This window comes from Nycticebus coucang, chromosome 18, assembly GCF_027406575.1.
Source record: "Nycticebus coucang isolate mNycCou1 chromosome 18, mNycCou1.pri, whole genome shotgun sequence".
In the NCBI taxonomy this organism is placed as follows: Eukaryota; Metazoa; Chordata; class Mammalia; order Primates; family Lorisidae; genus Nycticebus; species Nycticebus coucang.
The window spans coordinates 62,865,738-63,984,210 of NC_069797.1; the positions used below are offsets into that span (position 1 = coordinate 62,865,738).

The following is a 1,118,473-nucleotide window of genomic DNA, read 5'->3' on the forward strand; positions in this document are numbered from 1 at the left end:
TTAAGCGATTCTCTTGCCTCAGCCTCCCAAGTAGCTGGGACTACAGGCACCCGCCACAACGCCCAGCTATTTTTAGAGATGAGCTCTCGCACACATGAGCTCAAGCAGTCTGTCCGCCTCAGCCTCCCAGAGTGCTAGGATTATAGGTGTGAGCCACTGTAGTGGGCTAATCACTATTAATATGGTTTTTTCTGCTTGCGTGTTTTAATAGTGTGAATAACCTGTGCCTAGTCTCTCTTTTTTTTTTTTTTTTGCAGTTTTTGGCTGGGGCTGGGTTTGAGCCCACCACTCCAGTATATGGGGCTGGTGCCCTACTTCTTTGGGCCACAGGCACTGTCCTAAATTTTGACCTTTTTAAAGGGCAGAGCTGAGTCTGTTAGAACTTAGCTCAGAACTTAGTTCATGGGTACTTGGCAAGTATAGCTGCCTGGCTGATTACAGAACAAGCCACATACAGCCCTTACTCACTAGCACAGAACTTTCTGCAGTGATATTTTTACATCTTTGTTATCCCTTGAAGTAATCACAAGAAACATGTGATATGTATCTAATCCTGAGAAACTGAGTATTTAATATAAGTAGCCTATGCCCGTGTAGCTAGCTAGTGTCTGCCATGTAGCAGTGCTGCTTCCCAGGTTATTAGTCTTGCTTGTACCTCTCAGTGTCTGCACTGAAGGTCAGCAGTTAACACTGGTTTGCAACTGGTGTGCCGTGAGAGGATCTTAGGTTTGCTTTGGAAAATTTTAAAGACCATTTATTAAATTATTTTTGAAAGAAGTTCAAAGCACAGTACGTATATTACTGTTTTTACTTTTTTCTTTTTTTGACCAACATAATTTAAGTGTGCTGCAAAAGTTTAACTACCGGTTCAAGTGTGCTGTGAGAATAAAAAGGCTGAAAAATACTGGTTTAGAGAGAAGTAGGTACACCCTAAAAATCCAAGGGACTGACTCAAAGAATGAGCCCAACAGTGCAAAACAGCTCTGAGGTATGGTTTCTAAAACATAAGCACAGAGCCTTCCCTCTTTTTTATTTTCTCCTGTCTCAACAATAAGAACTATGGCGTCATAGGTAGTGTTATATTTTCATGTTTTTAGAATATCTATAAATATGCAGTGTATTTTCATAATTAAAAGCAATTTTGGTAGTTATTAAAATAAATTTAACATGTTTTGTGTTGCTGCCTTGTGCCAGACATTGAGGATAAGAAAGATAAGCACTGGGGCTCAACGCACGTAGCGCAGGGGTTACAGCGCCAGCCATATACACCAAGGCTGGTGGGTTCAAACCCAGCCCGGGCCAGCTAAACAACGACAACTGCCACAAAAAATAGCCAGGCATTCTGGTGGGCACCTGTAGTTCCAGCTACTTGGGAGCCTGAGGCAAGAGAATCACCTAAGCCCAAGAGCTGGAGGTTGCTGGGAGCTGACGCCACAGCACTCTACTGAGGGTGACAAAATAAAACTCTGTCTCAAAAAAAAAAAAAAAATACCAGTACATAGTGGAACCTCAGTAGTGTGTGGTGAACCAATAGTGAAAGATGTAATATCTGTCCTAGCAGTCACCATGTGGTAGGAGCAGGCAGACAGGCACAGCTGTGTTCCTGGAGTGGAGAAGGTGCCAAGCCAGCTCAGAGATAGTGTGCAGAAGTTCTCCTGGTGGCATCCGGCAAGGCTTTGTTTGAAGGAAAAGTAGGATTTTTATAAGTAGAAAAGGACAAGCACATTGGTTAGAAATTCACTGTTTTATAAACTTAATATTAGCCATAACCACAGCCAAAAAAGGATATAAATCAAAAAGGAGTTTATCCAAAATGAAATATGTTGTGACTAATAAATGTGATTTCTTGAATGAATGCTATTTTTTGCCATTTGCTATTTTAACTGCTACACAAGAAAGAGAGTAGACATAGTCCAGTTTATAATCTAATTATTCTGTTTTCTGTGCCTATTTCAGTGACCCAGGACTCTTTGTTTACTGTTGTGATTTTTCTTCCACAGCTGTAGACCTAGTTCAGGTAAGTGCAATGGCTCCTATCAGTAATTTTCATTGGTTAAAGGGAAAGGGGGTCTCCTAAAAATAAAGGTCTCTGCCTATATTCTCATTGTTGTATTGGGGTCTGCAAATAAAAGAATTGCTGATGCAAGCATACTTCATTTTTTTGTACTTGACACTTGTTGCATTTTTCTTTTTTTTTGTAGAGACAGAGTCTCACTGTACCACCCTCGGTAGAGTGCCGTGGCGTCACACGGCTCACAGCAACCTCTAACTCTTGGGCTTACGCGATTCTCTTGCCTCAGCCTCCCAAGCAGCTGGGACTACAGGCGCCCGCCACAATGCCCAGCTATTTTTTGGTTGCAGTTTGGCCGGGGCTGGGTTTGAACCCGCCACCCTCAGCATATGGGGCCGGCGCCCCACTCACTGAGCCACAGGCGCCACCCAACACACTTGTTGCATTTTTTACAAATTAAAGATTTGTGGCAACACCATGTTGGGTGTTGTGTTTTTTTTGTTTGTTTTTTTTTTGTTTGTTTGTTTCTTTGAGACAGTCTCAAGCTGTCACCTTGGGTAGAGTGCCATGGCATCATCATAGTTCACAGCAACCTCCAACTCTTGGGCTCAAGCCATCGTCTTGCCTCGGTTTTTCTATTTTTAGTAGAGACGGGGTCTGTCTCTTGCTCAGGCTGGGCTCAAACTTCTGAGCTCAAGCTATCCACCCGCCTTGGCCTCCCAGAGTGCTGGGATTACAGGTGTGAGCCACTGTGCCCAGCCAGTTTTTTTGTTGTTTTTTTTTTTTAAACACAGTCTTGGTCTCTTGCCAAGGCTAGAGTGTAGTGGTACCATCATAGCTCACTGCAACCTCAGACTCCTGGGCTCAAGAGATCCTCTTACCTCAGACTCCTGAATAGCTGGGACTACAGGTGCATGCCACAATGCCTGGCCAATTTTTATATTTTTGGCAGAGATGGGGTCTCCCTCTTGCTCAGGCTGGTGTCAAACTCCTGAGCTCAAGCAGTCCCGCCTCAGCCTCCAGAGTGCTAAGATTACAGGCAAGAGCCTGACCTGGATAGAACATTAAACCAGCTACAGTGTTCCCTTAAGCCAAAGCCGAATCCTAAACTAGGACCCTAACTCTCTTCACTTCAGAGAGAGAGGTGAGGAAGTTGCAGCAGAAAAGTTTGAAGCTAGTGGCTGGGCACAGTGGCAGGCACCTGTAATCCTAGCACTCTAGGAGGCCAAGGCGGGTGGATCCCTTGAACTCATGAGTTCGAGACCAGCCAGAGCAAGAGCAAGACCCTGTCTCTACTAAAAAAATAGAAAAACTGAGGCAAGAGGATTGCTTGAGCCTAAGAGTTGGAGGTTGCTGTGAGCAATGATGTTGCCATGGCACTCTACCCAGGGCAACAGCTTGAGACTCTGTCTCAAAAAAAAAAAAAAAAAAAAAAAAAGAGGGGCTGGGCATGGCGATTCATGCCTTTAAATCCTAGCACTTGGGAGGCTGAGGTGAGTGGATTGCCTGAGCCAGAGTGAGACCTTGTCTCTAAAAGTAGCCGGGTGTTGGGGTGGGCACCTGTAGTCTCCGCAACTAGGGAGGCTGAGGCAAGAGGATCACTTGAGCCTAAAAGTTTGAGCTTGCTGTGAGCTGTGACACCCCAACACTCTACTGAGGGCAACAAAGTGAGACTCTGTCTCAAAAAAAAAAAAAAAAAAGAAAGAAAGAAAGAAAAAATGTAAAGAGAGCCTGGAGAAAAGCTTATCTTGCTTTAGCTTTAAATGTAACTGCTGCTACTGTCCACGGAAGGATATATTCCTAATCATTATGGCACATGTCTGCTATCATCAGTTATCTTAGTTAGATCTGGGTAACGTACTTCAGCTTCTCCAGCATTTGCTATTTCATCTCATACTTTATGTTATAGAAAATGCTTTCCTGGGCAGCACCTGTGGCTCAGTGAGTGGGGCACCGGCCCCATATACCGAGGGTGGCAGGTTCAAACCTGGCCAAACTGCAACAACAAAAAAAAAAATAGCCGGGCGTCATGGCAGGCACCTGTGGTCCCAGCGACTCGGGAGGCTGAAGCAAGAGAATTGCCTAAGTCCAGGAGTTGGAGGCTGCTGTGAGCTGTGACGCCATGGCACTCTACTGAGGGCAACAAAGTGAAACTGTCTCTAAAAAAAGAAAATGCTTCTTTCCTTAAACTTCACAAACCAACCTCTGCTAGCTTCAAACTTACAGAGCACAGCTCACAGCAACCTCAAACTCTTGAGCATAAATAGGCACTGTCACAACACCCGGTTATTTTTTAGAGACAGGGTCTTGCTCTTGCTCAGGCTTGTTTCAAACTCCTGAGCTCAAGCAATTCATCTGCCTTAGCCTGGCACAGTGTTGCCATGGCACTCTACCTCTAGGCTTGAGCCTCCTCGCCTAGCCTCTGTTAACATTTTTTTTTTTTTTTAATTTTTTTGTAGAGACAGAGTCTCACTGTACTGCCCTTGGGTAGAGTGCTGTGGCCTCACACAGCTCACAGCAACCTCCAACTCCTGGGCTTACGCAATTTTCTTGCCTCAGCCTCCCGAGTAGCTGGGACTACAGGCGCTCTGTTAACATTTTTAACCCAGTTGTCTCTTTACCTATCTGTAGACAAATTCAGAATATGATCCTTCTCGGTGTTTTGCGTTTGTTCACGATCTGTGTGATGAAGAGAAGAGTTACCCAGTGCCCACGGACAGCCTTGATATCATCATTCTCATATTTGTTCTTTCAGCAATTGTTCCAGACAAGTAAGTTTTAGGTCCCTTGACCAGTTGGAATGACAAAAACAAAGATTTGGATATGGTCCTTGGTATTAGAGTTGGACTCAAAATAAAAAAGGGTTTATTAATGTTTTAATAGAAAGATGACATACCATCCACTGTGTGAGCATCCCAATCATTTTCCTAAATCTTAAAGTCCAACCTCTGTTTCCACCTCTAAATGTCTGCTTGCTAACTATAGTAGGTTTTGTTTTGTTTTTGAGACAGAGCCTCAAGCTGTCGCCCTGGGTAGAGTGCTGTGGCATCACAGCTCACAGAAACCTCCAACTCCTGGGCTCAAGCAAGTCTCCTGCCTCTGCCTCCCAAGTAGCTGGGACTACAGGTGCCAAGCCTGTAGTAGTTTTATTATGGTTTAATAGTCACGAAGAATGGGGAAGAAGCCTTTGAGTGAAGATAGGCCAGGGAGTTGGCAGGTACATGTATAGCAACGGGTGCAAACCGAACACCCAAAATCATGGGATTAGGATAGCTTCGTAGAGACTTCAGAAAGCTACTCAGTCTCTGAACATCAGAGATGTTAGAGTACCATGAAAAGATGGTAAAGTAAATTAGTGTGAAAGGTCAAGGAAAGCTGGTGTCAGAAAGCCGGAAGATCAAATGACTAAAGACTATAAAGCCCAGGGAGTGAGATCCTGGTGTGTCCTGGGAGTCCATGGGCCCAGAACTGCCTCCACCGGGCAAGATCTTTGAGTGACTTTCCTTCTCTAGCCCACCTTTCCTCTAGGATAGCATTGACATCATCTGACCTGACGAAGATGTTAAGAGTGTGAATTAAAATCGTATGAAGGACAGCCCAAAGGGCCTGGCATGGTACTAAACTTTCATAACAGCAGTTCAAATGATGCAAATTTTTTAAAAAATTACTGTGGGTTAAAACAAAACATTAAAAACTTGTTGTTCAGGCCCGGTGCTATGGCTCATGCCTGTAATTCTAGCACTCGGAGGCCGAGGCAGGTGGATTGGCCTGAGCTTACAGGTTTGAGACCAGCCTGAGCAAGAGTGAGACCTTGCCTCTAAAAATAGTTGGGTATGTGGCAGGCACCTGTAGTCCCAGCTACTCAGGAGGCTGAGGCAAATGAATCACTTGAGCCCAAGAGTTTGAGGTTGCTGTGAGCTGTGTGTGTCTCAGCACACACACACTAGGGAGGATGACAAAGTGAGTCTCCATCTCAAAAAAAAAAAAACAAAAAAAAATGTTATTCAAAATGTAAATAGACTTTGAAATGTTTTTTCTAAGTTTGTAGCATTTATACTTCTGAAATGATGAACATTTATCCCTGCACCAAGAATTTGGAGAACCCTTCATATGGAAGTGCAGATGTGAATGTATGCCCCTCTTTCTGTAGTACTTATTGTATTACCATGTAAATTGTAAGTTCTTTTTGGAGATAGAATCTCAATCTGTTGCCTTGGGTTGAGTGCCATGGCAACATCATGGCTCACAGCAACCTCCAACTCTTGGGCTCAAGCCATCCTCTTGCCTCAGTTTTTTCTATTTTTAGTAGAGGCAGGGTCTCACTCTGGCTCAGGCTGGTCTCAAACTCATGAGCTCAGCAATACACCCACCTTGGCCTCCCAGAATGCTAGGATTATAGGCATGAGCCACCGCGCCTGGCAAATTGTTAAGTTCTTGAGGACAAGTCTTCATGAAGTTTCTGCAAGGAAAGAGCTCAGGTCATGTGTGGCAGGCAGATGTGTCATCTAGTGGTTCTCTCACAGTGATTGGGAATCTGCTCAGAGAGCCACCACAGCACAGGGCAGGAAAGGCTCTCCCAGGAGAAAGTGAGCCAGCTAGAAGGTGTGGAACTTTTCCCCACCCTGAAGCCCTACAGCAGAAGCAGGTTGTCCAGATCTAACTCGAGCAAGGGCAGAGGAGCTGAGATTCTAGGGTTGTTTGTCAATTAGGAAAGAAGTCAGCTGGCTTTGGTGGTATGCTACAGAAAAAGGGAACCCTGTTCTTAAGAAGACCTGATTGTCATTCCTGCTGCCCCACAGGATGCAGAAGGTTATCAACACGCTGAGCAGGCTTCTGAAGCCTGGAGGGATGATGCTTCTGCGAGATTATGGCCGCTATGACATGGCTCAGCTTCGGTTTAAAAAAGGTATTTTGATATAATAAAACTATGGTTTTGCCATCAGAATAGTGACTCTCAAATTTGAGCTCCATTTATAAAGCTATTTAAAATAGGCCAAAAGTTGTATATTTTTGAAGAAAACGTAAGAGGCTATATAGTCTAGATACAGAGGTCTTTTTAACCAAGATAGCTACTTATGGAAGAGCTATTTTTAGAAAGACATTTGAAAGACATAAATAGTTTTAAATGTGGTATGACAAAAGATGCCATTAAAAGCTCAAAAGACATGACAGATTGAGAAGGAATATTTTCAGTGCATTTTAACAGACTTAATATCTATGTTCTTCAAAGGGCTGTCATGAAATTGATAAGAAAAAGATCAGTGACCCACCCAAAAAACAGGCAAGGAATATTTAGAGTCTTTTCACAGAAGAGCATATCTAACCAGTAAACTAAACTACAAGGAAATGAAAATAATGAGATAATGTTTCTTATTGCTGGCCAATTCAGAGAAAAGGGTACACCTTCATTACTGGTAGAAATGTGAATTTTTACAGCCCTTTATAAAGCACCCATACTGTATTCAATCCAGTAGTTTTTGGAAAGTGTTCAAGAACAAGCACATAATATATGTATATAAGCAAAATCTTGGGAACAAAATGCCTCAGAATAAGGATGTTGTACTTGTCACCTGAGGTAGACCCCATATGGCTGGGCTTGGAGGGATTTCTATTCTGTATTACTGAGAAATTAGTCGCAGATGAGTATTTTCAGCTTGATCCTGTGTACTGAGAAATTAGTCACAGATGAGTATTTTCAGCTTGATCCTGTGTACAGTGGTCTCTGGGGGGAAAAGATACACAAATGTGTGATGATATTGGTACTCAGAGATGTGGAAGGATTACATGCCAGGTTGTTAAGGTAAACTTAGGAGGTTAAACAGCAGAGGAGAAGGTGTGTGATTTTGAAAACCAGCTCTCAGCTAAAAAATGAAAAAAAGGGCTTGGCACCTGTAGCACAGTGGTTATAGCACCAGCCACATACACCAAAGGTGGTGAGTTCAAACCCATCTCGGGCCAGCTAAACAACAATGACAACTGCAACCAAAAATAGCCAGGCATTGTGGCGGACGCCTGTAGTCTCAGCTACTTGGGAGGCTGATGCAAGAGAATCGCTTGAGCCCAAGAGCTGTGACACTGCGGCACTCTACTGAGGGTGACATAGTGAGACTATCTCAAATAATAATAATAAAAATAAAACGAAGGGAAGGAGTATCCACAAAACAAACCAGCCGTGAGTTGTCATATTTATAGCTGTGTGTGTAGACACATGGAGAGACATGCAAAAGGACGGTGACCACAGTGGAAACTGATTTTTACCATATCATTCCACAGGTCAGTGTCTGTCTGGAAATTTCTATGTGAGAGGTGATGGTACCAGAGTTTACTTCTTCACACAAGGTATGAAACACTCATCTGGACCTGCTCATTGGTCCCCAGACAGCCCCAGCTTGTGTGTACTGTTAGTCTCTGCTTTGCTCTTCCTATCACTTTGTCCAAAATGGGAAACGTGGCTATTTTACAAGACTCAGCTCTAGGCCAGCCTGTTTCACACTCTCTGCTGGGCTGTGTCTAGGTGCACCTGCTCCAGGGCAAGTCATTTCCCCAGGTTTCAGGTATAAGCTGGAACTGCTGTCCTCTGCCCCTCGCCCTGTGTGCCAGCTTCACCTCCAGTAGCGCCTTATGAATGCTTCACTCCTTTGAGCCTTTGGTTAAAATGAAACCTCTTCCCTTAAAAAATTGCTTTGACACACATATATGTAGATATTTGTATATACTTTTAAAGTGTTTACAGAACACTGAAGGCCAAATACAAGCCAAAAGTTTTAAAACAATAACTGACATATCTTTTGCCTTCTTAAAAATGATTCCCCTAGGGCCTGGCTTGGTGGCTCACCTATAATCCTAGCACTCTGGGAGGCCCAGGCAGGTGGATTGCCTGAGCATACCAGTTCGGGACCAGCCTGAGCAAGAGCAAGACCCCATCTCTAAAAAAGTAGCCGGGCATTGTGGTGGGCACCTGTAGTCCCAGCTACTCGGGAGGCTGATTCAAGAGAATTGTTTTAGCCCAAGAATTGGAGGTTGCTATGAGCCGTGATGGCACAGTACCCTACCAGGGGCAACAAAGTAAGACTCTGTCTCTAAATAAATAAAATAAAAATGCTTCTCCTCAGCTGACTCCTGGAAAAGACTTGTCTCTGGGCTCCAGTCTGCCCTTCTCAAAGGGGTTCGGTTTCCCCGACCAAACATGAGCCTGTTACCAAGCCCACTGCATATATAGCTGAACAGCTCTGTTCATGCCACTTAAAATACATAAAGACAGCCTTAAAATACATAAGGGCCCTGGTTAACCTGGAATGTCATAGACAAAAATGCCTTCTGGGGGGGATATCTTTTTTCCAAACTAGATGAACTGGACACACTTTTCACTACTGCTGGACTGGAAAAGGTTCAGAACCTGGTGGACCGCCGATTGCAAGTGAACAGAGGGAAACAACTGACAATGTACCGAGTGTGGATTCAGTGCAAATACCGCAAGCCTCTTCTGTCCAGCACCACCTGAGAGATACTGCTACTGACACAACATGGGCTCATTATGTTGAGGGAGTCTGTTGTTTGATTTTTGAGACAGTTTCACTCTTGTCTAGGCTGGCGGGCTATGATGCACTGATAGCCCACTATAACCAAATTCTTGGGTTCAAGTGATCCGTTTCCCTCAGCCCTCCAAGTAGCTGGGACTTAGAGGCATGTGACCATAGCTGGCTAATTTATTTTTTAAATCTTTTATGAAAACAAGTTCTAACTATGTTGCCCAGGCTGGTCTTAAACTCCTGACCTCAAGCCATCCTCCCACCTTGGCCTCCCAAAGTGCTAGATTACAGGCATGAGCCTCCATACCCAGACTAGAGGCTGGGTGAAGTGGCTCACACCTGTAATTCTAGCACTCTGGGAGGCAGAGGCAGGTGGATTGTTGAGCTCAGGAGTTCAAGACCAGCCTGAGCAAAAAGCAAGACCCCATTTCTACTAAAAATAGAAAAACTGAGGAAAGAGGATCACTTGAGCCCAAGATTTGAGGTTGCTGTGAGCTATGACACCACGGCACTCTACCCAGGGTGACAGCTTGAGACTGTCTCAAAAAAAAAAGAAAGAAAAGAATTATCTGTATTATCTACAGTGTGCCCCATGGCAGTACAGACTTGTAGTACCAACTACTTCATAGGCCAAGTACCAGCTACTCCCATGAGCCCAGGAGTTCAAGTTCAGTTTGAACAATATAGTGAACCTGTATCTCTTAAAAATACAGTAATATAAATAAAGAGAAAAGGATATCTGTAAAGTGTCTTGTTGATATTGGACAGTTCAGAAAGTCAGAGTCAAACCTTGAACCTAAGAATATTGCTTTTTATCAGAATTTTAACAATTCTGCTTTGTATTTGTGAAGCCCTTTTAATGTATACTTTCCCAAGTTCCTTTTGAGATCTCAGTCTGTCTTGCCATTTTGTAACTAATAACTGAAATGTTATTCATGGGAATTAGGAATTTCAAAAATACCATTTGGAAATAGTATCTAAAGAAAAAATTTTCCATAAAAAGAACTAAAAATAAGAATTTATTGTCATGCAAAAAAGTTGTAGATGATGTGTTGTTATTTGTAAGTTGTATTAAGCTGTTTGGGAGTTTAAATTACGTGGGTTGGGCAGTTATCATTGATAAATGTAAAAATAAGTAAAGGGGCTGGGCGGGGTGACTCACGCCTGTAATCCTAGCACTCTAGGAGGCCGAGGCCAGTGGATTGCCTGAGCTTACAGGTTTGAGACCAGCCTGAGCCAGAACAAGACCTTGTCTCTAAAAATAGCTAGGCGTTGTGGTGGGCACCTGTAGTCCCAGCTACTTGGGAGGCTGAGGCAAGAGTTTAAGGTTGCTGTGAGCTGTGATTCTAAGGCACTCTAACAAGGACACAGTGAGACTCAGTCTCAACCACCACAACAAAAAAAATAAAATAAAGAATAGATATCTTACTTTAAATGAGCCACCAAACACATCCTTTGGCATCTGTAAAGCATTTCAAAGCAATAACTATGTTTATTCTACCTTTCTGGCTTGGGCTTTGGGGTTGGAAAGAGAAGATGAGGCTTCTCTTGCTACTGTGCCCTTTATTCCCTGCCATCTGCTAAGCTCTCTGGCTTTTTGTCTGTCAGGCCAACTTGAACTCTATAAGGGACTTTGTGTAACGTTTCAGCCACAGAATCACTAATGGTGGGCAGAGGACAATTCCACACGTATGACCTCAGTGCCACTCAAAAAATCCATACTGTCTGGACTGTCAGTCTGACTCCAAATGGTGTCTTTTGATATACTCAGTGCAAGAATGTACTGTGCTGGGCTGAAAGGTAGCTCCAGGTGTGAAGCTGCTCAGGAAGTTGTGTGGTTTAGATGGCAACTCTTAATAGAGAAGTGTTTCTGAAACTGACTTGGCTCCCCAAGTAGTGCTAAATTGGCTGAGAAGATAAATTCGATGTTCTTTGAAAAATGAGGAACACTTTAATTTGAGACAGGTGCACTGAAGCTATCAGGGTGAAGCCATGTTCCTGAAAGCCACGCCCAGAGTCAGCCTTGACCGTGATCACCTGGAGAACATGGGTTTTACACCTTGAAAGGGATTCCTCTCCTGTTTTTCATGGTTCTTCTGGAGCCTGACCTCTTTTAATGCTGTAACATCTATGCTTTGCCGTAGTTCTACTATCTCCCTTCATGTAAGATCACACTCTCTTGGGCTCTGGTTGAAATTAGGGCCTTGGAGAACTTAGTAGGAAAAGAAAAATCTAAGGTACTGAGACAGGCCAGGCACGGTGGCTCATGTCCATGATCCCAGCACTCTGGGAGGCTGAGGCGGGTATTGAGTTTAGGAGTTCGAGACCACCTGAGTAAGAGTGAGACATCCCACACACACACTAAAATAGAAAAACTAGCCAGGCATAGTGGCGCATACTTGTAGTCCCAGCTACTCAGGAGGCTGAGGCAAGAGAATGACTCAAGCCCAGGCAGGAGTTTGATGTTGCTCTGAGCTATGATGTCACAGCACTCTACCTAGGGTGACAGAGTAAGACTCAGTCTCAACAAAAAAATGAAAACTAGGCTGGGTGCAGTGGTTCATGCCTCTAAACCTAGCTCTCTGGGAGACTGAGGTGGGTGGATCACCCAGATTGTCTGGAGACCAGCCTGAACAAAAGCAAGACTGTCTAATAAAGACAGAAAAACTAGCTGGGGGTTGTGGTGAGTCCCAGCTGCTTGGGAGGCTGAGGCAAGAGGATGGCTTGAGTTTGAGGTTGCTGTGAGCTCCAATGATGCCTTAGCATTCTAGCCAGGGTGACAGAGTGAGACTCTGCCTCCAGAAAAAAAAATATGTATATATATACTAAGACATCCTACTTTCGTGTAATCGATTCCTATCTTTGCTTAAAGACATTAGTAGGAGTCGGGAGTTCTTTCGTGGCTTAAAAGATGAGCTCAGGACAAACAGTTTCTTTCACTCTGTTACAAAGGCCTGTTCTCTGGTTTGTGGCTGCAGCTGCTATTTTCAGAGCCCGGCTGCACTGATGCATTGCAGATTTTTATATGCTGCTTCATTTGGTCTACAGGTTACGATTTGGAAACCCTGGTCGAGAGGTGGAGGAAGTACTGACAGTAAATTTTCCCAGGTAAAAACGCTGAAATGGTGCCTCATGGCTGCCTCATTTTATTTCAGTCCATTTCTGGGATCAAAATTAGATATCGCCCCCTTGGCTAAAGTTGGTGGAACACATTGCGTGACCAAATTTCAGGACAAATAGCCACAGTCTGATTGGTTCCCTGCGCCACCGCGGGATCCTGAGACACAGTAGCTTTGACCAAAGAATCCAGCTTGGCATCTTCACCCTGAGGTGACCCCCAAACTGCATACACTTACTCGCTCTCCACCTTCCTTTCCGAGTTTGGATTTCACCATTAAAATGTAAAATGTCTCTAGAAGGAGCCATACGTCCAACATTTATCAGCAATAGCTGGTTAGAGAAACACTTCCAAGGAGGTAAGCAGAATAAGGAGAGCCCTGAGGGATCACCTCTCCACAAGCCCCCACACCATCTTCAGCCTTGCTTCCCAGTGCCCTTCAATATTTATTGGGCAATTAAGGCTCAATGGAGCTCACTAAATTATGAGTTTCTTGGGAGGACTTTGCATTCTAAACATTTAGCAAGTAGCAAAGCACATGGTCCATGGTCAATACACAGTAAACAAGGACTGACTGACTTCTTCCCGGCCAGGCCAGCTCCTTCCCCACAAAGACACCCCTGAAACAGAGTTCGTATTTTGCTTGTTTTTCTTTTTTGAGATAGAGTCTCACTCTGTGGCCCTGGCTAGAGTGCTGTGTTGTCATAGCTCACAGCAACCTCAAACTCCTGGGCTCAAGTGATCCTCTTGCCTCAGCCTCCCAAGTAACTGAGACTATAGGCACCTGCCACAATGCCTGGCTAGTTTCTCTATTTTTAATAGAAATGGGGTCTTGCTCTTGTTCAGGCTGGTCTTGAACTCCTGAACTCAAGCAATCCACCTGTCTTGGCCTCCTAGAGTGCTAGGATTATAGGTGTGAGCCACTGCATCTGGCCACACAGTTTGTATTTAATTTTGGAAGAATATTGTACAGGACTAGGGCTGCAAATACCAACAGCTCAAGTTAAACAAAAGAGCAACAGAGGGCAGAAGGGCACAGGGTACCTTATGGACCCCAGGGCAGAAATGCAGAGGAGCTCCAGAAGAGCCCGGGGAAGTGTGTTTGGTGACTATAACCAAGCTCTTGGCATTCGATGTCTCTGTAAAGTGGGTGTGCAGCATGGGAGTGTGTATGTGCATGCAGGCACTCTTGCATGGAGATGAGCAGCTCCCACAGTGGTTTAGAGGCCAGAGTCCCCAAAAGGCCTCCTAAGTCCATGGTTTCCTAGATTTCAGCTGGTTTTAGTTCATCTTCCCAAATATTGACATCTAAGTATCACCATTATTTAATTATTTTATTTTATTTTTTTAAAAAAACAGTCCCATGCTGTTGCCCAGGTTAGAGTGCCATTGTGTCAGCCTAGCTCACAGCAACTTCAGATTCCTGGGTTCAAGCAATCCTCCAGCCTCAGCCTCCCCAGTAGCTGGGACTATAGGCTCCTGCTACACGCCTGGGTAATTTTTCTCTTTAGTAAAGACGGGATCTCTCCTCTTGTTCGGCTGCTTTCAAGCTCCTGACCTCAAGCAATCCTCCCACAATGCTAGGATTACAGACGTGAGCCACTGCACTTGGCCCTGAAGAGGGTTTCAAAAGCCCTCCTGGGGCCATCTTCCAGGCAGAGAGTAGAGTCAGTGAAAGCCTGAGAACCATGAAGACTCCCCATGTTGTCCACTGCGTCACAAAGGTAAATTATGGTACCATCTTGTAATACGTGTATCTGCCTTCAGCACATTTATTTAATAGAGTGTTACCCAAGTGCATGTAGACCAGAAAGTGAGTAGGAATGATTACCTGCTTCCTATTGACCCTCCTGTTCAGCATCTGGATTCTTAGGTCAGGAAAGGGGTATTAAAACTATGAAGCCATCCCAAGTCACAAGAATCTGGCTTATATAAGCAGGATTATTGATCTGTGATCTGAAACATAACTGACAAGCCAAGGGGATCTCCCTGGGAAAGGAAGCTGCTTCAGACACTGAATTTAGATTAGCAGTTGATTGTTCAGAATATACCAGAGCCTGGAGAGTTGGGTGGTGCCAGGAGATGTTTCTTTCGAGCTGTAGTGGTCCTGAGATCCCCTGTCCACAACAACCAAGCAACTGCTGAGCAGATCTGACTAACACAGGCTGGCATCTATTTAGACCTTAAGATTCTTTTAAAAGCTTTTCACATATTTAATCCCTATAGTGCCCCCTGTGAAATATAATAATCTTCATTTTACAGATGAAGGAATCTGAAGTTCAAAGAGGATGATTTACCTCTTGACTACTAGTCAAGACTACTAGTGTTAATCATGAGGTAATTAGTCAGATTAGGGAGGGGTAGTTTAATATAAATGACATCTGACATAATATAGGGGTTTTTACATTCTGGCTCCAAACATTTGTGCCAGCAGGGAAAATATTACACCTGCTCAGATATTAACCCTGCTCCCTGCTGGGGCTCAGGTGGGGAGGGATGGGGGAGAAAGCACTGTCCCTACTCCCCACCCCAAACCTCCCACAGAAAAGAAAACGGTGCAACTGTCAGAAGTGTAATAGAACCATCAAAAGTACATGAAATCAGCTACAAAGTTAAGTCCATTTTGCAACATTGTCCAAATTGCAACATTCTCATCAAAATAGAAAATTGAGGCTGGGCACTTTAGCCTGTAATCCTAGCACTCTGGGAGGCCAAGGCTGGAAGATCCCTTGAGCTCAGATGTTCAAGACCAGCCTGAGCAAGAGTGAGACCACATCTCTACTAAAAATAGAAAGAATTAGCTAGGTGTGAGCCCAGGAATTGGAGGTCGCTGCAACCTAGGTTTATAACACAGCACTCTAGCCTGGGCAACAGAGTGAGACTCTGTCTCAAAAAAAGAAAACTGAAACCACCCCCTACACTTTTACCCTGGGGCTGCTGTGAGGCTCAACTCAGCCTGGGTAAAGGGTGACTTACATTCTGGTACCTCATTCTCTCCAGGGGCTCTGGAGGCTCCAGGCCAGCTTCTGCACTCCGGCCTGTGCTTGGTTTCATGCTATGCTGTACTGTCCCTGTCTTGATTTTTTTTTTTTTTTTTTTTTTTATGGGACAGAGTCTCACTGTTACCCTGGGTAGAGTGCCGTGATGTCAACAGTTCACAGCAATCTCAAACTCCTGGGCTCAAGTGATCCTGCCTCAGCCTCCTGAGTACCTGGGACCATAGGCACCTGCAATAGTGCCCAGGTAGTTTTTCTATCTTTAGTAGAGACGGGGTCTCACTCTTGCTCAGGCTGGTCTCCAAATCCTGCATGAGCTCACGCAATCCACCTGCCTTGGCTTCCGAGAGTGGCTTGGATTACAGCCATGAGCCACCCCACTGGGCCGTTTGAAATTCTTAATTTTTTTTTTTTAAGAGTCAGCGTTTCACTGTATTGCCCAGGCTGGATTCCAACACCTGGGCTCAAGTCCGCCTCAGCCTCCTAAGTAGCTGGAACCATGGCTTCCAAACTCTCATGATTTTTTAACAAGGGGCCCAGCACATGACACAGCCAGTCCTGCTGCTCTTTTCTTGCTCCTTCCTCTCTTCTCTGAATTTTTTTTTTTTTTGAGACAGAGTCTCACTTTGTCACCCTCAGTAGAGTGCCATGACATCACAGCTCACAGCAACCTCCAGCTCTTGGGCTTAGGCAATTCTCCTGCCTCAGCCTCCCGAGTAGCTGGGACTACAGGCTCCTGCCACAACACCCGACTATTTTTTTGTTGCAGTTTGGCCGGGGCTGGGTTTGAACTCACCACCTTCGGTATATGGGGCCGGCACCTTACTCACTGAGCCACAGGCGCCACCTTTTTTTTTTTTTGAGACAGCCTTAAGCTGTCACCCTGGGTAGAGTGCTATGGCATCACAGCTCACAGCAACTTCCAACACCTGGGCTCAAGCGATTCTCCTGCCTCCGCCTCCCAAGTAGCTGGGACTACAGGTGTCCGCCACAATGCCTGGCTATTTTTTGGTTGCAGCCGTCATTGTTTGGCGGGCCGGGGCTGGATTCGAACCTGACAGCTCAGGTGCATGTGGCTGGCGCTTTAGCCACTTGAGCCACAGGTGCCAAGCCTCTCTGAATTTTTTTTTTTAAAGCAATAATTGTTCCTCAGATAAACCTCATTGGCTAGATACTACCACTATGCAAAGCTATTCTCTGGACTTTTTTGACAGTTATTTTTCCCTTCCCCATCACACCTGCTAACTCGGGGTCACAGGATGGAATGCTCTGGGTGGTGCCTTCTTACCTGCCCAGGGCAGGCCCCCACTGCCTTCCTCCCCTTCCTTTCTGGGCCCCTCTCTCCTGCTGCCCACAGGTGGGCCTTCCAGGCAGGCCAAGCCCAGACCTCTCGGGACTTGTCCCTCTTGAGAGTGCTTCCCCCCTCCTGCCTGCCTCAGTCCCAACACCTCGCGGGCATCGGCTTCCTTACTATTCTCAGATGTTTATTTACTGTCTGCCTCCTGCCTGTAGACTGTACCTCGCTTACAGCCGTATCCTCAGTACCTAGAATAGTGCTGGCATGTAGGAGGTGCTCAACAAATATTTATTTGGGTCCTCAAACTGCAGCCCACGGGCCACATGAGGCAGTGTGATTGTATTTGTTCTCGTTTTGTTTTTTTACTTCAAAATAAGATATGTGCAGTGTGCATAGGAATTTGTTCATAGTTTTTTTTTTTTAACTACAGTCAGGCCCTCCAACGGTCTGGGGGACAGTGAACTGGCCCCCTGTTTAAAAAGTTTGAGGACCCCTGATATAGAATTCTGTCCGCCAAGAAATAGTGGGGCTGGAGATGGAAGCCCAAACTTGTGGAAAGGAGATGCTCCCCAAATGCTGCTCAGAAGCCAGGTGTACCTGAGAGAGGGCCAGAAGGAGAGCAGGCAGGGAGCAAGGTTGCCCAGCTGCCAGAGGAAGGAGGTTGGGTCAGGACAGTTTAAAGTACAGAAACACTTCGAGGCCCCACAAGACTGCAAAAGAGTGAATGAGCTGATCCACTTTGAATCTCTAAATGCCACCAATACATGGATAATTCCCAAATCTATGTCACGAGCTAAGGCTCTCTCTTGAGCCTTGAACTAGTTTATCCAAATAACCTCCGATACTCCTCTCTCTCCCTAGAAGGTCCTCGGGCACCTCAAACCCAGTCTGTCCAAAACAACCCAAGAGGACAGGCTGGGGCTGGAATCCTGGAATCACTGTGTGTTCTTGGTGTGCTAAAGTCCTTTCATTCTGTTTTCCTCAACTGGAAATCAGCAGTAGGGGTCCCCACAATGCGGTTCTCACACCTTGCGGGTAACAGTGTTGAATGCTAACCTCTGGAGCTGTTCTTTATTCACAGGCTTATTCGTTTAAGACACGCTGCATTACATGCTACGTATTTAGCGGTTACACTGACGGCATGTTCCATGGCAAGTTCAGCCTGGAGAGAATGAACATGTGTTCGTGAGTCTTGATAATAAGATTTGTCCCAGAAAGCACTAATCTGCATTTCCTCCCTTCTATCTCAAAAGAACAGTGAGGGGAGGTGGCTGGCTTTCAATGAATTTCAGCTTTTGCCCTTAAGCAGTGTCACCTGCTCCATCAGGTCCATGATACTGTTAGGGGTCCTGGAAATTGTTTTAATTACCTTTAAGATTAGCAGAAAATGCATATAATAGTAATGACCATTATGACCATGAATCCAGACCAGATTCTGTTCCATCTCCCCACCCTTTGTCTAGGTGAGTGGACCAGGGTGTGCAGGTGCCATGAGCAAAACCAATCGGAGCCTCTTCTCAGGCCTTGGATGGAGAGGGCAGCCCTGCTCTGGGCGGCAGGATCTGGACTGTGAGAACTCAGGGGTGTGGACTGCCAGGAAGGCCAAGGAGAGGGCAACCTCTGGGGACCCAGGATGTGGGCAGGGCAGGCATAGGGAAAGCAGCCCTAGTCCAGAAAAAATCTCGGCCCTCCAGGAGGCAAAGGCAGGTGCTTGGAGGCCCATGGGTCCTACTGAGTTAAGATGCTTTTGTGTGACTACAAAGAGTTTTAAGGGAGGAAGTAACTGGATCTAGTTTACATTTTTATAAGTTAGCCTGGACTGGGTGTGGTGGCTCACACTTGTAATCCTAGCACTCTGGGAGGCCAAGGCAGGTGGATTGTTTGAGCTCAGGAGTTTGAGACAAGCCCCAGCAAAAGCAAGACCCTGTTTCTACTAGAAATAGAAATAACTGGGCGGCGCCTGTGGCTCAAGGAGTAGGGCGCCGGTCCCATATGCCGGAGGTGGCGGGTTCAAACCCAGCCCCAGCCAAAAATCACAAAAAAAAAAAAAGAAATAACTAGCCAGGTGTCATGGTAGGCACCAGTAGTCCCAGCTTCTTGGTAGGCTGAAGCAAGAGGATTGCTTGAGTCTAAGAGTTTGAGGTTGTTGTGAGCTATGATGACACCACAGCACTCTACCCAGGGCAACAGAGTGAGACTCTGTCTCAGGGAAAAAAAAAAAGAGCATGGCAGAAAAGATATTGTGGGGGTGGGGCAAGAGTGGGGAGCAGGTTTGGAGGTCCCTACAGGACCCAGACAAGGCTGCAGTGTGGCCAGGCCCCAGGGGCTGGAGGGGAAAGGATGGCCTCTAGGACAGAGGGCAGGTGAGGGTGGTGCTAACCACTCCTGAGATGGGGGAAGGAGAGAAGACATGCAGACTTCTGTTCAGACACTGACACACCCATGGCATGTCCAAGTGGAAGTGCTGAGAAGGCAGCAGGTAGCTGCATCTGGAGTGGGGGACCCAGGGCAGGGTTGGACACCTTGGAAGCTGCACATGTAGGTGGCAACCGTGTAGAGCTGGGGTTTAAAGCCACAAGTCTAGATGAGTCCATGGGGACCAATGCTCGAGATCCCCTCTCTTCCAGGGCAGAGGAGGATCCTTGAGATTTGGTAATGGAAATGACTTCTGACTTTGACCAGAACTGTCTGGGTGGAGGGAAGGTTCTGGAGGTTAAATTGGGATGGGTCAAAGAGTAAACAGCATAATCATTAGTGCCTGGCCTCATCTTTGGCTAGACTCTGGATTCAAAAATAACTACGAAGGACTGTGTTACCCAGGCCAGAGTGCCATGGTGTCATCCTAGCTCATGGCAACCTCAAACTCCTGGGTTCAAGCAATTCTTTTGCCTCAGCTTCCTGAGCAGCTGAGACTACAGGCACCCAACACAATGCCCAGAGAGTTTTTCTATTTTTATTTTTTTTTGAAACAGAGTCTCACTTTGTCACCCTGGGTAGAGTGCAATGTCATCACAGCTCACAGCAACCTCAAACTCTTGGGTTCAAGCATCCTCCTGCCTCAGCCTCTAGAGTAGCTTGGACTACAGGCATGTGCCACTACACTTAGCTGATTTTTCTATTTTTAGTGGAGATGGGGTCTCACTCTTGCTCAGGCTGGTCTTGAAACTCCTGAGGTCACCCACCTCGGCCTCACAGAGTGCTAGGATTACAGGTATGAACCACCGAGCCAGATTCAGTCAAGACTGCCTCATAAAGAAAAAAAAACGGTGAGTGTGCACATGGTGGCTCACATCTGTAATCCTAGCACTCTGGGAAGGCCAAGGTGGGTGGCCTGCTTGAACTCAGGAGTTTGAGACCAGCCTGAGCAAGAGTGAGCCCTGTCTGTACTAAAAATAGGAAAACTAGCCAGGTGTCATGAAGGGCACCTGTAGTTCCAGCTACTGGGGAGGTTGAAGCAAGAGGATCACTTGAGTTTAAGAGTTTGAGGTTGCTGTGAGCTATGATCCCAGGGTACTCTACCCAGGTTGACAGCGTAAGATGAGACTCTGTCTCAAAAAACTAAAAACAAACACTACTCGGGAGGCTGAGGCAAGAGAATCACTTAAGCCCAGGAGTTGGAGGTTGCTGTGAGCTGTGGGAGGCCACGGCACTCTACCGAGGGCCATGGGGTGAGACTCTGTCTCTACAAAAAAAAAAAAAACTAAAAACAAACAAACAAACAAAAAATGACAGATCTGAATGAAGACAGTTCTTTAGGGAAGGAGAGAATTAAGTCCTTACACACTTCTTGGACTCAGTTTCTCAATCTGTAACATGAGGAAATAGAACTGGGAGATCTCAAAGGACCCTGCAACCCTCCAAACTACTGCTCAGGGTTCCTTTATGAAGTGCTGGGAAGTCTATTCTAAATAGTCTTACTCTGTGCTGTTTAAGAATTAAGGATAGGTAGTAAAAACCAGACAGTTGCCTAGGTGGTTCCTAAATGAGGGTTAAAAACCAATAAATACAGAGACACTTAAATGGCAGATTTCTAGAAGCTTCAGGCCACCGCTGGGGGAGCATGGAGGTGGCCCAGAAGTTTGTGGGCTCTAGATGCCTTGACAAGGTGCTCTTTGGGTCAGCATAGTATGAGGCCCCTTTGAGAGTAAATTGTGCTCTGTCCTGGCTCTCCCTGAAATTCACATCACACAGCGTGAAATGTAACAGCATATTAATGTGATTAACACCGAGTAAACCTCCATGTGTGAGCAAATAGAACATGAAGTGGGTTCAGGAATTTAAAAATATCCACTATTAAAGACAGCCCCAGGGCTGCAGTGGCATCTGATGACAATCCATGGGCTGCCACTGTAATCTAATACTCCCATGGTCCTCCCCTCAGGCAAAGCTCATTTGTAGGTTCCTATACTAATGCTCTTTCCATATCTCTCAAAGGGATTATCACCGCTACCCATTTTATAGATGAAGAAACTAAGCCTCCTCTACAACCGTTTCTAATATCATTGAGGGCAGGGATTGTGCATGAGTCATCATGGATGCCCTAGTGACTGGCAGAGTGCCAGGGAAGGGGGGAGGCAGGGAGGGAGGGTAGGAAGGCAGGCTGTGTAGCTCCTGAGAGTAAGCTTAGCTAGTCAAGAGCACAGTACTACACGTCCATGGCCTGCAGAGCACCAGACTCTGTACTGACTGCTGTACACAGATGGTCTTACTTTGTCTTGATAACAACCTGTGGAGGTTGGTGTTATTAACCTCAAGAGGAAGCCGAGGGTAGAGAGGTTAAATAACTTGCTAAAAGTCACACAGCAGAGTCAAGATTCAAGCTCAGATTTGTTTGAACTGAAGCTGTGCTCTTGACTGGCTGGCTGTATAGTCTTTGTAGAGCAGACATGGACTTCTGGAATTCGTGCAGCCACTTCACTTAAAAGTGGGCACGGTGCTGAGCCCAGGTAATAGGGCACTTGACAACTGTCAGGATCTGTTGACTGAATGACTGACAGTCTGAATGAATGAATGAGTGGAAAAGTGACTTCCTGTCTTGTGGGGTCTTTTTCTTCAAATGGAAGATTTCCCCGCAGCCTTTGAATGCTCAATCTAATTAAGGCAAAAAGGCGTCAGAGAATTACTGGGCCTTTCCTTTATTAACTGTCAAGTCCAATCTGTAGGCTGTTTACGTGCCAAGGTCAGAGATCAGTCTTTAGCTGCTCTCCTCTCATTCATCTGGCCAAGCTTGGAACATAAAGTTTATTGATGCAAAACTGATTGGCAGGCAGGGCTAACGAGGTGGCAGGAACAGGGAATATCAGGAGTTCTAAGCCACTGCCAGTTCGGCCCTGCTCCTTCCCTTGCTGTGCTGACTTCCCTGTGCTCTAGGTTGCTGGGTCAGACCTTTCACCACTAAAATCCAGATGAGTATCAAGTGGTGTCTGGCCCTCGGTTCTCATGGAGTTGAGTCCATCAAGATGGGGACAGGAAGGAGTCCTTACTCCTGATTTCCTTTATTAAATAATCCCTGTTTGAGCCTCCTTCAGAGAGATCTGGGGGTCATGAAGAGGAAAGTAATTGTTACACCTCAGTTTGGAGCCCACCCATCACTAAGCAGCCACCAGTCTCGGAGGAGTTCCTGACAGTGCCTCCTCTGTGTCCTTTCCTCTGAGAGGGGTGGGGAAGGACCCATGGTCACATGCCTGGCTCTACTTGCAGTGTCCTCAGGATAAAAAGCAGGTGGGCAGTAAGTTCCAGAAGAGAGAGATGGACCCAGGGGTTGTGGTTCATGCCAGTCAGGGTGGGGAAAGGGCTGGGGATGGTGGATCATGCCTGTAATCCCAGGTAGGGCTTTGGGGAGGCCCAGGCAGGAGGATTGTTTAAGACCAGAAGTTCAAGACCAGCCTGGGCAACATGAGAGCCCATCTCTACAAAAAATAAAAATAATAGCTGGGAGTGGTGGTACATGTCTGTAGTACTAGGCTGAGGCAGAGAAGATCATTCAAGATTGTAGTGAGCTATGATCACACCACTGCATGCCAGCCTGAGCCACAGGATGAGACTTTTTTTTATTATTTATTTGTTTATTTATTGAGACAGAGTCTCACTTTGCCATCCTGGGTAGAGTGCCATGGTGGCATCATAGCTCACAGGAAACTCAAATTCTAAGGCTTAAGTGATCCTCTTGTGAGCCTCCCAAGTAGCTGAGATACAGGTGTGCCTGCCACACACTGGGCTATTTTTAGAGACAGGGGTCTTGTTCTTGTTCAGGCTGGTCTCAAAGTCCTGAACTCAAGCAATCCACCTGTCTTGGCTAAGACTGTCTCTTAAAAAAAATGTGGGCACACTGGCTTACACATGTAATCCTAGCACTCTGGGAGGCTGAGGCAGGTGGATCATTTGAGCTCAGGAGTTTAAGACCAGCCTGAACAAGAGCAAGACGCTGTTACTACTAAACACAGAAAAAACTAGCCAGGTGCTGGCAGGCGCCTATAGTCCCAGCTACTCGGGAAGCTGAGGCAGGAGGATCACTCAAGCCCAGGAGTCTGAGGTTGCTATGAGCTAGGCTGACCCTATGAAGTACTCTAGCCTGGAAGACAGAGCGGGACTCTGTCTCAAAAAAAAAGAGGCAGGGCATGGTGGCTCAGGCCTATAATTCTAGCACTCTGGGAGGACAAGGGAGGTCATGGGTTGAGCTCAGGAGTTTGAGACCAGCCATGGCAAGAGCAAGGCACTGTCACTACTAAATATAGAAAAACTAGCCAGGTGTTGGCAGACACCTGTAGGCCCAGCTACTCAGGAGGCTGAGGCAAAAGGGTCACTCAAATCCCGGATTTGAGGTCACTGTGAGGTATGATGATGCCATGGCACTCTACCCAGGGCAATAGAGTGGGACATTGCCTTAAAACAAAACAAAAAAGGTGTAAAGATGTTGAAAGGACTCAAATATTATTCTACAAAGTATTGTGACTATAGGTCACTTGAAATGCCTTATAAATTGGAAATAGTAGCTTCTCACAGCAGATAGTTGTCTGTAGATCCCCAACTCACACCCCATGAAGTAAAACAGTCCACTTAAGAAGCAAAATACAAAATACAACAAACAAAATAATAAGAAGAAGAAAGGAAGAAAAAAGTAAAAAGAAAAAAAAGCAAAAAATAACAAAATTAAGCTAAACTCTCACTGTTCTCATTTTATTTCCTTGGGAAAAAGTCCAGGTTCGAGGTTTAGTCTGAGCAGGGAATGTCTCTCCTGGTATGTTTCTAGAAGGGGATGTGGGCTGCTGTGGGAAGGAGTCCCCTTTCTCTTTTTTTTGAGACAGAGTATTGCTTTGTCGCCCTCGGTAGAGTGCCGTGGTGTTAAGCTCACAGCAACCTCAAATTCTTGGGTTTAAGCAATTCTCTTGCCTCAGCCTCCCTAGTAGCTGGGACTACAGGCGCCTGCCACAACACCCAACTATTTTTTGTTGTTGTTGTTCTTGTTGTTGCAGTTGACATTGTTGTTTATTTTTTTTGGCCGGGGCTGGGTTTGAACCCACCACCTCCGGTATATGGGGCTGGCGCCCTACTCCTTGAGCCACAGGCGCCGCCGCCATTGTTGTTTAGCTGGCCCGGGCCTGGTTTGAACCCACTAGCCTCAGAGTATGTGGCCAGCACCGTAACCACTGTGCTATGTGCGCCGAGCCCCTCTTTCTTATTTGTGGCAGGGCTGGCTCCAGATGCAGATCCAGAGATGTCCACTGCAGAGCAGGGCAGTACCCTCTCCAAACTCTACCCTTTAACTTGGGTGGTTACTTCATCTTTCAAGGCTATGAATGATGAGGATGACCATGACCCCCCAAATGATTACCTTAGGCTGTAGGCTAGGGAGGTGATTTAGGAAGGATCCCAGATACACTAACCACTAACCATAAACCAATGTGATAAATGGTATATTTACAGTAGAAATAAAGCATTTACTTCTTTTTTTTTGTAGAGACAGAGTCTCACTGTACCGCCCTTGGGTAGAGTGCCGTGGCGTCACACGGCTCACAGCAACCTCCAACTCCTGGGCTGAAGCGATTCTCTTGCCTCAGCCTCCGGAGTAGCTGGGACTACAGGCGCCCGCCACAACGCCCGGCTATTTTTTGGTTGCAGTTTGGCCAGGGCCGGGTTTGAACCCGCCACCCTCGGCATATGGGGCCGGTGCCCTACTCACTGAGCCACAGGCGCCGCCCTAAAGCATTTACTTCTAAAATGCTTTATGCTAGGTGCACAAAAAAGAGAGTTAAGAAAGGCTTCAGTGGGTCTCAAAGAAGTTTCCAGACCATCAATAGCAGCCTCACCAGGCAAATTGTTGGAAATGCAAATGTCAGGCCCCACCCTAGACTTGCTGAGTCAGAAATTCTGGGATTGGAGCCCAGAATTTGTGTTTGTTCTTTTTTTTTCTCAGAGACAGAATCTCACTTCATCGCCCTCAGTAAAGTGCTATGGCGTCACAGCTCACAGCAACCTCCAACTCCTGGGCTTAGGCAATTCTCCTGCCTAACCTTCCCGAGTAGCGAGGGCCACAGGTGCCTGCCACAACGTCTGGCTATTTTTTGCTGCAGTTTGGCTGGGGCGGGCTCGAACCCACTACCCTCCATATCTGGGGCCAGCGCCCTACCCACTGAACCACAGGTGCCACCCCAGCAATTTGTGTTTGAACAAGCCTTCTGGTGATTCTGATGCAAGCTAAAGTTTGAGAATCACACACAGGTTGGCAAACTACCCTGCAACCAGGAGCCTGTTTTTGCAAATAAAGTTTTATTGGAACTCAGAACTCATTTGGTCTAATTCCTAACCAGCAGAGGTGATAGTTGCCACAGAGACGTTATGGCCTGCAAAGCCTGCTTCTGCCAAATGACTCGATCTGCCATGCTAGGAAGAACCATCTGCTAGATTTTTTTTTTTTTTTTTAAGGGAATAGAGCTGGCTTGAACTCCTGGGTTCAAGTGAACCTCCTGCCTCAGCCACTCAAGTAGCTAGGACTTTAGGCATGTATCACCTTGCTTGGCTCCTATCTTAATGTCCCCCACAGCTGCCTGTCTCAAAAAAAAAATAAATAAATAGGCTCAGCGCCTGTGGCTCAAGCAGCTAAGGCGCCAGCTACATACACCTGAGCTGGTGGGTTTGAATCCAGCCCAGGCCCGCCAAACAACGATGGCTGCCTAGACAAGGGAGCCTACTTTCTGGGAAGGTCAAAGCTCATTACAGTGTGCAAGGCCTCAGCCCAGTGCTGGGTGTATAGCATTAGGTAGTCTGTCTTCCTGTTTTCCTTTCAATCTCCCATCTTCCTCATCTAGGAATATTCAAAACTATTTGAAACCCATAGCCCTTGTATTTCTTCAGGTAGTTTTTAGAGTTGTTCCCATCTACATTGCACGATTCAAGGCCACTCTTTAATCACACCCATCCATCTGCAAGCCCCTCACCAGTGATGCCCCTCTTCCTACTCTGTGTGCACAGGGTCCAGGACCCTGTTCTCCATGGTCTATGTCAGTGTATCTGAAGACCTCCTGGGTTCAAGCTGGGACTCCTCTCGCCTCGGCCTCTTGGAGTGCGAAGATTACAGGTATGAGCCACTGTGCCTGGCCTGAAGTTTTTTCTGAGAGACTAATATGGAGGATTCAGTAGCTTAGAGAAGGGGCTTATTAGATTAAAGTGGAGTTTATTCTTTTTTGCCCCTATGTTACACTTAAGCTGGGAAGAAGGCACGGAATGCAGGGAAAGGACAATTATTTAAAAGAAATAACACTGGGAGGGAGTTGAGGTTGCTCTCCAGCAGAAAGGGAAGATTGTTCTACTGTCAGTAGGCTAAGGGGAAGAATGTGTGACTTGATAAATAAAACTGTGTGAAGGAGACTTGCTTAAGAGCTTCTGAACCACGCTGGGCAGGAGGAAGATAGGAAAGCACAAATAGAAATAGGAGACTGACAGAGAATCTTATAAAGGCCAAGATCTGTTTTTATTTATTTATTTTATTGAGACAGAGCCTCAAGCTGTCGCCCTGGGTAGAGTACTGTGACATCACATCTCACAGCAACCTCCAACTCCCGCTTACGCAATTCTCTTGCCTCAGCCTACCAAGTAGCTGGGACGACAGGCACCCGCCACAACGCCCAGCTATTTTTTGGTTGCAGCCATCATTGTTGTTTGGCGGGCCCAGGCTGGATTCGAACCCGCCAGCTCAGGTGTATGTAGCTGGCGCCTTAGCCGCTGAGCCTATTTATTTATTTTTTTTGAGACAGAGTCTCATACTGTTGCCTAGGCTAGTGTGACATGGTGTCAGGCCAGCTCTCAGCAACCTCTAACTACTGGCTTCTGGCAATCCTCCTGCCTCTGCCTCCTGAGTATCTGGGAGTACAGGCACCTGCCACCATTCTCAGCTAGTTTTTCTTTTTTTTTTGAGACAGAGCCTCAAGTTGTCGCCCTGGGTAGAGTGTTGTGACATTGCAGCTCACAGCAATGTCCAACTCCTGGGCTCAAGCGATTCGCTTGCCTCAGCCTCCCAAGTAGCTGGAACTACAGCCGCCTGCCACAATGCCTGGCTATTTTTTGGTTGCAGCCGTCATTGTTGTTTGGCGGACCTAGGCTGGATTCGAACCTGCCAGCTCAGGTGTTTGTGGCTGGCGCCGAGCCCTCAGCTAGTTTTTCTATTTTTAGGAGACTTGGGGACTCACTCTTGCTCCAGCTTGAACTCCTGAGCTGAAGGGATCCTCCCTCCTCGGCATTCCAGAGTGCTGGGATTACAGGCATGAGCCACTTTGCCTACACCAAGATCTGGTTTTATTGGTTTTTGTTAGTCCTTAGTGCACTTTCCTAGCAACCACTTTCCATTTTGTTAGAATTGGGGAGAACAGAGGAAATAACGCTGATGAAAAGCCTACACTATGTCAGGCATGGTTGCATGGCATTTCCCAGTATTATTTTAGTTCTGATGTATGCCCTTTATGGATTAGGGATATGATGGCCACTTTTTGAGATGGTGAACCTGTAGCCGGGCGTTGTGGCAGGCGCCTGTAGTCCCAGCTACTCGGGAGGCTGAGGCAAGAGAATCGCTTAAGCCCAGGAGTTGGAGGTTGCTGTGAGCTGTGTGAGGCCACGGCACTCTACCGAGGGCCATAAAGTGAGACTGTGTCTCTACAAAAAAAAAAAAAAAAGAGATAGTGAACCTGAGATGTGAAGGCAGGGATGGAACCCAGGTCCGTCAGACCACACACTCCCTACAACTCGTGTTCTATACTGGCCCTCCTTTCGTTTATTTATTTTTTCTTTTAGAGACAGTCTCATTTTATCGCCTTCAGTAGAGTGCTGTGGCGTCACAGCTCACAGAATCGCTTAGGCGATTCTCTTGCCTCAGCCTCTCGAATAGCTGGGACTACAGGCGCCCACCACAATGCCCGGCTATTTTTTGTTGCAGTTTGGCCAGGGCTGGGTTCAAACCTGCCACCCTTGGTATTTGGGGCCGGTGCCCTACCCACTGAGGCACAGGTGCCACCCATATAATTCCTATTTCTTCATACCATGAGAAACCCTTTCTTGGGGGTGGAGAAAGAAGAACACAAAAAGGTTAGGTGATTGGGCGGTGCCTGTGGCTCAAAGGAGCAGGGCGCTAGCCCCATGTGGCAGAGGTGGCAGGTTCAAACCCAGCCCCAGCCAAAAACTGCAAAAAAAAAAGGTTAGATGACTTTTACATTTTATTTTCTTCCCCTCCTTTCCCAAATGTAACATTTTCATTAAGAAGACAAGTTCTTTCTCTGCTATGAAGAAAATAGTACCACTAATTGACTCAGTACATTGGCAGCCTGGTTTCCAAAATTAAACTGTGCTGCCAAATCATTTTAATGACAAATGTATAAATCCTTGGCAGAAATACATAGTATGACTTTATGTTTGGGGACCATTAATTCAGGGATTACTATGTGAGGCACATATACTACCTCATTTAATCCTCCAACAATTCTCTGAGGTAGTAAGGCTATTTTATGGATAAAGAAATGGAGACTAAGAGACGTTAAATATTTTGCTTCAGGCTACAACACTGGTAAAAAGCACGGCCAAGATTAAAGCCCAGGACTTTTAGTAGCAGTCTGTGCTCCCAACCCCCACAATGCAGCTGCCTTTAGAAAGGACTAGAGGAGCAGCAATGCAGTAACGCACATTAAGCGCTTTGAGCGCTGCCAGCCCGCTCAGTACATATGCCACCATCTTTTTGATGAAGATGGTGGATGTTATGGAACACTCAAGAAAATGCTAGACAATTTTTAGTGTAGTACAGATGAAAGAGCAAAAGAGGGTTAAACTATTCTGGTTTTGCAATGTCTTCCTTAGCATACCTTTCCCAGGAGGTATCCTAAAACCAACCAACAAAAAACCAAGTGGTTGTTCCAAAATCAAATGATAGCAAAGCACCAAATATCTGAATCATCCTCTTGGAGACTGATACATGCATCTTACATATTATAGGTTCTAAGAAGTATTGCAATAAAGGATGGCACTTCAACCCTGAGCTCCCCGCAAGTTGCTTGACCAAGGTAACCTTTACTCCCTTTAAAGCACTATTAATGTATCAAAACTTGCAGAGCACACCTTGGGAACCATGGAAACTAGTCTGTTGTACGTCCAGGCAGCTCTTGGTCCTGTGGCTATGAACACGAATCTGGAGGCCTTGTCATACACACTCCTGAAGGCAGAAAGGACCAGATGACCAGCATGAACATCTTTTAGTTCAGTCATGTTTGAATTCCCCACAGCTGATGGGAACTTGGACTTTACATGGGGCACGTCACCATTTGTCATTCTATGACATGTTGAGTCTTCCAAAGGTGCTATGTTTAAACATGCTGATTCATGAACCCCAGGTTCTATCACATTATAGAAAGGAACCATTGACAATAGAATTTGACAATATTCTTCTTTCTCTGGGAAAGGGTAAACCCTATTATCTTCGTTTACTGTTGAGTAAATTTCCATTTATATGATGCTTATAATTAGAAGCACCCAATCTCTGATGTCAGCAAATGCATTAAATTCCTATGAGCAATTCCTTTTGGGATGGGCATTACATCTACAGTAGGCTGTGATATGGTATAAGGTCTTTGACATACACAGAAAAACAAAGTACGAAATGTGAAATTAAAAATCTCATCTCTCAGCCAGGCGTGGTAGCTCTTGCCTATAATTCCAGCCCTCTGGGAGGCTGAGGCAGGTGGATTGCTTGAGCTCACAGGTTCCAAGACTAGCCTGAGCAAGGGTGAGACCCCATCTCTAAAAATAGCTGTGCGTTGTGGCAGGCGCCTATAGTCCCAGCTATTTGGAAGGCTGAAGCAAGAGAAACACTTGAGCCCAAGAGTTTGAGGTTGCTGTGAGCTGTGACATGCCATGACACTCTACCGAGGATGACAAAGTGAGATTCTGTCTCAAAAAAAAATCTCATCACTCAGGCTGGGCTCAGTGGCTCACACCTGTAATCCTAGCACTCTGGGAGGATGAGGCCAGGGGATTGCTTGAGCTCACAGGTTTGAGACCAGCCTAGGCAAAAGTGAGACCCCCATCTCTAAACATAGCTGGGCATTGTGGCGGGTGCCTGTAGTCCCAGCTACTTGGGAGGCTGAAGCAAGAGAATTACTTGAGTCCAAGAGTTTGAGGTTGTTGTGAGCTATGATGCCATGGCACTCTAGGGAGGGTGACAAAGTCAGATTCTGCCTCAAAAAAAAAAGTAAAAATCTCATCTCTTAACAGAAAATTTGAAGAAATCAGAGAATAGCATAGTAATAATCACTAGAGACAAATGGTAAAGTAAGAAATAAAACATGGGCTTGGCGCCTGTAGCACAATGGTTATGGCGCCAGCCACATACACCAAGGGTGGCAGGTTAGAACCTGGCCCTGGCCAGCTAAAACAACGTTGACAACTTCAGCAAAAAATACCCAGGTGTTGTGGTGGGCTCCTGTACTCCCAGCTACTTGGGAGGTGGAGGCAAGAGAATTGCTTAAGCCCAAGAGTTTGAAGTTGCTGTGAGCTGTGATGCCATAGCACTCTACCCAAGGAAACATAGTGAGACTCTGTCTAAAAAAAAAAAATAAATAATAATAATAATTAAATAAATAAATAAAACATGAACTATTAGATTTGCCAATGATAAAAGTTTGGAACAATATTTAAAAAACTCATCTCTCCATATTCCAATGTTAATTTTAAAAAATTACTTTAAAAAATGGACTCATAGGGGGCAGTGCCTGTGGCTCAAAGGAGTAGAATGCTGGCCCCATATGCCAGAGGTGGTGGGTTCAAACCTAGCCCTGGCCAAAAACTACAAAAAAAAAAAAAAATGGACTCAGGCTCCATGTGGTGGCTCTTGCCTGTAATTCTAGCGCTTTGGGAGGCTGAGGCACGTGGATTGCTTTAGCTCAAAAGATCAAGACCAGCCTGAGCAAAAGCAAGACCCGTTTCTACTAAAAATAGAAAAACTAGCTGGGTGCTATGATGGGTGCTTATATTAGTCCTAGCTACTTGGGAGGCAGAAGCAAGAGGATTGCTTGAACCCAAGAGTTTGAGGTTGCTGTGAGCTATGACACTATGGTACTCTACCAAGGATGACAAAGTGAGACTATGGCTCAAAAAAAAAGGGGGGGCGGGCTCATAGACCCAGAAGGGACTTTAGAAATCCTGTAGCATAGATCCCTCCTTCACAGATGAGGTTGGTAAAGCTTGAAAAGGTTAAACAGACCCCTGCAGCTTGTTTGTGGAAAGCTGGGCTGGAAGTCAGCTCTGAACTCTCTGTCCAGTGCTTTCTCATAAACTCTTCTCTCCTGATTTAAGACACTGCAGCCATTTTAAGGAGTTTCTTTCTTGATCTTGATCTTTGGCTATAATGAAAGAGCTTGCTTCATTTGCTTTTCTTCTGTGCAGTGGAAGGCACACCATCTGCTCTTTGGTTTTTCTCCCCCAGCCCTGTTATGCAGTAGAGGCTGGTCCTCCACCTTACCCTTTTTTCCTACACTCTTCCCCTCTCCTTCAAAGCACTGTTCTCTTTGGAAATATGCATGTCCAACTAACCAAGCAGTCTGTACACAGGAGGAAGATGGCTCTTGGTTTAATTGAATTTTTTTCCAAAGTGCTTGAATTTGCCCCAAAGGTTTGCAAGGTTGGAGACCTAACAAAAATAAACTGCCATCCTTTGTCCTTTGGGCTTGTCTATGTTTTGTTAACACGTATGGAAGAATTAGTAAGTAATAAGAGAAAGAAGGGCAGAAACTCTGCTTGGAGTACTTGCCTACCCCTGGAAAAGTTCAAGGCTGTTATTCAAGGTTTGAATTTTTCCCTTGTGATTCACTTGTAGTCCCTAAGTCATCTTCATACATTTGATCAAGGAAGCATCAGAGGAAAGTAAGTTGAGTAGTTGCATTTAAGTCAGAGTCCCCGCTCATGGGACTCAGTGAAGAACGTGACTTCTGCTTTGGCGCTGGGTGATGAGAGTAAGAGCCCTCTCCTACGCTGGAAGTCCTCCCTTGCCCACAAGAACTCACCCTTTCATATTTCTCATTCCTCAATAGACACTCCATGAGGGGCAGGCCTGTTTTTGTTTTTGTGGGTTTTTTTGTTTCATTTGAGCACTTACCCTGAGGACCTCCCCACCACCACCACCCATGTACCCAAGAGGGCCATGTTTTTAATCTGAGGTTGAAATGGAACCTCCCCCTGGGTGCCCAGGGACAGTCCCTTGGGGGCAGCGGCCCTCCTTCCGGAGGGCAGCATCCTGGTGGGGGTGGGGGTTCAGCTTTGATCCCAGGGCACATTTTGTCCCTGGAGACGCCCTGCCAACCAGGTACGTAGAGGGAAAGTGAAGCTAGCTCTCCGGGTCACCAAGTGGGAGTCTGGGAATGGGACGGCTGCTTTGGAGAGTGGCGGCCGAAGGAACCCAGGAACACCGGTGGGCACAGCGAACTAACTGGGCGTCTCTGGGAAGTTCGGGCGGGGTCCGCCGGCTCCCGAGTTTCTTCCTCTAGAATCCATCCCTGGGCAGAGCATACCCACTTCTCACCCAAACTCGCGGAGACCAGGGATTAGGCGGGCGCAAGGCCCGGCTCGGGCAGCCAGGCCCCTCCAGCGCGGGTCCGCCACCCGGAGAGCAGCCCTACTGTCCCGGTCGGGGCTGCCACGGGGCGGGGGCTGGTTACACAAAGACTGTAGCGGAGGCTCCGGGACGCGGGCCCGGGACGGTCGAGGGGCACCCCCGGGCCGCCCGACCTCCCCTAGCCTCTAGGCCAGCCAGCCGCCGCCGCCAGTCGCCCGCCCTCAGCCGCCCTGCGAGGCGCGGCCTCCTCCTGCAGCGCGGGGTCCCCTGGTTAACCCCTGCCCGCCAGCCCGGCCGCTGATTGGAGGAGGCGGGGCGCCGGGGTAGCGGGGAGCCCCCCACCTTCCTCGTCCCCTCCCCCTACTCCCCCACTGTCGGCGCTTCCCCCACCCCCCCAGGACCCCCCCCTGCCTCCCAGCCGTGCAAATCTCGCGAGGAAACACGCGGTTTCACTAGTGTGTTTACACCGATCACTACTAATCCGGACCGAACCGATCCGGATTAAGGGGCCGGAGGCGGGTCCTGGGTACCGGCGGTTCCGACTCCCCCCGCGCACTCCTCGCGGCACCCGAGTGGCCCCTACCCGAGCGGGCCCCCACCTCCCGGCCGGGTCTGGGCCCTCCTGCGCCTCCCTTGGCCTTTGTCCGGCGCCAGGAGGCCGGTCCCGCGCCCCCCGTGGCCGCCCGGGCCCGGGCCCGCATCGGGCGCCTGGCTCTGTACGCGAGCCCGGGGATCTGCGGCCTCCGTGGCCCCCCTCCCCCGCCCGCCCTCTCGTGGAGCCCGGCGCCGGCGGCGGCTGCCCGGGCGGGGGGTTGCGGCGCTCAGGAGAGGCCCCGGCTCCGCCCCGGGCCTGCCCAGGGGGAGAGCGGAGCGGCCCGCAGCCGGGTCGGGTCGGGGCCCCTCCCGGGAGGAGCGTGGAGCGGCGGCGGCGGCGGCAGGTGAGAGGCTGAGCCCCAGGCGGGGGAGGGCTCCGGGCCTGGGGCATTAACCGTCCCGGGGTCCCCTTTGGCCTGAGGAGCCTGAGACCCAGGCCCACCTTGAGGCCCGCGCCGGACCGCAGCTCCTCAGCGCTGAGGCGGGAGGGGCTTCCTGAGGTCTGCGGGTCGCCTAGGGGCCGGGCCGAAGATGGGGGAGGCCCAGGCGGCCCCGGCCTTGGAGTGGGGCCGGCAACCGGCGGAAAGAGGGGGGCGCCCCGGTAGCTGGAGGCCCCGGCAGCCTCCTGGGCTCTCCCGAGAGCTGGCCCTCCCTTCCTCCGTGACAGGTGGGCCTGGAGTTGGGGAAAGTTTGGAGCCGGCGAGGGGCGCCGGGGCCAGGGCCCATCGTTCCTGATTCCTGGCTGTAGGCTACAGGGAGGATCCCCGTCCAAGGCCCCGCTGGAATGAGACAGAGTGGATATTTCCTTAACATGAGTTGACATTAAATGGAATAACCGCTGGGGCGTCATTTTCTGGGCCAGGCCTGGGGATGAAGGTTTGGGAAATGTTCCGAGAGACCTTGGGGTTTGGGAGAGACTGCAACCTCTGCCATTCCGACCTCGATTAGGGCAGGGCGAGAAGCGAGGAAGGCCACTCACTCACTTAGGAGAAACTCAATCTCGTTTTTTCTTCCTTTTTCTTTTTTAAAAGATGCTTTTCAACCCTTCTGAGAATTTCCTAATTCCCGTTCTAACCTGCACTTGTAAGTGTGGGTGAAACTTTAATTTGTCACCCTTTCATTCCCCTTTGCCCCAGGCTCTCAGTCCAGGAAGGGAAATGAAACTGGAGGACTTGACTTGTAAGGGCTGTTACTGGAGATTGTAGAGTTGTTAGATTGCAGAGAATGTTTGATTCATGTTTTCGCTGAACTTTAAAATCATGCCAATCATTCCAATAGCTACTTAATAATATGTTTGAAGGGGTTCTATGCAATGATATATGCTCCTTTTCCTCTTTTAATATTAAAGAGAGGCTTCCCGTGGATCGTGCAAGAGTTGATCTCTTGCAGAGGATGGACATATTTGCTGAAAGTAGCCTGTGCATTAATTGGTCATGTAAGGAGTTTAAAAATGGTGTCCTCCTGCCCCTCCCTGCTTGGAAGGACTGCTGAAAGCAGATGTCCAGAGAAACCTACTGCTCCAGGGAGTGGTCAGAAAAAGATTTTGTAAAGGGATTGTTATGGAGCTATATTAGTTTTCTGAGTGAATGAGGTAGATGGGTTTTACCATGGGTTTTTTTTATTAAATTTAAAATAATTAACATCTTTTTTCATGAGCTACTGTGAGCTCTTCAGAGAAAGGAGCTATAATAATAATACTTAAAGTTATTTGTAGTTCTGATTCATGCCATATTCTTTTGAAATTATTATTAACAGTTCATATTTTTAATTTAAGAACTAGTTCCAGTGTGTTTGGGAAAGAAATATTGGAAAGGACTTACCTAAATTAAAAGGATGAGAGGAGGAATTTTCTTTTTGCAAGCTAGCCCTTGTTTTGTTTTTTCTTCCTCTGTAACTTTTTTTTTTTTTTTGAGACAGAGCCTCAAACTGTTGCCCTGGGTAGAGTGCCATGGCATTACAGCTCACAGCAACCTCCAACTCCTGGGCTTAAGTGATTCTCTACCTCAGCCTCCTGAGTAGCTGGGACGACAGGCACCCGCCACAACGCCCAGCTATTTTTTGGTTGCAGCCATCATTGTTGTTTGGTGGGCCCAGGCTGGATTCAAACCCACTAGCTCAGGTGTATGTGGCTGGCGCCTTAGCTGCTTGAGCCACAGGCGCTGAACCTTCCTCTCTAACTTTTACAAAGATTATATGAAGAGTGTGAGAGTTTTTCTTTTTCTTGCTGTTAAATCAGAAGTAGGTAAGAATAAGTGACTCTCATATAAGAGGACTTCTGAGCCACTTTATAACTTTAAATGTATTACTATTTGATGCAGCTCATTGTTATTTTATCACTTGTATACTGTATGTACTTGAGGTTTACCTGTATGTGACCATTCAGTAAAATTATTACTGTGAATTTTGTTAGAAATAAAATTGGTTCCTCACATTTTAGTTTTGAGGGTTTCACAGACTACTTTTTCTTTTTCAGTAGAAATGATGGAAGAATTGCATAGCCTGGACCCACGACGGCAGGAATTATTAGAGGCCAGGTTTACTGGAGTTGGTGTTAGTAAGGTGAGTAAACTAATGATAATGACCACTATTCATGGTCAAATTTAAACATTTTTTAAAAATGAAGAATAGGGCGGCACCTGTGGCTCAGTGAATAGAGCACCAGCCTCATATACCGAAGGTGGCGGGTTCAAACCTGGCCCCGGCTGATCTGCAACAAAAAAATAGCAGAGCATTGTGGCAGGCACCTCCCAGCTACTTGGGAGGCTGAGGCAAGAGAATCGCCTAAGCCCAGGAACTGGAGGTTGCTGTGAGCTGTGTGATGCCACGACACTCTACCGAGGGCGATAAAGTCAGACTCTGTCTCTACAAAAAAAAAAAAAAAAAGAAGAAGAAGAATTTGGGTGGACCATTCTGATAGATTGCAAGGGAGAAGATTTGGCTAATGGTTCTTATCATTCTGGTAATCATTTAACAGTACATTTGAAGGTGTTCTATACCCATATAGAACTTCATAGTTTATATTACAGGAGAAAGTTTGTACTTTCTCTTTTCTGATATAGGAGAGGTTTCTCCCGAGTCCTGTTGCAAGAATACTGAGAAGATATATATTTAGATTCTATGCCATATTTTGTTAAAACTTCTCAGTCACTCAGAAAGAAACTGTTACTTTTTTTTTTTTTTTTTTTGTAGAGACAGAGTCTCACTGTACCGCCCTTGGGTAGAGTGCTGTGGCGTCACACGGCTCACAGCAACCTCTAACTCTTGGGCTTACGCGATTGTCTTGCCTCAGCCTCCCGAGCAGCTGGGACTACAGGCGCCCGCCATAACACCCGGCTATTTTTTTGTTGCAGTTTGGCTGGGGCTGGGTTTGAACCCGCCACCCTCGGCATATGGGGCCGGCGCCCTACTCAGAAACTGTTACTTTTAAACCATTGCATAGCTTCATTACACTGGACTTTTTGGGTAGTTACATGGTAGAGTATTGAAAAATCTTCTTCGGCAAAGTCTTGTTGATTCTCCAAATTTGCAGCTCAGCAGATTATTGTGGTTGCGCCCCTAGACTGCTTTCTCACACCACCTATTTTCCCTTCTTGTTTACTGTTTGTATTTTTGTTGTGGGAGTGTAGAATAAAATCAAGTCCCCATTAATGGGCAGGTATGAAGTTAAGTAATGTATGGCTTCCTATGCAGATTTATGATACCCAGCTAGTCCTGCCTTTTACTCTTCTAGGATGATTTTGGAACAGTATGTAAAACAGTTAAGATTTTAGTACAGGCTTGGCGCCTGTAGCTCAAGTGGCTAGAACGCCAGCCACATACACAGGAGCTGTCAGGTTCGAATCCAGCTCGGACCTGCCAAACAGCAATGACAACTATAACCAAAATATAGGCGGGTGTTGTGGCGGCCACCTGTAGTCCCAGCTACTTGGGAGGCTGAGGCAAGAGTATCGCTTAAGCCCAAGAGTTTGAGGTTGCTGTGAGCTATGACGCCATGGCACGCTACCCAGGGCGTCAGTTTGAGACTCTCAAAAAAAAAAAAGATTTTAATACCATATGTAAAGTATATTTATGATGTTTTATTTAAAAGCTTCACCAACCCAAGATTGTTACATTGCTTGGGCTTGAGATGTATGAACATGAAAATTTTTTTGTTTGTGTGCTACTAAACATTTTACATTTTTGATCTTTAAGTAATAGGGTGTGTTTTCTTTCTGTGCTTATGATATCCTAGATGTTAGCCTTGGTTAGTAGCTTCTTCGAGGTGGTGTATGTTAAGGTTTAGTTGGAAAAACTGGCTTCTTTGATGGGTCTCAGAATTTTGGTGAGTTGGGATAACTTAACGGTGTTTTTCATTCAACAGATAATTGAGTGCCTTCTGTACGCTAGGCATTGCACAAGGTGTTGGGAATAGTGTCTCAGCACAGTGCCTCCAAAGGTGCAGTGTGGGGGGAGAGAGACAGATGATACTGTGATGAGAGCTGTAATAGAGCTGGGACAAGGTGCTGTGGCAAGGTGCTGTGGGAACACAGGATTTGTAACACATTCATTCTTAATTTCTTTGGCCACTTTAATTAAATGATTGACTTATGATTGACTTTTGTGGCACTTTTGAGTGACTGCTCCAGGGCATTGTTATGTATTGAAGTTTACACATCCAAGTGTAAATTCTTTGATCTAAATGAAGTAGCTTTAAATAGAAGTGAGCAATACATTTGAGTATTAAATTGATCTCTGGTTCGTTTGATTACCTAATTATGACCTCTGGTGTGTCTTTTAACTTGAGGATTTAGCATAAAGCTAACATTTAGGTCTGTCTGTTCATATGGTCCCCCACTGAGTAAGTTTGTATTCAAATTGTATGTAGTTTAAACTCTGTCAAATTATGTGTAGTTTAACCCCACTGGTCTTTGTTGTTAGTATATTTTCCTTTCATTCTGTTTTTGGGTTCATAATGGCTAATAATCATATATTCTTTTGATGGAGTACGGAATGAGTGATGGCAGTCAGTGGCATTCTGAATTTTGTTGCTTAGACCCAACTTAAAGTCATGTAACCAAAAGGTGTCAGAAAACATCAATACAGTAACCTATTTAATAGGAAGTGCTACCTACCTGAACATAGAAGCAAGCTCAGATGGGCATGGTGGCTCATACCTGTGTAATCCTAGCACTCTGGGAGGTTGAGGCGGGTGGATTGCTTGAGCTCACGAGTTCAAGACCAGCCTGAGCAAGAGCGAGACTCCATCTCTACTAAATAGTAATAACAAGGTGGGCATGGTGTTGAATGCCTGTAGTCCCAGCTACTGGGGAGGCTGGGGCAAGAGGATCACTTGAGCCCAAGGGTTTGAGGTTGCCATGAGCTATGATGATGCCACGGCACTCTAGCCTGGGTGATAGAGACTCTTCTCCAAATAAATAAATAAAAATAGAAGTTCTTCAAACAAAGAAGTTCATTTGCACCCTTCATTCTTAATTATATGTTATTTTGATGTTTCTAGTTGTGATAACTATATTGATGACAATAAAATGTTATTGAGGACTAGCAAGGGAATATTTTTTTTTCTACAGCAAAAAAAAACTTGAAGAAAAAAAGGAAATGAGTAAATTATTCTGTAATTTACAGAGCCGGAAAAAGAAAATCTTTATTTTGTAGGATTTCTTTTTTTTTTTTTTTTTTTTTGTAGAGACAGAGTCTCACTTTATGGCCCTCAGTAGAGTGCCGTGGCCTCACACAGCTCACAGCAACCTCCAACTCCTGGGCTTAAGCGATTCTCTTGCCTCAGCCTCCCGAGCAGCTGGGACTACAGGCGCCTGCCACAACGCCCGGCTATTTTTTGGTTGCAGTTTGGCTGGGGCTGGGTTTGAACCCACCACCCTCGGCATATGGGGCCGGCGCCTTACCGACTGAGCCACAGGCGCCGCCTATTTTGTAGGATTTCTTTTGCCAGCAGGACCATCAGTTGGAAATGGAAGTGGAGAGGGAGCAGTGATACTGGGAGAAAGGGTGCTTTTGGAAAAACTCTTCCTCCTGGCTCTGAATTCTCATTATGGATCATTTCCCAATGAGGATATCACTGTGTTGCTGACAGCTTTCAGTTTTCAAAGATCAGGAGAGATTTTAGCCCCTACAGCTCCAAATGGGAGAGCAGAGCCACTTCCCTGTGATGGTGCCATCTAGTGGGACTGATGCAGCCTCGTGGACTGTCTCTTGAGTTTCCCCTAACCGTTCATAACATTTTCAGCACTTTTTGATGTCCATAGAAGGAAGAAAGTCAGTGCCACTGTGGTTTCTTTCCTAGTGGACAAGAGTGTTATAAGTAGCTGCAGTCTTTGCACTTTCTGGTTCTTGCAGATCTTCTATCATATTATTCAAGTTTTTTACACCTGCAGATTAGACAGACATCACAGAACTTAGGCTAAAACAAAATGGCCAAATCTTTACATGTAATACTTAACATTTAAGCTGCTCATTACTTAAATTTAGTTCTTTTATTTTTAATTTCTAATTTTTTTGCATAGTGGAAATTTTTCTTACATAGTGTTTTTATGCATGTATGCATTTAATTTCTCTTTCTGTTATATATTTGCTCAATAAGTCATTTGTTTGGGGGGCTTTAGGATGCACTATTTGGTTTTCATTAGATTGATGTTTTCTATCATTGCTCAAGATTGGAAAAAGTAGCCTAATGTGTACTGAGAAGTCTATAGTGGGCTTATTCTAGTCTAGCTGCCAGTTTTTCTTCTTCTTTTTTTTTTTTGAGACAGAGTCTGACTCTGTCACCCTGGGTTGAGTGCTGTAGTGTCATAGCTCACAGCAACCTCAAACTCTTGGGCTCAAGTGATCCTCTTGCCCCAACTTCCTGAGTAGCTGTGACTACAGGCAGCTGCCACAAGGCCTGGCTAATTTTTACAGATGGGGTCTCGCTCTTGCTCAGCCTGGTCTTGAACACTAAGCTCAAGCAATCTACTGGCCTCAGATTCCCAGAGTGCTGGAATTACAGGCGTGAGCCACCATTCCCAGCCTTTTTGCTTCTTTTCTTGAGATAAATTCATACCCTGTTGCCCAGGTTAGAGTGCCATGGCATCAGCATAGCTCACAGCAACCAACCTCAAACTTCTGGGTTCAGGTAATCCTGCCTCAGCCTTCAGAGTAGCTTCAACTATAGACACCCACCATGACAGTGGGCTAATTTTTCTATTTTTGGTAGAGTTAGGGTCTCATTCTTGCTCAGGCTGGAGTACATTTGTGCAGGCATAGCTCACTATAACCTCAAACTCTTAGACGAGCTGCTACTTTTTAGGAGGACCTGAACTATCCTCTTAGCAGGTTTTTTTTTTTTTTTTTTTGAGACAGAATCTCAAGCTGTTGCCTTGGATAGAGTGGTGTGGCATTATAGCTCATAGCAACCTCTAACTCTTGGGCTCAAGCAATCCTCTTGCCTCCGTTTTTCTATTTTTATTAGAAACGGGCTCGCTTTTTTGCTCCGTCTGGTCTCGAACTCGTGAGCTCAAGTAGTCCACCTGCCTCGGCCTCCCAGAGTGCTAGGATTACAGATGTGAACTCTTAGTTTTGAGGTTAAATTACTTTATTTCTTGTTGACCTGATATGTGAGCTCTTCTGCTTTTTCTTTCTTTCTTTTTTTTGAGACAGTCTTTTTTTTTGGTTGTAGTTGTTATTGTTGTTTGGCAGGCCTGGGCTAGACTTGAACCCGCCAGCTCTGGTGTATGTGGCTGGTGCCTTAGCCGCTTGAACTACAGGCGCTGAGCCTGAGACAGGGTCTTAAGCTGTCACCCTCGGTAAAGGGTACAGTGCCATGGCCTGATAGCTCACAGCAACCTCTAACTCTTGGGCTCAAGTGATTCTCTTGTCTCAGCCTCCCAAGTAGCTGGGATTACAGGTGCCTGCCACAGTGCCCGGCTACTTTTAGAGACGAGGTCTTGCGCTGGCCGAGGCTGGTCTTGAACCTGTCAGCTCAGGCAATCCACCCGCCTTGGCCTCCCAAATGCTGGGATTATGGGCATGAGCCACCAAGCCCGGCCTCTTCTGCTGCTTTTTAAAATCTGTTTCTTTAAGCATTGGACAATTCACTTCTGGTAATGTGAAACTGACTATATCTTAAGTTCATGTTTTCAATAAGGAACTTTTTTTTGCATTGTATGTTCCCCGCTCTGCTCACTTTTGGTTGCAGTTTGGCTGGGGCTGGGTTTGAACTTGCCACCCTTGATATATGGGGCCAGCACCCTGTTCTCTGAATCACAAGCGTCGCCCAACTTTATTTATTTTTGAGGTAGTGTCTCACTCTTTTGCCCAGGCTGATGTGCAGTTGTATGATCATAGGTCACTGCATCCCCAGGCTTCTGGGCTGATGCAGTCCTCCTGCCCTAGCCTCCTGAGTAGCTGGAATTACAAGTGTGTGCCACCATGCCCGGCTACTTTTTTTATATTTTGTGGAGATGAGCTCTCTCTTGTTGCTCAGACTGGTCATAAATTCCTGGCTTCAAGTGATCCTGCCACCTCAGTCTCCCAAAGTGCTAGGATTATAGATGTGACCCACCACACCCCACAGGATAGATTTTATTTTTAGAGCACTTTTATTTCAGGTTTGTAGCAAATTGAGCAGATAGAGAGTTCCCATGTACTTCTTACCTAGTTCTCCTTGTTATTAACGTTTTGCATTATTACTGTGGTAGATTTCCTAAAACTTGCTGAACTAATATTGATTGATCACTATTGTTTTTTTTAGAGACAGTACCACTTTTGTTGCCCAGGCTGGAAGGCAGTGGTCCAGTCACAGCTAATTTCAACCTCAAAATCCTGGGCTGAAATGGTCTTCTTGCCTCAGCCTTCCTGAATAGCTGGGAACACAGATGTGCATTACCATACTTGGCTAATTTTATATATATGTATATTTTATTTTATTTTGTTTTGTTTTGTTTACTTACTCTTGAATCTTTTGAGACAAGAGTCTTACTTTGTTGCCCTTGGTAGAGTGCCGGGCATCACAGCTCATAGCACCCTCAAACTCCTGGGCTTAGCCACTGTGCCCAGCTGTTAATTTTATATTTTTTAAATTTCTTTTTAGTTTTTAATATTTTTATTATTTTTACACAGTCAGGGTCTCACTATGTTGCCAAGGCTAGTCTTAAACTGCTGGCCTTATGTGATCCTCTTTCCTTGGCCTCCCAAAGCTGGGTTTATAGGCATGAGTCACTGTGCCTGGCTTGATACATATTTTTTTTTTTTTTTTGAGATACTCATTATGTCACCCTCGGTAGAGTGCTCTGGCATCACAGCTCACATCAACCTCAAACTCTTGGACTTAAGCAATTCTCTTGCCTCAGCCTCCCAAGTAGCTGGGATTACAGGCGCCTGCCACAATGCCTGGCTATTTTTTGTTGCAGTTGTCATTGTTTAGCTGGCCTGAGCCAGGTTCAAACCTGCCAGCCTTGATGTATGTGGCTGGGGCTGTAACCACTGTGCTTTGGGCACCAAGCCCATACTTTACTTTCTTTTTTTTTTTTTTTGAGACAGTCTGCCTTTGTTGCTCTGAGTAGAGTACCATACTTCTAGGGTTACACTCTTGGCTCAGACTGGTCTTGAATTCTTGAGCTCAAAAGATCCTCTCACCTTAGCCTCCCAGTGCTAGGATTATAGGCATGCGCCACTGCACCCAGCCCTGATCCATTCTTACTAACTAAAGTCCAAAGTTTGCATTAGGGTTCACTCTTAGTTTCATGGGTTTTAATGCAAAAAATGTCAGTTGTCTACCATTTGTATATAGTATACATTTAAGGATCCCCAGATTACTATCATTGTAATTTATTTTATTTATTTATTTTGAGACGAGGAAACTATTTTGTGTTCTTGTGGCTACAGTGCAGTGATGTTATCATAGCTCACTGTGACCTCAAACTGTAGCCTTAAGCCTCTTGCCTCAGCCTCCCAAGTAGCTCAGACTGTAGGTGTGTTCCATTACACCCAGCAGAAATAATTTTCTTGGGTGCTAGGCTTATGTCTGTGGGTTCTTCTCTTTTTGCAGATTTTTATATAGTAATTTCTTACTTCATTTTTTTATAGTCAATAATATAAAACTAGTTAACACTTATAAAGTGTGCATGAACTCTTCTGTCACAGTAAAGTTTCCCCCTTGTGATAGTCAGCTCTTGTTTGCTTCCTTCCTTCCTGTATGTGGTTGTCATTGTTCTTGTTCCTGGCCTTTAGAGTCCTTTATTTTTTATGTTTTATTTTTTTTGAGACAGAGTCTCAAGCTTGTCACCCTGGGTAGAATGCCGTGGCGTCACAGCTCACAGCAACCTCAAACTCATGGGCTTAAGTAATTCTCTTGCTTCAGCCTCCTAAGTAGCAGGGACTACCACAACACCCAGCTATTTTGTTGTTGTTGTTGTAGTTGTCATTGTTGTTTAGCAGGCCTGGGCAGGGTCGAATCCTCCAGCCCTGGTGTATGTGGCCGGCACTCTAACCATTTAGCTATAGGCATTGCCCAAGAGTCCTTTATTTTCTTTCTTATTCTCTGTTTACTTTTAGTTAAATATTAAATTGATCTCTTACATTTTATTTTTACAAAAAGACAGGAGAAGGAAAAAAAGTATATTATCAGTCATTTATTATTTCAACCCCAAGTCTAGGGATAATGTGGCTTAGTCAGCCCTATTCTTTCTCATTACCTTGTGTGTTTCCCTCATCTATAAGGAGACTTGACTCTTAAATTTTAGGCATATCTTTATCATTCCTGGAATACTTGGTGATTTTGGCCCGCAGAACAGTTCAGTTTTCCATCTCTCCTTTCTGTTTGGCCTTTTAGACTAGGGTGGGGCTACAGAACTTCTGTTGTAGGATCATTTATCCAGGTGGCTGCCTGATCCTAGTTTTTTCTTTTCTTTTTCTTTTCTTTCTTTCTTTCATTTTTTTTTTCTGTATCCCATAGGTTTTATTTTATTTTTTTTATTAAGTCATATATACATAGATCTTGAATACATTTATGCCTTTGTGGGATTCAATGTGTTGATTATTTGTACAAATTGGAGTGCTTACATCCTACTAATTAACATAGCTTTCACCTCATTTACTTAATCACAGTGTTAAGACATTTGTGTTCTATTCTTGATAGATTTGACTTGTACCCTTGGAATATGCTCCATAGATGTGGTCCCACCATTAACCCTTCCTCTATCGAACCCCCTTCCTTGCTTCCCATCTCGCACCCCTTCCCTCCTTCATCCTGGGCTATAGTTGTGATTCATCTTTCATATGAAAGTGTGAGTGATTATAATTGGTTTCATAGTAGTACTGAGTACATTAGATATTTTTTCCCATTCCTGAGATACTTTACTAAGAAGAACATTTTCCAGCTCCATCCATGTAAACATAAAAGAGGTAAAGTCTCCATCTTTTTTAATGCTGCATAGTATTCCATGGTATAAAAATATACCACATTAATCCATTCATGGATCGATGGGCACTTGGGCTTCTTCCATAACTTGGCAATTATGAACTGAGCTGCAATGAACAATCTGTTGTAAATGTCTTTGTTATAAAGTGATTTTTGGGCTTGGCGCTTATAGCTCAAACACCTAAGGCACCAGCCACATACACCAGAGATGGTGGGTTTGAATCCAGCCCAGGACTGCCAAACAACAATGACAATTACAACCAAAAAATAGCCAGGTATTGTGGCAGGCACCTGTAATCCCAGCTACTTGGAAGGCTGAGGCAAAAGAATCGTTAAAGCCCAAGAGTTTGAGATTACTGTGAGCTGTGAGGCCACAGCATTCTATCGAGGGCGACATAGTTAAGACTCTGTCTCAAAAAAAAAAAAAAAAAATAGCGGTTGTGTGTAGTCGCAGCTACTAGGGAGGCTGAGGCAAGAGAATCACTTGAGCCCAAGACTTAGAGGTTGCTGTGAACTATGACTCCATGGTATTCTACCAAGGGTGAACTCTGTCTCAATTTAAAAAAAAAAAAAAAAAAGTAGTGATGTTAAAATGTAAACCCTCAGGAACAAAGGCTGTATAGAACAGAATTCTTTTGGTAGTAAGCCCTTCATTACATATATAAGGTTTTGGAAATATGAGTTTCACAGAATAAAGTAATGGTGGTGGAAAATGCTACAGGAGCAAGAAAAGTATCTTATTCTGCCCATTAATTATACTCTGAAGACAGCAGCAAGGAAAATAGAGATAGCCCATTTGTCTAAAAATATATTTTTTTTTTTTTTTTTTGAGAAAGATCCTCAAGCTGTCACCTTGGGTAGAGTGCTGTGGCATCACAGCTCACAGCAACCTCTAACTCCCAGGCTTACGTGATTCTCCTGTTTCTGCCTCCCAAGCTGGGACTACAGGTGCCCCCCACAACGCCCAGCTACTTTTTGGTTGCAGCCGTCATTGTTGTTTAGTGGGCATGGGCTGGATTCAAACATGCCAGCTCAGGTGTATGTGGCTGGCGCCTTAGCCGCTTGAGCCACAGGCACCGAGCCTGTTTAAAAATATTCTCAAAGAAAGTTTGTCTTTCCTAATCCTAATCAGGTGAGGGAGATAAAGGAGTTGATCATTAAACTTCACTTGTTTTTTTATGTATTGTGGTAAAATATAAAATCTATATTGTCATTCATTTTCATTTCATTTAATGGGCATTAAATACATACATTCACATTGTTTTACAACCATCAGCGACCATCTACCTGCAGTTTTTCATCTTCCGAAACTGAAACTTTGTACTTGTTAATTCCCCATTTCCCACTCTCTTCCCAGCCCCTCACAACCACTATTGTATTTCTTTTTCTTCTTTTCTTTTTTTTGAGCAGTATGTCACCTTATGTAGAATGCCGTGGCATCACAGCTCACAGCAACCTCAAACTCTTGGGCTTACGCATTCTCTTGCCTCAGCCTCCCAAGTAGCTGGGACTACAGGCGCCTGCCACAACGCCTGGCTATTTCTTTGTTGTAGCTGTCATTGTTGTTTGGTAGGCCAGGGCTGGGTTCAAACCTGCCAACTCTGGTGTATGTGGCTGGCACCCTAGCCACTGAGCTATACATCCACGTTATGGTCTATATCAAAATTTCCCTTTTTTTAAAGGGTGAATGGTATTCCATAATTATGCATATACCATTATACATCTTGTTCATCTGTTCATTTGTTGATAGACACTTGGGTTTGTAACTGTTATTTACAATAGCTGAAAGGATCCACCTTGGCTCTACAACTGTGTCTTAAAGAGTCCTTACTTTCAATTTCCTTGGATTCCCTGGTTGTAATTTTGGGAATTTACATAGCCAGAAGTAGAACAGCCAAATCATATTAAACTACACTGTTTTGTTGAAGCTTGAGCTCCCCTCAAGCCTTAATCATTGATAAGAGACAGCCAAAAATGCTGGTCCTTTTTCTTTTTTCTTTTTTGAGACGAGGTCTCACTTTGTTGCCCTTGGTAGGGTGCTGTGGCATCACAGCTCACAGCAGCCTCCAGCTCTTGGGCTTAGGTGATTCTCTTGCCTCAGCCTCCCGAGTAGCTGGGACTACCGGTGCCTGCCACAATGCCCGGCTATATTTTTGTTGCAGTTTGGCCTGGGCTGGGTTCCAACCACCTTACTCACTGAGCCACAGGCGCCAACCTACGCCTGGCTATTTTTTTTAGGGGCAGGGTCTCGCTGTTGCTCAGGCTGGTTTCCAACCTGAGAGCTCAGAGAATCTACCCAGCTTAGTCTCCCAGAGTGCTGGGATTATAAAGTAAGCTACTATGCCCGGCCGCTCCTTTTTCTTTTACATCACATTCTGCAAAAGCCTTAGGAGTCTTAGAAATTCTGTTAACATTTGCATATATACTAGTATAATGTGCAAATTGCAACTTTAAAACAAAAAGAGAGGTAAGGTTTCACTGTGTTTTCTAGACTGGTCTCAAACTCTTGGTCTCGAGTGATGAGTGATCCTCCCTCCTTCGGGCTCCCTAAGTTCTGAATAGTTGCAATTTGAGCCACTGATCATGCCTCGAATTGCAGCTATTTCAAATAGTATTATTGGCCTAGTAAGTTGGCCCAGTAAATAAAAATTAAGCCATCATGTAACTTGCTGAGTTGTATAGCATAGCTTTTTATTTTTTTATTTTATTTTTTTTTTTTTTGGGAAAACACTTTCAAATTATTTGTCCAATAAGGAGTTAACATCTAACATATATAAGAAACTCATACACTCAAAGGCAAAGAAAACAAATAACTAGATTGAAAAATGGGTGTCTTAGGCATAGCTTTTTATTTTAATCAAAGCATATATTAATTTTAGAATAACAGCAAATGATTATCCAAATTTGCTCAAATTCGATTGAGTATTGAATTTTATTTTATAGTTGAGTATACCTGGGCTCAGTGGTCTACCCTAGTAGTCCCAGCTATTTGGGAGACTGAGGCAGGATGATCATTTGAGCCCAAGAGTTCTCAGTCAGCCTGGGCAACATAGTGAGACCCTGTCTCTGAAAATAAAAGAATAGCATTATTAAAGATTAAGTCCTGTGAAGACTGTTAATGTTGCCCACATAAAGATAACGAGGTGCTAGCATCTGTTATAATGGATATGATCTGTAAGACTGATAACTTTGCTTCTACAAAGAATAAATATGAGACCGTTATCCCATAAATGTCTGCCAGAGGCAGTGTTCATTTAGTTCTGGTTTTGCTTAACTCCAGAGGACTACTAAGGATTCATTGTGAAATTAAAATATAATATGAAGGGTTGGCTCAACTCAGGAGATGGTACCTCCAGTTCAGAATATCTTTTGTTACTAACTTCAGCAACCATATTTAATGTTCATCGAACTAATTTATCCAGTCTTCATTATATTAACAATTGACCGGCTAGACTAAGACACAGGTATTCCATCAGTTTCTTTTGAAAAGCCATTTGGCTTGCTTTTATCTGGGTAAGATGAAGGAAAAGAGACATAATAGCTATATTGAAATCTTAACATTGCGTTTAACCAACTTTTATCAGGCCTCTATTGTGTTTAAATGTCATGGGGGATTGAAAAAACCACCTAGATGTGATATATATACTCTCAAGGCCCTCATAGTCAGGCAAACATGGACTTAGATGTCTGTAGCACACAGTTGAGGATGGGTATGGTGACAAGGAAGCATTATGAACCCAAAAGAAGGGAGTGTGATTTGTTTATTGTATGTTGCTGAAAATACAGAGTTAAGATTACTATAGATAGGCTCAGAGTCCCTAGCACAGTGCTTACAGTGTCAGCCACATACACCAAGTCTGGTGGGTTCAAATCCAACCTGGGCCAACTAAACAACAGTGACAACTGCAACCAAGAATAGCCCAGGTGTGTGGCAGGCGCCTACAGTCCCAGCTACATGGGAGGCTGAGACAAGAGAATTGCTTAAGCCCAAGAGTTTGAGGTTGCTGTGAGCTGTGACTGAGGGTCACATAGTGAGACTGTCTCAAAAAATAAAAAATCACTGTAGATACACAACCAAAATCACTGTAGATACACAACAAAAATTCTGATAAAATATTATTACAAATAAATAAAAGAATAATTGTACACAATAGTTGGGATTTGTTTTGTTTTTTTGAGACAGAGTCTTAAGCCATCACCCTGGATAGAGTGCTGTGGCGTCGTAGCTCACAGTAACCTCTAACTCTTGGGCTCAAGTGATCCTCTTGCCTTAGTTGTTTTTTTTTTAGAGACAGTCTTACTTTGTCGCCCTCAGTAGAGTACTGTGGTGTCACAGCTCACAGCAACCTCCAGCTCTTGAGCTTAGGCTATTCTTTTGTTTCAGCCTCCCGAGTAGCTGGGACTATAGCCGCCTGCCAAGACACCCGGCTATTTTTTTTTTTTTCTTGCAGTTTGGCTGGGGCCAGGTTTGAACCTGCCACCCTCGGTATATGGGGCTGATGCCCTACTCACTGAGCCACAGGCACCACCCTTGCCTCAGTTTTTTTCTGTTTGCTCAGGCTGGTCTTGAACTTGTGAGCTCAAGCAATCCACCCACCTCAGCACCCAGAGTGCTAGGATTACAGGTGTGAACCACCAGGCCCGGCCAAAATAGCTGTGTTTTGAAGCTTATTGGCAAAAGTGCCTGTGTCTAGGGCAGAGGCTTTATTTATGTATTCATTTATTTATTTTTGAGACAGTCTCACTCTGATACCCTGGGTAGAGCGCTGTGTCATAGGTCATAGCAACCTCAAACTCTTGGGCTCAAACTATCCTCTTGCCTCAGCCTCCAGAGTAGCTGGGAGTAGCTAAGACTGCAGACGCCCAAAACAGTGCCCACGTATTTTAGAGACTAGGTCTGGCTCTTCCTCAGCTCAGGCTGGTCTGGAATTCCTGAGTTCAAGCAGTGTACCTGCCTCAGCTCTCAGAGTGCTAGGATTACAGGCATGGGCCACCATGCCCAGCCTTAAAGGCTCTTTTGAACAGAATTAATTTTGATTAGTTAATATGTTTCTATAGTACAAAATGCAGAAGACTGCAGAGATACGCAGTGAAACAACTCTTCTATGTTTTTCTTTTTATCCACCTGGTTTCTTTCTTTGGAGCCAACTATTAGCAGTTTGTTATATCTGAGTTATCTATCTATAAATATGTATAAATCTGTAATATGCGGGCGGCACCTGTGGCTCAGTGAGCAGGGCACCGGCCCCATATGCCGAGGGTGGCGGGTTCAAACCCAGCCCTGGCCAAACTGCAACAAAAAAATAGCCGGGCGTTGTGGCGGGCGCCTGTAGTCCCAGCTACTCGGGAGGCTGAGGCAGGAGAATCGCCTAAGCCCAGAAGTTGGAGGTTGCTGTGAGCTGTGTGATGCCACGGCACTCTACCGAGGGCAATAAAGTGAAACTCTGTCTCTACAAAAAAAAAAAAAAAAATCTGTAATATGCATATATAATAATTCCCCACATTTTTTAAAATATAAAGACAAATATATTATATACACTATTGTGTATTTTGCTTTTTCCGCTTAAAATATTTCAGAAATTGTTTTATACATGTCGTCCATAAAGTTCACATGCAAATTTGTACGTGAACTTTATGGACACCCTGTATTAGTACATAGAGCTTCCTTGTTCTTTTTTTAAAAGCTGATTGTATTCCATTGTATGACTTAATCATAATTTAACCAGTTTTCAGTTGATAGACACTTAGATGAACAACCGTGTTTTGTTGATATAAGCAGTGCTATAGTGAATAGGCTTATATATAATACCATTTCACACACATTTATACACATTTATGGAGTAAATCCCTGGAAGTAGAAATATCACACCAAAGGTAAAGCATTTGTAATTTTAGTAGGTATAGCTATATTCTTCTCTATAGAGAGTGAACAAGCACATTTATTTTCCCATAGTCAGCTATTGAAGGGAAGTCCATGGACTTCTTGAGTCCATCAGGATCCTTGAACTCTGTAAAATGATAGGCATGTATCATTTTTGTATGTGTATGGATGTATACTTTTCTTTGGAAAGTGTCCACAGTTTTCATTATATTCTTAAAAAGTTATGTTGACTTAAAATAGGTTAAAGAGGCCAAGCATGGTGGCTCGTGCATTTAATCCTAGCATTCTGGGTGGATTGCTTGGGCTCAGGAGTTAGAGACTAGCCTGAGCAAGAGTGAGATCCCCGTCTCTACTAAAAATAGAAAAACTAGCCAAGTGTAATGGCACAGCCTGTAGTCCCAGCTACTCAGGAGGCTGAAGCAGGAGGATTACTCAAGGCCAAGAGTTTGAGGTTGCTGTGAGCTATGACAACTCCATGGCACTCTACCCAGGGCGACCTTAAAATAGTTTAAAGAAACCACTGTCTGGGAGTTAGTTGTCCCAAATTAAACACATTGCTTTGTATAGTATTTCTCTTTTACAGGAATTATTTGAGTGGAAGCTGTGTAAGTAATTATTGGAGATATGTGGAATGTCATTTTGTAAAAGACGAGAGTAATCTGATTCCCAACTTTTTATTCTTTCCTCCATTCCCTGGGAAGCCATGTTTTAAAAGACTTTTTTTCTAGTAAGTTGAACTTAGCAATAATAGTTCGTTAACCTAATTTTATTAATCAGAGATTTAGAGTACTGTGAAGTGAGTTTCACTACAAGGAGTTGAAATCCTTTCATCTTTTAGGAATTGATAAAAATTATAGTGCAAATCAAGTCAATTTGACATTTTAAATTGGCTTTGTAAGTGAAAAATAATTCAGAGACTGCCATTAATTATTTCTTGAATTTACTGGGGATCTGGGGAACAAACCTCTGTACTAGAAGACCTCTAGGTTTCTTTTGAGTTTTGTGTGTTTGTGTAAAATATATTGTGAGGTTTAAATTCGAGGACTCAACTGTTAAGTTCTGCTACAACTATTCTTACAGGTAAAATTTCACTACAACAGATTCCACGGGGCTTTCATATTTTGGGATAATGGAATTAGTTTGTAAGGTACATGTTATTGAAAGTCACAATTCCTAGTTTGTAAGTCTTAGAGAGAAAAGAGTAAATTTATAATAAAAAAGTTAAAAGGAGTCTGGGTGTAGTGGCTGGCACCTGTAATCATAGCACTCTGGGAGGCTGACACGGATGGGTTGCTTGAGCTCATGAATTCAAGATCAGCCTGAGCAAGAGTGAGACCCCATCTCTACTAAAAACAGAAAAACTAGCCAGCTGTTGTGGCAGGTGCCTGTACTCTCAGCTACTTGGGAGGCTGAGGTAAGAGGATCACTTGAACCCTGGAGTGGGAGATAGCTGTGAGCTATGTGATGCCACGACACTCTACCCAGGGTGAGAGAATGAGACACTGTCTAATTAAAAAAAAAAAGTTAAAAGGTGTAGTTTATTTAAAGGTAGTTGGTATTATGTGAAGTCCTATCCTTTTAGTATTATTATTTGGTGGTTTATTTTAAAAGAATATTTTTCTGGATATGATTAAAAATTTTTACATGGGGAATAGTGAAGTAGACCTATATGTCATGCTAGACACTAGCACAAAAGTTAAAAGATCTGAGTTCTTGATCAGCCGTTTCTTACCTGTTAATAGCATTCAGTAAGAAAAAAAAAATTTTCTTTTGAGACGGAGTCTTACTTGGTCACTCTCGGTAGAGGGCTGTGGCATCATAGCTCACAGCAACGTCAAACTCTTAGGCTCAAATGATCCTCTTGCCTCAGCCTCCCAAGTAGCTGGGACCACAGGGACCCACCACAACGCTTGGCTCTTTTTTTGTTGCAGTTGTCATTGTTGTGTAGCATGCCTAGGCCAGGTTCGAACTCACCAGCCTGGGTGTATGTGGCTGGTGTCCTACCCACTGAGCTACTGGCACTGCCCAGCAAAATATTTTTTTAGAGATGGGGTGTCGCTCTGACTCACGCTGGTCTTGAACTCATGAGCTCAGGCAGTCCACCTGCCTCAGCTTCCCAAGTGCTGGGATTACAGGCATGAGCCACTGCACCTGGCCACAGTAAGGAGAAATTTTTTAAATATTTTACATCCATTGGACCAGAGCTGGAGGAGCTGTTTGTTGTACAGAATTGTTTGTTGTTGTTAACATATGTTAACATGCTCTTCATAGTTTTATTTCTTTCTGAAATAGAAACTTGGGACAAAATTCTTAGGGGCGGCCTCCCATTCTTACAGAACATTTTATTTATGTTTTTTGAGATAAAGTCTTGCTTTGCTGACCTTGATACAGTGCCCTGGTGTTATAGCTCAGAGCAACCTCAAACTCTTTGGTCTCAAGAGATCCTCTTGCCTCAGCCTGGGACTATAGGCACCTACCACAATACACAGGTATTTTTAGAGATGGGGTCTCAACTCTTGCTCAGGCTGGTCTCGAACTCCTGAGCTCAGGTGATATACCTGCCTTGTCCTCCCAGAGTACTAGGAGTAGGGTCGTGAACCATTCTTAGAGAACTTTTTTTTCAGACAGTCTAACTTTGTCACCCTGGGTAGAGTGCCCTGGCGTCATAGCTCACAGCAAGTTCAAACTCTTGGGCTCAAGCAATTCTCTTGCTTCACCTTCCTAAGTAGCTGGGACTGCAGGCACCTGCCACAACACCTGCCTATTTTTAGAGATGAGGTTTCACTCTGGCTCAGGCTGGTCTTGAACCTGTAAGCTCAGGCAACCAACTTGCCTCAGCCTCCCAGAGTGCTAGGATTATAGATATAAGCTATCACACCTAGTCCCCTTACAGAACTTTTTATAATGGCATTTGCTATACTGAAATTTTGCTTTTACTAATACATCTTTGATTGCAACAAATTTCCAACATCTGGTCTATGTTATTATTATTATTTTTTTTTTTTGTAGAGACAGAGTCTCACTGTACCGCCCTCAGGTAGAGTGCCATAATGTCACACGGCTCACAGCAACCTCTAACTCTTGGGCTTATGCGATTCTCTTGCCTCAGCCTCCCAAGCAGCTGGGACTACAGGCGCCCACCACAACACCCGGCTATTTTTTTGTTGCAGTTTGGCCGGGGCTGGGTTTGAACCCGCCACCCTCGGCACATGGGGCTGGTGCCCTACTCACTGAGCCACAGGCACCGCCCTGTTATTATCTTTTTAAGAGGCAAAGTCCCACCAGCTCGCCCAGGCTAGAGTACAGTGGCTGTTCACAGGTGCAATCATAGTGTGCTGTATGTTCTTAACTCCTGACTACAGGCACGCATCACTGTGCCCAGCTTATGTTATTGATTTCTAATAATACTCCAATTTTTTTTTTTTTTTTTTTGAGACAGAGATTTACTATGTTGCCCTCGGTAGAGTGCTATGGCATCACAGCTCACAGCAACCTCAAACTCTTGGGTTCAAGTGATTCTCTTGCCTCAGCCTCCCAAGTAGCTGGGACTACAGGCTCTCACCACAATGCCCAGCTGTTTTTTTGTTGTAGTTTTTGTTGTTTAGCCAGCCTAGGCCAGGTTCAAACCCACCAGTGTCGGTGTATGTGGCTGGCATCCTAACCACTAAACTATGGGCGCCGAGCTAATATTCCAATTTTTTGAAGGCTATATAAGTTAAATAAGCATGTACTAAAAAAGCAAATTATAGCTAGCCAATAATCTTAGTGGAAATTAAATGGAACTTTTAAAAATACATACATACACCTCAATCCTAAAAAGTGAAAGAAAAGGGGGGAAGGAAACAAAGAAAAGATGTGACAAATATGGAAAAATTTTGCAATAGGCTAGATTTAAACCCAGCTATATTGGTAATTAGATGAATTATAATAAATGATCTAACGCTCCAAGTAAACGAGAATGTCAGATTAGATCAAAAAGCAAGATCCAACTATACGCTAAAAGAAACTCACTGTATTTTTAACTCATATCTTTATATTTAAAAGAGTGGGAAAAGATGCTATATAAATGCTAATATAAAAAAGCTGGAATGGCTCGGCACCCGTAGCTCAGTGGTTAGGGCACCGGCCACATACACCGGGGTTGGCGGTTTTGAACCCGGCACAGGCCTGCTAATCAACAATGACATCTACAGTAAAAAAATAGCCAGGCATTGTGGCGGCCGCCTCTGGTCCCAGCTACTTGGGAGCCTGAAGCAAGAGAATCGCTTAAGCCCGAATTTGAGGTTGATGTGAGCTGTGATGCCACAGCACTCTACCAAGGGCAACATAGTGAGACTCTTATCTCAAAAAGAAAAAAAGTTGGAGTGACTATATTTGTAACAGACAAAGGAGATTTCAGAACAAGGAAAATACTACTAGGAATAACAAAGTTCATTGAAAGAAGGATGAATTTGTTGAGAAGACACAGCAGTCCTAAATATGAATGCATTCTATAACAGAGTAAAACAAAAATTTACAGTTGAAAGGAAGAATAGACAAGTACACAATTACAGTTGGAAATTGTAATATTCTCACTCAATAATTGATGTAACAAGCAGGTAAAACCTCAGTAAGGATGTAGAAGATTTAGACAATACTCTCAGTTGACTGTACTTAATTGACATTTATGGAACATTCTGCCCACATTCTTTTCAAGTGCTCATGGAACATTTACCAAAATAGACCATATGCTAGGCCATAAAACATGTTTCAATAATTATAATAGGATTGAAATCATGTAGGCTGATTACGTAGAATTAATAAGAAATCAAAAAGAAAACAATATCTGGAAAGTCTCCTAATAGTTGAAAGTAAAATAATGTATTTCAAAGCAAGCTTTGAATCAAAGAAGAATTCACAAGGAAAATACAAAATATTTATGTATAACTCAATGACTATGAAAACAGTGTATCAGAATATATAACTCACACTACTATAAAAGGAAGTTTATAACTTTAAAACAGAAGTCTAACCCAACATTCTGCCTTCAGAAGCTAGAAAAAGAGCATTCTAAGTAGGAAAGACATAAGAAAGGCCTGAGATTAAATAAAATAGAAAAGAAATCTAAATAACCATATATTCATTAATATGTAATAATTTGTAATCCAAATAAATTGGATTTGTAATTAAAAGTCTTCCCACAAAGAAAAATCCAGATTCATCTGGCTTTATTGGTGAATTTTATAAAACACTTAAGGAAGAAATAATACTAATTTTTTTTTTTTTTTTTTTGTAGAGATAAGAGTCTCACTTTATGGCCCTCAGTAGAGTGCCGTGGCCTCACACAGCTCACAGCAACCTCCAACTCCTGGGCTTAAGCGATTCTCTTGCCTCAGCCTCCCGAGTAGCTGGGACTACAGGCGCCCGCCACAACACCTGGCTATTTTTGGCTGCAGTTTGGCCGGGGCCGGGTTTGAACCCGCCACCCTCGGTATGTGGGGCTGGCGCCTTACCGACTGAGCCACAGGCACCGCCCAAAATAATACTAATTTTTTACAAATTTCAGAAAACATTTATGAAGCCAGATTACCTTGATACCAAACCAGGCAAAGACTTTGGGGTAAAAGAAAACTGCAGTTCAGTATCACTCAATATATGTGTGTAAGAATTATTAGCAAAGTACTAGGAAATTAGATCTAGCAGTGAATAAATAGGGTAATACATCATGATCACGTGTGTTATCTCAGTTGTAGAGTTGCAGTCACTATAATTCACCATATTAATAGAATAAAGGAGAAAACCTTAAGTGACCTTGTAATAGGTACTTAAAAAACATTTGATAAAATTCCCAACACTAGGGCGGCGCCTGTGGCTCAGTGAGTGGGGCACCGGCCCCATATACCGAGGGTGGCGGGTTCAAACCCGGCCCCGGCCAAACTGCAACAAAAAAATAGCCGGGCATTGTGGCGGGCACCTGTAGTCCCAGCTACTCGGGAGGCTGAGGCAGGAGAATCGCTGAAGCCCAGGAGTTGGAGGTTGCTGTGAGCTGTGTGATGCCACGGCACTCTACCGAGGGCCATAAAGTGAGACTCTGTCTCTACAAAAAAAAAAAAAAAAATTCCCAACACTAATTCAGTTAACCTTATATTTACAGTGAAAAATTGAATATTTTTTACCTAAAATTCAAAACAAGTCAAGGATATTTGTTCTCACAATTTTTATTCAACATGTTCTGAAGGTCCTAGTCAGTGCAGTCAGGCAAGTAAAAGGAATAAGCTTACAGATTAGAAAGGAAAAACTATGTTTATTTTTTACATATCTTTTGGATGTCATGATTGTGCGCATAGTCCTAAGTAAGCTATAAAAATGCTTCTAGAGTTTAAGTTTAGTTAGGATACAGATCACTTTACAAAAACCAGTTGTGTTTCTTTTCTTTTTTGTAGAGACAGAGTCTCACTTTATGGCCCTCGGTAGAGTACCGTGGCCTCACACGGCTCACAGCAACCTCCAACTCGTGGGCTTCAGCGATTCTCTTGCCTCAGCCTCCCGAGTAGCTGGGACTACAGGCGCCCGCCACAACGCCCAGCTATTTTTTGGTTGCAGTTCAGCCGGGGCCGGGTTTGAACCCGCCACCCTCGGTATATGGGGCCGGCGCCTTACCGAATGAGCCACAGGCGCCGCCCCCAGTTGTGTTTCTTATACTAGCAGCAAACAGTTGGCAAATGAAGTTAAAACAGTATCAGTTATAACAGCATCAAATAATATGCAATATTAAATAATTCCCAAGAGCAGAAGAGTCTTAGAATTCCTTATAATAGAAGTTACCTTTGATTGCCATTTTATGGATGATAACATTAAGGTGCAAAGGATTAAAGAAAATTCATTTGTTTGTAAGTATGCCCATATAAACATACACTAGGTAATAGGTACTGTGCTAGGGATATGGCAGTAAATAAATATATTCATGGAGTTTATAATCTAATGGAAATTGAAGGGAGAAATAAATTTAGGGTGCTGAGTTTCCAGTTTTGGCTTAGCATTTTTTATTTAGGTGAATGATTGAAAGCTTTTACCTTTAGCTTGTGTCCATGGCTTATTGGGAATGGGGCCACTGGAGGATGTGAGCAGCAGTTGAGGTGAGCTTCATCTGTATTTACAGCCATTCCATCACTTGCATCACCTCCAGTCAGATCAGCAGCAGCATTTGATACTCAAAGGAGCATGAACCCTACTGTAAACTGTGCATTTGAGGGATCTAGGTTGTGGGCTCCTTATCAAAATCTTAAATGCCTGATGATCTGAGGTGGCACACTTTGGTTATTGCTGTCTCCCATCATCCTTAGATGAGACTGTCTAGTTGTAGGAAAACAAGCTCAGGGCTCCCAGTGATTCTGCAGCATGGTGGGTTGTAATATTATCTCTTTACATATTAAAATGTAATAACAATAGATATAAAGTGCACAAAAAATGCTTGAATCATCCCGAAACCACCCCCACCTCCCTCAGTCCATGGAAAAATTGTCTTCTATGAAACTGGTCACTGATGCCTTTGTTGGGGACTGCTGCCTTAAAGCTAAGAGTTCAAGACTAGCATGGGCAACAGAGCAAGCAAGACCCTATCTTTACAAAAAGTTTAAAAATTAGCTGGGTGTGGTGGCTTATGCCTGTAATCCTGGTTACTTGGAGGCTGAAATGGGGGGATTGGTTGAGACCAGGAGTTTGAGTCTGTAGTGAATTATGATGATGCCACTGCACCCTAGCCTGGGTGACAGAGAAAGCCCAAAAAAGTTAATAATAATCCTTTATTTTTTAGGTAGATGTAAAATATTGTGACTTGTTGAAAAATTTGGTCCCTTTGTGGCAAATTATTGTATTGTAATACATGCTTGGCAATATATATATATATATAGTGGTTAAAACTGATTAATGTTAACATTTCATGCAGGACTCCCATAGTAAGGGGAAAGAAGTAACTAATCTTCAAGCTTCAGCTGTATTTCAGGCACTGTATCACCCCTTACCCAATATATAGTATTATTTTATTTAATCCTTACAACATCCCTTTGTAAGTGGTTTTTCCTCTTTTATCACAGATGAGAGAAGACCAGAGCTCATAGAACTTAAGTGATTTGTCCAGTTTCATATAGTGGTTCAATGATTCAGTCCCACACCTATCTGATTTTAAACTATTGGTACCAGCTGTTCTCAGTCATTTTTCTATTGGTCACACCCCTGGTCCATCCCATTTTTTCCCACTCAGGAAATGCAAGTAAGTGAGATTAATTTTTTATAGTACTAATTTGAATGTATTTGTTATTTTAGAAGTGCATCACTCACAAGAAAAACACTGATTTCTTGTGATACTTCCTACAACTGATGCAACAAATCACTAGTTTTTTTTTGTTTTTGTTATTTTTTTTTGGCTGGGGCTAGGTTTGAACCCACCACCTCCAGCATATGGGACCAGCGCCCTACTCCTTAAGCCACAGGCGCCGCCCACAAATCACTAGTTTTAAAACACTTTAATTCAAGTCAGTCATTGTCGATTTAAACGTGAAGTTAGTTTAACTCTGAGCCATGAGCCTGTGCCTTGGAAATATGTGCACAAGTAATAGTAATATAGTTAAGAGCCTGTATATGGGTTGTATCAAATGTACCTCCATCCTTGTGTGATAGATTAGTAGTGTAATTTTTGGAATTGGAAGCTGAGCAGCTTCCAATTACCGCACCCTACTAGAAAAATTCCCAGTTAGGTGGAGACTGAAAATAGAGGTAAGATGTGGGTGGGTGGTAGAGTGATTGGTTATATAAAGTTACTGTCTTCTCACCCTTAAAGGGCAATAAAGGATATTAGTGATGTCTGCCTACCACTTCACAGATGAAGAAACTGAAGCTTAGAGGAGGGTAGCTGACTTGCTAAAGCTTGTGCCACAGTCAAGTTACAGAACTGGAATTTAGACCTCTGTGTTTTATAATTATACCAATATATTGGACTCCGCAGTAGGAATTTTGTTACACTGTTTACTGATCAGAGATGCCAGTAGGATTTGTTTTTCAAACATTAAGTAATGTTCTCTTCGTAACAGTAAAAGCCAAGAAATTAAATTAATAATGGTCATCAAACTTTCTTCAGGGTCACATACTTCTTGGGTATTTTAATCTGGATTTTGTTGTTCTTTATATTTTTGGTTTTACTCATTTAATTTTTAGAGGTGGGGGTCTCCCTCAGTCACACAAGCTAGGGTGCAGTGGCGTGGTCTTAACTCACTACAGCCTTGAACTCCTAGGCACAAGCAATCATCCTGCCTCTGCCTCTCAGGTAGTAGGGACTACAGGCACCTGCCACCCACACCTGGCTAAGGTTTGTATTTTTGATAGAGACAGGGTTTCTCTGTGTTTCCCAGGCTGGTCTTGAACTCCTGTCTTCAATCAATCTTCCCATCTCAGCTTCCCAGAGTACTGGGATTATAGGCATGAGCTACCAGTTGGGCTATTTTTGTTCTTATTTTTGTTTTTTTTCTTTTCTTTTTTTTTTTTTTTTTTTGAGACAGAATCTCGCTCTGTTGCCCTGGCTAGAGTGCTATGGCATCATCATTTCACAGCAACGCTGAACTCTTGAGCTCAAGTGATCCTTTTGCCTCAGTTTTTCTATTTTTAGTAGAGATGGGATCTTGCTGTTGCTTGGGTTGGTCTTGAACTCCTCAAGCTCAAGCATCCACCTCAGCCTCCCAGAGTGCTAGGATTACAGGTGTGAGCCACCACTCCTGGCCTTATTTTTGTATTTCTTGTTTTCTTTACTATGTATGCGCCCAGGATTTTGTATGAAGCTTCTGTTTTTCATCTGTAAATACTGAATTTTGTGGTTTTGTAGTCTATAAAACAGAGTTTTTTTTGAGCATAGGGAGAAAGTTTAAAGCAGGGGTCCTCAAACTTTTTAAACGGGGCCCGTTCACTGTCCCTCAGACCATTGGAGGGGCGGACTATAGTTTAAAAAAAAAAAACTATGAACAAATTCCTATGCATATTGCACATATTTTGAAGTAAAAAAACAAAACGGGAACAAATACAATCACACCGCCTCATGTGGTCCGCGGGCCGCAGTTTGAGGACCCCTTAAAGCATAAATTATAGGCCTTAAAATGAAATATATAGTAGTGCATATGGCTAGTACTTCTTTGAATATTGAAATCATACTCATTTAAGATTAGTTTTATCTTTAATGATTCATTTTCAGATATATAAGGAATATATACATACTTCTGTAATAAAGACTGTAATGTAATTGCTCATTTTTCAGTCAGCAGATGATTTTGGAGATCCATAATATAGATGTCAATACTTGTACACCTCATTTGGATCATTTTTCTTTACATAATCATTCTGTAAACATTTGCAAAACAAGAAATCTTAAATGGGGGCAGTGCCTGTAGCTCAGTGAGTAGGTGCCAGCCCCATATACCAAGGGTGGCGGGTTCAAACCCAGCCCCCGCCAAACAGCAACAAAAAAATAGCCGTGTTATGGCGGGCGCCTGTAGTCCCAGCTACACGGGAGGCTGAGGCAAGAGAATCGCCTAAGCCCAAAAAAAAAGAAAGGAAAAGAAAGAAAGAAATCTTAAATGGGATAAAGGATTTGAAAATTAGAGGAATAAAATGGTAATCCATTCCTTTCCATAGATGATTGGGAAGCTCTGGCGGGCAGAAATTATGTCTGATGCTTTCCTTTCTTTGTCCATCATAGTATATAGGAGCATAGTTCCCCATAAGTACTTTCTTTTCTTTTCTTTCTTTTTTTTTTTTTTTAGAGACAGTCTCACTATGTCGCCCTCACTAGAGTGCTGTGACTTCACAGCTCACAGCAACCTCAAACTCTTGAGCTTAAGTGATTCTCTTGCCTCAGCCTCCTGAGTAGCTGGGACTACAGGCACCCGCCACAATGTCCGGCTGTTTTTTGGTTACAGTTGTCATTGTTGCTCAGCTGGCCCGGGCCGGGCTCAAACCTGCCAGGCTCAGTGCATGTGGGTGGTGCCACACTCACTGAGTTACATGCACCAAGCCCCTGTAAGTACTTTCTGTATCCACCAAGATCTATCAGTTTGCCCTAGATCTTTTTATAATTTACTCAATTAAAATGTACAATTCAGTGGTTGTTACTGTATTTACCAAGTGATGTAACCATTACCACAATTTTAGAACATTTTCATCACTGTAAAAAAAAAATCCTGACCTTAGCCGCTTTAGGCAATGATTAAGCTACTTTTTATCTCTCTGGGTTTGTTCATTCTGGGTATTTCATACAAATGGAATCATACAACCTGTGATCTTTTGTGACTTAGCCTTATGTTTTCAAGGTTCATTCATGTTATAGCATGAATCAGTACTTCTTTTTGTCGCCAAATAATATCCCACTTATATATAGACCACATATCTAAACAAAACTACATTTTTATCCTTTTGTCAATGGATAGGAATTTGGGTTGTTTCCATTTTTGTCTTTTTTTTTGAGACAGAGTCTCACTTTGTCACACTTAATAGCGTGCTGTGACGTCATAGCTCACAGTAACCTCAAACTTTTGCCTCAGCCTCCCAGGTAGCTGGAACTACAGGCACCCACCACAGCACCTGGCTATTTTTAGAGATGAGGTCTCACTCTGGCTCAGGCTAGTCTCAAGCCTGTGAGCTCAGACAGTCCACCCACCTCGGCCTCACAGGGTGCTGAGATTATAGGAGTGAGCCACCTCAACTGGGGTTTTGTGTCTTCTGTGAACAATGGTGCTGTGAACATTAATGTACAAGTTTTCCTGTGGGCATGTGTTTTTGTTTCTCTAGGGTATTGCTTTGAGTGGAATTGCTGGGTCTAATGGTCCACTCTTTGTTTAGGAACTGCCAGACAGTTTTCCAAAGCATCTGCACCATTTTATAGCTCCACCAGGATTGTATGCAAGTTAAAATTTCTCCATATTCTCAACAAACCAACATTTGTTATCATCTGTCGTTTTGATAATCTGCACTGGATCTTTTTTTTTTTATTTTTTTTGAGAGTCTCATTTTGTCACCCTGGGTAGAGGAATGCTGTGGCATCTCAGCTCACAGCAACCTTAAACTCTTGGGCTCAAGTGATCTTCTTGCCTCAGCCTCCCAAGTAGCTGGATATAGGAACCTGTCACAATGCCCAGCTATTTTTTTCTTTTTGCAGTTTTTTTGGCCAGGGCTGGGTATGAACCCCGCACTTCTGGTATGTGGGGCTGGTGCCCTTCTCCTTTGAGCCACAGGCGCCACCCATGCCTAGCTATTTTTAGAGAGGAGGTTTCCCTTGTTCAGGCTGGTCTTGAATTCCTGAGCTCAAGCAATCCACCCATCTTGCATTTCAGAGTGCTGAGATTACAGATGTGAGCCACTGCAGCCAGCCTCATGAGCCTCATGATCTTATGTATTAGAGCAGTGGTTCTCAACCTGTGCTGTATTAAAGGGCCACGGCATTAGGAAGGTTGAGAACCAGTGTATGAGAGAGATATAGTGTACTTGGCGAAGTTGAGAACATTCTGGAAGTAACAGAGATTTTACCAGTTTTTGAGTATGTCTTTTTTTAATCATGCATTCAGAAACTGGAGAAATAACCATAGGTTGTTTACGCGCTGAACCTGAGCCAAAACACTGATCACATGACCTCCACAGCCCCTGTTCTGACTGATAGACCATGGCTACATTTTGAGTTTTATAGAATTAGTGCTAGTTCAGAACTAGTGTCTGGTTGGTAATCTTTTTTTTCTCAGCCCATACTCACTCTGATGAAAAGCCATAGGTCCTGGGCGGCGCCTGTGGCTCAGTCAGTAAGGCGCCGGCCCCATATACCCAGGGTGGCGGGTTCAAACCCGGCCCCGGCTGAATTGCAACCAAAAAAAAAAAATAGCTGGGCGTTGTGGCGAGTGCCTGTAGTCCCAGCTACTCGGGAGACTGAGGCAAGAGAATCACTTAAGCCCAGGAGATGGAGGTTGCTGTGAGCTGTGTGATGCCACGGCACTCTACCCAGGGCCATAAAGTGAGACTCTGTCTCTACAAAAAAAAAAAAAAGAAAAGCCATAGGTCCTTTTGGGGATGGCTGGGAAAAATTAACGGTACAGGATAAATTTTTGGCAGTGTAGTAGGATCCTTCCCGAAGGGGACCTGACCTCTCCTCCATTTAGTGGGTTCTGAGTCTGTAAACTGACTAAGATCTAGCAATTGATTGATATTTTTTTATGATTCAAGTTAAACTTTCGTTCCTTTAGCTTAAAACTCTTCTGCTTATACCCATCAAGTAAGAATTAAGTAGACTTCACATCTGTTTTGCTTCTAGAAATCCCATAGGTCTCTGGGAGGCAAGACTGTTCTGATAGACTGTTATGGTGTGAGAGGTGGTACTAATAATTACTAAAAAAAGTATGAGATTCTTAGTTTTACTGTAGGTTCAGTCTTTAATTGCATTATCTCTTTAATGGAGTGTCTGGTAGTTTGACTTTGTGGGCAGCTATACATATCCTTCATACTTAATCAAGCTTAACTTTTGTCCTCTGTTCTCAGTCCCTTTTAAGCAGTCAATTTAGTCTAAAGAGGATATGAAGACTTTACAAACTCAGCAAATATTGACAGTTTCAACTTTTACAGGCACAAAGGATTAACTATATTAACTAACTTATGGCTGCTATTCCATAAGTTTATTTTAGTTTATATTGGCTTCCCTCATGTACTGAAGGGCTGGTGTCAGCATTTACATCTTAACCTATTTGCAGAGATTTATAATTTATCCACATTGTTTTCTCTAGGCCCTTTTTTTGTTTTTGTTTTCTGAGACAGTCTCACTCAGCTGCTCCAGGTAGAGTGCACTAGTGTCATAATAGTTCACTGCAACTTCTAACGCAAGTTGTTCTCCTGCCTCAGAGTCCTGAGCACACTTCTCCTGTGCACACCTTGATGCCCGGTTATTTTTTCTACTTTTAGTAGAGACAAGGTCTTGCTCTTGCTCAGGCTGGTCTTGAACTCCTGTCCTCAAGTGATCCTCCTACTTTGGCCTCCCAGAGTTCTAGGATTATAGGACTATGCCCAGCCATACCTGAAGTATTTTCAAGCCCTCCAGAAAATTACATTTTAAGTATACTAGAAACATGTTTTACTTTGTATACTCTTTTATTTTATTTTATTTTCAGACAGAGTCTTACTGTGTTGCCCTCGGTAGAGTGCCGTGGCATCACAGCTCACCGCAACCATAAACTCTTGGGCTTAAGCAATTCTCTTGCCTCAGCCTCCCAAGTTGCTGGGATTACAGGTGCCCAGCTATTTTTTGGTTGCAGTTGTCATTGTTGTTTAGCAGGCTGGGTTCGGACCCACCACCTTCGGTGTATTTGGTCGCTGCTCTACTCACAGAGTTATAGGTGCCAAGCCTTGTATACACTTTTAAAAACAAGAAATTTGACCAGGTGAGGTGGCTCATACCTATAATCCGGGAACTCTGGGAAGCTGAAGCGGGTGGATTCCCTGAGTTCAGGAGTTCATGACCAGCCTGAACAAGAGTAAGACGCAGTCTCGAAAAATAGCCGGTCGTTGTGGTGGGTACCTATAATCCCAGCTACTCAGGAGGCTGAGGCAAGAGGATCTCTTGAGTCCAAGAGTTTGAAGTTGCTGTGAACTGTGACGCCACTCTACTGAAGGTACAAAGTGAGACCCTGTCTCAAAAAAAAAAATTTAAAAAGAATAAATAAAAACAAGAAATTTGATCCTTGTCCATTTTTAAGCTGTCTATTTATATTTTTTGTTTGTTTGTTTGTTTTTTGAGACAGTCTCATTCAGTCACCCTCAGTAGAGTACTGTGGCATCATAGCTCACAGCAACTTCAACCTTGGGCTTAAGCAATCCTCTTGCCTCAGCCTCCCCAACAGATGAGATTAAAGGCAGGTAGCACCATGCCTATAGTTTTTCTAATTTTAGTAGAGATAGGGTCTCACTCTTGCTCAGGGCTGGTCTCCCAATTCCAGAGCTCAAGCAATCCAGCTGCCCTAGCCTCCCAAAGTGCTAGGATTACAGGTGTGAGCCTCTGCACCTGGCCTGGACATGTGGTTTGTTTTCAGTTTTTGGCCATTACACATAAAGTTACAGTGAACAAGTGTGTATGGGTTTTTATATCAACATGTTTTTCTTTCTGTGGAATAAGTCTCATACAATTGCTGGGTCAGATAATTAGTGTTAAGTGCATTTTTAGTTTTAAAATAAACTGCAAAACAAAAAGGCAATACTTGTTTACATTCTCACCCACAATGTATGTTATTCAGTTTCTCTACATTCTTGTCAGCATTTAGTGTTGTTGCTGCTTCTGTTTTAGCCATTCTGATAGGTGTATAATAAAATGTCATTGTGGTTTAAATTTGTATTTCCACAATGGCTAACGATTTTGAACATCTTCTTAATGCTTATTAGTCATCTTTATATTCTCTTCAGGTGATATGTCTTTTATTTCTTTTGTCTTTTTTTTTTTTTTTTTTCTTTTGTCTTTTTTTTTTGGAGACAAAGTCTTACTCTGTTGCTACCAGCTTAGAGCGCCATGGCGTCAACCTAGTTCACAGCAACCTCAAACTCCTGGGCTCATGCCATTCTCCTGCCTCAGCCTCCCAAGTTGCTGGGACTATAGGCATGCACCACAACATCCAACTAATGTTTTCAATTTTTAGTAGCCATGAGGATTTGTTTTTGTTCAGGCAGGTCTTGAGCTCCTGAACTCAAACCATCTTCCTACCTTGGCCTCCTAAGAATGCTGGGATTATAGGCATGTGCTACTGTGCTCAGCTTTCTTTCTTTTCTTTTCTTTCTTTTTTTTTTTTATAGTCTCACTATACTGCCCTTGGTAGAGTGCCATGGGGTCACAGCTCACAGCACTCTCAAACTCTTGAGCTAAAGCGATTCTTTTGCCTCAGCCTCCCAAGTAGCTGGGACTACAGGTACCTGCCACAAGGCCTGGCGACTTTTTTGTTGCAGTTGCCATTGTCATTTAGCTGGCCCGGGTTGGGTTCGAACCCACCAGCCTCAGTGTATGTGGCTGAAGCCATAACCACTGTGCTTGAGCCACAGGCGCCAAGCCCTGACTAATTTTTTAAAAATGTTTTTGCAGAAAGGGAGTCTTTGTTGCCCAGGCTGTTCTCAAGCTCCTGACCTCAAACACTTATCTTGCCTTAGCCTCCCAAAGTGCTGGGATTATATGTGTTGATACCTATAATCAACAGGCACAGGTCACCTCACCTGGCATCTTTGTTCTTTTTTTAAGATGGCTAATCAGGGTCTTACAGTTTTCAATGGTAAAGCACTAGAGAAATTACCATGAATATAAAGAACAAAACAATGTTCTTCTCTATGATTTTTTTATGTTGTTTTATTCAGTACAGTAAAATATGAAAGTAATAAATACAAATGATAGAAGGGATGGTAAAAACTTATTTATGAATGCTATGAAGAACTAAATCAAAAGAAACAAACTAAAAAGTAATTTGGAAGAAGACTGGCTAAATGAAAAACATGAAAATTAATACTTTCTGCATTTAAGCAGTATCATAAAAGTAGGAAAGATTGACTCCTTGTTATGGGAATTTCATACACAGTAGAACATACATAGTTGACCACCTCCCAACACTGACCACTTCTTTAAGTTGACCTGATTTTTATAGACTGGACGTGTACATGTTAGTACAGTAGGCCTGGTTCTATATGTTGATCACCTCTGTATGTTGACCAGTTTCTTACAGTCCCTTGGGTGGTCAGTTTGCGGAGATTCTACTGTATATGAAGATGACATCACAGTGGTGAATGGTAGTTCAACTTGATGGCCCATGGGCTTGCCTTTGGGATTTAATTCACACCTGGGAATGGTAATTTAGCCATAGTCCTGAACTAGAACTCTAAAGAATTGGGAACAGGCAAGCCCATATGAAGTAGTACTGGGAAGACAACTCACAAGCCTAAGGCATAGGACACAGTAAAGCCACTTGCTTTGAATTACAGCTATTAAAAAGCCACCTGCAAGAAGTGGAAATTCCAATCTTGGATAGAAATCCTGGACAAGAAAACTAATGTATAAAAGTGTTTGGAAATATTGAATGTTACAGGGCAGTGGCAAAAGCAATTGTTAAACTACCCCTTAAGGACTGCTGCTTAACTTCTGAAATGAGGAGGACTTTCACAGAATTGCATATGAACTCCTATAAGACTTCCAAAGCACATTACGAAAAAGAGAGAATTTACAATTGAGGAACTGACAATAATAGACCAGTCTGAAAAAGGACTCAATTTATCACTGATAAATTATTAGATTAATTTAATTGATACACTTAATTTTGATACAAGTAATATTATCTAATATTACAATTTACATTAAATTTCTGGTTTTGTTCCAATAATGTCTTTTTTGTTTCCTTTTCTTAACAATAATGTCTTTTGCTTTGTTTTTAAACCCATGGTCAAATCAAGGTTTATGCATTGAATTTGGCATGTCTTTTTAGCCTTCTTTAATACAGTTAAGTTTTCCTTCTCTTTTTTGTCTGTCTTTCGGGGGTTTTTTGTTTTTTTTTTGACGACAGTGACATTTTGGAAAGATTTATTTTGCCTAAAAGCCTTCTGTTACTGCCCTTTATTAGACAGTAAGCTCTTTTAGAATGAGGAATATGACTCGTCGCCTGCGGCTCAAAGCGGCTAAGGCGCCAGCCACATACACCTGAGCTGGAGGGTTTGAATCCAGCCTGGGCCCACCATACAACAATGATGGCTGCAACCAAAAAGTAGCTGGGCGTTGTGGCCAGTGCCTATAGTCCCAGCTACTTGGGAGGCGGAGACAGGAGACTCGCTTGAGCCCAGGAGTTGGAGGTTGCTTTGAGCTGTGATGTAACAGCACTCTACCCAGGGCGACAGCTTGAGACTCTGTCTCAAAAAAAAAAAAAGAGTGAGGAATATATCTCATTTATCCTTACTAATTAAATTTAATCTAATAATTTTATAATAATTTGGGACACTACTTCAGAAGAAGATGGGGAAGGATTAAGTAAGTATTAATACTTTTTTTTTTCTTGTTTGACATACATGCCCAGGGGACCACAAGGATTCTTGTACTTCTTACATTGATAGTTCAAACACTACAGTGTACACTGCTGTACACTTTATTACTCATTTCATTAATAATCGCTGATAAAGATAAGTTTTTCATTTCTCTCCTAAATGAGGGATATTCGGTGGCAAAGTGGATAGTTAAAATACAGTATATGGTTTTATCAGTAAGGGGAAAAGTGCATCAAATTGGTTACATTAAAGATAATTCATGAACAGAATTATTATTATTATTATTTTTCAGACAGTTTCATTTGTTGCCCTTGGTTGAGTACCCTGGCGTCATAGCTCACAGCAACCTCAAAATCTTGGGCTCAAGTGAGTCTTTTGTCTCAGCCTCCTGAGTAGCTGAGATTATGGGCACCCGTTACCCACCACAGTGCCCAGCTATTTTTAGAGACAGGTTCTCCCTCTGGCTCACGCTGGTCTTGAACTCATGAGCTCAGGCAATCCACCTGCCTCGGCCTCCCAGAGTGTTAGGATTACAGGCATGAGCCACCACACCTCATGAACAAAATATTTTAAAAAATTATAGACATAGAAATATTTAATAATTGTAGAATTCTATGTAACTAAAATTTGTTTTTATTTCACAACTGCTTACCTTGCTTGTGTCATTGAGCTGTATGTCTTTTGTCCCTGGGAATAGATGATTGGATTTCTTCTCCCTAGTATCACTTTTTTATTTTTCTTTCCAGCTTTGTAAATATCTCACTGTGAAGCTCACTCTGAACTAATTAGAATTAAAAATAGAGCTTTAAGGACAGTGAAATAGTTAATATCCCCTAATAAGAATGCAAATTATTTCTGACACTAAACATAGTTAACTGTTTTGTTTTTTTTTTGAGAGACGGAGTCTCACTCTATCACCCTTAGGTAGAGTGCCATGACGTCACACGGCTCACAGCAACCTCTAACTCTTGGGCTTACGCTATTCTCCTGCCTCAGCCTCCCGAGCAGCTGGGACTACAGGCGCCCGCCACAACGCCCGGCTATATTTTTGTTGCAGTTTGGCCGGGGCTGGGTTTGAACCCGCCACCCTCAGCATATGGGGCCGGCGCCCTACTCACTGAGCCACAGGCACCGCCCTAACTGTTTTATTAATAGCTGTATTGAGATGTAATTCACATGCCATACAATTCACCCATTTGAGTGTGCAATTAAGTGGTTTTTTTTTTTTTTTTTTCTTTTGGCCGGGGCTGGGTTTGAACCCGCCACCTCCGGCATATGGGACCGGCGCCCTACTCCTTGAGCCACAGGCGCCGCCCAATTAAGTGGTTCTTAGTAGATGCACAAATATGTACAGCCATCAAGACAGTCAACTTCAACTTTAAAACATTTTCATGACCTCAGAAAGAAACCCATATCCTTTAGCTATAACCCTCATCTCCCCCATTCCCACCTCCAACTCTACTGCAACTGCTAATTTTTTCTTTTTCTTTTTTTTTTTTTTTTGAGACAGAGCCTCAAGCTGTTGCCCTGGGTAGAGTGCCATAGCATCACAGCTCACCGCAACCTCCAATTCCTGGGCTTAAGCGATTCTCCTGACTCTGCCTCCCAAGTAGCTGGGACTACAGGCGCCCACTACAACGCCCAGCTATTTTTTGGTTGCAGCTGTCATTGTTGTTTTGGCAGGCCTGGGCTGGATTTGAACCCGCCAGCTCAGGTGTATGTGACTGGCGCCTTAGCTGCTTGAGCCACAGGTGCCAAGCCTTTTGTGTGTGTAGAGACAGTCTCATCTTGTCATTCTCAGTAGAGTGCCAGCTCACAGCAACCTCCAACTCCTGGGCCCAAGTGATTCTCTTGCCTCATCCTCCCAAGAAGCTGGGAATACAGGCGCCCACCACAACGTCTGGCTATTTTTTTGTTGAAGTTTGGCCGGGGCCAGGTTTGAACCCGCCACCCTCAGTACATGGGGCAGCGCCCGGCTATTTTTTTGTTGCAGTTTGGCCAGGGCCAGGATTGAACCCGCCACCCTCGGTACATGGGGCCCGCGTCCTACCCACTGAGCCACAGGCGCCGCCCTGCCCAGCTATTTTCTAATAGACGGGGTCTCGCTCTTGCTCCAGCGGATTTTGAACTCCTGAGCTCAAGTGATCCACTCTTGGTGGCCTCCCACAGTGCTGGGATTACAGGCATGAGCCATCGCACCTAGCCGGCAACCACTAATTTACTTTTTGTCTTAGATTTCTCTATTCTGGATTTTCATATGAATGGAATCATTTGATATATGGTCTATTGTGACAGGCTTCTATTTAGTAAAATGTTGTCAGGGTTCATTTATTTTGTTTTCATGTATCTGTTCCTTCTTCCTTCCCTCCCTCCCTTCCTCTTGCATTTATTTGTTTATTTATTTTGGAGGAGACAGAACTGTACTCTGTTGCCCAGGTTAGAGCACCATGGCTTCTACCTACCTCACTAGCTCACAGCAACCTCAAACTCCTGAGTTCAAGTGATCTTCCTGCCTCAACCTCCCAAGTAGCAGGAACTACAGGTGCCTGCCACAACGCCTGGGTAATTTTTCTGATTTTAGTAAAGAAGTGATCTCACTCTTGCTCAAGCAACCTTCCCTCCACAGCCTCCAACAGTGCTAGAATTACAGGTGTGAGTCACCATTCCTGGCCTATTTTATTCATTTTTAGGACCAAATATTTCATTATATTGATATATCACATTTCATTTATTCACTTGTATGTTGATGAACATTGAGGTTGTTTCAACCTTTTGGCTTTTGTGAATAATGCTCCTATATACAGTTGTGTCCATGTTTTGAGTTTTCCCCCCTTTTTTGGAGACAGATTCACTCTGTGGCTAGTGCCATGGTGTCATCACAGTTCGAAGCAACCTCAAACTTCTGGGCTCAAGCGATTCTCTTGCCTCAGCCTCCCAAGCAACTGGGACTATAGGCACTTGCCACAAAGCCGGAGTAATTTTATTATTTTTAGTATAGACAGGGTCTTGCTCTTGCCCAAGCTGGTTGTGTCTACTTCTTTTATGCACATGTTTTCATTTCTCTACTGTGAAGGCACAGTAGGTACTATGTATGTGTATATGTATAGCTAGGAGTTGAATTTGGGGGTCGTATAGTAACTGGGTTAAATTGAGAAACTGACCGTTTTTGAAAGTAGATGTATCATTTTATATTCTCAGGACTACTACATAAAGGTTCTGAATTTCTGTTCTGAGTTTTAGATCTTGTCATCCTAGTGAGTGCGAAGTGGTATATCATTGTTTTTTTATTTATATTTCCTTGATGTTTAATGATGTTGAGCTTCTTTTCATGTGTATTTTGATCATTGTATAATATCTTTGGAGATATGTCTATTCAGATCCTTGGCACTTTTTTTTTCAATTGAGACAGAGTCTTACTTTGTCATCCCCCGTAGAGTGCTGTGGCATCATAGTTCACAGCAACCTCAACCTCAAACTCTTGGGTTCTTGAAGTGATTCTCTTGCCTCAGCCTCACGAGTAGCTGGGATTACTGGTGCCTGCCACAATGCCTAGCTAATTTTTTCTTTTGTTTAACAGGCCTGGGACAGGTTCAAACCCACAAGCCCCAGAACATGTGGTTGGTGCCCTAACCACTGAGCCACAGGTGCCACCCGTAAGAATTTTTTATACTGCATTGATGTCCCGTATCAGATATGTAGATCTGCAAATATTTTCTTCCATTTCATGGGTTATCTTTTCATTTTATTTATACCGTTTTTTTCTTTGGTTGTTGTTTTTTTAGGCAGAGTTTCACGATGTCACCCTCCATAGAGTGCTGTGGCATCACAGCTCACAGCAACCTCAAACTCTTGGGCTTAAGTGATTCTCTTGCCTCAGCCTCCCAAGTAGCTGGGACTACAGGCAACCACCACAACTCCTGGCTATTTTTTTGTTGCAGTTGTCATTGTTGTTTAGCTGGCCTGGGCTGGGTTCAAACCCACCAGCCTTGGTGCATGTGGCCAGCACCGTAACCACTATGCTATGGGCATGGAGCCTATTTATATCTTTTGAATTAGAAAAGATTTTAATTTTTTGTTGGTGGTGGTGGTGCTTTTGGCATTGTATCTAAGAATGCTTTGTCTAATCCAAGGTCATAAAGAGTTACTCTTATATTTTCTTCTAAGCTTTTTATAGTCTAGCCCTTATATTTAGTGTTTGATCCATTTTGAGTTAATATTTATATTTGGTATGAGGTAACAGTACAGCTTCATTGTTTTGCCGGTATATTTAGTTGTCCTGGTACCATTTGCTGAAAAGACTTTTCCTCATTGAATGGTGTGGGTACCCTTGACAAAAATAATTTGATGACAATATGTATTTATTCCTGAACTCTCCGTTCTATTCCATTAGTTATTGTTATGACAGTACCGTACTGTCTGATTACTGTTGCCTTGTTGCGCCTTGAACTCAAGAGTATGAATCCTGCTTTTTCAGGATTGTTTTGCTTATTCTGGTTCCTTGCAATTTCACATGAGTTTTAGAATTAGCTTATGAATTTCTGCAAAGAAGTCAGTTGGGGGGCGGCGCCTGTGGCTCAGTGAGTAGGGCGCCAGCCCCATATGCCGAGGGTGGCGGGTTCAAACCCAGCCCCGGCTAAACTGCAACAAAAAAATAGCCGGGCGTTGTGGCGGGCACCTGTAGTCCCAGCTGCTCGGGAGGCTGAGGCAAGAGAATCGCGTAAGCCCAAGAGTTAGAGGTTGCTGTGAGCTGTGTGATGCCACGGCACTCTACCCGAGGACGGTACAGTGAGACTCTGTCTCTACAAAAAAAAAAAAAAGTCAGTTGGGATTCCGATAGGGTTTTCCATTGAATCTGTAGATCGGTCAGAGGAGTACAGTTGTCTTTTTTCATCCAAAGGAGATTGGTTCTAACATAGTCCCCACCCCAACACCAAGATTGGAGGGATGCTCAAGTCCCCTATATAAAATGGTGTAGTATTGAGTGGCACCTGTGACTCAAGGAGTAGGGCGCCGGTCCCATATGCCAGAGGTGGTGGGTTCAAACCCAGCCCTGGCCAAAAACCACCAAAAAAAAAAAAAAAATGGTGTAGTATTTACATATGAATACTACAGATGGCCTCTTGTTCCCTTCCCTCCTTCCTTTCCTCCTTTCCCCCTTTCCTCCCTCCCTTGGGTAGGGTTTTGCTCTGTCACTCAGCCAAGAGTGCACTGTTGGGCTCAAGTGATCCTCCCACCTCAGCCTCCAAAGTTGAGATTATAGGTGTGAGCCATGCTACTGGCCTTACATTTGTTGTTGTTAAATCCAGTATCTTATCATTTCCACAGGTAGTTAGTTTTGCTTGATTTTCTTTTTCTTTTTTCTTTTGTACCATTCATACTTTTCTATTTCTTTGCATGCTTCCTGATATTTTGTTGGGTGCTAGACATTTTAGATGATATATTATAGCAACTCTGGTTACTGATCTTTTCCCTTTCCCTGGATATTGTTATTTTTTGCCTTTTTTTTCTTTTTAAGTGACTGACAGGACCTTTACCTACTAGTGTTAAGTCTCTGATTTGTTCCTCAGAGAGGCTTGCCTTTAGGTATGCCTATAGTGACCCCGGGATGTTGGTAGAGTTTTCTTCCTCTTTTCCCTGCCCCTACCCAGCTGTTAAACTGTTTCCCCTTGTTCCATTGTTTTCAACAATGTTTGAAGAATATTTTTTTCCCTCTAAACTAATGCAGTCAAATTGTGGTACTTTTAAAAGAGGCATGTCTAAGATCTTTGTTAGCTATTTGTTATAACCCCAAAAGGGCACTTCCCAGCTGTTTTGCACTCTGATTCTCACCTTCCAACTAGTCAGCTGACATTCTAGGCTGCATCTTCATTACATCCAGGTATCTCCTTCTAGTTGCCTATGACCACACCATCACTATTCTGGGAAACACCCTTAGACTTAAAACTTGCCATGCTTTATTCCAAGTGAAGTCAGGTCCTTCTAGATACTTTGTCCTCCTTCAGGCAGAATATCTGAGCCAAAGTTCTGGTAGGGATGGGAACAATGGCAAGTTTTTCTGTGGGTGATACTGAGTGCCAGTATAGGTGAGAGAAGATAAGTCGCCTGAGGTCTTTTTGGCTCATCTCTTCTGTCCCATGAGCCAGACAAAAGGGCTGGTGGGTCACCAGTATTCTCAGTGTTCCATGCCTCTGGTAGAGACTGTTCCACAAATAGGGGTAGAGAGAAGGGAGCCTCCTGCCTTTGATGGTCCTGGGATTTAGCATCAGCAGCAGGTGACTGGGGCCTGGTGAGAACCTCTGAAGTCATGCTCCTCCCCAATAAGAAAGCCCTTAGGCCAGGCGTGGTGGCTCATGCCTGTAATCCCAGCACTTGGGAGGCTGAGCTGGGGTGGATTGCCTATGTTTATAGGTTCTACACCAGCCTGAACCAGAATGAGACCTCATCTCTAAAAATAGCTGGGTGTCATGGCAGGCACCTATAGTCCTTGCTACTTGGGAGGCAAAGGCAAGAGAATCACTTGACCCCAAGAGTTTAAGGTTGCTGTGAGCTATGACGCCTTGACACTCTACCAAGAGTAACAAAGTAAGACTGTCTCAAAAGAAAAAGAAAGCCCTTAGGTTTGGATCTTGGTAGGAAGGGTTCTGTGGCTCGGCGCCTGTGGCTCAAGCTGCTAAGGTGCCAGCCACATACACCTGAGCTGGCAGGTTCAAATCCAGCCAGGGCCTGCCAAAAACAATGATGGCTGCAACCAAAAAATAGCCGGGCGTTGTGGCGGACACCTGTATTCCCAGCCACTTGGAAGGTAGAGGCAAGAGAATCATTTGAGCCCAGGAGTTAGAAGTTGCTATGAGCTGTGATGCCACAGCTCTCTACCCAGGGCAACGGCTTGAGGCTCTGTCTCCAAAAAAAAACAAAGAAGGGTTCTGTGTTGTTGGCTGTAGCTTCTGGGATGTGGGGGTCATCTTGCTTCAGATACCACAGACTTTCATCTTTGTCACTGAATTTTCATAGATTTTATTGAATGGATGTTCATTTGCTCTTTGCCTTTAGGACCATTTACAGAGACTTTGAATGCTTGTGTTTTTACCATTTTCACTGAGGAGCAGGGTAGTGGAGCTCCTCATGCAATCATGCCGGAAGTTGATCTCTTATAACTTATCTTTTATAACTTAGTTATAACACTAACTTATAACTTGAGTTAGTGTTCATGCCTTCATAAGACACGACATAGGAAAGCATTTCTTTTTTTCTTTTTTTTTTTGCCAGGGCCAGTTTTGAACCCGCCACAACCAGTATATGGGGCCAGCACCCTACTCCTTTGAGCTACAGGCGCCGCCCAGCATATCAAAATCAATGGCTGCCTCTTTAGTTTTGTTGTCATCTTAAATTAAAATTTCTTTTGATTTACTATAATTTTTTTTTTCAGGGACCACTCAATAGTGAGTCTTCCAATCAGAGCTTGTGCAGTGTGGGGTCCTTGAGTGATAAAGAAGTAGAGGTAAGAAGCTATTTCCATTGTAGGACTTTTGATTTTCATATACGTTCAGTGTGGGTTAAAAGATAGCACCACATAATAACTCCAGGGGCACTGTTGTAGTCTGTGTGACTGGTTTCCCTTTGAGCTATGTGCTGTTTGCATCTGTACGATGATGATATGGCCATTATGAGTTGTTTTTTTTTATTATAACCATGAATGAATCTTGTGTTTTTTAAAAAAAGTTTTTTACATAGTTGCCATCAATAAAGGGTAGAGATTGCAGTTGTAGCTGAATTAGCTGATATGCCCTTGAATTAATGCTTGTCAGTACTTTAACAACATAAGTCATTGTCTGACATAGGTAATAGAATTTGAAGGAGTTTTGTTTGTTGTAATTTTTCTGCTTAAATAGAAGATCAGATTTTTTAAATTTGGCATATAACGTAGCTGCATAGGTAGGGGTCTGAATCTAAGTCTGCAGCCATACACTTTGCACTTATATAAAACTTTCAATAAATTATAGAGTTATCTGCTTTATTATGTAGATCTTTCTTTTTTGAAGAAAAAAGAATTTAGTTTAAACTCTTAAATTAGAAATATAACAGCACTTGTCTGAGAGCCTACTGAATAGTAGACATGTGTCCTCCACTTGTGTTTTATAAAGTATATGTACATTTTGCAGCAACTCTGATTTACAGATGAATAAATTGAAGTTCTGATATTTTAAGCAGTTTGTCAAAGATTGCATAGGTGGTTTAGTTCTAGTACTCTTTTATTCTATTTTAAGAGGCAGGACACTGATTCGGGACTTGTCCATGCCAGTTATAACTTTTTATATATTTGATATTTTGTATAATTTTTTATTTTTCCTAATGTGAAAACTTTACCAAATGTTAATTGTGACATATATGGTATTTAACAGACTCCTGAAAAAAAGCAGAATGACCAGCGAAATCGGAAAAGAAAAGCTGAACCATATGAAACTAGCCAAGGTAGTAATAATTTCATACCAATAAAAATACTAAATTCTTAAGATATTCTTTCTAACTTACACTAAATAGTTTGTACACAGGGATTCCTAACAAAAAGTTTGTGTACCTTAAGGGAATATTAGGCTGTTTGTTAGAGACTTGCCATTTGATATACACCTGACGGAACTCTTTTTCCCTGTTGTAAGTTATCAGTCTTCTCACCACAGGTTTTTCTGCATTGCAACCATATGTTGTATAGATGGACGTTTACTTGGAAGTTTTAACTCTGTCTTGGATTAGATCAGTGGTTTGTTAATAATAGTCAGAAATAGCTTCATTTAGATTGCTGTCCTCTACCTACTGTTCTTCTATGGTAGTTTTTAAAAATTTATTTTCAGGCTTAGTGCCTGTAGCTCAAGAGGCTAAGGCGCCAGCCACATACACCAGAGCTGGTGGGTTTGAATCCAGCCTGGGCTTGCCAAACAACAATGACGGCTGTAACCAAAAAATAGCCGGGCGTTGTGGCGGGCACCTGTAGTCCCAGCTACTTGGGAGGCGGAGGCAGGAGAATCGCTTGAGTCCAGGAGTTGGAGGTTGCTGTGAGCTGTGATGCCATGGCACTCTACCCAGGGCGACAGCTTGAGGCTCTGTCTCAAAAAATATATATATATTATTTTCAGTTTTTTAGAGACAGGATCTCAGACCCTATAACTCTAAACTCAGGTTGGAATACAGTGGTATGATCGTAGCTTGCTGCAACCTCTGACTCCCAGGTTCAAGTGATCCTCCCACCTCAGCTTCCTGAGCAGCTGGGACTACAGTGACACCACCACCACACTTGGCTGATTAATATTTTTTGTAGAGACAGGGTCTCACTGTGTTACTCAAGCTGGTCTCTGACTCCTGGGTTCAAGTGATCCTCCAAACCTTGGCCTCCTAAAAGTGCTAGGATTATAGGTATGAGCCACTGTGGCTGGCATGTCCTCCCTCCCTCATTCTCTCCTTCCTTCCTTCCTTCCCCTTTTCCCCTTCTTTCCTTTCTCTCTTTTACTTTTTCCTTTTCTTTCTCTTTCTGTCTCTCTCTCCCATCTCTCCCCTCCCCTTCTTTTCCTCTCTCCTTATCCCTCTCCCCCCTCCCTTTTTTCCTCTTTCGTTTCTTCTCTTCCTTTTCTCTTTTCTTTTCTCTTCCTGTTTTATTTTTAATCTATAGATAATTGTTTGGGATCAGCTGGGACAACATAAGTAAGACCTCATCTCTCCAAAAAAAATTAAAAATTAACTGGGCTTGGTGGAGGTGGAGGTATGCCTGGAGTGCCAGCTACACAGGATGCTGAGGTGGGAGGACTGCTTGACCCCAGTAGTTTTAGGTTACACTGAGCTATGATCATGCCACTTCATTCCATCCAGCCTGGCAGCCTGGGCGATAGAATGAAACCCTGTCACAAAAAATAAATAAACAAACAAATAACCCTAAAATCTATAATTCATTTTATATTTTGGGGGAAAAATCCTCTCAAAGTGTCAAAGTCATATGAAGTTTTGTGTAATTTGAGGAAAGTAAGGCTTGTCAAAAAAAAAAAAAAGTTTTATTTGAAATAGAATCAGTTCTTTAGTTTTGATGAATTTGCTTTGAACTTTTTATTCTCTTAGATTGTGATGTGAATTATAGATTAGTTTTATTTTGATTGAGAGTTAATGGTATATGAGGTCTGACAATTAAGTTTGCAAACTTGCCACCATGTGCTGATGTTAGTAGCATTGTACAAACAACACTGTACGAGGTTTCATGACCTCAGCATTTCAGTATCTCATAGCTGTGACACTGTACGAGGTTTCATGACCTCAGCATTTCAGTATCTCATAGCTGTGATCGTGTTAGTTTCATGACCTCAGCATTTCAGTGTCTCATAGCTGTGATTGTGTTATCAGATGGTGGTGTCTTGCTGAGTGGCGTTAATTATTGCTGTTGCTTGTTTTTGTGTGCTGTCGTAAGAATGTCGGCTTGAATTAGAGCAATGAACAAAGATTAAATTTGTTGTTAAACTTGGCAAGAGTGGAAATGAAACCAGAGACATGGTAGGCCAAATTTACGGGGATAATGCCATGAAGAAAACAGCAGCATGTAAATGTATTAAATGTTTTTTTGAGGGGAGAGAAAATGTCACTGATGAGAGGTCGGGGCAACCAATAATGAAGAGAATTGATGAAAACATTGCAAAAATTTGTCATTGAGTGTCAAAATCATCAGCTGACTGTGAGGAGCATAGCAGACCAAGTAAATATCAAGAGAGAAACAGGAAAATCTTAATGAAAATCTTGACTTAAAAAAGGTATGTGCAGAAATGGTCCTGAAGGAGCTCACAGATGAACTAACGCCAAGAAGAGTCGAAGTTTGCCAAGACTTTTTGGAGAGGCAAGATAGTGTTTTGAACTGTGTTATCACTGGTGTTGAAACAGGTGTGTACAATACAACCTTGGAACAAACCATCAAAGTGCACAGTGGAAGCCAGACAATTCTCCAAGACAAAAACAGTTCCATTGGTCCAAATTGAATCAAAAATGACATTAATAACCTTTTTGATATCAGATGACTTGTTCATTACAAATTTGTAACAACTAGATAAACAGTTAATCAAGTTTACTATTTGGAAGTGCTGAAAAGGCTGTGTGAAAAAGTTGGAGGAAAATGACCTGAACTTTCCCCCACAACTTAAGGCTCTTGCATCACAACAATGCGCCAGCTTACATGGCACTGTCTGTGAGAGAGTTTTTAGCCAGTAAACAAATAACTGTGTTGCAATACTCTTCCTACTTACCTGATCTGGCCCCCGATGACTTTTTTCTTTTCCTGAAGATAAAGGAAGTATTGAAAGGAAGACATTTTGACATTCAGGACATCAGAGGTAACACAATGACGGCTCTGATGGCCATTCTAGAAAAAGAGGTCCAAAATTTTTTTGAAGGGTGGACCAGGCATCAGTGCCTACCTTCCCAAGTGGAGTACTTTGAAGGTAACTGCAGTGATATTCAGCAGTGAGGTATGTTGCACTTTTTCTAGGATGAGTTGGTGAACTTAATTGTCATACCTTATACATTATGTTAGTGTATTTATAAAAGGAAGATTATTGAATCTTAGAGCTGTGAAAAATTCTTCCTTTCACTGCTTGTTCAGCCTTTGTTGTATGGAGGAAATACTGTTCTTAGAGCACAGGTGTTTTGGTTCATTTGTTAAAAATAAAGCTGACACTTAAGTTTATAGCAGTGTATACAGTATTGAATATATAGCACATTTAGTGAAGGATGATTTATGTGTGTACTGGAAAAACTGTACTTACTTTGGTTTCATTTCCAGGGAAAGGTACTCCTAGGGGACATAAAATTAGTGATTACTTTGAGGTAAGTTAAATTTTTTGGAAAAAAATCTATAGTTTTTTTTTTTAAAAACCTAAATTCTTGTGTTCATTTATGATTTTAGAAAGCGATATTTTGCCTTTACTCTGCTCTTTCTCCCTTCCTTCCCATCTTCATCAATTAGTGCTGCCCTGTCTCTCAAAAAGAGGAAACTGTGTTGACTTACTAAATTTAAATTTGTTGACTGTGTGTCTTATCTGTGATGATATAAGAATTCACAAATGAGGTGATTTTTCTCTTGGCCAGATGAGGTTTTGTGTCTTATAAAGATTTAGGTGGAAAACTTGGACTCGTCTTTTGTCCTCTTCCCTTTAGTCCAGTGGAACCTGTGGCAAGCTCACCCACCCTTCTTTAGTGGTTACTAAGGGAGATACTAACATCCACTACACCACTGTATTTCTACTTCGTGTATTTTAAGAAAAGAAGGGAAAACATTCTTTTCTCCTGTCCTTTCAAAACCATGTGTATCTTCAGCTTTTTAGCCATGTGTTCTTTATATCTTGGACATTTTTGCTGGAGCTCCTTAAAATTCTCATGGAAATGATAGCAGAATTTGACTTATGTGGCGTTTTCTTTCTAGAGTAAGATGGATTGATTGACTTAAAGGGGCCATATATAATTAAAACCTGTTTGTGTATTAATCTTTTACTCTCCTTATCTGAAGCATAGTACTGTTTTGAATTATTCATATCCATTTTTCCCTGTTGGCCAGTTTGCTGGGGGAAGCGGGCCAGGAACCAGCCCTGGCAGAAGTGTTCCACCAGTTGCACGATCCTCACCGCAACATTCCTTATCCAATCCCTTACCGGTAAGCATTCACCTGGAGAAATTTGACACCTGTTGTAGGAGACTAGAAGCCCAGGAAGGCTTGAGCAAAGTTTCTTTTTCTTTAATTACCCATTGGGAAATGAGACATTAGAGAAAAAAGTTCATAGTTTTACCTAGGAATCACTTAACTTAGATTCAAATCTGTGTCAGCAATGTCGCTTTTTACAAAAGCTAACCTTGTTTTCTCAGTGTGATAAATTGCCTCTAACCCTGTAGCTCAGTGGTCTGTCAAGGAAGTGATTCCAATCCAAACATTACATTTTTATCTTTGCCAAATTTATATGTTCTTGTAAGTTCTTTCCCTTTTAAAAATTTGATCAGTTTCTAGTATTTGACTTATCTCCAGAGCTTACGCATTTGCTACCGTAGAAAAACTAATACTATCCAGATTTTTGATAGGTTTGTTTTTAGCCTGTAAGTGAGATCTGCAGGTGTTAAAAATATTGTATTTAAGTCAGTGGTTCTCAACTGGGGTAGTTCTGCCCCTTGGGGGACATTAGTAAATATTTGGAGTCTTTTTTTTTTTTTTTTTTTTTGAGACGGAGAGTCTCAAGCTGTCACCCTGGGTAGAGTGCTGTAGCGTCATAGCTCACAGCAACCTCCAACTCGGGTTCAAGCAATCCTCTTGCTTCCAATTTTTCTATTTTTAGTAGAGATGGGGTCTTGCTTTTTTGCTTAGGCTGGTCTCAAACTCGTAAGGTCAAGCATTCCACCCATCTCAGCCTCCCAGAGTGCGAGGATTATAGGCATGAGCCACTGTGCCTGGCCTAGAGTCATTTTTGGTTGTCATAGGAGGTGGGGGGGTGGATGGAACCTTAGGTATCTCCTAGGCAGAGGTCAGGGATGCTGGTAACATCCTACAGTGTTAGGACAGTCTCCCTACAACAAAAAATTACCTGGTTCAAGATGTCCTTAGTGCTGAGGTTGAGAATTCCTGAGATAGCTAATGTAGGATTGTGTTCATTTACTCCATTCCTTTGGATTGTTGATCCCATTCCAAGATCTCAGTACGTTGAGGGTGCTCTGTCCACTAAACCTTAGGTGGGATCTTGGGGGATGGGAGTCTCTAAGATCAGAAGTTGTTTTTTTTTGTTTTGTTTTTTGTAGAGACAGAGTCTCACTTTATCGCACTTGGTAGAGTGTCGTGGCATCACAGCTCACAGCAACCTCCAGCTCCTGGGCTTAGGCGATTCTCTTGCCTCAGCCTCCCCAGTAGCTGGGACTACAGGTGCCTGCCACAATGCCCGGCTATTTTTTGTTGCAGTTTGGCCGAGGCCAGGTTTGAACCTGCCACCCTCGGTATGTGGGGTCAGCGCCCTACTCACTGAGCCACAGGTGCCGCCCAAGATCAGAAGTTTTTATTCTAGATCTCTGTGTCTAAGAAAGTTGTTTTTCTTTGCCTCAGTAGAGTTGTATAATACAACTTTTCTCGTAAGTGATTTAGGCTTCTGTATTTTAAAATGTACTTCCTCCTCTCTACTGTCCATGAAAACATGCATTCATTAGGATGATTGTAATTATTAAAGCATTTATGAAAACAGCGAACACAATTGCTATTGTCATTTTTACAATATTAAAATGTTAGCAATGTTTGATATATAGGTCTGTTTGGGTAGATTGAAATTTGTTAGATAACTGTTGAGGAAACCTTTGTCTCTGCTTTTCTCCAGTTTTAAACCAGTTAAAGTTTTAAAAATGTCAAGTGGGATTGTAGAGTGTCTATCTGGGACAAATATGTTTGTAGAAATTCTTAATATTGTCTCTTCTTGAAATCCTTTTTTTCATTTAGTTTTTGGTAGTGTGGTCATCCATCTTTCATTGTGTCAGTTTAGGTAAAATTTTACCCAAAGACAAAAGAAATGTACTCAGTCATCTATAGGTGTTTCTGTTAGCTATATGAATGTGACTGGGCCCCATCATCGACTGGGCGAATATAATTGTATGCTGGATGTTGAAATAGAAACCTTAGTTTCCCTTTCCATTGTACTGAGAAGCTCTTTATCCTCCCAACTTGTGTTCTGTGCTTTATTGTTATAATCACAAATTTGTGTGTAATACACAATTCCTTTTTCCTGCTCACTCTCCCTCCATCATACTTGCCTAAAAAAACCCAGCTCTGGTAAAATCTAATTCTCTACCTTTTCCTTGATTGCCTCTGACCAGCTCAACGTGGTGGATTTCACCTTCCTTTTGTGACCACTATCCTCACGTGCACCCTTGTTGCCTGCCAGTCCTACTATATTTCTAGTTCTCTTTCTTCAGTGAAGAGTTCATATTTTGTCATCTCATGCAAACCTCCAGCAACTACTAATTTCCTGATGGCGTTGCCCTTTCATTTTACTGAGAATAGAAACAGTCAGAAGAACTTCAACGTGTTCCTATACCAGATCTGCCAAGCTACTTATATCAGTACCCGCAACTGCCTTTTGGGATAGATGAACTTGCTAGTCCTTCACTTGGATTCTGATTTCTGTGATAATTATAATCCAGATAAGAATAATTCATATTTCTACTTGTGTATCTGATGTACATTTGACAGTGGTGAGCAGAAGAGTGCCAAGACATGCCTTAACAGGAGTCTCCTGTTTTTGACCTTGTCTTGCCTGGTCTCACTATAGCAGCCCGAATGCTTGTTGAAAAGTTAAGGCATGTCTTGGCACTCTTCTGCTCACCACTGTCAGTGGCTTCCTGTACTGAAGTCTTCACGTGGCCTAAAAGCTCCTATGTGATCTGTGCCTCCCTCAGCCACCTGACTCTGACTTCTCTGACCGTCCTCCCTCTTGATGTGACTACAGTCACACTGTCCTCCTTGACGTTCTTGAATGCTGTGAAGCAGTCTTTTTCTTCAGAGTCTTTGTACTTGGTATTTCCTCTTCCAGGAACGTTCTTTTAACAGACGTCAGCATCAGGTAGTCTCTCAAAAATGATAGAGTAGTCTCCCTAGCCAACTTCTCTAAAATAGCAGTCCCTCACACTTTGTCACTTTCTTTGTCCCTAATCTTTATTTTTATTCTTAGTAATCACCACTGATATGCACATACAAATATAAATGTTCATAAATACTTGAATTTTTTCTTTCACATCTGTTCATTAGAAGAGTACACATAGAAGTCTACAGTTTCATAAATTTTGGCAAACTGTACCAGCACAAGAAACAAAATATTACTAGCTCTGTGGAAGTCTCCTGTGCTCCTTGCTGGTTATCAGCCTTTTCCTGCTATTGGGATGGCCACTAGCCTGACCTCTAACAGAATAGATGTGTTTCTTTCTGTTTTTGCACTTTGTATAAAGGGAATCATTCAGTATACACTCTTATCTTTGACACCTTTTGTTCCACATTACTTTTGTGAGATTTATCCTTTCTGTTATATTTTTTAATACTTTTTATTTAATAATTTATGTCTTTTCAAATTGCTTTGCCCTAGGTAGAGTGCCCTGGTGTCAGTAGCTCACAGCTACCTTAAACTCTTGGGCTCAAGTGATCCTCTTTTTTTTTTTTTTTTTTTTTTTTTTTGAGATAGTCTTACTATGTCTCCCTCAGCAGAGTGCCATGGCATCACAGATCATAGCAACCTCAAACTCTTGGGCATCAGCAATTCTCTTACCTCAGCTTCCCAGTAGCTGGGAAGCCCAGGTGCCCACTACACTGCCTGGTTATTTTCTTGTTGCAGTTGTTATTGTTGTTTAGCTGGCCTGGGCTGGGTTCAAACCAGCCAGTCTCAGTGTATGTGGCCAGCGCCATAACCACTGTGCTATGGGCGCCAAGCCTCCTCTTTGTTTTTTTGACACAGAATCTCACTTTTTTGCCCCCTGTAGAGTGCCATGGCATCAAAGTTCACAACCACCTCAAACTCTTGGGCTTAAGCAATCCTTTTACCTCAGCCTCCTAAGTAGCTGGGACCACAGGCACATACCACCATGCCCAGCTAATTTTTAAATTCTTTGTCATGGCGATGAGGTCTCACTATACAGTGCAGGCTGCTCTGGACTCATGGCCTCAAGTGATCCTCCTACCTCATCTTCTCAAAGTGTTGATTACAGGTGTGAGCCACCAGGCCCAGCCTAGACTGTTAATCTCTTGACAGCAGGGACTTTGTTTCATTTATTACTATTTCCATCTCTAATAGAACTTCTTACATAGTGGTGTAATTATTTTAACTGATACCTCCACTTCAAATGTAAGAGATGTCTTACTAAATTTTCAGTCTCCATTACCGCCAACAATGTTTGATACCCAATATGCACACAAAAGTATTTGCTGAAAGGGAAGAATAGATGGCTAAGTAATTATTTGGGTTTTTTTCCCCCTGTAAATGATTCTTTGGATTTTTTGTTAAATATTTTTTTAAAAATTAAGTACATAAAACATAAACATTTTCATGTAGGAGTTGGCAAAATACAGCCCACAACTGCTAAGGTAAGAATGATTTTTAGACTTTTGAAGAATTGTATAAACAAGGAATATGTAGCAGAGACTGATGTGGCCTTTAAAGCATAAACCTTTCTTTCTTTCTTCTGGAGAGACAGAGTCTCACTTTGTTGCCCTCGGTAGAGTGCCGTGGCATCATAGCTCGCAGCAACCTCCAGCTCCTGGGCTTAGGCGATTCTCTTGCCTCAGCCTCCCAAGTACTCTCTTTTTTTTTTTTTTTTGGAGATAGTGGCTCACTCTTTATCCCAGGCTAGAGTGCTATGGCATTAGCCTAGCTCACAGCAACCTCAAACTCTTGGGTACTCTTGGGTTTAAGCGATTTTCCTGCCTCTGCCTCACAAGTAGCTGGGAGTACAGGTGCCTGCCACAACACCAGACTGTTTTTTTTCTGTTTTTAGTAGAGACTGGGTGTTGCTCTTGCTCAAGCTAGTCTCAAATTCTTGACCTCAAATAATCCATCTACCTGGGCCTCTCATAGTACTAGGATTACCCAGCATGACCCACTGTGCCCAGTCAGCATAAAATATTTCTATCAGACCCTTCACAAAAAAGCTTTCAGAAAATCATGGTGAAGTTAACTCCATGATTAGTTACATGCATTGGGTAAACTATTTATAGCACCCTGGAAACCTATGTGCCCCTCCTTGATCACAACTCTCTCCCACTACCCTAGAAGTGACCATTCTGGGTTCTTGGGCTAATCACTTACAGTTTAACCATCCAGGTATGCATTCCTAAACAAAGTAGTTTAGTTTTACCCATAAGTCAATTTTGTTAATCACAGTGGTTAAATCTTATGTATCTTTTTTTGTTTTTAGAGATAGGGTTTCATTGTCACCCAGGCTAGAGTATAGTAGAGCAGTCATAGCTCATTGCAGCCATGAACTTGGGGGCTCAAGCAGTTTCCTCCTCCTTCAAGTAGCTGGGACTACAGGCATGGGCTACTGACTTAATTGGGCTAATTTTCTTATTATTTTGTAGAGACAAGGTTTTACTGTTGTCGAAGATGGTCTCAAACTCTTGACCCTAAGTAATCTTCTCACCTCAGCCTCCTAAAGTGCTGGGATTACAGATTTGAGCCACTATGCCCAGCCTTAATATTCTGTATTTTGATTTTTGCCTATTCTATCTTGTACTAAGAGAGGTGTGCAAACTTGTATCTCTTGCTTTGATTGTGGATGTGTCTGTTTCTTCATATATTTATGTTAATTTTTACTTTATATATTATTAAGTGACTCTCTTTAAAACTCTTTGCTTTAGCTGGGCATGGTGGCTTATGCCCATTGAGACCTTGTCTCTTTAAACAAAATAATGATAATAATACAGCTTTTGCTTTAAATGTGATGTCTTGGTTTGTTTTACTCTGGTATAACGGAAGTACCTGAGACTGGTAATTTCTGAAGAAAAGAGATTTATTTGGCTCATGGTTCTATAGGCTGCACAAGAAGCATTGCATCAGCATCTCCTTTTGGTGAGGGCATCAAGGGAGCTTCCAGTCAAAGTGGAAGGCGAAGGGAAGCACATCACAGGACAAGAAAGGGAGGAGGTCATGCTAGGCTCATGTAAACTAATAAACCAAGAACTCACTCATTATCACAGGGAGGTCACTAAGCCCTTCATGAAGGATCCATTCTCATGACCCATAAATACTATTTATACCATATAATGGTTTGGATCTATTAAATATCAGATACAATACATGATATGGTTTGGATGTTTGGCCTCTCCAAATCTTACGTTGAAATCTGATCCCCAGCATTGAATGTGGGGATTGGATTTCAACGTAAGATTTGGAGAGGCCAAACATCCAAACCATATCATGTTTTATCTGATATTTAATAGATCCAAACCATTGTGTGGTAGAAATATTTTTATTCATTATTATGTTTTCTGTGTATCTCTAGCAAATATTTTTCGTTAGATTTTTTTCTCTTTACATTTAATGTATTAGGTTTAGATATATCATCTTTTTTTGATATATCATCTTTTAATGTGTTTTCAATTTATCCTTCAGTTTCTTTTTCCTTTTCTTGCCTTCATTGAGATAAACTTTTTTGTTTTTTAATAATTTCATATTTAGTAGCTAGATCCTCTTTAGTGTCGCTGTGAAATAATAATCATGTGTCTTTAATGTGCCAAAATTTAATAGTATCAAATTTAGTCAATAGTATCTTTATCCTCCTCCGAAATAAAATAATGACCTTAGAATACTAACTCTGGGGCGGCGCCTGTGGCTCAGTCGGTAAGGCGCCGGCCCCATATACCGAGGGTGGCGGGTTCAAACCCAGCCCCGGCCAAACTGCAGCCAAAAAATAGCCGGGCGTTGTGGCGGGCGCCTGTAGTCCCAGCTACTCGGAAGGCTGAGGCAAGAGGGCCATAAAGTAAGACTCTGTCTCTACAAAAAAAAAAAAAAAAAAGAATACTAACTCTGTTTACTCTGCCACTTAGCAGTGGTATATGTTTTTCTTTCGCCTTTTTTCATTTGCTGATTGCGTCATTGATGGATTGAAATGGGGTCTTGCTCTTTTGCCATAGTGTAGCAGCATGATCATAACTCACTGCATCCTCTTATTTTGCCTTATTTGCTATTATTACTTTATGCTGTCAATGTTCATTTAGGTTTAGCTGTATGTTTACCTCTTTATACTTTTTTCCATTTTGCATCTTACTCCTTTCACCTGGGATCACTTTCCTTCTGCCTGAACTATTCCTTTAGTATATTTCTACTAGAGTTAGCTCTCTAGGTTTTTGTTCACTGAAATAATTTTACTTTGCCCTTATTCTTGAAAGGAATTTTTGCTGTGTGTTTGTGTATTTTATTTTATTTTATTTTATTTTATTTTATTTTTGAGACAGAGTCTCACTATGTGGCCATTTGCAGAGTGCCGTGGAGTCACAGCTCACAGCAACCTCAAACTCTTGGGCTTAAATGATTCTCTTGCCTCAGCCTCCCAGGTAGCTAGGACTACAGGCACCTGCCACAATGCCCGGTTATCTTTTTGTTGCAGTTGGCACTGTTGTCTAGCTGGCCTGGGGCGTGTTCGAACCCACCACCCTCGGTGTATGTGGCTAGCCACTATGCTATGGGCGCCAAGCCTGCTGTATATATTTTTAGATTGGCATTCTTTTCTCTTAAGACAACTTAGTTAAAAGATGGTAGTATATCCTTACCATATTCTAGCTCCCATTGTTACTATTAAGAAACTAGTCTCTTAATAAAAAAAAAAGAAAGAAACTAGTCTCCAGGTAATCACAGAGATGGGGGAGGGACCCAAGAAACAAGCTTTCACTTATCTGTTATTTCTCTGAATGTATTTGCTATTGTCTTTGGCTGCTTTAAAATCTTTATTTATCGGCTGGGCACAGCAGCTTATGCCTTAATCCTAACACTCTGGGAGGCCGAGGCTGGTGGATTGCTTGAGCTCAGGAGTTTGAGACCAGCCTGAGCAAGGGTGAGATCCTGTGTCTACTAAAAATAGAAAAACTAACTGGGCATTATGGCAGATGCCTGTAATCCCAGCTATTCTGGAGGCTGAGGCCAGAAGACTGCTCAAGCCCAAGACTTTGAGGTTGCTGTGAACTGAGATGCCACTGCAACAGAATGAGACTCTGTCTCAAAAAAAAAAACAAACAACAAAAACCTAAAATGTAGTTTTATGCTATGTCTTTTAATTTCTTTTGTTGATGATTCATTGGGCTTCTGGAATCTGTGGGATGCTGTTTTTCATCAGTTGTGAATAATTATTAGCTATTCTCATTTCAGATATTATCTCTGACTTGTTCTTTTTCTCTTTCTATGAAATTCTAAGTAAATGTATGTTAGACCATCTCATTTCATCACCATCCCTCTTGACTTCTTTTCTTGTATTTTCTTTTTGTCTTTATATGCCATTATGGAGAATTTTTTGCCTTTCAGTTCACAAATTCTGTTTTGTTGTCTCTAGTTTGTTGTTAAATCCACGAATTCTTCATTTTTGTTACTACTTTTTTATTTTATTTTATTTTTCCTTTTTTGAGACAGAGTCTCAAGCTGGATAGAGTGCCATGGTGTCATCATAGCTCACAGCAACCTTTTGGGCTCACAAGTTCCTCTTGCCTCAGTTTTCTGTTTTTAGTAGAGACAGGGTCTTGCTCTGGTCTCAAAACTCGTGAGCTCAAGCAGTCCACCCACCTCAGCCTCACAGAGGGCTAGGATTACAGCCATGAGTCACTATACCCAGTCTGTTACTACTTTCTTTTTTTTTTTTTTTTTTTTTTTTGTAGAGACAGAGTCTCACTGTACCGCCCTTGGGTAGAGTGCCATGGCGTCACACGGCTCACAGCAACCTCCAGCTCTTGGGCTTACGCGATTCTCTTGCCTCAGCCTCCCGAGCAGCTGGGACTACAGGCGCCCGCCACAACGCCCGGCTATTTTTTTTTTTTTGTTGCAGTTTGGCCGGGGCTGGGTCTGAACCCGCCACCCTCGGCATATGGGGCCGGCGCCCTACTCACTGAGCCACAGGCGCCGCCCTGTTACTACTTTCTTAAAGAAAAATTAGTGTTCCTTGTAGGTATTTTCAACTTGTCTTTCATTTCTTTTCTGTTATTTTAATTTTAATTTTTTTTTTTTTTTTTGAGACAAGAGTCTCACTTTGTCACCCTAGTAGAGTGCTGGCGCATCATAGCTCACAGCAGCCTCAAACTCTTGGACTCAAGTAATTCTCTTGCCTCAGCCTCCCGAGTAGCTGGTACTATAGGCACCCACCACAACACCCAGCTATATTTTTGGGGGGTGGGGTGGATAAGGTCTTGCTCTAGCTTGGGCTGATCTTGAACCTGTGAACTCACAGGCAGTCTACCTGCCTTGGCCTCCCAAGTTGTAGGATTACAGGCATGAGCCACCATCCCCAGCCTTTTATTTCTTTTTTTTTTTTTTAATTTCAGTGTGCTTGTTCATTCTTCTTTGTTTGAAGTACTCCTTTTTTGTTGATTTTCTTCTTTCTTCTGCGGTGCTGGGGTTTTTGATGTTGTTAGTAGAGACGGGGTCTTACTCTGGCTCACTGCTGCTCATACGGGTTTTGAACCTCTGAGCTCAGGCAGTCCACCTGCCTCAGCCTCCCACAGCGCTGGGACTACAGGCGTGAGCCACCACGCCAGGCCTTATTTCTTAAATGTAATAGACATGATTGTTTTATAATCTAATAATTATGGTATCTGAATTTTTTAATCTGTTCCTGCTATCTCTTATTTTTCTGTTTTTGCTATGGGTTTATTGTTTTTATGCTTTGTTGTTAACTACGTAGTCCATACTGTTCTTGAAAACTTATTTGGGAGATCTCTTTGATATCTAGGATGAAGAAGTATTCCTCCAGGGAGAATTTTTATTTGCTTTTTTTGTGCCTAGAGATTTTACCTGTTAACTACTTTAAACTATGGAATTTGTCGCTTACATGGCGTTTGTATGGTTTGTTTATTTTGTTTGTTTCTTTCAACCATCAGGACATAATGTTAACATTTCTCAGGGGAACCCTAGAACCTTGCACTACCAGCAGTATTTCCTTGCAGTTCCCTAAGGTTGGAGAAAACTTTTCTTCTGGTTTACCCTTTCCTTGAGAATATAGCCCTGATTGAAGTGGGAAGTGTTTCTTATGGATCTTTCTACCCTGGGTGGGCTTTGGTTTGTGACTGACTCCTTGACATCATGGTGCCCTGAAAATGGAAATTGAACATCAGCAGGTGTCTTTAGGCCATATATGATTTTGGTGCCTTTTTTACTTCTCTCATGTTTTTAATTTCACTTATATTTTGCACTAGCAGATCCCTAATATTTAATCAAGTCTTTAGTGCTTTTAGGTTTTTTTTATAGATAGTAGAACCTCTATAAGTTGATGACTTAGGGACTGTAACAAACTGGTCAACACATGGATGTGGTCAACATAAGGAACTAGGCCTACTGTACTGATATGTATAAGTGGTGCATGTCCAGTCTATAAAAATTAGGGCAGTTTAAAGAAGTATTAATAGAGGGAGGTGGTCAACTGTGCAGATTCTACTGTATATATTGTATCCTGTTTTTATAGGGGTTTTTTGTTTGTTTGTTTTGTTTTAAGACCGAGTCTCACTTTGTTGCCCTGGCTAGAGTGTCAAGGTGTTAGCCCAGCTCACAGAAACCTCAAACACCTTGGTTTAAGAAATTCTTCTGCCGCAGCCCACCAGGTAGTTGGGACTATGGGCTCCTGCTACAATGCCTGACTAATTTTTTCTATTTTTAGTAGAGACCGCGTCTCACTCTCACTCAGGCTGATTTTGAACTCTTCAGCTCAATGTGTCACCCTCTAGAGTGCTGTGGCGTCACAGCTCACAGCAACCTCAAATTCTTGAGCTTAAGCAATTCTCCTGCCTCAGCCTCCCAAGTAGCTGGGACTACAGGCGCCCACCACAGCGCCTGTCTTTTTTTTTGGTTGTAGTTGTCGCTTTTTGGCAGGCCCGGGCTGGGCTGAAACCCGCCAGCTCTGGTGTATGTGGCTGGCACCCCAGCTGCTGAGCTACAGGCACTGAGCCTATCCTAGCATTTTTGGAGTCATAGGTAGGAGGATCACTTGAAACCAGTAGTTGGAGACCAGCCTGGACAACACTGCAGGATCTCATCTCATTGCCAAAAAAATATTAGCTGGGTGTGGTGACACACACCTATAGCTCCAACCCACAGGATGCTGAGGTGGGATGATTGCTTGAGCCTAGGAGTTCCAGGCTGCAGTGAGCTATGATGATGCCACTGCCACCCCAACCTGGGTAACAGGAATAGAAAGAAACCTTATCTCTTAAAAAAAAAAAGAGAGAGAGAGAAAAAGAAAATGTTAAATAGCTTTTCCTGGTAAAGATATATATGATGGTGAATATGAAAGTTTGGCAATTCAGAAGTGGTAAAATAGAAAGTCTTCTCCAAAAGAACTGTTTCTAAAGAGTGCAGTGAACAAGTATTTGTAGACCTGTGTATCCACATGTACATTTGCACAAAAGATTTTCTTATTTCCATTGTATTAATATTCTATAAACATTTGATTCTATAAATAGTGCTACAGTGAATATCCTTGTACATACTTGTGTACTTACATGTTTTTTTTTCCCTTGAGATAAATCCCCTAATTGTAATTTCCAAGTCAAAGAATATGGTCATTTAAAAATGTCATTATGGGCTGGGTGCAGTGATTCAAGCCTGTATTCCCAGCATTTAGTGGGGCCTAACTAGGAGGATTGGCTTGAGACCAGAAGTTTGAGGCCAGCCTGGGCAACACAGCTATAAAAAATTCAGCATTTAGCCAAATGTGGTGCACCTATAGTCCTAGCTATTCAGACTGAGGCTGAATTACTGCAGTGAACTATGGTTGTGCCAGTGTGTTTCAGGCAAGGCCACAGAATAAAAAACCCGTTTCTATTACAGAGAGAGATATGAGGTCTCTTTGTGTTGCCCAGGCTGTACTTGAACTCCTGGGCTCAAACTATTTTCCTGCCTCAGCCTCCAGAGTATCTGAGACTATGTGTGTTGCCACTGTACCCAGTAATTTCTCTTTTAATGCTAGTCCTTTGCCTATTTGTTTTGGAATATTTTAATTTTTTTACTGATAGGTGGGAGCTCATTATTTATTAAGGTTGTTAACTTACTGTCATTATATTTAAAATCTTTTTGACAGCTGGCCGGGTGCGGTGGCTCACGCCTCTATAATACCAGTACGTGGGAGGCCAAGACCTGTGGATTGCCTGAACTTACAGGTTTGAGACCAGCCTGAGCCAGAGCCAGACCTTGTCTCTAAAAATAACCAGGTGTTGTGGCAGGTGCCTGTAGTACCAGCTACTTGGGAGGCAGAGGCAAGAGTCAATCTCTTGAGCCCAAGAATTTGAGGTTGCTGTAAGCTATGATGCCGTGGTATTCTACCCAGGGTGACAAAGTAAGACTCTGTCACAAAAAAAATTTTTTTTTGACTTTTTGTAATTTTATCTTTTAACTTTAGCTGACTTTTACCATCCAGACCTTAAAAGAAATTTATAGTAGTCAAATTTATCAAGTTTTCTGTTTATGACTTACGTTAATCTTACATGTTCCTATAAATTTTATATACATGTATATATTTATTTGTTTTGAGACTCAAGAGTCTCACACTGTCACCCTGGGTAGACTGCCGTGGCATCATCATAGCTCACAGAAAACTCACACTCTTAGGCTCAAGTGATCCTCCTGCCTCAGCCTCCCAAGTAGCTGGGACTACAGGTTCCTACCACAACATCCAGCTAATTTTTCTGTTTTTAGTAGAGATGGAGTCTTGCTCTTGCTCAAGCTGGTCTTGAACTTCTGAGCTCAAGGGATCCTCCTGCCTTGGCATCCCAAAGGGCTAGGATTGCAGGTTTGAGCCACCATGCCCAGCTAAAATTTATGTTTTTAATGTCATGTTTTAAAAGTCCTTCTCACTGCTAGAAAGTTATAAAAAACATTGTGCTTTATTCTTATCATTTTATGTATGCTATATATGATAGTAATCTACTTTTTCCTTTTTATCTACTACCTACACATACATCTTACTGTATTTTTAACAGGTTCCCACTCATTTGAAATATGCTTTAATCACAAATTGTATATTCATATTATATGGATCTGTTTCTGATTTTGCTGTTCTCTGTCAGTAGTCCGTCAGTCTGTTCCTGTGCCTGTTTGATACTGCTTAAGTTAATGGAGCTCTGTAGTAGTTTTGTTTTCTGGTTGCATTTTTCTGATATTCTTTATCACTACTACTACATGGTTAATTTGATTATCTTTACAAGTGAACATTAGAATTAATTTGTGAGATTCTACAAAAACAACCCCCAAAAGAGAGTAAGAGAGAACCTAGATGACCACTGTCCCACCACAGCATTTCCCTGTGTGTGTGGGGGGGAATGCCAAAAGCATAATACAAAAAACCCCGAACATTGGTTTTTAGAGAAATTTGACCTCTGTACAGTTTGAACCCTGGAACATGGTATTACCATTGAAGTCCTCTTACCTGTGAACGTGTATAGTTTTTTCTTCACATGTATCCTGCATATTTCTTATGTTTACTTCCAAGTATTTTATAGATCTTTTTTGCTGTTTTGAATCTGCTTTTCCTTCTATTACATGCTCAATTATGATCAAATGTTTGGTATATGAGGAAGCTTTTAATTTTTATATATTTGTATTTGGGCCATCTTACTGGCCTCTGTTAATTGTAAAATAGGTTTTCAGTTGATTTCCTTAGCGTCCTTTGTGAATAGTTATATCATCCAAAAATGACACTTTTTAAATCTTCAATGTTTTCCAATATTTATACCTCATATTTTTTTATTTTATTACATTGGCTAAAGCTTCTATAATAATGTTGAACGTGTTAATGTGTTGTTCCTGTCTTGTTTATAACTTTGATGAATATTGTAACACTATTACGATATTTTATGTTGATTTTTGAAAAAAATCCTTTGTTTTATTAAAGGGGGTTACTTTTCAGTTTTTCTAAGAGTTGCCCAGTAATGTGCATATCCTTCCTGTCACCCAAAGGGCAGAATCATAATTTTTCTCCCTGACATGAGTATAATGAGTAACATCAGCATATCTATCATTATTGAGCCATTCTTTTTTATGGAATACTATACCTAGTTGTGTTATTATTCTTTTAGTATACTGTGGAACTTGTGTGTTTTAGATTTTCACATCTAAGTATAATATGGTGAAAATAGAGCTGAGAGTGAATTAAGCTAAAGTCATAGGACAAATGTCTTAATTTTTGTTAACCTGCTGGATAGATAGAAATAACATTTCCTGTGTAGGATTGAGGATATTATGAAGTGATTTGTTGAACTCTACAGAGTAATCTGTAAATTCAGGGTAATATAAATATAGAACTAGTAAAATATAATGTCATAGAATTTGCAGTTTTTAGACAGGTTATAATCCCATCATTAATGTTGTTGTACTCGCCATAATTATTTTCAGAGAAGTCTTTTTTTTTTTTTTTTTTTTTAATCAGCTTACATTTGATAGCTTTGTTTTTACCTGTTGCGTTTTGGGGTAATATCAGATTCTCTTTCTCATGTAATGTGCATATTTTCTTCAATGTTTTCCAGCGGCGAGTAGAGCAGCCCCTTTATGGCTTAGATGGCAGTGCTGCAAAGGAGGCATCAGAGGAGCAGTCTGCTCTGCCAACCCTCATGTCGGTGATGCTAGCAAAGCCTCGGCTTGACACGGAGCAGTTGGCACAAAGAGGAGCTGGACTCTGCTTCACTTTTGTTTCAGTGAGTACAAAGGCTAAATTCATTCAGATCCTTGTCATTGCCTTGGAGCTCCTTAGGGAAGTTGGGTTAATTATTTTGGTAAAGAGATGAGGATGTTTCTAATTCTATGTCACTTCTAAAGGTGTGTTTTACTCACTTCTCCCTGGGTCAGGCTCCTGAGAGAGACAGCTTTATCAAAAAGCCTGAGCATACAGTGGGAAGAAAAGTATAATCTTAGATCGACAAAGAAGAAAATATGGATCAAATTCCATTATAACAAAAATACTTGTATAATTGAAAACAAAATCTCTAAGCTCCAGCATTAAGTTATTTAAGTAAATATTTAGGGTGGCACCTGTGGCTCAAAGGAGTAGGGCGCCAGCCCCATATGCCGGAGGTGGCAGGTTCAAACCCAGCCCCAGCCAAAAACTGAAAAAAAAAAAAAAAATATTTAAGTCCACACAATATTAGTACACAGGCAGGCATCCTGTAGTAAGCTTACTGGTCTTTCCCATTGCAGGTTATATGGCTAGCTACCCACTTGCCTTCCCACCCCTTTGGAGTGTTGGCACAGTTACTTTTTCTAGGAATGTTTGGTTACCTTTGCATAGTTCATTTTGCTTCTTTCTTTCTTTTTTTTGAAGCAGAGTCTGACTATGTCACCCTCAGTAGAGTGCGGTGGCGTCACAGCTCACAGCAACCTCCAGCTCTTGGGCTTAAGCCAGTGGTTCTCAACCTTCCTAATGCTGCGGCCCTTTAATACAGTTCCTGTGGATCACAACCCACAGGTTGAGAATTGCTGGCTTAAGTGATTCTCTTGCCTCAGCCTCCCAAGTAGCTGGGACTGCAGGTGCACACTACAACGCCCGGCTATTTTTTGGTTGCAGTTGTCATTGTTGTTTGGCAGGCCTGGGCTGGGTTTGAACCCACCAGCTCTTGGTGTATGTGGCTGGCGCCACAGCCGCTGAGCTACAGAAGCCAACCCCATTTTGCTTCTTTCTTCTTCTTGGAAGAATAAGAATTTGAGTCTTGTGAAAATGTGACCACATTTTAATTTGCCAAATTATAATCCAATTTGAATCAAAAGTTGTTAGTTTTCTTGGTTTCTGCACCTTACTATGTACCTATTTGTTTCCAAAAATGGTATAAAAATAACAGAAAGTCCCATTCCCCTATTCCATTCCATTCTTTGAAATTTTTTCCCTCTTACTGATTTATTTTCTTCAATTATAATCTCAGTTTCCTCTTTGTTTGCTCTGTGGATTCTATGAATTATTAATCCAGGCGCCAAATGTATTCAAAAAGACAGTGAAATCGGTACCTGTTGTAAGGGAAGGAAATAAAAATAATAAAACAGCCAGTTTCTGTTAATTGTTATAATAATTAGTCATTTTGCATATTTTGGAATGCTTTCTTGTTGCTTTACCTCAAGAAAAACATCTAGGAGTCCCTCAGATAATGTCATTTCATTCATTGTTTTGTGATAATGCTGATGAGAAAAAAAAAAAATCCCAGAGATGGGCATGTTAGGTTCACTGAGTAAGCATGGGCGTGGAGTATGAGTGTGCCCTGTGATGGAATGCTATCCTGTCCAGGCGTTAGTTCCTGGTTTGTGCCCTGAACTGCTGGGGTAGGCTCTGGCCACCATCAATTTTGAACTGGAATAATTGGCTAAATTGCTATCTTACATGTTTTTGTTAATCTTTCTTAAATGTAAGTATAACTCACATTTATTTCAGTGTTTAATATTAGAAGTGTTTTGGTCTTTATTTAGAATTTTGGTGATATTTTACTTACAGAAATATGCTCTAGGAACTTAACTCTTGTTTATGTCAGTTAGCCTATGGTAAAATTGGTATTCTTACACATTTATATGTTTCATTTAAAGTCGCAGTTTCCAAGAACCTATTGAAGACACTAAGCAAGGACTTAATGTGATATGACTCTAGGAAATGTACAGAATTTTATGTGTGAAAACAGTATAATTCTATCTCTGAGTGACACATCATTTTAAAATGGGAGAATTGACCCAATATAATTTCACGGAAGGAACTGACAGAATTATGGAATATTTTCTGTGAGAATGCAGTACGCTACAGTATTGTTCAGAGAATGTGTTTGTCATTCACACAGTTAAAGAATGTGTGTGTTTATTACACACTTATTTCTGTTAAGTCTTTATCCTAGATCTTACTTTGCTAGGCATAACCTTGGATGATCAAGGGGTTACTTGTCCTTTGTCCTCTCATTGCCTTAAAAATGACCTTTTTCACTTGAGGAGATGTCCCTTTGTTTATTCCACAAATATTAACTGCGTGCCCATTATATATTTTGTAGTTTAATACACAGGATTTTAATCAGTGAGAACTTGTTCTCTTGATGTAAATCTTAAAAGCTGTAGGCAAGCAGGCTTGTGGTGAGTGCACGTGAAGGACCGCCTAGTACATTCAGGCTGTCTGAGTAGTAGCAGGCACTGTTGGCAGGTTGCTCACACATGGAGAGAGGTGGCAGAGAGGAGTGACAGAATGATTGTGTGTGCAGAAGAAATATGGAAACAGTATAAAAACCAAAAGCCTAAATGCTCTGGTACAGTTCTGTTTCTCTTTGCTTCTTAAGCAGTTCCAGCCGGGATAGTAATGTAAGTAAGCTTAGTAGTATAAAGGAAGAAAAAAATAAAAGAGTTAGCATTAACATACAACAAATGCTATGATTCAGTGAAGACAAGCAGCGTCCTAGAAAAAGAGATAAAGACAGCCTTTTTAAAAAAGAAAAATGGCTAATAACATGAAAAAATGCTCAGCTTTGGCCATAAAGAAATGCAGAATAAAACAAGATAATACTTGACCTGTCAAATTGCCAAGGATTAATAAATTTGTTAATTTTCAGTGTTGTTTAGAGACACACTCAGTTTTATACTGTCTATAAATTGATACAGTCATTTGAACAAGTTAGTAATATAAATGTTAAGTTCCAAAAACTCCATTTTCATAAAACTATTCATGGCTCGGCACCCATAGCTCAGTGGTTAGGACACTGGCCACATACACCAGGGCTGGCGGGTTTGAACCTGGCCCCAGCCTGCTAAACAACAGTGACGACAACAACAACAAAAAAAATAGCCAGGTGTTATGGTGGGTACCTGTAGTCCCAGCTTCTTGGGAGGCTGTGGTAAGAGAATTGCTAAAGCCCAAGTGTTTGGGGTTGCTGTGAGCTGTGAACCCATGGACTCTACCGGTAATACAGTGAGACTCCATCTCCAAAAAAATGAATAAATAAAACTATGCAAAGATGTTTATCGAAGTAATATTTATAATTGCAAAAAATCTGAAAGCAGTTTCCTTCTATGAGTATTCCAAAGTATTTGGTTGTAATCCATGGCTAAATCTAGTGATCAGGTCTCCAAACTCATCTGACAGGATTTGGTAGCCACTGTTGATCACATGTTTCTTTTCCAAGCATATACTCTATACTTAGCTTCCACTCTTTTGTATTTTCCTAACTTCCCAGATATGTAAACACTGGAATGCTCCACACTTCAGTCTTCAGCCTCCTTTATCTGCCTTCGTTTTTCTTCTTAATTTCATCTAGTTCAAAAAAAAAAATTTCATCTAGTTCTTTGTTATTAAAATCTAATACCTGGAGGTGTGGGCCTACTGTCCATGAGCCTGGCCGTGTTTGGGGCCTAACACCACCATACCCAGCTAATTTTTCTATTTTTAGTAGAGACTACAGGCGGTAGTCACCAAACACGGCCCTCTTTTCATTATCTTATACTGTAAACCCAAATCCATCATTAAATCCTACTGATTTTACCTTCAAAATATGTTCAGAATTCTACCACTTCTAATTCCCATCATCCTAAACTGTCATCTCCTACTGAGACAACTAGACTCCTTACTTCTACTTCTGTTTTCTTTTAATTCTTTTCTAGCAAAGCAGAGTGATAATTATATTGAGACTTCAGTCCAATCACGCTACTCCTCTTTCAGAAGTCCTTAAAATGGTGTTTCCCTCCACCCTGACATCTCTTTCTTCACCAAGTTACATCCAGACTGGCCACCCTGTTTCCTCAACTACCACCAATCATGCTCTCACTGAAAGGCCTTTCCCTTAAGGTTCTTCCCCCAGATAGCAGCATGTCCCACCCCCTCATTTCTCTGTGATGTCTGCTTAAATTCACCCTATTAGGGAGCCCCTCCACCACCACCACACTGTATCAAATAGCAACTCTCTCTGCTCACTCCACCTGTTATCTGGCTCCTAGGCCTTGCTTCAGTTTTCTCCTCAGTCTTATCACCAGCTGACATACTATAATGTACTTCTTTATCTGGCTTCTACCCACTGGAATGCAGGGTCCACAAGGTTAAGGACTTTGCTTTGTTCACTTCTTTATCTCCAGTGCCCAGAACAGAATCTGCTTTAGTAGGCACTCAATGTAATTTTATGTTGCATGGTTAATGAAATCATTCTTCATGGAGCAGTGGTTCTCAGCCTTCCTAATGCCTCCTAACGCCACAACCCTTTAATACAGTTTCCTCATATTGTGGTGACCCGCAACCATAAAATTATTTTCATTGCTATTTCATAACTGTAATTTTGCTACTGTTATGAATCATAATGTAAATATCTGATATGCAGGATGTATTTTCATTGTTACAAGGGGTCGCGACCCACAGATTGAGAACAATTGTCATGGAGGGACTGATCAAATAAAGTAGAATACATTTGTACAATGGAATGCTATACTGCTGACAAAAGAAATGAGATAGTTTTATATATACTAACAATGAAAGATCTCTATGTGTTGATTAAAAATAGCAGGTAGCAGAACAGTTTGATCTTTTAAATGTTAAAATTATATAAGTTTATGTTTTAAAATAGGAAATTGGAATGTCCTCCTCCACCCCCCCCAAAAGTGGTCTTAACTATGTTGCCCAAGTGGGAGTGCAACTTGGCTATTCACAGGGTGATCCTAGCACACTGCACCCCAAACTCCTGGGCTGAAGCAGTCCTCTTACCTTAGTCTCCTGAGTAGCTGAGACTACAGGTGCGTACTGTGCTCAGCTCAGGAAATTTGCATTTTTAAATCTTAAGTATATCATTTCCTACATTGTAAATGTAGCACATGTACATGGCTCTCAAGAAATTGAAGTGGTGGAGATGAGTGAAATTCTTTCCTTTGTACTCCTCAGAGAGATAGCTACAGTTGACAATTTATGTTTTAGATTTTTCTAGTGATTATCCTTTTAACTTGAAATATGTCTTATTTAATCCACCTTAAACAAGATTATTTACTTGCCACTATAAAAGATAAATTTAACATACTCATAACTTTCCCCCAGCCTTTTCATATTGTATTTTTTAAATTATTTTTACATTCTAAGTGTGTGATATTTAATTATTTTAGCTATAATGAGTCTTTTCTGCTTTTAAATCATTCTAAGACTTGAGAACAATTAAGGAGCATTTATAATATGATTGTTTCATTGTTGGGCACTGCAGAGCTTAATGATTTTATTGGACTCACTGTGAAGAAGACAGGTCTAGTCATTCAATTAGATTTGATTGAATGAAACAATTCTAACTATTGAGATCTTCTGGATCTTTTCCCCCCCTTAATGCCAGTTCTGTTATTTTCTTTTTTAGACAGTCTCACCCTGTCACCATGGGTAGAGTAGTACAGTGGCATCATCACAGCTCACTGCAACCTCAAACTGCTGGTCCCAACCATCATTCTGCCTCAGCCTCCCAAGTAGCTGGGAATACAGGCACATGCCACCATGCCTGGCTAATTTTTCTATATTTTGTAGAGATGGGGTCTCACTCTTGCTCTGGGTGGTCTCAAATTCCTGAGCTCAAGTGATCCTTCTATCTCAGCTTCCCAAAGTGCTTGGATTACAGATGTGAGCCACTGGACCCTGGCAAAATTTAATGTTTAAAGTAGAGAGTTGGTTTAATAGCGCCATCAAATGGTGACATATAGCTTTCTCTTCTTTGCCTAGCATGTGACCTCTTGGATTTTCATAGATGGACATTGGTCAAAATAATGAATCTTTTTGATACCTAATTGGTCACAGCTTAATTTATTCTTTTATTAGTTGTTGGGTATCTGGGCTGTTTCCACTGTTTGGCTATCATGAACAGTGCTGCTATGAACATTCATGTACACGTTTTGGTGTAGACATATATTTTTATTTCTTTTCTGTATGTAATGAGGAGTGAAAGTGCTGGGTCACATGGTAATATTTTTGAGGAGCTGCTGAACAGTTTTCCACAGCAGCTGTGCCATTTTACCTTCCCAGCAGCAGCAGTATGTTCTAGTTTCTCTACATCTTTGCCAATACTTGTAATTGTCTGTTTTGTTTTTTTTTTATTATACCCATCCTAGTGGGTGCAAAGTGATATCCCATTGTGGTTTTCATTTGCATTTCCCAACTAATGACACTGGACATTTTTTCATTTGCTTATTGGCCATTTGTATCGTCTATGGAGAAATATTTATTCATGTCCTTTGTGCATTTTTAAATTGGGTTGTCCTTATTCAGTTGTAAATATTCTTTATTCTGGCTATTAAACCCTTATCAAATATATGATTGGCAAACATTTTCATCTATTTTGTTGGATTTTGTTTTACTTTCTTGATGGTATCTTTTGAAACACAAAGGTTTTTAATTTTGAAAATTAAATTTCTTTTATTGGTTGTGTTTTTAGTATTATAGCTAAGAAGGCTTTACCCCACCTAAGGTCATGAAACTTTACTCTTGTGGGGTTCTTTTTCTTTTTCTTTTTTTGTTTGTGAGACAAGGTCTTGCTCTGTTGGCCCTGGGTAGAGTGTAGTGGTGTCAGTATACCTCACTGCAGCCTCATACTCAACTGCCCTAACTGCTTGGCTAGCTTAGTTGGTAGACGGGTGGGGGGAGGGGAGCACAAGCAAAAGAATTGTTCCTAATCATTTATTCTTTTGATGCTATTGCAAATGGAATAGTTTTCTTAATTTTATTTTCAGATTGTTCATTGCTAGAATATAGAAATTGCTTTTTGTATATTGATCTCGTATCTTGCATTTTTACTGAACTCATGTTTTAGTTCCAATCATACTTTTTAGTATGTTTTATGTGGAAAATCATGTCATATGCTGGTATAGTTTTACTTCTTCCTTTACAGTCTGGATGACTTTTATTTTCTTGCCTGATTGTCTTGGCTAGAACCTCCTGTACAATGTTGAATAGAAGTGGCTAGAGTGAACGCCCTTGCCTAGTTCTTGATCTTAGGGGAAAGTGTGAGATCTTTGATAGTAAGTATGATGTTTCCTATATGTTTTTCAAAGATGATCTTTATTTTACATTAAGAAAGTTCCCTTCTATTCTGAGTTTGTTGTATGTTTTTATCATGAAAAGGGTATGGGACACATTTTTTCCCCTATATAAATGGAAATGATCATCTGAAGTATGCAAGTATCTGTCTTTTTTCTCCATTAATACTGCTGATCATATGGTAGGCTTCTTCACTTTAAAAAGTAATCTTTTTATTTCAGAGGAATTCTTTTTTACACTAAAGATTATTTCATTTCCTCTGGAAAGCCTATTAGTTTTGGAGCCTCTGTGTTCCTCATGTTTCTTTTTTGTTTTATCTTCTGGGAGATAGTCTTCTTTTTTTTTCTTGACACAAAATCTCACTGTGTTTCCCAGGGTGGTCTTGAATTCTTGGGCTCCAGCTATCTCACCCAGCCTCCTAAGTAGCTAGGATTTCAGGTGCCACTCATTTTGTTTTCCAATTTTGCATTTCTTGTGATTAACACAGGACCAAGCACGTACACTATTGAATGAATGATCAGAATTGGAGCATTTTTTTCTGCCATAGACTCTTGCTGTCACATGAAGTCCATATATTGTATAGTACCTTTTTTGTTTTTGAAGCACTGTTTTCATTTTTTTGAGGATTTTCTGGTTCCCAGATACAGCCCACTTCCTCAGTTAACTTTTACATTTTTACTTTTTATCATTGGTCTGTTTATATATGTGTTTATATAGAAAGCTTTAATTTGGAAACATCCCACTGAAAAAAATTCTAGCACCTTCAGTGTGCTGGAAGAAAATTAGAATCAGAAATGAGCACATGTAAAAAGGCATTTTAGCAAAGCCTATTTACTGCATATCTAGAAATTTATGGAAGAGCCTTTTTTTTTTTTTTAATTGCTGGGGATTCATTGAGGGTACAAGAAACCAGGTTACGCTGATTGCATTTGTTAAGTATAGTCCCTCTTACAATTGAGCCTTTTAATGATTTGGTTCTTATTGGCTCTGAATTATAAGTTTAGTTTGATCAGTTTTGCCTGGCTGGCATTCACATTTGTTTAGAAACACATTTAGAAAGGAGAGGATTCTGAGCGCAATCTGATGATAATTGAAAGAGGTAATATTATATCTTAATGTAGTATAATACTTGAGGTTCATAATGAAGACCCTTAATTAGTACAAAAAGGTTGGATTAACTGCATTTTAGAAAGAGTAAATTTTAAATTATTTGGAATTGTATGGACCTGTGTTTTAATCATAGCTCTGCCCCTTACTAGCTGTCCAAGTCATTTCCTCTTTGGGACTGAATCTTCTTTTTTTTTTGAGACGGAGTCTCTATCGCCTTCAATAGAGTACTATGGCATCGTAGCTCACAGCAACCTCAAACTCTTGGGCTTAAGTGATCCTTTTACCTCAGCCTCCCCAGTAGCTGGGACTACAGGCATCTGCCAGAACACTTGGCTATTTTTAGAGATAGGGTCTCACTCTTACTCAGGCTTACTCAGGCCCACCTCGGCCTCCCACTTTGGTCCCAAATCTTAATCTTTTTTCAGGTTTATTCCTGACTCTCTTTTCAGGTTTATTACTGAGATTAAGTTATGTACCATGTTATGTACACTTTTAGCACTTGTTATAATTGTGATTGTGTGTTTATCATGAGTGTTCGATAGTTTCTTTCAACAAATATTTATCAAAGCTTAATAAATCTTTTCTAATAGCTGGGTGTAGTGGCTCACACCTGTAATTCTAGCACTCTGAGAGGCCGAGGCAAGAGGATCTCTTGAGGCCAGTAGTTCAAGACCAGCCTGAGCAACATGGGGAGATGCCATTGCTACCAAAAAAAAAATAATAATAATTAGCCAGGCATTGTGGTGAGCACTTGCAGTCACAACTACTTGGGAGTCTTAAGGCAGGAGGATCTCTTAAGCGCAGGAGTTTGAAGTTGCAGTGAGCTATGTGCTCTAATCCAAGCAATAGGCCAGGACCTTATCTCAAAAAAAGAAAAAATACTTTATCTTTTGGATTATAAGCTTCATTAAGGCAGAGTAAGAACTAAATCTGTGATCTGTTGCCCTTGGCCACATACCCCTAGCGCCTAACACAGATAATAGAAAGAGTACTTAATATGAATTAATAGATAAAAATGAAATTAATATTACTCAGCCATACAAAAAGATGAGACTTTACCTTTTTTGTACTTACCTGGATAGATTTAGAGAACATCATCCTAAATAAAGTATCACAAGAAGGTGATATCCAAAGTAGGGCAGTGTATCCAAAGTAGGCAATATGGATATGAAAACAGTAGATGAACAACTACATTCCCACAGGAGAGAAAAACCTACTACATTCAAAAGGGGGGCGAGCAGGGAGAGCGGGGTTTGGAGTTCTATTACCTAATGGGCTCAGTGTTAGAGGTATATGACACACTTCCTAGGTGAAGGGCTCAACTACAACTTGGACTTTACCTAAGAGACACAGACAATGTAACCTAGTTATTTATACCCTTATAACAATCTGAAATTTAAGAAAAGAAGATAAATAAATAAATAAACCACCTACAAAAATGGAGTTAATAACACTCCCTACCTTCTAAGACTGTTGTGACCCTTCAGTGCACGTGTATAAAGTGCTTGCTCACAATCTGATTATGATAGTCTGTTGGAGTTATTGAGAGCATTTATTGTGGGCACAGCCCCCAATTCTGGTTACGCCATTTAACTTGTTCTGCGACCCTGCACAGGTACTTAATGTCTCTGAGTTGTATTTTCTTTATCTGTAAGTGGAAGCAATAATATAATTATCACTTACAGGGTTTTATAAGGATTGAATGTAATAATGACAGTGAGGCATTTAGCTTATAGTAATTGCTTAATTGGTGGTGGTTATACTGTTATGACTATGTTAATAAATAAGAACAATAATCAAAAGAATATGTAGGAAGCATAAGAAAAACTTCACATATGTAAAACACTGCCTCCTTTGATGACATGGTAGTGCTGTATTTTCATTATTCAGTAGTTCTCAGAATTGCTAGTATTTCCTAGTTATGTCTATGGTAGGTCATACCATGTTAGGCACAATTGTACCTTTTAAAAATTTTTTGGGACAGAGTCTTGCTCTTGTTAGGGAGCTAGGGTAGCAGTAGCAGGATTCACAGCTCACTTCAGCCTCCAACTCCTGAGCCCAAGTGATCCTTTTGCCTTCCCAGTAGCTAGGACTACAAGCGTGCACTACCACACCCAGCTAAACTTTTTATAAAGTTACTGTCTTGTTATGTTGCTCAGGATGGTCTCAAATTCCTGGGGTAAAGGGATCCTCCCACCTTGGCCTCCCAAAGGACTAAGTTTACAGTCATGAGCTGCCACACCTGATCTGTACCCTGTGTTTTTATTTGTTTGTTTTTTGAGATTAGAGTCTCACTTTGTCACCCTTGGTAGAGTGCCATGGCATCATAGCTCGCAGCAGCCTCAAACTCTTGGGTTCAAACAATTCTTTTGCCTCAGTCTCCCAAGTAGCTGGGACTACAGGTGCCCGCCACAGTACCCAGCCATTTTTAGAGATGGGGTTCTCTGGCTCAGGCTGGTCTCGAACCTGTGAGCTCAGGCAGTCCCGCTACCTCGGCCTCCCAAGTGCTGGGATAACAGATATGCGCCACCACATCTGGCCTGTACCTTGTTTTTAAAAGTATTCTTGGGAATGTAATGATTGTGTATTTCTGAGTACCTGAATTAAATGAAACCTAAACCATATAAATTTGAGAAAAACGCTTTAGAATGCTTGATCAACAAGTGACTAAGAATATTGGATATCAGCCTGGATTTTTAGATTGCTATGTGTTCATGGATAATGTTTGGGTGTTTAGTAGACTATTCTGACTTTACATTTGATACTTTAAACCTGTTTATAGGAACATAATATAAGCCACCATGTTTCCCTTGTGTTTCATATTTGAAATGTTTTACTTACTTTTTGGCCACAGGGCCTTGACTACTTTCATAAGAAACAGTTTGTATTATATAGAGGTAGTTGTTTGCATTCATACAAATTTTTGTTTTGAAAAATACAAAACTTTCCTGTGATTCGTGATGTACCTTTATCATAGGCTCAACAAAACAGTCCTTCTTCTACGGGATCTGGCAACACAGAGCATTCCTGCAGCTCCCAAAAACAGATCTCCATCCAGCACAGACAGACCCAGGTAGGTTGATGATTGATAAACAGTGGAGGAAATTTATCTTCTGAAGAATAAAAATGCTAACCTAACCATATATAGAGTCTGATCTCTCTATCTTCCTGTATTTCTCCTACAATACCTCATTATTTGTGTGTATTATATTTAGAACTTGCATTATGGGTAAAGACCTTGGGGAGGTGCTTTAACTTTTTGTGGCTTTTCTTTACCTTTCTGGTGTATTGCAGTGGAAATGCATATATTGCATGGTGTTGAGGAAAGAGTACATGTTTTGAAGGCTTGGGTTCAGATTCTGGTACTAACGTTTTTATTTTTTCTTTCTAGGCTTCAGGTTTCCTTGGTATAAATCTTTTGTAAAAATACAGTTGATTGTAATTATCTCAGGCAACGTGTACAAAATGCAGATTAGAATAGTGATTATGGTAGGCTTTCAATAAATGTTAATTCCTTACTTTATGAAAGTAGTTAATTTATTCCTTGTACCTGCTTACTTGTTTGGCAGACCCTAGCTAAACTTCTCTAAGATCTTGTATACTAACATAATTTATTCCTTAAACAGTCTTCCAAAACTCTTATTGAGGGAATATTGTGACCATTTTAGGATGTATGTATCCTCCATTCTATCGTGTTAACTTAGCCAATAGTATAATTGGTTTCCTTGCAGCCTCTTTTGACACTGCCTGTGTTGCCTTCAAGAGAGGGTGCTTGGCAATCTAAGAGAATTTCTTCAATCTCAGTATACACCCTCTGAAGCCGATTTTAATTTCATTTGAATCATTAGCTTTTGGACTGTTGAACAGACTTAGATAGTTGAGCCCTGGGATAACTTCGTTTCTCCCTTTCTGATTACTCTCTATTTCCACTAGGTGGCATGTTTGTTCTTCAGAGGTTTGAGTCATGTCTCCTATGCAGCCTTTTTCTATTTAAAATTAATTTCATTTTTGGAGTAATGAATTTCAGTACTGTTTAATGCACAGTAGTTTCAGAATTCACATATTTGATTCAAGAATTAATATGTTTTTGAAGTGCAGATGTAGCAGGATATAAGGATCTCAGCTAAGACTTAATGAATGGGATTAGGAGAGCAGATTTAATTTCTTGAACCATGTGATTCCAGGCTATTTGTGTTAGCAAGTGCTTTTTTCAGAAAAGTAATGAGAAAAATGTAATGACATGTAATGTTTTGAGACTAATCCTAAATTTGTTTTGCTTTTGTCTCTGTAGTCTGACCTCACAATAGAAAAAATATCTGCACTAGAAAACAGTAAGAATTCTGACTTAGAGAAGAAGGAGGGAAGAATAGATGATTTATTAAGAGTAAGTATTAAAATGTGTTAAGAGATTTTATAACAAGCACTAATTTTTATGTATATTTGGATTATGTACATGTCATAGAAGTAAGTAATTGCTACAGTCAGATAATAAAGTTAAATAACCATTTGGATATTTTGCTTTCACTGGGGAAATTAAGAACCAGAATCATATCTGTATTCTAAACACTCTTTGAATTGGAAATTTTATATTGTGGTATTTTGCATTTGCATTTATAATACAAAAATAGATTTATGGAGTATTGTATTTCATATAAAACTGTGGGAATAAGTATAAAATTTTCCCAATTACAGCAAAGTTATTTTAATATTGTTGAACTTTAAAAGCTATTTTCAAGGCCAGATATGGTAGCTCACACCTGTAATCCTAACACTTTGGGAGGCTAAGGTGGGAGTATCCCTTGAGGCCAGTAGTTTAAAACTAGCCTAGGCAATGTAGTGAGACCTGTCTCTACCCCCCAAAAGGAAAAATTAGCCAGACACACCTATAGTTCACGCTTCTCAGGAGGCCGAGGCAGGAGCATCACCTGAGTCCAGTAGTTTGGTGTTGCAGTGGGCTACAGTGACACCACTACACTCCAGAAAGGGTGATGGAGTGAGACGCTACCTCAAAACAACCAGACAAACAAAAACAGTTTTCAAAAGGCTTTTCAGTGTATTTTGCATTTTGTACTTTCTATAACCTAGCCATCTAGAGTTTTTTGTGCTTTACAAAAGAAACTTTTTAAATGCCTAGTCCAGAATTAAATAGGTATCTCTACAAATATATCTTGATATTTTAAGAATATATAGTATTTTGACAATGCAATTTGACATGACCCATTCTTTAAAAACAGTAAAAAGGGTTTATTGTTTTACCATTATTAAAATCATACATACTCTTTACAGAATACAGAAAACTATGTCACCTATAATTCCATTAACTAGAATAAAACATTTGGTATATTTTTGGTTAATTTTTTGAGCCATTTATAGCATATATATAAAGGCATATATGCATAAATGTTACTGATTTATGAATAAAATTGTCTAACATTATTTACCTTCTCCAGTGATTTAGAAGATGTCAGTTTGATCTTTATTTGTACTAATGCAGTCATCAAACTGCCTCAGAGGGGCCCTAGAACCTCCAGAGCTATCATGACCTAGCAAGGTGGTGATTGGCAGCCTTGCTTTTACCAGTTTTTATTATTAGGCTTCTGGGTAATTACTATATTTGTGATTGCTAAACATTTTAAATTATATTTCTGTAAGTAAAATAGTGTATTTTGACTTCCTTTTTATGTAAGACCTGGAATTTAGTACGTAGCTAAATAAGTCTGGCCTTTATTAGTAAAGTCTGATGTATTTATTATTATTAGCTTATTCTTAATATTTCATCTGAGAATAATTTATGGCCAAGTTTTCAGTAATTGGTTTCATATGTTTATTTAATTTCAAAGCTCATTGACAGTATTGTTATATTCACAGTTTTTGTCTTTTATGTTGTTAGACAGGGTCTACTTTAGAGTGCGGTGGCATCATAGCTCACAGTATCTTTACACTCTTGGGCTGAAGGCATCCTCCAGAATGGCTGGGATTACAGGCATGCACTACCACATCTGGCTAATTTTTCTATTTTTTGTAGAGACAGGGTTTCACTGTATCCCTCAGGACAGTCTCAAACTCTTGATCTCAAGCAATCCTTGCACCTTGGATTGCCAAAGCGCTGGGATTGCATCCGTGAGCCATCATGCCTGCCAGTTTTGTCTTTTTGTTTTGTTTGTCGATTGGTATATATTTTTAAGTAATTATTCTTCAGCAAGGATATGTCAGTGTTAATTTTGATACATCCTTACAGAGTGGAGAATATTTTCTCCTGCCTTCCATGTAAAAGACAGCACTGTTTGTAAGATTTTTGTGTTATAACCTGTCTCCTTTTACCTCTCAAATGTAACACACATGCATATACACACTTACTTCTTTCATTTTTTTTAGCATTTAATGTTTCATAGAAGTCCATGACCAGTCTGTTAAATTTTTCCAGGGTACATCTATATGTGCGTCTTCGTTTATATTTTTATTCTATAACCGTGATTATGCCTAATCGCTGCTTTTATTCCTTGGATATTGGTTTCTTCATTGGTCCCTAACTTGGATCTCTCATTTCTATCCTTTATTTCAAACATGTTGTCTCATTTTAATATGATTGCCCCATTCATTGTCTTCCTATTCATTTTCTGCTATTGACTGTTGCACCTGTGAATTTTGATCCTGCTATTTGCATTTTTGCTTTACCTACTTTTTCCTTTTCTAATTTTATGGAATATGAAAAACAGTATCCTAAAATATTATTTTGATTTCTGTAGGTGATCATTTTCATTGTTTGCAAGCTGATATTCTCATTTCTTATTCATTTATTTATTTCCTTTTCTTCATCTGTTAATGAGGAGGCCATGAGTAGACTCAGTAGCTGTCTTGCATCTTTTATTGTTAATGTATATATTTGCTTAGACTCGCTCTTATTGTTTGAGGATGCTTTTGTTCATTTGGGTGCTGGGTGAATTGTCAACTAAGATTTATAATTAAGAAGTTTGGGGGTATAAAAAGGCTTCTTGTCAAAATCCAGTATCTGGCAGAGTTTTGTCCAGAGTAGCTCTGCTGGACATGTCTTCCTCCTTCCTTCATCGCCTCTCTTGCGATTGAGAAGGAAGTCTGTGAAAAACTTGAATCCTAACTTAGTATTGCTTCTTGGGTCTTAAAAAAATGTTGCTTACATATCCCAGGAAGCAGTGTGTTCCCTTTATTTACCCCTTCCCTTTTCTCTTTTATTGTCTTCTCAAGGGTGTATGTAGTCTTTACTTTGATATAGAGCAATACTAAAGGAATAGAGACATCAAAAGGGAAGACACAGGGCCAGACACAGTGGCTCATGTCTATAATCCTAGTATTTGGGAGGCCAAAAAGGGAGGCTTGCTTGAGGCTAGGAGTTCAAGACCAGCCTGAGCAAGAGGAAGACCCCGTCTTTACAAAAAAATAGAAAAATTAGGCTCGGTGCCCGTGGCTCAGCAGTTAGGGTGCCAGCCACATGCATCAGGGCCAGTGGGTTCAAACCCCACCCAAGCCTGCTAAACAAACAAACAAAAAAACAGCCGGGAGTTGTGGCAGGCGCCTGTAGTCCAGCTACAAGGAAGGCTGAGGTAAGGCAAGAGAATTACGTGAGCCCAAGAGTTTGAGGTTACTGTGAACTGTGACACCACAGCGCTCTACCAAGGGCAACAAAATGAGACCCTCTCTCTCAAAAAAAAAAAAAAAAAAAAAAAGAAAAATTAGCTAGGCGTGGTAGTGTACATCTGTAGTCCCAGCTGCTCAGGAGGCTGAGGCAGGAGGATTGCTTGAGCTCAGGAGTTTAAGGTTGCAGTGAGCTATGAGCTATGATGATGCCACTTCAGTCTAGCCTGGTCAACAGAGCAAACTCCTCTTTCAACAAAAATGAAAGCAGAGATTAAGCCACCATTTTTTCAAATTGATTAGAACTTGTGTTGCTGATCAGGATCCTCCAGTAAGGGAAAGACTGCTGGTGTTTTATCTCCTTTCAAATAGTCATTAGTCATCTATGAGGTTTTTCCATTTTAGTAGGGTGTTGGGTATGACTGTGGTAGGTCTACTAGCTACCTGCTACTTTAAATATGAAGTCTTTTTTTTTTTTTTTTTTTTAGTGACAGAGCCTCACTTTGTTGCCCTGGGTAAAGTGCTGTGGCATCACAGCTCACAGCAACCTCCAGCTCATGGGCTTAGGTGATTCTCTTGCCTCAGACGCCCACCACAATGCCCAGCTATTTTTCTGTTGCAGTTTGGCCACCCTCCATAAATGGGGCTGGCCCCCTACTCACTGAGCCACAGGTGCTGCCCCAAATAGGAACTCTTTTTTTTTTTTTTTTTTTTTTTTTTTTTTTTTGTGGTTTTTGGCCGGGGCTGGGTTTGAACCCGCCACCTCCGGCATATGGGACCGGCACCCTACTCCTTGAGCCACAGGCGCTGCCCCCAAATAGGAACTCTTAAAAACATTAGTGTTGGGCGCCTGTAGGCCCAGCTTCTTGGGAGGCTGAGGCAAGAGAATTGCCTAAGCCCAGGAGTTGGGGGTTGCTGTGAGCTGTGACATCACAGTACTCTACTGTGGACAATAAAGTGAGACTCTGTCTCTAAAAAAAAAAAAAAAGGTTAGTGTTGGGGCTCAGCGCCTATAGCTCAGCGGCTAAGGCACTAGCCACATATACTGGGGCTGGCAGGTTCAGACCCAGCTTGGGTCTGCCAAACAACAATGATAACTACAACAACAACAGAAAGAAAATAGCCAGGTGTTGTGGCAGGCATCTGTAGTTCCAGCTACTTGGGAGGCTGAGGCAGGAGAATCACTTAAGACTAAGTTTGAGGTTGTCGTGAGCTGTGACGCCGTGGCACTCTACCAAGGGCAACATAATGAGACTCTGTCTCAAAAACAAACAAATAAAAAAAGAACATTAGTGTTGGAAACCACAAAAATTAGGAATTCTTAAGATTTCATTTTATTTTTATTTTATTTTATTATGAGACAAAGTCTCATTATGTCACCCTCAGTAGAGTGCTGTGTTATCACAGCTCACAGCAACCTCCAACTCTTGGGTTTAAGCAATTCTTTTGCCTCAGCCTCCCAAGTAGCTGAGCTAACAGGCACCCACCACAATGCCTGCCTATTTTTTTGTTGCAGTTGTCATTGTCATTTAGCAGGTCCGGGCTGGGTCCAAACCCACCAGCCTGGGTGTATGTGGCTGGCATCGTAACCATTGTGCTATAGGCACCAAGCCCTAATTCTTAAAATTTTAAATAAAATTTTAAAATGTAATCCATATATTTGATTACAGATTTTGAGGGAACACTCAACTTCTAGTGATAGAATGGATTTCACCAAACACTATATGCCTTAGCTTGTAATTGATTCTTCTTCTTCTTCTTTTTCTTTTTTCTTTTCTTTTCTTTTCTTTTTTTTTTTTTTTTTTTGAGACAGGGTCTCACTTTGTCACCCAGGTTGGGATACATTACTACAGTCATAGTTTGCTACATCCACTAACTCCTGGGCTCAACCAATCATCCTGTCTCAGCCTCCCAAGTATCTGAAACTATAGGTGTGCACCACCACACCTTGCTAATGTTTTATTTTTTATTTATTTATTTTGAGACAGAGTCTTACTTTGTCACCCTTGGTAGAGTGCCATGGTGTCATAGCTCACAGCAACCTCAAACTCTTGGGCTCAAGCCATTTCTCTTGCCTTGGCCTCCCAGAGTACTAGGATTACAGGCATGAGCCACAGCTCCCGGCCCTCACTAATGTTTTATTTTTGGTAGAGATGGGATCTCTCTGTGTTTTCCCAGGCTGGTCTCGAACTCCTGGCCTCAAGCAATCCTCCCTCCTTGGCCTTGCAAAGTACTAAGATCACAGATGTGAGCCACCATTCTGGCAGACTTGTAGATTCTTTAGCATGAATTAGTCACATTTACCCAAATGTAGTTATACTTTGCCTTTGATGATGTGATCTCTAGTACTCTGCAAAAAAACTAAGGGAAGAATTTTTTTATGAAGTTGAAAAGTCTCAGAAATTAAATATCCTATATCGTCATTTGTGCTTTTTTACAATTTCAGAAATGCTTATATCATTTGGTTGGGAGGTAACAGAGTTCATAATTCAAGCAAGTCATTATGAGGTAGCAATATTTGCCAAAAGGGTAGAGATTTTTTTTTTTTTAACACAACAAGAATAAATTCAGAAGTTGGGAGTCAAATTTGACCTTGGGTTAGTGGTTCTTTTCTCCTCTGTTATTGTAGTTGGCTTGACTTTTTGAGAGTATTTAGTCTATGTTGTAGGCTTCAGACCACAGCTAAATTAACTATTTACATTCTGGCATTGTTAAAGTAGGATCTTGTTTGTTAGTTCTGTCTTGTGTGGGCATGGGTGTGCCTGGCTTCTTTGGTGAGGATCCTTTATGTAATTCATTACCTTTTTTTTTTTTTTTTAAGTAAGAATAGAAGAACAACAGACTGAATATAAAGAATCTTATGTGGTTAAAAAAATTCTGTAATTGCGGGCAGCGCCTATGGCTCAAAAGAGTAAGGTGCTGGTCCCATATGCCGGAGGTGGTGGGTTCAAACCCAGCCCTGGCCAAAAACTGCAAAAAAAAAAAATTATTTTTTTTGTAATTGTTTTGTAAGTGCATAATCACTGTTCATACATATTTTAAACATTCATTCTGGGTTTTTAAAAATTTTACTTTGTAATAGCTCAGTTATCTGTAATTACAAGATTAGCTATAACTGGTTATTCAGGAGGCAAAATATGATCAGTAGAGAAACATTCCTACTTCTAGTAACAATTTATCATTGATAAACAGATGTTAATTTAAACAGAATAAAAGAATGATTTGCTTTGAAAAAATAATATAGTTACTCTTATCTCTGAACTTTGATTTTGATTTAACAACACATAGAAATGATTTTTCTCTCTTTCTGGAAACTGCTTTTCTATTAATCTGTCTCCCTTAGAGCTAATTAAAAATTGTTTTCCATTGAAGGCCAACTGTGATTTGAGACGGCAGATTGATGAACAGCAAAAGATGCTAGAGAAATACAAGGAACGATTAAATAGATGTGTGACAATGAGCAAGAAACTCCTTATAGAAAAGGTTAGTGAATAATGGTGGCCTAAACTCTATATCCAAAGATATATGTCATTGTGTGGCTTCTTACTCCTTGCCTGAGATGAAAATATTTTAAAAGAGGGCTTTTTAGAAGAAGACTGCTCATGATTTGACAATTAGAATTTTTTCCTTGCATGGACACTAGACCAAATATCTAGAGTGATAATTTGGGACATGCCTTCTGGCTGTGCATTACTTTTTAATATGATGTTGAATAGTCACAGCTTGTCCTAGTTGATTTTATTTGGGGTATTACTCTTCTAAATTTCTATATTCATCCTGTGAATTGAAGCGAGTATCCTGACCAAACGTTTAACAATAGTTACACTTGTGTTTCAGAGATGATATTTAGAGTAACTTATAAAATAATGTGATAATTGTTTTATGCTATAAAAAATGAAGTTGTCATATACTTGTATGTGATTAATTGGCTGCAATTGCCTTTAAATGGTACTTAAAAGTTGCAGCTTGCCTTTAATAGTTATTAGTAACTATTCCTTAGAAGTTTTAAGTACTTCCTAATTTTTTTTTTACAGAGTCTCAGTCTGTTGCTCAGGCTAAAGTGCCATGGCATCAGCCTACCTCACAGCAACCTCAAACTCTTGGGTTCAAGTGATCCTCCTGCCTTAACTTCCCGAGTAGCCAGGACTACTACGGGTGCATGACACAATGCCCGGCTAATTTTTCTGTTTTTAGTAGAGACAGGATCTTAAGCTGGTCTCGAACTCCTGAGCGTACGTGATCTTTCTGCCTCAGCCTCCCAGAGTGCTAGGATTACAGTTGGCCCTCCTAATGAAATTTTTGCAAGATTACAAACTAGAGGTTTGAGATAAACTGGTGGATACTTTTCCTGAAATCTTTGGAATGCTATTAGAAAGAGAGGGAATACTGTTTTTCATTGAAAGTGACATAGATTATTCTATTGAGGTAGAAGAGACAGAGAATTTTTGCTTCATTCTTTGTCTCAATAATTAAGGAAGGAAGCCACTTTTCATTTTTATGAGAGTGAGAAATTGTAAGGCTTATGCTAATATAGAGAATTTACTTCAAGCTTCAGAGCATTTCCTGCGGTCAGCATACATCTATTCATTTACACTAAACTCTAAACAGCATAGTACAAAAATTAAATGAAATATTATCTCTCCGTTCTCACAGGAAAATATAATTTTCTATTTTTTAAGAAAAATATGTAATAAAATTTAGATGTATTTTCAAAAGAACTAAAATCTTAGTGCTTCTTTGTCAACTTTGTAAATAAGGAATATTTATTGACTGCTATATTGCGCTGGAATATAAAGAAACACAAATGGAAATGCAATCATAGATTGGGAGGAAAAATTCATAATATTATCTCTCAAAGAACTTGAATACATACATAAAGACTCCTATAACTTAATAATTAAAAGATAGCCCATTAAAAATGATCAAAAGACTTGAATAGGCCAGGCACGGTGACTCATACCTATAATCCTAGCACTTTGGGAGGCCGAGGCAGGAAGATTGCTCAAGATCAGAAGTTTGAGAGCACCCTGAGCAAGAGTGAGACCCAGTCTCTAAAGTGAAATAGAAAAATTAGCCAGGCATGTGGTGTGCATCTATAGTACCAACTACCTGGGAGGCTGAGCCAGGAGAATTAGTTGAGTCCAATGAGATTGTAGTGAAGTATGATAATGCCATCGCACTGTAGCCTGGGAGGCAGAGCAAGACCCTGTCTTTAAAAAAAAAATAAAAGAAAGAAAGAAAAAGACTTGAACAGATACTTCATTTTATAACAAAAGGATATATAAAAATATGCAATACTTAACCTGGCAGGGGAGATTCCATGATCACTAAGGTAGTTTTTCCAGGGTGAGGCTTGGCTTATCCATTGCACTCTCGCTCTGTTGATCCCTGTGATTTCCCCAAATGTGGAAGACTTGACTGCATAATTTGTGGTAGTGGGAGACTGTTATTTTTGCTTTTTCCTGATGCTTATGGTTTGCAAATACCAGATTTTGTAAACTACTGGGCTCTATGGAGCCCTATTTCATGATTTCTGACACTCTGTAAGTTGTGTAGAAAGAAGTTTTTTAAAATAAGCAATTGTCCAACATATAAAAAAAAATGGTCAACACTGGGCAAAGTGTTTGGGAGTCTGAAGCAAGATCACTTGAGGCCAGGAATTTGAGACCAGCCTCAATTACATAATGAGATCTTGTTTCTAAAAGAGATAAAACAAAATAAAATTAGCCAGGCATTGTAGTGTAGTCCCAGCTACTCAGAAGTCTAAAGCAGGAGGATTGTTTGAGCCCAGGAGTTCAAGACATCAGTGAGCTATGATCATACTACTATACTCCTATCTTAAGAAAAAAAAAAAAAGATGCTCAACGGTATTAGGCATCAGGGCAAGACTAAAACCATAGTAAGATATTGTTATATACCCAACAGAATGACTAAAAGTAAAAGAACTGACAATGCCAAATGTAAATGAAGATGTGAGCAGCCTAATTTCTCATACTGTTGGGAATGTGAAAGGAAATTTCACATGTGAATGGAAATATCTCCATACTATTGGGAATGTTTCAGCCACTTCAGAAAACTTTTGGGCGATTTCTTACTGCATTTACCTTGTGACCTATCAATTCCTGTCCCAGTATTAGTCCAAGAGAATTGAAAGCAAATTGCCCATAAAAATACTTGTACAAGAATATCCATAGCAGTTTTATTCATAGTAGCCTAAAAGCAGTAACATTCCAGGTGTCTGTCACTAGGTGAATGTGTAAGCAAATTGTGATATGTTCCTACCATGGACTACTACTCAGCAATGAAAAGAATTGTACTCCTCATACATACAATAGCATGCATGAACCAATGACATAGAAGACACAGCTCCTGCCATCAGAGGGCAACCATCTCCATGAGGGAGAAGCATAAACTACACTAACACACGTAAAGAAATCTGTTCAGATGAGCAGTGCACATACTGAAAAACCCAGAAGGGGCTGGGTGCACTAGTTTACTCCTGTAACACTTTGGGAGGCCAAGGTGCGAGGATTGCTTGAGCTCAGGAGTTAGAGACCAGCCTGAGCAAGAGCGAGACCCTGTCTCCACAAAAAAATAGAAAAATTAGTAGGGCATGGTAGCATACAATTATAGTCCCAGCTGCTCAGGAGGCTGAGGCAGAAGGATCACTTGAGCCCCGTAGTTAGAGATTGCATTGAGCTATGATGACTGTAGTCAGGGCAACAGAGTGAGACACTATCTCAAAAAAAAAATTTTTTTTTTTTTTTTTTTTTACAAAAGGAAACAATGGGCAGGGGACTAATTGAGGAAAGCTGCAAGGAAGAAGGAAAATGTGTTCTAGGCAAGGAAAACTGCAGGTAGAAATTGGCCATAGGTGAAAACTACATAGGACATCTCAAATAGGGTTATCCCTTGGGATCACTTCCTTTGTTCTTTTCCTTCCAGTTCTTTATCAGTTTGTACTTACAGTTACAAATTAACATATTCAATGGTTATTCAGCCCCCTCTGGGCTATAATCACCAGTTTTTTCTCATGTTCCTTCCTTCCCACTTACATTGTCTGACATATAATTGTTTTTTAGGAAGTATGTATTGAATGAATGATATGCTTAGGAATCAGGAGTACATAAGGTGTTTTGGAGTAAGAATTACATAGAAGGTAGACATATAATCTTTTGTTTCATGGAGAACTTTTCTATGTTACAATCTAAGGTTTGGCAGTAAACAGCCATGGAAGATTTGGAGCATCAAATTGGAAGAAGTATGCATAGTGTTTTGAGATGAATTGGTAGTTTTCTAGAATTGATTAGATAGGGAAGAAACAGAAAATAGGAGAACAGCTTAGGAATTAGGTATTGATGTAGTCCAAAATTGAGATGTTGACCTCTCAGATAAAAAAACTGATAGGTAAATCAGAGAAAATTCTCCAAGGAAGAAGCTGATTCAGCTCTTTTGTTATCCTGTCTACTTGATTTCAACAGAAGTCGTATGTTATTGAAGGAGTCATTACTGAATGTTTTGAGATTGTGTGTGGTTTTTTTTTTCAACAGTACTTTTCCTGATAATCTTAAATCTTTTGGTTTCTAGGAAGTGACTTTCTCTGTGCTAATTGGTACTGAATTTCTTTTCTGTCCATTTTCTTCTAAGTCAAAACAAGAGAAGATGGCATGTAGAGATAAGAGCATGCAAGACCGTTTGAGATTGGGCCACTTTACTACTGTCCGACACGGAGCCTCTTTTACTGAACAATGGACAGATGGTTATGCTTTCCAGAACCTTATCAAGTAAGTGAATCAACATGAGTAAATGACAGATTGAAAAGTTAGTTTGGATATTTTAATGTCTTCTGTAATTGTAGTCATTAATAATTCTAGTAATCATCTTTTATTTATTTATTTATTTTGAGACAGTCTTACTATGTCGCCCTCAGTTGAGTGCTGTGCTGTCATAGCTCACAGCAACGTCAAACTCTTGGGCTTAAGTGATTCTCTTGCCTCAGCCTCCCAAGTCCAAGCTGGGACTACAGGCACCCACCACAATGCCAGGCTATTTTTTGGTTAGAATTGTCATTGTTGTTTAGCTGGCCCAGGCCAGATTCAAATCTGCCAGCCTCAATGTATGTGGCTAGTGCCATAACAACTGTGCTACGGGCCCCGAGCCCATCTTTTAATTTTTTAGTTACCACATCTGTAAAGAAATGTAGAGAATGTACTAAAGTCCTTAGAAAAGTGACACAGAGGAATAAAAAATGATTAAACTGCATTAAACTTAAAAATAACAGTCACTAAAGCTAGAGAAAAAAAATCTAGTGTTTGACTTAATACCTTTTAATTATGAAATTGATTATGAGGAGTCTATTAAGCATTTATGCTGAATCCACAGAACAAATGAAATGGGCAGTGACTTAAGGAAGAATAAAAATCATGGAAGATCCTTGTAGGACATGTCACTGAGGCTTTTTAAGAAGACAGCATTCACTTATCAGAGTAGTCAATTCCTTGAATACTGTGGTGACCAGCCCCACAGTCTGTGGCTGTCTGGAACTTGAAATATTTAGCATTCCTTGTCTTTATTATAATTTTTGGTTTGAAACACTCAGATATTTATTCTAGGGAGGGAATTAACATTTAAAATCCTAAATGAATAGCTACTATTAGCTCAAGACTTGAAGAAATTGGTATCTTGGGGTTGTACTCTCTTTTGGTGTATCTTACATATTTTGCTTTGTTAGATCATTGTCATCTGAGTGAGGTAGAAGCATTATACTATTTTTACTCATAGGTTCTCACACTTTTAATCTCCAAATCATGATGAATTTGAAGGTTCCGTGGGCTGCCTTATCCTGTCTGCTTTCTCTTTCTAAAATAGCTTCTTGAATCTGAAATAGAGGGAGTGGGACTACTTTTGAGTAATCATGAAACATAAATAAAAAATTTATGCATGAAAGGAAATACAAATATTAATGCTGTTTACATTTTGTTAAAACCAATCTCTGAATTACGTGTTAGTAGCCCTTGATTTATATATGAAACATTAACCTCCAACTTAGTTTAGGCATGTTTTTGCTTCACAAATGTACCTCAGATGTGTGTGTGTGTGTGTGTGTGTGTGTGTGTTGGTGTAAGAGAAGGTTGTCAAGTCAAAGAATACTCTGGCAGAAAAGCACATGCTGTGGAGTTAGGGCAGGTAGCAGTTCAGAGCAGCATTCACTCTGTGCTCTAAGCCTGGGTGGTGGTGATAGCAGAAGTGTACCACGGCACTACAGTAAACAGCCCTGTAAACAGCAGTGACGTGGAGGCATCATACCCATCTGGTAACACCCTGACCAGGCTATGTAAATTGCCATGGAAATGACATACCATTCCGTTTCCAGATTTGTTTAAATGAGATCTGAGGACAAACTTAAGATCCCCATTAGTGGCCAAAGCCATTTAATGAATGCTCTGATTCCTGGTGATTCCTACTTGTGGCCAGTTGTTACATGGCAGTCTTCTTAGACTTTGACTCAAAAAGATAGTTTGTGTAGAGATATAATTAGTTTTAAGAAGTGATTAAAAATTTTGCTGATAGTAGCAATATTTTATCTTTTATTCCCTGGGCATTCTCATCTCCAGAAGGTTCTGGAAATCTTTACACAGTTATAGAGTACAAAATGATAACTGCTGTAGAGCCCTAAGATCAGAGAAACTGACTAGGCTTATTCCCTTTAGGTAGATAGCACTTGTTTAATGGTTTAAAGTCATGTAAATGGTAAGGAGTCCATTTCTTCCTTTGGAGAACTGTTTCTGGCTGGTATCTACTAATTATAGGTATTTGATTCCCTAAAGTTTTGCTTTAATAAATTAATTCCCTTTCCTTTAGTGTAGAAATTGAAATTCTTTAGGTATTTCAAATGCTATATCTGATAACTTCATAAATGATGGTTCTGTAATGTGTTGAGTAATTCGTGGGTGAGGTAGGTGAAGAATCGACAGCTGACAGGAAGAGCAAAAGTCAAGACATTTAAAAATTGAATAATAAAGGCCAGGCAAGTGGCTCACACCTGTAATCGAAGTACTTTGGGAGGCTGAGGCAGGTGGATCAGCTGAGCTCAGGAGTTCGAGATGAGCCTGAGCAAAATCGAAGCCCTGTTTCTAAATAGCCGGGCGTTGTGGCAGATGCCTGTAGTCCCAGCTACTTGGGAGGCTGAGGCAAAAGGATTGCTTGAGCCCAAGAGTTTGAGGTCACTGAGAGCTATGACACCACAGCATTCAATCACAGGGCCACTGAGTACAACTCATACTCAATTATAATTAAAATACAGTTCCAAAAAGTGCTTCAGGGTAGTTCTTTTGTTCTCACTTTGTTCCCTGGCTCTTTTTTGAGTGATTATTTAATTTTCTAAAATAGAAGATTTACTGTTTAATAGAAAAATGTTATCAGATTTTTGGTCTGATTAGTAATTTTTGCTTTCCAAAGTATGTTTGCACCTGTTGAAGAAGTTTCTTGCTAAGGGACTTTACCTAACAACTGCAATCAGTGTAACCTAATTCTTTGTACCCTCAGCACATTCCAAACAGTAAAAAAAAAAAAAAGTTGCTTGCTTTATACTTTTGAGAAAGTATGTTAAATACTAGTCTTTATCAGTACAGCAAGCAATTGAATATTGCTTTTAAGCTTATTAAGTCATTATTAGTAGCAAAGCAAGCACATCAAGATATGACTCTTAAGTACCCAAATATACATCCGCAATTATTTTTTATTTAAATAAACCTTAACTAGTGAATGGCAAGGCAATAAAGATTCTTAAGACTTTGTTTATATTTAAATAAACAATATTAAATTAATGGGTTTTAACCTATATACAGAATTATGATTATTTAAGATGTGGATAATCAGAAGGAGCAAATTAAACTTGACAACATTGTAATACTAGTCTAGCATTTATCTGGATTTATCAGGCATTATAGTACCCATCTTAAAGCACTTCATGGTGAACTGTGTGATTCTCAGTCATGATTAATACTGGGACAGTTCATGTTGTTGATATGATAAGCGTCAAATCTCCTTCCTGTAGGTAGTCTATATTGTTTCACGGTTTCTAGTATGTACAGAATATATGAAATCTTGGGAATCTTTAAAAATTCTCATCTGGTATGTTCACAAGTTCCTTTTAGATTACTTTTAATGTATTTTTTTCCAGTTAAATTTATGTCTAAAAATAGATTATTTATTTATTTATTATTGTTATTATTATTTTTTTTTTTACAGTTTTTGGCCAGGGCTGAGTTTGAACCCGCCACCTCAGGCATATGGGGCCAGCGCCCTACTCCTTGGAGCCACAGGCACCACCCAAAATAGATGCTTTTTTTTTTTTTTTTTTTTTGAGACAGAGCCTCAGGCTGTCACCCTGGGAAGAGTGCCGTGGCATGGCACCACAGCCCACAGCAACCTCCAACTCCTGGGCTCAAGCGATTCTCCTGCCTCTGCCTCCCAAGTAGCTGGGACTATAGCTACCTGCTGCAATGCCCAGCTATTATTTGGTTGCAGCCGTCATTGTTGTTTGGCAGGCCCGGGCTGGATTTGAACCTCCCAGCTCAGGTATATGTGGCTGGCGCCTTAGCCGCTTGAGCCACAGGTGCCGAGCCAAAATAGACGCTTTTTTAAAAAATGCCTCTTCTAATTATTTCTAGTATGGTTAGAGTGTGAAATAGGGTTTTGCTGTTGAATGTGCCTGTATGCTTTTTTAGGGCTGATTAACAAAATACCATAAATTGGGTGGTTTAAAGCGAGAAAAATGTGTTCCCTTACAGGTTAAAAGTCTAGAAGTCTGAAGGTAGGGTCAGGGCATGGCAGGGTCATATGGAGGATCCTTCTCTGCCTCTTCCAGGCATTTTGTTGCCCCAGGCATTCCTTGGCTTGTGGCTGCATAACTGCAGTCTCTGCCTCCATCTTCACATGGTTTTCTCCGTGTCTCTGTGTGTCCTTACCTTTTCTGAAAATAATACTAGTCATATTAGATTAAGGGCCTTCCCTATTCTAGTATGACCTCATCTTAACCTGTAACATCTTCAGTGACCCTATTTCTTTCCGCATCAGGTCACTGGGGGTTGGGACTTTAGCATGCCTTTGGAGCACACATTTCAACCTATAATAGTGCCGAGACTGATGGCCCTGTTTCTTTTGTAGGCAGTGTCTTTTTAAATAGAATTATTTAGATAAGCGTGAGATGGATTTGGGGGGTCAGCAGTACTCCATAAAAGATAGAAGAAATAATCTCTTTCCATGGGCGATGAAGGATAAGCACTCTCTAAATGTGATGATATACAAGAAATATTTAAGGATCAACCCTGTGAAAGGCACTGTCAGTCTGTGCTGGGGGATATACAAGTTTATAAGACATGGTTGCTGTTCTAAAAGAAGTTATAGTTTATTGACATAATCTAGACTTTGTACTCCCAAAGTTCATCTAAATGAAGTACTGCTAATGGACTCTTTATTCTTTTATTTTTCGGTATAAATAGCTAAATAGTTTCAAGACTATCAAGAACTGATATGATAATCTTTATATTATGTAACATTGATCTTTGGCACTTTAGCTTTCTTGTTCACGAAGCAAGCTCTCATTTCTAGAACATTTAACTTAAGATTTTCCCAAAAGTGTTTTGGAATCTGTGAACCCTGTGTTTATGGTTTATATATGTGATGCCTGTGGGACCCCTTTCAGATAAATTTGAACAGATTCAATGTATGAATTCTATCTGAAGATTATAGAAAGTCAGTCTTATTTTATGTTTAATAAAGGTGATTGTTTTTCAAAACAGTTTTTTTTTTTAATTTTTTTATTAAATCATAACTGTATACAATGATATGATTATGGGGCATCATACACTCACTTCATAAACCATTTGACACATTTTTATCACAGTGGTTAACATAGCCTTTCCGGCGACAAAACAGTTTTTAAAGATAAAATATTGTGGTACTCACTAGGCCTTTATATTTTATAGTTATTGTATGGTTATCTCCAGAGAGTTCAGAGTGCCTTGCATTCATAGCCCTTGAAAAGGTAGAAATGAGTTAAGATATTTTACCAATTTTTTTGATTGGGAAACTCAAGTTCAGATAAGGTACATGTTTTCTTAATGTCCTTCAGAAAGGACATTCATAGAATCAGAAGGAAGATTATGATTTTACCTAAAGATTCTGTGTCTCAACTCAGAATTCTTTCAAGTCATGAATTATTTATTTGGTTGTCCCTTATGAGGGATTGGTTCCAGGACCCCTCCAAATACCAAAATCCAAGGATGCCCAGTTCCTTATATAAAATGGTATGATATTATTTTTGCATATAACCTATGCATATGCATATCTTCCTATATACTTAAATCATCTGTAGATTATTGATAATATATAATGTAAATTCTACATAAATAGTTGTTATGCCATATTGTTTAGGGAATGACAAAATCTGTACATGTTCAGTACAGAAGCAACCATCCATATTTTTTTCTTGAATATTTTTAATCTGTAGGCAGTTAAATCCCATGGATACAGAGGACTGACTTTTTTTTTTTTTTTTTTTTTGGTAGTTTTTGTCTGGGGCTAGGTTTGAACCCACCACCTCCAGTATATGGGGCTGGTGCCCTATTCCTTGAGCCACAGGTGCTGCCCAGAGGACTGACTTTATATACAGAGTGGACATAAAAGTTTGTGGCTCGTGAACTTAATGTTCACCCTGTATATCTGTTGAAGGGGTGAGATGAGGGTAGGGAGGCATATCTAGTGGTAGCTAAAGTAATTTTCAGGCAAATAGAAAACTCTTGGTGGGATGTAGTGGATCATGCCTGGAATCCTAAGCACTCTGTCTGGGAGGCCAAGGCAGGAGGATTGCTTGAGATCAAAAGTTTGAGATAAGCCTAAGCAGGAGTGAGAGCCCATCTCTACAAAAAAATATGAAAATTAGTGGGGTGTGGTGGTATGCACCTGTAGTCCCAGCTACTTCGAAGCTGAGGCAGAAGGATTCCTTGATGCCAGGAGTTTTGGGTTGCAGGAGCCATGATGATGCCACTGCATTCTGTCCAGAGTGACAGAGCAAGATTCTTTCTCAAAAAATAAAAAAGAGAAAATAGCCGGGCATTGTGGCAGGCGCCTGTAGTCCCAGCTGCTCGGGAGGCTGAGGCAAGTAAATCGCGTAAGCCCAAGAGTTAGAGGTTGCTGTGAGCCGTGTGACGCCACTGCACTCTACCTGAGGGCGGTACAGTGAGACTCTGTCTCTACAAAAAAATAAAATAAATAAAAATAAAAAAGAGGAAGAAATTTCAGGCAAAGAGAAAACTCTTGATTAAGTATTTATTCTGCCATTAAATTGATATGTAATCAGCTTAACCTGGTTAAGCCAGGCTTAACAGTATTGCCTTTCTAGATAATGGTAGCATAAATTGTATTCTGGGCATGGAACCTAGAGTAGCCTTTTGTTTCTGGTTGACGTTCTTCCAAGAAAGATACACTCTACTGCCTCTGGACAAAGTTTGACCTAAGGAAAAAGGTAGGATAGATTCCATTTGAGAATAGTTTTTAAAAAATTAGATTTCATCATTCTGCATAAATGAAGGTTCATTGTAGAAAGGGAAGCAGGATGGGAGTGAGGTATAGTACAGAAAGAAGGGAGGAAAGGACCTAGCATTTGTGAACTATAGCAGGTGATTTAAAGGCTTTCGTTTATTAAATAGTTAATCTCAAATCTTTGTATAGTTTTATATGCCAAGTGTATAAACCTTAATATTTGTTAGGTGGTGTGTGATATGCAAGGGAAAGTGGTTTTTTTGTTTTTTGTTTTTTACAGTGGAGTTTTTATTGATTTGTAAGTTGTTAACTTGGTTTCTATTGCTGAAAAAATACACATCTGGCCAGGTGCAGTGGCTCATGCCTTTAATCCTAGCACTGTGGGAGGCCAAGGAGGGTAGATTGTTTGAGCTCAGGAATTCCAGATTAGCCTGAGCAAGAGCCAGGTCAAAATAGAAAAACTGGGCTTGGCGCCCATGGCATAGTGGTTACTGCGCCAGCCACATACACCAAGACTGGTGAGTTCGAACCCAGCCTGGGCCAGCTAAACAACAATGACAACTGCAACAAAAAATAGCCAGGCATTGTGGCGGGCACCTGTAGTCCCATCTACTTGGGAGGCTGAGGCAAGAGAATTGCTTTTGCCCAGGAGTTTGAGGTTGCTGTGAGATATGATGCCACAGTGCTCTACGGAGGTCAACATAGTGAGACTCTGTCTAAAAAAAGAATAGAAAAACTAGCCAGGTGTTGTGGTGGGCGCCTGTGGTCTAGCTGCTTGGGAGGCTAAGGCAAGAGGATTGCTTGAGCCCGGGACTTTGAGATTACTGTGAGCTATGGTGCCATGGCACTCTATGCAAGGCAATAGAATGAGATTGTCTCAAAAAACAAAAAGAAAAATTGCACATCTTATTAGAAATCACTGTAATGGTAGTGGTATTAGATATCTAAAGATATGTAAAATATGTTTTATACTAATTCACTTTATATATCATTCCCTAAAGAGTTCTTGCTATTTGTAAGACTTCATTGCGCTTTTTCTCAGTGAATAGATGACGACTTGTGGGGTAGTAATGGCTCTCTTAGAATAGAATAAATAATAGGCCTGAAGAGAAACTTTTGTTTACTTTATTTAGCATCCTGCGAATTTGCTATCTTTCTAAATAAAATTGAGGAAGCTTTAATCCAAACCAAAATAAAAGGGAACTTGGAACGTTTTATATCTTCTTTTCCTTACTTAAATATAGATCTTTACCAGAAAGCTGTTTTCTGAGCTATAAAAAAGGATTCGATTTGTCCCTTTTGAGTAGGAAAATAAGGACACAATAGAAATTTGATGTGTTCCTTTCTGCCTACTTTGCCACTCTGAAAATAATAATAGCTAGTATCTTAAACACAGACTCATTCCCCCAAAATCTGTGACCAGTTATCTGACTCTTGCAACCTGAGGTTAAAATCGAATCTCTATTTGATTTTAAAAGGATTATTTTTCTGCAATTTATGGGATATGCAGGTGGTAAGTTATTTGTGTTTGTTCTATAGCTATGTTAAAAAAATGTTTGACCTTTCTCTATGCAACATCTTTTATACCTCTAGGCAACAGGAAAGGATAAATTCACAGAGGGAGGAGATAGAAAGACAACGGAAAATGTTAGCAAAGCGGAAACCTCCTGCCATGGGCCAGGCCCCTCCAGCAACCAATGAGCAGAAACAGCGGAAAAGCAAGACCAATGGAGCTGAAAACGAAACGTATGTTATACATTGATGTGAACTCTGTGACACCATACCCTGACCCCAGATACAAATGTCTATTTGAGTGCCACTGGAAATGATGATTATTTCTGGAGCTTACTCAGGTTTAAGCTTTCTTTTTACTTATATTAATTGCTCGGCTCGTGTAAAAGCCATGTAAAATCAACTGATTTTCTTAATCCTACTTGCTATTTATTTATTTAGACAGTCTTATTCTGTTGCCAGGCTGGAGTGCAGTGGTGCAATCTCCACTCATGTAAAATCAACAGGTTTTCTTAGCGCTACTTACTATTTATTTAGATAGTCTTACTCTGTTGCTAGGTAGGAGTGCAGTGATGCAGTCGTGGTTCGCTGCAGTCTCAAGCTCCTGCTCAAGCAATCCTGCATCAACCTCCTGAGTAGCTAAAGCTACAGGTGTGTGCCACCATGCTCAGCTCATTTTTTAATTTTTTGTACAGATGGGGTCTCCCTGTTGCCTACACTAGTCTTGAACTTAAAAAGTAATCCTCCCCTGCGCGGCGCCTGTGGTTCAACGGAGTAGGGCGCTGGCCCCATATGCCGGAAGTGGTGGGTTCAAACCCAGCCCTGGCCAAAAACTGCAAAAATAAAAGTGATCCTCCCTGGGCAGCACCTGTGGGTCAGTGGGTAGGGCGCCAGCCCCATATACTAGGGGCGGTAGGTTCAAACCCGGCCCCGGCCAAACTGCAACAAAAAAATAGCCAGGCGTTGTGGCAGGCGCCTATAGTCCCAGCTACTTGGGAAGCTGAGGCAAGAGAATCGCCTAAGTCCAGGAGTTGGAGGTTGCTGTGAGCTGTGTGACACCACGCCATTCTACTGAGGGCAATAAAGTGAGACTCTGTCTCTACAAGAAAAAAAAAAGTGATCCTCCCACTTTGGCTTCCCAAAGCACTAGAATTATAAGTGTGAGCCACTGCCCCTGCCTTAGTCCTGCTCTTTATTTAGGGAATTTCAAATGATGGGAGAAGTAATTTCACTTCACCTGACATCATGACTTTTGGCCACTCTTTTTTTTTTTTTTTTAGGGTATAATGCCTAGATAACTTCTTTTTTTTTTTCTTTTCTTTTTTTTTTTTATTAAATCATAGCTGTGTACATTGATATGATCATGGGGCATCATTCTGGCCACTCTTTTAATAAATATAATGTTGTTGTATCAAAATGATATTATTTCTTATATGTGTCTTTAAGTTATAATATACTGGTATTGTCTTGTGGGGATTGCCTGGCTACTTCTTTTTAATTATTATTTTTTCTTTTTTGAGACAGGGTCTCATTCTGTTGCTGGGGCGAGAGTGCAGTGGCATCATTATAGCTCAGTATAGCGTCAGACTCCTGGACTCAAGTGATCCTCCCATCTTAGCTTCCCAAGTAATTAGGACTACCGGTGTGAGCCACCATGCCTGGCTGATTTTTTTAAAAATTTTTTTGAAGACAGGGTCTTGCTATTTTGTTCAGGCTGGTCTTGGAACTCCTGGCTTCAAGTGATCCTCCTGCCTTGGCATCCTAAAGTGCTAGGTTTGTAGGCGTGAGCCACTGTGTCTGGCCCCTGGCTGATGTTTTAGATTGAATAATGCTCTATACTGGTCAAAAGAAACTAGTTAACAATACAAATGTAGGAGTAAGCCAAAAATTAAAAAAATAATTATTATTTTAGGAAAAGAATATTTTCCTGATCAGCCAAATCTTGACCTCACCAGAATTTTTTTCCTGTTTTAAAAACCTAAGGAAAACACCTGTGTCATAAATTACAATGCAATCATCTTTTTCTCTTGTCAGTTAACAGTTACTAAGAAAGCTATCATGTGTAGGAAGGGTAGACTATTTAGAGCACAAATGTTCTCTTCCATTCCTTTCCTTAATTGAAAGTAGATTTCACTTTTAAAGTTAACTTCAAATAAAAGGCATACTATTATATAACTTAATGATTAGTACGTCTTTTGCCTTTTTTATGTTTCAGATTAGTTCACAAAAACATATTAACTCATAATCCACTTGAAGTATAATAATACTTAAACCATTGTTAAAAGCCCATGACATCTGAGAAATGCACCTTCCTTTATTCCAGTGAGAAAGATGGTTTAACACTGTTCCTTACCCTATACATACCTGATGTGTGTTGGGTAGTCTTTTTCTTGGTATTTTTTTAGTAAGTCTATGTTAAATGCTTATTTTATGGTAGGCCCTGGTCTGAGAATACAGAACTAAAACATACAGCCCCAGTCTTAGGAGCTCCTACTTTATTTATGGGAGATGAATAGATGAATGAATTAATAATTACATTTTAGTATAACTCCAAATGTTTTAAAACTCAGATCTACGTATTTCCTTTCAACAAGTCTAAATAGGAGCTCAGATTGAAAGATTCTCTAGACAAATCAGTCCGATCGTTGTTTGTTTTTTTTTCCCCATGACTTCTCTGTTTGTTTTGTGAAGGGACTTTCCCTCTAGTATTACTTGAAAGTTACTTAATTCTAGCACACAAAACTTGGCTTAGGAGTGCTAAACAAGGATTGGTTGTTTCTTTGCCACAGATCAATAATTAGAATTCAGGGTAGGTTAGTAAGAGTGTCAATGAGTAGTTACCATCTAGAATCCTGTGTAGAATCTAACCTGGAAGACCTTCAGTCTAGTTTTTAATCAGTATTTGGGATTTGGCTCTTTCCTTTGATCAAAAGCCAAAAAGAGGCCTCTAGAGCCTTGGAGTAAGTCACATTATCCTTTCCTGGTATTGAACCTGTTTCAGGCAGAGAGAATTCTTAGCCATGATTTTTCATTTCTCCATTTTTTATTCATATGAAATGGAGTAATAGGTATAGGTATGAGGATTTCTCTTTAAATAGGCATGCTGTGATTTCAGATAATTTACTGAAATCTCTACCATTATTTTTCAGGTTAACATTAGCAGAATACCATGAACAAGAAGAAATTTTCAAACTCAGATTAGGTCATCTTAAAAAGGTAAGTATAATAAGAAAATCTATCTGCAGAAGGGTGATTTCTACTTTAATTTACATTTGTTGTTGAAGCTATTTGGCAAATGTAAGAGTAGCTTCACATAGCTGCAGAAATCTTGAGTAACTATTCTCATTATCATATCTTGTAGTGTAATGGTAGAACTCATCTTTCTGTTGAAGTCAACTCTAACAACCCAGTGAGAATATTTTTTCCCCCAATGATGTGTTGATAGATTAAAAATACTATATACATTCTCAGGCTTCCCAAGTGCTTATTCTTAGAGTAAAAATTAAATGTGCACCAAGAACAGATGGTTCTGAGACTGATGTTAAAAGACTGTTGCGACATTTTAAATCCCACAGCAGCTCTTCTTTCTTGCCTTAACTAGCACAAAAAGAGAAGCTCTTGTACCAAACCAACCATATTCAAACACAAAGGCATTTAACATAGAATTTGTTATTGATTGATGATCTCTGAGCTGTCTTAGATGTAGATTACCTCAGCTTTTAAATTCAGCAGCCCATACATTATTGGTAGATGCTGTTTATGGTGATGGTGGTCAGTGAAGATTTACTACTAAATTGCTATTGGGGGTGTGTGTGTGTTTTGTTCACATATTGGTTTTCATATCTTTTTCCCACTGGATTCTCAGATCTCATTAAGTAAGTAGAATTTAAGGAACCAAGTATAATCATACTTAAAAAGGAAAACCCGATTTTTGTAAAAAAGTTTGCATATGTATATTTATATGCACAAGACATTTCTATAAACTTACATAAGTGATTCCATCCAGAGACTTGGGGATGGAGAGGAGGGAGGAGGAAGGTAGAGAACTTTTACTTTTCCCACTTCTGTATGGTTTGGATTTTATTGCTTTATAATTAAAATTCTAGTTCTTAGGCTGGGCGTGGTGGCTCACGCCTGTAATCCTAACACTCTGGGAGGCCAAGGAAGGTGGATTGCTTGAGCTCACAAGTTGGAGACCAGCCTGAGCAAGAGCAAGACCCCGTCCCTACTAAAAATAAAAAAACTAGCCTGGTTTGTCCCAGGTGCCTGTAGTCCCAGCTGCTTGGGGGACTGAGGCGAGAGGATCACTTAATCCCAAGAGTTTGAGGTTGCTGTGAGTTGTGATGACACCATGGCATTTTACTGAGGGTGACAGAGTGAGACTCTATCTAAAAAAAAATTAAAAGTAAAAATATAATTCTGTTTCTTAAAATCAATCTTTTAATGTAAAGCCTATTTAACTTTTCACAGAGAATTCTGTTGTTTTTGAAATGAGACTCCGAAAAGGTAAAGTTTTCTATAATTCTGAATTATTTCTTCAGGAGGAAGCAGAGATCCAGGCAGAGCTGGAAAGACTAGAAAGGGTTAGAAATCTACATATCAGGGAATTAAAAAGGATACATAATGAAGATAATTCACAGTAAGTAACTTGGGGGTTTGGTGAGTTGGAGATTACTAAATGCTTAATGACATTAATTGAATAGTCTACAATGCTAAAATGATGTTTCCATTTAATATAAATTTGATAAATGATTCCACAGGTAGGGTGTAATACAGTTTAACAAAATTATGATTTATTTGGGTTTGAATATATTAAATTTATATATATTTGTATGCATACAGCATTGTTATACAAGTTTACAATATAACTTTGTAATCTTAAATGATTGTGCTGCATATTCACATTTATGATACATACTATGGAAAGAATATTGGGATGAAATGACATTCAGTTTCTGAATGACCTTTAAGGACCATTCATGTGTTGACATTTTAAGTAAAACCCTTAAGGTTAGCACATTAATTATAGATTAACATCCACCTTTGTTTACAAGCCATTTAAGGGACTGAAACTGGAAAAAGTAGTTTGAAGTGGGAAAGCTTTTTTATAAGTAAACTGTTCCTTCCCACATTTTTCTGACCGTGAAACATTTTTTTCATATAGCCACAGCTTGTGTATTGTGGTTTGGCTAGAGTCCCTATGGTCCTTCCTGTCAAATGACAGATAATAGCAGTTCCCACTCTCTGTATATCAGGCATGGTGCTAAGTCCCCTTCCATACTCTTCCTTTAATCCTTAGGATAACTCAGTCATCTTCAATACATGGATCAGGAAAATAAGCTTAGAGAAATTAAGTTAACTTGAGCAGGGACCCTTAACTAATGTGATCAAATTGCCAAACTTGGATCTTGCTGATCCAAATCACCATAATATATCTCTCCCCATAGGCAAGCTGCTTTCTTAAGATCAAAATAATTTTAGAATTAATAATTGGATTGTTTAAGATCAGGAACTAGGTAAAACAAAAATATTTTAAAATTATTTTTAGTTAGGTGCATTGGCTCACACCTAGAGTCCCAGCTCCTTGGGAGGCTGAGGCAGGAGCACTGCTTGAGCCTAGGAGTTCGAGGCTGCTATATGCTATCATTGTGCCACTGTGCTCTAGCCTAAGTAACAGGGCCAGATCCTGTCTCTGAAAAAAAATGTGAATTTTTTTTTTTTTTGCTAGAATTTCTCATTTCTTTGCTGTATCATTAGGAAACAACACAAAGTGAAATCTTATATGAGGAACACAATTGTATCATAGACAGTCTGTCTTAAAGAGAGAATATTGAATGCACATAGAACGCATAACTCACTTTTATATATAATCAATCCATTTTTAAGGCAATATAAAATGTCCTACAATTTTAGTATATATAGTTTTGCAATTGTGGGAATGTGTGGCAATTGAATGGTTTGAGGAAGCCAGATAGCACAGTGCGAAAATCCCTAATCTGGTTTGGGGAAACCAGATAGCACAGTGTGAAAATCCCAGCACCTGTGGCTTAGTGGGTAGGGCGCCAGCCCCATATACCAAGAGTGGCAGTTTCAAACCCGGCCCCAGCCGGCTAAAACAGCAATGACAACTGCATTGTGGTGGGTGCCAGTAGTCCCAGCTACTCAGGAGGCTGAGGCAAGAGAATCGCTTGAGCCCAAGAGTTGGAGGTTGCTGTAAACTGACACCACGGCACTCTACTGAGGGCGACATAGTGAAACTCTGTCTTAACAAAAAGAAAAAATCCCTAATTTAGTCTAATTTGCCCCCATTTTATAGCAGGGCAGAAGGGGAAGGAAATCAAGAAAGGTCACAGGTCCAATGAAGCCACGCTGAGACTAGCACTGTATCCTGGGGCTCTACAACCATTGCTGTTCATTATAATTATGCTGCCTCTTTGAACTATGTAACTTTATACTCACAATTTGCTGTTATTGTCAAACAGCCACCAGCAGCTATGTTGTAGTGTGTTAAGTATTCTGGGAATTATACAAATGTGGCAGACTGAGTCTTTGATCTCAGGATATTACATATTCTCTGTTTCTACAGATTTAAAGATCATCCAACGCTAAATGACAGATATTTGTTGTTACATCTTTTGGGTAGAGGAGGTTTCAGTGAAGTTTATAAGGTAGGTAAAAGGAACTGAGAACAAAAACTGAGGGTTAAATTATTGACTATTAACCAACTTGGAGAACATTTAGAATGGTGATGATAATGGGTTGATATCTATTGGTTGAAATTCAAAAACTTTAAGAAACCAGGCTCAGTGAGTAGGGCGCCGGCCACGTACACCAAAGCTCTGGTGGGTTTGAGCCTGGACCTGCTAAACAACAATGACAACTGCAGCCAAAAAATAGCCAGGCATTGTGGCAGGCGTCTGTAGTCCCAGCTGCTCGGGAGACTGAGGCAAGAGAATCGCTTAAGCCTGAGAGTTTGAGGTTGCTGTGGGCTGTGATGCCACAGCATTCTACCCAGGGTGACAGCTTGAGACACTCTCTCTCTCAAAAAAAAAATCTTTAAGAACCAGTATTTTTGGGAAAACAGCTTCCAATAGACCTAAGTGACTAAGCATCATGCAGTATTTTACCCTGTTTTCAAGTTTCAAAAATAAATAATTAGAGATTTAAGAAACAAAAAATAGCTCATTTCTGGGTGGTAGAATTACAGTGATTTTTATTCTGGTTCTGTACTTTCTGCTTCATTCACATTTGCTAGAAATAACTATGTGTTACCTTTATTCTCATACACGTATGTACACATAGAGACATATGCACACATGTTATTTTATTTTTACAAAATAGATATGTGTCAATGTTATTCTTTTTTTTTTTTTTTTTTCAAGAGACCCGGGCTGGGTTCGAACCCACCAGCCCCTGTGCACGGGGCCACTGCTCTAACCACTGAGCTATGGGCACCCTGTCAAAGTTATTCTTATTTGAAAACCTATTTTTTGTTTCAAGAAAATTGTCGTCTAATAGCGTTTACTACACCCGTATTCTGAAGCAGTGTCCTGCCTTAGAGCGCTTCACTTATGTCTGCAAAATACAGACTTTTGTGCTTCTAGGTTAATCTTTATAATTTATCCTATTTTAAATAAAGCTACAGATTCATAATATGTTAACCAATCACTGCCTGCTTCTGCTTTAATTTCTCTACATGTTTTTGGCACCTGCTATTAAATGCAGAACTATTTGGTAGCTCAAGCCCATAATCCTAGCACTCTGGGAAGCTGAGGTGGAAAAATTGCTTGAGGTCAGGAGTTAGAGACCAGACTGAAAAATAAGACCCTCATCTCTACTAAAAATAGAAAAATTTGGGAGGCGCCTGTGGCTCAAAGGAGTAGGGCACCGGCCCCATATACTGGAGGTGGCAGGTTCAAACCCCGCCCTGGCCAAAAACTGCAAAAAAGAAAGAAAGAAAAATTAGCCTCGCATTGTGGCTGGCACCTGTAGTCGCAGCTACTCAGGAGGCTGAGGCAGGAGGATTGCTTGAACCTAGGAGATTGAGGTTGCTGTGAGCTAGGCTGACGCCATGGCACTCTTAACCTGGGCAATAGAGTAAAGCACTGTCTCCAAAAAATGAACACAAAATTAGTTATTAAGCTTCACTGTTCGGCTCTGGGACTTCCCTGTTTCAAAGGTGTAGCCATCACTGTTGTGATTTATGCTATGCCCGTGTGAATTTATACATAGGAAATTTTTTTTGAGTAAAACAGTTTTCATTTCAGATTAAAACAGTAAAAATCTAGTTCTGTTGCTTTCCTTTTTAATTTTAATTTTTGTGAGGATTTTGGGGTTTTTTGGGGGGGGGCTTGAGACAGAATCTCACTTTGCCACCCTTAGTAGAGGTCACAACAACCTCAAACTCCTGTGCTCAAGTGATCCTCTTGCCTCAGCCTCCCATGTAGCTGGGACTACAGGCACCCACCACAACGCCCGGCTTTTTCTAAATATAGGGTCTTGCTGTTGCTCAGGCTGGTCTCAAAACTCCTGAGCTCAGGCAGTCTACCTGCCTTGGCCTCCCAAAGTGCTAGGATTATAGTCATGAGCCACCTTGCTGGCTGATTTTTGTGTTTTTTTTATATATGTGTAAAATTTACCTTTCTAATCATTTCTGTGTACAGTTCATTGACATTACGTACATTCACAGTGTTGTGCAACTGTTATCACCATCTATTTCCAGAACTGTATTATGATTTTTAGTGTCCTGCTAGTTTTGATTTTTCTAGTATTTTATTCATATATATATATATATATATATATATTTTCATCTCATCAGTGAGAGTGGCCATAGTTATCTTTTGTTTGTCAAGCTTCGATGTCACAGTTATCCTAGCTCCTTTGAGTGAGTTTTCCTATGCTCTGGAACCCTTGCATTACTTTGGAATTGTTGGCTCCTTGAAAGAGGAGCTGTAGAGCTGACTCATAAAAGGCACCTGAGTAGGTGTCCAGTTAGTGGAAAACCTTTAACTACTTTTTCAATTCCCCTACATATTGATCTATTCAGATTTTCTCCCCCACCTTTTTAAAAATTTATCTCCCTCCTTCCCCTTCTCCCCTTTCTTTTTTTTTTTTTTTGCGGTTTTTGGCCGGGGCTGGGTTTGAACCCGCCACCTCCAGCATATGGGGCCAGCGCCCTACTCCTTTGAGCCACAGGCGCCGTCCCTTTCTCTCCTTAAGTCAATTTTGATAATTTAATTTTTCTAGAAAATACTCTGTGTTACCTAGATTAAAAAAATATATATTATCCATACCTTAGTTATTTCTCTTTTCTTGTGAGTCATTTATTTTTGTGTCTCTTGATTGATAGTCGAGAGATTAGTCAGTGTTTTTAATTTTTTTCCTAAGAATCAACTTTATACTTTATCAATCAAATTTATTGTTTAGTTTGTTTTCTGTTTCATTAATTTGTCTTCATTCCTTCCTTCGTTCTGCTGTGTTCTTTTTTTTTTTTTTTTTTGAGACACAGTCTCACTTTGTCGCCCTAGTGCCGTGGCATCAAGATCACAACAACCTCAAACTCTTGGGCTCAAGCGATTCTCTTACCTCAGCCTCCTGAGTAGCTGGGACTACAGGTGCCCACCACAATGACCAGCTATTTTTTAGAGACAGGGTCTCGCTCTTGCTAAGGCTGGTCTCAAACCTGTGAGCTCAGGCAATCTGCCAGCGTTGGCCCTCCAGAGTGCTAGGATTAGAGGCGTGAGCCACCATGCCCTGCCTGCCGTGTTCATTTTTATTTATTTTCGTTCTTAGTCATATGCTTATTTTATTTTCTTTGTAATTTTTTCATTGTGGTTAAAAAATAAAAAGATAACATAAAATTTATCATCCCAAACACTTTTAAGTATGTGTTTAGTAGAGCTAAGTATATTCATATTGTTGTGAAAAAAAGATCTCCAGCACATTTTATTCTTATAAAACTGAAATCCTGTAGCCCTTAAGGCAGCTCCCTTTTTCCCTCTCCCCCAGCCTTTGGTAACCATTCTACATTCTGTTTTTATGAATTTGACCACTTTCAGATACCTAATATAAGTGAATCATATAGTATTTATCTTTATGTGGCAAACTTACTTGACTTAGCATAACGTCCTCGAGGTTGATTCATGTTACAGCATGTGACAGGATTGTCTTCCTTTTTACAGTTGAGGAATATTCTGTTGGATATGTCACATTTTGTTTATGCATTCCTCCCTTGATAGACACTTGTTTTGCTTCTGCCTAAGTAAATAGTGCTGCTTAGAACTTGGGTATACAAATACCACTTCAAGACCCTGCTGAGTATACCCAGAAGTGGGACTGTTCCTTTTTAGAAATCATCCATATTGGTTCTTGATGCTTCCCAGTTACTTTTAGTGATTTCATTATCCTATTTTTCCCTAATGTATTTCTTTAAACATTTTGATATTTCTAAAATCTTGGTTCTTACAATGATATGTACCTTTAATATAATTATTCTTTTGCTGCTCTTTACTCAGTCAATGGTGGGTCACAGTGTCTTGGATTCCGAAGTATGGTGTGGCAGTTGGAGAGAGTGACACTTGGAATAGCCTTAGTGCTTTTATAAATTGGATTGTATTTAATCTCATTTTTAATGGCCTAAAGTGGTTTTCTATTCTAAAGCCATGGTATGTGCGTGTTCACAGGTGAACATCATGTAAGAAAAATAGAATTCAAAAGTTTCCATTTGTGGAACTAAGTTACTATATATGAATTGAGTGATTTTTATACTTTGAAACATATTGGTTTTAACTGAGTATAGATGAGAAGTTTCTCTATTTTGTAAGCAGCTCTCTTGTATATAACAGTACATACCTAGAGGAGCTTACATTTGGAAAGATCTATAGAGCATGACCACCACGGTATACGGACCACAGTGTCCTGCGCCTGCTGACTTCATCTATTTGAGCATTTGTAGAAACTGGCAGGTGGCATGTTATGGTATTGGAACTGAATGCATACACTTTTTATCTGAACTTTACAAACTAAGAAAAACTCATTGTTCTATAAGAGCTCTCCAATAACTATATTTTTTAAATTTTCAGGGTTTTTTTGTTTGTTTTGCCAATCCATTCTTTGGTTTTATAATGAATTTAATCTCTTTTAAGACAGTAAATTCTTTTCTATAGGGGAAATCTATATACATTATATTATACATTAAAATATTATTTTATCAATTTGTTCTCTACACTCAACTTCCTGAAAAAAACATGTTATCTTTTCTCCCCCATGCGCTGCCTAACTCATTCAGTGTCAGTGCACAGTGGGGATCTTTGGGGAAGGTCTCTGAACAGCACTGGGAAAGTAACTTGGTGTGACTAACTTCAGACTTAGTTGAGATTAAAAACTGCTTTTCATTTGCTTAGCATAGAGGGATGGGACTAGAGGCAGGGGATTTTTTTATTTTTGCTTTTCATTTTAATAAACACAAACCAAATTACTGTGTTATTTAGTTAACAGTTGTACCAAAGAAGTATACCCAAAGGTGTTATTTCTCCAGAAGGTAGGTAGTGTGTATCCCTGGGATTTCAAAAATGGCAGAACTTAAAACATGTCAAGTCCCAGTGTCAGCTGAGGGATGGGAGACATCCTAAGGGAGAAAAGTCCCAAATGGGAATAAATGGTGTCAGAAAGGGAAGTGCTAGGAAATGACGGTTACGGCAGTGTTGTCTTTCTGTTTGTGGTGTGTGGTTGGCTTTATGTTTTAAACCCCTTGGTGCCAGTGTGTCTGGAGACTTCTAAATTATCTAATCACAAGTTTCAAGAAGGTGATTGCAACACTGAAAGAAGTATGTGATGTGTTGCCATTTGCTGCTGTTTCTATTTAATAATGCAGTTGAACTTCATGTTATCTGTTAAGCAGAAGCTTCAAGTCAGTTGCCTGTGATTCTTGTTAGCATTTATCCAGAATATAATTAATGTATTCTGTTTCTTTATAGGCATTTGATCTAACAGAGCAAAGATATGTAGCTGTGAAAATTCACCAGTTAAATAAAAACTGGAGAGATGAGAAAAAGGAGAATTACCACAAGTAAGTGATACTAGAGTGTCTGATTTTTCATAATTTAATGATAACCTGTATTTGAGCATTGTGCTAAGAGCTTCAGATGCATTGCCGGGTTTTGTTTTATTTAATCCTCATAACTCCCCTAGGAGATTGAACATATTCTCAATGTTAACTGATGCCTACAGAATTTGAATAACTCAAGAAGTGGCTGAGCTGGTATTTAAATCCATCCAGACATCCCTTAATCTAAAGCCCGTGCTCTTAACTTCCCCTTCCATTGTGAAAATAGGTACAATGGGTACAGTAAAACTTAGATATTGGGGAAACCACTGTTACTTGTCCATAGAAATCAGACCCAGTGGAGCTCTTTCTGCTACTTAGGTCATTTACTATGGAGGAGACTGGGAGGCACCTGGTATGCCTGGGTGGTTCCTGTCTGGCATGTTCAGTCCACCAGTCAATGCTGCGCTCTCCTCCCGTCACAGTCTGCCCAGCTCAGAGTTCTCAGCCTTCAGTGTCCCACTTTGTGTGCTTGCCTGTCTTCAGAATGCCACAGTGGCAGCCTTCATCTGTGTGGAGAGGGTGGTTTCTTCAGAATGGTTATTACATGCACAGCTGTGAATTGCTTTGTTCCACTAATGTTAGGTTTTGCCTGTATTCTCCCTGAGTGTCAGAACATTGGAGTTCGTGCCTCATTTGCTTTGGAGGCTACACAGACTTAATTTACTATTAGATTCCCCATTGGACTTAGTTCTGTTTTCCTTGGTGGTACTGTATTCAATTAGACGGTTCCTGTCCCTGAAAGGAAGAGTCAAGCCCTTTTTGATAAAAACAAAAACCTCATTTCTCTAAAGATAATCTTGTTTTTTTTCTTACAGATAATACAGTAGACTTTGAAGTAGCCTTTTAGTTGGCTTTTAACCTGGACCGAGGCTACTCTTGCTCTATGCCCGTTGTTCATTAGGAGCCTAGGAACTCTATTTCAGACACATGGCCAGTGGCACTTAGCACTGGAGAAGAGATAGTTCCTGCGGCAATAAGAGAAAAAGGGCTTTGCAGAGGTAGGAAAGGCGGTGACCTGTGGCATCCTGCATATGTATCTTAGGTGACAGGCAGCTGTGGTCCAGATGCTCCTGATGAACCGTTACATTATTATAAGAACATTCCAGTCACTTGACATGTAGGGATGAATGGTACGCAGTAGTGAATGCCAGGAGCGCTTCAGAAAAGGAAACCACATGTTGCTCTGACTGGTTATAAATGAGGAGTGTCCCTGTGGTATTTAGACTATAAGAGGGCCTATGGGCATCAGAGCAGTTTGTGCCCTCCAGAGACCAGCCTTTGTCAACCTTGAGACCATAGTTCCTGTGCTAAGGTTTATATACATCCTGCTAGCCTTCTGAAACAGGAAGGAGTCAAAGTATCTCCTTGAGCGAGCAGTTTGAGTTGTAGTGGATACAGATTGGGCATCTTTCTCTACCAGACATACAGCAAGTGAAGGTCTTTGCCAGTCCAGCTCTAGCCTTGCAGTGGTTCCTTCTGTTCTTTGTTTTCTCATCAGAGGGGGAGCCTTGGTGCCTGAGCCATCTGGACATAGGCCACGTCCCACTGGGCAGATATATTGGCAGGGGATATGCAAAGCTCTTGTGATCTCTACTGCTGCTGGGGAAAATTTTTAAGTACCTCTAGTTTTCTTTGGAAGCATTTGATTTCCAAGTGATATGAAATCATACTGGTGAATTTTAGGCTACAGATAATGGTGAGTTGGCAAAATGTCATTAACTCCTTTGAACTTACAGGAGGCTTACATCAAACACATAACAGATTTTGATGAGTATTAAACTAAAAAGTAGTGCATTTCGGGGTTATAACATTATGAAATATGAAAATGCTATAACCCTGGGCAGCTCCTGTGGCTCAAAGGAGTAGGGCGCTGGCCCCATATGCCAGAGGTGGCGGGTTCAAACCCAGCCCTGGTCAAAAACTGAAAAAAAAAAAAAAGAAAATGCTATAACCCTGTGAGGTTTCAGTGAGATATTTTAATTGATTTTTTATTCAGTCCCATCTGGAATCAAGACATTTATTTGGGTAAAAAACAAGGAAAAACTGACAAAAAAGTAGTTCTATTGAATTTTGAGTTTCATCAACAACTTCTTTTCTCTCCTTCTTCCCCCACAAACAAAAACTAATTGTAGGGTGGCACCCATAGCTCAGTGGGTAGGGTGCTGGCCACATACACCGAGGCTGGCTGGTTCGAACCTGGCCCAGGCCTGCTAAACAACAATGACAACTGCAACAAAAAAATACCCAGGTGTTGTGGCAGGTGCCTGTAGTCCCAGCTACTTGGGAAGCTGAGGCACAAGAATCACTTGAGCCCAAGAGTTTGAGGTTTCTGCGAGCTGTGACACTACAGCACTCTACCCAGGGCGATAGCTTGAGATTCTGTCTCAAAAAAAAAAAAAAAAAACTGATTGCATTACTTTTGCATTCTGAAAACATTCATATGTATGAACTATATTTCTTTAACTGCCCCCAAATAACATATTGAAAATTCTATACTGGGAAGAATTTTATAAAGCTATTTAGAGAAATAACATCTAAATTAGTATATTATTGTATGATACTTACGTTTTAATTTTCTAAGATAAAAGCAAGCATTTTCAAAGTCTAATAAATACACATCTGCTTATAAATATATATCAAAGAGAGTAAAAGACACTTTAGACACTTCCTGTTTCTTATTAACATCTCTAGTTATAGTGCATTAATGCTAAACTGAATGTGGCTCAGCCACTGCCTTGCTAATGAAGTGACAGAGGTGTGCTTAGAGCTGGATACGGTGTTAAGGGAACACTTTCAGGGACACTCTGCAAATTCACTTAATTGGCAAGGACTTTGTGTGACGCTTTGACTCGTAATTTTTGCCTCTCTTAGTTTCCTCTGATTCTGTACCTTGACAGAGAAATTGGTCTCTGCTCAAAAAAACACAAAATCAAGAAGTCTACGTAAAGCAAAACAGTAGAGACTTTTAGGTTTATAGCATATTAGGGTGAGAAATGACTTGAACAGTGATCTGTTTAGTCCACATGGGGACTAAACTTCCCAACTTTATGAAAAACAGAGCACCTTTCTGTTACCAAGTTTGATATTACATCTTGATGGTATGGAGCTCCTTTTGGTGGAATGGCTGGAGATGAAGGCTATATTTGCTCAGTGTCTGCAAGAAGTGTGTTTCCTTTTTTTTTTTTTTTTTTAACTAAAAGAACCATGAACTAACAGTACTTTTTTCTTTTTTAATTTCAGATTAATAATGAGGGTACACCTCAATGAATCCCCAACAATAAAAAAAATAATAATAATGAGGGTACAGACGATTAGGTTACATTGTTTACGTTTGTTAGGTGGAATCCAAGTTGTAGTCCAGGAGGCACACTTCTAAACTTCAAGTTTAGTGATAACGAAACAGAAGCTCAGAGTAGTGGGAGCCAGGTATTTGGGTGACCAGTGTAGTGTGTTTTCTAACGTTGGTCTGCCTCAATCTTGGCAAGTCTTTTCAGAAAAGCATAAAGATGTTTACATGAGCATCAGAAGAAGCAAAAGTGGCAGCTTAAAAAATAAGCCAAATCAAACACTTTTCATTGGGGGAAAAACCATGTGCAATTATTTTTAGGTTCCTGTGTCTCTTAATTTTTCTTCAGCTCTTGAGTATTTCTGTGTATTTTCGATATCCTAGAGTATACTAGTTTCAAAAAACATCACTTTTTTTAAAGTTTTATTTTGCTGTAGTATGGAAAGTTCTCTAACTTTTGCTTTATAACAAAACATTCTAATTCAAATGGTGCTGGATTATTTAAAATATAATTTCTAGTTATTATCTTTGTGAATATGAAATAAATACTTCTAAAATTATTGGTAACTATATTATGTAAATATATCCTATCATTCTTTTAAAATTCAGTGTATGAACATGTCAGAATAGGTAGTATATTTTTGTTCCTAATCTTTGTAAATGATTTTAAACTAGAAAATTATTAAAAGACAAGGTAATTAACTGATGACTCCATACTGAATCTCAGAGTTAAAGCATTCTATAATAGACATACTCTTATTTGACAATGTGAATATTACTTTCTTTGCATTATTATTATCATTATTGCTTAATGTTTTGATGTAGCAATTGTCCGATGCCTTTTCTGAATGTATTTATGTTCGTTCATTCTTTACAAGGTTTTTGTTTCTAGTCCTTATCTTAAACATTGTTATTGTTATTAAATTTTAAGCCTTTTTAATTTTGTGAAGGCAAAAAAATGGAAACCTAATAAACACATGTATATGTAAAAATAAAAAAAAACAAGATAATAATACATACACAATAATATGTTGCTTAATGATGGGGATATGTCCTAAGAAATATGTTATGAGACAATCTTATTATTGTGTGAGCAATATAGGGTATGCTTAGACAAACCTAGATAGTGTCTTTTGCATACCTAGGCTGTGTGGTGTGGATTGTTGTGTCTAGGCTATAAACCTATACAGCATGTTACTGTACTAAATGCTATAGGCACTGAAAATAGTGGTAAGTATTTGCTTATCTGTGTATTTAAACAAAAAAGGTACAGTAAAAATACAGTATAAACGTAAATATTTTTAACTTTTTTACTTTCATATTAACACTTAACTTAAAACACAAACACATTGTATAGCTGCATGAAAATGTTTTCTCACTTTATATTTTTATTCTATGAGTATAAATTTTTTACATATGTATTTTATTTATCCTTTTTAAATGTATTTATTTTTTAAGCTTTTGTGTTAAGAATCAAAAGCATACACGTTAGGCTAGACCTATACAGGATCAGGATTGTGACTATCACTGCCTTTCACCTCTACATTTTATCCCACTGGAAGGTCTTCAGGGGCAGTAACATAAAGGTGGTCTTCTTCTGTAATACCTCTTGAAGGAGCTGTCTAGGGCTCCTTTACAGTTAACCTTTTTTTAAATAAGTAGAAGCAGTACACTCTAATGATAAAAAGTATAGTATAGTATGATAAGTCTTCATGTCATATCATTGATGGTTTTTGGAAACTGCAACTTGAGTTAAACAGTGTATAATGAAAACAATTTTACCATAGGCTAATTGATGTAAACAAGAGTTAAATTCCTATAACACATTTTCCTACATCATATTTCTGGTCACAAAAATACCATAAAACATCCAAATAAAAACCAAACCCTTTTTTTTTTTTTTAGACAGTCTTACTATGTCGCCTTTGGTAGAGCACCGTGGCGTTTAGGTCACAGCAGCCTCAAACTTTTGGGTTCAACTGATCCTCTTGCCTCAGCCTCCCAAGTAACTACAGGCACCTGCCACAACACCCAGCTATTTTTTAGAGACAAGGTCTCTCTCTTGCTTAGGCTGATCTTGTACTACTAAGCTCAAGCAATCCACCCGCCTTGGCCTCTCAGAGTGCTGGGATTACAGGCATGAGCCACCACTCCTGGCCAAAACCAAGTATTTCTAATGTTAAACATGGAAATAAATGTGAGCTCTACATACATTTGAGAAAGGTTATAATAAAACAAGTAAGATAACGATTACCTGCTTTTTCCAGTTCAGAGTTGAGGGTGGTTGGAGCCAACCCTGGATGGGAAGCTGGGCATATTCACACACACCCCCCACACTCACTCAGACATGCTGGTGAGCCTAAAGTGCACATCTCTGGGATGTGGGAGGAAACTAGAATACTCAGAGAAAATCCATGAGGAGAACATGCCAATGCCACACAGAGAGTAACCCAATCCTTGGATAAATTTTTTCTTCTCTTGTATTTGTAATGAAATGATGCTGAGTGAAGCAACATTATTACAGAGGACCTGCTGTAGTATATATATAAACCCGTTACATCAAGTATCATATACTATACATAATCACGTGTGCTAGATTTTTATACCATTGGCAGCTCAGTAGTTTTGTTAACACCAGCATCACCACAAACCCATGAGTGATGCATTACATTAATGACATCACGATGGCTATGTCACTAAGCGATAGGAATTCTTTAGCTCCTTTATAATCTTAGAGGCCCACGGTCATATGCGCAGTTCATCATCACTGACCAAAAAGTCATTATGTAGTGCCTGGCTGTATTTAAATTTGACATTCTAAGAAAACTTGGGTTTTTGGAATATCATATTTTCTGTTGATTTCATATTTTCCAAGACCAAAGTAAAGCTTATAGCACCTTAAGTCTTTTTTGTAAACCGTAGGATTTAAAAACAGAAAAATACAGTGTATTGCCAATTGACTTAAATACCATGTAATTCTTTAACCCAAGGAGTTTACATGCTAAAATTGCTATAGCCCCAGGATATAAATATTTATAGATATGAAGTATCAGCTTTAGAGGATTAAAAAAATGCTTTGTAATTTTTATATCTATGATATTTGGGTATAAACATAAAAGAAGTATGATTAGAATGAACTTGAAAGGGATAAAAGGTTAGCATCCATTCATTTAGCAAATACTGGCCAGGCACAGTGACTCATGACTATAATCCTAGCACCTTGGGAGGCTGAGGTGGGAGGATTGCTTAAGGCCAGTTTGAAACCAGCGTGAGCAACATACTGAGGCCACTAGGTGTCATAGCTTTTGCCTGAAGTCCCAGCTACTTGGGAGACTGAGGCTGCAGTGAGCTATGATGACATCACTGCACTCTAGGCTGGGCAACCAGACAAGACCCTGTATTTCAAAAAAAAAAAAAAAAAAACAGGGCCAGGCCTGTAATCCTAGCACTGTGGGAGGCAAAGGTGGGTGGATTGCCTGAACTCACAGGTTAGAGACCACCCTGAGTAAGAGTGAGATCCCATCTCTAAAAATAGCTGGGTATTGTAGAGGGTGCCTGTAATCCCAGCTACTCAGGAGACTGAGGCAAGAAAATCTCTTTAGCCCAAGAGTTTGGGGTTGTTGTCAGCTGTGACACCGCAGCACTCTACCAAGGGTGACAAAGTGAGACTCTGTCTCAAAAAAAAAAAAAAAAAAGAAAGAAAGAAAGGGGAAAGAAAAAAAAATTGGAGCACCTACTGTTCTCTCAGTGGTTTGGTAGATATCAGTAGAGAAGATGAGTAAAGAGAGAAATCAGAAAAGGGGACCAGATGGGCCTGAATAGAGTAAACATGGCGGAAACAATAGAGAAACGAATATTTAGGAGTGTCTTTGAAGATTTTGAAAAGGCAGGCCAAAATACCTTGTTAATTTTTCATTTGGTTTATAGGCATGCATGTAGGGAATACCGGATTCACAAAGAACTGGATCATCCCAGAATAGTAAAGCTGTATGATTACTTTTCACTGGACACTGACTCGTAAGTGCTGTTCCGTTTTTACCTTAGCAATAAATATTGTCTTGCAATGTTGATTTTCATAGAATAGAGTATACATCTGAATCGAGGAAATACCCTCTGAAGGAACCAAATATTTTAATTTATGGGTAAGTGAGTATAAATTCAGATTTGGGTTAGCAAGACATCTCTAGGACAAAGGACGTGTATGTGCACTTATATATTGATAAATGTTTAATTTGGTGCAGAGAGAGACAGGGCTGATTTGTAGTGATTACCAATTTCTTTGGTATAGCGATTCCCACTGTGTCCAATTTTGAGCTACCACCTGTTTTTTTTTTTAAAGCTTTATTGTATTATAATTCACATACATGCAGTTTGGTCATTTAAAGTATACTCATTGGTTTTTAGTGTATTCACAGATATGGGCAACCACCAGAACCAGTTTTAGAATATTTTCACTCCCTCAAGAGAAACCCGCTATCTTTTACTATTATCCCTGTTTTCTACTAACTATTCCTCTCCTAGAGCCCTAAGTAACCACTACTATTTTATCTCCATAGATTTCCTAATCTGGATTTTCATATGAATGCATTCATAGTATGTGAACTTTTGTGACCAGTTTCTTAAAATAATGTTTTTAAGGTTCATCCTTGTAGCATGTATCAGTATTTCATTCCTTTTTGTAGCTGAATAATACTCTTTTGTATGGATATTCCACACATTGGTTTATTAGCAAGCTCACAAAATTCCCGAAAATTTAACAGCCAGCTCTTGGTTACTGGCATGTTTGTACCAGCATGCCACTTGATGAGTGTAGGCTGTTTCAAGCAACTTTCTGCTCCATATTAGAGACTCTGATGAACACTGACAGGCCTTCTTTAAAAGTATCATCAGTGTGATTTTATTCTAGAACAAAACAATTAATGTGGTACAAATGAAGGCAAAGCTCAATGCTACTTGTTCTGATAGAGGTTCATAGGCTTATAGGATATTAGAATTAAAAGGGATATCAGAGTCCAGCCTCCTCGTTTTACATAGGTAAGTTTTGAAGAACCAGATAAGTTAAATGATTTATCTAAGATCTTTGCTAATCTTGGGCATTATTGTATTTTTTGCCTGGTATGAGTAAGCTCTAGATTCTCCGGGTTTATCTAGCTGTTTCGCTGGATAGATTTCGTCATTTGGGAATGTCTCTGGAGTCTGGACTGAATCAGGAAAACATATATCCTAGGTCTGGCCTCTGTGTTCCCTCAGCCTCCCAGAGTGACTCTAGGAATTTTGGTGTCTTTTAGCCAGCAGCTATCTCAGAGATGGCTGCACAGACAGCCAGCCCACATTCAAAAGTGACCCCAAAAAGAGACTGTCGTTCCTTTTGGAAACATAACCTATTCCCTCTTCCATTCACTCGTGGATTTCCTCTTTTCATTATGGGAGCCCTTGTACCAGGTGTAGCTGTGGTGTATTTCACATAGAGTAGGATTCAGAAAAATAATCTTAGTTAGAAGTAGGATAAGGAAACCTGGGGCAGGGTGACACCACTGTTCTACTTTGAGTAAATTCCTTCAATGCTAGGTAGACCTCCCTCTCTGAAAAGTAAGTACAAAAACTATTTCAGAGATAAATAATAAAAGACTTGGATTATTTGCCACTTTAAATTGTATATATGCTTCTAATTAATGTGAGAAACGAAGTTAATTCTGTACCAGTTTTTATTATTTTGTTCTTCCAATCATATGTATGATGAGTATTCACCGTCATTTTAGAAAGTCTTCTGAGAATTGCTTGGGTATTTGTAATTCCCTTCCCCCATAGTCTGGAATAATTGCTTGGGTATTAAAAGTGAGATTTTATTTCCAGCTTGTGTTTGGGTCAAAGAATCAGTCCCTTGAGTATGATATTCTGTACCTCAGATTTCAGAATCTCAGATCAGAGGATCTATAAATTTTAGGTATTTATTCTCAGGCTGCTAGCTTACCCTGCTATGTTTTGTAAGAAGCATAAGGCATTGTCTGGTGTCCATATTCAATTACAGCAGCTTTTGAAGGCCTCACGTTACCCAGCATCCCATAGTCCTGAGCCTGTTTGCTCACAGTTCCATTCCTCAGCCTTTCCCTGTTCTGCACCCTATAGGGGTTAGCCCTTGTACCCTGTGTTCTCTGTGTCAATTGGTGTCCAGCTGGGTCAGCAAATGAGGAAGATGGGGGGAGGTCCTTTAACCCTTGTCCCCCGCAGTTTCAGTTTCCACCAGTGACTCTGGTTTCTGGTTATACCATCTCCCCTCTGGCCTTTTGGTCTTAGGATGCTAATGGCTTCCTACTATAGATAATCTCTGGGGTGCCTTACTGGCCAATTTGTCTTCTTAGCATTTCTATCATCTGTGTGATCAGCTCCCTGAACTAAAGCCTTTCTGTTTTAAATAGTCACGTGGTTTTTATTTCCTGGCTAGACATACCCAATAACATTCTCATGTTGTCACTACTTACAATAATGCAAAAGGTTTTTATCTTCTAGGAAACATAACCTGTTCCCTCTCCCATTCGCTCAGGGATTTCCTCTTTGCATTATGGGAGCCCTTGTATTGCTGTTGCTGTGGGGTATTTCTCATGGAGTAGGATTCAGGAAGGCTTAGTAGGATTCAGTAGCCTTCAGGAAGGCTTACTTCAGTTTTTAGCCTTAGAAAATAGACATATGACCCATAATGGCACAGAAGGCATGTAGTTTTATGTTGAGATTTATGTGATGAATTGGCATTAAGTGAAGGAAAAAGAACCTATACTGTGTCATAATGCATCTGTTAGAACCACAGATGCTGTACTTCTACAAACTCTTTCACATTTTGTGTTTATCAGTGAGAAATTGTTGTGCATGGGTGGTGCATGTATTTCAGTGGGTAGGGCACCAGCCACATACACCAAGACTGGCAGGTTTGAACCCAGCCTGGGCCAGCTAAAACAACAATGACAGTTGCAACCACAACCAAAAAATAGCTGGGCCTGTGGCGGATGCCTGTAGTCCCAGCTACTTGGGAGGCTGAGGCAAGAGAATTGCTTAAGCCCCAAGAGTCTGAGGTTGCTGTGAGCTGTGACGCCACGGCACTCTACCCAGGGCAACACTTTGAGACTGTCTCCAAAAAAAAGAAAGAAAGAAAGAAATTGTTGTGCAGTATTGTACCATACTGCAGAGCCATAGTGTGCAGTTAGTCCTTGGGACCTGGGCAAACCCTAGATTCTTCTGCACTGTCAGTACACAGGGTCATATAAAACGTTTGCAGTGAGTATTGTGTACTTGATCACAATATGGTTATTTAGAAATGGATGCATAGGCAGCGCCCATAGCTCAGTGGGTAGGACACCGGCCACATAAACCGAGGCTGGTGGGTTCAAACCTGGCCCGGGCCCGGGCCCGCTAAAACAACAATGGCAGGCGCTTGTAGTCCCAGCTACTTGGGAGGCTGAGGCAAGAGAAATCACTTAAGCCCAAGAGTTTGAGGTTGCTGTGAGCTGTGATGCAACAGCACTCTACTGAAGTTGACATAGTGAGGCTCTTGTCTATTTAAAAAAAAAAAAGAAAGAAAGAAAGAAATGGATGCATGAAGTGAGTATATGAAGGAAGACTCTTGCAAGGAGATACCTAGGTTAGAAGCATTATAGTTCTTGTCAGTATTCTCATAGTCTAGATTTAGAAGGTTTGCCATGGGTGAACCTGCATGCAACAGCCTGCGTGTTTTGAGGGCCTGGAGGCATTTCACAAGCAAGAAAGCATTTTCTGATTGTAAGCCACTCAAGTAGCTAATGCTGAATAAAAAATAAAAGAGTATTTTAAGGAACAAAAAAAAAAGGAGTGAATAGCTAATTACCCAAAGTTTTCACTGGAACTGGTTAAGATCATCTTAATCTTCTTGCTCTTATCCTCTGGTTAAATGTTGGTTTATTTGTCTTTAGGTTTTGTACAGTATTAGAATACTGTGAGGGAAATGATCTGGACTTCTACCTGAAACAGCACAAATTAATGTCGGAGAAAGAGGCCCGATCCATTATCATGCAGATTGTGAATGCTTTAAAGTACTTAAATGAAATAAAACCTCCCATCATACACTATGACCTCAAACCAGGTATGTCTTAACATTTAGGAGACAGTATTGGTGGCTTTTCTTTCATCTTGCAAGTGACTTTTAATTTTACAAAATTAAAGAAATTGGCGGCAGCCAAGAGGTCTTGTTAACATCTGCCTTTACATTGCCTGGGTAGGTGTGAGAAAATTCTTAGCCACACAGCACTGATTTTAGGAGGATGAGTCATATTAGATATCAGGAGAAACAATGCCTTGTCTTTGGAGCTAGGGCATGATGTCAGTCCCATGATGAAAGAACTGTTGCAGCAAGTTCTGTTTTCCCCCCATTACTCATACTACATGGCAGTTAACTCTTCTTAAGTTCCCCCAAATTAACATTTTGCACATTAGCTTCCCATTTCATTAAATTTTGAGTGAATTCCATTTTTTTGTATGCTTATCTAACTTTGATAGTCATCAGCAGAGAGTAGAGGACTGTTAGACTCCTTGCCTCTATATATTTTTGTTGTTATTCTAAGCTGTGTTTTTAAAGTCTTCATATGTTCTGTGTAGACAGCTCTAACCAGCTTAGCTTGGGCTTTAGAAAGATGGTTCCTGGCTCGGCGCTCGTAGCTTAGTGGTTAGGGCACTGGCCACATACACCGAGGCTGGTGGGTTCCAACTCAACCCAGGCCTGCTAAACAACAATGACAACTACAACAAAAAAATAGCCAGGCGTTTTGGTGAGCACCGGTAGTCCCAGCTACTTGGGAGGCTGAGGCAAGAGAATCGCTTAAGCCCAAGAGTTTGAGGTTGCTGTGAGCTGTGACGCCACAGCACTCTACCAAGGGTGACATAGTGAGACTGTCTCAAAAAAAAAAAGCAGAAAGATGGTTCCCATTTACCTTCTAGTATGGCAAAATTGTTCACTTTGCTTTACCCTTCTGATAGCTACATATTAAATATCACTACTGACTATGCTTTAATATTATTATATAATTCAGATGGCTAAAAATTAATTGTGATTAAGTGATTTTTTTTTTAAAGTTGGCTGTTGTGTGATTGAATTTTCTAGCAGTGAATTCAACATACTTCCTGCCATAGTAGCGGTAGGTGGCACTGTGGTACTAGCTTCCGTTCCCTTGTAGGTTTTCTTTCATTCCCATCCCCACTCAAACTTCTGTTATAAAGAGGGCAGTTTAGAAATCCTCACTAAAAGGTCAAATGAAAATTTCCCATCATTTTTGACCAGTTGTACAAGTGATATTTTACTTTGGCAAGTTATTCTTACTTCCAGAGCTCATAGTGGTAGTTTTGGCACATTAAGCAGGTGATTCTTGGAAAATAAGTTTCCAGCAGATGCTGAGGACTCTTTCCCCAACAGCCAACGTTCAGAGTGGTTTATTTGAAAGATGTATATGTTTGCTTCTGCATGTAAGAGTCTGAGTTCAGTAGTCTCCTTGTCTGTTATTACTTTGGATTTTTCTCTTAATCAGTAAGTCTCTGCTTATTCATGAAGATTTTTGTCCTTTTAGGTAATATTCTTTTAGTAAATGGTACAGCGTGTGGAGAGATAAAAATTACAGATTTTGGTCTTTCCAAGATCATGGATGATGATAGCTACAATTCAGTGGATGGCATGGAGCTAACATCACAAGGTGCTGGTACTTACTGGTAGGTATACAGGAAGTCTGCTGGGTGATGTGACTCTGCTGTATTGAAGCATTGGTCATTAGTAATTAATCTCTGCGTACTGCCTGTGAGGCACAAATGCTGTAAACCAAACTAGACTTTCTCCCCAAATAGTTCACTATCTTTCCAACAGTTTGACTCTTTGTATTTATATTAATTTGTCTTAATTTTTTTTCTTCTCTTGAAACCCCTTGAGAGAGAGTGCACGTCTGGGTGGCAGGTGTTTGAGATGCTTTTCCTCTGTAGGACTGGCTTTGCAAGGCAGTAGAGAGTGGACTGCCCATGTGGTATACGTGAAGAAAGGCCCCAAGTTCTTTTTATTACAAATGCAAGTCTCTCTTCATGGGTTAATGGGACATGGGATTTATTTCTAGAGTTGCCTGAGGATGTTTGTCCCTTGAGAATTAGAAAGTTAAAAAGATCAGGATGAAAAGTTACCATAGCATCAAATGAAATCTATACAGGAAAAAGTGAGCACAGTTTACCAGAAGTTTTCCGTGTCTGTTAGCCCTGTTCTAAGAGTTTTTGAGGTGCATTTCTTCCTGTCTGTTGTCAATTGTCTCCCCACAACCACCCTGTGCCCTCTAGCTTTGCCTACCAATTAATTTTATGACCTCTCCTATTGTTGCCTACTATTTCTTCTGGCACTGAAAACAATAAAAGATACCTAGAGCATAGGCATTGAACTTTTATGATTGTAAAGATGTGTTAATAAAACTTCCTTTTCCATTGTGAGATTGTCACACAAAGCCACACATTGGCATGTGTGATTCTGAACCTGGAGAACGTTCCATAGAACTAAAAGAGGAGTAACACATGCTATTCGACCCCAGGTTCAGATCCTTTATCTTTGGGACTGGATGATCTCTGGGCCTTAGGAAAACATAGACACTATTTAGGAATGAAGAGGTTGATGAGGAAATAGGAAAGAAGGGTGTGCCATTCACAGCATGCAAGGTCAGCCCTGTTCTCGTCGGTCACAGCCTGCTGATAATACCATGTAGCCATCACTCTGTTTTCTGTTGCTCTCTATGCTTGTGGAGATAATAACCTATAGTAAAAAGGCAGTCCCTAAATTAAAACTTTCAAATTCCAAGTTTTAAATAGAAGCTACATTTATAGTGTTTATTCACCATGGTGGTTATTGTGGTTAGTGTTTCTGTCACTAAGTGATACAAAAATATCTGCTGTTGAAAATTCTAGAAGCAAGTCTATACCTCTGCTATATAAATTCCCTGGAACTTGGATTTGAGCACACTTGTGTTTGATAGGTTGTTCTTTTGAGAGGTGTAGTTTTTTTCACAATGAAAATAGTTACCTCAGCCAGGCATGGTGGCTCACTGTGCCTGTAATCCTGTCACTCTTGGAGGTTGATGTGGAAGGATCAAATGAGCTCAGGTGTTTGAGACCAGCCCAGACAAGACTGAGACTCTGTCTCTACTAAAAATAGAAAAGTTAGTTGGGCATAGTGGTGGGTGTCTATAGTTCCAGCTGCTCAGGAGGCTGAGGCAGGAAGATACTTTGAGCTCAAGAGTTTGAGGTTGCTGTTAGCTAGGATGAGACCATGGCACTACAGCCTGGGGCAACAGAGTAAGACTGTCTCAAAAAAAAAAAGAAAAAAATAAATAAGGCTGGTGAGGTGGTTCATGCCTATAATCGTAGCACTTGGAAGGTCGTGGCAGGTGGACTACCTGAGCTCACAGGTTCGAGCCAGAGCGAGACCTCCTCTCTAAAAATACCTGGGCGTTGTGGCAGGCGCCTATAGTCCCAGCTACTCGAGAGGCTGAAGCAAGAGAATGTCTTGAGCCCAAGAGTTAGGTTGCTGTGAGCTATGATGCCATGGCACTGTACATACCCAGGGTGACAAAGTGAGACACTGTCTCAAAAAAAAAAAAAAAAATTAAATAAGAAACTAACCTTATTTTTTATAAAAAGAAAACAAGCCTATCATCTGAAATGAAATTTGATAAAGGTGGTGGTTGGGAAAAGGAACATGTCCTCTCTCAACTCTTGTGGTCCCCTTCGAGCTATAAATTTAGATTTTTATATATATTTTTATACCAGGGACATGGTAGGGTTCCAAATAAAAATTTTTCCACAGAATCGATTTTGCTAGCATGAAATCTGTAGAAAGAAATCCTATCTGTTATCAGAATTCTGCCTTCCAACTGGGCACATTGGTTTGGTTTCCTAAATGCCAAGAGGCACTTACCACCCACACCATACAATTTAGTGTGGTTGTCTTATCTCGTAGTTTCTTTAGAATTCAGTGGTGGGGAGGAAGGAATTTAGATGAGGATTGACTTATTCTGACAACTAGTTTGACTTTTGCTACATTATTTGTTAGTCTTCGAGTAAGCTCTTGATCACCCTTGAAGTAGGAATCATAAAATATCTTCTGATAATTTGGTCTTTAATATCACCCTTGATTTTACATGGGAATTATTCCCAGTCCAGATTTCCGAAAGAGGCTACCATAAGAAAGCAAAATAGACTCCTGCCTCAGAGATCTATGCTGTGTCCTGAATTCATTTGGACTTTTAAAATAGCTGTTTACTTTGGAAACACTTCCTTCTTTAGGCATCATGAAAGGAACCACATGCATTTCTAGTTATATTATGTTGATGAAACTATCATAAAAGGGAATGTACTTCTTTGTGTCACTTAATCTCTTTTAAAAACTTGTTGAATGATACTTAACTAGCCACAGCCCTGAGAAAGGAGGCTGGGGTAAATGAAATGGGACTAGTGAGAATATTTCTCTCTCTCAGTAAATTATATGTATTTTAACACCCTGTAAGAATATTACTTCTTCCCTAAGTTAGACTGTCTTTTCATTGACTCTCCATATATATTCAAGTTGACTGTTCAGATTATGAGGTCTTTTGTCTTTCTGTACATGTCTTTGATTTATATAATCATTTTTTAAAGAATTTTTTATTTCTCTTTTGTCCTAGGTATTTACCACCAGAGTGTTTCGTGGTTGGGAAAGAACCACCAAAGATCTCAAATAAAGTTGACGTCTGGTCAGTGGGTGTGATCTTCTACCAGTGTCTTTATGGAAGGAAGGTAAGGAAGACTGTGGAGGAAACAACTTCCTTCTTGGGTGGCATAGCCACAGTGCCTCAGTATGCATTAGCCTCTTGGAGTTAATCAGTGGGTTATACAAAATGGAATCCTGAAAGTAGTAGTTTAAAGAAAATACAGATTTAATTAAACAAGCTTTATGCATAAACAGTCTCAATCCTAGGGCACCTGATGGATTCTGCAGGGATGTGAAAAGTATGCATTTTTGCTGTTCTCAAATTACCCAGGACACGTTTTGATTCTGAAAATATGTGTAGGGGCATAACATGAAATGGTTTATTAAAGTATATAATATTCTTACAAACCATTCTTATGGGTCTCAAGAACTGAAACTTGAAGTATCCCCAGACTGTTATTTCCAACCACCTCATTAAAGCTGAGGCAGGAGGATTGCTCGAGCTCAAGAGTCTAAGACCAACCTGAGCAAGAGCAAGACCTTGTCTCTCCAAAAATATAAAAATCGGGGCAGCGCCTGTGGCTCAAGGAGTAGGGCGCCGGTCCCATATGCCAGAGGTGGCGGGTTCAAACCCAGCCCTGGCCAAAAATCACAAAAAAAAAATACAAAAATCAATTGGGCATGGTGGCATGCACCTGTAGTCTCAGCTACTCAGAAGGCTGAGACAGAAGGATCGCTGAGCCCAGGAGCTTGAGTTTGCAGTGAGCTATGATCACGCCACTGCACTCTAGTCAGTGCAGCAACTAACTAAAGTAAAGCCACACACACACACACCCCAAAAAAGCATGCTTTATATTTCTGTACTGGGGAGAGGGTATCAAAGTATCTGTTGATTGAGGTGACTTATTCAAATAATTAAATATATTAGGATCTGTTTGTGTATTTATACTCCTGGTTTTGCTTTCAGTGTGTATGCTTCAGTATTCCCAAGTAGGCTGCGGGTATAGGCCAGATGGGAGTTTTTGCATCTCTTCTTAATATTTTGATCACGTTCCCAGACTAAGCTCTTAATTCAGGTTATAGCTGCTTCTTTAACTTCTCATTGGTCTGTCTAGAGGTATTTATCTTACCTCTCTAAGATAAGGGAGGCAATTCAGAATTAGTGGAGCTTAATTATTGTTTATATTCTGTATATTCTGTGACATCCTTGCATTGTTGCTGATAATGGTGGTAACAATTATCTAGAAAGAATTGTTTGAGATCTGTTAGTAGAAACAATGTAGAGGTGACAGTAGGCTTGAACTTGCCTACTGTGAAAAACTTGCCTACTGTGAACTTGAATAAACTTTAAGAGTTTATTAGAAAATAGCGGCTTGGGGCAGTGCCTGTGGCCCAAAGGGGTAGGGCACCAGCCCCCTATGCCAGAGGTGGCAGGTTCAAACCCAGCCCCCGCCAAAAACTGCAAAAAAAAAGAAAAGAAAATGGTGGCTTGGGGCACAGATGAAGCCACTAAGTAGCCCCAACTCTGTTTTTTTTCTCACTTTCTCCTTATCCCTCTACTGTGTTATTTCCTTTTTCATCTATTTTTTTTTTTTTAATCTATGTCTTGGGTCGGCCAGTGGCACATACATGTATTGCTTGCCCACAGGTAACACTCAGAGCAAAAAAGGTTGCCAGTTCCTGCTCTGAAGCTTCCTTTTTTCTTTGCTGTGAATAAAGCAGAGTATTGTGATGTGGGAGATGCTGCTTCTGGTCCCAGCTCTGCCTTGACCTGAAAGTTAGACTGTGAGCAAGTTCCTTAAGCTCTGTGCTCTTACCCCTTTAATCCTTAAAACCACAGAATTAGGGCAGGTCATCTCCAGAATTCCTTCTAGCAATTCTTAATGGAAAATGTCTTTTCTTTTCCTTTCCTGTGGTACTGGATTGTGTTCTCTTTAATTTTAACCAGAGGCCCACTTGTGTTTGTTTTCGTATGTTAGCCTTTTGGCCATAACCAGTCCCAGCAAGACATTCTGCAAGAGAATACTATTCTTAAAGCTACTGAAGTGCAGTTCCCGCCAAAGCCAGTAGTAACACCTGAAGCAAAGGTAAGTTTTGACCCATTGGCCAGCAGAAATGACTGCCTTCTATGTTATTCGGGGGGGTCATGATGGATTATTCAAGGTGAATCAGGAGTCATTAAAACCATTAGTATCGGCATGGATTAATATTTCTGGGAATAATAGAAGACTATTGCATTTACTCTGACCACCTCCTCCCCAATTCTGGTAAAAGGAGTGTTGATGAGTGGGTTTTTTAATCCAGAAAGGCTTCCTAGAGTGAGGGAAGGAAAGGGAGAGCAGCCTATTCAGTAGAGAGAAACCAAGTGTGTGGGCAATGTGAAAGATACCCAGCTTTGTCCAAATTCAGGGGTTGTGATCAATTTGGGGAGCTAAGGCCCACCTAGAAAAAAATATAAGAGTACCAAAAAAGGGTTAAATGGCTGCGGTAGGCAGCATTTCTCTATAGCCATTGGTGAGGGCATTTCTAAACACTTGGAGCAAAGGAAGCACAGAATGGAAGGTGGAGAAAATGAAGCCATAAATAATCACTTCAGCCTTGCTGCGTGTAGAAACCAAGATTCTAGTGCTAGAAGTAGCTAGTTTATCCTTGTGTTATTTATGTCTTTTTATATATTAACTAGTCCAACTTAGATAGGTGGTGGTCCACCCCATTGGATGCCATGATCATTCAACATTTCTCAAATCATTTATAAATCTAATCCCTTTTATGAGTGTTTGGCCTCTGCTGTTCCCTCATTAGAGAGGCTAGGGAAGAACCTCTTTTCCAAGTGGTTTAGCTGACTTGTAGGGTAAGAATATAGCAGTTATTTATGATTCCTGACTGATAACTTCCTGCCCCATAATTCAGTAGTACTACATAGTCAACAGATCTGCAACTGAGAAGTCCTATAACACATTCCTAAGGCAAACACAGATTCCTGACTGTCCTGGGAGAGAGCTGGAGAGAGGCTCACCTTTGAGGCTTGGTAGACTTAATTTTAACGTCAGCTCTGCGCTCAGTAGCTATGTAACTTTAGGCAAGTTCACTTCAACCTTTTAAGCTGCTTTTCCTTAAAACAAAGACAAAAAAGGTGATTGTAACTGGGCTTGGTCAGCACACCTGTAGTCCCAGCTACACTGGGGGCTTAAGCAGGAGGACTGCTTAAGACCAGGAGTTCCCTGTAGGCTGCAATATGCAATGATCATGCCCATCAATAACCTCTGCACTCTAGCTGGGCAACATAGTGAGACATCATCTCTTTAAAAAAAAAAAGTGGTTGTGAGGTTAGTGTGGCCTAGACAGCATCTGACAGTAACTTCTGCAGCTACACTCAATTACCCACACCACGGCTGCCACTCAGTTGTCACTGAGGGACGGGAATACCTCAGAGATGCTCAATTCTCCTCATCTGTCAGATCTTTCAAAACTTTCTTTCTAACACTTTGTCAAATTTTGGTGTGTTTTCAATAAATAGATAACCAGATATTCCCAAAACTTTAGATAAGGTTGAGATGGTTAGATAGATGGACTTGCTTTGAAGAAAACAGAAATATCTTCACATCTAATTATCTTCCCTCTCCCTCTCCCTGTATTTCTCCAGCCCCTTTCTTTTTTCCTCCCTCTCCTTCCACCACCAATATTTATTGTCTGTTAGCACTAGACACTGTTCCAGGTACTGGAGATGGAACTGAATGTGTACCACTAAATGACAGTTCCCTGTCTTTAGGAGCTTGCATTCTACTAAGTGAGACAAAAAATAAAACAAAAGGTGGATACTAAGTCACAGCAAGAGGGACAGGGAGATGGGAAGCCTTTTTTGATGGCATGGTTAAGGAAGGCCTCAATGATGAGTGACATGTTGAGCACTGACTCAAATGCTGAGAAGATGGATGCCCTGCGTAGATTCGAGGGGGGAGGCATTCCGAGCAGAGAGAAGCAAGTGCAGCTTGGGTGTGAGAAAGAGTTTGGCAGGTTTGCAGAGCAGGTTAAACAGAGGAGAGGGTGGTGGAGAGGTGGCAGGGTAGCTGAGGAGAGCAGTTGCAGGTTTTAACTAGGGCACCTGTCCTATCTGACTCTTATTTCAAGAGCCTATACTAGCAGCTATGTGGAGAGAAAATTCAAGGTAAAAAGTTTTATTTGACCACTGTGCAACTCAAGATCACCTGTTTAACTCCAATTTCATATATCTCACTAATAAAAATTTCTTTTTTTTTTTTTTTTTTTTGAGACAGAGTCTCATTTTGTTGCCCTTGGTAGAATGCCCATGGTGTCACAGCTCACAGCAAGCTTGAACTCTTGGGCTCAAGTAATTCTCTTGCCTCAGCCTCCCAAGTAGTTGGGACTCCAGGTGCTTGTCACAACGCCCAGCTGATTTTAGAGACCAGGTCTCACTCTGGCTCAGGCTGGTCTCAAACCCGTGAGCTCAGGCAGTCCACCTGCTTCGGCCTCCCAGAGTGCTGGGATTATAGGCATGAGCCACCGAGCCTGGCCTATAAAATTTTATTTTTAAAGGCCAAGATTATTATACTTATTTTTATGAATTTGTCTTTATCTTCCAAACCTTTTTTTTTTTTTTGGAGATAGTCTCACAGTAGAGTGCTGTGGCATCATAACTCAAGTATAATCTCAAACTCTTGGACTCCAGAGGTCCTCTTTGCCTCAGCCTACCAAGTGACTGGGACTACAGGCACCCACCACAATGCCTGGCTAGTTTTTTGTTGTTGTTGTTGTTGTTGTTGTTGGGTTTTTTTTTGTAATTTTTGTCCAGGGCTGGGTTTTGAACCCACCACCTTTAGTATACAGGGCTGGCGCCCTACTCCTTGAGACATAGGCACTACCCCACTGGCTAGTTTTTTTTTAAGAGACAGGGTCTTGCTCTTCCTCAGGCTGGTCCTAAACTCCTGAGTTCAAGCAATCCACCCACCTTGGCCTTTGTTTTTGTTTGAGACAGTCTCACTTTGTCACCCTTGGTAGAGTACTGTACCATATCAGCTCACAGCAACCTCCAGCTCTTGGGCTTAGGTGATTTTCTTGCCTCAGCCTCCTGAATAGCTGGGACTGCAGGTGCCCGTCACAACACCGGGCTGTTTTTTTGTTGCAGTTTGGCCGAGGGCAGGTTTGGACCCACCACCCTTGATATATGGGGCCGGCACCCTACTCACTGATCCAAAGGCACCGCCCCTGGCTAGTTTTTTTTTAAGAGGCAGGGTCTTGCTCTTCCTCAGGCTGGTCCTAAACTCCTGAGTTCAAGCAATCCACCCACCTTGGCCTCCCAGCGTGCTGGGTTATAGGCATGAGTCACTGTGCCCAGCCCTCTTCCAAACATTTTAACCAAGCTAGTACCTGTAAGCATCTTTGTCTTTGAAAAACCGGGGTTCACATTATACTTTTGTTTTGTTAATTAAACAGGGGGAAACAAGAAAATCAATAGGTTATTTCATGTTTTAGATTTTGTCTTAAATAAATTTTGCATTTTAGAGGAGTTTTAAATTCACAGCAAAATTGAACAGAAAGTAGAGAGTTTCCATATACCACCTGCTGCCACGCACAGCCCCCGTCAGCATCCCATCAGAGTGGCACATGTGCTGCAGGTGGTGCACCCCCCTGCACTGATCCATTTATTTAAAATACTTACTTACAGCTTTGATTAAATGAAACTATTTGTTTTTGTTTTTGTGACCAAGTAATGGCAGTTTGTCATTAGAATTTCTGCTTCTTAGAAAGTTCGCTTGAGTCCGTGGTTTATAGATACAAGACCATGAAGTCACACTGTTCCCATCCAAACCAGCCAAGGCAAAGAGAGATGTTTTTGGTTGTTGTTGGCCCTAGTGCTTTGGGGGCAGGAGTATTTCGAGGCCATCCCCCTATTCTCCCCAACTTCAGGAACGGCTCAACTCCCTCTGTCCAGGAAGAAGTTGGTGGCAGCAGAGAGGTACTGCTGCTGGGGCGTCTCCTTCCCTTGTCTTCTTTAGGTCTGTCTGGTGATCTCCAGGAAAGGCCTTAAGCCCCTTCTCCTTAGGAGATGTTTGCTCTGGGCTCTGGCAGCTGATACTGAGCCTCAGGATTCCCTCTGGGGGAACAAGATATCTGCTTCCATCTTCTTCAAGAAACTCTCCTTTGCAGGCATTTATTCGACGATGTTTGGCCTACCGAAAGGAGGACCGCATCGATGTCCAGCAATTGGCCTGTGACCCCTACTTGCTGCCTCACATCCGAAAGTCGGTCTCCACAAGTAGCCCTGCTGGAGCTGCTATTGCATCAACCTCTGGGGCATCCAATAACAGTTCTTCGAATTGAGACCGACTCTAAGGCCACAAACTGTTCAACACACACAAAGTGGACAAACGGCATTCAGCAGCGGGTTTGGAACATAGTGAATCCAAATGGATCTCATGAAACCTGTACCAGGTGCTTTTATTTTCTTGCTTTTTTCCCATCCATAGAGCATGACAGCATCGATTCTCATTGAGGAGAAACCTTGGGCAGCTCTGGCCAGGCCTCGTAGGAAAAGGCCCCGCCCGAGGTTCCGGCGTCACGGCCACTATGCGTGGCTGCTCTGAGTGAGGAAAAATTAAAAAGAAAAACTGGTTCCATGTACTGTGAACTTGAAAACATGCAGACTCAGGGGGGGTCCCTGATGCAATGCTTCAGATGAAGAATGTGGACTTGAAAATACAGACTGGGCTAGTCCAGTGTCTATATTTAAACTTGTTCTTTTCTTTTAATAAAGTTTAGGTGACATCTCCTGAAAAGCTTGTAGCACAAAGGCTCAGCTGGGGATGGTGTTTGACTTCGGAGGAAAAAAGTTGCTATTGCCCATTTAAGGCACTAGAGTTAGTGTTTTATCCCTAAATAATTTCAATTTTTAAAAACATGCAGCTTCCCTCCCCCCCTTTTTTATTTTTGAAAGAATACATTTGGTCATAAAGTGAAACCCGTATTAGCAAGTACGTGGCAATGTTCATTCCAATCAGATGCAGCTTTCTCCTCCGTCTGGTCTCCTGTTTGCAATTGCTTCCCTCATCTCAGTAGGGAAAAGATTGAGTGGGAAGACTGAGATGTGTGGGTGTTTCCCATTGGACAAAGAATGAGGTTGGAAGACTGCAACTTGGAGTCTAGGTTTTCAACTACTTCTTCACAATTTGAACACTTGACGGTTGTCCCTTTTAATTTATTTGAAGTGCTATTTTTTTAAATAAAGGTTCATCTGTCCATGCAGTCCTCTTGGATTCTCTGAATGTAGTGACTATCAAAACTATTCCAAAGGTAGCAGAAAGTGGGCTGGGAAGCCAGATGCTCCAGGGACCAGTTGTTCCTCTGTGTGCTTGCTAAATGGTGTACATTTCTTGTTAACCACATTATTAAAACTTGATCAGCACATAAGCTTTTGGCAAGAAACAATCTTCCCCCAACCCTCTTAATTTTGTGAGCATGTGGTGGGGTATGTATGTGTGTGTGTGTGCATGTACACACACTTTAACTCTCAGTTTAATAGATTCATCAGGTGGAATTTTAAAAATATCAAGAGAAATAGGTATCCAAATATGAACATTCTTTTGGAATTAATTTCTTTTTAAAATTTGGTTGTTTTTGAGATGTACAATCAACTGAAGATGGAGCTGAAATGAGAGACGCATGGCCCCACTGTGCCCTTGAAACAGCAGAGCACTCGACAGTAGAGAGGGAAGGCGGCCAGAGCCTGCACATGTGGTAGCCAGCTTGGAATGTTCCTGACATATGTGGCAAGAGGGCTCAGCCAGAAATACTTAAAGATCTAGCTTTCAGGCATGCAAGCTGGGCAGGGGAGGGAGTCAGGACGGGTAGAAAGCTCTCAAATAACTCATGACTCTAGTGTTTCTTTTGCATGTGAAAAATGTCACTGATGACACATTTTCTGGGGGACCCTCATTTATTTTTTGGACCTGCCTCACTCTCCTACGTCAGTATCAGGCAATCTCAAGGGAAGATGGAGTGTTTCAAACTGGAGAGAAGTTCATGGGTAGGTATTGTCCTGTGAAACTCTGAACAGAAAGAAGTCAGCCCCAGAGGCTTGGTGCCTCCAGCTTTCTAAACATATTTTATCACAATATATGTTTTGTACACATGTGCATATATACACATATATGCATGTGTGTATATAGTACCTTTTTACAAAAAAAATCCCTACTGCTTTGAAGCTGCTAAGCAAAGAAATACCCATAGGGTCTCCCAGCTTGAGCAGAGCACAGAAAGGATGATATCTGCACACCCAAAGGCATGGCTTGAAGCTGAGACCACGTTTATACTTACTCAAAATAATTAAGTTCTATTCCTTTTTTTCTTCCCCTCCAGTGGTATTGGCTGATTTTTAAACTTTTTTAATTTTTAAATTAAAAAAAAATTTTAACTTTTATGATTGAAAAAATGCTGCACTTTTAAGCCTTTCCTTTTACTTCCTATCTCCTTTTCTCATGTGGGCTTAGGAGCGAAGCTACAAAACTTTACTTGTGAGTCTACATTTTCCCTTTTATTGGGTCTCGGGGTTGGTTGGAGCTGACTGGATTTGGCTGAGTCTGGGCAGGGCCTCTTTCCACTGCCATTGCATGGACAAGCCCCAGAGCGTGCAGAGCATTGACATTTTATAGTCTTTTAAGAAGCCAGTGAGCTCACTGAATGGGGTTCTTCCATGACATATTTTGTTAATATGGGTTTCACTTTTTCCAAGAATAGTTCCTTATTGCCAAAGTGTTGATTTACTTTACACAATGACAATATGTATTAATTTGTAATTAAACCCAGCCAGACTGTTTTGGCCTTTCCCAATGTGGGGTGAGGATGGGGAGAAAGGATATTAAAATAAGTTTTAAGAAGTGAATTTCCCAGCCTCTTGATTTTTTATCTCCAGTTTCAAACAGGGCCCTTACCATCCAAGGTGTATATGGGAGAATCCTAGCCACTGGCTGAGGCCCTGTGGACAGTGCAGGCATGATGGGAATGTGTTGATTCATGCAACACCTTTTGTTCCTCAGATACGCCAAGAACTACGCTTGTTGGTGGCAGTATAGCAGTGAATACGATAGGGAAGGCCCAGGGTCCCGGAGAGAAGGAAAGGGGCTCTTCTCCCATGAGATCAGCAGCTTTAAATGGAGACACACCAGAAAGAGCTGTATGCACCCACTTCTGTGGTGGACCAGGACATACTGGCTACCTCCTTCCCTCTAGTCTGGAAAGGACTGGTCTTCTTACAGCTGAGATTAGCAGTCACTGAGCTCTGTGTTTCTTAATTTAGAAAATAGCTCTCTTTAAACATAGTTATCTCTTAGAATCCTAGAGCTAGAAGCAAGCATTGGGTCCCTCTCTGTGCTGCTAAGAAGGCAAAGTTTACAAGTAATTTGACCCACCTTGGTGTTTTCTTTTTTTTTTTCTTTCTGAGGATCTTTTCTCCCCTCCTTTATTTCATCATCCTAAATGCCCAAGCCGCGTGTTTCCCTTTCTAGGTAGAATCCCAGGGAGGTTAAGAGCCTAGGCTTTTAGAGTCTGGGGTCTGATCCTACCTCTGTAAGCTTCAGGGATATCTCTTTGCCTTTTGGGAATAAAGAATAGGGATAAGATACATAAAATGCCTGGCACGTAAGAGGGGAGTAAGAAAATGTGTTTTAAAGAAGATTACAGATCCAATCACTTCTCAGCCTTTTGGCTAAGATCAAGTGTATTAATAAGTAGGTGGAAGAACTGGTCCTGGAACCCCCGAGTTTACACTGGTTCTGGCTCAGAGCTTCCTCCTCATCAGATGCAGACCTTTTGAGAGACTGGCTGCCACTCTCAGTATCAACCTCTTGAGATTCTATGTCAACCTTTGTCTCAGCAGATCTCATCCTGGCTCCAAGACAGCTTCTGGCGGAGTCTGGGAGAAACATCCATGTCACCTGGCAGCTGGTTAGAAATGCACATAATTCCCTTCCTTATACCTGAGGCACTGAGGCAGAAGGTGAATGGTGGGGCCTAACAGTCTGTTTCTGCCCTCCAGGTGATGCTGATGCAGACTCAAGTTTGAGAACACACCTGTAGCCTTTCTGACTCCCAGGTGGGATGAGCACTGAAGGTTACTGGTCCAGCCTTCCTGCCAGCCAGCCACGAGATAAGGGTGGGGTCATCGGAAAGGGTAGCTGTCAGCTGGACAACAGAGAGGACTCCTATTTTATTTTATTATACTGGAATAAAATTCTCTCTTAAGCCCTGGGCTCTCCTAGGACTGATGTCATGCCTTTCTGGGGAGCACCAAGAAGGCCCCTACAACAACACATCCATGCACAGGTACCTAATAGTACACTCAGGAAACAGCCACTCTTTTGGGCAAAGCTTCTTCCCCTTGGCCTTCTCTTAAAATGAATAACAGCTATTTATCACATCTTTCTTTATCTAAGAGGTCCCAGGCTGCAGGAGAGAGCTAGCTGAGACCTTGGTCTGCTTATATGATGTGAGTTTATTCTGGCCCGATAGATGATGAGGAGAGCCAGAGGCTGGACTCCCTCGCTTTGGGAGGGGTCATGGAGCCAGGGAGGAGTTAAACAGGGTTAGGGACTCTGAGGCTGCTATGAGCTCTGTGGGTGGGTTGAGGGAACCTGCCAGAGGCTGAGAAAACAGGCAGGCCTGGGAGCAGGTCTGGGACCTGGTAGGGCAGGGAACACAAGAGCTCTATTGTGTTGGGGGAGCTCAGCAGGGGCCTGAGATGGGCTGGAGTCAGCGAGGGTGTGTGTGGGGGGAGGCGGGGCACTGGGTAAGAGATCTCATGGCAAGAGGGGTCAGAGGGCATCCCTGACTGACTCCTGGGTGTGGAGGGAAGTGTCCATGAGAGAGCCGTGCTGTCCTCAGCCTAGTTAGCCTTGAAGCAGTCCATGACTGCAGTTGCCTCCTCCTGTGCTATCCAAGCCTGCTCACCCGAAAGGCCACTTGGGGAGGGAGCAGAGGGTACTGTTAGCAAAGGGAGGGGCCCCAGCACTTGTGCTAGGCAAGAGCTTCTTAGCTGTGTTGCTTCACAGTCTGGGCAGCTCACTGACTTTACATGAGGAAACTGAAGGCCAGAGAGGTCTAATGACTGAGCAATGGGTAGAGAGGGGACTGCAGACATGGAAATTTTGTGAGGTGGGTTCTCTGAGTGTCATCTTTGGGCAGAGGCTGCTGTGACTAAAGGAAGCACTTGGTCCCCACTCCCCAGGCTCTCTTCACTGTTCTTACCTCCCTCGTGGCTCACAGCCCTCAGAAATCTACTTGGACACCCAGCTGATGTGGGCAGCAGCCCTGCCTGTGCAGTCCTGGTCTGGAAGTGAACTTTTGTGGGAAAGTGGGGATGTGGTTCACAAAGCATCAGTGCTGCAGGTCCCTAAGCCATCTAGTCTTGTCACACTTACAGACTAAGAAGCCATAATCTTGTCCTGCTCCTAGAAACTGTATGTTCCTGTTTCTAAGTGTCCCAATGGTAAGGAAGAATGGAACCCATGGCCTGGGCTTGCTGGAAGGTGCTAGAAGGCTTGCAGGGAGCTAAAGATAAAACAGGGGAGGCTCAGGTAACAGTGTCCCTGGAGATATGTCCACAGGATATAGAAGGCCCCCTTCGTGTGGGCCCTGGCCTATTGTAGAGTCAGACTTGTGCCCTCCAGCCCGGCTCCCATGCCTTCAAGGGAAGGGCATGCCACAGGGAAGCATGGCAGGGAATGTCTTCCCCTTCACTTAATTTCAGGAGCCACTGCTTCTTTTCAGCTATAGACTTTTGGAACCCTACCCACGACCTGACACCAAACCTGCTCCTCAGGCATCCCCTGGTCCAAGTCAACTAGACAGAACTGTGCCCAAGTTTGGCATAGAGAACAAGATAACGGTAGAACCCTGAGTGAGGAGTGTGTTCAGGTCACAACTCTACAACTCTTGCTGTGTGACCTAAGGCCAGCACTCATACTCAGCTTCAGTGCTGTATCTGTTAGAGCTGTCTGTTATTGTTCTAGTCCAGGCTCTGTGGAAGATAAAAAGGCACATCACCTTGACTCCTGCTTTGAGGAAGCTTTAACTTGAGAAGCTAAATGTAAGCTAGGAGGTGCAGTTCTATAAGATCGAGATGAGTCCCTGGGGACTCAGAGATGGCATTGAGAAGGATGGGCAGAATTAACTAAGATGAGAAGGGGAGGGTGCTTGCAGCTAAGAGGTCTTCACATTTCCACAAAAAATACTCCAGGGCCCCTCCATGCTTTCTCACATGTCCAGACCTCTGCAAATGCAGTTTAATTGCCTCGGCCTTCTGACCATCTTGGAAAACTCAGAGTCACCTCCATCCTGCCTGCCTTTGGGTTCTCGCAGCACATTGTACATATCTCTTATTTTAAACACCTCACTGTACTGCAGTGTGAGCTGGCATCTCCAGAAGCCCTAGGAATGACAAGTAGTTTGGCCTGAGAAGGGGAAGTAGGTAGTGGGGGAGAGGGTTGAGGACTGGAAGTGAGGCCAGGGAGGAGCTCAGGGCAGAGTGTCAGATGCAGTTCTTCAGTTGGGGTGAACAGATCAGAGCTGGGCAAGGCTGGCAGGGGCCTGGGTGCCTCCTGCCAGGTTCTCAGCAGCAGTATTTTTCAGATTTGTTTGATGCACTTAACATCTTCACTCAATACATATTCCATAGCATCAGACTTAACTCACGTACAATGAATGCACTGTGGTATTTACTGTTTTATTTCATTTTTTAAATGCTGGAAAACTGCAGTGCCTCCCAGGTGCCCCCGTTCACTTAGGGCTGGGAAGGTCAAGCTAGTCTGGTGTGGCAGGAGGTGGGGGTGGTAGACCAGCCAGATGCAGCCACCTGGCTCCTGTTCTCACCCAGGGCTCCATTCTACCAGAGGCCTAGGGTGGAAAGGGGGGATCAGAGGAGGTTCTACATCTGCAAACCCTGGCCTTCCTCTTGACCAAAGTCAGTGAGAGCCACAGAAAACTGTTGGCACGGACTGGTCCCAGCCTTTGGAAATTCAAGTACTGAGACCAGAGGAACCTCCCCCTGCCTCTTCTGGGGAGATGGAGACAAGGGTCAGGAAGTAGCCCAGATGACATCGTGAAGAAGGGGGGAGATGCAGAAGCTGTCAGTCCAGCCAAAGCCGTGTCCCAAAGGAGGCCCGGACTCCTGGCTCAGCCCCATTCTCAGTGCAGGAACAGGCTCAGAGCCTCCACAGCTGCCAGTGAGGGAGGCCCTCGTAGAGCAGACAGTGATAAGAGGTCCCTTTTCTTGCCCTGCACTTAGCTGGGTGGGCAGTAGAACTTTGTGGGGACCACATCCCACTCAACCACAGCTGGTTCTTCAGTTCAGCTCTGCAGTTCCCTCTGTTCCCTACTGTGGTGCCACAGGCCAACCTAAGCCCCTCTCTGAACTCCCATTAGCCAGCTTGCTCTTGACCTGTTGAAGCCTCCCAAGGGGTGACGGGAGCCAACAAGTATGTGAAAGGCCTTAGTATTGTGGTCCCTGATGCAGCCTGTGCTCACAGTGCTGAGCCCTCTTGCTCCAGTGCCCTGCCAGGGGCTAACTTTACTGTGTGGGGCTCCACTAAGAGGGAGTTGGTGTCCAAACTCCTAGACTCATGGAGAGGAAGCCTGTGCCTCCTTCATCTTAGAAGGTAGAGGTAATTATCTCTTAGCCCGTAGAAGATACAGGCTTGGGGTTTGGAGTCCTTTGAAAGGAACAGTGTTCTGATACAGGCCTTGGGCTGAAAGTGAGTGGATGCAAAATTAGAGGCTTTCCTGGGAAAGTAGAGCCCTTCAAGGTGTTTACAGAAGGGAAAAGCAAAAGAACCTAGGGAAAGTAGTCAGGACTTTTCTCAGGTTGTATTTTTGGTCCTAATGGAGTGGACCAGTCAAGAATGATGTGGATGTGGGAGAAATAGTTCCTCTAAGTGTGACTAACTTTTCCAGGGTTGAGTAAACTTGAAGGTAAACCTTTGAAATTTGGACCTGTCTGAATCCTAAACCTGTTTGCTCACTTCCCTCTTTAGCCCAGTCCCTTCTGTGATCCTCGGTGCTGCAGATGAGGGTGCAGCCACATGGACTTAAAAGGGTGGATTGCTGCATGCCCAGGGGCTTGCGGTACAGGAGCCAGGGAGAAGGGAGGGTGGGCTGCACTCGGGCCAGCTCTATGCTTGCCCAGACCTCTCCCCTGGCTTGGAAAGGGTGCTGGGTGGGACCAAATCCTACACACGTCTTTAGGGTCACACCCCCTTCTCTTCTAGGTAATGGCTGGCCAAGTGTTTCCTCTTTTTTAGCCTCCTGCTACCTGGCCATCCTGCATTCTCCCCTGTTTTGTGTTCTCCCTTCCTAAGTTTACAAGGTCTGACAACTAAGTTTGAGAACTTGCCACAGCACGGTACAAACGGTTCCAGAAATTTCATAACCTTGGTGTGTCAGTATCTCTGCAGCTGTGTTGTGTCAGTGTGTGGCTGTGTTTTGCTGAGTGGCATTCATTATTGCATGTTTTTGCATGCTGTTGTGAGAATGTCAGAGCTCAAATTAGACCTATGAACAAACATTAAATTTCTTATTAAATTTGGCAAGAGTGCAGTGAAATCAGGGACATGTTAGGCCAAGTTTATAGGTATAATTCCTTAAAGAAAAAAGCAGTAGGCAAATGGGTTAAATGTTTTCTGAAGGGAGAGAGAGCGTCACTGTTGAGAGGTCAGGGTGACCAGTAAGAATCAGAACTGATGAAAACATTGTAAAAATTGATGGAAACTGTGAATCAAAATTGTTGAATGACTACTAGAAGCATAGCAGACCAAATAAACATTGACAGAGAAACAGAAAAATCTGAACTGAAATTTTTGGCATGAGAAAGGTGTGTGCGATGATGGTCCCGAAGGCGCTCACGGTGCTGTCTGTACATGTTCAGCCATTACACAAGTGACTCACCTGACCTGGCCCCAGTGACTTCATTCTTTACCTGAAGATAATGGGAAATTCTAAAAGGAAGACATTTTTATGATATTCATGACATCAAGGGTAGTAACAACGAAGGCTCTGATGGCTATTCCAGAAAAAGAATTCCAAATTGCTCTCAAGAGTGGAATAAGCGCTGGCCTCAGTGCATAGCTTCCCAAAGGGAGTACTTTGAAAATGAGTGCTATTCAGCAATGAGGTATGTAGCACTTTTTCTCCGATGTTTGTGAACTTAATTGTCAGACCTCGTATGTTGTAGGCCTGGCCTGCTAAGGATGCTCTGCTCCCTTGTGCTCCTTCTGTCTGGAGAGGCTGCTGAGGGGCAGAACCAGGGGAAAGGAGACTAACGCAAGAGGAACCCTAAGCACAGTGAGTAATGACACCAAAACTTGGACCTCAAATGGCACCTGAGACTCAAAGAAGAGAAGTGACTTGCTTGAGGACTGTGAATGGCAAAGCTACCCTCCAATCCCTAGGCCTGGACTCATCCCACTGCCCCATGCTGGGCTGTTTATAGACATGCATTTATTAGCCAGCTGAAGCAAGCAGCAATTCACTTCTAATTGGATAGTTTACACTTCAGGCTGCCATTTTTGTACACTGTTAATGAGACAGATGTTCGGACAATGAGGGGAGGTTGTTTTGTCCTCTCAGGCAAAATAAAATACTCAGTGTTGCAGTCCTGATAAAACTGACCTGTGAAGACTGGGTACGATGGTTCACACCTATAATCCCAGCACTTTGGGAGGCTGAGGTGGGAGGACCACTTGAGGCCAGGACTTTGAGACAAATCTGGGCTACATAGTAAAACTCGATCTCTACAAAAAATTAAAATTAGCTGGGTGTGGTGGCAGGTGCCTATAGCCCCAGCCACTTGGGAGGCTGAGGTAGGAGAATCACTTGAGCTCAGGAATCCAAGGTTACAGGAAACCATGATCAATTGCACCCACTGCACTCCAGCCTAGGTGACAGAAGGAGACCCTGTCTAAAAAACAAGCAAACAAACTGACCTGTGAAGAAAATAGCTGCCCAGGGAAGACAGGGTGAAGGGCAGGGAATGAGGCGACACCGTGATGTCCAAACGGCAAAGGAAGGTGAGCAGGGAGGAACCACATGCCCTGACCATCTGCACTGATCAGGGGTTGTGCCATCCCATCACATCATTTAAATCTTAAGACAAGATAGAAATTGTCTCATTTACAAGAATTGTGAGCTCAGAGAGAGCTGAAGTAACTTGCTACAAGTTTCAAAGGCAGGAAATGGGGGAGCCAGGATTCTAACTGAGGTGTCTATGCTCCTGTTTTGATGAAATCGGCAGACGCCCCCCACCACCACCACCAGTGCCTGTTGCTGGCTGACAGTTGGCAAATTGTCCGAAGGAGAGTCATTTCTCACTGTCGATTCACTATAACAAATACCATCTTGGCACCCTGGACTGAATCAGAGATCTTGCTAAGTCTCCCATCACCCAGCCTGTTACCTGGCACATAATGGGCTCTCCGTAAATAGCTGTTCAACTGAGAGTCTTTCAAAGAGTAAGAAGGCTGTGGGCACAGAGGACAGTTCTGGTTGCTGGTTAGGGCTTCCTTGAAGGTCCCCACCCTCCCACAACACCCAGTACTTCTACAGACTATAACCACGTTCTATTGATCCTCAGCCTGCACAAGATCTTAAAGCAGTGAGGGACTGAGCTGGACTGTCCACATAGAATTACCCTGCTGTCCACCACAAGTTCAAGATCTAAGATAGACAGTGGCACAGGATGCGGCCTCAGACCATCAGCAGAATTACAGCGTGTAACCACTTTGTGCAGGAGCAGGAAATCTCACCTCAACAGAGACTAGAACAGGACCTTGGAGGCTTCAATTCAACCAGTGTCTGCCCCGGCTGGTGCCAACATGCTTTCATGCTCTTCACCCTTGAATGGAGTCTTCTCAGCCTGGAATATGGCAAAATTTTTTATTTCCCCCCTAAACCAAAGTCTTCCATGACTGCAACTGTGTTTGCTAATCTTTGTTTCTCCAGCAGCAGCACAAGGCTAGCAACTGCTGCTTGCTGAATGGGTGGGTTAAGAGAGGGGAACGCACTTCCCACGTACGGGGCTTGCAGTAGGTGATGCTGCAAGTGGCACGTGGCAAGTAGTGGGCCCTCTGAACTCTGCCATGCCCTGCTGACATCAGGGAGTTGGCTCCAGCCCTGCCAGTGTGGGGGGAAATGCCAAAACCTACTCAGTGGGGAAGGGGGGTGGGGTGCAGCCCTGTTTCAAAGGAAGAAGTATCTGTGTTTTGGCTGTTCAGAGAAGAAGAGAGAGATAAATCCTCAAATCCCTTGGAGATAACAGGACTGTGAGAGAAGGGAGGCCAGGAGGAGGATCTTCTGAAGCAGTCCCAGCATGGCCAGATGCATGCAAAGCACTGGGATCCCAGGACCCGCCATACCAAGAAGACATGCCTCAAGGGTAGTGAAGCAGCAGTCACCACGAGGGACCTGCCCAGCTAACCCACGGAGTGCCAAGGGCCTTTCTGGCCTGGCTGCCAAGCGTGTTTCAAGGACTAAGTGTGGCTAGTGGAACCCTTTCCAGGGGGGTGCTTGCTTTCGAGCCCCTTAACCACAGGACTATTTGCCAAGAATCTCGGCCTGGCTAAGATGGGAAGAGATAAGTGAGCATCTCCGGCCCAACACCCTCATTGCAGAGATAGGGAAATATTTGCCCAGAGCAGGAATGATAAAAAAAAATTTCAGCTTATTTCCCCCCTCCCCCCAAAAAAGTACCAAAGTGGACAGCACAGAGGACGATGAACTTTATATTACATTCATGGGGGGTTTGTTTGACTATTCTTGGTAAGAGAACATCTTTTCTTTGGACTTAGGGTCTTTAAATGTCTCAGTCTTGCTGTAAGCCCAGACAAGCAGCTTTTCCAAGGTTGCTCAGGGAAATCAGCAGTAGAGGTGGGGCTGGACTCCAGCATCCTGTCTCCCAGCCCAGTGCTCTGCGCTGCTGTGACCTGTTGCATAATACTGAATAGCAGAGAATTGTCTTCTCTTTTATGAAATTTCCATTTAGTCCTTTGCTACCGGCCAGCAGTCCAGTTGGTGGGAGTGATGATGTCGGTCTTCTGGGACATTCCCCAGGTTTCTGGATGCATCTCCAGCTTTTAGAAGTGTTACTCTCCTTTAGCGCCAGGGACACTGACACGGGGTCACACAAATGCTAAAACAAGACGTGCAAGAATTGTTTGCGCTCCGCACAGGGAACCGGGGGCCCTGCCTCCCCCTCCTCGGTCTTCGCTCTAGTGGCCAGGCGCTGGGCTCCACCCCTTCCCCTCCAGACCGCGGGAGGGGTCCCCCAGGCATGGAGGTAGGGGATGCTTAGTGGCGAAAGACCTCGGCAGAAAGAGGCGGGGTGGTGTGGGAGTGATGGTGGCCCGGGTCAGCCACACGTACTCGCCCCCGGCCGATCCAGCCTCGCAGCCGAGGTCCCACCGTGCTGTGAAGTTTGCGGAAAGTTTTGCAGTCGTCTCCCAGCCCGCGCCAGCCGGGGAGTTGTGACGCAGCGTCTGGGGCTTCTGGCTGGGACCGAGGAGAGAGGGAAGGCGAAGTGGGGAGAGAAAGCACGCACGCGGAGGCGCTCCTCGACCGGGGAGCCTTCTCTCCCGCCAGGCCCCTCTCAAGCCCGGTCCCCAGCCCCGCGCCGGCCGCGCCTCCTCCCCTCCCCTCCCACGCGGCCCGCTTCCCTTCCCCTCTGCCCCTCAAACCCTCCTCCCGGGCCCTGCGCTCCTCCCTCCGCCCGACCTGCCTCCTCCCGCCTCCTCTCTGGGAGGCATCACTTCGTCCCGACCCGGAGGAGGACGCGAGCCCCTCGTGGGCGGTCATCACAGCCCAGTGCAGAGGCTGCCACCGCGCGCCTCTCCCGTGCGCCCTTGTCCCGGCATCCGCGAGCGCCCTGCCGCGGGGATGGGGCCCGGTCGGCCGGTCCCCGCACCCTGGCCTCGTCACCTGCTGCGCTGCGCCCTACTCCTCTGGGGCCTGCACCTCGGCCGCCCCGGCGCCCCCGGGGACGCCGCCGCCGCCCTTCAGGGTAAGGCGCTGCCAACTTGGCCAACTTCGGGGGTCGAGCGCGGGGAGCGGGCCTCTCTCGACTTTCCCTGCCCCCTTCTCCAGAAGCGTGTGTGCGTGTCCGAGTGTGTGACTAGGTTTTTAAAAATCGTCTCGGCTTTGCTGAAAGCAGGGGAAGAGAGGGGAGGAGGAGCGCGCCTGGAGGTGGGGGAGGACCTGAGTGGAACCAGATGTGGCGGGCGGCGGGGGAGGGGAGCCGGGGGCTCCTTGCGGCCTCGGAGGAAGCGGGTGGGCTCCGGAGAACCCCGCGTCCGGCCCTCGCGACCCCCGGCGCCGGCCCGCCCTCGGCTGGTGGGGGACCCGCAGGGCGCGTCCGAGAAAGCCCAGCCTGGGCCAGGAGTGTCGGGCCGGTGTTCTCGCTCTGCCCCGGGACTGAAGCCGTATTATGGTTTCCGGCCGGCGGTGAGGGGTCGTTCGCCCTCCCCGGCCCCTCGGGCGTGTTTGTTTTCTTTTCCACACGAAGTCTTCAAGGACGACTTGTGGCGCGCGGTATCCGCACCGCGGCAACGGGGCTCTGTGAGGCAGTTTTATGCCACCAGGACGCAACGACAAGCTGGACGCCGCGTGTGCGTGTGTGAGAGGGAGGGAGGAAGTGGGCAGCTCTGGCGGACCTCCAGAGTGGACAGATCCTGAGCGGCAAAAGAGATGCTAAAGATGCAAAAACCCGACCAACAGAAAACAAAAACAAACATCTCGGAAACCGTGCCCTCCCCTTCCTGCTGCTCCTTGGGGGTGGGGGGTGAGGTGCCATCGCAGACTCTGAGAGTTAAAGGGAGGCATCTGCTGGGCGCTGTCAGGAGGAAGAAGCTGGTCCCAGCTCCAAGGGGCCCTGCTCGCTCCTGCTTTGTGTTCCATGTGGGTAGGGATGAGTGAAGGGGACAGTCAGAGCAGTGTTTGCGGTGTTGTGAGAGAACTAGACAGGCCTGGGGCCTCCAGCCTGGCCAGTGCTTGCTGGGTCGGCCTGGTGTGGTGTAGGCACAAGACCCGTATCTGCCAGATGGGAGGGGTGGGGCCAGGGTGACCCACATTCACACCAAGAAGAGCCCCCCGAAGAATTGGTGACCCACCTGGAATTGAATGTTGGACAAACACGAACCAGGTAGCCACTCTGTACAGCTACCTAGCAGCTGTTCCGAGCTGTCCCCATGCCTCCCTGGACTACTGCCTGTGGCTGGCTCCTCTGAAGGACTTGGGCAGGCAGAGTGGAGGACAACGGCCATTCCAAGAGCCCCAGAACACATTGTAAAGCCAGGCCCTGGGGGAGATTCCTGGCCAGAGTGCTGACTCGGCCTTCCCTGCCCCCACCATACAACTTTTTTTTTTCTTTTCTTTGAGACAGAGTCTCACTACCTCATGTGGGGTCACAGCTCACAGCAACCTCCAACACTTGGGCTTAAGGGGTTCTCTTGCCTCAGCCTCCCAAGTAGCTGGGACTGCAGGCGCCCACCACACTCCCATGCAGCTTTTGACCCAGGGAGCTGGAAGTGCCTGGTCAGAGGCCCTGCAGGGGAGGATGGAGTGTCCCCTCTGCCCCTGACCACACCCAGAGGAAGCCCATGTCTGGGCAGGAGGTGGCTTGGTGGGGGAGGGACAGGGGTCTTCACAGCAGAAGTTGAGCAGGAAGAGGACAAAGTTGCAGCGGGTGTCTTTCCCTGTCTGGAACTGTCCCCTTGGTTCCAGTGCCTCCCTGTCAGCTTCCACTGGGCCTTCCTCTGTGAAGCCTGTTCAGAGGCTCTGGGCCAAATTTCTTGTCTGAAGAGTCCCCATCCCCTTGAACTTGATGAATTAGGTGGTCACCAGCACCAGGAACCTAATGGCCCCAGGAATGTGAGTTGGCACCACTGTGGGTAAGGCTGCCCAGGGTGCTTGTGGGCGGCTTCCTGACCACCAGGAGGGCCCGGTGCACTAAGCCCATTGGCACTACAGTGCTCTTTGTGGGGGGTGGCACGCTGCCTTCTCGGTGTGTGCTTACTTAGTCCATCATTTCTCTACCCTGGTGGAGTGACCCACAAAGCCTATCACTGGCGGGCATCCTCTTTGTTAACTGTGGTGTTTCTGCACTTTAGGAACATTCCTGTTTGCGCAGTCTTGATTCAAGTACTTGGGGGAGGAGGGAAGGTAGAGAAGAGTGTAAGATGTATCCTCAGGGCAAAGAAAATCTTGTAGGAGAAAGAAACACAAAAGATTTGACAGGGTGGGAGGCAGGACTGCACTGGTGGGTGCCTGCTTGCCCTGAGCCATACTGTACACTTTGCATGCAGATTTTCACTTCATTCTATTAATAACACACTGAGGTAGGTTTTGTTGGGCCCATTTTGCAGATGGGGAAATAGAGGCTAAGAGGCATCTGATAATTTATCTCAGGTCACACAGCTGGTAAGTGAAAGGCTGGGGCAATAGAGGCTTCATTCATATCTGGGGCCAGAGGTGTCCGAGGCTCTGCAGAGAGGCAGGAATGGGGCTCTTCTGCAGATTATATGGAAACTTCCTGGGCTGGCTGGGCTGGGGAGACGACAGAGTGAAAGAGGAAACTGGTCAGGTGCCTGGCAGGCCAAAATGGGGAAGTGATTTGCAGGCTGGCTGTGGGGAACCCGGGAACCCCTGAAGGTATCCAAGGATAGGCATGAGGTGCAGGTTGAAAAGAGGGTTGCTCCAGCACTAGGGCTCAGATCTTCCTCCTGGGAGTGAGGAGACAGGACATTTCCCTTTGGGGAGGGTCAGTCCCATCGGAAGGACAAGGAGGAGGCCTTAGGTACTTGCTGTTGCTGCTACCAGATTTCACCTAATGCCCCCACTTCTGGCCCAGCTCCTGAGTCATCGAATTCAGAGCTTTCTTACTCCTCTCTCCACCCCCTTCCCCAAAACCTGTCTTCCTTGTTCCAACCTGCTGGCCAGATGAGCTGCATTTGGTCCTGGGATCCTGCCTCCTTCTAGGTTCACCTGGGCAAGGTGAGGTGCAGGTAGGGGAAGAGGAAGACTGGGTTTTGGTCCCCAATTGTTCAAGAGAAATCTTGGCTTTCTGGTGCCACATAACACCGTGACTTGGCCAGATGAGATGATTTCAGAAGTGCCAGTTCTCCGGAAAATATTCAAGTTCACTGTTACTTTCAGCATTAAAAAGGGTTTGGCTCACACCTGTAATCCTAGCTCTCTGAGAGGTCAAGGTAGGGTGGATTGCTTGAGCTCAGAGGTTTTGAGACCAGCCTGAGCCAGAGCAAGGCTCCATCTTTACTAAAAATAAAAAAATTAGCCAGTGTGGTGGTGAGCGGCTATAGTCCTACCTACTCAGGAAACTAAGATGGGAGGATCATCTGGGCCTAGGAGTTTGAGGCTGCAGTGAGCTATGACAATGCTGCACTCTATCTAGCCTGAGACCTGTCTCAGAGTGAGACCCTGTCTCAAAAAACGGGAGTCGGAGGTAGGATCTTGAACCATGCACCCTTGGCTCTGTGTGCTGGGCCTGTACTACTGCCATGCTGGCAGCAGCCTTTTTGCATCTCCCAGTTCTCTGAGAGGTCACCACATTCCATATCCTGGGAGCAGACAGATTAGAGATGTTAAGGGGCTTTCTGAGGACCAGACAACACACACTAGACAGTGGAAAAGTGACTTGAATCCAGGTGTGGCTACAGAGCCAGAATACCCCAGTACCAGGCCATACTGAGTCTCTGTCACATGAAGCACGTGAAAGCGTGTTAGGAAAAGCTGGAAAATTCTACTTTATGGGTTTTCCCCTTAGCTCCAAGTCCTCTAGGACACCCTCTCCACGTATCCTCCAGAGAGGAATTCTGAGGAGGAGGGGGGAGTAAGCATCCCTCTGTCACACTCCAGCAGTCTAGGCCCTGGCTTTGCCATGTCCCTGAGGGCCCAGGACGCAGGGCCACACCACCCTCAGTGTCCTTGGATCTTGGAGGTGTTCCCTCCAAGGTGCCCCTACCCAACAAGTGAGTGACACAAGATGCCCCAGTCTTGCACCCCAGCATCCCCCAGGGTCAGGGATTCACATGGTCCTTCATTTATTCACCCACTCAGTGGATGTCTGCTGAGCCCCCACAGTACTGAGAGCAGAGATGACTGGGGGTCCCCGGGCTTGGAGGGTCTGGCTGTGCTGACTGTGTCTTCCTGTTTAGTCCTTCGTGAGGTGGGGAGGGGCTGCTTTCTCATGACTGGTCCTGTAAATCTGGGTGGGGTGGGCTGTTGGAGGGGTGACGCAGCTCTTGGAACTCACCCTGCACATCCTCAGCCAGGGCTTGTGTCAGTAAATAGCAGGCTGGGTAAAAGCTACATAGTGGCATCTGTGGTCCCCAGGCCCTGCTGGAGCCATCTCCAGCCCCTTAGGAAACAGATTATGTTGACTTCACCCCCAGACTGCTCACTGTGGCCCCATGTGGAACTCTGGGGACCTTCTCTGCCCCTCCCAGCCCACTTGGCTGGGCCCTGCTCTCTGCTTACCTCACCCTGCCCTCCCCTGATTTCACTGCTAGTGCACTCTGCCCTGCACAGTTCTGGCTTAGCTGCTAGAAGAAGCCTATGAAACTTTAGCTGCTTCCTAGGTCCCAGCCGCTAGGCCCCCACTCTGTCATCCTCCTGAGCCCTCCCACCTCCAGGCCTTTGCCCACTGGAGAGCATACCCTCCCTCCCCTCCTCTACCCTGTCTACCAATTACCATTCCTTTAAGGCTCCAGGATCCTGAGAAGGACACTGAGTTGGCCTGGTCACTGCCTCTCAGGCTTGCCTGGGCTGAAGGGGGTCAAGCATGCAGACATCTCCCACAGTGATAAACTCCAGACCCATTCCCGGTCTGCTGGGGTAAGAGCACAGAATTTTTAACCCTAGGCCACAAGGTGGTCTAGCCTGACTCTTTTTATTTCCTTCTTAAAGGTCCCAAGAAGGACATGTATAAGGAAAAACTACAGCCAGAGTTCCCCAGCCTTCTCTGACAACCTCAGGAGGTCAGGAGGGTGGTCATTACAAGCTCAGCAGGTCTCCTCTCTGTGGGCTGAGATAGAAACACTTCCTCCTCCAAATCCTCTACAAATGTACATAGGGATGGCATCAATGGGACCAGGATTAATGCCACTCGACAGCCAAGTGACCTCAGGCAGAGAGGCTGAAGTGTCTTCATATATAAGATGGAAAAAATTAAGTCCCCCCTCGTAGGGGTATTGTCGTGTTTACATGTGAATGAATGAGTGTTTGAGTTACATGCCTGGCACACTACTGGGCACAGAGTTGTTTCTTAGCAAATAATACTAGATCATTGCTATTTTTATTAAGAAAACGTGAATATGAAGGGACCCAAATATGATAAAGCACAGCCCTCAATATACTGAGTCCCAACTACCACGGCTTTCTTTTTTTATTGAAGCAGATCTAAGCCCATTCCTTCCTGGTGACACTTCGCTAAGTGCCCAAAAGTACTCCTACATTTTTTTCCCCCTGAAAGTAAAGAAAAAAAATCCCATTCTCATTTGTCCTAACCCCTCAAGCCTCTCAATGTACCACCACCCTTCATCCTCCTTCCTCTTTATTGTTAAATTCTCTATTTAACCTTCACTTAGGGTAGACGAGGAGCTTCCTTCTCTGAACTCAGAGCACTAAAAGCAAGAAAGTCCCAAGCAGACCAGGAAGGTTGGGCATAGCCCCTCCTCAGCTTGTATCAGCTGCCGTGAGCTGCCCAAGGTCCGTAATAATTAGGGTCCCTAATTACTGGATGCTACTGATAGCTTCAACTGTGATAATGCAACACTCAGTGGAAAACATTCAAGTCCTACAGAAGTCAAATGTAAAAAACGCAGAGTCCTTGGCCAACCCACCCCTACCAGTAGCCACAGTGCTAGTAGTCGATTCTGCTGTTACAGATTCACTGGGTAATCTTGGAAGATTAGTAATAGTTGAGTAATCTTCTGATTATTTATACTTAGGCACACACATAAATAATTCTTTTATCCAAGTAGGACCATATGTTATATTGTTCTGCAAAATAATGTTTATTTTATAATATTCTTACAGATATTTCCATAACAAGCTACAGGACTGCCTCATTCTTATAAGAGTTCAATATTCCATTGGTAGGATGTACCATGCTTTGGGTTGGGAGGAGTCTCACTCTGTCACCCTGAGTACAGTACCCTGGCAGCATCATAGCTCACAGCACACTCAAACACTTGGCTCAAGCGATCCTTTTGCCTCAGCCTCCCAAGTAACTGGGACTACAGGTGCCTGCCACTACCCCTAGCTCTTTTTAGTAGAGACAGGCTCTTACTCTTGTTCAGGCTAGTCTGGAACTATGGAGCTCAAGCAATCCACCCTCGTAGCTAACACCCACCGTAGTAGCCTCCCAGAGTGCTAGGATACAGCTTTGAGCCACCGCGCCTAGCCAGGATGTACTGTGCTTTAAAAACAAAGCAAAATAGGGCGGCGCCTGTGGCTCAGTTGGTAAGGCGCCGGCCCAAAAAATAGCCAGGCGTTGTGGCGGGCGCCTGTAGTCCCAGCTACTCGGGAGGCTGAGGCAAGAGAATGGCTTAAGCCCAGGAGTTGGAGGTTGCTGTGAGCTGTGTGATGCCATGGCACTATACTGAGGGCCATAAAGTGAGACTCTGTCTCTAAAAAATAAAAATAAAAAAAAAAAAAGCAAAATAAGACACAACTGCTTCCCTGTGATGGACACTTTTGGAAAACCCCCTCTGACCCTGACCTTGGTGACGCACTTTGCATCCACCATCTCCAGACTGTCTTTCCTTGCATCCTCAGTCCAGAGCTGGCATTGCTGGCACAATTGTGTTCCTAGGAGGAGCTTTAATAAGTCTAAACTTTCTGAAATTTACAATCCGAGGCCTTCCATGGTCAGATACTGACCCACTGTGTGAAACAAACTGAGCAATTTGCCGCTGCCACAGATGCTTTGAGCCCTGGCCGACAAAGGCTCTGCGTGGGCTTTTCTCCTGGCCAGTAGCGCCAGCTTCCTGGGATCTGTCCCTGAGTCCTAGATTATACCTGAGGACTTGAGGCCTGGCTCACACTTGAGGCCTTGCAGTTACCCTCAGAGGAAAGGAGACTTTGTCTCCAGAGCTCTAGTGCCTTATCTCCACACCCTCTGCAGGACCACTTCTTCCCTTCCTAGACAAGAAGCACTTCCCAGGCAGGGCCTTCTCACCCTTACACAGATTCCAGCATGGTGCCTCTGACATGGTAGAATTTAGTATTCTTTATTTATTTTATTTTATTTATTTATTTTTGAGACAGAGTCTCACTATGTTGCCCTTGGTAGAGTGCTGTAGTATCACAGCTCACAGCAACCTCAAACTCTTAGGCTTAAGGGATTCTTTTGCCTCAGCCTCCCAAGTAGCTGAGACTACAGGCACCCACCACAACACCCGGTTATTTTTTGTTGCAGTTGTCATTGTTGTTTAGCAGGCCCAGGCTGGGTTCAAACTCGCCAGCCTTGGTGTACGTGGCTGGCCCCCTAACCAGTGTGCTATGGGCACCAAGCCTTATTTTATTTTTTTTGAGACAGAGTTTCAAGGTATCCCCCTGGGCAAAGTGCTGTGGTGTCATAGCTCACAGCAACTTCCAACTCTTGGGCTCAAGTGATGCTCTTGCCTCAATTTTTTTGTTTTTATCAAAGACGGGGGTCTTGCTTTTGCTCAGGCTGGTCTCGAACTTGTGATCTCAAGCAATCCACCTGCCTTGGCCTCCCAGAGTGCTAGGATTACAGGTGTGAGCCATGGAGCCTGGCCACGTTTAGTTTTCTTTAGTGAATGTTTTCTGAAATGAAACAAACAAAAAAACAAAACAGAAAGTAAGTGGACAAGTGTTTGTTTTTATTTTCTTTCTCAAGCCCTAGAAACGTGCCAGGCCTGGTGCTTGGTGCTGAGGATACCAGTCTGAGCAAGCCAGGCGAGGTCCCTGCCTTCTGGGGCTTGCATTTTAAAAGTTCCCCCCCGCCACCTAAAGGGACATAAGTAGACTCAAGTGTTCCCTAATTTCATTTTTAGGTGCAATAAATTTTCCAAGATCTTAAAAAAAAAAAATAGAAAGCCAGTTAGGAGAGTTACCCTCCCAAAGTTTTAGCTATGTCACAATCCTGAAAAACATTTGGTATTGAACTAAAATAAACTGAAAAATGTCCAAGGGACTAGAATAAATTCCAGAAGTAGATTTAAACAGTAATAAGAACTTAATGTGAGACACACCAGAAATAACACACAAATAGGAAACGGAATCTTTACTTTTAATGTTACGGGGCCAACTGGATTACAATTAAAAACCTTACTTTCAGTGGATGGCTGATCGTACATGGGGAAATTCAAACAAGGTTGTCCCACAGAAAGTGCAAAGAGGACTAGAAATAAAAGAAATTAGCTTAATTTAAATACTTAATTAAACTATTAATAGTAAAAACGGGAAACTTAATTCTGGCAGAGCTGTGAGTAAGCCAGTACATCTCACTGGGGGTGCTATAAACTTCAATTTTGCAGGAGTTGATCTTTCAGATGATATGTAAGAAACTGGATATGTACAACCTCATATCTTTTGACATCATAATTCCACTTCTGGGAATTTATAACACATTAAGAAGATAATGTTCTGGGCGGTGCCTGTGGCTCGAAGGAGTGGGGCGCCAGCCCCATATGCCGGAGGTGGTAGGTTCAAACCAAGCCCTGGCCAAAAACAAAAAAAAGATAATGTTCCTAGAATTACTGTTTATAGTAGCAAAGCAAATCAAAAACTACATGATGGACAATTTACCTAAGTTTAAGTGACAAATACATGGCTAATGTCTGTAAGAAGGAACGTTCTCATGACCACCAGGTGATCTTCCAGTGTAACACACACTCGTTAACAATTAAGTGAAGGTGCCTGATCACTGACATTCATCCATTCAATCCTTCAGTTAACTGTTGTCTTATTTTTTATTTTCCTGAGTGCTGAAAACGTGCCAGTCGTGGTGTCTGTGCTGAGAATACCACTGTGAGCAAGCTAGGTGTAGTTCCTACCTCCCTGAGGCTTGTATTTTAGAATCAATCCCCCCAGAACACAAAGCAATATAAGTTGACTCATTTTTAAGTGCAATTTTAAAGTTCATTAAAAGAGAGGTGGAAGGAGTAGACGGCACTGAAATCTCAGATCCAGGAACGGGAACCTGACAGTAAAAAGAACAACTCGGCCTGGCTTAGTAGGAAGATTCAACAGGAACTAGCCTTGCAGTCAGTTTGGTCCCCAGGAAAGGAGTTTCTCGTGTAAACCCCAGGATGTTTAACCTCATTTATGAAGGACCTAAGGATGTATGAGCATTGATGGTTTGAAAAGAGGTTGGAAGCACAGTTTATAATGCAAAGACAAAAATGCGCATTGAAAGAAATGGATAAATTTAAGGAGCAGGGCAGCGCCTGTGGCTCAGTGAGTAGGGCGCCGGCTCCATATGCCGAGGGTGGTGGGTTCAAACCCAGCCCCGGCCAAACTGCAACAACAAAAAAATAGCCGGGCATGTGGCGGGCGCCTATAGTCCCAGCTACTCAGGAGGCTGAGGCAAGAGAATCACATAAGCCTAAGAGCTGGAGGTTGCTGTGAGCCGTGTGATGCCACGGCACTCTACCGAGGGCAGTAAAGTGAGACTCTGTCTCTACAAAAAAAAAATTTAAGGAGCAGACACACAATGAAATGCAATGCAGTAGTGAATGAATGAACCTCAGCTACATGCAACAGGATAGGTGAATATGAGGGACATAATATTGAGTGGGAAATAAAATTCCCAGAGGACAAATATGGTATGGTACTCTTATGCAAACTTCTGGAAAAGTTGAAAAAAAAATACAGTGAGCCCCATATAGCCTTCGCCTGGAAGCATCAACAGTTGACATTTTGCCACATTTACTTGGCCTTCCTCTGTGTGTGTGTGTGTGTGTGTTGTGGTTTGATCGATGAAGCTTCAAGAGTAATTATAGATAAGACATTTCACACCTAAATACTTCAACACGTATGGCAAAACCAAAGACTTCCTGCATAACCATAATACCATAATCACACCCCAATATTTTTTTCTAATATGCTGTCTATATTTGGATTTCTCCAGTTGTCCCAACAGTGTCTTTTTTAGCTGTTTTAAAATCCACAATTCAATTAGGTGTTAAATCTCATTAATCTCATTTACTGTAGATTGCCTTTTTGTTTTTCATGGCATTTTTGTTTTTCATGGCATTGCATCTTTAAGGGCACCAGGCCACTTGTTTTGTAAAATGTCTCACAATCTAAATTTGTCTGATTGTTACTTATTACTGAGTTCATGGTAAACATTTCTGGAAAGGAAACTTTGTAGTTGATTGATGCTGTGTCCTTCCCATTCTATCCCGTTAGAGTCAGTCTCTTCCCTTATTCACAATTCTAACTTTGATCACTTGGTTCAGCTGATGTCTACCTGATCTCTCCACTGAAAAGGCACCTTTCCCACTTTGCACTTATTAGATAATCTAAGGAATTTAAACTGTATTCTTAAAAAAGCAAAGTTGTTCATAGCATCACTATTCACAATAGCCAAAAAACTACAAACTAGCCTCAAACTGAAAACTACCCAATGGCCATCAGCAATAGAATGGATGGCTTGTGGTAGCTTCACACAATTGAATGTTATAAAGCAATGAGAATGATTAATCTAAGCTGGCTGCAGTGGCTCATGCCTGTAATCCCGGCACTCTGGGAGGCCAAGGTGGGCAGACGGCTTGAGCTCACCAGTTCAAGACCAGCCTGAGCAAGAGCAAGACCCCATCTTTAAAAATTAGGCAGGTGTTGTGGCAGGTGCCTGTAGTCTCAGCTACTCAGGAGGCTGAGGCAAGAGGATCGCTTGAGCCCAGCTTGAGGTTGCTGTGAGCTATGACGCCACAACAGTCTTTTGTAAGACTCTGTCTCAAAAAAAAGAGAGAATGATCATTCTGCAGCTACACACCACAATATGGATGAAGCTCACAGATATATTGAGCCAGATGCCAGTCTAAACCATATGACTCCATCTATATAAAATACAAAAAAATAGACAAAGCTAATCTGTGCTGTTTGCACCCAGGGAAGTGGTCACCCTTAGTGGAACAAGGGTACCTTTAGTGACCAGAGAAGGTCCCTAATAAAAATTGTTTTGTTTCAAGTTAATTTGATGGTGCAAAGAATAAGGTTACAATGTTTGCATTTGTTAAATGGAGTCCCTCTTATAATTAAATGTGTCCCGCCCACAAGAGGTGTGCCATATACCCTAATACTGTTCCCATTAACTGGGAGCTCACCCATCCCCTTCCCTCCTCTCCTCTCCCCACTCCCTTATTCGCCCCCCCACCCCCACCTTGAATGATTGAGTTTTTCTCTTATGTGGGCGTGTGTTAGATTGTCTACTGGCTTCATATTAACAGTGAGTACTCTGGATTCTTATTTTTTGGGGTTTTTTTGTTTTGTTTTGTTTCGAGACAGAGTCTCACTTTGTCACCCTTGGCAGAGTGCTTTGGTCAGAGCTCACAGAAACCTCTAACTGTTGGACTCAAGCAATTCTCTTGCCTCAGCCTCCCAAGTAGGTGGGACTACAGGTGCCTGCCACAACACCTGGCTATTTTTTAGAGATGAGGTCTCACTCTGGCTAAGGCTGGTCTTGAACCTGTGAGCTCAGGCAATCCACCCACCTCAGCCTCCCAGACTGCTAGGATTACAGGTGTGAGCCACAGCACCTGGCCATCTTGCTCCTCCATTCCTGTGACACTTTATTAAGAAAAATATGTCTCAGCTCCATCCAAGTTAATACAAATATGTAAAGTCTCCATCTTTTTTTATGGCTCCAAATTATTATTATTTTTTTTTTTTGAGACAGAGTCTCACTATGTTGCCCTTGGTAGAGTGCTGTGGCACCGCAGCAGCTCACAGCAACCTTGAACTCTTGGGCTCAAGTGATTCGCTTGCCTCAGCCTCCCTTATAGCTGGGACTACAGGCGCCTGCCACAGTGCCCAGCTATATTTTTGTTTGTTTGGTTTGCAGGCTGGGGCAGGGTTAGAACCCATCAGCCCCAGTGTAGGTGACTGGCACCCTAACTGCTAAGCCTCCAAATTAATTTTTTTTTTTTTTTGAGACAGAGTCTCACTTTATCACCCTCAGTAGAGTGCCATGGCTACAGCTCACAGCAACCTCAAACTCTTGAACTTAAGAGATTCTCTTGCCTCAGCCTCCCAAGTAGCTGGGACTATAGGCACCAACCACAACGCCCGGCTATTTTTTGGTCACAGTTGTCGTTGTTTAGCAGGCTCAGGCCAGGTTCGAACCCACCAGCCTCAGTGTATGTGGCTGGCGCCCTACTCACTGAGCTACAGGCGCTGAGCCCAAATTAAATTTTTAAAGAGGTATCTGTAGTGAACATGGCAACTAGCTCTTATAAAACAATGAGAAAAATCTCCAATAGTTTTAAGGCATCTAAGATTTTTTACAAATAAGACTGTAAGAAACATGAATAGAGTTCACAAACGGAATACAACATCTAATAAATCTAGGAAAAATGTTTACAATCACAAGCAGTTAAAAAAAACCCATACCTCTCACCTCTCCCAACAAAGACTGATGTAACAACATGTTCCATATAACATTATAATTAGGAAGTTCTACTTGCATGTTAAAATAATAGCTATGGAATGATTAAATGAAATGTGATATATTGAGGAATGGTATACAGCCATTAAAATGGTTTTTACAAATACAAAGACACAGAAAAAAATCTTTCTTTTTCTTTTTTTTTTTTTTGAGACAGAGCCTCAAGCTGTCGCCCTGGGTAGAGTGCTGTGGCATCAAATCTCACAGCACCCTCCAACCCTGGGCTCAAGCTATTTTCCTGCCTCTGCCTCCCAAGTATCTTGGAGTACAGGCGCCTGCCACAACGTCTGGCTGTTTTTTGGTTGCAGTCGTCATTGTTGTTTGGCGGCCAGGGCTGGATTCGAACCTGCCAGCTCAGGTGTATGTGGCTGGTGCCTTAGCGGCTTGAGCCACAGGCGCCAAGCCAAAATCTTTTTTTTTTTTTCTTCTTCTTTTTTTTTTGAGACAGTCTCAGTCTGTTGCCAGGGCTAGAGTGCCCTGGCATCTGTCTAGTTTACAGCAACCTTAAACTCCTGGGCTCATCAACCCTCCTGCCTCAGCCTCCCTAGTACCTCACTAGAAGGCCAGCTAATTTTTCTATGTTTCTTTTCTTTCTTTCTTTTTTTTTCTTTTCTTTTTTTTGGAGACAGAGCCTCAAGCTGTCACCCTGGGTAGAATGCCATGGCATCACAGCTGACCGCAATCTCCAACTCTTGGGCTCAAGCAATTCTCCTGCCTCCGCCTCCCAAGTAGCTGGAATCACAGGCGCCCGCCACAACACCTAACTATTTTTTGGTTGCAGCCGTGTTTGGCGGCCTGGGCTGAATTGGAACCTGCCAGCTCGGGTGTATATGGCTGGCGCCTTAGCCACTTGAGCCACAGGCGCCTCTATTTTCAGTAGAGAAAATCTCCTCTTGCTCAGGTTAGTCTCCAACTGCTGAGCTCTAGCAGTCCTCCCACCTCTACTTCCCAGAGTGCTAGGATTACAGCCGTGAACTATGCAGCTACCCAGAAAAATCTTTTTGCTGAAATAGTAAATATAGAAACAGGATTTGGAAACATCTTGGTGTGACTGTGACTGTGTGCGTGTGTATGTATGTATGTATGTGTGTGTATATACATAATTTATATTATAGGTACAAAGGTAAAATTTATAGAAAAATCACACCAAAGTGTGGGTGGATCACACCTCCAATCCCAATTTGGGAGGCCGAGGCAGGAGGATGAGGTTAAGAGTTTGAAACCAGCCTGGGCAAGATGGTACAAACCTGTCTCTCCAAAAAAGGTAAACAAAATAAACCAACATTTAACAGAGGCTATCTTATATGCTATGCCATATTTTGTATTAGATATTTTTAACAGGGTCAATTGCAAATGAAGTTATTTTCTTTAAACATGTCTGTATTTTGAGTGCTGGAGCAGCACCCAGCATCCTTCGCCAGTGCAGTCACGTGATCTGAGCCACAGCCCTGTCCCTCCGGTTATAGGCTGTGCAACTGGGCCAAGGCTGCAGCACGTGACTTCAGGGAGCCAATCAGAGCCTTCCCTGTCTTGATTTTGTTCCGCAGAGCGCCCGCGCCCCTTTACGGCTTCAGCAGTGGAGGCGGGCGAGGGAGCTTCCCCGCTTGCAGTCCGAGGGTCAGCCTCAGGCTGTGGCTCAGAGGCACTGGAGGGGCTCACCAGTGAGAGCTGGTTTTTTGACAGCTCCCAGCTGTCGTGTTGCGGGAAGGGGCACGGATGGAGCGCTCAAACCCTGCAGGCACATTTGTCTTTGGGAACAGCAGGGCACAAAATCCTACGAACCAGAAGACCCAAATGCAAATCAGAAAGGTGCCATTAAGTTAGAGATTAGCTTTTAGAAGGCTCCCTTCTTTTTAAAAACTTAATAACTTTTCTTTATAACGTTGTTTGTGCACCCAATCAGACGTGGAGACCACGTTAACATTTACAGAGCACGTCTAGTCTGCCACGGTAGGATTAGGTGATTCCGGGTATCACATATTTTAAATCTCCACATTCCACCATTTCACAGGTAAGGAGATTTCAGCCTCAGAGGCTGAGAGCCAGGATCACATAGTAATAGAGAGAAAGGACGCAATCCAGGTTATGATTTCCTGCATGGTCCTCTATAAATATTAATTATAACAAAATGAATGAACATTTGTGAACCCACTACTTAATCCAGAACAAAGAACATTATAATACTTACATCTCCTCTGTCTCCCTTTTCCCTTCCACCCAATATTATCCTGAATTTTGTGTTTATCCATTCCTTGCTTTTAAAATTTTAATTCTTGGAGTGTAATGCAAATAGAGAAACGTGTGCAAACCACAAATGTTGAGTTCGATGAATTTTCACAAACTGAGCACACCTGGCTCACCAACGCAGAGATCTGGAAAATAACATTATCAGTATTCCAAATGCTTGTAAACATTTTCCATAGGTGTATTAGCTATCGGTGTTTTCTTTCTGTTCCTTTCCATTATAGTTTTAGTTCCTTAGAATTATCATGATCTCTGTTTTTCTCATTGGGTCATATGAGCTTCTGGCTATGTTTGTTACAAATAGTAAAGCCTCTGTAAGTTGACCACCCAAGGGGCTGTGACGAACTAGAGAAGAAGTGTGACAACATAGAGAAGTGGTCAACATGAGGAACTAGACTTGATGCGTACATGTGGTGCTTATCTGGTCTATGAAAACTAGGTCAACTTAAGGAGGTGATCGATGTAGGGAGGTGGTCGACTATGGAAATGTTATTGTATTTTTCCCCTGTGTGGTGTTCTTTAAAAAAATTTATTTAGGAAATACCTTTTTTATCACCACACCCACTCCCCACCAATTGGCCTTTTTGGTAAAGTTTATGAAGTGCTTTGGGTCGGACTGGTTTCTGCCCTTCATGGGAGCACTCATGTACACCCCCATACCTAGTCCTACCTTTTCTTTTCTTTTTTTCTTTTTTTTGAGACAGAGTCTCACTATTTCACCCTCGGTAGAGTGCGATGGCGTCACAGCTCACAGCAACCTCAAACTCTTGGGCTTTAGCGATCCTCTTGCCTCAGCCTCCTGAGTAGCTGGGACTACAGGCACCTGCCACAACGCCCAGCTATTATTTTATTGCAGTTGTCATTGTTGTTTAGCAAAACTGGGCCAAACCTGCCAGCCCTAATGTATGTGGCCGGTGCCCTAACCACTGAGCTACGGGCACTGAGCCAGCCCTACCTTTTGTGTTTGACTAATTCTCTTTCCTCTCTAGGCCTTTGGCAGCACATCTTAACCTGTGCCTAACTGCAGTTAGCCAACTTGAATGAGGCTGTGAAAAGACCAAAACAAAAAACACCTGCAAAATATTTATGTATATTTTTCAAGATAAGAATATATTTTGTGATTGTAAAAATGATGCCTATTCATAATATACAATTCAAATTATATAAAAAGTTACCAAAAAGAAAGTTACCCAAAATTTCACCACTAAGAAATAACCACTCTTAACATTTTGGACAATATTCTCTCAGATCCCCTCTCCCCTCATTCTTTCACTCCCTGTCTAAAACTTTACAGAGCTGTTTTCATGTTGTTTTGTAATGTTCTGTCATTTGGCGACGTGTCATCAACGTATTTCTATTAGCACCTCTGCTGGCTATGGCAGATTCTGTTGTGTGGGTGGGTGTACTATAACTCATCCCCTGTTGGACATTGAACTCATTTCTGATTATTGCTGTTAACAAACAAGCATCATTGTATGCGTCTTGGCACACGGGACCCCTTGCTCCGATTTGATGACTGCTGGGGATCCTAACTCAGGATGGAAATGTGGCTTTTCCTGCATCAGCTTAACACCTCTGAATTCACTCAGCTTCTTTGCTGTCAGGAGTGTCCGCTCCTTGGCACCAGGATTGGGTGGTTGGTCTCACCCATCTGTGGCTTCTCAGGGGCATCTCTTATGGTTTACTCTTTCACTCCTCTTTTCCAGATGTTCTGGGTTTAGTGCAGAACTCTGCACAAAAGAGTTGAGGTCATGTAGGGTTAGGTTTGAAACAAGGGACAGACACACACATATGTTTAATATTTTTTAATTACCAAGCATGTTAATTGTACAAAACACAAAGAGAAGAAAATAAAAATCAGCAGCTCACCACTGTTAACACATAGGTATGTACAGTCTTTCTGGAACTCTGGGGTGCCTCTGCGTTGCCTGGGACTCTTGTTTACAATTCAAATACTCTCTCACCCCATAACCTGTCTATAGCAACAGTAGGTGTGCTATAGAGCCTGGGCATCTGCACTATAAACTTCAGACACCTAAGTTTAAGAACAAGTACACAAAATATTTTCCCAGACATTACTTGATTTTAAAGAAAATAAAAAAAAAAGCAAGGTCATATTGTACATTCAGTTTGGCTTGTTAAAAAATACCAACAATAGGGCTCAGCACCTATAGCTCAGTGGTTAGGGCGCCAGCCACACACAGCGAGGCTGGTGAGCTCAAATCCGGCCAGGGCCTGCTAAACATAACAACAACTACAACAAAAATATAGCTGGGTGTTGTGGTGGGTGCCTGTAGTCCGAGCTGCTGGGGAGGCTGAGGCAGGAGAATCACTTGGGCCCAAGAGTTTGAGATTGCTGTGAGCTATGACGCCATAGCACTCTACAGAGGACAACAAACTGAATCTCTGTCTTAAAAAAAGAAAAAAGAAAAATTAGGCTTGGCACCGTAGCAGTGTTTACCGCACCAGCCTCATACACTGAGGCTGGCGGGTTCCAGCCCAGCCCAAGCCTGCTAAACAACAGTAACAACTGCAACAAGAAAATAGCTGGGCATTGTGGCTGGGCGCCTGTAGTCCCAGCTTCTCAGGAGGCTGAGGCAAGAGAATCCCTTAAGCCCAAGAGTTTGAGGTTGTGAGCTGTGACGCCATGGCTCTCTACCGAGGGTGACATAAACTCTGTCTCAAAAAAAAAAAAAAAATCAACAATAGGATATGATTCAATCTGTGTCTAAGTACACTTTACATATTAATTTCTGTTGTCTGCATAATATTCCACTAGATGAATGTATTTCAGTTACTCGGTCAACACCACATTGTTGGACATTAGTTCCCCCTCCCAAAGTCGTTGGTATTATAAATAACACTATGTGGCTAAATCTTTCTATGCATTCTTAATTAGTTCCTTAAGTTAAATCCCTGAGATGTGAGTCTAGAAGGCTTTTAATAAAAGCTGCCAAATTCTCCTGCAAAAAGTGTTGCCCCAATGGGGCAGCTCCTCCTGTGAGCTCCTTTTGCTTGGGGTGCAGTAAGTCCAGGCCTTCCATCCCAGATCTCAGCCAGGCCTGCCAGCCACCCAGGGGGCAGCACTGGTGTGATTCCTGGCTCTTGCTAAGCGCTCAGTAATAAACCTGCGCAGTGGACATGAGTGTTTTCTCCTCCAACCAGATGAGGACACTGAAGGACGGAGGGGGTCAAATGATTTGGTCAAGAGCAGGAATTCAAACCCAGCCTTGGATCCAAAGCCTAAGCTTTCTTACCCACACCACTGATTTTTATTTATTTTTTTTTTTTAGAGACAGAGCCTCAAGCTGTCACCCTGGGTAGGGTGCTGTGGCATCACAGCTCACAGCAACCTCCAACTCCTGGGCTCAAGCAATTCTCCTGCCTCAGCCTCCCAAGTAGCTGGAACTACAGGCACCCGCCACAACGCCCGGCTATTTTTTGGTTGCAGCCGTCATTGTTGTTTGGCTGTTCTGGGCTGGATTTGAACCCGCCAGCTCAGGGTGTATGTGGCTGGAGCCTTAGCCGCTTGAGCCACAGGTGCCGAGCCTACACCACTGATTTTTAATTAACATTAGAGAGGAAGAAACAGTGCTGGTTGTGAGAGCAGTACTTCCCTTATATATGTATGGTCCCCACAATGCACCGAAGACATCAGGAAAAGGGAGTGAAAGATTGGGGAAAAATAAGTAACTTGGGGTGACCCTCACAGACATTGCTTTGGTGTATCATTGTAGGTCCCAAAATGGTGGTGGTGGGGGAATTATGAGTATGACCTTTTGGGCAAAGCAACTGAAACACAACCAATGCTTACTGAGCACTGAGTCAGATTCTATGGGAAATACAGTGAGATCTGGCTCCTTTGAAGATCTTAAGATTCCCCCCTGTGTCTCCTCTCCTTCTGTTTTATTTATTCTAGAAACAGTGCAATAATATAAAAGAAACTTGCCCATAATCCCAACCTCCTGGCACAACAGATAGCCTTATGTTTCCCTTGTTCCTTCTTTCTTATTGTCTGTCCAAATCTGGGGAGGGTTGGGTCAGGCGTTGGTTGTTTTTCAAAGACAGAGTCTCACTCTGTTGCTCAAGCTATAGAGTGCAGTGGTATCAGGCTAGCTCACAGCAACCTCAAATTCCTGGGTTCAAGCGATCCTCCTGCCTCAGCCTCCCAAGTAGCTGGGACTACAGGCACTGGCCACCATGCCTGACTAATTTTTCTGTTTTTTTGGTAGAGACAGGGTTTTGCTCTTTCACCCAGGCTGGTCTTGAACTCCTGACTTCAAGTAATCTCCAGCCACAGCCTCCCAGAGTGCTAGGATTACAGGTGTGAGCCACTGTGCCATCTAGAGGATGTTGAACCTCTGCACATAGAACATGCATGTATTGAGCACCTGTTGTATTCCTGGCCCTGGGGAGGCATACGTGGAAAACACACAGCTCTTGAACAGTTTAAAGCAGGCTGAGGCATCAATATTGGTAGATCTCCCCAGTAACCTGTGAAAGGCAGGGCGGGCATTTTATATTTCCGGTTATGGGTAAGAAAATAGACTTAGCCCCTCAGGTCCTTTAGATTGTAAATGGCAGAACTGGAACCTGGACTACCAGGCTAGATCTGCCAGGTGACTGCCCAAGTCCCTCCGAGGGTCCCAGGCAGACTCTTGCTGTCCCAGCGTCTGCAAGGACCAGGGGTACGGATGCTGCCTCGCCTCCTTCCACACTTTTCCTTCCAGCTGCGTATCGTGCGGCCTCATTTTCCCTCCCCAGCTTCCTTTGGAGTTTATTTCAGAACTGGAATGTGGCTGGGAGAGAGTACACCCACTCTGCCCCAGCCCTCCCAAAAGTCCCCTGCTTCCCTCTGACACAGCTCCTCTTCTCTTTGTATCTCCCTTCCAGGAGACCTAAGGAGGGGTCCAGAAGTTCAAAGACAGAAACAAATGATGTTTGCAAGGGACTGGGCACCCAAGGGAATTAGGGTAGGCGAGGACCGTGCAACTGTACTGTGGGTTTATTTTTCTTTTCATTCTTCTGAAGAGCAGCTTAAACACTCGAGTGCTTGGCCTTATTTCCTCTTATCATTTCTTCTTATCCAGATCTCAGTGTCTGCTAAGCCTGGTTCCCAGGATCTCCGCTGTGAAACACAAACAGATTCCTGAGCTCATGGGCCCAATCTGGGCAGAGGCTCTTGCTTAAAAATTGATTTTTTTTGTTTTGTTTTGTTTTTGGCCGGGGCTGGGTTTGAACCCACCACCTCTGCCATATGGGACCAGCGCCCTACTCCTTTGAGCCATAGGTGCCACTCTTAAAAATTGAGAAGCAAACATGGCCTTCCATTACTGAGTCCTCGTCAGGTACAGAACACAAGTGAACATTCCCTCTCTCGTAATCCTCCCCAAATCCATAAGACAGATCACATTCATGTCCTTCCCAAGTTGAGGCTCATAGAAGTGAGACAGCCAGGCCCAAGGGCCTAAGCAAGGATTTGAACCTGGGTAGGTCCAGATTCCAGAGCTGGCCCCCCTCTTCCGCCCCTGCCCGCCAATGGTGCTACCCAGAGGGGTGGGCAAGGTCACTTGAGCCTGTCCCTAAAGAAGCCAGCAAGTGTTTAATGTTTGGCTGTAGTTTAAGGATATCCTGGAGGTTCTCGAAGAAAAGAGATTCTAAATTCACTTGACTTTACACTCTTTGCTTTTAGAACCAAACAAGTCATCCTTGAATTTTGCCATGTCAGAAGGCCAGGAAATTGCTCCTTATGAGACATGTCATGATTTCTCAATCACATTGTGAGGTGTTTCAGACACATCTTGCCTCTCATGTGCTGTATGTCATGAGACATTATGGGTGCAGGACATTATGGTTTCGGCATCCACTTTTTTTTAGTTTTGAAATAGGCACAGCCTCTGGTCATTTTTTTTTTCTTTTTCTTTTTTTGAGATAAGTGTCACTCTGTTGCTCCAGGCTAGAGTGCTGTGGTGGTAGCCCAGCTCACAGCAACCTCAAACTCCTGGGTTCAAGTGATGCTCCTGCCTCAGCCTCCCAAGTACAGGGGCTGGGACTACAGGCACCTGCCACAATGCCAGGATGATGTTCCTATTTTTAATAGAGACAGAGTCTCGCTCTTGCTCAGGTTGGTTTTAAACTCCTAACCTCAGGTGATTCTCCTGCCTTAGTCTCTCAGAGTGTTAGGATTACAGGCATGAGCCACCATGTCTGACCTCTCTGGCCATTCTTAATAGAGATCAGGATGCTGAAGAAGAGTGGAAAACCACTCTGAGAGAAACAATGGTGCAAGCATGATAATACGAGGACTCTCAGTCCACCTGGGAGTGGGTGGCAAAAGGGATGGGTGGAGACTGTGGCAAACTCGTGAGCCCACAGTCTCACCCAGCTCCTGTGCCTACCTCCATGCAGGCCTGTTGCCTCCTGATGATTCCAGGAGATGCTGGAAATCCACAGTTTTATGTGAAATCTCTTAAGTTTTAAATGTTGGCTCACTTTTCTTTTGGACATCCTGAAGTCCAAACACAACTTGCTTAAAGTTGTTTAAAATACCTGGAGTAGTTGTCTTAAAGTCAGAAAATACCTGGAGTAGATGTCTAAAGGCAGCTCTGTAGTCAGTTTTCCTGGTCTTCCAGCCTGGCTCTTCCCCTTATTAATTGTTATCAAGATGTTTAATCTCTCAGTTACTTAATACCTCATTTTCCTCATCTGTCAAATAAGATAACAATTTTCCCTACTCCTGAAGGTTGTTGTGATGATTAATGAGAAAGCCTCAGACCCAGCGCCTGGTACCTAGTGTGCGTATGATCAGTGTTAACTCACATCCTTATTTATGTTTCTTTCCACAAGTGTGGGGTGACTACCTTGTATGTCCCAGTGCGATTGGGACTGTTCTGGCTCATGCTCGTTGTGCTGGTGTAATCAGTAGTAACTCCCCATTTCATTCTCATTGTTGGACAATAAATTATGTGGTCAGCCTGTATAAGCAAACACTGGCATTGTGCTGTTTAGGACTTTACCAAGTTTTAGACCTAATAAAAAGGCCGTGGTTTTGATTGTTTAAATATCATTGGACAAGTCACCTAACCTATGTTTCAGTTTTCACCTTATAAACGGTTGACCAGATGTATTCTGAGATGCATCAGTTCCCATTCATTCTGTCATTTGACAGACGTTTATCATGAGTCCAAACCGTGTTGGGCAAATGCCCAGGATATGGAGAGGCCAGGGACAGAAGCTAGGACCCCAACAGACCTGGCTGATGAAGACCTTCTGTGCAGGTGGGTGGGAATCACTGCCCAAGTGTTATTTGGAAGACCATTACCAAGAAATTGAATTGAATGCTAGTATTTTATTTATTTATTTAGAGACAGAGTCTCACTTTCCCACCCTGGGTAGAGTGCCATGGCGAACCTGAAACTTCTGGGTCTGAGCGATCTTCTTGCCACAACAGCCAGCTAGTTTTTTTCTTTTTTTTTTTTTTTAGTAGAGATGGAGTCTCACTCTTGCTCAGGTTGATCTCAAACTCCTGAGCTTAGGCAATCTACCCACCTCGGCTTCCCAGAGTGCTAGCTAGGATTACAGGTGTGGAGTCGCTGCACCCAGCCTGAATGTTAATATTTTAAACCTCGGTTTCTTGCATATCCTTTTTGTCAGGACAATTCTCCACACATTTCTTCTGTGTGTGGGTGTCTAGATTTTTTTCTTATGTAGAAAACTAATATAAATGTTGTGGAAAATTGAAAATCAGAGAAAGGCCCAAAGATTTTCTTCATTTCTGTTGACTCTGCAGTGTAAGAAAGTTTCTAATACTAAGTGGGCATTGGGTCTCCCTCTGCAACCCTCCACCCCACACCCTACATCTCTGTAGCCATTTTGTCCCAAACTAAATTTTTTTAAAAATGCCCTCAGGACCAAGCACTGTGGCTCTCACAGCACTTTGGAAGACCCAGGCAGGAGGAATGCTTTGAGACCAGGAGTTCAAGACCACCTTGAGCAGAGAGTGAGATCCCCTCACCCCCCACCCCTGGTCTCTACCAAAAATTTAAATTATCTGGGTGTGGTGGCACACATTTGTAATCTCAGTAATCTCAGTTTCTTAGAAGCTGAACTGGGAGGTTTCTTTGAGCCCAAAAGTTCCAGAGTACAGTGAGCTACAATTGGCCACTGTTACTTGGGCAACAGACAGCAAGACTCTGTCTCTTAAAAATGCTCTCCCCAAATTTGTGTGGGTGTTTCCTAATAAATTCACTCATTCATCCTCCATCAGCCAGGTATGGAGTTCTAAGCGGGCACTGTGGCCAGGGCCCCAGGTGGGCCCTCCCATCAGTGATTCTACGAAGTGACTCACCACCACTCAAAGTGCGGTTCTGCAGATGCCTTGGGGGCCTGGTTTGCTGAGTAGAAAGAAGGCGGCCATGGTTGTTGATGCTGGGATCCTTGCAAGGGTGCGAGTGATGGCTTTGCCTGGCACGGCACGGCCCCCACCCACGCGCGCCTGGTCCAGTCCTTGAATTTTACCCTTCGCGGCGAGTCAAGGAGGTTGGATTGTGCTGGCCCCGAAAGCCACTTCCTGCCGCGACCCGGCCGGCAGTCGTTGTGAAAGATTCCCCCACGGGGAAGGAAGTGGCTCCTGGGCTGTTTATTTTGGCTGCGGGCTCCCAGACGGCGCCGGAGCCGTGGCCGGTTGCGGGGTCGGCGGGCCTTGGGGAAGCTGGGGGCGCTCTCCAGCCGGAACCCGAGCGGGCAGAGAGGGGAGGGGCCGCCCCGCGGAGACCCGAAATTCCTAGGACAGGTGGGTCTCGGGCACCCCGGATCATGGGTGCAGGGTGAAGGAGGAAGGGGTCAAGGTGTGACTGAGGTTAGAGGCGTTAGGCGGCTCCCCCTTCATCCTGCAAGATGCGGCCTGGGAAAGGACTTGGGGGAAATTCTGTGATGCTTTGGTCTGAGAAGACAAAAGCCAGCAGGGGATGAGATCAAACACCATCACTTCGCAAGGGACAGGAGGATTGCACTCCCAGAGAACCCAGAGGCAGCCCCCTCCCAACCCGCGCCCCCCCAAGGATGACAATGCCTTTCTGAATTTACCAGGAGTCTCAGCTACCCCTGCACATCCCCCTCTGGAGTGTAGTAAACGGGAGGTCCCCCCTCTTAACCCCGTTCCCCGTCAGTGTTTGCTTTACCATCTCTCTAGAATGTAGAATATCACATTCTGCAACGCAGAGAGATTTTTTTTTTTTTTTTTTTTTTAACGCAGAGAGATTTTAAGCAGAGAGAAAAGCATCTCTGGAAATACATGGTGGAGGAAGCCCACCGCACACAGCGTGGGAGGGCAGCAGAGAAGCCCCTCCCCACCGGCTGCTGTGTGTGGTTTGGGCCCAAGAGCTTTAAGCAGTGGAAGGCTGGCAGTTTGGCCTGGCTGGAGTAGGGGCGACTGGGGAGGAGGGAGAGTGAGAAAAACAGGGTAGAGAGCAGCCCGCCTTAGCTCAGGACTGTGGTGGGATACTGCCCAGTGGACAGGGTACTAAGGCAAGATGTCACCGCCCCCAGCCCTGGATGGAATGGAAGGGATGCTCCCCTCCCCTCCTCAGCCCAGGGTCTAACTGCCTGCACGTCTGTGCACATGATCTCTAGCCAGGGGTGGTGCAGGGTGGAGTGCTGGGTCCCCATAGTTGGCCCCTTAGCAGGGCGGGGCTGGCAGCTCCTGCTGACTCAGGGACATTTCCAGGCCCAGCCTCCCAAGCAGCTCATTGAAAACAGCTGCTCCTCTTGGCTGGGGGCCTTTTGGGCAGCCTCTGGCTCTCCCTAGGATGACCTCTAGCCTCTGCATGGCCTAGAGAGGGGACTGAGAGGAGAGAAGCTCAGCAGCTGGAGGCCACCCTGAGCTCTCAGGGCCAAGCACGGTGGCTCTCACAGCTCTCTCTGTCTCTCTCTCAGCCACCCTGCCATGCCCTATAGTCCTGATCGGGTTCTTCTCCAGGGCTTGGCAGCTGGCCCTCAGTCCTTAGCTCTCCAGGACCTAAGCCAGGTGGTCTCTAGGCCACACATTCCTGCCTCCAGCCTTTGCTCCTGTGGTTCCCCAACTTGGAACACCCTTCTTTCCTTCTCTCTGTTTGTGACTTTCAGGGGTTTGTTAGACATGCCTCTCATTCAACACATATTGTTGAGAATCTGCTGCATGCCAGGCACCATGCTAGAATTAACTTTTCATCTGCTTCCTTCAGCCATGATGTCTTCAACTTGTAAAGGAGAGCAGCCGTCTTATCTGAGGTCAGACCTCTGGCTGCCTCTGCTGCTGGGCTGAGTCTGGGTTAGCTGGCGGGACAGCTGAGAGCTTTGCTCTGGAAAGACAAACTGTTACTGAGACTTTGCACTCGGCCTCTGGACTCAGCCAGAGCATGGAGTGTACCTTTAAGACAGGCAGGAAGGGAAAAGAGGCCTCAGTGACTGTCAGCCCTGAGGGAAGAGATGGGGTTACCCAGCCTAGGGTGAATTGCTTAAAACTCAGTTGCCTCTGAGCACAGGAATTAATTTCCTGGGTGTGAAGAAGCAAGAAGTATGAACTACACATCAGAAAGAGCCCCATCACATCCAGAAAGTCCGTTTCTCTCCAACATCTCTCACCCCAGCGGTGGGTATCATCAGGTCGGAGTGTCTGCGCACTCATCAGTGTGGCACTTGTGCTTTTCCATGGATTGCTCCCCGAGTTCTGCCTCTCCAGCTTCACTGTAAGCAGCCTGAGGGCAGAGGCCAAATCATCTGATTAATTTCCAATTTCCCTCTAGTACCTAGGATAGAGCTTCATAAATGTTTGTCATCTGTACAGGTGGGAAAGCCCCTGTGGGAAGCAGCGATAAGGAGAAAGGGCTGAGAGTTCAGCCTCCAAGGAGGGAGGTCTAGAGGCAAAAGCTGGTCTGACAGCTCAGAGGTGGTCCTGGAGAAGGAGACATACCCAGTGCAAACAAGCTCAGGGTTTGCACTGAGCCCATGTGGCTGTAAATGATCCTGAGGGAGTCACAGAATGGAGGGAAGAGCTGCAGGGACCAAGACTGGACATCCAACACCAAGAGCTCTCCCTTCCTCTCCTGCAGTCCCTTGGCTCTGCTCAGCTCTGCTTCTCATTATGTATTCTCCCCTCATGGTGGAAACATGGCCATCGGCAGCTCCAGTCTAGCAGTCACAACAGAAAGGGGAAACTATGTATTCAGGGAAGTTATCTGATCAGCGCTTTAAGAGTTTGTGCCCAACTGCTATGGCCAAGGGATGGATACTGTCATCAGCCAACAGGTAGCTAGAGGGGCACAACCCCCCTGGGCTGTTGTGGGCAACACATGAAGTTTGGGGCCTCGTTTTCCAATCCTATCTCTGAGAAGCATCTCTAAAAGCAAGGAATATTTTCTCCCTTTTCTGGCCCCACACCTTTTCCCTGCTCCTTGCTAAGGGCCACTTTCTGTGCTACTGGTTGTCCTGACTGGAGTGGAGTTTCTGAGAATCAAATACCCAGTCCTCAAAGGAAGCTTGGGCAGCCCTCAATTAAGTCTAGGGGCCAATTTATGGTTTCTGGAGGGTGGTTGGAAAGTGTAGTTTGTGTGGGCTGCTGTAACAAAAATACCATAAAGAGGGGGACTTATAAACAACAGAAACATTTTCTCACAGTTCTGGGGGCTGGGAAGTCCGAGATCAAGGTGCTGGCAGATTCAATATCTGGTGAGCATGCCCTTCCTCATAGACAGCCATCTCTCTTCTATCCCCATCATGGTGGAAGGGATGAGCGTCTCCCTAGGACCTCTTTTATAAGGACAATAATATTGATTCTCGAGAGTGCTGCCCTCATGACCACAGCACCTCTCAAAGGCCCTACCTCTTCATACTGTCATTGGGTTAAGATCTCAACATATGAATTTTGGGGATTGGCATAAATATTCAGTTCATGGCAGGAGAGAAGGGGCAGGTTAAGGGTAGAAGACCCAGAATGAGGAGGCATCAGCTGTGCCAGTCTCGTTGCTGGTCCTTCAAATCTCACCTTGTTCAGAAGGACCCTTGTCCCAGTGCTGTCAGAGGATAGAGGGACAGAGTCCCTGCCCAGCAACCTTTCCCACTGTGGTGTTTTGCGTACTCAGTGACAGGTGCTGTGGGCACTGTGTTTCAGGGAAATTAATCTGGCAGCTGGGACAAGGAGCAGAAGGATAGGCTGGTTGGTTGGTTGTGATTGTTATCTAGGCATGTGATTCATTCATTCATCCATTTATGCATGCACTCATTTTTTTCATTTAGTATTTAAGCATTACTTTGTGTCAGGCAGAATTACAGGTGCTGTGGATACATTGGGAAAAGACAGAGAAAGTCTTTGGGAGCTTATGAGCAAGAGGAAAGACACAGAACGTAAACTGAACATGTCAGTTCATGAGTTCTGGTTCTAGAAATGGCAGGGTAGCTGGTATCAGTCTAACTCGCTAAGAATGCTTATAGACCAATGACAAAATGTAACATATGGTGGTTTGAAGGCAATGGGCAGCAATTAAAACCACACAGATGCAGCAAGGAAAATATCCTTGAAAGAAAAAAGATTAGGTGAGTGGCATAGTAACCAGCCCCACCTCTCCCCTCCCAGAACACTGCCCAGTTTGAGGAACTCACACAGAAAGTGGCAATTTTACTGATTTGTAGAAACAGGTCAGAGTTTGAGACCACTACAAAGACTAAAAATTGTAGAAAGGAGCCATAAAGATTTCTACTACAAATTCTCCTCAAATCCTTGGTGACTCCACAATTGTGCATTTGCAGGATGGGACTCAGCAGAAACAGCACCTGGAAGACACAGGTTTTAGCTGCTACTTGAGTTTAGGGTTCAAGTTCCACCAAGTTCGAGGGGTTTTGTGATCATGTAAGGCTTTCTTTTGAAACCTCAGAAGAGAATCACTTTGTGATTAAATCCAAGGTTAAGAGCCACAGTCTAAAACTATAAGGAAAACCAACACAGCCCCACCCTAGCAAAACCTAAAACCAAGCCAGCACAGGACCAAAGTGATCCACCAGTAACTCAAATGCCTGTCAGAACAAAACACAACATTTTTTTAGGAAGTTAAAAATAAATCCAGATTCCCTATAACTTAACATATCATCCAGCATACAATAAAAAAGTCCAGACTGCTTATGGCATTATTTACAATGTCTAGCATATAATAAAAGTTACCAGACATGTAGGCAGCAGGAAGAACTAACTGATAAAAGAAAAATAGTCAATAGCCACAGATTCACAGACAGCCCAGGTGTTGGGGGAAAAAAAGAGAATTGCCATCAAGTGTTATGATAGTGACTGGGGTCACTTAAGGTTTGGAGACCTGGGAGGGCCAAAGGCCTCTCTAAAGATGTGATCTTTTTTGTGTTTGGGGTTTTTTTGAAATGTGACATGCCACATAGAGGGAGAAAATGCAAAGAGCCAGAACTATTCAAGGAAGAACAAGGAGGTCAATAGGTCTTGAGTAAGGAAGAAAATTAGGATCTGAAATCAAACTGGGAGGCAGAACCAGATCATGTTGAATCTGCAGCTCATAGTAAAGAGTTTGAATTTAGACTCACCCCTGTAATCCTAGCACTCTGGGTGGTCAGGGCAGGAGGATCTCTTGAGTTCAGGAGCATAAGACCAGCCTGAGCAAGAGCAAGACCTCATCTTTACTAGAAAAATTAATTGGGTATTGTGGCAGGCACCTATAGTCCCAGCTAGTGGGGAGGCTGAAGCAGGAGGATCACTTGAGCCCAGAAGTTCGAGGTAGCTCTGAGCTAGACTAATGTCTTGGCACTCTGTCCTGGGACAACAGAGTGCTTCTCCTTTTTTATGATGCTTTATTAAGAAGAATGTGTCCCTCCTCCATCCAGGTTAATACAAAAGATAGAATGTTTCCATCTTTTTTGGTGGCTGAATAGTACTCCATGATATACATATACCACAATTTGTTAATCTATTCCTTGGTTGGTGGGCATTTAGGCTGTCTCCACATTTTGGTGATGGTAAATTGAGCTGTGATAAGCAGTCTAATGCCAATCTTAATTCTGCCTGCTGGGATACGAACTCCACTCTTAGAATAGGCTGAGGGACTCTGGCACACTGTGGGAAGTGAAGTCAGGGGGCATTGTGAGATCTGCCCCTGAAGGATTCTTGTGAGCTTTAAGATCCCATCCCAGCAGAGTCTGAATGCTGAGGAAACAATCAGGCAATCACCAAAGGCAACTAAGTTAGGAATAAGGACCATAGTGGTTGCTAGCTGTGCTCTCTGTCTCCTAAAAAAAGCCACAGTGCCACCTGGTACCCAGGTGATATATTGCAATATATTGTCATTAAGAGCAAGGACTTCTGTTGTAATTTTTTTTTAGAAATAAGGCCTTGCTTATTCTGTTCCCTAGGCTGAGATGCCATGGCACAATCATAGCTCACTGTAACCTCAAATTCCTGGGCTCAAGTGATCCTCCCACCTCAGCCTTCCAAGTAGCTGGGGACTACAGGCACATTCCAACATGCCCAGCTAATTTAAAAAAATTCTTTTTTTTTTAAAGATCATTTTGGCTGTCCATGGAGAATGGACTATAGAGGGATGATAGAGTCAGCATGGGAGAAGAGAAAGAATTGGGGATATGGAATCTGGAAATGGCCAAATTTCAGCTTCCTACCTTATCAGTTGTATGACTCTGGTCATCAGATTGCTTCACCACTCTTAGTTAATTTTTTAAATGTAGCATAGAGCAATAATAATGACACTGAACATTTATAGTGCTCTTAGTATGTTCCAGATTCTCTTCTAAACACTTCACATGTATTATCTCATTTAATCTTTGCCATAGTGGTAGGGTGAGAAAAGAGGGTCATGGAGAGGTTAAGCTTCTTACCCAAGTCACACATTTTCAGTGCCAGAGTTAGAATTTCAACACTGTCAGTCTAATTCCTACTTTCAAGGCATGCACTTGATCCCAAGGAGCAAGTGGATGTAAACATTCTTTGGAGACTGGGATGTTCTCTGTGTGTGTGTGTATGTGTACGTGTGTTGTGTACTGACATGGCAGCTGGGGAACAAGTGGAAGGTGGCGAAAGGTGGATGTTGGAGATACTTGGGTTTGCTTCCTGGCTGTGTGACACTGAATAGGTCAGTGCTTATTTCTAAGCCTTAGTCTGTCTTTTGTTTTGTTTTGTTTTTCTCTTTTTCTGTCTTTCTTTTCTCTCCCTCCTCCACCCCTCCCTTCCTTCCGTTCTTCATTACTGAGACATAATTCGCATACCATAAAATCAGCTCATTTAAAATAAACAGTTAGGCCAGGCGCAGTGGCTCACGCCTGTCATCCTAGCACTCTGGGAAGCCAAGGCGGGAGGATCCCTTCAGCTCAGGAGTTCGAGACCAGCCTGAGCAAGAGTAAGGCTCTGCGTCTACTAAAAATAGAAAAAATAGTGGGCATTGTGGTGGACACCTGTAGTCCCAGTTACTTGAAAGGCTGAGGCAAGAGGATTGCTCAAGCCCAAGAATTTGAGGTTGCTGTGAGCTATGGCATTCTACCAAGGCCACCTTTTGAGCCTCTGCCTCAAAAATTAATTAATTAATTAATTAATTGATTGAAAAAATAAGCAGTTGACTGGATTTTAGTTTATCCACAGAGTTGTGCCACCATCCTCAATGTACTTTTTTTAAAATTGCAGGTTAATATGAGGGTACAAACTACTAGGTTACAATATTTGTGTTTGTGAGGTAGAGTCCCTCTTGTAGTTGTGTCTCACGCCCAAAACATGTGCCATATACCCCTACATTGTGTCCATTAAGTGGCAACACAACAATCCCCTCCCCTCTTCTCCTCTCCTGCCTCCCTTGTTCCCCCACCCTCCAACTTGAATTGAACTGAGTTTTTGTCTTATGTGGGTGTATATTAGATCATCTATTGGCTTCATATTAGAATTGAGTACATTGGATTTTGATTTTCCATTATTGTGATAACTTTACTAAGGAGAATGTATTTCACCTCCATCCAGGTTAATATAGAAGATGTAAAGTTTCCATCTTTTGATGGCTGAATAATATTCCATGGCATACATATACCACAGTTTGTTAATCTATTCCTAGGCTGATGGGCATTTAGGTTGGTTCCACTTCTTGGCAATTATAAATTGAGCTGCAATAAACAATCTAGTGCAAATGTCTTTATGACAGAATGATATTTTTTCTTCTGGGTAGATGCCTAGTAGTGGGATTGTCAAATGGGAAGTCTAATTTGAGTTCTTTGAAGACTCTCCATACTTCTTTCCTAAGAGGCTGTATTAGTTTGCACTCCCACCAACAGTGTAAAAGTGTTCCCCTTTCTCCACATTAGTGCCAGCACCTGAAACTTTGGGACCTTTGTGATGTGATATGGGCTTTTCTCACTGGGATTAGGTAATATCTCAGGGTGGTTTTGATTTGCCTTTCTCTGATGATTAGTGACAAAGCGTTTTTTTCATGTTTGTTAGCCGTTCATCTGTCTTCCTCAGAGGAGGTTCTGTTCATGTTTCTTGCCCAGTAATGGATGGGATTGTTAGCTCTTTTTTTGTTGATTAATTTGAGTTCTCCCTAGGTCCTAGTTATCAAGCCTTTGTCAGATTCATACCATGCAAACATCTTTTCCCATCCAGAAGGTTGTCTATTTGCTTTAATTGTTGTGTCCTTAGCTGTGCTCAGTCTACTTTTGGAACACTTTCATCACCCAAAAAAGCACCATTCCCTTTAGCAGTCACTGCCCATTCTTGTCACCCCAACTCCAGCCCTGGGCAAACGCTCATTCTTCTTTTTTTATAATTATATATATATTTTTGTTGTTGTTTTTGAGACAGAGTCTCACAATGTCACCCTCCATAGAGTGCTGTGGTATCACAGCTCACAGCGACCTCAAACTCTCGGGCTTTAGCGATTCTCTTGCCTCAGCCTCCCAAGTAGCTGGGACTACAGGTGCCCACCACAACACCCGGCTATTTTTTGGTTGTAGTTGTCATTGTTGTTTGGAAGGCCCAGGCTGGGCTCAAACCCTCCAGCTCTGGTGTATGTGGCTGGCGCCTTAGCTGCTTGAGCTACAGATGCTGAGCCTGCTCATTCTTCTGTTTCTACACATTTAAGCCTCTTTTCTTACTCTGTAAAGGTGTGCTAGGGATTGGGGGAGAGGGCATTTCTCCAATGTCTTCCACAGAGGATGTCTGTTCAGCAAGATTGGTGAAACATTGGTGATGAGGAAAGACTGAGGAAGCTAAAGAGTTAAATTGCTCTGTCCAAGAAAATAGAGACTGAGAGAGAGTGGGAGTGAGAGGTGTGAGAGTGATTTGGGAAGATTCTAGTAGGTGGAAAGCATAGAACCCGTGGAGCTGAGGGGCAGGGGTAAGACAAGACAAAGACAAAATGCCAAGACGAAGACAAGACAAAATGCCTCCAGGCCAGAGAAGAACTTTGGGCAGAAGAACCATGCTTTGTAGCAGAGGTAGAGACTGAGGTTACAGAGTGTCTGTCATGCGGTGTAAACGCCTCCACTGCTCCTCATACAATCTTCAGAAAAATATACAGTAGTCAGCCTGCCAGGTAGAATTGGATTTGTTTTGGGGGATGGGACAGAGGACTGAGTCCTGCCTCCAGGTGCGGCTGGGGCTTGAACAGCGGCACTTCCGTGCCCCTCACTCCTACTCAGTGAGGACTGTGTGATGTAACACAGGAGAAAAGGCTCACGACTCAGTGTGAGCACTTGGTCAGTGTCTAAGCCACAGCAGTCCTCCAGCGCCAGCCAGGAAAGCCCCTCTGATGGCTTCATGTCTGTCTTCCCTTCCAGAACCCAACATCTTTCTCATCTTCAGTCAAGGACTGCAGGGCTGTTTGGAGGCCCAGGGTGGGCAGGTCAGAGTCACCCCCACCTGCAATGCCAGTCTCCCTGCCCAGCGCTGGAAGTGGGTCTCCCGAAACCGGCTCTTCAACCTGGGCAGCATGCAGTGCCTGGGCACGGGCTGGCCGGGCACCAACACCACGGCCTCCCTGGGCATGTATGAGTGTGACCGGGAGGCACTGAATCTTCGCTGGCACTGTCGCACACTGGGTGACCAGTTGTCCCTGCTCCTGGGGGGCCGCACCAGCAACGTGTCCAAGCCTAGCACTCTTGAGCGGGGTGACCAGACCCGTGGTGGCCAGTGGCGCATCTATGGCAGTGAGGAGGATCTCTGTGCCCGGCCCTACTATGGTGAGTGGCTGCTTGCAGGCAAGGGGATGGGGTCCCTGTGTCCTGGGGACTGGAGCCATGGAAGGACAGACTCCAGAGTGACAAGACCTTTGGCCTCCGTGGCCCCTTGTAGTCACATCTTTAATTATAACAAGAAGGATTTTTCAATAATTTACTTCAAAGTATTTAATTTACTTTAAAATTTCCAAAATTAATACACACTTGCACAGACTTCAAATAGTACAAAAGTATATAATGTAACATGAAATGAAAAAAGCCCACTGACCAGAGGAGACCCCTTGGCACCTCCCCACTTCCCCACCGGTGTCTTAGTCCCAGTTTTGCAGATGGTGAATGGGGACTGGAGTCTCCCAGGGAGGGCTCTCTTATAGGGGGCAGCTCCAACCTGGGGGGTCCTTCCTGGAAGCCACCCTGAATTCCAAGATGGAACTTTGGAGGGAGGCATGGAGCCTCTGGGCGGAGGAGCTGAGCAGGGATTCAATCAGGCTCAGCCCTCTGAGGGTGACTGGGAGTCCCCTCACCCAACTGGACAGGCTGTGGGGTGGTCAAGGGGAGCCAAAGTGAGACCCCTGCTCAGTTAGCCCTGTGAGAAGAGCAGGGATGTCTCTCAGGTTCCTGGGCTGACCCAACAGCAGAGGAGCCCTAAAGCCTCTGTCTGGCGCCGGTGCCTTCTCCCATGTTCTGCTGACCCCTGCCCACCCCCAGCACCCTGGGTGATATAGGGGATTTTCCCCTTAGGATTGAGGGGGGATGGTGGCAGCCTTTGGGCTCCAGATGCTAAGGACCTGACTCCCATCTCTGCAGAGGTCTACACCATCCAGGGGAATTCCCATGGGAAGCCGTGCACCATCCCTTTCAAATATGACAACCAGTGGTTCCACGGCTGCACCAGCACAGGCCGCGAGGACGGGCACCTATGGTGTGCCACCACTCAGGACTATGGCAAAGACGAGCGCTGGGGCTTCTGCCCCATCAAGAGTGAGAGCAGAGAGGTTGGGGGGGTACTCCTCAAGGGAGGCTGGGGTTGTGGGTCCCCCTCCTGCCTGGGCAGCAGTGGTTTGTGTGTGTGTGTGTGTGTATGCGCGCACGCGCGCGCCTGTATTCCCAGGGGACCCAGGTGAGTGTCTGAAAGAGTGGGCTGGGGAGGGACCATTGTCGGGCTGTCGCGGTGGCAGGTAATGACTGCGAGACCTTCTGGGACAAAGACCAGCTGACTGACAGCTGCTACCAGTTTAACTTCCAGTCCACGCTGTCATGGAGAGAGGCCTGGGCCAGCTGTGAGCAGCAGGGGGCGGATCTGCTGAGCATCACGGAGATCCACGAGCAGACCTACATCAACGGTGGGCTGGCGGGGCCAATGGGGGGCTCACCCTCCCTGGGGGCAGGGCCAGTCCCAAAAGCCTAAGACCTGCTCCCATAAGTGGAGGGCCCTGGGCCCTTTCTCCCTAGGGCGCGGTGGGGGTGGGGTGGGACTTGTGCTGTCGCTGAGGCTACGCTGCAGAGAGAGCAGGAGGGCTGCACCTGGGCCTGCCCTGCTCAGCGCCCCGCCCGCTTCAGGGCTCCTCACCGGGTACAGCTCCACCCTGTGGATTGGCCTTAACGACTTGGACACCAGTGGAGGTTGGCAGTGGTCAGACAACTCTCCCCTCAAGTACCTCAACTGGGAGAATGGTGAGGCTCCAGGCTGGGTGCAGGGTGGTGGAGGGACCCCACTTGCCCCCCTTTTACTCCCTTCCTCGTGTCCTATTCCATTCCGGGCTGGCGAAGCACAGATTTCCACCCCCTCCTGGCCTGGGCCCCACTGGCCCACGCAGTACAGCTGTGCCCCTGGCCAGTGGACTGGATTCCAGCCTCCACTCTCCCCTCCAGCCACCAGGTGGGCAGCCTGGCCCGGGAGGCGGGGGCTGGTTGCTGAGCAGATGGTTCAGGACTATGTGGGCCCAGGTTAGACTGTGGTGAGGACCCTGTGGTGGGCTCCAGGGGCCATGAGGTGAGCTTCTCTCCTGGAGTGCTGGCGCCCTGCCCTGCCCACAGATCAGCCGGACAACCCCAGTGAGGAGAACTGTGGAGTGATCCGCACCGAGTCCTCTGGCGGTTGGCAGAACCGTGACTGCAGCATTGCGCTGCCGTATGTGTGCAAGAAGAAGCCCAATGCCACTGCCGAGCCGTCCCCTCCAGGTGAGCTGGGGGCCCGGCCGCAGGGTGGGAGTGGGGCCAGTCAGGGTCACAGCCACCTGCCCATCCTTGTGCTACCTCCAAGCACAAAGTGACTGTAACCCTTCTCTTCTTATTTGTTTAGTTAAAGTCTGAACAAATTGTAATATGCCATGAATTTATTGGAGAAACATTTGTTGAGATCTGGGTTAAAATGCTGACAATACTCACTGTGCCCTCATGGAGACCACAGTCTGCTAGAGGTGACAGACATCTTAATACACAATTAGAATATCCTGGGTCATGGGACTATTATAGAAATGTGGATAATAAGTGTTAGAGGGGCCTATCCAGTTCAGTCTAAGTTTAAAAGGAAAAAAGAGGGGCTGGGCGTGGTGGCTCACCCCTATAATCCTAGCACTCAGGGAGGCTGAGGCGGGTGGATTGCCTGAGCTCACAGGTTCGAGACCAGACTGAGTCAGAGTGAGATCCATCTCTGAAATTAGCTGGGTGTTATGGTGGGCGCCTGTAGTCCCAGCTACTTGGGAGGCTGAGGCAAGAGAATTGCTTGAGCCCAAGAGTTTGAGGTTGCTGTGAGCTGTGATGCCACAGCACTCTACCAAGGGGGACAAAGTAAGACTCTGTCTCACAAAAAAAAAAAAAAAACGAAAAAGAAGAAGAAGAGTCATAAAGAGCTGTGAGGGAAGGGCATTCCTGGCAGAGGGAACAGCGTGGGCAAAGGTATGGGCGCCTGGAAGTACACAGCAGCTTTCAAGGAAGGTGAGTACTGCAGTTTATTTAGAGTATAGACTCTGAGTACTTAAAGTGTGGTTCAACCCCCAGCAGCACAGCATCCTCTGGGATTTTCTGATAAATGCACTGTCAGGCCCCACCCCAGGTTAACTGGATCAGAACCTGTGTTTATCCACAGGTGCAGTTTCACATGAAGGTACAGTCTGGAAGCTCTGGCTTAGAGGGTGTGGTGAAGACAGAGTTGTTCAGAAAGGCAGGTTGCAGCCAGTCCCTGGAAGGTCTTGGCTGCTTGGTGAAGTTTGGGTGGGGCAGCTGGGCTGTGGGGAGCCTTTGCAGGTGTTTAAGCCAGGGAGTGTCTTGCTCACATTTGTGATTCATAGAGATAGCTCTAGGGGCCTCATGAAGGAGAAGGGGCGATGGGCAGGGCCTGTGCTGTGTGGCCCTGGGCAAGCAGCTTAGTCTCTGAGGTGCAGTTTTCTCCTGCAATTTGAGAATAAACTCAACCCCCTTGCAGGGTGGTTGTAGGGCTGGAGACCTGGCCTGGCACAGGGGTGTGCCCTTGTAGGTGGGTGTTTATCAGCAGAAGTTGGAGAGGCTACTGCAGTAGTTCAGGAAGCCATGGGATGGTGATGAAGGGGAACATGCCCAAACCAGGAAGAAATCTACAAACCCAGAAAAAGGAAAGAGCGTACAGGGTAAAACTTCTGCTCCTGACCATTAAAGTCTTGCCAGAGATTGATTCAGAACTGTTTGCCACTGCTTTCTCTCCCCACTCCCTTAGGGAGCAGAGGCTTGAAACACCAGCAGCACCACCTAGGGCATCCCCACCTCCTGGAGGGTGCAGAGGTGGGAAGCACTAATCCAGCCTTCCCAGAAGCAGCTTTCTGAAGGAAGGGCAACCACCAGAGGACAGAGTGTGGGCACGCCCAAGTCCTCCATTCCTTGGGTCTTCTCCATGTGACCCCTGTGGGGATTCCTGCTTCCCAACCCACCCCCACCCTCAGCCCTGCGCCCTACAGAGATGTCTATGACTCAATTTCCTCTCCTGACCCCAACCTGCATCTTTCTGCATGAAGCATATTCTAGGCAGTTAGTTCAGGCGGTTCTACTTTCTGGGTTTCATCACTCACGGTATATCATTTTGAAGCCAGACACCATCGTGCCCCGAAGGCACCCACATTTCCAGAGATCCTTTCCTGGTCCGAACTGTCACTAAAATCCAGTTCTGTCTCCGGTGTTAGCCTTGAGCTTAGTTCATTGGCCAGAAAGACATGATTGACAAGTCCTGGAGCCAAGGAGCGCTCCTCTCAGACTCAGCCCTGCCTACTTTGCCAGGCATCCAGGCCAAGTTATGGCTGGATTCTGGAGTGGCCTGCTGAGATGGAGCAGATCCTAGAATCCCAGGCTGGGCCCTAGCTTTGAGTGGGCACATGCTTTCTTGCCTGACCAGGCAGAATCCTGCCTGAGCCTGACATTGTGGGTGGTTTGGTGAAGTCCTGTTTTCTCTTGCCAAGACCAAAGTGAAGGCTTGTTTGCTTCAGCTGCCTTCGACCCCAATCCCCACAGGGTGAATCTGAAATGCTGGGAAGTGGGGACAAGGGAGGGCCTGTGACTGGGCTGTTTCTCAGTTCAGGGGTTTGAGGACAGGATATGGGGATGGGAAGGAGCAAGAGGAGAAAATGAGCCGATCTGCAGTGACTTTGTGTGCCCCTGATGTTCCTGGTCGCCCACCTATCACAGACTCAGGATGCCTGGTGGGCCTGACTGGGTGTGCCCCTGATGTTCCTGGTCGCCCACCCATTAACAGACTCAGGATGCCTAGTGGGCCTGACTGGGCCACCTTCGTGGCTCAAGGCCCCATTTCCCCACTCCCTTCATCCAGTACTGCCCAGTCCAGCACACAGTGGACACTCAATAAATGTTATTTGAGAGAGTAACAGTGGTTCCATTTACTTGCCAAGATGGCCACAAGCTAAGTTTGGATCTCAGAGCAGAAAACCCCATTTTCAGAGGAGGAAACTGAGGCTCATGGGGATGGTTTATCCTCACTCCGCACTCATTTTCTTCTGAGAGCTACAGCCAGCGGGGCTGTCCTGTCCAGGTGGAATCCGCCACCGCCCTGTGGGTCTCTGCCCTGGGCCCTCAGCAACTCTGGAAGGTTTTGTTTTTTCAGCATCTCCAAGATCTGTCCTAGTGGCTGATCTGGGACAAGTTTAGGGAGGGATAACGTGGAGTCCCTGCCTGTGTGGACACCCAGTGGGTTGGGGCCCCGACTGGCGTCTGGGTCTCTGAGCAGTGGCCTTGTGGGTCTCTCCAGACAGGTGGGCCAACGTGAAGGTGGAATGTGAGCCAAGCTGGCAGCCCTTCCAGGGCCACTGTTACCGCCTGCAGGCTGAGAAGCGCAGCTGGCAGGAGTCCAAGAAGGCATGTCTGCGGGGCGGTGGCGACCTGCTCAGCATCCACAGCATGGCTGAGCTGGAATTCATCACCAAGCAGATCAAGCAAGGTGAGGAGAGGCCCACCCTGTCCTGCCCGTAAGTCTTCCTCCTCTGCTGGGGGTGGAGACTTACCTCTCAGTGCCTTCTTCGCCCTCCCCTCCTGCTGCATCCCCAGAGGTGGAGGAACTTTGGATCGGCCTCAACGATTTGAAACTGCAGATGAATTTCGAGTGGTCAGACGGGAGCCTTGTGAGCTTCACCCACTGGCACCCCTTTGAGCCCAACAACTTCCGGGATAGTCTGGAGGACTGTGTCACCATCTGGGGGCCGGTGAGACCACCCCTCCCTGCCATAGGGTCACACAGAATACACCCCCACCCTCCTGGTGCTATCCCAGCTGAAGGACAGCCTAATATTAGCTGTTGCCTAGAATCACCCATGCCTCCCTCTTATCTTCTCAGCACATGGAGAGACTGCCGGGGTCTGAATCCTCCCTTCACCCCCAACTAGCTGAGTCACCTTGGGCAATTTACTAGAGGGTCATTGAGAGGATTAAAGGAGTTAATTCTAGCGAAGATTTAGGCATATTGCCTGACGCATTCTTGGTCCCCTGCCAGCTGCCTTTTCCTGCCAGCAGGTGGCATCAGAACCCACATTATGTGCAGAGCTCCTGGAGCGGGGCTGTTGTCTGCCAGCCTTCACTCCCCAACCCTACCCAGCCCAAGAACCTATCTTAAAACATTATGGGGTTATGACAATTTGCTATGGTTTTGGCTTAGACATAGTGTGGATAGGTGAAGTAATTGATACAGGGCTTCAAGCAGAGATAAGAGATCCTTTAAAAAGGGTTAAAACCAAGGAACAGACTCCTCTTCCCAGGGACGGACAGGACAGTCTGCTGTCAGATACCACAGACAGTACCAAGGATGACAATGGCAGGGCCATTTACTGTAGGGGATGCTATTTAAGAATTTTAAAGCATTTATTGAGTGTCTACTGTATGCCAAGGCATCTTTCTGGATGCAGGATACACAAACAAACATGGTTCCCCCAGGACGGAGCTTACAGGCAGACAACTGCTAGCCAGGAGGGCTGAGATGATTAGCAGGATCTGAGGTCTCAATTCCTCTTCAGCTTCATCAGCTGAGATTTGGGTCTGGGCACACCGGGGTCTGCTCACCCTGGCTCTGCAGGCACTAGCTTGACATATTGGAATCCTAGCTGTCTCTCCTGCTGTAGGTTACTCTAACAATCTTAGCCAATTTGTTTTTTGATGTTTGTAAAACAAGCTATAAATAATTTAAAAGAACACCTTTTCCCATTTAGATGGCGCTTGTTATAGTTTCAAGGCATTGGCATATCAACTATTTGTGCTCTCATCCACCCTGTAGGTCTTATTGAACTAATCCTGCTCTCTCCACTGTACAGCCTGGGACAGGCGTCAGGTCTATTGCTCAGAATCACACAGCAAGTCAGAGCAGGGCCAAGTCTGGAAACCAGGTTCCATGAAGGACTTGGGAGATTTGGGGGGATTGGTGATAAGCGTCTTCCCTTACCCTGTGTCCTAGGAAGGTCGCTGGAATGACAGTCCCTGTAACCAATCCTTGCCATCCATCTGCAAGAAGGCAGGCCAGTTGAGCCAGGGGGCTGCTGAGGAGGATCATGGCTGCCGCAAGGTGAGGGTTTCTGGAGCTATCCTGAGTGGATGGAATCCTGTAGCCTTGCATGGCATTGGCCCCCTGCACCTCCTCACAGCTGTCCATACTGCTTGGTTCCTGAAGAAGTGATATCGGGTAGAGCAGACTGGGTGGGGCTGTTGGGAGGAAGTCCTAAGCCCACTCTGTGGGGAGCCACCTCCCAGGGCATCAAAGAACAAGGGGATCTGGCCCAGTCATGGCTGTGGAGGCTGCTGGGTGAGGTCTGGCCTCTACACGCCCAGCCCTACTTCCTGCTCCGCTATCTGATCCGCTCTGCACGCTACCCTATCTGCCACAGAGGAGTGAGACCACTCAGGTGTGCCTTCTCCCTCCTGTGTTCTTAGTCCCAGTGGGCTTCCAGAAGGTGTTCAGGGAAGGAGGGGGGTAAGGAGTGAAAAGTAAGCGAGTGGGGGGTGAGTACAGGCTGAGGGCTGGGGCAGTGATGATGATGGACCCACTTCCCTCTTCTGGCCCCTCCAGCCGAGCAGGATGTGAGAGGTGTGGAGGGGTGTGGGACAGGTGCCCAGAAAGGACACTTTGTGGCCTTTTGGCACCACCCCTAGTCCCTTGCTGTCATAATGGCCCCTCGCTCTGTTTATCATTGGATTAAGCTCCTTAGCACACCCCACCCCATCTATACCCCAAGCCCACACACAGAGGAGGAGTGTATGATCCAGTGGGGGAGGAGGGAGAGCAGGCCTGAGCCCAGCTGCAAGTCCAGGGACCAGCATGGTCAGGCCTGGCCCGGGGTGCTGTCCTTCTTGGGTGAGGTGGAGGGCAAGAGATGGAGAGGAAGCCCAACTGCCCTGGCACCAGAGCCAGCCTGGAATGTGCGTGGGGCACTGAGTGGCCATGGTTAACATCCTGAGATCACCAGGGATTTAGTACAGGCTCTGCTGGGCAGATGCCCCCTGCCACATCACTTCTCTCCTGCCCTGGCTCCTGCCAGGCACCCAGAATGACACTGTGCCTGCCACTGTCTCCTCTTATCCCAGGCCAGGAATATCCCCTGAGATTTGAGCTTTTCCAGGCCCCAAGGAGTACCCAGCCCCCTCTCCATTCTGGCAACTGTCCCCAGCTTTTCAGCTCTGCTTTCCCAGCCAGTTGGCAATCTCCCCACTGTCTCTTGACTTAAATGCCCAAGAGAGGCGTCTGATGGGCCATTCATCTTCCTGAACCAGGCCATAGGCTGGTCGCCAACTGCCTCTTGATGAGCCATGCTGGGCCATGCTTTCAATCCCAGGCCCACAGTTGTGGTTGATGGTGGGGACAGTCATGTGGGAAAGGGACACGGTACAGAACACAGCACAGGAACTGCCATCTCTGGGGTCAAATAAGATTCCTTTGCCCTGCACACATTCAGTGATGCACCTACAGGCACTCCCACCCCAGGATTTGTGGGTGAGGGTGGAGGGTCATCTGCCTCCCCCCCTCACATACCTCTCTTCTGCCCTCTCTCTTGAGCCAGGGTTGGACGTGGCACAGCCCATCTTGCTACTGGCTTGGGGAAGACCAAGTGACCTACAGTGAGGCCCGGCGCCTGTGCACCGACCATGGCTCTCAGCTGGTCACTATCACCAACAGGTACAGGAGGAGGTGGATGACTTGAGCAGCCCTTGCCCATGCCTGGGCCTATGTAACCCTTCTACAAGATGATGTAGCATTGTGCCACCATGCCCAGAGGCACCTAGAGTCCTTTGAGCCTTAGTGGCCTCCAGGACCTTTTAAACATCTTGTCACAAGAATGACTCTTCACCTGTTACATGATCCCAGTGTGGGACAGGGCCTGGGCAGGGCCCAGGGCCCACAGTGGTCTGGGCTGGATGCCTGAGAAAGACAGGACTTGTCTCCATCTGACTCTCTCTACTTTCTTCTCAGCAAGTGGTATGGAGAGCTGAGTGGCTCCAGGAGGCCTGGGCAAGGGCAGCAGCCAAGCGCCCAGGGCAGGATGTCTGGTCAGGGCCCAGGGAATGGGGAGTTGTTGACCTCCCTGCCTGACCCACCTGTCTCCTGCAGGTTTGAGCAGGCCTTCGTCAGCAGCCTCATCTACAGCTGGGAGGGTGAGCACTTCTGGACGGCCCTGCAGGACCTCAATGGCACCGGGTCCTTCCACTGGCTCAGTGGGGACGAGGTCATGTACACCCACTGGAACCGGGACCAGCCTGGTGAGCCCCTCTTCACCGCACTCAGTCCCTTCTCTGACTCACCCTGGTGAGGCTGGGAGGCCAAGGTGGACCTGCCTTGCCAGGACCCAGCCCCACACCGTCCCAGTAAACGAGTCATTTGTACAGTGTGGTACAGGGGTCAGGAGCAAAACTCTGGAGCCAGACTGCCCGGTTCAGATCCTGTCTCTGCTCAGAAATGGGCATCCTCTGAGCCTCAGTTTCCTTATCTGTCAAATAGGAACAATGGTGTCTTCCTCACAAGGTTGAGGAAAGTGCTAATATACGTAAAGGGTTAATACATGTGAAGTGTTCAGAATAGTGAGCAGAACAAGTGCTTATTGCTGTCATCACAATTTCACATTCATTATCTTCTAACCCTTTCAGTAACCTAATGTGGTAGATAATGGTCAGGTTCAGAGAGGTTAAGCAAGTTTTCTGAAATCTCACAGGAGGTGAACACAGAGCTGGGACTCGGTCCCCATCTCCTTACACCTGGGCCCCAGAGCATATCTCTGCAGAGATGGCCAAGTTGGTTCCCAGGGCAAGGGCCGTGGTGGTGCCCTAAAGGGATGTGAGGGAGGATCGGATCCTTCTCAGTGTGGGTCTCCCTTCTCCCTCCTTCAGGGTACAGCCGTGGGGGCTGCGTGGCTCTGGCCACAGGTAGTGCCATGGGGCTGTGGGAAGTGAAGAACTGCACCTCGTTCCGGGCTCGCTACATCTGCCGGCAGAGCCTGGGCACGCCAGTGACGCCAGAGCTGTCTGGGCCAGACCCCACACCCAGCCTCACTGGATCTTGTCCCCAGGGCTGGGCCTCGGACCCCAAACTGCGGCACTGCTATAAGGTAGGGAAATCTGTTGGCATGGAGGACTCTGCACGGGTGGATAAGAGCAAAGAGGCAGCTCACCTAGGGGGTCCCAGTGGGACTGCCCATCATCCACTACACAGCAGATAACTGACAGATTATTTCTGGTGAAATCAGTCAGTGGAATGGGAGGCCTGGTGTATAGTAGGTACTCAGTAAATATTCCAGGAATTGAAGGAACCACAAATCATTGATTTTAGAGGTTCCCAGTGTTGGGGCCTACCTGGCTGTCCTTCAGGATTGCTTGTAGAACTTGCTAAAAATCAAATCTTCTAGGCTGCCACCATGGGGATCTGGATTTTAAAGGCCTGGGTTAGGCCTGATAATCTGTATTTTTGAACCCTGGGGGAGCCACTGACAGAGTTCAGGGTCCTTTATTACATTCAGAAACTAAAGTTTAGGAAGGGGAAGGGACTTGCCCATAGTGAGCCATGGCTCTGCTGGGATTAGAGCCCTGATCTGTCTGCTAGTCAGGGAATGGGTCACGGGGGCACTGTCCAGGAGCTGACTGTCAGTTCCCCTCCCCTGGGGCTCATTCTTGGAGGAACAGGATTTCCCTTAGCTTGAACCCCTATCCTGTGAGGCCCAAGCCTCAACTCCTATGCCGTGGAGAGAAAGTCAGGTGCCCCCTGAGGGATGAGCCAGAGGGGACAACTTGGACAGCTGGACTCTGTCCCCTAGGGGATGAGCCAGTGGGGACAGCTCGGACAGCTGGACTCTGCTCCTGCAGGTGTTCAGCTCTGACCGGCTGCAGGACAAGAAGAGCTGGATCCAGGCCCAGGGTGCCTGCCAGGAGTTGGGGGCCCAGCTGCTAAGCCTGGCCAACTATGAGGAGGAGCACTTTGTGGCTGACATGCTCAACAAGATCTTTGGGTAAGAAGCCAGGGCAGGGACAGGGGTGCCTGCATGTGTGTGGGAGCAGGTGTGGCTGGCAGATTCTTGGTTTTGCTGGGTGGGGGTGGGGGTGGGCAAAGTGAAGGTGACCTCTGTGAGGACTTGTGCTAGGTCCATCCAGTCCCCCCTCAAGTACCTGTGGTCCCCTGGATCTTGGGAGAACACACTGATGAGATCCACTCACTCATGACGGACTATGTTGCTCACCAACTGGAGGCGGGAGCAGTACCCCCCTCAGACTCACAGACTGTTACATAAGTAAATCTCCACTCCTTCGCCATTGCCAACTCTTCCATGAGCTGATCCTAGTTGTGCATTTCCCCCCACCTTACACCATTCCATAATAATCCACACTCTTCATTAAACAAGTTTTTCCTGAGGGATAAGAAAAGAAAAGTTGCTACTGTGGTTGCCTGGGCGGATCCCTCCAGGAGGGTCCTGTGGGCTCCAAGAATCCTATGATGTATAGGACGTATAATCCCTTAGCACTGGGGAAAAGACAGATGGATCCAGGCATCCTGAGAGCTTAATCCCACGGTGCCCCCTCCCAGCAAACATCAAGTTACCTTATTTGACTAGTGATTATAATAGCACATGTTCACCACTCCTCAGCATGCACCAGGTACTGTGCTAAACATGGAATCCTCACTTAGTCCTTGTAGCCTTACAAGTGGGTTGATGGAGACTCTGGTGGGTTGATGGAGAGGTTTGGTTCTTTGCCCAAGGTCACAGAGCTGGCCTACAGGTGAACCAGGACTTAAATCCAGGTTTATTTAAAGTCTCTGGTACATCCCCATGAACTTCCTAAACTCCCTAGAGCAGAAGCATGCAGAACCTCAATGGACAGGGCATCCTCCACCCAAAAGGAAGCCAAGTGAAGGAAGTCAAAGGTCCACTCTAGGCCCCTTGAACAGGACACTTAGTCTAGCTCTCCCGAGTCTCCAGAAGTGACCCCAACAGTGTCTTGGAGGGTCAGGGCGAAACGCAGATGGAGAGGCCCCAGGCCTCAGCTGCAAGGGGCAGGGGCTCTGTCTGGACCCTTGCCCTCTCCTCACTTCCCCTCTCTTCTGTCCCCACCGCCGGGTTGTGCTGAAGTGAATCAGAGCCTGACATCCACGAGCAGCACTGGTTCTGGATTGGCTTGAACCGGCGGGATCCTGGAGGGGGTCAGAGTTGGCGCTGGAGCGACGGTCTGGGGGTGAGGAGGCCTGGAGGAGCCGCAGAGAGGGCGTTGGGGGCGGGGTCTTGGGTGGGGCTTAGCCAAGGCAGGCCCTCTGGTCAGAGGGGGCAGGGAAAGGAAAGCAGGTCGGAGAGGGGATGCCCTGCCCAGATTGGGGGTTCCTAGCTCGGGGAAGCCTCTTGACCACGTGTTCTGGGCATGGGGCTGGAATGCGCCTTGTGCCTCACGTTTCTCATCCCTCCTCCCGCCTCCAGTTCTCCTACCACAATTTTGACCGGAGCCGGCATGATGATGACGATATCCGGAGCTGTGCAGTGCTGGACCTGGCCTCCCTGCAATGGGTGGCCATGCAGTGCGAGACGCAGCTGGACTGGATCTGCAAGATCCCTAGAGGTTGGGTGGGATGGCGCTGGGGGACTCAACGGGAGCGAAGGCGGTGGCACTGGAGCTCGGGGAGGGCTCCTTTTCCCTGCAGCGTGCTTGTCCTCGTCCCTGTAGGTGCCGACGTGTGGGAGCCCGATGACAGCCCTCAAGGTGAGGCCCCCTGGACAGGGGAGGGGGCATCACCCTCCTGGGGCAGGGCCCCACGGCCTGAACGAAATGAAAGGGTGCAGGGTTGGGTGGTGCCTGTGGCTCTGGAGTAGGGTGCCAGCCCCACATATCGGAGGTGGTGGGTTCAAACCTGGCCCTGGCCAAAACTGGGAAAAAAAGAAAAAGGAAAAACAAAGGGTGCAGGGTTCCAGCCGAGAGAAAGGGGGATAAGTTGGTTTGGATCAGCCCGGCCCGGCAGCCCTGTTTGCCTCCGTGTGGAAGGAATGGCAAGCCCAGGGCCTGCATGGGGTCCGCCATGCTCTAAGGCCCCTGTCACACACCAGGCTGTCCCGTGGTCATGCCGGGCATGCCTCCGCCTGACCGCCACTCCAACGCCCCATGCTGCCCCTGCAGGCGGGCAGGAGTGGCTGCGCTTCCAGGAGGCGGAATACAAGTTCTTTGAGCACCACTCCACGTGGGCGCAGGCGCAGCGCATCTGCACCTGGTTCCAGGCCGAGCTGACATCCGTGCACAGCCAGACCGAGCTGGACTTCTTGGGGCACAACCTGCAGAAGGTGGGCTCTTTAGGGAGCAAAGGGCTGCAGGCTGGGAGAGGGCAGGCCCGGGATGGGGAAGGGAGGCTGCCAACCCACACCTGCTCTCTGGGCTCCTGCAGTTTTCGCGGGGCCAAGAGCAGCACTGGTGGATCGGCCTGCACACCTCCGAGATGGACGGACGCTTCAGGTAGGAACCCTGGGAGCAGCAGGTGTGGGGGAGCTGGCCGTGCTCGCACAGAAAACAGACCTGCGTGTGAATCCAGCTCTGCCCCTTGCCAGCTGTGTAGCCTTGAGCAGTGACTTAACCTTTCTGAGCCTTGGCTTTCTCATCCGAAAATGGGACTACTGAGCCCATAGGAAATAAAATGTAAAGTCCTTAGCACAGCATCCAGCACCTATTAGTCACTAAGTAGGGGCAGCTGCCAGTGCATCTGGGGTCATTCAGGATGACATGAGCAGAACATGCAAAGGTCCAGAGGGGCCTCTTTGTAGTCAGCACCTACCTAGCACGCATCGGGGTGCTGGAGGGAGGGAGGGCAAGGAGCACCCAGAATCTGAGAATCTGAGCATGTCTCTGCTGGTAGGCCTCCCTTATTGAGTTCTCAGGCTGCTTTTCTAGTTAGAGAAATGTGTGCCTGGGACAGCTGGGGCCTTATCTGGAGGCTTCAGGTCCTTGGGTTCCTGGCTGCACTGAACTCAGTAACCCTAACTCCTCAACCTGTGACCACTAAGCCCTGAACTTGGCCCTTCACTGCTGCCTATGAGGCAAGCCCAGCCCTGGGTCAGTGCTGGAATCCCCCCTGCTGTGTCCTGTTGCAGGTGGACAGATGGTTCTGTTATAAACTTCATCTCCTGGGCACCAGGCAAACCTCGGCCTATTGGCAAGGACAGGAAGTGCGTGTACATGACGGCCAGCCGAGGTGAGGGCAAGGCAGAGGGTGCAGTCAGACGTGGAGAGGGTCAATATTGGGAACAGTAAGGTGAGCCCGGGCAGGGTCATCAGTCCCTTCTTAGTCTTTTTGTTCCCACAACCCAAGACAGTCTAGACAGGCCCAGGAGTGGTGGGCCTGTGTCCATGGCTCAGGAGCCACAGAGCTGGACACAGTCCCTGAGCTTCTTGCCCTGCCCTGAGGGTAACCACCCTCCCCTCTGCTTTCCACAGAGGACTGGGGGGATCAGAAGTGCCTGACAGCCTTGCCCTACATCTGCAAGCGGAGCAACAGCACCGTAGAGACCCAGCCCTCAGACCTGCCACCTAAAGCCCTGGGGGGCTGCCCCTCTGGCTGGAACCAGTTCCTCAACAAGGTAGGAGGTGGGGAGGGGGCATCCAAGGGAGTCAGGAGAGAGGATAGGAACATGGGAAGGCTGAGCCTCAGGAGTCTTGGCCATTTGGCAACAGCAAAGTCACAGCCACTGGCCTGTATTCACCACCCTCTCTTTTATCTGGCCTCACTGCCAAAGCCAGACTCCTAGGAACATGACTTAATGTAGTAGCACCTTCTGATCCACAGAAGAGAGGCCGTCCAAATACATTGGTGAGTTTTCTAGATCAGTGGTTGCCAACAATTTTTATAATGAATTCCTATTAGTAAAACAAAATATTGAGTACACAAACCCATTATGTGTGTGTATATTTTATCTATGTATATGTAAATAAAATATATATATTTACTTCCATACTCATTTGACTAATATTATATATGGTAAAATAAACATAGGAGGATTGCTTAAGCCCAGGAGTTCGAGACTAGCCTGGGCATTATCGATGCCCTGTCTTTACAAAAAGTAAAAAATAAAAAATTTAGCCAGACATGGTGGCATGTACCTGTAGTCCCAGCTACTTGGCAGGCTGAGGTAGGAGGATCACTTGAGCTCAGGAGTTTGAGGTTGCTGTGAGCTAGGCTGACTCTATGGTACTTTAGCCTGGGAAATGAAGGGAGACTCTATTTCAACAAAACAGCTAACAAAATAAAAAATATATAAAAAAGAAAAGAAAAAAGAAGATGCCTCACAAAGAGAAAGAGATTGAAGTAAAAAAAGTTCATCCATCATTAGCTGGGTTTTCTAAATCATTCTCCTCATTTTTCAGTTCTGATGCCAATTTAACAAAGATTATTATTAGAAAATTGGCTAGTAAATTTCTGTCTTTTCATTTGCCCCAGAAACAAATCAGAAGACCTGATCAAGAGGGTTAAAAAAGAGCTTTGGCACTCTCTTAGGCAGCATATATACTAAAATTGGAATGGTACACAGAAGATTAGCATGGGCTCTGTGCGAGGATAACACATAGATTCCTGAAGTCCATATTTTTAGCAGAGTAGGGTGACTATAGTTAGCAACAATCTACTGTATATTTCAAAGTCGCTATAAGAGAGGACTTGAATTGTTCCCAACATGTAGAAATGCTGCTCAAGATGATGGATACCCCAGATACCCTGACTGATAAATTCTATGCATGTAACAAATACTCACGGGTACTCCATGAATATGTAAAATGTTATGTATCAATAAAACAGAAATAAATAAAGTAGAATCTCAAACTTTCAGATTTTTTAATGGGAAAAAAATCTTTGGAATATTCTTTAAAAACAGCATTTAGAAACTTCTCTCCCCCAGTGTTATGGGTAGGGTAGGAAAGTTCAGGGCAATAAAATGAATCAGAGTGGATGTGTTTCTAAACATGTTTTCAAAATGTTTCTTCCATAGGGTGTCTCTCCCAGAGTGGTTACTTTTGCATCCAATGGGCTGACTTATTAGACCAGATTAGACCTTCATTGTTTTTACCTAGGGAAGAGAAGGTCACATTCCTTACTGTATGCTAGCATCATCTGTGTGCGAGCATCATCTGTGTTAACTTCAAGCCATAGCTTCTTTGCAAGACATCTTACCCTATTGTGAGGATTAGATTAATTTACAATCAATAATATAATCCATAAATCCTTGTCACACACAGGAATTAATTTTATATAATATATAAAATATTATATCTCTTAAAGAAAATTAAGGCTTGTGTATTATTAAAACTTTGGAAAACATTCTCCAGCCAGCGACAGTGTCTTGTGCTTGGAATCCCAGCCATTTGGCAGGGTGAGGTGGGAGGATCACTTGATCCCAGGAGTTTGAGGTTGCAGTGAGCTATGATCATGCCATGGTACTCCAGCTGGACAACAGAAGGAGACTCCCATCTCTAAAACCAACCAAACAAACAAACAAACTGAAAACAACAGTCTTCAGAGATTGCCACTATTGATATTTGTTACTCTCCTTCCTGGCTTTTCCAGGTAATTGAGATCATACTAAGGAACATAACTTCATAGCCAGCTTTTCTTTGTCAGTATCATATTTTGGGCATTCTCTCATGTCATCCAGTTTTTCCAAAAACTAATTATCATGGCTTCTTTCATCTAATTATTAAACAGGATATATTTTATATAGTATGTTATTGGTCCCTTTCTTAATGGGTCAGCATCATTGTCATGAGACCAGGGACTCTCCTGCCTTGTGGAAAGCTCTTGGAGTGTGCTGGGATCTCTGCCCCGTCACTGCCGGGCCCCACACACCTTGCTTCACTGGTTCTGTGTCCTCCTTTGTGTCCCTGTAGCATTTGGATATAGGTGAAGTGTTTACAGGTCTGCCTTTCCCACTAGTTTTTAAGTTCCTGGAGGGCAGGACATGGGCACTGGCCAGACCCCTTAATACACTTGCAGGTAGCAGGGACACTCCGGGTGCTCGCTGGACTGAACTAGACACCGTGTCCCTTTAGCTGTTATGATACTTCTGGCTGATACTGGTGTGATCTTGCTGCTTCCAATTTTATGATTGATTCTACAGCCTATTTAAATGGGTCCTCGTAATGGCTCTGAACTATATTTGTGAAATAAAATCATGAACTTTGTGACAAACTCCCAAAATCTCTCGTGTTATTTCTGGATTTACAATTTTCTTCCCCAAATCTGTCGTCTGCATTGGTAAAGCTGGTGCTGGAACCACTCATCACTAGTAAGAGCTCTTGCTGGTTAAGTGCCTGCTCTGTGTCAGGCACTGTTACCTTTCATCCTTAGCATGACCCCAAAAGACAGGCGTTTTATTTCCACTTTATAGAAAAGTAAGTTGAAGCCAGAAAGATTAAGTCAGAAATGGGATGACCCCCAATCCCCTTCCCTGACCCTCAATCCCTGTCTTTATGACACCAAAGCTTCCTGACACCTTTTAGTCCTTTTTGCACTGCCTCTGAGCAGAAAATTACCGGAAACTGACAGAGGGTTCTTTTGACTTCATAGAGGTAATGAAGGAAGAAAAAGAAAAATGTAAAATTACAGAACTAGAAGCCTAACAAAGACTATTTAACAACAAAGAGAAAAGCATCCTAGAGATGATGTACAGCAGGCTAAGAGATTTCAGGTCTTCCCAGCACTGGGCTGCTGCGCTCTCCTCATAGTAGTAGGGCCTTTGGTGGCCCAAAGAGATCCTCCTGTTAAGAAACTGTCCAGAGTGTGAGCAGGTGTGTACGAATCCACTGTGCCAGGTGGGGAGCTTGCGGGTGGCTTGCCCACGGAGACCTGGTTCTCAGCTGTTGTTCCACCAGCCCCCTGGGCCTGCCAGACCCACTGCTGAGGGGTGCACAGCAGGGTTTCTGGGTGTGCAGGTCAGGGAGATAGAGCTGCATATCACACCTCTTCCTCTGCCCCACAGTGTTTCCGAATCCAGGGCCAGGACCCTCAGGACCGGGTGAAGTGGTCAGAGGCTCAGTTCTCCTGTGAACAGCAAGAAGCCCAGCTTGTCACCATTGCAAACCCTTTAGAGCAAGGTAGGGCCCAGTGCCTGGGAGGCCCCAGTATCCTCTGACATAGTTTCCTCAAGTGGCTAGAGCAGAGCCAGCAGGGCCACCCTGTCATCCATGACTCTCTTCTGGGCTCTGTAGCATTCATCACCGCCAGCCTGCCTAATGTGACCTTTGACCTTTGGATTGGCCTCCATGCTGCCCAGAGGGACTTCCAGTGGGTGGAGCAGGAGCCTCTGCTATATACCAACTGGGCACCCGGGGAGCCCTCTGGCCCTAGCCCTGCTCCCAGCGGCAACAAGCCAGTGAGGATACATACCCCTCACCCCCTCTCCACCCTCTAGCCTTTGGAGCTGCCTTCACCCTGGGATCTCCCCTCTGCCAGCCTTTTTGCTCACATTGCAGTCTTTTGGGGGCAGTAGCACGGGGGGTGGGGCGGTAGCTGCCGGGGCTCCCCTGAGCAGCTCACTCCCTCTAGACCAGCTGTGCGGTGGTCCTGCACAGCCCTTCAGCCCACTTTACTGGCCGCTGGGACGATCGGAGCTGCACAGAGGAGACACACGGCTTCATCTGCCAGAAGAGCACGGGTATGTGTCCCCATACCAGTGAGCCTGGAACCCCAGCCAGGCCCGGCATGGGCTGAATGCTGGTATGCCAGGAGGGGTGAAATGTGGTCCCTTGCCTCACGGGGCTCTTGGTCACCCCCAGAGTGTTTATCTGCTTGGGAAGCAGATGGGCAGAGAGGTGTCCCTAAGATAGACAGTGAGTGCCCGGGGGGCCACAGGAGGAAGGTTTGGGGGTGCTGAGGGCTGACGGGGAAGGCCAGACACTAAACTGCACCAAGTGCTGGCATATGTGGTGTCAGGGACGATGAGGTTTGGAGGCCTGGGTTCCCTCCGCTCTGGGTTCCACGGGTGGGCATAGGTCAAGGCCCTAGCTGCAACCTCTGTGCCATAGCAAACAGGCCTCATTAATAATAACAGTGGTGAATTCTAAGTGATCTGCGCAACCAGTGGAGCCTGGTCTTTACCCCGTGTCCAGCGTTGCCCTGGCTTGTGCCTGGGAGTGGGGTGAAGGAGGCAGAGCCCAGCCTGAGCCCTGCCCCCTTCCTTGTAGACACCTCCCTGAGCCCGTCCCCAGCAGCGTCGCTCCCTGCCCCGGGCTCCGAGCTCTCCTACCTCAACAGTACCTTCCGGCTGCTGCAGAAGCCACTGCGCTGGCGCGACGCCCTCCTACTGTGCGAGAGCCGCAACGCCACCCTAGCCCGGGTGCCCGGGCCCTACACCCAGGCCTTCCTGACACAGGCTGCCCGTGGGCTGCGCATACCACTCTGGATCGGGCTGGCCAGTGAGGAGGTGGGGGCCCTCTCCCGCCCAGCACCCTCCCCATCCCTTCCCATCCCTGCCTTCTCTGCCCCTCCCTGACTATTCCCCTTCCTCCTTCCCATGGCTCCTTATGCCCAGGGCACCCGGCAATACTCCTGGGTCTCAGAGGAGCCGCTGAGCTACGTGAGCTGGCAGGACGGGGAGCCCCAGCAGGCGGGGGGCTGTGCCTATGTGGATGTGGACGGGACCTGGCGCACCACCAGCTGTGACACCAAACTGCAAGGGGCCGTGTGTGGGGTTCACAGTGGTGAGTGCCCACCTGCTGCAGCCCAGGGGTGGCAAGATGTAAGTGGTCCCAGGGAGGATGCTGGTTCATTTCCTCAGTCTTGTACCCCCATAGGCCCCCCACCTTCCCGAAATATCAGCTACCATGGCAGCTGTCCCCAGACCCTGGCGGACTCTGCGTGGATTCCTTTTCGGGAGCACTGCTACTCCTTCCACATGGAGCTGCTGATGGGCCACAAGGAGGCGCTGCAGCGCTGCCAGAGAGGTGGGTGATGGCCCACAGCCCACAGGTGGCATGGCAGGTGGCCCCCGCCCGTCCTGGACACTCAGAGACCCATGAATGCAGTCCCCACGCTGCACCCTACCCACAACGAGCACTTACACAAGTTCCCCTGTGTACACATGCACAGGCGCACACATGTGCATACACTACACTCCGACTCATCCTGTACTCAGGCTGCCAGAGAGAAGGGCTTGGGAGGCCGGGGTGTGGGGGAGGATGGCTGACGGGCCTCCCTTGTGTGCAGTGGGCGGCGCTGTCCTGTCCATCTTGGATGAGATGGAGAACGTGTTTGTCTGGGAGCACCTGCAGAACTATGAGGGCCAGAGTCAGGGAGCCTGGCTGGGCATGAACTTCAATCCCAAAGGTGAGAACCCTGTGTAGGTGAGAAGTGTCAGGCCTCAGGCTGTGGAGGACACAGTCCTCTGTGCCTGAGGCCTGCCCTGCAGGGGAAGGAGAAGGTGGGGGCAGGATTGGTGCTAGAACAGGCAGGCTCTACTCCACCTGCCCTGCCTCCTCGGCCTAGCGCCTATATCCCTCAGTGCCCTCTCTCCACTAGGAGGCACCCTGGTCTGGCATGACAACACAGCTGTGAACTACTCCAACTGGGGGCCCCCTGGCCTGGGCCCCAGCATGCTGAGCCACAACAGCTGCTACTGGATCCAGAGCAGCAGTGGCCTTTGGCGCCCTGGAGCCTGCACCAACATCACCATGGGCGTTGTCTGCAAGCTTCCTCGTGGTGAGCCTCTATCCACCCCACGCAGCCAGTCCTGGGGTGGGGACAGGGGCCGAGGTGGATGGGAAGACACCAATAGACCAGACCGGGCAGCTGGGATAAGTCAGGAATGCCAGAGGTCTGCAGACCTCTGCCATGGTTAAGGATTCAAGTTCTGGCCACATCACTCATCAACTCTTGACCTTCGGCAAGTTATTTACACTCCATGGCCTCAGTTTCCTCATATGTAAAATGGGAATAATAATAGTAGCTGCATCATGGAGTTACAGTGAAGAGGAAATGAGTTAGTGAAGTGTCTGACAGACACTGGGGCAGTGTGTTCTATGTGCTTGCTAAGTTGTTATGATTATGTTGTTGTTATTATGTTATTAACCGGCCCCCTCCCTGGTGCCCACAGGCGAGCAGAGAAGCTCTTCCCCATCAGGTGAGTGGAAGGCAGTGCTGAGAGGAGCCCTTGCCCCTGCCCTTTCTTTCCCCACAGAGGGCAGGTAAGCAGGAGGCCAGGGGGCTGGCAGATGGGCAGGGCAGGGGCTAACGCCTACCGCCTGCCTCGCTGCAGCCGCACTCCCGGAGAACCCTGCAGCCCTGATAGTGGTGCTGATGGCAGTGCTGCTGCTTCTGGCCCTGCTCGCCGCAGCCCTCATCCTCTACCGGCGGCGCCAGAACATGGAGCAGGGGGCCTTTGAGGGTGCCCGCTACAGCCGCAGCAGCTCTGGCCCAGGCGAGGCCACAGAGAAGAACATCCTGGTGTCCGACATGGAAATGAATGAGCAGCAAGACTAGAGTGAAGGGCGTGGGCAGGGCCAGGGCAGGAGGAGCTGGGGCCCTGGTTGGCCAGGCCCCCACCAGCTGCCCGTCCAGTTGGCCTATAGAGGGGTGCCTTGGGAGTTGCTGGTGGGAGCTGGGGCTGGACAGGCCTGGGCTGGTGGGGTCCCACCCTCCCGTGAGGGATGGGCTGAGACCCGGCTGAGTGCAGTGTGGAGTTTCCTTCTCTGGGGGCCTGAGGTCTTGTCACCTGGGCCTTTGCCCCCATGGTAACCACAGGCAAGATGGGAGGGGATGAGGGAGCCTCTTTGTGCCTCTTTCCCCCTAGGCCCCCCAGCCCAGGCCTGTTGACCCATGCCCCAGGACCCCTTCTTGTTTGCAGAGCCTGAGGAACCTTCCTGTCCCCTTAGGCAGCTCTCTGTCCCTTCTCTCTTCCCACCTGGCAGCCTCAGCTCTGCGCCCCTCACCTGGCCCTCTGCCCCCTTCTCACCCAGCACTTCCTTCTGAGCCAGGGCCCTGGGCTGTGGGAAGCCCTCTTGCTCTTGGTGGGGAACAGCTGAGGGGGCTGAGTATCTGTCATTCCTGTGCCTGCTGGGCTGGCCATGGGGCCTGAGAACCAGGCACCAGTGTGGTGTCTGCTGGGCTGGAGACAGGACTGGGGAGAGACACCCCAACCTCCCAAGGTGGGGCTGGGCTGGGGTGTTATCTCCTGCCGGTCGGGAGGGCCCTGAAAGAGTCCCCTGTGGGGACCAAAATAAGTTCCCTAATGTCTCCAGCTCCTGGCTCTGGTTTGGAGAGAGGGGAGAGGGTTGCCAGAGACCTGGGTAGGAGCAGGTGACTGGGGTGACTCCAGGTGCTGGCCCTCATGTAAGGCATAAAGAGCAGCACCTGAGCCCCCGTAGTGGCCCGGTGATCAGTGCAAGGGAGCTGACACTGACCCAGAGCCCTTCCTAGAGGTCACAGGCCCAGCCAGAACACAGTGTTTGGCCAGTCCTGGTGCCACAGCGGGGGACAATGTGAACATGGACTCCAAGACATGGTCCCTTTTTCATAGTTCTTGATTTTCTTTTTTAATGTGCCCTTCTTATTTTTAAAAAAAAAAAAAAGGAAAAAAGAAAAGCAAACAAATAAAACACTTTTAAGAGGCTTGAGAGATAAGCTTGTCTCTTGTGGGCCTGGCTCTTCACATTCCTCCGAGGTAAAGGTTGTTGGTGGAGCTTCTGTCAGGTGCTCCTCCACAGCCTGCGTTTTCGTGTCTCTGGGCCCCTTGGAGACTGTCACTGCCATCTCTCCTCTGGGCACTCACCCTCCTGGGCCTGCCTGTCTCTTTCTCTGAGCTGAGTATGGGTGAGAGCTCAGAAGCCAGGCACCTTCTGCCCAACAGCCCTGTGACCTCAGGCAACTCGGAGGGTGTGGGGATCAGGACCCACGTCCTGGGGCAGTTGTAAGGACAGATGAGGTTTAGGGAGGTCATCTTTGTGGAGCACTTAGAACTGAGTCTTGGCTATATTTCTGGGCCAGATCTCCAGGGAGCATTGGATGTGCCTGGGCCAGTACTGGGGGGAGGCTCCACATCACTGTCTTCCCAAGGTGGCATCACACCTGCCTTCTGGCTGCCAAACAGTCACCCCTGTCCTTGGGGAGCTTACTACCCCAAGGCAGGGGAGTGGATGGCAGGACCCCGAATCTGCTCATTCATTCAGCAGATATTTGAGCTGAAGATGCCATGAAGAGTGATTCACTGAGGCCAGTTGGGCAAGCCCAGGGCAGGTTTGGACTGTGTAGCTGGGGAGGGTCTCACCAGAGGGAATGAGCAATGCAAGTATCTAGGCCTGAGGGGGACTGACGGAGAAGATAGGCTTGTGGGAGGGAGATGAAAGGGGCAGATGGGATGAGGGGGTCCACAGAGTCAGATTGCCCAAGGCCCAAGACCTTCAAAGGCAGCGACAGAGTGTGGACATTATTTTATTACAGTGGGAAGTCAATGGGAACGGCTGATCTGACTAACCATCTAAAGAGATCATTCTGGCTGGGATATGGGAAATCGACTATGGGTGGGAAGCTCGGAATGAAAGCAGGAAGAACTATGCGGAAGCTCCTGTAATAATTCAGACACAGAAGACAGTAGTTTGGGTCAGGACTGAAGCAGTGTGTGTGTTGCCCTTTTCATGATTTTTAAAATAACTTTATACTTTTCTGAGTATAGGCAATACAGCCATATGGTTCAAAACCTACGCTGTCAACAGTAGTTGCTGAGCAGTCCTGCTCCTACCTGGTCTCATCCCGCCTGTCCATTTCCCGTGTCTCTTTCCAGTGTTTCTTTATGAAAACACATGCAATCATGAACTCAGGGTTTGTCTGGAGGGATGGTGGACACATGTGCTGGGGGTTGGATTCGCTGTCGCTGCCAGAGAGGCAGTGGGGGTTGGGAAATACTCCAGACTTTCTGCCTGGACTGCAGGGTCTGGAGGTGGGGAGCCCTGGGAAAGGAGGAAGGGTCAGGGCTGTGGCCAGGCCCAGAAGACTTCCCCCCACCTCCCTTCTCTGTGCAACCCCAGCAGCGACAGGGCCTGTGGAGGGGCCAGGTCACTCAGGGCAGGCAGCCCCAATCCTGTAGGCAGTCCTTAATGATTAATCCACTTCACCCTGAAGTGATTCTCCAAACCTGGAGCCACAACAGCTCCCTTTGTGAGTTAAGTGCCCTGCCATTGGCCATAGCCCCAGGATCACTTGACCAGGCTTCCGGGAGCCCCTTGGGGGGACAGACCCCCCCCATCCTCCCACCCCAGCTAACCCTTGCCTTGGGAGAGAAGAGAGACTGAGGTGTAAGGCAGGGTCACCAGCTTGTGAGGGGGAGAAGCAGCTGAGGGAATGAGGGCCCAGTGCTACTTGGGGGCAGGGACAGTGGCTGAGGAGTGTCTGCTGTGCCCACATCTCTCTGCTTTCCTCAGGTACCTGGGGGCCCTCCAGTACCTGGGGTTCCCTACAGACCTTGTTCTAAGCCTCCATCTTGGGAGCTCCATTCCCGTGGTTTTCTGAAAGGGCAGAGGAAGGTGCCAGGCCCTGAGCCGAGCAGAGTCTTCTTTCTGCTCACTTCATTTCAATAAACACCAAGCACTTCCTCCATGTGCCAAGCTCTTTGGTGGGTGGCAGGTGCCCTGCGGCATATCCTGGTAGGCCTGGCCAAAGGACACTGTATGCTGGGCCCTGGGCCCAACCTTCACTTGCAGGGCTGCACCACCCTGCTCTGGCCACCTGGATGCTCAGTGATGCTCACTGAGTCCATGAATGAAAGGGAGAATGGGGCGGTCCTCCAGACTTCTTGTCATGCCAGAGATGGCCTCCTTCCAGGTGTCCTGGCAGAGCCGGCCTGGCCTAGTGGGCAGGACTGTGAGGCTGCAGGGGTGAGGAGCCACCAGCCACACCATATGGCACTCCTGGAACGGAGCTGCCTGGGTCCCGCCAAGTGGCCTCGAGCACCAGAGCTGGAGTAAAGGACTGCATCTTGAAGGGGGACCCTGAGCAAGGCAGGCAGGCAGCAAAGGGAGGAAAGGGGAAGGACAGCAAGGAAATGAGGAGGGGCTGTGAGGGGACCAGCATGAGATGAAAGTGCCCAGATGTTCAGGCCCGACTTGATTTTTTTTGTTTGTTTTTTTTGTTATCTGAGAGGCGAGGGCTGCCAAAAGGCCCCAGGAAAAGATTTCAGTCTCACTCCCACCGAACCAGCACCATTTGCGAGGCAGATTCCCATCCCTCCTCATCTAGAGCAGCTGGCCGGATGCCAGCCCCAGGGGAGGAAGGAGAGGGGCAGTGAGCAGGCCTTTCCTGCCTGAGATGGCCTTGTTGCTGGCACCGAGGTTCAAGGCCACATGCTGAGGAGTGCAAAACCTTGACTATACTTATAGCTTCTGATGGCAGAACGTCAATTTTAGCCATTTCAGGGAAACCCTGATCAATTAAATTTTCTGTTCCAATTGGCCTTTTCTCCTTTATTTCCAGGAACCTCTTAGTTCTGAGGTGTGTCCTCAGAACTTATGGAGTGTCCAGGTATTGTGGTGGAGGCATTACCGGGTCCCTGTCGCCCTGTGTCCTTACAGGCTTACATGGGGATGTGCTGCCCTTCTGTGTGTCTCTGGGTCTCAGGAAGCTTGGATGGTATCTTTCCCCATTCTGGGCTGCAGGGGGCTCCGGGTACTGACTCTGACCTACTGTTCCTCCATGGTAATGAGGAACAGTATTTATTGTTTATTATGTACAGATCCTGTTCTAATCGCTTACCACATATTCATCCCCCCAACACACGATGAGGTAGGCTTGTCTCCATTTTACCGATGAGGAAACTGAGGCACAAAGAGGTGAAGAACTTCCCAGGCCAACCCTCCTCCACCCTCCTTGCACTATAAAAATTGTTGCGGGGTGGGCAGCAAGGACTGGGGAGTGCCCCTGGGGCCTTGCAGTCAGGATTTGAGAATCAAACCAAGCTGAGAATGGCCTCTTTTGTTCTTCCATGGCCCCCTTCCCTGGGCAGTGGAGGGGGGTGCCTCGCTTGCTTGGGCTGGGACAGGGATGTGGGGTCATTTGCATATTAGACATTTATGCCATTGTGGCTATTTTAAAGCTCATGCTCTCCTCCTGACAGGAGCTGACTCACCCACAGGCCCTGTAGCAGTAGGGTGCTCTCTCCTCCCATTCTCCTCACCAGCCTGGGCTGGTGGCTTTTTGTAGTTCCCTATTCCCCACATGTGGATTCTCAGCTTGCTGACCTAGCCTGGAGGCCCCCAAGGCTCCCCTGTCCGATGACCCCATTCTAGCCAGTTGCTCCCACCACACCTCACATCTGTGCGTGCCCCACCCCCACCCCTCTGCTTGCCTGGACACCGCCAGCTTTCACGGGCTTTTGCTGCACCCCTCTGCTCTGGTGACTAAGTAGTCCCCTGACTTTGGAGCTGGTTATGGATGTTTCCCTCTGTCTCTGCCAGCAGAGTACAGAGACCAGGAGCTGACAGACCCACTTACATCTGGCAGGACATGGGCATGTCACTTTCCTCCCATGCAACATGGGGTTAATAATACCTGCCTCATGGGTGGATTGTAAGGTTGAGAGAGAAATGTAAACTGCTTAATCCCAGGCCCTGCTTGTAGGAAGGACTCTTTAAACAGCACCCGTGGGCTCATATGCTTTGACTATCCTGTTGTCCAAAGGAGACTGAGTGCCAAGGGGGTGGGCGTTATGCCTTCGTCCCTTCTACTCACAACCTAGCATGTAGCTGGCCAATGGTTGATGAATGTTTGAAGGCCATCATGGCAGCTCTTCAAGAAAGATAGTGTCCCACCACTGTGGTCAGCCTCTAATAGATTCTGGTAACAATGACCCAGTTAGATAGGGTGAAGCTATCCCTTTTCACCATTGCTTTTTAGGACCTTAAGCCATGAAAAGCCCCTGCTGCAGGCAGAGACCTGGACTGTGGGATGCTGATTGGTGGTTTAGGTAGTCACCAGCTCTGTGTCTTTCCTGTCCTGGACCTCGTAGGAGGCATTCCTGGTTGGGTGGAAATTCCTAAAATCATAGTTTCTTTTCTTTCTCTCTTCCCTTCCTTCCCTTTCCCTCTTCCCTTCTCCTTTCCTCTTTCCCTTCTATTCCTCTTTCTTTCCCTCTCTTCCTTCCTTTTCTCAGAAAGAAAAGTCCTCCTCTGTTGCTCAGGCTGGGGGGTTGCTCAGTCATACCTCACTATAATTCTGAACTTCTGGGCTCCCCCAATTCTGCCTCAGCTTCCCAAGTAGCTGGGAGTACAGGCACATGCTACCATGTCTGGCTGATCTTTAATTTTCTTTGTAGATTTAGGGTCTCACTATGTTGTTCAGGCTGGTCTCAAATTCCTGGCCTCAAGCAATCCTCCCACCTTGGCCTCTCAAAGTACTGGGATCATAGGGTGAACCCCTGTGCCCAGCCTTTGAAATTATTTCCCACAATAAGAGTACAGTTTTCTAAAATCTAATGATATTCTGACCAATGATGAGTATTCTGGGGTATCTGAATCAATGATTCTGATTAAACCCAATAACTCTGAGGTCTACTGCAAGGAAAGATGTATTTAATGCCTGTATGGTTGCTGATGTGATAGAATTAAATTAATTCGTTTTCAAATCTTGAACCAGGCTTGTGTATCTAGAACAAATTCTACTTGGTTGTGGTGTTTGTTTCTATTTATATATTGTTGGATTTGATTTGCTATTAAAATTTGAGGACTTTTGCTTAATATATTCATGAAAACTTAAAAAAAAATCTAATGATTTTCTGATATAAACCTGTGATTGCTTCCCAGGTGGATGTCTCAAACACTCACATCTTACTGTGGGTTTGAGCTGTCCAGATCTTTATACAGCCACCTCAAATTCCATTCAGCTCTCCATGCAGCTCACTTGGAGACAAGCATGGTCCTTGCTCACATGCTCTGTAGTATTAGCTCCTGGACAAATCTTCTGTCAGCCCCAAAGTTCAGTTCTCATGGAGCTCCAGGCCATGCTTGTGCATGGAAGAACTCAAGGTCTTAGGAATTTTATTAGATCACAGAGATACTTTCAGCTTGAATGGCTCTTATCTTTGAGCTTGGGTCTAGGCTGCCTGGTTGAACCTACTGATTTCTGAAAGTTTTGTCACCGTAACTGGAACCTATCAGGAGAGTGGGAAGATTTTAGGGCAACTACAGCCTTTCCAAAACTCTATTGTCACCATAATTGTCAGGGCCACCCTTTGAGCCCCCAGGAGAAGGGCGGGGCTGGGAACCAGGGCTCCCCCAGATCTGAGGAGAGTTCTAAAGGAAGGAGGAGCAGGGCCTCTTTTTCTACACTGCCCTTCCTCTCTCTCTTCCTCCTCCCTCTGGCCCTTTTTCTGTCTCTCCATGTTTTAGGAAATTTATAGGGGCATGTGTCACAGTTATGCCATCAAGTTCACCCACTGAAAACGTGCAGTTCCGTGAGCTCTGGCAAATTGATCCAGCTGTGTAAATATTCCCACAAACTGGCTTCGCCACACCTCCATCACCCCAAACAATCCCTGGGGTCTGTTTGCTCCTTTCTCAGCTCCCAGCAACCACTAATCTGCTTTCTCTCTCTTCTTTTGCCTTTTCTTGAAATCCCATATAAACAGAATCATATAATATGTAGTCTTTTGTGCCTTCTTGCACTTAACATTTCTGCATGTATCATAGTTTTTTCCCTCCACGTTATTATTTTTGACCTATCTTTGTCTTTCTCTGTTTCTCTCTCCTCTCTCTCTCATACACACAATTATTTCTCACTAACCCTCTTTGACCTTTTTTACCCAGTCCTATGTGGTCTTTGGGCCCTAAGATGCAATTAGAAGAGACATGTAGAGTTCACACACCAAATGGGTCCTCGGTGGGTACCTACAGGGGCTGCTGCCAGCCTGATGCAGCCCACAGGGCCCGGGCTGTTCCTCCCCAGTGGAGGTGGGATGGGGCTCTGAGATGTGCTTCCCTCTCCTTCGAGTTGGGGACCCTCAGCCTCTGTCCAAAGAGAGGGAAATAAAAACGAATGAAGCTGGGAGAATAAAGTCAGTTTACTGAATGCACGGCTCCCTTCCACTCTGGGTGGAGTGAGGCCTGACAGGTGCCCTCAGCAGTGGGACACCAGGCCACTGGGCCCACCAGGGCTCCTGGGTCCCCTTGGGCTTCTGGGCTGCTTGACCTGAGCTGTCTGGGACTGGACTGGTCACTGTTGTTGCCCGTAGATGCTCAAGCTAGATCCCCACAAGAAAGTAGCACAAGGTGAAAATGGTGACTGTGAACACATTGGTTTCAGTTTCAGTAAAGAGAAGGAGGGAGGTGGGCACATGGGGACATAAAAGGGATGGCTGCATCGAGAGGTCTCTGCTGAGCTCCACAGCCAGCTCTCTTGCTAGACGACCCGGCTTTGAGAAATGCTGCTTTCCTTTCCATCTCCCAACTCAGAACCTGGAAAGCAAGAAGACCTCTCAGGCTACAGAGTCACAGTGGAGTGCATCTGTCACGGGGGGCATGGCACCGTGGCTCCTCCTTCTCCCACCAGACTCCAGGGCCAGCCAAACACATGGCCACAAAAAACACATGGGAACAAAATCCCCAAACTGCTCCAGGAAGGTTCCATCCAGACTGGGCAGCTGGACTGCAAGACCCCCAATGAAGGCATCACGGGGTCACCGCGGGCCTACATGGCTTGCTGGTGCAGCAGCTGCTGCATTCTGAACAGCTGCAGGAGCCTTTGCCGCCTCTCAGGGTAACAGCCCTGTCCCTAACCTGGCAGGGAAGGAGGAGCTGACCTAGGTTTTTAAGGAGTCTCAGAGATGAATGGCTGGAGGCAGAGGGCCAGTGACAGATGGGGAGAGGAGGGAGGAGAGCAAAGAGGCCACGGGGTTGGCAGTGGGGCTCGAGTGGAGAAGGTAGAGTCCAACCTTCCCCTTTACTCCTTGGGGGAGCTCTGTTTCTCTGTATGGTTCCTCCCCCTGAGCGAGTGCTGCCTGACTATTTAGAAACAGTGTCTGACTGCTGAAGAAGGGCAGGGAGCAGGGGGAACTGATGTCCCCGCAGCCTCACCTGGACCCTCTCAGCTCTACCTTTTACCTCAAGGAAACCCCAGCCCCACGAGCTGCCTGGGCGCCTCCCCCATCCTGGGCTTTCTCCAGAAGCTGGCAGCCTCAGCCCTCTGTTCGGGCCAGTCTTTGGCCTACAGGCCTGCATGCTTGCCCCTGTTCCTGCTCATTTTGTCATCTGTGTGGATATCTGCAGGTGGCACTGCTCCCCTCCCTTGGCTCTGGTGTGGTGACAGTCATTTGTGCCTGTGACAAGTTGTTAGATCTGGGTGTGCATACCCACGTACTCTCCCCAGCTGCCGCAGTGCTACTGTGGTGACTGTGTGGGGCTTTGCTTCCCAGGTGCAGGTAAACAGGCTGGCACGGGCACCAGAGCCATTGATAGACTGGCACCTTTTTGTGCCACCTAATGTGTCCTGATAGTTTGCCTTTTTCCTCCATTTACCTGAACTGAGCTAGAGCGGCAGGTCATAGCTGTGACTCAGCTCTGGCAGCCCATATTAACCTATTGCTGCCAACCAGGTGAGTCATGCCAGGCTGCCAGGAGACCAAAGAAGAAGGTGGCCCTGGGGGTGGGTGAAATGCATGTGGCTCTGCCTCTGGCTGTCCAGGCTCTTCTTGACAACGCTATAGTGGGGAGCCAGGCAAGGGCTGTGACTGGCCAGCAGGCCAGGATGGTTCCTCTGTGCTGGGCTCTCCTCCCAGGGTCTGGGATGTACACAGGGCTGGGAGCACGTAGACAGCACCTGGACCTCCAGGAGAAAACTAGCTATCCCTGAATTGGGGCAAGGACTGGCTGGTGGAGTGGAGTGGTGGGGGCAGACCCTACAGCTGGTCCCAGCTCCTTGAAGGATGGCAAATGCAGGGCCATCAGAACAGGAGCAGTACCGGAGGGCAGCCGGTCCAGTCCCTTTCCTTCCTTCCATGAGGCTTTTTCAGCACCACCCAGAGACACTTTTCTGCCTTACAGAGAGGTCAGTCTTTCCTGGGGCCCGTGCTCAGAGGCCTGGGTTCCCGTTCCCTGTCCGCAGTCTGGCTTAGGGTCTGGAGGGAAAGACTCGACCCTGCGGGCACCTGCCCGGGCAGCAGAGCCCGCACTGGGCACGAGGGGGCGCCCCTGCCCGGCCGAAGCCACCGGGGCGCGCCCGGCCCGAGGGTCTCCCAGGGCGGGGAAGAGGCGCAGGCGCCCACCGGGCGGGAGAGGGGGCGGGGACGGGCGCAGCCGGGTCCTGCCGGGTCTTGCCGGGTCCAGCAGGCCAGGGCTGGGTTCCCTGTCGCTCCCTTTCTGTCGCCATGACGCGAGGCAGGTGGCTGCTCAGAGCGACCGGGCCGAGGCGCTGGGGCGTTTTCCCCGGAGGTTGGGTGCGCGCCCGCCACACAAAGGTCTTTTAAAGACCCCGCCGCTCCCTCCCGGCTACGGACCCGGGAGCAGCAGCTCGGCCCTCCCGGGCGACAAGGCGACCAGGCCGGGGTGGGGACGACCGCTTGAGTGGGCGCTGGGTCCTGGTGGGCTCGTCCTGCGGTGGCGACCGGGGACGGGGCGCCGCGGGCTCCTTTTGTGAGCGGGAGGGAGAGCCCTTCTCTTCTAGGCTTCGCAGGACTGCGTGCCCGGAATGGCAGATGGCTTCTCTGGGGTCGTAATCTGGGCCCGACCCTGTGGAGCTTTGAGCTGTTTCAATGGCTCCTGCCCGCCAGCGGCTGCACCCGGGCAAAATCTCCTGGAGGAGCCCAGGAATCTGTATTTTGGGGAAGTGATTCTGCTGGCAAAGCCAACGTGTGAACCACTGTTCTAATTTCTCTTAAGAGCCTCTGGGGACCCAGCTGTCACGTCTCCCTTTTCTCCCTACTGATAGAGAAGTTCTTCCTGAGTCTGACTTGGCTCCCGCCTGCTTTAATTAAGCACATTTTCTCGGGTTTTCTGCGGAATAAGGGACAGGAAGGCTTTTCTCAAGCTGTTGTAAGACAACAGTGTAGCCTCCTCCCAGGGTTCTTTCTTAGGAAACCCGTTGGCTTTGTTCAACCTCTGAATCCAGGAGACCTACTTGATTGGGCTGAATGGTGAGAAAATCTAGTAAAGCCACTCGCTTATGAATGAATGTGATCCCTTCAAGCAACGGGCCAAACAGCCCCCTTTCACAGTTTGAGAAGGAAAACTCAAAAGGATCCTGGCAGTAAAATCCCCAGAAACTCACCTAGTGATCCCACCTACTGATCCCAGTAAGGCAAAGGGAAAAGCCTTATCTCACAGCTGACCGTACCCTCTTCCCTTTTGTTGGCCTTTTCCTTGCTTTCAGGATGAATTTAAATCCTTATCTACTCTGCTCGGACTCGCCTTCCTGATAGCTGCAGCTAGAGTTTCCCAGGCTTTTGCCTCTGGGTAGTGATCATTACTTCCTTCGATGGTATCGGGTTCAACAAAATAACAGAAGAGTAAACTCAACATACACCCTCAAAATGGCAGAACTGACCCCCAAACCTACTTTCATTTTCTTCCGATCTGGGTTGTGAGTAATTTCTTGACAACTATGAGAAAGAAGACAAGGAGAAATGAGAAATGAATGGTTTTTCGGACACAATTGTGAACAGATGTATAATTTCCTGGTCTCAGGAACATTCTAGGAGTTCCTCACATCACCTTAAAGGGGAAAGGGGAACAGACAGGCAAGGGTGCCGGCACCTAGAGAGCTGAGCGATAACCCGTCACCTCTGCTGCTTCAGGGTTTCTAAATTTGGCAGCGTGAACAGGCTTGCTTCCTCTCGGCCACTGATCTGAGTAGCAAATCCCATTCTGATGGCCCGAATCACATTTACAGGCAGTGGGGGTGAAGGCTGTGCTAATTGGCCACTTGCCTCACCGCTGGCTTTTAAACAATCAGTTGTATTCTCTGCCGGCAGGAAGCAGCAGACCCATCAAGGCCCTGGGCTCTCTCTTTGTTCTGACTTTATGGCATTTTATGCCATAATAAGAAACACTGTGTACTCCCTGGGAGCCCATTGTGCCAGGCCTCAAGGATGTGGGCTCTGGTGCTCTTCCCCAGGAAGAAAAGGGGCTTTGTGACAGGCTAGGAGACAAAACAAGGGGTGCTGGACACTGTTACTGGGGCAACGGCCCAGCCAGTCCAGGGTGGAGGCAGTTTTGGTCCCTGGGCCTCCTTCCTTGACCAAGGAGAGAGGACAGGGGAAGGATGGAATTCTGTCTAGAGTAGCAGGCCCTAGTTACCTGGTAAATTATACATCAGGACTGCGCTAGCCACTGCTGCCATTTTCTCTGGGCTGATGAGATGGCCTCTGCCTTCCTCTAGAGACTGAGCCAGGTGATCGTATCTACCTAACCGCCTCTCACACTCCACCAGGAAACTCCATCGTGGTGAGTAGGAAAGTGTTTCCTACTGTGGACCAAAGCTGGGCTTCCCATATTTTGGGCAGATTTGGACCTTTGAGGGAAGAGCTTTTGGTTTTGTAGAAATGAAGTGATTCTGGGGTGGGGGTGGGGAGGTAGGGGGGCGGGAGAGTCCCCAGCCTCACTCGTGAAAGGACCAGTGGGATTTGAGAGCTACCTCTAGGCCCTGCCTGTCTCTCGGGACAGCCACTGTGCCCCCCTTCCCTCCCACCTAGCCTGAGTTGTTCACCATTAACAGCACACTTGACAGTGCTGGTGGGCTGGTACCACCATTTGACAGTTGCTCACATTAACAGCACACTCTCCAGGTGCTCCAGGAGACCACTGCACTCGTGAGATAGGGGCAAGTCCTCAGGAGTCCAGGGCCTGGGGGAACAGGCCCTGAAAACTGGAGTGCCCCATGTGGGTGCTGAGAGAGAAGTGGGGAGAGAAGGCAAGTCCTTTTAGCTTCACCTCACAGGCTGGCCTGTGTCCCCATCAGATGGGGATAGGTGAGGCTGGTGGCTCTCGTATCCTCTGGGGAGGCTTCCACTGTGACCACCTGAAGTGAAGAAAGGCCAGCTTCCTGCTGGCTACTGGCAGAGAAGAGCATTCAGTGCTTCCCTGAGCCTGTCCCTAGCTCTGTGCCTACCCAGTCTGTCAGTCCCACATCAGACCCTCCCACCTGGGCCCCCTGTGACCCTGAGCTACCTCCAGCCCACCTTCCATGTGGCACTGGAGTTTTCTCTCACAAACACAAATCTCAGCCCGGCACCCACAGCTCAGTGAGTAGGGCGCCAGCCACATACACTGAGGCTGGCAGGTTCAAGCCCAGCCAGGCCTGTTCAACAATGACAACTGCAACAAAAAAAAAATAGCTGGGCATTGTGGTAGGCGCCTGTAGTCCCAGCTACTTAGGAGGCTAAGACAAGAGAATTGCTTAAACCCAGGAGTTTGAAGTTGCTGTGAACTGTGATGCCACAGCACTCAACCGAGGGCAACATAGTGAGACTCTGTCTCAAACAGACAAACAAAAAAACACACAAATCTCCTGGCCCAGGAGTCCTAGGCTGGAAACTGCTCTGTGGCCCTCTAGCGTGGCTTGCAGCCTCCACTTCAGGCTCTCTTCCTACCTGCCCCCAGGCCACACAGCTCCTGAACTTCCCAGGCACACAGGTCTTTCCCTGTCTCTGTGCCTTAGCATTTCCCTCTGCACCGGACACCTTTCCCTCCCCACCCACCCTTGTCCCTCTGCCAAACTCCCAGATCTGGTCTAAACATCATCTCCTTTTGTGATCAGCTGACCAGAGATAAAGGCAGCTTTGCTACCAGGGTCCCAGAGCAGTTAGGAAGACACATGGCAAAGGGCACAACCTAAATAGATTAAGACAAGGCCTCTGCAACGCCGGTTTGTGTCCCTGAAGAGTCTGGCTGGAGGTGTGTCCTGGAGAAGGAGCGCCTCCTCGTCCTGGCTAACTCTGCTCTCTGTTCCTCCACATCTGGCTCAATATTTTCATCCTAACACAGGCACAGAGCTGGATACTCTTGGCTCCATGTGTACTCCGTCCAGACTCTGAGTCACTTACAGGCCAGGAGTGTCTTAATCATCTTTGTATTCCCAGAACCTACTTTAAAAACCTGACACATATGGGCGGCGCCTGTGGCTCAAGGAGTAGGGCACCGGTCCCATATGCCAGAGGTGGCGTGTTCAAATCCAGCCCCGGCCACAAACCACAAATTAAAAAAAAAAAAAAAAGAATCAGTAAAAAAACAAAACCTGGCACATAGTAGGCTCAGAGAAATTTTTTGAATAAATAAACATACCTTGAACTTGAGAGAGTTCCTTCACCTAGAATACTGTTCTTTACAAAGTTTGTACTATCATTTCTCTAAAACATAACTCAAGAACTACTTGGAGAAGTAGTTCACCGTGCATCAAAAAGTTATTGAGCACCTATTACGTGCCAGGCATTTTCTAGGTGCTGGAGAAGTGTCAGATGCAAAAGAAATGAGGCTTCCATGCCAGAGTCGCCAGCAAATGCCCCCCACCTGTGCGGACCACTGCCCTATTTGGCAGTCACTTGGCATGTCTGTAATCACTCAAGGCTCCTGGTGTCCACAGTGCCTGGGACGTGGTCAGCAGTGACTTGCCGCGTGCCCAGCATCATGAGAGACAGGTTAGAACGCCTGGCTTTGCCCTCATATAGCTTACATACTCACCAGGGAGACAAGTCGTTTGGTTTTGAGATCACTGGAAAGCCCAGTCAGGGAAGTCTCTAGGAATTCACTGGGTCTCCCCTGCTTCTCTGGCCCAAGTGCTCCTTTTCAATGATTTCCTGTTTGTATAAGTGTGTGAGTCTCATCTCCCAGCTTCATCACAAACTTCTCAAAGGAAAGGACATCAAGGCATCATGTCTGGCAGCCACTTTCCCTGGCCCCCTCTCAGCACCTGCCACAGGGCAGTGTGTGAATAAATGAGGAAATGATCGCCACCATCCACAGGATTTGTCGCTGGGCCTCTCTTTTGCTAAATGTTAAACCAAGATTCAGAATGTTTTCTGTTAAAACATACGGAGATACAAATCCAGAAGAGTGTGAATTTGCAAAGGCCAGTTGGTTTCCTACTTTCATTCAGGTGCCTCCTGACGGGTTGTTTGTACTGGGCATTACTTGGTAGTTTAAGTGGGTGAGATAGATTTCAGAGTTTCCCTAATTACGTGTGAGCTTGTGGGAAAGGAAGAGTGACCCCTGGTCCTTTCTGTTTCTTTTTGCTCTGGTCCCCAGCTTGTTCCTGTGACTTATTCTTTATTCAAGTCATTTTTACTGGAAGGTTCTTCAGAGTCAGTTTAGGGCCTTGGTTCTAATCCATTGGGTTGCCCTGTCTGATGTCTCTCATATTTGCTGTGCAGTCCTGGTGGCTCATGTTGCTTGTATTGGCTCTGGCTGGGCCGTGTGTAACCTGTATCAACCCTGGGTGCTTTGAAGTTCAACGTGCAATAAAAAGTTCATTAAAAAGATGTGGGATCATGACAATGAGGTTACAGAAATGCTAACAAAGGATCATTTCCTGCTTCTTGTACTCCATTTCACTTTTTTTTTTTTTTAATGGATTTCTCTGAAAAATTGTCACCATTAAAACCATTGGAGAGTTCAGGAAGGACAGGCAGGGGTCAAAAAGAGGGGGAGATTCCTGAGGAGAAGTCTTGGCAGAGACCCAGGCTGTTTTCTTAATTGAGAGCTTGGGGTCTAAGAGGAGAATTTAAATCAGAACAAATCTAGAATGATTTTCCTTGCTTCCTTTCTTTCTTTTTTTTTGCCTCTGTTGCCCAGGCTGGAGTGCAGTGGCATGATCATAGCTCACGGCAGCCTCAACTCCTAGGCTCAAGTGATCCTCCTGCTTTGGACTCCCAGAGTGGGGGGATTACAGGGTGAGCCACTGCGCCTGGCCTCAAATCTAGAATTCTTCTGACTAATGGTTTGTACAAGCATTATTAACAGGGTTGGCTCCGTGTGCCCTGCAGCGATGCGAGGAATGTAGAATCTCCGGGCTCCACCTTCAGGCAGTGGCAGATGCCCCTTGTCTACTTGAAGGAGAAAAGGCGGAAAAGGAGGAAGAGGAGACTAGAAAAGGAAGAGAGGTGCACAGGGTGGGTTGGCAGAGTGTCCCTAAAACTGCCTCGTGTACCTCAGTGGCTTGTCCGCTGCCATACCGGCTCGCTTTCCAGTCCTGACCTTCTGACATGAGCAGAGTTCAATATCCAAGCCACAAGGTGTATCCTGGAAATCCAAAACAGTGCAAGCACAGCAGCCCCTGCATGCCTTAAGCCAGGTGAGGAGGTGCCCCTCCTTGCCAGGCCTCAGAGAGGCATCTGATGAAGAAGGAAGTCTCTTGGAGCTCAAGGTGCTGACTCAACAGTGACCACGTGTACTAGGACACTTCACAGGTCAGCCAGTCCAAGTCCTTTGTCTGGGCTGACGTTGCCAATGCCAGGCTCTAGTTAGCAGCAGAGCCAGGCATTTCCTTCCACATCACGTGGCTTCGTAGGGGACCCCAGTTCTCTCATCAAAGATAGGGCAGCTATAGGTGATCATTCCTGGTCCATACCTTGTTGCTTCTCTAATGGCAAATGGTGCCACCATCAACAACTTAGTAACCTGTCCTCTTCAACAGGTACACACAGTGGCATAACACACCTGGGATCCAGAGCAGAACAGGAAGAGGGGCTCCTTGTATGCTCTGACAGCTCTCCTATGCGGAAGTTCTCTTTTTCACAGATCCCCCCCTGCTTGGGCAGTGGGCATGCCCACACTTAATGCACACCTAGCCCCAGCATCCTTGCTGGCCTCTATTTTGGGAGGCAGGTATCCCTGGAGACTCAGTCACTTACATAACCATTTAATTACTACTCCTGTGTAATAGTAAGCAACCATGTGATTATCACTTACTTTTCAGCCAGAGGGTCACTCAGCAGCTGCTAAATCTTAGTCTTAACAGCGACAGTCCCACATCCTATCAAGTGACCGTGAGGACCTCAACAGATTGCATGTCTAATAAACAATACTGCAAGGTCTTTAGGGCTGCTGCCGGACAGCTCCGGGTCACAGCCAGACTTACCCTCTCTCTTGCGAACCAGCTGTAGTTGAGTCTCGTGAATTCTGCAAACCTCTGCTCATAGAGGTGAAGGAGCAGTACCAGGTACAAGCCTGAATTCATCAGCTCATTTTGTGCCTAAATATGGAAAAGAAAGCTCTTAAGTTCATCTATAAATTATTCATGCTACAAATCATGGGGTGAAGGGAAACAAGGCTGAGAGTTGATAAGACATGGGACAAGGGCCCAAGCTCCAGGGCAAGGCCTGCCTGTGGGGACCAGAGGTCAGAGCGGGAGAAGGTCCATCACGGAGGTCATGGCGGCCTCCTCCTCCAATCCTTTGCTACCTAGTGGAGGATGCTGGGAGGAAGATGCATTTTCCAGGCCAGGCTCATACCCACTCCATAGACGTTTATTGAGCAGTTTTATGTGTGCAACGCCTTAAGATGGGTGTTAGGGGGAAACACAGATCTCCCTGCTGGGTCCCTGTCATCTGGCGGCAGGAAAAAGCCTCGTTCGTAAACAGCTCCAGTGCAAGCTGGGTGTGCCGAGTGCTACACCCAAGATGAAAAGAGAAGAAAGGAAGTGGAATATGACATGAGGGCATGTGGGAAGGCTTCCTGGAGGAGGCAGTCTTGGGTGGTCCTTAAAGGCTGGGAGGCTATGAGGGGTGTGAAGTGCCTTCACAAGGCAAGGGCAGAGAGAGCAGATCACTCGGGGGGCAAAGTCCCCACAGATCCACCAGCGGGGCTGGAGGATATGGGAAGTGTGTTTGTTCTGAGTTTAAAAAAAAACTGGGCATAGGCCAGGGAGGTGGGGAGCTGGGGCCGCATTAGACAGAACTGAGTTTGGATGCTGTGTGGGTATGTGAACTGCCGCTGTCTTTGAGCAGAGGAGTAAACAGGATGAGATCTGTGTTGAAAGTTTTCTGTGGGAGACTCTGGGACACAGATGCCACAAGGGGGCTTTTATTTCCTAGATCACTCCTTGGCCCAGACAACGAGGCCCAGACCGTAGTTCTGTTTGTTTCTTCCTTTATAAATGATGGTCTCACGTAAGACCCCTTTCTTCCTCCATCATGGAGCTGGTCCATTATCATTTAACACCCAGGCAGGGTCAGGGACAGTACTGGGACCTCAGGGCCAGCATTTACTTGAGCTCTTACTTGTTTGGTCTGTTTTCTTTCTTTCTTTCTTTTTTTTTTTTGCAATTTTTGGCCAGGGCTGGGTTTGAACCCGCCCCCTCCGGCATATGGGGCCGGCACCCTACTCCTTTGAGCCACAGGTGCCGCCCTGGTCTGTTGTTTTCATGCATGTGTTTTGAAGGCTTCTTTTACCAGGCCTTGTCCATACTTCCTCACAGCTGTCACAGATGTCACCTTTGCAAAAGCCGGTGAACCTCATTTGTCCCTATCATTCCTTTGTTCTCTAACTCCTAAGCAATTTTTTTTTTTTTCCGAGACAAAATCTTGCTCCATTGCCCTGGGCAGAGTACAGTGGCATCATCACAGCTCCCTGCAACCCCAAACTCCTGGGCTTAAGCAATCCTCCTGCCTCAGCCTCCCAAGTAGCTGGGACTATAAGTACCTACCACAATGCCTGGCTAGTTTTCCTATTTTGGGTAGAGATTGAGTCTCAGACCTATTCAGGCTGGTCTCTAACTCCTGACCTCAAACGATCCCCTTGCCTTGACCTCCCAGAATGCTAGGATCACAGGCGTGAGCCACCACGCCTGTCATTTGTTTTTATTTTGTACATCACCTCTTGTACTTGTTGATGTTTTGGCTTTTTCTTAGGAGGTGGATTGTGTTTGTTTTTCTCACTGGTGCTCAGAACAGGTGCTACACGGGGAGAATCCAGCTGTCTGGCTGGCCATGGTGCCTGTCTCAGCTCCTGTGTCTGTGCTTCCAGGCCCCCCTCTTGTTACCCTTCATAGATCTTCAGTAAATCAGGGGTGCTGGTAACAACTCCTCCCCTCTGCAGGGGAGGGAGGGAAGGATCCTTAAGCCTCCATCTGTCCTCATGGCAAATCCCCATGGGGAGGCAGCTTGGGGATTGGCCTGACAGTGCTCAGAAAGCCACCCAGACTTAGGTGACTAAAATCCCAGCAGAGGGCATGCACTTTACATCACCCCAGGAAAGGTGGACCTGTGACTGTGCGCCCAGGATAACGACGAGGGGTGGAAGGTAACATGGCTACCGGCTTGACCCAGTGACCACTTCAGCATCTCATCGTCCTTCCTCCTGTAGCAGCCCGCGCCCCTCCCTGGCCCATCTCTCTGCTGCCTCCGATCCAGGGTAGCTCAGGAAGCTGGCACAGAACACACCTCTCCGGGGCCAAACAGCTGCCAGAAAAGGTGCGGAAGCTGAGCAAGGATGGATGTGCTCTTCCTTCTGAACCAGGGCCAACTCCGGAACTTGGTGACAGCTGGCCCCAAAGTCATTGCTGCAGGCTTCTCCATTGTCCTATAGACCTACCTTTCAAGGCTCAAGTCCGCTGTCCTTAGCGGTTAGCCTCCTATTTTTAGCCTTTGGTCATGTTTTCTGTGCCCTGCTAACCTTGGCCTAGAGCGGGCAGAGAGCAAGTTGCTTATTTTCACCTTTTCTGTTTTAACCGCCTCCTGCCACCATCCCCGTGAGGTGGCACCTGCCGCCTCCTGTAAGGATGGTCTTGCCAGCCACCTCCTCTGGGAAGTCCTCCTAACATGCTCTGGCTCCTCCGCACCAACCCTGTTTGTTTCCTGAGCTTTGGCTTCCTCCTGTCAGCCACCCGGCTCCTCGCCAGCCAGCCTTTATGCTCAGAGAGACTCTGCCACATAATGGCAAATCAATCAGCTAGAAAATGGCTTGGAACTATCAGGTTTGTCAAAGCATTCAGGGAAATCATTTACTTTTTATGACTCAATAAGGCCCAGAGGCATGCAGATGGGAAAATATCCACTAATGTTTTCTGCAGATAATTTGAAAAGTCACTTCTAGCAGATTGTGTCTCTTCTCTAGTCTGTGGGAGGGAACCTGTCACGCGGTATCATAAATCTAGCCGGCTAGGCCTTTATGCGCGCCCTTTGCAGAACTTGCCATGCTGGGGCCACCAATCAGAGCAGGAGTTGGATAGTCAACTCGGAGCCATCCTTTATACTCCTGAGCCACAAGTGGGAGGATTTGGTAACAGAAGGAGTTCCGCGGTGTTTCTTCGGCAAGGCCAAGCGAGCCAGGTTTGGAGTGTTATTTATTGGGGCTACTCTGACCCTCTCCTCCCTCTGCCCAGTTGCATCTCACTTTGACTCCCACACGGAGCTGCCTTTGTGCACTGACTGAAGGGGTAGGGGTCGTAGGAGGGGTGGGGACAGCAACGAGGGGGAAGGCGTGTGAAGCAGTGGACAGGGCTCTGCAGAGCTCAGCTGCCTGCCAGCTGTTTTCCCCTCTCCATCTTGTTAAGATTCAATTCATTTTGGCCAAAAGATTTGCTGCTGATGGAAATTCTTAGTATAATCCACCTGAAGAAGCTGACAGCCTGGCTGAACTTTTTTTTTTATTAAATCATAGCTGTGTGCATTAATGCAATCACAGGGCACCATGCACTGGTTTTATAGACCATTTGACACGTTTTCATCACACTGGTTAACATAGCCTTCCTGGCATTTTCTTAGTTATTGTGTTAAGACATTTATCTTCTACATTTAGTAAGTTTCACATATACCCAGGCTGAACATTTTGTGAAGGCTTCATATGTGTTCAAGAGATGCTCCCAGGTCTGAAGGTGATTAGGTGACTGTGTGTGTCCAAGGACATCTGTCCTTGGCTGAGATGGAGCCAGGCCAGGCCTGTGCTTCAGAGCAATGACAGCCAGAGTCCTCTGAGACCCTTCTAGGTGGCAGAGCAAAGATGGCAGAAGCATGTCCCTGTGCTCAATGGGTCTGGGCCACTGGAGTGCGCCTTACCCAGAAGCTGGGCAGCCAGGGGCCATTGGGGTAAAGACTTTTAGCTCTGCAGGGCCATACTGACTTCATTTATAAACTGGGAGAAGTAACCTCTGTTCTGTCTCTTTCCCCAAAGTGTTATGGCAAAATGAGTGGTATTTCATAAAATAAAAACATCCTACAAGAGGCAAGAGTTAAAGGCTGGATAGATAAATTTACCACCGATACAACACCTTATTCCATAATGCACTTTCTTTTCTTTTTTTTTAATATTCCTTTTTTTTTTTTTCCTTTAGAGACAGAGTCTCACTTTGTCACCCTTGGTAGAGGGCTGTGGTGTCACAGCTTACAGCAACCTCCAACCCCTGGGCTTAGGCAATTCTCTTCCCTCAGCCTCCCGAGTAGCTGGGACCACAGGAGCCCGCCACAATGCCCGGCTATTGTTTGTTGCAGTTTGGCCGGGGCTGGGCTTGAACCCGTCACCCTTGGTATATGGGGCCAGCGCCCTACCCACTGAGTCACAGGCACTGCCCCATAATGCACTTTCAATGTTATGAATTATTCCAATAAATCTTTACTGATGTCCTTTATATAATTTCCTTTTTAATAAAAAACAAGATCCAAAAAAAAAGGCCGGATAGATAAATCAGGCATCAGATCCGTGAGAGCAAAGCCTACGTCTGTCTTGCTTGTTCCTGTATTCCTGGAACCTAGCCCAGTGCCTCATGTATGTGCTCAACAAATAAATAAATGCACAGATACAACAATGAGAAAAAAATGTCAAATTTGGGATCTGACAGTGTGGCCCATTCAGGCACAATTTTGGTGCTCTAACTTTAACATGCATCAGAAATACTGAGAGGGCCTTTTAAAGCACAGCTGCTGGGCCCTGCTGCCCTCTTCTTCCCTGAGTTTCTGATTCAGTGGGTTTGGGGTCAGGCTCAAGAGCATACACTTCTAACAGGTCCCAGGGTGACGCCCATGCTCCCGTCTGAGGACCACCTATCTTTGAGAATCGCTGCTTTAAATGAGTGGGCAGCCAATAAGCCGAATCTGGTTTGAGGATGTGCTCTGGGTGGATGGAAGGAAGAAAAGAAGTCAGAGAAAAGTCAGAAAAGAAGAACATGAACATTTTTAGTTTGGGGAGAATGGTCCATTTTGCTACAGTTGCCACCATTCCCACCTGCATGACCCCTGGAAGATTCCAGTCATTTGTTACCTGCCTGGACTTTATGGTATTTGAATGTATAACCTGTGACCTAAACTTAAACTCATTTTCTCCTGGCCATTTGGGAGCGAGGAATATTATCTGGATCTCTGCATGTAACTCTCCAGTTCCTCCTTCTACTCAAAAATCGAGGACCCAGCTAGAATCACATATGAGTCCTACTTCCAGATTAAGGTGAATGGTCACAGGTTATGTGGCACTGCCCCAGCACAGTGCTACCGAACCTGGGTAGAGGGTACTGAATGCCTAGTGGCCCTAATTATCAGGTGTTCTTGAGTAAGAGGGAAGGACACTACTACAGGCCCTGACAGGCCTGAGATTAGACTGCCAGGTGCCAGCGTCCCAGGTCCTAGGGACCCACAGCTGGTTTGCTCTAATGGGTCACTCTCCAGAAAGCTGATCGGAATCCAGCCGCATGAGACCTAGTAACAACCCAAGACCCCATGAGGCCCCTCCTGGAACCAGCGATGTCAGAGGGACAAAAGGATAGTCAGATTGCAACGCCCTGTTAGGCCCTGTGAGCAGCATTTGTCCTGCTGGCATCAGAGGTGTAGAACCAAAGTAGGAAAACCAGCTCTGTCATGAGCCCCTTGGCACCCTCCGCAACCACTGATGGTGCAGAGGGCATGGAAAGGACTGTGAGCAGCTTCCGGTGAAGCATCTGACTCAGATGCCTCAGACTTCACCCCAAGGGTGGGGGATAGAGGACCCACTCTTTTCCCTTCCTGCTCTTAAGCCATGTCCCCTGCAGGAGGGCTGTCTCTGGTCTTGAGAATCTGGTGTCAAGCCAGACCCCTCTGCAGCTGTTCCTGCAGCTGTGTGTGTGGCCCTTGCTTTGGCCTCACAGAACGTGGTCACAGCCAGGTCACCATCATCCCTGATGAAAGGTCTGTGTACCGAGTCCCCTCCAGCAGAGTGATGTTCAGCAGGTGCTCAATATGTGCTCTAAAAGCTTGTCCAACTTTTATGTGTATTTTGCCACAATTAAAAAAAAAAAGATTGACTGGGCGCCTGTAGTCCCAGCTACTCGGGAGGCTGAGGCAAGAGAATTGTGGAAGCCCAGGAGTTGGAGGTTGCTGTGAGCCGTGTGATGTCATGGCACTCTACCTGAGGGCGGTACAGTGAGACTCTGTCTCTACAAAAAAAAAAAAAAAAATTGACTCTGGCCCCATATACCGAGGGTGACAGGTTCAAACCCGGCTCCGGCCAAACTGCAACAAAAAAATAGCCGGACGTTGTGGTGGGTGCCGGTAGTCCCAGCTACTTGGGAGGCTGAGGCAAGAGAATTGCCCAAGCCCAAGAGCTGGAGGTTGCTGTGAGCTGTGACACTATGGCAATCTATCAAGGGCGACAAAGTAAGACTCTGTCTCTAAAAAATAATAATAAAAAATAAATATAAAAATTGATACCTGGCCCCGTCCCAGACCGATTAAATCAGAATCTCTGGGGTTAGGCCTAAGCATCAGCATTTTAATGGGGGAGGAGGGAAGACCTGTATTGAAGTGTTCAAAGCTGTCATTTGGGCCGGCAAGTTATGTGTGTGATTTTTGAGTGATTTTTATAATTAAAGAAAATTATAATTAAAAAAAAAAAAACCAAAAAAATCTAAGTGAGAAAATACGTAATAGTGAATTAGCTGAGGTCACGTGAGAGGCCAGCTGAGCTGGAGCCAGTTCCAGACCTCTTTTGGCTTTGTGGATGTCTAGATTTGGCACCAGCTACCTCGCTCCCCAAGAAGGGATTCACTTGCCAAGGGGTGACCAGCAGGAAACCAGAGGCTGGTGTCTGTTCTGCTGCTCTGCTGGGCATGTGTGACGTGGCTGCCTTCCTCTCCCGAAGGCCACAGGCTGTTGGTGGCTTTCCCTTAGCTCCAGCTCTCCCGACCCTGGTAAGAGCCGCCTCCTCCTCACTTCCGGCCAGGGAGCCAGAAGCATCCTGAGACGGCGAGTCTCAGGATGCTTCCTCACCCCTTCTTGTTTTCTTTCGCTGGCCACCTCCCCCCATCATTCGGCTCTTCGTGCTCACCGCCTTTGAGCGTGTTGCCATCTCTTTCCTCACCAGGCCCCAGCTGACACAGTTACCCACACGGTTCTTTCTAGAATGTACTTACTACCATTAGCTCAACTGAGAGGATGCAGTGAGGCCAAGGGTATGGGGATGACCCCGTGGGGGCGGTTGGCGGTATTTGTTCAGTGATGGACTTCAGCCTGGTCCCTGGAGCACTTGGTGTCCTTCCTGAGTGCTGGGCAGATTGGGCATCTCTGTGGCCCTAACGTGGCGGCTCTCATTGACTGACCCAGACACTCTATCTACAGGGTGATGGACTCAGGTCTTGTCTTACCTCCAACCCTGTGAGGGCCCACTTGCTACAGATGAGAGAACCGAGGTCTAGGGAGTTTATGTAGTTGTTTTCCCCAAGGCCACAGAGCGACTCTGGGGAAAAGAATAAGGTTTGGGCTCACATCTTAATTGAAGCTGGTCTTCTCAGTGGGACAGGCTGTCTCAGGCTATACGAGAGCAAACGTTTTAGTACAAAGAGACCAATTTGCTGTTATTGGGTCAATTCTACAAACACCACTGGTAAACAAAAATTATTTGGTGACAGCAATTTAGCAGAGGGAGAACACGGAAAGGCTTAGGACCAAAAGGTATCTTTGCTGGACTGTGTATTCATTCCCCTGGGCTACACTGGTGATTATGACGTCTGTGACAACTGCAGATCATTCTGGCAGTATGCTGGGTAACCCAGTCTCATGGGGACATGATCTCAGAAAGTCCTGTCTACACCCTGGCTGGCACTCTGACCTCAGGCTTTCAGAGGACCTGGTTCCTTTTCATATTTTGACTCCAGTATGTTCTGAGTCCAAGAATGTGAGTTGCTCTGTTTCTAATCTGAGATCTTAGTGCCTGGCAATTATGACTGAGTGACGTGAGACCTTCAGGCTGCAAAATACTGAATTCATTTCTCAAGAAATCCTCTTTTTCTCTCTTCTCCCTCTTTCCTTCTACCTTCTTTTCCTTCCTCCTTCTCACTTCCTTCCTTCCTTTTGTTTTTTTTTGAGACAAGAGTCTCATTTGGTCACCCTCGGTAGAGTGCTGTGGCATCTTAGCTCACAGCAACCTCAAAGTCTTCTGTTCAAGTGATCCTCTTGCCTCAGCCTCCCAAGTAGCTGGGTCTTCAGGTGCCTGCCACAATGCCTGGCTATTTTTCAGAGATGGGGTCTCACTCTGGCTCAGGCTGGTCTTGAACCTATGAGCTCAGGCAAGCTTCCTGCCTCAGGTAGCTTGGGATTACAGGCATGAGCCACCATCCCTGGCCTCTTCCTTTCTTTTTTGACACAGAGATTTATTACATTGCCTGGGATGATCTCAAACTCCTGGGCACCACAATCTTCCTGCCTGAGCCTCCCAAGAAGCTGGGCCTACAGACTCATGCTACCAGACCCAGTTTAGTTTTTTTTTTTTTTTTTTGCAGTTTTTGGCCAGGGCTGGGATTGAACTCATCACCTGGAGCACATGGGGCCGGCGTGCTATTCCTTGAGTCACAGAGGCCACCCCCAATTCAGTTTTAGTGGTTTTCTTGGTGATATCTTTAAGCTCTAAGATTCTTCCCTCAAATGTGTCCAGTCTGCTAATAAGCCTAGCAAAGGCATTCTTTATTTCTATTACAGTGTTTTTGATCCCTAATATTTCTTTTCATTTCTTTCCTTTTTTTTTTCTGTACACTATTGATTAGAAAATTTTTTTTTCTTTTTTCTCTTTGTTTAGAGATGGGATCCCGCTGTGTTCCCAAGCCTAGACTTGAACTCCTAAGCTCAAATGATACTCCCACCACAGCCTCCCGAGTAGCTGGGACTACAGGCATGTGCCACCATGCTTGGCTCTAGTATTTTTCTTTCTCACGTCCATCTCTCTGCTTGCTTTGCCCATTTGTTGCTGCATTCTGTCCACTTTATCCATTAGAGCTCTTAGCATATTAATCACAGTTGTTTTAAATTCCTGGCATGATAATTCTAACACCCCTGCCACATCCGAATCTGTTTTTGATGCTCACTCCATCTCTTCCAACTGTGTTTTTTACCTTTTAGTGTGCCTTGTAATTTTTGGTTTGATAGCCAGACATCATGTACTGGGTAAAAGAAACGCCTACAAATAGGCTTTTAGCAATGTGCTGGTAAGGTGTGGGAGGAGGGAAGGATTCAACAGTCCCCTGAGTGGCCTCAGTCTTAGTGAGCCTGTGTCTCTGGACGTGAACTTCCCAAGTACTTCTCAGCCCCTCTCAGGTTGGCTAGAGGCACTGGGGTTGAGTATTTCTCTTCCTCCAGATAGGTTTGGCTCTGATAAAACCTGAAAAGGTTAGGCTCTGGTTAAATAGTTTCTTCTGAGGACAGACTTTATTAAAAAGAACAGAATGCTCTGATGTATAACAAAAAATCCTATCCCTTCCTCTGTCAGAAGCATGAAGGGTTTTTCTCTGATATTTATTGTAAGAATCTGGTTGAGCTCCTGGAGGTAAAACTTACAAAGATGTGGGGACACCCCTATGCCTGGGTCCCCCTGGAGTTTTTGACTCTCAGATTTGACTACCCTGAGCCTCTGGCAATTCATTAATTATGGTTTAGGTCTCCCTTCCCCACATGGTTCCCACAGCGGATTCTGCTTACCAGTCTCTGCTCCGGTTAGTTATGATTATCCACCCATCTGTCTCTCTTTAGGAGCAGAAGTTTGCCCTATGACCTCACTTCTCTTATGGATTTAAGAAGAGTTATTGATTTTGCAATTTGTTCAGCTTTTTACTTATTGTTAGGATGGAATAATGCCATCCAAGCTCCTTACACGCAGGATTGGAAAGCATATTAAGTCTTTGAAATTCAGTGTGTACTTAATATAAAATTAGGTGACATTTTACTTTCTGTTATGTTTGATACTGCATCTTTGAAATTCATTGTGTATTTAACACTTATAGCACATGCTGATTAGAACAAGCCACCAGCTTAGTAGCCACAAAAGCCTTCTGGCTTCCATCTTGGACAGTATAGTAGAAGATCCTTTGCCTGAGAATTGGGCATCACCTTAGCGCCTGAGGTTAACTAACTTTTTCACAGTATTAGAAATACAATCCAGGGCGGCGCCTGTGGCTCAGTGAGTAGGGCACCGGCCCCATGTACCAAGGGTGGTGGGTTTGAACACAGCCCCGGCCAAACTGCAACAAAAAATAGCTGGGCGTTGTGGTGGGCGCCTGTAGTCCCAGCTGCTCGAGAGGCTGAGGCAGGAGAATCGCGTAAGCCCAGGAGTTGGAGGTTGCTGTGAGTCCTGTGATGTCATGGCACTCTACCGAGGGAGGTAAAGTGCCTCTACAAAAAAAAAAGAAAAGAAAAGAAATACAATCCAAATGCTTCAGGAGTTAATTCATTAGATGTTAAAAAGTACACAGCAGGCCAGCGGCTTACACCTGTAATCCTAGCACTCTGACAGGCTGAGGCAGGCAGAAAGCTTGAGCTCAGGAGTTCAAGACCAGCCTAAGCAAGAGATCTTATCTCTAATAAAAAAAATAGAAAAACTAGGTGGGCCTCATGGTGGGCGCCTGTAGTCCCAGCTACATAGGAAGCTGAGGCAAGAGGATCGCTTAAACCCAGGAGTCTGAGGTTGCTGTGAGTTATGACACTATGATACTCTACCTAGGGTGACAGAGTGAGACTCTCTCAAAAAATGTTTTAAAAATTAGAAAAAACAGGGCCAGGTGCTGTGGCTCACACCTGTAATCCTAGCACTCTAGGACACCAGGGTGGGTAGATTGCCTGAGCTCAGGAGTTTGGGAGCAGCCTGAGCAAGAGCAAGATTCCCATCTCTCTTAAAAAAAAAAAATAGCTGGTGACTACAGGCATTGTGGCCAGTGCCTGTAGTCCCAGCTACTTGGGAGGCTGAGGCAAGAGGATCACTTGAATCCAAGAGTTAGAGGTTGCTGTGAGCTATGATGCCATAGCACTCTACTGAGGGTGACAAAATCAGACTCTGTCTCAAAAAAAAAAAATTAAAAAAAATAAAAGGTACACAGTAGGCATTTTACTATGTGTTTATTAACCTTAGGTAAAGCAGTTCCTTCTTACTCCAGAGTTACCTGATGTTTAAATTACTTCCCAGACCCTAACTTTTTTTTTTCTCTTATGGTTATTAAATTAAAAATTACCTACAGGGTACAATGTGAACTACTTGGGTAATGAGTACACCAGACCCCACTGCTGTAATACAATATATACTTGTAATAGAATCCAACTTGTACTCCCTAAATCTATTAAGATAACATACAAATAAACTTAAATTACTTCAGCAAATTTGGGTGTGGAGCTTGTAAGACTTTTTGCTATTTCTGTGGTCCAGTTGGCCACTGCATCTTCCTGCTTTTGTCCCTGACAGCAGAGGACAACCCAGGACCACCAAGACTTTTCAATTCTGCAAATCACGAATTAGTGACAGACCTTCTCAAGGAGAGATACACAGACATTCTCAGACTCACACCACACACAGCCTTTTACACTCCTTAGATAGGGAAAGTGAGCATCTACCTGCCCTCTACCTTTAACCAACTGTAGCCCATGGAGGCAGAGTGGGCTCCAGGGCTCCCTACCTGGGACTGCTGATGCTTCTGGTAGAAGTCAGTCATATTAAAGTCATCCAGGTCGACCAGCAGGCTTTGTTTACACATCTCACAGGTCTTCACAGTGCCAAGATCTGCTCCTTCAATTACATAAAGAATTATGTGGTACATATGACCAGGCGTCTGTTTGTGTTGGCATTTTAAACAGGTGATATTTTGAAAGTAAATTTGTGTGTGTTATGAATTCTGAGCTTCAGTGAGTGACCTTCATTTAAAATTAGCCTTCTTCTGTAGAAAATGAGCTTGAATCTGAGAACTAAAAAATTTCCTTGGCAATCATTTATTATGCAAGCTTCCCAGAAGTGAAATTCCTGTAACTTTTAAATAACAGATCTTGCTTTCTATTTAAATATAAACGTGATGGTTCATAAAATTGAAATTGCTACGCAGGGGCTCAGAATCTGTAACACAGGTGTGACAGAAAGTGTGAATACCGGTCCTATTTTCTTTTTTTCTTATAAACCTTACACAGGTCTGAGTAAATAAATTAGCAAGGGCCAAATATGTGGCAGAAGTTATTCTTCATCAATGGCATCAAAAACCTGCCTTTACTCCCGCCCAGATGACAGTCCCACCCCGGGAAGGTAAGAGAGCCACGTGCCACGGGTGGGTACCAGTTACAGGAGCATCCAGGGCCCGGCACTGAAGTCAGAGCTCAGCCTCACTTGGAGAAATGGGAGAAGGCTTCCTTGGTTGCTATTTTCATACAAACATGCAGTTACATCAGCAGTTTTCCTCCCCTTATCCTGTTCCCCACTGCAGAGTGGGAGATGCAGAACTGTGGCTGTTCTGTCTGAGCAAACACCCTGCCCTCCCTTTTGTCCCCTTGGTTGCTGCATTTTAGCTAATAACGTACTAGCGTTCACTTGTTAGTCACCTGTGTCTATTAGGTAAAGACAGGGCTTGTGCAGCTTTATACCTCAGTTCTACTTCACCACTGGGGACAGAAAATAGTAAATTATAATAAAGACTTTCAAAGGGCAAGGACAAACGGTAATCCCTAATCTGCATTTTGTCTGCTTGTTTTTTTCTTTTTCTTTTTTTTTTTTTTTAGGCATCCTTCAGTGATGCTTTAGGTAATTGAATGTCCCTTGTATCTGGAAGTCTAAGCCTGGGGAACATCCCTATATTAACATTGGCATTTATGGGCATTTAGCAGCATCTTCATGATGTTCCATGGGCACATTTTTCTATGCTAGATGTTTAATTGGCCCAAATTTCTAGGAGGATAACGCATTGTACGGCACTTGGTCCCTCGTTCTCTGAAGGACTGGATACTTTCCTGGTTATGTGGACATGCATTTAAGCATCTTGATTGGCGGCCTTGTATTTCTCATGCTAGGGAAGATGCAAAATGGAAAAGAGCTTCAGAGACGAGAGCGTTAATAGGATTATCCATGTGCTCATTCTCTGATTAAATGGTGTGCTGTCCTTGGTGAGCAGACACACAACGTCCCATGGGGACAGTAAAGCTCCAGGTGTCCCAGGTGGCCCGGAATAGTGATAACAGGACTTGGAGCAGGACAGGGAAGAGGAGAGAAATAGAATCTGGCCATGGGGTAAAATGTTTTCACAGAGGTGCGTCTGAAAGGCTGAGCAGCTATTTTCTGATCAAGTTGCTCTTTGCATTGATGTTCCGTGTGTTTTGTTAAAGTTGCTCTCATTCCTAAAGCCATGTTTTAAAGAAACCTTCTGTTCTCTGCCAAGAACTACAGCCGCCCGACTGATGTGGCTGTATTTGGGTTATAACCTCCCCAGGGAGCTGAGAAGGGGCTGCACACCCAGTTAAAAGATCTGTTAGGGAGCTGTCAAAATCAGCACATGGAAATATCTTTATCTAACACGGTTCTAGAAAATCAGATTGGTGCTCCTTTCTTACCCCTTCTGAAAAAAGAGCAGCCTTGCTTAGTTTCTGTGGTGATACCCCTTCCCCTCCTCAAATAAAAGGGAGTGGAGTTGTGTGAGCTGTGGGGGGGTGGGGAGGATGTCTCTGAATTACTTAAATTATTTTTGCTAAGCTTCCATCACCGACTCATTTCTTCTGGTTCCTTCCTCCTGGGAGGTGATCTTAGCATCTCTGCTCAGGTCTCAAGCAGGAGTGGGATTCAATGGCATCTATTTCCAGGATTCTTCTCTCAGACTTGAAAAAAAACTCATTTCCCTCCCAGAATTTGAAGATAGCATTTATGAGCAAGAACCCTGAGCTCAGCCACGTGTCCCTGTGTTACTGTTCTGCAGGGAGAGTGAGCGGATGACAGGGCTCCGAGGCCCACACTGTGGTGTCTCATATTAATTATATGCCACGGCACGTTTGCTGGCTTCCTCTCCCGCCTACCTGATGTTATTTTCACTTTCAGCCACTTTTTCAGGCACTCCTGATGAACAAACTTCAGGCTTCCCACACAGCCACAGGGCTCCAGGAGGGGGTTGCTTGGGGAACCCCCAGCTATCTGACAGATGCGACACAAGTCTCCTTCCTCCTCGGAGTCCTCCTCCAGGAGACTAAATAGAAAACAAGCTCTCGTGACCAGGAGTCTACACATTTGTAGTTTTCACAAACACTAGTTCCCAGGGCACTAGTGGGAAAAGGAAGTGGGAGCTATCCTAGGGCTCCCCAAGGTCCCACAGCCCCCGCTGAGTGGCCTCTGATACGGCCACTAATGATACATGTGTGAATTCTTGTTTTATTATTATTATTGTTATTTTTGCAGTTTTTGGTCGGGGCCAGGTTTGAACCTGCCGCCTCTGGTATGTAGGGCCGGCGCCCTACTCCTTGAGCCACAGGTGCCGCCCAGAATTCTTGTTTTATATCAGGCTCCTTTGCAGTTGTTGGTATGTGTGTGCTAATCGCGGGGGACCAGTGCTGCCACCACAAATCAAGAGGAGGAGGAAAAGTCTCCAAAGGGAAATGGGGTAGAGGCTGGGCTCCCCCTCCCTGTACTGGTGTTCTATTGGCTGTGTGGTATATTGGTGAGCACAGGGCATTCCTGGTCAGGGGCCTGAGTCTGAGGCCTGCCTCTAAAACCTGTGAGCCATGTGACCTTGGACAAGTCCCTTAATCTTCCTGGGACCCTGTTTCCTCATCTGCAAAATGAGGGTCATGGTGATAACATCACTGCCACCTGCTTCACATAATCGCGGGTAGACTAGAAGTGTGATGATGGTAAGCATGGTTTGCAAACTGTAAAGTGCAACCAGTATTTGCACTTTACTGGTCCACTCGGTAGATGTTGGTTCCGATGAATAATGAACCAACAAACCTGGACACAAACTCACTGAGAACATAACACATGCCAGCAAATGATGTCAATATTCCAGAATGTAAACTGCTAGAATCTGATGACGACAAGAAGTAATGAAAATGTAAGCAGAGATGTGTGCATCTAATAAATGGTGAGTGAGGAGTAGCTGGTCAATGTTCACGGTGGGAGATGCTGAGAACCCTAAGGCTATTTTTTTCTTTAGAATTTTTTTCTCCCATGGGACTGGGTGCTGTCTGATTAAGGAAAGGAAACTGATAGGAGACTAAAATCAAAGGAAAGGAAGAAATGAACATTATGGTGGATATAGGAATACATGGGGTATTTCTGGCCAGGCCCTGTGGGTCACACCTATAATCCCAGCACTCTGGGAAGCTGAGGCGGGCAGATAGCTTGAGCTTAGGAGTTCAAGACCAGCCTGAGCAAGATTGAGACCCTGTCTCCACTAAAAATAGAAAAAACTAGCCAGGTATAGAAGCAGGTGCCTGTAGTCCCAGGTACTCAGGAGGCTGAGGCAAGACAATTGCTCAGGCCCAAGAGCTTGAGGTTGCTGTGAGTTGTGACACTGCAACTCTGTCTCCCCCCCAAAAAAGGAAAAAATAAAGAAAGAAATACATGCTTGGTCTCTTGAGAGAACTTTTCCCCAAATAAGGGGGAAGAAAAAGGACCTTCCCTCACAGAAGTTTAATGAGAAGGAGCAGAATTATAATTTTCCATTATGGATATTCTGAATAATTTAAAAATATTTTCAATATGGAGATTTCAATATATTTTCCATATTTTCCTAAGTAATCTGGAAGAATGAGTATACAGTGGAATAAATGTCCCCAACGGATGAAGGTAAACTATAGGGCGATCTTGCAAGTTTGAGAAGGGAAGCAGAAAACTGGCAGAAGACTTTTACTTCAGGTAAGTGCAAAGTAGTGCTTTTGGAAATAAGTGATTTAAATCAGCGGTTTCCAAATGAAAATAAATGGTCATCAGGTTCACCAGTAGGAACTTTCTAAGCAGGCTCCACCCTTAGACATCCTGGTTTAGTACCTGGGGCCCAGGAATCCGCATGTTATGATGGTCATCGCAGCCTGAATACCACTGATCTCAACGGTAGGATCAAGGTGAACTTTTTATAGTCAATAAATACTTGATTCCTGGCTCAGCACCTATAACTCAGCGGCTAGGGCACCAGCCACAAACACCAGAGCTGGCAGGTTCGAATCCAGCCTAGGCCTGACAAACGACAACTACAACCAAAAATAGCCAGCGTTGTGGTGAGCACTTATAGTCCCAGCTACTTGGGAGGCTGAGGCAAGAGAATTGCTTAAGCCTAAGAGTTGGAGGTTGCTGTGAGCTGTGACACCACAGTACTCTATTGAAGGCAACACAATGAGACTCTGTCTCTAAAAAAAACAATAAATACTTGATTCCTAACTTACAGTCCTCCATCTTCTCAAAGGTATTAGTTGGAATCCACTGACATTTTTTATTTTAAAGAAAAGTGAAGGAGAGACAGAAAAGAAAACTCGGGTGTAAAGTCGTCACCCCAGAGTAAGTGCTCTACAATACTCCGGTGTGCTAACTTCTGTCATTACTTCTGTGCACATAATTTTTTAGAGTTGAGGCTGCTCTTAGGATTAATTAGCTCAAGATAGGAGGCTCAGCACTCCTATTAATCTCCTTTCCCACACAAATCTCTTAAAAAGACCAAAAAAAGATAATTATGTGAAATGAATCCGCAATAGTACAGGAAAACAAGCAGTCCAGAAAGAATGAGGGATTCCTGGAAGGCAGATGTCAATATCAAGGCACTGACAACAGGAGAGGAAAAATCGCAGCCCAACTTCAGACATGCTCACGGAGCAGGCCCCTGAGAAGGAAGGGCAGCCCCAGAGACACCCCAGCCTCGGGCTACACCTGAGATGGGCACTTGTGAAGGTAACTAGTCTAGACTGCATCAACACAGTGGGGCCAGCCCTGTCCCCCTTCAGCTATCTGGGCAGCAGGCAGTGACAAGGCCTCTCCCCAGGTGAGTGCTCTGCAGCTGGCGCTAAACAAAGGGAACTCTTCAGAAAGGCCAAAGTTTTTAAAAAGTTCATTGTTATTTTCCATTTACACAAGACTTCCCATTTAAGGAAGCGATCTCAGAGGAAGCAGACACTCGAATGCTGGGGACAGTTGGTGAGGTCAGTTCCCCCTCTCTACTGAACAGCCCATTCATTCCTTCATCAAAGATTGGGACCGGCTGCCACATGTGGAAACCGACAGTGTGAATGAGAGGGGACAAGAAAGAGAAGCTAACTGACGCTAGAGGAAATACCAATAGTTCAGGAAATGGAGGAGATCATTCTCAGGAAAATTCCAGAGGATATTGCCAGCTGTCACATAAAAGGAACAACCAGAGAGAGACAAGGATTTCTGGGTTAATTTAAAAGAATGTAGGGGAGGGGACGGGAGTGGGGGTGGGGAGGAGGATGGGTGGAGGGAGAGTAATTGGTGGGACCACACCTCCCGTGCATCTTACAAGGGTACATGTGAAACTTATTAAAGGTAGAATATAAATGTCTTAACACAATAACCAAGAAAATGCCGTGAAGGCTATGTTAACCAATTTGATGAAAACATTTCAAATTGTATACAAAACCAGCACATTGTACCCCATGATTGCATTAATGTACACAGCTATGATTTAATAATAATAATAATAAAGAATGTGGGGGCGGTGCTGGTGGCTCAGTGGGTAGGGCACTGGCCCCATATACCAAGGGTGGTGGGTTCAAACCTGGCCCCAGCCAAACTGCAACAACAACAACAACAAAAAAGAATGTGATTAACCAAAACTTCAAGATGTAACAATATTAAAGGACAAAATATAATCAGGGCTAGAAAGCTATAAACTGATCAACCCTCCAGGAAGAGATCAGTCCTGAGCCTTCAGGCACCACGTGAAAGCGAAATTCTTACAAGTACTAAGGAGAATGGGAGAGTCCAGATCACAGGGGGAGAGTTTAATAAATCTCTTTCAGAAATTGACAAATTCAATAGAAAAGAATAAAGTATAGAGGATTTTAATACATATTTTTAATATATCTGTGCCAACAAAGAAAGACTAGAGAATATATAACCTTTTCCAGTGCCATCGCATATTTATACATATTGAATATGTACTGAGGTACAAAAAAAATACAAGTCACATTTTCTGAAATCACAATGCAATTAAATTTGGATGGGTTATAAACATTTTTAAAAGCAGTATGATAAAGGGAGACTTACAATATCAAATATTTGTAAAAATTCACGGATCTATAATAAGTAAAAATGTATCATTGATGTAATATTTCAGGCAGACTAATGGAACAGAAGTAAAAGTCCAAAAACAGAATGATAAGGATAGTGTATGCCAAAAAAGGCTTTTTTTTTTTGAGACAGAGTCTCAGTTTGTTGCACTTGGTAGAGTTGGTAGAGTGCTGTGGTGTCATAGCTCACAGCAACCTCAAGACTCTGTGCACACATGATTCTCTTACCTCAGCCTCCCGAGTAGCTGGGACTACAGGCGGCTGCCACAATGTCCAGCTATTTTTTTCAGAGATGGGTTCTCCCTCTTGCTCAGGCTGGTCTTGAACCCATGAGCTCAGGCAATCCACCTGCCTCAGCCTCCCAGAGTGCTAGGATTACAGGCATGAGCCACCATGCCCGGCTTGCATTTCAAATTAGTTAGGAAAGGATAGACTAATAGTGAGACCACTGGCTAAATAGTTGAAAAAAAAGATCTTAAAACCCCAGCCCATGCATCTTCATATTCCATATGAATTTAAGTGTAGCTACCACATATTAACTGCTTCCAGTGTGCTATGTACTCTATAACACATAAACGTTTAAAACCTCATTTAATGTTCACTGTTCTTTGAGGAGTACACGTTGTTATTTCTATATTCTGGATGGGAAAACAGATTTTTAAAAATGAAGGAACTTGCCTAGAATCACAGAGCTAATAGTTGATAGAATCAGGAATCAAATCTAGACCCAAAAGACAATAAAGCTCATGTTTTTAATGTCTCTGACATGTAAAATGAGAATACACCAACAATACTACAAGAAAATAATTATGGACACGTGTGTGAGCATTAGAGTTTCTAATCATGGCACCAAATGCAAAAGCCAACACCGCCAGCTCTGACTGCAAATGATCTTAAAATCATACTATGTCAAAAACATCGTGTACATAAAATATAAAGTGAATAGAACAGGAAAAGTGTCTGCACAATAGTTGACAGAGAATTTATATAGATTTTGTAAAAGGAATGTTTACATATTCTAGTAGATAAAAACAATACCAACATCCCGATAGAAGAATGGCCAAAGGCCACAGTCAGGCAATTACAAACAAAGAAAGGCAGATTAACGATAAATGGAAAAAGTTCAGAGTTTACTTTATTCTGCTAATAAGCACAAAATTTACAAATTAAACTAAGATAATTTTGGGCTAATCATTGGCAAACGTTAAAAAGAATGGAAATCCCTGGACTTGGCAAGCACGTGGAGAAAGAGGACTCTCATAAAATAGTGATGAGATTGCTAACGGGTAGAACTTTCCCGCAGAGTGATTTGGCAATATACATTGAGAGCCTTGACAATGTTCATTCCCTTTCATCCACAATTATACATTTAAGAAGTTATTCGAATTAAGTCTTTAATTCGAAAAATGCCATAGCCTTCCTGGCATTTTCTTAGTTATTGTGTTAAGACGTTTATATTCTACATTTAGTAAGTTTCACCTATACCTTTGTAAGATGCACCACAAGTGTAATCCCACCAATCGCCCTTCCTCCGCCCCCTCCCCCCTCCCTCCCCTCCTTTTCCCCCTTCCCCCTATTCTTGGGTTATAGTTTCATAGTTGAACATATGATCAACATATAATTTGATCATATGTTAAAAAATGATCAAATTATAACCGTAAGTAGCCCTCAAAAATTTATATAACTATGTAAAATAAGGAGAGTATCAAAAAATATAGGGTTTGGAAAGATCCACGTTCACAATTGAAATGAATTTCTACTATGAAATTTTTACTGTGAAAGAAAACCGTAAATGAACTACAGACAAAATATAGAAATTAATAAGGTTTAGCAAAATTATAGATAAAACATATAGCAAATTGGATTTCTGTACATCAGCAACAAAGAGTTAGATTTTAAATTGTTTCAGTTGTAAACAACAACAAATAAAAGAACCAAGGGACTTCTATCAAACAAAAGACTTTCATGAAGAAAATCTCAAAATTATAATGAAAGACATTAAAGAGGACACAGAAAAAATAAGAGATAAAAAATAAAAGATATCAAAGAATGATTTCACCTCAAAGATGGCAATTCTCCCAGAATCATCTATAGATTCAATGTAATTCCAATAAAACCTTCAATAAGCAGATTCTTTTTTTTTTTTTATTAAATCATAGCTGTGTACATTAATGCGATCATGGGGCACCATACACTGGTTTTATAGACCGTTTGACACATTTTCATCACACTGGTTAACATAGCCTTCCTGGCATTTTCTTAGTTATTGTGTTAAGACGTTTATATTCTACATTTAGTAAGTTTCACCTATACCTTTGTAAGATGCACCACAAGTGTAATCCCACCAATCGCCCTTCCTCCGCCCCCTCCCCCCTCCCTCCCCTCCTTTTCCCCCTTCCCCCTATTCTTGGGTTATAGTTTCATAGTAGGGCTGAGTACATTGGACACTTTTTCTTCAAGCTGTCACCCTGGATAGAGTGCTGTGGCATCATAACTCACAGCAACCTCCAACTCTTGCCTCAGCCTCCCAAGTAGCTGTAGTACCTACAGGCGCCTGCCACAATGCCCGGCTAGTCTTTGGTTGTAGTTGTTGTTTGGTGGACCCGGGTTGGATTTGAACCCGCCAGCTCCAGTGTATGTGGTTGGCCCCTTAGCCACTTGAGCTACAGGCGCCGAGCCAACAAGCAGATTCTTGAGTATATAGTAGAGGACTCTTTAAAGAACAAGGTGGGGAAGGAGGCTTACACTGTCACTCATCAAAACTTACAAAAGCTACAGATGTTAAGATGACTTGGTATTAGATGAGATAGACAAAGAAAGACCATTGGGCAGAAGAGAGTTCTGGATGACAGAAGGGACGGCGCAGATTAGCAGGGAAAGATCCTGGGACAAGTGAGCATTCCTAAGGGGAGAAATAAAGGTTACCTTGCACCATGGATTAAAAGTCACTTTACATTTAAATTCAAAATCCATTTCACATGAAGTCCTAAATGTGCAAAGCAAAATTAGAGATTTTAGAAGAAAATAGGAAGAATATCACAATGACCCCAGGTTAGAGAAGGATTTCTTTTTTTGAGAGAGTGTCTCACTATGTCACACTTGGTAGAGTGCTGTAGTGTCACAGCTCACAGCAACCTCAAACTCTTGGGCTTAAGCGATGCTCTTGCCTTAGTCTCCCAAGTAGCTGGGACTACAGGTGCCCACCATAACGCCCAGCTATTTTTTTGTTGCAGTTGTTTAGCAGGCCTGGGCCTAGTTTGAACCTGCCACCCTCGATGTATGTGGCTGGCACCATAACCACTGTGCTATGGGTGCCAAGCCAGGGAAGGATTTCTTAATCAAGACAAGATACAAATCAAAATCCATAAAGAAGATGAACACATTTGACCGCATTAAAATTAGGAATCTAGGCTCGGCGTCCATAGCATAGTGGTTACGGCACCAGCCACGTACACCAAAGTTGGCAGGTTCGAACCTGGCCCAGACCAGCTGACCAACAATGATAACTGCAGCAAAAAATAGCTGAGCGTTGTGGTGGGCGTCTTGAGGGGCTGCTTGAGGGGCTGAGGCAAGGGAATTGCTTGAACCCAAGACTTGGAAGTTGCTGGGAGCAGTGACGCCCCAACACTCTACCGAAGGCGACACAGTGAGACTCATCTCAAAATAAATAAATAAATAAATTGGCATTATTTAGTACAGTAGAAGATTCGCTCCCCGCCAGCCCAGCAATTCTAGCCCAGCAATTCTACCCCCAAATATGCCATATGCACCAGGAGACAGGTTCATGCCAGGTAGTTTGCAGGAAACAGTAAGTGACTTCAGTGTCTGTCCACAGGAGAATGGCTAGATTGTGGTAGATTCAAACAATAGAAAGAATACTTTGTAGTGGTGAAAAGGGATAAACTAAAGCCAAATGTATCGAACAGGATGCATCTCACTAGTGATGTAAGAAGAAAAAGCAAGTCATGGAAGACTAGCTATTCCATTTCTACAGAGTCCAAAAATAATACTAACATTTCCAAAGAGTTCAAAAATACACACCATGTGTTGTTTAGAAATACATATACACATATGGTAAAAGCCCAAAGTAAAACCAAGACTTTAAGACACAGCAAAACAGGCCAGGCGGGGCGGCTCGCGCCTGTAATCCTAGCACTCTGGGAGGCCGAGGCAGGAGGATCCCGTGAGATCAGCCTGAGCTGAGAGTGAGACCCCATGTCTCTACTAAAAATAGAAAAATTAGCCAGGTGTTGTGGTGGAGGCTGAGGTGTATGCGGAGCTGGTAGGTTGCAGAGGATTGGTGAGACCAGGAGTTTGAGATTGCAGTGAATTATAATGTTACCACTGAATTCTAGCAGGGTCGACAGAGTAAGACTGCGCCTCAAAACAACAATGACAGACAAAACCCACAACAAAACAAAAAGGAAAGGATGATGAAGGCAATGCAGGAATGGTATGGGGGTTGGAGGGAAGGGGATGAGAGAACTGGCTGGTTAGGGGCTCAGAGGGTTCCAGGGCATCAGGAATGTTCCATCAGCTGGCAGCTGGCTCAGGGACGTCTGGGTATGTGTGTGTTTAAAATTCTCTAAAGCAGTGATTTTCAACTGGTGTGCCAAAAAAATTTTTAAAGATTAATTAAATTATTTTCAAAAGAAGTTCAAAGCACAGTAAGTATATTCTTTTTTTTTACTCTTTTTTTGATCAATGTAAGTGTGCCGTGAAAGTTTAACTATAGATAAGTTTGAGTATGCTGTGAAATATAAAAAGGTTGAAAAACACTGCTGTAAAGTATACATATGTTATATACTTACTTTTACCTATTAAAGTAACTGAGGGGAAATTTTTAAAAAATATAAGTGACATCGAGAAAAGGGCTTGAAATATTAAACTAAGGCATATGATAGAACAATACGAACCAATGTTCCCTAACAATTGCCTTTATATGCAAAGATAAAAGACTGGAAACAAAGTTTTTAACGGTGCTTATCCTAGGATGATGTGGGGTTACAGATGATTTTTCTTTTAAGTCTACATTTAAAATATTTCCTAAAATGAGCAATTTTAAAATAAAAAAGTATAAAGTTTATTACACACCGAAAAATTAGTGTCTAAGTACGTGAATAATAGCTATTGAAGGCGAGACTGTGCCTAAAAGCAGATGTATTTTAAAAGAAGTTATTTTTAGCTCAAAGGCATCCTCTTGGGATAGCAGAAGTCCAGACTTCTAACAAGTAGGTCTGAAGCTGTATTTTGGGTGGGTGAGGTTGAGGGGGGTGAGGTGGTCTCTTGGCCCTTAATCACGGATCAGTCTTCCGGCAGCCTATTTAACATGGAACAGAAAAGGTACTGCTAACCAGAAAGTCACCTCGTTACTGGAGTTGGATAAAAAACATATAGGAATATGTATGTGTTCTGTGTCCCATTTCCCTTTCTAATTCATGGACATGGAATTTTCTCACAAATGAATATCAACAGGATAACTGACGGCCCAAATGAGCCATACTAACGACCTGCATGGAGGGCTCAGATTCCAAGAATCAATTTCAGTAAGCCAAGATTAGGGCATGGTAAACACCTATCATAAACAGCGTGGTAGAAGCCTGACATGGTATTTAATGATGGCTTTTAAAAGGTATCAAATTTCATAGCTGTGAAATATCCCCAAATCATCTCATAAGAAAGAAAAGATCAAAGAAAAGGGCGATTCAAAAAAAGATCTTATTTCTCTCTCTCATGCATGAAAAGGAGCACATAAAATGGAAGCAGTGGTTACCCCAGCGCAGCCCTTCAGAGAACTGAAGTAACCATGGTAACTGGGAACCGTCTTTCAGTTTGTAAGTTTCAAATTCTAGAACTGTTGGTTGGATTTGGGATAAGTCATGTGAGGTAGAGCTGTGAACTTCAAGTGCCAAATAGTGCTTTCTCTGGGGAGATAGCAACCTTTTCACAAAAAAATCTTGGTTCCTAATTGCTGGAAAGAAGAGTAAGCCTTGGGGCCGCGCCTGTGGCTCAGTGGGTAGGGCACTGGCCCCATATACCTAGGGTGGCGGGTTCAAACCCTGCCCTGGCCAAATTGCAACAACAACAACAAAAAATAGCCAGGCGTTGTGGCAGATGCCTGTAGTCCCAGCTACTTGGGAGGCTGAGGCAAGAGAATTGCCTGAGCCCAGGAGTTGGAGGTTGCTGTGAGCTGTATGATGCTATGGCACTCTGGGTGACAAATGAGACTCTGTTTCTAAAAAAAAAGTAAGTCCTGGGTCACAGTCAGAAACCCTTATGCCTAGCAAACTTGCCTTTCTAAAAGCTATGGTATTCAAGAAAAACATGTTGGAAACACTGAAGAAATTGAGCAGGAACACCAAACTTTTCTTTATATGTACGTATGTTGTAAAAACAATAAAAATGAAGAAAATTTTCTCAAAATAAGCAACCATTTAAAAAGTCAAAGAAGGGCCTATTTATGATTTAAATATCCCGTGACTCTCTAATGAAAGTAGTGCTTATTCAGCATTGGAAAAATGGGGGGGGGGATATATTTATACATATAATTAGGAAAATTCCTCACCTTTCTTGCAATTTCTTGAGTTTCACAGGGTCTGTCTTTATCTTAGTGGTCTCTTGTCCATCTGTGTAACCAAAAGATGCCATTATGTTCCCATGATCATTTTGATTTGGGAAATCTGACACTGCAAAGAAAGTAAATGGTATATTTTCTTGCAGGGACCCAGGCACATGCAAATGGGCTTGTATGCTCATTCCTGGTGGAGAGGAGTTGGAAGAATTCACTAAGGACAAATTGCTTTGTGGATTTAGTAAAAAATCATCTGGGTACAGAGGAGCCCTCTGAAGTCGGCTTCTTAAAGTAATATCTTCTGCTCCCCCAACATCAAATTCAGGCGTACTGTTTACTGGAAAATAATTGTGGTTTTCAGTATTGGCAAATGAATTCCTGTTTCTAATGGGGGAAAGTGGTCGGCGAATATTAAACCTTGGGTTTCCCTCTGAGTCTGAACTGTGAACTAAGGTCGATGACATTGACAAGTCTCCTGGAATATCATTTCTCAGAGGAACATGTGTTAATGACGCAGGAGTGTTAAACGAATTCATTGATGATCTTGGAGCTATTGGTCTATCAGAAAGAAAGCAGTCAAGAGAATTTCTAGAACTGTTTAAATAGTCTTGCCAATCTCTTTCATAATCATGGGCACCAGCCCTATCTTCCATAGAAATACAATCACTAGATATATTTTCAGCATTGAGACCATCATCTTGTCTGGGTTTGGATTTGGGGTCCCATGAAGGAAAAGTCTTATTTTCCCTGCCGCTGCTGTCGTTCTCTTTAGCGGACTTCCCGGGAAGCAGCTCAGAGTCTTGGAACAACTTTTGCACAACAGAAGGCGGCTTTGTCACTGGCTCCATGGCATTACCTATTCTTAATGAACCATGATTGGGCTCACATCTTCTTAGAGAATTATCTCTGCCATTTTTTTCAGCACTTTCTTCAAAAGCTTTATTTTTGGCCTGAGTGGCTGACGTCCCCCAAAATCTACTTCTCACAGGATTGGAAGGAGAACGGGGTGAGTGCATGCCAACCACCAGCAGCTCTTCTTCCATGTGGGTTTCCTCTTCAGTGTCATCATTTTCTCTCCCAGTGTTTAATGATAAAATGGAATAAAAGTCTTCATCTCTGAACCTAAATGGTGCCCTTCTTGGCCCTCCCACGTTGGTGGGTGTGAGTGGTGGCCCCAAGGACTTGCTCAACACTTGAGGACTGTTTGTTCCTTGGAAGGCCTGGGACAGGGTGGAATGGGTCTCGCTCTGGGAAAGAGGACTCAGGTCCTTTTTACTGGCTCTCTCAGGAGGGCTGTCAGTCATCACCAGCTGTGAGGATGGGACTAAGTTTCTTCTCTCTCGAGTTGGCCTCTTCAGCTTAGTGTCACCTGCCCACATGGGTCCTTCTTGTTGAACTGCTGGATCTGCATTGAGAAAAGACTAATTTATCATTCTATTAATAGTGCCCGTGGACGAAAGGCCTCTAGCATGAAAGGCAGCAGACAAGCCCTGGACGAGACAGTGTGCAGGGCCAAACGGCTGGAGGGCCACGAGGGACAGCGGACAGTGCACTTTGTTTTACTGTTTCTGAATTCCCCTTGGTACACCCGTGGAGCCCGGGCTGGCCCTGGGGACATGGGGATACAGATACATTCCTAAGGAGCTTTGGGAAGACTGGTCCAGCTCCAGCCAGTCAGGGCTGATGACGGGTAGACCTCTTACTAAATACTGGTTTTCGTTCCCTATTTATTGAAAAGGAAAACCAGCACTCTGGGAATGACTTCTACAAAAACCACCAGTCTTTTCTCATCCAGCCTCTTCCAGCATACATTTAAGATATCCTGCTTCCCACACAGCTTTACAAAAACTGAAGAGCTGTACTATCTATCTTGGCAGTTTGGGAGGAAGGCTCTAGAAGTTGGTGCCAGGCACACTGATGATTTGGTTTATGCTGTTTAGTGCAAACAAAAATGATAAATCTTTCATACAATCATTATCTCCTCTCTGTCCCTGGCCCCAGGTCAATTTATAACCCCTGGCTATCTTAGAATCCCTACTTCCCCAGCCCTTTTGAGTCTAAAGTATGAGGAGCTGGAGAGAGGAGAGAGACATAAAGTTCCTGAGTAGGGATTTCTGTTGGTGAAATCACTCCCAGTATCTTAGAGCAGTGATTTTCAACCTTTTTTTAATCCCACAACCCACTCGAACCGATAGTTAAACTTCCACAGCACAGTTAAATCATGTTGATCAAAAAAAAAAAAAAAAGAGAGAAAGGAAAAGAATATACTTACTGTGCTTTGAACTACTTGTATTAATAATTTAATTAATGATCTTTAAAAATTTTTGCGGCACACCTAAGACCCACTCATGCCACACCCGTGTGCCACAGCACACCAGTTGAAAATCTCTGCCGTCTAAAATCTCTGCACTACTTATTGAAGGCTTACGCTGAGTGGGTCAGGACCGTGCTACCCATGTCTCTCTCTCTCTCTCTCTCATGCCCCCCCAGACTCAGAACCCTCTGAAATTGGCACCACAATCACCCCACACTATAACTGAGGGCACCAAGGCTTAGGGAGCTTACATTACCAGCCCATGATCATGCTTCCAGTAAGTGATGGACTGGACATTTGAACCTCAGCCTGCCTGACACCAGGGTTTGTGATCTTAACTACTACCTTGCGTGATCCCTTAGGAAACTGCCTGGCCTTCCAATTTTCTCATGAAAATATAGACCCTTTGCACTCATGGTGACATGTGTGCTGCTGAGAGTTCTTTCCCCATCCATGTGCGTAGAAACTGAAAGTACTTCCCTGGTTCCACTTACCTTTTCCCTCCTGGCATCGGCCTCCCCTGCCTTTACCCCTCTCTCTGCTATTCTGTGAGATCTTTCTATAGCAGGTCACCCTGTGGAGTGGACAGGCCTCCACAGGCCCAGGAAGGTTGTGTGATAACGGCTCTGGCTGGAGAAATGCAAATCCTCAGAGCAACTGGCTTAGCCAAGGGCCAAGTCAATACTGACTCAGTTAATTGAGGTGCCTCACAGGGGAGAGGCAGCTTGAGTCTCTAATGTCCTAATACTCTGTAAGCTTCTTTTATTGTTAACGGCATGGGACACTCAGTGACACAGTGTGAATCTTTACTCATCAGCTCTTCTAGAAATCAGTTAAGCTCTCCTCTCAGGCCCTGATGGGTTTCATAAAGCCCAGCTAGAGATGTGTCAGCAATTCAAGGATGCTCTGGGCATCTGGCTATGCGAGTCCAGCCGTGGGCTGGTGGATGCCCACCCCAGACTGGGCTGACCACATTTGTGGGGGACAAATGCTTCTACATAACCACATGAATCCTCCTGATAACTTTTCTTTCTTTCTTTTTTTTTTTAAGTAAAAAGGTGATATATAAAGGAGTCAGAAGTGCAGGCTCTAGTTGATTATTTTGTTTTGAATTCGACGACGTCTCGTTCCATGAACACACAACCCGCTAGAGAACGGGCAGCCGCGCCCTCTGCCCTGAGCAGGTGCAGCTCAGCCTCCTGACCAGGTAAGGGGAGAACACCTAATGGGCAAAACACTCAGCTGGGGTGGCTTCTGAAAAACAGAAAGTGGAAAGTCAACAGGAACCACGAGCACATTTCACAGAAGCCACCGAGCTGTCACAGGGAGACACCGCCCCTGGGGCAGGAGAAGTCCCAGGCTACTTACAGCTCCTGCAGATCCCTGAAATACGCACCTTTACCCTTCCCTGTCACCACAACGGTCTTCCTCTTTAAAAACTCAGAGCTTCTGGGAGGTGTGTGCGCGCCAGCTCGCGTGCTTCCCCTAGAGGTGGCAGACTGTGCCATTCTATATTTATGCTACTTTAACCCTATTTTTTTTATGTCTATCAAATAGGGAGCAGATTTCAGTAGCTCTAGGGCTGGGAATAAACACTCGATTTGGTACGCCAGGGATGTGCTATTCATAGACCAGGCCCTGCCCACCATCTCCGGGAGCTCTTGGGGGGACAGCGGAACAAACCCCCGTCTGCCCGAGACACTGCCTTTAGCCTGAACTTCCTCGTGTGCTCGGCCCATGGTTTCCTACATTCTGACAGCCATATACTCTTAATTTTTTCCCGCTGGTTATCAAAGTGGTTTAAGATCATTAGAGAAAATCTGGAAACTAAGGAAGAAGATGGAGAAGAAAATTAAAATCACCCATAATCCAAAACTCAGTGACCTAGCATTGCTGCTGCTCTGGCTTCCAGGCATGGCCGGCAGGCTTGGAACTACCTCACACCATTAATTTATTCTTTAAGGGGTGGCACCTGTGCCTCAGTGGAGTAAGGCGCCAGCCCCACATGCTGGAGGTAGTGGGTTCAAACCCAGCCCCGGCCAAAAACTGCAAAAAAAAAAAAAAAAAAAAATTATTCTTTAAGAACATGATATTAATTATAGTATAAAGGTATCTATAATTTTTTTTTTTTTTTTTTGCAGTTTTGGCAGAGGCTGGGTTTGAACCCGCCACCTCTGGCAGGGGCCAGCGCCCTACTCCTTTGAGCCACAGGCGCTGCCCTATAATTTTTTTTAAACTCTTTCCCCACTGAGCACATATGTTGTTTTGAGGTTTCTGCTGTCGTGGTTTACACTGTGATACCCTTGTTCATGGATCTTTGATGACGGATCTTCTTTCCTTAGAATAGATCCAGAGAAGTGGAACAGCTAAGTCAAAGGCATGAGCTTTTTAAAGGCTTTGACACATGTTGCCAAATTACTTGCTAGATGGTTTGTACCAAATTACCCTATAGGCAGGACATGAAGACATCTAACAGCTGTTTTGCCGGCAACCCATGTCGGTAATTGTGACAAACAGTGCCCAGGAATATCAGTTGTTAGCTTCACTACTAGTATTACTTTAAAACCCTCAGCCAGGTTGGCAGGCCAAATTAATCTCATGTCAATTTACATTTCTTATTGACTGAGGTTGAACTTTTAAAAAAGTGTTCGTTAGCGACCTGTATTTATTCTGTGAAATTGTCTGCTATGCCCTTTTCCTTTTTATTTTTCTGTTAAGTATTGGTGTTTTTCTTATCGATTTGCAAGAGCTTTCTGTATTTTATCTCTGTCACATTCGCTTCAAATGTCTCCCTGATACAATTCCAATATCTGGCTCCTACTCGAATTTATGCAATGTAGTGTGTGAAAAAAGGAACTAAAAGGAGACTAGTGAGGAGATAAGTGGGGAAGAGAAGGACCCCTGGGTTTACTAGAAAATTGGAACAAATTCTCAGTGGATCACAGGGTGATGGGAGGTGTCTCTTGGGTGCAGACGGAGGATGGTAGGAGCACCATGGGTCCAGGAATGTTTCACCTTTCAAATAATATTCAACACTTCACTGAGGAAAGCTGAGGAGGTGGCAGAAGAGCTAACCAGAGTTCAGGGCCGACTCTGTGGATCTGTTTTGTGCTGGGGGCTGGTCTATATTTTACTTATAACAACGCAACAAGGTACATTTCATTACTCATGTTTTAAGATAAGGGAACTGTAACCCAGGATGGCTACTTGAGCACCCTTGACCCCACTGCTGAGAGGCAGAGCAGAAACTAGAACCAAAGTGTGCCTGAGCTCACGCCTGTTCCCACAGGACCCCCTGTGGGTGTCTGGTGACTACAGACTCACTTACGCTCTAAGTGCCCTTAATTTTAAACCATCCAAATACCACATTTTTCTATGTGTATATATATATATACATATATATGTATATTTTTCTTTTTCTTTTTTTTTTCTTTGAGACGGAGTCTCACTCTGTTGCCCTGGTTAGAGTGCTGGGGCATCATAGCTCACAGCAACCTCAAACTCTTGGGCTCAAGCTATCCTCTTGCCTCAGCCTCCCGAGTAGCTGGGACTACAGGCACCTATCACAACCCTTGGCTAGTTTTTCTATTTTTTAGTAGAGACAGGTTCTCACTCTTGCTCAGGATGGTCTCCAATGCCTGAGCTCAAGCAATCCACCCGCCTTAGCCTCCCAGGGTGCTAGGATTACAGGTGTTAACCACTGCGCCCGGCTGTGTTACGTATGTGTCCACCACAGTATATATCACAATTAAAAATAAGGGCTACTCTGTTCATTTAGCACTATGCTCAGTGTTTCTCTATGGGAAGAACAGGTCTGTGGCAAGGTTGGCTGTGAAGTGTCACTTTCCTTGTGTCCCAAGGGGGTTGTCTACCAAACTAGTATTTTGAAATAAAGCACATATACGTTCTCATGTTATTTCTTACACATTACAATCTTGCTGCCGTGAGTGTTTGGATCACAAGGGAGATCTCTGTGAGAGGTGAGCAGTCTGCCACCCATGGACACCCTTCCTCCCCTCCTGGGGGGGGGGGCGAGTGGGGACTGTGGCCAGATGAGACATCCCCAGAGCTGCAGACTGCTGACTGCTTCTTCACCTTCCCCTCCCCAGCCCCCTGCCTCCCACCACCCAAATGCCTTCTCTGGAAGCCACACGGCTGGCATCCACTCAAAACTATGCACAGTCACACTTGTGGACTAATGGGAGAGAAAAAGGAGAGATAAACTCCTCCCACTCCCTTTTCTTTCCCAGCAGCCTCTCTCAGAAGAACAAACTCCCTAGGTCAAATAGTTTGCTTTTAAAACCTTTCAAGTGGTTGATTTTAAGGCACACTCTTCTTCACTTAAAGACACAAGTGTCTAAAGATTATAAAGAATTCACCAGGTAACAGCACAAAGCAGTCCTGCCCTCTGAGGACCAGGGTGCACAGCCACAGTCCTTACCTGCTCCCCTGAGAGCTGGTGCCTTTGCCGGCAACTGTGGTTTCTGTCTGCTTTTGTCCCCAGATGCTCTTGGGCTGTGCAATTCTGGGCTGATTGCCAATCTCTCTAGGTTTGGCCTCCTCTTCTTTGACAAAATCTTTGGTGCCTGGGCTGCTGAAAGGGGCAAAATCTTTTCAATAATTAATTTCTTAAAGGGAAATATCTTCCACATAAAGAAAGTGTGAAGGGCCCAAAAATCAGGGTAGGGCAGCGCTGTCAAGAGAGTGGACCCCAGGAGGAGAGGGAAGAGCTGGAACTGGACCCTGGCTCCACTCCTGTGCAGCCAAGGTAGCTTGGGCAGATCACTTCACCTCTACAAACCTGTTCCCCCCCTGTTATGTGGAAATAATAATACCTGCTTCACAAGGCTGTTACCACGAGTACTGTGACACCTGCAGTGCAGAGTCCACAGGGATCTTTCCTTCTGCTAAGAAGTTTCTAGCTTCTGACTCATAGGTGTTGGAATGGACCTTCTGGTAACCCAAGAGCCTTCCACAGTGGGACACACTGGCCCCCAGCTGCTCACCTAGGTTTGTACCTGCATATTTATTTCCTTGGGTTGTTTATTGGTGGCAAACATGGGTATACAGAAAGGCTTCAAGCACTGGGGACCCTACTATGTGGGTTACGCACTCACAGGAAGACAGCAGCGGAGGTGCTACTGTGGACTGAATTCCTGATGAACATTTAAAAAAAATTAACATTTTCAGTTAGGTTGCTAATTGGTATGAACAATTTCAAGGTTCTTCTTCACGTGGCTTTAGCATCAGTGCGTGTGAATTGGAGAAAAAGTTTCAGTATTTCCCACACATCTCTACAAGTTCTTGGGTTCATAAGGCAGTTAAATCATGAGTATCTGGACTAAATCTCCCAAGATCACGTGCCTGGATCACCTCCTTTTAGACAGTTTAGAAATTGTACAAGTAGGTTACAGTGCTAGGGCATCATAACTCATAGCAACCTCAAACTCTTGGGCTCAAGTGATCCTCTTGCCTCAGCCTCAGGCAATAGCGGGGGAAAGCTGGGAAGAGTCCCTGACCTGTGTGCAAGAGCACAGCCTTTTCTGGCACGTGGAGACAACTGGTTTTATGTTCCAGAGTGTAAACTGTGGTTGCGTGAATAGTTTTCATCGAGACTCAAGAAAGGAATGAAAGTTCTTTCTCTTTGGCAGCTCTTGAAGCCTAATTTAATACGATGGCTAAGTCTGCTTCCTTTCCCTGAGAGGCCTGAGAGGAGAAGGCAGTAGGTTCTATGCTCCAAGACAGAGGGGACCATGTTCCACAGGGAAATTACTAGAAGAGGGGAGCTGCTGGTGGTGTTTGGTCAACTTAGGGCAAGTTGGTAGAGCCCAGAGGGATTGTGGGGCCAGTGTTTCTGGGCTCCAGGAAGGAGAGAAGGGAATGGGGATTCTCCAGAAAATGGGGGTGGTGGTGGTGGAATAGGGTAGTGATTTGACATGACTTCACTGACCAAAAAGGGAGAGAGAGGAGGAGAGGGAGGGGGGTGGGGGGGAGAGAAAGAGATATGAGGTGCTTTATAGAAAGGCACCTACAGGGGAAATGGGGGAAAGCATTTCCTCAATGGCAGAAGTTGCATTTCTTGAATCCAGAGGTTTCTCCCTCATCACCTGGGATCTCATCCCTCCTGCCTTCCATGTGACAGAAGAGTAAGCTGCAGGATCTGCATATACCAAGGAGGAAACAGAAGGCGGGCCAGGGAAAGGGCAGGCTAGGATGTCAGGCCAAGTCCAGAAAGCCAGGATCCAGCCCAAAGGTCCTTATTATAAGGATTTCACTTTGATTCCCAGCAGCAATCTCAGTGGAATACTCAGATTTCCTCCACATGCCAGGCAGAACTTCACTCTGCTGACAGCACCTCCCTCTGTGCTGTCACACCCGAGGGCCTTTCCTTCCCATTCTACACCAGTCGGCAGCCCCTTCAAGGTCTGTTTCTGGTTTTATTCCACAATGTCTGCTCTGACTGTGCTTTGGCCAGAACCCTCACTTTCAGGTGTTTTATGGCTTTTAGCATTTAAATATTCTAAAATTGCTTACTGTGTATGTGTTTTCTCTCCAACTGTAAGCTCTGGAAGGGTGAGGACCATTTCTCAGACAGTCTACATGTTGCCTTGCACTATAGCGCAGGACAAATACTAACTGCCTACTATGACTTATAGGCCTCAAGAAGATGTATTCAGCCCAAACTACAGGGAAACTTCAAAAGCATAACTTTTTTTTTTTTTTTTTTGCTGTGCAAAACACCCGATAGCTTAAGATGAAAGGTTAATTTGTTTTCTTCAAAAATCTCCTTCCTTCAAAGCATCAGATCTCTTAAATGATCTCCCAAACCATTAATATGTGTCCTCAAAGTTCTCAGCAAACTAAAGAAACAAAGCTGAACAACTAGAGATCGTTTCACCATTCCTTGCCATGAAGAAATCACCATCATTGGTGCAGGCAGGATCCTCAAATTGCCTACAATTTCTGCCAATTGTAAAATGGGAATCTTATCTTGTTACTATACAGTTTAGCAATAATGTACATAAATGGCCTAACTCAGTGTCTGGCACATATTAACTGCTAAAAATGATAGCTGCTGCTTCTACCTTAATGAAGACCACTATTTTGAAGTCACACTTATGAGACAACTGAGTTTGACCAGAAACTCATTACTATGCAGGCTCTACAGGTTTAGAATAACTTATTCTAACTTAACTTATTCGGAGAATAACTTATTCGGTAGCCTTTATTCTGGTGAAGTTCTTGTTGATTCTCTCCCTCAATCTTTTATAAAATCCAAAAGGCAAATAGCAACTCTTTTTATTATAATTTGTTCAACAAATACCTGTGTGTCTTTGCTATGCAATAATTTGAGGGTTCACAAAGATGAGCAAGACATTTTGCTCATGACCTTAAAGATTATTATAATCTAATTTGGCTGCACTGCTGACTTATTCTCTGTGATACCTTTTTTTCTATACACATCAAATTCCTAAAAAATATTTCTTCTGTCTGCACTCATACTCACAAATGAGGTGACCTTGACTGCACCACTGTGTGTACATGCATTCAAGAGTTTCAAACACTCAACTTGTATTCCAAGTTCCTAATCACTTTACCTACATGGAAATAAGCCAAATTGCAGACCTTTGGAGGCTTTCTATGATGGCTCCTCACATGGCATGGAACATGTATTAATCTGCAGGCAGACTAAGTCATATTTACACTGGAAGAGGAAATATAACTTCCTTTCAGGTAGCAGGATAAGCCCTTTGCCTTACAGAAAAGGAAAGCATTTGTGTTCAGGAGTTTCATTGCCAGGTAACTCAATATCCTGTTTGTGAGAGAATTTTGGGAAGACTGTGGTTTGCTTTGGACAAGATACAGCCCATACTTCCTTCCAGTATCCAAGCAAAGTGATGCCTTCAGAAACCAAATAGCCATTTAGATTAAAGGCATCTATCTGATTCTATCTACTCCTGACAACGCTGGGAAACAGTGATTGTTGACTGAATAGTTCTTAATTTAACCAGAAAAGGAGGAAAAAAAGATAGAAATCTCATATTTATACAAGACCCTGGCAACAGAGAACCAAGTCCATTCAGGTATCCACCTCAATCCCATGCTCCTGCTAATTACTCAGTTCCTCACATCACTTGCCAGACAGACATGCTCTTGACAAAGTCAAAAAGAAAGAGCAAGAGGAAAACATAATTCCTGAACTTTGATCACCCTCCCATACTACCTTCACTGGGATCCCCAGTGCCCAGGTGGGGCCAAGATCCATCGGAGAGATGCCTGTTTGAAAAATCTGTTGCTTCTTTTGGCTAGAGGGAAGAATTACAGCTTCATAGCAAGAGCTGGTGCTGCCCTGGGGTAATAGGCAGCTTTCTGTATGGTCACAAATAACAGGCTGCCTCTATCTGCCTATTTGAGTGTGCTTAAAATGTGTGTTGTCTCGCATGCCCAGAGGAGATCTTAATTAAAGCTTAATTATGTACCATAAATATGTTTTATTTTGGCACTCAGGAGGTGGGATTTTTGATTTTAGGAAATGTAATACCTAATAAGTAGGCAAGAAAGGGAAATGTAAACACCGACTGAGCCCTTTCGTTTGTCCCTCCTGAGAGCGGTTCTGAATGGGCTTTCAGTCCCCCGTGTGTGCTTTCAGAGCACCCTGCCTGGTGCCACCCTTTCAGGGTAGCTCTGGCGTGTGCATCTTCTCATAGCCAAGGGCACGATCAGACACACAAGAGCCTGTTCAGTTTCTGGTGGTGACATTCCACAGTGTGCTAGACATGGGGGTTAAGAAATCAAATGAGTCTCCAGAGAGGATGGGATTTTATTGGTCGCTCACTCCTTTAGCACTAGAAGGTGGAGCCCGAATGAAGTGGCAGCACTGTCCCGTCTTCCTGCTCCCCTGCACACCACACCTCCTGGTAGTGTTCATGGCATTGCCTCTGGCCCCTCTCCTGTCCACCTGCCTGCTGAAACCTGCAGTCCCCTCTCCTGACTCCACCGTGCTGTGTGCCCGGCCCAGGGCAACTTACCACAAGAGGTAAATTTTGCTGGGCCTCCTGGGACCTTGTAGGCAGAGCACAGGGGTCTCGGCCCGGGTGGGGCAAGAGACTGGGAAGTAACACAGGCTCGCTGGGGACTCAGGCATGGGCCCTGTGGAGGTGGAACTGGGGCTCGTGTAGGTGGGATGAGTAACTGGAGGCATATAAAGGGGAGTGTCCTGGGCCCGTGGAGAGGCAGGTGGCACTAGTGGCAGGACGAGGCAGCAGTAATTGGTATTGGGCTGCAGCACAGGGGAGAAAGCAAAGACGGAGCAGTAAGGGGAATATTCAACACAGAACAGGGGGTGCTCGCTGCTGTCACCTGCACAAAAGAAAAAGAGCAGTCAGGAAGCAGCACTCATGGTGGCAAGGACATAAAAAAAGTCTGTGAATGAATCAGAACTCAAAAATTGTTCTTCAGGGGTGGAATGGGGTCTTCTCCAGGTGTCGCAGGAGCAGCAGGCCTGGCTTCTGCCCAGGAGGCACCTGGCCTAGATCTCAGTCACCGAGGAACTAACCAAGGGAAGTGGCATCATCACACCCTTTTCCAGCCAATCATCTCTGGTGTCCCTGGTGTCCCTGACAGATGTAGGGAAGTTCTTCCCCTGGTTAAGTTCCCAGGAATGTCCTGAAAGGCCATGTGGAAGTACTTGGGCCTTTCTCAACCCCCACAGCCAGCTTAATGAGCTGTTCTGGCAGCAACAGATGGCGGCCTGTGGGGTCTCACCTGGGTAAGGCTCTCCCGCCCCAGTCCTCCAGCTGCCCCTGCTAGGAGGGGCGGTCATGCCCTCTTCTGCCCTTTTGCTGCAGAAGGGATGCTTGGGAAAAGAGAAAGAAGCTGAGGGATCCCGGTGGGATCACGGGAAGGGAGAGGAACTGGGCGAGGGGAAGCAGGTTAAATGGGAGAGGTGTCCACCAGAAGTTACTGAATTGTTCACTAACCTCACAGTCAAACTGCCTGCCCAGTGGAGGCAGGATATGTGCGCCTGCAGGAGTCATGACTCAGAGCTACCCCCTCACGCCTGGCAAGTCCCAGCTCTGCCACTAACCAGCTGGGTCACCTTGAATCAACCGCTTACCTTCTCAGAACCTGTTTCCTCATCTGCAAAATGTAACAGGTGTTTTCTCTAGCCTTGCCCCTCCAAGGGTGGGGGATAGGCCAGCAGCACAGATGTCACCTGGGAGCATCTAAGAAACACAGACGCTCAGCCCGCCCAAACTTGAATCAGATCTGCAATTTATCAAAATCGCCAGGCTTTTCTCGTGGATATTGAAGTTGGAGCAGCAGGGCTGTGAGTAGTTGCCCAGGCTTCTGTGATGAGAATCATCAGCAGGGCTTGTTGGAAACATGGTTTTGCTGGTTTTTATTGAAGGTTCTGAGCCTCTGGGGTGGGGCTGGGGAGCAGGAATCTGTATTTCTATGAAGTATCTCCTGGTAATTCTTACCGTCAGAGAAGTTTGGGGAGTGCTGCAGCTACCATCCATTCCAGTGCTAAAATGCCATCATTGTAAGCATCCAGTGGAAAGCCATTACCCACAGTGGCGGGCTCCCGGTCGGGAGTGTCACGCTGCAGAGGGTTCAAGTAATATCCGCTCCTTTCTTCCTCAGTGGCTCCTAGGGTGGTTCCTACTTCTTGGGTTGTTTCTCTCTATAGCCGTCTTCCCCCATTTTTCCCTTAACTATTCTTATCTCCCAAAGTTTCTTCACCATCCTTCTTCTTACTCTAACTCCCTGCTCACAGGGAAGATGGTCTTGCAGTCTCAACCACCTCTCACTGTCCTGGGATAGCGACTGGCGGTGGGGGGCGCTCCTCGGAGCAGCAGCCCTGGGTCCCCAGGCACTTCCTGGCCTTTCCACCTGCCTGCCTGCCCCACCTCAAAGGCCACACCCACAGCAGGAGACCCATCCTCTTCTTGCTTTTCAACCTTGGCAAATGCAACCTCCACTGGCCGAGTTTTCTGAGCCAGATCCCGGAGTCCTCTCTGATTCCTTTTTCTTTATCCCTACAGCCAAGTCATCGAGTTCTGCCAGTTTCCTTCCTTAACCATCCCTCCAGCCCATGCCCTCTCTTCCCTATCCGCTTTGCTTCTGCTCCATGTCCAGACCTTCTCATTTCTTCCTGGGCCAGCTGCAACTGCTGCTTGTCTGGTCTCTCCTATGCCTGTGTTTGGCCACCCCAATCCTCCCAGCTGCCCCTTCTCCATGCTACAGTCAAATTCAGCTTTTATTAAAGAAAATGCCAAGTTCATTGCATCACTTCCCTGTATGGAGCCCTTTGATGACTGAAGCTCCATCGCCTTCAGCATGACCTTTAAGGCCCTGCGGGGCCTGGTCCCTGCCTACCTGCAGACTGTTGCAGCTTCTCTGTGTCTCTCTCTCCCTTTCCTTGCTCTCTTTCTCTCCTGTGCCTTTGCACACTAAGTATTTCCTGGTGGGCACGTTTTTCTTGCCCTCTTCACCTGGCTAAATCCCCTGTCCGTCTGGATTTTCACCCCACCTGGCCCTGACAACAAGCTCCTGGGTCAGGGCAAGCAAACACTGCTTACCCCTCTTAGGGTCTTGCCCGCCCACTAGCCTGCAAGGCCTGAAGGGCAGATCCTGTTTTTTTTTTTTTTTTTTTAATTATTTTATTTATTATTATTTTTTTTTTGTAGAGACAGAGTCTCACTGTACTGCCCTCGGGTAGAGTGCCGTGGTGTCACACAGCTCACAGCAACCTCTAACTCTTGGGCTTACGCGATTCTCTTGCCTCAGCCTCCCGAGCAGCTGGGACTACAGGCGCCCGCCACAACGCCCGGCTATTTTTTTGGTTGCAGTTTGGCTGGGGCTGGGTTTGAACCCGCCACCCTCGGCATATGGGGCCGGTGCCCTACTCACTGAGCCACAGGCGCCGCCCACTCCTGTGTGTTTTCTATCCTGCATCGTCAGTACCCGGCAGGTCAGCGTGCAGTAAATAAAAGTGCCAAATGACTGGATAATGGCTGAGTAAACCCAATATGCCTGGACACCACATACCCTGTGATGGGCTGGGGCATTTAGATGTGTTTGCTAACAACCCCACAAGTACTGGATAAATGGATGGCTTCATTGATGATAAAACAGTTAACATTTTTAAAATCAAATTATAACTACTCTTCTATCTCAAACTCAAGTTTCTTTGGTCAAGCAGCTTTCTAATAGAGATGGCAACCCCAGGGCAGCAGGTGGTATTGGGAGCAGGTCTCATAAGCAGACTAGGGATTGACCTTCACCTAAAGCTTAGACTGTATCCAGGGTTTTAATCCTCCTACTTACCTGGTGAGGTGGGTAATAACTCCATTTTATTGCTGAGGAAACTTCAGAGAAGTTGCCAGTTTACATTTATAGGGTTATAAAATAGTAGAACCAGGAATCTGAGCCAGGACTTCAAATTCTGGGCTCTGAAACAACCCTGAACGCCTCTGTCACAGAAACGCCATCATCACAGATGGACTCTGTATAAAAAGCGGAATATTTACTTTCTTTCCCCCTAACTTGGGCAGATAGGTTGGAAAGTTGTTGGACACCAATGGAGCTTGCTGGGAAACCCATTAATCTTGGCCTTTTAGAGAAAATCTTCAGTAGAATTTATTTGCGAGATAAATTATGAAGATTTAGGATTCACCCTCAAATTTCCAGGCCGCTCTTCAAATAAATGTTTCCCAGTCCAAAAGAGACCACAGTTATTTCAGATGTTTATCTTTTAAAATCTGAATTCCCTGCTTTTTCTTAGTTTTACAAGAACATGTCTTCACCATAATCCACTTTAAGGCGGAAAGGTCTTCCTACTCCTACAGATCTGAACCTGGTAATGACTAATGTCGAACTCAGTAATAAGTGAGGATAATTTCAGAACACTTGGCTTTGTTTTAAAGGGCAAGATTTTGGAAGCAGGCTCCCAGGACGCCATCCAGATCCGTTTTCCTGGCACAATTACTAGGGGACTGTGCCCAAACTCCAGGTGTGAGCAGAGAGCAGGAGAGGGCTTCCCACGTGCCTGCCCTGGAGTAGAGAGCTCTTCAGGACTCCAGGTCCCAGAACCCCACAGCAATGGCCTTTGGATGCCTCTGTGTGTCCTAGAAAGGAGACACAGCTCCTTTCCAACTCTGCCTGGGGCTGAGAGAGGTCTTAGGAGCAGGCAGGAGTCAGAGGCTACCACAGCTCCCTGAGTGTCCCTGAATCCCTGCACCTGCTGAGCCTGCTGGCTGCTCTGCGTCTCACCCACTCATACAGATTCCAAAATGAGAGCACAGAACCCTGCTGAGGCTTATTTCTCACCCTACACCAGCGTTCACCTTGGTGGAATTTTGGAATCAATTGTGCATAAGACCCAGCTGGGTCTTGACTCCCTGCCTGAATTTTCCGTGTCTTTTTGGAGATAAAGCATATCTCCGGCTTGGTGAAGGCTTTCTGATTATTCATCTTTTTCCATTTGGTGTTTTGTTTTGGAAACTTTTGTAAAATTTTTGTGAAGGAAAAGAAGATGGGGGGAGGGGACCTTAAGACATAGTTTTCTAGTCCATTCTCCTTACTAACTGCTGTTCTCACGTGCTGGATCTCATAATGCTGTAATTTGTTGAGTGGTTACAGCGCCAGGACTGTTCTCATGACTGCACATAGATTTTATCATCAAGTCCACAGCAATCCCAGCGGGTAGGATCTGTTTTTACCGGGCTCACCCATTTTACAGATGAGGAAACTGAGGCATGAAGAAGTTACTTGCCCAAAGGTATAAGACCAATAAGAAATGGGTCCCAGACGCTAATCCAAGCATTTTGACTCCAAAGCCCTTGCCCATAAACAGCACACCCCACTGCTTGGAGCAAGAGAACAAGGGATGTCATATATCAACTCATCTAAAAACAGTTTCGTGGGATATATGAGCTTCATTTAAATGAAGAACAAGAGAATCTGATGTCTTATTGGTTATATATTTGTAGAGGGGATCAATAGTTCCTATATTATAAATGTTTGGGGGATTCTAGGTAGTAATTCATACACAAGGGAAAAATGTATTTTTAATGACACAGATTATTACATAAATTTGCAGTAAGTTGAGCCACAGTCCCCAGCTATATTATTTTATTTGGTAGAGTCTGGCACAACACAACATGGAGGTTTAGCCTATTAGATGGATGTTGCCAAGAAAGTTCACTGTGTTCGATGCTCCGATTTTTGCACAGAATCTCAGGTCTGACATGGATAGAAGTTTTGATGACTCATCGGCAACTTTGAATCACCTCTCTGCAGAGGTGAAGAAAAGCAAGGAACTGTGGATTTAGCTAATGAACTAGATCAATATGATCACATAATTACATCCCAAATCCTCTTTTTCTGTAACAGTAGGGTGTGTATCTGAATTGTCTGTGTTATCACCACCACAAACTCGAAGTCAACTTTTCCAGAACAGACTCAGCTTCAGTTCCTGCCACGTCTCTTGGTTCCCATTTCACTGTGGAGACTCCAAGGGTGAGTCCACATATGTACAACCGATGGATCTTAACACACTAATGCTTTGTTTTTAGCCAGTCTGCTGCACAACTGATTCGGCTTCTGTAGCAATTGCCACCAATCACCAAGACTGCTATGCTCACTGGACGTCAGGCCACAGTCCGGCACTTGGCGATGCGGCTCTTGGACATAGTCTAGGGCCATAATACAGTGACAAAGCTGGTGGTTTGTAAAGGCTTTTACTATGAGTGACATGACTCATTGAGGAAATAGGTATCTTTTAGCCAACTTGGCTCTCTTGCCAAAACCTTGGTGTTTTTCAGTCAGATAATTCTTCAGATTTGATGTTTTATAGGATGTAAAGTGAATCGATTCCCCCTTTTGCCACTGTTGTAAGCTCCATATGGAGTTTGCTCAGTCTGAAAACATCTGTGTTAATCAGACCAACTGAATCATTGAGTAGGCCTAACCCGTTCATTTTAATGACTCTTCTCCACAGATGACAAAGCACACTAGGCAAACAGCTACTCAATTCTGGCAAAAGGGCTAAATATTATATTGAAAGGATGGAGTCACATTGTTTATACTTACATTCAAAGTCTTATGATTCAAAACATCCTCAATTCAATGAATTGCTATTTGTGAAAAATTTGCAGAATGACCTCATCTACTCTTATTTCAATCTTCGGATACTATGAATTAAAAGCCTAGTCCTGATGGGAATCTTTAAAATGAGAAATTAGCTATGATGACACTTTCCCCTGATTAAAAAAGGAGCAAGGTTGGGGCTTTGCCTAAGAGGACATCACTCCAGAAGTCAATTTGGTTTTGACTTCATTAAAGCAATAATTGTGGCTGGTTAATCTGAGTGAAAGCTGCCATTTTCAAAGAATGCATTAAGATTTAACTTGACGGATGGGTGTGTGACAGGAACTATCTAGGATTGGAAAGTAGCTGTGATTTGGGTTTTAATGAATTGCACGCTAGTGATAGATCTTCCACAGTTAGTTTGGCTCCTTCCCATTCAACTGCAGCACAGAAGGCAGCCCTTCCCACCTGGTCACCCCAGCTTAGACATTGGCTCCCTGAGGAATCAAGTTTGTCCTAAGATGTTGGCTTTGATGGGGATGAGCTTAAGGGACAGTTGATTTTAGCCCCTTTCTGGATACTATGAAGTCATTCTTGCCCCAAGCTGAAGACTGGTCTTTCCTTCCAAGGCAGTTAAAGAGTGAATTATTTACCAAATTGTAAAGGGAGAATTTATCAAGTTCCTTTTCTCCCGGAGAGGATAAATCTAGAACTAGAGAACTTTATTACTTTCTCTCTTGGCTATAAATTATGCCATTCAGATGTGTTTGAAAACTTGTCTTCATGTTCTTGCTAAGTCATAAAACTTGATACCTAGGGCCAAAGGCCTTTATCCCCATGAAGGGTAAAGAAGATGAAAAGGAAGAATTTTGAGGCAAGTCCCACACAGAGCAAATGACTGGACGGAAAATGTGGGCCAGAGACTGTAACTTCGCATAGTTCACGCCTCCTTGACCTAGTATTCAACCCTGAAATTAATTTTACCGTTCAGGTTTTGGCTTTCCAAAACCTGAATGAGCCACTTGGAGAACACTAGGTTAAACCCATACCCCCCAATTTGATAATGATTGTTGTCATTATCTTGAATAGTGGGATTTTGGATATTCTGAATTTCGGTAAACCAGAGAGACTCACCTGAAGAGGGTTTGCTGGGGACCACTTTGTCTGTCTGTCTTAGGGTCATGGTCATGGTACTTTTGTGTTTCTGCTTGACTGATGTTTGGTCAATTGCTGGAAGTCTGGAATCGCACTTACTTGAACTTGTCTTGACTGGTGATCTTGGTTCAGTATGAGGATCTTCTTCATTAGAACTCTACCAAAAATGAAAGATGTCTAAGTATCAGTGGCCAAGTAGGTCACATCTGCCCAGGCAAATGCAGGGACCCCCCCTCTTTCCAGCCCCTTCTGCTGTGCTCAACTCGCTCTTTTGCCTTGAGATTTTGATGGACTGAGCGTATCAGTATAGAAATAACAGCAAAGTTAATGAACCTGATATGTAGAACATTGTGGAAAGACTGCATTTCTATGAGTCTGTTTTGTAGAAGGTTATGAAAACAACACATTTCTGACCCTTAAGTAATTTGATGACCAGCAGTAAACAGCTCATGAAACTACATATAAAAGCAGGGGGGTGGGAAATCAGTGTTTTTAAACTTCTGGCTATTTGATATTTGAACTACTTTGGCAATAAATGAGAAAAAAATTCCATGTATTAATCATATACTTGATAATGAAAAGGAAATTTAGATTGTGTGGTAGGGACTGACGGAATTGGACTTTAGTCTCAATATTCTGAATCATTGGGTACAACATGAGACAGACTAATCTTTTAAAAAGTCCCCTACCTATCAGACTTCTATAAAGAAGTCAGTATAAATCCACAGACGGACAAATCATGATTCTGGCAGCATCAGAGTATCTCAACACAGCCTCGCAGAACCAATAAAAGTTATTCAGGCATTCAACAGTTTTATACTTTGCCACACTTACACCCATCAAGGACATGATGGAAACAGTATAAATAGCAGAAACCTGGTCTGAAACGGTGACTGAAGTGCAGCTTTACGATTTGCTAGGGTACCCATTCTGCAACCAGCAAAATCGCTAGGGTCCCCTCCCTCCCGTGGAGGGATCGCTAAGTTCTCCTCCATTGCAGATTAGTCCAGTGTTGGAAAGTCCTCTGCAAATGTGGTCTCTTGCACAGAATGCTAAATTAATGTCCCCAGCACCTCCCCAGCTGTCACAATTTGTATTGATCTTGCTCATCATTCCCACTGGCAGTTGTGGCATTTTCATTTCACAGGCTCCTGACTCAGGAAAATATTCTGAATAGCTTTGAATTATTGGGTGCAACACAAGACAAATTCAGCTCTAAGAATGCCCCCAACTTCTCAGTCCTCTATAAAGAAGTCTATATAAATCTACAGGTGGACAGAGTGTTATATCGTCTACAAGGATAAATCATGTTTTTAAATTTAGACAAGTAATTCCTGTTTCTCAGTACATTTTCAGAAAACAGACCACCCACAGATAAAGGGACAGGAAAAGGACCAAGACACAATGACTTGATAGTTCTCCCCTTTCTCTTTCGATTCTGTAATTTTAAAATTCTGAAATGTCAAAGATGAAACATTAGATGATTTCTGAGCATGAGATAGGTTCTCTATTGTCAGAAAAAGAAATGTGGGCAAATTTTAATTACAACGCCTAAGATCATCACTGTACTTGGGTACTAGAAGTCATGGTCTTGGAATTGGGTCCCAAGAAGAGTTATCAGTGAGCACTGGACAGAGTTTCTTCCACACATTGCCCAACACAAGAGCTCACTTTAGTCAGCTGAGGAATCTGCTCACACAGGACCCTGCTTGTAGATCCTTTATTTCCAGCCAGCAGAAAGGCAGGAAAGATGCCCCAGGCAAAGGCTACAACACCTGTGGCTGCAGCCCAGCAGGTGTCTGCTAATGCAGGCATTCTTAGATCCATCTCCCTCACCCCCTAGCCAGGACTGAAATTCCTTTGCTCGCCCCAGGCTTTGGTGAATTGGGAGGAGCTGGTGAAGAGACTTTACTGGGTGGGGTGTTAAGCTGTTTATCCTTCCTTCACCCATTCATTAAACCTCAAGCCTTTAGTATCACCAGAGAGACAAAAGAAAGCCTGGCCAATTCAACCATTCTATTACCCATGGGACTGTGCACCTGCATTCCAAGTATATCCTTCCTTAGTTCTAGTTCCATCACCCTTACTTCCAGGTGGTAATCATTCTAAGAGTCTAGAAATTGGAGTTAGAAGATGGTATTTTGTTAGCTGGAAACTGAAGCCACAATGCAAGAACTATAATACTTACTAATGTGCTAAAGGACCTTTTCCTGCTTGCCTCATTGAGTAATCTTAAATAAATCGCTTACACTTTTTGGTCTTTATTCATGTCCTCTCTCCTGAAAACTCATCATAACTTCTGGGGAGAATGATCCTTGGGTGCAAGAAGTTGTAGTAACTCATACCGGGTGCTGAAGTGTGGTATTTAAAACTATTTACTCCCTGGGAGTAAATCCGAGCTCTTACAGGTAGTAATTACGTGACCTGGGGTTGGTTCGTTTCTCTGCACCTCAGGTTTTCTCATTCAAGAAAAATATCTTTTGGTGGTTTTGTGAAGATTAAATGAATTAAGATATGTAGATAGCACTTAAAACAGCACGATATGCATATAACACAGTAGGTGCCATATAAATGTGAAACTCCCCTTTATAAAATTGATAAAGGGCCACAAGGTGGGACCTGTGGTAGGGGAAATATACATAGAGAACCCGCCCTTGCTCTCCAGCTTTCCTGTAATTGCTCACTACTCAGGAGTCACATAGTGATAATCATAGATTCTTAGCTTTCTTCATTGCTCCCACAGATAATATCACCCTTGTGAAACCTAAGGCTAGTTTTCAGGATATCTTCCAAAAGACATTCTGCTAGACCAACTGACCCAGCCAGGAGCCCATACCATGAAACTGATTCAACTGGTCTTATGATCCCCCCACCCCCAACACGCAAGAACTGACTTAGCAAAGAAAACAATTTCTATACCCCTATGGTTCTACCCTGACTCCAGCCAATTAGCAGACCCACTATCCAGCCCTTTACCTGCAAAACCATCTTTAAAAATGTTTTCTCCCAAATTCTTGGGGAGATGGATTTGAGAACTTCCTCCCCTCTCCTCACATAGTGCTTGAGATATTAAAGCTTTCTCTGCTTTAACCCTTGCTGACCTGTGTTTTGGCTTCATGGTGAGCAGCTGGCAATGAACCTGGGAAGGCTGTAACAAGTGTTGGCTTTTATAATTAGCCATTAATGTTCAGCCATTTAAACAATTAACTAGCCAGTTCCTGAACATTAACTACTCATTGTTGAAACCAAAGCCAAAGACCCTAATGAAAAATTCCATTGGATTTTACCTGTTCCAAAAAGGTACAAATAGAGAGGTGGGTCTATTCCTACATAGGACTGGTTTCTTCCCCAGACCGTGTAAGTTATGATAGTTTTACATGTAGTCACTTGAAACGTATCTAGTCTTAAGAAAATGTAGTGCCATTTTTTTTTTCGGATTGTAGAACTCTAACTGCAAATGTTTAACAACATTTAGAGATTATCAAACAATAATTAGAATTTTTGATTTAAAATTGATTCTAAAATTGTGTCTTTTCCTCTTGTAATTTTGAAAAATATTACAGTTTTTTAAAAAAAAAAAAAAAGACTAGGGGCAGCGCCTGTGGCTCAAAGGAGTAGGGTGCCGGCCCCATATGCCGGAGGTGGTGGGTTCAAACCCAGCCCTAGCCAAACACTGCAAAAAAAAAGAAGAATAGTATTACAATTTTTATTTCTTCCCCCTATTTTCCTAAGTTGAATTGTCACCTGGAGGTGGAGGCAATGGCACACTGCTTATTCCTTTAGCTCTGTCTTTCAAAATCAAAGGCCAAGACATAAAAAAACAAAACAAAACAAAAACCCAGCCTACATGATACACAAGTGTACTGTAAGTTCGTTATTGGGAATCTAGCAAAAGTCATAATAAAGCCATAATTAACCAAAATAAGTTATTGACAAAATTAATCAATATTTTCTGGAGTATTTTTTTTTTTGTATTTAAGTTTTCCCAAAGATGTCCAATTTGTTCTTCTGGTATCACACATAATAAAACAGAGATATTACTTTGCCCAAGGCAAGGGTCTCTCAAAAGTTCACAGAAAGACACACTAGGAGGGCGGTGCCTGTGGCTCAAAGGAGTAGGGCGCCGGTCCCATATGCTGGAGGTGGCAGGTTCAAACCCAGCCCCGGCCAAAAACTGGAAAAAAAAAAAAAGACACACTAGGAAAAGAAAGGCCTTAATTAGGGGGTGTAAGTTACTGGGCACCTTAGTAATGACTTAGTAACACCATTATGGTTCAAGTTAGATCTCCTGGAAGATGAAGACACAAGGGTTGGGAGGTGGGATGTATTTCTTCGGGAATGTGAGAATGACTAGATTTTTAAAAAATGAGGCGCAAACATTATTAAATCTGAAATGGCAAGGTGGCAATGAACAGAGATGATCAGAAGAACGAGTAGACTAAAGTAGTCAGGGACAGAAAAGACCTGACGGTATTTTCCAACTCTTGCCTGGAGGCTCCTTTCCAAGACCTGAGAAATTGGTTCTCAGCTGCTGTGCCAGCCCTGTCCTTCCCCCAAGAGGTGCTACTTGAATGCTGATGGATGTATGCCCAACCCATCTTTGCCATGTGTCACGTGATAGGGGTCTGAGCTGAGAAGGTCTTATGACATGGTGCAGATTGTGCTGTGGATAGGAGGGAAGGGGCAAACAGCAATGTCAAGCTGGTGCCAGAGAAAGACTGAGCACATCTGAAATAAATTGAGTCTCATGAGATTATGAAAGACTGTGATCAAGGCACTGAACGCCCGCAGTCAAACAGCGACAACGTGGGAAGGCTGACCAACGGTCTATGTGTGCAATTGAGTATTTTCAGTGAGCTGGACCCAAAGTCCATATTCACATTGTGCCTCAAACCCCAAAACTGCTGTAGGGAATTGACAGCAGCTTGTGTAAGTAGCATCCTGGATCAGAGGGATGCCTTAGCATAGTAAAGAAATACGATGAAGTTCTACAGAGAGTGCTGTCATAGCACAGAGCAGGCTAAACTTTCTCTTGTCCAAAGCTCGGAGCAGAAAAATTCTTCTCATGTGTTCATGACAATTTTGGGTTTGCCAGAATTGTAAACTTGAATGATAAAGAACTAGGATCAGGAACTTTTTTGTTTTTTCGGACTTGATGCCAGCCACCTGAATCGAACTACTGCTATGCAACCCGCTGAAGATGCAGCTGCCAGGTGGGCCTAGGGAAGATGGCCTAGGGACAACGAGGATCATTCCCAGAGGCCTTTGCTCTCCATATTGCCACAAGGTACTTCTTGGAGTCAGCTGGGCTGCCACATAGGAAAATACCATAAACACCCCTCTCTATCCTCTTATTCTATAGGGAGCTCTTTCTTGCCTTCCAGTTTTTCTGATTTTCATGCTACCAAGTTGGAATGAGCTATCTGAAGGCCCTGACCTGGGAGCAACGGTGGCCTCAGTAATTAAAGTCTTCATAACATTTGATCACCATCGGGTCTGCTCTCTGAAGGACAGGTGTGTGGGACTTCAGAATTTGCTTTGAGATTACTATCCATCTGGCCACCAGATGAACCTTGGAGCTGCAAACTACTGAAATGACAAGCATGGCGTGTTTTCTGACACCTGCTAGGTATTATCATGCAAATTAATCCTTTGCATGCTGCAGAAATCACTCTCCAATTTGCATACATGGTGACCACACATTTTCAAGGTTCTTGATCCTGGGGATACCGGTATGCCATGTTCTCTGGCTTGGGTAGGGATGGAGTTCTGTGTGGTGAGCAGTGGGTAAGGGATGGCATGTGGCTAGGAAGTTATTAGTTTTTTAAATTTTGAACACTGAAATGTAGTGTTTAGGAGCATTTGGAGACTGCCTTCAACTTGGGTGTTTTTCAGGCGTGGTTTTGCTTCACCATTTATTTGAATTCATTTTCTCCTTTTAGCTGAGAGAAGCATCTGAGCACACTGAGGGCTTGACCCTCAAGTGGAGATGATCCACACAAATGCTTCCTACTCAAAATAATAGGCCATAAAACACGGAAGTCAGCTGAGTAGTATGATGTGCACCTCCTACGTCTTCAGCTCCACGCTAGGCAGCATGAAAGACCACAAACATGAGGAGCTGACCATGGGAGACGCAAGATCAATGCACTATTAGCAAAATACAAGACAACATTTAATGGAGCAATAGATTGGGCAGCACCAATTCTAAAGGCCATCGAGACTCATGGGAAAAGGGGAGAAGTTAAGGGAAGGCAGTGGTGTGTGCTGGGACTTGATGGATGAGCAGCCCCTTGTAGGCTGGAGGCAGCACATGAGCAGAAGTAGGGATGGTGTGACACAAGCAGGGGAACAGCCAGACAGAGTGAGGAGGAGGTGGTCAGATGGGGGGAGCTCTGAAATTAAAGCAAAGGATTGAGAGTCAACGTGATTGAGAACAGGATACAACTGAAGGTTTCTGAGTGGAATGCTTATAGTGGTATTTAAGATTTAGTTTGTTTCTTTCAGAGGGAGAAAACAAAACATCCCGCTAATTTGCCAGTGAAATAATCTCTTTGTGGTTTCAATGGTTTATTTTTGTAAAGCATAATTCTTTATTACAAAAGAAATCCATGCTCAGAATGGAAAAATAAAGACAAACATAAAGAAAGAAAATTTAAACCATTCAAAAACCCATTAACCTTGAAATAAAAATTGCTAATTGGCTGGTCTGTATTCTTTTAGATTTTTTCTTTTTCTTTTTTTTTGAGACAAGGTCTCACTCTATTGCCCTGACTAGAGTGTGATGGCGTCATCATAGTTCACTGCAGCCTCAACCTCCTGAGTAGCTGGGGCTACAGGCACGTGCCACCACACCCAGCTATTTTTTTTTTTATGTTTTGCAGTGATGGGGGTCTCACTCTTGCTTAGGCTGGTCTCAAACTCCTGGCGTCAAGTGATACCCTTCCTCAGCCTCCCTGAGGGCTAGGATAACAGGCATGAGCCACGGCATCTGACCCTTTGTTATGACTGAAGGCAATAATTAGCTTTCCTCTAAGAATCTCATCTAAAGTGCTCAGAGTTGAATCAGGGATGTGATTGCCCACCATCAACTGAATTTTTCCGCCTCCCCTGCAATGAGGGCAGTGTGAGCAGCAGTGATGCGCGCGGCTTGTAAACATACCCACTGCACCCATGGTCCTTCCCCTTGCCAATATTCTCTCTTTCTCTTTTTCTGGACAGTTTCAAAGTGACCAGACTTCAAGATACTTTACCCCTAAATATTTCAGCACGCATTTCCTATCAAAACAGACATTCTCCTAAAAAGCCACAATATTATTATCTTACCTAAGAAAATGTAATCATCCCATCATATTATCTAATTTACAGAGCACAGCGCAAACCCAGTGGTCCCCAGAACGTCTTTGGAGCTATTTGTTTGGATCGATGATCCCATCAAAGTGTCTGCATTGCATGTGGGCATTATGTCTCTTTAGTCTTTTTTTTGGTAGAGACAGAGTCTCACTTTATTGCCCTCGGTAGAGTGCTGTGGCGTCACACAGCTCACAGCAACCTCCAACTCCTGGGCTCAGGCGATTCTCTTGCCTCAGCCTCCCAAGCAGCTGGGACTACAGGCACCCGCCACAACGCCAGGCTATTTTCTTGTTGCAGTTTGGCCGGGGCCGGGTTTGAACCCGCCACCCTCGGTATATGGGGCCAGCGCCCTACCCTCTGAGCCACAGGCGCCACCCGTCTCTTTAGTCTTTTAATCTGTCTTTCCGTCTGCTCTTTTTTCCTTTTTTATGCCTTTAACCATTTTCAAAGGATCCAAGTCAGCTGTCTCACAGGATGTCTTGTGTTCTGAATTTGATTGTGCCTCATAATACAATTCAGGTCAATCCTTCCTGGTATTACTATTTTGTAGGCAGCCTGGCGTCCTTCTTCAGAGCATCACATCAGCAGCTGTGTTATTAGGTTGTCTCAATATTGGTAATACTGTATCTGATCTCTAGGGGAAGGTTGCAACCGTCAGCTTTCTCCCAACATTTTCCCTCTTTGTAATTAGGTCATGTGTGGGATGAATCTTTAGCACTGATGACTAGCCTATTTCCAAATAATATCTCACCCAATGACTTATCTCTTGATGTGCTTTGCCTGAATTACTATTAATCATAACATCGGGGTAGCAAAATAATGCTCCTTTTAGTTTTCTAATGCTCCATTCTTCTACAACTGCTAGCCAGCATTCTTCTTTAAAGAAGTGCTTTCCTTCCCTTTCCCCTTCTATTTTTCTTATTTATTTATTATCACTGTGGTCTCCAGGACATGTTTTCTTCAATTACCTCATCAAAGATTCTGGTGCTTAAATTGTACTAAAAATGGCAAGTCCATTCAAGCTGGCTTTTGAATATTTCTTTGCTTTCTGGTTCGATAAAATGTTGTAGTCTCACCTTGTACTTTACCTGCCTGCCTCACACCTGGAAGCAGGTGTTTCTCCAAGGAGCTCTGCTTCCCTTTAGTTGAGAATGGTATCCAGAAACCGTATCTGTGTGCTAGGTGTATTCACAGCTTAGACTATAGTGACACTGTTCTTAAGTCCTTTCAATGGAACGAATTAGAAATGTGCATTTTAAAAATTCATGAGTTCATAGTCATATTTCAAATAAAAATTAACACTTCTGGGCTTTTCCTTCTTTTATTTTACATTTGTATCTCTTTTCTTTTAAATTAAAAATTGTATTCCTTGGGTGGCGCCTGTGGCTCAGTGAGTAGGGCGCTGGCCCCATATACCAAGGGCGGTGGGTTTGAACCTGGACCTGGCCAAACTGCAACAATTGTCATCACTGCAAATTGGTAAATCTAAGAATACAATAAAGAAGTAAGGTGATAGTTTAAAAAAAAAATTGTATTCCTTAATTAATTAATATATGTGTTTGTTTTACCGTACAATAAACATGAAATAATTTGAGAAATCACAAAGAAAATATTGATCTAAGAATAAACTTACTAAAGTTTGTGATTTCTGTGAAGTTCTATGTGTCTTTAGAACATATTCTTCATTGTATAAACATCGTTATTCTTTTTTGTTGGTCATGTTGGTTACTTTCAATTTTTTACTATGATAAATAGTTTTGTGAGGAATAGCCTTGTATAAACATGCATATCTTTAAGTTCCCCAAAGTGAGAATTTATATTACTAGATTAAAACATCACAAAGATTTAAAATTCTCTGTTCCTGAATTGTCCTTCAGAAATATTGTACCAATTTACATTTCCAGATGTATATGAGAAGGTCACTTTCTGCAAAACTTTTCCAACTGTTACCTTTTAAAATAAGTCTTTGTCATTTGGAAGAAGATTGTAATTTTAGTTTATAACTTGTAAGTAATTAAAAATTGTTTTTTAGACAGAATCTTGCTCTGTCATTGGGCTACAGTGCTGTGGCGTCATTATACCTCACTGATACCTCAACCTCCTGGGCTCAAGAGATTCCCCTGCTTCAGCCTCCCAAGTAGTTGGGATTACAGGCATGTGCCCTGCGGATTTTTCTTATTTTTCATAGACAAGGGGTCTCACTATGTTGCCCAGGCTGATTTCAAACTCCTGGCCTCAAGTGATCCTGCTGGCTTGGTTTCCAAAGTGCTAAGTTTATTGGTAATTTTAATTATTAGATAGGTTTAGTTATTTATTAAATTTATTTAAAATGTATATTCTACCCGTTTCTGAAAAGAATCTGAGATGACTTAGAAAACATATTTTTTTGTAATGGAACAAAAAAGGCAGAACCAATCTATGGTGAAAATACTCAGCACTGGTAGTGCCCATAGCACAGTGGTTACAGTGCTGGCCGGCCACATGCACTGAGGGTGGCAGGTTCAAACCCGGCCCTGGTCAGCTAAACAGCAATGACAACTCCAACAACAACAAAAAAAACCAGCCAGGCATTGTGGCAGGCGCCTATAGTCCCAGCTACTTGGGAGGCTGAGGCAAGAGAATCGCTTAAGCCCAAGAGTTTGAGGTTGCCGTGAGCTGTGACACCACAGCACTCTACCAAAGCAACATAGTAAGACAAAAAAAAGAAAGAAAGAAAAAGGAAAATACTCAGTACCATAGTGCGAGACCAGGCAGGAAGGACTGGGAAGGGGCGTGAGGAGACTTCCTGGGGTGATGGAAACCTGATGGGGGTTTGGGTCACACTGGTATATGCATTTCATTCAAATATTACTCTTAAAATCTGTTCAGTTCCCTGGAAGTAATTTATACCTCTAAAACAGAAACTGAAAAAACAAAATGAACAATCAAAACGCATAAACAAATAGTCAACTCTAGTTAATGACATACATACTGAAGTATTTAGGGGTGCAGAGTACTGATATGTGCAACGTACTTTGGTGTGCAACGTACACCAAACTACGAGATGGATCAATGGATGGATAGATGGATAAATTTGTAAGAAAGCATATATAGCAAAATTCCAACAACTGTGGAAATTAGCTGGTAGGCATACAGATATTCACAGTATAATTCTTTCAGCTTTTCTCTCACAGTAAAGCACTGAGGGAAAGTGGAGCCTATATCTTTACATAAGAGCATATCTAGATTTTATAAAGACTGGGGGGATGAGCTAGGTACTTAGTGGAAACACTGTTGGTTTTCTCTTACATGGTCCATTATAAACATAAAATTAGAACATTTTCCCCTTTATTATATTATCTAGTAACACTGAGAGATCAATGATCAATGTAAGGAGGTCAAGGTCATATAAAATTTGAAAGGTATGTGTTATCTTACACTTGGTGCTTTAGGATGAGCATAAGGTTATATTGACAAGGAGCCCCCAGGGAAAAGACAATGTCACTGCACACCCTGGGGCTGAGAGAATGATCACGGGTAAATGATCACGAGTAAGATGCTGCCCTGACGTGGCTTTGGGGCCAGATGTAGAGGTAAATCATTTAATCAAATAATTGTTAAATAAAAGTAAAATGACCAGGGTCATACTTTTTTTAAAAAAAAGGAAGTACAGGGCGGTGCCTGTGGCTCAGTCGGTAAGGTGCTGGCCCCATATGCCGAGGGTGGCGGGTTCAAACCCGGCCCCGGCCAAACTGCAACCAAAAAATAGCCGGGCGTTGGGGCGGGCGCCTGTAGTCCCAGCTACTCGGGAGGCTGAGGCAAGAGAATGCCCAGGAGTTGGAGGTTGCTGTGAGCTGTGTGAGGCCACGGCACTCTACCGAGGGCCATAAAGTGAGACTCTGTCTCTACAAAAAAAAAAGGAAGTACAGACAGCCATAAGAACGTGGAGGGTCCTAACTTAGTTGGGGTGAAAGCAGTAAAGGAAACCCCACGAGGAAGGGACCCCAGCTGAGATCTGAGACATAAAGGGAGGCAGGTGAGTGCCCAGAGAAGGGGGAATAGTATGTGCAAAGGCTCTCTAGCAGGAGGTGGCTGGCACGTGGAAGGGTGCAGAGCCAGTGTGAAGGAAGCCCGGAACAGGAAGGAGGGCCGGATCCCGAAGGCCCTCCTGAGTTACACAAGGGATTCTGGTCCTCATTCTAGAAGCCACAGAATGCCATGGAGGGAATTTAAGTAGGCAAAGAAATTGAACTGAGTTCCACTTGTTAGTATCTTTCACCCTGTGTTACAGAAAATGGGATTTGGGGGCAGGAGTGTGAGTGTGAAGACTGGTTAGGAAGCTGCTGTGGCAATTTAGCTGGGTGGTGGCAGAAAAGATGACACAGATGGATTAGAAAGACATTGAGGGCTGGGCATGGTGGCTCACGCCTGCAATTTTAGCACTTTGGGAGGACAAGGTAGGAAGATTGCTTGAGGCCAGGAGTTCATGACCAGCCTGAGCAATATGGCGAGACCTGTCTCTACCAAAAATAGAAAAAATCAGCTAGGCATGGAGGCAGGTGCTTGTAGTCCCAGCTACGTGGGAGACTGAGGCAGAAGGATCACTTGAGACAGAAGTTTGAGCTTGCAGCAAGCTATGACACCACCACTCCAGCCTGAGCAACAGACTGATTACTTTTCTCAAAAAAAAAAAAAGAGAGAGAGAAAGAGAGAGATTGTGAAAGAAGTATAATTGATAGGACTTGTGATGAATTAGATATGGGGGAAGGCAGAGAGAAAGTGATTCTGATCATTCAGAATCATCTGAATGATTCTGCACCAAAGGAAGAATGAAGGGCCAACTTGGGTACTTTGGCATCGGACCCACTGAGCTTGAGGTGTTTTTTGCACAAATAGAGATAGTGAGTAAACAGACACTCTGATCTAGGGATCAAAAGTGAGTTTTGAGTTGGAAATGCAGATTTGGGAGTCACTGGCAGTTAACAGATTTGACAGTTAAAATGTGCATAGGAGGATGACTTAAGGCGTATATAACAGAGTTTCTTGGGGGCAGGGCACAAAGTTGGATAGGGAAAAAAAATGACATCTTTATTTTCTCTAACCTCTAAGCATATCTTTCATCTATGAATGCAGGCGACAAGCCACAGTACTATTAGCAGGACCTGGGATTTTGTCACTGATTGAAATCACAGATATTTTCACATCTCATTAAATTTGTTGCAGACGTCTCAAAATACCCTTTACGCCCATCACTTGTTATTTAATGTGTTAATAAAGAAGCACAATATATCGCAGAATCACAAATTTCTAAAAAAATATGTGTATTTTGATGACTATTTTAATAAAGGTAGTTTCCTTTAAAAACCAATGTTTCAAATACATAAAAATGTATTTGGAAGTATTGAGAAGGGGCTGTAGGCCAAAGAAGTCTGCAACACAAAAATGGGATAACCCTGCACCCTCATCCCAGCTGAAGAACGGGAAGAACCAAGCCTCCAGGAATCCCAAGATTCTGGGCTGGGGGAGGAGGATGAGAAGTGGGGAGCGAGAAATCGCCTCCAGGGACACAGGGGAACTGGGCGGAGAACGTGGCTGTGCAGAGGCTGAGGGAGGAGCCGGTGGCTGGAACGGCCGACAGCTGTTGGGAGGTCGAGCCGGGAGGATGGAAAGAGATCCACTGTGTTCCAGGACAAGGAAGTCACTTGATGAAGAGCCATTTCTGTGGCATGATGAGTGTGGAAGCCAGATTGGAGTGGGCTGAGGCGTGAGTAGGAGGTGGGGAAATGGAATCCATGAGTGTAAATAATTCTTTAGAGAACTTTGGCTGTGAAGGGGAAGGAATGAGTGGAGGGGGTGTGGGATAAGGAAGGCTGTTCTTTGGGGGGAGAGACCTGAGGCTGTAGTGTGGAGGAGGGATGTGGCGGGGAAAGGGTGGACTGAGAGTCCTGAGGAGGTGAGAGGCTGGGATCCTGGGCACAGGTGACAGGTTGGAAACTGCAGGAATGAGGGGAAGGCAGGGCACAGGAGGAGGCTGAGAAAGTTTCCATGTGAGAACCCAGCTGTGGTGTGAGGTGGCTGAGGGGAGGGACTGAGACTGGGGGAAAGGAGGAAGGTTTGCAGGGGAGAGAGAGTTGACCAGAGAAACTGGGCAGTGTTGAGGCATTCCAGGAGGCTGGTGGCTGTGTGCTCACAGTGGCACCATCTGTGAAATCTGGGCGACTCATCTCCAATAGTAGCCATGCCAGATGTGGGCCCTGAGACCCTGAGACTTTGGATGGGCTGGATTTCCCAACAGGTGTGAAAAAGAGACAAAGACTGAGGGTCAGCATGGAACCTCCGCTGTCTGGGAAGGTACCATCAGTGCAGAGGGGGCATCACTGGGCATAGGGACCAGGGTTCCCAAGAGATGGAGAAAACATCACAGTGGGAGGGGTCAAACTGCAAGACTGGGAGGCCTGGAGACCAGGAATGAGCTAGTGATTCTGGAGACAGAATCCCCTGGGGTGATCACACACCATGGGGGTAGGGGTGGCAGAGTCAGACAGAGGAGGTCACTTGAGGCACTCTAGGAACTGAGAGGCCAGGGGGTGGATGCTGAAGCCATCAAGGGTTGCGGTGGGAGACCAGGAGATGGGGTGGCCAGCACTGGGCCAGGAGTCTTTACCGAATGGGGGAGAGTGGCCAAGAGACTAAAAGGATGACCAGGAGGAGGGGATGGTAGAATAAAACAGCACGAGCCTCAGAGGACCAGTGTTGTCCACAGAACCAGGGGAGCCATGGTGTAGGAGCAAGAAGGACACCCCCACTGCTTGCAGATCCCAAGGAGGGTGTGTGGGAGGGACCAGAACATCACTCCGGTGGGAGCAGCCTTAGGGAAGAGCCAGCTTCACTGCAGCAAGGAGGGGAGGGAGCTCTGAGTGCTGTGGGAGACTGTACAGCCCACTGTTTCACCAGGGTGCCACAGACACTTCTTCCCACCTGTGACATCCTCCCTACCTCAGCTCCCAGCCCCACCTCTAACTCCCCAAATCTTGCCCATGCCTTAAGATCCAGCTTAAAATCTGCATCCTCTCTGCTTTCCCAGGTTTCACCCTGCCTTTTGTTACTTTCATCAGACACTGTTTTGAACTTCACCAACACTGTAAATGACCCAAGGGCAGGACATGGTTTATTCATTAATATGTCACCATAGCACCTAACACAGTGTCTTGTACACAAGCAATTTATAATTTCCTTATTTTTTTTTTATTTTTATATTTGGAGACAGAGTCTCACTTTGTTGCCCTCAGTGGAATGCTGTGGCGTCATAGCTCACAGCAACCTCCAACTCTTGGGCTCAAGCGATTCTCTTGCCACAACCTCCCAAGTAGCTGGGACTACAGGCACCCGCCACAATGCCCGGCTATTTCTTTCTTTCTTTTTTTTTTTTTTTTTTGTAGAGACAGAGTCTCACTGTACCACTCTCGGGTAGAGTGCCGTGGCGTCACACAGCTCACAGCAACCTCTAACTCTTGGGCTTACGTGATTCTCCTGCCTCGGCCTCCAGAGCAGCTGGGGTTACAGGCGCCCGCCACAACGCGCCCGGCTATTTTTTTTTTGTTGTTGTTGTTGCAGTTTGGCCGGGGCTGGGTTTGAACCCGCCACTCTCGGCATATGGGGCCGGCGCCCTACTCACTGAGCCACAGGCGCCCCCCTTCTTTATTTCTTTTTTTTTTTTTTTTTGGTTTTTGGCCGGGGCTGGGTTTGAACCCACCACCTCGGGCATATGGGACCGGCGCCCTACTCTTTGAGCCACAGGCGCCGCCCACCCCCTTCTTTATTTCTTTTGTTGTTGTTTTTGTCCTTGTTGTTTAGCAGGCCAGGGTCAGATTCAAACTCACCAGCCTCAGTGTCTGTGGCCGGTGCCCTCATTATTTTATTTTAAAATCTTTTTTTTTTTTTTTTTTTGAGACAGTCTCATTCTGTTGCCCTGGCTAGAGTGCGGGGTGTTGGCCTAGCTCACAGCAACCTCAAACTCCTAGGTTCAAGCAATCCTGCCTCGGCTTCCCGAGTAGCTGAGACTACAGGTGCCAACCATGATACACAACTAATATTTTCTTTTTTTAGTGGAAACAGGGTCTCACTCTTGCTCAGGCTGGTTTTGAACTCCTGAGCTCAAAGGATCCTCGTGCCTCAGTCTTCCAGGGTGTTAGGATTATAGGTGTGAGCCACTGTACCAGCCTATTTTTAAATATTTAAAATTTTATTTATTTATTTTTATTTTTTATTTTTTTGAGACAGAGCCTCAAGCTGTTGCCCTGGTAGAGTGCCGTGGCATCACAGCTCACAGCAACCTCCAACTCCTGGGCTCACGCCATTCTCCTGCCTTCACCTCCCAAATAGCTGGGACCACAGGCGCCCGCCACAATGCCTGGTTATTTTTTGGTTGCAGCCGTCATTGTTTGGTTGGGCTGGCTTTGAACCCGCCAGCTCAGGTGTATGTGGCTGGTGCCTTAGCCATTTGAGCCTCAGGCGCTGAGCCTAAAATTTTATTTTTAATTGACAAACAATACTTGTATTATAACTTCTGAGTGAATAAAGGAATATAAAACAAAAACACAGTGTTAGAATGAAATGCTATATGTTTTAAAAACAACATACATCTGTTTAATATATGTATGTACCTGAATAATAGTATAATTGAAAAAAGTTTAATTTTTTATATCTAAATTTTAAATGGTTTTAACAAGTTTTTTGGTTTTAAAAATTAACTGCAATCATTTTTAGAAGTCAGGAATTTCAATAAAATGTAGTAAACTGAAAGGCATAGCATACTGTATTACAAAGGAAAAAAGAGACATTTTATTATAATCTCCTCATGCAATTTCTGAGCTGCTAAGTCCAATTAACACAGGGAACTCTTTGGGTCAGAGGCCACCAATTCTTGGCACCAACAATTTCACTGAGCTGGGATAACAACTGGTGTTTTTAGCAACTTGCCCACATGGCAGAATCGCCCTGAGAGAAGGACGGGGCTGTCTTGCTTATCTGTTGAAAAGGCAGGACAACTTCTGGAAGCATTCGTAATTGAAACTGCTTGTCCCCCCATTTTAATGCCATGCCCTATTTTCAAATTACCAAGTGGAACGCAGACAAAGCACAGAAACGAAGGAGGAAGGAAGTGCCGCTGCCTTTGCCCAACACACAGCATTTGTTTGCTCCACTAATGCCACAGAAGACCTCCTGGTTTGCCCACAGAGGGGCCTACACACCAGTATTCCAACGAATCTACAGTCTACTCATAAAAGAAACATCCAGAGCAGTTTGGTGAGTTATCCGGCAGAACGTTCAACCGCAACAAGGTGACCTCTGTTATAAAGTACAAGTGAGGTGAGGCTTAGTGGCTCACGCCTACAATCCTAGCACTCTGGGAGGCTGAGGTGGATGAATGGCTTGAGCTCACAAGTTCGAGACCAGCCTGAGCCAGAACAAGAACCCATCTCTAAAATAGCCGGGCGTTGTGGCGGGCGCCCTGGTAGTCCCAGCTACTCAGGAGGCTAAGGCAAGAGGATTGCTTGAGCCCAAGAGTTTGAGGTTGCTGTGAGCTACAATGCCACGGCACTATGCTGAGGGTGACAAAAGAGACTGTTTCAAAAATAACATACAAGTGAGTCCTGGGTCAACTTTGGGTTGTTCTGCGTTTCCTCTGTCAACTGAGAGGTACAACCCAGTTCTTATGTCTTTGTGTCCTTTACTACCTGTGACAAAAGGAACTTACTCTGTGCTTTAAAGAAGCCACCTGTCACTTTCCAGAGTGGTATGCCAGCTCTCTTTAGCTGGTTACGCTGGTCGCCACCAGGTCAGGGGTTTCAAGGTTGATCATAATTGACTAATCCTCAAGCCCAAGGTTACCAACCTTCTCTCCTCTCCATCATTTCAAGCCAGATCATAGAGCATTTTCCACTCCAAGGAACATTCTGGCCCCTATTCTGGATCCCTATTCTGGCCGTCATGGCTCTGTGGTTACACCTTTCAGTGCGCACAATTCTAACTATTAACCATCAAACATGCGTGGAGCTCCTATGATGTGCTAGGCATTGTAAATATCTGGTTCCCAGCCTAAGAGAGGAAGCAGACAAGATATATCCCGCAGTGGACTTAAGCCCAGGGATGTTCTAAGAATACACAGAAGGGACAAGAGAAAAATCACCTGACCCCCAGGAGAAGCCCCAGAAACGCTTCCCAAGGGAATTGCCCTCAGCGTAGAGAATGCACAGAGGTTGGTCAGATGAGCTGAGGAGGCGGCACGGGCCAGGCCAACAGAGGTCAAGTACCTTGTGAAGGCATTTGAGCTTGATCCCAAGATTATGGGGAACCAGTGAAAATTTCAAATGAAAGAGTTTAATGATCCGATTTGTTTCCAGAGAGATTACACTACAGCAGCCTAGAACACTGTCCAAAACAGGTAAGGTAAAGATAAAATGATGAGAGAAATGACTCCTGCAACAATCCAGACCAAAAAAAAAAAAAAAAACCACAAAAAAAGACAGAGCCCCCACAAAGGGAGGTGACAGTGGAAAGATTCAAGCTAGAAAACAGATAAGACAGTCAGGCTTTGGTGTCTGATTGCTGTGGAGTGTGAGGAGGAGCAGAAAGCAGAGGACAAAGAGTTTAGAACAGGGGTCCTCAAACTCTTTTTTTTTTTTTTTTGTAGAGACAGAGTTTCACTTTATCGCCCTCGGTAGAGTGCCATGGCGTCACACGGCTCACAGCAACCTCCAACTCCTGGGCTTAGGCGATTCTCTTGCCTCAGCCTCCCGAGTAGCTGGGACTACAGGCGCCCGCCACAACGCCCGGCTATTTTTTTGTTGCAGTTTGGCTGGGGCTGGGCTTGAACCCGCCACCCTCGGCATATGGGGCCAGCGCCCTACTCACTGAGCCACGGGCGCCACCCATGGGTCCTCAAACTTTTTAAACAGGGGGCCAGTCCCTCAGACCGTTGGAGGGCCGGACTATAGTTTAAAAAAATAAAAAAAACTATGAACAAATTCCTATGCACACTGCACATATCTTATTTTGAAGTAAAAAAATAAAACAGGAACAAATACAATATTTAAAATGAAGAACAAGTAAAGTTAAATCAACAAACTTATCAGTATTTCAATGGGAACTATGGGCCTGCTTTTGGCTAATGAGATGTTAAATGTCCGGTTCCGTATTTGTCACTGCTAGTCGTAACAAGTGATGCAAGTGTGCATCAGTTAGTCCCGAGACTGAGAGGAGGAGTGAGAGACAGAGAGAAGGAGGGGACTCGGAGGGTGCGGCACACATTCCACACCCGCGCACTGCGGGACGGGAACAGTCGGCTGCTAAGCAGGGCAGGCAGCGGTGGCAAAAAAGGTGGCAGGCGGCCGGATAAATGTCCTCAGCGGGCCGCATATGGCCTGCAGGCCGTAGTTTGAGGACCCCTGGTTTAGAATAATTTGCAGGATTCTGACTTGGGCAGAAATAAAAAATTCAGGCAGAGGAAACAACTGGGGGTGGGGGAGCTGAGGTATTCAGCATCTTGAGTCTGACAGGCTTGTGGGACCTGCACAGTGAACAGAGAGAGCAACAGCTAAAACGGAAAACAAACTCAAAGGAAAATTCCCACAGATCGGCACTTGTCAAACCGTGGGCTGCACATTCCCTGGCCATGACGCACACTGGGGCTGGAGAGGCTGCGTGCAGAGCTGCGCTATTACTCAGGTACACCTCGAGGGCGCAGAATCTCAGCTCGAGTCAAGAGGGCGGCTGTGACGAACACCATGCCAGGTGCTGGAGATGACTCACAGCCTCCCAGGGTGGGGACGTGGCAATGAGTGACCCGTCTCCTCCACAAACAGGCCTGGGGCCAGAAAGAAGAGAGACCCCACCTACCAGGAATCCCACAATGGACAGGCAGAAGTTAGAGAAAATTAAAAGTATGACTCATGGAATGCGTATGCCGTGTCCTAAGCTGTGGCTGCTTTCTTGACATTGTTAAGCGTATCAGTTGGGTTGACATTGACAGATTAATGGGAGAGCAACTCCCCAAAAGGCGCTTGAAAGAGGAGAAGCTGAAAGTTTCGTACAGGGTAGGATAAATAAATAGATAATGAGAGGAGTCATGCAAATATACCCAGGTCGCAGAGAAAACACAGAATGCAAATCCAGCCGGCCTCTGCAGCTGAGTCATCAGAGCACTGACATTGGTGGGGAGCTGGAGTGTGCACAGCATTGTATTTTGTTTGTTTTGCTTTTTCTTGAGACAAAGTCTCACTCTGTCACCCTGGGTAGAGTACCATGGCATCATAGCTCACAACAACCTCAAACTCTTGGGCTTGAGTAATCCTCTTGCCTCAGGTTCCCCAGTAGCTGGGACTACAGGCACTGATCTTAAACTCCTGAGCTCAACGGATCCTCCAGCATTGGTCTCTGAGAGTGCTGGGATTACAGGTCTGAGCCACTGCACCTGGTTGTGTGCAGACCTTCGTGTGTTGTGGATTTCACAGCTCCAGTTTCTGAGAAACAAACCCTGGGCCCCACTGGACTTGACCATAATCTGGAGCAATGCTGTTCCATAGAACTTTCTGCAATGATGCAAATGTTCCAGATCTGCCTGGTCCGATTTGGCAGCCACTGACTACATGTGGCTCCTGGGCATGTGAGTTGTGGTTAGTACCACTAAGGAACTAAAATTTACATTTATTTAGTTAGTTTTTTTGAGACAGGGTCTCTTGCACAGTCACCCAGGCTGGAGCGCAGTGGTGTCATCTGCAATCTTAAACTCCTGGGTTCAGACGATCCTCCTGCCTTAAACTCCTGAGTAGCTGAGACTACAGGTGCCCACTGCCATGCCTGGCTAATTTTTTAAATTTTTTGTAGACACTGGGTTTCACTAATGTCCAGGCTGGTCTCAAAATCCTGGCCTCACGTGATCCTGCCTGCTTGGCTTCCCAAAGTGAGGATAACAGATGTGAGCCACCACGCCTGGCCTAAATTTTAAATTTAATTTGAATTCATTTAAAGTTAAATAGTTACACATAGCTAGTGGCCACTGCATTGGATAGCAAAGTTCTGGACCGGTGGTTCTCAACCTGTGGGTCACGACCCCTTTGTAACAATGAAAATACAGCCTGCATATCAGATATTTACATTACGATTCATATAGTAGCAAAATCACAGTTATGAAGTAGCAACAAAAATAATTTTATGGTTGGGGATCACCACAACATGAGGAACTGTATTAAAGGGTGGCGGCATTAGGAAGCATTAAGAAGGTTGAGAACCACTTTGCTGCCCTCAGGCATGGATGGACATTCTGGCTTTTTAAATCACTGCAGGTTGCTTGGAGAGGCTTTACTTTTTATTTTAATCTCCAACGTTTGTGTGGATTCTCATGGACAACACAGTTAAAATGTTTGTGTTGGGTAGCAGCCTTCCTCCTGAGGCTCACCTTGCTTGCTGTGAGATTCAGGTGACTTCCCTGACGTAAACATCACACCCGGGCTGGCCAGGGGCACTGCCAGTTACTCCTTGATAGGCCTCCTTCTGATGTAACAGTGAGGCCCTGTGACCTGGAATCTAAACATTGAGTTGCGTGGTCGCTGGCAGTGGAGGGACAATCGTCCTATTCCTATTAGCAGAGCAAATGTGCTCTTGAATAAATGCAAGCCGTAGGATCCCCACCTTCCTTCCCGATGAAGTGAATGCAGTCCTGGGGTTTGTACGTTTGGAACAGTCCCTTCCAGCCAAGATAATGACATTGGAAAGATGAGAAGGGCGCGTGATCTTCACAGAATCTTGTGGTTCCCTCACATCCTGCGCTAATTAATCATTTTCATCTTCTTTTATGGGGAACCCGGGGCTCCTGTCCCTTCTCTGTGAAGGACTGAGAGCAGGAACTAGTCCCTGTACCCCTGTCAATCACAGCAGGCTCCTCCCAGCCGGCAAGGGCACCACCTCCGCCCATTCTGCTCTGTAGTCTGCCTCATTATTCAATTTCTAGTGGGTTATGCGGAGCTGCTGTTTATTTCCCTGTTAAATTCTAACCTGATAAAACAGTTCACAGGGTTGTATGTAACTCTGAAAAGGGTCTAAAATTTAATTGCCATGTTAGGTTGGTTTTTAGAAACGTGACCTGGGAAACAGGCCTCTGCACCTGCTCCCCCACTGGTAGCTGTGGGAGCATCACTCGCAAGTGCAGCTGGACACCGAGACAGTTTGTAATGGAATCTAATGTTAGCATGTCACTTAAGAGTCTCTCTCATTCTCACCATGCATAACAGTAAGTATCTCCTGGATGGGAAACTGAAGGGCTTAGGAGTAAAGTGGTTTGCCTGAATTCACACTGTAATGAGGGGCAGAGCCAGCTCTTGGTAAATGCTTTCTCCTATGCCACTAACTTAAACGTATTCAGGAGGCACCACTTTAAAGAACATCTTAACAGGTCAGTTGTGCTGGCTCACGCCTGTAATCCTAACACTCTGGAAGGCCGAGGGGCTGAGGTGGGTGGATGGCTTGAGCTCAGGAGTTTGAGACCAGCCTAAGCAACAGAGAGACACCATCTCTACTAAAAATAGAAAAAAATTAGCCTGTTATTGTGGTGGGTGCCTATAGTTCCAGCTACTGGGGAGGCCAGAGCAAGAGGATTGCTTATACCCAAGAGTTTGAGGTTGTTGTGACAGCACAGTGGCACTTTACCCAGGGTGACAGAGACCCTGTCTCAAAAAAAAAAAAAAAAAAGAACATAGCATAGGCTTGATAGGCATTGCTTTATCTTGGACCTAGCTAAATACAATCTCTGCCACTGGCTGTGGCAGGAGGGTGTGCCATGATGGAGCAGCCATCAGGTTAACCGTGTGTTTGGGATCTGCCCACTTCTAGGAAGGTGTCTGCAAATGACAGCTGACATCGGAGGTGTTTCAAACAAATGCCTTTTTTGTTCCAGGCTCACCAGAGTTGTGACAACTGGGGTCTGGGTTAAGGAATGAACAAGTGATCGTTTGGTAGTGGCAAAATTTCATAGTGACTTAAACAGTGGAAAAATGTCCATGGATGAAGCAACTCACTTTCTTACTAGGCACTGGATCAGAGAGTAAACCTGCCTTCACAGATCCCAGGTGAAACATTACTAGACTGAGTTTTCAGCCACAGCAGTCTCTAGAACAGCGGTTCTCAACCTGTGGGTCGCCACCCACAAGAGCTGTATTAAAGGGTCGCACCATTAGGAAGTTTGAGAACCACTGCTCTAAAAAGAAACAGAGGAAAGCTTTGGTCGGGTTTACACTGCCTTACCGAACTCTATCTTTCTCTGGCCTCTTTCTGAGTGACTGGGGATCTTTTGCTACTCCAGAGCCTGATGGGACATTCAATATACTAACTTTGGACATTAGATCCATCTGGCCTAGGTTCTTCTTTGGGAGATGCCGGCATTTTTTTTTTTTTTTTTTTTTTGGCCGGGGCTGGGTTTGAACCCGCCACCTCTGGCATATGGGACCAGCGCCCTACTCCTTGAGCCACAGGCGCCGCCCGATGCCGGCATTTTTATTCATAGCCTCCCCAGGAGACCAGGCCCAGGGCCTCCCTGGCATTGTGGACCCTGTGGAAGGAGGTTGATAAATTCCGCATCCCCTCAGGATCTGAGATAAAACAGGGCAGGCCCAGACTCTGAGGGTTCAAGAACAACCCAGATTTCCATAAAAATCAGAGTAGGGATCCAAACCTGGGAGGGGAATCTCCAATCCAACCCGTGATCCTGGAGTTGAAGATTTCAGGGATCTGGTCAGAGTCTAAGAAGGGACCTCTGGTTCAATTGTACCAAGTAAAAATTGAAGCCTTGAGCCAGGGGGACTGACACCCATTGATGGCTATTAAGAATGAGGCATGGTGACATTTCCTCTCGCCCACCCTCCTCTGCTTTCGTGTCCAAAGGCTAATCCTCCAGTATCCACCCCCCAAAATATCTGTAATGCACAGAGCAAAGCAGAGGTGAATTTTCAATGTGGAAAATCCTGATTTTGCCACAATTCCTGATGGAGAAGACAGGGCTTTGAAGGTACTTGTACAATCAAGGCCCAAACCCTTGGGATATCATTACCTGGAAAAAATCGGCTTTATGTAAATAAGGTTTCATGTCCTCTGACACACAGAGGGGCAGTGACATAGACTAAGCATGAAAGAGCTTGTCCTTGTCCTTTACTTTAGAAGAGAAATTCTTAGTTTTATGTATTTGACCACATATTTTTGTCTTTATTTTGCATTGGGTATAAGTGAATAATAAAATTAAGAGTTGGAAAAGAAGATGCATATAATCTGTGATTATAGACGTGATTTCATATAATTATATTTAGATGTACAACCATGGCCTGCTTTGGAAGTAGTTTTGCAGTGATGATTTTAAGAATGCATAATTTTTATAGGAGAAAGAAGAAAACCATAGGAATCTGACATGAGCCTGTTCCCCAGATGAAGCTGTGAAGAGGATCATAAAACTTCAAGTCCTGAATATCCCAAATATGCATGAGTATCGCCATACGAAATGGACGTGACCATGCAGGTGAGTCTCTGAATGAAACAGAAGAATCCAACTGCCCATTTGTTTAGTAATTCCAATCTAGGAAGACTGCTACATGCTACTGTTTGACTTACATTACATTTTTTTAATCTGTCCTTGATTTTGTTTCTAAGCGTAAAAATGTGAGAATTTATCTTAATGCTAAAAATGTGTTGTTCTAGCCAAAGTAGGATTTAATTTTTGGATTAATCTCACTCCCTAAGTTTAATCAGTAGCAGGCATTATATTTAGTCCTTGACTAACAGGAAAAGATCCAGGCAATGTGTTCTTCGTTCTACCAACATTGGGAGATACTCTCTTTCACTTTCAGACTCTAGGTGAAATATTTTATTGTATGATTTTATATTCCTAAATAGGGAGTATATATCCCTCTTAGGGATATATCTATATCTATAAACATCAATCACTGAAGTTTCTAAGGTGTCCTTTGAACATTAAATAAATGCAGTGTGAACCCTCTAGATCAGTGGTTCTCAACTTTCCTGATGCTCTTTAATACAGTTCCTGTGGGTCGCGACCCACAGGTTGAGAACCGCTGCTCTAGATTAAAAAAAGAAATCGTCACAAGAACTTTATTGATATCAGATATCCAGAATCTATTTTAGGGATCCACACCACTAATAAGAAAGAGAGAGCCCCTCCTGTAGAGTATATTTCAGGCATAAAATATGAAATAAGAATTCATAAAAGGCCTATTACTCATCTTAAATCATTTTACCATGCTAACAACCAGTATTGAATACAGCTTGTGGTATTTCGCTCTTACAGAGGATAAGTAAAATTCTTAGACAGATAAGACCTTAAACATGAAATATGAGCATAGCTCGGCAGTTCAGAGCACCTTCTCTGGGGTTGGACTGGTTGGAATAGAATCTCTACTCCACTGTACTCTGGCTATGAAATCTTAGGTAAAGTTTCTTAACTTCTACATGGCCCAGTTTTCTTAACTACAAAATGGGGGATGGGGGGTGGAGGATAGATAGATAGATTTATAATAATTAAATAAGCTAAAATGTATTATGTGCTTAGCCCGGTGCCTGGAATGTTGTAAGCACTTAAATAAAGGTGACCACTACTACTGCTATCATTCTTACGTTGCTGTAATGGTATATTTCTCTTATTATTATTTGTTGCTATCATTCTAGACAAAAAATTTAAACAACTGCCAGTTATTATATATCACAGTTATTATTGGATTTTACTCTCTTCCTTCATTTGAAATAAAAACTAGATCCACCAATACAATAAGTTAGACCACAAGCCACAGATGTGATGCTGCGCTGGAGAAGGCCCAGAGACTCCAACTCTCTTTAGGAGTCCCAGCATTTCTGATCCGGATGGTGTCTTGCAGACCATCTACATTAGGCCCTTAATCTGCAGGAAACCAGAGGTAAGGGCTAACCAGGGTGAAGTGGGGAGACCATCCAGAGGGAGCGGGAGGAACAGTGGCAGGAGGAGAGCCTCTGACCCAGCCATTCCCTTCCCTGACTTTTGGGATTCTGCAATATCTCTTTTTTGAGTCATTTTTTCCTAAGTCACACACACACACGCACATTCTTCCTACCTGTTTGGAAGATGACCCGCTTGAGAAGCGGGATCTCTCAGAACTGGACTCCAGCCCCCAAAAGTGATCTCGTTTCTTCTCATTTGGGTCTTTTCTGTGTTCTTGTCGTCTCAAACAAGCCTGGAGAAGAACAACAAAGAAATGCTTCTTTGTCTTATGGCTCTGACTGGCTTTGGTAACTTTTGTGAGGAGCATGAAATAAATAACATACCTGCCCGAATGCCTATTACCAAGTATAAAGACGAAGTATCCCTCTCTCTTCCCTTTTCCCAAAATGCCGGGTCAGAAATGTTAGTCATTGCTTTAACAAATTCAAGCAATAAACATCCCAAGAGACATTTTGTCAAGAATTTACCCAACAGTTGCTCTCTCAAGGAAAATGATACATATTATACCTTGTTAACTTCTCTTACTTTTTTTTGTAGAGACAGAGTCTCACTGTACCGCCCTCGGTAGAGTGCCGTGGCATCACAGGACTCACAGCAACCTCCAGCTCTTGGGCTTCTGCGATTCTCCTGCCTCAGCCTCCCGAGCAGCTGGGACTACAGGCGCCTGCCACAACGCCCGGCTATTTTTTTGTTGCAGTTCGGCCGGGGCCGGGTTTGAACCCCCACCCTCAGCATATGGGGCCGGCACTTCTCTTTCTGGTCTCATTCTCTTCATGCCTCTTCTCACCTCCTAGTTATAGGATAAACATTCTCATACCTCAAAGCTTTATTTAGCACATGCTGTTCTCTCCACCCAGAAGCCCCACCATTAGATGTTCCCTTGGCAAATCCTGGAGATCTAAGAAGCAGCTCCTGTGACCTTCTCTTTTTCATTTTCTCTTACTACTCTTCCCCAGACTGAATTAATTGCTGGAGATGCAATGTCTATTAATTCAAGCTAATCTACGTAGCTGGAATTGTACATATTTTTGTCCTGCTAGCTGTTTCTGTTTTTGAGGCTGTTTCTCCTCTCATCACTGAGGACTCTGAGAGTAAGGACCACCCCATATCCTTTGAATCCCCCAGCATCTAGTGTTTAATTTTAGTTGAATCACATTTTTGCTTTGGAGGAAGATGTCAATCCCCAAGTGCAAAATAATAAAAATAAAAGAATCAACAAAAATAGCATCCCTACTTTTCTTAACAAAATTAAAATCTGGTACCAAAATATTTCTCCCCCAGTACTAGGACTGAACAAACACAAGGATATCATATCCTACAGGGATTTCAACTGATACTGTAAATACTTCAAAACGATAGAAGTTCTAGGAGCATCTTTATACTTGTAGATCCAGTAACCCAATTCACCTTTGTCCTGCCAAGGCCAAATTATCCACTGTCACAGAAAAGGAATTCAGTGTAAAACAATTATTTCTAAACAAGGCCTGACATCTTCCCCTTAGATTCCTTTGGCCTTTTTCTTCCTCTGCTAGAAAAGCATCCCTTCAAAGATGTGGCAGGACTTACCAGAATTTCCTGGGGCAAGCCTGCCATTATGTTACAAGATTAAGAATAGAAACGACCCAACACCAATGGAACATTTGCTACTAGGAATTGAAGGTAGTCACACTGTGCTTCGCAAGTGAATTGCAGACCTACAGGCTGCTGCACAGCGGCCAGAGGTTCACCCGCAGCAGGTGGGATCCTGGATTCCCAGGAGAAAGATGTGGTTTCACTCCGCCTCGTTTGGGAAGGGAGAATACTTCAAAATGATTTAAAAAAAGCCTTTCCCACAGTTCATCTCATTTTCAAAAAACTATGCCACAAAGATATAAGTCATTGTAATTGATACTGGGCAGGGTTGGTCTTAGTAATTTAAATAAAAAAATCAAAAGCATACTAGACAGTAACTATAATAAGTTAAACACGCACCAAATAATAAATAAAGCTAAACCTCAAAAGAATCAGCTGGAGAACTTAACGAAGTTCAACTCAACATGTGCCTTTCTTTTTTTATTCCTTTTTACGATGACTTCAAATTAGAGCTTCTGTTTGGGAGGAGCCCTGGCGTGGAGTGTTATTTCCGAAAGGGGCAGATGTCTGTGTCGTCCTAACCGACTGGTGTTAAAGGCGAAAGAACATACCCACGGGCTGAAAGTGGAGGAGGCAGTGTTAGCAAATGTACGCAGGACCAAGGCAGATTTTGTGGGAAGAACAGAATTCTTGTGGGCTGAGTGTTTCTTGAAAATTCTCTCCAAGAATGCATATGACTTAAATATTTCTTTACCAAAGGGGAGGAGGAATAAATGGGTTTGCAACGTCGAAAAAAAATTTTTTCCCCTCTAGTTCCTTGTTCCTCCTCTCACAGAGGGGCAGGACAACAAACCAGTGGCAAGGTAGGTACTTGGTAATTTTTATTTTGATACAGCTGAGCAATCTTTCTGCATAAATCAAACACTAATCCTCTCAGTTAGCTTTGCTGAGAAGGAACACAGGAACAGAGCCAAATCCAGACTTCCAGTCCTAGAAACAGCAAAATCTCAGCCCTGCTTCCTCCAGGGGCTAGTTTTCTTTGTATTTGTAAATTTGAAAGATTTTTTATTTGTTGATGATGATGTTTCTACACTGGGGCTCCTGAGGGGAAACTGGGCAGGGGACGGTGAAATCCATGGGTCTGGGAGGAGGAATGGATGCTGTAATTCATAACCACCAGTGGCCACCCTTAGCCTGGACTTTAAAAATATTCCCCTTTCAATTGCAAGTGTCTATAAATAAGTTTCTGATCACATGACAAAACTGGCTGAGGGCAGTCTTGAAACTGAAGGCTTCAGGTAACTTCTCATTTCTTCCTCCCTCGGAGAATCAGGGCTTCCTACCCCGCTTTTCCTTTGGCGTCACCCCTGCCCCCACTGCACGTCCCTCTGACTACAGCACACGGAGTCAGGGCGCCTTCTGTGCAGAAGCCACCACTGTGGGGGCAAAATGCACAATGTGCACAAATGCCTGTGGGGGATGACGTGGGTTTTGTGAGTCACTGTAACTCAATCCCGGTAAACATGACAAACCAGGCTCTGCCACTTTCTAGCATCGTGACCTTGGGCGAGCTGACTAACTCCATTGATTCTCGCTTTCCTTGTCTGTGAGAGCCAGATGTCCCTGTCCTGCAAGATTGTTAGGGGCAGAGCTCACAGTGCGGTTGGTGATAGGTCAGCAGCAGCGCCTGGCCCACGGCAAAGGTACCCCCTCCAGCAGTAGCAGCAGCAGCAGCCGCCTTTTAATTGCTGTTTTCAATCCCCTTTTCTGGTTTACTTCTATTTCTACAGTCAGCCTTTGCCAAAGCATATGACTATGATCTTGGTCGCAGAAGAGAGGCTCTTTCTGCCTAGTTCTGAGGTTCACCCTTGTTTTTCTGCCCTGTAAATAGAGGTCTGTCTCCCCAGCCAGCCAGTTCCCCCAGCCAGCCAACTGAGGAGCTCCAGCTTGGTCATTCCGGGTCAGGCTGTAAGCCACTTTTTCTTTGGCATTACAGCTCTCTGAATTCACAGTTATGCTCAAAGTTTCTTTCTTTCTTCTCCTTTTTTTTTTTTAGAGACAGCCTGTCGCTCAGGCTCGAGTGCAGTGGTGTGATCATCGCTCACTGCAGCCTCAAACTCCTGAGCTTCAGCGATCCTTCTGCCTAAGCTTCCTGAGTAGCAAGGACTAAAGGTGTACACCACCATCTTCCGCTAATTTATTATTATTTTTGTAGAGATGGGGGGGTGGTCTCCCTGTGTTGTCTAGCTTGGTCTCAGCTGGCCTCAAGTGATCATCCCACCTCAATCTCCCAAAGTGATGGATTATAGCATGAGCCACTTCTCCCGGCCCTTTTCTTTCTTTTATGATCAGTCTGATCCTTCTAGTCATCTTGTAACTTCACAAACCATGTGCCACAGGAATAATGCCCAGCCTCATGGCTCTGGTAAAAAAAAAAATCCTACCTGTGGCCCAACTTTATGTCTCAATTCATAATGGCATCTGTTCCTCTAACTCCGGAAGCATTTTAAGAAGTGAGAATTGCCACGGACTTCAGTTGGTTCTTTTTTGTTGTTTTTATGATCTAACATGAATAACCCACAGGTTGGGTTTTAATTGTCATTGGTGATGTTATTAAAGTTTATTAATTTTAAGAGGTTAAGAAATCAAAAGTGACATTTTCCTCAAGCTAGTTTCTTTTTATAGTTTGGCTATGAAGAGCCGAGCCAAAGGTGAGCCGGAAAGAGAATCCTCTCCCGATTCCAGTGGGAGGAAGAGCTGAATTACCTCCATGCCACCTTCTTGGGTGGGCAGCCCCAAACCCTTTTCACCTGGTATAAGTCACCGATCATGTCCTTTAGCAAATTTGTATCATCATGTTCAGTCGTTTGATCTGCACTTGGAAGAATCAAGATGAATAAACGACATGAAATCAAACCAATTTGAACACATCTAATAGATTACAGAAAATCATTCTGAAATGCCAACTGTAATCTTCCCCTCCTGCTTTCTAGTGGACATTAATGGCTAAATTCTGCCTCCTGTTACACAAACACATTTAACACCCCCCCCCAAAGCTATGCAGCATGAACACTCTTGAAGAAATAGAGCCAAATTCTGAGACAGCATATAATTATATACTAGTTTCCGCATTCTGAAATAGCATGTAATATGCCAAATAGATGTTTATTTCCTCTTGTTTTCTCAGAAGGGTCCCACCCAACCACTGAAAGGAGTAGCATCAAAATAACTCAGGGTGGGTTTATCCTTCCTTGCTTGCTACAGGCAAACAGACCTGCAGAGGCCCTGCTAATCGGGTATATACCAACACTTAGCGTATTTTAGGCTGTAGCAGGAATGGTTTACACAGGTTCCTAAGTGCTTCAATTTGAGCCAGTTCATTAAAGGTGAGCCAAGCACAAGAAGGAATACATGGCAGATGTACACGGCTTAGGAGTCACATCTAGTTATTAGGTCTCACACTATTTGTATATCCTGAAATAGGGAATCCCTGGCGTGCAAAGTGGGTCATTGCATCTTGAGTAAAACTGGGAATTTCCACAAGAAGTAACTGGCTAAGCTCACTGACGACCAGGGAACCAATATCCACCCAACGCAAAGCTGACCTCAGTCAATTGTCTAAATATACACAGGCCATATTTGGGTCTAATTACTGAGGAGTCATGGATGTCATACAATTGATTCTTAAGCCATTACTTTAAATTCTTTCTGGCAAAAGGCAGGCAATAGATTAAATAATACAACTAAAATTCTTTCCTGTTCTCTTTAGTTATTGTGGGTTGCTATATACTTATTTAAACAATACTTAGAACACCTTAAAGACAACCATGATTATTTTTTGCAGACCTTGTGGTGAGTGGTTTGGAAAACGCCCAATGAGGGTGGATTTGACTCTTAGGAATAGTCACAAGTCAGCTGGATCTAAGTCTGACAGAGCCAGTGGTCAAGTTAGGTAACACCTGCTTTTATTTATTTATCTATTTATTTATTTTTTGAGACAGAGTGTCACTATGTCACCCTCAGTGGAGTGCCGTGGCATCACAGCTCATAGCAACTTCAAACTCTTGGGCTCCAGCCTTTCTCTTGCCTCAGCTTCCTGAGTAGCTGAGACTACAGGTGCCTGTCACAACGCCCGGCTAGTTTTTTGTTGCAGTTGTCATTGTTGTTTAGCTGGTCTGGGCCAGGTTCAAACCCACCAGCCTCAGTGTACGTGGCCAGCGCCATAACCACTGTGCTACGGGCACCGAGCCGTACACTTACTTTTACAAATAACAAGACATTTGGTTCAACATAGAAGAGTGAGACTCAGCCCCTGACCTTAAGAAGCTGTGATCCAGTTTGAGGGGAAGCCACACAAAAGACAACCACCATGCCATTTCATCAGCTCTGTGCAAGAGGTAGGAAAGGGTGCTGTGGTACTGGGTTGATAGAAATGGTCTAAAACCAGGTAATGCTTATGGCTGTGAACTTGGTTGACTTTACAAAAAGGCACCAAATCGCACAGGTCAATTGTTGTGGTATGTAAATATAACCCAGTAAAGAAATTTTTTAAAAATACCACTATGTGTACTACTATGTGAATACTAAAGAGATGCCCTTTAGTTCTAGATTAAAACTATGATCCTCGCCGTCCTTGTCAAGAGAGGAAAGTAAAGAAGGGGAAAGAAGTTAGAGAAGTGGGGAAGGCACAGTTCAGTCTTGCTGAGGTTCCAGGTCTTGGCCTTTAACTGAGGGGAAGGAACTGAGAAGCATCATCACATTCACATTGTGGACAGATTTCAAGAGAACAGTCTGAAAGAGGACAACACTAGAGGGAAGGAGACTGCTGTAAGGATATGGTAATAGTCTTGGAAGGTAATTAGGGAGGTGGTGACAACAGGATAAAAAGGAAGACACAAGTTCCTGAGCTCTTAGGTAAACTTGGCAGGACTTGGGAACTGGTGGAATGTGGAAAAGGAGGAAGAGGGAGGAGCCATCGAGGCTTAGATCATCCAAGCGGTGGCGGGGGATAGACGCATGGAGTGCTGGACTTGAGGTGCTGGGGGAACTATCCAATCAGCAGAAGGTGCACACGTGATTCTGCCACTTTGAGGAGACCCAGCATCATTAATGTAGAGGGACAGTTAAAACCATGGGAGGAGATGAGTCACAGCAACCTTGTGAATTAGAAGAAAATTGGGCTGAGGATGGAACCCTGGGGAAATTAACATTTGAAGGGCAAGGAGAGGAGATGTGGAAAACAAAATGAAGAAGAATGTGAGAGAAACAGGAGGAAAGTCAGGACAGCGTGATGTCAGATAGCGGAAGGCATCATGTTTCAATGAGAAAGGAACGATCATGTCAAAGGCAGATGGAGGATTCTGTACAAACTATCAACACATTGAACCCCATAGAGGCATAAACGCATTCATGATCTATGTATATATGACTTAATAAAAAAATATAAAATGAAGCCTGAAGAGGAGCCCACTGAATGTGGCTACCAACCTTAGTGAGAGCATCTTCAGGGGAGGGGAGGAGAGGGGACAGCCAGGCCGCAGCAAGTTGAGAGGAAAGGTCAAAGCTACAGACCAGAGGCTGCTGGCCCCAAGCTGGCACATGCGGGAAGCCAAGGGTCACTCCACCCTCAGAGCCTTGGGGGTGAGGGGGTGTGTAGCCTGGGATGAAGGGGGAGGACCAAGTGGGCTCCTACCTGCTGGCCTTGGGTTCCTCATCTTGTTTCATGTGTATGAAACAAGGGAGGGGAGTTCTTTGTTGAAAGAAAGCATTGGGGTTGGAGGTTTGAAAGAGTAGAAAGGCTTAAAAATAGTGGCGATAACAGGGGGAGCTGATGGACAAGAGAATGCTGACATGAGTCATCCTTCATTCTTTCCTTTCCCACCCTCCCGCTCTCCCTCCATCAGCAAGGGGTCTGTTCTGCTGCTATTTCCTGGGCCGGGCTGCTTCTCACCACCTCTATTCTTAACGCCCTGCTCCAAGGCACCATCATCTCTCTCCTAAAATTCTATTATAGCTTCCATATGAGCTTTCGTGCTGTTTCCCTCATCCCTTCCACTCCTTTCTCCAGACTGTAGCCAGAGTGATCTTTAATAAAATGTAAGTCAGATGATACTACTCCCCAGCTTAAGTCATCCAGTGGTTCTCATTGTGATGAGAATAAAATCTAAATGACAAGCTTTGTCCTGTGAGACCTGATACGATCTGTCCCTATCTAGGCCGTATCAGCTTCTTCTTCCTTGTCACGTTCACTGGTTCAGTGCTTTCGCTGGGTTAATGTGGTCCAGCCACTCAGCTGCCTTTAGTTTCCTCCAGTGCTCCAGGCTAGTTCCCGCCTCAGGACCTTTGCACTTGCTTTCCTTCTGCTTGTGCTGCTCTGGTGGGCTCTTCCCTGAAATTCACCTCAATAGCTAAAAGTCACTTCCTCAATGAGGCCTTTCCTGCTTGTCTAAAGCAGCGTCACCTCCACCCCTATTACCTGTTTTATTTTCCCTAACATATTTATCAGTAACTGAAGCTGTTTTACATATTTATTTACTTGTGTGTATTGCTTTTTCTCAATCCTAGAGTAAGAATTCTGGGAGAGCAAGGACCTTGGTCAGCACATAGTAGGCACTTAATAGATACTGGTTGAATGAATGAATGAATGAATGAAAAGCAGTGTTGAAAGCCCAATTGAGAACAGATAATAAAACTGCAGTGGCTTAAAAGTCACACAAGTGTATGATTTTCACCACCACAGACCATAAAATAATAAGATTGACTTTTCTTAAGTGCCTGTTCTGGAGATGATTTCAAGTATTTCCAAACATGAGCCAGGTGGCAGAGGCATCTTTGTGGAAAAGTAGACAGACTTCCAGGGTGACCAGGTCAGATGTTTACATTCTTATTTATTACACAGAAATTTCCTCGATTTTATAGTCTTCTTTATGTGGGTTGGCAAATTGTGGGAGGAAATTGCTGACTCCGTTTCCAGCCCCAAAGCTAAGCCATATTATACAGGTGAAATCAGGTTACTGAGATAGGTCTGGTTTCCTTGGTGACCCGGGTGGTTGGGTTATATTTGAAATTGCTAAGAAGGAGAAAAATCTGATACAGCAGTTCTGTGTTTTCCTTGGGGAAGGGGAGCTTTTCAGTTCTCAACCGAGGCTGAGAACATGCCTCCTTGACTGGCGGGGCTGAGCTTTAGCTGTCGGGATGAGCGACACTTTCTAACTGCTCCCAGAGCCCTGCAACCCAGTCTGACAAGTTTGTCCTGTGCCAGCTCCGGGTAACTGCATCAGGACTCCTCAGGCTCCCGTTTTGTTTTTGCCTGTAAACAATGTAACTAGGATGACGAATTGTTAGCTTATTGTAGGATGTGCTAACTGCCTTTCTTTTGGTGGGAATGACAACAGAAGGGCATGTTATTTTATAGATGGTAGGGTGACCTTGTTAATTCCTTAGTGTCCTCTGTTAGTCAGATTTAAGCCCTAATGCCACTTGTTGACAAGTGCCATGAGCCAAACTCTGTGTTAAACACCTTAAAAATTTTTCTTTCATTTTCGTGACAGTATTATGAAGTGTGCCATGTTATGATACCCATTTTACAGATAAGGAAACTGAGACTCACAGAGGTAAAGTGGCTTTTGACAGTCACACAGCTAGTCAATGGTGCGTTTGGGATTTTAGAAATCTATTACCGCTTATCACCTAGGAATACTGCCTTTTGAATTCTCTCTGAATACTGTAAGAGAAGGGAGAAGATTATTCTTGCTTTCTGCGATTACCTGATACTCGGAGTCCACCTTATGCTGCATGTCTCGCAGATATTGGACATCGCTGACAAACTTCTGCCTGTCCCTTGCTTCATGCAACATGATTCTTAATTCCCGACCTGCATATGAAAGATAAATGGGCGGTGATGGGCTCCTTTATTGAATTGCCATATTTGGTTTATTTTAATATAATTGCTTTTATTCTTTTATTAATCTGATCTCCATTATTTGAAAGGCACAGGTGCTCCTTTCAGATGGAAGGGACTTCTTGTGTTGGTGTCAATATATTGTCCTCCTGTTCCAGGCATAAATAATGCAGCCACCTTCACTAGGGCTTCAGTGATCCTGTTCTGCTTATTCACAGGGAGCTAGACTAATAGACACCTGATTAGAAGCGGTTCTTTAACATGACCGATAAAAGCTGAGAACCCAGCTAAATTAGCAATGACCAAAGTTATAAGCCCCTGGTTGCTTAAATTCATATACGCAATAATGACTGTACCCTTATTCCAACCCAGGCATTGTGCTCTGGGTACTGGAATAGAGTGACCAGCATGGCAGACACGCTCCTGCCCGAGTGTTTCTTACAATCTAGAAGAGAAGACTGACATGGAGCAGGTGAACCCCAGTTGTGACAGGTGCTATGGAGCAGAAGGGTGGGACTCTTTGAGAGAGCATTATTATGGGAGGGCATAACCCGGTCTGGAGAGCCAGGCTAGATTTTCTCTAGGGACTGAAACTAGGTTTGATAAGCAGAGAGCTAGACAGAGATGACAGCATCAGGGCATGAGAGGGCAGGTGCAGATGAGGAACAAGGGTGGGGGACAGCAGAGCTGGGGCAGAGACACGCAGGAACAGCACTGGAAGGGCTGGAGGGGAAGCCAGCTCCTGCAGTCGCCTTGAAGGTCATGATTCCAAGAGTCACGTGAAGTCACTGAAAGCTTTCAATCTGGGGAGTAAATGATTAGATTGTGTTTTTAAAACTGTGGCTCAGTGAGTAGGGCGCCAGCCCCAGATACCGAGGATGGCGGGTTCAAACCCAGCCCCGGCTGAACTGCAACCAAAAAATAGCCGGGCGTGTAATCCCAGCTGCTCGGGAGGCTGAGGCAGGAGAATCGCGGAAGCCCAAGAGCTAGAGGTTGCTGTGAGTCCTGTGACGTCATGGCACTCTACGGAGGGCAGTAAAGTGAGACTCTGTCTCTACAAAAAAAAAAAAAGCCTTTCCAGTTGTAGTGTGGAGAATGGGTGGTGGAGCTGGAATAAAAATGGAAGTAGGAAGAACACTGGGAATATATTATAGTCATTCAGATGTGATGTGATGGTGACCAGATTTGGGTAGCAACAGTGGAGAAGAAGAGGAAGAGGAAGAGGAAGAGGGGAAGGAGGGGAACAGGGAGGACAAGGGGCCATAGCTACTATCACTGAGCTTCTGCAAGTGCTAGGCACTTTATACATTTTCACTCATTCAATCTTCACAGTTTTGTAGGTGAAGAAATTGCAGCACAAAGGTATTAAGTAAATTCTCTAAAGTTACAGAGCAAGTAAGTGGAAGAGTTGAGATTTGAACCCACAGTGTCTCACACTGGTGTCCACACTCTTAACCAGGATAGATTCAAGGAATACTCAGGAAAGAAAACCATCAGGATTGGTGATCACATGGATGGGGCGAGACAGGAAGTCTGCAGGAAGCTGCCCAGGTTGCCGGTTTGAACAACTAGCTGGCTGGTGCCAACACTGGATTCAAAAAATACAGGAGGTGGCTCAGCGCCCGTAGCTCAGTGGTTAGGGCACTGGCCACATACATGGGGGCTGGCGGGTTTGAACCCGGCCTGGGCCAGCTAAACAATAATAACAACTACTACAACAACAACAAAAATAGCCAGGTGCTGTGGCAGGCGCATGTAGTCCCAGATATTTGGGAGGCTGAGGCAAGAGAATTGCTTAAGCCCAAGAGTTTAAGGTCACTTGAGCTGTGACGTCACAGCACTATACCAAGGGTGACATAGTGAGACTCTGTCTCAAAAAAAAAAAGAAAGAAAGAAAGAAGAAAACACAGGAGGAGGAGCATGTTTATAAGGAAAGAGCATGGAGTTGGAAGAGTCTGGAATACAGCAAACGGAGATGTCAGGGCTCTGGAGCAGATCAGAGAGGTGAAGATCTGGGCATCTCTGGGATTCCAGTGACAGACGAAACTGAATATTGAAAAGAGAAATAGGACATGGGACAAAACTTCAAGAAACACTTGAAGGAACAGATGACTGAAGAGAAAGAAACCTGCAAGGAAGCCAGAGGGTAGAAGGAAAACCAGGAGGGCGCCATGTCAGAGGTGCCGAGGAGAGGCGTGTCCAGGAGGAGGCTATTCATTACCTTGGTGAGACCATTTAGTACGGTGGCTGAAGACAGATGGCAGCAGGTTGCATAAACGGGAAGCAGAGGACTAGAAGCGATGCTTTCAACAAGTTTGGCTCTAATGCTACATTTGTGACCAAAATCTTTAAGCCCCCAAAGTTACAAAATGGCACTATTAATAACGAGACTACTGGACCTTGTCTCTGCTTATTGTGTAGAGAAGTTCTTTCATTCACTTCTGCACATATATTTTGATAACTACCATGTGACAAAGGCTGCCCTAGGCTCTCGGGAAACAGCAGATTAGGACAGGTGATGTCCCTGTCCTGAGGTGTATACAGTCTGTGGCTTTCCTTGCCTCCTCCAGTTTATTCAGTTGTGTAGATATTGGCAGTCAGGGTGCCCCTGACTCATGGTGACCTAGTGTCTGGTCTGGTAGTTATGAAATTTCATGAGGTTTATTGTGTAGCCCTGAGCAATTGGGAAAACTTGTGCTAATCTCTCAGGGGTTATTTGCTCTCAAGTATAGAAAGAGAGGGTCGGAATCTAAAACTACAACCCAATATGTTGTTCTGCCATCTACAGATAAACCCTAAATTTTGTCTCTGAGCATATTAATAGTCATTTAGCTTTTCATGTGAATTTTTACCTGCCTCGAATGAAGTTACAGTCCCACCCTTTCCAGAAAATGGTGTTAAAACAGACAGGAAGATGAATTTCTGCTGCTATGATCCAAAAGAGAAGCCTGTCTGAATATTAATCAGGCAGAGAACATAAGGATTTATAATGAAAATATGTCAATGGTCACAAATGGGGCACATCCCAGGGTCCACGTGGATGGCGCATTTGGATTGCAAAGTTAATACAGAAAAACCAGCTAATCTATCATGGCTTTAGTTCAGTGTTACTTTAAGGAGTCTTCTAAGTCAAGAGGCATGAAATAACTTTATCTAAATAGGTAGGAAATAACAGTTTGAATTACTTGCTAGGTTACCTCTGACTTCACAATCATCTACCAAATAAAGGACTTTAAAATTGCCTTCAGAAGACTCTTTTCCCACCAGTAAACTCTTCATTACATTGTATTTTTATAATATTTAGAAGCATCGTGGTGCCACATGTAATTTCCTATTTAAATACATCAATACTTCGTGAGATTAAACAAAAATACTGGCCACCAAGGAATAGGATATTAGAGATAGACCAAGAAGGTGTTCAGTTAGCTCAGCTCAGACAAACATTCTCTGTGTTCGCTCGAACTTCATACCGCACTGCAAGTTTGAAAAACTGACCAGGATAAACAAGAAACAGAAATAACCATATGGAAATAAATTCACATGAGATAATGCTTAATCCATGGATCACAGCTTTGTGGGCCTACTTAACCAGATGGCCATTTGAAGCCAAGAACTTTTCCTCAGCAAATACAGACAGGTGGGGTGGGGCTGTGATAATAAAATGTAGGCAAGATACACGTTTCCAAAATAGCTTTCTGTATTCTCTTCTATTGCTCACCTTTGAACTGCTCGATTTAAAAATCCACTCTTAGTCATGCACACGTCTGTTTTAAGTCTCCAGCAATGATGTATTGTGCCAAATTTGTGCTTTAGAAATCAACACGTGAAGCCATATTAAGTAGGGAGAGGGAAAGCAGAAGGGAGTAGAAGGCACATGGGGAAGGAAGAAGGACGTCCTGCTTTGCTGAAGGCAAGAGCAAATGATTCTTCTGGGCCTCAAAATTCTACACATCTGTGAAATTTCAATGAGGAATATTCTAAGAACCTTGTGACATACACATTCCTCTCCAGTGTAAATTTCCAATGAATTCAAACCAACTGACTTTTCCTAAGGGGAAGAGAATCTGATTGCAGAATATATTTTTCGGTTCTCTAAAAAATCATATATTTTTATTTTGTATATGTACATACACACACACACACACACATATATATGCTATTCTTTTGTTCTATGGCTACCGTTGTCAAAAGAACTGATCTGAAGGGAGCTCTTTTTAATAACAAGCTATTTTACTGTTTTCTTACTAAGTTCTTACATCAGAAATACATCATTAAAATGAATGCTTTATTGTTTCAACAAAAAGGAAAATGTAAATTTTAACCCTTTCTTTAGGCTGAGGATTCCTTTGAAATGAAGCCTAAATGGCTATGATAGATTAGCTATGTTAATACTTACAGTTGGGTTTATAAATTCCCCCTTTCCACAACTGGGTGCTTAGAAGAAGGATTTCAGAAGACCTTGTCAACCTTTTCCTCAATTAATTAATTTGCAATGACCAAGATTACAGTATTTGTTTAAGTCTTAGCTTTTAAATTGAGTTTTAAAATCTTAGCTTATAAAATGTTTTTAAGCAACAAGTGATTTGGACCCAATTTTCCTAACATTCTGCATACTGTGACTGCAGAAAAAGAGGAAGCATTATTTGGGGAAGATGGGGAGATCTTTCAACTCTCCTAGCAACTTTGGCTTAGGAAATTAAGGCGAAGGGCAGTGGGCTTGTTTGGGGGCGACTCTCCATTTTCTTGTGAAATTGCGAGAGATGAGCAGTCATACACTGACCCTCAAGCTCAGAAGAGCGAAGAGATTCCATGTGTAATTGGGAAACTTTGGAGATGAATGTCACAGGTATGACAAGCAATTCGGAGCTATCCTTAATAACAGTATCAACAATGTCGCACTGATAAGCTCAAGGGGCCATGGTCTTACCAGCGGAGTCTTTGGGTAAGTTATGTAGGCCCGGGACCGCTGCCTGTGTGCAAATGATCACAGTCTCCCCAAACCAGTCCCTTTCAGGAAGGAAAAAAGTTGGGACTGGGGTGAGCCAGAGGGAGAAAGCCTCCAGACCACCAGCCTTCAGGCCCGAATTCCCTCCAGAATCTTCCAAGTCTCGGAAAGAAGGAAAGCATGTCCCCCCTACTTCTACCCCCTCGGAGGAGCGGGGGCCGAGGCCCTGCCGAAGCGGCCCCTTACCTGGCGGATCTGCCTTTCCTCCCCTGCCAGGGGCTAAAGGGGCCGAGGGGCGGGGCGGGCTGGCCGGTCCAGGGCAGAGGAGCTGCCCATCAATCGCACAGGGGGCTGTCCCTGAGCTCCTCTTCCTCCTCCTCGCACTTCTTCCCTCCCACTTCCTGCCCCTCTACCTCCTCCTCCCCCGCGGCAGCTTTCCGGGGCGACGCGCAGCCTTTCTAGGGGCGGAGGCGGTGGGGGCGCCTGCCAGGCGTCCTCTCGTTCCCTTGGCAACAGGGCTCCTCCCCCTGGCGCGCGGCGTGGGGGGCGGGGCGGGGCCGCGGCCGGGCGGTACCAAGTCAGGACGTGGCCGCCCGCCGGTTGCCGTGGGAACGAGGCCGCCGCAGTCGGCTAGACTGCCGGGTGGTAGGTCCCCACCGCCACGAGATGCCCGGCGGGGAGGCGGATGGGCTTTGTCTTGATGTCCAAGCCCAGACCCAGATATCGATGCCTTCACTCTTTCCCTGAATGGGTTCTGTGCTCTATAAACAATGAGGTTCAAAAACAGGAGAGGAAATATTTTTAATCGAATAAGATAATATTAAAAGCAGTACACAGAGAGAGAAGGATAGATGCTGCAGTCCTGGAGTTTGAGCTCTGCAGGAGATAACCGAAATGCGCTAGTCCAACATGAGCAAGAGAACATAAATGATGAAGGGAGGCACCAGTCAGCAGAAAGGAGACCAGAGTTCAGGCTTCTTAGTTATCAGTCATCTTAACTGCCTTTCCAGGGAAAGAGGTGCTTAGAGGATTAGACCAGTACCCATGGGTTTGGAAGGAAGGGACCAGAACCTCTGCTAGCCTCACCTTCCTTCTGCCAGGTTTATTTCTCTCTGTGGTTCTTCTAGGTATAATTAGGCACTCAACTTGCCAACTGATGTCACGTTAAGGCTTTTTTTTTTTTTTAAGATGGAGAATATGGTAAAAGAACAGACATTCTTGGACCTTTTTTCATCAGTGCCCAGAATCCTTAGGTGTCTCTATTGTCCTCTCAGCAATAGCTCCTACCATCTTGTTGGTGGCCACGTCCTCTGCAACGTCACATAGCTTCTTTTTAGTCACATCACCCTCATCCTGCTTTGGAGCTCCATAACCTCCAGGAAACTTTTGGAGCTCCATGATTCGTTGTGTGGTTCTATGACCTAGTTTGGGGCTCCACTGATTGTTGAAAGGGCCTCTTAACCACACCCTTGGGCCCCTGTCCTCCACACTCTATCCCCACCACTTCCTATAAGAAGCATAAGTCTGGCTTGGCCCCTGTAGCTCAGCGAGTAGGGCACCGGCCACATACACCGCGGCTGGCAGATTCGAGCCCAGCCCGGACCTGCTAAATAACAATGACAAAAATAGCCAGGCCTCCGGAGCAGCTGGGACTACAGGTCCCGAGCCCAAGGAGTTTGAGGTTGCTGTGAGCTGTGAAAAGCCACAGCACTCTACCCAGGGCAACATGGTGAGACTCTGTCTCCAAAAAAAAAAAAGTATAGGTCTAATGTCATTTGCCTCCTACTTAACAAACTTTCAAAGTTTCCTTTCTGCACAATCTAAACTCCTGATTCTGACTGTCCTTATGTCTCCCTCGGGGCTTGCTTTTTGGTTTTTTTCTCCTCAGCACTTCACTCAGACTTCAGCCAGGTGGAACTATGTGTTACACACACTGAACATTTTTCCTTGCCTTCACACCAGTTTTTAAGACATAGCTGAGCTGGGCAGTCTAGACAAAATGTACGTAGGTGAAGTTTTTTGTGGGGGCACTTTCTCATCTGATGTTCTTTGGTCTTCCATCAGTCCCTGGGACCTTTCCATCCCCAGGATCCCAACCTACATTCTGATCTTGTTCTCAGCTGACTACCAAGTATTCCTGATTAAAGAATTAACTGATAATTGAAGGAACAACTGATAAGGATTTAACCCAAGAACTCTCTCTGGCTTTTGCTTTTCAAAATGAAATGCTTAAAGGCAGGCGTCCTCGAACTGCGGCTCACGGGCCACATGAAGTGGTGTGAATTGTATTTATTCCAGTTTTGTTTTTTACTTCAAAATAAGATATCTACAGTGTACACAAGAATTTGTTCATAGTTTTTTTTTTTTTATTGTTGGGGATTCATTGAGGGTACAATAAACCAGGTTACACTGATTGCAATTGTTAGGTAAAGTCCCTCTTGCAATCATGTCTTGACCCCATAAAGTGTGACACACACCAAGGCTCCACCCACCTCCCTCCTTCCCTCTTTCTGCTTCCCCCCATAACCATAATTGTCATTAATTGTCCTCATATCAAAATTGAGTACATAGGATTCATGCTTCTCCATTCTTGTGATGCTTTACTAAGAATAATGTCTTCCACGTCCATCCAGGTTAATACGAAGGATGTAAAGTCTCCATTTTTTTTAATGGCTGAATAGTATTCCATGGTATACATATACCACAGCTTGTTAATCCATTCCTGGGTTGGTGGGCATTTAGGCTGTTTCCACATTTTGGCGATTGTAAATTGAGCTGCAATAAACAGTCTAGTACAAGTGTCCTTATGATAAAAGGATTTTTTTCCTTCTGGGTAGATGCCCAGTAATGGGATTGCAGGATCAAATGGGAGGTCTAGCTTGAGTGCTTTGAGGTTTCTCCATACTTCCTTCCAGAAAGGTTGTACTAGTTTGCAGTCCCACCAGCAGTGTAAAAGTGTTCATAGTTTGTTTTTTTTTTAAACTATAGTCCGGCCCTCCAACGGTCTGAGGGACAGTGAATTGGCCCCCCCGTTTAAAAAGTTTGAGGATGCCTGCTTAAAGGTGCAAAATCTTTCAGAGACACTGGGTTAGCACTGTAACAGTGAAATGACAGAGATGGAGCTTGTTCTGATGGAGCTAGGTCTCAGCTCAAATAAAAGTAATTATAAAGATACGTGAAATAATTATTAATCATTGTTAATTAACATGGGAAGACATTGAAGTCCAGGTCTTCACCTGGTAGAAGGGAAATGATATGACCAAGAACACATGGTAAGTTCTAGAACCAAGGCTCAAAAGCAGGGATTTCCATCAGAAATTCCTTGATGTTGTCCACTACTAAAGAAAGCATTTTATACAGTTTGGACCGAGACTTTTTCCTTCCACTTTAAGATCTATATTAAATACTGTCCACCTCAAAAGGTTATTGTGAGGATTAAATGAGAAAGGATAAAGTATTTAACAAAGGCATAGCACACAGTAAGTACTCAATAATTGATTGCTTTCTAAGGCATATTTTAAGGTTTTATTTAATGCATGTGTTAACCATAAATGTTTAAAGATTTTTTTTTTTTTTTTATTGTTGGGGGTTCATTGAGGGTACAATAAGCCAGGTTACACTGATAGCAATTGTTAGGCAAAGTCCCTCTTGCAATCATGTATATTTTAAGATTTTTAAATAACAAGGTTTGAAGAAGTCACTTCCTGTCTCAGTTTTAAATTCTTCTACGTTTCAAGTACTTTTGAAAGTTAAATTCTATGAAAAGAATCATGATGCCCTTGAAAGAGGGTAATGATGCCAAAGGTCAGCCTGTAAAAAGCTGTAAAGCAACTCCAACTTTAGTGTTCAATGAGTGAACTTAAGCTAGGCGGTAAATTATAAATAAGTTTAGTTCTAGCATTAAGCTTCCCTCAGGAAGGGACATATTAAAGTGAAAGAGAAAAATAATTCTTACGTGGGAAAAGGATCCTACTCTTCATTACTTTCTGCACAATGTCCCTGGTACAGATGAATAAGTAAAGGAAAAAATTAAGACTTCAGTAAACGGTGGATTCTAATGATTGAGATATTTGATGTTTGCAAATAAGCATTGTCCTAGTCTGTTCCTGTTGCTATAACAAAATACCTTAGACTGGGTGATTTATAAACAACAGAAATTTATTGCTTACTATAAAGCAATTCTGGAAGCTGGCAAGTCCAAGATCAAGACTTTGGCAGATCTGGTGTCTGGTGAGGACTCGCTGTGCTTCATATATCACCACTTCCTGTTACATCCTCATATGGTGGAAGGAGCAAACAAGTTCCCTCCAGCCTCTTTCACAAGGACTCTACTCTTACTCATGCGGATGAAGCCCTCAGGACATAATCACCTCCCAAAGGCCCCACCTCCTAATACCACTACAAAGGGGATTAGGTTGTGACATGAATTTTGGAGGAGCACAAATGTTCAGATGGTAGCAAGCATCAGGAAGTTCTTTCACTCAATCTAAGAATTCTGCAAAGAATGACTTCAAGTATAAAATTTCAGTAGATGGGGTATTAACTTTCAAAGAGTAAACTGCCTAGAGGAGTAGCCATATCTTCTTAGTCTGTCAAGGTTTCCGAGACTGGGATGTCCAACAGCCTCACGGAGACATGGCCCAGCTACTTAGTTGAGCTGGAGCAACTCACCCTCTGTGTACCTAATGTTCCCTCTTCCTAAGAGTGAGTCTAACAAGGTCTCTTCATCACTATCTAATCAGGAGCTCTGCTGCTGGGCAAAGAGCTTCGTGCCAAGTGACCTCAGAAGCAGATGGCCTCCCTCACATAAGATTTAACACGATCATTTTGCCTTGGGCCTTGCTGTGTGTGACTAATGGGTTCCTGTTCTCGTCCGTGGAGGCCAGTGTGGCGGTGTTGCCTTCATTCCGTGCGCAGGGTGGTTTGCAAAAAGAATCTCTAGGAACAGCTTTCCTGAGGAGAGGCCTGCGGGCGTGTTAGTTCCTTAGCTCACCAGAGGTTCTTCTCCAGTACACCGTTGTGCAAGGTATTCACCTGATTCACGTTAAACACCGGCTAGTGACTGATTGAGTGTTGTGGCATTCTGCATTTATCCTATAGTGGTGTTTGTCCAGACGGTGGGTATGCAATGTGAAAATCTCTTAATGTCACTCATTAAAAGTGGTCCTGTATTGATGTCACTAAGGGGGTTTGAGAGTTTGGCAGACAGTTTTAAGGAGAGCCTTCTGGACTATATATGTATCCGTTGACCCTTGAATAACACGGTTTTGAACTGCATGGGTCCAAGTATACTCGTATTTCCTTTTGCCTCTTCTACCCCTGAGATAGCAAAGCTAAGAGCTCCTCTTCCTTCTCCTCTTCAGCATACTCAACACAAAGACAACAGGATGAAGACCTTTATAACGATCCACTTCCACTTAATGAATAAAAAATAAATTTCTCCTCCTTATGACTTTCTCAATAACATTTTCTTTTCTCTAGAATAATCCTTTTAACATACAAAATACGTGTTAATCAACTGTTTATGTTATCTGTAAGGCTTCTGGCCAACAATGGTCTGTCAAATTTTGGAGGACTCAAAAGTTAACATGGGCTCGCGCCCATAGCACAGTAATTACAGAGCCAGCCACACACCGTGGCTGGTGGGTTTGAACTCTGCCTGGGCCAGCTAAACAACAATGACAACTGCAACAAAAAATAGCTGGGCGTTGTGGTGGGTGCTTGTAGTCCCAGCTACTTGGGAGGCTCAGGCAAGAGAATCACTTAAGCCCAAGAGTTTGAGGTTGCTGTGAGCTGTGAATGACGCCATGGCACGCTACCAACCAAGGGTGACATAGTGAGACTGTCTCTAAACAAATAAATAAATAAAAATAAAAACCTTAAAAAAATAAAATTAACATGGACTTTTGGCTGTGCAAGGGGTTTGTGCCCACATTGATCAAGGATCAGTGGTATATTTTTCCTGATTTTATTATTATTTTGTAATTGATACATAATTACATATATTATGTGGTATGTAGCATCATATTTTGATACATGTACACAATGTGTCATGATCAAATCAAGGTAATGTCTATCACCTCAAATATTTATCATTTCTTTGTGTTTGGAACATTTCCAAATCTTTTCTTCTAGTAAAATATATAATAAATTATTGTTAACTATAGCCACCCTGTGCTATCAAACACTAGAAATTAGTCCTCCTATCTAACTGTATTTTAGTACCGATTAACTAACCTTTCTCAATCCCCCCTCTTCCAGCCTCTGCTAACCATCATTCTACTCTTTACCTCCAGGAGAGCCATTTTTTTACCTCCCACATGTGAGTGAGAACATGTGGTATTTATCTTTCCGTACCTGGCTTATTTCACTTAACATAACATGTTCCGTGCTCATCCATGTTGCTGTCAATGACAGAATTTCGTTCTTTTTTATGGTGAATAGTATTTCATTGTATAGATATATCCCATTTTCATTATCTATTCATCTGTTGACGGACACTTAGGTTGTTCCCATGTCCTGGCTATTGTGAATAGTGCTGCAATTAAACAGGGCGAGGCAGATATCTCTTAAACATACTGACTTCTTTTCCTTTGGATCTATACCTAGTAGCGGTATTGCTGGATCGTATATTAAATAGTAGCTCTAGTTTTAGTTTTTTAATGAAGCTCCACACTGTTTGCCTCATGGCTGTACTAATTTACATTTCCACCAACCACGTATGAGTTCCCTTTTCTTCACATCCTTGCCAGAATTTATTAATTTTTTTTTTGTCTTTTTGTTAATAGCCATTCTAACTAGCCTGAGATAATGTCTCATTGTAGTTTTGATTTGTATTTTCCTGATGATTAGCGATGTTGAGCATTTTTTCATACACCTGTTGGTCATTTGTCTATCTTTTTAAAAGAGATATCTACTCATTTTATTTGTCCTTTTAAAAATCTGATATTTGCTTTTGCCTTTTTTAAAAAAACTGTTTAGTTTTTTAGTTTCTTGTATAATATAGGGTGGACATAAAGTTCATGTGAAATTCACGAGCTTATGTCTACCCTGAATATTCTAGATATCAATCTCTTGATTGTTTCCTTTGCTGTGCAGGAGCTTTTTACTTTGATACAATCCCATTTGTCAATTTTTGCTTTTGTTGTTTGTACTTTTGAGGTCTTATCCATAAATCTTTGATGAGATCAATGTCCTAAAGAGTTTCTTCTGTGTTTTCTTCTAGTAGTTCCATAGTTTTAGGTCTGACGTTTAAATCTTTAATATATTTTGAGTGGATTTTTTTAATATGGTGAGAGATAGGGGTTTATTTTCATTCTTCTACATAGGAATATCCAGTTTTTTTTAGCTCCCTTTATTAAAGAGACTGTCCTTTTCCCAATGAATATTCTTGAGGACTTTGTTGAAAATCATTTTGGCATAAATTTGTGGATTTATTTCTGGGTTCTCCATTCTGCTTCATTGATCTATGTGTCAGTTTTTATGCTACTACCATGATGTTCTGATTACTATAGCTTTGAAATCAGGTAGTGCGATGCCTGCAACTTTGTTCTTTTTGCTCAGGATTGCTTTGGCTATTCAGGGCCTTCTGTGTCTCATATTAATTTTAGGATCATTTTTTTCAATTTCTGTGAAGAATGTATTTTATATTTTGATAGAGATTGCACTAAATGTCTAGAACGCTGTTTCACAGTATTAATTTTTCCAGTCCCTGAACATGGGATGGCCAAAGAAAACAAATGGACAAATTAATACACACACACACACACAAATTATGTGTACATTTTGATGAAGGGCATTGAAGACCCAGGATTTGGTCCTTGATTTTTTAGGATCTGAATATCCATTTTATTTAATTCAGAAAGATCTTTTTAAGGAATTGATTCCCAATAATAACACTCAGGGGAGACAAATTTGTCCTTTACCTGACCAGGCAATCATTTTATCTCAGAGATAAAGCTGGCAAGCTGACCCTGGTTATGCGTATGAGATACTTCCTCCCAGTGGAAAAGTATCCACGAGAGATCAAATTAAAAAGCAGAAGGTTTGGGGAATATTAAATTACATGTAGAGGATGTTATCCTTAAGGACTATATCCTTAAGGACTATTCCAGCCTTAAGGAAGGAATAACCTTCCTCCCCTCTAAGGACATTTCTATCTGGATGACTGATTTAGATTTTTTTTTTTTTTTGAGACACAGTCTCACTCTATTGCCCAGGCTAGAGTGCCACTGGGTCACCCTAGCTCACAGCAACCTCAAACTCTTGGGTTCAAGCAATCTTCCTACTTCAGCCTCCTGAGTAGCTTGTACTACAGGCACCCACCACAACACTGGGGTAATTTTTCTATTTTTAGAAGAGATGGAGTCTTCCTCTTGCTCAAGCTGGTCTCAAACGCCTGAGCTCAAGTGATCCTCCTGCCTTGACTTCCCAAAGTGTTAGGATTACAGGCATGAGCCACCTTGCCTGGCCTTGATTTGGAAATCAACTCATGTCACTCTTTGAACCTCAAGGTCTTCACAGTTAAAATGCAAATAATCAGAGCCTCCTCCATGGGTTGTGAGGATTAATAAAAAATTGAATGTGAGGCTTCTGGCATTGTTCCTGACACATAGTAGCTGCTCAAAAAATAGTGGCCATCGTTATTATTTACATTATATGCATAGATTTAATTCTTCTCACTAAGACTTGAGAATACCCCAAAGTACATCACCAATAAATTGATTACACATCTCTATAGTTTTCTTACTTTTCAAAAATGTTAATCTTATGTTATTAACATCATTGTGGGTAATTTTATATTGATTCTTTTTTATCCTGAATTTCAGAAAGTGACCATTTTATGACCTCACTTCTAACTGTACGGGTGTATCCAGTTTGAGGCTTGCAGCCATCCATGAACTATATGAAATTTAGTAATGTCTTTGGGGCTTTTGTAGGTCAGATATTTGAGAACCAATTCTTTTGTGGAATAAAGTTGATATTATCAGAAGCTGGAAAACTCTACAATTAATAAGAAAAAGCATGTCCTTTGGGAGATCTCTTAGAATTTTCCTCATTTGGCATTGGAACTGGTCTATGGTGCTGTTTTACAAAGAAGGGGAAAACTTGTGAAAGTGGCTCCTACAGTGCTGAAATATTTCTCAAAAGTTCAAATGCGCTGTGATTTCTTTATCCATTTTGGAAGCTTCGGACTTTTCGAAACTGTTTTCTATGGATATTGATGCATCTGGTAAAAGATTGAACATCATTATTGAAACTTTGACAACATAAAACATACTGCTTTTTTAAAAATGTCCACCAGACTCTAGAAAGGCTTATCAATATTCGCAATTAATGTGAATGGTTTAAATTGTCCTCTAAAGAGGCACAGGTTGGCTGACTGGATACAAAAACTCAAGCCAGATATCTGCTACATACAAGAATCGCATCTTACATTAAAAGACAAATATAGACTCAAGGTGAAAGGATGGTCATCTATATTCCAGGCAAATGGAAAGCAGAAAAAAGCAGGCATTGCAATCCTATTTGCAGACGCAATAGGCTTTAAACCAACCAAAATAAGAAAGGATAAGGATGGACACTTCATATTTGTTAAAGGTAATACTCAATATGATGAGATTTCAATTATTAATATTTATGTACCCAACTAGAACGCACCTCAATTTATAAAAGAAACTCTAACAGACATGAGCAACTTGATTTCCTCCAGTTCCATAGTAGTTGGAGATTTTAACACCCCTTTAGCAGTGCTGGATAGATCCTCCAAAAAGAAGCTAAGCAAAGGGCGGCGCCTGTGGCTCAGTCGGTAAGGCGCCGGCCCCATATACCGAGGGTGGCGGGTTCAAACCCGGCCCCGGCCAAACTGCAACCAAAAAATAGCCGGGTGTTGTGGCGGGCGCCTATAGTCCCAGCTACTCAGGAGGCTGAGGCAAGAGAATTGCTTAGCTCCAGGAGTTGGAGGTTGCTGTGAGCTGTGTGATGCCACGGCACTCTACCGAGGACCATAAAGTGAGACTCTGTCTCTACAAAAAAAAAACACACACACAAAAAAAACAAACAAAAAAAAGAAGCTAAGCAAAGAAATCTTAGATTTAAACTTAATATTCAACATCTGGACTTAACAGACATCTACAGAACATTTTCATCACAACAAAACTGAATACACATTCTTCTCATCAGCCCACGGAACATACTCCAAAATTGACCACATCCTAGGCCACAAATCTAACCTCAGCAAATTTAAAAAAATAGAAATTATTCCTTGCTTCTTCTCAGACCATCATAAAATAAAAGTTGAACACAATAACAACAGGAACCTGCATACCCATACAAAAACATGGAAGCTAAACAACCTTATGCTGAAGGATAGATGGGTTATAGATGAGATTAAGAAGGAAATCACCAAATTTTTGGAACAAAACAACAATCAAGACACGAATTACTGAACCTCTGGGATACTGCAAAGGCAGTCCTAAGAGGGAAATTTATAGCACTGCAAGCCTTCCTCAAGAAAACGGAAAGAGAGGAAGTTAATAACTTAATGGGACATCTCAAGCAACTGGAGAAGGAAGAACACTCCAACCCCAAACCCAGCAGAAGAAAAGAAATAACCAAAATCAGAGCAGAATTAAATGAAATTGAAAACAAAAGAACTATACAACAGATCAATAAATCCAAAAGTTGGTTTTTTGAAAAGATCAATAAAATAGATAAACCTTTGCCCAACCTAACCAGGAAAAAAAGAGTAAAATCTCTAATTTCATCAATCAGAAATGGTAACAAGGAAATAACAACAGATCCCTCAGAAATCCAAAAAATCCTTAACGAATACTACAAGAAACTCTACTCTCACAAATATCTGAAAGAAATCGACCAATACTTGGAAGTACGCCACCTACCAAGACTTAGCCAGAATCAAGTGGAAATGTTGAACAGGCCTATATCAAGTTCTGAAATAGCATCAACTATACAAAATCTCCCTAAAAAGAAAAGCCCAGGACCAGATGGCTTTACATCAGAATTCTACCAAACCTTTAAAGAAGAACAAGTACCTATATTACTAAACCTCTTCCAAAATACAGAAAAAGAAGGAATATTACCATTACCCAACACATTCTACGAAGCAAACATCACCTTGAACCCTAAACCAGGGGAAGACCCAACAAGAAAAGAAAATTATAGACCAATATCACTAATGAATATTGATACTAAAATACTCAATAAGATCCTAACAAACAGAATTCAACAACACATCAAAAAAATTATACACCATGACCAAGTGGGATTTATCCCAGGGTCTCAAGGCTGGTTCAATATACGTAAATCTATAAATGTAATTCAGCACATAAACAAACTAAAAAATAAGGACCATATGATTCTTTCCACTGATGCAAAAAAAGCTTTTGATAATATCCAGCATCCCTTCATGATCAGAACACTTAAGAAAATTGGTATAGAAGGGACATTTCTTAAACTATAGAGGCCATCTATGGCAAACCCACAGCCAATATCGTATTAAATGGAGTTAAATTGAAATCATTTCCACTTAGATCAGGAACCAGGCAAGGTTGCCCATTGTCTCCATTGCTCTTTAACATTGTAATGGAAGTTTTAGCCGTTGCAATTAGGGAAGAAAAGGCGATCAAGGGTATCCACATAGGGTCAGAAGAGATCAAACTTTCACTCTTTGCAGATGATATGATCATATATCTGGAAAACACTAGGGATTCTACTACAAAACTTTTAGAAGTGATCAAGGAATACAGCAATGTCTCAGGCTACAAAATCAACACTCATAAATCTGTAGCCTTTATATATACCAACAATAACCAAGCCGAAAAAACAGTCAAGGACTCTATTCCTTTCACAGTAGTGCCAAAGAAGATGAAATATTTGGGAGTATACCTAACAAAGGATGTGAAAGATCTCTACGAAGAGAACTATGAAACTTTAAGAAAAGAAATAGCTGAAGATGTTAACAAATGGAAAAACATACCATGCTCATGGCTGGGAAGAATCAACATTGTTAAAATGTCTATACCACCCAAAGCAATATATAATTTTAATGCAATTCCTATTAAAGCTCCGTTGTCATATTTTAAAGATCTTGAAAAAAATAATGCTTCGTTTTATATGGAATCAGAAAAAACCTCGAATAGCCAAAACATTACTCAGCAATAAAAACCCAGCAGGAAGAATCACCCTACCAGGCCTGAGACTGTACTATAAATCGATAGTGATCAAAACAGCATGGTATTGGCACAAAAACAGAGAAGTAGATGTCTGGAACAGAGCAGAGAACCAAGAGATGAATCCAGCTACTTACTGTTACTTGATCTTTGACAAACCAATTAAAAACATTCAGTGGGGAAAAGATTCCCTATTTAACAAATGGTGCTGGGTGAACTGGCTGGCAACCTGTAGAAGACTGAAACTGGACCCACACCTTTCACCATAAACTAAGATAGACTCTCACTGGATAAAAGATTTAAACTTAAGACATGAAGCTATAAAAATACTTGAAGAAAGTGCAGGGAAAACTCTTGAAAGAATAGGCCTGGGTGAATATTTTATGAGGAGGACTTCCCAGCAATTGAAGCAGTATCAAAAATACACTACTGGGACCTGATCAAACTAAAAAGCTTCTGCACAGCCAAGAACATAGTAAATAAAGCAAGCAGACAGCCCTCAGAATGGGAGAAAATATTTGCAGGTTATACCTCTGATAAAGGTCTAATAACCAGAATCCACAGAGAACTCAAACGTATTAGCAAGAAAAGAACACATGATCCCATCTCAGGGTAGGCAAGGGACTTGAAGAGAAACTTCTCCAAAGAAGATAGACGCACGATCTACAAACACATGAAAAAAAGCTCATCATCCTTAATCATCAGAGAAATGCAAATCAAAACTACTTTGAGATATCACCTAACCCCAGTAAGAGTAGCCCACATCACAAAATCCCAAAACCAGACATGTTGGCGTGGATGTGGAGAAAAGAGCACACTTTTACACTGCTGGTGGGAATGCACACTAATACATTCCTTCTGGAAGAATGTTTGGAGAATGCTTAGAGATCTAAAAATAGACCTGCCATTCGATCCTATAATTCCTTTACTAGGTTTATACCCAGAAGACCAAAAATCACAATATAACAAAGACATCTGTACCAGAATGTTTATTGCAGCCCAATTCATAATCGCTAAGTCATGGAACAAGCCCAAGTGTCCATCGACCCACGAATGGACTAGCAAATTGTGGTACATGTATACCATGGAATATTATGCAGCCTTAAAGAAAGATGGAGACTTTACCTCTTTCATGTCTACATGGATGGAGCTGGAACATATTCTTCTTAGCAAAGTATCTCAGGAATGGAAAAAAAAGTATCCAATGTACTCAGCCCTACTATGAAGCTAAATTATAGCTTTCACATGAAGGCTATAACCCAACTATAGCACAAGACTATAGGGAAAGGGCCAAGGAAGGGGAAGGGAGGGGGGAGGTTAGGATAGAGGGAGGATAATGGGTGGGGCCACACCTACCATGCATCTTAGAATAGGTATAGGCAAAACTTACTAAAGGCAGAATACAAATGTCTACATACAATAACTAAGAAAATGCCATGAAGGCTACGTTGAACAGTTTGATGAGAATATTTCAGATTGTATATGAAACCAGAACATTGTACCCCTTGATTGCACTAATATACACAGCTATGATTTAACAATAAAAAAAGGAAAGAAAGCAAAAAACAAAGAAAAAAATATTGCTTTTTGAATTTCTAGAAAATTATTGCCAAAAAAAAGAATTTGACTTTCATCCAGAAAGAAATATCTGATTTGTTGAGCTTTGGATAAACTCAAGCCATACATGTTCGGCCAAAAGTGTATGTAATTTGTGGACAGATCCTCAAGACCTGAGTAAGACTCAAGTTTCAGAAAGCTATGACAGCATCAAGAATCCCGTGTGAGCATTAAATATGTTTCTGGACAGATAAACACTCAGGACAAACCAAAAGAAATATTTCTCATCGAGAGGGCAGGGAAACATAACGCTGGGTAGTACCCGTACCTTCACAAAGCAGCTGTTACTCCATGACATTTTCTTTAGATAAAACTGCAGAACAAGTAAGGGAGAGAATATAATAACAGCTAGAAGGTGGCAAGGTGGGGGGTGTAGGTGGCCTCCTCTCTAATCACACATTTCCTGATGGTTGCAGTGGCAGAAGTTTTGATCTGTGGAGCACCCTCTGCACTCACAGGGATGGAGTGGGGACCCCTCAGTTGACCCCACCACTCAGACGAGTGTTCACCTTCCACATAGAGTATTTCTAACACTTGCCCTTTTCCTCTTCAGAGATCTCTCTTTACCAGTCCTCATTCTGGTTTTTCTGACACAGAAGAAGTGTCAGATTAGTTGCTTACTCTAATTTCTTTCTTTAATTCTTTGTAGCTTCTCTTTGCCTGTGCCCTGCCCAAAGATGGCTGTTAGTTCTCCTCTTAAGCAGGCTCAGAGTATTCACAGGTAGCAGGAAAGTCTTCAAGGCACAGGTGAGAACAAGGCTTGGAGACACCAGGAGGAGGAGACACACTGCAAAGTCCTCAGTTGTTGGGGACTGCTGTCAGTGTGCAAATCTGTGTGTGCTGATCTGGATGACTGGGTGAATCGGGAACAGTTCTTGCATTCATTTAACCAACAAATGGAATGGTGAATAGGAGTCGAGGACAATTTACAGCTAGACAAATCAATAGATATACACTGACAAATGATAATTAGTGCCAGGACATTAACAGGGTGCAGTTCCAGAGAATGTTGGCAGGGAGAGCCCTGGAGAGGATGGGCAACTATTTAGAGAGGGTGGCCAAAGATGGTCTCTCAAGGTGGGACCTAAAGGACAAAGAGAAGCCAACCTTCCAGGGTGGAGAGAACAGCATTGGGAAGGTCTTAAGGGGAGAGAAGGCTCTGGGCATTCCAAGAAAAGGAAGGAAGCCAGTGTGGTCAGAAGACTGTTGTGAGGGAAGCCTGGTGAGGTGCTAAGAGTTGGGGTGAGATTGCATCCTAAGCACAGCGGAAAGCCATGGGATAGTTTTATTTATTTATGTTTTATTGTTTTAGGTTAATTGAGTATACAGACAACTAGGTTGCATTTGTTAGGTAAAATCCCTCTTATAATTGTGTCCCACCACCAAGAGCTGTGCCATACACCTTAACGTTGTGCCCACTAAGTGGCAGCACACCTGTCGTCCTCCCTCTCCCCTCTCCTTGCTCCCTCATTCCTCCAACCCCCACTTGAATTGATTTGAGTTTTGCTCTACTGTGGGTGTATATTATTAGATGGTCTACTGGTTTCATATTAGAATTGAGTACACTGGATTCTTGCTTCTCCATTCCTGTGATACTTTACTAAGAAGAATTTGTTCCAGCTCCACCCAGGTTAATACAAAAGATGTAAAGTCTCCATTTTTTAATGGCTGAGTAGTATTCCAAGGTGTACATATACCACAACTTACTAATCCATTCCTGGGTTGGTGGGCATTTAGGTTGTTTTCACATTTTGGTGATTGTAAATTGAGCTGCAATAAACAATCTAGTGCAAATGTCCTTATGATAAAATGAGTTTTTTTCTTCTGAGTAGATCTGCCCAGTAATGGGATTGCAGGCCTGGGATGGTTTTGAAGTCTACGTGTGCTTCTATGTGGGCATATGTGCATGCATCTGACCTATCGTGGAAAGCCATGGGGAGGTTTCTCACCAGAACTGGTAGTCAAGACCTTATGATCCTTATTCCGGCCTTTGAGGAAACTTTAAAACATCATCTAAGCATGTGCTTGTCCATTGGCATGAGACGACATGACCAAAGATAAATTATCAAAGATATTTCTCCTGGCTCCAGAACACTGACGTGACCAGACGTTCCATATCGGGTAGTGTATCCTGATTTTTTTAACCCCCACTCTCTCGCTCCAATGTTTTCCCTCATAATGTCCCTTATTGGTGGGGCTTTTTGTCATATCCCAGGTCTGGCACCTCCCCACCCCACTTTTCTTCCTTCTTTTGCTCTCCACCTGCCTCTCCTTCCTCTTCTTTCCCCTCTCCTCCCGCTTCCAGCTCCCTTTCCCCTCTCTTCTCTCTCTGCCTTTCTCATTAAGAGTCAAAGTTCCTTGCCAAACCACAGTGCTTAGATTTCTATTTTCCTAAACAGATTTTTTGGCTGGTTTTACAGACTTTTGCATAATAATTGGTTCTCTCTTCTTCCTCCACGTAATCTCTTCTCATTTCCACTCAGCTCTCCCAGACACCATCCTCCCTGCTCTCCCCTCCCTGCACAAGCTCAATCCCTAGGTTGTTTTTTTTTTATTATTATTGTTGGGGATTCATTGAGGGTACAAGAAACCAGGTTACACTGATTGCATTTGTTAGGTAAAGTCCCTCTTACAACCATGTCCCAGCCCCTAGGTTTACAAAGTTTAAAAAATGTCAGCAGGAAAAAGTACTCTTCCTCTAGCCCTGTCAAAAGAAAACATCCAAGAGTTAACCTTGAATGGTATCAGCCTCCAGGTCATCAGGACAGTGAAGCTCTTGAAAACCAGACAGAACAGAAGGTATCACTGTGCAGCATCCCTTGTGTGGCTCACAGCACCCTCTGAGTCAGGATGATGAGAGAACATTCTTAAAACATGACTTAACCACGCTCAGTCCTCACACAAATTCCTGGTTGTATGTGGAGTCTGCTCCCCCAGCAAGCCCCAGCACAGACGCGTGGGGCGGGTTTGTTAGCACTCTGCTCCAAGCTGCTACCTTTCCAAAGCCACTTCGTTTGTATTAAAATAAATTTTTAAGAAAACAACCAGTCAGTCTGTCTGGCAGGTGCACTGTGGGGCCTCTCAGGGCTGTACTTTCACAGGTTTATATTGTGGTAACTGGGTTTCTGCCTGAGGGTATGTAGGGGTCCTCTGACTTCACACTTTAGCAGGAAGAAGTTATGGAAAATTCTTGTCAGATATAGAAAAAAGAAACAAGATATTTCTTCGTTGCTGGACTAAAGCAGAGGTCAAGGGTCATAACACGATTGCTGTTGGTCTTTTTTGTCCCAAGTAGCTGGGACTACAGGTGCCCACCACAATGCCCAGCTGCTTTTTTGTTATTGTCGTCATTGTTGTTTAGCTGGCCCGGGCCAGGTTCGAACCCACCAGCCTTGGTGCATGTGGCCGGTGCCCTACCCACTGAGCAACGGGCGCCGAGCCCGTGCAGTTTGTCTTTTATTCCACCTATACTTGCATTAGCGTCTGCGTATGTGCCTAACAGAGGCAGCTTATCTGAGTGATTTTAAGAAATTAATGTAATTGAAAAATGATTAAATTACCAAGAGAGGGAAAAAGCATTTGGTTGGTATTACATGGGGGTCAGAGGCCACTGCTAATGCAATATTTCATCAATTGACTCATTGCTATTCTTTCTTGGATGTGATCTGGTTTCTCAAATAGCTCTTATCATGGCGGGCTTGCATTGGATACACTGTACAGATGCCTTATAATGATTACAGTGTGTTTACTTAAAAATTTTAAAAGCGATTAAGCAATTTTAGACGTGTGTGTGTGTGTGCGTGTGTGTACACATCCACAGAGAGATTCTATAAATGTCTGGACAAGGGCTCCGAGTGAACAGTAGGCCAAGTGTTGAATTTATACACTGTAGTGCCCTTCATGCATTTCAAAGAGTTTCATGCAGCCTGATGTTAAGCTTTTTTCATACCCATTGAATATACCATTATCTCCCTTTAATACACTGAAGAAATGAGAGGACAAAGAGTCTCCCTGTGTTCCTTATCCAAGGCCACACAACTGTGGCTGGAGCCTTGAGCTTTCTCAGCCCTGGGCACTTCCTGGCAGCAGATCACGAATGCTGGGCAATGGCGGTGGGTCAGTTTACTAAAAAATGTGATAACCCTATGACGGTGGGGGAAGAGGCTGCAAAACAATTCATAATAATGATGTTTCTCTTAGAAAGCTACGAGGCTGGGGATAAAACTGTAACAAGTGTGCATGGAAGGGCAGAACCACATTTTGGCATATGTAAACAGGTATGCATGCACATGGGTGGGAAGGCCGCATGCCCTGACCTGTCCTGCGCCTCTTCCCTTCATCTTTTCAAAATGTTGTGTCCAGAGTCTAGAAATGCAGGCATAGTTTGATGCACGGGGGTTGCAACTTCTTTCGCCTAAGTGCCATGGGCAGAATGAAGGCCTCTCTTGGTACCCCACTGAGACTGGAAGAGGAATTCATGTATTCACTCACTGAACGCTTACCAAGTGCTTACGTGCCAAGTACTGGGTGAAGTTCTGTGGACTCCCAGAGGAGTAAGACATGGTCTTAGGGCTTGTGGGGGAGGAAGGAAAGTAAACAAGACTGCGGAGGAAGCTCTACAATCGAGGTAGGTGTAGGCTTGGAGGGAGGGCGAGGATGGAGATGAAGGAGAGTGAAAGGAAGATTCTCACAGTGAGGAATGGCGCAGGCCTCCAAGAATTGCTGCCGCCCCACTCAGTGGTGCGAGTGGGTTCCCTTCTGATGGAAGGATTTCTCACCAGCAACAAACACTGGCGGGCTAGGCCTTGAGCTGGATAGCATCTGCTGTCTGCTCTGCTAGCCGTCCATCCACGCCCTTTCCCTCCGGGTCAGAAGGGAGATTCCTAACAGTCTTTGTAAAATCTACTTAGGGCAGCCACACATGGCTGGTGTTTATTGAATCAAACTGACTTGAAAAGTATTCACAGTAAGGTATAGATGCCTAGTTCGGGGTGCACCTGGGCACGTGTGCCTCAGAGCCTTAAGCTAAACAAGAGCTTCAGAAGAGCTTCCACGGTAGGCTGGAGCCTCCTGCCCCTCTGAACGCACGTTTTTTGGACAGTTGCCTACTCCTGCACTTAAAGCTGGCCCTACTTCCAAACATTCAGTCTGGCATGTTTTTCCTCCCGGCCCTCTATTGTGGCTATGTGATAAGGCAAGGGTGGGAGCCTGATAACGCCTAATCCCAGACCTTTTGGCTGGAAATCCCACAAGACTGCAAGAACCACTTCTCTGAAGGGTTGGAGAGACCAGCGATGAAAAACAAAGCTACCGTGAATGGGACATTTAGATGTCGTCCCCTCTAAAAGCACTGGCTAATTTAGTTCATTGTTTACCATTTGTGTGTTTCCTGCTTGAGGTTAGAATTGAGGCATGAATGGAGGAAATGCTGGGAACAGATAGATATACTGAAATTCTATTTCTAATGTTAGGTAGAAAGAAGGGGGAAGTGATCACTCACTTCCACATTATTCTCCCTCATGTTGGTCCACTAAGATTCTCACAAGCATCATATTCCAGTGCACAAAAATGTCCCATCTGCATAAAGGACGGCTTTTGTAGTCCCACCAAGCCAAGTTGATATAATTTCAGTAAACCCTCTGTGTAGTAAAGATTAGTGATTGAATGTTTTTCAGACTCCTGACTTAGTTCGTTATGGGAAGCTGTCTTCATTAAAAAACACTATAAGCTGGGTGTGGGGGTATGACCCTGCAGTCCCTTCTCAGAAGGCTGAGACAGGAGGATGGCTTCAGTGCAGGAGTTTGAGGTTGCAGTGACCTATGATTGCACCACTGCCCTCCAGCCAGGTCAACAGATTGACACTCTGTCTCTAAAAAATTAAAAAACAAAAACGCTATAAGCTTCAATGAAGTTTCAGAAAGTAGACACCTCTCGGCATTGTCCAATAGAAATATAATAGGAGCCACAGAAGTAATTCTAAATTTCTTAGGAATCACATTTAGAAACTAAAAAGAGGTCTCTTTTCCTGTCACGGAGAGAGACCTGTCTCATTCTTGAGACATATTTTTATTATAGTTTGTGTGCCTTGTCCTCTAAAAAATGTATGTTGCTAGAGGAAAAAAATAAAAAGGAAAGGAAAAAGAAACAGGTAAAATTCATTTTAATGTATTTTATTAAACCCTCTATTAAAACATTATTGTTTTAACATGTAATCAATATAAAACTTCCTAAGGACATATTTTACTTTTTTTTGTACTAAATATGCGAAGTCCAATATATATTATTCACTTCCATCACATCTCAGTTGGGACTAGGCCCATCTCAGGTATTTGATAGCAACATGTGGCTGGTGGCTGCCTTAGTACACTGGAAGCTCTTCGTAGCTTTCAAATGGCAACAACTTAGAGGTCTTCTCCTTGTAAAATTATTTAATGTGGGAATAAGGGTGTCTTGGACAAGTGATGTCTAGACATGGCTCAGGAGAGTGAATTAAAGGGCGTTGGAATTTGGCCTTCTAATCTAGGCCTCTCTTAGCAACTTACCTGAAAATGAAAAACTATGACCACACCTCCATATTTTTTTCCAGTTTGACATGACTGTTCTTTGCTGGCAATCTGACATACAGGAGAAATTAATAGGCCAAATGGCTATTCTCCTGGCATCTGCTCCTAAGCCGCTGAGAACACAGATTAAAGGATGGGAAGGGATCTTGGAAGTCACGTTAAATTGTGTCTCTCCTCCCTGTCTGTGTCTTAGAATCTATTAGGGAACTTCAGGAAAATGCTAATTCCTAATCTCAAGGAATCAGATTCAACTGGCCCTGGCTTGGGGCCTCAGCATCAGTATTTGTAGAAGGCCTCCCCGGTGATTCTAACATACGGCCTGGGCTATGAACATGAACGTATCTCCTTTATTTTATAGATGAAGAGAGGGAGGGTAACTCAGGTAAGTGACTCACCCGAGGTTCCACAGCTTGTCAGAGGCGGAATGAGGCCCCCAGTCCAGGTGTTTTCTTTACCCATTTCCCATATAGAGAAACAGTTCCATAATACCTTCATTTTTATCTTCTTTTTTTTTTTTTTTTGTAGAGACAGAGTTTCACTTTATGGCCCTCGGTAGAGTGCCGTGGCCTCACACAGCTCACAGCAACCTCCAACTCCTGGGCTTAAGCGATTCTCTTGCCTCAGCCTCCCGAGTAGCTGGGACTACAGGCGCCCGCCACAACGCCCGGCTATTTTTTGGTTGCAGTTCAGCCGGGGCCGGGTTTGAACCCGCCACCCTCAATATATGGGGCCGGCGCCCTACCGACTGAGCCACAGGCGCGCCCCCTTCATTTTTATCTTCATTGTTTAATTCATAATTACTCTTATTCTGAATTGAGACACGTTCCTCAGCTCACCCCAGATAAGACACAAACTTCAAGAAAGGGCTCTGAACCCTTATTTCCCAGAAAATCTTCAGATCAGTGATAATTTTGAAATGATTCTAGTCTGGCACCAAAACGCCTCCCATGTTAGGTCTGAATGGGATCTGACATGTTTATAGGGTTTTATGGGAGGGATAGGAAGGGACCCCAGTGCCAAAGGAGCAAACACTCAAGTCTGATCAGTCTTTTCTTCATCAACTCACAGCCTAAACCAAGTGGTCCATTAGCACGGTTCTCACACTCCAACACATCCGAGTGCCAACAGGTAATGCCTGTGAGTCAGGTGGGCTGGGTGGGGACTCCGGCCTCATGAGGCAAGCAGCCCAGCCCAGCACCTCCTAGCCATTGAGGGCAATGCAGGTCCAGTGTTGCCAGACCTTTCAATCACTGAGGAAAGTCAGAAATTCAGATTTTTGGCTTGTTTCTATTTTTGTGAAATATCCTGTATTGTGATTGTTGGCAACTAATTCAATTTTTAGAAGAATGTCTTGTAAAGATCGAATTAAGCCCGCTCATGAGTTCTATTCTTCCTGTAAGCCTTCAGAGTGCAACCTTTTTAGAAGTCCAAGACCTCTTCATATAATATTTCAGATTGAGTGGTACTGGTTTCCAAAATGTTGACCTAATACCGTCATACAGGTTGAACATCCCAAATCTGAAAATCTAAAACTTTTTGAATGCCAACATGATGCCGCAAGTGGACAATTCCACATTTGACCTCACCTGACGGGTTTGCAGTCCAAACTTTGTTTCAGGTCAGGCTCAGTGGCTCACACCTGTAATCCCAGCACTGTGTGAGGCTGAGGCAGGTTGATCGCTTGAGCCCCAGAGTTGGAGACCAGCTTTGGCAATAGTGAGACCCTATCTCTGCAAAAACTAGAAAAATTATCTGGGCATGGTGGCATGCACCTGTAATCCCGGCTATTTGGGAGACTGAGGCAGGAGGATCACTGAACTCAGGAGTTTGAGGCTGCAGTGAGCTATGATGATGCTACTGCACTCTAGCCTGGGTGACAGAGCAAGACCTTGTCTTGATTAAAACAAAAACAAACCCCAACCCTCTTTGTTTCATGCAGAAAATTGTTTAAAATATTGAACTAAATACCTTCAGGCTATGTGTATAAGCTGTATGTAAAACATAAATAAATTTCATGTTTAGACTTGGCCTCATCCCCAAGGTATCTCATCATGTATATGCAAATATTCCAAAATCTAAAAATATCTGAAATCAAAACACTTTTGGTCCCAAGCATGTAACATGAAGGAAGGGGCCTCACCTTAGACATATCTTGCCTGAGATGCTGTGAAGGGGATGAAAATGAGCATCAGGACCACAGGGGAAAATAATAAAGTACAATCTCATCTCACCTTTTTTTTTTTTTTTTATTGTTGGGGATTCATTGAGGGTACAATAAGCCAGGTTACACTGATTGCATTTGTTAGGTAAAGTCCCTCTTGCAATCATGTCTTGCCCCCAAAAGGTGTGGCACACACCAAGACTCCACCCCCTCCCTCCTTCCCTCTCTCTGCTTTTCCTCCTCCCCCCATGACCTTAATTGTCGTTAATTGTTCTCATATCAAAATGGAGTACATAGGATTCATGCTTCTCCATTCTTGTGATGTTTTACTAAGAATAATGTCTTCCACTTCCATCCAGGTTAATACGAAGGATGTAAAATCTCCATTTTTTTAATAGCTGGATAGTATTCCATGGTATACATGTACCACAGCTTGTTAATCCATTCCTGGGTTGGTGGGCATTTAGGCTGTTTCCACATTTTGGCGATTGTAAATTGAGCTGCAATAAACAGTCTAGTACAAGTGTCCTTATGATAAAAGGATTTTTTTCCTTCTGGGTAGATGCCCAGTAATGGGATTGCAGGATCAAATGGGAGGTCTAGCTTGAGTGCTTTGAGGTTTCTCCATACTTCCTTCCAGAAAGGTTGTACTAGTTTGCAGTCCCACCAGCAGTGTAAAAGTGTTCCCTTCTCTCCACATCCACGCCAGCATCTGCAGTTTTGAGATTTTGTGATGTGGGCCATTTTCGCTGGGGTTAGATGGTATCTCAGGGTGGTTTTGATTTGCATTTCTCTAATAGATAGGGATGATGAACATTTTTTCATGTTTGTTAGCCATTCGTCTGTCTTCTTTAGAGAAAGTTCTATTCATGTCTCTTGCCCATTGATATATAGGATTGTTGGCTTTTTTCATGTGGATTAATTTGAGTTCTCTATAGATCCTGGTTATCAAGCTTTTGTCTGATTGAAAATATGCAAATATCCTTTCCATTGTGTAGGTTGTCTCTTTGCTTTGGTTGTTGTTGTTGTCTCCTTAGCTGTACAGAAGCTTTTCAGTTTAATGAAGTCCCATTTGTTTATTTTTGTTGTTGTTGCAATTGCCATGGCAGTCTTCTTCATGAAGTCTTTCCCCAGGCTGATATCTTCCAGTGTTTTTCCTATGCTTTCTTTGAGGATTTTTATTGTTTCATGCCTTAAATTTAAGTCCTTTATCCATCTTGAATCAATTTTTGTGAGTGGGGAAAGGTGTGGGTCCAGTTTCAGTCTTTTACATGTGGATATCCAGTTCTCCCAACACCATTTATTGAATAGGGAGTCTTTCCCCCATGGTATGTTCTTGTTTGGTTTATTGAAGATTAGGTGGTTGTAAGATATTAGTTTCATTTCTTGGTTTTCTATTCGATTCCAAGTGTCTATGTCTCTATTTTTGTGTCAGTACCATGCTGTCTTGACCACTATGGCTTTGTAGTATAGCCTAAAATCTGGCATGCTGATGCCCCTAGCTTTATTTTTATTAGTAAGAACTGCCTTAGCTATACTTTTTTTTTTTTTTGTAGAGACAGAGTCTCACTTTACTGACCTTGGTAGAGTGCCATAATGTCACAGGACTCACAGCAACCTCCAGCTCTTGGGCTTCTGCGATTCTCCTGCCTCAGCCTCCCGAGCAGCTGGGACTACAGGAGAGCTATACGGGTTTTTTTCTGGTTCCATACAAAATGCAGAATCATTTTTTTCCAAATCTTGAAAGTACGATGTTGGTATTTTAATAGGAATGGCATTGAATAGGTAGATTGCTTTGGGAAGTATAGACATTTTAACAATGTTGATTCTTCCCATCCATGAGCATGGTGTGTTCTTCCATTTGTTAATATCCTCTGCTATTTCCTTTCTGAGGATTTCATAATTTTCTTTATAGAGGTCCTTCACCTCCTTCGTTAGGTATGTTTTTAGGTATTTCATTTTCTTTGAAACTATGGTGAAGGGAGTTATGTCCTCAATTAGCTTCTCATCTTCACTGTTATTGGTGTATACAAAGGCTACTGACTTGTGGACATTGATTTTATATCCTGAAACATTACTATATTTTTTGATGACTTCTGGGAGTCTTGTGGTTGAGTCTTTGGGATTCTCTAAGTATAAGATCATGTTGTCAGCAAAGAGGGAGAGTTTGACCTCCTCTGCTCCCATTTGGATTCCCTTTATTTCCTTGTCTTGCCTAATTGTATTGGCTAGAACTTCCAGCTCTATGTTGAATAGTAATGGTGACAGAGGACAACCTTGTCTGGTTCCAGTTCTAAGAGGAAAAGCTTTCAGTTTTACTCCATTCAGTAAAATATTAGCTGTGGTTTCGTCATAGATAGCTTCAGTTTTAGAAAGGTGCCACCTATGCCTATACTCTTCAGTGTTTTAATTAGAAAAGGATGCTGGATTTTATCAAATGCTTTTTCTGCATCTACTGAGAGGATCATATGATCTTTATTTTTGCCTCTGTTAATATGGTGGATAACGTTTATGGACTTGCGTATGTTAAACCAGCCTTTCATCCCTGGGATGAAACCTACTTGATCATGATGTATGACTTTTTTGATGATAAGCTGTAATCTATTGGCTAGAATTTTGTTGAGAATTTTTGCATCTATATTCATGAGTGAGATTGGTCAGAAATTCTCCTTTTCGGTTGGGTCTTTTCCTGGTTTTGGTATCAGGGTGATGTTTGCTTCATAGAATGTGTTAGAGAAGGTTCCTTCTTCCTCAATTTTTTGGAATAATTTCTGCAGTACAGGAATAAGCTCTTCCTTGATGGTTTGATAGAATTCTGGTGTGAAACCATCTGGACCAGGGCATTTTTTGGTTGGAAGCTTTTTTATTGTTTCTTTAATCTCAGTGCTTGAAATTGGTCTGTTCAGGAGCTCTATTTCTTCCTGGCTAAGTCTAGCGAGAGGGTGTGATTCCAAATATTGATCCATTTCCTTCACATTGTCAAATTTTGGGGCATAGAGTTTCTGCTGGTATTCAGAGATGATCTCTTGTATTCTGTGGGATCAGTTGTTATTTCCCCTTTATCATTTTTGATTGAGGTTACTAGAGATTTTACTTTTCTATTTTTCATTAGTCTGGCTAATGGTTTATCTATTTTATTTATTTTTTCAAAAAACCAACTCCTTGTTTCATTCATTTTCTGAATGATTCTTTTGTTTTCAATTTCATTGATCTCTGATTTGATTTTGAATATTTCTTTTCTTCTACTGAGTTTAGGCTTAGATTGTTCTTCTTTTTCCAATTCCATAAGATAGCTTGTGAGTTTGTTGATGTGCTCTCTTTCTGTTTTTTGAATGTAGGCATCTAAAGCGATACATTTTCCTCTCAAAACTGCTTTTGCAGTATCCCACAGGTTTTGGTAGCTTGTGTCTTCGCTGTTGTTATGCTCAAGGAAGTTAATGATTTCCTGTTTTATTTCTTCCTGCACCCATCTGTTATTCAACAGAAGATTGTTTAATTTCCCTGCCTTTGGGTGGGGTCGAACGTTTTTGTTAGAGTTGAGTTCCACCTTTAGTGCCTTATGATCTGAGAAGATACAAGGTAAAAATTCAATTCTTTTGATTCTGTTGATATTTGTTTTGTGTCCCAGGATATGATCAATTTTGGAGAATGTTCCATGGGGTGATGAGAAGAATGTATATTCTTTATCTTTGGGATGGAGTCTATATGTGTCTATCAAGCACAGTTGTTCTAGGGTCTCATTTAAATCTCTTATATCTTTGTTTAATTTCTGTTTAGAGGATCTGTCCAGCTCTTTAAGAGGAGTGTTAAAGTCCCATGTTATTATGGTATTATCGGATATCATATTGCTCAGACTGAGTAAGGTCTGTTTCAAGAATCTGGGAGCATTTAAATTGGGTGCATAAATATTGAGAATTGAAATGTCTTCTTGTTGAATTTTTCCCTTGACCAATATAAAGTGACCATCTTTGTCACTTTTGACTTTAGTTGCTTTAAATCTACATTTAAAGCAACTATGTATCTGAAAATAAGATTGCAACTCCTCTTTTCTTCTGAATTCCATTTGCCTGAAAAATTGTCTTCCAACCCTTGACTCGGAGTTTTAATTTGTCTTTTGAAGCCAGTTATGTTTCTTGCAGACAGCAAATGGATGGCTTGTGTTTTTTAATCCAGTCAGCCAATCCATGTCTCTTCAGTGAGGAATTCAAGCCATTTACATTTATTGAGATAATTGATAAGTGTGGTAGTATTCTATTCATCTTATTTTGTGAGAGTCCATTGCTTAGTTTTATCTTTTGCATCAGTGTGGAGGTTAGGTTCTGTCCTTTAATTTCTGAGTTCTTATTTTGCTGCTGATCCATTGTGATGGTCAGTGTGTAGAACAGGTTGAAGTATTTCCTGTAGAGCTGGTCTTGTTGTGGCGAATTTCCTCAATGTTTGTATATCCATAAATGATTTGATTTATCCATCAATTTTAAAGCTTAGCTTAGCAGGGTACAGAATTCTGGGCTGGAAATTGTTCTGTTTAAGTAGATTAAAGGTAGATGACCATTGTCTTCTTGCTTGGAAAGTTTCATTAGAGAAGTCTGCGGTCACACTGATGGATTTACTCCTGTAGGTCAACTGGTGCTTACTCCCGGCAGCTTGCAGAATCTTTTTTTTGTGTTGACTTTGGACAGGTTCATCACAATGTGTCTTGGAGAAGCTCAGTTAGAGTTGAGGCAACCTGGGGTCTAATATCCCTCTGAAAGCAGTGTGTCAGAATCTTTGGTGATATTTGGGAAATTTTCATTTATACTATTCTCTAGTATGGCTTCCATTCCTCTGGGGCATTATTCTTCCCCTTCTGTGATTCCTATAACTCGTATGTTGGAACACTTCATAAAGTCCCATCATTCTGACAGTGAATGTTCTGCTTTCTCTCTCTTCTTTTCTGCCTATTTTACTATCTGTGTTATCTCAAGAACTTTGTCCTCTACCTCTGAAATTCTTTCTTCTGCATCTAACCTGTTGCTGATACTTTCCATTGCATCTTTAAGCTCCTGATTGATTGCTTCAGTTCCTTCAGCTCCGCTATATCCTTTCTATATTCTTCATATTGTTCATCTCTTATTTGATTCTGTTTTTGAATTTCCTTTTGGTTATTTTCCACTTTATTAGCAGTTTCCTTCATTGTTTCCATCATGTGTATTCTAAATTCCCTTTCTGTCATTCCTAACATTTCTTTATAGGTGGTATCCTCTGCAGTAGCTACCTCATGGTCCCTTGGAGAAGTTGCTCTGGACTGGTTCTTCATGTTGCCTGGAGTTTTCTGCTGATTCTTTCTCATGAGTGATTTCTTTTATCTGTTTCCTTGCCCTAATTTTCCTTTCACTTCCTCTTGCTCTTTAAGTTCCCGTGCCTGTGGAAGCTGCCGGTGGGATTAGACCGATTGAACGCACGTAACCACTTGCCAGTTTTCCACTGTTTTTGTCCTCCTCTTGGGGTCCAGAAGTCTCTTGCTGACTCCCTATATCCTCAAAGGGATGATTATAGGCAATTCCCACCAGCCAGAGATGCCTGGAGTCTTTATCTCCCCAGACTTATGGTGCCCAGATGCAGGGAAGCTATTACTCGGCCGCCATCTTGCTCTCTCTCATTGGTGAGATTTGCCCCTGAGCAGGAGTCAGAATCCCTTCAAGAGGCTCTTTGTGGTATGACCTCTCCCTCCATCTCCAGCCATCTTTTCCTGCCCAAAATCTATCCCTTTTTTTTTTGGAGACAGAGTCTCACTATGTAGAGTAACATGGTGTCACAGCTCACAGCAACCTCAAACTCTTGGGCTCAAGTGATTCTCTTGCCTCAGCCTCCTGAGTAGCTGCGACTACAGGTGCGCATCACAGCGCCTGGCTATGTTTTTGTTGTTGTTGCAGTTGTCATTGTTGTTTAGCTGGCCCAGGCTGGGTTCGAACCCTCTAGCCTCGGTGCATGTGGCTGACACCATAACCAGTGCTACAGGTGCCAAGTATCTCTGTTTTTAAACTGGATTCCCTTTCCCACTGGCCACTTTATTATTTCTTTTGGGTGTGGCACCTGTGAAGTGTCATAAGTTTTCATAACAAGACTTTAATTAAAGATCATTAGAGTTCATAAAATCTAGTGCAATTTATTTTAAAATTCTTTTTGAACATTGAGTCGGTCTTACTAGCAACTCCATGGAATAGATACTAGCTAGCTCTGCTATACACAGCTGTATAAGGAAAAATGTTTTCATTTATTGCAAAATGAAATGAAAGTTTACCTTATGGCACTGGGGAAGCTCTTAGCCCATGAAATGATACTGCAAGAAAAAATTCAGAGTTTACTTTTATCCATATTCTTTATTTTAAGAAGACATCCTTAGATAAGTACACTGAGTAACGCCAAGAATTCTTGATTTGAACTAAACTAAGATACAAATAATAATAGGTGGACACTTATTTTTTTTTTTTTTAATTTTTTTGAGACAGAGTCTCATTTTGTTGCCCTGGGTAGAGTGTCCTGGCAGCATAGCTCACAGCAACCTCAAACTCTTGGGCTCAAGTGATCCCTACTCAGTCTCCTGATTAGCTGGAACTACAAGCACCCACCACAATTTCCAGCTATTTTTAGAGACGGGGATCTCTCTCTTGCTCAGGCTGGTCTCGAACTCCTGAGCTCAGGTGATTACACCCATCTTGACCTCCTAGAGTGCTAGGATTACAGGCGTGAGCCACCACACCCAGTTCAGGTGAACACTTTTTAGTTAACAATTTAAAAGTTAATGGTAAATTACCCTTCAATCTGAAGTATTTATAAAACAAATAGAACATAAATGTAAATTATTTGTGAAGCATATTAGAGATTAATAGAAAAAAATGCATCTTAGTTATTCTCTCTACATGTCATGTTGAATTTTGCCACAGTTCTGTTTTTAAATGTAAAAAACCTAAAATTAGAATGTGTGCTTGGGAGAATATGTTGCAGGTGTATTTCTGTGAGAAATTCCACTATCCCCAAATAACCAGAGGTAGGTAACAGTTTCTGACAAAAGCTAGAGAGGAATAAGATGAAATAAGAATTAGAGTTGATTATATTTTCTTTATCTAAAACCTTCAAGTCTTTGGAAAACTGCTTGGTTTCTATTTTGAGCCATGCTGCCCACATTTCTTAACAACAGAATTTTTGCATAATTTTGCTCTTCCTCTTTTAATCTCTGTTTGGGTGTATTTATTGTTTCATATGTGATGATGCAAAGCTCACTGAAAGGTCCATTTATATCCTTGTTTTCTGTATTGGGATCTAGCTGGTTTTCTCTTACCATTTCTGGAATCCTCACTGTAATATTCAGATTTGCTGGCAACAGGCCAATTCCAGCCCATATACATTCCACTCCCTCTGTGACTCTATTTATGGGGGTCTATGTGATTTACTCAAGACTAATAAAGACCGTGTAAAAGGATGCGTCATGGATTTATCCAGGCATGGAGTTTTAGCACTTTCAGAGGAAGGTTCATCTTACGCAGGGTTTTTTCCCCCCCAATTTAATTAAAACAACAAAAAAGGCATTAGTCCAAATGAGTGACAGTTGGCAGATCGGCATTATTCAACTGGAGGGACTCCAGAGTTTCTGATGCTTGGAGATGGACAAGTAATTACCTCCTGTCTGTGACTATTTTCTACCAGGCTAAACCCAATGTTTATTGTAAACTATCTGCCACTGAAAGCTGTAAGAGCAAGCCTTATGTTCCCACACCATAAATTGGACTTGTGCTGTTTTCTTATTTACCTTCATGTTTTATTATATTCTTTGAAATGTTTCATTTTAAAGAAAGATAATGAAAGAATGAAAATTGAACAAATTCCAAATTCATGCTTTAAAAAAATATCCTTAGCATATATATTTTTTTGTATATATCTGGACCACTGACGGGCCACTTTTTGGATAGTGGCAGCTTCTGTTAACTATTAGATGCAATTGCTATTAGTATATCACTTGTTCAATGGTCCAGAAAAATGGCCTAAAAATTAAAGTTTAACCAGCCCACACAGGCTGAGGACAATGGTTCTCAGACTATTTGGTCGCAGGACCCCTTTATTTTGAAGACTCTCAAAGAGCTTTTTTTGGTGAAGACTTTCTATATCAATATTTACTATATAAATTAGACTGGGAACGTTTTTTAAATGTTTGCTTACGGACTGCTTAAAAATAATAATAAACCGTTACATGTTAACATAAATAACATTTTTAAGGAAAAATAACTGTATTTTCCATAACAAAAACGATTTCATGAGAGCAATCGTTCTAGATTTTGTTGGACTTCATAGAGAACAGCTGGATTCTCATATTTGCTTCTTCATTTAGTCTGTTGTAATGCGTTGCTTTGGTCGAAGTACCTGAAGAAAATCTGCCCTCGCGTATATGTACTTGGAAAAGGGAGTATTTTAATAGCCTTTTAAAATAATTCTGGCTATCCTTCTTTGTCCCCAAATCAAAACTTGACAAGTGATAGTTTCTGAAAGGTCGGTTGCCACGTGGAATGTAAAACTCTTCTCAGTGCATTTTTCTTTTAAACTGAAAGACTTTATTTTATAGAGAATTGCTAAGTTTACAAAAAGTTAAGCAGTCAGCATGGAGACTTCCCGTATACCTCTTTATACCCTTTTCCCCTATTATTAATATATTGTACTAGTGCAGTACATTTGTTCTAAGTGATTAACCAATATTGATACTGTACATTATTAATAACGAAAACCTGTTGTTTACATGAGAGTAAATTATTTGGGTCTGGACAAATGTATAGGAACATGTATCTGCTATTACAGGATCATATAGACTAGCTTCGCTGTTCTAAAATATCCCTTGTGCTCCACCTATTCATCTCTTCCCTCCTTCCTCTGAACCTTTGACAACCATCGATCTTTTTATTGTCTCTATATTGCTTTTTCTAGAACAGTATCTAGTTGGAGGCATAACATGTAGACTTTTCAGGCTGGCTTCTTTCATGAAACAATATTCATTTAATGTCCCTTTATGTCTTTTTGTGGCTGGCTAGTTCATTTTTTTTAAACCACCGAGTGTATTCCATTACATGGATGTATTACAGCTGTTTATCCATTCACTTTTTGAAGGACATCTTAGTTGTTTCCAGTCTGGGCCAATTATGAATAAAGTTGCCCTAAACATTTGTGTGCAGATTTTTGTGTGATCATAACTTTTTAATGCTTGGGGAAAAATACCTAGGAGCATGATTGTTAGGTCACATGATAGGAGAATATTTAGTTTTGTAAGAAACTGCCAGACTATCTTCCAAAGTGGCTGTATTATTTTGCATTCCTTCTAGCAATGAATGAGAATTTCTGTTGTTTTGTATCTTCACTAGCATTTGGTATTACTAGTGTTTTTTTTGAGACAGAGCCTCAAGCTGTCACCCAGGGTAGAGTGCTATGGCATTACAGCTCACAGCAACCTCAAGCTATTCTCCTGCCTCTGCCTCCCAAGTAGCTGGGACTACAGGCGCCCGCCACAACACCCAGCTATTTTTTTATTGCACCCATCATTGTGCTTGGTGGGCCCGGGCTGGATTCGAACCCACCAGATCAGGTGTATGTGGCTGGTGCCTTAGCTGCTTGAGCCACAGGTGCTGAGCCGGTATTACTAGTTTTTTTTGCAGTTTTTGGCCAGGGCTGCGTTTGAACCCGCCACCTCCAGCATATGGGGCCGGTGCCCTACCCCTTTGAGCCACAGGCGCCACCAGATATTACTAGTTTTTTGGAATTTAGACATTCTAATATGAGTACAGTGGTGTCTTATTGTTGCTTTACAATTCTTTGAAATTCTCCAGTGATATATGATGTTGAGAATCTTTTCATATGCTTTTTAGTCATCTGGGTATCTTCATTGGTGAGATGTCTATTCAGAACTTTTGTCCACTTTTAAATTGGGTTGTTTGTTATTGCTGAGTTTTAAGAGTTCTTTGTATAATTTGGGAAATGTATTTTGCACATATCGTCTCCTGGTCTGTAACTTGTCTTTCCATTGTCTTAAATCAATGGACTTTTCATACTATTAGAGTTTGGTACCACTGTCCTGACTCATGCTAAGGCATCAGCAGTTTTACCCACCATAGTTTATATAACATCAGTGAAAATTTTAACACAGAGCAAAAGTTAATAACATCTTACTGTTAGGTGAAAATAGTTTTAATTTTGCAGATACATGCCCAAAGACCATGGAGCATACTTTGAGAACTTCTGGCCCAGAGCAAACAAGGACAGCCCATGCTACTCTTTAGTTCGAGCATCAGTAAGCCAAATAAATTAAGAATGTGGCTAGGTGCAGTGGCTCATGCCTGAGGATCCCTTGAGTTCAGGAGTATCTCTTGAGGCCAGAAGTCTAAAAAAAACATTAGCTGCGTGTGGTAGCATGCACCTCTAGTCCTAGCTACATGGGGGCTGAGATAAGGTGAGGTGGGAGGAGGCTGAGGCACGTGGATTTCTTGAGCTGAGGAGTTTGAGGTTGCAGTGAGCTATGATGATGCCACTGCATCCTACCCTGGGCACCAGTGTGAGACTCTGTTTCAGAAAAAAAAAAAAAAATAGAAATTTGAGTTTTCCAAATATGAAATGTTAATTTAGTTTTCTGCTAAAAGAGAGATATTATGCACTGAAGTTGGTGTTCTAATTCATTGAGCAGAATTAATTTTGTTTAGACTATTTTCCCCAGTGATTCTTGGCAGAATATAATTTTCATTTGTCAAGAAATACATCGTGTGTATATGTGTATGTCTGTAAATATATCAGCTAAAGTTTATGAGTCAATGAGTGTCTCTCAATGCCCCCAAATTGGTAGATAATCCCCAGTAATGGGCTTGTGATATATTTGTATCTATACACAAATATATAGAGACCCCAAATTTTTCCTTTATTTTCCTAAAAGGAAGAAACATATTTTCTTTTCTTCTGGTAGATGGAATTTTCCCTATTCCTTCTACTAAGTAGGACTGTAAGTCCTGGATATTATATATAAAAGAAACATAAGAAGACTCTGACAGGTGGAAAAAGAAAACAGAATGACTAGGGCATCACTGAGGGACAACTCAGGAACAACATTGCAGTGAGTTTCTTTTCTTTTTTTTTTTTGACTCATACCCCAGACTTGGAGTTAAAGAAGTCAGCAAACTGGAAATGCCAACAAGAGTAGTCAAAAGAGGCCCAACAAAAGTCTGTTCTCTCTAGCCAAAGAACCAGGAAAGGGACAGACTAGCAAGAAGGAAAACATTTAGATAATTCTATGGACTAAATTATGTCTCCTAAAAACTCATATGTTGACACCTTAGCCCCCACTGTGATAAAATTCAGAGATGGTATCTTTGAGAGGTAATTAGGGTTAGATAAGATTATTAGAGTGGGGCTCTTATGATGAAATTAGTGGCTGTATAAGAAGAGAAAGTGTGCCAGGCATGGTAGCTCATGCCTATAATCTCAGCGTTCTGGAAGGCCAAGGCAGGTGGATTGCCTGAGCTCACAGGTCCAAGACCAGCCTGAGCCAAAGCAAGACCCCGTCTCTAAAAATAGCTGGGCATTGTTGCGGGTGGCTGTAGTCCCAGCTACTTGGGAGGCTGAGGCAAGACAACTGCTTAAGCCCAAGAGTTTGAGGTTGCTGTGAGCTATGACGCCATGGCACTCTACCAAGGGCAACAAAGTGAGACTCTGGTCTCAAAAAAAAAAGAAAAAGAAGAGAAAGCATGAGAAATCATTCTTTCTCTTTGCTATGTGAGGACACAGTGAGAACATAACCATTTGCACATCTGCACCCCAGAAAGACAGCCCTTGCCAGGAACTAAATTGGTCAGTACCTTGATCTTAGACTTCCAGCTTTCAGAACTGTGAGACATACATGTCTGTTGTTTAAGCCACTGGTCTATGGTATTTTGTTATAGCAGCCCAAGCAGGCTAATATAGATAATAACTATTCTACTCCAGCCAAATACCAGAGGAAAAACTTTGCCCCCTCCGCCCCCCGCCGTGCTAGCAAAGGCTGAGGGGGGAGCCTAGAGTTCAACCCTCATGAGGCTATAAGGAGGCACCTCACCTACCAGGGTTGTGTCAGAAAAGGCCAAGTAGGGAATCAGTAATGAGTCTACTCTCTCTCTACCCTCATGGTGTCAAATGGAGACTGTATGTGGAGCCTGAATTTCCACCTCCAACCAGAAGTAATGAAGTGGCTCTCTATATCCCTGCTTGGGTGGTATCTGAGGGCTAAAAGGGATTCTAGACTTCTACCATTATCTAATAGCAACAAGGCAACCCCCACCTCAGGGTCAGTGGAGACCACCTGGGGAGTTGGAACTCCCACTTCTGCCCAGCAGTAGTGAGAAATATTATTCAAATATCAACAGAGACTGAGTGGGGAATCTAGTCTTCCACCTCCACCTGGCAATAATGAGGCAGTGTCTCCTCTCCTCTGCTGGAGCAGTGTTAAGAAAAAAAGCCAGCTAAAACAGAGGTTTAAAATAGGATACATAGTCTCCTAAAAATATAAAAAGTCCCAGTTTCAACTGAAAATCACTCATCATAGCAAGAGCCAGGAAGATCTCCCACTGAAGGAAAAAAATGTTGATTGATAGATGCTAATACCAAGATGATTGGAATGTTAGAATTATATAATAAAGATGTCAAAGCCACCATGATAAAGATGTGTCAAAAAGCAGCTTGTGAACACACTTGAAACAAATGAAAAAGTAGAAAGCTTTAGCAAAGAGACAGAATACATAAGGAAGAACCAAATGGGTATTTTAAAACTTAAAAATATAATAAAAGTTAAAGCCTCAAAAATTGAACCCAATAGCAGAAAGGAGGGGACACAGAAAAGAACCAGTTACAAGGTAAAATAATAGAAATCACCCAGGCTTAACAACAGGTTGAAAATAGACTGGGAATGAACAATAAGGAATAGAGATTCAGGGACTTGTGGGTCTATAACAAAAGATCTAACATTACCTCATTGGAGTTCCAGAAGGAGAGGAGGAAGAAGATGAAGCTGAAAAGCACTCAAATAAATAATGACTTAAAACTTCTCAGATTTGGGTGGCACCTGTGGCTCAAGGAGTAGGGCGCTGGTCCCATATGCTGGAGGTGGTGGGTTCAAACCCAGCCCCGGCCAAAAACCACAAAAAAAAAAAACAAAAAAAAAACTTCTCAGATTTGACAAGAAACATAAACCTACAGATTCAAGAAGCTGAGAAAACCCCAAAGAGGATAAGTCCAAAGAAATCCACACCAAGACACATCATGATTAAACTACTGAAAACTAAAGTTTAACAGGAAAATCTTGAAATAAGCCAGAGAAAACCAGAAGAAAAGCTACATGAATGATAATTGATTTCTCATGAGAAAACATGGGGGCCATAAAAAAGTGGCACAATATTTTTCAATAAAAGAACTGTCAATTCTCCTATACCAAGCGAAAATATCCTTTAGGCTGGAAGAGGAAATCAAGACTTCTTCAAATGAAGGAAAACTAAGAATCTGTCACCAGCTGACCTAATCTAAAAGAATGGCCAAGAAAGTTCTCTAAACAGGAAGGAAATGCAGAAGAAAAAAATTTGGAGCACCAGGAAAGGAAATAATAAAAAAAAAAAGTTGTAGCATAAGAAAGAACACAATAAGCAAAAAAGGGGGTAAATACATTTTTCCTTCCATTCTTCAGTTTCTAAAACTACATTTGATAGATGAAGTGAAAATGATAACATTAATTGGTTCTAAAAGTATGCAGAGGAAATATTAAAACAATTGTATTATAAATGTAGGGTAAAGATATAAATAAAGGGGGATACGTTTTCTATATTTCACTTGAACTGGCAACATAACACAAGTAGATTTGATAAGTTATACACATAATGTAATACCTAGATCAAGCACTTAAAAAGCTATACAAAGAGATACACTGAAAAACACTATAGGTAAATCAAAATGGAAGGCAGGAAAAAAGAACAGAAATAAAAAATAGGACAAACAGAAAGCAAAAACAAATAAACAAACAAAACCCCAAAACCCCACAATTGACTTAAGGCCTAATATATAAATAATGATGTTAAATGTAAGTGGTCCAAACACATCAATAAGAGAGGGAGACTGGCAATGTGTTTTAAAACATGACTCAACCATATGCTGCCTACAAGAAACTCACTTCAAATAGTATGTGGGTTAAAAGTAAAAAGATAGAAAATATATATCATGCAAATACTAATGAAAAGAAAGCAGGAGTGGCCATATTAATACCAGATAAGGCAAACTTCAGTGCAAAGAAAATTTTCACAGAAGGCTATTATATAAAGATAAAATAGTTAATCTGCCAAGAAGACATAGCAATCTTAAATATGTATACACCAAATAACAGAGCTGCAAAATATGTGAAGCAAAATCTAAAAGAACTAAAGAGATACCTATGCAAATGGCATATTTCAACACCTCTCGCAACAAGTATTAGATCAACTAGACAGAGAATCAGCAAATATATAGAAGAACTCAAAAATGCCATCAACCAACAAGGTCTAATCATCATTTATAAAATGCTCCACCCAACAACAGCAAAAGACATATTCTCTTCATGTACCAAAGAACATATACCAAAATAGACCATGTCTTAGGTCATAAAACAAACTTTAAGGATTGAAATCATGCACAGTGTGTCAAACGAGAAATCATTAGCAGAAAGATAACAGGAAAATCTCCAAAACAATTGAAAACTAAAAAACACACATCTAAATAATATATAAGTCAAGAAGGAAGTCTCAAAGGAAATTTCAAAAATACATTAACCTGAACAAAAATAGAAATACAATGTGTCAAAATTTGTGGGACACAGTCAAAGCAATCTTGAAAAGGAAATATATAGCACTAAATGCAATACATTAGAAAAAGAGGAAAAGTTCCAAACTGATCTAAGCTCTCACTTTAAGAACTTAGTAAAAGAAAAACAAAACAAAACAAAGGCAAGGTAAAAGAAATGATAAAGAGCAGAAATCAATGAAATTGGACATAGAAGAAAAATAGAAAAATCAATTAACTAAATAACTGATTGATTCTTTGAAAAAAATCAGTAAGATTGACAAACCTTTAGCAAGACTGAAAAAGTAAAAAAATGGAAAAGATACTAATTACTAATACCAGGAGTGGAATAGGGGAAATTACTACAGATAACAAAAAGATAATAAGGGAATACTACAAAAAACTCTACACACACAAATTTGACAATTTAGGTGAAAAGGACTTCTTGAAAAAATACAAAGCATCACAATTCACCCAGTAAGAGGTAGATAATTTGAATAACCTTATAATTAAAAAAGAAGTTGAATTTATAGTTTTAAAACTTCTCCAAAAGCAATCTTCTGGCCCAGATTATTTCACAGGAGATTCCTACCAAACATTTAAAAAATTAAGCAAATCCTACATTTTCTCTTCCAGAAAACAGAAGAGGAGAGAACACTTCTCATTCATTTTATAAAGCCACTATTACTCTAATACTAAAACCAGACAAGATGGTACAGAAAAGAAAACTATACTATAGACCAAAATTTCTCACAAATATAGACACAAGTATCTTAAAACAAAAAAAAATAGCGAATAGATTTCAGCAATGTTAAAAACAAAACAACCCTTTTACAGTAAAATTAAATGAAATAAATTTTATTCCAGGGATGAAAGACTGGCTTATAATTTAAAATATTAATCAATGATATCCATCATAGTAACAGGATAAAGAAGAAAAATCACATAACGATATTAATGGATTTAGAAAGGGCATTTGATAAAATTTGACACTCATTCATGATAAAAACTCCCAGAAAAACTGAATTAGAGGTAGATCACCTTACTTGATAAAGAACATCTATGAAAGACCGGTAGCTAACATTGTACTTGATTGTGAAAGACCAAAGCTGTCCCCCTAAAGCTGGGAAAGGCAAGGGTGTCTGCTTTTACCACTCTTATAGAGTTGAGAGTTCCAGTCAGGGCAGTAAGGCAAGAAAAAGGAAGTAAAAGGCATACAGATTGGGAAGGAAGAATAAAACTATTCCCTTTGCCACATGAAAAATCCAAAAGAATCTGGGAGAAAATAAAGAATCTGTGGCAGTCATAAGTGTGCTCAACAAGGTTACATGATATAAGATTGACATACAAAAAAAAGCTGTTATATTCCATAAACTAGCAATGAACATATGCACACCAAAATTAAAAATATAATACTATTGACAATCCCCCAAATATGAAATACTTAGGTAGAAATCAGGACATCCAACCTTTATATTTTTCTGCTGCACATTGGAAGAATAAGAGTTGTCTTGGGCCACACGCTAAATACACAAATGCTAGGGAAAGCTTCTTAGCACAAAAAAGGTCCATGCATACTTTTCATGATAACCAACACCACAGATAAGCAAAAAAAGTCCTCATAAAATCAACATTTGGGCCCAGGGGCCTACAGGTTGAACATGTCTGATGTAAATCTAACAAACAAATACAGGACAGGTATGTTATAAACCATGCAATATGATGAAAAGTAACAAATAAGATCTAAATCAATGAAGAGATATTCCATGATTATGGATTGGAAACCCAACGTAGTAAAGATGTCAATTCTTCCCAAATGGATATAAAGGTTTAATGTAATTCCTATCAAAAATCCCAGCCTATTTTTGGAAATGTAGACAAGAGTATTCTAAAATTCATGTGAAAAGTCAAAACAAAAAGCTAAAATAATTTTGAATCGGGAGAGCAAAGTGGGAGGCATCGGTCTACTCTATTTCAAGACTTACTCTATGGCTACAGTCACCAAGACTGAATATTATTGGCAAAGAGAGAGAGACATTAAACACGTGTTAATGGAATAGATTAGAGAATCTAGAAATATACCCACACAAATAGGCCTAGTTATTTTGGACCAAGATGTAAGAGCAAGTCAATGCAGGAAAGATGTCTTTTTGACAAGTGGTGCTGGAGCAAAGAAAAAAAATACTTTAAAAAGAACCTTGACCTAAGTTGCACACCTTATACCAAAATTAACTCAAAAAAGATTATGAACTTAAATGTGAAATGGAAAACTATAATATTTTTAGGAAAAGGAGAAAATCTTTGAAATCTAGGGTTACACAAAGTTCTCAGACTTGACCCACAAGCATGATCCAGAAAAGGAAAAACTGAGAAATTTGATGTCATCAAAATAAACCTCCGAAAAGACCCCAGGAGGAGGATAAAGAGACAAGTTCTACACATATTTCTACAGAGGAAATGTGTGCAAGCCACATAGCTGACAAAGGACTAGTATCTGGAATATATAAAGAATTCTCAAAACTCAGCAGTAAAAAAAAAGCAAAAACCTAATTGGAAGATGGCAAAAAGATGTAAAAAAGACAAAACCGATGGCAAATAAGCACACGAAAAGGTATTTAACATCATTAGCCATCAGGAAAATGCAAACAAGGACCACAGTGAGATACCACTACATGCCAGGCAGAGTAGCTAAAACGAAAAGCAGTGACCAAATGCTGACAAGGTCACAGAGAAACTCGACCATTCATTCACACATTGCTGGGGGAGAAGGGAGATGAAATGGTACAGATGCTCTGGAGAAGTTTGACAAATTTCTGTAAAAACTAAACATGGAACTCCCACACAACCCAGAAATTGCACTCTTAGACATTTATTTCCCCAAAATGAAGACTTAGGTTCACGCAAAAACTTATACATAAAGACTAACCCCAGTTTTACAAATATTGTAATAGCCCCAAACTGGAAACAAGTCAGATGGCCTTCAGCAGGTGAGTGGTTAAGCAAACCCTGGAGCACCTGAATTAAGACAGAGCAATAAAAAGAATGAACTGTTGATAAACACAACCACTCCTGGATAACTCATTGAAGAATTAGGCTGGGTGAATAAAGCCAATCCCCAAAGTTTACACACTGTATAATTTCATTGATGTGACATTTTTGAAATAATGAAATTATAGAAATGGATTTATGATTGCCAGGTGTTGAGGAAGGCTGGGGTGGCTGGGAAGTCGATGTGGTTCTAAAAGGGTAACCTGGGGATCCTTGTGGTGAGGTGTGGGGAATGGGCTGCAGCGGCAGGGTCCCCACAGCCTGGGAAATGCTCAGGGAGCGACCCCCCACCATTTCTGCTCCCTTCACATTTTCACCTGTCAGAAGTCAGGTAGCCCATGCATACTTTCCTCGTTATTGACAAACACAGTTTTTCCTCTTTAAGGTTGATCTCTATACCTTGCATTAAGATTTATGCAATCTTGTTAAGATACTGTATAAATAAAGCTGTTGCCATGGTTCAGGGGCTGGCTGCAGTCATTGGCTGCGTCAGCCCTCCCGACACCAGCCTAGCTCTTGGCTCCTATCTTTTGCCTCTCCTCGTCTTTCTGGCTTTGTATTTTCTCATTTCCCACCTTACCATTCAGATCAACTCTCCCTCCATGTGCTGGGTCCCTCTGTCATGCCAGAACGCGACAGTGTGGGAAATGTTCCATATCCTCAGAGATCCAGATTTCAGCTGGTCTGCAGCAAGGACTCCCCGGCTACAGGGAGGATCACTCACAGTTTCGATGCCAGGGATGGTGAGGGTTGGTGGACTGGCTCTATTTGAGTCTCCTGTAGCTCCACATCCAGCCTGGCATGAAATGATGGCTACATTAACAAAAACAAAAAGCTTATCTTTTAGAGACAAAAGCAGTATTTACAGACGGGCCAGTTTCTGAGGAGTGTTGAATTCCACACTGAGGAGTTTGACTTATAGTTTGAAGGCCAAGGGCATCTATTAAAAGATTTTAAGTAGAGGTGGTTAGCAGATCAGATGTGTAGTTTTGTTTTTAAAGAGTCAAGGGCCTCACTATGTTGCCCAGGCTTGTCTCCAACTCCTGGACTCAAGCAATCCTCCCACTTTGGCCTCCCAAAGTGCCAGGATTACAGGTACGAGCCACCACACCCGGCCCCCAGATTTGTAATTTTGAAAGGTCACTGGTTATTTGTCCCAATAATGACCATAACAGCAAAGGAAAGTCCTGAATCACAAGTTGTACTCTGTTGTCACATCTCTTTAATTTGAAATGATTCCTTTGTGTTCTCTTTGTCCTTCACAAGCTTGAAATTTGAAGAGCCTGGTTAATTATTTTGAAGAATGTCTTTCATTTTGGGTTCGTCTAATGTTTCCTCCTGATGAGATTCTGTCTATGTATTTTGACAGAAATGCTTCAGAAGTGATGCCATGTCCTTCTCGGTGCATCACATAGGGCGAATGTGATAGAGTCCATTAATTGGGGCATTAACTCAGATCACTTGGTTAAAGCGGTGTCTGTCAAGCATCTTTATGGCAGAGTTATTATTTTTCTCTTTGTAATTTATAAATTCATTATCTCTCTTGCGGGAGATATTTCAAGGCAATTGTAAATATCCTGTTAGTCCTCAAATTTTTACCTTCTAGTTTTAGTAAAACTTAACGATTCTTGCCTGAATCATTTAATACTATGATGGTTGCCAAGTGGCAATTTTCTACTTTTCCCGTTCCTTCTAGAGTTGGTTTTCTCCAGTAAAGCAGAATTTTCCCTTCTCCCCCATTTGTTTATTTATACCTGTGCACACACACAGAGACTCGTGTTTTCTTGTTTTATTCAATGAATCCCTTGACTTTTAATCATTCTGCATCATATTATCATGTTTTTAGGTGTTTCTCTTACAATAGCATATAGCTAGATTATTTTTCCAGACTGACTTTCTAATTTTAAAGCAGTAAGCTTTGTTCATTTACATGAGTTGTGAAAATAATATATATGGATTTTTTTTCCTACAAAAATGAAATAGATTTACATGTACTGATATAGAAAAATGTTTCAAATGTAGTCTTAAGGGGAAAAAAATTGTAGAAAAGTGTGTATAAGATGAGCTCATCTGTAGCGGGGAAAGACTATATGTACATCTATTTCCACAGCCATAAAAATTTAGGGCTGGGGGGGGTGGTTCACACCTGTAATCCCACCACTCTGGGAGGCCAAGGTGGGGAGCGCTTGAGCTCAGGAGTTCGACACCAGCCCCATGAAGAGCAAGACCCTGTTCCTACTAAAAAAAGAAAAATAGCTAGGCTTTGTGGAGGGTGCCTGTAGTCCCAACTACTTGGAAGGCTGAGGGAGAGCCCAAAAGTTGGATGTTGCATGATGCCAGGGCACTCAACCCTGAGGTGACAGAGTGAGACTCTGTCTCAAAAAAAAGAAAAATTCTGGAAGGTTACACAACAGTTGGTTAGCATTCGTTACCTATAAGATGGACTGCAAGTGGGGGTTCTACTTACAGTTTTACATATTACCTGAACTTTAATATCTATGAACAGGTACTACTTAGGTCATTAAAAGACCCAAAGGCCACCCAGAAGAAGCTCACAGCCTGTGCAGAGACGGACAGACACGTACACTGCATGTTGGAGGAAAGCCCAGGCTGGGTGCTATGACAGCAGGAAAGATGAGGGGTCTGGGGAGCCCCCTAAAGAAGATGACGTCTGGGAAGAGCTCTGAGGTGAGGCATCTCGGCTTCCTGGAAAGAATGTAGGCACTGGCGATAGGCAAGCCTAGATCTGAGGCTAGACCCACTAACTTGTGAACTTGGGGCAAACTTTTGAGCTTCTGTAAATCCCAGAGGATTGTTGGGAGGATTAGAAATGCTAATGTGTGTGTAGAGCACAAAAGCAGTGCCCGTGTCAACATTCAGTGTGTTTTGAAGGAGGAGGAGGTAGGAGGGGAAGAAGGGTTGCCAAGAGGGGAAGGCCATGATTCCGAGGGATAGCGCATGGTCAGCTGCACATGGTCAGCTGCTGACAGCGCATAGCCCAGCTTTGAGTGTCGGCCTGAGGTGAGCATGGAATTTCATGCTAAGAAGGTTGGTTGTGTTTTGAGGGCAAAGGACATCTACTGAAGGATTTTAAGTAGAAGTCTTTACAAGGTCAGATTTGTAATTTGGAAAGGTCACTGGCAGCAAACTGAGGAGCAAAGTGGAGAATTAAAAGCGAACTTAGGCCAATTAGAGAAATGGTGCAGTGATCCAGAAGGCAGAAGAAGACCTGGAGCAAAGCACTTAGCTATGAAGGAAGTGGAACCATGAAAACCTTAACACCTATTGGATGTGGCTGTCAAGAAGAAAGAAGGGAAAAGGTAGATCATTGTCTTAAGCAACCGTGTGTGTGTGTGTGTGTATGTGTGTGTGTGTGTGTGTGGTGGGTACAGATAGAAGAATAGATGGGGAGGAAAAGAAGGGCCCCATTCTAGGTATGTTGAGTTGAAGATGTCTTTGGCACCTGTGATGTTTAGTAAGCTGCTAGGTCAATGAGGCTGGAACTCAAAAGGAAAAGTCTGTGTTGGAACGAAACCCGACTTTGTTAGTTCAGGAGAGGATGGATGGCCAGGAAGGCAATGATTATTTTAGGTAATGGCCAAGCATGACAGAGTTATAAGACTTGGTAGATTACTTGGTCTTAAGGTTCTAAACAGAAGGCTGATTACAAGTGTCAGGGTCAACAACAGTCAAGACCCAAGGGTGTGCTAGCAGCTTCAGCAGGCCTTTGCTCAGGGTTCTGAACAGAAAAATAATCAAATCACTTTGAATGTCTCCAGCAAATGCCTCAGTTGTTTGTGCTTTCAAGGGGACTTATTAATATGACAATCATGGAAACCATTTGGCAAGTGGGAGACTTCATCTACAACTGACAATTACATCATTTGTTCTGATTACAGAGCTAAAGATATGGATTGGACAGTAGTCAATAGGAGTTATTAATCCTATTAATGGAAATCCTGATTAACATATTTGGAAGTCCCTGTTCAAAATTTGGGGGGTAGTTCATTATAGTTCATAGTAGCATCCTTATGAGGAGAAGGAGGTAAAATGATCAGAGCAGCAATAAAGAAAAATTGAGATACAGACTTTTGCCTTCACAATTGGCACCTTATGTCACTGACAAAGTAAACCGAGGTAGTTACAGTGGGCTGCTGGATCCCTTCTCATGGCTTCCAAACTGACCGCCTGCATGAGGGCCTTTGTTATCCATGGACTCCCTCAGACTGCTTGCAAAGCATTATATGTGTATGTGTGCATTTTCTGGGACAAAAAGGCCCCCAAATCACTGCTGCAGTCATTGATCTTTTTCATTCTCCTTTTTCTTTCCCTATTTCACAATTTTCTTTTTTTCTTGTCTCTGCCTGGGCTTCATAAGCTATGGCAAGAATTTTCTTGCTCTACTCTCTATCCCTGTTCATTCTACATATGGCTATCACGACTGCGACTCTCAGTTTAGAACAGTGATTTCTAGCTTTGTAAAAAACATATGTATAAGTCAACTTCCTCTAAACTTTTTGTTTTATGAAACAAAATTTTTCATGGAGACTGGTATAGGAAACAGATTTTATTTATTTATTTATTTATTTTTGAGGCATAGTCTCACTTTGTTACCCTGGGTAGAGTGCCGTGGCGTCATAGCTCACAGCGACCTCAAACTCTTGGGCTCAAGACATTCTCTTCTCTCAGCCTCCCGAGTAGCTGGGACTACAACGCCCACCACAACGCCCAGCTATTTTTTCAGAGACGGGATCTTGCTCTTGCTCAGGCTGGTCTTGAACCTGAGAACTCAGGCAATCCACCTGCCTCAGCCTCCCAGAGTTCTGGGATTACAGGCGTGAGCCACTGCACCTGGCCAGAAAATGGATTTTAAAAAATAAAAGAAAGAGCAGCTATGTATGTACGCAGGTGGGGGAGTCTAGGCCTCGCCTACTAGGCCATGCTATGGACTCTCAGGTACCCCCAGAGTTCTGTGAAGTCCCAGAATTGACAACCACTGGACTAAAGGAAGGTGTTGGGGTAGAGATCCAGATGGCAACTTGAGAGAGTCCCCAAGGGAGCAGCATTACCTAGGTGCTGAGAAGCACAAGCTTAGATGCACCTTACCACAAGCATTACCCAGGTGCCGAGAAGCACAAGGTTAGTACAAGAAGCCAATGTTGCAAGGTCTCATGTTTTCATTTCTTTTTGTGGGGGTTAGGGAAGACAGAGTCTCGCTCTGTCACCCAGGCTAGTGTGCAGTGGTACAATCATAGCTCACTGCAGCCTCAAATTCCAATTCTTCTACCTCAGCTTCCCAAATAGCTGGGACTACAGGTGCGTGTCGCTGAATAATTCAAAATAATTTTTTGTTCAGATGGGGGTACATCACTCAGGCTGGTCTCCAACTTCTGGCCTCAAGCATTCTCTCACCTCGGCCTCCCAAAGTGTTGAGATTACACGTGTGAGCCACTGCTCCCAGTCGAGTATATATTTCTGACCTGTTAGGCTTAAAAGACTATCCCAGTGGGATGGCCACTTGAGGAGGGAAAAGAAGGGAACTCTGGCTGTTCTGGTCAGTTCGGGTGTAGAATATAATGGGGGTGAAGCCAATGTTGCAAGGTCCCATGTTTTCATCAGTTTAATCCCCTGTATTTCATGCCTACACACTCCAGCTTGGAGCTTATGTCTGAGCAGAGTGGGAGCATTTTTAGGGCTACATGCAAATCCCTCTCTAATGAAGAAAAAACAATTTAAACTGCAAAGCAGCATGTACAAGTTATCAATGATGAAAAGAGGATCTTTCCATATGTACACATCTTCAGATGGTGACTGGATATTTGAGAAATGATCATGAAATAACATCAAATGAAGTTGTTAGTTGCTGTCCCTGTCCCATCTTAACTCCTCAGTGACTGCCCACAATGACTACATAATTAGTTGTCCTCATACTCCTCCTGGGACGAAGAAAGGGCCAATCAGATAGCGTATCACCTAAATTTTGAAGACTTTAAAGTGGCGACTCTTATCATGAGCACAAGTGCCAGACACTTGGCATCGTGAAAACATGCTGCCTGGCCCTTCCTTCCCTGACCCTGGGGACGCTAGATCCCCTGTCCAGCTCCTAACAGCCAGGTTCATCGGGGTAGCCAGGATATTTTTGTCCCTCTGGGGTTTGGTGTCCAGATTGCAGGCCTAGTTCCTGCTCTCCCCATTTGTTTTTGGATGGATTCTCTTATACAGCGTGGCCTAGATTTTCCAACCTTCTGGGCTAAGTCTTCTAAAGCTACTCTCATTTGATGTCTCTCTCCCCTGTAAGAGTGCTGCTCACTCCTCCAGCCAGGGCTTTCATCACCTGTCTGGGCTTGGATTGGACTTGTTCCATCTAGTTCCCTGCCACCTGGCTGCAGTCCCCGCCAGGATGTCCTCATTCCCTGTTAGGAGCACAAACTCCAGAAAGAGTCGCTCAGAGAGGCCAGGCCTTTATTCCAGTGATGATGTCATTGCCCAATAATTTGTTTATAACTCTTAGAGCCTGTATCACATTATTTTTAGTATCTTCGGTAACTATAATTCAAGGATTGACTTTTTTCTTTTTTTGAGAAAGAGTCTCAATCTGTTGCCCAAGCTACAGTGCTATGGCATCATAGTTCATAGGAACCTCAAGCTCTTGGGCTTAAGAGATACTCTTGCCTCAGCCTCCCAACTAGCTGGGACTTCAGGCATCCACCATAATACCCAGCTAGTTTTTCTATTTTTAGTAGAGATGGGGTCTCACTCTTGCTCAGACTGTTCTCAAACTCCTGAGCTCGAGCAATCCACCCACCTGGGCCTCCCAAACTGCTATGATCACAGGTACCAGCCATCAAACCCAGCTGGGGATTAACTTTTATCAAATGGCAAGACATTACTCAGGGACAGGCCCAGTGATGAAGGCTGTGATCAAATATGTGTTACTAAAGTAATAAAATTGATTTTCTTTTGTAATAGTAAACTGAACTCCAAAAGAAATTCCACCAGACTGTAAGCGTGAGAGCAGGGGCTATGTTTGTTCTGCACATCACTTTACGCTCAGCATCAAAAGGAGAGCTTGGACGATTGTAGGTATTTAACCAATATTTGTTGAGTGAATGAGTCGGAGGACTCCGAAGAATGTCTGGGACAGAAGCAACACCACTGGACAAGCGCATGACCTCTCAAGGTGATATCCACCGTCTCACGGTCCTCCAGCCCACTAGCTTGGCACACACATCTTGACATTCTTGCTCTTCTTGGCTTATTCCTTATTCTCATGTAGAAATATACTGCCAACAAATCCATGGAGTTAATAACAATCAAATCAGGAATGCAAACCTCAGAGCATCTACATGTTGGGGCCATGTGTGCAGATGTCCTACCCGAGGGAACCACTACAGAGGCTGACCGTCAGTTCCAAACATTGAAGTCTTTCCATTCTGTGTCATTATTACCAAAAATTCAAAAAAAAAAAAATAACTGTTTCAAGCACAGTTCAGTGCTTTAGATAGATTTGTTTTTCTCTTCTTGTGGTGGAGTCACATCATCACATCTGGACATTAGTTAGATATAGTTCATCTAAAAATAGCATTTATCCAATTTACTGTCACTTGAGGAGAGAGAAACTTCTTTTTCTTTTTTTCCGAGACAGACTCTGCTTATAATTCTCTGTAGTCCTTCATGGCTCACTGCCATTTAATATAAAAAAATAAAGGTATCAACTTGTGTGTACGTGTGAGTGTGTGCATGGAAGCACGATGAAGTAATTATTTTTACAGACTGAAAAAAAAAAGACATTGCCTTATCATTCTCCCTTTATTCATTTATTTTTTTTCAAAATCATCACTGATTTTGCAGGTTCTGTAGCTAAGCCCTGACCTCAGCCTCAGTATGAACTCATCAGACTCTCCTCAGTAATTACTTCAGGGCCATAAAACGTGAATTTGGGGATTTTTTTTTTTTTATATGTCTTCTTTTAGACTGGCTCCTTTTACTGTCATTGACCGTGTCCTCTAACTAGCTACCATTTGGGGTTTAGAAAGACAGGAGAAGAGAAATGAAAGGGAGTCAAGAACAAGAGATGAAGGAGAAGGGAGTAGAGGGTTAGACAGCAGGCCCGTGGAACCCTCCGGAGCAGTTGGCACACATTTAGAGGCAGAAATTGGAATTAAATCTAACTAAAGAAAAATCAGCATGCTGCCTCTTGTACCTAAGGCACTGACATAAATTTAAGTAAATCAGAGTTGGCTTCGGAAGGGACTGCATATAAATAAGAATGCATTTAATAGTCATTCCTGAGTGCATATTTATCAAGATTCTCGTAGTTCTGGAGATATTTATCTTTGGGGATAGGACTCTGACCTTCCTTCCTTGATCTGTCTCCCTAAAGAGAACTCTGTCTTCTGAACTGTGGCTTTTGCCCTTTTCCTCTGAGGGCACATCCTCCTTCACACTCCCCAGGATGATGGGGATGATTTCCCTTTTGTACCTGCCAAGCAGACCCAGTGGGTTGGATCTATCATTATCACAAGGTGCTTCCAGTATGTGTCCCGGTGGCTTCCCTTGCCCTCAGTACAGCCCATGCTTGGGTCCCTTTCCATGCTTTGAGAAGGATTTACCCAACTCCATTCACATCCTCTACCCTCCTCTTCTGTGAGGAGTATAAAATGGCAGAGGGGTGTTAGGGCTCTGGACTTGCTGTTGCATGGAGCGACAATGGCTGAGTTGTACAGTGATTCAGTCCAGAACCCTGGTATCATCAGTACCACGCTTTAAACAAGCATGCCAATACCTGATCTGTCCATCGGGATAAACTTAAATCCACCCACTCAGAAAAACCTCCTCAAATCCATTAACACAGGGGCCTTTCAATTCCTGAGCATAGCCAGCCCTGTAAAAACTTACGCAATAGCAACTCTGAGACTGGACTGTCGAACCATTTTCATTTCGTGAACTATTTTTATAGACTTTTCCCCCTGATACATCTTGGAATAAACGCAACAACAGACAACGTTTTCAGAGGAGACTCTCATTTGGCTTCAGTTATTTGTAGCCTTCGTTTCTCAACTATAAAAATTTAACAGATATGTGAGTATCAGGGGTGGAATAAAATTAATTTTTACCACCCACAATAGTTCATTAGTGAAATAAGGAAAGTATTTAGTGGATGTGTGCTCGGTGTGCCTAAAATTATTTCCCCATAACAAAAGGTCTTGAAAGACGAAGAGAAAGTACGATGACAATTAAATTGCCTATCCCAACAGTATTACTGTATGGCAGGAAAACAGAATCTTAAAATAGCTCATTGTAGAGCTGAAAAAGAGAGGCAGAAATACATAAAGGAAGCACAAAGGTGTCACATATGGAATGAAAATCTTTTTTAAAATACCAACACAGTACTTGTTCTTTGCTTGTACCGAGTCCCAGATTTTCACGATCTTTCATGCTTCCATTTCATTTTTTTGTGGGGGTGTGACTTGCTTCAGTTAGAATCCTAAGCAAGCTCTATTTCTCTGCTTAAAGGCAAAACTTCATTCTTCCCGAATGTACAGTAAAGCTTTATGCACTTCACATTTTGAAATCTACTAATTAAGAATTTGACAGGGTCTCTGAAAAAAGACCAATAGGGCAGAAAGACAGCAGGAGGGAGGCCCTTTTCACCCTTGCTAGGTGACATCAGAGGTAAAAGGGAGGGTGGTGGCCATCTAGTCCTGTACTCTGTTTTACAGATGAAGAAGATGAAGCATAGAGAGAGTGAGTGATTTGTCCAAAGGCGTGCAACCCATCAGTGGTCAAACAAGAAGAGAATCCTGTCCAGTCTTATTTATTGAATAAAACCTTGCCAGGGAGGGCTTCAGCACAAATCCATTTTATAGTGTTTAGTCTTTATTAGTGCACTGAATTGAAAGCAATAAAATCCCTTCCCAATATCCTCTAAGGCAGACATCACGAGTAACGTTTCAATGCTGCTTCCTTTGCTTCTTATCCCAAGCCCAGGTTAGTGCCATTTGCAGGCGCACTGCAGACCTGCTGCAGGCTGTGATTTATTAGCTCAAAGAATGGGTGGGTCCGGCATGTGACCCTCCTCAGGGTGATGAGGATCTGGAATCCTCTGGGTCCCATGAAGCTTGTTTGTCTAAGTCTTACCTCCTTCTGCTCCTCTTGACTCTGAGAGGAAAAAAATCAAGGAATGAAACTTAAATTTCTTTTCACTACCTAGCAACATGGTGCCAAAATAACTGCCTTTACTTTTCTGGTTTTCCAGCTGCTTGTGTTTTTATTGTCTGAATTGTAAAAAAAAAAAAAAAAAGATGTTTTCAATGATAAAGCATTGTCTTCTGGAAGGTCAAGAGAAAGGCTGGGGTGAGATCAAGAATTCAGATTCATCCTAATAATTCTGTGTCTACCTCTGTGCTGGGCACTTGGTATATGGAGAGTGGGATATAAAAACAAAAAACAAAACCCTCAGACGTGAGGGTCCCCATACCTAAAGAGTTTTTAGTCTGAGGAAAACAAAACAAACACAACAGAAACAACTAGAAATTCTAGGTGGGTTACTATTAATAAAATACCCATTATGGCTGGCCCTGGGTAGTTTTGCAAAGTAGGTAGCATTTAATCTCTTCTTTGCCTGTCTATGACATTCCCTATTCCTTTTTCAAGTAACTCACTTAGATACAGAAATAGTTAACAGGCCTGGAACGAGGGTAAGGCCACTTGCCTTAGGCACACAATTATAAGGGGACACCAAAAGTTCAGTATTTGGGGATCTAAAATGTTCAGAAAAATAATACAGTAATAAAAAAAATGCAATTTAAAAATAATACAGTAGGCCAGGCGCGGTGGTTCACAACTGTAATCCTAGCATTCTGGGAGACGGACGTGGGTGAATAGCTTGAGCTCACAGGTTCAAGACCATCCTGAGCAAGAGTCAGACCCTGTCTCTACTAAAAATAGAAAAACTGAGGCAAGAGGATCACTTGAGCCCAAGAGTTGGAGGTTGCTATGAGCTATAACGTCATGGCCCTCTACCTAGGGTGACATCTTAAGATTCTGTCTCAAAATAATAATAATAATAATACAGTATAACAACTATTTAAGTAGCATTCACATTGTATTAGGTGTTATAAGTAATCTAGAGATGATTTAAAGTACAAGAGAGGATGTGCATAGGTTGTATGCAAATTCCCCGCCATCTTATGTAAGGGACTTGAGTATCTTCAGATTTTAATATCCAAGGGGAGGTCCTGGAACCAATTCTCCAAGGATACTAAGGGACAACAGTATAATGGGGTGGAAGGAGTTGCAATTTATTCATGCTAAAGGCCTAGTAATGTATTTCCTCTTTGAATACCATCTAGTCACTTTTGGTACTGCCAGAGTATAAGGAATCTTATTATTTTGGGTTACGAGTTTGGGATTACAAATTTAATGAAATATTTTAAAATCTGAATAGATGCAAAAAAAAAATCCACAATGAACAAAACGTCATATTTTAAATAGGGAAGACCAATATTACTAATTTAACTTTTGCCTCAAGCTGTAGTATGGCCTGGCATGGCACTGAGAGTTAATAGCCAGAAATACAGTGGAGAGGGTTGTGTGGGGTGTGTGTGTGTGTGTGTGTGTGTGTGTAAAGAGGGAGAGAGAAAGAAAGGGAGAGATGAATCACAAAGCTAGAAGAAACCTTAATCCCCAAAAGTTAGTTCAATCAATGTTACAGATGAGGAAATGAGAATTTAACTGTTTCTCCCTGAGTCAATTCCAGAGATCCATAAAGAGACTGAAGCACAGATATCTTGACCATTGGGGCTGTGGACACCTACACGGTAGTGGCTTCCTGGCTTTCAAGACAAGGGAAACTCATATCCCCCAGAAGAGACAAAAGGAGTCAAAAGCTCAATGGATTGGGCCAGATCAGGGGATATTATTGGCCACACTACATGGAGATAGAGCTTTTGAAATAGTTAAAGGTCCCAGAGCACATGCATCATTTCCCTTTAGATATCATGCCATCAAGAATTTCAGAAAAATTAAGTACAGCTTAGAGATGCAGCCACCATTTCTCTTTAGATGCCAATGCTTCCAGGAGATTGAAGAGTGAGGGGGTCTTTGGCATCAGGCCCAGTCACCACCCCTAGTGCCCTCGCTAGGACCAGCCTGGCCCTGGATAATGGGCAAATACACTCTTGCTCTCGCACCCCTTCCTTTCTCTTGCTCGTTCCCTGGTGTCTTTCCTCAGCTCAGCTTTTTCTCAGTTGGAGTGGTTTGCCCTAAGGTTTGGATTTGAGCTTTCATGTGCATCAGTCAGAGGAAACCCTTTCACTGACACAGGCTGGTTCCCTTGAGTTTGACAATAGGGTTTGAGGCCAAAGCACCAGCTAGATTCCGTGTCCCTTTGCCTCTCTTTGTCCTCAGTGAATACAGAGTCCCCCACTGACTTGTGGGAAAAAGTAGTAACAGAGGGAAGATTTGGGTGTTCCAGGTCCTGGCCCAATTCTGCACTAGTTATATATTTCTGAATCTACATCCCATTTTGACAAGATGCAGAATACGGTCCAGGGGTGACATGGAAGTCCCTGTTCCTCCTCACACCTTCCCCACCAAGGAATCAAAGACTATCCTGTGTACACACTAGGATTTTGAACACAGCAAAAGTTCTGAAAAAAAGCAAAGGACAGCTATGGCCTATGGTTTTCCAGATCCAGCCAATTTTTTGTCCTCTTCTGGATTTTTGCTAAGCAGTATGTCCCATGCATGGTGAGTAGCTGGTCTAAGAGGTCAGGGGTCAGTTCTAGTTAGAGTCGCAAATTCATTCCAGCTTGCTTCGGACTTCCCTGGTCCCAAGTCCCAGAAGACCCTTCAGCCTGCCTCTAGTGACCAGCGTCCACACTGGGACCTCAGTGCTAGAGTTATTATGGAGGTGGGGCACTTGACCTTTTCTCATGAAGAGGATGCCCAGTGTGTAGAGTAAAGGGGTAGATGAACTCGTTTTTCAAGTTGGGCAATAGCAACTCCAGTAAAACCTGTCCTTCAACCTCTGATAAGAATCAGATGCTTTTGGCCAGAGCCCTAGTCTGAAAGCAGTAAGTGTCTGCCACTACCCCCATCACACTTGGGCTGCAGGCCAGAGGTGTCTGGCCTTGGGTAACAGACAAGCACTGACACTTAACAACAGGCAGTCTGGAAAATGCTGGGCATTTGATCCCTACCTCATTCCTACCATGGGAATGAGGCTCAGGGAATGGAGGCAGGGGCTGCCATCTACCTCTGGGGACAGGGTTTCCAGGATGACACACCCTCCTGTAAGGCCAACTATGGGGCATCTTTACACTCACCAGACACAGCCTCTTTCCCAGGACAGGGCTGATGGAGAAAGTGCTAGAGACGTGTAATCCTGTCAACACTCACATGGTGTGGAGCAGTCTCCCACCTGGATTTTGAGAGGCAGCTGTGGACAGGAAGACAAAAGAGGGAATGAGGATTGGTAAGCCCACCAGAGATATCTTTTCCCCTCTGGTACACACACAAACGCACACACACACAGGCACAGGCACATTTCCACCTGGTGAAAGGATGGAGAACTCTTAAAGGAGGAGACAGAAATGTGAAGTTCTGAATGAAGCCATAAATGAGAGCGCAATGAGTAACGTCCGAGCAGGAAAGGGGATCCAGGTGCTCAGCAACTTAGGCAAATTCTCACCGTTCATGATCTCACTGAGCAATGTCCACTGGGCAGTGGACTCGGGGTGTCACAAAGGTACCACTGAGCCTTGGGTAATAACTTCCATCATACTGGATGGAAGATACTTATGAAAGGATTTGACAAGACTATAAGGTTGTGGAATGGGTAGAATGAAAGAATTGGTAGGATTTAGATGGAAAGAGATAGAAAAGAAGGGGGGTGGTCAAAGGCTCTGAGAGGTGAAAGATTGAAAATAAAAGATTATTCCAAAACATGAACGAAAGGAAATCGGTGTCCAAGTTCTGTGTGGGCAACGCAGCCTTTATTTCCACCCAGGCGTGAGTGAGCTGAGTTCAAGAGGGAAGTCAGCACGTGGGTTAAAGTGGATGGGAATTTAAAGGGTCAGAGGGGTAGGCATTGGTACATTCACTCTTTCCTGGGTGGGACATTCATGGACTCATTTCTTCCTGGGCGGGATGGTTCTATTTGGGCGGGTCTCTCCACTTGACTCTATCAGGCTCCAATTAGAGAGCTGAGAGAGGTTTGAAGGACAGCCGACTCTGACACAAACAATGGTCTTCATTGCCTTATAGTAACTGATGTTCATCTACTTGTGTCCAGCTTCCCTTCCACACACCTCTACCACTTTCAAATCATAAGCTCTACATGCATGTAAGTTGTTAATACAGTGCCTTTAACTTCATGGGTACTGAGGAAAGCTTTCTGATAAAAATTGAAGTGATTTTTAAGAACTGATTTATTAAAATTTAGGGCACATACACATTTCTTAGGACAAAGAGTGACTACTTTGTATGTGAAAATAAACTTGATGAAGCAAACTGAAGTCCACATCCAAATGCCCAGAACACTGTTACGAATTATTTCTATCACACGTATAAGCCATGTTATTAAATCTTTAAAATTTAAGTACAAAAAGTATCCAGACTTTTTCATCAAGATCTTCATTGAGATCGTGTACATTCTTTCGATTAATGCAACTTTATCTCTTTAAAAATACAGTAAAACCTCCATACTTGACCAATCACCCCCCCAACATTGACGACCACCTCCTTAAGGGAACCTAATTTTCAAAGACCAGACGTACACCCCATGTACGTATCAGTGTATGGTAGACCTAGTTCCTTATGTTGACCACCTTCATATGGTGACCAGTTTGTTACAGACCCTTGTGTGGTCCACTTACAGGGGTCTGGTATGTCCAACCTCTGGGTATTATGCAGGGTGATTGCACAGCAGGAATAGCCAGTACCTGGCACCATGGGTTGCGGGCTGCTGGCTGAAGCCATCGTCAATGACTCATTGTCAATCACTTCATAGCTTGTGCCTCTATTCATTTCTCCTTGGTGCCTATTATCTTACTTCTTTCTCCCCCTCCTAAACCTTTTCCCTGTCTTCTTCTATTAAAGAAGCTCATCATTGCCCACACACCCACTCCCTAGGTGTTTCTGTCCCGTCCCCTTTTTCTAGCACCTCAGCCCCCAGCAGTGTCGGCTGCTGGTTCCCACTCTTTCTGAGGCCTGCTGGCTCAGCCTTTCCTCCAAATCCATGAATGTTCTTACAACTACCCTTTTCTTACTTGAGTTTGTCTAAGTAGATTTCTGTTCTTGCGATCAAAGGTGTCCCAAGCCTTTCCTCCTGGCTTCTGTTGTAGATAGGCTTGTCAGGGGCACCCAGGGGAACTGCTCAGCCAGGACCTCAAAGAGTTAACACTCAGCCCACATACTCTGACGCATCAGACCATTTGGAAATGGACTGTTGGTTGAATTTTCCACTTCTTAGCGGCATGTTTCAGCATCTTTTGGACAAGGCTCTTGGGCTACATTTAAGCACCTTGTTAAGACTATTAAATGAATTTTGTGGTGCAAAATAAGAAGGCTTCACTTTGCTATTGCCACTAAGCCTCTACCTATATGGTAGGCTTAGCTGGATATAGGTGATCAGGGATCTCTTTCTCTCTTACTTTTCCGAAAAGAATGACGAACATTTAAAATTGGGGAATAAAGTGGACTTTATCTCCCTAAAAGGAAGAGCTTTAGAACAGCAAAACCTTTCTCTATCTCCCAAAAGGGGTTGTGGCAAGAGAACAGAAGCTTTATAGGGAATTATTGGTATTATCAAAGGCTTTTCAAAATAGACTTGAAATGAATAGTTGTGTGCTGATTTTATTACTGCTTTGCAAGTTTACATTTTGTTTTTGTATGGTAGTTTTCTCCCCTCTATGAGATGGTTGCTAAGGCAGGAGAGCAAATGACCTTTATTGTATTGAATTTGGAAATGAACACAATTATCTTATAATTTGGGTTTGTAGTGCCATTTTAGACAGTTATGTTATGAGCCTTGGGGGGATAATTGAGCCCACATGCTGTAGCTGCTTTCCCTTCAGTTACCCTTCAAGTTTCAGTGTCCTTGCTCCCCTGCCCCCATTGCTCTGCACTTGGGCAGCCCCGAGACCGGATGGGCTTGAGGTAAACCAGATGATCCAGTGTGGGCACCACCAAGCTCTGGCATCATCTGCTCTGAAAAGACTCTCGTCCCCAGTCAGTGTGTTATTTCCAGGTGACTATGTTGACATTAGTCTCCAGGGACGCTGCAACTGCTTATTTCTACAGGTGTGTGGTGCTGCTCACAGCAGAGGGAAGTGACGAGTTCATAGAACTGTTGTGACTCCAGTCAACGTTCTGAGTAAACTTCACGGCCGTTGCAGAGATGTTTTATCTTCATTTCTGACTGGTGTATCGTTGGCAGCACTTTTTACCTAATCTATCCCATAGCATTTTTGTGAAGGAAGGTAATGAGCTATAAATAAACTCTGAAATGCCCCATGGGAACAGAACACACCGCTTACAGAAATCCTTCTTTTAAATAACATTTTCTCTGCTCCTTCCTATTGCCTTAGCGGAAACTTAGGTTCCCCCAAACAGACCCCAAGATAAGGGTGTATGTTTATCAAGGAGGTGATGTCAGGGGACAGCAGGATGGTGGGGAAGTGATGCAGGGAAGGACATCAATAAAAAATTAATCATTGAGGAGGTTACTACAGTGGGCAAGTGGGGCTGAAGCCTGCCGGGGAGACAGCGGAGCAGATACACCTCAGAGTCACACCACTTGAGGGGCAGGGCCCTGGGGTATTTCCGTGCCACCTCCCTTGATCATCAGTCTACAGTTGCTTCCGGGCTGGGAGTCAGGGTTAATTTGCCAGCATTTATGCCTTCTACAGAGGCTGAGGCTACCGAAACCCAAGGCTGCTCTCAGGCAAAGAGATGTAAGTGCCGGTAGTTGGAAGCCAAAGCAGGAGCGTGTGCTGAAACGTAAAGACTGAGGAGCTGTGGGCAGGACATCTGCTACTCTTAGCTTCTTGGAACACGTGTGAGGAAGTAGACTCTCCTGAGAGTCACCCACAGCTTTTATTGGTAAGTGTCTTCTATAGGCATTTTTTGCAAGCCAAAAATGTTTTTACAGACTTATTATTAGGAAAGTAAAGGATTTTCTCTCAAAGTGTTTTCCTTATGTAGAGATACTAGGACATGACGCCAGTGGCCACAACAAATAGATTACCATGGAGACTTTCCATATGGCCCCACTGGTCATTTTGGATGAGTGGAAGACAGGTAAGCAAGCGTGTTCAACCTGTAGCCTCACGTCGAGCTTTCATCTGCCAGCAGGGGATTTCCGTGTTCACCAGAGGCTTGCCCCTTCCATGCTTTGTGAAAGTGTCTATGGATCCCTGGGCACCTCATGGACCTCGGCGTGGCAGGGAGACCATCCGTAACTTGACCGAGGAGGCAGGGGCCAAACAGAAGTATGTGACATCGCCGTTTTTGATGGAAAATACTTCACTTCTGTAATGATAAGTCTCAAGAAAACTTTTTTGGCTTGCAGAAAAATCCATAGAGGAGACACTTACCAATAAAAGCTGTGGGTGACTCTCAGGAGCTACGGAGAGTCTACTTCCTCACACGTGTTCCAAGAAGCTAAGAGTAGCAGATGTCCTGCCCACAGCTCCTCAGTCTTTACGTTTCAGCACACGCTCACCCGGCTTGGCTTGCAACTACCAGCACTTATATCTCTGTGCTGGAGAGCAGCCTTGGGTTTCAGTAGCCCCAGCCCCTGTAGAAGTTAGAAGTGCTGGCAAATTGACACCCAAACCCCCAAACAGCCCCAGGCCAATGACTGAGGGAGTTGGCATCTAAACACTCCAGCTCCCTCACCCCCAGGTGGTAAAACTCTTGAGGTATATCTTTTATCTCTAGGTACCAACTCCAAACACAGTAGCAACTAAAAAGTACAATTAAATCCAGGCATCTTAATTCCATTGACCTCTGTTGGAAGTTCTGGGTCTTCCTGTCCCCACTGAGTCCCGCAGCTCTCTGCCTCCCTAAGGGCACTCTGGCAGCCGAACAAATCATGCCCTAGTTGGTCTTCTCTTGTTTTGAGGGTTGATAAACCTCTCTATGTTCCTAACCCAGCATCAGAGAGGAATCTTAGTGATGAAGAAAATTAAGCTCATGGAGTCTCCATTGCACACAGATGCCACAGAGTTGAGCGGAACTTCCCTTGAGATGCATATTGATAAATTGGCATCTGGGCAAAATGGAATCCAGAAGGGTTCCACATCAGGTCTGCCCACGTGACAGCCGGCATCTATATCACATCACTAACCATTTCAACTTTCACTTCTAATTCTTGTCCCTGGTATATATGCATATAATTTCTGATGCTTCAGAGCTAGAAAAACTTGAAAGATCGTTGAGCCAACCTATTTTGCTGATAAGGATACTTCATGCTAGTGTGGTTAAGTCATTTGCCTGGAGTTAAAGAGCTAGTGAAGAGCTGGCCCAGGATGGGGGAGAGAGCCAGTCTTTTCCGGCTATACTGTAGCAGAATTTCCCATTGGGTTCAGTAGAGGGAAATGTTTGCTTCCACAAAGTTTTTTTGAATACCTGCTTAAGACAGTGCAAGGTACTGTGGGAGACCTGAAGAACAAGACACAGTGCCCTTATGGCTCTTGGCAATGCAGATATAGAGATATAACCACATGGTATAGCAGAGGGCTTTGTTTTAATATGTGGATCCATATGATAACACCAAGGCGCTCACCTTGCACCTCTTGTTCTGATGAGCCTACAGCCCTACCAGTAAAGAATCCACCCTTCCAAATCTGTCCAGGAGGTGACAGAAGAGACAGGAGCTGACATCCATGTGCAGTTAGGATAAGGGAGTAAGCTCCCTACCCGCAGCCCCCTTCTTCCTTGGCCATGATGACTTTGAGGGTTGGGGCTGGTTGGCCGGCAAGCAGATGCCCAGCCCTGCATCCAGGCACCTGCAGCCACTTTCTGGCTGTACAGCCTTGGGCAAGCACTTAATCCTTTTAAAATTCCATTTCTTCATCTCTGAAATACTATAAATACCCGCATCTACAGTGTTGGCTGGCGATGAAGACTAAATGAGGTAACACGTGAAATTCCTAGCACTCAATAATCCTTCTTCCTGTCATTGTCATTTTCCCCACTTGCTACCTTCAGCCCCAGCCTGAAAATAGCTCCCATTTCTCCATCTCTTCTGTAGCATTTTCCTATCACCACACTTCTCCCCACCTCGCCTCCCACTAACACGTTTCTCCCTCTGTTTTCCTGCACTGTCTGCTTGGGCTCCGCGCCCCTTGCTTTCAGCTCTCTTCCCCCTCTGGTTTCCACACCTCCTCTTTTCACTCCCCTTTTGCTGGTCTTTATTCCTTCTTATACTTCCTGTCCACTCCCCAGGCCCCTTCCTATTTTCTCTGTTTTCTTACCGTGTGTGCCCTTCATCCCAATGACCCGATCTCCTCTCCCTCCTTGACCAGGTTCCTTTTCTTCTCTGCTACTATTTACTTCTCCTCACATTTATCTTTCTTCTCCTCTCTTCTCCCTTGAGCTTTCCCCAGCCACCCCTTCCGAGGCCCCATGCTCTCTCCTCTCCCATCTTCCCTGCCTACCCCGATCTCTCCCTTCCTGGTTTTTCTCCTGGAAGCTACTTGGCGATTGTGGTGGGCAGCCTCCGAGATGGCCACCAAAGGTCTCAGCTCCTGGCATTCATGTCCTCATGGAATGCACTCCCTTTCAGTGTGGGCTGGACCTGGACACTTGGTTCTAATAGATAAAATATAACAAAAATGATGGGATGCCTCTGTGGAGCTTAGATTAAAAAAAAAAAACAACTATGGCTTCTGTGTTGGGTGCTCTTTGGCTATGAAAGAAGCCACTTGCCACGCTGGAAACTATTCGACTGAGAGAACGACCGAGCAAAGATCTGAAGTTTCCAGTTAGCAGCCCGGGAGGAAACAGCGGCCCACTGGCCTCCAAGGGCAGACCCCCTCCTGAGATGCCCTGATGGTAGCCTCCTGAGACACTAGGAGGTACCCAGGTAAGATGGTCCTGGATTCCCTACCACACACGCTGGAAGATGGAAGGCACGTTTTGCCATTCAGAAATGCTTGTCTTCTTTGGGCCTCAAGCAAATCATTGCCGCTCTTTGGACCTCAGTCTCCTCCTGACATGTGAGGATCAGAGTCTATGTCCCAAGTGTCCTGTTCATGAGGGAGTCTTTGACGACGCTATGACAAGGCACATCTGTTCTGCTGTTTCCCATACAAAGCCCAGTGAAACCTGTGCCTCTTTCTTTGTATTGCCTCACATTTTTCCCTCCTATTATCTGAAGTCTGTTTCTAATTTCTGACAGAATTGCAGTGGCCTATTGTGTGCCTTGCTCTGCACGACATGCCAATTTCATTTTGGAGTCACGGCTCTTGTCTTTTTCTCTGCTAATCTCTTGCGTTGAAAAATTCCAATAGAACGTGTGAACATAGGGAGTTGCCCTTGTGCCCGATCTTGGCTCTGGGTGGCCCCCAAACAGGGATGGATGATAGACAGATAGACAGCCTGTCTGCCACCCGAAGCATCTTTTCTTGCTTAAAAATTTGCTTTCCAGATTACAGACTCCTTTCCAATTCCAGCAAAGACTGGAACATATTAAATAAAAGCAGAGCTAAAATTGGATGGAATGTCTCAGCCACTTAGATTCAGACCTTTCGTTCAGAGGGACCTCTTGGGGAAGGGGCTGGGCCACGGCCACGTGGCTAACGTAGGGGAAGAAGCCTTCCATACCTTTCTCATACCATTCAAGCTTTAAGCAAAGACAACATATTTTTTTTAAGCAGGGCCTGTAACCCAGGATCCATCACTTATGTATGGTGTCCATGGCAACCAGGCAATGGTATGGGATCCCTTCTCACTGGGGAATTCCTTTTATGGCTCATTTCCGAAACCAGCATGGCCAGTACAAGTGTCTGCAGTTTCCCAGTTGCTTAGCAACCAGCTCCTATGCTCTAGTCACTAGGAAAAGCAGACAGTTTTTTTTTTTAAGTGTTTGTCGTCAGAATCATATGTTACATTCTCTCTACTTTGTTTCTTCAGAATAAAATAATTAGTGTGTGATAAGGATGCGGGAAAGGGCAACTGCTCCCCGTTGTTAATGCCTCCACTGCTCCTGGTGGGCTGCTGCAGGCAGGGAGAGGAAGGAAAATGTTATAATGCTTTCGGCTGGTAATTAAGCAGCCCAAGCCATCTGCACATTGAAAGCTCTACATTTTTAACGTCTCGTGGGGGCATCAAGTAAGTACAGGGCCAGCAATCTGTGTGCTATGGACGTTCTCTCCCGCAAACCGGAAGATCCAGCCTCCAACCCACAGGTGTCACTTGACCACCTCTCCTGCTCTACATTCCTAGGGGAGGGGTGAGTTGGTTTGTTGAGTTTTAGGCAAGGTGGCCATGTAGCCTTCCTTGAGTTGCTGCAGTGGTTTTCACCCAGAGGTGCTTTAGCCTCCCTTCCTCCCTCCCTCCAAAAATCAGCAGACATTTTTGGTTGGCATAACTGGTGGGGGAGGGAAATGGTACTGATAGCTAGTGGGTAGAGACCAGGGATATAACTAAACGTCCTACAATGCAGAGGACAACTCCCAACGACAAAGAAACATCCTGCTCACAATGTCAATAGGCCAAGGTAGAGAAACACTGAGTTAAGGAATCAGAGGATCTACCTGTCTTGTTAAAAAACTAGCACTATAGCTGAGCAGGAAAAAGCCTTGACAAGATGAAGGGTGGGACAATTCAAAATTCATTGTAGCAAGGCACTCCTTGGCCTCTACCAGCTATTGATTTAGCAAAAGTGTTGTGCAGAGAGCCCTCCAGAGTTTATGACAATGGAAGTAACCTACAAGGTCCCCTTCCTAGAAGGAAGGACAGCAGAGTCAGAATGGTCTCCCCTGCTTCTAGGGACATGGCTTTGGCTTTACATTTTAGGTCTATTGCTGTGCACTATGGATGCTTAGGGATTTTACAGAATCTGGCTGAGACTCAGTCTTCTCAACTCTAAAGAGGAATTCACACAAGTGTTATGAGAATTACATGACAGAACGTGTGAAGCGGCTGACCCCTATGAGGACCCTGATATTTGTTCATCTCACTTCCCTTCTTGTCTCAGCACCAGGAACTCAATTGTCCCTTCTCTCCTGCTGGGTACTTTGGATTTTTGAGGAATATGAACAAACGCACTGGTCTTACAATGACTAAGGTCAGTTTATTCAGCAATGAGCAAAGGACCAAGGTACCATTTTTGGAATTTTGGCTGGATGTGTTAACCTAAATTTAGGCATGAGGGACATAAGAACATAAGAAATGGGTGAGATGACAGGCAGGATTGCATTGATTAAGAGATGCACAGGCTTCAAGTCCCAGCCCTCCCCCCAGTGACCCTGAGCTTTGCTTTCTCATCTAGGAAACGGAATAATTGTTATATCTTGTATTAGGGTAAGGATCAAAGATAATGTATATAAAAGTGCCTGGCCCGGTAGATAATAGAAGGTAAAGCCCCTGGTAACTGCCAACACACACATTCTTTTTTTTTTTTTGAGACAGGTCTCACTATGTTGCCCTGGGTAGAGTACTGTAGCGTCACAGCTCACAGCAACCTCAAGCTCTTGGGCTTAAGTGATTCTCTTGCCTCAGCCTCCCAAGTAGCTGGGACTACAGGTGCCCACCACAATGCCCAGCTCTTTTTTGGTTGTAGTTGTCATTGCTGTATGGCAGGCCCAGGCTGCATTCGAACCCACCAGCTCTGTAGTATGTGGCTGGTACCCTAGCCACTGAGCTATAGGCACAGAGCCAACACACACATTCTTATAGGCAATCTTACCTTATTTTTTAAAGTAAGATTGGGGGCGGTGCCCATAGCTCAGTGGATAAGGGTGCCAGCCACATACACTGAGGCTGTGAGTTCGAACCCGGCCCAGGCCAGCTAAAACAACAATGACAACTGCAACAACAACAAATATAGCCTGGCATTGTGGCGGGAGCCTGTAGTCCCAGCTACTTGGAAGGTGGAGGCAAGAGAATTGTTTAAGTCCAAGAGTTGGAGGTTGCTGTGGGTTGTGATGCCAGGGCACTCTACCCAGGGTGACAGCTTGAGACTCTGTCTCAAAAAAAAAAAAAGTAAGATTGGCCTGTGTGCCCCCTCCCTAAATCGTCTCCATTTGTAGAGAAAGAGAGGGGTAAGAGGTGTGTACTGGGAAGAACTGCCCTCCCTATCATCTCATCAGCAGCAATCAGATTTGTTATGATAGTGCCAGCCATCGCAATGTTATGTAAGTAATTTTTGAAGCTACTTCTATTTTTAGCCTATGCTACCTCTTCAGGGGTAATGAGTTCCATGCATTTAGTAACCATTTTTCACTTGTTTGAAATCTTGAGAAAAATCTCAGGATACCGCTTAGTCCTAATAAGCTGGGGTTTTGTCTATGTTCACAATTTCTTAAACTGTAGCAGATCCCCTGTCACCTCAGCCTCCACCCTGCCTTCAGACAGAAGACCCTCCAGGCCTGGCGCTGTGGCTCGCGCCTGTAATCCTAGCACTATGGGAGGCTGAGGCAGGTGGATAGCTTGAGCTCACGAGTTCAAGACCAGCCTCAGCAAAAGCGAGACCCCTGGCTCTACTAAAAATAAAAAAAACGGAGGCAAAAGGATCACTTGAGCCCAAAAGTTGGAAGTTGCTGTGAGCTATGATGAGACAGTACTCTACACAGGGCGACAGCTTGAGACTCTGTCTCAAAAATAAATAAATATATAAATAAAAAGAAGAAAAAGACCCTCTAGCCCCTTGATCACTTGAAATGCCTTGTCATTCTTTCTTTCTTAAAGTGTACCAACCGGAACTACACTTTCCAGGCTGTTTGAAACAAAGGTAAAGTAATGTTTTACTATGGCCCTTATTCTTTCTAACAGTTTCCAAACATTGGTTTGGCATTTGGGGGCAGAGTCTTTGCTGCACACACTGCAATGAATCCCAAGTCCCTTTCCTGGGTCACAACAGTTGGCTCGGCATAACAGCCTCTCATCCTCTACATAGTTTGCACTTTTTCTCCCTGTCACTCTTATTTCCCATCAAAGTTTATCTGCCACAGTTTTGCCCACTCACCCAGCCTCATTTAATCTCACTATAGTGGGCTTCTTGTTGAACAACCTGACAAACCCAACAGAACTCTAAAGCTGGGTGGCGCCTGTGGCTCAGTGAGTAGGGCACCGGCCCCATATACCGAAGGTGGTGTGTTCAAACCCAGCCCTGGCTGAACTACAACCAAAAAATAGCCGGGCGTTGTGGCGGGCGCCTGTAGTCCCAGCTGCTTGGAGGCTGAGGCAGGAGAATCGCGGAAGCCCAAGAGCTGGAGGTTGCTGTGAGTCCTGTGACATCATGGCACTCTACCGAGGACGGTAAAGTGAGACTCTGTCTCTACAAAAAAAAAAAAAAAAGAACTCTAAAGCTTAGAGATTTCATTCCTTCCAGATTGTCATGTGATCCCACCCAATTTTGTCCAATCAACTAAAGCTCCTTGAAAATGCAACTTGAAACATGTCATCGCTAAGACTTTTCTTTTCCACAGAGGATAATTAAATGATGTTAAATATAGAAACTACTTGCTCATCTGTTCCAAGCCGATTTATGGAATCTCACCTGGAACCTGGAAAGGTGGCAGCATGAGCCCCGCTCCCCTGAAGATCAGGAGGATTTAATGTTTCTCAAATGTGGTTGACAGCAGGGTGCCCAGGTGGCTTTCTCTGACAAAGTGGCAGGAGCTGAGCCACCGTTACACCAGGGTGGAGAGTGGCTGAGACAGGACATGGTGAGGTTAGCCAGCAGGATCACAAGCACCCAAAGCATGCAGAGGTCAGAGCAGTGGCAAAGAAGGAGTCTGGGCAGGCTGGGGTGGGGTCAGGGGGCACCAGGCAGCCCGGCTGGGCTCCAGGATGACAGATGGGAGATCGAAAAGGGCCCCATTAGAGGCCTGAAAAGACAGCCAAGTTTTATCCAGGTGGGACCTGGCTCTGGAATGAGACCAGACAGCAGGGCCTGTCTGGAGAGGGGCTCAGGTCCGCAGCTGCAGGCAGACACTTACTAGGACAAACCAGGGTGAGGCAGGGGCAGGAAACCCTCTTGCTTGATGCTTTCTTTATGGCAAATAATTAATTTTCTCCTCATCCCTGCAACAATAGTACAGGTTCCTGCATCAGTCACTGGGTCAATCAGCTGCCGATGTTGAATGTGCACTCTGTGGGTATGACGCTACTAGATGGCCACGACTTCCATAAAGCCCCTGCACCACGCCCATCTCACAAGGTGTGCCAAGAAAAACACTGCTGTGATCTCCCAGTTTGGGATTTTTGCAAACGACAGGTCCCTCTTGGGGATTCACTGTGTACATCAGCTCTGCACATGTGCAGCTATAGAAAGCTATTTATTTTCAATTTAATGTTTCTCAAATGTGGTTGACAACAGGGTCCAACAGGATCCTTTTCTTACGTAACAACTATGAACACCCTGTGCTCATACCTTGAGAAACATTGTTCTAGAACATTCCTAACCTGGTGTTCCCAGGCCCTTTACAACCTGGGCCTGCCCTTGTTTCCCAACTTTCCTTCCTTTATTTTCTGACATTGCAGCCACGGGAAACTCTTCCCTTATACACACGCGCCTGTTTCTCATTTCCTTTTTGCTTGTTACAGCAGGTCATTCATCACCTGCCCAAGAATGGAAAAAAAGCTGAGCCCTCCTCACCCCACCTCACCATCACCCCTCATTTCTATCTGTCCTTTGAGACCCACCACAAAAGAAACACTGGAGTCATTCTCTGCCCCACTTCTGCCCCTGCCTTCTGTGACTATAAATAATCCTTTCCGTCCTCTGATCCCTTCTGTCCCACTCTCTGTAACTCTTAGGGCACTTCACACTTTTTACTTGGTAGAAGGTGCCTTTCCTGGTGGGATGGAATCCACATCTGACTCATTTTCATACCCACGCCCCACAGAACACAGCACATGTGTCTGACTGATACAGGAAGCAGAAGGCATGAGGCTGTGTGGCCTTCGAGTCAGAGCTCTTCTCAGCACCCAGGCCATAAATGTCTGGCTCCTGTTCTGGGGCCAATCCCAATTCTCATTTGTGGCAAGCAGATCCACCAGGAAAGGCCCCAGAATGCTTCTCAACACAGGGCTCCCAACACCCCTCACCAGTGGGTTAGGGCTGGCATGAGAAAGGAATCTACTTGTTATCTCTAATCTGGACTTCTTGATGAAGTACAATTTAGGAGAATTTAGCAAACCGAATATAGGAGCTGTTAATACTAGAGACCAGTGACTGTCCATACAGAAAAGAGCAATTAGCAAAACTATACTTTCATGTTCATGTCTAGTCTCAAGGCTAATTATTTATGTAATTAAGATGTTACCAAATGCAAATAATTGATGAGCCTGATTTCTTGGAATAAAATATGAGATTTGTGAAATGTAAATAGCTATGGATTAGAAATAACTTTTCCTTACTTTGGCTTTTTAACCGGGCAGCGCCTGTACGTTAAAGAAACAATGTAAGTATTAAGCACATTTCTTAATATGTTAAAAAGTAAAAAACGTAGCCAGGCATTGTGGCAGGCACCTGTAGTCCCAGCTACTTGGGAGGCTGAGGCAAGAGAATCACCTAAGCCCAAGAGTTTGAGGTTGCTGTGAGCTGTGATGCTACAGCACTCTACTGAGGGCGACAAAGTGAGACTCAGTCTCTAAAAAAAAAAAAGTCAAAAAGGAAACAATCTGATCTATGAGTTTAAACGCATAGAAAAAGCACAGGTTTTAATTCTCAAACCCCTCCACCCCCCTTTCTAGGATGTCACTTAATCTCACTTTACTCATGTTACCTGGAGGCATCAATTTCTCCATTTGTGAAATGGGTGTAATAGCAGCCCCTAGTTCTGAGGGTTGTTGTGAGAATTAAATGAGTTAAAATGTGTCAAGAGTACACAATAAATGTGAGTAGTTGGTTTTCGTTATTGTTTTCATGATTCTACTTACATGTACCTGTTATACTTTTATATTGACGGTTTGGATTTTTTACAGTAAGTATGTGAGAACATTACAGGGAAAAGGAAGACATATGTCTCTGCTATCACACCATCTATGTGTTCCTGAAAAGCTTCCATGGTCTACAAATGGCCACAGGCCCCAAAATAACACGGCTAGTGGGAAAAACACATGGGTTTGGTACAGACATCTCGAAACCTATGCAACTTTGTAATCAGAGCACTCACAAAAACAATGTCAAAACGAATAAAATGTTGGCCCCACTAAATCTCAGCTCACACAAACATCTGCATGCTGCATCCCAGGTTAAGGCTCCGGCTGCTTCGTTTGAGATAGATCTAGGTCCTGGAGGACTCTCACTTATAGAGACAAGTTTCACCAGAATTAAACATTCATTTTAAAGAGCAGCATTCTTCATGAATCTGTCTTCCTAGAACAAAGGAAAGTGTTTTCACAGCTTCTTCAACTGCACCCTCAGTTTCTACAGAAAGCTTGACAAAAGGACGACATAGTGATTCCCAAAGTCACTAAATTAGTCAGCTAACGAAGGCAGTGCTGTCTTTTCTCAGCCCTTTCCTTAAGGCCTTCATAGAGTGCTAAGGTTTAGGCTTATTAAAGAGGTGGTTATTAGATTGTTTATCCAGCTCGATTTATAATCACCAAGATGTGGAAACAACCCATATGCCCATCAACCCATGAATGGATTAAAAAACTGTTAAAAAGGTTTCGTAGAATTAGGTAGAATTTTATTTATTCACTTTGTTAATGTTAGTTATTTGGTTTTTCTCATAACAATGCGCCAAAAAGGAGATATTAGTTGTATATGTATGCCATGGTGTAAGAGTCAGCCATAAAAAGATGAAGACTTTACATATTTTATATTAACCTGGATGGGGTTGGAGAACATTCTCTTTAGTAAAGTATCACAAGAATCGAAAAGCAAGTATCCAATGTACTCAGTACTAATATGAAGGCAGTAGGCAATCAATACACGCCCACACAAGAGAAAAAAACTCAATTTAATTCAAGTTGTGGGGGGAGGGGAGAGAAGAGAAGGAAGGGGGATTGGTGTGCTCCCACCTAATGGGCACAATGTAAGGATATACGACACAATTCCTAGGTGCAGGACACAGCTACGAAACATTATAACCTAATCGTTTGTACCCTCATGTTAATCTGAAATTTTTTTTAATTAAAAGCTTTAAAAAGTGAAAAAGAAAAAAGAGGTGGTTATTGCGAGAAAGCTTGCTCTTGGTTGTTTCAAACACGAACATGCTGGAAAAAAATTGCATAGGAACCAACATTACTTCTGGGCTATAACAATCCCCCATTGACCTACAGTATGTAAGGTTGTTCATGTTTAAGAAACACATCCTGTAGCAAAACAGTTTATGCTGACTATCTCCTACCTGCCTATTGCTGTGGCAGGAGCTAAATATAAACCATATGATTTCGTCTGCATATTAACCTAATATAGTAGGTATCCTTACCTCTGAAGCTCAGAGTCATTAACTTGCCTGAGATCACAAGTTTTTAAGTGGCAAAGCCAAGATTATTTAGAGATTCTATAGCATAGAAGTCATGTTGTAAACAAAAAATGTTACCTACTTGGAGTTCAAGATAAGAAATTCATTAGGTAGAATATTTATTTATTGACTTTGTTAAAGTCAGTTATTTGGTTTTTATCATAACAATGACCCAAAGAGGAGATATTAGTTTATTTTTAAAGAAGTGACAATGTATTTGGTTGTTACCAAATTATAATTATAAAATTTCTTTGCCATGATATTGCTGTTCTTCATATGGAAATGTGGGTATCATTCTAATAATTGGGTAAATGGGGGTATCATTCTAATAATTGGGTAAATGGGGGTATCCTTCTAACAATCAATGCTGTGCTTTCTGGACCAGAAAAACTGTTCTTGTTTATATGTTTTCCCAAAACTGATGGACTAGTTAATTTAAATACTGTTTTGGCTAAGATTCCCTAATAAGGAAGGTGGTTTAAAAAAAAAATTGAAAACAACAACAAAAAAATACATGTTGAGAATGGAGAGTCCAGAAGTAGATGACTTTCATATGGTCAATTAATTTTTGACAAATAATGCTAAAAATATTCAGTGATTTCAACAAATCATGCTGGAACAACTGAATATCTACATGGGAAAAAAATAAATCTCTACATCCTACGCAGAAACCTTGAGAGGGATCACAGACTTAAAGAAAAAGTGAAACATACAAAGGTTCTAGCAGAAGTCATAGAGAATAACTTTAAGATCTGAAAGTACATAAACATTTTTTTGCCAGAACACAGAAGGAAATATATATATAAAAGAAAAAATCGATAAATCATTAAATTAAAAACATTGATCAACAGGCAGGGAGCAGTGGCTCACTCCTGGAATCCTAGCACTTTGGGAACAAAAGTGGGAAATGTAGCAGGGTGTGGTGGTGCTGGGGCCCGTAGTCTCAGCTACTTGGGAGGCTAAGGCAGGAGGATCACTTGGGCTCAGGAGTTGGAGGTTACAGTAAGCTATGACGATGCTATTGTACTGTAGCTCAGAAAACAAAGTGAGACTCTGCCTCAAACACCTCACCCCCAAAAGAAAAAGAAAAAAATTGATCATCAAAAGAGACCATCAAGAAAATTATCAGGGAAGTAAGTCACAGACAGAAAGAAATACTGACTAAACACATATCTAACAAATGACTTGTATCCAGAATATATAAAGAACTTTTTTTTTTTTTGCAGTTTTTGGCCGGGCTGGGTTTGAACCAGCTACCTCTGGTATATGGGGCCAGCGCCCTACTCCTTTGAGCCACAGGCACCGCCCTATATAAAGAACTTTTATAACTCCTTAATCAAAAGACAGGCAGCCCAAATTAAAAAAAAAAATGGACTAAAGATTTGAAGAGTCATGCATCAGGAAAAGGCAACTCAAAACCATAGTAAAATATTCATTCATAGCCACTAAGATGGTGACGGTTATGATGAAAAAGACCGATAACAAGTATTGGTGATGATATGGAGAAAGCGGAATCCTCATATACTGCTAGTGGGAATGCAAAATGGTGCAGCCACTTTGGAAAACAATCTTGCAGTTTCTCAATTTAACATAGAATTACCACACGATCCAGCCATTCCACTCCTAGAGATATACCCAAAAGAAATGAAAACACAGCTACACAAAAACTTATATACGAACATTCACTGCAGCTTTATTCATGTAGCTAAAAAGGGAAACCCAAATTCCCATCAACTGATGAATGGATGAATAATGTGTGATAGATTTATACAACGGAATATTACTTAGCAATGAAAAGAAATGAAATACCGGAACATGTTACAGTGTGGATGAACCTCAGAAACACTATGCTATGGGAACGAAGCCAGTCACAAAGGATCTCATGTTGCATGATTTTATTTTTTGAAATGGTCAGAATAGGCAAGTCTATAGTGACAGAAACTGGATGAGTGCTTGTCTAGGGCTGATGGAGACAGAGAGATTGGGGAGTGATGGCTGAATTGTACCAACTTTCTTTTCTTTCTTGAGGTGATAAAAATCTTCCAAAGTTGATTGAGATGATGGCTGCACAAGTCTGTGACTATCCTAAAACCATTGAATTATGTGCTTTAAATGGATGAATTATATGGCATATGAATATCTCAAGAAAGCTGTTGTTTTTTTTTTAAGAAAAGATTTAAACAGACACTTCCTAAAGGAAGCTAAGCAGATGGCCAATAAACATATTTTTAAAGCGTGATCAACATCATTAGTTATCAGGGAAACATAAATTAAAACCACAGCGAGAAATCTCTCTGTAACTACTAAGATGGTTAAAATTATGCACACTAACAACAAAATTTTGGCAAGGATATGGAGTAAAGGAGTTAAAAATATATCCCTCTGGCATATTAACTATTTAAGTGCCTTTAGGCACTTGAAAAGCAGTAGGTGCAGGAAGACCAATTTGACCTTCATGCTCTTTCTTAGAAGCAAAAGATGAAATTCCTTTGTGACAGACACCTTTCCTATGCTAGAAGGAAAGCCAACATCCTTATCTTTAAAGACAAGTTGAGAGCAAGAGAATTCTGTACAGATATTATTAAAATTACTCCTACCTTTTAAGCTTCCCAACATAATTTAGTTGCTTCTTCACAAGTAATTATTCTCCATTCAATCTAGTATATAAATAACTGACTCTAACTGCTTCCTGGAGCCCTCATTTCTTTACGTGGGCTCCAGTGCCCTGTAAAACTGGTGTTATGCTTTTCTCCTCTTAATCTATATTAAGTCAATTCAATTCTTGGACCCGCCAGGGAACCTTATAGGATGGAGGTAGAGTTTTTCAATTCTTACAGAAGCAACAAGAACTCTCATATATTATTGAGAGAAGGGTAAAATGGTACCACTACGTTGGAAAACAGAAGTAGTTTTTCAAAATTTGAATGTATACCTACCCTATAACCTTAGTTTTCAATTTTACTCCTAGATATTTACCCACGAGAAATAAGATGTATGTCCACAAAAAGTCTTATACAAGAATATTCATAGTGGCTTTATTTATAATAGCCCCAAATTAGAACCAGTATTTTAATCTATCTGTGCTATTATAACAGAATATCTAAGACTGGGTAATTCATAATGAAAAGAAGTTTATTTGCCTCACATTTCTAGAGGCTGGGAAGTCCAAGAGCATAGTGCCAGCACCTGGTAAGGGCCACTGTGCTGCAGCATCCTACGGCAAAAGGTACAAGGACAAGACTGTGTGAGACAGAGTGTGAGCAAGAGAGGGCTTAACTCACTTCTATGACAATCCACTCTCGTGAAAAATGAACCTACTCCTAAGATAATGATATTAATCCATCCATGAGGGATTAATGCCTCTTAACAGGCCCATTTCTTTTTTGTTTGTTTATTTTAGAGACAGGATATCGCTCTGTTATTCAGGCTGGAGTGTGGTAGATGATGATAGCTCACTGTAACCCTGAACTCCTGGGCTCACGTGATCTTTCTGGCTCAGTTTCCCCAGTAGTTAGGACTACAGGCATGCACTTCAACACCTAGCTAATTTTTAAAAAAAAATTGGAAGAGGTAGGGGGTTTATTATGTTGCTCAGGCTGGCCTTGAACTTCTGGGCTCAAGCAATCCCCTTACCTTGATATTCTAACATGCCTTGGGAGACCAGGACAATAGGATCACTTAAGGCCAGGAGTTTGGGACCGTAGTGAGCTATGAGTGCAGGCCACTGCACTCCAGCCACGGTGATGAAGGAAGATCTTATCTCTATAAAAAAAGGAAGAAAGAAAAAAGCCATTAGAATTGGGTAGTTAAGATTTGTGCATTTCACTGTAGGTAAATTTTACCTAATAAAAGAAACAAACAATTTTGAACTCTAGTAGATTTGCTTTTTATAGTGGTACAGGTTAGCAGTTCTGAAGCTTTCTTGAGGATTATAAATGAGTAAATATATTCAAGACAACGGGATCCACTCTAGAGAGTAGAGTTACTATGGGAAGGATACACTGCTGTGTTGGTTTGGAATTGGGAACTGGTGGTACCAATGTGAACTTACGATTTCATGCAGGGCACATATGTGTGTGTGTTCTTGCTATGAGAGTCTAGAAACAATACCTACCAGAGCACATTTAGAGGTAAGATTCTGGTTCCCAGATACTGTTTTCTGGAACCACTGGAGAAAAGGCTGACTCGAGGGCTGGGATAGGGAAAATACAAAGTGAGCCTGAAGGACCTTGCTGCACCCAGCATCATAATAAATAATAATAGTAATAGATTATAACCTATTCAACAAAATAAGAATCTATGAGTCCATACTGAAGTAAATGAATGAATAAACAAATTTGGGAGCCGAGAAAGCTCTTCTTTATAACAGCAAGTCAACTGGCGAATGTAGAGGGAATGATGGGGTGAGTTTAATCCTCAACGGAGGCTACAACTGGTAGGAATTTTTTTTCATGAGGAACAGCACATTTACATAGTCTCAGAGTATCTCCTAATAAGTTACTTATTAATTACAAAGAGGAAAACAGTAACTTCACAGTGAAGAATCCAGGCAGACACCAGGGTAACCAAATGCAACATCACCAGTATTGGGACAAACCTCCATCACCTGTCTCATGATACAGGGCACTGACAAGGGCACAGAGCAGGTGAATTTCATCATGAGGAAATACTGGACAAACCTAATCTGAGATGGGGAGTGGGAGAAAAGAGAGAGACACACACAGACCGGAGAGAGCGCAAATGCGGCAAATTGTAATTGGCAAACAGGGAAGTGTAAGGGAGTTCCTGGCACTATTCTTGAAACTTTTCTGTAAGTTTGAAACCATATCAAAACACAAAATTAAAAAACTGTTGGGGCGGTGCCTGTGGCTCAAGGAGTAGGGCACCGGCCCCATACACCGGGGGTGGTGGGTTCAAGCCTGGCTCTGGCAAAAACTGCAAACAAAAAGATCTTCTTGGAGTTGAATAAAGTATCTATAAATTGTTTTAAAAATAAAATAAAATAAAATAAAATAAAATAAACTGTTGGAAAACGTGCCAGGGAGACAATTGCCCGTGGGTCTCCCACATTTCTGCCTGTCTTGGGAGCATAAGCACTGATAGCTTTTTCCCAGACTATCTTTTAAAGGCTATTTGTATAGCAAAGAGCCTCGAAGACAGAGATTAAATCACCTTCTGAAGAAAAAGGCAGATTTGTTCACTGTTGAGTATAATGCCTCCCTTCAAAGGCAAAGATTGGGCAAGTGTGCTTGCAGCTCATTATAAACAGTTTGGGTTCCCTATGCTTAAGGCTCCTCAGTTTTGATGAAAATCTACCATATGCCCAACATTCACCTGAACCCCTCTCTGTCACTCTTGTGAGGGTTTGGAAGCAAGAGGAATTAATGCAATTGTGAAGTTTATGCAACTTGATGTGTTACAAGTAATAAAGTCCTTTGTCTCCAACCCAGGAGCCTCCTGTCTTGTGCCAGCATCCATGAAACTGTAAAGGCTAACTTAGCTTCCAAGTAGGGGGAAGTCTTGGACCCTTCACTGTTCTTGACAAAAGTGAATGTGAGAAGAAAAAAAAGTCAACCAATTTGATGATTGTTGATGAGTGTGGTTTTTATATTAGCAGACACCTAGTGGAGGGCATGGGGAAATTATATACACTATATATTTGGGGAGAGTGTGGCTAGAGAGGAGTCTGGAGGAAGTCGAGAGAATTGATGCCAAACAATAGGAAAAAGAAAGCGGGTACAAAGGGGGCTTAATGGTCAAGAGGGAGTGGTGACTAAGATCAGACCCTGAGATCAGAAACAATGAAAACAAGAATACCACATCAGTAATGTCAGTGACAAATTCACTTTGGGCAACACTTTTTAAGATTGGTTGTTTGCTTAATTTTCATCATGTATGTGCACATCAAATAGAGATCTAAAAGAAATCATTCATATGGGTTTTAAGGTTAATTTGGACTAGAAAATGTGGATTTATGTTTCCTTATTCTGCTTTTAATAGCATGTACTACAACACAATTGTTGGCCTGATATGTGCCTTTCAATTGATTGATTCTTTAACAAATAGCCCTATTTTGGGGCTGGTAGTAATCAAAGAGAGAAAATGAGTTTTCCTGAATAATCTTCATTATAATCTGAATATTTATGTGTCTCCTGAAATTATATGCTGAGATCCTCACCCCCAGGGTGAAGTAGGGCCTTTGGAAGTGGTTAGGTCATAGGATTGGACCCCTCAGGACTGGAATTAGTGCCCTTATAATAGGGGTCCAAGACAGACCCCTTAATGCTTCTGCTCTGTTAGGTTAAAGTGACAAGATAGTTGTCTAGAGGAAGCAGGTTCTCACCAGGCATGAAATCTGCCAGCACCTTGGACTTTGTAGCCTCTAGAACTGTGATAAATAAAAGCAGCCCAAATAGACTAAGACACTCTTCATACCATTTCGCTTTTAAAAAGTTATTCTCATTATGATAGTAGTGTTTACTGTAATAAACAGAAAGTTTTCAAAAAGAAAAATTTTAGATCACCCTAATCCCATTTTCAGAAAATCACTGCTAATATTTTAGATTATTTTTACTTTGTACAATATTAAATTTCTATTGCCTATAATTTTGTATCTTGCCTTTTTGACCTTTCCTAATATATTGAAATATTTTTATATCACTAAATTTTTTTAGAAAGCATGATTTTTAATGGCTGCTTAATATTATATTCAATGAACATACCATCATATATTTAATTCTTTTGGTTTTGGTAATTTATAGTCTTTTCAATTTTTTTATTTTATGTGGTAAACTCTGAATGTACGATTAGGATTAATTTCCATGGGTAAAATTACTAGATGAAGTCATTGTTAAATAGCTTTTTCAAATACTTCTGCCACTTTGCTGTTCCATAGAGAAGCACACCAGTGTTCATATATTGCCTGGTTAAATTTTAACCAAATTTAAACAATCAAATTTAAGCTAAAAATATGCTTTTAACTCAATTATTATTAATGAAGTTTATATTTTAAATACTAATGTTGAAACTTTAAAATATGATTATTAACATTTATATTCTTCTTTCATGACCTGTCTGTTCATGTCTTTTGCCCATATTTTTATTGAGAGATTAATGATTTTGTCATTGATTTGTAAGAATGCTTTAAATATTAAGGTGTTAACCATTTCTCCATAATTGTCACACTTTTAAAATATAGTTTGTTATTATCTTTTAAATGTTGTTTGTCATATTTTGAAATATAGAAGTTAAATTTTTATGTAGCTAAATCTGTCTTCTCTGTTGCATGTTTTTAAAGTACTTTTAAAACTTTCTGGAACATGGTTCGGTGCTTGTAGCTCAGTAGCTATGGCGCCAGCCGCATACACCAGAGCTGACGGGTTCGAACCCAGCCTGGGCCTGCCAAAACTTTCTGGAATACGTTGTGGAAATTCTGATGGGAACTTCTAATTTAATTTCTCAAAATAGTTCATCATTTTCCTCAGTATGAATTATTTAATATTCCATATTTTCATTAATCTGGGATGCAGCTTTAATTATATGCTAAATTCTTAAACAGTAAAACCTCCATAGTTGACCACCTCTCTACACTGACCACCTCCTTAAGTTGACCTAATTTTCATAGACCCAAAATGTACCACATATAATAGCCCAAGCTTCTTACGTTGACCACCTCTCTATTTGAACAGTTTGGGTTACAATTTACAGGTTCTACTGTATTTTTTCTATCTCCATAATACACAAAGTCACAATGTACAATCATTTATAACTGGAGGGTTTGACCCCAAAGGGAGGCGTCCCAGAATTGCCAGAGGTGGCATGCATTGTTTAAAAAAGCTCCTCTTTTTGAAAATCATTATGTTAGTAAACACATAATGTTTTCTTAGTCTAGTGACAAATTTTTGTATTTTATTTATTGTAGCTTTAGAGTATGCTTTAATTTCTGGTAGAGTTAGCCTCTCTCATTTATCTTATTTATTTATTTTTTTAGAGACAGAGTCTCACTTTATCGCCCTTGGTAGAGTACTGTGGCTTCACAGCTCACAGCAACCTCCCACTCCTGGACTTAGGTGATTCTTCTGCCTCAGCCTCCCGAGTAGCTGGGAGTACCTGCCACAACACCCAGCTATTTTTTTGTTGCAGTTTGGCCAGGGCCAGGTTTGAACCCGCCACCCTTGGTATATGGGGCCAGTGCCCTACCCACTGAGCCACAGGCACCACCCTAGCTTCTTTTTTTAAAAAAAATTATTTTTGCTTGTATAAATTTGTATAATTTAACTTTATATAATTAACTTTTTGTATAAATTTCGTATAAATTTTTAAATTTCTCCTTCTCACTAGGATACTAATTCAAATTCTATTAAATAGGCATATAATTTGTGAAGCATTGGCATTTCCTCCATATTTAGACTCACCATCCTTTTATGTCTCTCCATAAAATTGTGTGCTTTTCTTAACATAGGTTATTACTTGAAACTATTTGGTTTAGCTTATTTTTATCTAAATCTGACTTTCACTCACTCCCCCTTTACTCATTCTCCTTCTAGCCACGTCAGTTACTTTTAATAATTTAATGTGAGGCAGCATGGTATAGACCACTGGTTTTCAAGTTGTAGTTCATATTATAATCACTTGAGGAGCTTATTAAAATCTAGATTTTTCTGATTCAGTAGTTCTGGGATTGGGCCTAAAGAATCTGCATTCTTAACAAGTCCGCAGGTGGGTAGCGCCTGTGGCTCAAGGAGTAGGGCGCCGGTCCCATATGCCAGAGGTGGCGGGTTCAAACCCAGCCCCAGCCAAAAACCACAAAAAAAAAAAAAAACAAGTCCGCAGGCAATGCTTGGCTTGTGTTGCTGGTCCAGGGATTATACTTTGAGATCTACTGGTATAGACCAATGCTTCTCAAACATTAATGTGAGTGCAAATTTCCCAAGGATCTTATTAAATGCAGATTCTGATTTAGTAGGCTGTCACCAGGGTCTGAGATCCTGCATTCCTAACAAGTTCCCAGGCCCTTCTGCTACAGTTGTTCTTACACATCACACTTCCAATAACCAGGGAATAGAACAGAATGAAGAGTGTGGGTTTTTCAGCCTGGCAGAACTGAATTTGAATCTTGGTCGACATTTACTAATTGAGTAACCTTCAGCAAATAAGTTACGGAGCTTTTCAAAATCCCAGTTTTTTATTAAATCAAGAATAGCAAAACCTATTTTATGAAATAATGCTGCCTGACACATAGCAACATCTAATACACGTTTATTCTTTCCCTCATAACTGAGAATTACATCTGCCCCTGCCCTACAGAATATCAGCTCAGTACTAGAGTCAAATCAATATTATAGAGCTTTTGTTTATAGTTTAGTTGCAAATACCTTCACTGAATCTCTAAGGTAGCATTTCACACGCTGTCTTCCATAGAGATGTTCTTTAGTGATCTACAACCAAATTCATTGTTAAGAGTATTTTCCATAATTGAACATCATTATAATGGCTACTTTAAAATTCTTGTCTGCTAATCCCAATATTGGGGTCATCTAGGGGTCAGTCTCTGTTGATTGTCTTTTCTCTTGAGTAGTAGGCATATTTTCCAATTTCTTTGTATGTTGAGTGATTTTTTCTTTTTTTTTGAGACAGAGTCTCACTTTGTCAACCTCAGTAGAGTGGCATGGTGTCATAGCTCACAGCAACCTCAGACTCCTAGGCTCAAGCAATCGTCTTGCCTTCACCTCCCAAGCAGCTGGGACTATAGGTGCTGCTCAGAATGCCTAGCTATTTTTTTAGGGTGTCGCTCTTGCTCAGGCCAGTCCCAAACTCCTGAGCTCAGGCAATCCACCCACCTCGGCCTCCCCAGAGTGCTAGGATGTTGAGTAATTTTGAATTAAATTCTGGATGTTATGAATGATACAGCATAAAAATTCTGGATTCTATATGTTCATTTAGAGAGTTTTTCAGTTTTTCTTTTAGTAGAAAGGTAACTTGGATGAACTCAAACTGCAAACTCTATCTTCCCTAAGAAGGGTATCAACTAAAATCTTAATTAATTTCTTTGTAGTCTTAGCTGGGCTGCTTGGAATCTGCCATAAGTATGTGGGGTTCAGATGTCAGCCAGAGATTTTTACAGAGAATCTGGTCCTCTCCTTTCCTGGTTCTCTCCTTTCTAAGATGTCCTCTACTTTTAGGGTGCTGTAGTCATCCAGAACTGTGTTTTCTAGTTCTTCAAGTTAGTAATACTAAGTTTTAACTGTTCTGCCTAGGGCCTGTTTCAGGGCAAAAAGTATAAAAATGGGAAATTCAGCCAATGCTATTCCCTTCTTCATAGTTTGGGCCCATCTTTGTATCTACCAATTTTTGGTCATTCTTCAGTTACTTCAAGTAGTTGTATTTTGTTAGTTTGTTTGAGGTTTCTTTTTTTTTTTTTTTTTTGCAGTTTTTTGGCCGGGGCTGGGTTTGAACCCACCACCTCCGGCATATGGGGCCAGCACCCTACTCCTTTGAGCCACAGGCACTGCCCCCCACTTTTATTTTTAGGTTTTATTTGTTTTTTAGAGATAGTGTCTTGCCCTGTCACCCAGGCTGAGTGCAGTGGCATGATCATAGCTCACTGCAACTTGAACTGCTGGGCTCAAATGATCCTCCCATCTCAACCTCCAAAAATACTAGTATTATAGGCATAAGCCACTACCATCCAGCCTTCAAGTAGTTGTTTCTATTTTTTAAGAAGTATATATTTCTCAAGAATTTAGTTTTGGTCTACAGTAGGATTGGTCTCATATGAGCTACTTGGCCATTACCAGAAGTGGGACCTGTGTGATTTTCTTTAATCTAACATTTCCAAAAGCAATTCTTCATTTGGCAGAATCTTATTAGCATATCATTGACCTTAGTATTTCATAGAACCCATTACGGGAAGTGCTATTCTCAGATTTTTTTTTTTTTTTTTTTTTTTGCAGTTTCTGGCCAAGGCTGGGTTTGAATCCACCACCTCCATCTGGCACACGGGGCCGGGGCCCTACTCCTTTGAGCCACAGGTGCCACCCCTCTGTTCTCAGATTTTTATCCTGGGTACTTAGAAAATGGTGATAAAACTAACAGAGATTAGATACTTAGGAAGCAAAATGGATTTTGAAGGAAAGATGATGGAAATAAACTTCAGCAATTTTTCTCTTAATACTCTCCAAGTAACATCCTTTTTTTTTTTCCTGAGACAGTCTCAAGCTGTCGGCCCTGGGTAGAGTGCTGTGATGTCACAGCTCACAGCAACCTCCAACTCTTGGGCTTACGCAATTCTCTTGCCTCAGCCTCCCAAGTAGCTGGGACTATAGGCGCCCACCACAACGCCCAGCTATTTTTTGGTTGTAGTTGTCATTGCTGCTTGGCAGACCCAGGCTGGATTCAGACCTGCCAGCTCTGGTGTATGTGGCTGGCACCCTAGCTGCTTGAGCTACAGGCACTGAGCCTTTTTTTTTTTTGAGACAGAGTCTTACTAGTAGAGTGCTGTAGTGTCATAGCTCACAGTAACCTCAAACTCTTGGGCTCAAGGGATCCTCCTGCCTTAGCCTCCCAAGTAGCTGGGACTATAGGTGCCTGCCACAATGACTGGCTAGTTTTTCTATTATCAGTAGGGATGGGGTCTTGTTCTTGCTTAGGCTAGTCTTGAACTCCTGAGCTCAAACAATACACCCACCTCAGGTGCCCAAAGTGCTACGACCACAGCACACACGGCCCTTATGTGAGCCTTTGGGTTGTAGGGATTCTGTATAGTATTTGGTATTATTTACTTCTTTGTATAGGTCCATTGTAGCCAGCCTGCTCCCAACCTTTGGACCTGGGGACTTCAGCAACACAAAATTATAGGCTGTAATTCTCTCAAACAAACATGTTGTTTTTTATTTAACTGTAATATTAGATAATATTTGACAACAGAAACTGGTTCAAGGACTGAGATAAATTTATGGATCTTGGTGTCTAAACGATTAAGAGAAATAAAGGAATTTGGGAGTTTTACCCCAAATTTCTGAGAGCAATGCCATGAGAGCAACACACTCTTCCCTAAAGAATGTGGAAAGAGCCAGGTGAGGTGGTTCTACCCAGGGCAACAGATTCTGTCTCAAAACAAACAAAAAAACAGCTCAAATAACCGCCATTTTTTTCTACTCTCTTATTTTGTTAGAAAAGGATTAAGTAAATAACTTGATATTAGAATAGACCTAGGATCACTACTGATTCAGCCTACCCTGAAACCTGACTTACTTTTAACTATATGAATATAAAAGCCATAAAACTAAGATGTGATAGTTGCCGTTTGGGAAAATAAAACTTGAGGCAAAAAACACCTTTTTGATCACAACAGATTAAATATTTTTTTTTTTTTTTTTTGCAGATTTTGGGCAGGGCCAGATTTGAGCCCCCTCCAGTATATGGGGCCGGGGCTCCACTCCTTTGAGCCACATAATTATACTGTCAAGTAAATTTTATTGGACTTTGTTTTTCTGAAAATTGGCAAAACCATGTGCCATAATGGCATAGAGAGGGAAGATTCCAAGCTTAGCAGCCAGACATCCTTGGGTTAATAATTCCTTAGTATTGTGAAAATTAAATTAGGTAACATTTACAAAATGAATACTGTATGTAAAGTACCTCACATAATGTCGGACACTCAACAAATGTAGATTCACGTCTTCTATCTGGTTTTCTGGTACTGCAAAAAAGGAAATTCTTTGATAGAAAACATGGACAGGAACATTTTATTTATTTTAACTTTGGGCAGACAAAGGCATGAAAGAAATGTGCCCTTTTGTTGACTCTGATTGACAGCCCAGATCCCAAACTGACCCAGAATTTTCAAAAGGTGAACCTAATCTTGTAACATTTTAAATCCACTTTTCTATGTACTTCATGAGAATTTCTTTCCTGTTGCATACACTTTTATTGTCAAACTGTCAAAACAGCAACTTCCTACTTAAGTTGCATTTATGCAAGCATACAAAGTGCTTTTTATTACATTTACCTTTGGTTGAATTAAATGGAATCTTTTAGAGGAAATAAATCATTCTTATAACAGTGAGAGAGTTGACCTATGGGCACCTTCCTAAGAATGATGTTTCATTAGTGCTGGGTCAGCTTTTGGTATTTGCAAGACAGTCCGGGAATGAGGACTAAGGGTAGCATCTCTCACTTACACACTCCATTGAGGTCCTAACACACTTCAACAGGGGGCTTACTTCTGTCTTCATTCTTGGCTCTAAGCATCTGAGACAGAAGCCAAGAGCTATCTCCAATCTAAGTAACCCACATTAGTCAAACCTTTAAAGATGGGAATGAAAATGAAGCTGTCCACTCTGGTCCATTGTTGAAGAGGCCATTCGGCACTCATCTCACAAATGAGGCAGAATAAAAGACGGGAGGAATGTAGGGAGAGGGGGTAGGAGGACCGATACGCAGAAATTACCAGGCAGAAGGTTAGACCCCCTTGCTTTCTCAGTCCTCAGATCCTGGCTGTGATTAGATTTGATGTCACAAACTTGCCAACAATCGCTGGAGAAGAAATCACCTGCTGGCCGTATTCTGCCAGTTAGATTTGCTACTGGTGGAGAAGGCATAGGCTTTATCTCAGACCTCATTTTTTTACTATGGTTACTCACATGTGCCAGCACCAGAGGAAATTGATGGTAACCAATTGTCTATGTGCTTTTGTTAGCGCCTCTTTTCTGCTGTGCTGGGCTGCACAATTACCAGAGCCCTTGAGAATGCTTATTGTCAATAGGAGTAATTTCACATCCCATCCATTTAGTGAAAAGATGCGAAAATTGATCTTGGTTCTGCTGTAAGTCTGGAAGCAGAGCGCAGGCTACAATGCCTTGGAAATAAATATGTACCCATCCTTGTTTTCATTAGGTATGGCTGTAGCCCAGCCTCCAGGGAAATGAACTCAAGTCCAGCTGTCTTTCCGGGGAAGTTCAGATGTGTTTCCAATCTGGTAAAGTAGGCTGTCAGTTTCATTTATTGTTAAATTTTTATAGTGGTTGTCAAGTAAGGGGTTGGCAGCTCCAAAGAGCACAATTCTCTGTTTTATCCACAGACAGGGGACAATGTAATTCAACTCTGACTGCCAAGGAGGAACTCATCCTTCCAATTCAGCTTATTGTCTGGGCTCTTTTCTTGTGGTTTCAAAAGTCTCTTCAAAGGGGCAGCAAAATTAGCCTTAAATAGTATTTCTTGGATTGCTTTTAACAACGGCGATAAGGGCAAAGCTTCTAGTCTTGACAGAAGTGGTTTCATTACAACTTATTTCTATCTCGCCAGAATAAGGAAGGAACTTAAAAACATGTTTTCATCATGGCTAAGGACCATGTTTTTAGCTGTTACCTCTTGCAACGAATGAACAATCTCCAAACTCTCTTATTGTGTCCTCCTCTAGCTTTCTGCACCTAAGGCAAAAAGTTAGGTTTTTAAAAAAATTGTCGTTTCTCTCCATTGATTGGCTTGGGTGAAAAAAATAAATAAATAAAATAAAATTGTGGTTTGCTTTTTTTAAGGAGGACTTTCGGTTCACTTAGCACAATTAACATATCAATGAGAATTTGTGTTTCCATAAATCCTGCATTTCACTCCAAGGAATCAGACTTTTAAAATGACCTTCTTTTACAGAGGGCTGGAATCAAGACGAAAATCTTTTATCCTAAAAATTAACTTTGGGAACAAAAGGCTAAATAAAAGCATAATCAAACTAGATTTTGTAGGTTTTCTCCCCTTGCAGGTGACATGAGCTCAACTTTGATGTACAGACATGACATCATCCGTAAGGTGCGCCCAGTGCCAAACATTCCGCATTCTTTTGATCAAAACAGTGGTTTTGTGCAGACGTACAGATACAAGCTAAATGCCTTCAGAGTTGGCTTGAGTCTTCACAGACAAACAGGTCAGGGCATATTTCAGTTATGCAACTCCTGCAGAGGGCCCAGCCTCTTCCCCTGTGGCCAGCTGGAGAGTTTACATTTGTCAATTACTTCCTTCAGGGCCTGGCTCAGGAATCATTTCCTCTAAGAGTCTCTCTTGTGCTAACTCACCTCACCCAGTCCTTCTAGCTCATCTGCTTATTACTCATCTCTTACTCTTTGTTCTGCTCTGCTGTGCGCTGTTATATTTTACCTTGCAATTGTTCTCTAAATTTTTACTTTATCCTTCAGCTACATTAAAATTGCCTGGAAAGTAGAGACTGTCTTACTTCATTTGGGTATTTCTGTAGCGCTTAAGTATAGTGCTATGCATACAATAGTTTCTTAGTAAGAGGAATGTTCTGTGGTTGTTGCACTGAGATCTCTCGCCTTTGCTTTCCCTTCCTGAAAACCAAACTCACTGCTTCAACATCATAGAATTTTCCCTGTCTGCTCTGGTAATGGCATGCCACCTGGGGATATTCCCGTCCGTTTTGACCCCAGAAATCTGTCCCATGTTTCTCTCCTCAGTAGCTAACATCTCATGGATTTTATTTTTCAAAGGTTAGATTGTCCCCAGTCAGGAAGTCAGAGGTAGGAATGATGTCTGGGCACAGAGTCATGGCAAGTGAGCAGCAAGGGACCCAAGGGGCTGCAGGAGCAGACCTTCAGGTGCAGACCTTCGGGGGGGTGGGAGTGGGGGGCAGGTAATTGAGGAAGCTTATGTTGGGGAGAGGCCACGGAAATTTAGAGCCAAAGTATTCAGAATCAATAGTGATTTGAAGATAGTAAAATGTGTAATTAAAGCATCTCTGAAATTAAGATATAAGGCCCTGATTCTAAAGCCAGTCTACCATTCCCAGGGGCTACCTGCTGGGGAAATATGAAGCCATAGCATAAATAAGACACTTCTTCTGGAATGTCTATTTTACTGAACAATTTATAAGCAAATGAACTAGCTTAGGTAATGTCCCACCCCTTTTTAGAGGCATTCACTTGAGTGGAAAGCCCATGAAGCTTTAGGTATTGTATCAGGCAAAGTCCTGAAAAAGATCAAAAACGGTTTCACGGCTACTATCTCTTTGAAATCCTTTTACCCTTTTTTAGGAACTAAAACCTGCATCCCAGCCTAAGACCAGTAATCAGAGGGACAGGGAGTGTTCTTTGTTCTTTGTACCTCAGGAGATGGCTTAGCAGTGAAAGTGTCCTGGCAGAAGTCAAGAGATCTCTCTGCCAGAGATGGGATAAATCAAGATCATCAACTGTAGTTAAATAGTGATATCATAAAGCTAATCGTCCTAGTCTCCACTTGTCCTTAAAAGCGCTGTATTTTAGCTTATAGTTAGGACATGGATACTGTAAGATGGGAGTATGACAACCTCCTCATTTGCCCACAGATAAATAAACTTCCCTTTCTCCTCAAAGCACTTGACCTTGTTCTTCTGATGTGGCCTTGGGGACAAATGTATGGCTGGATACAGGTGTTCCAAGGATGTTGTCAGAGCTGTGGCTCTTTTTTTTTTTTTTTTTGTGGTTTTTGGCCGGGGCTGGGTTTGAACCCGCCACGTCCAGCATATGGGACCAGTGCCCTACTCCTTGAGCCACAGGGGCTGCCCAGAGCTGTGGCTCTTGCCCTCCTTTCTGCTCTGGTAATGGCATGCCACCTGGGGATATTCCTGCTTGGCTTGATTCTGTGTTCGGGCTTTGTCCAACTTACAGTTAAACTGACTGCTGGCAACACCAGATCCTTATTCTCCTTGCTTAGCGGAGGAGAACTTTGCTCTGGTCACCACACACCTGCACGTGTACATGCCCAACTGGCCAGGATTTCATGCTCCTCAAGTTAAGGCAACACCAGAACAGGGTATAGCAGGTGCTGCCAGCACTCTGCCCCAGAGTTCTTTGCTTTACCATTCTGGTACGGAACTATCAGGCTTCCAGTCACCAGCACCTGCATTTCCTTGCCTTAGGGCACTACCTGGCCACTGCTATGTGGCAGGCTGGAAGTACCCCCAATCATGATGCCCCCCATCTTGGGGTAGCCCTTAGCTGATAAGTGGAAGGCATGAGAAATGCCTCAGCTCCCCATCCTTGGATGAGGATGTGTTCCACACTGGCTCTCAGACCTGCCTGGGGGCATTAGGCTCCAGTTGCCCGTAGTAGTAGCTAGCTTGGTAATACATCCTTTGTTGTCCATTTTCCCTTGGTATCACCCACTGCCATACTTACACTACTTAAACTGTAATACTTGCACCTGAATCCTTATCTCAGTGTGAACTTCTGGAGGAGCTCAAACCAAGATGGGAGATTTGGTTCGGTGCCCATAACTCAGTAGTTAGGGCACATATACTGGGCTGGTGGGTTTGAACCCGGCCCAGGCCTGCTAAAACGACAATAACAACTGCAACAACAATAACAAAAAATAGCCAGGTGTTCTGGCAGGCCTCTGTAGTCCCAGCTACTTGGGAGGCTGAGGCAAGAGAATCGCTTAAGCCCAAGAGTTTGAGGTTGCTATGAGTTGTGATGCCACAGCATTCTACCAAGGGCAACATATTGAGACTCTGTCTCAAAAGAAAAAACAAAAACAAAAACACCAACAAGATGGGAAATTTCAGAAAAAGTCCCAGGATCTTTCCTTAGGATAGGGAAGGTGAAATTTCTGTGGTTTTAGATCAGAATGCCAAACCTATGAAGCAAATATCTTTGCTTCTATGAAGCAAATATCCACCAATGTCTCTGTAGATTGATGTGGTTATTAACTCCAATTAGAGCTATTCTGAGGTTATGGAACTACCTGGAGAGCCAACACGATCCCATATTGGTTAAGTATGATTGCTTTACAATAGTAATCCACCATAACATTATAGTGCCTTATTATATAGTACAGGCATCGAGGGATTGATTAGGGTTTAACTGATCTAGGTTGGGGTTTGACTGATCTAGGCTGGGCTCGCTTATGTATCTACAGTCAGCTGGGGTGCTCTCCTAGGCTGAGCTTAGCCAGGCAACTCTGTTGTGTGTGTTTCTCCTCCCCTCCTGGGACCAGTCAGCCAGCCAAGACACATTGTTCTTTTTGCAATCGCAGAAGTATAAGAGTACATGTTCAACAGAGCAAATGTTTTTAAGCCTCTATTTGCACCACATATGTGAATGTTCTTTTGGCCAAATTCAAATTCAAAGTCAAAGGGTAGGAAAAAGCACTTTTCCCCTTTTGGGGATGATCTGCAAAGTTATAAAGCAAGAGGCACGGAAAGCGGGAGGGCTGAAAAAATTGAAGCCAAATCTACCCAACACCTACACATTTGCTGTCCTAAATCTAACTTTCTACTCTCCTGTCCCTTGGAGAATTCTGCAGAAAAGACTTAGCTGTCATCAAATTTTATAACTAGATTCCCAAGTAAATTAAGTTCTGGCTTACTTCTTTTTCTTTTATTATTTTTTTCTCTCATGCAATAAACAGCCTGTTTTTATAATTTAAAATTAATCCAATAAAATTGGCCATCTGAACTTGTCCTCAATACTGAACTAACGAATTTGAAGTGAAATGTATTTCAATAGCTAAAGCATTAAGGGAATAATCAATCAGAAATCAGGAACACTGCTTCAGACAACATACACGTTTCCAGAAGTGTTTAATTTAAGGGTTCCTTATGCTTTTTTTTTTTTTAAGCTTTTATTTTTATTTATTTATTTATTTATTTTTTGTGGTTTTTGGCCAGGGCTGGGTTAGAACCCACCACCTCTGGCATATGGGACCAGTGCCCTACTCCTTGAGCCACAGGCGCCGCCCAGGGTTCCTTATGCTTTAAACTTGACACTGGCCATCTTCAGGACCTCCCCAGACATGATGAAATGGCAGGATCATAGTGAACACCTATCATCGGTATTCTTGCTGCTCCTTTTTTGTATTCTCTATCCATCAGAAGAGAAAAAAAAATAAAAGATTTATGACTCATTGTTTTTCAAGGATGCTGCTTCCTCTGCAGTTTTGCAGGTTGTTTTTGGATAAGATTTTCTCCTTGCTTATACACTGCCCACTGAAGTGCTTTTTATATCCCAGGTTTGTACGTTTACAGACCCATCAGTCAATTTCATGATATTGTTTTCTGTCCTATAGGTGTCTTTGGTGCTTTGAAACTGACTGGATACACAAAACACAAAGAAAATGTACCTAGATTCAGTCATTGGCATTAAAAACAATCGTACTATTTGACCCATCCCTCTGATGATAACATTTTATGATAGTTCTGTTTCCTTAGATCTGTCCTTTGGGCCATTTCTGAAGCGGTATGTTTCTGGGATTCTCTGGGGAATTGTCCTAGGTTCTGTGGAGCCAGAGTTTCCATTATCTGTGGGAGCACAGGAAGGAATTTTACAGTAATTCTGCTACAGTGAAACATTTGCCTTGAGGCTGGAATTGAAAATAGCAGCTGGAAGGACATTTGGAAAGGGGTGGGGGTTGTGGGAGTGCAAGAGAGGTGGAGAGAGAGCTTTTCACATTTGGATAAAAACACTAGCTACAAGGCAAAACGGAGACAGGCCTGGCATCTTCCACCCTTGAAACGATCCCAGATTCAATTCTCTTCAGGCTTGGCTTTCAAAGGCGGCGATTTCAGTGCCGCAAGTGGCGGCCAGGGTCAGCGCCTGCTCTCGGTAAATGAACAGTGAGTGCCACGACTCCTGGACTGCGACCAGCAGCACCACTGCTTCCCAGCCGCTCCTCCCACAGCACGTCAGCACTGAAATGTAGACCGCTTCCCTGGAGTCCCTGGTAATGCAACAACTAACTTCAGCCCTCTGAAGATTTGGGGAAGAGACGCTCCACCTTTTCCAATCCGTGTCATTGCAATAAAGGACACACATTATAGAAGATTTGGGGAAGTGCCCCCAGAGGAACAAAAAAAGGAACATCAACTGGAAATAGAAACATCCACAAAATCATGATGTAAGAGGTGGTGGCAGTTAGTCTCCAAGCACGGGCTCCGGTGAACCACGCCCAGTGCCATGGCGTCCTAGCTCACAGCAACCTCAAACTCTTGGGCTCAAGTGATCCTCTTGCCTCCTAGTATTGGTATCACACCCTTGGGAAATGTCCTCCATTTGAATCTGGGCTGCCCTGTGCATAAATGCGATGAATAGCAAAGGGCTCAAATGACACTGCGTGACGTCTGAGGCTAGGTCATAAGAAGCCTTGCAGCCTCTGCCTGGTTCTCATAGATATCCCTTCTTGCTCATGGGACACTTCCACTAGAAGCCACTAGTGAAGCTGCGGACAGCCCTCTCCATGTGCAGACACTCTGACAGACAGCCCCGCTGTGCTCCCTGTTGACAGCCAGCATCAACTGTCACTTCACATGCCTTCAGCAGTCGTTGGTCTGAAATCACCTGAGCCATTGGTCTGAAATCACCTCAGATAGTTCACGAAAACTGCCCAGCTGAGAACTCTGAACACAAGGAACCATGGAACATAATAACAAATTATTATTTTCAGCCTCTAGGTAACTGGCACAGAAATTATATATTTACACACACAAATATGTATACTTATGAATGGATCCATCAACTGATGTATCTGTTAAATAATTTTTAATTTAGTCACATTCGTTTTTTTGTTTGTTTGTTTTTTGAGACAGAATCTGACTTTTTCACCCTCAGTAGGGTGCCATGGCATCCTAGCTCAAGGCAACCTCAAACTCTTGTGCCCAAGTGATCCTCTTGCCTCAGTTATTTTATTTTTTCCATTTTTAGTAGAGACAGGGTCTCACTCTTGCTCGGGTTGGTTTTGAACTCCTGAGCTCAAGAGATCCACCTGCCTCAGCCTCCCAGAATGCTGGGATTACAGGCATGAGCCACACCACACCTGCCCAGTCACCTAATTCATTTACTCAATAAACATCTATTGAGCATACAGCTCCCAGGCATGGTGCTAGTCTCTGGGAATATAGTGGTAAACAAATTCATTACAGTCCTGCCTCTAAGGAACTTACAGTGGGGAGAGATGACAATAAACAAGAAACATATAAATAATTATAAAATGATAAATTATTAATATGTCATTTTTTTATGATTAAAAAAAATCATAGTACTACACTCAGCCTACCTGGGTAATCAGTAGGTTAAGTGGGTATCTGAAAAGTGAGAAGGAGACAGCCATGTTAAGGGGTAGAGGGCAGACAGAACTTTCTAGAATAAGGGAACAATAAAGTCCCTAAAGTGAAAAAGAGCTGGGGATATTTAAAAGGACTGAGAGAAAGTCACCATGGTAGGGCTAGAGGAATCTCAGGGAGAGGGATGGAAGAGGAAGAGCTGGCCCAGAGCAGTCAGGCTTGTAGGCCCTGGTGAGGGTTTTGGATTTTCTCCTAAATGCAGTGGGAAACCATTAAAGGCATTTAAACTGGGGAGTGACATGATCCAATTTACATTTTAAAAAGGTCATTCAGGCAGCCTGGTGGAAACAGATTGGAAGGGGTGAGAGGGGATCAGGGAGGCGTCCACCCAGGCAAGGTTGCTGAGGATGCCAACACTGCGAGCAGAACCCCAAGAGGCACCATGCAGCACCCACTGGCTTCCCGCTGTGTCACGGGGCCCTTGCTCCTCAGAGAGCCCCAGTGGCATGGCATTTGTCCTAAGGCAGGTTGTCTGTGGATTGTACTTCTGATGACAAATGCTATAGATGCACAAATTCACATCCAGAGAACCTCCCCATTGTTTCTGAGAGGCACTCGTGGTCCTTGTTCTGGCGTGATAGATGCACCCTGCAGACAGCTAAGCCTCCCCAGTGAGGTGTGCGTCACAGGTGCTCATGAGCCTGCTCCCCTCAGTGCCCCACTCCAGGGCACCCTTGTCTAACACAGGATGCTGCTCCAGGGGTGGCTGTGGGTGAAGTGCTGGAGGACCACCACCACCCCCAGCCCTATCCCAGCCAGCAGCAAATCCTGTATATTGGGATATGTGATATCTGAAGTGCCAGTCCATCTGGTTGACCAGATTTGCCGCCTTGATGAAGCTGTCTTTCCTGACCAAGTTGGCTATTGTTACCAACAGATACTAGATCCTTGTGCTGTTGTTAAATTAGTTGTGAACAAAAGGGAACCAGAGCAACTAAAGCCTGCAGTCCCCATAGGTTAGAGAAAATCTGTCAATAGCAATTATTCCCCAGGATTATCATTACAAAGGTATTTAGCTCTGCATGCTCAGCTGCCCTCTGACGTTCACAGGATTTTTAGATTGTACCTTCACAGAAACTGCCAGGCACATTGCTGACAAAAATATCTGCATATGCACAGCCAAGTGTGTGAACTGAGCATGCTGGGGGACAGCCCCGTCATCTGTCCCTATCCCTCCCCTTAAATCTGTTTCCCCCAGGTCTCCCACCTCCCCCAGCATCATCTAACCATCACCTGCAGTGAATCTGGGAGTCAGCCTCAACCTTTGCCTTCCTCTTTCTCTGCACTGTCTCTCACTGAATCTCTCTATCCAAACCATTCACTTTTCTCCCTCCGCCCACTGCCACCTAGGCCAGGATGCCCACAGCAGCACTTTCTTGGTCTCTGCTTCCAGATTCCTCTGGTCCACTTTCCACAGGCTGGTAATCAACTCCCCAGACTCACCACTTCCCACCTTTATCTCACCCTTTACGCACCAGACATATTCATCGACTGTGGGTCCCTCAGGTAAACTTTCCCTCAACTCCGGGCCTTCTCATATACTAACAGTTGGCAAACTATGATCCATCATGCTCCAGCCTCCTGTCTATTTTGTAAATTAAATTTCACTGGAACACATCCACCCCTGTTCCTCTCTACACATCGTCTGTAGCAGCTTTTGTGTTAAGGATAAGTAGTTAAGGGAGAGACTGTGTGACCTACAAAGCTCAAATAAGGCTTACAGGCTCTGTAAGTTGACCACCCAAGAGACTATAACAAACTGGTCAAAATACGGAAGTGGTCAACAACAGGAACTAGGCCTACTGTTCTGATATGTACATGTCCGGTCTATGAAAATTAGGTCCACTTAAGGAGATGATCAATGCAGGGAGGTGGTCAACTATGGTGGTTCTACTGTTTTTACCATCTGGCCCTTTATAGAAAAACTCAGCCAAACTTGTGGTATACGGCTTCTTCTGCCTTGAACTTTCCTCTTCGTATGTCCTTTCTCCATGTCCACCCCTTCCTTCCCTTCACCTGGCAAACTCCTACTTACCCTTCATCTCTTAGCCCAGAAATAACTTCTTCCAGGAGGCCCTCCCTGACCACGCCCCAGCCCCCGGTATGTTCCCATAGCACTCTATTGTGGTTCACAGCAATAATTACAATGGCCTCCTTCTCTGCATCCTCCACCAGACTAACGTCCTTGGAGGGCAAAGACCCGGTCTGTCTTGTAGGTCTACATCTTCATTTTGTGGGCCCTGGAGCAAATCTCATTAAAGTTTCATGTGCCAATTTCTACATATTTAACCAGTTTAAATAAAATACCTTTATACTCATACGAGTGTTCCTTTGTCTGTGGCAAAAAAGACAAGTAAAACTATGATTTATATGTGATTAAAAGTTGGCAAAATATTAAAGACAATTATTATTGTATACAACATATATTTATCTTTTCTAAACTATATAAATATAAAATATTATATTTATAATCTTTTCATTTTGCCAAAACTGCTAATTGTAGTTATTCTTCTAATTGTGTTATTGTAATCTAGATTTTCACATAATGTGTGCTCAATTGCTGGTAACAATCCAAAGAACTGCAAATAAAATTAAGTGTATTGGCTCAGTGCCTGTAGCTGAGTGGCTAGGGCATTGGCCACAAGCACCAGGGCTGGTGGGTTCAAACCCAGCTTGGGGCCTGCCAAACAACAATGACATCTACAACAACAATAAAAATAGCCAGGCACTGTGGCTGGCGCCTATAGTCCCAGCTACTCAAGAGGCTGAGGCAAGAGAATCACTTAAGCCCAAGAGTTAGAGGTTGCTGTGAGCTGTGACACCACAGCACTCAACCAAGGGTGACATAGTGAGACTCTGTCTCAAAAGAAAAAAAAATTAAGTGTATTAAAAGTACACAAAATTTGGATATACTTTCAAAAAAGTAATTGAAGATAAGAACACAAAACATAAATATTATTTTACGTATGTTATTTTTCTCCTATATTTTTCAATACAGTTTATTGAAAAGTATATTAAAATGAAAAGGCAAAACAGAAAGTACAATTAATGAATGTCAAAATTTTAAATCAAAATGATTCAAAGCTAAATTTATGAAATCTCATTAAATATGTACATGAATAAAAGGATTCCAACTCCCGTGTGTTATGTCTCTTAGTTGATAGTGTAAAGAATTGGTATGACTTCATATGCTATATCTAGACCTATGTATGCACTTATTTAATATAGTTACTACCGTGCCATTTCCTATGTAGTCTCAGAACTATGAATTAGAAGAATACCAAGAGAAGCAAGAAAATGGACCCTTTGCCCTAACAATCTATTGCGTTCATGACAGAAAGAGGGATTTGACAACTTATTTGTCTTTTCTTTTACCTGAGCCCTTCCATTGCTCAAGTCCTCCCTGCAAGCCAAAGAAGTGTCTTCCTGCAACATCAGCAACAGCACAACCCACAAACCTCTGTCATTTTCTGACACTTTAATTTGGAGGACACACTGCAAAGGATGTAGGGAAGCAGTTTCTTGGGGCCTGAGTGTAGTTGGCCACAAGAATAGTTGTTTAAGAGTGTTAAAGATGCTGAGCCTGGGGCCCACGGGGCAGAGGCACCACATATTCTTTAATAAATGTATGTTTGTGTGCATTTGTAATATGCAGCATCTGCTAAAGTGAGGGGCCCATGGTAGGAACCCATTTTGCTTGCATGTAGGAGCAAAATTGCCCTCTAGTCTGCTGCGTACAGCTCCTTTGTCCATAGAGCCCGGCACATAATAGATACCCAGGAAATAGTGACAGGCACACTGTGAAGAATTTTTATTCTTTTGGACCAATAAGGCACTAATATATAAATGGCTGATCTCTGACCTAATCACCCTGAGAGTATAGCCATCTAGTAGAACAGGGGTCAGCCAACTTTTTCCATAAATGGCAGGATAGTAGTAAACAGTTCAAGCTTGGTGAGCCATATAGTTTGTGTTGCAAATACTCAATTCTGTTATTGTAATGCAAAAGCAGCCATAGACAATACATTGACAAATAAGTGTGACTGTGTTCCAATAAAACTTTATTTAAAAAACAGATGGCAGGACACATTTGGCCCATGGGCCATAGTTTTCCAAGCCCTGTACTGGAGCATAGGAGGACAAGGACAATGCTGATGACCAGGAAGAGGCAGAGTTGAAAAATACATATTTATGGGGTGGGAGTATCAGGAGTTGCTGTCTGCTAAGGGCATGGCTACCCTACTCTGATCCCCTTATTTACTCCAGCACACCAGAGGAAGCCTGAGCTAAAACTGCCAAGAGATTCCAAAGGCAAACACAAGGCTTGCTTTCCTCCAACTAGGTGGTCACTCCTACTTCTTGGTTTCTCTGGTTTGTCACCCCTAACTGTATTTGACCCAGAGAGTTTATAAAAATATTCCTGTCTGAACCCCTGTATTAATCCGCTAGGGCTACTCTAACAAAATGCCACAGACTGGATGGCTTAAAGAACAGAAGTTTAGGTGGCGGAGCACCGGGGAAATGCCATTCATTGACAGCCAGCATGTCATCCACAAGTATTTCCTGCCCCGAGCCTATGCTGTTGCCATCCCCTTGGCTGTTGGTCTCCTGTTGCTACTGTTTGTGGGATTGTTTGTCACCTATGTGATGCTGAAAAACCAGAGGGTGACCAAGAAGGCTCAGTGAAGGCCCAGCAGGGATAAGGCTGCCAGGCGCTTTTCAGTGTCCTCTCCAGGGCAGGGACCCAGGATGGAAGCCTGCAGGATTAGTCCAGATACTGTGGCCCCTTCCAACTTGGCTGCCATCCAGATATCCCTGTGGGATGGAGCTGTTTAGGACTCACCCCTGACTGACCAGAGCCCCATTCCTCCCCTGCTCACCCTTCCAGAAGCCAGGAGGAGGAGCATCTGGAAGACCCTCTCACCCCACTCTGGCCAAGGCGTGAAAGATGCTGGTCCTCCCGCTCTCACTTTCAGACTCCCTGTCACTTTTTCCTCTGAGTTCTACCATCTTACCTCAGTTTTCTTCCTTTCACATGCCGATATTGAACTTAGCAGGTTCTGAGTGGCACACGGCCTTTCCAACCTCTCCCCACAAATCCTACTTCTCTACAAAGGCTGTTTTCCTTGGCCTGACACAGCCCCACGTTTCACAAGGACTCTGGAAAGCCTAGCAGAAGACCTGACAGACCCCAGTAACATCACCATGTCTTAGCACACCAAGGAGGCCACATTGGGCCTCCCAACCAACTCCTCCTCATGGAGCCTAGGATCTCAGCTCTAGGGCTGGCCTATTTGGGGAGCTTACCAATAAACACTGATTTTATGTAAAAAAAAAAAAAAAAGAACAGAAGTTTATTTCCTCACTCTTCTGTAGGTTAGAAGTCCAAGATCAAGCTGCCATCGAGGTTGCTTTCTTGTGTGGCCTCACTCCTTGGTTTGTGAATGGCCCCCTTCTGTCTGTGTCTTCATATGGCCTTTTCACTGCAGGTGGAGTCTGGGGTGTGGAGAGAGACCACTCTGGTGTCTCTTCCTCTTGATAAAAACACCAGACCTTAGACTAGGATCCTACTCTTATAATCTCATTTAACCATAATTATCTCCTTAAAGCCCCTCTCTCCAAATACAGTCACGATAGAAATTTTTGGAAAACACGTTTCAGTCCATAACACCATATTTTTGGATTCACTGGTTTCAGGTAGGGTCTAGGTATTGATTTTTTTAATGCTCAGCATATTTCAGAAGCACTGGTAGCCAGTTTTATCTAATATCTTGGCTCTAATCTCAATATCCCAGCTCTGTCACCCTTCCAGAACCCAATTTCAGCTAATTAATCACGATTTCCATACTTGGTCAATCTCTTCAGGCTTCACTTCCAGGGAAGGAGAAATGGATAATATGTGGGAAGTAAGAAATAGCAGGAGGAAGGAGATTTCCAGGTTTCTGCTTGGCTAAATGGCAGGGCTGTTCACTCGATAAGGGGGAGCAGGTCTACAGGTGTGTCTTGGGGACTCTGAGACACCTGTGAGACAGTCCCATGTTATTATCAATAAGTAAGTCTGGAATTGAGATGAGAAATCTTGGCTAGAAATAAAGACTTCAGTCTTTTATCAGCAAACTGTTGGGAGTTAAATGCATGGAAATGAATGACTGGAAAAAGAGAGTGAGGAATGGAAACCTAGGGAATTCTAGCAATGAAAAGAAACGCCAGGAAAGAACTTTTCAGTGAATAAGACTAGAAGGAGGCATTTGAGTTAGTTGGAAATTTGAGGTGGGGAAGGAAGAAGAAGTCCAATTAGAAAGAAGGAAGAGGCCAATTAGAAAATGTAACCAAGAAGCAAAATTTAAAAAAATCTGAAGTATCTCCTAGATTCGACAATTTGAAGGAGAAGGAACTGGCAAACTGGCAAACTTTGTGACAGGCCTGTGCTGGTCACCCTGGGAGGCTGACCTCTATGGGCAGAATTAGCACATTTCCTGGCCCTCTGGATTCCAGTCATGATTGGCCAATGGAGAATATCGGCAGGAAATGAGTGGGCGGGAGGAGTGAAAGGCTGAGAAATGTCTTCTGCTTGCTCCCTTGAGAAGAGGGCTACTGTCTGCTGGCCCCTCTTCACAAAGAAGTCTCCCAGGCCTGCTCCTGTAAAGCCTCTTTGCCCTCTCCCTGAAGGCCCGGGATAGTGACAGCTTCCCGCTGTTACCAGGCCCTGTGGTGCCACACTGTTCTTTCAACTTCCCTATATCCTCTCAGCATCTTTGTAAATACTCCCTATATTAAACTCACCTCAAATGACCCAATGTGAGTGTCAGCCTTTTGTTTCCTGCTGGGATCCTGACTGAGGCAGGGCTCAATCCAAATAGAAGCAGGTTGGGAAATGAATGGCAGAATGGGGAATACAAAATATTATTTTGAAGAGCACCATGAAAATGCACAGGTAATAATATAAAACTAAACCAGCATTTAAAAAGGGGATATTTTCTCATTTTCGTTCAGATTTTTGAAAAGTGATAGAAAATCAGGATGAAAAATCTTTTCTTTTCTGTCATAACCTCCATCTCCTTTATCACTTAGCAGAAACCAGTCTTCTCATGAGTTAGGTATGAAACATTCTACTCCAGGTTTTTTGTATTTTACTATTGATATGTGTTTTAGAATTTATCTAAATGCTGCCATACTGTACATACCATTCAGTAGCTTTCTTTTCTCAAAAATACATTTTTGAAATCTATTCATGTTGATATTTATAGAGCTAGGCCATTTGTTTTAACTGTTGTGTAGTATTTTTTTGCTACAACTTAACATATTTATTCCCCTATTAATGCACATATTTATGATTTAAGTTTTCCACTATTATAAACAAGAATGCAATGAACATCTTTACACTTTTCTCCTAATATATGAACATTATCTCCAGGATGTTTACACAGAAAAGGAATTGCTGACTGTAAGATATGTGCCTTTTCTTCTTTACCAGATATTACCACGTTGACATCTTCCCCCTGCCCATGGCAAGGAGTTTTACAGACTCCCATGAGCAGTAGGTGCAAGTTCTTGTTTTCTTATTTCATAATCAAAATTTTATGTTGTTAGAAGGCCCTCACCAGATGCAGCTGCTTGATCTGGGACTTCCCAACCTCCAGAACCATGAGCCAAATAAATTTCTTTTCTTTATGAACTTCCCAGTCTCTGAAATTCTTTAATAGCAGAACTATGAAATTGACTAAGATTGAAACAGTGCTAATGCTTGATAACTTTCTTGCTTTTTAAGATTTTTGAAAGTGTGACTATTATAAAACGGTATGCATTTATGTTTTTAAATATAATAGATAGTAGATATACATGCACACAAGATAAAGTTCAGAAGGTACAAGAGCATATACTGTAGAACAGTATCTATTTCTTAGATACTGTTTTAGTCTGCTTGTGCTGCTATAACAAAATACCACATACAGAGTAATTTATAAACAAGAGAAGTTCATTTCTAGGAAGTCCAAAGTCAAGATGCCAGTAGGTTTGGTGTCAGATGAGGGCCTGGTGTTTGCTATCAAGATGACACCTTGTTGCTGCATCCTCTAAAAGGGTGGAATTCTGTGTCCTTACCTGGAAGAAGGGCCAGAAAGGGCTGTACTTGGTGTGAAGCCTCTTTTACAAAAATCTTAATCCCATTTATGAGAGAGTAATATTCATGACCAAATCACCTCCTAAAAGGTTCTACTTCTTAATACCACCACAATGGTATTAAATTTGATGGGGACACCATCATTCAAACCATAGCAGCCACCTAGATCTCTGCCCTGTTATTTATGTGTTATGCATTCTTCAAATACATTGTATGCAGTTACATGTGTATAATAAAAGATTAAAATATTTTTGTACCTCATTTCTTTTGTCTCGATAGATTCCACACAGTTTTATAGATCTAGTGTTCCATCAATTCCAAAGGTATAATCATCACTGTTCTGAAGGGCTGAGGGAACTTCTATAACAAGTTTTACTCTCCTGTGGTTTCCAATGGAAGCTTGTGGACCAGGTTATTTTATCAGTCAAGAAAAATAGATGTGGTCAGGAAAACAGACATCTCCTCTCCTCTAGATATCTTAAATAGAAAGGGGTTTATACAAGGAAACAGGATTAAACAACTCTAGGAAAGCTGCAGGAGTGATAGCGCCCAGGATACTTCTTTCAGAAAATCTAGAAGTTCAGGAATCACAAGGAAGCCACTGTTATTAATCTGAGCTGCTTATAAAACTGACAGGAGGATTCTCAGGAGAACACCCAAAAGCTTAGGAAAACTTCCACCTCAGCCATCTGCTACTGCCTCCAGAAAACAATGGTTTCTCCTCTTCCCCTAACAAATTTCATGCAAGTGCCTGTCATTGGTGAAGTGTAAGCTGAATACTGTTGGCAAGATCAGGGGAATGTACTTTCCAAGTTTGTGCTCCCGTGGAAAAAGACAAGAGCCCAGAAAGGCAGATATGGTACAGAGTATCCACAAGTGGCAGCTGGCAGGGTTCCCAACAACAATCTCCCTCCCTGACTAACACAGATTATTTTATTACTCAACTTTGTAATATTACATTCTGTCCCTGTTAGGATAAATGCATTTTATTTTATAGGTTTCATAAAGATCAAGTAGAATTAAGTACAAATAACCTACTTACGGGGAAGACTTTGGGAAGAATAACAAAAAAGGGAAAATATCCAGTTCTTCTTTTTTTTTTTTTTTTGGTAGAGACAGAGTCTCACTTTACTGCCCTCGGTAGAGTGCCGTGGCGTCGCACAGCTCACAGCAACCTCCAGCTCTTGGGCTTATGTGATTCTCTTGCCTCAGCCTCCCGAGCAGCTGGGACTACAGGCGCCCACCACAATGCCCGGCTATTTTTTTTTGTTGTTGCTGTTCGGCCGGGGCTGGGTTTGAACCCACCACCCTCGGTATATGGGGCCAGGGCCCTGCTCACTGAGCCACAGGCGCCGCCCTCCAGTTCTTCTTTTTAAGAAAGTGTCACTCACTCAAAAAAAATTTGACTGAGAATCCACTACGTGCTCCTATCAGAAAGCCTGGAAAGCAGAATTTTATGTGGACTTCTACCTATAGAGTCAAGGGATTACAAACCTGCAAGGGAATGATAAATATCAAATTCAGGATAGAGATTATCAACATGGAGGGAGGGGACATAGGCTGCTACAACTGTGTAAGTAATATCTTAAAGCGAGGAGTGTACACATGTGTATTTTATTTTTACTTCTATTTTTCCTATGGCTGAAACATCTCATAATAAACTTTTCATTTGTTAAAAGAACTAGTTAGGGTCTGTGTCATGAAGGAGTTTATATTTTAACGTAAGAACCTCCCTCCCCACAGACATAAACACACAGGTGAAATGGAGTAAGATATGTTACTGAGTTCCTACCTGAAGGAGAACGTCCTGGGAACCAATCTTTGTGAAGTTAATCAAATAGAAGAAGAAAAATTATGCATGAACTCTGCTAAAAAAGGTAAATTTAATATTGGTATAGACTTTCATCTTTAATCAAGGTGATTGCTATGGCCTGGATGTGTCCCCCAAAGTTTGGGTGTTGGAAACTTCATCCTCAATGCCACAGTGTTGGGAGGTAGGTCCTCGTGGAAGGCGTTTAGGTTGTGAGCCCTCTGCTTTCATGAATGAATTAATTTCATTATCTCAGGAATGGGTTTGTTATCTCAGGAGTGGGTTTGTTACACACACAGAAGTGAGTTTGGTGCTTTCTCTCTGTCTCTCTCCCATGTGTTCCTGCCCTTTTGCCTTCTGCCATAGGATGACTCAACAAGAAGGCCCTCACCGGATGCAGCGGCTTGATCTGGGACTTCCCAACCTCCAGAACCATGGGCCAAAAACATTTCTTTTCTTTATGAATTACTCCGTCTCTGGCATTCTTTTATAGCAGAACAAAATTGACTAAGATTAAAACAGTGAACATACTCGGTATCTTTCTTGCTTTGTAAGCGAAGACTTAATAAAGATAATGCCCCACTTCATGCTGACTTTCGATGATTCCATCTCCAAACAGGATACTCTATAGACTGAAGATGCAAATGTGAAGGGATATGAGGCAAGGTGGTAAACAGCACGAGGTGGGGGACAGGTGAGTTTGGAGGCAGGCTTGGGTGGACAGGAAGTAGGAAATGAAGCAAAAAGAAAGAGAAAGAGAAAGAGGGGGGAAGAAGACAAGCATTCAAAATTCACTCCACTCTAAGACTAAATAAATGAAAGTTCAAAAACAACAGCATATGTTCCCTGACTTCAAGGAACTTAGAGAAGCATTTACCTAAAGGTTGAGAATGCTTAGAATGGTATTCAGTGTGCCATATGCTTTACAGGGATGGTCTTACTTAATTCACACACTCAGCTCAGCACTCCTAAGCCCAGGTTTAGCAGAGCAGTTCTGTAATTTACTTGTCTGCAGCAAGGACAGAACCAACTTCATTATTAACCACTGCCCTCCCCAGGCCTGAGACTTCAGTGGATGATGGAACTAATGATGTCTCCTGGAAAACTTTGTCTCTAGAAGGCGGAAGGGTTATTCGTCTATCCCCCAGTCCTCTCCCCAGGTGCCATAGGTATATTTTCTGACTCTACTACTTTTTCTAGCATATTTCCTTCCCTTCCTTTCCTCCCTATTCCTTTTTTCAATGCCCATCTTCTCCTTCTATCCCATTCCTCTCCCAAAGCCTACAAAAACATATATTCAAATAGAAAGCTATGTTTTTAGTTTTCCAAATTTTCTTCTTCCTTTGTAATTTTCCCCCCAATTCTGTATCATTCCCATGGGCTCAGAAACAGAGTTTAGTACTCCCATCTTTAGGAAAAAAAATAGTAACTATTTTTTAAAAACCTGTCCTTGATCCCACATGCTCCTGCAACCCTATTTCTCTATTCCCCATTTACAGCAAGTCATCTTATAAAAAGTTGTCTTCATTTCTCACCTCCCATTCTCTCTTCAACCCACTTCAACTGGCTCCTGTCCCACTCTGTGCTGATATCTCCCAAATTTATATTTCCAGTCCCAGCCTTCTTTCTTAACCAGCTGCCTCCTTCACATCTAATTTGGAAGTTTTACATGCATTTCCAAGCTAACATGCTCCAGGGCAAATCCTTATTTTCCCAGCCTGACCTACTCCTCTCCGAACTTTCTTTATCTGGCAAATCACTCCATTAGGAGCCTAAACCAAGGGTCTGGAGACCGTCTGTTTCCTTGGCCCCCAATATTGAACCCACTAAGTACTATCCATCCTACCTCCAGAATATCCCAAATCTGTCTGCTTCTCTCCATCTGGATCCTCAGCCAAGCCACTGTCACTCTTCCTGGAATTACAGTTACAGTCACTTTATATAATCCATTCTCTACATAGTAGCCAGAGTAATATTTTAAAATGCAAATCAGATAATATCCCTCTTCTGTGTAAAACCCTTCAGTGTCTTTCCTTTAAGTTTAGCATAAAATCTAGTCTTCAAGGCTCTACATGATCAGGGTTATGGTCCTTTCTGTGACTAGAGGACCCTCTCCCCTGTTCACCAAGCTGCAGCCATACTTCTGACCTTTCTGTTCTTTGAATATGTTAAGCTTTGTAGCTTCTGCTGTTTGCTCCCGCTGCTTGGATTATGAATTCCCTTGGTCTTCCACAGCTGGATTTTCTCCAGTATTTGGGTCTCAAATGCCACCTTCTCAGCCTTCTATCCCATCCAATTTCACTTACGTACTCTCTATCACTCTGTCCTCTTTTCTTTTCATAAGAAAACTTACTGCTACCTGACGTCCTAGACACTAGAATACAAACGCTGTGGGAAATGGAACCTTGTCTTTCTTGCACTTTGCCACATGCCCAGCATCTAGAATGATACCTAGCACATAGTAGGCACTCAATAAACATTTGCTTAATCATTCAAAGCTAAGTTCCTTGAAATCTGGGACCATTATGACTCATAAACTGCTATGCAACTTTTCCCAACTACTTAATCACCTTGTCACATTACAATCTCTCAAAATATGATTCATGGCGATTAAAACATATACAACATCTCTACCTTAAAAATTCTGGAGAGACAAAGGGAAAGAGAAGAACTTAATGGATGTTTTCATTTTAATAAAATTTTATTATGCTAAATCTAACAATTATACTAACTGCAATCCCCCAAATATGGGCATCCTTTCTGGGTTTGGGGTCCAAACTTTTGAACTGATAGTGTTTGACAAGTCCCAGAGGCAAAGCATTTTCCAACCTCCATAGTCTATCACCCTGGTCTTCCATTGCCCCTTCACTTGGTGAACTAGAGGAGCAATGAGTATTTGTTTTGAGAATCTTTCTCTTCTATCAAGGAACAGTATGCTCTGAAGAATTTTCTAGGGTTTCAGAATCTATATTATGAAACACTTTTGAAAAGTGGGTTATGGGAACTTTTCTATCCACTCTGTGTAACTCTAATAGATTGTGTAATGCCTCATGTAGGTCCTGGACGCTCACCACCCACATCTCCAGTCTAAAACTAGGTTATGAGTAAAATGAAAACTCTGCAAAAAAAAAAAAAACCCTTTAACTTCTCATAAAGTCCTCAGCTCAATTCACATCTCACAGGCATGGAAATACAGATTGTGTAAAGAAGTCAAGAACCTAAATAATTATTCAGCTAGCAACCAAACGGTAATAGACACTCCCTTTGAAATTGTGGAACTTCTCATTTCCACACAAAAGCAAAGAGACGATACAGTGGCAGAGTGACGTTAGCAGGCGAAAGACTGAAAGGATATTTTCCTTAATTACTGGATAGCTCCTGCCTGGCTTTAACCAGCTTGAAGCAAGCCTGCCACACACACCCAGAGTTTGGGACGTTAGGTGGGATGGAGTGGAGAGGCTTTATCTTGTGAACCATGGATAGCTTGGGAAAGTGCCCAAGTGAAAACAATTGAATACCAAATAATTTTCCCACAAGGCTGGCAGAGCTCTCCAAAGACTGTTAAAATCCAACTACTTTGTAAATTCTATGAAGACATCTTTAAAGCCCTACTCTCCCCCCTCTAAATGTCTTCACTCCAAGAAGTTATCTTGGGAAGATATCATTATCTTCAAACCACAACAACAAAGCTCCTAAGCCTCCCCATCCTGAAATTCTTGAACGCTGTGCTCCACCCTAATTCAGTTTAGGAAACTGATAAGCAGCTGTAAAAATAAAGTGTAAAACATTCTCTCCCATTCAAATCGGTGGCATAATGTGCACTTGTTTAAAAAAGGGCCAAGAGATTGTTCTTTTCCATTTTTTAAAAAAGGTGATGGACCAAAACACAGCTAAGCAACAATACATATTACAAAGCAATTTGTGCGTCCACTAGTTTGTATGTAGCTCATGCCTGTATGTATGTATTTACTTAAAACTTGTATTATCAACATTTTAACGCATCCACAAAAGTAGAGAAACTGGTACAATGAACCCCACAGGTACTCAACATCTAGCTTCGACGATTATCAACATAAATCCATTCCATTTTAATGTTCTTGCAATAAAACACAAAATCTAGCTGTGAGAATATTTCCCATGTATAACATTTAATTTTTTACAATACATAATAATATCTTTGGATTTTTTGGTCAAAAGAGTAAAAGCTCACAAATTCTGACTCATTAGCTTCAACCCTATCCAAACTACTGAAAAGCTGCAGTATACAACATTTTTTTTTTTATGGGAGAAATTTAATATATATTTTTTTCAAAGTTAATACTTTGTTGGGATTTATTTTTTTTAACATTTGGATCCTTTATTATCCACATAAGATCTTTAAAATGTCATTGCTATCTTAATATTTTAACCTCCTGTTTTTAGTTTTTTTTTTTGTTTGTTTTTTTTTATTGTTGGGGATTCATTGAGGGTACAATAAGCCAGGTTACACTGATTGCAATTGTTAGGTAAAGTCCCTCTTGCAATCATGTCTTGCCCCCATAAAGTGTGACACACACCAAGGCCCCACCCCCTTCCCTCCATCCCTTTCTCCTTCCCCCCCATAACCATAATTGTCATTAATTGTCCTCGTATCAAAATTGAGTATATAGGATTCATGCTTCTCCATTCTTGTAGTATACAACATTTTTAAAGGCACTTTTATCATTTGCAAGTGAAAGAGTATCATAAAAGTATTGCCAAGGAGAGGTCCTGTCAGATTTGCCTTAATAAACACATACGCAAATGGTAACTGTAAAATTAATTATCTTTGCATGCAAAAGGTGCTTCTGGAATAATTAAAGATGTATTAATCATCTCGGGCTGCCATAACAAAATACCATAGACCTGTGGCTTAAGTAACAGAAATTTATTTTCTCAGTTCTGGAAGCTGCATGTCTGAGATCAGGGTGCCAGCGCAGTCGGATTACAGTGAGGGCTCTTTTCCTGGCTTGCGCACAGGCACCCTCTCTCTGTGTCCTCACATGGCAAAGAGACACCAAGTTCTCTGATGTCTCTTAAAAGGACCCTAATGTTGTTATGAGGGCCATTACATAGAGGGCTAAAGCTACGACATGTGATCTTGAGAGGGAGGACGATTCAGTCCGTAGCAAAAGGCAAGTTTTTCCTTCCTCATTTCTTCATAAAATACAATTACGTGGACATTATTTACTTGCCTGGCAAACCATTTTTCTTCATGGTGAAATACAAACTTTAGACAAGTTGATAGCAAACAAATCCCGTATTAGATACATATTTTTAATAGGTTTCACAGCATGCGAAATAACCTGCCGCTGTTGCTCTTCTCTTTGGGGATATATTTTCCCTGAAATAAACTCATTAGGGACAACATGGGTTTGACTTGTGCAGGTCCACTTATATGTGGATTCTCGTCTCTTTTCTTTTTTCTTTTCTTTTCTTCTTTCCTCTTCCTCTTCTTCTTCTTCTTCCTTTTTTTTTGAGACATAGTCTCTGTTGCCCAGGCTAGAGTGGCATGGCATCAGCCTGGCTCACAGCAACCTCAAACTCCTGGGTTCAAGTGATCCTTCTACCTCAGCCTCCTGAGGGGCCTGGGACTAAAGGCACCCACCACAATGCTTGGCTAGTTTTTCTATTATAAGTGGAGACAGGGTCAGGCCCTTCCTCAGGCTGGTCTCAAACTCCTGAGCTCAAGCAATCTTCCTGCTTCAGCCTCCCACAGTGCAAGAATTATAGGTGTGAGCCACTGCCCCTGGCTTATAAGTAGATTTTCTTCTGCTTCTGCCACACTGAGACAGCAAGACCAACCCCTCCTCTCCCTCCTCTTCCTCAGCCTGCTCAATGTGAAGATGAAGAGGGTGAAGACCTTTGCGATGATCCACTTCTACTTCATCAATAGTACCCTTATGATTTGCTTAATAACATTTTCTCTTCTTCAGCTTACTTTCTTATAAGACCACAGTACCTAATTCAGATAACGTGTAAAATATTTATTAATTAACTATGTTATTGGTAAGGCTGCCTGTCATCAGTAGGCTACTCATAATTTAGTTTGGGGGGAGTCAAAAGCTACATGTGAATGTTCAACGACAAGAGGTGATTAGCACCTTTTTTTTTTTGAGACAGAGTCTCAAGCTGTCGCCCTGGGTAGATTACCATGGCATCATAGCTCACAGCAACCTCTAACTCTTGGGCTTAAGCAATCCTCTTGCCTCAGTCTACCAACACCTGGCTATTTTTTGGTTATAGTTGTCATTGTTGTTTGTCAGGTCCGGACTGGATTCGAACCCGCCAACTCTGGTGTATGTGGCTGGGGCCCTAGCCACTTGAGCTATAGGCACCAAGGCAGTGGTTAGCACCTTTAATGTTGTTCAAGGATCAACTGTAATAATGGGTAGATAGGAACTGGGTGAGAGGGGAGACCTACTTTCACTATAAAGTCCAGTTTGGAATTTATACTTAAATATCAAATCTCATTAAATAATGCTCAATAGAAAGACTAAGATCTTCTGGCTCGGCGCCAGCCACATACACCAAGGCTAGCGGGTTCGAACTCAGCCCAGGCTGGCTAAACAACAATGACAACTGCAACAACAACAAAAAATAGCCAAGCGTTGTGTTGTGGTGGGTGCCTATAGTCCCAGCTACTTGGAAGGCTGAGGCAAGAGAATCACTTGAGCCCAAGAGTTGGTGTGAGCTGTGATGCCATGGCACTCTACCCAGGGTGACATAGTGAGACTCTGTCTCAAAAAAAAAAAAAAAGACTAAAATCTCTAAAAGTAACCTGGGATGAAACCTTGCTTGTGTTTTGCTAATGATTGGTGATTTGTGCTTGCTTCAGAAGAACATATTCTAAAATTGGAACAATCCAGAGAAGATTAGCATGGCACCTGAGCAAGGATGACGACCAAATTCATGAAGCGTTCCATGTTTTTTTTTGTTTTTTTTTTTAAAGATCAGTATTGTTTTTTATTGGCAGAAATTTTTTCCATTCCTCAGCCTAATTTCTTTCTTTTTTTTTTTTTTTGGTAGAGACAGAGTCTCACTGTACCGCCCTTGGGTAGAGTGCTGTGGCGTCACATGGCTCACAGCAACCTCTAACTCTTGGGCTTACGGGATTCTCTTGCCTCAGCCTCCCTCCCCTGGAGAAGGTGTTTCTGGTTGTTGAGATAAATAAGTACTCACCCTCCTCAATCGCCCTACTCACTGAGCCACAGGCACCGCCCTGACCTCAGCCTAATTTTTAACCTCCTCCATTATTTTTTTAGTCTGTAAAATGCAGATAATATTACCTACCTTCACTAAGTGGTTATAAGGGATGAATAAGACAATAGTATATACAAAAAGCTTGGCATTGTGTTTGGGATAGAGGGAGAGCCAAATAAATGGTACTATTATTAGCTTTGCATAATTGAACTTCAGCAATTATAATTAACTACACTTGCAGAATCTGAGTAAAAGGTTGCTTTACTTATTTATCTCAACAACCAGAAACACCTTCTCCAGGGGAGGAAGGTATTTTTTAGAACTTTTCTCAGTGTTAGTTTGCATATCTTCAGGGTATTTTAAAAAGTGCTAAGCAGTTTTTCTTAGCACTTTATAGTATCCTTCTGGTTCATAGGATTTTTGTAGCTTATTTGCCACTTACATAAGAAGCTCTGTCTTTGCAGGAAATAGTGGGAATATTTACCAAGTACTTTTCCGAAGTAAGTTAAGTAATAAGAAATTCAGGCAAGGTTCTGGGGATACATACATAGTGCAACAACATAAATAAGGGGTCTCCATGTAATATACAAAACCACTAAAAAGAATAGTTTACTTCCCCAGTGGTATATAGAAGTTTCCTGAATGGACTCCCCTTAACCATTGCAATCTCAGTGATAAGCCCAGCTGGAGCTGGTCGGTAGCCCTGCGGTGCACCAAATGAGACAGCCCAGCCTCGGTTGGCCTCTATTTCTCATTTATGGTAAGGAAAGCCGTGTTTGCTTGAGTGAGTGTGAAATTCATCTGTTGATTTCAAGGGGAAAGCTAGAGGTCAAAGATTAAGTGAGAAGATAGAAAATCTTTCAGTAAAACATCACGGAAGTGGGGATAGGGAAATGATGAAATGATACTCTTGAGTCCCGTTTCCCACCCGTGAGGTGCTTGAGAAGAGTGGGCCAGGTTAAAACAGAGCGAAAATGTGCCAAGAAACAGAAAGTGTTCAGTCCTGCTTTGTGATCACCTTGCTTATGGAAAACATTTTCTGAGCCTTGAGAACTGTGAAGGGGTGTTGGAAAATTGTGTGTTTATGAATAGTGTAAATCAAATTTTACTAATTGAATTCTAAAATGGGGGGTGCGGTGATTAGAAAATTAGGGAGTCAAATGCTTCGTCAGTGTGAAGCCTTGCCAGCTGCAGCAATCGGTGTCATAATGTATCCCTGGGTGGAATTACAGTGTACTGATGCCAGCAGCGTCCTAGTTCATCAGATTTAGTAGCATACCGGACAGCCATGCAAGCTTGGTGGGCCTGTGACTGTGTGTTACAGGAGGTTATGTTCAGTCTTTTTCATCCTAAAGGTTGTCACCCAGTGTTCCTCAATCCTGAGTACTGGAATAACCCCTTCTAAAGGTGAATACAAGTTCTCCACTGATTCTTACATTTACTTAAATTGTTTAAATTATTTCTAGCATGTATGATGTTATCTTAAAGTGCACAAAAAAATAAAACCAAGTTCCAACTCCTAATATTTATAGTCTTATAAACCAGACTTTTTTTTTCAGATTAAATTTAAACAAAACTATGAAGACAGTGTGGTGTCTGTGGCTCAAAGGAGTAGGGCGCTGGCCCCATATGCCGGAGGTGGCGGGTTCAAACCCAGCCCTGGCCAAAAACAGCAAACAAATGAACAAAAACTATTAAGCCAGTGATATTTAAATTGACACTACTAATTTAATGAGATGGATGATGTTATTTTGTCGAAATGAAGAATTTATTTATTTTATTTATTTATTTTTTTTCGTAGAGACAGAGTCTCACTTTATGGCCCTCGGTAGAGTGCCATGGCATCACACAGCTCACAGCAACCTCCAACTCCTGGGCTTAAGTGATTCTCTTGCCTCAGCCTCCCGAGTAGCTGGGACTACAGGCACCTGCCACAACGCCCGGCTATTTTTTGGTTGCAGTTTGGCTGGGGCCGGGTTTGAACCCGCCACCCTTGGTATATGGGGCCGGCGCCTTACCGACTGAGCCACAGGCACCGCCCGAAATGAAGAATTGATTACAACGTAAAGATGAGATGGGTTGCCTCAGGTCAGATTCTTTTGATTTTGGTATATTTATAAAACTATCTCAATCAACTTATCTTTATTAATACCACTGTATTCATGAAGGTCATCTAATAGTTCAAATAAAGAACTATAGGTGAGGCTCGGTGCCTGTAGCTCAACAGCTAGGGCGTCAGCCACATACACAGGGCTGGGGGATTTGAACCCAGCTTGGGCCTGCCAAACAACAATGACAACTACGACAACAAAAAAAATAGCCGGGCATTGTGGTGGACACCTATGGTCCCAGCTAGTTGGGAGGCTGAGGCAAGAGAATTGCTTAAGCCTAAGAGTTTGAGGTTGCTGTGAGCTGCGACACTACAGCACTCTACGGAGGATGACATAGTGAGACTCTGTCTCAAAAAAAAAAAAAAGAAAGAAAGAACTATAGATGAGCATCATTCCTACCCACACTATGGTCAACTCATCTTTTCTCGTTTTCCAGGAACTAGTGGAATGCTGCCCCATTTCAATCTGATCACAAACACAATTCAAACATGAACAAAATCATGAAGCAGTACTCAGAAAATGATCGTCTCGTTGTTTGTGAAATGTTCTATGGTAGCCCTTTCCACACATAGCTATCAAGCACTTAAAGTGGGCTGATGCAGCCAGAAATAGAATTTTTAAAAAATTCCAATTTAAATAGCCTATTGTGGCTTCTGTATTGGATAGTGCAGAGTTCTAGTTCATACATTTATTATTATTTTTTATATTATCATGGAAATAAAATCACTAGCTATGTGAGTGGGACGTAGGGTTAACCTCTTTAACCTTCCCTGCCTTTATCTGTAAGGCATATAATCACTTAGCACCATGCTGGACAGGAACAAGACTCAGACTCTAGGATTGTGATTGGATGATAGGCCTCAAGAGGGTTTGTCACCCCTCTTCAAAATTTTCCTCAGTGTTCCCTCAATCCATCCCTAGGTGTGATTATTCTTTGAAACACACAATTGACATTTTCTCTATCTTATGTGAAGTGTTACTAAAGCATCATTAGACAATAGTTGCTATTTTTATTTATCTATAACAGGCAAACTAAGTAAAAGCAGTGTGTTAACCATGCAAATGTAGCTGCAATTAGTCACCCACCACCCAGCCTTCTGCCTTCCAATAAGACTCCCCCCAGCTCCCCAGCAAAGAGATCTCAAATAACTGTCCTCATAGATGCATCAAACAAGGTGTTTAGGACCTCATTTTAATTTCTCTGGAAAACAGGAAGCTCAGACCCTCTTAGTTTGTAGTGGACTGTGATGCGACAGGCTGTGTCACACCATTTATTGCCTCTGATTCTGCTCCCGTGGGGGACGCTCTGCCTTTCCCCAGGCCCATTTTCAATCCCATTTTCTGCTCCCAAACACTGCATCATTTGCCGGAATCTGCTTGAGCTTCTCTTCATCTACGAAATAGTTCCCGACTCTCCCAGATAATACGTATTTTCTCCATCCTTGCCTCTATCCTATACCTTACACAGACTTCGGTGATAGCCACCGTAAATGAAAACATTTGTCTTTTACCTTGCTTTATGGATTGAGCGTGTCCCTTCTTCCCCCAAAACTATGTTGAAGTTTTAACTCCCAGTGCCCCAGGGTGGCCACTAGGACTGTTGTCCTCATAAGAAAGAGACAGGGACACAGCCGCACAAGAGGAGAAGGCGACAATGGAGGCAGAAATTGAAAAGCTGCAGCTGTTAAGTCAAGGAACGCCAAGAATTGTAGAGAAAATACAGGAAGCTAAGAAGACAAAAGGAAGGCTTCTCGCCCACAGCTTTCAGGGTGAACGTGGCTCTGCCATCACCTTGATTTCAGAATTCTAATATTCAGAACTTTGAGACAATGAATTTCTGTTTTTTTTTAAGCCACCCAGTACAGGTAATCCCAGAGTTACAAACATCTGACTTCTGTACAACTTGAAGTTATGAATGGAGGTATTACATTAAGTCCCTGAATTACAAACGTCCTATGGACAGATGACTCTCATTTACAAATGGAGGCTGTTACAGGTAATAGTAAATATACTTATTCTAACTTACATACAAATTCAACTTAAGAACAAACCTACAGAAGCGATCTTGTTGGTAAACCGGGGATGCCTATACTTTGTTAAGGAAGCTCTGGGAAACTAATATACCTAATTAGACCATAAGCTCCTTGAAGACAAAGGCCTTGTTTGATTTATTTACAAGTTCTTGGCAGTTGTTGCACTATCTGAACCAGGAAGAGGGGTAGAAAAACTTAATTGGACGGATAAATGAATGAACGCAGTAGCCCATCCTTTGGCCTTAATCTGGTCTCAAATTGGAACTGCAGAAAAATCACTTTGTATTCAGTGCTGCTCTATGACCCCACAGGCTAGGGAGGGGTTGCACAATTCTACAGTTATGTCATGTGGTGACCTTTAATTATTTATCACTGTCTAATTTCATCTCCATAAAGTAAGTCAATAGAACAGTGAAACTCCATGCCATCTGCTAGAAAAACCACTACCATTGTGAGATTCAGTGCTCACTCTGCCAAATAGCAGAAGCCATAAATAACTATCCTCTAGATCAGGGGCTGGTAAACTATGGACCTCTAGCCAAGTCCAGCCTGCTGTCTGTTTTTGTAAATAAAGTTTTACTAAAACACAACCATGCTCATTCATTTACGTATTGTCCATGGTTGCATTAGTGCTACAATGAACATTGAGTGGTGGTGGTTGATAGCAGTTATGATACAGCCTATAAAGCCTACAATATTTACTATCTAACCTCTTACAGAGTGTTTGCTGAGTCCTCCTCTAGATAATATACATTGGTAGACATTGCCAGAATGTTTCATATTAAGTGATAAAAATCTCACCTTGAAACTGAAACCACTCATTTTATCTCACTTTGGAAGATTCTACACTACTAGTGTTAATGTAGGCATGCCAGAAGGAAAATTATATGTAGAAAATAATTTATTTCTTCCTCAAAATGAGAGCCAGGGGTTAAAAAAAAAGTGTGAGTTTACTTATGTGTGTATGTGAATAGGCGGGGGTAGGTAGAGTAAATTCCAAGCACATATAGCATATGCGACTTACACAATTAGGTGCTCTCTACAGGGAATTTTTGAACTATATCCAGCTACTCAAATTGGAGAGCAGTGAGAAATGGAGAAATGGATAGAGATCTATTTATTATGAAGTCCAGGAGGAGAAATGCTGTTCAAATGTTTATGAGTACAGTGCTGCCTGCAGTTTTATTCCTTCTGGAAGGTATTGTGGAAAGTCTTAGCCCTTTCCCGAGAGGTCCCTTATGCATAGAGTACATTCCTGCCAGTTAATCCCATCATCCAGGCCTCAACTGATTGGGCCAAGGTCAGAAGCTTGATCCAAAGGTCAAAAGCCTATGGAACAGCCTGGTATAAGTACCCTGCCCAGTCGGGGTGGATACTGGCCAAACCCACCGCAAGGTCTCTCTGGGGACTTTAAACTGGAGACATATACATATGGAGATGGTCTGCAAATCTACGTATCAAGATTAGCCAAAGCAGAAACAGCATTTCATTGTAGTTGTCACCACCATTCAGGGCAATTGGTACTAAGAGAGAAGTAGAAAACCTGGATACAAAAGTAACACTGTGTCCTGCATAATGTTGCCACTTTGAGATGTCTGATTGTGCCATCAGCCAATGGCCTAGTTTGTCTCATTTTTGTTACTCTTCATAGATGGGTTTAGTTCATGGCCAGCCAGCTCAGTTTCCTATCCTATCACTTCAACCATGCCCTTCTCAGCCTCTATCCCCACACTTTTTGTCCTTTATCTGCAGCTGCCTGGCAAACTCTAACCTTCAATCAACCCAGCCATGCACTTCTGTGCTCCCACATGCGGACAGTTTAGAGCTGCAGAAAAATATATTATGATGGCATTAAACGCACATGAATGCCTGGTTTCCAAACTCAGCAGAGCCCACTTGTCTGTTTTGGAAGTTTCTTTATGTGTCAATATTTGACTCCCTTTCCTGTTCCTCAAGGTGATCCTGTAAAGCCTCAACATTCACCAGGCTTCTGTTTCCATGACTCACTTTACTTCCTACCTCAGAGAAAACAGAGGTTATCAGGACTCAATTTCCAGACTCCACTCACCAATTGATATAAACCTACAATCTTGCCTTCCTGCTTTCATGTTCCTAAGGAAAGATAAAGCTTCTCCTGTTTAAAGCTAATCCCTCTACCTATGCTCCAAATTTCAAGATCTACTATTCTGGTTTTTGTTGTTCTTTTTTTTTTTTTTTTGAGACAGTCTCACTGTGTCGCTCTTGGTAGAGTGCTGTGACATCATAGCTCACAGCAACCTCAAACTCTTGGGCTTAAGCAATTCTCTCACCTCAGCGTCCTGAGTAGTTGGGACTACAGGCGCCCGCCACAACGCCCAGCTATTTTTGGTTGCAGTTGTCATTGTTGTTTAGCAGGCCCGGGCTGGGCTCAAACCCACCAGCCTCGGTGTATGTGGCTGGTGCCCCACTCACTGAGCTACAGGCGCTGAGCTTAGACATCTACTATTCTTGATTCCAATCTTATCTCTGTGCAATATTCCCCGTCATTCCCAGATCTGCCATTTCTCCCAGGTCCATGGTTTCTTTCCTTGAGCATATGTATAAGTCCATGTCTCCTTTCTTTAAAAACCCTTTTTTGACCCATCATAATCTACTGGCTGCCCTCTGATTGAACTCATTCATTTTAAGGCTGCTCACCTTAAACAATATAGGAAAGTCTGGTCAATGTGGAGAACTGAGGTGATTTAAAAGAACACTACGGCTTGGTGCCCATAGCACAGTGTTACGGCGCCAGCCACATACACCAACGGTGGTGAGTTCGATCCCAACCTGGGCCAGCTAACATAACATTTACTCTCCAACCATAGTGGCCTTCCTGCCACTTCTAGAACATACTACATATGCTCCAGTCTCAAAGTCTTTGCATTTACCCTGCTTAATACATAGAGTGCTCATTCTCCGGACAGCACGATGACTCTCAATTCATTCAGGTTTCAATTCAAGTTCTGTTTCGAGAGGCCTTCCCTGCCTACCCTCCTCACTAATGTTCTATCGCCTTACCCTGCTTTCTTTTCTCTGGAGCATGCATAGCTATCTGGCATTTTCTGGCATTATATATTGTGTGTTTACTGACTGTCTCTCCCTCCAGTGAAAGCTCCACAATAGCAGATTCTTTATTTTGTTCTATTTCCTCAGTTGTTCAATAAATATTTGTTCAATGAATAAATGAATGGACAGATGAACTACAGAGTGTCTATACTTAGCCCTGCTGAACCTCCTAAGAAATGCATGAAGCAAATACCCTGGGAACACATGGGGAAGCACATCTCATCACACAGCAGGGCTAGGTATGGGGCAGCCTAGTGGCGAATTCAAGGCATTTACTACACCCCTGCCATTTAATTCAGAGAACATCAAATGCTTTTTACTTTAAATGTACCCACCCATGTGATAGATTTGCTTTCCCACCTTTGATCACTAATGCTAATACCTTAGTGTTCACTCACAGGGCCAGAAGTACTTCTTTCCATGAAAGAGCAAGTCTACAAAAGGCCACACTATCACTCTCCCCTGTGCACCCAACTTTTCTCATTTTTTTTCCTTTTCCACTCTTTCACATGGTAACAACCCTATGAAGTAAGTATTATGGCCTCCTCTTGATCTCATTTCATAGACAAGAATACCTCAGCTTAGAGAGGCTAGGGAGCTCACCCAAGATCATACAGCCAGTAAGGGTCTGAGTTTGGATTTGAACTCAGATAGGTGGATAGTGCTATGGGTTGAGCTAGGTCTCCCGACAAAAGACATATTAAAGTCCTAACCATCCAGCACCTTGGAAGGTGACCTATTTGGAAATAGGATAGTTGCAGATGTAATAGTTAAGATGAGGACATACTGGACTTGTAGGGCCTGGAATCCAACATGACTGGCATCCTTATAGAAAGAAAACCATGTGAAGAGACAGGGGCCCAGGAGAGCACCACATAATAATGGAGGATTAGAAGCCAAGAAGCACCAACGGCGGCAGGCGAACCACCAGAAGCCAGGAAAGGGCAAGGAACAATTCACCAACAGGTATCAGAGGGAGTACAATTTTAGACCTCCAGACCCAGAACAGGCAATATATTTCTGCTATTCAAAGCCACCCAGTTTGTAGCACTCTGTTACGACAGCCCCTAATGCAAACAGCAGAACCACCTTTCCTCTATGCCACACTGTTTTAGATATTTAGGACTGGGTTGGCTCACGCTGCCCAAGCAGAGAAAGGATGTGTGGTGAAAGGGTCTGGAGACCATTGAAATCACAAAAATAGAATCACAAAGTACCTAAACCATTTTATTGACATCATGATATCCATGAATGTAACTAAGTCAGTCCCTGAGTTCTCTAAGTACAAGTTAATTCATTATGAAGAGTATACTAGAAAAAAATCAAGTATTCTCCTTGGGGGCCTCTTCAACATGTGTTTGGTTTTACCTACCTCCCAACTCCCTTTTCAGGATGATACCCATGGACCTCCCTAATTATACCCAAGGTGCTTCCCTCTTCTGTTCTTTCTTCTCCCCACCCCCCTTACCCCAACAATCACTATTGTTTTACCTGGTTTATTCTGGCTTCACTTTTTTTTGGAGACAGAGTCTTACTCTATCGCCCTGGGTAGAGTGCCGTGGCATCATAGCTCACAGCAACCTCAAACTCTTGGTCTCAAGTGCTCCTCTAGTCTCAGCCTTCCAAGTAGCTGTGACTACAGGCACCTGCCACAATGTCCACTATTTCTAGAGACAGGGGTCTCACTCTTGCTCAAACTGGTCTTGAACTCCTGAGCTCAGGCAATCCACCTGCCCCTGCCTCCCAGAGTGTTAGGATTACTGGTGTGAACCACTGCTCCCAGCTTGTTGGTTTCACTTTAAGTTAAGCAGTGGCATCCAAAAGGATCTCTTTAATCCTGCTGGAAGAAAACAGAGCACCAAAAAATCTAATCCCTGCTCTGCCACTTCAACCCATATGTATTCCCTTGACTAATGTCATAACTTTCCCTACTGCTGTCAAGGCACAGAGTTCGGGGTGGGGAAGGCAGAGAGAGACAAGATCTGTGTAGCAAGGAGAGGGTAAAAAGGAACAGGCGAGTAGAACTGGAGGGTCACCAGCCTTTTCTCCTGGAGTAGATGTGCCCAAGCCTCTTGACCCTTGGGAAATAAAAGCGTTTTCTGTTTCCTTGCCTTCTGCTCTCAATCTCGGGTATTCTGATTTTTGGAAGTGAAAAAAATATTTTGATCTAAGCCATATAGCCTTTTCCTCCTTACACTGGAGCTGTAGAAAACTCATGGGGCAGGTGTGGAAAGCAGCGGCAGCAGGGTGGGTGGGTACATAGGGTCTGCGTGTCTATAGCTTGTGCAGTTCTGTAGCTATGGCAACCACATGCAATGCCACTTGCATAGCATCGTAACATGGCCCCAGAGTTACCCTGGCTCTTCACCTATTCCTCTTCAGTGCACTATCTGTGCTGCTGTTTCCTAGCTACCGTACACATAGCTGGTTTATTTATTTTATTTTTTTTTAATTGTGTGCTTAAGTATTGTTTCTTTCTACTCTGCTGTGCTTGTTGTCACTACACCTTAGTTCATCTGATAGCAAAACTAGATAGCAAACCACAAGCTCATTTCTTACAGATTTTGTTCACCGTTCACAATTGTCTGTACTTAAACACATAGTTAGAAAGATTCTTGAGGCCCTGGTCTAGATGAAATGACCGCTTGAGACTTTTTCTAGTTCTAAAGGTCCATGCTGGGCTCTGTCAGAGCTAATGATACTGTCAATTGACTGCCTGCCTACTAAAGAGCTTTTTTTTTTTGCCAGTTGTTAGTATTTCCCAACTGTAGTGGTAGTAAAATTAAAGTAAAATTTATTAATGCAATCTATGCAAATATATTATAGCCTATGAAGCTTGGACACAAGTAATTTATGCACATATACCCCATAAAAGAAAGTTGCATTGTGTTAATTCTGAGAATACATAAACAAATGGTTTCCTTTATTTATTGTCAAAAACAATCCCCAAATCCTCAGAAATATTCCTTCTGTAATTAAATTTAAATGTTTTTTAAAAAATTCATGGGGGTTGGTGATTTACTATGTTCATATTTTAGTTTCCTTATGTTTGGTCATTAATTGTGGTATCATAAACAGCTAAGATTTAAAGCCCTTCGCCAACGTGGGCCCAAATAGAAGCAACTTATGAGCAGCCTCCCAAAGGGACTGTAAAGCAAAATACACTTATAATTGAATTAACTTGGGAAAGGATTCTGGGAAGATGATAGCGTCAGCAGCACAGTTCTTCATTCTCTTTGAATCTTCACATCGAAACAGAGACAAGCCGGGCACAGTGGCTCACGCCTATAATCCCAGCACTCTGGGAGGCCGAGATGGGGGAACTGCTTGAGGTTAGGAGTTTGAGACCAGCCTGAGCAAGAGTGAGACTTGTCTTTATTAAAAATAGAAAAATTACTTGAAAGGCCGAAGTGGGTGGATTGTTTGAGTCAGGAGTTCAAGACCAGCCTGAGTCAGAGCGAGACCCTGTTTCTAAAATATAGCCGGGCCTTGTGGCAGATGCCTGTAGTCCCAGCTGCTTGGGAGGCTGAAGCAAGAGAATTGCTTAAGCCCAAGAGTTTGCGGTTGCTGTGCGAGCTATGACCCCACAGCACTCTACTGAGGGTGACAAAGTGAGACTCTGTCTCAAATTAAAAACAAAAAAGAAAAATTAGCCAGGTATTGTGGTGGGCACCTGTTGTCCCAGCTCCTTGAGAGGCTGAAGCAAAAGGATCTCTTGAGCTCAGAAATTTGAGGTGGCTGTGAGCTATAACCCTCTGGCACTGTAGCCTCAGTGACAGAGTGGGACTGTCTCAAAAATAACCAAAAAACAAAAAGCAGAGTGAACAACAGAGAAAACTAAAAATCCATGAACAACATTACTACAAAACTAGGTGACAAGCTGTCTCCACAAAATATAAGTGCATGGGGACAAACCCTCTGCCACACACCAGTATGGTACCAGTGCTGTCTGTGAGAAAGGATAAGGAAGCTGCATTGGATGGGTCTAAAAACAGGAAGACCAAAAAGTAGTCAACAGGTATTCAATGGAGAGAGAGGAAAGGCCCTTCAGAGAGCAGCAGCTAAAACTGGGAGGGGTTTTAACTAATACTAATGTCAAGCCCAGGGGAAAATGGTCTGAAGGTACTGCAACAGCTTCACTCCTAGGAATTCTCAAAAGAGATCTGCCAGGTTTCCTTTGCAGGGAAAAGACTAACACTAAAGAGAAGCTGCTTAGAGTAATTAAAAATGGAATAGAATGTAGACAAAAGATAAGGGAAAGAAAAGCTCAGTCTACAACAAAACATAAAGTATCATGAAGCAAACTGCCTTGTTTTTTAATACTCCTCCAAATCAACAGAGGGAGTTTTGTGAAGTAAGAAAATCTTTCCTCAATACCACTTTATAACAAAAGTGCAGAAAAACTAACTTCACATTGAAAGAAGCAACAGAAAAATATCAAGGTCACAGAGTCTTCAGAAGGGAAAAAGAAAACTAAAGGAAGCAAGGAGCTAAATAACATTGCTACAGGCAAGGAGAGCACCCCAGAAAGAAATGCCCCCAAAACAGATCAAAACTTAAACTATTAGTTCTAAATGAGACAAAAGACAACAATACAAGATATGAAATAATAGAAATAAGAATTAGAAACTCAGAAACGAAAAGACAGAATGCAGGAAATAATTAGAAATAAAGCAAAATTAGAAGTACAGCAAAAAAAAGAAAAAAAAAAAAAACAGCCAAATTAGAAATAAAGCAAAAAAAAAAAAAAAGATATGAAGAGTAAGACCAAATGAGTCCAACAGTAGTGCCTAAAAAGAAATAGATGAAAAAGAAGAAAATCTTCAATGTTTATCTTTAAATTCAGAAAGAGACAAAGATTTAAGAGAAAATAACAAATATTGACAAATGACAAATAGTGACAATGAAGATCTAAAACACAGATAATAGATTTCCCTAAAGTAGAAGAAAAAGAAACAGAACAAATACTAAAACTGGATTCAAGAAAACTTTTCAAAAGAAAAAATTATCTGGGCTCCAGAGAAAAGAATATATGACTTGCAAGTGAAAGAAAATTATCTTCAGATTTAGTTTTTTTAGACTGTCACTCCATTCCTATAGCTAAGGAATGGAGGAAGTATGAGCCAAGTGTAAGGGATATAGGGAAACTGTTAAAAATGGATAAGGCCGGGCGGCTCCTGTGGCTCAGTGAGTAGGGCGCCGGCCCCATATGCTGAGGGTGGCGGGTTCAAACCCAGCCCCGGCCAAACTGCAACAAAAAAAAATAGCCGGGCGTTGTGGTGGGTGCCTGTAGTCCCAGCTGTTCGGGAGGCTGAGGCAAGAGAATCGCTTAAGCCCAAGATTTAGAGGTTGCTGTGAACCATGTGATGCCACGGCACTCTACCTGAGGGCCGTACAGTGAGACTCTGTCTCTACAAAAAACAAAACAAAACAAACAAAAAAAATGGGTAAGGCCTTAAGGAATACTGCTCCATGAGCTTTTCCCAAGGAATCTAGAGAATGAGTATCAGACAACCAAAATGACTAGTGAGATATCAACGTAAGGACTAGTGGTGAGCATTAAATACAGTTCCTGGTGCAACTACGACTAAATGAGGACTAAAAGGGAGAGAGTATGATGTATAATGCTGTGTGCTCTCACAATGTAGACACAGAATAGCTATAAAAAGTGAAGAAGAGCACAGGCAAAGTAAAAATTTTAAATGATTTTATCCCTTAGTATCGCTGTTCTGAGATTGTTGTATGTATTGTAGGAAATGAAACAACTGAGTACATGTGGGATATTCCCATTCTACAATCCCCTATCTCTTAAATTTTTTTTTTTTTTGGGACAGAATCTCACCAGGGTTGAGTGCTATTATATCATAGCTCATAGAAACCACAAACTCCTGGCCTCAAGCCATCCTCGTGCCTCAGCTTCCTGGGTAGCTGAGACTACAGGCACCCACCACTATGCCTAGCTAATTTTTTCTGTTTTAGTGGTGATAGGGTCTCACTCTTGCTCCATCTGGTCTCAAACTCCTGAGCTCAAGCCATCTAGCCTCCCAAAGTGCTAGGATTACAGGCTTGAGCCACCCCAGCCCAACCCCCTATCTCCTAGAGACAGGGCTTCTTGGTATGGGAGAAAGGGGATATGGATGGTGTAGAGAAGAGTGAAAAGAAAGCTCTAAAGTCCTGAATTTGAATCGGCAGTATCAAATAAACTGATAAGGTATTTCATCTTTACGTTTATTTGTATGTGTGCATTTCCTTTTTCTGTCCACTGAAAATATCATCCATTCTATCTGTTGACAACAATGTCCCACTCAGCAGAAAGGAACATCCTCATCCCCTAGAATGTGATTTTGAAATATCATTTCTCATTAAAAGAAATCAGGGCATTTGGGGGAAATTGCTGGTTCTAGAGGTAGGAAATGTACAAAATGAACCATTCATCAAACTAGGCAGCAAGGTATCAAAGATTACCAGGATTGTGCCAAAAATACAAAGGGCCCTAGGTAAAGAAGCACCCACTGGCCAAAGATGGGGCAATTTGAGTTTTAATAAATGATAATACTTTCAATAATTAAAAGCTATCAAATATTTTCAACCCATGAGTTAAGAATAAGATTTCTAATAAGAAAAATGCTTTCTTTCAAAGGATAATAGGTAACTAATTTGTTGTTTTGAAATATGGTAAATAAAGAGAAAGAATCACAGATTTGTCCTGTCTTTTCTATGTGAATATATTACTGGGTAACAAAATAATAGACGAGAAGTGTATCTTTATAACAGTTTTACAACTAAAAAATGAAAACCAAAAGATAGAATTATAATATCACCATTTGCAAACCAATGAATTTAAAGATATAAATATTAAGCATCAACAGCTGCTAGTATCATGAAAAGATAAATAACCAGACATTATGTACTTTCTGTTGTCTTGCCAGACGCCAATCTCTTGGCAATATCCCCAAAAGAAAAATACCAAATACCACGTAATTCCTATAGTTTTGCCAGACACTTTGGAAAGGAATGAAACCCAAGTCTGATCCAGTCTCTAAATCGAGCAGCCAAATTTTAGGAAATACAGAGAACAGAGGAACGTGCTATATCTCACCTCAAGTATGCAATCAGCAAGGTTCAGACCACGGGAAACAATCCAGTTCAAAGAGTCTGATAAACCCTAGGATAAAAAAAAGCGAGGGACAGAGGGGAGCCTATAATGTAAAAGGTCATTGAAAAGCACATAACATTTTTTCAATGGGCAAGCCTTATCTATAGTACGTAGGGATGCACAATTTGAGTGAAAATTATGAAGGTGATTACTGTAAAAGGACAGTGGTTATTTATAGGAGGAGTGAGGAGTAAGGGGCTCGTGACTCTAATTGTACACACGGAAGGGAGTTCTAGATTGAGGGGGTAAAGTTCCATTTCTTGATCTTAATGGGGTTTCAAAGATATTTGCCTCAAAAAAATTCATTTAACTCGATACATTTTATGCAATTTTATGTATCTTTGTTTTATTTTACACTAGAAAGATTTTTTGAGAAGATAGTAATCGAGATTTTTATTTATTTTTTCAAAATTTATAAACACTATTTTAATGTATACTTCTGGTAAATATTAACAAACACATATTGTCATGTAATCATAGTCAACCCCTCCCCTCATTCCAAATCCTGGCTACCATTAAACACACCTATATGTTGGTTTCCTAGAACATCATAAAAATGGAATCATACAGTATGTAACCTTTTCAGTCTGTTCCTCCACTCAGTATAATGCTTTGGTATTCATCCAAAGTTAGCAAACTTAGCAAATTTCCATTTTATTGCCAAATAGTATTCTATTGTAGGAATGCAGCTCAGTTTGTTTATTGATTTACCAGAAGGATACTGGATTGTTTCCAATTTGGGGTAATTATGAATAAAGCTTCTATGAATATCTGTATACAGATTTTTGTCTGAAGATTTTTTTTCTCACAGACAAATACCCATAAGTGAAATTGCTGGCTGATAGGTTAAGTGCATGTTCAACTTTATGAAAAAACTGTCAAACCGTATTCCAAAGTGGCCATACCATTTTGCATCCTTAAAGCCAGTGTATGAGAGTTCCAGTTACTGTGCATTTTGCATGTACTTGATATTGTCATTTTTTGAGCCATTGTAATAGATGTATAGTGGTATGTTATTATAGTTTTAATTTGCATTTCCTTCATGATTTTCATGTGTTAAATACATGAAAGTATGGTCCTTTGCCATCTGTATATATTCTGTGGTAAACTTTTGCCCATTTTGTGTGCAAATTATTTGTTTTCTTATTGTTGAGTTTTGAGAGTTTTTTGCTATCCTGTCCACTGAATTACTTTTGTACATTTGTCAAAAGTCAATTGGCTGTATATTTATAGGTCTATTCTGGATTCTGGACTTTCTGTTTTGTCCCATTGATCTATGTGTCTATTTTTTCACCAGTACCATACCATTTTGAAATATGTAGCTTTTTATTAAATCAGAAAATCAGGTAGTGTTAATATTCTACTTTTGTTCTTTTTCAAAATTATTTTAGCTAAATTCTAGTTTCTTTCCTTTTCCATTTTAATTTTAGAAAGAGGTTGTCAACATATACCAAAATAAATAAATATTTAAAAAATTAATTAAGGAAACTAATTTTTTTACTATTTCTTTCTTTCTTTCTTTTTCTTGAGATAGAGTCTCACTCTGTCACCCTGGATAGAGTGCTGTGGCATCATCATAGCTCACAGCAACCTCAATCTCATGGGCTCAGGTAATCCTCTTGCCTCACCCTCCCCAGTAGCTGGGACTATAGCCACCTGCTACATACCAAGCTAGTTTTTATATTTTTAGTAGGGATGGGGTCTTGCTCTTGGTCAGGCTGGTTTTGAACTCCTGAGATCAGGCAATCCACCTGCCTCAGCCTTCTAGAGTTTTAGGATTACAGGGTGAACCACTGTTTCCAGCCATTTTTTATTATTTCTAAGTGGGCAGTTTTACTTCCATTTTTGGTTATCACTAACCTTTTTGTTGAGAACAATGATAAACTCTGGTTAGAACACAAAACCAATGGGACATTAGAGAGAAATCTAGGTAGCTAAAATTTTAGGATCATAAAATTCTCAAGAAAAGGGAATAGAAGAGTGAGTACACTTTCTAACTGCAAATACCTCTAAATGGCATTTGATGAGTCTAAAGCTGCACATGTGTATGGAGAGACACCAAAAAAAATAAAAACAGGTACTAGTAGAGGTTAAAAAGCTGAGCAGAGATGTAAGTAGTTGAATAGTCTTGGGAAGACAGAAGTTAGAGTTCAGAGTTTATCAGGTAAAAAGGACTTTGGTGAATGAACAAGATTTTAAATGTAAATTCCTGAAAGGACTATGCCCTAGAACAGTGGTCCTCAACCTGTGGGTCATGACCCACAGGAACTGTATTAACAGGTTATAGCATTAGGAAGGTTGAGAATCACTGCCTTAGAATTAAGAATAAACCCATTTTACCTGGGTAAAGGTGATATGCCCAAAGTCTATCTCACTGCCAAAAATCAAATTTTTCTGTAGAGATTAATATTAATCAGAGTCTTGTCATTTTTAATAGACAAAGTTTGGCAATGAATTCATTAAAATCTATAATGACAAGAAACAGAACCAAATGACTGAAAAATCAATAAACTAAAGAGACCATGGAAGTAAACCTATAGATAACAAACATCTTGAGTTTTTAGCCACAGATTTTTAAAAGTAACTGTGGTGAGTATGTTTAAGGAATTAGATGAACAGATGAATAATTTCACCAGAGAATTGTAATCAATAAAAAGTAATTAATTTAAAACCATACAATGGAAAAACATAATAACTGAAATGAAGAATTCAAAAGATTGGTTTAACCATATTAGAACCAGCAGAAGAGATTAGCCAACTAGAAGATAGGTTAATTATCCAGATTGAAGCACAAAGAAGAAAGTGTGGAATATACAGAAAAGAGTATAAGAACATATGGGACGTAATGAAAGATCTTATATAATTGCCAATGAGATCCCAAAAGGAGTGGAGGCAAGGGATGTGGCAGGAGCCATATTTGAAGAGACACTAGCCAGGAATTTTCCCCAAACTAAAGACATTAAGCCACAAATTCAAGAAGCTCTTTGAATTCAATGCAAGATAAATACAAAGAAAACTAGACTTAGTCAAGTCATTGAAAACTAAATGAATTATAAAAATGTCAAAATCATCTAGAGTTTAAAAAAGGCACATTACCTTCAAATGAACAGCAAGACTGACAGCTAACTTTTCCAACAGAATAATGGAAATCAGAAGACACTGGAATGATATCTTTAAAGAGTAGGAAAAATTACCACAAACTTAGATTTCTATACTCAGCAAAATGAAAATGAAATGGAGGGGAATTTTTTACCTCTAAAAATGAAGATGAAATTGAGAAATTTTCATAAAAATAATATGTCTTCAATGTCAGCAAATTTGTACTAAAAGAATAGAGGAAATTTTTCAGATAAAAGTAAAAAGAATCCTAGCAAGAAGCCCAAAAACTCAGGAAGAAATAAAGAGGACCAGAAAAGGGATATCTAAATTAGTATTGATAGTTTAAAACAACAATAATAATGATATCTTGTGGTGTTTAAAAAGCTCTTCACATCCTCTTTTTTTTTTTGTAGAGACAGAGTCTCACTGTACCGCCCTCGGGTAGAGTGCCGTGGCGTCACACGGCTCACAGCAACCTCCAACTCCTGGGCTTAAGCGATTCTCTTGCCTCAGCCTCCCGAGTAGCTGGGACTACAGGCGCCCGCCACAACGCCCGGCTATTTTTTGGTTGCAGTTTGGCCGGGGCTGGGTTTGAACCCGCCACCCTCGGCATATGGGGCCGGCGCCCTACTCACTGAGCCACAGGCGCCGCCCCCACACATCCTCTTTTATATGGTTGGATTAAGCACCTCTTGCCACTTAAACACAGGATGTACATTCTTACCTCTATGCCTTTGGTCTCTACCTTACCCATCATTTGAAGTGAAGTTTACATCATACTTTCCTCAGGAAGAGTTCACTGGTCACTCCTTCATTTATGTCTCCTCTCCTACCCCTCTAACTCAGCATGTTTTCTGAATCACTTATTTAGAACTTAAACTAAGACAAGATTTTATTCTCTTTTTCTTTTTTATTTCACTTTGTGTGCCTTAGTTTCTCAAATAAAGTATACATTTAAGATCCTTTCAGCATCTACTATAGGTTATCTATATAGTGTATGTAATTATGCAAATGCTTGTTGAATAATTAAATTTGTTAAAGTATAAATTGGTAATGAGTGGCTGACCTTATTGTTTTCTAGGACAGAAGCTTCCATCCATTCATTAAGCGATTGTTATCCTGAGATTTGACAAAGGCAAATACTATAAATATAAATAAGAAAAGCTTTAATAAGGTCTTAGACGAAAGATCCAGGAAGGACAGAGTGGATGTTCACGTTTCATCTTTGACCTTTGAAATTGATTTGATGTCTGTTTAATAAAATCTTTCTTGACATCACTGCCAAGTGTATAAGTCTAGTCAGAGAATATCACAGGTATGGCATTTATCTCATTCTTACAAAAGGCAAAGCCCTTGAATTCTCCAGAGAATATAAAATCTAACTGGAGGCTAAAACATACACACACAATCTAAAGAAATATTTTAGTAATACCAGAAAACATGATACACTATAGACTAAAACTGCAATAGATAAGGAAATTAAAAATAAAAGGGCAGTGCCTGTGGCTCAGTCAGTAGGGCGCCAGCCCCATATACTGAGGGTAGCGGGTTCAAACCTGTCCCTGGTCAAACTGCAACAAAAAAATAGCTGGGCTTTGTGGCGGTTGCCTGTAGTCCCAGCTGCTCAGAAGGCTGAGGCAAGAGAATCGTGTAAGCCCAAGAGCTGGAGGTTGCTGTGAGCTGTGATGTCAAGGCACTCTACTGAGGGTGGTAAAGTGAGACTCTGTCTCTACAAAAAAAAAAAAAAATTTAAAATAAAAAACAAGTGTGCTTGGAGCCAGACACAGTGACTCATACCTATAATCCCAGCACTTTGGGAGGCTGAGGTGGGAGGATCACTTGAGGTCAAGAATTTGAGATCAGCCTGGGCAATAAGCAAGACCTTGTCTCTACAACAACAACAAAAAATTAAAAATCAGCTGGGTATTGTGACTTGTCCCTGTAGTCCTAGCTACTCAAGAGGCCGAGGGAGAATTGTTTAAGCCCAGGAGTTTGAGGCTACAGTGAGCTATGATTCTGCCACTGCACTCCCACATGCTTGACAGAGTGAGTCTATCTCTGAAAACAAACAAAAAAAGTGATCACACTTGGGATGTGTTTATTAGTGAAGGTATCTCAAAAGAGGTATCAATTCTGGTTTGGAAGGTTAGATAAAAACATATAGAAGAAAAGGGGCATAGATTTTTCAGAGCAGGGAGATGTCCAGGCAAAAAGTATTTAGCCATGTTCAGGCAACTATAAACAGCTAGGCTTTAGAAATCAAGGGAATATATGAAGCTAGAGAGAAGTAGAGGGACAACTGGCAGAAGACATCAAATATGCTTATTTTTGAAATAGTGTGGAATTTTTTTCCCTTTTCAGTAGAAATAACCTTCACTGTCAACAGCCCAGTCAGACTCCTTAGCTGATATAATGATGATCACAGCTTCCTGGGCTATTATTTGCAATAATTTCTGCCATATGAGTGTAATGGGAAAAACACATTGCAAAGTGAATTACTTTTGAAATGTATTGCACGCTGACATTTGGGAAATTAGATCCTGAACACAATACATCTTGATTATTGAGGTGCCTTCCTGCTATGAAAAGATAAATATGGACCAACAATTCAAAAAAAAATTTGCATGTTAAATGAAAGTTCTGTCCCCTGGCAAGGTTCTTTTAAAAACTTTTGGTCATTACTCAGACAAATACCATAATCAGGGACTATTCCTTGCCCAGAAAGAGTCTATGAGGGTCCAAGGTGTCCAGAAGCACCCTCATTCAAACATAGCCTCATTTTGTGAAGAATCCTCTTGTGCCTATTCTGTTACAAGCTTTGACAATTAAGTTCATGAACTGATCCTAGAAAAAGTGCCCAATATCTCATTGCTTACTATCACTATGGTTACTTTAGAAGTACTTCCTTAGGAAGCTTTGCACTGATCTCAGCATCTAGTCCACCCTTCAACACTTTGGAACTTTTTCTAGAATGGCTATCAGAGCTGCTGTCATATTACCCTTGAAGTACTAAATGTCATCAAAATGTCTTCCTTTCAATACTTCCTTTATGCTCATGTAAAAAGTCACTGGGAGACAGATCAGGTAAGTAGGGAGGATGTTCCATTATAGCTATTTATTTTCTGGTTAAAATCTCCCTCACAAGTAGTGCTGTGTTAGCGGGTGCAAGAGCATGAGTTGTTGGCAAAAAGTGTAGGTCATTTTCATCTAACTTTTTCAAGCAGCCTTTTCAGCCCTTCCAAATAGTAAACTTGGTTCACTGTTTGTCCAGTTGGTACAAATTCATAATGAACAATCCATCTGATATCAAAAACAGCAACATCATTTTGACTCTTGATTTTGCCTGATGGAACTTTTTTGGTTGTGGAGAATTGGCTGTGCACTTTGACACTTTGTTTCACTATCCTATCCATATTGTGATAACACGGCCCAAAACAGCGCCTTGCATCTCCAAAAGGTCTTGACAAACTTTGACTCTCCTTTGCTTTTGTTCATCAGTGAGCTCCTTTGGGACCATTTTGCATGTACTTTTCTCATGCTAAAATTTTCATTTAAGATTTTCCTATTTCTCTATCAATGTTTACTTGGTCTGCTAGCTCCTCACAGCCAGCTGATGATTTTGATGCATAAATAATTTGACAAATTTTTACAATGTTTTCCTCAGTCCTGCTTGTTACTGACCACCCTGACCTCTCTTCATCAGTGATGCTTTCTCTCCCCTCAGAAAAACGTTTACACTGCCATTCCTTTCATGGCATTATACCACAAACTTGGACTAGTATGTCCCTGATTTCATTTCCACTCTTGCCAAGTTTAAGAAGAAATTTAGTATTTATTCATTGCTCTATTTCAAGCTCTGACATTCTCACAATGGCATGCACAAAACACACACAACAATAATGAACACACTCAGCAAGAAATCACCACACATCGCCACAAACACAGCTACGAGACGCTGATATACCAAGGTTATGAAACCTTACTGATTTGTTTGTATAGTGCTGCCAACGTAAGCGCACAGTGGCAAGTTTGTGAACTTAATTGCCAGACCTCATATGTACCCAACTGCTTCGGTGCTAAGAGATGCTGCTACTCAGCTATGTTCCTTTTTATTTTCTGGAAAAAGCACAATCATGCTCTCTCTTTTTTTTTTTTTTGTAGAGACAGAGTCTCACTGTACCACCCTCGGGTAGAGTGCTGTGGCGTCACACGGCTCACAGCAACCTCTAACTCTTGGGCTTACGTGATTCTCTTGCCTCAGCCTCCCAAGCAGCTGGGACTACAGGCGCCCGCCACAATGCCCGGCTATTTTTTGTTGCAGTTTGGCCGGGGCTGGGTTTGAACCTGCCACCCTCGGCATATGGGGCCGGCGCCCTACTCACTGAGCCACAGGCGCCGCCCACAATCATGCTCTCTTATGAAAAACAAACAACTCTTCACTTCTGCATTTTGACTAAGCAAATTCCTCTGGTACCCTGGCCCAGGTCATCATGAAGGTGCACTTGTTTTCTTCCATAAAATTTCCATATTGCCAGTTGCTGTTTGACTCCAAAAGCACAGCTTAGGAATGATTTTGAGGAAAGGCCTCTGGAGATACCAGCAATGTTCCTGTTGGAAGCCAAGTCTTCCTATGTTTACTGAACATGTCCAACTTGTGTGTTGAACAGAACAAAATAATAAGAGGGAGGGAAGATGGAACCTCACATGAATTACAGAGAATCTGGAAATTAACTGAGAATGCTAAAGAAGAGTAAAGAATGAAAAATGACAGTGAGATGTCAATAATTTCCACATAAATCAGACCAGATTACTATTTTGATCATTAAATTGATTCTAACCATGGCTTTACATATAATCAGAGTACATGGCTTTATATATAACTCTTGGTCATGAACCTGTCCTTTGTAGTTAAAGAGACCTCAGTCTGAATCCTGGCTTTATTGCTTACCTGATTAATGATCTTGGTTATATTACTTATATTACTTAACCTCTCTCAGCCTCTGTTTCTTTATTTTACAAATAAATGAGAATGCTAACTGTATCTACCACAATAGGATTATTGTAAGGATAAAAAAGATAATAGTTATAAAGAGTTTAGTGTTATGCCCAGCGTGCAGCAAGCACAAAATGAAAGTTAGCTTTTGTTCTATCTGAAATGTATGTAAGTCTAGTTTCTCTAAAGCAAATTTGTTTATATTCACTAGGAGAAATGCCTAATTAAAAGGATCTCATACTGAGTCTTTTGGGGCAGCATATTTTCACCCTCTATCTGATCTTTCTGGTATATCCATATTTTTATTGAGTTGACTTACATCAAGTTGCACCTGTAAATTTATGCCTCCAATACCATTGAGCACATTTTCTCATAGAGAGTTACACCATATTTAATAATGACTGAGTACAGTTTGCAGTTTCCGCAAAGATGATTAGGCGAGTACCCCTAATACCTGAATGCTGGGTAAAAATTTATATTCATAGATATGTGGGTCACTATGAAAGTTTTGAGACGGACTGGGTTATGGTCCCTCATTTGGCTTCCAAGAAACACAGTTGATAGCATCCTTTCCAATTCACCTGTGCAAGTTTCAACTTGATCAGCTTTACAGTGTTGCAGGGAGGTGTTGTTGATTTCTGTCTGTGCAGATTTTATGTTTCTTGATTTTTGTGTATCTCAAAAATTTTGTAATGACTCACATACAAATATATCTATTATTGGTATCCTCAGCACAGTGCTGCCATTTCATAGATCAGGAAGTGGTGGCAGACAGAGGTTAAGTAGCTTAATCAAAGCTGCATTGATTTCTGGTCACATCCTTTGCATCATTTTCAAGGTGCCTTGTACCTAAGTACAAAACTGAACTCATTGTTTCAACCTGGGAACTTCTTCCGATATTCCTTTTCTTAGTTAATGGCTCCATCATCTACCCAGTGACCCAAGTCAGAAATCAGACTCATCATAGACGCCCCCTTTCCATCACTCCTATCACACCAACTCTTACAGTTTTCTCTATCAAATATTTATTGAATCTGCACTTCCATTCTCCTTTCTTAGCACTACCACTTTTCCTTCAAGTTTTCATCATTTCTCACTCCAACTACTGCAATTGTTTCCTAACTTATTTGATACTAGTTATGCTGCCTTCAATCTGTCTTCTACATAGTCTCCAGGATGGTATGACTAAAACACAAACTAATCACGTTGGTCCCACTATGAAAACCTTCCATGGTTCCCTACTGGCTCTAGAATAAAGCCTAGGCTTCCTAATATAGCCCTTGTGATCTCAAAGCACACCACTACCCTAGTCCTGACAAGGCTTAATTAAAATGTGTTCATGTGATTGTCTTCTCTTTCAAGCTTTGAGCTCTTGAAAGGTAGAGACAAAATCTTTTCATCTTTGTCTCAGTATCTAGTAATGTCAATAAAAAATGTTTGTTTACTTATTTATTTAGGGGCAGTGTCTCCTTTGCGTAGGCTAGAAGAGCACAGTGGCACTATCCTAGTTCACTGTAGCCTCAAACTCCTGGGCTCAAGTGATCCTCCTGCCTCAGCCTCCTGAATAGTTTGGGCTACAAGTGCATACCATAATTCCTAGATAATTTATTTTTATTTTTATTTTTTAGAGACAAGTTCTCACCATGTTGCTCAGACTGAAATGGGTGAACTCAAATGAAATAGTGACATCAGGTTTGAACTCAAGTGGATCAGCTTATACTTTTAAAAATGGTTTTTATGGGTGGCACCTGTGGCTCAAGGAGTAGGGCGCCGGTCCCATATGCCGGAGGTGGCAGGTTCAAACCCAGCCCCGGCCAAAAAAAAAAAAAAAATGGTTTTTATACTATCTACCATTTTAGTATATTCTGTGGTTTTTAGTATATTCACAGTTATACAACCATCACCACGATTTCCAAAACTGTCACCTAGAAAACAAATTCTTTACCCATTATCTCTACATTCTTCCCTCTTCCCTGGCCAGGATTTTCTGAATAGGTCCAGTTCAAACAAGAGTCTTTTCCTAGCTGGGACAACAGAAGAAGGGTTAGAGAGATCACAGTGCTAAAAGGACTCAAAGCCTGGTTGCTGGTTTTGAAAAATAAGGGACTATAATATGCAAGGACCAGAGAGAGGTTTCTAGAACCTAAGGCTGAAAGCCTGTAAGGAAATGGTGACCTCAAACCACAACCACATGGACTTGAATCTGAATTGTGCCACCACTGAATGAGCAAGGAAGCTCCAGAAAGGAACATGGTCCTACTGCTACATTGATTTCAGCTCAGTGAGACCCATGCAGGATTTTGATGTACAGAATTATAAGATGACACACCTGTGTTGTTTTAAGCCCTTAAGTTTGTATTAGCTATAGTAGCAATAGAAAACTAATATAACATAGACTTCAATAATTTGCTTTTTTACAAAAGAATGTATCTTGGAAATTGTTTTATATCAATAAAATAACTCCTTCCCCTTTTTTGATGGCTTTGCCATACTTTGTTTAGTTGGTAAATAATTAAAATTAATTAATAATTAATATATTATTATATTAATTAATTTAGTTGGCAAATTAATTTTATACTAACAATTACTACAAAATTAATCTTTGGCTTAGTGCAGGGTAGCTTGATGCTATATTCCCAGACTACCCCTAGTTCACTTTCTTCTACCAATACAGAATATTTGCATCTGTGGTTACCACATGGTCTAAAATGACGGAATTTTAGACATTAGACATGTCTAAAATGACAGCTAAGAACCTATCTAGCTGAGCAACTTTTCTCATGTTCATGCTTGTCTGAATATTGTGTCCCTCAAACTTCATATGTTGAAATCCTAATCCCCAAGGTGATGGTATTAGGAGATAGGGCCTCTGGAAGATGATTATGTCATGAGGGCAGAGCTTTCCTGAATGAGATCCATACCCTTATAAAAGACCCAGAGAGACCCTCACTGCTTCCACCAAGTAAGGACACTGCAAGAAGGTGCCATTTTTTAACCACAAAGAACATGCTGGCACCTTTTTTGTTGTTGTTGTTGTTGAAGAATAAGGCTTAAGAGAGAAAGAAAAAAGCATTTTTTTTTTAATACATGCTGGCACTTTGATCTTGGACTTCCCAGTCTCTAAAACTATGAGAAATAAATTTCTATGGTTTACAAGATACCTAGTTTACGGTATTAAGTTACAGCAGCCTGAATGGACTGAGAGAGTACTGAATTATTATTACTTGTAATAATAAAACCCATACTGGTACAGTGATGCCAACACTGGGCCACACAAAGCCTAGGTTTTATGGGCAGACATTTCATTACATGAACAGGTGTATGAAATCAGATTTATGAAGATGTGGCAGATTGGGAATTTATTGGAGTCTTTGTCCCCTCAAAAACTCCATGTTAGCAGTTCATGTGCTAAGTGCTGCTTGGGACTCTACTTATGTAGGATTAGTAGCCAAAGAGGTAGCTGCCACAGATCAGAAAGAAACAGACCAGGGGCAGGCAAACTTTCAGAAGGAATGTGCTAAGTCTTCACTCCTGGAGAGATTGGAAAGTAGGTAATGAAGAGGGAAGAAAGGATCTGGTAGGAAAGGGCAGCTAAAAATCTGTCTAGCTGAGTAACCTTTCTCACATTCATTAAGATGACCAGCCTCAAAAACAAAACAACTATTAATATTAAGCCAATAAATAAGTTCAGCAAGGTTAGAAGATGCAAGATTAATATCCAAAAGCAAATGTATTTTTATGTGCTAGCAATGGACAATCTGAAACCAAAATTAAGAAAACAGTTTCATTTAGGATAGCATCAAATAGAATAAAATATAAAAATGGCCAGTTAGACTCAGTGCCCGTAACACAGTGGTTACGGCGGGTTCGAACCCAACATGGGGCAGCTAACCAACAATGTCAACTGCAACAAAAAATACCCGGGTGTTGCGACGGGCACCTGTAGTCCCAGCTACTTGGGAGGCTGAGGCAAGAGAATCACTTGAGCCCAAGAGTTTGAGGTTGCAGTGAGCTGTGACGCCATGGCACTCTACCAAGGACGACATAGTGAGACTCTGTCTCAAAAAAAAAAAAAAAAGGCCAATAAGCACATGAAAATATGTTCACCATCATTAGTCATTTGGGAAATGCAAATCAAAACCACATGGAAATGTCCCTTTATACCAAGAAGATAGCTAGCTATAATCAAAAGACAAACAACATCAAGTGTTGGCTTGAGGATATGGAGACATTGGGTCTGGTGTACATTGCTGGTAGAAATGTAAAATTGTGCACTGCTTTGGAAGACAGGTTGGCCGTTCCTTAAAAAGTTATGCAAAGTTACCATATGACCCAGCAATTCTAGGTATAGTCACTTGAGTGAATTGAAAATGTATGTCCATGCAAAACTTTGAACAGAAATATTCATAGAAGCATTATTCATAGTAGACCTAAAGCAGAAACTACTCAAATGTCCATTAACAGATGAATGGATAAATAAAATGTGATATAGCCACATAACAAAATATTACTCACTCCTAGAAAGGAATGGGATATTGACACACTACAACATGGATGAACCTTAGAAACATTGTACAAAGTGAAAAAAGCCACACACAAAAGATCACACACTGAATGATTTAATTTATTATTTAAATGTACAAAACAGGCAAATCTATAGAAACAGACATTAGATTCGTGGCCGTCTAGGGCTTGGAGGATTATTGAGACATGGAGAGTGACTGCTACTGGGTAAAGGGTTTCTTTTGGGGCGATGAAAATGCCCAAAAATGGGCGGCGCGTGTGGCTCAGTGAGTAGGGCGCCGGCCCCATATGCCGAGGGTGGCGGGTTCAAGCCCAGCCCCGGCCAAACTGCAACAAAAAAATAGCTGGGCGTTGTGGCGGGAGCCTGTAGTCCCAGCTGCTCGGGAGGCTGAGGCAAGAGAATCGTGTAAGCCCAAGAGTTAGAGGTTGCTGTGAGCCGTGTGACGCCACGGCACTCTACCGAGGGCGGTACAGTGAGACTCTGTCTCTACAAAAAAAAAAAAAAAAAAGAAAATGCCCAAAAATATATTATGGTTGTTGTTATACAACTCTGTGAGTACACTAAAAACCACTGAACTATATACTTAATGATGAATTTTATGATATGTGTGTTATTATTCAATAAAATATTGTATGAGAAAATGACATGATTAAAAAAAGCATCTTAAATACAAAACTAGCAGTTATACCTAAAATGGGCATGGGGGGACTAAAATAAAAATATGGCCAGCCTTCCTTTCCTGTCTTGAGTAAGGCTAAACTGAGGATCTAATCGGGTTGGCAGGAATTACTCCTTTCATTAAGAGATAGTAGGGGTCAAGGAGGTAGAGGAGGAATTTTGGTTCACCCCAAAACCCTGGCTTAGACAAGTTTTTCCAGTTTGGGCTGCTAAGCGGCTCTTGGGAAGCTAAGTTATCCAGTCGTGCCTATTCGGATCGAGGTCTTGAAAGCATAACTGAAAAGTGCTGGCACAGTTTATCCCAGTCCAGGGCCTGACTTCAATGCCAAATTTAGCCTTTGGCAACTTCTTTCTGAGGAGAGTCCCTGAGGACTTGTTTGACCTCCTTTTGGAAAGCTGCAAGGGAATTCACTTCTGGACTGTGGCCCAGCAAGTAGGGAGGGGCTCAGCAGGCTGCCTAATCCTCTATTAAGTTAATGATAAAGTGTACCTGGGCACAGGCTATGGGAAGGCCAATTCCCTATATGTGGGGTTTGGAAGTAGGAATTTGCCAGATAAATAAAGATAATTCCCAACATTAAATATTATAATCAACTTGAGAGGAAATCTTTCAAAAATGGATTGTACATATTCCTGCCCTTTTGTACTTAGGCTTTTTGCAACTGGTAATTAAAGTATTACATGGCCACTATGGAAAACCTGGAAGGTATAGCACCATTCTCCTTCCCTAGAATTAACCATTGCTAATAGTTCAGTGTGTATTCTCTCAGACCATTTTCTATGCGTTTATAAGCATTGATACATGTGGGCGCGCGCACACACACACACACACACACACAGACGTGCTCTTTCATCACAGTTTCTTTTAAACTTCTTCTTTTTTTTTTTTTTTTTTTGCTGTTTCTGGCCGGGGCTGGGTTTGAACCCGCCACTTCCAGCATATGGGGCCAGCGCCCTACTCCTTTGAGCCATAGGTGCCGCACTTTAAACTTTTTTTTTTAACAACATAAATGAGATCACACTCTATCAGTCCAGTTGCTTTTCCATTTTAGCAATACATCTTGGCGATCTTTCCATGTCAGTACATATACACATTAGTCTATCTTATTCTTTTTAAAGCGTGTACTGTATTCTCTGGTATGAATAGATGATAAGTTAACCATTTCCTATTGATGCATATTTCTAATTTTTCTACATGATCAAGAAGGTTGAAGTAAGCACTCTTACACATACACAATATATTTATGTACATATGAGAGTATTTTTGGGGGGGAGATAGATTCCAAGAATTAGAATTATTTAGATTTTTTTATTTATCTGTAATTTATTTTTCAAACTTTTTAATTTTGAAATAACTTCAAACTTACAGAAAAGTTTTAAGAATAGCACAATAAACTCCTATAACTTTGATTTCCTGATTTTTATCATTTCATCCCATTTGCTTTATCTCTTCTCTCTCTCCTCTGTCCTACGTATATACCATGTACATACTATGTGTATTTTTCTGATACATTTGAGAATAAATTTGGGACATAAAGCCTTTAATTCCAAGCATTTCAGTGTGTATTTTTTTTCTTTCTTTCTCTCTCTCTCTTTCTTTCTTTTTTTCTTTTTTGAGACAGAGTCTCTGGGTAGAGTGCTGTAGGGTCACAGTTCACAGCAACCTCAAACTCTTGGGCTTAAGTGATTCTCTTGCCTCAGCCTCCCAAGTAGCTGGGACTAAAGGTGCCCACCACAACGCCCGGCTATTTCTTCTTGTTGTTGTTGCAGTTGTTGTTGTTTTAGCAGGCCTGGGCCAGGTTTGAACCTGCCAGCCTCAGTGTATGTGGCCTGCGCCCTCCCCACTGAGCTACGGGCACGGCCCTCAGCATGCATTTTCTAAAATCAAGGGCATTATCTGACTTAATCTCAGCACAAGCATCAAAAATAAGAAATAGACATGTAAAACACACTGATTTTTCCAGTGTTATGAAGCTCATTTTAAGCTTCTCTCTTTCAATAATTATAATTCTTTACTCTGACAGAGAGAAATCTGCTCTCAGCAGTCCCAATATATTTCTTTACTTCCTCAATTCCCACTGCATGTAAGAAATCTCCCTGCAATGCTGTCTGTGCCTTGGGCCCCAGTCCTTCTGCTGAGGTCTGCTTGGCTCTAGATCTGCCAGCCCTAGGCATGTTGGCCTCGCCAATGCTTGCTGCTGCCTTTTTGGGTTTTGGCACATGCCAGTAGCTGGAGAGAAGTTTATTTTTGAATGTTGTGATGTAAAAGATGTATCTTTTTTTGCCAGGCATGGTGGCTCATGCCATAATCCTAACATTCTGGGAAGCTGAGGCAGGTAGATTGCCTGAGCTCAGGAGTTCGAGACCAGCCTGAGCAAGAGTGAGACCCCATCTCTGCTAAAAACAGTAAAAGGTGCCTGTAGTTCCGGCTACTCAGGATGCTGAGGCAAGGGGATCTCTTGAGCCCAAGAGTTTGAGGTTGCGGTGAGCTCTGAAGGCACGGCCTTTTAGCAAGGGTGACAGAGTAAGACTCTGTCTCAAAAAACAAAACAAAACAAAAACACCCAAAGATACATCTTTAAAAAGAAAAAAGGATAACCAATTGTTCCAATACCTATTCCTATTATAAGAAATGAAATGATTCCACAGATGTTTGTGTCAGTAGCTGATGATCTATTCTGTTTCATTAATCTATTTTTATGTTTGTTAGCCAATATCACACTTTGATTACTATGGGTGTATAATATGTTTTGATATCTGATAGAAACAGGCAAAACTATACTTAAAATTATATTTAAAACAGATGTCCTAGCTAATCTTAATTATGTATTCTTCCAGATAAATTTTGGAATTAGCATGCCAATTTCATTATAAATCCTATAGTAATTTTGAATGAAATTATATTGAGTTTGTCAAATATTTGGGTAAAATGACATCTTTATAATATTGAGTCTTCCCATCTTGGAACATAGTATACATTTTCATTTATTCAGCTTTTTAAAAATGTCCTCCAGTAAATATTTAGATTATAGCTTTCTTTGTGTGGGTATTACACATTTAGTTTGTTTCTAGGTTAAAATTTTTTTTGTCTGGGTATTATTAATGGGATATTTTTATCTCATCTTCTCTTTCTATATTTTGTACATAGTTGAGATTATGTTGCACATACAATTCTGTATCTTGTCTTTTAACTTAACTTTATGTCACAAAAATTTCCTAATAAAATATAGTTTTATGGTTGCATAAATGTTTATTGACTATTTATGTAAGATAATTTATTTAACCATTTTTAACATTGGTTAATTAGATTGCATTCCACTTAAAAAATTCTAAGTACACTGTTATGAACATCTTTGTACATAAATCTCTGTTCTAGTTTGGATTATTTCTTAAAATATGTAAGTATTATTTCTCTATCTTCTGCACAGTATGGACATTCCCTGAAAGGTCCTAGGTAACACAAAATTAGGATAATTAAAAATATCTTCATACCCATTTGTTTACATTTTTAATGTTTTGCTCTTATTTAATTTACAATCTCACTGTCTTGTCCTGCATTCGTTCTATCATTTAGTCACTTTTTGGACATGATTAGAAAGTAAAAAAATGGGAAATAAACAAATAGCAGTGTCATAACACAAACTGATGCAGTGAGAATTAGTGTGGGAACAGACGCCGCGCCAGACTGACCATGGAGGGTCATTCTCTCTTTATACTGACAGCTTCTGTCTTTGCCATTTACTTGTATACTCGACTTCTTTGCATTTCTCAATATGATATGAAACGCCCACAACTTCAAAAGTTTATTATGTACCTCATGGAACTATTTACACAAAGTTGAATGTTGCCTAACTCAGGGAGTGTCTTTATACTGGATGCAATTTAACCTTCTTGATTATCCACAGTTATTATAGACAGCAGTTAAAAAAAAAATTTCTTCCCCAAGGCCTACCAAGGTATGTAGGGCTATTTTCCTCTACACAAAAGGAACTAAATTGCTGTGCTTTTTGATCATGAAGTTAACATTTATGCCTTTTTTCAAATGCACCCTGTTTATAGATGTCCAGCTTTCTCTTCTCACTGCTATCTGAACGGTGCTGTGACAGTTTCTACCCCTTCTTCTAGTTTATAGCTTCTACTTTTATGTGGGTTTGGAAACTAGATTGCCAGGTCTTTCAAAATCAAGTTCAAGTAAAAATTAACAGCCTCTGAGAAAGGGCTTCAAGGGACTTCTAGGTATAATGGGCATAATCTTTGGGGCATAAATTTAATGATCTCTATTTTGTCTCTGTAAAGGCCTTTTCCCATCTCCTCTACTCCCTTGTTTCTTTGCTGTGCTCCAGATAGATACTAATTCCAGATAGCTGAGTTCCATGTAAAAGAAGTTTCATTACAATTATTAGGTTGTTAATATAATGTTAAAATGCCCCTTTCATTTTACTGAATTCTGATTCTTTGCCTTCTTTTGTTCCTTTCATGTTATGTGTCAGGCTGAGTTGACTAAAGCTACAGAAATTGCTCATTGGACTTCAGCTAAGTGGGGTAAGATCTAATCTGTATCTTCATTTGCCCCACCTTTTCTTCCTCCTATCCCTTCTACACTTTTTTTTTTTTTTTCTCTGAGACAAGGTCTTATTCTGTCTCTTAGCCTGGAGTGCAGTAGCATCATTGTAGGTCACTACAACCTCAAACTCCTTGGCTCAAGGGATCCTCTTGCCTCAGCCCTCTAAGTAGATAAGACTACAGATGTGCACCACAACACTGGCTAATTTTCCTATTTTGTGTAGAGATAATGCCTGCTCTTGCTCAGGCAGGTCTCAAACTCCTGGCAAGATTCCTACCTTGAAGTGCTGCAATTACAGGGACGAGCCACTGTAGCTGGCCAACATTACACATCAACCAAATATAATTCTCTTATTTTAAAAAAAAATCATTTCTTGTCTAAAGCCTCATTTTTTTTTTTTTTAAATTTTTTTTGTAGAGACAGAGTCTCACTTTATGGCCCTCGGTAGAGTGCTGTGGCATCACACAGCTCACAGCAACCTCCAAATCCTTGGGCTTAGGCAATTCTCTTGACTCAGCCTCCCAAGTAGCTGGGACTACAGGTGCCCGCCACAACACCCGGCTGTTTTTTTGTTGCAGTTTGGCCGGGGCTGAGTTTGAACCCGCCACCCTCGGCATATGGGGCTGGCACCCTACCTGCTGAGCCACAGGCGCCGCCCGTCTAAAGCCTCATTTAGTTAAAAAGAAATGAAATGTATAAGTATTCCATTATATGAAATAAAACAAAAACAATTTATACAACTCTACCATATTCCTTTTAATTTTTTTTTTAAGACATAGGGTCTTTCTCTGTCATCTAGGCTGGAGTGCAATGGCCCAATCATGGCTCACTGTAGCCTCAAACACCTGGGCTCAAGTGATCTTCCTGCGTTGGCCTCTCAAACTGCTGGGATTACAGGCATGATCCACCATACCTGGTGGACAACTGTACTGTGTTCTTACTTTCACTTATGGCTAACTATAAAGGCTGTGGTGCTAAACCATAATTGTGTAGTCATTTTCTGTAATGGCCAATCATCTTCCTTGTTGATTGCCACACAACACCTCTCTAATATTTATTAACTACCTGGGAATTACTTATGTGCTCTAAGTGAGATTTGTCAGGTTTGTTAAAACCCACACAACTATCAGAAGCAACTCAAAGTTTGGCTCTTGTTAGTAGTGGGTCAGTGGGTAATCTTTATATTTGGGCATAATAGATACCCTTGATGATAACAGTGTTGTAATCTCTTTATCATGTTGACCTTGAAAAATAAAAGTGTTGGCTCGGTGCCTGTGGCTCCAGCAGTTAAGGCACCAGCCACATATACCTGAGCTGGCAGGTTCGAAACCAACCCAGGCCTGCCAAACAACAATGATGGCTGCAACCAAAAAATAGCTAGGCTTTGTGGCAGGTGCCTGTAATCCCAGTTACTTGAGAGGTGGAGGCAGGAGAATCACTTGAGCCCAGGAGTTGGAGGTTGCTGTGAGCTGTGATACCACAGCACTCTACCCAGGGTGACAGTTTGAGGCTCTGTCTCAAAAAAAAAGGAAAAATGAAAGTGTTAACTGTTGAGTGCAAAATGGGTGATCATGAAGTTTTATGATTTCAACTTTACATTATACAGCATCATACCTTAGTCATTTTTAATACATTGAATTGTGACATTTATGCATATGTTGATGGATGAACATTTTAAGCTCTTACATGGTGACACGGCCTAGCTTTATTTTCAGTTGCAGCACCATTTTTGGTATGTGTTTACACAATTATTTGAATACTTTATTACATTTCCCCTACTATTTATAAATATGAGTAGAAAGTAGAAAAATGAAAATGCTGATGCTAGTAAAAAGGAAGAATAGGTTTTCTAAGCTTAATATAATCAAGCAAAGACAGAGTCAGTTACGAATAAACCAGTGACTCTTTAGCCTCAGTCAGGTAGATATTAATGAGGACAAAATTAGAATATATAATATATGGTGGAAATTCATTAAAAACGGTATCTTAAAGGTGAATTGAAAATAGGAATTGAATACTATTTTTCAGCTCTCTAGAAAAACAAACGCTGCTCTTATAATATTTAGTGCATTTAAACTCTGCATAATTAACTTTGATATATGTTACCAGGAATATATTAAGTAAGAAATTGAGTAGCAGTGGGTAGGAAATAAACTGAGGGTTCATTAATAGGGAATTACAAGTTCAATAAAGGATTGGTATATCTCCTGGAACCTAAGAATAAGTGTGTGATAGATCCATGTTCTCTCTCGTTTCTGACTTCTTATATTTTTCTATCAGGCTCTCTCTGCCTCCAACCCCCTTTTTCTGAGTCTTTCCTTTCATCCTGCATTTGAGCATTCTCTGTTTCTCAGCGAATGTATCAGTTAACAGCATTCAGATACTAGGGAGAGACTAACTTGGTCCTTTGGATACAAAGTACAAAAATTCTAGGAAAGGCTCTAATTGGCCCAGCTCCGGTCAAGAGCTGTCAATTTCTGGGTGTACATTACAAATATATATAAATATGAATGCATTTTTTTCTGAAGAGAGGATCCATTGGTTCCATCAGATTCTCAAAGGAAAGGCTCTGTAACTCAAAAGCAGTGCAGAACTACTACGAACACAAAATTAATGCCCAAACCATCTCTTCATTTTTCTCTCCCAAACCAGCCCGACTCCCATGCTTCTGTCAAAGGTACTCCAGTCTTCTAAGCAGCTAGATTTGTTATCTTGTTATATTTTGATTCCCTCTGCATTTAGTTCCTCACTGGATTCTGTTAGTTTTATCTATGCAGGTAGGAGGGTTGGAACTATTCCCTTCTATTTCCACTGCCACAATCCTTGACTGTCAGCTATCGTCTTCAGCTCATTAAATAGTAATATCTTCTTAACTCTCCCTGCTCAAGTCCCCCTATTAGATGAATGTTTTAAACATTGACTTCTTATCATTCTTCTGCTTAAAGACTCCATAGTGTCTCCTTTCCTGGGCAGTAAGAAAAACCCTATGCAGTCTGGCCCTGGTCCTGGTCCTGGTTGGGTTTTTCCAGCCTTTTACCAGCTGATGTCTTATCTCTTCCATTCAGCCACATTTGTTGCTCATGGTTTTTTTAATTTAGATTTGCAATGTGTCTATTCGTAGTTCACACCAATGCGTATCAAGAAAGTAAATTAAAAAAAAAAGAAGAGAAAAGTAACTCATCTACCAAAGAGGTCCATTCTTTGACCTAAGAGGTTATTTATATTCATTCTCTCTTCTGAACTTTTGATGAGTCTCCAGGTCACCCCTCCCTCCACTCCTCCACCCCCTCACCTCCCTGCCCTGGCTTCCCTTCTCATCTTTTTATTTTTCCTATTCTACTTTTCTCAAGAAGTAGTCCCACACCATCCCAAACTCCCTCCTTCTTCTAAATTATTACAGAATTGTTTTACTCATGTTGACATTTAATTCTATAATATGCTATATTAATATTGAAACATTTTAAGCATTTTGTTTCCCAAAAAGATTATGAGGGTCGAGTAACAAGACGTCTTTCAAATCAATTATATAAGCCCTATGGCACTTATCACAGCTATACACAAACAGTAGGCACAAATATTTGTCAAACATTTATAAATGTCAATGTAAAAATATACAACAGTTTGTTTATTCACTTTACAAAAAAAGACATTTACTAGAAACTTCTTTTAAGTAGTAGCTCCTCTATGTGGAAATGTTTTAAAGTGTTAGTCTAGAAAGTAACTATTTATCAAAAGGCTGAGGTAGCAGTTGGTGGGGCAAAATGTTGAAGTCATTGGGTTAGAAGTCATCAATTGCAGATCAATAAGAAATGAAATCATGAAAAAAAATCAATGAGAAAAATCTCATTTACATCAATGTTTTGGAAATACTTTAGTTGTGTGAACTGGTTCGCATTTTTTCTTTTTCCTGGAGACAGGAGCTCACTCTGTCACCAAGGCTAGAGTGCAGTGGCATGACCATAGCTTGCTGCAGCCTTGAACTCTTGGGCTCAAGGGATCCTCTCACCTCAGCCTCCCAACTACCTGGGACTACAGGTGTGCACTCAGCTAATTTTTCCATTTTTTTTTGCAGAGATGGGGTCTTGGTATGTTGTCTAGGTTGGTAGTGAACTCCTGGGCTCAAGTAATACTCCTGTCTCAGCCTCCCAAAGTGCTGGGATTACAGAAGTGAGCCTGTATCTTGCCTGGCTCATACTTTTATAAAGATGTATTCTGTGTTCTCATTTACATTTTAAATGGCATTCTCCTGAGAGTAACTGATAGGAGATAAAATTTATGTCTAGTTTCAGATTGTGGCTCTACCCATCACCCACCCTGAACTTGGGCTGGTTATTTAACCTCTCAGAGTCCTCTCATTTATAAAAATAGGGTAATAACACTGGCCAGGCAAAGTGGAATGTGCTTGTAGTCCCAGCTACTCAGGAGACTGAGGCGGGAGGATTGCCTGAGCCTAGGATTGCAAGGTTACAGTGAGCTGTGATCATGCTACTGCATTCTAGCCTGGGTGAAAGAGCAAGACCCTATCTCTAAAAATAAATAAACAAAATATTTGTTTGATAGGATATTGTGAGGATTAAACAAGGTAGTATATAAAGCAATTTGTCAAGTATTTGCAGCCAGTAGGCGATTAATCAATAGTAAATGGTATTATTCTTTGTTCAATAGGAAGAGAATTGAGTGTAAAGGATAAAGATAGGCCTGATTGTTTACTTAAGAGGCTTAGAGGTACCAGGGGAAGACATGTGCAGAGGTGAGTGATTATGCTCAGCTGGTGAAACAAGAATGGGCATTTTGAATGATACAGATGGCACTGAAAAGTTGGGAGATGTAGGGTAAGGTTGGGTTACTTTCTGGACAATAATTTGGAGGTTCTTCTTTGATAGCATACTTTAAGTTTTCAAGTTTAATTTATTACCTTGACTAGAATGGATTTTTAGTAGGTAATAAAATTATCATCCTCAGGATTTCAGATTTTAGTGACAAAAAAGAAAATCCAGGAGAAGATTGAGAACATAGGTGACTTCACTTTGCAATGTTGCTGTCTGTCCCTGCGTGTACCCCATTGTCACGTCCGTCAGGCACACAATGTTTCCATGCAAAGTTAGAGTGTGGAAACAAATTGTAAGGCTTGACAGTAGAATTAGGTGGAAGAGAATGAGCTGATTAGAAGCATGTTGAATGATGAAAATAGTAAAACAGCGAGTTCATTGCAGTGGATACTGCAGTGTCCCGTGTTAAAATGGGATTTGGGAAAGGTCAGCCAAAAGAAGTGGGGACTGATCTGGGAAGTAGGATGAGGGTTACTCTTGAGTGAGTGAGAGTTATTCACTTTATCAGAACAAGAGACCAGGTGGGTCACAGCTATCAGACCTTACTGTGTGAAAATTCGATAAGAGCTCTGTTGCTAATATTGAACAATTACAGTGATTTTCTAAATTCCAGTAAAAATGTGCTTATAGGTTTTCATTTTGTGAATTATTATTAGACATTTTATATTTCCTACCTTGTAAAAAAGTTGCAAACAAATTTAGAAGAAAAACATTTCTTAAAAATACATTATTTTCTGTGGCCGTGCCTGTGGCTCAAAGAGTAGGGCACCGGCCCCATATGCTGGAGGTGGTGGGTTCAAACCCAGCCCTGGCCCCAAACTGCAAAACAAACAAACAAAAAAACCCCATTATTTTCTAACATGTGGAGATCTGCTTAAGCACGACACAACTAGATTTAGTGTTAGTAAAACTGTGTCAATTTCTTAAATCTATCAATATTTCCTGATGCTCCACAAGGAGCAGCATAATTTTTACATGCTGGCACCTGAACTAGTTTAAACCAACATACTCCACCCCCAACTGCTTTTTGTTATTTTTCATGGGAAGGAATGTTACTAGCCTCAGTGAAACTCACAGGGCAAGGATTAGATACAAAATAATCTTAAAAATATTTAATAAATTAAAAAGTCCAAAGGAGAATTAAATAGGGTAAATGCGAGCGTAAGAAGGATGACATAATAGCTGTTTCCTGAGCATTTATGTTTAAGTATTTTCCAGAATTTCATTTAATCTTTACAACCTTCCTGTGAAGTGTCGGCATCCACCGTAGATACATAGTTGAAGAAAAGAAGGTTCATAGAATTGCTCAAGGTCACATGGTTGGTAGGTGGTGGGTGAGCCTAAGATTCAAACCTAGTTTTTCTGACTCCAATGATGATGCACTCCAATGCTTCTTTGGGCGTTATGTGATTTTTTTTAAAACTGAGATAAAAATACACAAAAAAATGCACAGATCATTTTGCAATCAATATACACACCCTTGTAACTATATCAAAATACTGAACTTTTTCAGAAGGAAAAAGGAGAAGGAGACCCAGAAGGATCTCTCCTGTTACCTCTCAGTCAATTCCCCGGTAAGTAATCACTACCCTGCCTCTACCACCACAGGTAGATGGGTTTTAGTTAGATTAATCTAACTTTTCGGAGTTAACAAAAGATTCCCTATGTCAGTCCTTCACCTTTCCATTTTTGTTGTAGTATTTAAAACTGCTCTAGCTCTGACTTTTCAAGGAATCACTGTTGAGATGAGCTGTTGGACCTGATTACATATTCAATTTCCTTTATTGTTCTGAAATTAATACTAACTTTCAAAAAAAAATCAAGAAAACTCCTGGAAATAGTGCTACTAGATTCCAAGCGCTGTTACCAAATCAACCTCTTTCACCTTAGAAGGTCCAAAGACAACAGCTTCCTTGACTGATGTAATTCAGTGCATCTATTTCCAATCATGGCATCTCATTAGGAAGTAGATGACCAGAAAAGGTCATCTCAGTTTCTGGGAGGGAGGCTGAACCAGGCAGAGTTATGTAGTAGTGACTGCCTTGCATCATCTCGCAGCAAAAGAAAATGTTTATGTCTCAGATATCTCCCAAAGTTGACTTGCTGTTTTATGATAGGAGAGAAAGTAAGAGTAAAGGTGAAGAAGATCTAGGTGGTGGGGGACATATGGCCCATATTCTTCCATGCGGCTTTAATGTAGTGGCTTTATGTACCTTGCCGACTAGCTCTTCAAACCAATTATTTCTCATCCAACCAGGCAGTGATAGAAACAGCGTCACAATTTTACCTCAGGCTCGAAAGCTGTGGTTCGTGAATTTTCAGCAATTATTCTAAAAAAGGCTCCCTTCTCTCCCCTTCCAGTGGCTCCCCAGTTTTCTCATTCTGATTCCCACCACAGCCAAACACGGCCTCTTGAAGCAGTCCACAAATTACAATTGAGAATCAAGGAAAGAATCACTGACACTTGTAGGCTTCGATAATTCTAGGAGTGATATGTGCCTAAGGTGACAGAAGTGTAGAGGAAATCAGGAGGAACGCTCTGGCCATCAAAGCAGGACAGGCCCCGAAGTGGGCGCACGTGACAGCAGCAGACACCTCGAGAGTGACATCACCCGGGGGCGGAGCCTAACTATGCAGGGCCTGACCAGCTATTGAGCTTCCTCCCCGCTTCCCCACCAAATGCCATCCACCCCACCAGTCAAAGCCCCCTGAGGAAACAAGAAATGCCAAGACATCTCAGCTCGCCAGAGCCAGCGCACCATCTTCCCGCGCAGAGAAGGGTTTCGTCTCCTTTCTCGCCCCCGGCGACTCCCCGCCCCCAAACTGGGGAGGAGGCGGGGGCGCGCGCGCCTTACCACGCACGCGCCCCCTCGCACGCGCCCTCCCACCGCGCTCGCGCCCCTCCCCACCCCGGCCCGGAGGGGGCGGGGCTGCGGGCGGCCTCCGAGGGTGCGACGCCCCCAGCGCGGCGGCGGCGCTAGCGAGCGGCCGGCCGGGCGCTGGTTGCTGGGTTCGCTGCTCCGGCGGGGCCCGCTGGCACAGCCGCCTTGCGCGAGCCGCCCGCCTGGTGGGGGAAGCTGCAAGCGCTCGGAGCGCCCGGCCTGGGGCTGCCCGCGTTTACCCTCCCGCCGCCGCCGCCCTCCGCGCCTCCTCCGGCGGCCCCGCCCCCGTTCCCATCCCCCTCGCTCTCACCTCCTGGCTGTGCCGCGCGAGGCGGAGCAAGGCGCCTGCCACCGCCGCCGAGCTGAGGGGCGAGAGCCGGCCCCTGCGCCGCCGCTGACAGGAGGACCGCCGCGGGCTGTGCTCGCCGGCCGCGAGGCCCCGCCGTGCCTTACCCGGGCGCAGACCCACCGCGGGGCGTCCGAGGGCAGCGAGGCGCTCTGGGTATCGCGGGCGGCGCCGGCGGGCGGCGTGGTCCTCCCAGGAGACCCCGGGGACTGGCGATTGACCCCGAGGTGCGGCGAGCCCGTCAGAACAGCAGGTAAGAGACCCGGGGCGCTGGATGAGGAAAGGTCGCTTCAGTGACAGGGGCGTTTGCCTCCGACGCCTCGGCTCGAGGGAGAGGGGCGGGGGCGAGCAGAGAGGCAGCGAAATGGGCAGCGAAGTGCAGCCCGTGTCAAAGGCGTTGGGAAGACTGGCTCCGAATGTGGCTCGAAGCCTGGCTTCATATGGGTCCGGAGTCGCCACTTAGCTGTCACCGAAGGTGTCGTGTAATTTGGTACCTAGAGAGCCTCCGGATGACGAGGATCTAGGATAAGATGCGAGGCACATTGCTGAAAGTGGCAGGGAATGTGGTGCAGAACGAGTTGCAAATGTGCCCCCAGAATGCAGCATAAAAGTAGTTGTGAAATTTGTCAGGTAAGGCACAGGATGGGCTGGCCTGGGTGGCGTTGGAATTCATGGCAGAAGTGGTATTAGTGATAGTAATAAATCCTCTGGGAAAGGAGGTGTAGTATAATAAAAGATTAATGAGGCTCCTTGCTAGATATTTTACCGCAAGAAATCGAGAAGAGCTGTGATAAGCTGGATTTTTTTTGTGTGTGTGTGTGTGACAGAGAAAGTAACCACGTGAAAGAAAAAAGCAAATTATGTCTGGTTGTGAGATGGGAAAGAAAAAATGGGCTAAAATAATTCCAGGTTTTGCTGTCAGTGGGTAGAGAGCTGATAAAATTGTGTCCTGTCTTCCATTCCAGGTGTGGAATGTTTGAAATGTTTTCACAAAACATAAACAAAGATAATTAACATTAGGAAGAAGATTTGGTGTTTCGGGTGTCTTTCACTCTCTTCTCTGCTTCTCTCCAGGAAAAGAAAAGAAAAAAGAATCTTGACCATAATTGTGAATTCAAGATCATTAGGCAAAGGGAATTATTTTCTGTATGTGACCCTTTCTTGGTTTTTACCCAGGTGAACATATCTGGAATGAGGAAAACAAAACAATATGGTGAACAAAAGGGATAAATTTTCAGGCATTTTGAGGGGCTGGAGCCAAGAGCTATCGCAATGGTTAATTACAGAGAATGGCAGTAGTGAAATGTTCTTGTACGCTTTGGTTTGGGGATGGTGAAATAAGGAAAAATTGAATACAGTAAATTGGCATAAAAAGCAACAACATGGATACTGTCGGTGGAATGCTTCTTGCAGCAATTCCCAGGTAGATCATCTTAGGAATGTGAGCACTAAAATAAAAGCATTAAATATTCCCTTGCTTCTCCTTCTCTTCCTCCTCCATGTAGATATCTGTATCTATATATAGATATATGTATATATACATATATGAAATTATCTACATGCTGCAAAAACATTGTTACTTCCATTTAGGAACATCTGTGTTTTGAGAGTATTGTCAAATGTAGCTAGAATTTCAGAAGTAACAAAAGACACCTCAAGGAGCTGTTTAATATAACTTGTATGTGTACGTATAATGTGTGTCAATATACTATGAAACAAAAGCTGAAACATCTGGATGTGTTCATTAGGAAATATTTAATTATTGATGAGATTTTAGTGTTTTATATCATTCTTGTGACAAGGAATTACTTCTCTGAATGTTGTTGTTATAGTAATTTGCCAGATAATCTGAAAATATATAACTGACTTTTCCCTGGATCCAAATTCAGTCGTTGAGGGATCATTTGTCTCAAAGACAAAACTGAATTTCCTTGGCAATTAATTTAGGGTTTTTAGTCTTTTCTGTAGATATGCCCCTCACCTTGAGGCTCTAGTGGGGCTAAAAAAGAGAAGAGAGGGACAGAGGAGAATAAAGAGCAATTCTGTTGGGTCTTCCTGTTTTATTCCTACTGTAAGCCATATGTACTGCCACCCCCTACTGTCTGTAGGAAGAGGTGTTGCAGAGCCCCGTTCTTTTCTTGTTATCACTGCCCCCTTGTGTAAGGGAAGAAATTGATAGTTGCACTTGTGGGACTGTTCTTGATAGAATTATCATGTAGGTTTATTAATCATCTATTTTCTTTAGAGTTGCAGAGCTTTAAACTTACTATTAATCAGGCTTCATATTTGGTGTCTGTTTTTAATACAGGCAGTATCCGATTTTAGTTAATAATTAAGATTACTAAGAATGTTTGCAGTATGTTTGGTAAGATGGAAATACTATTAATATTACTAATGGCTGGGTAAGTAGCTAACTTCTGTAATTCGAGCATGTTTGGAGATGGGATTTCTTTAGCCCAGAAATTTGAGACCAGATTGAGCAACAGAAAGAAAGAAAAGAAAAGAAAAATTAGCTGGTGTGGTGGCGTGCACCTGTAGTCCCAGCTATTTGGGAGGTTGAGGCAGTAGGATCACCTTAGCCCAAAGTATGAGGTTGCAGTGAGCTGTGGTGATCATGCCGTTGCACAATCATGCCTGGACAACAGAGCAAGATCTTGTCTCAAAAAATATATATAGTCTGGATGCCCGTAGCTCAGTGGTTAGGCCACTGGCCACATGCACCAGGGCAGGTGGGTTGGAACTTGGCCCTGGCCTGCTAACAAACAACAACAATAAAAGAAAAAAATAGCCAGGCGTTGTGGCGGGTGCCTGTAGTCCCAGATAATCAGGTGGCTGAGGCAAGAGAATCACTTAAGCCTAAGAATTTGAGGTTGCGGTGAGCTGTGATGTTACAGCACTCTACTGAGTGCGACATAGTGAGACTATGTCTCAAAAAAAAAAATATTGGTTGTTTAGTGGATAGATATTTATATGCAAATAAAATGGAAATCAAGGCAATAGAATGTTACTGATAATTTTAGAGGGGAAAGAGACTAGGTTTCTCAGCATACGATTTAATTTATGTTCAAAACAAGTAATGTTAACAAAATTATCCACTCACAGTTCTACCGCTGTAACAAATTTATTTTTGTGTTCCATGTTCCTTTAAGATTTTAGTCGATAGGGTGGTGCCCATCGCTCAGTGGGTAGGGCACTGGCCACATACCCACTGGGCTGGCGGGTTAGAACCTGGCCTGGGCCTGCTATGACAACTGCAACAACAACAACAAAATGGCTGGGCATTGTGGCGGATGCCTGTAGTCCCAGCTACTTGGGAGGCTGAGGCAAGAGAATTGCTTAAGCCCAAGAGTTTGAGGTTGCCATGAGCTGTGATGCTATGGCACTATACTGAAGGAGACAAAGTGAAAACTCTGTCTCAAAAAAATATATATATGTATATGTGTGTGTGTGTGTGTGTGTGTGTATCATTACTACTGCAGTCATTCCTCTGTATACACAGGCTATTGGTTTTAGCTCCTAAATGTAGGAAAAGTATAAGTGAGTTTTGCATCCCATAAATACTGTATTGGTTGAAGAAAAAAAAAGGTCTGTGTATGCTGGACCTGGTTAGTCCAAACCCGTATTGTTGAAGAGTGAACTGTACTAGTAGTAAGAGCTCATACTTCTACCATGTATAGTACCTATTCTTTGTCAATCCTATTATACATTGTTTTAATCAGTTTTAATACCCTATGAGGTATATATACTGTTATTTTCATTTCACAGATGAGAAACTGAAATGAGAAGTTAAATAACTTACCCAGTGTTATATAGCTAAGAAGCGAAAGAGCTAGGGTTCAATTGGGAACTTGCTCTAGTCTCTGTGTTTTTCATCAGAATACTATATTGCCCTCTCACTCAAATTAGTGATTGATAAGGCATAATTAAAATGCACCTGCAGGTGGCGCCCATAGCTCAGTCGGCAAGGGCGTTGGCCACATACACCTAGGGTGGTGGGTTTGAATGTGACCCAGGTCTGCTAAGCAACAATGGCAACTGCAACCAAAAAAATAGCCGGGTGTTGTGACGGGCACCTGTAGTCCCAGATACTTGGTAGACTGGGGCAAGAGAATCGTGTAAGAGTTGAAGTTGCTATGAGCTGTGATGCCATGGCACTCTACCCAGGGTGACAGCTTGAGACTCTGTTTCAAAATAAATAAATAAATAAAAGTAAAATAAAATACACCTGTACATCATAAAGCAGATACTCGAAGGGGATAAACCTGGTATGACTTACATAAACATTAAGACTACATATATGCAAAAAATATAATTATTTACAGTATGAACATTTCTCTTTAGGTATTATATTTCAATTTGTACCTGGAATAATGAGGAGAGGAGTATCATTGCTTCTTATGTGGTCAAGGAAATATTTGTGAGGTTGGTTGGTTTGGGGGGATACTTGAGAGGTAAAAAGTTATTGTCAAGTAGTCTGATGTGGTGTATGTGTATACATAGTGTGCAAATAAACATACATTATACGCACACACACACACACATTTGGTCTCTTTAGAAGTACCAGTAAATCTTCACTGCTAATTTTCTCTAGGAAAATTAAGGAGCAATTATCAGATATTTTTCCTATCTACTCAAAATTTTTTATAATCTCTCTTTCTTTCGTTTCTCTGTTGCCCAGGCTGGAGTACAGTGGCACAGTCATAGCTCACTGCAGCTTTGATTGCCAGGGCTCAAGTAATCCTCCCACCTCAGCCTCCAGAGTAGCTGGGAGTACAGGTGTGAGCCACCACACCCTGCTCATCTTTAGATTTTTTTGTAGAGGTGGAGTCTCACTATGTTTCCCAGGCTGGTCTTGCTAGGTTCAAGTGATCCTCCCATCCTGACCTCTCAAAGTGATGGGATTATAGGTGTGAGCTGCTATTCCTGGCCTCTATTCATTTATATTAAAAAGTACTGTAATTTGGTTTGGTGCCTTTAGCTCAGTGGCTAGGGCTGGCGTGTTCTAACCCAACTTGGGCCTGCCAAAGAACAATGGCAACTACAACCAAAAAATAGCCGGATGTTGTGGCAGGCACCTATAGTGCCAGCTACCTGGGTGGCTGAGGCAAGAGAATTCCTTAAGCCCAAGAGTTTGAGGTTGCTGTGAGCTGTGATGCCAGGGCACTCTACCGAGTGTGACATAGTGAGACTCTGTCTCAAAAAAAAAAAAAAAAAAAAGTATTGTAATTAGCAAAAATGAGTAGGATACTTCTTCCATCAACAAATGTTTGTTCAGATTTTTCTTACACTTTAACATTGTTTTATAGATATTTAGTTTATGTGACAAAATATTTACAAAAATGTGTAAAGTATGAAGAATAACAATGTATCTCACATTCATGTGTCTTTCACTCAGTTTAAGAAGTGGAATATTACCTCTCACAATTGCAATAGTTATTTTCTTCTCTTAACTAAATAGTTTCTGCCATTTTTTAAAAAACAGAAACTTTTTCTTCTTATGCCCTGAATCATACATCTCATGTAACCACTTCCTCCATTTTCATATACATTTATTAAAATAGGAATTCAGCATAATCTGATAATGGCTAAACGTTTTCAGCACATATGTTTATAAAACAATATATTTAATAAATTGTCATAGACTCAGACCCTGCTTTTTACTGGTTGGTAGTTCATTTTAGCCTACTTCATTTATAAAACCTAAAATTGTTAAACATTAGTAGATTATTTCCTTATATCATTGATTCTTGACTATCCCATGCTAGCTGTGTTTTTTTCTCCTACTCAAGTACCTTTGCTCTTTTAGTATAATATTTTCTAAATGAGTTTGTATGAATTATTTTGAATGGAGAGGGAAATAGACCCTAGGAGGGAGTATACTAATTCAGTAGTTCCAAAAGGGAATTGGATTAGATGCTACTGATTGGATATGAGTTAGAAAAAGTGTGCCTGAAAGAAGTGCATTAAAATTCTTTGTTTGTCATATTTCTTCCTTTTACAATAGAATTAAAATTGGACCTGAGGCACATTGATTGGGCACACTAGTTGAATTACACTGGATTGAATTTACCCAGATTCAATCAATTCAATGCCAATGTTAGCTGGAATATTTTTACTGGCAGTATGGTACCTAGATTTTATTTTAAGGAGCTAGAACAAGTCGTTGCATATGGCTGTTTACTAGCAATAGTCTGATCAAGGTATCAAATACCATAAAATGGTTTGGAAGCTAGTTTAATTATTTGAACATTTCTTTTTTTTTCTGTGAATGAATTGAGACTCCACATTATCACATTTGGTAATGTGCCTATAGTCATCAAATATTATTTAGGGGAAGGCACTATATAAATGTACTATAATAAGTAAATAGTTTAACTTTATTTTTTTGGCAGAAGACATTAGAGTCTTTTTTTTTTTTTTTTTTTTTTTTTTGAGACAGAGTCTCACTCTGGCACCCTGAGTAGAGTGCCTGGCCTAATAAATAGTTTTTTATAATGCCATGACAGCTATCACTTGGTATATTTGAATAGCATCTTTCGTAGTAACTTGTATTCGATGAAGATCATTTAAGATGAAAAATGAGTTGAGGAGATGTGTATATGGTAATGGCACGTGTGTATTGTTAGTCTCTTTAAAAGGCCATCGAGAGAAACTGGGTAAAAAAAGAGCTTAAAGATATGGGGCAGGGTGGTGCATGCTTGTAATCCTAGCACTCTGGGAGGCCTAGGCTGGTGGATTGCTTGAGCTCAGGAGTTTGAAACCCATCAGCTACCTGGGAGGCTGAGGCAAGAGGATCTTTTGAGCCCAAGAAGTTGAGGTTGCTGTGAGCTATGATGCCACAGCTCTCTACCTAGGGCAACTCAATTAGATTCTGTCTCAAAAAAAAAAAAAAGAAAACACTTAAATTTTCCTATTCAATGATCCTTTTTTTTTCTTTTAGGGGATATTTTACTTTGAGTGTTTGAGATTCAAGGTAATATTAGATGGAGAACAAAAATTTTGTGTCAGTTTTAGAATACTAAGGCAAGTTGAGGATGCAGTAAGTGAAAAAATTTCTGGTAGGGTCTATTCTTTTTTTTTTTTTGAGACAGAGCCTCAAGCTGTTGCCCTAGGTAGAGTGCTATGGCATCACAGCTCACAGCAACCTCCAACTCCTGGGCTCAAGCAATTCTCCTGCTTCCACCTCCCAAGTAGCTGGGACTACAGGCACCCGCCACAATGCCCGGCTATTTTTTGGTTGCAGCCATTGTTGTTTGGTGGACCCGGGCCGGATTCCAACCCATCAGCTCAGGTATATGCCTTAGCTGCTTGAGCCACAGGCGTTGAGCCAGTAGGGTCCATTCTCATTCCAGAAAACTCTAAATTAAGTAATTATAATACTATAATTATTTGTGGAAATAATTTTGGTAGGTCAGTTTATTTTTAAAAAATTTTATAAATCAGGCGGCACCTATGGCTCAGTCGGTAGGGTGCCGGCCCCATATACCGAGGGTGGCGGGTTCAAAACCGGCCCCGGCCAAACTGCAACAAAAAAATAGCCAGGTGTTGTGGCGGGCACCTGTAGTCCCAGCTACTTGGGAGGCTGAGGCAAGAGAATCGCTTAAGCCCAAGAGTTGGAGGTTGCTGTGAGCTATGTGATGCCATGGCAGTCTACCTAGGGCCATAAGGTGAAACTCTGTCTCTACAAAAAAAAAAAAAAATTTTTTTATAAATCATGTGAAAGCTATGTTTGTGGATAAATGCCAGATAAGTTGCTTTTTTTTATGGGCCACGTCCATATGACATATGTCTTGTTATGTTCAGCTTTTGTTTGTCCTTGGATAGATGAAGGTAAACATCAAATTTAAGAGGCAAAAGAGTTATGTTGGTGTTAGTCTTAATCATGCCTTTTCTTTACCCTTTTCTGCCCTATGATATCAGTTTCTGCTTTTATTCACTGCATTGTATGTACCAATTCTAAAATATCTTTCTTTTTTTCAGAACTTGCGAGAGTCTGATGTTAGTCATTTAAACTGGGTAGTTGTTTATAGTGAATGATCTTGTCAGTGTTTTTAAAAAAAATCCAATTGCCCAGTAGATATCTTCACTGTTCTTGTCAAATTTATGTACCTTTCTTTCCTAGGTACCTCCACCTTGCTGCCAGAGTGATTTTTCTAAATGGGCATCTGATCACGTCACTTTTTTCTGCAGAATCTTTCAGAACCTCTGATCACGTCATTCTTTTCTTCAGAGTCTTTCAGGGGGTTCCTCATCACTGAATGGATAAAATGGAAGCTCCTTCGCAAACCATGTAAGATTCTTCATAATCTGGTCCCTGCTTCTTCTTTAGACTCATTGCTTACCTCTTCAATGTTATGCTTCAGCAATACTGAACTGTGGTTCCTTCATTCATGCTTTTCTTTGTGAAGTTCTTTTTCATGGACTACTCCTCTCCTCTCTGTTCTCTGGGCACACTACTCCTCAGTGGTCGTGTCTTAGCCCAAACAGTATCTTTAGAGTGAAAAAGATCGTGCTTACTCCTCCAGGTGGGCTTGGGCATGCTATTCTCTATTCTCCCCTTGCAATTTATAGTAGTTGTCACAACGTATTTAAGTATTTATATGACTGTCTCATCACTAGTCAGTGAGCCCTTTTAAGCATGCTTTTATTTTCAGCATCAGTATAGCTAGTGCATAGTAGGTGTTCATTATCGCTTTTGAGTAAAGATTGTTGATAGTTATCTCAGTTATGGCTTTGAAACCTCATCATTTATTGTGGAATTAGAGGAAAGGTTAGGCATCAGGACCATATAAATACACACACCATTTAAAATATTATTCAGAGTAACTTCCTGGACTGTAATTACAACTAACTCTAAAGATAAATCATATTTTGTTCTTTTTTATGTTTTCTGGTGGCAGGGAGATTAGAAAGTTCCCTATGCGAACTTTAGCCAAATTATTTTCTTTGTTTGTCATAGGGCTTGGTAAACTACAGTCTATAGGTCAAATCCAACCCATTGTTTGTTTTTGTACAGCCTGCAAGCTAAGAATGGCTTTTATATTTTTAAGTGGTTGAAAAAAATATCAAAAGGTGAATAATACTTTGTAACACTTAAAAATTAAAGGAAATTCAAGTTTCTTTGCCCATAAAGAAAGTTTTATTGAAACATAGCCATTCTCATTTGTTTACATATTGGCTATGGCTGTTTTCAGGTACAACAGCAGAGTGACTACTAGTTGCTCTAGGGACCATATGGCCTTCAAAGCCTAAATGTTTACTATCTAACTTTTTACAGAAAAAGTTTGCCAATCCTTGGTCTGTTACATAGTCTGTGCCTATTAAGTGTTCACTCAATGTCATGAGTTGGAGATAAAACCAATTGTGTCTGTTGTGGTGTTTTCAGGGCTTACTTGGTTCAATTTACTCAGAAAAGATCATCCACTTTGCGTTAGTACTGATCATCTCACAGGTCTCTATTGTACCTCCTTGTGTTATGACACCTTTGTTACACCTTTGTTATGACACCTTTGTTACATCTAACTCTGAAGAAGTTTCCAATAAAGCATCTTATAAGATTATATTACTTTTTTAAGAGAAATATCCCAAGCGGCTAGGAGTTTGGAGCATACCATGTAAGAGAATATTGTTCCTTGTTAAGATCTTAGTCTCTCACATACATATTTTGCATTATGTCATTGTTATATTTTATTTATTTATTTATTTGAGACAGAGTCTTACTCTGTTGCCCTGGGTAGAGTGCTAAGGCATCATCATAGCTCACAGCAACCTCAAACTCTTGGGGTTAAGTGTTCCTCTTACCTCAGCTTCCCAAGTAGGTAGGGCTACAAGCGCTTGCCACAATGCCCAGCGACTTTTTCTAATTTTAGGAGAGACAGGATCTCACTTTTGCTCAGGCTGGTCTTAATTAAACTCTAGAGCTCAAGCAGTCTGCCTGTCTTGGCCTTTCAGAGTGCTAGGATTACAGGCATGAGCTACCGAGCCTGGCCTTCATTGTTATATTTGAAAGAACCTTGATTTTGTATATTAACTTGTTATGCAGATGCCTTGTGTGTAAGATACAGGAGTTTGGAAAACGGAGGGTGGAGTGGGGTGTTTATGGAGTGCATTAACATATTAATTTATTTAGATATTTACTGACTACCTTCTATGTGTAAGTAGTTACTTTTGCTACAGCTGTCTTTCAGTTAAGGGTGGAAATTTCCTATTCTTCCTTAAATAAAAACTAAAATTATAATTCAGAATTATGTGTGCTAGGTATTTTTTCTGTTGGGAAGGATATATTTTTTAAAAATGTAGTGTATTAGGGCGGCACCTGTGGCTCAAAGGAGTAGGGCCCCAGCCCCTTTTGCCGGAGGTGGTGGGTTCAGACCCAGCCCCGGCCAAAAACTGCAAAAAAAAAAAAAGAAAGAAAATGTAGCGTATTAGTATTGGCCACTTCCCCAAAATTTCATTAGCCAGTGTTAACAAGTTTTACTGTTTTATTTGGCAAAATATTATGAAAAGAAGGCAGTGATTTATATATTCCTTTTTCTAAATATCAGCAAGTATTGCAGATATAAAATTCATCAAGAAAAATATATAAATAATAATAATGGACAACTTTTGTTATTCCAATTGGATCTTTGGACCAGGTAGTCATGCTTACTTATTTCCATGCCTATAATACCATGGCAAGTATTATCATATGATGACATAACTGACTATAAAGATTGACAATATGAAGAAATAAGGCACAGATTTTTATTTCCATAGAAACCCCCTTTCCCATCTATGAATGCAGCCTTACAAGTAGATTACTGTTATTAAACTTGGAAATGAGAATGAGTATGTAGACACTGTGATTTAGTCATTTTAGGCTTGGAGAATCTCCTTCCAATCTTAGTAAATTCCCTATGCCTAAAGAAGGCAATCTCTTCTTAGCCCATTGTTCCTAATCTTGTATTGAGGGAGAGTCCCACAGTATCTAGTTCTAGTTGCTGAAATCTGACAAGTCACAGCTAGTCTGGGTGTGAAAACTTTGGTTGTACTCTAGAATTCTCTTTCTGTTCAAAGTCCATAGAATTCTGTAGGGGTCCCTAGGATTGTGAATTGGGATGAATGAAGGTAATTAGCTTTAGTAGACGTGTAGAATGAAGACTTGTTAAAGTACATAAACAAACAACCATCCAACCTTGTTCACCCAAATCCTGCTTCATGGTCAGTGAATCTTACCCCTTTTTTTTTTTTAGAGCTTTAAAGAGGCAGAGGGACTTCCTCTGGAAGTTGTTATTCAGATGTTCACGTATTACAGGATGACAGTTGTGTTGTTTGGTTGTAAGAAGCTTATATATTTTACAAGGTGAAACCAGTTGTATAGTGGAAAGAATGTGAATTTATGAGTCTTGAATAGTGAAAACGGGTTTGAATTAATGCTCTGTCACTTACTAATTGTATGAGGGGCTAAAAACCTATCTTGTAGGACTTTTATGATGATGAAAAAAATCGCAGTGAAAAATTTTAGGACAATGTCTAGTAATTAGTAGAAATTTTCATTAGACTTTGGAAAGTGTCCTGGACTTTTCTTTTTTTATATGTACTTCACCCAGCTTCTTCCCTAAATTTTTGCAGACATTGTCAGTTCAGCTTTTCTTTGTTATCTTATCTGAATCTTTTTAGCCATGCAGGGTGCTCAAAAAAACCCATGGTAAGGCATGGTGCCATTGCTCATGCCTGCAATCCTAGCACTCTGGGAGGCTGAGGCAGGTGGATTGCCTGAGCTCAGGAGTTGGAGAGCAGCCTAAACAAGAGTGAGACCTTGTCTCTAAAAAGGTGTTGTGGCAGGCACCTGTAGTCCCAGCTCATTGGGAGGCTGAGGCAGGAGGATCTCTTGGGCCCAGAAGTTTGAGGTTGCTGTGACCTATGACACCGCAGCATTCTACCCAGGTTGCAGATTGGATTTTTTTTTTTTTTTTTTTGAGACGGAGTCTCACTTTGTTGTCTTCAGTCGTGTGCTGGGGCATCATAGCTCACAGCAACCTCAAACTCTTGGGCTCAAGAGATCCTCCTGGCTCAGCCTCCCAAGCAGCTGAGACTACAGGAGCCCACCACAACACCCTGCTATTTTTAGAGATGGGGGTCTTGCTCTTGCCCAGGCTGATCTCAAACTCCTGAGCTCAAGCCATCCACCCACCTCGGCCTCCCAGAGTGCTAGGATTATAGGCATGAGCCACCATGCCTGGCCTTGTTTTGTAGTTTTAAATAAATGAACTTCATAATGATTTCTCTCTTTACCTAAAAGAATTTAATTCTGTTTTTGTCTTTGGGTGTGTTAAAGGTAGGCATTTAGGTTGTCAACAAATTTTGTCATTATTTGTAACAGGCAGCTAGTTTCTCCCTCCCTACCCTTTTTTTAAATTACCAAATTAATGTTCGTGCTTGCAACCACTAAAATAAATTCTAGGCGTGAATAAAGAAAAGGTTAGCATTTTTGTCTCTCCTTGGGTCTCCCCCTTCTCCATTTATAATCCTTGGGGTAGCCAACATTAACTAGTACTTTGGTGATAAGTATTTTTTAATGTTTTTCTCTTTATTCAAAAAATAAATGAACATATATACACATATACATAGGCTTTTTAAAAATTAAGTAGGGATCATATTATTTACATTGCTTAGTAACTTGCATTATTCATTTGACAATATATCATGTCTGTCACTCCACTTAAGTAAATGGAATTCAAATAGAGTTGAAGAATATTTTATGGCACACTGTACTGTAACTTATTCTGCTATTCCTCAACTGATGTATTGATGTTAAGTTTGTTTCCTTTTTTTTTTTTTTTTTGCTGTTATAAGCATTACTTGACTCTTGTGACAGAGAAGCAAACATTTTAAATAAAATATTAGCAAAATAAATCCATCAGTGTATTTAAAAGACAGTGCATCATGATTAAGTAGGGTTTATTCTAAGATGGTAAGGACATTAAAATATTAACGTTTTATTACATTAACAAATTAAAAAGTTAAAAACTATATGTTTATCTCTCTTTTGAGGGGAGAGTTGGGGGGCTTTGTATTGTATTTATAAAAAATGGCTTAAGGATATGCTTGCCCATGTAGACAGCAATCCAACTTTTGTATAATTCTTTAGTCTTCAAAGTTGATGTACAAAAGGCTTTATTTTGGAATCTTTGGAAGGACTTTGTGGGTCCTGTGTCTTAGCCTTGACCTCAGTAGTGGCCTGTGGTTGCCGTAGCTTGGTACGTTGACAATGTGGACATTAGCAAACTTATAGAGACTGGGATGGATGACAGGGGTAATATCATCCAATTTAGGGCTAGCACCTTTTGAAAGATCATATTTGATAGCTTTGGGCTTAATGGGTACCTATTGGCCTCTATACAGGTACTCATTACCTTGAAAATGTTGGTCTGAATCTTTTTGAGGACTTACTTTTTTTTCCCCCCTAATCCTAATCCTGTCCCTTAAATTGAAATTTGAGGAACTTCTTGGCAAAATTATGCGTTCCTTAGAATCTGAGTGCTTGAAGCCATTTCTGTGCCATTTTCAGCACTGGTTGTGTGCTATATTGTTCTTGGATCTAGCCATATCTTTACTGCCAGCTACAATTCTGGGAATGATGGAGAGTGGAAAAAAGAGCCCTATGTCTATTTCAATAGATGCAAAAATTTTGATAGAACTTTGGAATAATTTCCTTATAGTACGTGGCATAATTTCTGAATCCTTACTTGAATGAAGTTGCCTTTTGTCTTGATCAGTGAGTACTATTTTGACCAGATATAGTGGTCATGGATCATAGTCTATAGTATTCATGTTATTCCACTGTCTTTAAGCTTCTTGTACAGGAGATTAAAAGTCTGATGTGGCTGACTCTTTATAAGTAACTGTTTTTTTTTTCTCTCCTTCTACACATACAATTTTACCACCCTTGTATGTTCTGAAATTTTCAGGTTTAATCTCATTGTTCACTTTATTCCTTTTATATCATAAAAAACTCAGTACTGCCAGTTCATCTCTCATTTCTTGGAGTCTAATTCCTGTCTGTATCGTTCTGTTTCCCATTCTTTGACCCCCATCTTCATTTTTTTCTTATTCATTAAAGTTAAGTAATTTTATTGGAATATGTCATTTCAGTAATTGGTCATTCTAAGTTGATATTCTCAGGTACACATGTGGTCTTCCACAATGTAGTTTCAGTTTTGTTTTTTTTAATTTCAGGAAAGTTTTAAATTATTGTTTTTACTATTCTGTTCCTTTAATTTTTTTCTTCAAGGGCTCCTATTATATTATCTATTCAGTCTTCTTTTACCTATCTTCAATATTTGTTATTTTCTCTCAAATCCTTTTTATCTTTTTGTTTCTTACTGACTTTTAAGATTTTCTTCTTTTTTACCTTCTGTTTTTCTTAAGGGATTATCTGTTTTTATTCACTCTTATCTTCTTTTCTGAAATGGTTTTTTTCTTTTTCTTTTTAATTCTTTCCTAGGTTATATCATCTTATTTTGAGTTTTTATAATTCTTATTTCTGTTATTCTTTCATGTCTATATCATTGCCCTAAGATGTTTTAATTTATTTTGAAATAGAATTTTATGGTTTTGACTGGTTATGTGGGCATGCCTTTCATTACAGGGATGTTATTCTGCTGGTTATTCTTGCTTTTCTTATAATAACTTTGTATGGCATTGATCTTGATACTTTTCTGTGATTCTCTTTTTTTGAAATGAATTTTTAAATCTTCTAGAATGTGGCTGGGTTCAGAAAAGCTTTTTTCTAATTTCACAAAGGTTTTTCTTTTGTTTTTCTGCAATGTTAAGAAATACGGTGGTTTGCATGCTAAGATTTCTTGGCCTTTTCCTCCTCCGCTAGTTTGATCTGAACCCCTCTCTTCAGTCTATCTTGTCTAACCCTAATTTTCATCTTAGTCTGTGCCTCTGGAGTGGTCAGTCATCTGAACAATTCCCTTTATTGTTATTTATTTTTTTTATAGAGACAGAGTCTCACTGTATTGCCCTTGGGAGTGCTGTGGCATCACAGCTCACAGCGACCTCCAGCTCTTGGGCTTAGGCGATTCTTTTGCCTTAGTCTCCCAAGTAGCTGGGACTACAGGCATCTGTCATGACACCTGGCTATTTTTATTGCAGTTTGGCCGGGGCTAGGTTTGAACCCGCCACCCTTGGTATATGGGGCTGGTGCCCCTACTCACTGAGCCACAGGCACTGCCCTACAGTTCCTTTTATTTTTAACTTTCTCTCCAAACAGTACCTTCATCTCCTTGCTCTAATTGAAGCCTACCTCTCTTCTTGGGGGAACTCCTGCCCCTGAGTTCTTTAGAGGTGGCTCCTCTTATTGAGAACTAAGACATTCTCTTTGCTTCTCTTTTCTGCATCTATACTTCTTTTGGGCTCATTGTCACTGTCCCTCTACTCTATTGTAATTATTTTAGTATCCAGATAGATGATTCTTCTATGGGTTGAGTAACTCTTATCTGAAAATCCAAAATCCTAAATGCTCCAAAATTTGAAACTTTTTGAGTGCTGACATGACATTCAAAGGCTGCTCACTGAAGCATTTTGGCTTTTGGATTTTCAGATTAAGAATGTTCAGCTGTTAAGTGTATAATACAGATGTTCCAAAATTTGAAAAAATCTGAAATCCCTAATAACATCTGGCCCAAAGCATTTTGGATGCTGAGAGGAAGTCAACCTGCCTCTTGACTTCCTCTCCTCCAGTCATCTTGTCTTCTGTCTTAGCTGTTCACTTCTATGGCATAGTTTATGCAGATGTTTTTAAACCCTCAGTGCATCTGTATTTACTGGGGATCTTTGAAAAACTATAAATTCTTTCTCCTCGAGACTCTGGTTTGATTAGTCTCAGATGTGGCCTGGGATGTCATTTTTAACAATTTTCCAAGGTGACTTTAATGTGAGGCTGGAATTGAAGGTTATTGTCTTTGAACTTATTATTACCTATTGCTAATAATTACAACTTTCTTTAGTATCAGCTTCTGATATTTTTTTTTTTTGTTTGTTTTTTTGTAGAGACAGAGTCACACTTTACTGCCCTCGGTAGAGTGCTGTGGCGTCACACAGCTCACAGCAACCTCCAACTCCTGGGCTTAGGCGATTCTCTTGCCTCAGCCTCCTGAGCAGCTGGGACCACAGGCGCCTGCCACAACGCCTGGCTATTTTTTTGTTGCAGTTTGGCCGGGACTGGGTTTGAACCCGCCACCCTCGGCATATGGGGCCGGCGCCCTACTCACTGAGCCACAGGCGCTGCCCAGCTTCTGGTATTTTATTCTCTAGTTTTGGGGCTCACTTCTCATACCCAGCGACCCTAATTCTTTGACCTCACTGGGACCTTTTCATTTATTACCTTTTCTATTTAACAATACCCTCACATCCTCACTTCCTTTTTTAACTAGCTGAATTCCCACAGTTTGTCATTACGCTTGCTCTACCTGCATCTACTTTCAGCCCCCTTGACCATCCTCCCTGGGTTGTTCTTCCTTGGCAAAACCCTGACTGAAATCAGCTCTACCTATTTTATATGTGTATACTTATAAGTGAGTATGGCTGGAGCAAAACAACTGTTTAAATTCTTGACAAGAGAATGACTTTAAATTCATTGTTTAGCGCTACTCAGCTGTCCAACTATACTATCCTAGTTCTTCCACATTCTTTTTGCTTACTTACATCCTTGCACTCCACTCATATTTTCAGTATTTCCTTTTATACTCTGTTTTTCAGATGATAACCTTGCTTTCTGTTTCATTAAGAATATAAATACATGTGGTGGGAGCCTGTAGTCTAAGCTACTTAGGAGGCTGAGGTAAGAGAATCGCTTGAGCCCAAGAGTTTGAGGTTGCTGTGAGCTGTGATGCCACAGCACTCTACTGAGGGCGACATAGTGAGACTCTATCTCAAAAAGAGAGAAAATAAATAAGAATAAAAACTATCTTCCCACAACTGCATCTTTACTAATGTTATTTTGAATTAACTGTCCTCCTCTATCGAAAACCTTTCCCTCCGAATGTCCTTTAGAGCCTACTCCTCCTCAAAGACATTGTTGCTATAATTCTTCCTCTTCTTCCTTTTTGGATTGCTGTTAGCAGCATAAAAACATACTGCGACTTCTTTCGTCTAGAGGAAACTCTCTCTTGCCCCTACTTCTTCCAGCTATCATCCCATTTTGTTTTTTTCATTTATATGAGACTGCAAAAAAAGTTACCTTTGTTCACCTTACCCAGTTCATTCTCAAGCTGAGTGCAGTGGTGTGCACTTACAGTCCCAAGCTACCTGGGCAGCTGAGGCAGGTGGATCAGTTGAGCCCACGAGTTTGAGTCTATCTTGAGCAACATAATGAGACTGCATCTCTAAAAGGAAGAAAGGAAGAAAAGGAGGAGGAGTATGCAAGTGGAAAAGAAAGGCCCTTTCCATGGACTTCTAAATAAGAGACCCTCATTTTGGTTTCTTGGCCTGTGGCAGCTGGTATAATCATATGGCCGAGGGCAGCAACTAGCAGCTGTGAGTACATGGGGAGAGGCCTAGGCAGTAGCAGTAGCTTCTCTCCAGTTGTGGTGAAGAACGCCAGCCAGTAGCGTGGATCAGAGACCTGAAGGGCAAGGAGATAAAGATAATCCATGGGGAGGTGATACTTTGCAAGGCTATTTGAAATGCTAAATATTTTGAGTTACCTGCTTTTACTTTCAGTACAAAATGATTTGATTCATCAACAAGATGCTGTGAATGATGATGATGATACTTAAGTAGCCCAACAAATCAGAGTAGCAGCTACCCACCGTTTTTCAATCCATACTTTCCTAGTTATTGTGCTCCATCAGTTGGATTTCCATATTCTCTTGGGGAAGCAGCATGGTGGTCCATGGCTGGAGACCAGTATCTGACAACCTGTGGACAAATGAAGAACTTTTGGAAATGCCTGACAAGTCAAAGAAGATGTTATTAAAGTTGTTTTTTTTTTTTTTTTTTTGCATAAGGTGACATCTTTGAACACTTAAACGCAAAATTTACTCTTCATGTCATATGGAGAACATCATTATGTACCAGTGGTATTTTTGTCAACACGGGGCAATAGGAAATACCCCTCCATTTTTTAGTCAGTGTAGATTTAACTTTTTTCTTGATAATGTTGATTTCTTTATATAGGGGATGAGTTGATCTCAGAGACAGTCAACACAAATTTCTGCTTATAGTAGCACTTAGTTCTCTTGGGAAAAGTATTACTGAGGGACAGGTTGGATTTGGCAGTGATACTTTGAGTAAAGTGACTGGCCTTAGCAGTGTTGAGTAAGGTATTACTGGACTGAAGATTGGTAGTGACCTGACAGCTGCAGTGACAAAACAGCCATGAATGGGAGTGGTATGACCAGCATTGCAAACAGTGTGCCTCTGGTTAGCCATGCAACACTTAAATCAACCTCCTGGGCTGCTGTTCCCAGAAGGCCTGGCAAACCCCAATCAAAACTTGAACCTGAGTCAATGGGGGAATTGGGGATTTTACTGTGCTACCGCCTTCTATAAAATACAATATGAATATTGGAACTTGAGTTGTAAAGGGGTTAGCGGTAAAGGCTTAACCAGCCTAACTAGTTCTGCCTCTTTAAATTATAATCCAGTAGCCTCAGTCATTAATTCAGCCACCAGTATTAGTACAAAACCAGCTGCCTGAGCATCAGTCTCAGCCACCACAACCAGAGCAGCAACAAGAACCCCAGCCTCATCAAGTGCAGTCTCGACAGCAGCAGCTGCAGAGTCTCTGGGTAACTCTTCAGAACAGGGTAGTGGGCTTCAACCAGAATAGCAGAGTGGGCAGTGAAAGCTTTGGTTTAGGTGTTATAAATCTCACTTTCTAGAGTAGAAATGTATCCAGTGCTGGAAAAGCTAAAGGTCATAAACAACTATAATTCCAATGACTTTGACTAGAACCTGAAGAGTGGATATGTATTTACAATTAAAAGCTACTCTGAGAATGACATACATCATTGCATTATACTATCTGGTGTAGCACTAATCATGGTGGTGTTTGTATGCACCTTATTTCCTGAATGGGAAAAGCCCACTTTACTCTTCATTGTGTATGGCAGTGGACATTTTTGTGGAGTGGCTGAAATGAAGTCTGTTGTGGACTATATAATGCATATGCTGATGTCTGGTCTCAGGATAAGTGAAAGGGCAAATTTGAAGTTAAATGGATCTTTGTCAAAGATGTTCCAAATGACTGATTATAGCATATTCACTTAGAAAATAATGAAAACAGACCAGTTACTGATTTAAGGGACAAGAGGTACCCTTAGAAAAAGCTATAAGCAAGTAATTGAAATAATTGCTATTTTTAAGCATGCCACCTCAATCTTTGATGACTTTACACATTATGAAAAGCACCAAGAAGAGGAAGAAGTCACATGTAGGAGAGAAAGTAGAAACAAACAATAACCATATGAAAATGTCCTCTTAAAATTGCAACGCTAATGATGTAGACTCTGGAAATGCCTAATAAGTCACAGATGTTATTAAGCCTTTTCTGTTTAAGGTGACATCTATGAACAATTTAACACAAAATTCACTCGTATTGCAATGGTTTTCATCAGTATATTTGCCCTATACTTTCACTAAACACACTTGAGAACTTTAACTAAGCACATTTTGTCCTGAAGCTTTTACCAGTGACTATTGTCCTTTGTAATTACGCGTTCTAGCTAAGGCACAGAAGACTGAATGAATGCAAGGATTCGTTAACTCTACAGTTAACTGTTAAAAGTGGTTCACTGATGCTAGAGTCACACTGCTTCAATTTTGTTATAGTTTTTAAATTGTTATTTTTTTAGTTAATCTACAGATTAAAAACAGATAATTCCATAAATATTTAGTCCTGGAGTTCAAGTCCAAGTGTTTAAGTAAAAAATTAATTTAGCACACTGGCAAAGCAACTTTAAGGTCTATTTTAATCAAATGAAACATAATCTGAAATTATATTAGAATATTTCCCTTGTCTTCAAACTGGTATAACAGATTATTGATATGCAGCTTGGTAGATTTCACTAGTTAATGCACATTCTTCTCCCCTTTTTCCCCCAATAATATGTACACTGAAAAATGTGCATTTTTCTGAAGAATGATTTTATTTGCTACCACTTAATGAACCCCAAATTTTGAGTAAATGCACCTTAGTCTGACCTTTATAACTACATTTAAAACCCGTATTTTCTGTTTCTGGGTGTTTGTGAGCCTAATTACTATCATAAAGTAAAAATTTATTACTCTGTGTATTCACTAGCTGAATAAACATAGTTCTGGTTTAGCAAGCACATATTGTGCCTCAGCTCCTTTCTCTCCAACTTTTGCATTGTCCTGGTATCCTTAAAATACTTTGAAAATATGGCCTCGATCCATGGATTAAATCAGTATTTAAGTGAATGTGTTGATGTTTTGTTCATCAAATCTATATAAGTGGGAATCCTGCATGTATCTGGGTATTCTTTTTTTTTTTTTTTTTTTTTTGAGACAGTCTCAATTTGTCGTCCTTGGTAGAGTGCCATGGCGTCATAGCTCACAGCAACCTCTAACTCTAGGGCTCAAGTGATTCTCTTCTCTTAGCCTCCCGAGTAGCTGGGACTACAGGCACCCACCACAGTGCCTGGGTATTTTTTAGAGATGGGGTTTCACTCTGGCTCAGATTGGTCTTGAACCTGTGAGCTCAGACAATTCACCAGCCTCCACATCTCAAGTGTTAGGATTGTAGACGTAAGCCACCGTGCCCAACCCTGGGTATTCTTGTAGTTATCTTTTTAACATCTTCTTTGTTTTCATTAATTACATAGCAACGTTTATTTTCTATCTTGATCCAAATTGATTTTGTATAATTGAATGTGTCAAGCATCTGTATAAATGGATTTGATGGCATAAAGTTAGGAAAATACTGCTTTATATTGTTCCAAAAGGAAAGATATGTTAAGGGTGGAAACAGCAATACAGTAGAATAGAGTACCTAATGTTTCACATTATTCCATTTATGTTTACATTATATTTAGAAATGTTTTCAGTTACTTTGGTCTTTGGCCACTTCAACTCATAAACCTAGTTACAACTATTTCTTTGAGGCCTTCATTTATATACATTTTTTGGTACAGTGTTTTCTTAAAATATACAAATACTACATTCAAGTGAAAAAAATACAGTATTTGTAGATAATCATAGCTACTACACAGTTCTTTGGTAGTTCCATTCTACACTACATATCAGTGTTTACTGAAAAGAACATCCAAATTTTAATGGTATATTATAAAATAGAGGCTTTCTTAAAGGAAAATCACATTTTTTTACCTTTTTAAGAGTAAGCGATTAATTTTTTTTACATGTCTCATGACTATTTATGATGAAAAATGGCATTTGGGTATAGTCACCATAGCAATGTTCTACAGGCCTAAGACTATACTACGTATAGGTAGGACATGTCAAAAATGACTATTGTTATTCTGGAGATCCTATTAGAGGAAACTATAGCATATAGAAGGGTGACCTTGTAAGAAGGATCTGAGTCCTCCCTGTGAGGGTCTTTTTTTTTTCTTGGTGCTTTATTAGCAATTCTGGATATTTTTATAAAACTAGTTGCACATTTATTCTTGTTCTTGGTCTGTTACTTATTACTGGTCTGTTCAGGTTTTCTGTTTCTTTTTGGTTTGATCTGTGTAGGTTGTATGTGCCAGGAATTTATCCATTTTCCTTGGGTTTTTAAATCAATTGACATATAGTTGTTCGTAGTAGTCTCTAATGATGCTTTGTATAGGTATTTCCGTTTTCACTGCTGATTTTATTTGTTTGGGTTTTCTCTCTCTCATTTTTTTTCCTTAGTCAAGCTAATGGTTTGTTGATTTTACTTATCTTTACAAAAGGTAACTTTTTGTTTCATTGTTCTTTTTTTTCTTTTTTTTTGTTTCAATTTCATTTTATATTTATTCTCTGATCTTTATTATTTCTTTCCTTCTACTAACTTTCCGTTTGGCTTGTTTTTGCTTTTCTAGTTCTTTGAGATTCATCATTAGGTTGTTTATTTGAAATCTTTCTAGTTTTTATGATATAGGCATTTATTGCTAAAACCTTGTCTCTTTTGCTTTTGCTGTGTCTTATAGGTCTTGGTATGTTTGGTCCTGTGTTTTGATTTTCATTTGTTTCAAGGGATTTCAAAATGTCATTCTTAATTTTTTCTTTCACCCTTTGGTTGTTCAGGAGCATATTGTTTAATTTTCACATATTTGTATTGTTTTGGATGTTCCTCTTGTTACTGATTTTTGGTTTTATTCCATTGTGATTAGATATTTTGTTTGATTTCTATTTTTAAAAATATTTTGAGTGTTATTTTGTGTCCTAACATATGATTAATCCTGGAGAATGTTCCATGTGCTAGTGAAAACAGTGTATATTCTGTTAACTGTTGGGTGAATTGTTTTGTAAATGTCTACAAAGTGCATTTGGTCTCTGGTGTAGCTTAAATTCAATGATTCTTTGTTGATTTTTCTATCAAGATGACCTGTCTTGGGCGGTGCCTGTGGCTCAGTCGGTAAGGCACCGGCCCCATATACCGAGGGTGGCGGGTTCAAACCCGGCCCCAGCTGAACTGCAACCAAAAAATAGCTGGGCGTTGTGGCGGGTGCCTGTAGTCCCAGCTACTTGGGAGGCTGAGGCAAGAGAATTGCTTAAGCCCAGGAGTTGGAGGTTGCTGTGAGCTGTGTGATGCCACGGCACTCTACTGAGGGCCATAAAGTGAGACTCTGTCTCTACAAAAAAAAAAAAAAAAAGATGACCTGTCTAGTGCTGAGAGTGGTATGTTGAAGTCTCCAAAATTCTTGTAATGCAGTCTTTCTCTCCCTTTTGATCTAATAATATTTGTCTTATATATCTGGGTGCTCTGGTATTGGTTGTATATGTAATTGTTTTATTCTCTTGCTGAATGAATCCCCATATTATTATATAATGTCTTTTTTTGACTCTTTCTACAGCTTTTGACTTGAAGTCTGTTTTGTCTGATACAGCTACTCCTGCTTGCTTTTGTTTTCCATTTTCAGAGAATGTCTTTTCCATCTCATTTTCAGCGTGAATATGTCTTTACAGGTGACATGACTTTCTTATAGGCATCATACACTTTGGTCTTTGAAAAGAAAAATCTATTTAAGCAGTCTTTATCTTTTAAATGGAAATGTAATCCATTTACATTCAGGGTTATTGTTAATATGTGAGGACTCCTCTCATTTTATTATTTTCTGGTTCTTTTGTATATCCTTTGTTCCTTACTTCCTCTCTTATTATTTAATTTTGCAGTTGGATGGTTTTCTGTAGTGGTAAGATTTGAATCCTTTCTCTTCCTTTGTGTATCAGCTATTTGACTCTGACGCTTAAGTTTGTGAACTCATTGTAGAACAAGTGATACATATCTCATTGCAGAATATCACCACAGTCACTTTCAAAGCATTCTGCTTGGGAAGCTATGTACCTAGTCTGTCCTTTAAAGCAATTTTGGAACTTTTTTCCTGGAATGGCCATCAAACTATCATAGTATTATCCTTGATGTCCTGAATGTCATCAAAATGTTTTCCTTTCAATATTTCCTTTATCTTTCAGTAAAGAAAAATGTCAGGTCAGGTGAGTAAAGGAGGATGTTCCAATACAGTTATTTGTTTACTGGCTAAAAACTCTCTCACAAACAATGTTGTATAATCTGGTGCATTGTTATGATACAAGAGCCATGAATTGTTGGCCAAGATTTTCTTAACTATTTCTCTATTGATGTTTACTTGATCTGCTATGCTTCTCACAGCCATGATGATGACACACAGTTCGACAAATTTTTGTGATGTTTTCTTCAGTTCTGCTCATTTCCAGCTACCCTGACCTTTCTTCATTAGTGATGCTTTTTCTCGCCTCAGGAAACGGGTTAATCCAATTCTACACTGCCATTTTCTTCATAGAATTATCTCCATACACTTGGGCTAACATGTCTGTGGTTTCACTTCCAAGTCTTGCCAAGTTTAACAAGAAATTTATGAATGTTTATTGCTCTAATTCAAGCTCTTAAACGATGACACACAAAAACGCAACAATAATGAATGCCACTCAGCAAGAAACTGTCACACATTGACACGAACACAGCTATGAGACACTGATAAGCCAATGTTATGAAACTTTACCAACTTGTTTGTACAGTGCCGCCAGTGTAAGCACATGGCAGCCAAGTTCACAAACTTAATTGTCAGACCTTGTACCAATGAGTTGTTGCACATGCTTTCATGATTGTGGTTATCATCTTTTCATTTCCAAATGTAAGACTCCCTTGAGTATATCTTGTAAGGCTGGTCTACTGGTATTTTTGCTTGTCTGTGAAGGATTTTCATTAATGAAGGATGGCTTTGCTGGGTATAGTATTCTCAGTTGGTGGTTATTTTCTTTTAGTACTTTGAATATTTCTCATTGTCTACTGGTCTGTAAGGTTTCTACTGAGAAATCTTCTGTTAGTCTAATAAAGATTCCCTTGTGAGTGACTTCACACTTTCCTCTTGCTGCTTTGTTTTTTTCCTTGTCTTTGACTTTTGACAGTTTGACTGTAATGTGCCTAATAGAGAACCTGGTTGGGTTGAATCTGTACCTGGAGCTTTCTAGACCTGGATGTTCATCTCTCTCCTAAGATTTGAAAGTTTTCAGCTATTACTTCATTAAATATGTTTTCTATACTTTCCTCCTTCTCTTCTCCTTCCAGAATGCCCATAATGTGAATATTTGTTCCTTTCATGATGTCCCATAAATCCTGTAGGCTTTCTTAATTATTTTTTATCCTTTTTCTTTCTCAATTTTTTTTTTTGGAGGGGTCCTTCCTGTTTTATTTCAGATGATTTGTTTTCAATTTAGAATTCTTCTTCTTGGTCTCCTCGATAGTCGAAGCTCTCAGTTTTATTTTTTATTTCATTTATTGACTTCTTTAGGTGGAGGATTTCTGTTTGAATCTTTCTTATGATACCTCTTTGTTGAATTTCTCATTCAAATCATGAATTGTTCTCCTAATTTTCATTGAATCGTTTATCTCTAGTCTCTTGTATTTCACTGAGTTTCTTTAAGATTATTATTTTAATTTTTTCTGGGATTCCATTTATTTCCTTATGATAGGAATATGATGATAGAGAATTTTTGTTTCTTTGGAGGTGTCATGTTTCCTTGCTTTTTCATATTTGATGTGTACCTACATTGATTTCTGTGTAGCTGGTGGAAAAGCTGCCTCTTCAACTTTGTGGTTTAGTATGATTAGGTATTGGGGTGTTGGTTTGGTGGGATGTGTTGGCTTTGGTTGTAGATGGACCTAGTAGTGTAGTTTCTGTGTAGTTTCTTTAGCAATAATTCATGCTAGCGATGTTTGAGAGTATCTCAGTGGGCTAGGCTGAGAGTGTTTGTGGTGGCAGTTGTGCAGCTTTGCTGGGGTTGGCTTTGTTGGGCTATTTCTCAAGTCAGAGGGGCTTGTGTGTACCTTGCAGCTGTCCCTCTGGCCAGGAGCATATGCAACTGGTTCTTCATCTAGTCTGGGAGCATGCCTTCAGAAGAAGCCTATAGGCCTGTTTCTCAGGTCTAAACATGGTCTCATAGCTTTTCAGTTGACCTGAGTACGTGTCTGGTTGGGTGGCCAATAGGGCTTGTTTCTAAGGCATGGGCAACAAGTGCAAGGCTACTAGGCTACCTACGAGCATGTTTCTCAAGGACACCCCATGGACATTTTTCTCATACCTGGAACTCATCTGCTCACCTGGCCTAGGGATATGTCTGCTGGGGGCTGGGATGTAGCCAGAATGTAGCCATATGGCTTCTTGGCTGATATGGGGGCATGTCTGCTGAGGGTAGCCTATGTGACTGTTTCTCAGGCTCAGGAGAAGGGTACAAAGCTGCCCAGCCACCTGCGGGTGGCCCATAGGGCTATTTCTGAGGCCTGAGATGTGGGTGCAAGGTTGTTCACGAAGTGCACAGGCACATCTGCCAAGAGTGTCTCACTGGGGTGCTTTTGAGGCCTGGAATATGAGCTTTGGAGGTGCTTGGCCTACTTAGTGATGTGTCTTCCAGAGATGCCCCAAACAGCTGTTTCTGAGGCCTTGATTGTGGGTACAAGGCTGTTGGGAGGAATAGGGAGTTGTCTTCAGGTCTTGGGTATGGATGCATACCTACTCTACCTCCTGGGAGTACGTCAGCTGCCCAGAGGCTTGAGGATCTCTTCTGCGTGGGATATGGTATGCAGCAGTTTGGCTGATCCACAGGTGGGGTCACCCTGCGTAGGAATGGCAGACTGTTCTTTGGTTAGAAATGAAAATGGTAGGAGTTGGTTTCCCTGTTGTGCAGGATTAGAGTCGCAGCTCATCTGGGCCCAGGCTCTGTGCTGCTTGGTTGTGGTGTTCATCCACTGGGGAGGGCATGGTAGAATTAAGATGGAACCCAAGTGCTGAATAGGTGCAGTGGCTATTGGCCCCCAGAGGAAGAGTGTACTCCAGAGATGGTACTTGTCTCAAGATGGTGTCATGAAGCATCAGCTTGGCTCATGGGGTTGGAGTAGGAAATGCATACTTTGTGCTCCTGATTTGGGGCAGTGGAGCTACATGAATTTCTAGCAGCTCTCCAAAGTGGCCTAAGGGTTATGAGGACTCTGGGATTTTTCTGTAGTAAGCACTGTGTGTATGGTGACGTTGGGAGATGGTGGGATTCTTCTCCCAATTGATCATTGCTGTGTTAAATGTGTTTATTTTGTTGTCTAGCTGTTTTAAAGATTTTCTTTGTCTTTGGTTTTTAGCATTTTGGTTATGACTTGTTTAGTGTTTTTCTTTGTATTTATTTTCTCATGTTTGACAAGCTTAAGATGTGGCTTCATGGCTGGGCATTGTGGCTCATGCATGTATTTCTAACACTCTGGAAGCCAAGGCAGGACGGTTGTTTGAGCTCAGGAGTTCAAGACCAGTCTGAGCAAAAGTGAGACCCTATCTCTACTAAAAAAGAAAAAAAAAAAAAAAGAAGAATTAGCCAGGTGTTGTTGTGGGTGCCTGTAGCCAAACTACTCAGGAGGCCGAGGCAGGAGGATTGCTTGAACCCAGGAGTTTGAGGTTATTGTGAGCTAGACTGATGCCTGGGCACTCTAACCTGGTCAATAGAGTGAGACACTGTCTCAGATTAAAAAAAAGAAAAAAGAAAAAGTGGCTTCATGTTTCTCAGTGATGTTAGAAAATTTTTGTTTGTATCTCTTTGAATATTTCTTCTTCCTGGTGTTTGCTTTTCTTTTCTTTTGACATTCCAATAATACGTATGTCAGAACTTTTCATAGGTTCCATATTCATCTAATACTCTTTCCCATATTTTTCAACTTTCTCTGTACTTTGGTTTGGATATTTTATGTTGAACTGTGTTCCACTTCATATTCACTGTATTGAATCTAATGGACACACCAAATACTAATAGCATTTTGGGGCAATTTTGCTTTGAAGAAGAGCAAGGATATAGGAGCAATAATTGAACCATGAGGTAGTATGGAGGAGGGCTTTGTTTGTAAATGGATAGGACATTCTAAAATACATTAATGTTATGATTGAAATGATTCAGTAGAGAGAAAAATTAAAGTTTGGAATTAAAGAGAAAACCAGATGATTTTTTGATAAAGATTTCTGAGAAGGTGAAAGACTCTAATCCAGAGTACTGTCAGAAGAGCTTCTTTGATAGCAGTGAGACATAGAGAGGACAGGCACTAACACATGTCTGTCATTAGTCTTGTGAGATGGCTTGACCAGTGGAAAATCTGCAGGTGCTATGCATTTCTAGAATCTTTGTGTATGTGTAAGGAATATGGGAAAATTATATAAATAACAGTCAAAGGAAAGGTGGACCGTATATATGTATGGCTGCCTAATGATATTTTCTATTTCTGTGTATCCTTAGTAATATCTACCTTTATTTCTTAGCATAGTTAAAATATTATAATGTACTTTTAAGGACCAATTTGAATGTTAAATGAACTTTTTATCATATAGATATAATTTTATACTATATATTTAAGCAGTTAATTCTTTGTGGTGTATTTTAAATTCTTAGTAGTTTTTTGGATAGAAAATCAAGTTTTCTTAAAAATATTTTCCTTTATTTTCTTGTAGAGTTGTGTGCTAGAATAGCATAATCATGTTTCGGAATAGTCTCAAGATGCTTCTTACTGGTGGGAAATCAAGTCGTAAAAACAGATCAAGTGGTAAGTGACTATGCTACATTTATGCTGCATTTATTGTGTGTGATATTTTAGAAATAGAAGTTCTTTTAGGGATTTGAATTAATGGCTGTAATACTTTAAGTTATTATTAAATGGTTTATTTAACTTAGAGAAAAAGAAAATTTACATTTCTATAAGCAGTCATCTTTACTGAGACATAGTAGCATTTGAATACTTAGCAGGAACATTCAGGTAAAGGGAAAGTTTGTGAAGAAAAAATTTATTTGTAATTTATGAGAGTAATATGCCTCTTCATGTACTTATTAAAAACCTTCCAAATCTAAATTCATTTTTTCAATAAATACTTTTTTCAATATTAAAAGTCCTAGGCACTCTCTTGTGAGGGAACCTGTAAAAATAAGAATAGTCAATCCACAAAGGTTTTACAGAATGTGAAATATAAGTTGAATTTTTACAGCCGTTAAAATAAAGTTTCTGAAGTGTGGATTTTTTGGTTAAATTTTAAAACATGGATACTTCTAGGTTTTAAAGTACATAATACCATATATAAGCTTTTGGTAGAAAATATTGAAGAATAATGTGCTAAAATGGTTTTTTGACCAAGAGATAGTAACAAACTGGTTAACATACAGAGGTGGTCAACATAAGGCCTGTTGGTATAGGCCTGCTATACCAATACGTACCTGTAGTGGTATGTATCTGGTCTATGAAAATTAGGTCACCTTTGGGAGGAGGTCAATGTAGGGAGGTGGAGTTGATCAACTATGGAGGGTGCGTATATTCTTACTATGTCACACTTATTATTGAATTCTAGCTTAATTATACTATTATCAGACGATCTATTTTGTATTATTTTCTTCTTTTGAGATTTATTGAGATTTGCTTTACGGTTCCTTATATAGTCAGTTTTGGTGGATGTTTAGATGTGCCTGAAAATAATGTTAATCTTGTAGTTATTGGGTATAGTGTATGTCAGTTTTGTTCATGATGGTCCTCAAATATTTCATATTCTTATTTTAAAAAAATTATTCGCCGTCGGGCAGTGCTTGTGGCTCAGTGGGTAGGTCGCCAGCCCCATATACCGAGGGTGGCGGGTTCAAACCAGGCGCTGGCCAAACTGCAACAAAAAAAATAGCTGGGCATTGTGGCGGGTGCCTGTAGTCCCAGTTACTCAGGAGGCTGAGGCAAGAGAATCGCCTAAGCCCAGGAGTTGGAGGTTGCTGTGACCTGTGTGACGCCATGGCACTCTACCAAGGGCGATAAAGTAAGACTCTGTCTCTACAAAAAAAAAAAAATTCATTTGCTGAGAAAGGTGTGATAAAATACTACCTGTGCATGCCTAGGGATTTATCTATTTCCCTGGTGGTTCCTAACAGCTTTTACTTTATATATAACAGAACCAACCTTCGTAATTGACCACCTCCCTACCTTGCCCACTTCCTTCATTTGACCTAATTTTCATAGGCATGCATCACATGTATGTTATCAGTACAATAGTCCTGGCTCGTTATCTTGACTACCTTTGTATGTTGACCAGTTTGTTATGGTCTCTTGGGTGGTCAACTTACAGAGGTTCTACTACATTTGGAAGCTATCTTACTTAGGTATTAAACATTCACATTTAGGATTGTTATATTTTCCTGGTGAGTTGACTTTTATTGTTGTGAAATGTCCCTCTGCATTTCTAATAATACCTTTTTTGAAAGCTGACTCTGTCTCATATTACTATATCTACTCTAGCTTTTTTTTAATTAGTGCTGGCAAAGTGTGATTTATTTCATTCTTTTACTTTCAGTATTTCTATATGCTTATGCTGTGAATAGCATATAGTTGAGTTTTATGTTTATTCTTTCAGACAGGTTTTTTTCTCTTAAGAAATACTTTCATCTATGTTAATTCAGTCATTAGTGTATTTGAGTTTAAATACAATACATTGCTGTGTACTTTCTATTTGTCCTAACCAGTTCTGTGCTGCTTTTTTTTTTTGCATTGATCAAAACATTTTGTGTTATTTCTTATTTACCCCTATTAACTTAGGTGTGATTTTTTTTTTTCCAGTGGTTACCCAAAAGATTAAAACATCAATCCTTAGCTTATCAAACTTGATAATAATTGTATTTTTACCCTCCTCTTGGCCATTGCAAGTGCTTTAAATTCCTTTCATCTATTTTTATTTTAAACTCACAAGACATTGCTATTACTAATCTACTCTTAACTGTATTTAGTTCTTAATTTTAGTTTTTGTATATTTTTTTCTAGTTCTAGAACTTCTATTTGTAGTATTTCTTTTTTTTTTAGCCAGAGTCTCACCATTTTTTTTTTTTGCAATTTTTGGCTGGGGCCGGGTTAGAACCCACCACCTCCAGTATATGGGGCCAGCGCCCTACTCCTTTGAGCCACAGGCGCCGCCCCTGTTCTATTTGTTTTTTAATTTGGAAATAATGTTAGACTTATTGCAAGGTTGTAACAATAGTAAAAAGAACTACATATAACTTTATACAATTACTTAGTTTTACTGCATTTGCTTTATCATCCCTTTTCTGTACATAAATAAGTGGCTCTGCCTTCTCCCTCTCTAACTGCCTCTCACTTTTTAAAAAGTCATTTTGAGAGTAAGTTAAATACATCATGCTCTTTTACTCCTAAATGGTTTGACGTATATTTTTTGAGGGTAAAGCAAATTCTTTTCCATAATCCCAGTCCTGTTATCTTCAGGCAATTTAACACTGATAACTGTACTTTTATCCAATCTAGCATCTATTTTCCAATTTCATTAATTTACACAGTAATGTCCTTTGTAGAATTGTTATCCTTCCTTTCCTGGATCTAGTCCAGGATAAGATACTACATTAATTGTTGTGTCTTTTCTAATCTCATTTAATTCAAAACATTTTTTCAGCCTTTCTAGATACTTTCAAAGAATAAATTTCTTTCTCTTAAAAAACAGAATGGTCCCGGGTGGCGCCTGTGGCTCAGTCGGTAAGGCACCGGCCCCATATACCGAGGGTGGCAGGTTCAAACCCGGCCCCGGCCAAACTGCAACCAAAAAATAGCTGGGCGTTGTAGCGGGCGCCTGTAGTCCTAGCTACTCGGGTGGCTGAGGCAAGAGAATCGCTTAAGCCCAGGAGTTGGAGGTTGCTGTGAGCTGTGTGAGGCCACGGCACTCTACCGAGTTCCATAAAGTGAGACTCTGTCTCTACAAAAAAAAAACCAAAAAACAAAATGGTCCCAATTTTGGGTTTGTTTGATATTTCCATGATTAGATCCCCAGTCTAATGCTGAATGCTACACAGTGTATGTTGCTTTCTTTTTGAGGTCTCAGAGGTGGAGGTACATAGTGTTCATCTGTCACTCATTAGTTACTTTCATTTTGATGTCCTCAATTTGCTATATGGATACTGATTTTCCCCTTTCACCTTAAAAACAATCTGCAGTTAGACACTATTCGTTTCTAGTTCTTCATCAAAATTTTCAGTGTTATCTCTTTATCTTTTGATCATTGTAAGTCTGTATTTATATAGTGTCTCTATCATCATACCTCTGTTTCTATTGTGTGTTTCTCTTGTGATTACTTGGAGACAGAGTCTCACTTTGTCACCCTCAGTAGAGCTCACAGCAGCCTCAAACTCTTGCACTCAAGTGATTGATTCTCTTGCCTCAGTCTCCTGAGTAGTTGGGATTACAGGTGCCAGCCACAGTGCCCTGCTATTTTTACAGACTTACTCAGGCTGGTCTGGAGCTCCTGAGCTCAAGTGATCTACCTGCCTCATCCTCCCAGAGTGTTAGGATTATAGGCATGAGCCATGGTGCCCAGACCTTACTCATGTGATTTTATTTCCTCCTGTGTTTAATTGGTTTTTTTAAAATAAGCTTTTTATTTTAGACTAATTTTAGACTTACAGAAAAATTGTGAAGATAGGCTTGGTGTCCACAGCACAGCGGCACCAGTCACATGCACCGAGGTTCGAGCCCGGCCTGGGCCAACTAAACAACAATGACAACTGCAACAGCAGCAACAACAACAAAATAGCCGGGCGTTGTGGTGGGTGCCTGTAGCCCCAGCTACTTGGGAGGCTGAGGCAAGAGAATCACTTAAGCCCAAGAGTTTGAGGTTGCTGTGAGCTGTGACGTCATGGCAGTCTACCGAGGGTAACATGGTAAGACTCTGTCTCAAAAAAAAAAAAGAAAAGAAAAGAAAAAATTGTGAAGATAGTACAGAGAATTCCTGTATACTCCTACCTTAATTTCCTCCATTGTTAACATCTTGTGTATGACTGTGGTGCATTAGTCAAAACTAAGAAACCAACATTGGTGCATTTCTTTTCGGAGTTCTAGAGACTTTTATTTGGAATTTACTGTTTTTTCCCATTAGTGTCCTCAACCTGTTGCAGAATTCAATCCAGGTATGTTTCCTCAATCATTGAAGACATCATCAGGCCACGTTTAAGTAACTCTAATTAATATATCTGCAAAAACCAGACAAGGAAGCTCTTATTTGTTCTTGCCTGTTTACCAGTCTAGATTTTTTTCTGTTTTTTTTTTTTTTTTTTTTGGTTTTTGGCCGGGGCTGGGTTTGAACCCTTCACCTCCGGCATATGGGACCGGCGCCCTACTCCTTGAGCCACAGGCGCCGCCTGCAGTCTAGATTTTTTAATAACACATTGAAATGCACATTTTTTTTTAAAAAGGTACTCACATCATAATTCATTAATTGCTTAATTTTTTACATCTATAGTATTCTATGGCAATAAGTGACATTGTAAATACCTGAAATTTCTCCCACGTTATCAAGAAAAACTAGTTATCATCAGTATAGTATATAATAGACCTTTCAACTATTTCAAATAACAAAACTATAAGATTTTTTGGTAATGGCAATAATACTAACCTCTTAAGATTGATTCACTGAGATACAATGTACCTAAAGTGCCTGGCATGTATTTAAATGCACTTGCTAGGAGGTTAGTGAGTAGTATTTAAGGTTACTTAACTAGTTAGTGAACTTAGCCATTCACTTTTGTACAAGAGGGGTATCTCAGTCCATTTGTGTTGCTGTAAAGAAGTGTGTTTGGCTCACAATTCTGCATGGTGTTCAGGAAGCATGGTGCCAACATCTACTTCTGATGAGGGCCTCAAAAAGCTTCTGCTCATGATGGGAAGGGAAGGGGAGCCCATGTGCACATCATATGGCTAGAGAGGAAGCAAGAGAGTGAAGGAAGTGCTAGGCTCATTTCAATAACCAGTTCTCATAGGAACCAAGAGTGAGAACTCAGTCATTCCTGTGAGAATGCTATCAGACCAAATCCTGAGGGATCTCCACTATGCATTCACTTTCCGCCAGGCTCCATCTCCAACACGGGAGATGAAATTTCAACATGAGGCTTGGCAGGCCCAAACAAAACATGTATAAATCATAGCAATGGCGTATTCTCCAATTTGTGTTTTCCTGAAATTTCTCTAGATCAGTGTTCTTCAACCTTTTTTTTATCTCATGCCACACTTGAACCTATAAACTTCCACAGCACACTTAAATTATGTTGATTAAAAAAAAGTTAAAAAAGAATATACTTAATGATGGTTTGAGCTTCTTTTGAAAATAATTTAATTAATGATCTTCACCTCTTTTACATTTCCATGGATGGAGCCGGAGCGTATCCTACTTAGTAAAGTATCTCAAGAATTGAAGAAAAGGCTTGGCACCTATGGCTCAAGTGGCTAAGGCACCAGCCACATACACCTGAGCTGGCGGGTTCGAATCCAGCCCAGGCCTACCAAACAACAATGATGGCTGCAACCAAAAACAGCCAGGCATTGTGGTGGGTGCCTGTGGTCCCAGCTACTTGGGAGGCAGAGGCAGAAGACCCGCTTGAGCCCAGGAGTTGAAGGTTGCTGTGAGATGTGATGCCACGGCACTCTAACCCAGGGGACAGCTTGAGGCTCTCTCTCAAAAGAAAAAAAAAAAAAAGAAGAATAGAAGAAAAAATATCCAATGAAATCAATTTATAATTACTCACACTTTCATATGAAGAATAGGTCACAACTATGGCCCAAGATGAAGGAGGGAGGGGAGAGAGAACGTCAGATCGAGGGAGGGTGAATGGTGGGATCACACCTATGCTGCATAATGCAGGAGTACATGTTTTATCTATTAGTATAGAGTATAAATGTCTTAACACAATAATTAAGTAAGCGAGATGAAGTATATATTAAGAAAAAAAATTTTTTGTAGCACAAATGAGATTGTCTTGCAGTATACCAGTTAAATCTAAATATACTTTCGTACTCTAGATATACTCTTACATATGCCGTGATTCATTGGTGACTTCGTAGCTCTACTGAATGATACTGCCAAACATATTTCTTCTTCTCAGTTATCATATAGTAGGATAAAATTCCTAATAGTAATTTACCAGGCATTATTCAGGTATTTGTTTTTGTAGTGGGTTTACACCATCCATTAGACATTGATAGCCTTTGTTAATCAGGACATTTGGTTTTAGGTGAGAGAAAATTCAGCAAAAAGTCTGTAATAAGATGGAAGCTTTTGTTTAAATGGTTAGCCATGTACAATAATGGAACTCTCTAGTATGCAAAGGAGGAGAAAAATATGTTGATAAATGAAAGAAATAGGTTTTCTTTTCACTGTGTTGTCCTTTGTTTAAGGCAGTCTTTAACTTTTCCACTCTCTTAAATGATTTTAGGTATAGGGAAGAGTGAGAGGAATATGATCAAAGAAACTAGCCCATCTCTAACTTCAAATTTACTATATAGCTTAGGATCAGATCACTCAGCATTATTTTTTCAAATACTCTTCCTTTTTCTCTCTCCTTTTGGGACTCTCCTTATGCATACGTTACTATGCCTAATGGCATCCAGCAGGTTATCTGAGACTCTGTTCAGCTTTATTCATTATTTTTCTGTTTCTCTGATTGTATAATCTTAATTAATTTATCTTTAAGTTCACAGATTTTTTTATTGAGCCTCTCTATTGAATTTTTTATTTTACTTACATTTTTCAAATCCAGTATTTGATTTTTTAAAAAATTTTAATTTCTTTGTTGATATTTTTGTTAGAGACATTATTCTCGTATTTACCTTAAGTTCTGTCATGTTTTGTTTTGTGCACATATTTTAAAAAGCTGATTTAAAGTTGCTTAGTATATTCAGCATATGAGCTTCCTCAGAGAAGCTGTTATTAAATATGTGTTCATTTCTTGCTTCTTGAACCCCCTGTGTGTAGGCTATACTTGTTTCTTTGTAAGTCTCATAATTTCTTTTTGAGGACTGGATGTTTTAGGCTGTAAAATGTGGCATCTCTAGAAATCAGATTCACCTCATCCTCCGTGGTGTATGTTTTTGTTATTTATTTTTTTTAGTGTCTTCTGTGAACTGATTCTCCAGAGTACACACTCTTTATTGTGTATGGCCACTAAGGTCTCTGCTTGGTTTCCTTAGTGGTCAGCTCATGATTACAAAGAAATTTTCTTAAGAGCCTTCTAGTCGTTGCCAAGGGACTTTTCACACTGAACAAGTCCGGGTGAGATCAATAAAAATAGCCTTATGAGTGGAATCTTCCTGGGAAGTCTCAGACAGGTCAAATAATGACAATTCTTTGGGAATAAAGATTTTAAGGAGCTACAGGCTTATTTTGCTTCTTTCTGTGGTTACCAGGCTGATGGTTTTCACCATTGGTAGTAGGTTGTTGGTTTTTGAGGCCAATGCAGAGCTGGAAAGAAGGGAACAGGCATGGAGCAAGTTAAAGTGCCACAAAGCTTGCTGTTACTAATGAGATTCAGCCATTATTCTTCAATATATGTTGCCTGGATTGCTGCAAGCCCTTGTTTAAGTTGATTCTGACAGTTTTTGCCAGTTCTAGAAAGTGCATCTTGAGACTAATACGTGTTACAGATCCACGTAGCTTCCAAATTTGACAGTAAACAAAAAACAATTTATCCAAAATTTATTTTGTATTCTAGAACCACCATTTTCTTAGATATCTTCAGTTGTTCACTTTTGACAGCAGCACTACCATTTTCTGTTACTTTACAAGATTCTACTTGATCGCAGTACTAGATAAATGACTCATTTCCACATACTGTCCTTAGTAGAGGCAGGCATCCAATTTGTGCTTTAGCAAAATCACAAACTATTGCATCCTAAACTTTTGCATAACTGTTGCTTTTTAGAGATTATATTAAACCCAAACATGTGAAAGTTCTGCTGATTTTCTAGGTATTTAGTTATGTCAATAATGATTTTTAGGCCTTTCCCCCTACTTTTCTTTCTTCTTCTTTTTTTAAAGAGATTTGGTCTCACTCTGTTACCCAGGCTGGGCTCAAGTAATCCTCCCACCTCAGCTTATCAAAGTGTTGGTAATTTTTTTAATTATTATTTTTTGTGGAGACAGTACCTTGGTATGTTGCCTAGGCTGGTCTCAAACTCCTGGCCTCAAATGATCCTCCCACCTCGGCCTCCCAAAGTACTGAGATTACAGACGTGAAACAACCTGCCCAGTCCCAGAGGCTTATGCTATTATTTACTCTCAGTTGTTTTTACATACATTGTTTATCATTCAGAATTGTTATAAAAACAATGCCTTTAATTCTATATGGAAAGAACTCTTTTTGTAGAGAAGCAGTATGTTTTTCATACTGCTGGGAAATTATTCCAGGGTAACAGTAAATTTTATATTAAAAGAAAATATACTTATGGAATGATGTCATTAATGTTTTTATCATTACAGTTTTTTCTTTAATTCTTAATAAATAATTGGGCATATACTTTATATTTAGCTCATGGCTTATTTTTAATATTATTAAAGTTTCCTCATAGACATAACAATTAGGATTTTTATTTATTTATTTATTTTTTTTGTAGAGACGGAGTCTCACTTTATGGCCCTCGGTAGAGTGCCGTGGCCTCACACAGCTCACAGCAACCTCCAACTCCTGGGCTTAAGCGATTCTCTTGCCTCAGCCTCCCGAGTAGCTGGGACTACAGGCACCCGCCACAACGCCCGGCTATTTTTTGGTTGCAGTTTGGCCGGGGCCGGGTTTGAACCTGCCACCCTCGGTATATGGGGCCGGCGCCCTACCGACTGAGCCATGGGCGCCACCCAACAATTAGGATTTTTTAAAAAGTGAACTTGGTACTTAGTTTTAAAAGCATTTGTAATAAAGGGCATTGCCTGTTATAATTTGTCTTTTCTTTCTTTCTTTCTTTTTTTTTTTGAGATAGAGTCTCACTTTGTCACCCTCTAGAGAGTGCCATGACGCCATAGCTCACAGCAACCTGAAACTCTGGGCTCAAGTGATCTTCTTGCCTCATTTTCCCAAGTAGCTGGGACTACAGGCAACTGCCACATCACCCATCTATTTTTTTGGAAAAGGGGTCTCGCTCTGGCTCAGGCTGGTCTCAAACTCCTGAGCTCAGGCAATCCACCCACCTTGGTCTCCTACAGTGTTAGAATTACAGGCTTGAGCCACTTTTTTTGTAGAGACAGAGTCTCACTATGTCACCCCTGGTAGAGTGCTGTGACGTTACAGCTCACAGCAACTTCAAACTCTTGGGCTCAAGCGATTTTCTTACCTCAGCCTCCCAAGTAGCTGGGACTAGGGTGCCTGCCAAACTCCCGGTTATTTTTTTTTTGTTGTTGTTGTTGTAGTTGTCATTGTTGTGTAGCAGGCCTGGGCCAGGTTCGAACTCGCCAGCTGCATTGTATGTGGCTAGCTCCCTAACCACTGAGCCACAGGCACCAAGCCCCTAATTTGTCTTTTTAAATAACTGATGTGAATATTTATGTGGGCCACTAGATAAATATTTCACAGAAATAGTAATAACAAATGAATTTTCTCAGGCCAAGTTTTCCCCTTGAGGATATGTGATAGCTTTGAATTTTATGATTTAATCAGTTCAGATTTATGATGTGAAAAGTGTTATTTTTCTGATACTTACAAGACTAGGTTCTGTGAAATTTTTGTGAAAAGACCACTTTGTGGCTCTCTTAAATTTAGTGATCTATAAAGAAAATGTTTCTATGTTTTCTAAAAGTTAAATGTTTATATTAATATCTATATATTTTGTCCTAACTTTATCACCTTAAATTATACAATTAATTAATGAAAGTTCACATATGCTTCTTTGAATCAAATAATGCCATAGTTTGATATCATTGTATAATTGTTTTGGTAAACCATCATTCAAGTATGTGGAGGTAGAGACAGGGAAATTATGAAAACTTCAGGTATTCAAAAATTCAGAAAGTATAGCATCACAGACGTAACACAGCCTTTGGGAGAATGTGAAGAAAACAGGAGATAGAAAAACAAAAGTGAGAAAAAAATAAGTAACACTTACATTTAAAAATAAATAATTGCTGGTAATTACTATAACAAATATAATTTATTCCAGTAAAAGAAAGATGTATCTACATCAGGAAATCAATAGATTTCCTTTTAAATTAAAAAAAAAATTTAAATCACACTATTTTATCATTATATGTTGAAAAAGCATTTTTATAAAACCACAGCCATTAAAAAAATCATTAAAGTAGAAATAATTTTAAAGACTATTCAGTACGTCCAACAACTAAACATCATAACTATAAAAGAAATGTAGCAACCCATTCCATTAAAACAAAAATGTGATAAATATTTCTCCTACTAAAATAGTTTGGAAAGTCTAGCATACTATAAGGAAAAAATAAAATGTCTAGTATAAAATTGCAAAATAAAAGACAGTATCATTTTTATTTTTGACTGTGATGAAAACTCCAGAGAATCCAGTAAATATCTACTATAAATAATATAATTTGACAAAGTGATTGCACTTTTATATTTATCGTACTACTTAAAAAAAAAAGAAATGTGAAAAAAAATTCATTTACAATGACAATAACCATAAAATTCTTAGGAATAGACATGATAAATTTTATTTAACTATATAATATGACTTGGATAAAGGTAATCTGTGTTAATGTGCTAACATATACATTTATTGCCATTCCATTCAGGAACTCAGAGGTTCATTTTCAATTTGGTAAAATCCCTTTAAAGTCTTATGAATAAGTGAGAATAACTAAGAATAGAAGGGAATAATTGATTTTGGTGAAGAGTTATAAGCTATTAAAAGTAACTATAAACACATGGTCACATAGTTAGAGTAAAAGGCTGTATATGACTAGGACAGAGAGAACAAGGGAAACATTGGTATTAATGAGGTAAGAGTATTATTGTTACTTCATTTTGTGGAACTTCCCAGTGTATTGCAGAGCATACTACCACTGTTATAACCAAAAGGTAAACTCTCAAGCAGAGACTGCCTCTGATGGAAAACTAAGCTAGAGAAAGGAAGATTGTATTAGATTTTCAAATACATGTTGTCTTTTAGGCCATTGTATGATCTGAAGTGCTTGAAGCTCTGATTCTTCTATTAGGTTTTATGAATTGTTCACAGTGGATCATTTCCTCATGTATTTGGTAATGTTTGTTTATAAATAAGCATAATTGTTTTCTGTGGTGATCCTGTGCAATTGGCTGTTGAAATGTTCCTCTAGATCAGTGGTTCTCAACCTCCCTAATGTTACAGCCCTTTAATACAGTTCCTGTGGGTCGCTACCCACAGGTTGAGAACCACTGCCCTAGTATATTACCTGGTTTCACAGGCCAAGGACTGATTTTTCTAAAAGCTCTTCCCCCCTTTTTTTAAAGATTGTGGTAAAATATATATAACATAAAATTTACAATATTAACCGTTTTTAAGTTTACAATTCATTGACATTAATTACATTGATAATGCTATTCAACCATCATCACTTTCTATTTCCCAATTTTTTGTATTACCCCAAACACAAACTCTGTACCCATTAAACAGTAAGGCCCTATTTCCCCTTTCCTTCCACCTCTCATCACCTCTAATCTATGATACTTCCCCTCTCAGTGAATTTGCATTTTCTAGATATTTCACATAAGTGCAAGCCTATATTATTTGTCCTTTTGTGTCTGGCTTATTTTACCCAGTATAATATTTTCAAGGTTCATTTCTGTTGTAACATGTTATCAGAAGTTCATTCCCATTTATGACTGAATAATATACTCTTGTATGTATAGACCACATATTTTTTTATCCATTCTTCCATCGTTTGCATTTTTAGCTATTGCAAATAATGCTACAATGAACATTGGTTTATAACTATCTGTTTAAGTCCCTGTTTTCAGTTCTTTTGAGAATCTTAAGAATGGAATTTTGGGGTCAGATGATGATTCTTTGTTTAACTATTTGAGGAGTCACCAAACTGCTTTCCACAGTGGGGGTGGCATTTAACATTCCTTTTAGCATGGCATGAATTTCTCCACATCCTTGCCAACACTTGTAATTTTTGTTTTCTTTTTTCAAAAATTATAACAGGTGGGAAGTGGCATCTGATTGTGATTTTGAATTATGTTTCCCTAATGATTAATGATGTTGAACTTTTCATTATTAGTCATTTGTATATTTCTTTGGAGAAATGTCTATTCAGGTTTTTCACCTATATTTGAATTGGGTTGCTTGTCTTTTTGTTGTTTTTGAGTTGGAGGAGTTCTTTATATATTCTGGAAATTAATCTCTTATCAGATGGATGATTTGCAATATTTTCTACCATTAGGAGGGTTGTCTTTTCTTTCATTTGATAGTATCTTTTGATGCACAGAAGTTTTTAATTTTGATAAAGTCTAATTTATATATTTTTTCTTTTGTTGCTGTGCTTTTAGTGTCATATCTAAGGGTCATGAAGATTTACTCTGTTTTGCCCCAAGAATTTTATGGTTTTAGCTTTTACATTTTGGTCGTTGATGCATTTGGAGTTAGGTTTTGTCCATAATGTGAAGGAAGAGTCCAGATTTGTTCTTTTGGATATGGAAATCTAATTATCCTACTACCATTTGTTGAAAAGACTGTTCTTTCTGTGTTTATATTTTTCTTAAAGATACTTGAATTTCATTTATCTGCTTGGTCCATTATAGAAAGGATTACTGTAGTATTTTCTAATATATTGGCTGCTGTAAATTTGGAGTTAATACTGTGATTTTTAAGAATAGAAATCTTTAGTCCCATTTTTAATTGTTTTTGTTCACTGTTCTATAAGAGTAAGATTTTAGTCTTTAGTCCTTGTTTATCAGCTTTAAATTGACATAGAATGCAGGTTCATCCTAAGTTGTCTTCTATTTGAAGTGGTCTCTCCTAAGCCCAAACTAGTATTGAAACCTTTCTTCACCCCCAGGTTTCTGATGAGATCATGTTACTTCTATATTATCCAGTCACTCCCAGTGGATTCAGGGTTTTCTGTTCACATGAGACATAGAATGATTAAAAGAAATAAAAAATCCTTATGAACAAAGTCTTTATTTCTAGTATAGGAAACAATAATGGATAGTAAACCTAAAATTGGTTAGAGTTTTTTAATAAAAAATGTTCCTTCTTGTAATTTATAGACCTGGTATTTCTTAGACCTACTGAACAACATGACAGATATTTCTTAAATTAAACTTTTTATTTTTAGATAATTATAGACTTAGCTATAGTTGAAAGGAATAATATAGAGAGATCTTGTGTATCCTTTATTTGGATTCCTCCAATGATAACATCTTAAACTATGTAGTATACTATCACAACCAGAATATTGACATTGATACAGTCAAAAGATACCTGACATTTCGATCGCCACAAGGATCCCTTATGTTGTCCCATTGCCCCAGTTCCCTCTCATCCCTAATCCCTTGTTAACCCCTGATAACTGATAATCCCTTTAAAAAATTTTTTCACTTCAAGACTGTCATATAAACATGTTGTAATGTATTTAACCTTTGGAGATTGTCTTTTTTGACTTGGCTTAACCTTTGAAGACTCATCCATGTTGTTGTGTATCAATATTTGTTGCTTGTTATTGCACACGTTCCATGATTTGGACATACCACTGTTTAGCCATTCACCCTTTGAGAGACCTAGCTTAATTGTTTCCAGTTTGGGCTGTTTTGAATAATATTGCTGTAAACATTAGTGTTCAGAGTTTTGTACAAGTATATGTTTTCAGATTTCTAGGGCGAATGTCCAGGAATATAATTGCCAGGTCATATTTTAGTTGCATGTAAATTTATTTATTTATTTTTGTAGAGACAGAGTCTCACTTTATGGCCCTCGGTAGAGTGCCTTGGCCTCACACAGCTCACAGTAACCTCCAACTCCTGGGCTTAAGCCATTCTCTTGCCTCAGCCTCCCGAGTAGCTGGGACTACAGGCGCCCGCCACAATGCCCGGCTATTTTTTGGTTGCAGTTTGGCCGGGGCCAGGTTTGAACCCGCCACCCTCCATATATGGGGCCGGCGCCTTACCGACTGAGCCACAGGCGCCGCCCACATGTAAATTTATTAAGAAAGTGCCAATTCTTTCCCAGAGGGACTGTACGATTTTACAGTTCCACCAGCAATGTGTAAGTGATTCTGTTTCTTCTAATCCTTACCAGTATTTGGCGATGCTGCTAATTTTTATTTTGGCTATTTTGATAGGTACGTGTTATTGTAGTTTTAATTTATATTTCTGAAGTGGCTAATAATTTCAAGCATCTTTTTATATGTGCATATTTGCCATCTGTAAGTTTTGGTGAAATAACTCTTATGTCTCTTAAATATTGCAAATCATTTAAGGTTTGGGAGTTCTTTATATATTCTGGCCTTTGTCAGATACATGATTTGAAAATATATTCTTCTAGTTTATAGTGTTTTTATCCCCTTAATGGAGTCTTTTTATAGAGCCAAAAGTTTTTACTGTTGATCAAGTCTAGTTTATCAAGTTTCACTTTTCTTTATCATGTTTTTAGTTTCTTTCAACAGGTGTTTATTCATTCATCATTAAGAATTGAGAAATGTACTGGTTGCTTGATACTTCAGTTTGGATTAAATTATGTTTAATTCGTAATTAGAAACCAGTTCATGGGTAAATGTAAGAAACCTTGTTAGAAAATGTTGTTTTTTTTCCCATTGGATATTAAACCTACCTAAAATTTTTATTGGTATATTTATACTGTAAACATGCCTTTTTTCGAATGGTGCTATGGTTTGAATATGGGTTGTCCCCATCGAAAACCCATGTTGAGGTGGGACAATTGTGGCAGTGTTGGGAGGTGGTGATTTTAAGAGGTAATTAGGTCCTTAAGATGGATTAGTGACTTTATAGTAACACTGGATTAGTTCTCCTGAGAACTGGTTGTTATGAAATGGGTCAGCCTCCTTTGTTCCCTGGCCACATGTATCTTTTATATGTGCCCGCTCCCTTTTCTGCTTTCCACTATGAGTTGAAGCAGCATGAAGCTCTCAGTAGACCACCTAATCTTGGTCTTCCCGGCCTTCACAACCATGAGCCAAAATATACCTCTTTGATAAATTATCTAGTCTCAGGTATTCTGTTACAGTAATAGAAAATATACTAAGACAAAAAGTTGGTATCATGTGAGAAGACATGTCAGAAGCAGAAAAATGTGATCCATAATCAAATAGTAAAATGATTAAGACAACACACAAATGATCTACATCTTAGCAGAGACATCAACTATTAAACTATTACCAGCTATTATGTATAAGTTAAGAAATAAGATAGAAAAAAATAATTGAAAAGATCTTTAAATGGCCAGCCTTCAAATTTTCCAAATGTTTATCCTCCGCTCCCCTTTTGATTATAAATTCTGTCTTCAAGTCATTCCTTTGTTCCCACAACTCTTTGTAAATAGCAGAAAGTAATCACATGGCATCTTGAGCACTCTGCTGCTTAGATATTTCTTTTACCAGAAATCCTAGCTTATCATTCTTAAATTCCACCTTCCATAAAGCCCTGGCGCATAGATACACTGCAGCCAAATTCTTCGCTATTTTCTAACAAGGATGCCATTTATTCCAGTACCCAATAGAGTATTTCTCATTTACATCTGAGATTTCTCAGAAGAGCCTTTACTATCCACATTTCTATCAATATTCTGGTCACGAGCACTTAAGTAACCTCTAACTTATCTTCCACAGTTCCGAGGTCTTATTCTGAGTTCTCACCAGAATTACTCTTAATGTTCTGTTCATGGCAATATAGGGTTTTTCTAGCCTGCTCTTCTAAATTCTCCTACTCAATCAGTTAATCAGTTCCGAAGGCATTTCCACATTTTTAGCTATTGCTATATTTTCTGTACCCCTTTGATCATGATGTTCACTGTATCTGGGATATGCTTGGCATTTTTACAGGAGTCATGTCTTTAAATACTACTCAGAAATAAAAGTCCAGCTTATATCCTACTGTGGTTCACAGTGATCATTCTTTTGCTTTACCTGCTATAGTGCTTACTGCCTTTATTCCTAATGTGAGACTTAATAATGTAATACCTCGTGTTGTTTATGAACTTTCTAGAAATGCGTTGCTAATATGATCTAACTATCCTAAGGGTAAGTAAATGTGTACTTCCTTTTTTTCCTACAGTAGTTCATACTACCACTCTATATTTATAGTTAGATTATATATATATATATATCATATAGTTTATATATATATATATATCTATTTCATTGAAAGAGAATTTGAAGTCATATAAACTTATCTTCAGTGAAACATTTTTCATTTACCTTATATTTGCAGGTGTTCTATGTTTCACAAAAAAGAACTTCTACACGTATTACTTCATTTGATCTGTATAGCAAATGCCACTCCAGTTTAACACATGAGAGATAAGAAGTCTTGCCAAAGATTATACAGATACTAGAAATAGAAACCATTGAATTCTCACTCTACACATGTTGCTGTCACTGAATAAGTGAGACAATTGAATGGAATTAAGTCTAAACTGAGTTGTGGAAACTGTCTTTTCATTGAAGTAGCAACTGAAATATAAAGAGATTTTAGTTGCTAATGATTTTATCAAAGTAACAAGTAGCCAAGAGTTTGGTGGAGCTGAGGGTTTTTTTTTTTTTTTTAATTTTAAAGTATTTTTAGAGACAGAGTCTTACTTTGTCGCCCTCAGTAGAGTGCTATGGCATCACAGCTCACAGCAACCTCCAGCTCTTGGGCTTAGGTGATGCTCTTGTCTCAATTTCCCGAGTAGCTGGGACTACAGGCGCCTGCCACAATGTCCAGCTATTTTTGTTGCAGTTTGGCCGCGGCCAGGTTTGAACCCGTCATCCTTGGTATATGGGGCCGGTGCCCTACTCACTGAGCCACAGGTACTGCCCCCGTGAGGTTTTATTTTTTTAAATTTGTGTGAATTTTTGCTGTTTATTTTTTGCTCTTTGATTTTTTTCTTGCTTTTCATTGAAACATGTTAAATATGAATTCCAGTTATGTGTTATGGGTTGATTTGTCAGTTTCTTATATGTCTTCTTATTGGTAAAATCTCCTTATCATACCTTTAGTGTAAGCTAATATTAACATTTCTCCGTAGTTTTCCTAAATAAATATAGTTGATGCTAATATTAAAAAAGTATTCATGCAGTAGGTCAGGAATCTCAGTCTTTTTATCTTGCCCATATATGCCTAGAGTATTTACTGAAAATGTTAGGATTCTCCACTAGAGTGGCACATGTGAAGACTAGAATTGTGAGTATGAAGTTTGATAATTCTTCCATTCCAGTTCTTGATCCCTTCTCCATTTTGAGAGAGGAATCTTAGCCACCAGATCTAAGATTTGGATCTCTTCTTTATGTCCTCTTTTTAATTTTGTCCCCCCTTTAAAATTTTTCTCTGTAGCAGTTATTAATATTTATCTTACATCATTTTTTGTTTTATTATCTTTTATTTTTCATACTGTAATACAAGTTTTAAGACAAGTCCAATCTTTTTTGCACTGCTCTATCCTTAGCACCTGGTTGGCACACAGCAAGCACTCAATAATATTAATATTTGTTTTATGAATGAATAACGTTTTAAGGAAGAGAACTTTAGCATCAGTGTGTAGAATGGTCTGCAGAGAGGAGAGACTAAAGAGATTATGAAAAGACTAAAGAAATGACAGTAAAAATAAAGAGACAGAAGATACATAAGGAAAACATTTTTGAAGTAGAATAAATAGGATTTGGTTACTGAGTTGCTGGCAAGTGAAGAGAAATGGGAGGAAAAAATTTGTTCTGAAATTTCTGGCCAGAGAGACTGGCTAATTGGTATACTATTCTAGGCCCACAATGGATACTCAGTGATCATATATTGAATGAATAACTATTCGAGCTAAACTATTATAGTTTATTGAGGTCTATGGTTAATTTCCATTCTCTGGGTTTCTTTCTAATTTACCCTTATTCCTACTTTAGAATTATGCTTCCCCAGTACTATCAGATGCTAATATTATAAGCCCTTTTACCACTGTACTGTAATATTACAGCCTAAAGATTTTTTTCTTGGATTGTCTGCTTTCATAGTTAGGTACTTTCAAAGTTTGCTGCTTTTGTCCATGTTGATGAAGAAGCTGAGAAAGCTATGTAGGACTTATCTGTCAGCACAAATCCTTTTGTGACTAATTCTTTTCCAATTTAAAAGTAAGTTTTCATTGTTCTATTTCAGTGGCTCTCAACTTTCCTAATGCCATGACCCTTTAATACAGTTCCTGTGGGTCGTGACCCACAGGTTGAGAACTGTTGTTCTGTTTAGTTTCTTCCTGTTCTCAACTTGGGCAAGGTGCTTGAAATTCTTTTTTTTTTTTTTAATTTTTTTTTGAGACAGTCTCACTTTGTTGCCCTTGGTAGAGTGCCGTGGAGTCATAGCTCACAGCAACCTCAAACTCTTGGGCTCAAGCTATTCTCTTGCCTCAGCCATCCCAAATAGCTGGAACTATAGGTGCCCACCACAACACCCAGCTATTTTCTCTTTCTTTCATTTTTTGTTTTTTTTTAGAGATGGGGTCTTACTCGTGCTCAGGCTGGTCTTGAAATATTGAGCTTAGGCAATCCACCTGCTTCGGCCTTCCAGAGTGCTAGGATTGCAGGAGTGAGCCACCATGCCTGGCCAAGGTGCCTGAAATTTACAATTGTGATTTCTTAGTACTGATCAAAGTTCCCTTGATAAAACTTTTTTTTAAACAAAACTATTTCCATAAATTATTAATTCAAGCTTATATATTTTGAACAAGTTTTTTAAAGGATTAGACCATTTAAACTGGTTAATTTGGGCACTGTTACTAAAGGCAAGTTACTTTTAACAATCCAAGTATATATCAGCTATGCCATTTATAATCCTACAGCCATAAATTTGAGAGTGTGTTGGCATGGAATAGAATATTGTTGAACTTAAGAATGCTGTTACTACATGGAAGAGAGATATCTAAAAAGAATCCAAAATGAAATTTATAAATTAATTTTTAAATAAAAGATAACAATGTCTTCTTATTAAAAAAATTAGAGTGTGGCTTGGCGTCCATAGCCCAGTGGTTATCGCGTCAGCCACATACACCAAGGCTGGCAGTTTTGAAACCACCTCAGGCCAGCTAAACAACAATGACAACTGCAGCAAAAAAATAACTGGGTGTTGTGGTGGGCTCCTGTAGTCCGACCTACTTGGGAGGCTGAGGCAAGAGAATCACTTAAGCCCAAGAGTTTGAGGTTGCTGTGAGCTGTGACGCCACAGTATTCTACTGAGGGTGACATAGTGAAACTCTGTCTCAAAAAAATAAAAATTAGTGTGTGCAATGAAGAAAAATAAATAATTGAGTAATAGATTATGATGTCTCATTTTTTAAAAGGGATTTAAATGAGTTAAATATTAATTTTGTTCTAATGCTATATTTTTCATACAGTGTATTTTAATAAATTGCAATGTTTGTACCAAGTTAAAATGATAAATTATTTTAATACTGTAGAATTTTTAATATCTAGTTTTTGTTTTCTCAGAAAACTTTAAATATTTCAAATAAACTTTTTAAAAATTTATTTATTTTTATTGTTAAGTCATAGCTTGTACATTAGTGCAATTCAGGGGTACAATGTGCGGGTTTCATATACAATCTGAAATATTCTCATCAAACTGTTCAACGTAGCCTTCATGGCATTTTCTTAGTTACTATATGTAGACATTTGTATTCTGCCTTTAGTAAGTTTCGCCTGTATCCATTCTAAAATGCACCTTAGATGTGGCTCCACCCATTACCCTCCCTCCACCAAAATCAAATAAACTCTTGGTCATAGATTCGTGCTTTTTCAAATTTGTGATATTCTGCACCATCCTCTGGTCACCTGTGTATAATATAATCATGCCTTCTTCTGTTTTTTGTTGATATATGGGAATTTTAATAAAAAACCATTCATGGAGCTGTGCCTGTGGCTCAAAGGAGTAGGGTGCCGGCCCCATATACCAGAGGTGGCGAGTTCAAATCCGGCCCCGGCCAAAAACTGTAAAAAACAAACAAATAAACAAACAAACAAAAACATTGATGTACTCTTAATAGTGAAAAGTTAATGATAGAGCCAAGAAATGAGTGAGATGCTAAAAGGAGAGCAAATTATCTTTTAAAAATTGGTATGGCGCAGCAGTCATTGACTTCTTGTTCTCAAAGATCTCTAGAATACATTTCCAAAAATGGGAGGTATCTTTAATACAAAATTTATACCTTACTTGAAGAAATTCTGTAACAGAAAATTTCCTTCTAAAAACAAGTTCCATATACCTCACCACACAACATCCATAGTTGTTTTTTTTTTTTTTTTAATATTCTATTTCTTTTTGACCCCGTGGAGAAAACAGGTTAATTTACTTTTTTCCAGATCTAGAGTACGCTGACTTATAGCAGAATACTTTCATTCGTCAAGTATCTTGCCATCAAAAATCCTGGTTCTTGAAGCCAGAGGGTTGCTTGAGCCCCGGAGTTTGAGGTTGCTGTGAGCTAAGCTGATGACATGGCCCTCTAGCTGGGGCAACAGAGTAAGACTCTGGTTCTTGGCCACATGCACTGGCTCATGCCTAAAATCCTAGCACTCTCAGAGGACAAGGTGGGAGGATCACTTGTAGTCAGGAGTTTGAGACTGGCCTGAGCAAGAGCCACACCATATCTAACTAAAAATAGAAAAAAATAGCTGGGTGTGGGGAGTGCACCTGTAGCTCTAGCTTCTGGGAGGCTGAAGTAGGAAGATCTCCTGAGCCCAAGAGTTTGAGGTTGCAGTGAGCTATGATGATGCCACTGCACTCTAGTTGGGTGACAGAAAGAGATTCTGGTGAGACTGTCTCAAAAAAAGAAAAATAAAATCTTCAGAGGACTTCCTGAGGAATCTATAATGCCTTACCTAGAGGGAAAGTAAACCAAGGATAAAAAAGCTGAGTTTTGTGCTTTAATGTTAATTTTTAAATATTGTACTTTTAGTATGTTGAAGGAGCAAGTAATATTGAAAGTGTCATCTTTATTATTAGAATGATCCTGAATGTTTTGCATTATAGAATGAGACTGAATGTATGGGGAGGCAGAACTTTACTTCTGCTCTCTTAAAGTCTCTAGCTAAGCCTGAGGATTAAGTTGACGTAAGACAGATTAATAGGAGAAATGTATGCCCTTGTGGGAAAATAAAGACTCAGAGAAGCAGTTAGAGCTGAACACTGGTGGGTGTATGTGCTAATAAGTTGGACAATGAATAGTACATTCTGAAAAAGTGACAAGACGAAGGGGCTTGGGTTGAGTCAGGTAATGTGTGGGGGAGAAATGATTAGGAATATAAGGATTAGTTTAACAAAATTTGTACAGATTTTCCTCAGCCTCAACTCTCCATCTTTGGGGATAAGAAGGTTTCTTTTCTCCTGGTATAGGGAGGGCACCTTTCACATTAGAAAAAAAACTCTACTTTTAGGAAGAAAAAGAAAAATTAGAATGTCCCTCTTGCATCTGTTGTTTTTTTAAGGACTTTTGACTCAAAATCCTTATGCCGTTGTGGCATATTCTGGGATATACCAATCATGCAGTATCTCCATGATTGAGTAACTTTCTAATGAAATATCTTTTATAGAATTACTTCATGTAGTCAACAGGATATGTCAGTAAAGTAATACTGACAGATATATAATAAAGATATAACACTAATTCTATTTCTATACAAAATGATTACTATCTTCACATTTCTAAAGTATTGAAATACCCCTTACGTATATGAAGATTTAAAGTTGGAAGAAATACTTGGTTCATCTCTTCCTGTAGTTGTTTCAGATTCAGCATATACTTAGTAAATAAGTATTCATTCTGTACTATGTTAAATACTTCAGAATAATAGTCATATGTTACATAGTCTGCATTAGCTTTGAAATGTGTGTAAAATTTGAAAAATTTGGGATGGTTTCCTTTTTGCTCACTAAAGATTTTATTTTGGGGAGCCTTTTGGGTTTTGCTTAGGAAAGAACTTAGTAGATAACTTTTATAATCACTGTAAAACGGCTTAGTCAGTTCTGTGCCAAACCAAGTGTGTTATTTGGAACAGAAATACCTCTTATTCATCCTTGGTCCCTAGCATAATATTTCATAGTAAATGTTTGTCAAATGGCATGAATTTTCTGAAAAAGTCATATTATTTCAGTCTTAAGTTTTTTTTAAAAAAATAGATGTAAGTAGTTTTGAGTTAATTTTGAAATTAACTACTTTTTAGAACACTGTTGTTCAATAGAACTTTCTGTAGTGATGGATGTATTTTATAAATCTACATGGTCCAATACTTTAGTAGAAAGAATTTATGGCTGTCTCCAAATTTTAGGAATTGTCACATATTCTGGGAATAATTCCTACTCTCAAGGAGCTTCAGAGTCTATTAAAGGAGAGAGATTTCTAAACCAAAAGTAACAATATATGTGGAGGAGAGGGCACTGCAAGTTAAATTTTGAAGGATAAATGCTTATGGGTCCAGATAGAGAAAGCAGCATTTGCCAAAAAATGGAAACAGGAGACCATATGGTCCATTTTGGTAATTGTAAGAATTTTCTCTATTCCTGGAACCTAGGGTGAGATAGAAAGTTGCTAAAAAGAATGGACAATTAATTGATCATTAGTTAATGCTGTGTTTTATATGCCATGATGAAAAGTTTGGATTATATCCTTAAGGCTCCAGGAGAGCCACTGCAGGGTTTCAAACTGGTAAGTAACAAAGATTTTAATATCTAAGCTTAGACCTCTTGACCCCAGATTTAAACTTGAAATTTTTAGAGGAAATAACTTTATGTTAAAATTTAAATTTGATTAGATCCCATATGGTTCCTTCCCCGGTCAATTGTATTTGCTATTATTGTTTGCTATTATTAGGATGGTTATAATTACCAAAGATCCAGCTTAAAATGACTGAGACATTAAAGGGATTTATAAATTCATATAACTAAGAATTCTGGAAGTAGGAAGATTACAGATAACTTCATTCTAAAGCTCAACAGCATCATCGCAGACTCAGTTTCTTTCCCTCTTACTACTCTGCCATTTTCAGTATATGCAGTTGTCCTTACGTAACTGCAAGAGGACTAGTACCTTAAGCTTTTACATCCACATGATATTATTTAAAGACTAGTAGAACAACTGCCCCTTCTTGAGTCTGTTTTCATGATTAAGGAAAACTTACCTGAAAGCCAGTCCTTTCCCTCACCCATTCACCTCACATACCATAGACAAAGTTATATCACATCATCTTTCTTAATAAATGTTATTAAGATTCATAGGGCAAGGGAGAAAACTGCCTTGCTTGACACACATACCTAAAGTAAAATTAAGGTGCTGTTATTATGAAAGAAGGGATTGGATAGGCAACAGTGGAATCTGCTACTTCGTTTTTTGAAACTTTTAAAATTTTACTTTTAAAATTAACAATTTTTCCGATAGGAAGATTTAGAAGGACAAGCCAAAATTTTCCCAATTGCAGGAATAATAGGACTTTGTTAATAATACTAATATTTTGATATGAAGTTTGTAGGAATGTAGAGCTATCATAATGTAAATTAATCTGTCTGAGGCTTACCATTTTGAAGACTTGGTTTTAGACCTGTAAAGCAGGACTAGATTTTTGGTATGAGAGGCCCTGTCTGGGAAACCTACCACCTGGTCATCTCAGCAGATAGATTTCTTTGATTGTTCTTGACCAGGGTTATTCTTTTCTATTCTGGAATAGGAGTGGGTAGGAGATTTGCTGTTAATTTTTCTCCTGAGTATTTTCTTTAATAACATGAATCTTTATTGTGCCTTTTCACACTCAAGTATTAGAAACAGATTTGTCTGCTTTCTTGCTGTCACCTTCTATCATAACCACAGAAGACTTGGCTGGGAAATGTTCGATGGAAGAAAGATAATATTGAAGAAAAATGAATTTTTTCACAGTAATAAAGCCTTGCTGTACTTTTTTGCTTTCAAAACTTCTATCGCATCTCATTCTCTTAGCGCTGGTATTATTCATATACAAGTCAGTTCGTACAGTTATTATTTACTCAGACTGTTTGTCACTTTGCCATTCTACTTTGTTCCTATCTTGAAAATGATGCCAGACTAGTCAATCTTTTTTTTGGTTACCCTTCCAATTAATTCATGCTTTAAGGCTAAGGTACTGTGTGATACTACACTTTTTTCTTCCCTCTGTCTATGTATTGTCTTTCTACACCTGATTTTATGGTGAGCACTTACTGTGGGCCAGTTAAAGTACTTGGGGATGTAGTTTACTTAGAAATAAAAGACATAGCCTTTACCAGTCTACACTACATGGCATATGTAAACCAGTACTATTAAGAAACAGATACAGGGTGAGACACATTATGCCAAAGTTCTGCACAAAGTATTACTGGAGTGCTGAGAAAGGATTCAATCTCAGACTGGAGGGAAATGAAACAATTCTTGTAGAAAGTGGTGGTGATCATCATTAAGCCAACATAGTTATAGGTAGCCAGTCTGAGAAATGGGGAAAAGCAAGTTTTAGACAAAGGATGCAGCAAGTATTAAGGCATGAGGCTACGAGAAAGCTAGACATTTAGTTAACTATATATGGGTAGTTGGTACTCTGGTTGGAGCTTATTTCTTGCATCTATTTCTTTTTGAATATCTGTTTCTTTTCTCACCCTGCATATTAGTTTCCTCTGCTATTAAGCTTGAATAGTGAAACATAGCTACCAACATTTGAGTTTTATATCGTACAGTCCAGGCACCCAGAGGAGGATATAGAATCAATTCTGTTGTTTTCAAATCTATATAGTAGATTAACTGTGGCCTAACTTAGGTTGAGTATCTGCCCTTGGACAAGTCAGTTATACTTTGGATTAAGATGTGGGTGGCTGATGTTTGCAGTCATCTCAGCTTGGGTTAGGTATCTTATCCCTGTGAGAATAAACCATGGGAGAGGGAAGAAGTAAATTAGTAGATGGAATGGACGCAGTTCCCAGAAAGGAGTGGGTGTGTTGGTCAGTAAGCAGAATGACACATGTCATCTTCAGGGGCTGCTGCAGCAGCATTCAGGTGACAGATAATGAGGGTCTGAACTAAGAGGGTGACAGTGGGAAGGGAGAGATATCAAGAAAGAATAAACTGAACTTGATGATTGATTGAGTATAAGTCAAATGAAGGAGAGTGTGTGATATGTGCTAGATAGTCAGAGCTACTGGGGATATGGTGTGTGATAGATCAAGTCCTAAAAGAAAACCTTTTGCTGTACTCACACTTCTGACACCAAAATTATGGGTTTTTCCCTCATATTAAACAAATCTCCAACTCTTTGGATACCAACTCTTTGTGTCTTCTATAATTCATTTCTGACACAAACTACCTAGCATTAGACACCAGAGGTGAAGGGCTAGTCTCACAAGACTACCCCCTACCCCTAACTTCAGGCACCAATCACAATTCCAAGCTGCCTGTATTTCTGACCTATGAGCTATAATTTGGGAGTATCTGTACCCCTTCTTTGAGTTCAGTAGTTTGTGAGAAGGGCTCACAGAACTCAGGAAAACATATTTACTGGGTTATTGCAAAGAATACAGATTAAGCAGTCAGATGAAGAGGTACCTATGACAAGGTCTGAGCACAGGAGCTCTGTCCTTGTGGAATTGGCATGCACTAGCCTCCTGGAGTGTGGTTCCCCAACCTGGCAGCTCTCTGAACCCTGTCACTTAGAGGTTCCATTGTGAAGCATGATTAATTTAATCATTGGCTATTGCTGATTGAACTCAATCACCAGTCCCTTTCTCCTTGGAGGATGAGTATGTGGAACTGAAAATTCCTTCTAATCTTTAGCCACCAGTCATCTTATTAACATATAAAAAATTCTTTTTTTTGTTTTTTGTTTTTTGTAGAGACAGAGTCTCACTTTATGGCCCTTAGTAGAGTGCCATGGCGTCACACAGCTCACAGCAACCTCCAACTCCTGGGCTTAAACGATTCTCTTGCCTCAGCCTCCCGAGTAGCTGGGACTACAGGCGCCCGCCACAACACCCGGCTATTCATATAAAAAATTCTTAACCGCTTCTGGTTTTAAGGTTGTAAAGTCTAAGGGTCTTAGAAGCTCTGTTGTTTATAACTGAGGGACTAAGAACAATACATTGTTGGATTTCTTTTTTTTTGTTGTTAATATTTTGTTGAGGGTTTTTGTTGCCATGTTCATAAAAGGATATTCGTCTGTAGTTTTTCTTTTTTTGGAATGTCTTTATCTGGTTTAATATCTGAGCAGTTCTGTCTTCATAAAATGAGTTAAGATTGTTTCTTCTGTTTTCTGGAAGAAATTGTGTAGAACTGGTGTTATTTCTTTAAATGTTTGGTAGGATTCACTTGTGAAAAACATTTAGGCCCGGAGATTTATTTTTCATAAAAGTTTTTTAACCACAAACTATTTAATAGTTATAGGAATGTTCAGGTTACTATTTAATCTTTGATGAATTTCAGTAGTTATCAGGTGTTTATTAAAAGATATATTTAGAAAGCCAATTTCTACTATCATAATAGCAACATGACCTTGGGAAAGATATTTTAGCCTTAACCTTTTAGTTCTTAATTTGTCTGAAAAATCAAAGGATTAGATATGTTTGTCATTTTTAAGGTTTCTACCAGTTTTAAAATTTTATATTCTGGTAGAATAGGAGTATATATATGTTCAAAGTTGATGCGAAAGGATTGTGAACCTCTATTTCTGGTTTCATCTGTCATTTATGAATGCATTGGTTTACTTAGATTCAATTTGCCTTTTAATGTATAGACTCTTCTAATGTATTGTTTTTTGATGAAAGGCATGGGTAGAGGGTGGAGGCAAGATTATTCATTTATATGTGATATACTTATGGTATGTAAGAAAGTTACTTTCATAGGTATTTATGTAAGAAGATGTAGGGCATATCCTATGTTAGATTTTAATGTTATATTTTCTTCAAAAAATTAAATTATTATTTTACAATTTTAGAAATGTTAGAATGCAGTTCTCTTTGGGTGATTGTTCTTCTGAATCTTCATGATAAAAAGAAGTCATTCATTTTTAGCTAATAGAGAATGTCTATACAAGTATTTTCTTTAAAATTGTTTTTAAAAGGTGCCACACTGTTAAGCATTCTGTTTGTTAGTTGGGTTAAAGCAAAGTGAAATTGGCATACAGATTTACTGCTGAAGGAGACATTAAGTTGCAGGCTGCAGCTGGAGGATTTTACGTAGGCACCTGTGGGTTTGAGTGCATTCAATATACAGACTGCAGTAAGAGGCTGGCACTGACTCTGCTGACTCCAGTACACTCCTTCACTGCTGTTCTGCCGATTTCTCCACTGTCCAGAAGACAAACAAAATGGTGCAGCACGTACAGGGCTTGGATAAAAAATAACCGTCAATATGACCCAGAGGTGGGTTTGCTACACTGAATAGGAGAGAAAATTGTTAATAAGATTAAAGGCTTGGATATAGTTTAGTATGTCAGATGTCTTTAGTTATTTTAATATTTGATTGTGGCCATTCAAAAATGAAACTGCTATAGTTCTAAAATCTGCATGCTTGCTGTATATAAAGGTTCAGACATATTGTATGTGTAACATAAGTAAATGGATACATAGAGTTAATAAACAGATTTATATTTATACTAAATATGTACAATTTGTATCTATAGATATGGATATGTGGTCGTGAAGGTTTTTATATTAACACTAGATTTTTTTTTTAAGTAAGCACTTACAGGTTTTATATTTTCTCTGTTTCATATTTGTTGCAGCTCCTGTCAATGTCTCTTTCCTTATATTGTTAATAGCAGAAGGCATTAATAGAGCATTCTGTAGTGAGAAATGGAAAATCAGTAGAATGAACACTGGAGTTGGCACTTCATATTTTATTGATGACTGTAATGCAGTGTGAGTTCGCATTGCACAGTCATGATTTCAGTGATTATCTCTTTTATGAAAGCAAAATGTTTGTAAGAACGGCCATGTTGTAGACAGTGAGTATAAAATAAAGGAGAGGAAGTAGGACAAGTACACTTTCTCTGTCCTTGGTTTCTTGAACAGTGTTTAGCATTGACTCAAGGCATTCTCATTTTAGAAGTACAGTATAGAAACAATTGAACATCAAGCATAGAAAAACACCCCCTCCCAGAAACACTTCGAATATGTACTCAATATATTTTGGGTTAGGATGGCTATATGTTACTGGGGAGCTGTCCAGTTTAGACAAGGTATGCTTACTTAAGCCACGCCCAACAGATTCAGCTTTTATGCCTTGGTGCACTATTTTAACCCTGTGCTGATTTGTAAACATTATCTATGGGAATGTTTTTGAGTTGTAAAAAGAAAGAAAATACTAGATTCACAAGTTCCACTTTAATATGTTTTTTAATATTTGAGTTGTATTAATAGCGCAGAAAAGGAGTATTTAAGTTATGCAGGATTATTTCTGAAAGAGAGTATGGTTCCGTTACAAGTATAAGACTAGTAGTTTCATCATATAGACAACAATGCTGCTGGCATATTATTTTAGTTAGCATTATGGGTAGTAAATTGGAGTATATATCTGGTGTTCAGATTTTCTTATTTAAAAGAATATTTGTTCAAACATTTTAAATACTTAATTTTTCTATGCTTTTAAAAAAATTGGAAAAGATTCAACCGGAGCTTAAAAAATCTATTTATAATGTTGTATTCCAAACTGAAGATATTTTGTATGTGATAAGAATTAATAGCTATTTGCTGTCTGCCACTGTGTTGGATTACCTCACCTACTCTTTACTATAGACAAAAATAATAAGGAATCAGCATTAAATAAGTAGTCTGCACGTTGTTCATATTATGTATTTTCAAAAATTCTTTTTTTTAGATAAAGCAAATTCTATCATCACAGAAAGAAAAAACCCCTTCGTGCTGTATTTCTTTGATTTTATTTAATAACAGAAGAATAATATGGAATTTTTACATGCCAGATTTAGTGACTGTAAACAGCTAACTATAGATGGAAATATACTATATTATTAGAATGTTTCATGTATCTAAAATGTTATATAACCCTGATGGAATGTTGCAGATGAAACAAAGAAATCTGATTGGTTCCTCATAAGATACAGCAGCCTTGAAATCCATTCTAACCAGAGGCTTTTACAGCAGCCTAGGTGGTTAGTTAGCATCCTGGTAAATACAAAAATACGTTGGAGAGCGGGAGGGGTTTGAAAGAGAAAATGAAGTTGCTAAAGCACTTCAGAAATTCTTATTATTGAACATTTTATTCTTTGCAGGCTTTTTTTTTTACTTTCAGCTTTTTTTTTTTTTTGCTTTTTTCATTGTTATTTAAAGGAAGTATTATATTTTATTAAGTTAACAAACTGTCTAAATAGTATTATGTAGGGAACTAGAAGAGCTTCTCTAAAAAGAGATTAGGTTAAGTGATAGAATGGGTTAATGAACAGCATCATTTCAGAGCATTTTAAATATGGATGAATGGGACTTGTTGGGGGAAGGGGAAGTATATGATGGAAAAAAGTTCTGAAGAGCAAGACACTAATAGTAACTCTTTGGCCTCACCCTTCCCCATCATATTAAAATTGCATTAGATAATTTTTCATTTAAGACTTGAGCTATGGTTGGTGAGGGCACATTGTTATTGACATTCAGACAGCAGGATGTTGCAAGTCAAAACAGGCTGAGAATTGTTTGCTTTCTGCTTGCTATTAGAAATACCCTTGAGATGTGAGAATAATGTATGTTAGCTTTTATGTATTTATTATTGGCTAGATGGTCTGATGGAGTATAGTTGTAAATTACAGTTCCAAATATGCAGCCCTTCTATGCTTTTACAGAAAATATTTAAAATAGGCCTGTTCTATTAATTTTTATATTTGAACAGTAGGTCAACTTCATTTATAGGATTTGGGGAAGGGAAGATTACTGTGAGTAGGAATGAGCATTTAAATTGAGAAAATGAATAACATTGAAAGGAAGTAGAGACATATCATAAGCATATTTAAAGTGAAATATATATAGATATAATTTGATAAAATCAATTATATTTTGTAGGTTCCATTTCTGTGCCTATTTTTAAATTATCCAATATGTTAATAGATTCAAGCCGAAGGCAGCTGGCTGCAAATGTTACAAGCTGAAAACAAAATGGCTGGCAAGGATTAGTACTGTAAATTTGTGATGGAAAGCTGGATGCAATTAAGAAACATTTTGTTAAAGGAGAGCATTACAAAGTCAGATGATGAGGGAATGACTATTGTATGAGATGTTTTTGACAGTAAAACATCTTACTAAGAAAATGTACAAATACTCTAGTACAGCATAAAAACAAAAGGTTTTACGTTATAAATAGAGCAATCCGTTTTCAACTAAGCAATAAATAAAACTCAAGTAGTTTCTTTTTTTTTTTTTTATTGTTGGGGATTCATTGAGGGTACAATAAGCCAGGTTACACTGATTACAATTGTTAGGTAAAGTCCCTCTTGCAATCATGTCTTGCCCCCATAAAGTGTGACACACACCAAGGCCCCACCCCCCTCCCTCCGTCCCTCTTTCTGCTTCCCCCCACCATAACCTTAATTGTCATTAATTGTCCTCATATCAAAATTGAGTACATAGGATTCATACTTCTCCATTCTTGTGATGCATTACTAAGAATAATGTCTTCCACTTCCATCCAGGTTAATATGAAGGATGTAAAGTCTCCATTTTTTTTAATGGCTGAATAGTATTCCATGGTATACATATACCACAGCTTGTTAATCCATTCCTGGGTTGGTGGGCATTTAGGCTGTTTCTACATTTTGGCGATTGTAAATTGAGCTGCAATAAACAGTCTAGTACAAGTGTCCTTATGATAAAAGAATTTTTTTTCCTTCTGGGTAGATGCCCAGTAAAGATTGCAGGATCAAATGGGAGGTCTAGCTTGACTGCTTTGAGGTTTCTCCATACTTCCTTCCAGAAAGGTTGTACTAGTTTGCATTCCCACCAGCAGTGTAAAAGTGTTCCCTTCTCTCCACATCCACACCAGCATCTGCAGTTTTGAGATTTTGAGATGTGGGCCGTTCTCACTGGGGTTAGATGATATCTCAGGGATGTTTTGATTTGCATTTCTCTAATATATAGAGATGATGAACATTTTTTCATGTGTTTGTCAGCCATTCGTCTGTCATCTTTAGAGAAAGTTTTATTCAATGTCTCTTGCCCATTGATATATGGGATTGTTGGCTTTTTGCATGTGGATTAATTTGAGTTCTCTATAGATCCTAGTTATCAAGCTTTTGTCTGATTGAAAATATGCAAATATCCTTTCCCATTGTGTAGGTTGTCTCTTTGCTTTGGTTATTGTCTCCTTAGCTGTACAGAAGCTTTTCAGTTTAATGAAGTCCCATTTGTTTATTTTTGTTGTTGTTGCAATTGCCATGGCAGTCTTCTTCATGAAGTCTTTCCCCAGGCCAATATCTTCCAGTGTTTTTCCTATGCTTTCTTGGAGGATTTTTATTGTTTCATGCCTTAAATTTAAGTCCTTTATCCATCTTGAATCAATTTTTGTGAGTGGGGAAAGGTGTGGGTCCAGTTTCAGTCTTTTACATGTAGACATCCAGTTCTCCCAACACCGTTTATTGAATAGGGAGTCTTTCCCCCAAGGTATGTTCTTGATTGGTATATCGAAGATTAGGTGGTTGTAAGATGTTAGTTTCATTTCTTGGTTTTCAATTCGATTCCAAGTGTCTATGTCTCTGTTTTTGTGCCAGTACCATGCTGTCTTGAGCACTATGGCTTTGTAGTACAGACTAAAATCTGGTATGCTGATGCCCCCAGCTTTATTTTTATTACTAAGAACTGCCTTAGCTATACAGGGTTTTTTCCGGTTCCATACAAAACGCAGAATCATTTTTTCCAAATCTTGAAAGTACGATGTTGGTATTTTGATAGGAATGGCATTGAATAGGTAGATTGCTTTGGGAAGTATAGACATTGTAACAATGTTGATTCTTCCCGTCCATGAGCATGGTGTGTTCTTCTATTTGTTAATATCCTCTGCAATTTCCTTTCTGAGGATTTCATAGTTTTCTTTATAGAGGTCCTTCACCTCCTTCATTAGGTATATTCCTAGGTATTTCATTTTCTTTGAAACTATGGTGAAGGGAGTTGTGTCCTTAATTAGCTTCTCATCTTGACTGTTATTGGTGTACACAAAGGCTACTGACTTGTGGACATTGATTTTATATCCTGAAACATTACTGTATTTTTTGATGACTTCTAGGAGTCTTGTGGTTGAGTCTTTGGGGTTCTCTAAGTATAAGATCATGTCGTCAGCAAAGAGGGAGAGTTTGACCTCCTCTGCTCCCATTTGGATTCCCTTGATTTCCTTGTCTTGCCTAATTGTATTGGCTAGAACTTCCAGCACTATGTTGAATAGTAAAGATGACAGAGGACAACCTTATCTGGTTCCAGTTCTAAGAGGAAAAGCTTTCAGTTTTACTCCATTCAGTAAAATATTGGCTGTGGGTTTGTCATAGATAGCTTCAATCAGTTTTAGAAATGTGCCACCTGGGTGGCCCCTGTGGCTCAAAGAGTAGGGCGCTGGTCCCATATGCTGGAGGTGGTGGGTTCAAACCTAGCCCCGGCCAAAAAAAACCAAAAAAAAAAAAAAAAAAAGAAATGTGCCACCTATGCCTATACTCTTCAGTGTTCTAATTAGAAAAGGATGCTGGATTTTATCAAATGCTTTTTCTGCATCTATTGAGAGGATCACGTGATCTTCATTTTTGCCTTTGTTAATATGGTGGATAACATTTATGGACTTGCGTATGTTAAACCAGCCTTGCATCCCTAACTCAAGTAGTTTCTAAAGGTATTATTTATGAACCTTTCAGATTAACAATGTGGTTAAGAGTAAAGGAAATAAAAATAGAAGACTTTGTTATATTCTTGGAGTGAGGGGAAATTGAGAATTAAGTTTCTAGAGTTTTATTTATTTATTTATTTATTTATTTTTCATTCTTTTTTTTTTTTTTTTTTTTACTAAATCATAAGCACATAGATGAGTTTTGTTTATTTTTGAGTCTTTTAGAAGAGCCTACATTAAGGGTGGAAGAAATAGAATAATGGGAAAATTTAGAGATGATAATGAAAATACAGTTTATAATATAGACAACCTCCTTAGAAAAGATTTTTTCTCTATATAACCATAACCATTTCCATTGATTTTTCCCAATTGTTGAAATATTTCAGACATTAAAATTGATCCATTTACTGCAGATGCCTTCTCTAGTCTCTTTTTGGTTTTAGTACTACAACTCCAAACTCCTTGTATATAGAAGTTTAACATTTTAGTTTATTGAAATTCGTTACTCTTTTTTTGTCCTTCGTGTTTTCAAGAATCTTTCTTTAGTCAAGAGACCAGAAATGTATTCTATTTTTTCTTCAAATAGTTTTGAAATTTGTTTTTACTTCCAGATTGTTAATACATTTGGATATTATTTTTCTCTTGATGTTTTGGTAAAGGTATTATGGTGTAAAGGGATCTAATTTTTTCTTATCCGGAGAAAGCCAATTTCCCACCTTATTTGTTATTGAATAGCCATTTCTCTCTCCAGTGATACATAATGGCAACTCTTTCTTATGCAGTAAAAATTCTGTTTTATTTGCACATGAGTCTTTCCTGAGTTCTTTATTCAGTTCTTTCCTTATTTTTTGATTAAATATTTCTATATTATATATGGTCCTAATGATTTCTATTATCTAACTCATTAATCATCATTGTCTTCACTTTTCCTACTTCCTTGGGAGAAAAATACAAAATGTAATTATCAATTAAGAACCTTGCTAATGACAAGTTCAGGGAAAGGAATATTGGTTTGGAATTTTGTATATTACATATACCAAGGTTGTGTTGTTAGTTTTAATAATTTTCTTAAGAGGTTTTGATCTCAAATTTCTGTTTTCATTGCCATTATTATCATAGTCAAATAATACAGTACAGGTTAGGTACCCTAATACATGGTATTATGCTAAGTACTTTAAAAAACATATTTATGTATAGCCAGTAAAAACAAAATATTGTTTAGGTATAATAGGATAAATAAAGTATAATTCATTTGAAAAAAGCAAATTTGAAACCTGTTTAGATAAAGTATGATCTTTTTTAGTCAATCAGTAGCTATCATCTTATATTTATAAGGAATAAGGGCAGTATAGGGTTTATTTTATTGTGCATCATGTGACATAAAATAAAAAATTCTCTGTTATTAGTGTCTTTGAAACTTCTACATTCTTAGATATGAGGGCAGGAATTTTGAATGAAAAACATTTTATCCCGTCTCCTCAGATATATGGTATTTTTTCTTAGGATTTGCTTTAGACCCTGAAGGTAGGAATCAGAAAATGAAAAGAGAGCAAGTATTATGAAAACAAAAATGGATCTGATTAGAAATGAAGCTGGAAAAGTAGACTCTTATAGACCATGTTCATTTTACCTCTTCTAATGAGCAGTTATTTAAACATGCTAAGTGTTAAATAAGGTAACTATTAAATTTGTATTTCTAGATGATTATTTAGCTGCTTTGTGTATACATGTTGAGCAAAGAATGGATACGGGAATGAATGCAGGTTGAAGATGGAGACAGGTGGAAGGATTGAAGTGATATTTAGGAGGAAAAATCAACAACTATTTGGTGATGAACTCATTAAGATGGGAGCTTTGATGGAAAGGATTAGGCTTGAAAGAGTGAAGGGAAGTTTAAAATTTCAGTTTGGATATTTTGGGTTTGAGATATATTTGAAACATCAATGTAGAGATTTCAACTGACACTGGAGCCTTCATAAGGAAATGAAGACCTGAAGAAATGGGTAGACCTGTGTATTTTTTTATGCTTTATTTGATGAAGAATTGGATAGCAGTGGAGAAGTATGATTGGATAAAAAAAAAATATGATCTAGAGGCAATAACCTGGGGGGAACGTAGCAAGACCCAAATACTATATTTCATGGGCTGCCCTTTCTTCTTTATTTTCAATGTTAGTGCATTTATTTAGGCTGTCCTCTTCTCTTGGTTTATTACAGTTATCTTTTTCTTTGGCTCATAATCCCACATTGCTGACTTATACATACTTGTGAAGTTTTTTTGTTTTTTTTTTGTTTTTTTTGAGACAGAGTCTCAGTATGTCACCCTCGGTAGAGTGCTGTGGCGTCACAGCTCACAGCAACCTCACACTCTTGGGCTTAGGTGATTCTCTTGCCTCAGCCTCCCAAGTAGCTGGGAGTCCAGGTTCCTGCCACAGTGCCCGGCTATTTTTTGGTTGTAGTTGTCACTGTTGTTTGGTAAGCCCAGGCTGGATTCAAACCCACTGGCTCCAGTGTATGCAGATGACGCACCCTTAGCTGCTGAGCTATAGGCGCTGAGCTTTTTTTTTTTTTTTTTTTTTTTTTTTTTTGAGACAGAGTTTCATTTTGTCACCCTTGGTAGAGTGCCATGGCATCATAGGTCACAGCAACCTCAAACTCTTGGGCTCAAGTGATCCTCTTGCCTCAGCCTCCCATGTAGCTGAGACTGTAGCTGCCTGCCACAATGCCTGGCTAGTTTTTCTATTTTTAGTAGAGATAGGGTCTTGCTCTTGCTCCGACTGGTCTTAAACTCCCAAGCTCAGGTGATCCACCTGCCTTGGCCTCCTAGAGTGCTAGGATTACAGGCATGAGACACTGCACCGGCCTGCTAAGTTTATTTTTTGAAAGCATCAGTCAGATGCCACTCCCTTGACTAATGCCTTTCATTTTCTTTCCCATGCTTACAGGATAAAGTTCAAATTGATCATAAGTAATGAGTATGCCTTTTATGGTTATGCTTTTCATGATTGTGACTCTGCCTACTTTTCTGGTTTCATATCCTGCTTTTTCTTATACTTTGGTACTTTAGCCCTATGGAACTTTTTGGATTCACCTGAGTGCACCTGTTCTTTGATTCCTGTCTTTACAAATAAAATCTGGTACTATTCCTGTGTATCCTGAGATCTAGATTAATATGAAGAAGGCAGAGGCTATTTTAGCTTTTACAATCTTAGGAAAATGTTTATTATTTACTTTATTTATTTATTTATCTATCACATTAGACTGATCCAGAAATCTAGAGATTAGTCAGTTCATAAGTTAAACTTTATCATAGGTTTGCATATACAATGGTCCCTCACTTAATGATGATTTGATATAAACAGTTTTTCAGCTATGATGGTGTAAAAGCAATACATATTCAATAGAAACCATACTTTGTGTACCCATATAACTATATTCTTTCTGTTAGATGATTTTGCCCAACCACAGTTGTTTAAGGTAGGCTAGGCTAAGCTGAAATGTTCTGTAGGTTAGGTGTATTAAATATGTTTTTGATTTATGATATTTTCAGTCTAGTCAAGGACCAGTCAAGGAGCATCTATATAAGAAAAAACATATAGGGTTTGTTATTATTTATGGTTTTGGGCATCCACTGGGGGTCTTGAAACTTATCCCCCATGGATAAGGCACGACCACTCTATGAATAACGTGCTATAGAAACATGAAGAACAGAATAGTTAATTCTTTCTGGAAGGCATCCAGAAAGTCTATATGGAGAAGAGGAATGACATTTAAGCTGTCTTTTGGTAAAAGGATGTTGTTGGTCATGATGATGAAAGGTGAAAATTCCAGTTATTTAATATGTGGTTTCTTTGTGTAGACATCATCCTAAATTTTATATATGTTACTACATTTGTTTCTCACAACTACCACATGGGGTATTATGATATCAGTTTGACAGTTAAAGAAACAGGTTCAGAGAATTAAATTTTCTTAAAGTCACATAAATAGTCATAGTTCAAAGATTGAGTCCAACTCAACTCTTCTAGATACCAAATATTGTTAACATGTTGAATACAATTTCATTGTATAGTCAATTGGAGGGAGTTACCTTTTTACGCAGAGGAAATGGCATGAATAAATTGATGGAGGACTTATAGTACATTTTCTCTTTGAATATCATGTCGTTTTTGGAACTGTAAGAGTACAGGGGAATATGTTATTTAGGATTTTTATAGTTTCAAGTAATAGAAAATTTGACTGGTATGCGGGGTTAGAAATCTTTTTCTGTGAAGTGCTGAATAGTAGTAAATCTGCTTTTCAGGTCACATAGCGGCCAGAAGCAGGGTGGTTTACTTCAGTAATTTAGTATCAGTTATTGATACTAAATTGTCTTGCTTCTCTACATCCACACTGTCTGTCATGATGCTAATTTATATTCTGTGTTTTATTCCCTCTGTATAGCACCCAGGGGCCCATGGGTCTTTCCCCGAGTTTAGAGGAAGACAAGACCTTTTCCAGAAGCTCTTTCCAATTTTTCTTGAACTCAGTTTTATCTCTGTTGCAACTAACTACTGAATTCTTGTAACACACAAAAAACTTCAGACTTCGTGTAAACCACTCATTTACTGTCATATCTGTGTTTTATGTTACTTGTAGATTATTGCTGAACTTAGTGTGCTGATGAAAAATACACAAGTTTTCTTATCTAAAATCCCCAAAAAACTTGATGTTAACACTTTTAAAGTGGACAGTCTTTTGTTGTTGTTGTTGTTGTTTTTTGGAGACAGTCTCACTATGTTACCCTCGGTAGAGGGCTGTAGTGTCACAGCTCACGGCAACCTCAGACTCTTGGGCTTAAGCGATCCTCTTGCCTCAGCCTCCCAAGTAGCTAGGACCACAGGCACCTGCCACAACCCCCAGCTATTTTTTGTTGCAGTTGTCGTTGTTTAGCTGGCCTAGGCTGGGATTGAACCTGCCAGCCTTGTACACCACTGTGCTATGGGCACCGAGCCGACAGTCTGTTTTTTTATATTTCTGTACCTATTTATCTGAGTCTTTAAGGCCTGGCACCCATGGTCCAGTGGTTAGGGTGCCAGCCACATGAACCAGGGCTGACGGGTTCCAACAACAACAATAAAATAGCTGGGCGTTGTGGCAGTTGCCTGTGGTCCCAGCTACTTGGGAGGCTGAGACAAGAGAATTGCTTAAGCCCAAGAGTTTGAGGTTGCCCTAAGCTGTGACTTTGTGGCACTCTACCGAGGGTGACCTAGTGAGACTCTATCTCAAAAAAAAAAAAAAAAAAAAGTCTTTAACTCAAATTTGGTGAGTAAATTTTAGCTTCATAGGCATAACCCTATTCCAGGGTGAGATAATTGGTGTTATGCAAATAACTTGACTTGTTTGACAATTGAAGGCCTTCCGTTTTGTCTATAAATGTAGATTTATTATGTATGGGAGACTCTTACCTGTACTGAAGGTATTGTGTGTTAAGCAAACCAAAACATTTAAAGTACTGTGTATGAGTTCAGTCTTGCTCTTTTGAATAGTGGATTCATAGGTTCATAAGCAAAAGTGGTAACTTGCTCTTTTGAATAGTGGATTCATAGGTTCATAAGCAAAAGTGGTAACGACCACTTTTAAAGAGGTTGAGTTTTTTTTTTTATACCATCTTGGGGCAATTGTGACTTTATTATTTTTAAAAAATCTTTTATTTACTTAATTTTACCTGATAGCTAATCTCAACTTTTATGATTAGTGTCTTTTGGGATAAGACATGTCTATTGGGATAAGAGAAGCAAATTGTTCAAATTTACCTCAACATAGTTCTGATTTGATTTTTAAATTTCAGGCAATTAAAACATTTTTTAGATTATGATTCTGTCAAAATTGGTGACTTTTTTGCCTTGATGTCATTGGCCTGCTGACTTTGAACTATTTCATAAACCATTTCTTATTAATGTTTGCTCCCGGGCATTGTCTTAGTGATACTCTGGCATTCTGCAGAGTTAGCAAATTTAATATTATTTGAAGTTTTGTTTACTTACTTTTCTTTAATTTTCTAGGAAGACACTGTTGATGGAGGAAAATATCTATGTTTTATTCATATTGTCACATACTTTTAGAGCATATTTTGATGTTAAAACAGAATGCAATGATGCATATATGTCATTTTATCTACATCGGCAAATTAGAAAAATGAAAATTTATGACATGCCCGTTGTTGTTATTGTGACTGACACCCAAGTAAAATAGAAGAGGGATACTTGTGTAAGAAAATTAAATATTCATTAGGAAGGAGAGTTGACCAGAACTATATATTTATGCATTCTGACACATAAGACTCCATAGATAACTGATACAGTTTTCTGTTTTGATACAGTGAATCTATGTTCTGTAAAAATTTAGGGCTTCATAATTTTTAATCATTTTTTCTTTATATGTTGAGAGCTCTGGGTCATTTGACCTATAGAATTTCCTACAGTCTAAATTTTGTTGTTTGTGTTCCCAGGAGAAATTCAGCATTTCCTTCTGCATTTTGTTTTCTTGAAAATTGGCAGCTAGATTTTGTTGAATATATAGTCAAGAACAATTAAACATTTTTTTCTGTCCTTTGTTTTTCCTGAAAATTGAAAGCTAGATTCAGAGGTTTAACCAGACTCAGGTTTGATAGCTTTGGCAAAGCTGTAACTGTGTTCCTTTCATCACTTGTTTTCATTCTTTTTTAATGTTCTAGCCATTGATCCCTGATGCCTATATAACAATTAATTTATTATGAGTTGCAAGATGGTGATACTCTAACTCCGTCCTTTGTTTCCCACTTAATATTGGTAATAATTTTATAAGGAAATCTCTCTTACATACTCTTTGGCTACTAGTACAGTTTATATAGGAAATGTAGGATGAATATTTCATTATCATTTTCCCAGTTTTCAAGAGAATGAGTCAGTTCCCTGTCAACTTTAGACAGTGACCAGTTTAGTGTTATGTTTTGTTTTTCTAAATAGCAATATGATTTCATGGTCAGTGAGAGCATTTTCACTTTTCTTTTTGACATGATTATATTATAGTTGAGCATAATCTTTTTATAGTTTCCTTACTATTGGGTATGTCCAGATGTTCTAGGTTCATCTAGTACATTTCCTTTCTTAGACCTACAGCTAGTTTTTAAGAAATTCTGTTTTCTTTTAACAGAAAATGGCATTTCAAGATTACAACCTGGGTACTAGGAATTGTCATTGCTGCTGGATCATTCACTGTTACTACACATTTTCAGTGGACAGAGCTAGGATATACCCATAACTTAACATGATCTCACTGATGTTTCCAATATAGATTCGATACTACATGGTTTTAAATTAACTACTTCTGTATTACATCCATAGTTCCTTTCTTCCACACTGAGAATTCTGGTTCTCAAGGGTATGTTAGAATTAGTATGTCCCATAATTATTTATTTACTGGTATTTTGTCCCTCCTTTTAAATATAGTGGTCTAAGAATATTACCACCACCAATTACTGAAATCAGTTAACTTTTTGTTGTTTATGCTGTCTCCATTCTTCTCCTGTTTGTTTGTGGTTCTGCTGTACTTACGTTGTCAGATAATGTAGTGATTACATACTACACTTTCTCTTTAAAAGTGTGCATTTAGTCCTAATATGTAAACAATCACATATCTAATGCTCACTGCCAGTTCTTATTTTGATGTCTCTCTAGTTACTTAAAATTCTTTTTATTAGTAGAGCTGGGAAGAGCTAATGGGAACAAAACTCTCTGAGTTTTTGCATGTTATTAGCAGTTTGTCTTAATCTTTTATATTATAGTCATTTTGTTACATTCGTTTGATCTCGTGTTTCTTCCAGTTTAATTTTCATTGCTAAAATGACTTTTGTTTTATTTCTAATATTTTACTGATTTCTGTCTAATTTCTACGTTTCTCTAATTCTGATTTACATTACTCTTTGATATGTTACATAATTTTCTTAACATTTTCAACTCTTTGAAATTATACATTATAATTTTGAATTGTGCATTACAGTTTTTTTTTTTTTTAAGTAAGTCTTTCTGGCATAGATACAATGAATATAGGGATATTATAATACTTTTTCTTTTCTTATCTTCTGTCATTTTGGAATTTGACCCTGATATTTTCTTGTTGATCATTTTTATTTGAAATTAGTTTCCCCAAGTATTTATAAAGAGGCATGTGATGATAGCTTTTCTAGTGCCATATACTTTGCTTTTTTATTGTTTTTTGTGAAGTGTTAAAAAATATCACAGCTTGCTTTCTGGCCCTGCTCCCCCCCCCCTTTTACTTTGATTTAGACCTTCTATTTTCTTTATCCCTTTTTTTCTTCTTCTGCTGAATTTTGATTCCATTTCTAGTATTTTCTTTTTAGCATGGAGCCCCAGCTTGGCAGGTCAGTTTTAACAGTACATATTGACTAGACTGTCACAGTCTTTTTTGAACTTCCTACTGCAGGCCCTGTGTAATCATTTGTCATTAGAGTGGGCAAGCAAACCCTTTGCATTGTCAGTCAGCTACTGTTACCATGTTAACCATTTGTATTCTTGTGAGTTGCATTCTGATGGTTGCCAGTTTTGTGATCTCTCATATACCCCATTGCTTCCTCTCTGTTTTGTCTCAGTGATGCTCATAATCTCTGGTCTGTGGCTATTTTGCCTTTTCTTAGCTCTATCCATTTGTATTTTAAGGTTTGTAAAGATACTTTGTGTACAGAGGAAAAGCCAACTGTTACCTTCTACTGTACTCCACATAGAACTCTTCTATGACCAGATGTGTGGGGGCGATTTTCCTCACCAGCCAACTTTCCAGTTCTCTGAAGACACCAACTGGATGCCTTATAATTCATTTCAATTCTGACACTACCTAGAGTTAGAGTCAAATCTCATTGGTTAAGGGTTCAGTCCCACAAGACTGCCACCCACTTGAAATGCCAATCACAAGTCTGACCTTCTGGCACTTCCAACTGACAGGTTCAAGTTTGATCATTTGCTGGAATAACTCACAGAACTCAGGGAAACAGCTTACCTGTTTATTTTATATAATGAATGACTTGGGAGTAGCCGGATGGAAGAGATACATAAGGCAAGATATTAGAGAAAGAGAATGGAGCTTCCATGCCCTCTCAGGGCACACCCTTCTCTACACATTCAGCAACCCAGAAGCTCTCTGAACCCTGTAGTTCAGGGAATTTTATGGAGGCTTCATCGTATAGGCATGTCGAATTACTAAGTTGTTCTCTTGGAGATTGGGGGCAGTGAGTCTGAAAATTCCAAGCTTCTAATCATGGCTTGGTCGTTCTGACAACTAAACTTCATCTAGTAGCCCAGCAAGAATTGATTCATAAGAACAAAATACACTCCCTTCACCCAGGAATTCCAAAGTATTAGGAGCTTTGTGCCAGGAATTAGAGATGGAAAATCACATCTTGTTGTCCAGTATTGTAATGCTTGTCCATGGGTAGTTGTTTTGCTATCTAATTGCACTTATGCTACTTTGTGAGAATTTTGGAAGATGCAAAAAAGTATTCTACTACCACTACTTTCTCACAATTTTCCTCATAATTTTTTTAAAACCCAGAATTCTGAACTAAAACTCTGTCTTCATCATATTGTATAACTGATTTGTTTAAAGCCTGTTGGCTCTTACTTACCTTCTGAGCTTTTTAAAGGTGCTGGACATCTCCCATGTAATCTTCAGTATATGTGTATGAACAGATCCTGCCTAATGATCACTTGTGTTATTAATGTAAAACTACATGAGTCAGTAATACAGTCATTTCAAAGAAAGTCTAATGGAATGAAAAATTAATTTGGTTTCATTTAATTTGGAGGAATAAGAAAGAATTATAGTCTTGATAATAAAAATAGCATTACACAATTAGATAACCCTTTCATTATGGAAACTCAAAAGTACTTTGAAAGTGTTTCTTTTTTAATTTCACAGAATAATTTTTTTTTTTCTTTCTTTCTTTTTTTTTTTTTTTGCAGTATTACAGAGGCACAAATGTTTGGTTATAGAAATTGCTTTTGTATAGTTTGGATAAAAGTTACAGGTGTCTCTCTCATCCGGATAATATGCATTATACCTGTTAGGTGTGAATTTACCCCTTTCCTCCTACCCCCTCTCAACTGCTTGCTTTCTGTTGAGTTTTACTACCAAATGTAGTACAACACACTATGTTGGTCGGTTAGTTCCAGTTTAATGGGGAATACAGACAGAATTCTGTTTCTATTCCTGCAAAACTTCACTTAGAAGAATGGTCTCAAGTTACATCCAGGTTGTTGTAAAAGGTATTAGTTTACCATTTTTTATGGCTGAGTAGTATTCTATGGTATACATACACCACATTTTATTAATGCACTCATGTCTTGATGGATACTTGGGTTGGCTCCACATCTTTGTGACTGTGAATTGTGCTGCAATAAATTTTCGAGTGCAGGTGTCTTTTTGATAAAATGACTTCTTTCCTTTGGGTAAATACCAATAATGGTATTGCTGCATTAAATGGTAGGTTTACTTTTAGTTCTTTGAGGTATCTCCATACGACTTTCCAAAGAGGTTATTCTAGTTTGCAGTTCTACCAATAGTGTTTACACATTCCTTTCTTTCCTCATCCACGCCACCCTCTATTGTTTTGTCGATTTTGGAGATTTTTTTGGACAAAAGCCATTCTCACTGAAGTTAGGTAATACCTTATTATAGTTTTGATTTGCATTTTGCTGATGATTAGAGAGATTGAAAATTTTTATATGTTTTTTTGCCATTTGCCTGTATTTTTTTGAAGAGCTTCTGTGCATCCATTCTTACTGGAGTTAGGCAATGCCTTATTATAGTTTCGATTTGCATTTCCCTGATGATTAGAGAGATTGAACTTTTTTCATACGTTTATTTACCTTTCAGCTATCTTCCTTTGAAAAGCTTCTGTGCATGCCTTTCACCCACTTTTTTAATGGGGTTGATTTTTTTTCTTGCTGATTTGCTTCGATTCTTTATTGATTCTTATCAGCCCTTTATCAGATGTATACCAAAAAAATACTTTCTCTCATTCTATAGGTTGATTGTTTCCTTCACTATGCAGAAGCTTTTTAATTTAGTCTGGTCCTGTTTGTTAATTTTTGTTGTTGCTTTGATTGCTCTTGGGTCTTCATAAATTCTTTGCCTAGGGCAACATTTCCAACATTTTCTTTTTTGAGACAGAGTCTCACTCTGTCACCCTGGCATCAAATCTCACAGCAACCTCAAACTTTTGGTCTCAAGAGATCCTCTTGCCTCTGCCTCCCAAGTAGCTGGGATTATAGGCACCGTCATAACACCCAGCTAGTTTTTCCATTTTTGGAAGAGATGGGGTCTCACTTTTGCTCAGGCTGGTCTCAAACTCCTGAGCGTAACCAGACCACCTCAGCCACCCAAAGTGCTAAGATTATAGGCATGAGCCACCACGCCTGGCTCCCAGAACCATTTATTGAATAGGGATTTTTTTTTTCTCTAGTGTATGTTCTCATCTGCTTTGTCAAAGATCAGATGGCAATGTGAGGATGGTCTTCTTATACATACTATTTTGGTTACTACAGCCTTTGTAGTATAGCTTGAAGTCTGGTAAATTGATGCCTCTTGATTTATTCTTTTTGCTTAAGGTTGTTTTGGCTATATCGGGACTTTTCTGGTTCCATAAAAAGTGTAGAATTGTTTTTCTAGATCTGCAAGAAATGACATTGGTATTTTAATGGGGATTTCATCAACATCTACTGATAGTAATGATGATACAAGTCACATTGAGCACCTCTTGTAACTGCAGAAGTCAAATGTGATGAGTATTACAAATTTAATATAGTTTTTTCTTTCTTAAAATGTGTACACATTTGACACCCTCTGTACTTATTGTGTATATGATGTTTTGATAATTGTCAAATGATTAAATCTAGCTTATTATAATCCATTGGCTCAAAGTTGTTTTTTTTTTGTGAGAACATATATCTACAGTTTTCATGAATGCTTTTCCTTGGAGTTACAGCTTGCCAAACTTCTTTCTTGGCTCAGCTCCCCACCTTTGCCTTCATAGAGTCCAATTCTGTCCAGTTTTTCTTTCTTTGCTCAGGAACCTCTACCGAGGTTTGTTACCAGTCGGCCATCTTCCCAGAATTCCTAACTTCTTGCTTTAAAAGTTGAAAATCCCCTTCAACAATTTTCAGTTTTCAAAAATACTCAATATGTAATTATTTACTAAAGTTACCATGTTGTATAATAGATTTCTAGAACTTATTCTTCCTATCTGAAACTCAATACCCTTCAAGCAACATTTCCACATTTCTCCCCATCTGCCCTCTCACAGCCTCTAACAGCCGCCATTCTAGTCTCTGTTTCAAATTTCAAATTATTTTGCCTTTCTTGGGTTCCACATATAAATGAGATCATGGATATTTGTCTTTTTGTGCTTGACTTAGTTTACTTAGTTTATCCATGTTGTTGTAAATGGCAGGATTTTTCTTTCCTTCTGAAGTGCAGTAGTATTACACTGTGGTGTATATACTGTGGGTACACAGAGTCCGTAAGAACTCATACATACACCCTACATGTTCTTCATTCATTCATCTGTTGATGGAAATTTAGGTTGATTCCACATTTTGAGTATTCTGAATAGAGCTGTAATGAACATGGGAGTACAGATATCCCTTTGACATTGATTTCATTTTCTTTGTGTGTGTTTGTGTGTGTGTATATATATGTATGTATGTATGTATGTATGTATGTATGTATATCCAAAAATGAGAATACTGAACCACATGGTGGTTCTGTTTTTAACTTTTTAAGGAACCTGTGTACTGTTTTCCATGTTAGCAGTACTAATCTATACTATTTCCACCAACAGTGTATAAGGGTACTCCTTTTTCCAAATCCTTACTAACACCTGTATTTTCTCTTACTGATTGTGGCCATGCTAACATGTGTATGGTAATAGCTCCATATGATTTTCCCTGATAAGTAGTGATGTTGAGCATTTTTTCATATACCTATCAGCCCTTTTTTATGCCTTCTTTGGAGAAATATCTGTTCAAGTTCTTTGCCTTGCCCCTTTTCCTTTTTGAAGACAGATTGTTGCTCTGTTACCCAGGCTAGAGTGCAGTGACATCATCCTATCTCAGTGCAACTTCAAACTCCTGGAGCTGCAGCAATCCTCCTGCCTTAGCTTCCCAGCTAGCTGGTCCTACAACTGCATGTCACCATGCCCAGCTAATTTTTTAATTTTTTTGTAGAGACAGGGTCTTGTTGTGTTGCTCAGACCGGTTGCCCATTTTTTAATAGGGTTGTTTGTTTTCTTTCTACTTAATTACTTGAGTTCCTTACATATTTTGAATATCAGATGTATGAATTACAAATATATTTCACGTTCTATAGGTTGTCCTTTTACTCTATTGATTGTCTTCTTTGCTGTGCAGGAAATTTTTAGTTTGATAAAATCACATTTGTCTATTTTTGCTTTTGTTGGCCCATACTTTTGGAGTCATAAACAAAAAAATCATTGACCAGATCAACATTAAGCAGCTTTCCCCTCGTTTTCTTAATAGTAGTTTTATAGTTTTAGGTCTCATTTTTAAGTTTTTTGTTTCTTTTTTTTAAGACAGGGTCTTTGTTGCCCCAGTTAGAGTGCAGCAGCATGATCGTAGCTTACTGCAACCACTACTAAGTTCAAACAATCCTCCTGTGTCATCCTCCCCAGTTGCTGGGACTACAGACATACACCACCACTCCTGGCTAATTTTTCTATTTTTTGTAAAGATGGGGTCTCACTCTTGCTCAGTTGGTCTCAAATTCTTGAGCTCAAGCAATCCTCTTGCCTCAGCCTCCCAGAGTGCTAGGTTAATACATGTAAGCCACCAAGTCTAGCCTGACATTTGGGTCTTTCATCAGTTTTGAGTTGAGTTTTGTGTTTTGAGGTAAGAATACAATTTTATTTTCTGCATGTGTGTATCTTGTTTTCCCAACCTAATTTATTGAAAAAACTGTCCTTTCGGGTGGTGCCTGTGGCTCAAAGGAGTAGGGCGCCGGCCCTATATGCTGAAGGCGGTGGGTTCAAACCCAGCCCCGGCCAGAAACTGCAAAAACACAACAAAACAAAACTGTCCTTTCATCAAATGTGCTCTTTATTTTATTCCAGTGGTCTATATGTCTATTTTCATGCTGTTTTGATTACTGTGGATTTGTAGTTTATCTTGAAATCAGGTATTGTCATAACTCCAGCTTTGTACCCTTTCCCCCTCAGGATTACAGTGGCTATTCCAGGTATTTTGTCATTCTATTATATATGAATTTTAGGATTGTTTTTCCTATTTCTGTGGAAAATGTCATTGGAATGTTGTTAGGGATTATATTGACTTTATAGATTGTTTTTGTAATATGGGTATTTTAACAATTTTAATTTGTCCAGTTCACAAATGTAGAATATCATTTCATTTATTTGTGTCTTTTTCAATTTATTTCATAAGGGCTTTATAATTTCCAATGTATAAATATTTCACCTCCTTGGTTAATTTGTTTCTAAGTATATTATTTTGTGAGGATTATAAGTAGGATTGTTTTCTTTATTTCTTTTTTGCTTAGTTTATTGTTAGTGTACAGAAATGCTGCTAATTGTTCTTGTTGATTTTATGTCCTGCAACTTTAATCACCTTGTTTCTTATTTCTAACAGTTTTTTTTTTATTTTTTATTGTTGGGGATTCATTGAGGGTACAATCAGCCAGGTTACACTGATTGCATTTGTTAGGTAAAGTCCCTCTTGCAATCATGTCTTACCCCCAGAAGGTGTGGCACACACCAAGGCCCCACCCTTCTCCCTCCTTCCCTCTCTCTACTTTTCTTCCCCCCCACAATGACCTTAATTGTCATTAATTGTCCTCATATCAAAATGGAGTACATAGGATTCATGCTTCTCCATTCTTGTGGTGCTTTACTAAGAATAATGTCTTCCACTTCCATCCAGGTTAATACGAAGGATGTAAAGTCTCCATTTTTTTTAATAGCTGAATAGTATTCCACGGTATACATATACCACAGCTTGTTAGTGCCCATTCCTGGGTTAGTGGGCCATTCAGGCTGTTTCCACATTTTGGCGATTGTAAATTGAGCTGCAATAAACAGTCTAGTACAAGTGTCCTTATGATAAAAGGATTTTTTTCCTTCTGGGTATTTGCCCAGTAATGGGATTGCAGGATCAAATAGGAGGTCTAGCTGGACTGCTTTGAGGTTTCTCCATACTTCCTTCCAGAAAGGTTGTACTAGTTTGCAGTCCTACCAGCAGTGTAAAAGTGTTCCCTTCTCTCCACATCCACGCCAGCATCTGCAGTTTTGAGATTTTGTGATGTGGGCCATTCTCACTGGGGTTAGATGGTATCTCAGGGTGGTTTTGATTTGCATTTCTCTAATATATAGGGATGATGAACATTTTTTCATATGTTTGTTAGCCATTCACCTGTCTTCTTCAGAGAAGGTTCTATTCATGTCTCTTGCCCATTGATATATGGGATTGTTGGCTTTTTTCATGTGGATTAATTTGAATTCTCTATAGATCCTAGTTATCAAGCTTTTGTCTGATTCAAATTATGCAAATATCCTTTCCCATTTGTAGGTTGTCTCTTTGCTTTGGTTATTGTCTCCTTAGCTGTACAGAAGCTTTTCAGTTTAATGAAGTCCCATTTGTTTATTTTTGTTGTTGTTGCAATTGCCATGGCAGTCTTTTTCATGAAGTCTTTCCCCGGCCAGTATCTTCCAGTGTTTTTCCTATGCTTTCTTGGAGGATTTTTATTGTTTCATGCCTTAAATTTAAGTCCTTTATCCATCTTGAATCAATTTTTGTGAGTGGGGAAAGGTGTGGGTCCAGTTTCAGTCTTTTACATGTGGATATCCAGTTCTCCCAACACCATTTATTGAATAGGGAGTCTTTCCCCCAAGGTATGTTCTTGTTTGGTTTATCGAAGATTAGGTGGTTGTAAGATGTTAGTTTCATTTCTTGGTTTTCTATTCGATTCCAAGTGTCTATGTCTCTATTTTTGTGCCAGTACCATGCTGTCTTGAGCACTATGGCTTTGTAGTACAGACTAAAATCTGGTATGCTGATGCCCCCAGCTTTATTTTTATTACTAAGAACTGCCTCAGCTATATGGGTTTTTTTCTGGTTCCATACAAAATGCAGAATCATTTTTTCCAAATCTTGAAAGTATGATGTTGGTATTTTGATAGGAATGGCATTGAATAGGTAGGTCGCTTTGGGAAGAATAGACATTTTAACAATGTTGATTCTTCCCATCCATGAGCATGGTGTGTTCTTCCATTTGTTAATATCCTCTGCTATTTCCTTTCTGAGGATTTCATAATTTTCTTTGTAGAGGTCCTTTACCTCCTTCGGTAGGTATATTCCTAGGTATTTCATTTTCTTTGAAACTCTGGTGAAGGGATTTGTGTCCTTAATTAGCTTCTCATCTTGACTGTTATTGGTGTATACAAAGACTTGTGGACATTGATTTTATATCCTAAAACATTACTGTATTTTTTGATGACTTCTAGGAGTCTTGTGGTTGAATCTTTGGGATTCTCTAAGTATAAGATCATGTCGTCAGCAAAGAGGGAGAGTTTGACCTCCTCTGCTCCCATTTGGATTCCCTTTATTTCCTTGTCTTGCCTAATTGTATTGGCTAAAACTTCCAGCACTAGGGCGGCGCCTGAGGCTCAAGGAGTAGGGCGCCAGTCCCATATGCAGGAGGTGGCGGGTTCAAACCTAGCCCCAGCCAAAAACCAAAAAAAAAAAAAAGAATCTTCTTTTACAATAAAAAAAAAAAAAAAAAAACTTCCAGCACTATGTTGAATAGTAAAGGTGACAGAGGACAACCTTGTCTGGTTCCATTTTGAGAGGAAAAGCTTTCACTTTTACTCCATTCAGTAAAATATTAGCTGTGGGTTTGTCATAGATAGCTTCAATCAGTTTTAGAAATGCGCCATCTATGCCTGTACTCTTCAGTGTTCTAATTAGAAAAGGATGCTGGATTTTATCAAATGCTTTTTCTGCATCTATTGAGAGGATCATATGATCTTTATTTTTGCCTCTGTTAATATGGTGGATAACGTTTATGGACTTGCGTATGTTAAACCAGCCTTGCATCCCTGGGATGAAACTTACTTGATCATGATGTATGACTTTTTTGATGATAAGCTATAATCTATTGGCTAGGATTTTGTTGAGAAATTTTGCATCTATATTCATGAATGAGATTGGTCTGAAATTCTCCTTTTCGGTTGGGTCTTTTCCTGGTTTTGGTATCAGGGTGATGTTTGCTTCATAGAATGTGTTGGGGAAGATTCCTTCTTCCTCAATTTTTTGGAATAATTTCTGCAGTACAGAAATAGCTGTTCCTTGAAGGTTTGATAGAATTCTGGTGTGAAGCCATCTGGACCAGGGCATTTTTTGGTTGGAAGATTTTTTATTGTTTCTTTAATCTCAGTGCTTGAAATTGGTCTGTTCAGGAGCTCTATTTCTTCCTGGCTAAGTCTAGGGAGAGGGTGTGATTCCAAATATTGATCCATTTCCTTCACATTGTCAAATTTCTGGGCATAGAGTTTCTGGTAGTATTCAGAGATGATCTTTTGTGTCTCTGTGGGATCAGTTGTTATTTCCCCTTTATCATTTTTGATTGAGGTTACTAAAGATTTTACTTTTCTGTTCCTCGTTAGTCTGGCCAATGGTTTATCTATTTTATTTAATTTTTAAAATAACCAACTCCTTGTTTCATTAATTTTCTGAATGATTCTTTTGTTTTCAATTTCATTCATCTCTGATTTGATTTTGGATATTTCTTTTCTTCTACTGACATTAGGCTTAGATTGTTCTTCTTTTTCCAGTTCCATAAGATCTCTTGTGAGATTGTTGATGTGCTCTCTTTCTGTTTTTCGAATGTAGGCATCTAAAGCGATGAATTTTCCTCTCAAAACTGCTTTTGCAGTATCCCACAGGTTTTAGTAGCTTGTGTCTTCATTGTTGTTATGCTCAAGGAAGTTAATGATTTCCTGTTTTATTTCTTCCTGCACTCATCTGTTATTCAACAGAAGATTGTTTAATTTCCATGCCTTTGGGTGGGGTGGAGCATTTTTGTTAGAGTTGAGTTCCACCTTTAGTGCCTTATGGTCTGAGAAGATACAAGGTAAAATTTCAATTCTTTTGATTCTGTTGATATTTGTTTTGTGTCCCAGTATATGATCAATTTTGGAGAATGTTCCATGGGGTGATGAGAAGAATGTATATTCTTTATCTTTGGGATGGAGTGTTGTATATGCGTCTATCAAGCACAGTTGTTCTAGGGTCTCATTTAAATCTCTAATATCTTTGTTTAATTTCTGTTTAGAGGATCTGTCCAGCTCTGTAAGAGGAGTGTTAAAGTCCCATGTTATTATGGTATTATCGGATATCATATTGCTCAGACTGAGTAAGCTCTGTTTCAAGAATCTGGGAGCATTTAAATTGGGTGCATAAATATTTAGAATTGAAACGTCTTCTTGTTGTATTTTTCTCTTGACCAATATAAAGTGACCATCTTTATCATTTTTGACTTTAGTTGCTTTAAATCCACATGTATCTGAAAATAAGATTGCAACTCCTCTTTTCTTCTGAATTCCATTTGCCTGAAAAATTGTCTTCCAACCCTTGACTTGGAGCTTTAATTTGTCTTTTGAAGCCAGGTGTGTTTCTTGCAGACAGCAAATGGATGGCTTGTGTTTTTTTTTTTTTTTTTTTTTTTTTTTTTGGCTTGTGTTTTTTAATCCAGTCAGCCAATCTATGTCTCTTCAGTGGGGAATTCAAGCCATTAACATTTATTGAGATAATTGATAAGTGTGGTAGTGTTCTATTCATCTTATTTTGTGAGAGCCCATTGCTTAGTTTTATCTTTTGCATCAGTGTGGAGGTTAGGTTCTGTCTTTTAATTTCTGAGTTTTTACTTTGCTTCTGATCCATTTTTATGGTCAGTGTGTAGAACAGGTTGAAGCATTTCCTGTAGAGCTGGTCTTGTTGTGGCGAATTTGCTCAATGTTTGTATATCCATAAATGATTTGATTTCTCCATCAATTTTAAAGCTTAGCTTAGCAGGGTACAGAATTCTGGGCTGGAAATTGTTCTTTTTTTTTGTAGAGTCTTTAGGACCTTTTCCATATATGCAATTGTATCATCTGCAAACCTTCCTATTTTCCAATTGGGATGTCTTTTTAATTTTTTCTTGCCTAAATACACTAGCTAGGACTTTTAGTACTATGCTTAATAGAAGTAGTAGGATAATCTATTCTGAAGAATGTTCCATTCATGCTTAAGAAGAAAATATATCTGCTGCCCTTGTACGGAATGTTCTGTGTATATGTATGCCTTTTAGGTCCTGTAGTTTGTTATTGATTTTCTCTTTGGATGATATGTCCATTATTGAAAGTGGGTTATTGAATCCACTACCATTATTATATTATCTATTTTGCCATTCATTTCAGTTAATATTTACTTTGTATAGTTAGGTGATCCAAGGATGGGTTTTTAATTGTTATGTCCTCTTGCTAAATGTAGTGACTTTCTTTGTCTCTTGGGACAGTTTTTACTTAATGTCTGTTTTGTGTGATTTAACTATGCCCCCTTTCTTTCTTTCTCTCTTTGGTTACCATTTGCATAGAACATTTTTACTTTCCTTCACTTTCAATCTATGTGTGCCTTTACGGTTAAAGTGAGTTTCTTGTAGGCAGAAGTTAGAGAGTTTCTTGTAGTTAGTTAGTTAGATCTTGTTTTTAAATGCATTCAGTCCCCTGTCTTGTGATTGGAGAATGTAATCCATTTATATGTAAAATAATTATTGATAGGTAAGGACTTAATATACTGCCATTTATTAATTGTTTTCTGACTTTCTTAGTTCCTTGCTCCATTTCTCCTCTTTTGATGTCTTCCATTGTGATTTGATGAGTTTTTTTTTTCTTTTGGTGGTGGTATGCTTTGACTTCGTTCTCTTGTTTTTGTGTATGTCCACTACATTATTTTTCTTTTTAGTTACCATGAGGATTACATAGAACATCTTATAGTTATAACAGTTTGTCTTCTGGTGACAACTTCAATTACATGCAAAAACTCTACTTTTTAACTTTCCCTCAACATTTTATATTATTGATGTCACAGTTTACATCTTGAAGATATCATGTATCCATTAGCACATTACTATATAGTTATCTTTAAAAATTTTGTGTCTTAATTTTTATGGTAGAGTGGAAACTAATTTATGCACCATTATTATAGTACTAAAGTATTTAGTATTTGAGTTTGACTTTATTCTTACCTTTACAATTAATGTTTTATACTTTCATATATTTTCATATTGTAATTTTGTTTTATTCTGAGGAACTTCCACAGCATTTCTTGCAAAGTAGATCTAGTGATTATAAACTCCCACAGCTTTTGTTTGGGAAAGTCCTTATCTTTCAGTGTGGAAAGACTTTATTACCATATGAAATATTTTTGATTGGCAGGGTTTTGTTTGTTTGTTTCCTTTCAGCTCTTTGAATATATCATTCCACTCTATCCTGGCCTGCAAATTTTCTACTAAGACATCTAATATCTACAAAGATATTCCTTTATATGTGATGAATTGCTTTTCTCTCATAGGTTTCAAAATTCTGTGTCTTAGTCTTTTGAGAATGTGATGTATCTTGGTGAAGATAATATATTTAATCTTTTTGGGTTTCTCTAAGATCCATGTATCTGATTACTTGTTTCCTCCTTCAGATTTAGGGAGTTTTCTCTTATTATTTCTTTAAATAAGCTTTTTGCCCTTTTCTCTGTTCATTCTGGGACTCCCGTAATGTGTACATTGGTCGTCTTCTTGGTATCTCATAATTCCTGTAGGTTTTCTTCAAAAATTTTTCCTTATTTTTTCTTCTGTCTCTTTTTTATTTTATCTGGTTGGGTCTTTGAACTCAAAGGTTTTCTTTCCACTTTACTAAGTCTGCTGTTAAAGCCTTCTTACAGAGATTTTTTGTTCATTTTTTTTTTTTTTTCCAGGTTCAGAATTTCTGCTTGGTTCTTTTTTTCTTTCTTTTTTATTTTTTTAGAGACAGAGTCTTACTCTGTTGCCCTCGGTAGAGGGCCTTCACAGCTCACAGCAACCTCCAGCTCTTGGGCTTAGGCACTTCTCTTGCCTCAGCCTCCCAAGTAGCTGGGACTACAGGCGCCCACAACAACACCCGGCTATTTTTTTTTTTTTTTTTTTTTTGTAGTTGCAGTTTGGCCAGGGCCAGGTTCAAACCCACCACCCTCGGTATTTGGGTCTGGTGCCCTACTCACGGAGCCATAGGTGCCGCCCGCTTTGTTCTTTTTTATGATTTCCATCTTTGTTGAACTTATTATTTTTTTCATGTATTGGTTTTCTGATTTTATTTAAAGATGATTATTCCAAATTCTTTGTCAAGTAATTTGCACATGGTCCATTACTGCTTTCTTTTGTTCCTTTGGTAGTATCATTTTCCTCTAATTATTTGTGAGGAATAAATAAGGGTTGGTCTGGCACTGGGGCTGGTCTGCATTTCAAGAAGTAGGTACATATTCTAGTCTTTACAAATTTGTGTTGGTAGGAAAGTCCTTCAGCCCACTTAGCTCATTGAGAGATTCTGGGAAGGGAGTCTGGATGGGTCTCTGGTTTAATTTCTAGTGGGAAACTTTGGGCAGCATGGGCCTGGAGCTTGAGTCTACATCGGTGGGGTCTTCTAGGATTGGGATGGAGCATTGATCTGCAGGAGGTGGGCAGAGTAAGACAGTTGAAGCCTGGGTCCACAGAGGCTGACCTGGTGTTGGGGTAGGCCTTGAACCTGAGTCTATGGTAGCTAGCCTGATGCTTAGATAGGCCCAGGGCCTAGGTCTATGAGATGGGTCTGCATCCTGGGGCCATTTGGGTTAACCTGGAGCCAGCCTCTGCAAAGTACATCCTGCTGGTAGGGTTTACTGGGATGGGTCTGGACCTGGGTTGCTTGGATCCTAGGCCACAGGTACTAGCCTGGCAAAACCTGAAGCCTGGGACCATAAGTGTTGGTCTGGCACTGGGGCTGGTCTGGAGTCTGGGGCTATCCTAGAGCCTAAGTATTTGGGAGCCCAACTAGAACATCAGGTCACTAGGGCTGGCCTGGCAGTAGGACAGGCCTGGAGCCCTGAATATGTGGGCCCACAAGGGTCAGCCTGGTGGTGGGTGGGTGATCTGGAGCCTGTGGATGCAGGGGCTACCCTGGTGCCTGTAATTGTGGGGGCTCACCTGGTGCTAGGGTGGCCACAATGGTTTTTCATGAAAATAGAACATGATATTACAATGTAATTTATATTATGGTTTTCAATGATGTCTTATTTAGCATAGGAACTAGAGTATCAAGACTAAATTATATACTCTGTTGTATTTACTATATAAATGTACATATGTATTATATAGTACAGTTTATTGTACATATTGTTTATGGGCCTGAGATTGTGGCTTTGATACCTTTAAGAACCATAAACTTTATTTGGGGGAAGAAAAAACTTTTCATAATGCATTATGCATTTTAAGTCACCTTTCTAGTGCTTTTCTGGGTCAAAAAGAAGATTGAGATATAGTATGTATTAAGCAATAAGGTTTTTCTTTTCTTTTGGCTGGTTTTTGGTAATTCTTACATTTTACTCCCCAAAAGGTCACCTACATAGAGTCAAGAAAAGGGTCTGTGAACCATGCTACCATTAAACTTTCAGTGGCTCCTCGAATAGATTAGACATCATTTGTAGAAATTCTTCTCATCATGACTGCCCTTGCATACAAGTCACTTTAAGTCATACCTTTTCACAGAGATTGCTTTAAGTAGCCCTCTAAGTCCCAGTCTATAGATCAGGATTCAGCAAACTATTTCCAAGTGTCAAATCTAGCCCACTTTTTTTCATGCGGTCCATAATCTAAAGATGGTTTTCAAATTTTACATTGTTGAAAAAATTAAAAGAAGAACAGTATTTCATGACACATGTAAATTATATGAAATTCAGAGTTTCGTGTTCATAAATAAAGTTTATGGGCTTTATGGAACAGAACCATGTGTGTTCATTCAGCCAGTATTGAAAATCACTAGTCTCACTGTATCCCAGTACACCTCTACACTACCAAAAGGACTATGTTTTTAAAATGCAAATTATTTTAGATAAAGAATTTTCTTAAAAAACATTAAAGAGGCAGTTCAGGGTCCTTATTTGCTTTTCACAGTGAAATTTCTTTGATAGCATATGCTAGTTAACATTGTTCCAGACCATAGGTGAGTTAAAAATGTTTTCCATCTCAAGTGGTTGATTTGACAGGAGTAATTCATATGTCAATGTATTGAGCATTGACCTTTTCACTAAAAAATAGAAAATATATCATAATTTTTACACTGTCAATATTTTAAAAGGGCCAACTTTTCTTATTTTCTCATTAGGGGAGAATTTTTCTTGAATTCCCTGTAAGGCACGCATACACATACACACCAATGTTTGCAGAGATAGGTTTCACAGAGAAGCTGTGATGCTACTTTATAACTGTAATTTTGCTACTGTCATGAATCGTAACGTTGCATGATAAGGACTTTAGTTACCTAAGCATAGGTAATACAGAATGTCAGGTTCTAAATTTTCTAACTATTGATAGTTTATAGGATGTCTTAAATAATGATATCTTGGGCGGCGCCTCTGGCTCAGTTGGTAAGGCGCCGGCCCCATATTCCGAGGGTGGAGGGTTCAAACCCAGCCCCGGCCAAACTGCAACCAAAAAGTAGCCGGGCGTTGTGGTGGGCGCCTGTAGTCCCAGGTGCTCGGGAGTCTGAGGCAAGAGAATCGCTTAAGCCCAGGAGTTGGAGGTTGCTGTGAGTTGTGTGAGGCCACAGCACTCTACAGAGGGCCGTAAAGTGAGACACTGTCTCTACAAAAAAAAAAAAATAAATAAAAATAATGATATCTTTTAGTAAGGAACAGTTGGCAAAGTGTACAAAAATTCATGATGAGGTACTTTATTTTGGTTGCAGCCAGTTGATTGCCAAAAGAAGCTCTTGGTAACTTGGTTTTTAGTAGAATGAATAGAGAAATCAAACCTGGTTTTGGGGGAAAGTATCCTTTCTCAAGAGAATAAATGTTTTGATTTTGGCTTGGTATCCATAGCTCAGCGGTTAGAGCACCGGCCACATATAACAAGGCTGGCAGGTTTGAACCTGGCCCCAGCCTCCTAACCAACAATGACAACTATAACAAAAAGTATCCAGGCACTGTGGCAGGCACCTGCAGTCCTAGTTACTTGGGAGGCTGAGGCAAGAGAATCGCTTAAGCCAGCTGTTCTCAACCTGTGGGTTGTGACCCCTTTGTAACAATGAAAATACATCCTGCATATCAGATGTATATGTTACGATTCATGACAGGAGCAAAATTAAGTTAAGAAGTAGCAACGAAAATAATTTTCTGGTTGGGGGTCACCACAACATGAGGAACTGTATTAAAGGGTTGTGGCATTAGGAGGCATTAGGAAGGGTGAAAACCATTGGCTTAAGCCCATGAGGAGTTGAAGGTTGCTGTGAGCTGTGACAGTACAGCACTCTACCAGGGGTGACATAGTGAGACTCAGTCTCAAAAAAACAAAACAAACAAAAAAAACACCTTTTGATTTTATATTGGATATAAATAGAAAGATTGGATATATATATAATATTTTATATAAATTATTATATATATATGAATAAAAATTTTTTTTGAGGGCAGCGCCTGTGGCTCAGTCGATAAGGCGCCGGCCCCATATTCCGAGGGTGGCGGGTTCAAACCTGGCCCCGGCTGAAGTGCAACCAAAAAATAGCTGGGCGTTGTGGCAGGCGCCTATAGTCCCAGCTACTTGGGAGGCTGAGGCAAGAGAATCACTTAAGCCCAGGAGTTGGAGGTTGCTGTGAGCTGTGTGATGCCATGGCACTCTACCGAGGGCCATAAAGTGAGACTCTGTCTCTACAAAAAAAAAAAAAAAAAAAATTTTTTTTTGAAACAGAGTCTTACTCTGTTACTCAGGCTGGAGTACAGTGGACTTATCACAAGCTCACTGCAACCTCAAACTCCTGGGTTCAAGTGATCTTCCTGCCTCAGCCTACTGAGTGGCTGAGACTACAGGTGCCCACCACCATGCCTAGCTCATTTTTCTATTTTTTATCGAGATGTTGTCTCACTCTTACTCAAGCTTATTTTGAAATCCTGACCTGAAGTGATCCTCCTGCCTTAGCTTCCCAGAGTAGTAGAATTGTAGGCATGAGCTACTGTGCCCAGTCTGGATTTATAAGACTAAGTGTCTATAACCCACAATATTAGAAAGCCTCTATTCTATAAAGAAATGCTGTGATTACTAAACAATGTTTTTTAATAGTTTCTATGAAAAGAGAATGAAATGGAAACATAACAAATTAAACTCAACAAATATTTAATAAATTTGGGTAAAAGTTAGTATTAGGAAGATGTGTTGAGTGAAACAGACTTGGATTAAAATTCTGTTTTACCTTTGCTAGTTTTGTGGTTACTTGATTCTAATTAGTCACCGTGAGTTTCAGCATCCTCATCTGTGAAATAGATCTTTATTTCTTAGGGCTTGGATGAACTGTATAAACTGTATAATAGTAATTGTTGGCCATCTTTCTTTCTGTTCTTAGAAGCATATTGGAAAGGAAAGAACACTTTAAAATTTTTGGACATAACAAATATTAATTCATTAGACAGTAAGATGAAAGAATTCTTGGAGGGTTTAAAAACCAAAAATTTAAATTTGAGTTGGCCCAGTTCTTATAAAAAGAATCCATATAATTTATAGAATTTTTAATTTAGAATTTGAAGTACAGTTAAGAAGGATCATAAGCATTTCCTTTAAATAAAAGAAAATAATTTAAATTTTAATTACAGGAGAGGCAGATTACCTAGTCAGGAATGATAGTCCATGGGTAGATTTTTGCTTTAACTTTTTCTTCCTATTTTGTCAAAGGAAATTTTCTTACATTTGTATTTCAGATTGTATTTTATTTGGTCAACATATGTAAGTATATTTTTATTCAAATGTAGTAACTTGTGTAACAGCAAAACCAAAATAATGTTTGAACTGATTTGTATTTTTAAAATATTTATACACTTGGAAAATGTGGTTGCCTGCCTCTTTGATTATCTTTCTGTATAATAAGTTATATTATGAATCTGACTATTTAAATTAGTGGAAAGGTTTTATTAAATTGCCATGGCCACAGTAGACTCAGGGATATCAATATTTTCTGCCAATTTATTTACTATTATATTGTCACTATATTGACAAAATGCTATACTTGCTAGCTTAACAGCCCTCTGCAGAATAAAGAATACTTATATGTATGTGTGGGTTTAATTATTGCTAGGCCTCATACATAGTGAGTATACTTACAAACAAATGTATATCAATAATGAGTTTAAAAATAGGCCATATGTTTAAAAAGCAGTAAGTGTTAACACATGAGCACTATGACAAAGAATAAACAGTAGCATAAGTAGTGACAAAGCAAGAGTAGTCTTTGTTAAATCTGCAGCTACCACTCCTTTTCCCTGTCAAGTTAAAAATGAGACAAGTGGTTGTAGAAAGTACAAAGGAAATTGTTGATGCTTTAAAATATTTTTAATCCAACTAAAGTGATACTAACATGATAACAAATTACAGGCATATAGACCACTATCTTAAAGCTTTAGCTTAGTTTTGTCTCACTTTACCTTATGTTTTACATTCTCAATTTATTGATTTGTGTTTTACTGTTCCTATTTTGATGGATTTATTTCTGAGGAATAATTTTTCTTTTTCTATATAGTAAAATTGAGAGAATTATTTATAAAAAACTCAAATTTGTCATAGCTTTTCTTAAATTGCGTGAGAGAATATACTCTTGCCTATTTCTTAAAAAATGAAGATGTAGATAATGAAATGTCTTTGTGTCCATATAATTTAAAATGTCTTGGTAAAATTAACTCAAAATACTTGTTTAACTTTCATTGATATCTGTTGCATGTTATTTTTTTTTACTGCTTATAAAATATGTAAATGTAATTTTGAAATAAAACATTCAGTCCTGGGGAGTATTTGATGTACTTTAGACAAATAAACAGCTGTAATTAAATTAGATATTGCTAAATCAGGACTTCTAAACTGGAATTCTGTGAATAAACTTTGGGAATTGATAGCATTTCTTCATTATATGCTAAGTAGAATGTATATGAGCTGACAATTAGGTTCATGAACTCATCCTAGGAAAAAGCGCTATATAACCTCATTGCTGAAAATGACTATGATCATCAGATGGCCAGGGTGAATGCTTTGAAGGGTAGGCTAGGTACTGGCCTCAATGCATAGCTTCCTAAGGGGAGTACATACTTCAAAAGTGACCATAGTGATGTTCAGCAACTTTTACTAGGTATATAGCACTTTTACTAGGATGAGTTCATGAGCTTAATTGCCCAACCTCATATGTATGGGGGAGGGGAAAAACACTTTCACTTTCTTTAAACTTTAAGAGGGCAGCATAAACTACTCCCACAAGAATAAAGATAGGAACCATTGATTTATGTAGGAAACTAACATAAAAATTTCTCAAAATTGTTGAGCAGCGCCTGTGGCTCAATGAGTAGGGCGCTGGTCCCATATACCGAGGGTGGGGGATTTAAACCTGGCCCCAGCCAAACTACAACAAAAAATAGCTGGGCGTTGTGCAGGGTGCTGGAGGCTGAGGCAAGAGAATTGCCTAAACCCAAGAGCTGGAGGTTGCTGTGAGCTGTGATGTCATAGCACTCTACGGAGGGCGACAAAGTGAGACTCTGTCTCTAAAAAAAAAAAAAATTTTTTTTTCTCAAAATTGTCAAAAAAAAATTCTTTTTTTTTGAGACAGAGTCTCACTGTGTTACCCTCTGTAGAGTGATGTTGCATCACAGCTCACAGCAACCTCAAATTCCTGAGCTCAGGTGATTCTCTTGCCTCAGCCTTACGAATAGCTGAGACAATAGGCACACACCACAACGCCCAGATGTTTTTTGTTGCAGTTGTCATTGTTGTTTAGCAGGCCCAGGCCAGTTTGAACTCATCAGTGTCAGTGTATGTGGCTCGTGCCACAATTACTGTGCTACGGGCACTGAGCCAAAATTGTCAGATATTTTAATGATCCAAAATACAAGAAATGAAAACAAATTATAGCTCTAATAGTTTTAAGATGTAGATGATATCAGAGAAGATGTTATATAAATCTCACTATCTATTTTCTTATGTTTTTTTTAATTGTGTGCAGATGGAGGGAGCGAGGAACCACCGGATCGGAGACAGTCAAGTGTAGACTCGCGCCAAAGCCGCTCTGGGCAAGGTAAGTTTTCATCAAATTGATTATAAAATTAAAAAAAAAAGATGTTAGCTATTCCTTTCTAGTACTTGGGGACTAGGATTTTGGTGGGGTCTGGTTTAGATATTATAGTTTCTCATCTACAGTTTAAAGCAGGGGTCCTCAAACTATGGCCCGCGGGCCACATGCAGCCCGCCGAGGACATTTATCCAGCCCACCAGGTGTTTTTGCCACCGCTGCCTGTCCTGCTTAGCAGCTGACTTGTCCCGGGCCCGCAGTGCCCATGTGTGGAATGTGCGCAGCATTCTGCGACTCCTCCTCTCAGTCTCTGGACTGACTGATGCACACTTGCATCACTTGTTACGACTAGCAGTGACAAATATGGAATCAGACATTGACCATCTCAGCCAAAAGCAGGTGAATTACTGGTAAGTTTGTTGATTTAACTTTACTTGTTCTTCATTTTAAACATTATATTTGTTCCTGTTTTGTTTTTTTACTTCAAAATAAGATATGTGCAATGTGCATAGGAATTTGTTCATAGTTTTTTTTTTTTGTTAAACTATAGTCCAGCCCTCCAATGGTCTGAGAGACAGTGAACTGGCCCCCTGTTTAAAAAGTTTGAGGACCCCTGGTTTAAAGTATACATGTATACTCTAAAGGTTCTGTATGATATTCAACATACAAGAAAATTAAAAATGATCTTGTATTGTTTTTTAAATGGTATCAAAAAATAAGTAATTTTGTAACACTACAATTTATGTCTGGATTATCACTTTTAGAATATAACCCAAAGATAATTTTAAACAGTATTATTTGTTGAAGTATTATCACACAGTGGCCGTTTTTATTTCATCAGTATAATGTTTATGTTTTAGCTTTCTCAGAAGAAATTATTTTAGGATCTTCCTATTTTCCTATTTAAAATGTATCATAGGCTTTTGATTAATTTTTGAAGTGACAACCTTAAAAACATTCTGAGTCAGTGAAATCTTCAGATAGGTCTTTTCTAACTAATTATTTAAAATTTCATGTCCATTACTTTTGTGTTCCTTTTACTTCATGGTACTTATTACCTTCATATTTATTCTGTATATTTTCTCTGTTCAAAACTAGAACGAAAGTTCCACAATAGTAGAGATTTTGATCTGTTTGTTCATTGCTATATATTCTGTTTCAAGAATACCTGGTATAAAGCAGCCAGTAAATAAAAGTTGTTGAATAAATGAATTGATCTCAAAGAGAATGAAAATTGAGAACCTAAACTGATGAATATATTACAGAATTTCAGATTGTCATTTGCTGAATTTGGTTTTCAGAGAATCTTTAATAGCAACTAGAATAAAGCATAGATTTATAAATGTGTTGTTTTTAATTCTGTAAAAGCTCCAGATTCATTTACTCTATAATTTTCTTCCTTTTTTTCCTTCACCTTTGCTTTTCCCAAGTTTTAGAACTGTGCTATTTTTATAAAATTGTTGAAGAATAAAAAGAGGAATAATATACTTAGGTTGATTTAGAAATTTTAACTTATATTAGTACTTAATCATTGTTAACAAGCATGTGTTGTGAATATGTCTGTCAGGAATTTGCTTTTTCACCCTTGCTTTCCCTGTAAACATATTTTAATATAAAAAATGAAGAAAATGAGATCATATGTGTAAAGCCTTAATAATAAAATAAATACTAATGAGTAGAAAAATCGAAAAATCGTAGTAATTGTTAAATGTCTTAATTTTTATTAAATGTCACATATACTAAATTATTTAATTTGTTAAACAAATAAATTATTGTATGTATTATTATGTATTATTATATATTTGTTAGATATAACAAATTATTGTTTATTTTTCCAATGAGAATAATTGAATTTTATTAACAAAAGCTGAACTTCAAACAGCAAAAAGAGTGATTTAGATCATCTAGAGCACAGTTACCTGATCTGAATTTGAAGTCACCAGAAATTGTATCATTATCAGAGTTCACTGATGCAAAAGTATGCGTCTTACTTTTTTAGAGATTTTGTTTGCAATATCACTTCATTCAAAAGAAAGAAAGAAAAAGTAAAAAACCATCTGCAATGAGTTGAATTAGAAACAGTATAGTTGGAAGTAAAAGCCAGAAGGAATATACACTTCCATTTTTATACCTCCCAGAAACCCAGAGAAAGATCAGAGAAGTGGGATTGGAGGAGACATCAGTACAATTTTAGGAAATGGATAATATATGAATAATTGAAAACTAACTCCAAACTTAGTAGCAGAAGAAATAAAACAACTCCAGAGGCCTCAAAAAGCCCAAGAATGACAGGCTGTGGAAATGGAGGTGAAATGAGTTAGGCCTTTATATTCCAGGCAAAAGGTTGAAAAAGTCCTTTCTGGGGAATCTGACAAAAAAAGAAAAAAGAAAGAAGAAAAGAAAAGTTCATCAGAGATTCCTTAAATAAACAGTCCAATTAGATCATTCCATGTATCAATGTATCAAAGCTCCCAATCAGTTTTTTAGTCCTCTGTCCTTAAATGCTAGGATTACTAGATATTTACTCTAGTGTATGAACGATAGAAGTTAAAATAAACAGAGTAAAACAATCTGGAGAGAACATAAATTTTGCAGGGCAAAATAGTAGAACTATTATTATCCTCATAGAAACAAGAGAAAATAATACAGCCATGAAACACAAAGGAGGTACTATAAAAGAGTGACATTGTGGCTTTTTAAAAAACCTTCTAAGCATCGAAATTCTGACAACAGAAATCAAAGGTTTCATAGAATATTAGAGGTTAATGTTGAAGGAATCTCTAAAGAAGTATGGTGAAAAAATAAAAATTATAGAAAAGAAGTAAAGAGTGTTAAGAAACTTAACAGGACCAATCCAGGAAGTCAATATTCAAGTAATAGTCATCTCGAAACAACAGAGAAAATGGAGAAAATCAACAAAATGACTCAAGAGAATTTTGTTAACGGAAGAGCATCAAGTTTCCTCATTGAAAAGGCTCATTGAGTGCTCAGTACAATGGATGAAAATAGACACAAAGTAAGGCACATTGTGGTAAAATTTGAAATCACTGGAATCAGACATCTTTCATGCTTCTAGAGAGAGAGAGAAAAAGAACTTGTTATATACAAAGTAACAGCCATAAGTTGGGTTTGGACTTCTCATTGAGAATCAATTCAAAAATAAAGGATCATCTTCAAAATTCTGAAGGAAAATAATTTCAGCCTTTAAATTTCATATGCATTGAAATTATTGATCAAGTATAAGAATGGAATTAAGATGTTTTAAGACAAATTCTCAAAAATAATCTACCTACCTTATTTATTTCCTTAGGAATCTAGTAGAGGATATGATCCAGGAAATGTGAAAAGTCAGCCAAATATGAAAAAAGAAATGGATTATAGGAAATTGGAAATTCAGTATAGCAGAAAGGTCCTTCAGGATGACAGTGAAAAGATAGGGACTAAGCTACTAGTCCAGATTGGAATAGATTAGAAACCTCCAGGAGAGTCTTTGTTAGGAAAACCTCATATAATTATCTTTAGAGAAGTTTTATATAGGTGACAAATGGCACAGGGTTGAATTGATAGATAAATATGTAGATAATAAACAAAAGAAAATTCTGAACTCCAGGGAGAACAAATAATGTATAGGAAAGGATAATAAGTCCTCAGTCCTTTAGCAGAGCCCAGGGTATCTGACATCTAAGCCAGTCACCTCCAGTAGAAAACCTTATCAGATTACTTCTATGTGTCTTACAAGTATTTTCATTATCTATTTGGTTTAGACCATTATGTTAGGGAAACAATATTCTGAGGGAAGGCATCCAGATATGGCCTGTGGCCTGTTTTTGTATGGTTAATGAATATGATTTACTAAGAATTAATTTTTTTTTTTTTGCATCTATATTCACACAGAATTCTGAGCTTTAGTTTTCTTACTTTATGATGTCTCTGTCTGGTTTCAGTATCAGGGTAATGCTGGCCTCATAGAATAAGTTGGAAGTTTTTTATGGGACATTTCCTTCTCTTAAATTTCCTGGAATTTTTTTTGTAGAATTGATATTATTTAATCTTTACCTGTTTTACACAATTTCTCAGAAGCCATCTGGCCCAGGAATTTTCTTTGTTTGGGGAGTTTTAAAAATACAAATTCACACTGTGGCTTATGCCTGTAATCCTAGCACTCCAGAATGCTGAGGTTGGTGGATCACTTGAGCTCAGGAGTTCAAGACCAGCCTGAGGGTAAGAGTGAGAACCTATCTCTACTAAAAATTAAAAAAAAACTGAGGCAAGAGGATCACTTGAGCCCAAGACTTTGAGGTTGCTATGAGCTACCATGGCACTCTACCAAGGGTGATAAAGTGAGACTCTGTCTCAAAAAAAAAACAAAACAAAAAACCAAGAAACAAAATAAAATACAAACTCAATTTATTTAACAAGTATAGGACTATTTTTTGAGAAGCATTTTAATGTCTGTAGGATCTGTAGTAATGTCAGCTATCTTATTCTTGATATTGGTAATTCGGGTATTCTTTCTCTTTGTCCTGATTATGGACAGAGATTTATAACTTTTGTAGCTCTCAAAGAATCAGTTTCTGTTTTATTTTATGTATTGCTTTCCTGTCTTCTGTTTTATTAATTTCTATTATTGCTTTGTTCTTTATTATTTACTTTCTTCTGCCTGCTCTGGGTTTAATTTTCTCTTCTTTCTCTAGTTTTTTAAGGTAAAACTTGAGACAATTGCTGTGGCAACTTTATTTTTTAATATAGGAATTCAGTGCTACAGATTTTCCCCTTGGTACTTGCTTTCACTGTGTTTTGTACATTTTATAAGTAGTATTTTCATTAGCTCAGAATATTTTTTTGATTTCTTCTTTGACCCATTTGTTGTTATTTAGAAGTGTGTTGATGTAGTTTCCAAACATGGGGAATTTTCTAGATACGTATTTTTCTCTTATTTATTCCTAATTTAATTTCATTGTGGTCAGAGAGCATACTTTCTATGAGTTGAATCATTTTAAATTTATTGAGATTTGTTTTATGGCCCAGGAAATGGTCTATCTTAATGTTTTGAGTATACTTTAAAAGAATGAGTATGATGCTGCTTCTCTCGGCTTGGTCTGTCAATTATTAGGGGAGGAATACTGAAAACTCAGGCTGTAAATGGGGATTTGTCTATTTCTCTTTAGGGGGTTCTATCACATTCCTCATACCACTGCTCCCTCAGAATATACATGTCTCCTTAGCCACAGCTGTCAGTTAAGATAGGCTTGCCACTGCGCTGGCTCCCAAGCTGATGTAGTGCCTGCACCCTTGACAGAACTTGAGTCTGCCCTGCTGGCAGCCTACCTGGATGCTTTGCAGATGGTGAGAAAGAAAGAAGTAGGTCCGTCTTGCTGCTTTAAGTTGCTTGGTCAGCAGCTTTCCCCAGCTATAACTCCTGAATTTTCATACTTATTTCTAATCTATTTTAAGTTAAAGGATACTGAATTTTGTTAGAAAGAAGACTGGTATGGCACTGAAATAAAACAAAACTCCAGTTAAAAAAAGAAAAAAAAGCTGGGCATGGTGGCACACACATGTAATCCTAGACTTTGGGAGGCTAAGGCAGGTGGTGAATTGCTTGTGCTCAGGAGTTCAAGACCAGCCCGAGCAAGAGCGAGACCCCATCTCTACCAAAAAAAAAAAAAAAATAATAATAATAATAGCCAGGCATTGTGGCAGGTGTCTGTAGTCTCAGCCACTTGAGAAGCTGAGGCAAGAGGAACTCTTGAGGCCAAGAGTTTGAGGTTTTTTTGAGCTATGAGCCAGGGCATTCAGAGTGAGACTCTATCTTAAAAGAAAATAAAGAAAGAAAGAAAGGTGGACTTGCCTATGGGCAGGGCTGGAAGAGAAAGATAAAAGAAAAAAGCCAAGGGATTATACTCATTCTCTGAGTCTCCTATATCGGCCTCATTCCCACTCCATAACCAGAAAGAGAAGACTTTCTTGTTTGTTCCTGATGTGATGTTCCAGGATTTGGATTCAGGGTGGGAATTTTCAAAACGTAAAAAACAGGAAACTCATCACTGAATTGGTTGTGCTTTATGTTCTGGTTTTCTTCCACAGTTTGCTGCTACTATTTTCTTTTCAGCATCCTTAGGTTCTAGTTCATTGTTTCCAAGGTTTTCTGTTACATTCAGGGGTTTTAGTTACATTCAGTTAAGGAAGAATGTGTTTACTTCATCTTAAGCCAGAAGCAGAGCCTTTCCATTTTATTATAATATTTTATGTTTGCCTCTCTTGAGGCAGAGTACTCAACAACATTTAAAAATTAGTGTACCATAAATATCATCCAGCTGGAACAGATGCCAATCCATTTAGAACAAACACTAACTATAAACTATTGATCCCCAAATAGGTGCCTAGTGCCTGATAAATCACTCTGCCTGATTGTGGATACAATTCTATTTAATGCTTCTTCTCTAATAATAGCAGAAATGTAAGATGTCCATTGGGGTATGTCAGTGTCTTACCCTCTGTGCATGAGGGTCCTTTGCTTTTCCTATGTGTTTCAGCTACCTTGGCCTCCGGTCTGCCTGTCAAGTGCAGTAGAATCAGTAGGTTCTCACTCAGAGATAGCCATAGTCACTGCTCCAGTTCAGGGGCAGAGACCTCTCCTGTATTCTGCTTATGAGAAGATAAGTGGGAGATGGTTGCTTATTTCTAACAAGTAATAGAGTTAGAATAAACTTAGAAGTTCAGAATAAACTACAAAATTCTTTATCATTTTCTACATGATCCTACCTATTTGCCCTTTGTCTGATTACCCTAACTCTGTGGCCTACTCCTTCCCTCACCCATTTTGTTTCATCTGTGCTGGACTTTTTTTCTCAAACACATTGAGTGTTTTCAAGGCTCCTTTCTTGCCTATAAAGGGTTATAGATTTCTACTGAGGTCAAAGAATTCTTCTGTGACTATCTTATCTAAATACATAGTCCTGTTTTTTGTTTTCCTACCACTACTTGGAATTAAGTTGTTTTTTTTTTTTATTTACTTGTTTATTGTCATGCCAACTACTGGACAATAAGTTTCATGTGAGCAGGAGTTTGTCTTGTTTACCACTGTAGTTCTAGAACATCGGCACACTAACATATAAAAATTTGTCAATATATGTTGAATGAAAGAATAAACAAATATCTAGCACTTAGTGTACTTAGAAAAGTGGAAGTGCTCAGGCAAAATATAGGTTGAATATCCCTTATCAAAATGTCTCAGACCAGAAGTGTTAGATTTCAGAGTTTGGAATATTTGCATTATACTTACTTCTTGAATATCCTAAATTTGAAAATCTGGAATCCTAAATATTCCAGTGAGCATTTTGAGCAGCATATTGGCGCTCAAAAAGTGTTTTATTTTGGAGCATTTTGAATTTCAGATTTGTGTTACTTAACCAGTGTTGATCCATTATTCACTTCTGTTACTTTTGTAACTGAAAAAGTGTCACAAATTTGTTGAATGTAGATACTTTGTCAGACTATCGCCCATCTATTGGTTTGTGAAATGAGGTCTTAAAATGTGACTGTAAAACTGATTGTGTCATTTTAACGCCCATGTGGCCTCCTCAAGTTATTTTCTACTTTCTAATAACATATTATGTACAATTAGAATATTGTATTATTGTATTATTTTGTCTTACTTGTCTGTTGGGTCTCTTTTTTCTGGTAATCTAGGAGTTCATTAGTGGTGGGGTCTTTGCCTCTGGCACAGTGCTCCTGCCTTGCATTTAGGCCATCAAGTTTGATGAAGGAAGCTCTGCAATTCTAGGAATTGTTCTGTATTTTAGGAATCTTGGATTACTTTTATCAGATTTGTTTTTTGTTGTACTTGCTCCATTTTCTGCATTAAACAAATTTTCCAGTAGAGGTCATAAATTATTCTTTATTAAAAGGATTTGTTCTGTAAAATTTAGATGCGGTCAAAAAGCTATACTCAAGGATCCAGAAGCCACATGTGGCCCCAAGGCTGCAGGTTGCCCACCCTGGATAATAAATTTGTAAACTGAACTTATTTGGCTCTAACTATAAAATAGGTGTATGAGCCATATCAGTGTACCTATTTAATGTCTAGAACCCAGTTATCCTTTACTTTGCAAAGATGGCATTAAGCAGGCGTTAAGCTATAATGTGTATAAGATGTATACTGGTGTAATAATGCTAATGGAACCAGCTCATGCTGGAAGACCGGGAAAATGTGTATAGTGTTTGGCTTTGCATGATTCACATTATTTGTAGCCAACGTTATTTGATTAATACATGCTGGTGTGCCCATAACAGTTCTGTATTAAATTATCAAATATACTGTGTTCTGATTCTTTCTCTTTTCTTGCAAAGTAAAGAACATTATGTATAATGTTCATGCTGTTGAAACACACATGTGTTATTCTTCAGACTGGAAAGTTAAAAATATTTCTTTGTTAAACCAACTGTGGTTAATATATAGAGTGATAAGGAAAATTATTTCAATATTCTTTGTTATTTCTTTATCTTAGTATAAGAGTATATCTGGTTAGTAGCTTCACTAATGTATAATACTGTTTTGTTTATGTACTAGGTTGTAGACTGAATCATCCTCATTTAATTCTCAGAATAATTCTGTGTAAGTTATAATAGTTTCATTAATTAAAAAAATAACTTTTTACCGAACAGTGCAGGTATTTAAAAAGGATATATTAGAGCGGCTTCCGTTTCCACTCCTTAAAGTAACAAATACTGTCTGCATTTAATCTGTATCCTTTTGTATTTTTCTCTGAGCTCATACTGGCATAAGCAAGGATGTATGTACATATATAAACTAGTGTGAAGATTTTTAGAAATAAAATGCAATTTTAATTGCCCTCTTCTCTCTGAATTAATAGTATAGCATAGCTATCCCTCTAGGAATATACTTAAACTGTAATTTCTTAGAATCTGTATAATGGTCCATAGCATCAATAACTCAATAGTTTATTCCACTATTTCCTAATCTGTGAGTGTTCAGATTTGCAAAGTGATTTGTGGTAATTTATTTAGAATCATTTTAAGGTCTTGGAATATGCAGCTCCAAGAACATTTTGTATCAGAGCATGTTAACTATCTTACTTAGCATTACGATAATTGTCCTAATTAACACTAGAAGCCTTATAGAAGGCACCCCTTTCTTATCCATATTCATGAAAGGAAAAGAATAAAAGCATGGCAATTGAAAAAGGTTGGAAAGGAATGTTAAATATCTAGAAAGATTAGAATTTAAAATATTCTTAAGTGAATTTTTCTGGTAAGAAATAAAAGTCATAAGAACCTCTTTGAAAAACTTTATAAATCTTAATAAAAGGTCACCGACAGTTGAATCAAAGGATGAAGAAGGAACCTATTAGTAAAGCTTGGGGTAAAATTATTATAGAGTTAATAATGTTTTGTTTTGTTTCATTTGAGGAGCAGGTTGGATTTAATGTTTTATCTCTGGTGAAAGATTGAAGAGCTAGTTCCCACAAGGGGGCAGACTAAAACAACCTGAGAATCTTCAGTTTATAAGCATAGAAATGGTAGATAAATAATGAAATAAAATTTATTATAAATTCATAGTTGATTTATTAAGAAGAGAAAATCCCCAGGGTCCAGAAGTGAGCAGAGAGGTAACCGATCATCCCACAAGTGGTTCCATGTATTGCGGGTATTTACCTACCTGTTCCCCAGTGCACGTATAGACTGTTGGCAGGTTAGACACTCAGCTCTGGCTTTAATCAAATTAATGTTGCAAGTAAAAGTCTGTTTTGCTAACCCCATGCATACACTCCGCCCCTTTGTTAATGAGCCAATGGGGAAGTATAGAGTGGTTGGGTAGGGCATTTGGCTGGGATTGGCTGAGTCCCCCAAAACAAGTCATCTTGTCTGCTGGGTTAGGCAGCCCCTTCAGAGTTTGCTCTTGTGGCAGGCAAGAGCAAACTCTACAAAGGGCACTCTACATGGGGCACAAATTGTTTTGTACATGCGCCCTTTCAAAGAAATACAGCCAAATTCTTTGACCCCAAGACCTCATTGTGATCAATTTTCTAATTGTTTCTTTAGAATCAGTATAAAACTGCTGTCATCTCTTCTTACAGAGAAAATAAAAAATTAAGTGCCCTTCTCGAATTTCTGCCACTGCGAGACAGGGTTGCCCACCCCAGAAAGGAGCTATAGTGCTATTGTCATCTGCATATCATGATGAAGCCATGATTTCTTTCTCAGTCAGATGTCATAGAGAATTCTCAATAAAACCATTCATCCAGATTGAGAGAGAAGAGATGACACCATAGAAATAAGAACCGGGGCATCTGAGTTACTTGCTTATATAAATTACTTACGATCTAGGACCTACTCAAGTGTGATGTGATTTATACTGCTTTTATTTCATGATGAAGTCCTACAGTGCACATACAACTGTATTGCTTTGTTGCACCAGTAATACTTAGTTTGTGGTGGGCCACCAGTTTACATGGTAATATGGTGGCACATGGTCAAGCCATTCATTTTAAGGCCCTGTGGTAAGCCAAAAGCTGTTTTTGAAAAAAGGATAATAGTTATTTGTAGGAGATGGCATAGATTTTCCCGCAAATACTAAGGTATGCCTTGCAATTCACTTAAATGTTTGCATTGTGCCTTAGGGTACCTAGATTAGTTGCTGCTTCCTGTTCACCAAGTGTAATCGCATGTTATCAGTATAGTAGACCAGCGTAGTGTCTTCATGAATGGAAAAGCACTTAAAGTCCGTGTGGATTAGATTATAACATAAGGCCAGAAAATTAGTAAGAGGTATGACAATGAAAACATACAGCTGACCATGACAGCTGAACACATCTGATGGGCTCATTGCCAGGTCAATAGCTGCAGACAAGGTAGGAAGGTTGTGTTAATGTGTTTCAGCAACAAAACCATATCTGTAATAAAACAGTGGGGTTTTGGTCTGGTAAGTTGTAATTCTTTGTTACTTATCTTTCTATTCAGCATCTGGGACAGCAGTTTACACAGAGATGTGACTTCACATCTCTGACAAATCCAAGAGTGGTTGATTTTCAGTTTGTTTAGGTTTTTGCATGTTGTAAGACGCAATGAAGACTTTTAAACTCCTTAAATGTTGTATGAGAAACTGGAAGTAAGCTCAGTGTCTTCCTTCATGGGTTTATAGTTGGATTCAATGAGAAAGACAGATAGAGTATGGTTGCTTCATCTTTCTAGGATTGGAACCTAATCATATTTTTCAAATATATATCATAATTGATATTTTTAAGTAAGTTTTTTAAAGAATGAATTCTCTTTTGTAGAACAGGGAAAATATTTTACTGAAGACTTCCTTACAAGAAAGGTGCAAGATTTCTGTCCATTGTGACGTCTCATGTCTCCAAAGGCAAGAAGGCTCATTGAAGCCTTTCCTGCGTTTATTACAGGTCAGGTTTGTCCCTTTTGTGTGTCCTCACATTTTTCCATAGGATGAATGACTTCTGAAAACTTTTCTATAGTCATTGCATTCATAGACTTTCTTCTCATTATGTATTCATATATATTCAGTAATATTAAAATTCTTGCTCAAGACTTTGCTGAATTCGCTGCATTCAGAGTGTTTTCTCTCCTGTGTGTATGAGTTGAGAGTTTCAACTGAGGACTTTTTCCCAGTCTGTGCTTTTGTAGAGGTTTTCTCCAATATGGATGCTGTGGTGTACCATAAAGTATGAGTCTTCTTGTGGAAGTCTTTTCCATAGGTTTTGTATTCATAAAGTTTCTGGACAGTTTGTACTTCCCTGTGCACTACAAAGCAAGATTGCTATTTCTGAAGGAATTTCCACACCGATTACATTCATAAAGTTTGTCTCCAGTGTGAGCTCTTATGTATGTTTCAGGGGTGACAGTAGGTCAAATGCTGTCCTACTGTGATGTTGTCTGAAGGGTTTCTTTCCATTTTGAGTTCTCCCATGTCTCTAAAGTTTGGATTAAAGATTGCTGAAGGTTTCCATGCAGTTTTCACAATCACAATTTATCTCTGTCCTGTAAAAACATTAGCATTCCTTCTGAAGTCTTTTCCACGTAGATTACATTCATAGAGTTTATTTCATTGGGAGTCTTCTCTATTTGCATCTCCTTGATGCAGACAGCGTATTGAAAAGCTAAAAGTTTTCCCTTTTCTGATGTCTGCCATCACTACTTCTCTTCACCTGTGCACCCAAGTTCCTAGTCAGTGCATTAAAGCCTCTGCAAGTTAAAGATGTCTTTTATGTTGAGATTATGAGAAGAAAACACTAACAGAAAACTCTAGAGCACAGCATCACAGGCAGAAGGAAGGGTGAGAGCTGAGAAGCAGGCCTGAGTTAACTGTGCCCCCCTGCCTGCCTAGGGGCTATCCCAAGACCCAGTTCTCAAGCAGGGTCGATGGTATGATGAATAAATAAACCAGCAAAAGTCCTCCTGTTAAGATATTTTCATTCTAGAGTGAGAGAAATAAAAGAACAGATGAATTCAGGAAATTGTAAGTGCTATCAAGAAAATAAAAGTAGATTATGTAATAGAGAATGAGAGGTGAAGGAAACGGATGGTAACTTTAGTCCTGGAAGCCCTTTCCGAGGAGGTCACATTTGAGCTAAGACCTCTTAAAGACAAAGGAGAAGCAGCTTTGCAGAAAGATATGAAGACTGAGCATTTTAGGCAGAAGAGACAGACAAAAGCCTTCAGTTCAGAATGAATTTGGCCAGATCAAGAAAGACAAAGACCAAGTATGATTGAAGCATTGTGAATCAAGAGAGAAAGCGGGAAGTGATGAAGTCACAGAAGCTGGAAGGAAATGAGGTCAGAGAATTAAGATGAGGGCCAGGTCGTGTAGGGCCTGGTAGACCATGGTTCTGCTGCTAATTGATTGTATGAGTTATATTAATTCTTAAACTTTCTCTGCTTAATTTTTTTTATTAATATGTAAACTTATAGGAATATTGCAATCCCAGAGTGGTATAAATCTTAACATAAAAGGGCGTGGTGCCCGTAGCTCACTGGGGAGGGCACTGGCCACATACACCAAGGCAGGCAGGTTGGAACCCAGCCTGGGCCTGTTAAACAACAATGACAACTGCAACAAAAAAATAGCTGGACTTCATGGTGGGTACCTATAGTCCCAGCTGCTTGGGAGGCTGAGGCAAGAGAATTGCTTAAGCCCAAGAGTTTGAGGTTGCTGTGAGCTTTGATGCAACGGCACTCTACCAGGGGCAACATAGTGAGAATCTGTCTCAAAAAAAAAAAAAAAAAATTCTTTACATTAAAGGACATTAGGAATAATATAGGCCAAACCCCATTGGTTTGGAAATGCATGAAAGCATTTGAGAAATTACACATTGTTATTATGTATATTATGTTTAACATGCCTATACTTGTTTTAGGGGCCAATTTATCACTGATGCTCTTATTTTTCTCTGTATACTTTTTTTTTCTCTGTATACTTTTTAAGAATAGACTTTCATTGAAATAAAGCATTCAATCAGAAAAGTTCACAAATCATAAGTGTAAGTCAGAATATCATCACAAATTACTGTAGAATGTAGGGATTTTTAAAAATTAAGTTTATTAAAATTTAATTTACATGCAGTAAAATTCACTCCTTTCAAGTATACAGTACCATGAATTTTTACAAACATGTAGTCATGTTAATTACTACTAAATCTATACAGCTTATTTCCATAATCAGGCAAAGTTCCCTCATGCCCCTTTGTAGTCAGTCTTCTTCCCCCAGTGCAATCCCTGGCAACTATTTCCCTGTTTTATTTTTTAATACTATTGTATTTTTCAGAACACTCTATTTATGTAGTATGAAACCTCATAGTATGTGGTCTTTTGACTCTAACTTATTATAGTATAATGCTTTTCAGACTCATCATTTTTTTGTTTTCTTGTATATATTAGAAGTTCATTCCTTTTTATTGCTGTATATGTTGTATGTATATGCCACAATTAGTGTATCCATTCACCAGTTGATAACTATTTAGATACTTTACAATTTTGAAAGATCAAGAATGAGTCTGCTGTTTGTGTGTGGGAAGAGGGACATGCATCTTCAATTCTTTTGGGTAAATTTCTTAGGAGTCGGATAAGTTTATTTCTAAACAGCCTCACTATTTCCCAAAATTATATACATTATTTTGTATTCCCACCAGCAGTATGTGAGTTCTAGTTCACCCTTGTTAGCACTTGGTTTTGCCAACATTTTGTTTTTTAATTTTAGCCATTTCACTAGGGTTATAGTGGTATGTCTTTATTTTAATTTCCCTAATAATAATGAAGTTGAACATTTTTCATGTGCCTGTCTGACATCCATGTCTCTTAGTAAAGTGTTTATAAAATTGGGTAGCTTTCATTCTTGTTATGAGTTGAGTCTTCTTACAGTCTAAATACCCATCCTATATTATATATATGTGTGTTTTGCAAATATTTTCTCTCATTTCTAACAGTATCAGTCTTTTCATTTTCTAACAGTATCTTTTGAAGAATGGAAGATTTTAATTTTTATGAATTTCACTTTTTCCATTTTTCTCATATGGTTCATATTTTGGAGGTCTTTTCTAAGGAATATTTGCCTGACTTAAGTTCACACAACTTTTCTTCTGTTTTCCTCAAAAAGTTTTACAGTTTAAGGTTTGATGTGATCAATTTCTATTTGATTTTTTAATGAGTGGAGGTATGGCTTAAGTCCATGTTTTTGCGTGGATGTCTAGTTATGCCAAAATGATTTGTTGAAAAGATTATCCTTTCTGCATTAAATTAGCTTTGTGTCTTTGTCAAAACTAATTTACTGTATTTTGGGGTCATTTCCTGGACTCTTTAGTCTGTTCCATTGATTTTGTATCCATTGTTTTTGCAACATGTACCACATAGTTTCTGGATTACCTTAACTTTATAGGAAATCTTGGAATTAGGTACTGTGAAGATGCCAAATTTTGTTTTCTTTGTTCAATTTTGGCTATGTTCTTTTGTTTTTCCGTGTAAATTTTAAAATCAGGTTGCTGATACTACCAAAAAATGCCTATTAGATTTTCTTTTGGAATGCTTCTAACCTGTAGATCACTTTGAGGAGAAATGACATGATCATATGGAATCTTCAGATCCATGAACATGATTCGTATATACTTTTCCATTTAGGTTATGTATTTCTCTCATCATTATGTTGTAGTGTTCAGAGTACAAACGTTGTACATATTTGAACAGGTTTGTTCCTAAGCATTTTATGTTTTTTTTTTTTTTTTCATGGTGCTGGTTTAAAATGTTTTAATTTTCTAAGTGTTCGTTGCTAATATATACAAAGACATTTGATTCTTGGTAACTTTGTAACCCGTGAATTTGCCTAACTCACTTATTTTTTCTTGTAACATTTTTGTAGCTACCTTAGAATTTTCTACATAAGCCATGCGTTGCCTGACTGCATGATCCTGTACTGATTGTTAAACTTTTCTGGGTCTGTTTCCTGCCTGATTTGTGAACTCATGAAAATGTTACAAAGTCACAGGGTAATATAAGCTGTGGGTTAAAAGGATGCTAGGATAATTTAGGCAGAACATCTTTGCTTCTGAAATATGTAAAAGCCCTTTGTCTTTAGAGGCCAATTTAACTCTATGCTTTATATTTTTTTCCTGGGTACTTAAAAAAAACCCGTTATTAAAACATAACATGTAAACTGAAAAATTAAATAACGTACAGTTCACTGAATTATCACCAAATAAACATATCATACTACTGGAGGTTTTTGTTTTATAAGTTTTATTTGTGATTATTTATGCAATTTGAAATATTAGAAGATAGTTCTCTAGAATAGATAATTGCCTTCAGCTGAAGAATTTCTTTATTGATTTGAACTTCAGTATCTATTAGGTCATTAAATCTGAAATGTCTGATTTTAAATCAAAAGTTTAGTTTACTATATCTCAAACAAGAAGCAGTAGTCTCCATATACTTGATATACCTGTGCTTTCTTAGCTCAACTTTTTTTTTTTTTAGATAGAGCCTCAAGCTGTCACCCTGAGTAAAGTGCTGTGACATCACAGCTCACAGCAACCTCCAACTCCTGGGCTCAAGCGAGTCTCCTGCCTCCGCCTCCCAAGTAGCTGAGACTACAGGCGCCTGCCATAACACCTGGCTATTTTTTGATTGCAGCTGTTATTGTTGTTGGCTGGGCCTGGGCTGGATTCCAACCCGCCAGCTCAGGTGTATGTGGCTGGCGCCTTAGCCGCTTGAGCCACAGGCACTGAGCCTCTTAACTCAACTTTTGAATCATCAGGTGTCTAATATAACTAAATTTTTTCTTGTCAGGTTAGCATTTTATTTTGTTCAGCCATCTCCGTCACATTATCTCAGTAACTTTTAATGTGGTTGATTGAAGCAGGAAAAGTGATAAAAGAAAGGTAGAAAATAATTGAATAATGTTGAATATCAGTAAGTATTGTCTTACATGCTTTGTAAATTGTATTTAAAAAAAAATTTTTTTTTTTTTTTTTGAGACAGAGTCTCACTATGTCGCCCTGGGTAGAGTGCCATGGTATCACAGCTCACAGCAACCTCAAACTCTTCGGCTCACAGCAACCTCAAACTCTTGGGCCTAAGTGATTCTCTTGCCTCAGCCTCCCAAGTAGCTGGGACTACAGGTACCTGCCACAACGGCCGGCTATTTTTTGGTTGTAGATGTCATTGTTATTTGGCAGGCCTATGCTGGGTTCGAATCTGCCAGCTCCGGTGTATGTGGCTGGGCCCTTAGCTGCTGAGCTATAGGCACTGAGCTGAATTCAAAATTTTTTACTTCCTTCATATTACAAAGACATACATTTGTTCCTTTCACTGTGCAACTTTGCGGTAGCTCCTCCTAGAACAGGCCAAGTATATTTCTTTGCCTCATTGATGGTGTTCTTGGCTCTGTGATCTGCTTGAGCCAGTCAGTGAGCAGAGGTCTTAAATACACTTCTGATTTGATTTGGACTCCTATTCTCTGATCCACCAAGAAGAACATGTTCCATGTATTCCTTTGCTCCTTCAGTTACTGGGTCCAATATTGAAGACACATTAGAGTAGTTTCAAAACTGACCATGAATCTATTATCTAGTCTAGCTCTCTCATGTCCACCTAGATCAACTGACCCACAGTCAGTCTGCAGACTCATGAGCATAAAGTAAGTGTTTTTGTAAACCACTGAGATTTCGAGGTTGCTAGTTACTCAAGAATAACTAGTATATAGTCAAATTGTCTAAATTTCCATCAGCACTTTTCTTTTTTTTTTTGTAGAGACAGAGTTTCACTTTATTGCCCTCGGTAGAGTGCTGTGGCATCACACAGCTCATAGCAACCTCCAACTCCTGGGCTTAGGCGATTCTCCTGCCTCAGCCTCCCAAGTAGCTGGGACTACAGGCGCCCGCCACAACGCCCGGCTATTTTTTGGTTGCAGTTTGGCCGGGGCTGGGTTTGAACCCGCCACCCTCGGCATATGGGGCCGGCGCCCTGCTCACTGAGCCATAGGCACCGCCCCAGCACTTTTCTTTACTAGAAATTTTTAGTTTTTTCTCTATAGCTATAATGAGTACAAGCACAATTTATAGGACAGAGAAGATGGAAGAAAATGTTTTTAGGCAGAAAAGTAAATTAGGACAGCCCAAACTAGACTAATTTCAGTATTATTCCTTAAGGAGTATTATTAGATTCTAAAATTATCAGCTAATTTTTAACATTGGAACATTTCAAGTAAAAAAAGGTACTTTGTCAAATCAAATACATCTTGTAGATAAAGTGATTTACAAAATCTAATGATAATTTTTCTCCATAAAAGGATTCCTCAGTTAAGGACTTACACTAATGTTATGACTCTTTGTTGATAAAACTGTGAAATATTGTAATTCCATATAAATCAATCTCATGTTTATTCTTGGAAGTTCAGATATTAGAAATCTTATGAAAGAGACAGGAAAAATAGTTCTAGGAGACATATCTGACCAGAGCTCCAAAGAAAGAGAAGAGAAAAGAAAAGTTGGAAGGGAAGAACTAGTCAACAAAGTAAATGAAAAGGGTCCAGAGGCAAATGAGAAGGAAAATGTTAAGACATACCCTGGTAAAATCTCTAGAATGTAAGATTAAGGAATAAATCTTAGGTTTCTCCCATCAGAGAAAAATAATAGTGGCCTGGATGGAGAGAACATGGCAGATTTGAAATATATTTTGGATTGATAATCTGCAGAACTGTTAACATATTTGTTGCAAATAGATAGGAAGGGAAGAAATGAACTGACGATTTCTGTTATTCTGGATTGAATAAATATATGGGTGGTGGTAAATGTCAATTTTTTTACTAAGATAAAATTCACCATTTTAAAGTATACAATTCAGTGTCTCTTAGTACATTTACAGTGTTATACAACCATCACTGCTGTCTAATCCATCACCCCAAAAGGAAACCATGTACCTATTAGCAGTCACTCCTCATTTCTCTCTCCTCCTAGCCCTGGAAACTACTAGTCTGCTTTCTGTCTTTGCCTATTCTGAACATTTCGTATAAATGGAATCATGCAATATGTGACCACGTCTGGCTCTTATACTTAGCATACTGTTTTCAGGGCTTTCAGTGTTGTAGCATGAATTAGGCCTTCATTCTTTTTATGGCTAAATAACATTCCATTGTATAAATATGCCCTATTTTGTTTATCTGTTTACCAGTTAATATTTGGGTTGTTTTCACTTCCTTGCTATTGTGGATAATGCTGCTATGAACATTCACGCTAAAGTTTTTGCTTGAAAACCTGTTTTCATGTCTTTTGGGTACATACAAATGAGTGGAATGTCTGGTTTATATGGTAATTCTGTTTTTAACTTGTTGAGGAACCATCAAACTGTTTTACATAGTAGCTACATAGTCTTATATTCCCACAAGCACTATAAGAGGATTCTAATCGCTCCATATCCTCGCTAATTTTTTTTGTTATCTTTTTTTATAAAAATTATTATTATACGTACCTTTAATGGTTACAAAGTAAGATCTCATTGTGGCTTTGATTTGCTTTTATATAATTGCTGAGCAACTTTTCATGTGCTTATTGGCCATTTATGTATCATCTTTGGAGAAATATAAGTGCTTTGCCCATTTTTTTAAAGTTGTCTTTTGCTGTTATAAAACTTCTTTATATTCTGAATGCTATACCTTTATGAGATACAGGATTTACAAATATTTTCTCCCATTCTGTGTATTGGAGTTTTACATTTTGATGATATCCAGTTTATATATTTTTTATTTTGATACACATATTTTTGCCATCATTATCTAAGAATCCATTTCCATTCTTTTGACTCTCATTCTAATATTTTCTTCTGACATATCTCCAAGTTTACAGTTTTTCTCATCAGTGTTTAATCTGCTTTTAAACCCATCTGTTGCATTTTTTAATTTTATAATTTCAATTCTCTGCTAAAATTCTAAATTTTTATTTTCTAAAACATGTTAAACAATACTACGTTCAGTTCTGCCTTATCGTTTCATACTTTGCATTCCCTGTGAGGCTGTTTCTGGTTTATCTGGCTGTCTGATTTCCTTTGTTCATGTTATCTTATTTCAGTTATTGTTCCTTAAGGCCCAGATATTGTATATGAAAAATGTGTAAGTAACTTCAGACCTATAAGGTTACTATCTTTCTCCAAGGAGATTTATGTTTGTGTTGGGGAGGCTCTAGCAAGCCAAGATGGCTTTAATTTAATTTTGTGGGATATCTTTAGAGCTTAGCTTTAGTCCCTGTGATGGCCAGTCTAATTTTACTTCATAATTACTCCTAAAGTGTAGCTATTTGGGCTTTGAACAAAAGTGTTGGAGTTTTCCAGCTCCCTTTTAGCCCCTTAGTGGCCCATAGACTCCCAATACTTGTTCATCCTAGCTCTGGAAGATTGTCAGTAAGCTTTTTAGCCTTTTGGATGCCACTAAGTAAAAAGTAGTTCCAAATGCCAGACTTCAGTCTTTTCCTTGTAACTTTTGTCATGCTGTTAATGCTCTACTGCTTTCAGGAAGATTTTAAAAAATATATATGCATATGCATCTATCTATCTATATATATATGTGTGTGTGTGTGTATATATATATTTCTATTTTTTCTTAGGGAAAAGTTGATCTGAAAAGTGATCTGAAGTTGATCTGATCTGCCATTACCAGAAGAAATCAACAGCAGATGAGTGGAAGTTAACAGCATAGAATTACTCTTTTTTAAAAGTCAGAGAAGGCTCGGCGCCCGTATCTCAGAGGTTATGGTGCCAGCCACATACACCAGGGCTGGCGGGTTTGAGCCCAGACTGGGCCTGCTAAACAACAATGACAACCACAATAAAGAAAAATAGCCGGGCATTATAGCGGGCGCTTGTAGTCCCAGCTACTCCAGAGACTGAGGCAAGAGAATCACTTAAGCCTAAGAGTTTGAGGTTGCTGTGAGCTGTGACGCCACGTCATTCCACCGAGGGTGATGGCTTGAGACTCTGTTTCAAAAATAATAATAATATAAAATTAAATAAAAATAAATGCTTATAAAGAAAAGTTAGAGTAGTTTCAAAGATTACTATATAATATTATCAGTTTTACCCACTGTTATAGTTACAGTGATCCTACTAGCAGTTGTACATGATGGATTATCGAGTAGCTGAATACCTTCTTTTATGTTTGTATTATCAGGAAAAAAAATTAAGACCATTGCTATAATTCTAACATTTATTGCATTGTATTATAATCACTTACTTATATGACTGCATCTCTTTTGAGACAGCGAGTGCCTTATAAGGAGGAGCCCTGTTTTACTCATCTTCTATTTCCTAGTCCCAGACCTGGAATTGCATACATGGTACATATAGAAATGAATGTATGCCATGAAAATTATTTGGCTTTCAAGGTGAAAAATCAATGTCTGTATATGATGTTCTGAATCATCCTAAAGTATACATTTTAAAAGGGAAGAATCTTTCCTCATCTGCTCTTTTGTTTTAACTTCTTCTTACAGGTGGCATCTCCACAGAAAGCGACTGTGCTTTTGAGCCAGACTATGCTGTCCCACCACTTCCAGTGAGTGAAGGTATGCAGCACATTCGGATTATGGAGGGCATGTCTCGCTCTCTTCCATCCTCCCCCTTACTCACACATCAGTCTATCAGTGTTCGGCTCCAACCTGTGAAGAAGTTAACTGGTAAGGACCTTACCTAAATTTAGTATGTTTAACAGGAAACCTAACAGTGTGATCCTTTAGGTCATATCAGATGTGTTTATATGCATCTTTAGGTTTTTCCTCTTTGGCCTTCCTAATGTCCCAGACTCTTAGAAAGTAGAATTTGTACTAATTTTAATTTAGATAATTAGAACAGTATTCAGTATGACAGATTGATGTATTTATTTTCTAAATGACCCATCTGTTGTGGGCATGTTTTTCTAGGTTTTCAGAAAGTTACTAGTTTTGCCAGAATACACTGCAGTTCTGATTTCATTTATCAGCTTGTTTGTGTCGGATTAACAGATGGAGACATTGTAATTTTAGGATAATAAGAGCTTGATAGTTCAGCAAAGGTGCATTAGTCATATTTTTGTTTGAAATCATGATTTGTGTATTTCACATCTATTTTTAGAAGCTAATTTAGATATTTTTCCTTTACACTGGATAACACTACAATACTTCTTAGGATATTTACTATAATTCATAAGTTGTGGGGATTGTATTGACTCTGTCAGTGTTCGGCTCCAACCTATGAAGAAGTTAACTGTTAAGGACCGTACCTAAATGTAGTATATTTAACAGGAAACCTCACAGCATGATACTTTAGACCATTGCTATAATTCTAACATTTATGATCTCACTTATATATTGCCTATTCATATCAAATTTTATTAAATGAAATTTTGTCTTTTTAAGTTTCTTTAGGGAAGAACTTTTAATATGTAGTTGAAGAACATTTATATACAAACATGTGAAAGCCTGGGTCACTTGGTTAGATTTCTTCCGACATAATCAGTATATCCCTGAGGTCAGTAAATTGACATGGTGTTGATTGGTTATGAGTAAATGAGACATGAAACTAAGTTATTGACACAGGATATGTTGACGATTTCCTATGTGCCTGGCATTGAGTTAGACAGTATGGAGGTTTGATTGTCATCATGAAGATTCAAAAGAAAATAAAAGTAGGGAAAATGAAATTCTTAGACTCTTCTGTCTATATAGAGCGAAACCTTTTCATCAGAAGGTTTTGTAATTTTCGTCAAAATAATAATATTTACTTATTCTATACTTAGATAAAGCATAAGTTATACCTCTTTACATTGTCTTATTTTAGAAATTTTCAAATAACTAAGTAAAAGTCTAATTTCACACTTGGGTGATTAGATATAAAAAACATAATAGCCTAAAATATTGGCCCCTTCAAATGTCTAAAAATCTGGTAGATGTTAAGTTTTTATTTAAGTGCTTAAATTCTAAGCATTTGAATAAAATTTTATTGCCTAGAAATTCTCCCCTTTTTTGCAGTTAAAGGTATTATTGGTAAAAAAAATACAAAAACCTCATGTAGTATATTCATTTTACTACACATTTTGGAAAAAGTAGCAATAAAATTTAGTTTCAATGTAGAACTTTTATTAAAAGGTAAAAACTTTTAATAACAAAGTCAGTAACTGACAACATACCTAATACTATAGAAGCATTATTGTAAAGCAGTAATAAAGATATAATTGATTAATGACATGTATGAACATTGAGTTTTAATTTTATAATATTTAAAGTATGTATAACCTCTCAGATAGTTTTACTTGCTGGATACTGTCAAAGACCTAAGAATTCAGGGATAAAGAATACATTTTAAAATTTCTGAATGAAAGAAATCTGTTTCCCTAAAAGAAGAGGCCAAGAAAATGTTTTTTTGGTCAATTTTTTACCAGATAAAGCAAATAAAAATTTTCTAGTTTTACCTGGAATGAAGTAACTTTGAAATTTAAAATAAAAACTTTAGTCAGTAGATTATTCATTAGTTATTCTTCCTTTCCTAATTACAACATTTTGTTATAAACAAAAGGAAAGTTGAATAGAGGAAAACCTAGCTTATCATAAGTCTCCTGCAGAAAATGGTTCTTACTTGGCATCAGTTACCAAAATGTATTAATTTATCAGGTCTACACTTACTGATTTATCCATTTCTATACATTTAAACTTCCAAGTGCCTTATATATATTCCTTATATTCATATTATCAGCCAAACTGAATGAGTAGGTACAATATGGTCATCCTATTCTATTTTCTTTCCGACTTTCTAATATTTAGTCTACTGTCTCTGGTACAGTTAGGGTAGTTTTCTTGTCTTTCTTTCTACTTAATTGCTTAACAAATATTTGTTTAGGGCCCACTAAATGCCAGGCACTGCTCTAGATGTGATAGAGTGGTGAAAAAGATAATTGAGACCTATACTTTCAATGTTTTCATACTTCATTTGGGAGGGAGAATGATGATAAATGCATAGCTGATAAATATTTGCATTTTAAACAGTGACAAGTAATATGAAGGTAGTAAAATAGGGAATTAGGTAGGGAGAAACAAGTGGAGATAGAGTTTATTTCTGTGTAATGATCAGGAGTCAGAGAAAGAGATATTTGAGCTGAGGTATGATTTAAAAAAAAAGGAGCCAGCCACAGTAAGACCTGGGATCAGAGCTTTCCAGGCAGGGAGAACAGTCAGAACAAAAATCCAAAGGCAGAAATGAGCCCAGCATATCCAAGGAATGGAAAAAAAGCAAATGTGTCTTGAGCAGAGTAAGTCTGAAGGGGGAACAGTAGAAAATGGTTTAAGAGATAAAGCAGAAGCCAGAGTTTTCAGGGTCATGGTAAGGCACCTACTTTGATTATGGGATTTAAATGGAGAAGGAATAGGAAGCAGTGTGATCTGATTTACCTTCCTGTCGAATCTTATCAGCAAGTTCTGTGGAGAACAGAGTATGAGGGACTAGACTTTCCCATGTTCATTAAGCTTGTACATTTGTTCCTCTTAACCAACCACAGATAAAAAATATTTCTTAAAAAAGGGTACTGAACATGGACAGATTTTTTCTTATTATTCTCAAATCAATACAGTCTAATATTTACACAGCACTGTATTAGATATTAAAAGTAATCTAGAAATGGTTTAAAGTATACAGGAAGATGTACATTGGTTATATGTAAATATTATGCCATTTTGTATCAAGGATTTCAGAATAATTATCAAGAGGGAGTTCCTGGAGCCAGTCCCTCACAGAGACCAAGAGAGAACTGTGTATGTTTTCCTGATCTTTAAATAGTCATTAATAGTCATTTCTCTACTTCTAACAAGGTGGGTAGTTATGTTTTCATCTAATAAAATATGGCAAAGTAGTAACCTTTTCTTATTATTGTTATTATAATACAGTCATGTTCAACCTATTTATCTTAATTCTTTACCCATGTGTATATGAAGACCCATTTGCAGAAAAAACTCTGGCTTATTTCTATTCTTGAGGAAATGACAATGGGGAAAGGCATGCTCAAGAACAGAGACATACAATTTGGAACTTTAAAATCTGTTTTTAAATGTATACACACCTCATTCTATTCAGTACACAACAAGTTAATATAGCAAAAGCAGTTAAGAGACACAGAGACTCTGGTCAAACTCCCTGAGTTTGTGTCCTGACTCTGAGAAAGTCAGTTCACTCTGTGCTCTGTGTTTCTTCCTCTGTAAAATGGGAACAGCAGTAATATGACCTGCGCCTTAGGTGGCCGTACTGTTCTTACAAGTGACCACGTTGTTTAAGACTTACTTATACCTGTGTTTGGTAAATATTAAATGCTTAGAAAGTGTTAGCTGTTACTGCTAACACAATTTGTCTAAATTCAGCAGAGAATTTTTTAAAATTTCTTTTAACTTTACATACGAATGGGAACTTGAAACTTTACATGCTTTTAAAGTCAAATTTCAGTGAATAGTAGCTATATTGTCTTTTAAATGCTGATTGTGTGCGTGCCATGCACTTATTAGCATGTGTATTCTTCACATGTATCTCCATTTTACAGATGAGTAAATTATGTCATAGAAAGGTAAGCGTCTTGCTGAAAGTAAAATACCTTTCTGAGGATAACACAGCTAGGAAATAGAATCAAGATTAGTAACCAGTCCCTTGAACTCCAAATTTTTCTTATTTTACCAATGAAAAAATTGAGAGGTTCAGAGAAGTTAACTTAACCAGGGCATATGGTATAACAGTTAAGATCTGTTTTTTGTTTCCAGTAACAGAAAATGCATCCTGGTACGTTAAGCAATGAAGAGAAACCAGAGGACCTAGAGGTTAGGTGGCTTCAAGGTTCGTTTGGTATTGAGTATTGCTGTGCACTGAGAGAGGCATGGGAGAGAGTATGCAGAGGCACAGTATTCTCCAGATACTTACTCGGTGCTTGTTCCAACATAATTTCCTATAGTGTCATAAAGATCTTTAGCACATATAGCTAATTAAAGAGTGTTAATAATTCATTTATTCAGTTCTTAATGAATTTATACTATTTAGCTATTAAGTACATTTGTTCAGTTCATTAAAAGTTAAATCTTGAATACTTATACATTCGGTAGGGGTATAAATTGGTACACCCTTTTTAAGGGCAGTTTGAAAATGTATACCAAAATTGTAATGAACGTCCTTCTTGGCATGTTAATTTTATCACTGAGTTTATTGTACAAATAAATTAGAACAAGTTTGAAAATGTACATGTGTGTATAAGGCATTGTTTCTATAGCAAAAAATGAAAATCTAGGCTCGGCGCCTGTGGCTTAAGCGACCCAGGTGCCAGCCACATACACCTGAGCTGGCGGATTCAAATCCAGCCTGGGCCGCCAAAACAATGACGGTTTCAACCAAAAAATAGCCGAGCATTGTGGCGGGCACCTGTAGTCCCAGCTACTTGGGAGGCTGAGGCAGGAGAATCACTTGAGCCCAGGAGTTGGAGGTTGCTATGATCTGTGATACCACAGCACTCTACCCAGGGCAACAGCTTGAGGTTCTGTCTCAAAAAAAAAAAAAAAAAAGAAAATCTAAATGTGATAGGAGTCCGTGTATGTTTTAAAATGATACACACACATGCATACATTTGGTGGTGGTCTAGAGATACAATAACTCTTCCTCAGAAGTGGTAGAGGGATGACATAAATACTCTTCTATAATGTTTACAATTTTTGCCATGTGTAAAATCAAAAATCTCATGAGACAGTATAACAAAATGTCATTTCCTAACTGTATAATCTTACTCAAATTTGCTTAAAGTCTCTATACGTCACTTCCCTTATTTCTAAAATAAGAATGATAATAGTATCTACCTCATAGGACTAGTAAGAGAAGCAAATGAATTAGTATATGTAAAACTCAGAAGACAGTGTCTGACATAGAGTAAGTAGTCAAAATGTTGGCTACAATTAATGTTATAATTTTAAAAAAGATTCGTGTATCGAGTTCCTATCAGGTATGTCAAATATGTGTTCTGAGCTTTGGAAGGGGCCTTCAAGTAACTGAATTACCTTAAGTAAGTTCCTCTACTTTCTGAGGAGTAATCTTCAAATATTAACATTAAATAGACTGCAATCTCTGAGGGAGTATTTTTTGGCCTCATTTTGAAAGCATTTGCTGCCAGTAGATTGAAATGACCATGTGACAATCTAATTAGATAGTAAATAAGTCATAATAACTGTTGCTGAACCTAGATAATTTATATGCTAGCTACCGCCAAAATATTATTATTATTTTTGTCATGAATAAAATGAAAACATTTACTGTTTCAGAGACATCCTGGGGAAATCATTGAAAAGTTACTTTGACATTACAAAGGGCCTATACATAGGTGTTACTCTACATAGTCTGATATATTTTAGGGTACCTATAATGTGTTCTTTTCATAAGAATAATTATCTTGCAGTTTTTAGAAACATACTGGAATTTAAGATGTACTATGGTAAATTTTATTATTAGGAAAACCAGGATTGCTATAAAGTAAAGTAGCATTAACTAATGCTACTTTTTCCCCTCATTTTAATCTTCAATAAAATAGAAACACAATTTCATTTTATAGACATCCTGAGAAAATTATTGAAAAGCTAATTTGAAAATATAAAGAGGCCCACAGATAGTATTAGTCTCTGTAGTGTTATTTCAGTATACTTATGATACCATAGCATGTGAGTGACTATCTTGCAATTTTAGGAAAAACGTTGGAATTCAAGATATATTATGGTAAATTTTATTAGATTAAAAAATATTGTACACGTGCAAGGTAGTCTAAGCTCCATCATTGCTAACTGTTAGATACCATATATTTTTGTAATGTTCAATGAGGAAATGTATAGGAATATGTTTAAGCTCTTTGGAATACTAGTACTAATTAAACTATTAGGTCCAATCCCCATTCAGGTACTGTTTCTAATTCAGTTCCAAGGGTGGGAACCTGCAGTCATGGGGCCTTACATGGCCCTCTGGATCCGTGAGTGTACCCTTTTGACTGAATCCAAATTTTACAGAGCAAATCCTTCTAATAAAAAGAATTGTTCTGTGAAGTTTGGATTTGGTAAGGTCTACACTTGAGTCCACACAGGTTCCTCACCATTGAATAGAGAAAAGGAAGCCTTCACTTTCATTTCTGGCCTTAAAGAGATTATTTCTGTAGTTTTCCATACTAAAAGTTGAGAATGTAAGGAAGGTTATTACTTATTTCAGTTACCATGAATTAGTATTGCTAAAGAAAATCAGAGCTGGGAAGTAAAGTGGTAAAAATAGATTTTTTTAATGAACTATTGCAAAGAGGAAAAAGAGACCTGGATGTATTAGAACTGAGCTCGATTCTGAATATAGTAGAGAATTTTGAGGATTTATAGCCAAAGAGCAGAGTGGAAGATGGGAGCAAGGAATAAGTCAGTGGATGGAAATGTATTAAGGGGTGTTATCAATCAAGGGTAAGGAGATTCTTGTAAAACCAACTGAATATGATTTTGCTGAAGGCAGGTTAGATTGACCAGATATCAAGTGCAGGGGGATTCTCACTAAAGTGAGTTAGCAGGATTCTTGTTATAACTAGGCTCAGCATGCTTGAGGATAAGGCCCTGGAGGGGGCCTGATTAAAAAGAGGACTCAGAGGAGTCTGACTGAAGTTTGGTCAAGGAGAGAGCCTTTGCCACTATGTATATTTTGAACACCTAAAAAGCAAGATGAATTATCAAATAAAAAATTCTTTTGTAGTCAAAAACCAATAGATGCTGGCATGGATACAGAGAGAAAGGAATGCTTATACATTGGTGGGGCTCCAAATTTAGTATGAGCTCTATGGAAAACAGTATGGAGAGTCATCAAAGAAATAAATGTAGACCTTCTATCCAATTCAGCAGTGCCACCGCTGGGTGTCTACCTTAAGGAAAAGGAGCCATTTTATCAAAAAGACATCCACTCTTGAATGTTTATCACAGCACAGTTCACAGCAAATACAAGGACTCAGCCTAAGAGTCCATCAGTTCATAAATGGGCGAAGAAAATGTGGTGCACATATATGCCACAGAGAAAGGAACGAAATAGTATCTTTTTGCAGCAACTTAGATGGAACTGGAGACCATTATCCTCAGGGAAGTATCTTAGGAATGGAAAAACAAACACCCCATATATTCTCTAATAATTAGGAGCTAAACTGTGGGCACATGCAGGCACAAAGATAGGTAAAGGACATTGGAAACCAAGAAGGAGGGAAGGATGGGAGGGGATGAGGGGATAGTTTTTCCTAGGTTTTCTTCTAGAACTTTTATGGTTTCAAGTCTTATATTTAAATCTTTAATCCATCTTGAGTTAATTTTTGTATATCATGAGAGGTAGTTTTAGTCTTCTGCATGAGGCTATCCAATTTTCCCAGTACCATTTACTAAATATAGGGTGTCCTTGCCACAACGTATGCTTTTGTCTGCTTTGTTGAAGGTCAGTTGGCTATAGGTATTCGGCTTTATTTATGAGTTCTCTATTCTGCTCATTGGTCTACGTCTACTTTTATACCAGTAACATGCTGTTTTGGTTTCTGTTGCTTTATAGTGTAATACAAATTCGTGCAGTGTATTGCCTCCAGATTTGATCTTTTTGCTTAGGATTGCTTTGACTATTTATCCATGCTCTTTTTGGATTCCATATTGTTTTTATGGTTGTTTTTTTCTAATTCTGTGAAAAATTAACATTGGTAATTTGATAGGAATCGCATCGAAACTGTAGATTATTAATACTTTGGGTGATATGAGTAATTCAACAATTTTGAGTCTTTTAATCAAAGCATGGAATACTTTTTCACCCAGGCTGGAGTGCAGTGGTGCAGTCATAGCTCAGTGCTGCCTCCTGGGCTCTAGCAATCCTCCTGTCTCAGCCTCCTGAGTAGCTAGAATTACAGAGCATGCTATCACATCTGGCTAATTTTGTTAAAAAGGTTAGAAACGGGGAGCTCACTGTATTGCCCAGTCTAGTCTCAAATTCCTGGGCTCAAGCAATCCTCCCGCATCAGACTCCCAACACTGAGTTAAATAAGATAACACGTATGTGAAGAACTTCACAGAAAATTCAGCTCATAGAAGGTGAATGAAAGCTTATAACAAATCATTACATTATTATCTTTTCCATATGGTGGAGTTATCCTTTCCTTGTCTATTTTTTTATTCCAAAAATATCCTAATAGTCCTGTTGGCTATCTTAAAAAGATAGTTTTTCTCAGCTATAAGTCTGTTCCTTGAAAATATAATTAGAAAGGTTTCTACCCTTGCATTTTTTATTTGACCTTCTCCTCTGTGTATACAGTAGAACATCCATAGTTGACCACCTCCCTACATTGAGCACCTTCTTAAGTGACCTAATTTTCATGGCCAAGACATGTACCACGTGTACGTGTCAGTACAGTAGGCCTAGTTCCTTATGTTAACCACGCTTATATGTTAACCAGTTTTATATAGTGTCTCGGATGGTCAACTTATAGAGGTTCTACTGTATATATGTTGGCCACAAATCTGTCTTCATCAAAAAATTCTTGGGGCCAGGCACAGTGGCGCATGCCTGTAATCCTAGCTCTCTGGTAGGCCTAGGCCGGTGAATTACTTGAGCTCAGGAGTTCAAGACTAGCCTGAGTAAACCCCTAAAAATAGAAAAACTAGCTGGGCATCATGGTGGGTGCCTGTGGTGGAGAGGCTCAGGCAAGAGGATCACTTGAGCCCAAGAGTTTGAAGATGCCATTAGCTAAGATAATGCCACGGCACTCTACACAGGGCAACAGAGTGAGACTTTGTCTCCAAAAAAAAAAATTCCTTAGATGGTCATATGTATTATTTAGATGCTTCCATGCATTAATTATTTTACACATTTTTATTTTTAACCTATACTCTCAAACTATATTCCCTTTTTAAATTACTGACCACTGGCTTTTAGATTCTTCTCTCTGCATTTTTAAAAAAGTATTTTTGCTTAAAATCTGAAGTATAGAATTGACTTTGTCCAGCATTCCTTTTAGAACTGTGGCCAATGCTACGTTGAACAGTTTGATGAGAATATTTCAGATTATATATGAAACCAGCACATTGTACCCCTTGATTGCACTAATGTACACAGCCATGATTTAACAATAAAAAATAAAAAAAAAAAATAACTGTGGCCAACGAAAAGTCAAAACAAGGACATCTAAGATCTCGGGGAGAAGATCTTAGTTAGTAAGATGCAATCTGGTATTGATTATGAAGTGGTTGTCCAAACAGACTCTAAACATTAGGATGGATCAGCAGTGGGTAATTGTTGGCCATCACGGGAACTGGGCAGAACCTATAATTCAAGGGCATCTAGGGGCAGGCAGCAGGCAAAGTTACAAGGCAGGTAAGTAGTCAGCATCAAGAAAAATGCCTGGCTTGGTGCCCGTAGCACAGTGGTTATGGTGCCAGCCACATACACCAAGGGTGGTGGGTTCAAACCTGGCCCAGGCCAGCTGAATAACTGCAACCAAAAAATAGCCAGGTGTTGTGGTGGGCACTTGTAGTCCCAGCTACTCTGGAGGCTGAGGCAAGAGAATTGCTTAAGCCCAAGAGTTGGAGGTTGCTGTGAGCTGTGATGCTACAGCACTCTACTGAGGGCGACATGGTGAGACTCTGTCTCAAAAAGAAGAAAGAAAGAAAAAGAAAAATGCCTAACAACGAAGGCACGGCTTAAAGTAATGTTTGTTTTCAAGAGATCTTTATGGGATGTCTATAAAGTGGCAAAGTTAAGGCTCTGAACTCTAGGCCCAAAAGAACTAGGCCACGTTGGTGAGAAGCCCATGGCAAAAAAACAGATTAAAATTCAACGCATTGATTTGTAAGCTCTCCATCTGGCCAGATTAATTCTTTTTGAATTTCTGTTTTCTCATATGTAAAGGGAAGATAATGAGATCTTAGTGCTGAGAAGGAATATAGAAGTGTTTGCACTGGGTTTCTCTCTGAGCCTAGTATTTACTATGACAAACATGTAAGTATAATTTGTCAGTGATTTGTTTTTAAAATATTATTAACCTTCTCACTATTAAGCTCCAAGACATTTAATGCTATTCCCCGACGTAATGCTCAAGATTTAAAATGCCTAAAAGATAACATACATTTATTCGTCATAAAATTGCATAAACTACCTTACTTTGCTTTGCACAGGATTATATGCTGTAATAAACTCATGTTTATTTGAAGCTACAAGTAGTATTTAATAGTTCAGCCCATAAGAGAAATAAATACATAGCATGACAGAATATTCCCTCTCTGATAAGGATTTTTAAACAGAGTGGATAGAGGATTCTGAAGGACATTTCATTTCAGCTGATCTGCAACAGTAGCCACTTCTAGCAAAGGCATAACCCCACATGGAAACTTGGCCAAAGCTCAAATTGCTATAACAAGTAGGATGGATACTTTATTATTTCTGTGAGAATAAAGAGAGATTTCATATATTCATCTCTTTGTAAGTATTACCCCACCCTTAAGCGCTTTAGAGTTTAGCATTAATAATTACTCCTTGGAGAAAGCTTATAATAGGGAAGACTAGAAAAAGGATAAAAAGAATGCAAAACTCTATGTAAGTGTTAGTATGATTTACTTAATCATAAGGGAGTAAAAAAAAATCTGTAGCCAGGGAGCTCCCTAAATCTCTCTACCCTTACCTCAAGTTAAGTCCAATTTTTTAAACAAAACCAAACCTATGTACTTTGTCTTTTAAAGTATTTTAACCATGTCCTCATCCCAGTCAGCTTTGTAGGGCATAAGCAGCATTGAAATGAAAGTCAGTAGAAAAGTGATTTGTTGTCCAAGTTAATGTATTTTACAGAACTATTCTGGAATCCAAACCCTGGATCAACTCATCTTGATTTAGGGGGTTGGTAGGTGAGAGAGAAACTTACTCTCTTTTTCTTCAGGTATTGAGTTACCAGTATTCTAAAAGTTCCCACTAAAGGGAGTTTGCCTCAAAAATAGCCATTGGGGCAAGACAATATTTGATTTTTAAAGTCAAAGATGATGTTTATGTTAATTAGCTTGATTCAATCATTCCATAATTATACATATGTCAAAATATCACATTGTACCCCATAAATATACACAGTTATTATTTGTCAATAAAAAAAAATAAAATTTACTAGGTGGAAGAAATTAGGCTATCAAGAAAACAGAACTAAGGTATGCTTTATATGGAATTTTCAAATCAGACATAAATGTTCATTTTTAAGTTTGCCCTATAGTTTTCTAGTTAGGTGAGATAAAAAGTAACTGAAGACTGTTTGAAATAAATTTATCACTTTGCATGTTCTTCAGTATTGCCATCCTATAGAAATAGCTTATACTTCTTTATTACCATTTCCTTTTTCTTTTTTTATTAAATCATAGCTGTGTACATTAGTGCAATCAAGGGGTACAATGTGCTAGTTTCATATAAAATCTGAAATATTTTCATCAGTTTAATATAGCCTTCATGGCATTTTCTTAGTTATTGTATGAAGACATTTGTATTCTGCATTTAGTAAGTTTCGCCTGTACCCATTCTAAGATGCACTATAGGTGTAGCCCCACCAATTACCCTCCCTCCACCCCAACTTCCCCCCTTCCTTCCCCTCCCTTGGCCTTTTCCCCATATTCTTGTGCTATAGTTGGGTTATAGTCTTCATATGAAAGCTATAAATTAGCTTCATAGTAGGGCTGAGTACATTGGATACTTTTTCTTCCATTCTTGAGATACTTTGCTAAGAAGAATATGTTCCAGCTCCATCCATGTAAACATGAAAGAGGTAAAGTCTCCATCTTTCTTTAAGGCTGCATAATATTCCATGGTATACATGTACCACAATTTATTAATCCATTCGTGGGTCTGCCAACTTACCATTTTCTAAAGACATAAATCATGTTCGGGTAATAGAATTACTTTTACATAATTATCTTAGATAATCCTTTAATGCTAGTCCACAGCATCTTTGTTTACTATAATTCTAAGAAGAAATAGCTATTTGTAATAGTATGAGTGTGAGGAGACCAAATACTCATTCAGACATAAAAACTAGTCTAGAAAAATATTTACTCTTTCAGGCAATTTTCAATTCTATTGAAGTTCTACTGAAATGCATTTTTTTCTTTTTATCCTTGCTCTTTTGCTTAATTATTTTAAAATAAGATAACACATATTTTTAGAATTTCAGGCCTTTACATTACATTATTTTATTCTACTCCCACAATAGCTCTAGGAAGAAGATAGAAATATGTTAGTTACCATACTTTACTGGTGATGAATCTGAGGGTCAGCGTGTTAATTGACTTACTCTAGATGTCTGGAGTAGCTAAGCAATTAGTCCAACAGCAGTAAGAATGCTACTCAAATGCATGTTTTTCTACTACATTGTGTTCCTTTTTAGTCACATTTTACTGAGGTTATCATCCTTCATGGAGATAAATGTGTCGTAAATCTATGACCAACAAATAAATAATTGTACTAGAATTATATAGGCAATGTTGCCCTTGTAAGGAAACAGTGTAAACAATAAATTTACCTAATATTTTGCCTTGTATTGTATTTGAACATTTCATTAAATAGGTGATAATGGAAATATAACACACACTGATATGATATAGAACAATTTCTACGTGGAATCGCCCTGTCTAAATAGATGAAATAACATAGCATGAGTGGACCATGCTTTATAAGCCTAATGAAAGTTTTTTTTTTTCCAGCACAAGTCAGTTTAGAGCCCTGTCTAAACTTGGCACTGGTACTTGGTACATGGTACTACAGAGAATACCATTATGACATTTCATACGTTGGTGCTTTCTCTAGCTCTCCCTTCTCCCATTTTTCCTTTTGGAACCTATCCTACTATCTATGACAAGTGAAGGAACTCTTCTTGATTCTTGGGAGGTAAGGAGAAACTATGAGAAGGAAAAGGTTCTCTGGGCACAGTAGGAAAAGGCCTTCAAAAGTGTGAGATGGCATAGTAACCTTATCTTCCCAGTGATTGATGTAGAAAATGTAGAAATGTGAACATTTGCAGTGAAGTTAGTGTCATTGGACCTTTCTGCCTCCAGGAGAGATAGTATGCCTCTCTTTGCTATTGGTATCATTGCTATTTTACTAGTCATTGAGTTGGTGGTGCTGCAGTTTTGGTACATTTATGCATACATTCTGAATAAAAGGCATTTAATTATGTGTTTAATATCTCTATTTAAAAATGAGTTTTCTGTTATCTCAAATTCTAGACAGTTCCTTACATTGCAACAACATATCATACTAATTTTAACATTTAACCCAATAAATTGTGAAGATACTCCCAACACATATTAGCTTATAAATGTATTATTAATGTTTTAAATTATCTCAATATACAGTTTTTTGTTGGTGTCTACTTAGTTACTGTATTTACCATGTATATTCACGTAGCTCTGATTCAGAAATTCCAAAGAGAAACATGACAAGGAATAAGAGGAGCTTACAGCTTTAAGACATGAGGAGCTTACAGCTTTTTAATATAAATTGTGCCCAGAATCCATGTCGCAGTTCCTTATATGGTGCTGCTTTTTTCTTCTTAGTTGCTATGACAACAGCAGCACTGCACCATTCATCAGCGCTGGACCTGGGCTGCACTGCTAGCCTTCCGTGTTACTCCTGAATGTTAAGAAGAACATCCGTGAATCATTCACTCTGTTAACACTGCGCCATTAGAAACCTAAGAACCAGTTCTTCAATTTGCTCTAATAGAAGGGTGAACTAACCTGCGCCACAGAGAATAATTGTGTAATATTTCTTTTATCCTAATAGAATCGTACAGTCTGTATTTGCTGCAGTATTCTGAAAGAATAAGCTTATATAAAGCAATCTAATTAAAAGACTCATCTGTATAATCTTTCTTGAAATCATTAGTTGTTCAAAACAAATACCACATTGCTTCTCTGGATACAAAAAGAAGGAGATGATGTTGTTAGGGGTTCTAGCCCCTTTGGGAGCATCTCTTGTGCTTTGGGAACATAATCAACATCTACTGTAAGGAGTATCACCTGTAACGCACAGTAAGTTCTGGACAGCGTAAAGAGCTGGCTGGAGGTTAAAGTGTGGATCATGACTGATGTGCCAGGTCTGATAACAACATAACCCAGCGAATAAGAAGCCTTTCAGGTTTTCCGGGGGGGAAACTGTATAGTTTTGACTAATGAGGAGGAAAAACTAAAGCCTGTGAGTATCATGAATGGAGTATTTGTGTGTTAGATGGATTTCTGAGCAATAAGGCCTACTTTGAGCTTTGTAGAAAAAGAAATACAGCCTAAGAGAATTTGACACTTAGTTTTCAGCTTTTTTATCCATTAAGAAACAGTTATTTGGTTAAAATTTTTAATTGTGTCTTCTTTTACTTTAAATTTTTATATGTGTATATTAACCTTTTAAAAATAGTTTCATATTAAAAAAGAATATTCTTTGCAAGAAAAACTGTTAAACACAATTTTTTAATATAAATGTAAAGATTAGATTACTTCTCATGTTAGATTGTGATTCCAGAATCGGTCTCTCTACTTATCCTTATATGTAAAATACCCTTTAAAAAAATAACTTAGAATTTTGTAAACAAGCTTCCTTAAAAATTATCTTATTTTTTCATTAACTAGAGTGTTTACAAATGGACGTTCTTGTATAATTTTAAATATTTGATATATTTTCAAGTTATGTGATGTTTATTGTCTATTTTCCCCCATTGAATTCAGGCTAAACTAGAAATTTACTGATTTTTCCTTATATATTTAGATCATTTGATAATTATTAAACTAAGATAAATTGAATTTATGGTCAAATTTTCTCAAAAGACTTTTTTTGCCTTTTAATTATTATTTCTTTTTAGTTCTTTGGCTAACTGTGGTAACTTAGAAATGTTCTCAGAGTAGGAGCTTGGTTTTGAAAATTAGAATATTTGGAGTGGTCTTCAGCCATCTCAAAAAAGAAAATGGAATTTTCATCCAGACTTGTTCTTTCAGTTGTTTATATTCCTGATTGTTATTCTTAAATGCATATTTTTCAAGAGCCTATACTGTCATGACATGACTGGCTTCCTTTAATGTATACAATTAGAAAAGAAAGATTTTTTTTTTGAGACTTTTGCCTATAGATCTACACATATTACTTTATCCAGTGTTTAGGAAACCTTGAAATACTAAGAATTAATAAATCAAAGGATAATGAAAGCATTAATCACTTCTCACAGTTAAAGGTCATTAATAAAATGATTATGCTTCTGTCTCCTATAACAGATTCAATAAGTTGAATATTCACATTTTTTAATTTGCCATGCAAATTTAGAAGATAGGAATTTTAAAATTTATATGTATTTAATAACTGTACATTATAAGTCAGTGCTCCTTTATGACTATTTTCACAGATTTATTTATACAAAACAAAGAATTTTATATTCCATTATCTTTGAAAGTATAATTCTTAATAATAACACAGACTTTTTAAGGCACCTTTTAATAAAGTTAGTATCTTTAATGAGAGATTTATTCATTTTTCAAGTAGTCTTCCTTGGCACATCCTTTGTCCCCCGCACCCCCATTTGAAGCTTTGCCCAATTTATATATTTCTGAAAGGTTATATATAAACCTATTTGTTTGTAAATTGGCTGATTTAAAATCTAGTAAAGCTCCTGATTTTAAGAGATTCTGTACCAAGTTGATTTGGTGAATCTGTATATCATGTATTGGGTTTTCTTAAGGTAGGATCCATTGAATTTATTTCAGTATATAAAAGTAAAAGTTGCAGATTTAACTGGTGGTGTTCTAGGAAAAAAGCCTTGTGCGATTATAGTTTAGCTCCTCAGTTTCAAAAGAGGTTGATATCTTTAGGTTTACTTCCTAAAATCCTTTAAAATGTCTTTTCAGCATTATTCATGTACAACTGGGTAAAATGAATCTCTTCTTATGTGATTGTACTCTTTTCTTTCCTGAACTGTAGTTCACACCCTTAAGCTGCAATGGTCTGCATTTGGCAAGTAAAGAAAAAGACAGAGGGGACAGATGAAACTGGTGGGAGGGAGGTGGGAAAAGGAAGTATCTAATGAGAAATTGACAGCTAAATAAGACTTTTTAGAGCTCTGGTTGTTTTTTGGTGTCTATGATATATAGTCATATTGGACTCTTCAAGGCTTTTGAAGATAAAATAAGTTTCTCTTTCTCCATTTAACATCCTCACCCCAGTAAATTTCTTTTTATATTAAGATAGCTGAAGCTATCGATAAAGTAGATAACTATTTTAACCTTAACTCTTGCAATATGATGAAGTATTTCTGAACCTACCACTTACAGCTGTGTGACATTGGGCAAGTAATATAACCTCTCTGAGCTTCAGTTTCCTGGGATTAAATGAATTTTTACAGGTAAAATTCTTACAATAGGCTCTGTACCCAGTAAGTACCCTGTAACAATAGTGGTTGATGATGATGTCACATATTAGCAGTTGCAAGATCCTATATATACCTGTTTGTATCTGTTTCTGCTTTTCTGTCCTCTGTACTTCTGCTTTTTTGCCTTGTTGAAAAGGGAAGCTGTTTTTCCTTTTATTAGCCAGGGTAAGTTTTTAAAGTGCGAAGAGCATAGTTAAAACTCCAATCTAAAGGCTTAAATTTATCTGACCAAAAAAACACGCTTGGATTTAGAAACAACTTACTGTGAGGTGGATACTGGTGTTCTCATTTCTTTATAATAATAATAATAAAATAATCATTAATGTTTAAGTATTTCAATGTGAATTTGCATTACTTCCACTGGGAACTAGTTTCATATTCAAACTGTAACAAACAATTGGTAAGCGTGTAATTTCCTCTTCCTTGTTTTATTTAAAAGAATTCTCTACCCAATACAATGAACAAATAAACATTTTCACATTATTATGTTATAATGAGAAGCTTAGTTCAGATTGTGATAAAATTATATATTCAGCACAGTGGGCTTTTTCATCTTAGCATTTATTACAAATTTGAAGTTTCAAATTAGTTAGCGATATGCTGTAGCATAAAGCTATCTAACATAGTTTGTGTCCTTGGACAAGGAACTTAACCTCTTTGTGCCTTAGTTTCCACATCTGTAAAAGTGGATAATAATAGTACCTGCTTCATAGGGTTATTATAAGGATTAAATAAGTAAATTACTTGGAACAGTTTTGGATCAGAATAATTGTTAACTTTTAGTGTATTTAGTATGTGTAGAGTTTATGTCTTGACTCCCTATAGGGCAGAGACAATACTGTCCCTCTTTATTATGTCCCCAGCCTTTAGCACAATATCTAGAATATAGGATATATTCATATGAGATGTTCAATAAACATTTGTTGAAAAAATTAATAAAACATTCTGAGCTTACCTAGAGCTTCAGTAATAGTCTTAGTTTGAATGCCTTCAGCTAAGCAGGCCAAAGCAGATAACTCTATCACAGTGTTAAGAGATTTTTGAGTGCATGACTCACCATTTTATTTATTGATCAAATTGTGATGGTAAACACTTTAAAACTGAAGCCAGAAGTAGGTGGGACAGATGAGTCATGCTCCTCTTCCCCTCCTCAGTTCTTAGGATTCTGTGACAATACTGCAGTGACTAGAAAAGGGGGAGAAATAGCTTTCTTCGTGCCAGTTGACCTGTTTTGAAGACTTATTATTGGGAAAAAAAAGAAAGAAAGAAAACCTCTGATACATGAGATGTAGCTTGCCTGAGCCTATGACTGAGGACATACTGTAGTTATAACTTAAGTTTCTCTCACTTCTTTTTTTTTTTTTTTTTAATTGAGACGGAATTTTTACTTTGTTACCCTCGGTAGAGTCCCATGGGGTCATAGCTCACAACAACCTCCGACTTGAGCTCAAGCAATTATCTGGCCTCCGCCTCCCTAGTAGCTGGGACTACAGGCGCCTGCCACAATGCCTGGCTATTTTTTTTTTTTTTTTTAAGACAGGATCTCCCTCTGTTGTCCAGGCTGGAATACAGTGGCACAATAATAGCTCGCTGTAGCCTTGAACTCCTGGGTTTAAGCAATCCTCCTTCAGCCTCCCAAGTAGCTGAGACTAAGTATGAGCCACCAGACCTGGCTAATTTTTTTTATTATTTTATTATTTGATGAGGTCTTGCTGTGTTGCTCAGGCTGGTCTAAAACATCTGGCCTCAAGCAAGCCTTCTGCCTCGGCCTCCCAAAGTGCTAGAATTACAGGTATGAGCCACTGTGTCCTCCATACGTTTTTCCTTTTTAAGTTCCAAAAAAGGACAGACTTAGCTTGCTGAGATTAAAATTTGCTGTTATTTTCTTGTTATCATCACTAGGTATTCCCTGTAGTGTTGTGTAATTCTCTTTATTGTACCAAATGTCCAGTGTTTTCTACTCCTCCCCATTCTGGTGATAAATCATTGCTTTCATGAATCATTTTTATAGATGTGTTAATAGCTAGTCTATTTAGATTTGTTTTAAACAATACTTCATTTGTTTATACAGTAGGACATGAACTAAAAGCTCTCTCTTTTACTTTTAACTTAATTTTACTTTAATTCTGATTATATAATTTTTTTTAATTATACCTTGGATTTTGGAAAGACTTTTTTTTTTAGTCAAGGTCCATTTGTCTAAAATAGTTTTGTTTTATATTTCTGTTGTTGGTTTTGACAGTTTACTCCTGAAATTGTTTATTATTGAGAAAATAGTAGAATGTCATAAAAATTATATATATTATATATATATATAATTTTTTTTCTTTTTATACAGAATCTCACTTTGTTGCCCTGGGTAGAGTGCCATGGTAGCATAACTCATAGCAGCCTCAAAATCTTGGGCTCAAAGAGATTCTCTTGCCTCAGCCTCTGGAGCAGCTGGAATTATAGGCGCCCACCACGATGCCTGGTTATTTTTAGAGATGGAATCTCTCTTTTTCTCAGGCTGGTCTCTGAACTCATGAGCTCAAGGAATCTACCTATCTTGGCTTTCCAGAGTGCTGGGATTATAGGCATGAGCCACCATGCCCAGCCAAAATTACATAGTTTTAAAGATTGAAATATGACAAAATATAAATGATTTCTATATAGAAATCATAGCTTTAATTTTCTACTCCATCACTCTCCTTTCAATTGTAGGCACTGGCTTTTAACAGGCACCATAGAGATTGATAAGATTTTATACCCTGGACTTTATTTCCAAATTTGAATCTTGACTAGTAGTTTCTTACAAGCATGGTGACATCTGCAGATCTCCTGTTAGGCTTCTGAGTCCTGTCTTATTTTCTCATCTGCACCCTGCATATAAACATTACCTGCATACTACAGGTTAGCTTTACCAGTTCCAGGAGAAGCTTTTTAACTAACCTTCACCTAACCACTTGCAGGATTCCATTGTTTCCCATTCCCTTTGTGACACCTACTGACTTTTGTCAAGACAAGATATATAGTAGAGATCAGTAGTCTACATTCTAACATACCTAGATACTTCTGTTGTCCCTGTGATGGTCTGCGCTTACTGAGAGGCAGTTATATAATGCCCATCGTACTTGTTATTCTGATAATATAATTAAATTACATATATTAACTAATAAAATATGAATTCAAAAGACAGGAATCTATAAAAAAGAGTTATTTTTACTAGGAAAGCTATTTTTAAAAGCTTTGGAAAAACTCAATTATGGTATCAGTAAAGATAGGTTGCTTTAAAAAGTGCTGTAATGAATTAGGGTGAAGTTACATTTTAAATCCATCTACACTTAGGTTTTCTTAGTTGTTTTATTTTAAAGGAATTGACTAGACTACATTTTGGTGCATTTTATGTAGGAAAGAATAACTAGAACTCATATTCAAACAAAAAGGCTTTGGCCCTTCGTGTAAAGTTTGGTTAATAAATGTACATTTGCATTTTAAGGAAAAGTGTTTAATATGTGTATCAATTTCTCACTTCCAACATTTTAGAAAATCCAATCAGCGACTGGTCTCTATCAAGATAGGATAAGAGGGCTTCTTGTATATGTTACCTTCATATTTTTCAGTAGCCCTGTCCAAGTTTGTTAAAATTCTGAGAAGAACCACAGATTAGTGTGGAATATACTTATAAATTGTGGTCTTATCTCTATATGACTTACATACAAGTTTAATTGTGAGTGGAAATTTGTGCTTAGGGATATTATTCGTGTCCGTTGAGCTTAAATACCCTCTCTCAAATGAGACAGCTATGTGTAAAGACTCGTATGTTCCTCTAGCTTGAAGTACATACTTAAAGGCAATTTATAGAAGTAAATTATCTGGACTTTGCAGTCAGACATACAAGGTTCACTAGTACCACTTACAAGCGGTGTGACTTTTTAGAAGTTACTCACACTCTCCAAGTTTCAATTTCCTCTTTTATAAAATGTGGACAGTTTAACAGTAGCTGCCTTGGAGGAATATCATGAGGATGAATAGCCTATATCAAATGCTTAGAAGTGTGTGCCGTGTGATAAGCACTGAACATTACCCATGTTTATTATCATTAGTATATGTTCACAGACATACTATAAAACTTTTAAGTGGTCTTTATTACCAGCAGTGTAAATAATTTTGAAAACTTGGAAATATGTGATAGATTTACTAAATCTAAAGTCCACCTGTGTACATAAAAACATAGAAATAACTAAAAGCAACAGAGTTAATGTCATATCTGCAGTATCATCCTACCTGTTAATGTCTAATTAGATTGAGAAAATAGATTAAAATTACCGTGTTCTATTTTCTTTTTCTTTTTTTTTTTTGAGACAGTCTCACTGTGTTGTCCTAGGTAGAGTACCCTGGCGTTACAGCTCACAGCAACCTCAAACTCTTGGGCCCAAGCGATTCTCTTGCCTAAGCCTCTCAAGTAGCTGGCCGCTACAAGGCCCGGCCATTTTTTTGTTGCAATTGTTGTTATTCAGCTGGCCCAGACTGGGTTCAAACGCGCCAGCCTTGGTGTATGTGGCCAGCACTGTAACCACTGTGCTATGGGCACCAAGTCCCATTTTCTATTTTCTTTTTTTTTTTTTTAGGGCAATTAGTTATTTTATTTATTTTTCTTTTTTTATTTTTTTTTATTAAATCATAACTGTATACATTGATATGATCATGGGGCATCGTACATTCGCTTCATAGACCATTTGACACATTTTCATCACAATGGTTAACATAGCCTTCCTGGCATTATCTCAGTTACTGTGCCAAAACATTTACATTCTACATTTACCAAGTTTCGCAAATACCCCTGTAAGATGCACCACAGGTATGATCCCACCGATCCCCCTCCCTCTACCCACCACCCCCCTCCCTTCTCTCCCTTTCCCACTTCCCCCTATTGTTAGGTTGTAACTGGGTTATAGCTTTCATGTGAGAGCCCCAAATTAGTTTCATAGTAGGGCTGAGTACATTGGGTACTTTTTCTTCCATTCTTGAGATACTTTACTAAGAAGAATATGTTCCAGCTCCATCCATGTAAACATGAAAGAGGTAAAGTCTCCATCTTTCTTAAAGGCTGCGTAATATTCCATGGTGTACATTTTCTATTTTCTTTATAGTAATCTTCTATTACATGTCTACACAATTATAAAATAAGAAAGTTGGGAAAGCTATTTTTATTTCCCCTTTAGTGTCCAACCTAATTGTTTCTCTCAACCATTTTTTTTTTGAGACAGACCCTCAAGCTGTCGCCCTGGGTAGAGTGCCATGGCATCATAGCTCCACCAACCTCAAACTCCTGGGCTCAAGCGATTCTCCTGCCTCTGCCTCCCAAGTAGCTGGGACTACAGGTGCCCGCCACAACGCCTGGCTATTTTTTTGGTTGCACCCATCATTGTTGTTTGGTGGGCCCAGGCTGGATTCGAACCCACCAGCTTAGGGGTATGTGGCTGGTGCCTTAGCCACTTGAGCCACAGGCACCAAGCCACTCTCTCAACCATTTTTTTGTGTTTAGGTAGCACAATAGAAATTTTACTATCTTTTATTTGCTGTTTTATTCCTTTCTTGAAAAGAATTAGTACAGACATTCATTTTATAAATCTATTAATTTACTGTATGTTTACATTTCAAGGAACATTGTCTAACCTAACCTTTATTATAATTGAATCTATGTAATAAAGTACACTAGGGTTATTATTATCAAACAATTCTGTATATTCTTAAGGGAAAAATAGTTTTTTTCTGCCTTGAGATGCCCCTGAGAATTTAAAGCTCTTATTTAGTATAGTTGGAATTATGTATGAAACAATAAATTTAGAACTGCTTGGTGCAGGCTGGGCGTAGTGGCTTATGCTGTAATCCTGGTACTCTGGGAAGCCCAGGCGAGTGGATTGCTTGAGCTCATGAATTCCAGACCAGCCTGAACAAAAGCGAGACCCTGTCTTAACTAAAAATAGAAAAACTGAGGCAAGAGGGTCACTTGAGCTTGAGTTGGAGGTTGCTGTGAGCTATGATGCCGTGGCACTCTACCCAGGGCAATAGCTTGAGACTCTTGTCTCAAAAAATAAATAAAATAAAATAAAATAAAAAATTAAAATAATAAAATAAAACTGCTTATGGTAATTACATACCTCATTATAACTTAACCTTAATAGGCAAAAATACCACTACAGTCTCTGAATAATTGACAAATTTTGTTTTTCAGGAATCTAAAACCAAACCATGTTAACTTTTTATTCCTTCAGAGTTGTGGGAAAATGAAGTTAGCAGAGTGAGTCAAATAGCATCAATGAAGAGAAAGATTCAGGGAGCTGAAACTGAGAAACATGGAGCGGATTAGAAGACCCAAAATGCTGCATAAAATTTTAAAAACATGGGAAAGATTTTTCAAGAATTGTGTCTAAATAGAGTTTACCTGAAATAAAATAGCTCTAAGCAGATTGCTGTTGGACATGTTGTAGTGTAGCAATAGAAATATAGGACTAATTCTCTATCATGTTTTTTAAGTTCACAGCACAGTTCAATAAAGTCAAATATTTAAGTGCAAGAAGCTACATAAACATGCAAACTAAAATAAACCAAATCATAACAGAAAGTTTGACTAAGACAGTTGTCATGTAGAAAGCCTGCGGCTATAATGTTGTAGGTGTAAAATAAAAGCTATTCTAAGCAAAGGAAGGATCAGGATCATATACTGATTGATTGATTGATTGTGTATTTTGGTTTTTCTTTTTGAACAGTCCCTTCCCCACCCAATGAAAAAAGGGAAAGGGAGCATTAAATATGTCTCTTTTACCAAACATCACTTCGATATTACTGTTTCAATTACTTTGTTTTGTTTTTATCTACATTGCACCAATTGCTTGGGTTTGGATGTGAATTCACAGGACTGATACAAATATATAGTATTAGTGGATGTTTAAGTCAAGTGTAAACAACATTTAAGACTTTTAAAAACATTATTTCATAAATTTTTTTTTTTTTTTTTGAGACAAAGTCTTACTTTGAAGCCCTTGTAGAGTTCTGTGGCATCATAGCTCTCAGCATCCTCAAATGCTTGGGCTCAAGCAATCCTCTTGTCTCAAACTCCTGAGTAGCTGGGGCTACAGGTGCCCACCACAACGCCGGCTATTTTTACAGATGGGAATCTCACTCTTGCTCAGGCTGGTCTCAAACTCCTGGGCACAAGCATTCCGCCTTCCTTGACCTCCCAGAGCGCTGGGATTACAGATGTGAGTCGTTGTACCCAGCCAGAATCTTGTAAAGGGTTTGTTTGTTTATTTTTTGTTGTCGGGGATTCATTGAGGGTACAAGAAACTAGGTTCTTACAAAGGGTTTTTAAAATACTGATTGGTGTACCCCACTTCAGTTTGTGATAGTTATCCTGCCACCACACCTGGGCCACAGACCACACTTTAAGACTGATCAATCCAGATCAGGGGTCCTCAAACTTTTTAAACGGGGCCAGTTCACTGCCCCTCAGACCGTTGGAGGGCCAGACTATAGTTAAAAAAAAAAAACTTTGAACAAACTCCTATGCACATTGCACATATCTTATTTTGAATTAAAAAAACAAAATGGGAACAAATACAATATTTAAAATGAAGAACAAGTTAAATCAACAAACTTACCAGTATTTCCATGGGAACTATGGGCCTGCTTTTGGCTAATGAGATGGTCAATGTCTGGTTCCATATTTGTCACTGCTAGTTGTAAAAGTGATGCAAGTGTGCATCAGTTAGTCCTGAGACAGAGAGGAGGGGAGTCGGAGAGTGCCGCGCACATTCCACACGTGGGCGCTGTAGCAGGACAGGCAGCAGTGGCAAAAACACCCGGAGGGCTGGATCAATGTCCTCGGCAGGCCGCGTGTGGCCCGCGGGCCGTAGTTTGAGGACCCCTGATCTAGATGATCTCCAAAGTTTCTTTAAAATTTGAAAGCTATTGAATGCAGAAACAAAATCTCCTTAATGGGATTTTTAGGTTTTTGGCTTTCATAAATACTGAAACGTTTTCAAGTTATTTGTTTCTAGCCATAGACATACGTATGCACTATGGAGCTAACATTTAGCTTTACTGCAAAATTTAACAAAAACTCGGATTTTTCTGAGTCTGGGGAAAAAAAACAAACCAAAACTCTGACTTTATTGTTCTCTTCCTTACCATTTGTTGTTCCATGACTTTATATAGTTCTGTTTTCCCTTTTCCCTTCATCTAGTGAGGTATGTTAGTAAAATGGCAAAAATTAAAATACATAAATGTTTTTATTCAAGATTTACTTTTTAGCTTTCATTCTTCTTTAATGTATTATGCAACACTGCTTCTACCCCCATTCTTTTGCTAAAATATTTTTTAAATCTTAAAGTGACATGATAAATAGAGCAATGTGTTTTTATGTACTTAGTTTAAAACCCAGGTGCAGTGATCCAGCTACTTGAGAGGCTGAGATGGGAGAATCGATTGAACCCAGGAGTTCAATACTAGCCTGAGCAACATAAGGAGACCGTATTTCAGAGAAACAAACAGTACATGTACTCTCTAATAATTTGGAACTAATTGATGGGCACACATGGGCACAGAAAAAAGTAAAAGTAATTGGAAATCATGAGGGGGGAGGAGGGAAAAGGTAAAAATGAACAGATTGGGCGATGGGCCCACTAATAGTCCTGATTTAAGCATTGTAAAAGTTATCCCTGTAAGAAAAACATTCATACCCCCTTAATGTTATGAAATTAAAAACAAAACAAAACAGACAAGGGGATTTTAAAAAACCTTAAGAAACCTATAATTCTAGCACTTGGGAAGACTGTGGCCTGGTGGCTTGCCTATAGTCCCAGGTACTCAGGATCAGGAGGCTGAGCCAGGAGGAATTCTTGAACCCAGGAGTTTGAGGTTGCAGTGAGGTATGATCATGTTGCTGCACTCTAGTCTGGGTGATGGAGTGAGACCTTGTCTCAAAAAAAAAAAAAAAAAAGGAAAGCAAGAAAGACCTAAACCTAATCAGTGTCAACACCAGTAATCCTAGTACTGTGGGAGGGTGGGGCAGGTAGATTGCTTGAGCTCAGGAGTTGGCAACCAGCCCGAGCCAGAGCAAGACCCTGTCTCTACTAAAAATAGAAAAATTAGCCAGGTGTCATGGTGGGCTCCTGGAGTCCCAGCTACCTGGGAGAGTGAGGCAAGAGGATTGCTTGAGCTCAGGAGTTGGAGGTTACTGAGAGCTATGACAGCCTGGCACTCTACTGAGGGTGACAAGAGTGAGACTCTTACCTCAAAAAAAAAAAAAAAATTAAAAATAAACCTTATCGGTATCTACTTTTTACATACTTACAGACCACACTCTTACTACCATATTACCAAGAGGAGTAAGGCAAACAGTATCTCATGTCTTTGTGTATTTAGGGAAAGCCAGGGTAAAAATTCCTGCTTCTACCTCTAAATAAAAACCTTTACTAGCAGAAAGCAAATTCTGTTCCTCCAGCTAGGTCTCTTTTTTCCTGGTTTGCTTTCTATCAGAGTTTTCCGTACCCTGTTCTTCTCAAGAATTAATCATCTTTTTATCGACCTCTCTCCCAGCTAGATAATACAAAGGTTTTAAGGAGATTGAAAAGCAACTTGTCTTCTTACAAAGACTGGAAATTTCTGACAAATATTCTAAGGTCAGAATGTGGTTCTTTACCCAGGATTGGAATTAGTAAGTGTTCTTTGTTGTGATTAGTAGCAACTGCATGTACATTCCAAAAACAAACCAGAAAGTTATTGGCCTTCATACTTAATCTTTGAAATGTCTCAATAGTCATTTTTGTCCATTGAACAAAGATTTAATTGTTTTAATCTTTACAGAATTTTATTATAGTATGGGCACAATATTCATATTTTTATGCAGATTGTAACAGTTTTTACTTCCCACAGTGATTGGCTAGGGTCTTCTTCAGTTTACTTTTCTGAAGTTTTAAAAAAGGAAAGAAAAAAAAGTATTTATTTATTTTTAATTTTTTTATTGTTTGGGATTCATTGATGGTACAAAGCATTAGGTTACACTGATGGAATTAGTTAGATAAAGTCCCTCTTATAACTGTTTCCTGCCCCTAAGAGATGTGTCACATCCCATGAGCCCACCATCCCTCCTTCTCCTCCCCTCTCCCTGCTTGCTCACCCCCCCATTAGCTCACCTGCTGCCTTCATATTAGAGTAAAGTACATTGGATTCTTGTTTCTCCGTTCTTGTGGTGCTTTACTAAGCAGAATGTATTCCACCTCCATCCAGGTTAATACAAAGATGTAAAGTCTCCATTTTTTAGAAAAAAAAAAAGATTTTAAATAACTTTCCATTATTCTTTTTGTTTTCTTTCTTAAACTTTTGAGTCTGCCCTAGAGAAATCAATTTGGAATTATCAGCTAATGATGACTGTTACGTGTACATGCTTACTAGCTAACTCTGTTTCTCAGTTCTCTCTCTTTTTTTTTGGAATAAGGTCTTGCCCTGTTACCTAGGTTAGAGTATGCTGGCATTATTAGAGTTCACTGCAACCTCAGACTCCTGGCTCAAGCCATCCTCTTGCCTCAGCCTAAGTAGCTAAGACTACAGGTGTGCACCACAATGCCCCACTAATTTTTCTTTTTTTTGTAGAGATGGGGTCTCTCAGTGCTTAGGCTGGTCTCCAATTCCTGGCCTCTAGTAATCCTCCTGCCTCAACCTCCCAAAGTGCTAGAATTATAAGCATGTACCACCACACCAAGCTTCAATTCCTTACTGTATGTAAAATGGTTTTTTCAAGGAATTTTATTAATTCTACCTAGTTAGCATATTTTCAGCCATTATCGATAGCTAATGCAACATGAATGTTTTATTTATCTTTTTCAAAATATTTTTCTGAGATGAATATTCTACTGTTTCTGCCTTCAGAGAGTTTAGAATCTAGTGGAGTTTGATGCATATACAAGTCATAGAATAGGTAGAATTTATACTTAAAAATTGTAATACCAGAATCCTAGATCTGATACAACTTAGCATACTTTTCAATCAGAGTTGGAGGCTGGGTGCAGTGGCTCATGCCTGTAATCCTAGCACTTTGGTAGGCCGAGGCAAGTGGATTGCTTGAGCTTAGGAGTTTGAGACCACCCTGAACAAAAGCAAGACCCCATCTCTACTACAAATAGAAAAACTAGCTGGACATTGTGTTGAGTGCCTGTAGTCTGTTGAGCCCAAAAGTTTGAAGTTGCTGTGAACTGTGATTACGCCATAGTACTCTATCCAGGGCAACTGTATCTCCAAAAAAAATAATAATAATCATAGTTGGTAAGACATTCAAAAAGAACTTTTCCTAGCTTTCACATACTATAAACACCTTTTCGGGCGGCGCCTGTGGCTCAGTTGGTAAGGTGCCGGCCCCATATACCGAGGGTGGCGGATTCAAACCCAGCCCCGGCTGAACTGCAATCAAAAAAATAGCTGGGCATTGTGGCAGGCGCCTATAGTCCCAGCTACTCGGGAGGCTGAGGCAAGAGAATCGCTTAAGCCCAGGAGTTGGAGGTTGCTGTGAGCCGTGTGACGCCACGGCACTCTACCGAGGGCCATAAAGTGAGACTCTGTCTCTACAAAAAAAAAAAAAACACCTTTTCTCCAACATAACATAGTATATTTTTCCTAGTCATACAGACGAGAGAACTCTTCTTACTATAACACAAACTTTACGACCACCCTGTATATTCCACAAAAGAGAATGTTTTGTCCATCAAGTAATCATTATCCTGTTAAAGGTAGGGAGAGAGGCAGACACAACTAAGACAGGACGTGTGAATAAATTAACTTCTTATATTTTGATACCATAAATTCTCTGTAGATGCCAGACATTCTGATTGGCATTTTAAAATTTACTTTGTACATCTTCATGCCCCCACATTGCCTGTCACATCATCACCATCTAATATGCTAAGAACAAATGTAGCATTGAACACATTCTGTGTACAAGGCACTATGCTAATTTTACAAAGATGAGTTCATTTAGATCTTTACAATAACCTTGAGAGGTAAGTGGCATATTACTATTACAGGTAATTACATAGACCACTTAATTTAGAGACATACATAGCATCTGTTGTATGTACTATGACTAAGCCATGAGTTTAATCCAAGATCCATATTTTGGTTTCTGCCAGGGCTAGCTCAATCTGTTGCATTGAGTTAACATGTTATACTTCAGTTGTCTATTTCCAAAGGATAATACATAGTAATATCTTTTTTTGAGACAGAGTCTCAAGCTGTTGCCCTGGGTAGAGTGCAGTGGCTTCATAGCTCACAGCAACCTCCAACTCTTGGGCTCAAGGGATCTTCTTATCTCAGTTTTTCTACTTTTAGTAGAGATGGGGTCTTGCTATTGCTCAGGCTGGTCTCAAACTTGTGAACTCAGACAGCCCACCTGCCTTGGCCTCCCAGAGTGCTAGGATTATAAGTGTGAGCCACCACACCCAGCCTTAATATTTTTTTTTTAGCCATACCTACCTTTCAGGGAGATTATGGTTCATATTTTACAGATGACAAATCCAAGTTTAGAACAGTTAAATAATTTATTGAAGACCCCATAACATAAATAACATGAGGCTTGCTTTAAAGCCCCTTTACTATATTCTTTTCTTCATCTTGCTGTTTTTTTCACCATACTCTCTCATATATATGAGAGATAAGAAATTATATAGGTAATGTTTCTACCTTAAAAGGTGCCAGGAAAGATTTGTTTTTCTCTGATTTGGGAGAAATGGGGACATAGTAACTATTTTTCAGAACATTTACATCTTATTTTATGCCTTAGAGTCACACCACACATCTGTTATGCATTATTGCTTAGGTTACATATAGGAATGTTCTAAAGTTAAATATGTAAAATTTGTTTTGAAGTATTTTATATTTTGAGGTGAGTTATTTAACAAAGAAAAACTGTGCTAATGTTCAGCTTCATATTAGTGATACAACTCATAAAATTTTGATCAGTGGATTTATTTCCCACTTTTAAGATGAATTATCCTGTCAAAAGCTATACATTTCAAAAGAGAAGTGATTATCGACTTCAAGAGAAGTCAATGCTTTTTTGACATTAATATTTTATGTAAAATAAAGCAAAAGGAAATATCATATGCTCTATATGATTTAAAAACTTTAACAGAGGCAGATTTTCTGTAATTTTTAACATAGTAGTTAATTATTCTTGCTTCTCATGTTTTCCAATTTTCCTATGATAAAACATGTTTATATAATATTTTAAATTCTAATAGTTATTTTAATATGTCATAACTACTTTAAAACATGGAAGTTGGTCTGATATTCAGATATAATTGCTTACATCAATAAAACTAGCAATCATACATAAACCAATATTTTCAAAATTTGAAATTTGGCATTCTTTTTTTTGATACAGAGTCTCACTATGTCTCCCTCGGTAGAGTGCTGTGGTGTCACAGCTCACAGCAACCTCAAACTCTTGGGGTTAAGCGATTCTCTTGCCTTAGCCTCCCTAGTAGCTGGGATTACAGGCGCCTGCCACAACATCCGGCTTTGGGCTGGATTCGAACCCGCCAGCCTTGATGTATGTGGCTGGTGCCTACCCACTGAGCTACGGGCACTGCTTCTTTTTTTTTAATGTTGTCAAAAATCCAGCACTTCTTTAGAGGAATGAAAATGAAACTTTGGCCTTTGAGTATTGCCACATTCAAGTCAGCACATTTAAAAGGCTTGTATGAACTCAAAGGTCATGGATTTATGTGTGTAAAGAGAGTCAAATCAGTAATTAAAATCTGTACTGCCTTATTTTGTTTCATACAATTTGAATTGCCATTCTCTGGTGTAAAGAGATGGCATTTACAACAATAAGTTGTGGGCTATAATAATTTGCCTTTTCTCTTATAATATGTACAAATAAACAATGATTTAAATCCCAATTTCTTCTTGAAATGAGGATTTCTGTTAATTTGTTCAAAATCTCATTGAAGTAATATCTGTGGGAGCATCCTGAAAGTTACTGTGTTCATCCTTTGAGTAATTGTTTCTTTGGATCACCATGTTGTCTCCATATGCTTCTAGGTATCAGTATATCTAGTACATCCTTTTCTGTGGCGGAATATAATTGCATGAAAATAGAATTTTTGTGGGAGGAACATACTTACTCTTGAGTTACCTTGATATAACTTAAAGTCATTAATTTTCTTGGGTCTTAATCTCTAAATGGATGAAGGACATGAACAGATCGTTTGTACCTCTAGAAATACATAAACATTATAAATATAAACTAATTAATTCATTCAATTACAAATATTACAACCTGTTACAAATAACAGTACATGGTCTATGTCTGGCATTATTATAGGCATTACTAAGGATACCTAAGTATATAAAACAGACAACAGTTCTGTCTTTTGTCAGCCTCACCCTGAATAATAAACATATGGGAAATGCAAATTAAAACACCATGGGAGGCTTCTTCCCACTAAGTTACCAGTATTGGTCTTGCCCTTACTGGTAACAACTGTTTTTTTAGACATTGGACAGTTGACAGCTTGGTAATGTGATCTCTGAAAGAAAGGGTGAGGGTTGGGGGAGCCAGGAACTAGGTTAACCCTAGTTCTCACAGCAGGTATTTTGATTATGGAGAATTCTAGCAGAGAATGACAGTCTTGCTAAGCTAAGGAAACAGAAATCAGAGACTGAGGATTTCAAGGCAATTGGAAATTACAGAATATGCAATAGGAAGTTAAGCAGAGACTACAAAATTCTGCGTGGGAGTCCTTTTGAGTCTTTACTGAGTTGCAGAGAAGAGTAAATACCAGGGAGCAATAAACTGAAAAGTTCCTAGAGTCCCCACAGGAATGGGAGATGTTTTCCATCATGACTAGCTAGATTTTGTTAAAAATCTGGAACATTCAGTAGAGATCCAAGGAAGGATCTTAGTGTAGTTAGTCTTAGAGTAAAAAGTTACTCTAGATCTGCCTAAACAAAATGTAAAAACAAGGCTCAAAAAGGACTGATCCACAAGTGACTTACCTGCCTTGGAGCATCAGAAACAAGCTACCTAACCCCTATGTTAAAAGTCAGGAATAAAGAGAATATTGATACTGTTTGCTAATGCATCCTCATTGTGTAAGAACTGGCATACAGCCAAAGTGTCTTTAAATGATTCCCTTTTAACTCACCTATGTTTTTGGTATATTTTGTTGGACATTTTTTATAGAAAATAATCCAGTTATTAAAGGTGAAAATTAAATTATTATAGTCTGATTGTAATAAAGATAGACTTAGGGAGACTTCCATGAAAGAAGCATGTTGTATAAACTATCTATAAAAATCTGTTTTATCCATGAGTGCTTTTTAAAACCTCTTATTTGTAATGCTTTTCTTTGCTCTGATTTTCTAGCATGTACCGTTTATTTAGTGTACTATTTATTTAGTAGTTATTAAGCAGCCAGCATATGCTAGATACTATTCTAGGCACTGTAGCCAACTTTTATATTTGAATGGAGGGGAAAGACTGGACACATACAAGTTTAGGCTGACATCAAGTTTTGATGCTATATATTCAGCTCGTTTAAAACAAACAAGGACTAAATTTAATGTAGAATCTGTTTTATTTATTAGCTCTGCATCTCATTTTTGTGAATTTCTAAGATATTATAGAGAATATGGCAAAGAATATTGTTTTTGCCAATTCTAGCCTTCTTTGTAGTTAAATGTGTCATGTGACTGAATATGCTTCAGTTCCAGGTCAGGCTATAGAAATTGCACATATGCAGCACCTCCCCACCCCCATCTGTAGCTTGATCAGAGAATCCAGTAAAGGTCTCTGAGTCTCTGACATAATGGTGGAAATATACCATACGAAAAAAAAAACAAAAAAACATCAAACAGCATCTTGGGACTGGGACTGGCTGCTGTGGCTTATGTTTGCAAAATATTTAGCCAGCATGGCTTGGTGCCCATAACACAGTGGTTACGGCACCAGCCACATACACTGAAGCTGGCAAGTTTGAACCCCGCCTGGGCCAGCTAAACAACAATGACAGTGGTAACAAAAAAATAGCTGGGTGTTGTGGTAGGCACTTGTAGTCCCAGCTACTTGGGAGGCTGAGGCAAGAGAATCTCTTAAGCCCAAGAGTTGAAGGTTGCTGTGAGCTGTGACCCCACGGCACTCTACCAAGGACAACATAGTGAGACTCTGTCTCAAAAAAAAAAAAAAAATATATATATATATATATATACATATATAATTAGCCAGCATGACTAAAATCTTAGCTACTCAGAAGGCTGAGGTGGGAGGATCACTTGAGCCCAGGAGTCTGAGGCTGAAGTGAGCTATGATCACATTGCCACACTCTAGCCTGGGTGGCAGAGTGAGTCTCTTAAAAACAAAACAAGAAAAAAAAATCTGTCTCTTAAAAAAAAAAAAATCCTTAGCTTCCTCCTGAACACCTAAATTTATTGAGTGAGAAATCTGTCCTATTGTATCAAATAACTGAGATTATAGGGTTGTTTATTTCAGCTCTTTGCCTACACTGATTAATTCGAGGAGAAGACATGATTGTACTTTAACTACAGGGATACGTCTTCAGGAGAGGACCATAATTATTACAAGTACATGCGCTAAAAGGGAGCTTGAGAGACCAAACAGCTTTCTCAAACAGTTCCTTGAAATGAGCACTGCCAGCTCTTGGTGTGCTTGCCCTGTTGGGAAGGCCCCTTCAGCCTGAACTTGCTATCCTGCCCTCCTTTCTTGTCTGTATTCTTCCTCCCATCTGTTGAAATGAAATAGTTCTCTTTTCCATCTTATGTATCTTTCCTTTTCTCATACATCATGGTCAGAGGCAAATTTTTCAACTGTTTTTTTTGGGGTCTCATTTTGTTACCCTCAGTAGAGTGCTATGGCGTCATAGCTCACAGCAACCTCCAACTCTTGGGCTCAAGCGATTCTCTTGCCTTAGCCTCTCAAGTAGCTGGGACCACAGGCGCCCACCACAATGCCCGGCCATTTTTATAGACAGGTCTCTCTCTGGCTCAGGCCATCAGATCTGCCTTGGCCTCCCAGAGTGCTGGAATTATAAGTGTGAGCCACTGCACCCGCCCTGTTTTATTTTTTGTACTAAGTTTGACCATGACGAAACCCTTCAGATATTTTGAAGTAGAGTAACACAGTTTAGAAGTTATGAGTGAGAGAACCACTAATCACTCTAATGCAGGGATATCCAACCTGCAGCCCATGGGCTGCAAGGCAATTTTGTGAGGACTTATTTTTGCTTGTCTGTATTGTCATATATCACAAAAAGTATGCAGGGACTTTCTTTTGTTAATCATCTTTAGTTATTACTTGGGTACAAGGCAACTCTTTATTCTTACCCTGTGTGGCAGAGAAAAAAAAAAGGTTGGATACCCCTGCTAAAGCTTTCGAGAATGATCTCATGATTTACTCTCAATTTAACAAAGTAACAGTAGCGTTTCTCTATTGACATACCACGTTAGTCTAAGTTGGGATGCTGCCTTGTAACCCAGGATATAGGTCCCTCAGAGATTATACACTATATGTAAAACATACAGATTCAGTTGTTACTTCTCCATTACTCAGTTTTGACAACTGACTGTGCCATCAGTAGAATTGAAAGCTATTAAAAGTATGGAGAACTGGATTGCCCCACATATAAAGATGGCAGAAAAAGTTGAGACTGCTCTTATTACTTAAGTCAAATTAGATTGCTGAAATGATTATAAGTCTGTTCATGTGGGCGGCACCTGTGGCTCAAAGGAGTAGGGCGCCAGCCCCATATGCCGGAGGTGGCAGGTTCAAACCCAGCCCCAGCCAAAAACTGCAAAAAAAAAAAAAGTCTGTTCATGAGAAGTCTTTTATAAACTTATTTTCTGTTTATCTTGTTATCTCCCACTTCTTTTATTATACTGTCCAGTATTCTAACCATGACTCTTAACAGATCTTGTTATATAAAAATATTTTATGAGTGCTATCCTTTATACTGGATACCAATTTAAATACATTTGCCTAATGTTTTACTCACAACTTAACACAGAATGGACAGAAAATGGAGGATTAGATTAAGAATTGCCTCATCAAAGGCTTGGCGCCTGTAACTCAGTGGTTAGGGCACTGGCCACACACACCAGGGCTGGCGGGTTTGAACCCACCCCAGGCCTGCTAAACAACAATGACAGTTACAACAAAAAAATAACCAGGCATTGTGGCAGGCACCTGTAGTCCCAGCTACTTGGGAGGCTGAGACATGAGAATCACTTAAGCCCAAGAGTTTGAAATTGCTGTGAGTTATGACAGCACAGCACTCTACCAAGGGAGACATAGTGAGACCCTGTCTCAAAAAAAAAAAAAGCATTGCCTTATTGCAATACAGTTTGGTACAGTGCACTGTTTGTAGATTTCATTCATTTGGCATAGGGTCTTTGCCATAGTTGCTTATGACTATACTTTTTTTTAACCTAATGTTTTCTTGAAATTTCATATTTTTGTTTAAATAACTTTCTTTTAAAAGAAACTTCATATTACTAGTCCAACTAGAAAAATCTGTAAATTGCTTTGGGAAGTATAGACATTTTAACAATGTTGATTCTTCCCAGCCATAAGCATGGTGCGTTCTTTTATTTGTTAATATCTTATGCTATTTCTTAGGGTTTCATAGTTTTCTTTATAAAAGTCCTTCACCTCTTTTGTTAGGTCTATTCCTAAGTATTTGATTCAGCCACCTAATCTTTGATAAACCAAACAAGAACACACACGGGGGAAAGAATCCCTTATTCAATAAATGGTGCTGGGAGAACTGGATATCCACACGTAAAAGACTGAAACTGGGGGTGGCGCCTGTGGCTCACTGTGTAGGGCACAAGTCCCATATACCAAGTGTGGCGGGTTGGAACCCGGCCCCGGCCAAACTGCAACAAAAAAAATAGCTGAGTGTCATGGCGGGTGCCTGTAGTCCCAGCTACTTGGGAGGCTGAGGCAAGAGAATCGCCTAAGTCCAGGAGTTTGAGGTAGCTGTGAGCTGTAAAGCCACCGTACTCTACAGAGGGCGATAAAGTGAGATTCTGTCTCTCTTAAAAAAAAAAAGAAAAAAAAGACTGAAACTAGACCCGCATCTTTCTCCACCCACAAAAACTGATTCAAAATAGATAAAAGAACTAAATTTAAGGCATGAAATGATAAAAATCCTTAAAGAAAGCATGGGTAAAACTATCAGCCTAGTGAAAGAAGCTATCAGCCTGGTGAAAGACTTTACTTCTGTGGCAGTTGCAGTAACAATAAAAATAAACAAATGGGACTTAAGTAAACTGAAAAGCTTCTGTACAGTTAAGGAAACATCAACCAAAGCACATAGACAATCTACACAATGAGAAAGGAATGTTTGCATATTTTGCATCAGAAAAAAGCTTGATAGCTATGATCTGCAGGCAACTCAAATTAACCAACATGAAAAAAGCCAAAATCCCTTATATCAATGGGCAAGAGAGAAGAATAGAACCTTCTCTAAAGAAGACAGATGCATACATAGCTAGCAAACGTGAAAAAAATGCTCATCATTCCTAATTATTAGAGAAATGCAAATCAAAACCACCCTGATGAGATAATTATCTAATCCCAGTGAGAATGGCCCACATCACAAAATCTGAGAACTGTAGATGCTGGCATGGATGTGGCGAGAAGGGAACACTTTTACACTGCTGGTGGGACTGCAAACTAATACATCCTTTTTGGAAGGAAGTAGGGAAAACTGTCAGAGAACTCATACTAGACCTCCCATTTGATCCTGCAATCCCATTACTGGGCATCTACCCAGATGAAAAAAAATTCTTTCACCATAAGCACACTTGAACTAGACTGTTTATTATCACAGCTCAAATTACAATCGCCAAAATGTAGAAACAGCCTAAATGCCCACCAACCCAGGAATGGATTCACAAGCTGTGGTATATGTATACCATGGAATACTATTCAGCCATTATAAAAAAAGATGGAGACTTTATATCTTTTGTATTAACCTGGATGGAAGTGGAACACATGCTTCTTAATAAAGCATCACAAGAATGCTGAAGCATGAATCCTATGTACTCAATTCTGATATGAGGACAATTAATGACCTACTACACAGAGTGGGGGGGGGGTAGGAGAAGAGGAAGGCAAGGCGGGGGGTGGGGGTCATGGTGTGTGACACACCTTTTGGGGGCAGGACACAGTTATAAGAGGGACTTTACCTAACAAATGCAGTCAGTGTAACCTTGTTTTTTGTACCCTCAATGAATCCCCAACAATTAAAAAAAAAAAAAAAAAAAACCTCAGTGGATTCACATAGCAAACCTGGGCAACTCTCCAGAGCAGCTGTCCTGTGTGTGGTAAGGCTGCAGTCCAGGCTTCGGTCTTTCAGCTCTCCCATCTCAACATGAGTCTTTCTCATGATCTTTGTGCCTGTGGAAGAGACAGACTGTACAATTGTATAAATGCTATGTCACTTGGCCAGAACTAGTCACACAGTCCTTTCTAAACTGCACAACAAGGTGTTGGTAGGCACTAGTGATGACAACCACACCATGTGTTAAAAATTTAATGCCATTAACTGCCATTTTAATGGATCATCTCTTACATCCTAAAATTAGTTCCAAACCTTGAGGAACAATATTATAAAGGGAACAATATAACACTGGAAATAAAAATACCTAGATATGAATCTGTAGTTTTACCACTTACTGCAATCTTGGACAATAGAACTTGTGATTCTGTTTTCCCATTTGGAAGAAGGTTAATGTGTTCTTTGTAGAAAAATTATGAAGGTAGAATGAGCTTAGGTAAACATGTTAATAAAAATATAAAATAAAAATATATGAATGTTATTTTATTTGTTGTATAGCTTTTAAAAAGTGAGGTTATTTTTAGATCTGTGTACCTAGCATTAGATACTGGGCTCTAGCAAGAAGTTTTATATCACTAACTAAAAAAAAAAAAAAAGTATGTATAGGTCCCAAACAGAATTTATTCCTTCCCACTGGTCTTTCAGAAACAAAGCTTAGACATATTTTCTCTACCCTTGAAATGTTCTTTTTAAAAGAAATTTTTTTCTTACATTCATTTCACATGGGGTACCAAATAAAATTAGAGGAAAATTAAAATTTTGTGTAAATTTGTAAGAAAACTATCATCAGAAGATGCAATGTTGGAAAATGTTTAGTTTTTAAATTTTTTTATTTGATAATATATTAACTAATTTTTTAAATAAGGTAAAGTGAGATATTTATTTTTAATTGATTAAATAAGAATGAACTTGATTCATAATTCAAATATTACTACAGATTTCTTGTACATAGTTAATATAAAATCTAGCTACATATGCTTGAAGTAACTTGTTTTTCTAGGTCACTTGCTATGGTCCAAACTTCTTCCTTAATTTTCTGATAGAGTTTGTATAGGTGCGCTGTTATTTCTTAAGGTATTGGATAGAATTTACCAGTGGTGCCACCTGGGTCTGGGCTTTTTTTATGGGAAGATGTTTAATTACTAATTCAGTTTCTTTACTTAAAAATCTGTTTAATTTTGTTTATTTTTTTCTGTTTTGATCATTTGTGTCTTTCTAGAAATTTGTCCATTTCATTTTACTTAACTTTTTGGCATAAAGTTGTTTGTAATATTTACTTATAATCTTTTTCATTTCTGTAGAGTTAAGAGTGATGTCTAATTTTTTGAAGATTTTTAAATAAGGAGATAACTTAAAGATGGAAATAAAAAACATTCATTTGGGCAAGGCACGATTGCAAGAGGGACTTTGCCTAACAAATGCAATCAGTGTAACCTGGTTTATTGTACCCTCAATGAATCCCCAACAATAAAAATAAATAAATAAATAAAAATACATTCATTTATGTCTGTATATCTCAGGAAGTAATTAAGTCCATAATTATATTAGTGTTCTCAGTAATATGTAGCTATACGTGAAAATTTCCATTTATACCTCACAGATATACAAGAAAGTACTAGACACAGAAAAGTATTTAGTACTGATATTGCAGCCTCTTTCTATTCGGCAGTAGACAACTTTACGAATGTATTTGTGATAGCCTATTGTTCTGAAATTGTTACTGGCAAACAAACAGTTTATATACTGTCTCAAATTCCATTAGTTTTTGTAGCAATTTGCTGTGTACCTGTTAGTAGATAGCTATTCCACCCTATTTTGAATTACTTATGGATTTTAAATTATTAATGGCATTTCAGTTATTTGGCTTTTGTTACTTCAGGGTTTTATTTTCATTATTAGGAGGTTAGTATAAAAGTCTTTAGGAGATAGCTACTTTCTTTAAAAGAACTTCTTTTGAAATTCAAATTGCTAAATTTTCAACAGTATGAAAGTCAAGAGTATTTTCTGTATACATGGATGACTTTTCTGTTCTTTATGTTTCATTCAAATGAGCCTCTCTTTTCATTGGGACTGTACGCCGTAAGTCAGTGCTGATTAACTAACATTCAGTATTTTTTTAAATACACGGATATAATGCTGTTTAAATAATGGATATAAATGCTGTTACTCTCAGAAATGGTGAAACTATGTAATGTTGCATTTTTGCTCAGATACACTGTTCACTATGGGATGGGGATGGTTGTTCTCACCTGTAATCCTAGCACTCTGGGAGTTCAATGCAGGAAGATGGCTTGAGCTCAGGAGTTTGAGACCAGCCTGAGCAAGAGCAAGAACCCGTCTATACTAAAAATAGAAAAGGTAATTGAGCCTTAAGATGGGTGCTTATAGTCCCAGCTACTTGGGAGGAAGAGGCCGGAGGATCGCTTGAACTTAGGAGTTTGAGGTTGCCATGAGCTAGGCTGATGCCCTGGCACTCTGGCTTGTGCAAACAGGGTGAGACTCTGTCCCCCTTCCCTCCCCAAAAAATTGTTGGTAATAGGGTTTATTTCTGAGCTCTGTGTTTTACCCCTTTGGTCTATAGGTCTATCTTTATGCCAGTACCACACTAGTTTTTTGTTGTTGTTGTTGTTTTGAGATAAGAGTCTCACTTTGTCACCCTTGGTAGAGTGTTGTGGCATCACAGCTCACAGCAACCTCAAACTCTAGGGCTTAAGCGATTCTCTTGCCTCAGCCTCCTAAGTAGCTGGGACTACAGGCACCCGCCACAGCACTTGGCTATTTTTTGTTGCAGTTCTCATTGTAGTTTAGCTGGCCCGGGCCAGGTTCAAACCCACCAGCCTTGGTGTATGTGGCTGGTGCTGTAACCACTGTGCTACGGGCGCTGAGCCAATAACACACTGTTTTTTGATTACTGTACACTTGTAGTAAATTTTGGAATCAGGAAGTATAAAACTCCAGTTCTATTATTTTTCAAGATTGTTTTGTCTATTCAAGATCCTTGGAAATTCTGAATGAATTTTAGGATGGGTGTTTCTATTCTTACAACAACGAAAATAAGTCATTGGGATTTTGATAGGGATTGCATTGAATCTACAGATTGCTTCGAATAGTACACCATCTTAACATTATTAAGGCTTTCAATCTGTGAACAAGTGGTGGTGTTTCATTTATTTGTGCCTTCTTTAATTTCTTTCAGTAATGTTTTATAGTTTTCAGTGTATTAATATTTTCCTTCCTTGGTTAAGTTTATTTCTGAGTATATTTTTCTTTTCATTGCTATTTTAAGTTGAATTATTTCCTGAGAGTTTTTTTTTTTTTTTTTCAGATTGTTCACTGTTACTGGATAGAAATGCAATAGGTTCCTGTGAACTGATTTTGTATCAGCCATTTATTAGTGTTAACAGGTTTTTTTGTGGAATATTTAAGATTTTCTACATAGAAGGTTATGTTGTCTACAGATATTTTCCTTCTTCCTTTCTAATTTGTATACCTTGTATTTTTTTTTCTTGCTTAAGCTAAAATATTTTTATGCTCCTATCACATTTGACAATTAGATAATCTTTATTATCTTTAGGTTAACCTTACTAAATATACTTTTTATCTTAAATCCAACTTTGAGAAAATACTCTGTTGGTGGTTATTCTACCCATCTTTATATTCATCCTTCTTTACTCATTTTCCTGATCCTTGCTTTGATTTGGGAGGTAGGGGGACCTGGGGCCTTATTATTTCAAGATTATTCTTTTTTAAGGCACCAAAGGAGACAAGAAAAGTTTTATCTTCTCAAGTGATCTTCCTGGCTCAGCCTCCCAAGTAGCTTGAACTACAGGCTACACCCCTTAATGAAAGGATTTATTATGTAAAATTTGTATTCAGTCAAAAGGCTATACTTAAGGAGCTAGAAAGCCACAAATACCCTTGGGGATTCCTATTTTTAATACCTTTGTTTTTGTTTGGACTGGGTGTGGTTCCACATCATTTACAACATTTCAGTTTGCAGAGTAACCTTCTTAGGTGCAGTTTCTCTTTTGTCTTTAGCACATTCCTGTACAATATATTAAAAGGCTCTTCTTCCCCCAACCACCCTTTCCCTAGTGATCTTGAGAAGAATTACCAAGTATAAATAGTATTAGTTTTCTTCAAAATAGGCATCAAATGATTAATAACTTTATATCTTAAGACTTTTTTAAAAAACATATGATTTAATATAACATAAGAGTTAAATTTTTCAAAGAATGACTGTAAATAAATCCTAGCCTTTACCACACATGTTAAAACTCTAAGAAATGAAGCATGATTTATATTTTATTACACCTTTTTCCTTAAGAAAGTCTTCTTAGTAATCATTAGCTTTGCCTGTGTGTTTGTACATTCTTTAATCCAATGTCACAAACCTTAGTGTGCATCAGAAGCACCTGTAGAACTCGCTGAACTCAGATTGCTGGGTTCCCATCCTCTGCAGTTTCTGGGTGAGACACAATTATTTGCATTTCTTACAAATTCCCAGGTGATAGATACTGTACTGGTGGTCCAGGGACCACATTTTGAGAACTAGTGATCTAAATAATACTGTGTAACTTTAATTCTGTACCCACCCATTTGTCATTGTCTAACCTAGACTGTTTTGGTCTGGGTACTCTACTGTTTCTAACTCATAACATATTTTTTTCAACATTATTCCCTTCTCAGTTTTTAAAAGGTAGTCGATGATTTTACTGTTATTCTCATCCCCCATGATTTCTTAGACATTTTTGTTTTCCTACTCCCTGACATACACACACAGTTCAGACTTCTAAATCCTGCGGAGTCGGTGCTAGTAATGATGACAATAGAAGAAACAGAATTTATACATCATTCATCCTGTATTTGTTAGGCCCTGTTCTGAGGATTTTATTTGAATTAATATAATTCTCACAAATCACCCATGATGTAGGTATGTTATTAATGCAACATAACTAATGAGAGGAAATTTAAGCATAGAACAGCTCTTATATCTAAGGAGATGAGATGGGAATCTAACCTAAAGTTTATATAGTTTCAGAGCCCAGACCTACAATTTCTACACTATCCAGCTCTTCACTACTATGCTGCCATGTTATACCCTATCTACATACCATGTCTGAAACCACTTGCTTACTTTGTTTTCCACAGCCCTCATTAAACTTATAGGTGACCTAGATCACTATATCCAAGCACTATGCTAAATAATATGCTTGTAATTAGTTAAGGCCTCATAACAATACTATGACTTTTTGAGAAAATCGAGGCTTCCTAGTCTAAATAAGTTGCCCAAGTTACTACTAAGTGCTAAAGCCAAGACCTAGATCTTTTTATCACTGTGGCCATCTTCTAAGCCATTATACATCCATCCTTTCAACCTCTGCCAGATTTCCCAAACTCAAGTTGCTTATAGCATGAGAATCATGTTCCTAGTATTGGTTCAGATCATTTATCAGAGCAGTAGTTTACTGTTATCATTAATATTACAGGAAAATACCTGTTTTTGGTTTTAGATTCTTTCTACCTGTCTCATCTCAACCACTTTTTTTTTTTTTAACTATCAGGTGAAAGGTTTGATGTAGAATTTTCTTACCCATCTGAATTATCTTATATGGGGATGTCAAAAAATGTATATACGCTTTAAGAAAGGAAAAAACTGATTTAAGATTGTAATACTCAGGGCTGAGGGTGGTGGCTTATGCCTGTAATCCTAGCACTCTAGGAGGCCGAGGCAAGTGGATTGTCTGAGCTCACAAATTCAGGACCAGCCTGAGCCAGAGCGAGACCCCTGCCTCTAAAATAGGCAGGCATTGTGGTGGTACCTGTAGTCTCGGCTACTTGGGAGGATGAGGCAAGGGAATCGCTCATGGCTGTGAGCTATGACGCCATGGCTTGTTACCAAGAGCAACAAATTAAAACTCTGTCGCCAAAAAAAAAAAAAAAAAAAGATTGTAATACTCAATATATACTAAAAAAGTTTGTTATCTTGTATATTATATTTTGTATCTCTTGTAATTACAGAAGTTACCATGACTTGAGTATTGATGATTTTAATGCAGTTTTTCCTTTCTTAAATGTGTATGTATTTTCTGGCACCCTCTTTATGCTGTTTTTCCACTGAAGCATATTAAAATTCTAGGCTTCCAAGCAAAATACTGTGTCCCATCTTCTGACTTGCCCTTTTGTGTCTCTACCAAACAATACTGTAACTACTGTACAACCTGCCCTATCTGCAATTGTACCTCCTTGTTGACTTAACGATAGTCACTAGTATTACAAATAACACTAGTTTTCTATAACTTAGATGAGAATACCATTATCATCTACCTTATAAAATAACTTAACTTCATTATTAGACATAGACAGTACCTCATGGATGAGAGTTGAGGTAAAGGTAGGTAGAATAAAGAATTAAATGTCCACTATGATCTATAAAGATGAACTCAGTTGAATTTCCTGAGAAGGGAAAATGAAGATATTTCTATGGCATTAAGCTTCACAGTTCTAAAATAACTTTCTTTGCTAGAAAATTACATATTTTAGTAAGAGCTTTCATGTTTTTTCTTTGCCAGAATCTATTCAATTCCTGATTAACACCATATAGTCCATATACTTTTCATAGTCGTCAGCTATTTCCTTTATTTGGTATGATCGCTAGAACCTTAATCTTTCCCCTCAACTCCACCTCATCACATATTTCTTAAGTACTCCTCATGCCTTGCTTAAGTCCTCCTATCATCCTTCAATTTCTTTCTTACATCTTGACCCTAAATTGCTGGTCTGTCTTTAAATCCTAAATTTCGTCATAAAAATGTATTAAGATTACATATATAAAATCACTTGAGAAAAGATCAGCACTGTCTTTGTCAGAACTCATCAGGTAAAAGAGTTATTCTGATGCCATGACAATACTTAATAAAATTCTAGGTAAAGGACTTAAGAGCTTTAAGGATTAAATTACCATATAATCATTTTTTCTATACTAAGCAACTAAGTGTTCCATTAGTTTTGAATGGCTTGGTAAAATTATAATGAAAGAGATTCTGCCGGGCACAGTGGCTCACGCCTGTAATCCCAGCACTGTGGGAGGCTAAGTTGAGAGGATTGCTTGAGCTCAGGAGTTCAAGGCTTGTCTGAGCCAGAGCGAGACCCCGACTCATGCAAAAAATTGCATGAGCCGCAGCAAGCACCTGTAATCCCAGCAGCTTTGGAGGCTGAGGCAGCAGGATGCCCACAGCCCAAGTCTGAGGTTGCAGTGAGCTACGATGCCATAGGGTAGAACTCTGTCTCGACAAAAAGAAAAGAAAAGAGAGATTCTAATATTGGCTGCATATATGCATATTAGTAGCCTGCGTGTATACATATTCTAATATTGGCTATTAGTACTCTGCATATATGCATTTAAATTACTCAAGATCTTTATTTGTAAGAGTGATTTTAAAAAATAGGTTCAAATATCATACTCTGCAGAGCAGAGGTTAAGAGTGCTACTATTCCGGGTGGCGCCTGTGGCTCAGCGGGTAGGGCGCCGGTCCCATATGCCGGAGGTGGCGGGTTCAAACCCAGCCCCGGCCAAATTAAAAAAAAAAAAAAAAAGACTTCTACTATTCCAAAGCTTGCTTTTGGCAGAGAATCATGTCCTTTGCTCTGTTAGCATTAGGCCTTTGATGCCATGGAGACAGTAATTTTTTTTTTAAAATACACTTAAAGTATGCATACATACCCCAAAGTTTAAAGTGTTACTTTATAATAGATTTTGAATATTGGCATATTTTGAAATTTTTTCTATATTCTTTTAATACTTTATCATTTTTATCCTCTAAAAAAAATAAAGAATTCTGGCCATTGTAATGACAAAGCTTTATGTTACTTTTTACAGGGTCTTGTAGGAATAACTTAGACTCTCTTTATGAGTCAGTAATGGATGAGTATTTTGAAGAACATGTAGAAACTTTTGAAAAAAATAGTGTGGGTGGTACCTGTAGCTCAGTGGATAGGGCACTGGCCACGTACACCCAAGTTGGTGGGTTTCGAACCTGGCCCGGGCCAGCTAAAACAACGATAACAACTGCAACAAAAAAATAGCCGGGCGTTGTGGTGGGCACTGTAATCCCAGTTACTTGGGAGGCTGAAGCAAGAGAATCACTTAAGCCCAAGAGTTTGAAGTTGCTGTGAGCTGTGATGCCACAGCACTCTACCTAGCTTGAGACTCTGTCTCAAAAAAAAAAACAAAAAAAATTGTGATCTTAAACACCCACATGTCTTGGTCATTAATATATAATACATACAAAGCAATTTCAGATTCAACTGATAACTTTGGTGCCAGTGCTATGCTAAGCACTTTTACCCTGCTATAGTTTATTTAAAAGAACTCTGTTTGAAAGCACCAAAGCAATCTTTGAAATTTTAACTTCTAAAATATTTAACTAATTATTTGAATGTATTTCAATAGTATTCCTGAGTTTTCCCCCCAAAAAATTCGTGAATAAAATTTATACAGGCTTTCTGTTAAGTAAAACTTTTCAATTCAAAAATTATACTTTGTTCTTTACAAGAATGAATAGATTCCAGGGCATAAAATATTACTATTCCTTAGACCCCATGATTAAATGGGTAACTAACTCACAACTCTGTAGCATCCAGCTGATATGGCCTAGTTAATATTTCAGTCCACCAGCAGTTTTGACTTCTTATGTTAATGGCTGAGCAGTAAGGTGATTGATTTCCTTGTTAAACTTATGTAGATTAGACCTGTTGGCTTATATTAATTCCGCTTATATTACAGTATTTATCACGACCGAGCATTAGAATAGTTATTTCTGAATAAAGAAAACTTTTTGATTATAATTATTATAAACAACTCTTAAAACTTCGTCCTGTTCTTTCTTTAGTTAATGCCTCTATATAATGGCAAAGAAAGCCAACATAAGAAAGCCCTTTGCTTTATAAAAAAAGAGAAAATGTCTAAAGGTAATAGGCAATCACAATTACATTCATAGTTTTGAATATTAGATTTTAGCTTTTTCAGTTTTCAGTGACTTTTTCCAAGACCCATGTCCTGTATGAAGAATGCATCTAGTTTTTTTTTTTTTTCTGGCACAAAAAATAGGGTAACCTGATCTGAGTCTGACAGAGTGTGTCGTTCATTTAAGTGCTTCCATCTGTTGCCTGCTATTCCCCTTACTCATGACCCCTCTATGTTTCTCTCTTTCCCCTTTCCCTTCTCTTTTTCTCTGTATCTTTCCTTTTTCTCTCTCCCTTCTTTTCCCTCGACCCCCCTCTCTTTTTGTCTTTAGCCCCTCTGAGGAAGGCAAAGTTTGTTGAGAGCCCACGAATTCCAGAGTCCGAGCTTGGCTCACCAACCCTCACTTCAGCTCAGAAGCTGGACGTGGATGCATACTGCCCTGGTAAGCACGCATGCAAAGTGTCTGCTTTGAAAGAGGGAAGACTGGACCCAGCCCATCCAGCAGAGCAGTATTTTGCACGTATACTACTCATAAAAACAAGTGACCTTTTTTTGCAACTGTTTGCATATTCTTAAAAGAAAATATTTTTTACTAAATAGCCTTCCTGTTTTGACTATTGATATAATAATGAAAACAATTTCAAAAATAATTTTTTAAAGAATTAAAATAATTTTGGTAAATAGTTTTCAGGGTTATCTTTGTGATTTGATATACTTCAAGAAATTTTGCTGTGGCCATGTACAGACAGTGTTGAATCCTGTAAGAATGTTCAACACTAGACTTTTTGCATGTGACCTATTATGCTTAATTCATTTGGATTTTTGCATAGTTACAGAAGATACTTAGGATGTTGAAAACATTATACTTGTATTAGAAAAGAACTAGTACAGGTTTTAGATATGGACTCCTTTTGGATACTCACTTTTTAGAAATAACCTTCTTATAAATGGCCTGTAAATACATGTAGGAGTTCACTAAAACCCTTCTTGTGTGGGAGCCAAACATGAGATAGACTCATTATCAATGCTTAGATTCTTTTATACTTAGATGAGTTGCCTGGCAACATTCTTTAAACTCTCTCAACAGTGAGTCTATAGAGTTGTGTCAGAAATGTTCACAGCTCTAGTTGAGTATACAGATTAGAGCATTAGTAAAGGACCTTGGAAGATGTAGTTTTAGGTCTTTTGTTTATTCTTGCTCATTAAAATTGATGTTAAACCACAGAGGATGCAACTACTACATGTTTATAGTATTAGGGGTCAGCAGAGTGAAATGATTGCTAGTTCTAGGGAAAATATCTATAAGGTCTGATCTGAAATGTCAGGATGATACTCCCTGGAAGCCAGATAAGACATGTTGAAACAGAAACAAACAAAATAATGGGAGAAAACTTGGGCCAAACCTAATAAAATAAGAGACATTTGATTTTATGAGTTAGTTTTGAATATTCAAAGACCTTGGGGATTTTTATTTCAGAGAGTTGAACCTAAATTTTGGGCTTCACTATTGTGGATGAGTATTCCTTTCTAAATCAATCACAGTTATGTTTTAGGAACCGGCTATTCTGTTTCCAAAAGGAACAAAATAGCTCTTTAAATGGTACTATAAAACATGATTAGAAGAAGAGTCTTTTTCATATTTTGAGGTACTATCACACTTTTTGGGCAATGAAATATTGTGCTTAGCATTTCTTCATGCAAATTATTGTGTTTTAAAGTAAAAAAAAAATGCTAATTTTCTATTCCTTCCTTTAGTTTTGGAAGAAAAACTATTCAAGGCCTTTTCTTTTCCAGATTTGCAAGTCAGAATGCATATCAGGAGGACCTAACCTTTTACTTCCTAATTACCCATATGCCATCCTTAATATATTAAGGATCTAGCTATTGCTATTGTCAGGAAGCAAAGTAACTACCATTTGTAAGAATGCCAGTGCTGAATCACTATGAAAATTTTTACTCATATATATTTTCTACAAGCACGAATTCCTTGTTCAATTAAAATTGAACCAATCTATACCTCACTTAAGATTTTTTGAAAGCCAGAGAGAAACAAAAACATGATGCCAAAATGCTGATTGCTGTTCTTTCTTTTCTTATCTGAAACAGGTCTAAAGCATAGAAACTTCATAGTGATTTGCTCTTTTATAATAAAGTTATTAGACTCTCTGAAAATAAGTTTCTACTGAGGTAAGAGTGAAGGTTGAAGTTATCGCTACATAGTACCAAAGATTAACAATAAACAATGAATTGATGAAAATGCTCATAAAATAAATATCAATCTAATGCTTTAAAAATTTCTTTTAGGATATACTAACAGAATCATGATCATAATTTATTATACTAACAGTGTTCTGATATCTTCTTGTCCACCTACTTTATTCATTGTCGCCTGCAAATTTTGGGAAATACATCTCACAGAGGCAACAATCATAAACTGCAGGTTAGAGCAGTGGTTCTCAAATTTTAGTGTACTTTAGAACTACCTGGAAGAATTGTCCAAATGCAGATTGCTGGGCCCACCCCTACAATTTCTGATTCTGTTGGTATGGGATAGGTTGAGAATTTGCATTTCTAACATTCCTAGGTGATGCTAAAGCTATTTAACATTCCATACTTTGAAAAACCATGGAGTTAAAGGGCTGCTGCAGGATGCTTTCAGTGATAGAATAAACAATGCTGAAAGACTGTGGGGTTCATTCTACCCTTGACTTCTGAGGTGTAATTAGCAATATTGTTTCTGTGAGATCTAAACTTAAATCTTTTGGTGCCAGAATTTTAGGTTGGAAGAATAAAGCTTTTGTTTCTGAAATTTAGAAATAATCATTTTTAAGTATTTTTCATTTGTCTGTTTGTGTCTGACACCTGGGTACCCTTGTCTAACTTGTTTGTGTTGTCCTACATGCAAAAGGAAGCTGTGGATCAAACCAAACCAAGTGGTTGATGTTTAGTCTGTAAAGTCTAGAGAAAGCTACTCTAAGCTATAGCTATTGATGCAGGGGTCCTCAAACTACCGCCTGCGGGCCACATGAGGCGGTGTGATTGCATTTGTTCCCGTTTTGGTTTTTTTACTTCAAAATAAGCAGTGTGCATAGGAATTTGTTCATAGTTTTTTTTTTTTTTTTTAAACTATAGTCTGGCCCTCCAATGATCTGAGGGACAGTGAACTGGCCCCCTGTTTAAAAAGTTTGAGGACCCCTGAAATTGGGTGATTCAATCTACATAGCATTCAATTCTAAAATATCTGATTAAAGTTTTACTGTTCTTCAAATCAAATTTCCTATTTGCAGAAAATGTGAGGAAAATATGGGTAAACAGTATGTAGTTGTGGTTGCAGCTACAACCATGGAGATGATGGATGGTGTTAACTGAAATATCAGAATAAGGGCATGCTTAGGGAATTATGTTTGGTAATTGTCTCACAGTGGGTGACACTAACACCTAGAGAATTTAAGTGATTTGTGTAAAGTCAAACAGGATTTCTTTTTGAACTCTTGAAGTGGACACAATATAGTCTAAAAACACTTTGCCCTCTAATCCTATTCCTGTGGAAATTTCTTAAGCATCCTTTACTACTCTTAGATTTAGCAGCAGAAAATTTAGTTTTTAAGTATGAGATAGGGCCATATTCTATTTTTATGAAAAAGGATGACCCAACTAACGGTGATTTTAATAAAACAATTCCTAAAATAAGAGAATAAATTCATCCTACATTCTATAACTTTCTGCTTACAGTATTACTTACTAGCTGGATGATTTCTGGCATGTCACTTTCCCTGTCTATCTTAGTTTTGTCATCTATAAAAATGGGGATAATCCTAATCAGATTAATACATAGAAAGCATTTAGCAGAATGCTTCACTTATTGTAAATGCTCATAGATGTTATTTGATTTTATTATTTTTATAGTGTTAATTATAAAGTATTGGCTTGGCACCTGTAGCTCAATGGTTGGGGCTCTGGCCATATACACTGGGGCTGGCAGGTTTAAACCTGGCTCGGGCCTGCTAAACAACAGTGACAACTACAACAACAAAAAAATAGCTGGGCATTGTGGTGGGAGCCTGTCGTCCCCGCTACTTGGGAGGCTGAGGCAAGAAAATCACTTCAGCCCAAGAGTTTGAGGTTGCTGTGAGCTATGACACCACAGCACTCTACCGAGGGTGACAGTGATACTCTGTCTCAAAAAAAAACAATAAAATAAAAAGGTAAAGTGTTTTCTAAAGATCTTAACACAAGATCTTAAAGTGTCTTCTATATAAAGAGAAAAAAATACAACGTAAATTGACCACCCAAAGGACTGTAAAAAACTGGTCAACATACAGGGTGGTCAAGTAGGGGGGCTGTACTGATACATACATGTGGGGCATATCTGGTCTGTGAAAATTAGATCAGTTAAGGAAGTGGTCAATGTAGGGAAGTGGTCAATATGGAAGTTGTGCTGTATTTAAAGGCTTAGGGTCATTTTTAGTTGAATGAGTCTTAACATAATTCACTTCTGATTTTTACTAGTCTTATGATCAAGAGCCTGTCATATAACTTTTCTGTGCTTCAGTCTTCTTTCATAGCAACATTAATATATAGCATAACATTACTTCTGTAATTTAACATATTACGTATTTATACAGATATATAAATACACATGCATAGAAAAACTGTCTTGAAGAATACACTAAATGGTAACATTGGTTGCCTAGGATGAAAGAGATTTAGGATTGTTGGGAAGTTAGAAGTGAAGATAGTGCTAATGTTAACAGAGGTAATATCTGATTGGTGGGATTATAGGTAGTATTAATTTTCTTTCTTAAGCACCACATTTTAGTGAATAAGAGCTTATATTCTGGACTTAGAGCTGGTTTTATGACTTTCACCTAATAGCTATATGACTGTGATAAAAATAGACTACCTTTGAAAAAAAGGCATAACGATCCTAATAGGACTGTTACTAGGATTAAGTGAAATAATGTATATGCCTCATGCTTAGCATATAAAAGTAAGAAGAGATATTAACACCCTTCCTGTCACTGTCGTTCACCATCATCATTATTATACGTCTGTGCATTGTCTAAAATTTCTGTAACAAACTTCGGATGACATTATAAATGATGATGGTATTCTCTGTTTATAGTTGAGTTTCTTAAGCATTTATGTTATACATTATAAAAATATAAAATTTCAAGTGTCGGCTGGGTACAGTGGCTTACACCCATAATCCTGGCTCTCTGGGAGGCTGAGGTGGGTGGATTTCTTGAGCTCAGGAGTTCAAGACCAGCCTAAGCAAGAGCAAGACCCCTCTCTACTAAAAATAGAAAGACTAGCCAGACATTGTGGTGGGCACTTACAGTCCCAGCTACTTGGGAGACTGAGGCAAGAGGATCACTTGAGCCCAAGAGTTGGAGATTGCTGTGAGCTGTGATGCCAGGGCACTCTACCCAGGGCAACAGCATGAGACTCTGTCTCAAACAAAAAATTTCAAGTGTAGTTGTGAATTTTGACACAGACAGTAGGCCAAGTTAATAGTTTCATAGGATTTTTGACTATACATACAAGTATACATCAGGCCAAAAATCCAGATCAGTCTTCTGAAAATAGATAATGCCAGATCTTTTGAAGGAATTTGAAATTATTTATGATTCTAGAATTGCTTATGTTTTTTGAGATAGAGTCTCACTCTGTCACCCAGTGTAGAATAACATGGTATCATCATAGCTCTCAGCAACTTCAAACTCGAGGGCACAAGAGATCCTCTTGCCTCAGCCTCCCAAGTAGCTGGGACTACAGGCATGAGGCACCACACCTGGCTAGTTTTTCTATTTTTTAGTAGAGATGGGGTCTCGCTCTTGTTCAGACTGGTCTCAAACTCCAGACTTAAAGCAGTCCACCGCCTTGGCCTCCCAGAGTGCTAGGATTACAGGCATGAGCCATTGCACCTGGCCTGATTCTAGGAATTTTTTAATTGATATATATCTGTTTATGAGGTATATGTGATATTTCCATACATGTATACAATGTATAATTATCAAATCAGTATTTAGGATATCCATCACCTCAAACATTGATCATTTCTTTATATTGGGAATATTTCAAATCTTCAAGCTATTTTAAAATAAATTATTTCAAAATTAAAATATTTGTATAATATAATAAATTATTGTTAATCTTCTTACATGAATCCTTTTAAATCTCTTTAAAAATAGCAGTGTCTTTCAAAGACAAGTGTTATTTAAGGTGACAAAATTAGGATGTATTTAAAAGTCAAGGAAGAAAGAGAATTTTATAGTTATTTGGTGCATATTCATATTATATATTTTACATTTATAAAAGATTTTTCATTTAGATTTCTTATGAGCTTATACATTCTGTAGTACAAGCCACTTTAAACAGATGTTTTTAAAAATGTGTGTTCAAATTCCTGGAACTATCTTTTTCCAGCTCCTGTATATATTATAGTCATGTCATTTCAGATTTATTTTTTCATTTTCTTCCTTTGTTTTTTAAATACACTAGTTTGGAGTAAAATGCCAGTGGTTTAGACCTTGGAGTTAGACTCCCTGTGTTCATACACTACATACCTGCTCTGCCACTTACTTTGTGTGCCCTTGGGCAAATTACTTAACCATTACTGATTAATTTCCTTATATGTAAAATGAGGATAATAATATTACCTAAATCCTAAGAAGGTTGTGAAGATATAGCATATTGAAATATGTAAAATAAAAACAGTTATCTGGTTCATAGTGCCATAAATCTTAACTACAGTTATTGTAATGTTTTATGTTGATGTTCTTTTTACTGTCTGTTGTCTAAGGAAATTGTGGGAAAAGTTACATCTTTTTTATGAATGCTTCCCAAAGAGGATCAAATTGCACCTATAACATGCAGTCATTGGCCTGTTTTACATGGAACTTATATATAAATACAAAGTTGTATAATTTTTGATTTGATAGGAGCTGTTTTTCATAGTGATTATAGCTCAGGCTCTGGAATCAGATAAGTGTGGGTTTAATTGTAGCCTTGCCACTTAACAGCTGTGTGGCTTTTACTTAATCTCTTTAGTCCTCTGGTCCCTTGTCTGTAAAATGAAGATTGTAATATCACTCTATAAGGTGTTTGTGATAAATAAGGTAACATATAATTTACTTAGCACAATGCCCGGAATATCAATTATTATGACTAATAACTTATCTGTCACATACATATATTATTAAAAATTTATTTCTAGAAAAAATGTTTTTTTCTAAGCAGAATATATGTTCTTGCAGTTCATTATTAAGAAAGGTATTCTTGTGTTTTGACACACAAGAAGCTAGAGATTTATGAATTCTGTATTTGTTGACCCCACAACCATCCTTTACCACTAAGTCACTTAAAATCCCTTTATCTTTTTGTATTTTCTGGTCTAAAAGTTATTCATTATAGCATTTAAATTTATGAGACTTGTGGGAATTGTCCATTAAATCCTTCTTATTATTATTGAGTATCAACAAAAATAGGTCCTTGTATTAGTTATCTGTTACTACATAGTAAATTACCATAAAACTTAGTACCTTAAAATGACACTGCTGTTTCATAATTTCTGTAGGTCAGGAATACAAATGCAGCTTAGCTGGGTTCTATGTTTCTCCCAGGTTGTAACAAGGGGATGGGAGGGCTGTTGTCAAGGCTCAGCTAGGGAAGAATCTTCTTTCAAGTTTATGCATGGAGTTGTCAAGATTCAGTTCCACGTGGGCTGTTGAATTTAGGGCCTCAGTTTGTCACTGGTTTTTGGCCAAAGGCCACCCTCAATTCTTTGCTATGTGGGCCTCTCCACAGGGCAGCTCACAACATGGCAGTTTGCTTCAGCAAGCAAGCACGGAGGCAGGGAGAGTACAAGGAAGATGCGGTGACAGTTTTTAGAACCTAATCATGGAAGTGACAGTCATATCTCTTTTTGCTATATTTCATTTGTTAGAAGCAAGTCACTAGGTCTTACTGTCAAGGTTAAGGATAACACAGCAGCCCAAGGAGTGGAGGGGAATCATCCCTGGGAGCCATTGAAGAAGTTGTTATCTCAGTTCTCTTTGTTTTTTTCCATCAGTAAACTGTAGCACATCCACAAAAAACAATTTTTAGTGTTACTAATGTCCTTTATTTTGTCAGTTGTGTCCCTTCAGCAAGGCTGGTAGTAGGAAGAAGAGGGATTGGAACCTGTCTTCTGGCTGTCATTTCCACAGAATCCTTAAATAGCCAATTTAAAGTAAAACTTTTCTGGGTGGTGCCTATGGCTCAAAGGAGTAGGGTACCGGTCCCATATACCGGAGGTGGTGGGTTCAAACATGGCCCCAACCTCCCAAAAAAAACAAGTAAAAGTTTTTATTAGTGGAAGATCTGTTTAAATCATAACATATTTTATTTCATTTTATTTTATTGAGACAGAGTTTCACTTTGTCTCTCTCAGTAGAGTGCCATAGCATCATAGCTCACAGCAACCTCAAACTCTTGGGTTCAAGTGATCCTCTTGCCTCAGCCTCCCAAGTAGCTGGGACTACAGGTGTTCACCACACCACCCGGCTATTTTGTTGTTGTTTTTGTAGTTGTCATTGTTGTTTGGCAGGCCCGGGCTGGGTTCGAACCCGCCAGCCTCAGTGTATGTGGCTGCACCCTAGCCTCAGAGCTATAGGCGCCGAGCCCAAATGCCAGTTTTTATAAATTTGGTATTACCAATTTACAGTGCCATCAGCATACCACTATTTAAGCATTCCTTTGCCCTAATATTGTCATGTGCTTTTTTGTTTTGTGTGCCATTCTGCACTACAAATGTGTCATGATAATCTCATTATAGTTTTGATTTCCATTTCCCAGTAATGTTGAACATCTTTTCATATGCTTATAGAGATTTTGTTCATTTTAAAAATTGGATTTCCTTTTTTTAATTGATTTAATTTATAAGGGCTCTCCCCCTCTATGGCTTGCCTTTTTACCGTCTTATTGGATACAAGTTCTTATTAATTAACTTCACTTTCCTAGTCTTTTCTGGTTAGTGGCTTGTGACCTAAGAAGTATTTATCTAGTTCTAGGTCATAAAGATATTCTATAAGGTTATTTTCCAGAAGGCTTATTGCTTTATTTGTTACATTTGGGTCTGTAATCTATCTGGAATTGGTATTTGTGTAGGGATAGGATTCATTTTTCCATACAAATGCCATGTTGATTAAGCACTAATTTTTGAAAATGCTATCATGTTACAGAAACACTGCAGTGGTACTTTTGTCCTAAATAAGGTGATTATATATGTATAGATCACTTTCTGGATTTTTTATTCCGTGTCATTGATCTTTTTATCTGTGGTAGTGTCGATCATATTGTGTGTTAACTACTTTAGCATTTTTACAGGGTGTTCACAAAGTTCATGTGTAGGATAGTTGACTATTTTAAATTGTCCACAAACTTTATGGACACCCTGTATTAAGTCTTGTTATTAAGTAATATGTCATTCTTCTTCAAATTCTCTTTACTACTCCTGGACCTTCCCAGTTCCATATAAAACCTAGAATCCCCTACTCTTTATGGTGCTATATTCCTCACACCATTCCTTTATGGTGCTGTACTGTTTTGGAAGCAAAGCTTAATTCATAAATGCACTACTTACAAACAGCTAAAACAAAACCAAGAGCTGCAGATTTAAATGTTTTTTTTTTGTTTTGTTTTGTTTTGTTTTTGTAGAGACAGAGTCTGACTTTATGGCCCTCTGGCCTCACACAGCTCACAGCAACCTCCAACTCCTGGGCTTAAGTGATTCTCTTGCCTCAGCCTCCCGAGCAGCTGGGACAACAGGTGCCCGCCACAACGCCTGGCTATTTTTTGGTTGCAGTTTGGCCGGGGCCGGGTTTGAACCCGCCACCCTCGGTGTATGGGGCCGGCGCCTTACCGACTGAGCCACAGGCACTGCCCGATTTAAATGGTTTTAACGAACATTTATACATTAGGCCAATGAGCCAGCCTGGAGGACAGTGACGACCTATCCTTACAACAATGAGTATATGTAGGGCCCAGTTCTCGATACTCTACATACCTCTCTCCTCTAAGAGGAACCAGGGCTTCTTGGAAAAATGCCTGATTCCAGGGCTGGGTAGAGAAAATGCAAGGTGAACCTGGAAAATCTTTGCCAGAAAGCAAATAAGTGCCCAGAAAATGACAAGGTTATGTTAAGAGTCAAATTAAAGGCTTTTCCTGGCCAAATATAGAATAATTTGAGCAAAAATAATGTTCCTGACAGATTATAACTCATTGAAACAGATAGGAATCAGTGAGATCATACTGATATAGATAGATGAGGTTAAAAAATGAACTTAGAAAAATCGCTGTTTGACAAGGATGATAGTAATTAATTCAACCAAGAAAGTGAATGGATGCTAAATATTAAAAGTTGTTGAAGGAATTTAAACAGATACCTGTACTATCGTTATTCACAATAGCTGAAAGCTGGAAACAACCACCCAACTGTCCAAAAACAGATGAAAGGATAAACTAAGTGATGTACAGACAATGGAATAATATAAAAAGGAATGAAAATCTGATAGACATACAGCATGGGTGAACCTTTGAAAGCATTATGCTAAATGAGACAATCCAGACACAAAGGAACAAATATGAATAACTCCACTTATATGACACACTGAGAGTAGGCAAATGCGTAAAGGCAGAGAGTCCCTCACCAAGGACTGATGAGAGGAAGAAATGGGAAGTTATTTTTTTTTGACAGGTACAGAGTTTTGAGGGATGATGAAAAGTTCTAGAAATGGATGGTGGCAGTGGTTGTATGACATCGCAAATGTACTTAAGGCCAATGAATTATATACCCCAAATGGTTAAAGTGACAATTTCGTTACCTATATTTTAACAACCCCTCCCCCCCAATTTTTTTTTTCATTTAAAAGTTTATTGAGGGGTCACGTGAGGTTGGGAGTTCAAGATCAGCCTGAGCAAGAGGCCTTGTCTATACAAAAAAAATAGAAAAATTAGCTGCCAGCACATACCTGTAGTCCCAGCTACTTGGGAGGCTGGGGCAGGAGGATCACTTGAGCCCAGGACTGTGAGATTGCTGTGAGCTATGATGACGCCACTGTAACAGAGTGAGACCTTGTCTCCAAAAAAGAAAATGAAAAAAGTGTTGAAGAATGAGGTTATTTACACAATCTCAAAGTATTCCCCTACAAAATATGTATTAATTACAAAGAGCAAAGATATAATTTTATAGTGGAAAATCTGGCAGATACTACCATAACCAAGGGATCGAAGTTAACGTAACAGTACTTTTGTGATATGTTGCCAACAGTGCATGCCTGAATCAAACTGAGAGGTAACATCAGATAAATTTAAATTTAGAAACATTGTACAAAACAACTGGCCTTTAAAAGTCCTTAAAAGGTCATAAAAAGTTAAAACTAGGAACTGTTCCAGATAAAATTGATAGCTAATGCAATGCATAATCCTGAATCGTGTCTTTTTGCTAAAAAGGACATTACTGAGACAAATGTTAAAATTTTAATGGAGTCTGTGGATGAGATCACAATAATATAAAATGTTACTTTCCTAATTTCTATGTTGGTACTGTCATTATATAACAGAATGTCCTTACTTATAGGAAATCATAGTATCAGTGGATGATGGGGCATAACATCTGCAACTCTCAAATGGTTAAGGAAAGTAATGTTGTTTGTATTATTCTTGAAACTTTTCAAAAAGTTTAAAATTATTTCAAATTTAAAAAATATTTACACAAACTATCTTTCAAAGAAAAAAAGAAGATAAAAGAACTTGAATAAAGTGGTGATTATGGGTGCAAACTAGATCCAAAACTAGTACTGTTTTGGACTGCTAACTGCAAAGAAATAGGAGCCTTGTTCTATTCAGCAAGTTACATAAATATTAAACATCCAACTAAAGCATTTCAAGTAAATGAATAGAGTCTACCATGTATCCGTTATAATCTTTTAAAATGGGAAAATCAGCTCATAGACAAGGACCTTGTAATTTTAGATTTAGAATACAAAAACTAAATAAATGACAAAACTGAATATAAGAATAATTGCAGAAATAGATGATTTTACTTTGAAAGACTCATGTTTTTCAATGCCTTTGTATTATAGGTGATACTGAACAGGAACTTGGCCCCCCTCCATCTGTAGATGAAGCAGCAAACACACTCATGACTCGTCTGGGTTTCCTCCTTGGAGAGAAAGTCACAGAAGTTCAGCCAGGGGACCAATACAGCATGGAAGTACAGGATGAAAATCAGGTAAGCAGGTTTCTATCAATTTTGTGAAACATAGTACGAATCAGCTTGTTATACCAGGAAAAGAAAAATGGTGTGTGTGTGTGTGTGTGTGTGTGTGTTTTCACTCTGAAAGGAATAATTCTAATTTTGAAAGCCTTTTTAGGCCTAGAATACAACTCAATTTTCCATAATCATTATTTCTTTTTAATGTATGATACATCTTTTAGTTTCGTTCTTAGATTTAAAAACTCAAAAAGCCACCTTTAGGCTTTAAATTATTTACTGAATGAAAGAAAAAAACAAATAAACAAAATTTACATACATATGAGCAGTATACCCCAAAATTGCAAAATATGCATTGTTTCTGAGTTATTTACCAAATCGATGATATGCTGGATCTTAGAGTATGTCTCAGTAAATTTCAAAAGATTATGACTTCTGTGACTACAGTATAGTTAATCAATTATAAAATGATAGCTTAGAAAATGATACCTAAAAGATAACATAGAAAATCCCCCAAATATTTAGATAATTAAGTAATTTACTTCTAAATAGCCTTTGAGTCAAAGAAGAAATCACAAAGAATTAGAAAATATTTTCAACTGAAATAATAAAAGCTAAGTATAACAACACTTGTAGGATAAAATGTGCTTAAAAAGAGTAGTTTTGAATACATGTATTAGAAAAGTAGAAAACATGAAATATTGGAAAGATAAAAAATATTAACAATTAAACAGTTATTTCATCGTTGTTTTTTTTTTTTCTTTTGGCTATTTCCATTCTTTTCAGTTTAAAATGTAACAAAGGAAATACTAGAGTCACATTCATTTATGTGGCCTTAATCTTTAACATGAATGTCTTGTAGCAAAGCATTTATTTAGAAGGTGATAAATTCATTTCAAATGTTGTCTTTTTAGTAGTAAATAATGGTGAAGATGCTAAGATATATATTAATTGTGTCATAATAAGATGTAAAATAATTATTTGAATATGTATTTTTTTTCTGTTTATTGTGAGGGTACCAACAATTAGATTCCATAGTTTGCCTTTGTTTGGTTAAAGTCCGATTAGAAGGTGTGTCCTACACCCAGACAGGGTGCCACATACCGTTGGAGTGTACCCACTGGGTAGGAATTGACCCAAGCTCTTCCCACCTCCCCCCTGCTTGAATTTCATTGTGTTTTTCTCTCATGTGAGCATTAATACCTGCTAATCTGCTAGTTCCAATTGAGTACTGGGTACCTGCGGTGTTTGCTTTTCCATTCTTATGATACTTAAGAGAATGGTCCCTAATACTGTCCAGGTTTTTGCAAAAGATACATAATCTCCATCTTTTTATAGCTGAATATTCCTTGACACATGTATACCACAGTCCATGTTTTGGAGGGCACATGGGTTGTTTCCACATCTTTATGATTGTGAATTGTGCTGCTATAAACATTTGAGCGCAAGTGTCTTTATCATAGAGTACCTTTTTCCCTTTGGGTAAATACCCAGTAGCGGGATTGCAGGATCAAACAGTAGGTCTACTTTTAGTTTGAGGAATCTCCCTACTGCTTTCCACAGAAGTTGCATAAGTGTGCGGTCCCACCAACGGTACGTGTTCCTTTCTCTCTGCAGCCATTCCTTTGGGACTTCATGCTGTGAGCTATTCTTTCTGAGGTTAGATGATATCTCAGTGTGGTTTTGATTTACATTTCTCTAGCAACTATAAGCATTTTTTCATGCATTTGTTGGGCATTACTCTATCTTTGTAGGAAAAGTTCCTGTTCGTGTCTCTTGCCCAATTTTTAATGAGGTTGCTTGATTTTATCTTGTTGATTTGCTTGAGTTCTTCATAGATTCTGATTATTAGCCCTTTATCAGATGGGTATCATGCACATATCTTCTCCCATTCTGTAAGTTGTCTTTTTGCTTCGTTGATTGTGTCCTTAGCTGTGCAGAATCTCTTTAACTTGATCAGGTACCATTTATTTATTTTGTTGTTGCCGTGATTGCCAGTGCTATCTTCTTCATGAATTCTTCCCTAGGTCAATAAGGTGATAGTACATGTCTGAGTACTCCCTACAGAGCAGGGAGAGCTGACACATTTCCTCCTGGTTTGTTGGTAAAAAGATTGGATTTCTCCATCAAATATAAAACTTAGTTTTGAAGGATATGGGATAGTAGGCTGTTACTTGTTTTCTTTGAGAAGATTAATGTATGAGCCTACTCCCTTCTGGCTTGTAAAGCTTCCACAGAGAAATCAGCTGTTTATCTTGTAGGTCAGATGCTATTATGCCTATCTGCTTGCAGAATTTTCTCTTGCATTTTGGCTTTGGCCAGGTTCATTAAAACATGTCTAGAACATGCTGTATTTGAATTGAGTCCTCCTAAAATATCCACTTAGTAGGCATATGTCTGCATCTTTGGTGATACTTGAAGAAATTTTCATAATCAACTAGAGCTTCTATGCTTTTGGACTCTACTCTTTCAGGGATACCGATAATCTGTATGTTCGTGTGCTTTGTACAGTGTCATTACTCTAAGAGATTGCTCTGCTTTTGCTCTCTTCTTTTCTCCCCGTTTAAATGACTGGCTTAGCTTGAGAGCCTTGTCTTCAAATTCAGAGATTCTTTCTTCTCCATGGTTTAATTTGTTATTGAAATTCTCTACTTTGTTTTGAAATTACCTAAATGCCTCTTTTTAATTCTTTAATTCTCTATTATTTCCTATCTAATTATGTCCAGATCCTTGGTGACTTTGTCTTTAATTTCATAAATTTCTTGGGACATTTTTTGGACTTCTTTTTGCTGGTTTGTTTTCTAGTTTCCCTTCAATTTTCTTCATCATTTTGTTTGTTATCTATAATCTGAATTTCATTGCTGTCACTTCAGCATTTTCTGAAGGTTGGAATTTTCCATAGTAGCTCCATTGTGATCTCTTGGGGGAGCTGATCTGTTTTAGTTCTTCATGTTGCCAGGGTTCTTTTGGTGGTTTCTCCTCAAATGTGATTTCTTCTTCTAATTTTTTGTCCCCTTTTTTCTTCTTGAACTCTAGGTGTTAGGGTTCAGATGACCCTTTTCCACCTTGTAGAGGCCTCCTGTAATCCTTGGTTTGTGGAGTTTTTCCTTTATTTTCAAAGCCAACAGTGTAGTATCTTTAAATCTTGTAATCTCTTTCTCTCCATCTTCTTCTCTATTTGAATAGGTTTGTATATCTTGTAGATAATGTTCACGTGTTCCAGGGCTCTCTCCTCTAGCCTTTCTATCCTCTTTATCGTCACTCCTTAACTTACTGGTTTTGCTGTGTACACGTTATAATCGCCTGGAGAATTTTATAAAATTTGGATGCCTAATAGCTCTAATCTTTTTTTGGGGGGGAGGGAATGGAGTCTCAGGCTGTTGCCCTTGGTAGAGTGCTGTGATGTCAGAAGCGATTCTCTTGCCTCAGTCTCCCAAGTAGCTGGGACTATAGGCACCCCCTACAATGCCTGGCTATTTTTTGTCATCATTTGGCAGGCCTGGGTTGGATTCAAACTCGTCAGCTCCAGTATATGTGGCTGGTGCTCTAGCCTCTGGGCTACACGCCCCGAGCCACAATATCTCTAATCTTAATGATTTTCCTCCATTCTTATTTCTTCAAATATTGCTTTAACTCTTAAATTATCTTTAGCCCTGTCTGTCTCCCTTAACTTTAGATCTTTATATTTTCTATGTGTATGTATAAGGTACATGTAAAACTTAACATGTCACAGACTGAACCCTTGCATTTCCCCCAGCACTTACTCCTGCTGCGGTGTTTCCTATCTGAGTAAACGGTATCACCATCTTGCTTAAGATGAATACATTGGAGCCATTCTTGACTTCTCTATGTCAAACCCCACATTCACTCTTTCAACAAATCACAGACTTGATCTTCAAAATACAGTAGAACCTCCATAGTTGACCACCTCCTTAAGTTGACCTAATTCTCACAGACCAAACACGCACCACATGTGTTCAATGGAAATTCCTTGTATTGACCACCTCCATTTGTTGATCAATTTGTTCTAGTCCCTTGGGTGATCACTTTACAGAGGTTCTACTGTGTGAGGTCAAACAATTAAGTTCACAAACTCATCCAAGAAAAAGTGCTACTAAGCACTAGGCACAGGTGCATAGGTTCCCAAGGGGAGTACCGCAGAGGTAACCCTAGTGATATTAGCAATGAGGTGTGTCATACCTTTTCTAGAGTAAGTTCACAAACTTAATTGTCTGACCCCATATATACGAAATCTGATCCCTTCTTGCTACTCTTGCTGCTGCACCTAAGTTCAAGCCACTATTTTCTTTGCCTGCACTACTGCAATAACTACTAGATGTAAGGCTAGACGGTGTGGGGTTTGCCTGTTCTACCCACTGCTGTGTCCTCTGCACCTAGAATAGTGTCTGTCATTATTAGTAGGTACTCAATAAGTATTGACTATATGAATAAATGACCTCGCAATAGGTCTCTGATTCCACTCTTGCCCCTCTATAGTCTATTCACACAGGGGCCAATGATCCTTATAAAATGTGAATCTGATTCTGTCACTTTGCTTTTAATCTTGCACTGTATTCCCATCACACTTAGAACAAACTCTAAAATTTTTACCATGGACTGGAAGGACCTACCTAATCTAGCCACTAGCTGCCTCTCTTACCTCATTTCCTGCCCCTCTCCCTTTCACCCACTGCTCTCCAGCCACACTGGCCTTCCTTGTCAGTGCCCAAAAACGTAAAGCATATTCAACTCTATATGTGGTGGAATATTCCTACCACATAATTCATTTCCACACTTCATTCAGTGCTGTACTCAGGTGTTACCTTCTCAGAGGGGGTCTTTCTTAATTATTTTATCTAATAGCACCTGTCCATCCCTATGTCTTCTTATCCTACAATTTTATTTTCTTTATAGTTCTTGTCATTAAATGACATTACATCATGTATTTAGCTGTGGGGGTTTTGTCTATATCTCATACAAGAATGTATGCTTCAGGATGACAGGGCTAATGATTTTTTAATCAACATACAATTATATTAATATGCTATCTATGAATAAAAATGGAAATAATATTGTTGAGGGATTTTTTTTAATTTGTATAAATAAAACAACTATTTTTCTTTTCATTTCTTGATATTCAAGATAAGTTAAAATGTAACTGTTCTAATAATGACCAAGTAACATAATGTAAGTCTTATATAATATATTATAGCTAGATTATTTGCCAAAGACTCTGTTGTTTCTACAAATCTATATTTCTTTAGGTGATATAATTTATACCTGTTATTTTTTTTTGAGATTCTGTATGTCACAATGATTTCTGAATAAATCTACAAGTAGGTGGGATGCACCTTACTTGTACATTACAAATAAAATAATCTTAAAATGAGTGGGATCATTGATTTAATATAATTAAAGTAATCTGGTATAACAGAATAGTCATTGAACCTGGAGGGAGAATACTTACGTTCTAGTTCCAACTATTAACACCTACCATTTTATAAATTTGTACAGGTCATGTAAGCTCGCCGAGCTTTAGATTTTCCATAGGTAATAATAACTGACAATTTATTAAATGCTCACTTTGTACCAGTCATTGCACTAATTACTTTACTTGCACTATTTTAAGTTCCTTAGAACCCAGTGTGGAGTAGGGCTCTTTTATATTTTAATTAACAGATGAGAAGATGGAAACACACTGTCAGAAAATGTTGGATTAGTATTCATATCTAGGCAGTCTGCTTTTATAACTATGTCTTGACTACCATACTGTTCCAGTGTAATGTGAAACTATGACACCTGACAGGGTTATTGTGAGATTAACAAATTTTCATGTTTCGTGAATATGAAAATAGCTTGTAAGCTTTAAAAATCATATAAATAAAAAGTATAAATACTGTCTATGTAATTAGTATATAAATATATGCAGGAACTGTATGATTTTAGCAAAATTACTTTATAGCTTTCATACTTTTTGTTGTTCATTGTCACATAGCCTAAACGAGGGAAATAAGATTCATTATGTGTCTCAGACTAGGTTGATAAGGAGTAAATGAAATAATACATGTAAATCTTTTAAGCTAGTAAGCATTACATAAATATAATGTATTAATAATGAAGTTAAATGATAGCCCTCTTGCAATATAATATAACAACTATCTTCGAACCATAAGAAAGTGACTGAATTGATCATTGGAATGTCTAGTCGTAGGAAGATTATTAAGAACTAGGAGGTCAGGGTGGCGCCTGTGGCTCAAGGAGTAGGGCGCTGGTCCCATATGCCGGAGGTGGTGGGTTCAAACCCAGCCCCGGCCAAAAAAAAAAAAAAAAAAGAACTAGGAGGTCAGGGCAGTGCCTGTGGCTCAGTGAGTAGGGCGCCGGCCCCATATACCCAGGGTGGCAGGTTCAAACCCAGCCCTAGCCAAACTGCAACAGAAAACAGACAGGCATTGTGGTGGGTGCCTGTAGTCCCAGCTGTTTGGGAGGCTGAGGCAAGAGAATCACCTAAGCCCAAGAGCTGGAGGTTGCTGTGAGCTGTGATGCCACAACACTCTACTGAGGGCAACAAAATAAGACTCTGTCTAAAAAATAATAATAATAATAAAGAACTAGGAGATCATGTTCATTTGGTCACTTTCTTCTAAGCTAGACAGCATTCTAACAAAGATAGACTACTGTGTTTAAGAAGATCCCATAGTGGAAAAAAAAAAAAGAAAGAAGATCCCATAGTGATGGTATCCTCAGAATAGTATAACGATGGCAGAATATAATGTAACCTAGTCAGCATATATCATTTTTCTGCAAAAGACAAAGTAGTAAAAGGAATATTCAACTATTTTCTTCTCTCAGTAGTTTCTAGGATATTAAGATGGACCTTATCAACCCCATCATTTGATTCTTACCCTATTTATTTGTAGGACCTTTAAGAGATCCAGATTGGAACCTTTATTAGGATCCTTTTGGAGAATATTAAGGACAGTGGGTAAAACACTAAAAGATTTTAATTAGATGTCCATTTTAACCTACATTAGGGGGAATAGGTAATTTTATCTTTCTGTATCTCATTGAGTAGTCTTCTTAAATCAATATAAAGCCTGCCTTTTAATTCATAAGCCATAAACAATTTTCTGCTTTCTAAATGACTCAATATTTAAGGGTGTTTTTTTTTTTATAGTTAAAGCTCTTAGAGAATACATTCTGTTATAGGTGCTTCATTTTACAGAAAATACTTTGTTGTAAAAATACAAAGTGTTGTTTGGATGTAACCTCTACTTTAGCTGTATTATGCATGTAATAAGACTGACTTCACAAAGAACAGAGTGAGAATCTTGTCTCAGTACAGAAATGAGTTGTTATAAAACTTTTTCAACATGAAATGACTAGAGACATATCTAATGTAAAGGACCTAAGTGTGGTTCATTTCATCAACTCACCTGTTGCTCAGACTTTAGGGGTAGAGAGGTTAAAAATTACATACTAAATTTCTAACCTGAAAGGTTCTAATTCAGTAAGTCTAGGGTGAGGCTCGGTAACTGTCAGTTTGTGAGAGAGCATGTTTGTTCTTTACATTTCACGTCTGAATCTAATGTGTGCCTAGTTAAAAATCACCACTCTGGTAGCCCAACATCATTTTATAGGAATAGAGGAGATCACAGAGAAATTGAAACTCCCCTCTCCTCTGAAGAGATGAAATATAATAGAAGAGAAATTTGCATAAGTCTGATGACTTGTGTTATTAAGAAAAATCAGTTTCTGATATTATGTATGTGATTGAAAAGATTTACTTGGTTGCAGGGTAATGAGAATGTCATTTGTGCTGGGTTAGGTTGAATTTATCTTTCATAACCTGGTTATAGTATTTGTGTTACAATCAAAACCTGTATTCAACAAAGATGATTAATTACAAGAGATTGCACCTGGAAAATCATTTCAGGATGAATTGAAGAGCTTCAATATTCTCATAATTAGTTATCAATGCATTCTCCAGTTATCAAATTTTAGCAGGAAAAAATTAGCAAAGAAAACATGAATAGAGACTTTACATGTAAAACAATTAAAAGGATTCTTTTAAATTTAACATTTAAAGATATTCAATTTATCATTAATGTTTCTTCAAGTAATTTTGTCACTGATCACCTACTATTCTAAAAAGGATGAAATTTCTTTAGCGTTTGAAAAATACATACTTTTATTCACTGTTGCAGTAATTTATTTGGATAGAAAACTGAAGAAAAATGAATTGTCATTAAATTAGGTAAACCAGAACATATTACCAACTTTTTTGATGAATTATTCATTACTTTACCTCAGAAATTACAAAGACGGTACATTGATCTCAGACTGTTCAGCTTCTACAGAGAAATTTTATAGCTTTGTATTATATTAATATTGTTTGATCTATTTTGTTAGACAGACTTTTAGAATAAGGCATTTTTCCTTGCTTTTACTTATTATCTCCAGGTAGCTGCCTATGTATCAAAAAGACACTTCTTTGTATTAAGAACTTTATTTTTATTTTTCCTCAACTGCAGAAATTCTTTTTCTTCATCTAAAGAAAATTATTAACAAGACATACTTCAAGCTTTCTGAAAAGTTTTATTGCTTATAGGGAAAGCTTGTGAAGAAAACTTGTGCTTAATAAAATAAAAAAATTCTCTATTCTATTAGAGTGGCAGTGACAGAATACTTGTTACTGGAAATTTCCTAGGTAGGAAAACTGGGCATAGTCTCTGCTTATGTTAAGTTCGTTGAGTTTCACCTTAAATGTAGAGCTACAAATCTCTTATCCTGGAAATCAAAAATGAATAGAGCTTAATAAATGTAAAAGCTGTGTATGTAGATTATTTCTTTCTTTTGTTTTTTTTTATCAAGGCATTTATTTTACCTTAAGGTATACTTTATTTAACAGCTGGTCGGTTTTTCTTATTTATGATTCTAATCTTCCAGACCTCAGCAATCACCCAGCGGATAAGTCCCTGTTCCACCCTGACTAGCAGTACTGCCTCTCCACCAGCCAGTAGCCCCTGCTCTACCCTCCCACCGGTCAGTACAACTGCAACTGCCAAGGATTGCAGCTATGGGGCTGTTACTAGTCCAACCTCCACACTTGAAAGCAGAGATAGTGGCATCATTGGTGAGTTGCTTTTTATATTAATAATTCTGTGAACTTTTTTCCTTTTTAAGATAATTATACAAGTTTAAGGCATATTATTTTTATGCCTGTAATCCTAGACTCTGGGAGGCCAAGGTCGGTGTATCGCCTGAGCTCAGGAGTTTGAATTCAGTCTGAGTAAGAATGAGACACTGTCTCTACTAAAAATAGAAAAACTAGCCTGGAGTTGTGGTGGGTGCCTGTAGTCCCAGCTACTGGGGAGGCTAAGGCAAGAGGATCTCTTGAGCTCAAGAGTTTGAGGTTACTGTGAGCTATGACACCAGAACGCTCCACTGAAGGTGAATCTATCTTCCCCACCCCCACCCCCCAAAATTCTCCTTTTGAGTTGTTAAGACATACCTATAAAACTTACTCCTGCTGAGAGAACTTAAAGGTATACAAAAATGAAAGGTATCCCTCTCAGCCTAGCCACTCCTTCTCAGGTCATTACTTGATAAGAAAGCGTGGATAAAAAAGAAATTGTCTGTTTCTTCCTGTAATTTCATATACATGATCTGTCTACCAAAAAAAGTGGTTCAGAAGAGTTCATTCCTCACTGGTAGAGAGTTTTCTGAAAACACAAAAGAAGAGATTAAATGGCTACATACTTATAATTGAGTTGTTCTGAGATCTATTTCATAAACCATGTATCGGTTCTTTGATTAGTTTGGAAAGCCCTTTTAGTCTTTGTTTTTCTTCTTGTCAATAACAAATCTTGTTTTACCTTCTGCAAAGTAGAAAAATGCTACTTCTTTTCTTATGATTCAGTAATCTTAGACCAATGTGTTCTTATGGCAAGCTTGAGCAAAAGGGAATTTGAAACTTGAAGTATCCAAGCAAAGAAATGTGCTGTCTCATTTTTCTATTGTGAATTTTCTAATACCTTTCTTTACAAAAGATCGTAGTCACCTACTTGGTCCTAGAAATATCCAAACTATCTTCAACTCAATTATTAGCAATTTACAGCAAACATGAAAACCACTCTGATATAAAGGCAATGCTAATGGAAAATTATTACCTCTGTTAGACTCTAGGTACACATTTCATCAGAGCTAGGATATGGGCTGCTGTAGACTCATTTATATTTAGAGCATAGGCCATCATCACTTATATGTATTGTAATGATTTAATACCTACTGCTATAAAAATTATATAGGATATTTTTAGCTCAGTAGATCTTTCATCATATTCAACATTTTGATTATCTTTCTAATGTTTCCTACTAATGCTTTTTTATTTAATTAGGGAGAAAGTATTAAATATTTATTACTCATTAAGATACTGTGTGCTGTTATTGCTGATCTTATAGTTAGGTATGAAGCAAATAGAAGTAGGGGAAGAACATAGTTCTAAGACTTCTTAGTTTATCTTGTTATCAAGTTGTTGTATAATGATTCAGATATTGAACATCATTCTGTATCATTCGTAGTTAAATGCTTCAAAATGCTCAAAAAATTACATATTCTTTAATAATGGGGTTACCAACTAGACTCCTTTTGACAAATAGTCTATGTACTTTTTTTAGGCAGAGATAAGAATTTAGCTATACTCAGAGAGGATAAATATCTTCCTAATAAAGGAAGCTGGGCTTCTGTCCAAAAGGTAAATAGCACTTCTGGGTATTTCTTTTCCTCTTGACAAACAGATAATGATAATGTCATAGTCTCCAACCAGCTTTATGTAGCACAAAGAAATAAAAGAAAAAAATGGTAATAAAAATAATTTAAATTGAAAATTCTTTGATTAAAAGTCATTTATGGCTAAATTAAAAGTTAGTTGTGCCTTTATTTCTCTCCAGATCCCAAAAAAGTATAGTTTTGTACTAACCCCAAATAAGTATTTAGGGGAAGGGTATAAATAGGGGAAGGAATGTACTTTGTTATCCAAGGCTGGAACATGCTACTTTTAGTATTGCACAAACATTTCTGGGTTTACATTTACACATTTACATATAGAGAGACAAAACAAAACATATAATTTGTTTAATGTAGCTCAGGAAGAGCTTAGAAGGAAATTCATAACGTTAAATGTCTACTTTAGAAAAGAAGAAAGTTGTGGCGGGCGCCTGTAGTCCCAGCTACTCGGGAGGCTGAGGCAAGAGAATCGCTTAAGTCCAGGAGTTGGAGGTTGCTGTGAGCTGTGTGAGGCCACGGCACTCTACCGAGGGCGGTACAGTGACACTCTGTCTCTACAAAAAAAAAAAAAGAAAAGAAAGTTTTTAAATCAATAACCAAATTTCCACTTAAAGAAACTAGAAAAACAAGAATTTCAACCCAATGTACACAAACAGTAGGAAATAGTAGAGAGCAAAAAACAATGACATAGAAGAACAATAGAGGAAAACCAGGAAACTGAAAGTCAGTTGAGAGAATCAGTAAAATTGATAAACCTCTAACCATAATGATCAGGAAAAAAGAAACAAATTGGTGGCACCTGTGGCTCAATGAGTAGGGTGCCGGCCCCATATACCGAGGATGGCGGGTTCAAACCCGGCCCTGGCCAAACTGCAACAAAAAAAATAGCCGGGCATTGTGGCGGGCGTTTGTGGTCCCAGCTGCTTGGGAGGCTGAAGCAAGAGAATCGCCTAAACCCAAGAGGTGGAGGTTGCTGTGAGCTGTGACGCCATGACATTCTACCAAATGCCACAAAGTGAGACTCTGTCTCTAAAAAAAACCCAACAAATTATCAGTATCAGGAAAAAATACCATTATAGGCCTTGCAGACATTAAAAGATAATAAAAGAATGTCATGAACAATTTTAAAATTAATAAATTTGATAGATTAGATTAAGTGAACAAATACCTTGAAATAAACTACTGTGTTCACTTGATAAGAAGAAATAATGGGAATAACCATTAAATATAAATTGAATTTGGTGTTTAAAATTTTCCCACAGGAAAAACTCCTGGTCCAGATTCCTTGCCAGGTAAATTCTAGCAAACATTCAAGGAAGAAATAATACCATTTTTACACAAACTCCTCCAGGAAGTTAAAGTAGAAGTAGCTACTTAGGTTAATGAGGCCAGCATTAACCTAAGCGCAAAGGCAATACATGGAAAGGAAGTATAAACAAATTATTTGTCATGAACATAAACATAGAAGTTCTTAACAAAAGTCTAACAAATTGAATCTAACGTGTAAAAAGGATAACAATTTGTGACTAAGTGGAGTTTATACTTGGAATGTGGAGTTGGTACTACATTCATAAGTCAATCGGTGTATTTGGTTATTAAGTATGAAATGTCCAGTTTCGTTAAGTATTAAGTTTGACAGTTGATACCTCTGACATTTCACTTTGACACTTCGTTTTTTTGTTTTCATTTGTGAAGGTACATCCTCCCTCTTTCAAACACATGGTTTGACTTGTGATATCTTTCAGAAAAAAATTTTAGAGTAATTTTATGAAACCCTGGATAAGTAAAAAATATGTGCTATTTTTGGATTATAACTTTCGTTGTAGAACCAATGCAATTCAGGCAGCTTGAAATATAAACAATGTTTGAGAAGGATGTCACTAAGGATGTCACATCAGTACTTTGAGGATTTTCATTCTGGTGATTTTAATCTTGAAAATGAGCCACAGTAACCTGAGGCCAAGGTGAATAACGGTGAGCTAAAAGCTATAGTAGAAGCGAATCCATTTCAGTCTACAAGTGAATTATCAACTATTCTAATAATATTGGACCATTTGGAGCAAATTGACAAGGCAAAAAAGCTAGATAAATGGACTCTGCATCAACTATACGAGTGTCCCAAAGGAAATCGTCTGGACACTTTCTTTGCTGTCATGACCTAAAGGTGAACCATTATCTACACTGTATTGTTATGTGTGATGAAAATGGATACTTTTTGAGAATCACAAGTATTTGACACAGTGGTTAAAGATGAAGTAGTGGGGGCGGCGCCTGGCTCAGTGAGTAGGGCGCCGGCCCCATATACCGAGGGTTGTGGGTTCAAACCCAGCCCCGGCCAAACTGCAACCAAAAAATAGCCGGGTGTTGTGGCGGGTGCCTGTAGTCCCAGCTTCTCGGGAGGCTGAGGCAAGAGAATCACGTAAGCCCAGGAGCTGGACGTTGCTGTGAGCCGTGTGACGCCACGGCACTCTACGGGGATAGTAAAGTGAGACTCTGTCTCTACAAAAAAAAAGATGAAGTAGTGAAACGTTGCCCCAAACTAATTGTTTATCAAAAATGGTAATAGTGTCTGTTTGATGATCAAGTGCTGGTATTATCCACTATAGCTTCATGAAACCTGGTCAGTCAATTACAGTGGGTGTCTATAGCAACCAAGTGGATGACTTGATGAGGATGCTTGTGTTTAAGCAGCTGAGATTGGTTAATAGAGACTGGCCAATCCTCTTGCAAGACAATGCTGTTGTACAAACAACATTGCTCAAACTACAGAAGCTGGACTTGGAAACTGTCACCCACTGTATTCGCCAAACCTTGCACCAACTGACTACCTCTTGTAAGAAAAAGTATTCAATTCTCAACAAACTGTAAGAAATGCCTTTTGCAATTTCGTGGCCACTTGGTTTGCAGGCTTCTTTGCTGATGGCATACACAAACTACCATTAAGATGGCAAAACTGTGTCAATAGTTGAAGTGCTTACTTTGATCAGTTGTACTCCTTCTTGATTAAAATATGATAAACTAAGCTTTTGATTTGAAATAGAACATTGTAGATTTAATGACCTAATAATTATCATTATAGTAGACGGAAAAGAAGAACTATATGTCCATCTACTAGAGGCAAAAAAAAAAAAAATCATTTGACAAAAACACAAGAGTAAACTAGGAATAGAAGAGAATTTCTTCAATTTGATAAAGGGAAACTATGAACAGCCCGCATTCTGCTTGATATGTAATGGTAAAAAAAACTGAATGCTTTCCCCTGAAGATTAGGAGCAAGAAAAGGATTTCTACCTTTACTACTTTTATTCAATATTGTGTTGGCAGTCTCAGTCCGTGAAATAAAACAAGTAAAATAAATGCATTAAAGGCAGCCATATTAGAAGGGGAGAAGTAAAACCATCTTTATTCCCAGACAACATCATTTTCTTTGTAGAAAGTTTAAGAAATCTACCCTCCAAAAAAATCACATCTTTATTTTCTTCAACTTTTAACTGAAATTTAGATTTCTATGTTGAATGTAGGTAACAAACTGAATTTTGAGCAGTACTTATGACTTTGTCATCAATAAAAATCTTGGATATTTTATTACTTGTAGATGTAGCAAAATATCATTTGCATTTATTACCACCTTGAAATTATAGTAATTATATTGTCAATACATCTTCTAGTTTAACTGTTAATAATAAAACTTGCAAATTACAATGTCGCAATTTAGTTTTTGTTTTGATTACGGTATTTCAACACAATTGTTCTATAGTCTTTTGTGTTTTATCTAACGCATTTAAAAATATTATTCTGGAAAGGGTCTTTTTAGGCATCAACAGAAAATCTTAAGGTGGTCTATGACATTAAAAAAAAAAAAAAGGTTAGGGCAGCGCCTGTGGCTCAGTCGGTGGGGCGCCGGCCCCATATACCGAGGGTGGCGGGTTCAAACCCGGCCCCGGCCAAACTGCAACCAAAAGATGGCCGGGCGTTGTGGCGGGCGCCTGTAGTCCCAGCTGCTCGGAAGGCTGAGGCAGGAGAATCGCTTGAGCCCAGGAGTTGGAGGTTGCTGTGAGCTGTGTGTGGCCATGGCACTCTACCGAGGGCCATAGGGTGAGACTCTGTCTCTGCAAAAAAAAAAAAAAAAAAGGTTAAAAACACCTTGCTCTAATTTATTCTATTCACTGGAACCAAAGTCTTTTCAAAATGTAAATTTAATCATGTCACTCAAAATCCTTTAATTTTTCCCTTAACTGTCTTTAGGATAAACAAGATAAAATCCAGTTCTTTATTGTGGTTTATAAGTTCCAGTCCAATTTGGACTATATCTCTCCCCATTGCTTCAGCAGGTGATGTGCTGTGGCCAGCTAGCCAGTAAGATACAATTCTTAAAGTTTCCGTAATTTTGTGAGCAAGTTATTAAATCATAGATAGTGTGAAATCAGCCACCAAGCAAGTGTTTACACCATTGAGATCAGCAAACACAACAAATCAGAATTTTGTTTTGTTTCTTGTTTCATTTTTCAGAGAGCCCGTTGTAAAAAAAATTTTTTTTTTTTATTGTTGGGGATTCATTGAGGGTACAATAAGCCAGGTAACACTCATTGCAATTGTTAGGTAAAGTCCCTCTTGCAATCATGTCTTGCCCCCATAAAGTGTGACACACACCAAGGCCCCACCCCCCTCCCTCCTTCCCTCTTTCTGCTTCCCCTCCCCATAACCATAATTGTGATTAATTGTCTTCATATCAAAACTGAGTACATAGGATTCATGCTTCTCCATTCTTGTGATCCTTTACTAAGAATAATGTCTTCCACATCCATCCAGGTTAATACGAAGGATGTAAAGTCTCCATTTTTATTAATGGCTGAATAGTATTCCATGGTATACATATACCACAGCTTGTTAATCCATTCCTGGATTGGTGGGCATTTAGGCTGTTTCCACATTTTGGCGATTGTATATTGAGCTGCAATAAACAGTCTAGTACAAGTGTCCTTATGATAAAAGAATTTTTTTCCTTCTGGGTAGATGCCCAGTAATGGGATTGCAGGATCAAATGGGAGGTCTAGCTTGAGTGCTTTGAGGTTTCTCCATACTTCCTTCCAGAAAGGTTGTACTAGTTTGCAGTCCCACCAGCAGTGTAAAAGTGTTCCCTTCTCTCCACATCCACGCCAGCATCTGCAGTTTTGAGATTTTGTGATGTGGGCCGTTCTCACTGGTGTTAGATGATATCTCAGGGTTGTTTTGATTTGCATTTCTCTAATATATAGAGATGATGAACATTTTTTCATGTGTTTGTCAGCCATTCGTCCGTCATCTTTAGAAAAAGTTCTATTCATGTCTCTTGCCCATTGATATATGGGATTGTTGGCTTTTTTCATGTGGATTAATTTGAGTTCTCTATAGATCCTAGTTATCAAGCTTTTGTCTGATTGAAAATATGCAAATATCCCTTCCCATTGTGTAGGTTGTCTCTTTGCTTTGGTTATTGTCTCCTTAGCTGTACAGAAGCTTTTCAGTTTAATGAAGTCCCATTTGTTTATTTTTGTTGTTGTTGCAGTTGCCATGGCAGTCTTCTTCATGAAGTCTTTCCCCAGGCCAATATCTTCCAGTGTTTTTCCTATGCTTTCTTGGAGGATTTTTATTGTTTCATGCCTTAAATTTAAGTCCTTTATCCATCTTGAATCAATTTTTGTGAGTGGGGAAAGGTGTGGGTCCAGTTTCAATCTTTTACATGTAGACATCCAGTTCTCCCAACACCATTTATTGAATAGGGAGTCTTTCCCACAAGGTATGTTCTTGTTTGGTTTATCAAACATTAGGTGGTTGTAAAATGTTAGTTTCATTTCTTGGTTTTCAATTCGATTCCAAGTGTCTATGTCTCTGTTTTTGTGCCAGTACCATGCTGTCTTGAGCACTATGGCTTTGTAGCACAGACTAAAATCTGGTATGCTGATGCCCCCAGCTTTATTTTTGTTACAAAGAACTGCCTTAGCTATTCAGGGTTTTTTCTGGTTCCATACAAAATGCAGAATCATTTTTTCCAAATCTTGAAAGTACGATGTTGATATTTTGATAGGAATGGCATTGAATAGATAGATTGCTTTGGGAAGTATAGACATTTTAACAATGTTGATTCTGCCCATCCATGAGCATGGTATGTTCTTCCATTTGTTAATATCCTCTGCTATTTCCTTTCTGAGGATTTCATAGTTTTCTTTATAGAGGTCCTTCACCTCCTTCGTTAGGTATATTCCTAGGTATTTCATTTTCTTTGAAACTATGGTGAAGGGAGTTGTGTCCTTAATTAGCTTCTCATCTTGACTGTTATTGGTGTACACAAAGGCTACTGACTTGTGGACATTGATTTTATATCCTGAAACATTACTGTATTTTTTGATGACTTCTAGGAGTCTTGTGGTTGAGTCTTTGGGGTTCTCTAAGTATAAGATCATGTCGTCAGCAAAGAGGGAGAGTTTGACCTCCTCTGCTCCCATTTGGATTCCCTTGATTTCCTTGTCTTGCCTAATTGTATTGGCTAGAACTTCCAGCACTACGTTGAATAGTAAAGGTGACAGAGGACAACCTTGTCTGGTTCCAGTTCTAAGAGGAAAAGCTTTGAGTTTTACTCCATTCAGTAAAATATTGGCTGTGGGTTTGTCATAGATAGCTTCAATCAGTTTTAGAAATGTGCCACCTGTGCCTATACTCTTCAGTGTTCTAATTAGAAAAGGATGCTGGATTTTATCAAATGCTTTTTCTGCATCTATTGAGAGGATCATGTGATCTTTATTTTTGCCTCTGTTAATATGGTGGATAACGTTTATAGACTTGCGTATGTTAAACCAGCCTTGCATCCCTGGGATGAAGCCTACTTGATCATGATGAATGACTTTTTTGATGATAAGCTGTAATCTATTGGCTAGGATTTTGTTGAGAATTTTTGCATCTATATTCATGAGTGAGATTGGTCTGAAATTCTCCTTTTTGTTTGGGTCTTTTCCTGGTTTTGGTATCAGGGTGATGTTTGCTTCATAGAATGTGTTGGGGAAGAGTCCTTCTTTCTCAGTTTTTTGGAATAATTTCTGCAGTACAGGAATAAGCTCTTCCTTGAAGGTTTGATAGAATTCTGGAGTGAAGCCATCTGGACCAGGGCATTTTTTGGTTGGAAGATTTTTTATTGTTTCTTTGATCTCGGTGCTTGAAATTGGTCTGTTCAGGAGCTCTATTTCTTCCTGGCTGAGTCTAGGGAGAGGGTGTGATTCCAAATATTGATCCATTTCTTTCACATTGTCAAATTTCTGGGCATAGAGTTTCTGGTAGTATTCAGAGATGATCTCTTGTATCTCTGTGGGATCAGTTGTTATTTCCCCTTTATCATTCCTGATTGAGGTTACTATAGATTTTACTTTTCTATTCCTCATTAGTCTGGCAATGGTTTATCTATTTTATTTATTTTTTCAAAAAACCAACTCCTTGTTTCATTAATTTTCTGAATGATTCTTTTGTTTTCAATTTCATTGATCTCTGATTTGATTTTAGATATTTCTTTTCTTCTACTGAGTTTAGGCTTAGATCGTTCTTCTTTTTCCAATTCCATAAGATCTCTTGTGAGATTGTTGATGCGCTCTCTTTCTGTTTTTCGAATGTAGGCATCTAAAGCGATGAATTTTCCTCTCAAAACTGCTTTTGCAGTATCCCACAGGTTTTAGTAGCTTGTGTCTTCATTGTTGTTATGCTCAAGGAAGTTAATGATTTCCTGTTTTATTTCTTCCTGCACCCATCTGTTATTCAACAGAAGATTGTTTAATTTCCATGCCTTTGGGTGGGGTCAAGCATTTTTGTTAGAGTTGAGTTCCACCTTTAGTGCCTTATGGTCTGAGAAGATACAAGGTAAAATTTCAATTCTTTTGATTCTGTTGATATTTGTTTTGTGTCCCAGGATATGATCAATTTTGGAGAATGTTCCATGGGGTGATGAGAAGAATGTATATTCTTTATCTTTGGGATGGAGTGTTGTATATGCGTCTATCAAGCACAGTTGTTCTAGGGTCTCATTTAAACCTCTTATATCCTTGTTTAATTTCTGTTTAGAGGATCTGTCCAGCTCTGTAAGAGGAGTGTTAAGGTCCCCTGATATTATGGTATTATCAGATATCATATTGCTCAGACTGAGTAAGGTCTGTTTCAAGAATCTGGGAGCATTTAAATTGGGTGCATAAATATTTAGAATTGAAATGTCTTCTTGTTGTATTTTTTCCTTGACCAATATAAAGTGACCATCTTTGTCTTTTTTGACTTTAGTTGCTTTAAATCCACATGTATCTGAAAATAAGATTGCAACTGCTCTTTTCTTCTGAATTCCATTTGCCTGAAAAATTGTCTTCCAACCCTTGACTCGGAGCTTTAATTTGTCTTTTGAAGCCAGGTGTGTTTCTTGCAGACAGCAAATGGATGGCTTGTGTTTTTTAATTTAGTCAGCCTATCTATGTCTCTTCAGTGGGGAATTCAAGCCATTAACCTTTATTGAGATAATTGATAAGTGTGGTAGTATTCTATTCGTCTTATTTGGTGAGAGTCCAATGCTTAGTTTTATCTTTTGCATCAGTGTGGAGGTTAGGTTCTGTCCTTTAAATTTCTGAGTTTTTACTTTGTTTCTGATCCATTGTGGTGGTCAGTGTGCAGAACAGGTTGAAGTATTTCCTGTAGAGCTGGTCTTGTTGTGGCGAATTTCCTCAATGTTTGTATATCCGTAAATGATTTGATTTCTCCATCAATTTTGAAGCTTAGCTTAGCAGGGTACAGAATTCTGGGCTGGAAATTGTTCTTTTTAAGTAGATTAAAGGTAGATGACCATTGTCTTCTTGCTTGGAAAGTTTCATTAGAGAAGTCTGCGGTCACTCTGATGGATTTGCCCCTGTAGGTCAACTGGCGCTTACTCCTGGCAGCTTGCAGAATCTTTTCTTTTGTCTTGACTTTGGACAGGTGTGTCTTGGAGAAGCTCGGTTAGAGTTGAGGCGACCTAGGGTCCGATAGCCCTCTGAAAGCAGTGTGTCAGAATCTTTGGTGATATTTGGGAAATTTTCTTTCATTATATTCTCTAGTATGGCTTCCATTCCTCTGGGGCATTCTTCTTCCCCTTCTGCAATTCCTATAACTCGTATGTTGGAACACTTCATAAAGTCCCATAATTCTCACAGTGAACGTTCTGCTTTCTCTCTCTTCTTTTCTGCCTCTTTTACTATCTGAGTTATCTCAAAAACTTTGTCTTCTACCTCTGAAATTCTTTCTTCTGCGTGGTCTAACCTGTTGCTGATACTTTCCATTGCATCTTTAAGTTCCCTAATTGACTGTTTCAGTTCCTTCAGCTCTGCTATATCCTTTTTATATTCTTCATATCGTTCATCTCTTATTTGATTCTGTTTTTGAATTTCCTTTTGGTTATTTTCCACTTTATTAGCAGTTTCCTTCATTGTTTCTATCATTTCTTTCATTGTTTTCAACATGTGTATTCTAAATTCCCTTTCTGTCATTCCTGACATTTCTTTATAGGTGGAATCCTCTGCAGTAGCTACCTCATGGTCCCTTGGCGGGGTTGTTCTGGACTGGTTCTTCATGTTGCCTGGAGTTTTCTGCTGATTCTTCCTCATGAGTGATTTCTCTTATCTGTTTCCTCGCCCTAATTTTCCTTTCACTTCCTCTTGCTCTTTAAGTTCTCGTGCCTGTGGACTAAGGGTTACAGGACCAGAAGGGTGAGAAGTTTGAAGAGCAAAAAAGGGATGAAAGAAAGGAGGACCGAGTGATAAGAAAAACAAAGAAAAATAGAGAAATGAGAGGGGGTGGGTAAAAGGAATATTGACAAAAAGAAGAGAGGCACAGAAAGAGGGAGACAGAGCAATATAGGTGTACAGTAGGGTACTTTGATACAACCTTAAAAAAAAAAAACCCACCTTCTGGGGGTGCCCAGTTGGGTGGTTCCCTTGAGGTCAGCAGCTCTTTGCTAACCTGATCAGATACAGTACCCCACCTCCACCAAGTAGAGAGGAAAGACAAAAATGCTATAAATCAAACCAAAACAAGCAAACAGAAAACTTTACAGGATAAAATTGGGTGGAAAACCAAATAATAGTGGTAGAAACACTAACGAAAATGAAGTTCTAATTATTGAAATAGGCAGCAATGGGAAATTATAATTAAACTAGAAAAATTGAGAAAGAAAAAGGATCTGTATGGAAAAGGTTGAACTTAAAAAACAAAACAATACCAACAACATCAAAATAAACAAAAAAAAAACCAACCAAACAAAAAAAAAACACAACCAAAAACAAAGCAGTATGTATATGTTATTAAATTGTCTGGGCAACCCGTGTTCTTCTGGGGTATGAGATGTTAATCACAGTTCTGATACGACTGGAGGCTGCTGATTTCTCAAACCCCAGCAGGTAGACACCCTAAATCTCTCTTCAGCCCACTTAAAAGGCACTTTGAACTTGTTCACTTGCTGAGCAGAAGCTTTCCCAGGGAAGTGCTTGTCGCTGGAATCACTGCTGAAGTGGCTATCCACTTACCCTGTGTGCCAAAACTGGTCTCCCTCTGCCCCAGAGGGTTAGGGCTGCAAGGCGGCTCAGACCCTGCCCTTAGGCTACTTGGTCCCTGGGTTACCAGCTCCCACCCAATTCTAGCTCTGCGACCCTGAGGGCAGAGCTTGCTGGGGCAGATCGCTCACAATGGCTCCCTGTGACCCAGAGCCAAACACTATTAGCTCCATCTGGCTCAGCGGCTCAGACTGGGGCCCTAGACAAAGGCCAAAGTTCTCCGCACTCCCGCTCAGGCTCTCCCCAAGGCAGTTCAACTGAGTGCTAAGTCCAAAGACACCAAAACAGTTCACAGGTAAGGCCTTTCTGGTTTGCAGTCTCGCTGCTACTGAACTTACAGTTGCGGGCAGGTTTAGACGGATTGAACACACGCGACCACTTGCCGGTTTTCCACTGTTTTAGTCCTCCTCTTGGGGTCCAGAAGTCTCTCACTGACTCCCTGTATCCTCACAGCAGTGATGATAGGCAGATCCCACCAGCCAGAGATGCCTGGAGTCCTGTCTCCCCAGACTCACGGTGCCCAGATGCAAGGAAGCTGTTACTCGGCTGCCATCTTGCTCCGCCCTCTCCAGTTGTACAAATTTTATCAGCAAACTACTGGCCCCAACTCCCAAGTTCTAGCCTGTTGCACTAACTTGATTCTTATTAAAGAACTTTGCTGTCTCTCGCCTCTATGCCCTTACACATTTTCCTCTTTGGTTTTTTTGTTATTGTTGTTTTGAGATAGAGTCCACTCTGTCACCCAGGGTAGAATGCTGTGCCATCATAGCTCCCAGCAACCTCAAACTCTTGGGCTAAAGTAATCCTCTTGTATCAACCTCCTGAGTAGTTAGGACTACAGGCACCTGCCACAACATCCAGCTGGTTTTCCTAGTTTTAGTAGAGACAGGGTCTTGCTCTTGCTCAGGCTGGTCTCAAACTCCTATGCTCAAGCAATCCACCCACCTGAGCCTCCCAGAATGCTAGCTAGGATTACAAGCATGAGCCACTGTGACCAGCCTTTCTCTTTGGATTATACATTATTTTCCCATCTTCACCTGATGGACTTGACTTAGGTAACAGTAGTGTTGTTCCCTAGCCTCAAGTTTGAGTTAGATTTTTCTCTTTTTTCTCATAAAGCAGGCCTCGGTTTTTTTCCAATGGATAAAGTAAACCAAGTATAGATAATAGAGAAATTTAAATGAATATAAAATTATTATCTGAAATCACTGGAAGTTGGGTTAAGTATTGCAAGGGTTTGTTTTTTTTTTTTTTTTAGAGACAGAGTTTCACTTTATGGCCCTAGGTAGAGTGCCATGGCATCACACAGCTCACAGCAATCTCCGACTCCTGGGCTTAAGCGATTCTCTTGCCCCAGCCTCCCAAGTAGCTGGGACTACAGGCACCTGCCACAACACCCGGCTATTTTTTTGTTTTCAGTTTGGCCGGGGCCAGGTTCGAACCCACCACCCTCGGTATATGGGGCCAGCACCCTACCGACTGAGCCACAGGTGCTGCCCTGCAAGGGTTTTTAAATGAAGTCCTTGTTCATTGTTGAAATGTAGCCTTCTCAAATAGATACTGAGCTGATGGTTCAGTATCTATTTATTAGGCAGTATCCTAAAATGGAAAGCCTGATTGGTCTCTTCCACCTCTTCCCTAACACAAATACAAACCACATTCTAAAATACTGAAAGTATAGTTCTATATTCCTAGCAGACGTTTGAACACTTTACCAATACTGAATCTATTCTTCAGAGCTTAGCTTTTGTATCTCTAAATCTTCTCATTATGCTTTTCTTCCCAAAGTAGGCAGTTTCTCTGCTTAGTAATTTCCCAGGTAAAATACACATATATCCTTGGTAGAAATATTTTTTGTGTTAAGTGCCAGAAAAAAATGCACTGAAGAATGAGGCCATTTATTTTACTGCCATAGTTAATGTTTGAGTGTCTTCTCAAACTTCCAGATCACCTGAGTGTTCACTGCTCGCTAAATAGATTTTTTAGATGACAGTAGGGCTCTATGTAGCCTGTGTGCTCTTCCTTCTTATCCCTCTTTTTATCATGTGGGTACTTGTAGAGCTTAGTAGTAAAAGTTTAAAATTTTTTAGATGTGAAAAAAACTTAAAGGACAATTTCTACTTTCTGCAATGTACAGTCGAGTAAGGGGCTAAGGTATATCTACAGAAGAATTAAGTAACAATATAAGGTAGTAAATGATTAAAACTCCAAGTAATTAGCTGCTTGGGAGACCAGACCACTTGCCTAATCTCTCCAAACATTGGTTTCCTCATATATGTAATGAAAATAGTAATATCAGTCCCGCTTAGAGTGTTGTATTGATGATCAAATAAGATGTTTATGGAACTTAAAAAGTATAAAATGATAAATAAATTTGAATTTATTATGATTAATTGTAGTATTAAAGTTTATGACATAATAGAGAAGGAAGAACATCATGCTTAATGCATATCTGAGCTTATGGTATGGTATTCCTTTATTAGTTATCAAAAAAGTCATTTAGGCCTTTAGGTTGTTAGGCCCTGGAGTTACAAATTAGGCCCTAATTTGTTCTCTGAGTTCTTCCTTTGAAAGATTTTGTGAGTTTCATAAATTAGTTTCCTTTCTTTTTCAGATTTACCACCACCTACTATTTTCTTGTTCCCAGAGATGGGCCAAAAATGTAGGAACATAATTTTCTCTGCTTTGTTTTTATTAGCTGTCTCCCAGAATGAGAATAGAGTGGCTGTTCCTTAAGGCTTTTACAAATAATCAGTAAGAGGGAAATAGAAGATATAAATATAAAAACTTAGCTTTCAAAATCTTATAAGGTTTTTAAACGTATTCTGTGATGGTTCTAGTTTCCCTTCTGAAAGGGGGGGGGGGGCCTGAAAGCACGTGCACTCTTCTCTCTTTTAAATGTGAGGCTTAAGTTTAGAAAATTTTTCCTTTTCCTACTTCTCCACCTTACCTAATTCGGTGTCTTTTCCATAGCCTTTTACTTTTTGTGACAACAAAATCAAAGTCAGATTTTCTGTCTTAAAAGAAAAATTTGTTTTCCTTTATTCATGTTTTCCTCATATACTACAATATCTCCTTGTAGTAATTGTACAAGAGCCTGTGTGTACAGAACTCTTTTCAAATTTGCAGAGAAAGAACCTTACTAAAAAGGACTGTGGAAATAATCTCATGAAGTTAGGTTAGGTCTTTTCTTTTGCCAATAGGTACTTTTTTTTTTTTTTTTTTGGAACAGAGTCTCAAGCTGTCACCCTCAGTAGAGTGCTGTGGCATCACAGCTCACAGCAACCTCAAACTCTTGGGCTTAAGCAATTCTCTTGCATCAGCCTCCCAAGTAGCTGGGATTACATACAAGTGCCTGCCACAATGCCCAGCTGTGTTTTAATTGTAGTTGTCATTGTTGTTCGGCAGGCTCTGGACCAAGTTCAAACCTGCCAGCCCCAGGCGCTGAGCCACTAATAGGAACATTTGATGTATAAGAAGAAAAAATGAACTAACATATAAAAACTCTCCTGGGATGACTCTCTTTTAACCTTTTTTTGTTCTTATTTTATGACTTCTTTTTCTTTTTCTTTTTTTTTTTCTGACCGAGTCTTGCTCTGTCTTCCATGCTAGGGTCAGTGGTATGATCCTAGCTCACTGCAACTTCCAACTCCAGGGCTCAAGCGATCCATCTGCCTTAGCCTCTCAAGTAGCTAGGACTATAGGCACATGCCACCACACCTAGCTAATTTTTTTTATTTTTTGTGTAGACATAAGCCTCCCTATATTACCCAGGCTGGTCTGGAACTCTTGGGCTCAAGCTATCTTCCCACCTTAGTCCCCCCAGAATGCTGGGATTTCAGACAATAACCACTGTGCCCAGCCTTCTTTTCATTGTAAAATTATTGATAAAAAATTTTTACAATCAGGCGGCGCCAGTGGCTCAGTCGGTAAGGCGCTGGCCCCATATACCGAGGGTGGTGGGTTCAAACCCGGCCCCTGCTGACTGCAACCAAAAAAATAGCCGGGCGTTGTGGCGGGCGCCTGTAGTCCCAGCTACTTGGAGGCTGAGGCAAGAAAATCGCTGAAGCCCAGGAGTTGGAGGTTGTTGTGAGCTGTGTGATGCCACGGCACTCTACCAGAGGCTATAAAGTGAGACTCTGTCTCTACAAAAAAAAAAAAAATTTTTTTTACAATCTAAAAAAATTTTTTAATCTAGGTTTTAACTTTTTTTAATCCATTTCTGGAGTTGATGAAAATTTTCTATTCACATATAGTTAGTGGCAAGACTAGGTAAAATTCTAGAAGACTTTTCAGTTTTTTATTTTATTAAGGGATTAACATATTTAGGGTTATAGCTACAGTAAGCATGTACATAAGATAGGCCTTTCTTATTTCAGCAGGTTCCTTCAACTGTATTAGTTTCTACTTAGGGACTGTTTACTTTATTCTGGTTCTTCGTTATATACAAAAGGCTAGGAAATAAATTTAAATAGGGGAAAGAATAGAATAAAAAAAGTACAGACAACTTCTGGGGACTTTCAAGACTCCTCACCAATCCATTAAAACTATATAAACTCCCTTATGATGAAAGGCTGAAAATTTTAGTACTAATAGGCCTAGCTCTGAGTCTTTTAAACACTGATATATGAATTTGTTTAAATAGAGTTGTTAAAATAAATACAGGTGCGAATTGGTTGTATTTTGGTTTCTGTTATTTAAACTTCATGAAAGAGGTGAAATACTCATCAGTAACTTTTAAAAATAATGTTAATAGTCTCGGTGCCTGTGGCTCAGCGGATAGGGCGCCAGCCACATATACTGGAGCTGGCGGGTTCGAATCCACCCTGGGCCTGCCAAACAACAATGACAACTACAACCAAAACAAGCAAGCAAGCAAACAAACAAAAAAGACAGGCGTTGTGGCGGGCACCTGTAATCCCAGCTACTTAGGAGGCTGAGGCAAAAGAATCGCGTAAGCCCAAGACTTTGAGGTTGCTGTGAACTGTAACACCACTGTACTGAACGTGACATGATGAGACTCTTGTCTTTTAAAAATAATAATAATAATAATAATAATAATGTTAATAATATTCTAGTCATGGATTTAGACAGTCATAAATAGATTAATCTCTCCTTTAGATTTTCTTTTAAATTCATTTTACTCTTTTTTTTATTTTCCAGCTACCTTGACAAGTTATTCTGAAAACGTGGAACGCACAAAATATGTTGGGGAAAGCAGTAAGGAATTAGGATCTGGAGGAAACCTGAAACCTTGGCAGTCTCAAAAATCCAGCATGGACTCCTGTTTGTATCGAGTGGATGAAAACATAACTGCTTCCACCTATAGTCTAAATAAGATCCCAGAGAGGAATTTGGAAACAGTTCTGTCTCAGTCAGTACAGTCAATTCCTTTATATCTTATGCCACGGCCAAATTCAGTAGCAGGTAAGGGCTGTTGTTTTTTTTTTTTTTAATAATCATTTTATTGAGTATATATTGAAATGAAAATAAAGCCTGCTCTATAACATTATTTATGTTTTCCATTCATCTTGTTTGAGTTGTTCTTTTGTGTTTGGATAATGTACATGTATACAAGGTCTAACAGTTAAGTTTGTAAATTCATCCTAGAAAAGGTGCTGTATACCTCATTGCTGAATAACACCCACAGTCACCTTCAAAGTACTCCCCTTGGGAAGCTATGCATGATGCCATCTCCTAGTCCACCCTTTAAAGCAATTTAGGAACTCTTTTTCTGGAATGGCCCATCAAAGCTATTGTCATATTACCTTTGATGTCCTGAATGTCATGAAAATGTGTTTCTTTCAGTATTTTGTTGTCTTCAGGTAAAGAAAAACATCCCTTCTTAAAACGAGTTATCCATTTGTAAACTGCCAATTGCTTTGGAGCATTGTCCCCTTAAACTTTTTTTTTTTAATTTTTATTTTATTTTTTTATTGTTGGGGATTCATTGAGGGTACAATAAGCCAGGTTACACTGATTGCAATTGTAAACTTTTTTTTTAATACAGATGCTTCCCTGAGGACCCTTAAACTTTCTGCATCAATGATTTTTACCATTTTTCCCAGGTTTCACCATAAATTTGATGTTTGTTCTTACTTCAGTTTTAGCGAATTCATATTGCCCTGGTAGAAGCTCTTTTCAAACTGATGCCTCATTCTTCTTAGTACCTCAAACTAGATCCTGTTCAGACATGTTGTAACAAGTTAGTATGACTTTAATGCAAAAAAGTTTTGAAATTCATGCGTAGTTTATTCATAATGCACATTTTCCTTGGATTTTTGAAGATCCCTATATAAAAATTAACTGAGCTGTACACTTACTTGTTTTATATTTGTAAATCATATACGACAATTTTTTTTTTTTTTTTTTGCAGTTTTTGGCCAGGGCTGGGTTTGAACCTGCCACCTCCGGCATATGGGGCCGGCTTATATGACAATTTTTTTTAAATATAAAATATATTTAGGCCTCCCACCTGTCCAGGATTTTCTCGTCTTTGGCTTAAAAATAGTAGTCCTGGGAAATATAGGAAGATCTTTATCTGAAATATCTATATTTAGTGTTGCTTGAAAATAACCTAATAACCACAACAAACGTAAAATTTACTTAAGGTGTTCCATTTCATTCAGAGTATAAACTAAATTTACCAAGTTGTTTAACTTTCACCATAAATCGGTTCTGGAACATTTTCGTCACACCATGAAGATTCCTATGTCTATTTAATGTTACTCCCATTCCCTTTCCCAATCCCAGGCAACCACTAATCTACATTCTGACTCTGTAGATTTATATTTTCTAGATATTTTATATAAATGGAGTTGTACAATATATCATCTTTTGTATCTGGCTTCTTTCACATAATGTAATGTTTTTGAGGTTTATATATGACATAGCATGTATCAGTGGTTTTTTCCTTTTTATTGCAAGTAGCACTTCACTGAATACCTATACCACATTTTACAGGCTCATTCACCAGTTGACGGACATTTTGGTTGTTTCCAATTTGGAGCTTATTGTGATTAGTGCTTCTGTGAACATTTGTGTACAAGTCTTTGGGTAAACGTGTTTTTATTTCTTTGGTGTCATTTTAGTAGTAGAATCAGGAGTCATTAGCGGAATTGCTGGATAACATGGTAAATTTATCTTTAACTTTTTAAGAAATTGCCAAACTGTTTTCCAAAGTAGCTATACCATTTTACATTCCCACCAATAACGTATGAGGGTTCGTGTTTCTACACATCCATTTCGCTGTTTGTTATTGTCTTATCTTTTTTTATTAGTCGTTCTAAGCAGTTGTGAAATGCTGTCTCATTGTGGTTTTAATTAGTATTATCCTAATGAATAATAATTTGTAAGGTTATTTTGTGTACTTAATAGCTATTCATATACCTTTTTTCTTTCTCCTTATTTATTTATTTTTTTAATTAATTAATTTATTTTTATTGTTAAATCATAGCTGTGTACATTAGTGCAATCAAGGGGTACAATGGGTACAATATACAAATGCCTACATACAGTGACTAAGAAAATGCCATGAAGGCTACGTTGAACAGTTTGATGAGAATATTTCATATACCTTTTTAATGAAATATCTATTTAAACTTTTGCACATTTTTGTATCGGGTTGTTTTCTTCTTGAGTTACAAGAATCTGTTATATAATGTGGATACAAGTCACATCATATATGTCTTTGCAAATGTTTCCTCCAAGTCTTGTTTATCTTTTTAATTTCTTATTGATGTATTGTGAAGCACAAAAATTTTGAATTGTGATGAGGTGGGTGTACCAAATGTTTTGTTGTAATTTTTTAATCCTTTTAATATAAAACATACTGTTTATATCAATTAATTTCTCCATGATTTTTGGAGCATTTGTTTTAGTGCAAGTATCAGAAAATATTTCCTCTATGCACTTAAATGTTTTCTCCCTCCTTTCTCTCTTCTTCCCCTCTCACATGTTAAAAATTTAAAAGTTATTACATTATCCTAAATTGTTGTAACTGTAGACTTTAATTGTGGATAGTTTTTTACCTGCCATGGTTGTCATTCCACAATGGTAGCAGCTCTTAGATTCTGAAGCAGTACTGATCATGCTTCTTTAAAAAAAGAGTAAAATGTAAATGTACCACCATGTCAGGTAGATATGGCCTGGAGAATAGGATTTTATACTGTTCATAGCAATAAAAATTTAAATTTGAAATAGATTCTGCGCTTTCATTTTCCAAATCAGATTCAGAGGTACTTGACCAGTTTACATTCATTTGTAAGAAGTATTTTGAAAGCTACCTCTATATTCACATTCTCCAACAATGATTGAGTCTTCTGAACTTGATGACTCTTGGAATTATTATATTCCATATTTATATATACTCCCACAAGAATCCACTAGTCGTATAAATTATTTCAGGCACACTGTGAAAAACATTGAGAATAAAGGATATGATACTCAGACTCAAGTCAGTTAACATAACAGTAAGTGTCCTCAAGTTTTTGTTTGCAAAAACAAACAGCTCCTCTCCTTGTTCACACCAAATGACCATCTTGTTTGAACATCTCTATAGGCACTATTTACAGTCAAAAGTTAAAAATATATTTTCTGAACTTTTAACTTACTTGTAAGAAAAATGAAGCATTTATAATGAAAATTTTTTAAATAATCATTTATATTTTATTAACTATTAAGATAGAGCTCTGATTAACATAAGTATAAATATATTGGTCAAATAGACTCAACTGTTTACTTTTTAAAATATAAAGACTCAAACAAGTGAAGTCAACTTTTAAATATACCAATTAAAAGCTCCATGTTCCACATCTGAAGATAGTACATTTGGTGAAAACAAAAACTTTTAACTTGAATGGTAAAGAGATTAAAGTTGAGTTTTGGCAATCTGCAGCATTAAGGCTTGCGTCTTTCTGAAGTGGCTCAGCTTTCTAAGTATAAATTTAGATGTTTAAATACCTTTAAATTAAAATTCTAAAAAGGATTTTATTGTTTGCAAACATTTGCTATTGTATGTTAGTTTTTAAGCCTGTGTGTTGGAAGGAAATAGAAGATCCTTGTGGACTTGTGGTTGCATGGCAGAAATTATCAGAGAGTAGGCTGTCTATGGTCATCCTTGGTGTCTTAAAATGAGATTGGCAATAAATTGGAGGGGTGTGGGAAGCAGGAAATGGTTGCTTGCAACAGCTGTTGTCAGTGCTTTGTGTGAGAATGAGAGGTCTATCAGGGAAACATACAAACAATAGAGGTCAGTTAAAACATAAACTTCCCACCAGCTACTTACTAAATGCCTGGAGCTGCACATTTTCCTAAGGATCTAAAGATTCAGGTAAATGCAGTACGGGAAATGTAAAGAAATCCAGTCAGAAACTATAAGGCAGATTTTGAAAAAAAAGTCAAAAATAGGCTTTTAGCAATAAGAATGTTGGTGTTAAACGTATCAAGAGTGTAAGGACAGCAGAGTGGCTTCTTGCCTGTGCAGTAGTAAAGATAAAATGTCATTCCAGACTTCCTGCTCAGGTCAGCCAGGACAGTTCTGCTGCTGTAGAAGCAGCAGTTCAAACTGGCTTCCAAACTCAGAATAGAGTTGACTCTGACATGTTTTATGCCAAATGTTGTCTATTGGATTTTTTCTCCCCATTTATAGTATATTTAAATAATTTTAACTTTTAGAAAGCCTATTTATTAAATGCTTTATATGTCAGCTGTTATAATCTGATAAAAATCTCCAAAAATAATGTTTTTTCTTTTTCTTCTCTTCCTTTCCTTCTCTAAAAACAAATCTTTTTAATGAGCAATTTTATGGATTTACTTTTAAAGCATTTCATTTTACATAAAAAATTTTATTATAGGTTGGTTTTTCTATTAATTCCCTTGAATTCACCTATTATCTATAAAGTGTTCATTAAACATTACAGCATTAATTAATTCTGACAGAATTATTTCAAAAAATTAAATTTCACCAGTGGGTGGCACCTGTGGCTCAGTGAGTAGGGCGCCGGTCCCACATGCCAAGGGTGGGGGGTTCAAACCTAGCCCCCGCCAAACTGCAACAAAAAAATAGCCGGGCGTTGTGGTGGGCGCCTGTAGTCCCAGCTGCTTGGGAGGCTGAGGCAAGAGAATCGCGTAAGCCCAAGGGTTACAGGTTGCTGTGAGCCATGTGATGTCATGGCACTCTACCCGAGGATGGTGCAGTGAGGCTCTGTCTCTACAAAAAAAAAAAAAAATTTCACCAGTATAATTTCACAGTAACAGTAGCATTATAAGGTGGGAATACATGTTTCCCTGTTACTGGTGTTGATAGGGGATGAGGATGTACACAAGGCATTGTTGCTATAGCCACCTTCTTCAAAATAGCCTGGTAAGACAAAAGTTAATTTGTTACTTGTTTATTATTTAAATGTGTCTGAAACGTGAATTGTACATACAATGCAATTATTCATTCACTGACAAGCATTTATTGAGCATATACCACATGCCAGGCACTGTTCAGAGTGCTGAAATATTGTAAATGAGCAAAGATTCTCACCCTTGTGAAACTTACATTCTAGTTGAGAAAAGTAAAATAAACATAATCAATAAAAATTTATATAATATGCTAGAAGGTGGCATATGCTGTGGGAAAAAGTAAAAGTGGGATCAGCAGTATCTGAAGGAAGATAATATGAACATCGTTGAATTCGAGTAATTATTATAATGATGTCTATTAAGCATTAAGCCGCCAAGGCAATAGGATGAGGATAGAGCGGTATAGATTACTAAATCTAAGTAGGACTAGTCTGAAGTTCAGTTCTACACTGAGCTTTACATGCAGGGCATTCTCATTTACTCAGAACGGGCAGAGTGATCAAAGATGAATCAGGCATTGCCTCTTGCCCTCAAGAACCTACTGCAATCAATTTTGGAAGACAGACAAATAAACATACAACTAGCTGGATAACACAAGTTCTAGATAGCAGTATACGTATACCTATGTAGTTGCTGAAAGGGGGGAACAGTTAATTCTGACTAGGAAATTGATCAAAGAAGCAAAGAAAATGTAGCCTTAGCAAAGTTTTGACAAAGGAAAAGATAACACAGTATGACAAAGACTTTTTCTCAGAAAATAACTTCCAAATGGAAAAAAATTCAAGTGACTATGAGCAAGCATGCAAAGAGGTTTAAGTAGCAGAACGAAGGGCACAGCTAATAGAATTTTGTGTCTCCTACCTGATCTTTCCAATATTTGTCTCACAGGTTTAATTAATGTATTTTAAGGGATAAGAATTTTGAAAACGATGCATCAGAGAAAAACTGAAAATAGGACTAATGAGAATAATTCTTTAATTAAAAAGGCAGTAGAAAGTGATTTGTATGATTTGATAAAGGAAATAGTGATAAGGTGGGACTGCAAATTAGTATAACCTCTATGGAGGACAGTATGGAAATTCCTCAAAGAAATAAATGTACACCTACCCCCCAATATAGCAATCCCACTGCTGGGTATCTGCCCACAGAAAAAGTAGTCATTTTATTAAAAAGAAAAAAAAAAGACACCAACACTTAAATGTTTATTGCAGCACAATTCAGAGTTGCAAAGATGTGGAACAAACCTCAGTGCCCATTAGTTTATGAGTGGATAAAGAAAATGTGGTACATAAATACTCAACCAGAAAAAGAAATGAAATAATGTTGTTGTGAGAAACTTGGGTGGGACTGGAGATGATTATCCTGAGTGAAATGTCTCGGGAAAGGAAAACCGGACATCACATGACCAGACATCACATGTTCTCACTAATAAGTGGGTGCTAAATAATTGGTACACCCCTGCAAAAAGATATGTAAAGAACACTGGAAACCAAAAAGGGGAGAGAGTGGGAGGTGAGGTGTGGGATTAAAAGTTAGGTATTGGGGTAGGTACATGAACACTATTCTAGTAACAGACACACCAAAACCCCTGACTTGGATGTAACAAAAACATCTGTACCCCTTTAATATTTCAATATAAAAAATTAAAAAAGAAAATAGTGATAGATTCAGAAATAACAAAAAAAAATAATTAATTGCTAAAACAAGATAAAGAATGATAGCTTCAGATAACACCAACCATAATTTTATTGCAGTCCCTGACTAAAGCCATATTTCCCCATTTACCTATTACTCATCCGAATCCAGGCTCCAGAGCTATCAGAGCTATTGTGCTTGATACGGCTTTTTCTTAGTTCTGTTTACCTATGAGTATTTGGATTTGCGAAGGAATGAACTATTCATTCAGCTCAGTAATGGCAATATTTTCTTTTTCTTCTAATGTTATCTGGCTCAAATTGAGAAATATGCTCATTTTAGACTATATTTACCCTATTTCTTGGTTTTGTGAAATAAATCAAAATGATAAAATTAATGTTCATTTTCCTAGGAGTTTCAGTGGGAAAGATTAGTAATAACTTGTTTAGTCCACACTAACTTTATATTTTACAAAATTTGCAAATTTTTATTAATACAAGAATTGAACATACAAAACTAATAACTTATTTTAAGTATCATTCTAGTCCTATAGTTTTAATAAACATTCTCTTACATACCATCTGCTACATTCTTTAGTAAAATGTTTGCCCACTCATCTTCCTTCCTATAGACTGATTAGAAACCATGATAAAGGGCGGCGCCTGTGGCTCAGTCGGTAAGGCCCCGGCTCCATGTACCGAGGGTGGTAGGTTCAAACCCGGCCCCGGCTGAACTGCAACCAAAAAATAGCCGGGTTTTGTGGTGGGCGCCTGAGGTCCCAGCTGCTCGGGAGGCTGAGGCAAGAGAATCGCTTAAACCCAGGAGTTGGAGGTTGCTGTGAGCTGTGTGATGCCATGGCACTCTACTGAGGGCCATAAAGTGAGACTCTGTCTCTACAAAAAAAAAAAAGAAACCATGATAAAAGTATTGTTATGATACATTTACAGTGCTGACATTTTTTACTAGCAGTTTTGTTATATTTGTTGAATGAATGAATAAATGAAAAAATTAACAAATTTCACTACTCAAGGTCAGTTACCATAATCCACCTCCAGGTAAGGTTGGAGATACAACTTTACTTACCATCAGCATGTTTGTTTCCTTATGCTGAGAGAATTCTAAGCTATCTCCTCATCTAATTTTGCTTCTTAATTTCTGTTAAAGAGCTCATTTAGGGTACATGTGAAATTACTAGGTGTAGAATATAAATGTCTTAACACAATAACTAAGAAAATGCCATGAAGACTATGCTAACCAGTTTGATGAAAACATTTCAAATTATATATAAAACCAGCACATGTACCCCATGATTGCATGAATGTACACAGCTATGATTTTACCAACTGTTAGGTAAAGTAGCACACATCCATTGGATTATAAAGTCTTCAAGGCAGAGGACCGTGTAATCTCAATACATGGAGAGACTGAGGCAGGAGATCACTAGAGGCTGGAGTTTAGAAACTAGCCTGTGCAACACAGCAAGATCCCGTCTCTTTAAAATATTGTTTTTAAATTAGCTGGACATAATGGCACTTGCTTGTATCCTAGCTACTCAGAAAGCTGAGATGGGAGGATCTATTGAGCCCAGGAGTTTGAGGGTGCAATGAACTATAGTCATACCACTGCATTCTAGCCTGGACAACAAAGCAAGACTTTGTTTTTAAAAAAAAAAAAAAGAAGAAGAAGAAAGAAAGAACTTCTCTTTTATTGTTTTGCTGTCATTGCAGCTTTCATGATTCAGGCATTCAAAAACAAAATGGCATTTTAAGCTGTTGGACTGGCAGTTTGTTTTTCATTTTAAATCTCAAATCTTTACCATTATTACATTTACAAAGTAAAGTTTTATGTTTCATTTTTTTAGTTTGCTTGTTGCCTTATTTGAATAGGAAATACTGAATTTCTCTGTTTAAGGTTATAGAACCTCTTAGCAAATACAAATTTATAATGTCCTGTCTTAAAATAGCAAGTGAAATGAAGGCTTAAAATTTTTTTAAAAAGCCATTTATGTGTTTTTTAAACTACTTATACATGTGCATTTTGTGCTGAAGTAAATCCTGATTCCAAAGTTTAAGGCATGCAGACTCTGAAGTTTCCTAGACTTAGATATTCTAATTGAACTTTTCTTTCTTGTCAGCTACCAGCTCTGCCCACTTGGAGGACCTTGCTTACCTGGATGAGCAGAGACATACACCTTTGAGAACTTCTCTTCGAATGCCAAGGCAGAGTATGGGCGGTGTTCGCACACAGCAGGATTTAAGAGGTTAGAATCGCTGGAGGGCTTTAGGGATGCCCGGGAACAGATGGAAATGGGAAAAAGCCAAAAAGTTTCCTATTTCAAAAATTACTTAAGCCTTCCTTAGGAAATAAGACAATCCGGGCGAAGCCTGTGGCTCAGAGGAGTAAGGCACCAGCCCCATATGCCGGAGGTGGTGGGTTCAAGCTCAGCCCCAGCCAAAAGCTACAAAAAAAAAAAAAAAAGAAGTAAGACAATCCATTTTACCCCAGAACCAGTTCATTTCTGCTAAGTCTGGAGTAGAAAAATAAACACAAATACATTGTACTCCTTATAGAAATACATATAATTATCAACAGTTGGAACCATTGATTCCCTGAAATTCTGAGAGGAATATAAAGGGTTGGTGATGACAGGGGAAATAAACGTTTTTCAGATCCTGGATATCAGAAGTGACTATTGCCCAACCTGAGCCCTAGCGGTATTGCAGCTGAATTGTGCTAGTAATAATGTACAGGTTGAGCATCCCTAATGGGGAAATCTGAAGTGTTAAATGCTCCAAAATCCAAAAGTTTTTGAGTGCAAACATATCACCATAAGCGAGGGGTCACACCTGATCTCATGTGAGAAGTGATAGTTAAAACACAGTCAAAACTTTGTTTCATGCATAAAATTATTATAAGTATTATATGAAATTATATTCGGGTTATGAAACATAAATGATAGACTTGGGTTCTTTCTCCAAAGTAATTCATTATGTATATGCAAATATTCCAAAATCAACAATCTGAAATTTAGAACACTTCTAGTTCCAAGCATTTTGATAAGGGATACTCAAACTGTATTTTGCTAAAGAATTTGTTTCATTTCCATTCTAGTGGCCATTTTTAATAACATGCATTACTTTTATTTTCTTGGAGTTTCAGAAAATGCCCACAATCCTGTCCTGACAAGATCTATACAACTTGCCCTTTTCCCATTCAAGTACCTATTTCTTTCTTTCTTTTTTTTTTTTTTTTGAGACAGAGTCTTACTTTGTTGCCCTCAGTAGAGTGCTGTAGCATCACAGCTCACAGCAACCTCTAACTCTTGGGCTCAAGCAATTCTCTTGCCTCAGCCTCCTGAGTAGCTGGGACTACAGGCGTCCACCACAATGCCTAGCTATGTTTTAGAAATGGGGTCTCACTCTTGCTCAGGCTGATATCGAACCCTTCAGCTCAGGCAGTCCACCCGCCTTGGCCTCCTAGAGTGCTAGGATTACAGGTGTGAGCCACCGTGCCTGGCCTAGGCACCTATTTCTTTGTGGCATGCTGCCTGCTTCTACAGCCTGGCACCTGATTTTTTCAAAGATTTTGACTTTGTTATAAGGATAGTCTAGTTAAAGGGCCTGTTACTGGTATCTCTGTGCCTCACGTTTGCTCAAAATGAAGCAAACCCCATCTCTGATAGCATTAACAGATACTCTGCTTTCTCTAGTATCTTAACATTCCATATTTCTACATCAGGTGCATTTTTTATTTTATAGATTATATATTTTTTGCTTAGCTCTCCTCCTTTTTTTACTTAGCTTTCATCCTGCTTGCCATTTCTTCAGTTTGCCATATATCAGTTGTTTGGTATATGAAACTGTGTATTTACTGTCCAAAATCTGGAATTATGGCAAGCACTAGTTTAGATTGATTATATCCAAAGATTAGCTAAATTTATTTAAAAGGCCAAATTATTTATGTCAAGACCAGAATCCACAGCCATAATAAAGAAGATTGAGGCCAAGCACAGTGGCTCATTCCTATATTGCCAAGTACCTTGGGAGGTGAAGCCAGAGGTTAAGACCAGCCTGAGCACCACAGTCAGACCCTGTCCCAAAAAAAAAAAAAAAGCTAGGAATGGTGGTATGTGCCTATAATCCCAGCTACTTGGTAGACTGAGGTGGGAGGATCACTTGAGCCCAAGAGTTTGAGACTGCAGTGAGCTGTGATCATGGTACTGCACTCCAGCCTGAGTGACAGAACAGTACTCTGTCTCAAAAAACAAAAAAGCTTCCTTTCGGCCAGAGACGCCATCTTCCAGTAATTCACCAAAATGACAAACACAAAGGCAAAGAGGAGAGGCCCCCGATACATGTTCTCTAGGCCTTTTAGAAAACATGGAGTTGTTCCTTTGGCCACATATATACCAATCTACAAGAAAGGTGATATTGTAGACATCAAGGGAATGGGTATTGTTCAAAAAAGGCATGCCACACAAATGTCACCATGGCAAAACTGGAAGAGTCTACAGTGTTACCCAGAATGCTGTTGGCATTGTTGTAAACAAACAAAGTTAAGGGCAAGATCCTTGCCAAGAGGATTATCGTATTGAGCATATTAAGTGCTCTAAGAGCCGAGATAGCTTCCTGAAACTTGTGAAGGAAAATGATCAGGGAAGCCAAAGAGAAAGGTACCTGGGTTCAACTGAAGCGCCAGCCTGCGCCACCCAGAGAAGCCCACTTTGTGAGAACTAACGGAAAGGAGCCTGAGCTCCTGGAACCCATTCCCTGTGAATTCATGGCATAATAAGCATGTAACATAGCACACAGGAGTACCAGTGGACCCATGTTCTTGGATGCAAGAACCTATTTATTCCCCATGAGCTCATGGCATAATAGGTGTATAGCATAGCACACAGGATAACCAATAGCCCCCATGTAACAGTGATACAAGGTGCTGGAACCTGTTTCCCATGAATTCAAAAGTCAATCAAAACTTTGTCACATTCAATGGCAAGGCGCCTCCCTGAGCTACTGGAACCTCTTCCCTATGAATTCATGGCATGGTAGATAGAAATAATAGCGTAAAAATGTTTCTTGTTCATTCACTACAAGTGTGATTTTTTTCCCCAAAGAAGTATTAAAGCAAATTTTAATGTGTCCTAAAAAAAAAAAAAAAAAAAAAGATTGAACTAAGGATCTGTACAGACCTTCAGACTTGATTGAAAATCTGCCACATTGGCATCCTCTTGCATCTCATCTCTGAAAAACATACTGCTCTTGTTGATTTTATTTTCTACTTTGTTCATCATTGAATCATAGATGTTATACTATGTAGAAAACAAAATTGAGAAAGTTCAGCTGTATAATTTTGGGGAATCCTTCATGTTTAGTTCTATTAATATGTGTTAGCTGTTACCTGCTTCTAGTATCTAATTGTGTAATGAAGACTGTGACAGATACATTCTGATGAGCTTGGTAATTACACACAGATACCAGTCCTATCTAGGATATAATAAAGATCTTTTCCATTTTCTTGTGCTTCAGCCTAAACATTCAGTGAAACAACAAAGGTATATCCACAGATTTTTCCAAAGAATACCTACATCTTTAGGAAGCCCTCTGCCTGAATAATGCATTTCTAACAAGACTAAATTATTATCCCTTGCAAATAGTGTCTCAACTTACTGTTTACATTAATACTTAAAGCTGGAGTTTGTCTATTGATGAAGGTGATATTAGAGTTTCACTTCCTTGTGGCTATTATTTTTTAATAACTTTCCTTTTAATGATCTAAATGATTGGAACATGCCATCCAGGTAGGTACGTTGTTTCATAGGAGACAGAGTGTTTATTTAGCAATATTAGCATATTTTAATTTAGAACTTAGATGCCTTGGACAATAGTTTTCACTCAAAATGTAGCATATTATCTTGATTCACGTTTACAGTTGAATTGTATGGCTTACGGTATGATTTAAAACACACAGTTAATAAAAGAAAGCAAACTTATTGGACAGATAGACTTCCCTTATGTTTATTTCTGCAGACCCGCTTGGCAACCTTTATAATTTGTGATTTTTATATCTAAAACATTGTACTTTATTTTAGAAAAAGAATCAGATGTGTTTTCCTGGCATAATTTTTAAAAACATGTCACATTATACTAATTTTATTTAAAAGAATATATAAATTATGGTCCTATTTCATTTTTTCCTCTGATTATAATTGAAGTAAAACTGTTTTGCCCCCTAAAAAGTGATAAAGTGATTGAAAACTATCTTTAGTGTACATGAAGGCATACTTTTTCACTTTAGAGTTATATCCTTCCACATTTTGAAGTGTTACTCCAACAAGTTCTATAAAATAGTTTTTTAATCACAACTCTAATTTTAAATGAGCCTGAGTCTTTTATGGTAGTTCATGATCATGTACATTGTAGTATACCTAACAAGTACTAAGTTTATTGACTTCTAAGTATAGAGACTGTCTAAAATAACAAATGGATATATGTCTAAAGAGCACTTAAGGAGGCATGTCTTTATTGAGAGTTCCATATAGGCAGAGTCTTGCACTATTCTGTTAAGAGCAGCGTTTCTCAAACTTTTTGGTCTCAGCACCCCTTTATACTCTTAAAAAATTATTCAGGACCCTAAAAAGCTTTTATTTATATGAGTTAAGTTGATATTTACCGTGTTAGAAATGAAAACTAGTATGTTAAATTAATATTAGAAGGCAAATAACCACTTAGTATCATAAAACTAGTTTTGACTTTGCAAATCCCCAAAACATATTTGAGAACCTCCAGCAGTCCCCAAACCACAAGCTTTAAAAACTACTGGCTTATAGCCGGGCGTTGTGGCGGGCGCCTGTAGTCCCAGCTACTCGGGAGGCTGAGGCAGGAGAATTGTTTGAGCCCAGGAGTTGGAGGTTGCTGTGAGCTGTGTGATGCCACAGCACTCTACCGAGGACCATAAAGTGAGACTCTATCTCTACAAAAAAAAAAAAAAAACAAAAAACTACTGGCTTAGAGGATACCATTATAATTTAAGTTTTATGCCTCAAGGACCATACAGTCAGAGATAAAAAACAAGTATAGTTGGAGAGCTGGTTAGAACCATGAACATGGTTTAAGAGTTTAAGTATAATTCATTCATTTAACCGTTGTCCTAATAGTAACTGCAATTGTTTGATCATAATAGTAGTCTTTTGAATGCTGAAGCAGAATTTTTCACAGTAACATATGAACTAGAATTTGGATCATCAGGTGGGGTATTAACATTAACATTTGCTTCATTAGTAAAAAGTCCTTTTTTTGACTTTTCATGACAGCTGTTTTGAACAACTGCCCTGCCAAAATTGATGTTTCCAGAAACTTAGCCCAACAGTGAGAAGAAGGTCACATTAAGTGCAGTCGTCCAAGATCCCATTTCATCAAATTAATAGATTTCTAACTGTAAACCATGCAAGAGATTGAGCAGCACTGTTAGAGTAGTTACATAAGGTTTGTGCTCTATTGCAGAGTATAGCTGGCTAACCTACACACAAGTACCTCTTCTGGTCCCAAACCGTAATGTCTTTGATGAGCATTAATTTGAATTAATTTAACCTTATTGCAGTTTTTAAGGTTTTAAATGATCTGGGAGTTCATATTTTTTTAATTTAGTCACCAGTGTGTTAATATGGAGTTGTGCTAGCAATTATCTGCCTGAAACCTTTCTCTCTTTCTGACCAGCTTAATGAAATCTCTCATTCCACAGAGAAAGAGAGAAACCAAGTTTGCTGAGTATTAAAGAAAGAAAGAGGTAATTGTTTTTTGTGGATACATGCAATAAATCTTGAATAAAGGAAGATCAGTGGGAGTTAAAATACACAAAGAAAATTCTACTGCCGTGACTTTGAGTAGTAGCTACTTGGGGTAAATTAACAACAAATTATTAATGATAAGACCCTAACCTCCTTGATGTTAAGTTATAATCACACTGTTCCGCTTGAAGAGATTACACATTACTAATTAGAACTTCATTTTTCAATGTATGTTAGTTTCCTTAGGACTTTTACTAAATCTTATTACATAAAAGGCCATTCAGAAGCTTCATGTTTGGTTATTAGCTTCTTTAATATAGACACTAGGTTGGAGGGCATATGTGCAAATGATAGTTTGATTCATTGGAAGAATTCATGTGAAATGGCCCTGCTACAGTTAACTTGTTTTTGTCAAAGCAGCAAATTTAATTTTTATCAAATGAAATCATTGCTTCACACCATTTATGAGTCCCTTACTTTTCTGAAACAATAAATCCTTTATGAAGATGACTAAGATGCATGTCATGAAACTAAATGCTCTTGCATTAGCCCACTGACTCACACATCCCTAAGGCTGCTTAGTCATCCTGATCATTGCCTGGCTAGCGCTCACATTTACAAGGGAACATTGCCACCAGTCTTTTCCATCTCATTGTTCATTATTTTATTTTTACAAGTAAGATTAAATTTCTCTCTTCTTAGGTAAATTTAAAATCCAGAAATAAGACTGGATGCATATAACTGCCTATATATAAATATTAGATGGATAGGTTAGAAGCATTAGTTGTATGAGTTGTTCCCTTCACCCCCAACTAACTCTTTGGCAAAATACCTGAAAATTTGAAAAAGTAGTACTCAACCCAGAAGTCTTTGAATGTCTGCTGGAAACTACTTTTTGATTTTGGAGTTGTCCAGCTATAGTTTGTTTGTTTGAGACAGAGTTTCACTATGTCACCCTCAGTAGAGTGCTGTGGCGTTACAGCTCATAGCCACCTCAAACTCCTGGGCTCAAGTGATTCTCTTGCCTCAGCCTCCCAAGTAGCTGGTACTACAGGCACCTGCCACAGTGCCCGGCTATTTTGTTGTTGTTGTTGTTATTGTTTGGCAGGCCCAAGCTAGGTTCGAACCCACCAGCTCCGGTGTATGTGGCTGGCACCCTAGCTGCTGAGCTACAGGTGCCGAGCTCTAGCTATAGTTTGTTAAAGTAGTTCCAGATAGATGTATAAATCTGATTTTTATTTAAACCACTCTTACTACATGTATATAAATTATATCTTAATTCAAAACCACAACCCAGACAGTAGTTAATACACAAGTTTCCCCACAAGACCTACAAGAATGAAATAACCTTTGAGAAAGAGAAGAGCCTATAAGCCATGTAATCTTCTCATAGGCACATTTAGACTGCTTGTACTCAATAATGCATCATTTAAAGAAAGACTGTGGAGTAACATGAAAGAAATTCTAATAGTGACATCTAACTCTGCAAGATACATCACTGAAAGTATTTTTAAATGCCTAACTTCAATAAAGGAAAACAACATATTAAAAAGGCAATTTGATGTTTTGATCTAAATTAGACTTAAAGAATCAGCTTCCCAACTATCTTTTTTTATCATTATTTTCCCCAAAGTCACTAAGTCTAGTAACCATAATGCTAACAAATTTACTTAGATAACATTTTGCAAAACATTTTTTAATTTAGCAGAATGACATTAAGTTTTCTGGTCTTATATATGAAATGCTTTTGTTTTGAGACAGAGTCTCTCTTTGATGTCTTTGGTAGAATGCTGTGGCATCATAGCTCACAGCAACCTCCAACTCTTGGGCTCAAGTGATCCTCTTGCCTCAGCCTCCCAAGTAGCTGGGACTACAGGCACCCACCACAATGCCTGGCTATTTTTAGAGATGGGGGTTCACTCTTCCTCAGGCTGGTCTCAAACTCCTGAGCTCAAGCAGTACACCCACTTTGGCCTCCCAGAGTGCTAGGATTATAGGCATGAGCCACCGCGCCCTACTGTGAAAGACCTTTTTTTAGGAATAAGTTCCCCAGACACTCATAAAATTTTAGAACTGGAGAATTTCATCTGCAAGGCCATACCTATTTTAAGTGAAAGAGCGTTCACTTAAAAATATTTCATCTTAAATTTCAAGTAATTAAAATAGCCAGTTTCTCAAAAATAAATGTTATAGCTCACATTTAGAACAGCTATCTAGAACACAAAATTCAAAAACTATGTTGGCATAGTTACAAATTTTTTGTCAAATGTTTTATATTTTTAAAGTTTTACTGTTGAACACAGTGGGTTTTTTGTGACAGTGTCCCACTCTGTCATTTGGGGTAAAGTACAATGACATCACCATAGCTTACTGTAACCTCAAACTCCTGGGCTCAAGCCATCTTCCTGCCTCAGCCTCCTGAGTAGCAGTGACTGCCCACTGTACCATCATGCCCCATTACTTTTCTTTTTAAGAGACAGGGTCTTGCTATATTGCCCAGGGTAGTGTTGACTTGCAAGCCTGAAGAGATCCTCCTGTCTCACCCTCTTAAAGTGTTGGATTGCAGGCATGAGCCTTCACACCTGGTGTTTTTAAAAGGAAACTCATACTTTGTTTCTTAGGAAAACACTCCCTTATTTATTTGAGACAGAGTTTCACTTTATTGCCCTCGCTAGAGTGCTGTTGTGTCACAGCTCATAGCAACCTCAGACTCTTAGGCTTAAGCTATTCTCTTTCTTCAGCCTCCCGAGTAGCTGGGACTACAGGCACCTGCCACAACGCCCTGCTATTTTTTGTTGCAGTTTGGCCCGGAGCCAGGTTCGAACCTGCCACCCTCAGTCTATGGGGCCAGCACTCTACCCATTGAGCCACAGACATCGCCCAACTCTCCCTTTTTTAAACTTTTTTTTTCTATGTCTTACAAGTAATGTAAAGGTTTAGATTGTTTTTCAAAAGGTTTGAATCTTCAATTCTAGAGAGTTTTTTCAGAGACCCTGTTTTTGCAAAAGATTATGAAGAATGGGGGGAAATGAAGTGGCAAAGGGGTTCTGTGAGGAAGCAAGTGAAATAACATTTGAGTCATCTTTAGTTTATATTCATTATAGCTCAGTTTCCATTTGTTCAAAATCTGATTCACATAAAGCTCTTTTTAAGCCAGAAGAATCTTAAAAGTTCTCATCCAATTCTGTTGTTTTACATTTGCTGAAACTGCCTCTGAAAGGAGTTAATTTACTTGCCCAAAGTAGCACAGAAATAAACCCCGAGCTAGAATACAAATATTCTCTTTCTTTTACTCATCTCCATGCTTCTCTGTTACACTCTCAGATTCCAGAGATTTGCCAAATCTCAGGGTGAAGTATATTCTTCTGTCTAGATAGTTAAAATAAAAACTAAACCCCAGATGTTTTTGTAATTGTTAGGTTAAAACAAAACAAAACAGTCTTGTTTCAGAATTCTATTTATGTATAGATCTAATGTCCATATACACTTTCAAGTAAATATATTACCTCAGTTATTGAAAAAAATCTGCTAATAGTTAAGCTTGATCCCTTTCCTCCTCTTTTTTAAAGAATTGCTTTTAAGAGTCCTTGCCAATTATTATCTAATGTATGATGAATATCTTTCCTTGCTTATTCTCTTTTACTTGTTTTTTTTTTTTTCCTTTTTTCCTTTCACTAAAAAAGCCTTGTTTATATATGTCTGTTTCTATTTATTAGCAGAAAATCTGATAGGGTTAGAAGAATTGCTGGATAGAGTTTATATAATACAGATACACAGGAGCATGTGTCTGTGCCGAACGCCTCTGAGACTTCACTGGGTCTTTTTACCTTAACACCTATAAATAAATAGTTGTACTGGCTGTGCTATAAGAAATCATTGCTAAGAATTAAAAAATCAGCTGAAAATCTTCCTGTTAGAATTAGTGAGGTAACAATCATCTGGCGTCTTTGGCTTGACAGAAGAATAAGTACTTTTCAAAAGCATTTTGGAAGCCACAATAAAAACAACATGACTGAATTCCAGCTTTGTTAAGGGTGGAATTGCTTGGTCGGACTAAGCCTTCCATAGGTAACAATTATAAAATATAAACAAAATACAAAAAATAATTATTGAAGGCCCTGGAGAGTGACAAGAAGCAGATGAAGTGGGAAATAAGTTTATTATAGGGACCAAAACCAGTGTATTTTCAAATTTGTGGCTTTTTGCTTGAGTGTTCTTTCCGGTCTATTGATGGTTTCAAGTGGCAAAAAGCCACAACTTTGCTTGTTTGGAATATCAAAGGATATGGCAAAACACTGGAAAAGTTAGCAAGAAGATTCTAGAAGAAAGGAAACTGCAGAGGAGGTAGATCCCAAAATGTACAAATAAACTTTGCCCAAGATCCTTGGATGACTATTGAATCATATACAGAGGGTACCAAAAATATATATATACACATTTTTGTTTGTTTGTTTTTTTATTTATTTTTGTTTTTTTTGTAGAGACAGAGTCTCACTGTACCGCCCTCGGGTAGAGTGCCGTGGCGTCACACGGCTCACAGCAACCTCTAACTCTTGGGCTTACACGATTCTCTTGCCTCAGCCTCCCGAGCAGCTGGGACTACAGGAGCCCGCCACAACGCCCGGCTATTTTTTTGTTGTTGCAGTTTCGCCGGGGCTGGGTTTGAACTCGCCTCAGCATATGGGGCTGGCGCCCTGGAAAAAACTGGCCGGCTGCGGTGGCTCATGTGTATGTAATCCTAGCATTCTGGAAGGCTGAGGTGGGTAGATTCCTTGAGTTTAGGAGTTTGAGACCAGCTTCAATAAGAGTGAGACCCCACATGCACACTAAAATTGAAACAATTAACCAGGCATGGTGGCAGGCACCTATACTCCCAGTTACTTGGGAGGCTGAGGCAAGAGGATCACTTGAACTTGAGGAATTTGAGGTTACTGTGAGCTATGACGCTATAGCACTCTAGCCTGGAGCTACAGAGTGAAGACTGTCTAAAATAAAATGAGAGAGAGAGAGAGGAAAAAACTACATTAAATTTGTAATAACTCAAGTCACATTCGACTTCTGCAATTACTAGAGGTGTTCAACGTGATTTGCGTTCATCTTTTGTTATTAGTCTATATTGAATATTAATATGTAATATATAAATAATATATAAATTTTTCCTTTCTTAAAATGTGTATACATTTTTTGGTACCCTCTGTATGTGTATAAGAAGTCTCAATAAATTGTGCCCCCCAAAAAGAAGCATTCCAGAGGCTGAAAGAACTCAGAGATTTTCAGCTGCTGCTTATCCCAGATAAGAATGAGTTAACATGAACAAAAATCAGCATACTTGAGAGTAGCATAACAATTCAGAGCCTCTAAAATGTTTCAAAAACCCAGTGTAGTGGGTTGAACAATGTTCCTCCCCCAAATTCACGTCTACCCAGAACCTAAGAATGTCATCTTATGTGGAAACAAGGCCTTTGCACAGCTGTGTCAGCCTGCAGGAGAAGGTGGCAGTCTCCACAGAAGTTAAAGTTTTTCGTAATTTTCACTTGTTGGAAGAACCTAGAGGGACAAAAAAGTAACAGGCCCAACAATTATATGGGGCCTTAAAGATGATGAAGATGTGACACTTACAAGGAGGACGGGTGTGATTATTGGTCCACCAGGAACAAATCATGAAGACAGAAGATATAGCTTGAAAGTAGAATGTGGACCTAAATACCCAGAAACTCCTCTGTTAGTTAGATTTTTAACTTGGAATAAATAATTCTAGCGGGATAGTGAATGCATGGAGCATACTAGTATTAGCAAACTGGCAAAATTCACGTAGCATTGAAGTTGTACTTTAAGAGCTAAAGATGTCCAAAGGAAATATGAAGCTTCCACAGCCACCAGAAGGACAAACAATTTTAGTGATCTCAAATTTGTGTTAAATCAACAACTTACTCATCTTAATGTCTTGATTAAATATCACAAGGCAAAATACACATGAAGTAGAAGAACTCTACCTGGTAAACATGACCTGGACATTTGTAAGAATACCTTATATATGTACACCTATTATGTTTCCATTAACAGGAGGAAAAATGCAGCACAATTTTTTTTCTCTTGTTGAGGCACTGTCATTTTAAACATAAACCTGGAATATTCAAGATAAAATTCAGATTTATAAGATAAAAGTGTAAAGAGAGGTGTCAGATGGCAGTGGAAGCATGTGTGTTTCTGAAAAGTGAAAATCTCAAGAGATTTTGAAAAACAGAAACGGCATGCTTTGTCTCTTGCTTAGTGAAAGAGCTGTAGTTGAAATTGTTTAAAGTAGCAGGTACAATGAACACTGTCACAAATTGTGTTAATGTTTGAAGCAGTGTTGGTGCTGACTACTCATAGTATCAAAAATATGTTCAGGATTGTTTTGATACCTATTTATAATAAAAAGAAAATGTTGGATGTGGTTGATGAGTTTTTGTTAAAAGCTGTCCCTGTGTGTTACATGTTTGTTTATAGTGTTTGTTTATCAAACCATACATTTAAGTTTAAGGGAAGTCAACAAAATGGAAATAGGTGTACGGATATGTGATTTTGAGATTATAGTTAGTCTTAAAATGTAAATAAAATGGGGAACATGAAAAAATTTAAATGAGGTCATAATGGATACAAGTAGGCCCTAAAAAGACAAAAAGCCACACAGAACTACCGGAGGAAGAAGCCCTTGTGAAGCTGGAGTCAGAGACTGGAGTGATGCAGTGGATGCAGCCACAAGCCAATTTCCGGGAGCCACCAGAAGCTATAAAAGAGGCAAGATTCCCTGAATCTCAGAAGGAGAGTAGCTCTGGAAACACCCTGATTTTGTTCTTCTAGCCTGCTGAATTGTGAGAGAATAAATTTTGATTATTTTAAATTTTAAGCCAGGAAGGTAAGAGCAGAAATTAGTGGAGTAGGAAATAGACAAACATTAACAATAATTTACACGGCCAAAATTTAGTTCTTTGAAAAGACAAAATGTATAAACCCTTACTAAGACTGCTTAAGAAAAAAAGGAGAAAACACAAATAACTAATATCAGCAATGAAAAGGATATCACGACACATTCTACAGATAGCATAAAAAGAAAATGTAAAGAAATATCCCAATAACTCCAGCAACTTAGATGAAAATAACAAATTTCTTGAAAAGTACTACTTACCAAGATTAACACAAGCTGAAATAAAATATTTGAGAGCCTATCTTTTCTTTAAGAAATTGAGTTTGTGGCTCAGTGCCTATAGCTCAAGCAGCTAAGGTGCCAGCCACATACTCCAGAGCTAGCCCGTTCAATTACAGCCTGGGCCTGCCAAACAGCAATGACAAATACAAACAAAAAATAGCCAATTGTTGTGGTGGAAGCCTGTAGTCCCAGCTACTTGGGAGGCTGAGGCAAGAAAATTGCTTAAGCCCAAGAGTTAGAGGTTGCTGTGAGCTGTGATGCCATGGCACTCTCCCAGGGTGACAACTTGAGGCCCTGTCTTCAAAAAAAAAAAAATACAAAGAAACTGCAAACTGAAATCCAGAGTGGTTGTAGCATTCTGTTTTCTCTCCTTCCATGTATAAAACTGCCAGTTCCTCTGCACTCTTGCCAATGCAAAAAAGTGGTCAGTCTTTTTAATTAAAAAAATTCGGCTTGGCACTCTACCCAGGGTGACAGCTTGAGGCTCTGTCTCAAAAAAAAAAAAAAAAAAATTCTAGGCAGCTCCTGTAGCACAGTGGTTATGGCACTGGCCACATACACTGGAGCTGGTGGGTTCAAACGCAGCCTGGGCCAGCTAAACAACCATGACAACTGCAATGAAAAAAAAAAAATAGATGGGCATTGTGTCAGGCACCTGTAGTCCCAGCTACTTGGGAGGCTGAGGCAAGAGAATCGCTTAAGCCCCGGAGTTGGAGGTTGCTGTGAGCTGTGTGAGGCCATGGCACTCTACTGAGGGTGACATAGTGAGACTCTGTCTCTACAAAAAAAAAAAAAAAAAAAAAGTTATATAATTTGCATATAAGTCCTTTATTAGATACATGCTTTGCAGATATTTTTCCTAGTTTATGGCTTGTCTATTTAATTCTCTGAACAGTGTCTTTTGAAAAACAGACATATTTGTAAGTCAAACTTGGGGATTTACATCTTTGAAGAATTGTTCTTTTGGTGTTGGGTCTCAAAGGTTACAAATATTTTCTCCTGTGCTTTCTTCTAGAAATTTTATAATTTTAGGTTTTACATTTAGGCCTGTGATTGATTTTTGAGTCAATTTTTATATATGGTTCAAGATACATATCAAAGGGGTTTTTTGTTTTTTTTGGTTTTGTTTTTGTTGTTGTTTTTGGTGAGCAGGGGTACGGAGGAATATGGATAACCAATGGTACAACTGTTCTTGTAACATTTGTTGTAAAGAGCAATTCTTGATCTACTGGATTTCTTTTGTACCTTTGTCAAAAATCGTCATCTATATATGTGTGAGACTATGGGTTTCTGTCCTATTTATTTTTCTATCTTGATGCTAAATAACACACTTTTTTTTTTTTTTATTGTTGGGGATTCATTGAGGGTACAATAAGACAAGTTACACTGATTGCAATTGTTAGGTAAAGTCCCTCTTGCAATCATGTCTTGCCCCCATAAAGTGTGACACATACCCAGGCCCCACCCCCCTCCCTCCTTCCCTCTTTCTGTTCCCCCCCCATAACCATAATTGCCATTAATTGTCCTCATATCAAAATTGAGTAGATAGGATTCATGCTTCTCCATTCTTGTGATGCTTTACTAAGAATAATGTCTTCCACGTCCATCCAGGTTAATACAAAGGATGTAAAGTCTCCATTTTTTTTAATGGCTGAATAGTATTCCATGGTATACATATACCACAGCTTGTTAATCCATTCCCGGGTTGGTGGGCATTTAGGCTGTTTCCACATTTTGGCGATTGTAAATTGAGCTGCAATAAACAGTCTAGTACAAGTGTCCTTATGATAAAAGGATTTTTTTCCTTCTGGGAAGATGCCCAGTAATGGGATTGCAGGATCAAATGGGAGGTCTAGCTTGAGTGCTTTGAGGTTTCTCCATACTTCCTTCCAGAAAGGTTGTACTAGTTTGCAGTCCCACCAGCAGTGTAAAAGTGTTCCCTTCTCTCCACATCCATGCCAGCATCTGCAGTTTTGAGATTTTGTGATGTGGGCCATTCTCACTGGGGTTAGATGATATCTGAGGGTTGTTTTGATTTGCATTTCTCTAATATATAGAGATGATGAACATTTTTTCATGTGTTTGTCAGCCATTCGTCTGTCGTCTTTAGAGAACGTTCTATTCATGTCTCTTGCCCATTGATATATGGGATTGTTGGCTTTTTTCATGTGGATTAGTTTGAGTTCTCTATAGATCCTAGTTATCAAGCTTTTGTCTGATTGAAACTATGCAAATATCCTTTCCCATTGTGTAGGTTGTCTCTTTGCTTTGGTTATTGTCTCCTTAGCTGTACAGAAGCTTTTCAGTTTAATGAAGTCCCATTTGTTTATTTTTGTTGTTGTTGCAATTGCCATGGCAGTCTTCTTCATGAAGTCTTTCCCCAGGCCAATATCTTCCAGTGTTTTTCCTATGCTTTCTTGGAGGATTTTTATTGTTTCATGCCTTAAATTTAAGTCCTTTATCCATCTTGAATCAATTTTTGTGAGTGGGGAAAGGCGTGGGTCCAGTTTCAGTCTTTTACATGTAGACATCCAGTTCTCCCAATACCATTTATTGAATAGGGAGTCTTTCACCCAAGGTATGTTCTTGTTTGGTTTATCAAAGATTAGGTGGTTGTAAAATGTTAGTTTCATTTCTTGGTTTTCAATTCGATTCCAAGTGTCTATGTCTCTATTTTTGTGCCAGTACCATGCTGTCTTGAGCACTATGGCTTTGTAGTACAGATTAAAATCTGGTATGCTGATGCCCCCAGCTTTGTTTTTGTTACAGAGAACTGCCTTAGCTATACAGGGTTTTTTCTGGTTCCATACAAAACGCAGAATCATTTTTTCCAAATCTTGAAAGTACGATGTTGATATTTTGATAGGAATGGCATTGAATAGGTAGATTGCTTTGGGAAGTATAGACATTTTAACAATGTTGATTCTGCCCATCCATGAGCATGGTATGTTCTTCCATTTGTTAATATCCTCTGCTATTTCCTTTCTGAGGATTTCATAGTTTTCTTTATAGAGGTCCTTCACCTCCTTCATTAGGTATATTCCTAGGTATTTCATTTTCTTTGAAACTATGGTGAAGGGAGTTGTGTCCTTAATTAGCTTCTCATCTTGACTGTTATTGGTGTACACAAAGGCTACTGACTTGTGGACATTGATTTTATATCCTGAAACATTACTGTATTTTTTGATGACTTCTAGGAGTCTTGTGGTTGAGTCTTTGGGGTTCTCTAAGTATAAGATCATGTCGTCAGCAAAGAGGGAGAGTTTGACCTCCTCTGCTCCCATTTGGATTCCCTTGATTTCCTTGTCTTGCCTAATTGTATTTGCTAGAACTTCCAGCACTACGTTGAATAGTAAAGGTGACAGAGGACAACCTTGTCTGGTTCCAGTTCTAAGAGGAAAAGCTTTCAGTTTTACTCCATTCAGTAAAATATTGGCTGTGGGTTTGTCATAGATAGCTTCAATCAGTTTTAGAAATGTGCCACCTGTGCCTATACTCTTCAGTGTTCTAATTAGAAAAGGATGCTGGATTTTATCAAATGCTTTTTCTGCATCTATTGAGAGGATCATGTGATCTTTATTTTTGCCTCTGTTAATATGGTGGATAACGTTTATAGACTTGCGTATGTTAAACCAGCCTTGCATCCCTGGGATGAAGCCTACTTGATCATGATGAATGACTTTTTTGATGATAAGCTGTAATCTATTGGCTAGGATTTTGTTGAGAATTTTTGCATCTATATTCATGAGTGAGATTGGTCTGAAATTCTCCTTTTTGTTTGGGTCTTTTCCTGGTTTTGGTATCAGGGTGATGTTTGCTTCATAGAATGTGTTGGGGAAGAGTCCTTCTTTCTCAGTTTTTTGGAATAATTTCTGCAGTACAGGAATAAGCTCTTCCTTGAAGGTTTGATAGAATTCTGGAGTGAAGCCATCTGGACCAGGGCATTTTTTGGTTGGAAGATTTTTTATTGTTTCTTTGATCTCGGTGCTTGAAATTGGTCTGTTCAGGAGCTCTATTTCTTCCTGGCTGAGTCTAGGGAGAGGGTGTGATTCCAAATATTGATCCATTTCTTTCACATTGTCAAATTTCTGGGCATAGAGTTTCTGGTAGTATTCAGAGATGATCTCTTGTATCTCTGTGGGATCAGTTGTTATTTCCCCTTTATCATTCCTGATTGAGGTTACTATAGATTTTACTTTTCTATTCCTCATTAGTCTGGCAATGGTTTATCTATTTTATTTATTTTTTCAAAAAACCAACTCCTTGTTTCATTAATTTTCTGAATGATTCTTTTGTTTTCAATTTCATTGATCTCTGATTTGATTTTGGATATTTCTTTTCTTCTACTGAGTTTAGGCTTAGATCGTTCTTCTTTTTCCAATTCCATAAGATCTCTTGTGAGATTGTTGAGGCGCTCTCTTTCTGTTTTTCGAATGTAGGCATCTAAAGCGATGAATTTTCCTCTCAAAACTGCTTTTGCAGTATCCCACAGGTTTTGGTAGTTTGTGTCTTCATTGTTGTTATGCTCAAGGAAGTTAATGATTTCCTGTTTTATTTCTTCCTGCACCCATCTGTTATTCGACAGAAGATTGTTTAATTTCCATGCCTTTGGGTGGGGTGGAGCATTTTTGTTAGAGTTGAGTTCCACCTTTAGTGCCTTATGGTCTGAGAAGATACAAGGTAAAATTTCAATTCTTTTGATTCTGTTGATATTTGTTTTGTGTCCCAGGATATGATCAATTTTGGAGAATGTTCCATGGGGTGATGAGAAGAATGTATATTCTTTATCTTTGGGATGGAGTGTTGTATATGCGTCTATCAAGCACAGTTGTTCTAGGGTCTCATTTAAATCTTTTATATCCTTGTTTAATTTCTGTTTAGAGGATCTGTCCAGCTCTGTAAGAGGAGTGTTAAGGTTCCCCTGTTATTATGGTATTATCAGATATCATATTGCTCAGACTAAGGTCTGTTTCAAGAATCTGGGAGCATTTAAATTGGGTGCATAAATATTTAGAATTGAAATGTCTTCTTGTTGTATTTTTCCCTTGACCAATATAAAGTGACCATCTTTGTCTTTTTTGACTTTAGTTGCTTTAAATCCACATGTATCTGAAAATAAGATTGCAACTGCTCTTTTCTTCTGAATTCCATTTGCCTGAAAAATTGTCTTCCAACCCTTGACTCGGAGCTTTAATTTGTCTTTTGAAGCCAGGTGTGTTTCTTGCAGACAGCAAATGGATGACTTGTGTTTTTTAATCCAGTCAACCAATCTATGTCTCTTCAGTGGGGAATTCAAGCCATTAACCTTTATTGAGATAATTGATAAGTGTGGTAGTATTCTATTCGTCTTATTTTGTGAGAGTCCATTGCTTAGTTTTATCTTTTGCATCAGTGTGGAGGTTAGGTTCTGTCCTTTAATTTCTGAGTTCTTACTTTGCTGCTGATCCATTGTGGTGGTCAGTGTGCAGAACAGGTTGAAGTATTTCCTGTAGAGCTGGTCTTGTTGTGGCGAATTTCCTCAATGTTTGTATATCCGTAAATGATTTGATTTCTCCATCAATTTTGAAGCTTAGCTTAGCAGGGTACAGAATTCTCGGCTGGAAATTGTTCTTTAGATGACCATTGTCTTCTTGCTTGGAAAATTTCATTAGAGAAGTTTGCGGTCACTCTGATGGATTTGCCCCTGTAGGTCAACTGGCGCTTACTCCTGGCAGCTTGCAGAATCTTTTCTTTTGTCTTGACTTTGGACAGGTTCATCACAATGTGTCTTGGAGAAGCTCGGTTAGAGTTGAGGCGACCTGGGGTCCGATAGCCCTCTGAAAGCAGTGTGTCAGAATCTTTGGTGATATTTGGGAAATTTTCTTTTATAATATTCTCTAGTATGGCTTCCATTCCTCTGGGGCATTCTTCTTCCCCTTCTGGAATTCCTATAACTCATATGTTGGAACGCTTCATAAAGTCCCATAATTCTGACAGTGAACGTTCTGCTTTCTCTCTCTTCTGCCTCTTTTACTATCTGAGTTATCTCAAAAACTTTGTCTTCTACCTCTGAAATTCTTTCTTCTGCATGGTCTAACCTGTTGCTGATACTTTCCATTGCATCTTTAAGTTCCCTGATTGACTGTTTTATTTCCTTCAGCTCTGCTATATCCTTTTTATATTCTTCATATCGTTCATCTCTTATTTGATTCTGTTTTTGAATTTCCTTTTGGTTATTTTCCACTTTATTAGCAGTTTCCTTCATTGTTTCCATCGTTTCTTTCATTGTTTTCAACATGTGTATTCTAAATTCCCTTTCTGTCATTCGTAACATTTCTTTATAGGTGGAATCCTCTGCAGTAGCTACCTCATGGTCCCTTGGTGGGGTTGTTCTGGTCCCTTGGTGGGGTTGTTCTTCATGTTGCCTGGAGTTTTCTGCTGATTCTTCCTCATGAGTGATTTCTTTTATCTGTTTCCTTGCCCTAATTTTCCTTTCACTTCCTCTTTCTCTTTAAGTTCTCGTGCCTGTGGAAGTTGCGGGCGGGTTTAGACGGATTGAACACACGCGACCACTTGCCGGTTTTCCACTGTTTTAGTCCTCCTCTTGGGGTTCAGAAGTCTCTCGCTGACTCCCTGTATCCTCTCAGGGGTGATGATAGGCAGATTCCAGCAGCCAGAGATGCCTGAAGTCCTATCTCCCCAGACTCACGGTGCGCAGATGCAAGGAAGCTGTTACTCGGCTGCCATCTTGCTCCGCCTCTTAACACACTTTCTTGGTTACTTCAGCTTTGTAATATATCTTGATATTAGGTCATGTTAACCTTCCACTATTGTTCTTTTTTAGAGTTGTTTCAGCTCTTCTCGATTCTTTGCAATTATAAATTTCTATGGAAAATTTCACTAGAATTTTCTAGGAGACTTCATTGAATATGTAGACCAATTTTGGGAGGAAATTGACATATGATCAGTATTAAAACTTCCAACCCACACAGTTTGTCTCTCCATTCATTTAGAATCTAATCTAATCTCAACCTGTGGGTCCCAACCCCTTTAGGGGTCGCCTAAGACCATCGGAAAACACATATTTCCAATGGTCTTAGGATAATAGTAGCAAAATTACAGTTATGAAGTAGCAACGAAAATAATTTTATGACTGGGGGTCACCACAACATGAGGAACTGTATTGAAGGGTCACAGCATTAGGAAGGTTGAGAACCACTGATTTAGATCGTCCTTAATTTCTATCAGGAGTGTTTTCTAGTTTTCAATGACATGTTAAAATCTTTTGTCACATTTATCCTTCAGTGTTTTATATTTCTCATGCTATTATAAATAGTATTCTTTTTATGTTAATATCCAGTAGTCCATTGCCTATATAGAAGTAAAATTGATTTACATCCTCAAGGCTTTCTAAATTCACCTATTAGTTAAGCCTTAGAATAGATTTAATAAGATTTTAAAATATAGTCTTGTAAGTAAATATAATCTTACATCTTCCTTGCCTCTGACTAGAATTTAGTACAATGTTGAATAAAAAAGAGAGAGCAAGCACTGTGGGAGGCCAAGGCAGGTGGATTGCCTGAGCTCATGAGTTCAAGACCAGTCTGAGCCAGAGCAAAAACTCCTCTCTAAAAATAGCCTAGTGTGGTGGTGGGTGCCTGTAGTCCCATGAGACTACTTGGGAGGCTGAGGCGAGAGAATCACTGAAGCCCAAGAGTTTGAGGTTGCTATCAGCTGTGATGCCAGGACACTCTACCCAGGGTGACAAAGTAAAACTGTCTCAAAAAAAACAGAGAGCAGAAATCCTTGCCTTGTTCTTGATCTTAAGAGGAAAGCATTTAGTCTTTCATCATTAGATATCTTATGTTCTCAGTGGATTGAAGAAGTTCCCTACTATTATTAATTTGCTGAGAAGTTTTTTTCAGTCAGGAACTTATATTGGATTTTGTCTGTTCTTCTACATTATGGAAATAATCTTTTATTTATTTTTTGTGAATTACTGATTGATTTTTTATGTTAAATTAACTTTGCATTCCTAAGAAGAAACCCACTTAGGTGTATGTTACTTTTAATATATTGAATTTGCTACAATTTTGTATATACATTTTTGCATCTATGATTATGAGAGAGACTGGTTTGTAGGGTTTTTTTGTGTTTTTCTGGTTTTAATAACATGGTAATTGGAAAATATTCCCTCTTCAGTTTTTTAAAAGACTTCACATAACATTGATATCATTCCTTTCTTACATGATTGGTAGAATTTGCTCATCAAGCCTTAAGGACCTGGATTTTTCTTTATGGAAAGGTTTTATCAAATTACTATGGTAGATATTATATAAGCATGTAAGGTTATTCAGGCTACGTGTTTCTTATTTATTGAGCTTTGTTAGTTTCTTTTAAAAAATGTGTCAATTTCATTCAAGCTGTTGAACTTTTATTCATAATATTCCCCTACCCTTTTAATAATCTGTAGTCATGTTACCATTCTCATTCTTTTTTTTTTTGAGACAGAGCCTCAAGCTGTCACCCTGGATAGAGTGCTGTGGCATCACAGTTCACAGCAACCTCCAACTCCTGGGTTTAAGCAATTCTCCTGCCTCAGCCTCCCAAGTAGCTGGGACCACAGGTGCCCGCCACAACGCCTGGCTATTTTTTGGTTGTAGTTATCATTGTTGTTTGGCAGGCCCGGGCTGGATTCAAACCCGCCACCTCTGGTGTATGTGGCTGGTGCCTTAGCCACTCGAGCTACAGGCACTGAGCCACTATTCTCATTCTTAATATTGGTATTTTGTCTTCTCTCTTTTTTCCTGATTGTTCTGCCTAGAAGTTTATCTACTTTATTAATATTATTAAATCTTTTATTTTCATTGATAATTTTCTTTTGTTTTCCTATTTTGTTTCATTTATTACCTCTGATTTTTATTATTTCCTTTTTTTCTCCATCCTTTAAGCTTTTTTTTCCTTTTCTAATTTATTACAGCAGGAGATGAGATTATTTGAGACCTTTCTTTTCTCATATAGGCATTTAACACTGTAAATTCCCCTGTAAGTGCTGCTTTAACTGCATTTCCCAGATTTTTTTTTTTTTCCCAGTTTTTGGCCAAAGCCAGGTTTGAACCTGCCACCTCTGGTATACGGGGCTGGCATCCTACTCCTTGAGCCACAAGCACCACCCCATTTCACAGATTTTGATGACTTGTGTTTCAATTCAAAATACCATCAAAGGCTCAGTGGCCATAGCTCAGTGTTTATGGTGCCACCCACATACACAGGGGCTGGCGGGTTCAAACCTGGCCCAGGCCTACTAAATAACAATGACAACTACAACAACAACAATAAAAATAGCAGGGCATTGTAGTGGGTGCCTGTAGTCCCAGCCACTTGGGAGGCTGAGGCAGGAGAATCTCTTAAGCCCAAGAGTTTGAGGTTGCTGTGAGCTTACAGCGCAGCACTCTACTGAGGGTAACATAGTGAGACTCTGTCTCAAAAAAAAAAAAAAAAGCTATCGAATTTGCCTTTTCATTCTTTTTTCTTTGACTTTGTTTATTTATTTCTTGGGAATTTTCGAGTACACTTCTGCCATTGATTCCAAATTTAATTCCATTGTGATAAAAAACCGTATTTTGTATGATGTGATTTATTTTAATTTATTTTTTGTGGCCCAAAACATGGTCTGATAAAAGTTTCATATGCAGTTAAAAAGGATCTGCTGTTTTATGATAGATAGTTCCATAAATATCAAATATTTGACATTTAATTGGTTGTTTTGTTTAAGCTTCTATATCCTTGCTGATTTTCTGTCTACTTCTCTCAATTATTAGAAGAGAGATGTTGGAATCTCTGAGTATTAAGTGTAGGTTTTGTGGATTTCTCTATTTCTTTTTGGAGTTTTTTGCTTCTTGTATTTGGAGCGCTCTTTTAAATGTTTAGGATGGTTGTTTCTTTTCTTTATTTTTCTTTTTTTGTATCAGATGGGCAATGTGCCAATATCATAACAAGGTTTGGAAGAAACAGATCTCACACATGTGCGTGAAAACTCAATCATCACTATTAGGAACTGCAGAAGAATCTGTTATGTCTTTTTGACTAATTGACCTACCAATCATTATGAAATGATTTTCTTTGTCCTTGATATTATTCTTTGCTTCAAAATCTAGTTTGCCTGATGTTAATATAACCACTCTACCTTTCAATTTATTGGTATTAGCATTTGTTAGCTGTCTTTCACTATAATTTTAGTCTATTTCTATTTAAAGTGAGTTTCCTATAAGCAGCATAGTGTTCGGTCTTGCTTTTGGCTAGTAGATCTTTGGCTTTTAATTGAACTATTGAGACCATTTACATTTTGTTTTAATTTGGGGAGGTTTAAATCTGTCATCTTGCTATTTGCTTTCCATTTATCCCATTTAGCTTTTGTTATCTTTTCCTGCTTTTTTCTAGTTCTCTGCCATATTTTGGACTGAATATTTTTTATGAGTCTGTTTTATATCCCTAATCAGCTATACACAGTGTACTCTTTGTTATTTTTGTTTACTGTATTATGTATACTCTAGGCTAAACTTACCACAGTCTACCCTTAAGTGATAGAGTACCATCTCATGTAGTATAAGACCCTTACAGTAGTTTTATCAGGGATGCCCCCTAGGTTCGAAGATTCACTCGGAGAACTCACAAGACTCCACATATAGTCATTCCCACAGCTATGCTTTATTATAATGAAAAGATACAAAGCAAAATCAGCAAAGGGAAAAGTCATATGGAGCAAGTCTTGAAGAAGGCAGACACAAGCTTCCCAGTGTCCTCTACCAATGAAGTCACACAGCATACACTTACATTCCTGCAGCAGTGAGTTGTGGCATCATGTGTGAAACAGTGTCTACTGGGAAAGCTAATTAGAGACTCAGAGCCCAAGATTTTTACTGGGGTGTATGGTCATGTAGAGAGAGCCCTTTGCCTAACATTTATCAAAATTTCAGACTCCCAGAAGAGAAACTGATAAACTACATTATTTATATAGTTTAGGCACTGCATAAACACCATATCACATTCTTATTTATTCTGAGAATAGTGAGAACTCTCTGAAATCTAAATTCCTGGACTGTAACCCAAGAGCCAACCTTCCAAGCAGACTTTCTAAGGGGGGCAACATCAGGTCTATTTTACTAAGTTTTTCTACATAATATATTTTGCTAATTCTTTTATCCTAACATCTCTGTTTAGACATTTTATAGATAGAAATATTATACACCTCACATTTTACAAGTTATCTTTTAAAGAATTTTAATTAGAAAAAAGCTTATGTGTTTAATCCATGTATTTACCATTTCTCATGCTCATTTGTTTGTACTAATCTATATTTCCATTTGATGTCTTTTTTCCTCTGCCTGAATGACTTCCTTTAACATTTCCTACACCACAGATCTGCTAGTAATTAATTTATTCAGGTTTTGTGTCTGAAAAAAAATCTTTATTTCAGCAACATTTTTTTTAGACTTGTTTTTTAGAGTCTTACTTTTTCGCCTTCTATAGAATGCAGTGGCTTCATAGCTCACAGCAACCTCAAACTCTTGGCCTCAAGTGATTCTCTTGTCTCAGCCTTCCAAGTAGCTGGGACTATAGGCAGCCGCCATAATGCCCAGCTATTTTTTAGAGACGGGGTCTCGTACTTGCTCAGGCTGGTCTCAAACCTATGAGCTCAGGCAATCCACCTGCCTCAGCCTCCCAGAGTGAGAGGATTACAGGTGTGAGCGACCATGCCCAGCTTTCAACAACATTTTTGAAAGATATTTTCACTAGGTAAAGAACTCTAAATTCACAGACTTTTTCTTCTATTCATAATTTAAAACTGTAGATCACCAGCTTCTCACTTGCATCGTTCTTGATTTTTTTTTTAATTTAGTATCATTCTTATTTTTGTTCCTCTGTATATAATGTATTGTTTCTTCTCTGGCTGCTTTTTAGGTTTTCTCTTTATCACTATTTTGATCAATTTGATTATAAACGTACCTTGGTGCCATTTTCTTTATGTTCCTTCCACTTTGAGCTTCTTGGATCAGTGGGTTTATAGTTTTATTCAAATTGGGGGATTTTATAGCCATTCTTTTTTTAAAATATATCTTCTGTCTCACCTTCAGAGACTCCAGTTACATCTATATTTGGCTAGTTGGAGTTACCTCACAGTTCACCGGTGTTCTTTTTTTTTTTTTCCCACCAATGTTCTTTTTATTTTGGAGGATTCTTTTCTCTGTGTGTTTAATTTTACATAGTTTTTATTCCTGTATCTTCAAGGTCACTTATCTTTTCTTCTGTAATGTCAGATGTGTTGCTAATCCCATCGAATGTCAGATGTTACAGTTTTATCTCTAGAATTTCAATTTGAGTCTTTATTTCTTCCATGTTGTGCCTTTTGAGCATTTATTGCACAGTTACAATCTCTGTTTTAATATCTTTCTCTGTTAATTCTAATGTCTGTCATACTTATGAGTCAATTTCAATTGATCTTTTTCTCCTAAATATAGATCATATTTCCTGCTTCTTTGCATGTTTGATAATCTTTGTCTGATTGCCAGACAGTGTGAATTTCACCTTCTTGGAAATTGGATATTTTTATATTCTTATATTCTTCAGCTTTTTCTCAAATATGATTAAGTTATTTACAAATAGTGTGATGACTTTTTAGTTTTGCGTTAACATTTTTTTAAGCAAGACCAAAGCAGCATTTATTTCAGGGCTAACTGTTCTCTACTACTGAAATAATACCCTTCTGAATATTCTACCTAATGTCCTGTAAATTATAAAGTTTTCCATTCTGACTGGTAGGGACAGACACTATTCTTGCTGTATCTAAGCAGCAGACAATATTCTTTCTAATCTTCTTGGCTGGATTTTTCACCAGCCTTGGGTAGTTTCCTCACATATACATACCAGTCAGTACTCTGCTCATTACTCCAGAATTACTTTCCACAGATTATCCAGATTATTTCTGTACCTCTCTCCTTCCTTTTACTCTGTCCTTTAAACTGTCACTGCCTTGGTTTTCTGGGATTCTCAGCTCCACCTCCTCAACTATAAGAGTCTGTCAGATTTTGGCTAGGTTCTCCCTCCTTATATTCGTTAATTTCCATATATTTTGTAATTTTCTAGTATTCTTTCTGTTACTGATTTCTGATTTAATTCAGACTGTGGTCTGAGAGCAGACATTCTATAATTTCTATTCTTTTAAATTTGTTAAGCTGTATTTCACGGTCCAGAATGTGGTCTAGATTGGTCAGTGTTTCAAGTGAACTTGAGAAGGATGTGCATTCTGTTGTTGGATAAAGAAGTCTATCCGTGTCAATTATATCTGATTTATTAATGGTGGGTTGAGTTCACCTGTGTCCTTACTGATTCTCTGGCTGCTGGATCTATCCAGTTCTGATAGAGAGATGTTGAAGTCTCCAAGTATAATAGTGAATTCATCTGTTTCTCCTTGTAGTTCTGTCAGTTTGTACCTCATATAGTTTGACACTCTGTTGTTAGATAAATACACTTTTAAGAATTTTCATGTATTTTTGAAAAATTGGCTTCTTTTTCATTAGTAATGCCCCTCTTTGTCCCTGTTGCCCGTTAGATCACTTAAGAATAAGAAAAATTAAAGTTTTTTATTTGGCCTTCACTTATTCCTTCTTCATTGTTCTTCTTTTCTTTATATAGATTCGTGTTTCTTACCTATATTATTTTTCTTCTTCTTTTTTTTTTTTTTTTTTTTTGAGACAAAGCCTCAACCATCGCCCTGGGTCAAGTGCTATGACATCACAGCTTGGAGCAACCTCCAGCTCCTGGGCTCAAGCAATTTGCCTCAGGCGCTTGCTACAACACCTGGCCATTTTTTTGGTTGTAGTTGTCATTGTTGTTTGGCAGGCCTGGGCTGGATTCAAACCCACCAGCTCTGGTGTATGTGGCTGGTGCCTTAGCCACGTGAGCTACAGGGGCCAAGCCATTTTTTTTTTTTTTTTTTTTTTTTTGAGACAGATTCTCACTATGTCACCCTCGGTAGAGTGCGGTGGCATCCCAGCTCACAGCACACACTAACCTCCAATTCTTGGGCTTAAGTAGTTTTCTTGCCTCAGCCTCCCAAGTAGCTAGGACTACAGGTGCCCACCACAATACCTGGCTATTTTTTGGTTGCAGTTGTCATTGTTGTTTAGCAGGGTTAGGCTGGGCTCAAATCCGCCAGCCTTGGTATATGTGACTGGCGCCCTACTCACTGAGCTACAGGTGCCAAACCAGTTATTTTCCTTTTCTAAAGGACTTTTTTTTTAAATTTCTTGCAAGGCAAGTCTACTGGCAACAAATTCCTTCAATTCTTGTTTTTCTGAGAAAGTCTTTGTTTCTCCTGTACTTCTGAAAGATAATTTCTTTTGGTACAGAATTCTAGTTCAGTGGGTTTTTTCTCTCAACACTTGGAATATTTAATTCACCTCTCTTCTTACCTGCATGATTTCCAAAAAGTTAGATATAATTCTTTGTTTCTCTATAAGTGAGATTTTTTTCCTCTGGCTGGTTTTATGGTTTTTTTTAAATCTTTGATTTTTTTGTAGTTCAAAAATGATATGTCTAAGTATAGTTTTGAGGGCATTGATCTTGCTTGGTGTTCACTAACCTCCTCATGGTTTGGTGTCTGACATTAGTTTAGAGAAAATTGTCAGTAATTATTGTTCCAAATATTTCTTCTCTCCTGTCTTTTCCCCCTTCTGGTATTTCCCATTATGCTTATTTATACCTTTTGTAATTGTTCTATCATCCCCAGATATTTCATTCTATTTTTTTCAATCTTTGTTCCCTTCACTCTTCAGTTTTAGAGTTTCAATTATGATATCTTCAAAAATCAGAGTTTCTTTACTCATCCCTGTCAGTCTGTTAATAGTCCCACAAAGGCATTCTTCATTTCTGTTACAGTGCTTTTGATCTCTAACATTCTTTTTGGTTCTTTCTTAGATTTTCCAGTTCTCTGCTTACATATCCTATCTGTTCTTGAATGCTGCCTACTTTATCCAGAGCCCCTAACACATTAATTACAGTTCTTTTAAATTCTCAGTCTGTTGGTTACCACATCTCTGCCATTTCTGGTTCTAATGCTTGCCCTGTCTCTTCCCGTTTCGTTCTATGCCTTTGGTATGCCTTGTAATTTTTTTCTTGTGGGCTGGCGTGATACACTGAGTAAAAGGAAGTGCACTAATGTCTTTAGTCTTTAGTAATGTGGTAGTGAGAGAGGAGGAAGGCATCCAGGAGTTAGTTGTCTGAACAGGTCTCAGATTTTAGTGAGCTTGTACCTGTGGACTGTAAGGTTCATGGTGTTTCTCAGGATCCCTCACATCTCAGGTAGAGGAAGAGGATTAGAGTGGGCTAGAGTTGGGTATCTCCTTTCCTTCATGAAATGCTAAAGCTGACTGGATCCTCTTGTCTCATCCTCCCGAGTAGCTGGGACTCCAGGCACCCACCACAATGCTTGGCTATTGTTTTTGTTGGTTGGTTGGTTGGTTGGTTGGTTGGTCTTTTTGAGATAGAGTCTCAAGCTGTCGCCCTGGGTAGAGTGCCGTGGCGTCATAGCTCAGAGCAATCTCCAACGTGGGCTCAAGTGATCCTCTTGCCTGAGTTTATCTATTTTTAGTAGCGACAGGGTCTTGCTTTCCGTCAAGCTGGTCTCGAACTCATGAGCTCAAGCAATCCACCTGCCTCAGCCTCCCAGAGTGCTAGGGTTACAGGTGTGAGACACCACGACTGGCCACGTTTGGTTCTTTTTTAGAGACGTGATCTCACTCTTACTCAGGCCGATCTCGAACTCCTGAGCTCAGGCAGTCCACCTGCCTCAGCCTGACAGAGTGCTAGCATTACAGGTGTGAGCCACCTTCAGAATGGTTACTTGCCCATTGCCCTGCCAGAAGCCTGAGGGGTTTTTTTCTTTATGTTTACTGTGAGAACCTGCTTGAACTCCAGAAGGTAAATTGCACAAAATTATAGAGCCCCCATCCCTGGGTCACTCTGGAGTTTTTAATTCTCAGACTTGTGTATGTGGAGCCTCCAGCAGTTTGTCAATTATAATCCAGGCACAAGTGCCTTCTGTATCTTCTACTCGTTAGAACTCTGGTCCGGTAAACCGTGGCTCCCTGTACGCACCTGCCTCATCAGTCTTGGGGGCAGCAGTTTGCCTTGTGGCCTTACCTCCTACAGATCCTGGAAGACTTGTCGATTTTTCAGTCTGTTCTGCTTTTAACTTGTTAAGATAAAAGCACAACATCCAAACTATTTACATGTGGAACTAGAAACTGGAAGTCTCCCTCCTTACATTGTGGCCTGGAAATTCTCTCAAGGCAATAAACAAGCAGTCATAGGGTTTGCCTCATTTATTTTCCATCTCTCAGGAATTGCTGTTTTTCTAGGCCTTGTGTCTAGTGTCTTAAAACCCATTGTTTTATATGTCGTGTCTAGGGGGTTGATTGGTTGTTATTGTAGGTGGGAGGGTTAATCTAGTCCTGGTTACTCTATCTTGGACAGAAGTGAAAACTCCTGTCAAATTTTTACAGAATATTGTAGATGTCGTGGAGCTTAGCATAAACCCATATCCCTTTTTAAAGTACTGCCTTGGGATTGGGTTTTCCAAACCCTTAGAATTGGGATTTCCATAAGCTAAAATGCAGATTGTATTTATGATAATGAAGAATTAAGTAGAGTTACTATTTGCTTAAAAATAAACCACACATGTAGCATTAGCAAAACATTAGTTACTAAATGAATGGATGTAGATCCAGCCTTGTCAGTTACTTTTGTAGACGAAAGAAAAATCGTCTTTAAGAAAAATGCATACCATCCTCTTTGAAAACTAATTCTGAGGCACATTTTCCCCCTTGCCTCAACTTCCTGAGGAAATTCTGTTCTCTGATTTTCAGTGTCTTGGCTAGCATCCAGGCCTTGCTTTGTGATATTCACAAGAGCTTGGAAAATTACAGTTTTTCTCCCATGTTTTGTTATTTAATGGCTTCTTGTTCATGGCACTAGCCTTTGCGCAGGAATATGGTCCTGAGAGGTGACAAATGATTCATTTCTTTTTGTTATTATGGTATAGAGCAGTGATTTTCAAAGTCCTGTGTTTGCATCCCATAGCTATAATCCTCTAACCTTCCTATTCTACCAAAACCAAATCTACATACATTTCTCTGAAATTGACAATGAAAAATTCATATTAACATTTTTGATTCATGAGTTCATTTATTTGTTATTGAATGTATTTACCTAATGACAAGAACTGTAATGACAGTTGGGTGGGTGAGTATGAAAAGGTGAGTTCACATAGAAGTGCAGGAGTTGACATTACTATACATATATTTTGGTAGCTGTTTTCAGAAAGGGTGTGAGAGATACAATGTTATTCATTAAAAGTCTGCTTAAGTATTTGGTAAAAGCAAGAATTGTTAAGAGCCTAAATTATATGGCTACCATTCATTAAGAATTTACTAAATTCTGAGCTAAGGAATAGCACACTCAACCCTATCAGTTACATGCTCTCATTATCCTCATTTTATAAATGACAAAAACGAGGCTTAGAATGATCCAGCAACTCCTCCAAGTTAAACCATTATGAGTAGCAGAGGAGAGAGAGTAGAGTAAAGGGATTATATCTAAGATATTCCTCAAGAATAATTGGTGGGAAACTGTGACAAATTAGTTGTAATGATTCAGGAAGAAGAAATTCTGGGTAAGTCCCAAGTATATCTTGGAGGATGAGACATGTTGGGGATATTTCATTAACAATGGTAACAAATGAGAGAGAGAGGATAGATTAAGGTGAGCAAGATAACTTTAGTGTTAAACATTTTAATTTTGATATTTCTATTGAATGTCCAGGTATATATGTAGTAGCTCCTATAAGTTGTTGGAAATGCTGTGCAGAAGTCTAGGAATGACGTCTGGAATAGGCACTGACACCACTCACCACTGGGCACCATCACCACTTAGGTAGTTGGAAAGCCATTAGTCTGTTCCTAGATTAAGATTAAGAGGAAAAAACAATAAAATATAGAATTTAGGATTGGTATTAGGGATGCGTAGAAAAGAGAAATTATTAAAGATATATCAGGAAGAGATAATAAGAAAAATACTGGAAGAAAGTATTGTCATGTTAAGTCCAAAAATGAAAACTATTTCAAAAAGTGGGAATTGGTTAACAGTGTGAAATACAAAAGAGTTATTAAGTGTAAAGACTAAATCAACTATTTGATTTAACAGTTAGAACATCGGGGCGGCTCCTATGGCTTAGTCGGTAAGGCGCCGGCCCCATGTACCTAGGGTGGTGGGTTCAAACCCGGCCCCAGCCAAAACTGCAACCAAAAAATAGCTGGGCGTTGTGGCGGGCGCCTGTAGTCCCAGCTACTTGGGAGGCTGAGGCAAGAGAATCGCTTTAGCCCAGGAGTTGGAAGTTGCTGTGAGCTGTGTGAGGCCACGGCACTCTACCGAGGGCCATAAAGTGAGACTCTGTCTCTACAAAAACAAAAAAAAAAGTTAGAACATCTTTAGTGAAGAATATAGATAAGACATATAGAATAGTCTTAGTGAAGAATATAGATAAGCCTAAATGGGAAGAGGGTTCAAAATATACGTTTTCAGGCTTGGTGCCTATAGCTCAAGCGCCTGACGATGTGGCAGGCGCCTGTAGTCCCAGCTACTTGGGAGGCTGAGGTAAGAGAATCACTTAAGCCCAAGAGTTTGAGGTTGCTATGAACTGTGATGCTATGGCACTCTACCCAGGGTGACAGCTTGAGACTCTGTCTCAAAAAAAAAAAAAAAAAAAGTGTAAGAGAGTAGTGATCATGGTTACACTGGTGCCTCTTTTGGCTTGATAATATAGGCAGTGATAGCAGTTAACTACCAGACACTATCCTGAGCTTTACAAATGAGGAAATTGACCCATTAGTAACATAAGCAGCTCAAAATCGTACAGCTAGTAAGTGACAGAGACAGGATAAAGACGGAGACAGCCTGGCCTGGCTCTGAGTCCACAGTTTTAGCCACTCTGCTATATGTTTCACTGTTCACCCCCAAAGTGATTCTGCTTTACCTATTTTTCTTTTTTATTAACAGAATTTATTGAGATTGAATATTTGCCAGACTATTATCTTTAGACTCTTTTTTTAGGGCCTGAGTTAAATCGTTTTGCATTCATTACATCTCATTTCCTGGGGTAGGCATAGATGCCTACTCTAGTCCTATTCCTAATCACCAAGAATAAACAACAGACTTGACTCTTGTAAATGGAAAGAATCCTTCTAGAAACACAGTAAAACAAAGGTTTACCTTGGTTTATTTATTTGTTAAGAAAAAATAAGTGTGTTTTTTGCCTTATGTTTGATGCTAATGTGATACCAAGTTTTGTCTGAAGCACATTTGTTTTTCCTGTGTTTTGTGTGGAGAAGAGCATGCATGGCATAAACCCTAAGAATGAGCCTGAAAATACCTGTGCTCTGAGGAACAAGGGACTGCCAGGCTAGACTTTATAGTCATTATAAAACAATGTAAGGAAATATAGCTCTGCTTTTGTCTGCACCAGGCCTTGACTGAGTTACACACATCCTTTCTTCTGCCAGTCCTGTGACTAACTTCTTTTTATTTTAATTTTTTTTTTTTTTTGAGACAGAGTCTCACTATGTCACCCTCAGTAGAGTGTCATGGTGTCACAGCTCACAGCAAACTCAAACTCTTGGGCTTAAGTGATTCTTTTGCCTCAGCCTCCCAAGTAGCTGGGACTACAGGCACCCGCCACAATGCCTGGCTACTTTTTGTTGTAGTTGTCTTTGTTGTTTAGCAGGCTGGGGCCAGGTTAGTACCCGCCAGCCCCGGTGTATGTGACTGGCGCCGTAACCACTGAGCTGTGGATACCACTACTGACTTCTTTTTAAATGCTTGTTTTCCACAAATAAATATGCTTTAGTCAACAATCTAATTAGAGCCCCCACTTTTGTCCCTACTTCCCCTTTTCCTCTTCCCCTTTGCTGTAGCTGTTTATATTTGCATTTGGGCAGACAGGTCTGTTATCTTTAATACATTTTTATTTGAAGGTTTTACTCTTTACCTTAGTTAAAGAAAGGTAAGTTTTTTCTACAAGCCTAGGTACATAATTATAGTTATTGATGGTCTCACAGAGACTATTTCCTAGAGAAATTCATTTGTCTACCACAAGCCTAATTTACAGTGAAGAGACGTACCCACTGATTGGAGTCTGGAATGGTTCTTAAATCCCTCGAAAGAAACTGCTTTCCAAAATTTGTCTTATTTGTATGCCATATTGGAATGCTTTTCCTTTTTGTGTCTCCCCCCTCCAACATATTATTAGGAAAATTTTCACATACACAGAAAAGTGGAAGGAATTTTACAATAAACCCTCATAGACCTACCACCTTGATTTTATCATTATTTTACTATCTTATTTTATCACTGGTCTATTTATCTGCCCATCTCTTTATCCACCTATCATTTTGTATTCACTTCAAAGTAAATAGCAGATATGAATATACTTTACTAGAATATTTTAACAAGGGTGGGATGGTGCTACTCTATTGCTGGCCTGGGACTACAACCAAGAAAGCCCCATTTTGTTACTAAATGATATAGACTAAATCACCTTTTTCCCTTAGCTCAGCTATAGTTGCAATGGTGACCGTAGTTCAGTGGTTCAAATCTCTTGGAAACCAGCTTATATGAAAATTAAGAAAACATTTATTTAGGAATGCGAACCCTGCCGAGAATAATCATTACCTCCATTTCCCATAATACAGGCCAATAGTACTTTGTTATCCATATGCCTTAAATTTACAGTTGGTTACATAGAAAGTATGGTTTTCTTTTATCATACTAATCTGACAAAAGCCCTAGGTTCTGAGGTACAGAAACTATTTCTGGACTGTTCTTGGTGTCTACATTTGTTTTACCATATGGTACTGGGCTAATTTTGTCTGTGTTCTTCTCTTGAGGCTTTTGTGAGTTAATTACATTTTTAGAAAAATTTTAAAATAACTTTTTAAAATGTCAAAGCTTTCTTGGTAGAATAAAATATGATGAGGCATTATGTCAGCCTGAGAACAAGTTATCTTAAAAGAATTTTTCTCAAACACTGAAACCTGTAAGTTGAGTCTATACTTATTCCATATGATACATTGGCATTAATCATATTCATGAAAGCCTCCTTTGAAACAAAGTATAATCTTGGACCCGAAGAGAAGAGTCTGTTTAGAAAGCACCTAAGTAGCAATAGCTTTTTGCTTCGGAAAGGTCATTTCTGGCCAGCCATATAGTTCCTACTGGGAAGTACAAGGAGAGATAAGGGAAAAATAATCTGGCTTAAGCATAATTAATTCTGATCATCAGTGGGATAACTCATGTCACCTTCAAATTTAATAATGATTTTATAGAGCAGATGCAGCATAATGTAAGAGAAAATCCTGGATATTAGAGTTAAAACTACGTTTTCATTTTAGCTCTGAAACTATCTATGTGCTTTTAGGTGTCTGTAGGCCCAGTTAGACTTATCTAGAAAAATGCCATAAGAATTTTGTAAGAGGCCGCAGTTCCTTGGAACTCTGGTCAGGAGAGCCCACACCTGAGGCAGACTTGGGCTAAGTTTTTTTTTCCTTCTTTTTTACCTCCCAACGCATGGGGATATGGTACCTTCCAGCTGGTCTTTCTGTTTCTTCCTTCCTACCTGAGAGTCCTGAGACTGTTCAGCCAGACCTCAGCACATCTGTCCGAGTGTCTGGTCTTCTATCAAGGGCTCTCAAATACCAGACAATCCTGAGTGGTGAGCCACCACCTACTATCCAGAAAAACAGAGTAAGGAGGTCTAAGAATCAATCCCTCCACTAAAAAAAAAAAAAGCCATTAAGCTAGCAAAAACTAATGGAATCAGCTTTTTCCAAACTGTCGAATCAAATCAAAACTTAAAGCAGCCAGAGGAGTGCTTAATGAAGAGCCTACTAGATTTCTGCATTTAATGAAATTTCTGACAGATCGCTGGCTTACCACCAAGATAAAAGAATAGAGATTTCAGTGGCCAAATACAACAAGAAATAGATTGCAAAAAATAGCTTGGAAAAGTCACTATATAAAGGGGCAATAACAGGGGCAAAATAAGCAACAGCAAACTCTGGGAAAGAGGCAGAATCTAATATCCAGAGTCATTGCAAGGTAATATTTAAAATGCTCAGTTTTCAGCAAAAAATTACAAGACATACAAGAAACAAGAAGGAATAGCCTATTCATTGGGAAAATAAATTGACAAATCATACTAGAGGAAGTTAGGCATTGGACATAATAGGCAATGGTGTTAATTTTTTTTTTTTTTAAAGACAGTCTCACTTTGTCTCCCCAGCTAGACTGCAGTGACATCATCATAGCTCACTGCAACCTTAAACTCCTGGGCTCAAATGATCCTCCTGCTTCAACCTCCCAAGTAGCCGAGACTAGAGGCATGTGCTACTGTGCCTGGCTAAGTCCCTCCCTCGCTTCCTTCCTTCCTTCTGTCTTATGTTGCCTACAGTGGTTTTGAATCCTGGCCTCAAGAGGTTCTCCCACCTCAGCTTCCCAGAGTGCTGGATTAAAGGTGTGAACCACTGTGCTCTGCCAGGAATGGAGCACTAATACAAGCTACAACATACCACATGAGAGAAGCTAGGCACAAAATGTCATATATAGTATGTGAAATACCCAAATAGGTAAATCTGTAGAGACAGAGAGCAAGTTGTTGTTTGCCAGAGACTCAGGGAGGAATGAATAAAGAATGACTCTTTAGAAGTGTAGGGTTTTCTTGTGGAGTAACAAAAATGTTTTGGAACTGGATAGAAGTGATAGTTGCACAACATTGAGAATGTACTAGATACCATTGAATCGTACTTTAAATTTGTTAACTTTGTGTTATATGAATTTCACCTCAGTAAAAAAATAATTTCTGGGTGGTGCCTGTGGCTCAGTGAGTAGGGCACCGGCCCCATATACCGAGGGTGGTGGGTTCAAACCCAGCCCTGGCTGAACTGCAACAAAAAAATAGCCGGGCATTGTGGCGGGCGCCTGTAGTCCCAGCTCCTTGGGAGGCTGAGGCAGGAGATTCGCAGAATCCCAAGAGCTAGAGGTTGCTGTGAGTTCTGTGACATCATGGCAGTCTACCGAGGGCGGTAAAGTGAGACTCTGTCTCTACAAAAAAAATGAAATAAAAATAATTTCTGTGAAGAATATGTATAAAAACCTGTACTGTGTCAGAGACATAAAAGGTATTCAGTAATACTATTTACTTTCTTTCCTCTCCCTTTCATCTCTAGTATGTACTTAAAACTGTGCTAAATACTATCCATCCCCTTAAAGGGCTTACAGTCTGATAGGAAAACAAGATTAAAAATGATAGCAAACAGTATAAATCAGCATATAATTAAGCACTAAATTATATGTTATAAACTTAGTTTGGGAAGAGGAAAATGAATGAGGACTAGATTAATTAGGGAGAATGAAGAAGATAAAAATGAACCTGGGCCATAATATATGGACAGGGTTTGAGGAGAAGGGGCATTTCAGGTAGGAGGGACAACCTGCACTAAGCTGGAATGGAGCAGTTTGTTAGGGTACTGGAGACTGCCTCGTCTGCCTCAGATGAGCTGTGAAGAAGAGAGATGACGGCGTTGAGTCATATTACAGAGAGCTTTCAGAAGAAAATCTCACATTTTCCCTAGTTTAGTTAACTAAATTAGCTTGACACTGATACAGATTCCACTTACAGATGAGTGAAACAAACTAGATAAAAACATACCCAGTATAAATAAGATAAAGTATTTCAAATTTATGATAATTCAGATTGTTAGTGGGACAATTTGTTAACCATTTGGGGAGAAAAAAATAGTTAGATATTTACTCTATACCAGACGCTAAAGAGCACTAGGAAAAATGTTAATAGTTTTATACTCTTGGATTGAGAAGGACCTTTCAAAGAACAATACTAAAAGCAAAAAATAAAATGAACTGATGAGTTTGACCACATAAACTTTTTAAACTTTATAAGTTAAAAAGAAAGGAAGAAAGAAAGCTTAAAGACACAGAATGGAATAAAGTCCTTGTAATAAATAAATACCACAGGCAAAGGATTAATGTCCTTAATGTTTAAAATGTTCTTACAGGTCGGTAAGATAAACACAGGCATCCCAATAGAAATATGGGCAAAAGCCCTATTCACAAATAGGCAGTTCACAAAAGATGGCAAATAGCAACAAACATGTAAAAACAAATCACCTTACATAATCACAAAAATGCATATTAAAAACAAAATTAATAATACTGGCTAACGGTTGGCTCAGCACCCATAGCACAGTGGTTATAACGCCAGCCACATACACCAAGGCTGGCAGGTTCGAACCCAACCCAGGCCAGCTAAACAACAATGACAACTGCAACAAAAAAATAGCCGGGGCATTGTGGGGAGTGCCTGTAGTCCCAGCTACTTGGGAGGCAGAGGCAAGAGAATCACTTAAACCCAAGAGTTGGAGATACTGTGAGCTGTGACATCACAGCACTCTACTGAGGGCAACATAGTGAGACTGTCTCAAAAAAAAAAAAAACATACTGGCCAATGGTGAGAATTGGAAGGGGTGCAACGTCTTACCCACATAACCAATACAACCTTTCTGGAGGGTGGTTAGGCAAATTGTGTCAGAAGCAAAACCCATCTGGCTCAGCACCTGTAGCTCAGCAGCTAGGGCGCCAGCCACATACTCTGGAGCTGGCAGGTTTGAATCCAGCCCGGGCAAACTACAACCAAAAAATAGCCGGGCATTGTGGCAGGTGCCTATAGTCCCAACTACTTGGGAGGCTGAGGCAAGACAGTTGCTTAAGCCCAAGAGTTTGAGGTTGCTGTGAACTGTGACGCCGAGAGTCTCAATATAAAAAAGTTTCTTTAAAATGGCTTAGCGCCTGTAGCTCAGGCAGCTAGGGCACCAGTCTCATACACTGGAGCTGGCAGGTTTGAACCCAGCCCGGGCCAAAAAATAGCTGGGCATTATGGCAGGCGCCTGCAGTCCCAGCTACTTGGGAGGCTGAGGCAATAGAATCGCTTAGGTCCAGGACTTTGAGGTAAGCTGTGATGCCACGACACTCTACCCAGGGCGACAGCTTGAGACTTTGTCTCAAAAAAAAAAAAATAAAATAAAAGTATATAACCCATCAACCTAGAAATTTCATTTCTAGCATTTTGTTACACCTACAGTGCATCTTACAAAGGTAACGTGAAATTTACTAATGTAGAATATAAATGTCTTAACACAATAACTAAGAAAATGCCAGGAAAGCTATGAAAATATGTCAAATGGTATATAAAACCAGTGTATGGTGCCACATGATTGCATTAATGTACACATCTATGATTTAATAAAAAAAATTTATAATAATAAAATAATAAGGCAAGTGTGCCAAGGTGAATGAATATACAGTGAAGTTTATTGTACCACTATTTATAGTGCTGCTTCTCATGAGAGGAACTATAGCCTAGTGGTCTTTCCCCAGTCTGGGCAAGTAATTTAATCTCCTTGTGCCTTAGTTTTTTCATCTGTAAAGTGGAAATAGTAGTAGTATCCACTTCATAGGACTATCGTGCAGGTTAACATGCTTAGAAACAGTTCCTACCACATAGGAAAGGCCATTTCATTATTACCTGTATTATAACAGTGGAAAACCAAAATATTCTAAATATCCAACAATAAAATACTGGTTAAATAAATTATGATTTAGCCATATCATGGTAGATTCACCATGCACATTTAAAATGATAATGTAGGTTTATGTTTTGTGATGTAGAAAGATGTTCTTATTATATTGCTAAGTGAAATATAATAAGATTATGAAGCAGTATGTATAGTATGATCCTATCTTTTGTTTTACCCTCAGTATACGTATGGTACAAATAAAACTCAAAAAGTATGTATGTTAATAGTATTTCTCTCTGGTTAATGTGAGTGTAGTTATTATTTTGTTTATATTCTTAAGTTTTCTACAGTGAATGTATAGTACTTGTATAAAAAATAGTAATAGTAAAATAGAGAAAATAGTTTGGCATTTTCTCAAAAAGTTAAACATAAGAATTTCCATATGAACCAGAAATTCCACTCCTAGATACACAGTCAAGAGAATTGAAAACAGATGTTCACAGAAAAACTTGCACATGAATGTCCATAGTACCATTTATTATAACAGTGAAAAAGTAGAAAACAACCCAAATATTCATCAATTAATAAATAGGTAAACAATATATAGTATATCCATACAGGAGAATATTATTCAGCAATAAAAAGAATGCAGTTCTAGTACATGCTACTACATAGATGTACCTGAAAAACATTATACTAAGTGAAAGAGACCAGACACAAGAGGCCATATACTATGTAATGCCATTTATATGAAATATCTAGAGTGGGGAAGTCTGTGGAGACCAAAAGGAGATTACAGGTTGCCAGGGCCTAAAAGTGGGAGGAAGGAATTAGGAGGGAAGGCTCTCAAGTATTGGGTTTCTTTGGGAGATAATGAAAATGTTCCAGGGTTAGAGGATGGTGATGGTTGCACAATTTTGTGAATATACTAACGTCACTGAATTTTATACTTTAAAAACATGAACTTTATGGTATATAAGCTAGATCTCAATAAAATAATGTTTAAGAAAAGTAGAATAGAATCTATTAGCTATAATACACTAAAATTAAAAAGAATATTTTTAAGAAAAGGACTGTCTTTTTACTGAATTCAGTAAATATAATTGTGGATTCAACAGATTTTGCTAAAGGGATGTAAATCAGGAAATTAAAATGATCATGTAGCTGTATTTCCACAGGGTCCCCCCACTTCTTTTTTTTTTTTTTTTGGCCAGGGCCAGGTTTGAACCCGCCACCTCTGGTACATGGGGCCAGCACCCTACTCCTTTGAGCCACAGGCACCGCCCCTCCCCCCCAACACCTTCTTAAATGAAAAATTTGGACATTTTAAAACTGATAAAAGAAACTTGGCTTCTGTCATTAGTTTTGGCTTTATATTTTTAATCATTTATACTACCTTTAGAATTTTTATCCTTTTTAAAATACTCTTTTATCATTCTAATGGCTTTCTGGCAGTTTTAACAGAGAGAGAGAGAGAGATGTATGTGTGTGAGAGAGCTTAAGGAAGCTTCACTTTCTAGATCCCATTTTACGATGTGGGGAAGTATGTGAGCAGTATAAATAATCTCATTTTCCCCCTTTATGATTTCCCTTTCCCTTATACCCAGCCCCTTCCCACTCCTGGCTTGTTTTGTGCTCCAAAATATGAAATAGGGTTATAATATAATAGCTTATTTTTAATTAATACTTTTGTAAACATTTATTGAGCACTATCATATGTCAAAGCACTGTTCTAAGGTTAAAGGAACAAAAGTGGAAAAAAGATAAAAAACCTGGTTCCAGACAGATAACACAGCACAAAGCTACTCTGGGAACAGTTAGCCAGGCACTAACCCAGATCAAGATGGTCAGGAAGGACTTCCTTTTACCATGAATATAATGAAAAGGTTGATCTTTGAAACTAAGTGACATCAATTCTGCATTTTAAAGAACTGTTGAAAGTATAGCTCATACTTGGCCCTTAGCACATAATTATATAATGAGGGGGCGGGGGGATCTTGAGAAAAGCAATGGAGATCTCTTCCCAAGACTTGCATATAAGCCAAAAATCGTTTTTTTAATTGGCATGAATACAAGCAGTACAGGTGAAAAGACATTGAATGAAAGCTTACGTTTCTGCTTCCTTGACTGCCTAACATGTTTAAGATCTCTTAAACTATCAGAGCTTTTAGGGACTTTGCTTCCCCTAATAATATACCTGCTCTATTTTTTTAAAATACCATTATGAATGTAAAGGAATGCTGTTCCCATTGGTGTTTTTAAAGAAACAAGCCTCCTTACTTTGCATTACTTTGTTTAGGACTGATTTTCAACTGATATGTACCCACACAGCCATATTGGTTGTTAAATGTTGAAATACATCCTCACTACTTTGTAAAGAGCTGCTTTTGAAAGCTGTACCCCTCCACAGCCTGGACTCTCCCCCAGGAACTCTACCCCTGCACCTCCCCGCAGCCTGCCCATTAAAACCTTATCTATCCTCAGGCATAGCAAGAGGCCTTTAGCACCCTTGCTCTTCACTACTCTTAATCCATACTGATTGCTGGTGGTTGGGTTATTCAAATAATATTGAATATTATCCTGACTTTCTGACTGTTGGTGTACATCATTACTGTTTATCAGTGTTTATGTTCTGCCATCTAGAGCATCAGATGTCTGTAGCTCACCCACATTGCTTATCCATATAGAACCAACATTCTGAGTTTTATTATCCTCTGAGTAAGACCAGAGTACTGTCTTCCTTAGTGTTGACAACTTGTGTTCTCTTTTTGTTCCTTTCAGTTCGCTTTGCACCTTATAGGCCTCCAGATATCTCCCTGAAGCCTCTGCTCTTTGAAGTACCCAGCATCACTACAGAGTCTGTGTTTGTTGGCCGGGATTGGGTTTTCCATGAAATAGATGCTCAACTTCAAAGTTCAAATGCCAGCGTGAACCAAGGAGTAGTAATTGTGGGAAACATTGGGTTTGGCAAAACTGCCATCATCTCCAGACTGGTGGCCCTCAGCTGCCATGGTACAAGGATGAGACAGATCGCCTCAGACAGCCCACATGCCTCCCCCAAACGTATGTATTCCTTTTTAAAGAACTCTCTGCTTTGTTGGCTCTGAAATTTTTTCTGACATATTCAGGTTAGGTCATATATCCTTTTATTTTCTGATCTGCAAAATCTGACCTGCATGTGAGGACTATTAATTCAGAGTTGAAAAAATGTATACTGTGTTTCCATCTAACTCACATATCCAAGAGGCACCTAAGCATAACTGGAAAAACCTTTCTTGTCAAATAAATTTATGACTGTTCCCTGCTGGCCGTATGGCTGGGCTGTTCTTTGGATAATGACTACAGCAATTGCCCATAGAGCTGTTTGCATCTGTCACTTTTGAATTTTGCTCAGCCTGTGCCCCGTTCTTGTTACTTGCCAACACAGTCTGTTGGTGGCCTTCATTTCTTTGCTGTTGACGTCAGTGTTGCACTGCTTGGACTTGAGCTTCATTGTGTCCTTGAAAGGTTTCTCCGGATTCCTTGTGAAAAGATGCTGAGCTCTCATATGTATTCAGGCTTCCTTCATCACAAGCAGCATGCAGCTTGATGATCACCACCAGGATCTTATTTTTAAAACTCACATGGTACTCACTATGTGCCAAACTCTCTCTGTATGCTTTAAAAATATTAATTTATCTAGTCCTCTAATCAACTCAGTAAGATTATCTTCATGTCACAAGTAAGTTATCTGAGGTTCAGAGAAATTAAGTAAATTCTCCCAGGTTTAGTAGCCAGTTAAATGTTAAAACTAAGCAGTCTAGAGGCCATTCTCTTATCCATTTTGCTATGCTGTCTCTCCTTATTGGTGAAACTCAACTCAAGTAAAGAAAATAAATGTAAATGGAGACATGCTCTTCTTCTATATGCTGTATGTGTATATAGAAGTCTAGCTGGTTCTATTAGTTATAAAAGAACAAAAAAGAAAAGTTATTGTTCTGCTAGTCTAAATCAGTAATTTATCCCCCACAAACTTTTGAACAGTGACCACCAGAAATGGTTTATTTGAGATCAAGGTCTACCCAGTGCTACAAACTTAACAGGAGATAACTGAATACCCTCTAACATCTTGGCTTCCCACTGAAACTAGTTAGCAGCCTTGAATCATTAAGGAGGCAGATTGCCTCTTGTAAACTTATTGATGTTAAACTTGTGGAAGGAGAACCAGTGTCTAGGAAGAAAATTGGTTGAATCAAAATACCCTCTTTATCAGGGTATGGTAAGACTTAGTATAGGTGCACATATGGGAGAATTATTTACCTAAGAGGAATATCATGCTTAGTTCTTAAATAAGCTCTTATGAGGTAGATTGGCATAGCATTGTGGAAGTCAAGAGCCCAGGGATTAGACCCAGCATTCAAATTGACTATACTTTATGAGCTTGAGAATTTTAATTAATTCTTTCTCACTTGTAGAATGAAGTATGACTAGTTGGTCTTTAAGAATTATTTGTATGGTTGGGTGCCCATAGCTCAGTGGTTAGAGGGCCGGCTCTGTGCACCAGGGGTGGTGGGTTCAAACCCGGCCAGGGCCTATTAAACAAAACAAAACAAAAAAGAATTGTGTGCTAAAATTTTGATTCTAGGAACACATCTTTATATTGAAAGTAACTTTCCACACCTATTCCAGTATTTTCCTTTGAGTGCTTAAATACCTATCACACCAAACTACTTCTTATCTGAGTAGTCCAAGAGGCTAGTTATTTGAGTGTGTCAGAAAGAAAACCAGATAGCTAATAGTCTCTCTGACTCCTCTGTATATCACTGTTGCAGATAACAGAGTGGTAGAATCATGCATGACAGAAGATAAATCCCAGGGGCAAGAAGAGCTGCTTTCTCAGAAAGCAAAGGTACCTGGGCATCCCCCCTTAAGCCTGGGAGAGCAAGAGTTAATAGAAAACAGCCCATGTGCTCCCCAAAGCAGAGATTCTTTTAAGGTAGTTCATTAAGCTATTCTCTATAGCCTTTTATCCATTGCCTTTTATCTCCTGAGAGTCTCTAAAAACACTGGGACACTTTACATTCATGAGATAAACATTCATTGTTGAGACTGTAGATTTGGTCTGATGGTTAGGAAGTCTGAGAGGTTGGGGGAGCTAGAACATATAGTTATGTATCCATCAGAATTACTCAGAACCAATGTTGTCTTATAAGAAATGATTTTTGTTGCAATCTATTGATCTCTAAACTATTACACAGTCTACCTCTACCATCTTAACAGAATCAGTAGTCCTTAAAAAGGGTCAAGAATAAGTGACTGGTAGAGTGCTAGCTATCGTTCGGCATAAATCTGTTACCATATGAGCTGCCACTGAATATGTTACTGGCAGCAATAGAATTTTTTTCATTAGTAAGAATGATATTTGCATGTAAAGAGTTCGGTTGATTTTTTTACAGAGTTTAACTTACATTAAGCTTGGATAAGTTTATTTGGAATCTCACTGGTGTTCTTAATCCTTAGTCAGTGAGACCAATAATATGGTTTTCGTAATAATAAAAATAAATGGAAAATTGTTAGAGTTCCTGACTTCTACCTCTGTCATCTACTGTTCGTTCTTCTACTTCCGCCTCCCCTAGACTGAGCAGTGCTGCTGTGGAAGATGTGAGCAGTTCTCCTCAGTAGCACATTGCTTGCCTCTTTTTCTCCCACAGACATTTAACCCCCCCAGCCCCCCAGTCCGCCCCCTCCTTGTCATTTCCCCAGGAAGGAGCAGAAAAGCTGTCAAGACAGGCACTAGCCTGTCATCCTCCTTTCCACCTACTTTCCCAAACCTAACTCCCCCATCAGTCTCCACCATCTCCTACCCCCCAGAACACACACACCCAAAGAACAAAAATATTTTGTGAAAATAGACCTGTTGTGTAAGCCAGGCATTATTACATTAACTACAGGTATACTCAGTACAGTAGTTAGGGAAGCTCTAATATAAGACTTCATTTTCCTATTACTAAAAATCTTGGTGTAGTTATTATTTGGATTTGACATCTGCCAATAACTGCCAGGCCCCCAAATAACTGTTAAGTAACCCCTATTCTGTTCATGTCAGATCTCTGTTTTGCCAGTTTGCTGTGCACACTGACTACCACCTACCTATTAACTTTTATTTCTACTGTTCTCTGAATACCTAATAGAAAGTAAGACATTTGCACAAAAAGGAGGGCATTTCCAAAAGAGAAAAGCAAAAAGACAGAGGGTATTTGAACAGTAATCGCTCACAAAATCAAATACCAGATAAAAGGAAATGGAGTAGGGAGAAGGAGTGAACAGGAGAAATAATACAGTGACAGACAAATCACTGAACTTTACCTCAACTCAAAATGTCATACATTTCTTTACGCTTTTTTTACTGCCATCTTGCATACTCATATCTCACTCATCCCCACCATAATTATTCAGAAGACAAGGAATTTAATCCACCAGTTGGGTGGAAGAGTCTAAATTCATTTCTTCTGGTAGAGAATTAAATGAGTTCCACCTGCCACTATTCCTTTCTTTTCATTAGCTATTGGCCATTAAATAGTAACTTCAAATATTTATTTTCATACTCATTTTTAATATATGATCTTACTCATAAATGTAGTCTCTAATTTCTAATAGTAGGTAAGAATACATTTTCTAAATAACAGGAACAAGTGAAATTTTTTAAAAGTTTAAATAGCTTTATTGAGCTATAATTCATATGCTATACAATTTACCCATTTTAAGTGTTCAATATCACTTGTGTAATTCACAGGATTATATAGCAAATCATTATAATCTAATGTTAGACCATTTTTGTCACCCTAAAAGAAGCCCAGGCCTGTTAGCAGTCAATATCCATTTCTCACAACTGAATTCTTTCAAGCCTGAGCTAGAGTGGCGGGTGCCTATAGTCTCAGCTACTCGGGAGGCTGAGGCAAGAGAATCACTTGAGCCCAAGAGTTTGAGGTTGCTGTGAGCTATGATGCCACCTCACTCTGTCGGGGGCAATGAAATGAGACTATCTCAGAAAAAAAAAAAAAAATACCCATCCTCACCCTTACCCCCACCTTCAGCCCTACGTAACCATTAATTACTTTCTATTTCTATGGATTTCCCTATTCTGAGAAATTACAATATGTGATTTTTTTTTTGACTGACTTCTTTGACTTATCTACAACACTCACAAGAATGACGTGTTGTAATACGTATCAGTATGATATGTAGTGTGTATCAATATCTTGTTCCTTTTCATTGTAGGGTATAAACAGTGGAACCTTTACGTGGATCCATACCACATTTATCCATTCACCAGTTGATGGACTTTGGGTTGTTTCCACTTTGGGGCTGTGATGAATTATGTTTCTGTGAACATTTGTGTACCAGTTTTTGTAAGGACATGTGTTTTCATTTCTTTTGGGTATATACTACGTTATCTAAGAGTGGAATGGCTGGGTCCATAAAACAAATGGAATTTAATACATCATCCTTCAGTTCAGAGTTTAATGATTATCTGATGCAGACATCTCTTCTTTTTAATCCAGATATAGATGCCAACAGAGAGCTCCCACTCACACAGCCACCTTCAGCCCTCTCGTCTATCACCAGTGGCAGCTGCCCAGGAACACCTGAAATGCGCAGGCGGCAAGAAGAGGCCATGCGAAGACTAGCTTCACAGGTACAGTAGGATTCTCAAGTGTGGACGTCCTACTTCCATTTTAACAATAGCAAGGTATCCTACCTTTGCCTTCCTACTGTTAAGGTAATATTGTTACTGGGTCCACGGTAACACCTCTAGTCCCAGCTACTCGGGAGGCTGAGACAAGGCATACCATGAGCACACAGAGAAAAGTTTCCCTTTCTTTGCTATTCTTAGAAAAATACTTCATTATGATTGGATCAGAACCTTAGAGTTGGCAAAACCCTTAGAAATGTCCTCTAGTGAATACACAAAGAAGTTGAAACTCAAGGAAATGATATGGTTTACCTAAGGTCACAGTATAAATTAATTTCCGTTTGAGGTTTCTGTTTTTCTGAAAATAATGTATGTACCTAGAAAAATCAAATAGTACTTAAATCCAGCAATTCTCTTCCTCTGCCTAACCTATCCTTTCCTCACAGGCAGCCACTTTCAACTCCTAGGACAGTTTTTCTGATTTTTGCCTTCACATTTCTAAATAACATACTACTAAAACTTTTCATTAGTTTACCTATTAACCATTGCTGCTTATTATGGATGATGAGAATTACAGCTCTTTCACTTTCCTTTCTCCTACCACCATCCATAATATAGTTACGTCATGATTTTCAATTGAATCCAAATTATGGTATTTTCAGTATTATTACTATGCAAATATAGTTTACTCTGAAGCCAAGGATAACATTTTCTTCTTGAACAATTTTTGTTTTTCCTTGGATTCATGAAATGCTTCATTTTAAAATTTGCTCAGTTTTCTGGCTGGGCATGGTGTTCACGCCTATAATCCTAGCACTTGGGAGGGCAAGGTGGGTGGATCGCTGCCTCTCTCTACTAAAAATAGAAAAACTAGCCAGGCTGCTGTGGCGGGCACCTGTAGTCCCAGTTACTCGAGAGGCTGAGACAAGAGGATCCAATGAGCCCAGGAGTTTGAGCTTGCTGTGAGCTATGACACCATGACACTCTCTTCCCAGGGTGACTGAGTGAGACTCTGTCTCCAAAGAAACAAAAAATTTGCTCATTTTTCTTCAAACCTTTGGCTAAGTCATTTTTTTTTTTTACCCTGGAGACATCTATCCTAGAAGCCTTCCATCACGCTCAGTCTGGACCCAGGACAGCCTCAAGGCTTACCACCTAGTTTGTTATTCTGGGAGTTCCTATCACTTCTCTTCTGTGTTTGATCTCATCATCTTCTTTCTTGATTTTATTCTTCATTTGAAAGGAACATATCCTAGAGTTGCTCCCTAAGAAAGGCTATATAGATGTAAGTTTTTTTGAAACTTAACATTTCTAAAAGCATCTTTTTTTTTTTTGAGACAGAGTCTTGCTTTGTCACCCTGTCTAGAGTGTAGTAGCATTAGCATAGCTCACTGCAGCCTCAAACTCCTGCCTCAGCGCCCCTCCCTCCACCAATTAGCTGTGACTACAGGCACATATGACCGCGCCCAGCTAATTTTTTTTTTTTTTTTTTTTAGTGAAAACAAGGGTCTCCAGAGTTCAAATGATTCTCCCAAAGTGCTAGGATTACAAACATGTAAAAGCATCTTTATTCTATGCTCATACTTATTTTTGTTTGACATAGTAAATCATTTTAGGTTAAAAATTGTTTTCCCTCAGAATTTTGAAGGCATTGCTCCGTTGTCTTGAGCTTCAGTATTGGTATTAAATAATCTAGTACTATTCTTTTTTTTCTTTTTTTAGAGACAGAGTCTCACTTTGTCGCCCTTGGCAGAGGGCTGTGGCATCACAGTTCACAGCAGCCTCCAACTCTTGGGCTTAGGCGATTCTCTTGCCTCAGCCTCCCGAGTAGTTGGAACTACAATACAGGTGCCCACCACAATGCCCAGCTATTTTTTGTTGCAGTTTGGCTGGGGCCAGGTTTTGAACCCGCCATCTGCGGTATATGGGGCCAGCACCCTACTCACTTAGCCACAGGTGCCACCCTAGTACTATTCTTATTTCTAATTTTTTATATATTCCTTTTTTTCTCTCCAGAAGCATTTAGGATCTTTTTATCACCATTATTCTTAGGCCTTTATCATTTATTCTATTGGTACCTAGCAAGCCCTGAAAATATTCTTTAATTCTGGGAAATGCTTTTGTATTATAATGGATGATTATTTTCTCACCACTGTTTGCTCTATTCTGTACTTCTGCAACTCCTATGAATCAAAAATAGATTTTCTGTAGTAATGGTCTAGTTGTCTTAACTTCCTCTACTGTCTTCTGTCTTTCGTTTTTATTTATTTATTTTCCTTATTTCAGATTAATGTGAGGGTACAGTTAGGTTACAATATTTGCATTTGTTAGGTAGAATCCCCATTGTAGATGTGTCACCCACCCAAGAGGTGTGCCATATGCCCTTACATTGTGCCCAATAAGTGGGAACATACCAATCCCCTGCCTTTGTCCTGTCTGCCTCTTCCTTCCTTTCCCCTTGTACTTGTGTTTTTAGGTTTTGGGATTTGGGTCAGGTTTTTTCTTTGTGTGTTTGGAAGGTTGGTTGGTTGTTTTAGTTTTTGTTTATTTACCTTTGAGAGATTTCCTCAACAGTACCTTCCAACCCTTTTGCAAAATTTTTTATTTTGGGTATCATAGTTTTAATTTCTAATAATTCTTTCTTTTTCTCTGATTGTCCCTTTTTAAAGCATACTGGTTTTGTTTTATGAATGGAGTGTATTCTCTTTGCCTTAAGAGTTGGGCACTGAAAAACTGATCACCAGGTTATATGTATAGAGAGCTTGACTATGGATCATGCGATGATCCAGTCTTTATTGGAAATACCCAAAAGTTATTCATAACTTTTTTTTCTTGTGCTATTCATATTCTTTAGCAAAGAATCCTCCAATCTCCTGACTAGAGTATATATCCTAGCTGCAAGAATTTTAGAGCTAGGCAGGAATTTTAGAGCTAGGCAGGAACAGGGTTTCCCTGTTCAGTGTCAGACTTTCACTCCAGCTCCTTGTTTTCAGTCCTGCACATGACCCCTGTTCTTGCTCTGTGTGTGGTTTCCCTGTATCTAGATTGTCTCTTGCTTAGTTTTACTTCTCTTTCCTGTGGGTGTTAGGGAAGGTAGTCACCTGGCTGGACAGGGTATAGGTAAAAATCTAGGTACCTAACTTCTTATATAAACTTCAAATAAACTCTGTGTTTTTAGCTCCCATTGCACACCCTCATCTTCCACAGTATCTGGGGCTTCTAAATATTATGCTTCTCTCAATTTTTACAGATGGTCTATAACATTGTAAGGTTCTAATTTCTTCATAAAAATACAGTCCATTTCTGAAAGAGAAGCAGCACGTTTCTCCCAACTACACTCATCAATACACTCTCAGCTATAGATGGGCTTCTGAAAACAATGAAATTTCCCTCCTATTCACTGCTAACTCACTGTAACTTTAGAAGATGTCTCTGTTCATTTGTAACTATTTCAAGAGATATAGATATATCTGTGTTCATATGTGTATGTACATTCATACAGTAGAACCTCTGTAAGTTGACCACCCAAAGGACTGTAACAGACTGGTCAACATCCAGAGGTGGTCAACAAAAAGAACTAGGCCTATTATGCTGATAGTACATGTGATGCCTATCAGGTCTATGAAAATTAGGGCAGCTTGAGATGGTCAGTGTAGGGAGGTGTTCTGCGTACGTGGTTGTGTATATATAAATATAGAGAGAAAGATGCAGAATTACAGATAGGTGTTTATGTATGGGTTAATAGATACAGGCTTACCTTTTTTTATTGTGCTTCACTTTATTGCCCCTTTGCAGATAATTGTTTTTTTTTTTTGCAAATTGAAGGTTTGGAGCAACCCTGTATTGAACAAGCCTATCAGTGCCATTTTTCTAACAGCATGTAGTCACACCATTTCTCTGTGTTACATTTTCATAATTCTCTCAACATTCCACACTTTTAAATTATTTGTTATAGTTTTCTGTAATCAGTAGTCTTTGATGTTACTATTGTAATTGGGGGCGCCACACACACACTGAACTTAATAAATGTTGTGTGTGTTCTCACTGCTCCACCAACCAGCTATTCCCCTATCTCTTTCCATTTCTTCGGCCCTGGCCGAATTGCAAAACCAAAAAATAGCTGGGCATTGTGGCAGGTGCCTGTAGTCCCAGCTACTTGGGAGGCTGAGGCAAGAGAATCGCGTAAGCCCAGGAGTTGGAGGTTGCTGTGAGCTGTGTGACGCCACGGCACTCTACCAAGGGCCATAAAGTGAGACTCTGTCTCTACAAAAAAAAAAAAAAAAAAGGAAAGCAAGAGAAACAGTCTTATTGCTGATATGGAGAAAGTTTTAGTTGTCTGGATAGAATATCAAAGCAGCTACCACATTCTCTTAGGCCAAAACCTAATCCAGAAAAAGGCCTAACTCTCCTTTAATTCTGCAAAGGCTGAGAAAGATGATAAAGCTGCAGAAGAAAAGTTTGAAGGTAGCACAAGTTGGTTCATGAGTTTTAAGGAAAGAAGTCAACTCCATAATATAAAAGTATAAGGTGAAGCAGCAAATGCCTCAAGGAGAAGCTGTAGCAAATTAGCCAGAAGATCTGGCTGTGTTAATTGAGGGTACTAAGCAACAGATTTCCATGTAGACATAACTTTATATGAGAAAAAGGTTCCATCTAATGCTTTTTATAGCTAAAGAGAAGTCAAAGCTTCAAAGGGCAGGCTGACACTATTATTAGGGACTAACGCAACTGTTGACAGTAAGTTGAAGCCACAGTTCATTTACCATTCAAAAAATTTGGGGACCTTAAGAATGATACTGATTCTACTCTGCCTATGCTCTACAAATGGGACAACAAAACCTGGACAGCTGACCATCTTTTTACAGCATGGTTTACTGAATATTTTAAGATCACTGTTGAGACCTACTGCTCAGACAAAAAGATTCCTTTCAAAATATTACTGCTCATTGACAATACAGCTAGTCACTCAAGAGCTCTAATGGAAGGAAATGAACATTTTCATGACTGCTGAGGATATAACATTCATAATATTTCCTGACAAGGAAATTAATATTTTCATGTCTGCTAAGGACATAACATTCATTCTTCCATTCATGGATCAAGGAGTAATTTCAACTTTCATATCTTATTATTTAAGAAATACATTTTATAAAGCTGCCGTAGATAATGATTTCTCAGGTGGATCTGGGCAAAGTAAATTAAAACCCTTTTGGAAAAGATTCATCATTCTAGATGCTATTAAGAACATATGTAGGGCGGTGCCTGTGGCTCAAGGAGTAGGGCACCGGTCTCATATGCCGGAGGTGGCGGGTTCAAACCCAGCCCCGGCCAAAAACCACAAAAATAAATAAAAAATAAAAATAAATAAAGAACATATGTAATCATAGAAAAAAGTCAAAATGTCAGCATTAACAGGAGTTTAGAAGTTGATTACAACCTCATGGATGACTTTTAAGGGTTCAAGACGTCAGTAGAGGAAGTAACTGCAGATATGGTGGAAATAGCAAGATAACTAGACGTGGACCCTAAAGATGTGACTGAATCACTACAATCTTATGATAAAATTTAAACAGAAGAGTTGGTTCTTGCAAATGTGCAAAAAATAAGTGGTTTCTTGAGATGGAATCTACTCCTGGTAAAGATGCTATGAATGTCATTGAAATGGCAACAAAGGATTTTCATAAACATAATTGATAATACAGTGCCAGGATTTGAGTCCATTGACTCCAATTTTGAAAATTCTACTATAAGTAAAATTCTATCAAATAATATCACATACTACAGAAGAATCTTTTGTGAAAGGAAGACTTAATTGATGTGACAAACCTCAGTGTTATTTTATTTTATTTTTTTTTGAGACAGAGCTTCACTTTTTTGCCCCCAGTAGAGTGCCTTGGTGTCATAGCTCACAGCAACCTTGGGCTCAACCTCATGCTCTCTTGCATCAGCCTCCCAAGTAGCTGGAATTAACAGGTGCCCGCGACAACACCTGGCTGTTTTTAGAGGCAGGGTCTCTTTGTAGCTCAGGGTGGTCTTGAACTTGTAATCTCAGGCAATCCGCCCGCCTTGGCCTCCCAAAGTGCTGGGATTACAGGTGTGAGCCATCACCCACGGCTCCGTTACTTTATTTTAATAAATTGCCACAGGTGGCCGGGTGCGTGGCTCACGCCAGTAACCCTAACACTGTGGGAGACTGAGGTGGATGGATCGCCTGAGCTCAGAGTTTGAGATCAGCCTAAGCCAAAGTGAAAACTCATCTCTTAAAAAAAAAAAAAAATAGCTAGGCATTGTGGCAGGCACCAGTAATCTCAGCTACTTGGGAAACTGAGGTAAGAGAATTGCTTGAGCCCAGGAGTTTGAGGTTGCTGTGAGCTGTGACACCATCGCATTTTGCCAAAGGCAACAAGGTGAGACTGTCTCAAAAAATAAAATAAAATAAATAAATTGCCACAGACATCACAACTTTCAGCAACCACCACACTAATCAGTCAGCAGCCATCAACACTGAGTAAGACCTTCCACCAGCAAAAAGATTATGACTCACTGAAGGCTCAAATGATCATTAGTACTTTTAGCAATAAAGTATTTTTAATTAAAGTATGTATATTGTTTACATATATAATGCTATTGCACGCTTAATGGATTACCATATAGGGGAAACATATGTTTTATATGCACTGGGAAACCAAGAAATTCATGTAATTTGCTTTGTTGCAGTTTTTGGTGCCAAACCCACAATGTCTGTGAGGTATGCCTTTATCTATACTTTGATTTCTTTTTTTTCTTTTTTTTGAGACAGAGTCTCACTATGTGGCCCTGGGTAGAGTGCAATGGCATCACAGCTCACAGCAACCTCAAACTCTTGGGCTTACGTCATTCTCTTGCATCTGCCTCCCAAGTAGCTGGGACAACAGGCACCCACCACAATGCCCAGCTATTTTTTGTTAGTGTTGTAGTTGTCATTGTTTGGCAGGCCTGTGCTGGGTTCAAACCTGCCAGCCCCGGTGTATGTGGCTGGTTCTTTAGCCACTGAGCTATAGGCAATGAGCCGTAATGCTGATTTTTTTTTTTTTTGGTGGTTGTGGTGGTGGTGGTTAATGCAGATTTTTAAATCTGCACTATTTTATTTTTGTAAGTCTTAGTTTATAACACAGCTATAATCAAGAATGTGATGTAAGCATATGTGTGTATTGAGACTAACTTGATTTTTCTGATTATTTTATCCCTAATACTTTGTTATAAGATTAAACTCTTTCCTGTGCTGTACTATGCTAAATAAATGCTAGTGGTATTAATATAAATCTTCATTCTCAGGCTTGCTTCCTATTTTTAATAATTCAGAAGGAAAACTCAACTTTTATTTATATAAATCTTCATTCTCAGACTTGCTTCCTATTTTTAATAATCCAGAGGGAAAACTCAACTTTTATTTATAATTTTTAATTCTAGTTATAATATTATATGTATACAAAAGAAATAGCGTATCAAGTTTCTGATCCTATGTAATCAGGCAGTTTCTGAAATAGCAACTTTTATTTTTATTTGAAAAGTTGAGGGGGTGGCGCCTGTGGCTCAAAGGGGTAGGGCGCCGGTCTCATATGCCAGAGGTGGTGGGTTCAAACCAGCCCTGGCCAACAAAAAAGAAAAGTTGAGGAATGGAGAGGTAAAAGAATTGGTGGGGCGTGGTGGCTCATGCCTATACTCCTAGCACTTTGGAAGACTGAGGCAGGAGGCTTGCTTGGGGTCAGGAGTTTGAGACCAGCCTGAGCAAGAGCAAGACCCCATCTTCACACACACAAAAAAAAGAAAATTAGCTAGGCATAGTGGCATGCTTCTGTGTTCCCAACCGCTCAGGAGGCTGAAGCAGGACAATCTCCTGAGCCTGAGAATGTGAGTTTGCCGTGAGCTATGATGATGTCACTCCACTCTAGTCCAGGTGACAGAGATCCACTCTGAAAAAAATAAAAAAAAAGATAGTATTGCAGAATGATCATGTAATAACCATAGCTTTTGCTCTTGCTACTGAGAAGCCTGTTTGTATTCTCACCTTTCTTTTGTAGGTGGTTGCCTATCACTATTGCCAAGCAGATAATGCCTATACCTGTCTGGTACCAGAATTCGTCCACAACGTTGCTGCCCTCCTCTGCCGCTCACCTCAGCTGACAGCCTATCGGGAGCAGCTTCTTCGGGAGCCTCACCTGCAGAGCATGCTAAGCCTGCGGTCCTGTGTTCAAGACCCCATGGCCTCCTTCCGGAGGGGAGTCCTAGAGCCCCTGGAGAATCTCCACAAAGGTACAGATAAAGTTGAAAGGATGTAAAAGATGGAAGCTTTGGAACCCAAGGTCACCAGGGTCATGCTTTAGGAATGATTATTTTTATCACATTGCCAAAATGAAATGTTCCATAGCTGATATCCTACAGGATATAGTTAACAGATTAAAAATTTTACTTAGAGAGTAAAAACACCAAATTCCTGCTTTAACTTCTATTTCCTCTTTTCTTCATAAAAATTCTTATTCTTCTTTACAAATATAATGCATTTTTTTATACTAAAGATAGCAGACCTTTCAGTCCGTTCTATAGAGTTTGAATAAGTCAGTGCAGTTATGGCTGCAACTCAGAGTTGTTCAGAATATGGTTAGGATTCTCCCTCGTCTTTATGTGTCTTTATTATTACATCAGTTCAGGTAAAGTGGGATGATATCCAAGGTTGCACAACCCTGTGTATGTACTAGAAATCACTTAATTCTACACTCTAAGAGATATTTACATGGTATAAGGATATTTTATGGTACATAAATGATATCTCAGGAAAACTTTTTAAAAAGTGGAAAAAAATTAAATGGAATCCCATCTCCTCGAATTCATGCACGTGAATTTCCTCCCCTTTTCCTCTGCAATTCTAGTGTCATCTGTGTCCTAAGGGCAGCCATTTCTCTAAAGATGGTGCACACCTTTCTAAGTCCTCTGCCCCATACCCATTACAGTGTTTTGTCAGTGTTGGAATCCAAAGAGGTTTGATTAAGCATGAGATTTCTGAGCAATCATGTTTATTCCAGAAAGACTTATATACCTTTCTCAAGGGTTTTAGAAGTGCTTATAAGGAAAATGATTCTTATTTCTCCTGGCCATCTTCTGCGTTTATTTCAGCTTCCATGATGGTTATTTGGATAGCAAAATTTCTCTTTTTTTCTCAACTCTAATGACCTCTGTCTCTATTTCTGCTACCTATAACCTTGACTATACTCTAAACCTGTTTAAACCTTAGAGTTTCTCCATAAGTATTGCTAATTATATTTTCTGTATAGTCACTCAGTCTCTAAAATGTGTTACTTCTGCCTTTGTGATGTTTTTCACATCCATCTATCTCATTTCTACCTTTGTTACCCCAAGAGCTATTGAACTGCCCGTGATGTCATATCTGTCAGACCCTTCCTTATCTTCTGTGGTTCTTTGGTTTAGTGTTTCTTTCACATCATAACACACTTAGAAAATTATAAAAAGCACATGGCTTATTGTACCCTCAATGAATCCCCAACAATAATAAAAAAAATAAAGAAAGAAAATTATAAAAAGCTGTACAGCCTATCAGGATAAAAATTTATGACTCCTCCTGGCTGGGCATGATTAACCCTGAGGCTACAGCTGTTTCTGACCCCAGATGCCCCAAGGGCTGAAATTTAAGGACACCTCTAACCTGTTGGTGGCATACCAGATGGGGGAGCTCTTTCCAGTTTCTCCAATCTTTGTACTGCTTTCAGATAAAGCTTCATAAGGATGCTGGCATCCCAGCGCACTGTGAAGAGCTTTGCTTTGTGGGAATGCCTTCCATCTTGGCAGCATCTAGGGCAGGAAGATGGTGGCCACAAAGAAGACAAAAAAGTCGCTGGAGTCCCGGTCAACTCAAGGCTTCAATTTGTTACAAAAAGTAAAAAGTATGTGCTAGAGTATAAGCAGACTCCAAAGATGATAAGAAAAGGCAAAGAGAAATTGGTCATCTTCACTAGCAATTGCCCAACTTTGAAATCTGAAATACAATACTATGCCATGTTAGCCAAAACTGGCGTCCATCACTACAGTGGTAATAATATTGAAGTGGGCACACATGGGGAAAATACTGCAGAGTATGCCCACTGGCTAACATTGGTCCAGGTGACTGGTGTCATTAGGAGCATGCCAGAACAGACTGAAAAATAAATTGTGCATATTTTTTCTTTAATAATATTTGCCAGAACTTATTTTTTTTTGTAGAGACAGAGTCTCACTGTACCGCCCTCGGGTAGAGTGCTGCTGCGTCACACGACTCACAGCAACCTCTAACTCTTGGGCTTACGCGATTCTCTTGCCTCAGCCTCCCGAGCAGCTGGGACTACAGGCGCCCGCCACAACGCCCGGCTATTTTTTTGTTGCAGTTTGGCCGGGGCTGGGTTTGAACCCACCACCCTCGGTATATGGGGCCGGCTCCCTACTCACTGAGCCACAGGTGCTGCCCTGCCAGAGCTTATTTTAAATTTAAAACTAAAAACTTCATAAAGCAATTCTCTGACACATAATTTCCCCCTTCGGTATCCAGTGATTCCTTATTGCCCACTGAATTAACTTTGAGCTCCTTAAACTAATATTCAAGATACTTGATGGTCAGGATCTACCCTACTTTTCAACCTTATTCACTTTAATTCTTATGAATCCTGTGTTTACAAACTAAAATATTCCCTCATCCTTAGATATTCTCCTTCATTTTCCCACACTTCCTACGTTAACTTACTGTTTCCTTTTCTTGATGTGCTGCCTTCTCACATCTCTGCCTGTCAGAATTCTACCCATCTTTGAAAGACCAGTTTCACTGCCACCTCCTTCATGAAATACCTGATGATCCTCCTATCCCCCTCCAATCAGAAACAGTGTCCTTCTAAATGGACATTAGATGTTTTAAAAAAATAAATTATTTATGGTACTCAGTATATTACTATGTATATATAATAAGAACTTTAAATTTGTTCACTAACGTTTATTAAACACTATATGCTAGGTGTTACACTTTGTGGTTTACAAGAATTAGTTATTTCTGTACTACAGAAAATATTTCTATACAACTACGTTGTATGCTATTGAAGTTAGAAAACTTTTCTTAAACTGAATACACATACTTCTCATCAGCCCGTGGAACATACTCAAAAATTGATCGCATCTTAGGTCACAAGTCTAACCTCAGCAAATTTAAACGAATAGAAATTATTCCTTGCATCTTCTGGGACCATCATGGGATAAAAGTTGAACTCAGTAACAACAGGAATCTGCATACTCATACAAAAACGTGGAAGCTAAATAACCTTATGCTGAATGATAGCTGGGTCATAGACGAGATTAAGAAGGAAATTACCAAATTTTTGGAAGTTAACTTAATGGGACATCTCAAACAACTGAAAAAGGAAGAACATTCCAATCCCAAACCCAGCAAAAGAAAAGAAATAACCAAAATTAGAGCAGAATTAAATGAAATTGAAAACAAAAGGATTATACAACAGATCAATAAATCAAAAAGTTGGTTTTTTGAAAAGGTCAATAAAATAGATAAACCTTTGGCTAACCTAACCAGGAAAAAAAGACTAAAATCTCTAATTTCATCAATCAGAAATAGTAAAGATGAAATAACAACAGACCCCTCAGAAATTCAAAAAATCCTTTATGAATATTACAAGAAACTTTATTCTCTGAAATATGAAAATCTAAAGGAAATTGACCAATACCTGGAATCACGCCACCTTCCAAGACTTAGCCAGAATGAAGTGGAAATGTTGAACAGGCCTATATCAAGTTCTGAAATAGCATCAACAATACAAAATCTCCCTAAAAAAGAAAAGCCCAGGACCACATGGCTTCACATCAGAATTCTAACAAACCTTTAAAGAGGAACTAGTACCTATGTTACTCAACTTTTTCCAAAATATAGAAAAAGAAGGAATGCTACCCAACATATTCTATGAAGCAAACATCACCTTGATCCCCAAACCAGGAAAAGACCCAACAAGAAAAGAAAATTATAGACCAATATCCCCAATGAATATTGATGCAAAAATATTCAACAAGATCCTAACAAACAGAATCCAGCAACACATCAAACAAATTATACACCATGACCAAGTGGGTTTTATCCCAGGGTCTCAAGGCTGGTTCAATATACGTTAAATCTATAAATATAATTCATCACATAAATTAAAAAACAAAGACCATATGATTCTCTCAATTGATGCAGGAAAAGCTTTTGATAATATCCAGCATCCTTTCATGATCAGAATACTTAAGAAAACAGGTATAGAAGGGACATTTCTTAAACTGACAGAAACCATCTACAGCAAACCCACAGCCAATATCGTATTGAATGGAGTTAAATTGAAATCATTTCCACTCGGATCAGGAACCAGGCAAGGTTGCCCATTGTCTCCACTGCTTTTTAACATTGTAATGGAAGTTTTAGCCATCACAATTAGGCAAGAAAAAGTGATCAAGGGTATCCATGTAGGTTCAGAAGAGATCAAACTTTCACTCTTCACAGACGATATGATTGTGTATCTGGAAAACACCAGGGATTCTACTACAAAATTCTTAGAAGTGATCGAGGAATACAGCAGCGTCTCAGGTTACAAAATCAACATCCATAAATCAGTAGCCTTTATATACCAACAATAGTCAAGCTGAAAAAACAGTCAAGGACTCTATTCCATTCACAGTAGTGCCAAAGAAGATGAAATATTTGGGAGTTTACCTAACAAAGGACGTGAAAGATCTTTATAAGGACAACTATGAAACTCTAAGAAAAGAAATAGCTGAAGATGTTAACAAATGGAAAAACATACCATGCTCGTGGCTGCAAAGAATCAACATTATTGAAATGTCCATACTACCCAAAGCAATATACAGTTTTAATGCAATGTCTATTAAAGCTCCATTGTCATACTTTAAAGATCTCAAGAAAATAATACTTCGTTTTATATGGAATCAGAAAAAAAAACTCAAATAGCCAAGACATTACTCAGAAATAAAAACAAAGCAGGAGGAATTACGTTACCAGACCTCAGACTATACTATAAATTGATAGTGATCAAAACAGCATGGTACTGGCACAAAAACAGAGAGGTAGATGTATGGAACAGAATAGAGAATCAAGAGTTGAACCCAGCTGCTTACCATTATTTGATCCTTGACAAGCCAATTAAAAACATTCAGTGGGGAAAAGATTCCCTATTTAACAGATGGTCCTGGGTGAACTGGCTGGTGACCTGTAGAAGACTGAAACTGGACTCATACCATTCACCATTAACTAAGATAGACTCTCACTGGATTAAAGATTTAAAATTAAGGGCAGCGCCTGTGGCTCAAGGAGTAGGGCGCCGGTCCCATATGCCGGAGGTGGAGGGTTCAAACCTAGCCCTGGCCAAAAACCACAAAAAAAAAAAAGATTTAAAATTAAGACATAAAACTATAAAAAATACTAGAAGAAAGTGCAGGGAAAACTCTTGAAGAAATCGGCCTGGGCGAATATTTTATGAGGACGACTCCCCTCCCCCCGGCAATTGAAGCAGCATCAAAAATACACTATTGGGACCTGATCAAACTAAAAACTTCTGTACAGCCAAGAACACAGTAAGTAAAGCAAGCAGACAGCCCTCAGAATGGGAGAAGATATTTGCAGGTTATGTCTCCGACAAAGGTTTAATAACCAGAATCCACAGAGAACTCAAATGTATTATCAAGAAAAGAACAAGTGGTCCCATCTCAGGGTGGGTAAGGGACTTGAAGAGAAACTTCTCTGAAGAAAACAGGTGCACAGCTTACAGACATATGAAAAAATGTTCATCATCCTTAATCATCAGAGAAATGCAAATCAAAATTACTTTGAGATATTATCTAACTCTAGTAAGATTAACCCACATCACAAAATCAGAGATGTCGGCGTGGATGTGTAGAAAAGGGAACACTTCTATGCTGCTGGTGGGAATGCAAACTAATATGTTCCTTTTGGAAATATGTTTGGAGAACACTTAGGAATCTAAAAATAGACCTACTGTACAATTCCTCTACTAGATATATATCTAGAAGACCAAAAAAATCACATTATAACAAAAGATATTTGTACCAGACTGTTTATTGCAGCCCCATTCATAAGTCATGGAAGAAGCCCAAGTGCCCATGGACCCACAAATGAATTAATAAATTGTGGTATAGGCTCAGCACCTGTGGCTCAAGCTGCTAAGGTGCCAGCCACATACACCTAAGCTGGCAGGTTCAAATCCAGCCTGGGCCCGCCAAACAACAATGACAGCTACAACCAAAAATATCTGGGTGTTGTAGCGGGCACCTGTAGTCCCAGCTACTTGGGAGGCAGAGGCAGGAGACTCGCTTGAGCCCAGGAGTTGGAGGTTGCTGTGAGCTGCGATGCCATGGCACTCTACCCAGGGCAACAGCTTGAGGCTCTGTCACCAAAAAAATTAATCATGGTGTAAGTACACCATGGAATATTACGCAGCCTTAAAGAAAAATGGAGGCTACCTAGGGCGGCGCCTGTGGCTCAGTCGGTAGGGCGCCGGCCCCATATACCGAGGGTGGCAGGTTCAAACCCGGCCCTGGCCGAACTGCAAAACCAAAAAATAGCCGGGCGTTGTGGCGGGCGCCTGTAGTCCCAGCTACTCGGGAGGCTGAGGCAAGAGAATTGCTTAAGCCCAGGAGTTGGAGGTTGCTGTGAGCTCTGTGATGCCACGGCACTCTACCGAGGGTGATAAAGTGAGACTCTTGTCTCTACAAAAAAAAAAAAAATGGAGACTACCTCTTATACGTTTACATGGATGGAGCTGAAACATATTCTTCTTAGCAAAGTATCTCAAGAATGGAAGAAAAGTATCCAATGTACTCAGCCCTACTATGAAACCAATTTATAACCCAATTATAGCCCAAGAACAAGGGGAAAGGGGAGAGTGAAAGGAGGGGAGTGGGGAGGATGGTTGGAGGGAGGGTAATTGGTGGGACCATACGTACGGTGCATCTTACAAGGATAGATGTGAAATTTACCCTAAGTGTAGCATATAAATGCCTTAACACAATAACTAAGAAAATGCTGTGAAGGCTATGTTAACCAGTTTGATGAAAATATTTCAAATTGTATATAAAACCAGCACATTGTACCCCATGATTGCATTAATGTACACAGCTATGATTTGATAATAATAATAAAAAGAACTAAGTAAAGCTAACCCAAACTAGGAAAAAAAAAAAGGAGGGGAGGGCAGAGAATTCTGTCTGATCGCTAGCAGAAGAGAAAGTAACAGAGCTGTACTCTGGCTATCCTAGAAGAAAGCAAATGTTCCTGCTGTGACCTTCCTATGGGGCCACGGGCAAAAAACTTTCTATGGGAGTTCCCCCCTGCAATCTGAGGGTGGTCCATGGCCATCAGCTCGCAAAAACATGAGAACTTCAATTCCACAGCAAAGAAATAAATTATGCCAAAAAGCAGTGAACTTGGATGAGGACCCTAGCCCGGATGAGGACCCTAGCTCAGTGAGAACTGCAGTCCTAGTTATCACTTTGATTTCGGTCTTGTGACATCCTGGATAGAGAACCCCGTTAAACTTTATTTTACTTCAAATGTAAGATAATAAAGTTGTGGTGTTTTAATCTAAAAAAAAAAGAAAAGAAACCTTTTCTTATTCAACTTTTATCTTTCATAATAGTGACCTCATTTTGAACATAGTAGGCACTTCAGGAAATATATTTTGAACAGATAATTGAATGTGGAAACTGTTCACATGTTAAGGATATCTGAAGTGATAAAAAGATCTACACATTAAGACTAATTCCAGGAAGTTATTTAGATTCTTTCAGAGTCAATTCCAGGTTCACAATCATAATTCATATGTTTTATAATTTTACTACAAGATATATTTGCTGCTCATTTAGGTCTCTATAACCAGCTTTAGATATCTCTATTGACAAGTATTGTTCTAAATTAGTTGGCTAATTAATTTATTTATTTATTAGAGACAAGATCTCACTCTGTCACCCAGGCTAGAATGCAGTGGAACAATTCTAATTACACTGCAGCCTCGAACTTCCAGGCTCGAGCAAAGTAATCCCCACCAGCCTTAGCCTCTTAAGTAGTTAGGACTATAGGCATGTACCACCATACTTCACACCTGGCTATTTTTTTAATTTCTTATGAACATATAATCTTCCTGTATTTCCCAGGCTAGTCCTGAACTCCTGGCTTTAAGCAGTCCTCTGCCTCCATCTCGCAGAGTGCTAGGATTATAGGTGTGAGCCATTGTGCCCAGCCTATAAGTAAATATAGTTACTTCATCTTACTTTTGTGTTTTTACTCACTGTCATAAGCAATAGCTGGAAATACAACTATGAAATACTAAGAGTTATTTGATTGACCCTAAAGAATTCAGGAAAGAAAGAATTTTTTCTTTTTTTTTTGGCAGTTTTTGGCCGGGGCTGGGTTTGAACCTGCCACTTCCGGTATATGGGGCTGGTGCCCTACTTCTTTGAGCCACAGACGCCACCCAGAAAGAAGAATTTTTTTTAACAAAATGGTGGAACAAGCAAGATAATAGATTTAAAAGTAGTCCTATCAGTAATTACTTGTAATGTAAGTGGACTAAACACTTACATTAAAAAGACAAGCTGTCAGACTGAATAAAAGCAAGACCAAACTATATGCCCTCTACATGAAACTATTTACAGACACAGGGCTTGGCACCCGTAGCTCAGCGATTAGGGCACCAGCCACATACACTGGAGGCAATGGGTTCAAACCTAGCCCAGGCCTGCTACACAACAATGACAACTACAATAAAAAAAAAAAAAAATAGCCGGGCATTGTGGTGGGCACCTATAGTCCCAGCTACTTGGGAGGCTGAAACAAGAGAATCGCTTAAGGCCAAGAGTTTGAGGTTGCTATGAGCTGTGACACCATGGCACTCTACCGTGGGTGACAAAATAAGACTGTGTCTCAAAAAAAAAAAAAAAAAAAGAAAAGAAAAAATATATATAAAAAGAGACAGACTAAAAGGGCAAGAACAGAAAAAGATACACTGTAAACATGGAGCGTAAGAAAGCTAGAATGGCTGTAGTAATGTCTGACAGAGTAGACGAAAAGTACTACTACAGCTAGATTTGATAAACATAAAAGGGCCAATTTACTAGGAAAATAAAACAATCCTAAATGTGTATGTACTTAATAGAGGTTCAAAATACATGAATAAAAACTGCAAAACTGGGTGCAGTGGCTCTTGCCCAGAATCCCAACACTCTGGGAGGCCAAGGCAGGTGGATTGGATTATTTAAATAAATTAAAATATATTTATTACTCCATAGATGGCCCGAGCTAGTACAATAAGCAAATTTTTAAAAAATTCAGAAAATAAAGAAGCAAATGGTATAAAGATTGGAAAGGAAGATGTGAAACTGTCTTTGCAGACATGATTGTTTACCTAGAATACTCTAAGAAATCTTCCAAAAAAGAAAGCAGCCTACTAGAATAAGTGCAAAACTATAACAATATATAAATATGTTTATTTCTATACTAACAACCATTGAAAATAAAATTTTAAAAGTGTGGCAATTTTAAAACATGGCTGCAAGTTATTTGACATTATTTCCATCGAAAGTTGAGAGTTAATAATCATGACAGTGATGTGCTTGCTAAATATTTAACCATCAACTTGGGTGGGATCTGCTTCGATGCTTAAAAACTTAGCAGTCCACTCTCATGAGTCAGCTTGAGTCAGCTGGAACACTCCACTAACAGGGTGATAGTCATTCAAAGATAGAAAACAAATCAGTGGAAGAGAATGGAGAATCCAGCAATAGACCCATACGTTATGCAGCCTAAAAGTGCCAAGGCACTTCCTAAAAATGCCGAGACAGTTAGGAAAGAGAATTCTGTCATCGAATGATACTGACGCAACTAGATATATGTGTAGGGGAAAATGATTCCCAATCCTTATCTCATACTACCCACAAAAATTAATTGAGGCAGATCACAGATCTAAATAAAATGTTTAATCTCTCAAGCTAATAGAAAAAACATGGGATATCTTCACAGACTTGGAGTAAGTAAAGGTTTCTTAGAGATAAAAATCACTAATCATGCAAGAAAAGGTGATAAATTAGACTTCATCAAATTTGAAAGTGTCTACTTAACAAAAAACACCAATAAGAAAAAGAAAAAGGTCACAAAAGGAGAAAAGAGAGAGCATGAGAGCGAGCACTTGAATGTACAATAACTAGAATGCAGACAATCCAATTTTTTAATTGAGAAGAAGATTTAGACAAAAGAAGATATATCTATTGCCCAGAAGCACATGAAAAAGTGTTTAATATCACTAGCAATCATGGAGATAGGAATTAAAATTACAGTGAGATACCACTTCACACTTACTAGAATGGTTAAATTTTAAAACATTGAACATCAGGTGTTGATGAGAATGATAAACAACGTGAATGAACTCTCATATATTGCTGGTGGGACTATAATATAGTATAACTACCTTGGAAAACTATTGGCACTTTCTTTTTCTTTTCTTTTTTTTTTGCAGCTTTTGGCCGGGGCTGGGTTTGAACCCACCATGTCTGGTCTATGGGGCTGGCGCCCTACTCCTTTGAGCCATAGGCACTATTTGACAGTTTCTTATAAAGTTGAATATGTATCTATTTATGACCAAGCAATTGTATTCTTATGTGTTTACCTAAGAGAAATGAAAATATATATCACAAAAAGACTTGTGCAAGAACGTTTCTAGCAGCTTTATTCATAGCAGTCAAAAACTGGAAACCCTGGAAGGCCTAGGTGAGCAAATCACCTGAGTTCACGAGTTAGAGACCAGGCTGAGCTAGAGAGAGACCCTGTCTTTAAAAATAGCTATGCGTTGTGGTGGGCGCCTGTAAGTCCCAGCTACTTGGGAGGCTGAGGCAAGAGAATCACTTGAGCCTTAGAGTCAGAAGTTGCTGTGAGCTATGATGCTAGGGCACTCTAATGGGGGTGGCAAAGTGAGACTCTGTCTCAAAAAAAAAAAAAACTGGAAACAACCTAAGAATGTCCATCATCAGAATGGATACAGAAAGTATAGTGTAGTCATTCAGTAGAATACCTCTTAGTAGGAAAAAGGAGCAAAATAAATAGAGGGTTTTTTAAAGGTAGCTAGAATATTTTTTGTAGGGAAGTCCAATAGAAAACACTTTCAATTTACAGTCAGAAACTAGATTTCAAATTATACATTTTTCTTTAAAAAATGAAAGTGAAGGCTGGGCATGGTGGCTTATACCTGTAATCCCAGCACTGTGGAAGGCCGAAGTAGGAAGACTGCTTGTGGCCAGGAATTTGAGACCAGCCTGGACTATATAGCAAGACCCTAATTTTTAAAAATTAACAAGGTGGAGTGGCCTGTGCCTGTAGTCCTAGTTACTCAGGAGGCTGAAGTGAGAGAATTGCTTAAGCCCAGGAGTTTGAGTCTGCAGTGAGCTATAATGGTGTCACTGTACTCTAGCTTGGGCAGTAGAGCTTCTGTATGTGTGGTAACACACACATATGCACATATAAAACAAAATGAAAAAGTTTGAAGTCTCTCAGTGGGCTTTTGCTTCAGCTATCAATGTGAAATTAAAGCAGACACTATTTTGTTATTATAACTAAAAAAAAGTAATTCAGATGTAATGTGAAGCTTTTCTGAGTAAAACTGTTATCTGATATGAGTCTTCTTTTCACTTTTAATAATTCCGATATAAATACACCAGTAATAGAGTTTCATTCATAGGATTCAGTTCTGACTTCAGTGGGAGCTACCATCTCTTCCCTTAACAGTCTCTGTAGTTCTTATTTAATCTAGGACCTAGGTAAAGTCTTAGAATGGAACTGGTAAGGAAGACAGTTTAATTATTTGTTAAGTCTTCATGCAAATAGAACAGTGGGGAGTCCCTGGTGTATGTATATTTATTTACCAGGGATTAAAAGCAAGGGTTAAAGAACTTGCCAGTGACTCATCAGCTAGAGCAGTGGCTCCTAAGCACTAGTCCATTTAAAGTTTTCAATTAGTCTGTGACCAAATAAGAAAATAAAAAATAGGGGAGGCGGAGCAAGATGGCAGCCGAGTAACAGCTTCCTTGCATCTGGGCACCGTGAGTCTGGGGAGATAGGACTCCAGGCATCTCTGGCTGGTGGGAACTGCCTATCATCACTCCTATGAAAATACAGGGAGTCAGCGAGAGACTTCTGGACCCCAAGAGGAGGACTAAAACAGTGGAAAGCCGGCAAGTGGTCGCGTGTGTTCAATCCGTCTAAACCCGCCCACAACTGTAAGTTCAGTAGCAGCGAGACTGCAAACCAGAAAGGCCTTACCTGTGAACTGTTTTGATGTCCTTGGACTTGGCACTGAGTTGAACTGCCTTGGGGAAGGCCTGAGCGGGAGTGCGGAGAACTTTGGCCGTTGTCTAGGGCCCCAGTCTGAGCCGCTGAGCCAGACGGAGCTGATAGTGTTTGGCGGTGGGTCACACGGATCCATTGTCAGTGATCTGCCCCGGCAAGCTCTGCCCTCAGGGTCGCAGAGCTAGAAACGGGTGGGAGCTGGTAACCCAGCAACCAAGTAGCCTAAGGGTGGGGTCTGAGCCGCCTTGCAGCCCTAACCCTCAGGGGCAGAGTGAGATCGGTTTTGGCACACTAAGTGCATAGCCACTTCAGCAGCGATTCCAGCGAGAAAGCTGGGAAAGCTTCTGCTCAGCAAGTTTACAAGTTCAAAGTGCCTTTTAAGTAGGCTGAAGAGAGATTTAGGGTGTCTACCTGCTGGGGTTTGAGAAATCAGCAGCCTCCAGTCGTATCAGAACTGTGACTAACATCTCATACCCCAGCAGACCACGTGTTGCCCAGACAATATTCAATAACATATACAAACTGCTTTGTTTTTGGTTGTGTATTTTTTTCTTCTTTTTTTTTTTGGTTTGGTTGTTTTTTTTGTTTGTTTATTTTGACGTTGCTGATGTTCTTTTGTTTTTTTAATTTCAATCTTTTCCACACAGATCCCTTTTTCTTTCTCAATTTTCCTAGTTTAATTATAATTTCCCATTGCTGCCTTTTTTAATAACTTCAACTTCATTTTTGCTAGTGTTTCTACCGATATAATTTGGTTTTTCACCCAATTTTATCCCCGTAAAGTTTTCTGTTTGCTTCTTTTGGTTTGATTTATAGCATTTTTGTCTTTCCTCTCTACTTGGTGGAGGTGGGGTACTGTGTCTGATCAGGTTAGCAAAGAGCTGCTGACCTCAAGGGAACCACGCAACTGGGCACCCCCAGAAGGTGGGGTTTTTTAAGGTTGTGTCAAAGTACCCTACTGTACACCTATATTGCCCTGTCTCCCTCTTTCTGTGCCTCTCTTCTTTTTGTCAATATTCCTTATACCCACCCCCTCTCCTTTCTCTATCTTTCTTTTTTTCTTATCACTCGGTCCTCCTTTCTTTCATCCCCTTTTTTTGCTCTTCAGCCTTCTCACCCTTCTGGTCCTATAACCCTTAGTCCACAGGCACAAGAACTTAAAGAGCAAGAGGAAGTGAAAGGAAAATTAGGGCAAGGAAACAGATAAAAGAAATCACTCATGAGGAAGAATCAGCAGAAAACTCCAGGCAACATGAAGAACCAGTCTAGAACAACCCCACCAAGGGACCATGAGGTAGCTACTGCAGATGATTCCACCAGTATAGAAATGTTAGGAATGACAGAAAGGGAATTTAGAATACACATGTTGAAAACAATGAAAGAAATGATGGAAACAATGAAGGAAATTGCTAATAAAGTGGAAAATAACCAAAAGGAAATCCAAAAACAGAATCAAATAAGAGATGAACGATATGAAGAATATAAAAAGGATATAGCAGACCTGAAGGAACTGAAACAGTCAATTAGGGAACTTAAAGATACAATGGAAAGTATCAGCAACAGGTTAGACCATGCAGAAGAAAGAATTTCAGAGGTAGAAGACAAAGTTCTTGAGATAACTCAGACAGTAAAAGAGGCAGAAAAGAAGAGAGAGAAAGCAGAACGTTCACTGTCAGAATTATGGGACTTTATGAAGTGTTCCAACATACGAGTTATAGGAATTCCAGAAGGGGAAGAAGAATGCCCCAGAGGAATGGAAGCCATACTAGAGAAAATTATAAAAGAAAATTTCCCAAACATCACCAAAGAGTCTGACACACTGCTTTCAGAGGGATATCGGACCCCAGGTCGCCTCAACTCTAACCGAGCTTCTCCAAGACACATTGTGATGAACCTGTCCAAAGTCAAGACAAAAGAAAAGATTCTGCAAGCTGCCAGGAGTAAGCGCCAGTTGACCTACAGGGGCAAATCCATCAGAGTTACCGCAGACTTCTCTAATGAAACTTTCCAAGCAAGAAGACAATGGTCATCTACCTTTAATCTACTTAAACAGAACAATTTTCAGCCCAGAATTCTGTACCCTGCTAAGCTAAGCTTCAGAATTGACGGAGAAATCAAATCATTTACGGATATACAAACATTGAGGAAATTCGCCACAACAAGACCAGCTCTACAGGAAATACTTCAACCTGTTCTGCACACTGACAACCACAATGGATCAGCAGCAAAGTAAGAACTCAGAAATCAAAGGACAAAACCTAACCTCCACACTGATGCAAAAGATAAAATTAAGCAATGGACTCTCACCAAATAAGACGAATAGAATACTACCACACTTATCAATTATCTCAATAAATGTTAATGGCTTGAATTCCCCACTGAAGAGACATAGATTGGCTGACTGGATTAAAAAACACAAGCCATCCATTTGCTGTCTGCAAGAAACACACCTGGCCTCAAAAGACAAATTAAAGCTCCGAGTCAAGGGTTGGAAGACAATTTTTCAGGCAAATGGAATTCAGAAGAAAAGAGGAGTTGCAATCTTATTTTCAGATACATGTGGATTTAAAGCAACTAAAGTCAAAAAAGACAAAGATGGTCACTTTATATTGGTCAAGGGAAAACTACAACAAGAAGACATTTCAATTCTAAATATTTATGCACCCAATTTAAATGCTCCCAGATTCCTGAAGCAGACCTTACTCAGTCTGAGCAATATGATATCTGATAATACCATCATAACAGGGGACTTTAACACACCTCTTACAGAGCTGGACAGATCCTCTAAACAGAAATTAAACAAAGATGTAAGAGATTTAAATGAGACCCTAGAACAACTATGCTTGATAGATGCATATAGAACACTCCACCCCAAAGATAAAGAATATACATTCTTCTCATCACCCCATGGAACATTCTCCAAAATTGATCATATCCTGGGACACAAAACAAATATCAACAGAATCAGAAGAATTGAAATTTTACCTTGTATCTTTTCAGACCATAAGGCACTAAAGGTGGAACTCAACTCTAACAAAAATGCTCAAGCCCACCCAAAGGCATGGAAATTAAACAATCTTCTGTTGAATAACAGATGGGTGAAGGAAGAAATAAAACAGGAAATCATTAACTTCCTTGAGCATAACAACAATGAAGACACAAGCTACCAAAACCTGTGGGATACTGCAAAAGCAGTTTTGAGAGGAAAATTCATCGCTTTAGATGCCTACATTCGAAAAACAGAAAGAGAGCACATCAACAATCTCACAAGAGATCTTATGGAATTGGAAAAAGAAGAACAATCTAAGCCTAAACTCAGTAGAAGAAAAGAAATATCCAAAATCAAATCAGAGATGAATGAAATTGAAAACAAAAGAATCATTCAGAAAATTAATGAAACAAGGAGTTGGTTTTTTGAAAAAATAAATAAAATAGATAAACCATTAGCCAGACTAACTAGAAATAGAAAAGTAAAATCTCTAATAACCTCAATCAGAAACGATAAAGGGGAAATAACAACTGATCCCACAGAGATACAAGAGATCATCTCTGAATACTACCAGAAACTCTATGCCCAGAAATTTGACAGTGTGAAGGAAATGGATCAATATTTGGAATCACACCCTCTCCCTAGACTTAGCCAGGAAGAAATAGACCTCCTGAACAGACCAATTTCAAGCACTGAGATCAAAGAAACAATAAAAAAGCTTCCAACTAAAAAATGCCCTGGTCCAGATGGCTTCACTCCAGAATTCTATCAAACCTTCAAGGAAGAGCTTATTCCTGTACTGCAGAAATTATTCCAAAAAACTGAGGAAGAAGGAATCTTCCCCAACACATTCTATGAAGCAAACATCACCCTGATACCAAAACCAGGAAAAGACCCAAACAAAAAGGAGAATTTCAGACCAATCTCACTCATGAACATAGACGCAAAAATTCTCAACAAAATCCTAGCCAATAGATTACAGCTTATCATCAAAAAAGTCATTCATCATGATCAAGTAGGCTTCATCCCAGGGATGCAAGGCTGGTTTAACATTCGCAAGTCTATAAACGTTATCCACCATATTAACAGAGGCAAAAATAAAGATCACATGATCCTCTCAATAGATGCAGAAAAAGCATTTGATAAAATCCAGCATCCTTTTCTAATTAGAACTCTGAAGAGTATAGGCATAGGTGGCACATTTCTAAAACTGATTGAAGCTATCTATGACAAACCCACAGCCAATATTTTACTGAATGGAGTAAAACTGAAAGCTTTTCCTCTTAGAACTGGAACCAGACAAGGTTGTCCTCTGTCACCTTTACTATTCAACGTAGTGCTGGAAGTTCTAGCCAATACAATTAGGCAAGACAAGGAAATAAAGGGAATCCAAATGGGAGCAGAGGAGGTCAAACTCTCCCTCTTTGCTGACGACATGATCTTATACTTAGAGAACCCCAAAGACTCAACCACAAGACTCCTAGAAGTCATCAAAAAATACAGTAATGTTTCAGGATATAAAATCAATGTTCACAAGTCAGTAGCCTTTGTATACACCAATAACAGTCAAGATGAGAAGCTAATTAAGGACACAACTCCCTTCACCATAGTTTCAAAGAAAATGAAATACCTAGGAATATACCTAACGAAGGAGGTGAAGGACCTCTATAAAGAAAACTATGAAATCCTCAGAAAGGAAATAGCAGAGGATATTAACAAATGGAAGAACATACCATGCTCATGGATGGGAAGAATCAACATTGTTAAAATGTCTATACTTCCCAAAGCTATCTACCTATTCAATGCCATTCCTATCAAAGTACCTACATCGTACTTTCAAGATTTGGAAAAAATGATTCTGCGTTTTGTATGGAACCGGAAAAAACCCCGTATAGCTAAGGCAGTTCTTAGTAACAAAAATAAAGCTGGGGGCATCAGCATACCAGATTTTAGTCTGTACTACAAAGCCATAGTGCTCAAGACAGCATGGTACTGGCACAAAAACAGAGACATAGACACTTGGAATCGAATTGAACACCAAGAAATGAAACTAACATCTTACAACCACCTAATCTTTGATAAACCAAACAAGAACTTACCTTGGGGGAAAGACTCCCTATTCAATAAATGGTGTTGGGAGAACTGGATGTCTACATGTAAAAGACTGAAACTGGACCCACACCTTTCCCCACTCACAAAAATTGATTCAAGATGGATAAAGGACTTAAATTTAAGGCATGAAACAATAAAAATCCTCAAAGAAAGCATAGGAAAAACACTGGAAGATATTGGCCTGGGGGAAGACTTCATGAAGAAGACTGCCATGGCAATTGCAACAACATCAAAAATAAACAAATGGGACTTCATTAAACTGAAAAGCTTCTGTACAGCTAAGGACACAATAACCAAAGCAAAGAGACAACCTACACAATGGGAAAGGATATTTGCATATTTTCAATCAGACAAAAGCTTGATAACCAGGATCTATAGAGAACTCAAATTAATCCACATGAAAAAAGCCAACAATCCCTTATATCAATGGGCAAGAGACATGAATAGAACTTTCTCTAAAGATGACAGACGAATGGCTAACAAACATATGAAAAAATGTTCATCATCTCTATATATTAGAGAAATGCAAATCAAAACAACCCTCAGATATCATCTAACCCCAGTGAGAATGGCCCACATCAGAAAGTCTCAAAACTGCAGATGCTGGCGTGGATGTGGAGAGAAGGGAACACTTTTACACTGCTGGTGGGACTGCAAACTAGTACAACCTTTCTGGAAGGAAGTATGGAGAAACCTCAAAGCACTCAACCTAGACCTCCCATTCGATCCTGCAATCCCATTACTGGGCATCTACCCAGAAGGAAAAAAATCCTTTTATCATAAGGACACTTGTACTAGACTGTTTATGGCAGCTCAATTTACCATTGCCAAAATGTGGAAACAGCCTAAATGCCCACCAACCCAGGAAAGGATTAACAAGCTGTGGTATATGTATACCATGGAATACTATTCAGCTATTAAAAAAAATGGAGACTTTACATCCTTCGTATTAACCTGGATGGAAGTGGAAGACATTATTCTTAGTAAAGCATCACAAGAATGGAGAAGCATGAATCCTATGTACTCAATCTTGATATGAGGACAATTAATGACAATTAAGTTTATGGGGGGGGAAGCAGAAAGAGGGATGGAGGGAGGAGGGTGGGGCCTTAGTGTGTGTCACACTTTATGGGGGCAAGACATGATTGCAAGAGGGACTTTACCTAACAATTGCAATCAGTGTAACTGGTTTATTGTACCCTCAATGAATCCCCAACAATAAAAAAAAAAAAAAAAAGGAAAAAAAAAAAAAAAATACAATGAATCATCTCCATTATGTAAAATCAACAGCAACAGAAGCAAATGTACAGGTACAAAACTGTGGGGGAAACCAGGGCACAATACCCACCACAGGCATGTGCCTCCAGATGGGGACTTGCGGGGGGAGCTAATTTTCTTCTTTGTGCTTATTTATTTCCCACCAATTCACAGTGAATCGATTCCTTTTATGATTGGGAAAAGATGATGTTTTTAATAAAAAATAATTCATCAAAAAAAAAAAAAAAAAAAAAAAAGAAAATAAAAAATAGCCTAGAATTTGTGTGGTTGTAGATACAGTGTAGTTTTATATGTATATGTTTGTAAAGATAATGTCCCTTCTACTTTTTTAATGTTAAAATATGTTTTTTTCTATACAACAGTGGTGATAGTGAATGATTATAGTTTAAATGTTTTTTTTATTTTAAGTGTTCTTAGATGAAAACATATGAACAGCAATTCTTTGTTAGTCCCTATTTAAAAATTTTTCACTTGTAAAATCCTTTAAAAGCTACTGAGTTAGAGTATTTAAATAATCAGCAAACATTGGGAAATGAACAAGAGAAACATTCTTACAAGGCTGGTTGTATTTGAAGGACAAAGTCTAAGGATCATTAAGATCTCACCTGTTTAAATTTGTAATCAAGAAATTTCATCGTTCAGCAAAGGAAAATATTTTAGGAATAGTTCTCATTGTTTTACAGTATTAGCAGCATTAGAAAATTCTCTGTTATTCTGAACCCTAAACAGTGCAGTATCCTTAGACAGATACGCATGCCATTCCTACCTCCTAAATGTGAAATGTTGTTGGTGGCTCATAGCACCTGCCTTGATAGGTGACTTATAAGTAATTCCTTCAAAGGAGAAGAATCTTTAAAGAAAAAAAAAAGCAAAGATTTAGAAGAATATGTATTATCTTGATTAAGACGGATAAATATTCCTTTTTTTAAAAAATGGCATATTATGGAGCTTACTCTAAGATGAACATCTATCTAATAAAATAATCAACTGTGAATTTGTGAAATGAAATTGTTACTTTATTAGCAAATTAATATTTATTAATTAAAATGTCTAGGTCATAATTTAGTACACATTATTGATATTTGAGATACTTGAGAATGTGTTTGAAATGTGCTGCCCAGAGACACTCTAAACCATGCGACCCCCAGGTTGAGAACCCCTGCTCTAAACAGATGTGTTATCTCCAGGCTTTTTCTCCACTTGAAGATCATGGCTTCTTTATGAAGAAACCTGTGTGAAGATAAAGGAAATGTAACTGAACAGTGGGAAATAGTGTGTTAGTACATTCTAAACAGCCACCTGGGAGAGGTGATTTGTAACATTTGCCAGTTTCCATTGTGTAAATATTCCCACCGTACCAGATTTCAAGCTATCAGCTGTTTAACAACTAGCTTTTGAAAATACTGGTTCAGTACCGACCAGACGGCTTCACCAAACCACTAGGTGATGGTGCTCAGCCAAGCAGAATGCAAGTATGAAGTTCTTCTAGGGAAATTAATGACACAGTGAAGCTCAAGGGAGCCAGAGTCCTCAAAATCAAGAACATGACAACCCTCAGTTAGGGTAAATCCTAGTTAGTTCCAAGCAACTCCTCTCTCTTCCATAACTCTTCCTAAATACTTTCTTTGTTCATTTGTTTGTTTTGGTTTTGTTTTGTTTTTTGAGACAAGATCTTGCTATGTTGCCCAGCCTGGTCTCAAATTCTTAGGCTCAAAGGATGGTCCCACCTCCGCTTTCCAGGCATCTGGGATTATGAGCACACACCACCATACCTGGCTATCCTTAAATATATTTGTACTCCCTAGAGCAATAGTGTATTTTCTTAGGGCTACATCATCTAGAATGCCATTTCATTAGTAATCATTAACAGTTAAAGCTGGAATCTATAGTTCATTTCTCTGCTTAAAAAGTTGCCAGACTCTTCAGTTTGAGAACTGACTTGTAGTATTTAGGATATTGAAATTTAATTCCTTTATGTGAAGCTTATGTTTTGAGAACATAAAGGCTTATTAATCATTGCAAAAGATCTGTGTATTTTATTTATTTTTTTTGTAGAGACAGAGTCTCACTGTACTGCCCTCGGGTAGAGTGCCGTGGCGTCACATGGCTCACAGCAACCTCTAACTCTTGGGCTTACACAATTCTCTTGCCTTAGCCTCCCAGGCAGCTGGGACTACAGGCGCCCGCCACAACGCCCGGCTATTTTTTTTTTTTATTGCAGTTTGGCCAGGGCTGGGTTTGAACCCGCCACCCTCGGCATATGGGGCCGGCGCCCTACTCACTGAGCCACAGGCGCTGCCAAGATCTGTGTATTTTAAATTGTGAAACCAAAATAGCATGTACAGTTTTGGTCCTTAGTTTTATTTATTTTTTCCGGAGATAGAGTCTTAAGCTGTCGCACTAGGTAGAGTGCTATGGCGTCACAGCTCACAGCAACCTCCAACTCTAGGGCTCAAGGGATCTTCTTGCCTCAGTTTTTCTATTTTTTTCAGTAGAGACAGGGTCTTGCTTTTGCTCAAGCTGGTATTGAACTCATGAGCTCAAGCAATCCACCCTCCTCGGCCTCCTGGAGTGTGAATATTACAGGCTTGAGCCCCGTACCCAGCCATTGACTTTTAAAGGCAAGAACAGCCAATCTTGTGCAGAAGTCCAGACTTTTTCTTCTTTCCCCAGCTCCATCTTCTTTTTCCTCTTCAGATAAATCCGTTTATAACCTCAGGAATACAGTGACTTTTTGTTCTTATCTCTCTGTTTTCTTCCCTACAGAATCTTGAAGGTCCTAACTAATTTATAACTTTTTTTTTTTTTTTTTTTGTAGAGACAGAGTCTCACTGTACCGCCCTCGGGTAGAGTGCCGTGGCGTCACATGGCTCACAGCAACCTCTAACTCTTGGGCTTACACGATTCTCTTGCCTCAGCCTCCCAAGCAGCTGGGACTACAGGCACCCGCCACAACGCCCGGCTATTTTTTTTGTTGTTGTTGTTGCAGTTTGGCCGGGGCTGGGTTTGAACCTGCCACCCTCGGCATATGGAGCCCGCGCCCTACTCACTGAGCCACAGGCGCCGTCCTAATTTATAACTTTTACTTGATCCTTGCAATTTATTGATTCTAAAATGTTCTTTCAATTTGACGATTTTTAAATCTCTTACTGTTCAGTGTTGTTCAAGAATCAATAAGCATTAAGTGAGTGTAGAAGCCTTAAATCTTTTCTTTTGTTGTTGTTGTTGTTTTTTTGCAGTTTTTGGCTGGGGCCGGGTTTGACCTCACAACCTCCTGTGTATGGGGCCAGCGCCCTACTCTTGTGAGCCACAGGTGCCGCCCATAGAAGCCTGAAATCTTAACCAAGCTGCCACCTTTGGCCTAACCCTGAAGATAAACCAATTATGTCAGTTAAGGATCATTTAGAGTCCCAGAGGGAACTAGTTACAAGCATAACAGATATTTGTCTTTTCCCACTTGACTCCTCCCTGGCAAGATCACACAAGGGACTGGTCTCATTGAGGCTGCTTTAGATGTAGTCTAAGAAGCTGCTAAGATCTTGGGATCTAGCCTGCTGGTTCAGGTCTATCTGTTGACCGGGGTTCCTTTTCTCTGTTCCTCCAGACCTTGCCTCCCACTACCAATTTCACATGTAGTCTTAAACATTACTTTAGACTTTAAATTAGACCTTTTTTGGGAAATTCCCAAAAGAATATTTGATATTATTTTCTTTAATGCTATCAGATAAAAAACCAAAACACATTCTTTTTTTTTTTTTTTTTTGTAGAGACAGAGTCTCACTGTACCGCCCTCGGGTAGAGTGCCGTGGCAGCACACGGCTCACAGCAACCTCTTAACTCTTGGGCTTACGCGATTCTCTTGCCTCAGCCTCCCGAGCAGCTGGGACTACAGGCGCCCGCCACAACGCCCGGCTATTTTTTGGTTGCAGTTTGGCCGGGGCTGGGTTTGAACCCGCCACCCTCGGCATATGGGGCCGGCGCCCTACTCACTGAGCCACAGGAGCCGCCCAAAACCAAAACACATTCTATTCAGCTTTTCCGTGTGTAAGAGAAAAATTAATTTCCGTGTACAAATTTCATGATTCCAATGCTCAGGCTATCTCACAACTGTTAGTAAGGATGTTTCTGAAAATGAAAAGATATGATGATATATATATTCATATATGTGACAAAAGCTTTCACAAAAAGCTTTTTGAAAAGATGAAAAACAAAATAAATACCCTAAATTCATTATTCCATGTCTTCATAATAAATTATATACCCTGAGCACTTAATAAATGCATGAGAGGCCTTTTCTAATATTTTTTTTTCCAAACAGATATGTTTGGAAGCATTTCCACTTCGTAATTGTTAAGTAATTTGTTTCTTTCTATCTCAGAGAGAAAAATACCAGATGAAGATTTCATCATTTTAATTGATGGATTAAATGAAGCAGAATTTCACAAACCGGATTATGGGGATACAATTGTATCATTTCTGAGTAAAATGATTGGAAAATTTCCTTCTTGGCTCAAACTAATTGTAACAGTTAGGACCAGTTTACAGGTATGTGTTTATTTACTTTTAAAGCAAAAATTATTTCCCTTGGAAAGCGCATAAACTAAAGAAGTTCTAGGTCCCACTTCCCTATGACAATGCTTTCTAAACCTCTGCCGTATGAGCATCAGCAAGAATAATTCCAAAAGAATTGTATTTCAAGAGTAAGGGATATGATCTAGAAAGATCACTTTCTGTATCTGACTCTCAGATTCCCATTCCCATTGCTTTGGATAATGTTTGATAAAATGTCCTTCAAAATGTGACAAAAAGTCATTTTTCTAGACTTTGTCCTGACAGCAGTGCAAAAAAAGTCCCTAACACTTTGGCTTTTGTTTCTCTTGTCATTTAATGCTATGCAAAATTTGGTGCAGTCTACAGTCTGGAGTCACCTTTTCTTGTCCTTCCATCTGCTTTTACTTGAACAGTTTTTCTATAACATGAAGGTGGACTTTCTTCTGTATATACCCTCTTCTGACAAATAGGGGCAATATTAGAGCTGTAGATTAAGTTTACTACAACTGGGAGATAAGATTTGTTTTGTTTTTTGTGATTACCTTCCATGCTCACTCACAGGTCACTTAATGGTCTGAAGGAAAGACCAGGAATGTGGGACTTAGCCTGTAACAATATATGGGCTAAATATAAATAATTCACCTTCTCCACAATTCTCTTTGTAGCTGAGTTGGTATCTCCCATCCTCTACATATTCACACTTGGTTTATAACAGTGTTTTTTCAACCTTTTTTTTTTTTACATCAGGTACCCATCCCCCTATTTTGATATGGCCCCTCATGATAAGTGCTAACGTACAGAAAATATTCTGTGCATTTAAGTCCCTCCTCTTTCCTTCTCCTCAGCATTTAATATTATTCCCATATATTGACCAATTAGCTTTACTGCCATCACAAACTATATTTCTAGTCCTGGCTACCACTTCATAGATGTTCATTGTTAATCTCAAAGTAATTGGAATTAAAAAATGTGGATGAATCACCATAAATGTATCTTGACAACTAAAGAATTATATAACCTATTACTATTGGTCAGTAGCTTGAGGATGAAGGATGAATAAAAGAAACCTCCAGGAACACAGTCTCTAACTACTTTTACCAAATGTCTGCTTAAGGAGATATTATCCTCACATGTTTTCACATAACATCATGGGCAATCTCAAAAGAAATTTTAAGTATATCTGAGCAGAACATTTCACTGTAATTTTTCAGCTACACCAAAAAAAAAAACAGTAAAAATACTATACATATTCCTATACAAAGTCTATATTTCAGTGTCTTCATGGATAGAGCCCAGCAGTAACTTCCCACATACTCCATTCATTCAACTGAGAATTTTTCCTAAATTACTTTCTTTTAGTTCTGACAGTCAGATAATTAGCAGTTTTAAAAAAGGAACCCTCACATTTGATCATTTGTCATTTCCACAAACGTTTCTTAAGTACTTAGAGTATTTCAGGTGCTGTTCTAGGGCCTGGGAATTCAACAGTGAACAACACAGGCAAGCTCCCTGCCCTCATAAAGTTTGTGCAGCGTGACCCAAAGTTCACCAGACACACATAGGGAAAATGGGAACTTGTACTGAATGTAATTTTATCTACAAAATTTTATAAAATTCTCTACATGTTGATACATAAATATAAAAATACTAAAAATATAAACTATGAGTTTGTTAATTTTTCCTATATACTAGTAAGGAACACAAGCAATAAATAAGTAAAAAATTAAACATATACTAAAATTGCAAGTAGTGTTAAAGCTATGAGGGAAAATAAAATAGAGTAAAGGGATAAGCAGAGATAATAGTTCCTTTAGATGAGTAAATAGGAAGGGCCTCTCCAGAGAATCTTGGAAAGTGATGAGATATGACCTTCCTTTTAAAAAGATACCTGCTGGCTGTAGGGGATCAGGAATTTGTAGCAAAGTTCAAGTAAAAGATGATGGTGGTTTGTAGTTGAGTGGTAATGTGAAGGGGTCATACTTATGCTATATTGTGAAGAAGAGTAAAAGGTCTTGATAGGCTGACTGTGGGTGTGAGCAAGAGAGAAGATTCAGGAATGAATCTCGGGTTTTTGATCAGCAAATGATTGAATAATGATTTGAAGAAAAGAAAAAGATCACCGATAGTTCCTAGGATGTGATTATAGGTTAATGGAAGTGCCATTTATTGACCTAGGGAAAGTTCAGTTGTGGGGGACAGAATTTAGTCGTTCTGATTTGGCTGCATTAGGTTGTCTGTGAAACATCCTAGTGTAAATGTTGAGTAGACAGAGACAGAAGATGGGACTGAGCTGGAAACATAAAGTTAGGCATCCCCCACATATGGCTGATACTTAGAACCATGGGACTGAATCAGCTATTTTAGGGAGAAAGAATGGCTAGAGACGAGAAAAGATAAGAGACCTGATCCCTGGATAAGCTGAGAAATGAAAGAGGAACCAGCAAAATGGCTAGGTAAAGAGTGCCCAGTGTGTTAAGAGTAAAATGAGGGGAAATGGACAAAGTACAGAAAGTGGCCCTCCCCCCCCCCAAAAAAAAAATAAAGTTCAGAAAGCTACAATCAGCCTGTCAGACACTGCTGAAAGGTTACAGAAGATGAGAACTAAAATTTGATTATGGGTTTTGGCAAGGTGAAGATTACTGGTAACCTTTACGATAACGATAACCATTTCAGTGAGTGTGGGGGCTGAAACCTGAGTGGTACAAATGGAGGAGTGAGTGGCAAGAAAGGAGTTAGAAAAAGGAGGCAGAGAAAATGTGTCTGTGAAATTTTGCTAAAATTAGGGACAGAGATACAGGTTAGTAGGTAGAGGAAGGAATATGGGGTTTATGTCTTTGTGATCTGAGAAGAAATTGATAACAGAAAAGAGAATGGGTACTTGCAAGAGGAAAGTCCGTAAGTAGATAAGAAAGTATGGAATCTAGTATATGAGTTACACAAAGCCTGTCACCCTCCCCTAAAATAATTCTAAGCAGATCCATCAAATAATCAGGCTTCTTTTAGAAGTATTCCTTTTAGCTAAGACATCCCCAAAAGACACCCCTCCATTTAGGAGCGTTACTGAGCCACGTCCATGTTTTTTCATGGCATTCCTTAAATCCTTATGCATTTTTCTTGTGAAATTGTACTTTGGCATCATGCCCTTGTTTACACTGAGAAAAATTGAAGCAAAAGAGTTGTATAGCGCTCTATTTTCTTTTTAGTTTAGGTGTGTTGTTTAAAAGAATATTGACCATGAAATCATGCCTAACAAACTCTTTACAAAGCCCCATAAAAATTACCTTAAATCTCTTTATTAGGAAAAGTTGTGTCCCTTCTATGCAACTGATTTGTTTTAATTTATGAATACTTATACTTAATCATGTTTTCCTCTTTTCTTTGGCCATTCAGAAGTTCAAATAAATAGGTGGATTTCATAGTTTATTATAAGAGTTAGGGAAAACTGAAGGTCTTTCTGTCTCTTCCTCTCTCTCCATCTGTTTTAGGAAATTACCAAGCTGCTGCCTTTCCATAGAATTTTTTTGGATCGCCTAGAAGAGAATGAAGCCATAGACCAGGACCTGCAGGCTTATATCCTGCACCGGATACACAGCAGCTCAGAGATCCAGAATAACATTTCACTAAATGGCAAAATGGACAACACTACCTTTGGCAAACTCAGTTCTCATCTCAAGACCCTCAGTCAAGGGTCCTATCTATATCTGAAACTCACATTTGACCTTATAGAAAAAGGCTATCTAGTGTTAAAGAGCTCTAGCTACAAAGTAGTTCCTGTTTCGCTCTCAGAGGTTTATTTACTCCAGTGCAATATGAAGTTCCCAACCCAGTCTTCCTTTGACCGAGTAATGCCTCTCCTGAATGTGGCAGTGGCCTCTCTCCACCCACTGACTGATGAGCATATCTTCCAGGCCATCAATGCTGGTAGCATTGAAGGCACACTAGAATGGGAGGATTTTCAGCAGAGAATGGAGAACCTGTCCATGTTCCTAATCAAGCGCAGAGACATGACTCGTATGTTTGTACATCCTTCTTTCCGAGAATGGCTTATCTGGAGAGAAGAAGGAGAGAAAACCAAATTTCTGTGTGATCCCAGGTAAGACAAAGATCTGTGATAAGAAATTCTGAGCCTATTTTGTGTTTATTGCATGGGGCATGGGTATTGAAATTAGCGGGAAATGTTCGTCATTGAACATTTCACATCGAGGAGATGTCTGTTTTTTCTCAAGGCAAGGCTGTAATGAAGTTAACTAATTCATTTTCTCACAGTGTTACTTCCTTAAGACTCAATATCTGTGTAATTACTTAGAATGCTATACTGCGTTCCTATGTTTCCCTAAATAATTTTAACTGACCCCAATAGGGATCAAAGGCTATAATTTAGCCATTTAACAGACTTCCTCACTATTCCTTTTTTTTTTTTTTTGAGACAGAGTCTCACTTTGTCGCCCTCAGCAGAGTGCTGTGGCATCACAGCTCATAGCAACCTCAAACTCTTGGGCTTAGGTGATTCTCTTGCCTCAGCCTACCAAGTAGCTGGGACTATGGGCACCCGCCACAATGCCCAGCTATTATTTTTGTTGTCATTTTTGTTTTTAGCAGGCCTGGGTCGGGTTCAAACTCGCCAGCCATGGTGTATGTGGCTAGCACCCTAACCACTGAGCTACGGGTGCTGAGCCTCAGTATTCTTCAGATGTGAAAAAAGAATTGATACATTGTTCATCTGTTTCACTTAGAGTCATTTAAAAGTTGTTATTGCCCTTTTAAAAACCTTATCATCAGGCTCAGCAGCTAGGACGCCAGCCACATACATCAGACCTGGCAGGTTCAAAACCGGCCCAGGCCTGCCAAACAACAATGACAACTACAACCAAAAAACAGCCGGGCTTTCTGGTGGTTGCCTTTAGTCCCAGCTACTTGGGAGGCTGAGGCAAGAGAATTACTTAAGCCCAAGACTTTGAGGTTGCTGTGAGCTGTGATGCCATAGCACTCTACCAAGGGCAACATAGTGAAACTCTGTCTCATTAAAGTCACCAATGCTGACCCCATTAAAGTCCACCCAGTGCCAAGATTGATAGTGGAAAATAGAATCTTAAACCTCATAGCTGAAAAAGATTTGAAGAAATCAGCTGGTCTGTCTGCTCTGCCTTTAGATAAATAAGGTGTCATTATCACCATTTTGCTATAAAGTCCTTAAGACGCTGAATCAACTTGCACAAAGTCACAAAGTAAATAGTGAGAGATAAAAGGAGAAACTAGAATAGATATAGCAGACGAATGGCATAACACCAATTCCCCATCCTGCACACACTGGTGTCACTGACTTACCCCCAGCACTCTTTCCCAGTAAGTTTGACCCTGACCTGAGAATCTTTCTCAACTCAACAAACCAGACTAGTTGTGAAACTATTTCCCATGCTGTGGATAGAACCGAGTTCTCTGGCATCCTAGTGGCGTGTGCTTTCTACTCCTCCTTGCTAACTTTTCAAAAGAATTATGCCCTTAATAATGTGGATCTTTTCAAATGCCAGGTATATTACTAATTTTCTGGAAACAAAGAAGGTACCAACAACATGGTTGCCAAATGCAGAGCTTATTTTGTCTCAAAAAGAACACAAGCCAGAATTTGACTATACCTCACGCTGTGACTCATCAGAGAGACTGAAACTCTGTGATCATGCTGGACTTTTATTACCCTTGTGACCATGTCCTGCACCAAGCTTTGTGAGAGCCCACTGTGCTGTGGCCTGCTGCTCAGCCTACTTCATGCTGATTCATCAAAAAATTAGTTCCAAGCTGTGATGAAGATAATAAACCAAGCAATAGATTTTGCAATGTTTTCGCTGAGAGGGAAACTTCTTTAAACAAACTTCTGTAGTGGAAAGATCATAAACTTTTGAGTTTTGATATTTCCAGTACAATATATACAAATATTTCTTCTAGGAATTGTGACCTTTGGAAACAATTACATAATGTTTCTGAAACTTAGTTTTGTTATCTACACAAGAGTAATAATAATGCCTTCTTCTTAGAGTTGGTGAGAATTAGGTGAGGTCATATAGTACACAAAACATTCAGGGCATGTTCTTTTTCCTCACTTCCCTTTGCCGTTATGGACAGTAGGTATGCCTTAACTAAATCCTGTGGCAAATTGACTAGCACATGACACTCTTCTGTGTTAGCATTTTGGAGGACAAGATTTAAAAGAGAAACAACAACAACAAAAATCTATGAATTGTGTGGCATTCCCAAAAGAATTTTACTATAAATCCTGCTAGTATTATTGCTAATGCTTAATACATAGAGTTGGCAACTATGTATTTCAGAAAAAGAGGCTAATCTAAACTGCCTAATAAACAGGTCAAGAAAAGTTCCCAGAGAAATTCTGCTAGCTGGTCTGGGACCTCAGATCCCAGGACATGTCAGAAGATTGAAAACTGAGGTGCAAAGCAGCCAGACTACAACTGAATTAACAACATCCTTACAATAGATTAAATCCAGTGCTTCTCAAAGAAGGAAATACGGCTTTTTGCACCTATATCATGGCTAAACAGGGTTTATTAACTAGGAACTTTGTAACAAAAACACTGTTTATTAACTAGGAGCTTTGTAACAACAGGCTGACTCACTGAGACAAGAAGAGTAAACACTTCTAACTTCAGATGCTATAGAGTCTGTTTTCTGGTGATTGAGTAACATGGCTGCTAAAAAAAAATCATCATATCTTAATGACAAAGAATAAAATTATAAACAGCATGAGAAGTTGTTGTTGTTGTTGTTTTTTTAAACCTTCCTTAGATTTGGAATTCAGGCTTTTTCCTAGCTCTGGCTGGCACCAGCCTTGTTACTAAAATATTGAAATATTGGTCTCTGAGCTTGAGTCTCCCTAGGTCAGTGAGATGGAAATTCGCTGAGAATTCAATGCTATTGGCAGTGTCCAAGCTGGCCTTTCAAAGAAACTTGGTGTAATTGCTTTTTATTTCAGACCAGTCTGATTAGCAGTACCCTCACCAGGCAAGGTTTGTCTCAGTGGCCTTCAGCCTCTGCTTCTTGCACACTGTTCTCTCCTCCACTTTCTCACACAGAGCTCTAATGTATTTTAGTAGACCAGGGGAGACCAACTCAACGTCTCTGACATCACATCAGGTAAACCAGCACCTGACATGTAAATCTCTGTGGAGGAAGGAAAGCTTCCAAAAGTGACACAACATCCTATCTCTTCTAGTCTATTTTCTTGGGTTTTCAACTCTAAAATTGTTCACTCTGGGGCAGCACCTGTGGCTCAGTGAGTAGGGCGCTGGCCCTATATACCAAGGGTGGTGGATTCGAACCCAGCCCCGGCCAAACTGCAACAAAAAAATAGCCGGGAGTTGTGGCTGGTGCCTGTAGTCCCAGCTACTCAGGAGGCTGAGGCAAGAGAATCGCCTAAGCCCAAGAGCTGGAGGTTGCTGTGAGCTGTGTGATGCCACGGTAGGGCAACAAGGTAAGACTCTGTCTCTAAAAAAAAATAAAATAAAATTGTTCACTCTGAACTTGTAGGCCTTAGTATGGAATTAGGCACAGTTGATAACATTGTACTGATGCCAAAAAGTAGATCATCTTCAGATACAGGCCATCAAAGGAGGTAGCTTCTGCCTGACTTAAAAGAGTCAGTAATCTGAGAGTGGTGCTGGGAAAAGGAAATAGCCAAGCCAGAGGTCAGTGCTGCAGCTGACATTAAATTTTATTTTAAATAGCAGCCTGCCTGTTGTCCCAGAATCTGGGCAGAGAATTGTCATATCAGGGAAGATGACCTAATGTTGCATAGACATAATTGTCATAGGAAGAAATGAGTTATAGACAGTGTCTTTCCTTGGCTTGGTAACAGGGTAAGGGGTTATGCATGTGTGTGTGTGTTCATCAAACTGTAAGCAAAGTATCACTGCAGAATCTTTTATGACTTCAGAACTTCTAAGATTTGCATCTAGATAAAAGTATACCCTTTGAAGCACTCACAGACATTGGACCACACCACCCTATTCTGCCTTCTAATTTCTGTTTGCCACTATCATCCTTCATACCCTGAACTTGATCTGTCCTGTGTTTTATTCCCATGGGTACTGAGATTAATCTAATAAACTAATCCTTAGAATCCATAGAAAAGCCATTTGCGGCAACTATGTGTTTTCCATAAAGCATTTGAGAGTAGTCACCAGCCCTTGTTATCCAACCTGTTAATGATTTTGATAGCGGAAATTTAAAGATGATAGAGTAGGCAGTTGGGGGCCACCAGCCCTGTGGTGCCATCCAGTTACTGCTTAACATTTATTTGTACATAGTAAGCTTAACTCTGAATAAATCTCCATTCCTTTTTATGTTTCCTTTTCCTATTATCTCGATATTAATGGTATCTACCTTCCCTTTTGCAGGAACAACTCTCAAATTAACGTTTTGATAAGTATATGTATGTAAGATTTTGACATAGAAATTAGAAGATCTAACTGCCTTTTTTATTCTATTTTACTTTATTTATTATTTATTTTTGGAGATAGAGTCTCATTTTGTCATCCTTGGTAGAGTGCTGTAGCGTCATAGCTCACAGCAACCTCAAACTCTTGGGCTCAAGTGATTCTCTTGCCTCAGCCCTGAGTAGCTGGAACTACAGGCGCCTGCCACAACACCCAGCTGTTTTGATAGATGAGGTCTCACTCTGGCTCAGGCTGGTCTTGAACCTGTGAGTTCAGGCAATCCACCAACCTCAGCCTCCAGAGTGGTAGGATTACAGGTGAGCCACTGTGCCTGGCCTAGCTGCCTTATTTTTAAATGTTTGAATAAAACACAGGAAGCTTGTTGTGAACTTTATATAATGAGTACTGGGCTGATACAACCTAATGATGTCATGATACTGAAACCTTAATTTTGTTTGACCTGATTTTCTCAAACTAAGTGTAGCAAATCACTAGTAAGTTACAAGGCAGAAAGGGGAAAAGGTTATACAAATCCTACCTATACCATCGGTAGTATTTGGTATAGGTAGGTAAGTACTTACTTGATTCTTTATGATCAGAGTTGATTGTTCATAATAATACTTAATTAAGATTTTTTCCTAATTTATTTGACCATGTTGATAAACCTAATTTGTTTGACCAGTGAATTATACACTGGAGACCTGCTGCTCCAAAGTCTGTGCCACAAAGCAAGATGTCACAAAAGAAGCAGTTTGTTTAAGGGGATAAAGGGGTATGCTCCGCAGAATGAAAATTAGGGGCCTGTACAACTTGACTGCTTGTAGAATACATAGGTCTGAAATAACCACAAAATGATGAGTAACAGTTTGTTGTCATGTTGTTTGTTTTAATGTGAGCCTCAAGGCAAGATCACATTTAACTTTACCCTCACTGAAGCACAGACTCAAAATCACTGCTCCTGATAACCATTGCAAATCCCCCTTAAGATGGAGGATAGGTTCTGCTTTCTAAAAGCCTTAGGAGAGATTTTGGCAAGGAAGGGAAGGAAAAAAGATGCTCTTGGGCTGGGCTCACACCTTTAACTCTAGCACTCTGGGAGGCTGAGACGGGTGGATCACCTGAGCTCACTAGTTCAAGACTAGCCTAAGCCAGAGCGAGACCTCATCTCTAAAAAAAATATATTAAAAAAGAAAAAAAATAGACAGGCGTTGTAGCAGGTGCGTGTAGTCCCAGCTACTTGGGAGGCTAAGGCAAGAGAATCACTTGAACCCAAGAGTTTGAGGTTACTGTGAGCTATGATGCTACAGCACTCTACCAAGGATGACAAAGTAAGACTGTTTCAAAAAAAATAAATTAAAAAAAGTCTAAAATGAGTAGGAAGTGGGGCAGGTGAGCAGGGGAAGTTTTTGGTACTAAAAGTAGCATAGGAAATAGAGTCTAATTTGTCCTCTTAATGAGTCTCTGAAGCAATACTGACTGAATCAAAAGATAAGAATCCCACAGGTTTTCCTAGGCTGTCAAACCAAGATTAACAGCATAGCAATCAGGAGTTATTGCTAGCTTAGTGGGACATGACAGCACATTTTCTTTTTTGTGAGTAGAGCCATTTACTCAGCTGTCTCTAGTGACTTTCAAAAGCAGACAGATCTCTACATTTAGTAAAATCAACAGTAATAGCCTTTTATCCTCTCAACCATAAGAACTCACAGCTGTGAGACGTGTATTTACTGTATCCATTAGAATATCCAGTTGATTCTACCACCCAATTTTTACTTATAAATATCCATTTATTTCCATCTCTACTGACCACATCCTAGGCTCTGTAGATTACTTTAGCCACCTAATTGGTCTCCCTCGTGACCTCCTCCAATCCATTCTTCCACCAGGAGCCAGAGTAATTTTTTAAAAACACAAATCAGACCATGTTACCTCCTCCTGAAAATCCTTCACTGGCTTTTTATGATTAGAATAAAATCAAAACCAGATTGTTCAAAGCCCTGCACTTATGGAGATAGCTTTTGCCTACCTCTCTGAATTGAGCTCATTCTCCCTATTATTCACAATTTTCTGCCGGTTCCTAAAACTTATACTTTCCCATCTCTGGGCCTTTGTGTTTAATCCCTTCCATCTGGAGCTCACTTTCGCTGGCTCATCACACAACAAACTCTCTCGCTCCTCCTCCGGGTCTCAGCCTGAAGCCACCTCCTCAGAGAGATGTGTGCTTGTCACCTTATCTAAGTAAGTCCCTCCTGGCTTTTATCTTAATCATAACGACCTCTTTATTTCCTTGTTAACATTTACTACAAATATTTGTTTACTGTCCACTTTCCCCTCTAGAATGCAACTGAACTCAGTTCTATCTCACTCACCTTTGTCTTCCTTATAATCAGTAGAGCATCTGACACAGAGTAATTATTTTCTTTAATAATAAATTAATGAGTAAACAAAGGATGATAAGTGGTACTAATTTTAAACTTGCGATTTAAAATAGTTGGAAACTCTTCTCACAACCCAACAGACAGTATCTGTTATTCTATTTGTTATCTCGCTACCACGTCTCAGGAGTAAATGAAGCATGCATTTCAGCAAGCATTCAGTGAACATTTGAGTTTTTTTGTTTGTTTTGTTTTTTTGACAAAAACAAAATACCCCCTCTAGAGTGCTGTGGCGTCACAGTTCACAGCCACCTCAAACTCTCGGGCTTAAGTGATTCTCTTGCCTCAGCCTCCCAAGTAGCTGGGACCACAGAAGCCCACCCCACTGCCCGGCTATTTTTTGAGATGAGTTCTCACTCTGGCTCAGGCTGGTCTCAAACTGGTAAGCTCAGGCAATCCACCCACCTCAGCCTCCCAGAGTGCTAGGATTACAAGCATAAGCCACCACATCCAGCCATCAATGAACATTTGTTAAGTAATATGTTTAAGACTCTGTGTTAAGCACTGCTTGGGATAAAAATATAAGTAAGATAGATCTATCTACCAGGACTTACAGGTTGGTGGTTTTAACAGACACATTTATAACTAGCTATGTATAATTTAAGGCTGAGTACTGGGCTGGAGGTATAAACAAAGAGCTGAGGGGCGTGGAGGAGGAAGAGAGAAGTGGTCTTCCTGTGCCTCCTGTTGGTGTTTCAGATGGCAGGACAGTGCAGTCACGGCTTCTTCCTCATGAAGCCCTGCCAACTGCCTAAAGGCTTCATTGTCGTGGCAGAGAAGAGATGTCCATTTTCCTAGGGCCAGTGACATACTAAGCAAACAGAAAGGCAGTAGGAAGATGTGAGGCAGAGGGCAAGAAAGCAGCAAATTCCTATCCAGATTCTGTCTACAAAGAAATAATGCTATTCCACCCATTTCTACAGAAAGCATACATATAGTCTACTTTTATCAGTCTCTCGCATTTGAATATGAAACTGCAGTGCAAGGTGACTATAAATACATTTTAGACACAGCTTCCATTGACATAGAATATGTTTACTTCCAAAAAGCTATGAGAAAGCTATGAGAAAAATATGCCAAAGCAGTTCCTGACTGATAAGCTAAAGGTAGAAGAAAGAAAATTTCAAAAACATGGAGTACCATTTGCTGAGAATGGATAGCAGCAAGCCAACTGTAAGGTGGCAAGCACCAAATGGAAAAGATCAAGATTGTCAGACTTCTGTTCTCAATCTTTAAGTCATATTCACACTCATTTCACAGGCTTCCAATAACAGCAGAAATACCTGCAGATTCAAGGCTGAATTGAGTAGTAAATTGAAAAGTACATGTGGAGGTCCTTGCATTACTCTTTTTCATACCCATCTGCTTGGCTTTTTTATTCATTCTTAAAACATTTATTAAGCTTCTCTTCTACACCAAGGACTGTGTTAACCCTTAGAGAAACTTGGGTAAATAAGACACCCCCTACATGAAAGTGTCTTTACACTCTAAAGCAGCAATCCCAAACCTTTTTGGCCCTAGGGACCAGTTTCATGGAAGATGATTTTTCCACAGACGGGGGTAGGGGGTGGTTTCAGAATGATTCAAGTGCAGTACAGCTCCACCTCAGATCATCGGGCATTAGATTCTCACAAGGAGCATGCAACTTAGATCCCATGCATACACAATTTACAGTAGGGTTCACATTCCTATGAGAATCTAATGTCACCACTCATCTGATAGGAGGCAGAGTTCAGGCAGTGATGCAAGCAATGTGGAATGGCTGTAAATGCAGATGAAGCTTTGCTCACTTGCCTGCTATCTACCTCCTGCTGACAGCCTCGTTCCTAACAGACCATAGACTAATACCGGTCTGCAGCCCAGGGGTTGGGGACCACAGCCCTCAAGGGAAGTCAGACATAGCAACCAATAATAACGCTATATTATAAAATACCATAGAAATATATACAGAAAGGAAATACTTTGCAGAAGAGGTGACATTCAAGTTCAGCCTTAAAGGATAGTTTGAATTCCATTAAACACCATGTGAACAGGAGAGCTCTGCAGACAAAGAAGGAAAGTAATGCCAGGAGCAAAAACAAGGAGTGTGGAAGTAGGAAGAGCCCTGAGGGACTGTCAGCAGCTATTATACAGTAAGATGCATGGTCAGAAAGAGAATGATAGGAGGCATCACTAGGAAAAATCTTTACAGCCATGGCTTTCCAATTTATTCTGTAGATAACAAGGAGGCATCACTTTTTGAGGAGAAGGATAGCTCTGCTGTGAAAGATAATGCTGACAAGGAGTATATGGAAGATGAGTTGAAGAACAGGAGAGACTGTACTTGGGACACTAGTTATGAGGTTCACAGTAGTAGTCTAGGTGAGAAGTGCTAAGACCTAAAACAGGACAATAGAGAACAGGCCACATGTGGGAGAGACATTTTGGAGCTACTCAAAGCACTTGGTCTTTTTTGTGTGTGTGAAAGGTAAGGACAGAGGGATCAAAAACAACTTCAGAATTACGGATGATAGTGATGCTACTAACCAGCACAGAACTTTCTGAGTGGAGGAGAAGCTCTTGCATGAGCAAAGGCAGGAGGAAGAACAGGCTTATGGGGGAAAGGTGAGTCCTATTTTGGATGTGTTCATAAGGAATTGCTTCCAAGGAAATGTTCACAGAATATAAGGAATATGACCTTAGAAAATAGACAGTATTGTCTAGATTTCTCAAAGGAACTAATCTTGTTGAAAATATGACTTTATCAGATCATCCTGTAGAGCAGATGTGAAGACCTTTAGTAGCATTAGAGAAACGTCCATTTAAAGCGCTTCCCTCTTTCACCTTTAGTTGATGGTGGGCTTTGGCAGGGAATTCTCAATGATACCACAGTTTCAATCCTTTCAATTAACTGTCTTGTGAATTTAAAAAATTATTTCATATTGGCCGGGAATAAGTGGCAGCTATTAGGAATAGTTGTTCATTTTATACTGAATGTCCAGTAGGGATAGAAAATGACTCATTACTGTCACACAGGAGTCTGTTCACCTATCTCGTGGTAAGGTGTAATAATTTCAGATGGTTTCCAAATGTCTCATTTGTGAGAATAATTTTTTAGTTTTTGCCTATTTTCACTGCCATTGACCTAATTACTTTCTTAGTCCTCCTTCCTACACTTTCTTCATCCTTCTAGCCATCCCTCTGTTATCAGTCCCTCAAAAACTGATTTTTTTTCAACATGCTACATTGTCTTTGTTTTTAAATTTCTGTTTTTGATAGGAATACCTGTATATTGCACAAAACACAAAGTGGCATGCTAAGCCAGTCTCTCTCATCTGTCTTCCAGCAACTCAGTCCCTCTCCAAAGTCAACAATTTTCTCAACTTTATTAGATATCATTACAGAGCTATTCCATGCATTTACAAATGGAACTATACATATGCTATATAAATATGTATACCTGTAAAATATAAATAGATACATACAAAATAAATGCAAATACATGTAAGTGCATACACATATACATTCCTCCCCCTACCCCTACAGAAATGAAGGCATATTCTATCCAAAGTTCTGTTTTAATTTCCCTTCTTTTGGAACATTTTGCAGAAAAGTATTAATTTAGATCTATTGTATCTATTTTACTCTGTAACAGTGCATCATATTTACTTAAAACTAGCTGATTATTGATTTTCATGTACATTGTTTCCAAGCTTTGCTATTACAATGGATACCTGCAGTGAATACAGAGTATTTATTTAAATCATTTCACACATGTGGAACCATCTCTATAGGATAATTACTTAAAAGTGGATTTTTTTTTATTGTTAAATCATAGCTGTGTACATTAGTGCAATCAAGGGGTACAATGAGCTGGTTTCATATACAATCTAAAATATTCTCATCAAACTGTTCAACGTAGCCTTCATGGCATTTTCTTAGTTATTGTATGTAGACATTTGTATTCTGCCTTCAGTAAGTTTCGCCTGTACCCATTCTAAGATGCACCGTAGGTGTGGCCCCTCCCATTACCCTCCCTCCACGCTAACCTCCCCCCTCCCTTCCCTTTCCTTGGCTCTTTCCTCGTAGTCTTGTGCTATAGTTGGTTTATAGCCTTCATGTGAAAGCTATAAATTAGCTTCATAGTAGGGCTGAGTACATTGGATACTTTTTCTTCCATTCCTGAGATACTTTGCTAAGAAGAATATGTTCCAGCTCCATCCATGTAAACCTGAAAGAAGTAAAGTCTCCATCTTTCTTTAAGGCTGCAGAATATTCTATGCTATACATGTACCACAATTTGCTAGTCCATTCGTGGGTCGATGGGCACTTGGGCTTCTTCCATGACTTAGCGATTATGAATTGGGCTGCAATAAACATGCTGGTACAGATGTCTTTGTTATATTGTGATTTTTGGTCTTCTGGGTATAAACCTAGTAAAGGAATTATAGGATCAAACAGCAGGTCTATTTTTAGATCTCTAAGTATTCTCCAAACATCCTTCCAGAAGGAACATATTAGTGTACATTCCCACCAGCAGTGTAGAAGTGTGCCCTTTTCTCCACATCCACGCCAACATGTCTGGTTTTGGGATTTTGTGATGTGGGCTACTCTTACTGGGGTTAGGTGATATCTCAAAGTAGTTTTGATTTGCATTTCTCTGATGATTAAGGATGATGAGCTTTTTTCATGTGTTTGTAGATCAGGCATCTGTCTTCTTTAGAGAAGTTTCTTTTCTTTAGAGAAGTTTCTTTCCCTTGCCTACCCTGAGATGGGATCACATGTTCTTTTCTTGCTAATATGTTTGAGTTCTCTGTGGATTCTGGTTATTAGACCTTTATCGGAGGTATAATCTGCAAATATTTTCTCCCATTCTGAGGGCTGTCTGCTTGCTTTACTTACTGTGTTCTTGGCTGTGCAGAAGCTTTTTAGTTTGATCAGGTCCCAGTAGTGTATTTTTGATACTGCTTTAATTGCCTGGGGAGTCATCCTCATAAAATATTCACCCAGGCCGGGCGGTGCCTGTGGCTCAATCGGTAAGGCGCCGGCCCCTGTGGCTCAATCGGTAAGGCGCCGGCCCCATATACCGAGGGTGGCGGGTTCAAACCCGGCCCCGGCCAAACTGCAACCAAAAAATAGCCAGGTATTGTGGCGGGCGCCTGTAGTCCCAGCTACTTGGGAGGCTGAGGCAAGAGAATCGCTTAAGCCCAGGAGTTGGAGGTTGCTGTGAGCTGTGTGAGGCCACAGCACTCTACCGAGGGCCATAAAGTGAGACTCTGTCTCTACAAAAAAAAAAATAATAATAAATAAATAAATAAATAAATATTCACCCAGGCTGATTCCTTCAAGAGTTTTCCCTGCACTTTCTTCAAGTATTTTTATAGTTTCGTGTCTTAAGTTTAAATCTTTTATCCAGTAAGAGTCTATCTTAGTTAATAGTGAAAGGTGTGGGTCAGTTTCAATCTTCTACAGGTTGCCAGCCAGTTCACTCAGCACCATTTGTTAAATAGGGAATCTTTTCCCCACTGAATGTTTTTAATTGGCTTGTCAAAGATCAAATAACGGTAAGTAGCTGGATTCATCTCTTGGTTCTCTATTCTGTTCCAGACATCTACTTTTCTGTTTTTGTGCCAGTACCATGCTGTTTTGATCACTATGGATTTATAGTACAGTCTCAGGTCTGGTAGTGTGATTCCTCCTGCTTTGTTTTTAGGGCTGAGTAATGTTTTGGCTAATCGAGGTTTTTTCTGATTCCATATAAAGCGAAGTATTATTTTTTCAAGATCTTTAAAATATGGCAATGGAGCTTTAATAGGAATTGCATTAAAATTATATATTGCTTTGGGTAATATGGACATTTTAACAATATTGATTCTTCCCAGCCATGAGCATGGTATGTTTTTCCATTTGTTAACATCTTCAGCTATTTCTTTTCTTAAAGTTTCATAATTCTCTTTGTAGAGATCTTTCACGTCCTTTGTTAGGTATACTCCCAAATATTTCATCTTCTTTGGCACTACTGTGAAAGGAATAGAGTCCTTGACTGTTTTTTCAGCTTGGTTATTGTTGGTATATATAAAGGCTACAGATTTATGGGTGTTGATTTTGTAGCCTGAGACATTGCTGTATTCCTTGATCACTTCTAAAAGTTTTGTAGTAGAATCCCTGGTGTTTTCCAGATACACGATCGTATCATCTGCGAAGAGGGAAAGTTTGATCTCTTCTGACCCTATGTGGATACCCTTGATCGCCTTTTCTTCCCTAATTGCAATGGCTAAAACTTCCATTACAATGTTAAAGAGCAATGGAGACAATGGGCAACCTTGCCTCGTTCCTGATCTAAGTGGAAATGATTTCGATTTAACTCCATTCAATACGATATTGGCTGTGGGTTTGCTGTAGATGGCCTCTATTAGTTTAAGAAATGTCCCTTCTATACCAATTTTCTTAAGTGTTCTGATCATGAAGGGATGTTAGATATTATCAAAAGCTTTCTCTGCATCAATTGAAAGAATCATATGGTCCTTATTTTTTAGTTTGTTTACGTGCTGAATTACATTTATAGATTTATGTATATGGAACCAGCCTTGAGACCCTGGGATAAATCCCACTTGGTCATGGTGTATAATTTTTTTGATGTGTTGTTGGATTCTGTTTGTTAGGATCTTATTGAGTATTTTAGCATCAATGTTCATTAGTGATATTGGTCTATAATTTTCTTTTCTTGTTGGGTCTTTCCCTGGTTTCGGGATCAAGGTGATGTTTGCTTCATAGAATGTGTTGGGTAATATTCCTTCTTTTTCTATATTTTGGAAGACGTTTAGTAATATAGGTACTAGTTCTTCTTTAAAGGTTTGGTAGAATTCTGATGTGAAGCCTTCTGGTCCTGGGCTTTTCTTTTTAGGGAGATTTTGTATAGCTGATGTTATTTTCAGAAGTTGATATAGGCCTGTTCAACATTTACACTTCATTCTGGCTAAGTCTTGGTAGGTGGCGTACTTCCAGGTATTGGTCGATTTCTTTCAGATTTTCATATTTCTGAGAGTAGAGTTTCTTGTAGTATTCGTTAAGGATTTTTTGGATTTCTGAGGGGTTTGTTGTTATTTCATCGTTACCATTTCTGATTGATGAAATTAGACATTTTACTCTATTTTTCCTGGTTATGTTGGCCAAAGGTTTATCTATTTTATTGATCTTTTCAAACAACCAACTTTTGGATTTATTGATCTGTAGTATAATTTTTTTGTTTTCAATTTCATTTCTGCTCTGATTTCGGTTATTTCTTTTCTTCTGCTGAGTTTGGGGTTGGAGTGTTCTTCCATCTCCAGTTACTTGAGATATCCCATTAAGTTATTAACTTCCTCTCTTTTTGTTTTCTTCAGGAAGGCTTACAGTGCTATAAATTTCCCTCTTAGGGCTGCCTTTCCAGTATCCCAGAGGTTCTGGTAATTCATTTCTTGATTGTTGTTTTGTTCCAAAAATTTGGTGATTTCCCTTCTTAATCTCGTCTATAACCCATCTATCCTTCAGCATAAGGTTGTTTGGCTTCCATGTTTTTGTATAGGTGCGCAGGTTCCTGTTGTTATTGAGTTCAACTTTTGTTCCATGATGGTCTGAGAAGATGCAAGGAATAATTTCTATTTTTTAAAATTTGCTGAGGTTAGATTTGTGGCCTAGGATGTGGTCGGTTTTGGAGTATGTTCCGTGGGCTGATGAGAAGAATGTGTATTCAGTTTTGTTGGGATGAAATGTTCTGTAAATGTCTGTTAAGTCCAGATGTTGAATAGTTAAGTTTAAATCTAAAATTTCTTTGCTTAGCTTCTTTTTGGAGGATTTATCCAGCACTGCTAAAGGGGTATTACAATCTCCAACTACTATGGAACTGGAGGAAATCAAGTTGCTCATGTCTGTTAGAGTTTCTCCTAATAAATTGAGGTGCGTTCTGGTTGGGTGCATAACTATTAATAATTGAAATCTCATCATACTGAGTATTACCTTTAACAAATATGAAGTGTCCATCCTTATCCTTCCTTATTTTGGTTGGTTTAAAGCCTATTGTGTCTGCAAATAGGATTGCAACGCCTGCTTTTTTCTGCTTTCCATTTGCCTGGAGTATAGATGACCATCCCTTCACCTTGAGTCTATATTTGTCTTTTAATGTAAGATGTGATTCTTGTATGCAGTAGATATCTGGCTTGAGATTTGGTATCCAGTCAGCCAACCTGTGCCTCTTTAGAGGACAATTTAAACCATTCAAATTAATTGAGAATATTGATAAGCCTTTCAGGAGCGCGGTGGACATTTTTAATCCTTTTGCGACTGTGGAAGTTGGAATTTGATCAAAATTTTCTGGATGGGTTTACTTTTGTGGTGGAGAATTACACTGGTCTTTATGGAGGATGGGTCTGAGAATATCCTGGAGAGCTGGTTTAGTTACGGCAAATTTCTTCAACATGTGAATGTCATTGAGCTATTTAGTTTCTCTGTCATAAATGAAACTCAGTTTAGCTGGGTATAGGATCCTGGGTTGAAAGTTATTTTGTTTCGGGAGATTAAAAGTCGATGACCATCCTCTTCTAGCTTGAAAGGTTTCAGCAGAGAGATCTGCAGTTATTCTAATATTCTTGCCCTTGTAGGTGATGGTTTTCTTTCATCTGGCTGCTTTCAGAATTTTCTCCTTCATATTAACTTTAGTGAAATTGAAGTGTCTGGGGGATGTTTTATTTGAGTTGAGTCATGCTGGAGTTCTGAAACTGTCAGCTATCTGAATTTCAGAATCTCTTGGCATGTCTGGAAAGTTCTCCTTCATAATCTCATGGAGAAGAGACTCTGTGCCTTGCGAAGCCACTTCGTCGCTTTCAGGGATCCCTATAAGATGAATATTAGTTTTCTCTGAATTATCCCAGAGCTGTCTGAGAGAGTGATCTGTTTTTGCCCTCCATTTCTCTTCCTCTTTGAGAGTTTGGGAGTGTTCAAAAGCTTTGTCTTCAGTGTCAGAAATCCTTTCTTGTGCTTGCTCCATTCTGTTACTGAGGGATTCTACTGTGTTTCTCAGATCTTTGAGGGCTGCGACTTCTTGTCTCGATGTGTCAAAATCTTTGGTCATTTGGTCTTTGAATTCGTTGAAGTCTTGAGATATCTTTTGGGTTACTGCTTGGAATTCTAATTTGATCTTATTTGCTATCCAGATTCTGAATTCAATTTCTGACATCTCAGCTATTTGTGCTGTGTCTGCCCCAATGATCCTTGGGGGAGTTGGATCTACTCTAATTATTCATATTGCCAGAGTTTATCTGTTGATTTCGCCTCATGATTGTTTTTCATTGTTGCCTCTGGCGGTCCTCAGAGTTAGGGAGGTGTCTCCAGGATTAGACCCCAGCAGGATCACTCTATTGTTGCTGGGTCTTTGTAGGGAGTGACCCTGTGTAGTTCCTCTGGGGCTGCCCCAGCTGGGGAGTTCTGGTTGTGGAAGCAGCTCCGGAGTGTGACACACCCAGATCCAGCAACAGGGCTGGGAGGTGGTGTGCACGGTTCTGGGAGTGCCTGGCACCCAGTGACTTTGGCACAGAGAGCCCAAGGCTCCAGCTGTCTCTGGCCAGGAGAAGGGCTCTGTGCAGAGGCAGCGAGGGCTCCAGAGGGCACACAGCTACCAGCATCCCTGGCCAGACGAGTAAGCCAGTGTGGAGGCAGGGAGGGTACAGGAGGGAGGACACAGGGTTGCGTGGCTCCCTCAGTTCTTGGTCAGGGCATGCAGAGGCACAGTGGGTGCAGGTCATGGGTCCAGGGTCACGGCGCAGCTCTTATGGAGATCTGGGCGGCACCAAGCCCAGGAATTTGAGGTTGCTATAGCTGTGACACCAGGGCAGCAGCCCGAGGCTCCAGTGTGCCAAAACCAGTCTCACTCTGCCCCTAAGGGTTAAGGCTGTAAGGCAGCTCAGTCCCTGCCTTTAAGCTGCTCAGTCACTAGGTTACTAGCTCCTTCCCAATCCTTGCTCTGCGACCCTGAGGGCGGAGCTTGCCAGGGCAGTTCTCTCACAATGGCTCCCTGCAGCCCACAGCCAAACACTGTTAGCTCCATCAGGCTCAGCGGCTCAGTCTGGGGCCCTAGACAATGCCCAAAGTTCTCCACACTCCTGCTCAAGCTCTCACCAAGGCATTTCAACTGAGTGCCAAGTCCAAAAACACCAAAACAGTTCACAGTTAAGGCCTTTCCAGTTTGCAGTCTCACTGCTGCTTGTACTTATGGCTGCTAGCGGGATTAGGTCGATCGAACACACAGAACCACTTGCCAGTTTTCCACTGTTTTTGTCCTCCTCTTGGGGTCCAGAAGTCTCTTGCTGACCCCCTGTATCCTCAAAGGGATCATTATAGGCAGATCTCACCAACCAGAGATCCCTGGAGTCTTATCTCCCCAGACTCACCATGCCCAGTTGCAGGGAAGCTATTATTTGGCTGCCATCTTGCTCCACCTCCTCTGTTTTTTTACTTTATCCCAACCTAGAACCTTCTTCTCTGAGTCTTCCTCTGCCTCAGCGTCACACCTGCCTCAGAATGACTTACAGTGGACATAGCCACTCTCCCTCCTATCCTGATTTTTTTTTTTTACTAAGGTAATGGTACCTACTAAAACAAACCCTGAAACCTCAGTGGTCTGTTACTTTTCCCTTGTGTGGTTGGGAAGAGGTCTACTCTGTGCAGTCTTGTAGGGACCCTGGCTAGTATGGAGGCTCTGCCATCTTTAACACACTGCTTCCGGAGGTACCTGTTTACTGTCATCAGCTGGCAGATAGGGGAAGATAAAATAGATGAGCAGAAGATTCTTCTGTGTCAGCTCTGAAGTAATATCATTTCTGGCCACATTTCATTAACCAGAACTCAGTCACATGACTTCAATTAAATGCAAGGTCCTAGGAAGGAAATTACTTCCTAACAGCCCTTGATTGTGGAAGGGGAGCACAATCTTTTGTAGGCAGCTAGACATCTGCCCACACAATTCTAATCTTAACAGGTCTCCATAAATAATTCTGCATATTCACATCTATAATATAAAGACATTCCACAGCAGCACATATTATTTCTGCCCAAATTATAGGAGAGAAAAGATGGGCTTTAGATTACAAGCAGTTCCTTGCCTGCCAGTTGACCGTAACAGCACCACTTTGTCATGTCTGAATATCACACAGAATATCAAAGCACCTAAGGGTTATTCCTCTTAAACACTAAAGTGTTATATGTCAAGTTTGTCTTCACAAGAGTTAATGGAATCTGTGTGACTACACATAAATTTAGTTACTATGACTAGAAGGATGAGAAAACATGCATGCCAGAAATATTCAAGTTTAGTCGTTAGCATGTTTTAATACTACAAATAGAAACTTTAAGACTAGTCATCTCCCTAGGATGCCAAGTGAAATATCTATTAAAAAAACAAACATAGTGCCATTGTATATTTATTGTAAAACTGTTATCTAAGCAACTGTTAAATGGCAGTGATTCTTGCTTTAGAAAAGGATTTCTCTAAAAGACTCCATAGCCCTTGAGGTATAGAAAGGAGGATCATCAAGTGACAGTAACTCCTCACCACCTTGTAACCCGTAATTATCTAAGGGTGAGTATCATTTGCCTACAGTAATTCACATGAAAGGGCCACTGATTCCTGCAAATGCAAATTAAAGTAGGATCTGCTCTCTACTATTCTGGGTATCATATGCTTTGTGAAAGCCTATGTATTCAAGGGAGAAGAGGAGGGAGCGGGAGGGATGCTCAACTCTGACCTGTGATTGATTCTCTCCTAGAATATCTAAAATCAAATAGACCTTGAATGTAAGACTTACTACCCTCCTTCTGGTTTTTTGGTTTTGTTTTGTTTTGTTTTTTCAAGACTATGGACAAAAGTTTATTGGGCCTTTTCATTTACAAAATGAAGTAAAAGAAACACATTCTCTTTGACCAATGTTTTACACAGCTGTAGTAAAATATTTGACTTTAGGGATTACATTTCTGAAAAGCTGGGATAAGTAATCAAGTTTTAATTTTATTCCTTGAATTATCCAGTTGACTCTTCCCTTACAATAGTAACAAGCTCTAATTAGTTATTTAAGTTTCTTCAAGGCCAAGGTTTTTTTTCGTTTGTTTGTTGGTTTTTTATTTTTATTTTTAAAAGGCATACAAATTTATTAAAGTATGGGAGCAGAAATCACTGAGTGATTACCCCAACTCCCCCAATGGGGTATAAAAGCTCATATAACCTTTTCCACAGGGAAAGGAGGAGATGGGTAATGTAGAAAGGCCAAGTTTTATCATTGCTGATGTCTTTAGAACTGAATCACTGCTATTTCAGTCAATAATCCACTAATTCCACTTCAAAAATGAGTTTTGTTGGCTGGGTGCTTACGCTGGCCCAGTGCACTGGGGGTGACGGGTTCGAACTTGGCCAGGGCCTGCTAAACAAAACAAAACAAATGAGTTTGCATTTGGTGGAATTCTGTTGAAGAAGTCAAGATGAATTTGATAAAGAGTGCCTCTTTGGGTGGCGCCTGTGGCTCAAGGAGTAGGGCACCAGTCCCATATGCCGGAGGTGGTAGGTTCAAACCCAGCCCCGGCCAAAAACCACACACACACCAAAAAAAAGAGTGCCTCTTTCCTACCCCAAACAACTTTAGGCTGGCATAGGCTGTTCTTCCTTTCCACAAGCCCATTCTGGTTCAGTCTCCAACCTTAAAACTTAAAGGCTTGGTGTTTTTCTACTTCTGTGAACTTATATGAATATTAGTATCAAAAACGGTTCCATCCTGTAGTGTTCCCATATACCAGCAGTGAACGACATCTCCCTTTTTGGAAAAAGTTGGTTTTATCTCCCTTTTTAGAATAGATTTTGTACATTTCGGTGGACCTTCATCCATAGTCTCTTCAGACTTGGTTTCTTTGGGTTTATCTTCAACAAGCTTCATATTTTTCACTTGTTTGGACACTTAACACTTTCAGTACCCTTGAAATGCTTAGTTTCAAAAATATTCTTATAGGCTGTAACCAAATGGTCCTTATTAGCAGTCTTGTCCACATTTTTAACGTTTCCTAATAATTAATGTTCTTCAAGAACCTGAACTGTGGTCCTACAGGGACTTGATAATGGTCTTCTAGAGCAGCTGCTCCTTGGTCCACACCCACTGAGGAACGGCTGCTGCTATCTTTGCCCTGCTGCCGCCACTTTCTATCCTCCTTCTAAAGATCTCTGGTCTCTATGGGAAATTTATATTCTTCCCATTAGCTTATCTTATATCTTAGAGACCATTTAACTCTGACCTTTTCCCTCTGCACCCCCCCCCACCACACACACACACACACACATCTGAAGTCATTCTTCCAAGTTTTTCTGCATTAACTAACACTGAATAGTCTTCATACCCTGGTAGTTTTCCTGTGATCTGGGGATTTCTCTTTTGGCTGCAGAAAGGTAGGGTATGGAGAGGTAAGGATCAGGATTCAGGATAGGGGGTCACAATTCACCCTGCTGCACACATTAAAGTTCTATCTAAGAAAACAGCCATCTTCCTGAATATTTAAAGTCATTTAGGGTTACTATAACTCAGTTAGTGTAACACTGTGCTAGTTACTCTTGTGGATACAAAAGAAATTTAAAATATACTTCACTTAATATGTCCCACTTAATTCTTAACACAGTCCTTAGCGGTAGATAATACTGTCCCTATCTTACAGAGAAGTTAAATAGCTTGTCCTAACTTATAAAGCTTGAAAGTGGCAAAACTGTGATTTGAAGATAGATACGTTCGACTCAGGGGTGATGAGGCAGCACTATGAAGACAGGCAGGGAAATTTTCATGGCAACATTGAATCACACGGTAACCTAATCATATAATCTTTGTGGAAAAAATTCTTCTGTTTACTCCCCTTACCCCCTTGCCATCGTCTTTATAGTTACATCTGAACATCTGAACCCATAATAAAGTTGATTTTTTATTACCATCATCTTAACTTACAGAGGGAAAGCATGGCTGTGTCCACTCATGCCTAAAATTATGTCATACTAGAGCTAGCTCTACCTTATTTCTTATCTACTAGCTCCCAAAATGCCATCAAAATATGTCAAAATCAATGGTTTCTGATTTAAAGTACATTAAGAATTCAGGGTTTGGGGCGGCGCCTGTGGCTCAGTGAGTAGGGCGCCGGCCCCATATGCTGAGGGTGGTGGGTTCAAACACGGCCCCAGCCAAACTGCAACCAAAAAATAGCTGGGCATTGTGGCGGGTGCCTGTAGTCTCAGCTACTCGGGAGGCTGAGGCAAGAGAATCGCATAAGCCCAAGAGTTAGAGGTTGCTGTGAGCCGTGTGACGCCACAGCACTCTACCCGAGGGCAGTACAGTGAAACTCTGTCTCTACAAAAAAAAAAAAAAAATTCAGGGTTTGTACTACACAAATGAATATATTCTTCTCCATAGTGGTGGATTCCTTCACTCAGAACAAAAGCCTGGTTGCTAATCTTGTCAGTGTGGGTAATAGAACTAAGTTTGAAAAGGACTTGGGTTCTAATCCCAACTCTTTTTACTTCCTAGCCATGTGAGTTAGAATCTGTCTTTCAGTATTGCTGAGTCTAGTTCAATTGTCCGTCATAACACTTGGAGTAATATTTATTGCTGTGCCTACGGTATAGTGTTTTTGTGAGAATCTAAAAATTATTGAAGTATTTTGAAAATCATAAAATAGTATGCATTTTTAAGACATTACTACTTATTCATTCATTCTGCAGATAACATACTCCCATTCATTCATTCTGCAGATACATATTCCCATAACTTAGGCATGCATATGTGGAAAAGCCTGGCTTCTATTCTCAATAGAGCAGCGGTTCTCAACCTGTGGATCGCAATCCACAGGAAGTGTATTAAAGGGCCACAGCATTAGGAAGGTTGAGAAACACTGCAATAGAGTCTAGTGAGAAGACTAACATGAAAACAGAGTGTCCCACTGTGGGTGTTGTAATGGAGATGTACGCCAGGTACTTCAGTTACCTAAGGAAAGAAGCCCTGAGTCTATCGGGCACCAGGAAAACTTCACAAAGGAGATGGTATGAACTGAGATTCAAAGAATGAGAAATAGTTTTCCTGATGAACTCAACAGGAAAGAGAACTCCAGAAAGAGGGAAAGCATGTTTGAAACCCTACAAATAATTTTTTCCACCTGGAATTAAAAGTATAAGGTGAGGAGATAAAGACAAATAGACAAGGGAAAAATTCTAGAAAGCCTTGAATACCATGCTAAAGAGTTTAAATTATGTATAAGAAGAAATCATAAAGCCTAAAGAATATTGAGCAGAATTTTGTTTAGGTTTCTATAATATAGATTTTGGGATGGGCTAGGGAATAAGCAGTGGAGAATAGAATGGAGAGAATGAGACTCTTACAGTTATTCAGGTGAGAAAGTACAGAGAGGAGAAAAAACTACTAGGTTGTATGCCTGAGGGGCTGGCAATATTTTAAAAATAAAGAAGTCTCAGGCGGCACCTGTGGTTCAAAGGAGTAGGGCACCGGCCCCATATACCAGAGGTGGCAGGTTCAAACCCGGCCCTGGCCAAAAAAATAATAATAAAATAAAGAAGTCTCAAGGAGGTTTTCAAGGAAAGCACCAACTTCCTATGATAGTGATAGAGGTAGAGAGATCCAGGAGGCAGAGAAGCAAAACTAAATCTCAGTGCTGAAGATGGTACAGTGAGAGCCAGTATATAATGCAAGCCGCTTCTCTTTGTGTCCTTCACACCACAAGCTGTGAATCCAATGGACTGATAAGAACCATTCTTTTTTCTTTTATTTTTGGGTAAGTCTGCATTTCTTTATTTTGAATCAGAGGATTTTCTTCTTTTATAGCCTGTGTATAAATATAAACATTATAGGAGCTACCAGAACCATTCTTTAATGAATAATGTAGCATGAGTATATTGAAAAAGGAATGAATACAGGTCAAGGTTGACACCTCTTATCACCTCATCTTATCCTTGACCTGCATTGCTTGCAGTTTCTCCTCAACTGTTTTGTTGCCTGATCAACAAAAAAAAGCAAGTCCTATCATCCGTAGCTAGCTGAAACGAAGACTAGAAAAATGTAAACATTTTACCAGGATTTCTTAGTTACGATAGTAAAATTAAAACACTAGGGCAAAGTCAATTCTGTGTGTAACTGAAAGTTCATTTCCTCGTCAGTCACAAGCTTTTTACCTTAAATGTTAATAGGCATGGATTCTCGGGATGGTGCCTGTGGCTCCGTGAGTAGGGCGCCGGCCCCATATGCCGAGGGTGGCGGGTTCAGACCCTGCCCCGGCCAAACTGCAACAGAAAAATAGCCGGGCGTTGTGGCGCACGCCTGTAGTCCCAGCTGCTTGGGAGGCTGAGGCAAGAGAATCGCGTAAGCCCAGGAGTTAGAGGTTGCTGTGAGCCGTGTGACGCCACGGCACTCTACCCGAGGGCGGTACAGTGAGACTCTGTCTCTGCAAAAAAAAAAAAAAAATAGGCATGGATTCTCTTGCAGCGGTCCTCAAACTGCAGCCCGCAGGCCACATGAGGTGGTGTGATTGTATTTGTTCCCATTTTGTTTTTTTACTTCAAAATAAGATATATGCAGGGTGCATAGGAATTTGTTCATAGTTTTTTTTTTTTTTTTTTTAACTATAGTCCGGCTCTCCAACTGTCTGAGGGAGGGTGAACTGGCCCCCTGTTTAAAAAGTTGCAGGGGGAGGCGCCTGTGGCTCAAGGAGTAGGGCACTGGTCCCATATGCCAGAGGTGGCGGGTTCAAACCCAGCCCCGGCCAAAAACCAAAAAAAAAAAGTTTGAGGACCTCTGGTAGGCCTGGACCACAGGCCTACATTTAGGAGTTCTAGTCACTATTGTACAACCATGGATGAATCATTTAAAGTCATAATTCTTACATCAGGGAGGCTACAATAATTTCACTGTTAGTAGCTAAATGGACTTTTGAGACCTTGAGAATTAGGGCAGTTAATAAAAGCTTATTATTATTGTGTAACTTCCCTATGCTTTATTATAATAGCCTCTCAACCAAACTGAGCTTCCATGGGATAAATAAAAGTTCAGGGGCAATTTTCAGATTTCCGCAGTTGTACAAAACAATGCTGGGCTCAGACCTTCAGATGATAGTGATGATTCCATGCAGGCTCACTTGTCTGAGACATTCTCCCAATTAAATAACTTCTTTTCTGTTACAGGTGAGGTTATTCAGTCAAGTAAGGTAACTTCATATTCCCTACAATTTAGAAATTCTGTGAAGCCAAAGGTTAGAATTTCTTTTTAAAATCTTGTTGGAATGAAATCTCTATGATATGATTCCTATGTAAAAATGGGAACTATCTATCCCACCCTCTATTCTCCAATTTCTTTACTAAAGCTTAAAAAAAAAAAAGAAATTAAAAGTGTTTGTTTCTCATACTTCCGTATGAGATGTCTTCAGATTAAACTTGGCTAAGTAGTTAGTATTCAAAATGAGAGAAGATCATTCAGTAGACATTGGATCTCCTTTGAGGAAAGCATCACCAGCAAAAATTCATTTACTACCTTTTCTTCTGCTTGATTACTTCATTAGACTTGAGACTGAGAACAGTTCCATGTCCCTCTTCTGTGATATTCTTAAGTGGAAAAAGTAGAAGAGTTGTGTTACCAGTGGCATGAAGAAGCTAGGAGTAGCTACAACCTGATGGAGTAGTGACACAGTTCTAAATATCCTCAATTCTTAGAGGCTATGGTATCCTTTCCTTAATGTCAGACCTTTTCTTCTAAAAAATTTTATTGAGCATTTTTACATGCAAGAGGCTGTGTTAGATATCATGAAGAATGTAAGTAATTCAAGTTTCTTTTCATAAATAGAAATATATATATAACCTTATACATATATGAAACATATACTTACACAGACTATATCCATACATATATACACATACACACTCTTAAAGAAGTATATCATTAGTATGCTGAGCTGGAAGAAACAAAATTCCAATTCAAATGAATTAAACAAAAAAGAAAAGTAGGGCCAGGTGTGGTGATTCATGCCTATAATCTTAGCACTCTGACAGGCCTATGTGAGTAGAGCCCTTGAGCTCAGGAGTTGAAGACAGCCTGAGCAAAGCAAGACCTCTGTCTGTAATAAAAATAGAAAAATTTGCTGGGCATTGTGGTGAGCACCTTGTGGTGAGTCCTGTGGGACTCAGCTACTTAGAAAGCTGAGGCAATAGGGTTGCTTAAGCCTAGGAGTTTGACGTTATTGTGAACTAGGCTGAGGCCATGGCTATCTAGCCCAGGAGACCCAATCCCAAAAGAGAAAAAAAGAAAGAAAGAAAAGAAAAGGAAATGTATTACTTTATATAGTAAGAAGGCCAAAATTACGGCAGCTAATAGGGTTCAATTATTTTAACCTGGCCCTCCTGTTGGCCAGTTGACCACATAATTTATAAAAGGGCCAAGGCCATTGTAGGCATCTTGGTCAGATAGAACACTGTCCAGAGGCAAAAAGAAAAATAGAGCTTTCTATTTCATTAACAGGCTGGGGATCTGTTAGCATGGAAATACAGGGAATGGATGCCATAGACTAGAGAGCATGTGACTGTATAAATATAGTACTAGAGGAATACACAATCTATACTAGTAGCACCAAAAAAAAAAAAGTACTCCATTCTCCTCAGCTGTAAGGAATGGATAGAAGCTTGGTAGAGTTTTGAGGAAGAAGTTGTTAAGGCAGTCTGGACATGTTGAGTTTGAAGTACTTACTTTGAGACCTTAAATGGGGAAATCAATAGACAGTTGGATATACTTGTATACTGGTCTAAGGCTGAGAAGAGAAGTCTGGATGGAGAAAAAAGATACAGGTTGTAGGTGGTGGTAAAGCCTTTGAGGATAGATGAGCTAATCCAGAAAGAGAACATACTAAGACTAAGAATGAGATCCTGAGGAATATTGACATTTAAGCATGGGTGAAATAAGAGTTGCTGGCAGAGACAGAAAATGAAGATCTTTTTGTGTCATCCGTGTGTGGAATGGGTGTAAGCCAACCTGATAAAACATTTTGTTATATTCATCTATATAATTTGGGTAAGGACTGTGTAAGAACTTTTTTTTTTTTCTTTTTTGCAGTTTTGGCTGGAGGCTAGGCTTGAACCTGCCATCCTGGGTATATGGGGCTGGCGCCCTACTCCTTGAACCACAGGCACCAACCAGAATGCTTTTTTCTGATGGGGGTCTAAGTCTACCACACAGGCTAGAGTGCAATGACATGATCATAGCTCATAGCAGCTTCCAACTCCTGGGCTTAAGCAACCCTCCCTCTTCAGCCTGCTAAGTAGCAAGGTGCATGCCACCATACCTGGCTTTTTTTTTTTTTTTTTCTTTTTAGAAATGGGGTTTCGGCTCAGCGCCTGTAGCACAGTGATTATAGTGCCAGCCACGTACACCAAGGGTGACAGGTTCAAACCTGGCCCCGGGCCAGCTAGAAAACAATGACAGCTGTAACAAAAAATAGCCGGGCATTGTGGCAGGCACCTGTAGTCCCAGCTACTTGGGAGGCTGAGGCAAGAGAATCACTTAAGTCCACGAGTTGGAGGTTGCTGTGACCTGTGATGCCATGACACTCTACCAAGGGCAACATAGTGAGACTCTCTCAAAAAAAAAAAAAAAAAGAAAAGAAATGGGGTTTCACTTTATTGCTGAAGCTGGTATCACACTATAAACTCCTGGCCTCAAGCAATCCTTCTGCCTTGGCCTTCCAAAGTACTGGGATCACAGACATGAATTATGGCTCCCAACCCTAGGAAACTTTTTTTTTTTTTTTGGTGAGACAAGAGTTTCATTTTTTCACCCTCTCTAGAGTGCTGTGGTGTCATAGCTCACAACAACCTCAAACTCTTGGGCTCAAGTGATCCTCTTGCCTCAGCCTCCCGAGTAGCTGGGACTACAGGCGCCCGCCATAACACCTGGTTATTTTTTAGAGACAGGATGTCACTCTTGCTCAGGCTAGTCTCAAACTCCCGAGCTCAGGCAATCCACCCACCTCAGCCTTCCAGAGTGCTAGGATTACAGGCATGAGCCACCACACCCGGCCTAGGAAACTTTTATTATCCATTATTTATTTGTCCAATATCAGGTACTCCTCCCCAATAAACTGAAGGAGAGTTTGGTTTGAAGTATGGCTGGGTCTGAACAGTCCCCCACCCAAAGCAGAATTAGAGCATTAACATTTCTAAAATGAGTCTCTCTTTCTTTACAGGAGTGGTCACACATTACTTGCCTTCTGGTTTTCCCGCCAAGAGGGAAAACTAAACCGGCAGCAGACTATTGAACTGGGACATCACATCCTCAAAGCACACATTTTTAAGGTAATTAGGGAAGATGGAGCCTTTTTTCCTTATCTCTAACAGACTTTCCTTCACACTGTCTATAGGAAACTAGTGGTTTTTTCAGTGTAGTCCCTGCTTTCTGAAATTGTTTTGCTACAGAGTTGGTCCATCTCCTAAAATGTATATAGGCCTGTTCTTCCCTACGCTTTTAGAAAGAGAACTTCATTGGTCATCTCCCAATTTAACAGATTACTAAGCTTTCCAGGAAATGCATGTGTATAATCATTTAGGTAAGGAGTATAATATAATATATACATACACATGTGTGCTTCATATATGACCTATTATCTCCTGAGGATAGTCATGTTGTAGCATAAAAAAATCACTGAGGGCTTGGCGCCTGTAGCTCAAGTGGATAGGGTGCCATCCACATACACCAGAGCTGGCAGGTTCTAATCCAGTCCGGGCCTGCCAAACAACAATGACAACTACAACCAAAAAAAAAGAAAGAAAGAAATAGCCTGGTGTTGTGGTGTGCACCTGTAGTCCCAGCTACTTGGGAGGCTGAAGCAAGAGAATCAGAATCGCTTAAGCCTAGGAGTTGGAGGTTGCTATGAGCTGTGACACCATGGCACTCTACCCAGCGCGACAGCTTAAGGCTGTCTCAAAGATAAAAAGGGCAGCGCTTGTGGCTCAAAAGAGTAGGGCACCGGCCCCATATACCAGAGGTGGCGGGTTCAAACCTGGCCCTGGCCCAAAAAACTGCAAAAAAAAAATCACTGAGAGCAGTAACTCTTTCAATCGTTTATGATTGTTTTAATGAAAACTTTAACATTCCTAGTGCTGTGATTTTCAAATTATTTATCTGGAACCAACAATAACCTTCCTTGAAGCTACATCCCGTACTTTCTTCAAATATAATTTAATTTCAGTTTTTGTCCCATTAGTTTCAAAACTTTAAAGAACCCTATAACATCAGCTTCCCTCTCTCAACATTCGTTAAGGCTGAAGAGGAGGAGCAAAAGAAGGGCACATGATTAATCATGTATGTATTCATTTGTTTGTTTCAGCATTTACTGAGGCATTGACATTGTATTAGGTACCAAGAATACAAAAACAAAAAAGATAGGGTCCCTAATCTTAAGGAATTTATAGTCCAGACAGTAGTTTGGGGTTAATACACCAAATTAGAGGGGGAAGTTTGTTTCTGATTTTTCTAGCCTACAATTTGCTACTGTTTTTGATAGTTTCAGTCCCTACAGTCTCTTTAGCATTCTTTTCCTACTTCAGAATTCAGAAATACAGATATCTTAAACTGTTTTCTCTGAATCAGACTTCCCTCAAGGAATACTGTTAAAGATTAAACAATTCTCTTGAGATAGAAAGATGGCATTAAGGGCAACTCCAAGAGCCTAGCCCTAGGAAATTCTTCTCCACAGATAAGCACACACCCAGCCAAGCCTGTTCATCAGATGAATAGATGAAGATGTGTCAAACGATCTATGAACCAAGTGTATGGTGCCCCACGATCATACTAATGTACACAGCTATGGTTTAATACAAATAAAAAAAATAATAAATAATAAAAAATAAATAAATAAATAATATTTTTAGATCAAAAAAAAAAAAAAAGAAGTGAAACTCACAGTGACAAGTCCTTCATTTGAATCCTATCTGTCTTGTCTAACACATCACTGTAACCAGAAATGACCTTACTCAGAGTAGAGCTTAGATAACAGGCAGGGTATCTCATTCTAGTTTCGAGCAGGCTGAAAAGTACCTACTGCTCCCACAAATTATCAAAGTACTTAAGTACCTATCTTTTAACAGCACCATCTGCGTAGGATCAGATGCAAAGATGAACCCTTCGATGCCTGCCTTTGCTGCACCATAAAAATAAACACATTTACAGAGAAAGAACATGAGGCTTCATTTGACCATACAGGGAGACCTACATTTAAACTATGCACTGCTGTCATAGCACAGTTTTATCTTATGTTGATGCAGACAACGTGGTTGCCTGAGATAAGACTGGCTCCATATGTAAATCAGTCTATAAATACTCTGTTGTACGGACTGTGGTGATGACATGACTGCAGGCTGAAGAATGATAACTTGGACTCTGGTTTTTCTGATGCAGCAGTTTACAGGGTCCTTAGAATGCAGAGTGATAGATTTGTCTTCTCCCAGGCTCAGGCTGCTAGAATTCTTAGTTCTCATTAGTTTGAGGGTCATGAAAAGGCAAAGACAGACTTTATGGTTATAACTAGTTCCATTAAGAACTTCTGATTAGCAGTGATATATACTTTAATTTATATTTCTTTCCAGTTAATTTTAAATTTCCCTTGTTTTTGTTCATGAAAAGTTTCATATGATATCATTGATCACTTTTGAAATATATAAAGATTGAGGATCTGTAACTCTGGATGTTTGTCTAGGTATGGAGCCCTTTTCTTCTTGTTTTTAACAGCTTTCTTGAGTAGAATATATACCATAAAAGGGTAGATGTACATGTCAATGATTTTCAATGTATTTATAGAGGTATGAACTACCACGCCCCCAGTACTATTACTGACAGTTTAGCACTTGTCCCTTAGGCCGCATCAGAATGAGAACAAGTGGTTTGAGGAGAAATAAAGAAAAGTTTATTAATTTGCTAGTAAGTAAGGATGTTGACAGACTCCTGTCCTAAAGTACCAGCACCCTGCCTTTGAGCAGAAATACAGAGGGAGGGGAGGTTTTCAGTTTCAGGCTATTGCTTACAATTGATGGTTGTGATTCATTGGGGTCTTCTGCTAAGACAGTCTCCTGACCTCTGAGGACAATTCCCTTGTGCCATCTCTTGTGGTACAAAGAACAAAGGATACCCTCTGCACCCTCTAATCACTGGCCTGAAGCAAGGACTTTTTTTTTTTTTTTTTGAGACAGAGTCTCACTATGTTGCCCTCTGTAGAGTGCTTTGTTATCACAGCTCCCAGCAACCTCAAACTCCTGGGCTTAAGGGATTCTCTTGCCTCAGCCTCCCAAGTAGCTGGGACCACAGGTGCCTGCCACAGTGCCCAGCTTTTTTTTTTATTGTAGTTGCCATTGTTGTTTAACAGGCCCAGGCCAGGTTCAAACCCATCAGCCCCAGTGTTTCTGGCCGGTGCTCTAACCACTGAGCTATGAGCGCCAAGCCTTTACTCTTATTTCTATCAAATCTATTGATAGATTTGATTTTTTAGACATTTCATATGCATGGAATCACATAATATGTAGTTGTCTGTGTCTGGCCTTTTTTACTTGACATAATGTTTTAGCATATATCAGTATTTCATTCCTTTTTAAAAATACTAAATGATTCTCCATTTTGGGATATATCATATTTGTTTACTCACAGGGACATTTGAGGCAGTTTCACTTTTTGACTATTATGAATGATACTACTATAAATATTAACATACAGATTTTTCCTTTTTTAGTTTTTTTAATAAAATTAGCCTCTTTAAAGTGAAAACTCAGTGACATTTGGTACATTCACAGTGTTAGTGTATAGATTTGTATATGGACATATGTCTTCAGTTCTCTTGAGTTTATATACCTAGAACTAGAATTACAATAGAACCTCCGTTAAGTTTACCACCCAAGGGACCGTAACAAACCTGTCAACATATGGAGGTGGTCAACATACATAAGGAAGTAGGCCTGTTGTACTGATACATATGGGTGGTGTGTGTTTGGTCTACAAAAATTAGGTCCACTTAAAGAAGTAGTCAATGTAGTTAAGTCCGTCAACTATGGAGATTCTACTGTAATAGGTCACATAATAACCTTATGTGTAACATTTTGAAGAATTGCCAATCTATTTTCCAAAGTGGCTGTGCCATTTTACAATCACACCAGCAATTAAGAAGGTTCCATTTCTTCACACCTTCACCAATACTTGGTAGACATTGTCTTTTTTTATTTTATCGTTTTAGTGGATGTGAAGTGGTATCTCATTGTGATCCTGATTTGCATTTCCCTAAGGACCTATGTTGTTTGTCTTTTTTTATTTTATCGTTTTAGTGGATGTGAAGTGATATCTCATCGTGATCCTGATTTCCCTAAGGACCTATGTTGTTGAACGCTTAACAATTCTTTTATAATTATCTAATTGCCATTTAGATTTTCTGTTTCTTTTAAATCTAGGAAAAGAAAACATGTTTATGAATTGTGGCCAGAGATATTTCTACCTAGTTTGTAATGCAGGTGTTTTCATTGGATTGAGTCTAGGATTGGAAGGATTTTAATTTCCCAAATACCACCCTTTAAACTGTTTCTGTAACATTTCTTACCAGAACAGAACTATGTGGGCCATTATAAAAGTTTTGAGATACACAAAAATCAAGAAACCTCTAAAATATGCATGGATGGAAATAAATGAAGCCCTCCCAAGCTGTCAAATGTGTTTCTTGGAAGTGAAATAATGAACCATAACGCGGTCTGTCTCAAAACTTTTGTAGTGACCTACATGGTTGGAGGAAATATGTTATCATTCAAAAGGCATGGATTTAAATGCAAAAGCTTTCCCACTTAACTTATGTAGTCTCAGTTTCCTTATCTTTCAAAATTGTTATGAGGAGCATAGATATAAATATGCAAAAAGTGCATTACAAAACAACGTACTAGACACATATCTAACATGAGGTTTTATGATTAAAATTATTACTAATAATCTCTTTCCTAAAACTATGACCTAATAATGAGCATAAATTGCAGATGGTATTATAACCCTCATCACTTTCAGAGGTTACCTAGCATCCTCTACAGTGGTTGGCAAACTTTAAACATAAAAAGCCACTTAACTCTGCCATGGTAACTGAAAGCAGCCAGAAACATTACAGAAATGACTGAATATGGCTGTATTCTAATAAAACTTCATTTACAAAAACAGGTAGAAGGCTGGTTTGGCAGTAGTCCATAGTTTGCCAACTTCTCAATAAAAAAGTACTGTTCCCTTTGTCTACCAGTATCCTTTTACTATCACCGATATGGCCATGTGGAATACTTAGATAAGAAAGCTGGCAATAGGTTTGTAAATAACCTGCTTTAAAGAAGCTTATTGGATAAGCCTCCAAAGTTAGTTTTTGCCATGATTTTAAGATACCTGAGCCATAGCTAAAAATCCCTAAGATGAGATTGCTCTTGTTTCTTCATGCTTTCCCTGTTTTCTTGAAATGTTCAGAAATACTGAGCAAACTTATTAAACAGGCTAGGAAATAGTATTGCAAATGTAGATTCTAAAGAAATTAGAGTCTAAATTAATATTTATCAATGACAAAAAGAGATCCCTTCTTACCTGAGAAATAGTTACAGATACTGAAGAGGCAGTTTATTCAAATTATTTGAACACAAAATTCTCTTTAAAAAACCATCAGGTTAGAATTAATTATTTTAATAATTAATTTAGGTTATTTTAATAACCTAGTTTAATAACCTATTTTAATAATTAATTTAGGTTATTTTTGACTATATTCTGGCTGGTAATCTGCCTGTCACCTTCGTTGACTTTAAACTGAAACTCTCCTCCCATGCTTCACAGAGACAAAGAATCGACCCCACCAACTAGAAGAAACCAAAAGTCCATAGTACAAATAAAGCTAATATTTCAAATCCTAGCCTTGGGCTCTGTAGTTCAGGGTTATTTCTTGCATATTTACTTCGACCTCAGCGGGGTTCTCAATGCTGCTTTGTCACATCCATTTACTGGACCATTTAATAGAAATTCATTTACCAAAATCTATTCTTTTTTTTTTTTTTCCCATATAAAAAGAGGTTTATTTAGATTTAGAATCATCTAGTGACTGGACAGACATTAATCAACTGGGGCTCCAGAGCCACAGCAGGGCTCTCCTGGCCTCCACCCGCAGTGGCCCGGCTAGTTGACCCTTCGGTGCTGGTTGGTCTTTGTGCTTCAAAACATTTTCAGCTGAAGGCTGTGACTGCCGTTTTCAGAAGACGTGCTCTGGCCTCAAGGGACTGGGGTGGGAGGTCCTTTGTACAAAAAGTGTTGTCCTGGGAGCTTCCCAAAAGACACCTTTGGGCATTTCAGTGATTCTTGGCGAGGGTGACTGCTGTCTCTCTCGGCTTGAACGGTGGTACCACTGGACACTGTCACCAGCGGTCTACTGGACAGCAACAGCCTCAGTGTCTGTGAACCTGGCCATGATGGTAAGAACCAAATGTTTGCTAATCTAAGACTTGCAAGCAGACCACAGAAAACTGCAGTTAGGGACGCCTACAAAAGTGAACGACAGTATTTTCCAAAAATACTTTTTACAGCACTTTAAATAATTTACAAAAAGCTACAAAAATCAAATTTACCGGGACACATCTGTTAAATAAAACCATGGTTTCATGTCAGTGTATATATGTACAGGGACGCGTGTAACGGACAGCGCCACGCTCTGTACTCACTAACACCACCTACACGTGTGCTCAGGTACACACACAGACAGCTTTCCACAAATGCTACGAACACCAGGATGCACACTCACAACTTGAGAGCTTTGCCCTTCACTACTGAGCGGCCACCGCCATCCTCCATGGAGGTGTCGCTGAAGTCACTGGCGTCACTGCCCAGGGCCTCCTGGTCCTGGTCGTCCTTGTCCATGACCCTTTGTCGATACCGCAGGTCTAGAATGTTTTCCTCTGAGCCTGAGTTCTTCCTGTCATGCAAACCAAGCCCTGCCTGGGCCTTCCGCCGTGGCCAGGATCTGCCATCCTTCTTCCCGAGCAGGTGTGGGCTTCCAAACACAGGGCTGGGCCCGGCCTGGGCCTCCCTGAAGGCCGAGAAGGACGGGCCCTGCAAAGGCAGCCCAGTGTGGGGGCTGAAGAAAGCGGCCTGCTTGCCCCCCCAGGACACACTCTTTCCTCCGAAGTGGAAGAGCTGAGTGGACAGCAGGGGGGAGAAGCCTGTGAAAGGCAGGCTGGGCGGGCCCCTGGTCAGGCCCTCCGGCCGCTTCTCTCTCTCGTTCCCCAGGGCCCCTCTCCATGCTGAGCCTCTGCCTTCCAAGTTCAGCGCCCACGGGCTGGGCAGCCGACTCTGGTGGGCAAAGTCGCTCCAAGGGAGGGTGAGGTCGGCCTGGGGTCGAGTGTCCCTCTCAGCTCCTGAGCTGGGAGTTGGGAAGCTCTGTCTCCCATAACTCACATGGAAGGTCCCCCCGGCACCTCCTGCCTCGGTGCCTGCTTTGGCACAGCTGGGCAGCTGACCAAAACCACGGGCGGCGACAGCAGGCTCCACCCCTCGTGGGCCATGGTCTTTGTGGACGTAAACGTTCCTCCTACTTGGAGACCCCTTGGCAGAGATAGTCCCAGTGGTGCCTCTGGCTGGAGCAGCCAGGCTCTTCCCGCCCTGGCTGAAGAGGCCAGTCCCCCTCTGCGTTCCAGCTCTCTCGGCTCCTCGTAGTCCCTGGGTCAGCTGAGGGGCCCCCTTAACTCTCTGGCTCCGAGTGCACACCCCGGGCTGCAGGGCTGGCTCTTTCCTGCACGACACCTCCGGCCTGGCGGGCCCCCACAAGCCAAGAGTGGGGGCACCCTCTGCTTGAACTTCTGAGCTGCTCACGGATTCCTTAGCCTTTTCCGCCAAAAACTTCCTAATCTCTAGTTTGATGCTATCATTGCTATCCACAGAACTGCTGTCATCAGACAGGAAGCTGGGGCTCGGAGCTTGACTCTGATGCTCGCCAGGGAACAGATTCCCTTCGGAGGCGTTTCTCCTTAATTGGAAGGTTGGGGCCACATTCTGGTCCCCAGTACCTTCAAGCTTGGTTCGCTCTGTCACACTGCCAAAGATGCTCGGAGGTCTTTTCACGGGGCTCTCTCCACTGTCTCTCTTGGACTTGGAGAGGCAGCTTTTCAGCACCTGTGGGGTTCTGTCTTTCCAGTCTCTCTGGCACCCACCTGGCTTATCCAAGAACTGCATCTCAGTAGCGCTGAACCTGACCTTCTTTTTACATGCAGCCTTGGGGTCCTTGCACCTGTTCTTAAGCTTTCGTTTGGATCTTAACAAGTCCTTAATGGCCGTGTCAAGGTCCTCGTCACTGTCCAGTGAGCTGCTCTTGTCCTCAGAACTCTCTTTCTCGGGCAGCACCTGTGGCTCAAGGAGTAGGGTGCCGGTCCCATATGCCGGAGGTGGTGGGTTCAAATCCAGCCCCGGCCAAAAAAAAAAAAAAAAGAACTCTCTTTCTCATCTACACACCTCGCATCAACCGCCTTACAGTGGCTCTGAGGCACATGTGCACCACTGGGCCTCCTGGCCTCACCCTCCCTCCCAGGGGCCTCGCCAGCTTTGCCCTGACTGGGCAGGTCTTGTCCATCACAGCCAGGCTCAGCTGGCCCCAGGGCGTGGTCAATGTCTTGGCCACCCTCTTTCACCACCTCCCTTGTTTTCTTGGGCGTGGATGGCCTTGCTGTGTGGCTGCTGCCCCTGTATTTCCTTTTACAGCTTAGTGACAGGTCTGGTGTTTTAGGGAGGGGGGCCCTGGGGCCACCAGTCTGGCTGTTGGGACCTGGTGGTGACAGCAGCCTCTGTGCAGCGTGAGGGTCACTTTCGGCTCTGGCTAGTGAACTCCCTGACTGCGCCTTGAGGGCTAAAAACGTCCGGATCTCCTGTTCTATGCTATCGTCACTGTCCACGGAGCTGCTATCACCGCCAGAGCAGGAAGGCACGTTCGAGGAGTAGAAGAGTGGGCTTGTGGAGAGTGACCTGTCGCTGCCCTCCGCAGGGGCTGGCAGGATCGCCTTGGAAATGTCCAGGATAGCTTCCGCACACATCAGCTCGGCAGATGTGTCTGCTCGGCATGAGGATCGTTCCACCAACTCGCTTCTAGAAGCTGTGCTTACTGCAAGAGGGGTTTTGGTTTCCTTTGGCAGCTTGGGCATGTGGCTGGCGTCAAGGTCCCCTGGGCCGGGCTCAGCAGGCTTTGCAGCCACGGACTTCTTCTTGCTGGGTGTTTTCCTATGGGTTTCAGGCAAGGCACTTTTCTGGGCACTGCTTGTGCTGTCTGCGGGCGGGTCGGGCCTCTTGTCCTCCCGGCATGGGGCTCTCTGTGGCGGGCCCCCACTGGCCTCCTTCCTTGTCTTCTCCAGCTGGTACAGCTGGATGGCGGCCTCGATGCCATCGTCACTGCTGGAGTCAGAGCCCTCAGGCACCAGGGCCGCACCAAAATCTATTCTTGATTAGCTCCTTTTTCCATTTCTTTTTCTTCTAACTCTAAACCACGTCAACTAAATCAACAAACAGCCTAATTTATGAGTCACTAAAAAATATCAAAAGTATCAAGTGTGACGTTCTGTATTTTCCTCTCTGCACCGATAAATCAGTCTATCCACCAATCAATTCTTACCTCCTCCTTTTTTTCTTCTTCTTTTTTTTTTTTTAAGACAGAGTCTCACTTTATCACCCTCGGTAGAGTGCTGTGGCATCACAGCTCACAGCAACCTCCTACTCCTGAGCTTAGGCAATATTCTTGCCTCAGCCTTCCAAGTAGCTGAGATTACAGGCGCCCACCACAACGCCCGGCTATTTTTGTTGTTGTTGCAGTTTGGCTAGGGTTGAGTTTGAACCCGCCACCCTCCATATATGGGGCCAGTGCTTTATCCGCTGAGCCACAGGCACCACCCCTCCTTTTTTCTTGTTTCAGAGGAAATGTTGTTCCTATTTCTGTTTTGTAAAATTTAATATGAAATATTTCAAACATATAGGAAAGCACAGATAATTAAATATAATAAAAATTATCTACCAGATTTAATAAATGTTAGGATTTTTTGATGTTTGCTTCAAATCATTTTCTTTATTTTTGAGCTGTAACAAATACAATAGGAATCCCTTTGGTGTTCCTCTTTTACCCCATTTCTCTCCCTCCCCTAGATCCTATCCTAAATGTGTCAGGATTTAGCACATATGTTCTCCTGATCCATATTTTGTACTTTTCAAACATAGTTATGTATACATAAGCAATGTATAGAATATTTTATGTTCTTTTTAACACTGTTCATTTAATTCTGTAACTTTTTTTTTCACTTCACATTACGTCTTTGCAATTTCTCTGTAGATATAGGTCAGTGATTTTCAACTCTGGCTACATATTGAATTCTCCTAGATAGTTGTGTGGGGTTTTTTTTTTAAATACACACACGTTCATCGGCTTTCTTCCAGAGATTCTGAGTCATTGTCCTAGAGCAGAACCTAGGCTTTTTTTAAAATAGACCTTATTTCTTAGAGCCATTTTAGGTTTATATAAAAACTGAACAGAAAGTACAGAGTTCCCACATACTCACCCATAACCACAGCTTCCTCTATTATTAACATCTTGTACTGATGTAGTACATGTGTTATAACTGATGAACCAAAATTGATACATTATTGTTAACTAAAGTCCATAATTGACATAATTCACTTTTTTATGTTACACAATTCTCTGAATTTTGCCAAATGTCATATATATACCACTATAGTATCATACAGAATAATTTTATTATCCTAAAATTCCTTCGTCCTCCACCTTTTCACTCCTCTCTTCCTTACCCTACCCAGCCCCTGTTGACTGCTGATCTTTTTACTGTTTCTTTAAGTTTTGCCTTTCCTGGAATGTCATAGAGTTGAAACCATATAGTGTGTATCCTTTCCAGACTGGCTTCTTTCACTTAGCAATACAGGTTTTTATGTGGACATAAGTTTTCAAGTCATTTGAGTAAATACCTAGGAGTACTATTACCAGATTGTATGCTAAGACTATGTTTAGCCAAACTGTCTTCCAAAGTGACATTCCGTCCAGCCAGGACTGACAGTAGTATTTTTTAAAAGCTCCCTAGGTAATTCTAATATGCAGCCCAGCAAGTTGAAAATCACTATTCTACATCATTCCTTTGGAGATGGCAGTATATCAATCAAGCAGGGTAGTTTAGAGATCAGGCTCCAAAGCAGACTATAAAGGTTCAAATCCTGCCTCTCCTACTTCCTAACTTTGTGACTGAGCAATTTATTTCACCTTACTAATTTTGAAAATGGGAATAATATAAGCATTTAACTCATGTGATGGTCATAAGGATTTAATTTATTATATAATGCTCAGAAGAAAGACTGGGATACCTAAGGGCTACAAATACGTTACCTACATAAATATGCTAATTTTAGACTAAGGGTTATCTCTAGGGCGAGCAGAGAATGGAGAGATAGCAGAAAGGAAGCTTCTGCTCTAATTTTTTTTTTCTTAACAATAAAAAATATGAAGACATTTATATTAAAATAAATGGAAATGACCTAAATATTCAGTAGTAAGGTAGGCTTAGATTAAGTATGATGCAGCCACATAGTAGAATACTTTCTTTTTTTTTTGAGACAGAATCTCATTTTTTTTTTTTTTTTTTTTTTCTGTAGAGACAGAGTCTCACTATACCGCCCTCGGGTAGAGTGCCGTGGCGTCACACGGCTCACAGCAACCTCTAACTCTTGGGCTTACGCGATTCTCCCGCCTCAGCCTTCCGAGCAGTTGGGACTACAGGTGCCCGCCACAATGCCCGGCTATTTTTTTGTTGCAGTTTGGCCGGGGCTGGGTTTGAACCCGCCACTCTCAGCATATGGGGCCGGCACCCTACTCACTGAGCCACAGGTGCCGCCAGAATACTTTCTATTAAACTTGTCCATTGAGGTCTCAATTTTGGTCATTTTGTTTGTTTGTTTGTTTGTTTTGTTTTTAATTTAAGACAGTCTCGCTATGTCGCCCTAGGTAGTGCCGTGGCATCTCACCTCACAGCAACCTCAAACTCTTAGGCTTAAGCAATTCTCTTGCCTCAGCCTCCCAAGTAGCTGGGACTGCAGGCACCTGCCACAACACCCAGCTATTTTTTGTTGCAGTTGTTGTTTAGCAGGCCCGGGCTGGATTCGAACCCACCGCCATCAGTGTATATGGCTGGCGCCGCAACCACTGTGCTCCGGGTGCCGAGCTGGTTATCGTATTTTTTTTCTTCTTCTTATTCTTTTTTATTTAGTTTCTGATAAAAGGGGGATGGCTATTGTGTTTTTAATTTCTGTAATTTTCCCTTGATATTTTTCATAGTTTTTCAGTTTTCTGTCAAAATTCTCAATTTTATCTTTTATATTCTTGAACATAAACATAGTATATTTCAAAGTATGTGTCTAATAACTCCAATTTATAGAGCTTTGTAGTTTTCTGCTTTTAATAATATGTTCTGGTTTTCACTGATATCTTGTTTCCTTGTGTGTCTGTTTATATTTTATTGTGTGCTAGTCTTTGCATTTACAAATAATTTGAGACTAGGATGATATCTTCCTTCAGGTATAATTTATGTTTGCATAGCAGTTTAGAATGACCTCATTAAATGTTCATGGATTAAGATACAGTAGATCCCAAGGGACTTCCACAAACTGGCCAACATAACAGAGGTGGTCAGCGTAAGGAACTGGCCAGATGTACTGAATATATACAGGTACTTTACTTTCTTATAGCTTATATTAGAAAAATATCATATGAAATTATACATAGTCAAACCACAGTAAAATCATATATATAGTATCATACGACAGCAGTATGATTACTGTTTGCTCATGGTTTAATATTTCTTTCTGAAAAAAAAAGAGTTAATCTTGAGCTGTTTCTTTTCTTTTTTCTTTGAGATACAGTCTCACTATGTCACGTGCGGTGGCATCACAGCTCACAGCAACCTCCAACTCTTGGGCTTAAGTGATTCTCTTGCCTCAGTCTCCCAAGTAGCTTGGGACTACAGGTTCCCGCCACAAAGCCCGGCTACTTTTTTTGTTGCACTTGTCATTGTTGTTTAGCTGGCCTATGCTGGGTTCGAACCCACCAGCCTCGGTGTATGTGGCTGGCACCATAACCACTGTGCTATGGGCACCGAGCCTGTTTCTTATTCTTATTACAAACGTAAGTGTAAAATCATATATACTATGTCATACAAAATCGGTATGTTTACTGTTTGCTCATTCTTTCTGAAGAAAGAATCAATCTTGGTCTGTTTCTTCTTATCCCACTTGGCTACATCACTCAGCATACCTGGGCATTTTTCCACAGCAAATGACCTCAACTGCATTATCAGATGCCTGATATCTTCTTTTATAGTCTCTGAAGTTTCTGTGTCATCCTCGTTTGCTTCTTCCAGTTCATCAGCTGCTTCATGCACTTTTATGCTGGTCTGTACTTCAGTCAATATTGCTTGGAAATCCCTAGTGGTCTAGTGAATATATGTATCACTTTGTAAATTGCTTCTGGGTCAGATTCATTACAGATCGCCACCTCATCATCCATTGCAACAAAATCTTCAAAATCTTCAAATTCTGCCTTGGGAAATGAACTATCTGATGGGACCAAAACATCACGCTCTTGGGTTATGACAAGTCCAACTTTCTTGAAACACTTGTGTATCATTTCTGGCTGAACTTTATTCCAAGTAAAACTGATCCAGAGGGCAGCTTCCAGAGCATTAACTGATGCAGGTGAAGTTGCTTCCACAGGTAGACCACAGGTTTGTGTTTCAGTGATGACCCTGCAGGAGCTGGGCTCGGTAGTACATTCTAAATGTTTTGATTATACTCCTTGGTCAAGAGTTGGGTTGAGGTCATGTTTGCAGGCAGAAATTTCAATGTCACTTTTGTGAGATGGTCACTTGTGAGTGGCCAGGATAGTTCTCTACTGTCAGTAGAATACACTGCTTCTTTTTCTTCATTTCTCAGTTGATACTCCTTACCTGCTCCTCAAGCAGGGCACCAGTCACCCATAGGCATTTGTTTGATCTCCAAGTGATGGGGAGATCTTCATACTTCAGGTTCTTGAATGCACCTGGCTTTGCCAGTTTACCAAACACCAGGGGCTTTGGTTTCTCTCCAGTTGAGCTCACACAAAGCAGAACTATGAAACATTCTTTTTTTTTTTTTTTTTTTTGTTGAGACAGGGTCCAACCCTATGCCCCTGAGCAGAGTGCAGTGGGCGCGGTAGCTCACCACAACCTCAGACTCGGGCTGCGGGCACCCCGCTGCCTCAGCCTCCGGACGCCGCTGGGATTACAGGCACTCGCCGCAGCGCCCGGCTGGGTTTTTCCATGTTTTTCATGAGTTGGGGGTCTCACTGTCGCTTAGGCGAGTCTCAAACTTCTGAGCTCAAGCGATTCTCCCTCCTCAGCCTCCCACAGTGCTGGGATTACAGGCATGAGCCACTGCGCCCGGCTGAAACATTCTTTGGAAAGTTTTCTGCTGTTAGATTTGTCACCCCTCATGATGAGGCTCCTGTCAGCCATCACCTTGAGAAAGAGTCCTCACTCGTCAGCATTCAGGGTGTCACCTTTGAAGCCTCTGGAGAAGACCAGGAATTTTTTCACAAACTCTTCCACAACTTCTAATGAAACTTCAAGGATTCACCTCACAAGACTTTCTGGAGAGATCTACTCTCCTTATTTGTTTGAACCAGCTTAATGTAAATTCATTGAAGGAAGTTTTTCTCCTTTTTCACTGTAGTTCTCTCTTTCCAAGTACTCATGTTTACGTTTTTGGATGTTGCTAACATGGTCTTGCTAACACCAAAATGTGTCGCCATATTTCTGTGGCCTCTGCTTTCCAGAAAATGTACAAGATCAACCTTTTCCTTCAGTGTCAGATCTTTGAATTCTTTCCTTTCAGCCACCATGCCTCAATTAACTATAAAATTCTTCGGTAATTGTAGATTGTACCTATAATTCAGAGCAGTCCTTCACATTGAAAAAAAAATCTTCCACAACATGTGATAAACAGTGGGACATTAGGCCTAACCCAACATGTGGTAATAATAAAACATTAAAAAAAGAACTTTTATTAGGGAAAAAATAATACAACTAAGGGGCAAAGCCCATACCATCTACCGCTTGGTGTAGAGTGTACTTCTGGTCAAGTTATAGAGGATAAATTACTATCATGTGTCACAGTCCAAGTGGTCAAGGTACAGCTTACAAAGGTGGTCAGTATATGTGCACATAGAGGTCACTCTTCCACCAAGTACATGTAGTGCATGTCCAATCTATGAAAATTAGGTCAACATAAGGAAGTGGTCAATATGGGGAGGTGGTCAACCATGGAGGTTTCTGTTATAATTCAAAGCTCCGTTGCAGTCCCTGTGAGAGCCTACCTATTTCTTGTTCACCTTTACTCCTAGAGTTAAATCCTTTGTGGGAGGCAGAGTCCCGTACCAAAACAAGGAAGTTTACCAGGACACTCCCTTCTCCCTTGGTGAGCTGGATGCTATATTCTACCTTCTATCTCCTTAGCTATCAGTACTTCTACCTGACTCTACAGAATTGACAAATTCACCCAAGGGAAAGCAGCCTTAAACTGCTCTCCTGGGCTCTGTCCCATCCTAGGTCTCAGCCCAGTAATTCTTTTCTAACGTGTTTGTCCTCTCATATCTTCAAGGAGGATATTTTTAAAATTTTATACAGCTTTTCTTAGTTTTCCTTAGCAGAAATATTTGTTCAAATTTCCTAGATCTGGGCTCAGTGCCTGAAGCTCAGCGGCTAGGGTGCCAGCCACATACACCGGAGTTGGCGGGTTCAAATCCAGCCTGGGCCTACCAAACAACAATAACAACTACAACCAAAAAATAGCCAGGTGGCCGGCAGATGTGACTCAGTGAGTAGGGCGCAGGCCCCATATACTGAGGGTGGCAGGTTCAAACCTGGCCCTGGCCAAACTGCAACAACAACAACAACAACAACAAAAATATATAGCCAAACGTTTTGGCGGGCGCCTGTAGTCCCAGCTACTTGGGAGACTGAGGCAAGAGAATCGCCTAAGCCCAAGAGCTGGAGATTGCTCTGAGGTATGACACCATGGCACCTCTACTGAGGGCAATAAAGTAAGACTCTGTCTCAAAAAAAAAAAAAAACCCTAGATCTGGAGCCAGGTGGAATGGCACATCCCCAGTACTCAGGAGGCTGAGGCAGGAGGATCACTTGAGCCTAGGAGTTTGAGATCAGCCTGAGCAACATACCAAGACACCATATCTTATAAAACAAACAAACAAAAAAATTACCTAGATCTACCATTAGCAAAAGTGGAAATCCACCTAGTTTTCTTGAGCAAAATTATGACTCAGCATTCCAAGAACATCCAGCTTTTCTCTAAACATCTTAGGCATTCTTATTTGAAATTCTTTTGCTATACCTAAATGACTGAAACTGTCCTGGACACCACACAGAAAATAGAGGCAATTCCAATTTGTAGGCCCTGAGCAGAGGGGGATGAGTTGCTATGACTTTCAGAGAAGCTAAATACATTTTCTGAGCTCTCTCCGATGCCAGAGACTTTGAGCAAAAGGAAAATTGCCTTGTGAGCTTAATAAACACTGATAGGCGTGGTGGCTCATACTGTAATCCTAGCATTCTGGGAGGCTGAGGCAGGAGGATCACTGGAGCTCAGGAATTAGAGACCAGCCTGAGCAAGAGCAAAACCCTGTCTCTACAAAAAAAAGAGAAAAAATTAGCCAGATGTTGTGGCAGTGCACATATAGTCCCAGTTACTTGGGAGGCTGAGGCAGAAGAATCACTTGGACCCAGGATTTGAGGTTGCAGTGAGCTATGATAATATCATGGCAATCTAGCTGGGGCGAAAGAGTGAGACTTTTGTCTTAAAAAAAAAAAAGAATTCTGGGCGGCACCTGTGGCTCAGTGAGTAGGGCGCCAGCCCCATATACCAAGGGTGGCAAGTTCAAACCTGGCCCTGGCCAAACTGCAACCAAAAAAAAAAAAAAACATTCTATTCATAATGTGAAAATACTGATGAATCTCACTTAAGCTAATGTTCAATAGAAAGATGACTATTACTGATCATAGATATAATTTTACTCTAACACTCTCCAATCCAGTTTTTCTGCCAGCACTTACTTACTTTGGGTGAGAAAGAGGTTGGTGGGTTACTTTTAATTATTCTACAATTTTAAAAAAGAAAAACATAAATATGAATTCACCTGATGATTTTCTTATCTATTTTAGGTTACATAGAATAATTAAAGTGTTTTTGTCTAACATAGGATTGGAAATTAAACTTTGTAGTTGGAAAAGAAGCATATAATACTTTGTTAAAATCATAGGAATAAAGCTTTAGGAGTAGATGAGGTTTTCTGGGATGAAGAAAGACAGTCTTAGAAAAGAAGACCAAGAATAGAGAATGGTTTGGAATTAAAAGTTAAAGGAGAAGCCACAATCAGCCATTTTATTTATTTTAATTGCTATTTTTTCCGGTAAGAATTCAGAAGTGAAGTCTCGAGTCAGGTACCAGTTATTTTCTTTAATTTGGTATAATGGAAGAAACATGTAGTAGAGCTGGAATTAGTAACAACAGACTTGGCTTCTAATACTAGCTCCAGTTGTGTGATTTGGGGCAAATTACTTAATCTTCTGTATGTTGTTTTTCCCTGTATAAAAAATGGTGGTAAATTTCACCTCATAGGGCTGTTGTGGAGATTAGATTACATTAAAGGAGCTAACATGAAAAAGTCCTACCACAGAACCTGACACATAATAGACACCAATAAATGTTAGATTCCCTTCCTTTTTTTTCTTCAACCATAATATGTAAGACATGTCCTCATTGCTAAAGGTTTCCTCAGTTGGGCTGTGCATATTTCTTTCTACTGATTTTCCTATCTAATTGGTTAATACAATTTACTGTTTCTGAAAAAGTTTTAGTGAGGCTCATGCATATTATACCTTACACCTTAGGAAACTGAGGCCCATCTGGAGAGTCAGAACTAAGTTTCTGGGTCTTCTAGGATCTGCAGTGGAAGTGAGTTCAAGACACTAACTTGTCTGTATTCCAGACCTGAATGAGTAGCATTTGGAATTCATTGAAAAAGTACTGGAAATGTTCGATCTCATATGTCATAATAAACAGTCGTAACTACTTAGTGATGTTTTTGCTTCAGTTGTTTACACTTGTTTGCCTATCAACTAGCCAAATGAGAAAGTATGTGATCGATGTCCCAGTCATTAGCACAAATTAAAAGAGGTTCTGAAGTAATAATGAGCAATCAGAAGCTGTTGTCCACCATCCTTACTCTTTTCAATTCACCCAGCTCTTGGTGCCTAGTGGGTACTCACTCAGAGAAAGTCAGAACACAGCTTAACCATCTGAAGGCCAGAAGGAGTATGAATACTGTATAAATTAAGTAGCCATTTTTAAAACATCAAGGAGGATGAAAGGAGAAATAATCTCCCTATGGTATAAGAGGTTAAAACTAGATTCTGTTTCAGCTTTCCAACCTGGAATTGTGTTTCTGGGAACCTGAAGGTCTGTTGGTGCAACCTCTTGTCCATCATTTATAATTAGGATAGAATAGAATGAGAAGATGGATGGAAATAATTATACATCATCCTTATTTGTTTTGTCAAGCTGTGGATTTTATGTTGAGAATGTTTAGATGCAGGCAACCACTTGAATAAAGCCACGTCAAATGGCACAAAATATAAATACATCAACTTGTGGAGGCATATCCTAAAGATATGTTTGTACAAGTGTATAAAGATGCATGCTGAAGGGTGATTACCTAGCTGTCCATCTCTAGAGAGAACTAGATCTATAGAACTACCTAAATATCTATCTCTAGAGAGCTGATATACATTCTTCTTCCTTGAAATGGAGTGGAGAAAAGATGGATACAGGTATGGCAGGTATGGAATAAGTCCACAGTGTTTTGCTTAAAAACTTGACAGAATTATATCTAATCGTTTCATAAAAATTTTAAAATGTTTTTAAGCCAGTTATAGTATATGAGTCTTATGTAGATCCCAATTCAAAACAAACAAAAAAAAAATTTAGTTCCTTTTTTGAGATAATCAAGGAAATTTGAACATAGTCAGGATATTTAATATTATAGAATCTTTAATTTTAGGTATGGTAATGATGTTGGACTATATTTTTAAAAGAATCCATATCTGTTTAGAGACTGTTACCAAAATAGTTAAATATTAATTCATAAGATGTCTGGGATTTGCTTGATCACATACTTTTCTCCATAGTCATGGAAACAGGGGAACATGGGCAGGAATATAGAAAATACAAGATTGGGCTCGGCACCTATAGCTCAGCAGCTATGGCGCCAGCCACATACACCGATTAGCGGGTTCAAAACCAGCCCAGGCCTGCCAAACAATGACAACTACAACCAAAAAGTAGCCAGGCATTGTGGCAGGCACCTGTAGTCCCAACTCCTTGGGAAGCTGAGACAAGAGAATCACTTAAGCCCAGGAGTTGGAGGTTGCTGTGAGCTAGGATGTCCCAGCACACTACTGAGGGTAAGAAAGTAAGACTCTGTCTCAACAAAAAAAAAAGAAATGAAAATACAAGGTTGGCCACAAATTAAAAATTATTGAAGTGAGGTGATGTGTGCATGGGCGGTATGTTATACCATTCCTTTCTGCTTTTGAAAGTAGGCTTAAAATTTTTCATAATAGGTGGCACCTGTGGCTCAAAGAGTGGGGCGCCAGACCCATATACCAGAGGTGGTGGGTTCAAACCCAGCCCCAGCCAGAAACTGTAAAAAAAATAATAATAATAAAATAAAAATTTTTCATAGTAAAACATCTTTAATAAAACAAATTTTATATTGTTTATATATACTTGTGTATCTGTATATTGTATGTGCATAGAAATACTTTAAATGTGGCCCAAAAATAGAGACATAGATCTGTGGGATAGGATAGAGAATCTAGAGATGAACTCAGTCACGTATCGTCATTTACTCTTTGATAAGCCTAACAAAAGCATGCCATGGGGAGAAGAATCCTTATTTAACAAATGGTGTTGGAGAACTGGTTATCCACATGCAGAAGACTGAAACTGGACCAACGTCTCTCACCTTTGACAAAAGTTGATTCTTGTAAGATAGATTTAAATTTAAGACACGAAACAATAAAAAATTCTAGAAGAGAGTGTGGGGAAAACACTTGAAGATATTGGCCTGGGAAAAAACTTTATGAGAAAGCCCCCCCTAACAATCGCAGCAACACCAAAAATAAATAACTGGGACTTGATCAAGCTAAAAAGTTTTTCCACAGCTAAGAGTACCACAAACAGAGCAAACAGCCCTCAGAATGAGAGAAGATTTTTGCATGTTATGAATCTGACAAAAGCCTGATAACTAAAATCTACAGAGAACTCAAACATTAAGAAAAGTACAAACAACCCTCTGTATAAGTGGGCAAGAGATTTGAACAGAAACTTCTCCAAGGATGACGGACAAATGGCCAAGAAACACATGAAAAAATGCTAATTGTCTTTCATCCTCAGAGAAATGCAAATCAAAACCACTCTAAGATATCACCTAACCCCAGCAAGATTAGCCCACATCACAAAGTCCCAAAACACCAGATGCTGGGATGGATGTGGAGAGAAGGGAACACTTCTACACTGCTGGTGGGATTGCAAACTACCCTGTTTCCCCAAAAATAAGACATCCTCTGAAAATAAGACCTACTTACAGGAAAGATAAGACGTCCCCTGAAAATAAGACCTAGCGCATCTTTGGGAGCACACCTTACAATAAGACACTGTCTTATTTTCGGGAAAACAGGGTAATATAGCCTTTTTAGAGAGAAGTATGGAGAATCCTCAAAGATCTAAAAGTAGATCTCCAGCTCTACTCTATATGTAATTAGCACTCTGTAATCCCAGAGTGCTAGGATTTATAGGCATTAAGCCACCGCACCCGGCCAAAATCTCAATAACTTAACACAACAAAGATTCATTTCTCTTACATCACTGTGCACTGCAGATCTTTGGGCAGGCTTCTGCCATATAGTAGTTATAAAATCATCTTGGACCTCAGAATTCTACATTTCATCTTCTTCATCTGGCCTTCAGTCAAAAGGAACAATAGAAAATGTGGAGAAACATGCAGCAGGTTTTGGAGGGTCAAGCGTGGACATGACATATTACTACTTCTGCCTCAATTTTATTAACCAAAATTTAGTCCCATGGCCCACCTAACTGCAAAGGAGGCTAGGAAACATAGTTTTCCAAAATGCTTAAGAAGAAAATGCATTGGTAATCAGTGATCACATTGCTTTATCTTTGCAACCATGTGTGCTTTAGTAATTTGAATTTAAGGGACTTTTCAAGAAGTCTAGTAGAAAAGATAATGGAAAAACAAATTATATCCAGATGTAGCAGGAAAGAAATATAGGAAGTAGAACTGTAGCTAAAGACTGCTGAGATAGAGAAAATATAAGTTACTATAGCAGTAGTCTTTGTCCCCATGAGTGGCTAGGCTTTGCTGGGCATAGACATCATTAGAGTGAGACTCCACTCATTCATTAGTACCAAAAACCTAGAGGTCACTAACTTAATCACTCATGGTACTTTTTTAGCTGGGATAATTTAATTGTCTGTCTATTTCTTTTTCAGGGTTTGAGTAAAAAAGTTGGTGTATCATCCTCTATCCTCCAAGGTCTCTGGGTCTCCTATAGCACAGAAGGTCTTTCCATGGCGCTGGCATCTTTACGAAATCTTTACACTCCAAATATAAAGGTAAATGCAAAGAAATTATAAATAGAATAAAGAATTAAATGTGAAAAAAATAAAATTAGAAGGGTATTGAGTGGCCGTTTAGTTGATCTTTGACTTGCCTTAGACTGTCTCCTATTTATTACCTCTTATTGATAATCTAATACATTTAAAATTGTTACATTTTGGCTCAGCGCCCATAGCACAGTGGTTACAGGGACAGCCACATACCCCAAGGCTGGCGGGTTCGAATCCGGCCCAGACCAGCTAAACAATAATGACAACTGCAACAACAACCAATAAAAATAGCTGGACGTTATGGCGGGTGCTCATAGTCCCAGCTGCTTGGGAGGCTGAGGCAAGAGAATCGATTAAGCCCAAGAGTTTGAGGTTGCTGTGAGCTGTGATGCCACGATACTCTACCAAGGGTGAAAAGTAAGACTCTGTCTCAAAAAAATAAAATAAATTATTGTATTTCATTCTGTGAATTAAGACTAACCCTGTTGTCATCCTACCTTTTCTAAGCTGACTTTGACTTATGGATCAGGTCCTGCTAATTCTAAAGAGTAAACTGATCTCAGGGAGCCTTTGTTTTGGTATGAATTTTTCTGACCAAGAGTTCACTTAGTAGAGACAACGTTCAGCAATGTGCACATGCACACACACCCACGCACACTCACTGTGGAGTACTACTCAGCCATAAAACAAAATGAAATACTGTCTTTTATAGCAACTTAGATGGAACCAGAGACCATTATCCTAAGTGAAGTATCTTAAGAATGGAAAAACAAATAACAGATGTCCTCACTTATAAGTGGGTGCTAATCAGTGGGTGTATATTGTCATAACGTGATATAATGGACAAAGTGGTAAAATGGACATTGGAAACTAAAAAGGGAGAGAGAGAAGGAGGGATAAACAATTACCTATATTGTACAGTGTACGCTATTCTGGTGACAGGTACACATACACTAAAAGCCCTGACTTCGGCATTATTCAGTTCATCCATGTAACAACAACAAAAAAGCAAAACCACTTGGACCCCCTAAATCTATTACGGGGAGGTGAGAAAGATACGGAGGGAAAAGGAACCAACAAAAATTGTAAAATAGAGCAGTTACTAAATGTTAACTGATCACTGTGATAGGGTCTCAGATGATTTTCTTTTTCTTTTTTTTATTGTTGGGGATTCATTGAGGATACAATAAGCCAGGTTACACTGATTGCATTTGTTAGGTAAAGTCCCTCTTGCAATCATGTCTTGCCCCCAGAAGGTGTGGCACACACCAAGGGCCCCACCCCTCCCTCCTTCTTTCTCCCTCTGCTTTCCCCTTCCCCCACCCCCACCGTGACCTTAATTGTCATTAATTGTCCTCATATCAAAATTGAGTACATAGGATTCATGCTTCTCCATTCTTGTGATGCTTTACTAAGAATAATGTCTTCCACTTCTCAGATGGTTTTTAAAAAGATGACTAAAAAGATGTGGCTGATGTTTGTCTGATTATTATTTCTATATATTTATTTAATTTCTAGGTCAGCCGATTGCTCATTTTGGGAGGTGCCAATATTAATTACCGGACAGAGGTTTTAAATAATGCTCCAATTCTATGCGTCCAGTCTCATCTTGGTTATACAGAAATGGTGGCCCTGCTGTTAGAGTTTGGAGCCAACGTGGATGCCTCTTCTGAAAGTGGCCTGACTCCTCTAGGATATGCCGCAGCAGCAGGGTACCTGAGCATTGTGGTACTACTGTGCAAGAAACGGGCCAAGGTAATGCCTGCTCAGCTCTGCTGCTTTTCCTTTCTTCCCTTTTTCTTTCTTTTCAATGCAGAGTCTTTTTTTTTTTTTATCTCTCATGTTACTTCATGAAGCTAAATAGAGTACATTGTACCCTGATGGAGAGCAGATCAAAGGAAGTACTAGTTCTGCATACATCCCAGTGTTTGCCACTTGCCACTACAAGTCCATACTGCATGAGGACACAGTTCTAAAACCTTTAAGAGTCCTAAGGAGGGTGGCGCCTGTGGCTCAAAGGAGTAGGGCGCAGGCCCCATATGCTGGAGGTGGTGGTTCAAACCCAGCCCCGGCCAAAAACTGAAAGAAAAAAAAAAAAAGAGTCCTAAGGAAATCGCATTTGTCAGTAACCACAAAAAGTCCCTACCTAACAACCTAGAATTTTTCTCCTGAACTCAGAACAAGCTCCCTTCTAACAAAAAGAAGAAGTGGGGGAGCAAGGAGGTTGCAGTGGCAGGTCTGAACTGAATGGCACCTGCGTACTGTGCTTTTCATGTGTAGAGAAGAAAGGTTTGCCGTGGAGATAAGAGCAAAACAAAACCCCTTCATCCTGCATCCTGTCCTCCAAGACCACTGCCCTAGAGATACAGGGAGGAGAAAGTTTTCCCTGTTTATACTCAGATTGACCAAAGGCATCTTGAAGTGTTTCTGTTAGTACATTTCATTTCTGAAAAAACATTTCCAAAATATATTTGCTTTATTCTGTCTCAGGAGCCACTGGTATAAAAGAACTTTATTTCAAAATATTGGTGAAAAGAAAAATGCCAAGTCTCACAAATGTAAGGCACTGGGGAAAATCGCAGCCTCATAGTATTTTGTTTCACTCCTAAAAACATACTCAGGATTTTAGTGGTTTCACAATGAAGTAATATCTATGACTTCATTCTGAGGTGTCCAGGGAGGAAAATGAGACTTCTGCTACTCCTTTGAAATTGGAGACCTGGACTCTCAGTGAAGTCCCGGAGCCTTAGATTTCTATGTGACAGCAGTGAGTGTCGACTTGTAACATCTGATTTGTTGGGACGGACACCTTTGAGACAGGAAGATAACGGTCTCATTACTATTGCTGTCAAATCAAATTCTGATCTTACCCGGTCCTTCCTGCTGCCCAGTCTTACACTGCCAAGCCATCATTTTATGCATCTTTTACTATTTTCCTGGAGCAGATATGTAGATCATTTATCCTCTTCTAAGGTCCTATCACACCTTTTCTGCCCTATATTACCATGATTGAGTTCATATCAATGTGCTACCATCTCAAAACTCTATCAGCTCTTACCTACAATCAAGAGAAGGAAGTGTTTACCTTCTTTTTCAAAGCAGCTACCTCTACTCCACCTATATTCTTGATCCCAATATGTTGCTCATTGTTTCACATATTATTTCATTCTTTTTCTAAATTCACACTACATTTCTTTTCAGTTTCTGGAAACCCAAATGACTGCCCTAGACTAGAAAAAAAATTTCTTTCTCTCTCTTTTGCTTACCAGAAGCTACATCTCATCTCTCCCCTTCCTTTCTTTCTTTCTTCCTTTTTTTTGGAGATAGAGTTTCACTTTGTCCCCTCAGTAGAGTGCTGTGGCATCACAGCTCACAACAACCTCAAACTCTTGGGTTCAAGTGATTCTCTTGCCTCGACCTCCCAGGTAGCTGGGACTATAGGTGTCTGCCACAATGCCCAGCTATTTTTAGAAACGAGGTCTCACTCTGGCTCAGGCTGGTCTCGAACCTGTAAGCTCAGGCAATCCACCCACCCCAGCCTCCCAGAGTGCTAGGATTACAGGCGTGAGCCACCATGTCCATCCATCTTTTCCCTTTCATGTCTATCAAACCAGACCTAACAGTCATCTCTATTTGCTACCTCAGCTTCCTTATTAAACCTTAACCACTTGTGGTCTTGCTTCCATGAATGAGAAAGGAGGCAGGTTATTAAAATCATAAGCTTGGCATCAAAGACAACATGGTCAAATCCTGTGTCCACTTACTTTATATGAGGGTTTAGTTAAATCATTTAACCTCGCTCAGTCTCACTTTCTTCACCTATGAAAAGGAAAAATAGACTCAGTGTGAGGATTAAAAGAGGGAAAGCCTTTTTAAAAAGAGTTGAAGTCTATTTTTAATCTCATACAGTACCTAATGAATAACCTTCAAAAAAAGATACTACCCCAACCTCGCAGCATTCTACTGAACTACTCTCTGAAAAGTCACTAATGACTGCCAATCACCAAATAAAGCCGCTTTTTCTCATTCCTCACCCCCTGAACTGCTCCATAGTGTTGGCAGGAGCGAACTTTAATGTCCTAGTTGCCTCTCGCTTCCGTTGCTCTTCTCTCTTCCTTCTAACACAAGTATTCACTGTGATTTTGTCCTCTCGTTTTCTTCTCCATACTCTTGGCCCATGGCTTCAGGTTTAAAACCATATGCTTTGGAATCACACCCAGCTAGGTTCTAGTTCTCCTACCTGCATTTGGGTGACTCTTAAGCTCAAATTGCTTATTCCTAAAAATTTTTTTGAGCTCTGATTTCATATTCCTAACTACCTCCTTGGCAGTTATGCCCAGATACCTCACTGATACCTCACATTTAACCTTCTAAAATCACATATCTTTGCCCTCCTCTTTCTAGCTTTTTAAAATCTGATATAGCCTCCATTTTTCTTAGAACTAGGGAATCTTTAATACCTTCCTCTCCTTTGCCCTTCCCTGCTCATTTAGTAGCCAGCTGTTCTCAACCTTATCCTCAAAATAGCTTTAGCAGCTATTTTGTTGTCTATCCAAACTGTCACCCTCCTCCTATTCTTAGAATCTTGTTGTGTAACAAATTAACTTTCAGATTCTAATCTTATCTTTTACACACCATCCCCTTAGCTTCTTAAAACCTTTTATTTTGAAATAATTTTAGACTTTAAAAAAATAGTACAGAGACCCAACACAAAGAAATGAGGTGATGGATGTGCTAATTACCCTGATTTGATCATTACACATTGTATGCATGTATCAAAATATCACATTGAACACCATAAATATGTACAATTATGTCAGTTCAAAAGACTAAAAGTAAGTAAATTAAAATGGGTCTCCCATAGGCAAAAAAACATTGCGCAGAGAGTTCCCTTATGTCCTCTAACTGGCTTCTAATTTTAACAGCTTAAGTAACATAGTTCAGTTATCAAAACTAAGAGATTAATATTAATAAAATCTTACTAACTGCAGACCTTGTTGAAATTTTTCCAGTTGTCCCACTAATATCTTTTCATTACAGGAGCAAATTCAGGATGTTGCATTATGTTTATTTTTTTTTCTTGCTGATATTTTCCATTTATTACTGCAATAGACAATTGCTCTGAAAGTGCAACACTCTTGTCACAGCCTCTGCTCCTTCTCTACTGGCAAATACTTGGAAATTCATTCTTGGAGCTTCGTGGACCACAAGCTTCTCTCTGGGTGGAAAATTATTGCTACTGCCAGTGTCACAGGGAAAACACACACACACACACAGAAGGATACAAGGAGAAGAGCACTGGAGGGGAGGGGGCCCAATTTCAAATGAAATCCAATAAAGGGGTCAGGGGAGAGAAGCCCCAACTGTGCAAAGTAGAGACTGACTTCCTGTTCTCCAGTGGCAATCCAGCATACAGGTCACATTGGCCTTGGCAGGCCTTTTTTCCCTTTGTCTTTAACGGGTGATATCATAACCATAACTGTATCACATCTCAGCATATCAGGCCCATGGAGTCAAAATAAAAGCCTTCTCAAACCAGTTTAGGAAAATAGGTGGTTTAGATAAACTGACTGGTAGACAGAGTATCTGGGAAAACACTGGAGGTAAGATGCTGCCTAATAGGGAGAACCCCCTGTTCTAACCAGCAGAGGGTCAGCATAATTTTGATGGGAAAAGAACTGTTAAATACTACAGTGACAAAAAGGAAGGGAAAACATGAGCAGCTCTAGAAAACATAAGAACAAAAAATCTGAGCAACAACAAAAAAGGCAGAACGACAGACAACATATAACCATTAGGCCTGACCAGACCCTCACTTCTAAGCACGCTGGACACACCCGCACCTTCTTCCGCGTACACGCAACAGTTAGGTAGATGCCCCAAAGAGGGCAAATCCAAATGTCTGCTCTCTTTGGAATTTTCATGGCAAATATGAGTTTAGGCAAAAGTAAAGACCACCTTGGAGTTTAGACAAATCTCAGAAGGCAGCCTTTGCTCCCCACTGTAGCGGATGTTGCTCCTATATTTGCCTGAGCCCTTCACAACTGTCTGGACACCAGATTGCATTCTTCATGTTCCTGGAGTTTAAATCACTGCTAGATCTTACCTGATCTAACTTCACCTGTAATGGAAGCACCTCCCTTTTCATCCCTGAACTCCCCTGTTCTTTCAGGAAAAAATATGCCAAAACAGCGGTAGTTAGACGGTGTTCAGGAGTTGGAAAGTAGGAAGAGAGTAATATAAATACAATAAGGAAATGTTTGTCATTCTCATAGGATTTCTCCAAAGCCAGGTTGCCAAGGACCCCCTAGCATTCAAGGATATGTTTTAAGGAGAGGCCTTAATTTAAGGTACTGCAATCTTTGCTCACAAGAGCCAAGTAAGACACAAAGAGGTTGCTGTAAAACTCTGATTCATTATTTATTTGAATCCTAGGTGCTCTTTTGACCTGACTTCACTCCTTCTGGAGTCAGACTGCCCGGCCTCCCTGATAAGTGACTGGGTCATTTTCAAAGCATGCCTGCAGTAGCCCTCAAGGTTTCTGTCTGGGCATCATGGACCAGCACACATTTGCTAACATACATACCAAGTGATGAGGGCTGAAAGTAGGGTTTTCCAACCACTGCAGACAGGCACAGTCATGCAAATAAAGCCATCCAGCAAGGTCACCCTTCCTTCAGCTGTCTCAGTTTCAGGATCATAGAATTTACATATTAAGTACTAACAGGCCTGGCAATAACCAGCTTTACTTCCCTTCCTCAATGAGGGGCATGAAGAACCTACAGAAATAGGCTTAACACATCAGCCCTGCTCATCAGGGAAAATAATCTCAGTCATTGCCCTCTGCTCCAAATCCTACACTTGGAGCCTACGTTAATAAGCTAGCTCCTAGTTAAACAGGATTCTACTCTAGTTTCATTACCACGGCATTCCCTCTAAGCTGCCTCACTGAAACCAGAATGACTCACTGGACTCCAATCCTAAGTGCAGGAGTGCCTAAGAAGGAGAGAGTCCCTTAGGAGGGAAGACTGGAGGGCATAAGGCGGGAGATGATACATCAGTAACAGCTTCACAAAGTGGTGTGCTTGGGGAAGAGGGGAGAGAAAGAAACAAAATGTCCCAATAATTTAATGGCAGAGCTAGACGAGAGCATTTACGGCTATTCTGGGACTCTCCAACAAAAGCTTTTCCTGTATGCACAGACATTCATAATACTGGTATCTCTCATCGCCAGCTCTGGCATGTACAAGTACATGGTCACGATGCCCTTTGTACAGCATGAGAAGAGCACATGGGGATGCCCAGGAGGCATCTGGACAGCACACAGCAAAACAGAAGGCTGAACTCTCCCCATAGAACCCCATTAAAAAACAATGTCTATTACAAAGTCACGTTTGCTGTTTTTCCGCTTTATAAAGTCAGCGACGCTGGAGGGTGTCCAGCGGAATCCGTCCTCCAGGAATGAGTGCAAAAGGGGAGCACACGGCTCAGGGATGTCCCTTCAGTGAGCAGATGGAAGGAGTGGCTGGAGGCCTCCCATCCATTTCGGACAAACACACACACACAGAAAAGGATTATTGCCAGCTTGTGTACTTCACAATGTGATTTTTGTATTTTGAAAGCTTGAATTGTCCTTGATGCTGTTGGTGTGAGTTTTGTATTCCATAATGGTGTTGGGAGGTAGGTTAAGCACTCGCCGAAGCGTATCCCGGATTTGGGCTGTGGTTGCTTGGTCGCTGGCAGTCTTATTCCATATTGAAATAATGTCCTCCTGAAAGCGGACAGAGACCACAGCCCCACAGATCTCCTCTCCCACCATGAACTGTTCCCCCAACATGGCCAGGATGAGATTCTCCCAGCATCGGGAGGCCAAGCCCTTTCGCAACCGAATAATCCACTTGCCACCATTTTTATTTGCATCATCCATGTGGCTATAAAACCTCCAGAACTGCTCCACAGAGGCAGAGGTATCAATCTGTTTGATATTCTGTTCATAGCTTTGTGAGCTGGTAGGACGGCCGGGGGTTCTCCTGGAATACCAGCGTGTGTAGTTGTATTGCAGGGGGTGCTCTGCTGGTCCAGGGACAACAGCCTGCCTTTTGCTGCTGTTCTGATTCTTGTCTCGTTCCGTTTTTTCTTTCTCACCATCTTTCTTTGTGCTGTTTTCTTCATTCTGATCATGGGCCCCACTGTCATCATCTTTCAAGGCGTTGAACTTGTTTATCCTCTCCCCGCCACTGCCCTCTTGCATTATATTTAATGTTGTGCCCTCTCCAATGTGTGAGAGTTCCTCAGTCTGTCTTTGTTTTTTATGATTTGACAATTTTGAAGAATACTGGCTACTGGCAGGTGTTTTGTTGACTGTTTTTCAATTTTAGTTTGTCTGATGTTTTCTCATGATTAAGTTGAGCATATATATGTTTACCAAGAATACCAGTGGCCAGGGCAGCGCCTGTAGCTCAGTGAGTAGGGCGCCGGCCCCATATACCGAGGGGGGTGGGTTCAAACCTGGCCCCGGCCAAACTGCAGCAACAACAACAACAAAAAAGAATACCACAGGACAATGCTGTGCAACAACTTAATTGTTGTTAAGTGTAGCACTTGAGGTATGTGATATTGATATGTCTGTGATGTTAAATCCAGTAAATTGGTTAAGGTAGTGTCTTCACATGTCTTAACTCTGAAGTTACTGTTTTTCCCTTTGTGATTAAGAAGTATCTTTTAGGGAGATGATTTGAGACCAGGCAGATAGATATTCTATTTTTCATCATATTTTTGTCCACTGATTTTTAGGATCCATCAGTGATTCTTGCTGTAATAATTATTGCTTTGTTGTGTGATTTTCCAGTTCCATCATTCTTTCAACAAACTTTAATTGGAATTTTACTGTAAGGAAAAGTCCCTTCTCTTCCATGTATTTATTTATATCATTATGGAGTCCTAGATATTAATTCTATAAGAAATTTATCATTATTATTTATTTCGTTACACAAATTACCCTCAATCTGGCTATTGGGAACTCTTCCAAGTTGGTTTCTGTGTGCTTTCTTCTTTCTCTTATTATTTTTTGAGAATTTCCTACTCTCTGGCACTACAAGATACTCTGTCTTAAGACTCAGTTTTACTGTTCAACCCCTAGAATCAACCGTTTCTTCATGGAGCTATGGTTTCTTTTATCTGTCCCCTTAGTTTTTGGAAATAAAGTTCTGAGCATGAGCATTCTTAATGACTTTACCACCTACTGATTAAAATTCAAACCAGATAGCCTAGCATTCAAAAATATCCATGCTCTGGTCCCAGAAGACCTTCTCAACCTTAGAATTTAAACTTCCCCTTCAGGTATCCGACCCTTACAAAAAGTAGAATAAATTTCAGCCAGTTCAGATAGACGTTTACCTCACAATCCATTCCTGATTCTAGCTGGGAGCTAATTTTTCCTTCCTTTGAAGTTTTATTGTGTGTTTATTTACCTTATGACATTTATTATATACACCAATGTTTTTGTCACATTGCTCACATTTCCCCTATCTTATTCAAAAGTACTTGAGAGCAGAATCTGTATGTTACAATCTATTTCACCTTCTTATGCTAAATGGTACCTTGCACATACTAGACATTCAGTAAATATTCATTATGTGGGCTGGGCGCAGTGGCTCATGCCTATAATCCTAGCCCTCTGGGAGGCCGAGGCGGGCGGATCACCTGAGCTCACAGGTTCAAGACCAGCCTAAGCCAGAGCAAGACCTTGTCATTAAAAATAACTGGCTGGGGCGGCGCCTGTGGCTCAGTGAGTAGGGCGCCGGCCCCGTATGCCGAGGGTGGCGGGTTCAAACCCAGCCCCGGCCAAACTGCAACCAAAAAGTAGCCGGGCGTTGTGGCGGGCGCCTGTAGTCCCAGCTGCTCGGGAGGCTGAGGCAAGAGAATCGCATAAGCCCAAGAGTTAGAGGTTGCTGTGAGCTGTGTGAGGCCACGGCACTCTACCGAGAGCCATAAAGTGAGACTCTGTCTCTACAAAAAAAATAAAAAATAAAAAAAATAACTGGCTGTTGTGGAGGGCACCTGTAGTCCCAGCTACTTGGGAGGCTGAGGCAAGAGAATCCCTCGAGCCCAAGAGTTTGAGGTTGCTGTGAGCTGTAACACCACAGCACTCTACCAAGGGTGACAAAGTGAGACTCAGCCACAAAAAAAAAAAATTATGTGTATGACTAGGTGGAACTAAAGTCAACGGAAGAACCAGAAGAGAGCTTCTAAGTGCTCTAAACCTCAAGCCAACCACCTACCTACCAGAAGTAACTGCTTATCTATTAAAACTTATGACTAAGATCCTTCTGGTAGATTGATCTTTTTTTTTTTTTTTTTTTGTGGTTTTTGGCCGGGGCTGGGTTTGAACCCGCCACCTCCGGCATGTGGGACGGGCGCCCTACTCCTTGAGCCATAGGTGCCGCCCTGGTAGATTGATCTTAATAAGTTGCTTCTTTCAGCCTAAACTTACAACCAACACTGCAATTATATATTTTTTTTTTATTTTATTTTTTTTGAAGCAGAGTCTCACTGTCGCCTTTGGGTTTTTTGCTTGTTTGTTTGTTTTTTGAGACAGAGCCTCAAGCTGTCACCCTGGGTAGAGTGCCATAGCATAACAGTTCATAGCAACCTCCAACTCCTGGGCTCAAGCGATTCTCCTGCCTCAGCCTCCCTAGTAGCTGGGACTACAGGCGCCCACCACAACACCTGGCTATTTTTTGGTTGTAGTTGTCATTGTTGTTTGGCAGGCATGGGCTAGATTCAAACCCGCCAGCACTGGTGTATGTAGCTGGCACCTTAGCCACTTGAGCTTTAAGTGCCAGGCCACTATGTCACCTTTGGTAGGGTGCTGTGTGTCACAGCTCACAGCAACCTCAAACTCTTGGGCTTAAGCGATTCTCTTACCTCAGCCTCCCACATAGCTGGAACTACAGGCTCCTGCCACAACCCAGCTATTTTTTTTTTTTTTTTGTCGTAGTTGTTATTGTTGTTTGGCAGGCCTGGGCTGGGTTCAAACCCACCAGCCCCAGTGTATGTGGCCGGCACCCTAGCTGCTGAGCTACAGGCACCGAGCCCAACACTGCAATTATAAAAACTACTGGGCGGCGCCTATGGCTCAGTGAGTAGGGCACCGGCCCCATATGCCGAGGGTGACGGGTTCAAACCCAGCCCCGGCCAAACTGGAATAAAAAAATAGACGTGTGTGGAAGACATTAAATAGCCGGGCGTTGTGGCGGGCGCCTGTAGTCCCAGCTACTCGGGAGGCTGAGGCAGGAGAATCGCCTAAGCCCAGGAGCTGGAGGTTGCTGTGAGCTGTGTGACGCCACGGCACTCTACCAAGGGCAATAAAGTGAAACTCTGTCTCTACAAAAAAAACTATTATTGGTGCTTGGGCTAGCATTGAGCTCCAAGTACCTCTAACCATTTTGGCTAGAGCTTTGAGATTCTGTCCTGTCGTTGGAAGAGAGAAATAGACATTGACAAACCTTGGTGGTCAAATGAGTGATTCATGATATGAGATATTTTGCTTCTTTGGAATAGCAAAAAATTACAGCTTCAAATGTTTTGTCTTCCCTTTTATGATTTCAAAGAATTTTTTTTATGGGGGGGGGTTCCAACAGAGCTATGAGTCTCTCAAATCTTGGTATGAAAAGAATTATTTGAGGACAAAGGAGAAAGTACCTCAGGAAAATAAAGCTCAAGTTGGAAGTTTTGTTTTTTATTTTTCTTTAGTGTGAAAACAAAAGCCTAATCTTTTCTAGGGAAAAGAAGTTCTCTCCAGAGAGACATCTAGCAGAGACATAGCTCAGTATTGATTTAGTCTGAGTAGAATACCTTTTAAATTTCTCAATGGGCCAGGCGCGGTTTCTCACAGCACTTGGGAACCGAGGTGGGTGGACCACTGAGCTCACAGATTCAAAACCAGCCTGAGCCAGAGTGAGACCTCATCTCTAAAAATAGCCCAGTGTTGTGGTGGGCACCTGTAGTCCCAGCTACTTGGGAGGCTGAGGCAAGAGAATCACTTAAGTCCAAGAGTTCGAGGTTGCTGTGAGCTGTGATGCCATAGCACTCTACCAAGGGCAACAAAGTTGAGACTCTGTCTCAGAAAAATAAATGAATAAATAAATTGCTCAGCGATTGGTTCGAAAAGTAGAAAGGATGAATCTTAGAAGTCTAGACACGTATGATGGGCTGATGTGACTAGATTGAAAGTACAACCATTTATCTTTGTTCACGAAGATTTTTCTGTCTTCTCTCCTAGGTGGATCACTTGGATAAGAATGGGCAGTGTGCTTTGGTTCATGCTGCACTGCGAGGTCATCTGGAGGTTGTCAAGTTTTTAATTCAGTGTGACTGGACAATGGCTGGCCAACAGCAAGGAGTATTTAAGAAGAGCCATGCCATCCAACAGGCCCTCATTGCTGCGGCCAGCATGGGTTACACTGAGGTAAGAAGTAGGTGATAGGATTATTTTCCAAAGTATATATTGAAGAATCTGGGGAACTAGGAGAAAAGAATTGTTTAAGACAAAATTATCTGGCTGGGCACAGTGGCTCACATCTGTAATCCTAGCACTCTGGGAGGCCGAGGCAGGTGGATTGCTTGAGCTCACAAGGTCTAGACTAGCCCGTGCAAAAGCAAGACCCCATCTCTACTAAAAATAGAAAAACTGAGGCAAGAGGTTCGCTTGAGCCCGAGGTTGGTTGCTGTGTGCTATGGCACCACGGCACTCTACCAGGCAACAGCTTAAGACTCTGTCTCAAAAAAAAAAAAAAAAAAGACAAAATTACCAGCCAAATTAATATGAATTTTTGATAGCTGCTCTGAATAATAAGGATATTAAATACCACAAAGCACTTGACTACTCTAATGCTGATGTCCCTGAAATTATAGGTATAGGAACATGAGAGTTGGAAAAAAATTGTGGAATTAATCTAATCTAATTCTCTCCCATGTTTCTACCCCTATTTGACAGACAATGACATGAAGGCTCACAGGGATTAATTTTTGACCTGCAGTCACCTGGTTAGACAAGGCGGCATGGGAAGAGCAAAACATTCAGAATCTCAGAAGGACCAGATTTAGAGCATCAGCTTTGATGCTCATTAGCTCTAGAGACCTTGGGCAATTTGCCTAATCTCTTAGAACCTTAGTTTCCCATAAGTAAAATGAAGTTAATAAATTCTTTTATACAGTCAAATTACTGGAAGCAGAGCTTTCACTTTTGTTTTTAGGGGTCATGCTCTGTATACTAGTCTCAGATAATGTCTCTACTCTGAAGAAATACAGGCTTTAATCATTTGCTGTGTATATGAACTGTGTTCTGGAGAAACATGTACCTGATAGGACAAATGCTCATTGTGACAGCTCTAGGTTTCTCTGCCAAGAAAGTCAGTCCCGATTCCTTTTGTGTGCAAGAGATCTAGTAATACTTGGGTCATCCAGGTATCTTCTGAATCTCACAGGCTGGCATCAGTAGCATAGTCTTCCACCTGAAGTTTGAACTGACACAACTTCTCGTTTCAGATTGTCTCCTACCTACTTGATCTTCCAGAAAAAGATGAAGAGGAAGTAGAACGTGCCCAGATCAACAGCTTCGACAGTCTCTGGGGAGAGACAGGTACTGTTCATGGACATTGCTGTCTTCTCTCGTGAACGTGTTGTATTCGTGTGGACTCCCTGTGTCTCATACCCTTACATTTTCCTGATATACCTTTGGCAGTCTTCTGTCTTATGGCTTTTGTATTGGGAACAATTCAGCCAAAACAAAAAGTCAAGCAATTTCCCTTTTCCTTTTTTTTTTCAAATCTTCAAATCAGAATTTTAATGCTTTCATCAGTGTTACAGCATTTACTTTCTTCTTACTACTAAGGTAATAGCACCTTCTAAAATGATTTTAATGCAACAAATCATTTAAATGGATAGATTTGAACAATGTTTTACAATGGACTAATTTCATCTCCCAGTCATTATAATGACATCTCAACAATGCAGGGAAGTTCATAGCTACAAAGCAAGCTAACATGAGTGCTCAAGCAAGTATCCTGGGATGTGTAATCCAGAATATAAACTTCTGGGGAGTTTGCTCCCTTTACCATTTAAATGTTCAACTTTTTAAATCTATAGGCCATTGCCTGTTGTTCAATTACATCCTTTTAAGAGGTTTTTTGGGTTTTTTTTTTTTTGAGACAGAGCCTCAACCGGTTGCCCTGGGTAGAGTGCTATGGTATCACAGCTCACAGCAACCTCCAACTCCTGGGTTTAAGCAATTCTCTTGCCTCAGCCTCCCAAGTAGTTGGGACCACAGGCACCCGCCACAACACCCAGCTATTTTTTAGTTGTAGTTGTCATCGTTGTTTGGCAGGCCCAGGCTGGATTCGAACCCGCCAGCTCTGGTATATGTAGCTGGCATCTTAGCCGCTTGAGCTACAGGCACCAAGCCCTCTTAAGAGGTTATATAATAAAATGAGAATTAGGTGGGGCGGCGCCTGTGGCTCAAAGGGGTGGGGCACCAGCCCCATATGCCAGAGGTGGCGGGTTCAAACCTAGCCCCGCCAAAAGCTGCAAAAAAAAAAAAAAAAAATGAGAATAAGGTGCTAATATTCCTTTAGTATTATCACTTAAAAAATAATTTATTCGGCTCGGCGCGTGTGGGTCAAGCGGCTGAGGCACCAGCCACATACACCTGAGCTGGCAGGTTCGAATCCAGCCCGGGCCTGCCAAACAACAATGATGGCTGCAACCAAAAAAAAAAAAAAATAGCCGGGCATTGTGGCAGGCACCTGTAGTCCCAGCTACTTGGGAGGCTGAGGCAGGAGAATCGCTTGAGCCCAGGAGTTGGAGGTTGCTGTGAGCTGTGATGCTACGGCACTCTACCCAGGGCGACAGCTTGAGGCTCTGTCTCAAAAATAAAATAAAATAAAATAATTTATTCACCTAATTTTAGAAGGACTTAAATTCAGTTATATTTTTAACTGTCACTTTTGTTCTTCACATCCAATTTGTCCTTTCTTTCTGAAGTAGTTAGACCATTCTGTCTACTCACTAGCCACATGCCTGTTTTAAGACTTCCTCTTTTCTCTAAGACACCCTATGTAACCCCATGGTTCTCCCAAACTTAACTATTTTGAAATCTAAAGCCACAGACATAAAGTTGTTGGAAAGAAGGGGGATAAGATGACAAGGCTGGTGAAAAAACACTAGCCAGTGCTGCAAGTCTGTTTGTGGACTTGGATCCATCTTTGATTCCACTGAGCACCTTGCAGGTGGATATTCAAGTATGTCTTTTTTTATGTGATCCTTATAGTAATTTAGGAACAAAGATTTCTCCCATCAAAATAATTCTTTCCAGCAAGGCACGGTAGCTCATGCTTATATTCCTAGCACTCTGGGAGGCCAAGACAGAAGATCACTTGTACTCAGGAGTTAAGTGTCTGAGCAAGAGTGAGACCTGTCTCTACTAAAAACAGAAAAAATTAGCCAGACCTGGTGGTGAGCTCCTGTACTCCCAGCTACTTGGGAGGCAGAGGCAGAAGAATCACTTGAACCCAGGGGTTTAAGGTTGCTGTGTGCTATGCTAAGGCCACAGCACTCTCGCCTGAGCAACAGAGTGAGACTCTGTCAAAAAAAAAAAAGGCTCTTTTCACCCGTATCTGTAAACCAGGATGTTAAATTTTTGTTAAAATATGGCTTAACTGAGTTTTATTTGTTGTAGTAAAGTTGCTATTTGGATGCACAGTGAAGGTACTACCCTATAAGACCCAACTCATCAGTTCCTCTTGGTTTATAGCAAAGCACTTCTGTATCTTTTGGTACTTCTATGCAAAGAGAAGCCTCTTCCTTGTGGCCTTTGCAAGAAATGATTGTTGTCTTCCCTCCAAGTCTAAACTGGAGCATCTAGAGAAATATTAGTAATCTTTGATGTGTTTTTATGAAACTAGGGCAGTAAAAACTGTAGAGTAACCACAGATATGTGTCATATTTTCCAGGAGAAGTAGACCAATATTAAGATGGCCAATTTAGGGAAAATATAAACCAGAAGAGTATGCATTTGGTTAGGGTAACAATGTTACTAAAAAGACAAGATTCCTGAACTCATTTAAAATTAATAATGATAAATTGTGATTTTTTTTCTCATAACAAAATCTTATGTATGTTTCACAACTTTTTAAACATCATGTGGAATGGTCCAAAGCTCAGGAATTTATTTCTCAAAACAGTTCCTCCTTCTGTAAAAGCCAGAGGAAGCAGATGCCAGGCAGCTGCAGCTTAAGAGTCCATGACAGATTAAAAGAAAGCATGCAGCTGGAAACAGCTGCTGTCTCTTTAACCCCACCCTGAGGGAAGCCAGAGGACAGCCAGAGGGGAAGGGACTGGCCAGGACATCAGCAATCCTGGAGTTGCATATGTGACCCAGAGCTGCAGAAGGGACATGTTGTTTTACTTCTATCAGTGTAACCTTCCCCAACAGAGTGTTGCTATTATCTCCCAACTCCCTTCCAAGGGCACAGGCATATAACCACCCGGAGCAGCAAAGACAGTTATGGCCCCCTGGTGATAATGGATAGAAATTAGAAGACTAATAGTCTTTTTTTTTTTTTTGAGACTGAGTCTCACTTGGTTACCCTCAGTAGAGTGCCATGGTATTTTAGCTCACAGCAACTTTAAACTCATGGGTTCAAGCAATCCTCTTGCCTCAGCCTCCCAAGTAGCTGGGATTATAGGAGCCCACCACAATGCCTGGCTATTTTTTAGAGACAGAGTCTTGCTCTTGCTCAGGCTGGTCTTGAACTTGTGAATCAGGCAGTCCACCCACCTCAGCCTCCCAAGTGCTGGGATTACAGGCGTGAGCCAGTGCTCAGCCCAAGACTAATAGTCTTACATCAAACACATTCTAGTACTATACTTGAAAGAAATCCTAAAAATGAAATTCAAGAAGGATGTGAACTAAATAGAGGTCTTATTTTAGTAATACAAATTTCTTTTTTTTTTTTTTTTTTTTTTTTGGTAGAGACAGAGTCTCACTTTACCGCCCTGGGTAGAGTGACATGGTGTCACACGGCTCACAGCAACCTCCAGCTCTTGGGCTTACATGATTCTCTTGCCTCAGCCTCCCGAGTAGCTGGGACTACAGGTGCCCGCCACAACGCCCGGCTATTTTTTTGTTGCAGTTTGGCCGGGGCTGGGTTTGAACCCACCACCTTTGGTATATGGGGCTGGCGCCCTACTCACTGAGCCACAGGCACCGCCCAATAATACAAATTTCTTAACTAGTAATAACACCTTATGGCCTCAGGATTTTAAAAATATTTCATGTTTTGGGCGGCGCCTGTGGCTCAGTCGGTAAGGCGCCGGCCCCATATGCCGAGGATGGCGGGTTTGAACCCGGCCCCGGCCAAACTGCAACCAAAAAATAGCCGGGCATTGTGGCGGGCGCCTGTAGTCCCAGCTGCTCGGGAGGCTGAGGCAAGAGAATCGCTTAAGCCCAGGAGTTGGAGGTTGCTGTGAGCTGTGTGAAGCCATGGCACTCTACCGAGGGCCATAAAGTGAGACTCTGTCTCTACAAAAAAAAAAAAATATTTCGTGTTTTAAAGTGTACAATAGGCCAGTACAGTGGCTCATGCCTGTAATCCTAGGAGGCTGAGATGGGTGGACTGCTTGAGCTCAGGAATTCCAGACCAGGCTGAGCCAGAGCAAGACCCCATATCAAAAAATAGCTGGGTGTTCTGGCCGGCACCTATAGTCCCCGCTACTCGAGAGGCTGAGGCAAGAGGATCACTTGAGCCCAAGAATTTGAGGTTGCTGTGAGCTGTGATAGCATGGCATTCTACCCAGGGTGACAAAGCAAGACTCTGTCTCAAGTAAATAAATAAATGAAAATAAAGTGTACAGTAAAATTTTAAGTTATTTTTATATATATGTACCAGATCTCAAGATTTTAAAAAGCAAATATGTGAAACTTGGTAAACGGTCTGTGAAGCTAGTGAATGATGCCCCATGATCATATCAATGTACACAGCTATGATTTAATAAAAAAAAAAAGAAAAAAAAAGAAAAACTTCATGTCAGTTTGCTCATACACTCAGATTGTGTTGTGTTTAACTGATTTGAATATGTAATATATATGTGCAATAATTACACTATTATAAACATAAAATGGTATTTAAATACGAGTTAGAATGAAATGTATCTGTTGTTGGCTTGCCGCCTGTGGCTCAAGCGGCTAAGGCACCAGCCACATACAATTGAACTGTTGGGTTCAAATCCAGCCCGGGCTGCCAAACAACAATGACGGCTGCAAACAAAAAATAGTTGGGCATTGTGGCCGGCGCCTAAAGTCCCAGCTACTTGGGAGGTGGAGGCAGGAGAATCGCTTGAGCCCAGGAGTTGGAGGAGCTATGATGCCACGGCACTCTACCCAGGGTGACAGCTTAAGGCTCTGTCTCCAAGAAAAAAAAGAAATGTATCTATAATATAATTTCTAAATCTATGAAATATATTTAATTTTGGATAAAATTCTGGAATATGATGTTGTAATAGCCCTATAATTCAACACTCATAGCGAATGGATTTTGATTTGCTTTCTTATCTATAATGTTTATTAAGTGTCCATAATCCTTCCTAACTTATACCATACGATCATTTAAAATTTATAATGACCCATTGAATTGTGATGTTTCCTCCCATGGCAAACTCTTATATATATTTACATACAAAAAAACTGATCTGTGACCTGCAGCTAGTTGGTGGGAGTCTCATATCTACAACCTGACCTGAATTACATAATTTTTGCCTAAGAAAAATACAATGGTCATGTTTCCAACAATTTGTATGACTCCATCAAATCTAAGTCACCATTAACTTTAAGAAACTATATGAAAAAAAAAAAAAAGAAAGAAAGAAACTATATGTTCGTTATTTTATGTGACATTACAAAAACAAAAAAGCTTCTGGCAGTTAAAATGACATAATTATTTATTATCACATCAATTGTAAGATCTATCCCAATTTAAGAGATGTTAAAATTTGAGGGGGAGGCTCGGCACCTGTGGCTCAAGCGATAAGGCACCAGCCACATACATACACCTGAGCTGGCGGATTCGAATCCAGCCCGGGGCTGCCAAACAACAATGACAGCTGCAAGCAAAAAATGGCCGGGCATTGTGGTGGGCATCTGTAGTCCCAGCTACTTGGGAGGATGAGGCAGGAGAATGGCTTGAGCCCAGGAGTTGGAGGTTGCTGTGAGTTGTGATGCCACGGCACTCTACCCAGGGCCACAGCTTGAGGCTCTATCTCAAAAAAAAACAAAAAAAAATTTTTTTGAGGGGGGAAAGTGGATCCTAGAATCAGTGAAATATAAGATGTCCCAAAAGTCACCATACATAGGGAAAATGGGAAATTCTAGCTAAATGTACCTTTATGTACAAAATATTTATTACAAAATTTTACAAAATATTTTCTACATGTTGGCCACCTCTTTGTAAAAGTTTGTAATAACTATTTTGTAAGTAAAGATAGGTTTAACTCCACTTTCCCATTTTCTCTTTTTATGGAGACTTTTGGGACACCCACTATATCTTATCATATAATAAAATACTAATAGAAATATAATTTTTACATATCAGATTTTCTTTTCTTTTTTTTTTTTAATACAGAGTCCCACTATATCTACCTGGGTAGAGCGCTGTGGCATCACTGCTCACAGCAACCTCAAACTCTTGTGCTCAAGTGATTCTCTTGCCTCAGCCTCCCAAGTAGCTGGGACTATAGTCATCCTCACAACGCCCGGTTATTTTCTTTTCTTTTTTTTTTTTGTAGTTGTCACTGTTTGGCAGGCCCGGGCTGGATTCAGACCTGCCAGCTCTGGGGTATGTGGCTGGCGCCCTAGTTGCTGAGATACAGGCACCGAGCCTACATATGAGATTTACTAAAAGCAGGTCATTAGAATATCCTAGTTGCTTTTGTACTCCTTTTGCAACCTCTTTATCCTTCCAGATGCCATCTTCTTAACATCCAGCTTTCACCAATGAGATGACCCCCATCCATCCCTCAGTGTTATCACAGAACAACATGGAAGAAAAGTCAGTAAGGTGGCAAGATTGGTCACCACTCCCTCTTCTCCCTTGTGTTGTGGGCACACATCAGGACTGGCTTTAAGACCTTCTAGCCACTCTGGAGGCCAGCTCTGGAAATACATGGGCCTGAAGAAGCCAAAGTTAACCAAATAAGCCAGATCCCCTTAATTCCTACCCTCATCATCTTTTGCCTAGATTATTGCAACTATCTTCTAAACAGATCTTCTGCCTCTCTTGTTTTGTGAATCATCTCTCAGGCCTCAGCCTAAGCAATTGTTTCTAGCCATGGTCTGTTCATGTATCTTTGCTGCTCACCGACCTTCATTTTCTACTTATATTAAAATAGTTAAATCCTTTTAATGAAGGATTGAAAAGTTCTCATGAAAAGACCAGTCATGATCTCTGGTTTCATACATTGTCTGTTTCCTTCAGTCGTCCCAGTAACAACATGTGGTTTCCACCTCAGGGCCTTTATTCATGCCCCCCGTTTGCCTGTCGCCTCAGCCCTTACGTGCCTGTAAGTCTCTGTCTGCCAGCATCCAGCTCACATTATCACCTCTTCCTGAAGGACTTCTCCGACACTTCTTCTGTGCTCCCTCCATACCAAGCACATGTGCTTATCACATTGCCTATTATTATATTTCGTTGACTGTTTTCCTTACTCGACCATGAGCTCCTTAAGACCAGTGTCTGACAAATAGCTCAATAAATGTTTGTTTAATGTTGTTTTGGAGAGCAGTGATCAGTTTATACCTCCCCAACCACCTCCCTTCTCTCCCCTTCATTGAATTTACATGCCCTATCTGTGCTGTACTCCTTCAAGGTTGAAAATAGATAAAAGAGTCATTTGCTTCTCTGCTTTCTCTTTAGTGTCAGCATACCTTCCAAGCAGACTTTGGCCCTATACCCAGTTCTGAGCTGCATCCTGTCTCCCTCTTCAAACACCTCCTTCAAATGGTGAAAAAACACCATTTATGTCAGATAATCTCATCCGATGCTGACAAGCTAGGGAACAATTTCTGTTACTGGTCTTTTAGTAAGAGATTTGGCTCCCAAGTGCTGTGTTTGCTCTAGAAATTAGTTTGGTGTTTCACAGAACTGGCTTTACTTTAATCTCCTTTCTTTCAAAAAGTTTTTAACAGTTTTTGTTAAGATTCATATAAAATCCAGCCGGGCGGTGCCTGTGGCTCAAGGAGTAGGGCGCCGCCGGTCCCATATGCCGGAGGTGGCGGGTTCAAACTCAGCCCCGGCCAAAAAAAGATTCATATAAAATCCAGCAAAAGCAACTCCTTGATCTTGGATTTTGAAAAGTCTAAATTCCATTTTACATAGTTGTGTTGTTCTGTGATGAAATTGGCCAGCTGTGTTAATAACCATATCCAGCTATCAACTAAAGGTTGCTGCCAAATGAAATCATAACCAAAACAACAGAAATGATACAACAAAGAAAAAGGCCACATGGAACATTCCCTCTTATATAAATGTGATATGGGGGGGGAGGGGAAATGGGCCATCTAGAGCAATACAGTTGTTAGAGTGGACAGTGTAGCTTTCCAGATGGGCAGTAAGGATATTCAAACGTGTTCTATGAACTGATATCATTAGGGAGAGGCTTGTTTATGAAATACTGTCTATATTTTCTCCTGGGTGCTGTAAGTTCTTTTTGTGAAAAAGAATGTATTTGCTTCCCACACATAGGGAAGTTTGCTGCGACCCCATCATCTAGTAGCTACTTTAATTTTGATCTGAATATGGGAATTGTAAATTCTCCAAATGATTTGTTTTATCCAGCAACAAGATGATTCTTTGCTTCCTAATAATTGTCTATCCCAAATTCTTAAACTACTATTACATTCTGACCCTTGTATAAAACTAATGCTTTTTTTTTTTTTTTCTGAACTGTTGGAAACTTAGGAAAGAGGAAAGATCACTTGCATTTAGAGACAGAACTTTTTCAAGTAAATAATTATAGCCATTAACACCTGAGCTCATCCAGTCAGGGCTTGGAAGTGACCCTTACGTCAGATAGGACCACACCTCTGCCCTCCTGTGAGGAATAGAATAGACATGTCAGTGTCAAGACTTCCAGAGTAGGAAACCATATACCAAGGAAATTAGCTCTTTTTTTTTTCTTTTTAGACAGAGTTTCACTACATCACCTTCCATAGAGTGCTGCGGCATCACAGCTCACAGCAACCTCAAACTCTTGGGCTTAAGTGATTCTCTTGCCTCAGCCTCCCAAGTAGCTGGGACTACAGGTGCCTGCCATAACGCCCGGCTGTTTTTTTGTTGCAGTTGTCATTGTTTTAGCAGTGTATGTAGTTGGTGCCATAACTACCGTGCTATGGGCATCAAGCCAGGAAATTAGCTCTTTATGTAGAAGAGTAGCAAATATTTTTCCTAATTTGTTGTTTGGCTGCTTGCCATAGTGTTTGTCTTGCATAATTTTCATATTTCTTATGCAGTATATTTAACAGTCTTCAATGAAAAAAAAGACTGCCAAAATAAAACTGAAAATACACGTAGGACAAGCCATAGATCAATCTGGGTTAAGAAGGCATGTGTCTTCTAAAATTGTAGCATTTTCCTTCATAAGCCCTTGTTATCCTTGTGGTATATTATTTGAAGGTTTATCTTTGTGAAAATTAGATTCTGCATATGACTCGGCTGTGGATAAATTTGGCCAAGCCCAAAGACAGAATGCGTGCCATAATTTGCAAGTGACCATTTGATTTGAATTTCAGTTGCTTCTCTGTTGAGAATCCAACATTAGCAAACCGCTCTATCTGCACCTGCCAAGTATTATCATTTTATGATTTGCTGTTGGAGTAGATAGCCATGATAAAGGAAGGAGCGCTGACTGCCACATCACTTTCACATGTCAGTTTGGAAAAACTGCTCTTTTTTCTTTAAAATGAAACATAACTCCTACCATGTTCTAACACTGTTTTCTATCCTCCCTACCTTTCATCCATTCTTTAAAACAATAAATCTAGGCATTTGAGATCCCTTAGTTAAATGAAACAAGAACATGTTTGTTAAAAGATGGACTTAGTACCTCCAAAGTCTCCTTTCTACTATTAAATTGGTACTCTGAAAATGAAATAGGCATCCACAGGCTCTGCAGTGTAGCAAAGTCTCTAAACAGTGGACAAAGCTCAAGAAAGTGAAGTTTAACTTCCTTTCTGCTGTGTCTTTTATACTTAACTACAGCTATTTTTTCACCTCTGGCTCTGAAGAAAACAACCTTCATCACACGTCTTTACTCATCTTCAAGACTATTACCTTGGGGCAGTGCCTGTGGCCACTTAGGCGCCAGCCACATACACCTGAGCTGGCATGTTCAGATCCAGCCCGGGCCCGCCAAACAACAATGATAGCTGCAACCAAAAAATAGCCGGGCATTGTGGCAGACACCCGAAGTCGCAGCTACTTGGGAGGCGGAGGCAGGAGAATTGCTTGAGCCCAGAAGTTGGAGGTTGCTGTGAGCTGTGATGCCATGGCACTCTACCCAGGGTGACAGCTTGAGGCTCTGTCTCAAAAAAAAAAAAGGGTTGAAAATGTACTAGAAACTTCTGTTTCAATTAATGAAGAAAAAGAATGAAAATTGACCCAAAGCCCTTAGACTGCAGTTCCTGGCTTTGGTTCTCTAGGTTTGAGAGCCCAGGAATAGAGGATGGTCAGAGGTACTTTCCAGTTAATTTCAAAAAAAGATCCTTACCTTTATAAAGGCTGATCTCTCTAGATTCCACCCCTGCATAGAGTAGGAGGTTTTAGTTAGAAAGAGGTGCCAAAAAAAGAGGCCAAAGCAGAGAAGATAATCTGGCAGGGAAAATAAACCAAGGGGGTTTGATCAAGTGATTTTTCTTTTTTTTTTTTTTTGCAGTTTCTGGCCGGAGCTGGTGTTGAACCCCGCCACCTCCGGCATATGGGGCCAGTGCCCCACTCCTTTGAGCCACAGGCGCTGCCCGTGATTTTTCAATAGTTCATTATTATACTTGTTTGGGGAAACATTGTGAGCCCATTTAAATGTGGTTTTAGTCATTATTTTTCTTTAAAAATTTTCTTCTTTGAAAAGTCAGCTAAAATCATTATTCTTGGAGTTAGAATAGCAATTACATTAAACACAAGTACACCGCCATGCTTTATTGAGGACTGGAAAGGACAAGAACCACCATCCTCAGCCTTTCTTCTCTGCCCTTAGCCCTAACAGCTGCAGCGGGAAGGGGCAAACTGGAGGTGTGCCGTCTGCTCTTGGAACAAGGGGCAGCAGTGGCCCAGCCAAACCGCCGAGGGGCAGTACCCCTGTTCAGCACTGTTCGTCAGGGCCACTGGCAGGTAAGCAGGGTAACCACTACCAGTCCCTCAGACAGGAGTGAGTTCTAGGTGGGAACTTCTGACGCGAGAACAAAATAGATCACAAGCAAATTTGGGTTACCCAGCAGTAATCAGATCTGAGGAATATTCTGGTTAAATGAGAATATGACAGAAAGTTAACATTCAAAATTATTATTGTGATATAGATTATATTAATGTATACTATATATACTACTTTTGTCCTGTTTGTGAAATGACCCTCTTACATTTCACAAGTATCCAGGAGGGGAAAGAGAGATATTGACAATAATCTTCAGAAGTAGTTGAGTAGAAAAAAGGCTGTAGGAGCTAAACAGTGCTAAAGATCTATCAAAGGCACCTTATTATTTTTAGTCATAACTATTAATTGCAGGCAAATTTACAACTGTCAGGGAAACAAAATGGCACTAATGTAGGTTGTGACTTATGTTGGAACTGCCATTGTGGAATTGTTAATCTACATCTTGGCCTTTGTTATCTAAATTCTTTTTAACTTAGTAGCTGAGTCAGATATCCAGAATTGAATCTTTCTCATTTCCCTGTCCCTAAGAGTTAAGAGAATAAGTCACAGGTACTAAGACTGTACAGGTACTTACAGGAGGCTCTTGCAGTGGAAAGCTACATGTAGAGGAGCTCACACAGTGTATCGGATGGTGTGCTCGTGCCTTCCAGCAGCTCTTTTTGGGTTAATTAGTCCCTGTTTCTCTGCACTTGCAGATTGTCGATCTTTTACTCACCCATGGAGCTGATGTCAACATGGCAGACAAGCAGGGCCGTACTCCCCTGATGATGGCTGCTTCAGAAGGCCATCTAGGAACTGTGGACTTTCTGCTTGCACAAGGTAAGTACTGGGATGCTGGGGCTGGCTGGCCCGTGCCTATAATAGCCTAGTGAACTCTTGTTTTCCAGCAGTGGAGTCCAGGAGATGTCAAGGACAGATACTATTAATCTACTTGGTTATAAAATGAAAGGCCATCTCACTTCCTTATATACAGTGGAACCTTCTAACTCTGACATTCTTTATTTCCTTATGACTTGAGGAATTGTAGTTAAATTAACATATCCTAAGTGCCCATTCAAATCTGTAATCTCTAAACTTTGATTTTTTGAGTGTACACTCAATAACTGTTAGGGAGAGTTTTTTGACTTTATCAATTCTTTCGTAAACCTGCACAACTAATATTTTCCTTGAATCCAAAAGAGGCAAATGGCAGGTAAGACACCTGCTAACAGTGGGACCCAGTATGGGAAATGGAAATATAATTATCCTGTTATTGTAGTATATTTCCTTTGACACTTACCAACATCTACAAATTCCTAGTGAATGGGAAAGAAGTTAAAGGAGGTTGTGACACACCTCCATCATAAAGCATCTCAGGCCCCCATCATTTGCTATGGCCTGTCACCTGTGGTTGATGATGATGTACCTTTGTAGTAGAAAAAGCTCAAGTCACTGGCAACTATGCAGTGCCATCTGGTGGAGCTTGAGTATTTGCCTGAAGCAGGAGGCAGTGAGTTTGTGACTGAAGCCATGACTCCATTCCAGTTAGCTTCCACTATTAGTAAACTCAGTCTGAACATCTTTAATTATATCCATAAAAACGTTCACTGTCCTTCAAGAAAACCAGCCTTCAGAAGAGTTATATCCAGGCCTGAACAGCTGAGGGAAGTTGAAATAAGAAGAAGATGAGTTTTCTTCTAAGATTTCAGACTACAGTTCAGTCAGAGACTTACTGGATCTTTAGCTGTTCTGTATCCTTCAAGTTAAATTTGTTTCCACAACCTTGGACTCAAGGGTGAGTCAGAAGTGGAAGAGAGACTTTATCTTCTTGTGCACAAAGTGGCTCTTGCTTCCAGAGCAGCTATCAGACAAATCTGGCTTCATGATATTCTCATCTCTGCTGCGGGGGGAGCATCTGCCTAGATGAGACATGGCCAGAGTAGATATTCCCAAACAAAAACTGAATCCACTGGGAAAGGACCGCTTAAGCCACTGAGAACCTTTAGATAGCTGCACAGTGTCTGTCTGACTTACCAGTAGAAGCTCATTAGGCACAGATTCCAGATATATCTTCTCCCTCACCAAGGAAGACATTCTGATCTTTGGACTGTTTGACTTTTTCACACTTAAATGAGAGACTTTCGTTAAGTCAGACAAATCCTACATTTATTTAATTTATTTTTTTATAAAATAGTATACTAGGAACTGTGAAGGATTTTAATTTTTTTATTAATAGACTATAATCTATACCAGCAAAGTGTCCATAATCTGACAAGAAAGAGACAAAACAAAGATAAATGCCTTAAAAAGCAGAGCATCCTGGTGATCAGATAAAAATGTTCTTTGAGTTGACATAGGATAGACTTTAAAACTTGAATAGGAAAAATGTTGTATATGTAGGTAGAGGAAGTAATCAAGATGAAAGGTCAGGCAGGGCTCAGCACCTGTAGCACAGTGGTTACAGCGCCAGCCACATATACTGAGGCTGGTGGGTTTGAATCTGGCGCAGGTCAGCTAAAACAACAATGACAGCTGCAACAAAAAACAGCTGGGTGTCGTGGCGGGCACCTGTAGTCCCAGCACTGGGAGGCTGAGGCAAGAAAATCACTTAAGCCCAACAGTTTGAGGTTGCTGTGAACTGTAACACTACAGCACTCTACCAGGAGCTACATAGTAAGACTCTGTCTGGAAAAAAAAAAAGAAAGAAAGAAAGGTCAGGGAGGAGTAACAGTATAGAACAGATTTGGGACAACAGGCAAGTTGTCCAGTGAAGCACAAAAGACTATTGGGAAATAAAACTGGAAAGGTATGTAGAAAGAAAAGTTAAAAGGCCAAGTTAAAGGAATTTGGATTTAATTCTGAAGGAAGTGAAGAGCCTTTAAAATTTTTTTTAAAGGGAATTGATGCCAGAGTTGTACTTTAAAAAAATTACTCTGGCAGTAGTGTGAAGAGTAGATTGATGAAGGAATTATAGCGAAACAGAAGATCGGTTAGGACACCGTTGTAATAGCTAAGACATAATGATGTCCTACTACAGGGGCAATGTCTTTCCCAATAGGGCAGAAGGGCTAAGTGCGAGAGAGATATTGGATGTAAAAGCTGTTTAGATATAGGAAATAAGACAGATGGGGGGTTGAAGATAACTGCCAAGTTGTAAGATGGATGTTTGGGAGAATTGTTATTTCTTTAATTGCACAGGAAAGAAAACAGAGAAAATAAGATTATAATTGAATTTTAGAAGTTTAAACATACTATGGATTTGTTTTATATGTATCTCCTTTTAATTTCTTAAAGCTTTCCTTATCTGTGGAAAATCAGTTTATAATATACATCCAAAACCTTATTCTTCTGTTTTTTCCACAACTGGAGACTTGTCTAGGGATTTTATAAATGTTGCATCTGAGAAAACTCCTCAGATTCTGTCTCATGTGCACATTTATTCCATGTTAGAGTTGATGTTTTAATTACAAATTGCACTGTTATGTAAAGATAACTCAGTACATAAATGGCTTTCATCAAGCTTAGAGGTGTGGTCTCTTCCAGCTTTGCATCCTGCTGTGGGAAACCACACAGTCTTCTGACCTCTAGGGATACAAAGGTGATAGGCCACATAACTGCTGAGTAGACCTTGAACCTGGCTGTGGCAGGCCCCAAACTTGAGCTGATATCTGAACCTTGTCCAGCTGAGGAGGCAGCCAAATGTCCCATGTACAAGGTACAGTAAGTTGATCTCTAATTGAGTTAGTAAGTATAAGATGCCAACTACGTGAAGAGTTTTCTTAAGTCCTCTTCAAAACTAGCAAGGAAATGATAGGCTCCTCATCATTGAAGAACAGCCTAAGCCTTAAGAACCAAACATATATTGAATTTAGACTGATTACAAAACGGCCTGTCAAGTATGCCTGATCTTTACAGATGAAAAGAGAAAGGTTGAATGGAAGCAGATGCAGAATAATACAAAAGGGTGGGGATGGGGTTATAGAAGAAGGCTGAATAGTTTAAGTAAACTCTTTATTTCTTTTTTTTTAAGTGAAAAACATTGTTTATACAGGCATGCATTGCTTAGGATATGCTCTAAGAAATGCATTGTTGGGCTGTTTTGTTGATGGGCAAACTTCATAGAATGTACTTAAACCTGGATGGCACAGCCAACTAAATACCTAGGCTGTATGGTGCTGCAGACTGTTGCTCTTAGGCTACAGACCTGGACAGCATGTACTATACTGAATACTGCACACAGTTGTAACATAGTGGTAGGTATTTTGTATCTAAACATAGAAAAGGTACAGTAAACCACAGGATTCTAATCTTATGGGACCGCCATCATATCTGTAGTTTGTCATTGACCACTGCATCCTTATGCAGAACATGACTGTATTTATGGCCTCTATGTTTCCATATAAGTTGAGTATTCCTTATCTGAAATGCTTGGGACCAGAAGTATTTTGGACTTCAGATTTTTTGGTTGTAGAATATTTCCATTATATTTACCATTTGCATGTTTCTAAAACAAAAATTTGAAATCCAGAATGTTCAAATGAGCATTTCCTTTGAGTGTCATGTCATGTCAGCACTCAAAAAGTTTTGGATTTTGGGTCATTTCAGATTTCAGATTTTCGGGTTACGAATGTTCGACTTGTATATACATATTGTAGAATGGCTAAACCAAGCTATTGAACATATGCATTACCTCACATACATATCTTTTTTGTGGTAGAAATATATAAATATATTCTCTTAACAATTTCAAGCATGCAATATATCATTATTAACTGTAGTCATAATGATGTGCAGTAGATGTCTTATTTCTCCTGTATAAGTGAATTTTGTGTTTTTCACCAACGTCTTTCTAATCTTTTCATCCCCCAGCCTCTGGTAACCACTATTTTATTCTGTATTTCTGTAAGCTCAACTTCCTTAGATTATGCTGAATTTCTTTTGTAGCCTGGGATTGGTGTCCTTCCATGTACTCCATTTTCTCCACTTTCTAAGATGGGAGAAAGTGGCTGATAGTATCATCAGTGATAAACATGTCCTGGCTCTCTAAAGGAGTTCACATTATTATAAATGAAAGACTTCCATTCAGTTCAGAAAACATTCATTGAGAATTTGTTACATGTATACGTAAAAGTAGATAAATAACAGAATAAGGTGACATGTATTAAGCAGGATTAAGATGAAGGAACAGTGAACTGGGAGGAGCTTCTTTGAGGCAAGAGAATTGAGATAGTTGCTAGAGAATGGGTAGAAGGGAGGCAAGTCATGGGTAAAGAAAAGGTACTCCACCCACGGAGCAATGTAAGCAGAAGTGAAGATGTAGGAATATTTATGGGTGATTCTAGAGGCAGTGAGCACATCCTTTTGGCCAAAGTAAAGGATTCTTCCAGGGGAGTAATGAAATTTAAAGACAGAGTAATTGGGAATAGATTGTAGAAGACCTTGACTGCCCAGTAAAACCAAAAGACTCTGTTTTATAGAATCATCTTTTTTCACAGTTTTATTGAGATATTAACTGGCATACCAAAACCAATCTAAAATTGGAAATAGTCCAGAAACAGAAGGTGTTCTTTGGCAGAAGGTATACTTCAGTACTGACTTTCCCTCCTGCTATGAATTTTCATGTTTCCTAAGTCTTGTGTTATCATTTGCTTTTATAGGTGCCTCCATTGCTCTTATGGACAAAGAAGGATTGACAGCCCTCAGCTGGGCTTGTTTGAAGGGCCATCTCTCAGTAGTACGTTCTCTGGTGGATAATGGAGCTGCCACAGACCATGCTGACAAGAATGGCCGCACTCCGCTGGATCTGGCAGCTTTCTATGGTGATGCTGAGGTGGTGAGTGCCTTTAAACAAGCCTCAGAAGAGTAGAAATTGAGAGTGTTCTCCATCCATAACACTATCTGGGGTTGAAGGTACAGTAATGTTCTGATGATTGCTGATACAAAATTCTCAGACCTTATACTTGCCTGAAGTCAGGAATATTCAAAACACTATTAAAAATCAAGACTAAATATAGCTAAGACCTGAAATATGATGGCTACGTAGCCTGGTTCAGACCAGCGGTTGAAAAGAGCAGGCAGCAGCCAGAACCCTCAGTGGAGCAGTGCTGAGCCATCACACCCATGTTAATCGTTCTGCTTCATTCTTATTCTAGGTCCAGTTCCTGGTAGATCATGGGGCCATGATCGAGCATGTTGACTACAGCGGAATGCGTCCTTTGGATAGGGCAGTCGGATGCCGGAACACTTCTGTCGTTGTCACTCTTCTAAAGAAAGGAGCCAAGATAGGTAGGAGAAAGGAAGAAAGTGTTGGCCATCTGTGCCCAGGGGCCAGACTGGTCCAGTGATCTGGCCGCCCTGGGTATTTGGTATGAATGTATAGCGCTCCCCTCTGCCCTGGCCCAATTATTGTCCAAGTGAACAGAGAGGCTCTTGACCCAGAGAAAAAGCACCATCTGAGCTGCAGTCTGCAGTACCCTGTGTCCAGAATTGTAGGGTTCTCTGCCATCCCCCTGGTAGCCTTAGCCAGGAGGCTGCTCTGGCCTTAAGCGCATCTTAGCACGGCCTCTGTACCGGCCCCAGCCCGTAAGCACCCTGGATCTCTGCACTGCCGTGAGCCTTTGCTTTCCCTTGCTCTGTATGTGCTTCAGGCTCTCAAGTCCCTGCTGCGCTGTCCCAGCTGCTACCCCATCCCACAGACCTGTAGACAAGGGTTGGCTGATATGCTGGCTTTTTTGTTGCCTGCCTCTCACTGCTGCTTTTTCCTTCTTTGTTTTTTTCACCTTCATCCATTTTTTTTTCCTTTCCTACAACTTTTTGTTTTCTCCTTTCTTTGAAGGTTGTCAGACGTTACCGAGTCGCCCACGAGGTATATTTCACCGCTGTCAGCATCAGGCGTGGTCTGATGGCTTGGTCAGCTTTGCCTTCTCCTCTTTGGTTTAGCCTGCATGAGTTCCCTACACCTCTAATCTTTTAATTTACTTCACCTTAAAAGAAGATTTTTTTTAAATTAACTGTTGTAGAGAATAACTTGAACTTTTGATAACTAACCTTGAAAAGTTTAGTTGGTAAATAATTCAGGCATCTGTAAACTAATCAACTTAACCTTTCCTTTCTTTTTGTGGGTAAAGTTATCCTCAATGTTGGTTTGTTTCATGTCTCTTTGACATTCAAACTACGCTCCTGATTCAAGGTGAATCCCAGGAAGTCCTGTTTGGTATTTATAATTTAAGGGAGACTTTATAGAGTTTTTAGTGGTTTCCCTTCTGCAAAGTACGTATTTAATATTAAGAGAAAACATCTGAGGGTTTTGAGTCCTAGATCCAAAATAAATTACCCTTTATGAATTTTTTCAAATCCTGTGATGATGTTTAACATAAACTCTTCCTTCCAATTTCCTTATGTAAAATAATTTCAGACTAGGCCATTGCCTGCCCACATGCAACACACAGTCTTTGCTGCCCTCCTGTGGTGCAGGTTCAGATAGTTCAGACATTTCTTATTTTAAGGTGAATACAAATCCAATGCAGCTTCTTGGCAGTGGGAGTCACTAAAATACTCCCAAGTGTAAAATATGAGGTAATTATTGTGGAGCAAGTTGTTCTCTCAGCAGAAATTCCCCCAGGGTATTTTTTTCACCTAGCTTCCTACCACCCTTACATTGTATGAGTTTTTACCCATCATGCATCCTGTACACTACAGGTCCAGCCACATGGGCGATGGCCACCTCCAAACCAGACATCATGATCATCCTGTTGAGCAAGCTGATGGAAGAGGGGGACATGTTTTATAAGGTGAGGGGAGGGGGAACAAAGTTTCCTCAAAACAGCCACTGACTGTTTTCTACATGTAGGATCTTCCAAAGTTTTTGTAATTCCCATCATTTATTCTAGAGGCAAAAAAAGAATGCCATTCCTCAGCAATGGTCACATAAGTTGGGTATCCTGAACTTTTGCCTCATCAAGAGGGCAGTTGTCATAGCCAGTGCGTACATACAGCTGATAACCAAAAGCCCGAGTCTGACCTGGCTGCTGAGAAGTGGTTACATAGATTTTATTTTTTTATTTTTTTTTTACTTTTTATTTTTTGTAGACAGAGTCTCACTTTACCGCCCTTGGTAGAGTGCCATGACGTCACAGGACTCACAGCAACCTCCAGCTCTTGGGCTTACGCCATTCTCCCACGTCAGCCTCCCGAGCAGCTGGGACCACAGGCGCCCGCCACAACGCCCAGCTATTTTTTTGCAGTTTGACCAGGGCTGGGTTCGAACCTGCCACCCTCGGTATATGGGGCCAGTGCCCTACTCACAAAGGCACAGGCGCTGCCCGGTTACATAGATTTTACAAGGAATCTGCTAAGCAGGATCTGGAAACTTACAGGACAAGCAAAAATAAAGTATAGCTATTTCTAGTCTATTGATCTTAGCTTTCATATTTAATATAAACATAAATTTAAAAGTTACAGTGATAATATTAGCATCCTTGAATAAGAAAGAAACCAAGACAAATAGCAAGTATGATTTGCTTGATATTATTCACTGAATGAGAACAACAACAAAAAATGGAGTCTTTTTGTACACACAATTTAAGCTAAAAGTTCCATACCGTAACACAAACTCCCATGGCCTATAGTTCCTTAAGAATTTTCCAAGTCTAGGGCAGCGCCTGTGGCTCAGTGAGTAGGGCACCAGCCCCATAAACCGAGGGTGGCGGGTTCAAACCTGGCCCCAGCCAAACTGCAACAAAAAAATAGCCAGGGATTGTGGTGGGCGCCTATAGTCCCAGCTACTCGGGAGGCTGAGGCAAGAGAACTACCTGAGCCCAAGAGCTGGAGGTTGCTGTGAGCTGTGACGCCATGGCACTCTACCAAGGGTGACAAAGTGAGACTCTGTCTCTAAAAAAAAGAAAAGAATATTCCAAGTCAAAGCCATCTCTTTTGTTAAGATTAGCTGGATTGGGAGGTGTCTGTGGCTCAAAGAGTAGGGCACCAGCCCCATATACCGGAGGTGGCGGGTTCAAACCCAGCCCCAGCCAAAACTGAAAAGAAAAAAAAAAAGAAGATTAGCTGGATTATCTTCTCCTGGAGTGAATATAAATCTAACCCAGTTTTTGGCAGCATGCCAAATCCTTAGGCCTAAAGGATGGAATGATTATGAAGTATCTTGTCCTCCCCCCACCCCTACCCCATGTTAGGAATATGCTGGTAACTAGAATCAGAGTTCCATCTCCTAAGTACCTTTTAAGGGACAGTCATGGTAATCTAAGTCTTTCAGGAAGCTTGAACCCTGGCCCAAGCCCTTTATTTCATATGACTTCAAAAAAGTCATTACTCTAGATATCATATTGATGGACTTCAGAATGGCATTGTTCTCAAGAATCTCAGTCCTGGTTATAGAATAATTCTGGTATATTTAGGCAAGAAGTCCTACCACCTAGGCTGGGTGCAATGGCTCATGCCTGTAATCCTAGCACTCTGGGAGGCTGATGGGCAGATAGAGCTCAGGAGTTCGAGACTAGCCTGAGCAAGAACAAGACCCCATCTCCATTATTTTCTAAAAATAGAGCTGAGTATTGTGGTAGGTACATGTGGTCTCAGCTACTCAGAGGCTGAGGCAAGAAGATTACTTGAGCCCAAGAGTTTGAGGTTGCTGTGAGCTGTGACAACTCCATTGTACTTTACCCAGAGGGATAGAGTGAGACTCTGTCTCAAAAAATAAATAAAAAAAAATAAGTAAATAAATAAATAAGACCTACCTCTTTAAAAAAATAGGTAGAGCTATTATTGTTCCCCCCTCCTTCCCAGAATTCTACCTTGGAAGACTTCAAATACCTCCTTACTGAAAGGTACTAAAGTAAAGGAAAAATAAAAGATTGGGATCTGGGATCCCTATGGAGTTACAACTATACATAAGGAATAGAGTGGATAAAGATCAGGTAAAAGGGTGGGAGATTTTCTAGACTCAGTTTATAGATTTTCAAAGTTCAAGGTTACTGTGGTCAGATCCCTAAATTGATCACAGATTTACATCATCCTGGAAAATCTCTCTACAAAGTAAAATGGAATGACAAATTACAAGCTTTACTTTTCTCCTGTCCCCCTATTTTCCTATCCCCCTGCCTTTTCCAAAAGCGGTGAAAACTAACTGATTTGTTTTATGCCAGGAGATTAGAAAAGCAACAGCTAGACTGTTTTAGCTCCCCTTATCCTTTGCGAGGAAGCGAATGACTTCTAGAGGGTAGCAAGATGGAGCATCAGAGAAGAAAAGAGTTCCCCAAACAAGCCAGAAATTAAAAAGCATTAACTATGGAATGCTTTGGACTAGGAAATTATACATGTCCCAGTGAGGTTATTTCAAGAAAAATGAACTTTTAGCTGGGTGTTGTGGCAGGCACCTGTAATCCCAGCTACTTGGGAGGCTGAGGCAAGAGAATCACTTAAGCCCAAGAGTTGTAGGTTGCTGTGAGCTGTGACACCACAGCACTCTACCCAGGGTGACAGCTTAAGACTGTGTCTCAAAAAAAAAAAAAGAAAGAAAGAATGAAAGAAAAATGAAGTTTGAAATGAACAAGGTCAACCTCTTTGGGAACCAGTTGAAAAGCTGGAGTCCAAGGCCTTCTACTTGCCAAGGCTTTGTTTCTCTGGCTTGTATCTTGAGTATTCCCTTCATCCTTACCCTTCCTGCAAGATAAATTTCCTATAGAAAAGACTAGCCCCTTCTTCTCTGACTGTCAGGGTCAGACCTACTTCCTAGGCTGGTGTTTGGGAGGGTTAACCCTTCATAACAACTGCAGAGAGAAGAAAGGGAATAGGGACCAAACTTCTTCATCTGCTCAGCAGACCAACAGTGTCTTTTGCCATCTTGTACTCCCATTAGAAAGGTAAAGTAAAGGAAGCTGCCCAGCGCTACCAGTACGCTCTGAAGAAGTTCCCTAGAGAAGGGTTTGGTGAGGACTTGAAAACCTTCCGGGAACTAAAGGTGTCTCTTCTCCTCAACCTCTCTCGATGTCGCAGGAAAATGAACGTAAGTTCCTCTCATCCCAACTCCTTTTTGCAGTCCTGGAAGTTAATCATCCCTATCATTCACTAGTTTTTACCAGGCCCCTGAAATCCTTCTCTGCCCCTTTTGGAACTTGGTTGTCCTTCACAGAGCACTGACATTTGCAATTTGAAAGAAAGCAAGTCTGAGTACAATCTGTATTTCAAACTGTAAAAAAGTTAATGCTACAAGTACTTTGTAACTTTCTGAATTTCCATAACTCCCACTATACCATCATCCCCACCCTCATGCCCCCAAGTCAATTTTCTGGTCTTTAGGAAAATGTGAGAGCAGAGGTCACTGGAATTCCAGCAGCAATTAGATATGGATTCTGATCATTCCCTTCCTTTCTAGTATATTCCCTAGTCATTTAAGGAAGGACTAGAAAGAGGACTTAGGACCATGGACTTCAAGGTTTAATTTCTAAGGCTGTTCTTGAACTTTTCACTTCTTTCCTCGTCTTTCTGTTCTAGCATGTCATGTCCCTCCTTGTCCTGGAGGGAATCTTAGGCCTCTTCCTGGCCCTTTGTTTCCTCCCTGCTGGGTTTTGGTCCTTCTTGCCTGCCTTGCAGATACAGTCTTGGATGTCCTTAGCCAATGCTCCCTCAGCCACTGCTCCCTTGACATGTAGACATTCCCAGGCCAAAAAACCTCTCTCAGATCCTGGGAGTAGCAAAATCGTGTCAGGAATCTCTGACATCCAGCCGCCTGAGATCTCACAGTTCCTCAGGAGTTATAATTAATCCAAGCCAAACAGGAATGTTGATGAATAAAGAACCCAGCTATAGAGAAGCAAGATTTAAACCTCAGTGGGAGGCTTGGGCACAGTGGCGCACGCCTGTAATCCTAGCACTCTAGAAGGCTGATGGGTGGATTGCTTGAGCTCAGAAGTTCAAGACCACCCTGAGCAAGAACAAGAGGACTTGAAAACCTTCAAAACCTTCAAGTCCTCATCTACTTTTTCTATACTTGAAAAGTGTATATTCTTTATACTCTGTATAGATGAGTCCCCTATCTCTACTAAATATAGAAAAATTAGCTGGATGTTCTGGTGGGCACCTATTGTCCTAGCTACTTGGAAGGCTGAGGCAGGAGAATCACTTAAGCCCAAGAGTTTGTGGTTGGTGTGAGCTATGATGACTCCATGGCACTCTACCCAGAGGGATAGAGTGAGACTCTGTCTCAAAAAAAGAAAAAATTCACCTGAGTAGGAAGGTATCTGCTGTCAGTTCCAGAAGGATGATTTGCATATGTGAGCTTTATATCATCTATCCCAGGCCCTAAAACCTGACAGTGAAAGAGCCTTGAGGCCAGACACACTGGCTCACACCTATAATTCTAGCACTTTGGGAGGCCAGAGCAGGAGGATTGCTTGAGACCAGGAGTTTGAGACCAGCCAGAGCAACACAGTGAGACCCTATCTCTACCAAAAAAACAAAAATTATCTGGATGTGGTGACATTCACCTGTAGTCCCATCTTCTCGGGAGGCTGAAACAAATGAGACAATTGCTTGACCTTAGGAGTTTGAGGTTGCCATGAGCTGTGATGACACCACTGCACTCTAGCCCAAGTGTCAGGGCAAGACCCTATTTCAACAAAAGAAGAAAAAGGAAAACAACTCTGGGATAAACATGACTGTTTCAGAGGACATAGTCATGGCTCTAAGAGGCAGAGATGCCCCGGGGTCTGAGGGAAATAGGGACATGGAAGAGGTTCCATTGGGGAGGGAAGGGGGACAGTCTTGGAAAGGTAGTGAGGTCATTATGCCTATAATTTCTCATGCAAAACACAAGAAACAGAACCAAGGGTCTCCCATGGCACCAGCTAGTATAGAAAGAGGCAAAGATGAAAAGTCACTACCAACCTGCTGACTTCTCTTTATCCCTAACAAGTAATCTACTTCTTAATTAAAGTAATATTCCCAGAAATAATGATTGTCCCAAAAGAAAGAAGCAAAAGGGTATGATGGGAAACAGAGTAGCTCCATATTTATTCAGAAACAGTTAAGACTCTGACCAGTTCTGTGCTAAGTACTGGAAATATGATGTTTTTGGTGGAAAATTTCCCATTTTTTCTAAATTTTTACCTATGCCCCAGGGCCTTTGTTCTGTTTAAGGCCTTGATTTCCAGCTTAGGAATCATGAGTATAACTAGAGGCCACCATGCTGTACTATGGCTTTAACACTAAAAGAAGAAAATCTTTCCTTTTAGCTTAATATTTAAGAGGATCTTAAAAACCATGGACTTTGCCTTGTCAGCGTTGTCCCTGTTCCCAGAGGCCTTTGGAATGAGGACCAATATCTCTGAGGCCACATTCCTCTAGGGAGCCTCCAGGAATAGCATAGGCCCAAGTTACAGCAGGGTCATCTGCTTTTTTATATATATATTATTTAAATATATTTTAAATAGCAGTTTAAAAGTAGTTAAGAGAAGAAGCAGAGAACCTCTGTGAAACAGGAAACTACAATTTATTGAGCACCTCCTGTGTGCTGGGAAGTGTACAGTGCTTCTGAACTCCTTGTGCTTAGTTCTGCCTCTGAAGGCGGCAGATGAGAAACTACACAACACGCTCTGCCAAGGCGTAAAGCAGAACAGAGGCTTGAACCCAGGTCTGTCCAGTCTCTAGACAGTGCAGTTCTCTTCCTTTACTGAGATGCTGCCTTCCTGGATTTCACAGGACAAATTCTTACTTGTCCCTTAGAAAGTCAGGGTCTAGTGGGGGCCAGGATGAGGGTCCATGAGGTGTCTATATGTACATTTGCCTCATACCTGCATGAGTAAGATTTCCGGAGCTTTGTGGTTAAAGGGTCAGCATTTGGCTTCTGGGCTGAAAAGAACTTTATTAGAAAGGCAGAAAGCGGTCAAATTAAAAATGTTTTAATACTCTGGGCAGATGAAGTCCAGTGAGCAGTTGCAGGGCCACACAGGGCAAAGGCAGAAGGAACTTTCAGTCCATGGCCACATGGCTAGGGCCATGTCAGGCATGTCCAGAGTCCCAGGTGTTCCATCCCTAAATGTCAAAGAAATGTACAAATAATTTGTTTTATTCCCAAGTTGTCTATTCTTTCTATCTCTTCAATGACTCATTTGCACACCTATTATAATGACAGGATTTTGGAATGGCGGAGGAATTTGCTACTAAGGCCCTGGAGCTGAAACCGAAATCTTATGAAGCTTACTATGCAAGAGCAAGGGCAAAACGCAGCAGCAGGTGAGGAGAGAGAGAGAAAGGGTGAAAAGCAAGAAGTCTCTTTTCTGAAAATTTGGCCAAGGCAATGTAGGCCACCCTGGGGCATATGTACCCAAATATGTCTCTGTCCTTGAGGACTTTTAAGGCCAGGCTTTGGGGATGGCTCCAATAGCACAGTGCTCAGATCAGCAAATCTTCTGGGTTACAGAGACCAAGAATGTTTTACTTTGGGAGAAAAAAATGCTTTTTCATTGGAAAATGTCACCTTCTGAGAATCCTCTGCCATATCTTAATCACTTTTCAATCCTCGAAGCAGGTAGCATAAATAGACCACAGTGACTTAAAGAAGAGGTCACTTAACCAAAACATCCTACCTACCCTTTTAGAGGGAAAAATAGGATGGGTCACATAACTCCTTTTTCTTTTCTTACAAGCATTTGGGGAATCCCTGGATTATTTAGTCTTCCTTCTGGGGCTCTCCTCAAGTCTGGTGGCATCAAATCCCCTTCTCACCTAAACCATCACTACACAATACACACACACACACAGAGTCAGGAGGTCTTTGCTGCCAGGATTGAGAGGGTCCAAGAGGAACATCATTCCACCATTTCTTGTGCCCATCTGCTATAGTTCGGCCACTGAGCAGGAAAGCCTCCAGAAGGACCTATAATCTGCCATCAGTGATCTTTGGATACCTTGTCACTGTCCTTGATGCCTCCTGCCCAGCACCCTACCTTCTCCCAGACTGCATGGGAAAGAACTGCTTTGCATTTGTTGCTGTGACCAGGGGGTGTATGTCGTAAAAGTCAAACCCAGCTGGAGGCTAGTGATGATGATGGCAGTGGTATTATTCTTAACTAGCCGGGATATCAAAGGTTTTGCAGAAGCTTGACTATCAAATACACTTTCCTTCTGGATTGTTCCTTCCACACAGCCAGTGTCCCCTTTTCAGGTGATATTAATAGAGAAGATGGGAATATCTCTGGCAGTTCATTTCTTCATTGGTGAATTAGAATCTCCCTGGAGTCAGCTCAGCTCCAGCCCTGAGTTGCCTAATACCCTGCCCTGCTTAGACAGAGTGAGTGGATACGCAGCAGTGCTGTGGGGTGAGAGCTGGAAAGGGCAGCGGACAGGTTCTTGCCTAAGATAGAATAGGCCTGAAATTTGGAGCCAAAATCTTCAGAATATAAAGAAAATTTTCTGCTGCATCAGCAAGATTTTTAAATATTGTAGTTACTGTTTTGTTCCTAAGCTATTTGACAGTGACCCTGTAAATGACAACCCCACCCTACCCTCATACTGCCTGGTGTGCATTTGGACACATAAGAGAACCTTCCTGAAGGGCCTGACTGGATTGACACAACGGACATATTTCTCCACTGATCCCAGAGAGGCCAGAAGGAAGATGGAGGCTGAGTGGGCAAGGGACTCATCCTGGACTCTTCTAGAATGACAGTATATTTGTTTCCTTCCTTACAAATCAAACTAACCCAAAACACCCCAGACTCCCACAGATGCCACCACAGTTCTCTGAAATATTGACCATGTTCTCAGTCATGAGTGATTCAGAATAACTCAATTCCTGTGTTTACATTTTGTTAAGCAGACAGTTTGCAGCAGCCTTAGAGGACCTGAACGAGGCCATCAAGCTATGTCCAAACAACCGTGAGATCCAGAGACTTCTGATGAGAGTGGAAGAAGAATGTAGACAGATGCAGCAGCCACCACAGCCGCCGCAGCCGCCGCAGCCACAGCCTCCGGAGGAGCTCCCAGAAGAAACAGAACCTGAGCCGCAGCATGAGGATATATACTCTGTACAAGATATATTTGAGGAGGAGTACCTGGAACAGGATGTCGAAAATGTTTCCATTGGCCTGCAGACAGAGGCTCGGCCCAGTCAGGGGCTCCCAATAATCCAGAGTCCTCCATCCTCTCCAGCCCATCGGGACTCAGCCTACATCTCTAGCTCACCTCTTGGCTCTCATCAGGTTTTTGACTTCCGCTCCAGTAGTTCTGTAGGTTCTCCCACTAGGCAGGGCTACCAGTCCACCTCCCCTGCTCTTTCCCCAACGCATCAGAACTCTCATTACAGGCCTAGTCCACCACATACTTCCCCAGCTCATCAGAGTGGGTCTTACCGTTTTAGCCCCCCTCCTGTGGGAGGGCAGAGCAAAGAATACCCAAGCCCTCCCCCTTCTCCTCTCCGTAGAGGCCCTCAGTATCGGGCCAGCCCTCCAGCTGAAAGCATGAGTGTCTATAGAGCCCAGTCTGGTTCACCTATACGCTATCAGCAAGAAGCAAATGTCAGTCAGCTTCCTGGCAGACCTAAATCTCCATTATCCAAAATGACTCAGCGGCCCTACCAGATGCCTCAGCTCCCTGTGGCAGTTCCCCAGCAAGGGCTCAGGCTACAGCCCGCCAAGGCCCAGATTGTGAGAAGTAACCAGCCCAGCTCAGCAGTTCATTCAAGCACCATAATTCCCACCGGAGCCTATGGCCAGGTTGCCCATTCAATGGGTAGTAAATACCAGTCTTCCCAAGGAGACATAGGAGTAAGTCAGAGCCGATTGGTTTATCAAGGGTCAATTGGGGGAATTGTTGGAGATGGGAGACCAGTGCAGCATGTCCAAGCCAGCCTGAGTGCAGGGGCCATCTGTCAGCATGGAGGGTTGACCAAAGAAGACCTTCCCCAGCGACCTTCCTCAGCATATCGAGGTGGAGTGAGATACAGCCAGACGCCACAGATTGGGCGTAGCCAGTCAGCATCCTATTACCCAGTCTGTCACTCAAAACTAGATCTGGAACGGTCCTCCAGCCAACTAGGTTCCCCTGATGTCTCACATTTAATCAGGAGACCTATCAGTGTCAACCCTAATGAAATCAAGCCCCACCCACCAACTCCCAGGCCACTGCTGCACTCCCAAAGTGTAGGCCTTCGATTCTCCCCATCCAGCAATAGTATCTCATCCACCTCCAACCTCGCTCCTTCCTTCCGGCCATCTTCCTCAATTCAGCAAATGGAGATCCCACTGAAACCGGCTTATGATAGGTCATGTGATGAGCTGTCACCAGTGTCTCCCACTCAAGGAGGTTACCCCAGTGAGCCCACCCGATCCAGGACCACACCATTCATGGGGATCATAGATAAAACAGCCCGGACTCAGCAGTACCCCCACCTTCACCAGCAGAATCGGACCTGGGCAGTGTCATCAGTAGATACCGTTCTCAGTCCCACATCTCCAGGCAACCTTCCTCAGCCCGAGTCCTTCAGTCCACCATCATCCATCAGCAACATTGCCTTTTATAACAAAACCAACAATGCACAGAATGGCCATTTGCTGGAGGACGATTATTACAGCCCCCATGGGATGCTGGCTAATGGGTCTCGTGGAGACCTCTTGGAGAGAGTCAGCCAGGCCTCCTCCTATCCTGATGTAAAGGTGGCTCGGACCCTACCTGTGGCTCAGGCATACCAGGACAACCTTTATAGGCAGTTGTCCCGAGACTCTCGACAAGGGCAGACATCCCCTATCAAACCAAAGAGACCATTTGTGGAGTCTAATGTTTAAAAGACGTTTGTTGGAGTGAGACCCATGTTTTCACTGCACATTTTCAGGCTTGGTTTCCACATTCGAGGTAGTTCTCCAGCTTAATTTCTCATGTAGTTCTGTGTGGTGTTCAGAGGTGGCAGCCCACATGCTGAAATCCTTTGCATGCAGCCGACTGGGAAGCTGGCCTCCAGTGAGCCAGGACTTCGGTATCTCTCGTCTGTGCCCCAGCCACATGCTCTCTCCCTCTCTTCAGATGCCAACGAGGAGATTTTTTGCCGTGTGCTTTAACCCAGGGAGATCAGACACACTGGTCAGCTTTTTCCAGGAGACAATCGCTTTCACTGATGTTCTTGTTGTATAAATGTCTTTTTCCTTTTTTAAAAAAGGATGTTCTTGTTCGTTTGTTTCTAGGAATTTTAGAAAGAGCGTGATGCCCCTTTGCCTTCTTAGCCAGTGTCATCCACATAGGCAGCCCCAGTGCATTCTTGTGCCATGATCCCCCCTCCAGACTGCCAGCTTCCTGCAGTCATCAGGTCTAGAATGTTCATTTAGGATTCCTGCTGGTCTTCCTATGGGGTAAAAGGATCAAAGAGAGAGAAAAGAAATAAGTCTGCTAAATTGGAAGAAAAACCCAATATAATATAATTATTTGAAATGTCACTACATTGTTTTTCCAGGAGGGATTTTAGGAACATTTAAAAAACAACTTGCTCTTAAAATATTTCAGTTAGCCAAGGAAATTAGTTGAAAACTGTGGTTATTTAAAAATAATTCCCTGGGAGTTATTCTCTAGGTTTTTAAGCAACAATTAACCACTAAAAGCTGACTTTCCAGAAGTGGGGGAAGGAATAAATGTATAGAACTAGAAAGATTGTTCTGGATTGTCAATGAAAGGTTATAGGTCTATCTTGGAGAAGTATACTTTTCAGATCCTGACACATCACTAAGTAAGCATCATATTTTATACAAGGCAAATTCTACCCAAAAGTTGATTTGGTACAATAATTCTGTTAGTTGGATCTTCACCTAAAGTCAGATTTTGTTCTACTGGCCCTCTTTTTTTAAACCCAGAAGGTATGGTAAAGAAATCAGTTCTTTCAGAAGCAAATTGGATTCTCTTGGGACTATAAGACTGATTCCCAGAGTTGCGCCCAGAGTGTTGCAGTCCGTGCCAGTTATCTGATTCCATTTTGAGATCTATACTTCCATTATCTATTATTACAGGAATCGTTTCTTTTTCTAGGAGTAGTTAAGATATATAATATTTAAAATCAGACACAGCAAAAAGTGTTTCAGAGTGAAGAAAGACCCCTTTCAGCCCCATTTTCTAGCCATGGGTGAGGCATGTGATGAGACAACAGTTCTTGACCTGGTCACTCTCTACACATCTTCTAGGTCTCATGGTCATTTGCTAACTTGATTTTTGAGGGGTAGAGTCCACTATTAAGTGGATAACAGGAACACTGAAACCGCAGCCTTAGCACAGGCCTGGTACTGGCTGTTCATCAGCTGTTAAAACTAAACAACTCACCCAACAAACTAAACAAAAGAGCATTAGTTCTCTGTTATTAGGAATCATTCTGCTCTTACTAGTAAAAGGCCACAGGGAGGGCAGTTTCCTGAATAAAAATCCAGCTGTGGCCAGACCCTTTTATAATAGTAAGTGACCTCTGAAGGGAACATGAAGCTGAAATCAGAATTATTTCTTTACTAATTTAGATTCTATCTAGTAGATGGACCCCTTCCCCCATGCTCAAGCCTAAAACAGGCCAGGACTTGTCTCTTTGTGCTGGCAGCAAACAGCTGGGTTAACTCAAGACCCAGACTCTTTCCATTCTCTCTGACGCTTAAAGACTGGCTCCTCCTCAGCTAGGCCAGGGTAGGTGTCAGTGTCCTCTCTCGGACACTCATACACACCCAAGAACATGGGATGTTCAGCTATCGCATCAGCCTACAGCTGAGAGCCCAGAAGCCTCAGCTCCTTTTTTGGCCAGGTCTCAGCCCTGTTGTTCTCTTAGAATCTTGTTCTTTTATAACCACTTCTCACTGAGGAGCTGCTACATTTCAAAGAATTTCTCAGTGTCTGTTAGGAAAGTGCCCTGGCTTATTTGGAATTCCACACATGCCACCTGCACTCAACTTGGCCAGGTGGGTAAGCAGGTCCTCTAGCTTTATAAATCTGCCACTGATGCCACTTCTCCCCAAGGTCTCTCTCTTTTTCAAGACAAACAGGACATTGAGGGTCTATACCCTATTAGGCAGAACTCCTAAAATGTCAACAGTCAAAATGCAATTTTTTTTTTTTTGCCAGTTTAAGGGGGAGTGAATATCACTACTTGGTGCCAGTTGGTTTTAACTAGAAAATGACTGAGGCTTATTGGGGCAGGAGACACAGTTTTTCCTCACAGGCAGACTGCCTGTGCCCTGTTTGCTACTTCACTGCCATGGATGATCTTAGTACTGTATTTTAGAGATGCCCCTTCCCCACCAACCAACACTTACTGAATTAATGTCTGGCTTCAGGTGAGGGGAAGTTTTTCAAATCAAACTGGTAAGTTCCACTCACCCAGTTCACATCACCCTGAAATGGAGGACAGAGGTGACAAACTTCAGCTTATAGGTTTCTCACCAAATTGTATGTTCCGTTTGCCCAGAATTCTTGCACTAATGGGTTTCTATCACATCATGTCTATAAATGGGTGCACTTTACTGTTTGAATTTGTAACTCTGATAAATAACTGGATATTTAAGTGTGAGTAATGTCGTCATTAGAAAATAGCAGAACCACTCTTGTCTTTTAGTGTATTTTTCAAGAAAAGGAAAAGAAAGAGATCAAGCAGTGGATCACAGCATTTATAGCACAAGAAATAACTGTTGTATATAAGCATCAAAAAAATTAAGAATTTTTTAATACAAAAAAAATATTTGCAGTGATTTTAAAGTGCTTTTCCAGCAATTTTCTTAGGGACTCCTGAGACATGGTTACTTTATTTACTGGATCAGTAAGGCACACAATTAACAATTAAAAATTAATGTTTATTTACAAAGTAAAGGGAAAACCTGTGTAACATGAGAATTTGGCATGGACAAGATGGAGACCATTTTGTATCTGCTGTCGTATCTTGTCCAGGTTGCAGATGTGCACTATTAAAGTCCCAAGTTAATAGAGCACAAACCCTTCTTCCTCTCCCATGTCCCCCTCTTTTTAGATGTGTTTAACTTAAACTTGATGGCTCAGGAAAATTACATTAATTAGAATCATGTACAGTATGCTAGCTTGTTGCCCAGATATACCAGTTTGCTAATTTAGTTAAGCCTGGATTATTAAACACTTTTCCTAAATTATTGTAAACAACAGCTTAGAGAAAGGTGTTCTCAGTCCTTATATTGTAGTTTATGATCCCTTCTCTAAATATTGGTATTTTTATATTCCAGAGATGTACCCAATAGAAAGATTAAAAATCAGTATCTAATATCCCTAAGTATTTTTCCTTAGATTTTAGTCATACACGGTGGGGTATGTGGACGTCACCTGTGCTTCACCATACTTGACCACTAGGTGTCACTGTGGCTCTGCACCACGTTTTTGTTGGGTTTTTTTTTTTTTTGTAGCAAAGAATGGCAGCCGCTCCTGGGGCAGCAAGCAGGCTCAGGGGTTCAGGAAGAAGGGAACAGAGGCCTGGAAGGGGTCTTCGCGCATCTGTGCCAGTTATGGCAAGACAGACTCTGAACACTACATACCTTGGACCTGCGGCCAGGCAGAGGCTGGGAGGTTGACTAGAACTCCCTTGCTCTGATGTATAGATGGGGGTGTAGAGAGCCCTTTCCTCCCATGAGCCTCTCTCCCCTCAGTTCCTCTCAGCCTCCAACTTTTATTACTCCAGAGGTGTCACCGTTGAGTGGTTTGATTCAAATATAGCTATTTTTGTACCGCAGAAATGCCTTGGACAAAACCAGTTGCTCACTGAATCTTTACCACAAAATGAAACAGGCTCCCCCAGGGGTCAGATTATTCCCTTCCCTATGCCCAGCAACCTTGCCCACCCTGCCTGTCTGTCCCTGGGCTCTCCTGTCCCATACTCATTGGGAGGTGTGGCTTCTCCTTTTCCTCTAGGAATTCCAGACCGACCATCTACCGTGACTAACAGTGAACAAAGGGCTTAGGGGTAAGAGCTACCTACAAAGACGTGTCATGGAAACCTTCACCATGCAATGCCTTGAACTCAGCTCTGGCTGCTCCCAAGAAAAGGTGGCTGTCTGGGGGCCTGGACACAAGCACAATGGGGCTGGTGGAGCCACTGTGCAGAGCTACTTGAATAATCTCTCGGTCTTCATCAACTCCTTTTATAACATAGACCACTCAAGGGCTGAAGTGTTGGTAACCTTCATTTCGGTGTCCAACGCCTCACAGCAGCTGAGCCACCCTGAGATGCTTGTGGCCAAATGATGGCCAGTCAGAGCTTTGAAAATCAGTACCAAATGAACGCGTAATTGGACACCAAAAATCAAGTGTTACTTTCATGTTTCCTCACCCATATCATCTCATTTCTTCTGCTGGATCTGTGGTACCTACACTAGGCTGACCTGCCAGGCTCTAGCTGGATGCAAATAGATGCAGGCCAGTGCCATTTTTTCAGATAGACCTGCTGTGTGGGAAGGAAGTGCCCTAGCGGCTTTGTTTTTATAACACTTGCTGGCTGAATTTTTTTTCTTTCTTTCTAATCACTAGCCAGAAAATCTGGTTAGGGGCCTCAGCTTACTCCCGTTGGTCCCAGGACCAGACAAGAGTTAATTTGGGAAAATTCAGTACTTGAATGTGCCTGCCTTATTGTGTACTAATTTACGGGGGTGGGGGTGGGGGGGTGGGTTTAGAGATGCCGGCTCCAGATCTCCACTTCACTCACAGGTTATTTTGAAATTCCTGTAAGTCACACTTCCTAGCCTGTTTTTGTTTTGTTGTTTCCTTTGGCTGAGTCCTGCTGAGTGGGGCCAGTTCCTTGTCAGGCTCAGGGCAGGTGCCATTCTCAGGCATGGCCTCCTTCCATCTAGCACAGCGTCTCTGTCTCTGTTCCGTCTCCTCCAAATCCAAGATGATTTTAATTAGTACAGATATGTACAGTCTACAATTAAGGAGTGATTTGTACTAATATGATTTTGATTTTTCCTCCTCTTTGCTGTCCTTTCAAGACACTTGCTGGAAAAAGCTTTAATGCACTTAGTTTTCCTTTAGGTTTTCTATAACTCAGATGTAAAGGACTTCTCTGTACAGTATATTATTCAATGCATGTTTGTTCTCTATTCTGATATATTGAACACCACACAGTTGTGAACTCGTGCAGTGGGGATGTCCCACACCCAACAGAGGCATCTAGCCCCCTGTGTATAAGGAAAGACATTTTCCTTTGCTGTACTTGCTTGAGCAGTTTTATTGTCTGTACATGTGAGCTGTGTGAGATAGATGTGAAAAGTTCAAACGAATGCATTTTCCTGCCCCATGTATACAGATCGTCATCTGTACAATGAACTGTATGTATGAAAGCAAATGTACTTATTTATAAATGGCTAACACTTGGAAAAACATGGCATTGTGGTGCTTTTCTCCTTCCATTACAATCTTTCTCCAAGGAGCTAACTCTTAAGTTCACTCTCACAAAGGTATGCATTGTGAAGATGCCTCACCCAAGGAAGAATTTTACAGGTTTTTAGGTAAGGTCAAATTCCTGTTGATTTGGTTGGTCCATCATGGAACATTCAGAATCCCCCCTTCATTCACTAATTTGCTTAGTCAATTTACTGAATATCTCCTTGGAATTAGTTTGAGGTTGCTGTGAGCTGTGATGGTACAGCACTCAAGGGTGATATGGTGAGACTCTGTCTCAAAAAAAAAAAAAGACAAGAAAAAAAGGATGCCATTCTAAGGACTTGTTAGCAAAGACTTGCTTGATTTGTTGTGAAACGGAGGCTCACTCTTTGGCGGAAGGGATTTTCCTCCAACTATACCAAGAAATGTTAACTTCCGATCATCACCACGTAGAGAATTAGGTGGCTACATTGTGAATGGAGAGGGCTGGAGACTCCATACCAGTTCTGACTTGGTTAGAACTAAGCCCTGGAAACTTTCTGCCTAACTGCTACCTCTTAGTCTACTTTAGGAACAAGCAAAAAAGTGGACCACTTCCTCTAGACATCAGACTTAAGCTAAACAAACATTCCTGCTGTGTAACCACATCCATTTCCCAAAACAACCGAAGTGTGGGTAGCAGGAAAACTCCAGGCCATGCATAGTCATCCCAGCTGGGACATGACAGTTGCCTTCAAACTGAAGAGGACACCATCTGCTTGGCCTGAAAACCATTCCTAGGCTGCTCCAATTATTTTATTAAAAATCAAAAATGGATAAAATGGTTGGCAAACCCCCAGCTTTTTAAGAATTCCAGGAGCATTGGGGAAAAAGGAGGATAGTAGTGACACATAGAAAACTAATTTTTTTTTTTTTCGCAGTTTTTGGCTGGGGCTGGGCTTGAACCCACCCCAGAGCCGTACTCCTTTGAGCCACAGGCACCACCTGAAAAGTAATTTTTTTTTTTTTGAGACAGAGTCTCACTTTGTCGCCCTTGGTAGAGTGCCGTGGCATCACAGCTCACAGCAACCTCAAACTCTTGGGCTCAAGCAATTCCCTTATCTCAAGCCTCCTGAGTAGCTGGAACTACAGACACCAGCACAACACCCAGCTACTTTTAGAGATGGGGTCTCACTCTTGCTCAGGCTGGTCTCAAACCCGTGAGCTCAGGCAATCTACCCACCTCAGCCTCCCGGAGTACTAGGATTACAGGCATAAGCCACCGTATCCAACCCAGAAAACTAATTCTTTTTTTTTGCAATTCAGTATTAGTTTTTTTTTTTTTAATTGCAAAGACATTTATTGGCTGCAGTGAACCATTTCCTCTTGCCAGAAAACTAATTCTTAAAGAGAATTTGCCCTGAACCTGAATTAAAGGCCACTCAGAGTAAAAAGCAAACAGCAAACTCAGCGGACATCTTTGCCAATTCTCAGAAGTACTAATCAGACTTTCTTCCCCTGGTTATTTTCATTCCCTAATAGGTGCCTTTTGGTAACAAGCAGATTCAGGGTATATGTGTGCATGGGAGGCCAGATCCCCCTGCAGCGGGCTGGGAAAGGGTAGGCAGAAATGGGGGCTGGAGTGTCGTCATTCATATTTCAGAACAGAAGCTGGAGGAGCTTGGAGAGTCTTGGCAACGGAGTCATTCCATTCCTAGGAATGAGAGGGGTTACCGATAATAATGGTATCATCTCTTCTCTTGTCTCATAGAAGAGAAAGTGCTCGGAGTCCATCCCAGTAGATCATGCTCGAGACCCTCATAATGTCCCAGACAGCATGGTGGGATGTTCTGTACGTCCCCTAGCATATTCTTCACACAAATGTCTGACAGATGACATTGGTGTCTCCAGAAGCCTACCCTAAGAGTTTAAGGCACTCAAGGTCACAGAAGCAAAGGTAAGACTGAGTCAGATCTGTCCTGAAAACTTCACTGTCAACCATGCTGCCTCCTTTCTCTGAAGGGGTCATCTAAGAAAAGCAAACATCGGAATGACACAGAAGGCGCTGGGTCAGGATTGCTGGGGACGTGCTGCTCTGTGCTCCTTGGGACAATTTATGCTATGCCATCGTCAAGAGGACTAGCTTCGGGATCTCTCAGGGGTCCAGTCCCAGTAAGAAGATAAGATCCCTGCTGTCCTCTAAGTCGAGATCCCCAGAGGAGACAGTGAAGAAGTAGCCCTCTGGAGAGGCATCATCCTCCAGTGTCTGGTCATTTGAATATTCATAAACACAAATTGACCCAGTAGAGGCAGAGGTTAGCTCAAAAAGCCAGAGGAGAGATGGCACATAATACGGTCAAGATCCCACTGCCCTCACACAGCCAGCCCCGTTCTTGACTGAGGAATCAGCTTGTGACAGGTACCAAGCCATGCGCTTTGTTGTTAAGCAAACGAAGGTCCACACAGAAGCTTTCAAAGACTACAGATGTGCAAAGGAAAGATCTCTCAGCTCGAGCTCCTGTACATGAGACACCAGCTGCAGGGCAGAAAGTTTCAGCAGACGCAAGGAAGCAAGTGTTCCTGTTACCTCTGAGAGGTTTGCTGTAGTGAGCTGTGCTGAGTTTTTGAGTAGCAGTAAGTGACAAGCCACACAGTACTTAAAGTGCACAGTGAGATCCCACACTCAAATCTGCTGTAAACACTCTCCTGCCTGAGCCATACAAATGGATCTGAAGTGATAGTTGCAAAAGCTTTGCTCTTCTTCTTAAGGATTGAAAAGGAAAAAGGTCAACTGTATACTGGACAAAGCTTCTTGCCAAGGCCCTCATCAGTTTCCTGCAGCTCCATCTTTCAGGCCATTCTCCCTGGGTTGAGCAAAGGGTTTATCTAACCACATGGAAGAGCTGCCTCCAGTAGGGCCAGAGACTGGACAACCACTGGGCCATTTCAGACCCTGTGCCATGATAAATACCATTCATCACTTTGCCTTCTGTGCCCAGCCAGGGCATATTTAATTTCTCTCAATCCCAATAGAATGAACTCAGGTTTCTAATAGCTCTGCCTCTCTTTAATGCCACAGTAAATGAACACAGCGGGCAAGCGGTCTGCTGTAGACATTTATTGAATTATCTGTGGCACAAACAGTACATTGCACTTCACAGAAGATTGGCCACAAGCAAAATAAACCACAGACATGCTTTGGGGGGCCTTCTTTGGCTTCTTAGTTATACACTCTGGCAAACAGTTTACAAACTTTTATTGCAAATCTAAGTTTCCATTTCTGTGTAGCATTCTGGCAAGGGAAATACAGAGTTATACTTTGGTAGTTGTCTAAGGTGGGGTTTTCCCTCGTGTAAACATTTAACTGTACAAGTATGCATCAGATGATTAAAGAACTGATCCGTTAAAGAGTGTACCATCTAAGTGGTAGGTGTGCAATATCATCCCAGCAAGATGGGAGAAGGGGGCAAGGGCGGAGAGGCGCCTGGGCAGCCCAGGGTGGGACCTCAGGCACCCGCTCCCAGAAGTGACGTGACCAACATCACCAAGGCAGGACCCATAGCAAAGGCCAATTATTAGCCCATGTTCTTAAGGCAGCATTTAGGTATGAAAAAGGCAAACATTAAAAGAATAGTACTCAGATTTGAAAATTTTATTAATTTCTTCACTTAAGTAAACTGTGTCTGTCTCAAACTGTGTCAGGCTCTTCAAAGCCTAGAAAACAAGGAGAAAGCATTTGCCAAACCTAAGAAGCATGAGATCAATGCTCAAATCACATTAGTTCTAGACTGAAGTCAAACGGTGACTCAACTAACAACACATTTCATGAAGTTGGAGAGATGTCAGATTCTGACTCTGTCTCAACTTCCTGCGCAGATGGGCACCTGGTAAGAGAAAAGACTGGTCCTCCAAGACAGAGCAGACAGCTCCAACAGGAGAGCTCTATCTAAAGGAGGAAGCAGCAGCAACTGTTTATTTAAAAAATGAGGTTTGTGCCCCTCACCTCCCAGCCTGAACAGTGCCTGAGGCAGCCTGGAGAGGAGACCAAGCTGAGAAGTAGGGCAGGAGGGTCCCCTGTAGCAGGGGGCCACAAGATACCCCACCGCCCAGAGCCTCCTGTTCAGACTGCCTTCGTCTGCCCGGGGATGTTTGTCTGAGTCACGGGCTTCTATCCCCTCTCCCAGGATGGCCATCCTGGGACTCAAGGGTTACGACTGCAGCTGAGCCAAAGCCACATCTCCAATGTTTCCCACGGGCCAGTCCTCTCCCTGTCCTGGGGACCCTTGCTCTGAACACCAACAGACTTTACACAAAACATCACTAGCTCCACTGCCAAGGACCAGGCCCATATGGACTATGTGCTATTCAGCTAGGACTCCTGGTCTAAATTGGGCGTTACACAGTCTTAGCTCCTCCAGGCCTGTCCCTGAGGCCCTGCAGTTTCACTGGCTTTACCCCAGGCCCCTGCTGCCTTGAGGGGGGAACCACTCCCCAGCTGCTTATTGGGGTCTGTGCCTCTGTCACCAGGACTGACCACCCAAAGCCCTCTGTGACCAGAACTGACCCCCCCAAATCCTGCTGCGTTGGAGGGGGCAAAGGGACACAGGGCTACACACGGCTAACCAGACTGTTCACAGCAGCAGTAAGAAAGGAAAGCAGAGGACAAGCCCTATGCAGGAAATAACTAAAATAGACACAGCTGCACCCACGCTCCCCACGCACCCTGCCTGAGCCCCTCCCTGGGAGCCGCAATACTGAGGACAAGGACAGCCAGCCTCAGCAGGGTGTGGGCTAACAGACACCTTTGGAGCCCCCACAGAACTGAAGGAGCCTCCACCACCAGGCCCCTCCACAGGACAGGAGCAGGCTGTCACTGGGAGCTGGGGCTGTCCCCCTCTGTCAGCGTCTTGAAGTCCATGGAGAGAGCCTGTTCCTCAGCCTGGGAAGGCCGCTTCCACTCGGCCCGGGTCAGGATGTAGAGCACAACGCCGCCGAAGCAGGCCAGCAGCAAGCCCAGCACGTTGGCCAGGACACCCTCGGGCTCAAACGTGCTGTACTTGGTCCTGTAGGGGTAGGATTGAAGAGAGAGGCCACCCAAGGGGTCAGTTGGAACAAAGGCCCTTTGGATCCTGGGCCTTAAAATGCTATGGGAATCCCAACCCTGCCCACTGGTCTCCCTCCCAGACAGAATAACCATGGCTTATCTAGGTCCACAAAAGGCCAGCTCAGAAAGGAAATGCCCCAGGAAGGGGAGGGCAGGGCTCACTCTGTGTGGGCCGCTGTGGGCCCTGCCCTCTTGCGTCCCAGGACACTCACCCCAGTTTAAACAGCAGCGCCTCCTTCAGGCCCAGCAGGGCTGTGCCCACAGAGAGGAGGAAGATGGCGGCACCAAAGAAGATGTGCTGTGGGCGGTAGCGACTCCGCAGAGAAAATGAAGCTCCAGGGAACAGGAAGAAGCTGAAGCCCACAATCCACTGGAAGGAAAGGAGAGGCAATCCTGACAACTGAGCAGCCACTGACCTGGCCAGCCAGAGGACATCAACCCAGGCTGCTCCCACGTGAGCACTGAACCCCCTTGTCCCCTGCTCTTTACTTCCTCTAAAGAACAGTGGTGGGAGAGGCACAAGCCCCCATGGGGAGCTGGTGTGTGGCCAAGCACGTGTGCTAAGTCAGCCACAAGGGCCTGGGACCGGACACCCTCACCTGTCAAACCCTAACTCAGCAGCCATCTCAGCACCTGAAGGCAGCATCTAACGGGACTAATGCACTGTCATCTCCTCGCCCTTCTCTCACCCACGTTTTAGCCCTCCTTCCCGTCCCTTCCCCTTGCCTCCGACCTTTTCCCCCTGCCTCGCTGGTGGCCCAGGGACCTGTGGTGCTAGGACTCACCTGCACAAAGTAAAGGACAAAGACGAGGATCCCACACCAGCTGTGCAGGCTGTACATGTCAGCGTAGCCTTTCTTCTTGTGGTAGTCGAACACTGCCACCAAGCCTGGACCAGAGACGGGGTCATATGAGGGCAGAGTGGGACGTGGAAGAGAGAGGGATACGGGGACCGGAGGGAACTGACTGGTGGGACCTTCTGGGCCTTAGTCCCAGCATGGTGGTTATTAGCACCCGGGGTCCCTGCCTGGGAAGTTGGGGGCAAGGCAGGACCATAACAGCTCTGGAGCAGGGACGGAGCGTGGCAAGCACCTGCTTCCCAAGCCTGAAGCAGGTGGCGGAGAGGGAAGGCGGTGCCAGGACTCACCGACCAGGGCGATGATGAAGGCAAAGACGTGCAGCAACCCGTGCAGGACCTTGGTTGTGCGTTTGGCCTCGTTCCTAAAGACACGGTAAACCAGCAGGGCTGTGGGAGGAGAGAAAGGGGACAGTGCATTCGCCTGTGCTGGCAGGCTGGGGCTGGAGGGGGCGTCTGGGCCTGGCGTGTCCAGGCATCCCAGCCTCCAGAGCTGGGGGAGAAAGCAGGCCTCCCTCCCCGTCCCCCTTTACAAAGGCCGCCTCAGGCTGTGTGTGCCTTGACATGCCTCCCTGGCCCAGGTCCAGGCCCTGGCACTCTGTTGCATGAAGCACACACCCCGGCATGGGAGGGGAGGAGGGGAACGTCCACCACCTGCCTAGGGCCCAGATTTGGGTCCTGTCTCCCCAGGCTCCAAGCCAGCTTCCTTCTCTGTATTTCTAGAGTCTCAGATTTGTCTAACTGGATGAGACCCGGGTGACAGGATCCCGCCAGCCTGGGCAGGAGGAGCAGCCCCGAGACTCACCGTCCCCCTGCAGGAAGACCAGGCCTATGACCATGCAGAGCGGGTGCACATTGAACTGCAGGGCACTCTTCCAGGCGATGCCACCCCGGTACAGACCGAGCCACGCGCCGGTCATGGCCACCACAGTCAGGCCCAGCAGCTGGGAGAAGGCCACGTAGTAAGACAGCGCTCTGGGTGTGGATGCCGCGCCGGTGCCGCTCTCCATGCTGAGTGGCTGCTGTGGGAAAGAGCAGAGCTCGGGGGAGCTGCCCAGACCCCTGAAGACACACCCTGGGACGCCCACCCAGCCTGGTGCTCTCCCACCTACCCCCCTGGGGCATGGGTCCCAAGTCTCAGGAGCAGCTTGGTGGGAGGCCCATCTCCCACAGGGGCAGCCCTGACCTGGGGACCCACCCCCAGTGCAAGGAGGGTGTGAGTGATGGTACTCCAAGTTCCTGGACCGCCAGAGGGCCCAGCGCCCAGGCGTTATTTGCTATTCCATGTGTTCTCTCAGGTGGGGTTGACAGGGGAGTTACAGAGAAGTTAGCAAGTTCCTGGAAGGTACAGGTTAGTCACATCTTTTCTCCAGGATTATCAAGTACATCTGGGGTGAGAAGGGGAGCACCTCCCTGCCCTGTGCCCGGATCCTTGGCTCCACCCTGGAGATGAGGGGTCACCTCCCCAGGCATGGCCCCACCTGCCAACACACAGGGACAGCACGGTCACCTTCCCTTTCTCCTCTGTCCCTCCCCCCCAAATCCAGAACAGGCTGGCTCCACATGCCTCCCCCAGTTGAAGTTTCCAGCACTGAAGGCACCAGGAAATGCAGCCTCCTGGCTGCTCGGATGGTGCCTTTTGTGTCCCTCACACATCCTCCACTCACCACAGTCCCACAGGAAGGACAGTGGGCCCTGCTGCAGCTGTGGAAAGGGCTCTGAGAGCACCCTAGGTGCCAGCCTGCACATGCCCACGTGGGCAGCCAGGACGGAGGGAGGCATGGGAGGGGAAACCAGGTAAACCCTTTCCTTTGCCTCAGGTGCTGGCACCAGCCTGTGCACCACGGAAAGGTGTTGCCAAGGCCAGCACAGCCACGCCAGTGCCACGGCAAGCAGAGGTCAGAGCAGCGCTCTGGACTGGCTGCCTGCTCACCTGTCCCCACTCTTCAGTTCTCCCAGCAGCAATGAGTGTCAGATCTCGGGGGACAGCAGCGAGCATAGGCACTGCCCAGCAGACCAGTGGTGCCCCTTAGAGCCGGCACACACCCTGCAGTGCTTAGGAGCTAGTTTTCAGACCCTTCTGCTGACCAGGACCAAGTCCCTCCCCAACATCTGACAGCTGTTGGCACCTCCACCATTAAGGCGAGGGAGTGTTAGCACTGCACACCTCGCAGCAGAAGACGGAGAAGCAGAAAGGGAAAAAATGACAAATCACCAGCACTGATTTATATTCTTACAAACTTTTCCCCTAGAAATATATATACACACACATACATTCTTTGAGGGGTTTGTTTTTTGTTTTGTTTTGTTTTTTTGAGACAGAGTCTCACTCTGTCGCCCTGGTAGAGTGCTGTAGCTTCACACCTCACAGCAATCTCAAACTCTTGGACTCAAGCAATCCTCTTGCCTCAGCCTCCCAAGTAGCTAGGACAGGTGCCCACCACAATGCCCACCCACTTTTTCTATTTTTAGTAGACATGGGGTCTTTCTCTTGCTCAGGATGGTCTCAAACTCCTGATCTCAAGCAATCCTCCCATCTTGGCCTCCCAGAGTGCTAGGATTACAGGTGTGAGCCACCACGCTCAGCCCACACGTTTTCAACAAGAGCATACCATTTTTTAACTGCGTTTTTAACTTAATTGTGTATCTTTTCATGGCAATGAATGTCATCTACTTCATCATTTTAATAACTTCACACTGTTGCACTGAATGGCTGTTCCCTCTCTTCACCAAGACCCAAATCCTCTGTCACCCGCATTCTGCTTTCAGCCTAACACTTAAACAATCCTCTTCCCACTGTCCAGATGGCTCCTGAGGCAATGGCTGGGTTCTTGAGACATTCTTGAAACACAGCCCCACCTCCCATTCCCACAATGGGTGAGAATCCTGATTTCCAGAAGCTCTGGCCAAAATTAATCCCCATTTGTGGAACTCTTGCCTCTGTCCTTATCTGTCATCCACACAGATGGCTGCAAACTCTAGTGCTGGCTGTGTCCTCCCCATGAAGTCCAACCCCATTTCTAACTACATGTCTCTACCTGGACATCCCAGGGACACCTCCACCCCAGCAGGTCCAAAGTTAAGCTCTGCCTCATCACAACAAAATCCTCTTGTGACCTCCCTATCCATCCAGCAGGGCTGCCCATCCAGGCCCAGGCCACCCAAGGCCACTGCTTCCCGCGGGCTCTGGCCATCCTCCCTGCCACACCTAAAGCAGGGCCTGCAGCTTTCTCCCTCTTCAATCTGACCCAGCTCCCTAAATCATCTTGTCCTCTGTACAAAATGACCCACTGCCTGCCAGTGAGATGCCATCTCTGTGACATGACCCTGCCTCAGTTTCCCTCTGCGGCCCCCACTCTGCTCCCCAGATCCACTCGGAGGAGCCTCTCCAACTCCCCGAACATCACAACCCAGCCCTGCACCTCGCTCCCTGCCACCTGCTCAGAGGTTGTCACCACCACTGCCCTACCTGCCAATGCCTCCAGGCCCTGCCCACCAGCACTGGCCCTTCTTTTTGTCCCCAGGCTTGCCTGGCGCTTCCTTACCCTTTCTGGTTCTATCCTGTGTTAGTCTCCCGCTGCTTCTCTGCGAGTGCCCTGTGCACTCCGAGGGCTGGGAGGCGCTGTGCTCTTCCTCAGGATTCCGTGGGGATATGACACATTGGCGCGACTCTAATGGAGAAAATGTACTGAAAGAAGAAATGCTGTCCCCCTCCAGTCACTTATCATCTGTCCTCCTCTCCAGGTCACTGCCTCCTTTATTAGATTCATCCCCCAGAGAGCCCAGAGCAGGGTCAGAATCCGATTAGCTCCAAATTAGGAAGAACAGAAGGAACATCTCCCACCACTGGTCAACCTGTGACAACTTTATGCCTGGTGGGATATACAACACAGATCGGTGAGCTCAGGGGAGCAAAGGAACCATCACACCCGCCACAGCCTGCTTCTCCCCTGCAGACAGAAACCAGAGTGACGTTCTCTTCACAGTATAACAACTAAACGGCGGCTTTGACATCCTGCGCTGAACTTCCTGTCCTGGATTCCCAGGAAGTCGACCCGGAATGCTGTCTGCACCCTGACAAGGTGGGCAGGGGGTGGTCCGTATATGCCCCGCCTGTCTAGGCACTTCACTCTTGTGTAATCCTCAAGTGACACTGTGTAGATTAATACGAGAATCACCCCAATTTGACATGAGGAAGTAGACAAAGAGGACAAACTTGATGCCCCAAATTACCATTAGTACATAGTTGCCCAACTCATTTGTGTGCTCAGACCGTGCTCCCCTCCCATGCCCGTGCTCCCACTTCCTCCTCACCCCCAGCACCACACGGCACCCCACACTGACATGGGCCCTGGGAGCTCTCGCAGGAACACGGGCAGCCGGACATGAATGCAGGGTAAGGGGGCGGCTTCCACGAGCGAGTTCAAGATCTTCATTTCACTTCACTCCAAAGTAGCTCTCCTGTCCACACCCAGGTGCCCAGGGCGACAAAGACTGTCTTTTGGAGACCCCTTTCTGATTTGAAAGTGACACTGGGAAGTCAGAGTGTGAGGGATGACAGGAGGACTCGCCACTCAACTTGGCAAGAATGCCCTACCTCAGCAGGCCTGTGGTTTGTCTACAGGTGACTGCACAGTCAGGAGGTTCTAAATGTGAAAAGCCCAAACTCACAAAAAAGACACAGTAGCGAGTGATTCTATGGTTTATGGAGGATAACCTGAACGGTTCCTTTAGTAACAGGACTCCCACTGCTTTCAGTTCAACATCATGGACAGCCCCCCTCTGTGTCAGGACAGGTGTCCCATGCCGGGTCCGGGGACAGACATTCCAGTGGCTCTGGACAGAATTGGATGTACCCACAAACATGTCTGCATTTGCAAACTTTGCAATCTGTTGCGATTTACTCCCTAGCAAGGCAAGTGCCTTTGAGTCATGGTCCCTCATTTCCCAAGCTTGGTAGCAAATACACTCTCTCACTCTTCCTTCCCATCTGGGTGGCCCCCGAAACACTGGCGGTTCTTGGGCCATCTGTGTTCCCAGAGCAGAACTGTGGACAGCAGCTATTCTCCACCCCAAAGGTTTCCTCTGCTCACAGACCAGGGGTTCGCGTGGCCCCTTACACAGCCACTCTACTTTCTCTATGAGAGCCTAGGACTGGTGTGACAGATCTCTGGCAGCTTCTGGAGTCTTGAGCTATGACATTCCCTCCCAGCCCCCTGCAGTGACCCCATGTAATACAATCAAACAGGGGCAGCAGCTACCCTGAGGGCATTACTGAGCTCAGCATGGCTCTTCCTCCCTGAATGCCCCCCCATGTTTCATTAAAAGGAGACCAGACCTAATCTCATTATGGGGACCAGACACTGCACGTTCTGTACAGCCCTGAGGGCAGAGTGTGGGGTGACGGAGGAGCCCGGTTCCCAGCAGTGCCGTGGGCACCAGGGATTTAACTGAGTTACAAGACTGTCATGGGGAGGGACTAGATCTCTTCTTGACCAGTGCAGGGAAAAAACGGCTCAATTGCCCCAGAATATCCTAGAATGTGACAAAAGATGAAGGTGAAGTGCAGGCTAAGCTGTTCAACAGGGCCCTTTCCCAGCAGCAGCCCCCAGGAAGAAGGCAGAGCCCATTTCTCCCTCAAGCACAAGTGACTCCCTAAAACTTAGAAACAAAACTATTTTCTTTTTTTTTTTTCTTTTTGTGGTTTTTTGGCCAGGGCTGAGTTTGAACCCACCACCTCCGGCATATGGGACCGGCGCCCTACTCCTTGAGCCACAGGCGCCACCCAGAAACAAAACTATTTTCATTTCTGTTAAAATCAGAAGAAAAAATGAACCTTACAGGTTTGAGAAACCTTTTAATCCAATCTGGATTATATTTGTCTTTATACCAATGTAGCTGTAAAATACAATTTTTATTATTTTTTTAGTGGAGAAAGGGGCCCATGAAAGGCTAAGTACAGTCCAAGTGGGACAGATGTGATTTCACAGCCGCCTCCACTGTTTCTGACCGTGATCTCCCGGGCAGGTCAAGGGCCCCCTCTGGGCCTGCTTCGTAATCTGTGAAGTGGGGGGTGTTGAGATCTACCTTATGGACGGAGAAAGAGCAAGTGGGATAAATACGTACAAGCGTATGTTGATCCCACAGTAGGCATTCAATCCAATAGCAACCTTACAAAAGCTAAATCTGTCCTAATAGTGCCTTAAGAGTCACACATCAGCTGCTGTTGACACATGAGGTTTGGGGCCACAGAAAGCCAGATGGCAGCAACTCTAATAAATCCACACTCCTCTAGAAAGCAAGTGCAGTGAGAGTAAGATGGAGTCAGTAGACGAGAGCCACATGACACAGCTGGTCTGGTCAGTTCAGGTCCTAAGCAACTTGCCTCCTGTCTCCCATTCTTAGTTTTTGTAAATTTAGCTGCCACCCTAAAGATGCCTACTTTGAGTAGTTTAGGAGGATTGATTTAGGAGATTAACTTTTGAATTGGAATGTTGTGGGTCTTGGGTGATGCTGATTATTGTTGTTTAAGATAAAGATTAACATGGTTTTTACTTTGAATTTTCATGTATAAAACTGTGATTTTGTAAATAGAAGCGCAAAATCACTGGCATCTGACAAAGTTTGGTGGACCTATTCCCCTCTCTGTATATTGACTGACAGTGACAGGCTGCCGACCCTCTTCATCTGGTAACGCGGTCCACCACCAGCCCCCCCACAGCTAGCAGACACACTTGGAGCTGAGAAGAATAGAGGATGGTCTGTGTCTGTCTGCTTCTAGTCTGTAATATTTTAAATTCCCCAAATTCATTTCTGAATTGCTTAAGCAATAGAATGCTTTTTCCCAGTGAAGCTATGCTTTTGGAGGTGGTTAATTTCTCATGCTCCACGGCCTAATGCTGCTGAACCACCCAGTACTTGCAGAAGCCCACGCTGTGCCTGCCAGGTTAGGTGGCAGCGCACGGAAGCTGGCACAGCGGGCGGTTCCACGCCAGCTCCAGGAGGCCCTTCCTGCAAAGGGGTGCGGCTACCAGCGGCCCTGTATTTTCCTGCGTCAACCCAATTTCACCAGAGAAATCAAGGCATCTAGAGGAGGTGGCAAAGCCCCCTTTTTAGACCATCTATAAAAACAAAGAAACAAACAGCACAGACACCCCAGATTCCCAAAGACTGCCAAGGTGGAATGACACGAGAACGGAGCACCCACGAGGGAGAAACCTGGGGAGGGGAGCCTCTGACGGGTCTGGGACCCCGGATCCACACGGATGGATGCTGCACTCAGTGATGCAGAAAACTAGGCGACGTGGCCCTGCCACCATGCAGGTGTCAAGCCAGCCGCAGACCCCACCCTCGGCTCACAACTGGCACTGCTGCACCCACCATCTGGGGTCCACCCAGGCAATTCAAGGAGTCAGACTTCCCACTCTAGGAACTCCTACCCTCCACGAAGGAGCTGCGGGTGCAGGAGGCGCTCTGCGGGCTGAAGCTGAGACCCCGACTCGGAGAAAAGAGGCGGGGCCTCCAGTGTCAGGTTTCAAGAGAAGAGTCGTGGCAAAAGTTGGTTGATCCACTTCCACACTACTTGTTCTACCTTGTTCTAGAACATGGCGTAGACCCAGAGATTTCAACTCGGGGTCACCAGCGATCTGCGTTATAACTTCAGCAGGGACTGGGCACCAGTGGTGACAGGCCGGGCCAGGGTCCGTCCTGAGCCAGGACAGCGCGCCGAGGGCTCCAGACCCGCAGGACGAGCTCTGTAACCTCCGGGCCTTCCTGGGCGGCTGGGGAAGCAGGACCGCACCTGAGTCGGGTGTGGCGGCCGGAGCCGGGGAGCGAGGGAGGCCCGTCCAGGTGGGCGAGCCGGCCCGGCCCGCGCGCCCCTGGTCCTGCAGTCCCGCCCGGCTCCCCCGCGCACCCGCCGCCCCGGCCCGCACGCCCGCGCGCCCGCCGATCGGCTCAGCCCGGGCCGCCTACCTCTTCCCGCCGCGCGGCGCCGCCGACCGTCCTGCGAGCGTCCCCGCGCCGCGCCCCGGCCGTTCGGCCGGTTCCGCGGGCAGCGCTGGCCTCCGGGAGGCGCGCGAGCCTCGGCGCGAAGGCGTCGCTGTGGCAACCGGGCGGCGGCGGCTGGGCGCGATCCGCGCGACGCCGCGAGGGTTACCCGGCCGGAAGTGCGGCGACGCGCCGAGCCCTCCGGGGTCAGGGCGCCGCCTGGGGGCTGGTCCGCACGTGTCAGGACCCCACGGTTCCCGCTGAGCTGGAGCCCCGGCCAGAACCCGGGCTCCAACTCGTTCGCCCGGTGCCGGCGCTGAGAAGCGAACCGTGGCCACTGTGACTGGGCCCCCGACCCGAATTCGGGTAACCTTCGGAATCGGCCTTGCAACCTGCCTCCCGAGGCTCCCACGTTTGGGGGCGCGTACGAGGGCGGGGATTTCGGGGACCCCTCGAGGGCGGGTTCTCCCACGCTACGGCGGGATGGGACTGGAGCGGGAGGGGGTGTCGGGCGCCGGGAACCGCTGCCCTTTCCTGTCCTGGTCTGGCGCTACCTGATTTCCGCGCTCCACACCCTCCCCTGCTGTCCTCCCTGCCCTGCTCCGAGCCCAGTTGGACACTAGATGTCAGACGCGGGCCGGGCCAGGGTGCCCGCTGCTTCTCCTCCCCACCCCCCGCGGGAAAGCTGTCACTTTGCTGGGAAGGCTGGGACTCACCCCCTCCCACCCGCTTCCCCTGCAAAGCAGCCTCTCACAAAGGCCTCGGCTGACCTTGCCAGCCGCCTGCCACGCATGCAGTGCCAAGAGAGGAGAGCGCCAAGGCCAAGCCAAGACTAGGAGCCAGCCCCTTTAGCAGCCTGGTGCAAGCCCCCATCCAGGAAATTCTGTAGGTGGTAACAGGTCCAGCTCAGAACAAAGAGTTCTTTCCGATCGGATGCCTGGCCAGACTCATAATGGCCTAGGGATTGGACGGAAATGGGGTTCTTCCCCTGTGAACATAAACCAGCCTCAGCTAAGGGACGCCCCTCCCCACCTGTCCTCCCAGCTCAGAGGTTGGGGAGTCAGGGAGAACTGCTCACGTGGGTCTGCTTAGGCTGTGGGCTTCCCACAGGCAGTGGCGAAGCCAGGCCCTGGTGATCCTGTACTCCCTTGCCCCGAGAACTCTGGAGGGCATGGCTAGACACACAGGGTGTCCGATGCACTGGGCACACTTTCCAATGGGCAAACACCGCTAGGCCCACTGCCTCAGAGTGACCAAGCTTGAGCCCTCCAAGAACAGAAATTTTGTTAGGATATCAAAAGTTGGAGGAAGTCAATGGATATTTAAGTAACAAACAGCTTCCTTAGCGTGCTAACGAACAAAATGCATCTGAAGTGAAGGTGGAACTGAGCCATTTCCCACTGTTAGTACGTTTGAGACTGGAGGAGGATTGGAATTTTAAGTGCTGAGCTCCCTGCTTGCCGTGTGGAGCTTTCAGTGCCTTCCAAAGCCAGAAGAGACTGGTGGGCTGTCAGTGAAAGAGGCTCTTTGGTTCCTCCTTCCCTCAAGGCCTTGCAGCCCTGGCTGTAGCCTCAGGTGGGTAGGGGTGGAGAACTCTGAAGGAGAGACCTGGGCTTTAGCTGTGAAGGCCCGTAGTGCCCTCCACCCATTTAATAACCAGGTAATTCCACCAGACAGTGCTGTCCAGCACCAGGACCCAGAGGGCTTGTCCTAGATGCCAGAATCCCCAACCCAGGAGTGGGGACACTGGGACTCCCTTCCTGGCCCTTCCCTGTTATTGAAACTCCTCCAGCCTCAGAAGCCTGAGAAATGTGCACTCCTGCAGCGTGGTCAAGGTGTGGTCCAGGGCTTCATTTCAGTTGAAATGCTGAACACATTTTAATATGGAAACCTCCCCATTCCCACACTCACAGAGATTCTGTAAGCTTTTTTTTTTTTTTTTTCACACTCACCTCTCCTAGGAATGTTCTTTCCTGGATCATCACTGGGCTCATTCTTTAAAATCTCAAATCATGGCAGCACCCATAGCTCAGTGGGTGGGGCACCAGCCACATGCCGAGGCTAGCGGGTTTGAGCCCAGCTTGGGCCTGCTAAACAACAATGACAACTCCAACCAAAAAATAGCTGGGTGTTGTGGCAGATGCCTGTAGTACCAGCTACTTGGGACAGAGTTTGGTATCGCTGTGAGCTGTGACTCCACAGCAATCTACTGAGGGCGACATAGTGAGACTCCATCTCAAAATAAATAAATAAACAAAAAATAAAATCTCAAATCAAACACCACCTCCTGAGAAGGCCTTTCCTGATGGTTAGGGGTAGGAGCTCTCCTGGACTCAGGATACTAGTAACAGCTGTAGGAAACCAGGCCAGGAGAACGTCCTGGTCTCTGACCAAAAGCATTTAAGGTGCAGGAAGTACCAAGACAGTGAGCAGAACATATCTTGTAAACAGAGACTGCAGACAAGACCTCAGATGCACCTAGTGCCTAGCTAGTCACTTCCCTTGCTAGAGTTACCAGATCCAGAAAGAAAAGAAGAAAACCAAATAGGATTACCAGTTAAAATCAAATTCAGTCATTTTTTAGCATGAATATGTCCCTAATTATTACATGCAACAACTAAAGTTTTATCCTCAAGTGTAACTATGCATCCCATGTTTTGTCTGGCATTCCCACCTTTAGTGTGTTGAGGACAGGAAAGGGCCTCTGGAAGTTCTGGCTCCTGGGAGCAAAAGCCACCCCCAGCAGGTGGAAACAGTCACTGAATCAGATGGTCACACAGTTAACTCTCATTCAGCATGTACTTTAGGCAAAGGCCTTAACCTCATGCTGCAGAGGGTCAGAAAGCCATAAGAGATGGAGTCCGCAGTAACAGAGGGAATAGCCTGAAAAAGGGTAAAAAATGTTTTCTATCTCTTTAAAATTTCCTCGCTCTTTTTTTTATTATTATTACTAAATCGTAGCTGTGTACATTAATGCGATCATGGAGTACAATGTGCTGGATTTAGGTATAATTTGAAATATTTTCATCAGACAGGTTAACATAGCCTTCACTGCATTTTCTTAGTTATTGTGTTAAAACATTTGTATTCTACATTTAGTGAATTTCACATGTGCCCTTGTAAGATGCACTGTAGGTGTGGTCCCACCAAATACCCTCCCTCCACCCATCCTCCCTCCTCCCCTCCCTATCCCCTTTCCCCATATACTTGGGCTATAATTGGGAAAGCTATAACTTGGTCCTCACTCTTTTCTTTTCTTTTTGGCAGGGCCATGTTTGAACCCACCACCTCTAGTATATGGGGCCAGTGCCCTACTCCTTTGAGCCATAGGTGCCGCCCAATCCTCACTCTGCAAGAATAAAACCTGTATCCTGCCCAAGGCTAGTGGTCAAGAGCAAAAGGTGAGTGTCCTTTGTTCTTTGTTCCACCGAAGGTGTCTCAACAACTGGGCAGAAGTCACTAGATTATCTGAGCAGGAGATGGGATCAATCTGAACTATAAACTGTAATTAAACAATAGCCTGAAGCTGAAACCCTTCCCATTAAAAGCTTTGTATTTCTCAAAAAAAAAAAAAAAAAAAAAGCTTTGTATTTCTGCTTATAAATAGGAAAATGGTACTGTAAGATGGGAGTTTGACATTCTCCTCATTTGCCAGCAAATTAATAAACCTCCCTTCCCTTCTCCTTAAACCACTTGTTCTCATTCTTCTGATGCAGCTTGGGGTCAAGTGCTGAGCTTTCAGCAGTAGAATTTGTCATCCCTGGCCCATCCACAACCAGGTAGAATGGCATCCCACTCTGGAAGAGACAGGGAGCAGCCCTGGTTCAAACTGAGGGTCTTTGCTGGTAGGATCAATGTCTTTTCAGAGTAAGAAAGTAAAGGACCACCCAGTAGCTGCTGGAGCCTGTTTACCTCTGGGGAACTCCCATCTCTTCTCACCCCCTGAAATAGATGCAGCTCCCTGCAACCTGACCTGAGTTGAGGAAAAGGAAATGGATTTGGAAAATGTCTGGACACCATGGCCACTTGTCTGAGTAAGTTCCCAAGGATGCATGCCAAGACTCTTGATTCTACCCATTGCAGGTAGGTTTTCAGACCTTCCTATTGGATTTGTTTGGAAGCACCATTTGGGATAGAAGGCATGAGATTGAGAGGAACTATGGAAGCTGATTTGGTTTTGGAGGCCCTGTGCACATCTCAGGGAACCTAGAGGGATTGGGAAATGTTGGTTCTCACTTGAGAGAGTTTGGCTTTAATATTTCCTCTTCAGATTAGGAGATTTTGGTTCTCGTTTGTGAATTTGATTCTCATTTGGATAGTTCCCATTTGGTAGCCCTAGCCATTTTGTTTTGGGGATTCCCTGATTTCTGTGTTTGTTATTTTGAGTTTGGTTGCAACATAGGGGAACTCTATCCGAAAGCCCCATGAAGAGAATCTTAATGGTCAACTTATAGCTATAAGTCTGCGTCTAAAAGAGAATGGTGTTATTATAATCCACCATACGTGCTGGAGAGTGGGAAGTGGCTATTGGATGACACATTATTATTATGGTATCTTACAAATGGAATTATTTTGTTGCAGGTCAGGTAAATGAGATACTATCCTATTGAACAATTTTTCATGCAACAGCATAATAAAGAGGCCGAAAGGTGATAAAATTGGGGAGGAATTAACCAGTTTGGATATCATGAACCCACTTCCTCACCACCAGCTTCCCAGAGAAATCCCTGCTGGCTTGGCTGTGCCTGAAATGGGGACTGGGGGCAGAGAGGGAGTGCCCACTGCCCAACTATGTCTCCCCTAGATGCTCACACAACAGGGCAGAGAGACATCCACAGCCATCAGGCTTCCCAGGGTGGCCACAACACCCCCCACAGCTAGGGCCATTCATAGGAAGACACTGCAGGCTCAGCTGCACTCAAGCTTGTGCTGATGGGGCCCCTGCTGGAGCCCTGCAGCCAGCCTAGGAAATGGCCCCCACAAGTCCAGGTCCAGGGCAACTGCACCTCCCAATGCCGCTGCTGCATCTCACCAAAGGAGAGGGGCCCCAACAGAGCAAGATGCAAACTAATTCTTCAGTCCCATGCCTACTAAGTTATGACTCAGGTTGGGAATGGTCTCTCCTCCTAAGACCTGGTAGGGAACTCAGTTTGTTCAGAGGACACCTGTAGGTGGAGCAAGGCAATTTATGTACAATTGATGTGCTTTTTATAAAAAAGAAGGACATTGGAAAGAGCACTGCACAAAATTTCAAAGAGCTGAAGGTAAAAAGAAACTCCAAAAGAGTCATTTCTTTTTTCAAGTCTAGGATACAGACAATGAAGGAGGGGCCCTGCTTCACGAGTAGCTCCAACCCAAATATCTCTACAGAAGCCCTGGGTGTAATCGATGGTGGGGATTCAATTGATGTCAAGCAACATGGGCAGAAGTCGTCCAGGCACCCTCTCCACACTTTTTTGCCACTGCTCACCCCTGGCACCAGCCATGCATGGTGCTCCACAAGCTGGGCAGGGGAAGGAACAAGGCTGCAGTGAAGCCAGAAGTGGTGGAAGCTGGCCTCTGTGGCACTTCCTGCTCCTGCTGAACACAGAGCAAGGTCTGGTGTAGCACACAGGAGGCTGCCCTCGCAGAGCAGTTCACTTTTCAGTTCACTCATTGCAGCATTTGCAAAAAGAAAGCTACTAAATCAAAGAGAAGGAGCCTTGGAAGCATGGTTAGAGGTCCTGGAGGCTGTCTGTTCCAGCAGGATGGATCTGTCCTATCAGCCACCACCAGAGCTGGATTGGAATCTTTTCACTGATGGGAGCAGCTTTATGGAAGTTAGCCAGAGGAAAAAGATGCCTTTTCTGGCTGGGTAGAGGCTTGTCCTTTGTAAATGGAGAAAGTGAAGTTACCAGAAGCCTTCTGAAAGAACTCGCTCTAAGATGGGCTCGTACCAGGAGCAGGAACAGTCCTCAGAAGACAACAGGAAAATGGGTGTCAGCAGGGAAAAAGCCCAGCAGACAGGCAGCTGCAGGCATTACCACATTGGCTGCTCCATGGCGTTGTCCACTGGGACTCTGCTTCCTGCCATCTGCACCTGGATCCGCTGCACAGCATCCCATGGTTGTTCATGAGCTTCTTGGAGTAGACCCCCCTCCTTGGGAACCTTGGGAACGTTTCTCCAAGGAGCTGGACATGGTTAACTCAATGATCCTGCAGGTCATCAATATTTTCCTAGGCTCCCTTCCTCCATACAGAGTGATAACAGACCCTCTTTTATATGGGAGGTAATCCAGCAAGTAAGCAAATCCTTGTATCTAGAATCAAAATTGTATGCATCTGGGAATTAATGCAGAAAACCCACCTAAACTGGGATAAGTTGTTTTCACTTGCCCTTCTCCAGATAAAGGTAACCCTGGAAGTGGGCTGAAGTTAAGCCCCTCACAAATAGCTTATGGGAGACCCTTCCTAGCACCCTGAGGATGGAGAGACAACTCCTTAGTAAGGATTTCCTGGGCTATCGCCTATTCTGTTGATTTGTCTTGTGGGTTTGTCACCCTAGACTTTATTTGGTATAAGTATTTCTGTATATGATTTCTGAATTTGTACAAGCCAGCCTCTCTGATCATTTACTAGGTACAACCAATAGTTTTGTACTCAGAAGTCCCACATCTCTTTCTTACTCAGACCTGTATTTTCACAACGGCATAAATAAGCCATATTCCATCAAACATCACCGCAATTCAGCAGAAGTAGCTCAATGACTATGTTGCCCCTCCTCCCATATGTATAGAAAGGTAAAATTAACAGTCGGGCATATGTAACAGAGAGAACAGCCTGAAAGGGGGTCAAAAATGTTTTCTCTATCTTTAAACCCCCCTCACCCTTTTTCAGAACTAAAACCTGCCTCCCTTCCTCAGGCTAGTGGTCAAGAGCAGAAGTTTAGTATCCTTTGTTCTTTGTTCCATAGAAGGTGGCTCAACATCTGGGCAGAAGTCACTAGATTATCTGATCAGGAGATGGGATCAATCTGAACTATAAACTGTAGTTAACAATCCCGTGAAGCTGAAACCCATCCTTTTAAAAGCTCTGTATTTCTGCTTATAAATAGGAAAACGGTACTTTAAGATGGGAGTCTGACATTCTCCTCATTTGCCAGCAAATTAATAAACCTCCCTTCCCTTCTCTCAAACCACTTCTCATTCTGATGCAGCCTTGGGGACAAGTGCCAAGCTTTGGGAACACATATATGTTTCTATATGTAGGTTGTTCATTTATCTTTTAATTTTCTGTCTTCCCCACTTGATGTAAGTTACATGAAAGCAGAAGCCCGTGTGTCATTTCTACCCTGTTTCCGCGAAAATAAGACATCCTCTGAAAATAAGACCTACTTACAGGAAAGATAAGGCGTCCCCTGAAAATAAGACCTAGCGCATCTTTGGGAGCACACCTTTTTCGGGGAAACAGGGTATTACTGTCTTTCCAGGTCTATAACAATGTCTGGCACATAGTAGGTGGCTATAAACTTTTGTCGAAAAGAAGGAAAAAATGAAGAAATGAAAGACGGGAGGGAAGGGGAAGAAGAAAAGAAAATGGACTTCCTCCTGATCCCTTTCCCCCAGCCCCGGAAGGCTGTCTGCACAGGGATGGACTCAGTGAGAAAGCCCACTGCATTAGCTGCCTCCAACCTCACCTCAGGTACCCAGGGATGTGGCTCCACCTCCTGGTCTCAGCCCTGCTTGTTAACCCTCCAGCCTGCCCGTCCTGACTCACCGCTGCTCCATCTATCTTGCCTGTTATTTTGCTCTGTAGAGTAACTGTGGTACTCTTGTTTGTCTAGGACTCAGTGGTTCTCAACCTGTGGGTCATGACCCCTTTGGGGGTCAAACAACCCTTTCACAGGGGTTGCCTAAATACATCCTACATATCATATATTTACATTATAATTCATAACTAGCAAAATTACAGTTATGGAGCAGGACTGGCCCCATATACCAAGGGTGGCAGGTTCAAACCCGGCCCTGGCCAAACTGCAACAAAAAATAGCTGGGTGTTGTGGCGGGCGCCTGTAGTCCCAGCTACTTGGGAGGCGGAGGCAAGAGAATCACCTAAGCCCAGGAGTTGGAAGTTGCTATGACCTGTGACGCCACGGCACTCTACCAAGAGCAATAAAGTGAGACTCTGTCTCTATGAAAAACAAAGGTTAAGGACCCGCGGCCCACTCTCTGGAGCAGGCGGATGGCACAAAGCAAGTCGGTGGATCTGTCAAGAACTCAGCCAGCCAGGAGAGGAAGGGGAGGGGCTGAGTGTGAGAAGCGGGCCCAGGAACCATGTCTACTCTGGAATCCTTTAACCCGAAGAGTTACAAGTTGGACAAGAGCTTCCGGCTAACCAGATTCACCGAGCTGAAGAGCACAGGCTGCAAGGTGCCCCAGGATGTCCTGCAGAAATTGCTGGAACCCTTGCAGGAGAACCACTTCCAAGAAGATGAGCAGTTTCTGAGAGGCATTATGCCAAGGCTTGGCATTGGAATGGATACTTGCGTCATTTCCTTTGAGGCATGGTTGTCTTTCCTTGGTGCAGACCACAGATTACATTTATCCTATGGTAGACGACCCCTACGTGATGGGTAGAATAGCATGTGCCAAAATCCTCAGTGCAATGGGGGTCACAGAATGTGACAATATGCTGATGCTCCTCGGAGTCAGTAATAAAATGACCAACAGGGAAAGGGATAAAGCGATGCCCCTGATTGTACAGGGTTTTAAAGATGCAGCAGAGGACGCAGGAGCATCTGTAGCAGGTGGCCAAACAGTACTAAACCCTGGATTGTCTTGGGAGGAGTTCCAACAACTGTCTGCCAGCCAAATGAATTTATCATGCCAGGTAACGCAGTGCCCGGGGATGTGCTGGTGCTGTCGAAACCCCAGGTCGCCGTGGCCATGCACCAGTGGCTGGATATTCCAGAAAAATGGAATAAAATTAAACTAGTGGTCACCCAAGAAGATGTCGAGTTGGCATACCAAGGAGCAAGGATGAACATGGCAAGACTCAACGGACAGCTGCAGGACTCAAGCACATGTTCAGTGCCCATGCAGCCACCGACATCACGGGCTTTGGGATTTGGGGGCCACGCACAGAACCTGGCCAAGCAGCAGAGGAATGAGGTGTCCTTTGTGATCCACAACCTTCCCGTGCTGGCCAAGATGGCTGCGGTGAGCAAGGCCTGTAGAAACATGTTCGGCCTCAAGCACAGGACCTGCCCGGAGACATCTGGAGGCCTTCTGATCTGTTTACCACAAAAGCAAGCAGCTCAGTTCTCTGCAGAGATAAAGTCCCCTAACTACGGTGAAGGTCACCAAGCATGGATTATTGGGATTGTAGAGAAGGGAAACTGCACAGCCAGGATCATAGACAAACCCTGGATCATCGAAGTCCCACCATAAGTGGCCACTCAAAAGGTGAATCCCACCCCTGGTGCCACCTGTTAATCTAGACAGAAATAGCTGTTTGGTTTTGTTTTTAAATAGATCTATTTCCTTTATCATCACTTCAATTAAAGACCATAAACGACAAAATCTCATTGTGTCTCCACATCCGGTGACCTTAGGTTGATTTGTGAGTGGATACAATTAAAATAAAATAAAATCCATTGCCTTTTTTCCTGTTACATTAACTGAAGATGCACCTCATCTTGAGGCAGCTCCTGAGTTGAGAATTATATCATTATCCAATACTGTTGATTCATTTTGAATCTTTAGACACTTATCTCTTGCTGCATAGGCTCTTTTCAACTTTTTTTTTTTTTTTTGCAGTTTTGGTCGGGGCCGGGCTTGCACCTGCCACCCCTGGTATATGGGGCCAGCTACTCCTTGAGCCACAGGCGTTGCCCCTGCATAGGCTCTTTTCAAAGGTGCTTTCACATAGCACAGACATTACCAATAGTAGTGTCAAATAGCGGTCATGTCTTTTCATTTTATGTGCATTTATCATGTAAGTCTGATCTTTTTTTAAGTGTCTTGAATGGTATTCTGGAAAGACAGCATTGGTAAGTGTCACAGGACGGTCTCCCAGGAGTAGGAGGGCTGCATGATTCCTTTGAGTCTTTGATTTGTAAAGCCTAGTCTTGTCATTCAAGGGCAGCATCTTGGACCCAGGACATCCTGTAGTAGTACGTTCAGTCCCACAAGGCAAATGCTTCACTCTGCATGGAAAGCACTTTGAAGACTAAAAAGAAATTTTTTTTTTGTAGTCTTCCTGATATTTACAGTAATACTATTAACTGTTTTCCTTGATAGCAAAAAAAGGATACTTTTTGCAATGTAATTAGATGTTCTATAGTGCAGCAAGGAATTGCCGTCCGAAAGGGGGCTCATGTGAAATATTCATTTACAATTCAATTTATCATTAACTACACAAATAATTTTTTTTTTTTTTTTTTGTAGAGACAGAGTCTCACTTTATGGCCCTTGGTAGAGTGCCATGGCATCACACAGCTCACAGCAACCTCCAACTCCTGGGCTTAAGCGATTCTCTTGCCTCAGCCTCCCGACTAGCTGGGACTACAGGCACCTGCCACAATGCCCAGCTATTTTTTGGTTGCAGTTCAGCCGGGGCCGGGTTTGAACCCGCCACCCTCGGTATATGGGGCCGGCGCCTTACCAACTGAGCCACAGGCGCTGCCCTACTACACAAATAATTTTTAAATATAATCAATAATAAAGACTGTTCTGTGGATGGTAGTATTAAATACATTTTATATTTTGTAGAGTGATTTCAGGCCTTTCGTTCTCTCAAAATCAGTGGCTATTTAGCCTAATTCTTAGCATTATTTTGTCTTCCGCGCCAGTTACTTTTTCCGTGCATGCTTTTTGTGATCTGTGTTAAAAATCTGCGTTGCCAACATTGCAGCTTGAACTTAAACTTGTTATTCAAATAAATATTTAATTTAAAAAAAAAAGAAAAAGGAAGGTTAAAAAAAATTTTTTTTAATTACAGTTACTAAGTAGCAATGAAAATAATGTTATGGTTGGGGGTCACCACAACCTGAGGAACTGTGTTAAAGGGTCGCGGCCTTAGGAAGGTTGAGAACCACTGGTCTAAGTCTTGTTTTCCCAGGCCTCCAGGTCTTGTTTCCTGTGACCTCCACCCACCTGAGAGACCCACCGGGACCTCGCCCAGCCCTGACCTTGCCCCAGTGGTTCAGCTGAGCCAATTCCTGTAGCACAAGGAACAAAAGACATCCCCTGCCCCACCCAACCACTGGCCTGAGGCAGAGATGTAGGTTTTAGTTCCCTAAAAGAGGAGGGACGTTTTAAAGAGGCAGAAAATATTTTTCCCGTTTTTTGAAGCCATTTTCTCTGTCATATATTCCCCACTCTCACTTTTATGCTTCTAACCCTATGGGGGGGGCTACTCCGCGCCATGCGCAAACTCTGTGACACGCATATACACGTGCATGTGTACACAGGACAGAAGCCTGATTTCACGTGTTATGAAACACAGGTGCTACATTACAACATAACAAGAGGTGTGGAAAAAAAAAAAGCAGAAGGGGCAGGCCCTTGCTGAGGGTGCTAGGGAAGGTTCTGAGGAGGGAGAGGCAGGTGCAGGCCAGGGGATGCTGAGGGAGGTAATTCCAGGGAGGACGAGGAGGGGCAAAGGCACGCAGCATCTCCATTCTGCCCCGCCTGCTTTCCCCCCCATCCCGCCCCTTCAGAGGAGGAATTGGCTGAGTGTGCAGAGATAAGCCAGCAGGGATGTAAACAGGTCATTAGAGAGGGCAGAGGTTGTAGAAGTGAGGTGTACAGCAGGCCCCACTGGTGGCCCTTGGCATGTCTAAGAAGAACCCATACGCCCTACATCTGTAGTTGAGCCTGACCATGTCCACCATGTGCCAGAGAATCTGGACATCAGGCCGGAGTCCAGAGAGAACAGCTCAGGGAGTCTGCCCTGCAGCTGCTGGCACAGCTGAGCACAGGCACTGGAGGCCCCCATCACACTCCCCTGGCCAGCTGTCCTCTCTAGAAAGGAAATCAGGAAGAGGTTTGTGTCCCAGACATGGCCTTAGCCTCTACCTCCCCACTTCTCCCATGACTCAGTCAGTCGACAAACACTGGAGACCTGCTATGTGAGTGCTGGGGTAGGGTAGAGAGCAAGAAAAACCCAGGCCTTCTATGACAGGGGAACAAGGAAATGAGGGTGACCATATCCTCCACGGGGGGGAAGAGCTGCTGATAATGACAGCCATCTGATCACCTCCACAAACGTGCCATAAACTGCAGGTCTGGGACGGCTGCCCTTTGTTCAAAGCCTGTGACAGCTCCGTGTTTTCATCTTGGCACCTGAGCTTTTCCAACTCTGGCTGTGCACCCTGTGGCTCTCAGCTCCTCATCTCAGGGGTGTGGCGGGGACGTGATGGCTGCTCTGAGCCCTAAGTGCAGGGTGACTCAGCCGTGGGCTAGAGGATGTCCTGACTGGGGACATTGAGCCTGGTGACCCTTCCAAGGTCACAAGACATGAGCACAATTGTCCTGAGGCAGAGGTTTCACCTAACCCTGTTCTTCCCCCTCCCCAACTGCATCCTGTATGTGCCTCTTGAACTTGGCCCTAGCCCCAGCCGCCTGCCTTGAGTGCACCTATCAAGTCAGCTGGTCCTCACTGAGAGCAGATTAGATTTGAAGGGTACCTTGACCTTAGCCCAGAAGCTCCCTTACCCAAGAAACCACAATCTTTTAATCCTTTCCAGTCAGGGGACCTGACTGACCCTAAGAGGTGGCCTGAACCCGGGGAGAATCACCCCCCGGCAGGTCCTCCACTCCAAGCTGACCACAGTCAGTCTCTGGCCCTGTCACCCTCTGTGGGGCAGCCAGTGCTTCCTGCTCTTCCAGGGATGTAGGAGCCATTTCCAGAGCAGGAGCCAGAACCTCCTACTGTCCTTACAGTGACAGGTAGCTCAGGTATTCTGGATGAGATTGGTTTAAGGCCTGGACTCAAAGCTCCAGAGCCCAAAAATGCTTCCCAAGAGCAGGTCCTTAGGTTCCAGGGCCTAAGCCTGTTGAAAGGGAAGGATGATACTTTGGAGGCTTTATTAAGTCATTATCCATCCCAACTCTGGGGTTGCCCTTCATAACATGGGCATAGTGTCAGGTCCAAAAAGACAGGACTTTGAGTGCTCTCATCTGTCTGGAGGACTTTTTCTCCCCTTCCATAGGCCCCTCCTCATCTGATCAGCCCAGGCACCATAGAGCTTATTTTGGCCCAGGGCTTGGTCCTGTCTCATGTCATCATGGGGTCCAGGCCCAGCCGCATCTCCTTGCCTGGGTGGCTGTGCAACAACAAATGCAATTGTCCCACGCCAGTTACCACAGGCTCCCAAGCTCTTCAGTGGCCAATGCTCTGAAGAGCACCACCCCCACAGTGTCTAGGAAGCCAGGTCACCACCAGCCACAGGTGGCACAGATTACTCCACGGGAGGCCGGTCCTCCCCTCTCTGGCAGCTGACTGTCGAACATAGGGGTCTCCCCTAGACACTTCCTCCTCCTATGCAGATCTGTCAACCTGCCCTCCTTACCTCCCTGCTCCTTACCTCCCTGCTCCTAAGTGGGTAGACATGCCATGGCCTCAGCCTAACTCCAGAAGTCCCCTGTCACCTTCCCCTGCCTGACTCTTGCCTGACACCTGCATGAAAGGCCCTCTCAATAGGAGCTTCTGAAAACAGAGCAAACAACTCTACATGAATTAAAACACAAAATGTCATTTTTCTCCCTACGAACACCTCCTCTGACCCATCATAGGTCCAGTGAATGCATTAATTAATTAATTAATTTATTTATTTATTTAGAATCTCACTGTGTCACCCTGGGTGGAGTACAGTGGCATCCTAGCTCACAGCCACATCAAACTCTTGGGCTCAAGAGATCCTCTTGCTTCACTCTCCAGAGGAGCTGGGACTACAGGTACCTGTCACGATGCCCAGCTAGTCTTTCTATTTTTAGTAGAGATGGGGTCTTGCTTTTTGCTCAAGCTGGTCTCGAACTTCTGAGCTCAGGTAATGCACCTGCCTCAGCCTCCCAGAGTGAGCCAGTCCACTCAGCTGTGAATGTGTTTATTGAAAGGTGCTCAGGAAGGGCTGGGGTCCGGGGCTTGCAGCAGAGCTACAGGCCCCCCAGGCCCTCAGCCTTCAGAGGACCTTGCCAGGCCCTGGACTTCTGGAACCAAGGAGCAGACGCCCAAGATGAATTTCCCTCCCAAGCCCTGCTCCCCTTATTTAAAAGCCACCAGGAGGGGGCCTTTCCTCAGCCTGGGGAGGCTGGCCTGATCCTCAGCTTCAAGCTCCCACTGCTTCTCCGACGGCAGCCATCCCTCCCTCTCTTCCCTTCTCTGTGGGTCCCCATGTTTCCCACCCCTGCCAGCCCTGCAGGCTTTGTTTTGTTCCTCTCTGTCTCTCTCTTCCTCTGTTTCCACAGTCTTTTCCCTTTCCCTCTATCTCTGTCCTCTGGTCTGACCTGAAGCTCTCTGGGCTTCCCAGAGGCAGATGACCATCTCCAGCTCTTCAGCGTGTGGGTGGTTGTGTCCAGTTTCCTAGCCCTTCTCTGGGAACAGTTGAGACAATCACACAGCAGAGTAAGTTACAGGCAGGTGCTGGGCTAGCATGGTGGGGCTTTAGGGCCTGATAGGCTCCAAGCTGGGCCCCAGTGGAGTTGGGAGGGGTCCCTGGCATCCAGCTGGAGCCCCAGGAGTTGGAGAGAACTAGCAGTGCCCAGCCTGACAAACCAAGCCTGGCAGACCCTGGACAGCTGGGGCCAGTAGAGACCTGGGTGCCCCTAGTCCCTACCTTGTACAAAGGAGAGGACTAGATTTGGTGGTTCTTACTCAGGCTTTCTGCAAACTTGCCCTTCACATGAACAGTCAGGGCTAGGCCAGAGTAGACAGAAGCCTCGAGCAAGGGAGTAGACAGTGGGTGGCTCACGGGAGAGTGGGGCACTCGTCTTTCATTGCATTTGGACTCCACCTCTTGTGTGACCTTGGTCAACTTACTAACCTCTCTGTGCCTCAGTTTCCTTATCTGTGAAATAGGAATCAAGTGGTATCTAACTCATAGGGTTCTAAGGAAGTTTAATTTAGTTAAAATACAGTTGAACCTTCATGGTTGACCACCTCCCTACACTGACCACCTCCTTAAGTTGACTTTATTTTCATAGACTGGACATGCACCACATGTGCTATCAAGAGTACAGGAGGCCTAGCCCCATATGTTGACCAGTTTGCTGTGGTCCTTTGGATGGTCACCTCACAGAGGTTCATCCCCAGTGCCCACGCAGCACCAGTTAACAGAGGGACAATTAATGGTGAGGAAATGTCAGGAGGTGCCCAGGAATGACAGGCTTGACTTCAGAGAAGGACCCGTTCTCCAGAGCTGCCTTCCGGGCTCCTGGCTGGTGTTTCGATCCTCTTTGGGCCCCTGTGAGAAGCTCTCACCAGTAGCTAGAGTGCTCACACTCCGGGGGTAGTGATTGAGATGGAAAACTTGGTGAGCCTTGGGGTCTCCTGGAAGTTCCTCTGGCAGGGATGCCTACTCCAGAACCATCCTGGAGAGGCGGGGCAGCAAGAGAAAAGAGTCACGGGAGGGGTGAGAAGAGTGCCAGGCGGTGCAACCATACAGCCCCGCAGCAGAGAAACTGCGCCGTCCAGGCTGAACACTCAGCATCTTCAACTCACCACCACCCCACCACCCCCTGACCTGCTTCTGGCATGTTCCCCTCTGAGTAAAAGGCATCTGGTCACCCCCTGACTTCTCCTCCGGCCAGTCCCTGAGTCAGCTGCAGCCCTCAGTCCTGGGGCCGCCTCCTTCTCACTGGCTCTGGGCCTTCTGAGTTTGTTAATCGCTCTTTTTCTGTGGTCAGAGCCATCTGAGAAGTCACTGGGAGAGGTCATGGCCCTGCCCGGCCACAGACCTGCTGCCCTCTGGACGCTCCACGTTTTCTGTGAGGCCTACGCCTGCTTTCCCAGCCTCTCACATCACTCCCAGCTTACATCCCAGTGCTGACCAGTCTTCACATCTTTTTGTTCCCTCTGCTTGAAATGGGAGTCACTGAACAGCTGGCCTGTTCAGCCCCAAGCCCCACTTCCAGGGCTCGACCTAAGTGGCACTCCAGCTGGGCCTGCCCTGCTCCTCCCCAGCACTTCTTTGAGAATTGCTTATTTATATATCTGGAGGCTATTGTGGAGGCAGGACTAGGCCACTCCCGGTCACCATGTCTCTGGGCACAGGGTCCGTGCCTGCTCTTCCGGGGTCTCAGCAGAAACCTATGGAGGAAACAGGGGATGAAGAAAGGGGAGGGAGTATTGCTAATGAAGACCAGGCAAGATTAGGCAATCGGGAAAGGACAGATGTGAGTCAAAGATTACTCACATGTTCCTGGCCTGAGAGGAGAGATGGGTTGTCCCTGTCCACCGCCCCAGCATCCTGAGCCTGGAATGAAAAACTACAGCCCCCTCCCCTGCCTCCTGGGAGCCAGGGGCCTATGGACCCTCAGGCAGAGTGTACTGGAGACCGTCTAACAGTGCTCAGTTGCTAGGCAGCACTGTCCCTGGCATGTCAGCATTTTTATTTAACTTTTTGTTGTATGTTTGGTTTTTTTTTTTTTGCAGTTTTTGGCCACGGCTGGGTTTGAACCCACCACCGCTGGCATATGGGGCCGGCGCCCTACTCCTTGAGCCACAGGCACCACCCATATAACATAAAATTTACAATCTCAACTACTATTGAGCGTATAGTGCAGAGTGTTAAATACTCATCCTCCAGAGCAGCCGTCGGCACCCTCCATCCCTGGGACTCTCTTCACAGAAAAACAGTAACTTCCCATTCTCCACCCCGACTGGCATGTCAACAATCCCCACACACACACCCCACCCTCGCTCATTTGAGATTTCTGATGAGCATGTCAACCATTTTTAGAAAACAGTATCTTGCTTAGAAAGTCTGCACTTGACCTAAAGCCGGGAGAAGAGCTTACAGGAGACATGAAAGTGAAGATGGGATTGCTCGAAAAGACGAGATTGCTGAGGAAATCAAAGGCGAAGACTGAACTTAATAGTTGGCATTTAGAGGAGAAGTCAGACTCACATAAACAAGCTGATAGTTTTTCACATCTGAGGGTTTTTTTATCGACTCCCAGTTTCATTATGAGCCACAGGGGGCGAGGAGGCTGCCAGAGAACCGTGGCTCGCTCTCCTCTCTTCACTGAGCCAAGAGAAAGAATCGCAGTGGATCAGGGTTCCCTCTGCACTAGTGAGAGCAGTGCTGCGGCTTTCCTCCAATGCAGACAGCACAGTTTAAGAGGAATATGAAAATATGAAGCCCATTCACAAGAGGAGGCCAGGGGCATGAGACTCCAGAGGACTCTCCATAGCAGTCACTGCAAGTGATATCTCTCCTGGAAAAAAGAAACATGCTGAGACCTGGTTTCCTCCACTCTTATTGGAGGGTGGTGTTGTCAAAGAGAAAAAAAGATTCTTGTTTTCTCTAGAGAGCAAAGTGGAGAAACAACAGCATAAACAGACGGCAGGCACAATTTAGTATAAGAAAGCAGTTTCTAACAACTACAGCAGCTCAGCCCACAGAGGTAGTAAGTTTCCTGTCCTGGAAAATGTTTAAGCGGCGTGGTGGCTCATGCCCGTAATCCTAGTGCTCTGGGGGGCCAAGGCGGGTGGATTGCTTGAGCTCAAAAGTTGAAGATCAGCATGAGTCAGAGCAAGACCGGATCTCTAATAAAAATAGAAAAATTGAGGAAAGAGAATCGCTTGACCCTAAGATTTGGAGGTTGCTGTGAGCTCTGATGCCATAGTACTCTACCCAGGGTGACACAGTGAGACTCAGTCTCCAAAAAAAAAGGTTTAAATGGAGGTATGATGATGTCAAGATATTATAAACATCACTGACAAGACAGCAGTGGTTCCCAACATTTTTCTCCTTCCAAGCATCCCATTGTTAAGGAATCTCATGTTTTGAAATGTGGTATCTATTAAATAAATCGACCTTATTCAAAGCAATAATTATCCCGTTTTAGTACCCTATTTATGAGTACTATCAATTATCTGGGTTTGAGGTCCGCTGAATAGAGGTGACTCAGCACTGGGGGGTCTAAAAGAGCCTCTAAGCAAAAAAAAAAAGGCTCGGTGCCTGTAGCACAGTGGTTACAGTGCCAACCACATATACTGAGGCTGGCGGGTTCCAACATGGCCCGGAGCAGCTAAACAACAATGACAACTGCAGGGTGGCGCCTGTGGCTCAAAGGAGTAGGGCACTGGCCCCATATGCCAGAGGTGGTGGGTTCAAACCCAGCCCCGGCCAAACAAAAATAAAAAAAGTGCAAAAAAAAAAAAAAAAAACAATGACAACTGCAACAAAAAATAGCCAGGTGTTGTGGCGGCTGCCTGTAGTCCCAGCTACTTGGGAGGCTGAGGCAAGAGAATTAAGAGAATTAAGTCCAAGATTTGAGGTTACTGTGAGGTGTGACGCCACAGCACTCTGCCGAGGACGACATAGTAAGACTGTGTCAAAAAAAAAAAAGCTTCTAAGGAGTGGAGGTTGTGCCACAGCTGGGGCTTGAGGATTAACTTGGGGCTCTACAAGCAGACAGAGGAGGGTCATCACAGCAGAGAAAGACTCAGAGGGAGAAAGAAACATTAGCTCCAAAATAAACTACTGAGTATAGAACGGGAGGGAGGAAGTGGAGGCCGTAGGCAAGAGGGTACAGATTAAAAAGGGATGCTGGTGGGTTTGACAAGGGCCATGCAAAATCTTTGACCAGGAAAACAGCATGAGTGACAAGTAGTCAGTCAAAAAGAAAAAAAAAAAAAACAGATAAAATTCAGCTGCATTAACAGTAAGACCTTCCCCATTAACAAATTACCACCACCCCTTACCCCAGGAAATTCACACAAGTCACAAACTGGGAATGTTATCTGCAATACATTTTTTTTTTTTTTTTTGAGACAGAGTCTCAACTTTATTGCCCTCGGTAGAGTGCCCTGGCATTGTAACTCACAGCAGCCTCAAACTCTTGGGCTCAAGTGATTCTTTTGCCTCAGCCTCCTGAGTAGCTGGGACTACAGGCACCTGCCACAACGCCCGGCTATTTTTTATTTTTATTTTTTTGAGACAGAATCTAGAGTGCTGTCATGTTCCAGCTCATAGGAATCTCAAACTCTTGGGCTCAAGCAATTCTCTTGCCTCTGCCTCCCAAGTAGCTGGGACTACAGACGCCCGCCAGAACACCCAACTATTTTTAGAGAGGAGGTCTAGCTCTGGCTCAGGCTGGTCTCAAACCTGTGAGCTCAGGCAATCCACCCACTTCAGCGTCCCCAGAGCTCTGGGATTACAGGCGTGAGCCACCACACCAGGCCGATATTTGCAATTTACTTATTTATTTATTTAGTTTTTTTTTTGAGACAGTCTCAAGCTGTTGCCCTGTGGCGTCGTAACTCACAGCAACCTCCAACTCTTGGGCTCCAGCGATTCTCTTGCCTCAGTTTTTGTACTTTTAGTAGAGACGGTCTCATTTTTTGCTCAGGCTGGTCTGAAACTTGTGAGCTCAAGCAATCCACCCGTCTCAGCCACCCAGAGGGCTAGGATTACAGTCATGAGCCACCGAGCTGGGCCTGCAATACATTTAAATAACAAAAGATTAATATCCGGAATATATAAAGAACTCTTAAGAATCGGTAAGATCAAAAACACAAACAGGGGCGGCGCCTGTGGCTCAAAGGGGTGGGGCGCCAGTCCCATGTGCCGGAGGTGGTGGGTTCAAACCCAGCCTAGGCCAGAAACTGAAAAAAAAAAAAAAAAAAAACACCAACAAAGGAAACAAACAGGAATATCACAGAAGAGGAAGCACTGATGCCCCGTAAACACCTGGGAACATATTTAACCTCATTAGTAAGAGAGGAAAGAAAATATGCCATATTCCTAAAATTGGCTAAAATTTAAAAATTGGACAATAGTAAGTGTTAGTAAGACATGGAACAATCTGGGAACTCTCGTCCACTGTTGGCAGGAATGCAATCAGTACAACTATTTTAGAAAGCAATCGGATATTTGAATCCCCTTGAACTTTTGCCTGCCTTTGAATATCTGCATGCCCTTGCCCCAGCAATTTTACTGCCAATACGTTTCCCTAGAGCAGTATTTCTCAAACTGTGCTGAAGGACTAATGCTGTATTTTAATTTCCCATCTGTTGGGGAATGTTGCTTTTGTAAGATACTATAAAAGCTACTTAGTAAAAAGTAAAAAAGAAAGCTGCATGGTGGTGCCTGTGGCTCAAAGGAGGAGGGTGACAGCCCCATATACCGGAGCAGTGGGTTCAAACCCAGCCCTGGCCAAAAACTACAAAAAAAAAAAGAAAGCTGCACAACATAAAAGTCATGATATCTTACTAGTAAGAGTCAACAGACAAAATGGCTTTTGTATACCAAGAAGACATGTACAAAATGTTCCTGGTATATTGTTTTTTTTTTTTTTTTTTTTTTGGTTTTTTTGGCCGGGGCTGGGTTTGAACCCACCACCTCCGGCATATGGGACCAGCGCCCTACTCCTTGAGCCACAGGCACCGCCCGGTATATTGTTTTGTAATAGTGAAAAACAAGATGTAATTCATGTCTAGTGACAGAAGATTGGAGAAATAAATTGTGCTACAATCATATGTTGAACTATCACAGAGTTGAGAAAATAAACGAACGACAGCTCTACACAACAATACCAACAAAGTCTTACAGGCATAATTGCGAGAGGAGGAAAAAAGCCTCACAAGATGCTAATATACTTTTTTATTAAAGCTTTACTTAAGGATAATTTACATAAAATTCACCCAGTCTGAGGGTGAATCAGTGAGTCTTGGATTGTGTGGCGAGTTGTGCAACCATCCCCCTGATTCGGTAGATGTCTGTCGTCATGCCTCCTTCCTGCTCCTGGCCCCAGGCAGCCACTAATCTATAGTCTCTATAGATTTGACTTTTCTGGACATTTCATAGAAATAGAATCTTATAATATATAGTTTTTGTATCTGGCTTTTTTCTTGGAGCATAATGTTTTGGGGGTTCATCCATGTTGTAAGCTGTATCAGAACATCATTCCATTGTTTTACTGATTTTTTTTTTTTTTTGAGACAGCCTGACTCTGTTGCCTTGGATAGAGTGCTATGGCATCATAGCTCACAGCAACCTCAAACTCTTGGGCTCAAGTGATCCTCTTACCTCAGCTGTTGAAGTAGTTGGGACTACAGGTGCGTAACACATCTTTTTTTTTTTTTTTTTTTTTTATAGAGACAGAGTCTCACTCTATCACCCTTGGTAGAGTGCCGTGGCGTCACACAGCTCAAAGGAACCTCCAACTCCTGGGCTTAGGCGATTCTCTTGCCTCAGTCTCCTGAGTAGCTGGGACTACAGGCACCCGCCACAACGCCCGGCTATTTTTTGTTGCAGTTTGGCCCAGGCTGGATTTGAACCTGCCACCCTTGGTATATGGGTTTGAACCTGCTGGCGCCCTATCCGCTGAGCCACAGGTGCCACCCATAACACCTCTTTAAAAGAAAAAATAGTTTCAGTACTTTGTATGTATCTGTAAATATCACACTGTTTAATTTTTCTTGTTCTAGAGCTTTATAAAAATGGTAATGCTGGTAATCTCTTTTTAGAGATGGGAATTTCTCTCTAGCTCAGGCTGGACTCAAACCTGTGAGCTCAGGCAATACACCCATCTTGGCCTCCCAGAGTGCTAGGATTGCAGGCGTGAGCCACAGCACCCAATCATCTTTTTTTTTTTTTTCTTGAAACAGAGTCTCATTAGGTCGCCCTCAGTAGAGTGCCATGGCATCACAGCTCACAGCAACCTCGAACTCTTGGGTTTAAGCCATTCTCTTGCCTCAGCCCCCCAAGTAGCTAGCTAGCCACAATGCCTAGCTATTTTTTTGTTGCAGTTGTTTAGCTGGCCCAGGCTGGGTTCGAACCCATCACCCTTGGTGCATGTGGCTGGTGCTATAACCACTGTGCTATGGGCACCAAGCCACCCAACCATCTTATTACCAATTAATCCATTGTGTGGGGAGACCACATTTTGTTTATCCATTTACCAGTGAATGACTTGGGTGGCTTCCACTTTTCCTTTGTTTGAGGGATGCTGCTTGGTGCGCAAGTCTTTGCGTTGACCCATTTTCATTTCTCTTGGGTTCATACTTAGGTATTACCATTTTTTTCTTTTGAGACAGTCTTACTATGTCACCCTTGGTAGAGTGCGATGGTGTCACAGCTCACAGCAACTTCAAACCCTTGGGCTCAAGCGATTCTCTTGCCTCAGCCTACCAAGTAGCTGGGACTACAGGCGCCCACCACAATGCCCGGCTATTTTTTGTTGCAGTTGTCATTGTTGGTTAGCTGGCCTGGGCCGGGTTCCAATCTGCCAACTTCAGTGTATGTGGCTGGAGCCGTAACCACTGTGCTACAGGCGCCAAGCTGGCATTATCATTTTTATAAAGCTCTAGAACAAGGAAAATTAAACATTGTGATATTTAGAGATACATACAAAGTACTGAAACTATTTTTTCTTTTAAAGAGGGGGTAATAAGCCAGGCACAGTATAATTCTAGCACTTTGAGAGGCTGAAGCTGGTGGATCACTTGAGCGCACAAATTTAAGATCAACTTGAGTAAGAGAAGATCATGTCTCTATTAAAAATAAAAAAATTAGCTGGCCATTTGTGGTGGGTGCCTTTACTCTCAGCTATTCTGACAGCTAAGGCAAGAGGATCGCTCAAACCCAGGAGTCTGAGGTTGTTGTGAGCTATGACACCACCACACTCTACCCAGGGTGACAGTGAAACTCTGTCTCAAAAAAATCAATACATAGGGCAGCGCCTATGGCTCAGTCGGTAGGGCACCGGCCCCATATAACTAGGGTGGCGGGTTCAAACCCGGCCCCAGCCAAACTGCAACCAAAAAATAGCCGGGCGTTGTGGCAGGCGCCTGTAGTCCCAGCTACTCGGGAGGCTGAGGCAAGAGAATCGCTTAAGCCCAGGAGTTGGAGGTTGCTGTGAGCTGTGTGAGGCCACGGCACTCTACCGAGGGCCATAAAGTAAGACTCTGTCTCTACAAAAAAAAAAAAAAAAAATCAATACATAAATAAAGAGGAGAGAATAATACAGCATTCAGAGCAGTCCATGGGGTACCTATGGGGTGGGGAATCGAAAGGGAAGGACACAGCTGCAGGCATGGATCATGTTGGGTAGCGTTTTATAAGGGTTCACTTTTTTGTGTGTGCTTTGTAACTTACATACTCATTAGATACATAATTTTTTTTTTTTTTTTGTAGAGACAGAGTCTCACTGTACCGCCCTCGGTAGAGTGCCGTGGCGTCATACGGCTCACAGCAACCTCCAACTCCTGGGCTTACGCGATTCTCCTGCCTCAGCCTCCCGAGCAGCTGGGACTACAGGCGCCCGCCACAACGCCCGGCTATTTTTTTGTTGCAGTTTGGCCGGGGCTGGGTTTAAACCCGCCACCCTCGGCATATGGGGCCGGAGCCCTACTCACTGAGCCACAGGCGCCGCCCTAGATACATAATTTTTACTGACTTTTTTTTTTAATGGAAGTCTGTCTCCAATGCCCTACCAATTCCACTGACTTCTCAGAACAAGGTCCCTGCTGCTGAGGTTGGAGCCCAGCTCTGCGCTCCAGCAGCCCCCCTGTGTGGGCTCCCCGCTGGGCATCAAAGGCAGGGCCGCGCCCACAGGGGACCTTGCTTGCTGGTCGCCCCTAGGTGGGGCTTGTGCACCCTCCTCCCTTCACTCCTTAAACCCTTGTCCTCATTCACTTTTCCACACAGCAGCGGCTTCCCCCAATGCACATTTGTTTGTTTTGTCTGTTGCCACCCCCAGACAGTGAGCAATATCTGCTCTGCTCGCTTATGGGGAGCTGGATTCTAGTGCACTCGCGGCCTAATCCCCAGGGTGCAGAAGCGCCTGGCCATAACCAGGCTCAGTAAATACTTATGAATTAATTAAAGCAGCCAAGCTTGTGATTAGGTGGAGGGTCCTGGTGCTGTCAACCTGAGCTGCTCTCTTGTCGGCTGAAAGCACAGAACTCTGTACTTACCCGTGCAGATACACCTCCAGCATGTGTAATTTAAGATAGAAAAATGATGAGATCCTGGGCAGTGCCTATGGCTCAGAGAGTAGGGCACCATCTCCATATACCGAGGGTGGTGGGTTCGAACCCGGCCCTGGCCAAACTGCAACAAAAAGATAGGTGGGTGTTGTGGTGGGCGCCTGTAGTCCCAGCTACTTGGGAGACTGAGGCAAGAGAATGGCTTAAGCCCAAGAGTTTGAGGTTGCTGTGAGCTGTGACACCATGGCACTCTACCAAGGGTGACATAGTGAGACTCTGTCTCAAAAACAAACAAAAATATTAAATGGAAAATTCTAGAAGTAAACCATTCATAGGTTTTCAATTGCACACCATTCTGAGCAGTATGATGAAATCTCAAACTGTCCCCCTTCATCCTGCCCAGAACGTGAATCCTCCCTTTGTCCCATGTGTCTACTCTGTCTGCGCTACCCCTCTGTCGGTCACTGAGTAGCTGGCGTGGTTAATAGATTGTTGTATGGGCGGCGCCTGTGGCTCAGTGAGCAGGGCGCCGGCCCCATATACCGAGGGTGGCGGGTTCAAGCCCAGCCCCGGCCAAACTGCAACCAAAAAATAGCCGGGCATTGTGGCGGGTGCCTGTAGTCCCAGCTGCTCGGGAGGCTGAGGCAAGAGAATCGCGTAAGCCCACGAGTTAGAGGTTGCTGTGAGCCGTGTGACGCCACGGCACTCTACCCGAGGGCGGTACAGTGAGACTCTGTCTCTACAAAAAAAAAAAAAAAAATAGATTGTTGTATTACGGGCTTGTGTTAAGTCACACCTATCTTACTTAATAATGGTTCCCAAAGCACAGAATAATAATACTGGCAATTTGGATATGCCAAAGAGAAGCTGTCAAGTCTTCCTTGAAGTGAAAAGTTGAAAGTTCCTGGCTTATTAAAGAAAGAAAAAGAAATCATAGCTGAGGTTGCCAAGATCTATGATAAGAATGAATATTCTATCCATGAAATTGTGAAAAATGAAAAAAATTCATGCTAGATATGCTATCACATCTCAAACTGCAAAAGTTACAGCCACAGTGTGTGGTAAGTGCTTAGTTATGATGGAAAGGGCATTAAATTTGTGAGGACATGAAGAGAAATGTGTTCTAATGACAGCAATGTGACAGCCAGAAAGCATCGAGTCTATAAGATGACTTTAGAAAGGGATCCCCTGAAATGAAGGACACAAGCTATTCACTGCAAGCAAGGAATGGTTATATAGATTTAAGAATAGACAAGGCTGGCTGGGCACCTGTGGCTCAAGTGGCTAAGGCGCCAGCCACATGCACCAGAGCTGGCAGGTTCAAATCCCGCCTGGGCCTGCCAAATAACAATGACAACTACAACCAAAAAATAGCCAGGCGTTGTGGTGGGTGCCTGTGGTCCCAGCTACTTGGAAGGCTGAGGCAAGAGAATCGCTTAAGCCCAGGAGTTGGAGGTTGCTGTGAGCTGTGATGCCACAGGGGCGACAGCTTAAGGTTCTGTCTCAAAAAAAAAAGAATAGACAAGGCTGATAAAGTTAACACTATGTCACAGTGCCTGTCATTCATATCACTTCATCTCATCACATAAGCATTGTATCATCTCACATCATCACAAGAATAAGGGCAAGTGGCTCGGCACCTGTGGTTCAAGCAGCTAAGGTGTCAGCACATACACCTGAGTTGGTGGGTTCGAATCCAGTCCAGGCCCACCAAACAACAATGACGGCTGCAACCACAAAAGAGCTGGGTGCCTGTAGCCCCAGCTACTTGGGAGGAGGAGGCAAGAGAATCTCTTGAGCCCAGGAGTTGAAAGTTGCTGTGAGCTGTGATGCCATGGCACTCTACCCAGGGCGACAGCTTGAGGCTCTGTCTCAAAAAAAAAAAAAAGAATAAGGGCAAGTACAGTACAATAAGATTTCTTTTTTGGGGGGGGGAAGTTGCAATAAAATGCATATTTATTTATTTATTTTATTGTTTGGAATTCATTGAGTATACAAAGAATTAGGTTACACTGATAAGATTTGTTTTTGAAATAGTGTCTTGCTTGTGGCCCAGGCTGGTCTCAAGCACCAATGCCCAAATGATTCTCCTGCCTCAGCTTCCAGAGTAGCTCAAACTACAGGCACACACCATGGAATCTGGCTCCAACAAGATATTTTTTATTTTATTTTTTTTCAACAAGATATTTTTAAAGGGACCGTGCACTCATACTCACATTGGTATAACTTTTATTATAGTACATTGTTAGAACTGTTCTATTATAAGTTGTTATTAATCTCTTACTGTGTCTAATTCATAAATTAACCTTTGTTATAGGTTTGTATGTACAGGGAGAAACATAGTATATGTTAAGTACTATCTCAGTTTCAGGCACCCTCTGGGGTCTTAGGATGTATCCCCAGAGGATAAGGGGGAACTATTAAATGTGCTTTGCAAACATTTTCTCCAATTCTATGAGTTACTTTTTCTTTTCTATTTTTAAATTTCAGATTAATATGATCATTCTTTTTTTTTTTTTAGAGACAGAGTTTATGTCGCCCTTGGTAGAGTGCCCTGGCGTCACAGCTCACAGCAATGTCAAACTCTTGGGCTTAAGTGATTCTTTTGCCTCAGCCTCCCAAGTAGCTGGGACTACAGGCGCCCGCCACAATGCCTGGCTATTTTTTTGTTGCAGTTGTCATTGTTGTTTATCTGGCCAGGTTTGAACCCACTAGCCCGGGTGTATGGGGCTGGCGCCCTACCCATGGCGCCATGAGCTACAGGTGCCACCAAGAACAAAAGTTTTTAATTTCGATGCAGACCAATTTATCTATTTCTTTTCTTTTTTCTTTCATCACTTGTGCTTTTCATGTCATACCTAAGGAACCATTAACTAATCCAAGATCACTCACTTGTACCTATGTTTTCTTCTAAAGGTTTTATGGTTTTACCTCTTATTAAGTAAGATCTATTTTGAGTCAAATTTTGCATAGGGTGTGAAGCAGGAGTCCAACGTCATTCTTTTGCTTGTAGAAATCCTGTTGTCTTAGCAACTCTCGTTAAAAAATATCTTCCCCCTGGGCGGTGCCTGTGGCTCAGTGAGTAGGGCGCCGGCCCCATATGCCGAGGGTGGCGGGTTCAGGCCCAGCCCCGGCCAAACTGCAACAAAAAAATAGCCGGGCGTTGTGGCGGGCGCCTGTAGTCCCAGCTGCTCGGGAGGCTGAGGCAAGAGAATCGCGTAAGCCCAAGAGTTAGAGGTTGTTGTGAGCCGTGTGACGCCACGGCACTCTACCCGAGGGCGGTACAGTGAGACTCTGTCTCTACAAAAAAAAAAAATATCTTCCCCCATTTAATTGTCCCAGTACTCCTTGCAAAAAATCAACCGGATGCAAATGTAATGGTTCATTTCTGGACTCTCAATTCTTTTACGCTGTTAGCATTTTTTTTTTTTTTTTTGTAGAGACAGAGTCTCACCGTACCGTCCTGGGGTAGAGTGCCGTGGCGTCACACGCTCACAGCAACCTCTAACTCTTGGGCTTACGCGATTCTCTTGCCTCAGCCTCCCGAGCAGCTGGGACTACAGGCGCCCGCCACAACGCCCGGCTAATTTTTTTTGTTGTTGTTGCAGTTTGGCCGGGGCTGGGTTTGAACCCGCCACCCTCAGCATATGGGGTCAGCGCCCTACTCACTGAGCCACAGGCACCGCCCGCTGTTAGCATATTTTTAGCTGTTAGCTGTTTTTCTTAAACTGTGGTAACTGGTGACCTATCCTTCCCTGGAAGAGAGATGGCAAGATGGAAAGCTCTCTTAGCACACTGCATTTTGGCAGGTGGGCCAGATCTCCGCGGCTCTTTGCACCAGACTCATTGTAACTATAACCTCCTGCAGGACTGGGGTCCCCTCCCTGGGGAATGGTGGCTGAAAAGGTGGCTGTTCAACCAGAGAAATTTACCTTTTCCCTCCCTCTCAAGGTTGTTATAAATATCAAGTTAGGAAATTTATGCACAAGAATTAAGAAAAGTCTACCGTGCTACACAGATGTACGAATATAGAAAGGTCTACAGTGCTATGCAGATGTCAGGTATATTTTTCTTCCTATTCGTACTAAGACCCTTATGACTAAGACCCTAAAAACAAGGGCAAGTTATTTTTAACTTTACTTTTGGGGTTGAAGTTTGCAGGGCCTGTATTATTGCAATTCCAGATCAGCGAGGTTTGGCTTTTTACGTGTTTTTCCTGCAGGAGGCTGTGCGCCCACCACCAGGACTGTGGATGTGAATGTTCTCTCCCCTTCCTTGAATGAAGGTGTACGTTGTACCATGTACTGTTCTAAACTCTGGGAAAACCACAGAGGACAAGGCTGACTTAGTCTCTGCCCCATGCAGCATAGGGTGAAGCTGTCCAATGTAACAAGCCATCCTAATAAAATATGACCATGAGGAAGGTGCAGGGTGAGGCCTCCACCTGCCCTGGTATCAGTTTGCTCCATGTCCAGGAGGGGATGAGATTATTTCCCAACCCTGTTGGAAGTGATGACAGAGGCTGCTGGTCGCTGACTCAACCCCTAACCCAGGGACTGCGGACTTTCCTGCAGCGCCACTCAATCAGACCTGAGCATGAACCAGCAGAAGGGTTCTCAGCGGCTCTTTGGAGGGGAAGCCGGTTTCTGCCTGAAACCTGCCTTCTCCGGCCTTCCTGATCTCTGATTACAGGCTCAGCTTCAGCCTGGCCTCCCTCTCTACCCACTCACCCAACCTGGTGGACACCCACTTTCCACTCTCCACCAATCCCCTACCCCTGCATCCTGCTGGCTCTCTAAACCAAGTTGAGGAGGGATTGTTCGAGGGGGAAAGTTGTAAGGGAACCCACAGGGCAGGAAGGAAAGAGAGCTCTGCCCAGTCTGTGCCCCCAGCTCTCCTGTCACTCCCACTACCCCCTGCCTCCACCTCCTAGGGCTGGGGGTAACCTTTCTCTTCTCCCTAGGACCTCCTCCTGCACACACCCCTCCCCTCACCGGGGTTACTTGCTTCAGGGGTGCATGGGGTCACAGCTTCCTGCACACACCCTTGCTACAGGACTAACCCTATGGGTCCCTCAGAGCCCCAGGTACCACCCTCCCCACACACCCAGAAGCTGGAGTAATGCCTGACCACCCCATCCCAACCTGCCAAAAAGGCTGGGCTCCCCCAGCTGCTGTCACTGACTTCTCTGCTCCCTCTGTGCCATTGGGCATCTCCCTGGGTCAGTGGTCACCCCACACTGGGGAACATACACCATGGTGCTGAGCAGTTAGCAGCACATCCGTCCTGTGCGTGGAGAGGACAACGCTATCCTCCCTCCTCCTGCTGTCACTTTCGGGGACATGTGGGTGAGACAGGAAGACTGCTGGGGAGTGTGGAGACCCCAGGTGAACCAGTCAGCCGCTCAGCCTGAGTTGTCATTTTTTCATCTATGAAATGACAGGGCTGTTGTAATCTCTGAAGCTTTTTGTAGCTCTCAAAGCCTGGCAGTCAGTGGTTCTAGGACTCCGTTGGGAGGATATGTGATCATTTCTGCCAAGCGACTGACAGCTGTTGTCCTCAGTGGGAAGAGAGCAGGCTGCCAGAGCTCCTGCACCTCCGAGGCCTCCCCCAGGACAGCTCCTCCATTCTTTCCTCACCCAGACTCAGGTGAGTCGCCTGCTCCGAGCATTTGCAGCACCTCGCCACGGCGCCACCAGGACACCTAAGCTCTCCCCACCTGGGTAGAGGCTACCTCGCCCGCCTTCCCTGCTCTCGTGGCCGGGTGGAGAAGCTGAACCCGGCAGCATCACCCGCCTCTCTCCGCACTGGCGGCACCTGAGGACAGCTCCCCCAGCCCGGCCTCGTCACTCTGGAGCCCGAGGCCCCGGGGAGGTTAGCTGGGAAGTCAGGCTACTGGGCTCCCCGGCCGGGGGCCGAGGCTGCTCGACCGCACCTTGCGGCGTTAGTGTTTAGCAAACACCCTTCATCTTCAGAAAGGGCATCCCCTTTCTAGCTCCCTCTGAGGAAGCCTGCTCCAGCCCCAGCAGCCCCGGCCTGCACCTCGGCCCCTCCCCGGCTGGCGCCCCTGCCCGGGGCGGGCCGAGAAGCTTGGCCCCCGCCCCGCTCCTTCGGCCCTTGCCGCGGGGGACTTTGGAGCCGAGGAGGAAGCGCGGCGGGGCGGGGAGGTGGGCGTGTGTCGGAAGGCGGCGGTGGCTGGGTTTTATAATCCGCACGGCGGCCGCGGCGCGGGAGAAGGGGCAGCACCACGCCGCGCTCCGCGCCATGGGGGCCGCATCTGGCCTCCGGGGGTCTGGGCCGCCGCCGCTGCTGTCGCTACTGCCGCTGCTGCAGCTACTGCTGCTGCCGCCGTCGCCCGCGGCCCAGGCGCTGGACTTCGGGCTGCTGCCGGGCAACTTTTCCGCGGACGAGGCGGGGGCGCAGCTGTTTGCGCAGAGCTACAACTCGAGCGCTGAGCAGGTGCAGTTCCAGAGCACGGCCGCCAGCTGGGCGTACGCCACCAACATCACCGCGGAGAATGCGCAACGCCAGGTGTGCGCCCGGGCCGGGGCGGGGCGGGGCCGCAGCGGCCAATCACCGGCCGGCGGCCTGGCGCGGGGGCGGGCGGGCACGCGCCCTGGAACGGGGCCCCCATCGGGGCCGCGCACGGGTCTCCCCTCTCTCCACTCGCATGTCAGCCTGGCGGTAGGTGCTCAGCACCCGGCTGGGCGCGTGGTCAGCCCCCAAGACGGGGGAATTGAAGGGATGAGTCTGGCTCCTCTGAGACTGTCCCAGGAGACAGCGCCCTGGGATGGGGCTGGGGCAGCCGCGGTCATCCCTGAGGGTACCTCACTCTGCAGTGTGACCGTGGCTCTCTATGATCGTTGCCTACCCATCTCGGGACACTATTCCTGTCACCATCCTCCATGGTCTATTCACCCTCCCCTCGCCCTGCCTCTGTTCAGGCCTCAATTTGTGCTCCAGTGCTCCCCTGGGGCAGATTACCCCACTTCCTGCCCAGACGCCCAGGATTAGGGGACACTGCTCCGGCAAACTCCAGTCTCCAGGACAGGGATCTCTGCAGGGCAAGGGGTCTGGAAGCCCTCGGCCTCCCTTCCTCCCCTCTCTCAGCACCAGGGCCTCTCCCATATGACACCTGACTAAGCAGCGGCCTCCCTACATCCTCTCTGCCCTCCTGTTGTCCCCAGGAGGAAGCAGCCCTGCTCAGCCAAAAGTTTGCAGAGGCCTGGGGCCAGAAGGCCAAGGAGCTGTATGGGCCCATCTGGCAGAACTTCACTGATCCAAAGCTGCGCAAAGTTATCAGAGCTGTGTGTACCCTGGGCCCTGCCAACCTGCCCCTGGCCAAGCAGCAGCAGGTGAGCCTGAGGGGTGGAGGCGGAACCGGAGGAGGTGCCTCCCAGTGCCCCAAGGAGGTGGCAGGGGAGCAGCCTAACAGGGAGGGAGATCCGGGGATCTGTATGGGCCTGGGCTGTAAGGCAAGCCCAGGCAAGCATGGAATGGCTCCCTGAAGCGTTGATTTTCCTTGGAGGTGGGATGGGAAGTTACTGTATGTTAAAGCAAGTATTATAAAGTCAATTCAGGTAAATTTCTCCCTAGGCTGGTTTGGTTTATGGGCTTCCTTAGAAAGGTTGAAAAGGACTGAGAGGTCCCCAAAGCCAGAGAATGGGAGATTTGACCTCCCTGCAGGGTGGTGACAGAGCTGGGACCTGCCCCCTAACTCTCAGCACTCTTGCCTGCCTCTCTGCAGACTGCCCCCACTGGAAGGAGAATCATTGTGTTAGTGATCAGAAGTGGCCCAGATGCCACTGTGTGGCCTCGTCCAAGCCATATCCCCTCTCTGAGCCACCTTTTCCTCCAAGCAGCATGAGGAGGGGGTGGTCAGACTGCCTCTGGGAGCTGTTTATCCCTAACATTTCCTCACCTCTAACTCCCCAGTACCTCTCCCTGCAAACCAATATGAGCAGGATCTACTCCACCACCAAGCTCTGTTTCCCTAACAAGACTGCCACCTGCTGGTCCCTGGACCCAGGTACAGCCCTGCTGCTGCCCTCTCCAGCCTTTGCCCCACCCCACTGCTGCACTCAGGGGGATGGCATGGTAATCCATAGGGCCTATGGAGGGAATAGTAAACCCAACGGCATTGCCTCCACTTGGGGCTGGACTGTGCAGATACACCCTGCTTCTGACACACTCACTTCCGAAACCTCTGGTCCCCAGTCCCATCACCACATATGTCTCAGTCACCACAGGCCTTGCTCCTGGCTGCCTGGCCTTCCCTTAGGTGGGTCATCTTACTTTCCTCAAGAGCCCTCCATAGGCCTTGGGCCCCTCGTGGCTTCCCCTATACCCCTATCCCAACTTCATGTATGAGACAGTCTTGAGGTCAGCCCCTCCAAGGAGCCATGTCCTCTCAGTGTCAACTACCTTAGATCATTTCTCTGGGGACAGGACCCTACCTGGTGTTTGCTCTGCACAGCTCCTAGCCCCATCCCATCCAGCCCGTAGATGGCCCCAGGCTTTGGGACATCATGATGTTGAGGAAGTCTCAGAAGGTGGGCTTCGACATGGAAGCCTTCTAACTGACCCCATTCGCCTGCATCCTAGAACTCACCAACATCCTGGCTTCCTCAAGAAGCTATGCTAGGCTGCTGTTTGCCTGGGAGGGCTGGCATGACGCCGTGGGCATCCCGCTGAAAGCCCTATACCAGGATTTCACCAGCATCAGCAACGAGGCCTACAGGCAGGATGGTGAGCAGGCCTCCCCCAGCCCGGAGCAGCCCTTCCCAACTGCCCAGTGTCCTCTTGTCATCTGTCTCCACTGAGCGCCAGGCCTGGAGGTGGACAGAGAAGCTGGTTATATGAGTCTACACCCTTTTGGTTCTCAAAGCTAGTAGAGATGGGACCCTCCCTGTGCCCACCAAGCCTCTACCATGCTGCTGGCTGCTCCTTTTGGCCCTCCTGCTGCTGCTCCTGGTCCCAGCTCCCTTCTCTGTCTCTGGTACTCTCCAGGGTCTATTTAGCTGGAGCATGGTGCAGCCCCTAGTTAGAACTATAGAGCCGGGCAGCGCCTGTGGCTCAGTCAGTAAGGCGCCGGCCCCATATACCGAGGGTGGCGGGTTCAAACCCAGCCCCTGCTGAACTGCAACTAAAAATAGCCGGGCGTTGTGGCGGGCGCCTGTAGTCCCAGCTACTCGGGAGGCTGAGGCAAGAGAATCGCTTAAGCGCAGGAGTTGGAGGTTGCTGTGAGCTGTGTGACGCCACGGCACTCTACCAAGGGCCATAAAGTGAAACTCTGTCTCTACAAAAAAAAAAAAAAAAAAGAACTATAGAGCCATGTGGTCCAGCTAGCTGGCAGGTACTTGGCCTTGAGCAGGGTGAATAGCCAAGTTGTAGCTGGGCAATGGAGGTGCTGAGATTGGGATCTGAGTCACATACCCCACCCTCCTGCTTGCCAGGCTTCTCAGACACAGGGGCCTACTGGCGCTCCTGGTACAACTCAGCCACCTTTGAGGAGGATCTGGAGCACCTCTACCATCAGTTAGAGCCCCTCTACCTGAACCTCCATGCCTACGTCCGCCGCGCACTGCACCGCCGATATGGGGACAGATACATCAACCTCAGGGGACCCATCCCTGCTCATCTGCTGGGTAAGGACTTGACCTTGCCTCCACTCAAGTCCCAGAGAGGTGTGGACCTGAGGGCAGGCACGGGGAGACATCCAGGGTAATGGAAAGTGGGTGGTCATTGTCACATCTCACATGTATGGCACATTGTCCTGCTCACTTCCACAGACAGGAGCCTGTAGCAGGCTCAGTACCACCAGGGAGCAGGCAATCCTCTCACCCCTTATGGGCCATGAGTGACTCAGCTGGCAGAAAGCTAGTAGAAGGCTGAGCTAGGAGTCACACTGAAGGTCTGGCCCCAGGTCTGGTGGAGAAAGTCTCAGTCCTAGTTCATGCCCAAGGAAGCGAGTCTGGTGGGGACTAGGAGGCAGGGACCCTGGCACAGCCAGAAAGGGCAGCAAGCAGCAGCATGGTGGGCTCACACATGGCTCTGCCAACCCCCGGGGACACGGGGCATTCAGAGGGGTGGGTGGGACCAACATGAGATTCCTGGCCCTGAGCTAGGTCTGCTGCCCTGGAGCACCCCAGGGTCCCGGTGCCAGATGCCAAGGGTGCCACTCAGTGACATACATGGGGAGGTCAAGTGGTCTTGCTCCTTTCCTCCATCCAGGAGACATGTGGGCCCAGAGCTGGGACAACATCTACGACATGGTGGTGCCTTTCCCAGGCAAGCCCAACCTCGATGTCACCAGGACTATGGTGCAGCAGGTGAGCTCTGGGATCTGCTGCCAGGGGTGGGGGAGCAACAAGAGGAGTCAGAGAAATGGGGGAGGAGCAGTAGGGGTTGCATGAGGTGGGCAGGGGCAAGCGCGGCCCTGCCTTTTCACAGAGCAGCACATAGAGTGTCTACGTAAGCCTGGAGCTGGGATCTGTGTCCTCAGGAGGTGCCAGCCCCTCCCTGCAGGTCCCATGGTGGCAGATGGAGTAGCTGTGGTCAGCAGTTCTGACCTGCTATGGTTCAGCACAGAGGGAGCTGACCTGTGTGGGGGACTCCAGGCCTGCCCCCTGACCTGTTCCCACACCCGCCACCAGGGCTGGAACGCCACGCACATGTTCCGGGTGGCAGAGGAGTTCTTCACTTCCCTGGGGCTCTTGCCCATGCCTCCGGAGTTCTGGGCAGAGTCGATGCTGGAGAAGCCAACTGACGGGCGGGAGGTGGTGTGCCATGCCTCAGCCTGGGACTTCTACAACAGGAAGGACTTCAGGTCTCCACCTAGGAGGAGTGGGAAGGCTGGTTCCCAGGCCTGCCCCTATCCCGCCCTGGCTCTGGCTGGGGGTTGGGTCTATTCCAGGCCTATCGGGCATACGTGGCCCATAAGGCCACCTTCCCTGGCAGCTGTGAGAAGTAACCAACCCCGTGCCTTGGGATGGAGAAAGAAGGCCCTAGTGGTGGGCAGGGCAGGATAAAGGTTTTCCTTTATTCAAGCCCTAGGGCAGCGCCCTCATTCCTGTCAGGTGCTCACCTCCCTGGGGCTAGCCCCTGCCTCACCCTGTTCTGCAACCTCATCTTTGCCCTCTCCACACCCCAGGATCAAGCAGTGCACACAGGTGACTATGGACCAGCTGTCCACAGTGCACCACGAGATGGGCCACGTGCAGTACTACCTGCAATATAAGGACCAGCCCGTCTCCCTGCGCGAGGGTGCCAATCCTGGCTTTCACGAGGCCATCGGGGATGTGCTAGCACTCTCGGTCACCACTCCAGCACATCTGCACAAAATTGGCCTACTGGATCATGTCACTAATGACACAGGTATGGGGAGCAGAGAGGACCTGACCTAGCCCAGCCCCACCCAAACCCCACCGTTTCCTGAAGCTTTGCCCTTTGTCTCCCAGCCCCAAATCAAGGAGAAGGGTTTGGGATCTACCTGGCATCCCACAGCCCACCCTGAGCCCAGCTCAGTGCTCCTTGAGGGCCCTCTTCTGAAAAGGGCCCCAGCCACCCCCATCTACATCTGCCTAGCCTTACCTGCTGGCTCCCAGCACACCTTCTCCCAGCTGAACCCTGAGCCCTCAGACCTCTCTCCCCCTATCTTATCTCCCGACAGAAAGTGACATTAATTACTTACTAAAGATGGCTCTGGAGAAGATTGCCTTCCTGCCCTTTGGCTACTTGGTGGACCAGTGGCGCTGGGGAGTGTTTAGTGGGCGCACACCTCCTTCCCGCTACAACTTTGACTGGTGGTATCTTCGGTGAGAATGGCAGAAGGGGCTTGGCCCCCAGTGGCACAGCCCATCTCAGGCCATCCTAGGACCTTTTCTGAGTGATGACCTCACCATGATGCCCGCCTTCTCCTCTCCTTCCTAAAGCTCCCTGCTCTAGAAATCTTCCAAAATTGCCCGAGAATAGGGAAAGTGGCTGGGTGGGGAATGCTGTTTCTACTGAAGCTACATAAAATCAGTCTATGTGCAACCTCTAGGCCCCAAGACATTAACCATCCTCTTCTAGGACCAAGTATCAAGGGATCTGTCCTCCAGTTGTCCGAAACGAAACCCACTTTGATGCTGGAGCTAAGTTTCATATCCCAAATGTGACACCATACATCAGGTACTATTGCCCCTGCCCCTCCCCCCAGTTCTGTCGCACCTGCCGCTCTGTCCTCGCCTCCTGTGATCCCCAGGGCTTGTCCTCATGTTCTTCCAGACCCCAAAGGGCCCAGAGTCAGAGTGACCCCTCTCCTGAGCCAGACTTTGTCCTTCCCTCTCCCGCAAGACAGCCCCTAGTCCAGCCTCTGCCCTGCAAAGAGCTGGCTAGTGCCTGAGCCAGAGACCGTGATGCTTTGCTGTGCCTGCAGGTACTTTGTGAGTTTCATCCTGCAGTTCCAGTTCCACCAAGCCCTGTGCAAGGAGGCAGGCCACCAGGGCCCACTGCACCAGTGTGACATCCACAAGTCCGCCCAGGCGGGGGCCAAGCTCCAGTGCGTGTTGGGAAGTGGGGGCAGGTGGCAGAGGGTATCAGGAGGTGACTGGCCACCCCGGGTGGGGCACCACCAGGCTGGGCTGATGGGGGTGCATTCCTTCTGTCTCTCTCATCAAGTATTTATTGAGTGGGCCTTCTGGCTGGCATGTGGCAAGACAAATGTCCCCTGACACCCTCACAGAGATGAGGCCCTGGAGTCTTATTGCTGTTGTTCTTGCTGTTCAGTGGAGGACAGAAGCGGCTTGAAGTGGGGCATGTGGGCCGGAGTCCAGTAGGGGACCCCATCCTGAACCCCTATGCCCATGGCTCCTACCCTGCCTGCCAGGGAGGTGCTACAGGCGGGCTCATCCAGGCCCTGGCAGGAGGTGCTGAAGGATATGACCGGCTCAGACGCCCTAGATGCTCAGCCGCTGCTTGACTACTTCCAGCCGGTCAGCCAATGGCTGCAGGAGCAGAACCAGCAGAACAATGAGGTCCTGGGCTGGCCAGAATACCAGTGGCGCCCTCCCTTGCCCACGAACTATCCGGAAGGCATTGGTAAAGCCCCATGTGGGGTGGGGCTAGGACGAGTCCTCAACTCTAGGCTCTGGGCCCAGGCTCCTCCCTGGTCAGCTGTGCTCTGGCACCCTGTGCTAGACATGTCTCTTTCCTGACATCCTAGAAAGGGCGCACCCAGACCTGAGGGCCCTGGGGGCAGGCTGGCAGCATGCTGCTCTATGAGGTCACACTGCAGGCTCCGCTCTTATTGGCCAGGGGGCAGTGGCTGCAGGGCTCTGCTCTCCTGCGGCCATGGGCCACGGTTGGGCTGCTCCAGGACTGCCCAGCCTCCTCTTCCTGCTGCTATGCTATGGGCACCCCCTGCTGGTCCCCAGCCAGGTGACAAACCACCAAGTGACAGTCAACCAGGGGACAACCAGCCAGGAAACAACCAGCAGCCAGACAACAACCCAGCAGACAACAGTCCTCAAAATAACAATCCTCCAGACAACCCGGAACCTAAGTGGGACCTTTCGGGAGAGGGGCACAAGGGGGTGGCTGAGGTGGGGCATCAGGTGGGGGAGTATTCAGGCGAAACTGCCCCTAGAGAGGGCAAGGGAAAGCTTGTGTTTCCCTCTATTCTGTCCTACAGACCTGGTGACCGATGAGGCTGAGGCCAATAAGTTTGTGGAAGAATATGACCAGATATCCCAGGTGGTATGTAATGAGTATGCAGAGGCCAACTGGAACTACAACACCAACATCACCACGGAGGCCGGCAAGATTCTGGTGAGAACTCTGCCACCTGCCACCCGCGTGTGCCCAGATACCCAGACACACCCACAGCACATGGCTTCAAATAGGATATTTAAAACAACACTCAACTTCAGATCTGGGTGGGCAGGGACTTGATGCTTCAGCAATATTTCTTTTTTGAGACAGAGTCTCACTCTGTCGCCCTGGGTAGAGTGTCCTGGTGGGATCATAGCTCACAGCAACCTCAAACTCTTGGGCTCAAGCAATTCTCTTGCCTCAGCCTCCCAACTAGCTGGGACTACAGGCACCCTCCACAACTCCTGGCTATTTTTAGGGAGAGGGTATTGCTCTTATTCAGGCTGGTCTCGAACTGGTGAGCTCAGGCAATCCATTGACCTTGGCTTTCCAGAGTGCTAGGATTACAGGTGTGAGCCACCTCGCCCAGCCTTTGAGTCACTTTTTGAAAGACTGAAAGCCCCTGCTTGCCCCGTGGCAGAGCTGCACTCCCTTCCACCCCCACATCCCCCGCCCATCTGTTGAGCACACACTGTGCCAAGGCAGCAAGCCACATATGGTTACTGTCCTGACCACAGAGAACTCACATTCTTGAGGACTCCCTGCCGTGTGCTGGCTCCTGCTCCTTGTCACTTTACATCTGTTGCCTCTTCTGTTCCTCAACAGCCTTGCAAAATTGGTGGTCTTATTCCCATTTTACAGATGGGATCCAGAGGCACAGAGAGGCCATAGAACTAATACCAAGCTGCCTCCATACTAAGGGCATTAGCACGTGTGGTGTGGTGGGCTTCCCCTCCCCTTCCCTGCCCAGATAAGTCTTGCTCAATAGCAGTCACCAGCTTGAAGAGGGTCTTTATGGGCAAACCCTGCAATTTGATCAAACTGCCCCCTCCCCGCCACCTCCAGTTCTCTGGCTCCCCCATGATGTGTCTTGCTCAGAGGCTGCTCCAAAAATCCTAGGCCCCCTGACACCATTTTTTGTGCCCTCAGCTGCAAAAGAACTTGGAGATAGCCAACCACACTCTGAAGTGGGGCATCCGAGCCAGGCAGTTTGATGTGAGCACCTTCCAGAATGCCACCACCAAGCGGATCATAAAGAAGGTTCAGGACCTAGATCGGGCAGCACTGCCTGCCAGGGAGCTGGAGGAGGTATGTGGCATGCGGAGGGGAGCAGGAACCAGCCTTCCTGCTGCTTCCTCTTCCTTGGTTTACCAAGTCATGGTGTCTGCCACAGCAACACACACCTACAGAATGACAGAGGCAGCTCCTTCAGGGAATGTGTTCCCCCAGGTCCTCCCCCATGGGCCGGGGTCATTATAGGCAGCAGAGAGACGGCTCATGGCCCCTCTTCCTCCTCCTGCAGTATGATAAGATCCTGCTGGACATGGAAACCACGTACAGCGTGGCCGCTGTGTGCCACACGAACGGCACCTGTCTGCAGCTGGAGCCTGGTGAGAGCACACCCGGGAGGATGAGCGAGGTGGGGGCTGGGTTGGGGTGGAGTCAGAGGTGCACCCAGGCATGGGGTTGGCACTGCCAGGTGTGGGGTCGGGGGCGCAGCCAAGTGAGGGGGATCAGCTGATCCCATGAGCTGAATCCCATGACCTTATTAATCCTACTTACCTCTTAAAAGCCCCACCTCTAATCAACATATGAAATTGGGATTAAATTTCAACACATGAAATTTGGGGACACATTCAAACCATAGTAGTCTATTTTCCTATTTTCTTATAAAAGGCACCAGTCATTGGACTGGGGCCCACCCTAATCGCATATGACCTCATCTTAAGTAATTACATCTTCAAAGACCCTATTTCCAAATGAGATCACATTCTGAGGCTCTCAGTGGACATGGATTTGGGGGATCACCATTCACTGCAGTGCACACTGTGCACAGGAGGTGTTTGTGGGGATTCCTAGGGTACACTCCCAAGAGGGGAAGTGGGCCTAGCTGGGTCACAGGTGACGCTGCCTGACTGGTGAAGGCAGGTCAGGGATCAGCTCATGGGATCAGCGTGCCCAAGAAAGTGCCCGAGTTTTCCTTGGGAGTGGGTGTTGTCTGCCCCATGGACAGCCAGCACCTCCCTCATGCTATGCTCTGGCTCACTGCCCCTCCCCGGGAGCCACCCTCCATGGTTGGGCTCTCTCGTCTCTCCTGTTCCCCCGTCTCTGCTCTCTGTCCCTCAGAGCAGCGGGACTTCAAATTTGTACTTCAAGAGCATGATGCACACACACACCTTCCACCTTCTCTGGCTTTCTCAGGCCCCTCCCCAGCATATGACTGATAAAGAGACTGAGTCACACAGAGTCACAGAGCCCCTAGGACCGCCAGACGAGAGCTTGGGCCCCCCTCCTTCCCTCTCCCACTACTTCCCCCTGCACAGGTGCAGATGGCTCTCTGCAGCCCACCTTCTCTCCAGGCTGGCTGGCTCCTCTTACCCTGACTCCTTGGAAGGAGCTCACCCCAGCCAGAGTCTCTCCCCGCCTGCCCTCTCCAGGGCTGGGAGCTAGAGGCATAAAGCTTTTCCTTCCACTTTTCCTTCCGCTTTTCCATGAGGAAGCTCTCCTGGGCAATGGATCTTTCTGGCCTCTAGCCCAGCTCCCATGTTAGAACAAGGACATGTAGAGGGGGCAATGGAAAATAAACAGGAGAAAGAACATTGAGGGGGTGGGGGCGTGTGCCTCTGTGCGCACGTATGCGCCTCTGCATGTGTGTCCGTGTATACACATGTGTGCACATGTGCCTGTCTGTGTACATGTGTGTGTTGATGGAGAAGAGTAAATGAGAGCGTGACATTCAGCCCCTGCCCCCGTGTCTGGCACCCCTGTCATCTGGCCTGGGCCGTCAGGTCCCTGACCCATAGTGAAATGACTCACATCACCAGAGAACTGATGTGAAATTCTCAAAATACATTTCGTACTAAATAAACTGTATTGAATTTACTTTCCCTGTGAAAATTAGGTACCGTGTAGCATGTTCTGAAATGGGGTGAGCATAACCTGGCATCGAGGGTCAGGTTGCCCAACTGCCTTGCGCCTTCTTCTGGGGCGGGGAACTTTGACATGGTCTCAGCAGTTTTACTCTTGCTCTGAGAATCTGTGAGTTCCCCCCAGAAGCAGCTGAGGGCTGAGCCAAGGGCTAGGGCTCAAGCTGTTTGACCCCCCGCCCCACAGATCTGACAAGTGTGATGGCCACCTCCCGGAAATACTACGAACTGTTATGGGCCTGGAAGAGCTGGCGGGATAAAGTGGGGAGAGCCATCCTCCCTTTGTTCCCAAAGTACGTGGAACTCACCAACAAGGCTGCTCGGCTCAATGGTGAGTCCCAGTGGTGCTGGCTCTCTGTTTCTCAACCTCCCAGGTTCCTTAAAGAAGTCCCTGAGTCCCTAAGCCTGGGAAAAAAGAGACGGGGAGGTGCTGGGGGAATGGGCACAGGTTCAGAGAGACTGGCTATGTCCCCCGCTGCAGGCTACATAGACGGAGGGGACTCATGGAGGTCCACATATGAGATGCCGTCCCTGGAGCAGAACCTGGAGCAGCTGTTCCAGGAGCTGCAGCCGCTCTACCTGAACCTGCACGCCTATGTGCGCCGCGCCCTGCACCGCCACTATGGGGCTCAGCACATCAACCTGGAGGGCCCCATCCCTGCGCATCTGCTGGGTGAGGGCACAGGCTGGGCCCGAGGGCAGTGAACAGGCTGGGTAGTGAGAAGACTCCATCCCTGGGGGGAAAGTTGCCAAGGCTGCAGGGGGGTGGGCACTGGCAGGGGTGGCTACTTGCATTTGGTGCCACATTTGGTACAGACCTACGTTGTGCAAGTCACCATAGAAGAAAGATTTCTCCATGGTGGCAGGAGAAGTTCATAATCTTGTCAGGGGACACCACATCACCCGTCAAAACTTGAGGCTCCATGAACCTCAGGTGGAAGGCAAGGAAGGGGCCTCAAGTGGGAGCTGGGGATGCTTCCCCAAGAGGTGACCTGTGATCAAGCCCTTGGGAGGTGGCAGGTTTTGATAGATGGGAAACGGGGGAGGAGAGGACAGGTACAGACAGCGTTCAGGCTAAGGAAACTGGGACAATGAAGAATCTCAAGAATGTAGATGCATTTCAGGGGAAGCAGAGAGGCCACACACGGCCACAGACCATTTAGAAGTCATAAGGGGGGAGCCCCCAGAAGATGGCCTCTGGTGAGGCCAGAGCATCAGCTCAATAGCTGAGAAACACAGATCCCAGGAGGGGAAGCAATGTGCGCAGGCTGGCCTGGGAGCTGGGGCAGAGCCAGGGTCGACAAAGTAGGAATGACCAGGCACAGCTCCCTCACTCTGTCTGTCTTGCTCTCTCCGTCACTCTCACTCGCTCTCACTGGTTTATATTTTAGACTTTATCTGATGTCAGCACAAGCTTAACTTCCCTTGGCTATGAAAGAATCTTTGCTCCAAATCTATTTCTGATCCTTCTACTCATTCTGAATATCTTCCTTCTCTTTAGTTCTGGAGAAGTGGGCTATTTTCTTACCCTGACACAGAAGCTTTAGCCTCTCCTGAAGGAGATGGTTGGTTCTTGCCAGAGTTTCTGACAGGTGGCTACCTAAACTGACCTCAGGCAGTGCAGAGGGGACACAGCAGAGTGATCAAAAAGGTGGCCTGCCAGCCTTTAAATCCCAGCTCTATTGCTTAGGAAACATGGCCCCTGGGCAGGTCACCTAATATTCCAGCCTCCATTTCCTCTGCCATCCAGCTATTTTATAAAAAGTTGGCTTTCACTGCTTGTGTGGACAGCAAAGGTGACCAGCAAGGAAGGGCCTCACCTGTAACCAGGGAAGTGATGACCTTGTGGGCGGGATGTGCACAGCAAAGATGATGAATGCTAAATGTCTAGCACAGTTTGCAAACAGTAGGTGCTCTAGAGATGCTGGTGTGGCTGGCAGGACTAGGATCTGAATCCCTCTTCCTGTAGGATGACGCCCAGCCTAAAGAAGTATTAGTATCTGTCTCTCCTGTCTCTGCCGTCTCTCCCCACCCCTCCACCTGCAGGGAACATGTGGGCGCAGACCTGGTCCAACATCTACGACTTAGTGGTGCCCTTCCCTTCAGCCCCGTCCATGGACGCCACAGAGGCCATGATAAAGCAGGTCTGCACTGGCCCCGGGACATGGAGGCCCTGCTCGTGGGGGAGGGGCCCTCTCATTCAAGAATTCCTTACCCCTGTGGCACAAAGTCTGTCCCCAGCGCCCCCAGTTTGGGCAGAATTCCCTCTGCTTGCAGGGCTGGACACCCAGAAGGATGTTTAAGGAAGCTGATAATTTCTTCACATCCCTGGGGCTGCTGCCTGTGCCCCCCGAGTTCTGGAACAAGTCGATGCTGGAGAAACCGACTGATGGGCGGGAGGTGGTGTGCCATGCGTCAGCCTGGGACTTCTACAATGGCAAGGACTTCCGGTATGTCCAGCCGGAGCTGAGGCTTCCTTCCTGAGCCCAGTGGGCAAGGGGATGTGCACATAAAGGCTCCATGGCCACTCCCTCAGCCAGAGGGAACAGAGTGGGAGGGCAGGGCTGGAGTATGGGACTGAGGCCTGGGCAGACAGGGAGCCAAAGCAGACAGGGTTCATCCATCTGTCTGCCCTCCGGCCTTCAGAGGCCTGAGGGCTGAGTCTGGAGAGCTGAGTGTAGATGGGATCGGGGAACCTCCCTTTTATGGGGAGTCAGAGGAACAGCTAGACAGAGCGGGGCAGCTCTCTTGAGACCCTGTCCTTATGAGAACAACAGAGACATGGGATTCGCTTGGCATGGGGCTCTCCCAGGACCCCTGCTCATTGCCATTGGGCTGCATGAGACACAGAGTAGCCCAGACACTAGTTTTTCTCAGGAAGTCTTGGACTTGGGGGATAAAATGTGAACATGGGAAACCATGGGCCATACATTCTAGAAAGCACATGACTGAGCATCCCAGTGCCTCCAGAGCAAGCACTTTGTACAGTTGGAAGCACCAGGCTGGGTGGGCTGGAGCTCAAGGAAATTGGAGTCTCTTTCTCCCACTCTTTCCCTCTCCCCTCGGGCTCCCTGGATGTCCCCTTTCACCTTCCTTCCCGTGGCGGGCAGTGCTGTGCCCTGAATACAACAGTGTCGGGGCCCTCTCTGGAAGCAGCAAGAACCGTGGGCCCCTTTACCCAGGGCTTCTCACTGTCCTCTCCTGGCATCCTCTCCTCCACCCACGTTCCAGGATCAAGCAGTGCACCACTGTGAACATGGAGGAACTGGTGGTGGCCCACCACGAAATGGGCCACATCCAGTATTTCATGCAGTACAAGGACTTGCCTGTGGCCTTGAGAGAGGGTGCCAACCCAGGCTTTCACGAAGCCATTGGGGACGTGCTGGCCCTCTCTGTGTCTACCCCTAAGCACCTACACAGCCTCAACCTGCTGAGTAGCGACGGCGTTGGCTATGGTGAGAGGGGAACAGGAGGCCCTGGGGGGCTAAGGGCCAAGAAGGGGTGGCCTTGGGGTGGGGGAGGGGAACTTAGTGGGGCAGAGGTTTGGGACAGAGTGTAGGGAAGGGGGGCCCACCAGCAGGGTGAGCCTGGGAAGATAGAGCACCCCAACCATCCCTGGAGGCAGGTCACAGGGCCCCCTCCCCTCCAGCCACACACGCTCATGAGGCCAAGGACTAGGAGCTGGCAAGATACAGGCAAAGGGCTGATGGCTGGGCTCCCTCCCCTTGGCAGAGAACGACATCAACTTTCTGATGAAGATGGCACTCGACAAGGTGGCCTTTATCCCCTTCAGCTACCTCGTCGACCAGTGGCGCTGGAGGGTATTTGATGGGAGCATCAGCAAGGAGAACTACAACCAGGAGTGGTGGAGCCTCAGGTACTAGATCACCCGATGTGGGCTGAGGGGACCTCGGGGTCCATGTGTGCCTGTGTGTCTGAGGATGGGCCAGTATCAAGGGTGAGCAAGGGGATGTAGCAGGTGGCTACACTGAGGCACAGCCCACAGGTGAGTGGGGTGCCCTGTGTAGCCCCAGGCGCAGGGATCATCCTTCAAAATGCCAAATCCCTCCCTGCTTGGTTCTGCCCAAATTTGCCGTCCAACATCTGTTCCCTCTTGACAGGCTGAAGTACCAGGGTCTCTGCCCCCCAGTGCCCAGGTCTCAAGGTGACTTTGACCCAGGAGCCAAGTTCCACATTTCTTCAAGTGTGCCTTACATCAGGTAACAGGGACAGGAGGAGGGTGTACCAGAGGAGCCGTGCCCACAGCTTAGTGCTTAAACTGCGGTCACTGCTGGTCTTTTATAACAATTCAAACCAGAAACTCAACCTGAAAGTTGACTAATGGTACAAGACCCCTGAGTAGTTAACATTAACCGTGACACGTGACTAGATCCTGACCTGAGCACTGTTGCTTTGTTTTTATTTTTTATTATTACTTATTTATTTTTTCTTTTGAGACAGAATCTCACTGTATCACCCTTGGTAGAGTGCCATGGCATCACAGCTCACAGCAATCTCAAACTCTTGGCCTTAAGCGATTCTCTTGCTTCAGCCTCCCAGTAGCTAGGACTACAGACACCCACCACAACACCCAGCTATTTTTTTGTTGTAGTCATTGTTTAGCAGGCCCTGGCCAGGTTCGAACCCACCAGCCCCAGTGTATGTGGCTAACGCCCTAACCACTAAGCTCCGGGTGCTGAGCCTGTCGCTTTGTTTTTAAAACAAGATGGTAATTCTTTTACTATTATTGAACATAGTGCCTGTGGTACAATTTGAGCTATACCCAGAAGCCCCTTCTGCACACTAGAATTCAGGGCTAGGGACCCAGTAAATTAGAAGGCAAAGTCACTGGGGCATGGTTACAGTCACAGGTTTGGGGTAAGACAGAACTAGGTTCAGACCTCATCTTTACTACTTTGTTTTCTTGAGAAAATTGTTCAATCTCTATGAGCTTCTGTTTCCTCTTCTATGAATCCCATTTTGCAGCATAGTCATAAGGGCAAACTTCTCAGCATGCTCTGGACAAGGTGGCTGGAGCCCACAGTGCTCCATAGCCCACTGGTGGAACAGCACATACCTCTGCTCACTAGGTCTTTGGGTCGGGCAGCCATAGCTGGGTGTGCTCAGTATAGTGCCTTCCCTTCCCTATGCCACAGCAGGGCCCTGGCTGAGGGCAGGTAAGACTGATTATAAGATGTGGAGTCCTGCTGGGAAGTTGCGGGCTGGGAAGACCCCAGGGCATAGTTCCAGGTAACCCTGGGCCTCAGGCAGCCCAGGCCACCCAGCAATCAAGAGGGCTATTGGTGCCAGCACATCAAACCCTGGTGACTAATTGTGGGACAGTCCAGGAAGGGAGAGAGCACCTGCTCAGGGGGCAGCCTTGGAGTACCTTGCACATCCCTAGATGGTGCTCCAGAGATGACCACAATGTCCAATCCCACACCTGCCACTTGGAGTGGTTTCAGGGGTTCCACGCTGTCACTCACTGTCACCCAGACAGCAGGGCCTATGTGATGGTTAGGTTCCAAGCTTAATGCAGACAATTTTCCAAGCAGGGGTGGGCAACGGAGATGTGGCAGCTCTGGAAAAACACATTGCACGTTTTGGCCAGGCACAGTGGCTCACACCTGTAATCCTGGCACTCTGGGAAGCCAAGGCAAGAGGATCCTTTCAGCTCAGGAGTCTGAGACCAGCCTGAGCAAGACCAAGACCCCATCTCTACTAAAAACAGAAAAATTAGCTGGGTGCTGTGGTGTGCTCCTGTAGTCCCAGCTACTCTGGTGACTGAGGCAGGAGCATCACCTCAGAGCGAACCCCACAGAGGTTGCAGTAAGCTAGGATGATGCCACTGCGGTCCATCCAGGGTGACAGAGTGAGACTCTGTCTTTAAAAGAAAAAGAAAAAGAAAAGAAAACATACCTTGTGACCAGCAGCCTTAGCAAAGCACTTTTAAGAAGGGTCAGGGGAGTCAGTGACCCATTGTTTACTTCCCTGTATTCAAAGTGAGGCCTGTGCTATGGGTTGGGGACATTTAAAACCTCTCCAGACTTGCTTCTCTTCAAGGAGGAGAGATTTCTGACCGGCAGATTTTTCTTTTTTTTTTTTTTTTGGAGAGAATCTCACTATGTTGCCCTCGGTAGAGTGCCCTGGCATCAGAGCTCACAGCAACCTCAAACTTTTTGAATTAAGTGATTCTCTTGCCTCAGTCTACCAAGTAGCTGGGACTACAGGCACCTGCCACAATGCCCGGCTATATTTTGTTGCAGTTGTCATTGTTGTTTCAGCTGGCCTGGGCTGGGTTCGAACCCACTAACGTTGGTGTATGACTGGCAGATTTCTGTCAGGGAATTCCTGCCAGCTCAGATAAGAAGATCAGTTTGGGGCTGGTTTTCCTGCTCAGACCACCCTGCCCAATCCATGTGACCCATTTGGCAATACCCAGCCTCTACTTGTACATATACCCCAGGGATGGAGACCTCACTACCTCAAAAGCAGCCTACCCCATCCTTGCTGAGCTCTGCCCTGGCCCCTCTCACCATGGGTACTCTCTGGAGCCCCTCCTCCCACTGCCCCCAGAGCAGCCCACTCGAGACATTGAGGGCTGGGACACAGGCCCAGTGGGGAAGGGTCTTGGTCATCTCTGAAGGCCAGGGTAGGCTCACCCTGACACCCTGACGCCAGTGAGGAGCAGAGCTGGGCCCTGTATGACTGTTAACAGGCAGGAGGGGCTGGGACTCAGCAGCACAAGCCCCTCAACTAGCCCCAACATGCCATGTTCTCCGTCTGCTCCAGGTACTTTGTCAGCTTCGTAATCCAATTCCAGTTCCACGAGGCACTGTGCCATGCGGCTGGCCACGAGGGCCCCCTGCACAAATGTGACATCTATCAGTCCAAGGAGGCAGGGAAGCGCTTGGCGTGAGTCCCCTCCAGCCCTCTTTTGACTGTTTCCATGCTCTGGCTTGCTCCCTCAGCCTTGAGAGAGTCTCTGGGCCCTTTCTAGGAACACCTAACATTTGGGGCACCCCCAGCTAGAGCCTGTGGCAGGCCTGATATGCCATCTTTGTAGGGAACTGGAGCCCTGGGGGCCCCATCCCTCCTCCCCAACCTATGCCCCCAGCACATCCAGGTCCTCCCAATCTCAAAGGGAAGATTAGGTTGAGAGAGGGGTGGGGGTGGGTGGGTATTAGGGTGGGCCAAGAGGGGCCATGTCCTCAATTTCCCTTTCAGGGAAGCCATGAAGCTGGGCTTCAGTAAGCCATGGCCAGAAGCCATGAAGCTGATCACGGGCCAGCCCAACATGTCTGCCTCCGCCATGATGAACTACTTTAAGCCGCTGCTGGACTGGCTGGTCACGGAGAACGGGCGGCATGGGGAGAAGCTGGGCTGGCCACAGTACAACTGGACGCCAGACTCCGGTACCACCACCCTCCCCACCTTCAGCCCCAGGCCCAGCCCCCAGGGCTTGCGCAGGGGCGAGCCCCCTCCCCAGCCCAGGCAGACTCAAGTGTGACCTCAGAGCCAGCACAGGGAAGCCCGGCCACAGGACCCGGCCGCCCCGCCCTGCCCACCGCCTGTCTCCTTGCTTCCCTGCCCAGCTCGCTCAGAAGGCCCCCTCCCGGACGCCGGACGCGTCAACTTCCTGGGCCTGAACCTGGACGCGCAGCAGGCCCGTGTGGGCCAGTGGGTGCTGCTCTTCCTGGGCGTCGCTCTACTGGTGGCCACCTTGGGACTCACTCAGCGGCTCTTCAGCATCCGCCACCACAGCATCCGTAGACCCCACCGCGGGCCCCAGTTTGGCTCCGAGGTGGAGCTGAGACACTCCTGAGATGGCCAGCCTGGGCCAGCCAGGGAGCCTCCGACCAAAGACTGGGAGCACACCCAGCCCACTCTCCTCTTCCCACCCTGTTCCCCTCCCAGCTGACAGCCACCCCATCCCTACCCTCCTCCTTTAGGCACCTACAGGAGTGTCTCAGCCCTCACCCTTCAAATCTGTCTGTGAATACAATTAAAGGTCCTCCCCTTCCCATATGAGTCTGTGTCCCTCAAGGGGAAGCCAGGGACAGGGAGAGGCTGTTCTCCTGCCTTCTGGCAGTCAAGCAGATTCCTTTACTGGGTTTCTTTTTCCACCTTCTTCTAAGAACTGTCTCGGAGAACTCCCAGAGCTCTGGCCCAGCCCCACCCAGCCCCTGGCCTTCTGTCCAGTCCAGACCGCCAGACACTGCACAGTGGCAGCCCCTGCCGACCTAGACATAGACCCAGGAGGACTCCAGGAAGCCAAGGGAAACATCTGGGCTGCTGTCCTCAGGTGTTACATGGTGTAGAGCCTTGTGCTGCCCAGTCCCGCCCAGTGCGGGTTCCCTGCCCCACCTGCCCCCACAAATGGCCAGATTCCCCCAGGTAAAGCTCCTGGTTGCCACTGGCTGCCTGCAGGCAGGCACCCCGGATGGGCCTGTTTCATGGAGGATGTGACCTGGCCCAGTGGTCACTGTGGGCTCCTGCCTGCGCTCGCTTTATGTCCACTTGGCCAGGTCTGCACCCTCCCACTCACCTGAGCAACCTTGGTTCCCAGACAGAGCCTTGCAAGCCTTGCCCCCCGAGAGGGAACAGGGAGGGAGAGGAGAAGAGTGGCCTGGGTGTGCCCATGTCCCCCTGCCCATGTCAGCCTAGGGATGAACTGCCAGAGGCCACCCTGCTCACTTCCCCAACACATGGCCTTGCTTCTCCCAGTTTGGGGGAATCTCTTTTGAGGGACATTTTTATAACTATTATGTACACGTTTATGTAGAAAATTTGGAAAATACAAAAAACTTTAAAGAAAATAAAAGCCCTTTGTATCAACATCAAGAGATAAGCTCTGTCGACATTTTGATGTTATTTTTCCAGCCTTTTTTTCTCGGCACTTACATATTTTAGATGGGATCACACTGTATTTACAGTTTGATATTCCTTTTTCAGTTAACATGACAATCTATTTTTCAGATATTTAAATGCCAAACCTAGAACTGGGGCCAAATGCAAGTTGGTCAGTTTTCTGGGGCCAGAAGCTTCCCTGCCAGCCCAGCCTCCCCATAAGGGCCCTAGGCCCTGAGCCCACCTGATGCCTTCACTCTCCCCTGGTCCATCCCCTAGTATCTGCCCCCTAATGGCCTTAGCCTGTGTTTTTCCCTCCAATCTCCAGCTGGCAGACGTCTCTGTGTGTTGTCCATAGGAGTGGCTGTTCAGGTCTGCTCAGCATTCCTGAACAGGATGTGGAATTGAGGTATTTGGGGTATGCAAGAGGGTGGATATTTATGCTTACATAGAACAATGGAATTTATAAACATATCTAAACAGTTCCAGCCTTCTACCACTGAAGACTTCTTTAATTACTATCCCTCAGTCTGTTTTGAAAGCTGTCTGCCAGACAAAGGTCATTGCCGCATAACCCCTTTTCCTATTTTTTGTAAGCCTCAGAGGTTCATGCTGCTTGTCAGAGCTGTAGGCAGCATGATGTCACCAGTGTTCAGCACCCAAAGGACTGGGGAACAGGGCGGGAAGAGGAGAAGAGTGGGCTGGGCTGCAGACTGAGAGCAAAGAAATTCCACAGTGTGCCTGCCGGGCCAGCCTCATCCATTAGACTTTTTAAAATTTTACCATTATTCAGACTCCTGTTACTGCTTCAGTGGGAAAGTGGGGAAAGGTTGGGGCTACCTGGATGGTGGCAGAGGAAGACAAAGTGGTGACAGCAGGAAGAGGAGCCAGCCTCATGTTTTCTGCTGGTGGCCCGGAAGTCTGAGCCCTTCCCCAGGCTGCACCTCCCAATGCCTCTCTTCGGTGACCAGCTGTTACCTACATGGGCCACAGGTGGTCCAGCTGCCAGTTTCTCCAACCTCCCCATGCCCTCCCCCAGCCCCCACCTTCCTTTATCTGCCCATCTCCCATCCCACCTACCCTGGCTTTAACGCAGGTGAATCAAGCGCCTTTGCATGAGGCCTGAGGCCAGTGGCCAGTCCCACCTCTGCACTTACTACCTGCATGACTTTGAGCAATTTACTTCCATTTTCTGAGCCTGAATTTTCACACCTGTGAAATGGTTCTTATAAAGCATCTCATGATTGCTGCAAAAATTAAATGAGGTAACGTAGAAAGTCCTAGTCACAGCTTCCCCTCTTTATTCTGGCTGCATCATCTGAGAAAGTTTCAAATGTTCAAACAGCCCCAAGTTGCAGAACAGAGAGATGAAGCTCAAACTGAGATTGGCAGTCACCCACACGGGAGAGGGAGAAGGAAGACCAGGGTGACAGGATAGAGAATGCCCTGTCTCCCACCTGCCTTCCAGGAACTCTCTCAGGATAACTCCCTACACCGTCCACTGTTTTCTTTCTGGAACACCAGGAGCTCGGTTGCTCGGCCATTGTCACTTCCGGTGTGGCCTCTCCCTTATCCTTTTTGGTCTCTTCAGGGGGCTCCCATTAGACTGCGTGGAGCTTTCTGTTTGGCCTCCATGTCTCCTAATTCTTGCTAACAGTTCTCGCCTCGTTTTTGGTCCTGCGTGCTTGACAATTTCCCAGCTGCATCTTCTCATGCCCAGTTCTCCTGCTTTTCAGCCGACTGCTTAACCTGGCCGCTTGAAGTTTTTGTTCTTCCAGTTTAATCAATGTATTTTTCATTTTACCATCTCTGTCTCTTTCAGACTTCCTGTGTTTTCACAAAGCCTATTTTTGCTTCACAGATTCTGTTCCTTAATCACTTCAAAGACATGTTTTTCAATTGTTATGTAAAATATACATAACACAAATTTACCATTTTAATCTTTTTTTTTTTTTTTTTCCCCCAGACAGAGTGTCACTCTGTTGTCCTAGGCTGGAGTGCCAGGGCATCAGCCTCGCTCACAGCAACCTCAAACTCCTGGTTTCAAGCCATCATCCTGCCTTAGCCTCCCAAGTAGCTGGAACTACTTGGCAAGCCCACCACCTTGCCAAGCTAATTTTTCTATTTTTAGTAGAGATGGGGGTCTCACTCTTGCTCGGGCTGGTCTCTTAACTCCTGAACTGAAGGGATCTTCCCGCCTTGGGCCTCCCAGAATGCTAAGATTATTTTAAGCCTTAAAGGAACGTGATGATGGGACCTGAGTCACTAACAAGCAGCTGTAACCTTTGCTTCCCTAATTATATTAGATTAGACTTTTTCCTTTACTTACACTGCTTTGTAAAATCTTATAAAACACTAAAGGGCATCAGAGAAGACCCCTTTTCTCTTTACTGCTAATCTTCATTATAGATTAATGCCCCCTTTCTTCTCTTACACAAAGACCTTAATGACTATCACATTGTCTAAGATGGAATGTTAAACATACCCTTTTAAATTGGAAAAAGAAAACAAACAAGCTGTAACTAATCAAATTGCTATAACTCACAGACCAACCTTGTATAGGAAATGTAATTCTGTTAAAGTCTCTGTTTTCTGCCTACATAAAAGTAAGATCTTTACTTTTCAGCTTCAGAGCAGTGACCCCATTTCTTTGGAGTCTGTGTTTCCCAATGGTATCTTGAGCTTTACACTCGAATGAACTCTTTTAAACTGGATTTATGTGTTGAAAGCCTCTCAACCGGCGCCTAGCCCCAGGAAAGTGCTCAGAGAAAGTTAGCTATTATTCCTGTCCATCCTGGCCCTGGACTTTCTCTTTTATTTGGTAAATTGAACCTATAAGCTATCTTCAGTTGGAAAAGCCTTCTTCAGGGTCTCACGCACGCACCTGATTCTGGTAGGGACTCCAAAATCGGTGAAGGTGTCACTTATGCCATGATAAGCAGCCCCCACATAGGCAAAAAGGCCACAGTTCTTTTTTTGTTTTGTTTTGTGTTTTTTTTTTTTTGCAGTTTTGCAGTTTTGGTTGGGGCCGGGCTTGAACCTGCCACCCCTGGTATATGGGACTGGCACCCTACTCCTTGAACCACAGGCACCACACAAGGCCACAGTTCTTTGCATGGAGACCTCCTAGGTGGACACAGGACTTCAGCTGCCACTCACCTCTCTGTCTCCAGCATCTGAAGAGTCTCCTTTCTTTTTCTCTCTTTTTTTTTTTTTTTTGAGGCAGAGTCTCAAGCTGTTGCCCTGGGTACAGTGCCATGGCATCACAGCTCGCAGCAACCTACAACTCCTGGGCTCAAGCGATTCTCCTGCCTCCGCCTCCCAAGTAGCTGGGACTACAGGCGCCCGCCACAATGCCCGGCTACTTTGTGGTTGCAGCAGTCGTTGTTTGGCAGGCCTGGGCTGGATTTGAACCCCCCAACTCAGGTGTATGAGGCTGGCACCTTAGCCACTTGAGCCAAGAGTCTTCTTTCTTGCCTTCCAGCTCAACTCTGCATTTTAAACTTTTTATTTATTTATTTATTTATTGAGACAGAGTTGTTAGAGTGCCGTGGTGCTCAATCGATTCTCTTGCCTCAGGCTACCAAGTAGCTAACACTACAGGCACCTGCCACAATGCCCGGCTATTTTTAGAGACAAGGTCTTTCTCTGGCTCAGGCTGGCTTCAAACCTGTGAGCTCAGGCAATCCACCCGCCTCGGCCTCTCAGAGTGCTAAGATTACAGGCGTGAGCCACTGTGCTCAGCCTGAACTTAAAAAATTACTATGTTTTGGGCGGTGCCTGTGGCTCAGTTGGTAAGGCGCCGGCCCCATATATCGAGGGCGGCGGGTTCAAACCCGGCCCCTGCCAAACTGCAACCAAAAATAGCTGGGCGTTGTGGCGGGCGCCTGTAGTCCCAGCTACTCGGGAGGCTGAGGCAAGAGAATCGCTTAAGCCCAGGAGTTGGAGGTTGCTGTGAGCTGTGTGAGGCCACGGCACTCTACCGAAGGCCATAAAGTGAGACTCTGTCTCTACAAAAAAAAAAAAAAATTACTATGTTTTATCAAGCATGTCTATATTCTTGAAGCGGGAGGGACTTCCCAGTGAGCTCAGTAGATCTGCTTAATCAGAAGTGCCACCAGTTTTGTCTTCCTTCCTTCATGTTTTAGATATATTTTGATCATTATAGATTTTTTTTTTTTTTTGAGACAGAGTCTCACTATGTCACCCTAGGTAGAGTGCCGTGGCATCACAGCTTGTAGCAACCTCAAACCCTCTTGCCTGAGCCTCCCAAGTAGTTGGGACTACAAGCGCCCGCCACAATGCCCGGCTATTTTTTTGGTGCAGTTGTCATTGTTTAGCTGGCCCAGGCTGGATTCAAACTCTCCAGCCTGGGTGTATGTGGCTGGCGCCCTACCCCCTGAGTATGGGCGCCACCCATTATAGATTGTTTTTAAGTTTCTCTAGTTGTGGTTAAGAGTCCATGTGAAGGGGCAGTGCCTATATGAAGATGTGAGTGGGCCTGTGCTGAGGGTGACCAAAGGGGACACAGGCTGGAGGAATCTGTGGGTGGAGGGAAATGAGTCCGAGGAGGAAGCCCAAAGTGGGGCAGATGGGGCTGTTCTCTCCAGATATAATGTCAATCACCCTAGGCTGGCAGAGAGCTGGAGTCCTGCCATCCTGTGCTCAGACCAGGCTCTGGTAGTCATGGCTGTGCGTTCTGGATGGAGGGTGCCAGCCTCCCCACCCAGCCCCTCCTTGCCTCATGTGTGTTCTCCTGACTGCAAACTCATTGCACCAGGCTCTACCTGGGAGACAAGTGTGGGAGGGAGGAGGAAGGACCCTATAGATCCCTAGGGATGACCTCATAGCCCACGAGAAAGAAAAAGCCCAAAAATGTGAACAAAGAGGGTAAGTCAGAGGAACACAGAGAGACAACCAGGCTCCTAGAGTCTGGAGACTCAGAGATGTCACTTTCATCTGTCATCCATCCATCCATCATCCCACTCACGTGCTCAGAGTGGTCTCAATCTGTGCAGGGAAGGGTCTCATCAGTATCTGGCCAAGGCCCAAGGGCAGCTTCAACCCCAGGGAGAAGTGACCAAGTAGAGCAGAACAAGTTCTAGCCTAAAATTCAAGAGCCCTGGGTCCTGTTTTTGGCTCTGCTGTGAGCTAGATGTGTGAACCAGGTTGTGTGGCTTGACCATTCTGGACTTCACTCTCCTCACCTATAAAATGGGGACAATTGGACCAGAATGTGGGGGTGGGGGGAGCTCTCTAGTCCTGACATTCCATAGCTGACCCTTGGGCGCCTGATGTCACAATATGGAGTTGGCTCGTGATTGGCCCATACCCTCGCCCTGCTCTGCTGTGCTCTTGGTCATGGGAACAAGATGGTCACATGGACCTTCTCTGCTTGTGCTCCTCTGTTATGGGCAGCTCTTGTCATGGCTCAATGTCAAGAGTGATCACAGCAAAGGTGTGGCTGGGACCTGAAGGAGCATGGGACCAAACAAGGGGCCTGGGCAGGACAGGCCCCTCTCACAACAACAAGATGCCAATCTCTTTCCCTGTAGGTGACTTCTACAATGAGACCCAGGCAAAGATGTTCCTGCAGTTTTACGACCAAACAGCCCAGGTTGTGTTGAACCAGTTCATGGAGGCCACTTGGAACTATGTCACCAACATCACCAGGAAAAATCAGGAGGAGATGGTGTGGTACCACCTATGCCCCAGGCCCTCCCCACTTACATTTCTCTGGGATCTCAGGGATATAAGGGACCACACCTCCTGCCCCCTGTCCAAGCTAGGGGAAAGAGGGAAACCCCAAAGTATATATGAAAGCAGGCTGCAAGCTCCAGGCCTCTTACTGGCCCTAAACTTTGGGCAGGAATTCCTGGCTTCTTTTCCCTTGTAAGTTTCACCTCCTTGCTTTTAAGAATCCAGGCTTCTTCCCTCTCCCTCTCAAACCTTCAGTGATTCTGGACCCTTGAGATGGGCTTATAGAGAGGGTTGGTCTTCACAGCCCTGGAGTTCAATGTGGGAAACTTACCCCTCCCCCAACCTCTATGACAAATAGAATGATCCTCTTCCCAGCTGCGCAAGGATGTGGAGAGGTCCCAATTCATGGTGTACTTTGGCACCCGGGCCCGCCTGTTTAAGACTGACCAGTTCCAGGACCAGGTCGTGAAGCGCATGCTGAGTAAGCTGCAGGACATAGGCAAGGCGGCCTTGCCCCAGGACGAGCTCCGGGAGGTGATAGACGCAGCCCCCGGCCACCAGCCACAGGCTCCCCTGCCCCAGGGGTGGGTGGATTGGGCCTGATTGGGGAGCCAGAATGTCTAGGACAGGAGGGAGGCTGGGGTCAGGGGCAGAACCACAACTTCCTCTGGGGGAGGAGGGAGCAAAGGTGGGGGGTACTTCAGCCAAGCCCACCTCTCCTGGCTGGTGGGGCTAGCGCTGAGGGTGGGCCCAAAGGCACGGGCCTGCTCTGGGTGACACCTGCCCCCCCCAGTACAACAAGCTTCTGGCCTACATGGAGACGACGTACAGTATGGCCCAGGTGTGCATGAACGAGGGGCCCTGTCTGCCTTTGGAGCCTGGTGAGCGCCTGCGCCCTGCCCCCCTGTTGCAGAGTGTCCAGTACCGGGCCCTCCTGTGGGCTTCCCGCTCCTTTGGTGGGGGGGCACCCAGGATGGGTGAGGGCAGAGGCAGGTGGGAGTGGGTCCCACATGGCTCCTTTTTTGGGGACAGACCTTGAAGAAGTCATGGCCACCTCCAGGGACCAGAAGGAGCTGCTGTGGGCCTGGCAGGGTTGGCGGGATGCTGTGGGCCGCCAGATCCGTACCATCTTTGGGCAATACGTGCACCTCAGCAACAAGGCTGCGCAGCTCAATGGTGAACAAAGAGGACTCACACAGATCTCGGGGGCAATGCCAAGGGGGGAGTGAAGCCAAGTCTGCCAAGGCAAAGGCGGTTGTAGGGCCCTGGGGACAGCAACCATGAGCCCTGCAGCTGGGCTCCGCAGATACTGATAAGAGGACCTACTGTGTGCTGGAGGTAGGGGGCTGGCTCTGAAGACATGTAGTGGAAAGATGCCCACCCTCTCAGCCTGTGGTCCTATGGGAAGACAGACCACATTCAAGTAAACACATGTCTCTAACTACCACTGGGGTGATGCCAAGTACCAAGCAGCAGCTTGGAAAAACAAGGTCAAGGAAGGCCCCTCTGACACGCGTCCAAGGCCTACAAGAGGGGCACAAAGGATGCAAAGGCATCCTAGGCAGAAACTGCAGGAAGGAGCTTGCCAATGTTCTGGAAGGTCTAAAAGCCCCATGTGGCAGGGCTGTGGGTGAGGCAGGGCTCTGGGCTGGGTAGGGCCTTGCAGGACTTTGCTGGGCTCTTTTCCATTCTTGTCTATTTCCGTACAAACAATGGCCTTGGGAGGATCTCCCACTTTGCAGATGAAGACCCCAGGGTCAGGGAGGTTGAGTGGCTTTCCTGAGAGATGCCTGGGTCTCCTGCATGCCAGGCCAGGGGTCAGGGGTCAGGTGGTGAGCACCGAGGAAGTATTCTCTCCCACTCTAGGTTACAATGACATGGGGGCCTTATGGCGCTCCAAGTATGAGTCTGACACGCTGCAGGAAGAACTGGACCAGCTGTTCCAAGAGCTGCAGCCGCTCTACCTGAACCTGCACGCCTATGTGCGCCGTGCTCTGCACCGCCACTATGGGCCCCAGGTCATCGACCTGAGGGGGCCCATCCCCGCCCATCTCTTGGGTGAGGTCCCTGAGGCAGTGGCAAAGGGGGGCACCCAGTGAGGGGAAAATCTGTCTCTCCCCTCCTCTTAGCCCTCCCTTGCCTTCCAGGGAACATGTGGGCTCAGTCCTGGGTCAATATCTTAGACCTGGTCCTGCCCTTCCCGAATAAGGCCCCTGAGGACATCACCAAGATCATGAAAGGCCAGGTTGGTGCTTGGCCTTTGTCTGTCCCTGCCCCAGGGCACCTCTATGCAAGCTGAACAGAACCCCATGCATCCCCCTCCCTCACAGCACTGGAAACCAGAGAAAATGTTTCAAGAGGCTGAAAAATTCTTCACCTCCTTGGGGCTGCTGTCTGCCCCACCCAATTTCTGGCAAAACTCGATGCTGGAGAGGCCGACAGATGGGCGGGAGGTGGAGTGCCATGCTTCCGCCTGGAACTTCTACAGGGACGATGACTTCAGGTGCTCACAGTGGCACCACACTCCCAACCCTCTCCTGCTGTCCCCTGTCTGCCTGTTCTTAGGAGGTGTAGGCATGGAGTGGGGCAGGAGACAGCAGGGCAGGGAGGAGGAGTGAGCCGGAATATAGAGGAGAGGCAGTTGTGAGGGCAAAGGCCTTGGTCCCTGGCTGAACACGGGCCTGGGATGAGAAAATACAGCAGACCAGGCCTGTCTGGTCTCTGGCCCAACCACCCCAATCCTTTCACTGAGTCTGCATGGGGAAGCCTCTAGCCATCCCCTGGGCACCCCCATGCTCCTTGACCCCTGCCCTTTGCCCCCAGGATAAAGAAGTGCACCGAGGTGACCATAGAAGACCTGCTCTCCATCTTCCACCAGATGGGCCACATCCAGTACTTCCTGCAGTATAAGAACCTCTCTGTAATCTTCCGCACAGGCGCCAACCCAGCCTTTGAAGAGGCCGTGGGGTCGGCGATCACCCTCTCGGCCTCCTCCCACAAGTATCTCCTCAACAAAGGCCTGCTCAGCCTCCAGCACCAGGACTCAGGTGATGGGGACCCAGAGCCAGAGGGAAGATAGCCTGAGCTGAGGCTATAGGGCGGAAGGCCACAGGGAGGAGAGCCCAGGAGCCACCTCCTGACTGCCCCCCTCTCCGCAGAGGAGGAAGTCAACTTCTTGATGAACATTGCTCTGGAGAAGATAGCCTTCATCCCCTTCAGCTACCTGATGGATCTGTTTCGCTGGAAGGTCTTTGATGGCACCATCCGGAAGGATATCTACAACCAGGAGTGGTGGAACCTCAGGTGGGCTGGCCGCTGCTCTGGGCTCTGGTCCCCATCACACACCCTGACAGCAGAGTGGGGTGGACAGTACTGGTGAGCTGGGGGCCTGGGGAAGCAGGTGTTGGCTGTTTGCTGCCCCCAGACAATAGCATCTGTGGTGTAGTGGGTAGAGCCAGAGCCCGAATGGGCAACCATGAGGCCTCCTGAATCCAGTTCCAGCTCTGAGCCAGTCTCTTAACCTCTCTAGGCTTCGGTCTCTGAATCTGTGAAAACAGACTCTGCCAGTGACCCCACCCGCTCCCTGGGTGGCTGAGAATCTCCCATGGTGGTCACACTAGGCTTCTCTAAGCAGAGAACCCTCACCACCAGGCAGATCCTCCCACACCTTCCTCCCTTCTGACCCCTGAGGCCATTGATTAAATGCCTATGATGGGGCTTCTCCATATCTGCCAGGCACCAGACTGATCAGCTCAAGTCTGCTGGTCATAGCATGGTTTGGGGCCACCAGGAGTGGCCTGTGGGCTCTGAACCAGGCCCTTATATTTATTTGACCTTTTACAGCCACCTTGTGTCATGGTCATTAAAGATGCTCCTTTCACAGAAGAAGAAGCCAAAGCTTGGATAGGTTCCAAAACCAGCCCAAGGTCACACAGCAGCCCAGTGGGTGGAAGAGCTGAGCACTCCTCCCTTTGTCCTCTCATCACCTAGCCCCTGACTTGAGTACAGGTCTCATCTCACCGGGGAGGTCAGCATAGTCTTGACCTTGTGCCTCTCCTGACATCCCCCAGCAGCCATCTGAGGCACCTGCACGGACCTCTGTCGTGCATGGCCACCGCCTAGCTGATGGCACCCAGGGGCTGAGTGAGAAGGACAGCAACTCCCTGGGCCTTGAAAAGGCCCTATTGAGAGAGGAAATTTGTGATACTATAGACCCTAGAGGATGGTTCGGAGGCTCCAGTGAGTCAACAATAAAACCATGAACCTTTTTGTAGACTTTGTCTTACCCCAAAGGTTTTGCAGACGTTTTACAACAAGGCCCAGCAACGATCAGCAACTTCCCCAGGGTCACACAGCTCAGAGGGGCAAAACCAGACCTCCAGTTATCAGGGCCTGCCAGTGACCAGCTCTGTGTCCTGGGGCCAGTCCCCTGATCTCCAAACCTTGGTTTCCTCATCTGCAAAAAGGGAACAATGGTAGGCCTACCCCACAGGGATGTTACTGTGTTTTCCTTTTAGCACTTTTTAAAGACAGAGTCTCACTGTTACCCCAGCTAGAGTGCAGTGGCATCATCATAGCTCACTGCAGCCTCAAACTCCTGGGCTTAAGTGATCCTCCTGCCTGAGCCTCCCAAGTAGCCAGGACTACAGGTGTGGACCACCACAGCCGGCTAATTTCTTATAATTTTAGTAGAGACAGGGTCTTGTTCTTGCTCAAGCAGTTCCCAAACTCCCGACCTCAAGAAATGCTCCTGTCTCAGCCTCCCTGAGTGCTAGCATTACAGGTGTGAGCCATTGTGCCTGGCCAAAACTCATTACTTAATGAAATGACCTTGGTATACAGTCTGTCCCCCACCATTAGGATGCAAGCAAGGACCTTTCCTATTCCCTCCCTGGTCCCTCCTCAGAGGCCGGGGGGTGCAGAGTGTGTGAGTCTATGTGAAGAGCACAGCCTAGTTCCTAGCACAGAGGATGCACTCAGAATTAACTGTTTTTATTTTATTCTGATTCCCAATCCCATGGTTTTCATTTATTTAATCAATAAAAATGCTTTAAGTGTCCTCCTCATGCCAAGTCCAATTTTGAAAGACATGAAAGTGCTTCAAAGAGGAAAGGGCACTGAGAACCTGCCAGACGCAGTATCACGCCCCATCTTTCCCCTGCCAGGTTGAGGTACCAAGGCCTCTGTCCCCCTATTCCTCGCTCAGAGGAGGACTTTGATCCAGGTGCCAAGTTCCACATTTCTGCCAGTGTGCCCTACATACGGTAAAGGTCTGGGCCCTGTCGGCACAACCAGTTCTGGGCATTGGGAGTTGGGGGACATGGGAGCTGGGCTGAGAATTCCCAGGTCATGTGACCTGCAGGCCTGCCCACCTCCCCCTGTTGGGTTGCAAAGCCTTCTGAGGGCTATGCCCTGGCTTAAAATGCTTTATGCATTTATATTAGATCTTGAGCAGAGGGCAAAAGCTGGTAGGACCATCCTGCTGTCTCCTAGAGGAAGCAGGGAAGTGAGAGGCAAGGGTGGGGTGGCTGCTGGTTCAGAAGGAGAGCAGGACAGCTCTCTGTGCTGCCTGCCCCCTCGGTATTAGGACCAGCTCAAGAGGCCTTGCCCAGGGAGTCTCCACCCAGGATGTGACCGCTGACAGGGGCCTTTATGGCCACTGCATGTCAGAGCTGCCTGACCCTACGTGGCTCTGGGCTTCCCACTCCTGGCCTCTGCTCTCCATCCAGCCTACGCTCACATTTCTCTCCACAGGTACTTCCTCGGCCTAGTGCTCCAGTTCCAGTTCCATGAAGCACTTTGCAAGGCCGCAGGTCACACAGGTCCACTGCACCAATGTGACATCTATAACTCGAAGAAGGCTGGGAAACTCCTGGGGTGAGTATCTCCTCCCACATTGTCCTCCACACACCTCCAATTGCCATCTCCCTTTTGGGAAGACCTGTACTAGGCTCCGTCTTCTTACTTGGCCACCCTGAGTACACTGAGCAAGTCTTCACCAAGCTTGTATTCTACAGGAAGTTCTTCCTTGCGTCAGACTGCAGTCTGTTCTGCATTAATCAAAGCCCATTTCCTCTTCTGTAGCCCCCCGTAATCAGCACAGTGTTTAGCCCCTCCTGCTAATACTCACACATGCACAAATGCACACTTGCACGTGCCAGGAAGTCAAACTGTCCCGGATGGTAAACTAGTGCTGGAGTTCTGCCTTAGCCTTCAGGCTTCCATCTGAACCCCCTTATTCTTTCCTCGAGAGGTTCTTGCCTATCCTCTCGGCCATTTTATTTATTTATTTATTTATTTTGGAGACAGAGTTTCACTTTGTCACTCTTGGTAGAGTGCTATGGCTTTGTAGCTCACAACAATTTCAAACTCTTGGGCTCAAGTGATCCTTTTGTCTCAGCCTCCTGAATAGCTGGGACTACAGGCACCTGCCACAAGGCCCAGCTAGTTTTTAAGAGGTGGGTCTCACTCTTGCTCGAGCTGGTCTTAAACTGTGAGCTCAAGAGTGTTAGGATTACAGGCGTAAGCCACTGTGCCCAGCCTCTCAGCCATTCTTAACACACCCTTGGTGCACTCTGCCTCCCACACCTCGTTTTGGAGGCATCCTGATCCAGTTCCCAGGCTGATCCAGGTTGTTTTCATGCCAGCCTCATGGCATGCTTCTGGTCAACCGGTGGTCCACTATGACCCTCAGTCTTTTTCTCCGGCCCTGGTATTCAGCCCATCCTTTCCATGCCTACCTCTGTGGTAGCAGCTTTTGGTCCTGGAAGCAAACCTGGAAGGGATGGGGAACCTGAGCTGAAAATATGAACCACTTACTGCTACAGGCTGGGCTCTCTGATGAGTGCTCTCACAGAGTTTCACGTTGATAGCTCTTAACTCTGCCAAGTGGATGAATGACTTTACAAATGATGAAACTAAGGGTTAGAGAGTTGATGTGATTATGTGTCATTCATCTAGTAAGAAGCAAAGTCATGCTTGGAATTCGGAACTCACTCCAGAACGTGTTATCTTTCACCCTGTTGCCTCCATTGGTAAAAGAATAGAGACCTGGTGAGATTAGATTCAGGTCTGGTTCTGGTTTGAAGAACCAGCACCTCAACCACTGAGATGTGGAGCCTGCCTACTGACTTGTACTTTTTCCCTGTTGAATTTCAACTGATTTCAATAGGTCCATTTCCCTAATTGGTCAAGGTCATTTTGAGTTTTATTCCTGTCTCCCAGAGGATTAACACTGTCACATAATTTAGTATCCTTTGCAAATTTCATGAGCATTTTTGTGATTCTACCATGCAGTTTATCTGTAACCACCATGCCAGATGGGATTGCAGGACTGATCCCCCGGACTTTGCTCTTAGAGCAGGCTATCCCTAAAATATTTGCTCTTCCATCCTCCCATATCACAGGGCTTTATTCTAGTTGACTGCCTAGGTTTGAGCTTGTCTGAATGTGTCGAACATAAGGACGCTTCTCTGCTCTTTGCTACCACATCTCTGGCTGCCTATCATTTATTCATTCAGCAAACATTTACTTGTGCCCATGTGGACCAACTACTCTGCATCCAGCAGGAGGAAATGGATCGTGGAATTAATAAATTTCATAATACAAGAGCCAGAACAGTAGGAAAGGGCTTTGGTGAATGCAACAAGAGTTAGGAGGTCATGCCAGCGGACAAGGAGGGGGGTCTCTGTCCCCACACACAGGATTGTAAAGAATAGCAGGTGTCTATTTTCTTTACATCAACTCACTTTTAACTCCCGCTTCATCTCACGTGACTGGGGGGACATTTGACTTCAGTCATTCTTACCACTTCCCACTCTCTGCCCCACCCAGGGTGCACAGGGCTCCCAGGGTCTGACCTGTCACCAAAGCATGTAGTCAGCCAGTCATCTCATCATGCGTCACTGTTCAGACACCTGCTCAGGGAAGACCCTGCATTCCAGGCTTAGGACCCTGAACACCATTTTCAGGGCAGTGGACAGAGGAGAGATTTCTGAGAAAGGGGAATGTCATGAGCTTTGGGCAGGATGAAATGGCAACAGAGCGGAATGTGTAGGAGAGAGGGAAGGTGAGTGCTTGCAGGAGAAAAGGAGAAGATTCTTGGCTGCTCTTTTGCCTAATATATCTGAAAAGTTGATTTTCCCACTTTTGACTCATCCTCCTAAATGTGATGGCTCTGGGCCAGGCTCTGGGCTGGTTCTTCTGGGAATGGAGGGGTGAAATGGACCTAGTCTGAGTTCCCAAAGTCCCCCAGCCCTGCCCAGCCAGCCATGGAGGGCCTGATCTTGTCCCTGAGGATGTTATTGTCACTCTGGAGTTGAGGGCTCCAGACAGCACCCAGTTGCCCCCTCCGCAGCTCTCTGGTCTCACATCCTGCCCACATGGGCTATTGACTGGGCTTTGGTCAAACATCTTGCCCTTCCCAGCCTGAAGGAGTGTTTTCTAAACTGGTAGATTCTCCATGGTTGAAGCTTTTCCCCCACTAGGTTCTTCCTTTCACCCAGGAGCCAGCATCCAATAAAATCCTCTTACTGGGGGTGGCGCCTGTGGCTCAGTGAGTAGGGCACCGGCCCCATACTCTACAGAGGGCAATAAAGTGAGACTCTGTCTCTACAAAAAAAAAAAAAAATCCTCTTACGGGGTGGCACCTGTGGCTCAGTGGGTGGGGTACCAGCCCTCTATGCCGAGGGTGGTGGGTTCGAATCTGACCCCGGCCAAACTGCCTCACAAAAAATAGCCAGGCATTGTGGCGGGTGCCTGTGGTCCCAGCTGCTTGGGAGGCTGAGGCAGGAGAATCGCCTGAGCCCAGGAGTTGGAGGTTGCTGTGAGCTGTGATGCCAAAGCAGTCACCGAGGGTGACATAATGAGACTCTGTCTCAAAAAAAAAAAAAATCCTCTTACCTAGAGTTAGTTGTGGCTTTTCTTCCCCAGTGGTTTCTGTCAAGGATCTCCTGACCTTTAGCTTCCCCACCTCATTCTTGCCTAGTTGTTTATTAACAGATGTGTATAAGTCTTTGAAAGCTACAAAGCCTTCCACCATCATTACGCAACTTAATCCTCACCACAGTGAAGGGCAAGTGTTCATGGTGCTCATTTTACTGAGGAGGAAACTGAGGCGGGGAGAGGTTGTTTGCCTGAGGCTATGCAGTCCAGTAAAATAGCCCTGTTGGATTGGTCTTGAACTTGGGTTCTGTTAGTCTAGACCCCACACCATGACCTCTAGGCCTTTAGGCCCCACCTCTCTCCTCATCAGAACAGGGAAGAACAGGTTGAGAAGGATCAACATATACCCACTGCTGCCTCCAGGGGGTGGGGTGGGCACTGGGGTGGGTGGGAAGGCCTGAACCCCAGGCTGGCACCCCTGTACTCCCACTGTGTGTGAGTGTAAGAGGCTTGACTACCTGCCCCCAAGTAGCGTGTGTGCCTGAGACAAAAACCAACATTTATGCAGCACTGTGGCACCTCTCACACTCACGGTGTCTCTCATCCTCCCACACCCTCCCGGTGAGCCCAGAAAGGGCTGAAGAGATACCTCTACTACTGACGCATGGGACCCAGTGGAGTTTACGGCTATTGAGTCTAGGAGAATAATAATAATCACAGAAGTACTAGGAATAATAATAAATCACAGTAGACCAGGTGTGGTACCTCATACCTGTAGTTCCAGCTACTTGGGAAGCTGAGGCAGGAGGATTGCTTGAGCCCAGGAGTTTGAGGTTGTAGTGAGCTATGATCATGCCACTGCTCTCTAGCTAAGGTGATCCTGGTACCCGCCCCCAAAGTAATCACAGTAACGCAAGTACTAGGAATAATAATCATCACAGTAGTACTAGCACTAGAAATAATAATAACCGGCAGCAGCAGTTAACACCTATTGCCTGCATGTGATGCTCCTTCTACTATGCTTGTTTCATCATCACAATGACCCCATGAGGTAGTTACTATCTGCATTTTATGGATATGGAAACTGAGACTCAAAAAGGTTAGGTTACTTGCTCAAGATCACATGGCTATGGGCGGTGCCCGTGGCTCAGTGAGTAGGGCACCAGCCCCATATACTGAGGGTGGCATGTTCAAACCCAGCCCCGGCCAAACTGCAACAAGAACAACAAAAAATAGCCTGGTGTCATGGCAGGCACCTGTAGTCCCAGCTACTCGGGAGGCTAAGGCAAGAGAATCACCTAAGCCCAAGAGCTGGAGGTTGCTGTGAGCTATGATGCCACAGCACTCTACTGAGAGTGACATAATGAAACTCTGTCTCAAAAAAAAAAGATTAACTGGGCGGTGCCTGTGGCTCAAGGAGTAGGGCGCTGGTCCCACATGCCGGAGGTGGCGGGTTCAATCCCAGCCCCGGCCAAAAACCACAAAAAAAAAAAAGATTAACCTGGGTTTGAATCTTGGCTTTGTCACTTAGTAGCCATGTGATCTTTTTTTTTTTTTTTTGAGACAGAGTCTCACTTTGTTGCCCTGGGTAGAGTGCAGTGGCATCACAGCTCACAGTAACCTCAAACTCTTGGGCCTAAGCAATTCTCTTGCCTGTATTCTCGGGTAGCTGGGAATACAGGCACCTGCCACAACACCCGGCTGTTTTTTGGTTGTAGTTGTCGTTGTTTGGCAGACCCAGGTTGGGTTCAAACCCCCCAGCTCCGGTGTATATGGCTGGCACCCTAGCTGCTGAGCTACAGGCACCGAGTCAAACCCAGGTTAATCTTATTTCAAAACTTGTAATTGTATCCACCACATTGAGCTCTGTGGGAAGATTCTGGCCAGCCAAGTCCTGAGGGTCCTAGTAGCACCAGGTGATGCCCCTACATGCCTCACAGCTACTCCCACACCCCCAGGGATGCCCTAAAGCTGGGCTCGAGTCAGCCTTGGCCAGAGGTCCTAAAGAAGCTGACCGGGCAGTCCACTGTGTCTACAAAGGCCCTCATGACCTACTTCAAGCCGCTACTGAACTGGCTGGTGACTGAGAATGTACAGCAAGGAGACATTCTGGGCTGGCCCGATTTCACCTGTACCTATGAAGGTTTGATATTCCAACCCTAGTCCCAGCTCTGGGCCAGCCCCAGGTCCCACCCTACCCTACCCTGGGACAGCCCTTACCCCAACCCAGCCTTAACCCCCAGCTCATCTATGACCTGGACACCCAGTACAGCATGGCTATGTGCCCCTTTCTAAACTGGCCTGGCACAGTTTTGGCCAAGACCACAGCCAATGCCCCAGCCCCTGGCTCAGTTGCTTCCTTGCTCACTATCTAGTGAGGCTCCCAGACTGATATTTGAGCAGATGGTCAGCATCATGCCTTAGAGTTGCTTGGAGGTTGTACATTGTCCTATTGCACCCATCTCCTCCTCCTCTTCCTCCTTTCCTCCTTCTCACCCTCCTCCCACCCTCCCTGCTCTCACCTGTGGCTTGGAAGGTAGGTACCTGAGGCTGAGGGAGAAGACCAGTGGCAGATCCTCCCTGACAGCCACAGATGACCTCAGAGCTCCCTCTCCAGTTCTACTTACTCTATGAGACTCTTATATCTTCCACAGAAAAAGACACAAACAAAGTGACATTCCTGAGTCTGGAGCTGGACTCTGACAAGGCCAGTTTTGGGCAATGGGTGCTGCTGACCCTCTGCTTCATTTTGTTGCTGGTGGCCCTGGGGCTGGCCTACAGGCTGTACTTCCTGGAAAAACAGTCACTGGCCCAAGACAGCGTGATATTCACCCCACTGTTCCCTGCTTACTTCCTGGGCAAAGCCATGGATCCCCCCCAGGCTGTTAAAAGACAGTGGATACTCCTGGGGCTCTTCCTCATCATGATGCTGTGCTCCATCAGCCTGGCCATTTGGATTTTCACACACCACGGCAGGAAGCCTCCATGGACGGCAACTGAACGGTGGAATGGGGACTAAACACCACTGAGACTGGTGAGGCTGGAGGGGAGGAGGAGGGCAACCGAGCCAGAGAGTGTTGGGGGACAAAGGGGAGGACAGCCTGTGTGCATAGTGCCCAGGTGTGATTGGGTGCAGCTGTGGCATGTCTGAGTACATGTGACATTGTAATTGTATGTTTGCAAACTTACATAAACACTGACTCCATGTGATTCCATATGTGCCCTGGGTTCCAAGCCAACCTCCTTTCCCCCAGAGGTTCAGGAACTATGGTTATAGTGAACCAGTGGCCGTGTCCCTCCAACTCAGCCCCCCACACTAAGTCATGCCCAGAACTGGTTCTTCACATAGTTTTGTTTTCTTCAGGAGACCAGCTATGGGGTTTGGCTGGAGTTGTAGTACCCAAGAAATCTCCACAGTGTCTAGAGAAAAGGCCTTAATTCAGTCTCCTTATAAAATATACTGAAGTGGAACTAGACACACCTTCATGAATCGTTGGTGCTCAGTTCATGGGCCCTGGGCTGTGTACGCAAGCTAGCACACCTGTCTGCTGATCCTGTGGCCTGTCCTGTGACAGGCTGCATAAGTCAGCCCCCAAAAGCTCTTTGCTTGCTGGCTGAGATGCAAATAACCCCACAAACTGCCCCATGGCTCTCTCTGCCCCAGCCCAGGCCCTCCCAAATGGAGACAGTGGGTAACTGGGCACTGAGCCAGCCTTGATTAATGATTGACTTCTTTAATATTTAAACAAAGCTCATCTCCAGCCACTCTGCTCCAGAGATGGCCTTGTTCAACACACACACCTGCTGCCTGGCCCGTTGCCCTGGGGAGTGAGCATAGGGCAAACAGCACCTTTTCAGGCTCTGTGGGGTGGGGTGGGGTGGGGTGGGGGTGATGGGAGGGAGAGCACAGCAGGAGGATATTTGGAAAATTAGTGCTCTAGGAATAAGCGTGGGAAAAGAATAAGCCTGCCCCTACCCTTCCTAGCCCTTTCTTTCCAGCTTGAGTCTGCCTGCCACCAGGATGCCATACTCAATATCTGGTGACTCGCTGAGTCTGGATTGAGATCCCAGGGGCTCCTGGGGAGCCTGGGAGTCAGTGCCTGTCAGATGATAGGGAAGATTTGAGGGGAAGTGGCATTACAGCCCATAAGCACAGGGAAGAGGCACTAAAGCGGCATTGGAGCTGCTGGGAGAGTAGCCAAAAGAGGGGACTAGCTCTCTCTAGATTGAGAATCTGAGTCCAGAAGCCAGCAGTTCAGGAGACAGAGGTACTACCCTGTTTCCCTGAAAATAAGACCTACTTACAGGAAAGATAAGACATCCTCTGAAAATAAGACCTAGTGCATCTTTGGGAGCACACCTTAAAATAAGACACTGTCTTATTTTCGGGGAAACGGGGTAGACCGAACTTTCCATGTACCATACTGCTGCCCAGGTTTCTAGAAGTCTCCTGAGTTCTGGCTAAACCAAGCACTTATTGCTGTAGCCCCAGGCTCTACATCACCCTCTTTTGGTGTGACTGTCACACTTACTTTTCTGTGCTATGATGTCCTTATTTGCTCCCCATTACTAGCTATCAGCTCTATAGGACACACATCAGGAGTGTGCTCCTATGTAGCACCTGTAGTCAGCACAGCCCATAGCACACAGTGCAGACTTGGAAAATGAGTAAGGGAGTGAATGAGTGTGTCTCACTGCCCAAGTCCCTTCTCAGAGCTCAGCACCCATGTACTGAGCCCATGTGGAAGAGTTCCACCTTTCCTCCACAGCCAGCCTGCCCCCTCACACACAGGAGCAGCCAGGACACCTCCGCCCTCCCAGGAGGCCACACTTGCAGCCCATCCATTCCCCAGCCACAGTGGCCAACGAGGACCCTACCAGGAATTGTGGCTCTGCGTGGCAAAGGCACACCCAGCCCAGGACTCCAAGCCTCTCACCAGGACTCCAGCAAAAACCCCATTGAGCCTCCTTGTCCGTCCTCCCTCCCCCACCCACTATTATAAAGTTTATTTTGCCAGAATATTTCCTTCACGTCTAACTGCTTGAGAATTTAGTTTTTCATCAATTAAATCTAGATGTTCAAAATGACATCTGAGGGTCTTTATCAATTACCCCTTTTCTCCAAACTCACTTCTCTCACCCCCAAGCTCAGTCCTTGTGCGCTGAAATCACAGTCAGCCTTTGCCTATGGTGCATGCCCCACTTGAGTGCTTGCCTCCCAATGCCTGGCTCAAAATTGGTCCCTGAGCTCTCTGCAAAACTCCAAGTCCGTTGAGATACCCAGTGAACAGTGGCCCCCTTCTCCTCCTCCTCTCCAAGAAGCCTCTTTTAATAAACCTCACCCCACTTCCATCTGCTTCTTCTAGTGTGTTCATTTTCAGTCAGTACTCAGACACTTTTATCTGGTCATTTGCTAATAGGTGGTTTTAAATCTGTTCTCCTTTTGAGCTGAGCCTGTATGCTAAGAGCTCTCGGGCCTCTGAAAAAGTCACCTTATTGCATATTTCTTGTGCTTCATGTGTACTCCCACCCCATCCCCAGGACCAGGCCCTGGGTGGGCTTGCCATCAGGCGATCTGAACGCGCATTTGGTTTCAGCTGGAAGGCATTTGTTAAGGGCGGGTAAGAGGCCTAGGGTCAGGGGCAGCGTTCAGACCCAGGCGAGAGCCTTCAGCAAAAGACCACCTGAGGCCCCTAACAACTTCTGCCGCACTCTCCCCTGCCTGGGAGACGTCCCTTCCGCACCGAGAGGGGGTCAGAGAAGTGCTGAGACCATTGGTCACTGGGACATAAGCAGGAGCTCCTCAGAGAAGGCCTTTCCTATTCCAGGCCCTGGACCCCCCCGCCCCGCCTCCTAGGACTCAGGGTCCCGCCCCGCCGGCCCTGCGCGTCCCAGAGAAGTTGCCCCGCCCGGCGGACCCCGCCTGTCGCCGGAGCTCGGCATTTTTTCAGCACCACGGCGCGGACAGCTCCCGGGCTGGCGGCGAGGGCAGGAGGCGGGACCAGCTGCGGTCCCGGAGGGCGGACGCAGGCGGACGGACGGGCGGGGCGCGGGAGCGGCCCCCGGGGGCGGTGCCCACGCGGAGCCGGACGCCGCCGAGCCCGGGACGAGCGGAGACGCCGGGAGCCCGTGCGCTTGTGGCTCCGTGCAGGGGCCTTGGCTCAAGATGCCGGTTCGCAGGGGCCACGTCGCTCCCCAAAACACTTACCTGGACACCATCATTCGCAAATTCGAGGGCCAGAGTGAGTGTGTGTTTTGGGTGGGGGGACGATTTGGAGTCCTGGTTCGGTGAAAGAAGGGACCAAGTCCCTTTACTAACTTCTAATGGGGCAAGGCGGTGGGTGTCTGATGCTGAATGCAAAATCCTTCCTCTCATGTCGGGAACACCTTCCCTCCAGCGGGACCCAATTACCTCAAATGCTGTCTTCTCTCCTGGGACTGGAGGGGCAGACTGCGGTCCCTCTCCGCTCCCCACAGGGCTCGTGCCCCATGTGCCCCAAGCCCTGACCTCCCCTTCCAGCCCCTGCTCCACTGCCCACCCCTTATTCCGCTTCTTTTGCGGTTTGAGTCTTCTCGCCTCCTGATTCTTTCCAGGAGCTCTCCCCAGATCTGACCCCCATCTGGTCACATCCCAGCTCCCTTGTCCTGGCCCCCTTCCCTGTCTTTGTTACTGTACCTAGGAGGCCTGGAGCCTTCTTCCCACCTCAGACCCATTCTGCCCTCCTCTTTCCACAATCCCCAGGCCTACCTCCCCCCTGACTTCTCTGGCCACCCCCTGCACCCCCTCATTACTGCAAGGAGTAATAATGACACCACCCTCCTCGAACCTGACCTCCCCCTCCCTCATTCTGGTCACTGCCCTGCTGTCACATCTAAATCTCCCTTGCTGCCACCAAGAGTCCCTATCGTCTTTCCCTCCCTGCTGCTGCGATCTTTTCACCTCCTACTTCCCACCCCAGGTCGTAAGTTCCTGATTGCCAATGCTCAGATGGAGAACTGCGCCATCATTTATTGCAACGATGGCTTCTGTGAACTTTTCGGCTACTCCCGAGTGGAGGTGATGCAGCAACCATGCACCTGTGACTTCCTCACGGGCCCCAACACCCCCAGCAGTGCTGTGTCCCGTCTGGCGCAGGCCCTGCTGGGGGCCGAGGAGTGCAAGGTGGACATCCTCTACTACCGCAAGGATGGTGAGGCACACTGGGCCAGAGGTTCTGCAGGGTGGGCTGGGCCCTTCCTCTTACCCAGCCAGAGCGGCCTCAGGAGGACCAAAGAGCCTGGACAAATAACTATTTCTTCTAAAGTCCTCAGTTTCCTAATCTGTAGGGAAAAGCAATGGGCATTGGATGAGATCCCTTCTGAGGTCCTTTTCTGGGACTAGGGACCAGGCTGAGCCACTGATTGACTGCTCCTGGCCTGGGGCAGAGCCTTCTACTCCACCATCCCTCCCCCATGTCCCTGGTCTCCTGGCCTTCCATTCTGTCACTGTCAGCCCCAGCTGTCAGGCAGCTGGGACGGAAATTAACCTTCCCTCATCTCTGTCTGCTTAGGGATTAGGGGAGGAGTCACTCCCTCAAGGCCAGGCAAGGCATGGGGGCTGCTGTCTGGAAAAGAGGGGTGGGCCTGGCTCATCTAGCCCCCCCAGCTTTTTGGGAGAGGTGAGGTCTGGAGTTTGCCCCAACCAGGAGGCTCATCCAGATGGAGTTCTGGCTGTTACTGGCAGCCCCAGCTTCCTACAAGCAGAACAGAAGCATAGGTCAGGGGCTGAGAACAGAGTTTAGCACCCCTTTGTGATCCTTCCCTCAGGACCACAGGACCCCCACACTGTACCTGGGGGCATGAATGGGAACTAGGATCAGAGCCTGAAAGTCCCTTGGCAATCTCCCGGATCAGTGGCCCCCAACTGGGTTCTGCCTCAGAATTACCTGGGGCAAGTTTTCCAAAACATGCCTTCCCTGGAGAGTGACTCAGAAGGTGTAAGATGAGGCCAACCAGGTGTATTTGGAAAAACTACCTGGTGGTTCTCATGTTCTGCCAAGTTTAGGAACCACTGGCTTAGGTAAATCCCTTTATATCATGGTTGTGGAAGTGACTTGAGTGAGATCCCACTACTAGAGGCGAACCTGGTTTAGGTTCCAATCTGGGTCTGGAACCTAAATGTCTGAACTCCTCCATCCAGATGTCTGTTCTGAGTAATCCCAAGAGGGGAGAAAGCACCCCAATGGCGTCTGTGCTTGGAAATGAAGGGGGATAGCAGGTCCTTTCTGTGCTTAGAAATAGGACTTTTGGGGAAGGAAGCCCCCAGACAAGTGAAGCCCCCAGGGAAGGAAGGCAGGAGGCCACCTGAGTGCAGATAAAAGGCTTTGGACTGAGACTGAAGGGTGCTGAGAATCTGGGTTTCAGGGGTCGCTGTGTGTGTAGCACATGAACGTGAGTGAACATGAGCAGGTGTGTGCTTGCATTCCTGTCTGTGTTTATGGGCCTCTGGGGGCCTCTGGGGCAAGTCCTGGCTGTCCCCCAACTATACCTGCTGCTGCCACCCAAGTGAGTAGCAGGCAGGAAGTGCAGCAGGCAGGGGTGGCAATCAGGGCACTGGGAAGAATCTGGCTTACTTTGGCAGTACACACAGGGTTAATGCAGTCAGAATATTTTTAAAAGCTGAGACCTCACCTCTTCACATCATTGCAGGGAGGAGGTGATAGTCAGGGGAGTGAGAAGGGTCCTGGGGGAACAGGATGGGGCTGCAAGAAATGGGGGGGATAGCAGGTCCTTTCTGTCCCTTTCCTTGACTCCTGAGCTCTACCTGGGCCCCAGATGGTTGAGGGCCCATCCCAGACTACTAAGGATATCAGATCGGGTTTCTTGAGGTCCTGTCAGCACCCTGCAGGTTCCTGGGCAAGGGGCAGAAGTCAAGGCCAGTCCTTGGCACCTTGAGGTCAGGACTCAGGTCTTCAGAACCCTGCTGAGGTCCTCTATCCATAAGAAGGGAACTAGGAAACTAGTGTTAGAGGCCCTGGTGAAAGTGGGAAATTACCTGCATACCTGGTACACCATAAATCCCCACCTACCCCACCCCACTCTCAGACTTTTCCTATCCTTCGGCCAAGTCTTTTATCACCTGAATCTTCCTGAAATTGGATTAAAAACCAGATAAGAGAGCTTCCTGGCCCACATTACCCTAAGGGAAAGATGTAGTACTCAGGTAATTTATGTTCACCTTAAGGTTTACTCCGACCTCATGATCCTTTTTTCTTTTTTAATCACATTCATATACATCTTACACTTCTGTGGAGAGGCATCTTAATGGCTATTTCTTCCCTCTTTAGGCCAATACTTTCCCTTCCCCCCAACATCCAACTCTAGGGAGGTGGGGAGGGGTCCTGAATAGATCTCTAGCTGATTTATATATAATCCTTTTTAATCTAAAGAGGTAATCCATTGAAAATTCTCAAAGTCGGAGTGGAGGGTCTATGTTTAATCTGCATAAAGTTGGTCTTAAGGTAGCCAGGGCACTTGGCAAAAATACCCCATGAGACTGAGCACAGAGAGCCCTGAGAAACCAGCTCCTCTAGCTGCCTTTACTAGGAAAAGTAAGAATCTAACTGATAAGGAGGACGAGGATTGTTGAAGGACTAGAACCAATGAGAGTCTGAAGGGAGAGAGAGAGATTCTCCCCACCCTCTTCCCTGCCTGCTCTTAGTAGGCACCTGCCAGAGGACCCATCCTTGCCTGCCTTTGCCAGGTCACCTTCTCTGATGAACCCAAACTGGAATCCCCAAGCCAGACTAGAGGAAGCCTAAGCCTTCTCCAGTCCTCAGCTCTGGATGAGAAGAGGACAGGTCAGGGGCCACTGCCTGTCCCTGTCATCCCCCAATCTGTGTTTTCCATATGCTTACCCATGAATGCCAGGAGGACCAAGCTGGAGGTGGCATAGAGCAGCCACCCTCTTGGGGGCAGCTTTCTATAGCACCAGCCCCTCCCTGAGAGGTTGCCACAAAGCTGTATGGGGTGGACATAAGAGACAACAGGAAGCTGAGAGGAGACAGTGAGGGCCAGAGCGGGGCAAGGGTATGAGTGATGAGAGACCAAAGGAAGAAGCACATTTGATGGGGACAGAAGAACAGAGAGAACGGGGGTGTCCCTGGGTCAGACAAACCTGCTGCCTTTGGTGAGAGAGAAGGTGCTGGGAGGGCCCTAGGAGGGAAAACAGACAGACTGGCTCCTCTTCCAGGGACTGAGCAAGGGCACGGGGACATTGCCACTCTTGGATACAACTTAAGACAAAACACCCACTCCCGTCACCCAGACACAGTTACTTGTGGGCTCTGAGCCATGGGTTAGCAAGGACAGCTGAGAGAATGCGCTGGATTCTTCCTAATTCTCAGTCTTCTGTCTGCCTACCCCAGAGGCAACAAGCATGGGGGTGAGGTACAGGGGGTCATGAACCAACTCCCACCACTCTCTCATTGCCCTGATGGGCTGGTCTTGGTCCATTCCTAGCCTCAGTTTTCCAACTTCATTGATTTTCTAATAGTATCAATTGTTGGGTGCAGTCACTCTAAGACTGTGCCTTGGCAGCCCCCAGGGGCACAGACAGGCTGAAGGCCCTGTCCCTCCACCCAGCTCTGCCCTTTCCCTGCCCCCTGCCAGGCCAGATCTCTGCAGTGCCAGAGGATATAGTCTGGCCTTTGGGAGCAATGTCCCAGGCCACCAGCCAAGGAGGTTTCCTGGCTAGGTCCCAGTGTCCAGGCCTCACCAAGTTCCAGGCTGATGAAAGTGACAGGCTCTGGTCTGGGACCCAGGGCCTGTAACACTGTGAGCTGGGGGGTGGGTCAGGCCAGTCAGGCAGCCTCTCCCTGGTGTGGATGTCTCCTCTGGGCCCAGACAGCAGCTGGCAAATGGCTGCCTGGTGCCTGGGAGTCCAGGAATCTGATCCGGGAGATTCCTGCTCTATGGGAGAAAAGTGAGAGAGAGGATGAGGGTGGCTCAGCTCTACCCCAGCTCTGATGGCTGGGAGGAGGGGCTGAGAGAAATGAATACTAGATTGGGTGTCTGGTGAAGAGTGATTCTAAAGGTCCCCAAGGTAGCAATACTCCTGCCAGCCAGCCTTCGTTCTGCACATTTACACACACATACTTATTTGCATTCAGTCACCACACAGCCCCTGGGACAAGTAAGACAAGCCTGAACCTGCCCCCAGGGAGGGCAGCTTTGCCCTCTGATTTGCATGGTCAGTTGAGACCCCTGTCACCTGCCAGCAGTTTGAGGAACATAGAACTCCCACGGAGTAGGGCTCACAGGGCACCATGCATAGGCTGGGGCTCTGGGATACATAGCATTTTAGCTGGTGGTGCTCTACTCATCAATGGGTGGCTGTGGTGAAACCCTGGAGCAGAAAGAGGGGCAGAGGCTGTGGGCCAGCATCTGGGTCCGGGTTTCCCAGGAGGGTGGAAAGGGTGGCTAGAGGGGTCTCCTGCTCCCACATGGTCATCTCCCTACCTTTTTGGCCCCCAGGCCACTGCTCCACCTGCTTTCTGGGCTGAGTCTGCCATGGAACCCTGCACTCCTCCCAGGCTGGGAGCAGCAGCCTGGTCCTGGCCTTGGTGTCCTCCTCCCAGATAAGCCCCTTCCCTTTTCCAAGGTGCTATATGTTGAGGACTCAGGGATTCCCTGCTCTGTGTCCCCTCCCAGAAAGTCAGTTTCTCAGAACCCCAGGCTCTCATCTGCAGAACAAAGGGTTATGCCTACCCCCAAGGACTTCCTGAGGTGTGATGTGTCAACTGGCCCAGCACCCAGCACTTAGTGTGTTTCTTTTTTTTTCTTTGTGGAGACAGTCTCAAGCAGTTGCCCTGAGTAGAGTGCTGTGGTGTCATAGCTCACAGCAACCTCAAACTCTTGGGCGTAAGCAGTTCTCTTGCCTCAGCCTCCCAAGTAACTGGGACTACAGGTGCCCGCCACAACGCCCAGCTATTTTCGTTGCTGCTGCAGTTGTCCTTGTTGTTTAGCTGGCCTGGGCCAGGTTCGAACCCTCCAGCCTCAGTGTATGTGGCTGGCGCTCTACTCACTGAGCTACTGGCACTGCCAATGTCAGGAGAGCAAAGCATCTTTGGGGGCAGAGGAAATAGGGGCTGAGCCCAGGGTCAGCCCAAGCTACATGGGGTAGAATGCCCAGCCTTACCTCCCCTCTTAATCCACCCCCATCTGCTCAGCTTTAATTACAGCAGAAGCAAACCTCAAGGTTAAGCCCTGAGCTGAGTGCTGAGCGTGGACTTGGGCCTGATGCTGTATCATCTCCTAATGAGCAGCTTAGCGCTCTCCCACCTCTGCCCCATGGGTGGGGCACCGGCTGGGCAGTCTCACCCACCCTCTGCTCAGTAGCTCTGAGCCCTTTCCAGGCCCTGTGGCTGCCCTTAACTTGACCTTCACTCAGCCTGCCTCTATAACTTGGTCACTGCAGGAGGGGACCTCAAGCAGGGCTCTTTGCATCTCTCTCTGGAATGGTCAGGCCATTAAGCCCAAGGTCACTGCTCCACCTGCAACCCTAACCCCTACCAATGGTGCTTGCATTGCAGCCTCCAGCTTCCGCTGCCTGGTGGATGTGGTACCAGTGAAGAATGAGGACGGGGCTGTGATCATGTTCATCCTCAACTTTGAGGACCTGGCCCAGCTTCTGGCCAAGAGCAGCAACCGCAGCTTGTCCCAGCGCCTGCTGTCCCAGAGCTTCCTGGGCTCCGGTGAGGCAGGTGTGGGTGGTGATGGGAGGGGCATGTGGGGTCAGCTGGTGGAGCAGCTGGTCCCCTGCCCTGGCTGCTCTGACCCTGGCCCTGGTTCCAGAAGGCTCTCACGGCAGGCCAGGTGGGCTGGGGTCTGGCCCAGGCAGGGGCAAGTACAGGACCGTCAGCCAGATCCCACAGTTCACACTCAACTTCGTGGAGTTCAACCTGGAGAAGCACCGCTCCGGCTCCACCACGGAGATCGAGATCATTGCGCCGCACAAGGTGGTGGAGAGGACACAGAACGTCACTGAGAAGGTCACCCAGGTGCGGGCCTGCAGGACAGGTGGGCAGGGCTGTGCCAGGCCTCCAGGGTCCCCTCCCAGGCCTTGGGCCCAGGCTCCTCTAGGGCATCGGGCCTGGCCAGCTCTCTAGTGTCTGGTCCAGGCCCCAGGCCTCCTGTCTTGCTTGAGTCTGATTCTGTAGACTGCAAGGCTGCCCTGAGCCCAGGGCCTTCAAGCCAGTCTCCTATAGCCAGGGGAGTTTGGAGTCAGTGTGGTCTGAAAGCAGCAGTGCCACCTCCCAGGCCTGGAGAAACAGGGATGGGGGGGAGTGGACACGCAGGCCACCATGGGGGCCTGCCCTGGGCTCTGGTAGTCACAGGGAAGAAGAGGCAGAGAAGAGATGTGTCAGGGCCAAACAGAAGCCCAGTGAGAAGAGGGAAGAAAGAGAGCTGCTCCCCTGGCCCTGCTCCTGCTCCTTGCCTTTGACATGACCACCTGATATGCATAGAACACAGCATCCTCCTGCATGTCAGGAAGAGATCTGGCAGGGCCAGCACCTCCAGTTTTCTCTAATCTGCTTCCTGAGGACTAGGCTTGGAATGTTCCCTCCTGCTGCAGGCCCTCCTTGGCCAGCCCAAGCAAGCTTCCCTGGGTCCTCTGTTAGCTAACCTCACTGTCGCTTCTCCTGGAGCGTGATGGCCTGATGCAAAGTGCCCTTCTTTTTTTTTTTTTTGTGGTTTTTGGCCAGGGCTGGTTTGAACCCGCCACCTCCGGCATATGGGACCAGCGCCCTACTCCTTGAGCCACAGGCGCTGCCCGCAAAGTGCCCTTCTTGATGTTCCAGTGACAGGATCTTGGCACTGAGTCACTTATGACGTGGGGCAAGGAGCCCCTTCCCTTCTGGACCTCACAGCTCTTATTTGCAGGAGGGAGCTGGGCTGAGTAGTCTCTGAGGACCCATCTAACATGGAGCAGGGGCTCTGAGTCATAGAGGGGCTAGGCCAGAACACAGCATAGGAGGGGTCTTCTCCCAGCTTCCCCCCTTTGTGGGGGATCTCTTTTTCTATGCCCCTTCTCTTTTTTTTTTTTTTTTTTGTAGAGACAGAGTCTCACTTTATGGCCCTCGGTAGAATACCGTGGCCTCACACAGCTCACAGCAACCTCCAACTCCTGGGCTTAAGCGATTCTCTTGCCTCAGCCTCCCGAGTAGCTGGGACTACAGGCGCCCGCCACAACGCCCAGCTATTTTTTGGTTGCAGTTTGGCCGTGGCCGGGTTTGAACCCGCCACCCTCGGTATATGGGGCCAGCGCCTTACCGACTGAGCCACAGGCGCCGCCCCCTATGCCCCTTTTCATCTGAAGCACAGTCAGTGCCAGAATCAGGTGTCGGGAGACCACTCAGTCCCTCACTGAGTGCAAAGACCCTGGAGAAGAAGGAAAGCCAGGCTGCAATGCTGGACCCTCTGAGGTCAGGCAGAGTGGCTCAATAGCCTAACCCTGGGAAGCCGGGCCCCTGCTTCCCTAAGGGCCCTTAGGCCAGTGTTATGGGTGGTGGCTGCCTTGACGGGGGCTGTTAAATTGGAGTGTGTCCATGAAGACTGATAGGCCTGGCTGGGGCTATGGGCCCTGCTCCCACCTGACCCACCTGCTCGTGTCTTGCTCCTTGCCCAAACCCCCACTGCTTCACTGGCCCACCACATGTGGGCTCTAAGATGAGGGGATGCTGGTGTGGGCCCCAAAGAGGATGTCACATGGGCCCCCCCAAGAAGGGAAGAGGACCCAGGGAAGCTTGCTTGGGTTGGCCAAGGAGGGCCTACAGCAGGAGAGTAATGCCCCTGTATCCCAAGGGGATATCCAGGAGACACTGGGCAGGGTGGGCTTTGCCACAGAAGGACCCTCATACTGGCTTCAGAGGCATTTGGGAGACCCTGAGGGTCAGTGTGGTGGGGAGATAGCTCCCCTGCCTGGGGACCCCAAGGAGCTGAGGAACTGGACACTTTCCTCTCTGCAGACCTGGAACCCCTCCACTCCTGCTGCCTCCTTCCCACTCACACCAGTAGGCTGGGAAGGAACGGAAAGGCTATTTCAGATCAGGAGGGCCTGGGAACACAGGGCTGAGCCATCTGGCAAGGGTGTGGGGATGAGGCTCACGGAACTTGTGGTCCAGTGGAGAATAACCATGTGGCTGGGGTATGTATGGGGACAGGGAGAATATTGAAAAAGAAGAGGCTAAGTTTATGTGGAATCAGGAGGGCTTCCTGGGGAGATGATGTCTGGCCAGGCCTTTGATGGATCTTCCTTATTGTGATCCTGTCTGCTAATTGATGTGGTTGCAAAGTCAAAACCTTATGTTACAGATTTTCTTAAGCCAGAACCATCCACCAGACCTCATCTGGTGGAGGTGGGGTGGAGCAGGAGACACCCCTCAGGCTCTGTCCTTGTTGGAGTAGTGTCTGATGTCAGATGAACATCCATCTAGGAGAGCCTGACGCAGGATGAGGAACCAGGGTGGAAGAAGAAAGACCGTGTCGGTGGCACATGCAATCTATGTGCAAATAGATGTACATCATTTAGTCTCAGTATTATCTTTCGTTATTCCACTTTGCAGATGTTGGAACTAAGGGTCATAGAGGTTACAGAACTTGCCCCAGGTAACATATATAGCAAATGTTGGACCTGCGATTCAACCTTGGATGTCCAGCTTCAAGACTCATGCCCTTCATAGTGCAATGGCCCAGCTGTGGCTCGGGTTGGGCATCTGGACAGAGCTTGGGCATGCTGGGCTGGGCCCTGGTGATCCAATGTTGACCACGGTCTTGGAGGCAGGAGTGAGAGAGGCAAATCGGAAGAGGGTCTTTTGAATGTAATGATTCAAACCTCCCTTGGTCATGTGGGGTGTAGTCTGGGCTCCTTGGTGCCCAGGACCTGTCGAGGATCCAGATGGGCTACCTCCCTCTAAATTTGACTCTTTCCTTGGAAAGTTCTGGAGAGTTGGCCCCAGGGAAGAGCCTCACTGGTCCAGGCTTCCCAGGGGCTATTCTAGGGATGACCTGTTCTCATGAGGAATCCCAACCGCAGGAGGCTCCCCAAGCCCATCACAGACGATTAGCCCACCCACTACCCCCTCAATCTGTGTTCTTCCTTGGAACATGCTCCCCAATGGCCCTGGTCCCTCCTCTGCCCTGTCTCTACCTACTCTAGGATGTTTCTGAGCTAGCATGTGAGCTTCAAACCTGGGTCACTGTGGGACAGAACTGCATCCCTCCTCCCACCTCTCACCTCCTCCCTCTGCACTTCTCCCAACATGTCTGTCCCCTCATGCTCCCCATGTTCCCCAACCCTGGCTTTCCCTCATCCTCTACCCCCAGACCTTGTCTCCCTTCCTCTCCCACTGTTCCCTGCCTGGGCCTTACTCCCCAGACCTATATCACCAGCAGTGACCCTCACTGACCACCTGTGGCCTGCAGGTCCTGTCCCTGGGCGCAGATGTGCTGCCTGAGTATAAGCTGCAGGCACCGCGCATCCACCGCTGGACCATCCTGCACTACAGCCCCTTCAAGGCCGTGTGGGACTGGCTCATCCTGCTGCTCGTCATCTACACGGCCGTCTTCACGCCCTACTCGGCTGCCTTCCTGCTCAGCGACCAGGATGAATCACAGCGTGGGGCCTGCGGCTACACCTGCAGTCCACTCACCATGGTGGACCTCATTGTGGACATCATGTTTGTCGTGGACATTGTCATCAACTTCCGCACCACCTATGTTAACACCAACGATGAGGTGGTCAGCCACCCCCGCCGCATTGCTGTCCACTACTTCAAGGGCTGGTTCCTCATCGACATGGTGGCTGCTATCCCCTTCGACCTTCTCATCTTCCGCACTGGCTCCGATGAGGTGAGCAGACCCCATCCAGGCTAGCAGCCCTGGCTATTCCCTGGGCTCTAGCCTGAGGCCTCCCTGCCTCACAGTGCTGGGTGCAGAATCTCTGTCATTCATCTTTGCCAGAGCAAGTAGAGACATTTGTCACCTCCCAGCTCAGAGAAGGACCAGCTGAGGCTGTGCTTTGGGCCCAGGCGCCATCTCTCTGCCCCATCCCTCTGAGCAGGCCCTGGTGAGAGGAGCAGGCTGCCAGCAGGCCCTTCTCTGCCCCAAGATTCTGTCGCCTCTGGGCAGCGGCGCTCCTGTAGTGGCAGCAGACTTCCAAACTGCACTCACCCTAGAGTGATAAAGATAATCTATAGGCTACTCCCCCAAGGCCCCCTGACCCCCTTCTTACCCACCAGCCCCTCCACTGTGTCCATTCTACTTCCCTCGTGTGATGTGAGAGCATGGTCATGCCCTTCTCATAGTATCTAGTCCCATTTTTTTCCTTCTGCCCCATCTTCTGAGGGTGAGTTTCCCCTTAGATTAACTGTGCTGTCTGTGTTCCAGTCACCTCCCTCCAATCACCCCAACATGTCAGCAGGAGGTGTCCAGCCGGGCTCCTCTGCTCCAGAGCACCCCTTCCAGCAGTCCCAGCAAATCCATTCCCAAGTCCTTTCCCCACCTTCTTCCCGCTGCCCCCTTTCTGGACACTGAATGTCCTTCTTAATCACTCCTGCTCCAGACCCACCCTCCAGCCTCCTGCCCCTCCACACGGTAGCCACAGGGAGTTTCAGATCACTTACCTGACCTTGCTGCTCCCCCTTGGAACATTCAATGGCTCCCCAAGGCCTACAGAATAAAAGGCAAGCTCGTTATGGACCTCGAGGCCCACAGGAGCAGCCCCTCCCTAGCCCTCCCCTTCCCAGGCATGTTTCCTGCAGCTTTGCCATCTCCTATTCTGTGCTCCGGGTTGCAGTGCCACACTTGGTTTCCCACGAGGACCATGCCACTCACAGCTCCACGCCTCTGCTCCTGTTGCCCCCTGTGCTGGGAGTGCCCTTTCTTTCTCCCTCCTGTCTGCCTGGAGACCAGCCTCCTCTCTTGAGATGCCACTCATGTGTCACCTCCTCTCTGAAGCCTCCCTGACCTGCCCCTGCATTCTTGCCCTCCCTTTCCTCTGTGCTCACACTGAACTTCTGTCCTAGCAACCAGAACACTGATTTGAGCTTTAGGCTGAGTTCTTTTAGGTCTCACACTATGCCCCCTTGCCAAGTGCCTGGCCCAAAGCAGGTTCTCCATAAGTGTGTATTCAATGACTAGTGATCATATGCACGAGTGAAAAAGTGAGGGCTTGAGCATACACTTTCTTTTTCTTTTTTTCTTTTTTTGAGATAGAGTCTCATTTTGTGGCCCTTGGTTGAGTACCATGGCGTCATAGCTCATAGCAACCTCAAATTCTTGGGCTCAAGCAATTCTTTTGCCTCAGCCTCCTGTGTAGCTGGGACTACAAGCACCTGCCACAATGCTTGGCTATTTTTAGAGATGGGGTCTCCCTCTGGCTCAGGCTGGTTTCCAACTTGTGAGCTCAGGCAATCCACCTGCCTCGGCCTCCCAGAGTGCTGGGATTACAGGCGTGAGCCACCGTGCTTGGCCTTTGAGCATATACTTTCAAGGGCTGACCTCCTGCCCTGTGGCCCTCTCCCTCCTGCTGCAGACTACGACCTTGATCGGGCTGCTGAAGACAGCACGGCTGCTGAGGCTGGTGCGTGTGGCACGAAAACTGGACCGCTACTCTGAGTACGGGGCAGCTGTGCTCTTCCTGCTCATGTGCACCTTTGCCCTCATTGCGCACTGGCTGGCCTGCATCTGGTACGCCATCGGCAATGTGGAACGGCCCTACCTGGAACCCAAGATCGGCTGGTTGGACAGCCTAGGTGTGCAGCTTGGCAAGCGCTATAATGGCAGTGACCCAGCCTCAGGCCCCTCGGTGCAGGACAAGTATGTCACGGCCCTTTACTTCACCTTCAGCAGTCTCACCAGCGTGGGCTTTGGCAATGTCTCACCCAACACCAACTCTGAGAAGGTCTTCTCCATCTGCGTCATGCTCATCGGCTGTGAGTGGGACCTCATGCCGTGGTTTTACCCCTGGAATTCTGTTTTTAATTTGGCGGTGAGATACCACATAGCACATGTAACAATTCATGCAGCATGCTGATTGTAAGTGTGTAGCACAATGAATTTTTGCATACATGCACACCGATTAGACACAGAACTCAACACCCACATAGCCCTGGACATCTGTCAGGCACCAAGACCAGCTACATCATATGCAGGGCTTGGTGAAAAATGCAAACATAAGGCCCTTTGTTGAAAAATTATTAAGAATTTTGAGATGGTGACACCAAGGTATTTAATCAAATGCAGAGCTCTTAGCACAGGGCCCCCTGTGACTGCAGAGGTAGCAAGTCCATGAAGCTGGCTCTCCAGGCATTCCTTTAAATGCACTGCAAAGGCCCACATCTCATTCCCCTGTAAGCCCAGTTTATAGAGAAAGAACCAAGGTCCTAACTTGCCAGAGGTGCCGGCTAGGGAGTGTGCCACCTAGTTCCAACCCAGGTGGCCAGCTCAGAGTCCCTGCACTGAGCTGCCTGCTGTCTAAGACACCTGTTTTAGGAACACAGGAGGTGGGTGGAATTTTACACATAGATTAAGTTGTCATGTTCTGAGTATTTAGAGATGTGAAAGCCCAGAAAAACAAAAACAAGGGGAAAAAATGGGTGAAAACAAAACATCGAGAGTTTTTCCTTTATTATATTTTTACAACTTGAAGGATAAAACAAATCTGAACTTAAAAACGTTCATTGCCCTAGTTCTTTTTCTTTGCAGGAGTTTGGTCTCTGGGCCAGGGAAGATGCCAGGGCAGAGGGAAGAGGGCAGGACGCCCAAGGGCCTTTGTTCCCCATGTGCCCTGGCACTGTCCTGGGCACTTGTGATTTGTCCCTGGACAGAAGGCTCCTGGGGAGAGGGAGGCCTGGAGTAGGCCCTGGCGGAGTGTCAGGAGCTCACTGCCGTCCGCCCCCCCCACCCCCAGCGCTCATGTATGCCAGCATCTTCGGCAACGTGTCTGCCATCATCCAGCGCCTGTACTCGGGCACCGCGCGCTATCACACGCAGATGCTGCGGGTCAAGGAGTTCATACGCTTCCACCAGATCCCCAACCCTCTGCGCCAGCGCCTGGAGGAGTACTTCCAGCACGCCTGGTCCTACACCAATGGCATCGACATGAACGCTGTGAGCCCCCGCTGCTCTGACTGATGCCCCCTGGGGAGGCCAAGGTCCCATGTACCCTTCCCACCCGCGCTCCCAGCCCCGGCCCCAGCCCTAGGCCTGCCCCGCTGGACTCAGCGCTCGCCTCGCAGGTGCTGAAGGGCTTCCCCGAGTGCCTGCAGGCTGACATCTGCCTGCACCTGCACCGCGCGCTGCTGCAGCACTGCCCGGCCTTCCATGGGGCCAGCAAGGGCTGCCTCCGTGCGCTGGCCGTCAAGTTCAAGACCACGCACGCACCGCCCGGGGACACGCTGGTCCACCTCGGCGACGCGCTCTCTACGCTGTACTTCATCTCTCGCGGCTCCATTGAGATCCTGCGCGACGACATGGTTGTGGCCATCCTAGGTGGGTCAGGCGGGGTGGACCAGGCCTGTTAGGGGGATAGAGTGAAGGGAGACTGGAGAAGCTGTCCCCAGGACACCCTATTTCTAATAGGGGTTTGTGGCACCTTTTACTGGCCAGCCACATGCTGAGCACGTGCAGCAGAGAGCTTTATATCCAGCTCACTGAGTCCTTAAAACCTGAAGTTGAGGAGCAGAGAGGTCACGCTAGTCAGTGGCCAAATGGGGATTCTGGGGGGGCTGAGTGATAGAGAAGGCTGCTCAGGCTCCTTTCAAAACCTTCTTCTAGGCCCGGCACCTGTGGCTCAAGTGGCTAAGGCGCCAGCCACATACACCTGAGCTGGTGGGTTCAAATCCAGCCCGGGCCCATCAAACAAAGACAGCTGCAACCGAAAAATAGCCGGACGTTGTGGCAGGCACCTGTAGTCACAGCTACTTGGGAGGTGGAGGCAGGAGAATCGCTTGAGTTGGAGGTTGCTGTGAGCTGTGATGCCACACACTACCCAGGGCGACAGCTGGAGGCTCTGTCTCAAAAAAAAACAAAACAAAACCAACCTTCTTCCACTTTTGAAGAATTCAGGGTGACAGGCCAAGGGTCTGCCTCAGGTGGAGGGGGGCCTGCGAGGGTACCCCATTGTCCTTCAGAGTAAGTGCAGGCATAGCTGGACACTTTGAGGGAAGGATATGAGCACTGCACAGGGAACAGACTTGCTGCCTACCTGCTGTGTGGCCTTGGGCAAACCAGTTTACCTCTCTGAGTACCGCAGAGACTCCTGGAATCTCGTCTTCCTTGCCTGCTCTGTAGCTTCATCTCCACCTGAGTGTCCGGCTCCGATTTCAGCCTTGCCTTTCTTTGTGACCTGGCTCTCCTCCAGCCCCTTGGGACATGTCCCCCTTCAGCTCCACTGCCCACTTCTCTGCCTCTGGACTGCTGGTGCCCTCTTCTCTTCCCTCTACATCCTCCCGAGAACTCTGTCCTGCCCCACTCTCTCCTTAGACTGAAATGTTCCATTCCTTCCTGGGCATGGCCATCCTGATAGTCCATAGGCAGACCAAACTCAACATAAAGCAGCTCCTTTGGTGTCTCTGTCACTGTGAACCCCCAGCCACTGCCCAGGCCAGAGTCAACCAAGGGAGCATCCTTCTTCTTTCCTGCCCCACTGCCCATGAGCCAGTCACACAGCCCTCTCCATGACCCCCAGTGATGGGTCTCCAGCCCACACCTGACTCCTATCCCTGCCTTGGTCCAGCCTTCCTTGTGTATTTCCTGGACAGGTGTTGGGAGCTCCTTTCCAGTATCTGATCTACTCCCATTAGATCATCTACTTCCACCTTTTACCAGTGACCTGAAATACATATTCTCGAGCTTGTTCTGCTCAAGATCCTTCCATGGCTACCCGTGGCCCGTGTGTGGCATGCACAGTTCTCCCAATCTGGCCATTCTAAGTCCTCCCCCGATACTTCATGCTCCAGCCATTCAAACTATCTGTGTTTCTCTAGGTCTACCAGTCTCCCTCACACCTCTGTGCCTTTGCACATGCTGCCACTCTGAGGGGCGTGCCCTACGCTGTGCCTCCATAGGGCAGGTGTCAGGCTTCCTCCAAGGCTGGGCAAGCGCAGACTCCTCTGAGACCTGCTCTCACTCCCAGCCTTCCTTAGAAGTACCAGCCACATGGGAGGGATAATTACTATTAATAATTAAGAAGCTAGTCCAATTTAAGTTTCAGCTGGAGACATGAAATCCTGTCATTTTGTCCTGAGTAGAAATAGATATTAGACCATAATCTTTCATCTACTGGAAAACCATCACATTAAAACATTCCCCATATTTCAAGCTTCAGAGTTGCATGTGTGACCCTGATGAGTCCCTTTTCTCTCTAGTCTCTTCTGTGAATGATCTTTGATCCTGTTCTCTTGAGTGTCCTGGCCTCCCTCTGTCCCTCTCCTCACTGTGCTAAACCATCAGCACCTCTTGTACAGTATCATCAGGCTGAGAGGCCTGGACTGTCCTGTGGGGAGTGGGAGTCAAAGCATTCATGGCCCATGGCACCCCTGGCCCTGGGTTCTCTGCCCCTTGGCCCTGACCTTGCAGTGCTGACTATGTACTGTCCCTTTTGCCCAGATTGCTTTCTCCTGGAGCCTGGCCCTTGATTCTCTCATCACAGCACCCATTTCACTTCCTCTGTAAGCCCCCCCTTTCCTTCCCCAGCCACCTCTTGTAGAAGGAGCCCCTCCCTCCTCCACGGCCCCATAGCTCTTGGTTCTCCCGTATTCTAAGGCTCTATAGATCATTCTGTAAACTTGTTGGCTGTGTTTACATGCCTGTCTTGCCGGGATTTGGGAGGTTCTTTGTGGTGGGACAGCAACTTATTACATTTATATCTTGTGGCCAGCATAGCAGCTGGCACCAGGAGGGTCCAATGCCCTTGCTACATAGTCTGAGTATCATCCCATGTCTATCCTGTGACATCCCTCCCTCCCAAAGTCTTGCATTGACCTTGTCTGGTGCCACCTGATTTTGGAGGCACTTTCTCAAGCATCAATCACCTCATGTGCTTCCTCCTCCTCTGAACAGCCCAGTGGGGTAGGCAAGACGGATATGGTTACACCCATTTTAGAGATAAAGACTCTGGGGTACAGAGAGGGGGACTGACTTTCCTGGGCTCCCTTGCCAGGAGCATGCTGGTTGCCTGGCCCTACAATGAGGAATGAGAAGACAAACAGAAGCCTCAGGCCCTGCACTGAGGGATCTGGGTGCTGCTGGCCCTAGGTTCCTTGCACCCTGCTTTACAGTACTGGCAGGCCAAGGAGAGTGGGGGGAGGATGAGCAGGGTGATGTTAGTGCCCCTTTCTGCCTGCTGTACCCTGGGTGGAAGTGGGGACAGGGCCAAAAAGCATGGACAGGAGGAGGATATCAATGGGCTGGCTCCTGAGAGGCCTGGAGACAATGAGAGGACCCATGTGCTAGGTTGGGCGGCTCTGAATGGATCTATGGTACACAGAGGATAGAGAAGGACACATCCTCCTTTCCTCTCCCCCACAGCCTGCACATCTAGCCCTGTCCCAACAGCTTGATCTTGAGCATCAGGCCCCAGCCCAGCAGGATCTCTGAGGCGGGAGGAGGTCATAGTCAAGGGACTCTCAGGGAGGCTGCTCTTAAGGGAACCAGACCTGAAGGGCCCACTGCCCCTCTGGCTGGCAGGGAAAAATGACATCTTTGGGGAGCCCATCAGCCTCCATGCCCGGCCCGGCAAGTCTAGTGCAGATGTGCGGGCCCTGACCTACTGCGACCTGCACAAGATCCAGCGGGCAGACCTGCTGGAGGTGCTGGACATGTACCCTGCCTTTGCGGACAGCTTCTGGAGTAAGCTGGAAGTCACTTTCAACCTGCGGGACGTGAGTCTGGGCCACATGGGCCAGGGTGGGTGGCGGCTCTCAGCCAGCTGGTAACAGGTAACTCCCAGGCAGCCAGCTGAGGGCTTGGCCTGCCTGGCCCAAGGAGGCCCATCTGACCACTGCCCTTCCTTTCAACCCCATCCTTCACCCTTTGCCATAATTTATTCTCTACTCACATGGCCAACATAAATGCTCAGTACGAGGGGAGCTACCATTTATTGAAGTACCGACTATGTGTGGGGGTGGGGCTTCTTTTACATGCTAACATTTAGTCTTCTCCTTGCAATTGGTGTTATCCTGATTTTCCAAATGAGAAAACTGAGGGTCAGAGAGGATAAATAAATTGACCGAAGCCATACCAGTAGTAAATGGCAGAGCCAAAATATGAATTCAAGATTGTTTGACTCCAAAGCCCATGCTTTTCCCACCACATCATGTGTACCAAGCTGAAAAGGAGGATATCTGCCATCCAGTGGGCTCATAGCGACAGGGACAGGAGCTATAAAGAGGTGATAAAGCTTCCTTCTAGAGTTTATCGCTCAGTGGTGGAGATTATAATAGCTCAGTAAAAATAAAGAGCCACACAGAAAAATAACCGAAGTCACAAGGGTGTGCAGAAGAGAACAAATTTCTGTGGAGTCCATGCTTGCCAAGGAGAGGGACAGCCAGGGCAGACCTGGGAGTGACCAGAAGGAGCTTCGTGGAGGAGGGGCCTGGAGTCAGCTGATGGGAAGGAGGGGCCGGGTACACCTGGCAGCAGACACTGAGCCTCAGTTCCTCCCTTTCCTGTTGCCCTTCCCCTCAGCCTCAGGAAGAGGGCTTGCAGGCCCAGGTTGTGCCCAGCTTCTGGGCAGGGACATCCCTTCCTCCACTGTCCTCTCTGCTGCTTTCCCCCTTCCCAGTTCCTCCCCTTCCCTCCTGATCTGCACAGGAGATATCTGGTAAGGACCTTCCCAGCCTCCGGGAGCCATCAGGTGGCCTGAGGGCCCAGTGGCTAGACACAGAGCAGGAGGGATGTAGTCTCCATGGCCTGGGTCACCTGCAACCCCAGGTACCCTCAAGTTTCACAGTACCAGAAAGGTGGGGTGCCAAGGACACTGCTGAAGGCACCTCCCAAGTGGATTGGGAATTTCCTCCAAGGAAACTGCATTGGGCCACACTGGGGGAGGGAGCACGAGGCACTCAGGAAAGTAGCACTGCGGGGCAGCTCTTCTGCCTACCCCCAAATCTTGCTGCTTAAGGCAGCCTCTCCCTAGACCTCTGTGGAGTCTCCATGTGGCTGCCCAGGCAATGCTCTCTACCTGCCTGCCCTCCCTACCAGGAAAGATCCTGCAGGAAGCTGCCCAGAGCATTGCTGGTGTGCCTAAGCCATCTGTCACCACTTTCTCAGCTAGTTGTGACAGGGCCATGGGAGGGAAGTTGGGCAAGAACCAAGAGGCCCTATGCCATCATTTTCTCATTCCATAGGGTGTGTGCCTTGGCCAACCCTACATGGAGAGGCCAGGGCTGTGGATAGTCCACATTCTGCTGCCCTCTTGCTCTGTCCGCCCCAGCTCTGTGTTTGTGTCTGAATTGTGGATCGTGCAGAAGAACCTGCAGCCATAGTTATTTGACTATTATCTTGACAGAGGATGTGCAGTGCAAAGCCAGGCCAGTGTCATGCATTACTTATAATAAAAGGGATTATTTAAAAAAAAAAAAAAAAAGAACCAAGAGGCCCTGTCCCAGGTTTGGTCCCTGTTACTTGATACTCTTGTTCCCCACAAGGCAGATGGGGGTCTCCAGTCATCACCCCAACAGGCTCCAGGTAGCCAAGACCCACAAGGCTTCTTCCTCAGCAACAACCAGTCCGGTGAGCACAGCCAGCCCCTCCCCTACCAGCTCTGCGCAGCCTCCTGTGCTGTCTCATGTCCTCATCCTATCTCCCCAGCCCCTTGATGTGTGGACAAGGCTCCCTCCCAGGACCCAGGGCTGGAGCCTCTGTCCCCCTCCTCCCATCTCCCAGCCCTGATCACCTATGTCCCCTGAGCCAGAGTGAGAACTCACTGGCTCATGTGCTATTGTCTGGGGTTTCATGCCAGGGTATCAGGGGACCCACTGGGCTGTAGCTCCCTGGGCAGTGAGACCAGAGATCGAAGTCCCCATTCTACCAGGATCCCCCCCCAAGCTGGGGCCCCAGCTCCCTGCCCAGGGATGTAGCCTCCTGGGTCCTAGAAGCCAGACCTCTATGGTGGCAGGCCCTCGTGCTCCAGGCTACCCAGGTAAGGAGAGCCGCTCCCCACATCCAGTGTTCCCAGGGCAGGTAGCGGGTGGGACATGGGCTCTGCTGAGAAGGTTCAGCTCATGGAACCAGCTAGATGACTTCCCTTTCCCTCCTGCAGATGCAGCCCCTTCCCTGAGCATCTCAGATACATCTGGTCTCTGGCCTGAGTTGCTGCAGCAAATGGCCCCAAGGCACAGCCCCCTAAACCCTCAGGGAAACCCAGATTGCTGGCCTTGGGAGCTAGGCTCCAGGCTAGAACAGCTCCAGGCCCAAATGAACAGGTGAGTGCCCAGTGTGCTGGGGCTGGGCAGCTATAGAGGGCAGACCCAGTGGCAGGCTAGGCACGGGTGCCCCCTCCTGGTGGCTCAGCGGCATCACCCAGTGCCTGGTGGGTTTTAGAATGGTGGGTTCATTTAGCTGCAGGTCTTAAAAGTACAATTTCTTGGATCGCTTCCCGTAGAAAACCCTGGGATGTGCAAAGGAAACCTCCTGGAGGAGGGAACAACTTTGTGTAGAAACAAATTCTGAAGGCCCTCAGAAAGAGGGTGTGGCTTGTAGGTGGCAGGGCTGTGGTGGCAGAGTGGAGGCCTACAGCAAAATAGTACTGACTCCAAACTGTGGCTCTGTAATTTACCAGCAAGAGGGTGGGCAAGTTACTTAACCACTCTGAGTGTCAGTTTACACCTTCATGAATGGAGGTAATTAGAATACCCATGTCAAAGCATTTTGGGGACTGAATGTTGTGTGCTTGGTGCCTGGTCACCGGTGTTACAGAGTCAGGGATGTATGTAGTAGGGGGAATCTGAACAGGGGCTGTGGATCCCAGTGGGACAACAGCTTCAGGCAGGCCCCAGGTTGTCATTCCATTTGGCAGAAATAGAGTTCAGTGTCCAAAATTGAGAGGCATCCTGAGGACCTGACCACAGGGTTCTGTCTGGCAGGCTGGAGTCCCGTGTGTCCTCAGACCTCAGCCGCATCCTGCAGCTCCTCCAGCAGCCTATGCCCCAGGGCAATACCAGCTACATTCCGGCAGTCCCTGCTGCCACTGATCTGGCCTTGTTTCCTATGGCCTCAGTGACTCAGAGTTCAGGACCCACGCTGCCCCAGGGCCATCTGCCCCCTGCACAGGTGAGAGGAGAGAGGATCCCCAGAGTTTGCCTGGAAGCAGCTGCTCGCCTTCTCAACTCCTAACTTGGTCTCAGGCCAAGACCCTCTGTGGGCCCTGAGCAGCTGTGGCTTCTGCTGTCTTCTTTTATGATTTGAGTCATGACAGGGCAACCTGGACAGGGTGGTGGCAGAGCCCAGATTGTGACCACAGACCTTATAGCTGGGGCAAGGGCGATGGGCCCCCAAGGTGTGGGAAGCACAGGTCCAGCTCTTGCCCTTTCCCATCCTGGAAGTTAAGGTGGATTAACCCACAGCCAGGCCTATAGGGCTCTGCACACTGGTGCATCCCTCTTTCTCCTCTCTCCCAGAACCCATCCTTAGACTTGGACAAGTATAGGACAAAGCAGAGGGACACTTCCAAGATGCCTCACCTGGTCATGGCAACAGATATAACTCTGACACCATCCTTGGAACAGGAGCAGTCTGAGGGACTCCTGTCACCCCTGGCCTCACCTCTGCATCCCTTGGAGGTACAGGGACTCATCTACAGTCCCCGCTTCCCCTCCCTCCCTGAACACCTGGGCTCTGTTCCCAAGCAGCTGGAGTTCCAGAGACATGGCTCAGATCCAGGATTTGTAGGGAGTTAAGGCCACTGAACCCCAAGAAAAAAGACACCATGAGGGGAGTGAAGGTAGAGGAGGCAGATAGCTCCTAAGATGGGCCTCTGAAAGCCATTTTCCTAGAGTAGCTACAGACTGCTGACCTAGGTCACCCAGGCTGGCAGAGGTGAAGAGGCTCAGGACTTCTCTCAGCCTCCTCAGGGCCTCCATTTAGATAGCAAACCTGGTGGAGGGTCAGGGAGCTTTGGGTTTGGAGGCAGTTTACAGTGGAGTCAGTAAAGAAAGAAGTCTCTGGTCTGCGTGAGAGCCTTGCTCTGGGCTACATATGATCGCTAAGCTCAGAAACATCCACTGCCTCTTGGCTCGGCACCAAGGCTGAAGGCTGGTCAGACCTCTGGCCAAAATCCTTCAACCCAGCTGGAGATGGAAGTATCCTCTATGGTGGACATGTCAAGGCTGGGCTCCAGTCCTCAGCCCCTCCACCCCTAATGGTTCTGTGATGATATTTGGGTCCCTTGAGGGCAGTGGAGTGTCATGCAACTAATAAAGTCTGCACATTTCATGTTGGGCCAGGTGTGTCTTATCTCAGGGGCATCAGGTCCTCGACTGTGCTGTGGCCTTCTCCAAGCCCTTCTTGTAAGGAGCTGGGGAGTCACCTTTCACTGTATCTAGTACGTTGGGGACCTGAAGGTGGCTTCCCAGAGCTCAGAAGTCCCTGGATCTTGGGACAGTTGGCCAGGCTGGGGTGAAGGGAAGCAGAGGCTCAGGATTGGTGGCCACAGAAAATTGTGACAACAGTCAGCACTTGATCGTATTGCATTATAGGCACCATGCTGACTGTACTGCAGATATTATTTCATCTGATCCTGACAACAATCCCTGGGGGTCAACATTATTTCCATTTTAGACATGTGGGATCAGTAGCAGAGAGAGAGAGAGAGAGAGACTCAAAGCATGAAAGAGGCTTCTGGGGGTGCTGGCATTGTTCTATTTCCTGTACAGGTGCTGACTACATGAGTGTATTTAAGTTGTGAAAATGTGTACTTCTATGTGTAAATTATACTTCCTTTAAGGGGAAAAAAGAGTCATGCCTAACACATAGCAAAAGGAGGCTATAATTTCAACCCAGATGGTCTGGCTTGAAAAGGGCTACTGAAAAGGGCTATTATCTGAAAAATACATGGTCACTGGTCTTCATTCCTTTTAACTCCAGTATGCCCTAAAAGAATTTTGAAGATGGGCAGCACCTGTGGCTCAGTGAATAGGGCGCTGGCCCCATATACCGAGGGTGGTGGGTTCAAACCCGGCCCCGGCCAAACTGCAACAAAAAATAGCCAGGTGTTGTGGTGGGCGCCTGTAGTCCCAGCTACTTGGGAGGCTGAGGCAAGAGACTCACCTAAGCCCAAAAGCTGGAGGTTGCTATAAGGTGTGTGACACCACGGCACCCTACCAAGGGCAGCAAAGTGAGTGAAACTCTGTCTGAAAAAAAAAATAATAATTTTGAAGAAGTATATGCCTCCTCACATTTTTAAGTTGACATCTGACATATTTCATTAATAATCTGAAATAGTTGCAAAGGATGTAATGTCAAATGTATTGTAAATACTGACATTCATAAAACTATTTCATCCTTTACTTGTATTAACTCATTTCTAGCCCAGTAACATAGTTATTTGAGAAGGCACCATCATCAATTTTAAAAACAAAAGAAGCAACCTATTTTTTTTTTTTTTTTGAGACAGTCTCACTCTGTTGCCCTAGGCTACATTGTCAGCCTAGCTCACAGCAATCTGAAATTCCTGCCTCAGCCTCACCAGCAGCTAGGACTACAGGCAACCACAATAAATGCCTGCTAATTTTTCTATTTTTAGTAGAGATGAGAAGGTCTTGCTCTTGCTCAGGCTGAAGGGAATCCTCCTGCCTCAGCCTCCCAGATGTTAGCATTACAGGCGTGAGCCAGCACACTTGGCCAAGAAGCCCTTTTTTTACGTCATTCTCTTCCCATAATAACCATCTATTCCCCCCATAGTTTTATGCTACATGTAACTTATTTTTATGCTTCAAAGTCTATCAGTGATCACCCTATATGTTTGCAAGGCAAATATGTATATAAATTGAAATTTTATTTTTATTTTTTTAGAGTGCGTCCAGGCTGCAGTATAGTAGCATGACCATAGCTCAAGGTAGCCTTGAATTCCTGGGCTCAAGCAATCCTCTTGCCTGAGCCTCTCAAGTAGCTAAGACTACAGACGTGTGCCACATGCCTGGCTAATTTTTAATTTTTTTGTAGAGATAGAGTCTCAATGTTACCCAGGTTGGTCTCAAACTCCTGACCTCAAGTGATTCTTCCTCCTTGGCTTCCTAAAGTGCTGGGACCACAGGCGTGAACTACCATCCCTGGCCTAAATTGAAATTTTAAAAGCAATTTTTTGTAACTTTAATAAGGCGTCAACCATTACACTTATTAGTACAGTTGTTCCAACAACATATATATTCAAATATTTACAAAAACAAAAATTTTTCTGCAAATGCATCTCATAAAAGAAAGGATATTTTCAATTGTTTGTGGATGAATACCATTATTTTTTATTAGAATAAGACAAAGTTTAGCAACTTTTGCCTATTTTTCTTTACTTTTTTTGAGACAGAGCCTCAGGCTGTCGCCCTGGGTAGAGTGCTGTCGCATCACAGCTCACAGCAACCTCCAACTCCTGGGCTCAAGCGAGTCTCCTGCCTCTGCCTCCCAAGTATCTGGGATTACAGGCGCCCGCCACAACGCCCGGCTATTTTTTGGTTGCAGCCATCATTGTTCTTTGGCAGGCTCGGCCTGGATTCAAACACACCAGCTCAGGTGTATGTGGCTGGCGCCTTAGGCGCTTGAGCCACAGGCGCCGAGCCAACTTTTTAAAAAACAAGTGCAGAGAAAACTTGTTCACATAGGTGGCTAGGACAAATACGGGGCTGTTATACATATAAGGAACTGTCCTTCAATTACTTGAATTGGGTTGTCCGTTAAAATCACATTTATCATTAAAAATAATATATAGTGTTATCACCCAACAACCCAATACAAACTTCCTTCAATTTTGATAAAAGTGCAGAATTGGAAGCCGCTTAAATTATATAAAGATTTTACCTGGACTCAGGTTCTTCTCTGTTTCAAACTCACGGGCACCGATAAAATTTAGAGCTGGATTAGCGTTTGCCTTGGGATGAGCACGGGAGGAAGGACAGGATGAGAACGACAAAAACTTAAAATCAAGCGGGTCGTGTTGGAGCCTCCTCGGGAATTCGGGGACATTTCTAAGATCTGCAGAAAAGCGAGCGATAGCCTGACTAGAGCTGGCCTGGCCATGGGCACATCTGTGCATACGAACCCTATCCCTGGGGCACTGGAAGAGCAGCTCTCCGAGTTAAAAGGGGCCTTCGGAAACATGGGTCGGGAAGGGGGTTCCCGTTTGGCATGAGCCAGGTTACCAGGCCGCGGGTCTCAGTGCCGCGAAATGCAGTAGGTTGTCCATTAAGGGAGGATTTAAATTTTACTCTACAGCGTGGAGAGGCCGCTGGAAAAAGCAGATCACACGGAAGGTTCTGCTGTCACATAGTTGGCCCAGAACTTCAAGGCCTGACGCCTCGCACGCTAGCATCTAGGCCACCCACGCCCCCTTAACACCCGGACTAAGCCGTTATCTGTCTGACTGACCTCTTGGTCAGCCAATGACCTTTGGGGCTGCGAAGGCGTCTGCCCGCCCCCGGAGTTGGGCGGGGAAAACAGTGGGAGTGACAAATATTTTCACCAATAGAGAGGAGGATACAAACGCTACGGCCACAATAACCAATGAGGAGAAAGAACTGTTTCGAAAGGACGTGTCAGACAGCCAACGGCCGGTGCGGCTGAGAGGGTCGCGTGGCTTCCGTTCCTGAGGGCGGAGCGCATCCCAAACGGAAGGTGGTGGTTGTCGGTGCTGAACCTGGTTTGAAGCTGGGGGTCGGGCCCGGCCTTCGTTGTTTGTCGCCGCGGCCCCGCTTCCGGAGTAGGCCGTTCCTGCCCGCCCCCTCCCCGCCTCCCTTCTGACCCTTGGGTCCCAGACCCGACTCTCCGCCTGACTCCTGCTGCTCCCGCCGCAGCCCGCTGTGGACCCGGCCCGCACTGCGGCCCCGCCGCCACTATGTCCCTGCACGGCAAACGGAAGGAGATCTACAAGTATGAAGCGCCCTGGACCGTCTACGCCATGAACTGGAGTGTGCGGCCCGACAAGCGCTTTCGCTTGGCGCTGGGCAGCTTCGTGGAGGAGTACAACAACAAGGTGGGCCGGGCAGGGGCTCGGAACCCAACTGGCGGGGAGCGCGCCCCGGGAGCGCCCATTTTGGGCCGGAGCCCAGACCTCAGAACCCTCCTGCGGACTTGCTTAGAGCCATGGAGCGGTTCCTCTGTCTGGTCCTGTGCTTAGGGTTTCGCACTAGTCTTACTTAATCTTGGCAGCATTTCTCTATGGTTTGGAATGTAATGGGGAAACTGAGCCACGGCTTTGTGACTTGCCTGGGTCAGACAGCTGTTTCGTGGTGGAAACAGGTTTCAAAACCGGGCTTACACTGCAAAGCTACGCCAGTGATTCTTCCCGTTCCCTTCACTCCTGCCGCATTGCTTCATTTGGGGGGCGGGGGAGGGAAGAGGGCGTGATGGCTGTCAAGGAAAATGCTGGCGCTTCAGTCGGTGGTCATGTACTCTTGGCCACACTAGATTTCTTCTAGAGCTATTAATTGCACAGGCTTTCCCGCCCCCTCTTTCCTCTCCCAGGTTCTACTCCAGGATCCTCAGCCCTTCTGCCAGATAGTTATTGCTTGTGTATATGCATCCTCTGCAAATCAGTCTCTTTGGAAATCTTGGCCTGTGGCAAGATTCCGCCATTGTTTCCTGAATAGAGAAGGATGACACTTGGCCTTATCTTCTCTTGGCTTCCTTTCTGTTTTCTTTAACCTTTAGTAGTAAGACTTACTGGACATCCCTTAGTTTGAGAATCCTTCATAGAAGCACTAGTAGTAGAGGGAAGCTTTATTTTTTTGTAGAGACAGAGTCTCACTGTACCGCCCTCGGGTAGAGTGCCGTGGCGTCACACAGCTCACAGCAACCTCTAACTCTTGGGCTTACGCGATTCTCTTGCCTCAGCCTCCCAAGTAGCTGGGACTACAGGCGCCCGCCACAACGCCCGGCTATTTTTTTTGTTGCAGTTTGGCCGGGGCTGGGTTTGAACCCGCCACCCTCGGCATATGGGGCCAGCGCCCTACTCACTGAGCCACAGGCGCCGCCCAGAGGGAAGCTTTTAAACTGGCATAAGTTTATTTTTGAAAGTTGTTGAATAAATTAGTGGGAAGACTTTTCTTTCCTTTAGCTCTTAATCTCTTCCTTTTATTCATTTGGAGTAATAAAAGTTGTGAATGATAGTGATCAGAGCAACTGGAAGGTTTGGCTAGTGATATTTCAAGCCAGTAGTGCATATGTCATGAACTTCAGACTTAAAGAAGAATGAAACTGTGTTCTGTGACAGGCCTTATGCAGGGAGTGAAATGCCAGTGGTTGAAGTTTGGGTCCTTTCTGGGGTCTATTGACTAGCTGTGCAGTGTTGCATAGGCCAGTTTTATTATCTCTAGCCTGCAATTCGCTGTAGGAAAGGGGTTCTGTTTTACACATGAGGCAAAACAAGCAAAAAACTCCAAAGAAGCAACATTTAAACTTTTTAACTTTGTTTCAATTCTTCAGGAGTGCACCTGTTTCTCTAGAGGGGATCTTATTTCTTGGGAGTTCCCGTTGAGATACTGATGAAAGTATTAAACTTTCACTGCCCAGACTTTACACATATGCAAACAATTTATAAACAAATCCCTGTCAGTATCCACTGATCTTTATGTCCACCCATTGCCAGGGCAAGACATAGCTTTATTTCCTCTTCCCTGATGCTTCTTTTTTCCTTATGGCTTGTACTGGACAGTAGAACTAGCAGTGGAATTCACAGTCCTGATGTGGACACTATGTTATTAAATTAAGACCTAATGCTTAAAGATACTTGTGAAAAATTTAAAAAGTAAAATAATGTCTTTCAGACGGCTTGAGTCTTGTCACACAAATTGATGTTTTCTTGCAAAATTTTCCAGGGTCATTCGATAAACTGTAGTAAAGTCCCATTTCTCAGAGAGGAAATACAGCCACAGTTAGGCTGCTGGTAGAATATTAGTGAAGTATTTGGTGGCAATCTTCCATTGCAGGAACTGTATCCCAAAGTTTGTCTTTTCATTTAGCAACTATATGGAGCTCCTTTTTTTTTTTTTTTTTTGTGCCAGGCACATAGGTAGTATGGCCTTAGTAGTGAAATGCAAACTAATAACCCTAATATTAACAGAATAAGCAGTTAAATATCTCTTAACATGGTGTAGGCAATGCAGTGGTCAGAAAGGTAACTTTAAAAGGTTATTATATTCATTGCCTATCATTTGTTTTTCATTCTCTGCCATTTAAAGGGGGGAGGAGGGGAGAATGCTCTGATTCCCTTTCAACCCAACCCATTTTATGTTCTAGCAGCTTCTTATAGTCAAGACTACACATCGTATAATGTGCTAAACCCATTTTCTCTAGTTCTAGTTCAGATACAGGAGTTTGGCATTTCTCCTGAGTTTTGACAATATCTGTGGTTTTAGGTAGGTAGTATGTCCCTTCTTTTATTGGGAGAAGAAGGTGGCAGTATTTCCCTTTTTTTTTTTTTTTGTAGAGACAGAGTCTCACTTTATGGCCCTCGGTAGAGTGCCATGGCCTCACACAGCTCACAGCAACCTCCAACTCCTGGGCTTAAGCGATTCTCTTGCCTCAGCCTCCCGAGTAGCTGGGACTACAGGCGCCCGCCACAACGCCCGGCTATTTTTTGGTTGCAGTTTGGCCGGGGCCGGGTTTGAACCCGCCACCCTTGGTATATGGGGCCGGCGCCTTACCGACTGAGCCACAGGCGCCGCCCAGTATTTCCCTTTTTTAGCAGTTTCCTGGGTTTCTATTATTACACTGGGTGCACAATTTGGGATTGGTTTTGAATAGAGTTGGCAGGGTGATGGGATTTATTTTGTCCTAAAATTTAACTAACTGACTACTTGTACTGTAAGATTTAGCATCTGGAGAATGTTTCTGAGGTTCTGAAGAGACTGTAGGTATATCTCATCCTTTTTAAAGAATCCTGGTAGTGAGTCTGGGTACCTTGTGCTGAAATACCACATGAGATAAATGCTTACTTGGTCAGCCTGTGTTGATTCCTCTGCTGTTTTGAATACAGTTACTTTATATATTTGGTACATAATTGTTTTGACTCTGGCATATATTTTTATTTCATAGTATTTATGGTAGCCCTTCAGGATTCTCATTCGTTTGCTCACTAATTCAACAAATATATATTGAACACATATATGGGTGTTTTATGCTTAGTGATGATATTTGGAAACCTATAGCCTTTGTTAGCAGAGGTGAGATTGGCAGCAATAAGGCAGCAATAAAGAAAACATGTTTTGGGTGGTGCCTGTGGCTCAGTGGGTAGGGCGCCAGCCCCATACACCCAGGGTGGCAGGTGCAAACCGAGCCCGGCCAAACTGCAACAAAAAAAATAGCTGGGCGTTCTGGCGGGTGCCTGTAGTCCCAGCTACTCGGGAGGCCGGCCGAGGCAGGAGAATCGTGTAAGCCCAGGAGTTGGAGGTTGCTGTGAGCTATGATGCTATAGCCCTCTACCAAAGGCAATAAAATGAGACTCTGTCTCTTTTAAAAAGAAAAAAAATAAATAAAAATAAAAGAAAACATGTTTTAGTACATGTCAGTATTTTTGATAGATATTAGAATTTTATAGTTTTGCACTATTCCCTGGTAAGACTGTCAGCATGGGAATTTAAGACATAAAACTCTTTGGCTTTTAACTTCCTCCTTTTTCCAGGCACTGAGAAGACTAATTCTCCCTTGGGGGCCACTGAATAGAAGTGGTGCTGTTTTATCACTTTTTTTTTTTTTTTTGCAGTTTTTGGCTGGGCTGAGTTTGAACCCGCCACTTCTGGCATATGGGGCCAGCGCCCTACTCCTTTGAGCCACAGGCGCTGTCCCCTGTTTTTTTTTTTTTTATTTATTTTTATTTTTTTGTAGAGACAGAGTCTCATTGTACCACCCTCGGTAGAGTGCCGTGGCGTCACACGGCTCACAGCAACCTCCAGCTCTTGGGCTTACGTGATTCTCTTGCCTCAGCCTCCTGAGCAGCTGGGACTACAGGCGCCCGCCACAACGCCCGGCTATTTTTTTGTTGCAGTTTGGCCGGGGCCGGGTTTGAACCCGCCACCCTCGGTATATGGGGCCGGCGCCCTACTCACTGAGCCATAGGCGCCGCCCGCTGTCCCCTGTTTTATCACTTTTTGCCTGAACTATTCACACAGACTTATTGGAGATGCTGTGATTTGAACAGGAATGAATCTGTGCTCTGTAGGCGGTCTGACCACTGAAGCCTTGCTGACAGAGCTCTCTGATCAGCCCCTGAGCCAGGAACCAAAGGGGTACTGTTATAGAATTCATCTTGAAGTTTGACAGGCAGGACCTCAGGTATCAGCAGACACTGCAGTAATTGATCAGGAAAAGGCTAGAAGGGAGGACAAATGGAAAAGATCAAAAAAAGCTGCTTTATACTCTTAGAATTTTGCATTAGCTGATTATAACTAGATTAGCAATTGTGGGAAAATGTTCCAAAGATTGGAGTACTATGTTGATTTAAATCACTTGGGAGCTTATTGAAAAATTATACACACAGACACACATTCATGTTCTCTGCTATCACCGTTTATATCAAAGAGGAATACATGATTTTTTCTCTTATGGAATCTATAATAACAAACAAGGTGGATGTGGCATTCTAAAAAAATAAGGTCTGAATAACATGTAATTTATGTTGTTATTCATGAAAGTAATTAAAGTAAAGATGTGGTCATGCCTTCGAGGAGTATTTTATATTGCATATTTGTTCCTTAGACATCTGACATAATACTCAGTTTTAAAATGAGAAAAAATGATCTTGCTTCATAGCCTTTTCCCTTTAGGGGCATTTCTTTTTTTTTTTTTTTTTTGGCTGTGGCTGGGTTTGAACCTGCCACCTCCGGCATATGGGGCTGGCGCCCTACTCCTTTGAGCCACAGGCACCGCCCGGGGCATTTCTTTCATGAGTTGGGATAAAGCATTATGAAACCATGGTTGCAGAAGGGCAGTGGAGGTGAGAGATAGAAGAGTTTTAGCAGGAGGACAGGGAAGACGATGGAGAAAAAGGCAAAAGAAAAAGACCTAAATGTCGACAATAAGATGATGAAAGTCAGATTTAATTTTTCTTTGTGTCCTTACAGTAGTATATGGAAGGACAACATTATAGTGATCAAATGTGTGTAGGAAGGTGCAGAGAAAGGGTGTCTATGGCTGTAGATTCCAAACTCAGAAGAGCACAATTCTTCCAAATAGGATTTTGACAGGCAAAATCAGTTCTTTAGGGCAGTGAGAATAGAGTGCAGCAGGAGCTTCCCCAGACCCCATGAGACACTTTGGGTAGAAGGAATGCTAAGCTCTATGAGAAGACATGTAGATATTCTATCTTCTCTAGAAGTGTTAAATGAGGCAGGTTGGAAGTGTGTTATCTTTGAAGCACAGACAGTTGAATTGACATCGTCAGACGTTACATGTGTTTGTAGTGACTTGTTAAGGTGGTAATTATCAATATTTCAACCAATTTCAACACTAGGCACTTAATATTACTTAGAAGTCAGGTATGTATTCTATTTGATTATTAAGGGCACTTCAACACGTTGGTGGCGTCTGACACATCACCTCCTGCATTTTACAATGGTCCTTCCTCCTTGCCATGCATTGGTGGCCAAGATGTGGAAGGGCCCAAACCTTACTTTCTATTTTCCTGTCAATTTCCATAATAAAAGTCACTACAGTCTTATCCATTATATATTTTTTAAGCCCAGCATGGCTTCTACAACTTTTCAAAAGAAAACAGAACCAGGGTCGGGGCCTGTGGCTCAAGCAGCTAAGGCGCCAGTCACATACACCTGAGCTGGCAGGTTCAAATCCAGCCCTGGCCTGCCAAACAACAATGATGGCTGCAACCAAAAAAATAGCCAGCCGTTGTGGTAGGTGCCTGTAATCCCAGCTACTTGGGAAGCGGAGGCAGGAGAATCGCTTGAGCCCAGGAGTTGGAGGTTGCTGTGAGCTGTGATGCCACAGCACTTTACCGAGGGCGGCAAAGTGAAACTGTCTCTAAAAAAAAAAAAGAAAACAGAACCAAAGAAAAAGAAAAATCACAGATGAAGGAAGATTGTTCATGAAAAGTGGACAGATGGCTATTTTTCTGTCAAGGCAAATAGTGAGGCACTCTGCTTAATTTGTAGGGAATTTGTGCAAGTTATCAAAAACTATAATTTGAAGAGGCATTATATGCAAAAACATGTTGCCAAATTCGATGTGTATGAAGGTTTGTGTCGTAAGGACAAAATAGCGGAACTGAGTAAAAGTCTGTCTTCTCAACAAAGATTTTCTTTTAAAGTTACAACTCATATTCCACTGTAAAAGCTAGTTATGCGGTAACATATTTAAATAGCAAAAGAAATCAAAACCATTTACAGATAGTACGTTTATTAAGCAATGTGTAGAAAGCATGGCAGATATAATTTGCCCTGAAAAAAGGGGGGATATTTCTAAAATCAGTTTGTCTCACCAGACTATTGCTGGGCAAATTGTAGAAATTGGAGAATTTATAGAAAAGAGTTTAGAGAGTTAAGCTGCTCATTTAAAATTTTATGCTTTGGCAATGGATGACAGCACTGATGCTACCAGTACGGCTTAACTTGCTTCTTTTTTTTTGAGACAGAGCCTCAAGATGTCTTCCTGGGTAGAGTACTCTGGCGTCACAGCTCACAGCAACCTCTAAACTCCTGTGCTTAAGTGATTTTCTTGCCTCAGCCTTCCAAGTAGCTGGGACTCCAGGACCCCATCACAACACCCGGCTATTTTTTGGTTGTAGTTGTCATTGTCGTTTGGCAGGGCCGGGCTGGATTCGAACCCGCCACCTCTGGTGTATGTGGCTGGTGCCTTAGCCACTTGAGCTACACATGCCGAGACTAACTTGCCATTTTTATTAGAGGTATTGGTGATGAACATGTTACTAAGGAAATGGCTTCTTTAGTGTCATTAAAAGACACGAATTGAGGACAAATCGAGATTTATACAAAGCAGTAAAAAATATATTAAAGCAATTATTTTTGTCCATTGTCAACATATCTGGCACTGGTAATGCTCTGGTGATAGTAGGTAAAAGAGAGTGACTTGTAAAATTAATAGAAGATGATGTGATTGCTGCCCAAAACTTATGTTTCATGAAGATGTGCCCAAAAGCTTTAAAAAGGGATAACATCATACAAATCATTATCAAGAATGTCAGTTTTATAAGGGCTAGTGGATTGAATCATCACCAATTTTAGGATTTCCTTAAAAGTATTGATTACTATGGTGACATCATTTACTTTTCAGAAGTGAGATAACTAAGTTAAGGCCAAATGTTGAAAAGGTTTTATGATTTGCCACGTTATCAGGTCAATTATGGCATAAAAAACAAATTTGTGCCAGAACTCACGATGAAAACTGGTTTACAGCTCACACCTGTAATCCTAGCACTCTGTGAGACTGAGGCAGGTGGATTGCCTGAGCTCAGGAGTTTGAGAACAGCCTGAGTGAGACCCCATCTCTAAAACTAGCTGGGCACTGTGGTGGGCGCCTGTAGTACTAGCTACTTAGGAGGCTGAGGCAAAGAGGATCGCTTGAGCTCAAGAATTTGAGATTGCTGTGAGCTATGATGCTATGGTACTCTTATCAAGGGCAACTGAGTTAGACTCTGCCCCCCCCACGCCCCACCCCAAAAAACCTGGCTTACAGATTTAGCATTTTTAGTGGATGTAACTACTCATTTAAATGAGTTAAATATGTGTTTTCAAGGTGAAAACCAGCTTATCAATACAATGTTCAAACCATACCAGCATTCCAAATGAAACTGTGGCAAGCTCAAAATAAGGCAAACAATTTTATGTATTTTGACGTGTTGACTAACACAGTCCTGTGAATAGCAAATAATATTGGCCTGACTTTTTAATTTGAAAACAGATTTCAAGATTTCCTGGAAAATAATCAATATTTTGGTGCATTTGTGACTCTGTTTTCAGTCGACATAAGTATGTTACCTGCCAACTTTCGAATGGAGTTCATAAAGCTCCAATCTGATGTTCAACTTGAAGAAAAATTTGATTGTGTCTATTTACTGGACTTTTATAATTCCTATCTTCCCAGAGACAAATATCCCTCACTTCATAATCATACCTAAGTTATTACTTTTTGGCAGCACCTGCAATTATAAGTAATAATTTTCAAGAATGAAGTACATTAAGAGTAAAATTAGAACGAAAATATCTGATGAGCATCTTGAGAACTCACTGAAAATTGTAAGCACTTCTGTCGAGCCAGATAATGAATGGTACATTAGTTTCTCAAATACAGTGTCAAATATCTCACTATTTTTATGTTGCCCACTTTGACTTTTGTAATAAAACATATCAAAGAAAAACCAAAGATGTTTTCTTACTTAGAGATGTACATTTTCTGTATTAGTGATCACAAAGTTTGGACCTGCTTGACAATTTTAAAAGACTGTGAATGGGCTGCTAAATAATTGGGATTATTATGTGAGAACTTTTTTGCTTATCTGTGGTTGATGGCAGATATCAAGGAAATTATGCACAGAACTTTTTTTTGCTCATCAGCTTTCCTTAGTGTTTGTGTATTTAATGCATGGCCCAAGACTACTCTTCCTCCACTATGGCCCAGAGAAGCAACACACACCAAATTAATAATGTGATATCTTAGGGATGGTGTGTAGGGGAGTTATTAACTGTTTTTGCTGGATGCAGTTGTTCTCATCTGTAATCCTAGCTACTGGGGAGGGCTGCAGCAGGAGGATCACTTGAACCGAGGGGTTTAGAATTAGCTTGGGCAATACAGTGAATCCTTGTTTCAAAAACAAACCAAAAAACCACCAGCTTTAAAAAATATATCTACCTATGTTTTGTTTGATTTTATACAATGATGATATACTCTCTTTAAAATCTAAAAGTACATTTAAAGAATAAAATAAATCTCATAGATCATCAAAATAAATAGAACTTTTAGGGTAGAGCTCAGGTGTGTAAATCTACCTCTCCGTTTTTCATTAGGGTCTCCTTATCAAGCTATTTATATACAAAGAATAATAGCCAAAGGAGAAACCTAGCATCGTTCCATTAATAAGTGAGCAAGCACCTGTATGTGGTGTTGCTTTCTGGTAAACTAAGTGGAAAATATGCAGGTTGGCCTTGAAGCCTCAGTGAGACTTTGGTTTTCCTCCTCTAATTCAAGGACTGACCCAACCTGACCTCCTCCACCCCCATGTAAGTTCAGAAAAGCTGGAGTGGAGGGTGGCCAGACCCATTCTGAGAAGGCCAGTTTGCCTATTTGTGTAGGAGCAGAATGAGCCAGAGCAGGAGAACTATGGGGCATGTCTACATAGTGGTTAGACCTCTGTGCCTGTCTCTGGCTTCAGCCAGTCACTTTAGTAATTCTTCCCCTTTGGGTGGAGCTACGGAAGGGTGAAAATGGAAGACCAGAACCCTTTACCCTCAGTAGTCTCTCCATGGAGGGAGCAGGAACTCATCCTTAATGTGAGCACAGGTGGAAAAAAGAGTGTGGGTAAGATGTTTAAAGAATGAGAGTGCTACCAACTAAGCCCCTCATGATGGCTCACGCCTGTAATCCCAGCACTTTAGGAGGCCAAGGTGGGAGGATTGCTTGAGGCCAGGAGTTCAAGACTAGCCTGGGCAACATAGCTAGACCTTGTCTCTACAAAAAATAAAAAAAAGTTAGCCAGATATAGTGGCTTGCTTGTAATCCCAGGTATTTGGGAGGTTAAGGCAGAAGGATCCTTTGAGCACAGGAGTTTGAGGTTACAGTGAGCTGTGATTGTGCCACTGCACTCCAGCCTAGGCAACAGAGGAAAACCTGGTCTCTTTTAAAAAAAAAAAGTAAAGTAATGCAACAATTACACTTCTAGGAATCTACAAACATTTACAAAGATAAATGAATGAGGATATCTATATTTAAACTATATAAATAATGTTGTACTTACCATAATCTGCTATCGAAGAATGAGAACTACGGAGAGTTAGTTGTACTGACATGGGAATATCTTCCAAGATATATTGTTAAAAGCAAGTTGCAGAATAAATTTTATAGTCTAAGCCTACTTAAGATTTTTTTTAAAACATACCTGTACACACAATACACATAAATGCATGGAGAAATATTTGGAAAGGTACACATCAAACAGTAGTTAGTAAGCGTAGAACTTTTCATGGTCAGTAAGAAGAGTTGGGGTGCAGTTAATGGGAGGCTTTACCATTTTATGCTAGGTACATGTTCACAAAGAACTTCCATTCTCTTTCATCATTAAATGACTGAGTATGTGAACAAAATGAGCAACCGTGAGAGCCCATCGTTATTTCTCTCAATACTTGGTAGCTTGCAGTAGTAGACTTAGAGTCAGTTTGGCTAAGGATAAGATAGTTTGCACAAACACACGAAGTCTTTGCATGATTAAAACATTAAAGTGGTATAATCTTGAAATTCTGAAGAAAACCTATTTTGGAAAGAGATAAATTTCAGGTCAGAAATATTATGAAGTACACAATATGTTGGACTCCAGTCAAAGCTTATATTCTTGTATAATAATACATCTTATGTAATTATAATACATGTAATACCCTGAAACATCCCCACCTCAAGTCCTTTATCCCCATTTGGATGTAGATGTAGAAAGATGATACACGTATGATGTGGAATTGGACACATTCTAAGGTAGCCCAGAGAAGCTTGGCATTTTCCTCAGGATACTGTGGGTTTGTAGAAAGTTCTTAGTCTTGAGGGCGGCGCTTGTGGCTCAGTGAGTAGGGCGCCGGCCCCATATGCCGAGGGTGGCGGGTTCAAACCCAGCCCCGGCCAAACTGCAACAACAACAAAAAATAGCCGGGCGTTGTGGCGGGTGCCTGTAGTCCCAGCTGCTCGGGAGGCTGAGGCAAGAGAATCGCGTAAGCCCAAGAGTTAGAGGTTGCTGTGAGCTGTGTGTCGCGTAAGCCCAAGAGTTAGAGGTTGCTGTGAGCTGTGTGACGCCACGGCACTCTACCGAGGGCGGTACAATGAGACTCTGTCTCTACAAAAAAAAAGAAAGTTCTTAGTCTTTGCTTTGGTTATTCAGTTTTCTTGAACTGCAAAGTTCTTTAAATTTTACACTGTCTGAAAAGAGACTACTTTTGTATTTTAGTTGCCTGATTTAAAGTTCTTTGCCCACAAGAAACAGAAATCCACTCAAGATAGTTTATGGAAAGAGAGGAATTCATTCAAAGGAGTTGGGGAATCCAAGGGAGGAATGATCTTCAGATCATAGGGACCTGGAGCCAGGCAATGGAAAGGCATTCTCTGGCACTTTTCCCCTCTCACGTGACACGTCTTGTTTCTGCCTCCTTGCACATTCTTCATTCTCTCGCTGTGTTCGTTAGCTTTCCCTGCATCTCCATGCATGTTGCGTCTGTGGCCCTTTCCCTCTTCCCCTTCTAGACTAAGACTAGATAGCATTTGGGTCCCAATTCATTCCTGAGAGTGAATCTGTGTCTGTTTAGCATAGTAGTCCTCAACCTTGGCTATACTTTGATGTCACTGGCAGCATCAAAAGATACTGATGTCTGCATCCCACTACCAGAAATTCTGGTTTCACCGGTCTAAGATGTTGCCTTAACATTGGGATCCTTTTAAGTTTCCAGAGAATTCTGACACAGGACCAAGTTTGAGAAGCACTGCTGTAAGGAGAGAATGGGGCCATCTTATAGAAGGGGAGTGGTCAGAAGATGGGATCTTGGCCTAGGTAGATTATTTGCCCAAAGTTGTATACTAAAGTATCCTCATTTTGACTTTTAACCTTAGCAGTGCTCTTTATGTGTGGGCTATGCCAGAATCACCTGTGGAGCTTATACTTTTTTTTTTTTTTTAAAGCTCATACCCAGACCTACTGAATCAGAACCTTCAGAGGATGAGGCCCTGCAAGCACGCCCGCGCACATGTGTGTTTGTTTATTTTTTTGATAGAGACAGGGTCTCACTATGTTACCCAGGGTAAACTTAAACACTCGAGCTCAAGAATTCTTCTGCCTTGGTCTCCCAAAGTGCTGGGCTGGGAATACAGGCCTGAACTGTACCTGGTCACATGCATAGCTTTAAAACTGTCCTGCTAGTTCTGACAGTACCACCAGGGTTAGTAATCACCAGGCCATGCACTCTCACATAACACCACCCACCATCCAAAGTCATAGCTTCATGTATACCACTTCTTTTTTTTAATTCTTAAAATGTCTCAAATCTTGCACAGGTTTTAGGAGCCAATACTATCTGATTTCTTGAGTAACAGATTAACCTTTTAAGTAGTCCAAAAAAAGAACAAACAATCCCATTTATCCTTGGGCAAGAGATGAACAGAACCTTCTCCAAAGAAGACAGATGAATGGCGAACAAAACATGAAAAAATGTTCATCATCCCTAATAATCAAAGAAATGCAAATCAAAATCACCTTGAGATATCATCTAACCCCAGTGAGAACAGTCCATATCACAAAGTCTTATAGTTGCAGATGGTGGTGAGGGTGTGAATTTTACACTGTTGGTGAGATTACAAATTAAGATGGCTAGTCCAAAATAGCCAGGCATGTGGCGGGCACCTGAAGCAAGAGAGCCTCTTTGGAAAGAAGTATGGAAAATCCTCAAAGAACTAAAAGTAGGCCTTCCATTTGATCCCACAATCCCATTACTAGGTATGTACCCAGAAGAAAAAAAATTATTTTACCATGAGAACATATGCATTAGAATGTTTATCTCAGCTCAGTTCATAATTGCCAAAATGTGGAATCAACCCAAGCACCCATCAACACATGATTGGGTTAATAAACTGTTGTGTGTGTATACCATGGAATACTATTCAGCCATAAAAAATATGGAGACTAAATATTTTGTATTAACCTGGATAGAGTTGGGGGAACATTCTACTTAGTGAAGTATCACAAGAATGGAAAAGCAAGTATCCAGTACACTCAGTACTAAACCAGTAGACAAACAAATAGGTGCCCACACAAGAGAAAAACACAATTAAACTCAGGTGTTAGTGGGGGGAGGATTAGTAGCTCTCATCCAGTAGGCACAATGTAAGGGTAAATGGCACACCTCCTGGGTGAGGGCCATGACTACAACTTGGATTCTGCCTAACAAATGCAAACAACATAATCCCATCTTTTGTACCTTCATATTAATCTAAAATAAAAATATAAATAAATTTTAAATAGTCCCAAGTGTCTTTTTCCAGGTGCTTGGATTGAACATGAGAAAAACTGGGATGCACCAGCTACGTCAGGTGTCTTACTGCAATAGATTAAACATTCCATATATTGATTCATTACTAGAATGTTGGTCACATCAGCCTAATAGCTAAAGGAAATGATTAATGTTCATTATATTTGAGTCTTGGATACTGGATCTAAAGCTGCTCTTTCACATATCCTTGATAGGGAAACCTCCTGTTCCCTTTCATGCTTTTTAGTGAAGGAGGTATTGAGCACATGTGGGGTGGGGGGTCCTGTGCTACTAAAGGACATTGGAAGAGTTTCTCTTAGATTAGTTCCCACGACTGCTGCACAGTTATTCCATTTTGTGGTGGCTTCATGTATTGCTAATTCTTTTTTCAGTGCAGCAGACACATGTATTAATCCTTGTCAAATGGGTACACTCCCTGTTCTGAGCAACAGCCACATAGTCCTCTATCTTTGTTTTTATCTCGTCATTCTGACTGAGGGCTAATATGGTTCTAAAATAACCATAATGAGTTCAGTAAATGGGAAGGACTATAAAGATAAACTGGGCACTCTGGGTGACTGAATGTTTTAAAATTTAATCCTTACAAGTAGGCATTTTGAAAACAAATGTGGGCAGAAGTCATGATATACCTAATATTCAATAATAAAATAATTATACTCCTTGACCTAGCTGTTCCACTCAGGTTTTATTTATCTTATGGAAATAACCTATAATAAAGATTTATTAAAGCACTATTAATATTTGTTATAAAAAATTAGAAACAACATAGACATCTACACATTGGGAATTGATTAAATAATAGTGGCATTGAAAGAGGGATGTATCCTTTTTATTCTCTGTACTTAGTACTTTATTTACAGTTGGTATTAATTACTTCCATAGTGCTTGAAACTACTTAAAAACTGTAAACCAGTTTCGGCGCCCGTAGCTCATTGGTTAGGGCGCCAGCCACATACACCAGGGCTGGTGGGTTCTAACCTGGCCTAGGCCTGCTAAACAACGACGACAACAACAACAACAAAAAATAGCCAGGCATGTGGCGGGCACCTGAGGCAAGAGAACAGCTTGAGCCCAAGAGTTTGAGGTTGCTGTGAGTGCTGTGGCACTCTACCAGGGGCAGCATAGTGAGACTGTCGCCAAAAAAAAAACAAAAAAAACTAAACCTGGAGAAAGAAGCAAATCAGTGGTTATCTATATGTGGTAGGATTTTTACTTTTAAAATTTTCCTTCTGTTTGGAGATAATATTTTCTATAATGAAAACGCTTTAATTTTATAATTGGGAAAAAATCATTTCACAAACATCAAATAATATCAGAACTTTTGAATTCTTTCCTTTTTTTTTTTTAAAGATAGTGTCTCAACCATCTTTTTCTTGGGGTTGCACTACTGTCCAATAAGCGCATAGTGAGGACAGTACTGCTAACACACAGCACACCCGCGTCAACTAGAGCTTTGCTTTACATGGGTGCAAGTTTTAGAAAAAAGAAAAACCTCTTTTTCCCTAATTAAAAAAAAAGGAAAAAAAATAAAGATAGTGTCTTACTCTGTCTCCCAGGCTGGGGTTTAGAGGTGCGAAGTAGTCACAGCTCACTGCAGTATTGAACTCCTGGGCTCGAGTGATCCTGTTGTCTCAGCCTCCCAAGTAGCTAGGACTGTAGGCACACAAGCTAATTTTTTTAATGACATTTGAATTTCTTGAGGCTTTTCAGAACAATGAGGATGGCTTTGTTCTTGACGTCAAATTAAAAATTTAATTCATCACCATTTCTGAAAGCATTGAGGAAATCAGAAAGATCTCAGCTGTTTTCTGACTTCTTCCCTGGGTTAGGTACTGTTGTATATAGAGGTTGTCAAATCTTGCTAAAATCAGATCACCAGGGAGGTTCCTAAGAATACAGACTCCTGAAGGCCAGGTGCAGTGGCTCACATCTGTAATCCCAGCACTCTGGGAAGCCTAGGTGGGTGGATTGCTTGAGTTCAGGAGTTTGAGACCCGCCTGAGTAAGAGTGAGACCCCATCTCTTAAAAAATAGCTGGGCCAGGTGCTATGCAGGGGGCCTGTAGTACCAGCTACTTGGGAGGCTGAGGCAAGAGAATCGCTTGAGCCCAAAGAATTTGAGGTGGTTGTGAGTGAGACTCTGTCTCAAAAAAAAAAAAAAAAAACAACAGACTCCTGGGTCCCCCTTGACACTTGTTGAATGTATAAAGCACCCCAGGTAAATCTGATAGCCAAATGTGGAAACCTTTTTTGATGTAGGTGGTATAAGAAGTAGGACACTGGCCAAGTCTCTAAGGCTGTTTACTAAGTGAACTAGCACAAAATGATAATGTCATTGCTTTCAAGGGGCGGTATGGGATTAGTCACCAAGTGGACTGGGAAGACCACAGGTGGTTTATGAAGAAGGTGAGATAAAATTAAAAGTTTGTATATTGGGTAAGGCAGTTTATGTACATAGGGTCTCTGTGAACATCCTCAGTTAACAAATTGGGAAACAGGATTAGCGAAATTCGAGTAATGTGTCCAAGGTCCTTCAACTTCTAGGAACCCTAGAAGTCTAATGCTGCTGCTGTGCTGTATTAATATCAGGCAGGGTTTAGATGGATGAAAAAGGGGTATGAGGATTTATAAGTATCAGAAATGTAAAGAAAGGGATGAGAAGAAAAGAAGAGGGGAAGCAGTAACTAGCCAAACAAAAGTGGAGCTATAGGTTAGGCTGGGAGTTGGAAGCCCTTGTCAAGATAAGAGCATCCTAAGTGGCAGGTGCTCACAGGATCTGATATATGAGGTTTTGGGAGAAATCTCTGATGAAAGATATTTTTTCTCCCAGTTTAACCTCACAGTGTAATCTACATGGTTAGAGAGAGGGATTTTGGGTTTTGTGCTTGCTGCCTTATCCCCAGCATTTAGAATAGTGCCTGGCACTTAGTAGCTACCCAGTAAATATTTTTTGAACGAATATGTGAATGAAATATCTAGCACAGAATCTATACCAGCAGCTTATTCTTTATTCTGCCCAATGGAGCCTGAAAATTTAGGCTCTGTTTTTTTGTCTCCCATGCCAAAGCTGATGCTAAATATCCCTGTTTCATCTACAATCTTCCTTTTTGGCTGGGCGTGGTGGCTCACGCCTATAATCCTAGCACTCTGGGAGGCCAAAGCAGAGATTGCTTGAGCTCAGAAGCTCAAACACTTGAGCAAGCTCGAGATTTTTCTACTAAAAATAGAAAAACTAGCTGGGCATTGCAGCAGGTACCTATAGTCCCAGATATGTGGGAGGCTGAGGCAGAAGGATCGCTTGAGCCCAAGAGTTTGAGGTTGCTGTGAGCTGTGATGCCACCACAGCCCTCTACCCAGGGTGACAAAGCGAGACTGTCTCAAAAAAAAAAAAAAAAGAAATACAATCTTCCTTTTTTACATATTATTTTCTTTGAGACAGAGTCTCACTACTTCACCCTCTATAGAGTGCTGTGGTGTCTTAGCTCAAACCAACCTTAAACTCTTTTTTGGGGCTTAAGCGATTCTCTTGCCTCAGCCTCCCAAGTAGCTGGGACTACAGGCACCCGCCACAATGCCTGGCTACTTTTTTGTTGCAGTTGTTATTGATGTTTCCCTGGCCCGGGCCAGGTTCGAACCCACCACCATCAGTGCATGTAGTCAGCGTCTTAACCACTGTGCTACGGGCGCCACCCTACATATTATTTTCTGCAAAGTTCAGAATGCTAACTTTTTAGTTCCCTGTAAGAACTATTCCTTTGGTCACAATCCTTCTGTGACCATCCCTGGTTATCTCTTGCCATTCTTACTATAAGTCACCATAAGCTGTTGACCTTTCCGCTTGTTCCCCTTGTTCCCCTGCTTCCGGCCTGTTCCCTGATTCAGTTTGTCCTTAAAGGCCTCATAACCATACCACTGTCTTCTCAGACACCTTCCTGGTGGAAGCTCACCTCTGTCCTTAGTTTGCTTTTGGCCTCTCCTGCCTGACCCCAGCACTCGTTCCCAGCCACAGGTCTGTTCCTAGGTGGTTCTCTCAGACAGATGTGCTTGCTGCCACCAAGTGGGCCATTTAGTTTGCCATTGTTTGGGGGTTTTTTTGTTTAGTTGGGGGTTTTTTGAGACAGAGTCTTAATCTTTCACCCTACATAGAGTGCTGTGGTGTCATCATAGCTTACATCAACCTCAAACTCCTGGGCTCAGGCGATCCTCTTGCCTCAGCCTCCCCAGTAGCTGGGACTACAGACTCCCACCACACCCAGATGATTTTTTTTTTTTTTTTTGAGACAGAGACTTATTATGTCACCCTCGGTAGGGTGCTATGGCATCACAGCTCACAGAAACCTCGAACTCTTGGGCTTAAGCAATGCTCTTGCCTTGGTCTCCCAAGTAGCTGGGACTACAGGCGTCCGCCACAACACCCGGCTTTTTTTTTTTTTTTTTTGTAGTTGTCGTTGTTTGGCAGGCCCCAGGCAGTGTTTGACCCTGCCACCCAGGTATATGTGGCCGGCAGGCGCCGAGCCACTGAGCGACAGGCACCGAGCCCCAGGTGATTTTTCTATTTTAATTAGAGACGGGGGTCTCACTCTTGGTCAGGCTGGTCTCGAACTCCTGTCCTCAAGCAATCCACCTGCCTCAGCCTACCAGAGCACTAGGGTTACAGGCGTAAGCCACTGCGCCCAGCCTAGTTTGCCCCTGTTGTGCATGTGCTCCTTCTATTCCACCTGGCAAGGATGCTTTTCCTTTCCTGTTTACCTATCCAGATTCTTCCCATATACCTTTGAAGAGTGCTCAGATCCTAATTCACTTTCCTTCACTGACTTACTTTCAATTATTCCTCTTTCCCCTGAACTGTTATTGATTATTATCTGTTATAAATAAGCAGCTAATCATGTGTTGCCTTGTGCTATCACTTTTATTGCTGTCTGAAGTGTTTTATGGAATTGGGTTTTGTGTCCTTTTACATCTTTGTACATTATCTTCCCTAACATGTTAGGTGATCTTTTAAAGTCTTTGAGTGTTCCATGAAATGAATATGGATTTTTAAAAGTTAGGCATGGATGACAATATTTATAAATATACATAGAAAAATCCTTAGGAATATGCAAAAAAGCTACTAAAACTAATAACTAATGTAGCAAAGTTGTAAGATCCAATATTAATGTACAAAAATGAATGGTGGGGCAGTGCCTGTAACTCAGTGGGTAGGGTGCTGGCCACATACACTGAGGCTTGGCGGGTTCAAACCCAGCCTGGGCCAGCTAAAACAACAATGACAACTGCAACAACAACAACCTGAGCGTTGTAGTGGGTGCCTGTAGTCCCAGCTACTTGGGAGGCTGAGGCAAGAGAATCGCTTAAACCCAAGAGTTTGAGGTTACTGTGAGCTGTGACACCACAGCCTCTATCCAGAGTGACAGCTTAAGACTCTGCCCCCCCCCCAAAAAAAAAAGAATTATGTTTTTATATAGTAGCAGTGAATGATTGGAAGTAGAATTTAAAAAGACAATTCCACTTATAATAGGATAAAAATTACTTAGGAATTAAAGTTAATAAAAGAATTGCAAAAAAAAAAAAGAATTGCAAGATCTATACACCAGAAATTTCAAAATATTGCTGAAAGATTAAAGAAGACCTAAATATAAAGAGAAATACACTATGTTTATGGTTTGGAAGACTCAGTTGTTTTTTGTTGTTTTTTTAGAGACAGAGCCTCAAGCTCTCTCCCTGGGTAGAGTATGGTGGCGTCACAGCACACAGCAACCTCCAACTTCTGGGCTTAAGGGAATCTCTTGCCTCAGCCTCCCAAGTAGCTGAGACCACAGGTGCCTGCCACAACACCCAGCTATTTTTTTGGTTGTAGTGTGTTTGGCGGTCCTGGGCTAGATTCAAAACTGCCAGCTTTGGTGTATGTGGCTGGCGCCTTAGCTGCTTGAACTATAGGCACCAAGCCTGTTGTTTCACTCTTGTTGCCTTAGGCTAGAATGCCATGGCCTCAGCATAGCTCACAGCAACCTCAAACTCCTGGGTTCAAGTAATTCTTCTGCTTCAGCCTCCTGTGGAGGTGGGACTATAGCCGCCCACCACAATTCCTGGCTAACTTTTTCTTATTTTTAGTAGAGACAGGATGTCATTCTTGCTTAGGCTGGTCTTGAACTCCTGAGCTCAAGCAATCTTTCCACCTTGGCTTCCCAGTACTAAGATTTACAGGTGTGAGTCATTGGCCGGCCAAGACTCAGTATTGTTAAGATGGCACTTCTTCCCAAACTGATCTGTAGATTCTACACAATCTCAATCAGAATATCAGCAGGGTTTTTATAGAATTTACCACGGACTGTAAAATTTACATGGAAAAGCAGAAGTGTAGAATAGTGAAACAGTTTTTTTTTTTTTTTTTTTTTTTGAGACAGAGTCTCACTATGTCGCCCCTGTAGAGTACTATAGTGTCACAGCTCACAGCAACTTCAAACTCTTGGGCTTAAGTGATTCTCTTGTCTCAGCCTCCCGAGTAGCTGGGACTACAGGTGCCCACCACAACACCCAGCTATTTTTGTTGTTGCAGTTTTTATTGTTGCTTAGCAGGCCTGGACTGTGTTCAAACCCTGGTGGGTTCAAGCCCCAGTGTATATGGCCGGCTCCCTAACCTCTGAGCTATGGGCACCGAGCCAGCAAAATACTTTTGAAAAAGAACAGAGTTAGAGAACTCATGCTACTTAATTTCAGGACTTACTAAAAAGCTACTGTAATCAAGGCAGGGAGATACAAATAGATGGGCAGATAGATCAGCGGAACAGAATAGAGTCCAGGAATGTACAAATTCATGGTCAATTGATTTCCAATAAAGGAAGGGAAAAAGGATAGTTTCGACAACAAATAATACTGGAACAATCAGATATTCATATGTAAAAAAGCAAAACTTGATTGATACCTTGCATCATATATTAGGTTACTAAGTATGATATGTCTGATTTCCTTAAGTACTAAGTTTGACATTTCAAACTTAGTTTGTTTTATTGTTCTTGTAAAGGTACATCCTTAGTCTTTCAAACATACATTTTGGCTTGTAATTATCTTTCAAAAAAATTTTTAGAGCAATTTTTGTGAAACCATGGATAAGCCAAAAATTTGGGGTTTTTCTGTTTGTTTTTTGTTTTTGAGAGAGAGTCTTACTTGTTGAGGGCTGTGGCATCACAGCTCACAGCAACCTCATACTCTTAGGCCCAAGTGATTCTCTTGCCTCAGCCTCCCGAGTAGCTGGGACTGACTACAGATGCCCGCCACAACGTCCAGCTATTTTTAGAGACGGGGTTTCACTCTGGCTGAGGTTGTTCTTAAACCTGTGAGCTCAGTCAATCCACCTGCCTCTCAGAGTGCTAGGACTACAGGCATGAACCACTGCTCCCAGCCTTGTGTTATTTTTGAATATGAGTTCCATTGTGGAACCAATAAAGCACAGATAGCTGGAAATATCAACGAAGTGTTTGGGAAGGATGTGCGTAATGAATAGACAGTATGTTGGTCCATTCTCATGCTTTTAATCTTAAAAATGAGCCACCATGGGTGACCTGAGACCAAGGTAGAAAGCTGCAGTGGAAGCGAATCCATCTCAACATATGCATGAATTAGCAGCAAGGTTTGGTGTTATTATTCTAACACTATTGGACCATTTGAAACAAATCAGCAAGGTAAAGAAGCCAGGTAGATCGGTTCTGCATGAATTAAATGAGCATCAGAAGAAAAACTGTCTTGAAGCTTGCCTTTCTTTGCTGTCCCAACATAAAGGCATACCATTTCTATGCTGTATTGTTATGTGTGATGAAAATGGATTCTTTTTGACAATTGCAAGCATTTGGCACAATGGTTAAATAAAGATGAAGGGCTGAACCACAGTCCAAAACCAAATATTCATCAAAAAAGTTAATGGTGTCTGGTGATCCAGCACTGGTATTATCCACTACAGCTTCATGAAACCTGGTCAGTGAGTGTCTTCTGCAACCAATTGGATGACATGATGAGGATGCTTGCGATTCAGCAGCTGAGACTGATCAATAGAGACAAGCCGATCCTCTTGCTAGACAATGCTGTCCCATAAACAACACTGCTTCAACTACAGAAGCTGGACTTGGAAACTTTTTGTCATCCACCATATTCACCAGACCTTGCACAACTACCACTTCTTCCAGGGTTTGGATCACTTCTTGCAAGAAAAAAATATTCCATTCTCAGCTGTGGAAAACGCCTCTGTGATTTCACTGGGACTCACTCCCCACATGTCTTCGCTGCGGGCATAAACAAGCCATCGTCAACACAGTGATTGCTACACTGGAAAAAATCTTTTTTTCCTTGGGGCCGTGGTGTTTTATTACAAAAATAGAGTAAAAGCTTCAAAAACAAAACAATCCTTTCTAATTTAATGAAAAAATTGTTTTTTTTTTTTGGCCGGGGCTGGGTTTGAACCTACCACCTCTGGCATATGGGACCGGCGCCCTACTCTTTGAGCCACAGGCGCCGCCCTGAAAAAATTGTTATTTTTATTGTTTTATGTACAACTCATACAGCACTAGAATTCAATTTTTACATTGCATGCCATGTGAGTTGTATGTGACTCACAATATACTTACTGAATTTGTTTCTAAGAATTTAGTCTTTTGTCATTCTGCATTTAGTTGTGTCTGGAGTGGACCTGGGGTGGTCTTGGATAATGTCTTCTGAATCATATGCCCTTTGAGTATGTGCAACAGTGTCACGTCACAGTATGCTATCTGTTGATTTCCTTCAAAGAGCTGCCAGGCAAACATTCAGGGTGAAATACAATACCAGAGGTTATGGTAATCAGAGAACACAGTCCAGCTTGTGTGCTGATCTTGGCTGGCTGGCTGGCTGGAGCCGGGAGAGAGGTGGCAGAGACATGCCACTTGACAGCGAAAACAATAAGCAGAGGTTTCACAGCTTCATGAGTCCCCAGGCTCAAAACTAGCTCGAGTTTTTAAATGCAACTCTTGTGAGGGTTAATGTGTTAAGATGGCAAAACTGTGTCCGATAGTTTAGGTGCATACTTTGATAAATTGTACTGATTCTTGTTTGAGATGTAATAAACTGTAAATTTTTGGTTTGAAATCATTTCAGACATTTCAGATGTAATACCCTAATGAAAATTTTAACTTGAGGCTGGGCACAATATCTCACACCTATACTCCTAGCACTCTGGGAGGCCGAGACAGGAGGATCCCTTGAGCTCCGGAGTTTGAGACCAGCCTGAGCAACAGTGAGACCCCGTATCTACTAAAAATGGAAACTTTATTTGAGTGTGGTGGCACATGCGTGTAGTCCCAGCTACTCAGGAGGCTAAGGCAGGGGCATCACTTAAACCCAAGAGTTTCAGGTTGCTGAGAGCTATGATGATGCCACCACATTCTAGCATGGGCAACAAAGTGAGACTTGGTCTCAAAAAAAGAAAATTATACGGCAGCGCCTGTGGCCCTATATACCGAGGGTGGTGGGTTCAAACCTGGCCCTAGCCAAACTGCAACAAAAAAATAGCCAGGCGTTGTGGCGGGCACCTGTAGTCCCAGCTACTCAGGAGACTGAGGCAAGGGATCCACCTAAGCCCAGGAGTTGGGGGTTGCTGTCAGCTGTGTGATGCCACAGCACTCTACTGAGGGTGATAAAGTGAGACTCTGTCTCTAAAAAAAAAAAAAAATATTATAAAAAATATTTAACTTGAGGCCAGGCATGGTGGCTCATGCCTATAATCCTAGCACTCTGGAAGGCTGAGGCGGGTGGATTCCCTGAGCTCACAGGTTCCAGACCAGCCTGAGCAAGAGTGGAGACCCCATTGCTAAAAACAGCCAGGTATTGTGGTCGGTGCCTATAGTCCTAGCTACTTGGGAGGCTGAGGCAAGAGGATCACTTGAACCCAAGAGTTGGAGGTTGCTGTGAGCTATAACACCATGGCACTCTACCAAGGGCAACAAAGTAAGACTTTGTCTCCAAAAAAATTAAAAAAAAAATTAACTTAAAATGGCTCATAAACCTAAATATGAAGCCTAAAACTAGAAAACTTTGGAAGAAAAGATAGGAGAAAATGTTTGTGACCTGGGGTTAGGCAAAGATTTCTTTTATAAAGCATGAACTTGTAAAAGAAAAGAAATGGCAAAAGATGTTATCAAAATGTAAATTTTTTTGTTTTTCAAAAAACTCTGAAATAGGTGGCTCCTGTGGCTCAGTGAGTAGGGCGCCGGCCCCATATACTGAGGGTAGCGGGTTCAAACCTCTGCCTCGGCCAAACTGCAACCAAAAAATAGCTGGGCATTGTGGCAGGCGCCTGTAGTCCCAGCTCCTTGGGAGGCGGAGGCAAGAGAATCGCGTAAGCCCGAAAGCTTGGAGGTTGCTGTGAGCCGTGTGACATCATGGCACTCTACCGAGGGCGGTAAAGTGAGACTCTGTCTCTACAAAAAATAAAAAATAAAAAAAAAAGTCAAAAAACTCTGAAAGAAAATGGTGGAACAAGCCCATGCTGCTTCAGAAAAACAAATGCTTATGTGGCTTAACTTTGGTCTATTACAGGTTCAGCTTGTTGGTTTAGATGAGGAGAGTTCAGAGTTTATTTGCCGAAATACTTTTGACCACCCATATCCTACCACAAAGCTCATGTGGATCCCTGACACAAAAGGCGTCTATCCAGACCTACTGGCGACAAGTGGTGACTATCTCCGTGTGTGGAGGGTAAGCAGATGATGAGCAGCCAGGCAAATGGGCTTTCTCAGCAGCAGCTGCTAGCAGTGTGGAGTCACAGAGAACAAAGTGGGGTCAGAGGTGGCAAGCATCATTGCAGCATGGGAGAAGCAAGTGATGCTTATCTGGACTGACCTTGTTTGGCTCAGCAGATTTTCTAGTAAATCTAACCAAGATTCCATGAAGTCTCGCTGGCTGCAGTCAGCCCCTGGAAAGCTGAGGTTTAGTTAACATGTTGTGATGATGACAGCCTTCATTGGAGGTTGGGAGATTTTTGGGACCTCATATTCTGTTTATAGCCAAGATATTTTTGAGTAAATTAAACAAAATACCTGGCATTGGTTCTAATAAAGTGTATGAGTGTATCTTGGAGCCTCTCCTCCTTTCCCCTCTCAACTGAGTTCATTGTAAGGGGTATCCCCTGTAGCCTGGGAGTGTGGTGGCCATTAAGGGGTAAGAAGATCTCTTCACAAGAAAGATGTGAGATGGAAATTCGGAAAGCAAAGATGGGCAGAGGAGAAAATTTGGAAGGAAGTAACATTCACAGTTTATTATTCTTTATGATAAAAATGTTTTCCCCTCATGTCTTATATTTACTAAGAGATTATTTAAACAGGGCTTTTAAGACTTTTTATGAGGATAAGACAGGCTGATTTTTAAAATTATTTTTCTTTTAGGTTGGCGAAACAGAGACCAGGCTGGAATGTTTGCTAAACAATAACAAGAACTCTGATTTCTGTGCTCCCCTGACCTCCTTTGACTGGAATGAGGTGGATCCTTATCTTTTAGGTAAGGGAGTTAGGGAGTGTATATTCCAGCTTGAAGAGCATTTTCTCAGATTCAACAGTATGGGCCAGTGTCTTAACCAGAGGCTTTGGAGGTACATGAACTATCCTAGAACAGGGCCAGATGGGAAATAGGCTCAGTGTGGAATGTGTTTATACTTTGTAAGGAGTTGAGCTTTCCATGTGTGTATATCCTGTCCTTCTAGTTGGAATTCAAGATCCTAAGGTGCAGGTTGAGTATTTGACTCTATTCGTGGCTTTCCAGGTACCTGCCACCCATGTTCAGAAAGTGTTTGTAGGGCGGCGCCTGTGGCTCAGTGAGTAAGGCGCCGGCCCCATATGCCGAGGGTGGCGGGTTCAAACCCAGCCCCGGCCAAACTGCAACCAAAAAATAGCCGGGCGTTGTGGCGGGCGCCTGTAGTCCCACCTGCTCGGGAGGCTGAGGCAAGAGAATCACGTAAGCCCAAGAGTTAAGAGGTTGCTGTGAGCCGTGTGACGCCACGGCACTCTACCAGAGGGCGGTACAGTGAGACTCTGTCTCTACAAAAAAAAAAAAAAAAAGAAAGTGTTTGTGGCCTCTTGTCCCCTGGGCTGAGCAGATGGGCAGGCACGGGAGGGAAGCTTGTATGGGAACCTCAGTCTTGCAACCCCTGACTTGCACTATTTGTTTGCAGGCACCTCAAGCATTGATACAACTTGCACCATCTGGGGGCTAGAGACAGGGCAAGTATTGGGGCGAGTGAATCTTGTGTCTGGCCATGTGAAGACCCAACTGATCGCTCATGACAAAGAGGTAATGATGCTTTTCATTTTCTTCTTTCCTTATGTGCTTGCTGTGCCTTTGGTGTGAGGCCAGACTGTTCTCTTACTATTCTGCAGATTATATAGAGAAACATAAAATAATGCCAGTATCTTCTAAATTGAAAATAATAATATGCCACAGCAGTTAGAAAACAGCACTATTGTAAATGAATGCATTTCTTATCTGATATAAATGACTTATTCTATAGTCTAACATTTTTCTTTTCATGCCAGAGGTTGCTATTTTTTAAATAATATAGTCTCTTAGAGATAAACTGGGGGCTGATATGATTGGAAAATAATCTGGCTGGGTGTGGTGACTCATACCTGTAATCCTAGCACTCTGGGAGGCTGAAGTGGGAGGATTGCCTGAGTTCAGGAGTTCGAGACCAGGCTGAGCAAGAGCAAGACCCCATCTCTACAAAAAATAGAAAAATTAGCTGGGCATTGTGGTGGGCACCTGTAGTCCCAGCTACTTGGAAGACTGAGGCACAAGGATTGCTGGGACCCAGGAGTTTGAGGTTGCTGTGAACTAGGCAGACTCCACAGCACTCTGGCTTGGGTGACAGAGTGAGACTGTGTCTCAAAAAAAGAAAATAATAATCTTAGAGTAATACTTATCTCAAAACATATTAGATTTTTGAGGGAGAAAGGAGACAAGAAGAGAGAAAAAGTTTTTTTCTTTTTTTTTTTTTTTTGAGACAGAGTCCCACTATGTCACCCCCACCCCAATAGAGTGCTATGGCATCACAGCTCACAGCAAACTCAAACTCTTGGGCTTAAGCAATTCTCTTTTCTCAGCCTCCCAAGTAGCTGGGACTTTAGACGCCCGCCACAATGCTCAGCTATTTTGTTGTTGTTGTTGTAGTTGTTGTTGTTGTTTGGCAGGCCTGGACCAGGTTCAAACCCGCCAGCCCCAGTGTATGTGGCCAGCACCCTAACCATTGAGCTACAAGTGCTGAGCCAGAAGAGAGAAAATTTTCTGATAGGCAAACCTAATTAATAATTTTTCTCTAACAATGTTTTTTTATTGTTTATTTTTTATTTATTTTTATTTTCAGCTTGCTTGTTCATTCTTCTTCGTTTGAAGTGTGGTTTTTTTGTTTTTTTCTGTTCTTCCTTTGGCGATTCTCTTTCCCTTTGCCTCCGTAGTAGCTGGGATTACAGACGCCGCTACAACGTCCGGCTATTTTTGATGTTAGTAGAGACGGGCTTTCACTCTGGCTCACTCCTGCTCATACTGGTCTCGAACCTCCGAGCTCGGGCAATCCACCTGCCGCAGCCTCCCACAGCGCTGGGACTACAGGCATGAGCCACCACACCCAGCCAGGCACTCAGTCTTTATACATTTATTACTATTTGCAATTGAATATATTTTACTTTGATGTGATGTTTCTTCTTTATTGGAAAAGCTGAGGAGAGATATTTGTGACTTCATTTTAATCAAAATATTCTTCTAGGTGATTTTGGAGCATCGTAAATCTTTTCCTTCTAGAGCCATTGCATGCTCCTGATACTCTGATTTCCTGTAGGTAGTATGTCCTTTTCTTTTTCTACCTTACTCTGCACAGCTAGAGGTATTAATATCTGTACAGATAAAAAGAATGCTTTGCAGAAACTTGAGGTTTTTAACAATATGAAGGTAATGACCAGGTTGTCATTCTTAGTAAGGGGTTGTTTCTGTACTTATATACTAGAAGTTTCTATACTTTTAAGGGTAAGATCTGTTATAAGACTTCTGGACTTGACTGCTGCTAAACCAAGGGTTAAATGAAGAGTTTGTCCTGCAGAGAGGACCAGTAAGGAACAGGTTGCTACATTTTAATTATGTGATAATTTAACCTACTATTCTCTGTGAGGTCCAACCCAGAGAGCAGGAACTACTTACTCTTAAGTATTTACTCTGGGGGATTGCTTATAAGGTGATAGCAAAGCTGAGTAGCCACATAGGTAGCAGTGAGGTAGTCTGGGGAATGGGAGCAGTAGGAAACTGCTACTGCCTGTGGGCTGGAGAGGCCAAGGGAGGAGGCAGGGTTACTGGAACCCAGGGGCTGGATTTACTTGACAGAGACGCTTCTGGGAACAGAGAGAGGGGAAGAGAAATACCTTACTTTCTCCCTGTCTCCGACCATCCAGTTTCCCACCAGGGCCTCCCATGGCTGAACCAGTCAGAAGCCGCCAGCAGAGCTGGGACTCTGCCAAACTCAGTTTTTGTGAATCAGTTCACTTTGTGATACAGAGAAGAGCAGGGAGAGGGCCAGGAACAGATCTTAACAGCAAACAAGCCTGTACTAGTTCTCTGGCCTTGAAACAGATGAACCCGGGGATGGTGGCTTTAGGGAAATAGTCATACCACCTAACATCTTTGATTTTTTTTTTTTTTGCAGTTTTTGGCTGGGGCTGGGTTTGAACCCACCACCTCCAACATGTGGGGTCGGCGCCCTACCCCTTTGAGCCACAGGCACCGCCCGATTATTATTATTTTTTTTCAGCCCACCTGTCTCTAAGAAAAGACTCATGTGGGAGCCTCTTGTAGCTACCTGGCAGAGGAGATTTAAGTGTGCTTGGTAGCTGTCACATTCCCTTCATTTATGATGAACCACACTGGCAGAACACAGAGGAAGAAGCAGTTACTTAAAATTTAGAGAGCTTGGGCGGCATCTGTGGCTCAATGGAGTAGGGCACCTGCCCTATATGCCAGAGGTGGCAGGTTCAAACCCGGCCCCGGCCAAAAACTGCCAAAAAAAAAAAACTTAGAGAGCTTTACGCACTTGGCCATGCTCATCGTGAGCACCTGTGGCATCTCCGTCCTGAAAGTTATCAAGAGCCTAGCATGGTGGGATACATATACTTATAAATATGCCTCTGCCTTAAAGTGTTAGATGGTTCTAGACAAAGTCTTGATCTGCTAGATACACCAGGCCTGGTGACCTCCTTGTTGGTGACTGGCCCAGTCCCTTTTGAACCACTTCTAATTCCTATCAAAAAGAGAAGCATGGCTCGGTGCCTGTGGCTCTAGAGGCTAAGGCACCAACCACATACACCTGAGCTGGCAGGTTCAAATCCAGCCCGGGCCCACCAAACAATGACAGCTGCAACCAAATAAATAAATAAATAAATAAATAAATAAATAACTGGGCATTGTGGAGGGCACCTGTAGTCCCAGCTACTTGGGAGGCGGAGGCAGGAGAATCACTTGAGCCCAGGAGTTGGAGGTTGCTGTGAGCTGTGATGCTACGGCACTCTATCCAGGGTGACAGCTTGAGGCTCTGTCTCAAAAAAAAGAGAAGTAAAGGGTCAGGCACAGTGGCTCACACCTGTAATCCTAGCACTCTAGGAGGCCAAGGTGGGTGGATTGCCTGAGCTCACAAGTTGAAGATCAGCCTGAGCAAGAGGGAGACCTTGTCTCTAAAAATAGGGGATTGTAGTGGGCGCCTATAGTCTCAGCTACTCGGGAGGCTGAGACAAGAGGATCCCTTTAGCCCCAGAGTTTGAGGTTGCTGTAAGCTATAATGCTACAGCACTCTACCAAGGGCGACAAACTGAGACTGTCTCAAAAAAAAAAAAAAAAGAAAAGAAAGAAAGAGAAGCATAATTTCTTCACAGGCAGCCAGAGAAAAAGAAATTTATGAGGTTGACTACAAATGGAAGCTCATTTGGCAATATACCTCAGAAGATGTAATCTCAAGAAGGTTGGAGCTACAGAATTTTATTTTATTTTATTTTTTTGAGGCAGAGTCTGACTCTGTTGCCCCAGGCTAGAGTGATAGGTCATCATAGCTCACAGCAAACCTCAAACTGCTGGGCTCAAGTGATTCTCCTGCTTCAGCTTCCCAAGTAGCTTGGACTACACATGTGTGCCACCAAGCCTGCCACTCCACTGAGGATGAGAAAGTGAGACTGTTGGAAGGAAGGAGGGAGGGAGGAAGGAAGGAAGGAATGAAGAAGGAAGGAAGAGAAGGAGGGAGAGGGTCTCAGTCTTTTTTTTTTTTTTTGAGACAGAGTCTCACTGTGTTGCCCTTGGTAGTGCCATTGTGTCACAGCTCATAGCAACCTCAAACTCTTGGGCTTAAGCAATTCTCTTGTCTCAGCCTCCCAAGTAGCTGGGACTACAGGCACCTGCCACAATGCCCAGCTGTTTTTTGGTTATAGTTGTCATTGTTGTTTGGCAGGCGCAGGCTGGATTCGAACCCACCAGCTCCAGTGTATGTGTCTGGTGCTCTAGTCGCTGAGCTATAGGTGCAGAGCCCTGGGTCTCAGTTTTGCTCAGGCTGGTCTTGAACTCGTAAGCTTAAGCAATCCATCCACCTTAGCCTCCCAAAGTGCTAGGATTATAGGCGTGAGCCACTAGGACCAGCAAGCTACAGTGTTTAGTGAGAAGTTGAGAAGTTCCACTTAGGTCTCCCTAAGCTGTCATTATTATTCTTGACCCCAGAAGATGGGTTTAATTTGGCATTTATTTTTCTGTTTTTAAACTGTCTCTCTACTTACTTGACTCTGGTTCTGTTTGTCTCTTTGTCCCTCTTTTTCTCTAAAGCTCTCCATTGCTCTCCTCTTCTGTTTCCTCATAGACATTAGTGTTATACAATGTTTGCAGTAAGTAATAAATGCAGGAAACAATGATTCAAACCTAAATTGATTCATTTATGGGTATTCAGCCATTAAAAGAAGAAGCAACATGTCCTAGGACAAGAGAATGCTACTAAACCCACTTGTGGATATAGGAACACCCACACCTCCTATGATTGATTCTTGTAAATGAATCTCAAGTCCAGGTTTCATGGTAGAATCAGCTTGGCTGCTATTAAGTGGCTGTGGGGGTGCTGCTTCCACCTCTCAGATTGATGATCTTGGCCTTAATGTGGTCATGAACCTACCTCTGATTGCACACAAGTGAAAGCTACGAAGGCCCAGGAAATAAATGTCTTATTCTTGTATTGTGACAGAAGATAGCCACTGCTCTATTCGTCAGCAGGGTATGTGCCTTTTATTTTATCACAGGGGTTGGAGGGAGAAGACTTGGAAGCAGGAATGTGAGAAGAAGCCAGTCACTTTCTGTAGCAGAATGATCTTCACTCTCTGGGGAACCACTGATGGTAGAGCTTGCAGGTTCCAGTACTCACAGACACTGTTTGGGCTTTACCTTCTTTACCTGCTTCTGTGTCATGAGTTGGCATTTGGATGAACTGGACCTGGCAGATTTCCCTATTTGGGGAAAAGGAGGTAACAGATCTGAATCTGACTGAAGGTTCTCATTCACCAACAGGTCTATGATATTGCTTTTAGCCGGGCCGGTGGTGGCAGGGACATGTTTGCCTCTGTGGGTGCTGATGGCTCAGTGCGGATGTTTGACCTCCGCCATTTAGAACACAGCACCATCATTTATGAAGACCCACAACATCACCCACTGCTTCGCCTGTGCTGGAACAAGCAAGACCCTAACTACCTGGCTACCATGGCCATGGATGGAATGGAGGTGAGCTAATGTAGGCCCTGCCATTTAATTTGAGCACTGTCTAGTACATCTAAAAGGGTGGTTCTCAACTGGTGAAAGGGGGATCTTTGGAAATATCTGGAGACATGTGGTTCTCATAACTCAGGGCTTGGAAGCAGGTAGTGAGTGTAACCGCGTCTAGTGAGTAGAGACCGGGGAGGCTGCTAACCGCAATACACAGTACATCCCCAACAAAGTATTATCCTACCCAAAAAGTTAGTGGTGCTAAGATTGAGAAGGCCTGATCTAGAACAAGGACTGTGTGTTAAGAACTTTTAATACTTGGAGAGTTGGAATTGGAGCCAAGAAAAGCAGTATCTAAAGAGTAAAGCAAATCGTATGTGCTTCTGATGCTGAGTGAGAAAACAGGCCATTTTCCCCTTCAGTAGTCTGACAGATTCATCCAACTTTAGCAAACAGACATAGAAATGGCAGCTCTCTCTGTAATTTTTTACTTGATACTACAGAAAAGTGTAGTGACACCGAGCATGTGTCAATGGCTGGAGATGATGCAGTAGTGAACTTGGTTTGGTGAAGCTGGTGCCTCGGCTTCTGCTGTGGTGGGGTTCTCATTCTGTTCAGCTGAGTTGTGCAGAATTCTTATCACATGCACCTACCAGGACTGGGTGGATTATCCAAACTCAGGTTGCCCACTCCCCTTCCCTATCAATCTAAAGGCCTGGTGTTGCTCAAGATACAAACTATAAATTACCCAGGTCCTTTGTTTTCTTTTTCCTCAATCTTAAGGAAATCCTGCTCTAATATTTTTTAAATCCACAAATGAAAAAGTTATGCTTAAAAATTGTTTTGTGTGTAGTGTTTTTAGTTTTTTTGTTTATTTCTGTTAAACTCTGAAGCTCCTGGACCTTCTACTTGTTATTTTTGCAGGTTGTGATTCTGGATGTCCGAGTTCCCTGCACACCTGTTGCCAGGTTAAACAACCACCGAGCATGTGTCAATGGCATTGCTTGGGCCCCACATTCATCTTGCCACATCTGTACTGCAGGTAACCACAGTGGGGAGAAAGTAATGAGACCAGAGGTGAAGAAACTGTCACTCCTGGCTCCTTAGAGTAGTAATGTTTACTATTTTCCAAGGACAGTTTTGAGAGATTGACATAAAGTAACTAATTAGAGCCTCTGCACAAGCAGTCCAAATTTTCAGATAGTCTTATACCCTCTGTGGATATCAGAGCATCTTCCATATACTACTTATGTCATGTATCAGGTATAAGCCTATGTCTCGTACTGTCCCCTGAAATCTAGGTTGGTACAGAGCACACAGATCCAGTAATGTGAGGAAGGGAGAAAGATATCTCTGGATGTAACAGAATCTTTGGGATGGCCAAGATAGATATCTCCCTGAGGCCTTTCAGGCTTTACTGTAACTTTGTGAGTTTTGGATGCTCTGAAAAGCCCCAAATAGCCTTGCCTGGCCAGTGGTGTGTGACTTGTAGTTCTCATTTCACCATTTCCCAGACCAAAGAATGAACCTTGTTCATTATGGATCCAAAGCAAGGTAGTTTGTTGGTTTTCTGACATTTGAGCATTTATTTGAAAGAAATGAAGCTGGGCGGCACCTGTGGCTCAAAGGAGTAGGGCGCTGGCCCCATATTCCAGAGGTGGCGGGTTCAAACCCAGCCCCAGCCAAAAACTGCCAAAAAAAAAAGAAAGAAATGAAGCTTTTCTTAGTTTGGGCTCATGCCCAGGTGAACCTGGGGGCTCACTGCTATCTTCTTTACCTCAGGTTGAGGTCTGCTGCCTTCATTGTTTTTCCCAGGAGTGAGGAAAGGAAGGAAATTTGAAAAAAGGAAAGTATCATCCATTGTTCATGGAAAGCAGGACTGGCCCAGGAGAAGGCCCATTTTCTGCTGGCTGGCTGCCTTTGCCTGGCTTGCCATTGTTTTGTGTGTTGCACCTGTTTTGAGTCCCTTCATTAGCAGGAGCTGTTGCTGTATTGTGGTTGGTTGAGCATTGAGGAAAGCAACTTAGTGTTTTAGAGGTGCCGAGTGTTTAAAGCAATTGCCCAGATTTCTTGATGCAGATCGTTCCTGGGAAGGGGACTGTGCCCCTTGCCCAGGTTGTGTGGCCTTGATAGGAGGCCAGTTTTGTCAGTTAGTCTTGCCTATTAGGGTTTAATTTATTCAGATTCCTGTGTATCCAAGGAATACGTCAAGATGCATAGTGGAAATCAGGGAACTCTGTGGCTATGAAGGTCATTGTCTTTTGCTTTTATAAATTAAGAACTTAACCAAGCATAGCGGCTCACAAAAATTAAAAAAAAAAAAAAATAGCTGCATGTAGTGGTATGTGTATAGTCCCATCCTATAATCCCAGCTATTCAGGAGGCTGAGGCAGAAGGATCACTTGAGCCCAAGAGTTTGAAGTTGCAGGGAGCTGTCATAATGCCACTGCACTCCGGCCTGGACAGAGCAAGGCCCTTTCTCAGAAATAAATAAATAATTTGTCTTGATTGTAAAAGTTACACAGCTAGACATGGTGACTTGTGCCTATAGTCCCAGAGACTTGGGAGGCTGATTGCTTGAACCAGGAATTTGCGGTTACAGTGAGCTGTGGTCTCACTGCTGCACTCTGGCTATCCTGGGTGACAGTAAAACTCCACTTTAAAAATAAAAAGGTAATATGATCACATTACAGATCATTTAAGAACTAGAGAAAAGTAAGTATAACACATACCTTTGCCATCTTAACATTACCACCATTCTCATTCGATATCTATCCTTCTACTCATTTCTCCTATGCACACATACATATATCTAAGTGATTACCATCTTTCTGGTGTTTCCCATGGCCTTTTAACAACACGTGTCCACACAGTACCTTATCTTAGTCATCGTTTTTTTTTTGTTTGTTTGTTTGTTTTTGAGACAGAGTCTTACTCTGTTGCCTAGGGTAGAGTACACGGCCTCAGATTAGCTCACAGCAACCTCAAATTCTTGGGTTCAAGCAGTCCCCCTGCCTCAGTCTCTCGAGTAGCTGGGACTACAGGTGCATGCCACAATACCTGGCTAATTTTTCTATTTTTAGTAGAGACAAGTCTCACTCTTACTCAGGCTGGTCTCAAACTCCTGAGCTCAAGTGGTCCTCTGGCCTCGGCCTCCTAGAGTGCTAGGATTACACGCAGCCTTTATCTCAATCTTCTATACAATACCTCGTTGAAGGATAAATGTCCGTAAAACAAGAAAAAAGTTCATATTATGTTGAATTATCAGATAAGGGTCTTCAGCCACTCAAGCATTTTAAGTGGCTGAAAATGACATGTTTTGGTATCACATTGTCCTCTCCTGATGCCTAACTCAGATGGGAGTTAGAGGTAAGTCTCATTTGGATATCCTTACTCTGGTGTAATGGATGGAGCCCAGGGATATCTGGGACATGGAGTCAAGGCCTAGGTTTGAGTTCTGGCTCTGCCACCCACCAGCTGCTTAGCTGTGTGGTTTGGAACAAGTGCCTTAGCATTTCTGTATGTCGGTTTCCTCATCTTGAAATAAAACCTCCCTCACAGAGAGTTTGGTGAGCAAATGTTTGTGAACTCTAATGTGCTCCCCAAATAAGGGATCGTTATCCCCATTGGTTGAGTGGTGACCTTGCTTGCTGGCTCCTTTTTGTCCCTAGCGGATGACCATCAGGCTCTCATCTGGGACATCCAGCAAATGCCCCGGGCCATCGAGGACCCTATCTTGGCCTACACAGCTGAAGGAGAGATCAACAATGTGCAGTGGGCATCGACGCAGCCTGACTGGATTGCCATCTGCTACAACAACTGCCTAGAGATACTCAGAGTGTAATGTCAGTGGCTCTGTGCCCACGAGGCAGGGGTGTGTGTGCTTCCCACCTCTGCCCCATCCCCAAAGTAAGAAGAAACATGTTTCCAGTGGCCAGTATGTCTTTTGTTGCTTTGCACCCACTGTTACCAGAAGCTGCTTTAGGAGTTCCTGGCCAGTCACCCCACTGCTCTCTGTGCCGGACTCAGTGCTATGTGGCGCCTCCTCAGCCCAGGGCTGAGTTTTAAGATTTTCTCTCCTTTCTTCTTCTCCTTTGGTTCCTCAATTAAAAATTTCTGTATATTTGTTTGTCAGTTGTCATGTTAATGAGCAGTCCAAGCACTGGCTGTGTTTGTACTCATCTGTCCCAGATGTCTCCGTCTATTTGCTGCCCAAGGCAGCAGCCCATGTCTTGTCCACGTCTGTGTCCGTGTTAGCACTTATGTGGGAACAAACAGCAATCTGAAGTCGCCTCTCCTCCTAGTATCAGTGTCTTTAACAAATTTCAACTTTGTATATTTTTTATCAGGCTAATTTTTTTATGAAAAGAATTTTACTCTTCCTGGCTTCTTCCTTTGTTTTATAGTTCTCCCTCTTTGTACCTTCCTCTCTTCTCTCAGTGCCTAGTGCTGGTACTGGGTCCCTGACCCCATGAGCAGTTTGCCTTCTTGAGTCACTGCCTGAGTCGTACATACCTGACCGGGAGTCCCAAACCACCTTGGTGCTCTGAAGTCCATCGACTCATCACACCTTTTCTTACCTTGGCTCTTCTCAAGGGCATTCTGGGCTCCCAGTCAGGCACAGGAAGCCTGTTACACCCTGAAGTACCACTCTCCAGCCCCACTGGTACCCACCAGGAACATGGTAGAGCTGAGACAAGCAGGTTGATTGTGGTGTTTGACTTGAGGGGAATAGTTTCGGGAAGCTGAACTTAGAACATATTTTTAGTACATAGTTTTAGAGTCTGTTTTTTCCTCTAAAAATAAGCTCCAGGCTGTTCCAGTTCATGTTAAAATGATAGGCAAGAGTGATCTCTGAGCTAAATTTTGGTATTTCCGTTGATTGAGTTTACTCTGCCTGGTGATATATTGGCTACTCTTTGGGTGCTCTGAGGTGAGGGTTCTCTCTGATAGGCACACAGTCTGTGCTTCTGACCCTGAACAACACCTATAGAGCATAGGGACTGACAGCTGTCATGAGAGGTGAACTAACTGGCTGTGGCAACCACAGGTCATCAAGTGACTTAGCTAAAAAGAATCATAGACCCCACGGTCAGCCAGTCAAGAGTCCCACCCATACCTGTCAACCCCTTCTGTCCCCAGTTGAGGGTTTGAGCAGTATTGGACTTATAGGCCACAGGCATCTTTCCGTTACATAAAAGCGTTCCATGGAAGGGGCTTCAGTGTGATTCCGGTGTCAGATGAGTTTGGGATATGCTCTGGGGGGAGAGTCCGCCAGGTTTGTCATGCTCTGCCTAGTGCCTGAAGATTTTTAAGGCCCTCTACATTGCTCATCTGTGATTAGGAGAATAGCAGGCCTTACAGCTGATGGTTTTGTCCACTTAGGCTCCCACCTGCTTGAGAAATAAAGCAGTTAACTTCATTCTTCTGGGCCTTTATACTCTTTTGTTATTGAGTCTTCCTTTTCAGAAGCAGATATAATTGTATGTCAAAAGTCATAGCTCTTTGCTTTACCACACAGGGACTTCTCCCAAAGAAAAAGACTCCTTTTTTAGTCAGGGTATTCTTTTTTACTTTGTGGTTCTGATTGGGGGCTTTTTGGCTGGCCAGGTACTTGAGGTGGACTCTGGTCCTTTACCACCAGATTTGTACTGCATTATTTGGAGATACAAAATGAGCAGTTCTTGGTCAGAACCCTCCTGTGCTTTTCATTGTGTTTGATAATGGTTACTGGGTCTTTCTCTCAAGGGCAGTAAGTTTGAGTTGGTGGCTGCTTGCTCAACGAGGCCATGATTTCCTTCCTGTGGGGAAGGGTCTGAAATGGAGGTAGGAGAGCTAGAAGGGGTGGTCCTTCTGGGGCACAACTTACTTCCACTGAATTCTGAGTTAAGATTTTTTTCCTGATCTGCACTTATTCCTGGTCTGATATTTGTCAACTAGAACTCAAAAACAAATTTAAAAAAATTAGTTAATAATAACGAGAATCTATTTGGAGAAAATAGCTATTTGCTCTGGACATCAGTAATTTTTGAGGTCTTATCCCTTGCCCTGTGGACTCCATCCTTGTCGTCGTCTTTCCTTGAGCCCTGCAGTGCAGTCCTCCTCCTGACGCCTCACCTCCCTAAGCAAACACACACATGCTTGTGTTTGCTAATCTTTTGAAGATACAGCTGTCTTACCCTCCCTTTATACCGTAGGCCAGATGACCTGTGGCTGAGGAGTGGAGTTTTGTAGTCTTGGAATTTAGAAAGCCCCTTAGCCAGCCTTGCTTACGCACGGATCTGTTGTCACTTCAAAAGCAAGTCTCTGTTTATTTTTTTGAGGCTCTCAAGTTGACAGCCAGTGAGACTGAGTGAAAGGCCCTCGATCTGCCCTCCCTGAGTGAGAGAGGAGGAGCTACTGGCACTTCACCAGGAGGAGCTCTAGCTCAGCTAATGGTGGTCCTTTTGCTCTTGGCAAGCTGAGCCAAAGCTGCCTATGCTTTATTGGTCTGCTTTGAGGAAGGGTGGAGATGCTGAAATAAATAATGAGGACTCAGGTCTCTACCACCAGAGAGCTGGAGAAAGACTCCAAGTCATTCAGAGACTTGAGTTTTTACATTCAGGAGTGATGGAACTTCTTCTCTTCAGGAAGGAGCTTAGCCTACAAGGTTAGAACTTGAAGAGGAAAGATAACTTGATAATGAGGTGAGAACTTCTTACCAGCACCTGGATCAGCTCTCAGAGAACTAGCTAAGATTCAGGAAGAAACAGAAGAATTCAGAATTCTCCAAAGTTTTGATAGTATTTACATCTGAAATTTTAGGAGATTGAAGATGCAGGAGAAAATTAATGGTAAGTGTTTTATTAGGTCCAAGGGAGAGATATGGGCTTGAAGGTCTGAGGTGGTGAAGCATTTAGACTGTTGTATGGTTGTGGTGTGAGATCAAGCCCTCAGCCTGGGTCAGCCTTTCTAGACCATGTCTGGGGCATCTGTGATGCTAGGTCCCTGTGGGGACAGGATGACAGCTCAAGGCAAAAGCCTGTAGCTGTTGGGAGTCCCATAATCATTCCAGACCAGGTTCTTCTTGGCTGTAGGTTTGTAAAGAACAGAAGCAGATTGTAAACAGTCACACAGACTTTTACTCTTCCTTTTGTTTTCTCTTCCTCTTGCCTTTCCACTGTAGAACTTTCTCCCTCCTGCAACCTGGGCCTTGGATTCCTAGGCTGTAAGGACGTGTAAGAGCTGCAGGGTTTGCCAAACATGGGAAGGCAGCCCAGTACTGTTGTCTCTCCACTTTTCCCACTTTGAGAATATGGGCCTGGCTTGGGGTGCGGAGACCTTTGAAGTGGGAGCCTTTCCATTTACTCTCTGTACTCCAGGACAAGGAAAGAGGATCATGCTTGGTTTTCAGGTTGGGTTTTCTTGAGAGCTGAGCTGAGCAGAGCAAAGTCACTGTGAACCCTGGACCAGGCTCTGGCTAGGTCCACTACTGAGAGTGTCTGATGTTACAGAGTCTTGCCCACCTCACCCCCAACACCCTCTCCTTCCACAGTTGTCACTGCTGCTCTTGGTCAAAGTCAAATGTGGGGCCACATGGGGTGGGCCAGGTCCTCCCAGGCTATTTTCTGGATGTCATCTTTTATATATGGAAACACGCAGGTGCCTTCCCAAGAGGCTTGGACTGGTGTATCCAACCAGTAACAAATAAGCTAAAGAAAGTTTGAACTCAAGATGAAAGATGTTGACAGTCTGTGTAACAGCTGGAAAACTTAACAGGCACCCACTCTGGGACAACGCAGTGACTATAAACTTGTGATACCTACTATTTAAAAGAAATGTTCTCACCTTGGATTGATTGTGGTATACAGTGTGTTATGAAAATTGTTTAGCTGAAGCTTTGAACTGCTTTAGTCGAGTATGAATCACTTACTTTGGTTCCTGTGTATTTTATGACCTCTTTTGCCAGTGACTTTCCCTCCAACCCTGAGTGTGAATTTGTAGCATGATTGTATAAACCTCTATGTAGAAAATGGAGATTTCTTGCTCTCTGAAATGTTAAGCTCTGACTGATCCGCTTCTGTGCCCTTTAGCCTAGTGTGTCTGAATTTACTTTCCTATTATATATTTAAACTTTCCCTGTATACTGTAGGTTTTGTGGCATCCCATGGTCAGGTGGAAAGGAAGCTGCCCTTTGCAGAACTGTACTGTAACCATTTTTCTTTTATAAATATTTTCACAGGACTTACTGTACACAGGGCTTGTAATAAAATTTTAACACTGTGCTGTGAAATGATGACGGGGAATCTCCATTGAAGTCTACTTCAAGGGCACCTGAAAGTGGAGTGTTATTTCTATGGCTTTATTTCTTGTTTCCTGAGTACATTAAGCTTAATTTTCACTCTTTCATTCTGTTTCAGCCTCCTGTATAAGAAGTACCATATTTTCTGCCCATCATACTTTGTAATAAAACTTGAACATGTATAGATTGATTGAATTTCTTTTTGTGATGAATTTACTTCTTCCCCTTTTGTTATTGTGGTCATGTTCCAGACGCTGGCAGGGGATCACACTTGTCTGAAAATCTGACTCATCACTTTTGATCTCCTGTTCAGTCATTCATTTGTTATTGAATTAACAAAACATGGAGCACCTACTCTGTGCCTGGGGACATGACCCTCAGATTGCTCATTTTAGGATGACTGAACTGGGTTTCTTTTTATGTTGTTGTTGTTTGTTTTTTTCTGAGACAGTCTCACTTTGTCACCCTTTGTAGAGTGATGTGGCGTTACAGCTCATAGCAACCTCAAACTCTTGGGCTCAGGTGATTCTCTTGTCTCAGCTTCCCGAGTAGCTGGAGCTACAGGTGCCCACCACAATGCCCGGCTATTTTTAGAGACGGGGTCTCACTCTTGCTCAGGCCGGTCTTAAATTTGTGAGCTTAGGCAATCCACCCGCCTTGGCCTCCCAGAGTGCTAGGATTATAGGCGTGAGCTACCGTGTCTGGCCCCTGGACTGAGTTTTTAAGACTAAGAGTTCTCAGGGAATAGGGAATGTCATTTGAGGCAGAGAAAACTTCCATGTGCAATCTATAGAGATAAGAGAATGGTCATGTTCAGAGAAATCCAAGTTGATGTGGGGTTTTTGTATGGTGAATGGTGGGAAACATAGCTAGACAGGTAAGCAGGCACCAGGTCAAGGAGAGTCTTTTGTGCTTTGCAAAAATTTTAGACCTTACATTCCTGTACGAGACTGGAAATTTTGCACAGAGGAAAGTAATCAGAATTGCATTTTAGTAGGCAATGAAGAAAGTGCTGGGGGCAGGAGCAGGAAGTGAAGTCACCTCTTATTAAAGGTGAGAAAATAAAAGTGTGAACTAAGGCAGCAGTGGCAGCAGCAGGGATGGAAAGGACAGGGCACAAGTGAAGAAATTTACAAGATGTAATAATCAGGATTCAGTAATTTGTTGGCTGTGAAGGAAGACAAACAATGCCTTCCAGATTGCTGAGGTTGGACCAGGCTCCGGTGCCTGACTAGGAATTTCCAGGTTCAAGCTAGTTTTCCAAACCTATGCCCCATCATGGTAGGCTGGGGAGGAGTTCCTGTTTCACTGCCATGCAGACGCCATGCATCCTGGATGAAATACTCCCATTTATGTTGGGCAACTTTAAGGGAAGGCAGAAAGGCAAACTGCGACTGGTTCAGTGAGCCTGTATTCAGTAAGTGATGCCATTGTGTCAGTGGACACGGAGCTGGGTGGCAGTGGATTGTGAAGAGAAGAATTTAAACTTTATGAGCTTCTGCTGGCTCTTTTGGAACTGTGCTGTATGGCATAACAATGTATATTTATAGGAAACAGATTATTCCTGCTCTTTGGTTTTTAAGGACAAAGCTGGCAGAGTAACACTATATTTCAATAGGTTATGCGCAATAACCCCAAATTTCAGAAACTGAGCACTAAAGAAGTTTATTGTACACGATAAACTTTGGAAGTTGATGATCTGTCCTCCAACTTGTAGTTACATTATCTATAACATGTGACCTCCAGGTTGCTTTGGAGGGGGATGGATAAATTTTTTTTTCAGGATAGGTCTGGATATTGCTTACTTCTGCCCCTGGCCACCAAACCTAGTCATGTGGTTCCAATCTAATAGCAAGGAAGGTCAAGAAATAGAGTCTTCCTGTGTACCCTCGAAGAGGAAATCAAGTGGTGAATAAATAATGATGCCTTGGCTGCACCACTGAATTACCAAAATATCTGGAAAATGACCAGTGTCATCTCATTCATCAGAACTGTTTCACAATACCTTCAAACCTAATCTTCAGCCAGTCTTTAGCTTCCAAGGCTTGTTAGTTAAGTGATTTTAATGATCCTGACAACCAGTCCTTTAGAGATGTTCGATCACCTGTAAATTTATCTTGAGAAAGTATTACCTCAAGCTGAGAAAGTAGAAATCTGCCTTACTACTCACCACATATTAAGAGACACAGATAAAACTAGCTGCACGTTAACAGGCTATATTTCTTCCAAGCACATACTGCAATGTAAAGTCTCATAACTTTTTTTTTTGAGACAGAATCTCATTCTTGCTCTGGGTAGAGTGCCATGGTGTTGCAGTAGGACTGTAACCTCAAACTCTTGGGCTTGAGCAATCCTTTTTTTTTTTTTTTTGTAGAGACAGAGTCTCACCTTACCGCCTTCAGTAGAGTGCCATGATGTACACAGGACTCACAGCAACCTCTAGCTCTTGGGCTTCCGCGATTCTCCTGCCTCAGCCTCCCAAGCAGCTGGGATTACAGGCGCCCGCCACAATGCCCAGCTATTTTTTGGTTGCAGTTCAGCCGGGGCTGGGTTTGAACCCGCCACCCTCGGTATATGGGGCTGGCGCCTTACTCACTGAGCCACAGGCACCACCCTTGAGCAATCCTTTTGCCTCAGCCTCCTGAGTAGCTAGGACTGCAGATGCCCGCCACAGCACCTGGCTAGTTTTCTATTTTTAGTAGGGACGGGTCTCACTCTTGTTAAGGCTGGTTTCAAACTCCTGAGCTCAAGTGATCTACCTGCTTTGGCTTCCCAGAGTCCTAGTATTACGGGTGTGAGCCACTGCGCCTGGCCTGAGTGACTATCTTTTTAATTTACTGAGAAACTTTGTTCTCTAAAATCACAGGCTGACAAAGATTGCTGTATGAAATTGTGTCTAAAAGTGAAGTCTTACAGTCTTGCTTAAAGGTGCTAAGTCACTTTGACATACCTTGATTTCCAACCCAGGTATAGAGCTTCAGAGCAAGGGGTTCTGAACACAATATTCCACATTTATCTTAACTTTGTACTTCCAGGGAAACTAATCCCCTGAGTCCACTTTTGCAATCCTGAGCTGATGTTCATCCTCTTTTCCCTATGTTCCTTGGAGCCTATTGAACTTATTTAAATTTCACTTATGACCATCTTTTCCTTTGGTGAGACACCTAACCATTCCTCTGGTGGGCAGTCTCCCTTGTTGCAATGAGCCAATTTGTTGGATCATAGTTTTGCCCCTGGTGGGCTTAGGCCGATTGGACTAAAGCAATCTCAAACCTTGTTTGGGCTTCTGTACTTATTGGTGATTATAAGTCCCATTAATTTGCTTTTTGCTAGTCAAACTATATTTTTAAGTTACAAGAAATAATACGTCATACAAATGACTAGTAAGCACATGAAAAGATGTTTAATGTTATTATTTAGAGGAAAATAAAATCAAAGTGGACATTGAGATGCCACTTCTTATCTACTAAGACAGCTATAGTCAAAAACAGATAATAAATTTAAGCTAGCTGTGGTGGCAACACACCTAGACAGGAGGCTAATGTAGGAGGGTCACTTGAGGATAGGAGTTCATGATCAGACTGGATGACATAACCAGACCCTGTCTCTTAGGCATACACATAGCCAGGCATTGTGATTGGCACCTGTAGTCCCAACTACAAAGGAGCTGAGGCAAGAGAATCGCTTGAGCCCAAGAGTTTGAGGTTGCTGTGAGCTGTGGTGCCATGGCACTCTACCGAGGGTGACACAGGAAGACTCTGTCTCAAAAAAAAAAAGTACACATAAACACAGATTTAGTAGTGATGTGGAGAAAATGAATCTTCAGACATTGCTGGTGGGACTGTAAAATGAAGCAACCATTTTGGAAGACAGTCTATCCGTTTCTTAAAAGGTTAAACATTGAGTATATATGACCCAGCAATTCCACTCTTAGGTATATACGCCAGGGAAGTGAAAACATGTCCACACGACAACGTGCACGTGAATGTTCATAGCATTATTGTTCATAAGTAGAAGATGGAAACAAATATCTAACTGATGAATGGATAAATAAAATGTGGTATATTCATACAATGGGATATTATTTGGCAATAAAAATGAATGAAATATGGATACATAGTACAAAATGGAGGATCCTGAAAACATTATGCTAAGTGAAAGAAACCAGTCACAAAGGACCCTGCAGTGTATGATTCCATTCATATGAAATGTCCAGAGGAGACAAACCCACAGAGACAGAAGTAAATCAGTGGATGACTTAGGTTAGGGCTTCGGTGGGAATTGGTGGAAAACGGGGAGTGACTGCTAAGCGGTACAGGGCTTCCTGTGGGGACCATGAACATGTAAAATCGATTGTGGTCATGGCTGCACAACTGAATATTCTGAAAACCAGTGTATACTTTAAACTGGTATGATATATGAGATGTCTATAAAGCTGTTATTTAGAAAAACAAACAAGAACTATGTTGGGCACCGTCCTGCTCTAAAAGAGTTCTGTTCTGTTGTGGCAAAGACAGACATAAACATTTTGATATAAAAAAGGTAAGTGCTAAGATACAAGCACATATGAAGAGTTAGGTGATCACAGAGAAGGGTGCCTGAGCCCAAATGGGAGAATTTAGAGATGTTTTCCTCTGGTGGGAAATGAATCTTAAAGGAAAAACAAAAATTATCCAGGTGAAATGACATGAAATGCCATCAAAGGCACAGTTTCACGCTTACTACAGAAATTAAGAGAACTACTAGGAGCAATCTGGTGTGTGTTTTTTTTTTTTTTTTAGAGACAGTCTCACTTTATCTCCTCCGTAGAGTACTGTGGCATCACAGCTCACAGCAACTTCCAACTCCTGGGCTTAAGCGATTCTCTTGCCTCAGCCTCCCAAGTAGCTGGGACTACAGGCACTCCCCACAACACCTGGCTATTTTTTTTTTGTTGTTGTTGCAGTTTGGTTGAGACTGGGTTCAAACCCGCCACTCTCGGTATATGGGGCCGGCGCCCTACCCACTGAGCCACAGGCACCGCCGCAACCTGGTGTTTCTAATTTGCAGAGTACACGGAGGAAAATTCTGGGCCTATCGCTGAGTAGCTTGTATAATAAACAATAACAAAATTCATATGTAAACTATTCATTACAGCTAAACATTCAACAGAGAGTCTATAAGAGGTTTCCACTGTGGGGATGACAGCTGAATTGGGTCTTGAAGCATTATAAAGACTTCACCAGTGAAACAGGGAAGGACAATCCAAACAGAGAAGCAAAGGATGATAAAGAGCTTGTACTTGGGCGGCGCCTGTGGCTCAGTCGGTAGGGCGCCGGCCCCATATACCGAGGGTGGCGGGTTCAAACCTGGCCCCGGCCAAACTGCAACCAAAAAAATAGCCGGGCGTTGTGGCGGGCACCTGTAGTCCCAGCTACTCGGGAGGCTGAGGCAAGAGAATCGCTTAAGCCCAGAAGTTGGAGGTTGCTGTGAGCTGTGTGAGGCCATGGCACTCTACCGAGGGCCATAAAGTGAGACTCTGTCTCTACAAAAAAAAAAAAAAGAGTTTGTACTCAGGGTGCAGAGAGTAATTCTCTCCCATAGAAGTGTAGCATCAGGCTCGGCGCCTGTGGCTCAAGCACTAAGGCGCCAGCCACATACACCTGAGCTAGTAGGTTGGAATCCAGCCCCGCTCGCCAAAAAACAATGACGGCTCAACCAAAAAATAGTCGGGCGTTGTGGTGGGCGCCTGTAGTCCCAGCCACTTGGGAGGCGGAGGCAGGAGAATCTCGTGAGTCCAGGAGTTGGAGGTTGTGATGCCACAGGGGCTGTGAGCCCAGGAGCTGTGAGCTGTGAGCTGTGATGCAACAGCACTCTACTCAGGGCAACAGCTTGAGGCTCTGTCTCCAAAAAAAAAAGTGTAACATCAGGACGTGAGACTGGCAGGCGAGTAGATTTGAGATAAAGGAGATTCTTATATAATAGAAAACATGAAACCCATGCCCGTGTGGTTTGCATCCATTACCCCATTTAATCCTCACAAGGCCACCCTACACGTGAGGGAACAAAGCAGACCCCAAGGTTACACGGATAAATGGAGCAACTAGGGTTTGCACCCACCCAGTTAGGGCACAAGCTTAAGTTTCATATACTGGTCTTAGTTCTCTGCCTGACACACCAAGCCCTTTGGACTTAATCTCACGGAAATGGGTGCTAACTCAAAGGTATTTTTAGTAGCCGTCACTTCTTTCTTTTCTGTCTTCTAATAGCCTCATTTTTCTCTTTCAGGAGAGCAGAAGGAAAATGAACACGGGGAGTTTGGTTTCAAAAAGTACATTTGATCGTTCTCCCTCTCCCAATGGCCTGAAATTCACATGAATCTGTCCCAAAGCCATCTCTTGCATTTAGGGGTTTAATCCCTATCCATCACTGTGACAATCTGCATAAGATTTTATTACTTGAAACTTCCAGGCCTTGTTTTTTATTTTCAACTTTCTTATACTGGTAAAGCAGGTAGTAAGTCTCACTATGTCGCCCTCGGTGGAGTGCTGTGACGTCACAGCTTACAGCAACCTCAAACCTCTGGGCTTAAGCGATTCTCTTGCCTCAGCCTCCCGAGTAGCTGGGACTACACGCACCTGCACATGCCTGGCTATTTTTTTGTTGCAGTTGTTTAGCTGGCCCGGGCCGGGTTCGAAACTGCCACCCTCAGTCTATGTGGGTGGCGCCCTAACATCCGAGCCGTAACTGTGGTACGGGCGCCGAGCCGTAACATCTTTGTTTATAGATAGGAAATAAGTTCACAGAGATTAAATGATTGGGCAAATCACTTCTCTGGCAGCTGTTTATCTGTAACAAGAGGCAGCTGAACTACACATTCCTTTGCAACACAAAACATTTCTCATTTGGGCCCGCTCATATTTAGACAGCAATTTGGAAGCAAAAATCAGTTTCATAACTCAGGTGTGTATCGACTAGATCATGATGGGAAAGTCCAGCGCTCCCTAGGCAAGCGGGAGGGTTCCAGGTCACGCCTTGCCGGTCTCGCTGTGCGCAAAGGCTACGCGGGAGCGGGTCCCCTGAAGCAGCGGAACGGACTTTGCGGGCGGTGGGGATGAGTTTTTAGATAGAACCCGAGAAAGGAAGTGTGCTACGCCATTAAGGGCCCCCACGCTCGGCTGCTACCGGGACGGGACGGAACGGGACGGGACTGGGCGGGGGTCATTCGCGGGTAGGCTATCCCGGGAGGGCCTGCTTCTTTGGGTCTCTGGTGACAGGCAGAGGCAGCCGGTGGGTCCTGACTTGCTTGTTCCGGCGGCGGATTAGACGGGCTGACCTTGGCTGCTGCTGTTTGCAGCTTCCAGTCCAGGGTCGGAGCCAATGACTGTTTGGGCCGCCGCCATCCTGCGCAGGGCCGCTGCCCGATGCCTGCGGGCGCAATGCCCCGGGGTCCAGACGCCTCCTCCGCGCTCCCCCGCGCACTCCCAGCCCGAGCCCCCGAGCTGGGGTCCGGTTCCAAACAGGACGCTGCACTTCACCGCAGCGGCTCCAGCCGGGCACAACAAGTGGTCCAAAGTTAGGCACATCAAGGGGCCCAAAGACGCCGAAAGGAGTCGCATCTTCACCAAACTCTGTTTGAACATCCGCCTGGCGGTTAAAGGTGAGAACCTGACAGTTACTTACCGATGGCCGCCTCTGCCTTCACCTTGCCCAAGGCCTTGCTCGCCTCCGGGAGCTGGGCCATTTTCTTTCCTTCCCCAGTTCCCACCGTTGCCCACCTCATAAACCCTCAGACCACCACATTAGCCTTTCCAGATGTTGGCATCTACCGGCTTGTCAGAGAGGGTGCTCCGGAGAAGATAAGGCGGTAAAAGTTCTTCCTAGTCTGTAGCTGGGTACTTAATAGAAACAAATCCACAGAGCCAGGCCAGACGTGTGTCTCTCCTGAAGAGACAAACTAACCCTCTGAAGTTGCCTCTAGTAACATAGGCTGTGGCAGGGGCATTGAATAAAGCTATTACTTGCCCTGGCCTCACTTTGGCTCATTAGGGTTTCCCGAGACACATGTCCTTGACAGGGGGGTTTGCAACCATATCTTTTCTCAGTTGTGTAACCAGCCAAAAAAGGCTTTTTTTCTACTTAGTACCAGTCACCTGTAGGAATAGAGAAAAAAATCCTGTAAAAAGTATGGATTTTGGAGTTTGAAAGACTCCGTTTCTGTCACTAATTTATGACCTTGAGCAAGTGGCTTAACTTTGTTGAGTTTCAGCCTTTCTGTAAAACAGGGGTAATGCCCACTTTGAGGTAGTTTATGGCACGTGATAGGCACTCAATTAATGTACCTTTGCAATTTATGCTTGGTATTTTTCTTTGTTTCTTTTTCTTCTAAATTCCTTTTTTTTTTTTAGACAGAGTTTCGCTTTGTCACCCTTGATGCAGTGCTGTGGTGTCACAGCTCACAGCAACCTCAAACTCTTGGGCTCAAGTGATTCTCTTGCCTCAGCCTCCTGAATAGTTGGGCCTACAGACACAGGCCACAATGCCTGGCTATTTTTGGAAACAGGGGTCTCACTCTTGCTCAGGCTGATCTCAAATCGGACAGCTCAGGCACTCCATCGGCCTTGACCTCCCAGAGTGCTGGGATTACAGGTGTCAGCCACCACGCCTGGCCCTCTTCTAAATTCTTGATATTCAGTTCAACTAACACTATCGAGTGTTTATTTTGTGCTGAACACTGGTAATACAAAGATGATGAGATATAGTCCTTGTCCTCAGGACAATGATTACATTTTCATGTGAGCATTTCAGTACTATGCACAAAATAGCAGAGTAAGAGCCAGGGATATTAGTAAGTCCCAGAGATGTTGTTGCCATCTTACCTCTTCATTTGACACAAAGTATAGTTCACTGAAACAGCAGAATAACTATCCCTAAAGACAGAGTGAATTAGAAACTTCTCTTCCAAAATACTTCTCTCTATCCTATTTAAACAGTGATAAAATGTTCTCAACTAAGAGCTGAGTGGTGACTTGCCATTGCTTCAGTGTGTATGGGTGGGGTGCTATAAATCCCTTTTTTCTCTCATGCTGTAATGAGAGGTCTTCACTCACTCTTCTTTTTTCTCAGAGGGAGGACCCAACCCTGAGCTCAACAGCAACCTGGCAAACATCTTAGAGGTGTGTCGCAGTAAGCACATGCCCAAGTCAACGATTGAGGCAGCACTGAAAATGGAGGTGTGTTCTATTTGACATGTTTTTTATTTATTTATTTATTTGTATTGTTGGGGATTCATTGAGGGTACAAGAAACCAGGTTACATGGATTGTGACATGCCTTTTATCGGTCACAGCCCCCACGGGGTTCATGTCTGGAAGGCCAAACAACTCCTTAAATTTTCAGAGAGAAAGGTAGCAATTTGGTTGCAGCCCTCAATCCAGAGGCTTCTGGGGGCTTTCTGTTCATGGCTATTAGTTGTAGGAGCATAATTAGGAATAGGATGCACATTGTACAGAACCATACAAGCTGGGACTGCTCAGCTGAGTTGTGAGATGAGATAGAAAGAAGGGTACAGTATAGGGGAGGCTGTGAAATTAGGGTGAGGAAGGGTTTGTTTTTCTTTTTCAGATGTATATGTCCTAAGGGAGAAAAGCCAGTAGAAAGGGAGAGGGTGCGTGACAGTGATAGTGGGAGGAACAGGGATGTAGGGCCCAGGTGAGGGGACACCTTTTCCTCTAGGACAAGTAAGAAGGAACTGAGGAAGTAATAATTGTCTTATTAGCTAATAGGTATTGAGTGCTTACTGCAGGCCAAGTACTTTGGTAAGAACACTGCATTGGTTATCTCACTGAATCCTCAAAACAACCTTAAACACTTGAAGCACAGAAAGATTAGGTGACTTGAGTAATCACAAAGAAAATGATGACTACGCATGTGGTAGGGCATATGTGCAGCGGATTACATGGCTGGAGTGCTGGGCTGGGCTGGATAAGCCATAATTAAAAAAAAAAAAAAAAGACGGAGGGACCTGGGTGGGGCCTTGGTGTGTGTCACACTTTATGGGGGCAAGACATGATTGCAAGAGGGACTTTACCTAACAATTGCAATCAGTGTAACCTGGGTTACTGTATCCTCAATGAATCCCCAACAATAAAAAAAAAAAAGAGGGTGGCGCCTGTGGCTCAAGGAGTAGGGCGCCGGTCCCATATGCCGTAGGTGGTGGGTTCAAACCCAGCCCCGGCCAAAAAAGAAAAGAAAGAAAGAAAGAAAATGACAGACTTGAGAGCCTGTGTTCTAACCATTATACGAATGACTGATTGATGGATCAAGGGCTAGGCAAATAGACTCCCTTTCAAGTAGGAGTGGTACTTCCAGTACTGCCTTCATATGAGTATTGCAGCCATGGTGCAGACAAGGTGGTAGAGATAGAGAACTTTTCCCCCACCTGGTGGCCCTTTATTTCTTTTGTGAAAGAGGAAGGGAGAAGTCATTGGTCGAGAGTTCCTGGAAGGGTGCAGGGCAAGGTGCTTGGGGAGAGTGATGAAGATTAGATATAGGGCCAAGGGATGAGAAGAGATGTAGAAGGTCCAGATGAAATTGGTGGATTGCTTGAATCTTGAGACCATGCTATTTTGGGCAACTTTTTGACAAGGCCCGGGTATGTAACTATTCATAGCAATACTCAGCAACCCAAGTTAGGAGCATTGAGACTTCACAAGAGTTTCCTACAGGAGACGGTTGTAGGAGAATGAATCTTGGAGGGTGTGGCTAGGGGAGAAATGTGGGATTATTTGGGGCCCGGGAGGAAGAAAAGGTGGGAGATGACTACTGATTGATGGGTCACAGACTAGGCAAATAGACTCCCTTCTAGGCCGGGTGCAGTAGCTCATGCTTGTAATCCTAGCACTCTGAGAGGCCGAGGCGGGCGGAATGCTTGAGCTCACAAGTTTAAGACCAGCCTGAGCAAAAGTGAGACCCCCATCTCTACTAAAAATAGAAAAACTGAGGCAAGAGGATGAGTTGGAGGTTGCCGTGAACTATGATGCTACGGCACTCTACTCAGGGCAACAGCTTGAGACTGTGTCTCAAAAAAAATAAATAATAAAATAATAGACTCCCTTTCAAGTAGGGGTGGTACTTCTAGTACCTCAAAAGTTGGTCCCAAGGGTTTCTTCTCAGAGGGTAAGGACAGAAAGTAAAGACAGAAAATCTCAAGATGTAGCCTGGACAGCCCATCCCATAGAGTCAGCTATGTGGTACCTGTGGTTCTGAATGTGGGAAAGGTTTGGGAAACATGAAAGTATACTTGTGTTGTTTATTACAGAAAACTAAAGACATATATTTGCTGTATGAGGGTCGAGGCCCTGGTGGCTCTTCTCTGCTCATTGAGGCGTTGTCTAACAGTAGCTCCAAGTGTCAATCAGACATTAGACATATCCTAAACAAAAATGGGTAAGTGTGCGTCTAGGAGGGTGTGGAAGGGGACAGAGTCTTTGGGTTCCAATTCTGTACAAGGCAAGAACTGTTGATCCCTGGTGGTGTTTCTAGTTTATTTGGGGGTGTGTGGCAGGGACTGGAGGATTAGTTTGTTTTTTGCAAAATTTTATTTTTTAATTATATGGCTGCATCATAGTTGTCTTTTTTTTTTTTTTTTTTTGAGATAGAGTGTCACTGTGTCATCCTCTGTAGAATGCCATGGATTCACAGCTCACAGCACCCTCCAACTCTTGGGCTTAAGCCATTCTCTTGCCTCAGCCTCCCAAGTAGCTGGGACTACAGGTGCCCGCCACAACGCCCAGCTATTTTTTTGTTGTAATTGTCATTGTTGTTTGGCAGGCCCTGGCTGGGTTTGAACTGGCCAGCTCTGGTGTTTGTGGCTGGTGCCCTAGCCGCTGAGCTACAGGCGCTGAGTTTTTTTTTTTTTTTTCAAGCTTCATCCTGGGTACAGTGCCGTGATGTCACAGCTCACAGCAAACTCAAACTCTTGGGCATAAGTGATTCTCTTGCCTCAGCCTCTCAAGTAGCTGGGACTACAGGTACCCACCACAACAGCTGGCTATTTTTTTGTTGCAATTGTCATTGTTGTTTTAGCTGGCCGGCCAGGGCCGGCTTCAAACCCGCCAGCCTCAGTGTATGTGGCTGGCGCCCTACCCACTGAGCTATGGGTGCCACCATATTTGTCTTTTTTTAAATAGAGACTGAGTCTCACTGTGTTGTCTGAGCTAGTCTCGAACTCCTGGCCTTAAGTAGTCCTCCCATCGTGACCTCTTTAAAGTGCTGGGATTACAGGCATGAGCCACTGTGCCTAGCTGTGTTTTGGGTTTTAAGCACATTTCTTCCTTAGCAGTATCCAATTAGTGAATTAATTTCAGAATCTGAAGGACTTGTCAGATATAGGAAGGGATCTTTGTTCCCTTATCTGATCTGTAGCCACATAATGCCCAGGTCTTAAAATGTTCTGCTAGGACTGGAGTCTCAGTGGCACAGGAAATAGTAAGCATAGTCTTTGCATTCTCCAAACTCCACACAGGGTAGAAAATAGAGGATAAAGTTATTTTTGGACTGTTCCCTTGCCTAACGGCCACTGCATCTTTCTCTTCGGGCAGAGAGCCACTCCATGTTTGTGTGTGCTCCATAGGCTGGGTGGGAAAGGTGTCTCATTAGACTGCTGTGCCTTCTGGAGGCTGATTGTCTAAAGGCATTCACTCACTGCGGCCCATTTCCTTCCCTGTCAGGGGAGTGATGACTGAAGGAGCTCGTCATTCCTTTGACAAAAAGGGGGTGATTGTGGTTGGAGCGGAGGATAAAGAGAAGAAAACTGTGAACTTAGAGCGTGCCCTAGAGCTGGCAATTGAAGCAGGAGCTGAGGATGTCAAGGAAACTGAAGATGAAGAAGAAAAGAATATTTTCAAAGTAAGTATGAAGACATTGTATCTGGTGGACTCCAAGAGGGCCCTAATAGATGCCTTAAGTCATCTCTGTCTTGGTTTCTTCCTTCCTTCACCCCAGGGTACAGGTGAAACAAAGAGTTCACATAGTGCACAAACATTTATTAAGTGAATACTGAATAGGGCCTACTCTACTGAGGACTACAAGAAAGATTCAAAACATCGAAAATATCAGGCAGCGCCTGTAGCTCAGTGGGTAGGGTGCCGGCCACACACACCGAGCCTGGCGGGTTTGAATCTTGCCTGGGCCAGCTAAAATCAACAATGACAATTGCATTGTTGGGAGGCTGAAGCAAGAGAATTGCTTAAGCCCATGAGTTTGAGGTTGCTGTGAGCTGTGATGCCACGACATTCTACCGAGGGTGACAAAGTAAGACTCTGTCTCAAAAAACAAAACGAAACAAAAACATTGAAAATATGCACCTGCCAGTGATACATTACAGTAGTTTTTTTTTTTGTTTGTTTGTTTTGTTTTTTAAGAGATTTATTGACCGTTTCTATTTTCTTTTTCACAGTTTTTGGCCAGGGCTGGGTCCGAACCCACCACCTCCGGTATATGGGGCCGGTGCCCCACCCCTTTGAGCCACAGGCACTGCCCACGTTACAGCAGTTTTTACATTTAGGACTTAGCAAAGTTCTGTCCGCCTTTGTCTTATTACCTTCTGGCTCCTTAGCTTCTGATTTTTCTTTATCCCTAGTTTATTTGTGATGTTTCTTCACTGCATCAAGTGAGGAAGAAGCTGGACTCTTTGGGCCTGTGTTCTGTGTCCTGTACACTAGAGTTCATTCCCAACTCAAAGGTGCAGCTGGCTGACCCTGACCTGGAGCAGGTTGCTCATCTCATCCAGCTTCTCAGCAACCACGAGGATGTGATCCACGTCTATGACAACATTGAATAACAAGATCATGTGTTCCTACAGTTTCCTCCTAGGCAAGTGGCAGCCCATTCCAGATCACAGGCTTCTGCAGCGATCTCTGAGAGTAAAGCAGGAGGGGCTTGCCTAGCAGGTTAGGAGGCCAAGGGAACTTGTATTCTTGAGGCCAAGGGAACCCCATATTTCCATAGAACCCCTTTGTCAGCTCTGCTGGTGTCTGATAGCCCTTCTGGATGAGTCTCCGAACACTTTTCTGCATGTAAACTGTGGCCACCTAGCTGGTCAGACTGTGGTCTCAGGTACTTGGGCCTTGTGGGCATTGTAAGTGCCCTGAGGCCCTTTGTGCTAGAAATGGCTCTTAAATAACAGCAGTGATTCATCTGGGTTGCTGCATTGCTATTGTGTGGTTCTTGAGTTTTCCTGAGTTTTTGTCCAATTGTTGAGACCCTCTGGACTAACTTTCAAGTCCCTAGACTTAGGTCAACTACTCTAATCCCAGGACTGTTGTTTAATTCTTTTTTTTTTTTTTTTTTTTTTTGAGACAGAGTCTCAAGCTGTCACCCTGGGTAGAGTAACTTGGCATCACAGCTCACAGCAACTTCAAACTCTTGGGCTTATGCGATTCTGTTGTCTCAGGACTACAGACGCCCGCCACAATGCCCAGCTATTTTTTGATTGCAGTTGTCATTGTTGCTTAGCAGGCCTGGGCCAGGTTTGAACTTGCCACCCTAGGTGTATGTCGCCGGCACCCTGCTGACTGGGCTAAGGCGCCACCCTGTTGTTTAATTTTTTGATGACTGTAGAAATGTAGCTGTATTTAGGTACTCTTTGGTCTAATGCTGGTCTTATGGCTTCAACCTGTCATTCATTCATACAATGGAACACCTACTGTGTACTAGCAACTATACTTATCTAGAACAGAATGTGTTCATTGGTAACCCTGTGTTATATCCTACTCTATGGTGTGGAACCTCAAAGCCCCACCTCTACTGGAGCTGCCGCAGAGCAGTGTGAAATGCTGTGCGTAAATCTTTTATTCTCTTTGTGTGACCTCTGTACCCTTCCACCAGAGGCCTTAAGGCTCTAGCCCAGTAGGAAATCAAATGCGAAGTGATAAGGGACTCCCCTGCTTCGCCTGGGCCCCTGTTTGTTCTGAGATTGGACTGATGAGCAGATTGGGCTGCTCTCAGAAAAGACTTCACCAGGCTGTTTCTCAAAATGTCCAACCCTGGCTCCTTTTTATCCCCAATGCCAAATGATGGGGCACTGGGAAATAGAAAGGAAATAGAAAGGAAATAGAACAGAAGGAAGACTACAGAGCTTAGTCAGGAGTCTGCCCAGGTGGGAGATAGGGGCCTTGGTAGCTTTTGTTCCTAATAGTCACTTCTGGGTTTAGAGAGGCCAGGAGTGCCAATGCTCTGTGCTAGAGCCTGTCAAGAATGTCAGGCCTGGAATGGTTTTTTGATTCCTGTTATTGACCTCCTTATAAGTTGTTTAAGCCTGTCCTGAGTTCAAAGTAATTTTCCTAAAGGAGCCTCAGGTAAATAAAGATGGAAACGAACTAAAACCAGATTGACTATAAATGATAAATTTACCTTCTAGGAAAAACATTACTAGTTGCACGGTGACTTCAACAGCTGGAGAGCAAGGGCTACAGGGAAGAAACCAATGAAATAATCCATGATCAGTTTGGCGCCTATAGCTCAGCAGCTAGGGCGCCAGCCACATACATTGGAACTGGCGGATTCAAATCCAGCCCCGGCCTGCCAAACAACAATAACAACTACAACCAAAAAATACTTGGGTGTTGTGGTAGATGCCTGTAGTCCTAGCTACTTGGGAGGCTGAGGCAAAAGAATCACTTAATTCCAAGAGTTTGGGGTTGCTGTGAGCTGTGACACCACGGCACTCTACCCAGGGTGATGGCTTGAGATTCTGTCTCAAAAAAAAAGAAAGAAAAGAAATAATCCATGATTATGCCATAGCATATGCCCTTATACATAATACTACCTGGGACTATTTAGTGTTTATAGGAGATAATTTGTCCAAATATTTGAATAGCTCATCATTATAAAAGGATAACTGAAAAAAAAAAGGCAATCCTTAAAATTTATATTCTATTTCATAATGAATTAGATACTTTCATATGTTTTTGATTTTCCCAGCAAACGTATAAAATTGTCCCAAGTATATTATGCACAGATGATCTCGTACAAAGCAGATGAGAACAGGTCTAATACCAAATCTTGCAGTGATAGGCCTTGGTTTATAAAATAGATCTATTTTGGAAATGTTGAATACAAATTAATTTGGAGGAATCTGAGCATTTTCTAATCTGAGAAATCTTTACCAAGAGTTCCTACTCTTGAAGGGGATTTGGCCATTCACATGAATGGGCCCCCTGTAATCTAATCAATAGGATTTATTAATCTGGATTATTGCATAACCAATTTTCTTATATCAAGGCATGTTGCAGGAATGCAGAATAACAACTCCTGTGAAGATGGTTCTGCAATGACCTCTGGCAGTACCCTGAAGACTCCCTGTATTTAATAGACAAAAGTTGAAACGAACCCTTACTTGAACCTGTTCTTCTGTTGTTAGATCTGAAAAAGAGACTTGGAGCTAGTTTAAAAAAAAAAAAAAAGATGAAAAAAGTAGGGTCACACCCATATGATGAGATACTATGCTGTCATTAAAAATTACTTTTCAGGCTTGGCGCCTGTAGCTCAGTGGCTAGGGTGCCAGTCACATACACCGGAGTTGGCAGGTTCAAACCCAGCCTGGGCCTGCCAAACAACAATCAACTACAACTAAAAACTAGCCGGGTGTTGTGGCAGGCACCTATATTCGGCACCTATATTCCCAGCTACTCAGGTGGCTGAGGCAAGAGAATCGCTTAAGCCCAAGAGTTGGAGGTTTCTGCAGGCTGGAAGTCATGGCACTCTACTGAGGGCGACATAGTAAGACTGTGTCTCAAAAAAAAATTCAAAGAATATTTTGTCAGAGAAAGTACTTATGATATAATAGTGGGCATGGCACTCTACTGAGGGTGACATAATAAGACTGTGTCTCAAAAAAAAAAATTACTTTTCAAAGAATATTTTGTCAGAGAAAGTAGTTATGATATAATAGTGGATGAAAAAGATATAGAACTATATAATATGGCCCACATTTTCAAGTGTGTGTGATACATATATGTGTGTGATATACATATATATATGTATCACACTGTATATACGAATTTTTTACAAAAGGACTAGAAGGAAATGTACCAAAATATCAAAACTCTTTATCTCAGAGTGGTGATGTTATTACTGAGTTTTACTTTCTATATCCATGTATTATTTTTATCAGGGGACATTTTTTTCGAAAAAGCCAAAAATCAGTCATGTTATTGGTTCAGTAGGGAGACAGCATCTGAGAGTCTCAGAGTTGGGTGTACCTCACCTTAAAGCCAGAGGAATGGGATCTGGTACAGGCTTCTTTGCCTTCTTTTTGGTCATTGTCTTAGCAACACAAAATCAAGGCCTTTAGCCAGCTTGGGCATACTTTGAGGTGTCCTTTGCTGAGATGGAAGTATCTATGACAGGCTCTATCCATAGCCTTGACTCTTTTTTTTGTTTGTTTTTTTGATAGTCTCACTATGTCGTCCTTGGTAGAGTACTGTGGTGTCACACCTCACTGCAACCTCAAACTCTTGGGCTCAAGTGATTTTCTTGCCTCAGCCTTCCAAGTATTTGGGACTATAGGCCTCTGACACAATGCCCAGCAATTTTTTGGTTGCAGTTGTCATTGGTGTTTAGCAGGCCCGGGCCGGGCTTGAACTCGCCACCTTCAGTGTATATGGCTGGGCACCCTACTCACTGATCTACAGGCACAGGGCCAACACAGCCTTGACTCTTAGAAGAAGCACTCATGTGTAGTGACTTCCCCTCTGTAAGAGGCCCTGGCTGAATCAGAGGAACAGTGAAGCCTCTGCCTCCTATCAACTGCGGAAATTTAAACATGTGGTTGAGTTACTGTTTTTTCTCTGAAACTTACAGCATAGCAGTCAATAAAGCTTCAAATGCTAAGTGCCCCCAACACCCAGACTGTTTTTTGAATCCCTGAAGACTCCCCTGGAGACACACTATGAAGAGAAAATAAATAGTAAATCTGGCAGACTGGGTGTGGTGGCTCACACCTGTAAGCCTAGCACCCTGGGAAGCCGAGGAAGGTGGATGGCCTGAGCTCAGGAGTTGGAGACCAGCCTGAGCAAAGAGAGACAAATAGAAAAAAAACGAACAAAAAAAAACAAAACTAGCCAGGCATTGTGGCAGGTGCCTGTAGTCCCAGCTATTTGGGAGGCTGAGTCAAGAGGATCTCTTGAGCCCAAGAGTTTGAGGTTGCTGTGAGCTATAGTGCCAGGGCACTGAACCCTAGGGCAAATGAGTGAGACCCTTGGCCCGTTCCCCCCAAATAGTAAGTCTGACAAAGAGAGAATGCTGTGATGGATACCATACTACTCTGGACTGAAATAATTTTCTCTCTTTATTGTTAATTCCATGCCCAGCCAGTGAACAGCATAACAGTTTTTACTTTTTTCCTCTTATCTTTTGTGTATGCCAAAAAAAGGTAACATTTATTGTTTTTAAAAAGTCGAACCTTACAGAGATACTTAAAAGAAAAGGGAGGGTGGCTCAATGAGTAGGGCGCTGGCCCCATATACCGAGGGTGGCGGGTTCAAACCCAGCCCCAGCTGAACTGCAACCAAAAGATAGCCGAGTGTTGTGGCAGGCGCCTGTAATCCCAGCTGCTCGGGAGGCTGAGGCAGGAGAATCGCGGAAGCCCAAGAGCTAGAGGTTGCTGTGAGTCCTGTGACATCATGGCACTCTACTGAAGGCAGTAAAGTGAGACCCTGTCTCTACAAAAAAAAAAAAAAAAAAAGAAAAGGGGGCGGTGCCTGTGGCTCAAGGAGTAGGGCACCAGTCCCATATGCCGGAGGTGGTGGGTTCAAACACAGCCCCGGCCCAAAAAAAAAAAAAAAAGAAAAGGAAGTCGCATCAAATACTACCTCCTAAGATACAACCATCATTAACAATCTATATTATTCTACTCTTTGGAGCAAGTCTGCTGAGAAATAAATTATGGCTCTTCTAGTTGCTAGCAACCTCAAGTAAGAACTTAACCTCTAGGCCAGGCGTGGTGGCCTAGGTGGCCAGGCTAGGTGTAATCCTAGCACTCAAGGAGGCTGAGGCGGGTGGTTTGCCTGAGCTCATGGCTTTGAGACCAGCCTGAGCTATAGCGAGACCTCATCTCTAAAAATAGCCGGGGGTTGTGGCTGGTGCCTGTAGTATCAGCTACTCAGGAGGCTGAGGCAAGAGAATCACTTGAGCCCGAGAGTTTGAGGTTGCTGTGAGCTGTAATGCCATGGCACTCTACTGAGGGTGACAAAGTAAGACTGTCTCAAAAAAAAAAAAAAAAAGTAGAACTTAGCCTCTTTGCACCTGTTTCTTCACCTGTAAAGTGGGGGTAATAATAATACCTGTTTCATAGGGCTATTTTGAAAATTCAATAAGTTAGTACAGTAGAATCTCCTTAAGTTGACCTATTTTTTTTTTTTTTTTGAGGCACCCGCCACAATGCCTGGCTATTTTTTTGTTTTTGTTGCAGTTGCCATTGCTGTTTTAGCTGGCTGGGGCCGAGTTCAAACCTACCACCCTTGGTATATGCGGCTGGCACCCTACCCACTGAGCCACAGGCGCTGTCAAGTTGACCTAATTTTCGTAGACTGGATATGCACCACCACAAGTATGTATCAGTACAGTAGGCCTAGTTTCTTAGTTGACCATCTACATATGCTGACCAGTTGTCATAGTCCCTTGGATGGTCAACTTAGAGAAGTTCTACTATATATATTAAGTACTTAAAACAGTGCCTGGCAATAGTAAATGTTCAATGAATGCTGGCCTTTTTCTCACTAAGTATAAATGAACATTTTTAAAAGCTGATAGGTGATCATCCCTATACACTTCATAGGGTGATCTATAAGCTGTTTTTGTTTTGTTTCCCACTTGATACCCTAGGTATCTTGTAGTATTAGTCCAGAGAAGTCTCTTCATTCTTTTTAGTAGCTATGTAATATTTTACTGGCTCAACACCTGTAGCTCAGGCGGCTAAGATTCCAGCCACATACACTGGAGCTGGCAGGTTCAAATCCAGCCCAGGGCAAAAAATAGCCGGGTGTTGTGGTGGGCACCTCTAGTCCCAGCTACTTGGAAGGCTGAGGCAAGAGAATTGCTTGAGCCCAGGAGTTCGAGGTTGCTGTGAGCTGTGACGCCCTGGCACTCTACCCAGGGCAACAGCTTGAGACTGTCTCAAAAGAAATATATATATCTTATTGTATTAATGTGCCACAATTTATGGACATTTGGATTGTCTAAAAAAAGATACTGCAATGAGCATTCTTTACCTTTGTTTACTTGCAAAAAAAAATTGTTTTTTTGAGACAGAGTCTCCCTATGTCACCCTCAATAGAGTGCTGTGGCATCACAGCTCACAGCAACCTCAAACTCTTGGGCTTAAGCGATTCTCTTGCCTCAGCCTTCCAAGTAGCTGGCACCTGCCACAATACCCAGCTATTTTTTTGTTATTGTTGTCTTTTTTTTTTTTTTTGTGATTTTTGGCCAGGGCTGGGCTTGCACCTGCCACCTCTGGCATATGGGGCCAGCGCCCGCCTCCTTTAAGCCACAGGTGCTGCCCATAGTTGTCATTGTTATTTAGCAGGCCTGGGCCGGGTTTGAACCCACCAGCCCTGGTGTATGTGGTTGGTGCCCCAACCACTGAGCTACAGGTGCTGAGCCTACTTGCAAAATAATCTTTAGGATAAATTTATAAAATGGGGAAAATAAAATAAAATTGAAAGTATTTATAGAATTGTAATTTCAAAATGAAAAATAATTTTTATTTAGAAGTAAATGTCAATAATTTATAAAACATGTTGTAAAAATTTGTGACGTATACATTATTCCTTGACAATACAGATAAATTGATTGAACTCGTAATCCCAATATATTCCCCTTTACTTGTGAATTAAAAGCATTTTCATCAAATTAGGTGATGGGTTTTCTGGATTTTTTTCTTTTTTATACCAAATCCATTGAGTTATCCTCCTAAGAGCACTTATTTATTCATATTTATTATTCCCTCTCATACGTCCAGGTGTTCCTGTATGCTCTTGAAAGAAAAAAAGGATAGTGTGTGGGTGGTGTGGGATTAGGCTGCCCTTTGGGACCAGCACTTTCTGAGGCCCCCTGCACTGGCTCAGGTGTTTACCCAGGGGTATCCACTCAGTGTAAATCCAGATATGGAGGGGACAGCCTGAAGAAGGCATGGTTCAGGTTGGAAACTCCACCGGGAAAATGAGTATTGAGGGGGAAAAGCAACATGAAGAAGCTACGATATTGTATATTACTAAACGGGAGCATTCATGGAAATTACATGCAATTACTAACAGACCCTTTTGAGGTTCACTTATTCTTTTTTTTTTTTTTTTTGAGACAGAGTCTCAAGTTGTTGCCCTAGGTAGAGAGTGCCATCACTTCAATAGCTCACAGCAACCTCAAACTCTTGGGCCTAAGCAATTCTCTTGCCTCAGCCTCCCAAGTAGCTGGGACTATAGGCACCCATCACAACTCCCAGCTATTTTTATTTGGTGGTGGTGGTGGGGCTGTAGTTTTTGTTGTTTAGCAGGCCCTGGCTGAGTTCAAACCCGCCAGCTCTAGTGTATGTGACTGGTGCCCTAGCCACTGAGCTACAGGTGCTGAGCCATGAGGTTCACTTACTCATTCGACAGATGTTTATGTTTTTTTGAATATGCTGTGAGAGATGATAAGCATACCAATTTGACAGCTTCTGTCTTTATGCTTACTTTGTTAAAGGCAGTTACAAAAGAATGGAACAAGTGCTTTGATGAAGAAAGTACTAAGTGCTCTGTGAACATGTTAGAGGGCCTTAACCTAGCCTAGGAAGGCTTCCTGGAGGAAGTGATGTTTAGTCTGAGTTCTTCCCTGAAAGAATGGAGGCAGGACCGAGCAGCAATGGAGAAGATTACTTAGGACAGTTAACATTTCTATGTTCTCTACAGAGGTGTAGAGGCAAGAGTGAGCATTGTGTTTGAGGAACTACCAGTGGTTCCATGTGGCTGGAGCATAGAATTTGAATGATAAGGTTGGCAGAGGTGGGAAATGGAAGGACTTGTGGTTGAAGAGGAAAGAATGGGCTGGAATGGGCTGGATCCTAAAGGACCTTCTTTTTTTTTCTTTGAGACAGAGCCTCAAGCTGTCACCTTGGGTAGAGTGCTGTGGCATCATAGCTCACAGCACCCTCCAATTCCTGGGCTCAAGTGATTCTCCTGCCTCCACCTCCCAAGTAGCTGGGACTACAGGCGCCTGCCACAACACCTGGTTATTTTTTGGTTGCAGCCATCATTGTTGTTTGGCAGGCCTGGGCTGGATTTGAACCCGCCAGCTCAGGTGTATGTGGCTGGCACCTTAGCTACTTGAGTCACAGGTGCCGAGCCGCTAAAGGATCTTCTTAACTACATTCATATATTTGACTTATCCTAGGGGTGATAGGAAACCATAAAATTTTTTGCTTTTTTTTTTGAGACAGTCTCATTTTGTTGCTCTTGGTAGAGTGCTGTGGTGTCATAGCTCACAGCAACCTCAAACTCTTGGGCTTAAGCAATTCTCTTGCCTCAGCCTCCCGAGTAGCTGGGACTACAGGTGCCTGCCACAACACCTGGCTATTTTTAGAGGTGGGGGGGTCTCTTTCTCAGGCTGGTCTTGAACCTATGAGCTCAGAAATCCACCCATCTCAGCCTCCCAGAGTGCTAGGATTACAGGTGTGAGCCACCGTGCCTGGCCCGGAAACCATAAAGTTTTTAAACAGGGTATGAGAGGATCAAGTGTCCATTTTTGAAAGATCACCTGTGGTGTAAATATGCACTGAGAAGCTCTTACACTAAATAATGCAAGTAAGAGATTTTGGTGATTTGAGCTAGGATAGTAAGCTGGGGATGGGAGAGAAATAGACAGATTGGAGGCATGGTCAGGATTGGATGTGCAGGAAGGGAAATGGAGAGGAAGAGCTCACTGATAGTTCAAAGGTACCTAACTTGAAGAACTGAACATGGCTAGAGGAAATACAGAACTATGGAGAAAAATGATGAGTTCAGTTCAGACCCAGAATTGGTGTCTGTGGATACTCAAAGGGTGATGCCTCTGGAGCTCAGAAGAAAGACCTGCCCAAGCTAGAGAAAGAGTTCAGATTCTCAGTACATGTGGTAACTGCAGTGTGGGAATATTTGAGGTGGTGGGTTAAGGGACGAACAATGGAAATGAAGCCCACAAGAAGGCAGTTGTAAGAAAGATAGAAAGTAAATCAGAAGGCTTCATTCAGCTAAAGATTTATGCAGTTGTATTGCAGTTTCATATGTGTGAGGTACTATTCTAAGTGCCATTAATAGACAAGCAGGACAAAATCACTACTCTTAAGTGCCTGTGAAGGAGCAGTGAGCAGGACAAAATACTTGTTCCTACATAGCTTATGCTTTTTGTAGCTTGAGGGAAGTGAACTAATAAGTATATTACTTCAGGCACTGTGAAATAAAATAAGGCAATAATGGGAATACAGAATGATGGAGGGGAGAGAGACCATTTTGGATGGGATGGTTTCGAATGACTTTTCTTAAGAGGTAACAATTGAGCAGAGACCTGAATAAAGTGCAGAAATGGGAACATCTTGGGGAAGAGTGCTCTAGAAAGAACAAATGGCAAGTGTGAAAGTCCTGAGGTGGAAATGCTTGGTAGGTTCAAAGAATGATAAGAAGACGAGCATGGCCAGAGGACAATGATGCAGGGAAAGAGTAGTAGAAGAGGTTGGAGATGATGGCAGGAGCCAGCTCATTTTGTGCCAGGTAGGTCACAAAGAGTGTTGGGAGGGCTGAAAGCAGGGGATTGGCATGATCTGAATTACATTTTACAAGGATAACTGTGCTGTTGGAGAATCATTTGTGGGGCTGCCACAGAGGAAACAGGGAGACCAGATAGGCTAGGGCAACCATTCCTGAGAGACAGTGGTGGCATAGACTTGGGTAGTAGTGATGAGGAGTGGATGGATTCAGATACCTTTTGAAATGAGAGCGGAAAAGATTTTCTGAATGTTTGGATACGTGGGTGTTAGCCCGAAGAATCAAGGAACACCAGTCCTAGGTTTGTACAGTCCCTGACTTAGTATGGAACACATTCAGTAGAAACTATACTTTGAGCACCCATCCAACCATTCCATTCTTTAAGAACAGTGTTTTGTAAATTACCTGATTTATTCCTCTGTTGTATTTTTAGTTGACAGTTGAAAATGGCATCTGAGGGAGATTATTCTAAAGGAGTCTGACATAATACCCTGGAACAGGGACCAGGGGAAAGGCGCCCACATTGGTTGTGGTGGACTTGGCGTCTGAAGATCTGGGTATATAAAGGGTTGAGCAATGTGGGGTCAGGAAAATTAATTATGGGCACGTTTTATTTTGGAATATTAAATATTGTTTTGAAAGAATATATGGTGGCACGGAAAAGCACTTAAAACACCATCACAGAACAACATAAAGACATTTTTGTTTAACTATATAGAACATAGATACGATTATTTCTGGGGTGGGATTTTTTATTTTACTTTTTGTACTTTTCTGCATTTTTAAATTTTTCTACAAAAGGATTGCGTTGCTTTTATAATCAGAAAAAAAGTTATTTTCTGAAAGAGCCTCTGGCGGAATTCAACATATTTCCAAGGACCCACATTCCAGCACTACTCCAGCCTATGGGGCCTGAGGAACCGAGATCAGAGGGTGTGGCTCTGGAGGTAGGAGACCCAAGGAAAGGGGGATAGTGGCGCGGCCGCCCCTGCCTCCCGGCCAGCGCAGCATCTGGACGGGAAGACCAGCTAGAGGAGCGGGCGGCCGAGGCGGCCGCAAGCCGGGAAGCGCTCGGCGCCAGACCCTCCCCGCTCGTTAGGCGCCCAGTGCTGGACACAGGAGCAGGACGCCGGCCTCCGAAACCGTCCGGACCGCGGGGGCTGCAAGAAGCAGGAGAGCAGAAGGCCCCGGGCCCCTCTAGCTGCCTTCTACTAACCCCAGGCCCAACGAAGCCGGTGGGGAACAGCGCCAGCCCGCGCGCCGGCCGAGCCTTCAGTGACTGACAGGAGGTGGGAATGTGGGCGGAGCTTCACGCCGGTCCGTGATTGGAGCAACCAACACCTCACAGGGAGAGAGTCGGACGCGCCCGCTAGGGATGAGCAGAGGCGGGTGCTCAGAGTTCTCTACGTGATTGGCTAGCAGTGCAGGGACCCGGGCGCTGTCTCGATGATTGGCAGCCCTCGGAAACTGCCTTGTCTTCGCCCATTGGCATCTTGCAAGAGTAGGCGGGATTGGGTTCCTCGTTTGGTGCTGATGATTAGCTGGCGGCTGAGAGTTAGGGTGTTGGGAGAGAATCGGAAGGGGGGGCCCTGAGGACCGCTGACTTCCTTTTCGTTATTGGCTAGTGGAGTGTGTGTGGGGTGGTGCGGCGGTCCTGCTGCTGGTTGGGATTGGCGGCACTGGCGTGAGTGACAGGCAGTGGGGCGAGCTGCGCGACCAGCGGTTTGTTTTTCCGAGCGTTCCTGAGGCGGAGAACGGTGGCCGTACGGAGCGACTGCGGGGCTGAGGGGCTGGCGGGCCGGCGGGCCGAGAGGCACCGCCGAGGCCGGGCTGGGCCAAGCCCAGGAGCGCCGGGGATGTAGCGGGCCACCCTGCCCATGCCACAGCGCCCGGCCGCAGGCGGAGCTGGAGCCGGAGCCTGGGGAGGCGGCGGGGGCCCTGAGCGCTGCCCTCGCCCCCCGCGCGGAGCCAGGCCCGCTGCTGTCTCCGCCGCCCGGGCCCCCGGCATGCAGCTCCGGCTGCGGAGGTGACACTGCCGGGCTCGAGTCGCCGCCGCCGCCATCGCCACCATGGGTGAGTGTGTCGCCACCGCCCCGGCCTGTGCCCGCGCTGCTTCGTGACGCCCCGCCCCAGGCTGAGGGGAGGAGGACCCTAGGCCGCCGCCTGACAGGCATGGACAGCCCGTCTGGCCCGCGGCTGCGGAGCGCCGGCTGCCCGCCCTCCCGCCCCGCTCGCGGCGCCGGGCCCAGGCGGGGGTTCTGGTTTTCGGGTCCCACCAGGCGGCTCGGCCGGCAGAGCCCACTCGGCAGCCCTCCTTGCGGGAGGCGCGGCAGGCGCGGCAGGCGCATCCGAGGAAGCGGCGGCCGGCCGGAGGGCCGGTGCTCGGCTGAGCAGCCCGCTCCGGCCCCAGCGAGCCGGACCGCGAGCCCGAGGGCGGGGGAGCGAGAGCGCAGTGTGGGGCCCGGGCTGGAGGCCGATGCAGGCCCAGCTGCTGTTGTGTCTTTTCCTTGATTTGCTTTTTTTTCCTGCCTGTGTCATTTCCTTCCCTTTGCTCGCACAGGCGGGCCTGTGAGAGTTCCCGGGGCTTGCTCTGGAGCCCTGTGCGCGCCCCAGCGGAGGGGGGAGGGCGTGCGGGGATCTCTGCTATCAGCGGGGCGGTGGAGAAGTGCGTGCAGCACGCAGATCGCTGCAGGTTAGGCATTGGTTGGGTGCTGCCCGATATAATTAATGTCTTCCTTTTTGAAAAATCCGGTTTTATATCTATTATCTTGCGGTATCCCTGAAATTATGTAACTTTTGAAAGAAACATTAGCTACACAAAAGAATTCTATGAAATCACTTCCTTTTTGTCAATATTTGCAATTTCTGCTGTGGAGATGTAACCTAAGAAAAGCTTTTAAAGTCCTCCACACGCAGAATTTGAACTGAATTATATTTCATTTCTTTATTGGTAATTTAAAAAATGACTCTTGGACTACATTAAGAAGCAAATAACATTTTAAATGTGCTTTGCTTCTCCTTTTGGGACAGGTGTGATGCTATTGTCCCCAGTCGCAAGTTTCACAAAATATTTGTGTGTTGTCTTAAATAATAAAGTGGTAAACTTTAGTGAACGGATCCTCTGCAAAGCCACTCGATACTTCTGTGATATGCCCAATATGAAGAGGGAACGTTAATGTTTTCCTTGCCCTATAGCAAGGTCAAGTCATTTTTGTAGGATGTTATCCCATTGGCCACATACTTTTGTGACCCATCTCTATCCTTTGAATTGCCTTGTTCGATTTCATGCAGTACCTCACACAGTATGGGAAAGGTGTGTTATTTGCTGGACTTAAACGGTTTTTCTTTCTAGTCCTTTACTTCAGAAGTGCTTGCTTTTCTGGGGAAAGGTCAACTATGAGTAGGCATATGAAAGGAACCCAGTAAGGCCTGGTACTTAAATATATAATTTAACAAGTATTTATTGGGCATTTACTATAAATAGAATGTGAGATTATTCTTGTCCTCCCCAGGATTATCCCCAGCATTTATCTCATGTTAAAGAATTTGAATCAATCTTTGATTTATGAACCTATATTGTGATAGTCCAGTAAGTCTTTCCTCTTGTCCTGTGTGTGTGTGTGGGGGGATCCTTAAGCCTCAAAGGGGATTGTGAAATACTTGAAGGTGTGGAGACCACCCACTTCCCACACGACTGTTAAACCAGTTAGAGTACCCAGATGTGTTGGCTATATCTTGTTATCTGATGTGAAAATAGATGTGAGCCTGTTTTCACATTTCAAGACACTTTCAAAAAGTTTAAGTGTGTGACTATATGAAGACACTAGTGATGGCAAGGAAAGGTACTATACGAAGTATTGGTAGTGTCCAGAGCCCCAAAGGAAAAAGGAGCAGAAACTCAGTATAGTATTCTCATTTGTACCAGTATCAGTTTTACATTAAGAAACTAAAACCTAGCACGGTGGCTATGGCACCAGCCACGTGCACTGAGGCTGGTGGATTCCAGCCCACCCCAGCCAGCTAACCAACAATGACAACTGCAACGACAACAAAAAACAGCCAGGCATTATGGCAGGCACTTGTAGTCCCAGCTACTTGGGAGGCTGAGGCAAGAGAATCGCTTAAACCCAAGAGTTTGAGGTTGCTGTGAGCTGTGATGTCATAGCACTCTACCCTGGGCGACATAGTGAGACTCTGTCTCAAAAAAAAAGAAACCGTATATTAGACAAGCTTGTTTAAGAACCACTGCCCTGGCTTTCTTCACTCCTCCTCCCTATACCATTCTTTCCCTCTTTTATTTTATTGGTAGATGAACTTGATACACTATTAGAGCTAATACTGAATTCTCCCCAAACACCTCATTCTTTAATTTGCTCTGTATAGGGCTCTGTGAGAATTATGTACACACTTTGAAAATACTAGTTTCCATTTTGGTGGTGTAAGTGATAAAAAAAATCAAATTCCCAGTTTAGTTGGTTTGTTTTGTTTACTGTAGTTCTTTAAAGGATTCATAAGAGAGAAACATAGATTTCTTAATATTGTAGTCACACTTGTTAAACTCAAGCTTAGGGAGGAAAGGATTAAAACTAATTTGAGTCTCTGCTATGCAGGTTCTTTGGTTAAGTCTTATTTTCCTTAGCTATTCTAAGCTCTAGATTAAAGCCTGTTTGACAGCTTGGGTAAAAAAATAAAACAATTTTTACATTGGCTGTTAGCTCCAGTAAATTTCTAGTAAAAACTATACTTATTCCTTTAAATGATAGGAATTTTCTTTCTTTTTCCTTGTCACCCTAGAATTTTCCCTAGCTTTAGTAATTATAGCGGCAAGAGCTGTTAATCATACCTGAGACTAATTAATTTGTGTTTACTTGGTCTTTTTATTAAGTGTAATCTCAAACTTAGTGGGATATATTACTAAAAAATATGTAACAACTTGGAAATGTTGCAGGAAACTATAGTGTACTGTGTATAGGGTTACAGATGGTCTGGTTCTGGTTCAAGGTCAGAGTCATTGTGACTTACAGCAGATACTTGTGGCTCTAGGGTTCCAAAGGTGTTGGGAGCTTCCTGTTAGACTAGTCTCGATTCATTTTGGCTAGAATCTGACCACCTGTATAGACTCTGAATAGTTAACAACTATTTAATTGAAACTTGGATCACAATTTATTAATCAACATGGCCGTGTCATGATTAGATTTCTGACATTCAAAAAAAAACAATGATTTTAAAACCAAATCGTAGGCATCCGTAAAAGGTAAGTATTTGTCCAACTGTGTATTACTTAGGAGACTACACAGAGGATAAGGTGCAGTTTTTTCTGGTTCTGTGTAAGCTAGCCATTTATTATTTATCCCAGTGGTTCTCAACCTTCCTAATGCCTCCTAATGCCTCAACCATTTAATACAGTTCCTCATGTTGTGGTGACCCCCAACCATAAAATTATTTTTGTTGCTACTTCATACCTGTAATTTTGCTACTGTTATGAATCGTAATGTAAATATCTGATATGCAGGATGTATTTTAATTGTTACAAAGGGGTCGTGACCCACAGGTTGAGAACCACTGCTTTATCCATTTGCTGGATACCTCCTATGTGCCAGGCATAGTATTAAGCTCTGTACCTACATTATCTTGTCCTCAAAAAGTTACAGTTAAGTTAAGGTGAATCAGAAACATTGTAAAAAAATAAGTGCTAAAGCATGTAAAGGTACACAGGAGAGAAAAATCAGTTCTATAGTTTTGGTGTTAGTACACATAATTCTATAGTCTCTAGTGCTCTGGGCTAATTTTATCAAACATTAAAATTAAATATAGGCTGTGTGCAGTGGCTCACGTCTGTAATCCTAGCATCCTGGGAGGCTAAGGCAGGAGGATTGCTTGAGCTCAGGAGGTGGAGACCCTGTCTCTACTAAAAATAGAAAAAGTTAGCTGGTGTTAAGGTACGCACCTGTAGTCCCAGCTACTTGGGATGCTGCGGCAGAGGATCCCTTGAGTCCAGGAATTTGAGGTTGCCATGAGCTACGATGATGTCATTGCATTCTGGCTGGGGCAACAGAGTGAGACTGTGTCTTAAAAAAATAATAAATAAAATAAAATATAGTCGTGATGTATATTGATTCCTCAAATATATATATATTTTTTGAGACAGAGTCTCACTATGTTGCTCTCGGTAGAGTGCTGTGGCGTCACAGCTCACAGCAACCTCAAATTCTTGGGCTCAAGCAATTCTCTTGCCTCAGCCTCCCAAGTAGCTGGGACTACAGATTCCCACCACAATGCCCAGCTATTTTTTTTGTTGTTGTTGTTGCAGTTGTCATTGTTGTTTAGCTGTCCCGGGCTGGGTTCGAACCTGCCAGCCTGGGTGTATGTGGCTGACATTGTAACCACTGTGCTATGGGCACCGAGGCAATATATTGATTCTTAGGAGGAAGCAATGGCTTACTTTGCAGTATGTATTTTACAATTTTGGTCCATCAGTTAATATTGAATGTCTCTTATATCCTAGAAACAAAAAAGTACAGGGCAGGATTTAACTTTGCAGTCTAGTAAAGGTTCAATCATGTTCTTTTTCCCCCCCGTATTCCTTTACTCAATCTTGGCTGCCACAATCAGGCAGACAGAAAGCATAAGGACACTTCTCTTGCATCTGTATTAGAAACCTTAGCAGCAGACAGCACTGCTCCAGGTCTGTCAGAGATGCATTCAGTCATGTTCTTGAAGGAGAAAAGTTTCTTGTGAATTAGGGATTGGGCTTTATTTTATAAACTTACTGTAAAATGATGTTTGCCTGGGTATGGACAGGGTGGTGGTAGTGGAAGTATGTGAAACATTATGAAGTGGAAGATGGTAAAATCTGACTCAGGAACGTGTTGAAGCCTGAGCTCTCTGAGTGAGAGCTGAATAGGGTATTGGCAAGATGAAGAAGTAACATCATTAGTTAAGTGACAACAAAGATAAAAATATTACTTTAGGGACTGTATATATGGAAAAGAGAATGTGTTTGTGGGGCATAGTAAATAGACATAATGCAGGACATAGTGCATAAAACAACGTGTTTTGGAGAATATGGCCTGTTTGGCAACTTTTCTGGGTTGTTAGCCAAGGGACCTCATAAATGGGAAGTGCTCTAAAACCTGGGTTTTTTTTAGATAGAAGTAATTGCTCAGGATGGAAGAGAGGCTTCCTGCTTGAGCTAGAGAGAGAGGGAGTGTGTTCCTTGGCAGCTTCCATACCACAGGTCAGGGTATCAGGAGAAGGAAAAACCAGTGCTGCTGGGGAATTACAGATACCTGTCTGCTTAAAAGTATTTGAGCTTCAACTTTTTTTTTTTTTTTTTTAGCTTCCACTTTTTAAGCCTGCACTCTAATTCTTGTTTCATAGATCCCTTCTTTTTCTTTTCTTTGGTTGCAGTTTGGCCGGGGCTGGGTTTGAACCCGCCACCTTCGGCATATGGGGCCGGCGCCCTACTCACTGAGCCACAGGCACCACCCAGATCCCTTCTTTTTCATTTCTGTGAATAGTCCTCCTCTTCCTAGATTTTTAACTTCTTTTTTTTTTTTGTAGAGACAGAGTGTCACTTTATCGCCCTTGGTAGAGTGTTGTGGCATCACAGCTCACAGCAACCTCCAAGTCCTGGGCTCAGGCGATTCTCTTGCCTCAGCCTCCCCAGTAGCTGGGACTACAGGTGCCTGCCACAACGCCCGGCTGTTTTATGTTGCAGTTTGGCTGGGGCCGGGTTTGAACCTGCCACCCTCAGTATATGGGGTTGGTGCCCTACTCACTGAGCCACAAGTGCTGCCCCGATTTTTAACTTCTTAATTTCTAGAATTCACTGCTTTCTGCTTGTGCTTCAGGTAGTTTCTAAGTGTGTCCGAACATCCCCAACCCCAGGAAGTCTTTTGAAGGTTATAGCACACTATATTACTCCTGCCTAACTCGTTCACATGTAAAGTTCGCAAATGTTGATTTCTGTTACTTCCAGTTTTCTTTTAATCTCCAGTTTCTTGATTCCCTTTAGCATTTTGTTTCTGCCTCTGCCACTCCACTGGATTTTCCTGGCCTATGCCTACTACTACCCTTCTGTGGTCTTGGCTTGTGGTGTGACTCTTGTTTTTTCCAACCCCCTTAAAGGCTTCCTTGCCAGCTTCCTTTCTTCCTACTCTACTTGATCAGGATTAGTCACTGAGGAACAGTCCCTGACCCTCCTTTCATCCACTGTATCCCTTGCTTATATTTTATGTCCTTTCTCCTCCTGAGTTCATTTTGTGTCATCTTTTTTTTTTTTGCAGTTTTTGGCCAGGCCGGGCTCGAACCCACCACCTCGGGTATATGGGGCTGACGCCCTACTCACTAAGTCACAGGCACCGCCCCTGAGTTCATTTTGTAAGCTTTCTGGAATAGCTGGAACAGCTTGCTTTTCCTTTTTTTTTTTTTTTTTTGAGACAGTCTCAGTTTGTCATCCCTGGTAGAGTGCCATGCCTTCATAACTCACAGCAACCTCAAACTCTTGGGCTCAAACAATCCTCTTGCCTCAGCCTCCCAAGTAGCTGGGACTACAGGCGCCTGCTAAAATGCCTGGCTATTTTTTTTGTTGCAGTTGTTTAGTTGGCCCCGGGTCAGGTTTGAATCCGCCACCCTTGGTGTATGTGGCTGGTGCCGTAACCATTGTACTATGGGCACCGAGCCTAATTCAGTATTTTTTAAATAACCTCTTATTTGTGTGTTTATCCATTTATCCGTAGAGTTTGAACACCTGGAAGTATCTTTAAAGCTTTCTGATGTATAGTATCTGATAAATGTTCAGTAAATGGTTGTTAATGATCAGTGAAAATTTGGGATGAAATTAATTATCAGGGTATATTAAGGCCTCCAGTCTTTTTCCACTGATCTTTTCCCATTGATGAGAATAATAGCAAGCAATTTTTTTTTTCAGCATTACTATTAGGTACCATGAAACATAATTTATAAATTTTCATTTGCTTTTAACTCTCATAGCAGCTCTGTGAAATGATGCGTTTGTTATCTCCTTTATAGAGGAGGAAAATGAGTTTTAGAGAAAATATGTAATTTACTGAAGGTCTCTGTATGCTCAGACTTTTCTGATTCCAAAGTTCATATTCCTGAACGCTGTATTCTAAGAATGCTATTGTTTGTTTTTAAAGATTTTTGTTTGTTTCCTTTAAGGAATGCCACATTGAGGGAGTGCTGATAATTCAGCTAAAATCTCAGCCCATACAACAGGGATAACTGGATTGTGGCTGCCAAGTGTTCATAGCAATGTCACTTTTGGGGGGTGTAAGGGAGAAAAAAACAACTCAATCCAGGAAGAAATGCCTAGAAGAGCCACTTGATTTACTTCCTGCCTTTATCAATGTCCTTAGTTTGAAGTATCTATTTAAGATTAACCCATCTGCCACTAGTAATGTGTTTGACTTGATACAGTCAGATTCTAGAACCCTGCTTTCCTTGTGTCAGTTTTCCCAGATTTCAGGTGATAGGGCCAACCATTCTTCTAGAGTGTTCTCAGAGCTGGAACTACCAAACAAGTTTATCCATTAAGTAGTGCCAGGAATTGGTTAGCTTCCTGGAAACAGAATTTGTCAACTTGATAAACCAGCTCTAATAATAGCATCATCTTATACAGAATTAGACATTATTTCTTCAGTTATACTGGGTGGATTTGACTTGAAAAGTGTGCATGTGTGTTCATCTCTATCTTGATTCAATATCTGAGTTGAGATGACTGAAATTTTAAATTCTTAGCATGGTTAACGTCGATACTGAAAACTCTATGCATTCTGCTTTTAGGAATATTATTGGGTGCTCTCCAGAAAACACCTACCTAGTCATAATCCTCCTTATATTGATCCCAGTTTATTGTTACAATAGGCTCTATTAATTTTATATATATTACAATATATATTAATTGTATATACATTTAATAATATATAAGGCAATTTCATGTATAAGCCTGTACATAATATGTACATGTATAAGCCAGTCTTCCTAGCTTAGATGTTATGCTGTAGTTTTTATTTTATTTACTTATTTTTTAAATGTGCAGTGTACAGCAAGATTCGCTCTCATTTTTAAACCTTGGTTGTGAGGCTACAAAACAAAAAAATGCAAGTAAGTTCCCTTTCATTAAAGAAGCTATAGGGAAATTGCTAGATGATATAAAATAATCAGTGGGATTTTTGAGTTTTAATTTTTGACAAATGTTTTTTAGTAGATACCCCCTTCCTCCTTGTTATCCCCTTTACTGCATGCTTTCAGTACCACAGCTATGACACTCTTAAACATACATACTTTGTATGTGTTTGGCATGGAACCATATGGGAAGCAAGCTGCTCTTGTGTTTTTCCTGCAAGTTTTATTTTATTTTATTTTTGACACAGAACTCACTATGTCACCCTCTGTAGAGTATGGTGGCATCGTAGCTCACAGCAGCCTCCAACTTTTGGGCTTAGGCAGTTCTCTTGCCTCAGCCTCCCAAGTAGCTGGGACTATAGATGCCCACCACAATTCCCGGCTATTTTGTTGTAGTTGTCATTGTTGTTTAGCTGGCCTGGGCCGGGTTCAAACCCACCAGCCTCGGTGCATGTGGCTGGCACCATAACCACTGTGCTACGGGTACCGAGCCATTCCTGTAAGTTTTAAATCTAATTTTACTTTTCAGAACAAGCAAAAACCTCTTTTCAGGCACCTTTGTCCTTCCTTTCCTGTGCCTCTCCAGAGGGCATAAGGGCACTTGACACAGATTTGGCCTAAGAAGAGGGTAAAGGCTTCTTAGAAAGAAGAAGAGACTCAAGCTCTTTGACTTCCTATACATCGTGCTGTTCTTGGAGCCTGGTGTGGGGCATGCACCTGTAGTCCCAGCTACTTGGGAGGTTGAGCCCAGGAGTTTGAGATTGCAATGAGCTATGGTGATACCACTTGCTGCACTCTAGCTGGGGCGACAGAGTGAGACTCTTGTCTCAAAAAAAGAAAATTGAGACTTCATGCTGTTCTTTCCTTTCTATCAGGTATTAGAATATTTCCAAGGGACAATGATAAAGGGCAGAAGATAGACACTCTCTTTGGGTAGAGTTTTTCATACTTCTTTTAAGGTGTGCCCCAAGTCCTTGAATGACTCACTTGTCACCAAAGCAAGTGTAAAAACTCATCCCTCATATTCCCTTCAAGATGACCAGATGTATTTATTTCCAAATGCTATTTGAGTGGACAAAAGTCTCTTGAAAGACCTGGAACATTTTGTAAAATATAGAATTGGGCTGGTTTGGATTCTGAGTTTTGGTTAGTTGTCTTCAATGCATGAGAAGGCTGGTACTCTATGCTATTTCAAGAAAAGGAGATTAAAAGTGATGTCAGGCCAGGCACAGTGGCTAATGCCTGTAATCCTCGCACTCTGGGAGGCCAAGGCAGGTAGATTGAGTGAGCCTAGGAATTTGAGACCAGCCTGAGCAAGAGTGATACCCCATCTCTACTAAAAAATAAAATAAACTAGCCAGTCACGGCGGATACCTGTAGTCCCAGCTACTCTGAAGGCTAAAGCAAAGGATCACTTGAGCCCAGGAGTTTAAGGTTGCTATGAGCTATGATGCCACATCACTCTGCCTAGGGCAACAGCATGAGACTCTGTCTCATAAATACATACCATACATACATACATAAATAACTGTAATGTAATGTCAGTAATGTAGAGACAATGCACTGCAAGTTTCGTTAGGAAAGAAAAACAATAGAACTGCCCTTTGACTTCTCTGTGGGAAGCAGAAGGCCTATAAACTTGTAAAGAGTTTTTGAGAGCATTTAAAGGCTACACTTGTGAAACATCTTCTGTTCAAGGCAGCTATCTGATGTCCATGTGTGGTACCTTTTATTATTATTATTATTATTATTTTGATACAGAATCTCACTCTGTTGCCCAGGTTAGAGTGCAGTAGTGTCAGCCTAGTCCATAGCATCCTCAAACTCCTAAGATCAAGCGATAACTTCTGCTTCAGCCTCCTGAATAGCTGGGTCTACAAGTGGCTGCCATAATCCCTGAGTAATTTTTCTGTTTTTTAGTAGAGACGGGGTCTCACTCTTGCTCAGGCTGGTCTTGAATTCCTGAGCTCACGTGATCCTCCTGCCTCAGGCTCTCAGAGTGCTGGGATTATGGGTGAAAAGCTAATGTGCCCAGCCTTGTTTGGTATCTTTTAAAATGTGCTCTCCCACATATGATCTTTAAGAATGAGCCTTGGACTGACTCTGTTTGGCTCTCTGTAGATTCATCTTCTCATTTAGTACCCCACTACCCTGGACTGTGTTATTTTTTAATCCAATTTTTCTTGGATGAATTTCTCTGACACTAAATGATTGCTCTGCTGAAGTACCTCCCTTCCTGGCCATGAATTGGTGAATATTGCTGCCAGAAACATGATTAGACGGCTGTTAAGAATCTATTAAAATTCAAATTGTCATAGTCTGATCTTTTGGGAAACATCAGCTGAATGTGATTTAAGTTACTGGGTTTGTCATTTTACCTGGGCAGAATTCCCTGAATATTGTGAAAATGCTTTATTGGTCTGAATTTAAGTATCTTAGTCCGTGTGCTCTCATTCGTTGCAGACGAGCAGGAGGCATTGAACTCTATCATGAAGGATCTGGTGGCCCTCCAGATGAGCCGACGTCTCCGGGTGCCTGGATGTGAGACCATGAAGAACAAGGACACGGGTCACCCAAATAGGCAGGTGTGTGTGGCCCTGGCAGAGATTACTATAAAAGATTTTTTGAGGAGAGTTTTTCAATGGGATATATATGAAAAGCCAAAGATACTTCAGTATGAGGCTTGAATTATGTCAGCCTTTCTTTCCCCAGTCTGTTAATGGTAAGTGTGGGTCCATGATCTGGGGTCCCAAACTCTTGTGCATAGAATTTCTTCTATGGAGAATAATTCCAATAATTCCTTCACTTGTTATGGGGATAATATTCATATACTTTTTTCCCCTTATACTGAACATTTGACACATATTCAGATTCATGATCCCTAACTCAGGTTTTTAGCTACTTTATAATATATGCCCAGGAAAATTTATTAATTTGGCATTACCTTATGTGAAATATAATTAGGAAAGGAAATTTATTTATTACATTGTCAGATAGCATATTCCATGGCAACAATAGTGATTTTTGTTGTTATTATTGTTTATAGTTGTTATCCCTTATTAACTCAAGTAGTTCAGGGGTGCTTGTTTTATTTAGAGTTGTATGCTTGTTTAGGGAAATATTTCCTATTTTTGTTAATATTTTAATTTGTATGCCATTGAGAATCTTTCTCCCTCTCCTGCTACTTACCTCCCTGTTTCCAGAATACTTTGGCTTACAAAGAGGAATGATGGAGAGCTTTCCTACCTAGTAGGTGTCCAGTGCTATTTCAGTTGGCTATGGTGGACATGTTTGAAAATTTGTCCATAACATTCTCCCTTGTGGTTCTTTTTGTTATTAGCTAACCTCCTCTCTCCTCATTTGCACATTGTCTACTAATTCTTCAGAGTACTCTTGATTCCTAGAAATAGCATAAGGCCCTAGAATTTTTTTTGTCTGAGTTCTGCTAGATATAGTTTCCTGCCTTTAGGAATACTAGGGACCCTAGGAGGAGCAGGATCCTTTTGTTCATGTTGTAACAGAAGGATTAGTTTACAAAGCTGCTCTTACTGTTGTGCTTACCGTACAGAACTAGGGTAATAATCGATTAGGGCTCATTCTTGTACTATTTTCATGTGTTATTCTGTCTAATTACGTGGGTTCTCCCTTTTACTCACTTGTATTCAAAGCCACTTTTGGAAGGAGTGTTTTACCAGAAATGAGTCCCCTCCCCCAGGCTTGAGCCTAATGACCTCACTTTCCTTCCTGTCTTCCTATGTGAAGTGTGCTTCCTAATGTTGCTCCAGTTAGCTGATCTTTCTGCAAACAGGACTATTAACGTGGGTATCAGTTAATGGGTGAAAGGGGAAACTTTCTCGCATTGGAAGGCCCAAGACAGGTGGAGTGTCCTGATAGCTCCTTGAAGGAGAATTACCTTTTAGGAATCCTTTTGCTTAAAGCCTAAAGGCTATTATGTGTATAAAGAAAAGTTCTTTTTTACTGTGCCTGCTGTTGTGTTATTGGAGTGAAGTCAGTGGTTATGAAGGTAAAAAGGCTGTTCTGTTTGTTAGGAAGTAATCTTAACAAGAGGTACTGGCTCTTTGGACTCATAATTTACTTGAATATTGTAAAACTTTTTCTGTTGTATGGAGGATACAAATTATTAACCTCAGTTTTTTTGTTTTTAAAGAAAAAAAACAACAGCAGCAGCTCAGCCCTTCTGAACAGCCCCACAGTAACAACAAGCTCATGTGCAGGGGCCAGTGAGAAAAAGAAATTTTTGGTAAGGACCCAGATTACCCATTAAAGCTGAAATGTACTTTTAAATTTGCCACCCATACTGCAAGAGTGGAATTCATTTCTCAGACAAGTTGTTTTAGTGGATTTGTAGGGAGCTCTGGTTACTCATGAACTGTGTTCTGTGCCTCTAGTCACTGCTTCTTGCTACAATATTATATATGCAGCCTCGATCAGTGCTGTCCAATAAACTTTCTGTGATAACAGAGTGTTCTATATCTGCACTGTCCGATGTGGTAGCTACTAACCAGCCTGGCTGTTGGGGAACAGAATTTTACATTTTATTTCATTTTAATTAATTTAAATAGCCCCATGTGGCTAATGGCTATTGTATACTTTGTTTGTTTTTTTTTTTTTGAGACAGAGTCTCACTTTGTCATCTTTTGTAGAGTGTTGTGGTGTCATAGCTCACAGCAACCTCAAACTCTTGGGCTCAAGCAATTCTCTTGCCTTAGCCTCCCAAGTAGCTGGGACCACAGGTAATAGCCACAATACCCGACTATTCTTAGAGACAAGATCTCGCTCTAGCTCAGGCTGGTCTCAGGCAATCTACCCATCTCGGCCTCTATGCACTATGTGAAGGACTGTTGATTTATTGAGCAAGAGATTAAGTATATGCTTAAAGATGTGTAGAGATTTGTTGGTACCTTCATCCTTTTTACATAGGTCATGAGTTTCTATGGATTGCAATAAACTCATCATGGGGAATGTACCCATGGGTACATGGGTTCTGGGGAACAGAACCATTTCTGTTCTAGAGGGAATGTAAAGCTGTTGAACTGGAATGGCTGTTTAGATTGAAGTTCTAAGTTTTATGCTAATATCGGGTAAAAGGGCAATGAAAATGTCAAAATAGCTTTTCCCTTTAATGAAGGAAAGGTTATAAAATGGTCTCTCTTGGGAAGTATAGCAGTTCAGCTTCTGACCAAGAGGGCTGTTCTTCAGCAGGATTCTGAAAACAGAAACAGGGAAAAAGTCTCAGGAAATGCCGTTCTAGGAAAGATGGGGTGAGATGATGGTGTAGGGAAATGTGGAGGAGAAGTGTTTATAGCTTACTGAAATGAAAAGAGCCCGTCATGGGTGGCACCTGTGGCTCAGTGAGTAGGGCGCTGGCCCCATATACCGAGGGTGGTGGGTTCAAACCCAGCTCCGGCCGAACTGCAACAAAAATATAGCTGGGCGTTGTGGCGGGCACCTGTAGTCCCAGCTGCTCGGGAGGCTGAGGCAGGAGAATTGCGAAAGCCCAAGAGCTGGAGGTTGCTGTGAGTCCTGTGACGTCATGGCACTCTACCGAGGGCGGTAAAGTGAGACTCTGTCTCTACCAAAAAAAAAAAGAAAAAAAAGAAAAGAAAAGAGCCTGTCAGTGTTAATAATCTGTTAACATAGGGCTTTACAATTTACAGAGTGAATTAATATTTATTTATTTATTTATTTTGAGATAGAGTCTCACTTTGTCACTCTCGGTAGAGTGCCATGGTGTCATAGTTCACAGCAACCTCAAATTCTTGGGCTCGAGCAATTCTCTTGCCTCAGCCTCCCTTGTAGCTGAGACTACAGGCACCCGCTATTTTTTTGTTTTTATTTTGTTTTGTTTTGTTTGTTTAGGAGGCCTGGGCCAGGTTCAAACCCACTATTTCCAGAACATGTGGCCGGCACCATAACCACTGAGCTGTGGGCGCCAGCCTTAATATTTATTATTATTGTTGTTTTTGTTGGCTTAGGCCTTGGTTAGGATGAAATGGTTTTCTTCATTACCTGTTCTTCTTCTAGAAAATCCATTGAAAAGGCAGGAATGAAAAATCAAAACCTTATTTATTTATTTATTTATTTATTTTTTGAGACAGAGTCTCTGTCACCCTGGGTAGAGTGCTGTGGCATCATAGCTCACAGTAACCTCAAACTCCTGGGCTTAAGTTATCCTTTTGCCTCAGCCTCCCAAGTAGCTGGGACTACAGGCAGTCACCATGATGCCTGGCTAGTTTTTCTATTTTAAGTAGAGATGGGGTCTTGATCTTGCTCAGGCTGGTCTTGAACTCCTGAGCGCAAGCAATCTACCTGCCTTGGCCTTCCAGAGAGCTAGGATTATAGGCATGAGCCCCTGGGCCTGGCCTCAAAACCTAATTTAAATGGTGAAGAGATATCAAATTGGGCTAAGAAATGTCACATTGAGCTAAGATTCAAATTACAGAGTCCCAGTTAAACTATTTTCGCTAGCAGGAGAGGTCATTTATTAAGGGTGGAATGGTGCTGGCAGGGGCAAACAGCCTTTCAGTGTGAGAATGGCAGTGCTGGCCACAAGGCAGAGGAGCTGTGGGTTCATTGACAGGATTGTTTGGGGGCTGAGGCCTGGAAGAACTGGAAAACCTAATTTCTATCTCTGCTTGGCAGAACTTTAGACATAATTTTCCCTAATAAACAAGCTTGGTAAATAATTGTAAAAGAGAATGCATTTGAGAACAAATACGTATTCTGAGCAGCTGTGGAAGTAACATGAGTAGTGAGGTAATTGGCTAAAAGGTAGGTTTGTGTTTTCTGTATGTTCCCATCTGTACATTGGGTCTCTGGAAACCTGTAGCATGGTTAGAGTTATCGAAAGTTTTGAAATGTGTGGCACATTCTAGACGTGGCTGATTTTGCAGGCCATGATATGTTACATTCCTTTAGCAGTCATCAACTCAGGGTGCTTATCAATGGGTGCTAGCTCACTATGGGTCTACAGCTTGGTGTACAGAGCGCTTACCTAAGAGTCATAAAATTGTTAATCATCTATTAACATGGGATTTTACAATTCACAGAGTACTTTCAACAAGAATTAACATCAACAACTACAAGCATGTGTATAATTTTTTTTTTTTTAATTGAGACAGAGTCTTATTTTGTCACCCTTGGTAGAGAGCTGTGGTGACAGCAACCTTCAACTTTGGGCTCAAGCAATTCTCTTGCCTCAGCCTCCTTTTTTTTTTTTTTTTTTTTTTTTTTTTGCAGTTTTTGTCTGGGGCTGGGTTTGAACCCGCCACCTCCGGCATATGGGGCTGGTGCCCTACTCCTTTGATCCACAGACGCCGCCCTCCTCAGCCTCCCTTATAGCTCAGACTACAGGTGCCTGCCACAATGCCTGGCTCTTTTTTTTTGTTTGTTTAGCAGGCCCGGTCTGGGTTTAAACACATCAGTCCCAGAGCATGTGGCTGGTGCCCTAACCACTGAGCTCCTGGTGCCCCTATAATATTTTAAAGTTTACACATTTTTTATACAAAACTATTGAGTAGAGCCAGGAAGCAAACCCAGGTCTTCTGATTCCTAATCACAGTCATTTTACCATATATAAATCATATAACCTTTCTGAACTCAGTTTTCCCACCTGAAATAGAAGCATATTTTATCTGCCTCTTAAAATTATTCTAAGATAATAGACAGAGGCTCAGCGCCTGTAGCTCAAGTGGCTAGGGTGGCAGCCATATGCACCAGAGTTGGCAGGTTCGAATTCAGCCCAGGCCTGCCAAACAACAATGACAACTACAACCCCAAAATAGCCGGGCATTGTGGTAGGTGCCTGTAGTCCCAACTACTTGGGAGGCTGAGGCAAGAGAATTGCTTAAGCCCAAGAGTTGGAGGTTGCTGTGAGCTGTGGTGCCACAGCACTTTACCCAGGGCGACAGCTTGAGACTCTGTCTCAAAAAGAAAAAAAGCAAAAAATGATAATAGACAGATGTTAAGTATTTTATACCTTGTAAAAGATGTACAAATGTAAAGAAGTTGTAGTGATCATACCATTTCTATTATGTTCTGGTATTATGGGTATGAACTTTGGGGAAAGCTTCTAACCAGAACTACGCATAGTATTATGGAACTAAAAAGCGTTAAAGTTTTTCCGCCTTTATTGGATTATCATTATCATTACTGTCTATTTGATGATCCTTTGCAAACTTCTGAAGCTAGCCTAATTTCTGAAAATCCCAGTGGAGGAAGAAATAGACTCATTCCTGTTTCCCTTGACTCTTTTTTTTTGGGGGGGGGGGAGGAGACAGAGTCTCACGACGTCACCCTTGGTAGAGTGCCTTGCCGTCACAGCTCACAGTAACCTCAAACTCTTGGGCTTACATGATTCTCTTGCCTCAGCTGCCCAAGTAGCTGGGACTACAGGCACCTGCCACAATGCCCAGCTATTTTTGTTTTTGTGGTGGTGGTTGTCATTGTTGTTTAATTGGCCCGGGCCGGTTTAACCTGCCAGTCTGGGTGTATGTGGCTGGCCCCTTATACACTGAGCTATGAGTGCTGCCCTCCCTTACTCTTACAAAAATGGTAGGTAGGTAGTTGAATAGAGTCTAGTGTCTATATCTGACCCTTCAGATGTTTGCTATTGGGTGTTTCAGAGTGGAAAAGCTGCTTTCTTCATGGCAGGCACAAGCAGGGCAGGGCCTTGGCTTCTTGTACTAGAGGAAGAGAATCCTAGGAGATGTTACCCTCGCAGGGTCAGTGATTGAGCATACTGTCTTTTAGTTCTACTACGATAGACCTGGCTCTTCAGGATTTCCCTTCTCTTTCAATGGTTTTTGATAAGATGAGCTGGCACATAAGATAATAAGATATAAAGCAACACACAAACCTGGTTATATTTTCTAAGAAGGTCACTTTATATCATCTCTTCCACTGATCTCTTATTAAGATTTTCCTGAGTCATGCTTACAAATACAATTTTAGTTTTTGTCACACTTTTTGTTTCATTTATTGTCTTTGGCAAAATAATGACTCCTGTTCCAAAGATGAGGGGAGCCATTCAAGGTATAACAAATACAGGGAGAGGGAACAATACAGAATCAGAGAGAGGGTAAGAAGGATGACAGTTAACTGAGGGTTTTGCCAGGTCTAATTAGTTCACAAACTTTTTTTTTTTTTTTAAGTGAATACACAATTTATTTAACATTCAAACTTAATTAAGACACATGCAATATGGCAATTTTACTGGTGATTTAACTCTCCCTAGGATATGATTGCTTGCTGGGGCTTAGCAACAGGGTCTAGTTCACACTTACCACTAGTTAAATACTTTATTGAATAAATACAGTACGAAACAAAATGCATTTAAATGCGGTCTTAAAAAAATCAATTTTAAAGGCCTTTCTTTTCAGGCTAATGACAAACACAATAAAGGCAAATATGCTTGTTTAACATAATTGGCTGATTTTTATACAGCGCTTATATCTTTTGGTCCACAAGTATGTTATTAAATGATAGAGAACATCTAATTCAGCCATTTCTATAGAACTAGGAAATAAATTTCTAAGAAAGAAAGATTTACAGACCTCATCCTTTATATCCACCCCAGTAGTCTAACTCTAAAAAGGATAAAGTCAATGACTTTCCCCACAAGAGCTCATGACTAATGTTGCTTTGCTATCAAAATCTGTATTTCTGATCCATTATGAGCATTGAGACAAGATTCAGATATTCCCAAAGAAAGAAGCACAGTGCTTGTTGTGATTGCCTATTCAACAACAGCGAGTACTGCATTCAAAAGTGTCTCATCCCAGGAATTAAATAAGGTCAGCCACATTCATGAGCATTTCCTCCACTGTAGTATTATAGAAAGTCTCAATGTCATACAGAATCCTCTTGTCTTCTTCAGTAACAAAGTTTATAGCCACACTTTTCCTCCCAAATCGACCTCCTCTGCCAATTCTGTGAGTATAGTTTTCACAATTGGTAGGTAGGTCATAACCAAAGACACTTGTTGCATATCAGTCCCGTGAGCCAACAAGTCAGTAGTGATCAGAACACAACTTGACCCTCATTGGAACTCCCTCATGATGACATCTTTTTCCTTCTTGTCCAAGTCACCAGGCAGAGTAGACACTGTGAAGTCCCTGGCATGCATTTTCTCAGTGGGCCAGTCCACCTTATGCCTTGTATTGAGAAAAATAACAGTGTATGTAATGGTCAGTGTCTCATACAAGTCACAAAGTGTATCCAACTTCAATTCCTCTCTTTAAACATTAATGTAAAACTGTTTGATACCTTCAAGGGTCAGTTCTTCCTTTTTCACCAGAATTCGAATTGGATCTCTCATGAATTTTTAAGTTACTTCCAACACATTAGTTGACATTGTGGCAGAAAGTAATACAACCTGAATACTTGCATTTAATTTTTTGAAAAATCTCATAGATTTGATCCTTAAACCCTTGGCTCAACATTTCATCTGCTTCATCCAAAACAAACATTTTGATCCATTTTGATCTGTTCAATGTATCAAACACTCTCCCTGGTGGACCAGGGATAATATGTGGTGCTTCAGCCTGAAGTTTTTGCATTTCATTTTCAACATTCATTCCACCAATGCAAGCATGACAAGTTGTTCCCAAATAGTCTCCAAGTGCTGGAATTACCTTCTGGATCTGTTGAGCTAGTTTTCTGGTGGGTTTCCTTGAACTCAATCTCCAACTGTTACAGGATGGAAACAGCAAATATGGCTGTCTTTCCCGTACCTGACTGAGCTTGAGCAGTCACATCATACCCTTTAATACAAGGAATAATAGCTCTTTGCTCAATAGCAGAGGCTTCTCAACCTCCTGAGTAGCTGGGACTACAGGCACCTGCCACAACACCCAGTTATTTTTAGAGACAGGGTCTTGCTCTTGCTCAGGCTGGTCTCGAGCCCCTGAGCTTAGGCAATCCACCACCTCAGCCTCACAGAATGCGAGGATTATAGGGATAAGCCACCGTGCCCGGCCACACTTGGCTGTTTTTAGAGGCAGAGTCTCACTACAGCTCAGGCTGATCTCGTGCTCCTGGGCTCAGGCAATCTGCTTGTCTTGGCCTTCCAGAGTGTTAGGATTGAAGGCATGAACCACCACATCCCACAAGAGGCCTCATTCTTCCTTAAGTTTGGTGTTATTTTCGGTTACTCCTATTGCCCCCACTGAGTTCCTGAATCTTTAACTCAATCTGAAGGCCTGTACTGTCCTTCTCCTAAGCATTGCTCATTATTTCTCTCACCAGATTTCCTATCGTGGGCAGGGGACTTGAACCTGCTTAGACCTGAATTTTCATACTGGCACATTTTCCCCAGCAGCTATGGCATCTCTCCATTCAGTGCAATGTATGCATAAGCTTCTTAGACACACAAAAGAAATGTCATGTTCCATGTACCCCCAGGAATCATGCATAATGAACAATGCATGAAAAAAATAAAGTATGATGCACCTGTACCTAAATGAATGAGTGCTGTGTGAAGCCAAGAAAATGAAAGATAAATTTGAGCCAAAGAAGTTATGGAGTCATTTCAGGCGGAGAGGCACTTGAATTAGGCTGTGAAGGACGCATAAAAGTTACAGTGGAAAGAAGGAAGGGTAGCACTCTGGGTCAGGAAACAGAATGATTAAAGGCCTAGGGGAAGGAGTGAATTTCAGGAAGCAGGGGAAGCATTAATCTGTCTGGAGAGTGGGGTTTCCGTGGGGAAGAATGTGTGATGATCAGATCAAATGAATGAGCCTAAATCCTAGACAGCTTTGAATGATAGCAAAGAATTTAGATTTTATTTCACAGGTTATGGGTACAACTAATTATGAACAAGGAAGGAACATAGTGAAAATGGTGGTTAACTTGATTGGAACAGTAGAGGAGCATAGACTGGGTTGAAAAGGGGGCTTGCAGAGTTGGCTTTAGGAATCCGGAAACAAGAGGAAAGGGTCCTAATGATGGTGATGTCAGGGAGAATGGGAAGCAGAGTCTCTACTGAAGGCCTTTGAAGGGAGAATTGGAACCTGCTATCTGGCTGTGAATGGGGAAAGGAAGGAAAGAATCAAGCATAACTCAGATTTGAGACTGTATAGCCAAAAGTGCAGCAGTACCAATGTTAGAAATAGTGGCAACGGGCCAGGTATAGCGGCATGCACTATAGTCCTAGCTACTCAAGAGGCAGAGGCAGGAGGAGGATGGCTTGAACCCAGGAGTTCAAATTTGTGCTGTGCAATGACTGTACCTGTGAACAGCCATTGTACTCTAGCCTGGCAGCATAGTGAGATCCCATCTCTTAAAATAAAAAGAAAGTAGGTCAGGCATAGTGGTTCACACCTGTAATTCTAGCAATCTGGAAGGCCAAGGTGTGTGGATTGCTTGAGCTCACGGGTTCCAGACCAGCCTGAGCTACAGTGAGACCACGTCTCAAAAAATAGCTGGGCGTTGTGGCAGGTGCCTGTAGTGTCAGTTACTCCGTAGACTGAGGCAAGAGAATCGCTTTAGCCCAAGAGTTTGAGGTTGCTGTGAGCTATGAAGCCATGATACTCTACAGAGGGCGACAAAGTGAGACTCTGTCTCAAAATAAATAAATAAAAAGAAAGTAATAGTTTAAGAAGATAGCTGATGTAAATATATAATGGCAAAGTTGAGGGTAGCGCCTGTGGCTCAGTGGGTAGGGTGTCGGCCCCATATACCAAGGGTGGCGGGTTTGAACCTGACCCCAGCAAAACTGCAACAAAAAAATAGCTGGGCATTCTGGCGGGCTCCTGTAGTCCCAGCTACTCAGGAAGCTGAGGCAAGAGAATCACCTGAGCCCAGGAGTTGGAGGTTGCTATGAGCTGTGACGCCATGGCACTCTACCAAGGGTGACATAGTGAGACTCTGTCTCTAAAAAAACATAAAATAGGGCGGCGCCTGTGGCTCAGTGAGTAGGGCGCTGGCCCCATATGCCGAGGGTGGCGGGTTCAAACCCAGCCCCGGCCAAACTGCAACAAAAAAATAGCTGGGCATTGTGGTGGGCGCCTGTAGTCCCAGGTGCTCGGGAGGCTGAGGCAAGAGAATCGCGTAAGCCCAAGAGTTAGAGGTTGCTGTGAGCCGTGTGACGCCACGGCACTCTACCCGAGGGTGGTACAGTGAGACTCTGTCTCTACAAAAAAAAAAATAATAATAAATAAATAAAATAAAATAAAATAAAAATAATGGCAAAGTTGAGTTTGAAATTACAGTAGAAAGAAACTCTGAGTTTGTATGGGGGGGCATGTTTTTCAGGTCCACAGTTCCTTATCTGCAATTGTGAAATACAAATAGTACTATAAACTAAAAAAAAAATTTTTTTTTAATTTTTAGTTTCTGGCTTTTGAAAAAAAATTTTATTATTTTAATTTGCACAAATTCATTTGGCAACCAAACCTGGTCTGAACAGACACAGGGCTACTTACAGTCTGTCTTTATTCCACTTAACATGCATATTCATACTTTTCATTGCAAAAATCAGGATAGCTTGGATAAATAGCTTGTACATGTAACAAATAAACCCCAGATCTCAGTGACTGAATACAGTATGTCCAGTCTGAGAAGGGGAAGGACAGTGTTCCCATGGTCACTTAGCAACCTGAATTGAAGGAGATGCCACTGTTGTAGGACATGTGACTGCCAGGAAAGAGAGGATAGAACTCAGTTTTGTTTCCAGCTCTTAGTCAAAACTGGGCACAAAACTCCATACTAACTTTAAAAAATGCAGAGAAGTACAGGAAATATTTTGTGAGCATTCTGCCTCTACCACAGGTGTGCTGCCCCAGACTATGCCTCCTGGAAGGCATTACATGATATATAGAACATGTACCCTACTACCTCTCTAAATCCAAAACATGGATTCTGAAGCACCTTTGGCCCCAAGGGTAAAGGTCAATGGACCTGTATTATCATTTATTGAGCACTTCTGTATCAGGTACTATTCTAATTGCTTCACCCAATTATATCATTTAATTCTTTCAGTAACTCCACAAGATAGATATTATCTTCATTCTCACTTTACAGAAAAGGAAACCAAGTCATAAAACAGGTAAATAAAAAGTTCAAGGTCACACAGAGGAAGTTGTAAAGCCAGGATTTGAAGCAGGCAGTTTGACTCCAGTGCGACATTCTTAACAACTACATATTTACCTCAAGTATGTGGGGGGTAGATGCTTTGCTTGCAAAATTGGAGCTAGGCATAGATATTTGGGAATCTTTTATTTAGAGGTACACTGAGCAGAAGGTATAAGGGGAAGAGAGAGAAAGCCAGAAGCCAGAAGTCTAAATGTCAAGGAATGGACGTGTGTGGGGGGAGGATTGGGAGAGGGCTGAAGAAAAGGAACTAGCAAAGAAGCAGAAGTGGTTAGAGTGTGGCAGGTTCCCTGGGCTGAGATATAGTCATAGAAGTCAGAGAAAGACTTGGCCACCATTGCGAAATGCCTCAGAGAGGTCAAAGAGAATGGCTAGCTGAAAGGAATTAAATCAAGTTATCTTTTTCTGAACTTCCCTTACCCATGCCTTATTACAGTCAGCCTGATGGGAAACTTACCTCTAAGAACCTGACAGATTTAGGCCCACCATGTGGTATGTTGAATCTAGTCAGTGGCCTACATACTGCTCTGGAAAGGCTGTCAGGGCATAAGAGAAGGCATCTTTGTTTATACTGCTTAGTAGTCACAGGCTTGGTTCATCTTGAATAGCAGGTGATTTGTGGATTGAAGTAAAAGTTTAATTCCCGCTCTGACTAAATTCATGGTTTATGGCCCAATGTATTTCCTTCAATTTCATAAAGGGATGGAGGAGGTTCTTTCATAGGTGTTTCTACATATAATGTATGGTATACACCTGTAGCCCCAGCTATTCAGGAGGTTGAAGTAGGAGGATCTTTTAGGACCAGGAGTTCAAGACTGAGTGATCTGTGATCATACCAATGTCTTCCATCCTGGGTGACAGTGTGAGACCCTATCTCAAATAAGTACATACATACATACATACACACACACACACACACGCACACACGCACACACACATACCCATCCACTTTAAGAGTGAGAGGTAATAGTGTGTTTTTCACCACAATTTTTTAAAATAAAAATTAGATAAAAATCAATAAAGTCTGGGTATGGTGGCTCACCTCTGTAATCCTAGCCCTTTGGGGAGGCAGGAGGATCACTTGAGACTAAGAGTTCAAGACCAGCCTGTGCAAGAGTGAGACCCAGTCTCTAAAAAAACTAGAAAAATTATTTGGGCATGGTGGCAAACACCTACAGTCCCAGTTACATAGGTGTCTGAGGCAAGAAGATCACTGGAGCCCAGGAGTTAGAGGTTGCTGTGAGCTATGATGACACCACCACATACTAGCCCATGAAAGAGAGCATGACCTTGTCTAAAATAATAATAATAATAACAGAGAAAACACACAAGGAAATCTGAATAAACTATAGATGTTAGTTATCTCCCTCGCCCTCGTTCTCTTAAGAATGTACAATGGAGTTTTCCAGAGGCTACAATGATGTTATTGCATCAGATTGGAAACAGAAGCAGGTACGAGAATTTAGCTATCTTAAGCCACGCATTAAAAACATTTGTGGGAACACTCAATTCTATTTTGTAGAATGATGTGTTGTGTGATTTCTATACAAATAAAAAAAGATTTGCTTGTAATCCCAGCACTTTGGGAGGCCAAGGCAGAAGGATTGCTAAGGCCAGGAGTTTGAGATGAGCCTGAACAAAATAGTGAAACCCCATCTCAAAAAAAAAAAAAAATTAGCCAGGCATGGTGGTGTACACCCTTAGTCCCAGCTACTTGGGAGGCTAAGGTGGGAGGATCACTTGAGTCCAGGAATTCAAGGTTGCAGTGAGCTATGACTGAGCCACTATCCTCCAGTCCAGCCAATAGATTGAGTCCTTATCTCTTTTTTTTTTTTTGCACAGTTTTGGCTGGGGCTGGGTTTGAACCCGCCATCTCTGGCATATGGGGTCAGCACACTACTCCTTTGAGCCACAGGCGCTGTCCAGAGTCCTTATCTCAAAAACAAACAAACAGAAAAGATTTTCATTCTTTTACTAAGTGTTTTTGTAAAATATAGTTATTTTTTTATAAAAATATTTATGTTAACTTGTAACGGCTTTTAATTTTTTTCTTTTTTTTTGAGACAGAGTCTCATTTTGTCACCCTCAGTAGAGTGCCATGGTGTCATAGCTTAGAGCAACCTCAAACTCTTGGGCTCAAGTGATCCTTATGCCTCAGCCTCCCCAGTAGCTGGGACTATAGGCACCTGCTGCACTACCCAGCTAATTTTTAGAGACAGGGTCTCGCTTTGGCTCAGGCTGGTCTTGAAATCCTGAACTCAAGCAATCCACCCGCCTCAGCCTCCCAGGGTGCTAGGATTACAGGTGTGAACCACTGTGTCTGGCCTTAATTACCATTTTATTTTTTATTTTTTTCTTAATTACAATTTTTAAATGAATAAAATAAATGTAAATTTTCTCAGTTTTAATTTCTAATTTCTGATGGTAAATATCAATATTTATAATCCACATAAACAGAACCTTTGGGGATCTTTAATAATTTTTAGAGGGTAAGTTAGGGCCACTTTTCCCTTAGGAACAGGGAGTCCTTTTAGGCATCCACCCTATCTTTCAGACTCTCTCCCTTTTCCATTATCATCTCTGTCTGCTATGTGTTCCTTGTCTTCAGATTAAGAATATCTAAAGCCCTCTTCTATTTTCCAAGCCACAGTCCTTTATCTTTCTCAATTTAACTTTTGTTTACTGTCTATGAACTCTCTTTCATCTCAATTATTTTCTGGTTTCCCAACAATCTTTTCTTTTCTTCTACACCTGTTCTTTTCTTCTGTAATATCTCTTTCTTTTTCTTTTTTTTTTTTTTTGAGGCAGAGTCTCACTTTGTTGCCCTCTGTAGAGTGCTATGGCGTCATAGCTCACAGCAACCTCAAACTCTTGGACTCAAGTGATTCTCTTGCCTCAGCCTCCTGAGTAGCTGGGACTATAGTACCCGCCACAACACCTAGCTATTTTTTGAGACAGGGGTCTCGCTCTGGCTCAGGCTGATCTAGAACCATGAGCTCAGGCAATCTATCTGCCTCAGCCTGCCAAGTGCAAGGATTACAGGTGTGAGTCACTGCGGCTGGCTTTCTTTCTTTTTCTTGTCATTTTTTTTGTTTGTTTGTTTAGAGACAGAGTCTCACTTTGTTGCCCTCTGTAGAGTGTGAGGTCACAGCTCACAGCAACCTCCAGGTCTTGGGCTTAGGTGATTCTCTTGCCTCAGCCTCTCGAGTAGCTGGGACTACAGGCACACGCCACAACGCCTGCCTATTTTTTTGTTGTTATTGCAGTTTAGTTGGGATCAGGTTTGAACCCGCCACTCTCAGTATATGGGGCCGGCGCCCTACTCACTGAGCCACAGGCGCTGCCCTTTCTTGTCGGTTTTTAACTCCCTCAAGTTATTTGCCCTTTTGCAAATCTGTTCTTTGTCATTCTAACACTTGTACTTCCCCTTATTTCTGATAGTTATACTTGATTCTGTTCTTCATTCATTTACTTAACAAATTAAGCACATACCTTATATGCCATCCCCTTTGCTTGGCACTGGAGATACAAAAACAAAATAGACCTGATCTCTGCCATCCTACAGTTTACTTTAATTAATTAATTAATTTATTTATTTGTTTATTTTTGAGACAGAGTCTTACTTTGTCACCCTCGGTAGAGTGTCCTGGCATCATAGCTCATAGCAACCTTACACTCTCAATATTTCATCCATGGATATGGATGGGCTCAAGTGATTCTCTTGCCTCAGCCTCCGAGTAGCTGGGACTAATAGGCGCCTGCTACAATGCCCAGTTATTTTTTAGAGACAATGTCTTTTTTTCTTTTCTTTTTCTTGAGACAGAGCCTCAAGCTGTCACCTGAGTAGAGTGCTGTAGCATCACAGCTCACTGCAACCTCCAACTCCTGGGCTCTAGCGATTCTCCTGCGTCTGCCTCCTAAGTAGCTGGGATTACAGGCACCTGCCCCAACACCTGGCTATTTTTTTTTTTTTTTCTTTTTTTGGTTGCAGCCATTATTGTTGTTTGGTGGGCCTGGGCTGGATTCGAACCCACCAGCTCAGGTGTATGTGGCTGGCACCTTAGTTGCTCGAGCCACAGGTGCCAAGCCATAGAGACAATGTCTTGCTCTTCCTCCAGCTGGTCTCGAACCCATGAACTCAGGAAATTCGCCCACTTTGGCCTCCCAGAGTGCTAGGATTACAGGCATGAGCCACTGCACCTGGCTTCTTTCTACGGTTTATAGGCTACTCATAATGGTCATTTTGGAAAAAACTGGGGATAGTGTATAATGTAATTTGTCCAGGGTCTTACTTTATCCCCACTGGGGTAGCCTTGGGAAGATTGTGGGAAATCAGTGATAGTAGCAGCACCAAAAGCCATTTAGCACTTGTCTACTGTGTTGGTATTTACTTACATTATCTCATTTAGTTCTCATAGGAACTCTGCAGTGTATTTTTAGCCTCATTCTACAGACGGAAAAACTAAAACTCAAAGAAGATAAGTAACTTGCCTGTGATCATATAGCTAGAAGGTATTGGCAGCAAGATTTCCTCTTTCTCTTCATTCCTATCAGCCAAGAAGGGAAAGTACCTTGGTCAAGAGGTGATGTAGGAGGAGAAGCTCCAGAACAGCTGTTTGTATAGAAAGAGTATATGAAGCTAGAAATAGCCTGTCACAGCTGAGCTGGGCTGCCACCTAGGGATTTTGCCCCAAGACCTTTATTGCCTGTGAGGTGGGAACTGGAAGCTGTATCTCATTGGAATGCCTATCTGGGTAGAGAAACTGGCCCAGGAGGTATCTAGGTTTTTGCCTAGTGTTGCTAAAGAATTACCCAAGGTGTATCTGGTAATGGCAGGAGTAACACATGCCAGAGAATCCTCTAACCTGTCTATCATTCCTTTTGGCAGAATGACGTCAGAATCAAGTTTGAGCACAACGGGGAAAGGCGGTAAGTCTACCTTCTAATCAGTGCTTGTGTTTATGTGTGCTAAAGTTCTTAGAAAGCATTGAGCTCATGGAAGCTATTTTCCCATTGTGATCCTTGTGGGGCCACTGGCTGGGTAATAGAGTAGACTGGGCATAAAGGGGAAAGTTTCACTTTTGTGTTGGCCTACCAATTGAACCCTGTTTCTGGTGTTAGAATCAAAGACATTTCAGCTGCTAATGTTTTACTGTTCTGTTGTTTCAGTATTATGAGGTCTGCTATTTTGCTAGGAAGTAACGATTCTAACTCTACATAGAGTCATGGTTTCCTGACACACTGACACTGTGCCACCTGTGGGCATTAGAGGGCAGGATTCTCCTGTGACATGATACCATTTCTATCCCCAGTAAAGTAGCCCTGGCTTTGTTGACCTGAGGATCCAGGAGGGTGAATTGGAAGCTTCCTCCTAATGTCTCTAAGTCCTGGGAAGCTGCACCAAGTCCATCAGTTGTGAAAAATTTTATATTCTTTAAGGACATAGAAAGAGGGAGTTTTTTAATCTGTGTTGTGAATTTTATCTCATTAGGGAAGTGAAAATAATGTTACAAAACTCTTTTGTTCTTTTCTCCATTGTCAGTATTTTAGTTATTATTGTTTGTGGGAAGCCAGGGTAGAAGTTCTGAGAGAAAAACATACACACTCTGGTCATGGGATATTTGGGACCCTGTGCGTGTGTGTATGTGTGGCACATGTACACGTGAGCGTGCCTTTTAATATTTCATGCTCTTTGCCTTTCTTTCCCTTTGATATATCCCTCCTTTTTCCTTTGCCTTGAGCATTTAGAGAGTTGAAGAGTACACCCATGTGGCTCATGCCTGTAATCCTAGCACTCTTACAGGCTGAGGTGGGTGGATTTCTTGAGCTCAGGAGTTTGAAACCAGCCTGAGCCAGAGCAAGACCCTATCTCTAAAAATAGGGGGGCATTGTGGCAGGTGCCTATAGGCCCAGCTACTTGGGAGGCTGAGGCAAGAGGATCACTTGAGCCCAAGAGTTTGAGGCTGCTCTGAGCTATGATGCCGTGGCACTCTATTGCAGGTGACAAAATAAGACTGTCTCAAAAAAAAAAAAAGGAAAGAAAGAAAGAAAAAAGGAAGTCTCATCACAGCATCTTCGTACTTCTAAACATTCTTAGTTCTGGTAGTTCTGTGTAATTAGTAACATTCAGCCTACTTTGAAGGTAGCTCTAGAGAAGATCTATGGGTACTGTTTGTCAAAGAGACACATTCACAAGCCTGCAGGGTTGTCAGAGGCTGCCCAGTGGAAGTTTTGTGGAAAGTGTGGTCTGCAGTCAGAGTCCTGGTGCTTCCATGTGAGTTCTAGGGCTGTTCCAGGTCTAGAAGGAGAAAGGTCGTCTGAGTTCTGTCTCCAGCTACTCCATCTGTATTCCGCCAGTAGCAGTGAAGTTAAATTGTCACTTCATTGTTGCTGTTTTTCACACTTTCTGACCTGACCGGGTTTGGGAAAAATGGCCAATCTCAGGGCAGCAGAGAGTTTTCAGAAGCAGATATGAAATCAAAAGCTTGATTGTGTTGGAGCCTAATTATGCAGTTAAACTCTCCTGAATTCCCTGTTCCCAAAGTGGTATGCAGTTACGGTAGTGGACTTACACTGAGAAAGTGTATGTGTTTGGTTTCAGAGAAGCTGCCAAATTGAAACCACAGATATTTAAGGTGGTCAGACAGGAATGGCCTCTGAAGCCCTGAGCAGCAGAATGTTGGTATCAAGATTTTAAAAACTGTGCATTCTTTTTATGAAGCTGTTTTCAGGAGCCATGATATTTCACCATGTACTATATGTGGAATTGAGGGCTTTATAAAGTTGATACAGAGAAGCTAACAGAGTTACCACTTTGTGCCAGATAGCTCTAGTTTCTTGTATTTCATGTCTTAGGATTTTGTAGAAAATGTTATTGTGGGGTTTAGTTATTTATCTAAATGTAGGCCCCTAGAGAATTAGAATTTATAGAAAAGAGGAAAGAAGTAGTGACTTTGCCCATTCATCCATGATAGGTATTCATTCTAGTGGGCTGGCTTTCCCCTTTGTTTTGAAAGAGTGGGGACCAAACCCTTGACCTTCCTCCTTCTTAGCCTAGGAGTGTAGAGGAGGAGGGTTGTAGATTAGGATCTACTTTCCATTTGAAAACCTTAATGGCAGGCCACTGATAGGAGTGGTTGTCCTGGTGTTAGACCTCCTCTTGAAGAACGCACCTATAAATGCCTGTTATTCAATGTGATGGCAGCAGCTTCTAGCTTGCCTATTCTGGTGGTCCTGATTTCTAATTCTGACCAGGCTTTCAGGCTTTCACTAGGCCTAATACAGGAGGATTTATCTCTGAGTGTGATCCTTCTTTAATAGTGTGCTAGGGATATCTGAGTGAACTTCCGGTATTTTTTCCAGAAAGGCTGACCCCTTTTGAACTGTTTTTGAGGTCTTGAAGAAGTAGCTATGATTTGCTATTAACAATTAATGGAGGCTCGGCACCTGTAGCACAGTGGTTACGGAGCCAGCCATATGCATTGAGACTGGTGGGTGCGAACCTGGCCCAGGCTAGCTAAACAACAATGACAAAAAAGGTAGCCGGGCATTGTGGCAGGCACCTGTGGTCTTAGCTACTTGGGAGGCTGAGGCAAGAGAATCGCTTAAGTCCAAGAGTTTGAGGTTGCTATGAGCTGTGACGCCATGGCACTCTACCGAGGGCGACATAATGAGACTCTGTTTCAAAAAATAAACAATCAAAAAAGAATTAATGGAAAGCCTTTTCTTCAAAAGGCTCCAGAGGCTGAGCATGTTGGTCTACACCTATAGTCCCAGTTGCTTACAAGGCTGAGGCAGGAGGATCACTTGCACCTAGGAGTTCAAAGCCGCAGTAAGCTATGATTGTACTATTGTACTCCAGTCTGTGTGACAGAGTGAGACTCTGTCTCTAAAAAAACAAAAAGACTCTAAATATCTAGATAATGCATCTAGATAGTACTTAACAGTTAATTTGTGAGAAAAAAATAAAAGATTTACAGTATGAATAGATTTTCTAGTAGAGACAATTCAGTTGGCAAATTTGGCAAATTAATTACCCAAAATGGGAGGTGGTGATGAGCAAAAGAAAAAAGACGGAAAGCTGGGCATGATGGCTCAGGCCTGTAATCCTAGCACTCTGGAAAGCCTGGGTGGGTGGATCACTTGAACCCAGGAGTTCAAGACCAGCCTGAGCAAAAGAAAGAGACCTCTGTCTCTACTAAAAATAGAAAAAAAATTAGCTGGGCATCGTGGAAGGCTTTAGTTTCAGCAGCTTGGGAAGCTGAGGCATGAGGATTTCTTGAACCCAAAAGTTTAAGGTTGCTGTGAGCTATTATGATGCCAGGGCAACAGAGTAAGACTCTGTCTCAAAAAAAAAAAAAAAGCAAAAAAAAAGAAGAAGAAATGAGGGGCGGTGCCTGTGGCTCAGCGGGTAGGGCGCTGGCTCCATATACTAGGGTGGTGGGTTCAAACCGGGCCACAGCCAAACTGCAACAAAAAATAGGCATTGTGGTGGGAGCCCATAGTCCCAGCTACCCAGGAGGATCAGGCAAGAGAATCACTTAAGCCCAGGAGGTGGAGGTTGCTGTGAGCTGTGATGCCACAACACTCTACCCAGGGTGATAAAGTGAGATGCTGTCTCTAAAAAAGAAAAAAATGGAGAAATTATCTTCCTGAGATGTTAGGTTTTTGCATGAAGGATGGATTATGGTTTATAGTAATATCATATTAACATTGTCCAGTAGTACTTTCTACTGTAATAGAAACGTTCTATGTGGGCGGTGCCCATGGCTCAGTGGGTAGGGTGCCAGCCCTATATACCTTGGGTGGTGGGTTCGAACCTGACCCTGGCCAAACTGCAGCAACAACAACAAAAATAGCTGGGAATTGTGGTGGGCGCCTGTAGTCCCAACTACTCAGGAGACTGAGGCAAGAGAATCGCCTAAGCCCAGGAGTTGGAGGTTGCTGTGAGCTGTGACACTACGGCACTCTACTGAGGGTGATAAGGTGAGATGGTGTGTCAAAAAAAGAAAGAAAGAAATGTTCCATGTGGTCTAATACAATAGCCACTAGCCACCGTGAGCACTTGAAATGTGGTTGGTGAGACTTGAGGAACCAATTTTTAATTTAATTCAGTTAAAGTTAAATAGCCACAAGTGGCTGCTGGCCGCTGTATTGAATAGTGCAGTTCTAGATGATGAAAGCTTTTTTTGCTGTTCACTGATTTGAGCCAAAATGACACAGAAGAGCATTAAAGAAACCATCTGGTCAGATTTTATTAAAACCCAGTGAATTAGAATCCCTCTTTCCTGTGGTTTTTTTGCTTCTTCCTCTGGTTATCCCACTTCCTACTTCGGGGGAGCAGGGAAGATAGAACCACACAGGGCTTCCTCTCAGCATGGAGGAGGACAAGTGATACAGAGGCCCATGGCTGAGTCTTGCCATTCTACCATACTGCTAAGTCTGATTTCATCCTGCTAAGATGAAAGTTGTTCAATATGCATTTTCCTAATCACATTGAACATCTCACCAGGTTTATTAGCCATTTATAACCTTCTGTGACTTTTCTCATCTTTTGCCTATTTTTTTTTTGTTTGTTTGTAGAGACAGAGTCTCACTGTACTGCCCTCGGGTAGAGTGCCATGATGTCACTGGCTCACAGCAACCTGTAACTCTTGGGCTTAAGCTATTCTCTTGCCTCAGCCTCCCGAGCAGCTGGGACTACAGGCGCCCGCCACAACACCCGGCTATTTTTTTGTTGCAGTTTGGCGGGGCTGGGTTTGAACCCACCACCCTCGGCATATGGGGCTGGCGCCCTGCTCACTGAGCCACAGGCACCACCCTTGCCTATTTTTTTTATTAGGGTTATCTTTTGCTTTTTGATTTTGTGCAAGTATTTTCTCCAAGTTTGATTTTTTTTTTAACTTTGTTGATGGTTTATTTTGCTATCAAAAGTTTAAATTTTTGTTGTCAAATGTGTCTTCCTTTTGTCTTCTGTATTTTATGTTATGCTTAAGATGACCTTCCCTGTACCCAAGATTTTTAAAAATTAAATATTTTCTTTTATGAATGCACATGTGTGTGAATGTGTGAGTTTCTTTTGATGTTGTTTTGTCTCATTTGTCTCTTTGCTTATTTGTGTTTTGGACATTTAATTTTTAGAGTATTGGGTCGAACCTGTATTGCTGCTTTTGTATATCAGAAATGATTGACCATCAACAGTTTCACATAGTTCAACCTAGCACATTCATTAAAACTTTTTTTTTTTTTTTTTTTTGAGACAGAGTGTGACTATGTTGCCCTGGGTAGAGTGCGGTGATATCACAGCTCACAGCAACCTCAAACTCTTGGGCTTAAGTGATTCTCTTGTTTCAGCCTTCCAAGTAGCTGGGACTACTGGTGCCCACCACAACGCCTGGCCATTTTTGGTTGCAGTTGTCATTGTTGTTTAGCAGGCCCAGGTTGGGCTCCAACCTACTAGCCTTAGTGTATGTGGCTGGTGCGTTACTCACTGAGCTACGGGCACCGAGTCATTAAAACTTTTTATTATGAAAATTTCAACCACATACAAACAGAGAATTACACTGAACCCCAGCTTCAACAGTATCAACTTTTTTTTTGCCAGTCTTGTTTCATCTAATCCCCAATTTTTAATTTTATGGAGTATCTAATAACCAATCACATTTTAATACCTTTTTGGACAGTTCTTTGAACTGACCTAATGAGTATCTCCAGAAAGGATTTAATACCAATACTACTTACATGACTAGATGTGTCACTGGTTAAGAAAACTGATCAGGGATATCACCACCTTAAGGGGAATTCCTATGACTCCGTGGTAGGGAAATCTTAATTCTGAAGATAATCAGTATTGAGATTTCTTTGATGTTTGAAAAATGAACAATGGAGACCTTTCAAGTCCTGGAGTTGAATATCTTAGGGATTGAGACCATGTTTTTAGGACTGCTGTTCTAGTCTTTAGGTTTTCTAGCTTGTTTCGTAACAAGAGTATTTGGTAATGGGTGAAAGATTTATGGGATGTCCAACCTGTGGTGCAGGCTGCATACACATTATTTGAGGACTGTTTTGCCAGATATTGCAAAAAGTATACACACACCTTTTCTTTTGGTCATCAGCTATCATTAGTGTTTGTGTATTTAATGAGTGGCCCAAGACAACTTTTATTTTTCCAATATGCAGCAGAAAAGAAAAATGGTTGGACACCTCTGATCAATCTAGAGAGAAATCAGTATGTAACAGAATTTGGAAGATAATTTTTAAATCCAGTGGCCTGTTATGATACTATCATTGGCAACTTTTTTGCTGAACTAATAGTTGGGATTGAGCAATGGTTGCGGGTGCTCAATATGAGAGCACTTCAGGTTGAGAAATGCTCAGAAGAAGGGTGAAAAGGTAAAGGTAGATAAGAAAGAAAAAGAATAGAGAGAAAGACAAACTGAGTGAAAGCAAAAAGGGTATCTATGCTGAGAAAAAAGGGAGCATGTACTCAGGCCATAACTTTCTAAACTCTGCATTTTAAATATGAAATTAACCAACTATTCTGTTCCTTTCCAGAATTATAGCATTCACCCGGCCTGTGAGATATGAAGATGTGGAGCACAAGGTGACAACAGTATTTGGGCAACCTCTTGATCTACATTATATGAACAACGAGGTGAGAAGGTAGACGGATGGGGCAGGAACAAGGGGGATACATGCTTTTCTTCTCTCTGTTTAACTGAGTCTTTTCAGTTTGTTCCTTTGATGATGTCTTCAGGTTTTCATTTTCTAAAGCCCTTTTTCTTATGAATTCTAAACATGCTGGGATTTCTGTTATTTATTACATGAGAAGTTACATAGCTATTTCCATTCTCCTTCCTCATTCAGGCAGGTAGCTCTAATGTTTCAAGGTGGAATCACATGTAATACCAGGGTTAGGTGTTTCCTTTACATTTTTTTTTTTTGTAGAGACAGAGTCTCACTGTACCGCCCTCGGGTAGAGTGCCCTGGCGTCACACGGCTCACAGCAACCTCTAACTCTTGGGCTTACGCAATTCTCTTGCCTCAGCCTCCCGAGCAGCTGGGACTACAGGCGCCCGCCACAACGCCCAGCTATTTTTTTGTTGCAGTTTGGCCGGGGCCGGGTTTGAACCCGCCACCCTCGGCATATGGGGCCGGCGCCCTACTCACTGAGCCACAGGCGCCGCCCTCCTTTACTTTTTGTAGGGATATCTTTTTTTTTTTTTTCTTCCAACATAGCCTTAGTAGGAAGCAGAGGGTTCAGCAGGGGATAGAGAGGTATGTAAAACAGATGAGTAAATCTTCTATTATAGTCATGAATGCTGGATTCCCCTCTCTGAGTTTAACTCCTAATTAGAGCTTATTTATTTCAAAAGTTAGCACCTTCTCCAATGATTTCTTTAACTCCACCCCCCCCCCCCCGCCCCACTCTACCCCAATAGTTCTTGTTTATTCCTACTTTGAAAATCACCCGGAAAAGAATTCTTTTGAAATATCAATTACTCAGCTGCTTTCTCTGCTTCAAGAAATTACTAAGACTACACTCAGTGTAGGCTTGTGCTTTGTGTTAGTTTTAAAGGCAATGTATATTTATGCAGAGCAGAGAGTGTGTACCTTGAGAGAATTGAGCTAGGGGTACAAGACAAGAAAGGTGGGCAGCATCATGGCTCTTTGAGAGTCAGACCCTTACTGTGTAGTTTTATTTTATTTGATGAAGAGTTAGAATTTTCATTCATAGTTTAGGATTGAAATCTGCAGGTGGCTAGGTGTCCATAGCTCAGTGGTTAGGGCACCAGCCACATACACTGGGGCTATAGGGTTCAAACCCAGCCTAGGCCAGTTAAACAACAACGACAACTGCAACAAAAAAACAGCCGGGCGCTGTGGCAGGTGCCTGCAGTCCCAGCTATTAGGGAGGCTGAGGCAAGAGAATCGCTTGAGCCCAAGAGTTTGAGGTTGCTGTAAGCTGTGATACCATGGCACTCTACCAAGAGCAACATAGTGAGACTCTGTCTCAAAAAAAAAAAAAAAGAATTCCAGATGTCCCTAAATCCATTTTTAAACTCTTTTGCCAAAAAAAGACTGCCTAGAATATTAGAAATTACCTTATTTGAAGCTTTATGCAGATATTCTAAAGCCAATTATAAATAATTATTTTAATTATTTTAGATCATATATGTCTTTCCATATACTACTAATATTAGTGATCAGAAGTGGACTAGTTGACATTTTATTAATTTAAAATCCTTCCTCAGTAGAGTGCCATGGCGACACAGCTCACAGCAACCTCAAACTCTTGGGTTTAAGCCATTCTCTTGCCTCAGCCTCAGGCACCTGCCACAGTGCCCGGCTGTTTTTTTGTTGCAGTTGTTGTTGTTTTAGCTGGCCCAGGCAGGTTTGAACTTGCCAGCCTCTGTGTATGTGGCCGGTGCCCTACCCATTGAGCTACGGACACTGCCCCATTTTGTTTATATTTTGTAATAATAGTTTTACTGAGGTATAATTTCCCTACCATAAAATTAACCCCTTTAAAGTATAAAATTTAGTGGTTTTTAGTATATTCACAGATTTGTGCAACCAACACCACTATTTTCAGGACATTTTCATCGTCCTATAGAGACTCTGTGCCCATTAGTAGTCACTCTTCATTCTCCCCTCTCCCCAGCTCCAGGCAACCATTTATCTACTTTCTTTCTCTTTGGATTTGCCTGTTCTGAACATTTCATGTAAATGGAAGAATGTGCCCTGTGTCCGGGTCTTTTTCATTAAGTATATGTTTTCAAGGATCATTTATGTTGTAGCATGGACATTTGAAATGTTTTCACTTTTTAGCAATTATGAATAATGCATTTGTTTACCAGTTTTTTTTAATTAAATCATAGCTATGTACATTAATGCAATCATGGGGTACAATGTGCTGGTTTTATATATAATTTGAAATGTTTTCATCAAACTGGTTAACATAGCCTTCATGGCATTTTCTTAGTTATTGTGTTAAGACAGTTTTTTTTTTTTTTTTTGTAGAGACTGGGTCTCACTGTACCGCCCTCAGGTAGAGGGCCATGACGTCACACGGCTCACAGCAACCTCTAACTCTTGGGCTTATGTGATTCTCTTGCCTCAGCATCCCAAGCAGCTGGGACTACAGGTGCCCGCTACAACACCCGGCTATTTTTATTTTTGTTGCAGTTTGGCTGGGGCTGGGTTTGAACCCACCACCCTCGGCAATGGGGCCGGTGCCCTACTCACTGAGCCACAGGCGCTGCCCGTGTTAAGATAGTTTTTATATGAACATATGCTTTCAGTTTGTAAGGTATCTAGTAGGAGTAGACTTACTGAGTCCTATGATAAATTGGTTTAACTTTTTCAGGAACTTTTCTATAATGGTTACACCATTTTACAGTGCCACTAGCAATGTGTGAAGGTTGCAGTTTCTCCAGTATCCTTGCCAAAACTTATTATTTCCTTTTTCTTCTTTTTTTTTTTCTGACTAGCCATCCTATTAGGTATAAAATAGTATGTCACTGTGGGTTTGATACGCATTTCCCTAATGACTAATTATGTCAAGCATCTTTTCATGTGTTTATTGGCCATTTATAGATCTTCTCTGGGCAAATGTCTATTCAAATCCTTTGCTCATTTAAAATAGTAGGTTCTTTTTTATTGTTGAATTGTAAGAGTTCTTTATAATTCTGTGTATTAGATGCTTATCTTACATTTGCAAAATTGTGGCGTGGTTATTGAAAGTTAATACTTAATGAACCATTTCTCTACATCCGCTCCCTACTGTTCTTATTTATTCTTACTTTGAATGCCACCTTAGGAAGGAATTCTTTTGCATTATGATATGATTAGCAGAACATTTTCCCATTCTATAAATAGTTTTGAGATTTTATTTTAAATACTGGTTTTACTATTTGTTTTTTCATAAATTTGCATTTAGAGTTCTTATCTCCGGCTTGGTGCCTGTAGCACAGTGGTTACAGTGCCAGCCACATGCACCGAGGCTGGCGGGTTCAAAACCTGGCCTGGGCCAGCTAAACAACAATGACAACTGCAACAAAAAATAGGGGGGCATTGTGGCAGGCGCCTGTAATCCCAGCTACTTGGGAGGCTGAGGCAAGAGAATCGCTTAAGTCCAAGAGTTTGAGGTTGCTGTGAGCTGTGACGCCACGGCACTCTACCGAGGGCGACACAGTGAGACTCTGTCTCAAAACATGAAATAAAATAAAATAAAAATAATAAAGGGTCAGTGTTGGGCGGTGCCTGTGGCTCAGTCAGTAAGGCACCGGCCCCATATACCGAGGGTGGCGGGTTCAAACCCGGCCCTGGCCAAACTGCAACCAAAAAATAGCTGGGCGTTGTGGCAGGCGCCTGTAGTCCCAGCTGCTCGGGAGGGTGAGGCAAGAGAATCGCTTAAGCCCAGGAATTGGAGGTTGCTGTGAGCTGTGTGAGGCCACGGCACTCTACCGAGGGCCATAAAGTGAGACTCTGTCTCTACAAAAAAAATAAATAAATAAAAAATAAAGGGTCAGTGCTCTAGCACAGTGGTTATGGCACTGACCACATACACTGAGGCTAGCAGGTTCGAACCCAGCCTGGGCCAGCTAAACAACAATGACAACTGTAACAAAAAATATCTGGGTGTTGTGGTGGGTGCCTGTGGTCCCAGCTACTGAGAGCGATAGCTTGAGACACTGTCTCAAAAATAATAATAATAATAATAATTGTATTTATTATTGTATTTATTATAAACTGGGAACAATAAATTAATTGGACATTGCTTGATTTTGTTTGCCATACACATATAACATCTGACATTGGCTATGTCCAAGGCACAGCATACTTTCACATCTTTTAATACTGAATACTTATAATAATATCCTCTGCTTTTTTTTTTTGGTGGTTTTTGGCCAGGGCTGGGTTTGATCCCGCCACTTCCGGCATATGGGTCTGGCGCCCTACCCCTTTGAGCCACAGGCGCCGCCCAACATCCTCTGCTTTTAACAGTAAGATAGTTTTTTTTTTTGTAGAGACAGAGTCTCACTTTATGGCCCTGCGTAGAGTGCCGTGGCCTCACACAGCTCACAGCAACCTCCAACTCCTGGGCTTAAGCGATTCTCTTGCCTCAGCCTCCCGAGTAGCTGGGACTACAGGCGCCTGCCACAACGCCCGGCTATTTTTTGGTTGCAGTTTGGCCGGGGCCGGGTTTGAACCCGCCACCCTCGGTATATGGGGCCGGCACCTTACCAACTGAGCCACAGGCGCCGCCTGTAAGATGGTTTTTTTCATTTTAGATTAATCTGAGGGTATAAACAATTAGATTGCAGTGTTTGCATTCGTTAGGTAAAGGCTCCCTATTACTTGTGTCTCACACCCAGGAGCTGTGCCATATATCCTTACATTGTGTCTACTGGGTGGGAGCACACCAAAAGTGAGTAAGATTTAAAAATACCATCAAGGACTTTCTCTTTAGTAGAGTGAAAACAGAGGAGATAGTTTTCAGGTTCTAGTCCTTGGCTTTGGCCTTAAACACAAAGATATTAAACTCTGCTATGTGGTCCAAATTTGTGTTCTTATTTGAGTAACAGTTTTCTTTGTTTTTGTTGTTGTTGTTGTTTATTTGTTTGTTTTTTGCTTTTTGACACAGAGTCTTACTCTGTCACCCTGGGTAGAGTACCATGGTATCATCATAGCTCACAGCAACCTCAGTCTCTTGGGCTGTGATTCTCTTTCCTCAGCCTCCCAACTAGCTGGGACTACGGGCACCCACAACAGTGCCTGGCTATTTTTAGGAGGGAACCTCACTTTTGCTCAGACTGGTCTCAAACCTGTAAACTCAGGCATTCTATCCGCCTCAGCCTCCCAGAGTGCTAGGATTATAGGTGTGAGCTACCACTCCCAGCCTGGAGTAAAGGATATTTTTAAAGAGGAAGCTCTTCTCAGAAAATATCTCGAAACAGAGTATTAAGATCTGCTGCAGAATAGATGAACTCAAAAATTTTAAGCTAAGTGAAAGAAGCTAGATGCAAAAGACTATGAATATTTATGAACTGAATTGAATATGTATGATTCTATTTATGTGAAATGTTCAGAAAAGGCAAATCTATAGAAGGAGAAAGTAGGCTAGTGGTTGCCTGGGGCTGGATGTGAAAAGGGGGAGTGTATAAATGGGCACAAGAGATCCTTTTGGAGTGATGGAAATGTTTTAAAATTGGATGGTGGTGATGGTTGCACAACTGTATAGCGTTACTAGAAATTATTGAATTGTAGACTTAGAGTACAAAAATCTCTATGGTTTTAGCTAAATCTTTTTAGACCCCATATTATCTGGTGAGATTGTTTTCCTTCAAACTTATTTTTATATTTTGTTTTTGCAAACTGAAGCACCGATGCTTACATTATACTCCTGTATGATTTTCTTTTTTTGTGTTTTGTGTCACAGCTCTCCATCTTGCTGAAAAACCAAGATGACCTTGATAAAGCAATTGACATTTTGGATAGAAGCTCAAACATGAAAAGCCTTAGGATATTGCTGCTGTCCCAGGACAGAAACCATGTAAGTTGCCCCTTTCGTGGCCTGACAGCTGAAGATATATCTTGCTTATACCTTCAAGAACTTGCCTTGTCTCCCTGAGGCAACTGAGTGTTTATGTTGCAACTAAAGGTTATTTGGTTTACAGTATGGAAGGAAGAAAAATACTTTATGATAAAGGAAAATGTTCTTTTTCTCTATATTTATGTATTTTAAATTAGATTTGGGCTCTAGCAGGAGAGAGTTGATTAATGTTGGGGGAGCAGGGTATGAGGCATAATGCTTTATAAACCCAACTCCCAGAACTCCTCAGCAGCCTTACCTTTCCCTTGGGACACATATAAGAAAAAACTTTTCCTTCTCTTCTCTTCCATGGGCCTGGTAACTTACCAGCTGCTGCTTTACTTTATGGGAGCCAGTATACAGGGGCCATCAAAAGTGGGGAATTAAAAAAAAAAATGTAAAAGGCCAGCTACAGTAGCTCACACCTGTAGTCTTACCACTTTAGGAGGCCAAGGTGGGATGATCGATTTGAGGCTAGGAGTTGGAGCCTAGCCTGGGCAACAACAACGTAGCAAGATCCCATCTCTAAACAAGCAAACAAACAAGCAGAAGTGGGAAATTATCCCCTATGCAGTTTCCTTTCCTGAAGAATCCTTAGAGGGCCTACATTTTACAAGAATGTTTGCAGTTTATATCTATCTTCCAGTTACCAATTCCTCTACCAATTTTCTTCAGATGCATGTTTTTGAAGGTTTCTTGGCCTGTTTTCCTCTCCTTATGGCTGTGGACAGCTGACATGGGTGCATGAGGACTTTATCAGAACAGAGTCTAGGTGGAATTGTGCTCATGCTGAACATTTATTTTCTAAAGAGACATATAGGGTTGAGTTGTCCTATTGATTAAGGAGAGGCATAGGGAATGTAGCTAGGAATAAAGAAGACATTTTCTATTATGGTAGTCTCCCCTTATCAGAGGGGGATACATTTTAAAAACCCGAGTAGATATCTGAAACTGGATAATACTGAACCCATTTGTCATTAATTGGAAAATGTTTCTGTTCATGTCTTCCACTACAAATTTAATGCCTTTTCCATCTTAACTAAGCACTTATCACACATTGAGGCTGTAACTCTTGTGGTTTGAGGAGTGACAGCAAGAGTAGCACAGAATTCCTTTCTCTTTTTTACAATTTCATGGATAGAAGATTTGTTTTTAATGTAGATCTTGGCAACTTCAGCATACGATTTTTTTCTTTCTTTTTGAAATTGAAAATTTTTACCTTTTCACTTAAAGGTAGCACTTTATAGCTTCTCTTTGGCATCTTGAATACATGTACTGGGTTACTGTGACAGTTACTGGTTACAGACAGTGACAATCTGGTAACTGTGATGGCTACTAAGTGACTAATGGTTGATAGTATAGATAGCATGGATCTGCTGGCAAAGGAGGATTCCCAAGCAGGATGAAGCAGGATGGTGTTAAATTTCATCATGCTACTCAGAACAGTGCTAGATTTAAAACTTAGGGATTATTTATTTCTGGAATATTTCATTGAATATTTTTGGGCTGTAGTTGACCATGGGTAACTGAAACCTCAGAAAGCAAAACCATGGATAAAGGAGGACTGCAGTATTACAGAAGTTCCCTGTGTGTCAGGCGTGGTGGCTCATGCCTGTAATCCTAGCACTTTGGAAGGCCAAGGCAGGTGGGTTGCTTGAGCTCAGGAGTTCAAGACCAGCCTGAGCAAAAACAAGAACCTGTCTCTACTAAAAATAGGAAAAAAAGCTAGCCAGGGATTGTGGTGGATGCCTATGGTCCCAGCTGCTTGGGAGGCTGAGGCAAGAGGATCTCTTGAATCCAAGAATTTGAGGTTGCTGTGAGCTATGATGTCATGTCATTCTACCCAGGGCAACAGAGTAAGACTCTGTCTCAAAGGAAAAAAAAAAATAATAGTAAGTTTATTGTGCATGAGAAGTGGCCTTCTCTTTATTTTTTCCTTTATTTCAGAATATTCCAGGGTTTCAATCATTTTGGTTACATAAATTGCTTTTGTATAGTTTGAGTTAAAGTTTTAAGTCTGCCAATCACTCAGTGCGCATTGTACCCGATAGGTGTATGAATTTATCCATCCTGTCCTCCCCCTTCCCTGTAATAGGTTTTCCAGCCCTTGTGTATTTTCTTCTTCAACCTCAGAGGTACCTATGATTTTTATGTTAGGCCCATTTACATGAGCCCATATTTTTCTATGCTTTGTTTATTCCTCTTATTTCTTTGTTCTTTCTCTTTGACTGACTTATTTAATTCAGAAGTGTTGTCTTTAAGCCCTGAGATCATTTCTTCTGCCTGTGTTAGCCTACTCTTAAGGCTTTCCCTGTGTTTTGTATTTCTTTTTTTAGGCTCAAGTAATCCTCTTGCCTCAGCCTCCTGAGTAGCTGGGACTATAGGTGCCTGCCACAATGCCTGGCTATTTTTTTTTTTTTTTTTTGAGACCGAGTTTCACTTTGTCGCCCTCAGTAGAGTGTGTCACAGCTCACAGCAACCTCAAACTCCTGGGCTTACGCGATTCTCTTGCCTCAGCCTCCCATGTAGCTGGGACTACAGGCACCCACCACAACGCCCAGCTATTTTTTTTGTTGCAGTTGTCGTTGTTGTTTAGCTGGCTTGGGCTGGGTTTGAATCCCCTAGCCTCAATGTATGTGGCTGGTGCCCTGCCAACTTAGCTATGGGTGCCGCCCCATGAGGAAAACTTTTGAGACTACCATTCTGTTCTCCGTTGCTTATAGGATAACTGAGCTAGAAAAGACTCAAGAGTAGACAAAATTTTGCAGGGGTCAGGGTCACTTTTGTATAGGAATAGTGTAAAACACTTAGAACTGTATAGTCAGGAAAGACAGCCTAAACCTATATACAATCACAGTCTTCAAAGAGTGTAGATCAGGGGCGGCGCCTGTGGCTCAGTTGGTAAGGCACCGGCCCCATATACCAAGGGTGGCGGGTTCAAGCCCGGCCCCGGCCAAACTGCAACCAGAAAATAGCCGGGCGTTGTGGCGGGCACCTGTAGTCCCAGCTACTCGGGAGGCTGAGGCAAGAGAATCACTTAAGTCCAGGAGTTGGAGGTTGCTGTGAGCTGTGTGAGGCCACGGCATTCTACTGAAGGCCATAAAGTGAGTCTCTGTCTCTACAAAAAAAAAAAAAAAAAGAGTGTGGATCAGGGGTCCTCAAACTACGGCCCGCAGGCCACATGAGGCAGTGTGAATTGTATTTGTTCCCGTTTTGTTTTTTACTTCAAAATAAGATATGTGCAGTGTGCATAGGAATTTGTTCATAGTTGTTTTTTTAAACTATAGTTCGGCCCTCCAACGGTCTGAGGGACAGTGAATTGGCCCCTTGTTTAAAAAGTTTGAGGACGCCTGGGTACAGTGGCTCATGCCTATGATCCTAGCACTCTAGGAGCCTATGACAGGAGGATTGCTTGAGCCAGGAGTTTGAGGCTGTAGTGAGCTATGATGATGATACTGCATTCTAGGCAGAGTGAGACTCTTGTCTTAAAAAAACAAAGACAACCCAGGAGTATCAATAATAAAAATATAGATTTATCCACTTAATCTTAATTTGGATGAACTTCTTGAATATTGGAGATTATCTTAGAGCAAAGAGGAAATAATTTATATAATATTATAAAATAATTTGATAAATATGGCAACTATTATTCTGAAGTTAACATGCCTTTAAAAGATTTTTCTTTCTTTCACAGATTCACGGATAGTAAGGGTATAAATTTAGCTAAATCACCTTAGATGCCTCTGCGACTATCATAATCATCATGGTCTTCTGTGCAAATATCTCTTGCACCAGAATTAAAACAGCGGACTGATGGCCGGGCAAGGTGGCTCACTCCTGTAATCTTAGCACTCTGGGAGGCCAAAGCAGGTGGATTGCCTGAGCTCCAAAGTTGGAGAACAGCCTGAGCCAGAGTGAGACCTCGTCTCTAATATACAGCTGGGCATTGTGGTGGGTGCCTGTAGTTCCAGCTACTTGGGATGCTGAGGGAAGAGAATCGCTTAAGGTGGCACCAATAGCTCAGTATGTACGGTGCCGGCCACATACACTGAGGCTGGCAGGTTTGAACCCAGCCCAGGGCCAGCTAAAACAACAATGACAACTGCAACAAAAAAATAGCCAGGTGTTCTGGTGGGCTCCTGTAGTCCCAGCTACTTGGGAGGCTGAGACAAGAGAATTGCTTAAGCCCAAGAGTTGAGGTTGCTGTTAGCTGTGACGCCACAGCACTCTATCAAGGGTGACACAGCGAGACTCTGTCTCAAAAAAAAAAAAAAAGAGAGAGAATCGTTTAAGCCCAAGGGTTTGAGGTTGCTGTGACGTGTGATGCACAGCACTCTACCGTGGGCGACAAAGTAAGGTTCTGTCTCAAAAAAAAACAAACAAACAGAGGACTGGACAGGATGCTCTTGGTGATCCAGAGTACCATCTCTTACTTAAGTTCCCGTACTCCAAACGAACATAACCCCTCTCCTTGCCTTTCCCCCAGGCATAGTTGAATCTACTTGTTCCTTTTGTGTCATATCATCAAATCTTTTATTGAGATAAATTGTGGGTAGACTTTTTCTGTTGATCTCCTGTCTTCCAGTTACTGCAAATGTTTATGCACATGGTTCCCTGGCAATTTTTAATAATGTTCGTGTCAGCCGCCACAGCACGTCACTGTCCAGAGTTCTTTAGTGACATTTTTATAGAATGGTCAAACACCACTTTCCAGTTGCATTTGCATTCCAGACTAGCCCTGTCACTATTTACTGCCTCACCCAAGCAAGTCACTCTTAAGTTTCCACAGTGTCGATGGGAGATAGCAGATAACTGCTCTGGACCTCTCAGAGTTGAAAGAATCGGATGTTTTAGAATAGTCTGCTAGCTACACACTCTTCTCCTTCTCTCTACCACGGTCCCTGTTTTTAGGTATAGTCTCACCTTACTGCTCCTTCTCTTTCCCACTTCTGAGTCTTACTCAGTGTTCCCTGAATCCTTGCAACAACTTCATTGTTTATCATACCTTTCCCCATTGTCCTCTTAAATAGAAGTTTTCAAACCTTGGCTGAATATTACAGTCACTTATGGAGATTTTAAAAATATCATTGTTTGGGTCCCCATCCCTAGATATTCTGTTGTACTTGATCCGAGGTATCAGAGGCTCCACAGGCAGTTCTAATGGACATCTAAGGTTCATATCCATTGCTTGCAAATTATGACTCAGCTCTTAGACCTAGCTGTTCAAAGTGTAGCCCATGTAACAGCAGCATTGTCATCACCTGGAAGCTTGTTAGAAATTCAAGCTCTGAGCCCCACCTCCGATTTACCTAATCAGAATCTCACTTTAACAAGATCTCATAATTCATATGTACATTAAAGTGTGAAGAACTCTGCTCTAAGACCTTCATGATTCCCTTCACCTGCTTTCCAAACTCTGGCCACAACTTTGATCTTTTACAAATTTATGCTTGTGCTGGCTGCTAAACTTACTTTCTTGTCCTAGCATTTAGAATTGTTTGATTAATTAATTTGGGAAAGGATCTCACTCTGTCACCTGCGCTAGGGTGCAGTGGCATCATCCATCATAGCTCACTGCAGCCTTAAAGTTCTGGGCTCAAGTGATCGTCCTGCTTCAGCCTCCTAAGTAGCTGGGTCTATACCAGCGGTTCTCAACCTGTGGGTCATGACCCCTTTGGGGGTTGAATGACCCTTTCACAGGGGTCACCTAAATACATCCTGCATATCAGATATTTACATTACAATTCATAACAGTAGCAAAATTACAGTTATGAAATAGCAATGAAAATAATTTCATGTTTGGGGGTCACCACAACATGAGGAACTGTGGGGCGGCGCCTGTGGCTCAGTGAGTAGGGCACCAGCCCCATATGCCGAGGGTGGCGGGTTCAAACCCAGCCCCGGCCAAACTGCAACAAAAAAATAGCCGGGCGTTATGGCGGGCGCCTGTAGTCCCAGCTCCTCGGGAGGCTGAGGCAAGAGAATCGCGTAAGCTCAGGAGTTAGAGGTTGCTGTGAGCCGTGTGACGTCATGACACTCTATCCAAGGGCGGTACAGTGAGACTCTGTCTCTACAAAAAAAAAAAAAACAACAAAACATGAGGAACTGTATTAAAGGATTGTGGCATTAAAAAGGTTGAGAACCACTGGTCTATAGGCACATGCCACTACACCAGCTAATTTTTCTTTTTTTCTTTTTTTTGAGACAAAGTCTCACTTTGTCACCCTCAGTAGAGTGTGTGACGTCATAGCTCACAGCAACCTCAAACTCTTGGGCTTAAGCGATTCTCTTGCCTCAGCCTCAGCCAAGTAGCTGGGACTACAGGCACCTGCCACTATGCCCAGCTATTTTTTTTTTTTTTTTTGTAGTTGTCATTGTTGTTTAGCAGGCCTGGCTAGATTCGAACCCACCAGCCCCAGGGTATGTGGCCAATGCCCTAACCATTGAGCTATGGGCGCTGAGCCAATTTTCTATTTTTTGTAGAGATAGGATCTCACTCTTGATCAGGCTGTTCTCAAAATTTTGGCCTCAAGCAATCTTCTTGCTTTGGCCTCCCAAAGTGTTAGGATAACAGGTGTGAGGCACTGTGCTCAGCCTTTTGCCTTTAGATTTTTTTCGGGGGGTGGGCGGAATAGTCTCGCTTTCTTGCCCCCTAGTAGAGTGCTGTGGCATTATAGCTCACAGCAACCTCAAACTCCTGGGCTTAAGCAATCCTCTTGCCTCAGCTTCCCAAGTAGCTGGGACTACAGGCGCCCGCCACAACAGCTATTTTTAGAGACAGGGTCTCATGCTCAGACTGTGTCGAACCTATGAGCTCAGACAATCCACCTGCCTTGGCCTCCAAGAGTTCTGGGATTATAGGCATGAGCCACTGCACCAGGCCTTAGCCTTTAGATTTTTTTTTTTTTTTTTTTTGAGACAGAGTCTCAGTATGTTGCCCTTGGTAGAGTACTGTGGTGTCATAGCTCACAGCAACCTCAAACTCTTGGCTCAAGTGATTCTCTTATCTCAGCCTCCCAAGTAGCTGGGACTATAGGTGCCCGCCACAACACCTGGCTATTTTTTGGTTGTAGCTGTCATTGTTGTTTGGCAGGCCTGGGCTGGGTTCGAACCTGCCAGCTCTGGTGTATGTGGCTGGTGCCCTAGCCACTGAGCTACGGGCTCTGAGCCAGCCTTTAGATTTTTAAACTGAGGCTTTAGATTGTATGTGCTTTAATATGTTTCAAATTCACGTTGCCAAGATTTATTAAATTCCTGCTATGTGTAAAACTGTGCATTCGAGCAAATGTCCTTTGGGTGCTAATCATTCAGCTCTTCTCTTTCTGACTGAAGGACTATGGCCATCCATTGTTCTTCACTAGCCTACTTCCCAAGTATGTGGCTTTGACGGTTGTTCCCTTTCTGACCCTCATCAGAGAGCTATTGCAAATCGGAGGCTGCAGCAAGAACATTCACTTCCCCTTGGTTCTGACTTCCTGTTAAAGCAAGACATTTTGTCAAGAGAACCCTGCATGTGATAAAGTCTGGTGTGGGGAAATTAGAGGAGGCTGCTTGGCAGCTGAACTCTCCTTGAGAGAGTAGGAAGCCTTTTTCCTGGAAGACAGGATATAGGATTTGTTTAGGTCCAACTTTTTTCCCCCTGCTTCTTCTTCTTCTTTTTTTTTTGGGGGGGGCGGTAGGAGATACAGAGAAGCAAGTGGAAACTTTGACCCAACTTGTTTATGAATCCTGAGCACCCATTCCATTGCTCAGCAGTGCTTGGCTTATTTGTAAACACATTCTGACATCACTTGCTCACCTTTAAGGTTCAGGTTTAAGCTTTCTTAAGACAAAGGCCCCTTCTTTGTTGCTTTATTTTCTCTATGGGACTCACCTGATGGCTCAACTGGGATGGTGCAAAGTGGGGATGGTTGTAGTGAAGTTGCTGACCACCTTCTGAGGTCCTTGACCTCTGGCAGGATGTTGCCTATGATGTTTTTTTCTAACTGAACCTGATCCTGAGATGATTTATATGTAAACTCTGGTACTTTGAAGCAACTGAGGTCTTCTTATGTTAATTTTCAGGGAGTGATTATGATTGGGGAAAAGAAACATATAGAGTTACTTTTTATTTTTTTGTTTTGTATTTATTTATTTATTTATTGAGATAGTTTCACTGTTGCCCAGGAGTGTCATGGCCTTAGCCTACCTCACAGCAGCCTTAAACTCCTGGGCTCAAGCAGTCTTCCTACCTCCGCCTCCTGAGTAACTGGGACTACAGATACGTGCCACTGTGCCTTACTAGTTTTTCTGTTTTTTAGTAGAGATAGGGTCTTGCTTTGCTCAGGCTGGTCTTAAACTCCTGAGTTCAAATGATCTTCCCGCCTCCACCACTCAGAGTGCTAGGATTATTAGGCATGAACCACCACACCTGGCCTATTTATTTATTTTTGAGAAAGGGTGTCCCTCTGTTGCCTGGGCATCAATGGCATCATCATAGCTCACTGCTGTAGCCTACAACTCCTGGGCTTAAGGGAGCCTCCTGAGTAGTTGGGATTAAAGGGATCCTCCTGAGTAGCTGGGATTACAACTGTAACCCACCATGCCCAGCTTGGAGCTACTTTTTAAAATGCACAAGCCGGGTATGATGGCAGGTGTTTGTAGTTCCAGCCACTTGGGAGGCTGAGGAGGAGTATCTGTTAATCCCAGGAGTTCAACCCAGCCCGGATTGTTATGGAGACTTTGTCTTCCCTTTCCCCACCCCCAAATTAATTAATTAAAATACATATATCATAAACAGAATTTTGTTGTATAGGGAAGTTGCCATCATTCTCTACTGGCTCCCCTCCTAGCAGGTGATCCTGCTACTGAAATAATTTCCTGCTGTTTTTCCTAAGCTATCTGGAGAATTTTATGAGAGGGTATTTTCAACACTCTTTTCTGTTTGGCCAGTTATTACGGGAATGCCTGTTATTCCTTGTCTGGGTCATCACCTTTTAAAGTGGGGTACCAGGTCTCTGTGCTCATATATCACTGAATCTATAAAACTACATTGAACAAGTAGTGGCTTGCCAAGGCAGATTGAGGAGTGAGATTTGGGAGAAAGCCAGGTAGCTTGTGCATTAAAAGCGTGAAAGTGGTTGAGAGTGTGGGGAGTCCTAAGAGAAGGGTGAGGGGCATCTGTAGTTTTATCTGCTTAAAGATCTGCTAAAGAACTGACTTTTTTTCCTCTTCTCTTCCAGAACAGTTCCTCTCCCCACTCTGGGGCATCCCGGCAAGTGCGAATCAAGGCTTCCCAGTCCGCAGGGGATATAAATACCATCTACCAGCCCCCTGAGCCCAGAAGTAGGCACCTCTCTGTCAGTGAGTATTTCAGTGCTTTTTTACATATTTTATCTGCTCATGTTTTTAAAAATCAATAAATATTTGTCAATTTGTCATTACTATGCAGAGTAATGTTCTCTATGCCTTTATTTTATTTGGAGAGGAGAGGTAGAAAAATAACTAGAATGGTAACCTGATTCTCAAGGAGCTTAAAATATAATAATATAATGGCGTGATTACATTCCTTTTAAACATCCCTGAATAAATGATCTCAACAATCTGCTTGGGCGGCGCCTGTGGCTCAAGGAGTAGGGCGCCGGTCCCATATGTCGGAGGTGGCGGGTTCAAACCCAGCCCTGGCCAAAAACCACAAAAAAAAAAAAGAATATAAAACAAACAAACAAACAAAAAAAAAAAAATCTGCTTGAAGACCTCAGTCTACGCTCATTTTTGGCCATTCTTTCCCTGAAAGTCTGGAGACTTGTGACTTGGAATATGGGTACCCTGGAACCTGGGAAGCTTTGTTAGCTTGGTCTCTTTTCCAGACTCCTTGTAGAGATTGAGGGTATGGGAATAGACGGCATTGTTCCTTTTAGAATAATCAGTGAGGATTGACAAGGTGGCAGTAATTGGATCTCTAACCCCCAAGCAAGAGTCTATGATTTGAGGTAGGGGCTAAATGCTGGGTCATATGGACCCTTTTTTTAACTTTTTTTTTTGAGACAGAGCCTTACTTTCTTGCCTCCCAGTAGAGTACCGTGGTGTTATAGCTCACATCAGTCTCAAACTCTTGGGCTTAAGCGATCCTTTTGCCTCCCTCCAGAGTAGCTGGGACTACAGGCACCCACCACAACGCCCAGCTATTTTTTTAGAGACAGGGTCTTGCTCTTGCTCAGGCTTATCTTGAACTCTCGAGCTCAAGCAATCCACCTGTCTCAGCCTCTCAGAGTGCTGGGAGTACAGGCACCTTTCTTTACCTTGTAGAGAACCATACATAGAAATTATTTCCTGGGGCAGCGCTTGTGACTCACTGAGTAGGGTGCTGGCCCATATGCTGAAGGTGGCGGGTTCAAACCTGGCAACAAACTGCAACATAAAAAAAATATCCGGGCATTGTGGCGGGCGCCCGTAGTCCCAGCTACTCGGGAGACTGAGGCAAGAGAATCGCCTAAGCTCCAAGAGCTGGAGGTTGCTGTGAGCTGTTATGCCACAGCACTCTACCGAGGGCGACAAGGTGAGACTCTTGTCTCCAAAAAAAAAAAAAAGAAAGAAATTCTTTCCCTTTCTGAGAATTCTGAGGAATAAGATTTCTATGAAGTAGTTCCTGTTTAAAAACTGGGCAACACAGCCTCCCAGCACACCTAGATCCTGGCTTCTTTCAGCAAGCATTGTCTATCCCAGGCCTTTGCACTGGGATGAATGCTACAGTGGGGCATGCAGACAGGCACATGTAATCAGAGCAGAGAGGAGGTAATAACCGTACTGCCCAGAAAGAAAAGCTCTCATAGAAGAGGGAACATCAGAGCTGACATGCAAAAGAAGGTTTACTAAGCATCAAGTAGAAACAGATATCCCAGGCACCTACCAGGTACCATCACAAAAGAACTTGGTAGGTTCTGAGAACTCCAGGTATTTTGAAATGTGTGTGGGGTGTGGTAGATGTAGGCAGACTCTGTGAGCCTTTATGTAAGGCCAAAAAAAAAAAAAATGGGAAAGATGATTTTTTTTTTTTCCCTTTTGAGACAGTGTCTCATTTTGCTGCCCAGGCTAGATTGCCATGGCATCAGCCTAGCTCATAGCAACCTCAAACTCTTGAGTTCAAATAATCCTCCTGCCTCAGTCTCCTGAGAGGCTGGGAGTGCAGGCATGCACCACCATGCCCAGCTAATTGCTCTATTTTTTTTTTTCTAGTCAGACACTGTGAATGACTTAATTTTTCTTTTCTTTTTTTCTTTTACTTGGATTTGTATTCCTTGGCATCTGAAGATTTTTTTTTTTTACTTGTAGAGATAGAGTCTCACTTTATTGCCCTTGGTAGAGTGCTGTGGCGTCACAGCTCACAGCAACCTCCAGCTCTTGGGCTTAGGCGATTCTCTTGCCTCAGACTCCCAAGTAGCTGGGACTACAGGCGCCTGCCACAATGCCTGGCTATTTTTTTGTTGCAGTTCAGCCGGGGCTGGGTTTGAACCTACCACCCTCACTGAGCCACAGGCGCCGCCCTAATTTTTCTTTTTTAAATAGAGACGAGGTCTTGCTTAAACTGGTCTTGAACTCCTGAGCTCAGCTGATCCTCTTGCTTTGGCCTCTCAAAGTGCTAGGATTACAGCTATGAACCACTAGACTTGGCCAAAGGGATGATTTCTAACTAGAATGACCTGGGAAATGCATTTTGAGGAGTTTCTCTTTGAGCTAGACCTTGAATATGGAGGTTCCCTATAGGGGATAAGAGGAGAAGGCTTTTATACAATGCCTGCGGAGAACTCACTATCCTTTAGGTCCAGACTGGCTAAAGCATTTGGAGGAGGAACAGAAAAGGCTGAGAAAGGATGCCTGGGCTGCTTTCTGAGGACTCTAAACTGCATTCGGACTTTTTTGGTAGGCAGAAGGAAGCCACCAAAAATGTTCACCCCTGATACCCATCTCTATCCTTATGCTTATCCTTATGCTTATCATGCTTATCATGCTATCAGTTTGATGGCTTTCCCATCAAACTGCATTTTTGTTCAGTTATTCAAAAGATGAGTACCAAAGTATCTACCATGTACTGGAAACAGGGAAAATAAAAAAGCTACAGGCCCTGTCCCTGTCCCATGGGCCTTACAAACACATGATCAGATGGATATTTATTTGTCATGATGTGATTAATGTATGATTATAAGCTTTGACTAAAAGGTTTGTGATCCAGCAAGTATGTATAACTAAGGGACTGGACCTGACCCTGGGACCAGGAAAGCCTAGGGTATCACCTGAAGTATGAATGGGAATTGGGAGTTAGTCAAAGAGGAGATAGGAAAGAGGCTTCCAGACAGGGGAATGATACAAGGGCAGAAGCCTGATGGCAGGAGGGAGTGTGCTATGTTTGAGAAATGGAAAGAAGCCCCGATGGCTGGAGAGCAAGGGAAGGGGAGGCAGGTGAGGCTGGGGAGGAGGCTGAGCCTGTGGGCCCTGCTGAGGATTCTGATCCCACATCAACGGCAGTGAAAAGCTACTTTAGAGTTTTCAAGTGATGAGGAATAGGTGGTAGTGCATACTGAAATTTGTGTTTTGCAAAGATTGATCTGGTAGTAGTGTAGAGAACAGATTGATGGGGGCAAGAATAGCTCCCAGAGAACAAATTAGGCTAATGCAGTGGTCCAAGTGGAAAAAAAAAAAAAAAGGAAGGAAGGCACAGTTGGATTTAAGACATTTTCCCCAAGGTGAAACTGACAAAATGTGGCATTTCAGTGCTGCTTAAAGGAGGGCCTGGGGACCCTGGGGAGTCCTTGAGATCCTGTCAGGGGATCTGTGGGGTCCAAATTATTTGTTCATTCTCTCACAAGTATACAGTAGAATTTTCCAGAGGTCATGTTCCTGAGATGATGTCATCACTCTAATGGCTAATGGAATGTGCTTGTGTATAATTGTTTTTCAAACCTCCCCACTGGTTTCTACTGAGAAAATGTTTTTAAAATTTCTGAGCCTTATTTTCTAATACAATAAATAGCAATTGATATGTCTCACATAAATAAAAGCTTTTAAGTCTTCTGATTTAAAGTGTAAAGGGGTTCTAAGACCAAAAGGTTTAAGAACTACTTTGATATTGGGTGGAATTTGCGGATGTTGAGAAAGGAGGTAAGTTGCCACTTATACAGCTGGATAAATTGTACTCCCTTTCACCAGGATGGGAGTCCTGGAAGAAGGCCTGGTATCAGGGGCTGGGTGGGGCAGACTAATGTTTTAAATGTGCTGATGTTGAAGAGCCTTTGAGACAGCCAATAGGAGAGCGGTGCCTGTGGCTCAGTGGGTAGGGTACCAGCCCCATATACCGAAGGTGGCTGGTTCAAACCTGGCCCCGGCCAAACTGCAATAAAAAAAATAGCTGGGCCTTGTGGCGGGTGCCTGTAGTCCCAGCTACTAGGGAGGCTGAGGCAAGAGAATCACCTAAGCCCAGGAATTGGAGGTTTCTGTGAGCTGTGTGATGACGCTACGGCATTCGGCATTCTATTGAGGGCGATAAAGTGACACTCTTGTCTCTCTAAAAAAAAAGGAAAAAATACAGAGAGAGACAGCCAACAGGAGATATCAACAGGCAGTTAGATAGATAGGTCTCAGAGGGAGAAAAGCAGGCCTAGACAAAAAAAATTGGAAGGTGTCAAGTTGAAACTGTGGACCAGACCAATTCTGCCAAAATAAATTCATGATTAATAAAAATGAAAAAAAAAAAAAAAGAAAAAGAAACTGTGGACCCAGAGGAGAGTGCTGAAGCCTAGAAGCACTCTAGAGGGCCTAGAACTGAGCCTTAGAATTTAACATTTAGTGATCAGTTAGAGCGGGCATCCTCAAACTTTTTAAACAGGGGGCCAATTCACTGTCCCTCAGACCGTTGGGGGGCCGGACTATAGTTTAAAAAAAAAAGCTATGAACAAATTCCTATGCACAGTGCACATATCTTATTTTGAAGTAAAAAAACTAAACGGGAACAAATACAATCACACCGCCTCATGTGGCCCACGGGCCACAGTTTGAGGACCCCTGAGTTAGAGGATAGGCCTGTAAAGGACAACAGAAAAGGAATGACCAGAGGAGTCGGAAAGAAAACTAGAAATGGGAGGCGGCGGCCTTTCATGGACCAACCATGTTGGAAATGACAGACCAAAGGTAAGAGATGCAGACTAGCCTGTGTTGTATGATGGTACACGATAAGGCTTTCTGGAAGTAAAAGGAACTAGGAAGAGAGAGGAGTCAAGGTTAAACCCTGATGGACTGGGAAAAGTCCTAGCAGGAGAAATGGGGTCAAAGGGAAGAAGTCTCTAGTTAGTGAGCCTTAGCAATTCAACCTTTAAACCATTTCCTCTCCCCTCTTTTTACCACCAACATTAACATACTATGGTTGGGAGAGGGCAGTTCACGTCTGTAACCGTAGCACTCTGCCGAGGTGGAAGCAGGTGGATTGCTTGAGCTCAGGAGTTCCAGACCAGCCTGAACAAGAGCAAGACCCCATCTCTACTAAAAGGAGAAAAACTAGCCAGGAGTTGTGGCAGGCGCCTGTAATCCTAGCTACTTGGGAGGCTGAGGCAAAAGAATCACTCAAACTTAGGAATTTGAGGTTGCTGTGAGCTATGTCACGAGGGCACTTTACTCAGGGTGACAGAGAGAGACTCAGTCTCAAAACAACAAAACCGTTAACATACCAGTGAATATTTAGTGAGAGGACTGCAACATGCAGGTCATTCACCTTCCATTGCAGCTTATGCAAAGATAGGGAAGTGTAAGATAGCCCTGTCCAATTTTAGACATCTCTATTTATTTGAAATTCTTCCTTATTTTGAATTGAAAATTAGCCATCTCTCACTTTACTCATTGATTCTAGCATTGCTCTCTTGAGCAACACAGATAACAGAGATCAGATCTTTCAAATGACAATTTTTCAAATATTTATAACCATCTATCATGTTCACCCTTTGTTTTTTCTTTCTCCATTATAATATACATACTCTAGATTCCAATTTTTTTCAAGCTGGTTAGTCTGTTAAACTAGTTCATGCTTAGAAAACAGAAATAAACAAAAAAAAATCTGCTGGGAAAGGAAGTAATGTCTGTGTGAGGAGATGGAATTTCCCTACCTGATGATGTCCTTCCTCACATCTTTGCCTATGGAAATTCTACCCACCTTTGAAACCGAGGTCAAGCACCATTTTTTTTAATAATACATTGGATGGTGCCCTTCCATGTAACCAAGCCTTATCTTGTCCCTGCCACATTCTGACTTCTGCTTGGTCTAGTGCACTTGTTTAGTGCCTTTGCCCTGTTCTTACTCCATCTTCCTCCTTGTCTTGCCATTTTGTCCTATGATGAGATAAGCCAGACTGCAGCCCCTGAGTGGAAGGAATCACGTTTTTCAAGGAATTTGATAGTAAGGAAAAGAGAATGGGCTTGTGGCTTCAGGGAGCAGCAGAAAGAAATGAGGTCAAGATGTTTTCAGGCTAGAGATCTGAGCTAGTTTATGAATGGAGGGATAAAAATGACTGAAAAGAAGGGAGCAAGGTGGTGAAGAGGAGACCATGGGGGAGCAGACTCCTGCTCCCCAGGGGATGAATCAAGGAGTCCAGGGTTTATGGGATGAAACTATTGAGAAGCACCATTCTGCCTGGCCTGGTCCAGTATGAGCGTACTGGGAAATGCTGGTTAAGATTTTATTGAGAGGGCAGTGCCTGTGGCTCAATGGGTAGGGGACTGGCCCCATATACCGAGGGTGGAGGGTTCGAACCCGGCCCCAGCCAAACTGCAACAAAACATAGCTGGGCGTTGTGGCAGGCACCCGTAGTCCCAGCTGCTCAGGAGGCTGAGGCAAGAGAATCGCCTAAGCCCTGGAATTGGAGGTTGCTGTGAGCTGTGACACCACGGTACTCTACCTTAGGGCGATAAAGTGAAACTCTGTCTCTAAAAAAAAAAAGGTTTTATTGAGAATGAAAAAAGATTTGATTCCTCTCTCTACCTCCTCTGTCCCTCAGAAGAGAAAAGGATTTAGAAAATAGTTGATGGCCAAAAAAAGCTATCTCTTTGTACTTGCAATGACCTGCGCATTAATACTGACCCAAAGCCCGAGACCTAGAACTCCCTGTGGAGGCAACTTCCTGACTGCATCAGCTTCCTGATGAGGATTCTCCTATTGAAAAAGGCCAGAATCTGAGAGCCTCTCTTTTAGCTTTGAGTCAGAGTACAGAGCAAAAGAATCAACCATGTCCTGGGATGAGTTTCTCTCTGACTCTGGCTCTCTGAGTTAAGAAGGGGCTAGCACGCCCTGGGAAGAATGTGGACAGCAGGCAACTTGAACCTTTGTCTTCTTAGGTGTAGATACCTTCACAGGCCACTCTGAACAGAAGTCTCCTACTGTGCTTAGTGCTGTTTTGCTTCAGCTGGTGCTGCGATGCCCCTCTCACATTGTGCCCTTGGCACAAATGACTCAGTGAGAATAGCGCAAGATCAGGCTGGAATCCTAGAGAGCCTGTGATCCCTTCCTGTGCCTGCCTTCTGAGACCTATGGAATGAGCCATTTTGTACAGCATTGTACTTTCTGCTGTTTGGCTCATTGCCTTCACTCTTAACGTGCCATCAGTGAGTCTTACGGTCCAGTGTTCTGTCCTCTTCAGCCCCCTGTCTCACTTGTTCTTGACTGCTATTGTGCATCTCTTTGGCTCCCACTTTGTGAAATGAAGATAAAAACAAAACTTAAAATGCCATGGAGCAGTTCTGCCAATTCCTGGTTTTTCCATTCGCTTCCTCTGATAGCCATTGGTTTGGGGAGACTTCCCTTTCCTGCTCCAGGCTGTGGGCTTGTGCACAATAGCCCCTGGCATATTGCCCATCAGATATCAAGGCTGGCTCTCTGCAGGCACAGTGTGGATTGGAAAAAGTGAAAGTCTGTGGCTGGAAATAAAAGCTCAGAAAGCCTTTGCTATTTCCCCCCAGGCCCTCCTGGTTCTGTAGTGCTGGCCTCATGAGCTAGCCCATCCCACCTACAAAAAACCAGGGAAGAATTCAGTGGAGCTGGTGACAGAGGGGATGCCTGTCAGAGGAACCATGGATATTTTATTCCAGGGAAATCTCACTGCAGACACTGCATGTAACAAACTGAGGGCAGTTCATGCTGCCTGCACATAATTTGGACCAATGTCTGAGATTTCATTAATTAGTGAAGTTTTTCTTTCTCTCTAATCCCCCTTATGAGATGGATTTTTTTATTTGTTCTAGGTAAAATGTATATTACCACTCTAGAGTGTGTGGCTAGGGGTTCATTTGCACATAAGAGAACACGCTCTAGCTGGTTTCAGGAAGAAGAGGTTCACTGTACATTGAATCATTGGAGAAGTGAGAAAAGCAGGCTTTAGGTTGATATATCGTGGAGCTCCTCCATTTTCTGTAATCAGGAAGTCACCAGTCTGGAAGTCCAGTGTCCCTCCGCTCTGCTCCACACTTACCTCTAGACATTAGCAAAGCTGGAGACCAGGTGTGGAGCCTGTGCTGATGAAGAGGCAGAAAAACCAAAGGTTTTTGTGACTGTGCCTAGAAGCAACAGGAATGGCAGGAAACATCTGAATCTCATCCAAATACATCTGATTAGCCAAACCAAAAGGAAGACTTAGAAATATAGCCAATATTTAATTAGCTTCTGGACCCCCACGATAGCTCACGCCTATAATCCTAGAACAGTACTCTGGGAAGCTAAGGCAAGAGTATTGCTTGAGCTCAGGAGTCTGAGACCAGCCTGAGAAAGTCTCTACTAAAAATAGAAAAATTAATTGGGTGTCATAGGGTACCTGTTGTCCCAGCTACTTGGGAGGCTGAGGCAGGAGGATCACTTAAACCCAGAAGTTTGAGGTTGCTGTGAGCTAGGCTGATTGCCACAGCACGCTAGCTTGGGCAACAAAGTGAGATTTTTTTTTTTGAGACAGAGTCTCACTTTGTTGCCCTTGGTAGAGTTCTATGGCATCATAGCTCACAGCAACCTCAGATTCTTGGGCTCAAGGAGTTCTCTTACCTTAGCCTCCCAAGTAGCTGGGACTATGGGTGCCTGCCACAACGCCCGGCTATATTTTAGAGGTGAAGTCTCGCTCTGCCTCAGGCTGGTCTTGAACTCCTGAGCTCAGGCAGTCCATCTGCTTTGGCCTCCCAGAGTGCTAGGATTACAGGTGTGAGCCAGTGCGCCCCACCTGAGTGAGACTTTGTCTCAAAAATAAATTAAATAAATAAAATAGATAACTAGCTAGCTTCTGAAACAGAAGAAGACATACTAGAAGGGTGGAATAGATCTTGAGCCTACCCTATTATATGTGTTACACAAAGTAAAAGAAACAATGGGATTCTACGGAGTTCCTACCATGAGATATTATTATGTAGATGTGTGCCTGTGCCACCACATTATAACTTCAAAAAAATTATGTGGGCTCAGTGCCTGTAGCTCAGTGCCGGCCACGTACACTGAGGCTGGTGGGTTCAAACCCACTGGGCCAGCTGGGCAACAATGACAGCTGCAACGGAAAGATGGCCGGCATTGTGGTGGGCGACTAGTCCCAGCTACTTTGGGAGGCTTAGGCAAGAGAATTGCTTAAGCCCAAAAGTTTGAGGTTGCTGTGAGCTGTGACGCCACGGTACTCTACCCAGGGTGACAGCTTGAGACTCTGTCTCAAAAAAAAAAACTTAACATGGTAGAGAGTTGATCCCATTTTTGCAGGTGAGGAAATTGGGGTGAGAGTTTAAATAATTCAACTAGTGAGTGGCAAAACCTGATTTAAACCCAGTTTCATCTAATTTCAAAGCTTAGGCCTTTCTCAGTCCACCTGGCTTACCTCCTTAGAGTTGCTTCTGCTACGGACAAATGTTGCCAACATATGGATTGAATTGCCCCAGAACTTGTGGGCTACCAAAATGTCATCCAAAGCCAAAAGTAGAAAGCAAGCAGAAGACTAACATCTGTAAGAAAAGGGTTAAATAGTGCTCTGTGTATTGAAGACTTAAGAAAACCATCCTTCTTTCTTTTTTTTTTTTTTTTTTTTTGTAGAGACAGAGTCTCACTTTATTGCCCTTAGTAGAGTGCCGTGGTGTCACACAGCTCACAGCAACCTCAAACTCCTGGGCCCAGGAGATTCTCTTGCCTCAGTCTCCTGAGTAGCTGGGACCACAGGCGTCCGCCACAACGCCCGGCTATATTTAGTTCCAGTTTGGCCAGGGTCGGGTTTGAACCTGCCATCCTCGGTATATGGGGCTGGTGCCCTGCCCACTGAGCCACAGGTGCCACCTGAAAACCATCCTTCTTTCATGGTTGCATTGGAATTTTGTGTTACACTGGGGCAAGGAAAGCAGCCATGCGTCTTTGCCATCTGGGCCACTAGATATTGGAGTAGTTTTCTCATCCTTGGTCCAGATTTCTCCTTACCTTTAATCTTGTCTTTGCCCGTGAGCCCTCTATTGGCCAAAAGGCATTGTGTATCAGTGGCCACCAACTCACAAATTACCATGGACTAAACAAAACTGAATGTGAGCTGCATGAAATATAACACTGTGTTTTTCTTGTGAAATTTCTAGCCAGGCCTGTGGCTCACGCCTGTAATCGTAGCACTCGGGAGGCCAAGGCAGGTGGATTGCTTGAGTTCACAAGTTCGAGACCAGCCCGAGCAAAAGCAAGACCCCCCCCCGTCTCTACTAAAAATAGAAAAAAAAAAAAAAACAGAGGCAAGAGGGTCACTTGAGCCCAAGAGTTGGAGGTTGCTGAGCTATGACATCACAGCACTCTACTCAGGGCGACAGCTTAAGACTCTGTCTCATAAAAAAAGAAATCTCCATATAAGCCTCCTTCTTGTGCTTGGTAGAAAGACTATGACTCTTCCTCATGGATGGGATCCCCATCCTTTGTATAGATCACTCATGGGGAACCAATGGCCTGACCAGTTCAGAAAGAAGTTTTAACTTGTGCCACTGTTGAATAGCATGCCTGCCCCTTTTGGAAATAAATTATGATCCTAAAGTTGCCTTAGCTTAACTGCACTGAGAGTTAGAAAGCTTGTTCTCTAGCCTCAGCCCCACCATTAAGTCACTTTGGACCTCAGAGGGGACCTCAGGTTCCTCTCTGCATGATATGTGTGATAACATAATGCATCTCCACTACAGGGGTGCTGTAAAGGTTAAAAGAGAGGTGACAAGGTCTTTGCTAAAAAAATAAAAGGAAAAAAAATTGCCTTGGCTGATTGCATTGCTTTGTTCATGACACAATATCCCTAAATTTACATTCAGAACATCTTCAGTTTCTGATAGGGCTTAGGAAACTAGGACAGACTCTCTTCCTTGGGCTGTTTGAGATCTATAGGAAGGTATAGCTCAATTACCACTTCATCTCAGTGTACTGTGTATGAAATGTTGAGACAGGAAATTCAGCAAAATTTTATGGCTGTTTTCAGAACAAGCCCCTGCTCTGGAGTCAGGTGGGGAGGCCAGATTACTGAGGGTGCAAGTTAACCTTCTCTCCTGAGACATATCTTTGGAGGGAGATTGGGCTGATGCCTCCAAGAAAAGATTGGAAGTGTTCTTGGTGGCAAAGTCTTTAAAATATATTTTACGAACCCAAATGAACCATATGTTGTGAACAGCTAGCTGACTACATGTGGAAAAATAAAAGAGTCAGTGTCTTAAAGGATATTGAAAAATAATAATTTAAACTTGTTAGAAACTGTCTTCCAAAGAATAACCCTCCTAACCATTTTTTTTTTTTTAAAGCAACCTCCAGTTCTTGGGCTTGGGCGATTCTCTTGCCTCAGCCTCCCGCGTAGCTGGGACTACAGGCGTCCGCCACAACATCCGGCTATTTTTTTGTTGCAGTTTGGCCGGGGCCGGGTTCAAACTTGCCACCCTCCGTATATGGGGCCGGCGCCCTACTCATTGAGCCACAGGTGCCGCCTACCATTCTTTTTTTCTATGAAGTATTTTTCTTCCTTTTGAGGGTCTTTGGAATAGTGGGAAGCATCTCCATGGCTCAGGAAGTTTTGTTGAGCCCCAGCATTTTGTTAGGCCCACCCTCTCTTTCAGGATGTTCAAAGCACCTTGACTAGGCTCTTCAGGAGCCTCTGTAGTAGATGCATCGTACTTGGTGTATCATCTCTACTTCCAGAACACTGCTCCTGGCTCTGAGTTTTTGAAGGAGAGGAGATATGTAATATAACATATCTCAAATTTGTTATCCCAAATTTTCCTTCCAAAACCAGTTTAGACTAGGTTACTATTTTTAAAAAGGTCAGGCTCAGCGCTTGTAGCATAGTGATTACGGCACCAGCCACATATATTGAAGTTGGCAGGTCTGAATCCGTCCTGGGCCAGCTAACCAACAATGACAACTGCAACAAAAAAATACCTGGGTGTTGTGGCAGGCACCTATAGTTCCAACTACTTGGGAGGCTGAGGCAAAAGAATTGCTTAAGCCCAAGAGTTTGAGGTTGATGTGAGCTGTGACGCTACAGCACTCTACTGAGGGTAACATAGTGAAACTCTGTCTCAAAAATTTATAAAAAGGTCAGCTGGACATGGTGGTACTTGCGTGTAGTCTCAATTTGGGAGGCTGAGGTGCGAGGATCACTTGAGTCCAGGCTAGTCAACATAGTAAGACTCATTCTCAGAAAAAAAAAAAGAAGTTGGCCGTTATTTGTAGTTTGGTAGAATGAGTCAGGTTCTTCCCCAGATCTTTCTTCCTTTGCCATTCCCATGGAGCGTCTTGCCTGTAGTTCCATTTCAGAAAACCTAGTGCTACAGCCCTTGAACTAGACTAGGGAAGCCAGCCAGCAAGGAAAGTAGCCTGCTTTGTTGAGGGATAGCACTTCTGCTATTCCCGGTATCTGGGAATTGCTGGATTGTGAGGGAGAGGTGGGGAGTATCAGATAAGGGAGTGGAGGCCTTGCATGTCTCTGGTTTTCTACACAACTGGATAAATGTGTTATGTTCTTCCAGAACAGGAAAAGGGCTCAGGATAAGAGCCCTTTATTTAACTTTTGAAACTACTAGAAATATTGTATGTGAGCATTGTTAAAACTTTTTTAAACCTGAAGTGTGACCTTTTTGGTTTGTCTGGAGCTTAGGAAGGAAAAAGGATGCAAACTTTTGGTCTCACTTTTGTCTGCTTTTCTGATCATACAAAGCAATAGAACCAGTCAGAAGAAGCTCTTAGGCTAGGAGTAGAGAGACCTGATTTCTCAGGCTCAATATCCCTTATGACCAAAAAGCATTATTTACAAAGAGACTTTGCATACCCATATCATTAAAAAAAACAAAACAGACAATTTTTGCTTCTTAAAACTGTGGGGATTTTTTTGTTGTTGTTTGGTGGGGAGAAATGTAAAGTTCCTTGAGTCTCAGTTTCCTCCTCTGTTAAGTAAAGCAAATCATATCTCTTAGGATCATTGAAAGGATTAAGTGAAGTAGCAAATGCAAAAATACTTTGCGGTATTTGCCTGCTACTTAGCAGGTACTCAGAAAATACTTGCCAAACATCTATTGTGGGGATGTTGAAAATCAAATGAGGTAACTTCTGTGAATGTCTAATAAATAATAAAGTACTACCTAAACACAAGATAATAAATAGATCATTATTAAAGTTTTGAGATTAAGAAACATAAAACGCACATGGATGGAAACAAATGAAGCCTTCCCAGCAACACTGATAAGCCAAGCAAGTTGAAACTTGGACAAGTGAAATCAGAAAAGACACTGTTGACTGTGTTTCTTTGGAAGTGAAATAATAGACCCTAATACAGTCTATCTCAAAACTTTTGTAGTGACCCATGTATCATTACTTGAAGTAGCCAGGAAGTATGGGAATGGGTAAGGATGGAAGAGGCCACTTCTGGTTCCTGGCCAGACTGTCATGGGGAAACACTGGGGGCAGGGCAGCAGAGACAAGTGCCAGCTTTATCCAGTTACCTTTCCCTGGTCTCCAGCCTCAAAATGTTTGTTGTTGGGACCCAAAGCTCAGGAAGACTAGGCTGATGTAGTGATCATTTTCTTAGGTTCTTCCTAGTATAGGAGGAAATGGCAATGGTGTTCTAAAGGAAGAAAGAGTGACATGAAGAAAGGGAGATATTATGAAGGGATATACATAGTATAAGGGTTTTTTTTAAAAAGCTCATCTGGGGCCAAACATGGTAGCTCCACACCTCTAACCCCAGCACTTTGGGAGGCCAGAGTGGGAGTTCAAAACCAGCTTGAGCAACATAGTGAGATGCTGTCTCTACAAAAAATAAGAAATTAGCCTGGTTTGGTGGCACATGCCTGTAGTCCCAGCTCTTTGGGAGAGTGAGAAAAGAGGATCACTTGAACCCAGAAGTTTGAGGTTACAGTGAGCTATAATCAGGCTACTGTACTCTAGCTAGCCTAGGGGACAAAATGAAGTATTTTCTTTAAAGACACAAAAACAAACTGGTCTCCTTTTTGTTATGACAAGGGGCCTGTTGGTCATCTGTGGTGAATGTATCTTGCTCTGTTGTCCTATCTTTCTTCTCCTTAATAAATTCTATTTCATTCTATGGGTTTAAAAAAAAAGCCAATCTGATCACTAGCTTGAATTGGTTGTATAGGAGTTATTGTGGTTCATGTTTTGTCCTAAAGTTTTTGGTCATATATGCTCTAGCGCCTTCTCTAAATGTGAAGTTTGTTGCCTAGTAGGGAGCTTCAGCATGCTGGACTTGGGTGCCATGACCCACCTGATGCACATCCCTGACTCTAGGGCCCAGTATCTCTGAGCTGGCTCCATGCCTGCTCCTCTTGGGCTGCATATGTTGGGCTCTGTTGTCAAAAGCCTTGTTTCTGTGCTCTAGGCTCCCAGAACCCTGGCCGAAGCTCACCTCCCCCTGGATATGTCCCTGAGAGGCAGCAGCACATTGCCCGGCAGGGATCTTACACCAGCATCAATAGCGAAGGGGAGTTCATCCCAGAGACCAGCGAGCAGTGCGTGAGTATGGGTGTACTGTGGCCTCTGTCAGACCAAGGCTATAGTGGGGGGTTCTTGGTGGGTACAGTGCAGACCCGAGGGACACGAACCCTATCAAATAGCTTTTTTATAAGCCAGGCCTGCCCAAATATGGAATATTCCTTTCAAGGGGCCAAATATCAATTTCTGCCAAAGATGGGATTTAGTCTACTTAGCCTCCTTGATACTAGCTGAGCACTTGACATGTTTTCCTTCTTTATGGTCCTCTCACTGGTCCCCATAGAACATTACTCTGCTGTTTGTGTACATCCTTAGAAGCACCTGTCTTCATTTCAACAGTTTTAATACATGACCAGTCCTAAGCTGCAGATTGTTTTTCATTGGCTATATATTTTTAGTTTTGCTATTTCTTGATGGAAGGTAGGGAGTAAACCATATCTAAATTACACTGTAGGGTTGGTTAAGGCGATCTTATATGGCAATAGACAGCTGTATTAGTTATCTGTTACTACATAACAAATTACCACAATGTTAGAATCTTAAAACGGCGTACACTACTGTGGAGGGCGATCACCCTGGGTTGTGTCCACTGTAATTAATTGCTCAGCCACTTTAATGGCGTTGGCTTTTAACCAATGGGTTACTTGATGAAAATGGCAATTTGGCTTAGTGAACTCAGCAAAGGTGAGATCTCTGGCTTCTTTCTGGTCTTTTTCAGCAAGCATGCTTTGATTACAAAAAGAGTGGTCTGATTTCTGAGATTTGGTTTGAGAAGGGGAAATTTCTGAAGGTACAATGTCAAACAGAATGGCTGGCACCATCACGGGAGAAATTTTATAGAACTGACTCTTGTAACTTCTTTCATTATTAAATATATAGGCTGTGAGAAGCCCTTTACTCTCTTATTCTCCCTCTGTACTCTTGGCTTCTAGATAAATTCATATTTGGAACAGTGACCTGGTGTGCCTTTAATGCCCATTCTCTTCTTGGGGATTTTCCTGAGCATCCTTTCTGGTTTCTCTAACAGAGTACTTTTGAACATCAGGTGTACTAAGGGTGACGTGGGTATAAAATTGCAGAAATTGTAAATGAGCTCTTTTGCCTTTGGTCTCTATCTCTCCCCAGAGTCCTCTGCCCTAGCCCTTTCACTTCTGTACTTTACCTACCTGATCCTGAAAGTCACGGGAGGATTTCACTCCTTGTGAGGACAGACATTTTAGAAAGAGGCCAGGGAAGGTGCCACTGGGCATTACCAAGGTCCTTCCTCAGTACCTACCCCTTTGACTTCTGCAGCACTACCATAAAGAGGGTCATTTTTGGCGAGAGCATTCATAAGACTCAGCAGTTTTTCCCAAGGACTCTCTTGAGCCTTTGGTATTCTTCCTCCTCCATCATACCTGCTGTGCTGTTATAATCATCCATTTTCTCTTTTTCTGTTAACTGGTCTAACTTTGCCAAGCATGCACTTGATGGATTAGGAGCAATTCTTTCCCATGTTGGTTTCATTCACTTTGGGGTAGCCTGTATCCTTAGCAAGATTTGCAGTTTTACCTTGCAATTAATTTTGCCCTGATTGATAATGACCTAAGCATTTGAAATCATGAGTAGGAATGGTATTAAATGGGAAAAGATATTTGTGTTGGAAACTAACTTTATGAAGGTCATTCAATGACCTAAGCATTTGAAATCATGAGTAGGAATGGTATTAAATGGGAAAAGATATTTGTGTTAGAAACTAATTTTATGAAGTTTGTTAGTAAATTTTGTAATTCTGATACTTTGCTTCCCTGTGTAACATTTAATGTTGAAACTCAAATAATGAATTCTCTGAAATTTTCTGTACAGAGAAAATGGAGGAGTAGACCTTCAGGTGATTAATTAGAGAAAAAGCTATTTTGAAGGCTTTTTGTTGCTTCATTTGACCAGGAGCCAGAGAAGTGTTTTAATTTATATAGATACCTCTTACCTCTGCTTTAGAAACAGTTCCTGGGAAGTTTCTGTTCCTGTACCAGCTGTGCACTAAGTTCATGACTGTTTTAGGCCTGCAGTGCTTATCTGTGAAATGAGGCAGTACTTGTCTTTGTAAATTTATAAATTATGGAGTGTAAACAGAAGCATTAGGTTCCACCCAAACTCACTGGAAGCCTCCACAGGGTAGTACCATCTCCAATGCCAGGTCTCTCTGGTAATGAGCCAAGAAAATGCCAACAAGAGAAGCAGCGTCTTGGCTTTCTCTTGGCAGAGCTCCTTGGGATGCCAGCCAAGCATTTTTCTCCCTCCTGGAAACCTGCCCTTCAATCTAAGGGAGAGAATGGTACCTTACCATTTTTCCCACTGCATGAGGAGAAAAAGGGCACTTTAGATTTTGACAAAAAGACCATTTGCTGGCCCTGACTGGGTCACAAAGCCTGGGTCACCCGGCTGGGATTTGGGCTGGGACTGTGGTTTAATTTTATGACTTGCCTTACAGATGTTGGATCCCCTGAGCAGTGCAGAAAATTCCTTGTCTGGAAGCTGTCAGTCCTTGGACAGGTCAGCAGACAGGTATGGACTATGGGTAGTTTAGGGGGATAATACATAGGCATTTTTGGAACTGTTTGAGGAAGGAGAATTAACTAGTATGTGTCTCTGAGCTAGACTGTAGGCTTACAGTTAATACATGTTTCTAAGAAAGCTTTTTCCTTAATTTCTCTAATGCCATAATAATGTTGTGTTTGCATAATTCCATGAATGTAATAATAGCTCATAAAATAGCAGCTAATTTATTAAGTACTTGCTGTGTTGTTCTGAGTGCCTTACATGTTTTGACTTTCCACATAATGTGTGCTGTAAGTGTATCTTGTACTTTTGGCCTCCTTGCTATGATTTGAACCAAAAAGCAGTGGACTCTCAATGTCTTGGAGGGAAGACTGAATTCTCATATATTGGTTTACTTTCATTTTTTTCTGTAAGTGTTTCTGGTAGAATAAGAAACTGAAATCAGAAAACAAAATATCTAGACTGTCTAGTGTATGACACTGCCTGCTTGCAGTGTATCTTGTTCTGGCACTTTGGGAGGAAACAAGTACTGTCCTTTACATGCCAAATGGCTCTGCGCAAGGGTACGTTTGGAACAGGTCTCAGCACTGATCCTGCCACTCCCTCATCTCGACCTCATTGTGCCTAAGAGCACATTTGATTATGTCTGGCTAGGCTTAGGGCTACGGTTGGAAGCTATCAAGCAGGTTTGGGGGATTTTTTTTCTTTATGGAACTGATTGTTCATGTGAGTAGTGCATCTGTGGCCAAACTTGTCCTCCCTCTCCTAACAGACTGGAGCATGGGTGAGTACTGTCTTCCCTCTAGATATCACAGAATACAGTCATAGTTACTTGTTGGTTTCCAGTATGTGGTCTTGTTTTGGGCTTGCTCTCCAACTGGGAGAGTAAGAAGGCACAGGTAAGAAGGCCAGGATGCTAGGAATTGTCACAGACTGAGGGCTCTGATCCTGACTTTGGACTATGTCCTGAGCTTAGATGTGTGTCTGTGGGGATGTGTGTCTGCAGAAGGTGTAGTAGTTGGTAAATGGGGGGTGGGAACAATTTCCCAGTTACTGACTTAGTGTTTCTAACTTGTCCTCTGAAAAGGTACTCCACTGTGAAAGAAAAGGCCTTTCACGTGGATGCTGGAAAAGGCAGCTGAATTTACCTACTTCTCTCTTCTCAGGATTTCTCTCTGTCCCTGCAGTGGTTTGTTTTCTTATGATTAGGAGTGATTTGGACGTACTTCCTTAAGCCTGGGTCTGACCTGAGCTCAGCATTCTCATCTTTCCTTTGTGGGGAAGGTCATGGGATCTGGAACCTGGCAGACCTAGATCCAGTCTCGGCTCTACCATATATTAGTTGAGCAGCTTCACACAAGTCCCTTAGCCTCTCTGTTCCTCAGTTTTCCCATCTCTAAAATGAGATACCTGGTTTAAGTGCTCCAGTGGCACAATTGGTTAGCACATGGTACTAACAGAGGAAGATACTTGGTTTAGTGGCAGGAACAAGGACTTAGGAGTTATAGACATAGATTTGAAGTCTGGCCCTATTGCTTACTAGCTGTATCCTTGGGCAAGTAAATAGGGATGTGTAATACCTGACTGTTAGGGTGTCTGTGAAGACTAGAAACAGCATGGCAGCTGTGCAGTCACTCAGACCTGCTATTATATTGTTTTTATTATACCATTTTTCCTATCTCACAAGAGAAAAAGCTCACATTATAAAGTAGATAAGAAAACAGCAATCTGTGAACTGTGATGTCACTATTCTGTTACTGCCCTGGGCAAAGGATTCTCTTGTAGCTCTTCACCTGTTAACAGAGGTGGGAAGAAAGTCTAAGAAGGGAAAGGGGTGTGCAGCCAGGCTAGAGCTCCGTAGGAAGGGACATTTCCCAGCAGGGTCCTGTGAGATTTGGGCCTCAGACTAGTGCAGGGAATGTGTAAAGAGGAGGATGGGCTCAGAAAAGGGCTTTCCCCCTCAAACTCGGCTGCCTTCACCCAATCTGTAGGAGGGAATTAAAGAGGGAGGCCACCCGGATGCTCTGCTGGGCAGCTCTGGAAGGTGCAAAGGTCTAGTTTGTGATTTATTTTCTCTAGCCCTTCCTTCCGGAAATCACGAATGTCCCGAGCTCAGAGCTTCCCTGACAACAGACAGGAGTACTCAGGTGAGTTCCATAGAGGTGGGCACTAGGTGGGCACTGCAGGGTGTCTGGGTAGGGCCACAGACTGTGACCACTAAGAGTTGTAACTTCTTAGGTCTGCTGCTCTGAGGTCTCAGGTAACCTAGGGGCTTAACTGGCTCTCTAACTTTGACCTACCCAGAAGCCAGTGATTCCCTTATTTTACTCAGATCGGGAAACTCAGCTGTATGACAAAGGGGTCAAAGGCGGAACTTACCCCCGGCGCTACCATGTGTCTGTGCACCACAAGGACTACAATGATGGTGAGTGCGCCTCCACCCTGCCCCCTGCTGGCTGCCTCGAGAAAGGCATGCTTACAGCTTCACCGTGGATCGCCGCAGAAGGGCCATCAGGAGGGGGCTGGCAATCCAGGCCCCATGTTTCCTTTATTCCTGAGGAATCGTGGCCCAGACTTGAGACACTGGGAACAGGAAAAAACAAACAAACAAATAAAAACCCAAAAAACAAAGAGGGAGAGTGGTTATGTGTTGACTAAGATGCTGCTACTGGGAACTCTAACCTTTGTCTGAGTTTGTGGTGTGCTCTAGGGCACCACCTCTCTGAAGCCCTCTTATTCCCTGGAACAGCAGACAGACGGGGGCCATACAGAGGGGTGAGGAGCAAGATGTGAGGAAAACAGGGCCTTTTCCTGTGACTTGGCCTTGTGAGCAGCTGGGGCCTGCCTTTCCTTTGGCCAGGGCTCTCTGAATCAGGCAGGCTTCTTCCTAATTTCTGCTTTTGTTCTAATTCTTAGGGTGCTTGGGATAGCAGCCTTTGCAGCTTGAGTCAGACAGCAGGGAGATAGGATGGGCCGCAGCTGGTGGTACCCGTTACTTCTAGAGATGACCTGGTTTGCACATTTGGCCTTGTTGCGAGTGGTCTGACTTGCTCTACTCTGGTCCCTGCACCCTTTCAGGCAGAAGAACATTTCCTCGAATACGGCGTCATCAAGGCAACCTGTTCACCCTGGTGCCTTCTAGTCGCTCCCTGAGCACAAACGGCGAGAACATGGGTCTAGCTGTGCAATACCTGGACCCCCGTGGTCGTCTACGGAGTGCAGACAGCGAGAACGCCCTGTCTGTGCAGGAGAGGAGTGTGCCAACCAAGTGTGAGGAGCAGTCCCTGGCTAGGAGGAGACTTCCCAGACCATCTCAGACAAGCTGCTGGGCTGGAGCCCAGCCAGGCCACTAGGGTCCTTTAGCTTAGCAGGCAATGACTCTAGCCCATATTCACCACATCATCTCGGGCATCAGAACTCCAGGACCCAGGGCCTGATTCACTATTGTGTGACAAGCCGCTTCTTTTTGGTCTTTAGTTTTCCATGTTTAAACTGAAAAGCACACCCTTAATCCCTGCCTTATTAAAATATTTAGGGGATTTCGGCTCGGCGCCTGTGGCTCAAGCGGCTAAGGCACCAGCCACATACACCTGAACTGGCAGGTTCAAATCCAGCCCGGGCCCGCCAAACAACAATGACAGCTGTAACCAAAAAAAGCCAGGTGTTGTGGTGGGCACCTGTAATCCCATCTACTTGGGAGGCAGAGGCAGGAGAATCGCTTGAGCCCAGGAGTTGGAGGTTGCTGTGAGCTGTGATGCCATGGTACTCTACCCAGGGTGATAGCTTGAGGCTGTGTCTCAAAAAAAAAAAAAAAAATTTAGGGGATTTTGAAGTAAAGGTATTTGGTCAATGCAGAAGAGTATTTAACTATGACTTTAGCTAATCCTCTGCTTCTCAGAACTCTGACCTTAAGGTCAGCTTGACCAGGGCACTGTGTGTGCCCCAGATTGGGGTGGTGATGGTGGTGCTGGGTCAGGGAGGTGGACACTGAGCCAGAGGTCCCATTACAGAGTTTGGAGAATGAGGTGGACATCAATAAATGATGTACATGAAGTAATGCTCTTTCCTCTGTTCTCCTATAGCTCCTAGTGCCCCCATCAATTGGCGCCGGGGAAAGCTTCTGGGCCAAGGTGCCTTCGGCAGGGTCTATTTATGCTATGATGTGGACACAGGACGAGAACTTGCTTCCAAACAGGTCCAGTTTGACCCAGATAGTCCTGAGACAAGCAAGGTACTGCCTTCCCTATGACCTGACTTTGAGTTCCACTCTTCAAACAGAAAGGCCTGTTTTATTGCACAGAGTAGTTGCTTCCCCTGTAGTTCTTTTTCCCAGGCTCCCTTGTTGTCTCCTGACCCTGGCTGTTGGCTGTTGGGGGAAGGGTCTGTGGTCCATAGAGCACCACCCATCTGGGGTAGGGATTAGATATGAGGAACAGAGTCAATGCTGAAATACCACGAACCCAAACTGAGAGGGTATAACCAGTGCCACAAATACGGCCTATGCTCCCTCCCCGCCCCACCAAACAGACACCTCTCTTGTTGGGCTTTACTCACTAGGTCCAGCTAAAGAAGGAATCATATGGCTTGTCTTTGGAGCTCATCTTTGGATGTGGCTTATGCTTCAAATCGAATGGAAAAATATAGCAGATACCTTAACTAAGCATCCTCTGTCTGCCTTCTTCCGGGCATGAAAGTGCCACCCTCCTAAGGGCTGCCCAGTATTGTGGCTAAGGCCAGACAGTTGAAAGAGTCCCCCTTTTCTCAGGTGGAAGTTCCCAAGGCAGATCTCTGTGAGGACTGACTAGGGCAAACTGAGCTGAACCCAGGCAGGCAGAACCAGAGCCCTGAGAGCTGAGGTGACCACTGACCCCTCCCCTAGGAGGTGAGTGCTCTGGAATGTGAGATCCAGTTGCTGAAGAACTTGCAGCACGAGCGCATCGTGCAGTACTACGGCTGTCTGCGGGACCGTGCTGAGAAGACGCTGACCATCTTCATGGAGTACATGCCGGGGGTATGTGCCTCTTGAACGTGTGCGGGGCCTGACCTAGGGACTGTGGGAGAAGGGTCACCTTTGACATAAGTCTGGCAGGACTTCGTGTAGTATGAGATGACAATTGTCCTAGGCCCAACCCTCACCAAGGGCTTGCAGGGCTGGAGCACTGTGTAGTAAGTCCAGCCTTCACCTGGAGCAGGGGCCTCCCTTCTGGATTTGAGTCGTACACTGTTTGAGGGAAGTGCCTGTTTCATACTCTTCTCCAAGCTGCCCAGCAACTCCTGGCAAAGTGCCTAGCACATCACAAATAGGAACAGGGTGACTCACTTCTATGGTGCGATGCTGGGGGCTGAAGTAGCCTTATCCCCTTCCCACATTCCTCCCCTGAGGGGACTCCCTCTCTTTGTGGCTGGTAGGGCTCGGTGAAGGACCAGTTGAAGGCCTATGGAGCCCTGACAGAGAGTGTGACCCGGAAGTACACCAGGCAGATCCTGGAGGGCATGTCCTACCTGCACAGCAACATGATTGTTCACCGAGACATCAAGGGTAAGCAGGGGTCAGGCTATGTGAAAGCCCCAAGACCTGAGTTCAAGTCCATCATTGAGTGACTTAACCATTCTGAACTTTCTGAAAAGTGCAACCCCAGGTGCTTCCTTGGGGGACTGTTCTCTGTACCTGTTGGCTGTAGTGTTGATCATTTTGTGCAGCAGGCCTAAGGCTTCCCTTCACAAGACTGCAGTTACATGGTGGGACTACCAGTAGCTCTCTGACCTGAGAGGTAGGGAGGATGGCAGAAAATGCAAGTGGGTCCAAGGATGCAGCCTCTGCCTTTCATGCCTCAGGAGCCAACATCCTCCGAGACTCTGCTGGGAATGTGAAGCTGGGGGACTTTGGCGCCAGCAAACGCCTGCAGACCATCTGCATGTCGGGGACAGGCATGCGTTCAGTCACCGGCACACCCTACTGGATGAGCCCTGAGGTGATCAGCGGTGAGGGCTATGGAAGGAAGGCAGATGTGTGGTGAGTGCTGGCCATGCGGAGGCCCCATCTCCTTGTCTGGGCTGTAGTGGCTCTAAATTAGAAACTCACCTTGGGGACTTTGTGGTGTGGTAAAAGGGGGTGCACTTAGGGCCCAGGTTAGAGTGCAGTGGCACTATCATAGCTCACTGTAACCTTAAATTCCTGGGCTTAAATGATCCTTTGCCTCAGCCTCCCAAATAGCCGGGACTACAGGCATATACCACCATGCCCGGCTATTTATTTATTTATTTATTTATTTTTGAGAGAAAGTCTCACTTTGTTGCCCTCTGGGTAGAGTGCCATGACATAATAGTTCACAACAACCTCAAACAAGACTGTCTCTTAAAAATAATAGCCTAGTCTTGTGGTGGACGCCTGTAGTCCTAGCTTCTTGGGAGGCTGAGGTAGGGGGATCACTTGAGCCCAGGAGTTTGAGGTTGCTGTGAGCTAGGCTGATGCCATAGCACTCTAGCCTGGGCAGCAGAGTGAGCCTCTGTCTCAAAAAAAAAAAAAAAAAAAAATGTAGGATCCATTCTGAAGTTTAGGGATCAGTCCCTAAACAAGAGCAACTTCTGCCTTTCCTCCCAGTGCGCAGATGGGTTACATTTGCTTGACCTAACTTTATGTCTATCCTCAAGGGCCCAGAAATTGTGAGAGCTTACCCCCTTGGAAAATATTGCGGTAGGCAGATTAATGGTTCTCTAAAGTTGTCCACATCCTAATCTTTGGAACCTGTAAATGTTATTCCTTCTATGGCAGAAAGGCCTTTGCAGATGTAAAGTTAAGGGTTTTGAGGAGCTTAGATTATTCTGGATTATCCAGGTGGGCCCAGTATATTCATAAGGGTCCTTATTAAAGGAAGCAGGAGATTGGAATGGGTAGCAGGATGTGTGACAATGAAAGCAGCAGGCTGCAGTGATACAAGGAGGGGCCTATGAGCCAAGGAATGCCCGTGGCTCTACAAACTAGAAACAGCAAGGAAACATTCTTCCTTCAGAACCTCCAAAAGGAACCATCCCTAACATTTTAACTTTAGACCCACAAGACTAATTTTAGACTTCTGATTTTCAGAACTATAAGGTGATAAATGTGTGTTGTTTTTATTCACTAACTCTGTAATAATTTGTGACAGCAGCAATAAAAATTAATATGGTTATCTTGGAGCTGTTCTGTCAGGTGCTGAGTAGTTCTCTTTTCCCCAGCCTCAAGAATGGCCGAGTGGGTGGGGATGTGTAGGTTGATGGAGCCATGCGGACAAGGGGCTGAGAGTGCTTTGGAGCTTTCTCTGGCCTTGGAGATCCAAGGGATGCCAACCCTCAGCTTGGCCCTTCCTGAGGTTTAGTGTTTTCTGAGAAAGGCCCTCCTTTCACAGTGGGGGCAGGACAGCTGGGAGCCTCAGGCTGGCCAAGGGGTGACATGGGCTTCTCTCTCTCAGGAGCCTGGGCTGTACTGTGGTAGAGATGCTGACAGAGAAACCACCTTGGGCAGAATATGAAGCTATGGCCGCCATTTTCAAGATCGCCACTCAGCCCACCAATCCTCAGCTGCCTTCCCACATCTCTGAACATGGCCGGGACTTCCTGAGACGGATTTTTGTGGAGGCTCGTCAGAGACCTTCAGCTGAGGAGCTGCTTACACACCACTTTGCACAGCTCGTGTACTGAGCTCTCAAGGCCACACACTTGCTGGCTGCCCTTCACCACATAAGCAAGGGGCTGCTGTGGGGCTCAGCGAGTTGCTGCTTCTCCAGTCAAGGCTGTGGGCCACGGAGCTGCAGCCCTGCCAGCGTTTGTCTGCATACCTTTTGTCACTGGACTTAGAGCTAGGTTGGGGTGGCAGCAGCCTCAAGGACTGGGGGTCCCCAGCCTGCCAGACCAAGAGCTCCCAACATTCTGAGCTCCGTGTGGAGGGAAGGAGGCACGAACAGTACGCTCAGCGGCTGTGAGCCCCAACCTCCGGCTGTGTCCTGACACTGCAATCTGCACCGATGCCAGAGGGTCTGGGGCCACCAAGACTTGTGCCAGGGTATGAATAGTGTTATTTTCACTCAGAGTGTTACTTTTTTTCTCCTCCCAATGTCTAGAGACCACCAGGGTATCTCGGGCTGGATGAGACCACTCAAAGCCTGAGGTAAAACACAGCATCCCCCAAGCAATGGCAGGCAGAGGCCCAGGCTACCCCGCCACCCCCCCAGCCTACAGCTCCAGGTCACCTCTGCCGGTCCTGTCCATTACCAAAGATGAATGGAGCAAATGTCATGCTGCCTTATTCAGGGAAGGAGGAGCCTGTCCTGCCTGTCCCCATGACCCTGCCCCCATAAGCAAGGGGCCTGAGATGTGGAATTGTACCCACTGGTGGTGGGGGGGGACCCAATTTTGTCAATGCAATTGTCTCTGTTTTACAAGTTGGAGTCACTCTTATGCTATACCCAGTTTCTCAACTGGAGACTTTGTGCCCTCTGGGCCCTAAGTACCCCTGCTGTGGGCTTGGGCCTAGGCTGGCCTGGGAAGAGCTGAGGGTAATGGCTTTGGTGCTCCTGGCCCGGATCAGTCCTCCCACTGGAATGGAAGGGAAGTTGGACAACACAGTGAGGTCATCTGGCCTGGCTGGTATCCTGAGCTCAGAAGCCAGGAGGTGTCTCAGGCTGCCTGAGTCACGACCTGCCAGGCCAGAGCCCCCTGCATCTGACAGAAGGGAAAGCCCATGTGCTGCCACCAACTGTGTCCAAAACCGCCAGCTCTGTTCTTCCTTAGCCGGCCTTGCGCACCCCCAGGAGGTCTCAAACTCTTTCCATTCTTGCTCCTCCCCTGGGGGGAAGAATGGCGGCAGGGGTCTGGGAAACAGCATCTCCGAGCAGCTTAGAGTTGGCCATATTTACCTCAGCCTGGGCGCTGGTCCTTTCTTCCGGCCCCTCCCCTCCAAAATGTGCCTATTGCTCAAGCTCCTCCCTCTCAACGCCTAGTTTCCTTGGGAGTTGTCATTAAAGGGGGAAAAAAAAAGCCAGTGCCCAGGGATGGGCATCTCCAGGGAGCTGGGGGTGAGCACCAGGCAGCCCTGCCAGCCGTGCCTGCATCCCCATGGGCACAGAACAAGCCAAAGCCTTCGTTGTATGTTGACGATGCACTTTTATGAATGTAGTTTCTATCGCTGTTTTTAGCCTTTTCACATCATGTAATGTGAGGCCTTGTACTTGTTAATTTATATCTCAGATCATATTTGATGGTTTTTATATATATCAATTCTAGACTGTTACAGGTGATGGACGCCTCAAAAGAGAAGAGAAAATGAAAGCAGCTGGTTTTGCAGAACGTGTATCGCATGGTGCCAGTTAGGCCTGGGCCCCTCTGTTTCCATCCCTTTTCCAAGGCCTGTCAGGGCCAGTCCACTCCACACTACCCCTCTGAAGACAGTGAGCACACACTCCTGCCTCCTCCTTGCCCCTAGCCCAGGGTGGGTCGCAGCCTCTCATCTCGACCAAAGCTGCTATGGCAGCTCAGCCTCTCCACGCCCCCATCCTGCTGGCTGTACACTTTTCTTGGCCCTTAGTCCCAGCCCCCAACCCTGTCCCCCAAGAGGATGCAGAGTGGTGCCGGCTGACTGCAGCTGTGTATGTCCCAGGTTCAGGCTCTCACAGAGTCCCACCCCCTGGGGTCTTACCTCACAGGGAGTGTTTTAAAAATGAATTTGAAAACAAGCCAACAAATCCTGCACTCCAAAAAACCAAAAAAGACCCTGATTTTATTGTGCCAAAAACTGTGGACATGCTAGCTTAGCATCCTCAGGACCAAGCTGTTGTTTAATTTTAATTTATTATTTTTTTAATTAACTAATCCAGATGAAAAGTGTGGGGCTCTAGGATACCATGGGCCCAAAGGTTCTGAAGGGCAGTTTCCTAGCAGCCTGTGGCTTGCTGTGGGATGGGGCCATGCCATCATTTTCTCATCCATGGGGCGTGTGCCTTGGCCAGCCCTGCATGGAGAGGCCAGGGCTGGGGGCCACACTCTGTTCCCCTCCTGCTCTGCCTGCCCCAGCTCTGTGTGTCTGAATTGTGGATCGTGCATAAGAACCTGCAGCCATAGTTATTTGACTATATCTTGACCGAGGGCTTGCAGTGCAAAGCCAGGCCAGTGTCGTGCATTACTTATAATAAAAGGGATCATTTATACCAGTGGGGTCCTGTGGTAGTGCTTTTGGGGGTAGGGGGATGGTGAAGGTAGATCCTTGCCTGAGAGGGCTGAGTATGTTGCCTGGCCAACAAGCTGGGCCCTTTAAAGCAGAAGAGAACTTCAAATGACCCCAAGAAGAGGGGTTCTGGGATGACTTGACTGGGTCTCCACCTCCTCCAGGAGTTCCAGTAGGGGTGACTTCATCAGGGTTGACTTACTCAGGCAGCACTGTGGCCCTCCTGACCCAAGCATCACCATTGGCTGGGTTCCTGGCCCAGAAAAGGACTCCCTTTAGTCCCACCCTTGCAGGGCAGGGGTCAGGTGCCTCCAGGAGCCACCTCTCCGGTATCTCCCTCTAGTCTACATGTTGCTGTTGCTTAACTCTGAGCAGGGAGGGGCTGTCCTTGTCCACATCTGAAACCTCTGGAGTAGGAAGTAGGGCCTGCTCTGAACAGCTCTCCTCACACTCCAGGACCAGGCTTGGGGTGCCAACCCTGCTTCCTCAAGGAGCAGTGCCAACCTCAACATAGCACAGTGGCCCATCTGCCACCAGGGAGGCCCAGATGCCTACCCTGTTCCAGGGGAATGAGGTCACTTAGGAACTTGGGCAGTTACATGGGCAAATTATTATCACTGTGCCTAGGTTTTCAGAGGAGCAGATGAACAGTTTCTCCTGGGACTACTAGGACAGTTGTGACTGGCCCATTCCCCAGAGCTTGAAAAGACCAGGGGAAGATAACAAGGAAGGGAAAGAACACAGGGATGAGGCAGGATGAGGAGAGTAACACTGAAACCTTCAGCAGCACTTGCTGGGTCTGCAGGCGCCTACCATGCCTGGCTGATTTCCACAACAAAAGGCAAGCAATGAGGGGAAAGGAGGCTCTGACAAGGGCTCAGCAGAAGGATGCACCCCACATGTTCAAGTGCTATTGCCCAACAACCACAAGCCCTTCTGCTCTCAATCTCACATTGGAGTGTTACGTGTGAGTCTGCAGGCCTGGGATGTCGTAACCAACCCAAAGCTGAGGGGGCAAAGTGGGGTTTCAGTTATAAAACCACTCTGGTTTGTAGACATGATGCCCTGGCTGGGGAGAGGAGCACCCCCTTTTCTCAAGCAGGCAAGTTATTTACCTGATGCCCATTCCCCTAATAAGGCCAGAGGTACTCCAGGCTACCCTATCCCTGTTTCCCACCCCCATGGTAAGTCTGCATCCTTCCTGCCACAAAGCCCCCCAGCAGGCACAAAATACAGAGTCAGCAACTGTTTAAACGTATTTAAAACGAGGTTGATCACAACGGATGGGCAGAAACAGGGAAGCCGAGGGCCATGGCCAGCCCTGCTGCCAGTCTCTGGGGCACTCAGCCTGGTGGGTGCTTTACTTCCGCTTTTCAATGGATGCCAGTGGTTCGAGATGGTCCCAAGCCCGTCTGGGACAGGCCCTGCTTTGCAGGGGCAGGGTGGCTCCACCTCCCCATACCCTCCCGGGTAATTTGCAGCAGCATTCATCAGGCCCAACAGGTGGCACCCTCTTTGCTCCCTGTCTCTGTGGCTCAGGACCAGGCTAAGGGCAGAGGTAGATGGGGAGACATGGGGGCCACATATGGCCCCGCCAGGGTGGCAGTGAGGGAGCTTGGGACCCTGAGGGGGGCATGCTGACTCCCTGTTGGAGAAAAGGCACCTAGATAGGGAAGCTGGGGTGGAAAGCTGCAGGAAGCAGGGTGGTGAACAAACCCCAATCCTGATTCCAAACCGCCAACCCTGGGGGAGAGGGAAGGAGTCCTGGAGCGGGGGCCCTGCCCCGAGACCCTCTGCCTGAGCAAGCCGCGCCTCTCCCCACTCCGCCCCCGCCCAAGCCCAGACCCAGCCTCCTTCCCACCCAGCCCTCTGCCCGCCCCGGCCTGCCGAGGAAACGGAAGGTCAGAGGGGCCTCAAGCCGTCTTGGTGCCAGGGTCCACCTCCTTGTGGGCCCAGAGCTCCTTGTGCTGCTTGCGGCCGAACCCTTCATCGTAGTTGCCTTTGCTCTTAAACAGCTGCTGAAAGTGGGGTTTGCAATAAAACTCTCCGTGCAGCGCCGCGTAGCTGCCCAGGCTGCAGAAGCAGAACACCCTGTCAGGACCGCGGGGCTGGCGGGCAGGGGCAGGGCCAGGTGGGGTAGGGGCGCACCTGAGCTTGGTGTGACAGTGCTTGCAGCAGAAGCAGGTGTTGTGGAAGATGAGTTTGTCTGCCACAAGCCGCTCCATGGGGTACACAGTCTTCTGGCAAGCGGCACAGGTCTCCTTCACCTGGGCCCGTAGGCTGAAGGACTGTGCCGGGACACTCAGCCGGGGCCCTGCCCAGCGCCCACCCCTTCCTCCCACGCCCACCCTGACGGCCCTACCTTGGAGCGCTGCACAGTGCTGCCGCCACCGCCACCTTTGGCTTCCTGAGGGAGAGGAGCAGTCAGACCATGCCCCACCATGGCTTTGCTCACCACCCCAGTTCCCAGTGGCACTCAAGAGGGGCAAAGGATGGCAGGCCAACAGGCTGCTCTCGCCCTTCGCCCCCAGGCCAGGCACCTGCCCGGGAGCCCCTCCCACCGGTTGGTCACCTACATGAGAGGGGGTGGCCTGGGCGGTTCCTGCAGCCGGGAACATGGCTCGTTGGAGATGGTGGAGGCCCCGAGTGCAGACGCGGCACCCGCTGGGTTCTGCAAGGGGAAGTCGGTCGGGAGGGCCCCACAGGCCCTTCCCTAGTCTGCAGGGTGGGGGGTGTTTACAGCAGGGGGCTGGGGGCTGCGGTTGGGACTTTCCCTAAGTCATTTCCTGTTGCTCTAGGTCTTGCCACTTCCGCCCCTCACCCCCACCCCCACGCTGCTCCCAGAGGAGCAGGGGTCCTGAGTGGAACAGTATACGGGGGAGGAACAAAGCACAGGGCCGAGGGGCTCCCGCATGGCCGCCGCGTGTGCGCCCAACGCGTAGGGACCCGCCAGGGGTGAGGGGAGGTCAGAAGAGGGCGGAGCCGGGCGGGGCCGCGACGGGAACCCGGCCTGACCCCGGCCCAGCGCCCCACGCTGAGACCGCGGGCACCCCGCTCACTGCCTAGCCCCTGGACAGCGCCTGCCCGCCCGGCCGCCCGCCCCGCCCAGCCCCGCCTGGCCGATCCACCGCCCGCGGGTCCTGCTCCTCGACCCCCTGCCCCGCGCGGACCAGACCCGGCCCCAGGATCCCGTGGGCCCAGCAAGCGGGACTCGGTCCCGCCCCTGCCAGAGGCCGGCCGGGAAGGGCAGACTCGAGCTTCGAGGACCGCGGGTGAGGGCGAAGCACGGAGTCGCAGAGCATCCAGACCCTGAGGGCGGCGGGGAAGGCGGCCCTCGCCCCCCTACCACGGCGCCCGCAGTTCGGGAACAGGTACAGGCCTCCCGGGCCCGCCACGGGTCTCACCGGGCCCGGCCTGGGCCGCGCGGCGGGGGTCGGTCTCCGGGGGACGCCTCGACTGGGAGGAGGGCGCGGGCGCAAGCCACCGCCTCTGCCAGTGGTCCCCGAGCGGCAGCCGCCGCCGCCGCCTTATCGCGGCACCGCCCCCGCAGGCCCCCGCCCCGCGCCCGCCCATTGGCTCCGCCGCGCCCGGAGCCGCCTCTGGGGCCCCGCTGCCGCCGCCGACCCCCCTCTGCGCTTTGTCTTTCCCTCGCTTGCCGTCCCCGCCTTTGTCTGCCCCCTGCCCCGACCTCGCGCTCCCAGCCCCGCACCGCCTCCCGGCTTCGAGCTCGCAGGCCTCCGTGAATCGGCCGCTCGTCTGTCAGCTCCCGCAGGTCTCCGGACAACCGCGAGCAGGGAAGCGACGGTGTTGGGGACAGGAGTCCGAGGGCATGGCACCGCATCTCTCGGGGCGGGGAGTTCTGGTTGAGACTGCTGTGGTCGCGGGACAGGACACTCCTGCGCGACCCAGCGGCAGAAGGGGATAACCGAGCTGTGCCTGAGCCTTTCACTGCCTCAGTTTCCCCGGGTTGACTCTCGTGCGCAGGTCCCAGCGGTCCTGGTACCCACCTGGCGTTGTGTGAGCCTGCAGCTTCAGACACCCTGCTGGGGCGACCGCGAAGGCACACCTGGGGTCCCTCAGCCTGGCCCCCCTACTCCTCGGGCCACGGACTCCTTCCGTCGCCAGGGGCCGCCTCCGCGCGGCCCACGGAGGAAGATGGCAGCTGCGGCCGGGCACGCGGTTCAGCTAAGCCGGGGTTCAAGGAAGGGCCCGGGGAATCAGCGGTCGGCCACCTAATGGCAGCGGAGCTGTCCAGCCACCGGGCTCTAGTGGGTCACCACCCCTCAGCTTTCTGCGACTCTGTAGACAAGGGGGCCACGGGAGCTGCTGCCCTTATTTTCCCAAAGCACCTACCCCTCCCAAGGCCCGATATCCTTAAACGTTTCTGTGGCCGGATTTTGTGGGATGAGTAATCCTCTGATACCTGGGGCCACGGATGCCCCAAGAAGTCAAGAGCACGCCCTCAGGGAAGCGATTTCCATTCTTCCAACAAGCCAGCCCCATTTAGCACAGGGGAGCCGAGGCCTGTAGATTTGAAGTGACTTGTGCCAAGTACCAAAGCTTGAGCAGCACAGCTACACCCTATCCCTTCGTGCAGCCCACTGCGAGAGAGGTCTGAGGCTCACGGGAAGTAGGTGATGTCCACTCACTTGCGACCTCTACGGCCTTCCTGGGCACCAGGGACTGCTTGGCTCTGCCTGAAATCAGGCTGGAAGCTGTTTTCTGGGAAGCACAGCCCTAAACATAGCTTGTTCCCACACTGTGGCAGGAGTAGAACTGATGGCTCCAGAGTGCAGCCCACACACTTGTCAGGGAACAGAACAGCCCCCGCCTGCTGGCTGGCAGAGAGCAGCAGACAGCAGGCTCCTCAGCCCCCAAGTCGTTTCCTGCTTGGCGCCACGTGCCCACTGGCCAGCTTCACTTTTCTCCTCTAGCTCTCTAGAGAAAGACTTGTGTTTTGCCTGTGCTGTGGGCTTCAGACCCCACAGTGGGTGTATGTCAGAACCCTCAAAAACTGGAAAAGAATGGGTGCCAGCCACATACACCAAGGCTGGTGAGTTCGAACCGGCCCCGGCCAGCTAAAATCAACAATGACAACTGCAACAACAATGACAAAAAGCCAGGTGTAAAAAAAAAAAAAAAGAAAGAAAGGAAAAGAAAATAGCCAAGCATTGTGGCAGGCACCTGTAGTCCCAGCTACTTGGGAGGCTGAGGCAAGAGAATGGCTTAAGCCCAAGAGTTTTGACATTGCTGTGAACTGTCATGCCAGGGCACTCTACCGAGGGCAACATAATGAGACTCTGTATCAGAAAAAACAAACAAACAAACTGGAAAAGTATCTTTCTGGGGAAAGTTCTGCCTCTGTGAACAGATTCTTGAAGGGGGTTGTTTGTTGCAAGAAAGAAAAAGCCCTGGGGGGCACCCATAGAGAGCAGGGCTAGCCAGCTGCAAGGGCTGGCTTGGCAGGCCTCCACTGAGGCCCTGTCCCTCTGGGCCCAGCAGGTGGCCACTGCTCAATCAGCCCACTGGGCATGGAGGATGAGCTGATAGCAAATGAAGAAGGTAGGCCCATGGGCGGTGCCTGTGGCTCAAAGGAGTAGGGCTCCGGCCCCATATGCTGGAGGTGGAGGGTTCAACCCAGCCCCGGTCAAAAACAGCAAAAAATAAATAAAAATAATTAAAAAAAATTAAAAAAGGTAGTCCCAGAAGGAAAGAAAACTGATACAGTGAGCCAGTGTTAAGAAAATGGAACATGAGAAAAAAGACAAAAATGCAAGCTGAGGAAGGAGGCTGTAAATAATTGTGACCTCAGCCCCTATCCC

General features: G+C 42.5%; 16 protein-coding genes, 1 long non-coding RNA gene, 7 other non-coding genes and 4 pseudogenes across 63 annotated transcripts in view; 20 read left to right on the plus strand and 8 right to left on the minus strand.

Annotated features, from left to right (window-relative positions):
• The window catches only part of METTL2A (methyltransferase 2A, methylcytidine), a 17,756-nt gene extending 6,770 nt beyond the window's left edge, over nucleotides 1-10,986 (plus strand). The window contains exons 5-9 of one of the 2 annotated variants that reach the window (XM_053569794.1): nucleotides 1,957-2,017; nucleotides 4,643-4,782; nucleotides 6,811-6,917; nucleotides 8,285-8,350; nucleotides 9,358-10,982. In XM_053569794.1, the coding sequence (XP_053425769.1) occupies nucleotides 1,957-2,017; nucleotides 4,643-4,782; nucleotides 6,811-6,917; nucleotides 8,285-8,350; nucleotides 9,358-9,512 (529 nt within the window). In that variant the 3' untranslated portion in view covers nucleotides 9,513-10,982. Of the gene's footprint in view, nucleotides 1-1,956; nucleotides 2,018-4,642; nucleotides 4,783-6,810; nucleotides 6,918-8,284; nucleotides 8,351-9,357 lie in introns of both variants that reach the window. The other variant, XM_053569793.1, reaches the window with a different exon arrangement.
• Nucleotides 10,987-25,204: 14,218 nt separating this feature from the next.
• TLK2 (tousled like kinase 2) lies at nucleotides 25,205-163,954 on the plus strand. 16 transcript variants are annotated; one of them, XM_053568779.1, is made up of 23 exons: nucleotides 25,205-26,525; nucleotides 29,420-29,487; nucleotides 36,100-36,182; nucleotides 76,383-76,454; nucleotides 77,356-77,425; nucleotides 80,757-80,800; nucleotides 81,528-81,623; nucleotides 96,183-96,350; nucleotides 107,730-107,825; nucleotides 109,044-109,136; nucleotides 115,733-115,843; nucleotides 120,008-120,144; nucleotides 128,498-128,650; nucleotides 131,566-131,632; nucleotides 132,958-133,055; nucleotides 135,003-135,084; nucleotides 140,392-140,483; nucleotides 147,736-147,825; nucleotides 151,746-151,915; nucleotides 153,390-153,528; nucleotides 156,504-156,615; nucleotides 158,509-158,616; nucleotides 162,695-163,954. In XM_053568779.1, the coding sequence occupies exons 3-23, from the start codon at nucleotides 36,102-36,104 to the stop codon at nucleotides 162,866-162,868; spliced, it is 2,253 nt and encodes a 750-aa protein (XP_053424754.1). In that variant the 5' UTR covers nucleotides 25,205-26,525; nucleotides 29,420-29,487; nucleotides 36,100-36,101; the 3' UTR covers nucleotides 162,869-163,954. The 16 variants fall into 16 exon arrangements, with proteins under 16 accessions (XP_053424754.1, XP_053424752.1, XP_053424751.1 ...); XM_053568777.1 differs by lacking the exon at nucleotides 25,205-26,525 and having other exon boundaries at nucleotides 29,463-29,487; nucleotides 36,097-36,182; XM_053568776.1 differs by lacking the exons at nucleotides 25,205-26,525; nucleotides 29,420-29,487 and adding an exon at nucleotides 32,572-32,780 and having other exon boundaries at nucleotides 36,097-36,182.
• Nucleotides 117,655-117,825, plus strand: LOC128571505 (U1 spliceosomal RNA). The gene has a single exon (XR_008375906.1). It is a non-coding gene; the product is annotated as a U1 spliceosomal RNA (small nuclear RNA).
• Nucleotides 163,955-174,317: 10,363 nt separating the features above from the next.
• LOC128570469 (uncharacterized) lies at nucleotides 174,318-175,378 on the minus strand. The gene is made up of 2 exons (XM_053569666.1): nucleotides 174,950-175,378; nucleotides 174,318-174,716 (listed from the first exon to the last, which is right to left on the minus strand). The coding sequence occupies exons 1-2, from the start codon at nucleotides 175,376-175,378 to the stop codon at nucleotides 174,390-174,392; spliced, it is 756 nt and encodes a 251-aa protein (XP_053425641.1). The 3' UTR covers nucleotides 174,318-174,389.
• On the plus strand, nucleotides 175,261-231,424 carry MRC2 (mannose receptor C type 2). Its single transcript, XM_053569665.1, has 30 exons — nucleotides 175,261-175,583; nucleotides 208,293-208,694; nucleotides 209,499-209,672; nucleotides 209,870-210,034; nucleotides 210,252-210,365; nucleotides 210,729-210,872; nucleotides 213,919-214,107; nucleotides 214,215-214,369; nucleotides 215,608-215,715; nucleotides 217,205-217,320; nucleotides 217,753-217,901; nucleotides 218,526-218,743; nucleotides 219,495-219,637; nucleotides 220,754-220,856; nucleotides 221,093-221,231; nucleotides 221,337-221,372; nucleotides 221,784-221,944; nucleotides 222,046-222,113; nucleotides 222,746-222,846; nucleotides 223,089-223,231; nucleotides 226,619-226,733; nucleotides 226,848-227,011; nucleotides 227,185-227,293; nucleotides 227,823-228,061; nucleotides 228,170-228,338; nucleotides 228,432-228,581; nucleotides 228,844-228,963; nucleotides 229,156-229,335; nucleotides 229,730-229,756; nucleotides 229,892-231,424. The coding sequence occupies exons 1-30, from the start codon at nucleotides 175,460-175,462 to the stop codon at nucleotides 230,113-230,115; spliced, it is 4,449 nt and encodes a 1,482-aa protein (XP_053425640.1). The 5' UTR covers nucleotides 175,261-175,459; the 3' UTR covers nucleotides 230,116-231,424.
• Nucleotides 224,136-224,237, plus strand: LOC128571384 (U6 spliceosomal RNA). Its single transcript, XR_008375811.1, has one exon. It is a non-coding gene; the product is annotated as a U6 spliceosomal RNA (small nuclear RNA).
• Nucleotides 231,425-236,100: 4,676 nt separating the features above from the next.
• LOC128571418 (small nucleolar RNA SNORD113/SNORD114 family) lies at nucleotides 236,101-236,172 on the plus strand. Its single transcript, XR_008375835.1, has one exon. It is a non-coding gene; the product is annotated as a small nucleolar RNA SNORD113/SNORD114 family (small nucleolar RNA).
• Nucleotides 236,173-237,682: 1,510 nt separating this feature from the next.
• Nucleotides 237,683-477,636, minus strand: MARCHF10 (membrane associated ring-CH-type finger 10). 7 transcript variants are annotated; one of them, XM_053567915.1, is made up of 14 exons: nucleotides 477,507-477,636; nucleotides 411,626-411,686; nucleotides 402,620-402,748; nucleotides 383,660-383,772; nucleotides 324,841-324,947; nucleotides 315,615-315,734; nucleotides 290,122-290,299; nucleotides 278,333-278,482; nucleotides 271,572-272,982; nucleotides 260,792-260,958; nucleotides 258,427-258,536; nucleotides 246,679-246,792; nucleotides 241,165-241,207; nucleotides 237,683-238,070 (listed from the first exon to the last, which is right to left on the minus strand). In XM_053567915.1, exons 5-14 carry the CDS (start codon nucleotides 324,928-324,930, stop codon nucleotides 238,015-238,017), a joined length of 2,439 nt encoding a protein of 812 aa, XP_053423890.1. In that variant the 5' UTR covers nucleotides 324,931-324,947; nucleotides 383,660-383,772; nucleotides 402,620-402,748; nucleotides 411,626-411,686; nucleotides 477,507-477,636; the 3' UTR covers nucleotides 237,683-238,014. The 7 variants fall into 7 exon arrangements, with proteins under 7 accessions (XP_053423890.1, XP_053423889.1, XP_053423888.1 ...); XM_053567914.1 differs by having other exon boundaries at nucleotides 278,333-278,485; XM_053567913.1 differs by lacking the exon at nucleotides 241,165-241,207.
• On the plus strand, nucleotides 424,611-424,913 carry LOC128569642 (dolichol phosphate-mannose biosynthesis regulatory protein-like). The gene has a single exon (XM_053567921.1). The coding sequence runs from the start codon at nucleotides 424,611-424,613 to the stop codon at nucleotides 424,773-424,775; it is 165 nt and encodes a 54-aa protein (XP_053423896.1). The 3' UTR covers nucleotides 424,776-424,913.
• Nucleotides 436,862-436,968, plus strand: LOC128571357 (U6 spliceosomal RNA). Its single transcript, XR_008375787.1, has one exon. It is a non-coding gene; the product is annotated as a U6 spliceosomal RNA (small nuclear RNA).
• On the plus strand, nucleotides 474,657-496,994 carry LOC128571140 (YTH domain-containing family protein 3-like; annotated as a pseudogene).
• On the plus strand, nucleotides 477,667-860,564 carry TANC2 (tetratricopeptide repeat, ankyrin repeat and coiled-coil containing 2). 7 transcript variants are annotated; one of them, XM_053567902.1, is made up of 28 exons: nucleotides 477,667-477,795; nucleotides 505,712-505,803; nucleotides 567,355-567,426; nucleotides 588,423-588,605; nucleotides 635,070-635,180; nucleotides 646,864-647,012; nucleotides 655,941-656,127; nucleotides 673,523-673,786; nucleotides 682,479-682,604; nucleotides 723,780-724,061; nucleotides 728,540-728,673; nucleotides 736,731-736,962; nucleotides 759,844-760,010; nucleotides 763,502-764,109; nucleotides 791,149-791,257; nucleotides 812,643-812,765; nucleotides 814,278-814,514; nucleotides 825,043-825,228; nucleotides 826,308-826,401; nucleotides 837,060-837,193; nucleotides 837,929-838,052; nucleotides 842,870-843,045; nucleotides 843,365-843,497; nucleotides 844,048-844,077; nucleotides 844,911-845,002; nucleotides 848,083-848,229; nucleotides 851,356-851,456; nucleotides 853,039-860,564. In XM_053567902.1, exons 2-28 carry the CDS (start codon nucleotides 505,737-505,739, stop codon nucleotides 855,002-855,004), a joined length of 6,234 nt encoding a protein of 2,077 aa, XP_053423877.1. In that variant the 5' UTR covers nucleotides 477,667-477,795; nucleotides 505,712-505,736; the 3' UTR covers nucleotides 855,005-860,564. The 7 variants fall into 7 exon arrangements, with proteins under 7 accessions (XP_053423877.1, XP_053423879.1, XP_053423884.1 ...); XM_053567904.1 differs by having other exon boundaries at nucleotides 853,042-860,564; XM_053567909.1 differs by having other exon boundaries at nucleotides 588,423-588,494.
• On the plus strand, nucleotides 693,542-694,048 carry LOC128570186 (ubiquitin-conjugating enzyme E2 variant 2-like; annotated as a pseudogene).
• On the minus strand, nucleotides 705,264-705,367 carry LOC128571491 (small nucleolar RNA U13). The gene has a single exon (XR_008375897.1). It is a non-coding gene; the product is annotated as a small nucleolar RNA U13 (small nucleolar RNA).
• LOC128570188 (eukaryotic translation initiation factor 4E type 2-like) lies at nucleotides 820,160-821,010 on the minus strand. The gene has a single exon (XM_053569145.1). The coding sequence runs from the start codon at nucleotides 821,008-821,010 to the stop codon at nucleotides 820,354-820,356; it is 657 nt and encodes a 218-aa protein (XP_053425120.1). The 3' UTR covers nucleotides 820,160-820,353.
• A 3,619-nt stretch (nucleotides 860,565-864,183) lies between the features above and the next one.
• LOC128569641 (transmembrane ascorbate-dependent reductase CYB561) lies at nucleotides 864,184-874,642 on the minus strand. 3 transcript variants are annotated; one of them, XM_053567920.1, is made up of 6 exons: nucleotides 874,481-874,642; nucleotides 867,312-867,528; nucleotides 866,798-866,896; nucleotides 866,436-866,539; nucleotides 865,863-866,020; nucleotides 864,184-865,609 (listed from the first exon to the last, which is right to left on the minus strand). In XM_053567920.1, exons 2-6 carry the CDS (start codon nucleotides 867,514-867,516, stop codon nucleotides 865,417-865,419), a joined length of 759 nt encoding a protein of 252 aa, XP_053423895.1. In that variant the 5' UTR covers nucleotides 867,517-867,528; nucleotides 874,481-874,642; the 3' UTR covers nucleotides 864,184-865,416. The 3 variants fall into 3 exon arrangements, with proteins under 3 accessions (XP_053423895.1, XP_053423894.1, XP_053423893.1); XM_053567919.1 differs by having other exon boundaries at nucleotides 867,312-867,525; nucleotides 874,481-874,554; XM_053567918.1 differs by lacking the exon at nucleotides 874,481-874,642 and adding an exon at nucleotides 870,052-870,170.
• A 79-nt stretch (nucleotides 874,643-874,721) lies between these two features.
• LOC128569643 (uncharacterized) lies at nucleotides 874,722-895,772 on the plus strand. Its single transcript, XR_008375431.1, has 4 exons — nucleotides 874,722-874,861; nucleotides 877,763-877,896; nucleotides 878,447-878,529; nucleotides 895,650-895,772. It is a non-coding gene; the product is annotated as an uncharacterized LOC128569643 (long non-coding RNA).
• On the plus strand, nucleotides 882,581-884,179 carry LOC128569640 (selenide, water dikinase 1-like; annotated as a pseudogene).
• Nucleotides 895,773-904,812: 9,040 nt separating the features above from the next.
• Nucleotides 904,813-923,513, plus strand: LOC128569644 (angiotensin-converting enzyme). Its single transcript, XM_053567922.1, has 25 exons — nucleotides 904,813-905,167; nucleotides 905,824-905,991; nucleotides 906,572-906,665; nucleotides 907,241-907,384; nucleotides 908,092-908,283; nucleotides 908,870-908,967; nucleotides 909,292-909,464; nucleotides 909,789-910,012; nucleotides 910,308-910,452; nucleotides 910,709-910,807; nucleotides 911,055-911,177; nucleotides 911,505-911,716; nucleotides 912,309-912,445; nucleotides 913,418-913,576; nucleotides 913,791-913,878; nucleotides 915,602-915,745; nucleotides 915,896-916,087; nucleotides 917,461-917,558; nucleotides 917,692-917,864; nucleotides 918,646-918,869; nucleotides 919,147-919,291; nucleotides 919,536-919,634; nucleotides 922,207-922,329; nucleotides 922,642-922,829; nucleotides 923,010-923,513. Exons 1-25 carry the CDS (start codon nucleotides 904,901-904,903, stop codon nucleotides 923,237-923,239), a joined length of 3,939 nt encoding a protein of 1,312 aa, XP_053423897.1. The 5' UTR covers nucleotides 904,813-904,900; the 3' UTR covers nucleotides 923,240-923,513.
• Nucleotides 923,514-928,312: 4,799 nt separating this feature from the next.
• On the plus strand, nucleotides 928,313-941,866 carry LOC128571141 (angiotensin-converting enzyme-like protein Ace3). Its single transcript, XM_053570777.1, has 14 exons — nucleotides 928,313-928,346; nucleotides 929,820-929,956; nucleotides 930,340-930,498; nucleotides 930,758-930,845; nucleotides 930,997-931,140; nucleotides 931,831-932,022; nucleotides 932,112-932,209; nucleotides 932,295-932,467; nucleotides 932,788-933,011; nucleotides 933,123-933,267; nucleotides 935,130-935,228; nucleotides 935,719-935,841; nucleotides 940,806-940,990; nucleotides 941,502-941,866. Exons 1-14 carry the CDS (start codon nucleotides 928,313-928,315, stop codon nucleotides 941,864-941,866), a joined length of 2,166 nt encoding a protein of 721 aa, XP_053426752.1.
• A 3,147-nt stretch (nucleotides 941,867-945,013) lies between these two features.
• KCNH6 (potassium voltage-gated channel subfamily H member 6) lies at nucleotides 945,014-967,236 on the plus strand. Its single transcript, XM_053569038.1, has 14 exons — nucleotides 945,014-945,089; nucleotides 945,807-946,037; nucleotides 951,420-951,581; nucleotides 951,682-951,887; nucleotides 955,312-955,737; nucleotides 957,422-957,821; nucleotides 958,799-958,998; nucleotides 959,127-959,379; nucleotides 962,578-962,771; nucleotides 964,539-964,623; nucleotides 964,925-965,032; nucleotides 965,153-965,315; nucleotides 965,976-966,162; nucleotides 966,510-967,236. Exons 1-14 carry the CDS (start codon nucleotides 945,014-945,016, stop codon nucleotides 966,786-966,788), a joined length of 2,970 nt encoding a protein of 989 aa, XP_053425013.1. The 3' UTR covers nucleotides 966,789-967,236.
• Nucleotides 967,237-970,683: 3,447 nt separating this feature from the next.
• Nucleotides 970,684-1,010,526, plus strand: DCAF7 (DDB1 and CUL4 associated factor 7). Its single transcript, XM_053569095.1, has 7 exons — nucleotides 970,684-971,068; nucleotides 994,852-995,010; nucleotides 995,697-995,808; nucleotides 996,479-996,597; nucleotides 1,001,872-1,002,081; nucleotides 1,002,988-1,003,105; nucleotides 1,005,735-1,010,526. Exons 1-7 carry the CDS (start codon nucleotides 970,931-970,933, stop codon nucleotides 1,005,905-1,005,907), a joined length of 1,029 nt encoding a protein of 342 aa, XP_053425070.1. The 5' UTR covers nucleotides 970,684-970,930; the 3' UTR covers nucleotides 1,005,908-1,010,526.
• Nucleotides 985,655-985,776, plus strand: LOC128571486 (U4atac minor spliceosomal RNA). Its single transcript, XR_008375892.1, has one exon. It is a non-coding gene; the product is annotated as a U4atac minor spliceosomal RNA (small nuclear RNA).
• A 6,985-nt stretch (nucleotides 1,010,527-1,017,511) lies between the features above and the next one.
• LOC128569633 (translational activator of cytochrome c oxidase 1) lies at nucleotides 1,017,512-1,029,028 on the plus strand. The gene is made up of 5 exons (XM_053567897.1): nucleotides 1,017,512-1,017,983; nucleotides 1,019,450-1,019,556; nucleotides 1,021,643-1,021,770; nucleotides 1,023,054-1,023,231; nucleotides 1,023,965-1,029,028. Exons 1-5 carry the CDS (start codon nucleotides 1,017,704-1,017,706, stop codon nucleotides 1,024,163-1,024,165), a joined length of 894 nt encoding a protein of 297 aa, XP_053423872.1. The 5' UTR covers nucleotides 1,017,512-1,017,703; the 3' UTR covers nucleotides 1,024,166-1,029,028.
• Nucleotides 1,029,029-1,035,731: 6,703 nt separating this feature from the next.
• MAP3K3 (mitogen-activated protein kinase kinase kinase 3) lies at nucleotides 1,035,732-1,111,456 on the plus strand. 7 transcript variants are annotated; one of them, XM_053567877.1, is made up of 17 exons: nucleotides 1,035,732-1,036,169; nucleotides 1,046,709-1,046,830; nucleotides 1,048,414-1,048,506; nucleotides 1,063,246-1,063,286; nucleotides 1,069,911-1,070,010; nucleotides 1,075,801-1,075,914; nucleotides 1,085,175-1,085,295; nucleotides 1,099,806-1,099,939; nucleotides 1,102,389-1,102,450; nucleotides 1,104,536-1,104,603; nucleotides 1,104,789-1,104,881; nucleotides 1,105,535-1,105,726; nucleotides 1,106,539-1,106,687; nucleotides 1,107,336-1,107,467; nucleotides 1,107,866-1,107,995; nucleotides 1,108,292-1,108,469; nucleotides 1,109,905-1,111,456. In XM_053567877.1, the coding sequence occupies exons 1-17, from the start codon at nucleotides 1,036,166-1,036,168 to the stop codon at nucleotides 1,110,131-1,110,133; spliced, it is 1,962 nt and encodes a 653-aa protein (XP_053423852.1). In that variant the 5' UTR covers nucleotides 1,035,732-1,036,165; the 3' UTR covers nucleotides 1,110,134-1,111,456. The 7 variants fall into 7 exon arrangements, with proteins under 7 accessions (XP_053423852.1, XP_053423850.1, XP_053423854.1 ...); XM_053567875.1 differs by having other exon boundaries at nucleotides 1,035,733-1,036,169; nucleotides 1,102,389-1,102,462; XM_053567879.1 differs by lacking the exon at nucleotides 1,048,414-1,048,506 and having other exon boundaries at nucleotides 1,035,734-1,036,169.
• On the minus strand, nucleotides 1,040,670-1,040,798 carry LOC128571436 (small nucleolar RNA SNORA31). Its single transcript, XR_008375851.1, has one exon. It is a non-coding gene; the product is annotated as a small nucleolar RNA SNORA31 (small nucleolar RNA).
• On the minus strand, nucleotides 1,054,052-1,054,895 carry LOC128569635 (eukaryotic initiation factor 4A-II-like; annotated as a pseudogene).
• Nucleotides 1,111,457-1,113,894: 2,438 nt separating the features above from the next.
• LIMD2 (LIM domain containing 2) lies at nucleotides 1,113,895-1,116,350 on the minus strand. Of its 4 annotated transcripts, none has more exons than XM_053567901.1 (6): nucleotides 1,116,056-1,116,350; nucleotides 1,115,228-1,115,322; nucleotides 1,115,014-1,115,058; nucleotides 1,114,800-1,114,891; nucleotides 1,114,651-1,114,724; nucleotides 1,113,895-1,114,296 (listed from the first exon to the last, which is right to left on the minus strand). In XM_053567901.1, exons 1-6 carry the CDS (start codon nucleotides 1,116,222-1,116,224, stop codon nucleotides 1,114,187-1,114,189), a joined length of 585 nt encoding a protein of 194 aa, XP_053423876.1. In that variant the 5' UTR covers nucleotides 1,116,225-1,116,350; the 3' UTR covers nucleotides 1,113,895-1,114,186. The 4 variants fall into 4 exon arrangements, with proteins under 4 accessions (XP_053423876.1, XP_053423875.1, XP_053423873.1 ...); XM_053567900.1 differs by having other exon boundaries at nucleotides 1,113,895-1,114,394; nucleotides 1,114,800-1,114,939; nucleotides 1,116,056-1,116,336; XM_053567898.1 differs by having other exon boundaries at nucleotides 1,114,800-1,114,939; nucleotides 1,116,056-1,116,334.
• Between the last annotated feature and the right edge of the window lie 2,123 nt (nucleotides 1,116,351-1,118,473).

Coding starts and splice junctions, on each gene's coding strand:
- LOC128570469 (XM_053569666.1), bottom strand. CDS start 175,378: ATGACCGCCCACGAGGGGCTCGCGTCCTCCTCCGGGTCGGGACGAAGT. Junction 174,717..174,949: donor GCTGGATCGGCCGGGGGCGA/GTACGTGTGGCT, acceptor GTCTTGTTTTAG/CATTTGTGTGACCCCGTGTC.
- MARCHF10 (XM_053567910.1), bottom strand. CDS start 324,930: ATGTTGCATGAAGCAAGGGACAGGCAGAAGTTTGTCAGCGATGTCCAA. Junction 290,300..315,614: donor GCGGGTCATCTTCCAAACAG/GTAGGAAGAATG, acceptor CATTTTTGGTAG/AGTTCTAATGAAGAAGATCC. Junction 258,537..260,791: donor GAAAGTGAAAATAACATCAG/GTAGGCGGGAGA, acceptor ATGTAATTGAAG/GAGCAGATCTTGGCACTGTG.
- DCAF7 (XM_053569095.1), top strand. CDS start 970,931: ATGTCCCTGCACGGCAAACGGAAGGAGATCTACAAGTATGAAGCGCCC. Junction 971,069..994,851: donor TGGAGGAGTACAACAACAAG/GTGGGCCGGGCA, acceptor GGTCTATTACAG/GTTCAGCTTGTTGGTTTAGA. Junction 995,011..995,696: donor ACTATCTCCGTGTGTGGAGG/GTAAGCAGATGA, acceptor TTTTTCTTTTAG/GTTGGCGAAACAGAGACCAG.
- LOC128570188 (XM_053569145.1), bottom strand. CDS start 821,010: ATGCAAGAGGGCAGTGGCGGGGAGAGGATAAACAAGTTCAACGCCTTG.
- MRC2 (XM_053569665.1), top strand. CDS start 175,460: ATGGGGCCCGGTCGGCCGGTCCCCGCACCCTGGCCTCGTCACCTGCTG. Junction 210,035..210,251: donor CGAGCAGACCTACATCAACG/GTGGGCTGGCGG, acceptor CGCCCGCTTCAG/GGCTCCTCACCGGGTACAGC. Junction 228,339..228,431: donor CGTGTGTGGGGTTCACAGTG/GTGAGTGCCCAC, acceptor GTACCCCCATAG/GCCCCCCACCTTCCCGAAAT.
- LOC128571141 (XM_053570777.1), top strand. CDS start 928,313: ATGTCTATATTCTTGAAGCGGGAGGGACTTCCCA. Junction 930,846..930,996: donor CTGTCTGCCTTTGGAGCCTG/GTGAGCGCCTGC, acceptor TTTTGGGGACAG/ACCTTGAAGAAGTCATGGCC. Junction 933,012..933,122: donor CCTCCAGCACCAGGACTCAG/GTGATGGGGACC, acceptor CCCTCTCCGCAG/AGGAGGAAGTCAACTTCTTG.
- LIMD2 (XM_053567898.1), bottom strand. CDS start 1,116,224: ATGGGCGGGCGCGGGGCGGGGGCCTGCGGGGGCGGTGCCGCGATAAGG. Junction 1,114,940..1,115,013: donor GCACTGTGCAGCGCTCCAAG/GTAGGGCCGTCA, acceptor GTCCCGGCACAG/TCCTTCAGCCTACGGGCCCA. Junction 1,114,725..1,114,799: donor CACTGTCACACCAAGCTCAG/GTGCGCCCCTAC, acceptor CTGCTTCTGCAG/CCTGGGCAGCTACGCGGCGC.
- LOC128569641 (XM_053567920.1), bottom strand. CDS start 867,516: ATGGAGAGCGGCACCGGCGCGGCATCCACACCCAGAGCGCTGTCTTAC. Junction 866,897..867,311: donor GGTCTTCCTGCAGGGGGACG/GTGAGTCTCGGG, acceptor CTCCTCCCACAG/CCCTGCTGGTTTACCGTGTC. Junction 866,021..866,435: donor TTGTCCTTTACTTTGTGCAG/GTGAGTCCTAGC, acceptor CTTTCCTTCCAG/TGGATTGTGGGCTTCAGCTT.
- TLK2 (XM_053568769.1), top strand. CDS start 34,155: ATGGGGGAGGCCCAGGCGGCCCCGGCCTTGGAGTGGGGCCGGCAACCG. Junction 115,844..120,007: donor AGAAACTCCTTATAGAAAAG/GTTAGTGAATAA, acceptor TTTTCTTCTAAG/TCAAAACAAGAGAAGATGGC. Junction 153,529..156,503: donor CAAGGTGCTGGTACTTACTG/GTAGGTATACAG, acceptor CTTTTGTCCTAG/GTATTTACCACCAGAGTGTT.
- LOC128569644 (XM_053567922.1), top strand. CDS start 904,901: ATGGGGGCCGCATCTGGCCTCCGGGGGTCTGGGCCGCCGCCGCTGCTG. Junction 913,879..915,601: donor CTGTCTGCAGCTGGAGCCTG/GTGAGAGCACAC, acceptor CCCGCCCCACAG/ATCTGACAAGTGTGATGGCC. Junction 922,330..922,641: donor GAGGCAGGGAAGCGCTTGGC/GTGAGTCCCCTC, acceptor TTTCCCTTTCAG/GGAAGCCATGAAGCTGGGCT.
- MAP3K3 (XM_053567875.1), top strand. Junction 1,046,831..1,048,413: donor CGGGTCACCCAAATAGGCAG/GTGTGTGTGGCC, acceptor TTGTTTTTAAAG/AAAAAAAACAACAGCAGCAG. Junction 1,107,996..1,108,291: donor TGTTCACCGAGACATCAAGG/GTAAGCAGGGGT, acceptor TTCATGCCTCAG/GAGCCAACATCCTCCGAGAC.
- LOC128569633 (XM_053567897.1), top strand. CDS start 1,017,704: ATGACTGTTTGGGCCGCCGCCATCCTGCGCAGGGCCGCTGCCCGATGC. Junction 1,019,557..1,021,642: donor AGGCAGCACTGAAAATGGAG/GTGTGTTCTATT, acceptor TGTTTATTACAG/AAAACTAAAGACATATATTT. Junction 1,023,232..1,023,964: donor AAGAAAAGAATATTTTCAAA/GTAAGTATGAAG, acceptor CTTTATCCCTAG/TTTATTTGTGATGTTTCTTC.
- TANC2 (XM_053567902.1), top strand. CDS start 505,737: ATGTTTCGGAATAGTCTCAAGATGCTTCTTACTGGTGGGAAATCAAGT. Junction 673,787..682,478: donor ACGGCCAAATTCAGTAGCAG/GTAAGGGCTGTT, acceptor CTTTCTTGTCAG/CTACCAGCTCTGCCCACTTG. Junction 736,963..759,843: donor CCTGGAGAATCTCCACAAAG/GTACAGATAAAG, acceptor TTTCTATCTCAG/AGAGAAAAATACCAGATGAA.
- LOC128569642 (XM_053567921.1), top strand. CDS start 424,611: ATGCCATTCATTGACAGCCAGCATGTCATCCACAAGTATTTCCTGCCC.
- KCNH6 (XM_053569038.1), top strand. CDS start 945,014: ATGCCGGTTCGCAGGGGCCACGTCGCTCCCCAAAACACTTACCTGGAC. Junction 955,738..957,421: donor TCCGCACTGGCTCCGATGAG/GTGAGCAGACCC, acceptor CTCCTGCTGCAG/ACTACGACCTTGATCGGGCT. Junction 964,624..964,924: donor CCTCAGCAACAACCAGTCCG/GTGAGCACAGCC, acceptor CCATTCTACCAG/GATCCCCCCCCAAGCTGGGG.